General features: G+C 44.4%; 4 protein-coding genes across 10 annotated transcripts; 3 read left to right on the forward strand and 1 right to left on the reverse strand.

Annotated features, from left to right (window-relative positions):
- Nucleotides 1-47,782: 47,782 nt before the first annotated feature.
- KPNA5 (karyopherin subunit alpha 5) lies at nucleotides 47,783-405,709 on the reverse strand. Of its 3 annotated transcripts, none has more exons than XM_085611310.1 (14): nucleotides 405,574-405,709; nucleotides 352,469-352,602; nucleotides 350,099-350,200; nucleotides 349,525-349,624; nucleotides 320,591-320,685; nucleotides 302,470-302,601; nucleotides 289,727-289,815; nucleotides 253,277-253,376; nucleotides 212,127-212,290; nucleotides 196,954-197,032; nucleotides 142,477-142,602; nucleotides 130,131-130,258; nucleotides 113,805-113,983; nucleotides 47,783-50,847 (listed from the first exon to the last, which is right to left on the reverse strand). In XM_085611310.1, exons 2-14 carry the CDS (start codon nucleotides 352,595-352,597, stop codon nucleotides 50,660-50,662), a joined length of 1,611 nt encoding a protein of 536 aa, XP_085467436.1. In that variant the 5' UTR covers nucleotides 352,598-352,602; nucleotides 405,574-405,709; the 3' UTR covers nucleotides 47,783-50,659. The 3 variants fall into 3 exon arrangements, with proteins under 3 accessions (XP_085467436.1, XP_085467435.1, XP_085467437.1); XM_085611309.1 differs by lacking the exon at nucleotides 405,574-405,709 and adding an exon at nucleotides 405,196-405,276; XM_085611311.1 differs by lacking the exon at nucleotides 405,574-405,709 and adding an exon at nucleotides 405,133-405,270.
- ZUP1 (zinc finger containing ubiquitin peptidase 1) lies at nucleotides 405,647-544,467 on the forward strand. Its single transcript, XM_085611312.1, has 9 exons — nucleotides 405,647-406,184; nucleotides 430,663-430,776; nucleotides 456,509-456,630; nucleotides 468,374-468,542; nucleotides 488,855-489,043; nucleotides 496,706-496,871; nucleotides 519,364-519,512; nucleotides 529,422-529,642; nucleotides 544,283-544,467. Exons 1-9 carry the CDS (start codon nucleotides 405,794-405,796, stop codon nucleotides 544,328-544,330), a joined length of 1,569 nt encoding a protein of 522 aa, XP_085467438.1. The 5' UTR covers nucleotides 405,647-405,793; the 3' UTR covers nucleotides 544,331-544,467.
- Nucleotides 544,468-553,584: 9,117 nt separating this feature from the next.
- On the forward strand, nucleotides 553,585-868,935 carry LOC146817848 (amine sulfotransferase-like). Of its 3 annotated transcripts, XM_085611315.1 has the most exons (9): nucleotides 573,265-573,352; nucleotides 573,446-573,536; nucleotides 573,859-573,943; nucleotides 603,122-603,295; nucleotides 629,859-630,067; nucleotides 652,184-652,310; nucleotides 694,465-694,559; nucleotides 702,701-702,875; nucleotides 862,965-868,935. In XM_085611315.1, exons 4-9 carry the CDS (start codon nucleotides 603,136-603,138, stop codon nucleotides 863,093-863,095), a joined length of 897 nt encoding a protein of 298 aa, XP_085467441.1. In that variant the 5' UTR covers nucleotides 573,265-573,352; nucleotides 573,446-573,536; nucleotides 573,859-573,943; nucleotides 603,122-603,135; the 3' UTR covers nucleotides 863,096-868,935. The 3 variants fall into 3 exon arrangements, with proteins under 3 accessions (XP_085467439.1, XP_085467441.1, XP_085467440.1); XM_085611314.1 differs by lacking the exon at nucleotides 573,859-573,943; XM_085611313.1 differs by lacking the exons at nucleotides 573,265-573,352; nucleotides 573,446-573,536; nucleotides 573,859-573,943 and adding an exon at nucleotides 553,585-554,190.
- A 56,939-nt stretch (nucleotides 868,936-925,874) lies between these two features.
- LOC146817849 (amine sulfotransferase-like) lies at nucleotides 925,875-1,074,659 on the forward strand. Of its 3 annotated transcripts, none has more exons than XM_085611317.1 (8): nucleotides 925,875-926,251; nucleotides 964,409-964,459; nucleotides 969,358-969,510; nucleotides 1,005,941-1,006,149; nucleotides 1,016,018-1,016,144; nucleotides 1,025,158-1,025,252; nucleotides 1,035,640-1,035,820; nucleotides 1,072,466-1,074,659. In XM_085611317.1, the coding sequence occupies exons 2-8, from the start codon at nucleotides 964,435-964,437 to the stop codon at nucleotides 1,072,585-1,072,587; spliced, it is 912 nt and encodes a 303-aa protein (XP_085467443.1). In that variant the 5' UTR covers nucleotides 925,875-926,251; nucleotides 964,409-964,434; the 3' UTR covers nucleotides 1,072,588-1,074,659. The 3 variants fall into 3 exon arrangements, with proteins under 3 accessions (XP_085467443.1, XP_085467442.1, XP_085467444.1); XM_085611316.1 differs by lacking the exon at nucleotides 925,875-926,251 and adding an exon at nucleotides 927,152-927,286; XM_085611318.1 differs by lacking the exons at nucleotides 925,875-926,251; nucleotides 969,358-969,510 and adding an exon at nucleotides 927,152-927,286.
- Nucleotides 1,074,660-1,153,433: the final 78,774 nt, after the last annotated feature.

Consider the following 1,153,433-nt stretch of genomic DNA (forward strand, 5'->3'; position numbering starts at 1 on the left):
CTTGAAGGGGTATCGGACGATATCGAAAAACATTCTATAAAATGTCAGGAAACGTTGGAGGTCATAGACTCGTGTCTAGAAAAAGCTATCGTATTGGCTAATACTGTCCTACTTACAGCAAATCTCTGGGCACAATGTTTTAAAACAGTCTTTGATCTCTATATTACCCCTGCCTAAATTATCAAATGGGGGGGCATGGAGGGTATTCATTGTTTTAGATGGAAAACTCTAGGTGCGGACTTGGTGCACATTTTCTCTACATGTTCGGAGCTGGAACAATTAAGGCTAGAGGTTACGACTTTTTTGAACCATGTTTTGTATAGAAAGATACTGCTAACCCCCCAACTTATGTTACTCAGAGTATCCATACCAGAGGACAACTGTAAGGAGTTTCTGTTTATTGCAATGTCTGTACTTAGATTGTGTATTGCCTCCTCGTGGCTTGATCCTTTACCGCCCACATTTGGGCAATGGAAAACGTGGTTGTTACATATATTTAATTTAGAGTATGCTCTTTATGCTCAAAAAGGGAAAAGAGGGAAAATTAAGGGACTTAAGATATGGACACCACTTAATGATTGGGTGAACGATCTTAAGTAACAAAAGCTAAATATGGGTGTGTCTCTTAGTCCTGCTCGGGTTTTTTTTTTGGTTTTTTTTTCTCTCTCTCTCTCTCTCTCTCTCTCTCTCTCTTTCTCCACCTCGTTTCTCTTTAGATATATAGACAGTAAAAGTTTGGTTTCTTGTCATATTATCTGAATAAGCTAACTGGTTTTGAACTGTTAATACCGCATCCCTTCACTCTGTACATGCTTATCAATGTTGGATGTAATTCAAGAATACTTAATAATGAATAAAAAAAAAAAAGCATAAGGAAGCTGGGGAAGTGAAATTTCACAAAATTAACACTATGAAATTAATAGGAGTCATAAGATTAGCCAAGACTATGTTGTATATGCAATCGTGTGAATACTAGATACTCCAAAATGGCCACCCATTTTGTGATATTGTGTTAACAATTCTTAAGGGTAGTCCGTTTTTTATGAAACTGCCTCCGTGAGTCTTCCAATCTATTCGATGGATGTTAAATTTACCACAATCACAGGGGGTAGCTGACATTGACGAAGGCCAGGGAGCCGAAATGCGTTTGTCAGTTGGAGGATTGCATGCAGATTTCCAAATAAATTAATGGAATGAATTACTATGCCCTGAGTGCCCAGCGTTATCTTCAGGAGTTGATGGTGTTTGTGAGTTCGTCCTCGCAAGCTGGAAGCACCCACTGCGCAGAGAGTGGCAACAATTGACGGAGAACGGTTCATGTAATATATATATATATATATATATATATATATATATATATATTATCTACTGGCGGTCACCAGTGGATAGTTATAGTTAGGACCGTGTTTCCATAGAAAATCTGAAAATTCTATTTTGAATAACTTTGGCGCCGGTTGACGAATCCTCGCAAAATTTTCAAAACTAATGGGGCGCTCTGCTCAGCTCCTACCCTGAAAGTCTCGGGGTGATTCATCAAGCGGGGGCCGAGAAAAAAGGGGGGTCCCAAAACGCGTTTCCCCATGCATTTTCCCATAGGACCTTTAGTCGAAGGTACAGCCCGAACGGCTGAACAGAATTACTTGAAATTTGGCAGAGCGGTAGTCCTCAGGTTAGGCATGTGCCTTTTGCATGTATGGAGTCAATCTGTTCTGTATTTCCTGAGAAAATTGCAGTTAAAAGCACATAAATATCTATAGCCGCGCACCGTGCGCGCACCCTAACGTGCGCGAGCGTAATTCTGATTGGTGGTTACATGTCAGTCAACGTTCGAATCGGTCGAAATCAGGAAGTGTCGGCCGCCATTTTGTTTGTTGTGGGTGCGAGAGTGAAAAAGAGAGGTGGCGAACGTGAAAAGGGGGCAGGGTAGAGAGTTCCTGACCCCCTAGCCTTTGTCAGGGGGTCCCTAAAGGACCCCGAAGGGTGAAAACATTTTATTTTTTTTTCTTTAAATTGCGGGGTGCGCGCACGGTGAAAAACCTTAAAAAAATTAATAAATAATACATACATAACTTAGCATTTAAAAAACCGTACAAATTCACTTAAAAAAGCCATAGGTTTCACACACGTTATAGTTAGGAATCAGCATTTAAAAAACCTTGCAAATTCACTTAAAAAACCATAGGTTTCACACATGTTATAGTTAGGTGGACATTTCACTAGTAAAAAACCAATAAAATTCCCCCGTTATAGTTAGTTCAGATAACTATAAATCACTCTATCACAAGGATGATGTCATCAGTGATGTCATGAGTGATGCCACTGACCATGTCATGAGTGATGTAATATGTGACGTCATGAGCAGTGGATTGCGGGCGCGCGAGTTATAGTTATCTGAACTAACTATAACGGGGGAATTTCATTGTTTTTTTTACGAGTGAAATGTCCACCTAACTATAACATGTGTGAAACCTATGGTTTTTTAAGTGAATTTGCAAGGTTTTTTAAATGCTAATTCCTAACTAAAACGTGTGTGAAACCTATGGTTTTTTAAGTGAATATATATATATATATATATATATTACCTACTGGCGGTTGCCAGTAGATAGTTATAGTTAGGACCTAGTTACCATAGGAAAATCGCAACATTCTATTCCCAATAACTTTGGTGCCGATTGACGAATCTTCGCGAAATTTTCAAAACTCATTGGGCGCTCTGGTCCGCTCCTATCTCTAAAGTTTCAGGGTGATTCGACAAGTGGGGGCTGAGAAAAAAGTGGGGTCCCAAAAAGTGTTTTCCCCATGCAATTTTCCATAGGAACCTTTAGTCGCAGCTACAGCCCGAACTGCTGAACGGAATTACACAAAATTTTGCAAAAAGGTAGCCCTTGGTTCAGAGTCGTGCCTTTTAGTTAAATGGTGTAAATCCGTTCAGTAGTTTTTAAAATATTAATGGAAAAAGAAATATATATCTGGGAGGAGCCTAACCACACATCTCATCGTGAGATCTGATTGGCTATCAGCACTTCATCCAAGAAGTGTTGGCAGCCCTCTTGGGACCAATATACATGATAGCACCTCATTAAAAAGCATTGCAGTTAATAGAAGGTTTTAAGACTTTAGTTACATTATAAATCATTTGTTGATGGTACCATACTCATTTTAGGAATTGTGGTGTGTTCTAAGGTGATTTTACCATGTGAAAAAGCCTTCTGCTGGGATATTATGAATCATGTTTGAGAGAAAACTATTTTCTCATGCTTTTCCCACAGAGGTTTGGAAGGTGATCTATCAGCTAAACTGAGAGCATATTTTCTGTAAATTCACATTATTTTTCTCAGTCATGTGAGAATGAAGTCTGACATTCTCAGTAAAACATGTACATCCAACAAGGGCAGAGACTGTCAGTTGATTCCTTTGTGTTCTACTGCAGCTTCCCACAGTGTTCTAAAGAACAACTAGAGCGCTAACAGTCTTACTTATGACAAAAGTATGGTACACCTGAAGCCATCTTGATTGGCATAAAGTGGTAACACTTAAAACATTTAATTTGCAAAGGAACAAAATGAGGGGGTTCATTTTGCCATAGAAATTATGATTAGTGCTGCAGAAAGAAAAATTAGGGCACATTTTGACTTCTCAAATCCTCTTCTATTTTATTAAAAAATTCTGACATGCAGACTGAAACATGCACTTTGAATACCACCACCAGACTTCCCTGGTGAGCAGTAGCTTTACTACAGTGATCTAATGAGCAACTAGAGTGCTAAATTCAGAATTTATGGCAAATGTGTGACACATCTGAATGCCTTCTTGATGGAACCAAAGTAAAAAACTGAAAGTTTTTCCTACTGAGGAGACTGCAGTAAATGAGGAAATTAGGAAATTTCATAACAAATTAGCCTCCCAAGTTGGCCACCAGAGACAAAAGAGCCCAAATGCAGCACAAATATCACCCAGATGTAGCCCAAGTATAGCCCATTGGCAGAATGTCCCAGAGTGTTCTTTTGTAATAAATATAGAATGTTAGCAATCTAGTTGTTCATTAGGATACTGTTGAGAGGCAGAGGCCAGGGGCAAGGACTTTGAAAATTGAAGGCAGGTAGGAGGGTGCAGAGGTAACAATTTGACCACACTGGGCAGGCAGGAAGGGCAGTGGCAGCAAAACAGACTATGGAGGGCAGTGGAAAGGGGGGCAGGGACAACAGACCAACAATACAGGACTGGCAAGATAGGCTGTGGCAATATAATAGACCATTGTGGGCAGATGGAAGAGGCGGTGGTAGTACAACCATACATGCCAACAGATCCGATTCAGCCAGGAAACGTCCAATGTTTTTAAGCCCAAATGGGCTTTATTTGATCTGTCTCCTGTCTACAATCTCCTCTTTATCAATGTAACTCAAAGGGGAAAATCAATACCCCAGTTTTTTTTTCAGAATCTCCCTCTTGCCAAGTTCAAAATGTTAGCTGGTAGGGTACATTGGATCATGGAAGGCAGGTGGAATTGGGGTAGGGAAATGGACTCGGATAACAGAGGACAGGAGGGACATGGAGAGGTGCACCAAACTGACCCTACAGGGCAGGCATCAGGGTTTGCAGCAGAACAATATACCACACAGGGCATGCGGGACGGGAGTGCAGCACAACAATCCATAGAAAACAATAGGGAGGGGACAGGACCATGCATATGGACAACAGAGAACAGAGGGGAGAGAGGCAATGTTAGCTAGCTGACCATAATGGACAGACAGGAGAGAAAGCTGCAGCATAACAGACCATAAAGGGCAGGAGGGATGGATCAGGGGCATTACAATGGAACAGACAAGCCAGGAGGGAGGGAACAGGGGTCTGCACATGGAAACAGAGAGCTGTGGGCAAGGGGGCAGGGCAGGAGCAGCAAGATGACCATGGAGGTCAGGCAGGATGGGCACTAGAAGCAAGACACACCATGGAGAGCAGCAGTGAGACTATGATGGCATACACACAGACCATGGAGAGAAGGTGGGAGGGGGTCAGGGGCAGCTAGCTGACCACACAGGGAAGGTGGGAGGGGCCGTGGCAGCACAGACGACCATGCATGGCAAGCCGGAGGGTTAGTGGCAGCACAATGGCTATGATGGGCAAGAAGGAGGGTGCAGGGGCATGCACAAAGGACCATGGAGGATAGAAGGGAGGGTCAGGACCTGGGCACAGACAAGAGAGTTCAGGGGAAGGGGCCTCACAACAGACCACGCGGGGCAGGCAGGAGGAGCAGTTACAGCACAACAGACCAGGGAGGGCAGAAGGATGTGGCAGTAAAATGGACCATGGAGGACAGGAGAAAGGGGATAGGGTCATGGAATGTGGACAGGCAGGGTGGAGGTGGCAGGGACAGGTTACAGTCATTTGACAATGCTAGGCAGGTGGGAGGGGAGTGGCAGCTCAATAGAACACTCAGAGTAGATAAGAGTGGCAGGTCCATGGAACATGGTGGGCAAAAAGGATGGAGCAGGGGCATGCACAAAGACATCGGAGGGAAGGGAGAAGGAGAATAGCGGCAGCAAGCTATGCACAGAGGCTAAGCAGGAGGTCAATGATGGGGCATAGAATTGGGCAATGGAGGGCAGGAGGAGTGGACTGGTACATCATGCTTAATGGAGGGCAGTGGCAGCATATATGACAATGCATGGCAGGAGGGAGGAGGCTGGTCCATGGATTCAGACAACAGAGGATAGGGAGGAGGTGGATGGAGCAGCAAGCTAACTGTTCAGAGAAGGCAGGAAGGCCAGTGGCAGAACAACGGCCACACAGGGCTGTAATAAGGGAGCAGGGACATGGACTTGGACATTGGACGGCTAGGAGGAGGGAAGGCAGGGGCAGCAAGCTCACCATCCATTGTGATATGCATCTTACATAACGTTAAAAAAAAACCTCAAAATTTGCTGAAAAAAACAAAGATTACACGGACGGTATAGTTAGACTCAGATTTCACTCATACACAACCAGTGAAATTCAGCAGTTATAGTTACCTGAGCTAACTATAACTTACGCCCCCGCAATGTACTGCTAATGACCTCAGACATTACATCATTCATGACATGGTCAGTTACATTACTCATGACATCACTCATGACATCTCAAATGAGGTGTGAATGGAATGGAACTATAATCGCTAGAACTTTATTTAGGGACAGTGTGTATATATTAACACCCCTTTTTTTCCCTTTTCTTTCGTGTAAGAACCCTTATAATACGCAACGTGCCCAGATTAATATGGGCGATAGCCTTTCACTTTAAAGTAATGTGTAGTTCATTGTTTATGTTGATGTTTGCAATTCTAAGTATGTCTATTATGAATAACTCACCTTGACGAACATACAGGTATGGCGGTCACAGGGCAAGATATGCTGAAATGACATTGCGTGCATATTAACACTTGTTTTCTTTTCTTTATTGTATCAATTCCTGAATTTTCACATCGTAACCAGGCCAATATGGCCACCAGCTTTATGGATTAAAGTAATGCACTGCTGATGACGTCACATATTACATCACTCATGACATGGTCAGTGACATCACTGATGACATCACTGATGACAACTCAAATGACATCACTGATGACATCATCTACGTGATCATCTGATGCACCTCCTCACACCCTAAAATACAGACTACCATTCTTGAAACCATAGACACACCAATACTAGTACAGCTACAATATTCTGTGCACTATGCATGCAGACCTCTAATCAGCTACATAGCTTTGATACATTCTTTTAAATACTCAGTACCTATGCAGTCTAGGAATCCTTCTGTCTGTCCCATGCACTTCTCCATTCAACCATCCAGCACTATCGACGTATCCTGTCACTCTGCCAATACCTAAGCACTAATAAATTTAGCATGCACGCTCTTTGCAGCACTGAAATTACTCCAGTTATTAGTCATATACTTAAGGAATGGCCTAGCCACTAACACAAGTGCAGGTACAATACTTTTTACACTATGCATGCAGACCTCTAACCAGCTACATACTATTGATACGCTCTTCTAAATACCCAGTTAGTACCTATGCAGTCTAGGAATCCATCTGTCTGTCCCATGCAATTCTCCATTCACCCATCCAGCACTATCTACGTATCCTATCACTCCACCAATACCTAAGCACTTATAAATTCAGCACGCACTTTCTTTGCAACACTGAAATTACTCCAGTTATTAGTCGTATACTTAAGGAATGGCGTAGTCAAAAACACAAGTGCAGGTACAATATTTTGTACACTATGCATGCACACCTCTAACCAGCGACAAACTATTGATACGCTCTTCTAAATACCCAGTTAGTACCTATGCAGTGTAGGAATCCTCCTGTCTGTCCCATGCATTTCTCCAATCACCCATCCAGCACTATCTACTTATCCTATTACTCCACCAATACCTAAGCACTTATAAATTCACTATACACTCTGTTTGTAATACTGTAATTATTCTAGTTACTAGTCATGAACTTATGGAATGGCCTAACTACTAACACAAGTACATCTATAATATTTTGTGCACTATTCAAGCAGACCTCTAACTAGCTACATACTATTGATACACTCTTCTAAATACCCAGTTAGTACTCATGCAGTGTAGGAATCGTCCAGTCTGTCCCATGCACTTCTTTAATCACTTATCTACCACTATCTACTTATCCTATCGCTCCACCAATACGTAAGCACTTACAAATTAAGTGTTCACTCTGTTTGCAGCACTGTCATCATTCCAGTTACTAGTGGTATTCTTATAAAAATGACCTAGGCACCAACACAAGTACACATAAAATATTCTGTGCATAATCCCTACAAATCTCTAAGCAGACACATACTATTGGTCCACTCCATTAAATACTGAAGTAGTACCCATGCAGCGTAGGATACCTCCTGTCCGTCTCATGCAATTCTTCAATCACCCATCAAGCACTATGTTCTTATTATATAAGTCTGCCAATACCTAAGCACTTATGGGGCAGATTTACAAGCACCCTGCGCCACCAGTACATCACTTTTTGTAACGTAGTGATGGCGCCAGGCACTCCTTCATATTTACAAGGAGAGGAAAAGCCACCCTGCGTGGTTTTTCCTCTCCTTGTAAATACGACCCCTTCATACACAGAACTTTGCGTTGAAGGGGCGTCCCATAGGTGTTGCTGTGGGTGTTCCCACGCAACACCCATAGAACAAGACACATCTCCAGATTTATAAGAAATCGTAAATCTGGAGAGGAGTGTGAATGCTGCGCCATCCTAGAGTTGGTTTAGCAAGGTGCAACAAGGAGAATTGTTTTCATTTCTAGTCATTTTTTCCTCTTTCAATGCATGCTGCATTCCACAGCATACATTGAAAGAGGAAAATGCCTTTACTGATTGTTTTTGTGCAGGAAGGTGCCCCTTCCTGCACAAAAACAATCTCCACACGACACAGACATCCTTGCACTATGGTGCAAGGGTGCCTGTGTCACCGCATGGCTGCAGTTTGGGCAGCAGTGCAGAGGGAAGCACAGAGTTGCAACTTATTCATGTACATATGTCACATCCCTGTGCTTCGGAAGTAGCGCAGTGCAGCTAAAGAGCTTGCAGTGTCACGCTGCGGGACTTCCTCATAAATCTTCACCTATAAATTCACCATACACCACTAATGCATTCTTTCAATCAATCATGCTGTATACATATATTCAACCAAACTTTCACACATTAACTTGCAATTATAGTTCTTTCTTTAACCAGATAAGGTAGTTCTGATAAGAACTTTTTTTCCTTCTTTTTTCATTTGTATTTTCTGTATTTTTTTAAAACAATTTTGAATTTTTGGCGTGTTTTTTCAAAAAATTAACAAAAAAAAGAACAAATAAAACAGGAAACATTTGGAATTACTTATCATTCCAAAAACAAAAAAACAAATAAATTAAGGATAGTTGCGTTGCGCAGCACAAACTGCATCCACCGACTGCTCACCGAAGCATATAAGTTTCTTACACTTCACGCAGTGTTGCTCGAGAAAGGCGAATTCTGGCCTAATGTCCATTGCAGGTGTTCCAGAGGACGCTCCAGATGTACTTGCCACAGCAGGTGAGGGGTTCAAAGCAGCTCGCCTCATTTCCTCCCGAGCAAGATTGAGAGGATGTGTGGTCCGGAGATGCTTGTACATAGAAGCAGTGCCACAAGAGTATTTTTTTTCACTGCCTCTTGACCGGACTCGGTCAAAAATTATGGCAGATTCCGGCCTCTGTGGACGTGGTGCCTCCTGCAAGAATTCTTCTTCAGAAGATACTTCCTCCTGCTGCTGCTGTCCAGATACCATTTTGTATGATATCTTTTGAAAAACACCAAAAAAAACAAGCAAAAAGGGTTCTTGTAGAAAAGAGATATCACTCTAAAGATCCTCCAACAAGAATGATTAAAAGGGGTGGGGTCCTTCAATAGTTACAGTGGGAAATGTTATGAACCAATGAAATCTTTTTCTTTTAGGTCACATGGGATCCGCGCACTCTGCGCTCATGAAGCACGCACTTGACGTGACTTTGCGAAAATATATTTAAAAATAATATAAGTTTATTATAAGTACAAATATATTATTTTTATGAATATGTTAGTCTCTTGCCCTAATATGGATATGAAACACACATACATATAATTTTAGAACATAAAAAAATGTACCGTAATGCGCATATGTTGCGAATGCGCGGGAGCAGGAGTCGCGGACTGGTCGCATACCAATCGCGCAAATCACACAGTATTAAATGTATATGATGTAACTGAAAAACACGCAGCCGTCGCACACCGTACGTGGATCCTTCACGACGTTTCTAAAACGGCGGCTAGAATCCGCGCACCCACCGTGATGTGTACGCTTTGGGTGTGCGACTCTAATAATATAAATATATTTAAATAAAAAAATTAAACAAAAAATTAAACAATATTTCAGTTTTAATTTTTTTGAAAAAAAATTCAGAAAAATATATGTTATTTAATGAATAAAATATGTATAAATAAACAGTTAAAAAACTGTAGAAAATCAGCACAAAAAAATAGGTATAACTACTATTACACTTAAAAATTAGCATTTAAAAAAACCTTTGGAATTCACTGAAAAAACCATAGGTTTCAGAGATGTTATAGTTAGAAATTAGCATTTAAAAAACCTTAGAAATTCACAGAAACAAACATGGGTTTCAGGGGTGTTATAGTTAGCTGGACATTTCACTCGTACAAAACCATAGAAATTCCTGCGTTATAGTTAGTTCTGCTAAGGATTAGTTACTTACCTGTAATCCTAGTTCTCTTCCAGGGGTATCCTCATCAAAGTCATAAGTACTAGAATATTCCCGCCTTTGCGCGGGACCCCTGAAACACAATCATATATGTGATACACATATATGCATCTCTATATATATATATATATATATATATATATATATATATATATATATATACATATATAAATATTAAAAAAGCAAATGCAGCCTTTCATAAGTAGAGCTGAATAATGCTGTAAGGACTCCCCTGTATATAATCAATAATATAACCAATATAAACAATATATCATAAAAAACAGGGAAGAAACAAAAGCAAATCATGTTTGCCCACTGTTTTAATGCTTTGCATTAGCACAAACACCTCAGATAGGACTAAAAGCATTGTCAGCTCACACGCTGCATTGCAGAAAACCACAGCCTAGAAAGGCTAGAAAGCTAACTCTTAGCAACATAGAAAAACTGGCACCGTGCCTTTAAGGCAGCCATGACCCCTAGCTTCCCATCATGCCTCAGGGGTGACAGTTAGGTCAGTTGTTCTTTGCGGTGACACAAAGCCATAACACAAAGAGTTGACAATTCCTTTAAAAATAAGGATCCTTTGCCCGGGGAGGCGAGAGGGTTGCTTATGACTTTGATGAGGATACCCCTGGAAGAGAACTAGGATTACAGGTAAGTAACTAATCCTTCTCTTCCAGGGGATCCTCATCAATAGTCATAAGCACTAGAATAGAATAGCGAGCCTCACCTCATCCACTGCGGGCAAAATAAAAATAAAAATTAACAATCAAGCTCAGACAACTAAACTTGATAATTCAGACATTTCTTTTATCTGAACAGATTCCTCAAGGAGGCCTGGCCTACTTGAGTATCCGCCCTGGAGTCGGATTCAAGACAATAATGCCTTGTGAAAGTATGCACAGATCTCCAGGTTGTTGCCTTGCAAATTTCTGCCATCGGAACATCATGCAGGAAAGCTACTGTAGCTGCTTTTCCCCTAGTTGAGTGTGCTTTAGGTGACAACAATAGGGGCTTATTTGCCAGCTGGTAGGCCAATTTTATACAAGACACTATCCATATGGAAATGGATCTCTTGGTAGCTGGAAAACCTGTCCTCATGGAACCATAATTTAAAAACAACTGGTCTGATTTTCTAATGACCTTAGTTCCCTCTAGGTAGAATTTAAGCACTCTCTTCAGGTCTAAGGAATGGAGTGACCTTCCCGCAGGAGTTGTGGGATTGGGAAAAAAGGACGGCAAAGAAAGTGCCTGATTAATATGAAAATCAGATACAACTTTCAGCAGAAAAGCAGGGTGAGTCCTTAATACTACTCCGTTGTGGTGAAAGATAGTATATGGCTCTTTGGAAGAAAGTGCTTGGATTTCGCTTACTCTTCGTGCTGATGTAATCGCGACTAAGAAAGCGGTCTTCCATGTCAAATGCTGCCACGTGGCTTTATGGATGGGCTCAAAAGGAGGACCCATCAACTTAGAGAGGACCAGATTCAACTCCCAAGGAGGAGAAGGAGGCCGAACAGGGGGATACACTTTCTTCAACCCCTGTAGGAAATCCTTGACCACCTGCAGTTGAAAAAAGGAAGGCTGGCTTGGAGACTTTCAATAGGCCATAATAGCCGCTAAATGCACTCTGATCGATGAATACTTCAACCCTGATTTAGCCAAGTACAGGAGGTAAGGAAGAATAACCTCCTCCTGACCTGTGGTTGGATTAAAGTTATTACGAGAGCACCACAGGTAGAACCGCTTCCACTTAAAGGAATACGAAGCCCTTGTGGAAGGTCTCTTTGCTTCCTTTAGTATATGCATACAGTCCTGCGGCAAGTTCAAATGTCCATATTACAGGACCTCAGGTGCCATGCTGCCAAGTTCAGTGTGGGAAGGTTGGGATGTAGGATCTTCCCGTCCATCTTGGTCAGTAGATCTGACCTGCAAGGGAGTCTCTTGTGGGGGTGCACCGACAGCTGTAATAGGTCCGGGTACCACCACTGTCGAGACCAGTCTGGGGCTATGAGGATCATTGACATGTTGGACCGGATAAGCTTGGACACCACCTTCGGAATCAGAGGCAGGGGAGGAAAGGCGTATGCAAATATTCTGGACCAATCCATCAAAAGAGCATTCCCCTTCGTCCCTGGACGGTGGAACCTGGAGGCGAAGGCGTGGCATTTTTTGTTTAGATCGTCTGCAAACAGATCTATGGAAGGCTGACCCGACTGATGGAAAATTTCTGCCACTACTTCGTCGTTTAGCACCCAGTCTGGCTGATCTTGGAAGTGCCGGCTGAGTGCGTCTGATCGCACATTTCGCTCTCCTGGAAGATGCACCGCTGTGACGGAAAGGCCTCGGGCTAGAAGCCAATGCCATATCCTTTGAGCCTTCAGGGAGAGAGGGCGAGAGCGCGTACCACCCTGTTTGTTGAGGTAATACATGGTGGTCGTGTTGTCTGTTTGGATGAGGACTGAGTTGGACATGATTGAGGGCTGAAAAGCTTTCAGGGCTAGATGAACTGCCCGCAGCTCTAACATGTTTATGTGGTAGGATTGTTCCTTGACGGACCACAGCCCCTGCATTTGTAGGCAATCCATGTGTGCCCCCCATCCTTGAAGCGATGCATCCGTTACCAAGGACTGGGTAGGAACAGGTTGTGCTCCTGATCTCTTTTTGGCACAAGGAAGTACCTAGAGTACACTCCCTTTCCTCGCTGCGAGATGGGAACCTTCTCTATGGCCTTTTTTTGTCGAAGCGCCACCACTTCTTGTCGTAGTAATTTTAGCTGGTGAGGATGAGATCTTTTCGGAGGAATGTCCTTAGGAGACACATGGAAACGTAGTGCCTATCCATTGCGCAGTATACTGAGCACCCAACGATCCTTTGTTATGTTGCACCACTCTTTCAGATGTTGTGAAACACTTCCTCCCACTGGAGTGGGCAACGGCGTCAGAGGAAGCTCTGGCTCATTGTTTTCCTGTTGGTCGAGTGGTGGAGGAGGACTGTTGTTGGTTACCCCCTTTACCTCTGCTAGACTTTCGACCCTGAAATTGCGATCTTCCTTGGCTCTTGCTTTGGGACCACTGAGGGGTTTGAACCCTCTGTTGGTATCCCTTGCGCTGGCTGGGCCTGTACCTTCGTCAGAATTCCTTTTTCTTTTCTAGCCCCACCGCCTTCAAAGTGTCCAACTCTGCTTTCATTCGAGCCATCTCTTCATCTGTGTGGGAGCCAAATAATGAAGAACCCGAAAAAGGATCCTCTGCTGAGCATCCGGTTTAAGAGCTGTAAGCCTTAACCAGGCAGACCTTCTTGCGCAAATTCCATGAGCATACGAATGCGCCGATAATGTGGCACCATCCGCTGCAGTCCTAATCATCTGATTAGCTACCAAGGAACCCTCCGTAATGATTTCTTCAAAGTCTTTCTGATCCTCCTTCGGTAACTTCTCTTTGAACCGATCCAAACAGTCCCATAAGGATCTGTCATATCGACCTAATAAGGCTGCTGCACTGGAGAGCTTGAGTGAAGCAGCTGCCGAGCCACAAACCTTTCGTCCCCAAGAATCCTGGGACTTACTCTCCTTGTCCGGAGGGACCAATGCATGAGCAGAGTCTGCGTGCGTCATACATGCCGCTGCGACTATCACGGAATCCGCAGGTGGATCCGTTTTCAAGAACACCGGGTCTACATCAGCAGGCTTGTACTTCTTTTGAATTCTGTCTGGTGTAGCTTTAATCGCAGAGGGGGTTAGAAAAATATCCATTACTGGTTCCAGAAGTCCAGGAACCAGAGGCAGCAACGGACGCGAAGCAGATCTTTGGTGCAGCGTCTCGAAGATCACTGTCGTTGCGACCTGAGGGGTGGACATTGCAATGTTCCGTTTCTGAGCCCCTCTCTGCAGCACATCAGGATAGGTGTTAATGTCATCTATCGGAGACACTCTTGACTGAGGGCTGTCGGATGGAGTAGGAGAATAGTCCCTCTTAGAGGAGTGGGTGGAGGAAGATGACCATGAGGGAGACCTCCTTCTGTGGTGATGTGACGTAGAAGGCCTGCGTTCCTTAGATCTTCCTTCACGGTGGTGGCGGACCGGCGAAGGTGATCTATCCACCTCCTGTACTAATCTTTGCAGAGGAGATCTGTGGACAGGGCTTGTGTATTCTTCCTCCCTTCTCGATGCTCCCGCCGGAGTCTTACTCCAGTGATGTACTGGTAAAAGCCATCTTGGAGACAGATGTATAGAAGGAGAGGTCCTCTGATGCAACAGGGATCTCTGTCGCGATCTCCTCGCATGTTCTGGAGACGCAGATGGAGAATGTGGACGTCTCGAGGAGTGAGAAGAAGTGTTAGGGGCAGACGGAGACGAGGCGGGGTTTCCGTGTGTGTGTGTGTTCAGCATTGCGCTCCCTTCACAGGACGGAATTTGCAGACGATCCCTACGATCTTAAAAGGAACGTCTGACGCGTAAGCCATTGCTTGGCTTACTGATTCCTGACGTAACCATGCCCCTTTGGTCAATTCCATGTTTGTTCTTCGCTTAGCGGCACGGATGTAGCCGCTGTGATTCCTGGATTCCTGTTTGTTTCCCTGAGACAACTTCCCGGTGGGAATTTTCTTACCTTTACCCCGTGATCCTGCTATCCTATATCCTTTACACCCTCCGGAGGTCCCGTTCCCCGGCATCTCTGTTTGGCCAGCTTTTCGTGTTTCCCTAACTTCCTGACTGGTCTCGCCTCTCGTCTTCCCTGTATTCCGACCCAGCCTTTCAGTGCGAGTGTGGGTAGACTCCCTTCCACCTTCATTCTTGTTACCAGGTACGAACGTGATTGTGTGTGTTTACCCCGCTCCGTATCTTCTTGTAAATACCGGAGGGAGTGTATTAGCCCTCTCTTTCTCTCCTCAAGGGTTAGGTGGTGTAGTTCCACTCTGTCTTCAGTTTAGGAGTTGGATTACACGTATTTCACCTACCTCCTCTATCCTGGGTAGATGCTTACTCCGCTCCGTCTTCAGTTTAAGAGCCGAGTATAGTCATTTGCATTGGTGCATGCAGGCGTCCCGTTCTGTCTTTAACTTATGAGTTGGGCAACGCTCCACCATACAGAGGAGGACACCCTGTTCTGTCTTATGCTTATGAGACAGGGTGTTGCAAGAGTGAGAGAGAGTGTTACCCTTGATTGTTTATTTCCCTCTGTTGGTCCTATATTGCCCTTTACTGGCTTGAGCCTCTGTGACTCTCTGCATCTTCCACTGGACTCCTTTCACAGAAGACCTCTCGCCAAGGCCTTGTGCTCACAAGAGTGGGGTAAGTGGAGCGCGGTGTTGAACACACTCCAAAAGAAGCTTTGTATAGGTATTAATAGTACTAAACGAACACTGTAACCTTTTCTTTGCAGTTCCTGCACTTCCTCAATTCCCCGCTGCAGCATCATCTAGCTGGGGGAGAGTGGGGATCACTCCTTGGGTAATTCCCCCCACACTTTTTGGAAGCTGCTGCCCTTGAGTGTGTTACGTTGCTCCATTCCGGGCGCTAGCTCTTGGGAAGTGTGGAGGACTTTCATCTTCGCTTCTGTGGATTTGGGCCTGGGCAGAGGGCCTAACCTGACAGAAAGCCAAGCCCACAAAATTATTTCCACCCAAGTGAAGATGAATGTGGATAAGGCACATAGTCAAGTCGAACCACCTCCATTAGTAGGCCATAATCCCACTTTAGAAGAATTATCCATAGTCCTGATGGATTTACAAGCTGAGATAGAAAGGCTACGCAGTGAGAATTCACGACTACACACTGAGGTCGAGCAAATGAAGGCTCAAGAAAGCAATACAGCCAGAAGACTAGGGACTATTCCTAAGACTAAGAGAAATTACATCCAACCAGCTCATTTTTCAAGCCCGTCCGCTACACTGGGGGCCACGGCAAGTGTCACTGAATCCCTAACTCCCGTCCAAATAACTTTGCAGACACCTACTCCGGTTGCTTTAGCAATGCCAGAAAGATTCACGGGGGATAGTGCGAAGTATAACAGTTTCATGACTCAATGTCATTTGCAGTTCATGTGTAAAGCTTCTGCCTTTCCGGACGACGCGGCAAAAGTGGCATTTGTGATTTCCTATCTCGCTGGGGATGCAGCTGAATGGGCCGTCCCTCTGGTAGAGACAAATGATCATTTGTTATATAATTACACGACCTTTCAAGATAAGATGAGAAGCCTGTTTGCCAAACATACCTATATGCAGGCCAGTGATACCGCTCTTCTCAACCTAAAGCAGGGATCTAAAGACTTACTTACGTATATCACCCAGTTTAATCGGCTGCTTGTAGAAACACATTTGCCGGAAGATAAATGGACTTCCCTGTTTTATAGGGGTCTCTCAGATGAATTAAAGGATTTGTTATCTCAAATCGTTAATCCCCCTGATGACTGTCCCTCTTTCATAGAACTCACGGTGAAACTGAATCAGCGCAAGAAAGAAGAGGCGAAAAACCCCGTGGGGCCGTACCTAGATATGTAATGTCCCGACCAGAGAAAAAAGACAGTAAAGACGTACCTGAACCCATGCAGATAGGAGGGATAAGAGGTCCTCTATCTGTAGATGGAAAAACTAAGAGACGTAAACTCAATTTACGCCTCTACTGTGGAAAGGGAGGTCATTATGCTAAAGAATGCCCTGTTAGACCTTCGGTTCCACCAAAGAAGGTCGCAAGTAACTCGGAAAACTAGGTCACTTGAAGAATATAGGGATCGATTCTTCAAGTGTCTTACCATCTCAGATCTCCAAGACGCATAAAGCATTGATGAGGCCTGTGAAACACTTTTTGTTAAACGTTACGTTGATAGTCTCCTGTCAGGATAGATACAACATGTCTATTCTTTTGGATTCGGGAGCCACTAGGAATTTCCTGGATATTAAAGTGGCAAAAAGGATAGGCATTCCCTTCATTCCCAAGAAATGCCCTGAACCAGTAAAGGCAGTAGATGGTTCTGAATTATCTTCAGGCTTAATCGTGCATCAAACACCTCCGTTAGTAGTGGTATGCGGAAATGGACATTCAGAACCTATATCCTTTGACCTAATAGATGCTCCCAGTTTTGGAGCTATCTTGGGAGTTCCATGGCTCCAATTACACAATCCACAAATTGATTGGATAGCCCGAACTGTCACGCTCAAATCACCTTTCTGTATGCTTCATTGATATCAGGAAGCTACTGACAGCCTGAGCCCTTTATGTTGTGCGATCCATACCGTGGCCACTGCCTCCAGCGTTCCAGAGGTGTATTCCGAATTTGCTTCTGTCTTCAATGAACAAGAAGCCACTAACTTACCGCCACACCGCAGTTACGACTGTGGCATGGATTTAATGCCAGGACATGAGTTGCCTAACAGTCGTGTCTATGCTCTCACCTCAGCAGAAACGGAATATCTCAAGGAGTATTTAGACGATATGCTACAAAAGGGGTTTATTAGACACTCCACATCTCCTGTCTCGTCACCTCTTTTTTTTATCCCCAAAAGGGAGGGAGGCCTGAGAGCGTGCCTGGACTATCGGGCATTGAACAAGATCACAATAAAAAACAAATATCCTCTCCTGCTCATCCCTGTCTTATTAGACCAAGTTAGAGGGGCTAAAGTGTACACAAAGATCGACCTTAGAGGAGCATACCATCTCATTCGAGTAAAAGCAGGCGATGAGTGGAAAACGACATTTCGCACTAAATTCGGGCTTTATGAATATTGCGTTATGCCACTTGGATTATGCAATGCCCCTGCCGCCTTTCAATATTTCATGAATGACATTCTGAGGGAGTATCTCGATATTTTTGTCATAGTGTATATTGACGATATACTGATTTATTCACAAAATGAGAAGGAACATCTGCTTCATGAACAAAAGATCTTACATAAATTGAAAGAGCACCAGCTGTATGCTAAATTGGATAAAAGCACGTTTCATACAGATACCATCGATTTCTTGGGATTTGTGCTCTCGCCTCAAGGGATTCAAATGGATCCTCAAAAGATAAAAGCTCTCATCCAGTGGCCGAGCCCAACGTCAGTTAAGGAGGTTCAATCATTTCTAGGGTTCGCTAATTTCTATAGGCGATTCATTGATCATTTTTCTGACCTCACCAATTACGAAACTACTAAAAAAGGGGATAGAATTCTCTTGGACCCTGGAAGCAGAAAAAGCCTTCGGTATTCTGAAGGATAAATTCACCTCGGCCCCTATAATCAGACATGTAGACAACACACAACCCTTTTTTGTAGAAGCAGACGCTTCCCAACACGCTGTAGGTGCGGTTTTGTTTCAGAGGGACAAAAGCACGGGGCAATTGCACCCAGTTGCATACTTTTCCAAAATGTTGCTGCCAGCCGAGCAGAATTACACTATAGGAGAGAGGGAACTTTTAGCCATTAAATTGTCCTTTCAAGAATGGAGACACTACTTGGTAGGATCCCCTCATGTCATCACCATTTTTTCAGATCATAGAAACATTCAATTTTTCAGTCTGCCAAGGCTCTTACTCCCCGACAGATGCGTTGGGTATCTTTTTTTAGCGAATATGATTTTGTCATAACGTATAGATCTGCCGCACAGCATGGTAAAGCAGATGCACTATCACGTATTGGGGGTGCTAGAGTGATTACTCGAGATAACGTACTCCCCATCATTCCATCACACAAAATCATAGGAGCAGAGACACATGGGGTTACTACGTTCATAGAAGAGTTAAAAGAACAATGTGCCCTGATTCCTTCAGAAGAATGGATAAAAAACCCGGCACACACCATCCAAGAGGGGTTATATTATCACCAGAAAAAAAACTGTACATACCTTGTTCCTCTTTGAGACAGAAAATTCTAGAATGGTGTCAAGAAAGTACGTTAGCAGGACACCCATGAACAGATAAAACTGCTAGTACTTGCCACAGATGGTTTTGGTGGGAAGGAATGACTAATGAAATAAATGCCTTTGTGAAAGCTTGTCCCGTTTGTGCCCGTCAGAAGGCATCTCATTGTACTCCCGTTGGATTATTAAAGGTCATACCCGTTCCCCCCAAACCCTGGCATACCATAAGTATAGACTTTATCACTGACCTCCCCAGTTGTCAGGGATATAACACCATATATGTAGTGGTAGATATGTTGTCCAAAATGGCCCATTTTGTACCCTTAAAAAATATACCTTCCTCGCAGGATCTAGTACACATCTTCCTGAACCAGGTTATTCGGTTACATGGAGTTCCATCGGTTATTATCTCTGACAGGGGTCCCCAGTTTATTTCCAAGTTCTGGCGAGGGGTGTGTTCCCTATTGCAAATCGATCACCGATTGTCTACTGTTTATCACCCGCAAACGGACGGGCAGACAGAGAGAACTAATCAAACATTGGAACAGTATTTACGTTGCCTCCTAACCAGATTCTCTGCTACCTGGGTTGAAGCGCTTTTATTGGCGGAATTTGCATATAACAACACAACACACTCCTCTATAGGAATCTCTCCCTTCTTCTTTAACTACGGCCAACATCCAGGATTCCTTCCAATCTCCTGCCCGTCTGGTATGGAGAAGATGCCTGCCTTAAAACAACATCATGTGCATCTTAAAGCAGTATGGGAAACAGCGATTCAGGAATTACATAAAGCTAAAGAAAAGATGAAACAACAAACAGATAAACACCGTCAAGTAGAACCTCCCTACATGATTGGGGAAAAGGTGTGGTTATCAACCAAAAACTTGAGAATTCCAGGATCTAAAGAACTACAGCCTCACTTTATAGGCTCATACACCATCACAAAAATCATAACCCCTGTTACCTTAAAACTTCAACTACCCTCACACCTCAAAATACATCCCGTCTTTCACTGCTCTTTACTGAAAAAGTACATACCCCCTCTAAAACCTGAAAAACCTCCCCCTCCGATAGAGATAGAAGGTTCTGAAGAATTTGTGGTTCATGGAATTCTAGATTCAAGAAGATACAGAGGGAAACTGCAATATTTCATAGATTGGGCAGGTTATCCTCCTGAGGATAGAACGTGGGAACCGGCAGAAAATGTACATGCCCCTCGATTGGTTCAGAGACTCCATTAATTGCACACGGAAACCCCGCCTCGTCTCCGTCTGCCCCTAACAGTACTCCCTCCCAAGGGCCTTCTCCCCGGTCTAGGTTTGGATGGATGCAATTTATGGAATCTCTGAACCAATCGAGGGGCATGTGGGGATCACTCCTTGGGTAATTCCCCCCATACTTTTTGGAAGCTGCTGCCCTTGAGTGTGTTACGTTGCTCCATTCCGGGCGCTAGCTCTTGGGAAGTGTGGAGGACTTTCATCTTCGCTTCTGTGGATTTGGGCCTGGGCAGAGGGCCTAACCTGACAAGAAGAGTGTCTCGATGCCGATTCAGTCACTAAGACTACTGAACTGTCGTCAGATCTATGCGAAGGTGGTCTCGACGTCGAGCGTATATCCCGCTGCGATGGAGCCCTACCCGACGGCGATCAAGATCTTCTTCTAGTCGTCGAGGCTCGACCAGGTTCTGGGAGCGGTCTCGGCGTCAACTGCGGTTTCTTCGGTGTCGAATGTGCCGACGGCGAATGGCGCCTTGACGACGGCAGAATACCACTTCCGATCGTCGGTGGGATGACGACGGCGGAGGACTGCTAGCTCTCAACGCTGAGCGACGTTGGAATGACGTCGGCGGAGGGCTTCTGGTCTTTGACGTTGAACATCGCCGGGATGACGGCGGAGGACTTCTCGTTCTCGACGCCGATCGCCGTCTGGTCTGCGACGGCAGAAAATTCTCTCCCCTCAACGTCGAACGTTGTCTATGTGACGGCGATGGAGGGTTATCAGCTCTCGACATCAAACGTCTAACCGACGTCGACGGAGGTCTGCTGGCTCTCGACGCTGATCGTCGCAGGGTTGACGATGGCGGAGGGCTTTGGCTCTTCGAAGCCAATCGTCGCCTTGATGCGGGCGGTGGACTGGAACTCCTCGACACCGATCGTCGCCGGGTTGACGACGGCGGATGCTGTCGAATTCTCGACGTCGAATGCAGTGACGTACCTTCATGCCTGCATTCTCTCGATGGCGAGCCCGCCGTTGACAGTCTTTTCTTCGATGTATGTCTCTCCGGTGGCTGTTTTCTCAGCGCCGAGCCCGACGCTGAGGGTCTAGAAGAGGATCTGCGCCTCTTGGAGCCTTTTCTTACCGGAGACCTGCCTCTGGAAGCCTTTTCTGCCAATCCATAAAGACGTATCCGCTCTCTGTCCTGTAAAGTTCTTTTTGAGAGAGACTGGCAATGAGGGCAAGTCTTGGGGACATGGTCTTTAGGCAGGCAAAGAATACAGACTGCATGAGAGTCTGACCTGGCCTTCTTTTTTCCACAAGAAGGGCAGGGATCGAAAAGGGATGGCATTTTGAGTGGTAAAAAATGCCAAAAATAGTCAGAAAAAGCAAACACCTTACTTGACTGGATGAAAGACGTCGAAGTAAGATAAAAGTTTCCTGAAAAAAGTAGATTATTTCTGAATAAAACCAGAAAAGAGTGGTGCTGTGTAACCAGGGTCCTGATTGAAGGAGCCGGAAAGAACAACTGGCCTAACTGTCACCCCTGAGGCATGAAGGGAAGCTAGAGGTCATGGCTGCCTTAAAGGCACGGTGCCAGTTTTTCTATGTTGCTAAGAGTTAGCTTTCTAGGCTGTGGTTTTCTGCAATGCAGCTTGTGAGCTGACAATGCTTTCAGTCCTTTCTGAGGTGTTTGTGCTAATGCAAAGCATTAAAACAGTGTTCAAACATGATTTGCTTTTGTTTCTTCCCTGTTTTTTATGATATATTATTTATATTGGTTATATTATTGATTATATACAGGGGAGTCCTTACAGCATTATTCAGCTCTACTTATGAAAGGCTGCATTTGCTTTTTTATTATATATATATATATATATATATATACATATATATATATATATATATATATGTGTGTGTGTGTGGAGATGCATATATGTTTATCACATATATGATTGTGTTTCCGGGGTCCCGCGCAAAGGTGGGAATATTCTAGTGCTTATGACTATTGATGAGGATCCCCTGGAAGAGAACTATAACTCGCGCGCCCGCAATGCACTGCTGATGATGTCACATATATCATCATTCATGACATGGTCAGTGACATCACTGATGACATCTCAAATGACATCACTGATGTCGCATGCAGCCAGTCTAACATGCACACGTTTCTCTGAGGCAACCATTGACATTACGCAACTGTCTTCCTCACTTTCACTTGATATTGAGGCAGACAAACTGTTTGACCATGATTTAGATGACAATCGACTTCGTTCAGTGTCAATTTGCCTCAATTAATTTTGCCGCTTGGCCATGTGGGGGTACGTCAAACGTTGCCTCTGAAATATTCTGGCACGCACTTTGTGTTCGCGCCATGACACACTTGCTTTTTCCTTTGCTTTACAAATGGTCACAAAATGGTTCTCTTTCTCACAGCCTTTACAGATCTGCCCAATCACGGGACACTTTCCTTTGTGTGGAAACGCAAATCCACATCTAAAACATAACTTCCTTTACTCATAGACAGCACTTCGTGTCCTTCAGTCTTAAGCGTTGGCTTACCTTTTATAATCATGACTGATTCACTCTGGGCACCCCGGCCTCCATATCAGCAGTTTGTCTTTCAGCATGCTCCTCAGCTCTGGCAGCCATCAACACTCGCTCCAGACTAAGAGCTTCTCTAAGCATTCGTTATCTGAATGAATCTGACAAGCAACCATCAATAACTCTAAGCCGCATGGCTTCCTCATCATTAAATACAGTATTTGATGAGCGTACCAAGCCTCTCCACAAATTCATCTCAATGGTTTCACCAACGTTTTGGCTTTCTTGACTGAAAATGTATCTTTCGTAAGCAAAGTTTGGTGCTGATTGAATTTGAGATTCAGTGTTTCTTGAATCTGATACGTCATTTCTTCGTCAGTTTGCAGCGTTTGTTTTATGACTTCTTTTACACCATCACCAGCATGATTTTTGAGATACTTGATAATCTTTTTGTTATCAGTTTCTTCAAGTGCATCAATGATATCATCAAATGTCTCTATCTGTGCAGGCCATCTATCGTCAATATTTCGTTTTTTGGTAGTGTCGAAAGGTGGTGGTGATTTTAGGAATGAAGCAGTGTTGTAGACCAGTGTGGAATTTAATGAAACCGCGGTTGGTTCCTTGTGACTTAGTGTTTGCAACTTGTCTGTGAGACCTTGTGATGTGCTGGCCTCGGACTCATCTTTAATAAGAGCTGGAAATGTGACTTTCTTTGCAACCACCTGAAAGATTTGATAATTCCGAGATTCGTTCTTTGCTTATTTGACCTGTTAAGTTGTTCTGATCCCCACTTGGCAACTTTGTGAATGGATCGCTTCATATATGGACGGCTCCGTGAGCACAACCCCGAACACTTCTCCTTAAGCCACCTTCACAGAGTGTGGCAGTATGATGTCTCTTGTCAGACCATTCAGTAAGCAATTTATTTAGTTTCGTCTAAATGCCAATTTGAATGTTGTAACACCTAGTTGATCTCCACACAGAGCTTTTGTTTGCAGCATTATTTTGCAAGTTATGATTATCAGTGTCTGGGCTTCATAAACTAGGTTGAATCTGCTTCCAACGTTAACACTCTGTATATTGTACAATTTGATCTTCAGTTGCAGTGCAGTACTTCTATGTATGACTTGACTAGCAGGTTCTAAATCATCAACGTGTAAATTCTTTGCAACACCTCTGTTGCCTTTATTTGCTTTACAGTGGCTGGAGTTCCGCTCTGACTCCATGTGCATGAAGTGTCGATTCCATTCTTTGACAGTGAGACACATGACACACACAAGCAGTTTGCTTGGACCACAGCAAATTTTCTGGGAGAGCACAGTCGTTCTTGAGGTTATTTACCCCCTATCTCGTTGCTAACTGTAGCGCCTTCCCAGCTGGATTCCCACCAATGACCACGCCATATATGGAGCTTTTTAGTACACATCTTTAATCTGCTGTGTGTAACTGCAAACTCAACATTCTAAAACAAGCTTTCATGGCATTGCGCTTTGACGCCTATGTCAAAACTCTACGTAGTTCTTTAGGACACAAAATGGTTCCATCATAAAATATCGCTAGATACAACAGTGATAGCTAGTTTGAATCTCTCAAGAGGCTTTTCTCAATTCTGACTATGATAGTGCCTCACAGATAAATTGTGCCCTGTTTGATTTAAGACATGCATTAAAAGTAGTTACCTTTACAAACATTCCTACTTCATGATGATCAGTAGACTAACATTATCGACAAGTGACCAGATGGCTGGACAGATGAGAAATTTGTTTAGTAATATGTTTTTTTCTTTTAAAGTATGCGGCTTTGTGCTTCTTATATTCTGGAACATGCTGACTTTAACAGATCCTGCAAGGGTTTTGGACTTGTCATCATATTTAGTTTGAAAATCACTAGACAGAAAAACACACTGGTAAAACAAATCAGCACACACTTCTATGAGATTTACCTTGTTTTATTGCTTTAGGACATTTTCAGTATATATAATCCATTGTATTGCAGACAGTCACACTTGCACTGCTACATTTCAAAGTGTTTTACATTCTGAGAATGCAGTCATTTTATTTAAAGTACAACATTAATATGCCAATTACAACCAACATTAGATAAAAGTAATTATGTTGCAGCTCGTTTATTCTTTTCACAACTGTTTGTTGCTCTTTGGCTGTTGCCTACAAGAGAGCTCAATATCAAATGGTACAAAAATGTATTGAAGTAACAAGTAGTCTACATTTCTAACATAAAACAAATACGGCAGAAATTGTGAGTGAAAAAGTATGCAATTTAGTAAAAAAGACAAGTTAAGTAAACAAATCCAAATGTCGCATTTTGCATAGATTTCATAGTCTGTATACAAGACATGCAGGCAAAATGTATATTCAGCATTTACATGGATACCTGTAAAATGAAGACTGGAAGAAATTTGAGGCATAATGTGCAGTTTCAGAACTGAACTGTTGGTTTGCAGTAAAACAATCTTAAAAAGAATTCAAACATATGAAGTACCCTTCCTTAAATAAATTGTTGATGTTTTTAAGAGGCATGCTACAGATTATGTGGAATTGTAATTTTCTTTATCAACTCTAAGAGAATGGCGCCGCCCGCATTCGTGCTCAGCCACAAGCTCCTCCCTCATGCTGTACCAAACTTTCAAGAGAAGCACAGATAGTACTGCACATGTTTATCTAGCTCAAGTAAATTCTTAATGCTTCCCCCAATACACTGACACGCAGCAAAGAGGGAAAAATGTGAATGTGGCAGAGACAGCAGTGACTTAATACACATGAACAAAGAATATATAAATGTAAGCTATCTCTACTACTATACCTAGACTGAGAAGCCAGCTAAAGGCATGATGTGCAAGCACAGGTATACTGGGACTACAAGCACTAAAACTGTGTAGCAAGCAACAGTTTGGCAAAGTGTAGCAGCAGCTCCCAGCCTATATCTTCGGAGTAATGCCTGCCGAATTCATGGGTCTGACTCAGTGAATATAGCATTGGAGGACAAATCAATGGAAACATACAGAACTAAGAACTAAATGAAATCATGTAACATGAAAGAGACTTTCAGCATTTCATTCTATTTACAATGAAAGTACCAAAATGAGAAGAGCAAGTAATTATCTTGGTCTTAAGGCAGACAGAACCTGTGGATCCTTGTCCCTTCCAGGTCATGTAGAGTTCATTCCAGACTGGATGAAACCCCGCCTCGTATCCGTCTGCCCCTAACAGTACTCCCTCCCAAAGGCCTTCTCCCCGGTCTAGGTTTGGATGGATGCAATTTATGGAATCTCTGAACCAATCGAGGGGCATGTGGGGATCACTCCTTGGGTAATTCCCCCCCATACTTTTTGGAAGCTGCTGCCCTTGAGTGTGTTACGTTGCTCCATTCCGGGCGCTAGCTCTTGGGAAGTGTGGAGGACTTTCATCTTCGCTTCTGTGGATTTGGGCCTGGGCAGAGGGCCTAACCTGACAAGAAGAGTGTCTCGATGCCGATTCAGTCACTAAGACTACTGAACTGTCGTCAGATCTATGCGAAGGTGGTCTCGACGTTGAGCGTATATCCCGCTGCGATGGAGCCCTACCCGACGGCGATCAAGATCTTCTTCTAGTCGTCGAGGCTCGACCAGGTTCTGGGAGCGGTCTCGGCATCAACTGCGGTTTCTTCGGTGTCGAATGTGCCGACGGCGAATGGCGCCTTGACGACGGCAGAATACCACTTCCGATCGTCGGTGGGATGACGACGGCGGAGGATTGCTAGCTCTCAACGCCGAGCGACGTTGGAATGACGTCGGCGGAGGTCTTCTGGTCTTTGACGTTGAACGTCGCCGGGATGACGGCGGAGGACTTCTCGTTCTCGACGCCGATCGCCGTCTGGTCTGCGACGGCAGAGAATTCTCTCCCCTCAACGTCGAACGTTGTCTATGTGACGGCGACGGAGGGTTATCAGCTCTCGACATCGAACGTCTAACCGACGTCAACGGAGGTCTGCTGGCTCTCGACGCAGATCGTCGCAGGGTTGACGATGGCGGAGGGCTTTGGCTCTTCGAAGCCAATCGTCGCCTTGATGCGGGCGGTGGACTGGAACTCCTCGACGCCGATCGTCGCCGGGTTGACGACGGCGGATGCTGTCGAATTCTCGACGTCGAATGCAGTGACGTACCTTCATGCCTGCATTCTCTCGATGGCGAGCCCGCCGTTGACAGTCTTTTCTTCGATGTATGTCTCTCCGGTGGCTGTTTTCTCAGCGCCGAGCCCGACGCTGAGGGTCTAGAAGAGGATCTGCGCCTCTTGGAGCCTTTTCTTACCGGAGACCTGCCTCTGGAAGCCTTTTCTGCCAATCCATAAAGACATATCCGCTCTCTGTCCTGTAAAGTTCTTTTTGAGAGAGACTGGCAATGAGGGCAAGTCTTGGGGACATGGTCTTTAGGCAGGCAAAGAATACAGACTGCATGAGAGTCTGACCTGGCCTTCTTTTTTCCACAAGAAGGGCAGGGATCGAAAAGGGATGGCATTTTGAGTGGTAAAAAATGCCAAAAATAGTCAGAAAAAGCAAACACCTTACTTGACTGGATGAAAGACGTCGAAGTAAGATAAAAGTTTCCTGAAAAAAGTAGATTATTTCTGAATAAAACCAGAAAAGAGTGGTGCTGTGTAACCAGGGTCCTGATTGAAGGAGCCGGAAAGAACAACTGGCCTAACTGTCACCCCTGAGGCATGAAGGGAAGCTAGAGGTCATGGCTGCCTTAAAGGCACGGTGCCAGTTTTTCTATGTTGCTAAGAGTTAACTTTCTAGGCTGTGGTTTTCTGCAATGCAGCTTGTGAGCTGACAATGCTTTCAGTCCTTTCTGAGGTGTTTGTGCTAATGCAAAGCATTAAAACAGTGTTCAAACATGATTTGCTTTTGTTTCTTCCCTGTTTTTTATGATATATTATTTATATTGGTTATATTATTGATTATATACAGGGGAGTCCTTACAGCATTATTCAGCTCTACTTATGAAAGGCTGCATTTGCTTTTTTATTTTATATATATATATATATATATATATATATATATATATATATATGTGTGTGTGGAGATGCATATATGTTTATCACATATATGATTGTGTTTCCGGGGTCCCGCGCAAAGGCGGGAATATTCTAGTGCTTATGACTATTGATGAGGATCCCCTGGAAGAGAACTATAACTCGCGCGCCCGCAATGCACTGCTGATGATGTCACATATATCATCATTCATGACATGGTCAGTGACATCACTGATGACATCTCAAATGACATCACTGATGTCGCATGCAGCCAGTCTAACATGCACACGTTTCTCTGAGGCAACCATTGACATTACGCAACTGTCTTCCTCACTTTCACTTGATATTGAGGCAGACAAACTGTTTGACCATGATTTAGATGACAATCGACTTCGTTCAGTGTCAATTTGCCTCAATTAATTTTGCCGCTTGGCCATGTGGGGGTACGTCAAACGTTGCCTCTGAAATATTCTGGCACGCACTTTGTGTTCGCGCCATGACACACTTGCTTTTTCCTTTGCTTTACAAATGGTCACAAAATGGTTCTCTTTCTCACAGCCTTTACAGATCTGCCCAATCACGGGACACTTACCTTTGTGTGGAAACGCAAATCCACATCTAAAACATAACTTCCTTTTACTCATAGACAGCACTTCGTGTCCTTCAGTCTTAAGCGTTGGCTTACCTTTTATAATCATGACTGATTCACTCTGGGCACCCCGGCCTCCATATCAGCAGTTTGTCTTTCAGCATGCTCCTCAGCTCTGGCAGCCATCAACACTCGCTCCAGACTAAGAGCTTCTCTAAGCATTCGTTATCTGAATGAATCTGACAAGCAACCATCAATAACTCTAAGCCGCATGGCTTCCTCATCATTAAATACAGTATTTGATGAGCGTACCAAGCCTCTCCACAAATTCATCTCAATGGTTTCACCAACGTTTTGGCTTTCTTGACTGAAAATGTATCTTTCGTAAGCAAAGTTTGGTGCTGATTGAATTTGAGATTCAGTGTTTCTTGAATCTGATACGTCATTTCTTCGTCAGTTTGCAGCGTTTGTTTTATGACTTCTTTTACACCATCACCAGCATGATTTTTGAGATACTTGATAATCTTTTTGTTATCAGTTTCTTCAAGTGCATCAATGATATCATCAAATGTCTCTATCTGTGCAGGCCATCTATCGTCAATATTTCGTTTTTTGGTAGTGTCGAAAGGTGGTGGTGATTTTAGGAATGAAGCAGTGTTGTAGACCAGTGTGGAATTTAATGAAACCGCGGTTGGTTCCTTGTGACTTAGTGTTTGCAACTTGTCTGTGAGACCTTGTGATGTGCTGGCCTCGGACTCATCTTTAATAAGAGCTGGAAATGTGACTTTCTTTGCAACCACCTGAAAGATTTGATAATTCCGAGATTCGTTCTTTGCTTATTTGACCTGTTAAGTTGTTCTGATCCCCACTTGGCAACTTTGTGAATGGATCGCTTCATATATGGACGGCTCCGTGAGCACAACCCCGAACACTTCTCCTTAAGCCACCTTCACAGAGTGTGGTAGTATGATGTCTCTTGTCAGACCATTCAGTAAGCAATTTATTTAGTTTCGTCTAAATGCCAATTTGAATGTTGTAACACCTAGTTGATCTCAACGCAGAGCTTTTGTTTGCAGCATTATTTTGCAAGTTATGATTATCAGTGTCTGGGCTTCATAAACTAGGTTGAATCTGCTTCCAACGTTAACACTCTGTATATTGTACAATTTGATCTTCAGTTGCAGTGCAGTACTTCTATGTATGACTTGACTAGCAGGTTCTGAATCATCAACGTGTAAATTCTTTGCAACACCTCTGTTGCCTTTATTTGCTTTACAGTGGCTGGAGTTCCGCTCTGACTCCATGTGCATGAATGAATATGCTACTTACCAGTATGCATCTGTTCTTGGCATGTAGGGCTGCTGACATTCATATCTGTGCATAGATCGCCGCCTAGTGTTGGGTCCGGATGTTTGCACGTTGTTGTCCTGGAAGAGTCTTCGAAGTATCCTGGGATAGGTGACTCCTCCCCTGGACTACAGTGCGCATGGGCATCCTCTCCATCCTCAGATTGTTTTTCGCCATTGTGGCAGTGATGGAGTAGATACAGAAAGTGATGACCATGCTTACAGTAAATTAATATCAAAAAGGAGAAACAGTTCCTCTCTATGGGCCTGGGTAGAGAGTTACAATGACTTACTACACTATTACAAATGGTATCTAGGGGGATCTGCAAATCCAGATCGTAATGCCCTCACACACCTGTTAGGGTGTCATGCTTCATCATTGGGCGCTCCTCGTCGGACCGGCGCTGCAATGTCCGACGGGCCTGGTGGCATCTTTATCGGAGATCTTTTGATCTGTGAACGCCGTATGGTGAGTGCGGTGTGTGGGGCTATAGGTGAAACATTGTTTGGTGAAGGTGTAGATTGTGATTATTAAAAAAGGCCCCTAACCTTTTTGGTTCACTTTATTAAATGTTCAAGGATGGGACTTTGTTAAAAACAGTGAGGCTACGTGTGATAATTAAAGGTATTCAAGTAGCCATTGGTGGACTAAGTCAGGTCAACATGTTTCGTGTCAAGTGCTTCAAAGTAAAGCGACACTTCTTCAGGACCAGAATGACATGACCGCTAGGTTAACAGTCATGGGAGGTGAGCTCCCTTTCTGAGAGATAGAATCCTCAATTTGGGGTTCTCATAAAGGCATTCTTCCTGTGTAGATAAGGCCAAAGGAGAAAAGAAAGGGATATGGATACCATCAGAATTCATGAGTGTGACCTATTCAGCTGAGACAGAAGACAGTATATCATCCAGACAAAAGACAGTATATCATCCAGACTGGGCCAAACAAGGCCGGTATCTATTAATAACAAGGGGATAATAAAAGAACTGACGCTAAGAGAACATTTAAAAAAACATGGCATGAAAGAGTTCACAGCATGATATCACTCAAGTGACGCAAATGCTTACAGTAATTCTGAGAGCTGCAGCTGCTACAGGCGCCGGGGAGGAGGGAGGGCGATATGAATGTCAGCAGCCCTTCATGCCAAGAACAGATGCATACTGGTAAGTAGCATATTCAGTTCGAGGCATGTGGGCTGCTGAATTCATATCTGTGCATAGAATATATAGCAGTGCCCTCTATTAGCGGCGGCTACCAGTGCCAGCTGCAGCGGTCTGAAAAAGAGTTTTGAGAACAGCCTGTCCTACAGCTGCCTGCTGTTTTGATTGCACATCTACACAATAGTGTTTGGTAAATGTGTGTGTAGTGGACCAGGTGGCTGCTCTACATATATCATGCAGGGGAATGTTTCCAAGAAAAGCCATGGAGGCCCCTAACTTACGTGTTGAGTGGGCTCGTGGGGGAATCGTTAATGTGCGTTTAGCCTTTTGATAGCAAATTTGAATACATTTAACGATCCATCTGGCTATACCTGCTTTGGAGATAGCGTTACCTTTGTGGTGTGGGGCAAAGGCAACGAAAAGTTGTTTTGTCTTCCTAAAGACTTTAGTCCTGTCGATATAGTACATGAGGGCTCTCTTTACATCTAGTGTATGGAGTGCTCTTTCTGCGACAGTTTGTGGGTTTTGGAAGAAAACGGGCAGTTCAATAGTTTGATTCATGTGGAACTGCGATATTACCTTGGGCATGAATTTGGGGTTGGTACGTAGTACGACCCTGTTGGCGTGAACCTGTATAAATGGCTCTTGAACGGTTAGTGCCTGGAGTTCACTAACTCTTCTTAAAGAAGTGATCGCTACTAGGAAAGCTACTTTCCAGGTAAGGAATTGAAGCTCGCATGAGTGTAGAGGTTCAAAGGGTGGACCCATCAGGCGTGTGAGGACCAAGTTGAGGTTCCACATTGGAGCCGGTGGGTGGCTTGGAGGAATGACTCGTTTGAGTCCTTCCAAGAATGCTTTGATGGCTGGCACTCTGAATAGAGAGAGGTGCTGCCTGGTCTGCAGATAGGCTGATATGGCGGTCAAATGGACACGTATAGAGGTGTACGCCAGATTGCATCGGTATAGGTGTAAGAGGTAACAAATTATGTTTTGTATGGATGCGTCTAGCGGGTTAATGTCATTATTATTGCAATAAATGACGAACCTCTTCCATTTGGCTGCATAGCAAGCTCTGGTAGTGGGTCTCCTGGCCTCCTTAATGATGTCCATACAGTCAGGTGGCAGGTTTAGGTAGCCAAACTCTAGGACTTCAGGAGCCAGATTGCCAGGTTCAGCTGTTGCGGATCTGGGTGCTGAATCTCTCCATGCTTCTGCGTCAAATGCGCGGGTTTGATCCGCAGCCTTTGATGCGGCACCACGGAAAGTTCGAGAAAGGTGGTGTACCACGGCTGGCGTGCCCACGTTGGAGCAACCAGGACGAGTGTCAGTGAGTGTTGTCTGAGTTTGCGTGCCACCAGCGGTATCAGTGGTGCTGGGGGAAAAGCGTACGCAAATCTGCCTGACCAGTTCATCCATATCGCATTGCCCTGCGACTGCGGATGTGGGAACCTGGCGGCAAAGCTTTGGCATTTTGCGTTTTCGCTTGTGGCGAATAGGTCTATGTCTGGGTGACCCCACTGCTGGAAGTACGGCTGGAGTACTGATGGGTGTAACTCCCACTCGTGCATCTGGTGGCTGTGTCTGCTGAGCAGATCCGCCATCTGGTTGTCCTTGCCGGGGAGGTGTTCTGCCATGAGGAACATGTTCCTCTGAATGGCCCACTTCCACATGCTCTGAGCCAGATGAGACAACTGTGGAGAGTGTGTTCCTCCCTGCTTCTGTATGTAGTACATTGCGGTCATGTTGTCCGTCCGGATCAACACGACCTTGTTGCACAGATGTACTTTGAATGCTTTCATAGCTAGGAAGATTGCCATCAGTTCCAGAAGGTTGATGTGCATCTTCTTCTGTTGTGTTGTCCATAGTCCCTGCACTGTGTAGTGGAGTACATGAGCTCCCCATCCCTGGAGAGACGCGTCCGCTGTCAGTACTATTTGTGGAACAGGCTCTTGGAACGGTCGGCCCTTGCAAAGGTTTTGTGGATTCCACCAATGCAGAGAGTTGTATGCCCGACCGCTCACCAACACTAGGTCTTTCAGCTGTCCGTGAGCCTGATTCCACTGACGTGCTAAGCACTCCTGAAGCGGGTGCATATGTAATCTCGCGTGCGGGACTATGAAAATGCAGGAGGCCATCATGCCTATCAACTGCATGAACACTGGCGCAGGAAGGGAGTGTTGGGGTTTGAACTTGGAAATCAGCATTTGCATGCTGTTGATCCTCACTAAATTTGGCTGAGCTGTGGCCGCCAGAGTGTCTATAGTCGCACCTAGGTACTGTTGTACGTGTGCGGGCTGGAGATGGGATTTTGGGTAATTTAGTGAGAATCCCAGACTGTGAAGGAGGTGAATGGTGCGGGATATGTGGCTGGCACATTGCTGGGCTGACTTTGCTTGAACGAGCCAGTCGTCCAGGTAGGGGTAGACGTGTATGTGCTGCCTCCGTAGATGTGCCGCCACAGTAGCTAGGCACTTTGTGAAAACCCTGGGTGCTGTTGTCACGCTGAAGGGAAGGACTTTGAATTGGTAGTGCTGTCCCTGAACAGTGAACCTGAGGTATTTTTTGTGTGAGGGGTAAATGGGTATGTGGAAATACGCATCTTTGAGGTCCAGTGTGGCCAGGAAGTCTCCCTGCTGGAGAAGCGGGAGGACTTGCTGTAAAGTGAGCATGTGAAAATGCTTGGAAAGAATGTACCGGTTCAGGGGTCTCAGGTCTAATATAGGTCTGAGCGACCCGTCCTTTTTTGGTATTAAAAAGTACAGGGAGTACACCCCCGTACCTTGCTCGTGGACGGGTACGACCTCTATTGCGCCTTTTAGAAGCATACTTTGCACCTCCTGCTGTAAGAGCGTTAAGTGCTCTGAGGACATAGGACGGTTTTTTGGAGGTATTGTGGGTGGGGTTGAGGTTAATTCTAGGCAGTAACCGTGTTTGACAATATCTTTGACCCACCTGTCCGTGGTGATGGAGTTCCACGTGGACAGGAACCTTTGTAGCCTTCCCCCGACAGGTGTTATGTGGTCGGGAGGAAGGGAGAGGGCGTCACTGCTTGTTCTTGGGGGAGGACCTGGTGTTGCCGTAGCCGCGTCCTCTGCCCTTTGTGCTGGAGCCACGATATCCACCCCGGGTGTTTTTATCGTAGGTGGTTTGTGTGTTGCCCTTGTTGTATGTTTGCTGTGACCCCTGTCCTCTACCTGCTCCTCTATTTACAGGGCGACGAAATAAGCCGCTCTGAAAGGACTGAGTTTGGAGAGCCCCCATGGACTTTGCAGTGTCCGTGTCCTTTTTTATTTTCTCTAGGGTGGTGTCAACCTCCGGCCCGAATAAATAGTCGGGGTTGACAGGCTGGTTGAGTATGTTATTTTGCACCTCAGGTTTGAATCCGGAGATTCGCAACCAGGCATGTCGTCGCAACATGACGCTAGTGTTTATGGCCCTGGCAGCTGTGTCTGCGGCATCCAGCGCACACTTGATGGATGCGTTTGTGAGGAGCTGTCCCTCCCTGATGAGGATCTCTGCACCTTCTTTGAATTGGTCAGGGAGATGTTGGAGTAGTTGTTCTAGTGTATCGTAGTGTGCTCGATCGTAGCGAGCGAGGAGCGCCTGAGTATTGGCAATGTGCCATATGTTAGCTGCCTGTGCGGCAACCCGTTTGCCAGAGGTCTCTAGCACCTTGGACTCTTTGTCCGGGGGAGGAGCATCACCTGTTGTTTGCGAGTGTGCCCTCTTGCGAGCATTCGCAACTACAATGGAATCCAGAGGTAACTGGCCTCTAATGTAGGTAGGGTCCCCAGGCGCCGATCTGTATTTTTTGTCGATCCTGGGGTTTATCACTCTTGCCCTGGTGGGCTCCTTGAAGATGTCCTTTGCTGGTTTGAGGACACCCTTCAACATGGGTAGAGTTTTTATGTTCCTTTCTGAGGATGCGAAAGTATCCATGAGAAAGTCTTCCTCCACGGTGTCAGAGTGGAGTTGCACCCCATGATTGGCCGCAGCACGTTCAATTAGGGCATTGAACGCGGCAGTGTCCTCTGTGGGAGATGTTTTTGCTCCATAGAGTTGCGGGTCCTGTGCATCCATAGGTGCACCTGAGTCTACAGGGTCATCCCAAGCTTGATTAGGGTCCTGTTGTCCTTCAGGGTCCATCTCTCCGGGGTAGGGGACGTGGTCACCCATGTAGTCCTCCAAGACATCTGTGTCGGAGTGTGTTGGAGAGAAGGACTGTGGATCCTGGTAGGGGGAATGGAGAGGTTCGTAAAGAACTGGTTCCAAAACCACTGGCAGCTTTCTCTTAAGTGGGATCCGGAAGGAGTCCAAAGCTGGCTCAGAAGTTATTTTCCTCTTGTGGAGCATCATCTTGCCGGTGTCGGCGTCGATGAGATGTGATGGAGACGTCTCCGCAGGAGAGCGCTCGGCAGGCGTGATCGTGGTGTGTGTGACCCGTGTCCTGATCTGGAACAGTTTTGGGGCCGTGGACGGCAGCAGGCCAAAAGTAATGTTGGCCGGTGCCGAAGAGGCTGTCGGTGCTTTTATGGGCTGCTCGGAGCCCGACGTGTCCTGGAGGCCTGTTTTGTGTTTGGTGCGTTGCGCAGCAACGGGCCGCACCTGGAGCGCCATCGAGTCCTTGGCGCCGACCGGTTCCGTAGAGGCGGGCGTGGACTTCTTCGGCGCCGATGAGGCATCGAGTCGAGGGGCGGTAATGGCCGTCGACGTCTTCGATGAGTGTGCCTTTGGTGGTGCTGTCGAAGCGGTGAGAGACGCAGCAGGCAGTTTGACCTTTGGGGTCGGAGCCGATGGCGTCGGTGCCGGAAGCAGAGTAGGTTTGTTGGCACCGAAGGTCTTTTTCCTTATATCGACGCCGACGTCGGCTGCTGCAAGCTCGGCACCGAAGTCTCTTTTGGTGCGCTCGGTGCCGATGGCTTTTGCTGGCGTCGAAGGTGTGGTGGGCCTCGATCCGACCAGCGTCACTTTCGGTTCCGGTTTCAGTTGAACCAATACAGCTTTCGGTTTCGAAGAAGGGAAACCAGCCGTTTTGGGCATTAATGGCTGCCGCTGAATGTCCGAGGCCGGGCCAGAGGGCGGGGCCGAAGAACTGCGGGATAGGTCTTGGGTAAGGCCCGAAGGCGATCCCTCGACCGGAGCCATAGATTGGCGTACTGGGATATCCTCAGTTACGGGTAGGCCTTGCTCGTCACCGGAGCTACTCTCTTCGGCCCCTAAGGCCTCATTGTAGTCTCCTACCTCGGTGCCGTCTTCATCTCTGCGAAAGAGTGTTTCGTCGACGTCTTCCGATCCGGAGTCGTGTTCGGAAGCGGGGCTGGAGGGTAGGTTCTCCACGTCTTCGATATCTTCGTTTTCGGCGCTGAAGATGTCGGCCGGGGCCGGTGCCGCTTGCTGCGCCTCGAGCCTCGCCGCTCGTCGATTCCGGAGAGTCTTCTTGGATCGGAATCGGGCACAGGCCATACATGTAGATTCGTCGTGATCCGGTGAAAGGCATTTGTTGCACACCGGATGGACGTCGATGTGGGGATATTTCGCATTACATACAGGACACCGCTTGAATGGTGTCCTTGACTCCATCGTCGATGCAACGGGTCGATGGTCGTGTAAGAGGCGAAAAAGTTGGTTCTGGAAGTTAGTAAACTAACAAGATACTATCGATACCGATCGGGAACAGTACCGACGCGAACTAAAGGCCTTTTGGCCTAGAAAAAGTTTTTCCTAACTTGAGTCAAGATAAGCACATCCGAACCCAATGGCGGAAAAAAACAATCTGAGGATGGAGAGGATGCCCATGCGCACTGTAGTCCAGGGGAGGAGTCACCTATCCCAGGATACTTCGAAGACTCTTCCAGGACAACAACGTGCAAACATCCGGACCCAACACTAGGCGGCGATCTATGCACAGATATGAATTCAGCAGCCCACATGCCTCGAACGTGTCGATTCCATTCTTTGACAGTGAGACACATGACACACACAAGCAGTTTGCTTGGACCACAGCAAACTCTCTGGGAGAGCACAGTCGTTCTTGAGGTTACTTACCCCCTATCTCGTTGCTAACTGTAGCGCCTTCCCAGCTGGATTCCCACCAATGACCACGCCATATATGGAGCTTTTTAGTACACATCTTTAATCTGCTGTGTGTAACTGCAAACTCAACATTCTAAAACAAGCTTTCATGGCATTGCGCTTTGACGCCTATGTCAAAACTCTACGTAGTTCTTTAGGACACAAAATGGTTCCATCATAAAATATCGCTAGATACAACAGTGATAGCTAGTTTGAATCTCTCAAGAGGCTTTTCTCAATTCTGACTATGATAGTGCCTCACAGATAAATTGTGCCCTGTTTGATTTAAGACATGCATTAAAAGTAGTTACCTTTACAAACATTCCTACTTCATGATGATCAGTAGAGTAACATTATCGACAAGTGACCAGATGGCTGGACAGATGAGAAATTTGTTTAGTAATATGTTTTTTTCTTTTAAAGTATGCGGCTTTGTGCTTCTTATATTCTGGAACATGCTGACTTTAACAGATCCTGCAAGGGTTTTGGACTTGTCATCATATTTAGTTTGAAAATCACTAGACAGAAAAACACACTGGTAAAACAAATCAGCACACACTTCTATGAGATTTACCTTGTTTTATTGCTTTAGGACATTTTCAGTATATATAATCCATTGTATTGCAGACAGTCACACTTGCACTGCTACATTTCAAAGTGTTTTACATTCTGAGAATGCAGTCATTTTATTTAAAGTACAACATTAATATGCCAATTACAACCAACATTAGATAAAAGTAATTATGTTGCAGCTCGTTTATTCTTTTCACAACTGTTTGTTGCTCTTTGGCTGTTGCCTACAAGAGAGCTCAATATCAAATGGTACAAAAATGTATTGAAGTAACAAGTAGTCTACATTTCTAACATAAAACAAATACGGCAGAAATTGTGAGTGAAAAAGTATGCAATTTAGTAAAAAAGACAAGTTAAGTAAACAAATCCAAATGTCGCATTTTGCATAGATTTCATAGTCTGTATACAAGACATGCAGGCAAAATGTATATTCAGCATTTACATGGATACCTGTAAAATGAAGACTGGAAGAAATTTGAGGCATAATGTGCAGTTTCAGAACTGAACTGTTGGTTTGCAGTAAAACAATCTTAAAAAGAATTCAAACATATGAAGTACCCTTCCTTAAATAAATTGTTGATGTTTTTAAGAGGCATGCTACAGATTATGTGGAATTGTAATTTTCTTTATCAACTCTAATAGAATGGCGCCGCCCGCATTCGTGCTCAGCCACAAGCTCCTCCCTCATGCTGTACCAAACTTTCAAGAGAAGCACAGATAGTACTGCACATGTTTATCTAGCTCAAGTAAATTCTTAATGCTTCCCCAAATACACTGACACGCAGCAAAGAGGGAAAAATGTGAATGTGGCAGAGACAGCACTGACTTAATACACATGAACAAAGAATATATAAATGTAAGCTATCTCTACTACTATACCTAGACTGAGAAGCCAGCTAAAGGCATGATGTGCAAGCACAGGTATACTGGGACTACAAGCACTAAAACTGTGTAGCAAGCAACAGTTTGGCAAAGTGTAGCAGCAGCTCCCAGCCTATATCTTCGGAGTAATGCCTGCCGAATTCATGGGTCTGACTCAGTGAATATAGCATTGGAGGACAAATTAATGGAAACATACAGAACTAAGAACTAAATGTAATCATGTAACATGAAAGAGACTTTCAGCATTTCATTCTATTTACAATGAAAGTACCAAAATGAGAAGAGCAAGTAATTATCTTGGTCTTAAGGCAGACAGAACCTGTGGATCCTTGTCCCTTCCAGGTCATGTAGAGTTCATTCCAGACTGGATGGAGAGATTTTAAAAATGTTAAAGGGACACCACACCAAGGATGTGGAAATCTGCAAGAACATTCAGATTTAAAATAAGAAGAATGCAAATTGCTATTTGTCCCTATGAACAAACACAAGATTGGGGAAATGGAAGGGCTGGGATTTCTCCAAATCAATTAAGGTCACACAGTGAATTAAAGGTCTTTCTTGCAGGGAACATGTGAAGATTACCTCTGGAGATGTGGTTTCTGAAGTGATGTAACCATGGAAAATAACTCCACTAGAGTATCTTTAAGTTGTCCAATTTGCATGAAATAACATTTACACGAGACAACCTGTATGAAAATTCATGCTACCAAAAAATAAATGAACAAGCTTTGCTAACAAGGCTAGTTAGGTGATAGGTTGGATGTTCTGAAGCAATCTATCAGTATTTCAGTAATTAGATGCTACATCGTACATAGCTGTAACCATTCTTGGCAGCCTGTGAGACGTGCTTCTCAGGTGGTGGACAGTTAGCTCATCAGAAACAGAGTACACAAAGGTACCAATTAAAGGGATGGTGATTGAACAATCTAACATCCCCATACTGGGACAAAACACCTATCCATGTCAAAGTCTAGTGGATACTAATGCATTGCTATTACCAGGCTCATTTCATTATGAATCATTTGACTTTAATCATAATTTTTCTGTTAACTAGAAGGGGCTACTAAATGCACAAATGTGCACAATTTTCGAGCAGATGTTCCTAGGGGCGCCGAAAGTTGGCAAAGACGACCTGTGATTTGATGTTGAAAATCAGCTGGGAGGCAGAGATTTTCAAGCTTGGATGATGAGAAATGTCAAGATGTAGAACTCAACAAAAAAGTTTCCAAAGCATGGCAGTTGGAAGAGATCGACTAGTTTTGCCTGAATTTTGATAAAAATATGGAGGTGGTTCTATCCAAGTTAATTACAACCACTCTGGCTCAGAAGACCAAATTAAAGTTTGAGGGCCAGCAATTCTGTCTTTCCCTTGTGATCTCTACTGTACATAAATCATATATTTAATGTTTGTTACAGTCAGGGGTGAAGTGGATATATGAGTCAGAGCACAATACCAATAGTTCACTAAATACCTAATATTAGGGGGGGACTAGGGTAGATCTAAAATAGGTCTGCATTTATCCCCACAACCCTGGCTTGCAAGGAGTACCCTAAATATGCAGTGCAAATAGAAAATAACTCTCTTCCCCCCAACTTATTCTGAGACGTATACATTCACAAGACTATCCTTCCTAGTTTCTTTCCCTTGTGATCTCAAGCAATTGAAAAATGTAGGCTTGAAATTAGATCATTGTCTCCTTGATCAGGAGGAAGGTCAGACCAATCATGGTACCACAATGAATAAACATGTTGGGGGCTAAAAGGAACCATAGTTATCACAGTGACTTGATTACTGAAGATCACAAGAAATCCAAAATTATGGGGCAGATTTCCAAAACTGTCTGGAGCTGAAAAGTGCAACTGAGGTATAACAGTGTTTGGGAGATAGATCAGTCACCACGGAAAGTTGGATGTCACGATAGCACAAGTGGATTTATCAAATGGAGATGAAGGAAAGTGCTTTGTAGATTTCAGAGCATAACTAGTCTTCTTTCTGAACTGCTGTCAAAGTCTCATTGAACAGGACATAATTGTTCATTTAGCAATATTGAAGTATCTTAGCAGAAATGCTTACTTAGATTGGCTACAGAGGAAAGTTAATCATCTACTTTCAGGAGATTAGAATTTCCAGCAAAGGTTGAAGGAGAAAACAAGAAAACCACTGTAGTACAATTTTGCACCAGTGTTGTAGGTGTAATTTTTGAGCACAGGAAATAGGAGTCACAAAGACCTAGACAAAAACATGGTTCATACTGGAGCATGACTTAACTGGACCTTTCGCCATTTTTTCTGGCTGGCCGAGGCTTGGCAAACTGCACAACATTTAAGATTCAAAATTGTTTAGCTGGCTTCAACGAACAAGAAGAGCAGGTTTAAAAGCCTAGATCAATAGAAACGGAGATTGTGTTGCAGGAGCAAATTGTGGAATTAAGCCTTTATTTCCTTCTAATTTTTAGTAGGGATTGGGACATGGATGTAGGCCCAGCAGTGACATCCCACTTGGCGTATTATAATGTCTTTGAAGGACTTCCTCTATGATAACTGGCCAAGTTAGAGAGTGCACAAAATATGTCTGTGCAGGCGAAGTTCGACATTCAATAAAAAAATAATCTATGATCAGGCCCTAGACTTCCACACTGGTTGGCAGTGGCTGACTGCATTGAATTGAAGAACATACATTTGACCTTTAGCTGTCTTGCCAGTACTAATTATCAACACTATCTCTATTTCAAAATGACCCTTTAATAGCCCTCAAGGAAATAACAGCAAAAATGTACTCTTATTAAATATCCCTACATTTATTCTTAAAACAATAGGAGGTCGCTCTTTCTCTGTTCGAAGGCCAAGTTAATAGAATTATCTGCTCCTTGCTATATAGTGCTCTTTCATGCCACTAGATTCAGCAAGAACCTGAAATCCTGGCTGTTTGGAGGCTGTCATAAGATCAGTGTCAAGAGACCTCTTGGAATAGCTGCGATTTATGCCATTAATCAATCATTCTTACACAGATTGCTTTAGGCCAAATGCCATGATTATATCTGGTCATAAGAGTCCACACTCTGAAGATGTGACTGGTATCTGTAGTAAAGATTCTACTGGACTATAGGCTAAGAGAACTATATATCCATTTGTTTCTTTCAATATACAAAAGTGGTGTAAGACTATGATTGATATTGCATTTTCCTGGCAGATGACTATGTCTTCATTTTAAATAAACATACAGGTGCATCTTCGTTGCCTATAACTTTCTTTCTCACAGTTTGCTGACATCGGCTTCCAACACTTACTGAAGTCATGTAAGCACCATTATGCACCGTTTCATCCTCTGGAGTTTTGTGTTTAGTGGCCAATTTTGTATTAAAACTGCCACTACCAGAATACCATTTTTTAAAAAAGATTATCACAGCATTCTGAAGACCATAAAGCTACATGTCCAGAGCAGGCTGATAGCAGTTGCATTGCATTTGAAGGCAAGCATGTGACAATTTCCCTCATCCACTGTAGGGGGTGGGGTGCAAGAAGATACTTTAAAAGAAGAGTTTTCTTGAGAATCTTAGTCTATATATCAGGTCACAGATGAGTATGGCTCTGCTCAGAGGACAGTAAAGTTTGCCTCCATGTTGAGTATTAAGGACAGGGCGTGAGGTGGGCTCTTAGGTTTCTGGACGTGGGGGGAGAGTGTGGGTGTAAGTTAGCACTTAGTGTTTAGTAATGGTGTCTCATGGAGCAAGCGGAGAGAGCATATCTACATATGCAGCCACATGCCATTGGGAAAGATTTGCTAGTAACCCCAAGACTAAATGTCACCTTCCACAAGAAAAGTGACATCAATGGATGTATGACGTTACAATGCATACATTTACATCGCGGTACATTACATCGCGGTTTTTACAACGCAAGTCGTTACAACGACTTGCGCTAGATGGCGCTCTAGGACAAGGAATAGGACTTAGGAGGAGTATAATTTACTATTCCAACTCCAGTCTACGTACAGTAGGGAAGGTGTTGGATAGTAAATTATACTATTCCTTGTCCTAGAGCGCCATCTAGCGCAAGTCGTCGTAACGACTTGCGTTGTAAAAACCGCGATGTAATGGCATCGCGATGTAATTCCCGCGTTGTAAACGATGTTTCCCACATCGATAAATAGATTTGTGCTTATCTTGCAGAGAAGCATTTCCTGGGCAAGAGCTTACTACAAGAGTGTGCTGAGCCAAGATGAAGATTGGAAAACATGTCATAAGCACACTGCCTGGGCAACAGCTACCCTCTGAAAGATGTAAGGTGTTCAAACTATCAAAATCACAGCTAGCCAACAAACAGACCAGAAACTGCATGAAAATCCAGAGAACTCTCTGTGAGATCCATGGACGGTTACTCCTGAAATAGTCTCTCCTAGCAATGACCTTATGATCAAAATAGTGTGACTCACTTTCCTTCAGCATCTTGCGTCTCGAATACATATGGCCCATGTAGAATGAGCAAGACTGTATTGAATTATTATTAAAATGCGAGACGTGTGATACACAAGCAAGAACATGAGAAGATGGCCAGACAAGAGCAAATCACAATTACAATTCCTTTTGCTTGTGTCTTTACATTTTGTTAACAGCACTGACAAGCAGTTTGGCTCTGGAATAGGTTGAACGAGGGACCCGCAAGCTGGAAAAAGGAAAGTAGTTGTAGATGGTTCTTAAGAAAAACAAATGCACAAGCAGGTGGTTTCCATTTATCAAGAAACGTGGCATGGCCACAAATTTTTTGCCACCAGGAGAAGAGTGAAAAACTATGCGCGTACTGTTAGTTAACTTTTTAATAGTGGCCACTGGGCTAAAAGAAAAACTTGATGATAGCCAAAAGGCTGGCCGTCACTCTGCAAATTAATACATATAATCTCAAAACTCTCAGATAATCCTGAATAAGGATTATATTCATTGTTAGCCACCTCTTATCACAGGCTTCTGTCCATTATGTTGTTTTTAATATTATTTATATTTATACTTTTATTTTTAGGGCCCTGTTAAACAAATATAAAGTATTTCCAATCAGGGCCCTGGTGCCTTCACTGCGTCTGCAGAGTTTACAAAAAGGACAATTTATAAATTCATGCTAGATTAATAACCATAACTCCTGCTAATCTTGTATATACTTACATTCTTATCGTAAAAACAGATCCCATCACGAAAATAGTTTCACTTGTATCTTAAAGGCAGTCAAAATGTAAAAAAAAAACAACACATGCTTCTTTTTTTTCAGATCGCTTCACTGTGATGTAATATATTTCACGCTTCTAAAGGACATCACAACCACAAGATGGCACTTGGAATGCTGGGATTACAAATTTAAAAGGATTTGAGTTTTCAAAAAAACAAAAAGGTTTTATATATTATTCTGCATGATACAATGTTAAGACACCGTAGAAATGCAGCGTTAGTGAATAAACTTGTACAATGCCTTATTAACAGTATTGTTGCTTAATTGTAATAGTATAAGAAAGGCCGGATTTCCATGCTCTGGAATGGGAGATATGCAGAGCTTGTACAATGTGTACATTCGTTGGTCCAAAAGTGACCGAAAATTCAAATCAGGAGAACTGTAATCAGGTCATTAATTCAAGTGAGTGCCTGAGTAAAAGTTAAAAAAAAAAAAAAAAAAAACAATGCTGGGCTGCATGGCACGCCAAAACTCAGCCTCATTCACAATAGTTTTGACAAATCTAAGTTATGCACTAGAAAGGCATTTGTGATAGAAGATTTTACATTTTAATTTGACAGTCTATAAAGTTGGCTTTATGGGGACATCGTGGGATGTTCGGAAAGATTGGTATCATCCTGCAAAATCTACGAAGACTGTCGGTATACAAAAACATTTTGCAGACAGTTTCTCACCTTAAAACCCAACAGAATAACTTAATTGAAGACAGGAATAAGTTCTTTTGAGACTGGGAAAGAAAAGGTTACAATTACATATTCCATGGTGGTGCATGGAAAAATAGTATCCTCACTGGGAAACTTGTTTTCCAGAGACTTCTGAAAACAATTGTTACATGCATATTTCGACCATGCCTTTTCAAAGTGGAAATTTCACCACATGGAAAACTACTCAAATATGGTGCACATGAACCACTATCATTTGTGTATATTTCCAAAGATGCTCTTAGTCAGTTTTGTGTATCCTTGACAATACTGACAACTCTAAATGTAAACCAGCAAAGTTTTATTCTGGTGGAAAATCTCACACTGTAGGCTTAGTTATAGGCAAGAAGTCGATGATTCTTCCAGATTTAATGAGGATTTTTAAGAAATCAGAGGAAAGTCATTTAATGACATCTGTAGGTGTAAGTCTTCAGCTTTTCAAATCCCTCTCTAAATCAGGTCCTGGGGCACGACAATTACAATGGGTTCTCTTCTCCTTGTGCTGAAAAAATGGAAATAAAATAAATGTGAGAAGACGGTCAGTTACCTAACCTTTGTCCTGATGATGATCCTGCCGCAACAAATGATTCTGAGGACTGAAACAGACAGTCTGAGGCTGATCAAGTGGAAAATAAGAAGATGGCAAGTGACACAGAGCTACCATGAATTACAAACCTGTATTTGTGCTTATCTGTCAGCATCTTGATAGTGATGTTTTGGCTCTTTTCCTCACTGCTTTTGGGATAGATGTCCTTTTGCCTCGCAAAACAGTCCCCAAAAGAGCTTGTTACTTACCTTCGATAATGCGCTTTCTGGTGCATAATCTATAAAACTGCAGATTTCTCACCTTTGGAACCTCGCCAGGTGCTAGACTGGATCTCGAAGATTTTAAAAAGAAATACACCAGTAGGTGGCACCATGTGGCTCTGCAATGACTTTGTTCCACCCTGGAAACGACGATGGAGCTGCATATAAGCACCACTCCTGTGTGTCAATGTGAGTTTTTTTACTTTACTTTGTCTGTACCCTCGGACACAAAACATCAAAAGACATCAAGAGGTACCAGAGTAGAGATTCTTAAATTGGGACCTTCTGGGATTGGAAAAAAGACCACTCCAAACAACAAGGCGACAGAAGGGCAGCGTGGCATCTGCTGTTAGATAGTGTTTCCACAAGAAACAGCATTACTGGAGGTAAGTAACATTTACTTCCACAACTGTAGATTCCTCCTCTTTAGAAGAGATACATGGGTGAAAGGTCTGTGGAATGGCTCAGAACGGTCTACTGCTGGTCCAGTTGCTCAGCTACCTCTGCAGGTCTTTTGCATCTTCCTAAGAAATATGGATGAAATCAGAGAGAGTCCCATGGTGCTGGGCCCACTGAGACCTCAGGTTCCACTGCACAGCCTGGATATGCCACCTGATACAGTTGACAGGCAAGATGCTAAGAGGCCTGAAGCCTCAGAGCCCCTCTCACCGAAACCAGGACAGAGGCTGAAACATAGGGATCATAGTTGAAATGTCCAGGACTCACTGTGGTGGCTGGAAGGCCTGAAACTGCCCCGTATCCAGGATGTCACTAATGAAAGGGAGCCTCTGCAAAGGACTCATGTGTGACTTTCAGCACGTTGGTAGTAAAACCCAACAATATCACGAGGTTCGCTGTATTCTCGAATTCGTCCATGACTGGTTGTGGCGAACCCAGGTGCAACAGCCAGAAGTCTAGGTAGAGGAAAAGTGGTATCCCCAACCTCCGTAGATGGGTGCTACTACCGCCATCACTTTTGTGAACATCCGTGAGGTTCAAGGGGAGCACAGCAAATTGGAAAACCTTAACTAGCATCTGTCTGGCTACAGCACATGTACATGAAAGTAAAAGACCTGTAGGTACAAAGTAAACATCCAGTTGACTGGATCCAGGATCGACAGAACCTGGGCCAGTGTGAGCATTTTGAATTTGTCTTTTTACAAGAAGGCATTCATAGGGTGGAGATCTAAAATGGGATTATGGTCTCCTTGCTTTTTAAGTACAAGGACATAGCGGCTTAACAGCCAGTCTCCCTTTCCGGGGCTAGGAATCCGTTCTATGACTTCTTCGGCCAAAACAGTCTGCACTTCTTGAAGCAAGCTGGATAGGTGCTCCTCTGAAAGATTTTCTAATGTGAGTAGGGGGTACGACAGGTTTAAAAGGAATGGCAGGGCATAGCCTCGTTGAACGATTTTAAGGATCAACCTGCCATCTTTTGCCACCCTTGGAGGAAATGTCTGATCCTCCATCCCACTGGATGGTCATGTACCAATAAAGGCAAACTAAAGCAACTCGGAGGCTGATGATGCAGGGAAGTGGGACTGGGTAGCGAGCTGCCCTGATCACCTGAGCACTGTCTGCTTGACCCACCCGACCCCAAGAGGACTGCGGTCCCTGTTGCAAGGGCGGCGTACCTTGGCGGTGCTGGTATGCCAACCTTCTGGAGCAGCTACTCAAGGGGCAAAACTGTTGAGAGAACTGTCTTGCGGGGTGGAAAGGCCCAGGGAACATGCCATAGCCTGTCCTTCTTTAAAGCATCCTAAGCATGTCCATTAAAGATGCTTGCAAGTCACCCCAGAAGCCTGAGGACCTCATTCAAGTATGCACCCGAAGCCCCACGCTATTTCTACCTGCTCTGGCCAAAAAGTCGCTAGTGGCTGGATTATATATTTTGCAAATCCTGATCATTCTGGGGGTTAGTTTGAGTCAGGTTAGCCTGGTATTCTTCAGGGAGTGCCTGCAAGACCTCATTTCCCATTTCCCATGAAGCACAACTATATCTCCTCAACAAATAGCTGGAGCAAATCCTGCTTGGCCTTCTGCTTTGACTTACCAAAAGACTTGGGCAGTGACAAGGATTTGTTGTGGGAATGACCTCTAGTACAGGTCCACACCCTCGACTGTCGACTTGAAGCAGGTCTTCTAAGACTTCTTTTGCTGTCAGGCGGCTTAAGGCTTCACTTTGTGTTCCTGGATTGCCTTTGGATTTGCCTATGGATTTATAATTTGGAGTCACGTGACTAACTCAAACACCAGAGACACACCTCGTTTAGCTCTGTCACAGACATCTGCTTTCGACAGTCCCTAAAAGGCTTAAACCATGTCGTTTTTAGGGGAGGACCTAGTTCCCATGCACACTGGAAAAAAGAATCTTGTAATTAAAAAAATTGTCAACTGAAAGGGAAAGAAAGGAAATGACATGAACGTACAAGGGTGGTGCTTAAATGTGGCTTCATCGTTGCTTCCAGGGCAGGATGAAGACAACATGGTGCCCCATGGAGTCACCTACCGGGGGGGGGGGGGGGGTGGGTACACTACTGTGAAATCTTCTGGATCCAGTCTGGAAACTGGGGATATTCTAAAAATGAGGAATCTGAGCTGAGATGTATCCAACAGAAGTACATGTATTCTAAAGCTTGTTAAGTTGATTAGAATATATAAATCATCAAGGTATTATCCTTCCTTTCAACAAATTTATTTAGTGTTAAAATATATTAAATATATCGCAAGACATGTGACCATTCCTCATAGCCTAAACATTTGGAAGGTTCAGTTTAAGTATTGTACTTAGGAAATGTTGAAACATATTAGAATTATTACCACTGTGAGTGGTTGGTTGTTAATGATCATGAAATAGAGCATTTTCTCTCTGCTGTCTTCTCAGTCTGAGATATATATTTAGATAGATGGATTGGTGGCTATACAGATAACACCAGTTGTCAAGCTGTCACCTCCTTTAGAGGTCCTGTAGCCACTGTGAACACAGCAATTATAAAAAATAAATTTTTCGAAGAGTAGCACGCTGGTGGCAACATTAATCTGCATTTCCTGAGATCGGGGGCCCTAAGAATGCACCCCGTACCTGAAACTTTACACAGGATTAATTTGCTGAAACAGTGCCTTGATGAATGGTTTGCTGACCAGATCCCTGCATTATCACTGCACCTTCACGCAGCTCCCCTATACCAGAGCATGGTACATTCTTTCTTGCACTGTATAATACACAGGTAGTGTGTTACTCTTTAGGGAAACTACATTCACATGGTTTATTGAAAATGCTACAAATAATATGCGCCTTTAAAATATTTTTTCACCACCAATTTCTTTTAAGATCAACCACGTAAGTAATGATAAAAAGTAGCATGTTCTTCGCTGAGCTCGTGCTGGTATTTTACAGATTATTCCAATATCAACTCCAGCATTCATGAGATTAACTTCCCTTAGCTATATTTAAATAAATAATAGAGTCAGACAGTTTAACTGTTCAAAGCATAACCTCAATTAACAAAAAACACTCCAGAAATGACCTGTCTAATCAGGGTTACAAAATTTTGGTTTGCAAAAACAAAATAGCAGTTTCATGTAAACAAGATTGGTAAAGCAAACACTTATGATGATCAATAGATACACAAAATAAAAGTTACCACATAAAAACAAACTTGTACATTAGTTCTGTGACACAATGATAGTCCAAGTAGAACTCTTTACTTGTCAGTTTTTATGTTGAAAGAGCTAGTGACACATTTGCAGAACAGGAACTGCTACCAATCAATCAATCTGAGTAGATTTTTACTGGAGAAAGCAGATAAATGATAAATGGTGCATTACAGTGGTGCATTTCAAGAAATTATGAATCTGTTTAAAATATTTGCCCATGCGTAGAATTATTCATATTGCTGGTGCCATTGCACCTTCTATTTGAAAGTTTAGCCCAAATTAAGTATACGTTTGAGTCCCATTTAGAACTTACATTTTAAGTCAGCATATCAGAAAAGATTTATACATGTTTTGTAAAGAGTATATGTTCAAGGCAGATATCTACAAATTCAAAAACAATAATATAGCCTTATAGCCCGCCGTAGCGGGCTATACCGGCTGTTAAAGGCCCGCTGCAGCGTTAAAGGCCCGAGCCGAAGGCGAGGGACTTTAACAACAGCAGCGGGACTTTAAAAGCCGGTATAGCCCTGCTACGAAGGGCTATAAGGCTATTAGAACATTCTGCCACTAGAGGGCAGAATGTTCTAACAAAACGAAGCCTTCAGGGAGCGCAGAGGATTCAAATCCCCTCCGGCTCCCTGAAGTCTTTGTTCACAGCCAGAGCTGTGAACAAAGACACATTGGAATGTTGGCGCTCCGGGCTTATACCAGCCATTATAAGCCCGGAGCACTCCATTGTTTTCAATGGAGCTCCCAACATTCCAATGTTCTAATGGGCTTTAAAGCAGAGAATAAGCTCAGAATCAATATTCTGCTTAATCCTGGCTGTTTTGAAATGAAAGGTAGTTTTCCTATCGAAAAATGAAAATCAATCACAGATGCAGTGCGTCGTGGTCTGCTGAAAAAAAATCCGTTTAGGAGCTTATATAGTGACTATAACACCCCAAAATTAGATTTTTTATATTTTATTTTGAACATAGTTGTTTATAGGAAACCCCTGATATGAGCACCCTGAAATCAGAACCAAACATCAAAAACAAATAAATACAAAGAACATTTACTATTAACTGAGATCAACGGTTACATTCCCTCCTCTACAACACAACTGTCCTATCTTTTACTATCTCTCCTTAACTTTGGAAACACATGGGATAGCTCATAATGAAGCTACACATGTTTCAATGAAGTGCACGTTCAAACAGACGGCGGAGGAAATTCCATCAACTTTAGAGGTCTCCGCCAGAGCAGGGTAAAGTACACAATTATGCCTGTATAGGACCAGCCAAATTAGCAGGGAAACTTCAGAGGAAATTTCATCCAGAATGGTGAAATTGCCCCACACCCTGACAAAGTGTGGCATCTGGAAATACACCCCTCAATTGGGGATAGATCATTGTATATTCTTGCAGACGCAACCATTTTCAAAGATGGACTTTACCAGATTTGTTGGCATGCATGCCTGGGGATAGATCATCGTATATTCTTGCAGACGCAACCATTTTCAAAGAGGGACTTTACCAGATTTGTTGGCATGCATGCCTGTCTAGACGGGAGATTTATCATTTCTAGCCTAGTTTCCTCCGAACGATGGCGAACCAAATGGCTGACCAGGATGAGTCTCTGTCAGTATAATATGTGTCAATTGAAGAACACATGACTCTGCAAATGTTGACTGAAAGACGCATATGGTAAATTTTGAATTTTTTACCATCACAGTCCCCGTATACACTTAGCCTTTAAGTTTAAAGCTGAAACCCTTCCATGGGAGTATCTGCTTGCTGGAATATAAACTGCTGCTCTTTTTCATCCACTTCAGGAGCGATGTTCAAGTCCTCTTGTTCAGCACCAAAATAACGCTCTATGAGAGCAAATGCCTTTTGATAGATCTCTTGGTTTTCATGGCTTTGTAGGAATTCAATTTTGTCTAAACCTAAAGAAGAAAATAACAGATTTTACACACTCTTTGAACATTTGCGTTGTTTATAGTAACAAATGTGATGATTATCCATTTCCATAAATAATACGGCACTCTTGAAAACAACCATTCATTTGTAACTGCTTACCAGTTGATTTGTATTACAATATGAGGTAAAAGGTTATGATACAATTTATAAATGAACTTATTATTGAGCACTGATCACTCTTTTACTATGAAAGTCATACCTTAGATTAGTCAAATGGTCGGGCCATTAATGCAAAACATTATTTGTTGCCATGGGGCTCTAACAGTAATATCTAACAGGTAAAGCCTGTTTCCACGTGAGTGTCTTCTGTGAAAAATTAATTATGGTAATTAATCCTTTTTAACTCAACCACTTTTGGTCTTTTGGAGGAAGTCAACCAGACACTCGAGTAACACATTTAACACTTCTTAACAGAACATTTTGAACCTGGTTTATCTGTTTAGATATTTTGCTTACAACTTGTTTCACAACTGTACACTTTACCAATTGTTCTTTTGGATACATGTTTTTTTCAGCCAAGGTCCTACTATCCTCAAACTGCATTTTGTTGGACCTTTTGTGATCAGAACATCAGGAATAGTAAGTTGTTCCTAATCATGACAGGGGCATACAATGAATATCGAGATACATTAACACCACTGTTCTTCTACCTACCAGTGTTGTGTGTGGCAGGGCTTTTCTATTTAATACATAAATGCTATTTATATGCTAAGGCTGATTGTATGCAAACAATGAAGCTCTAACTCTCTTATAGTGTGTGTGAGACAGACTTAGGGTCTAGTAAACTAATATTAAGAATGAAATACTAACATGTGTGCATGATCACCACATATGATATTTACCATGTAAGCATCTGTTGCTAATGTGTAGTGCAGTAGATTAACATGATTTAGATACTCCTGCCATATAGTGTTAGGCCTGGACACTACAAGTTGTTGTTATTCAAAGATATTTTTATTCATGAGGGGTAGAGTTACTCATCCCTTGATCCACAATGCGTATGGACTTCGGCTCCACTCTTAAGATAGTTTTCCGTCTAGCAGGGGTCAAATGGATAGTAATTAAGAGTAAATATGTATACGTACATGCATTTTGATTGTTACAAAATAGAAAAAAACATATGCTGACCCTGCCCATTTATGAGGAGATGGGAGGGTGCATGTGAATCAACAGGGAAATATTCCATTAGTAGCATATTTCGCTGGAGATACACATGCTTTGCACAGACTATAAAGAAGTATCTTACCAGCAGAGGTTAGTGGACAGTTGAAACAGAGGTTTGAAAAAGTGTTCTCAATACTGTTTGACCAACCACAGATTGCTGTCAGGCTAATATAGCCACACAGTTGTGTTTAGTGAAGGTGTGCAGTTTTGACCACATTGCTGCCTTACATACGTCAGCAATGGGAATGTTACATGAGAAGGCCATAGTAGCTCCCTTTTTAGGTGTAGAATGTGTTCTTGGAGGTAGAGAGAGAACATTTTGATTTTGCATAGCAGGTTTGAATATATTTTACAATCAATCTGCAATGTCTGCTTTTGAAATTGCCTGTAGTTTTGTGGTGTTGCATTTGTCACAAACAATTCATCAGTCTTTGTGAATTCTTTTGTCCTATCAATGTAGTACATAAGTACCTTCTTAACATTTAACTTATGTAAAGGTCTTTGTGACAGGGCATCTGCTTTCAGAAAAAAAGACTGGTAACTCTTTAAACTGATTGAAGTGAAATGAAGATATTACTTTTGGTAAAATCTTTGGGTTGGTTCTTAGAACCACCCTATCTTTATGTACTTGAATAAAAGGTTCATGAATACTGAGAACATGCGGGCCACTGACTCTGTCAAACAGGTAATAGCCACTAAGAGGCCAATTTCCATGTTAATAATTAGAAATCCATGGAGTGCAAAGGTTCTAATGGGCTGGTCCCACATACCATGTTAGACTATATTTATCCGCTTTGGTGCTGGAGGTGTTCTAGGTGGTATTCTCCTTTTAAAGCCCTCCATTAAAGCCTTTATTACTGGAATTGAAAATAGTGACAAACGTTTTCTATTTTGCATGTATGCTGCTACTAGTGCCCGATGGACCTTTATATATGTGAACGTTAATACTACCTTTTCTAAGTGTATGAGGTAAGAGATATCTTGCGCCTTTACCTGTAGGGGGTTGAGATACTTATTGAGACAACAGTAGCTGAAACACTTCCTCTTAGCACCACAGCATGCTTCCTGAAGAATAGTCATGCGTTCGTCTGTAAGATTTAAGTAACAAAATTCTATGACCTCAGGGGCCAAATTGCTAGATTTTGCTTTTAGGAGTCTGGATGTTTGACGTGTCCTTTGTGTTTTTGCTTAGCCCATGTTGGTGCCACTAGAATGAGCCTTGTTGTACATTGCTGTATCTTCCTGACTACATATCAGATGAGGGGAGAGGCGGAAAAGCTTATGCAAATATCACTGACCAACTCATCTATAGTGTATTGCCTATGGACTGCAGATGAAGATTTGGCAATTTCAGTTTTCCTTTGTTGCAAAGATCTCTACTGCCCCACTTACAAAAGTACGTTTTTAGGACTTGAGGGTGGATTTTCCACTTGTGTACTTGTTGGTGAGCCTTGATTAAGAGGTTGGTTGCTCCTGTGAGGTGTTCCGCCAGGAGGTGTATGTTGTGAAAAATAGTCCAATGATCTATTGCGCTAGTTTAGAAAGTGGAAGCCAATGTGTGAATATAATACTGTTAGACCTGTCAGCCTTATGGTGGTCTTCCCCCAAACATTTTGCCTCACACCCTCCATTTTTACTGAACTTATTTTTGCTGGCACTAAGACTCTGTGCCCTTTACCTCTGCTAAGCAGATACGTCTGTCTTAAGAGGTGTGCAAAGTCATTGTTACTCCTGGGAGGTGTTCCGCCAGAAGGTGTATGTTGTGAAGAACATTCCAATGATCTATTGGGCTAGTTTGCAAAGGGGAAGCAAATGTGTGAATATAATACTGTTAGACTTGTCAGCCTTAGGATGGTCTTCCCCCAAACACCATGATACACAGATGTGTCCAAAGCTCACATGCCTTCCAATACTTCAAAGTGGGCCACCATCAATGGGCAGAATGCGGAGTCTCTGAAGGAGACAGTATGACTAATGTCAGGTGTCATCTGGTGTCCTCTGAGCATTTCATCAGGTTGTGGTAACAGGAAGCAGTGAGAGCCGCTACCCGTGGCTTTTGTTCCTTTGAGTGCGATGGGGGCATGGGGTGGGTCTCAGGCCTTCCGAAGGTTGCTGGGAGCACTGCTGTGCCCATTGACTGTCTGTTGGGGAATGATTTGGAGCACACTGCCTAGAAGGAAGATGAGCTCAGGCCACACCTGGAAATGTTAGGGTTGCCTGAGTGAATCTGTGTGACCATCAGGTCCATGGTTATCCAGCAGGGGAGTCAAGAAATTATGGAGCCTGGAACAATAGCCATAAAGCTGCCAGGAAAGGGAAGGTCAAGGAGTGTGGGAAGGTAGCCCCTGAATGTCCCCCAGCACTGGTGGATAGGGCACAGGAGGAGTCACCCAGAGCCTACAGGGGAGGACTTTGCCTCTCTGGCTACCCTGCCTGGACTTGCTCAATGTTGCAGGGAATGTGGTCCCAGTATATACTCTTCAGAGAACAAAAACAATCGTTAATACTTTATAAACGAAAGATATACATTGAATTTGTGAGAGATGTTATTTATTCACATCTCTCACAAATTCAAAGTTTAACTTTCGTTTATAAAGTATTAACGATTGTTTTTGTTCTCTGAAGAGTATATACTGGGACCACTTTCCCTGCAACATTGAATACCCAGGTCCCAGTACTGTTGGGTCTACCCTTTTATGTAATGGACTCGCTGGATGGCAAGTGGAAATAGGGACCACCAGGGAAGAGTTCTGCTAAGTACAGAAAAAGTGTCCAACCCTTGAGGGCCTGGGGCAGCAAGCTGACCCAGGCAATTGGTGACACCTCTGGAGATCACCTCATATATTGGAAGAATGACCTACTGTATAGTGACCCTATGGCGCCTGCGCATGGAGCAAATCGTGTATTGGTAGTTCCACAATGTTACGGAGCCTTCATACTAAGGATGGCTAATGATATACATCTGGCAGGACATCTGGGCAGGACAAGACCTTTGACAGGCTCGTCACCCATATTTATTAGCCCCAGATGAGGACAGATACTGTTGTATTTTGTATCACTTGTCTCACCTGTCAGGCTAGTGGGAAGACTGGTAAAAAGCTCCCCTGACTCCCATGCCTGTTTTCGGCACACCATTTGAGAGGGTGAGAATTGATATTGTAGGACCTTTTGACCCCGAGATTGCCTTAGGCAATAGGTGTATCCTAGTCTTGGTGGACCATTACACTAGATACTCAGAGGCCATCCCTCTGAGATCCGTTACTGCACCTGTAGTGGGGAGGGCCTTAATGGGGATTTTCACCAGAGTGGGTTTCCCCAAGGAAGAAGTGCAAGACAGGGGCATTTACTCCATGTCCTTGTACATGAAGTCTATGCAGAAGGAGTGTGCGGTTACTTATCAGTTCTCCACACCCTACCATCCACAAATAGGTTTGTTGAAAAATTCAACAAGACCTTTAAAGGCATGATTATGGGCCTGCCTAAGGCGGAATTACAATGTCCTCTTACCATGCCTGCTTTTTACTTACAGGGAATGTGGCACAGAAGGGAGCGGGCTTTAGCCCATTTTAACTTCTGTATAGTCACACTGTCAGGGGACCTCCATGTCTGGTTTAAGAGGGGTGGGGCAGGCTCCCAAAAACCGCTCCCCCCAAGACATGGCTAGCTGTATTCTAGTCCTAAGGAACCAGATGGCCAAGTTCTGCAAGAAAGCTTTTAAGAACTTGGAGGTTAGACAGGAGGTGATGAAGCATTGGTATGACCAGGCGGCTACCCCTGTGGAATTTCAATATGGTCATGTGCGGGCGATGGAGCCAGTGAAGTCCAGGGCTCTCCAGGATTGCTGGAATGGGCAACATGAAGTAGTAGTGTTATATTTCATATAGGTACCCTAATATAGGTCCAGGGAACATCGAACACTTTCCCTATATCATCTCCCCGTTATTTCATAAGAACGAGCCTTTTAAGGACATAAGTCCAAATAAGGACAGATAGCCTTATAGGGACGTCACACCTAAGGAGGACTGCAGCCTTTTATGGACTAAACCTTTCACCTAGTTCCATGCCGAGGGTGGGTTTTTCCCAATCGATATTGCTTAGACGCCATCCTTAGCACATATGAATAATTGAGGAGTACACTCTCCAGGAGGTATACTTCACCTCTCCCATCGACGCACAAGGTTTAATCCCCAACGTCATCCTCATACTGAACAATGGGTAACACACATACATAGATATATAAATACAGCACCTCTTGCTACCAGAGAGCAAGAGGGAACCAAGACTTCAATACCGACACACTGACCAGAGACATGCCATCGCTCCAGCTGACAGTGGTCTGACGATCCCTCGTGGGGTGTCCAGCTCAAGTCCAGGACCAAGTCCCACACACTCACTATTCAGGTATGGGGGTTCGACTCAATCCTAGTGGGATTCTTGGCTCTTAGGCTCTGTAGCACCTACTCACATGCTAGGTAAACTTAGATACATCTAGTCAGGCATCTTAGGAGTATGCACTTTATTTTATAAATGCTTTTCATATTCACGTATATGTTTGTGACTATTGCAAAATGGTAGAACAATACTATTCCTTTTTATTCACTGTACTGCTGGTTCTATATCTCTGCTACTGTGTTCCAATTGTAACAGCGCACTTATTTTACATGAGTAGAACTACGGTACAATACATTCTTTTTTTTTTTTTTTTTTTTTAAATTTTTATTGAAACAATAAATCAGTTACAGGCATGGGCCTACAACCACCAGGGCCGGCCGCTAGATTCAGAAAGGATCGCACATTAGTTAAGGCAGTAGGCGACTCCTGGGGCCCAGCCCCGTAAATGGCTCAGGATAGCTCGAAAGAAGCAGGAGACATACATTTAACATAAATAACAACTAAAAACAAAAGGCGAGGCATAAGGGCAAAAAGCGTGGGTCAGGCTACATCCGGGGGACTCTACTCCAAACCTTCAATCAGCTATCAACAGGAGGGAGTACTGAAAGATCGGGGGGGGGGGTAACGGGAGAGGAACATCTATATTCGATTATTACATCCAGTTGCAAGGAACCATCAAGGGTCAGGGGGACAAGGCAATATCGGTGTCCACTAGGGGGGGCGTACAGATACCCCCACGATACGCGTTCCATTGCCCCCAAATTCTACCCCATGCCCCGGGTTTACCGCGGGCCACATACACAGTCTTCTCCCTGAACATACACCAGTCCATGTTCTCCTTCCATACTGACACGGTGGGTGGCCGCTGGGAGCCCCAAAGCTGCGCAATATCCCTCTTGGCAATCATGTATCCCAGGGCCGCCCACCGAGTCTGGGCCGCGTTATAATCATTGGGCTCCCACACATTCAAGACACAGCGACGCACCTCCGGCAGCAGCGCAACCCCGGTGACTTGTCCCATGACCCCATGAACCCGACGCCAGTATTCCGCCACCTCCCGGCACTCCCAAAGGATATGGAGAAAGGTGGCACTGAGCCCACACCCCCGCTTACAGAGCCCATCTTCCGAGAATCCCATCGAGACCAGACGGGGGCCCGTCACATACACCCGGTGGAGAATCTTTAGCTGGACCAGGCGGAGACGGGCTGGAATGGCTACTTCCTTGGGGGACGATAGTGCGGACTGCCAGTCCTCGTCGTCTAATTCCACCCCGTCCCCCGTCCACGTCTCCCGAAGGCGCACCAAGAGGTCAGCCCGATTATTAATAAGTTTTTTATAGATTAAAGAGATAGTACTGTCGGGGACATGACCATCGAGTATGCGGTCCTCGAGGGGCGAAGAGGCAGGGATCTTGGTCCCCTCCCCAAAGACAGAGAGCAGGGCGTGCCGAACCTGGGCGTATCGGAAGAACTCCTTTTCCGTGAGTTCGTATTCGCTCTGGAGCGCCGCGAAGGTCTTAACCGCGCCCTTCATCCATAGGTCTCCCACTCTACTGATGCCAATCGTGTCCCAACGGTCAAACCCCTTCGTTGTCCAGAGGCTTCCCAGTCGGTCGGAGGCAAATAAAGGAGTAGCACATGTTAGTCGCTCACTCCAGCCCATGGCTGCATTGGCCGCCTTCCAGATCCGTACCGCGATCTTAGTAGGGCCCGTCAGGGTCCGTCCGGCCGAGCGGGAGTAAAGCGCCCTGTTATAGTTCCCACCGGGGAGCAAGAATTTATCCATCCCATACGCCGGATTCAAGCCAGGCGCATACGTGGCATGGTTAATGGCCGATAACTGCGAGGCCCAATAATACCTGCGAATGTCGGGAAGCGCGATGCCCCCGTCGTACCAGGGGAGAGTAAGCTTGGCCAGGGCGATACGCGCCCGTCCGTCCCACACCAGTCTCCTCTGCAGGCTCTCCACCTCCCGAAAGTAGGCCACTGGAATGATGTCGAAGGAGTTCTGAAGTGCATAGAGGAATCTGGGAAGGGACATCATTTTAAACAATGCTGCCCGACCCAGTGGGGACAAGGGCAGCCTACACCACCGCGCCGTGTCTTCCCTCAAACGCCGAAGTGGAAGCAGGAGATTGTGCTCATAGCGAGCCACCGGGTCCAACGAGACGTGTATCCCCAGGTATTTAAAGCCGGACAGAGATATTTGAATCGGAAGCCGAGGCGGCAGGAGAGGGGGGCCACCGGAGATAGGATAGACACAGGATTTAGACCAGTTAATCGTGAGACCCGAATTTCTCCCGTAGGAAGTCAGAACATCGAAGAGAACGTTAAGCGACTGCCGCGGCGAGGTAAGATACAGGAGAATATCGTCAGCATATAACGAGACCCGATCCTCAAAGCCCGGGGCCCACCGGATCCCCCTGATCGAGGGCTCCCAGCGGAGCCAAGCAGCGAGTGGCTCCAGGGCGAGAGCAAAGAGCAGAGGGGACAACGGGCACCCCTGCCTCGTACCCCTACCGAGAGCGAAGGGCCGAGAGACCCGCCCATTAACCACCACCTGAGCCATGGGTCCCGTGTAGAGAAGCTTCACCCAGCCAAGAAATCCCTCCCCAAAGCCGAATTTGGTCAAGGCAGCCCAGAGGAATGGCCACTCGATGGTGTCGAAGGCCATCGTGGCATCTAAAGAAACCAGCACGGCCGGTTCGGAGAGGTATTCTGCCCTGGCGAGGGCGCCATGGAGACGCCGCAAGTTGAGGGCAGTGTTGCGATGCGGGATGAAGCCGCATTGATCAGGATGAATCAGATCGCAGATGACGCCCAACAAACGATTGGCAAGGACTTTAGCCAGGATTTTAGGCTCTGCATTTAGCAGTGAGATAGGCCTGTAGGAGGCACAGCGGTCCCGCGGCTTACCTTCCTTGGGGATCACGACTATCGTGGCCAGTCGCTGGTCGAGCGGAAGGGAACCGGCCTCAAGGGACTCCTGAAACATACGACGGAGGAAGGGCGCTAGTTCATCCGGGCGCAACTTATATAATTCGATAGGGAGACCGTTGGGACCCATGGCCTTGCCCGAGCGAAGGGATCGAATCGCCGTCGCTATTTCATCTACCGACAAGGGAGCGTCCAGCTGCTCACGGTCCTCGGCGGACAGGCCGGGCAAAGCAATGTCCCTCAGTAGAAGGCAAGAGTCTTCCTCATCCCTATCAGTCACCGGGGAGTACACGGTCCGGAGGTGGTCGGCAAAACATTCCACAATCTCACCAGGCTCAGTCACACACACTCCATCCGAGACACGCAACTCCGGGACCACACGATTCACTCTCTCCTTCTTGTCCAGCCACGCAATCAGCTTTCCCGCCTTGTCCCCGGCATCATACAATCGACCCTGCTGCTCCCTATACATAGTTTTGGCAGCGTCAGTGACAAGAGATCTGTATTCAAACTGTTTCAGGCTGAGGGCGTGGAGCCCGTCCGGAGTGACACCCGCCTCCAAGGCCGACTCCAGCCCCGAGATGTCAGTCTCCAGCCTCACCACCGCCTCACTCCTGAGCTTCTTAGCCACCACTATCTGGGAGAGGGCGTGTCCGCGGATTACGGTTTTAAAGGCTTCCCACAGGGACATTGCAGACACCACCGACCCCTCGTTTTCAAGAAAGTATTGGTCCATAGCCTTAACCAGACTATCGCGAGTCGTAGGGTCTCGCAGGTACCACGGGTTAATGGGAGCGATCCGCCCTGCAGACCGCGACTCGGTGTCAAAGAGAAGCCACAGCGGGGAATGATCGGAGATACCCCTCGCCAGGTGCCTGACCTCTCGAATTCGACCCGTCTGCGCCGCGGGCATAAGGAAATAGTCTAACCTAGAAAGACTCCCATGTGCCCCAGAGTGAAAGGTGTATTGACATTGGGTCGGATGCATTAATCGCCAACTATCCACCAGGCCGAAGGTCTCCAACAGACCACCTAGCCAAGCCTGGGCAGCGGGGAGGGCCCTGGGTGGGTGACGATCCAGGTCACCCGAGACCACCGAGTTAAAGTCCCCGCCCATAAGCAAAAGACTGCCCGGAAGTTCAAGCAGCATTCGACCCAAGTCCGCGAAGGTGGAGTTCTGGAGGCCCGGGGGGACGTAAACTGAGACCAGGGCAAGGGGATGCCCCTCCCACCTCCCAGTCAGACAAACATAACGCCCTCTGTCATCTGAGACTACCCTGGTGATCTCCAACGGAAGTGAGGATCGCAGGAGAATGCCCACCCCCCTGGAGCCAGTTGTGAAACCAGAGTGAGCCACGAGGCGGTATCCCCCCCTGTTCATTGCATGGCAGACATTACCAACCAGATGCGTCTCCTGGATAAACACCACATCAGGAGTCAGACGACGCAGATACTGCAGTACTACACCCCGTTTGATACGGTCCCCCAACCCATTGACGTTCCATGACATCAACTTCAACCCGTCCCCCCCATCCCCTCCAATAGATCAAAGGTCCCCCCGCAAGTAGCACAAGTCCCAAAAGTGGAAGAAAATCAATACCTCGCCCTGCAAACAAAAAACACACGGCAAAACAACCCCTCCTTCCCCCCCACCCCCCCCAACACCCAACTCCCCCCACCCTGCACCCCTGCGGGCCAAAAAACCCCCCCAACTTGCAGTGTGCCTGTCGCCCAACTAACCCCAGTCTACAAAAAGACCCTGGAGGAGGAAAGGGACCCGTCCCCGCCCGCCCCCCATACAGGTCCTAGCAAAACACACTGAACCAAAGAAGTACAACCCAGCTGAGCAGTGCAAAATGGCAAAATCAAGGACCAAGAGTCACTCCAAAGGGGACCCGTCACCGTTGGCACCTGCAGAGGGCCCGGGACGGCCACCTCTGTCCGGTAGCGAGTCCAGCCAGTCACTCACGGCCACAGGAGAGTCAAAGAAGGCAGTCCGATCCTCATGTTCCACTCGGAGTTTGGCAGGGTAGTGCATAGAGTACTTTAGGCCCAGCTCACGAAGACGACGTTTCACCCCCTGGAATCCCATCCGCTGTTTCTGGACAAGTTGAGTAAAGTCCGGATAAAAGTTAATGGATGAGTTCTCATGTCGAACCGGGCCATGGACACGTGAGGCCTGCAGAATCGCATCCCGGTCTCTGTAGTAAAACAGTTTGGCCACGATAGGCCTCGGGGGGGCCCCCGGCCGTGGCCGCCCGCCCGGAACTCGATGAGCCCGCTCAACTGCAAAGAATTTACTCAAGCCCGCAGGGGTCAGCTGTTGGAGGATGAGTTCCTCGACCAGGAGGTCAACCGGGCGGTCGTCGGAGGACTCCGGTACGCCGATGACACGGATGTTGTTGCGTCGGGCCCGTCCCTCGAAGTCTTCCAGCCGCCGGGCCATCTGATCATTGACCACCTTGATGTCACCAAGCGCGGCCTGCAGGCCCGACACATCCGCACCAAGGGTGGAGGTCCGCGCATCGAGAGTTTGAACCCTCTCGTTTGTTTTGGAGAGATCCGCCCGTATTAAGGTGACATCAATCGCCACCGTATCGATCTTGCGGGCCAGGGCCTCGTATTGCGTGGCGATGGTCTCCCTGATGCCATCAATGGCGCCCATGATATCCTGTAGGGAAAGTTCCGAAGAGACGGATGTGCCCCCACCGGCGGCGTCTGAGGGGGGACCGGCCGTTCCAGGGGAGCCTCTGCCCTGTGTGTAGCGGTCCATGTTGTTGGTCTGGACCGATCCCCCACGGAGGGAGGCCTTAGTCTTACGCCCCTCGGGGCCCCCCTTGCCCCCCATGTGGTCACAGACTCCGAGGGGGACCGCCGACCAAAAGTAGCTGAGGTACAGGCCCTGGAAACCAGCGCCTCACCCGAGGCCACAATATGGCGGTGCGGGGGGACCCAAGGCGATAGGCACTCTAGAGGCAGGCGGAGACAAAGCCTTGTGCAGAGGTCGAGGAAACACCCCGCCACCTCAAGCGCTCCACCGGCCAGCCCCCCGAGGTCTGAAAGTGAAACCGAAAGTGGTCGAGCGGCCCCTGGCACCGAGCCGCGGCCGCTGTTGTTCAATTGCGACACGGCTCCACGATTCACCTTCGCCCCGGGCACCTCCGTCGGGTGGGTCCCAAAAGGTCAAACAACGATAACTCAGGATTCCCAGGTCCGATTAAAGTTCTGAAAAGAGATACGTGCTCAGCCGGTCGTCATCTCCCAGATTCCATAAACCACGTCAGGATATTGTCAGGATAAATTCCGAGGAGCAGCGAGGGTCCGGGGAGCCCTGTGCTCACGCGACCATCTTGGATGCGCGCTAGGCTCCTCCTCCGGTACAATACATTCTTATTGTGAAAACGCTCAACGGTTTCTTCTCTGCATCTCTCTGAGAACAAAACAAGCAAGCACGAGTGACTGAGTGAAAAGTAGTATATTGTTTCCAGAAGTCTGAGGTTATTGTGTTCTGAGGTTGAAAAAAACAATCTCTCTGATAACAGGAGATTCTAGTAGCACTACGAGCTAGGCATGCGAAAACAGGCTAACTTATTCGGCGTGGGTGTACAGAGTCAGTCTGCCACCAGACCCACAGTTAATGTTAACCGCAAATGTGCAGGTCCTGTATGAAGGGTACTATTGGAACTACACTACATGGCACCCAACGTGGTATATTGATGGCGCACTTACTCAACAGTAGAATCTGAGTAGCCCAGTTGTGCTTATTCTCAGAGACCCTACTTACAAAACCCAGAGACGTCTGGAGTAAGTGGGCAAAAACTCCGCCCCAGCTGAGTAGGCGAGATATCCTCTGTATAGGCTGTTGGTTAATCAAGCTTGAAAGGACAAATATGCCAAAATTGTGCATAAAATCTTTGCATAAAAACCTTTACATAAACTTCCTTAAAAACAGTCAAATCGTGTTCTAAACACAATGGGTGAAAAAGGGGGAGATTTAGACAATCTAGCCCGCAGACTTAATCAGTCTGGTGAGGAAGATGCAAATGCAATCCAAACTGCAGACAAACTTTGACAGTTAAACTACTCAAACATGGGTTACCACCCAAAGGAGGTGTAGTAATATTTGTGATAGAGGCACACGAAGGTTTCAAAACAGAGGTATTCTACTCATGGGTTATATTCCCAGAAGCTGATGCTGTAACCTAAACTTTCCATTATTACATACATGATGACATTCAAGCTGTCTACACTCCTTTTGAGAAGACTGAGATTCCGCTTACTTTCCAGGAACATATTTTCTGGTTAAATGGCGCGCTACCCCACATAAAAACAAGAGCAAAGCTTGGTCCTCTAGGGATTCCAGGAGCAACATGGCCGATATTAGCGACCTATGCACTACATCCAGACATTGACACAATGCCACAGGATTAACTACTTGTTCAACACAATGAGTTGATAAAACGCTACAGAAACATGACACACTTCGTCTTGAGAGTTAAGTAACAATGGGGCAACCCGAAAAGCCACTGGGCCTGGGTAGATAATGGTACAATAAGATAATACTTTCACCTTGGTCCTGATGAAGACCCTGTTCACAATGCGCAAAATTGGTTGTTCAGTTTAGGGGTCGAAACGTCGACATTTCTCCTTTGTTTGTATTGTCAGACATATATGACTTACCACCTCACTTTTCTGTGCACCTTTTTGCTTGAAAAATACCCACTGATGAATTGTATTCTACTGTATATAAACTGATTAACTTCAATGTTGTGATGAAATAAAATCACACTCATTTGGTTGTTAGATTGTATAGTGGTGCTCGACTTTGTTCAGATAAAACAGATTAACTCTTGTACACATCTATCTTTCCTAAATTGCTTTCCACTGGGACATTATCTTATTGTATCACAGTTCGTCTTGAGCACACTCGAGGTCAAACCTACAGTAATTACACCTACTGCAGCTCCTACACAGAGCACAGGTACTAAACTTACTCCACAAACATTACACGCGGTAATGGGCAAAGTGCCCACAAAACGTGAACAAATTCGTTTCTGGGTAGCTCAGAAAATAACCCAGTTAGAAGCAGTATTCCCAAATACCACTCCATTTGAAAAACATAGAATGTTAACAATCTGTTTTCCCACAGGGATTACACCACAGTTAGAGGATTACACCTCTTGGGGTACAGTCTTTGTTGTCATATGTACCAGAACACATGGCATTCCTTCATTAGCAGTAGTACCAGATGTATTAAGACAAATATAAAACGACTATGGAGCAGAACCTGCCCTGAACTTAGGGATCAAGTTGTTAATAACTATGACCAGGTATCAGCCATAATACTAGCTAACATTAAAGGGGAAGCAGCATCAGTGGCAATCCGCCAACGCTTAAGGGAGTTGTCTCCATTAGAACAGGAGAATGAACTACCCAAAATAATTGACACTGCATATGCAGCATTAGGCAGGGATAGTTTGGGGGGAAAAGCTTTGAAACCTCAACTTCAGGGCAGTCCTGAAAAGTACACTTTTAAACAGACACCCACTTCTTCTAAAAAGAAGTGGGATAAAAAAGAAAACTCTAAAGACAAGAGATGTCAGTCCCAAGGTAGGTCTCCTCAGCAGGAGCACTCTGTGAAGAGGTACAACCTTAGGAATAGAGACAATATTAGGAAACAATACTGATACACGTTCCTCTCCTTCCTGTCAGGGCTCGAAGAAAAGCTCCTAAAGAGAAGGACGGTCAGAACACAGAGAGGAGCGCACACAGTCCAGAGATAAGCAGCGCGCTCAAAACTTTACTTCTAAAAAAGAAGATAAGCAAAATCCAAAACCTCAATTTAAGAAAATGAAAGTTGCTGGTCTGAAAATCAGACATGCCCAGAATTCTGAGGACATAACTTCTGAACGGGGAATGGGCTTGGACGATGCTTGACAGTGCGGCAGAAGTAACAATAGCTCGCCAAAACTTGAAGGAATTTCTGGCGACAGTGGAGTTGAATGATTACATCACAGTGGAAATACCAGACACTAGGGTGAGCGTCCCACATAAGTTATATAAAATAACACTTCGGCTGGAGGGGGACAAGCCAGGAAAGTAAAAGCTCTTTTTTTGGAAGAACTTATCTTCTGGTTATGACATCCTGTTAGCAGAACAAGATTGGACGCCTGCATTCGTAATTGAGCGCCCTAGGGGAGAAAGTATACATTTTAATGCGTTTTCCAACTATGTTCCCGTTCACCTAAAACATGCATATGCACAGGAGTGGGCAGTAGTCCAAGCTCCAGCATTGTACAAAAATCACGCAGGGTGGGATGAGAACTCGACCTACCACGTGATCCCGTTAAAAGTTTCACCTAATACTCAGAGGCAATACCCAATAAAGCAAGAAGCTAAATAAACAAGTCAGGGAGATCTTAGATCAACTTGAATACCAGGAGGTCATTGAAAAATGTACCTCACCAATGAACAATCCTTTGTTTCCCGTTTCTAAACCAGACAATACATTTCATCTAGTATTAGATTATAGACATTTAAACTCATGCACAAAGACATTTGCTGTCCAAAATGCATAATGAATAATATTGTGCGCAAAAAATACAAAACCACACTTGATATCTCAAATGGAATTTTCTGCCAAAATATAGCACCTGAAAGCAGGTATCTAACAGTCTTCAGTGCGTTAGGGTCCCAGCCACAATTCTGTCGGTTGGCACAAGGGTATGAAAACAGCCCAGGTGTATTTTCAGCAAGAGTAACGGAGTTACTTCAAAATTTTGATGAAAAAGCATTGCCCTATTTGGATGATGTTTATCTGACTACTTAGAGAGGCACTTGACCAGGGTAAGCACCATTATTATGGGATTTGCCACAGAAGGCTACAAGTTCAACTTTAAAAAGTCAAAAATAGCCCACCTCAATGTCCTATTTTTGGGATAGGAGTAGTCAAGTGAAGGCAAAAGTCTGGCAGCTAACTTTTAAGAAAAGTGTGCGCTGCTCCAGCCTCCAAAATCATTGAAACATTTACAATCAATACTATCAATTCCTAAATTTCGGCAGAACATACATTTTAGATTACGCACAGAGGGTAAAACCTTTCTATGAATTAATCAAACCTGATTTTTCAGCCAAAGGACACAAGAACATACTAATATTCTTCACTTACTCCAGGAAGACATGATTGCTTCCAAACACTTACAGACACGCGTAAACGTATGCCACTTAGTGATCCGAATAATAGCGGGTCAATGCGGGTACAATTATTTGACTTTAATGAGGCAGAAACTGTACCTATCGCTTACAAATCACACCTGTATGCAAATGCAGAAATGTGTTTCACTTCAACAGAAAAAATCCTGACAGCCGTTCAGACTGTTGTAGCAAGAGAAAGAGCACTGGCTCGGGGGAAGAGCATCATTGCCGTGACTCCAGTTCCAGCTTTAGAAGCTGTTACAAAGGCCAGCATCTCAAATGCGAAAACTTTACATCCTAGGTGGATACAATGGGCTAATTCTCTTACTGCAACAAACGTTGAATACAGATTTGATCCCAGTTTAAAAACTCAGACATTCCTGCATTATGAAAAAGAATATCCTCTACCTAATGAAATCTTGCCTCTTAACCAGTATGAATATATTATATACACTGACGGATCTGCGCAACTGGCCATAGGAGGTAAGCAACAATATATTTAAGCATGTGCTATCGATAAAGGTCGCATGTGTGATGGGAAGTTCCATCCTAGTCGCACAAAAACGCAATCTCTAGGAGACTGCAAGGCTCAGTTGGCAGAATTAAAAGCACTAATACTTGCACTTGTAAATACAGATCACGAATTCCAAACATTAATCGTGTGTGATTCCTTTTACTGTGTACAGTCGTACAATGAGTACTTACAACATTGCGAACAAAACGGGTTTAAGGATGCAAAAGGTGGCACAATTAAGCACAAAACGTTATGGGAACAGGTAGCGGAATTGAAATCCGAGCTATCAAGGACTCACGTGATCCATACGCTGAGTTATCAACGTGATGGCATTCACGTTGAAGGGAATTCATTGGCTGATGACGTCGCAAAGGGGGCTGTACGCACAGCTTCTGTATCTGCGTTGACTCGTTCGAAAACAAGAATAGACGGAGATATAATGGTAGCTGTCATCGCATCATGCAAAGACAGCACAGAAGTACCTAAACATTTTCCACTCAAAAACTCATACAAATTAGATGCACAAAACATTCCATATGCTCAGATTCCTGGAGTGGGGGATAGGGTAATACCAAATTTGGATCGTAGGCAAGGTTTAACATTAGCTGCACACGAGGGTTTGGGCTCTGCCAACACAGGCGTTATGGAGACTATGTCATTACTGAAACAGCGCTACTGGTGGCCAGGGTTATCCAAGCAAACTAAAGTCTATGTCTTAAACTGCAACATCTGCCAGCAGATTAAAGGCTCCACCATTACACGCCCGACACAGACGCCATTACTAAAGTCAGACAAACCTCTTGGATGTGTGTACTTGGACCACTGCGGCCCCTTACAAACGGACGGGGCTTACAGGTATATCATGGTGGCAGTGGATTCATCCTTGAGATTCCTATGGGTTTGGCCTCAGCGTTCTGCTGATGCTGCTGATGCCCGAACTGTTATAAAAGATTTGCGAGTCTTTATCGGTACATACGCAGTTAGCATGTTACACTCTGACTGCGGCCCTGCGTTTAGCTCACGGGCTTACAAAGAGGCCTTGGAAGGAATGGGTGTAGCATTGCGGTTCTCATCTCCGTATCATCCTGAGGGAAATTCTGTTGAGGCGAGAAAAAACAGAGACTTAAAGCAATCTTTAACAGCTAGGGTATTAGGCAAGGGCGGTAGTTGGGTCACACACCTGTATGTGGTACAGCGGGCATTAAATACCCAGCCAAGAAGCTCTCTAAGGGGGGTCACTCCATATGAAGTCCTCTTTGGGACACAAATGTGGGTACCTGATCTTGATTGTGAAGGCGCAGTGGCGGATGAAAAACCATTTGATATCCATGATCGTTGGGCTGTTTTACAGAATCTAAAAGAGTCCAGGACAAAACAAAGCAATGTCCATCTAAAGCAGATCGCCACTGAAGAAGTCAAGGTAGTCACGGCAAGATCTGTCTAGATCCCACAAGTCGGGGATCTGGTCTGAGAGAAAATTGCGGACATAAAGGAATTTGGACCCTCTTACAGAAAACCTGTACCTGTCCTTGCAGTACACGGAACAAGAACTGTGCTGCTCCCTCCTCTTGCCGGAAAAAAGGAGAAAAGATTTGTCTCAATCGACTTAATCAAACCACACTATGTGGCCGATACTAAACAGTAGGCCAAGTGGGCTCCGATGTAGCAGACGTCCTCCTCTAGATACAATCCAAGAAGTTCAAACAGAAAGACTCATCACATTTGAAGAGCCACCTGTAAGGAATGAAGGACTAAGCAACGATGCTATGGAACTTGTTCCACTTGAACCAAACATTTAAAATCAAAATGAAAATCAGAATAATTCACAAGGTGCAATTAGACCTAATACAGATGTCTACATCAACATGCCTCGTAGAGAGGAAAAAGACATTTCAACTAATCCCGATGCAATTCCAACAATTGATCGAACTGCTTCTGGCTACTTCATTAACTTTGATAAATTTTCTCTGGATTCGAGCGAGCCGGAAACGACGACAGCCAAAACACCATTCAAGCAAGAATTAAAGAACTTTTTTCTCTTTCTTCAAAAGACATACCTGGTATCACCTTGGATTGAACTCTGGGTATTTTCTGGGATAATGTTTTTTCTTTTATGGCTAGGTTTAATTTTGACTTAGTATGCTTATTAATGGACATTATCTTCAACAAGATTCCACAGCCCGATAGGTCAACATCCTCCTGAAGCCACATACATCGTCACATCGTGAGCGAAGAGACTTGTCATCAGTGACCATCACAGCTGTTCCTATACCAGATGGTATAGTATGGGACAAGGTTGATTTCAACATATTCGGACCAACCGAACTTTTAAATATTAATCATGTATTTAAAATCTCATTAAGTGATTTCATTATCTCCAGTTCATTTTCTGATGATTGGGACACTGAAACAGATACTAACATGTTATCTGATTTAGAGAAAACTTCAGCATTTTCTAATAATTAAATGTTAGAAGGTTCATCAGATTATGACAAATTGTACAGTTACCAACATTTTGGTCATCATTTCCTGGAACAATCCATTTCACCTACGAATGTATTTGAATACAATCAGTGGGACCATTGCCCAACACCACCAAAAAGTAGTTCACAAACGTTTGCACAGAAATTTGCATACTTTTCAGTGTTTAACATCACCGATCCAGCCTCTTTCTATTATAAGGTTGCACCAACATCAGCACTGAAAATCATGCTAACAAACACTAAACAGATTTACTCATTTTTGTCCCAATTGTCTGAACAGGGTTTCGACCTATGGCAAGACGAAATTGACACAAAATCCATTTGGGGTTCAAAAGACTGGCAAGTCCAGGGTACAGAGGCACTATTTAGAGCATGCCTCATTCCACAGCAGATGATCTTTTTAAATGACATCCTGTCTTGGAATAGCCAAGATAAAGGACATGAACTCTACAAAGTTTCCTACACCAACACATGGGTGGCAAAATGCTTCTACAAAGAAAGGGGCAACAATTGATGACATATTGAAGTACAATACGACAGACCCCAATTGGAAGGAGTGGGCGGTTTGGCCCTTAGACACAATCACATGTCATAAAAGGTTCCTGCACATCACCGAGGGACTCAATACGCATAGGCCGGACCCACGTTATGTACAGAGAGAACATCCAGGGGTAGTGACATCCTATAGTGTTGGGAAATTGCACCTACAATGGCTAAAAACCTCAACACTTGCAGAAGTGAAACAACACTTATCTTTACTCTCACAAGACATGGATCTTAGGGGCTTTTTACAAGGACCTAGGAAGCAACGTCAAAAACATTTCATATATGCAGGCATTTATGCTGCCTATCATTAAATCTGGAAGATTTCCCAACAAGAAGCCGCAGAGAGAATACGGGAAATAGACTGTATAAACTTAGAAAAAACTTTTGCTGTGGTGGATAATGGGTTAACAACTTTGCCCTCCAGAGTATATTCATTGGGCAACATTGTTTCTTCTGCTATTGACATACTGGAACAGGATTTAGCCATATTACAACACGGCTAATCACGGTTACGTTCTATTATGTTATTGAGCTGGATGCTACAATCTTTGCGTGCAGGCCTTGTGACTTGACGTTTTATAAACAGTACGTCTCTGTTTTCAGAATACAATCTAACTGATACACAGATTGAAATGGCACAAAGGGGAGCTAAATATACAATGCTGCAAATTGAAAAACTGGACAGACTACCATTTACAGTAGCTGAATTACCATCAACTGAGTGGCTAATCCATGGCCAAATCACTCTCCTGGTCACTACATTTCAGTTTCACTATTGCCTTGAGCAAAGGCAGGCAGGCAGGCAGATATTAAAAATTTGGTAAAGAATACATTAAGAAATTCTGGGATATACCATGTAAATTTCGATGCTGGAGTGGGGGTCGAGAAGTGTTTCTTAGTGGTACCAACTGCAAGAACACTTTAAGCGGTTCTCTCATATGCCAAGATATCGTTTTGCACGGGGCCTGTAATGGTTCAGTTTCAAATCTGTCTTGCCACATGAAAGGAACACCAGCTGCCATAATATCCCCAGTGTTCGAGTTACTTTCGAATCGGAGTTACTTGATGCTGAACGATCAAGGTTGTTTTGGCATGCTTCCAGGCATTGCATATCTGGTCACCGTGAACACCAGGGTTACTTGCTGTATGCAAGTATTGTTTCCTCCGACAAATACAGTCAGGGAGGCGCTAGTATGGCCTTCACTGAATGTTTTGTTGATACAGTTTGATGCTTTGTGCAGAATAAAAGCCATGCTTTTACAGAAAACCGTACCACTGACCTCCACTCGAAAAACCTTTGAACTTCAAGTTGTAAGGACCACGACCGAGATACAGGCGCTAATTCGAACAAATTGCCCCCTACATTTTGTAGAAATGGTGGGACGTATCTTTAATATGTCTGATACGAGTGGCATTATACACCTATTTGAGACCATAGGGTCTGGATTCCTTAGCACTTTCCAGACTATCCTCGGAGTTATTCCTAACTTCATACACTCCGTGTTTGGAAGTATTTTCGGGGATCTACCTCTGATACTGCTCGCTGTAGCTGGAATCCTGATTATCATCTACCTGCTGCGCAATGGACGGACCATCCGCCAGCGAGATTGCGAAGGCTCTCCTGGAAAGACATTACCGTGAGCGCATGGTACAGCATCTCGGTGCACCTCGCCTACGAGAACTAAGTGCTTCTTGGTTCTTATCCTTCAGACCAGTCTTTGAGGACTGCATTGTACCTGTCTTCCGATGCCTGTTCTGCGGAGGCGAATGCGAGTTGGACATCTGTCTGACACCTCTGACGGAGACGCCAGCGGACTTAGACTCCAGGCTGGAACCTTTGTGGTCCCATGCAAGACTCTGTCCCCAGCGTATTCCTATCTTAACGCATGCCTTCCTTGAGGAGCCGCAGGTGCCTTTAACGACTGAATTAAATTTCAGCTCCTGCATTGACACAGAGGTTTCGAATCAGATACCGGAAGCCTACACACCAGCTACTGGCAACAAGGAGTTACATCTATGCACACTTGACGTGCTATGCGAGGTATTGCAATGTTTGTCCCCTGCAGTAGCAGGCAGCGATGATAATATGTCTCCCAGGCAGGACTTCTAATCTGAATCTGGCTCACCGTGTGCTGGGAACGAAAATTGAACCTTTTTCCTTCCATTTCGTTTTTCAAATTGACACTTTCTATCTCAAAGCATGGCCTTCTAAGTATGCTTGCAGTAGTTCAACTTATGTGATCGAACTCGTTTAGAACTGTGATTTGCGGAACTTTACAACAATGTCAAACATTACCAAAGAACATTTTTTCCTCGTTTTTTAAATAGTTTTTAACGCTTTTAGAAACTTTTTAAATGATTACTTGATAATTTTATGCATTGACACTGTTATAAAATGTGTATTTCAGAAATGTGTATTATTATTGTTAAGTATAAGGTGGAGTGGGTGTTATATTTCATATCTGTACCCTAATATAGGTCCAGGGAACACTGTACACTTTCCCTATATCATCTCCCCGTTATTTCATATGAACGAGCCTTATAAGGACATAACTCCAAATAAGGACAGAATGCCTTATAGGGACATCACACCTTAGAAGGACTGCAGCCTTTTATGGACTATACCAGTCACCTAGTTCCATGCCGAGGGTGGGTTTTTCCCAATCGATATTGCTAAGACGTCTTAGTTCTAGTAGCACTGCGAGCTAGCTAATGCAAAAACAGGCTAACATATTCAGCGGGGGTGTAAAGAGTCAGTCTGCCACCAGACCCACAGTTTATGTTATCCCCAAATGCGTGGTCCTCCATGAATGGTACTATTGGAACTACACTACAGTAGTGGTAAAGGGGGAGTCTACCTACCTGGTGGATCTCAAGACCCCCAGGAAACCTTAAGGGTACACCATGCCAACTGCCTCAAACCCAACTGTGAGAGGTCTGGGGTCACCATGCTGTTGGTGAAAGATGATGGGGAGCAGAAGAGTGAACATTTCCCTGATCTCTTGTCATCTAAAGAGAAGGATGATTCAGTGAAGGGTGTCTAACAAAGTGAGGGCCAGCACCAAAGCAGAAGTCTCAAGGATGCCAGAATTGGGAGTCACTGAGCCCTTTAGTAGTCCCTGGTCCAGCCCAGTGGTGCTGGTACTAAAGGCAGCCCCACTGGGCACCACCCAATAACTCAGGTTGTGTGTTGACTACAGGGGGTCTACTCAGTCACCAAGACTGTTGCACAACACATCCCCAGGCTCATCACCTCATAGATAGGTTAGGGGCTGCACATTTCCTGAGCACTTTTGATTTCATGTCAGGGTACTGGAAGATTGCCCTGAGCGAGGGGCTAAATAGAGGTCAGCCTTCCCTACCCCAGAGGGCCACTTCCAGTTTAAATTGATGTTCTTTAGACTCAAGAATGCCCTGCCACCCTCCAGAGGCTGGTGAACCAGGTCTTGGCTGGGATGGAGGCCTTCAGTGCTGCTTATTTAAACAGCATAGCTTTCTACAGCAGCACTTGGCAGGACCACCTACTTCACCTACAGGAAGTGCTTTAGGCCCTGCACCAGGGAAATCTATCAAGGCCAGTAACTGTCAGATAGGGCAGGGATCTGTGGTGTACTTGGGACACCTGGTGGGTTGGAGGAAGGTACAGCTCCTCCATGCCAAAACATTGACTATCCTGGCCTGGGAGGCCACAAAAACTCACACAGAAGTGAGGGCCTTCCTGAGTCTCACTGGGTACTACAGGAGGTGTGTCAAGGGATATGGCACCATTGTTGCCCCCTTGACTGAGCTGACTTCCAAGAAGCAGCCCAGGAAGGTAATCTGGACAGATGCCTGTCAGAAAGCCTTTGACTCCTTAAAACAGGCCATGTGCACTGCACCTGTGCTCAAGGCCCCTGACTTTTCCCAGGAGCTTATTGTCCAAACAGATGCCTCGGAGCATGGTGGAAGGGAAGTTCTATCACAGGTAAATGAGGAGGGCTTGGATCATTGTGTAGCATTCACCTCTAGGAGGCTACTTCCCAGGGAACAGAGGTGGAGTGCTATTGAGTGAGAAGCCTTTGCTGTGGTCTGGGCGCTGAGGAAGTTGAGACTATACTTGTTTGGGACTCACTTCGGCCCCTCAGGTGGCTAATGCAAAGGAAGGGCGAGAATCCTAAATTGTTGATGTGATCCATTTCCCTACCGGGACTGGACTTTACGATGGAACACTACCCTGGTCAGGTCACGCTAATGCCGATGGTCTCTCCAGGTTTTTCAACCTCAGTGAAGAGAAGTTCCAAGGAGTTGGGTAGTTCTCCCCAATATCAGCTGGGAGGTATGTGTTAGACCTGTCAGCCTTAGGGTGGTCTTCCTCCAAACCTTTTGCCTCACTGCTTCCATTTTTGCTGAACTTCTTTTTGTTGACCTTAGTACTTTGTGCACTTTACTTTTGCTAACCAGTGCTAAAGTGCTTGTGCTCTACCCTCTAAACATGGTACACGTGGCTTATATCCAATTGACACATTTAATCTACCTGTACATCCCTTGAAGAGTGGTAAACCATATAAGCCAGGTCATGTAAATTAAATGTTACCAGTGGGCCTGCAAACTTATTATGCCACCCACTTAAGTAGCACCTTAAAACATATCCAAGGCCTGCCACTCCAACCTAAATGCAGTTTGTTAACTGCTTAGGTGTGCTTGGATGGACCATTTGCAGATAGGATATGGGGCAGAGCACAGCACCACTTACAACTGAATAGCCTGTGCTCTACCTTCACACAAAGGGCATAAATACCCCACATTGTTACTGCAGACATCTTGGAGCCAGGGCAAGGGAGGCAGGGAATTCCATATGCACTTCAAAGCCACTGTCTAGAAGCTTCTCCCACCTTCCAGTACCAGGGCACCAGGATATAAAAAGAGGACCACAGACACCAACTATTTAGTAAATTTCTGGACGTGTGGATACTCTGTCAGGAAGAAGGACTGCTGTACTGCTGAAAGGACTGCCCCTATGCTAGACTGCTACTCTAAACGAGCTACTGCCCTGCTGTGGTGTCTTGCTTGCAGCCGCCCTATTGCTTGGGGAGGAAAAACTGGACCTGCTACCTCATCTTGAACCCAGGACCCCACAGTGACACCAAGGGCTAGTCTGCTGGCCTCCTGATCTGAGCCTCATAGACATAAAGGGCTCCCCAAACAGCTCCCGGACCCATCTGCAGCATGTTTCTGACCCCCCAAGTGGTGTTATGTTCCATATTTGTACCCCCATATAGGCCCAGGTAGTCACCTAACCTTTCACTTATATTCTCCCCTACCATTACCCTACATAACGGTTCTTTGGACTGACCTTTTGCCTAGTTACGGTAACGCATACAGGACGTGGGGTTTTCGCTGAAAACTAGCCTCATCCATTATGCAAGAGGATTCTTGGAAACTCAGAAGAACTACCATCTTCTGCATAATAACTATGTACAACGGTCCTTCCTTCAGTCATCCTAAGTCTGACATGACACAGCAAGGTAGAACCCCTGAGAGTACCACTTTGGGTATATAAACACCATATCTTGCTGAGGTAGTCAGAGGAGAAAAGGACTTCTATGCTGACACACTGATGCGAGACGCTGAGGTTCCTGCACGCAGACACTCGAACTCGCAGTGGTCTGACATCCCTTGTGGGGTGTCCATCTCAACACCAAGACGGGTTCCCGCAGTCTCTCACTTCAGGTAATGGGGTTGACTTTATCCTAGAGGGATTCTTGGCTTTTACACTCACATACATGCTAGAAACACTTAGGTACATCTAGTTAGAGTTGCATTGTAGGAGTACGCATTCTACTGTCGTATTTTATATTCTTGCGTGTATTCATTGTTTTGGCATGATGGTAGAAATCTACCATCCTTTTACTCTGTTAGTGCTTATAATAATGTATTTCTGTTACTGTCTAGTGGTTGTTTCAGCACACCTTTTTTACACTAGAATGAGGCTGATTCAATAAATACTTACTGGAAAACATCCCCATCGTTTATTCTGTGTATCTCCCTGATACAAAGTGAGCAAAAGTGACTGAGAGAAAAGAATCGCACTGTTTCCACGATCCTGAGGGATCAGGGTTGTCATGTACGATAGTTGCCAAGAACTATTCTCTCCTTGATGAGAGGGTTTCTAGTGGCACTGTGTGCTAGCTGGTATACAGGCTAACATACCCGGTAGGGGTGTCTAGAATCAGTCTGACACCAATCCTACAGTCTTTATTGTCTAAACGAGCAGATCCTATATAGGTTTATAGGAACTACACAACATGGTGCTGCCACCTTTGGTTTGGTACTTATTTAACAGTCAAATCTGAGTAGTTCAGTCGTGCTATTCTCAGAGACCCCTACTAACATTTCCCCTGAGACGTCTGGAGTGGGAAGGGAACTATCCGCCACAGCTGAATAGGCATATCCTATGTATTGGTTGTAGGTTTATCAAGCTTGTAGGACAAATTGTTCCTATTGTGCAAAAAACCCCATCTCAGTTTTTTTGAAACTCTTCCTTGAAAAACCACTGTCAGCAATGGCTGACGAAGAAGCCTCTGTGCGTGCACATCGTGCTGTAGTCAGGGAGGAAGAAGAGGAAAATTAAATCAACATTTCAGAAAATGTCAGAAATGCCATTACTCAAAAGCTAACAGACTGCAGAGTCACAGCTAGGGGTGGGACAGTAACCTTCATGATTGAGGTTCACGAATCCTATAGAACAGAGGTATTCTATACATGGGTTAAATATCCACAAGCAGATGCGCAATCAAATCCATTTCATTCTTACATTGAAGATGAAATATCCGAGGAATACTGTCCGTATGAGAACACTGAAGTTTCGCTCAACAACCAGGAGCACATAAACTGGTTTAAAGGCGCCCTCCCCCACACAAAGGAAAAAGGAGGACTAGGTCCGCTCGGAAGAGATGGAGCCACTTGGCCTGTCCTAGCAGCTTACACACCACATCCATACATTGATTCAATGCCAGTGGCAGACTTACGTCCACTTCATAAAGAAATAATAAAACTTTACAGAAACCTGACACAGTTCCGTGATGCGAACACTCACACTCCAGCCAACTAGGGCTACACAAACAGGAATAATGCAGGGATCTACAACTAAAATTACACCACAAACGCTATAAGCAGTTATGGGTAAAATGCCCACCAAACGTGAGCAAATGCCATTCTGGATAGCTCAAAAAATAACACAGCTAGAGGCAGCATTTCCACACACCAGCCCTAAAAAAAACCACAGAATGCTAACAATCTGCTTGCCAATGGGGATAGCTCCCCAAATAGAGGATTGTGCCTCTTCTGGTACAGTTTCACTGCCATATATACCAGAACTCATGGTATCCCTTTATTAGCAGTAATACCAGACGTAATAAAACAAATACACACTGGGTATGGAGCAGAACCTGCTCTGAACTTAGGGATGAAATTAGGTAGCAATAGTTTTGGGAGCTAGAGCAACAAAACCTCAACTCATAGATGGTTCTGAAAAGGATAACACAAAGCAAGCACCTGATTCTTCTACGGAGAAATGGGATAATAACAATAAAAAACAAAAGTTTAGAGAGAATAGATCTCAATCCAGGGGTGGGCCTCCTCAACAGGAGCAAAAAAAACAGGTCAGGAAGATCTTAGATCAACTTGAATACCAAGGTGTATTTTCAATGAATAATCCTTTTGTTTCCCGTAATGAAAGCTGATAATTCATACCATCTAGTTTTAGACTACAGACATCTGAACACATGCACTAAAACATTTGCAGTACAAAATGCACATAGTGCCGCATTAATGAATAACATTGTGCGGAAAAAATACAAAACAACACTAGATATCTCAAATGGATTCTTATGCCAAAATATAGCGCCTGAAAGCAGGTATTTGACAGCATTCTCAGCGCTAGGTTCACAGGGTCAATGTTGTTGACTCCCCCAAGGGTATACGAATAGCCTTGGTGGGTTCAGTGCTAGAGTAACAGAGTTACTTCATAATTTGGATTAAGAAGCATTGTCCTATGTAGATGATATTTATCTGACGGATGATGATTTAAAGGATCACTTGGCCAGGGTGAGCAACATAATTGTGGAGTTCGCCGCTGAGGGCTATAAATTTAATTTAAAAAAAAATCAAAAATAGCCCACCTCAATGCCCTTTTTTCGGGATACGAGTTATCAACTGAAAGGAAAAGCTTGGCAGCTAACTTTTTAGAAAAGTGCACGTTGCTTCAACCTCCAGAATCTTTGAAGAACTTACAATCCATATTGGGATTTTTAAATTTTGGCAGAATATGCCTTTTATATTATGTTGAAAAAGGAAAACCTTTCTACGACTTAAAAAGACCTGATTTCTCAGTTAGGCAATGGACACAGGAACACACTGATATCCTTCGTTCCCTACAAGCTGACATGATAGCTTCAAGATACTTGCAGACACGGGTAAACGTCCGCAACCTGCTGATCCGCATTATAGCAGGTCAATCCGGGTATAATTAACTAACCTTCAATGAAGGAGAAACAGTACCCATAGCATACAAACCACACTTGTACACAAACGCTGAAATATGCTTTGGTTCTACAGAAAAAATCCTGACAGCAGTTCAGACCGCTGTAGTAAGAGAAAGAGCACTGGCTCAGGGGAAACAAATAATTGCTGTAACTCCAATACCAGCTTTGGAGGCTGCTATAAAGGCAAGCGTTCCTAATGCTAAAGCCTTACATCCAAGATGGATACAATGGGCTAATTCTCTCACTGCGACGGATGTAGAATATAGATATGACCATGTCTAAAAACACAAGCATTTCTGCAATATGAACAAGAATATCCTCTACCAAATTAAATAATGCCTCTAGATCAGTATGAATACATCATTTACACTGACGGATCTGCTCAGCCAGCCGTAGGAAGTAAATAGCAATACAGCGCCGCTTGCGCGATTGTAAAAGGTCATATGCAGGATGGCAAGTTTCATCCCAGCAATACGAAGACACAGTCTCTAGGAGACTGCACGGCTCAGCTGGCAGAACTAAAAGCCCTATTACCGACACTTATAAATACTGATCGAGAATTCCCCACACTTATAGTGTGCAATTCATTTTACTGTGTCCAGTCATACAATGAATATCTTCACTACTGGTGTCAAAATGGGTTTAAAAACTTAAAAGGTGGCACAATTAAGCATACAATCCTATGGGAACAGGTAGCTGAGTTGAAAACAAACTACCAAGAGCCCACGTGATACACACGCCGAGTCATCAACGTAATGGCGTTCACGTTGAAGGGAATTCATTGGCCGATAAAGCCGCAAAGGGGGCAGTACGAACTGCTGTCGTGGCTGCAATCACTCATTCAAAAGCGAGAATAGATGGACAGATAAAGGTAGCTGTCATTGCTTCACGCAAAAACAGCCCAGCCTTACTTAAAGGCTTTCCACTCAAGTACTCCTACAAGTTAGATGCAAATAACAATCCGTATGCTCAAATTTCAGGAGTGGGGTATAGAGTAATACCAAACATGGATCGCAGATTAGGTTTAATGCTAGCTGCACATGCAGGGATTACCCCAACAGTTTCCTTACTGAAACAAAGCTATTGGTGGCCTGGTTTAACAATACAGAAGAATAATTTTGTCTTAAAATGCGACATCTGTCAGCAGATGAAGGGTTCCACCGTAGCAAGCCCAGCGCAGACACCGTCTGATATCAGACAGACCACTCGCGTGTGTCTATCTGGACCACTGCAGCCCCCTACAATCGGACGGGCTTACAAGTATATCTTGGTGGCAGTGGGTTCACGCTCTAGATTCCTATGGGTATGGCCTCAGTGCTCGGCTGACGCTCGTACTGTTATAAAAGATTTGCGAGTCTTTATAGGGACATACGCAGTTGGCACATTACATTCTGACCGTGGCCCCGCATTTAGCTCTAGGGCTTACAAGAATGCCATGGAAGGTTTGGGTGTAGCATTGCGGTACGCCTCTCCGTACCATCCCGAGGGAAATTTGGTCGTAAAGAGAAAAAACATGGACTTAAAGCAATCTTGAACAGCAAGAGTATTAGGTTCGGGTGGAAGTTAAGTCAATCACTTTTATGGGGTACAACGAGCCCATAACAATATGCCAAGAAGCTCTCTAGGGGGTGTCACTCCTTACGAGGTCCTATTTGGGACGAGAATGTGGTTACTTGATCCCGATTATGAAAGCAGTGGCAGATTAAAAACCACTAGATATCAATAAACGTTCAGCTGTTTTAGAGGATCTGAGTGAATCCTGGGCACTACTAAGCAACGTGCAAGTAAAACAAACAGCCAATGGGAAAGTCAAATCAGTCACGGCAAGACCTGTCTGGATCCCAAAACTCGGGGATCTGGTCAGAGAAAAGATCAAGGACAAGAAAGAATTTGGGACATCATACATAAAGCCTGTACCTGTCCTGGCTGTCGAAGGAACAAGAACAGAACATCTTCTGCCTCTTGCCTGAAAAAAAGAAAAGAGATTAGTCTCCATTGATCAGATAAAACCACACTATGTGGTCGATACTTAACAGTAGGCCTTATGGGCTTCTGGGTAGCCGACACTCTCCTCTCACTACCATACAGGAAGTTCAGACAGAAAGTCTCATAACATTCGAAGAGTCACCAATACAAAATGATGGAATTTCCAACAATGAAATGGAACTTCAAAACACAAATTTCAATTCGGCCTAACACCGATGTCTACATCAATATGCATCAACAAGAGACACCTGCCGGTTCCACAAAAACTGCTGAGCTACCAAAGATAGGTCGAACTGCATTTGGCTACTTCATCGATTTTGATACCTTCTCACTTGATCCCAGTGAACCTGAGACAACGCCAGCTTAAATTTCCCATTAGCAACAAATTCGTGATTTCTACACTTTTCTGAAAAATACTTACTTAGTATCACCTTGGCTCCAGCTCTGGATCATAACTGGAATATAGTTTTTTTCTGTTCTGGATTGGCCTAGTGACTGTCTTTTGCTAACTCATAAATGGAAAATATCTCCCAGAACGCTCTGCAGTATCAAATGTGAACTTGGTCCTGAAACCTCATACATCTTTTCATAGAGATAAAGAGAACTGATTTCCGTTAACATTACAGCTGTTCCAATTCCTGATGGTATAGTTAGGGACAAAGTTTATTATGATGTATTAAGCCCCACTGAACTTTTGAAAATACCACATTTGTTCAAAATTTCTTTAAATTATATCATTACCTCCAGTACATTTTCTAATGATTGAGTTTTGAAACTGTGACTAATATGTTGTTTGATTTAGAAAAATCTGCTGCATTTTCAAGCAATGAAATGTTAGAGGACACATCTGATTTCGATAATATTTACTGTTATCACCATTATGGTTATCACTTTCTACACAAATCCAGTACCCCACGAAATGTTTTCACATACCACCAATGGGAATATTGTCTGACACCAACAAAATATAGTTTGAAGACATTTGCACAGACATTTTCGTATTTTTCAGGGTTTAACACTTCTGACCCGACCTCATATTACTATATGGTTGTACCTACACCTGCACAGAAAAATATGCTGACTAACACCAAACAGATATATTCTGCATCTTTTATTTCCCAACTGTCTGAACAGGGTTTCGACTTATAGAAGGACACTATAGACACAAAATCATTCTGGGGTTCTAAGGAATAGAAAGTTCATGGAACTGAAGCATTATTCACAGCGTGCCTCATGCCGCAACAGATAATATTTCTGAATGAAACTGTGCAACAAACTTCCTGTCTTGGACTAGCCAAGAACAAGGATTTGAACACACCTCATGCAGTACAATATTTCAGACCCCAATTGGAAGGGATGGTTAGTTTGGCCCACAGACACCAACTGATGTCAGTCAACATTCAAGGGTACCACCGAAGAGTTTAGTATCCATAGGCCAGACAAACACAATGTACAATGAGAAGATCCGGGGTTTGTGACATCATACAGTGTTGGGAAGTTATGCCTTGATTGGCTAAAAACCTCGACACTGTCCTAGGTGAAACAGCACTTATCCTTACTCTCAGATGTGGTGGATTTAAGGGATTTTTTATTGCGTCCCCGAAAGCCACGTCAGGAACGTTTCTATTACGCTGTCGTTAATGAAATCTGAAAATTCTCTCAGCAAGAAGCTGCGGAGAGACTCAGTGAAATAGGTAAAATTAACCTAGAAAAGGTGTTAGCTGAAGTTGACAGTGGTATGACTACATTAACATCCAGGATTTATTCACGAGGCAACATTGTATCTCCTGCAATAGATATACTAGAACAGGACTTGCTCATACAATAACACGGACAATTATGTTATTAAGCTGGACGCTGCAATCATTGCGCGCTCGTTATGTGCCTTGGCTATTTTCAACAGTACGTCCCTATTTTCTGCATAACTCAAACTGACAAGCAGATAAGGATGGCACAAAGGGGAGCAAAATGTACAATGCTGTGTATTGAAAAAATCAACAAGTTACCTTTTACTGTGGCAGAGTCACCATCCACAGAATGGTTAATCCATGGCCATATAACACCAATGGTCACAACTTTCAAGTTTCAGTATTGCCTTGAACAATAGGCGCGCAGATATGAAACGATAGGTAGAGAATTCATCAAGGAATCTTGGGAATTACCATACAGATTTCAATGTAGGAATGGGGACATGGAAGAGTTTCTTAGCGGTACCGACTGCGATAACTTTAAGTGGATCTCTCATATGCCAGGATATCATGCTGCACGGAGCCTGCAACGGTTCAGTTGCTAACTTATCCATTCACTTGAAAGGTTCCCCAGCTGCCGTGATTAATCCGGTGTTCAAGTTACTTTCGAATGGGAGTTACTTGATGCTGAATGATCAAGGTTTTTGTGGTATGCTCCCGGGCATCGCATATCTTGTCACTGTAAGCTCCAGGGTTACTTTGTTTACACAAGTATTGTTTCCACCGACACATACAGTCAGGGAGGAGCTGTTATGGCCTTCGTTGAATGTTTCCTTTATACGGTTTGATACTCTGAGCAGAATGAAAGCCATGCTTTTACAGCAAACCGTGCCCTTAATCTCTGCTCGAGAAACTTATGATCTCCATGTTACGAGGTCTTTGGCTGAGATACAGGCACTAGTACGGACAAACTGCCCTTTCCATTTCACAGAAATAGTACAACATATCTTTAACATGTCTGATACGACGGTATAGTACACCTATTTAAGACCATAGGTTCTGGTCTGTTAAGCACCTTTCCTTTCAGTCAATCCTCGGAGTCATTCCCAACTTCATACACTCCGTATTCTGAAGTATTTTTGGAGGGCTTCCGCTAATAGCAGGTATCCGGGTCGTACATTTTTCTGCTACGCTGTGGACATGCCCTAAGGTCCTCGACTCATGGTGTGGCTCGGCGAGCTTAAGTCAAGCTTTTGGGCTTTTCACAAACGGGCCAGTTTGCACTGAGACTGTAATGCTCACACTCAGAATCAGCACGAAGAGCCGCCAGCCCGTCTCTTTCGCACTACAGCATTGACCGCTGGCAGGGCACTGCCAATGCGAAGCTCCAGCCCGCCAGTCCATTACTCCGGGCCTGTTCTTTGCGCCTTCTCCAGCGCGAACGGGACTCTTGGCACAAAACTTAGGGTAAAACTTCAGTGGCACTGTATCCATCCAGCGCTCCATCAAGGTCGGCCTGAGCTTTTGACTCTAACCCAGATAGGCACGGTTGGCGCTTTCTGCTTTTAGGCACTGTTTTGCACTTTTTTCTTTGAAAATTCATTACTCTGGTTCTAATGACTGATTTTTTTTTTCATTTTGGTCTGGTTTCATTTATTCAATTTTACTCTATTTTTCTAACTTGTTGTGGGCTCCTTCATGTGCGGTGTTTTTCACTTTATTATTGTTTGAAGTGTTGCTCAAATACTTTACACATAACCTCTAAGTTAAGCCTGACTGCTCGGTGCCAGCTACCAGAGAGTTGAGCACAGGTTAATTTAGGGACTTCTTGTGCTTCACCCTGCCAAGGATTGTGATTGCTGCTTGACCAGGGCTCACACTGCAGTAGGGCTCACACTGCAGTCAACCAACAATCCAATTTCTCAAAAATACATTGCAGTTATGTTGTCAACTTTGATCAGAACTGTCTTGTTCTCTATTATTGCATAAAAGTGTTTGAGTGCTAGGATGATGGCGAAGACCTCGAGATAGTCAATGTGTTTGGTTGTGAAGAACTCCATGTACCTGGTACAGTTTTGCCTCCAAGGTGAGCACCCCATCCGGTGAACGATGCTTGTTGGTGACAAATGGTGGATGTGTGTGGACTTAGGGGACTTAAATAGCTGCATATGGGTGGATCGGCATCCTCTGCCTCTCATAAGCGAAATGTTAATGAATGTAAGAGGGGCAAAATATTTTTCTACATTAGATCTCTCCAGTGCATGAAGATCAACGATGTCTACTTTTATAATTTTGTATGTAAGGGAAGCTTTTGACTTTCAGTGTTATTATGGCATTACAAAGTAGAGTTCCTCTCCCACTGTTTTTGCAAAACCCAGGGACATCTAGTATTGTATGGGAAGATTGGAGGGAGTCTTTTGAGACCTATTTGGTAGCTATTGGGGGCGATGTTTATGTTGCAAAAAGGAAATTAGCTATTTTGAGACACAATCTAGGGTTGGAGGGGAGGAGAATTTTGAAGACATTACCTGTGCCAGAAGACGTTCAGTAAGAGGAGAAGGATGAGGGGGAAGAGTGTGAAGAGGATGTATACACTTTAGCAATAAGGGCTCTTGAAGAGAATTTTGGAAGGAAAACAAGCATAGTTGGGGAGATCTTAAGGGCGAAGGTTGGTCGATGACCAGTCTGCACAATAACAGGGATCTTCTTGTGCATACCAGAAGGATACCCAAGTATTTGAAGGATTATATTGTTACCTAACATCTGTATCTAAGATATATACTATGGTGTGGTGGTGTAACGTTTCTTCAGGTGTGGTAGATTGTTCTTGTTTTAGTATGATCTTGGATTTACTTTGTTTTTGTTTGTTTGTTTAGCATAAGTTATTTCTGTATAATTTATTTCTTTAAATTCTGTATAAAAAAGGAGGTATGTTGTAATGTCTTAGCTGATGTCACATGACAATGGTTGCCATCTGACATCAGATAGAATATACCATGAGGTTCTGTCAGTGGCAGCTACGTGTGTTCTTGCCAGGGGTTGATTATTTTACACAACAGCGATCCCTAGGGATTGAGGGATAGTCACGAACAGATGAATATAGACCCAATCAGTTCTATATTAGGTAAACTTGTCCAGCCGGACAGAGGTTAAATATTTAATCAAAATTATAAGAAATGTACAGACATAAATACTGAAAGTGGGACACAAGCCTGCATTCTAATACAAAAACAACAACATTTATATGGGGAACATTCAAGGGAGGCTCAGGCAAAGCACAAGGTTTGTTAGTGCGAAGGATACTTAATACAGTGAACAAATCGCAAAGAACACCTTTACATGAACAATGCTGGCATTACAGACATTTGCCTAAGGTGTTTTATGGTGTCAACGACGTTTAGATCCATGTTTAGGATATTAGGATCATCCTCAGGACATTAAATAAGCATGCCTGTATGTTAATGCCTTAATAGATCAAAGGAGTGGTGTGGACAAGCTAGAGCCAGGGTGGTCGAAGGGCTTACCAAGGATGGGGGATTCCGGGTAAAGTCCGGGATGCGGGGAGCGAGAGGCTGTCCGCGAGGCAGTAAGCAGGATGTACGCTGCAGTGTGGGAGTCACCGGTGTGTACTCCGAGGTCGTCACTCCTAATACATAGATCGCTGCGCCCTCGGAGTACACAACAGTGACTCCCACGCTGCTGCACACATCCTGCTTACTGCCTCGCGGACAGCCTCTCGCTCCCTGCATCCTGGACTTTACCCGGAATCCCCCATCCTTGGTAAGCCCCACTCCTTTGATCTCTTAAGGCAGTGACTCCCATGCTGCTGCGCACATCCTGCTTACTGCCTCGCGGACAGCCTCTCGCTCCCTGCATCCTGGACTTTACCCGGAATCCCCCATCCTTGGTAAGCCCCACTCCTTTGATCTCTTAAGGTATTGACTATCCCTCAATCCCTAGGGATCACTGTTGTGTAAAATAATTGTGACCCCCGCTTCCAATAAGGTATGAAAACACTTATACCACTTGGTCATATTATTCATCCTCCTAATGTTCCAGGAGACCAATTTGTAATTCATGGGGGGTCGCCATCGCAAATAGTTGCATCCACCATCTGGTCTCGACAATACAACATATCACCCTTTCCCAGGGCTGGGACATAAATTGCAGAAACAATGGGTCGCAACTCACAAAACCCCAACCACAACAAACAACATTCAACCCAACTCCCACTCCCCAGGACAAGTAGGCAACGGCACCCATGTCCAAACTCGGATTCGAACCTCATACACTCACGGGTGAGCCTATGTGTACCATGAACAAAGGAGTTGTGACTGTTCGGAAGCTCCTGGTCGGGTTTCCTGCCACCCAGCAGCAGATGGTAAAGTGGAACCCGTGGCCCATGGGGAAGCGTGAATTACACCCCTAACAGTGAGCCCAACAATACCAACAAAGTAGCTGTGCTATATGAGTGCATCAACAGTCAAAGCTGTTACTGTGGGCAGTTCCATGCCTGAGTCCCCAGACAAGCTGGATCTATGGTGAGAGTCTGAACCTCGAGCACCATCATCCACCACCACTGATGGGGGACTCGCTCTGCTGCCACCACTTCCACTGTGCACTGCCACTCCTGCTTGACCTCAGCTCTGGAGGGAGCAGCCCTGCTATTGCTTTTAGCTTTGCGCCTCAATCTGATTTTCGTTTAGGGGACCCCGGAGTTGAGCTGAACGGTGGGTGCTGATCATTCCATTCCCATTCCTCCTGCGGGGCACAGAAAAATTGCACTCCATCCGGTAACATCATGGCATAAGCATGACCAAGTTGGCAGAGGCATCTCTTCGCCTCTAAGAAGGTGGAGTGCTGTTTTGGTACTTCCCTGGAGAAGTCCAGGAACACCATGGCTTTGCTACTCGCAACTTTGAGCTCTCCTTTCTGCCCGGCTTGGCTCTAGGCGGAGGCCATGCTGGAAACCTATGCACTTTCTCCAGTGCATAGAAGGGGGACAGCCCCTCCTTCGCCAACTCCTCTCGCAGCCAACGTTCAAGATAGTTCAGAATGAGACCTCCTTCCACCCATTTAGGTAGTCCAATCACCCGGATGTTATTTTGACGTGACCTGTTCTCAGCATCTTCTGCTCTGAACTCCAAGGTCGGAATTCTGGCCTCCACATCGGTGAGTCGCTCCTTCACTGTCACCGGGGCTGAGGGGACCTCCACCAATTCTCTCTCTGCAATCGTGATATGTTCCGCCAGCAGTCTGTGGCTGTCCATCAAGATGCTCATATCTGTTACCAGGGCTTCAATCTTAGTTTCCAGTACTCCCTAGAGGCTATTATGGCCTGCAGGATATCATTGAGAATGGGGCCTCCAGGAAGTCCTGGCTGTGAAGCAGGTTTCCCGTCTTCATGCAAGGGTTCAGCAGGGTCTCCCAAGGACTCCCCTGGGAAGTTTTCACCATGATACTGGACAAGGAGAGGGATGTAATACAGCTAGATTATTATGCCTAGATCACTGAGACAAAGGGCCAAGAGAGCACTAAGTCAGGGAAGGGGGGAAAGAGCTGTAAGAATGTAAGGGGTGATTACCAGTGTACAGGATGTAGCAGTCTGGGGCACTGCGCTGATCGTTGTATTGGAACTCCCAGGGCACACCTCTCACAAAGTAGCACGTGCATGCAACAGATCCCTTTGAACAATGGTGGCTCTCAGTACAACAGAGAAGCACAGCGGGCGGTAATGCAGGCCCTTGTGATTCCTAGGGGTACTGCTAATATCGATTAGTAGCAAGAATGTCCCAGAGCAAGAGACGTATGCCGATCGGTCCACCGCACTGTGGAGGACCTCAGTGTCACAAGCGTCCATAGGAAGGGTTCATAACCAGAATGAGGTAAGTAAAATCCTATGCCAGTTAAGCAGAAGAGCTCTCTGGCAGTCCTTAAAAGGGCAGCACACTTCTAAAAGTAACAAGACACAGTATGGGAAATCACCAGCGCTGGGCTCGGTGGGGTGGAGTAGGTACACAGAGTGCACCGACTTGCCCCGCAGCAACACCTTGTACTCAGGCCACCAAGCAGATGCACCACCAGTTCGGAATGTAGACGTGGCTCCAATGAGGGAAGCACGGGGGGCGACCGTGCTGCAAATGATGGGTGGCGTTCATGCCCCCTGGGAGGAGCGCCAGAACAGTTCCACTGCATGCTGCTCTCCACCCGTTCCCTCTGCAAACACACCACAAAAACCTGGGACACTATCACCGCCTCCACCGCCAACATGGTATTTATCACCGAGACCTGGCTCACTCAGTCTTCCATCTGGACACTGCGACAACGCCCCACAGTTACAAAACAATACATAGAAAAAGCACTAACAGGCACGGAGGAGGCATTACCATAATTCACAAGGAGACCCTCCACTGCATCACCACCGAAGACGACAACTCGTCAATCATGGAACTCCTCAACTCCCAAATCTGAACCAATGCCAAGACCACCATCATAGGGACCCTTGCCTACTAACCCCCGGGACGCCGTCCCCGCTTCTACAGCACCATCACCAAGTTCATCTCTCCCAACTATCAACTCCAAGCACTACATCTTCCTCGGCAATCTCCACTTCCACCCCGACGACCCCGACACCAACTCTGCCATCCTCCTAAAAAGCATGAGCAACATCAGCCTCATGCAACTGGTCACTAGCCCCATACATAGCACAGGACCCACACTGGACCCAATGTCCACAGACAGCGACAAAATCAAGTTCAGCCACATCTTCAAGCTATTTTGGACCGACCACAGCATTGTCCACTTCACCATCGCAGGCCTACCGGGTCCCGCCACTAAACGCCCATCCCCTCACACCGCAGATGGAACAAAGTCACGAGACCCAATGGACCACGACCCTCAACACCACTAGACCTAAAACCACCAGCAACCTCGAGCTGGCCATTCAAAACTTCTCAGAATGGTTCTCCAACTGCACCGACGCAGTCGCCACTATGAAAACGGCCAACACCAGCAGATCCAGCAAGCATGCCAGCTGATACACCCCCAAAATCTGACCCTTCAAACGTGAGTGCTAGCGACTGGAGAGAGGAAGGCGCTCCAGAAGAAATCCCAAAGACCTCACCACCCTCAAAGCAGCCCTCAGAGAATACCACTCCCGCCTCAAAGAAGCCAAGGACACCCTAACCAATTGCATTGAGGTAAGTACCAATCACATGAAGGAACTCTTCAGCATCGTCAAATAGTTCTCCTGTCCATCAGCCGCCGAGAATACGATCTGCTCTTTCCAAGCCCTCTGCGTCAGCCTGGGCTTACTACTTCCACAAGAAGATATCAGACATCTACAGCAAGTTTGATTCACAGCCAACCAACCTCGGCCGCCTCCTGGCACCTACAGATGACACCCACCACCACCTGGGAACCGCTGACCACAAGCACAATAGCCATCATGAGCTCGATTTACTTCAGAACACCGACAGACCCCTGCCCTCACCACATCTTCAACTTGGGATGGGAGGTAATCAGCAGTGCACTCACCAACATACTCAACTCCTCCATCACCACAGCCACCGTCCACGAGGCATGGAAACACGCAGAGGTGAAATCCCTCATGAAGATGCCCTCAGACGACCTTAACAAACTCAAGAATCACCGCCCCATCTTACTGCTTACTTTTCCCCCCAAGGTACTGGAGAATGCCATCAATCGCCAGCTCACCAATCACCTAGAAGAGAACAACATACTCAACGCCTCCCAATCCGGCTTCCATTCCAACCACAGTGCTGAGACTGCCTTGATCGCCACAATTGACTAAATCAGATCCCTTCTCGACCGAGACGAGACTCTAGTCCTGATCCTCCTTGAAATCTTAGTGGTTTCAACACTATATCCCACCACACCCTTATCAGCAGACTTCACCACATTGACATCAGAGGAAACTCCCTCAAATGGATCACCTCTGTCCTTACAGGATGCATGTAGAGAATCCACCTACTGTAATTCTCCTCCGAGCCCAAGATCATCATCTGCGGCGTCCCCCAAGGCTCCTCCCTAAGCCCTACACTCTTTACTGCCTACATAACCCACAAACTCAACATGATCTCAGATGCCGATGACACCCTACTCATTCCCTCTGTCACGGGTGACCCCGCCACCACCAGATCCAACTTCCCGAACGCCATGACCAATGTCATCGACTGGATGTGATCCAATTGCCTGAAACTGAACACGGATAAGAAGGAAGTACTCATCTTCTGGAGGAACATCACCTTGGGATGACACTTGGTGGCCCACTGCACTAGGACCCTCGCCAACCCCTATGGACCCCGCCTGCAACCTCTGCATTATCCTGGATCGCGAACTCACCATGAAAAGCAAAGTCAACGCAATATCCTTCTCCTGCTTTCACACCCTGCACATGCTTCGAATGATCTTCAGATGGATCTCCATCAACACCAGGAAAACAGTCACCCAAGCTCTCATCACCAGTCGACTTGACTACGGAAATGCACTGTATACCAGAACCACCACCAAATTCATCAAGTGACTCCAGTCAATACAGAATACCACAGTCAGACTCCTCCTCAAGCTCCCCAGGCGGACCAGCATCACCACTCACCTGAGAAGCCTCCACTGGCTCCCAGTCCTGTAGAGATGCCAGTTCAAGCTGCTAATCCATGACTACAAGGCCCTCGACAACACCAGACCCACCTACATCAACCTCTGCCTGACTTTCCACCAACCCACCAGACAACTTCACTCCACATCCCTCACCCTAGCACACGTCCCCAGTATCCGATGGAGCCACAGCAGAGGTCGTTCCTTCTCCTACTTTGCCGCCAAGTCCTGGAACGACCTCCTCTTCCACCTTCAAACCTCAACATCACTCGCTGACCTCAGTAAGAAACTCAAGACATGGCTCTTCGACTAAAACACCCACAGGACCACAGCACCTGGATACCCCCTGGGGTGATAAGCCACGCTATACAAATGTTGTTTGATTGATTGCTCTCCATTAGGCAGCACTGATATGCATCTGGCCGGGACACGTAGGGCAGGACAGTTCGGGGGCCCAACATCCGCACCTCACAGTCGGGATAAAACTCTCCATTGCAGCTTCAGAACTCCGCGGCTCTCAAGGTACAGGTCATAAGTTCAGAGCATCAACATCGCGGTGAGGGCGGTGTGCTCCCTATGTTCAGGGACGCTCCACTGCCCGGGCACTTCGGTTGAAGCCTCACCAGAGTTCTCCACCGCACAGCTGGCTGCCAGCAGGCACCTCGCCCGCTATCAAGTTCCTCGGTAGTCGTAGGAGCAGTCGCACAGGCAGGGTCACTCTCCTCTGTAACGTCCCTGCAACGGTGTCAAGGTCTCCATGCTCACTGCATCAGGATCTTGGCTCTGGAGGGAAGCACAGCAGCCTCCTGCATTGCTCAGGTGCGACTCCTGTTTGCCATTTTGGGAGCGCCATCACACAGCCCATTCATTCAGCTGTCGAGGCTCCTGTCTCAACCCAAGTGGCTGCAAAACACCACAGAAAAGTGCCCAATGTGGTTAAGGAGGCACCTAGCAACTCCTGGATGTCCCTTGGGCCAAGAGGATCAGTCAGGATTCCACTGGATGGGGTTCGCTGAGCAGGAGCAGGGGTTCATGCACCCTACGCCATCCACGCCTGGCCATGCCCTTGCAGTGGCGGCCACTGTAGGAAACCAGTATCACCTTTGATGGTAACCCCCACTTTTTGCTTTTTGTGATGCTGTTTATAACTAGTCTGACTGGGATCCTGCTAATCAGGACCCCAGTCTATCTGCATTCTCCATAAATTGTTGTGTGTAGTACTTGGGTACATTCCAGATTGGACACTGCGGTACCCTTATCAGTCCCTAGTATATGGTACCCATGTACCCAGGGCATAGGTACCCTAGAGGTCTCCCATGGGCTGAAGCATGCATTATGCCACCCATGAGAGACTATGCAAAATGGAACTACAGGCCTGCCATTGCAGCCTGTTTAAGTTGGTGCTTGCACACATACTAAAGATATAGTATTCCTATATCTTGGGTCCCTGCACTTAAACCCTACAAGTCACCCCTATTGTAGGCGTTTGCAATCCTGAAGGCAGCGTGCTTGGTTCTAAGTGAGTGGGTGCCCCTGCATGAGCAGGACACCCCTGCAGCCTACGGAGTCCATTCTCCTGGGTTGTCAGTGAAGCAGCCATATACTATATAGAGGTGCACCACAAAATTACGCGATGACCATCTCGAAAACGGTTGCAACGAATCCTATCATGTTTGGCATCAAACTTGTTGGAGTCAAACCCCCACACCGTAAACCCTGTGGGGGTATAATTCCAAGCACTGGAACAGCCCTTTGTTAGGCTCTCAGTGTTCCCGGTGCCAATCTTCTAGACCCGGACAGCACAAAATGGTTGCTGCCATCCAGAGACACATTTCTGCCCTCCTGCTGCTGAGCCAAACTCAAGCAGAGGAAGGTGGAACAATAGGAATCCTGTCAAAGGGAAGTGTGACCACCTCCCAGACAGGATTTGGTGTATTGGGACCTGGTGGGTACGCTTGTCAGTACCAGAAAGTCTGCATGAGGGGCACCCTTGGTGTCCCTATGCATAGTCCAGTTCAAATCAGTTCTGGGAGCAGTTGGCTCCCGCTCTGGCGCACAACTGGACAAAGGAAATGGGAGTAACCTCCCCCTGTCGAGACCCTCCCCTGGTAGGGTCCCCTGAATCTTCCTAACCCTTTCCCTAGGGTACTTAAGGGCTTACCTGGGTGTAGGTCCCTAGATTTGTCATGGGATAAAATTCAGATCAGACACTACTGCACTTCTACCGTCTGGGCACTCAGGACTTCCCTGGACTTAATTTGGGCCTGACTTCATCTCCCTTCCAGTCTGCTTCGTCGTCTGCACATGTGCATTGTACAGGAACCTTCCAAGGCCTGTGAAGCATCAAAGACACTTGAAGAAATCTCCCTTGGAGTGAAGTAGTCACTCCCCTGCATTCGCAGGCACCACAACTAAGTTGACTGTTCTGCAGATCCTGAGCTCCTCCAGAATCCAAAGGTTCTACAACAAAGGTGGTGGTTTTCCACAGTTTCCGAGGCCTGTCCTGCCCTCTCACCAAGTTTGAGGCCAGTATCCCCCGTGGGGATTGCAATAACTGAACCCCTGCGCACCACGTCCAACTTGCAATTACAAAGGCTTGTTGCCTTCTTCCCAAGAAGATCTTTGGGCTCCAAGTAGTCCCAACGTCGAGCACCTCCAGTGACCAGAATCTTCAGCGATACTGCATTGTGGCCTGCATCTTATGGTGAGCTGCTTGAAGTCCTCTCGCGACTCCAGTGCATAGGCCTGTGGGTCCACTTGGGGGTAACACTTGTTTCTTTTGGGCTCCCCTGATTGCTCGGGCCTGTCCTGACTCCCTTGCTGTTGGTGAGTCCCCTGGACCTTGCTGGTCCTGACATTGCTCCTTCTCCGATTCCTGCATTGGATACATTTGCCAAGGCTTGTTAGTGCTCCCGCCGAACACCGACCCCATAACACTCGAAATCCTTCATGGGACAGCTCGTGCATGGCTCCTGGTCCCCCTCAGCGTCCCTTGGTCCTAACAGCTGCAGAGTCAAGGTCCTCGTCATCCTTCCTGCAACATTCGACATCAGAGGGCATTCGTCTTCCAAGTCTCCGGGTCACCCCTGAGTGACAGACTCTGTCCCCTCTGCTTGCAGGTACCTCTCAACAAGAATCTATCCTCGGATTCCACCGGACACTTCTTCCTTCTTCCACAGTGCCATTTTTCTGAAGTCCTCCATTGGGTTCGACTGCGGTTTCCGACACCACTTCACACATATGCACTCGGCTTCCCTGGTGTAGGTAAGGGTCATTAAACTTTAATAATACAACAGCGACTTACACATAGAGTTGTAAGGAGCACATGATCATGTTTCCACACTGCACACGCTCTCCTTGAGGTCCCTAGCTACTCACCTTTGGTGGTTCCTTGGGGTCCCAGCACCTCTACGTCCTCTCGACCCCGTCTTGATCCAAATCATGGTTCTTATACCACTTTCTCAATATATGGTTTGGTCCCCCCCCCCCCGGAGCCACTGTGAATTTCGTGCTATTTACTGTGTTTCTTTGCTAAAGTATTGTGTGCATTGTGTTGGAGATATTGGAATGTACTAGAGAGTATCATATAATGAATACGTATTTTTACATATACTTGGTGTGGTTCTTTTTCACCTAATCTATACTATAAGATTGCATTCTGGTAAAACAAGCTGCTTTACACTCCTTCTGGACTAAGCCTGAAGGCTGCTCTCCACAGCTACCACTTAGAGAGCTTTCTAAGGTTGTGTAAGACCTCTTAAATCACCATAAGGGTTGTCAGGACTGGTGCAAGGTGTCCACTTACATTAGTGGACATCATATACCAGGCCAACTTCTCACAACCACTTACCATAAATCTTAGGAATCGACGATGCACTGGGTGAATAGGGATATGGAGGTCTAACACCATCATGAAATCTCCCTTGCGAAACATTGGGATGACATCCTGAAAGGTGGTCATATGGAAATGCTTTGACAGGATGAACTGGGTGAGTGACTGTTAGACTTGGGGGTCTCTAGTTGGCACAGTTATGCACTTGTAACAAATAACCCTTGCTCACCCCCTTGGTAGCTTGGCACGAGCAGACAGGCTTATCTCAGAGGCAGTGTGTAAAGAATTTGTGAACACATACAGTAATCAAGTGACAACACTACAGATGGACACCACACACGTTTTATATCAAAAATAAGTATCCTTTATATAGATTTACCACAAGACCATAAATGACAAAAATACACAATACTGTTACTTTAGATGGTAAATTTAGCTTAGTTCTTAAATGCAACACTTTAAGTCAATGTACCTTTTAGATGCGACACGCAGGGCACCGAAAGTGTTGCAACGTTGTTGATGCGTTGAAGATTTTGGTGCAAAGAAATAAAGACGTGAAGATCTTACAGATGCGACACGTTTCTCTGATGTTGCGAGAAGACTCGATTCGATGCGTCAGCTGCAGCGGTGACACACTTTACGCGATGCCGCGACAGCAGCCTTGGCGGCGACACTCTTCTCCGACGTTGCGAGATGCTTCCGCTCGATGCGACAGCTTGCAGCGGCGACACACTTTACGCGATGCGACAACAGCTCCGACAGCGGCATGCTTCTCCGTGGATGCGAGGTGCTTTCCTTGATGCGGTGCAATGCGATAGCTACGATGGCTGCGATGGCGACACGCTTCTTCCTCGATGCGAGACTCTTCTCTTGATGCAGTGCAATGCGTCAGCTACGATGGCGACACGCTTCTTCGGCGTTGCGAGACACTTCTACGATGATGCGAGACACTTCCACTCGATGCGACAGCTGCAGCAACGACACACTTTATGCGATGCCACGACAACAGCTCCGACGGCGGCACGCTTCTCCTTCTTGAGTCGCGCTTCCAGCTCCTTGCGACCCGCAGTCCCTCAGAAGGCCCAAAACAGCAGCAGGCACTTCCAAAGAACTCTGGGGAGCTGGGGGTTGAAGTCTGTTGTTCTTGAGACTTCAGAAGGAGGCAAGCTCTTTTCCAAGCCCTTGGAGATCATTCTCAAGTTAAGCAAAAGTACACACAAAGTTCCTTTCTCCTCTCTTTGGCAGTAGGCAACCCCTGCAGTCCAATCCCCCAGTTTCAGGGATAGTCTCTCCTCAGTTTATTCTTGGTTCCTCTCCTCAGCAGAGGTTTCTTCTTGTTTTCCCAAAGTGATCTCATTTCTTGGGATCAGGGTCCCAATATTTATACCCCAAAATCCTTTGTCCTCGGAGGTAGAGGGGCCTTTGCCTTGTTCAAACCAGTTCTGGTCAGTCCTGGAGCACTTTGTTGACATGACTCCTTCTTTCCTTTCAGAGTGCAGGGCAGAGACATCAGACGCACCCCAGGAGGTGGAGCCAGCATTGTGGAGGGAAGGCACAGCCCTATTCAGGTCCCAGGTGCTACTCCTCCCACCCATCTAGATGCAGATCTCTCTATTCACCACTGGGCCACCTCACCCTGTCTCCTGGAATTCCCCAGCCCTGTCACTCAAACTCCAGACAGGGAATACACAGCCTAGCAGAGGCAGGCTTGAATGGTTAGACAAGAATATACCTACTTTCTAAAAGTGGTATTTTCAAACACAGAATTTTAAAACCAACTTCACTAAAAGATGTATTTTATCATTCTGAGTTCAGGCATACTAAAGTCGAATTTCTACCATGTTCCCTGAGCCAGTTAGGATTATAAGATGTAATAACCAAACTGCCCATTCTGGCCTATGGAGAACAGGTAGCCTTGCAATAGTGAAAAACGAAAATGGCTGTAATTCACTATTAGGACATGCTACACACACCAGGGCATGTCCTACCTTATACTTACAATGCACCCTGCCCTTGGGCCTACCATGTGGGGTCTGATATGAAGAAAAGGGAAGGTTTAGGGACTGGCAAGTGGGTGCACTTGCCCAGTCAGCATGACAGTACCAGACTGCAAGCAGGCTCTGCAATGGCAGACCTGAGACACACTTTTACAGGCTGCTTCTGTGGGTGGCACAACCAGTGCTGCAAGCCCACCAGCAGCATTTGGATTACAAGCCCTGGGCACTCCTGGTGCACTATACTAGGGTCTGACAGGTAAACCAAACCAACCAATCATGGAATCACAAATTCATACATAATTTACCATCGGGAGCACTCGTACTGTGGCACTGGACAGCAGTGGCACGTGGCCTGAGCAACTAACACCAGCAAAACACATGAGGCAACAGCAAAAAATGGAAGGGAGACCCACGCCAATGTGCCAGGTCTAACAGTGACTCAAGATCTAGTATAGGTTGAAGTGTTCCATTCTTCTTGGGAATGAGGAAATACATTGAGTTTACTCTTTGCCCCTTTTGTGAAGAAGTGTATTGCCCTTTTTTGAAGGAGAGCTTGAACTTACTCTTCTAGCAGGTTTGTTGGCTGTAAAACCTGTGTTTTGGTGATATGTTGAGTGGGGTGGGGTGACATTCGAGGTAATAGCCTCTTTGGAGCACCCACTGATCTGACATGATTTCTGGCCACATGGCCGGAAATCTTGTACCCCCTCCACCGACGAATGTTATATGCTTGAGGGGTGCCCTGGGCAAGTCAGTGCTTGGTGTTCTATTGAGGAACCACACTTGCCATTGTCTCTAATATAGCTACCTGAATAACTTTCCCTTAAATAATTCTTGGTGTTTTGGAGATCGTGAAAGGCTTGATGTTGCTGCCTTTGGTAGGTGTGCATATGCAAGGTTTGACCTGCTTTCTGTGAGCCGCTTGGCTATGGCCTACGGAAAAAAACAACTTAAGTTGGCTGTTTGCGGGGCCTGCAAGGACTGTGCAATTCTTATGTCTTTCTTGATCTTTTCTAACATTTCATCTACTTCAGAACCAAGAAGATGTTCCCCATTGAACAGAATGTTAAAAAGGTGCGGTTGCACCTCAGGTTTAAAACCTGGCACCCTTAGCAAGGCCTGTCTGCAGAGTAGTATTCTGGTGTTAATAGCCCTTGAGGCAGTGTCTGCAGCATCTCGTGTGCATTGGATGGTGGCAGTAGATATTACTTTCCCATCTGCCACAAGTTCTTCCCCACACTTCCTGTATGATTCATGAAGATGCTGTATTAAATCTCTCCATTTCTTCCCAATAGAATGTCATACCTTTGCAACAGCATCACAGAACAGACGATGCACCAGTGGGTTGATGCACCTGCAGCACCTCTTTTGCCTGCAATGTCTAAATGCTTACTCACTTAATCTGGGGATGGGGCTTCCATGGTAGATTGTGCAAATGCTCTCTTCCTGGCTGAATGTACCACTAGAGAGTCTAGTGGAACCTATGAGCTTATGTAAATATTGCCCTCTGGGAAAGTCCTATGCTTTTTCTCCATCTGCAGTGTGAGTACTTTGGCCGTGATTAGATCTTTGAAGTTATCAGGGGCAAACTTAATTGTCCCCTTTAACATTGATAATAAGTGAACAATATGCTCAGTTTTTGAGAGGATCTCTATGAGGGACGAGCCTTTATCTTTCACATATCTTTCACAATGTGCATAGCGACATTATGGTGTTGAGTCGCTCACTGAATTATGGCATGGTATTGTGGTAAATAATTTAATTACCGGGACTTAATTTGATACAGAACATAATAAAAAATAGCTCAATAAATAAGAGGCAGAATCCGTGGTATTAGAGGTTAGGAACGGGCTTTATTCCAATGGACGATTTCGAAATCGTGGACTCCAGGTTCCATCACCACGGAGGCTCAGGAAGTGAAGTACATACATTATTGATAATTAATTACTTTTATACAATAGACATTACAGTGAAGCAAATGCGAGAGGCGTAACAATTGATAAGGAAGATAACATTGTACATGCGTAATGAAAAATGGGCGTGATTGGGCGTAACAAGGGAACGTCATCAGGCATGATGTCATAATGGGGTGGTTCCATGAAAGAATTTCGCAATGTCAGCAGAAATACTTGGCAGAGATGCGCGCGCAGCAGCATGACGTGTGATTGACGTGCAGCTAGGGGGTGAAGGGGACTTGACATTTAGCTCTACATGTGGCGACAGATGTCTAGAGGGTCAAGTCAACCTAATCCCAAATCATATCTAACATCCTATGTTTAAAGAACTATGTTATCCAAAAGAGAGGCCTTCTTGGAGTAGAATCTTATTCTATACTGACTATACTGACTGTTAGTGCGTGTACAAGCGTCTAAGTGTCTACACTAGATGCGAGGGCAGAAGTCTTCCATGGTAATAGGGCTATGAATTACTTGTATAAAGACAGAGAAGCCGGGCCTCTGCTCGGTAGCTGGCAGAATGTTTACTTAAACTACTAGACAGGAATGCATTGGATAGGGAACGGAGCAGATAATTTCGAAGGTGAAATACAGTTCTTGGCAGGCAGCAAGCTGGTGTCAGGCATCGTGAGCCGCGCAGAGGATGAGACAAAGTTCATGGTCACAGATGCGAGTTCAGACTGGAGCTTTCAGAGGCAGAAAGCAGAAAAGCTTGATGACAGAATCAGGGCCTACTTGCCTGGACTGTAAAATGGCATAAGTGAACCATATAAAGGCGGTGGCCTTTCGTACTTAGGAATGGAATATCCGGCCCATTCATGGCAGATCTGAAAGAGGACATGTTAACGGTGGAAGCACATGTATTTGCGTCTTCATAACTGGAACTGGAGGGAACATACATGTACTTGTAACATGCGAATAGAACCGTTGGGGTCCAAGATAGGGGACATAACTGACCAGAAAAATCCATATTTCCACATTCCCTCCTTGTCCCCTACTTGCCCGTCAAGAGATATCAATCTTCATTAATCCATTGATCTGTTCATACAGCATCATTTGTTCTTCTTTCTTCTTCCGGGATCTTGAACGAAAATTTTGATGTGGAATACACGATGTGGCACACAGACCACAAATCGCTGGTCCACATTGCAGGCATAGACAGCAACTGAATAGTATGAGAAGGCCAATACCTAGGAAGGATAGAACTCTCCATCCCCAGGCTGATAACACGCTCCAAAACCAACCGGACCAAGTCCAGGTGCCTGGATTCTGGTGTATCTGGCTCACAATCTTATGAAGGCGGGTTATAGCTTTATATACAGATGGCGAATTTTCTGGTATGAATACGCAACAGCTTGATCCGATGACCCTACAAGCTCCGCCCCTATCAGCCAGGATGACGTCAAGGACAAGACGATTTTGAAGCACAACAATCCGCATAGCAGACTGCTCTTCTGTTAAATTGCCTAAGGCGGAAATAGTTTCGTTCACTACTGCTTCAAGGGTTCGAGTTAATCTACGTATCAGCTTACTATTAGTAACGGTACCTATATAGGGAAAGAGACCTTTATTGAAATCTGTGTATTTTTCCCATGCTGTTTCAGTGTAATCGACTATTGGGAGATCTCTCCTTTCTCTATTGTGTACTAAATGAGTATTTCTGTGATAATCAGGAGGAGCTAGAAAAACAGGTGGCAAAAGGAATCCAATGTAGCAGGTACCATCCCAGTCTAGAGGCAAACGTACATATGCCGTCTGACCACATAAAAAATAGGAATGGCGGGAAGCTCTAAATGTCGACTTGCCTTGATCACTGAATTCTATTACAGTGGTGCATCTACTATGGCCCATATGTATGGAACCATTCTTTCTCACACATAATTCACCTTTTACTGGAAATACTGACATGGCGGGCAAACTTGGATTAGCTTCGGATTCGACATTCAAGATCAGGAGATTAAGCGTAAAATTACCTAATCCATATACTTCATTTTCTAGATCAGTTCCTGTTCTTTTGGGAAGTCCCTCCTTGTTGGGGTGGCAGACTTTAAGTAAAACTAAGTTCAGATTTCCCCATACCCAGTTGTCTTGATAAACTGCAGAATTTGAATCTAAGGAATTAATTAAGCTAAACCATGCTCCACAGGAGCCGTTGTGTGTGAACGGGTATGGAAAAAGAGGTAGAATTCCTTTATAGTTCTGATAGGGAGGGAGTCGGCCACATATCCAACAATTTGTAGCATTGCTAACCTGATGGGAATGATGTAACATACTAATAAAAGTGTTATTGCGCAGCGCAAATCTGTATGACAATTCATGCGGAGGTAATTCACTAAAAGAATGTTCAGCAGTAACATTATAAACATGTCTAGAAATAGGATAATATATGTGCAACAATATACTTGCAATAATTATTAAAAGACTTAAGAAGAACAAAATTAATAACGTCACTGTGCAATGACTACGCAGTGATTTACAGTATGCATGTCGTTTCAACATTTTTCGGGTTCTTTCTCTATTCAGATCTAAGGGATACATGTCAGAGACAAATTCAACCGCTTCACCTTGGAGAGGACTTAAACAATCAAACTGCCCGACTGATTAGACCTGAGTTTTAGTTTGTATTGTTCGTGACTACTTGAGTCAACCAAAGGAAGTTTTGAGTCAATGGGTGAAGACACGCGAGGTGTAGTTTTTACATCGGATGGTAGTCCATAAAATTTCTTGATATGACTTGAATGTACCCAGCCTTTTCTGCCTTCGATCTTCACGGCTGTCCTTGTGGTGAGCAAGACCAATTGCGGCGACCTCCACCTAGGATCCAGCTGAGTCTTTCGATCAAAGTTCCTCACTAAAACGAGATCCCCCGGAATTACGTCATGGGGTTTCACCTCAGTGTTGTCAGGAAAAGCTGCAGCTACCTGTGAACGACAAGATTGTAGTGCAGACATCAAGGAAGCCAAATAATCTGTCAGCATATTACAGTCAATATCAGTTATTTTACGTGGTATAGGCGTCCCCCACATATTTGGTGGTCTGCCAAAGATCACCTCATACGGGGATAGCCCTGTTCGAGAGTGTGCTACCATTCTCATGTAAAAGAGTGCAACTGGTAATGCTACTACCCAGTCGACACCTTTCTCCCTGCATATTTTGGACAATCTAATTTTCAGGGTCTGATTATGTCTTTCCACGAGACCTGCTGCCTCGGGGTGTCGGACACAGTGGAATTTCCACTGATAGCCTAACAAAAGTGAAACGTGTTTCATTAGTTCGGATGAGAACGGCTGGCCGTTATCTGAGTAGACAGCACGTGGTAAACCGTATCGTGGGAAGAATTCTCGAACTAACTGTTTGGCAGTAGTCGGGGCAGTGTAATTTGAAACCGGGTAAGCCTCTGTCCAACGGGAAAGAGCACAGACAACTACGAGAACATATTTGAATCCTCGACATCGTTCCATCTGGATATAATCCATCTGGAGGATTTCAAAAGGGTGATCAGGAGGCTGAAATCCACCCTGCTCTACGGGAATGCTTTTTCCTGGGTTGAACTGACAACAGATCATACAGGTACGAACTTTTTGTTTCGCTGCTGCTCGTAAATGTTTGTTGAACCAAATGTGCTGAATACTGTCTAGCATAGCTTTCTCTCCTAGATGCGCTGGACTATGGACAGTGTTAATAATGACTTGGACCATTGAATCAGGAAGGAACCACACAGATTTTTCCTTCGTCATCCATCCTTGATCCGTTTGGATCCCTCCTAATTCAGTCCATTTCCCTATTTCGTCTGGAGTAGCATGTGTCTGTATGTCCATTACATCAAGAGCAGGATCCTTAACCATCATGCAATGTGTTGGTGTCTGGACTATTGTCTTTGTCATGTCGGATGTTTGAGTTTGAGCAGTCTGTTTAGCTGTTCTGTCAGCTAGATCATTGCCTTGAGAAATGATATCAGTAACTTTCGTATGAGCTTTGCATTTCATAATCGATATTGCAGTGGGTAGATGTATTGCATCTAATAAGGCATGAATGAGGGGTCCGTGCTGAATGTGGGCACCGTGAGAAGTTAAATAACCTCTCTCTCGCCACAGCACGCCGAAGTCATGTACAACTCCGAATGCATAACGTGAATCAGTGTATATGTTGACTCTTTTATTTGTGGCTTGAATACAGGCCTGTGTCAGAGCGACGAGCTCTGCTGCTTGAGCGGACAAGGTATTTATACACTTGGTTTCGATAATTTCAGTGTCTGTTGTGACTGCGTAAGCGGCCACTAACTCTCCTGTACCTGTTCTCATACATGAACCATCTACATACAACGTCAGGTCTGGATCTGACAATGGGACATCTGTCAAGTCTTGTCTGGGTTTCGTCGTTATTGTAATAACTTCAATACAATCATGAGCTAGTGGGTCTGTTCCATTTACAGGTAAAAGTGTGGCAGGATTCAATGTGTTACAACGTCTGATTTCTATATGTGGCTGAAACAATGTTAATTCGTAACCTGTAAGTCGCGCTATAGTCAAGTGTTGTGTTTGCGTTCGATTCACAAGAACCTCTACTGCATGTGGTACTTGGACTGTCAATGGATGTCCTAACACTATGGCATCGCTTTGTCTGATTGCTAAAGCTGTCGCTGCCACTGATTTCAGGCACGCAGGCAGAGCCTGAGCTACGGGATCTAATGTACTAGAAAAATAAGCACACGGTTTGTGTGATCCTGCTTGTTCCTGTGTGAGTACTGACAAGGCAGTACCTTCTCGTTCTGTAACAAAGAGTGTAAAATGTTTTCTGTAACATGGTGTTGCTAAAACAGGTGCTTGGCATAGAGCTTTCTTTAAGCTTTCAAAAGCTAGTGTGTGTTCCTGAGTCCAAGGGAGGACAGTCGATGTGGCTGCCTCCTGTGTTGTTAATTGAATGAGTGGTTTTGCTAGAAATGCATACTGAGGGATCCACTGCCTACAATATGAAGTGAGGCCTATGAAAGCCCGCACCTCCTTTTGTGTCTTGGGTATTGGCATGTTAGCTATTAACTGAATGCGATCTGGTGTAAGCTGCCTTCCCTCCTTGGACAGCGAGTGACCAAGGTAAACAACTCGCTGGACACAGAATTGCAGCTTAGAAGGGGACACCTTGTGCCCCTTTTTGGCTAGAAATTGTAAAACCGTCAGTGATGCTTTTTCACATTCAGGTTCGCTTCGGGCGGTGATCAGCAGATCATCGACATATTGAAGCAGAGCAGTGTTGACTGGCATGTGTATACTGTCAAGTTCTCGTTTCAGTGCTTGGCTATAGATGCTGGGGCTTTCTGTAAATCCTTGAGGTGCGCGTGTGAATTTAAAGCTACGTCCATTTAAACTAAATCCGAACAAGTATTGGCTTTCCGGATCTATTGGGACGCTAAAAAAGGCGTTCTTGAGATCAATTACAGTAAAGAATGTTGCTTCGGAATCAATAGCTGTCAGTAATGAAGAGATGTCTGGAACTACGGGGTATTGTGGTACAATACATTTATTTAATTCGCGCAAATCAATAACCAATCGATATACTGGGGGAGCCTTTGGATCAGTTCGTTTAAGAATCGGAATTATCGGTGAATTACATATATTGGAGTCGGTCTCCACAACCACTCCTTGGCCAATAAGCTCGTCAATGATTTGCAGTAAAGCCATTACAGCATCTGGGGGTAACTTATATTGTCGCATTCGTGGTAGTACCACTCCTGCCTTTAGTGTGACTCGATATGGTGTAATGTTCATGCAACCAACATCTGTAGGGCCTTGTGCCCATAAATGTGTCGGTAAAGTCTGCAGTCGGGAATCCATATCTCGAGACACATAGTGACCTTTGAAATCACGTAAAAACAATCTTACTCCTTCCGGAGAACAACATATTATAGCTCCTAGAGCTTTCAGTGTTTTTATACCCAACAAGTTTTCTGGACATGATTTAGTAAGCAATAAATCTGTAGTTCTGGTCAAGGGTCCTATCGTAAGAGGAAGAGGCTGTGATACTTCATTAACAATAGGTTTTCCTGAAAAACCAAGGGAAATATTCTGTGAGCCTGAGAGGGGTGCCCCTGGAACTTCACTACGTTTTATAGTTGTTCGACTTGCCCCTGTATCAAGTAAAAATTTTCTATCTTGGCCTAATAATTCACTATGTACATAAGGTCCTTCTTGGTCTACAGGGACCTCGATAAGGGGTAAGTCAACTTCCCTCTCTAGGCTGGTTCATGCATATCGTTGATAATCAGGATAGTCATACTGTGCGGTCTGGTACAGCTGTCGTGTCGTGGTTTGTGTGGCAGCAGCAGGCAACGCTGGTGCGGCTGGCACAAACTGTATAGACTGTTGTGGAGCTGGCATGGCCTGTGCATGCTGCGGTGCTCCTTGTTCATTCTGATCCTGTCTAGGTGGCCGTGGTCTTTCTTTTGTAATACCTGTGGCGATATTACGCTTCAGGACTGGGCAGTCGTGTATGTAATGTCCTGGCTGTTTACAATAGTTGCATGTCCCTTTTACAGGTCCTGCTGAATCACCGGACTGTGTCGTACCCTTTTTATGACCTTCAGCTGGAACTGTCTGGGAGACTAGCATTTTCATTTTTGTGTCTTTCATGCGTCTTTGCTCATGTTCTTGTTCTTCTCTAATTCTATTGTAATGGTACTGTAGCATTTGTAACATTTGTGATGGGGTATTACCTTGCCAGGTACTCTCGAATTTTAATACTCTATTCTTCACTTGGGGCAAGGAATTTTCAACTAATTTTGTCACAAACAGATGTGGGTATGACTCGCTACTTGCTTTTATACCACTATTTATACCAAAACATTTTTCGAATCGGGCATAGAAATCACTAGTGTCTTCATCTTGCTTTTGTTTACAGGCTGATATTGCACCCCAGTCTTCCTTTTTCGTGGTTAATAAACGTGGCAGTACCTGTACTAGTAAACCTGGTAGTGCTTTAGTTTTGTCCCCAAGCCCCGAACCTGGACCTCGGGCCTTTTCTTCATTTTCTAATGCTGTCCAATCTATCTTTTGGTCTCCTACCTCCCACTCTTTTTCCTTGAGTTTTTCATAAATGCCAGCAGGCATTAATACCTTTAATATTGTCATAATGTCGGGATAGGTATACTCTCCCATGAGTAACATGTCTTTAATTTCTCGGTGGAAACCCGCTGGGTCTTTGTCATGACTGGGTACCACTTTCTTCATTTCTAACAATTCTATTTTTGATATGGGCGTATATACATATACACGTTTAAACTGATTGTCCTCGCCCTTTATTGGGTGCACTTCTCGTAAGGGATTCTGTCTGTCCATGTAATACATCGGTCTTTCCTTGATGGGCAATGAAACATGTTCTGGACATACAAAAAGAATGTACTGCTTTCTGGATTCTAGTATTTCCTTAATTAACTTAGTACCTGAACCTTTCCATCTATTCGTGAGTAATTCAGTCAGTATATCAGGTAAGGGACCAGGATCTGAATGTTGGCTTTTATATAGTATAAGAAGTTGTTGAATCATATAAATCCCAGCTAAACGCTGTTCATCTGGGGTGAGGTTCAAAAATATGTGTGCTACTGTATCATCACCATATTTTCCGGGACTGTCAACCCAATGAACGGCTGACCTGGCTAATTCTTGTTCATCCATAGAATCGAGTAAATGATAGCCCCTTCGTTCTCGGAGTAATTTATCAGCGGCTTGGAACGAATGCTCGGGGGACCTCATATTTATTATAGGTGTTTGGAAATTCCTGTTATTATCTGGACATATCGGACGTATCGGGTCTGTAAAACATCTAGTACTATTACAAGATCTTCCTCTACCTACATAGGCTACGGTTTCTGACTGTCCTATGGACGGTCCTGATCCTTCCTCCTCCTCGTTTTGTTCAAACTGGTCTACCGCTAATCTCTCTTCGTGTAGGCGTTCTATTTCTTTTCGGATCTTTCTGCACATGGCTATTATACATTTTTGCCTATCATGTCTCCCTTCTGATATATTCTGGTTCCATCTGGTAAGAGTTTGCATTATTTCCGGATCTACCCCCGGTCGGTCTTGATTTCTGATCACACAATTTATGAGGAAACGTAGCAGTTCCCCCTGTATCTCCACTTTCTGGTATTCCATAGCTCTGTTAATACTTTCAGAATCTCGCCCTGTTTGGACATAATGATATATATTATCTAGATGCACAGTCATTCCTGGTAACTTCCCTAAATACACCGCGGCTCGTCTGATACGTAATGATGCCATGATCATTTCGTCCTCTTTGCCGGGCACAGGGTCATATCTACAATCTACTAGAAGTTCCTTAAGCGTGCGGGAATTTATGAGTTTGGGGGTACGTGGATGTGCTGACTCTTGAAAGGTAAGTTTATTTATTCTGGGTGGCGTAGAAAAAATGTTGGTAGCACCTCCAGTAGCCCCGTCTGGAGTATCGGGCGTGAAAGGATTCGTAGAACGCGATACAGCAACTATAGGTGTGGACACAGTTATAGAAGTAGCTGTAGGAACAGATGTGGAAACGGACGTGCTTGCCGGATTTTGTGTCAGGTTTTGTTGTTGTAGAGATACAGATACAGGATCTTGGCGTTGAACCTCCCCGGCCGACGGTCTATGTGGGGCGGGGTTAGCATACTCGGGAGCTGCGTCATCTAAATATGAGGAAAGAAAAACATCTTCTGCGGTTCTAGGATGCCCCTTAGGATGTACCTTTATTGGAAATAATGGGGGTGGCAAGTCTTTTGGTATCCCCGGAGTAGCCTTAGGTAATCCCTCGGCCAGAAGGGGATACATACCCTTCATAAGGGCATTTCTTTGTCTGTCTACTTGTTCTGATTTTACTCGTGTACCTTCTTCAATTAATAGATTTTCTCGGACTTTATTTGAATTCTCTCTACTCTTCTCTTCCTGTCTACGTGCTTTTTCTGTGCGTCTATACGATTCTTTACGCCATAATTCAATGGCGTCTTTCTGTGACTGTCTGGCTTTCCTTTTCCATAATTCTTCCTCTACTTTCACGATGCAATCTGCATCCCAGGTCCCAGCTGCGGGCCACCTCTGACTTTCTGGTAATTCCTTAGTGTAGTCTACCCATAGGTCAAGAAATAATATAGCGTCTAAACCGTGTTTATGATACATGAAATACCCTGGAGTGTCCCTAGGAGGGATGGGAACAGCTTCTTCGAGTACCCCTTTTCTAGTTGTGATCTGTCTTAGTTTCGAAAAGAGCGGCATATTGAGAACTGGTCTGATACTTGATTTTGAACAAACTTAATACAATAAACCACGATAATGAACAGTCATTCATACCACAATATGCAGGACGTATTAACACATTTAACATTTAACGTTTTTAAATGAGCAACAATGATAATGACGATCTAAGAAAACTTAATCACAAAACATAATTCTCGACATTAACGGAATTATTCTGAATTTATATACTTGATATACTCGATATACTGCTAAACAGTACAGATACACTGCTAAAACAGTGCAGACCGGATTTGTGTACCCAAACCCGTCTGGACCGGCACAACTTATGTGCACGCCAGAACGCCTCCCCAGTAATGGTACTCACCGGGTAGCTCGGAACGGAAGGCCTCGGAACGGAACTGAACTGAACTGGACCGGACTGGACTTGAAAACTTCGGACACGTCGGGACATCGGAAACCTGGTGGGCCTCTGTATACCTCGGATCTTGCTCTCTCAGCTAGGCTCTGGTCGGGATACTTCGCACTTCTCACCGCCTCGTCTGGGTGTTGATCGCAGCCTCAGTCGCCCCCGCTTGACCGGAGGGAGATACAGGAAATCCTGCTGGTACGCGTTGTTGTCCGTCCAGCTGTGGCAGGAGACCGGGCCTGCAACGCACCGCCGGCGCGTGAGATGAGAAAGTGTCCCTGTTCGGGCGCCATTTATGTGGTAAATAATTTAATTACCGGGACTTAATTTGATACAGAACATAATAAAAAATAGCTCAATAAATAAGAGGCAGAATCCGTGGTATTAGAGGTTAGGAACGGGCTTTATTCCAATGGACGATTTCGAAATCGTGGACTCCAGGTTCCATCACCACGGAGGCTCAGGAAGTGAAGTACATACATTATTGATAATTAATTACTTTTATACAATAGACATTACAGTGAAGCAAATGCGAGAGGCGTAACAATTGATAAGGAAGATAACATTGTACATGCGTAATGAAAAATGGGCGTGATTGGGCGTAACAAGGGAACGTCATCAGGCATGATGTCATAATGGGGTGGTTCCATGAAAGAATTTCGCAATGTCAGCAGAAATACTTGGCAGAGATGCGCGCGCAGCAGCATGACGTGTGATTGACGTGCAGCTAGGGGGTGAAGGGGACTTGACATTTAGCTCTACATGTGGCGACAGATGTCTAGAGGGTCAAGTCAACCTAATCCCAAATCATATCTAACATCCTATGTTTAAAGAACTATGTTATCCAAAAGAGAGGCCTTCTTGGAGTAGAATCTTATTCTATACTGACTATACTGACTGTTAGTGCGTGTACAAGCGTCTAAGTGTCTACACTAGATGCGAGGGCAGAAGTCTTCCATGGTAATAGGGCTATGAATTACTTGTATAAAGACAGAGAAGCCGGGCCTCTGCTCGGTAGCTGGCAGAATGTTTACTTAAACTACTAGACAGGAATGCATTGGATAGGGAACGGAGCAGATAATTTCGAAGGTGAAATACAGTTCTTGGCAGGCAGCAAGCTGGTGTCAGGCATCGTGAGCCGCGCAGAGGATGAGACAAAGTTCATGGTCACAGATGCGAGTTCAGACTGGAGCTTTCAGAGGCAGAAAGCAGAAAAGCTTGATGACAGAATCAGGGCCTACTTGCCTGGACTGTAAAATGGCATAAGTGAACCATATAAAGGCGGTGGCCTTTCGTACTTAGGAATGGAATATCCGGCCCATTCATGGCAGATCTGAAAGAGGACATGTTAACGGTGGAAGCACATGTATTTGCGTCTTCATAACTGGAACTGGAGGGAACATACATGTACTTGTAACATGCGAATAGAACCGTTGGGGTCCAAGATAGGGGACATAACTGACCAGAAAAATCCATATTTCCACAGTATGCCATTGTATCATATGGGGATGCTTATACTGCATAAGGCTCAATGTCTTCATCCACATTATAGTAATCCCATAAATCGTGCCATGCCCCAGCGGGTTGGTCATACAGATCCTCTGAGTACCCCATACAGAATGCTTGGATCAGAAAAGGAATAAGTAGATCTCTGGAGATTGTGATGGAGGCAAGGGATGCAGTGGTGTGATTTGCCTTGGTGCTGAAAGAGGCAGTGGTGTTTGTTGTGGTGGAGAAGCAGGTGGCTAAAGAGCAGCTGGTGGTGCTAGCTTTGGCATTGAAGGCATAGATGCAGACTAAGGAAATGTTGTCTGCTCCTTGCACCTCTTATGTCCTGAATGTCATGAAGAATCATACTCCAGTTCTTCCTCGAACGTCAGCCTCCTTTTCTTTGGGATGAGAGGAAGTGAGGAGACTGGTAGTGTTTGTGGACACTGTCAGAATTTTACCCATAATCGGGTAAATGAAAAGTAATTTTTGGTGAGCATCGAGCTCTTCTGCCAGTCTTCCAAATATCTCTGCCTCTGAAGTGGGAATCGAAAAACCCCTCAACTTCAATTTCAGCTGTGAGCGACCTTGTTTCTGCATCAAAGCCGATAGTGGTCACGTCTACTTTGAAGGCAGAGGTTTGTGTCCCTTTGGCCGTGTCGGCATAGTGGGTGTGTAGCTCTGCTCTTTCTTTTGTCTCGGCTATGACCTAGGCCCGAGGGTAGCGCTGAGTCTTCAAGAATTTGCTCGGCTGTTTCAGGGTTGGAGGGCTGACTTTCTCTAGAGCCGTGCTCCTCCCAGTCATATCTTTTTCGGTGTACTCTTTCCCCATGCCTTGGATCAGTACTCTGGGACCACAACATCTTCCATGTAGGTGGTGCTAACTGCCTCGACTCTAAAGGTCATGATCTTCATTGGAGGACTCTGATGAGTGTTTTGGGGTTTGCCGTTTAATCGATCTCATGTCGCTCCGAGGGTCCTGGCAGTTCTTCCTGGACACTGAGAGTAACGTCTGGGGCATCAGAGATTGCTTAACGCTGCATCCTTGAATGTGCCTAGCATCCCCCTCTCTCCTATATCTTAGTGACTTTTTAAACCTAAAAGCTTGTCAAAAACTGCACTTCGAATCATGGTGCTGGAAAGAGGCAGAGATTACAATCCTCGTGCCTGTCAGACCAGGGATACTTAGAATTACAATGTGGCAGAAATGAAAGGGAGCCTGCTTCATCTAAACCACATTCTTCAAGGCCAAGTCTTCGATGACTCCTCAAAAACAGTCAGATATTTTCGGTCTAAATTGCTAATGGAATGTGGTTCATTATAGAATTCCTCTGGAATCGATCAATCGAACCAGGGCCCGAAGCTTACCTGCGAAGACATGACAATAGTTGAGTCATTGCTTTCCATGTCTGAACCTGATAATGAAAAAAAAAACAATCTGAGGGTGAAGCGCAGGCCCATGTGGATAGAGAAAAAAGGGAGGAGTCACTCTTCACTTCATGACTAAGCCAGGGAGGAAAACAAACTCTGCCGCACTAGGCGGAGCTCTGCAAGCAGCGGAGTGTGTTAGATAAATGCCATTTCCGGTGATTTTCAGTGCCAGGTGCTTGTCCGCACTGTGCAATCATCGCGAATGGCACCATGCACAGAGCAAGTGGGCGCTGCTTCCTTTCTGCCGCTCGAGTAGATTTTTACTTGAGAGGCAGCTTTCTCAACGCGAACGGACGTTTTCTCAACATGAGCGGTCGCAAGCATACCCGACCACTCGCAATGAGAAACCTGATGGCCCGTGTTGAGAAATCTCGCCGGGAGGTTGATTTTGCACGCTGGCGCGCAAGCCAACTTGTTATTGACAATCACGAACGAGGAAAAATCTCACCGGGAGGTGGATTTTCCTTGCTCGCGCTCGCCAACTTGACGTTGACGAACGCAAGATTTTTTGGAACTCCGCAAGCTCCACGTAGCGTGGAATGCGAAAAACTTTGCAAACTCTGCGAGTGGAGTTCACCACCGAGACTTACTCATGACTAGAAACTTTGTTGAAGAAAAACAACTTGTAATGTCCGAACCTAACACTAGATGGCAGGGATATACCACATATGTGTATTTACAGCAACACATGCTACAAACCCTTATTTTCAGAGCTATTCATGATAATTAAACAGAGAAGTTTCCATTCTCTATAGTGCACGCACGCTCTCTGTATTTCAGAGCTAATCATTTTCTTGAAGGTTGCAGAACGAAGTTACAAGGCCATTTTACCATGCAAAGATCGCTTTTTGGAAGGAAATGAAAAAAGCAACATTTACTTTGCCTTCTGTGTGCCTCAGCAACATTTGCCTGCTGACCATAACTCCAGTAACACAGGCAGTGTATGAGAAGGTGCGCGGAGATCAGCCCCTCTTTTCTCCACAGAGAAACTTTGGAGGGAAGAATATAAAGAAAGATGAAGATTTTGGAAGGGTGACAATGACTAAGAGGAGTCTTGCCAGAGAGTAGCAATCCCACTAAGGGCGAACAGCTCTCTAAGGTAGATCGATATATATACATACATTGGCATATATGTACTAGAGAGATTACTAGCTGCTCTCATAACATAATTATGGAGCTAACAAAACGCACATATATATTCATAGGTGGTAGGTAGGAACTAACTCTGGGCGGTGAACTCGGCTCAAGGAGTTTTCCGCACTCCGCGTTACGTGGAGCTCACGCAGTTCCTAAAAACTCCGCTTCGCGTTGCGGAGATTATTTTCCTTGCTTGCGTTCATCAACCTCAAGTTGGCGAACGCAAGCGAGGAAAATCGACCTCCCGGTGACATTTTTTCTTGTTCTCGATCGTCAACATCAAGTCGGTGAGTGCGAGCTTGTGAAATCCACCTCCCAGTGCGATTTCTCAACACGGGAGGTCAGATTTCTCATTGCGAGTGGTCGCATATGCACGTGACCCCTCATGTTAAGAAACCGTCCGTTCGCGTAGAAAAAGCTGCTGCTTGAGTAAAAATCTACTCGAGCAGCAGAAAGGAAGTAGCGCCCGCTTGCGCTGTGCATGGTGCCGTTCAGGATGATTGCTCAGTGCGGACAAGCACCCAGCACTGAAAATTACCGTGAACGGCATTTATCTAACGGACTCCGCTGCTCGCGGGTCTCCGCGTAGCGCGCAGAGGTTTTTTTGCACTTTGCGGAACTCCACGAACTACGCCCAGGCTTAGGGGAGGAAGGGATGTTAGAAGTAAAATGCTTTGGGTATTTTAAATGTTCATTTGGGTTTTATTATAACTGATGAGATTATTACAATTAGCATAATTCTGATACACACGATTTATGAGCCAGCTAATTGTTCATAATAAATAAGTTTGTGTTGCAAAACACTAACTACTCTGTGAGTCTACTGCTTGTAGGGGCTGTGGAGTCCGTCCACATGTACATATGTGTATATAAATCCCCCCTGCAGATAGAAGTTCCTCTGCAGGGTTTTCAGACTCCTAACACGTCACAGATAAGAGTAACCGCCTGTTCCCCTTTTCTCCATGAGAGATCACACACACATTTCACCTGGGCCTAGGGAGACCTATCGGGGTATGCTTTCAACAAATTTGGAAGCTCATGACACCAGACCATCCTGGCCTACAGAAGTAACAAAATAAATGTACTTAATAAAGTTTGGAATTAGATGTTACACATCCTGATGCTCACAGCAGCACAGCCGATGCTAAATCCACTGTGAACTAGAACCTCAAGCGAAATAATAGCTAGTAAAAATAAAAGGCATAGCATTGCTCTGTCCTTTGCCCTCAGAAAACGTTCGAGAAAACAGGTCGTCAAACGCAAGGAAGATTCCTATTGTCAGACCAATACAAGGGGTTAAAGACAGAATGGAGCATATGTTAGAGCTCGGACAAATAACAGTTTTCTTTATTTTGCTCCCAGCTTAAAAATGCATTCACAGTACATGTTCGAAACTTACCGTATGCTTCTTCAATATGAGCACAATAAGGATTAATGCCCATTCCATTCTGCTTGGCTTCTTGGTCTCCCAAGCGCAGGATATTTTCTAGCCCATTTAGAGACACTTGAACTATTTTGGAGTCCATCACAGTCAAAAGATCGCAAAGAGGTTTGATGCAACCTAATGCCACCAAATACCTTGGTAGAAAAAGAAACAGCATATTATGTAGACAATATGAACTTCCAAATGATAAGAATTTTTTAATTACCAAAAAGGATGTAAAGCCCTTATCGTAAACATTTAAACCAAAAACATTGTAAAGCACTCTTTGTTCTTAATTTTATATTGCAAACTGTAGCGTGCATTACTACAAGAATGTGTGCAAAATCGCGAGGTATAAAATGGCAACTTGATGAACCTATTGTAGTGTACTGTTGGATGTGCAGTGCCTTTTTTTTTTTTTTTTTAGTCCTCATTTGCCATTAACCCTCTTATAGGAATCACCAGCCACCTAGTGTGTCGCGAGCTGGGAGAACGACTCAGGATCTCAAGTCAACTCGCATACCAGGACACAATTCACAGAATAGCGGAAGATAACTCCATGGTGAGGGAAGCTAGATAGCTTAATTACTCGATCAAAGAATCTGTTCAGCCTGGTGGGGCGAATCGTTGAACCATGAGACCGGCGTTCAAGATCCAAAGAGTAACCAAGGCTTAATCATAGGACCTGGGGAAAAAAAAAAAAAAAACCCCGGCGTTCCTATGACCAGTTTAACAGAAGGTCCCAAAAGGCCACATTTTTTTTGTGCACACGTCTAGCCAGGTCCAGCTTAGATGTACTATATAAGGATGAAAGCCAATCTCCGTGTGATGGAGGTACGGCATCTACCCAAAACCTACATATTTGGCGCCTTGCCAGGAGAATGGCGTAAAAAAGGAAAAATCTTGCCTGACCCAGTATGTTTTCGTCTATGCCGAAGATAACCAATGACAGAGTAATGCGCACAGAGCAATTAAGTATAGAGTCCAGTGTGTCCTTTATTTTCTCCCAGAAAGCACAGATAGCAGGGCAATCCTTAAACATATGTGTATCCGAAGCATTCAAGAGGTTACACTTGTTACATCTCTTTCCTGGCTGGAATTTTGATAGTCTTAAAGGAGAGAGATAAGCGCGGTGAACGGTGAATAGATGGCTGCGCCTTAACCACGCAGGTTTGACTAATCTGTGTAGGATGGTAAGTGAAGTAAGCCATATTTGCTCACACTGTCGCCCCATCTCCTCTCCCCATAGTTGGTCAGGGAGGCTAAAATCCCCATCCACCTCCTCCAGAATGCTCCAATACCAAAAAGCCACCTCTTTGCCGCCCGCCTGCCTGACGACAAGCTGTTGTTCCAAATTACTAAATTTACCCAGCGGGAGAGCTTTCCTAGCTAGAGCCCGAGCCCAACTCTCAAGCTGCATATATTTAAATCTTGATGGCTCAGGGCCGACCTTATCGCTTAGTGCATCCCATGTCAGCAGTGCGTCATTTACCAAACACTCTCCCCACCTTACAATACCGGCATGTATCAGGGGGGACGCCAACCCATCCCTCAAACACATTGGTAAACCCGGGGAGTCCCACACCGGGGCATAGTTTGAAAAGTAAGACAGCCCTATTTTCTTTTTGATCTGAGCCCAGATACTGGCCATAGATTGAAGAGACTTTAATTTAACCTTCTTAAAAAACTTTTGGTCTCCAAACTTAAACATATATCCCTGAGAGGGTAGATCCGCCCCAGCCAACATGGCTTTAAACATTAGACCTATCGAGGAATTAGATGGCACTTTCAATAGCATTCGGGAGTAAGATAGTTGGAAAGCCCAAGCATAGTACTGTAAATCAGGAAGTGCCAACCCACCCTTTTCCCTCCTCCTTCGTAATTTTTTCCACGCCAATCTAGTGGCTTTGTACTTCCAGATGAAGGAGTTTATTTCACGCTGAAATTTGTCTATTTGTTTAGGGTCGAAAGCCAGGGGGATAGTGTTACATAAAAAAGTAAACTTGGGGAGGATAGCCATTTTAACTAAATTAGTTCTACCAAGTATAGAAAGTGGAAGAAAGGACCACGCTTTTAGTTTTTTTTGACAATCTTTAAAGACCCGATCCAAATTAAGTTGTGCAATATTCCCCACGTCTTGAGTAATTTGGATACCGAGATATCTCATTGAGGGTGTCACCTTAAGATGTGTATTGTTTATATTCCACACCATAATTTCGGTTTTGCTGGCGTTAATCTCGCAGAGATCCGCCCGAATTCTTCTGCACACTTAATTACAGTTGAAAAGGCTAAGCCCGGGTCTACTGTAAAAATTAGAATGTCGTCCGCGTAAAGAGCTACCCGCCTTTCCCACCCCTCATATTTAAAAGAGGGGATATTAACTTCCTCCCGTAGAACTTGAGCGAAAGGCTCAATATACAAATTGAAGAGAAGGGGAGAAAGAGGGCAGCCCTGTCTTGTCCCCCTTGTAATATTTACAGGTTCCGATAGGGTGTTATTTATCAAAAGTCTAGCAGATGGAGCCTTGTACAAAAGAGAGATCACTTGACAGAAATTCTCACCAAAATTGAATTTCTTTAATACCGCAGTCAAATAAGGCCAACTAACCCTGTCAAAGGCCTTTGTTGCGTCTAACGTGAAAGTGGCTAACGGCAGAGAGAGGCTAGAGGCAATGTCTATGGCCCCGACTAAATTGTGCGTAAGGTCAACCAACTGGCGGCCCTTTATGAAACCTTTTTGGTCTTGATTGATTATTGAGGGTATAACCTTCCCCAATCTAGCTGACATAATGGCCGCAAACATTTTATAGTCGTTGTTCAGAAGTGATATCGGACGGTATGATCCGCATTCAGTCGGGTCTTTCCCCGGTTTAAGAATCAGGACTATGATGGCATCATTCCATGATTTGGGAGGGTCATTCCCATTTGACAGAATACTATTGAACAGAACCGTCAGCATTGGAATTATACCTTCGGACAAGGCATGATATAGTTCTGCTGGTAAGCCATCTGTACCTGCTGCCTTCCCTTGCTTAAGTTGACCAATAACCTCTCTCACCTCGGTCTCGGTTATTTCTGAATCCAAGTAGCTGCTTTGGAGCTGGGTGAGACTCGGCAGGGGTATTTTATCTAACCAAGAATTCCTTACAAAAGGATCATCAGTGATATCATCTTTGTAGATGGCCTGAAAAAATTCCTGAAATGCTCTGCCTATATCAGAGGTGGCCGTAAGAGGACTTTGATCGCCTTCCAACTTTATCTGTCTAATATATTTTTTTGCTTGGTCTGCTTTTATTTTCCACGCTAGCATCCTCCCAGCTGCTTCCCCGAACTCAAAATGGGAATTTTTACTTGCCTCCCATCTGCTAGCAACCCTTTCCTGTAAAATACACTCCAATTGTGTTTTTAAGTGGGCTAATTTTCCTTGCTGACTAATTGAGCCTATAGAGGTACTGAGTTGCTGTTCAATGTATTTCATTTCGGCTTCTATGTTTGTGATCTTTTCCCTGTATAACTTCCTTCTCTGGGAGGCTCTAGAAGTAATGTTTCCTCTCCAAAAAGCCTTCAGAGCATCCCATACAATGGGAATTGAGGTAGAATCTAGATTCACTTCTAAAAAAAACGTAGTTTCAGCTATTAGAAAACTAATTTCGTCCTCATCATGAAGGATGGACCGGTCGAATGACCAAGACACATGTCCTGACCGCTGGCCTAACTTCAAAGTAAAAGAGATAGCAGAATGATCGGAGAGGTGAGAGGGAAGATATGATATCTCCATTAATGAGTCTTTAAGGCAATAGCTGAACAGAGCATAATCAATTCTTGATCTGTGCTTGTATTTAAGATTCCAAAAAGAAACTCCCAATTTGTTCCCCGCCCTCTCCTTCCATATGTCGGCTAAACCCAGTTGTGCCATTATTGACATTAGGATTTGCCGGGATTTAGAAGCCACGCTGGCCCTCGAGTTTGGGGACTTATCGAGTTGTTGATTCAGCACACCAAATAATAGGGTCATTTAGATTTAGCAAGTGATTTCGAATAAGGTCTAGATACGAGGGGTCATCTTGGTTTGGACCATAATAATTAATCAATGAGTAAATCGCTCCACCTAATGAGACTCTTAACATAAGCCATCTACCACTGCGATCCTCCTTATGCTCTAATATTTTAGCATTGACATTCTTTTTAAAAATAGACAGTCCCTCTTATATTTGCTGATTGGTCTGTGGCAACCCAATTATCAATCCATTTCTGATTTTTTAAAATATCCGTGATCTCAGTTTTAAGAAGATGTGTCTCCTGTAAGGCAATGACCTGCGCGGGAGAGTCCCTTAAGTATTGTAGGATACGGTCTCTTCTAACCTTCCAGCGCAGGCCATTGACATTCCAGGATAAGAAATGCAGTGAGCTCATATCAGACCGTTCGCCCCCTGTGACCTCCCCAACCCGCTGGCCAAACCTACATCACAAATCCCTGCCTCAGAAGTAAAGATGGTCTGACAGTAAAGTGATGACACCTCCCCCTCTCCTACCCAAAAAGAACAGCCAAAGAAGGTTGGCTTTTGAGGACCATTTTTAATTTTTTCCCCTTTCCCCCTTACACCCAGTGCCCCCTTCCCTCTGTCCCCTCCCGCACCACCCCTAGAGAACCCCTCCCAGCTTAAACTGGCAAGCTGTATAGCCAGTTTGACGTCCTCAATCCGTCCTCGCCCCCCCTCACACCCCCTTACACACCCAACGAAACTAAAACTTCTTGTCGGAGAAAAGAAGAATTAAAAAAGTAAAATGTTAGAAAAAGTTAAAAAAAAACTACTCTAAACTTGTAACTTATAGCTTTTAGTTTTGCTGTGATATACATGATGTGTATGTTTGTTTTTTTAATTTTTATTTTTTTCCCACTCCTTTTTCTTCTCCCCTACAAATAGTGTAGGGAAGCTAGATTAGTGTATATATTTAATTTAATTTTATTTATTTATTTTTTATTTTTTTTATTTCCCTCCTTTCACCTTCCCCTCTTTTCCACTCCCTCCACTCCCTCCTTTCCCTGCTTTCCCCTCTGCCTTCTTTCCCTAGTCCTAGGGCCAGATATGAAGAATAGTTGAATGATCCAGCATCCGATATATATCTGATATATATCAAAAAAAAAAAAGGGGAAAAAGAGAACTGACCCGATGCCGGTCATTACTCGAAATATTACAGCGACCAACTAAGGACCGCCCATTGAGGCCTTAATAGAGTCCAGTAATTGATCCGCGTCTTCTGGCGATCTAATGTTATGCCAAAGAGTCGGAGAACATGGCGGCCGCAGGCTAGGCGGTGCGCACGTCTGTGTCCGTGTCCTCGCACCCCTCCTTATCACACCCGGCGTTTGCTGTAATAGGTCGGAGGGCCACCAAGCGTGACTTCAGGGCCTTCCTTGCTGCCAGATACTGGTCTTTTTCTCCACTCACCTTTGAATTCTGTGCCGGTACTGGCGCGTAGCCGATGTGTCCCGGCGCGGTTTCCCTGCCCCTTCAGCCCGTGTTGCTGCCTCGCTGGCTTCGTGCAGCTGTGGAGCTGAGGCGCGGCCGCAGAGCGGCAGCTGGCGGCCTCTTCCGGGGTACCAGCGGCAGGGGCAGAACAAGTATAGCAGCGTTCTACAGTCCGTTTCCTCCTGGGGAGAATACGGAGTCTACGGGGGACAGAGACGTCGCAACGGACTTGGAGGCAGCAGTTGACAAAAACTGCCCTGTGGATGGGGTAATTAGGGCAGGAGACACAGCCAAAGGCAAGGTGAGTGTTCCCCTGACACTCGGTAAGCCTCAGTCAAAGAAACAAGTGGCTAAAAAGGCTATAAAGGGCAAAGTGAAGGGAAGAGGCCCCAGAGGTTCATCTAGCCAGCAAGGTTTGGGGGGGTTCCCTGGGACCTCCAGGCAAGTTCCAAGCTCTAGTTTTGCAGCGAGTGAAGACCCTGTGGAGGAGGAGGGTAGGCATAGCCTTAGTCAAAGGCGAGGGTCCAGTAATGTGGAGGCAGTTTCAAGTGCATATTCGTGTCGAGGACCCCAGAGAAGGGGCCCATCGAGAGGGGCAATAAAGGACCACACCCTAGGTCGCATTACCCCCTCATTGCGCTCATTCTTCAATGTGCTGCCTCAGGTTTTAGATATATACCCTCCGGCTGTTCCCACATTCCAGTCTCCCTCTCAAGTCATCACTATGACCGAACCTTCCCCAGGTTCTTCGTCTTTTTCAGCTCCGGCGCCGGTCCCAGCCCCAACTCTTTTCTCAGGGGAGGTAGCCACTACAGGGGGACAGCAAATGCTTGGTGAGGTCCTTGTTACTTCCCCCCCCCAGAGCGGTTGATAAGATGAGTTTAGAAGCTGATATATCGGGGCCCGCAAACTCCACGGTTCCCCGCCCTCCTTCGCTTACTATTCAGAGTGAGATCGTTGTGGCAGGGAGGCTGAAGGGAGGGGAAATGTCACTAGAAGATATCCTCACTTCTATGAGGGAAGAGATCAGGAACGGGTTTCAGGTCTCTAATGGAAATCAGAATGAGATTCGGGCGGCTTGCGAAAATTTGGAGAGGAAAGTCGACGGACTCTATGCAAGAACTGAATCTCTGGAAGGCTCAGTGGGGATAGTTAAGAGCACCTTGGAGTCAGCAGATGCAAAAATTCAAGATCTCCATAAGGAAGGGGACGCTCTGCGGGAAAGGGTTGAATCTTTGGAAAATTACTCCCGTCGTAATAATCTTCGTCTCCTTAAGGTGCCGGAGGGCAAAGAAGGGGGGGATCTTAAATCTTTCGTTGTCTCCTTGCTAAAAGACTCTTTAAAACTAGACGAGACATCTGAGGCTCTGATGAAAGATATTCAGCGGATACATAGAGATCCTTTTCGGTTAAATCCCGGCAGATCTAAACCTAGGAAAATTTGGATTAATTTCAATACATATACCCTCAAATAATTGATCTTAAACTCGGCATTGAAAGTTAAATCATTACAGGGCCCAGATTTTTCTTATGAAGTTTGGTCCGACCTCTCCAAATCTACCTTGGAGCGACAGTGGGAACTTGGCCAAAGGATGGACAAATTTAGAACATTAGGTGCAACGGTGCAAATGAGGTTCCCTGCGTTTCTGCGGATTATGCATAATAATAAAATGCATAACATTAGATCGCCAGAAGGTGCAGTGCCTTGTTGTGTTCTAGGTCACTACAATACGTACATTATGACAATAACCAACAGATACGCGCTTTTTAAACAAGCCTCTTAATAGCTTCAGATTGTGGCTTGTAAATTATTTGAAATTGCATGATATGGTCTGTCTCTTCCAAAAATGGGAAAAAATGCTTTAATGGTGGCACTAAATCCATTTACAAACCCAGCCATTCATATTAGCCATTAAATCCCCCACTATTTGACCTTATGACTAACTAAACTGGAGGAATCAAGATGTTTTGAGTCAAAAGCCTGTATCCGTTATAGGAATTTGTCCATTTAAGAACCTTTTTGGGTTTCAGGGAAATAACATTATGACAAAAAAGTTCCTTATTAAAGCAAAGACCAGTAAACAATTACTTAATTCCGACATATATACATTTCTACCATCAATGGGTATTTATTAACGAACTGCATCCATCATCACACATAGTGTCACAATTCCATATGAAAAATATTTTACATTAAAAAACATTCATATTTTTATACTCAAATTTCGTAATGGCCCTTTGCTTTTTTTAAAAATAACATTTAGTTTGAGGCTCAGTGATAGAGGTCACACTTTCCTCTATAAGGTACACATTACAAAAAGGCTAAAACACTCCCTATGATGATAAGGATTGTGTTACTCTGTAAGCATCTGTTCTTGGCATGTAGTGCTGCATATTCACATGCTGTGCATACGTCTGCCATCTAGTGTTGGGCTCAGATGATTGCAAGTTGTTTTTCTTCAAAGAAATCTTTAGAGTCACAAGGTAAGGTGACTCCTCCTTTCGGTGATACTGTGTATGGGCATCTTCTCCATTTTTAGATAGTTTTTTTCAGATTGCGGTTGAGAACAGAGTTAAAATAATTATATTTGTGATGTTCATGCACGAAATGTAAATAAAAGCGATGTAAAATAGTGAACTGCGACCTACACAGGCGTCTGGAGAGTTGGGAGGGTGCATGTGAATCTACAGCACTACATGCCAAGAACAGATGCTTACAGTACAAGTAACAATCTGTTTGAGGCATGCGTGGCTGTAGATACACATGCAGCGCGTAGACTGTAAAGCAGTCCATTTACCCAAGTAGTGGCTAGCCCAGGGGTCGTAGTTGTTTGAAATAGGGTATGTAGTACAGCTTGTCCAACATAAACTTGTTGACGTGCTGAAACATCCACACAATAATGTTTTGTGAAAATGTGTGGTGTGGACCATGTTGCTGCTTTGCAGATGTATACAATAAGTATGTTCCCTAAAAAGGCCACAGAAGCTTCTACTTTTCAAGTTGAGTGCACTCTATCGAGAACTGGTAAGTATTTTTGCTTTAGCATAACAAGTTCGAATACATTCAACAATCTAACTGGAAATTCCATTCTTTGAAATTGGCTTTCCAATGTGTGGATGTGAAAAAGCAACAAATAATTGATTTGTTTTTCTAAATGTTTTTGTTCTGTCGATATAATATTTTAAGGCTCTTTTGTCATCCAAAGTATGTAGAGCCTATTCTGCCACTGAATCAGGTCGAGGAAAGAAGACAAGTAATTCTATAGATTGATTATTATGGGCGGGAGAGATTACTTTGGGGAGAAATTTTGGGTTTGTTCTGAGCACAACTTTGTCCCTATAAAGTTGGAAGAATGGTTCTTCTAGGGTTAATGCTTGGATCGCACTGACACATCTTAGTGAAGTGATGGCTATTAATAATGCTACTTTCCAAGACAAGTATTGTAGTTGGCATGAATGTAGTGGCTAAAATGGAGGGCCCATTAGCCTTGTTAGCACAATGCTTAAATTACACATTGGGGCTAGTGGGAGTTTGGGAGGAATTACTCTTTTAATTCCTTCCATGAAAGCTTTAATGACTGGAATTTTGAATAAAGACAAATGTCTATTTTGTAGCAAGGTATAGACGTATTGAAGAGTATGCTAATCCTTATGTTTGAAGATGCAAGAGATAACAGACAATTGTTTGTACAGTTGCCAGTAAAGGATTAACATTTTGCTTATGGCAATAGAACACAAATCTTTCCCATTTAGCGGAGTTACATTTTCTAGTTGTAGGTTTACAAGCTTCTTTAAGAATACCCATACACTATTGTGGAAGGTTTAGATATCCAAATTCTATGACTTCAGGAGCCATATGACAAGGTTCATGTCCTTGGGATCGGGATGTCTGATTTCACCATGGTTATGCGTGAGAAGGTCCAGGTTGAGGGATGTTTATCGTGAGGAACTTATGAGAGTTCTAGTAGTGTTGTGAACCATGGATGCCAAGACCATGTTGGGGCTATGAGAATTAGGGTGAGAGAGGTTTGCCTGAGCCTTCGGACCACAAATGGAAGTTGTGGGAGAGGGAGGAAAAGCATAGGCAAATATCCCTGACCAGTGCATCCTTAGGGCATTGAGTTTGTACAATGAGTGTGGGAACCTGGAGGCGAAGCTTTGGCACTTAGCATTTTCTAGTCTTGCAAATCGGTCTATTTGTGGAAACCAACATTTCTGGAAGTATGGTTGTAGTATTTGGGGGTCGAGTTCCCACTTGTGTACTTGTTGCTGCGTCCTGCTGAGGAGATCTGCAACTTCATTGCTTATCCCGGTACATGTTCTGCTAGAAGATGACTGTTCTGATGTACTGATAAGAGGCAGATAGCTTGTTCTAGGTGTGATAACTGCAGAGAGTGTCCCCCCCCCACCCCCCGTTTTTGCAGATAGTACATAGTTGTCCATGTTGTCTGTCCAAACCAGTACATATTTGTTGCTTAGGTGAGTTAGGAACACTTTCAATGCTAGGTGAACAGCTTGAAGCTCTAGGCAATTGATGTGTAGACCCCGATATTTGGGCTCCCCTATATTATGAATCGTTAGATCTTGCAGAAGGGCTCCCAAGCTGTCAGGGAAGCATTTGCTGTAAGAATGGCTTGGGGAACTGGGTCTAGAAACGGACGCCCTTGGAAAGGTACTGTGAGTTCCACCATTGCAGAGGGAGATGTGTGCGGCTGTTTACCAACACTAGATTGCTCATTTGACCTTGTGATCGATTCCACTGTTGTGAAAGACATTCTTGCAGTGGTCTCATTGGAAGCCGTGCATGTAAGACTATTCCAACGCAGGATGCCATCATACCTAAAAGGCGCATTACTGTCCTGACTGTGAGCTGATTCCCTGTTCGAAACTGTTGTATTAGTGCTAGAATGTTTTGAATTCTGACTATATTTGGGAATGCTAACCCCTATTGAGTGTTTAGAATTACTCCTAAGTATGGCTGTATTTGCAATAGTTAAAGATGTGATTTTGGCACTTTGATGGTAAACCCTAGACGATGTAGTAGTTTATATTTTTGGTATGTAGATTGCAAATGTAAGAGTTGCTGGCTTTTATGAGCCAATCGTTCAAGTAAGGGAATATACAAATGCTTTCTCTGCGTAGATGTACTGCAACTACCGCTAGGCATTTTGTGAATACCGGTGGTGACTTCGAATGGAAGCACTTTGAACTTATAGTGTTGTTGTTGAAAGACAAACCGTAGGTATTTGCGATGGGCAGGATTCATTGCTATATGGAAGTAAGGGTCTTTGAGGGCTAATGCAGACATGAAGTCGCCTTGCTGTAACAGGGGTATACCTTCCTGCGGGGTAACCAAGTGGAAATGTTCCAAAAGAATGCAATGATTTAGGGGTTTGAGATACAAAATGGGTCTTAGTGACCGGTCTTTTTTTTAGGAAATAGAAAGCATAGTGAATATACTCATGTTCCTTGATATTCATGTTATACTATATATATGGCTCCTTTGAGCAGGAGAGCTATTTCCTGCTTGAGCAGAATTTGGTGTTGCTTGGGAGAGTGCGTTTTTTTAGTGGAATATTTGGAGGGGTTTTGACAAGCTCTAAACAGTAGCCATGTTGGAGATCACAATAATCTGTTGTAAATGTTTTCCATTCTGTGAAAAATTGCTGTAGACATCCCCCGACAGGTGTTAAATGATTATGGGTAATAGTAAGGGAGTAGTTGTTTGGAGGAAGTGTTTGCGATATGGGTATTATTTACCCTTCTGCGACTTCTCAAACTATTTCCCCTATAAATGTCTTTGTAGAAGGTTTTAGAGGATGTTGCCTCACCTTGGTTTTTATAATGTTTACCTGAGGTATCTGTTGATGCAACTTTCCCACGTTGCTTGAAATTAGGGTAACGAAAGGACCCATGAAATGAGGGTGTTTGAAAGGCACCCCTAGATTTTGAGACATCAGTGTCTTCCTTAATTTTTTCGAGTGCTACATCTACTTGTAGTCCAAAAAAGTGTTCCTTATCAAAAGATAGATTAAAGTCAGCCTGTTGAACCTTTATTTCGAATCCTGAAACAGAGAGCCATGCATGTCTGCGCAAGAGGAGACTAGTGTTAATTCCTCTTGCTGCTGTATCAGCAGAGTCCTGAGCACATTTAATGGAATTATTTTTATTAAGTTTTCCCTCATTAACTAGTTCATACCCCCTCTTTTTATATTCGTCTGGGAGATGTTGGAGGAGCCCCTCCATCTTGCATCCCCTGCAGTCTATGAATGTGCCCTTTTTCTTGCATTAGCAACCACTGAGTCAGGTGTTAATTAACCTTTGAAGTATATGAGGTCAGATTGTGCTGCCTTATACTTTTTGTCTGTTCCTGAAGTTATAATTCTTGCCCTTACAGGATCTTCAAAAACCATCATCAGAGTGGCATACAACTCCTTTAAACATGGGTAAATATTGAGAAGCCCTTTGTGCCGATCGAATAGTGTCAAAAAGGAAGTAATCTTCTATTTGGTCTTTATGTAAAAGCACTTGGTCTACAGCTCTAGCTATTAAATCTTGATAAGCTGCAGCATCATCTAGTGGGGATGAAAGTGCTGGGCAGAGGTTAGGGTCTGTATCCTCCCGTGGGTCTATATCATATCCATCCCAAGGGTCTGTAGGTTGTCTAACTTCTCCCATATCATCCTGGTCATCCCTAGTGGCTGAATGTGTGTGTGATGTAATGTTGCCATCCTCCAACTGTTGTGGTGACTAGTGTGAGAAGATGATGGTGGAGTGGGAGAGGTAGGAATAGGCATATGTAGAAGGCTTGTGACAATGTCCTTTTCGCTCTTTTTTGGAGCCATAACAGGATCAGAAATGACTTCCTTGAAAGACAGGTGTCTTTTTGATGTTGATTGTAGGATAATCTTTTTTGTTAGAGGCTGAATTTGTAAAGTTTTTTGTTGCAGATCAAGCCGTTCTTGCATTGTCTCAAGGATCAGAAGTGTAACATTTCGCTGCCAATGCCTGTTTAGATTTTGGTGCTGGAGTGGTCGGAGCCGAAGAGCTGTGAGCTGTGGCCTCAGAACCTGATGGTATGGTTTGGTGCGAAGGCTCAGATGCAGCTTTTAATCGATAGAGCTGTGGCCACGGCTTTTCTGCAGTGTCGGTTCGTGAGCATTTTTATCGGTCGGAGATGATTTTTGGGGGTTTAGGATCAGGGGTGATTATATTCACGGTCCAATGATCTTCGGAATACTGCCTGTGAACTGGAACTTGTTCTGTGTTCGACTGGAAATCGAAGTCCTGTATGGAAGAAGACTTCCTCTTCTGACTGGCCAAAGATATCTGGAGGATAGTCTCTGCGCTGCATTTCTAGACGCTGTGCACGTCGGTCCCGAAGTGTCTTTTTATACCTCACAAGTGTCTTCTTGATGGCCAGACGAGAGGCATAAGTTACAAACCGAGTGTTGATGGGTATGGGGGGTATAAGTGGCAGTTCGGACAGAAGCGGAACGGAGTGTGTTCCATTAGCAGCTCATTTTTGGGTGGAGCTAAATGATAGGAAAGGACCCAAATAGGCATGGCCCGAAGGCCACTAAGGCAAATCTAGAAATTGAAATCAAGGAATTGATTCCAAGCTCGAGTTGCAAGAAAACTCTACCCGACCGAGACTATACCTTCGGTTAGATACCTAACGGTGATACGAAGGGAACCCCAGACTATCTCGAACCGGAGAGCGAGAGTACATCAGAATCCGTTGTCGGCAAAAAACAATCTAACAATGGAATCACCTTACCTCGTGACCAGTGTTGCCAGATTTTTAGACCCGTCCCAAGCCCAAAGCCCCTCAAATATAAGTCCAAAATAAGCCCAACCAGACCAGTTCCAGCCCAAAAACCAGCCCAAACTCGCAACTCTCAAATTATGCAGAGATAGTCATCAGAAACCACTTATTTGAGATTATTATATAGCAATAGCTAGATCCAAAGTTATCAGAACAGTTTACAACAGCAAATGTTCACATAAAAGATAACAAGTCGATACAGAACTTCTGATTCAGAGTGCTTTACTTATCATATAGCACTCATTCCTACTCTTACTATAAATGAACTTACTTCAATTTGTGCTTGCTTGTACATGCTGCGGCCAGGCCCCATTAGTCGACGGCCACAGCAGCACAGGGCTGCACCACCAGGCCAGGTCTGACAGTCTGAGACCCGCGAGAAAAGTGACACAGTGCATAGCTGCCAAGGTTTCAGATTGCTTATGTGTGATATTTTCATAATTTCAGTGTAATTATGAGTGACATTCAATGACTATGAGTGACACTTTCTCGCAAGCAAAAATCAAGTAACGAAGATGAGGGAAACATATATAACAAATTACAGCCATTTCAGCAACGAGAATCTCTACAAAGATCTTAAAACTATTGTAAAGCACCAGAAATGGAAGGGCACTATTCAACATGAAAACAGACTGCATAGTTGCCACGTTTTAAGAGTGCTTAGGTGTGACATTTTCAAGGTTTCAGAGTACTTATGAATGACATTCAACTGTTAAATGTATGACACTAAGAGTGACACTTTTTTGCGAGCAAAATCAAGAAATTAAGTTCATATAATCAGATAAACATAAGAAATGACACTCATTTAAGCAAGGACAAGCTATGAAAAGAAAACGAAACTGAGGCAAATCACCTGATCCTACTGACTCCTAACGCTTCTAAGCGGTGTAACAAACCCTGGAAGTCCCTGACCACACCTAAACTGCTCTAATATTCACTGAAAGTCCCTCACCCCACCTAACCTCCAGCTTGACAGGTACTCACTGAGGCTGGAGAACAGGACAGCTGGTCGGTCTCTTCGTTCTGCACATAGCTGCCGGTAAACTGCTAGGAAACAGGCCCTACGCGCCGCTGATTCCGATGAAGAGAGCGGCGAGGCGAGCGCGCGTAACTTTTTTAATAAAGCGCGCGGGGGACAGGCATCTCACTGTCACTGAACTGTGCAAGCAGGAGGGAAGCTGTGACAGGAGTGTGCGCCCCACCCCCAGACGCCGATTGGCTGACGCTTTCACCAACGGCAAGCGACTGTGTTGCCACTACTATAGAAAACATAACGGCCATCTTCGTCTGCAATTATTTTGGCTAAGTGTACACATTTATTAAGAAAAAAAGATGCACACGTTTAACTAAGTGTCTAATATAATATATGCACTTGAATTAAAAAACATGTTTTTAATTCTAGACAGAACTAACACTTTATGTACGTGAATGTTAGTTAATAAGGCAAATTGAACATTTAATTTCGTCGACTACCAAAGAAAATAATTTTATAACTGATGGGCATTAGCAACCCATTTAGTAGATGTTTAAAATAACTTGCTGTGCTAAACAGAACAGCTTTACATATAAAGATGGCCGTCTCCTTTACGTCAAAAGACATGCAAGGGTTGCCAGGAGTCCGTTGAAATAATACTGTCTTCGAGGTTTCGGCTAAACTCCGCGCTGCGGCTCCACCAATGAAACCGCTGCACACCTGGTCGGGCGCTCCTGACATCCAGTATTTCCAGGGCCGTCATTAGTAGCGCTTTCCCGCACTACTAGATTGACAGCACGCTTGCCCAAAGAGACTGTGTCCAGCAAGTTGGCAATAGCAGCAGGTGCGCTTACACCTGCACACACAGACACACACCACTGCTGCCTTCATGTCTAGCATGCTCTGCCTCCTCCTCCAATGATGTCTCAGCCACGCAGCGCGCTTTGCATTCATTGGCTGCTGACAATGCCACTGCCCACCACTGGTTGTCTTAGTTGCTTTAGTGTCGGCGCCGACCCAGCGAAAAAATTGCGCACAACTGTTGGAAATAAGCCCAAAAAGTAGCCCCCGCCAGCTATGAGTTTTTCCCGCACAATTGGGAAAAATGTCGCCCAATTGTGTGGGAAATAGCCCAATCTGGCAACATTGCTCGTGACATGAATTACTTCTTCGAAGAAAACAAATTTGCAATCATCGGGCCCAACACTAGATGGCGGACTTATGCATAGCATGTGTATCTACAGCCACACATGCCTCGAGCAATGAGAGTTATGTAAATTGTCACATGCATCCACTATGGTATGTAAGTATGCCCAGGGCTTGCCCAGTGCTTGTTTTATTTCACCTCTAATAAGAATGTTGACTCTTCGCTTTTGCCCTTGTGCAATGGAGTATATATTATCACGAGGTGTTCATCAGGAATATTGCGATCCTCTGACCTCAATGTTGATAACGTATTTGTATAGAAACATCTCCATTTACACCTAGCAAGAGAAATACTGTTGTATCATGAAACACACTTCTAGTGCATCACTCTTAATATACCACTGTAGCCTTCTTCTTCGTCACTTGTTGGTCTCCGTAATGTAAAACAATAAATGTGGATGTTTTAGTATAAGAGCTCTTGTAAACAGTGCTTACCCATCGTGACCTTGTGAATGCTAAGAGCTTTTAACAGGAATGCACTCACTTATAGAACCTATAGAGCAATCTATAACGTCAAAATAAGTCCTTAATAAGCCTCCTTTCATTGCTTTTCATGGCGCTCACCCAACCCCTCTTCCCAAGAATAATAAATACCTAGGTCCATCAAAAAACTTTCCCTGTGAATGTTACTCCTCTTTTCATGCTATCAGATCTAGGTTCTTTTTTCTGTACACGTTCTTCTGAATTTCCAAAAGTGGTCACACTATTTTGAAGAACAATTTATGGCCTCTAAGCGTTCCCTTCAGCTGCCAGTGGAAACAATCTGACTATGTAAACATCTAAAAGTAAAATTTCAAAATGAAGATAAAATAGTCCTTTGTGTACCTTATTTGATCAGGAGTTCCTCCCGATGTCGCATTTGTGATGGCCCATGCCGCTTCCTTTCTTGTTCGGAATTCAGCCTTTTGTAGGATTTCAATTAAGACGGGAAAAATATTTGCATCTATCACTGCCTGAAAGAGAATAGAACTATATTATCAACCTGGACTCATCAATGCACTAAGGGCCTGATTATGATCTTGGCGGATAGGATATTCCGTCACAAACTTGACGGATATCCTATCTGCCAAATTACATGTTCAACTGGATACAATGGAATTGTACTTTGGTAGAGCATTTATATCAGTCATTTAACAAAAACACACAGGTAGTAGTGTTGCCTTACAGGGAAATATCTGCACATTCACTAAGCACAATATAGTAGGTCACTTATTCAGCGTGAAAAGTCAAAATATTTTGCTTTATTATAGCAACCAGGTGCTAGATCAGCCCCAAACACCTACTACCTAAAGGTGTTGTCAGCACAAACAAATGTGCAACCAACTAAACACAAGAACTGAAGCTCTTACAGCACACCAGGATCTCTGTTTGCTGATTAATATTGTTGTATCTTTCTCGTTCTCAGTATAGGGATACATACCCAAGGGTCTCACATACTTGACCATTACTGTTTATGGACAAATATCTGCTTTAATGGTGTGCTGTAAGAGCCTCAGTTCTTGTGTTCATTTATATCAGTAACCCTGTCTGTCAAGATCGTAATCAGGCCCCTAAGGGTTGTATGATGTTAGGAAAACACAAACCAGTTTAAAGTGAGATAGCACATTTAATGTGCTATGCAAGGCAAAATAGTAAAGAGGAGGCACTGAAATAAATGGTTTCCGCAATATTTCTGGATTCATTTAAAAACAAACAGCATTGGCAAAGCCAATAAGCGTAGGCAATGCGAGAGGTATAGGCGTTGTCAACGTCTTTAGCCATGATGTATAGCAGCATGGCTGCTGTTCAGCATGGCTGAAAGTCCTTGAAAAAAGTGCTCTGACGTGGCCAGCGCTGACTGTGTCATATCACATTTTTGTATGGCAGCAAGGGTGGGATAAGCAAGACAGCACAGGAGCGGGCAAGCATCACAACATGGGTGGAGGTGGACGGCAGGCAGGCAACCAACTACAACAGTCTCTAAGACAGCGCATGTGCTGTTTAGCCGAGAGCTAAAAAGGGGTTAAAACCAAGAAAGTAGGAAATGGTGGTTCTCCTAATCATGTAGTTATCCTAGTCACTTAAAAGAACGTGACAGTCAACCACCAAACTATAGTTTAAATAATCTCACTAAACAAAACATGCGCATAAAACGTGCATTGAAATTTGGAGTTGAGTAAATCAACCTTACTATCTCCTTGCCGAGCTCGGAAATATTGAAGTGTGGCAAAGGAGTCCCGTTAAATATACGGGATGCTGCCACCAACCGCAGCATCAGTGTGCACGTTGGTGAACCCTCAGGGGCCTCATCCTAAAATGGCACCCAGTAGGATGCGGTCTAGGGAATGTACAATTGCAAGCATGCCAAGCGCGTCGACTGACATCGACACACTAGTGAAAAAAACAGTCCGTTACAAAATAACTGGAGCGGGCCGTGGGTAAGATAAAAGGCACCTTGTATCCCTGTAAAGCCAAGCATGAAGACAGACAGACAGCATAGTAATGAAAAACTATAGTCTGATCTTAAATTGAAAGGAGCCGGCGACGAGTATGATGTCTCATGGAAGACATATTGTAACCCTGTCAAGTCGAGCACAAAGGCTGACATTGGCAAATTAATTAAAATCTTAAGTCCAATCAAAGAATGAACGGAGCAGGCTGGGATATGGTGATTCCTATAAGATACATTGCATCCCTGTAGAGCTGACCGCAATGACTGTGGCCATTTCCACAGACAGTCTTTGAATGCACAGCAAATGTGACGAGATAACATTTACAGGCTGTTTACAGAAACAGAGCTTGGAGCAAGTGAAAACATGAGCACTCGTGTGAAGTGCTCTTCAACAATGAAAAAAGCAGTTCCTAAAACAGTTGTAAAATGGGAGCAGTGGATGGATAGTAGTAATTGGTCCATGCTCTCCGGGAGGGCTAACCACAGGAAGAGGCATGCTATGGACAAATGGGGAGAAAGAATATGAGAGCAATGACGGAGCAAGCAAATGGGGAGCCTATGGGCGGGTTGAAGGCCACATAGTGAATACATGTGTCTTTGAGACAGCACATGGGCTGTCTAAGCCGAGAAATTCAAGATCAAATTCAAGATTTAAAAATGATTTTCTTTTTAAATATTAAGTTAAATACTAATGCGTGCATACTGCCTAAAATTGAGACTAAACCTTTAGCATATTTGTAGAATCGCTAAAAATATGATTTTACAATTTACAGGACAAAAATTCGGAAGGCAAGTTTTATTTGCAGGAGAAAAGTCAGCAGAATAATTGTGCACGAATGAAAAGTTTTATACATTTTGTATCAGTGAAACATTCCTAGGCACAATGGGCTAACTTCAAAGGCAAAATAGTAAATGGACATTCACAATGTTTCTCCCTAATTATGAAAGTCCCATTTGCACACCATGGACATCTGTGCCTTTCATACATTTCCATTGACACGTTTGCAATTTTATTGTTAAAGAAAATGTGAATTTGTACAATCGTTGCATTTTTACTTCACACATGGCCAAATCACTGAGCTTGAACAGGGCTACGATTTGAAAAGCGCCAGTGTGTTTCACTTCACAAAATTAACAGTCGTATGCCAGACTATACACCTTTGATGTACAAACAAAATTCTGTGGACAGTCTGCATAATATTACCAGCTGCTTGGTTAGCATACATGTGTAATGGCATACCTCTTCTTTTCGTCTTCACATAGAAAAGTTTCTCCTACGTGAAGACATCATGATGGATCCTGAACACTTTGCTTGAGTAGGTCTTGTTATTTAGTGATGTGCTGCTATATGCTGCCAAACACTGTGCTCAGGCATGGTGTCTACATAACACACTGCATATGGCCACCAGCTGGGAGCAGCAGGGTTTAGGGGAAGGGGGTAAGGTGTAAGACCTGATCTTAAACAGGCCCTGGATCTGGCTACCATGTGGAACCAACCCACCATGCACACCATTCAGCAATGTGAATATATATTGAGTGCAAGGCCCGGGCTGTGGACCAACCATGTGCCAAGCACTGTTACAGACATATTGTAGGAGGCTGGCTTAGTGCACGCTTATCTAGGTTAAGGACCTTGCACTAATCTAGACAACCCTTATGGGGATTTTAGTGGTCTTAGACAAACATAGACAGCTCTCTAAGTGGTAGATGTGGAGAGCAGCCTTCAGGCTTAGTCCAGAAGGAGTGTTAAGCAGCTTGTTTTACCAGGACTAATCATATAGTGTAGGTTAAACGAAAAAGAACCACACAGTGTAGTTCTAAAAATAAGTATATTTATAATACCCACTCACTAACACAGTGGTATATCTCCTACTCCGAGATATTACCACAATACACACAATATTTCAAAAGTAAAACAGGTAAGTAAGCACAAATACACAGAAGTCTCCAGGGGGAGACCAAACCATATAGTAAAGAAGTGGAATGCAAACGGCGACAAAAGTCGATACTTGGACCAGAAGAATCAGAAGGGCTGGGGACACCAGTAACCACCCAAGGTAAGTAACCAGGAACCCCATGGAGGCTGTGTGCAGAGTGGAAACAAAGCTGCGTACTCAATGCAAGTCAATGGGAAAGTTGTGGTTGCAGTTTTTAAGAAGAAGGACCCTTCCCAGTTGGCCCTGTAGAAACTCAGTGGAAGACAGAAGGTTGGAGAGTCACCCCACCCGTGGATACCCCAGGATCCAGGGTACCAACATGAGGGAAGTTGGGTACATAGGTGCGAAGTGATGTCGGAAACTGCCGTAGATCACAATGGAGGATTTAAGAGAAGATGCCGCTGACGAAGAAGGTAAAAGAGTCCAGTGGAATCCAAGGATGGATTCTTGAAGAGGGGTACCTGCAACCATAGGGGACAGAGCCTATGCCACTTGGAAGTGACCAGGAGGCACAGAAGATCAATGACCACTAATGACGGAAGGTGCAGAAGTGATGACGGTGACCTTGTCGCTGCAGCTGTGGGGACCAGACGGTGCTGTGGAAGACCAGGAGCTGTTCACAAACTGTCCAACGTTGGAGTCAAGAACCAAGAGGTCGGTGTCTGGCAGAAGCACCAAAAATCCCTTGGCATTAGCAACAGACGTGGTAAACAAAAAGGTGCAACGTTGGGACCAGCAAGGTCCAAGGGACTCACCAAGTGCAGGAGAGTCAGAGAAGGCCCCGAACAAGCAGGGGAGCCCATTGAAACCAAAGAAGAACCTCAAGAGGACCCACAGGCCAAAGGCTCAGGAGTCACAAGAGGGCCTCTAGCAGCTCACTAAAGATGTAGGCCCATAGTGCAGAAGAAGCGGTGAGAACAAAGACCTTGGTAGGAAGAGATGCTGGAGGCTGGAGCTTCTTGTAGCCATAAGATCTCTGGAGGACAAAGTCAACAAGCCTTGGCAATGCCAAGTCAACGCAGTGCATAAGGGTTCTGTTCCAGCGGTTCAGACGAGGGATACTGACCTAAAACTTGCCGAGAAGACAGTGCAGGCCTTGAGGGAGTTGCAGAACCACCACCTGTGTTGCTGGGCCTTTCAGAGTCCATAGGACATCAGGAGAAGCAGACTGGTCAGCTTGGTGGCGGTGCCTGCAGATGCAGGGGAGTGACTCCTTTACTCCAAGGGAGATTCCTTTGGGTGTCTTGGATGCCCACAGGCCTGGAGAAGAACCTGTATGAAGCACAGGCACAGACGACGCAGAAGACTGGCAGGACAAAGCGACCAGGGGCAGCAGGAGTCTTTCTTTGTGCAGTCTCAGTTCCTAGGTGAAATCCGACGAAGTCCAAAGTGCCCAGACGGTAGAGGTTGAAGTGGTTTTGGGGCTGAATCTTGTCCCACGACGAATCTGAAGAGGCACCCACAGGTGAGCCTTTACATACCCTAGGGAAAGGGTTGGGATGATTTAAAGGTCCCTCCCAGAGGCAGGGCTGGAAAAAGGTGAGAATACTCCCATGTCCTTTGTCCAGTGTTGCGCCAGAGTGGGAGTCAACGGCTCCCTGAACTAGTTCTAACTGGAGTAAGCAAAGAGGGCCCCAAATGGGCACTTCAAGACAGTCTGGTGGCGCTGGCAGGCGCCCCCTTCCCAGCCCAACACACTAAGTCCTGTCTGGGAGGTGGTCACAGCTCCTTGTGACAAGAAACCTATTGTTCTACCTTCCCTGCTTGAGCTTGGCTCATCAGCAGGAGGGCAGGATCGTGTCTGTGGTCGGCAGCAGCACTATCCCGATGTTAGACCCTGAAAGGCTGGTACCCGGGATACAGGGGGAACCCTAGGGGAGCCACCCAGTGCATGGGATCTTACATCCAACACTGGAATCGGTGTTGGGGTAGGATTCCAACATGTTTAATACCAAACATGACTGTTTTTGGTGCAGTCAATATATAGTTAGACATTTTGTGACTGACTTGATGCACATTATATGAATTAAATGGCTGACCGCACTAGCAAAGCCTTGAGAATCGACCCTGGGGTTTGTAGTAGGTGTCCTGCTCATGCAGGGTACCCTCACACTTATAACATAGCACCCTGTCTTCAGGATTGAAAGGCCTGTCTTAGGGGTGACCTACAGGTTTTAAGTGCAGGGACCTCAGATATATGAAAACCTATATCTGTCGTAAGGGGTGCTAACACCAACTTACAAGAGCTGCAAGGGCAGGCCTGTAGTTACAGTTTGAGTGGTCTCTCATGGGTGGCCAATACATGCTGCAGCCCATGGGAGACCCCTGGTGTACCTATGGCCTAGGTACCTTAGTACCATATAAATGGGACTTAGAAGGGTACACCAGTAGCCAATTGCGAAGATCCCAAAGTACTTACCATAATCCAATTTAGGAACAAAGCACAGTGACAGGGGTCCTGATGAGCAGGATTCCAGTCAGAGTCGTCCAAAACACATTGACACCAGGCAAAAAGTGGGTTTAACCATGCCAGAAGGATCCTACCTTTCTACACATATCTTATTATGGGATGCTTTCAAAAGTGCACAGACGCTTTCGAGGGTAGGGTGTGACCTATAACGTGGCCCTGCGACCCGCACTTGTACGGGAATAACCCCTTGCACATGGTCTAGACTTTGGATAGGCTTTGCACCGGGTGCACAGGTGGACCAAGGCACAATTGCCAATCAAAATAGTCTCTTACGTCTGCATTATTTGCCCTGTGGACCAGCAACAGGTTGAGTAGCAAACAGCACATTAATGGACCGTTCAATACAACAATAATTGTTTCTAATCAAAATTGAATTTCCGTGCCTGGAGATGTCATGTTTTCTATCATAGATGTCTTGTTGGTATGGACAGACACTACCTGTGCTATTTATAGTGATTGAATCGAAAAGAGGAGCTACAGAGGGAAGACGTGCCAGAACACCCTCCAATCAACTATAATTTCAACACAAAAGAACTGGCACCAAGTAGCAAAAATGTATTTGATCTGGAATGAGTGGAAGAAAGAATACTTTTTCAAAAACCTCCAGTACCCATTGTATCATATAGTATAACCCCATCCAGTATGCTACAAGTATTTAAAAAAAAATTTAAGTCAACAGAGAAAGGGAAAACAAGGGGGTGTGAAGTCAGTCCACAGGTTAATTAAACAACTTAATTAGCTCTACACACACCCTCAGTAATGGAAAAAGGAGGTGAAAAAATGTGTAAAGAAAGAGAAAGTACCTCACTTGCGCACCACCAGAGGAGCTACTGGTTGGTTCTCACCAGCTTGCCCACGTCTATTTCATCATTGGTAACTTTCTCTTAAGAAGAATGTGCAGTGTCCAGTGCAAAGAAAAAACACACATAACAAAACGATGTGTATTGTGAAGACAAGAACACAAAAACTGTGCCAACAAAGACAGAGAAGGGGTTAGACTCTCAAATATTTATTTATTCTTGTTAGGAGTCTATCCCGCTGTTTAAAAACACAGCATGTTGAATACCTTGTTAATGACGGCCAACATGTTTCATTGCCAATTATTTTGTGGCAAATTCATCAGGACGAGAAGAGGTCAAAGATCACCTCCCTGGACACATACCATTAAACAGGACTGACAAACACAAAGAGACAACATACAGCATAATTAGTTCATTGGGAGGTATATTCACAGTGCATCACGGAAAAAATTCAGGATTATGAATTCAGATCCATTACCTAGTTGGAGCTATGGGCCCACATACCAGCCACCAACCAGTCCCAGGGGCGTTATAACCTGTTTACTTTCGCCTCCTTGTTCAGCAAAGCACGACCGTTGCTAGTGCCTGCGTCTGTGAAAAAAGTATATAGATCATATACAACTGACAGGGAACAGTCCCTAATATTTATGTCATCACACTCCATCTTGTGATGCAAAAATATTCCACCTGTGTAAGCGCTCAAATCAACACAGGTTGCGCTGAAAAAAAGCACATCACCAACCCTTATAATTGCCATAAATAATCGCAAAATCACTGCTAGTTTTCATCAGAGCCCGGCCAACATGCAAGAGCTCAAGTAACTACCAATATATTCATGTCCTGTCAACGTTGTTGTCACTTTTGCTCCTAAGGCTATCAAGTGTGCTCACCCAACAGGATGTCAACTACACTAAAACACGTCATAATCGCCATGGTGACGAGTCACAAACCGTTCCTATGGCTGCAGAAGACCCCGCGGTTCACTCGGTGTTCTTACGCCCTCAAACAGCCTGAAACAGCTGACCACAGCTCGTGCCACGCTCACGAGAAACTAAAATTCTACACAACGAAGATGGTGTTGTTTATTTTGAGGCCGCTCTTCCTTTCAACTCACTTAGATGTCGTTTGGCCTCTGCCTGGTCGTTGAGCCTGACTTAGAGTTATGTGATTGGCTTATGTAGGGACTGTGACTGTCCGAAATTGGACTGGTGATGTGCTTTTTTTCAGCGCAACCTGTGTTGATTTGAGCGCTTACACAGGTGGAATATTTTTGCATCACAAGATGGAGTGTGATGACATAAATATTAGGGACTGTTCCCTGTCAGTTGTATATGATCTATATACTTTTTTCACAGACGCAGGCACTAGCAACGGTCGTGCTTTGCTGAACAGGGAGGCGAAAGTAAACAGGTTATAACGCCCCTGTGACTGGTTGGTGGCTGGTATGTGGGCCCATAGCTCCAACTAGGTAATGGATCTGAATTCATTATCCTGAATTTTTTCCGTGATGCACTGTGAATATACTTCCCAATGAACTAATTATGCTGTATGTTGTCTCTTTGTGTTTGTCAGTCCTTTTTAATGGTATGTGTCCAGGGAGGTGATCTTTGACCTCTTCTCGTCCTGATGAATTTGCCACAAAATAATTGGCAATGAAACATGTTGGCCGTCATTAACAAGGTATTCAACATGCTGTGTTTTTAAACAGCGGGATAGACTCCTAACAAGAATAAATAAATATTTGAAAGTCTAACCCCTTCTCTGTCTTTGTTGGCACAGTTTTTGTGTTCTTGTCTTCACAATACACATCATTTTGTTATGTGTGGTTTTTTTTTTGCACTGGACACTGCACATTCTTCTTAAGAGAAAGTTACCAATGATGAAATAGACGTGGGCAAGCTGGTGAGAACCAACCAGTAGCTCCTCTGGTGGTGCGCAAGTGAGGTACTTTCTCTTTCTTTACACATTTTTTCACCTCCTTTTTCCATTACTGAGGGTGTGTGTAGAGCTAATTAAGTTGTTTAATTAACCTGTGGACTGACTTCACACCCCCTTGTTTTCCCTTTCTCTGCTGACTTAAAATTTTTTTTAAATACTTGTAGCATACTGGATGGGGTTATACTATATGATACAATGGGTACTGGAGGTTTTTGAAAAAGTATTCTTTCTTCCACTCATTCCAGATCAAATACATTTTTGCTACTTGGTGCCAGTTCTTTTGTGTTGAAACTATTTATAGTGATGTCATTGATTATGTTAATCGTGAGGATGTTACGTCACCATTGATGTACATCATCTGTGATGTCGTCTGTGACACGATGAGCAGTGCATTGGGTGAATCATGGTTAGGACAGCTAATCCTAACTAGCCAGTTTCTGTGTTTATTTGGGGATAGATTTTGTTTCCCATCCACAGCATCACTTTAACAATGTTTTTATGGGTATTTCGGAGGGATTATTAACCATATGGGACTATCTCATGAACAAAAAGAGCTTTAACTTAGATTATCTTTAACATCTTTTTCAGTGAATTTTTGTTTCTTGATGTTATACTATTACCACTTCCCATATTTTTGCATTCAACTAGTTCCAACCTTCTCTGCGACCTACCCCTCCTCCCACACACCCCCGCGAAAGGCCACGCACAGTAGAAGTTGGCTGCAGAGCCTGGCCTTAGACCAGGCCCTGTAGCTGACCCATTGGGTACCCAACCACTGCTGCACACTGTCTGCAGCAATGTACAGTGGTAGTAGCCCACATGGCGAAACCAGCAGTCAGGCCAAACAGCCAATCACTGTGATGCCATCGCCCACAGTGCTGCCTCAGCCATGTGCAGAAGGGGTTGGCTGTAGGTGCCCCCATCCCACATGAGGATCTTTGGCAGCGGCTGGCTAAAGAACCTGTGTAAGAAGTGCCATAGCGCCAACCCCTGCTTTGCATTGGTTAACAGCAGAGCTTGGCTGCAGTCCAGGACCTGTGTTCTACCCATCCTTGCGACCAACCTCCACTCTACTAGGTGCAATGGAGTTTGACTACAAGTAGGATCATACAGTAAAACAAATGAATTTGCAAGAATAATTAACAAACAGCCTTGGCCTGTCATAAAGACAAACAAGGCATACTTCCTAAATAAAAAAAGCTTTAAACCAGCAGCCAAAATATAATTAAGGTAACTCTATCCAAGAAAAAAAGACTGACTCTGCATTACAAGTTAAGTTTCACGTTGCTTCTTTATTCTTACAAAAGGACAACTTAAGCCCATTATCAAAACTCAACAGGATACAAACGGGACAATGTAAATGTTCAACAAATGTCATGGCATTGGTGGACTGTCCATACAAGCAATGTTAAACCATGAAAAACGCATTAAAGACAATGGCTAAGAGGACTGACCCAAAGTCTACTATACCTTTCAATACACTATGTATCTGCACCCTAACCTTTAAGTAATACATGGCTGATGCATTGACAGATGCTGAAATAGCCATTAAACCTGTAACATATGTTAGCAGTACTCAAGACAACCCCAGTTCTGAACATTCGGTCATTTACAGTTTTATTTCTATTGCTTTTCAGTGCAAGAAGAGACAAGGGGGTATAATGATGAGATAATACAAATGTGTTTATTATATATATAAACAAAATTCCTGTATTTACATATAATAACCAAATTTGGTTATACTATTATAGGCAAAACGGGGAACTTTGAGGCTATTGTGTTCAGTAGAATTGTAAATAAACAAACCCAACATTATGAAGGCAAACTTTAATGTGTCTTGTTATTTTAGCAATTATGTGTACATAGCAGCTGACACAAATGTGTACAGCTACAAACATCAGCTAAAATTATTGGCATCAGGTGAACTAAATGTCTAAAAACATGAATGAAAGGACCAAAACATGTAATTTAGGCACAATCCACAGACATGACGGAGGGTTCCATTCACACAAATTTTTGACAAGCTCTCAACCACCTCTGTGATACACAATACGTCCAAAATATAGCACCAAACTGAAATACCGTATGGCATCAGTTGTGTTATGCAAACAAACAAAAATCTGGTTCTGTTTGAAAGGACTTTAACCATAAATCACACCATTTTAATCATTGACACTTTGCTCCTTGTAATGTAGCCTCTTGGACAGTTCACTGCCACCATGCACAAAAAAGGCGAAATGTCAACGTATCCGCGTGTTCATTTCAGAGGAAAACAAAGACTTTGATGGATCTACTTCTTTTTCCAGGGTGTTTTTAATGTATGAACAAACACCACCAACCAAAATACTTTTATAGGCATATGCGATGCATAAATAGGAGCTAGAGTCACCATATTTTTCCATTCAAAGCATGTCTGTGAGGAAAACAATTTAAAATCATGTTTTTTTCAGAAGTGAGAACTAATGTAAATAAAACAATTTTAAGTTTTAGCAAGGTTGACATGAATTATACATTTCGTACATAAATATTTCCAGTAATACATATCAAATGATACATAAAAAACAGAATGAAATATTTTTTCACTGTTTAATTGTTTATCTTGTCAAAATATTTTAGAGTAGCAAGAAATCTGACTATTTGTGATAACTCAAAAAATAACATTTTAGAATTGCTGTATCTAAATGAAAAAGATCCAAAGCTTTCAATTTCTGAAACACAGCCAGAGAATAAAACTGTAATAAGTTAAGTATTGCAGGCTGACGCATTAAACAAATACAATGAATACAACTTGCAGGACCCTTAAAGAGTTCAAGCAATTTCAGAGTAATACAACCTCTGAATCACAACAATCACTCTTTGATTGAAGAAACAAAATATTTCTGGTAGTTTCTCAAATTTCAATAACAGAGTGAAATGTCCCTAACAGATGAGAATTTCTTTTTACAAATGTCACGCAATATTATGAGAAATTTAATACGGAAACTCAATCACGAACAGGGTCATACTGCTGTACTCAGATTGTTTATCACCAATTATCAATCCGTGGGTTATCAAACACATAGGTTACACGTGGCAAATGCCAATTACTACCTTTTAGTTTTGTGCAAAGCACACACCATCTTCAGAATGGGATGACCAACAGCCCAAACAAAATGTTCAATAGTTTTTTAATAGAAATTTTATAACTTAGTGCTTACAAGCATTAGGACACTCTGGAAAAGAACAATGTATCCTATTTGATGATATGTTCTGAATTAAATGGGACATCCGGTGAATGATGTTACAAAATATAGCAAAACCCCTAAACAGACATTCTAGAATGCCTTCTTTTTGGGATTGTTAAAGAGGCAGTACTGGGCAAAGAGAACCATTTTTTTTTCTGCAATGCACGGTCCTTTTAAAGAAGATGGCATGCATTACTGTACTGGTTTTACAACACACAGTATATACCTGCAAAATGTAATGCACCTTATAAGATTTCAACCAATTCCTTAGGAAAGCAGTTAAACTATTTGGAGGATCATAATCATCATTATTTATAACAGAGTAAGTTTGTGTACATTATATAAACAGATATGCAAACCTGTGAGATTACCTGAATCTGAGTTCTGCTTCCTGCTGTTATATTAGAAATAGTCCAGGAGGCTTCTTTTCGAATTGATTCCTTTGGGCTGCTTAGCAGGTGCAGCAGACAAGGCAGTACAGAGCAATTTACAACGACCTGTAGTAAATCAAAACAAGAAACAAATTTCAATCTTATTATTAGTGAAAAGAAATTTCCTTCTTGAAAACATGAAATTAATTTCACTAGTATGAATTTGGACGTAGCAACAATAAGGTTTAATGGCATTTTTACTAATTTTTAAATCCTCATGAAAGAAGAAACTTGCAGCATATTAGTTATATTTTTTAAATTATACTTAAAATAATGATTCAGACCCATACATTGGCCTGTTATGGGGCAAGTACACAGCCCTTAAATAAAGATGCTTGTAAAGAGGAAGACCATGCAGATTTTCAATGAGTCTTTCTATTAGGAAGTAGACCAGGATCTGCCTATTCATTTTCATCATTGACCTTATCAGGCCCTGAATCATTGTTTACATCCCAGAGAGATGCATTTCCCAAGCAAAGCATAAGCTAATCTCAATGCAGAGGAAAGATGAGTACAACTGTGCATATCTTTTAAACAAAACGAGGATTAGCACTAGGTTATTTTCAAAACTCTGTACTTAGGATTTGTTGACTTTAGGGCGTTCCACTCAAGTGATCAGTTTAAGACATGTCAAAGGTTTCAAATGGGGTATATCTTACTTGTTGCTCAGTTTTCACAAACGAGCATTTAAAACATTAAACTAAATCAATTAAGTAGGTACATATGCTGCAGGACTAAATACAAACTTTCTTTCATTCTGTACAGAAAGTGCATTACGATACATTATGATTAAAAACACACAAATGACAGCCGTCAACAGGTGTTGTAGAGGATATGCATTTTATGACTTAAGTTACAAAATATATTTGACATTTACTGAACATGTTCATTAAAATCATTTATGAAAACAATATTGGCTTTTACCACAAACCAACTGGAAATCAAAAACAAAATCACCAAACTTTGTCAAACAGGTTAATAAGAAACAGAACCCTAAAATCTACAACAGACTCCTCAAAAAAGTACCTTTTATTGACTCTTAAGTGGCAAAATGTATTTTGCTGTTTTCACAAAACTCAAGTGTACAATGTCCACTTTTAACTTCAGAAATAAGACCAGACACTATAAAGGTTCTGGTTGTTGTCTAATTTCATCAGCCTAAGACTTCATTCTACTCTGAAAGTCATTCCTCTATGTCTACCCAAAACCACTTTTATACAACAATCAACATCTAAATTAAATGTTTAATCACTTAAGAACATTCTCAACTCATTAACAACATTCAGTCAATGATTATCCATGTTTTTCCTTGGAAAATGCTGATTTCACGGCTTCTCAGCAAAGGTGTGAGCACATTTTATCATTTAGATTTCTTCATTTAAGTGGAGATCATAACAATAATTCTCCAATTGCTGTTCTTTAAAATCATCAGTACAACACAGTATATATATATATATATATATATATATATATAAATATATATATATATGTGCATTATATCCCACCTAAGCCGCCGAACTCGCGACGGGTGTCTTCATTTAGCAGGGGTGAGACCCGCTTAGTTCAACAACCACAAAAGCGCACCTGGAGCACTCACGGGCATTTTCAACAAACTTTCTTAGCCGCAGACACGTTTCAGCAATCAACCTTCCTTAGTGTTTCATGTGCAAATAACCAACATGGGCAGCCCCATGGAGATTTAAACTGTCCTGCTCCATGATTGGCTGTTTTCCATCAAAAAGGAAGGCCCCAGTCCAGGCAGTGCAGAAATTATGGGCTGGCAACTCCGCAGTGTTTGAGTAATTGTAGGACTCCAATGCCCAATAAAGATTTTTCTCTGATGTTTCACTGGATGGCACAGACTCCCTATATATATATATGACTAAAAAAACAAAGGTTACGGGACGTTATAGTTCGGGTCAAATTTCACTCATACACAACCAGAGAAATTCAACAGTTATAGTTAGCTGAGCTAACTATAACTTACGCCCCTGCAATGCAATGCTTGAGACCTCACATATTACATCACTCATGACATCTCAAATGAGATCACTGATGCCATCACTGATGACACCATCTAGCAAGCGTAAGCATTTTGTAAGTGTTTATGATTGCTAAACATTTATACTAAGCTACTACAAAACTGAAAGTAGTATACTAGGTGTACTAATAATGAATGATACTACTTTTAATATATATCATGTGAGTGGCTGTGTGACTGTATGTACCCTTGTGCTTATCGATGTGTGAATGGCTGTATGGGTGTATAAGTGGTTGTGTAAGCAGCTGTGAGAATGAGTGAGATGCTGTTTGAGAAGCTGATTTGGTGAGTCTCAGTGGATGTATGGGTGGGTGAGTGACAGTGTAAGTGGCTCTATCAGTGGGTGTGTAGTGACTGGATGGGTGAGCGAGTAGGTGTCTGAATGGCTGTATGAGTAAGTGACTGGGTGTGTGAGTGTCTCTTATGGATGAATGAGTGGCTGTTTGAAAGGTATTTCATTATGTGACTTCATGTGTGAGTGACTGTATTAGACAGTGAGTGTGTGTGAAAGGCTGTATGGGTAGGTACAGGAATGTGTGAGTGCTTGTATGGATATGTGATTGGGTATCTAAGTTGTTGTGTGAGTGAGTGTAAGAGGACTTCTATGGATGAATGAGCCGCTGTGTAGAGAGTGAGTGGGTGTCTGACTTTGTAGGTAAATAAGCAGATGTGTAAGTAGCTGTGTGTGGTTATGTAGCTGGCTGTATGGGTGAGTAACTGGTTGTGTAAGTAGATGTACGAGTGAGGGAGTGGGTTTGTGAGTGGCTCTATGGAGGACTCAGTGGGTGTGTGAGTACTGGTATAGGTCTGTCAATGGTTGTACATGTGTGTGAGTGGGAGTACAAGAGGTATTATGGGGTATGAGTAGGTGTGTGAGTGTTCCTGTGGATAATGTAATCAGTGATGACATCAGTGATGTCATTTGAGATGTCATGAGTGATGTCACTGACCATGCCATGAGTGATGTAACGTCATAAGCAGGGCATTCGGGGGCATAAGTTATAGTGCACTACTGGTTGGGGGAAGTAGTCCAATTTAGTCCAGAGACCCTCAGGAGTAAAGTTGAATTTATTCCCTAACCAGAAGCGCACCAGGAGGCCCGTTTGCAGAGTGGTGGAGAAAGGGGGCGTGGCCTTCAAGTCCTCTCTGCAATCCCACTCTCTGGGACATACTAGAAGTAACAAGAGGGCTTGTTGGTCTCCAAAGACCCTCAGCATCCAAGGGAATTTTATTCCCCAAACACCATTGCGCCAGGAGGTGCATTTGCAGAGTGGTGGTGAAAGGGTCATGGCCTCCAGCAACTTGTCTGAATTTTTTTTAATGAAATATTTTTTTTAGGGAAGGGGGCTGTGTAGCCCCCCTTCCTTTGGCTGTATTCGGCCCAGGGGACCCCATTCACCGGGCCCAGTCTTTTTTTTGTTTTAAATGGGAAGAGGGACCACATAGCCTCCCTCAACAGGCCGATTACGGCCCGGTGTACCCATCCCCCTGAGCCAAGCCTTTTCCTTTTTACATTTTTATAACCTAAAGGAAGGGGGCCGCGTAGCCACCCTCCCCAGGCCTATTTCGGCCCCGGGGAACGAATCGCCTGGGCCCAGCCTTGATAAAAAAAAAAACATTAATGGGGAGGGGAGCCAGTGTGGCCCCCCTCTCTAAGCCGATATTGCCCCAGGGACCCCATCACCCGGGGCATGGCTACCATGCCAGGTACCGCTGAGGGAGCCCACGCGGTCCCTGCCAGGCTCCCCTCCTCCTGTGGGAGCCGGCATTGCTTTTTGACAAAGGGAGCTGCAAACATGCAGCTCCCTCTGTCCTAAAGCAATTCTGCTCCGCTTCATAGAAGCAAGAACATTTTAAACTGCTCTACTTTTATGAAACGGAGCAGAGCTTGTTACGGCTTGACGGGAGCAGTGCTTCCGCCAAGCCATAGCAAACAGCAAAGTCCTGGGATTAGGCACCCATGGACATTGCTGGCGCCGGCCCTAGGAGGGGACGGTCCCCAGGGCCATCTATGGTTCCATGAGGGGGGTCACATGGCCCCCCCTCCAACAAAAATGAAGCCCCGGGGAGATGGTGGTCCACAGGTGTGTAGGCCCCACAGACTATTTTTAAATATAGCCCCGGGGAGGTGGTGCTCCCCAGGGCTGCGGGGGGGCACGTGGCCCCCCCAGCATTTTTCAAATTAGCCCAGAGGAGTTGGCTGCGTGGGGGGCTGGAGTGCCCCCACACATTAATATTTAATATAGCCCAGGGGAGGTGGCAGTCCCCGGGGCAGCAGGGGGCACATGGCCCCCAGCATTTATGCGAAATAGCCCTGGGGAGGTGGCGGTCCTCGGGCCTGTGGGTGCATGGCATCTTCACATTTCCTTTGTGTTCAGCCCCGGGGAGGTGGCAGTCTCCCCCATCATTTTTAATTGCCCCCGGGATCAGGGCCACCCGGGGGCCAAATTAAACAAAATGCGGGAAACGGTGCTTTGTTGTAAAACAAAAATAATTCACTGAGATTCCTGCCGAATTCTCTTTTTTAATGCTTTTATGGGCCCTTGGGGGTCTCTGTGGGACCCCTCCAAGAGTCCTATGGGGTCAGGGTGTTTCTACACTGACCACTTCTCTTGTTTTTAAATCTTTTTTCTAGTGACTAGGTTCAAACGAGTCACAAGATGGTTGCCAACACTTCCTGGTTTGAAGTGTTGGCAGGTAATCAGATCTCAGGCAAGAGATCGGGATGAGTTGCGGATCCACCGCAGCCACAATCTTTAAATTTCTCAGCAACTACTGAACAGATTTACACCATTTAACAAAAAGGATGCTTTCTGGACCAAATTTGGTGTAAATCTGTTCAGCAGTTCGGGCTGTAGCCATGTTTAAAGTTTACTATGGAAATTAACATGGAGAAAATGAGTTTTGGGACCCCCCTTTTTCTCGCCCTCCGCTTGACGGATTACCCCAAAATTTTCAAGATAGCAGCTGAAGTGACTGCCCTGTTAGTTTTGAAGATTCCGCGAATATTCGTCAAAAGGCATCAAGGTTATTGGCAAATCCCAAAAATGCTCTTCCTATAGAAACTGCATCCTAACTATAACTACCTACTGTCAACCACCAGTAGGATATATAAATAAACATATATACACTGAAAAAACAAAGGTTACAGGGACATTATAGTTAGGAAATAGAATTTAAAAACACCTTAGAAATTCACTAAAAAACTAAAGGATGCAGGGATGTTATAGTTAGGTTCTGATTTTACACACACAAAACAATAGGAATTCAGCAATTATAGTTCTACTTATCTTAAAAAACTATAGCTCATGCCCTAAGGTAGCTATAACTTGTGCCACCGCCATGCACCGTTTTCTCATCAATAATTTTACTGCAAAAGTTGCAGTGATAATAAAATATTTCATAGGAGAGTTCATTGGTGATAATAAGTGGGGTAATTAGCAGTGCTTTTCATGGGCTCGAATTATATTTATCTCAGGGCAGGAGCTATCGATTTTTGAGATAAGTATAACTATGACAGTTGGATTTATGAAATACTTACACTCACTGGATGATGTTATCAATGATGTCAACAGTAAAGTCACTGGTCATGTCATGAGTGATGTAATATGTGATGTCATAAGTAGTGCATTGTGGGGGCATAAGTATTAGTTAGCTCAGGTAACTATAACTGCAGAATTTCTATGGTTTTACAAACTATAATGACTATAAGTTAACCCAATTGCCGCCAGCAGCCAGGCCCTGTGGCAAACCCCCAGCATGCAGCCGACCTGGCACCGTGCACGGCCATGTGTGGCGTGGTTTGGACGCTGGGCCTGGCTGACAAGCAGCCCCCCACATGCAGTCCCTCTGCCCGAGCTGATTTCCTCAAGCGTCTCTTTCCAGAAATCTATAATAACATGAATACTCGTATGGAGATGACGAGACTACAAGTGGTGAATCTCCACCAAACAAGGGAACTTCCTCCTAAATTTGTGAAGTAAGTGCTTCTTTGTTTGGTGGAAATGTCGTTTTATTCCTAGGAATTGCCGTCAAAACACACGTGCTTTGTGTTCACCTAGCCCAAGAAGTTTGGGTAATTTGTCCTTTACAGAAGTGGAGCTTCAACTAGCATACCTGCTATGTATATATTTGTAAGTGTTTCCCATTGTGGTTTAACTTCTATGAAATGAGCATCAGGGCCAGAAAGGAACTGTTTATCTAACACAAGTCCAAAGTTTTGCAAACAAATGTGTACCCAACTGGAGTACTTTCTACAGGTTAAATAGAAGTGCTACCTCGTTGGGTAAATGTGTGGTCTATATTCTACACTACAGCTACGTAGTGGACCACGAGGTAAGGTCTCCAGTGACCTTGTGTGCGTTTAATTTCAGAAATATGATTGCTCCTCGAGCGTCTTCATCCAGAAATTTGTGATAACATGAATCCTGGTATAGAGAAGATGGCAAGACTATAAAGAGGTGAATCTCCACCAAGCAAGGGTACTTAACTATAGAAGTGCTTTCTTTGTTTGGGAGATTTCCTCATATTCCTTGGCATCAACTATGCATCACCAAAATCGCCTGGAAACGCGCTGCGGGCATTATGGTAAGCTTTCCATCGTCCTGGAAAAAGGAGGGAAAACCTTTGCATACTACTAAGGTGGGTGGGGCTAAACAGGCAAGGCTTCTACGTGATTTTGTACATTTACATACTTGAAGTAATTTAAAGGAAGAACCATGGACTATGCTTTCACCAGGAGAGGATAAGAAAGAACCTACTCATCAAAGTCACTACCGTCTGGGCCGCTGGTGGGGAGCCCCAAGGCCACTGCGGCCCCCAGCTGGCTCTCCTCATCCAGCAGGAGCCAGCATTGCTTCCACCCGTAGGGAGTAGCTAAAGATGGTGCTTCGTGCGGGTAGGAGGAAAAATCAAATCTGCTTTCCTGCCAGCATCACGGATGTGAAGTCTGCTCCCACCTGGCGGGGGTATTTTAAAGCTTCCATCAGCTGGGAGCGGACTTCGAGTTTGCTCTCGCTTGGCGGAAAGCAAGAGCAAACAGAGGTTCGGGTAGGGAAACCGCTATGTCCGGGGGGTGAACACCCTGGGGCATAGCAGAGCCTGGCCATGAGGGTCCCCTGGGCCTTTAATGGCTCCGTGGGCCGCACTACCCCTTTTAAATGTACGAACAGGTCCCGGGGATGGGTCCCCAGGGCCGTTGCGGCCCGGGGAGGGGACCACACATCCCCCTCTCCATTTTTAAAATCAGCCTGGCTCCAGGGAGCTGGTGGTCCCTGGGGTCAAATACAGCCCAGAAGGGGGCCACGCATGCATGCCCCGCTCCCCTTTATAATATTTACTGCATCCCCCGGGACCTGTCACGCATATAGAAGACAAGTCCAGGAGACTGCGCTTGTTTATATGTTTTGTCTGCACTGCGCTTACGTTGTGCTTGTGAAGTCTTTTCTAAGTACAAAAAAATCTTCAAAGGGTCTTACTGCTCGCCTCTAACTTTCTATTTGTTTCCCTGCTTGTCACTCTGTTTATCTTGCTTTTTATTGGTTTGGGCGTGTTATTTCCTGTTTGTTTCTATTCGATTTAATGTGTTTTCGATTCTGTGGCGTGTGGATCAAGTACTCCTTTGTGTTGCAAATTTTAGCTGCCTTACTCAAGAAACTTTTTTCTTTGTCGTGCAGCTCGATTGTCGACTACACGTCTGTTTTTGGAGCTGAAGCTAGTAAACAAGCTTGTTCATGTACTTGCATATACTTTATCATTTTAAAGTGTAGCACTACATCAGAGTGCATCATTTTCAAGCTATCTCTACGCGCATATTTGTTTTATTTTTTTGTTGGCCAGTTTAATATAGCACCAACTTGATCCCAAGGTATCTGAGCATTTTACATGCCACAATCATAGTTAGGCACGGAGAGATTAAACGATTTGCTCAGAATCAGAGGATGTTGAGCCGACGAGACTCAAACCCAGTTTCCCAGGTCCAAAGCCGGGAGCTCTGGCCATTACGCCATAAAGACGCTCCTTTCACAAGTCTGTCACACTTCAGCCAAAATCTCTTATTTCTCATTGTGCCAAAAGGACAGCTACCAAATGTTATTCAAAGTGATTTCAAGTTTGTGGATGAGGCGCCCTGTCACTTATCCACAATAGCGCAATGCATGCTCACAGACAACAAATTAATACTACGAGATCCACACCGAGCTGCAATTTTTCAAATAAACCCCTTTAACTGATTTACTTGTGCGACGTCCAGTGGACTCGATGACACATAACTTGCATAAAATCCTTAGACATCACGTCACGCTAATCATCATACCAATAAATTACTTCCACTATTATAACTCCATTGTTGCGGATTATATAAGCATCACAGCCTTTAGAACACATTTTCCAGTGCTCCGTCATTTACCATTTTCCCCTTGGAAAGTATTCCGTAGGCTTTGTTAAATGATTTGGTTAAAACCGAAGGGCAGACCAGTAGTTTTTTTGTACCCACGACATGGCTGCAAATGCAGACCACGCCGCATAGGAACAATATATTAGAGTGCTTCACAAGGATTAATTCTTACAAATATGTGCACAACTTTTACATGAACACCAGTTGCATTACAGACGGACACATTCATTTTTAGGCGATGAGAGATTAAGTGATTTGTCCAGAATCACAGGATGTTAAGCCTCACGCCAAGACTTGAACCTGGTTCCCCAGCTTCATATTCGGTTGCTCTAGCTGTTACACCACATCCTCTCTTTATTTGGTTGTTTACATGCACCTCTGCAACGGGAGCACATGATGCAAAAAATCCCTTTTACGGGCAGCTCTGTTACCCCAAGGACATCATCAAAACACCATGGCCTGCTTCAAGCAAGTACCCTGCTCTCACTTTGCTCCCTTGCTCACAATAAACCAAACCAGGCTCCTGGAGCAGCACTGCGCATTGGGGGACGTTCAAAATTTTCACTATGCAAAAACCTTCACAGAGGCAAAAACCTATTGGCATTGCCAATGCTTGTCTAACACCCCACTCCACTTCTGCTGCAAATTTAATGATGCAGGTTGCAGCAAAATTGGTAAACAATGCCACCTTTTTTCTTGGGACTTGTCTAAGTCCGAGTTCCAAGATGGCTGCCAACACTTACTGGTTAAAGTGTTGGCAGTAAACACTGAGAGTACTCCCTCATGGCCTATCCATTCATTATATTCAGAGACTTAATCTCTCCTGGGCCACATAATACAACATTGACACTCAACAATATAATTCCCATTTCTTTTTTATTATTCCATTTCTTCATGTATTTTATACAATTTCATGTTATTTCTTTTTTCATTTCATGTTTTTTACACAAAAAAGACTTTATTGTCCATCTCAAGAGACAAAATCAGTTCTGTAATTACAATAGATACATATAATACACATTTACATACATAAATTCACTTAAAGGAAAAAGCAACCCCTGGACACACTCATAAATACTTCCATATCACCAAACCATTCAAACACATCCACACTCACACAAACTTCATACAACTGCATCTGAACAAAGGTTCCGTTTAGCGGTTCTGGCTGTAGTCGTATCTAATAATCTCTATGGAAGATGCCATGGGAAATGCACGCTTTTTGATTCCCCCAGACCCCCCTTTTTTTCTTGGCCCTGCTTGACGGATCACCCGGAAACATTCCATGCAGAACTAGACAAGGTAGGCCAGTTTTGGGAACATTTCGTGGATTTGTTAAACAGCACCAGAGATATTAGCAAACAAAAGAATGATTCTTCTACGTAAACTACGTCCTAACTATAACTACCTACTGGCGACCACCGGTAGGTAATAGGATATATATACTTTATAAGACATTATCGTAAAGTGTTGAAACCAAGGGGGGGGGGGGCGCTAGGTGGCGCACGGCAAGATGGCTGCGCTGTAGTGAAGCTCTGCTGGCAGAAACACTGATCCGCTAACATCCTGCTCTCCGGTTGGCATCTGGAGCCGGTAAAAAGAGGGAAAAACTGCCAAACTGAAGCAGAAAGTCTGGGGGCTATTTACTGACGGTGAGCTGTCCGGATTAATCCACTGGACAACCCGACATGCCAGTGGCCTCTGCGAGCAACATGGCGGCCATGAGGACTGTCGGAGCTTCCTGCTGGGCCTGAGCGGTGCAGCAGCCTGGGAAACATCAGAGCCGCTGTCTGAGACACGGGGTCCCGCACGGGACGCTGTCTGGACTGCCGACACAGATACCAGCCGAAGGCCTGAGGTGAGAGCGGGAGCGACAACCTGGCTGGAGGGCAGGCGCTGCACGGGACCGCATGCCCCCTGCCACTGGCTCTGTGACGCCCGTGGCCCCCTCCATTGAGTGCGGGAGCACCTGGGTGCGAGAAAGGTGAAATGCTCTGGGCAGCAGCCCGTGCCGGGCCGTCACATATGAATTAGTGCTCCCGAGCGAATCCAGCGGTATGGGATTACTGGAGTATGTGAGGCCTGGATCGCTAAGGCCTGTGACCGTGGCCTCTCCATATCTTCTCTGTACATGTGGCACTGCCATCGGGCCCTTCAACGAATACTGTGCAGTAAGGCCGACTGAGCCCCTGATAACCCAACACTGAAGCAGTGACTGGCGGCGAGCGCAGCACTCAACACCCAAATTAACCAAAGGTGCGTGCCTGTGGCATGGGCCTGACGACCAGGTCTCCCTGCTGCCAGCAAGAAAAGTCAAATGCAGACACTTGGGCTTTATGGCGAAATGAGTTCTGCTATGGGGTTGGGCCTCTGAATACGCAATAAAGCTGGACTGGCTGTGGTGTGGCCTCTGCATGATTGCGAAATTAAGAAGGCTACAACTGATCCTACTGCAGTGATATCGTGTTTGGGGAACATGGTTGACGAGAGCCCTAGCCCTTGTGAGTGATAAACGCATGACCGCTGGCTGCTGCCCCCCATCTGAAGTAAGGTGCTAAATAATTGCGGACGAAGTGGGTAAGCGGCTTAAGACACAACTAGTCAATACATCACGTGATCTCATAGCACACTGCCGTGTTAGAAGAAAAAGAAAACTTGGGAAAAACTGACAAAAATCAATCTCACCTTACTTTTGAGCTGCAAACGCCAGGCAAATCGCGGCAGAGAGCCACCTCGGATTCGGAGCTTGACGCTCCCACGGAGAGCCTGCCTTCACTTGAATCTATGCTTCTTGCCATGCAGAGCAGTCTGCAGTCCATAGACGGGAAAATTGATGCTCTCAACATTCGTGTGGATCACATGTCTACGAAATTAGACAAACATGCTGCCAGGTTGGGGGAAGCCGAAAAACCCATTTCTGACACAGAGGACAACCTGCAGCAGGTGACGTTTAAAGCTCTTGTCATGGAGAAGGTGCTTGCAGTCAACAAGCTAAAAACAAAGACCTGGAAGCCAAGTCTCGACGTAATAATCTAAGGATAACTGGCTTGCCAGAGTCAAACAACACTGGAAGAATGGAAAATTATGTCAAAATAATGCTGCGTGAGATATTTGGGACAGAGCACCTATCCCAAGTGCTGATAGTTGAGAGGGCCCATCGCTCCCTGGCAGCTCGCCCTCTCCCAGGTGCCCCACCAAGACCGATCATTGCCCGATTACTGAACTATAGGGACCGTGACTCTGTACTGCGTATGACCCGTGATAAAGGTAACATAACATACCAGGGCAATCACTTGGCTTTTTACCCGGCTTTCACTGCTGCAGTCCAAGCGGCTAGAAGGGAATATCAATCTGCAAAGAAACTGCTGATAGCAGAAAAGGTACCATATGCCATGCTGTATCCGGCCCGGCTGCCCACTGGGGTGGAGAGCAACACAAAAACGTTCACTACTCCCACGTCAGCTATGGACTATGCAAAAAATATTAAGCGTAAGGGCAGGGAAACTTCTGACGCACTTAACGAAGAGGTCTGATCAATGCTGAAGTATGTCTACTGTTGTAATCGACAAGTTCTATGGCACTGTATGGAGCAGTCCTAAGCGTTAGGACATTTGGTTTGTTTTTCGTTGATATTTGGGCAGTTTGCTTGTTTAGCGTTTTTTCTCTTGTATCCCCCGAAACGTCTGCTAACTTGCTACATTACAAACACTGTTTATTGATGTAACTAGCAAATATGTACTTTTGCATCCCTCTCTGTTTAGAGATTTAGCAGATATGGGAGATCCCTCTAAGCTACTTTCGGCCATCTCCCTTCTCATCTGGGTGGTAAACTGCCCCCGGCATTTCCCAACAGGTGTACCCTGCATTCAACTTTGATTATGTTTTGCATTTGGGGTGTGCCTTTTTGTAAATGGGATGGCTTTGCAAGTTGAGGGTGCTGTAGTGGGTGGGGGTGGTAGTGGGAGGGGGGTGGCATGGGTCCGTTATATGTGGCTGACTGCAATCCATGGACACAACTGATGTGTTACCATTTGCCCGTTATCATAGACGCATTTTGCATATTGTTTCATATATTAACATGACCGTGCTGGATAAAGAAAAGATTACATGCATGACATGGATTGTACGGATTGTACGGGGGCTGAACTTGCCCCAAAGAAATAGACAATTATCAGCATATTTAGACAGGCATAATGTTAAGGTTGCTCTCCTCCAGGAGACACATCTGACTAGGCAGACAGAGGCCAGGATGGGCTCGCAGTGGGCTGGGTATCATTTGGCATTGTCGTACTCATCGTATGCAAGAGGGGTAATTACACTCATAAAAAGAAGTCTCTCGTTTACTGCTATCAAATCCTACATGGATGATGGGGGCCGCTATGCTATTACTCATGGGAAACTGGCTGGCTCGCTCCCAACTATAGTGAATGTATACGGACCAAATATTGAAGAGCCTAAGCTCTTTGAAAGTATTTATAATGTGCTGCGTGAGTGGCCTGAAGCCAAAATTATATGGGAAGGTGACCTGAATACGCACTTAGACCCTAGCAGAGATAAATCGAGTAGGCAGGGAGGACAGTCACCTAAGAGAGCCCAGGTCATAAACAACGGGATGGTTGAGCTAGGTCTTGTAGACTCATAGCGGTTCCGCAACTCCGATAAATTGGAAGGTACGCACACATCCACAGCGCATGGCAGCGGGTCAAGACTAGATCATTGTCTGTTAAGCGACGAAGTGAATACATGGGTCTCTACAATCGATGCATTACCCAACGTTATCTGACCACAACCTAGTTAAGCTCTCCTTACATGTCCTGACATGCGTCCCACGACAGTTTACTTGGCGCTTGAGATCGGAGGCACTGCTTGATCAGCTATATACGTTATCACGATCAGAGAAGCCATAACACAATACTTTGATTTAAATAAGGGCTTGGTGAGTGAGGCTGCCACTCTTTGGGAGGCCATTAAGGTTACTATTAGGGGCATATGCATCAGCCCCACATCAGGCATACTCAAAGATATCCATGGCCAACTTTCCGGGGTAGAGACTAAGCTAGCGTAGCTTGAATGAGATCATGATGTCCTCCCATGTGCACACACACTAGCGCAAATCAAGGACCTCATTTTGGAGTACAATGAATGGGTGGTTGGGGAGGCGCTTCCTATCTAGGAGACATGTAGCCCATGCATACGGTGAAAGTGGTAGGCCCAGTCATAACTTAGCGGCCAAGATCAAGTACAGAACAGAACATCATATCATATCATATCATAACGAATATCACAGATGACACAGGACAAGACCATTACGCCATGCAAGCAATAGTGGAGCAGTTCCGGAGCTGTTACGAAGAGTTGTACACATCAAGGGGGGACTTGAAACCAGGGAATTAGATGACTATTCGGCAGATATCACTATGGCCTGGCTGTTTACAGGGCAGAAGGAGTATTTAGGTCAGCCGATCGAAGCTGCTGATATTCATGAGACGATTCGATCGCTACCAAACAGGAAAGCACCGGGGCTGGATGGCCTCACGTGTGTATTCTACAAGGAGTTTGCAGATGAACTGATACCCTACATGCTAGATATGTATGAGGAGGCCTGTCAATCAGGTAGACTGCTGCTTACCCTTTAGAGTAGCACTGATAATTACTTTGCTAAAAAAAAGACGAGGAGCCTTCCTCGCTGTGAATCATACTGCCTATTGTCACTTATTAATATGGATGCAAACATTTTAGAAAATATTTTAGCCACTAGACTTTCAACAGCTAATGCCAAAACTGGTCCTGCCTGACCAATCAGGGTTCATTCCAGACAGATCAACTTCACATAATCTGCGCACAATATTTGCAATGTTCCACATACTTGACCCTGATCTCCAAGCTGCAGCAGTTATGCTGGATGCGGCCAAAGCATTTGACTCTATTGAGTGGGGATACATGTTTCAAATATTATAACGTATAGGGATCCCTGAATATTTTCTAAGATGGGTGCGCTTGTTATATACAGACCCACTGGCATGTGTCTGGGTAGATGGACTCGCATCGGATCCAGTTCGGATCACCACTTTTTTTCTCCCGAATGCTGGAGCCGCTGGCGTGTATCATCAGGCAACGGCACAGAGAGGCAGCCCTACGATTTGAGCATGGGACCGTGAGCATATCATTATACGCAGATGACATGTTGCTTTTTGTTAGGGAGCCGCGGACGTTCCTGGCACTGGTTCTATGTGAATATTCCAGATTTGGGCTTTTCTCGGGGATCAGTGTTAACTGGAGCAAGTCACTAGTGGTGCCTCTGACAGCGAAAACTGTTGCCCGCGCTTTGGAGTTTCCCCTTGTATGGTCAACAGAGCCTGTTAAATACTTGGGAATCTTGGTGCACCGTGACCCGGACACAGTCATACGGGAAAACTATGGAGTTGCATGCACTACACTGGAACACCAAGTTGCTCGATGGATAGAGATGCCGTGATCATTAGCTGATCGCATAGCCCTAATCAAGATGATCATTCTACCCTGTTTCCTGTACCTGTTTAGTAACATACCCATAAAACTGACCCAGCAGTTTTTTTAAACTATACGCTCACTACTGGTGAGGCTGGTATGGGGAGGAAAGCAGCCCCACGTGAGCTGGGATACACTTACCAGGGACCACAATAGAGGCGGCTTTGGAGTACCAGACATGCATCTGTACTATCTATGCGCGCAAGCGCAATATGCACATTACTGGTACATTCATCATGAATTCATTCAGCATGTTGCGTTAAGACGGGTCGCACACCTGATTCCATTAAGATGCATAATATCTTATATACACAGAGGTACCCCAAAATACAAAATCAACACAATAGACACCACAATTGCAGCCTGGCAGGCTATAGGCCAACTGGCTGATAAACTACCACTATATGCCCCCTTGCTCCCTATAGCAGACCATGCGACAGTATCGGTAACAGGAAGCAGGGGATATGCACGCCCTTAGAATGGCAGGCATATATAGCATGCAGGATCATTTCCCTAATGGTGGGTTCATCACGGAAGAAGAGCTGCAATACGTACATAACAAATCGCCGTCATTTATGTTTATATTTCACATGCTTAAGAGGGCGGTACAGGCACCCTACCACACCTTTCCTGACGAGCTACCGACACTGCAAACTCTTCAGATGCTCCTGATTAGCCCTACACGACACAAGCTGATAACTAAACTATACAGGGCAACAAGGAATGAGAAAACAATGGATAGTGATAACAGCCTTGCTAGATGGAACAATAGAATTCAACCTCAGTTAACGCAGAAGAAAAGGGATTACTGTTGTCAACTCACTAGTGCATTCACCTCTAATGGCAATTTACGCATCATTCACTTCAAATATCTCCACCAAATATATCATACACCTTTTAGATTGCATAAATATGGCATTTGAGAGAGCGATACATGCAAAAGATGTGGGTTTCAAGGAGAAGACGTTTGGCACCAGGCCTGGGAGTGCGATCGGGTGGCTAAATTTTGGGTGGAAGTGACACTTAGGCTTCAAATCATGACTATAGCCCTACAAACAGGTGTGTCTACTGTGTCTTACTCCGCACCTGAAGGGTGTAACTGGTAAATTCGTCAGTATTGCTGTGTTGATGGCAAAAAGGAGGGTGTCGATAAAATGGGAGAGTTTGGCTGCCCCAATGCCAGAACACTGGATAAAAGACCTTGTGTACTGCAGAGAGAACCTCAAACTATATGCTGAGGAGCTACCAGCCCCTTCTCGGCCGAGGGACATATCGGAACCACTATTGCAATACTTGCGGACAAGAGACCAAGAAGCATCATCGGAAAGTGAGGACGGATAGTAATGTACATGTTTTTCACTATAAAGTGAACGGTGAATCATGAAGTTAAAAAAAATAAACAGGATTTCTTATACAATGCATGTAAGAGACAAAAAACTCAGGGTTGATTTGGATCTTGGCACATGGGTTACTCCGACATAACGGAGACAGATATCTCTAAAATATAAATCCCATTTCACAACGGTTATGGCTATTCCATCCGCCAAAATAAAAATCCTACAGCATATAATAAGATTTATATTTCAGCGGATGAGATATCCATCACAGTTGTGATGGAGTAACACGTCCGTAAGGATATGAATCAGGCTTTCAGTGTTCAAAACTAGATGGATGCCTGAGTGTATTTTTTGTGTAAAATAGTCCCTCCTACATTCAAGTGGTACTAAAGGGGGCAGAATGATACACCAAGAGACCAATAGCACACTGTAAAGATGAAAACTCCTCGGGCCTGATCCAAGTTTATACAACAATTATTATGCAAATCAGGGAATGTCTCAGACTGTTATGACAAGTAAGGATTGATATATTAGGACCTGCTCTCGAACCATTATATGTGGATAAAGTTTATGTTTAGAGTACAATTGTAGCTTGGTTGTTTACACCGATTGGCAATGTTGGGATAGTTCTTCCTTGTCCTGGATGAGTGTTTTGGCCCTCCTGCCTTAGGATGGCAGCCATTTAACCTGCCAGTTCTCCAATTCTATCTTAATATAAAAACATCAATAGGAGAAGTAAAAAAATAAAATATTTACCATATTTACAGTGCCTTCCCCAGAAACTCCAGATCTCAGCTACAGTTTTGCACAGGAAGTGGGAGATGTGCCCTACTGGACTTCCTCTTGTCTCCTGCTTGAGCACTTTCCAGTGTAGCTGGGAATTCAACATCTCTTTTTTCAAGATGTTCCTAACTTTTTCTTTGGTCAGCTGTATGGGTGGAGACGTGCCTAAAATTTGAATTCAACATGGGCATGATTGGACAGGCTGCATGGATTTGAACATTAGAAACCTTGCCTATATAAATTTTCAGGTTCAAATAGTTAATATGAGAGAATGTGGGCTGGTGATGCAACCATGTATAGCAGAGACCACAGGACCTCGCAAGAGGAGACTGAGCCCCAGGTCAGTTATTGGAGGGCCCTGTCTATCTGTAATTGTAGTCATGAGCCCATTGATTTCAAACCCCACTATCATTAGGCCTACGGGGACCGCCAGAGGGACTGACCTGATTAATTATGGAAAGACGACTCAATCAATCAATCAGTATTTGTACAGCGCACTAATCGCCCGAGGGGTATCCTGGAACTGCGTGGGATGGGACTGCTCGAACAGCCAGGTCTAGAGTCCACTCTTGAATTCGGTGAGGGAGGTAGGGGTGCGGAGGTGGTTGGGGAGTTTGTTCCAGGCCTTGGCAGTGATGTGGGAGAAGGAGCGTCCTCCAGCTCAAGTACGATGGATGTGGGGAACAGTGGCGAGGGCCAGTAAGGAAGACCGCAGGTGGCTGGTGGAAGGTCAGGCCATTGTTCAGGTATTCTGGTCCTGTGTTGTGGAGGACTTGGTAGGCGTGTGTGAGCAGCCTGAAGTGGCATCTGTTCTTAATGGAGAGCTAGTGCAGGCTACGGAGGTGTGGGTGATGTGGGACTGTCTGGGCAGGTCCAGGATGATTCTTGCTGTGCTTTCTGTATTGTTTGGAGGCGCTTGAGGAGGAGGGTGGAGGTTCCGTCATAGAGGGCGTTCCCCTAGTCAAGTCGACTGGTGAGGAGGGCTTGTGTGATGGTTCTTCTTGTGTTGGTTTTGATCCATCCGAAGAATTTACGGAGCATTCTAAGGGTGTTAAAGGAAGTGGAGGCAGCCAAGTTGATCTGTCGTCTCATGGAGACCTCGCCGCCGAGGATGATACAAAGGTTGCGGCTGTGGGTGCTGGTCCGAGGGCGGAGGGCCACCAGGAGTCATCCCACGATGGGGGGAGGGTCTGCCAAAGAGGAGAACTTTGGTTTTGTCTGTGTTGAGTTTGAGGCAGTTGGCTCTCACCCAGTCAGCGGCGTCGATCATGGCGTTCTGGAAATTGGCTTTAGTAGTGTCCGTGTCTTCGGTGAGGGATAGAATTAGTTGGGTGTCGTTGGCGTAGGAAATTATGTTGAGACCGTGTCTGTGAGCGATGGGTGCCAGCGGAGTCATGTAGGCGTTTGACAGTTTTGGGCTGAGTGAGGAGCCCTTGGGTACGCCGCAGATGATGCTCTGGGGGTCGAAGATGTAAGGCGACTACAGTGGGGCATATACATTTCTTCATGCAATATAGAAGATATCATCACATATTTACCATGCTTGTGTCACCTGGAGTTGAAGTTAGAGTCTAAAAAGGATTGTTACACACAGAGTCTCACATAAAGTGTGCATGGTATAACAAGGTGTAGACATATCAACATAGGAACTTATAACTATTTCCTAACATGTGGATCTCCTGAAGTAGCAGGATATCTGATCCGTAATGTTTAGCTGTTTTCATGGCTCTCTAGTGGGCCACTGACATGGTAATGCATGTAGGTAACACCTGGTACACTTTCAGGCCTTATATCCAAGAAAAGTGAGATTGGGGAGAATTTTAAAAGTGCTGCCAAATAGCATATGTCAAACTAAGCATTCAGATAGAAAAAAATGAACATCTCTGCATCTCACCAAATACTTCTGAGTGAAGGACTTGCTGGATAACATTGGAGGGTGCAGACGAGCTTATTCAATATTTTCAATGAGGTGCCAACCATACCTACTTCAATCAAATCAACAATACAAAATACTAGAATATGAAGTATACTTACCCCCGCACCACTGTTTAGCATCAAAAAGGATATATTCTTCATGTTGCATTACCTCCTTGTATCAATGACAAGTCTACGTCAAATTTGCTGATCTTTGCTTCGAGCGCAGATTTCGATGATTCAATTGTTTGCAAAATGATTTCCAAGGAGCTAGTTGCTCACATCAGTGGGAGTGATTTAGTAGTCGGTATGGATGGCGATCCGTTAGGAGCAGATGGCAAAGCGGAACTTTCCGTGTACTAGTCTAATTTTCCTTGATTGGTAATGTGTTCCATTTTATCCTTTCCCATGGTAGTCTTAAAGCATTAACCTCACAAGGAATCGAGAGGTGTGTGGAATTATAAAGTGCCAGGTACTGGTCTTGCCTAGAGTGGAGCCAGTACAGATCTGATGGGCACCATAGGTGCCTATAGGGGTTGCTGGATCTTGGAGTCAATGATATCTAGTAGGCCAGAATGGTCTGTAGGTAGCATTGATGGTTTCAGTAGTCACTCATTCCCCATTACCCATCCACCAACACCTGCGACCTCATGAGATTAATTTATGAGCTCCACTGAGTGAGTGACGGCGTCAGGACACAATGTGACCGATCCGAGGGTCAGGGCCACACACAAATCTTGCCTGGGCCAATATATGTTTATTAAATTGTGAACATCGGAGAGGATACCCATCCATGGACTCTCAAATAGACCTAGTCATGTCAATACGAAGTTGCCGCCAAGCTGCCACTGCAAACATATTATACATGGCTCCAGGGTTTAATACAATGTGCTGTACAATCCAGGATACAAAAAACAGTCATACCCACTCCCTATGCCTAGTGTTTGTTCTCTGCCTTGCTATGAGCCAGGACACTTGCTCCACAGATATTGCATTGACTCCCCCCATCCCATGGTGCTAACTTGTCTCACAGTGTGTGGATGTTTGTTTTTTTTTTTTTTTTTTAATTTTTTTTTTGTCCTCATCTCACCTATAAACTGCTAGCAGGACATAACCGGTCAGTTTTAATAATGGGGGCGCCCTCCGACCGCCTGCCATTGTTTAGGTTATCCAACCAATCCCCTTTTGTCGTCCGGGATTTAGGTGGTAATCATAGGACCATGGTATTTATCGACCATTAGCAACTGCAGAATGGAATCAACAGTGTCTCAATTCCTGGCCCAGACGAACAAAGGGTGCCCAAAGTGAAGGAAGGCTAGGGCTGGAACTCATAACATCTAACCGGGCCATAGCCAGTGCTGATTTTAACCAGTCTTCTACTTTCGGGGGGAGGGGGTCTTTCCACCTGAAACAAATCTCCCTTCGGGCCAACAAAATCAAACATAATAACAGCCCTCTGAGTGGTTGAGCCAAACCGGCAGTGGACACCTGGTCGTTGGCAAAAAAGATCAGAGAGCCGTTCAACACGATATCTATTCCGAAGGTCATACATAAGTATCTGCACACCCCTTCCCAGTATTTTCCCAATTCAGCGCATTCAAAAAAGATGTGTACGTCGTTGGCTTTAGGGAGTGAGCACCTGGGGCATCTCGGCTCCGGATCTGGGGCAAATTTCGAGATCTTCTCCGGAGTATAGTAAATTCGATTAGAAACAAAAAAGTGATTTCTCTTCAGACTGGCAGATTTTGTGTATTTATAAAGCAGGGTCATGGAGGGTTCCAGGAGGCTCCCAATATCTGGTTCAAAAAGAGAGTCATTCCAGGCTGAAACCTGATGTGGAATACCAACGTCATCTGCGTTGATCAGGAGCCTGTACCAGATAGAGATTTCCTTCTTAAGATGTTGGATGTTTGTTAAAGATAGGGGGGTGGGAAGTCATTGGACATCTGCAGAGTCGTCATCCTCGCCCACTTCCTCGCTGTCTCTTACTTGCCAGGAGAAGGTAACTTGAGCAGCCAGACAGCGCTCACCCCTTTCCCGCAGTCTCTCAGCTCTGCTCTTCAGCAGCTTCACTTTCAAATCTGGTGCCATTGATTGAGTTGTTTCCCCTAGGAGGGGCAGCCCACTAGCCCCTCCGCAACCGCCAGTCACTCATTGCTTCCAGGAGGTGGGGGAGCATCAACATCAGACTCTCTCTTACTACATCTCTCAAAGGAGTGGTCTACCTCAGCTTCATGTGATTCGGTGTTTCTCCAATTGGGATTTTGTTACCCCCTTCAGCGCTCAGGTAACCTCCCCACCATCAGGCACGGTGTCTCTAATCGCTATCTTGGGCTCATCACCCAGCATCATCTTGTGGTTCTCAGATGTCAGGGTCCCAGGGATCCGAAATGTTTCCCAGCTGGATCAGGGGAAAGAAATGTGTTCCCCCCCCCCCAAAAAAAATCCATCAAGCACCACAAAAACACAGTGGCTCAATTGCAATTTGCCCCACTAAAGAGCATTATTGATCAGTTCCACTGTGAATCATCGTACACAATTTGAATCAAACTGAAACAACTAGGTCAGAAAATGTATATATATTGTTTTCATGGCATAAGGCTTAAGCAAGCTTTGTTGATTTTGTAGTCTAATGTGAAAGCATATGTGCTCATGCAAAGCAGCGCCACACTTGTTGATTAAAAGAGTTTTAGCCTTTGAATTTGTCCTGCGATTGCAAAAATTAAACAGGGCTGGAATTTTATGATTCACTAAATAATGACTGATCTACCATGCAAAGGTAGAGTTCAAACTGGAATGAATAACCAAAGAACGGCTGATGTTGGTGAGGGATGTAATAGTAAGGAAAAATTTACTCAAGAATGTACAGTATTTAAGCAATACTATCCAAGGTGGGGGGCACCTCTAAGGTAGTTACTGACAGGGTAGAGTCAGAGGGTCCAAGGCGAAGCTGAGGGCCCTAATCCACCCTAGTCAATACCTACCTGGCAATCCCCCCACCCAGGGCTGGACTGGCCGTAGCGGATACAGGGCGTTTCCCTGGTCGGCTGCCAGGGTGGGGACGGTTTGGACCCCTGAGGGGGCCCTTTTTAGATCTCGCCTACGCAGCGCGCATGCGCCGATAGGCAAAAAGACCTTTTGCGATAGCTTTGGCTTTTCAGCGAAAAACGTGCACGCGTTCCATTGCCTTCAATGGCAACGTGTGCAGGTCTGGAGATTCACTTGCGGGAGAGCGCCATATGGTAGCAATTATCGCACCTGGCGCTGCACGCTCCCGCAAGTGAAATGCTTTCACTCGCCCCCTCCTCTCACCCCTCCCCCTGCTGCCTCCTTTTAGCGCGAGGAACGCGCTTGTTTATTCTCTCATCCTCCATGGAAGTGCTGCTCTTAAGAGGAAGATACACCGACCAATTGCCTGACGAGGAAGAAGGCTGACAAAACAGTACCTTCTCTTAACTGAATGCTTCGCCGTTAGAGAGATAAGCAAAGACAATAAACAAGCTTATTACAACTTATCCCCAACTAGGAACCCCAAGTGCCTTCCACCAATCCTTCGAAGGAGAAGAATTCACCTCGAAGCGGCCAAAGCAACCTGATGGCATTATCGACATGAAACACCATCACTGAGCATGTGCGCAGTTCAGACACTCTATCCCTTCATTACACACAAGCACAGACGACAACTTCTGCAAGAAATTCGAGGTAATGACTTTTGCTTTACATGATCTAACGATAATGCTACATTAATGTTTACAGCAGAAAAAAAAGCACATTCAAAATATAAACAGCACCTCTGTACTGCCATAGAACATGACCTTCAATTGTTACAGACAAATCGGTTCTTTCTAAAGGAACTAAATATTACAATTTCAACGGCTACAGTGCAAGCAGAACTATAAAACTGACTGAATTTCATATAATTAAAAAAAATACTGAAGGCCACATTTGCAACTTTTGGTGCGCAGGTAAAGGAATGAGAAAGCATTTCAACGTTTAACTTGCACATCACAAGTATTTTCAAGTGCATTTGAAAACTCGACTAGGTCCACTTATGTCAACTTAAGAACTCCATTACATTTAGTACAATGCAAACACGTCATCTGAGATTCTCGTATGTTAATGAAAGCACAGAATTAATAATTTTGAAATTCACATCCACACCGTGAATGGCGAAAAGTATTTGGAAAGGGAGGGAGGCTCAGATGCCTACAAGAGATTCTGACATAAACATCATTCCCTCCAATCCATCCCGGGATAATACCTTCTGTGACAAAGGTGGGCGGAAGGGGCATGGGGTTGAGATTAAGCCCAAGGAAGCTGTCAGAGTCTTTCTCCTGTGCATTAAATTAAGTATGGCCCCCACCTCTGACTTGGAGAAGCATGTCAGAGAAGACAACCTTGCTGCTTGAGCTTGCAACCGCTTTCACCATTATGTCTTCCCCTTTGACAGAGAATGGGGAGCGAATAGAATGAGAGCAGAGGAGGTGGGGCAGAAACAGTATTTTGGCAGCTGTGAGCAGCTACGTGCCCCATACCAGATCAGTTCTCAATTATGTGAGCAGCGTTTCACAGAAGAAGTATTAACTGCTGACAGTGAGAACTCCCTGTTAAACCCAATAGGCGTAAGTCTGCCTGTGATGAAAAACCTGGCACGATGGTTCATAGGCAGTAGTTTGACAGTGAAGATCATCTGTCAACGTCAATACGTAGAGGAATTTTGATTTTGTGTACCCTGTGTCAAGGTCAAACAAAAGGCAGCGTCTGGTTTTTGTGAAAAGCATGTGTTATATTGAGTGTCCTTACTCCAGGAGTATTCATATTTCCATGTTTAGTATTTTAATAGTGTATAAACTTTTTTTTTCTTTTTAAAGTAAAAACACTGGTTGGATTAGTAGCATTTTTTGGTTGTATTATTGAGTCTGGTGACTTCTGCGTTTCTAGACCATACCACCTCCCTGGGTAAGCCTTAGACCGCTCTGTCCATTAGTTTAGGGGTCAAGTGCTAAAGGGGTATACTTGGTACTCTGTTATGGGTAATAGTAAGCTGATCCTAGAACACCGGAGGTAAAAGTGTCAAATTGTCACGACTGTAACCTCTACTGTCCTGGGTGAGCAAGCTGAGAAGAATAGGATGCCATAAGAGCTCGCACTGTCCAAGGATGTTAATCTTGACATTACACTGTGCCATGATACCACAGTCAGTATTGTACTAATCATGCCCCGCCGTGGCTAATCCGGTCTGGGCCTTTATGCCTCCTGTTTGTGCCTCTTGAGTCTTCCTGGCCATTGCTCCAATGCCTCCCCAGCTACACTGCTTGCCTATGCCTCCCATACAGCAGTGCTTCTTAACCTCCTTGGGCCTCCTGTGCCTCTTATGCATTGCTATGCATCAAGGTCCATCCCTTCTGATGGCTGCCTGCCCATATCTGTCCCTGTGAGCCAGTCTCCTTACCTTGATGATCGAGCTCTTTTTGCCCCTCACTTGCCCGCAGTCCCATCATGTCTATGCATCCATCTCCCAGAATGTATTCCCCTCTGCTCCCATTGCAGTACTCATCCCTCCCAGTGATACCTGCCTCTTGTGACTCCCTGCATTGCCCTGCTACCCTTGTACCCACTGCGCATCTGTTTCTGTCTGCTCTCTCACCATCAGTGATCTTTCATGCACTCATTGCCCCATGCCACCCTGCCACGGAGGCCTCCCTCTCTGGACCCCTTAGTCATTCTTGTCCCTGCTCATCCTTGCCTATACGCTCCTTCCTCACATGTGCGCTTGCCATGCTGCAAAAATGCAACAAGGCACCCTCCCCTCTTCCTCCCAACCTCCAAATCATATATTAATTTAAAAGTGGGCCCAGAGGTGGGAGGGCCATTGGGCAATGGCAGCTCTTGGGGTGACAGCATGTATCCACCAGACTTCTAGGTGGCTCGGTAGATGTACTTGGGTTTTCATGGTTTTAGAATCCCTACGCAGGGAGTATTAGTGGGGCTAGGGGCAGGAAACAGCAGTCTTAATTGGCAAACATGGATGCAACAAGGATCACGACAGCGGGCACTGTTCCTAAGTGTTTAATTGATGAACTCGAAATTGTACGTGATTTTATTCCTGTGGAGCCTGTCTTTGAAATATCTGTTGATTGCGTAACATTCCGGGGTCCCTCGCTTGTCAATCTTATCACGAGCTCATTTGTCCAACCGTCATGGGGAAAAAGAAGGCAACTGGTTTCCCTGCTACTCCCCTTACCAAACCTACCTCTATTGATCTTATATTGGAGTGGGCCATTAACGTAGATAGTGGAGAGGTTGCGCTGACAGTGAGGAGGATGTCCTTAAGCGCTGGACCTGGTAGGAGTATATTGGTAGCATAGACCTAGGTTTTCCCTTGGATCAATGCTCAGTCAAGCCAATGGTGACTCTCCTTTATATGCTTCCATCAAATTTTTCCCCGTCGAGAGCACAAAATCGTTTAACTTCTGTAGCGGCGGTACCTTAAAAAACAAACATTGGCATAGCCTATAGGTCTTGGCTTTGGGACCTTATAAGTGTTTAGCCATGCAACAGTTAATGTGGTTGCACCAAGTATATTGTACTTTATAACTAAATACTTATAAGGTTCCAAAGGCGGGACCTATTGGCTATGCCAATGCTTTTTGTTCCTGGGGGCCAGTTTTGTAGCATAGCACCCTGTAAAAAAAAAACACAGCAGCGGTGAGAAGGGAGTGGTGCTTCCAACTAAAACCCCCCCCTGGGAGGACGGCCAAGCTGCTTGCCAGGGTCGGTTTTAGTTCTTAGTCCGTCCCTGCCCCCACCCCTTGGATAAAATTGCTACTGTAAATCAAACTCTTAAGATCTGGAGTGAAATTCATAAAACAGGTAACCAGTGTGTTTATCATGAGACTATCAAGGTGGAAGGTTACAAGAAGCACAGCTCTTAGATTTTCTTTTGGTTATAAGGCCATTTTAGTCCCAATGACGTGCACTGTAATGAAAACCTGGTTTTGAGGTTTACAAAATAGTGCATATAGAAAGACCAATATCAGATTTTAGTCACAATATCAATCATTTGTTGGTGGTGATATACCAATTTCAAGAACTGTGGTGCACTCCAAGGTATTTTCACTATGTGGAAAATGCTAACCCTCTATTGGTCTTTGATGAACCATGTTCAAGAAAAATGGTTTTCTCACTTGAGGAAACATTTTCTATAAACTCAGACATACATTCCTCAGCAAAGAAAGGGAAAAGCCAGGCATGCTGAGTAAAACATGTAGTTCCCACAGGAGCAGCAGGCTGCCAGTTGATTCCTTAGTCTAATGTTCTAATGGTTAAAATGTAAAACTAGATTGCGAACGTTCTATATTTTTGGCAAAAGTGTGGCACATCTGAACTCCATGGTTCTTGAATAGGAGCTATATAGCTTTCCAAAAGAAAAGACTGCGCTAATTAATAAAATGTCAGGTTCCTTTTTGCCATCAAAATTATGTTTAGTACTCTGAAACACTAAAATGAGGATATATTTTTAACAAATTCTTAAATATTCTCCTCATCAGTGTCAGAATTATTTTTAGCATGCTGTCGTGAAACATACTTTCAAGACCAGCAGCATCCTATACATGGATTCCCAGTGGCCTACTGTAGTTTCAGCATAGTTTTCTAATGATCAACTAGAGTGCTAACTTTCTATATTAATGAGAAAATTAACGCCATGTTACCCTAATAAGAGATGTTCAAATTACAGCCTTTTCAATGGAGCAGGCTGAACTAACTGGGGTTTGATGAGTTAATGCATATATTAAATCAGGCATTTAAAAATATGTGAGAGCATGGATAGATGTTTAGAAATGTAAGGCATGTTTTAAAAGGCTAAAAACAAGTCATGAGAGATATCCCCACTTAAGTCCAATATCCCCTTTGCACATCTCTTTCGTCAGATTATCCATTCACTGAATAATGTTTTCATTTTAAAATAGTAACTCTATGGTAGATAAGGGAGGTGTTTTAGTGTTCCATTTAAAAGTGCAGCAGAAGATTTCTTGAAGTGTGCACTGGCTTCAAAATCATTTGTATTGTCATTTAAATACAAGGAAATTATAAAACTCATCAAAAATATACATTTATGGCCTATAAAAGTATTGCACTTCATACCATATATATGACTATATTCAAGGGTAAATAATTAAAACATGTTTTAAAATTACCTACATTGTAAATCAAGCAGAACACTAAGGTTACTTTTAAAATAAAAATGAAAAACATACACAACCGTTTCATGGACTACACAAGACTTGGAACCCTTAAAAAATATGATACAAAGTGAAAATGTTGGGAGGGTGGAGCCTGGTCGGCCAAGATGGCTGTCGCTCATTCTCGAGCTCCCGGCCCAAGACTACTGATGCCTGTGCTGGCACACAGTGTGCCCCTTTGGGCTGCTCCTGAAAGACCTGAGGGAGACTGGACGAGTCGAGGGCCTGGTGTGGCTGCAGGGACCACGGGGCAGATGGGTGGCGTAACAGCGAGGAGGTCAACCCGGCTTGCGGCTCAGGCCAGCCTGTCTATGGAGTTCGAGGACGCCCATTGCCAGACCTTAGCATCGAGCCACATTTTCAGCCTATGGTTCTCATAGGGGGCGTAGTTTCGTTAGTCAGGAACCGGCCCCCAGGGCAGCAATGTGGGCCCCAACAGCATCGGCGGATGTAGGGGAAACAGCGGTGAAGGTCCCAGGGTGCAACACACAAGGTGGTGCCGCCAGAACCCACCAGAATCAAGAGAGGCAGTGGAGGATGAGAGAGGTCCCGGCCAGGACCCCACTGTATAGAGGTGTGGAGCACCGACAGGAACTTCGAAAAACTGTGACTGGGCTCTCTCAGTCCCCAGACTGTAGGAGAGAATATGAGTGTGCAGCAGGGATGGGAGGGCTATCAGCTCTATCCCAAGCTGCATGGGGTCCGACTTCTGTGGGCTCTGACTGCTCATTCCACCTGTACCTCAGCTGAGGCGGGGCAGGCAGGCAGGCCGGCGCCAACGTGCTCTGAACATCGCTGGCCTCTTGGGGCCACTGATGGGTGACCTTACAGCCACAACAGGATTCACAGAACCATCATGGGACAAGACAGACCCCGGGTGACAAGGCTTAATCCAAAATCAATACATTTGCAGCCCCTACAGGCGCAAAAGAGGGAGGCCAGGGAGGAGTCAACCAGACTGCCCAGGCGGAGTGAGGAGGGGACACTACATTAATCCTTCAAGCAATCCAAGATTCCTGCACCTCCCTAGATTCCAAGATAGGCAAGGCATAAGTAGATGTGGCCCTAATGAGCCAGGACCTCCGCAACATTACAGTGAGGATCACCAAGGCAAAGCGACATCTCGGACTTAGAGAACGTGCTCCTTGTGCTCAGGACCGGGGTGTCCAGCCTGACCTCGAACACCAAGATCCTCCTTGCCAGGGTTGAAGACACCAAAAACATAAGATGCAGAGACAACCTCCTCTTCTTTGGGTCTCCTGAGGGGTCCACACCTGAAGGGCTTCTGAAACAATGGATTACATCCTGGATTGACTATATCCTTTTATCGATATTTTCATAATTGGACAAGCCCACAGATCCCTGGCCCAATGCCCCTCCTCCCTCCCACCCACCCTGGGGTCCTACCCGACCCCATGAGTGCAAAGAATCTGAATTATCGAGACACAGACATGATCTTGCGGAAGTGGGGCTCAAAGGCTAACTCATGCATCAATCCGGTCGGGTGACCATGTTTCCAGATTATGATATACAGGTTCAGAACCATGGCGTTACAATAGACGCTATTGAAGCTATACAAGTATGACAATACCTAACTTGATAATGTAGGGTAAATATAGAGTCTCCACCTGCTCTGCTATGCACACCAGCACCATCTTATCCTTCAAAGTCTTTAACGGCTGGGAGCTTTAGGATGGAAACCTTTAGATAAAGTTGCCTTAACTGCCCAATCTTGTGACAGGAATTGTGTTCAGATGACAGATGCTTCTGTTGAAGGGGAAATATAGGGTAGGGGGGGTTGCGAGGAAGGAGTTTTAGTTAATTTGTTATAATGTCTGATTTATAGATGTTCTTTGGGCACCACATGTGGCGAACGTACCTCACAGCAATGTTTACCCGGCAGACCCACTGCAACCCACATGGTAAAGACTATTGAGAGGATACCGTGCCTCTGTAGACTTTCCAAAGCAAATCATTAAGCCAGATGCTGGCCCCACACAACCCACTATGATGGCATTCACAGTGCGGACTTGGAATGTGACCGGTCTGCTGGACCAGATCAAGAGGGGTGCGATACTGCAGCTCTTCAACAGACACGGCCCCCAGGTAGTAAAGCTGCAAGAAATACATTGTATGGGGACCAACTGCTCCTTTCTGGCTAGGTATGAATAATCAAGAGTATATCGAGTGGGATTTGGCTGTGGTTCTAGGAGAGTGGCAATTCTACTCCATAGCTCATTGCTGATGGCGGTGTTGCACGTAACCGGAAACACCTTGGGAAGATTCATGTAGGTAGAGGGGTCAATAGAGTGCTCCCTCTATAATCCCCTAAATGTATATGTCCCCCCTGCAACTTGCCACCCCCAAACTACTATCACTCAGGGATCTGGCTTCATTTCTCCTAGTTGGCAGGCTGATTATGTGATTTCAATGTCATCATGGCTCCCATGGACTTCCTTGGGACTCCCGGTGCGGACCAGAGGGATGGCAGGGGCCTGGCCCGGCTGGGCCTCTGGTCTGGGGCTCGTTGGCGCTTGGTGGGTCTGGAATCCTACAGCATGCGAATATTCATATACTTTGGCAGCCCATAGCTCACTCTCCCACGGAGACCCTTTTCTGCTGCCGGTCACCGATCTCCTCTACACACTAGTCTCCTGCATCCTCGTGAGGGGAATTTTAGACCACGCTCCAGTCATCCTTCAGGTGAGAGACACTGGGAAGAAGGAAGAAAAATAAATATGGCATCTTAACACCTGGTTTCCAACCTACAAACAGATTGTCCACGCTCTGGAAACAGACCTACAAGTTTTCCTCAACATTAACCTGGGGGATGGTTGACTCACCAGGACACTCTGGGAGGTGTGCAATGTCAGTATGCATGGAAACGCCTGATCCAGCATCAGGAGCAAAGCCCGCAGGACACAGACTTAAATAGCACAATTGGAAGTTTTGATCCTTAGGATCGAGACCCATAGTGGGGGCTATGTGCATTATGTTCAGACCTTACATTCTGGCCCGCTCACTTAGATCGGGTTCTCTGAACCTTCTTTGTTTGGACAGGATTAGGAAGGTAAGATGGGGGGGTAGAGCGTTCTCCCATCAAGCGGCTAAGCTTTGAAACACGTTGCCCGTGGCCATGCGTCTACAACCTAATAGGTTAGCTTTCAGGAAAGCCTTGAAAACCTGGCTGTTTGCGATAGTATAGGTGTATGACACAGGCTGTGTGCCTACTAGGTTCTCTCTCCATAGCGCCAAGACGCCACGGCATTCGAGCGCTCTATAAACACATATCCTATCCTATCCTAACTTCTGAGCCGCCGATTGGTGTTGGAGAGAGCTGACCTGGATGTCTAGATAAAGCCAGCAGATGCTGGAAGGCCTCCGCTGGAACCATATACAAATGGGGAGATAAGTCAGGAAACTTCTGCACTGGCTGGCCACGAGGGACTTTGTATTGAGGGTAGTGTCCAATGTCATTAGTCCGGACGGCACTTTGGCCACGATAGGTCCAGCCATGGCCGCTGTCTTTGCGCGCTGCTACAAATCCTTGTATGCTGCGGTACGAGGAGCCCACTCATTGCTGATATCCCATGGACTACGCTAACCCCCACGGAAAGAAAGACTCTTGAACAGCCACTGGGAATACTATTGTAGGTTGAGTAAACTCATCTTTCTCCCTCTCCTAGATATGCTCCTCGAAGCGAATGACTGAGGCCACTTCTCACCGGAATAGACCTGGCCATTATAGTGGCAAGCCCCCGGACCAATGTGCCCCTTACTGACCCATATTTCTCATTAACATTGAGCCTAGAATATACACTAAACTACTGGTGAGGCACATGACTTATGTGCTTGGCCGCCTGATCCACCCGGACCAATGTAGCCTCATTGCCCATTGCAGCACTAGACACTGTATCCACAGGGTTCACCTTGCTTTGGCCAGATTCAGGGAATTACACTGAGCCACAACATTGATGCTTCGCGACTTTGAGAAGGCATCTGATTCTCTGGACGAGGCCTTTCTCCATGAGGAGCTGGCCAAGATGGGACTGGGTCACCGATTTCGAGCCTGTGTTTGAACATTGTATGTCGAGGTACAGGTGCAGAGAATCGGGGTGATCTCCCCAAGATTCCCAATTCGTCGGGGCACTAGACAAGGATTCTGTCTGTCCTCCCTCCTTTCTCCCTTGGCTATTGAGCTCCTGGCCCTTGTAGATACACTGCATCACCCAAGTGTGGGGGTTTGACTGGGAGATAGCACTGGAGAATAAAATAGCCCTCTAAACTGATGACGTTCCTTTGTTTATACTCCCCCGGTGGAAACTGGACTCCGCCTTATTACCATCCTTGCTGCCTTCAGGGAAACATCGGGTCCGACATAGACTGGACTGAATCCCTACTGATCCCTCTTCGAGGGGACAGATATGACGAGAACGTACCCTGTCATGCTGATCGGGCACATAACCTTTATTACTTAGAGATCCAGATCACATGGGGACCAGACCTAGCCTGGAGCCTCAGTCTTCGCCTTCTCACTCGCACAAACTGGACCAATCTAGACAGATGGATTAAATTGCCACTCAATGTGTTGGGTAGAAGGCTTTTCATAAAATATTGCTCCTTCCACAACTTCTATAGTCCTCCAGAATTTAACTTTCGCTATCCCCAACTACTTATTTGCCGCCATAACCTCTTGTGTTCAGAAATTCCTCTGGGACTACAAACCTCCTAGGATTTCTTTTGATTAATAGGGTGGCACAACTCAAAGGGTTTAGGGCTGAGCCAAAATTGGCATTTCCCAGTTGAGCGACGTCTGAGATGACCACCAAATGAAATCGTTTCAGGCCCTCGATACAGAGTATTTCCTCCACAAATCACAATTCTCCTGCTACCTCCCACGCGATAATCCTCTCTTCGGATTTAGGGAGGTGGTGGCTGGACCTCCGGAATACAACCCCCTGGAGGCCCAGCTACTTATGGGCCCACTGGCACCTGAAGAAACGATGGGAGGGGTAGCCGGGCTCTCTGGATGAGGCGGAGCAAAGGGAGGCATGTATGGCACCACCTACCCTAGCCATCACAGCCTGGCTGCGTCTTGTTCAACTGAAATATCTGCAATACACTTATTACACACCAAAGCATCTGTGGAAAGCCCACTTACTTCCCAACCCTTTATGCACTACATGCCGGAAGGACATGGGTGACTTCTATCATATTGTATGGTAGTGCACCGTCATTCAGAAGTACTGGTTGCCCATATTTGCGACCTTATCAGTAGTTCTTGGCCAGAGCCTTGAAGAATCACCCAGGGTCGTGCTGCTGGATCTGGTGGATGAGATGGGAGGCCCAAGGGGGGGCTAAACCTTAGTGAGGCTGGGCACACTGTTAGCGAAAAGGGACGTGGATTAATATTGGAGGTCATAAGAGGGCCTGACACTAACCGAGTGGAGGGTAGGCACAGACCTCTCCACAAAACTGGAGAAACTGATTTATTTAGCCCAAGGATGCCCCGGAAACATCAAAAGATATGGAGGGAAAATTTGGGGTGCTACAGGCTAGACACCGTGAATGTGTGTACTCCAAGGGGTGAGGAACGTTGAATGTAGGCCACTACTGGTAATGTATATGGGATCCACTGCCTGAGGCTGCAATGTGAATGATGACGATGCACCTATAATAAAACTGATAAAGTGAAAAAAATGTCAGGCCCTCATTTGTTTTGGGAATTTGTAGTAGCCAAGGCAAGAACCATTTTCGTAAGTATATCCAGCCTTCTGAACAAGAAAGTAAATGATTCTAAAGCGGTCTTCTGCAGCAGCGGGTTCTTAGTGCAGGCACATTCTGTGTCCTAGATGAACATTCTATGTTTTTTAGATCACTGTGATTTTCATAGGCATCTGTTAGTGAAAAAGGGTGTTGTGATATATGGCTTGATACTGTAAGGAACAGTTTCTTACCTGTAACTCCAGTTCTCTTGTAGGGGTATTTCCGTGATAAGTCATAAGCACTTGAATAGTCCCTCCCAAGTACAGGGACCCCGGAGCACTTCCTTAGATAGATCTTCTTAAGTTGTCATCTTACGCCTTTCTTCGGGAAGGCCTGCATAGACACTTAAGAGATAGAAAGACAATAATGCAGCTCAACTAACTAGGCTACACTGGCCATTACTTCATCTTGAAGTGAAAAAAGACAGCCAGCAACTTTAAATTTAGCCATTTATGGAGTTTAATACATACAGAAAACTCCCCTTCACAAGACTCCCTTTTTTTTCTTCATGATAAAGATGAAAGGGTAGGACAGAGAAGCCCCATAGGCTGCCATTATATGTCTGAAAATGCGCACCGTGCCTTTAAGAGTCTCCAGAGACCACCAGTCTCCCATGATGCACAGCCAGTGGCAGTTACTTCAGTTATTTTTGAAGGCGTAAAAAAGTGAACACCTATTGTAAATCATGGATAAGTCTGCTTCTTCAACCAGGGAAGAGGGAGAGTTGCTTATGACTTATCAAGGAAATACCCCTACAAGAGAACTGGAGTTACAGGTAAGAAACTATTCCTTGTCTTGTAGGAGATTTCGATGTATAGTCATAAGCACTTGAATAGGCTAGCAAGCCAATCCCATAAACACACACGTGGTGGAAGAAATACAGAAGTGACATTTCAGTTTAGGCATACAGATTCCGAAGGGAAGTCTGTCCAACCTGAGCATCTGCCTTGGCATCAGTGTCCAAGGCAGTAGTGTTTTGTGGACTGACTTCCAGGTAGCTGCCTTACAGATTTCTGAAATGGGTATATTTTGAAGTAAAGCAGCAGTAGCAGCTTTCCCTCTGGTAGAATGAACCCTAGGCTTACTAACAAGAGTCTTGTTGGCTTTCTGGTAGCAAAGTAGAATACAAGAAACAATCCATCGGAAGATGGACTGTTTAGAGGTAGCTAGACCTGTACGGATAGAGCCATAGTTTACAAATAACTGATCTGATCTTTTAATATCCTTAGTTTTGTCCAAATAAAACTTCAAAACCCAACTGACATCTAGGGAGTGAAGCGACCTCTCAGCAGGGAAGGAGGAATGCTGAAACAAATTAGGTAGAGAAATCGTCTGATTCACGTGGAAATCCGAAATTACTTTAGGGAGGAATTTCGGATGCGTCCTCATAACCACCTTAGAGGAATGGAAGACAGTGTATGGTTCCTGGCAACAAAGTGCCTGGAGTTCGCTAACCCTGTGGGCAGAAGTGAGAGCTACAAGGAAAGCGGTCTTCCAAGACAGATGCTGGAGAGAAGCTTTTTAAATGGATTCAAAAGGCTCCTGTATCAGTCGAGAAAAAACTACATTAAGCTCCCAAGGAGAAGGCTGTCTGATGGGAGGAAACACTTTCTTCAAACCTTCTAGAAAATCTCTAATTACAGGGATTTAAAAAAAGGAAGTTGGTGAAGGGCATTTCCTGTAAGCAGTCAAAGCTGCTATGTGCACTTTAATGGAAGAAAATTGAAGGCCAGAGTGTGCTAAATGTAGCAATTATGGAAGGATAACATCTTCCTGGCAGGAAGTAGGATCTTCATTCTTCGATGAACACCAGATACAGAATCTCTTCCATTTATACGCATAAGAGGTGCGTGTGGATGGCCTTTTAGCTTTTTTAAGTATTTCCATGCAGTCCTGAGGCAAAATCAAATGTCCATACTGCACGAACTCAGGAGCCATGCCGCCAAATTCAATGACAAGAGATTGGGGTGCACCATCGACCCTTCGAATTTTGTGAGACGGTCTGCCTGAAGTCTAAGATGCGGCAGGAGAGACCGGTGGAGAAGGTCCGCGAACCACCACTGACGCGGCCACTCCGGAGCAATGAAGATCATCTTGGCCCGTGACTGCGAGAGCTTGATGAGGACTGCCGGGATCAGGGGTATTGGAGGAAAGGCGTAGAGAAATCTGCCTGACCAGTTTATCCACAGGGCATACCCCAGAGTTCGAGGCGAAGTTTTGGCATTTGTTGTTTTCTGCGGTGGCGAACAAATCGACCTCTGGAGTACCCCATCTTCTGAAGATATCTCGCATCACACCGTCGTTTAAGACCCAGTCATGGTTTTCCTGAAGGAGTCTGCTTAGAGTGTCGGCCTGAGCATTTTGAACACCTGGGAGGTGAGTTGCTGTGATGGTCAGATTTCTGGCTAAGAGCCATTTCCAGATGGGCTGGGCTTCCTGAGATAACAGCCGAGATCTCGGGCCCCCCTGCTTGTTGAGGTAGAACATTTTTGTCGCATTGTCCGTCTGGACAAGCAGGGAGCTGGTGCAGAATGATGGCTGAAAGGCTTTCTGAGCCAAATGAACCGCTCATAGTTGTAGTAAATTGATGTGGTATGTGAATTCCTTTGTGGACCACTTGCCTTGAATCTGAAGGTGGTCTGTGTGTGCACCCCAACCGAGGAGAGAAGCATCTGTTACTATGGTTTGCGTCGGTATCTCCTTGTGGAAGGGAATCCCTTGTAGGAGATTGCGGGGAGAACACCACCATCTGATGGACTGGATGGCATGTTGTGCCAGCTGAATCGTGTCCTCCCAATCCCCGATTCTTTGGTCCTATTGATCCTACAGACATTCTTGCAAGGGTCTCATGTGGAGACGTGCATTTAGAGTGAGGAAGATACAGGATTCCATGGAGCCCAGAAGAGAGGAGACCTTCCTCACCGTTGGTAAAGACATGATCATGACAGCCTGAGCCTTCCGAAGGATCAATACGCGTCTCTCTTCCGAAGGTTACACGTTTGCCATGCGAGTATCGATGGTTGCTCCCAGATATTGAAGACACTGGACAGGCGTCGAGACAGACTTTGTTAGATTGATGTGAAGACCCAAACAAAGGAGAAGATCGGAGGTCCAATTGCAGTGTAATTGAGCCTCCTGACACGTGGATGCTTTGATCAACCAGTCGTCTAAGTACAGGTAGACGAACACAATGTGCTTCCTCAGATAGGCAGCAACTACTGCCATGCACTTTGAAAAGGTCCTGGGAGCTGACTTCAGGCTAAATGGGAGTACACAGTATTGATAGTGGTTGTTCCCTACTGTGAACCTCAGGAACTTGCGATGCTTTCTTACTATGGGAACGTGTAAGTATGCGTCTTGCAAATCTATTGCGCATAACCAATCCCCCCGATGAATTTGAGGGTAGATTTGATGCAATGCTAACATTCGGAAATTTTCTTTCCAAATCCATTTGTTTGCGTGTCTTAAATCGAGAATGGGTCTGAACTCGTTCTTGTTTTTCTTTCGGACCATAAAAAACCTTGAATACAGTCCTGTTTCCCGTTGAGATGGAGGAACAGGCTCTATTGCCCTTTTTTGTAAGAGAGTGTCAGCCTCCAATTGCAACTGGCACAGTTGGTATCGTGAGTGTGTTGGAGGGATCGATGGAGGAGGGCTGATGAAACAAAGCGAGTATCCATTGCGAACAATATTCTGAACCCAATTGTTCTGTGTTATTTTTTGCCACTCTGTCAGGAAATGTTGAATGCTTCCCCCCACCGGAGTGGGTAACAGAAGAGGGGGAAGAAAGGCTTCAGGGCTTAGAACCAGCATTCCCTTGTGCAGGCTGCTGTCCAGGCCTTCCTCTAGGATGTTGTTTTATGAACGGTTGGAACAACCGCTGGTACGATTGTTGTTGATTGGTCTGTGTTACAAATGGGATCTCAGGTTGGCTAAGGCTTGCGCCAAAGCCAGGCAGAGACCACCACTCTAAGTCAGGGCTGGGGAGTTACACGTCAAAGATAACCCCTGCTCACCCCCTTAGTAGCTTGGCACGAGCAGTCAGGCTTATCCCGGAGGCAATGTGTAAAGCGTTTGCGCGCGCACACAGCAACAACACCCTAGGCCCACCACAAAAGAAACTCCACACAAGGTTATATATTAAAAAAATAGCCTTTGTATTATAATAAACACATTAGATGATAATCACATAATTTACACTGTGCCAACTGGCACTGGGCAGAATTTTACAAGGGACTATTTACACGGGACAGGGCCACACGGACCACTGTCAGAATTAGCACAAATCACCAATTGTAAATGTAGAACATATACCAACTGTAACACAAATTATAACTGTGGAGCACAACCAGTAACTACTGGCGCAATAATGACCTCCGCATTATCATAATAGAATCAGGTATAAAACCTATCCTGCATACATCACAGGGGCATAAACACATTATGCAATCTCTCACAAGTCTAACGCATTAGACCCTACCTCCTAAGTATAATTACACTAGGGGCGTACATCACACAGGGAAGAATTACCTCCCTAACATCAACCTAAACAGGTAAAACAACCTCCTATGCAGAAATCATATCTAGAGGTATAAAACACAGGGTGCGCAAAACATGCTACACACAGTACATTTCCTAACACCCAACGCATTAGTATATAGATCACAATAACACCTAAATCACATTAGGGTCCAGGTTGCGCCAGAACCTAAACGTAGCAGCTGCCCACTACTTGCTGGGCAGCTGGGGGCAAGAACAGGGCCTAAACGCTGCAGCTGGCACTAAGTGCTGCGCAGCTGTGGAAGTCACATGAGGCAGGGGCTCTCAATGGCCCGTGAAATAATGCCAAAACGTTGGAGCCACCTAGGCTCTACAAACAATATGTCCCCCAGTACTGTGGAGCGCACTGGCGCTTTTAGAAGGAAATATGCCCCAAAAACGTTGGCTCTTAGAACCATTATGCCCCCATGGAGCGCACAGGCTCCCGAACTAACCATGCCAACACGCTGGAGCCACCTGGGCTCTGAAAACATACACGCGCCTTTCGTTGGAGCCACGTAGGCTCGGGAAGTCATTGCGCCCATGCTGGAGCCACGGGGCACTTAAAATACACATACCCCCGTGGAGCGGCCCGCTGCAAGACGGGGCCGCTCAGAGACTAGGGAAAGGCCACTGTGCCTCGAGGGGCGCCAACAACACGGAGCCCCCACTTACCGGGCTCTCCATGCTGTGCTGCTCCGGTCTTCTCTGGGCTTCGCTGGAACCGGCAGCACTTCTCTCCATAAGCGGGGGGGGGGGGGGGGGGGGGGGGAGGCCCCGGCAATGTGCCACGAGCCCCCCTCCACCTTCAACCTCTTCTCGTGGCGCCTGCGGGGCTCTCCCTCACCCCTGGGAGCCCCGCACAAGCAGGCGCCATCTTCCGCCTCCGGGCGGCTTTTTCTTCACCTGGGCCCCCTCCTGGGACCCGGGGCTCCTCTCTCCTGCTCTGGGAGGCGGGATGGGCTCCCGTCCTCCCTCGTGTCATAAGCTCTGGGGCTCCCGTGAGCCCCGCACCGCCGCGACCCAGCTTCCGGTCCGGCCGCGGCCCCGCCCACGTCCCAGGCCGATTCGCCTGACTTCCGGGCGGCTGCGGCAGGGCTGCAGCGGTGGTTCTCCGGCCTAACGAGGGGTAGGCTCCCTCTTAATCAGCGATATAACGCGGGGTGGGCACCCGCCTAAATTAAAAGATAAAGCGGGGTGGGCACCCGCAAATTAAAATAAACAGAAGCGGGGTGGCACCCGCAATTTAAAATAAAGATGAAGCGGGGTGGGCACCCGCGGAAGCACGATCACTGAGCGGGGTGGGCTCCCGCTCGGCAGCCATCACGGGGAATCCCTCCGGTGGGGGATTCCCTCTAAAGGGACGGGCAGCGCCGCGCTGCACCGCCCGCGCTCCTCTGCAAAACACAAGGTAAAGAAGCACAGAGCTCTCCTTGGCAGACACGAGCCAGGTGCCCTCAAAAATAAAGCAAAGCGCTCACAGGGCGCAAGGAGGCTGGACAAAGTCTTGGAAGCATCCCGGGGGCAATGTAGGGCCCAGGGGCCAGCACACAGGGCAGTCCCTCCTGGGCCCCACCAGCAGCAAGCCCCCTCCTGTCAGGATGCACGCAAGAAGAAGCAATAAAGCGCTCACCAGGCGCTAGAAACAAAGTCCTTGAAGTCCATCAGGCGTCCAGGGGATGGGCCCCAGCAGCAGCACGCCCCTGGCAGATTCGAGTCCAAGAACAAGAACATTTTCATGGGGTCACAGCCCCTCTTTTATACACAGAATCCTTTGTCTCCAAAGGTGCAGGGAAGGGGTGAACCAGATGCAACTGGTTCCTGAGCACTTTGTTTTGCTCAGCCCCTCTCCCTATTCACAGGACAGGCCAGGGACATTAGACGCACCACAGGGGGTGGAGCCAGCATTGTGTGGGGAAAGCCCAGCCCTATTCAGGTCCCAGGTGTACTCCTCCCTGCCATCAACATGCAGCTCTCTCCATTCGCCACCGGGGCAGACCCATCCTGACTCCTGGAGCCAGACACACCAGTCAATCGCAAGCCAGACAGTCACTGCACATTTATTATACAGATAGGCCAGCTTCTAGAAGTGGCACTTCTACACGAGACACCGTAACGCTGCACACATCATTGCGCAGCATTCACTCTCACGAGTTCGCACATACCAAACTCGACCCTGCACTCCTCTCACATCAGGATTTAACACGGTCACTCAGATCCCCCATGCATTCCTATGGGAGGGCAGGTTAGTCTCACTAAACATACACAGAGCGCACGCACTTTCCACTGGGACACAGTGTGAAAGCGCCTAGAGGCCTAAAACCACTAGTACAACATAGGAAAAAGGCTACGATAATGCAAAAAGTTCTAGGGGTGAACTGGCCAGAAAGGCCAAGTCCAACACAACCCCCTTCCAGTCAAAACGCAGGGCAGACCAATCACCACCGTGATGGTCTTCCCTGCTTGGGGCGATAGAACACGGACGCAGGCAAGTACTGCAGGGACACCTCCAGTTTTACGCCATTCTGAATTAATGTGGTTCCATCTGAAAAAAAACAACCGGAAAAAAACTCAGGCCCAACTAGGCTACCCCACTGGTACTACCTAGTTGTACATGGCCAGGACCAGGCCCTAGGCTACCCAGATACCACTGGTCCTTGCCAAACCCAGAGTGGGGGGTAGTAACCCCTGGCATACAAGCCATTCTCCACTCTCCCTCTCAGTGTAGTTCCCAACTACTACTGATCCTTCAACCTAGGGTCCGCACCCTCAGGCTGACCAGAGGTCACGGGCAAGAATGCCCCACCCTACCTCTACTTCTGGGATTCCGCACCCTCCCAGGGAAGCACCCACCAGAACACAACTCTCCCACCAGTTCAGAACCTCTCTCCACCAACTGGTCTACCACCTGGGATCCACGGGGTCAGATGCGAGGACTCCCTCCCTCTGCACCCCCTTCCACTGTAGAGCAGGGTCTCTTCACTTAAGATGAGCCCCACCTGCCCTCAGGACTACAGCTGCCCTTACGTCCAGATCCGGAAACACAGACTACTGGCTCCCCAACCGAGGGACGAACCCTTTGGTCAGATGCCTGACGAACCAGGACTTAACGAGGGTGACACATAACTAATGGGTCGCGTGACAGTCTGCCTGGCGCTGATCTCACGACCTCCTGTCCATCTGACAGTGTGTGCAGACCCCCCAGGACAGAAGTGGCGACACCACGGTCACTCAGTGGCGACTCAGCCCTCCCGGCTGGTCCCTGACCTACTGGTTCCCACTGGGAACTCCCTCCCCCTCTCACCCCTCCCTCTGGACTTCCGCACCCTCCCAACTGGAGCGGTACTGCCAGACACCAGGACTGCTGGAGCTCTGAAAAACGACACTCCACGTCCTCTAGACACTGGGAGATCCTCCTCAAATGAACTATTGGTACGGCCTAGGCCCCCGACCTGATGTTCCCTAAAGAAACCATCCAGGCCCTGAGACTGGGTTTCGGGCTCCTGGAGACACGCAGTCCCACCCACTCCTTCTCCGCAGAGTCAGGACGTGAGCCCCTACACCGAGACCTAGCTGGGCTACTCTGAACCTCTTCCACCACGCTGGGCTGGAAGACACCTCAGCCACTCCTTTTGGAATCACTCCCCAATGCAAGCTCCCTATCCCAGATACCTCACACCCAATCAACCAGCAAGCTCCTTATTTCAGAGAACTCACACCAAAGTATTCAGCAAGCTCCTTATTTCAGAGAACTCACACCATTCATCCACACACACACCCCCCAGACTGGTAAGACAGTTTCTACCGCCCCTGATTTCTCAACCTGACCACCCCGTGACACAGGTACCATTACTCCGGGAACTGGGAATGGGACGTTCACATTCATCCAGCGCATTACACATTCATCCCCACCCCTCCCAAGACTGGTAAGACAGTTTCTACCGCCCCTGATTTCTCAACCTGACCACCACGTGACACAGGTACCATTACCCCGGGAACTGGGAATGGGAATACATGCACTGGACACACATCTGCTACCACCACTGGATCCCACCCTTACTGGTGAATCCAGAAACACATTTCCACAGAAATGACACTTAAAACAACTTAGAACAATAATCCCTTTCCATGTGATTATCTAAATGCAGAGTTTTGTAGTGCAGCCAGCAGTCGCTGTGGTACTGCGCAAACGCAAGTCCTAATCCCACCGCTGCCACCTATGTTAGAAATGGGATCTCAGGTTGGCTAAGTCTTGCGCCAAAGCCAGGCAGAGACCACCACTCTAAGTCAGGGCTGGGGAGTTACACGCCACAGATAACCCCTGCTCACCCCCTTGGTAGCTTGGCACGAGCAGTCAGGCTTATCCCGAAGGCAATGTGTAAAGCGTTTGCGCGCGCACACAGCAACAACACCCTAGGCCCACCACAAAAGAAACTCCACACAAGGTTATATATAAAAAAATAGCCTTTGTATTATAATAAACACATTAGATGATAATTACATAATTTACACTGTGCCAACTGGCACTGGGCAGAATTTTACAAGGGACTATTTACATGGGACAGGGCCACACGGACCACTGTCAGAATTAGCACAAATCACCAATTGTAAATGTAGAACATATACCAACTGTAACACAAATTATAACTGTGGAGCACAACCAGTAACTACTGGCGCAATAATGACCTCAGCATTATCATAATAGAATCAGGTATACAACCTATCCTGCATATATCACAGGGGCATAAACACATTATGCAATCTCTCACAAGTCTAACGCATTAGACCCTACCTCCTAAGTATAATTACACTAGGGGCGTACATCACACAGGGAAGTATTACCTCCCTAACATCAACCTAAACAGGTAAAACAACCTCCTATGCAGAAATCATATCTAGAGGTATAAAACACAGGGTGCGCAAAACATGCTACACACAGTACATTTGCTAACGACCAACGCATTAGTATATAGATCACAATAACACCTAAATCACATTAGGGTCCAGGTTGCGCCAGAACGTAAACGTAGCAGCTGCCCACTACTTGCTGGGCAGCTGGGGGCAAGAACAGGGCCTAAACGCTGCAGCTGGCACTAAGTGCTGCGCAGCTGTGGAAGTCACATGAGGCAGGGGCTCTGAATGGCCCTTGAAATAATGCCAAAACCAGTACTGTGGAGCGCACTGGCGCTTTTAGAAGGAAATATGCCCCCAAAACGTTGGAGCCACGTAGGCTCTTAGAACCATTATGCCTCCATGGAGCGCATGGGCTCCCGAACTAACCATGCCAACACGCTGGAGCCACCTGGGCTCTGAAAACATACACGCGCCCTTCGTTGGAGCCACGTAGGCTCGGGAAGTCATTGTGCCCATGCTGGAGCCACGGGGCTCTTAAAATACACATACCCCCGTTGGAGCGGCCCGCTGCAAGACAGGGCCGCTCAGAGACTAGGGAAAGGCCACTGTGCCTCGAGGGGCACCAACAACACGGAGCCCCCACTTACCGGGCTCTCCATGCTGTGCTGCTCCGGTCTTCTCTGGGACCGGCAGCACTTCTCTCCATATGCGGGGGGGGGGGGCAGGCACCGGCAATGTGCCTCGAGCCCCCCTCCGCCTTCAACCTCTTCTCGTGGCGCCTGCGGGGCTCTCCCTCACCCCTGGCAGCCCCGCACAGGCAGGTGCCATCTTCCGCCTCCGGGCGGCTTTTTCTTCACCCGGGCCCCCTCCTGGGACCCGGGGCTCGTCTCTCCTGCTCTGGGAGGCAGGGTGGGCTCCCGTCCTCCCTCGTGTCATAAGCTCTGGGGCTCCCATCGACTCACGGGAGCCCCGCACGGACGCGACCCAGCTTCCGGTCCTGCCGCAACCCCCCCCACGTCCCAGGCCGACTCGCCTGACTTCCGGGCGGCCGCGGCAGGGCAGCAGCGGCAGTTCTCCGGCATAACGAGGGGTAGGCTCCCTCTTAATCAGCAATATAACGCGGGGTGGGCACCCGCCTAAATCAAAAGATAAAGCGGGGTGGGCACCCGCAAATTTAAATAAACAGAAGCGGGGTGGCACCCGCAATTTAAAATAAAGATGAAGCGGGGTGGGCACCCGCAGAAGCACGATCACTGAGCGGGGTGGGCTCCCGCTCGGCAGCCATCACGGGGAATCCCTCCGGTGGGGGATTCCCTCTAAAGAGACGGGCAGTGCCGCGCTGCACCGCCCGCGCTCCTCTGCAACACACAAGGTAAAGAAGCACAGAGCTCTCCTTAGCAGACACGAGCCAGGTGCCCTCAAAAATAAAGCAAAGCGCTCACAGGGCGCAAGGAGGCTGGACAAAGTCTTGGAAGCCTCCGGGGGCAATGTAGGGGCCAGCACACAGGGCCCTCCAGCAGGGAGGCAGCCCCCATGGCGGTCCCTCCTGGGCCCCACCAGCAGCAAGTCCCCTCCTGTCAGGATCCACGCAAGAAGAAGCAATAAAGCGCTCACCAGGCGCTAGAAACAAAGTCCTTGAAGTCCATCAGGCGTCCAGGGGCTGGGCAGGGCCCAGGGAGGCAAGCCTTCCCCTGGGCCCCAGTAGCAGCACGCCCCTGGCAGATTCGAGTCCAAGAACAAGAACATTTTCATGGGGTCACAACCCCTCTTTTATACACAGAATCATTTGTCTCCAAAGGTGCAGGGAAGGGGCGAACCAGATGCAACTAGTTCCTGAGCACTTTGTTTTGCTCAGCCCCTCTCCCTATTCACAGGACAGGCCAGGGACATTTGACGCACCACAGGGGGTGGAGCCAGCATTGTGTGGGGAAAGTCCAGCCCTATTCAGGTCCCAGGTGTACTCCTCCCTGCCATCAACATGCAGCTCTCTCCATTCACCACCGGGGCAGACCCATCCTGACTCCGGAGCCAGACACGCCAGCCAATCGCAAGCCAGACAGTCACTGCACATTTATTATACAAATAGGCCAGCTTCTAGAAGTGGCACTTCTACACGAGACACCGTAACGCTGCACACATCATTGCGCAGCATTCACTCTCACGAGTTTGCACATACCAAACTCGACCCTGCACTCCTCTCACATCAGGATTTAACACGGTCACTCAGATCCCCCATGCATTCCTATGGGAGGGCAGGTCAGTCTCACTAAACATACACAGAGCGCACGCACTTTCCACTGGGACACAGTGTGAAAGTGCCTAGAGGCCTAAAACCACTAGTACAACATAGGAAAAAGGCTAAGATAATGCAAAAAGTTCTAGGGGTGAACTGGCCAGAAGGGCCAAGTCCAACAGTCTGTTTGCCTTGATATCTCTGAAACCTCTGAGAAGAGTACCGACGTTGGAAAGGGCGGAAAGATTTGCGCTGTTCCTTACGTTTTTCAAGGTCTCCATTTCCACCTTCAAGCGGGCCATTTCCGCATGAGAACCAAAGAGTGTTGTTCCAGAAAAGGGCAGGTTCATGACACACTTTTGAGCTTCAGCCTTGAGAGAAGTAAGGCAAAGCCATGAATGCATTCTGAGAGCTACTCCATGGCAATATCCATGTGCAGATAAAAGTGATGTATCCGCCGCTGCACTAATCACTTGGTTAGAAATCATAAGTCCCTCATTCAGGATTTTATTAAAGTCCTCCCTCTTGTCCCTAGGCAGATGGTCTGCGAACTGCTGAAGAGACTCCCAAAGGGACCGGTCATACGTTACGAACAGGGCTGTAGCAAAAGCAGCCTTCATTTTGGTAGCTGCTGTGTTGCATACCTTCCTCTCCACCGAATCAATCTTACGGCTCTCCTTATCAGGTGGAACTGTGTACGTCGGAGCCGTAGAATGCTGTTTCTTAGCTGCCACAACAATGACAGAATCTGGGGTGGGGTCTGTCCGGAGGAATGTGGTATCCTGCTCAGGCGGACAATATTTTTTCTGTAACCTGGAAGGAGCTGATTTAATGGAAGAAGGAGTTAAGAATAATTCAATCGCCGGTTCCAATAAGCCTGGCACCAGAGGGAGCAAGGGACATGAGGCTTGTCTCTGCTGGAGAGTCTAGAAAATTACGGAAGTAAATGGCACTGGAGTGGACATTGAAAAAGTCAGTTTAGAGGCTCCTCGCACTAAGACCTCTTGAAAAGTGGTAATGTCGTCGATAGGAGTCACCCTTTGAGAAGGAGAATCTGAAAGTGTCGGCGAATATCTCCCAGTACTTGTTGAGGACGTGTCCCTGGTGTGTCGGGAGCGAGATCTCTCATAACGATCTCTCATAACAATGTCGATGACTGCGAGATCGATCTCTCACACGGGACCATGATCTCGGTCTTTGAGGTGAAGTAGGAGTCATGGGGCGCGGAGCAGCAGGCGCAGGAGGAGTTGGAGGAGGAGTAGGAGGTGGGGAGGAGGAGGTTGAGGAGGTGGAGATGGAAGAGGCTGCGGAAGAGGAGGAGGAGGCTGTTCCTCTGGTAGACAAGGAGAAGAATGAGGTGGTGTCCACGTAGGGGAATATGTTCGTGAATATTCTGAATCCGAGGAATAAACCAATCTCCTCCTTTTACGAGCTGCCTGAAGCGAGGAAGACGCCATAGATTCACTGCAAGATCTCCCTCTCAACGTCGATCTACCTGTCGACAGCGATCTTCGGCGTCGTGTCGACCTAGAACGTCCTCTCGACGTTGACAGACTCAATGTTGATCGAGTCTGAGATCGAAGGTGTCGTCTCGGAGTAGACCGCCGGTGACTCTTCAACTCTGACCGTCTGTGACTCCTCGATGGCGAACAGTGGTGTCTTCTCGACGGCAACCGATAGTGACCCCTTGACGCCGATCGACGATGGTGAGTCGACGTTGAGCGAGGAGACAAAGTCTTCAACGGCGACCTCTGAGGTGAACAAGAGGGTCTCACCCTTGCTTCCGACTCCCTCGCCAATCTTCTCCTCAAAGTGGAGCGTCAACGTCGTTGCGACTCAGAGCCCTGGGTCAACTGCGAACAGATCACCATCATACCTGCTCTCGACATCGTTGTCGTAGTCTTTGACGTCGACTGGGACCGACGCTGTTTTTAGCCCTTCTTTGTCTGGGGAGCCCCCCCAGTGGCTGAAGACAGGGTTTTGGTAGAGGACTGACCCTCTCCTCGCCGAGAAGTCCCATCTGTTGACTTTGTCTGCTGTTTTCTTCAGTCTTCCACACCTTGAAGCCGAATTTTCTCCCTGTCACGCAGGGTACGCCTGTAAAAGATTTTACATACGGGACAGGCAACAGGAACATGAGAAGCAGGCAGGCAAAGAATACACACTCTGTGAGAGTCAGATTTGGCCTTCTTTCTTCCACAGTCTGGACACTTGTCAAAAAGGGATGGCATTTTTGACTGAAAAACTATGGAATGTCTGTCAGAAAAAGACAGCAAAGGAAAGAGAAAGACCAAAGATGTCGAGTGAAACTAATAAAAGTCAATTCTGAAGTGATTTTTTGAAGAAAAATACCAAAATTGGTAGAGCTCAATGCTCCAGGGTTCTGCTAACAGGAGCCAGAAAAAAAGAACAGAAGTAACTGCCACTGGCTGTGCGTCATGGCACGGTGTCCATTTTCAGACATATAATGGCAGCCTATGGGGGCGTCTCCGTCCTACCCTTTCATCCTCATCATGGAAAAAAAGGGAGTCTTGTGAAGGGGAGTTTCTATATGTATTAAAATCCATACATTGTGAAATTTAAAGTTGCTGGCTGTCTTCTTTCACTACAAGATGTAGTAACGGCCAGTGTAGCCTAGTTAGTTAGGCTGCATTATTTTCTTTCTAATCTCTTAAGTGTCTATTCAGGCCTTCCTGAAGAAAGGCGAAAGATGACAACTTAAGAAGATATATAGAAGGAAGTGCTCCGGGGTTCCCTCACGTGGGCAGTACTATTCAAGTGGTTAGGACTATACACGGAAATCCCCTACAAGAGAATGTGGCTTGTCTCAGGTACTAGAGATGAATCTCCTGGGTAGACAATGCATAATTCGGAAACAATAAAAATGCAGCATTTTTGGTTACGTACAGCTGTTTGATTTACAGTTAAGAACTAGGAGCTGTCAATAATGAACATGTTTTCCATCAAGGGGTTCTTTGTGAGATCACAAACAGAGTGAAATCCTATTTGTATTTGATGCTATGTAAAACCAGAGGTGAAAAAAATCGTCATTATTGACTGCTAACTCAGAAACTATTTGTATGTTGTGTGAGGTGACCTCATGTACCAGCTGGGCAGTAGAAGAAGAGTCATGAGGGAGCCACTCACAACGCACATTTTATATCATTCTCTTACTGTCTTGCTGCCCAGACTTTAAAAAAACATACTATTAGTTCTACCACTCTTTTCCTACCCCTGGACTGCATTCCCTCCATCTGTTAAAGATTGTTTAAAAAAAGCAGGGAATCCTTGACATACTCCCAAGTAATACCCTTAACTAAATCCCTAATTTTAAAAAATCATACATGGCCTGATACAACTGAATCAAAACCTAATGTTGTTTTACACCAGTCAGACATTTTCACGTCCAAGCCACCGCAACAATTGTGTTCAAGCCCCTTGCTTGCACAAAATAATCAACCTTCAAGTTTCAGGCTATCTAGTCCCACCGTAATCCAACGGGAAAGGTCTCCAAAGGAGAACGCTGCACCGCTACAACTGCAAACGCTTTTAAACGTAGCAGCATCCTCAGTAGCACTTACAGCTACAGTTGCAGCCACAGCTTCTACAAAGCCCGAACAAGGATCTGCTAAAACAGACCCAAACGATCAGTCTTTATTGGACCTATCTTTCTTTCTTAAAGACTCAGATAAATCATCTGATCTGAAATTAGAATCTGATTCTCAGGCCGCCCCCCGACATCTATGTCAATCATCTGGCCACAATTGCTGCAAACTTTTCAATCCACAGTTACGGCATTAAATTACCATTCTGACAAATTGGACTTGCAGGTTGACCTTTTGAACCCCTTAGCCTTGTTTACAGCAGGCATTGATAATAAGTTAGAGAATTTAAACAATTTAATAATAAGGGGTCAGTCATCTTCAAATTTGGTCCAGTCAGTTTGTTGTTGTTCACCCATCATTGACAGCCTTTCAGCACTTCCAGCCTTTTTAACCTGTGTTCTAGATGAAGTTAAACAACTATCAGGAGGCAGTGCCAGCAAGAGTCAAGTTCGGGCACAAGAACAGGGTACAGACCCCATCAAAACAAATGATAAGTCATCGATATTAAGGACCGACGGGATCTTAGAAGGCAAAGAGGCAAAACCCCCTGAAGCACTTAAATTGAACCACATAGTCCAAGGGTTGACAATGCCGGTCAAGCAGACACCACCATTGTTGCTGAGTCCCCAAACTGTGAGTCGCTCAACTAAAGCGGTTGATCCCCCCAAGGTAGACCTGGACCCTAAGTCACTCACCTCGGCCTCGCCTCTTCCTAAAATTATCTCTCAATCGTTCCATCCTCTTAGTAAGAGAGAGAAAAAACGTCAACGCAAACAAAGAAATAAATTAATAACAAAACCTGTGGAAGTACCTCCTAAATTGTTTCCATTGTTTAAGAACTTGGATAATAAACGAGTTTTGAATCCTATTCTAACAAAGCAGGACCAGTTGACTACAATAGCTCTTTCAATGCCAAATGTTCAGCAATCCACTCTGGCACAGCTCCAGGTTCAAACTAACTCCCTTTCTGGCCGAAGAAGCTCTATGTCAAATCTTTATGAACTTGCGGCCGTTGATAAACCAAAAGAGCTTTCATCTGGTACGGATCAAGCAACTGCCCAAATACAAGCAGCAAATATAAACTCGCAATCTGAAACGATTACCCAACCCACTCTCTACTTTCATACTCAAACTGTTCCATCTAGTATTGGAGGTTGCCAACCAAAAGCATCCTTCAAAAGCACTCCAATGCTACCCGAGGACTCCTTGATAACATCGGAAGGGCCTCGGGATGACTCTTTGTCTTACTCTGGAATAGCACCCGATCCTTTAATTGAGAAAAATATTTTAAATGACAAGGGTCACTGTCAATCAACTACTGCCAGCGATTCACAGTGTTCTAAAATTCTCCTTGTCCCTGAATATAAATCAAAAGGTCACCATGATGTCCTCAATAGAGCAAATATTATCAAACTATCAAAAGGAGTTCTGGGCCTTGACAAATTGGCTTCAGAAGACATTGAATATATAGAAGTCCTTCCGCCAAGAGGGTCGCAACCCTCCGAAGCTACCTTGGTGACATTTAAATCTCCTACTTGGACTCGAGTACTTCTAGCCTATAAAGATATTTTCCGGTCCTGGGGAATTAAAATCTATCCCCACTACAATCCAGGCTATCCTATGGCATTAGCCAAGCAGTCGGCCACTCAGATAAGCCTGTGTCGGACCCTGACCAGTGATAGAAGTAAATCATATTCAATTTTAAAAAATGCTGTAGGAGATGCATCTCCAATAGGAAATCCATGGTCCGTGCTCCCGAATTGCTACAAAACTCAAGAATGGGTGTGGCTACCAGCAGCTTTGTCGTGTAAAAACTCAGCCTGACCATTTGGAAAAAACTTGTTAGAACTTAATCCTTTGGAGGCTGTAAAAGCTAACATCCCCCAGCCTCACCCTATAAATTGTATAAAACATCAGCCGGAGCCGTGCCTCTCCCTGTGTTCATGGAACATTAGTGGCCTTCACCTTAAAATGTCCTCACTAGAGACCCGAAACTTTATTCTTAGCCATGATCTAATTGCGGCTCAGGAAACATGGGCCACTTGCAGTTGTCCTAATGATGGATTTATTGAATTTTGGAAACCAGCTTTTAGAGTCAGCAACTATGGTCGCCCCAAGGGAGGATTGTCTATTTCCATCTCATGCAGCCTAAAGGGCCCAATAGAGCTATTAAACATCAACGAGGATTGGCTGCTTGGAGTTAAAGTTAGCTTGTGGAGACAACAGCGACCTCTATTGTTGCTTAATGTTTACGTCAATCCAAGCGTCTGGACAAAAAGAGCTCACCTAAATTGCCTCCTTAATATTTTGAGCGACCTGGCTGTGGGCTTTCCAGACGCCAACTGTCTGCTTACGGGGACTTTAATACCAACTTGTTTCAGGGAGACCCGTCGGATCTGGAAGCTCTCCCCTCATTGTCTCTGTCGGCATTGAAATTCCAGTCCAAACCTTCAAATTATTCATACTGTGCTTTAGGGGAATTCTGTGTGTTGCAACTCCTTAGTGCAGGTTTCATCGTAATGAACGGCAGGTTCACGCAGGATACCCCTCCAAATCGGTCATGGACAAATGTACGAAAGTTTTCATTTTTAGATTACACCATTTGTAACGTAGCCATGTTTTCTCACTTGGAAAACTACAGTATCAAAGCGCGACAAGAGAGCGACCATCGACCACAAGTTGTCACCATTAATATTAACTCGGTTTACCACAATACCGCCCCAATAACTCATAAAGGAGTCCATTCAGAAAATGTAAAACGCTTAAGATGGAACGATGAAATTAGTATCAACATCAAGAAGGAATGTTTGTCTTTTACATTAGGAGGCCTCCACCCCATAGTTTCTCATATCACCGATTGGTCACATTTTTGCTATCATCTGTTAAACCTTTTTCCATCGTATTCGCATCCTCATACGACTACTTGTAGCTCCCAGCTTTTTATATCAAGTCAAACTATAAAATTAAAAAAGATCAGAAACACCACCTTGCGGGCAATTAGGAGGCATCCAGAATCCAATGACTGTTTGATCAACTACAAAATTGCTCAGAAAAACTATAGACAGGCGTCCAAACAAGATAAACGACTTCATCTCGATCAATTTTGGGGTAAAAGATGGGCCTTTGGAGAACCAGGATAATACCCAAGAGCTGACGCAGCCTCAACGTGAGTTGATTTCCGTTACTCAAGCAAGGCTGGTCAAAATATTATCAAAAGCGAGAGCGGATGGAGCACCAGGCCCAAATGGCCTGCCACAGGCCCTGTTCAAAGCAAATGTTCCCTATTGGGCACAACAATTGGCAACCCTCTTTAGATCTGTGCTGAGCTGTTCAACTATACCAGACTCATGGCGAGGGGCAGTAATTCACCCAATATATAAGTCCGGCACCCATTCGTCCCCAAACAACTATAGGTTGATAGCCTTACTGGACAATGAGGCAAAGTTCTTCGCGAGAATTTTACTTGAAGAATTGAGTGCCTGGGCGAACCAAAAAGGCTTGATTCCAAAAAACCAAACGGGCTTTACTGTAAATTCAGGTACTTCGCCTAATTTATTGCCGTTATCAGTACTTATCGACAAAACGCTTATTTCATCAAAGCTGGTCTTCTGTTTTGTTGATTTTAAAGCTGCCTTTGACCGGTCAAACTACTGGAGGCCATTGTTCAACTATATTCCAGCACCTGGATTCAAGTCAAGCTTGGCACTGGCACACATCTGTCTCGAAAAATTTTAACAACACGAGGAGTGAAACAGGGGTGTGTGCTAACCCCATTGCTTTAAAACCTGTTTATTGCCGATCTCTCAGCTGACCTGGACGAGACAAATAGTAATTCCCCCAAGATCGGCGGGGTGCAGTTAAGTAACCTTCTGTATGCTGATGATCTTGTCCTCTTTAGCCTTACCCGAGTAGGGCTGCAACGATTGTTAAACAAACTACATGGTTATACCGTTAAGAATAACCTAGAGGTTAATTTAAAGAAAACCCAAGTGGTTATATTCTGTAGAAAACGTTATGGAGGTGGTGGCGGGTCATACAACAATTCCAGTCAGGTCGTAGGAAAATCCTATAAATACTTGGGGGTTAACTTTGACTCTAGGGGCACCTTCGCCAAGCATCGTAGTGACATTTCATTGAAAGCCACAGCTCTTCGATTGAACTTTTCAAAACTCTCCAAAAAACTGATGGGTGCGAGTTTGGCCCCAATGATGGAAGTTATGAAAGCTAAAGTCGGCCTCACGTTGTCATATGGTCTTGAAATTTTCAGGGGTAAAATCAGCACAACATTAAATCAACACGTGACTAAGATCTATAAAAGTGTTTTTCACATGCCGAAATCTGCCTCCGCTGCACAGATTAAATTAAAACTGGGCCTTCAAAATTATGACATTTCCAGCGCAGGTGCCTACTTAAACCTGTGTCATAAGCTAAGGCGGGCTGAAGCCGGTTCCCTCGAGTCTTTGCTGTGGTTTGATATTGGCACTAATAATCCAAGTGGGTCCTATAATAAATTTTTTAATGAATGTCTTCAGCAATTTTCAGCAGGTGACCTCTGGAACCTAAACCCCAGCCAAACAGCTTTTAAAAACAGCATTCTGTCCCACACCATCAACAAAGCTTCTTTTGCCAAACGCAAGCATGCATGGGCAGTCATTAACTCTTATCAGTTGGCATCACCGTCATCATACCTGCCCTGCACATATTATTTGTATTTGAAATTGCGATTTATGGCACTTAGACTGCGGGAATGGCACTTGCTGAAACATTTACCTATCTGGCGTTGCTCGTCAAATAATCAACAGTGCAGGGGTTGTGGGGCCTCGGTGGAATCTATGGAGCATGTTACATGCCACTGCCCCGCTCTCCTGACTCAGCGTAGACTAAAATTGAGGCCACAATGGAATAGACTGGGAGCTCGGACCTGCAGGCAGGCAATCATTGCGGCCTTGAACCCAGAGAATACAGTTTTAAACATAAGTTTTACTATTTTTATTTATCATGTATATCGTAAATGTAATCAGCAAATTGCAGGCCCGGTAACAATTCTAAAGAGAGTCACAGGTGTCTAAAACAAAACTGTAGACCTACAAGACTTCATTCTGGTCTCTCCTGTGCTCTCAACACCTGCAATATCAGGGTATGTGACTTCGATGATTTTTAGCGACACTGCTACTTGATGACTGTTTTAATGAAATGTTTACATTCTCTGGGTTTCCTTATAACTCCGGGCTCCCATCTTAGTCTCTGACAGTAACACTTATTTTTTTGCCACATCTTTAACATTCTGCCGCTATATATTTTTAAAATGTGAACTTTCATATAATTCTTGGCGATTTTAATTATTTTTTTTGTATATGTGTGGTGTGTAATTTCTGCTTTTATGATTATATTTTTTTTTAATCAAATAAAGTATTTTTCACACAAAAAAAATAGCCTGGACTGCATTCCCTCCATCTGTTAAAGATTGTTAAAAAAAAGCAGGGAATCCTTGACATACTCCCAAGTAATACCCTTAACTAAACCAAGACAAAAGAACATGGTCTATTGCTATTGGGCCTGCCCTTCCTCCTTCACTTATCTTCAAAAAAGAAATAAATGATGTCCTCCAACCCTTTCAACCCTGCATACAAAAACACCAAAGCAACTGACAGCCAGCTACTTTCTCCTGTGCCCTTCTGGCTTTTCACACCTCTCCCATCTCTCAATTATGACGTGTATCATGGCATGCCAGGTGCCATGCTAGTAGGCGTTTTTGAAGAGTTCCTCTGAGCACAGAGAAAGTTGCACTAAAAGAGCTACTGCCAGGATGGATTAAACCCCATGTCACAAGAGGGCCGACTAGACTAGCAAGAGTAGCAGTGATCAGTGATGATAGCGCATAATGTATTTCTCCCAACTCCCTAGGCTTGCAGAGTGCTGAAGTAGCAGAGACGCAGTATACCATGAAATGCTCTCCTTTGGAGACCAGGAAGGGCAACACATTTGTGTCTGTCAGGCATTGGCTTCATAATCCGGCATAATCACTGCCCTGATACATGAGCAGAGAAAAAAACTGAACACCTTTTTTCACCACCCTCAGGACACAGGAATGAATAACCAAATTTCAAACCTGGTGATCTAAATATTCACAATCAATGAAAACCATGCCGAATAGATTGATGGAAATATAACACTATTTTAAAGTTAAAGAGAAGGGCTTACCTGTGTTTGAATGTCATCGCCTGTCACGATATTGCCCACAGCTCTTAATGCTGGAGACACCACTTTATAGTCAGTATGCCTAAATAAACAACATGAATAAGATGAAGATTTGTGCTAAGCAATGATTTCAAGAAGGATTTCTCACACTATTTCTAAATAGTGCAATACAATTATAACAATATGTGGGAGTGGTCTCAAATAAACCCAACTTGAAGCAATTGACGGATGTAATTTTAATAGCAATCTATATACATTATGTAAAACCATATATTGAGGTGACAGAGAGGAAAAAAATCAGGAGAGAAGGAAACATGTAGGATAGAGAAACTCAGGCTGTATGAGGCAGCTTAAACATTGGCAATCAGCTTTACATCATCATACACTAATGTTAATTATCTTGCCGTCACAATCCGGCAGTCGATTGACATGAAGAATGTAAAGAAAAGCACCTTTAAAGAATTGCAAATTTTAAACTTGGTAAAGTACCCTGTGAATTAAATGTATTCAATAGATCCTTTAAAAAGATTCTTGAAAATCTGTTATTTAATGCTTTAGTAACATACATTTAAAAAGGGTTCCTCTGTGGGCTTTAATTGCACAAATAGCTTGCTGTATATATAATAATTCCGACATATGAACCCTGGGTCAGTGTTTCTTTTTTCAATTTCTGTATTTGATTCAACTTAATATTTAATTCCATGTGTTTAGATTCATTTGTGATAAAAAAAATTGAATCAGTGACGTGTAAGTTTAACTGTTGAAAATATAGTTTATATATTGTGTATATGTAGTATCACAGTCAATACAGATAGTTTGTTTTCACTGTCAAGCCCTTCTATAAATGAGAAGCAAAGGTTTATACAAAGCTTTCAATTCTTGATCAATGTGAGCCGATGTTATGACTTCAAATAGGAGCTGTTATCCATGACTGATATGTCACTTGCTTTGATGATGGCAGGCACCTTAATACCAGAGAATACAAAGGAATTTTCAGATTGGTGACAATAATAACACATGGTCCTATTATTGTGAAGAGCAGTGATTAACAACATGTTGGTAGGGAAACCTAAAAGCTAATATTTCGAGTTCAACTGGGCTAGGTGAACGAACATAAGTCCTGAGTTATATATATTGGTGGAGAAGGAACTTCATTGCAATGGCAACTATTCCATCCGTGCAAAGACTATGGTCCGCCTTCTGACTTAAATTCAGGCGGTCTATAGTTTGATGCCGGCAGACACTACCCCATCTCTGTTGTGGTCCAACTCTCTTGATGGAGTAAGGGCTGTTGGAGGTTTGGCTATGCTCAATGCCCCCTTTGTCATGGGAGACAACTCCCATGGCGAGGGGGGGGCTTGTTTTTCTATTTTCCAAAAGAAAATCATGCTTTGGGATTTTCTTTTTGAAAATAAAAAACAAATAACTGACGTATGGCTCCATCATGTTTGATGAAGTTGTCTGAGAAAGTTACTATGCATTGACAAAAACTGCTGTGACAGCAGTTTCTGTCAATGCTTGAGATGGCCTTTGGGCCGGAGGACATTTCAAAATTTGGCAGGCATCACTTCAGGCAGGGCGATGGAGTAATTTACTCAATCCCTCTGGTGAAGGATGGGTCATCCGCCAAATATTAAATTTTGCCGACAGACATATACATTTATCTTAGCTTTGATTTTCTTTTAACATCTTGTAAAGTGAAAACAACGTTGAGGTACAACACCCTAAATAAATATCTGAGTTTTGGACTAGGAAATTGTTGTTAAGCTGCTACAAAAACTATTCACACTCTCAATTAAACTTCTGTTAAACATTTTGTAGAGGATAGTGGTGCTTGCTTACTAACTCAGGGCCAGACTCATTTTTAAATCACTATGTATAGTTTATAAAGCCATACATGGTCAAGGTCCGCCTTCCGGAGATCGGCCTTCTCCATCTACCTTCCATCAAGACCTCTAAGACCAGCCTCGTCTATATTTGTGTCAGTTCCTCGTTTTAGACTAGTTAAATGGGGCGGCCACAGATCTGTAATGAGCGCATCCAAGACCTGGAACTCTCTCTCCCTTGTTATCAAATCTCAACCTAACCTGCTAGCCTTCCCTTCAGGAAGGCTCTCACGACATGGCTTTTTACTTTACATTAATTTCCAGCCACCACAGTTTGCTCTGGTTGCTCACTCAGCTAGCGCCAAGACGCCTTATTGGTATTCGAGTGCTTATAAAACTACTTAACATAACTGAAAAATTATATTTTACGCCTGATGTGCTTACATCTTTCATTTTGAGGTACTTACATTTGAAAACTTTTCTCATGTGAAAAATGTATAATTAACTGCTGTTGTTTTTGGGAAAGAAACACGTTTGCTCAACCGAAATGCACACGGAAAAGTTATGTAGTTGAACTAATCCTGAGCTTTTAAAATGTTTAACTAGTCACTTTTAAAATTCATAATTAAAATGACTGATCAAGAAAACATTTTCAGATATAATTAAAGGCTGTCCTTTGGAATGTTTAATGGCTAAAAAATAAACAATTTCATGAACAGCTGCCCAAAGTGAAATGCTATAATCGATTAATTTATTGCCCGTTAAAAGATGTGCTTTCTTCAGTGACATATACCATTATACCAGTTTTTAGGTCGAGCATTCGAGATCTAATGTAATTTCTCATGGTGGCTTAAAGCCATCCCCATGCTTTTGATTTGCTTGTTTCAATGTCCTTTAGAAATCCTTGCTTGCTAGTGGTCAGCCCTGACTCTTTGTTCCTCCTTTTTCCCTTCTGTTCCTCCCATGCAGCAGGGACTAAGTACTCTCATTCTGCTATGGCTCTTTCTGTGTTCTTGGGGGGGACTATTCTTTTTTTTTGTTTCCTGGTCTGTTACTGTTTGTCTGTGTTCAGCTTTGGAGACAAAGCTGCTTACATGTAAATATGTAATTTCTCCCTCCCATCTCCTCTTAATGCCACAATTGTGTCAGTACTGACTTCCTCTCTGTTCCTCCCGCTCTGTTCATTGTATTTATTAAGCCTTTTTCCACTTTTCGATGTGTACGGCAGTTGGACTGATTTTTGGTAGGATAGTTGGTTCGTTTTGGGCTTCCTTTTATGGGGTATTCGGCTTCTTGAAGTCTTGTTTTATTTGTAATTATTTCTTTAGTGCACTTTTCACGAGGGCTGCTTATGTCGCGCTGCCATATGCGCATCCCAGACCACAATGCTAATCCTCCTTTGTTTTTACAACGGCTACTTTTGGACACACTGTAATTAATATATACATTTAAAGAACCGAACTCTCGCGTTTCCTTAACAATGCCCAAAAGCTATAGCCACATGCGAACATTCAAGTTTCCAAACAAAACAAATTACATAAAATGTCTCCAACCCGCATTTAGGAATTAATGTTTGAAAAATGCGATGTACAATGTAGGTAAGCTTTGTCTTTGCTATTTAAATATGGCAACTGGAACCTATTCTTGCTGGAGCAGAGCCGTTTTCTATGTCCATTATCATCCTCTCCGCTCTGCTTTCGATTATCTTTGGTAGTTGAAGTGTTGCTTCTGGAGGAACTGATTAATGGAGGCGTTTGCTGTTGTCTTGCGATGGGTTTCCAGATCGGTATATACCCTTTCATATGTTAGACGGTGGGCGGATTAAGCCTTGCCCATTTAATTTTTTCCATTTGTAGTGTTTTTGTGTAAGCTGCAGGATATGTTAACAGCTCATTGGATGAACATGCTTTATTTTCAAATTTGTTTTCAGTTACATGGCTGAAACTGCTTTTATTTTCAGTTTGGGAAAAATGGTGTGGTTCCGTTGCGAACGGACCATTGTTTTTTTATTGTGTAGTGTTTATGTATTTATTGAAGCAGTTTGATGTTTTTGCAACTCCTCAGATGAAAGGGATTTCTTTTCTGTTCAAAATGGATCGTGTTTTTCTCTTGCGAATACATTTTTTTTGTAATTGTGTATTTCAGCATGGAATGGGTTAGAGAGGTGCTGCATGAGCCGCGTGACACTGTGCGTCGCAGGCACTAGGGCACGGTATGCTAGGGTGCACTGATGCCCTTCGTATGCCTTGAATGCTTATCTCCTCTGTAGGGGTGACGATCTGCTGGAAAAGAAAAATTCCCAATTACGTTATTCAAAATAACTGCAATAAACCACCTTTCCCTCGCTCCTCTCTGTTCCACTGTAAATGTATCAGCTACAGCAGCCTGAAAGAGACTTATGGTCGTATGCCTACAGGAACCAAAGAAAGACAGACCAGCCAAAGATGCAGCCATCTTACCATAACAATATTTCAAGGATGACAACAGTCTAAATGTTTGCCCAGAATATTATCCAAAACAAGGCTTGCACTGCACTTCTTTGTTGTCTCTGCACAAATTTAGGTCGTACACCTACGGGAACCAAAGAAAGACAGACCAACCAAAGCTTGCGGCCATAACGATATTTCAAAGACCACACTGTCTAGATAGCCCAGAATATTATCCAAAACGAGGCTTGCACTGCACTTCTTTGTTGTCTTTTACACAAATCGCCTCTATAGTGTCTCTTTCATGACGTTGCGCAATTAAGGTTGGGCAGAGTTTTGGAGTTCATGATCACACGCTAAATGAAAGAAACTTTCCAGGGAAAATTCCATTCTTCTGGATCTTTTCTTGTTTATAAGTCATTATATGTAAACAGGGATTCAGAAACAGCGTTTTTGAGCAGTTTTGTAGGTAGACATTCATCTGTGCATCACCTTTCTGTTCACGTTCTGTAGATGGAAAAGTTTAGAGAATGAACCCTGCGGCAACCCAACCTATTTACCCTCCCCGGCTGCCGTCGGCATTTGCATTTTAGACAATGCAATCTCATTTCTTTTGCTCCTAATGGTGGTATGTTGAATGGCTGACACTTTGTATAATGAAACCTGGGTCTTAAACTGCCATAACTGTCCACCCCTTTGCAGAACACTATGAACCTATACGCTCCACTTAGCAGTGCACTGGAATTTTAGTGCCAGAGTGCCGCAAGCAAAATGTCATTTTGCCACACAATTGCTCCCCAAGGGTAGAAGAAAAGTAATTATGCAGGCATTTACCTGTTATTCAGTGACAATATTAGTTCTAAGTACTAGCCTGAACTTAAGTGTTTATGCGTCTATGGCCTGCCCTCCCCTTCTTTCTCTTTCTCACACACTCTTTCTATTCCTCTGTCTGGAGTTCATTCACCACTTCATGCACAAACTACCTATCCCTCTCTATCTTCCTTTCTATCTATTCTTTGCAGCTTGCATCCCTATCTATTCACAATGCCACATAATTCCACCACACAAATACACCACACACCACCCAATTCCACCCCACCCAATTCCACAAATAAGAATTCCAATTCAACCCACTTAATTACACTCCAAACCAAGACACTTGGGTAAAAGACATTGTCATTTACAAAGACAATAGCTCTAACTCTTGCAAATGCAAGACCGATTGCATTACAAATGCTTATTAAATGTTACATACTGTGGTTTATGAATTATTTTTTTATGAATTTCCTCTAGCAAATTCATGTGTAGTTCATTTTTTGAATTCTTCTCCTTCTCTATAGACTTGAGTTATCATACTATGCTTTCCTAGCCAGCCACAAAGAAAAGAAAGATATGATCCAGGAAAGGATTTTTGGCTAAAGGTCATGTTATTGTTGAATTGGCTCTTCCTAGCTGTCACCTTTCACTCAGTACACGCACAGCATGCTGCTCAATTTACAATATACCATCTAAATGGTTAATTATGAATTTTGTAGTGATGAGAGAGGGGTGGGGGTGGAGGGCGGGCGAGGTGGGGGTGGTGGGGGTGGTGCTCAATACTGACCTGTCTGTTTGGTTGTTTTACTGTGTGTGTAGCTGTACACCAAAAAATGCCAATAAAAATATTGTTAAAAAAAAAAAATTATGAATTTTGTAAATGAAATTAAACTTCATTGTTAAACGATATAAAGAATTAATTACTCTTAGATTTGGGGGTCTCTAGTTGGCAGAGGTAGGTACCTTTGACCAAATGGGGACCCTTGCGTCTAGTCAGGGTAAGGGGCTACACTCCTAAAATAACCCCTGCTCACCCCCTTGGTAGCTTGGCACGAGCAGGCAGGCTTATCTCAGAGGCAGTGTGTAAAGCATTTGTGAACACATACAGTAATACAGTGAAAACACTACAGATGGACACTACGCAGGTTTAGAAAAATAAGTAATCTTTACTTGACTTAACACAAGACCAAAGGATAAAAATCCAGAATACTGTAATCAAAATAAGACTTTAAAATGGTAGAAATAGTTTAGTTCACTTTAGATTGTAAATGTGACACTTTACTCTCAAAGTACCTGGGATGCGTAACGCAAAACAAACAAAAGAGTCGCAGGGAAGGTGATGCGCCATTCCTTACAAGCAGGGGGTTGGATGCGTCGGTTCCTTACTGCTGCGCAGGGGAGTTGAGGTTCGCTTTCTTACTGTGTGGGGAGTTGAAGTGCCGTTTTTTTACTACGATCCGATGCGATGACGCTCCGGAGCGATGCGACAAAATGGCGTCTTGGTTACGGTGTGAGAACGTAGATGAGATGCGTGCATGCCCGACAGCCGTGCAGCGACTCTGTCAACTTCTGAGCCACGACAGGCCCTGCGACACGCTTCTCCGGTGATGTGACGGCAACCACTGCGGAGGCGGCACGCTTCTCCGGTGATGCAACGTGCTTTGGCGATGCGATGGTGACAGCGGCATGCGTATTCGGCGATGCGACAAGATCTGCAGCGGCGGCGACACGCTTTTATGTTGAGTCGCGCTTCCAGCTCGCAGCGACACGCAGTCTCTCAGAAGGCCTAGCAAAACAGCAGGCACTTCAATTCCCAGCAAGGGAATTCAGGGGGGAGCTGAGGGCGAAGTCTTGTATCCCTGAGTCTTCAGGCAGGAGGTAAGCAAAGTCAAGCCCTTGGAGATTTTTCTTCAAGATGATGAAAGCACACTCAGTCCTTTTCCTCCTTTCTTTGGCAATGAAGCAACCACTGCAGGCCAACCCACAAACACACAGCACAGGGGTAGTCTCCTCCTTCAGCTTCCTCGTTCTTCTCCTCAGCAAAGGTTCGTCTTGATTCCCAGAAGTGATCTAAAGTTCTGGGGTCTGGGTCCCCCTTTTTAATACACACAAATCCTTTGTCTCTGAAGGCAGAGAGTGTCTGTACCTAGTCCAAACCAGTTTTGGGTGCATTCTGCCAGTGCACAACTTCTTCCTTTGTCAGGGTGGGCCAGGGTCATCAGACGCACCACAGGAGGTGGAGCCAGAATTGTGGAAGGCAGGCCCAGCCCTATTCAGGCCCAGATGCTACTCCTTCCACCACTCCCAATGCAGATACGTCTATTCAGCCTAGTGCTGACTCACCCTATCTCCTGGAGCCACCCCAGCCCCTGTAACTCACAAACCAGACATGCAATACACAACCTAGCAGAGGCAGAATGGGTGGTTAGGTAAGAAAATACCTACTAAAGTGGTATTTTCAAACACAGAATGTAAAAATCACCCACACTACAAGATGTATTTTAACATTCTGAGTTCAGGAATACTAAACTCGAATTTCTACCTTGTTCCCTGGGTCAGTTAGGATTATAAGATGTTATAATCAAACTACCCATTCTGGCCTATGGGAGCAGGCAGCCTTGCAATAGTGAAAAACTAAAATGGCTGTAATTCACTATCAGGACATGCCACACACATCAGGGCATGTCCTACCTTTCACATACAATGCACCCTGCTCTTGGGCCTACCTTAAGGGTGGATAACATGTAGAAAAGGGAAGGTTTGGGGACTGGCAAGTGTGTGCACTTGCCAAATCGGCATGGCAGCCCCAGGCTGCACACAGGCTCTGCAATGGCAGGCCTGAGCCACATTTTACAAGCTGCTTCTGTGGGTGCCACAACCAGTGCTGCAAGCCCACCAGCATCTTTTGATTTACAGGCCCTGGGCATCCATGGTGCACTGTACTAGGGTCTGACAAGTAAATCAAATAAGCCAATCATGGAGTCACTAATCCAGTACTACAATTTACAATAGGGAGCACTTGCACTTTGGCATTGAATAGCAGAGGCAAAGTGCGCAAAGCATCTAGACCAGCAAAACATGTAGCACAAATACAGGAGGTAACAGCAAAAAATGGAAGGGAAACCCACGCAAATAGTGCCAGGTCTAACATGTGTCCCCTCCAGCTGAAATGTTGGGAGCACTACCCACCCCTTGGGAGTTGTCTTCACTAAGGTGGAAAAATCTGGACAGACCATCAGCATTGGTGTGTTCTGTACCAGGGCTGTGTTCCAACATGAAGTCCATCCCCTGTAGCGAAATGGACCACCTCAACAGCTTTGGATTTTCACCCCACATCTGCATCAACCATCTGAGGGGCCCGTGGTCTGTCTGAACCGAGAAGTGAGTCCCAAACAAGTATGGTCTCAACTTCTTCAGTGCCCAGACCACAGCAAATGCCTCACGCTCAATCGCACTCCACCTCTGTTCCAGTGGAAGTAACCTCCTACTGATGAAGGTTACAGATTGGTCTAGGCCTTCCTCATTTGTCTGAGAAAGAACAGCCCCTACACCATGTTCTGAAGCATCTGTTGGACAATAAACTGTTTTGAGAAGTTGGGTGCCAGGAGCTAGGGTGCATGGCAGTCTTCAGGGCATCAAAAGCTTTCTGACAGGTGTCAGTCCAGTTCACTTTCTTGGGCTGCTTCCTGGAAGTCAGCTCTGTCAAGGATGCAACAATGCTGCCATACCCCTTGACAAAGCTCCTGTAGTACCTGGTGAGTCCTAAAAATGCTCTCACCTCTGTCTGGGTGTGGGGCGGTTCCCAAGCCAGAATGGTCTCAATCTTGGGCTGTAGGGGCGCCACCCGGCCGCTCCCAACCTGGTGCCCCAAGTACACCACGGAACCCTGCCTGATCCGGCACTTACTCGCCTTGATCGTGAGGCCTGCTCTCCACAGCAACATCAACACTTCCCAGAGATGGCGCAGATGTTCTTCCCAACTGGCGCTGAAAACTGCTATGTCACCCAGATAGGAGGCACTGAAGTCTTCCAGTCCAGCCAAAACGTGGTTGACCAACCTCTGAAAGGTGGCAGGGGCAGTCTTCATCCCAAAGGGCATAACCTGGAATTGGTAGTGCCCATCTGGTATGGAGAATGCTGACCTCCCTTTTGCCCCATCAGTTAAGGCGATCTGCCAGTACCGAGACATTAAATCAAACGTACTGAGGTACCAGGCAGCCCCTAACCGATCAATGAACTCATTAGCTCTGGGGATGGGGTGTGCGTCAGTCCTGGTGACTGAATTGAGCCCTCGGTAGTCCACACAGAACCAGAGTTCGGGTGTGGCACCAGGCGTGGCAGCCTTTGGGACCAAGACCACTGGGCTGGCCTAAGGGGTGTTAGAGGACTCAATCACCCCCAATGCAAACATCTTGGAGACCTTATCCTTGATGAAAGCTCTCACCCTGTCAGTTACTCTGTAAGTTTTGTGCTCAACAGGAGGACTGTCCCCAGCGTCCACATCATGGAAGCACCAATCAGTGACACTAGGGGTCAGGGAGAACAGGTCAGGAAAGTGCCCCAGCAGTTGGCGACAATGCTCCTGCTGTTCAGGGGTCAGGGAGTTAGAGAGGTTCACACCCTCCACTGACCCATCTTGCTCCTTGGCACACAGGAGGTCAGGAAGAGGCTCAGTCTCCTCTTCCATTCCAACATCTGTGGCTAGGAGCATGCCCACTTCGGACCTCTCCAAGTGGGGCTTCAGGCAGTTTACATGCAGGACCCACATAGGGTTCCTAGTAGACCGCAAGTCCATCAAGTAGGTGACATCACTCTTGCGCTCCACCACCTCAAAGGGTCTGGTCTACTTATCTTGGAGCGCCCAGGGCTCCACTGGGGTCATGACCCACACTTTCTGACCAGGCTGAAGCTCAATCAGAGTGGCGGACCCCAAGGACCTCAAGAACTTCCGACCCATCTCCCTGCTCCCATTCCCGGCGAAGGTCATCGAAAAGGCCTGCTTCCTCGAAGAGAACAACATCCTAGACCCATCCCAGTCAGGGTTCCGCAGCAACCATAGCACCGAAACTGCCCTCATCACCGCCACCGATGACATCGGGATCATACTCGACAACGGAGAAACCGTGGCCCTGATCCTCCTGGACCTGTCAGCTGCCTTCGATACAGTCTGCCACCGCACACTAAGAGCACGCCTCCAGAATCGAAGAGAAGGTCCTGGACTGGACCACGTCCTTCCTCTCCGGAAGAACCCAGAGCGTCCGCCTACCCCCCTTCCGCTCCAAAGCCACCGAGATCATCTGCGTAGTACCCCAAGGCTCATCCCTCAGCCCAACGTTATTCAATGTCTACATGGCACCACTCGCCAACATCGCCCAACTACACGACCTAAACATCATCTCCTATGCCGATGACACCCAGCGGATCCTCTCGCTCACCAAGGACCACCACACCGCCAAAACCAACCTTCACGAAGGAATGAAGACCGTCGCCGACTGGATGAGGAACAGCCGACTGAAGCTGAACTTGGACAAGATGGAGGTCCTCATCCTCGGCTCCACCCCCTCAGCCTGGGACGACTCCTGGTGGCCGACGGCACTAGGAGCACCTCCTACACCCACCAACCAGGCACGAAACCTAGGGGTCATCCTCGACTCCACACTCTCCATGACAAAGCAAGTCAACGCCGTCTCCTCCTCCTGCTTCAACACCCTCCGCATGCTTTGCAGGATCTTCAAGTGGATCCCCACAGAAACTAGAAGGACGGTCACCCAGGCCCTCGTCAGCAGCAGACTGGACTACGGCAACGAACTCTATGCAGGAGCCCCGGGCAAACTCCTGAAACGACTCCAACGCATCCAGAACGCCTCCGCTCGCCTGATCCCGGGCATCCCCCGCCGCAGCCACATCACACCCCACCTGTAAGACCTGCACTGGCTCCCCATCAACAAGAGGATAACCTTGAAGCTCCTCACCCATGCACACAAGGCACTCCACGACACCAGACCAGCGTACCTCAACAGACGACTCAGCCTTTACACCCCTGCCCGCCAGCTCCACAGACCATGCCCTCGCCACCATCCCCCGCAACCGAAGAGTGACCGCCGGCAGCAGATTATTCTCTCACCTCGCTGCCAAGATGTGGAACCCCCTCCCCATCCACGCTGGCAGACCGAAGACCTTCTATCCTTCAGGAGACTCCTCAAGACCTGGCTCTTCGAACAGTAGCAGCATCCCCCAGCGCCTCGAGACCCTTACGGGTATGTAGTGCGCTTTACAAATGCTATGATTGATTGATTGATTGATTGATTGCCATTCTGATCGTACCACTGCTTCATCTCCTTCTGGCTGGCTTCCAGATTTGCCTGAGTGAGTTGCCTGAAACGCCGGGTTTGGTTTCTGAAGGCCAGCATGTAGCTATATACATCCTGGGGAGGTTTCCTGGGAGCTTCCTCCCAGCCTTCCTTTACCAAACTCAGAGATCCTCTTACCAGGTGTCCATAGAGAAGTTCAAAGGGGCTGAACCCTAGCGACTTCTATGGCACCTCTCAGTAAGCAAAGCGAAGGCATGGCAAGAGGACGTCCCACTTACGCCTCATGGGTTCCTCAAGACCCATAATCATGCCTTTAAGGGTCGGATTGAATCTCTCAACCAGCCCATTTCCTTGGGGGTGGTAAGGAGTGGTGAACTTGAACGTTAAACCGCACTCCTGCCACAGGGACTTCATATACTTGGAAATGAAGTTTGTACCACAGTCTGACACTACCTCTCTGGGGAATCCCACACGGGAGAAAATCCCCATCAACGCACAACCCACCACGGGGGCCTTCACCGACCGGAGAGGGATGGCTTTCGGATATCGGGTGGCATAGTCCACCACGACCAGGATGAACATGTTGCCCATGGCTGTCTTGGTGTCAACCGCCAGGCTTCCTGTATCTCATCCCTCCCTATTCCCAACACACACAGAACTACCTCTCCCATAATGCATTGTGAGGGTTATCATCCTGTATGCTTTCCCATGCTGCACTGAATACCTGTCAGCTGACTTCTGGTATAAAGGCAGTCAACGCCCGTTAGCAGGTGCTTGGCTTACTTCAATTGGTAGAACCACGCCCCCCTTGTGATCTGTTCGAACTGGAAGAGTGAAGCTCCCTACCTGGACTATTCACAGTAGAGTCTCCTACTCTCTCGAAGAACCCTCCTATTATTGCCGTCTTTTCCTGGAACTGGCGCACTCTTCAGCTGTGCGATGACGCGCTGCAATCTCCCTCTCCTTTTTCCCTCACCGCTCAACTCCCCACAACACGAGGACGCGCTGCCATCGGCCTTCCCGTTCTATCCCCGCCCAACTCCCTGCAACGCGAGAACGCTGCAGTCTAGCTCCGCGCTCCACACCCCGCCCAACTCCCAGCAACGCGAGGACGCTGCAGTCTGGCTCCTCGCTCCACACCCGCTTTCCTACGGATGGAAAGATAAAGCGCGATGTTGCGCGGACATTTGATTTTGTGTATTAAGGGCGGCTCGCACTGACTAAACGGACATTTCTGTAAGGAGCTAGAACCGCTCTTTATCAGCAAGTGAGTAATTGCGTGTTATCTGCAGTGCGGTTCTTCAGTTGGATGCTCTCGTACGCACTCGATACTTGTGGAAACGCGGAGTCGCGTCACCCTTTAGTCCTTAGAAACGAACTCCAATTAAATACGCACGTGCTCTCAAATCAAATATCCTTTGGACCACAGAAACATTACAGCTTGATTACAAGAGGAAAGCAGTGTTAAACACGCTGCTGATTGTGCGAGAAGATTTTTTTTTGTGGTTTCTATGTTTACAGACTTTGTTCACTCCTAATGGGGAAAATCCCTTAGATCAACGGAAAGATCGCTTGTTTCATTTTTGGGTGGATTCTCTGGTGGACTTCTTCTTTCCTCCGAGAATGGAGGATATTTGTGAGGAGGACTTCTTCTACAAACTTTGTTAAGGAGCACGACTTCCCCAGGAATCCTTCGTACTACCTTCACGTTCCCCTATGCTCTAGAGAGACCTGCTTAATGCCTCTTTGCTGAAGGTACCGTGGTGAGTTTGGGAAAGCATATGTCTTAACACTTTTATACCTGTTACTTACATGCTTATCTGTTTCCTTCCTTTTTCCTGAGAGTTATATTTCCGCTGTTTCTTCCATACAGGTATACACTGCCTGTGGTCCTTCTTGCTCCCTGAAACCCTGGTGGTTCTTTGAGGTCCCTCCACTCCCTGAGGATATCATTCCTCCCTCTGTGAGTGTGGATTTAGAGGTGGATATACCCTTCGGGAGTGGTTAGACATTCTCTTCGCTCCCGTGGATATTGGTCTGACTGGTCTGGAACACTGAATCCCGACACTTGGGAATCACCATCGGGGGCCCGCCCATGTCGGAACTCATGTAACCAGCCGATCTGGAGCAGTGCAATTCTCAGGAAAGGTGGCGCTGCCGCTCTAAGGATGTCAGCGAGGTGCGGGGGAGGGTGTGTGGGCTCCACATCTGCACCCTCTGCTGATAAAGCAAGAGTCGACTGCCAGGTCATAGGACCGCCTCAGTACCCCTACAGCCTCCCCACCTCCCCGGTCCCGACTCACCACTCCAATCGGATGATCACAAAGGTCCCCTCATACCGAAGGACTGGGTCGGCATTGAGTCATGATCACTGGAATCATCTTCGGCAGTACCAGGCGTCCTTATCAGGCTTCAAATACCCAGCTCGACATAGCAGCCAGCAGCATAGACCGGGACCTCCACTCCTGCCTCAAAGGGAAGACTGCATCCGATCCCAGTGTTGATATAGGTCGTGACTCGCAGCTGGCCGTTCCCATCGATCCTGGTGAGTATAGTTTCAAAAGTCTTTACAGTTTCCCACTCTAGAGTGAATTCTGTGAACATGCTAGGCAGCTGAGGGGTGCATAGCAGGGATTAAGGCAGGATATTCATGGATTCGCGATCCCAAACCCTTTTGGTGCTCCATCTTGGCGGCCTTCTCTCCAATTTGGCTCTTCGGTCCTGCTACTTAGGTCGTCCAATCTAAGGAACAAGGTTCAGGGGAGCCCTTAAATACTACATTTAAGGGCATTACAGAGGTTGGGGCCAGTAGCCAATGGCTACTGTCCTCTAGGTTGACTACACCCTTTGAGTGCCCTCTCGCTTTGGGGAGAGAGGCACATCCCTGTTCCTATTTGGCTGGATTCTGCAAAGCAAGAGGGATAATTTTCAAGTGAGGGGCGCACCTCAGCTCATGGCACCCTTAGGGATGTGCCAGCATGATGTGGGCACTCCCACTCCTCTTAATAAGTGTTCAACCTGTCCTGCGCCAAAAGCGGGGTTAGGACAGGGGTGTGGGCATCTCCACTAGTTGGAGCCGCCCAACTCAGCATAACACAAGGGGAGACCTTTGAGGTTCACCGCCAAGTGTTGCTGTTCCTGCTAGGGGAAGTGTGAAGCACCTCCACCGAGAGCAGGCTTTGTTTCTGACCTCACACATGAGGTCAAAATCCGGTCTGGTGGTGGCTGGCTGGCAGGGGCCAGTCAGCCAATACACTAGAAGTCGGTTGTTTTTCAGGGGTCATGTCTAAGATGCACTGAGTGAATGAGTGAATTTTATAATAAATCAAACACTGGCATCAGTGTGGGTTTATTTTGCTGAGACGTTTGATACCAAACATATTAGCATTCAGTTAAGCCATCATAGAGCTGTGGAGTTCGTAATAACAAACTCCCAACCCATGTACTCAATATGGCTTCACTTCACTTACAATGTCTAAGAATAGACATAAGACACTGTAGGGGCATATTGCTCATGCAGCTATACCCTCACCTGTGTTATAGTGCACCCTGCCTTAGGGCTGAGAGGCTTGCTAGAGGGGTGACTTACCTATGCTACAGGCAGTGGTAGGTAGGCATGGTACACAGGGATGTGTGCCATGTCGACTTTCAAGTTTTGTCTGCACCAAAACACACAGTCTTCAATGGCAGTGTGTGTGGATAGTGGTTCTAAATTTCGTGATTAAGCTCAATGCAGGTACTCAGTATTTTGCAAAACATGAATGGCACATTAATAGCATGCAAAGGTTGTTACTTACATCAAAAGTTCCACCAATCTTCGACATACCCCAGCATTGATAACAACTTGAATTTTAACATTGGGGCCATCAGAAAGGTAAGAGAGTGCCCAGCATGTGTCTGCTAACGCATCTGGATCACTGATGAACAGAAGCCTTGAGAGCATAGTCAAACATGGGGAAACCTAGAAAAAAGTAATGGAAAACAATTCAATTATAAAATGATTCCAACAATGTTCATGTCAAAGTAACTGAACTGTCTCTGTCATAATCCCATACACCTTAATCAATAATAACAGATGCTTGTCAAAAGGTCGATGTACTGGTAGAATTTAATAGGCTGGTATTAGTGTAATTTACTTTCACTTTAAAAGCTAATTTCTGTAAGGCAAAGTACACTATGCAGATCCACCATTATCATTCATTTGTTGAAACATGGTATCTCAAATCACTATTAGACACTTCTCTGAAAGAATATTAGGAGAAGTATACAGAGCTTCAGGTCTTTACTAGATGTCTCTTTCAGGTTAGAACAGGGGTACATTCCCATAGGGCATTACTAGAGGTACCTAAGAAGTGAGCAGAAAGGGTACAGTACCAGAGGTCATTATCAGAGCAAACCGGCTAACAGATAACCTTTAATGGTGGCCACTGCAAGTCCTTGATGGGCCAAAAACAAAACAATTAAATGACAGAAAATTTAACTTGCACCTGTTGCGTTGCAGGCTCCACAACAGGCCCCAAACTTGTCCCAGCACCCTGCATAAATGGATTTTATATAAGGGTGTCGTGCAGCAAGGAAAACAACTACCTCAGTCAGTAGTCTGAATGCACTCAATTGCTGCAGCTCAATCTCCATGCATGAGGCATAGATTGTGCAGGTCTGGGGGTAGAACTCTGCCCTGCTGCTGTGACAGAAGATTTTCCCAAACAGGTACCCTGATCGGGGGCAGATGCTCATGCCCAGAAGTTCAGGGGACACACTGATCTGAAGCAACTAGGATGACTTGGGCCCAGTCGTTCCTGATCTTCAGTACTCAGAGAAGAAAAGGTAGTGGCAGAAAAGTGGAAAGGAGTCACGTGCTCCATTCTCGGAATGCATCTCCTAGAGAGAGCCTTCTTGGCAACTCCAGTGCGCAAATGTTGTGACATGCATTCTGAACAGTGACAATGATCTAACTAGGGTGCTTACCATTTATGGAATAGTCCCTGCGCCACCTTGGGTTGTAGTTGCCATTGGTGATCCACCAGGTGCCGTCCGCTGAGTAAGTCTGCATTACTATTCAAACAAACTGCCAGCTTATTCATAATGAGGGATATGGCCTAAAGGTCCAGACAACTCCAGAGGAAAACAGCCTCTAGGAGCAGATTAAAGGAGTCCTTCCCCCCACCCTGCTTGTTGCAGTACTACATGGCATGGTGTTGTCTGTGAGAATCTGCACCAGTCTTCCTTTAATGGATGGCTGGAAGGCCTTCAGCAGCAGGGAGATGGTCTGCAACTCCAACAGATTGATGTGGAGTTGAATTTTTGTAACAGACCACAATTATCCGATCTCTACCTCTCCCAGATAACCTTCTACACTAGGCAGTGACACATTTGTTACCACTGTCAACTCTGGGTGGGAAAAAAAGTGTGTGTGGGGGAGGGGGTTGGCGGATTACCGGAAATGTAGTAGAGCAGCCACCAGTGCAGATCTTTTAAAATCTCCTCCAAAAGCTTGATGGAATTTGACAGATTTCACTGGTACTAGGTCTACTGAGACTTCAGATCCCACTGCAGAGCCTGCATGTGCCACCTGGCACAGTCGACGAGCAGCATGCAGGAGGCCAAAAGACCAAGAAGCCTCAGAGCCACTCCCAGAGATCCAGGAACAAGGATAAAACATCAAGAAAATAGCTCAATTGTTCTGTACTCGCTGCAACAGAGGGAAGCTCCTGAACAGCATTCTATCCAAATCGTCAAGGCAAGCCTCTGCGAAAGAGTCAGGTGTGAATCCCCAGAGATGTCAGAAAGTTTTCAGTTCTTTGTCGCAGGTATATGACTGACTGTGGTGTACCTGCGGCTAGACATCACAGTAGGGGAGAAACGCAGCACGGACTTCCTAAGATGTGCTGTGACCACCGCCTTCACTTTCATAAACACCCAAGGGGCACTGGTAAGGCCACAGAGTGGCACAGCAAACTAAAAATGCTCCTGGCCTACCAGGAACTGCAGATTATGACTATGAGACAACAGGATGGGTGTATGAAAATATGCATCCTGCAGGTTGAGGGCTATCATCCAGTCACACAGATCCAGTGCAGAAAAAACCTGCATCAATGAGAGCATTGCATTTGTTCATCCACAGGAAAGCATTCAGAGAAGATCTAAAATAGGAAAAATGGATCTGACCTTTGGCACCAGAAAAAGCAGGAATTACATCCAGTCCCCGTTTCTGAGGCCGGCATTATCTCTATGGCCCCTTTGGACAAGATAGACTGCACCATCTCCAGTAAAATGGCCCTGTGGTTCGCTGAAAGCTGCTCTGCTGTAGTTGTTAGATGTGGTGGGTCAAAAAGGAATGAAAAAGCGTAGCCCAATTTGACGGTTTGGAGACGTTTGGAGAAGTAATCTGTCACCACCCTGAGGCAAGTGTTGGATTCAGCCTCTGGTGTGGTTGTGAGCTACTAAGGGCAAGCTATAAGGCTTGGAGGCTGCTGCCACAGAGCTAAGCAACTAAAGGATCGGCAGCCCTCCTGACCAGCACACTATCTACCTGATCCCCATCCCCTACCTTGAAACTACCAGGGTGCTTGCTGGGGCACGGGGGGAAGGTTTGTAGACGAAACTGGTTGGTAGGAACCAAAAGGCACAAGGAATGCAATGTAACTCAGCTTCGCTTAAAGAGTTCTAAGACATAATCCACATTCTTGCCAAAGAGACCACACCCGTCAAATGGCTTATCCAAAAAGGGTGGCATGGACATTCCCAGAAAAAACAGTAGATTTCATCCAAGCTTGGCGATGGAGGACCACATTGGTACCGACTGCTTGGCCTAAGCAATTTGTGATGTCAAGACCCAAATATGTATTTACTCGCATCCCAGCTATTCTAAATTGTTTGCGCCAGAAAGGCCCATAAGGCTTCAAGATTTACCAGCAAGAACTCGCTGAATGTGGGGATGTATAAATAGGCCAAGTAAACAAGTGGCAATGACCGACCTCAAGACCAGGCTGGCTGATGAAACATTGGTTTCCTCAATCATTTTTGACTCTCTAGCCTGGGCAGATCATAGGGAAAGAGATTGGATTCACCTTACTGGTAGAAATGTGAACCATCAGATTGTCAGGAGTTGGATGCTGTGTCAGGAAATCAAGGTCTCTTGGTTCTAGTCTGTGGTGTCTGGCAACCTTCCTGTTTACCGGTGGGCATGAACAAGGATTTGACAATGTGCCCATCAATGTATCAGTCAGGGCTTCATTAAACAAGGGCTCAGATGAAATCTACTGAGGTTGCAGAATCTCTGTAAGGACATTAATTTTGACCTCCACAGGGGGAGGTTGTAGTTCAATGACCTCCTCTGAAAGTCTTATGACCACAGTAAAGGAAGCACCTTCTTCTATTGATGGTCCAAGGGGAGAAACCAACCCAGTATCAGGGGATGTATCACATCCACTGACCTCTTGAAAGTCCATACACAAATTGTTTTCATTGTAATATGGGGGTAACACATCCCCATAATCAGCACTGTCATCACCTAATAGTAGGAGACTCTAATCAAAGTCTGAACCAAAACTCTAGTGGAACACCCGAGGGTGGCTCCGCATAAGGGAAAGTGTTGTGACAGAACCAGAGTGAATGGGGACCAGGCATGTCAATGTGGATTTCAGACATGAACTTGGTCGAGGCAGAGACAAGTTCAGCTTAAAGTCAAACAACAAAGTCAGTATTGGGTCTTCCTCCGGCACCAGTGCTGAACCAGAAGAAGTTGGTAAGGCACAGTCGACACGGAGGATGGATCCTCTGGCAGGAACCAGATTGGATGCCTCTGTGGATGCTTGGGGCCCTAAAGCTTGCCAGAGGGTACTGAAGGAGTGGCAAAGATGTGCAACATGGCCTCCCTTAAGACTTCGATCTGTTGTGACATTGCTGAGATTCCAGGAAATTCGGTGTGCATCAGGACCAATAGTAGATTTGTGGATCTAGAGTGAGACCGGGTTGCACGCTGACAATCTCGCAACTTCTCTGGAGAAAGAGAATGGCGGCATGGAGACAAGCCCCAGCAGGCCTTCTTGTTTTTCCACTTTGTCTTAGACCTGGACTTATCCGAAGACTTCGACCACGATGATAACCTGTGGCAAGATTGATCTTGGGAGAGCATTCATGCTCACAACTTAGATCAGGACGAGAATTGCGAGGTTTCTTCTGGAGTTCGGAGATGTACAGCTGTGCTTCACAGTTCGGGTTCGCCTTCAGGTTTATGAGGGAGCACTCATCACTTGGAATAGAGTCTGAGGGAAAACACCAAAGGCATACCTCGTGGACATTTGTTTGGGACAGTTACTGCCTGTTTTAAATCCTGCAGTCTTTGGAGGGGCATAGATCTCTTGCAAACTTTTTTACTGAAAAATCTTGGCTAAAATCTCGGCAAACAACAAAGAAAAATAGAAGCAGAGTACCAGATCTGCATCTGAAGATGTAGAAAGAAAGGAACTAACGTCAAGGACCCACGGTTGGTGCCTCTATCAACAACGCTTCATCGTTTCCAGGGCAGAATGAAGTCAACACGGAGCTGCATGGCGCAATGGCACATTGTTGTGAAAAGCTTCAGGATCCAGTTTGGCATCTGGGGATTATTCTAGCTGTGAGGAATCTGTGATTCATTTATCAGAAATGTATTTTCAATAATATATTCAGAATGTATTTATATATTGGAACTTAAAAAGGGTGGCTGTTAATAAAAAGCAATGGAGGACTGCACTTGTTACAACATGACCATTAGGAAAATGAAAGAAAAGCTAACATTTTGAAACTTTCAGAACCGAACAGAAAGAATGTTTCTTCACTCCTTGCATGTTTCCCGAGAAGAGCAGTAATCAGCCTCATTGAATCGGGCGCTACCCAATGGGGTGACTTTATAATTAACCTTGCTTGAAGACATTCAGGATATTTGCAGGCTCCAGAATCGAGTAATCCCTTCTGCATGCTGGGGTGGAACAGCAAGTACTTATGTGGAGGAGAAGAGTGTCTTCATGTGAAAAATCAGATGTATAGAGAGTTGGAAGTTTGGTTGGTTAAAGACAAGCAGCTACGTTCATAGCGCTGGAAACATCACTGTATTACTGGTAACCACCTGACCGGATCATTAAGTAAATCCGTCAGCAATGTACTTCTGTTAAGAGTAACTGCCATTGTATCTTGGAGGAGAGAATTCCTACATAGCCGAAATAACAAAAAGTAAAGCCAATCCACTGAAGGTGGATATCCCGTCTTATCGTCAATGCATGGATGGATTCCTAGAGCTAGAGAGGTATGTTTATTGCATTTATCAATTCATTTTACAATAAGGGAAAAATAAGGGAAAAAAGAAAAATACACATAGCTTCCATTATTTTGGATAGCAGTCAAACACTAATCATCAAAAAATAAAGTTTTGAAAACAAATATTTCAGATACGTTCGGTAAATTGAGAACCCAGGCTGCAATAGGCAATATCTAAAAATCTCATTAAGGCACTAATAAAAGATGGAGATTGATTATTCAAATAATAGTTGATTGTTTCTTTGTCATGTCAATTTTTTGCCTCGTTAAAGAAATCTTCAAAGATATTGCTTACTTAAACCTAGTAGATTACGGTAGCTCCAAATAATATGTTCCATATTCTCTGACTTAAAACCAGATAAACAGCAAGAACCACTGCCCTTATATGTGAGTTCCAAGTTGCTTTGAATTGATTCAAAGGAATATATAAAAGCCTGAATCTTAAATATTTTGTTTTCTTTGTTGCCTCTAGGGTAACATCAAGGTATGGTTTTTTCGGGACAGAGTAGTAATTAGATGTTAAGTCGCTGTGTAATTTGAAAGGTAGCGTAGATCTTCCACTTGATAGTTCTGTTTAAGGGTACCTTTTAGTAGGTTTTGCCATTTGAGATGTGGTAGGCTTGAGAGAGGTCAGATGTGGAAGCTTGGGTTGCACGATAACAACCCCGATGCTGTTCAAGTTTAGATCAAAATATTTATAGTTGATACATTGCAGGTCCTTATAGATTATCTCTCTTAGTGTTAAAGCACTTGCATTACAGCATATAACTTATTATTGAAGCATTATGGAAGCTAGCCAAAGAACTCAGCTATATGTCTAACCTAAGTTTGCTATGTGGAGTGGCAACTCTTGAGTTAAAGAGTTGCTTCACAGTAGACATATATGCTTTTTCCAATTCATTTAATATCTTACGGTTACAAACTGGTGAGGCATAAAGCAGCAATGGTATAAGTTTGGTTGTTAGTGCTGTGACGGAGTGGGTAAATGCTCTTCCTCCATGGAGCTTGGCAAACCTGCCAATAGATTTCCTGGTTGCTATTGTTCTTTTTTCCTGAAATCCATATGTCCTATCTAGGAAGGTTTGGTGTCGATTGTAAATCCCAAATATACGTATTTATCAAGTTGCTTGATTTTTGCCTCCCCAAAAGACCAATTTATGGATTTTACTTTCCTCCCAAATGTAACCACTTTAGTTTTTGAATAATTAACTTAGAGTTTATTTTCCAAATTGTAGGCATTTAGTGGAGACAGCTGATGTTTCAGGTCTGTTGACATTGGGGACAAAATCCCTATGTTGTCTGCATAGGCCAGCTGAGTAATGTGTTAATTGTTTAGCTTCTGTGGCAAGCTGTCCAGACCATCCCAACAAGATGGCAGACCGGAAATTTACTAAGCAAATAGTAAGGGTGCCAAGATACATCCTTGTTTTAGGTAACTTAAAGTTGACATTTTTCTTGATACAGTGTTAGGCATTAATTTGATTCTGACCCAGGTCTCTTTGTGTAGCTCAAGTATAAAGTGAACTAGGTATAAATCGATACCCTGGTTATCAATTCATGCCAAAGCCTTCTCTGTTGATATTATCGAAAGCAGAGCTGTAATCGATGAAGAGGGCATGAAGTGTTAAAATCCTGTTAATAGCCTTGGTGGCAAGTACGGTCAATGCCACAATGTTATCTTAAGTAGAAAAGCCTGCTCAAAACCCAGTTTCAGTGAACAGTATCAGTTGCTTGTCATTTGCCCAAGATGTTGGAAGATCAAGTAAATATTTAGCAAATAGCTTCCTTTTGCTGTCTAATAATGCTATAAGCCGATAATTTTGGGGAGCAGATTTTAGGCCTTTTTTTATAAATAGGGTGCCTAATTTAACATTTCCATGACTCAGTTATCAGAACTTTTGAAAGATTTTTTTAAAAGGTTATTTAATAAAGAGCTCCACAAGCAAGGATCTGGTTTTATAACATCCACTGCCAGGCCATTAAGCCTTGCCGCTCTTTATGTTTTGATTAACAATTTCTTGTTAAGTGACCTAGGTCAATGTGGTTCTATAGCTGGAACTTAAATTTGAAGACTTTATAGAGCATGAGTATAGCGTATTAATGTGGGATACCCAGGTGTCGTTAGAAATAAAATACTCACCTGCAGTTCTATAGGAACCTAATCCTTGCTCATTAAATCTGCAGAATTGCTTGGGGTCCCTTGCTTTCATAGCCACCACAAATTCTGTCCAAGCATCTTCTTGAATGTTCTGGACTGCGACCCTTATTCTTGTCCTCATCTTTAGTTTGGCTGATTTATTCAAAAAAATGCACTCAGCGGAATACTTTTTTTTATATATTAAAGATCTTAATTATTTTCAATAATTTTTTTTGCGTTAGTTACATTAGGATGTATTTGTTTGCTTGGGTCCGTAGTATTACTGAAATCCAGTCCTTTTTGGATGATGCAGGGGAGGAACCATCTAACCTATTCATGATGGAATCTAGTTCACAGAGATTCAGTAGTTTAAGCATAAAACTGGGGGTCCTTTAAGTTTACAATTTATAACAGTAAGTGAACCAATATTTGTGCGTGATGTTATTTTAGAAAGAAAAGGTTCAAGATTAAGTGATGTCGCTTGAGGGTTGTGTGTGGATTGCATAGTTTTCGCATAAGCTGAATTTATTGTAATGTATGAATGTATAGTCGAGGAAGCTGGTTGTTACTATTGACCAAAACATGTTTTTGGCTGGTTGATCGGTCATAAATCTTCCATTTAAAGAACAATACCCCAATTCTGTTAGAAAGTAAAGTGTGGAATTACTCATTTCTGAACGTGGTTTTTTAAGGGTTTTTTATTGCCAATGTGAGAGAAGGGTTGAATATGAAAATAAGGATCAGGTGTTTCTCTTGCTTGGTCACTTCTATTGATGAGAAAAAGTTATTTATTAAAGTCCCCTGTTGATATAATCAACCATTGAGCAGGAGACTCAAGAAAACCTTCCAGTTGATCCAAAATAGACAGTTATGTAGCCTTAGTGCGTAATAACTCGGGGAAAAAGCATAGGTTTATTATTACGACTTTTTGCGAGAAGCAGTCCCCTAACAGAACAATCAGAATATTTTTTGGTTTTAGTTCAACTATCAAAGATTTCATTGTTATTTATTGCTAATTAGGGTTATAAAACCGCTACTCAGTCACCTAGGGTCTTTTTGTACAAAGTATTTCATAGGTAGTCAAATTTGGTAAGTTGAAAGGTGTGAGTTTCCCAGATTCCTGGAAACAGATCATGTGGTAATTATTTTAATATTTAGTTAAGTTGCCATCAGGTGCCTGAATTCGCTATCAACACCAGCAATATTCAATGAGGAAATTGTTAGTTGTGAGACTTTATTTTTTATTGGAAGTTTATATAAGTTAGGAGAACAATTAGTGATAAGCCTAAAGTTAGGTTTGATCAGCAATGGTGTGGCGATCCTTTGTTACGGTTCCAGAGATTTATTTACTCCAAGAGATAGACGGTGTGATTATGCATGGACTTCATGGCCCAATCACCTAAGGCTTCTTTCACATACACGAATACTTTATATTGATATAGTTATTGTTATTATGACTCTGTAACTGTTAATGTACAGGTTCTTTTCCTTAATTAATTTTGTGGCTATCCTGCAAGATGGATGTGCTGCTGGAAACTGCTTCCTTGGCTATTAATGCAGAGCCTTAACACACAAGTACTAGGCATAACAAGAAACACATTCACTTCTGTGTGTGTATCTGCACTCACAAGTTCCCTTCTTGAAAAAAGGGTTAGTTTAGTCAGTATTTTTGGATGATGACAGGGGGTCAGTAGAAGGGCACTGATAATGGGAAACAGTCTATCGACTAAGAATAATTTAGGCACCAAAAAGGTAACTTAGATACCACTTGTGTTCTAGCCTTTACTTATTCTAAACTTTTTAGATAGATTCCATAGTAACTGGCAGCAATAACGGGAGAAGGAGAAACTTTTGTGTGAAATTGCATCGCCTTGGTAGGAAAGTGACATAAGTGCCATGTCTTTTATGTTTTACATATAACAGATGCCTGTTGTATGTTAACATGGTAACTACAGTTTAAATGGAAGAATGACAGTGCAGGGCAATGACTGTGCAGTACGCCTTCTTTAGGCTTCATTTTTTAACATGAGTCAAATTGTTGTAAAGACTTTAGTTACTGAAAACAATTACAAAAGCATATAGATAAAAAACACTACACAATATGTACTTAATATTGTTTTGCAACCAATGTTAGAGGGTCGATATTAGTGTGCTTTAAAATGACTGCCTACATGTTTGTGCTAGACTAGTCTCAAGACTATCGTTCAGAATGGTTAGACAAGTCAGCCTAAGGATGGTCTTCCCCCAAACATTTGCCTTCACCCCTCCTATTTTTGCTGATCTTGTTTTTGTTGGCCTTAGGACTGTGTGCACTTTACCACTGCTAACCAGTGCTTAAGTGCGGTGCGCTCTCCCATTAACATGGCAGAATTGGCTTATACCCAATTGACACATTTACTTGCTTGTAAGTCCCAAGTAAAGTGGTACCCCATGTACCCAGGGTCTGTAAAATAAATGCTACTAGTGGGCCTGCAGCACAGATTGTGCCACCCACTTAGGAAGCTCTGTAAAACATGTCTCAGGCCTAACATTGCAGTCTGTGTGTGCAGTTTTAAAATGGCGTTTCGACCTGGCAGAGTAAACTTTTTGACAGGCCCGAACATTCCTTTTTAATGCATACAAATCACCCTTAGGGTAGGCCCTAACCGTCTATATGGCAGTGTGCAGTATATTTAAAAGGTTGGGCATGTACGTTTAAGTTTTACATGTCCTGGTAGTGAAAACTATAAAACTAATTTCTCACTACTGCAAGGCCTACCTCTCCCCATAGGATAACATTGGGTTAACTAATTACATTTAAAGAGTGATAACTTTCAATTTTGAGCAGTTAGGAATGCAGAGTTTAGTGTCTAAAGAATTGCAATTTAAAGATCTCTTTAATGGTAAAGTCGGATTTTAAGTCACAATTCTGTAAATTCCAATTTTAAAAAGTTGGCATTTTCTTGTCCTAATCCATTTGGTACATGCAGCCTGCCCCGGATCACATGACTAGGTGTAGCTGTCAGTTGGTCTTTGTGTATTGCTCCCAGACAGTTAGAAAAAGGGAGGCTAGGTGTTGGCAGGATGGGCCACTCTGACCTAATGGGGAGGGTGGGGGGGGCTGCCACCTACCACACTCTCCCTGAACACACTCACAAAGGGTTTGTCATTAGTCTTTTGTGTCCCACAACAAGCTGGGGCCAGGGCAAGGGAATGCAAGACCCTTCAGGGTGATGGAACCCTCTAGAACCTGCTGCAACTTCAAAGTGGGCCCCAGGACCCTCAGATCCAACTCTTTAGTACATATCCGAACCTGTGGAAGACTCAGAAGGACTGCTGTGCTGCAAGAAGGACTGCCACTCTGCTGCCCTGCTGTGCTGCCATCCTACATGAGTGAGAAGGACTGGGTCTGCATCTTGGACCCAAGACCACCAATGGCTAGTTGGGTTGCCTCAGGGACAGAACTGGCTCCAACAACCTTGAACCCAGCACTTGGAGTCTGCCAGCTACAAGTCCTGCCCTCCCAAGTGGTGGCACCCCAACCCTGGATACTTGGAAGTGCACCTGAAGGTGCTCTGCCAGCAAAGCTGTGGTCCCAGCAGAACTGACGCAGTGCAGTGCATCACCTCGCCAGACTCTGCATCAGTATTGCGGTGTGAGGCATTCCAGACGCAGGACTTTGCATCACAGCCCCAGCAGCTCATTGCACAACGCATCTCCACATAAGGACTTAGCACCGCCTGCTGCAGCTCATCAGAACCGCGGGTGCACAAGGCATCTCCACACAAGGACCTCGCATCTCCGTCGCAGCTTTACGGAACCGCCACTGCACAATGCATTTCCATGCCAGGATCTTGCATCGCTTCCGCAGCGTGATGCATCCTTGATGTGGGACTCCACAACCAGAATTTCAGATACTTTGTTCAGCAGGCCAAACTGGGTCCCTGTAGCCTGCCTGCCCTCTATTATGATGGGCCTAAACATATGACTTTGTCCTTATCTAGCGCAACCAGATAGCCACAGTTGGTGCTTTAGGCTTTTTAGTGCTATTTTCACTTGAATCTTTAAAATTGGATATCTATAGTTCTACGGATTGAATTTTTGTTGTTCTGGTCTTAAATTATTTATTACATTTTACTCTCTAAATTGGTGTAGGAATTTTCTTGTGTTGTGTTTCACTTTATTACTGCTTGAATTGCTGCATAAATACCTCACACGTTGCCTCTAAGTTAAGCCTGACTGCTCTGTGCCAAGCTACAAGAGGGTTGGGCACAGGTTAACTTAGAATTTGCTTGTGACTTCACACTAACAGGGAATGTGGGTGCTGCTTGAGTAGGATTTCACCCTTCTCAACCGCTAACCCAATTTCTTACAGGATTGAATTGCTTTATTTAGATTGGACTGGGTAACTGACGCAGTCTTAAAAATATCAATTAAAATGAGTTTACTTATAAAACAATATCCATGATCTGTACTTCAAGCAAATTAAATAACAGGAAGCTTGTCAGGTAAGGTTATCACTTCGTTTTGCTACATACAGGCATGCCCTTGAACAATTTTTCCAGCTTATCTAGCACAACCTTAAAACATGTTTAAACCCGCTTCCAAGTTGCATATCTGCTGGGTTAAAACATTCTTTTACTGCCAGTGCGCATGATCTTATATCCAAGCGTTTTAATGATAGCAAAAGAAATGTTAGTCTAAGGAACATTACTGGCAGCAGCAGATGTGGGCCAGTGATTTCCTTCAGTAGTGGCAAAAGTGGAACTGGTGAAAAACAGCATATTTCCATTATTTTCTGGTCTCTCCAACGTCAAATGCACCAAATCTTAGCCTTGTTAATTTAATTTTCGATATGAATTAAATTGCAGCCAGTAAATAGTGTTGTATTTCATTTAGGCTAGAAGGGGACAATAAAGTAACAGTGCACTTCCTTACAGTGCATAAAGACTGATTTAATGTGAAGGAGCAAAGGCGTAGTTTCTTCCCTAGGTCCTTGAACTGACTCTTGGGATGGAGAAGGCCTATATTTCTGATAACTTTAGAAGCTCTAATATTTGGTTTATTTTCGCAAGATGATTATCACTTGTGCCTTTACTAGACACCCCTTCGCTCCATATCATTCCCATGGATGTAATTTAGGGGTCGCTGCTGAAACCCCTGGCACTGCCTTTGCATCTCCAAGCCTCAGCAGTGGCAAAATCAGTGGCAGGAACAGAAGCAGCTCGTCCCTATGAACGTCAGTGGGGTCTTCACTCACTTCGTTTTTGTAAATTTCCTATTAAGGGAAAAGTGAATAATATTATGTAATTTGCTACTATTATAGTAAAAAAAATGGAGTACAAATAGCTGGAATAATACTTTCCTTGGCAGCGGAGGTAAGTAAAAAATGCTTTTAAATGTATGTTTGTTTTGTGCATGCTTGCAGTTTTGAGTGTGTTTATGTAAGAGAGTGTGTGTGTATGTATGAATGTGTGTGCATGTGTAGGCAGTGTGTATGTGAGTGAGAGTGTGTGAATGTGTGTGTATGTAATTGTGAGTGAAAGTGAAGGTCAAGTGGCATGTGAAGTCACCTCGGCTGCCCCAGGCATTTTGGTGAATTGACGTCCATGCCGCCCCCTTTAGTGTATTCTGTGGGGCTAGTTTTTAATTGTCCCAGACATTTGAGATAAGAGCAGCTTGATTCAATACATTAAATTCTAAGTAAATGTGAGCTTGAGAGGAAGAAGACGGCAAAAGAAACAACAGTCTGAATAAGTTGCAGTGTCACAGATCCATCATCTTAATTAAACCTGAAGGGAACACTTTTCACAACCATAACTTAAGGCCTGCATAAATGTAGCACTAATCACATCAAACAACGATTTCAGTGATGGCTCAAGGAGATTATTTGCGATTCTTGACAATGTGTAAGTCAAGTTATTTTCTTTGGTAATTAACTCCACTATTTCTTTTGTGAACGATACTGTATCATTGATCCAAAGGCCAGATATTTTGAGGAATTTGCCAACCGGACTTTTTCGTTCTTTAAGTGCCATCCATCCATTCACTTTTCTTTTCCTGTTCCCAAAAAGGAGGAAATTTGATTTATCATATCATGAGAACCGCTTGTCCTACTGCCGCATGTCTCTTAAACTCAGAGTCCAGGCAGTAGTGTTTGGTGAATGTGTGCGGAGTTCTCCAAGTTGCTGCTCTGCAGATCTTTGGAAGGGCCACGCCTGCAAACGGCTCCGTAGACGTGGATATTGCTCTGGTAGAGTGAGCACCGACCTTTTACTTCAGAGGTTGGCCCGCTTGCTGATGACAGAAAACAACGGCACTCGATATCAATCTTGAAATTCTCTGTTTAATTGGAGGGAAACCTTTTCTAGGTGCACTGTACGCTATAAAAAGTTGATTTGACTTGCGAAACGGTTTTGTTTTGTTCAGGTAAAACTTTAGGCACCGTTTAATGTCCAGAGAGCGTAGACCACGCTCCGCTGAAGTTTGTGGAGTTGGAAAACATTATTTCAAAATGATTAGTTCATTAAGATGGAATAAACTTAGGGTTCGTCCTTAGAATAACTTTGTCATGTTTGAATTGTAAGAAAGGTTCCTGGGTAGTAAACGCCTGGAATTCACTAACCCTCCTCGCTGAAGTAAGAGCCAGGAGGAGAGTGACCTTCCAGGATAGGAACTCTATATACGCTCTGTAAATAGGTTCAAACGGGGGTTTCATTATGTACAGCACTGTATTCAGCTGCCATGCAGGAGGAGGGGCCCAAACTGGAGAAAACCTTCTGAACAGTCCAGAAACTTTTTGACCGGCTTGTTGGACCATAGAGATGGAACATTATCCGATCTCCCGAAACTGGAGATGGCAGCTAAATGAACTTTAATTGATGCGTACGCTAAGTTGGAATGAGCCAAATGTAGGAGATAAGGTCAAATATCCCCTGGAGATGAATGGCGAGGATAAACTTTATATGATGAACACCAAGTGCAGAATCTCTTCCATTTGAGCGAATAAGTCCTGTTAGTGCTATCTCCTCCTGCCCTAGCAAGCACATGCCTACATTACTGTGGGATCCTTAAATGTTGAAATTCTTGGGACTCGGGAGCCAAGATGATAATTTCAGAGAACTGAGGTTTGGATGACATACTTGTCCCTGGTTCATCGTCAATAGGGACAGAAATGGTTTAAGATGGATCGGAGGCTGGACTGTGAGTAGGTGAAGTTATGTGTACCAATGCTGGTGAGGCCAGGCTGGGGTTCGTAGTATGATCTTGCAGGGTTCCGTCTTTAACTTTTTTAGCACTCTTGGAAGGAGAGGAATGGGGGAAAAGCGTAAGCAAGTATGCCGAACTAAGCAATTGAAAAGGCATTCCCCCATGACCCCTTATGGGGACGCCAACTTGCGAAGTACCGGCATTTCGTGTTGTCTGGTGTTGCAAACAGGTCCATGTTTGGCTTGCCCCATTGGAAGAAAATGCTGTTGAGTGTGAATTCATTTAATTACTACTCGGGGCAGGTCGTCTTTAGTCTGCTCGATGTGCCCGCTATAATGTTCTGCCTCCCTGGAACATACGCTACTGTTCTAGATAATGTGCTGAATCACCCAGCGCTAGATAAGTTGAGCTTCCTGAGAGAGCAGGAGAGAGCTTGTTTCTAAACACAAACCACAGAAAGCCAAACAATGCCTAGCATTGAGTACCAGATATAGTGCGCAAAGTCAGAATATATACAGAATACTTAAAGATTGGCATATATTGGGGCTTGATCCAGCCCTCAAGAAATATCTGTCTAAGAAACACATGGTCACATACAGTAGGGGAACAACTCTCAGAAACTTACACTGTCCAAGTTACATTACATGCACCACCGATGATGTTCCGTGTTTCCAATTACCAAGGAAACTTAATGGCTTCTTCAAATGCACAAGATGCAATGTGCGTCAATATGCAATGGACAAAACAACATGATTTCAATATAACACCAAATGCAGAAACCACATATATCAGTTTACTAACTGCAACACAACAACGTCAGCAGATATACATAGGAAGCGCTCTAAAGGAATGAATACAGGAACATATTCGTGCCATAAGAAACAACAATTCCAATTATCCGTTGGCAAACCATTTTAACACCATGCACAGGGGATCTGAAATGATCAAGATCGGATTCCATGGAACAGCCCACATAGTTAACCACCCAAGGGGTGGGAAGAGAACCTTATCTCTCAGGAAGGGGGAAACTAAGTGGGTCACTAAGCTTAGATCAGTGGAAAGGGGACTCAATATTGACAAGGAATTACATGTTTTCCTCAGAGACTAGTATGTACACTGATCATTTAATGTGGTTACATTAACTGTATCTATATAGGGCCCGACACTGGGCTTGCATTGATTGTTTATGGCTGACTTTTGTAAACATTGTGGTAATTGCTTATAGTGCACTATCTCCGCTAAGATGCCTGTATCTAAGCATGGCAGAATTTTGCAAATAATGTGGGAATGGTGTATGGTGCACTATCTCTGTTAAGAGGCACCAAAATTATCATTATTGCCAATACTGTATAAGGGGAACCAACTGCTCTATTTGATGTTAATAATCCTGATTTCATCTTACAGACCCCTTATTACAAGTTTTCGGGTCATTTACTCCTTACATTGGACGTAATACTGGATTAACTCTTATGTTATTACAGGATGTGAGGCGGCACATGTGGGGAACAGTGCGATACCTGTTCGTCGGGAGCATCATCGTAGAAACATTCCGCGATCCCTGCAAAGCCCGGGGGAATGTCGTCCACCCACGTCAACGATAACCCCGCCCCCTTGTCATGTGTTCTTGCAGGAACCAACCCCGAGGCGAGAGGCGGCGGAAGGGGTCACGACTGACCCCGGAACCAGAAGTCCCAGGCCGGTTAAAGAACTAGGAACTCGAGAGGAAGGGTGCACAACTGCAGAAGACAAGGAGGAAGAGCAGGCGAGCCAGAAGGGAGAAGAACCAGAGGAGAAGCCGAGTCAAATGGACGAAGCGGACAGACCCGAAGTAGAGGACGAGTGTAGCGAGGAGTGGTGGAGCCCACCGGACGACACTGGAGATCGGCCGCAACCCTGGAGGGTTGCGGCGGAGCCAGTGAGTCCAAGAATACGGGAGATAGCGATAGCGGGAGAAGAGGAGGTGGGTGGTGACCAAGTACCGGGGGTGGGATAGGGAAGGGTCGGGTTGTACAGCACTTTAAAAAATACTGAAAACCCTGGACCTCACGTCCCCTTCTTGATACGAGGGAACACCTTTGCTAAGCAAATTCTACCCCTACCTTATAATTTCGGTATCACGCTTTTCCTCCCTCTTGTACGCTTTCCCATTTCACCAACTGGGTGTGGTGATAGGTAACGCTAATCGCTAAACTACATAGGAAACAACAGCTGACGGCTCATTTTTTGTCTCCCCTCTGCATGAGCCTCCGCAAACCCACCCTGTTGTCAGGAGCCACCGTGGGAGAAGACCAACACCCTGAAGCGACCCCAGAAGGCCAAGAAAGGAGAGAGCAACCATCCAAGAAAAAAAGAGGACTCATTTCCACCTAACCCATCCAACCAGCCTGTTGTTCTTAATAAACCCCCTACAATTGCACACTACATCCAGCCTCCGCGTCTGGGTATCCGGCCCGCACTCCCCCCATGCTCATAGGTGGTGTCAGAAGTGGGATCAGCCGGAGACATGGAGGCTGCAATCAAAAATATGGCGGACAGTCAGGAGAGCCTGGGAAAGGCCATGGAGAGGTTCCTTATGGTCGTGGAAGAAGATAGGGATACACTACAACAAACAATCACCGGGCAGAGCCAGATCCAGGAAACTGCCCTAGGAAAACTCGCCGAGGCTATCGGCCAACAAAGAGGGACCACCACTCTTCCCTCCCTTGTCCTTCAGAAATATGTAAATGGAGAAGACCCAGATTACTTTTTTAGCAACTTTGAAAGGATGGCCCTGGCAGCCGCATGGCCCGCCGATAAGTGGGGACAGTACCTCAGACCCTTACTCTCAGGGGACCTACAAGCCGCATACCAGTCCGCCAATATACAAGGCATCACCCCTTATGCGGATATAAAACAGTGTATCCTCGAAAGATTAGGGGTAGATGAAGAAACATACCGCATACAGCTACGACAATTAGAAGAAGGACCCCAGGAAACTCCAAGAGCACTATACTTTCTGGTAAAAGACTTGACCGACCGTTGGCTAAAACCCTCCACCTCCACAAGAGGAAATCATGTCCAAAGTATACCTGGAACAGTACCTTTCCTCCCTTAATCCCCCCATTCAGAGGTGGGTGCTTCAACATGCCCACCTTACACTGGAAAACGCGGTCGAGATTGCCAGTGCCTTTAGTCGCGCACATGAGATCCAGAAAGGGCGTGAAGAGGCTCCCTGGAGAACCGGAACCAGCGGAGCACACCGACCAACCCCAACCCCAACCCCAATACCCCGGAAACCAGACCCTATTACCATAGTACCCGGACCACCCCTTTTCAGAGCACCGGCAACCGGACCTCAGTGTTACAACTGCGGAGGACTAGGACACATAGCATGCTTCTGTCCTCAGAAAGAAGAACCCATGGAGGTCGGACTTGCCCGTAATTATTTTTGTTCCCAACATTAAAGAGCCCTACCACCTTATCGCTGTAAGGTGGTAGTAAACGGACAACCCTTAACCGCCCTAGCAGATACTGGGTGCCTTCAGAGTGTTTTAAGACCACAAGACTTTAACCTAGTACCAGGAACGGTTGATGGGACCGTAGCTATACAGTGAGTTCATGGCGATACCAAGCAATACCCTACAACACATGTTCGTATCCAACATCCAACATCCTCCCTGAAAGTAGGTCTCATTTCACGACTACCAGGACAAATCATCCTTGGGAATGATTATTCGCAATTGACAGAGCTGATAAAAGCGTCAACCCCTGAATCAAAAGACTGGTGGATGGAAGCTCCGTTTTTCCAGGAGGACGACCATGAATGGCCCCTATCCAAGGAGAGGAAGAGTCGCAGTCAGAGGAGACAAGAGAAGGGGAAAACCCAGGCGGTCTACCCGGTCCGGATAGAAGAACACCCCTGGGAGACCGACAGACTTCCACGCTACACAGAGAGAGAATCCCGTCCTACAAGAAGCCTGGAACAAAGCTCTAGAAAACGACTCTTGTATAGAAAAGTAGCCCTACCCAACCCGCACAACTATTGGTTACCGGCCCCTTTCGCGAGAAAGTATTATACCTTGCCCACAGTCATCTATTGAGGGCTCATTTCAGCGACAAGAAAACCGAACAGGCCATTCTGGAGAAGTTCTATTGGCCAGGCATCTATCAACAAGTCCGTACATATTGTCAAAGTTGTCCAATATGTCAGAAATATGTCAAAAACTTACTGTCAAAGACTTACTGTGTGCACGAGTAGTCTAATTTTCACATTCTGAAGTGTGGACTTGATCATCTTGCCTATACTTTTGTATTATTTTAATTTTTAGCATACCACACGCGAAACTGTGGGCCACTGCTTATATATACACCCATGTTCAAACATCGCTGCCAATCTATACAAGAATTGGATGGGACAATTCTTTTCACAGTACTATGGCTCTTTTTATTATTTTCATACTCTGTACGCGCTTAAATACAAGCAAGATGGCTGGCGCTCTGTGCATTTGCCATATGACGGGACTCTAAGACACGGCCTTGCGACTGGAGGCAAAAGGTACATTTTATTTTGGAGTAACAAATATGAAAGTTTTCGTTCTCTAAATAATACTTCCTACCGCACGTTCAAGTGTGGTCCTTTCCTACTATCATTTTAGCAGGGCCATTAGAATTCCTCACGTCCCAGTTTTAAAATATTTAAAAATATTTTAGCTGTCTACTCAAACCAACCTTTCTATGGACCTGAAATGGCAGAATGGGATGGGACGTATTTTTGTGCAGCAATCTCCGGGCACTATGCGTACTAAAGAGAACGACTACCCACGGAGTGGGAGCTCTTTCATTATATATATATATACGTATGGACTAGGCTCAACTTTTTCTCTCACAGTGTGATTTTTCTTTACGTTACTTAACATACTGCACGCCTCTCAATTGTCGTAGGGAGAGGGTCATTATTACATAAAATACCCCTTTGGGTACGTGTCACACTTTCCCACTCTATCACATTGCATATGATCATATCATTTCTCTTTTCTCCATTTCCTCGTTGCAGGAGGCGCTCCATGAAGGAAACACTATTATTATTATTTGGGGACTGTGCAGACAGCTTAAGGTGGGCTTATGTTGATTGGATTACCATTCCTTCACATGTAATTACTTTACTAGGGCTTAACAGGTCGTTGTAGAGACAATACCCACACAATCCCTCCTGAAATCTTTGGGATCACTGTATTATTCATTTTAGAAGACAAGGCAGCATCTTTACGGATAATTCTTTGGAATTAGACAGTCACTCTGATGTGAGTTTACAACTTCGTGTAGCATTTATACTTACAGTACTAGTATATTTACCATTTGGTCTTGAATTGATTGACCTTACTACATCTATCATATGTCCTTTAGACCTACGTGATTATATACAGACGGAGAATTAGATCAAAGCATTATATGGGACACCGAAACACGCGTTGCTGATCTGGGTCACCAATTTTATTCAGAACTTGACTGTGAGTTTAACACTAGTTCCCTGTCTCAGTTTCTAAATTTTTCTTCAATCTCAAGCGTCAGATTATTTCTGATGGGTTGAGGATAATTACTCACTATCCGTTTATTCGTTATTTCTTTATTCATCTGTCCAGTCAAGGATCGACTCACTTGCCAGAGCTGTTGACCCATGAGATCGTGACAAAGAACCTTATCTTTAGGTCAGCTATCCTATTACATTTTGTTTAAGTTTTTACAGGGTCTCTATAGTCTAATCTTTTCACTTGGTGATAGGCACTCCAATTCTTCTTGCTTCTCTTGATGTCAATTTGTCTATCAACTTTTACTTTTCCACACCAGGATAATCACATAGCATCCATTTTGGGAAAATCTTCTCTTCTTCTTTTATGATACACGGTTTCTGCACACTATGGATCACTCACTCTCATTTGGGAGTTCTGTGATATGGTTCCTGGTGACTGTCTTACTAGAGTAAGATATCACTACACAGTAAATTGTGCAAAGATTTGTGTAAAAACAACAAGTTATGTATGATATACTCATTTACATGTATATGTAATTACAGCCTTGAATAAGTCACTTGCGTGACGAAACACATGTTGGCTGTATCTTGAAGTATAATACAAAATATTTATAACGAATACGTGACTCCTGTTTTTTGAAGTTGAGAAATTTTCGACAATATTGTGCATGACAATAGTAATATTGATTTATGGACATTGAAATGTAATGAAAATGAATGAAATTAAATGAAATGGGTTTTTGTAAAGCACATGGCTACTCGGAAGCATCCCAGCGCTGAGCAACCAGAAATTATGGGAAAAGCCAGGGCATTGAGTGCTTTGGTACATAATTCTTATATGTTAACGGAGGTGTTTTCCACCAAAGTATTGGATACATTTTGGGTAGTATGGTGTATCTGTACCTATTAGCACCACAACCTAAATTTCGTTTTGCTTAAATCGTGTTAAAATGTATATGGGCACATGGCAAATGGTAGTGCGGCTCAATTGAAACATCACTACCCATTATCAGTTTTGTGAGATCTTGTTCCTCCTTGTTTGTTCAGGTAGTGCATTGTTGTGATATTGTCTGTTCTGACAAGCACCAAAGCATTGTGTATTATTGGCAGGAACGCTTGGAGCACCAGAAAACCTGCTCTCAACTCGAGAAGATTGATATGAAGATCTCGATGGGAGGGCGGCCATTTTCTGCTGACTTGCAAGTCTTAAAGGAATGCACCCCAGCCTTCTAGAGAGGCATCCGTTGTGATCACGAGAGGAGCAGCCTGAGACAGGAAAGGCAAACCTTCCAGCAACTGGTGTGGTTGCGTCCACCAGTCTAGGGCCACAATCATGGGAGGGGTAACTTCTGATTAGATCATCGAATGTGCCCTCTATCAAAATCCACTGTTCGTTTAAAGCTTTCTGAAGAGGACGCATGTGGAGGCAACAATGAGGTATGAGGGGAATACAGGAAGACATCATGCCTAGGAGAGATCTGTAAAGGCGTACAGAAATAAACCTTCTTTTTTGTACCAGTTTCGCCAAGGAAATTAGTCTTTGTTGCCTTTCCAATGTGGGATACGCCTTGTTTTTGACGGTGTCCAGGATGGCACTTAGAAAGACTAACAGACAGGATGGTTGTAGAATCGATTTCTTTGTATTTAAGGTGAGGCCTAATATCCTGAAAAGTTGCAGAGAGGGTTTGGTAGACGTCCTTGCTGCTTTGTAAATGGGGGCCTTGATAAGCCAGTCATTAAGCAAAAAAAAAAATTTTATGTTGTTGTTGCCTCAGATATGCTGCAACTGGCACTAGGCACTTTGTGAAGATGCAGGGAGCTGATTTTAGTCAGAAAGGTAGGATGCGGAACTGATAGTGCCTGCCGGCCACTGTGAACCTGAGAAACTTCTTATGTTTTTGGCGTATGGGTATATGAAAATACGCATCCTGGAGATCCAGAGACGACATGCAGTCATTTCCGTTGAGGATGTGTAATACATCTTGAATAGAAATCATGCGGAACAACAGATTTGTGAGAAATTTGTTTAAGTTCTTTAAATCCGAAATCGGTCTCCACTTCCTTGACTTCTTGAGAATTAAAAAGAAATGGGAGTAGAAATCTTCGTCTCTTTGCTTGAGGGGAACTAGTTCTATTGCTCTTTTTTGCAACATGGTGGTAACTTCCCTCTTTAAAAGATGTAAGTGTTTTTGAAAATGAGGCAGAGAAGGGGTTGGTGGGGGAATCTTTATACATTCTAGAGAGTGGCTGAATTGAATTAGGTGTAGAAGCCATTGATCGGATGTTATTTCCTTTCACTATTGAAAACAAAGAAGTATTTTGCCACCCACCGAGGGTGGAATGGGCAGAGCGGAGGCCGGCAGATGGGAGAAGTCATTGGTGGCGACTGGTGTCCTTGCCTTGGTTTCCTGATTTTCCTCTGAAGAAGGACTTCTTGTAAGCCGCCACAGGTGGTTGGCAGTGAGAAAATTGAGGCCTGTATTGTTGAGCGGAGGAATAATAGGCTGGGTAGCGAAACTGTTGGTAGCCTCCTCTGTAGGACTGATGACCTTTTCCTGGGGAGCCACGAAAAGGCATCTTCTTGTACTGCAAGGTACCTAAAGACTTAGCTGTATCTGTGTCTTTTTTAATCGCTTCTAAAGCTTCATCAACGTGGCTGCCAAATAACTCTTCTCCGTTATAAGGTCAATCTAAAATTTGTATTTGTAACTCAGGCCTGAATTAAGTGGCTTTCAGCCAACCTTGATGCCTCAGGACGGCAGCTCCAGCTAGTTGCCGGAAACCAGTGGACGCAACATCCATAGGGCATTTTCTTCACTTCCTCCTTGTCTTCTGGTGGAAGTCTATCCAAGAAGGGTGCCACATCCGACCACATTTCCCTATTCTAACGTCCCAGTAAAGCCAGGGAATTCGAAGCTCAAACTGTTAAGGCTGACATTGTTGAAAAACGCTTTCCAATGTTGTCAAGTCTTCTACCCTCCTTGTCAGGTGGCGCAGTCAGAGGGGCCAAAGGATTTAGATCGTCGAAGTGCTGCTTGTGAGATCACCGAATCTGGTTTTGAATAACCTATTAGGCAAGCGGGAGCATTAACAGGAGCTTTGTATTTTTTGTCAAGCCTTGGCAACACAGGTGGAACAGTTCCTGGGTTTTGCATGATTCTCAGGCTCTCTTTTCTAATATAGTCAATTATCGCCATAAACCTTACTGATTTCCTGTAAGGCTCTTTGAAATCACACAGGAAACAATCTTGTTGATGCACGGGCATTGGTAGTTTAAAACGCCTGGCCGCTCTCTCCAGGAGATTATGGGAACCTCCAATATCCTCCGGAGGTGAATCCCCCTGGGGAGGAGATGGAGATGCTGGTGGGGGAATAATGTAAGATTCCCACTCATCTTGACGAATTTCACCTTCTTCTCTCCCTACTTCCTATTCAGAGGACGCCAATTGTTGCACAAGAGCAACCCGAGGAGAAGAACAAACACCTGGAGACCCCTGTTGTAGAAAAGGGGAGTAAACTTGTACTTCTGAATGGGTAGGATGAGGAGAAGGAGGAGCCTGTTGGAGAGGCGGCTCTGGAGGAAATCTCCTCTTATAATCCTCTAACATAAATTGCTTACTAGATTCGAAGGAAGGCAAATCACGTCTTGTTGCTCACGTTGTTGTTGGGAATAGTAGTATTGTTGGTCATAATATTCATCCTCATTAGAATCTTCCTGGTACTTAACATTAAGTTCTGATGGGCTTAGAGCTGCCCCAAAAAGGCTATCATCCTCAGAGCCCTCTTCCTCGTCATCCAAAAGATGGGAAGGTAAGAGAGATTGCATCTGACTAGGCGAAGTTAGAGCTGGTGTCAATGGTATTCGTGTTATCCTATGTTTCTCTATTTTCATCGACGAGCTCTTCGACGAGAGCTACTTTACAGCCAAATCTTGATTAGTCAATGGAATCACCTTCGTCGACGATGAATTGTAGGAGACAAGGATTTTTGTTGACACTGACAAATTAACTACCATCATCAATATAATCGAGGTTACCTCTGCAGTTGACGAGGGCTGTCCCGTTGATGGGGTCATCGACGATGGAGAAGTCAAAATCAGCATCGACGACGCACTGATGGACCGTCGTCGAGAAATGGCTTTGTGATGACGCCTATGACGATTTTGAGGAAACAATCTGCGTTGATGATACTGGAGCCCAACCTGTTGACAACGATGTCGTTGATGAAGACATCGACGCTGACAAAAAGGTGACGGTAGTGACTGTAGGCGCCGTCGACATGACCAAAACCACATCGGGAGAGGATTTTCTTGTGGACGGAGGTGTCGTCAGCGAGCTGTCCATCGGCGGCGCTGAGGTAGGCTTCTCGAAGGTATGCCTTAGCTTCGGAGGAAGAGTAGAAGGCTCTGAAACTGGCTTTTTAGCAGATAACCTCTTTACTTGGTGGGAAGTTTTGCTAACAGACCCAGCATGCTTCTGAAAGGATTCAGATGATTTTTTAGATGCTTTCTTGGGTGGCTGCGAAGATGTACCTGAAGGGTCATGTAAGGGTCTTTTTTTAGGCGTTTTAGAGTAGGATTTAGAAGAAGCATCACTTTCCTCATCAGAGACCACTGTGTCTCTGTTTTTAAGCCTCTGAAGCCACAAAATAAGCCTTCCTTCCCGATCTTTTAAAGTTTTTGTAGAGAAAGTTCGACATACCTTGCAATCCTTTGGTTTATGTTCAGGATAAAGGCAGTCCTTGTGTGGATCATCAATATGAAGCCTTTTCTTCCTGCATGTGCCACAGGATCTGACTAGACCTTTCTTAGGTGTATCTGACATGATGGGTGTCAGTTTACTCCACCTCAATATAGATATACAGGATTGGTAGTATATCTGACTGGATAACACACTTCAAACTAGAGCTGAAAGAGAAAAAACTGAGCAGAGCTCAGTGGAGACTACCAGTTCGAAGTTCTAGTCCTTTTTTACAAAAGGACAAGGATATGTTACAAAGGTTTTAAGGCCTAAGGCCTTATGTGCTATGTCTAATAGAAGATTACTTTTAATAATACCAGGGGATCCCATCTAGACGACGGGGAATTATTCAAGCATGTGAATCTATGAAAGTTCTAATACTGGAGTAATATGGGGTTCACGACAAACTCGTGACAGCATAGTGTGCAAAGTAGCCCTTGTAGTCATCCAACATTAATGCTTGACAGGTGCATGCTTGGAGAATGCCACCAACAGTTTTATCCCTAGAGTAGTGTGCTCTTGCACTAGTTGGATGTTGGACATGTAGTGTGAGGTAATGAATAATACATGAGGTTTTTCATCCTTCAATCGTGGACTTAGCAGCTGCTAAGTTAGCATTATTACCTTCAAAAGACGCAAATAACCGTCCAGTAGAATGGAGGTCACTGGTCTAGCTGTCGGAAATTGGGGTTGCCCCCTGCTTTGCGACATCAGTCCCTAACGTCCTCCCTAATATACCCTGGAAATGTAAATGTGAACCAGTTCCCAAATGCATAAAAACAGTAAGAGCGATAACTGGGTGCAAGTAAGTTATGCAAAGCTTTAAAGGTGAGGGGAACTCAGCGACTTAACGAAACAAACATAAGGCACAAAGTAAGTCAGGTGTGAACCCAAGGGAACCTTACAATGCACTGGAAGGTGCTTGGCAAGCTGTGTAGTGCTGACTGTAGCTAATAGCCTCACAAACGTTCTTGCACTGACTCCTCCTTGGCCTGTGTGTCTCCTGTGTCCTGCCCCTAATCCATGCTCCAGCATCCACAGGTCCGTCCTTCCACCTTTTCCGTACTCCTATCTCTATTGGTTTTACTACCTAATGCACGTCAATGGTAACTTTTTTCTGTCTTTGAGATAAAAGTTTCTGCACCTGTCACGATGGAAAGTGAATCCTTGAGCTATTAACATGGAAGTGTAAGATGTGTTGAATGTCCTTGCTGAGCAATGTCCTCCAAAAATTGGAAAAACAATCTCCTTGTTCAGTTGGAACTCTAACATCACCATTGGAACAAACATGGGTGAAACATCAAGACTATCACATCCCCAAAGAATAATGCAAAGGGCTCTGAGGTACAGAAGGTTGAAAATTGCTTATGCATGTGGGAGACGTTATGTAATGTAGTGTAAGGTAAGGTAAATATGTAGAGTGATGCTTGTCAGTTGTGATGTTATGGAAATCAAGAAAGAAGTTTCACCTGGGAGACATCTTAGTTCACTGATGTTAATGGCTCAAAATGCTTATTCATAAATCAGGCTCCGCTTCAACTTCCAGGGTCAGAGGGAACAGATGAATTAGGGCAGTCAGAAGTATTTTTGATGGCCTTATTTGTCATGAAAAAAGTTCCCCCCAAATCATACTATCGGAGTCTGTAATGAGTCCAAGTTAAGTATTGCAGGTGTCCACCTGCACTCTCGATCTCAGCAAGGCGAGGAAGAAAAACATAAAATCATCAGAAGTTCTGCTTCTGTCCTCAACTTAAAAGTGCGATGGAGTCTCAAGAACAAGAGATAATTTGGCTTTTGAAGACCTCTCTTCTCAACACAATACTCTTTCCCTAGATCAAGACAGTTGGAGCCAGTTGAAACCAATTCCCCCATATTGGGAGACAATCTTGCCACCAGATGGGTCCTTCTTGTCCCAGGGTTACTTGTATTGCTTGTGTAGGGCCAATGAGACCGACCCCCTCGCAGAAGGAACATATAATCACGCATTTGTACCTTACTGGCAAAAAGGAACTTAAACCTGCATCTCCTGGTTGAAAGCTGATGTTCATCTTTTGAATCTTCATCATAATGACTAAACTGAATGTTTTATAAGATCAGTGCACCTCTCAGGATTCCTATCACAGCTCACTTCTCTTGACTATCACAATATACAGAAAAGACTCATGTAATTCCTCCCAAGACTTTTGAATGAACACACATTTTGTACCCTGACTTTTGACCATAGTATATGCTTTTGGTAAAGCTTGCTGCAGCTGGTGTTCCCCGGTTTCTTTGAAAAGGCTTAACAGCTTTTACAAATGTTTTACCATGAATATGCAAGGTTAGGTTTCAGGCGCCATGGAAATATCCAGAAAATCCACCAGAATAAGCATCAAGCAACTGGCATAGATTACCTCAATGAGAACCTTCCAGAAGACAGTCCCCATCGAATTAATTCCCTGCACCTTTTCCTTCCTATAAGCAATTAGAACGCAACCTTTGTGAACATTCTAAAGCACCTTCTAGAAGGCAGCCTCATCAAGTAAATTATCAGCACCTGTTTTTTGTTGCAAACAATTAAAAGGGGGACTCCAAACCCCATCCTGCCCTGCATTGCGCCTGGAGGTGCTGACGATGACTGGCGCGCCCGGAGGCGCATAAATTGAAATTGCGGCTCCCACAGCGCGGGAACCTCTCACCTTGTTGCCGGGGACACTGCCACACACAAAGGGGGAATCCAAACCACAGCCTACCCTGCATCGCGCCTGGAGGCGCTGATGATGAATGGCACGCCCCGAGGCGCATAAATTGAAATCGCGGCTCCCGCAGCGAGGGACACGTGCGGGCGTTCCCGCGCTGCGCCCGGGGCAAGGGCGGGCCCGTCTGCGCCTGTCCTAGACCGGACGAGGCTGGGCTGGGCCACCCCCCTTGGTTCCACACCCATGGACTAGCAGCAGGGGGATTGAGAGAACCCTGCAGGCTACCCTAAGGTTAGTGCTCTCACAATTGACCTTTGTCTGTTACATCCCTGTAAGTCATTAAGTCTTATCCCTCCCTCCCCAGGGGATTGGTCTAAAACAAATTATGGGAAAACGTACCCACCCGGTGAAAGGCCCCGCCACCAGAAAGAAGGTTCCAGCGGCCCCTCCAACCGCTCAACCGACCGCAATTGATAAAATGCTACAACGGGCAATTGGAGCAGTGTCCAATGAACTTGAGCACACTGAGAGACGACTCTCATTAACTCAGATTCTTGTTATGAGTCCAACTCCAACGGAGCCAGGGACCCCGACTATATCCTTAACACCAAATGTGCCTCTAGACCCAGAGCCCTCATATGTACGAGCCAAGACAGACCCTGTCAGTGCCCCTCAGATCCCCCCGGGGTGGCGCTAAGAAGAAAGGAGGCAAATGGAAACAAGTTATAATTAAGGGAGCAAGGCCGAATTAACAAGTCGATGATATGTCAACAAGTTAGCCCCCAGGGGGACTAGAAGCAGACGAGCTGCCACAGAAGACTTTGGTGCTCCCGCCATGGGGGTCCAATCTGGTAATGGAACTCAAAGCCCACTCCACTTTGACTTTAAAAACTGAACTTGATGCTCTGAGACACGTATTGATAATCTATCATATTTGATGGACCATTGGGTGGGCAAAGCCGAAGCTATTTTAAAAAATTGAGTCTACAAAATCCCCTACCCCAGAGCAGGTCTTAAACCAAAACAAGGTAACACCAGCCACTCGTGAGGACTTACCTCGCCCTGCGGGGCCTAACACAATCATGCTAAAGTGTGCAGCCTCTACTTCTAGATTGCCCGCCCCACAGAGCAGGGATCTAGTTAACCCCCAACCGAGGCCCCTTCACTGTGCCCCCCCTGAACCTTTAAATAGGCACACACCAAACACATCAGGCCCCTCGGATCAACAACAAGTTAAAAATAACCAAGATGCTAACAACAGCATCCCCTCACACACTAAATCAAGAGACACCAAACCCGCATTACCACGCATTGACCTGCTCCCAGCCTCTAGTCCATATGCAATTGTCTTAGCTGGTGTACCCGAGTTGGAAAGTGGCCCAGAGGAGACACACCAAGAACTTAAAAACAAATGTATTCAATGGCTAAACAAATATAGGCCTCTTCCCTATCAAGACCAAGGTGAAATCTTATTCACCTGTAGTGTGAGTTGGCTGGGGTGGAGGCGAAAGGACATATCTGGGGATTGTGTGGTGAACAATTTCAGGGATGTCCGGACTGTCTAACACATCCTAGACTGGGGCTATCGAAGGGAGAATGGGGCTATTGTCTTCCTGCCCCTGGGATACTTCTATCCCCCCCAGGCACATGCTAGACAAAGAGAGAAACATGGCTAATGGTAGGGGGTCGAATGATCAAAACGGTGTTGGGCCAATAACCGGATGGGAAAGCTTAAAAACAGTGACGTATAATATCCCTGTTAATAATGGGTTTAGCTCTCTGGATTTGGTAGATTGACTAAATTACCCCAAAAATGGCACATTAATAAAAACGATGCCAAAACGAGAAATATGCACCTAGTTGGCCTCCCACAAAAGGAGGGACAAGAGAGGGAAAAAAATAGTCTCGGAGAAGCTCTGCGAGTGTAGTGTTTTTACCCACACTCCTACCCTCGCTAGTACCCCAAATTGGGCTAATGAATGTAGCCAAAGGGGAGGGGTAGGATATCAAGACACTCACCAAGTTCCATCAGAGGAAAGGACGACCACTCAAATCCCCCCAGCTAATACAGTGGAACCACAAAGCACCCGGATCCTATCCTGGAACATAGCAGGCCTTAACTCAAAAACGGACCTCCCAGATTGGGGGTAATTTGTAGACTAACACGAGCTATGACTGTTCCAGGAAACATGGGCAAAGACCGATTTATTCAGAGTGGGATATTTAACGTATTGCACTCCAGCAGTTTAGGGGGCCAGGGGGAGACCCTCGGGAGGTTTATGCACCTGGGTAGGTATACACTTGGGATGTAATGTAAGAAAGATAGAGACCCAGTTCCCCACATCCTGTGTATTCTCCTTTCTTCTCACAATGCTATGAGGATTGCAATAATTAATGTTTAATTACGACCACTAAGCTATGGACAATAGTGCCACATGCTCGATTGCCTCTCCTCATTCCTCCCTACCCTACCGGATAATTGTCGAATAATTATTGGAGGGGATTTTAATTGCTAATTTGAGCCCTTGAATGGTCTAACCACTAGTATTACAAGCGAGGAGGATTCGGTATGGTCAATCCCAGAACCTAACATCCAACCAACACGGGCATGGACCCCTCAAGTATTACAACTGAATGCAGTCACACTTAACCACTCATTAAGGGCTTGTAATGGCAAATTTCCATCTGACAGTCCCGGAAACTTTACTTTCAACAGACCGGGGCAGGCATCAATTTTATATTACATCTTGGTAGACGTCAGCCTTTGGCACAGGGCTACTGACTTCAAAGGTTACCTCTCGCCATGAGAGCGATCACAACCCCATGGCACTTGAAATATCCCTACCCCTGGCTAAAGATCCGCCTAGTACATCCACAAACCCTAACCCCAACCTAGTATTGGCTGAAGGAGGGTACGCTGGGGGGAACTAGTACAATCACCGGATAATGTGGCTTCTCTCTACCAACAAATCCTCCCCTTTTTAGAAGTCGCGCATGGTATATCTGCAACTAGTAGTAGTACAGCATCTCAATCCATACTGGTAAAAAATCACCAGGACCTGTTTTCTACACTGGCAGATTTTTTTTTATAATCGTAACAGGCCCAGGTCAAAATCTAAACCTAAGCACCCATGGTACAATAAAACATGCAAGGTAGCCAAGCAAGCCCTACTAAACTCAATCAGAATGAATGATAGACTATCAATTAGGGAAGCCAGGGATCGATATAAAAAAAACTGTAACAGGGAAAATGAAAAATGGGACGCATTAAAAACAGCATTAAACAACCATGACATGAGAGCCTTCTGGAGCTTAGTTAAAACAGGGAAATCCGAAGGCCAATCGGCTTAAGGACCAAACCTAGGGGAAGAAGTCTGGAGAACCCATTTTAAATCTCTATATTCAAGGCCCGCAGAAGAAGAGGGAGAGGACAGGGTAACAACACCCACCCTAGATGTGAACGTCCTAAACATAGACGCTCCCCTCTGTACAATGAAGGAGATCACACGGGCACTGGGTAATCTACTTCCAGCAAAAGCACCTGGGTTGGACAGGATACCTGGGGACCTATTCTGATCCCAACCTGTAGTTTGGGCACCCTACCTATGGTCATTATTTAATGCCGTTTTACAAGGTATGGCGTTGCCCCCTACTTGGGCTGAAGAAGAAATCATCCCCATTTATAACAAGCATTTACAATGCAGCGGTCTCGGCATTGTTAAAGTTAGAGCTATTGGCATTGCTCATGACATTATTTTTGTTTGTTTTTGTTTTTAACAATGCCGTTTATTTAAATGTTTTGAAAACAAAAACATAAACAAAAATAATGTCATAAGCAATGCCAATGGCTCTAACTTTACCAATGCCGAGACCATTGCATTGTAAATGCTTGTTATAGATGCGGGTGCATGTCTTTGAATGTATGTGTAAACCTTCATTAGTGTCGGTTGCTCCTCTCTATGACACACAGACCTCACTCTCACATGGACAGACAGACGTAACACGTTCACATATCCACCCACTCCCACACTTTTAGCGACAAAGTCCCACACATCAGACACATACACACACACACACACTTCCAGACATCTCAGCGCTGCTAACACACAAATACACGCAGCAGACATGTGACATATAACATAACACAGCAAACAACAAAGGTGCACAAATATACAATTGCCAGCTATAGTACCCAAACATACCAACTGTGCATCAGCAAACCTTGCACAGAAGCTAATGTTGTGCACAAACATGCAGGCAAACACACTCATGTGGAAAGAACTCCTACAAATGAGCAAACGCACACCCACGTTAAGTGCGCCCAGCTAATCAACAGAACTGCCCATGCCAGAAGACACAAAAGTATGTCACAAGAGCCACAGTCAACCATCTTGGCGTCGCTCCACGAAACGAAAGCAAACAAGGCTGCTCTGATCACACACAGATAATGCACCACTTTAGTCTGTCGAGATGTGCTGAACCCTCCGTTCTCACCCCTCGACGGAGCCACCACCCACAGCACAGACCAGAAGGAATGCAGGCAGCGGGGGGTGGGGGGGCGGAGGGGGGGGGGGGGGGGACCCGCAAAGTACAATATTCCGAAATTCTTCCCAATTAAGAAGAAGCTTAATTTGTTTCATTGTGCAGCCAGCCGGTGACCCTGGCAGCTGACACTTACAGATCCATGCAGCAGGAGCCACGTGACCCGCCGTAAGCATGGCAACTCTAATGAGCTTCATCCGGCTGCTCCAAAAGAGAAAGGGGGGGGGGCTTCTCTCGATGCCTCGCGCATGCAAAAGCGGAAACAAGCCCATCAACTCTGTTCTTCGACCAATGAGAGCTGCTCTGAGAAAGCTCGAGGGTGTGAACGAAGGCGAGAGACAGAGCGTGTCGAGCGAGCTTCTTGAAAACATACCCTACACGCTACACTGGAACCCTGGATGATGCCCCGCCCTGGACAAATAACTTCTAGTAACAACCACTTCCCCCACAGCTCTCCACCCCCTGTCAGATATGCGACGCTCTGGTATCGTTTATCTGGCTGTTTTATAGTAGCAGTGTGTTTGTTCATTCGCGTGCGTGACGGTGAGACCGGTTACACCTCAATTAATCTCACTAACAGGAGCAAACAGTGCGAGCCTCGCTTACCATGACTTGTATCAAATTCGTATGCAAGCCTTTAAACAGCTACGAGAAATACCGAATTAAACAAGCCGAGGGCACCGGAAGACACCACCGCCTTTCTCCGAGGCAGAGCAGAAATGCCTCGGAGAAAGGCAGCGCTATTACGTTGACAGAACTGTTGGTTCTTGGTGGGATATGCGACGCTCTGGTATCGTTTATCTGGCTGTTTTATAGTAGCAGTGTGTTTGTTCTTTCGCGTGCGTGACGGTGAGACCGGTTACACCTCAATTAATCTCACTAACAGGAGCAAAATGTGCGAGCCTCGCTTACCATGACTTGTATCAAATTCGTATGCAAGCCTTTAAACAGCTACGAGAAATACCGAATTAAACAAGCCGAGGGCACCGCAAGACACCATCGCCTTTCTCCGAGGCAGAGCAGAAATGCCTCGGAGAAAGGCAACGGCATTTTCGGATTCGGGGACGTGTTTGTCTTTTCTCTCCTCCAGCCATTGGCTGGAGGAGATAATGAGACTTCTTGCAAAAAACACGCCCCCCGATCCGAAAAGGACGGGGCCTAATCGGAATGACTGACCTCTTCTCCAATGGCTGGCCAGCATTCAAGAGGCCAGTCAATGGAGAACAGGGGAGAAGAGGGGCGGGTTCAAGCCCCTCTTCTCCAAGTCATTAAATCTCGCGAGCGAGACTGCGCAAGCGCAGCCTTCGCTAGCCGAGACCTAAAAAGGGCTCTCCACTTAATCCAGCAAATTATCGCCCCATAAGCCTTATAGACATCATTCAAAAAATATTTGCTTGCGTACTGCTGGAGCGTCTGCAATCTTGGATAGAGGAGAACAATATACTAACACCTCTACAAGCAGGATTCAGGGCCAGGACCTGCACTATTGACCAGATCTTCAGATTACAACTCATCCATTGGAAAACCGTGGTTTTAGAGGGTGGAAGCCTCTACCTCACATTTGTGGATCTTAAATCCGCGTCTGACTTGGTGCAGCGAGATCAGCTATGGGGCATTCTTCTTGACATGGGAATATCAGAATATCTTTGCCACCAGCTGAAACGCTTAAATCAAGGCAATTATGCGAGAATTGGATATGGTAAAAACAGTAAACTCTCCCCCCCTTTACCTGTAGAGAAAGGGGTGCGACAGGGATGTGTCCTGGCCCGGACACTCTTTTCCCTGTTTTTAAAATGGCTTAATTGAAAATGTATTAACTGGTAAAAACATTGATGCTGCAAGGCTGGCGAACCGCAAAAATCCAGCACTCATGTTTGCAGACGATACGCTCCTACTATCTAAATCGCCCATGGGTATACAGAGGGTACTGAAGGTATTTAGTTTCTTTTGCAAGAAGAGGGGATCAGAGATCAACCTCCAGAAAACCAAGTATATGGTTTTTAATGCTAACACTATAAATTGCCCACATCCCCAATTAGATGGAAGGGCTCTAGATAGGGTGTCTATTTTTGATTACTTAGGGATCACACTCTCAGAAAAAATGGACTGGGGGACACAAATAAAGAAAGCTAGTTTAAAACTGACTCTGTCCACGGGGGGCATTTTAAAAATATACACAAAATTGCACCCATAAAGTAATAGGTCCACCAGTAGAAATTTATAAAATGCAGTCCAGGGGAGCTTCATTATACGGGGCAGAATTATGGGGCCATTGCTCAACCACTTCCCTATCTATGCCAGAGAACTCATTTCTTAGGCAACTGCTGGGCCTCCCTAGGAGTACCCCATTAACACTGCTCAGAATGGATTTAGGGATTGGCCCCATTGCCGATGTAGTTTCCTCTAGACCTCTCCTATACTGGCGTCGCCTGTGGAGTACACCTGAGCTAGCTGACTACAAAGAGGAGTTGAAGGACGTTATGACCCTTCTTGGTGCAGGGAAACTCCCCTGGCTAGCCTACATCAGGAACTCCTGCCAGGCAATAGGGAGGGCTAATATGTGGACGACACCAGAAGAGACCTGTCCTACAATCTCCAGAAAGGCACAACTCGACTTCCACAGAGAACATAAAATTGTCCTACTATGCCAAGGGACTAAATCAAGTAGCTTGACTTCCCGGTTTCTGGATATCAAGCAGCAATATAGGACAGAACCGGCTCTTGACCATATCCAAACACTACTGGCAAAGAAACTCTTTCTTCAATTTAGGCATGGGGTGCTCCCGCTTCGAGCAGTCACTAACAAATGGCAGGGAGCCCTCAAACTTGATTGCCCAGGGTGTGACCAAGTTGAAGAAACCGAATCACATGTCCTTTTCTTTTGCCCCGCATATGGTAGGCCAAGGTTGAAGTGGGTGTTACAACTCTGTAGAAACTTGGGGATTAGACATTGCACTGAGGCCCTCAGGCTCCTAAAGTATGAAACTGACACTCTTATTGTGTTCGCTATCTCTAGGTGTCTCTTCTCGATGTGGTGCATTCGTAGAACAATCTTAAAGAAAACTATTCTAGGAAAACCCTAGCCCCAAGCACCCTTTTTATACACTGCTATGCTATGTTTGCACATATTTATCGTATGATCACTGTTTCACAAATTTTCTCCCTTCTGACTTGCGATTTGTAGAGGAAAGGTAGTAAGGAGAGAAAAAAGGCATAAAAGATTTTATTTTTATTTCTCTTAATGTAGTATTTTAACATTGTTATAATGATCTACTAGATAAGTCATACGCTTTTTAACACTTGCTAGGAGGGAAAACATCCTTTACCACGCAACCATTACAACGCGGTATGGTTACATCGTGGTTTTTACAACGAAAGTCGTTACACCGACTTGCACTGGAGGGCGCTCTACACTAAGGAATAGTGTGAATTACTATTCCAACACCTTCCCTACTGTACGTAGACTGGAGTTGGAATAGTAATTCACACTATTCCTAAATCCAGCGCCCTCCAACGCAAGTCGATGTAACGACTTGCGTTGTCAAAACCGCGATGTAACATACCGCGTTGTGATGGTACGCGTTGTATCATCATACATCCGCTAGGAGTCTTAAATGTAGCAATGAATCTGCTAACTGTTTTAATAGATAATATTTCAATTCCCCCTGCACTTAAGGTAGAACACTTATCCTGTGATGATTACTGTCACATACCCAAGTTTAGCATTGAGTGTTGCTCTGAGAGAGCGTATCCAAGAACGAGTTAGAAAACTCTCCACAAATCAGATTCGCATCATCCTTTAATATTGCACCAATGTACATAAACTGTATGATTACATATTTTTATTTTAATCTGAATACTTTTCTCATGATATATAAAATGTACTGTATTGTCTTTTTCTGATGTGCTTTTATGACCATATGGCCGAAAGAAAGCTTTTTTGACTGACTGACTAAATGTTCTAAAACAGTCTTACTTAAAGACCGTCCACACTCTTCCCCTACGCCTTCAATGTACCCGTTTCCTGGTTTCCAGGCCTCTGTCTTATCAGCTCCCTGGATCTGCCCACTTTTACCTCACCCGCACTAGTCTCATACCTGGAGCAAAAAAAGCCCAAGAAAAAATGGAGAGACGCATTAACAGACGCGCTGAGCTCAGGTGCAACAACGTGCTGCAAACAAAAGTAACCAGTGTTTTTGTTCAACTTGTACATACTGTTGGCAGGGCTCTGCCAGAGAGGACTTGGGTGAAGCTAACGCAGTCCAAATGTGCTTGTGGGTTTGATGCTGAAATCATACTCACTACAGTTTTGAGAACTTTGATGAAGGGACGTCTACAGACAATCTAAATGAAAACAAAACAACAAAACTAAAGGTTGGTTAAGATTTGAAAATCTTTTGTGAGGTGATACCTTAAGAGATAAAGTTAGTACTAGACTAAAGCCTCATTATTTGTTTGCTTATAGGGACCATATCTGCTGGTACCATTCATCAGATTGGCGTGAATGCTGCAGTGTTGCTGTTGAGTAGACGATCCACAGCATCTTTGACTCTAAATGCCCTCTCCATCCCAACCCCCTACCCCCCTGGAATTTGCCACCGAAGCAGTGTCTCCTCCTGTAAACCAAGGGCATTCTCAGGAGGATTCGAAAACTAGCATTGCCGCCCATTGGAATCATCTTGGATCCACGTAGGTGGCTTATGACAATACCCGTATGCTATATGCAACCCAGATGTTTCAACAACTGCCTACACCAACGATTTTAGGCATGTGTGAGAAAGTGCCCTCTTACTGCATGGTTGCCCCCACTTTTTGCTGAACTGCTGATGTGCTTTGAATGAGAGTTTCTGGGCTCCAGACAATCAGGTACCCTGGGCCTATTTTCTTTCCCTAAAACTGCATTGAAGACCAAACCCAATTGGCACTCTATGGCCATAGGTCAGTCCCTGGTAAATGGTACCACAGGTACCCAGGGCACTGTGACCAGGGAGGCCTCTAAGGGCTTCAGCACTTATTGTGCCACCCTTAGAGGCCCTGTACCTTTACACTCAGACACTGCCTTTGCAGGCTGCGTGTTTTGGTGCAGAACAAAGTGAAGAGAAGACATGGCACACATCCCTCTGTGCCATGACTACAACCCACTGCCCTGGCATACATCAGCCACCCCTCTAGCTGGGCACACTATACCAGTGGTGAGGGGACAGGTGCATGAGCCCTGTACTCCTACAGTGACTAAGTCCATTCTTAGACATTGTAAGTGCAATGCTGCCATTCAGAATATATGATGCTGGGAGTTTCTCCTTACGAACTCCACAGCCCCACAATGGCTGCACTGAAAACTGAGAAGTTTGGTATACAACTTCTCAGCACATTAAACCCACTCAATGATACCAGTTTGGGATTTAATGAAAAAGGCACACAGAGGGCATCTTAGAGATGCCCCCTAAAAAACGACCTACCACTAGTGTCCCGGCTGAGTGGACCTCCAGACATGTTTCTGGACCCCTGGGTCGAGAGTCTGCTGCTCTTGGGGGCCTGAAAAAATACACATCCTGGGACGAGGTGCCAAGCCAACTCTTCTAGGATGAGCAGGTTTCACGAAGGGGAAGCTTCAAAGGCTTGCCGCTTTTGTGAGCTTCCCCAGGCCTTTTGCTCCCTTCAGCAGCTGGTCCCCACGGGTTCTGTCCCCCACTTTGGGTGGGAGAACTGGCGGGTAAACCAAGTGAGGAAGGGAGGTGTGTCCACCTCTGCCAACTCCACCCCTCAGATGGGGTAGTCGAGGTGAGGCACAACTCTCAATCCTTGCCATCTTGCAGGTGGGGGGACGCAGCCAACCAGGGTAAGGCTTATACCCCCCTCTCACTGGAGGGTGACATAATAGGGGGTGTATCCACCCCAGGGAAAAGACCCATTGGTCCCTACCTTTCACCTCCCTGTGATGCCCTAAATCTAGTATTTAGGGGCACCCCTGAACCTTGCTTCCGAAGACAAGAAACCAGAAGAAGAAAAGAAGAAGAAGGACCGAACAGCCATGCCAAAGCTAAGAAGAGGAGGATGCCCACTGGCTTGGCCCCAGCCCTACCGGTCTGTCCCCCACCTCGAACCTGCAGAAGCGAAACTCCGGTGTGTCCAGCAGCCATTAGGTTCAAGAACCCAGAGGACCTGTCCTGCCCTCAAAAGAAAAGACTCTGTCTCCCATGAACACCAGATTTGTTCACCAACAGACTAAGTACACAAGTCTGCACCCGACGCCCACGGCACAAGTGGCCCTACAACAAGAGGAGGTCTCGCCGGCGATCCTGACCTGAGATCCGGTGACCCCTGACCTGCCTCAAGCCTCGAGCTGACTCCTGCAGACTCAAACCGGAAGGTACCCCCCAACTGCGACCAGGAGCTGGTAAGAAGACCAGACCCTAAAAGGCACCCCTGCACCTAACGCCCCACAGCCTTGTGTGGCCCATCCGATGGTGCCTAACCAACCCCCAGCATCCCAACTTACCTCTATAAGTGGTGGTTGCACCCAGAAGACCTTTGTCCCCGAGCCTGCAGTGTGTTTGCAAATCGGAGACTCCCCATTGAAAGCTACAGGGCACCCGACGTCATAACAGCACACTGCACTCGGCTGCCCCAGTGCCACTAAGGGTGCAACTTTTGTGCTGGCTTGAACCCACATTTGCCCTGAGCTTTGCTCCCACAACCCAGTGGCCTGCTAGTCAGCAGCCACAAACCGGAGGACCCCTATCCCCATGGGATAACATTGGACCTCAGCACTCTGCACCCGTCCGCTCTAGTGCCGCTGAGTGTGTAACCAGAGTGCATCCTTGACCCTGGGGGACTCCTGAGTCTACCCCCAGAAAACCAACTCCCAGAACCGAATACTTACCTTAGAACTGATAACCAAACCTATTTTCCACCATAGGATAACCTTGATTGTTTTTCGGTGGAAAGTTGTGGAGCTGGAAAATCAAAGAAACTCTTTTAAACTGTAACTAAATATCAAAAAAACTTTTACTTACCTATTTACAGGAAATGTCATGGCGCAGTATGCAGGTACACTTCACTGTGTAAGACAAGTAATCTGTAAAGTAATCTACTTAACATTTTACTAAAATGCCAATACAAAGTATATGTACAGTATATCAAAAGCATTGCATTACCAGTAGTTCTACTGTAATCAAATCAAAGTGCATATACAATTGCAATTCAAGCTGTTTGCAAACTGCATTACTACTGTAAAGTATTTATTGCTTAAGTGTGCTAGGTTCTAGAAAATAAAATAACTAAAAGAATATTTTTATACAAAACCAATTGGTCTGAAGTTCAGTCTTTGAGTGTGCGATATCATTTGCTGATTTGGTGTGTACAACAAATGCTTAACACTACTCTCTGATACAGCCTTACTGCTCGACCACACTACCACAAATAGAGAGTAAGGTTGTATCTACTTTTATCTCTGCCTACCTTTGGGGTTCCAATGGACTCTGTGCACACTATACCTCACTTTGGTATAGTATATACAGAGCCAGCTTCATATAGCATGCACCAGATAACTGTTCTATAAGCAAGTATTGGAAAGATAATGAAGACCAACTGTTGCAAAATGTTGGTGACATGACATGCATAGGCTAACGCAAGAACATAGCGGCATAGGGCACGTGATATAAAGAAAAAAGGTGATGGGAAGAAAAATTATGAAAGAATTAAAAAAAATCAAAAGATTCAATAGAAGTCTGGGTCCAAAGCCCCCCGTTGGGAAGATGCAAAGTGAGAGGTGAGAAAAGCAGGCTTCCATCAACACCATTGAGGGGAAAAATGGAACTTAACCGGGTTTGCATACGCAAAGGGAAGGAGACGTCCCGCATATGACGCAGAGTTACATGTTTTTTGTATGCAAAAGCTCAGAAATAACTGGTAAAGCAGTTTTATTTCCTGCCAGTACAAGCATCAGGTTACCCACAATGCAAATTAAATGGGGAATGAATTCACTACACAGCAATAACTTGGTCAAACTACTAAAAACAAGAGACAATCTTCAACAATCCCAGGTCATTGAAGGGAGATCTCATTTATTGCGATTTTCCTATCAGCTGATTTAAAAGCTTTAAAAAGTGCCTCTTCCATGATTACTATTGATTTAGATACTGGGTTTCCAGAGACCTACGGCTCACAAAGGCATGCTGTGACCGGCTTGAGCATTGTGGGTGTTGCTTCATTTTCGTGAATTTTCTGTTCCCACAGCCTGTGGAGAGCACTGAACAGGCGAACTTTCCTTCACAACCTTCTGGGAAATCAAAGACACAACTTCCTTGCTTAAAAACTCTCAGGGTGAGAACTAATCTTACGTTGTCATTCGTTTGATGCTTCAACTGTCCGGTTATGGGCAAGAAAGAGGCAAGCTCAGCTTCAACTAGGAGGCAAGGGCTTTACTGCTAAGTCAAGGCCTTATTCCTTTTGATTTAATGGGCCCACTCATGCTGCAATGTCTGTCTACTTAAGGAGCATCATTCAACGATTTACTTTTAAACTGGTCCTTGACTGCAAGGGTTTACGGAATGCTCTCAACTCCATTCATGAACATTACCCTACATCAGCAGCTCCGGATTTGCGTCTGTTACAGCAGTGAAAGAGTACTAAACTGTTCAATTGAAAATACTATTTCACTCTCAACATTAAAATAACATTGAGCTTCCTATTATATTTCAAAATAATATATTCAGTAATGGGCAAATAATTGAAACAATTAAAATGTGCAATTCAATGACTCCTGAAAAAATGAATAACTCAATAGAAGACTGCTAGTTATGTCGATATAAGGCACATCCTCGGTTATAAGGATAAGCGGTTGTGATTCTAGACATACCTTGCTAAAATCGGGAGGGGGATTCTTGCCTCTGCACAGATTCGAAAGAGCCCACACTGCGTTTCTAGTTGTTGTGAGCCGAGTTGCGTTTGACAGCAGCCTGTTGACAAAAGAAACAGAAAACCTAATTTGTAATACTTGGACATCAAGAACTAGCATTTGGTAATGACGGGATAGTATTTTCAAAACACAGCACAAGTGACACTCACTAGAGTACAATGAGTATTTAAAACTCAATCCTTCAACTGCACGCCTCCTAAAATGTTTAACAATTTCTCAGTCTTGCTGCTGCAGACGGCGATAGCAGCGTATGAGACATGTCAAGCAATTACAGCATTGTTTAAGGACTGCACAACACTGCCAGATCAATCAGTACAGTACACATGTTTTATATTTTCTATCAAGCTCCTTGCTAACAATTGCGTAAAATAACTGGGCAAGATCATCTCCCCACCAAAATGGTGTGTTTCGGGCTGACAAAAGGCCGTTCTTCAGGGCGGTCAGAGGAGAACCAAATTGAACCTAGCTTGCACATAACAGCACTTATATTCAGAGGTGTTCCTTATTAACGTCTCATAATGAAATCATCTTAATTAAGGCAATTTTCAAAATGACATGTATATTTTTTTTTACGGAGTTTTATAGAGCGCGAACTTGACCTGAAGGTATCGGGTATCAGAGCGCTTTCCATAGCACCAATTGTGCTACATGAGGGCACATTCGTTTTTGTTAGGCACGGGGAGATGAAATGATTTGCCCAGAATCACAGGATGGTCAGCGTCATTGCTGAGCCCGAACCCGGTTCCCCAGATTCGAGGTCGGACGCCTTAACCGTTAGACCAACTCTTATTCTTAAGTACTCACATCTATATCAGCTCAGCAGCTTTCAGTGGTGGACCAATAAAATAAGGCAAACAACTTTAATATACCTAACTCCCTTAGCTTTAATCAGGAAAAAAGACTAAACAAATTCTAAATTACATATTTTCTTCTATGTATTTGTAAAATTACAAAAAGTAGTGAAGTTCAAAAGAATGTTATTTTCATAGCATAAATACACCCGTTTGAATCACAATTAAGGTTACTTCGAGAGGTGGGCAAAATGTAAGTTTCTCAGGCTTTAATGTGTACTGTTGATAACCCCGCAAATTCATAAAGCACAACTTTACTTTGAGCAAAATGACCTGCAAATAAATATTTATTTCAGGGAATTTATTCTGCAAACACCTTTTTGAATAAGTTTCATAGTATCGTCTGCAAAACCTATTTCTGACAAACAAAACGCAGAAGATACTTAGAGGTTAAGCACTAGTGACATCAGTGCACAATCGGGAAGTTTTTTATCGGAAGGGTTTCTTGGCTTCTGGATGAGTCATGCAGCGCACTGTTAAGTGATAGTAAGAAATTGGGTTATTGGTTGAGTAGGGGTGGAAACCCTACTCAAGCAAAAACCACAATCCTTGTTAGGGTCGACCACAAAAGTCTGTAAATTAACTTGTGCTTAACCCTCGGATAGCTTGGCAGAAAAGCAGTCAGGCTTAACTCAGAGGCACAGTGGAAAGTATTTACAAAGCACACAAAAAGTAATAAAGTGAAAAAACAACGCAAGAAAAATGGCAAACCAATTTAAAACAATATAGTACATGACACCAAATGGATCAAATCCAACCAGTGAACCGGACTTATGAATTTTTAAACTTTTTTGTGAAATCTAGCACCTAAAAGATCATAGCGCCACACGCGGGGAACTGGTGGTGCAGGACCGGGTCAAAGTCAAAAGAGAATGCCGAGCGCGGCTCAGATACAAGGGGTGGATTGGGCCTGGTCTCAGCTTAGATTAAGACTTAGAAAGAATCCTGAAGAAAATGTCTTGCCAAGGAGCCACTGAAAAAAGGCTCGGTGCAATCATCAACAAAGCCGGAAACAGCTCAGAGCAGAAAAAGCTGGATTTCCAGGCCAAGAAGGTCATTTATGGGGAGACAGTTGCCGTCGAGCCAATGAAGATTTTTATCTTAAAATTTAGACAACTTTTTGGAAGCTAAAACCTCCAGCAGGGCGAAGCTGCAGGCTGTAGCTAAACAGGGCTCCAGGATTTCCTTAAGGAGTTTCCACTGAGCAGGATTTGCTGCTGCAGAGGGGAACATAGCGTAAGCTACTGCAAAGTTAGGCCGACCGGCAACGCACCTTGGGCGGATCGGCTGGCAGGTAGGTGCTAGTCTTATGTCAGTTCTTCAAGAAGTTTTTGTGGATAATTATGACAAGTCCAGGTTTTGGAGAAGTACCACCAACACCACTAGCAAGGGTCCTGGACCTGGGGGCACCACTTGGAGGTTAGGACTCACTCCAGCACAGGCCAGCTTCAGGGTTCAATACTTCAGACTTGTTATGTCCTTGGAGATCACAAAGGAGGTCGGCCAACTAGCCCTTGGAGTCACTGGTGGTGGTCCTGGGTTGTAGTTGATGGTCCAGTTCTCCTTCAAACAGCAAGACAGTTCCTTCAAGCAAAAGAGCAGACCTCTGGTGGCAGGGCAGCCCTTCCGACTTCTTCCGCAGGTCCATGAGTGCACTGAAGAGTTGGTCTGATGGTCCAATATTTATACCATATGCCAGCGTTTGTGTGTGGCGGAATACCCTGGCCTACCCCCACATCAGGTTCTCGAAAGTTCTTACCTTTTCCTGAAAAGGCTCCAAAATGCCTGGGGTAATAAAAGGCTAGTGTCTGGTTTATTTGTGTGTGCTGGAGGCAAGCCCTTTGAACAGTTCTGCCCCCAGCCATTCTGCCATGATGACCTGTCATGCCCACACCTAGTCTCCTTTTGTGATACTGTCTGAGAGGACTACAAAAAGTTCAACAGCAGAGCCATTCAGTCATGCCATTCAGGACACTGGCAGAAGGCGCACATGGTTAGGATAATAAATTGCCAACTTTCTAAAAGTGGCATTTTCAGAAATGTGACTTAAAATCTGACTTTACAATTAAAGAGAATTTTAAATTACAATTCATTTGTATCTAAACATGACATTTTACGTGCTCCCAATGCAATGTTAGCACTTATTAAATGTGATAATGTAACCCAGTGTTATCCTATAAGAGAGGTAGGCCTTGCAGTAGTGAAAAACAAATCTAGGTGTTTTTCACTACCAGGACAAGCAAAACTCAAAACCACATGTCATACTTTTTAAATACCGTGCACCCTGCTCTGTGGGCTTTTAGGGCCTTCTTTAGGGGGTGACTAATATACATTAAAAGGAAAGGTTTAGGCCTGGCAAAAGGTTTATTTTGCCAGGTTGAAATGGCAGTTCAATAATCCACAACAGGGAGCAATGGTAGGTCTGAGCCATGTTTCAAAGAACTACATTCCATTAAAAATACTTTTAGTGAGGCTGCATGAGTGCTGCAGGCTCAGTAGTAGTATTTAATGTACAGCCCCTGGGTACATGTAGAACCATATACTAGAGACCTACATGTAAATTAAATGTGCCAATCGAATGTAAGCCAATATTACCTTGTTTTAGGGAGAGAGCACAGACCTCTGTAACGATAGAGGAGGGTGTTCCAAAGGCATGGCGGCATAACCCAGAGCAATTAGCCCAATGTGCTTGTTTTCCTTTTATATAGGCACTTTTAAAGGTGGGCATCGGAGGATCTCAAGGATTGTGTAGGCTTTGAGCGGGTCAGTTCTGCTTTTAGAAAAAGAGTGCCTGAACTGTAGAAAACTAGACGCACAATGCTAAGTACTTCAGACTCCACCCACTGAGACACTAAAAGAGAATGCAGCGAGGGCAGACATGAGATCCATTTTAGTATTATCAGTAAACAGGCTTCTACATTCTAAAATCTCTTGTTGGTAAAGAAGATGCTGTGCAAACCAAGAAAGAATCAATTTCCAAAATCCAATAGGAGAAGAATCAGAACTACCAGTGTATTCACACATTGTGGATACACCAAGTATGGAATTAGCTTACACAGTAAATCTTGATGAAAATAACATGTTTTCAACACTGCTAATATTTGGGGTTTTATTGTCAATCTTTTGACCAACTGTAATCCTAGGTTCCTAACCTGGGTTTTTGAAGTATGGTGCCACAAAATTGTGTGGCGAAAGGGGAGCTCCATAACCAGCGATGAAAGCCCGCAGTCAACATCAGAACATCAACACCAGAAGATAAGAAATTATGAAAAGCATCCATTGAAAACTATGAGAATTTAAAAAGTCAATGCAACTCAATGGTATTGGAAGCATATTATGAGGAGTGTGAATCTGAACTTCACTGACTCACTCAGCAGGCGTACTGCAGTTCCAGTTTCCTCGTCACCGTCAGGGGCTGCTTATGGCCTAAGGCCTGCTCCAATTCACCAGCACAACTCTAGCTGCAGCGGTTCTGGCAGATTTTTCACTCTTACGCCATGCTGGTTTGACGGCAGTCCCGGGTAGTGGACCTGTGATGTCCTGGTGTTCTCCCACAACTCCCTGCAGCTGGCTACCACTGCCGGTTCGAAAACCCCTTGGGGAGCAGAGGGCCATTGGGAGTGTGCTGGGGCTGAGCATTGGCAGAGTCATTGAGAGAATAAGCTAAGGCTTCTGGGGGAAGTGGGAATGTAGTGGGAACTACCCCCTACTTGGAGCTCTGTACCCCGTTTTTGCTGGTGTCACCAGTAGGTTGGAAGCGGCGGCAAATAGGGGGGGGGGGGCAGAGTGCAAGGACACTACTGGTAATCAAGGAAGCTAAGGACGTTTAGGACACCAAAGAGATATGATTGTCAGGAGGGATGAGGTGAGTCTAACATTTCATACAACCTCACTTTAATTCATTGGCCAGTTAACAGCTCTGGTTTCCATTTGTATTTTATTTGGATGGACGCAAGGAGGCACTAATTAATATGAACCATATAAAAACCCAATGCCTGTCTTTTTTGATGGTTTGATCAGTTATAGCACATCTTCAGCAATTTTGCAGGGCTTATACTTTATTTATCATTTTAAACTGTTATTTTCTCCTATTTTGTCTGTACTTTCCAGCACCTGTACTTCCTTCGACTCAACATACAGTGAACAGTTAGAAATTGCAACCCCGAATGTTCCTAGTATTAAGAGGATAAGTCATGATATCAGGACTAATAGGTCTGACATATATCAGAGATTTCTTCTCAATTTGGAATAGAATTTGGAATACATAAGGCAAAGAAAACTCAAAGCGTCTGTTACACAATCTCACTTAATAATAGAAGATATATGTGGAAAATGAAAACCCTTTCACAGAAGGTACAGACAAAGGGTCTGATTTAGATCTTGGAGTCAGGTCGCGCCGTCAAAATGATGTCCGCAGAAATATAAATCTCATTATTTCCTATGGGATTTATATTTTGGCATGCAGGATATCCGTCACTATTGTTAGAGTAACCCGTCCCCCAAGTTACCTACAACGATGAGCAATAGCACAAAGGAAGGGAAAGACAACTGCTGCCCAGATTTTGTGATTAATAATACCATGGGGCAGGAAGTGACTAATTCCAAAACCATCTTTTAAAATGCAAGATGGAAACAACTATGTACAGACAAGATAATTCATGTGCTAAGGAGGATCAGGAAGTCACTCTTGAACATCAACTAATGGATACGGATCAAATAACTAAAGGAACCAAACCAAATAAAGCACAATTAACAATTACTGACTAGGCAACCATCAATTGCTTTGCGTCAGGAATACAGTCACAGAGCAGCAACCTTCATAACATAGCTAATATTCTCAATTCTAATTGTGAAAATATGTTTAACATTTAACACATGTGTAACATCCTTCAGAACAACATTCGGGCCAATCATCACAAATTACAACTATAGAGGAGATAAATATCATATGAATAAGTCATGCAGAACTACCCGACGACTCTCTTGGGAAATCAATTGTTAAGAGAGAAGATGCAAGGTCTGTTAGATCCGGCGACGCCAATAAAACAAAGGTCTCAGCATCCAGACAATTCTCAAGCACTGTGAATGACTCAGTGTTATTAAAAGAGCTCGAACAGTTCTCCGGGATACATTTTCCGACCCAGTAAGTAATTAATCTGTTCTATCACAACTACACACTTCTCATCAATGAACACATTTACAAACAAACGTCTCGTGCCAAACTTCTAATCATAAGTCAGCGGAATTAACTTCACCAGTATACGCGGTGCTGGCAGGAATGAGGCCATCAGCTCCTCACCAACACAGATATTGAATATTTTTTTTAAAGCTTTATTATTATAGTAATACAGTACCAAAGATTGAACACTATAGTAATCACATCAGGCAATGTGTCACAACAACACATAGTACTGTGCACAGTATACACTTGCTGATAATAAAATACAATTTTGAAAAAGTAATGCCTTGGCAGGCAGCCAGGATGTAGCCTCATATATCAATGTGTGTACCATCTAATTCGATCTGGTTCACCAACTAGCTACTACTGTAGTGAGGCTGCCCTCCTGCACGTTGACTTCTTCTGTCTCACAAGTTCACAGGCCCCTCGGTCTTCGTTGTCATTACCTTCCCTCCCAGCAAGATAAGTTTTCAGCGGGTCCCACATGTTCATTTAGCGCCGTGGTACTCTTAGTACGGCCCGCGGGCCACCAGCGGCCTGGCAGGCCTTCATTGGCGGCCTGCGGACCTTGCCATGCCGTTTTTAGGTCTCGCTGAGCCAAAGGCTCGAAGAGACATTTTGTATGTGGGATTTTCAAAGTGCTACCCACAGTCTTTTGGCTGGCATAAACCTTGAGTGTACGATCACATGCACGTGCACAGCTGCTCCCACTCTCCCCTCCCTTCTCTATAGCTTTCTTTCACTTTAGCCGCTTTGACCCTTGCATTCCCCCCTCCCTTCTCACCCAGCCGTTTGATTCTCTGCTCGATTACTTTCACTTTCGCCGCTTTGATGTTTGATTTTTATTGCCTTTGTTTATGTGACGGAGATCCATTGCATTTGGCAGAACATTTCTGGGGCCGTATTGCATGAAATACACCAGGTGGCGCTAACGTGTTTTACAGAGCACCATACAGCATTTTGTTCTGCGTTAAAAAAAAGACGCTTTAGGAGCGGAAAGGAGCTATCCCTTTTACTTGTATTAAAATGTATTTTTAAAGGTGTCTCAAAGGATCCTGAACATAGTTTATACTAGCATGCTCCAATACTGTCCGTATTTCACTGCTGACTGCACTGGCCTTCCAGGTCCTAAGACTCAGACTCATGATTTTACTGTTATTTCAAAACCAATCTAACATTTGTTTTGTTTTAGGTATTACCTTAGTAAAGCATACCTATGTGATCTTACTCTCCTTGGTCAGTGTTTTATTATGGATGACAAGATGTTTTCTCATTAGGACTCGCACCATAAGCCTCTTTCATTCCAAACATCTGGAAACGCATTCGTCTCTGTAACTATATAGTAATGGCTTTCAGTTACAGCTGGCGGAAATTATGCTACACACCTATTTATTGCCTTCACCAAACGATTCTGCTTTCACTGGTGTGACCATAACTTGCCAAAATATTTTACTGATGCTTTCGGCAGTGTCTCCACTTCTGTCTGATCACTCCTCAAATGACACCTTCCTTAATCCCACCCACAAGCAAGGTAAGCCACTCAATTTTATGCTAATTTCAAACACTTTATCCAAATCTAAACCCATCATCGCTCCATCTGACATCACACATTTCAAATGCAAATCAGTTCGCCTCCTTGTAGATCGCTCTCTCATGTACCCATCTGCTGTAGAAAACAGGACCCCACTGCTCTCACTGCTTTCCACATGATCTTCATAAAGACCTCACTTCAGTCTTGCACTACAGCTCATACAACTGCTTCATTATCCACCTTGTACCAAAGATAGGCCTCAGCCATGAATTACACTTGAAATAAGAGCGCATAACAGTAAATGAGGGCAGCAGTACATAAATGGCGAAAGCACATATTCACTGCTAACTTCTTGGTTAATAAGCAAGCCCTTCATACACTGCATAATGATCTAGGAGGTGTCAAATCTATCTATTTCCAGGACCTCATTACCTCACCATCCACAAGCGCTCTGTGCAAACCTTCAGCTCTTTACTCTCTCCATCATTTTCAATTATCAGTATTCTATTGTTCATCCTTACCTGCTCATGACTTCACCCTGCTACATCTGCTCCAAGATTAACACTATAATTAGTCCACAGTGCTCAAGTCCTCACTCGCCTCAACCCTGCGCAGTTACATTATTACGATTTAACACAACATACTCCTAACAAACGTTTCCTCTTATGAAAGTAGCTAATCCACCCTGTGCCCCCCCTGTAACCATTTCGTCCTCCCTTCATCAAATCTTTGCCTCTTTCATCCAACAGTTTCCCCTGCGTTTCCCTTCGCACTGACTGCCTGTCCTGTAACCGACTACTCAACCCTCTCCTGTGTTCGGGACCCTTCATTCCACTATCCTATCCTCTCCTCTGTTATTGTCTATGCTCATACTCTTAAATCGTTCTGCCTCTCCTTTGATATTGCTGGTCACCCCACACTTTTCTCAATGAGCGCACGGGGCATTAGCTGGGTACCAGCCCTTATGCTCCTCAATAAGCAGCAGCAATCGTTGAGGTTTCACCAAGGTGAGTTTAGTAAAAGTTTATTTTACTACTTTCGATAACTGGTGCCTTTCGCAAACAGAAAAGGTAATGACAATGTATGGCACATTACAAGATGGCATGTTTTAATACTAGGGCTTCTGATTAAGTGCATAACGTTTGATCTAGCAGACATGATTGAACATATGGTGAGACCCTTAAATGAAGGCTTAGGGCTCAAATCACAAAGGGACTAATACGCAATAAAGTTACGTGTCTCTTCACTCATGGCAGAATCTCCGCACTGCACTCACTGCAGTGCGCTGGACAGAGAGGCTGCCCAGAGTGCAGAGACTCCACACTTGTACCTTTACTACACGTAAGTCCCTTTGCAAATCAGACCCTTAACCTCTACTTCTTTGTGATTTTTAAAATAAAGAGAGGGAAGCATTTATAGTAAAAATGAAAAACTCGTGTCTCTATTTACAATGCAGTTATTGGTTGTTTTTAACTTTCAAGAAAATAACACATTTGTTCTTAAACGACATCCATATCTTAAATCACACATTTTATGATTTTGACATTTGGAATTTCATGTCATACCCTTCACTTGTGCCCATTCCCGACTTCTGATACCCTTGTTATCTAGCAGTGCTTTCAACACCACAGGCCATCAAATTCTGGACGGAGCGGCCCTAAACGGTTTCGCCCATACCTCTATAACCACACTCAAATGCTAACAAGCATTGGCATAGCCAATAGGTCTCGCCTTTGGGACCGTTTAAGTGTTTAGTTATCCAGCACAATATCCTTGGTGCAGTAACATTAACTGTTGCATGGCTAAACACTTATAAGGTCCCAAAGGCGAGACGTATTGGCTATGCCAATGCTTGTTACATTTCCAGTGAGGCGGACAGTAAACCCAGAAGATGACCGCAGCAGCACGTAGTGAATACGTATTAAATAATTATTCACTACGTATGCTTCTGCAGCCATCTTCTGTGTTTACTGCCAGCCCCTGCGACCTCACACATGTCACAGTCGGAAAGCTTCCTAAAAGGCCCTTTAAAAGTCAGCTGTAAGCATTTTCACAGCTGACTTTTAAAGGGCCTTTTGTGAAGCTTTCTGTTTCGTGTTGAAAACAACGTCCTCCTCTCCCGCAGCCTCTACTCCACCCACAGAGACAAACACACGGAGACAGACACACACACAGACACAAATACACAGAGGCACACAGAGACACATAGAGAGACAGAGAGACACACACACAGAGACACACAAACACACAGACAGAGAGACAGACACACACACACAGAGACACACACACACAGACACACACACACAGAGACTGAGAGAGACACGGAGACACACACAGACACACAAAGATAGAGACACACACAGAGATAGAGAGACACACACAGAGACAGAGAGAGACACATACACAGAGACACACACACACACAGACACACACACACAGACACATAGAGACAGACACACAAAGACAGAGACACACAAAGACAGAGACACACAAAGACAGAGACACACAAAGACAGAGACACACAAAGACAGACACACAAAGCGACAGAGACACAGACACACACACAGAGATACACACTCACTCACACAGAGACAGGGACACACACACAGACACACACACAGACACACATACAGACACACATAGACAGAGACACACAAACAGAGACACACAGGGACAGAGACAAACACACAGTGACAGACAGACACACACACACACACACACACAGAAACACAGAGGCAGAGACACTCACAGAGAGACACACACACACAGAGAGACACACATACAGACAGAGACAGACAGGGACAGACAAACGTGTGTGTATGTTGGGTCTGGTGGCTCCGTGGACTAATGTGTCCACTGCAGGGGCCTGTGTTCGACCTCATGATCAAATGATTTTTTCTCTAGCCCTGCCCTCACTGACCCCGCCCCTACAGGTGCGGCCCTCTGCCACAAACCACACTGTAAATTTGCCCCCCGAGAGAACGTTTGTGAGTACCCATGATTTAGCGTGATCCCATAGGCAATAGTCTACTGTATGTATATATGTGAGTTTGTGTTGCAAGATGCTAAGCCTGTTAGCCATTTGTCCACAATAGGGGTACTACTCTTACCTTCCCTATCCCATAGCTACTTGCTGCTTAGCCAGGAGAAGGGCCAGCCCCACAAATCTCCTACAGTGTTTAGTTACTAATTTGATGTAGCCTAGCAATGCTGTTAGGGCTTCCGGCTGCTGTGTTAGGCACACAATGCGATTTAGAGCCTAGAACATTCTACACCAGTATTCAGCGATCACCCTACAGTCACAAGCCAAGTGTAAGTAATCAGCTGCAGAAGTACTACATCTTTTAATGGTATCGCTATCTCCATACCCATACAGTTGTGCCAAAATGCAGTAGACCTGGTGGATACATTTGTAATGTAATAATCAATGTTTACCATTCAAGGAGACCTCTTTCGTGCTTCGACAACAGTATTCCCATTGTGTATCTGTCAGTTGTGTACCAAAAGCTTCCAACCGGGTAGCTCTGGATCGATGTCTCAGGGCTGTAGTGTGCATTATGGTGATTGTTTTTGTAGTGAGGGAGCTGGTTGCTACTATGCTCAGCAACCTCCACTCTGCAGGTTCTTGCGGTTAGGTGGAGAATACCTCTCTTACTTCCATGTGGAGTCTGATATAAAGATAATCGCTAATGGGGTGGAGTGGCCTTTTAATAGTTATCTTCAAGGGTGAGAAATCTACCCTCACATATAAATCTTCCAGTCTCCGGATCTGTCGATCTCGTAGATGCTGCAATGTCAATAGTTCACCAGTAAGTGGTAGTCTGAGGTTATGGGCCAGTGCAATGTGCGGAGAATAAACAATGCTTATGCCGGAACGTTCAGCCAGTCGTGTCCATACACAGGTTGCACAGTGCACTATATGGCTGTCAGGTCCCGGTCTTGATGGGAGTTGCATATTAACAGTGCTTAAAGGGTGGAGCTTTGATAAACTCAGTTTTAAGTTTTGGTGCAGTGCTGGTCTACAGTTATGGAACCAGTGCATAGCAAACTGCGCTTGTGCTATATAGTAATATAGTTCTAAATATGGTATAGCGAATCTCTCTTGATTGTATAGCCTCTACAATAATTTCCAGGTGACCTGTGGCTTTTTACCCACCCATGTTAGTTTAATTAATGAGGATTGTAAGTGAATAAAAAAAAACGGTTCAGCGGTATCAGGATATTTTGGAACAGGTAGAGGAGCTAGAGTAGCAATACCATTTTGATAATTGCAATATAGCTTGCCAATTTTAGGGGTAGTTTGATCCATTTACTAACACTGGATTGGATTTTATCTAGTAAAGTGCCATAGTCCTCCCCTAGAATCACCACTGGGTCTTTATACATTAGGATCCCAAGGTATTGAATGGGGTCCACCTGCCACTGCAACGGGAACATCAGGGATGGTGGTGTTATGTCTGTGAGAGACATCATTTATAAGGGACTTGGATCAGTTTATGACAAGACTCGACCAGTAACTGATTTGGTGATATCCGTAAGCATTGTGTCCAGATTAGTGTTCGAGTCTCGTACCAGCAGCAATGTCATCAGTGTATAGTGATGTCAACACGCAGCGTGTCCAGAATTGAATGCTCCAATTGCTGTGTAGCTCACGCAATCTGCTCACTAAAGGCTCCAATGCTAGGATGAAAAGTATCGGGGACAGGGGGCATCTCTGCCTTATCCCACGATGTATAATGATAGGATCAGAAATACAGCCATTTACTTGTACACTCTTGTGAATTAGAATAAAGGAGGTTAATCCACCTCATCATTGCCGCACCCCATCCCATTCTACTTTACACTGCCCGAAGGTACGGCCATTTTATGGAATCGAATGCCTTAGCGGTGCCGAGAAATACCACAGCCATTCACAAGCCGGGATCAATTTGATGGAGAATAGCTAAAATAGTGTGCAGATTATCAGAGGTAGATCGCTGTGGTATGAACGCTGATTTTTCTGGGACAAGGCCATGCAGTAATAGGACTGGTTGGGCTGAAAGAATTCTTGCCATGATTTTATTATAAGAACGGTGATGGATCAAACCCAGATCTGTTGACTGGGTGTGAGTGTTTGATTGGTTCTGATGCTCCGTCCATCACCACCCCCTTTTGTACTGCTTTGTTCGCCATAAGTTGGCAGGGTATGCTCAGACGTGAGTCCCTTGCTCACTTTGCCACTGGATTCAAGCAAGCCTGGCTGAAGACGGCTGAAATGCCAGAAACCAGTCCTAGGAAGCTTGTTTCCGGTCCAGGGAAGGCATGGCTTGGCAGTTCGGGCTGGATTGTTCCCATGAGGCACAGGGTCAGACTGATTTGCATATGGCCATGTCTGAACTGGGGTGGCAGAGTGGGCTAAAGAACGGTGATGGATCAAACCCAGATCTGTTGACTGGATGTGAGTGTTTGATTGGTTCTGATGCTCCGTCCATCACCACCCCCTTTTGTAATGATTTTATTATAAGCGTGATAACTGCTACTTCCCACACAGCAGTCAGGAGTTTGCACTTCTGCAAAGCTTCATTATACATGTTAAGGCAGTATGGAGCTAGGAGTTTACCATTCTCCTTATAGTACTCCACTGGCAATCCATCGCTGCCTGGCACTTTGCCATTTGTGAGGTCCTTAATAGTCCATAGAATAACCTCATTGGTAATTAGGGCGCATAACTCCAGCTCTGCCGCTTTCACCTATGGTAATTGTTTCAATTTACCTTCTATACTATTAACCCGTTGACCATGGTGCAAATTCCGCCGCAGTGCGGGCTATTTAATCAGTGGGAGGGGTTTGGACGTCCCCTGGCCGTCCTCGGCACATGCCCACCGTCACGTGGGATGGCCGGGGGCCGTCTGCAGCACCAAAGGGGTTAAGGGTGCCTTTAATTGATTAAAGAATGCAATTCCCCTTCCATATGGACTCTCCTCGTATTACAGCTTTAAAAGCCTCCCACACTGTTCCATGTCCCTGCACTGAGTTCTTATTCATGTCAAAGTACTGCACTATAGCCTGCTTAATTTCCTCCCGAAACACAATGTCAAGGAGCATGGTTGGTTGTTGGCACCATAATGTGCGTGTCTCATCCGCTTCTGGCGGATGTAACATATTTATCTCTGGAGAATGGTTCAACAGTGTACGGAGCATATGGGTAATGGCATGTGTCCACCCCAGAACATCCTTGGTCCCCAGCTAGAAGTCCAGCCTAGAGGCCGATCCGAGGACTGCTGAGTAAAGCATATATTCACATTTGGTACCGGAGTATGTTCTCCATATAGCACCACTATGTTGTCAAGTTCTGATGTTTGAACTATCGAGGGTGTCATGTAATGTCAGATTGAAATCCCCCCAACCCCCATGCAGGATCATGCTCAATTGGAGGCGGAGGCAACACACCACTACTGGGCGATAAAAGCCGAGGTCATTGTGATTTGGCCATGAGTGTTGATTATGTCTTTGCTGCAGTATCCCTTGAAGTATCAGGGCCAGACACCACGTGGCAGGATCGGAACCGGTAACCACGCCTAATAAGAATGGCAACCACCCTGGAGTAGATGGAATACGTGGTAAAAAAATCTATGGGAGCTCTATTGTTTGGCCATATGCAGATTTTTGTGGAGCAACAGATGGGCCACATGTAGTAGGAGAATGTCAATCGAATGTCTTGCAGTACAGGCTAATAGTAGACATATTTTTCTAGGATTGTGGTGACCTCACACTCCACGCAAAGCATTTCACCATAGGGGGTCTATGGTGAAGCTCTATAGTCAGAAAAGTATGTATTATACTGAGTTTCTATGCAATGCTGTAACGTACACATAGCGGTCACTTAAGTATTTCCATTTCCAAATTATTTCCCCATCTCAAACTATCTCCCAGACAGAGTCCTATCTGATCAGTGACACTACCCTCCCACCCCCCCCCCCCCCCACCCTTGAACACAAACATCTCAATTCCTCTCAGAAAGATTCCCATATCTACCACAATGTGCACCTGAGGGGGGGCTAATAAAAACCTGTATGAACAATAACAAATATTATATGGAGAAAATAATAATCAAGATATAGCTTGCTTTTGGTTGTAGTGATGAAGCCATAGCAGAAAGAAAGGGCCGCACAGATTATGGTGGGTTGCGGCCAAGTCCGTAGGTCACCTGACACCCACATTAGGAGCCCAGGCCATATTGAGCAAGTGTGTATGGCACAAAGTGTGGTCCAGGCTTTCCTGGCAGAACATCCCCTTCAATGTGCACCAGAATGCAAATATCTTACAAACAACAATAAGTATGTCATTCATACATATGATCTTGACTTACTACTTACCCTTTACCACACAAAACAGATTACAACCAGCCCCCCATGACTTACCATTCCACAAACCAATGAATGACCCACTGAACACATCTCTGCCACAAATAAGCAAACATAATAGTATAAATAAATGAAGGACATCACTGGTTAGCCCCTCACAGAGGAATAACATTGGGGAGGCAAAGAAATTAAAAATATTTAAACATGCACGAAGGAGAACCTTCTAAACTAAATCAATTCACACTAAACATACTGCAATAGTGGTGGAAGGATGAGAATCAACCTGTGGGAGACTGAAAGGGAAAGAAATAAGGTACAGGGAAGTACAGAACTAGGCGACAGGGGGCAAGGTAGAATGCCGAGGACCCTACCAAAGCTGCACAATACAGCAAATCCCATACATAAAGAAAAGATGGTAGCACTCAACTAAATGCCTGCTAAGTGCCGAGAACAAACAGAAATTGACTATTAGCTGCTTACAGTGCCTTACTTCACCAGCACACCCACGACACATAGGAAAGGCAGTAATCAGCCTGTGCAGTGTATGGTCAGGTGAAACCCCACGCAATGAACTGCACTGCCACCACTGACCTCGGTTAGAGAGAGGCCCCCCAGAAAAATGCCCACTGCGATGCCACATGCAGAGACAACCCAAACATACCCCCTTAAACTGGTCTTGATGGCTATCACAAGACTACGCCTCCAGCAACCAGATCCACAGGAAAACTCTGCACCTCACTGACTTATTCTGCCAGAGCATTAGAGATATCTAATCCCTCGAAGTCTATGTTCACAAAGCCCCAATGGCAGACCAGCTGTGCTCCAAAAGGATAAGAGACCAAGTAAATGGTGCACGACATATAACAAAAAGTTCAATTACATTCTACACAGTTGCTGCGTTTTTAAGCCTAAAACAAATATAAAAAATATTAACATATAAAATATGATGGCATTGCTCAGACTATGTTTCAGACTCAATAAACAAAGCAAAGGGGTAACCCAGTATCCCTCAGAACCTGGGCATGTAATATACAAGTAACAATTGGTTCTGGCGGGTCATGCAATTTCTTTGTAAATATACGCATTTAAGTAAAATAATGAATCTGAGAGCGGCGCTAGAACACATTTACATAAACAAAGTTATTCATGTTTTCAAGAGGAGATATATTCTACTTAAACTTTGAAAGATTAAAAATACAATTCAAGATAGCAGAGGTTTTGGTTACACAGTACAAAATTACCAAAAAGACAGGCTGTCTGGTGATTCAGTGAATGAAGAGGCGCATGTGAAAAAGGTTCAGGGTGACATGGTGAATAAAGTGACAAGGTGACCAAATCAGTGTATTATACAGATAGGTGAAAGCTTCAATGCTCTACAAATATTTACAAGTGAGATAGTATGAACACAGGTCCAATTTTGTAATTTATCAAAAGTGTCTCTGGCTCAGGAATTTATCCACATCAATTTTGAGCCAGAAGACCTGTTAAAGTATGGACAGATAAAACTGTCGACGTTTCGACCCCAACAGGAGAAATATTGCGGAATTGTCAATGCTGGTCTTCTTCAGGACAAGGAGTTAAACGGACAGCCTGCAGAAACAGAGTTATGGGTAAGCATATGTTCGGTGCGCTCGTTAAAACATATCTGGGCATATGCTACCTAGGGATAACTCACTGATTCTTCAAATGAATCGAAGGACACGTGTAGAGTATGTGGACATGCAGTTCCTAGTGTCTGGAATGGTCTGAGTCCAATCAGGCATGTAGGGCAAAATAATTGCGTTTTCTAGAGGTAGAATGAATTAATCATTTGATTAAAATATGGGACTCGTGTGGGGGGGAAAGTATGACCTCCATACCCCTCAATGTGAATTAAATCAAGCAAACACATACCTGGCAACGTGTTGAAAAACAGGGTATCTTGCGCATCCAGAGAAGGAGCGGGGTCGGTATTGCCTCCTGTTTAATTGGCTAGTGACGTTGTCACAAAGAAATCGTGAGAGATAGGTTGCTGTGGACAAGAGCGTAACAGCCATAATCTGGAGTTCATGAAGAAATAAATGATTTGGAATTTAATCGTGGCTACAAGGACGAAAATTACCTCGTTAGTTGAACACCGCTTTTCCTAGAAATTCATGGAGCTCTAGATGTTGTATACGGCTGGCGTAAAGCATGGACTCACAAATAAATTGTGGCAGTGTAATTACTGTAGGCAAAAAGAACAAACCAAACTCAGTGTCAAATAATTGGTGAATGGAGAGCAAAAGGCAGAAAAGTGCCTAGCTTCCGTGATCGCAGGACATACCTTGCTGACTGTAGAACGCCGGCAGAATTCTGTATTCTGTTTCGGCACCCGCGAAATAGTCTCTTATCTACCAAACAGCACATCAGTGACGCGGTTGTGTCTAGCGTGCACGGTGCTGTGCAGCAGCTGCAAACAGCCTGCTGTCGGTACGAAAGGGAAAGGGAGAAAAGACTCTCCGGTTACTTTGTACTTCTGGGGCAAGAATGTATGAGGAATGTACCCGGGATATTAGAAAACTCTTGTATCTGTTCAGTACACAATGTCACATTATAAATTAACACAGTGAAAAACAAATAAAATACAATTAATGCGTTTTGACAGTCTTGTCACGTCGCACAATACAGGCCCGTCTGTGACAGACATGGATGCGTATATCGGTCAAATTAAATAGATCAATAATGGTTCTGGTGACAAACAACTTGTGTGTGACAGACATGAATGAACATGATCAATTAAATCAAACATTTCAAAGAGTACATTAAAAAGTGGCAAAACCATTAACAGTCGCTTTAGAAAAACGAGTACTATTTATTATATAGGCAAACATGCAATTGTCAAGCAATAGCAGCCCCCAGAGCACTGGACAGTATGTGCAATTGGAATACGAGGGGGTAGAAGTGCCTAGATGTTAAACCACCCACAAACACAGAAGGACTACTATCTAATGAAACAGATAGAGCCTAGTATGATCTATTTCTCAGTTGACCCATTAGTTTATTCGTCTCCTGCATTTCATTCAATCCCAAGAAAACAGTATTCAAAGAATGGATCCACTTACATTCCTTGAAATTCAATGGAGCTGGCAGGTTACCTTCTCTAGGGTGTAGGTGTACTTTCTGCAGGACCATCCATCTGAGATTTTCAGGATGATGTTCTTGGGTGATAAAGTGTTCAACTAAGGGTGCCCCTTGTACCCAGCAACAGATCTTACTGATGTGTTGTACGATTCTACATTTGATTTTCTGGGTGGTTTGTCCCACATATAGTTTGTCGCATGGGCATTTGATGACATAAATCATGTTAGTACTGTTACAGTTGGTGAAGTGTGTCAAACTGTTCCCTTCGATTGTAAGAGGGCAGGTCTAGCAACGACCACATTTGTGGTGGCCAGTCAATGGAGGTAAGCTGAGTTGCATCCTTAAGTCTGGTTGTTTGGGAGTTTCAAGGTGGGCACAAACCACGGAGTCTCTAACGTTCCTTCCACATTTGAAAGAAAATAGTGGGTCTTCATTGGTGCCAATTTCTGTTGCTACCAAATTCCAATACTTTTTGATTATCCTCTTCATCTCATGACTTTTGGGGTTGTAGGTCGTCACACATACTATCTTGTCACTTTGATTGGTCTTGGGTTTAACTTCCAATAATGCTTCACGTGGACCGTAACAAGCCCTTTTCTTGGCACGTTTGAGTAGGCCCTATGGATAACCTCTGTCTTTTAGCCGTTGTGTCAATATATCCGACTCCTTAAAGTAATCGGATCTGTGTGAGCAGTTGCGGCGTATTTGCAAAAATTGCCCATACGGCAAATTGTAACGAAGACTCCTTGGGTGGTTCGAATTGTATTTGAGCAAGGGGTTACACTCAGTGGGTTTTCTGTATAGGTTAGTGAATATCATGCCTTCTTCAATTTATAGCGTGAGGTCCAAGAAGCTGATTGATTCCTTACTTGATGACAAAGTGAAGTGAACTGAATGTCACTCGATCTCCCATTCAGCCAGTAGCAGAATTCAATGAATGTTGTTTCACTTCCTGACCAAATCATGAAAACGTCATCGATATACCTTTTCCACATATTGATGTTATCTATGTAGGGGTTATCAGAACTGTAGAGGTGCTCACCTTCATATACATCCATGAACAGATTAGCTAAGCTAGGGGCGAATCCCTACACATTGACACACTTCACCAACTGTAACAGTACTAACCTGATTTATGTCATCAAATGCCCATGCGACAAACTTTATGTGGGACAAACCACCCAGAAAATCAAATGTAGAATCCTACAACAGATCAGCAGGACCCATTGCCGGGTACAAGGGGCACCATTAGTTGAACACTTTTTCACCCAAGAACATCATCCTGAAAGTCTCAGTACACCTACACCCTAAAAGAGGTAACCTGCCAGCTTCATTGAATTTCAAGGAATGTAAGTGGATCCATTCTTTGAATACAGTTTCCTTGGGATTGAATGAAATGGAGGAGACAAATAAACAAATGGGTCAACTAAGAAATAGATTAGACTAGGCTCTATATGTTCCATTAGATAGTGGTCCCTCTGTGTTTGTGGGTGGTTTAAAATCTAGGCACTTCTACCCCCTCGTATTCCTATTGCACATACTGTCCAGTGCTCTGGGGGCAGCTATCACTTGACAATTGCATGTTTGCCTATATAATAAACAGTACTCGTTTTTCTAGAGCAACTGTTAATGGCTTTGCCACGTTTTAGTGTACTCTTCGAAATGTTTGATTTAATCGATATGTTCATTCATGTCTGTCACACAAGTTATTTGTCACCAGAACCATTATTGATCTATTTAATTTTACCGATATACGCATCCATGTTTGTCACAGACGGGCCTGTATTGTGCGACGCGACAAGACTGTCAAAATGCATGAATTGTATTTTATCGTTTTTTCACTGGGATAATTTATAATGTGACATTGTGTACTGAACAGATACGAGAGTTATCTAATATCCCAGGTAGTAACGGCCCACCTTGTCCCCGTTCCGTCACAGCTTGTGCCGATTGAGCGGAGGGACTTCAGGCTTTCTTCCGATTGTCACTGTATTAAGAGGGATCAGTTCCGGTCAGGTCGGCGGTCTAAGGCAAGCCCATCTGCGCCCATCCGCGCACGACCACCGCCAGGACCCCTGCATTTTTCAAACAGCATCGGGTAAGCCCTAATCCAACACCATGTTGAATTACTCTAGTGCCGAGTTGTGATCTTTGAATCCTCTCACCCCACAAAGTTTTATAGGTCCTTTTCATACCGCAGCATGAATACACCTACACCGATCACCGGTATTAAAGATACGAGTACCGCTGACACAAATGCAGCCCCCAAACCACTAACGGCACTATATCTTAATGCACGGTCCATCTCTAAACACGCATTAGAACTTTGGAGCCTTATTGAGGCTGAAGATCCTGACATCTGTTTCATTACTGAAACATGGCTCCAGAGTCACGCCTCTCCTGATGTCTCTATAGCTATTCCCCCTCAATATCATCTAGTCAGATTAGACAGAGAAGTAGGTAGAGGGGAAGGTATCGCAGTTGCGACCAAGGTCCAGATTATTACTATAGAATCCTATACCACTAAGATGTTGGAAATATTAATTTTAAGGATTAGCACTCCAGACTCGGCAACATGGAGAGGAGCCTTAGTCTACAGACCCCCTGGTACAAAAGCGGAATTTGTGAATCAACAATTGGAATTGGTTGTACCACATGTGTTAGCGGCAGATAATTTCATCTTAATTGGAGATTTTAATTATCATGCCGAGCAACTGTCTGATCCAGACACCAACTAGCTGGTTGGAACATTGGAAACACTGGGAATAGCCCAGAAGGTAGTAGGCCCTACCCATCAAGCTGGACACACCCTAGACTTATTATTTACTAACTCTAGCAAACTGACAATCAAGTCCACTGTACCACTACTGTGGACCGATCACCACCTATTAAAATTCTGTATGCCCATGTATTCTTTAAGAAATCGTGGGACTAATAAATCCATTTTAATTCGGCCTTGGTGCAACTTAACCCCATATGCCTTTTCAGTCCATTTCAACCCACAGCAGGTACGGCATACTGACACTGTGGAACAGGCTGCAATTGCCTTTGAAGATGCCATTGCATCTTAACTTGGACGTGGTTGTCCCTCCAGCCAGGGTTAAAATGAAAGGGATAGCTTCGCCATGGTTTGCGGCAACATTAAAAATCGCTAAACAATTCCGTAGAACAGCTGAATGCCAATGGAGGAAAACTAAAATTGATGAAGATCGAAGGAAATATAAACAGCTTCACCACACCTACATAAAGAACATTAAACTGGCAAAAAAGTTGTATCTGACTCAGCGGATAAATAATGCAGCCCACTCCAGTAAAGAGCTCTACAAAATACTGAAAGAGTTTACCTCTCCCCATGTAGAGCAGTCTTCTATCCTGCCTACACAAAAATGGGTAGACTCTGTATCTTCTTTTTTTGATGATAAAGTTAGAACCATCTACTCATCTTTTCCACAAAGCGACACTGATCCTCATCAGCAGATTAGCAGCCTGTTCTTTCCACCTCTACAGCCAAAATCTAACGATGTGCCTCTGCTGTTGGCATTTGAACCCCTAACTAACTGTTAATGAAGTGCTAGGAGGCCTAAGATTAAATCAGGTTCTCCTGTGGACCCCCTTCCGCCCGTTCTTGTACGAAAATTATGCCCCAAATCGCAAACACATTAACTGAAATCTTTAATATGTCATTGGAACAAGCCAGGGTCCCTACTCAATGGAAAAATGCCCTAGCTAAGCCTAGTCTTAAAAAACCTACGGCAGACCCTAGTCTACTTGTTAATTATCGTCCCATCTCACTGTTACCTTATTTTGGGAAGGTACTAGAACATCTAGTTAATAAACGCCTTACTGCCCACCTTGAGAACCATGGCCTCCTTGACCCTTCCCAATCCGGTTTCCGTGCAGCTCACAGCACGGAAACTGCGGTTGTAGAGATCACAGATAATATCAGGCTTGCACTGGATGAAAAAGAATCAGCAATGTTGGTCCTCCTGGACCTATCCGTGGCCTTTGATACCATCTCCCATAGCATCCTGAAACATAGACTACGGGAGGTGGGAATCAGGGGGAAGGCCCTGGAGTGGCTGGAGAACTATTTAACGGACCGCTCAACTACCGTCCTTATTGACTCTATATCCTCGTGCAGTCGACCAGTAAGTGTAGGTGTCCCACAGGGCTCCAACCTCAGACCTATGCTGTTTAATCTCTACTTAACACCGATGGCAGGTATCATTAGATCATATGGTTTTGAAACAGTGTCATACGCTGATGACACTCAATTACTTATCACCTTTTGTCCAAATTACGTGGACACAAAATCACGTTTTAAAAACTGTATGGTCCATGTGAATGATTGGATGGGCAGGCATAAATTACAACTTAATGGCAGCAAGACCGAGATTATTCTGTTTGGTAGAGCGGAGGAACACTGATCTTATGACTGGTGGCCCTCGGAATTGGGACCATGTCCATCTCCCAAGCAAGCAGTGCACAACCTTGGAGTAACCATTGATAACACACAGTCCATGAAAACCCATGTTAACGCGGTACTCGGCACCTGCTATGGGATCATGCGTAAGCTCTGCAGAATTTTCAAATGGTTACCCATTGAAGCCAGGAAACCTCTGGTGCAAGGTCTTATTATCAGTCGCCTAGATTATAGGAATGCACTGCTGGTTGCACTCAATGAAGATCTGCTTTCCAAGCTCCAAATTCTTCAGAATACCGCTGCCAGACTCATTCTAAATCTCCCATCCAGATCGCACTCTGCTCCCAACCTTAAAACTCTCCATTAGCTATCGGTGCGGCAGAGAGGACATTTTAAAATTCTGTGCCTCACTCATAAGATCCTGTATGACACCGACCCTAGATATCTAGCTACGAGAACTCCAATGGTACAAGCCCGGCAGACCCTTAAGATCCAGCACCAAACTCCACCTTGTCTTACCACGTATTTGAACATCCCGAAACGGTGGTCGATCATTTTCTTATCTGGCCCCTAAGCTTTGGAATAAGCTACCATCTCATCTTCTATCCATAATTGATCATAGTTGCTTTCGAAGAGAATTAAAAACGTGGCTCTTTCCCCAGTAAATTGGATTATTATATCATCTTCCTGCTGAAGTTCTGCCCAGTGTCATGAGACCTCCCCGGTGATATGTGTGCTTAACAAGAACATTTGACCGGAGTCTTTTCTCCCTTTCCCTTTCGTACCGACAGCTGGCGGTTCCAGCAGCTGCACAGCACCGTGCACGCTTGACACAGACACGTCACTGATGTGCTGTTTGGTGTAGAAGAGTGATTTTGCGGGTGCCGAAACATAATACAGAATTCTGCCGGCGTTCTGCAGTCAGCAAGGTATGTCCTGCGTTCACAGAAGCTAGGCACTTTTCTGCCTTTTGCTCTTAATTCGCCAATTATTTGACACTGAGTTTTTTTTTTTTTGCCTACAGTAATTACATTGCGACGATAAATTTGTGACTCCATGCTTTACGCCAACCGCACACAACCTCTAGAGCTCCCATGAATTTCTAAGAACAGCGGTGTTCAACTAACAAGGTTGTTTTCGTCCTTGTAGCCACGATTAAATTCTATATCATTTATTTCTTCATGAACTCCAGATTAAGGCCATTTTACTCTTGTCCACAGCAACCTATCTCTCACGATTTCTTCGTGACTTCGTCACTTACCAATTAAACAGGAGGCAATACCGACCCCACTCCTTCTCTGGATGTGCAAGATAGCCTGGTTTTCAACACGTTGCCAGGTATGGGTTTGCTTGATTTAATTCTCATTGGGGGTGTGTATGGAGGTCATACTAACCCCCCACACGAGTCCCATCTTTTAATCAAATGATTAATTCATTCTACCTCTAGGGACCGCAATTGTTTTGCCCTACATGCCTGATTGGACTCAGCCCATTCCAGACACTAGGAATCCATGTCCACATACTCTAAATGTGTCCTTCGATTCACCTGAAGAATCGGTGAGTTATCCCTAGGTATCATATGCCTAAATATGTTTTAACGAGCGCACCGAACATATACTTACCCATAACTCTCTTTCTGCAGGCTGTCCGTTTAACTCCTTGTCCTGAAGAAGACCCGCATTGACAATTCCCCAATATTGCTCCTGTTAGGGTCGAAACGTCGACAGTTTTATCTGTCCATACTTTAATAGGTCTTCTGGCTCAAATTTGATGTGGATGCATTCTTCAACCAGAGACACTTTTGATAAATTACGAAATTGGACCTGTAAATATTTGTATAGCATTGAAGCTTTCACCAATCTGTATAATACACGGATTTGGTCACCATATCACTTTATTCAGCATGTCACCTGAACCTTATTCACATGTGCCGCTCCATGTCACCTGAACCTTTTTCACATGTGCCGCTTCATTCACTGAATCACCAGACAACCTGTCTTTTTGGTAATCTTGTACTGTGTAACCAAAACCTCTACTATCTTGAATTGTATTTTGAATCTTTAAAAGTTTAAGTAGAATATATCTCCTCTTGAAAACATGAATAACTTTGTTTATGTAAATGTGTTGTAGCGCCGCTCTAAGATTCATTATTTTACTTAAATGCATATATTTACAAAGAAATTGCACGATCTGACAGAACCAATTGTTACTTGTATCTATGTGTCAGACTCAGCTGCACGCAATGTGTGAAGGTCTGAGGTGAATCATGACACATTTGAATAGGAATATGCTAACATCAGTACACATATGGAAAGAATCACATACAGCATGTTGTGTGAACCAACGTGCTATGGTAGACATTAGGTGTTCATACCTATTCCTGTGTTATATATATTCCTCTTTCCCATAGGCTAAAAAAGATGACATACAATGATTAATACAAAGTGTTTGATATCCAGAGGGGCTTGGAGGACATTAGGTGCCCACACCTCTTCCTGTTTTATATACATGATACTTCCCCTAACAAGGATTACATGCAATGATGAATGCAAGGCCTTTAAAATCCTCAGATGCAATTGATCACTCAGGACCTGATAATTATTTCAGTTTTCTTCCAGTTGTTCAGTTTCCATATTGAATCGTTTGCTGTTGAGCTCAGAATTATGACAGAACCTTTCAGATTCACTTGAACACTACTTGTTTCTTTAACTCTGTAGTCACTGGCAAGGTCTTATCTGGCTATGAACATTAATCACTCCAACTCTTTTACGGTTCTTTCAGTGGTCTCATGATTTCTTCTATGGATTTCAGTAGGTTTTACTCGTTTTTAGACTGTACTCTTAATCACCCTCATGCTATATTTGCACTTCAGTAACATCAAATAAATAAATTTCGTTGGACGTGCGCTGATTTGTACCTGTTTTCTTCGAGGAGGGTGTCAGCATTGTTCCATTTTTACTTGGCGGACTGTGTTGATGCTGATTACCACCCTCTGGCTATGTTTACGTTATACAAATAGGGCATACATAAAAACAGGAGGATTTGTTAGCTCGTTGGTTTTTTCAAACTACGCATTTTCACATTGGTTTGTATAGTATTTTGAGATGAGAATTGTTGGGGGGTTTTGCAGCCTGTTTTTTTTATGTTGCTTTTTTGAACATCTGTCCTTGTTCTTTTGCTTCACGCAAAAAATGGCTGCTACTGGTGAAGTGATCATCCTTGGCAGATTTTGCCCTACGGCTGGTTTTGATGGGGTGTGAATTTCTGCTATGGGTTTGTCGTGTGTCCCCTATAGGACCCACTGTAGTTTTCCCCTATGTTAGCGTAGCTGCACACGTTGCAGGCTGCTTTTGCTTTGCGCATGTTGCAAAGTAAAACGTCTATTTTTGTGCCACACTATTATTTTAGAAGTAGGATGCACATATTTTATAATTCAGCTCTGTGGTCGGACACTAATACCTAGACATAAAAGAGATATCCAGCTGCAGTTTTTGAGCATGGAATTTCCTATCATATAAGCTGAGCTTTGCCGTTTTAAAAATGAAGAGGAGACTTTTCAGGAGAGGAAATGTCCCGGGACAAGCGCACCAGCTCTGCTCAATCTGAGATGCAGACCAGCTAACAGCAAATGGCAGGTATGAGCCCAGGTACCATCCCAGAGATTTATTCATTTATTTATGAAGTTTTATATAGTGCAAACTTGACGCGAAGGTATCGGGTATCAGAGCGCTCTACATAGCACCAGTTGCGTTACATGAGGATACATTCATTTTAGTTAGGTACGGGGAGATTAAGTGATTTGCACAGAATCACAGGATGTTATGGGTCATTGCCGAGACTCGAACCCGGTTCCCCAGATTTGAGGTCGACCGCCCTAGCCGTTAGGCCAACTCCTCCCCCCGTATTAGGGATCACTAATGTGAGACTAGGCTTAGGCTGATATATCAACAACCATAATAGGGCTTTTCATTGTGTATGGTTTATTGGTGAAGCTAATTAAATTACTACGTTTTATATGTTTTCTAGTTGCAGCACAGTTGCTTCATAATACAGCATGACAGTTTCAATAAGTATTGTAAACTGTTCTCGTGTCCCATTTCTGTTTATTATGGACATACATAAGTAAGAGCAATAGGTGATGACCTGTTAATGCAGTTTCCTTGAGGCGACTACAGTGCTGTGTTCTGAGGTGCCAACTTACCTGTTACTCTGGGAAGGTTAAAAGGGCAGGTAAGGCACTATGAGCTAGCCTGCATTGGGGCTCATAGGTACTGATGTGGTATGGTGTCTCAGTCCCTGCATACTGATGTTCTGTGATCCCAGGCATAGTTCTGTTCCCAAACAGAATTCATGTAACATGGCACAACCAATGTTTGGTTGCGTACTTATTCAAAAGTCTCCTGAGTAGTGCTTGTAAGTGTCCATAATATCCTTTACACCTACAGCGGACACATCTGTGGTGTTACGGATTAATCCTTCACAGTGCTTAGGAAACACCATATTCTGTGTTTTTTCAAGCTTGAAAGTTTAATAGGCTAACCCATTTTTGTGTTGTGCTTTGCTTCCATTGCTATTTCACTTATGGCTGCAGTACCTGTCGCCATTCCAGTTAATTGGTGACCTGCCGTCAATGCGCATCTAACGCATCATGGACTTACTACTGCAGGTGGTGTGTGGTTGATGCCAACGATGCTAACAGCATTGAAGTTTTTTATTCTTGGGCCAAATTTCCAGCAATGGATGGAAATACTAATACGTTTCATACATTGAATACAACGTTACCGCCAGCACAATACAGACCATATGTACTCACGGAAATACCTTTAACTTATTGGGAACATCATACTTAGTTCCTAAACGCCCTCCCACATGTAGCCACACCCGTACGCTTAGGTCCCCTTAGTAATGATGGGACGACCTGACTAGCATTTGCTGGATACACGCCATACCCAGACATAGATAATCAAAATCTTGTGCAGACACGGGCATAATAAAATGCTCTAGTTACACTATATAGATGCTTCACTCAATATGTTTCATGCACATTGTTGGCTGTGCTTGCACGCCTGGCCTGCCAGGGCAAGCCCAGTTGCCGAAAGTGCCGACAATAAGTCCAGTAATTGTTCATCCAGTTATGGGCAAAATTCCCACTAATCGTGAGGAAATTCCATTTAAGGTCACCCAAATGGGTGACCAAATTGATGCTGTGTTTACCAATATGGGACCACAAGACAAGCACAGAATAATGACTATGTGCTTACCCAATGGAATGATTGCCAGAATAGATGATTGCAGCACATAGGGAACAGTCTATACCATCAGTCAGAGCACTCCGTCCATGTCAGTTTTGCTGGATTTGTTAAAACAAATACGGAACAAACATGGGGAGCTGAAGCCTGGATTTGGGGATGAAACTAATTGGAAATTTTCCCATGGTTTCTGCAATGATTCTGTCTAACATTAAAAGCAAAGTAGCATCACTGGCTATACACCAGAGGTTGACAGCAGTCGCACTGGTCGACATTGAACACGAGCTACCAATAAATATCGCTGATGTGTACATATCCTTAGGACACAAAGATTTAGGGAACCAAGACAAAAACACCTCTTGGCAAACCTAGTACAGACAAGCAAACCTGTGAGTTTGTTAAAAAACCATGGGATAAATCTAAACAACCGAAAGGTAAACCTCGTGGAGGTTCTCCACCCGTGGAGCCCTCTGAGAAGCACTACAATTTTCATGATCGCAATAAAATTAAGGCTCCAGACAAGTACTAGAGTTCTGATACACATTCTGCTTGTTCCTTACAAGACTCATATGAAAAGCAGTACGAGAGAGGAGGGCATTATGAGCGCAGGTAAGGAGAACTCTTCCATTAAAACCCAAATTTCAGAAAAGGAATATGCTACTTACCAGTATGCATCTGTTCTTGGCATGTAGAGCTGCAGATCTATACACTGTGCATGGATTGCCATCTGGTGTTGGGCCCGGATGTTTGCAGTTTGTTTTTCCTCTTGGAAAGTCTTTGGAAGTCACGAGTTCGGTGACTCCTCCTTTGGTTCGTATTGCGCATGGGCTTAGGCTCCATCCTCAGATTGTTTTTCGCCAGCAGGGAAAGATGGAGCGTAGTAGTAACAGTAAAGAAACCCATGTGTGTTGTATTTAAATAAGATAAACTGGAATGGATACAGGTAGCCGGGAAGGCGGGTGGGCGTGTATAGATCTGCAGCTCTACATGCCAAGAACAGATGCATACTGGTAAGTAGCATATTCCGTTCGAGGTAAACGAGCTGCAGATTATACACTGTGCATAGATTATATAGCAGTACCCAACCCTAGCGGCGACCACCGGCATCCGTTGCAGTTGTTTGGAACAGTGTTTTAGGTACAGCCTGGCCCACACTAGCTTGTTGCTTGGTTTGCACATCTACACAGTAATGTTTTGTGAAAGTGTTCGGTGTTGACCATGTCGCTGCTTTGCAGATGTCATCTAGTGGTATGTTTCCTAGAAAAGCCATAGAAGCCCCTATCTTCCTTGTAGAGTGGGCTTTAGGGGGAACATATAGAGTTCGTTTTGCTTTGTGGTAGCAAATCTGTATGCATTTTACAATCCACCTAGCTATCCCTGATTTAGAAATAGGGTTGCCTTTATGTGGTGGAGAGAAGGAGACAAATAGCTGTTTGGTTTTCCTGAAAGGTTGTGTCCTTTGGATGTAGTAAAGTAAAGCCCTTTTAACATCCAATGTGTGTAAAGCCCTTTCCGCAACGGTTTGAGGTTGTGAGAAAAAGACTGGTAATTCTACCGACTGGTTTAGATGGGTAGAAATTTTGGGTTGGTGCGGAGTACAACCTTGTTCTGATGCATTTGGAGAAAAGGTTCCTGTATAGTGAGTGCTTGTATTTCACTAACCCTTCTGAGGGAAGTGATGGCCACTAGAAAAGCTGTTTTCCATGTGAGAAATTGGAGCTCACATTTATGTAATGGTTCGAAAGGGGGTCACATTAACCTTGTGAGAACTATATTCAAGTTCCAGACAGGTGAGGGTGGTACTCTGGGTGGAATTACTCTTTTGAGGCCTTCCATAAAGGCCTTGATGGCAGGCACTCTGAAAAGTGATAGGTGCTGCCTGTTCTGTAAATAAGCAGCAATTGCAGCGAGGTGTAACCGAATGGAAGTATATGCTAGGTTACACCTTTGTAGATGGAGTAAGTAACATATGATGTGCTGTATGGACACATTTAAAGGATTGATTGTGTTGTTGTGGCAGTAAACAACAAATCTTTTCCACTTTGCAGCATAGCATGCCCTAGTAGTAGGGCGTCTAGCTTCCCTGATAATATTCATGCAATCAGGGGGAAGGTTAAGGTATCCGAATTCTAGGACCTCAGGAGCCAGATCGCAAGGTTGAGCTGAGCTGGGTCCGGGTGCCTGATCTCTCCATGGTTCTGGGTTAGGAGGCATGGTGAGAGGTGTAGCTTTTGGTGTGGGACTACTGAGAGTTCCAGCAGTGTGGTGTACCACGGTTGTCTGGCCCATGTTGGAGCTACTAGGATCAGTGTTAGGGAATGCTGTTGTAGCTTTCGCACCACTAATGGAATTAGTGGGCGAGGTAGAAAAGCGTATGCATATTTGTTTGACCAGTTCATCCATATCGCATTGCCTTTGGACAATGGGTGTGGATATCTGGCGGCGAAGCTTGGGCATTTTTTGTTTTCGTGGGTGGCGAATAGGTCTATGTGTGGATGCCCCCACTTCTGAAAGAACGGGTGAAGAACCTGTGGGTGAAGTTCCCACTCGTGGATCTGCTGCGTTTGTCTGCTGAGCAGATCTGCCACGGTGTTTTGGACTCCTGGGACGTGTTGGGCCAGGAGAAAGATTTTTTGTGGAATTGCCCATCTCCATATGCTCTGTGCTACTTAAGAGAGCTGTGGAGAGTGTGTGCCCCCCCTTTTTTGAATGTAGTACATGGCAGTCATGTTGTCTGTGCGAATGAGGACTGCCTTGCCTGAAATCTGCGTCTGGAAGGATTTTAGGGCGAGGAAGATTGCCAGTAACTCCAGATGGTTGATGTGGAGTAACTTCTGTTGCGGCGTCCATGTGCCCTGTACTGTGAGATGTAACAGATGAGCTCCCCAGCCGGAGAGCGATGCGTCTGTTGTTAGGATTATTTGTGGAACCGGGTCCAGGAATGGTCGACCTCTGGAAAGGTTTGTGGTGTTCCACCACTGCAGAGAGCGATGGGTGCGACCGTCTACCAACACCAGATCTGTCAGTTGCCCCATGGCCTGGTTCCACTGGCGCGCTAAACACTCTTGGAGTGGACGCATCTGGAGTCTTGCATGGGGCACTATGAAGATGCAAGAGGCCATCATCCCTACCAGTTGCATAAGCACTCTTGCTGGGAGAGAGTGTTGACATATGAATTTCTGATGCAGAGCCTGTATATTTGCAATCCTGGCAGGATTGGGATAGGCTATGGCTTCTGAGGTGTCTATGGTGGCACCGAGGTATTGTTTTGTGTGTGATGGTACCAGGTGGGATTTTTGGTGGTTCACCGTGAAACCTAGCTGGTGAAGCAGTTGGATTGTAGCGGCGGTATGTCGCACACATTGTTGGTAGGACGTGGCTTTTATTAGCCAGTCGTCCAGATACGGGAAGACGTGAATGTGCTGTCTTCTGAGGTGTGCAGCCACTACTGCTAGGCACTTGGTGAATACCCTTGGTGCTGTTGTTACCCCGAACGGGAGCACCTTGAACTGGTAGTGTTGCCCGTCCACCACAAATCTGAGGTACTTTCTGTGAGACTGGTGTACTGGGATGTGAAAGTATGCGTCTTTCAAGTCCAGAGTGGTGAGAAAATCGTTCTGGGAGAGGAGTGGAAGAACCTGTTGAAGGGTTACCATGTGAAAATGGTCTGAATTTATGTAAGTATTTAGAGGTCTGAGATCTAGGATAGGTCGTAGAGTCTCGTCTCTCTTTGGAATCAGAAAGTACAGGGAGTAGACCCCTAAATTTTGTTGATTTATGGGGACCTGCTCTATGGCTTCTTTTTGCAGGAGGGAGATCACCTCCTGTTTTAGTAACGTAGCATGTTCTTGAGACATAGGGCGTTGCCTGGGTGGAATGTTTGGGGGAGTAGATGTTAATTCTAGGCAATACCCTGAACGAATAATTTGGGTCACCCATCTGTCTGAGGTGATTGTCTCCCAGACGTGAAGGAAATGCTGTATTCTGCCCCCGACCGGAGTGGAATGGTCTGGAGAGAGCGGGGGAAAGTCATTGGGCAGGAGGTGTTGCAGAGCGGGCGGTATTTGTCTTGCCTCTGCCCTTATTATTATTGCCTCTGTATCCGCCTCTTTGATAACCCTTTGTGAAGGTAGATTGAGGAGGGGATTTGTAGGACGTGGATGCACTAACCGAGGAGTAGCCTCTGCCCGTGCCCCGAAAGGAAGAGCGGCGAAAGGAGCGCCTAGGAGTGTGTGACTGTAGGGCTCCCATGGATTTCGCTGTGTCAGTATCTTTTTTCATCTTTTCGAGGGCTTCATCAACTTTTGGACCAAATAGATGATCTTGGTCGAATGGGTGGTTTAATATAGAGGCTTGTACCTGAGGTTTAAAACCTGAAACTCTGAGCCAGGCAGGGCGACGGAGAAGGACACTGGTGTTTATGGCCCTGGAGGCTGTGTCTGCTGCATCTAGGGCACAGCGTATAGAGGTATTAGTTATTATGTTTCCCTCTTGGATCAATTCATTAGCCCTGTTCTTGTATTTTTCAGGGAGATGGTGCATGATGGCCTCTAACTCATCATAATGCGCCCTGTCGTATCTGGCCAATAGGGCTTGCGTGTTGGCGATACGCCATATGTTGGCGGCTTGTGACGCAGTGCGCTTCCCTGACGCGTCTAGGAGCTTGGACTCTGTCAGGTGGTGGTGCTTCGCCTGACGCCTAAGAATTTAAGCGCTTCCTAGCTGTAGATACCACTAGGGAATCCAATGGTGCAGGGCCTTTAATGTATGAAGGGTCTGTGGGGGCGGCTTTGTATTTTCTCTCTATACGGGGGTTTAGGGCCCTGGCCCTGACTGGGTCTTTAAAAACCTCCAGTGCATGTTTAATCACTCCCTTTAACATAGGTAGAATGGCAGTAGACCTATGTGCATTGTCAAAGGTGTCTAGGAGAAAATCCTCCTCCACTGGGTCAGTATGTAACTCCACCCCGTGGTAGTGTGCCGCCCTTTGTAATAGGTGGTGAAAGCCTAAGGAATCTTCAGGTGGGGATGGCCTAAATGGGTAAAGGTCATCCTGTGGGACATCTGGGATGTCCGGATTGTTATAGTCGTCCCATGGGTCTGGAGATCCAGTAGGGGTGGGGTCTTGTGGCACATCTGCTGGATCATAATAAGGGTCTCCTAAATCGTCTGGGACAGGAGACAAGGTTGGGGAACGATGAGGCAGGGGTGGGGAGGGTGGAGGAGGTGGGGAAGGCACTCTGAAAGGGGAGGTAGCAGTGTCTTTCCTCTTTGGAGGTGGAGGTGGAGCTGGTTTGTCCAAGTGTCTCTTTTTTGAAGACAATGTCAAAAGTCCAGTTTTTAGATCCTTGGTGAGTGTCTTTTGGAGAGGATCCGGTGTGAAAAGTTCTTGCGACACTGGTTGTTCGGTCGGCGCCGAAGTTTTCAGGGCCAAAGGCTTTTTAGGCTTGTCTAAGCCGTGCTTCTTTGGGACCTCCGATTTTTTGGTCGGTGCCGAAGAAGGCTTCGGCACGGGAGTGTCGGTGCCGAGGGCCTTGTGATGTTTGGTCGGCACCGGAAGGGCAGGTTTCGACACCGAATGCTTTGGTACTGGGTTCGGTGCGGAGATGAAGGCCGATCTTTTCTTCGGTGCCGAAGGGTGTTTTTCGGTACCGCTGGTAGGCTGGCTTGAGCCCGAGCTGCCGGAAGGCTTAATAGGCTTCTTTACCGGGCCCGAAGGTGGGGTGTGAGAAGCAGTATCCTTGGTCTTGCCTAGGCGCGAAGGCGTGACCGAAGCCTTTTTTGGTATCGGCGTGGGTGTTGGAGGGGGTATTGTACTCACGACCCTCTGCGCCGGGGTAATGTCCTCCACATCTGAGTCGTCGGCCTCGGAAGCACTGACGAGGTCGTCGTCCTCTTCTTCGATGTTCTGCTGTCCCGGAGCTTCGACGTCGTCCCCGAAGATGTCAACTGGAGCGGAGGTCGAGGAGTGCGCCATGTTGCATCTGGCCTGTCGATCTTGAATAGACTTTTTAGAGCGAAAAGACTTGCAGGCGGGACAGTCTCGGGCCTCGTGTTCAGGGGAGAGGCAGAGGTTGCACACCTCATGAAGATCTGTGTGGGGAAACTTGGACCCACATCGAGGGCACTTCTTGAAGGGAGTTCTTTCCATCAGCCGAGACCGGAGCCGGAATAGGCCCGAAGGCCGCCGTCGACGACCGGAATCGAAGAAGTGCCGAAGAGAATGTGATTAAGATGATTTGTTATCTGAAGGAGCTCGATGAGCGAGGATTTTTGCGTCGATCGTTGAACTGGAAAAGTTTGGAACCGGAGCTCGAAGTATTACATCCGAGCCCGATGGCGGAAAAAAACAATCTGAGGATGGAGCCGAAGCCCATGCGCAATACGAACCAAAGGAGGAGTCACCGAACTCGTGACTTCCAAAGACTTTCCAAGAGGAAAAACAAACTGCAAACATCCAGGCCCAACACCAAATGGCGATCTATGCACAGTGTATAATCTGCAGCTCATATGCCTCGAACATAAAGTTCTCATAGGTGCTGATGTGGTATGGTGACTCAGTCCCTACATACTGACATTCTATGATTCCAGGCATAGTTTTGTTCCCAAACAGAATCCCTCAAAACCGGTTCATATAAGAATTTTTATGAGCATTCAAGGGGTACCTATTCCTACGGTTTCTCAATTAAGCAAATATTTTCCGAGGACGGGTATGGTACTCTCCGCGGGGGCAAGTAGGGTGAATTTAAAAGGCATTGTGCTGGATTTTCTTTGGAGCTTTAGTACAATTATCCATGGCATATGTTTCTGAAACCTATTCACGTGGGGAATTTCTCCTTTTGTGGGGGAGCTTTGGTACATATATGGTGGTTGATATGTGCTATTATTCAGTGTTGGAGGGGGGGGGCTACAATATACTAGAGTAGTTTCCTTGGGGGTGGTGTTTTTTTTATGGTATCCACTTGCCCTCTCTAACTGGTCAGACTCACCCTCGGCCACCCACCTGCTCACACAGCACACTTACCAACCTGTCACTCTTGTTCACCCATCAGACATGACTACTCACTGGTTCAGTTCAAATATACAAAACACATCGTAACCATAAAAAGTTCATATATTATGCAGATTTTTGCAATTTACTGGTAAAAAATGCAGAGCAAAAATGTAATCTGATCAAAGAATTGACGTTGCCTTACCCAGAGGAATGCTAATGAGATAAATGTTTGCAGTTAGTTTGCACAGTTAAATAGAAGTTTATTCGCCCAAAAATGTGTTACTTTAGTTGACATTTTAATTTATTTTTCATACAAAGGTATGTAAAGGTTTAATAATTTATTAGAACTAGCGACAAAGGAATAGAGACTTCAAACAAAAAAATGAAACAAAAAAGCACATCTTTAAAGAAACCAGTCACTGCCCTCCACCCAAACCCGGGAATGAAACTACTGAAATAATTAATGCTCTTCTGGCTCGTTAGCAAAATAAAGCGAACATTGTGTTGCAAAATTATTATTTTCTTTTAATCAGGGACAGGCTCCGGAGCACCCCCAAGAGCCACACCTAGGGAAGGCAGTCTAACTTGATGGCGTTCAGTCAGGTATTAGGCCCTGCCACTTTCAAAAGTTCGCCAGCCCTCACTGATCTAGCACACACCCTGCCTGGTTCATCCCAACCTAACACTTGTTGCAATGTTTTAGGAAAGCATTGAAGACTTTAGGTGGTGTCCAAGCAGGCAGTGGGTGGCACTAAAAGTGGAAGTGGGCAGCACAAGTGGTAGGGCACAGCATCTTTTTCAAAATTATTATTTTTTGTGTGCAAATTTAGAACTAGTTTTCAAACATGATCATGCAACAAAATGGAGCTAAGTAAACACTACAGCACCATCTATAGTATTGGGGAATCTAAGCCAAAGTGTTGGCTTTCCTAGAGGAGAAAAATACTCAATAGCTGCCTTAAGATAGGATATCCAGACATGCTGATGACTCCCAGAGACATCATGATATCCTCCAGACTGACTGTTCCAAACATACTATTTCTACTGTACATATCTCACTCCTGACTGTGTGTTTAAGGCAGGTCTCCTTCAAGCCCTAAATACTCTTGCTGCTCCCAGACTCCTCAAGACTTCTACCACATTGTTTGGTCTTGCTCCATCATAAACTGATACTGGGAAGCCGTGGTTACAGAACTTTCAGAAGTACTGGGGTGGGAAGTGGAACTTTCCCCGCTGCTGGGACTGTTGGGGGTACTTGATGGACTAGGTGGTACACAGCGGACTGGGATCTCCTGGTTATAGCCATTATGGTGGCCAAGCGGGAAATAGCATCCCGCTGTAAGGGTCCTGAGCCTCCTAGGTTATCTCAGTGGTAACGCGGGGTGGACTGGTGTACCCACCAAGAGAAGCCAGAATGTGAGGCCAAGGGTTGCCCCGTTAAAAATGACAAGATGTGGGAAGTGGTGGGGTTTGGGGGGGGGCGTCGGGAGTGAAACAGTTGTACTAAGGAGAAATTACATGCCCTGTAATGCATTCTCAACAGTTATCTTGCTACATTTGCACGGTTGTGCACTTCACAAAATAATAGCTAAATAGGAATGTGTCTAGCCTATCAAACAAACATTATTAACAATAAGTGAATGCAACATCAATCAAGATAGACAAGAACATAAGTCAAATCGGAATGCTTATCTTCCTTAGCTGCTTAGAATACTCACTCCATGAGAGGTTCGAGGATTCCACAGCTCAATACAAAGTCTCTGCATTCTGCATTGTCACCGGCAATATTACCAAGTGCCCAAACAGCCTTGAAAAGCAAAAAACAAGTTACATTTATTTGTCTTGTATTTATGGATTTCCCAGTTTGATCCTGCATGTAAAATTATCACTGTTTGAATCCTGCTAACAACGTCAAATGAAATCTTCATAAAGTCAGACATTCTAAATTGATGCAATGCCATGCTTATGACCAGTGTATCTTTAAAAACAATTTCTGTCAGTTTGGACCTTACTTGATCATTACCTGAACTTTGTTTACTTGAAAAGATCAGTTTCATCTAATCTCCTTTATTTTAATCTAAATATAGACTTTACATCACACAAAAGTCTCTTTAACATACAAAATGGTGAGAAATGACTAGTATGTACCAACAAAAAAGATTATGCAGAACATCCTTGGATACTATGGCCATCAATACTATACTATCTTCCACATTGTATTGTTTGTAGGTCTCGCCTAGGCAGTGCATGAGCGTTCTCTTTGAGACATGGACACGCCAGGACGGGCTTACAATATGAGGGACACCACATCGCTATTTTCCCTGATTATACACAACGAGTGCAGGATCAACAACGCACTTTTCTGGAAGTGAAGAGACACATGAGGGAGGCTGGATTGAAATATAGCCTCCTTTATCCCGCCAAGCTCCGACTGGAATACAACAGTAAAGCTGTGCGAAGATGGAACTTTGCAAGTAATGGAGGGAATGTCGTACCTCTTCGGAGGTTATACCGGACACTAATATATCCTGAGATCTAAGAGCTTTGCAGAAGAGCCGATGAGGGGCTCAGGACATTCAGATAAGTGGACACAACAGTTATCACAGATGTTTTCTTGTACCTTTGCCTCTCTCTCCTATCTTTTGATGTTTGGTGGGGGATGATATCGTTTGCATATTCCACGCTTAGGGGGGACATGCCCTCAGTAGCGGCTGGTGACTGGCTGGCGAGCTAGAGGCTCTGCCCTCGCACCCGGGCGAGAGCCCAGTCTCTTGCAATGCAGCTGCTTAGAGGGTTTTGACCTATGCTCAGTTGGGGAAGATTTAACCTATGTAACTCAATTGCGAACATCAATACTGGGGACTGTTATGCTGATGAAGAATTTAGAGAGAGGTTATGTAGGGCAGGAGATAGGATTGTTGGTTCTCAGCAACGATGGAAGGAATGGACCTGTTTCACTGCCCAGGGGGAGGGTTTTGGGGAGACAATTTGATCCATTTGTTTTGTATGGTTTTAAGGGATTTTTAGGGGGGATCCATATGCTGGTTGTAAATCTTTGCAATGTGCTTGCTTCCAAACTAAAAAGCTGTGATGGGAACGTAAAATTAATGCCGGCCACTTGCCCTTATGAATCATCTGTGAGGAAACTACTTACGTGGAATGTGCGTGGCATGGCACGGCTGGATAAACGTGGTAGGGTGTACTCCTATTTGCGTCGCTATAAGGTTGCCATTGCCGGCCTGCAAGAAACACACATGTGGGGAGATACATTAAAATGCATTCGTCGCAGATGGAGGGGGCAGCTGTATGCAACGTCATTCTCGGGGTACGTACAAGATGCACTTATACGGGTAGCCCCGGGAAAATCCATTTCAACATATCCACCATGTGCACCCAGAGGGATGATACGTGATTTTATATGGTAGACTAAAAGGCAATGAATTATGTTTAATTAATGTGTATGCTCCTAACGCTGACTCCCATAGCTTCTTTTATGAGGTGATGACCGCTGCGACTAAATATCTAGGGAGAGATATCATAATGTTGGGTGAAGTTAATTGTGTATTGGATGGGACACTGGACCCGGGAACCCCTCGAGCAAATACTAAGCCGGGGATGACGGGTGCGTTGAGGAATGTTATGAGGGAATTGGTGTTGATGGATGCATGGAGGAGGAGACATCCGGGTAGTCAGACCTCCTGGCACACACCCGCAACAAACACATTTAGCAGACTGGATCAGTTTCCTATCATGTCCAGGGTCGAAGGGATAGTGTTCCTTCCAAGATATATCTCAGATCACTCCTCCATGCTGATGTCTTTGACCACTGGAGGGCCTACAGCTGTGATCCCGACATGGAGGCTCCAAAACCTTGACGGGCTCACTGGTTACTTTGCGACAAACTGGGGATCAGCATCCTCTAGGGGCGTGGAATGGGAGGCGATGAAGGTGGTAGTCCGAGGAAACTGCCCTAGCACTACTTATGGGGTTCTACAACAGCTCGAAATAGACATCAGAGTACTGGAAAAGAAGATAGCGGAACTGGAGGCGATGTTGCCGACAGCACCTCAACGTTTAGGAGAGTGGCGGGAGGAACGTGAGCAGCTGCTGACGGCATTGTGTAGGTTGGAAAAGTTTCTTTATACGGCGCACCGGCAACGATTGCACGCAGAGGGAGATCGTTCGAGGGCTTTGCTTGCCAGACTGATTAAGAATGAGAAAGAGGTGTCCCCCATAGTGCAGATGCAGACCACTGAAGGGAGCATAGTATATAGCCAGCCGAAAATCCTAGAAATCCTGGCAGATCATCTGGCAAGGGTGTATGCGGGTCGCCCGGGATTGAGCCTGGTAGAAATGTTGGAATTCATATCTGCGTTGGACCTAACCTGCTTAGAAAGGGAGGATAGTCAACTATTAGACAAACCGATCTCTAAAGAGGAAATTCTGGGAGGCATAAAGGTACTGAAGACCGCAAAAAGCCAAGGAAGTGACGGCCTACCAGCTGAGTTCTACCAAGAATTTGCACCTATTTTGATAGATCGCCTCTTAGAGGTGTACAACGATGCGTTACAAAATCAAAAACTACCATCCTCTATGAATGAAGCATTGTTGGTCAGGATACCCAAGCCGGATACTCAGAAGCCGGGGTCATGTAGGCCGATATCTCTGTTAAATATAGATATAAAAGTTAGTTGGATCATGGTGAACCGACTGCACCCGTAGATGCAACAATTAATTTACCCGGATCAAGTGGGATTCATCCCCAAACGCAATACAGCCCATAACCTGAGGAGATAGGCACATGTGTGGCACTCCCCCTTTCTGCGTCAGGAGGAGTGTGCAGTGGTGCTATTGGATATAGAGCATATTAATTATGAACAAGGGGAACCCGTAAGGTAAGAAGGACCTAGGGTACTTACTATTTTGAAAAACAAAAGGTCCTTTCAAAAACAAATAAGTATAGGAGAATAAATATAGACCAGAATCGGCTCTATATTGATATGAAATGTCCAGCCGGACACCTAATTTTAATAATAACCTTAATGAATGATTATACACACAGAAAATTTTTAGAGTGGGACACAGTCCTGCGTCCTTCAACAAACAACACAATTAAGGACAATCACAGTTTAAAAGACATTTTTCAGGCTAAACAAACAAGCTTATCGCTGATAGAGTGTGAAGGGGCAAGCTTTTGAGACGGTAAACAATCATGCACAATTTTTAACACATGTTTAACATGCATGTTGTACAGCAAGTCGACGACGTTTCGATCTATTCAAAGAATACATAGATCATCATCAGGACTAAATTAAATGACAAGCCTGAGAGCGCACTGCCCCGCGTTTTAGGGGGGCTGTACATGTGACTTCCAACCGGGAACCAGGAGGTTAGCGGGCTAGGTGGCTTCGATGAGTTAAGGTGGTATCCAGCGACGAAAAGGAATTCCAAGGGGTATGCATGAGCTGGGGCTAAAATTGCGTGAAAGTAGCCACACTATGAAGGGATACGTGGCGGGAGACGGCGCCGTTAACCAATTGCTGGGCGTCCGTGTTGGGGTGAGGCAGCTTGTCAATCCAAGGGTGTGCCTAAGCTCCAATGACTAGCGCGATCGCTGGCGAACCGACTGCACCCATAGATGCAACAATTAATTTACCCGGATCAAGTGGGATTCATCCCCAAACGCAATACAGCCCATAACCTGAGGAGATAGGCACATGTGTGGCACTCCCCCTTTCTGCGTCAGGAGGAGTGTGCAGTGGTGCTATTGGATATAGAGCAAGCATTTGATTCGGTCGGATGGGCATATCTCTGGGAAGAACTTCGAGTAATGGGCGTGGGACCGCAATTCCTCAAATGGGTGCCGCTGCTTTATGCAGAACTCTATGCTAGAGTCAAGATGAGAAAGCTGGTCTTGAGGGCCTTTGGATTACAGGGCGGCACCAGACAGGGATGCTCGTTGTCATCACTACTTTTCGCCATGGTGATGGAGCCCCTGGCGGCGGCCCTCAGAAGTGAGATGGCGGCCTTTGGGATCACGCTGGGAGAGGTCAATCATGTGGTGTCTATGTATGCGGATGACACACTTGTATACCTACAGCAACCAGTTTGAACGATACCGGTATTACTAGATATTCTTGGAAGGTTCGGAGAGGTGTGGGGGTTGCGGATTAATTCCGGGAGGTCGAAACTGCTTCCGTTGGGAGGATTAGCTTTGACTCCGATAGAGGGACTACCAGAGGTGTGCTTCCCCTGGGTGGGGGGGCACCTAGATACCTGGGGGTTAGGTTAGCGGAGACAGCTGAACCGTACTTGGAGCTTAAAATCTGGAGAGTAATCGAGTGACTCCGTGGATCGGTGCAATTTTGGCAGGGTAGAATCGCTATAATTAAAATGATTGTCCTACCTAGGTGCCTATACGATGCAGCACTCTTTCTTTAGGATTCCTCGGCGATGTTTTAGAATGTTAGAAAACCTCCTAATAGATTTATTATGGGGCACCAAACGTAAAAGGGTTAGCCTGACCACTCTTCAGAGAACCTGGCAAAATGGGGAACTGGAGGTTCCCTGTCTGGAATATTACTCTATGGCCTCACAGCTACAACATGCTGTGCATTGGATGGAAGATGGGAGTAACGTGAATAAAGTCTGCTGTCGGGGACCATGGGAGAGAGCACACTCCCAGAGTGGCTAATGATGGGAACACAAATACCCCCTACATGCCCGTACATCATTTGACATGTGGCGAAGATATGGGAACTCGTGATTAGGAGAGTGTTACGAAGGGCTCCTTATGCCCCGGACATGCCCTTGTGGGTGATTCGTCCCTTTCGTCAAATCTCTGCATCTATGTCGGTGTGGAGATGGCAGGAGGGGGGCTGTTTGACCATGGGGGACTTATATGTCAATAAACAGTATATCACCCGTGAGCAGGCGACGGAAACTTTTGGATTAAGCCCGGGACAATTCCTACGGGAAAATAGCCCAGGTGTCCAGGTAGCTGTGGCCCATGTTCCCGGAGGAGCCCTAGCCTCACACGTGTTACAGACAATGATAGTTATGGCTAAGGGACGAAGACTAGTTCCCCACTTATAACTGGCTATCTGGGAAGACATGACGGCCCAGGCACTCCCGGTTCAGACAAAAAGGGACGAACTGACAGAGGACGCCATAACGGACAAAGACTGGATTAAGATCCATGAAGGGGTTAAAAAAGTGAGCTCAAACACCCGCTTTAAATTAATACAATTTAATTTTGTTCAAACTTATCTCACTCTCAAGATTCTACATAGAATTTATCCGGATCGGTCGGGGCGCTGTCTCAGATGCAAGGAAGAGGATGCTACCTTTATACAAATGGCATGGTCCTGCTCAGAATTACAGTCTTACTGGAAGGAGGTCCTAACTGCTTTGCGGGAGGTGACGGGGTGGGCAATAACAAGGGAGATTCAGGTGGTACTGCTGGGCTTGCTGCCCTGACCTAAACAGAAAAAGCTCAGCAGAATATTCGCTCTTCTAGGGTTGGTACTGGCAAAACGCCGGATAGCCATAAGGTGGCTGAACCGCAGACCACCTGAGTGGCACAATGGGTGTGTGATATGAATGAATGAGGGACGGCTGAGCTGGTGCAAATTAGCAAACTAGGCAAGATGAGAATATGGAGGACGATTTACAAGCATGGAGGGCAAACATTTGTGAAATCTTAAATGTACATCTAAGAGGTGTCCCATTTATCTAACCATTGAAATTCTATTGTTCTTACAGCAGATGCAGTGCTGGTTCCACAACTAATCAAATATATACAATCGCTCATGTTTGAGGATAACAAATTCCATCCACGCAGGCCTACTTCATCAAATTTCATAGATGTTTGACGACTTGCACAATGAATTATACTGCTTCTACAGCGGAAGTCCTTTATAGCCATGGATAACATATGAAGAAAACACTAGGCTGCTTGCACCTCTGTATTAAGGCTGAGAGGACAGTTGCACATTTGGTTTTATCACAGGTGTACAAAACATGATGTTGTGTACTATACAAGGTCACTGCTGGTCTGCATCTCGTGCATACCACACACTGAATACACAATGTACTGATTACAAGAAAAGCCTCTGGCAAGCAGGGGTGAAACAGCAACTAAAGACTGTGACATGTACTGACTGAAAGATTCCACAACACCAGGTGACCTCATAGAGACAAATCGTCATAGTACTGGTAGCATGGAGTGTAGAGATACACATAACAAAAAAAATAGGTAAATGAATAAAGAGTATAAGGCTTAAATCAAGTTTGGTCAGTGAAGGCGTTATTAGGCAACTATCACAGAGAAAAACGAAAATGAATGATCCAAGTAAAATGAAGAAAACAATGGTTTAACTGTCTCAATCCAAGTCATGCAAGTGACTGTAAATGCCTCTATGTGTCAATGTTAGTCTATGGTGAACAAATAAAAAGCCAAATGGTGTTCTTGGATACTCCCAAGTGCCTATGGCTGATCGTGACTCAGTGGATTGGTCACAGTTAAAAAAATAAACATCGGATATCTGTATATGACATCCCAAAGCTGCTGATTGGGTTGTCACAGTGAAGTAGTTTAAAAAACAAAAATGTTCTTCAGGCAGAGGGTGCCTAGTGAGAATCAGTGTTGAACACAAAGTCATCTTAGTGGCCAGAACGCTTTTCTCACCACCGACCAAAAACTACTTACTCAGGCCAAAGAGGGCTACGGATGGTGAAATTGGTGTTGCAGAGCATCATGGTACAGGAAAGTATAGTTAAAGATCAGATAAGTTGGGTCCTACCAGGCTCAGGCTTGTGCTTTACACCAACCTTCATTTCCAACTTCAGAAAGATTCAGAAGTAAAGAATACAACTCAATGGAAATGCTCAGCTGAGGTTTAGTCGACTCTTATTCCTGAAAAGCAAAAGGAATTTTCAAGCACTAAGTTGAGCAGAGCATTTTAGAACAGCTATTAGTAATTCAGGTTATGTGATCCTCTGTTTTTCCTGGGTTTGACAATGAAGGTTTCCTGAATCTTGAGGTTTCAAAAGCAGGTACAGCATGAAGAGGAGGTCGTAAACTACATGGAGAGGGACTTTTATTATTCCACAAAGCATTTCAAGATAACTTTTAGGTACAACTAGAATATAGGCACTTCCAAGTCCACAAGATCTTCAAAGGCAGTGAATTATATTTTGCATTCAATTTATATTGCCTTGTGCACTTGTCTTTCGGAATGCTGATTCTCATAACACAAATCTATAAGAATAAAAGTTAGCCTAACTGTATTTCACAAGAAAACTGCTCAGTATCCCAGTTGTTAAATTACAATGGCCTCTTGTTCTTGAATCAGGACAAATATGGCACATTCCCATTGTGTTCTGTACCTGTATGCTGCCGCACAACACATGCTCCCATTAGGCCTGATTCACACCTTTCATCAAGGAGTTAATTAATAGAGAGTTCCCCAGGAACTTACCTTCTGCATGTAAATAATATCATCCAGGTGCCCCAATGACTGGAATGGGGAAAATGTACTTTTCAATTGAAAAGCTCACATTTACAAAAAATCTCATTAAAATTGTAAGCATTTCATTGAGAGACCACATGCAGTAAAAGTCAAATAATAATACTACAATCCTGCAATTACAGACTAGTAAGCTTAATTTCTATAGGTCAACTTCTAGCATGGCCTTCTGATGCTGTATGCAGAGAGTCAAAGCCTGAAGAAAATAGTAATGCAATGTTTCCACTGTTTATTGGAAAGTTACTGTAGGTGACAGTTTTCTTTGTTGGTTTTATTTGATAAGAAATATTAGACTAATCGGCGTGTTGCTTTCTACTATGACTCAAAAAGTAGTGTAGAGAAAATGTAAACCTAAATGTATGTATATGCCATCAGTTAGTCATCAGATAATTAACATCTCTAAAAATCTGGTCAAAAGATTTGGAGAATTGATATTAGAAATGTCAGTTTAGAGGCAGTGGGCATGAAAAAAGGATCATTTTAATCAAACTCATGAATAATAAGGATATTACTTTCAAAGTCATAGACAAGGGTGGAGCAATGCTGTCAATGTACACCAGTTTTTATCCTTGCAATGCTTTACAAGATGTGTCTGATACCAATACATACACTGCATTGGACAACAATACTATAATGAATTCCATCCCAATTTCTGAAACACTTTGAACCATGTTTACATGATGAAATAGACTGATGAATTTACCAAGAGAGTCATACTACCAGAAAACCCAAGGAGTCCATGTTAGAAATGGGGGTCTCTAGTTGGCAATGGCTGGCTACTGTCCAAATACGGACCCTTCATCCTAAGTCAGAGTAAGCGGGCTAAACCCTTTGATAACCCCTGCTCAATCCTGTGGTAACGTAGCACGAGCAGCTAGGCTTATCTCAGAGGCAGTGTGTGAAGCATTTATGACCATACACAATAACACAGTGAGGAACACTACAAAGGGACACCACACAAGTAGTTATAAAAAATAAGTATCTTTATATATAGACTTAACACAAGACCAATAACAGTAAAAAGCCACAATACTAGAAAAATAGGGTTACTCTTGAAATGCTGCAAAAATAGTTCAAAGTGTGCAAAGAGGAGTTCAGTTCAAAGCAGTGGTCTCTGGAACCTTTTACTTACAAAGTTCCTGGATTCTGTAGCAAAACAACCAAAATGTCGCTAAGGAGCTGTAGCGATGATTTTCCTCAGGCGAGACCAGCGATGCGTTGAATCCTTGCCGCAAGGGAGGATGATGCGCTGATCTGTGTGCAGGACAAAGCGACAAACTTCTCCACGCTAAGCCAGCGATGCGTTGAAATCCTTGCCGCAAGGGAGGATGATCCGCCGAGCCTGTTGCGTGTGCGACCCTGTTGCGATGAGAAGAAATGGCGCTCCGCAAGGCAGCGACGCTCCTGATACGATGCGATAAAAATGGCGCATGCCCGGCGTCCGCGCTGCGATGTCGTGAAGCGATGAACTCGATGCGATGATCTTGGGTTAGCGAGCACTTGGAGGCCCGCAAACATGCGATGCGATAATCTTTGGGTTAGCGAGAAGTTGGCAACTCGCAAACGTGCGATGCAATAATCTTGAGGTTAGCGAGCATTTGGCAGACCGCGAACGTGTGATGCGATCTACGGTAGCGAGCACTCAGCGGCAGCAGCGCAATGATTTTTCATACCCTCTTCAGCTGCGGCGGCTCGCAAACGGGCGTTAGAGACGATCTTCAGCACTCTCTTCTCTGTAGTAGAACTAGAGGCCCTGGAATTCACAGGAGCCTCACCTGCAGATAGAAATCCTCGCTGGGAGGAAACAGGAGGCTGGTGGTGGAGTCTGATGTGCCTGAGACTCAAGCAGGAGGCTAGCCCATGGGTGATTGCTTTAGCAAGTTGAAATAAAAGTTCTCTTCAAAGTCCTTTCCCTCTTCTTCCAAGTCCAGTAGTAACCACTGCAGGCCAATCCAAGAAATAGCACACAAGCACAAGGACAGTCACCTCCTGCAGATTCCTTCAGTTACACGGACAGAGGTTTTTCTTGTTGTCCAGGAGCAATACAAATTGTAGGGGTTTCAGCACAGATATTTATACCCCAAACGCCTTAGTTCTCAGAAGCTACAAGTCACTGAACCCAGCCAGAACCAGTTCTGCCCAGTCCTGGAGCACTTTGTTTACCAGGCTTCATCCTTCCTTTCAGAAAGAGGGGGTCTACTATCAGACGCACAGTGGGAGGTGGTGCCAGCATTCACCTTGCCAGGCACAGCCCTATTCAGGTCAAGGAGCTACCCCTCCCCATACTCCAATGCAGATCTCTCTATTCAACCCAGGTCTGACTCAGCCTGCCCCGTCCCTCCAAAACCAGACAGCCAATACACATAACAGCAAAGCACACTTTCTAAAAGTGGGATTTTCAAAAACAGAATGTAAAAATAAACTTCACTAAAAGATGTATTTTAATATTCTGAGCTCAGGCATACTAAATTCGTTTTTCTACCATGTTCTTTGGGTCATTTAGGACTATAGAATGCAATAGTAAAACCTCCCATTCTGGCCTATGGAGAACAGGTAGCCTTACAGTAGTGAAAAACGAAATTGGGTGTAATTCACTACCAGGACATGCTACACAACTCAGAGCATGTCCTACCTTACACATACAATGCACCCTACCATAGGGGTGACTCACATGATGCCAAGGGAAGGTTTATGGGCTGGGAAGTGGGTGCGCTTCAAAGCCAAGAGGGCAGTTCTGGACTGCACACAGACTCTGCAGTGGCAGGTCCGAGACACACTTTACAAGCTGCTTCTGTAGGTGGCGCAAACCAGCGCTGCAGGCCCACCAGCAGCATTTGGTTTACCAGCCCTGGGCACACAGGCCACGCTACTAGGGACTAACAGGTAAACCAAATAAGCCAATCATGGATATACCAATTCAGATGTCATATTTACACAGGGAGCATTCGCGCTGTGGCACTGAATGGCAGTGGCACAGCGCCCAGAGCATCTATTACCAGCAAAAACAGAGGAGACAACAGCGAAAAATGGAAGGGAGACCCACGCCAATGGTGCCAGGTCTAACAGTCCACAAATCAACGTATTACCTCAAGTACACAAGGGACTTTTTTTATCTGCCTATCAGGCCAATAATAATAGGTTTTGGGTCTATTTTGTCAAATATTGGAAAATACATAGATCGCTATCTCCAAGAGTTTGCTTAAAAGTCTTCATATTTGAAAGACATCAAACACTTTTTAAATACCAGATGAACATTACAGTACCTAAAGACCCTAAAACCATGTTATACAGTGTTGATAGAAAGTCACTGCATTCATCTATTTCATGCAACGAAAGGCTGGATGCTATGGATTGGTGCTTAACACATGAAGTTCATCTTGAGACAAACACGGTATTTGAAGTTTTACATATTTCACTATGCCACAGGTACTTTGAACATAACAACCATTGATCAGAATACCTCATTGTACTACGCCAGTTTTCATCCCAAACCTCTGAAAGGCAACTTACAGAGAGCCAGTTGACGAGAGTTAAAACAAATTACTGGGAGTCACATTGAGTGCAATAAACAAATGTCAACAAAGTTGGGGATGTTTCAGAATACCCTGGGATATTTTACTCAAAGAGTGGATGAAAGTAGTAGACAAACCTTGTCCAGCATCAAAAGGACAACAACAAATTGTTTTTGTTTACAAAATGTTTACTGTCAGCCATAAGATCAAAAGGATAACCCTTAAATTAAATCAAAAGCTTAAACATTATGAGATTCAGATCAGGAACAAAGTATAGGGGCACAATTCCATGATAAGCCTGTTTGAGCTGAAGTGGAGACATAAAAGGAATGAGATAATGCAACCCACATCTGGTCCAAAGGATTTCAAATATAATACTGATAGCTGTGATACAAATAGCTCTATATATTTGTTGAAGTGGTCATGTGGGAAAGTGTATGTCAAAATTGTTTTTTTTCAAAACGATTTCATTGTCAGCCATGAGATCAAAAAGACAGTCCTTACGTACAGGGTTCTTACTAGAAATAAACTTGATTTTAAGGAGTATTTTAAAGATAGATCTGTATTTGCTCATAACACACATCAAAATATCAATAAAATCTAGAACATTACCAGTTTCACATGAGAGGAAGAACGGGGGCATAATTCCATGCCTAACATGTTCAAATTGCAGTGCGACCATCAAAAGGAATGTGATAATGCACCCCACAACTGGTCAAAAGCTTAAAATCAAAGGTTATGTTTGTGATAGAAATAACTGCAAAGTGACTTATGTGAACTGATTGACTCCATTCCAGTTACCACTCACAGAGATTTTGCACAGTGGAACGGCTCAAAGAGCTTTATTAAAGCTCCCTGTTACAGCAAGGCCATCCCTCTGTGCAGAAGTAATCTGTCCTAGGATAGAGCAGCAATGGTATCGTGAGAGACTGCTGCTCTGTTACTAGTCCTCAGCTTGTTTCAACATCTAGGTGAATTGATCAGAAGGCATCCCAGGCGGGCTTCACTGGTGGTCTGGGGTTTAACAAACTCATCACTGTACTTAGTGCTGCCATTGTAAAATACAAAGGATAATTTGACTTGAGTATTCCCTATGAATGTATAAAAGCCCTTTAAGAAAACCATTAACTATCAAAGCTATTCTAAAGAGGACTCCCGTTTAGACGTACTGCTAGATTTTTTAGAACATTTTTCTGCTGTTTGCCATACTATTAGTTGCTGTGTAGGCCAGGCAAAATCATTCTGTTTCTATTAATCCTAGACTTGGTTTGGGTGTGGGAATGGGTTTAATCAATAGTGAATCAAAAAGCTCTCCTTTCACAGTATAATCAAACCAACTCATATTCATTTCACTTTTAAGTAAACAAGGTCGCTTGATAAAGAATTGATAAAGTTGACTTAAATAAAGCAGTTATTTACCTGCTCTTGTACATCTTCAGACTCAGAATTAAGCAACTGAATGAAAATGGGAACAGCGCCAGTCTCAATTACAACTTTGGTATGTAGAAAGGTTCCGGACGCAATATTTGTCAACGCCCAGGCTGCTTCAAACTAGAAGAAGGAAAAAAAGACAATAATAACAGGTCAGCTATAGAACAAATCAGTCTTACAAGCATTAGCAACCTATTTCACTGTGCAACCAATTTGATTTTTAAATACTTGATATTATTTAAAATAGCTGCTTCTATTGCCATGGTTGTGAATGAAGTAGTTCTGATAACAACAATAGGACGTTTAAGATCCAATGTCATTGACCTTTAATATTGCTGAAAATGTACAATAGCTTATGACATAAATTTGCAAACAAGCAAACTCTGTTACTGACTGCTCCAAAGGGAACTAGTCATTTACCTAATGCTGCCGTCTCAACGTGCAGCTTGGCTGTTACACCCAAAAATCAGGGCTCCTGCGTTTTGGCGGAGGAGCATCGCCCACTGCTGGAACAAGCAGACACCAGCAAGTAATAAAACTGCTTTGTTATCATTTTATTTTACTCCTGAGCTGCAGCCGAGTCTTGAGGGTGGAGTCATCAGCAAGAGGATGAGTGGTGGGAACAAGGCATTGCAAGTGTGCGTGCCAGTTTGGCTGTCTGTCTTAGGACAGCCAAACCAACAAGCGCATTTTGATATCGCCAGGCTGTTGCTTGGAGAGATCAGTAAGGCTCACAAGCACTGGCTCCTAATCCCTCCTGAAGCGTGAAACCAGCCCGCTCCGCCCAATCCCGATGCTTCTCTTGTGATGGATAATACCAGCTTGAAAGCAGCATCTGGATTAGCGCAAAGGAGTCTAGGAGCCTGTGTGTACATTACCAGGAGCTGAAGAGGCGGCAAGCTGCAGGCAAGTGTTGGGTTTCTATTTTTTTTGTCCCCCTGCACTGTCCCACTACCTTTCCCTGCTAGTGGCCGTAACTGCCAATATAAAAAATATATATTAACAAAATGTGTGTAGAGTAGGACAGACTGCGAACAAGGAGCACATCGGTTTCCTTCTGCTGCTGGCATGTACATTTCAAATCTTTCTTAAATTACATTCAAATAATCACTTAGGAGATATTATTTGTTCTTAGTCACTTGTTTTTAGTGTTGTAATCGTCTCATGGTAGTGCGAAGCAGTCTAATTCCATTTGCATTCACCTTGCGCTACTCACATAATTCTGTTCCATTCCGTTTATATTGTTTGAAAATGCGAGGTCAGTTGCTGCAACTTATCTGTAGTGTATGACACGTCCTCTGCTGCTGGGGACCTTTTATCTTAAATAAAGACTTTATTTAAACCACCTTGCTTCCAATAGCCTTCTTCAATTCAGCGACAAGGAGACTTGGTCCTCAACAGTGGTTTTTCGACCACCACAGAGATTTCATTCAGCACGTTGCATTTACATTGTCTCCATGTGGCTGCTGTTGGCTTCAGTGACGTAATCGCTCGTTGTAATTATCTGTGGCTTCAGACCACTGCAGTCTCTCAACAGGGTGTTACTTTGGTGGATGCTCTGGAGTTTCAAACACCTCACCAGCATCCACCCTTCATCGATTAATACTGCTGCCTCGCTGCGGAAGCGACTGCGTGCAGACGTCTGTCGTGAGCCATCCGGCTTCAACGAGACATTGTGACACCATTTTGGAAACAGCCTTACAACAAATGCAGTTTATTTCCTATTCCGTGTGGGCCTCACCTAATTTGTGTCCAGCTTAACAGTGTCAAATCTAGTATTTGAGCAATTTCAGTGTGCCATTTACCCCTCAGACACCGTTGAGTTCTGGAGCCACCTTCAGACTATATTCTTGTGAGCAGGTACTGTCATTCATTATTTGATTGATTTATTGGGAATACATCCAGACCCGGGTACTCATAGACCCCAATAAATTCAGTAGTTACTTCTCCTCCAGAAGCTATAACCAATGGTATGGATCAAGAGGCACCTTCAGAGGCACTGGTTTCACCGGATTCGGTAACAGTACGTGATCCCCCTTCTTCCCAACTTCGATTAGGGGGCAGGTTGGCAGACTTTCTATCCAATTGGAAATCTTGACTTCTGACGCCTAGTTGCTACAGACGGTGCAGGGTTTCTACATTAAGTTTTAGTGCTCCTCAGTCCAATCTTTCCGTCCTCACCCCATTGCCATGTTGGCTTGTATCAGAACTACTCACCAAAGGGGAGGTAACTCAAACACAGGTGAACCCAGGTGGTTTCATCAGCAATGATTTCCGTGTGAGAAAGAGGGACAGAGTTCAATGCTCTGTCAGAAACCTAGGACAGTTTAACGAATAGCTTCAAAATGGGGGGGATTAAACCCCTCAGGGGCATCTTGAGGCCCAACGACTGGCGTGTCTGCCTGGATCTTAAGATGTTTACCTTACGATACCTATTACTCACCTCATTGGCATTTCCTTCAGTTCCAATTACGTTCCTAGACGTACAAGTTCACGACTTGCCAGTTTAGCCTGTTGTCATCCCCATGATGCTTTAACAAGGTGTTGAAACCAGTTGTGGAGCGCCTCTGGTCCAGCTGGATCCATGCAATAATCTATCTGGATGACATCCTCCTGACGGAGCAGTACCCTACAAAGCAGTCATAACAACTGCAACTCTCCATCAACCTCTTTGAATCCCTAGGATTTGCAATCAATGTGAAGAAATCTATCTTGACCCCTACTCACCGGCTCACATTTCTGGGTTTTGTGATAGCTTCAGTAGCGGCAACCCTAAGCGTGCCATCCAGGAAAATGACCAAGACCCAACACGCTCTGTAAAGGTCTCTCCACAGACCATGATCCTTCTTGAGAGATTGCTCGCCTGGTGGGCCTGCTTTCATCTTCCATCTTCCATCCAGGCTATTTTTTACGGGTCTGCGTTCCACCTTTGCTGGGAGCTCACCTACTCTCAGATGATGCTGTTCTCGGGGGAAACCAAAATGGAGATCGAGTGGTGGTTATCCCACATGAAAGCCTGGAATGGAAGAGCAATTTTTGGCTCTCATCCAGACTTCATCATAGAATCAGAAGCCAGCAGGACCGGCTGGGGCGCAAGATGTGGAGAGTTCTCTAAAGCAGAGTTGTGTCCGCTCAAGAACAGCAGTTATGCATCAACAGTCTAGAATTACTGGTGGGGTTGTTTACTGTCCAGTGCTGGACAAAAGACAAGACCGAATGCTGTGTGCTCCTCGAGATTGACAACTAGGCTATTGTTCAAAATATCAACCACTTGGGAGGCAGCAGGGCCAGGATAATCTCTGACCTGGCGAAAATCCTTTTGGAAGTTTTTTCTGGAGCTGCAGATAGCGGTCTTAGTGGAAAACCTCCTGGGATCATCCAATCAGGAGGCAGACTGGCACTCCAGACACATCCAGAACTCCAGCCTCTGGAGACTTGACCAGAGTGTTTTTCTCTCCCTCCCACACAGATGGGACCTTTCTGCATCGTGCCTGGATCATCAACTAGAATGTTTTTTCAGCAGGAGGCTGGACCTCGAGGCAGTAGCGACGAATGCATTTATTCAAGTTCGAAGAAGGGAACAGGGGTATGCTTCCCCCATTCTCCAAGATCACTCACCTTCCTGCCCATACGAGGAGGCAAAAGGTGTACTTGGGTGAAGTGACCCCGCACTGGAAAGTTTGGTTTACAGTTATGATGGATGTTCCGATCCCTCTTATCCTGTTTCAAAAGCTTCTACAAGATCTATTAGGGAACCCCCACACGATGATCCTACAAGGCTCCCTCTGCCTCATGGCATGTGGGATTTCCAGGAACACTGGGAAGTCTCAGTACGTTTGCGACAGGGTGAAGAACTCCTCTCTAGGGCCTGGGCAGATGGCACAGTCAAATGCTACAGATGACCTGGTTGAAATGGATGGGTTGCTGAGTCCAAAGGGGTGTGGATCTCTTGGGGACAAGTATTGTCAATATCCTGAACTTTTTGGCACAGTTGGCAGTGGAAGGTCTAGCATGCAGAACCATAAACACCTTTTGGTCTGCCATTTCCGCGGGACACACTCCCCTAGAGGGCCACCCAGTAGGGGACCAACCATTTGTACAAAAACTCTTGAGGGGTATCTATCTTTCCCTTGCTCTGGAACCCCGATATTCAATTCTATTGGACCCAAATAGGGTGTTAAACCTGTTTATGGTCTGGAGGAGTAACAATTGATGAAACTAGCAATGCTGTTATGCCAAATTTCTTGCTGACGCTCGTCAGACGGGAGAGCCCTGGATGTTACAGGTAGTTTTTTTTTTTACCCTAGAAGTGGTTACTTTTTTTTTTACTTTCTTTTTATTGATAACTTGACACATACAGTTAGTGCACAATCATGGTCATTAGGGAGTATGTCTGCAACGTTGCAGTCGACCACCACCCACGCTTGTATATAATCATACTGAGACCCATTGAATCGCATTTACCCTCACTCCCTGAGCTCCCAGGCATGGTCCACCCTTGGCGGCTCACATAGTCCCCCCTGTAAGCGTTCCACTTTCCCCATTGCTGCAACCACTTTTTAGGACACACTCTTGATTCATAAATTGTCCGGTGCATCAGCATGCACCAATCCATGTCCCACTGCCATTCTACAATAGTTGGTAACTCTTGGGCTCCCCATCTTTTGGCAATGTTCCGCTTTGCAATCATAGTCCCCATCATCACCCGCAGTTTCTCTTTGCTGCTTAGAACTGTGGGACCCCATATATTCAAGAGGCACAGCTTTATATTAGGCTCGATTTTGACAGCCATTACTTCTTCCATACACCTAATCAAGCCTGACCAATAGTTCTATATATGTACGCATGCCCACATTTCCGCATGCACCCCGAGTTGGTCCTGTAACCCATGCGCACTAGTGCAGACCCAGTGAGGTAGATTCTATGGAGTATTTTCAGTTGTACCAATGGGAGTCTGGAGGAAAAAGCTATCTCTTTAGGGGAGGCCAAGGCATCCATCCATTTGTCATCCTCCAGTCCTGCTACATAATGTTCCCACCTGGCCGGGAGCCGCCCAAGGGTGTCTGACATGTTATTGATAAGCTTGAACGTCATAGAGATAGAATTTTGTGGCATGTATTCGTCCAATATCCTATCTTTTAGCGGAGAGGACTTTGGAAGGGATTACCTCCTTGGGACCGCTGCTTGCAAAGCGTTTTAATCTGCAGATGCCGAAAGCGCTCTGTTTCTGCCATCTTGTACTCAGTCTGGAGCTGCGCAAAGGAGACCACACAGCTCGTTCTCCATAGACCGCCGACCTCGGAGATACCTATTATGTCCCATCGATCTAAACCTTTTGTCTTCTGCAAGTTACCAAACTTGTCTGCATCCCAGAGTGGGATGACCCTCGTGATTCGTCCCTCCCAACCAAGGCTCTTTGTAGCTTCCCTCCATACATGCACCGTGTGAGCAGTGGAACCTGTCAGGTGCAGCCTGGTAGGCTTGATGTATAGTACTCTGGTATAATCCCCAACAGGGAACAGCAACCTGTCCATCTGTTACCCTGTATCCCCTTGAGGGCAATAAATGCATTGATTGATGGCGGCTAGTTGTGCGGCCCAATATTATTTCCTGATATCCGGAAGACCCACCCCCCCATCATACCATCCCCTTGTACGCTTCTGAGTGGCTATTCAAGGTGGTTCCCTCTGGGAGCTTTCTATTGCTTTAAAGTACTCTAAGCCGACTGGACTTGAGGTGTTAGGCAGAGCGTACAAGAAGAGTGGTAAAGACATCATTTTAAAAAGTGCAGCGCATCCCAGCAGGGTCAGTGGGAGTGTTTTCCAATGTCTGATATCACTTCTAAGCCTCTGCAACGAGGGTAAGAGGTTCCGCTCATAGAACCAAGCCGGGTTCTTGGTGATATAAATCCCCAGATAAGTGAATCCCTCGATCGCCTCACTAATAGAATAACCACTGGGTGGGGGGGAATTTACTACTGAGGACATAGATAACTGACTTTGAACAATAATGCGATAACCTGAATGTTTCCCATAACAAGCGAAGATATGTAACGCTCTATTTAGAGATGGTCCGGGCGACGCCATATAATAATAAAATATCATCAGCATACAGGGAGAAAGAATGGGCAGGGGGTTATCAGTTAGCAGGAAGGCCGCTTCTGCCTCCGAGGATGCCGTATGAGATTTATAAATCCGTTCATAGTCATTCCCGAATTCGTCAGCGATCTCCTGTGGGTGAATGAGTCCCTTGCCCGAAATACCTATCAATTCCATTACCAGGCGGTTAGCTTGTTCACGACGATCCAGCCATGCCAGCAGCTTCCCTGCTTTATCCCCGACATCGTAGATTCTACTATGCGTGTCCCTGTGCTGGGCCCTGGCTGCGTCTGTTACTATGGACTATATTCTTTTGTTTTGATCTTCAGCAAGTGCTCGGTTTCGTCTGACTGTGAATCGTGCATCAGCCCTTCCAGATGTAATATGTCTGCCTCCAGTCCTACTTGTTGCGCGGCCGCCTCTTTTCGAGTCCCAGCAATCAGGGAGACGGGGTAGCCCCTTATCACTACTTTAAAGGCCTCTCATAGGGTCATCGTGGACTCTACTGAGCCCTTGTTTTCTTGATAATAAAGCTCAAATTCTATGGGTTTTTTTTCTTTGATCATCGGGTTTTTAAGGAATCATGGATTTATTGGAGCTATCCTACCTACTTGCGGCTCCCCAACCTCCAACCGGACCTAAATCGGGGAGTGATCCGAAATGCCCCTCGCCAAGTGGCGCACCTCACTAAACTGTCCCAGCTGAACCGCCGGCACTATAATATAGTCTATCCTAGATAGGCTATGCTGGGTCCCAGAGTAGAATGTGTATTGAGTCTCCAGTGGGTGGGGAGCCCGCCAGGCATCCACCAACCCCATCGCCCCCAGAAAATCGTGAATTTGCGTACGCAAGGGTGGCAGTTCTCTCGGGGGACACCGCAAGGCAGCCTGAAACAATAGAATTAAAATCACCACCCATGATAAGCCTCCCCTCAGGGATGTCAAGCTGAAGATCTCCCAGGTCGTGAAAGGCTAGTGTTTGGGGACAATGTTAAAAATTTGGCATTCCCACCTCCCAGAGACTGCTGCAAATCTGCACAAGTTGTCTGTACATGTGCGATGATTGCCAACTGGAAGGGTTTCTTCATCATTATACCAGCGCCCATGGAACCCGGAATAAATGAGGAGTGGGTCACTAGGTGATATCCCCACCTATTCAATGCCTTACAAGAGTTCCCCATTAAGTGCGTTTCTTGTAAAAGTATCTCATCCGGGCGCATGCCGTTTTACATTTTGTAATACAATAGACCTCTCAATTATGTCGCCCAGCCCGTTGACATTCCAGGATATCAGCTTAATGCTTTGCTTTAACATGGGACCCATTGCAGTCTGTAATGATATCTGTTCCTGACGGCGGTGTTACAACAACCGAAATATAATCGCTGCACTAGGCAGACAATACTCCAACATTCAGTAACTGATGCTCCCCTATACTTGGAGAGGCAAAGGGACTGTGCCCTTCCTGCGGCTTTGTGTTAGTGTCATCTGAACTATGAGTAAAAACTCCCGTCCCCCCTCCCTAACCCAAAATAGCCTAGGCTGCGAACTGTCCAAGGTTCCCTTTACCACAACTGCGTCAAACGGATGTTTGACTTCCCCCCCAACTCACCCCTCCCTGCCCCCACCCTGCCTCCCAGCAATGCAAGAAAAGAACCCCCGCCTCCCCAACTCTGCAGCGCGCCTATCACCCACCCACAATAGATTTGTGGTGCGTGGCCTGACCATGCACCCGATAACCATTGTCAATCTGTAGGAGTCCTATCAGGCAGTTAAAAGATGGCAGCATGTAAATGTCTGGAGTGCCCACATTCAAGGGCCCGCCTCGTGGCTGCCTTGCAGAATGTCACAAAAATGCAAAGGTCATGGTCCATAGCCAGTGTGACATTTTAGTCATTATCACCATTGTATTGCGGTCCAGCCTCCAGTGCAGCAGCTCCGTTGCGCTCCGGGTGGGACTGGCTAGCCCCCCCCCCCCCCCCAGTGGTCAACACGGCCCTTCCTCCTTACTGTGCGCCATCCCTCAAGCCAGTCCCACACTTCCTCTGGGCCACCAAAGAATCAGACCTTCCCCTCCGCCTTACCTCTGAACTTGGCAGGGAAGATCATTATCTCCTGGTCCCGCAGAGCTCTCTCTCCACTTCGAGGAAGCTGCGGTGCTGAGGCTGGACTTTTAAGGTAAAATCCGGGAAGAAGTTCACTTTGCAGTTCTCATAATCGACTGGCACCGCCGCACGAGCCGTATGTAGTATATTGTCTCTATCACGGTAGTTGAACACTCTGGCCACTATGGGTCTAGGGGAAGCACCAGGTTTCGGCAAGTTGCGAGTTTACGTGTCTGTGACCAGAGCGTTAGATGTTGTCTCGATCTCCTTTATTCGATCGTTCATGTTTCAGAAATCTGCCTTGATCAGGAAACCTCCGCCGAGACAACTCTCCACTTCCCTATCCATTCCTGGCCACCAATAAATCTCTTAGTCTTCTCTTAATTAGGGTCATACCTAAATGACCATCATGACAAATGTCCGACAACTTACTTCTGGCAGTGTTGGGAGGGACCCATTTATGTGTTCTAAACAATAACCTAGTTTCAATACACAATTCAGATAGCATTTTAGCATATGCTTGTTACGCTGAAAGAAGACAACCTTCTCTTGGCCAACCCTTTTTCATGTAAACCATAACTAAGTTTAAATCAGCATCTTGAGCAAAGACATTTCTCTACTCTTCTTCACGGACACATTTCCCACTTGACCACATCACACTTGCAACAAGACAATCCAAATCCTGCTGTTCATCAATATATTCTTCATCGTCATCATCCGACCACAGATATGAGAAAGGCAGTCAGATTTTTTGTTTTTACCTCCAGGAATATATCAACTGAGAAATGATATTCTAATGGTTTAACACTCAACCATATCAACCTAGCAGTGATCTTTGATGAATGCACATTAGATCTCCTAAATATGGCACCAATGGTTTGTGATCAGTCCGCAATATGAACTTAGTACCCCAAACACAGGCTTTGAAGCAATCAACAACCCATGTGCAAACAAGCATCTTCCGTTCAAAGAGTGTACGAGATGCAAATGCAACAGTGCTTTCATGGACAACTTTGCCGGGCGATAATGAATGATGAATGAAATTATATATATATATATAGAGTGCAACTGCTGCTTCAAATGAAGAGTCTTGGCGCTGGGAATACAATAGGGAAAAATTAGGTTTTAAGTCTCGCAGAACAAAAGCGTTTTCAACTGGGCTCTAAATACATTTTCACTAATGAGGATACGAAGATGCAGTGGTAGAGAATTCCAAATAGAGAGTGCAAGAAAAGAGAAAGATCTGCCACCAGCTTTGGCTTTCGCACTTTGGAACAAAAGGCAGATTGTGATTTGCAAAGCGCTTTAGAGGGAACATATTTTTTAACCTGTATTAAATATAGGGCAGACCGTTCTGAAAAAAGCCTCTGTGAGTGATTAAGAGAGCTTCAAACTTAATTCTGGATCTGACTGATAACCAGTGAAGAAATTTTAAGCCCGATCTGATGGAATGTATGCAGCGAAATTGTGGACACACTGTAGCCGTGTAAGCAGCTCTTGAGAGATTCCCAAATAAAGGACACTGGCATAATCTAATCTAGAGGTAATCAAGGCATGAATGATCCCCTTCTGAGTGGCTAAAGGAAGATATTTTAGAAACATTTTCAAAGATTAACAGGCCAAAACAGGTACAGACTAAAGCACTAATTTATGAATTTTAAGGAGAGTAGAATCAACCCCCCCACCCCCCCGATTTCTCGCAACTGTAGATGGAGTAGGAACTTGGTACAGAATGGACGGCCAGAGAAACAAAGAATCAATAGGAGATGGTGTACCAAACCTCTCTCTAAACCCAAACTGCAGGTCGAATAAGACATTGTTGGCCTCCGCCCATGATTGCAACCGATTAAGTACTATCCAGCCCGCCACTTTAGCCAAAGAGTCGTGCAGTGAGATGGGGCGTGCAGGCTGGATTCTGCCTGTCGCCATTTTTAAATGTTGGGACCACTGTGGATTCAGACTAAGTTTTAATAAGGCCTATTTCACAGCAAGCTGCAAGCACTTGCATTAATGGGGGGCCCCATAGATCAATATTAGGTCTATGGGTACCCCATCTGGTCCTGGTGCCTTACCTCCCTTGCTGACATTTATGTGTGGAGTACTTCCTCCAGAGTGAAAGTCAAAGCTATGGGTAAATTTATAGTGGTCATTGGGGCCTTAAAAATAGGGGTAAGATCCATGCCTTCCACTTCCTCAGCTCGTCTATAAATACTAGAGTAGTGCTCCACCCAAAGTCCTTCCTCAATAGCAATTTCTATACTTGGGTTTTCCTTGTTCTCAAAAAAAGGGGATTCCACGACCTGCCAGAAAGCAGTGCTAACCTTATTTTTACTCGCCTCTTGTAAGTCCGCCCAGGCCTTCTCATCGAGTTCGCTTTTACGTAATTTCAGGGAACGCTTCTATTCCCTTCTATACTCCCTAATTACCTTACAGTCTCTGATAGTTTTGCAAGGGGTTTCTTTTAGGTTTGAGTAAGCTTTTGTGCATTTGTGATCAAACCACCCTAGAGTCTTACCCTGGCCTTTGGTCTTAATCTTTAGGGTGCTTCTAATCGACTTTGCAATCTGCATGTAGGATTCCATGATTTCTTCGGGTACTGCGGATGTATCTAAGCAAACTTCAAAATTTGTATAATTACTTTTTACAATTTTTTCCGTAAACTCAGTTGGCTCTAGCTTGTCCCATCTCAGTGAAAAAGCTGTTATGTTTATTAAAGCTAAGTCACGGACCGCATAAACCCTTTTTCTCTGTGTAGATCGCAATTTAGTAAGTTTAGATATGATTATGCTCAGAGGAAAGTGATTGCTTATAGCGTTCTTGTGTACTTTGTAGTCAAGGAGTCTGATTGCATATCTATTAGGGATAAGTATGTAATCTATAATGGAGCTCAGACCTCTTCCAGTGAAAGTCCGTGTAAAGGGAAGCGATGGTGAACATAATAAATTGGCAAAATCAAGATCTAATGCGAATAACATTCTGTTAAGGAAGTCCCCATATGAAGAATGTGGGAAGTGAGGTAGGTTACAATGATTATCGTCCATTAATCCACAAGTGATATCATTGACCGATAAGCACGGTGCAATATTAAAATCCCCCCCCCCCCCCAAACAATAAAAACATCGTCAGTCTGATCGTTCTGTATCTTATGTATATCATTTATTAGTTGCTTCAAGATATCCACCACATTTTCCCTTGGAGCATCATTATAAAAATTGATCAACACAAAACAATTTCTTTTATTCAGCCTTAAGATCACAATGTGGTAGTACGTTTCTGTCTTCATGAGTAGTGTTTTTTGCGTGCTCAACATATTTGAAATGTAAATGCTAAGACCTCCCTTAGGCCTTCAATGGCTTGACGGAATAGCAGGTGTGTGAAAGGTCTCAAAACCATTTATATGGAGTGGATCCACAGACTATGTTTCCTGGAGACAGTATATATCGAAATCCCTGATAAAATTAAGCCATAAAGGGTTTTCCAGTTTGGATCGTAAGTCTGCAATATTCTAAAATAAAACAGAGACACTAGACCCATAATTGTTACACCCATTTGCTGAAACGTGCGGTGTGATATCGTGGGCAGTGGCCTCGTCTCTCAAGTTATTTACTAGGGCAGGTCCTAAGTCCCTCCCTGATATAAAGGTGTCCAAACCCATGTGAGTGCTCCTTGCACTAGTATCCCCACTTTTGATACCTACTCCAATGTTACTTCAGGGAAGCACCCTAGGACTGTAGTCGACTGTAACCGGAGAGGATGTTGGATAATACAGTCTGTCATTAACAGGTCTAAGTCAATCTATTTATTCAAGAGAGGGGAGGAGTTCAAAAGGATTTTCCACTGCCACATTATACATGGGGCTACTGCGCTCATTGATGGCTCTTTCTGGCTTACCCCTTTAAAGTCTAGATGGAGGTCGATAAAAGAAGCCCAAAGGGAGTATGTTGATGCCAGTTGCCATTACTGGGACATTACCTGCCCTCCACAGGATGTTCTCCACTAGCAGCGGGTTCTTAAATGTCAATATAACGCAGTCTACGTGGTGGGTTTTATAATCTTTATCGATCCACTTAACCCTACGGGCCATCTTGAATTCTATAAAGAGTTGTTCTGTAAGCCCTATTTTTGTACCCAGCCCAATGCAAGGATTTATTCCTTAAAGTGTCCCATTCTTCTGTCTCTTGTGACCTCAATCTAGGTACATTTGCCAGGATAACTGTGTATGGTGTTACTGCTGGGGGCAAATCCAAGCGGACCAAATCAACTTTGTCTGGCCTATAGGATGTAGGTATAGTATTGTTATTGTTCTGTATCAGCCTTTGGTTGTCCATGCGTATACCAGTGTCCTTTTTTCCCTATGTGTATTTCCATTAAGTTGGGGAATGACTAAAGAAGATGTGTTGATAGCTCCTGGTCTCGCAGGTTCTGCCTGGGATAGTTACTTGGAAGTAAGATAAATCTAAGACCTACACCACTAGCATCAACTGTAATAGTTATACGTATACTCCGTGTAAACAGGTTTAGTAATAGTGCGTTTGTGCGATCTCTTATTTTCAGCAGATGCCATCTGCTGCTTCTGGCTCCACACACATTTGGCAATTTTCTTCAATATAACAAGACTAGTTTCGACTTTGGAAGCAAAATCTTGAGTAAACTTGGCATACAACTCACACTTGCATAAAAAGACTTGAAGCTGAACACGATCAATTGGGGATGGAAACTATTCAATTGCATTAAACAGCCCTGGACCAAGAGCAATACCTTTTCCTGAAATTATATGTCCAAGGTATTCCACTTAACTTACCCCAAACATGCACTTAATTCTTCTGAGCCTCAACCCCTTCTCCTCCAAAACCTCTAGGACTGTACATAATATGTCAACATGCTCAGCACCCTTTCCCATAAATTAGAACGTCATCCTAAAAAAACAGAATACCTCTAATATCATTCAAAACATCACTGATTACTCTCTGAAGAACATCTGCCACAAAAGCAAGTCCAAAAGTCATTCTGCAAAATTGAAAAAAAACACTGGGTGTTACAAATGCTGTTTAATGTCTGGACTCTTGTGCCTAAACTACCTGATGGTAGGCAAACCTCATATCCAGTTTAGAAAAGACATCCACACCAGGAAGTGTAATAATAATTTAATCAACTTTTGTCAGCGGATGACCATCAACCCAGATGGCATTGTTCGAATTCCTGAGAGCAATACACATGCGTAACTCATTATTCTTTTGCGAGTTACAACGATACGAGACAACCGTAAAGAGGATTCCACAGGTTCAATTACTCCTTCTTTGCAAAGCTGGTTCAATAAGCAAATTCTTCTCTGATGCTTAAAGGCACACCTCTAAACTTATGTTTGACAGGAATACTCCCTTCTTTTAATTTATTGATATGATTAAAATCTTTCAGCTTCCCAAGTTCTTCTTTAAATACTTCTGGTTGTTCTCCCAAAACCTTATTCAAACAGCTTAATTCATTTTAGACTCACTTTCCGAAACGATTTGTTAGTAACCTGGTTGGAGGACAATACCCAAACATCCCGAATGATGCAAACAAAGAATGTCTGGACCACATTTTGAGACATACATTTTCTCTTCTACTTCTCGCCCTTTAAATCTCATTACTGTATAAAATTATTCCACAAGATTAATTTTAACACCATTGTACCTTTGAGGAATTACATCTGTGGATGTAAAACGTCTTTCAATTCCATGTTAACAAATGTTTCTTTGGATATGATGGTAACTGCAGACCCAGTATCAGTTAATAATGACATTTCTGTGTTGCCAAGAGTGAATAATTCAACAGGGTCCTTAGAACTAGGAACTAACTTGATCTTCACGCGCTCTGACATATAACAGTAAATTATTCCGATCCTTATTTAATCCTTGGTCAGTATCTTCCTGACCAAGATTGACAGTACTGTTACTTGATGTCATATAACACACACTGGCAAAACTATTTGTATTTTCTCACTTATTGCACTATTTGCTCATGGCAGAACATTGTTTGAGCGAAGCCATATGAAACTTAGATCCACAACGATAACACATATTGTTTCCACCCTTCTTCCTATGAATATGTTTGATGTAATTTGACTTTATTTCATTTGACTACTAACACAGACTCATCAGATCTGTTAAGAACGTTTGTTAACTTCTTAGAATCTGGAGTTGTAATAGCAAGATCAACAGTATCATCAAGAAGTAGATTTTTGCAGGTGAGCAATCTTTCTTGTATTTTTATTAAAACACCAAGGATACAGTTGGTCTCTAATCAACAGATCAGCAAAAAGATCCAAATTCACATTTGGCTGCTAACACATGCAATGAAGCCACATACATGTCAACTGACCCTGTAGCAGACTGTTCTCTTGAAAAACAATATCTGCATACAAGCAAATTCTGAGGTTTGCAGACATTTTTTCATAATCTCTTTACTGCTTCCTCATATTCATCTAATTTCTCCGCATTTTCTGACATAATAGGTGGTAGATGAGCACAAATGTCCTGACCTTCCATGCCCAAAGAATATTCAAGTATCCATCTTTACCTCTCTGGTCTTCGTTTTAATCAATTAATAGCACCTAGAAAAGCATTGAAGGCTCTGAACCAATCCTTCCAAGCTATGGGAGGCTCGCCTGAGGACTGTAAAAATGGTGGTGGATGCTTAAATGCTTGCATGACAACAATGAATTGAACACAAAACATAAATACAGATGATAAAAATAAGTCAAATGCTGCAATAAACTGTGTTAAACAGAATTAAAGGTTATAAACATCCAAAATGGGATACCTGACTTTCGTGCGGGACACAATCAGGCACTTTCAAAATGGTCGCCAATAGTAATTGTCAGTGCACGTTGGCATTTTCCAGTGTTCAGTGTGCCTGACCCTCATTTAGAACATATGCAGGTACATCCAACATGCCCGCCAATAGTAATCCTCAACTAGTGTAGATACTCCCATTAACAGAAATATGCCTGACCCTCAAGCTGGAAACTGCCAGGCATTTGCAAAATGGCAGCTAGTAATAATGTTTCGGTCATGCACACGGTAATTGAACCAAAATAGGTTCTGCAAGGAAAAAAACTAAGAAAAACAGGCAGAAAGGATAGATGCCTGCCATGATGGAACAACTTGAAAGAAGGCAATGCAGCAATGATGGAACACAAAACTGGAAGTAAGACACTCACCGTTCAGTAAGAGCGAGTACACCCAATCGTCGCCCATGTTATAACGATGTATGAGACTTGACTCTTTGTATGCTTAGTTTCCCTTTTATTTTAAGAATAAACACAACTGGCAGCTGTGAGCTAACAGGACTATGGCCAACATATACTGATGGTGTACTCAGAATCAGTCTCTGACAATATTAAACTTAATGTTGTCCTACAAACGCACAGTTTTTACTAAGAAATTACAAGCCGTACGACACTTCCCTTCCCTTTTCAAATTTTTTCCTCTAGGAGGTTGCATGATAATCAATCTCAATTTTTTATGGGGGCACCCAGCTACAAATTATTGAATCTAGAGAGTGAAAGCTCTGACTATTACACCGAAAAAAAATGCAGTGTAAGGTTGATGTCAGTTATTTAGAAAGACTGACAGGGCCCAATTCACAAAGGTAAACTTAGACTTAGGTCTAAGTTTAATACTTTTTGTTATTCACAAAGGTAAGTTTCTACTGGTTACTGTCCTACTAGTAATTTTACTAGTAGAACTTTTACTAGTAAGTAAGTACTAGTAGTAACTTACCTTTGTGAATTTCAAAAAACAGTATTTGTGAATCTGACCGACAGTTTCTAATTCTGGTTTTAACAAGACTGCACTTCCAGTCTGGTACCGCTAGTTGTGCAGGTCAGCAGTCCTATTCTTTTGAAACTAATTGATTGCCTTTATCACACTTACAGAACCAGGAGTGATTTTCCACGTACATAGAAACAGACACTCAGTGATGTGATCCTTTGCGTTGCTTTACTGCTGATACCACACAAGCTGTCCCTACACCTGCTGAGTGAGGCTGAAAGCATGGCCTCAGTCCCTGCATACAGCTTCTAATGGAAGGTGACTGTGCAGCGTCGGTGGTGCTCCCCAGTGCCAAAATCCACTGTGACATGATACCAGTGACAAATCTTAGCTCTGTTGGTAGATGGGGGCAGTGACAAGCTGCCGAAGAAGGTTGCGGCACAGCCCACGCGCAGAGGTCCTGGTACTTCTGGACACAGAGAATGGCAGACTGAGGGCCTGAATACGACTTCAGGGTAAGGGATACTCAGTTACAAACGTGCCAGACACCCTGTCTGCTATATTTCACGTACATTATTTCCTATGGCAATAAGGTGGATGGGACATCCGTCTTGCTTGTGATGGAGTATCCAATCCACCAAACTCTAAATCAGGCCCCCGAGTTACAGAACACAGACGGCAATGCAGTACCTGGGAGGTCGGTATGGAGGTCGGTATGTAGTAGGAGGGGCTGGATTTCATGCATGCCTCTGCCCAATAATCAACCTGGCAGTGCCGGAGAAGGATGACAAGCATCCAGGACTGCACAGAAGGTGAGCCAGCTGGGGACCTTTTTGAAGTATACCACATTGGAAACCTGGAGATACCCAGAAACAACTGAAATGTAAAACGTCCAGGCATGGTGCAGTGCCGAGGCCAATTTGTACACTGAATTTTGGATGAATTGTATCCTTGATACTAATTAACAGTTGCATAAGCTAATAAGGGTCATCTGAGAAAGAAGGACAGAACACTGAAAATACATAACAGCAGTCAATGTTATTAAATTCAATATGGCACTCCGAGGTGGTACAACATGGCATCACTGATCCTTTTGTTCCAGGCTATGGCATCTTTACTTTTTTCATATTTTACTGTGGATGTTAACAGAACATTCCAATACCTTTCCGCTCAAAGTGAACGTTTTAACTCTATGGTCAGACTGACTGTTTTGCTCTCCACATCACTTATCTCTGGATACGCTTGCTTCACATTTTAATACATTTGCCATATTTTCCTCTGCCCCCTTGCTATGTAAACATTTCTTACATGTCTCAATCATTCATTCATTCATCAATTCACATACTGTGCATTGAATATCTACTTACTCACCCATTCACGCATCCATCCACTCATCCAACCATTTCTGCACTCTCATCCATCCATCCAGTTCCGATACACTGATAAAACCATTGACTCATTTTTACATACACCTTCTCACAAATCCACTCCACCACATACAACCCTGTCGATTAATGGAAAATAATTTTCACTTTTAATAAAGATGTGCCTACTGCCTGTGCCATTTCTTGTATAAAAGGTCAATTGTATCAAAAATTTCCTCACACTTAACATTTGATTTTTTCCTCAATTACCTTTAGAATTACCTGAGATATGTTGTGTTTGAAATGAAATATCTTTGATCAACAAATCAAGCAACAGCTATTAAGAACAGAACCATTTACATTCTGTAAGTTGCTCAGGCCATAGATGCATTATAATTGCACAATTTATATTTCCTTTTCAAACATCTTTCAGGGATGTCTCCCAAATACTTGATTCAACCTTTTGATCATTTAAAACATACAAGCGTAATTGTTAAATTCTTTCTACTTCATATTATTCTGGAACTGGGGTAAGAATAAAAGATGTATTTTGTCGAGTAGTGCTACTTAAGCAGGTATGAAAACTAAACTGTCATGGCATAAAACAAGATCTAGACTTGAAAGCATCATGCCCCACTTCTCTTGTGCCCATTTGCGGGCTAAGGACAAAGGTTCCTTAACCCACTACTCCACCCACGATTGGACATGGGCCTCTGGATTTCACATTAAACATAAAATGTACCATTTAAATGTATTCATTCAACACCACCATCTCACAATAGGGCTACTCACCTGTAGAGTGGGATTGTCCTTCCTTTCAAGAAACGTCACAAGTCTTTGGACAACACCCATTTTTTGTATCACCTCATCAATGGGTGGGTTTGGTTCTGAAAGAAAACATAATTTAAATGGCACATAGATCAAAACTCCGAGTTCATTGCTGATTTACATCGGCATTGTGCACATTAAAAAACTAAAAAGCAAGATGTGATATCCTCTTTTCAATGTATATTTATTCCACTATTGGTTGTGTCCTAAATATTTTGTATCTTAATTATATGCAATCTGCAATCATATTGCTGCACATCATTATGTGAACTTTAATTATATGCAGACAATATGAGACATCAATTTATTTTTAAAAAAAGGACAAATTCTACAGAAGGAACCTGATCTGGTTTCCACTTACAAAAAACAGAAACTACATACTTGATTCATTTTAATAGGCTTTATTATACTTCTTAGCCAGGAAATATTTGAGCTTTTAACAGGCCTGTAGATCTAGTAACTAGAATAATCTACTCAACCTAAATGTAATGTGCTTGACCCGTAAACCAGTCTCAAATTGTGGGATCGTAGGCAAATATTTTATTTTATGGAGCCACCCTTTTCATCATCATCACATAAGAAAGCACCTTCAAATATGAAAGGTCAGTATTTCTGCTGTACCAAAAAACTCCTTTTGATTTAATAGAATAAACATTTGCTCCATGTATAATATGAATGTGGCCCACATATAGGGTACACATGATCCCTAACTAGCATTGTCTTCAGGGTGGGACAGGAACATTTCCCATTGAAATGGCCACAGACTTTCCCACTAACATGTAGTTTTACTTGATACAAACATATAGCGAATAAACAATATTTGAAAGTTGGGTTCTAGCAAAAACATTTATCATTTGCACATCACAAAGTAAAATGTTCTGATGTTTTCATCCTGTAAAGATATGTTTTTCACCACACAGAAGTACTGATATGTGCTTTGATAACTATTGAAATATATTTTGAAATGTTTGTGCAGTTGACTTATTAGCTATTTAAATGTGTTAGTAAAAAGCCTTACATCTTACAGCCTTTCATCTTACACGCAATCCTTTCATTTCGCAGTCGAGAAAGAAAAGTAAATGTAAGAAGACCTCTGTCTCTGAATGCAGAGCAAATGTGACAAGCTGAAAACAAGATTTAAAGGCATCTTTATTGCTCATTCACTTGTGGTTGAACAGAACACATGTTATTTGTCAGCTCGCCAGAACGGGCCATGCAGGCCCTGATGAAATCTGGCTCTCCAAAGCGAGTGGGCAAGTAGATTTCTGGAGGCCTGTTGAACCATTATTGCAATCTAATAACAAAAGCAGTGTAAAATGTAGACTTCTGATCAAAATGACAGCTGTAGACATTTGTATCGGATTTATATTTTGCACATCAATATTAACATGTACTATGCATTTCCACACACGATTCTATGTATATAGACTGAATTCGCTCAATTGCACTTCATACTAATTTCTTATGAAGTATAGAGTTGAAGTCATTAATGTGTTTCAGTTAGACAACATATCTTTATAAATCTCCATTGTGAAAAAGATGGATGTCATCTCTGTCACTCACTCCTGCTTCTTTCAATGCACACATCCTCTCATCACAGGCTTTGCAGAACACAGTCAACCTGCTGCCATAATGGTTTATTTCCTCTGCAATACTTGCCTTATCAGTGATAAATTTTTCATGGGGCGGATGCAAGTTGAAACAAGTACACACATCATCTTTCCCTTCACTGGACTTATTCACTCAGAGAATTTTCTATTGTTAAATGTATCATATTTGTTTGAACATCTGTGAATGATACTAGTATAAAGAGGGCTGAATAATTATTCACAGAATTGGGATGGTGCTTATGTGTTAAGGTAATGACGTCTATTTTTCTTCTGTTCTGATTTTTTAAAGAAATCATACTTTTGCTCATACCATGATGCAACTGCAAAAACATTTCTCATATTCTATGCACAAATTATGTAAAAAAAAAAAACTCGATTTTGGAGGCAAACCAGAAGAGGCTGGGAGGCTGTCCGATTATTTTTTGATTTTGCTGCTCATTGGACTTCTTCTGACTTTTACCCACTCTGTATAGCTCGGCTTCTGGAAGCTTTCATGGCACTTTTCTGTATCGCTTACTTTGAATTTTAGAATAAATCCCTTTAACTTTCTATTGATTTAGAATTCAGTTATTGAGTGGGGTGCATTATTTTTAAAATTGTTGTTAAATTGATGTTCGGGTGGGTGCCTTAACACTGGGACACACTGTCTCAAGAAACTGAGGTTTAACAAAGTATAATTTTGGGGTGTCTAAATTATTGGGGTACAGTTTTGCTCCCATAAATTTTGGTAGCAGAGATAGTTTCATGTCAAGTGTGCCTCCTTTTACCAAGAAACTCTTTTAGGTTCCTTTTTACCACATATGTCCAGTCCGGTTAGATAGTGTATTGTCTGGTAGAATTCCGGGTGTCCATATTCTAAGGAGAAGTCTGACTTACAGTGCTGTTCCTAAATGATTGGGAAGGATGAAAAGGGCGTAATTATGCTGTAAGTTGTGCGTGCTTTTAATGTTTAATGTTCCCATGAGGCACAGGGTCAAGACTGATTTGCATATGGCTGGGTTCAAACTGGAACGGCATGGTGAGCAAAAAAACGATGTATTTAGGCCCAGATCTCTGTACTGGGGTGAATGTATGACATTGTTCTGCATTCTGTCCATCAATTGTTGTTTTTGCATTTGTCACCCAGAGTGGGAAGGGTATGCCCAGACGTGGGTCCCTTGCTCTCCATGCCACTGGAATCAAGCTATCCTGGCTGAAGAGGGGTGAAACCCCGAAACCGGTCCTAGGATACTTGTTTCCAGTCCAGGGAGGACCTGGCTTGGCAGTTCGGGCTGGACTGTTCCCATGAGGCACAGGGTCAAGACTGATTTGCATATGGCTGGGTTCAAACTGGAACGGCATAGTGAGCAAAAAAACGATGGATTTAGGCCCAGATCTCTGTACTGGGGTGAATGTATGACATTGTTCTGCATTCTGTCCATCAATTGTTGTTTTTGCATTTGCCACCCCGAGTGGGAAGGGTATGCCCAGACGTGGGTCCCTTGCTCTCCATGCCACTGGAATCAAGCTATTCTGGCTGAAGAGGGGTGAAACCCCGAAACCGGTCCTAGGATGCTTGTTTCCAGTCCAGGGAGGACCTGGCTTGGCAGTTCGGGCTGAACTGTTCCCATGAGACACAGGGTCAAGACTGATTTGCATATGGCTGGGTTCAAACTGGAACGGCATGGTGAGCAAAAAAACGATGGATTTAGGCCCAGATCTCTGTACTGGGGTGAATGTATGACATTGTTCTGCATTCTGTCCATCAATTGTTGTTTTTGCATTTAATGTGTCTATGGCATGTTTTGAAGTTTCTGGATTGTGAGATGGATTGGTATGATATTTGTGAAGCTTTTTATTACAATGCTGATTTGGGGCACAATTGGTTGGATTGATCACTGTTGTTTTCATGTACTATTCTTACTTGTTATATTTTTGTTTTAGAAAGGATTTGCTTTATTATTGAATGGTTTGGTTATTGGATTTTTCCAAATTTAAGATCTTGAGATAATGTGGTTTACCTGTCTCCATAAGGTAGTGTGTAGCGCAAGGGGCTGCATGCACAAAGATAGGGGATTTAGAATTAACAAGTTTTCCTTTTCCACCAGCTTGGATCCTACCCTTCCCAACATTTCCCACAATGTTTCCTTCTTAGGGCCACTACCCTCCTGGTACTCTGGCTGGGGATCCTCCCCCTCAGACTCCTCCTCAGAATCATCTGCTAGTGCTGCTACCCATAGTGTTTCCTTATTACAAAACAGGGCTGCCTCAAGATCCCGCCTTGTGGATCTCCTGTTCATAGGCAACACTCTCTCCTTGCAAAAGACTTGTAGCTCCTTCATCATGTAGAAGTACAAGTGCCAAAAGCTGATTTCCATTTTGTCAAGGCCTCAAATGTATAACAAATAAACAGAGTCCCAGTTCTCAACAGTACATCCAGAAGCAAACAGGGAAAAACAGTATGTGGTGCGTAATGGTTTGCGATATGGTAGTAGTGTACACCAATCACTATAGGTCAAGTGCAAACAAGTCCTATCCTCACCGCTGCCAACCAATGTCATTAATGGGTATTCTGACGGGCTAGGGTATGCACCTAAGCCAGGCAGAATCCACCACTGTAGTCATGATAAGGGCATTAAGTAAGAAAGTGCAACTATATTGTCTGAGGTCGAAGAGGACGAACTAAAGCTAGTTTGGCAGAATGGAACAATCTCATTGGTCACAGCCCAAGCGGGCAGTAGCATACGGTTTGGCTTCAATATCAAGAAGGACGATTAGGTGATAGTTAGCTGGATTCTCCTCTCTTGAATAGTGGATGAAAAATTGAGCCCCTTCACCTCACCGGTACCGGACTGGTAACTAAACATGTATGGTACTGGAGAAAGAGCATTGTAGACTACAGGTCAACGTCATGCTTAAAGACTTAAGCTGGGATCCCATTTGGGCCAGGAGCACCAGTTGCACTAGTTTTACTCAAGATTCTTTGAACAGTTTGTGTACATTAGTTCGCAGTCTAGGCTGTCAGCTGATGCACATGCTTTGCTTGGCAAGGAGACATTTGCTCTTTTCGCTACACACAGCTTGATTACATTATGCGCACACAAGGATTCATCAATTGCATTAATACTAGTGGTTTCCTGGCACATTTTGTTTTTAATATATTTTCATAGGTCAGCCTGACTGCATCTGCACATCAATGAGTATATATGTAGCCACTCTTTGTCCCTCTGTTTACATTTATTGACCAAACAAATTGCTTATGTTGTTTTGTTAAGTCCGGAAACCTTGACAGGGCCACTGTTTCAATTTGCAAGTTTTGTGTTTTTGCTTTTATTTCCCCAACCTGCAGATATTCCACTTACTTTCCATTATATGGCATTTCTTTTGAAAGTTTTTAGTGGAGAGCCTGAAGAGGGATGGTGTAGAGTCTTGAATTATATGAATTTCCTTGATGATAGACTCCCAATTGGCCAGCAGATATTTGCCATTTTAGGTCATGAGGGACAGGCCGTTGGTAGAATTCTTGACTGAGTTTTTGCGAGGCGACAAGGCCCCATTTTATTCTTTGAATTAAATGTACAATTTCATCACCTTCTGAGGTGTCCATCATTCTCTGACATTAATGCTTGGATGAACGGAGATTCAGCACTGTGAGAAGTGAGGGACGATCACTCTCTTGTGATGAATGGACTTCAAAACTCTCCAAGTACTCAAAGATTTTGTCTGAGGAAACACGTAGTCAACAGTGCTTATCCCCTAGAATGTTTTGGGGAATTTTGATACCACAGATGAATTTTCGAATACATACTGAATGGACTCGAGCCCAAGTTTGTTTTGAAAACTTTGGAACAAGTCAGTTGGAGAGTTCACAAAGAGGCAGCCAGTTGAGGTTGCTCCCAGTCGATGCAGGATGAAACCCCCGCAGATTATAATATCATAGTTGGCATGGTCGCATAGCACTATGTCAAGCTTTTCATTTAGCTGAGTCAAACTTTCCGTTCACTCAGAACCAAAGTAGTTAAAATAGAGATAAATGAGCAAACTTCTTATTCGGGAATCATTTGCTTTGAAACCTTCCAGCATATTCAGTTATAGCATTTCATCCAGGACTGGGATTTCCTTTACTTTTAGTTCCAAGCCAATATCAAGATATATAGAGAGCCCGCCAGATGACATCATGATTCACCTCTGATGGATATTGTGGTGTAAACACCAGCTTTGTTGGGCTGGTGTCACCTAAGGGTTTACTGAGCGGACAGTCATTAATAAGTTGGGCAGCCCTGTCTTGATCGGGTGAGACTCCACTGAGTCTACCACGCAAAGCCGCCTTTTCTTGTGTTATTTTCTTTTTTTTGCGCAGCTGTACTGAAGTTCAACAGCATTCCTGGATAGTCACGTTTTTGGGCATGATTGTTGTATGATCTTTAAGTGAGGGCAAGGCATGGAAAAAGATGCTGAGGCACTTTGGACAATGGAAAAACTCATGCCATGATTGAGTGAAGAGATTGCTAATGGCAGAGGTCCAAGAGATTGAATTGCTGTCGGGAGTTCAGTTTCCTTCTTCTCTATTGCCCTTTCCTTGAAAATGGAATATACGCCAGATGATTTGTTTTCTGATGCCCTTTGTTCGTTTGAGTGTTGAGCCAAGAGTCGGTCATCTGCTGCTTTATTTTCTGCCATTTTAGCGTTTTTGATGTCTTTGAAAGAGCTATGGTCCATCGATCCTCCGTGAGGTCAGTTTTGCGGTTGTTAGTTCTTGGTAGAATTATTTCCAAAGATTCCAAGTCAGACACTGTATAAGCTTGGAGGGCTACCTTATTAACATCTTCCACAAAGATAACAGGGGAGATACTTAGTTGATTCTGTTGTAGTGCAGCCTTGCAAGGTTACAAGGCCGTCGCTGCTTTGCCTATTTGATCGTTTTCATGATTAGCTCTTGTCTCGAAGGACAAGTTTCCAGTATTTGTTAGTGTATGATGACATGGTTGAAAACTGGTTTTAACTGAGGACTGGAAGGCCATTTTCAGGTCCAAGATCATGGAGTGTTGGCCCTCCGGCAAGGTACATAGTTTTGTAGCTATCAGATGGCAAGCACACAAAGTTTTGAATTTTTTAATTGAGCTGCAGCCTTGCACCCCCTCTTCCAGAGTGCCGAGTTTGGCCTCCATCTTGGCTATCAATATGGCTAGGGCTTGTATTAGCAGGTTAGTGAGTTTACTGTAGCAACTAAAGTAGCGTTTACTGAAGCTAGTAGATTACTCTGCTCAATATGGGTTTGGAAGGTGAGCGGCACTGACCTTTTCTGGTCACCTGGACTCCCTATGAGACTTTGGTCCTGTGGAGGTAATGACTGGATATTTTGTTGCTGGATATCTGCATCATTTATATTACAGTTGTAGTCCTCATTGAAGTGATCAAACTATACATAAACAGTGATGTGGAGGAATCAACATAATGAGATTATCAATAGGACACAACAAATGAAATCCTATTCTATGGTACACAATCCCTTTCTATTTGCACTTATTCACATTACAGCACATACCAACTCTGATTCTAATAGGAACATTTAGTAAATTCTTTTAATTGTTTTCTTGTTCTTGTCAACACAAAGAAAGTACACAAACTATATCAGTCTAACACAACAAGAAATACAATACATTAATACAATACAACACTAAACATCAACAAAAGACAATTACATACATTAAATTGTACATTATAATACATGTAATCAAATGCTTCTTCCTACCCCAAATTAAGAGATTTGTGTTTGCTACATAACTACGAGCAAACCAACTACGAGGTAATCCTATACACACAAGAGGTCTATACATTCACCTCTGAATCAATCCACATAACGTATATCAAATTTTCCTAACAAAACATTTTTTATTCATTGGACTCCTCTTTATTCATGCAGTCGACGCGTTTCGACCCTTTTTATCAGGGCCTCATCAGGACAAGGGTACAAGGAAAAGACCTATAAGGAATGAACCAAACTAAATATCAGTTGCCTACACCTGCATGTCATCAATGTGCTGATGAATTACAACAACGTCTTAGAAAGTGAAAAATTCCAAGTATGGGTGTGTCAATCCAGTTCCCAAAGTTACTACACCCTCACATCACATACAACACCTCCAAAGAGTATACAAAAGTCAACACTGCATGCCTCCCGAGTGCAACAAGCATTGGCATAGCCAACAGGTCTCGCCTTTGGGACGAAAGGCATTACGGCGCTCTACTAAATAAATAAATAAAAAAGCCACCGGCGTGATTGCTGCTGGATGCTGTTTGGGACATGGAAGGGAAGCCACAGTGATTTAAGAAAGTGAAACCAGCCACGGCATTGCTCTGGCCGATGTTTGGGAGGTGGGAGGGGTGTTTTTTGCAGAAAGGCATTACGGCGCTCTACTAAATAAATAAATAAGCCACCGGAGCGATTGCTGCTTGATGCTGTTTGGGACATGGGAGGGGAGCCACGGTGATTAAAGAAAGTGAAACCAACCACGGCATCGCTCTGGTTGATGTTTGGGATGTGGGACGGGTGTTCTGTGCAGGAAGGCATTATCGCGCTCTAGTAAATAAACAAGACCGCGTGTTGTGCACGGGCACTGCAAGGAATGTAAAGTATGCGCTGCTGCTCGCTCCCGAGTCCCCTGGGCTATGGGAGTCAACGTTTAGAGAGAAGGCGGGACATGCACCCACCTTTGGCCAATTGCGGGCTTTCAATTTTTGAAAGCCACACGCAAAGGCCAATAGATTTGACAAGCAGATGTACAAGCTTTCAGAAAGCTTTCTGAATGTCTGCAGTGATTACAAGAGGCCATCTCCTAGAGCAGGGCAAGCGCACTGCGCTAGGCGAGACCTAAAAATGCCCCTTTATTCATAATATTTGCCGGTAAGTCAACCACTATTGACGACACTTGAGAAAACGTCAAAAAAAGAATAAAAGGACGGTAAAGTTGTACACCAACACAAATTGCTCACAAGAAAAGATGAAAAATCACCACTATTTACCCATGTGTTTATTAGAGACTATCCGACATTAGCTGCTGCTCAATTACGGCAGGCAAAGGGAGGTAATTCACTTACATCGCCCGAGTGGGGCAGTGCTGGACATCAGTGTCCAGTCCTCATTAATGGGGCACTCTCCACAGGGGTGCAACACTACTTGTTTTCAAAGTTCAATTGGGTGGAGAACTTTGGAGGGAGCAATAATACTTCCATCACCTTTACAGGTCAAATACGAAAATATTGTATCGAACTAGGTATCCGAACCACAAAGGAGGGTAAAGAAACATGCCCACTAAATACCTGTCACTTTGTTGTTATGAATATGAAGCTTCCAACATAATCTGCGCACAAAGCGTCAAATCTAAACGGGCTCAGAAGAAGAGTCACCGCATGTACCCTTGGTGTGCTATAAAAAACAAACCCAGGACATCCACAGTTTATTAAACTTAAAGGTCCTTTAAAAAACCTTAAAAGATAGCCCTGAAGATCACCTCCTACCTCAAGACTTGTAACGAGTGTCTTAGGGCAGCCGGCAACACTCAACGCTGTCACACACGGGCATGCCAGCCACGCAGAATTAAAAAGATAATTTTGCGCAATTGGAGGTTGGTGAGCCATTTAAGTATTCCGAAATGGATGCTCTCTTTCCGCAAAGGAAAGAACCTCCGACAACACTTGGTCAAAGCAATACGACCATCACAAACCAGAAAGGATAAATGAGGGATGATGGGACTTTCACCATTGATTGGGCATTTTAAGTGCAATAACTGTATAGCTTGCCCCATGACAAATTATTCTAAATCCATTATGCTTAATGGTAAGAAACATGTACAATATTGTTTCTCAAATTGTAACACAAAAAAATGTGATTTATTGCTTGAAATGTCCGTGTGAAAAAGTGTACATAGGACAGACAACCCAATCTGTTAAAATGCGCATTTTGCATCATAAATCAAGTCTACGATATAACACACAGGATGCACAGCTGGTACACCATTATCAGCAATATAATCATGATGAGACTGACATCGAGTGGTCAGTGTTGATGGTGGTTAAGAATACTGATAGGGCAAACCTACAGGTGACCTTCAACATTCTTGAGGCACGAATGATCGAGAAATATAGAACGGCTGTACAGGGGCTTATCGATCATGACAAACTTTGGGCCTTGTTATGACCTGTATCAGGGCACACATCTTAACTAATGGGTGTACACTAAAAGGTTGAGAACACATCACACTCCTTAGCTTCAAGATGAGGACCAAAGGTATCCCCAGGTGGTGGATTTTTGTCCCAACAACGGAATAAGGACCTAGCGTAATGAGTAAGCAGCCGTCAGTTGCATGCCTTTGTGAATCTGTACTCCGATTAATGTCACTATATAATTTGTTTAGGCATTGAAATAATAAGTCCATGTTATGATGCATTTGTGATAAAGTTCTTTCTCTGTAATAATTGTTTGTAACATGTCATAACACTATGTACACATACATGTTGTGTTCTGAGCCTAGGGTATGGCAAAAACAGGCTGACCCTGGTTTTCAATGTGCTGATGAGCCTGGTGGGTTTGATTCACATGGGTAAATTGGGTGATTTTGTGCGCCGGTTTTTAATTATGATTTTTTTTTTTTTCTATTTTTTAATTATAACGGGTATTGGTTATATCGTTTATTTTTCTGGAAGAAGTCAGGTTGCGGAGCACTGTGAACATTAGAGCCGTAAATGACCCATTGAGTGGGGCTCTCGTAATAAGTAGTGCCCTTTCTACTTCCATGACCTTGAGCGGCACGTGACCGCCATTTGATCAGGCACGTAGTCTATAGCACGCTGTGTGGCCAACATGACAGTGTGTGACAGCGTTGAGTGTTGCTGGCTGCCCTAAGACACTCGTTACAAGTCGTGAGGTAGGAGGTGATCAGTTACGGACCTTCGGGCGGTCTTTTAAGGCTTTTTAAAGGAACTTTAAGTGTAATAAACCGCAGATGACCTCTGTTTGAGCGCAGATTATGTTGGAGGCTTCATATTCACAACAACGAAGTGACAGGTATTTAGTGGGCATGTTTTTTTACCTCCCTCTGTGGCTTGGATAGCTAGTTCGATACAATATTTTTGCATTTGACCTGGAAAGGTGATGGAAGTATTCTTGTTCCGTCCACAGTTCTCTACCCAATTGAACTTTGAGAACAAGTACTGTTGCATCCCTGCGGAGAGTGCCCCATTAATGAGGACTGGACACTGATGCCCAGCACTGCCCCACTCGGGCGATGTAAGTCAATTACCTCCCTTTGCCTGTCGTAATTGAGTAGCAGCTTATGCAGCATAGTCTCTAATAGACACATGGGTAAATCGAGGTGATTTTACATCTTTTCTTGTGAGCAATTTGTGTTGGTGTACTACTTTACTGTCCTTTTCTTCTTTTTTTCATATTTCTTGAGTGTCAACACTAGTGGTTGACTTACAAGCACATATTATGAATAAAGGGTTCATTTTTGCACTTGGGAAGCATGCTGTGTTGACTTTTGTATATTCTTTTGAGGTGTTGTATGTGATGTCAGTGTGCAGTCACTTTGGGAACTGAATTGACACACACACTTGGAATTTTTCACTTTCTAAGAAGTTGTTGTAATTCATCAGCACATTGATGACATGCAGGTGTAGGGAACCAATATTTGGTTTGGTTCATTCCTTATTGGTGTTTTCCTTGTACCCTTGTCCTGATGAGGCCCAGAAAAAAGGGCCGAAATGCATCGACTGCATGAATAAAGAGGAGTCCAACGAATAAAAAAGGTGTTCTTAGGAAAATTTGATATACCCAATTTGGATTTAATTCAGTGTTGAATGTATTGACCTCTTGTGTGTATAGGATAACCTCGTAGTTGTATTGCTCATAGTTATGTAGCAAACACAAATCTCTTAATTTGGGGTAGGAAGGAGCCTATGATTACATGTATTATTATGTACAGTTTAATGTATGTAATTGTCTTTTGTTGATGTTTAGTGTTGTGGGCTATTGTATTAATGTATTGTTTTTTGTTGTTGTATTATACTGATATCATTTGTGTACTTTCTTTGTGTCGATAAAAACAAGAGAACAATTAAAAGGATTTACTAATTGTTCCCAATGGAATCAGAGTTGGGATGTGTCGTAATGTGAATAAGTGCAAATAGAAAGGGACTGTGCACCATAGAATAGGATTTAATTTGTTGTGTCCTATTGATAATCTCCTCATATTGATTCCTCAACATCACTGTTTAAGTATAGTTTGATGTCCTCTTGCCCAGATGTTGGAGGAGGATTAGGGCAAACCCGTTGATTCATAATCTCAAGTCTTCAGTGAAGTGGGTGGCTCCGTGGAGAACACGATGTGGGGTCTGGTACCTTTGTTCCCACTCAATGCCAGCTGTCTCTGCTGACTCTAAGTTACCTCCACGAGAGCCCTGAAAATGAAAGGCACCTTCTTGCACTACGGCGATATGAATCTGAGCAATAGCGGTGATAGTATTTGACATCGTCAAGGGAGTGGCTATCTTGGGGGTCTGTGTATCAGTGTTGAGGGCGCGGGAGCCATGCGCACGAGGGCTGCTAGCGACGCTCCTGCTCTTTTGTTTCCTTCCCACTGCCTTAGATGAGAGGTTGATCTCGGCCAACATACTGTGAGAGAGACTGTGAAGAAATTTCAATAATTGTTTTGTCCCCCATCCATGGCATTCATAGTTTTGTTTAGACAGCAGCTTTAAGATACATTTTATGTCTTCTAGCATGCTTGCCAAGGCTGCAAGATCCACTGTAAAGTCTACGGGGTCCCGTTAGTGACTTAGGTCAGAAGAATGAGACCAAGGTGATATTTTCTCAAAAAAGTCATTATCAAAGTTTTCTTGCCAGATGCTGATGTGCAGCTCTTGTAAGAACTCCTTACTTTATTGCTGTAAGTCGCTGTGGTTGTAGCTGTCCGTACCATGCCATCATTGGCATCATTGGCATGCCATCATTGCATTGACTCGCCGTTGATAAAACAATCTATACAACAACTTCTACCCAAGAAGAAATGTATTTATTTGCTTACTAAGATCTTTTGGTAGACCTTTAATTTTCCTCTGTGTTAATAGGCTCTCTGTTGGGGACTCTGCTGAAGACATCCGAGTTTATCCATATTCCACCCCAGGGTACCCCCCCAGCTTTATTAAACCAGCAAACGCCACCTAAAAGAGCTGGAACCCTACAATCCGAGCCCCGTCTCAGACCATTTTCGATTCTAAAAAATGCGTCAGGACCTGAAGCATGTGACAATCTGACGTCAAATGTGGTCTCTAACGATGATTCTCATCAAGGCTGGAGTTGGCTCCCAGCTATTTTATCATCAAAAAGAGCAGAATGACCTCAAGGTGCAGAGCCTATTTGTCAAACTCTCACCCTTTTGGAAAACACAAGCACTCAATCATCCCTATCGGCAATGGGGCACAACCCGCAAGCAGATCTCACCTTCTTAATCTGCTCTTGGAACATCAGCGGACTCCAACAGAAAATTAGGAACCCAGAAACGTATTCTTTTATTTGTAAGCACGCTGTAATAGCTCTGCAGGAAACTTGGGCTTCACAAGGCTACCCCGTCACTGGTTATATCGACCTATGGAAACCAGCACTGAGGGACAGCAGGTACGGTCACTCAAAAGGTGGCATGTCAATATATATATCAATTAATCTAAAAGGCCCAATAATACAATTAAAATTGGATGAAGACTGGCTGCTAGGGGTCAAATCAATTCTTGGCGGGAACAACGTTCACTCATTCTCTTAAACGTGTATATCAACCCAAATACACGCACAAAAAAAATCACACCTGGTACGACTAACGGAAATCATGAGCGACTTAGCCGTGGAGCACCCTCACTCGGACTGTATTGTTACTGGGGATTTTAATACCAATCTATTTCAGGGACAACTAACAGAAACTGAGGGGCCCTTTCTATTCTCGCTGAACTAACTAAACCGGCAAATCAAGCCTACTGTGGCTTGGGACACCTCTGTGCGATGCGTTTTTATAGCGCAGGCTTCCTGGTTATAAACGGAAGATCAGTGAGTGATACGCCCCCCAATTGGACTTGGACAAATGGAAATAAACGTTCCTATCTGGATTATTCCATCTGCAATTCAGCTCTGCTCCAATGCTTGGTCAGCTTTTGCATTCACCCACGATCTGAAAGTGATCATCGGCCTCAGGTCATAACCTTCAAAACAAACCCCGCGAAGCATAAACCTGCACCTTCATCCAGCAGGGGAATATACTCCGAAAACCTCAAGCGCCTCAGATGGAGCGAAGACATCAGTCCGCAGATCCTTCAAGTAAGCATGGAGCTGATAAAAGGTGGATTTGACCAGGAAGCCTCCCCGATAGTGACATGGACGATGCTCTGCGTTCATCTGATTAACCTTTTTCCAAAAAAACACCAATCCTCAAGGAGATCTCTCCCGCGCCAGTTCGCGCTTTCACACCAATCGAAGCAACTTAAGAAAGCCAGAAACAAAGCCTTACGACTGCTGGTAAAAGCTCCAGGGAACAGCGAATGCTTAAAACAGTACCAAGTAGCCCAAAAGTCATTTAGGTTGGCGACCACTAAAGATAAACAGGCACATGATAACCAATTTTGGTCTAAATTAGTGTGTGAAAATAAGAGCCGAAACTCACGAAAATTCTGGGCCCTAATCAACCAGTCCAATTCAAGCACATTGAGTTTTGGATCTGCTAACATCCAAGAAACAGACAGGGTCACCTTCCTTACCGACCATTTTAGTCACCCAGAATGCTTGGGAGCAACAGGAGAGAGCTCCGAAAGAGAGAAAGTAACAGATTACAACAAAAAGCAGAGCAATCTTACAGATAATGAGGATCTTCAGATATCACAAGAAAGGGTCGCCATGGCTGTGTCAAAAGCCAGATCAGATGGAGCTCCGGGGCCAAATGGCCTCCCACAGAATTTGTTTAAATCTGACGTGGCCTTCTGGTCAGGCCCATTGTCAAATCTCTTTAACTTTGCTCTGAGAACTGCAACAATCCCAGACTCATGGCAGGGTGCAATAATTCAACCTATCTATAAATCTGGTTCCCTTGCCTCCCCCAATAATTATAGACTTATTGCACTCCTGGACACTGAGGCGAAACATTATGCGGGTCTCCTGCTGGAGGAGTTGAGGATATGGGTAAAGGCACACAAATTGATACCAATTAACCAAACAGGCTTTATTGCCAATTCCGGGACAATGACCAATCTATTAGCTCTGTCAACTATTGCCGATAAAGCACTCTCCACTTCTAGATCGGTGTTCTGTTGCTTTGTCGACTTTAAAGCAGCGTTTGATAGGGTTCCGAGGGCTGCTTTATGGGAAAAGCTGAGGAAATGGGGGATCCCTAACAAACTTTTGGAGGCAATCATACAACTTTACTCCAGAACTTGGGTTAGGGTGAAGTTGGGGTCCGGCACGCATCTCTCCCGGAAAATCTCGACATCAAGAGGTGTGAAGCAGGGATGCGTGCTGGCCCCCATGCTTTTCAATCTGTTTATAGCGGATTTGTCAACCTCATTGGACGATACTAATAGCCACTCCCCAAAGGTAGGAGGAATGGCATTAAGTAATCTCTTATATGCCGACGACCTGGTTCTCTTTAGCCTCACTAGGGTCGGGCTGCAAAGGCCTGCAAAGGCTCCTTGACAAACTGTACATTTACACGACCATGAACCAACTTGAGGTTAATTTAAAGAAAAAACAAGTAGTCCCATTCGGTCGGAAACGGCGCATAGTTGGAGGTTGGTCATATAATAACACAAGCCTCGCCATAGGTCACTCGTATAAATACCTAGGTGTCCACTTGGACTCTAGAGGTAATCTTACTAAACATCGTAACGAACTCACAGTCAAAGCCATAACCCTTGCTGTATCACTAGCAAAACTCTCAAAAAATATCTCTGGTCCAACTCTTTTACCACTCTTAGAAGTTCTGAGAGCAAAAATCGGCCCTACCCTATCATATGGCATAGAGATATTCAGGGGCAAGTTGAATACCCCCTTAAATCAACACACAACCAACATTTATAAAAAGGTACTCCACCTGCCAAACTCCGCATCTCCAGCTCAGGTAAGACTTGAGCTGGGGATATTGAATTATGATGTCTCTAACATTGGCACATATCTAAATCTCTGCCACAAACTGAGACAAGCTGACTCAGGCACACTAGAATCTTTGGTCTGGTTGGAAATCACCCAGAAAAACCCTGGAGGTACGTTTGGCTGTCTTTTTAAGGACTACATCCATCAAATGTCGGCGAGCGAGCTATGGGCCCTCAACCCCAGCCGGGTAGCATTCAAAACTGCCATCAAAAAATGTGTGAGAATGAGTTCTCTCACAATGGGGCGCCGTTCGGAGGCAGGTGTTTGTTCACGAACCTTGGAACCTTGGTGGCTGCACGGCGGAGTACTTTGGAGCTGAACGCGGGTTCCTGACTGTTGTGGGAGCACTTGTGAACGGAGCCGGGACTGCGAGTACCAGCGGCCCCTCTGTTGACACACATTGGCCGCAGCTGTTGACTCTTCCCGGCCCCTCCCTCCATCTCTACAGCCCTACATAACGCCTCACGGCCCCCGCTTCGCGGGGGCCGTTCGGAGGCAGGTGTTTGTTCACGAACCTTGGAACCTTGGTGGCTGCACGGCGGAGTACTTTGGAGCTGAACGCGGGTTCCTGACTGTTGTGGGAGCACTTGTGAACGGAGCCAGGACTGCGAGTACCAGCGGCCCCTCTGTTGACACACATTGGCCGCAGCTGTTGACTCTTCCCGGCCCCTCCCTCCATCTCTACAGCCCTACATAACGCCTCACGGCCCCCGCTTCGCGGGCGCCGTTCGGAGGCAGGTGTTTGTTCACGAACCTTGGAACCTTGGTGGCTGCACGGCGGAGTACTTTGGAGCTGAACGCGGGTTCCTGACTGTTGTGGGAGCACTTGTGAACGGAACCGGGACTGCGAGTACCAGCGGCCCCTCTGTTGACACACATTGGCCGCAGCTGTTGACTCTTCCCGGCCCCTCCCTCCATCTCTACAGCCCTACATAACGCCTCACGGCCCCCGCTTCGCGGGCGCCGTTCGGAGGCAGGTGTTTGTTCACGAACCTTGGAACCTTGGTGGCTGCACGGCGGAGTACTTTGGAGCTGAACGCGGGTTCCTGACTGTTGTGGGAGCACTTGTGAATGGAGCCGGGACTGCGAGTACCAGCGGCCCCTCTGTTGACACACATTGGCCGCAGCTGTTGACTCTTCCCGGCCCCTCCCTCCTTTTCCCCACTATAACTAACATCACAGTCACACGTACGCGGGACGCGTCCGGGGCGTGTCCCGGGCGAAGCCCGGGCCAAGGGCGGGCCCGTTTAAGCCCGTTCAAGCACGGTCAAGACCGGACCGGGCCTCCCCTCTGTCATCCCATATACCCCTTGCCGTATTGAGTATTAAGGAGGATTGTAAGTACTGTTTTTCCTGCTGCTTGACTAACGTAATATGGCTGCAGCATGAACCAGAAGCAGGACTGCATTAACAGGAACTCTGGACAACTTCATCACAAGAGCTAATTCCGTAATTGATCAGGGGATAATACTGATGGAAAGAAGAGTCTCCCATGATTTAGCTCTCGCAAAGAGATCCTCTATGGGTCACATCGCTAATGCTCGAACTCCGGATGCACCTAGGAGAGAAATGCTAGACAATGGCCCCTCATGTAGTGATAATGTACCGTGTAGCATAGATTTACCGCACTCTCTTCCATCTGAGCAAGCTTTAGATTCTACTCTAGCTTTAACAATATTGAGCTCACCTGAGAGATTAAGTCTCCCCCAGCTGTGAGGAAGACGTGAGGGAGCGATGCCAAAAAGAAAAACGAATACGGCCCCGAGGGCGGGGGGCAAAAAAGCTAAAAAAGCTAAACTTGTCAAAGGTCATACGGGTAGTCAAATGACATATAATTTAACCACAACAGCTTCATCTGTTGCTGCTTTAGTCCATGCTCCACCCACACCCTCAGAAACTGGGCTACCAACTTCCATCAGCAGTGATACCCCACTAGAGGCACATGACATCCCAGTAGAGACATATACCACTGTAAGTGCTCTTTTGAGTGCCATTATTAAGCCCCTGGAATTGAGATTGTCTCGCATCGAGCAACAGCTTTTGCGGATGGAACAGGTTGCGCTGGATACACAGAGCAAGTTAAAGGTAGATACACCTAATCCATGTCCGGCTCAAGCAGAAAATGGGTGTTCTCAGCCTGACCTAGCTTCAACTAATAACACCACGCCTGTTCCTCCAACAATACCAACAGCAACAAGTCCAACTATTTTGCAGAGGGGGGATGCCAATATAGATAAAGGGAAGGGTGGTCAGATGGAGAGCAAGGGTCCCCTCCCGAAAGAACGTATTATAGATTTGCCACCTGAATGTAGCCCTTATGTGGCAATCTTGGTAGGAGTCCCTGAGCTTCCAGATTCAACCATAGAACCATACCCTTCTCTTAAAAATAAAGTAATAGATTGGCTTAATAAAAATCGACCACTTCCCCCCCGTATTACTAGTGAAATCCTTATGGCACGGAGAGTATCGTGGGTGAGTCATGGTCCTAAAACGAGCAGGGGTGATTGTATCTTAGTAAATTTTAAAGATCCCCGAACTGCTGAATATATCTGCAATTGGAAGTATAAGGACCAGGGAGCATTGATCCAAACCTATCCGTTGTCCCATTTTTACCCATCGACTCGCTGGAACGCAATGGAGAATGATTGGACATTAGTACAATATAGAGGAGGAGCTAGGTCACCAAGGGCCCCATATGATCATCCGCCACCACCTCCCAAAATACCGATGCAAAACAGATATAGCTGTTTGGACCAAGTGGACTGACTTGGTCGGGTAATGGGTGATGTCCAAAAACAGAACAATAGTAAAATCTGGGCTGTCGGTGAGGCTGAGTGCCCGACAAGAATAGATGGGACATTAATTATTGTTACAGAGAAACATACCCCCACCGCCGAACTCCCCCCGGAATTCCAAGAGGTTACATCTGATACAAGGCACATAGAAGCCCAAGAGGACATAGGCCAGTACCTCTGTGAAAGCACCGGTACAAACAGGAGTGATTGTAATTCCAGGGCAACTATGAATACTGAATCCCTGGTAATCGCGTCCTGGAATGTTGCGGGGCGACATAGTAAAATAGCGAGCGATGACTGGGGCACGTTTATCGATGGAATGGACATCTGTCTATTCCAGGAGACATGGGCGAGAATAGAGGAAAGGAGAATGGGTTTTGCGGGTTTTCATATACCTGCACGATGGGGAGGCAAGGGACGACCATCTGGGGGCCTTACCATATGGGTGGCAACTCATCTGGGTTGTACAGCTGAGTCTGTCTGTACCCACTCGGACGACATACAGTGTGTAATCCTGAAATGGCCTAATAGCTTTAAGCTGGCTGCTGTGAATGTCTACTCGAGACCTGTCAGTCTAGCTAGTGAGTCTACTACGGTTGACGATCTATCAATTTTCTGTATTCCATCCCAACGGATGTGTTTCTACTAGTGGCAGGAGACTTTAATTGCCACTATGAACCCTTACCGGGGATGGATCATGGTGCACTCGCAACTGAGGATGACTACTGGTCTATTCCGCAAATTCAATCTCCACATACTAGGTCGTGGTCCCCTTTAGCGGTCCAAATAACGGCCCTTACACTAAGTCACTCAATTAGGGCCTGTAATGGACGCACCTTATCAGATACACCCTCTAGGTGCACTTACAACAAAAAGGGTCACGAATCACGTTTAGACTACATCATGGTTCGGACACAGTTGTGGTCAAAGGTTATCGACCTTGAGGTCATTGCAAGGGATGACAGCGATCACAATCTGTTGAGGCTGGAGCTGGTTTCGCCGGTTACACAGCCAAAGGAACAAGGACCTAGAGATGTGCAAGTAGATAGGCTAGTCCTAACGAATGATCGGCGCAGGTTCAGGTGGGACAAGGTGGAGGCGTCCTCTGTGGACCTGGCAAGATTGTATAACCTAATCTTGCCGTGTTTTATTGAACTAGATGTTCTGACATCCCAACAACTTCCTCCTGATTTTAATATCAAATTGCAGGCCCTGCACACGAACCTTGTTAGTACCTTGTTTGATGTGTTTAACCCAGTAGTAACTAAGAGAAAGAATAGGATTCCTCTCTCCTCTTGGTTTAACGATGCTTGTCGCCTGGCAAAAAAAGAGTTGATTCGGGCTGTAAAACATGGCAATAATAGGATCCTTATTGCTGCCAAGAGAACACACTACAAAGCTATGCTAAAGCTGGCCAAGCAGGACTGGGACCATGCAAAATGGACCGATCTGTCCTGTGCTCTAGATCAGAAAGATGCCCGCAAATTTTGGTCTATAATCAACACAGGAAGCGGGGATCCCAAACCTGCAACTGAACCTAATATAGCGGCTAGCATTTGGGAAGACCACTTGAGAGCCCTGTACGCTATTGAAGTTGATATGGATCCACACCCGGTCCTTCCAACAGTGAATGATCCCCACGACGTTATAGAGTTCTCGCTCGAGGAAGTTGTTAATGCCATATCGAAAATTCCATCCAGTAAGGCTCCAGGGCTAGACAAACTGCCGGGAGACCTCTTTAAACATCAAAAGGAGATCTGGGGACCATATCTATGTATTTTATTTAATGCAATCTTGAAAGGAATGAATGTACCCTGCACCTGGTTGGGGGCAGAAATCGTTCCTATTTTCAAGAAGGGCTCCCCTTTGTCACCGGTAAACTATAGGCCCATCAGTCTTATAGATGTCCCGCAAAAAAATTTTGCGCGCCTCATCCTTGAACGACTACAGGACTGGATGGAGGAGCACGCTATACTGAGCCAATACCAAGCGGGGTTTAGGAGGAACACCTCCACCATGGATCAAATCTTCCGCCTGTTATTACTATTCTGGAAAACAGCAAAGATTGAGGGTGGCAGCCTCTACATGGTATTCGTTGACCTCGCTCCGCTTTTGATCTAGTACCCCGAGGGAAACTTTGGGCTGTGTTGGTCAGTCTGGGGGTGCCACCACCAATTCTGGCAATACTGATCAGGTTGCATGAGGGCAATTTTGCCCAGGTGCGTCATGGGAAGAATGGGGCTTTAACTTCTAAATTCCCCATTAGCAGAGGGGTGAGGCAGGGGTGCGTATTAGCACCTACCCTGTTTTGCCTATACGTTAATGGTGTGATTTCCCATCTCAATAGTGCCCTTAATAATGATGCCCCAATTTTGGCAGGTAGCAGGGTGCCAGCAATTATGTTCGCGGATGACACCCTGCTACTTTCTAAATCACCAATGGGAATCCAGCGTGTGCTTGACAGTTTTGAGGATTTTTGTAGAGGTCGTGGCCTGGAAATCAATGTGAACAAAACAAAGTATATGGTTTTTAATCCCTCACCTTCCACACGGCCGAACCCAAAATTAGATTCATCAAACTTGGAAAGGGTAAAAACCTTTGATTATCTAGGAGTAACTCTAAGTGAAAACCTTTCATGGGCTCCACAAATCGCCAAAGCACAGCTGAAATTAGCCCAGTATGCAGGGGGTATACTTAGGTTTTCCAACACATCTACATATAAACCTATTAAACCCCCGCTTGAAGTATACAAGAGTCAGGCCAGGGCAGCAATCTTATATGGAGCAGAACTCTGGGGGCATTCAACAGGGTTGGAACTCCTTAAAATTGAAAATAAGTTCATCAGACAGCTACTATCACTTCCACAAAGTACCCCGTTGCATCCTTTAAGGATGGATCTGGATCTGAGGCCGATGGATGATGAACTAGCTCTGAAGCCCCTTAGGTACTGGCACAGGTTGTGGACTACGCCAGAACTATTGCATTATAGACTAGAGCTGAAGGAAATTCTGGCTAGCAATAGTGTACAAAAAATCCCGTGGTTCATGTTTATAAAATCTCAGTGTATCAAACTTGGGCTAGGTGACATGTGGTACGAACCGGAAACAAGCTGTAAGGGGATCCCACGGAAGATGCTTACTAAGATCTACGTGGCTGAGCAACTAAACAGAGTACTGACTGCTCCTAAGAATGGACTTTTAACTAAATCCTTTTTAACTGTTAAAGATTTTTATCAATTTGAGAATTTTATGGATATTATCTATCCTATAGCATCAAGGAAACTATATCTCCAATGGAGATACGGCACTCTACCCCTGAGAGCTTTCACCCGCAGTTGGGCGCCAACCCCTACTGAGGCCTGCCCTGGATGCAGTTGTGATAAAGAGGATGAGCTCCATGTATTATTTTTTTGCCCTGCATATTCAAAAGCTAGGAAGCATTGGATAGTGCCTATTTGTAAAAATATGGGTTTTCGGCAATGTAGCCATGCTTTTAGAATTCTTAAAACAGACACAACTGAATGTATAGTTTTCGCAGTCTCTAAATTTCTTTTAGCAATGTGGAACAGAAGAAGGGGACTGACTATCACCTAATGTATTGTTATGACTCTTTTTATCTGTGTCAGGTCTGTCTGTGTTTATATCTATTTTATTCTTTTTTGTACTTTTTAAGGCTTTTTGCCGAAATAAAGATATCTTGATGATGATGATAAGGCACTCTTTACCAAACGCAGTCATGCTTGGGCTCTTGTAAATTCTTACAGACGGCTAGCCCCTGCAACTTATCTGTCTTGCACATATTCACTGTATTTAAAACGTAGCTTTATGGCAATCAGGATGGGTGACTGGCGTTTTTTGCAAGATCTGCCCCCCTGGAGACGTATGGCGGAAAATGTAATCTGCAGAGGGTGCGGCAAGACAGCCGAAACTCTGCTACATGTAGTTTGTCTTTGCCCAGCTTTTAATTCCCAACGCAGGTGCAAACTTAAAGTAGAGTGGAATAGATGGGTGTTCGGACATGTAGGCAAGCCATTATTGTGGCTCTGAACCCTGAAAACAAAGACTTAAACTTGGGTTTAATAACTTTTATTCAACAAGCATACCGTAATTTTATGTAAAACAGGACTTGTTAATAAAGAGGGGAACGAAAGAAAGAAAGAAAAAAAAGAAAAAAAAATGTTTTTTTTTTTTTTTTTTTTTGAGAAGAAATGAAATGTTTATCATGCCCTGCAAAGTGATAGATCAATTCATCTAATCCTATTCCACAGAACACTGCCTTGTTTTTAATATGTTTGTTGTATTTTTACAGTCAGCGTAACATATAACAATGTATCGTATTTTAAAATAGTTGGTTTTCTTTTTAACTATGAATTTTCTAAATTCTTTTAAAGATATCTTTGTTATATCTAAATAAAGATTATTATTATCTTACATCCGAGGGCACATGGACACTTGAATGGGCGCAAAGGCCTGCTGATGCCCACGGATATGCTTCTGTGCTTGTGTCCCCTAACTGATGATATGGCATTATGGCGATAAGTGAATCCTTTTGTCCTTGCTTATTGCGGCCAGCTCTGAGAATTTATAGTGTTCTTGGCCACTGTGCTTTAGTTTTTAATTGTTTTGCTTTGCCTTGAATTTTTACAGATGGGGCGAGAAGTAGCAGGACACTTTTTTCTTTGTATGGGTAATACAATCATGTTGAAGCGCTCAGGCTGTATTAGAATAATTGCGAGTGTAGTAAGCACATCCCCACAAGCCTCACACGATTCCTTGCCAGGCTGCCTGCACAGGGAAGACCCTGCCTCTATGCCACAGCTTCTAATGCCAGGGCTCTCGCACAGCCTTATCGCCAGTGGAGTCAATTTAAGTCACTGTGGATCACTGCCAGCCACTCCAGCCCTGCTTCACCCCTACTACATCCCACCCACCCCAGCACATGATACTTGCCTCACTTGGGCTATCTGTGGGTGCTCCTGCTCCTCTCCAACTCCAGGTGTGCTGGCAAAAGCACGGAGGGGGCGGGTGTCCTCTGTCTTCTACTCTCTGGTGTCCTAAGATGCAGGAAGACGCAGGGACGGTAGGTGGGGGGGTCATCTGAAGCTGAATAACTGTGTCAGATGGGCTGATTGCCCAATCTGAATGCAACAGCTGTGGTGTCCTGGCAGCCTCTGCCTTGCCTTGCAGCTGTTTGCTGCTATTTGCTGTCTGGCGCTGGAGCCCAGAGTTCAGAGGCCGAAGTACAAGGGGTCAGGTGTTGGTCCACTGGTGCGGGGAGCTGTGACAATGCAGCCTACTATTTGGTAGAATTCCGGCCTCCAAATCTACCCCTGGGCGTCAGTGTCCATGGCTCCTGATGGCGGCAGTCCCCTCTCTGACCCTCTCTAGCTGCTCCGAAAAAAGTCCTCTGCTACAAATCGCTCACCAAACAGTCAAGAGGTGATGGTGGAGTCAAAGGTCTCCCAGTTCATTTTTGATTGATACAGGGTCTGCCCGTTCTACAGTTCGATCTGTGGACGTCTCAAGCCTATTCCTCTCAGGAGGAGAAACTGTAGGGATCAGTAGTAAACAAATAGTTAATCTGGTTATAGCAGATGTCCAAGTTCAAATAGGGCAAATGGAAAATAAATAAATAAAATAAACATCAGTTCGTTTTGTGTGATTCAAGTCCTATGAATTTGCTGGGCAGAGAGTTGCTTTGCAAAATGAACTGTGTGATGTACTGCACCAAGACAGTTTGCGATTGAAGCACAAGATGAGGATTCAGCGTTTAAAATCAAATTACAAGATTCAATGGTTTCCAGCCATCACAAAAGATGACCTACCTCCCGATTTAAGACATGCTGTCAAAGAAGAGGTGCATCATTTCTCTGGTAAATAAATAGGACTGTTAAAAAGTGGTGAACCAGTTAATATTAAATTGAAGTCTGATGCAGATTTCCCCAGATTTAAACAGTATAAACAAAAGCAGCAGAAGAAAAAATGAATCCTGTCACTGAGAAAATTATTGAGCGGGGAATCCTTTAGGAAGTGATTGGTAGCCCTTGCAACTCTCCTATAATGGGGATAAAGAAACTGAGTGGGAAATGCCGTATTGTGCAGGATTTAAGAAAAAATTAAAAAATTGTCATTAAATATAGTTCAGCCGTACTCAGTCCAGCAGTAATTTTGGTACAAATTCTATCAGATGCAGAATGGTATACAGTCATTGACTCACACCAAGAAATCTTCTCTATTCCTTTCCATGAAAAGAGTTCATTTTTATTTGCATTCCTATTGCGGAATAAAGTTCTCATTTGGAATAGGATTCCACAAGGGTACACTAAAAGTCCTTCAATTTTTGGTAATGATTTGAGAAAGAATTTACAAAATTTGAGGTTGGCCTGTAACTCAGTCTTGGTGCAAAAAAATGATGATCTATTGGTCACATCATAAACAAAAGAGGACTGTAAACTTGGTACACTGCGTTGATGAATCGTTTGTTTCACTGACAGTGATCATAAGGATTCCGAATGGAGATGCATTACTGTTAAAGGGACATCATTTATCTTTGTCACCACATTGAAAATGGTGCAAGGAATGTCTCAAAATAACATGTTTTTGCAATTCTGAAAATGAATCTTCCTACCGTCCAGAAGAAGGTGAGGATGTTCCTGGGAATTGTTGGTTACTGTCATCAGTAGATTGCAAATTTTACCTTGATTGCAAAAAATGTAATAAGGTTGTCTCATAGTGACATAAAGAACCTAGTACCATTAGATGAAAAATGTTCAGGAGCATTCTGGGTAGTAAGAAAAAGTTTATGCAATACACTTGCCTGTGGAATGCCTAACAATTTGACTTTCTTTTTGTACTGTCATGACTGAGGTGGGTGTACGTTACCAATCCTTACTCAGAAGCATGCAAAGGTTTATTAACTTTCTTCCTGTTTTGTCATGAAATATGTGGATGTGAACCTTCAATTCTGAAACAGAGCCATGGTGGGCTGATGCGACCAGTGAATTACCTATCAGCAGTACTGGATCCAGTAGCTGTAAAAATAACCCATAAAAGAAAATAATAAAGATGTTGAATACAATATATTTTTTAGGGCAATTACACAAACTAACTATGAAACAAACTACTAAACGAGAGTATATGTTTGGTTTGAGTAAAGAAGAAAATTATATTTATTGGTGAATATATATAGAGAGATGAGTGAGTTGTGAGAGATTAGAGAGAAGGGTAAGCTATAATGGAACAGTAAAAGAAGAGGAAGAATTTACAATGTCAAATGTACATGCTAGGTCAAGGTCAAAGGGGAGAATTGTGTATGGTGCGTCAAAGCCTTTTGAAAAACGGTAAGGCTGAATACTTGGGAGAAAGTGTGTGAACAAAGTTATAAGGTGAGTAGGAATTATTTGTTGGGTAGAAAGACAATCCTGATAGGAGTTATTATGTGTGTGGAAAGATTGCTATTTCAATTTGCCACATAATTGGTTTGGATCCTGTTATCTTGTTTTTGTGTTTCGTAGTGTTTATCATGACAATGAAAGGGATAATGCAATAAACCTGAAAAAGTGAAAAATAGATTTAGAAAGGTAGTTTTAGAAATATTAAGGGCTATGATTCCTACTTTAGGTGTGGTAATGAATGATGTGAAAAATAGACGTCTGTCTACTTTAGCAGATAAACGTTGAGCAGATACAGCTGGAGCCTTGAAATAGGTAAATACAGAAATGTTTGTTATTCGGGCAATGGTTATGCCTAATAGACTAGAATTGAATAGTCTCCTGCCAAAGGAAGATGAAGTGTGTTAGGTAATAAAGGCCACAAGGTGTTGTACATATATCCTGGATGATAGTGGGGTTATTAATTCTTACAGTTCTAACATAGCTAATATCCCTTATGTTCTTCAATCTCTTGAAGATCCTGGCTTATAGGAAGCTGTAGGTCCCTAGTTTAGTGAGATAGGGCAAGTTTGGTGAATGGTTAGATAATTTAGGAAGTAAAACAGAGTCTAACACCTGTTATAATTATAAAGGTAAGTGCAATTATCTTATTTTGTTTATTAAGGTTTTCTGAGTATATGATCGAGAAATGCAGAAACAGAGGTAATAAGGGTTTATTGAAGAGGAAAAGATCAGAGAAACACGAGATGAAGTATATTAAGGACAGTGCCTACAAACAGACGAAGATGGAAGAGAATCCCAGAAAAAAGCAGAAAATGATGCAGACTTAATGATTTTCTGATTAATAAAATAAAAATCATTAATAGATTTAGTGATTATAGAATAATCAGAGGGGGAACTGTGGAAGCATTTTTCAAAATCTATATTTTTTGCAATGAATAAGAAAAACAAATTCTGATTTATATGTGCATATGATGAGCTATGATTATAGCTAAAAACAAATTTAATATTATATACAGATGTGTGCTTAATTAGTTGGGCCACATTTATATGAAAATGCAATCTTGGATAAAATTGGTGCAGTTTCTGACATTCACTCCTTTGTCTTCGCTCTCCCATCCTGTACCCCTGCACATCTTCTCTCCCCACAAGTTCTGCAGAAGCGAAGGCAAGTTGATTAATAAGTTATTCCACTGTTGTGAATACAAAATCTTACGATAAATATTGTGTTCTCAATTGTTGCAATTTTGCAAGGCCTTTCCACTGTGGTTCCAAAAACTGGGCTTAGTCTTATTGATTTGTGTGAAGAATCATTGTTAAAATGTTTCATATTAGTTCAAACATCTCTGGATGGAGGTAGCACAGAAGATGGTGGATGCTTTCTTACGAAGGGATAGTGCTTATTTAGTGAGGAAATATGTTTGAAACTTTTAATTTGCTGAAGAGTTGTTACTTGTACTCATACCATGATGCATCTGACGTCTTATTAATTTGATTTTGGGGGTGAGACAGTATTTTAAGAGACTCCTTTTTCACTAGGGATGCTGTCCCATCATTTTATGATTATGCCGCTCATTTAGGACATACAATGACTTTTTGATTTTGACTACTCTGTATAATTTTGCACTTGAGCCTTTATAGCATTTATTCTAAACCGTTTAATTTTGAGATTGTTTTGTAAAGAAAGCCTTTAACTTTTCTCTAATGTAGTACTCAATTATTAAGTGGTCCCAATTATTATTTTCTGCTACTCTGCTAATTTGATTTCGGGAAGATGCCTTTTCGTGCAAGATCCACACATGGGAGAACTAGCGGAGGTAAATTTTTGGATTAACTGAATTTTGGGGTGTCCTAATTATTGGGGTATGATTTTGCTCCCAAGCCATTGAGAGCAATCAACGTTCCATGAAAAGAAACCAGCTACAAACTATAATGCAGATGGAAACTGCTGCATGTACACAGACACAACCAAGGATTGCTTGAGGGACTGCCTGAGGGCATATGTTTCACATGTGATGAATGTGTAGCACAGGACACGTGTTTTGAGAAGGGGTCCTTTCTCAAATATTCAAATCCAAAGAGACCATCAGCATTGGACAACATGCATAAACGCACCTAAACCACAAGCGCATACTTTAAATCACCAAACATAAGACATTTTTGAAAATTATGGTACAAAAGAGTTTGCCAACAGTCATCCATGGGGGAAAAAATATCACTGCTAGAATGAGGGGTGCATCAAACAGTTTAAGGAAATTTGGAGCTAATTTCTATCCCTACCAGATCCACGCAACAAGATGGGAGACAAAACTCTATGAACAGATTTCTTCCTGTTGAATGCACAATTCCTCACACCGGTCACTGATCTTCCTCTGGATTCCTCCTTTGATGATTTATTATTACTGGACTCTGCTATTGAGTCTGCTGTGTCCTCTAGTCTACACAGGGAATTCTTTACATTCAATTTTTACACCACTGTTTCTTGTACGAAGAGGCATGCTGAAATGTCCATTGGGGATAACTATTACATGTGTATTTAATCTATGGTTGATTTCTCGGTCTCACTCTTGCCCACACTGAGCATCTTTTACCTATATTTTGGATTTCTGATTCTTTAAATACAATAGTGGTCAGTCATACACAGAAAATATGATACATTCGCTAATATATGCATAGATCATGGCTGTCAATCACCACACTGTAAAAATAAAGGACCTGGTGAGTAAGAGAATAAAGGAGTCAAACAAAAAAGGTGCTGAGTGACAATGGACTTAAATCAGGTCTTGGAAAAGTCTGGTGCCACCGTTGATAATCCCTGCTCACCCCTCTCCCCTTAATCGTTTCGTATTTCAGAGTATACTCAAATTACATAATTCTCATCCCTGAGAATTTACACTGTAAACATAAACAGATTGACAGGAAAAATATTCATAGTAACAAACCTTTAGAAAGTAGTTTCCTGAACTTTTGTGTGGCTTCAAGCTGTTTTTCCCGATCATCAGACAAAATCATCTCCACCATGTCTGTAGTAATTGCCCCATCCTGAGGAAAGTGATTGAACACATTTTTGAGAAAACAGTTTGTTTTAGAGTGTTGAACTGTCAAAAATGTATTTTAGGTGCTTTTCCCTCTGGCGACCATTGGAAATATTGCACACCTATCTGGAACTACATATACTGGAAAAAAGCTAGAACCAAATAAGAAATGATTCTTTATGAGTGGACATCGAATACTTTGTTTTCACCTTGCATTTATTTTTTTATTAATTTATTTTTGTGTTCTTGTAAGTTATAAGTTGATGCCTTTTCATGTAAATTTGATGTTAAGTGCTGAACATTAAACATGAAACGATTTAGAGTAACATAGTTATACACACTGGTTCAAATTCTTATGTAATTTGTTTAATTAATGCTCAATTAGTGGCAAATGGGGGGCTATTTCTTTCCCAGTGCTTTGTTATTTTGTTCCTACCCCATGGGCCTTAACAGGACCAAACATCGTTTCATTTGAGTTTACCTCTGGCATGGGCACAGTAGAGCTGATGTCTGGATCCTGGATAGGACTTTCCACCATTGTTTCAGTATCTTCTTGTAGATGAACATTTCTACGTTTGAAGAACTTGAATAAAAAAATAACATATCTGTCAAATCGACATTAACAATATTTAAATGAATGAATTTCTTCCAGGAAGTAAATACCATGGGTTCAAAATGTATAACAACTAGCAAGAAGAAATAACTTACTGGTAAATGAAAAATGTCCTTGCTTTCGTAATGGAAAGTTTCAATTCTATTAAGGACACGGAGGCTAGGATTATGCTCAACTTTCTTCCTTTATTACTTTCAGCAGACTTCAACTTTAACAAACTACCTTTACCAGAATGCCAAGGGAAAGGACTACAATGTTCAGCCAATCAGAGGCAATACAGTCCCATATAGTAGTAGTAATATAAGTGTATTTTATTAATGGACAAGTTACTTACCTTCGGTAATGCCTTATCTGGTAGAGATATGATCTAGCCGCAGATTCCTTACCTTTGAACTTCCAGGCATCAGGCTGGATCTGGAAGATTCTGATCGCCATACACCTGCGCGCCATTAGTGGCGCCGGTCGACTTCACGCGACATCATAGGCGGGCTCGTCATGGTCGTGGCATCCGCATTGTCCATATAGGCACCACCCCGGCACGCGGACGTTAGGGCTTTTCATGCCAGAAGTGCGGAGCCATGAAGTGACAGACCAAGGTGTGCCAAAAAACAACTAGGGCCCTGAAGGGAAAACAGCCCTGACACTAAAGCAATCCGCAGTCAGGGGAGGATGGGTAAGGAATCTGTGGCTAAATCTTGTCTTTACCGGATAAGGTGTTACAGAAGTTAAGTAACTTGTTCATCTGTTAGAGACATCTAGCCGCAGATTCCTTACCTTTGAACAGATACCCACACAATACCATCCCGGGAGGTGGGACTGTGGAAAGGCTTCAAATCAAGAACAGAGCAAGACAGAACAGACAAAGAGGCCCTCCCTGCGGACCAGAGAACCCATACAGTAGTGTCTGGCAAACGTGCGCAGAGATGCCTACATGGCCGCTTGGCAGATGTCAGAAACCGGGACACCACGCTGGGGAGCCGTGGTGGCTGCTTTTGCCCTGGTAGAATGGGCCTTAAGGCCTTCAGGCGGTTGTTTCTTCACCAAGGCGTAGGATACTTTCCTATAGAGAATGACCCAGCGTGAGATGGTCTTCTTCTGAACCGCTCGCATCTTCTTTGCTCCAACAAACCCTACGAAGAGCAGGTCATCCACCCAGAACTCATTTGTACGATCAAGGTAGAACAGCAGCACTCTTTTTGGGTCCAGACGGTGGAAACGCTCTTCTTCCTTGGAAGGATGCCGAGGTGCATAGAAGGTGGGCAGAGTAACAGTTTGACCCAGATGCAAAAGTGTTACTACCTATGGCCGAAAAGATGCCCTAGAGTAGAGCACTATTTTGTCTGTAAAGACGGTCAGGAAAGGAGGCTGAGATCACTGTGCCTGTAGTTCGCTCACCCTCCTGGCAGAAGTGATCACCACTAAAAAGGCTGTAAGGGGACAATTGTGCAGAGGTTCAAATGGTGCACACATCAAAAAGGTGAGGGCCAAATTAAGGTCCCATTGGGGCATAATAAAAGGCAGAGGGCGAACAGATGGGTAAGCCCCTTAAAAAATCTCTGTAGAATGTCTTTTTAACATAGCCAGGCACATTTGACCCTAAGTATTCTTGACTCTGCAGAGAGTAGGTATCAAACATAAAGTCCATATGGATGTATTGTTTGGCCTGTGCCAGGTCAGAGTCCCTCTGTTTAAGTGTAAAGGTACCATGGAGTAGGATTTTCCAGACTGGTCGATTCATCTGCGCCAGTGTTTGTGGATCAGATAAATCATAAGTTTCTAAGCTTGCCGGTAAGGTGTACAACTCAATGTCGTTGTATATATTATTATGATCATTACAAAACTTGTAGTGGGCACAGCTACCCCAAAAGGTTTTCCGCGTATGGCAAGAGTAGGAGAAAGACAAGGAGGAGCAGTGGCAAAGTTAGAAAAGCCAGGTTTTTAGGCCCTTAGGAAAAGCTAGGAGAGATGCTGAATCTTTCAGGGCAGCTGGCAGGGCGTTCAATAAATTTGGCCCTAAATAGGAAAAGAAACGACATTTCATGAGCGCCAGTCGGGTTTTTTGTACCGTGAACCGAGTCTGTAAAGCGGATCTCAGGGGTCGGGAAGGATGATAAAAAGCTTTTCATCAATACTCTAGTCACCCTCCCTGATGCCAAAATGTATTACATGCATTACACCACTAACCAGTGTTCCCTTTTAATGAACTATGTAACAGTAGTCCAGAAGGAATGCCCATACCTGTTGCTCTCTTTTTTGCTTCCGTAGCTGTATTCCTTCCTCTTCTCTTCTTCTACGCATTTCTTGAGGATCAAGAGCTTTGTTCTTGTAGCATTTCATCCGAAAATGATCTTTTAGTGGGCTTGACATGGCTTCTACAAAATTGGGGAGAAGAAAAACATTGGGAGTTCAACTAAAGTAGGCCCTGATCGTAAAAGGCAAACCAGTCACAAAAGTTATCCCAGTATGTTGAAACAATGTTAATCTTCTGAGCGTTCCTGCATATATGGTAGAGCAAATAACTGTCTTTTGATGAGACTGTTTAGATAGTATACAATTTAAATGGACCTGACTAAAAGTGTGAATGACTATACCCAATAAGGGGGAGGCTTATTTAATGCACTGTAATTTTCTGAAGAAGTTCAAACTTGCAAAACAACTAAAAGCACATTTTCTTCCTTTTTATGCTCGCTGTACAGAAGAATAACTAGGTCCCTCTAAATCCAGAGGCACCAACTCTGCATTTACAAACAAGTACAAATAGGTCTGGTCTATGCGAGAGCTACTGTCTTTACCAAAGTGTTTAGCCATGATGTACACCAGCGTGGCTGTTCCGCATGGCTAAATGTTTGTGGCGTAGAGGAGAGTGAAGTGGAATAGAGACTCATGGAGTGACATAACATAACGTGTATTTGTAAAGCGCACGTTTATCCAAGGGTATCTTGGTGTTGAATAACAGACGTTTATTGTTACCCATCTCAATGGTACTCATTGTATCGACCTCAGAAGGATGAAGGGCTGAGTGGACTCACCAGGATTTGAACCTGTAACCATGAGGCCGAACACAGGCCCCAACAGTGGATGCATTAGTCCACTAAGCCACCAGACCCGGCATTGTGGAGTGGAGAGTCATGGAGTGGAGAGTTATAGAGTGGAGTGTCTTGGAGTGGGATGGAGTGATGTGGAGTGGCATTGAGTGAGATAGTGTCGAAGAGTGGGGTAAAGTGTTGTAGAGCGGCGTGACGAAGAATGAAGTGGCAGAGTTATTTAGCACGGAGTAGATGGTTGTAGAGTGGAGTCGTGTAGAGTGACCTAGAGTGGAGTGACGTAGAGTGGGGAAGAGTGTCGTAGATGGGAGTGGCATACAGTGGGCCAGCAGAGAGTCTTGTATCGTGGATTGACAGAGTGGCATGGTGCAGACTGGCGTGAAGAAGAGTGGCATGGAGCCGAGTGTTCCAGAGTGGAGTCACGTAGAGTGGAGTGTCGTTGAATGTCATGGAGTAGAGTGAAGTAGAGCAGAGTGTCGTAGAGTGGAATAGATGTCAGAGTGGAGTGTCATAGGTGGAGTGTCGGAGAGTGGAGTAGTGTCATAGAGTGGAGTGTCATAGAATGTAATGGAGTAGAGACATGTAGAGTTTTGCAGGGTAAAGTGTCAGAGTGGATTGGCATATAATGGAGTAGCATAGTGGGTCGTGGAGTAGCATGGAGTGGTGTGTCATAGAATGGCGTGGCATAAAGTGGTATAGAGTGCCATAGAGTGGAGCAAAGTGGCATAGTGGGACAGAGTGCTGTAGAGTGGATTAGTCAGGTAGAGTAGAGTAGAGTAGAGTGGAGTAGAGTGGAGTAGAGTGGAGTAGAGTGGTGTAGTGTGTTGTAGAATATCATGGAGTAGAAAGGAGTAGAGTGTCGTAGAATAGAGAGGAGTAGAGTGTTGTATAATAGATTGAAGCAGAGTGTCATAGAGTGGAGTGTTGTAGAATATCTGGGGAGCACAGTGGAGCAGAGTAACAGAGTAGAGTGTCAAAGTTGAGCAGTGCAGAAGAGATTGTCGTACAGGGGAATGGAATAGAGTGTCAGAGTGGAGCAGAGTAGCATAGCATGTGGCAAAGTGGACTGGCATAGAGCGTCATGGTGCAGACTGGCGTGGAGCAGAGTGGCACAAAGTGTAACAGATTGGTGTGGAGTAGAGTATTTTAGAGTGGAGTCACCTAGTGTGGAGTGTTGTAGAATATCATGTAGTAGAGTGGAATAGAGAGGAAATCAGAGTGGAGTGTCTTAGAGTGTCTTGGAGTACAGTGTCAGAGTGGAATGTCGTAGAATGTCATGGAGTAGAGTGTTGTAGAGTAAAGTGTCAGAGTGTCGTGGAGTGTCAGAGTGTAGTGGCTTAGTGTGTTGTAGAGTGGCACGGAGTGGCATAGAGTGGAGCGGCGTAGAGTGGAGTCGATTGGCGTGGAGTAGAGGGGCGTAGGGTATTGTAGAATGTCCTGGAGTAGAGTGCAGTAGAATAGAGTGAAGTAGAGTGTTGTAGAGTGGAGCGTCAGAGTAGTTTGCAGTCGAACGTTCATTTTTAAATAGCCAAAAGTTCATTTTAAAATAAGCATAGGGTCACATTTGTCTTTTAAAGTTAAGGGAAGGCTGTGTGTATTTTATATTTTAATCAACATGCTGCATATAGAGAGCCTGATAATGAGTAGGGCTCAATCAGATTTATAACCCACACTGAGGCACAGAGGTGAAGAACGGAGGTATTTAAATCTTAAATAAAAGTCCTTGTCAACACAATTTTGAAGGGTGATAATAAAGTAATGTTTCCTAATGCTTAAATGGTAGAAAGTTACAATCAAAAGTCACCTTAATGATTAAATTAACCCTTCATTTTAGATCTCTCCTGTTTCAAAGTGTCACATTTACAAACCGCAGGCTCTTGCTCCCAGTAAACACTGTGCCATATTTATAATTGAAAAATACAGTCATTTAAAGTGAAGAAAATATTTCTATGAAACATTAAGTCTTAATGTCTTTCTCTACTTTCACTTCAGCCAGTTACGTCTCAATGTTTATGAAGCATGTTTCTTCACTTTAAATTCCTCCCATTTAAACAAATGGCTTTATTTTTTTGTTATAAATATAGCACTGTGTCTACAGGCCACTGGGAGCAAGATGCCTGGTGTTTTTAAATGTGAAACTTGGAATTGGGAGAAAATTTAAATGATGAGTTTTATAGAATACATATAAACATAATGTTAACTCTTTAGTTTAATTTTCTCCCATTTCAAATTGTCGCCTTTACACGCAGCAGGCATCTTGCTCCAAGTGGCTGGTAGACTAAATGCCATGTTTATACCTGAAAAACAGTCATTATTTTAAGTGGGAGGAATTTAAAGTGCAGCAAAATGTTCCATATTATGAACATTTTTGCTGAACAATTTTTACACATTTTAAAAATATGTTTGTGTTATACATGTAATGGTGCCACATATGAAGAAAGGTATGTCCTGAACTACACATACATAGGATACAGGCTCTCAGTCACCCATATCCATATTTCCCATTCATATGAACACATGTTCATTCATCCCCAAAGACCATGATCTCACTCACAAACATGGCAGCCCTGTCATAGTGCCCTTTGTCAAACTATTCTGTTCAAATCATAGTATCTGGCTCTGTAGACATTGAGCTTAAAGTCAACGAAGCGGGCGTGGGGTGTCTGGTAACAATACGCAAGTTGCTTAGCCTTCACTATCTCACGTTAATTTTCACTGATGAGACGTAGCTCTCACAAAAGGTCGGAGACATTTCCATGTAAGACCGTCAAATTTGTTGTTTCATATCATAAGGTGCACAGTGCACCACATATACCATTGCCCATGCCAATTCATAGGTTAAAACTTTTTGTTTATTTAAACCTGAAAAGGCATTTGAAACTTGCAGGTCTCAGACTTTGCTGGTTCTAACTTTATAAATGTCCTTCATTCTTCATCTTATGTGTACCTTATTCAGGGTGGCATTTAACATTACCACACATCACATGAGCATTTAAAGCCTCGTTTTGAGTTTGAACAGAACACGACTTAACTATGAGATATAGTAAAATCATAGGATAATAGTGATTGTTAGACTTGTCAGCCTTAGGGTGGTCTTACCCCACAGTGTTTGCCTTCTTACCTCAACATTTTGCAAGTTATTTTTGTTCACCTAAGGATTCTGAGCACTTTAACAATGCTGACCAGTGCTAAAGAGCATGTGCTTCTCCCATAAACATGGTTTATCCACAACTGGGTTATTGAATGTATCTAGTGCCTAGTAGAGTACACTACCTTTGCCCAGGGCCTGTAAATTAAATGCTACTAGTTGGCCTGCAGCACTGATGTGCCACCCACACCAGTAGCCCCTTAATCATGTCTCAGGCCTTCCACTGCAGAGTCTGTGTGAGCAGTTATACTGCCATGTCGACTTGGCATTTAAAACCCCTAGTCAAGCCTTAATCTGCCCTTTTATTACATATATGCTTCCATACTATTTAATTGTTAAATAAATATGTAATTAATCAAAATTTATTCAATTAAAATTATTTTTTAAGTGTGTATATAAAAATATACACATTTAGTCAAATGTTTATATTTATTTATGATTTACTCAAAGTTGTATATAGAACTAAACAATTTTTTTTCTTAAATGAAGTTAGTTATTTTTAAATTGAAAGAGGTTTGTTAAATTATTTTTAAATAACATACTTTGGTTTTATTTATATATACTTTTTTACATTAAATGTGTGTATATATATATATATATATATATATATATATATATATATATGTTTTAAAAGGTAAAAATGAATTACTTGACTTTAACATTACTTCCTATGGGGTTTTATTTTCTGTCCCTGTCTCCAATATTTTCAATGGGAGTAATAGTGGTTGGCCATCTGTAGTGCTAGATGTAATCCAGGTCTGTTCTGGAGTACATTTACCACAATTGTGGATCCTTTTTGGCTGTAACAATATTAGAAGTGTAGTTTGTGAGTGTAAATGGGCTTACTCTTTTGTGGGAGGGTGCATTTGTCGCCTTAAAACCTGCCCATTTTACAGTAACAATTCCCCATTTTCCAGCCACCTCCCGTCCCTCCCACATTTACTACTGAAACGTAGGTATACATGTATTGAAATCTTCTCTGCAGCGGTGGAGCTCTCCATACAAAAAACCTGTTTGCGCATGCAAAATAGGGTCGTACATCTGGCCCTAAATCTTTTCCCCTTGAACTACTTCACTACCAGGGCGCCACACACCAGTTCCAGGGTGCAGCCAGCCCCACTCTGGAGGAATTCACTGTGGAGGAGACAGGCCTTATAGTTAACATAGTTATTGATCATTACAGGGAATACATGATTTGCCTCCACACAGTCAGTCACAGTAAATCATGGTAAGGTGACATGTAACAGCTGACAGGCTGTCAATGCACTCAGGGGGAGGTACACGCTGTAGGGGACCTAATGCTAAAGTGGCAAGATGAGAGGAAATGGGTGAAGGACATTTTCTTTCCTTTTTTTTTTCTTTCTTTTTTTTTTTCTTTCTATTATAATTATTTTGCAGACAACAGAAAAAAGAAAACAGAAAAGCTACCAAGGAAAGAGGATACAGTAAAAGATGCAAATTATTACATACTGTGCTTAACAGAAAAAAAAGATGCCAAAATTTGGCAGACCTTTTCCCATAAACACAACCATATTCATACAGATTCAGCCTATCCAGTCTATGATAGGGGCACAGATTTTCTGACCCAACTCGCATCTTCTTCTGCCTTTTAATCTGTATACTGCTATTTCCATATTGTATATCGCTAGTAAACGAGCCCTCCAATTTGAAAAGGTGGGTGGATCAGGACTAATCCATTGAGATGTAATAACTGCTCTGAAGACAGACATGGCGATAAGCAAGAATCAGTCTTCAGCTTTACTCCGTCCTACCAAACTTTGTATCTGATCGACCCCCAGAATCACTAATGTAGATGTAATAGTCAAAGGTTTACCCGTAATCTGGATGAGAAAGAATTCAACATCTAAAATATACTGAGCCAATTTAGTACAGGAATAAAACATGTGGATTGTATCAGCAGCAGGAGAGCCGCATCTACTACACATATTCCCTCGAATGCTAGACTATTTGCAGATTTTCCCAGGAGTGTAGTATAGATCAAATATTGACATGTAGTGTTGTGCTCTGAGACTACCGGTCATTAGGACCTGGCTGGCAACCTCCAAGGAGGCTGCCAGATCGGTGCCTACTCGTCCAAATTTCCGGTCCCACTTGACATTTTGGGTGCTTAGATCGTCGGGCAGGTCTGAGACCAGTGTTTGATAGATCAGCCCAATCCTTGATCTTCTTTCAATAAGTCCTACAAGAGGTATTTTCTCGAACTTTGCAGCTCCTGAAGTTGCTATCTTCAACAGATAGCTTCTAATTTGTGAGAACTTAAAGAAATGCCTAGTTGTAAGCCCATATTTGTCTTGATCAGAAAAGGAAGCAAATTGACTATCAGGGAAGAGGTCGCCCAGTACTTTAATCCCTAGATTAGCCCAGTTGAAAGTAACTGCATCCAAGAAGATTGGGGGTAAAAGACCGTGAGAGAGAAGGGGGGTATATGCATTGATGTTAGATATGTCAGACCGTCGTCGAACCTTTTTCCAAACGGAATACATTGATTGTATAACTTTGAATTTTATTTTCTTATAGTAACTTGGCTCGATTTTCCTGACTAGGCAATTACGTGCATCTTCACCAAGTAACATTTCAAAGATTGTGGGTCTAGCAAATTCAGGCAACACTGATTTACCCCCTGATATTAATGGTCCCATTAGCTGTAAAAGTGCGGACCAATGATATAACATTAGAGAGGGTAACCCCCACCCACCCCTTGATCTGGGAAAAATTAGCCATTTAGAGGCCCTTCTGGCTTTGTGATACCCCCCAAAAAATCTTAGGCACGCCCTTTCTGCACTGAAGATAAGCTGTGGTGGGAACTCGATTGGGATGGTCCTGAATAGATATAAGAATTTCGGAAGTATAGACATTTTTAATACATTAGAACGACCCTGGAGTGAGAGGTGCAAGTGGTCTAATCTCTCAAGAGTTTGATTCACTTCTTTAATGATGGGTAGTATATTTATATCTGGTATCTCCTCTACTATGGGGGTAATCTTAACCCCTAAATAGGTTACGACTGAAGCAGTTGGGAGCCCTACAGGTTTACCGGCCTATGAATGTATTATTTGGGTTTTGTCAACATTGAGACGATAACCCGATACTGCCCTATATTGTTTAGCTGCGTTGTAAACAGCGGGAAGAGCCAGACAGATATCCTTTGTGAAAATAGCGATGTCATCGGCAAAGGCTAAGGTTTTATAAGCCATATTGTTAACAGCCGGCTGTATCGATATATTGCTATCTAACTTGCTCAGAAAGGGGTCAATGTAAATTGAGAACAAGAGCGGAGAGCAGGGGCATACTTGACGGGTTCCTCTGCTGATCGAGAAGGGGCGTGACTCTTGTCCGGAGATACGAACCAAGACCTTTGGGGAGATGTATAAGGCTTGTATGGCTATAATGAACTCTGGCGGAAATCCCTTGATTTTTTATAATTGCCATAGGAAATCCCAGGAGACCCTGTCGAACGCCTTTTCGGCGTCCAACAGGATCATTGCCAAAGGTTGTTTCCGCACTCGAGCCCAGTCAAATAATGCTATTGCCCGTCTGATATGATCGGATGTGTCCCGGCCAGACACGAAACCGTGCTGGCGAGGAGACACTAGAGGGACGATGACCCTTCCAGTAGGAGTGCAATAATTTTAGCAAATATTTTACTATCAGCACATATTAGGGAGATTGGTCGATAGGAGGAGGGGCTAGTCTCTGGCTTGTCCTTCTTCCTAAAGACTACAATGGTGGTCTTGTGCCATGAATCAGGGGTCCTACCAGTCTGGGCAAGTGCAAACAGGGATTCCAATTCCCCTATTAGGGTATGCCTAAAAGTTCGATAAAATTCAAGGGGTAAGATCGGGGCCAGCGGCCTTCCCAGCTGCCAGTGAAGAAATCGCTAGTTCCAGCTCCGGCCTTGTTATTGGGAAGACTGTGTGACCGCCTGATCCGGTGTAACCTTAGCTGTTACATAGTCACATAGATATTCCTTTTCTGGTAGAATTGCGTCACCCTCTTCCAAGTCTGGAGCGTAGAGTGCTCCATAAAACTCTTGGAACACCTCGAGCACCTTGGCCGGTTGTTCCTGAATCTGATCTTCTTTATCTTTAATCCGACTTATACGATTCATGACTCCCTTATGCTGTATTCTTTTACCCAATAATCTGCCTGTATTTTTGCCAAATTCATAGATATCTGATTTGTGCTGAATAAACTTAGCCGCCAGCTCCTTAGCAAAATACTGATATATTTTGCTTCTGACTATAGCAATCTGTCGCTGACACTTCTCCCTTTGCGTCTGGTCCAAAATTACATGAATAAGTTCTTGCTCTGCTTCCCGAAGTTGATTGACCCAACTATTGATCTTTTCCTTGATGACCTTCTGACGATGTAGGGAAAAGCGGAGGGTCTCACCCCTCACTGCCACCTTGAAAGTATCCCGGACTATTAACGTAGGAGCAGTACCCTTATTTCTCAGAAAAAAGTCTATGATCCAGTTTGACACGTACCTAGAGTATTCTTGATCAAGTAATAATTTTCGCTCAAATGTCCCAGTTGGCATTCCTGGTTTTGGACCATTGAGCGGTAGTTGTAAAATTAGCGGGTGGTGATCAGAGATTATTTGGGGATATATCTCACAGCTAGTTCCCTCAAGAATTGGGTCAGTGACGAAAAAGTAATCTAAGCGTATAAATTTATCATTGGGAGCTGAGAAGAAAGTAAATCCCGGCTCAGTCGAGTGAAGATTTTGCCAGACATCTATCAAGCCATGTTCATGACAGAACCCACGGATAGCTTTGAATGTCCTGACCTTCCTGCCAGAATAAGGAATATTTTTATATAAATCAAAATTTGAATTTAAGTGGATGTTAAGATCCCCACATACAACTTTAGGGGAGGGCCACAGAGCGAGCTCAATGCTCAAAAAATTCAAAATGGTGGGGTCGTCTAAATTGGAGCCGTATATAGAACAAATAGTATATGATGATCCCCTAATTAGAATATTAGCAATTGCCCAACGTCCTACATTATCCACCTTCACTTGCTTAGTGGTACAAATGCCTTGCCTAGCCATGATGGCCACACCCCTAATTGTTGAAGTTTGACGAGAGCAGGCAATCAGATCTAGACCAAGTTCCTTCAGCCAGGTACGGTTGTTCCAGGAGACATGAGTCTCCTGCAAGCAGAGTATATCTATATCTAAGTGCCTGATGAGCTTAGCTAAAATAGCCCTCTTCTTCATGTCATTTAGCCCACAGCACTTTAAAGAACAGATTCGAGTAAGGTTATGCCTCCCCACTATCTGAAAAAAACCTGTCAAGAGCAGCCCTATAAGTATTAGACAAATCAGGCATCTGTCTGTTATCAAAGTACCATCCAAAGTATACATTGCCAAATGTTGTTTAATGAAATTCTGGTTTTGTCTGCCGTGACTATTTTTGCCAAAAGCCTTTTGTGACCCACCCCCACCCCCCACTCCCCCCCCACCCTGCTTAGAAAGACCTCCCCCTAACCAGCCCCCCACCCTGAAAAACAACCCATTAACCAGGGCAAGGGGACCTTCTGTCCCTTGTGATGCTGAGCTAGAAGAGCTCACACTCTCGCTACTGCCCACTTAAAAGAAAAAATACTCCATAATGACTAGTAAAGGAAATAGAGCAAAAAGAGGAAATAGGGGCCTGACAATGCAGACCTGACACTAACAATCAAATCACACATATGTGACCTGGGTATTGAGTCAGGTTTTTTGTCCGGGATTCAGGGACAATAAGTACTCCTTGGCCGGAGCATCTGCTTGGAAAAAATGAGTTTGCCCCTTGTAGATTACTTTTAGCTTGGCTGGATTCAAGAGAAAGATCTGAGCCCCCTTTGCCTGGAATTCTGGCATTCATTGTCGCAGATGCCAGCGAAGCTCCACTGTTCTCTGACAGTAGTCAGGACGAACGAAGAAGCTGCAGCCTTTCCCCATTCTTTTGCGATCAGGCCTGGCCAGATCGTACAAGGACTCTCGAGCCAGAAAGTTATTCAAAGAGATCAGGATGGCACGAGGGCGACCTTCGAAACGTCCATCGGAGCGACCATCTGGGCGGTCATCTTTGTTGCGTGTGTTAAAAGGAAAACGGTGCGCCTTCTGAATTTGGGTCTTCCAATCCCATTGAGGGAGATCCGGGAATGCTTCCTCAAACAACTCGACCACAAATTGGCGGATATTGGTACCCTCTTGACATTCTGGAATCCCCAGAATTCTTAAGTTGTTGCGTCTGGCCCGGTTTTCCAAATCTGATAGTTTATACACAGTGTCATCTCTGATTGTTTGAATTGTTTCGACCTTAGTTTTCTGCTGAGCGAGGTCGTCCTCGAGGCGAGAAAACCTTGTTTCTGCCTCTTGTATTCTTGAGGAAAAGTCAGAGCAGGTCTTAGCCATCCGGTGGATAGAATTTTGAAGCTTCCTGCACGCCCCTTGTGTACGGGAGCTTTCAGCCCTTGACTCCTCTCTGTGTGCCATCATCACCTGGTAGATAGTTGAAAGCGTGATTTCTTCTGGGTCAGTGATAACTGGGGCAGTACTTAGAGTTTTTGCACCATCCATTGTATTATTTTTCTCACCCATGCCTGGTGAGAATGAATAATCCCAGGACAAAGCACCTGCTTCAGACCGATTGGGACAGGTCGAAGATGCTCCCGCTTTTTTAACAGTCTCTAGACCTGGTTGGGAGAGGTCCAGACCCCCGTCAGTCTCCCAGTGAAAGCTGCTAGTGTCACTGCCATCTCCAGCCCAATCTTTATCTTGATTTTCATCATCATCAGAGGAATTAGAGACGTCGGACAGGGAAAAAAATCTTTATTAGAGTCAGGGTCTTCTCTTTGTGGCTTCAAAGCACCTGCTTTTATTGTGTCTGGGCATTCCGCCAACTGTGTCTCATCTGAGAGGACTCCATTGACCAGAATGCAGCTTGTTTGCTGGTTAGGACTGCTGTGCTAATTAAACCTTCGCCAGCGTTTACTGTGTTCTGGGGCGATAGCTCATGAGCGGGTGGGGGGGGGGAGTGCTATAACAGAAGTCTCGCTGCTGCCTTGGCCCCCAGCCCCCCCCCACAGCGCCAGTGGGACCGGGCGCTTTCGTAGAGCCAGATTCGGTCAGTTGCTTTGTTTTTTAAATCTGCGCTTTAAACAGCGCTGTCACTGTCTGCCTCCCCCGGCCAGCAGCATTACCTTTGAGCGTCTCCTGCATCGCACGGTGATTATCAGCCTCACGTCCGTCAGTAGAGGGATCCAAAATAGTGGGGGTCTTTGCCATGATACCAGCCGAGGATGCAGAAGAGGGGCCTCTACCCCTGACGCCCTTACTGGAGCCCTTTGGTGGCATTGTAAAAGATGTCGAAGTCCTCGGGCTGATCTGTACCGCAGCCACGATGGTACCAGTTGCTCGAACACTCGCCTGTCCCAGAGACGCCAGGGAAGCCAGGTAGCACGGGAGCAGGATGCTCCAGACCCAAGGATGAAAGCGCCAGCTCATCTGTATTCCTCCAGGTGAGCACTTTAGCAAACACGCTCAGTCCGTAGAACGCTTCAGCTCAATTTCCTTGCTCAAACCGGCAGCATCAGCAGAGAGTGTGAGAGCAGCTCACTCGGCCGATACGACGGCCGCCATCTTGCCCAGCTTGTGAAGGACATTTTCTATTGCATAAAGGGGGGCAAAGGCACTCCCTAGAAGCAGACCCGGATTCAGCTTTTATCTTAGCCCCCTAGAGGAGCGTTTCCTCTCTACTATGCAACGCAGCCTCCTATATAGCTTGTTTGTTGATGCAATCCCAAATACGGCCAGTTAAGAACCAAACTCCCATCTACCAACTACTTTTTGTCTTGTCATTCATTTCATGCATCCCCCTACAGATAGCCACAAAACTCACACTTCTGACTCACAAAACCTCTACCCCTCCTCCCTTGACAATTGAATTATTAGAGTAAGCTAATTGTGCTTCTTGCTTTAATACACTCCCCATTTCAAGTGCATTAGTAGCACCAGTAAGACGTGGAGTACCATTTATATGGCAGGACAGACTCCCACAGAAGAGTGACACACTGATAACAATGACACTACAACTTTTCAGAGTTGTGTTTCTTAGTTTAAATCTGTCTTACATCTTCACTGTTAATACTGTAATGTTATCATGAATGTTCAGATGTAACGTACTCAGCATATTCTAAATTTGTCAATCTTTAGTCAGCTAATCGGAGTACTCATATTGCATTATATAATTTTTTGAAGACCCTCTGCTGTCTGCCCACCGTCCAGCCCCCACTGCCTTCTCTCCTGCAGGTACCAGCACACCAACATGTGGACTGGCTTTGGACAACAAAAGGATGGCATAAACTGGTTAGCCTTCAGCTAAATAATTTACAATGTTTGCCCACATTTCTCCATAACAGTAAAGATATGCTGCATATAGTTTCAGAAATTGATGTTAACTCTTTTGTTAGCTATACCCATGCACAATCTCATATTCGTAGAGAATAATTTTAGAACTCTTGCTACCTTACTGACCCTTATGTCACATCAGTATTTATCTACAAATAAAAAATTCATCATATTACCTTTCATCCTGGAAATGTTGATGTGATTAATTTTGCATTGCTTTAAAAGACAATTCACTATGTACTGATACTGTCTGAATACACCACCTATTTCACTGTATGTGTATATCATCCTATCTACACTGGTTTAAAGGTTCTGATGTCTACATTATGCATTGCAATCATAAATATTCCTAGCTAAGATTTAGATAATCAGCTTAGTCACTATGATAGCTTTAAGGACACACAAACCAAGAAAAATGTATTTATGGACGAAAATGTAGGTGTATTGGAATTCATGAGGACTGTCTAACCCTCTCTGCTATCAAGGCACATCAAAATATTGATAAGAAAAATAAAAGCTACAAATGTTATAACCAGTAGTTTGTGATTGAACTTGTAGATACACCTGGGTTATAACCTGTGGAGGGAAGCAGACTAAGATGATCAAGTTTGAAAATTGTAAAAAACAGTTTTAAGTATAGTAGAACTGGTATAACCACTCCTGTGACACACACCACAGTGTAGGCGAGTCAGTGAACACTGCACACTGGTCTCATACTCTGTATGTACACTCTCACCCATTCATCTTGAGTTTGGCATCTAATCTCTATGGAGGGATCAGGGGTCCGATTCACCTTTGAGGGACAGAAATAAGGAGTCAATGGGTATGCATAGACAGGTATTATACAGTAAAATGTCTCAGTGAATGCTCCTCACTAAACTGTCATTAGCATGTTGCATTCCACTATCCATATTTTCAAGTATACCAATTATAGTTCAAAGCCTGTAGTGTACTGTGGACATGGACAAGCTGCCATACTCAGTGTGGTGGTGTTGTTGATTATATATGCTAATGTACAGACCATCCAAAAATATAATCTTTGATGTAATCTAAGGCATCTATGATTCCGGTGCCTATCAGAAGTGGGTGTAACACTTTTGATGAGATCTGGAATACCAGTGATGTTACAGACCTTGATCTGATGGCTATGCATATAGGTATGGTTGTCCCACCTAGACACAAGAATGCAAGCGACTAATCAACTTATCTGGGATAGTTATATCCAGGGTATGTCATTATTTAATTTAGATACGTCAGAGTGAAGTCTGTAGATCAAACGTTGTTTCTTTATGAAAAGGGAATTAGATTTATCCTTCATTGGCCAGTTAAATGGGGCTTACCAATTACTTTCCACATTACCTTGGCCTCCGATTGTCTGTTTTGAATGAAATGGTTAGTGAGTTTAGTGGTGGAGCAGCTGCATCTTAATTTGCACCTATGTTCTGTTATCTTTGCATGTTTGAATCTTTCTTGTGGTCATACCTCTGTAACATAACTGACAGTGGCAGGTTATCAGACTGATCACCCCCTCACTGTTACAACTGGTTAGACAGCGTAATTCCCATGTGTTTTAAGGTTCAAATCAATCAGGATTCAGTCAGGTTACGTAATGTGAACGACCGGCATGGGTAATTTACTATAACCTTAGGTAAACCCCATAATGGTGTTTGGATGGCAATCAGTTTTTTAGGGTGTTTGTGTGCTACAATGCCTCGAGGTACTGACTGTTTAAATGTGAATAGAGGTTTTGCCAGCCAAACTGGCTATGTTACTGTGCCTGGTCTCATGCCAGCGAGTTTCTGATGCCAGAGCCCTCGTTATCTCTTGATAATTTCATATCCAGCTTTTACAGATTCTCCCAAACTGTGTGTAGTGCCTCAGAACCTTTGAGGATTTCACGTCCGAGTTCCGCCCACCAGGCGGAAGACAATTGCTCATTGCATTGAAAAGCCATACAAAGTGGTGTCCTCTCCTAATAGAGGCCAATGGGTCAGTTGGGTCATGCAAGAGGCAGGTATTGATACCAAGGTGTTTGGGGCCTATTTAGCAACAGGAGCAAAGCCTCAAAAGCTTTTTGCTTAGGAGCGCATTTGGAGGATTTAATGCACTATGAGGACTGGTCCTTAGACTCTACCTTTGAGAGGTTCTATTTTAAGCCGGTGTTGGAAGTGGCTCAATTGGTAGTAAGCAAGCTTTGAACTAGCGTAATCCTCACCTCCGGTCATGACGCAGAATGAAACTTTGCCTAGCTTAAGTGATGGTAAGTTGCAATTCTATTAAGGACACGGAGGTGAGGATTATCCCACCCAGCAATCATTGTGGATGACAACCACCCCCCGTTCTGTTTCACAGTTACAGTTTATTATGGTGTTCTCATGGTCAGAGAATTATGTACTATGTCTTAATTACAATGAATTGTTCATAGCGTTTCTTGGTTTGCTCTAGCATTAGAATGGTCTCTGATGAGTTCTATTGTTGCAGGGAATGATGATTCGAAACAAGATGCATGAGAAGCTGGTGATAGCGTACCTCGCATGAAGAAAGAGGGAGACTAGACAGCAAGGAAAGACCAGGTTGAGGTCGAGCTGTGGAGCTGAAGGAAGGACTTATGGACTGTGTTGAGATTTGTTTTACTTAATGTTCATGGGAAAAGTAGTTTTAAAGTGTTAAAATGGCTGCTGTGTTTTTGGAATGTACATTAAAACGAAGGAAGAAAGCATAATTCTTGCCTTCGTGTTCTTAATAGAAATTAAACTTACCATCACTTAAGGTAGGCAAATCATCATTGATTAACAAGCTCGGGGCATTCTAAACCCCGTGCAAGCAGAGGTGATAACACTAAACCATCACGCAAATAAAATGGACATTCGAGTAGTCAGACTTTAGCAGTCTTTGATTCAGGTATTGAATAAAAGTGAGAGAAATTAAATGACCTCATGATGCGAGTTCAATCTAAGAACAAAAAAATGTTACCATGTGCTCGTGTAAAAAAGTGATTGACAAACTGGTGCAGTTACCAACACTCCTAGAGGAACTACTGGGAGCAATAAAAGTATCCTCCAAGTTAAACAGGCAGCCAAATCAAAATAAACCCCCAGGCTTGGATAATATGATTGCACCGGTAAGTCCAGAGGAGTTAACTCTCTAATAAGCGTTGATGGACTTAGGGGACAATTCCTCCACAAAGAGTGGAACCGTTGGTTGTATCGGCAGCAGGAGACCAACGCAGGAACCAACACTGGTGCACTGGAAAACGTAAACAAGCTTTTTGCTCCGTGGCTGAAGAACAAAACATGCCAGAAAAAGCAGAAACAGCTAACAGACTAAGAGACTAACTCTTCTGCATGGTCATTTGAGCACAAATATAGAATAGGAGGAAGACCGTGGTGGAAACCCATGAATCCTGCTGGTAGACTCTGAAACACTCACCAATGACTCACTTGTGAGAAGTACGGAACTGTCAGTTCATGCTCTGGAATGTGGGGCGATAAAGACGCTTTAGGAAGCAATAACTCACCCTGGGGCAGTCGGGGACAAAGTTCAGCAAAAATAGTCCTGCACATGACAACATTGTGACTATAACACCAATAATGGTTCACCAAATTCTTTTATGGGTCAAAAAACTCCATAGGAGTCAGGAGGTAGTAAAAACAACAGTTGATGGACAGAATGCAGAACAATGTCATACATTCACCCCAGTACAGAGATCTGGGCCTAAATCCATCGTTATTTTGCTCACCATGCCGTTCCAGTTTGAACCCAGCCATATGCAAATCAGTCTTGACCCTGTGCCTCATGGGAACAGTCCAGCCGGAACAGCCAAGCCAGGTCCTCCCTGGACTGGAAACAAGCATCCTAGGACAGGGTTTGGGGTTTCACCCCTCTTCAGCCAGGATAGCCTGATTCCAGTGGCATGGAGTGCATGGGACACACGTCTGTGCACACCCTTCCCACTCGGGGTGCCAAATGCAAAAACAACAGTTGATGGACAGAATGCAGAACAATGTCAGACATTCACCCCAGTACAGAGAGCTGGGCCTAAATCCATTGTTTATTTCGTCACCATGCCATTCCAGTTTGAACCAAGCCTTATGCAAATCAGTCTTGACCCTGTGCCTCATGGGAACAGTCCAGTTCAAACTGCCAAGCCAAATCCTCCCTGGACTGGAAACAAGCAACCTAGGACCGGTTTCGGGGTTTCACTCCTTTTCAGCCAGGATAGCTTGATTCCAGTGGCATGGAGAGCACGGGACCCACGTTTGGGCATACCCTTCCCACTTGGGGTGCCAAATGCAAAAACAACAGTTGATCAACAGAATGCAGAACAATGTCATACATTCACCCCAGTACAGAGATCTGGGCCTAAATCCATTGTTTATTTCGTCGCCGTGCCATTCCAGTTTGAACCAAGCCATATGCAAATCAGTCTTGACCCTGTGCCTCATGGGAACAGTCCAGTTCAAACTGCCAAGCCAAATCCTCCCTGGACTGGAAACAAGCAACCTAGGACCGGTTTCGGGGTTTCACTCCTTTTCAGCCAGGATAGCTTGATTCCAGTGGCATGGAGAGCACGGGACCCACGTCTGGGCATGCCCTTCCCACTTGGGGTGCCAAATGCAAATGCAAAAACAACAGTTGATGGACAGAATGCAGAACAATGTCATACATTTATCCCAGTACAGAGATCTGGGCCTAAATCCATCGTTTTTTTGCTCACCGTGCTGTTCCAGTTTGAACCCAGCCATATGCAAATCAGTCTTGACCCTGTGCCTCATGGGAACAGTCCAGCCCAAACTGCCAAGCCAGGTCCTCCCTGGACTGGAAACAAGCAACCTAGGACCGGTTTCCGGGTGTCACCCCTCTTCAGCCAGGATAGCTTGATTCCAGTACCATGGAGAGCACGGGATCCACGTTTGGGCATACCCTTCCCACTCGGGGTGCCAAATGCAAAAACAACAGTTGATCAACAGAATGCAGAACAATGTCATACATTCACCCCAGTACAGAGATCTGGGCCTAAATCCTTTGTTTATTTCCTCACCATGCAGTTTGAACCCAGCCATATGCAAATCAGTCTTGACCCTGTGCCTCATGGGAACAGTCCAGCCCGAACTGCCAAGCCAGGTCCTCCCTGGACTGGAAACAAGCAACCTAGAACCGGTTTCACCCTTAGTTGGCAAGGTATGCCCAGACATGGGTCCCTTGTTTACTTTGCCACTGGATTCAAGCTAGCCTGGCTGAAGATGGCTGATGAGCCAGAAACAGGTCCCAGGATGCTTGTTTCCAGTCCAGGGAAGACATGGCTTGGCAGTGCGGGCTGGACTGTTCCCATGAGGCACAGGGTCAGACTGATTTGCATATGGCCATGTCTGAACTGGGGTGGCGGAGTGAGCTAAAGAAAGATGATGGATTAAACCCAGATCAGTGGACTGGGGTGAGTCCTTGCAATGTTCAACACTCCGTCCATCATCCCCTTTGGTTTTGCTTTGTTCGCCCTAAGTTGGCAGGGTATGCTCAGACGTGGGTCCCTTGCTCACTTTGCCACTGGATTCAATCTAGCCTGGCTGAAGACGGCCGATTGACCAGGAACCGGTCCCAGGATGCTTGTTTCCGGTCCAGGGAAGACATGGCGGTTTGGGCTGGACTGTTCCCATGAGGCACAGGGTCAGACTGATTTGCATATGGCCATGTCTGAACTGGGGTGGCGGAGTGAGCTAAAGAAAGATGATGGATTAAACCCAAATCAGTTGACTGGGGGTGAGTGCTTGGAATGTTCGACACTCTGTCCATTATCCCCTTTGGTTTGTCAGGAGGTAGTAGCCAGAGTAAGACCGTAGTATCGCTAGCAACCCCACAACCGGAGGTTGTACAAGGATAAAGTGGGTCACTACACAGTACTCAAAATTCAGAGTCTGGGGGAATGTAGTCACTGTGTCGGCAGTGCAGAACCTACATTGATCAAAAGCCTGCCCTACTCACCCGGCCATTATCCAGAAGAAGAAAAGAAAGCGACGAGCTAGTGCAAAAAAATTAAATCATGCACATGGATCTCTCGGAACAGAATGGACACAAGCCAGGCCTACTATGGATCACTGAATTTAAATCAAGGGGAAACCAGGATATTTTAAATAGAGTAAACATTCTAAAACTGATCACAGGACTTCTGGACTGACGCAGGTGGCGACGTATGATATTATTTCCATCAAATTCCTGCACACTCAAGGAAAACAACCTTGGAGGCTACCCTGGTTACATTCAACACTCCCCGTCTTCAAGCAGAAATATTTAAAAAAAGAATTGTTGAAAAGCTGGGCATAAAGGTTGTGCCCTTCTCTATTATCGTCACAAGACCACCCAACAAAGGGCAAAAGAGAAACAACCTCAAGAATGAAAAAATGCAGTGGGCAGGTTGACCATATCTCGTATCCTGGGTTGACGATCCAAGCAACAAGTGATCAAATGGCTGAAGCACAAAGAAGAACAGTGACCATGAGTTGGAGCTGGCTCCCATCAGCCCAGATATAGGAGTAACCAAATGATTGAAAATTGAAAGTTCCCAAGATATGCACAGTAGTCCAGGTAGATTTAAGCATATGCTCCTATAATCTAGGGGGAAAGGGGTAGAAAAAAGAGAATGCTAGGCCATGACGCACATCCTGGATAATCTCATAACAGAGACCTACAAACCAATCATACGTCTCCTGAGGTCGGCATTGACTGCTTAAGTTAGACTTGAATTTTCTCTGGAAGAGCAATCTCTAGTCAAACATCGTAAAATGTTGCCATAAAATTAGGAATGCCCCCAAAGACACAATGGTGCACTATGGATGGTTTTAAATAAATCTGCAAAGAGGGAAAGGATGTTCTAAAAAGTATCTACAGGGTGGTACTGAAAGTCTTGTCCTCTGTGAGCTATGGTAATTGGACATAAGCGAAGACGTTTTTCAGAAACTGAAAAAATGCATTCGGCTGAAAAGTCGGCTGGAGGACAAATGTATCCTAGCCCAGCAAGAACACGGGTGGCTGGTGCTAAAGTCCTATGAGACCAAAAATGAGCGGTATTATTTTGAGGCAGCATACTGTGGCAAAGGAAACATTGTTACATATCATCTGTCTTTGCCCACACTTACTTGTTCACGAGAAGGTCCTGTTAAGAAATGAATTCATTTCCTTAGGGATAAGAACCTGTAGGTCCACTATTGCAGAGTCCTTAAACCAGCAAAAACTTAAGTTGAATATCCAGCTGGTGCATTTTAATATTTTCTAAAACCTGATAAAGGCAAAGATACCTCCTGAACTGGGTCACTGAACTGTATTTGTCAGAAATTGGTCAAATGAAATGGTGCTAGTCTGCATGATTGGCATCTGCAGGCCAGGCTGCTAGTTGGTGCACAATGTACAAGACTCGGCGGAGTTGTGCACTTTCTATTCCTGCTGGAGAGGTCACAATAGTCCTAGTAGGGCACTGAAACAATGAACTTCAGGCCAGATTGGCTGAAGTCCCACATTACCGGACTTTGGTACTTTCTTTAACAGCGGATCATGAGATCCATAATCTGCCGGGGCTCACTTTGCGGAATTGGCAGCACACTGTACACACTGTGGGTATAACTTGTTCCAATGCATCATGCACTTTATTGCTCAATCCATCTGTGGCTACATTTGGGGTGACACTGCCACTTCGTGTTGTTTTGGTGCTGTTTTTACCATCAACAAGTCGCATTGGGATATATGTCTTTCACCTATTACCCACTGTTGGACTGATTCTTGCACTTTATCACCCTACTTTTAACCTTTTAAATTATACATTTTAAAAAGGCAAAGGTTTGTTGTACAGACTGGAGAACTTGTAGCACTTTGCACTTTCTGCAGGTATCAATACTGATTTACTGCACCATGTACTTTGTTGCTTAACCCACTGTTAGTGGTGTGGCACTCTATTTGAAATCTGTTGAAATATATTAGGGGAATAGTATTATCCTGAAACGCTAGTCCCCCACTTGCTGACGGCTGCCTCGATGGGCAGGCAAACACTGGGAGCCCTGCCGGCAAAATGGATCAATGGAATATTTTGACAACCTCATGAGTACTGACTTCTCTGCTATGATAAGAGAACGTCCTATCCCTGCTTGAGAAAACTAAAACGGATGTTGTCAAATGGAGATCCCTTCAACTTTCCCTTTGAGGTAGGGATTGAACAGTAAATATGGTGATCTCCCTTTATTTTAACTATGTTTTTGGCATTCTATCGCTCAAGATTCCCGTTGCCACCCTCAAACCGATAAATTCCATAATATGGAAGTCCGTATGGGACCACTCTCTGCCAAGATTAGCCGCACAAAAGCTTTATGCAGCCATCACCTCAGAAAATCTACATCTACCACACATGCAAACGTTTTAGAGGGTGGTTCTTCTCTCACAGATGGATTACCACCTGAACTTCCATAAAGAAACCACATTTTGGGCTGAACTGGTGCAACGTCTGCATAAGGGAGTGGAAAGCCCCACACACCTATACACTGGTTACAAAACACCACCCGACCCCAACTACCCCATCATGCAATTAAAGATACCTGGTGATAAACCCACCGAGTGCTGGAAAGAACACTGCTTTCACACCCCAAAGGCATAAACAGGCATTGATAATTGACTTCTCCTTCAAATGGCAGGACTGAGAATTGATATGCTCACATATGCAGGATCACATGCTCAACGGCAACACAATCAACCATTCAAACCGTGGACATGAGAGTTGAAACCCAAACAGATAGTGACCATAACTCTTTGGTCATGCTACTTTCTGGGGAGGCTCTAGTTAGGGCTCATATTCCTAGGCATTCAGTACCTGAACCCATATTAGCTCATAACCGCAGACAAGACTCCTGGCCCCAAGTAATGTTGAACCCTAACCTGCCTTCAGATATATATGGACTCTTTGTTGCCTTTTTATCAGACTACAAATGTCTTCCTAGTGCTTGTATCCACATCTTGGAGCTTAAACATCCTTTTTTCACAAACTTGCAAGATATTTTCTATAACAGAATTGGCCATAAGACGTTAACCTCCCTGAAAGAGGTCAATTGGTTTGACTCAGACTGTAAACAAGCTAACCAATCATTAAGAACAGCTGTCAAAACTGTGAACAGGTCAGGATCATTGACGCCAGGTGGAATTACAAAACTCCTCGCTCTTACAAAGGCCAAGAAAAATTGGAATGATGAGATCTGCCAAGATCTGCTCCAGGCTGTTAAATTAAAGGACAATAGATCCTTTTTTTTTTTTTTTTTTTTAAAAACCTTTATTTCTTCAAAAGTCTGGACACAGCTATTCAGCCGACAACCCGGAGGTTCGGCAGCTTCGGTAGAGAAGGACAGAGAAGCGTCCACATTGCATTAAAGGAGCAGTGAAAAGATTCAATTTTTAAATAAACGCAAACACACAACAAACCCCAGCAAGGCAAGAACACTGAATGCCCATGGTGATAGCCCCCCAGGGGAGGCCGGACCCCAATCATCTAACAGTCACAGTACTGTGATAAGAGGAAGAAGGGGGACAGCAGAGGCCCAAGAAGTCAATTAACCATCACATCTTATATACTGAGCTGGAAAGAATGTCAAGAAGAAAGCTGTTCCTCGGGGGATCCAAATCAGGGGCAAGACATATTCCCCCCCTGTATTGATTCCACCGCCCCCAGATGGCGTGCCACTTCCGAGGGCGGCCTCTAGCGCAATATACTGTCTTTTCCCTGAGCATACTCCAGTCCATATTTTTTTTCCACGTGGTCAATGTGGGGGGCCCCACGGAGCCCCACAATCGCGCGATATCTCTCTTAGCGACCATGTTACCCAGAGTCACCCATTGGGTCTGTGCCTCATCGTGATCAGTGGGCCCCCAGACATTCAGGAGACAACACCGCGCTTCCGGCTGCATAGCAATGCCCGTCACCTCCCCCATCACTGCATGGACTCTCCTCCAGAATTCCGTGATGACACCACATTCCCAAATGATATGCAGGAAAGTACCCACCATACCACATCCCCTCCTACATAGGCCTTCCTCAGAGAATCCCATATGAACCAGCCTTGGCCCCGTCACATACACTCGATGCAGTATTTTGAGCTGCACCAGCCTCAGACGCGACGGGATCGCAACCTCCTTGGGAGAGGAAACAGCAGACTGCCAATCCTCGTCATCCAACTCGAGTCCATCCCTAGTCCACTGGTCACGCAGCCCCAGAAGCATATCCGCCCGGACGTTTATCAATTTCTTGTAGATGAGCGAGATCGTGCTCTCAGGCATATGGCCATCAAGGATCCGGTCCTCCAAAGGAGAGGACTCAGGCACCTTCTCACCCTCCACGAGCACTGACCGGAGGGCATGACGCACCTGAACATAGCGGAAAAACTCGGATGTCCCCAGCTCATACTCCTTCTGCAACTCTTCAAAGGACTTCACCCTCCCCTTAATCAGCACATCTCCGACCCTGGAGATGCCGATCAAGTCCCATTTATCAAAACCTTTTGTATGCCAAAGCCTACCCAATCTTTCAGATTCAAACAGCGGGGTAGCAAGGGTGAGCCTATCCTTCCAGCCCAGCGAGTCAGTTGCCATCTTCCACACACGCACCGCCACCCCAGTGGGCCCCGTGAGGGACGAGTCCAGGGAACGCGAGTACAACGCCCTGTGATAGTTACCACCACGCAGCAACCACCTGTCCATGGCATAACCAGGGCTGAGGACAGGGCCATAGAGACCATGATTAATCGCGCTCAGCTGGGTGGCCCAATAGTAGCGTCGGATGTCTGGAAGCGCAATACCCCCATCATACCATGGAAGCATCAACTTAGCAATTGCTATTCGCGGCCGCCCATCCCACAACAACGTTCGTTGGAGGCTTTCGACCTCCCGAAAGTAGTTGGCCGGTACCCAATCTAGAGTATTCTGCAATGCGTAGAGGAACCGGGGAAGAGACATCATTTTGAACAAGGCAGCGCGCCCAACGAGGGAGAGCGGCAGCCTCCGCCAGCCCTCTACATCCCGCCGCAGGCGCGCTAGGGGGGGGAGCAGGTTCCTCTCATACCGCAAAGCGGAGTCCGTGGAGATAAAGATCCCCAGATACACGAAGCCCTGCTGAACGATCTGGATCGAACAAGTTCGCGGGATCGGTGGAGCCTCGCCACTCAGAACATATAAATACGATTTACTCCAGTTGATGACGAGACCCGAATTCCTACCGAAAGATGTAAGAATGTCACAGACCACTATAAGTGATTTCTTGGGCGAGGCAAGATACAACAGGATGTCATCAGCATATAGCGAAATGCGGTCCTCGTGTTCGGGCGACCATCTAAGTCCCCGTATATCCGGGTGCCAGCGTATCCACGCTGCCAGCGGCTCAAGGGCGAGGGCGAACAACAATGGCGACAGGGGGCAACCTTGCCGAGTACCCCTCCCAAGCTGAAACGGAGTCGATGCCCGGCCATTTACCACCACACTCGCAAGGGGTCCCTCATACAGCAACCTCACCCAGCTCACAAAACCATGGCCAAAGCCGAACTTGGCCAGCACAGCCCACAAATATGCCCATTCCACCGTATCAAAGGCCATCGTGGCATCAAGAGACGCCACAATAGCTGGTTCACGCAGCGTGCCCGCCCTGGCGATTACACCATGAAGGCGCCGAAGGTTTAACGCAGTGTTACGATGCGGAATAAAACCGGATTGATCTGGGTGGATCAATCGGGCCGCCAGGATTTTAGCCAGAATCTTCGGCTCGGCGTTAAGGAGTGAGATAGGCCTATATGAGGCACACTTATCTCGGGGTTTACCATCTTTGTGAATAACAACAATTGTCGCCAGTCGCTGATCCAACGGGAGGGCCCCACTCCCCCGCGCCTCCACGAACATGGCGCGCAGGTGAGGGGCGACCCTATCCGGAAACAGCTTATACAGGTCAACCGGCAAGCCATTCGGGCCCGAGGCCTTACCCGAGTTCAGCGCGCGGATAGCTCCCGCCACCTCATCGACCGTTATGTCACCATCAAGATCATCCCTATCTACTTCAGAGAGACAGGGCAAAGCGATATCACGCAATAGGTCACGCGAGTCCTCGGGCGGCCTATCCGACACTGAGGCATAAACCATACGGAAATAGTCCGAGAAACACTGTACAATCCTCTCAGGTTCCACAATCACCTCTCCCCCCTCTCCCGTCAACTCCGGCACTACTCTATTAACCCGTTCTTTTTTGTCCAGCCAAGCTAGCAGTTTCCCGGCCTTGTCACCAACATCATACAGGCGGCCCTGCTGTTCCCTACTGAGGGTCTTAGCGGCATTCGTCACCAGGTCCTTATACTCGGCTTGCTTCAAGCTCAGCTCATGCAGTGAGGCCTCTGTAACCTCCTCCTCTAGCGCTCCCTCCAAAGCCACGATCTCCTCCTCAACCTGCATAACCTCGCCATCTCTCCGCCGCTTGGCCGCCACTACAAGGGAGAGGGCCTCCCCTCGCAGCACGGTCTTAAATGCTTCCCACAGCGACACAGCCGAGTCCACGGATCCCTGATTGTCCTTGAAAAAATTATCAACTGTCTTCACCAGTGCGCTGCGCATCTTGGGGTCTCGAAAGTACCAAGGGTTAATAGGAACCACCCTTCCCCCTCCCTCACGGCCGACATCCAGCCTGACCCACACTGGCGAATGGTCCGATATACCACGCGCCATGTGCCTGGCCTCGGACACCAATGAGGCGTGCGCAGCCAGAGTGAGCAGGTAATCAATCCTAGAGAGGCTACCCTGCGCCCCGGAGTGGAAGGTGTACTGGCTCTGTGTGGGGTGCCGGAGCCTCCAGCAGTCTATCAGGCCGAGTGTGTCTAGAAAGTCTGGAAGCCACTTCTGAGCCCCCCCTGTGTCTCTGGGCGGGTATCTATCCAGCAGCCCAGAGCAGACAGCATTGAAATCACCCCCCACCACAAGCATACCCCCCGGGAGATCCAGCAGGGCCCTACCCAGATCTGTAAACGTGGAGGCCTGCAGGGCCGGCGGGACATAAACCGAAACTAAAACCAAAGTTCTTCCCTCCCACCGCCCCGCCACCGCCACAAACCTCCCCCTATCGTCAACAATGGTGGAGTCCACCTCAAATGGTAACGAGGCTCTGACTAGGATGCCCACACCCCTGGACCCAGAGGAGAATCCCGAATGAGCTATGAATTTATAACCCTTCCTATTAAGAGCATAGCACGTGTATAAGGTGCGTCTCCTGCATTAGGGCGACATCCGGCAATGAACGTTTCAAGAATTGCAAAACAATCCCGCGCTTAATGCGATCCCCCAAACCATTAACATTCCAGCTAATAACACTTAAACCCCTACCCCCCATCCCCACACGTAAAGAGGCCCACCCCACACCCGAAGAGCCACCATGGAACAGTCCTGAAAATAATCACTACGCCTTGCAGAAACGAACCCCCCAACAACAAACCCAAAATCCCAACTATCCCCCCCACCCTGCACCCCTGCTGCAGCTTACAAAGCCCCCCCAACTTGCAGTGTGCCTGTCGCCCTACCAAACCCAAAATCTACAAAAAGTACCCTAAGGGAGGAAAGAGCTCCCCTCGTCCTCCCACAACCCTCCGTATTTACTGCGTTCTGTTCAAGTCCGGTTCCGAAGACATCAACCTTGTTCATCCCGGCCACTGTCCCCGTCTGCGGCAGTGACCTCTCCCGTCCGTCGTCGGGGCAGAGCGTCCAGCCATTCATCGGCCATGACAGGCGACTCAAAGAAGAATGTTCGGTCTTCGTACACCACACGTAGTCTGGCAGGGAAGAGCATGGCATATTTCAGTTCCCTCTCCCGAAGCCGCCTCTTCACCCCCAGGAAGCCCTGCCTCTGCCTCTGCACCTGCTGGGTGAAGTCAGGATAGAAATTCACCGACGCGTTCTGGAAGGGGACCGGGCCCGTCACCCTCGATGCTTGCAGGATAGCGTCCCGATCTCGAAAATGAAAGAGCCGGGCGACAATCGGCCTCGGTGGGGCTCCCACCTTGGGCCTCCCACCCGGCACTCTATGGGCCCTCTCAACTGCGAAAAACTTCCCAAGACCCTTAGGCTGCAGATGGTTAAGCACCAAGTCCTCCACGAACAGGTCTACAGAAGTCTCGTCCGAGGACTCCGGGACCCCGATAACGCGCACGTTGTTGCGCCTGGCCCGGCTCTCAAAGTCCTCCAGCCGACGGGCGGCGAGATCACTCTCGGTCCGCAACTTACGGACCTCGGTCTGTAGTTCCGAGACATCATCAGCGAGGCCCGTGGTCTTGAGGTCCAGGGTTTTAACTCGTTCATTTGTTTTGCCCAGATCCGCGCGGATCAGATTAACGTCCACCAAGATGGTATCCACTTTGTGCGCCAGGGCATCAAACTGTCTCCCAATCGAAGTCTGCAGCCCTTCGAGCGCGCCCATGACATCCTGCAGCGAGAGCTCCGGGGCCAAGGGTGAGGCAGTGTTCTGTGTATCCGGCGACTGGCTCGGTCCACCCGGTGACCCCTTCTGCTGGGCATAGCGGTCCATATTATTGGCTTGAGTATAGGCTCCCCGCCTGGTGGCCTTAGGCTTCAGCCGATCCACCTCTGCTTTGCCCGACATGGTTGGTTCAAGCAGGTCGGTTCAAACAGGACGGCCCTCTCTCAGCGAAAGGAATCAGGAGCGCTCAGTCCTGCGATGGGCCGCCAGAGTAGCGTGCAGAGCGTCCAAATGATAATAAAGCAGCCGAGAGCACTCCCTAGGCAGGGCAAACAAAGGGCGAGAAAGTGAAAGTGAAAGGATGGGGACCTCCGTCCGGTAGTTCACACCTCGCCCGGCCGCTGTTGTTCAATTAGAGGTCGGGCATCCTGCCAACTCTAGCCCCTGGCATCCCTCGGAGATAGGCCTCAATCCTCCGCCATGCGTAACTCCGGTTCCCGGTGGGCGATCCGACCTCGGGTAGCATCAATCGCCTCCCTGACAAGTCATCTGCACGATGCCATGCATACAGACAGGATTAGAGACAGGATAGTCGACGGAGGGCACGAGGGTCTCGGGAGCTCAAAGCTCACGCGGCCATCTTGGTCAAGCGCTAGGCTCCTCCGCCAATAGATCCTTTTTGGCGCATATCCACGCAGGGAAGCAGCAGTAGTGGGAAAACATATAATCACCATATTCAGCTTGAAACGTGGTTCACCAATTTTAGCACACTGTATGCTAAGGATACCCCTGCAGACCTCCCCCAGAGCCCAGGGCTGATGGTTCTTAACAAGGACACTTCACCAACAGAACTGAATAGATACTGTTAATGCGCTAATGCCTCCTAAGAATCAGCTAGAGCCCCTCGGCCAGACAAAATCACCGGCGACCTTTTAAAATCTGAGCCCTAAATCTGAGATAGCTATGTCAACATCCTGTGCAATGCCATCTTAGCCAGTGGGGAAACTCCTGATTCTTGGAAGGGGGCGGAGATTATCCCCATTTTCAAAAAGGGCGAGTCTTGTATTCCTTCTAACTCCAGGCCTATCAGCCTTATAGATACTTTACAGCAAATCCTTGCAAGGCAAGTGCTTGAAATATTACTTGAGTGGGTAGAAGCAGATCACATTCTATCACCACTACAAGCTGGTTTCCACTCTAAGAAGAGTACCTCCAATAAGGTCTCTAAATTTGCTCTGCTCTACTGGAAATGTGCACTCTTGCTGAAACAAAGGCTATACGTAGCTTTTGTAGATATTAAGGCTGCATTTTTCTCTAAGCCAGTGAGAATCTCTGTCAAGCTTTGGATGAAATGGGTGCTCTAGGGAATTTGGTGAAACTCTTTGCAATGTTGCATGACAGAACCTACGCTCAGGTCCACTGGGACAATAGAAGGGAATTAAAAGATCATGTTCCCATTAGAAAGGGTGTGCGTCAGGCGTGCACCCTTGCTTTCACCCTGTACATGATTGGCGTTGTGAGTGAACTGATGGACTGTAGGAATGATTCATCAATTCTGAATGCTAAGAAGGTACCCATCCTTCTCTTTGCGGATGATTCACTTCTCATTTCCAGAACCCCTGTGGGGCTCCAGATCCTAATTGACGAATTCATGGGTATCTGCAACTTGAGAGCCTTTGAGCTGAATGTAACAAAAATGAAATTCATGGTGTTTGGGACCGGAGCAGTAAAAAATTGCCTAGTTAGAGCAGGTGCTGAACTGCCGGAAAGAGTTCACAATTTTGAGTACCTTGGGGTCAAACTATCTGAAAAATTCAAGTGGGAACCCCAACTTAACAAAAGCGAGTTGTTGATCCAGCACAGAGCTAATGCTGTTCTCCGTCTTCACCGGAAGATGTGCACTCCTTCTGTTACCTCTACACTTGAAGTATACCGTGCAGTAGCTCAAAATGCCAGCTTCTTTTGGCACTGAGGTGTGAGGATGTGCTGGCAAGCAGACACTTGCCCAGTCTGTCGTTTGGTTCCTGAAACAGAGGAACATGTCCCGTTCTTCAGTCCAGAGTAGCTTGGTTTCCGCCGAAAGTTTATTCGGCCAGGATGTTTAAACTTGGGGGGGGGGGAGGAGACTTGTTATTTAACAGCTCTGAGAATCCTGCAGAGCGACACCTCTACCCCTGTCATGTTTGCTGTGTGCCGTTACCTGACCAACATATGGTACACGCATGTAAAACTTCTATCCCATTCAGCTTTCTGAATAGTGAAACTGTTTACAATTGTGTTATGCACAGTGTACGGTTTAGAACGAGATGTCTCCTGATGCTTTGTATTATGTATACTTTGCACCTCTTGGTATTGCCTCTTTGCACCTAGACTATCTTGAACTTTAGCAAACTGGTAGAGTTACGACGATTTGCACTCTTTAGTCTTGCATGCTTTGTTGATTATAACGCCAAGCACAGTATTTTTGAATTTGGTTTGATTTTGAAAGACTTACATACACTGGACCATGTCCTCAAAGGCGACACAATCAAACCGGTCAATGACTTAATGTCTAAATTCCACCTGCCTCGCCACTACATTTTGAAGTATCTGCAACTGAGGCATTGCTTCCATTCCCAACTGGGACAGAAACCACCTCATTCTGCCACGGCTACTTGGTGAAATGGGGACATTATAAGAAACTGATCACTGGTCTGTATGACCTCCTGATTACAAACCTCTTCTCTACACCAATGTAAAGATCACTTTGGTAGCGGTGGTACGATCAATTCCAACAATCATACTACTGAAGCATGGGCTCACATGCTTCAAACACATGACAGAGGAATCCGAGAAGCATGTATCAAGTTCAGCTTTTTTTAAATACTGCACGATTGGTACTGTACACCAAATAAACTCCACCGGTCCTGGTACGTCTGCTACGGACGAGTGCTGGTGCTGCCGGATGCCTGGCGGCGACATATTATACATCTTATGGTACTGCCCCCACATCCAGCCATACTGGCAACAAGTCTGGAGCACCGCCAAAACCACAAGCAGTCTTTTATTTCATCCTTCACAGCACTGGCCATTCTACATGACCCAGGAGACATCTCTGGCCTAATCAGTCACAAAAAGCGTTGAATGGGCTCAGCCCTGGCAATAGCAAAGCTCTGCCTCCTTCGGTGATGGAAAATGCCCTCCCTTCTTACACACCCTGAATGGATAGATGTCATGGCAACAATGGCAGCTCATGAACAGCTGGTATACACACACTGAATGATTAATTTCAAACATTAACTGAGATCTAGAGTGCGCTCCTGATCTACAAACTTTGTGGTGGCTTCTTATAGGATGCTGTACTGTACTGACATATCCACGCCCGCAACATGACGCTCATCTTCCCAGTAACATCCATCCAATGACTGAACAGTATTATTATTAACATTGGTTTTATATTGACACCTGCAAAAACTCTGTTTAGGCCACGATGATAACACACATTCCTTCTTATGGGCTAGATACCTATTTAGCTACTCTGATTATATACTGCTTAACTCCCCCTTTTCATATTTTTGAGGGACGTTATGTGCCTATACTTTATAGTTGTTGGACTGCTGATCTACCTTCTATTGATTCTCTATCAGTAATCCAGATGTTGGTACCCATTGATAGGGGTTTTCATTGTACTTCATAAGACATTTTGATTATATACTTGCATTGTTAGCTATAGCAAAATAATAATAAACATATTCAAACACAAAAAAAAGTTTATTATCAAGAACCTGCCAAACAGGATCCATGCTCCAATAACATCCAATAAGGTGCAGCAGTGAAGCGGGGTTCTGCAGCTCTGGGGATCACCGGTAATCATTAAAACACAGCATGTAAAGGGTGAAAAGTGTCTTTATCTAGTGAGACCCAAAGAACAAAGCAGCAACACAGCCAACAGCAAAGCACATCCGCTTTAACTGTTTTAAATCAAAATCACATACACATTCTCACTGAAAGAGCCATCGCTTGAGCACAGCTGGCTCGAGAAACAACAAAAACACCAACACATCGAGAAAAGACAGAACAGGCGTTCCTGCCTGTCCATTACCTTTCATTTTATTTTATCACAGTAATGAACTTGCGCTGGTTTTCCATAACAAAGTCATGGCTATCCATCGTGAGCTTGAGCTGGGTTCCTCTCCGCATAATTTCATCTTTCCTACCACTCAACTTTCTGACCAGTGCATAACTGCTACCCCTGACTTTATGTCTGATGGATCTTGCCAAGTTAAGGCTTGGCCCTCAATTGACTTAATTTCTTTGAAAAATGTACTGGGAAACATTAAGTCTGGCTCCCCACTTGGTGTCCCCCCCCCCCCCCCCATCTAAGCTCAGATGCCTGGACGAGCCGGCCGTCGAGGTGATTACCAAGCTTCTTAATTCCTCCCTAAAACTGGGCAAGGTGCCTCGAAGTTGGAAGCACACTCTTGTGCTTCCATTGTTGAAAAAGACTGGCTTAGATCCCCTTTGCTGATCAAATTACAGGCCTTTATCGCTCCTTTCCATCTCAACTTTCTGTACATGTGACAAAACATAAGTTATTTAATCCTGGTCACAGTACCGAATAAGCTCTGTTGGGGGTCACGGAGAACCTAAGGCAGCAGCTTGACCGTGGGGGTACAGCAGCGCTCATACTATTGGATTTCAGCACCGCCTTTGACACGGTCTCCCATTCTATTCTGGTGGATCGCCTTGAAAGCTCTGGCATTGTAGGTGTAGCATTTCAGTGGTTGATTTAGTTTCTAAAGGATTACTCTTTTCAAGTTTTCTCTCACACTGCTAAATCTAGTCCTGTTGCCTTAACATCTGGAGTTCCGCAGGGCTCTATTTTGAGTTCTCTGCTTTTCAATCTCTACGTTCGCCCTTTGGCAGACAATGCAGAAAAATCTGGGTTGACTATCCTTTCATATGCTGATGATATGCAGATTATTTTCTCTTTATCGCCAGCTCAACACCAGGATCCTTCCTTACTTAAACTTGTTCTGTGTAACATCTCACTATGGATGTCCAGAAATGCTTTACGGCTGAATGGTTCTAAGATGGAGGTTCTCATTCTGGGGCACAAACCTGAGCTCTGTGGAGCCAGTCATTGGCCGGTCTCTTTGGGACCCTTGCCAAACCCTGTTCCCTAAGTAAAGAACCTGGGTTTTTCCATCTATAGCAAGCTCTCCCTCGCGGCTCAGATCTTGGGAGTCACCTTGGCCTGCTTTGCTGTCCCTAAGTGGCTAAAGAAAATTCTTTGGCTAATTCCACCGGCTGCTCAGAGGACTGTTCTGCAGACCGTGGCGATCTTCAGACTTGATTATGGGAATTTACTATATCTGGGTGCGGACAAGACCGCTGTACATCGTCTCCAGCTTATTCCGAATGCAGCAGCCCGCCTACTTTTTAGGTTGCCTCGGCACGCCTCTGCTTCCCCTCTGCTCCATCAACTTCATTGGCTCAGGGTTAGTAATCGTATCTGTTTTAAGGACCTCTGCAACATGTTTAGAGCTCAGCAGGGCCATTCCCCGGTATACATACTCAATCTGTCAAGCCTTACCAACCCTATCGCAACCTAAGATCGGCCAATCTCTCTCTTTTCTCCATTCCTAGAGTACGGCTGACTCGTATGGGCGGCCGTTCATTTTCCTTCCTGGGACCTAAACTATTGAATTCCCTTCCGCTAGAACTCAGGAATTGTCGATCTCTCCTTGTTTTCCGAAAAAAGCTAAAGACCTTCCTTTTTAGTCAAGACTAATGCCATCTGAGCCCCTTCCTCGCTTGTCCCGCTTCAGTGCAGGGAAACCCTATTGGGTAGCCGCGATCTTTATAAATCTTTTAAATAAATTAAATAAAAATAAACAGACCCCACTTGTCATAACTGGAGCCAAGTAACCCAATCGCCCTGAGACCACCTAAAGTAGGCTTCAGACTGAAATACCTAAAAAAAAGATTCATGTCAGAGAGAGCCCAGGCATTCCATCTGATTGAGCAACAAAAAATTGTCCATTTAATACAAACCTTTTTCCTGGCCCCAACTACGTAGCAAAGTCTCAATCTCAATGGTTTGTAAAATTGAGGTGCAGATATTTAAAAGATAATTTTCAAATAATAAAAAAACTTTTGGCAGTTCGATATTTTTCTGTAGATGACACGACTAGTTATATTCAACTATATTCAAACCTTAATTTGGTTGATACCGTTATGGGCATTTACTTCAGTCAGATCCATGTGAAGAGAGTTCCTAATACCTGAATTCCGATTTATAAGGGACAAATGAAGTTAGAGGCTGTTGTACACTTCAGTTTTGCTGGGATTTACACTATATCCAGAAACTAGACAAGATCAGTCACTGAAAACAGGAAGGATGGGATTGAAATTTAAAAGTATATGTTAATAGGTTGTCGTCAAAAAGAGCACCTTTTTTTGGAGCAGCCTGCATAAACAAAAAGAGGACTCTTGAGACACATTAATAAAATATTATCTCATGTGGTCACGCACCTATTAACCCAATTTAGAACTATAACTGCCTGTGCTTCCCAGGAACATACAACTTATTCTACAGAACCCACAAAAGCAGAGAGTAGCCTGACAGAGATCGGCCTCTCACAAAGTTATTACAGCAAGAGTGGGCTAAGGTAGGACTGAAGGTCTACAATGAAGAATGTCTACAAATATTTTTCTCAATATCAAAAAAAAGAAATTGGTCTGCACTGGCAGCACTACAGTCCGTGTTTACTATGCTTCAAAAATTAGGGCTGTAGTAGCCACTTCCCATGACTTCGTAGCCTGTTGGCCATTGATAACCTCACTACATAACTTTGCCAAAAGGGGCTCGCAACATCCGTGACATAGCTCCACCCAGATCATCACATCATGCCCCAACATTTTTTTCTTGTCCTTGTCCTCAAGTACCTAAGAACAAATCTGACTTCCTCTGGGGTAATTGCAGAAACCAGGCATCAAACAGTTTCATCTGAAATTGTTGGAGAATCTGACATCCTTGTAGAAAACATAAACGCTATACAGATCGTAGTGTAAAAACCGAAACATACATATTTTAGCTAGTTAGGTAATTATTATTTTGGGTTCAGAATTTTTATGCCTATACTGCAACTGTGTCTGGTCATTGTATCCATGCAAGATGTTTTTCTCACCTCTCCCTCAACTCATGCAACTTAATCATAGAAGCATCATTTCAATAACCTTTAAAAATTACACAAATCCACTACCACCTCTCTCATGCTTTTAAGATTACCTCCTATTTTAGCAAAATTAACTGAGTTTGAAAAAAGATTTGTCTACCAGAAAGGTTTTCAAATTGTTGACTTGTCAGTGGAACAAACACATTTCTTCCAGCCACTGGCTGGCCGCTATGAGACTGTTATTACTTGGCCACAAAATGTTTTTAAAGTGCCCTAGAGCAGCCAAAGAGAGAAAGACACCTGAATAAACCTCCAACTTTGTTAATGCCATGGTCGGTCTGCATCGGACAGACACACAGATTAATATTCAGAACCATCTAATTAGACAAGTAGTCTAACCAACAATAAGCCTGGTGTTCTAATGACCAAACACACATTGTCAGCGAATGACATATAAAGCAAGCACTAACTCCTAGAATAGAACCATGCCTCAATGTATAAATGGTGTACTGCAATGAAATATGGCATATTTGCCAGATATGAACCAATTGCAAAGCATGAATAGTTGTTTTCGCTGCATTTCTCACTTTGGAACTCTGAAAAGAGATAATATAGGTCACCAAATTAGCCTAGGACTCAACAATAATTAAAAATGCCCAACAAATAGAGGATATGACAGACTTCCAGATCCACCATCACCTTATCATTCGGATGCATCTAATCCTCATTAGAGGGAAAAAAGGAGGCTATTATCAATGGATGAACACGGACTACATCTCTCTTACCTAGGACTACTGACATACTCTTTGTGTGACCAACAAAGCTAGAGCTTCAGGTACTCAAACATATGTTTTGCTGGTTATATGTAGGTGTTTGCAGGAGGAGCATAACCCACTGTACAGTTACTAGAGTAGGAACGTCTGACCTGAAGCTTACAAATGGATATGTACATAAAATGGTGCAACCTACCGCTCTACATGTTATTAGGATTCCAGCATGTCCCCTGCAAGTTAAAAAGGATTGCCCCGCAGGAAAATTAACCATCAAAGAGCACGTCATGTATGCATCATGGAATGCTGCTGAAGTAACCGGACAGTCATACAAACTAAATTCTCTACAAGCACCAGAAATACACCGCCCCAGTGTCTTCTACAGCGCAATCAAGAGAAAGCTCTGATAACAGTTTTACTTAAGCTTTAATGCATGAACATATTCTAATCCAATGTTCGGCAGATCAAACCGAGAGGAACTAAGCATGGAAGAGCAGAGTATGACAATTGTTTCAGAGAAGAGAGTAGAGAGGCTGGAACAAAGGTCCAATTGTTGAACTGTTTCACAAGGCAGAAAATACCTTTGCTATTTTAAAGAGTCCTATAGAATAGTAAGTAGCTGAGTTAATGTGTTCAACAATTTACTTGAAGGTGCTTCCTTAATTAAAGCTTTGTAGATCTGATCGCTGTAATTAAATTAATGGTCCTGTGAGGGTTGAGATAATACTGTCTCCACTTTCTAGTTTTTTGGTGTGAAGATTAGCCACCGCTAGATCTATTTTTTTTTTTCTTTTCGTTTTAATTTTGCAACAGGGACTGTATGCAGTACATGGTTATGATTCATTAGGCAGCATATACAAACATTATATTCAGATATATATTGTCTCTATTCCTCAGACATATTGTTATTGTCCATTAATGCAGTTCTCGGGCACTCCAGTCCAACCCCTTGTCTCACCGTTCGGAGCCTCTTGACTGTGGTCTCTATTAGTCACTCTCGTCTATCATTCTTTCCTCTTGTGGAGGTTCGCATATATTCCCACGAAAGGTGTTCCAGTCACCCCACACCCAGGTCCATTTCTTGGGGCAACCTCTATGCGCATATACGGCCTTCTCTGTTACCATAGCATTATCCCACCGCTAGTTCTTTGATGTAGCATGTTCCGGATAGGACAGATATGAGTGAAAAGAGCTTTTGAAGCTGCACCACTGTGTCGAGAGAGCAAACGATCCAGTCAACTAGGAAGGAAGTGTATTAATGTCAGGATTTCAAATTACAGGGGGAGGTGTGAAACAGGGTCCACAATGAGGAAGTTTATATTAAGCCTGGAACGTTTTCTGGCCCAAGTCAGGGGAGTGGAGGAGGGACAGGACAAGAAACATTTGTTCGACTTAAAGGGAAACCCGGAGTGATCCACTAAGGGCATGGCCAGCGAGGGAACTACATGGTTGGAAGAACAATTAAAGATACAGTCTAAATGGTGTCCGGCTTTGTGCGTAGGACCCTAGAGAACAAGATGAAGGCCAAGGACTTCTAAAGAATCAATAAAAGCAGAGATAACGGCTTGCTCTGTGGCATCGAGCCAATGATTAAACTTCTTTAGAATAGTGTAAGTGGCGTAGCTGAGGATGTAAGGTAAGATGACACCACTCGCAAAAGAACCAGAGGCTGTAGGGGCAGTAGAGTGGTGCACCACTGAAAGAGTGAGTGAGAGTGGAGGAGACTCTGAAAGCAGACACTGCCAAATGATGCTTGTGGCAAAGAAGTAGGAATGAGGGGGTTCCGGAGGAAGGAGCCTTCTATGTGCAAAAATCTGCCCACAAATGGTGCAAGTCTTCCTGTGCAGAGAGTGTCAATTTTTGATAGCTAACCTTGGCTGTCTAGCCCGATGGTAAGACACCTCCAGTTTAGAGAGATAATGGGGAAGCGTATTGTACATGATTTTGTGAACTAAGCAGAGAGAGTCTTGTATTCTGCTGTTCAATCAGTAGCTATTGGCATGACAAGAAAAATACGTGATTTGTGCATTTCAAGCCAACGATGAGCCCAGCTGCGTGATTTTATACTTGATGGAGCTTGATTACTAACTTGAGTAGGAAACTTCGAATGATGCCATTGTGATAGGTGATGAAGTAATGGCTTCCTGAGAAAAATACTTTCCATTGCTGCAGCAATGATAGGTGATAGAAACTATTTTTTTTTTTATGTTGTTGACCTACGGAACAAGAGATAGATCTTTAGATTTACTATCAAGCTACAAGCATTTTTGGTGCTGTGTGAGGGTCAGTCAAACAAGACAGAAGTCTGGTTCCTGGCCTCAACAGCAGAACCTGGGTTCAAGAACAGCCCATTCTAAAACATCAATTTTGGACATGTGGGAGTCCTCCCATGCCTTGTCGGAGGTCTCACAGGTCACTGGATGCTCTGATGTGAATCTAGATATTGTCTGCATGTATATGATAGCCCATGTTTAACTGACAATTGACCAGGACAGAACTGATCCTGGAGGGAATGTCGGTTTGGGCAACATTGTACTTAAATCCTAGTTTAAGAACTATAAGTACACTTCTAAAAATGCAATACAAAACCCAAGTCGAATGGGACACAAGAGCAGATCAAGGAGGGGAACACTGTCTCCAGTTGAGAGACAACACGTCATACAGAGAAAAGTCATCATGAGTTCCTGACCCTAGAAGGTTATGGACCGGCTGTAACTGCAAGGCCTTGAAAAATGACCAAGTGACAAGTTTAAGTGACAAGCTGTTGCTATGCTTCTCTTGCTGATTTCATAAATGAATGCCCATGTATAGCTATGGGCCTCATTTTGATAAAAGAATGGATAAATGAGTGGAAACCCCTACTGTTTCGCCAAGCAACTGACTCTTATTGGCTGTGTATTATTTGTGCAACATCTTTATAATCTATAAAAACCACTTGCAACTTCTGTATTAGGGAATCCTGTCCACACTGGCACGTGGCTTCTTGCAGCAATTGAACAATAAGATACGTTTGAAATCTAACTGCCTACTGTCTTTATTAATTTTAGACTTCCACATATTTGGTGAAGAGATGTGAACCCGATTCGAGCTGTGCCTGGGAATATAGCTGTCAAAAGGACACCTTCAAATTGGTGAGAGAGAACGGTTGGTGGCTATCTACGGCGTCACATTGAAGGACTTGGTTTCCTCCTTGCACAGATTTCTGCCTTCCCTCCACCTCACTTTAGGTTAGTTTCCACCGGCCTTAAGCTATCAGTATTTCCAGCTGTTTCAAATACCAGTTTGATTCAAAAAGTTAACTTTACATAGGGATACTTTTCAGTTCTGATTTTGCTTTGTGTAAATATTGCAGGGGTTGATTTATTGAAGAAATGAAATGAAAGGCAATTTATAATGCGCAAAAACAATAACCCTCAGGTATCAAGGCGCCTAACAAAAGATCAAAAAATGATCGAAAAAAAGAGGTAATGTGGGTTGTATGATACAACCACGCATGCCTAACCCATGCATGCCTAAACAACATGGTCTGAACCACGACCACATCTTTACCACGCATGCCATTACCAAGCATGCCTTTGCAACGAATTTCGTTGTGACGGCATGAATGCTAAAGGGATTTGAGTGGTAAAGTGCACACCCCAACCCCTGCGCCCTAATACCCCAGCCCTGCAATCCACCACGCCCCAGCCCTTAAAACTAACCCGACTCTGTACCCTGAGCCCTAAAGTCCAACCCCTGCCCAAAAAACTACACCCAGCCCCTCCTCCCTGAGCCATAAAACTGACCCCCAGTAATTAAATCTGACACCTCCACCCTGAGCCCTAAAACCCAGGCCCAAAAACTAACCCAAACCCAACCCCCCCCCCCTCCAAGCCCGGAGGCATAAAACCCTGCCCCCCTGCTAAAAAAAAACAATTGTATCCCCAGCCCCCACACTAAAATTGACACCCAACCCCTGAAAACGGTATCTTTCCCCGCCCTGTGCCCTGAAACTGCCCCCAGCCCTACAAACTACTGCCCTCTTCCCCACAAAACCTGGCCCCAGCCCCACTTACCAGGCCGCGTCCTGGAGCTTCCTCTCCTGATTCTTTCTGGTCTGCATATCTAAATCGTTGACTGCCTTAACCACGCAAATGCGTGGCTCAGGCAAATGCATGGTTCAGGCTACTGCATGGTTCAGGAATATGCGTGGTTCAGACATATGCATTGAAATGGCACGCATGGCTCAGCCCACATTGTAAAGGCCATTTCCCTGTAATGTGATCACATAAAGCCACTCTTACTGTTTTACACGCTACTGCAATAGGATGCCCATGTATATATGTGAAGTGGCCACATGGTCGCTACGGTCTATATGCTCCTATTTTAGGTTGCACACTGTATATAGTTTAACACCACATAGAGGAGTGCAGGCATATCTCATTTATTAAACAGGGCACCAGGTTGTATATGTATGTTTATGTGGTAACAAGCAGCGGTACTGACTTTAGGATGTAGAAGGACACCCAGTTGTAAATAAGTTATAAGCTCACATAAATGGATGTAAAACAGTAACATGCTTTAATGGAAAAGCATGCTTTTATGACTGTGATGTAGAAACGTTTCACATGAGTTGCACAGGGCAGAAAGTGCTCCACTGAAACAGCGCAGGGCAAGAGGCTCCAGTGCCAGCACACGGACTAGGGCTTGCATGGAACCCAGGTGTAGATAAATGTGTTTTGCGAGCAGTGTCCAGGGTACCAATGTGTAAACATGGTTTAAGTTGGACATAGATACAGTTTGGGTACACCAGGAGTTTAAGACGTCAGAGTGACCAACAAAGGAATGTGGTTGTATGAACGGACAATTCACAGTTAAATATGGACTGACTGTTATACAGTTATTGATTTGTGAATATTGTATGGCTTGATTTAGGCGTTCATTAAACAAGCGGAGGTGGTGCTCGCCTAGGAAAAGAGCACCAGCTTAGGGTCAGTTTTAGAATTTGTGGGTGAGACAGAGTGGGGTTAAACGAGGGCCACCATTCTATATGTTGGTTGTGGATGTATCAGAGTGATTCTTGAATGTTTCTAAGGACGTGTTCAGTAATGGCTTTAATGGCTGGCTGTGTCCCTGACTGCACACACCTTCTATCCAAGCTGTTTTCTGTTATCCTGCCTTAATTTAGGGTGGCAAGGAAGTTGATCACTCTTTGAAATCACACACCTCTAGCACATACTTTACCTTTTTGGCAGCAAGGTGGTGAGTCTTTTCAAAGACGTGTTGTGTTGCATTTCATTATTAACACTGCACAGCGTTTCCTTGTCCATGTATCTTTGTTTTTTGTTTTTGTTTTTTTTAATCAATTCTGTTTATTAACCCCTTGTGTGCCCATTACGAGCTGGACTCGTCATGGGCCGCGGTGGCGCTGTGCCCATGACGAGTCCAGCTCCTCATGAACCCCGCCCGCTAATGCAACGGCCGGCACAGGGCGGGGAAAGGGCGTGGCACACAAGGGGTTAAACATGAGAAACGGTCATGCGATACAAGTATTCGTTTTGAGCATTTACAGGGAACAGAATCAGCCCAAGCATTGGTGTTTTCCCTTTTGGTATAAAAGTTATATCAACAGTACATGCAATCGTTTTCAGTTCGTCAAGTGGTCATCAAGGGAGGGAATAGTAGGAGGTTCACATAGACCTCCCCGGTATATATATTCCATTTAGTCCAGAATGTCATCCATTTCCTGGGGCACCCTCGGGCAACGTACACTGTTTTTTCTCTCATCATACACCAATCCATGTCCTCCCTCCATCCCCTCACTGTTGGCGGTGCCGCAGCCCCCCATAACTGTGCTATATTGCGTTTGGCAATCATCTGCCCTAGAGTAACACAGAGCCTCCCCTTCACATTTAAGTCTGTTGGCTCCCAGATGTTCAAAAGGCATCTCTTAGCTTCGGGCCGTAGGGTCACCCCCCAGACCGCACTCATACACCCTAGAATTTTCTGCCAAAAATCCTGAATCAGCGGACACTCCCAGAGAACGTGTAAGAAGGTGCCCTCCATCCCGCAGTTTCGTTTGCAGAGCCCATCCTCACTTCTACCCATTAGCATGAGCTGTCGCCCCGAAAGGTATACCCTGTGTAAAATTTTTAGTTGTACCAATTTCAATTTTGCCGAAATGGCGACCTCTTTTGGCGAGGACAGCGCCTCCTGCCACTCCTCATCATCTATTTCCAGACCGTCCCTCCCCCATTTCACTCTAAGTGCTGTAAGAGGGTCCGGAGTATGGTGAATTAGTTTTTTTATATGTTAGGGATATACATTTCTCTGGTATGTGCCCGTCAAGGAGTCTATCCTCGAGAGGGGATGACTCAGGCAGCGACGTCCCAGCCGGGATGTTGGCCTGTAGGGAATGTTTAACCTGTGCGTATCGAAAGTATTCTGAGTCAGCCATCTCATATGTCTGCTGTAGTGCATTGAACGTCTCCACTCCCTTCCGCCCCCAAAGGTCCCTTATATGCGAGATACCTATGAGATCCCATTTATCAAACCCTTTCGTACGTCCTAGAGTTCCCAACCGTTCGGAGTCCCAGAGGGGAGTCGCCAATGTAAGTCTGCTGGCCCAACCCCGTGCCATAAATGCACCACGTGTTTGGTTGGCCCAGTGAGTGCGAACCTTGCCGGTCTAGAGTATAAAGCTCTCGTAAAGTCTCCTCCCGGTAGCAGCCACCTATCCATGCCATACGCCGGGTCATCCCCACTGCCGTATTGGCACTGGTTTATTGCGGATAGTTGCGCTGCCCAATAGTACTTCTTAATGTCTGGCAGCGCTATACCTCCGTCATACCATCCAAGCGTTAGCTTGAGGAGTGCTATGCGCGGTTTACCATCCCACAGCAGATACCTTTGCAAAGATTCAACTTCCTTAAAGAACGTGTGGGGTACCAGGTCTGGGTAGTTCTGGAGGGCATATATGAACCGGGGTAGTGCCATCCTTTTGAACAGCACTGCTTTCCCGAGGAGAGACAGGGGCAGCGTCTTCCAAGTAGCGACATCTCTTCTAAGCCTCTGCAGGGGCGGGGTGAGATTATGCTCGTATCGAGTTCTAGCATCTGTGGTGACAAATATGCCAAGGTATTTAAATCCCTCGACCGCTACTTGGATTGGGTAATCCCTGGGCAAAGGGGGGGGTGTCTCCATGGATAACATAGATCAACGACTTGTTCCAATTAATTTGGAAGCCCGAGTTTCGCCCGAAACTGGCAAAAATATCTAACACCACTCTTAATGATCGTGAAGGAGACGCCAGATAAAGGAGGATATCGTCAGCGTATAACGAGATCCGATCCTCCCATCCCTCGGACCATCGAAGCCCCCTGAGTGAAACATCACTCCGTATCCAGGTCGCAAGCGGCTCAATGGAGGGCGCAAATAAGAGCGGCGACAGTGGGCATCCCTGTCTGGTACCCCTGCCCAGAGTGAACACCTCCGAGGTTTTGTTATTGACCGTTACTTGAGCTAGTGGCTCAGCATATAGAAGGTGTATCCACCCAATAAATTTGGGCCCGAAGACCATCTTTTTTAAAACTGCAAAAAGGTATGCCCACTCCAGGGTGTCGAAAGCCATAGTGGCGTCCAGCGAGACCACTATCGCTTCTTCCTGGATTCCGGGGCCGCGCCCCAGCACTCCATGGAGACGCCGCACGTTAAGGGCCGTATTTCGGCAGGGCATAAATCCCGATTGGTCAGGATGAACCAGCTTAGCTATAATCAGCCGGAGTCTGTTGGCCAGTAGTTTAGATAGTATCTTGGGTCCCGCATTTAGCAGGGATATCGGTCTGTAAGAGGTACACTCGACTTTTGGCTTCCCTTCCTTGGGAATGACAACCGCTGTGGCTACGCGTTGGTCTCTTGGCAATTTCCCAGCTTTCTTGCTGTCATAATACATGGCTTTCAAGTAAGGCACTATCTTATCTGGCTTGAGCTTGTATAGCTCAATGGGGAGGCCATTAGGCCCTAGCGCTTTGCCCGCATTGAGATCTCTTATTGCCTTGGCTAGTTCATCATTTGTGAGAACCTCCTCCAGTTTGTCGCGGTCTTGCTCGGAGAGAGTCTGCAGTTGGATGTCTGCCAAAAAATCAGAGGAATCTCTCTCTGCGAGTTCCGATCCCCTCTGGTACACTTTCCCAAAATGGTTAGCGAACTCTCTGGCTATTTCATGGGGTCCAGTGAGCATCTCACCAGTAGTGTTTTTTAGTTCAGACACCACTCTTTGTGCTCTCTCTTTCTTATGTAGCCAGGCTATAAGTTTGCCCGCCTTGTCGCCCAGGTCGTGATCCGTCCATCCCTATCCCGTGCAAGAGATTTTGCAGCATCTGTCGCGATTGCTTTATATTCAGCTGCTTTTAGTTGCAGCTGATGTAATACACCACGGTCAGGGTCACGACCGGCTCTCACCTCCAGGCGGAGGATGTCGCTTTCAATACCAGTTAATTGCTTTTCTTTATCTTTACGTCTTCCTGCCACTGTCGATATTGCGTGTCCCCGCAGCACCGTCTTGAACGCCTCCCACAAGGTAGAGGGGGAGTCCACTGTACCCTCGTTTTCGAGGAAATATTTTTCAATTACCTGCACCATCACGGCTCTGGTATCTTGATCTTTCAGATACCAGGGATTTATCGGTACAATTCCGTCAATTCTGTTGCCCCCGATCGTTAAGTGGACCTATATGGGGGAGTGATCAGAGATACCCCTCGCCAAGTGTTTGATTTCTTGGGTGTTCACGTCTGCCTGGACAGGGGCAAGTACGCAGTCAATCCTAGAGAGGGTACGATGGGATCCCGATAAAAATGTGTATTCTTTAAGAGTTGGATGTCGCCGCCTCCAGAGGTCGACAAGGCCAAAAGCTTCAAAAAAGTTGGGGAGCCATTGCTGCCCCGGTCCAATATCTCGCGGCGGGTGTCTGTCCAGCGCCCCTGACATAACAGAGTTAAAGTCTCGCCCAATCACGAGGTGCCCCTCGGGTAGAGCAAGAAGAAAAGTGCCAAGATCCTTATATGATTGGGCCTGTAGGCCTGGGGGGATATATGCAGCCACCAATGTGAGGGTACGTCCCTCCCACCGCCCTGTGACCGCTACGAAGCGTCCTAGTGGATCCGCCCATGTGTGTCTCGCATCGAAAGGGAAGGTGTGTCTTAAAAGGATTCCCACTCCTCTGGACCCAGTTGTGAACCCTACATGTGCCACCATTCTGTAGCCCCACCTGTTAAGCGCTTTACATGTATTACCAATCAGGTGTGTCTCTTGTAGCAGTGCAGCATCCGGCATGTGTCTTTTGAAGTGTTGCAGCACTATGCCCCTTTTTATTTTTTCACCCAACCCGTTGACATTCCAACTTATGATTTTAATACTTTTATCACGGTGCATACCTGTTGTGATAGTAGAGCTCGGTGAACCGCCCATATAGCCTGCGAACTGACTCCGCCCCAATTGACTGTAGAATGCATGACAAACGATAACCCCCCCGGTCCCTTCCCTCCCACAACCAACAATAAAAATCTTGAAACCCTCAATCTTCCTGACCCATTTTTCCCGCCCCCCCCACCCTGCTACCCTGCCACGTAGGTTTGAAACTACCCACATCCCCAACTAGCAGAGTGCCTATCGCCCTAATAAGTGAACAACTGTGTCTTGGGGAAGTGGGCCAGAGCCAACCTCGGCCGCCTGAGGTCCTCCCCTGTGTTACTGGAGTTATTGCAAAGCAGGAGATCTAAGAGCGGCGCCCCCATATTTTGAACAGTATTAACATACTAATCGGGAATGCGTCCTGCATATTATTTTGCAAACGAGTTGGACCAGTATACGGGCACCTACCCAGCCTAGCAAGAAGTTCTGCAATTGTGAATTGGACATCGCTCAATTCTGCGGACCGAAGTCCTGTGCCCCTTTATATAAACCCATATCTACGTATACATTACGGTTAGATGAACTAGCCTCCGACCTTAGTTCTAGAGTCTCAGTTTCGTCAGTCTCTTTGTGCAGCTGCCAGACCCGGACTGCTGGACCTCGATCTCCAGGAGCGCGTATCAAGTTTATCCGTGTCCGGGTGCCCCCGGGGTGATCCTGTTTCTCGATTGTTGGTTTCCTTCCTGCTCCCATCAGACCCAGAGATCTTCCTCTGTTCCGCCTTCCCTTCCAGCCAGTCCTGCACCTCAAGGGGGCTGGTGAAGAAGAGTGATTTCCCATCCGAAAGAAGTTTAGCTGGGAAAAACATCATATATTTAAACCCACGTTAACGAAGAGCTGCCTTCACCCCTTCGAACGAGCGCCGCTCCTGCTGTACGTTGAGAGTGAAGTCCGGGAAAAACCGGATAGTGGCGTTGTCGTACTGTAAATCCCCTTGGACCCTAGCAGCCTGTAGTATAGCATCACGGTCTCTGTAGTTGAGGATCTTTACAATAATTGTCCTAGGTGCCGCGCCTGGCCTGGGTTTGGGGACCGGAGCTCTGTGAGCCCTTTCCACCGTGAAGAGGGAGGAGAGTCTTTTGGGTTTGAGGCGATTCAGAATAAGATCCTCAAGGAAGAGATCGACACTTGGTCCCTCCGGAACTCCCACCACTCTTACGTTACTGCGTCGGGCCCGCCCTTCTTGATCCTCAAGCTTTATAGCCATTTAGCGGTGTTGGTGGGTCAGGGTGTTAAGTCTCTCCTCAAGGCGTTTAGTGGTTGCCTGGAGGTCCTTGACATTGGTTTCAGTCCCTTTGACTCGCTCTGCGGTTTTGTTCATATCAGCCCTCATCAAGTTCATCTCTATGGACATTTTGTCCATTTTTGTTTCGAGGGTGGTTCCCAGCCCCTTGATGGCTGCCATTATAGACTGTAGAGACGGCTCCGGCTCCCCCTGCTGGTCCTCCTGCGCCTCCTCAGCATGCGGCGTCGTTTTAGGAATGGCGTATTTGTCAAGCTTATTAGACTGAACTGTAGCGGTATTCTTGGGTCTCATATTGGCGATATGAGGGTCACTTGGGCACCCCCTCGAATGGGACTCCTCCCTTTCCGGCGTTCTAGTCTATGCGGGCGGCCGTCTCACCACGACCCAGCCACCAGACCTCTCTCTCTGTTCCTCAGCAGCAATTCGCATGGTTGGCAAGGCGGACCTCACCTCTACCATACGACGTTTGTAGGCCAAACCATTAGATATAGTGCCGTACCACTTCTCTCACCTGCGTTTATTTGAGGGGAGTGCCCGACATTCAGCAAGGGCCCCAACCGTGATATCCCCAGTCTTTATTGTGCCCACTCCTACTCGGGTGGTCTACGGGCCTCCCTCTGAGAGGGCACCCCGGGGGCACAGCGGGAACAACGCAATAAACGCACCAAGCGGGCCCACTCCACCGCCAAAGTGCCCAAAGTCCACCACTCAGTCCGCTCCTCGCCCCATGTAATAGCACTTGATGCGTGGGCCTTCAGGTTGTCGGAACTGCCAGGTTACGTAGTTCTCTCCTACAATGAGGAGCAGTGCTACTCTGCTGCGTTACAATGGATATATGGGCCTCCTCTGGTCTACTAGGGTTCCGTCAGTCTATCCGTTACTTAGCGCACAGCGCTTCCAGCCGGCGGAGAAAAAAAAAAGGGGGGGGCAAGACTCTGCCTCCGCTGCCGTCCCTTCCCACGCCGTGCACCCCGCGCGGGAAGCTGGTCGCCGCCCCGGTGGCCCCACTTACGCCCCTTCAACCACCTAGCCTGCGCCTCGCTCTCCACAGAGCCGCTCAATCTGTGACTTCACCCATGTGTGGGGAGCCTCCCATTAAAGTAATTACCGGCATACGAGGGCTCCCCCTCGGGCAGGGGGCATCGCACTTCTCCGCGTCCTATCCGGCATCGGCGTCTCCTTCAGTCATCCAGCACGGAGCCGGCCACCCTCTGCCGCGCCCGGTGTATTTTGTTGATCCCAGGCGGGGGAGTGACGGGGTTGGTCCCCCCCGCTACCTCTCCCTTGGCGATGTAAGTAGCGCGAAGGCCGAGTGCCGCCCCGATGCCTCCCAGGCGGCGCGCCTCCCGAGACGCTACCGGCGCCACACCCTCCTGGCCCCCGCTCGTTCTCTGCGTCGGTTTCACCGGCAATTTTGGTGCCTCCCGATTCGGTCCGTAGCAGCAGGTATGGGTCGTCCCTCCGATCTCGTCCCGCCGGATTTTTTCGGATGTGTTGGGGGTTTGTGAGCCCCGGCTCCGACGGAGCTTTTCTCCTAGGCGGCCATTACTGTCGGCGCCCAAGCCACGCCCCCCATGTATCTTTGTTGTGTATATTTTGTATCTCTTCCCTCTTTTGTCCAGTTGTCTTGACGGTCAGGAATGAACCCTGGAAATAGTTGCAAGGACTGTCTAGCACCTAGATGCGAGTGTAATCGATTGTTTAAGCTGCATGGTGAGTTCGCTGCTGGTCAAATTATACGGGCTCATTTTCTAAAAACACTGCACACTGCTGATATGATTAATAGAGAATTCCAAAACTGTAAAGAAATATTCTAGGGTGCCAGAAGTAAATCCAGAAAATGGGTTTTCTCAATTAGAGCATAAATAGCTTGTACCCTTTGATTTTCAGCTTATAATGCATGAGGGTACATTGTACAACATATTCCAGGCTGTCTATTGCGAATGGACAGATGTTCATCGAGATCTTTACAATACTGCTCACCAGTGTTCCAAAGAAAGTGTAGGAGTTCCCTTCTGTGTGACACATGGTAATGTCTGAGTTCAGAAATATAATCCTTATTTCCAAGCCACCATGACAGCCCCTGCACTTAATTGTCAAATTTTAGATATGGCTACTAAAGTGCGGTACACATCAGTAAAATTTATTCCAGGAGTTGAAAGAGGCTCGACATAATAAAAGGGACCAGAAGGAGATTGCAAAACCTCCTCCGATACAAATGCTTACCAGTAAAGCCACAAGTGAAAGTGGAGAACTGCTAGATAAATTAACTGATTCACAAGTTAAAGTTTTTCAATGGCCCTCATCTGTGGGTTCTCAAGACCAGTTAGCTGAATTGGTGTGTGTTTGTGCAGATGAAGACTCTTCTCTTCTCTATGGTCTCTATGACCACTACATCAAAGTCTAAGGCATGTGGTTAGAAGGTAGCCTTAGAGATCAGAACATGCCTGATAAGTATCACTTGTCTTCGAATGGGTTTCTTTTCACTGCACGCCAGTTGCACAAATGGGAGCCATCTAAAATACTGTTTCACTTTGAACAGGCTGTAGCTCAAATACCATAGTTTGTGAAAGCTATTCAAGACCTTAATGGCTAAGTACTTAATTTACACACACAAGAATTAATACCTCCTGGCACGCTGTAATTGCTTCCCATCTGCAGATGGTTGGGGTGATGCAGAAGCTCCACTGTGCCCATTACCCACCTGTATTGGGTGCAGTAGAAAGGTAACTACCTGACGTTTTTGAATTCATGTACTTCCATTAACTTTGCTGGGAATAAGACGAATCCTGATTGAAAAATCAAATTGAGCCTTAATTACCATCACTGATTGATGCGCTGCTGCCACAGTACTGCAAGGAACATAGGTACTGTTTAGTCTTCATCGCCCGGTGTTGCAGGCCCTGCCAGCCTGCTTGGGTGCACTGTTCAATTGGTATAGCAACAACAGACTGACAATTTCAAGGAAGAATAGTCTGCTCCTTTAGACTCAAAACAGGTTACAACATAAGGTCTGGAAAGCCTATTCTTTAGCAATCAACAATCGGATAAGATTGCAATAGCGTGTGTGTACAGGTGCTGGTAACCTCTGATGCAAATAATATCTGAGATCTCTGCAAGACATGCCAGAAAGTGGCTCTGGGTAGTGGCAGCCTTGTGCACCCTTTTGCCAGCAATAATAATCACAGCACTAGTCATGGTTATCAAAGCTCATATAAAGAGCCCAGAGATAGGTGACAGCAAAGAAATGTTGAGGGTCTTTGAAATATCATGACATTTTGCAGGGATGGGCTAAGGTGAGACAGAAATATGATGGAGAGAAGTATATTACAAAAATATGTTGCAGGCCTCAATGTTTCAAAATCTTATATTTCCATACATCTCTCTTTCAGCACTGAAGATGAAATGACATATAACGTAATGCCTTTAACAAGAGCTTTGAGTTTTTTTGTTGTTTTTTTTTTAATCAGGAAATGCTTCCTGGTCTAGGGCAGTATAACATATCAGCGAAAGCACATCAGGGAGATGCTAAAAGGGGACCATGTAAGCAAATAAATATCATCTCTAGCATAACAAGGGATACCAAACCAGAAGAAGTATCACTAATAAAAACAATATAACAGAATTCATAGGACAGGAATTCATAGGACAGCCTGGGGGTGTTAGAGGCACCAGAGAGCAAACATGAGATTCCCAAACTGAGGATAAAACCGGAAGAAGTAGCGCCACTATGCAACCAAGCTACCCCATTCGTCACCCATCTCCCTTGCAAGAGGAAAAATGAAATCTTACTGATTACTTGATGCACCTAACCTGAAAGAATCATCATATAGAAATATACACATGGGAAATAGTACCTGCCAACATTACATAAATGTACAGACCTCTAATGGGAAGGAAGGAAATGTTGAGGAGCTGTCCCCAGGGGTAACTGGATTTAAACGAAAGTATTTGCAAGTGGGAAATCAGCTTAATGTTATCTGCCATGGGGTTGGTATAGAAGTTTTTAACTATCCTTTGTTACACCCAGGATGTTCCATGTTCAACATTGGCATGACGTAAGGCCTGGAGCAAGCAAGGGAATGATGAGGCACAGGAAAAAGGCCAACTGGGTTAGTAGCATTCTCACAGGCCTAGGAATAACACCGCCACTAGGAACGTCTCATAATAACCATAGGATAAATGAGGTAGCAAGGTTGATTGGGGACTTCTCGGATGACACCTCAGCTGCCCTAGGAAATATCACAGACGAAATGACTGGAATGAGGACGCACTTCTGCAGAACAAAATGACATTAGATATTTTTCTTGTTAACGAAGGCAGAATATGTCAGGTAGTGGGCCAAAAGTGTTGTGCTTAGAAATCAGACAACAGCGGCAACGTTAGATAGACAATAAATAGGATCTATCGAATAAGTGATGGCGAAAGAAATATACAGAAAGGAAGAATATGGGATTCATGGCTGCCCAGTTGGAAGAATGGGAAACATGCATACTGGAAGCAATATTGATAGGACTTGGCATCTTGGTATTTCTTTGCATAATAAAGCACACTTGTACACAATGCATGCCCACTAAAATGTGTAAGCCCAGGAAGCACTGAGCAGAGCTTCCTACTGAGCAGGACACAAGAAATGGCTTTTGAACTCGATTAAATGACACTATTGAGTCTCAGAGCAGGGAATGGGGAATCCATATCCGGTTCCATTCTGTGACACTCAATAGGAGCAAGCATGTAAAAGTTACAGCCATTGGCGTCTAAGTGAACTAGAACTGTCTGTACTTTTGATGTAACTGCAAGGCCTTGAGAAATGACCAAGTCACAAATGTAAATGACAAGCTGTTGCAATGTTTCTCATGCTGATTTCATAAGATTTCATAAATGAGTGCACATGTATAGCTAAGTACCTTATTCTAATTAATGATTGGATAAATGAGTGGGAAACCCTTGCTGTTTCGCCAAGCAATTATCCCACATTGGCAGTGTATTGTTTGTGCCACAACTCCATAAATCTATAAAAATCACATGCAACTTCTGTATTGGGGAGTCTAGTCCACCCTGGCTCCTTGCAGCTGTCGAATAATAAGATAGGTTAGAAATCTAACTGCTTCCTGTCTCTATTAATTTCACAGTTCCATAAAAGTAGACCCTGTCAAGGTAAAGCCTTTCAAACTAGTGTCACTCAAACTGGAAGAAAAAAAATCACATTTTTAAGGTTTTGCAAGTACTACTGACGCTTTGTTCTGACTTCGTCTTACTCTTTAAATTACTCACAGGGCTAACCACTAATGACGAAAATCAAACGTCAACTCTAACTTACATCACAACTGTATCATCAAGTGAGGGTATCAGCTAGGCTTTGGTGGAAATGTAATCAGTTTTTCGCAACTCCATTTAACAATGTAAATGTCAATGCTGTAACAAACTCATGAAACAGTTAGGTTTATTTAGTTAGGGAGTTGAAATGTATTGTGATCTGTTATTTCAACTTCTTAAATAGCTGTAGAATTATTGTAAATAAAAGGACACGCTCAAAATTATATATGGCTAATTCAAACGTTCTGTTTCTCAATGTGGCCCATTCCCCTCAAACACAGGAAAACCATCACTCACGCATTCATTAGCAGCAGACTGGACTATGGCAACGCACTCTATGCCGGGATCAACAAGAGCCTCACCCACAAACTCCAGAACACTGCAGCCATGCTATGACTCAACCTACCGCACCATTGCCACATCAGCCATCACCTACGGACGCTACACTGGCCCCACGTCGAGAAAATAATCACCTTCAAGCTTTCACCCACGCTCACAAGGCCCTTCACAACACCGGACCTGCCTACATGAACCACTGCCACACGTTCCACGCACCCCAACGATCCCTCCGCTCTGCCCAGCACTCACTTGCGACAGTACAATGCATCAAGAAGACCAGATCAGGAGGATGCTCCTTCAACCGCCTCGCTGGCAAAGCATGGAACACTCTCCCACTCCACCTCCGACAGACACCATTACTACCCAAGTTCTTGAAGGACCTCAATACGTGGCTCTTCGACGTAGCTAGTGGCTCTTCGACGTAGCTATGTGAACTTCCAGTAGATGAACCCCGCCCCGAACGTCTTGAAACACTTCGGGTGAGTAGCTGCAAGTTACAAACCCTTTGATTGATTGACCTAAAAAACTACTTGAATATAAATATTAATACCTTCAAATAAATATGAGGTACTTTTCTTCAAAGATTATGCACAATGTATTGTAAGACTGCACACAAATGTGTGGGCTATGTGCATTAGAATATGACACCAAGAAATTCAGTTTGGTCGCCGGGTCACCATTTCACCAAACTGTGCGACCCTAGGCAATTCACTTTACATAATAGTGCCATATTTCCTTATTTTCAAAAATACAGTGTTGCAGAGATGATTCAGATTCTAGTATATACCATGCAAAATACCCCAAACAGTGATTAATTCGGTGTTGTTTGAATATATTCTCATGTTACTGATTTTTTGCATGGTGCACACCACAAACTGTTTCTTTTTGCCTTACCTAGTAGCACCCGAACAAGTGAGCCAAGACTTACTCCTTAAGGAAGTATGCACATCCTCGTCTAATTGAATGACTTATACATTACACAATTTTAAATGCTCGTAAATTCTTACTGCATGGCTACAAATTGATGTACATTATTTTCTACTCTTATCCATCAGCCTTCTTCTGGTTACTGCCTTTAATACATTTGCATAAATATTGCAACAATGGCCTCTAATGACGCGTGCCAACAGACCATTTTAACTCTTCTGGCACATGTATGCTAAAAAATTTAAGCACATTTCCGTACTGTAGAAGTTGTCATATCTCATTTTATGAAAACGGGTGAATAACTGTTCAGTATATTTTATATAAAACGATAAAATGCTTCCGAACACAATCACACGCCGACTTCAGTCTATGAGTCTGATGCTAACTAAGTAAGTTGACAACTCAAATGAGCAATTCAACGCATAGCCCCCCCCCCCCCCCATAGGCAGGTATTTGCAGCAGCTCCTGGTTCTGGCATGTTTTTACCACAGTGCAGTAAGGGATGTCCATGACTAAGTCAGCTTCAAATATTTTTTCACAAAACATGTTCTTCTAAATGGACAGAAGCTTAAAGCGCACTGGAGCTGCGTGCTGAAACAGGCGGAAAGGTGACTTCGGCAGCACTCACAGCTGCTTGATGGGTCGGGCGATGGGCTATAGGATCTCTGTCGTTGCTGGCTTCGGCTCTTACCAGAGGGTATGTGGCCTTCCCCTGTCTTTAGGACCGCAGTTGCCCTCCTCTCAGCGCAGGCAGCAGATGGTGTATTATGGAGGCGTGGTGGCGGGGGTGGGCGCTGCAGTTGCCCTCAGTTTATTGGAGGAAAGGAGGCTGCCAACTTGCAATAGTGTCCAGGATTCCGAGGGAATACAGCATGGATAGTTTAATTGACCGATTTGTCTAACATGCTTTTCAAATATTTTCTGAACACGCCGAGGCTTTTTACTAACTTTAATATTTTTTAGTTTTTGGTTTAAACGTCTTTTTTTTTTTTTTTACTGCTGTGCGTATTTATAATGCTGTAATTGTGAAAACTGAATCTTTATAGTAAAAATCTTTACTATACTCTACCTGTCACCGGAAGACGAATTCGTGTTCGTGTACTCTCTCCGGCGTCCTACGGCGTATGACGTCAACGCGTCCTCAGTACGTCCTCTACGGAAGTCGGCATATCGAAACTGAAAACTGAGAGGGAGTGAGAGTGGTCCAATGGGGCGAGCACCTAGGTAAACAGCAATCCTGAGCTCCTTTCTAACGAACGTGACTGGAGAGCTCCGAAACCACTTCCGACATGAAGAAAACCATTCCAAAAAGGTGCAATGCCTCCACGGAGAAAGAACTGCGAGACACCTATCTGCAGCCTGCGCGCAGTCCAGACCTTTTTGATCACAGATCCCACTCAATGGATGGTATTCACAGTTTGAAATCCATGGACCACCCAGACCTTTTTGATCACAGACCCCGCTCAATGGATGGTATTTGCTGTGCGAAAGCCATGGACCACCCAAGAAGTTTAACAGAAAAAAAGCATAAGAATGACTGCTTTGTATCTCTTGCAGACAGCCAGTTAGACCATGACCTCTTGCAATGTCCGTTCTGTATCGTGGAAAAGAACACATTTCAAGACCTCCAACTTCACGTAGAAACACAGCACGCTGATCTCTTGAAAACACAAAAGAAAGGTGAGGACTTGGTCCTACAAAGAGTTGAGGACCTATTGTGCAATTAATGATTGCTCGTTTTGTAATTTCACACTCCTGCTTCCTCTCAGCATCTCGACAGTACATAGCAGGGCCGAAAGAATGTTACAAGTGAATGGGAAAGGGAGAAGTGCTCAGTTTGTGTGTGATTCCCCCCCTAAAGTGCAGGGTCTCAAAGATTTTTTTTAAGACACAGCTGCCAAATGCTGGGATTTTCGAAAAACAAGGCTGTGAAAACTTCATTCCACCGTATTCTTCCACCCTGCAATTCCCGTTTCTTCATCTCACTTTTGCAGGTTCTTCCTCTTCATCACTGCTTTCTCCTTTTATCACCATTTTCAGTTTTTCTCTGAACCCCCCCCTCCCCTTCTTTGTTTCTTTGACTATTTCTCTCTTTCTTTGGGTCAAGGCCGTCAATGAAAAGTAAATCACAGTCCCTAATAATGACTGCCACTTTCCACGACAGATTAGTCAATTCTGAATTGGTTTTAAGTAAGGTGATGCCTTTAAATAATTTGTATATTTCTGGAGCTACACCTTTAGCCTGGAGTACCCTGGCACTCACGTGTTTAGAGATAATACACCTGCGGAAATATTTTTAGGTCTCGCTGAGCCCAGCGCATGCGCTGGCTCGGAGAGACATTTTGTATGTGAGCTTTCAAAGTGCTGCTGGCTGGCCTAGCGCTTGCGTTCACGCGACCGTGCACGCGCGCTAGCCTTCAGCAGCACTTTGAAAACGCGTGCGTCATCGCGATCACTTTCGCTTTCAGAGCGATCGCGATGACGCACGCTTTCAATGCTTGTTTAACTTTTCTTTTAGGGTGTCTGCTTCTGTTCACCCTTGCAATGTTTCGTATGGTTTCGTATATTTCGCACACTTTCAATGCTTGTTTTCTCATTCGGCCGCGAATTGTCAAATGTTGGGTTTTGTTTACTTTGTGTGTTCACGAACATTTTCAGAGAAGTCCGAGATCAAATGTCAAGACATGTTTCGAGGGCGCCTGTTCTATGCACCAAACCCCTCCCGCTTGTTTTCTTAATTGGGTTGCCAGGCGTGCTCAGCTGCATGACTGCGCCGCATTCAATGCATGTAATGAAAGCCAGCACTGAACACATTCCAGTGTTTCTGCTTAGAGCCAGCCGGCCCTTCAGTGATTGTAATCAATAAAAACACTCGGCGAGGGTTAGAGCGAGGCACAGCGGACCTCCGCTTCCTAACGATTTCCCCATCTCCCTCCCCCGGAGTTAAAACTTTCACGATCTCCGGGACAAGTGCCTCTTTCCTCTCAGGAATCACAAGCGCCCTCGGACAGGACATTTTCCTATTTTGTGTTTAGCCTTTTACCGGCCCTCCCCCTACCACGGTCAGAAAGAAAAGAATTGTTTTCAGCCAGAGACATCACATTTTCCCAGACAAGTGCATTCGCCGCTCCCCCCTCTTCCAGGATACTCGAATCACTTTCCAGAAAAAAGAATGCTGAAAAAGTGAAAGACGCAGTGCCAACCAGAGGAAAAATCGAGCAAAATCACCAGAATGTCAGCTGCTGCCGGGGAGGTTTCAAAAGCCCAGCAAGACCGACCCAGGTGAGTGAAACGGCGTCTCAGGCTTTGTGCCTAAAGTGGACATTTTAATCGACAAAGATGAACTTGGAGCCGTCATAATCCACGCTCTGGTAAATTCTAGCTTATTGTATTTTTCTGTTTGCACCCCCCTTCTAAAACGGTGTAACTTTTTAAGAACCTTTAAAGGACGGGTTCCCCTGAGCCTGCCCTCTTTCACTTTACTTGAGAATGTTTACGTTTTATGTCCTGAGCCTTGTTCAGGAACGTGATGGATGGCATGTTCAACATCTCACCACCAAATGCTCCTTCCTAAGTGTTCCCAAATGTTCCCTCCCCTCCCCACATCCGCTAAGCTTTGCTAATGAGCAGATTAGACCGGGGCAATATTTACTAAACGCCGAGTATTGGTAGCTTGCAGCGGGAACTTGTTTTATTTAATTTAAATAAAATCACAACGGACGGGTGTCTCCCGCAACTTGATACATTTTTTGTAATGCTCGCCTCTTCTGCCGACTTGTTTGTCCCTTTACTGTGTTTACCACCGCACAGCGAGGCTGGAGCTGTGAGCCGTAGATGTGTAGGCACAACACATGATGTGTGTCTGAGGCGGATAGTCACTTCTATCTCCACCTTCAGTCTGGCCAGGTCCGGCAACCACAGAATCTGTTTTGCGCTGTGCTCATTAATGTATTGTGTGAAATGCTTTGCCGTTGATGAGGCCTAAGGGGTGGCCCAACGCCATAGTCAGTAATAACAAAAATTGGCATAGCCAATAGGTCTCGCCTTTAGGACCTTATAAGTGTTTAGCCATGCAAACAGTTGATGTTGTTGCACCATAGATAAAACGTAGTTGTTAAGTTGTTGACAAAAAAGACACCTGATTAGAGATTTAGTGCAATTAGGGTGAAAGGACGTTTGAGTGTTTTGTGGCTAGATAAGAAAAAAAGGGATGTATGATGCTACATCGCAAACGTTTTCATCGCAAACATTCACATCGCCGTCTTTACATCGCACACACATTCACAACGCACGCTGTCACAACGCAACCCATTACATCGCTCCGCCATTGAAATGCATACAAAACACAATAACTACGCACACAAACACCCCGCATGCTTGAACATCGCATATTTTTCCCGAAATAACACACACTACCCCCAGCACGAGCACACCCCTCCTGCTGGAACTACACAAAACTTTTCCTGACAACACAGTAATCAGCTCCAGCCTTGATTCTTCCACAATTCTCTTTCTGCCAGGAAGGAACCAATTCAGACGAAGGTACATGACGTCGAATTGGGTAAGTTCTGTAAGTAGAGTCGCCTGTAGGCGCTGTTAGCTGTTCCTGGCTAATTCTGCTGCTAGGAGAAAATGGGGAGAGCTGATCGGTGCCAATTACCCTATGTGCTGGTCGCAATGTCAATAGCCCACAAGGCACTGGAGGAAGAAGATCAGTGGTCATTCTCATGGAGGCCGGTGGAATAACAACAAAACGGGAGCAGGCTCCTATAGCGCTGCCCAGTAAGTGGACCCCGGCAACTGAAGTAGTGGAGAATGCTGGCCGGCAACAGGATTTAGCTGGGCCCAGGGGTGGTTGCGCCCTTAATGACCCCCAACGTACGAGGAAACATGCCAGGTCACAAAGAAGATGTACGGTGGGGGAGGTGGGCAGAGGGGAGAGGGAGGCAACCCGGCAGGCCTGACATGACACGGCCTGGCGGCTGGCTCTCCAGACTCACCCGCGGTCCCTGTCGTAGCAGGGCCTCCGCCGAGACCTCAGGCCAACCATTATTCTATTTGCAGTATGATGATGTGGGCGGCAGCACCCCGTCCGCTCCCAGTCAGCTCAGTCTCTGCAGAGCCACAAATGAAGCCCCGCGATGGAGGAGGGGGCTCAGTCTCACCTCCTCTCTGGCCAGCTGGAGCGCTGGCTACTTCGCGGATGATCGAGTCACGTGAGTCTGCTGATGCCGGTAGGCTGTGTGGGGATGCGCAGCGCAGTTCGCAACCCTGAAGGGGCCAGCAGCTAGCGTGGCAGTATGGCTGTCAGGGCACTGGTAGTGAGCCCTAGGAACGGTCCACACAATACTGGCCCGCAAAGTTCAGGGGCAAATGATCAGGCCAGCCCCTTCTCCAGTCCCCATCGCCAGTAGTAGTAGCGGTGGCACTGGCCGCAGTTGGAGGCCGTCAGCACCGTCGTCAAGGACTCCAGCGCCCTGCTCCGCCAAGTCCATGGAGGAACGACATGGTCCTTTTGTACACATGTGCAGCTCCTGCCAATCAAGTGCTGTATTTACATGCATAATAATGAGCTTTAATGCCTTTTGCATTGTGGGCATTTTGCACATAATAACGTTGTGCAATAACCTCATGGAGGAACTTGCACATTTGGCCAGGCGCCTATTTCTCCTTTCCACATTTGAACCCTTATTTGTTCTATGACTCCATTTGAACCCTTATTTGTTCTGTGACTCCGGCTCCTCTTCTATTGGGGAGAAGACCCATCAGCTCACCCCTTCTTGCATACGGTGAAAAGGGGTGACAGTGAGTTAGGGGTGCAATGCGAGACATTGAAGACTGTAAACATCGCATCCTTACTTTTTAGAGGCTCTTCTATAAACACACTAGAACGTGTTGATAGAATTGTATTAATAAAATTGACACGTGTGACTCGGTTTGGAATAACGTTTGCATCACTGTGTGCAAAGCCGTGACGTGCAGCGTTGTAATTGCTAGCGATGTAAATGCACAGTGGTAGCATGCGTTCTAAAAGCATGCGATGTAAAGCCTTCCGCGATGTGAAAGTTGCGTTGCGAAGGCACCGCGTGAAATTACCGTCGTTGTAATGGGTGTTTCCCGAAAAAAAGATCTTTCAAGTCAAGTGACGGGAAGTCGCTTTTGAAAAGGTCCTGTGCTAAGTGGGCAGAGAAATGTGCATTTAACACATTTTCAATAACTTCACATCCTAGGCCAGACCTGATATTGGCCTTCAGTTGGGCAGAGAGACTTTCTGATACGACCGTCTTCAGCTTGAAAGTTTTCAGGGAACACATGGTCGTAATACTGTTGCTGGAGATGTGGCCTGACGGCTTGCCTATGTCAGTTTTAAGCTGGTGAATTCAGTAGGGGAGGTATTAGTGCCAAGTGTTGATTATGCTACAAAACAAAATCAAGGTAGTTACAACATAGTATAGTTTAAACCACACGAAGAATGGTGGAGGGAGAGAAAGAACTCTTTGTAGATTATTAAGAGTTCCTTGGTGCAGTTGTTGGCCTGTAAGATTTAGTATGTAGAAGTCGAAGCCTGATTTGTTAATGAGTTGTGGACATGATTGTTTATATGCACCGTAGTGGTTAAAGTGAGCAGAGGGGCAAAAAAAAAGGTTGGATTCCACCCAGCATCATCTTAAGGGTTTTCCCTCAGCGTTCGAGGAGACCATGTTCCTTACGTGAACATTTGTTATGTATGGCTTTTAGTAATGTATCTGTGGGTTTGAAGGAGGTTTTACAAAAAAGAAGCTGTGCAAGCTCCATTCCACCATTCTATTGCTCATTGATTGATTGATTGATTTCTTCCCTAACCTACACTTCCCTTTACTTGATCTCTCTTTTGTAGATTCTTCTTCATCCCTGCTTTTTCTCGCCTTTGTCACTTTTTCCCCATTTTCTCTTCCTCCTCTCTTCATTTTTTGAGAAGTGTTTCTCTCTTGCTCTGTCAAACGGTGACGATGAAAAATAGGTTGATGAACATGCTTTTGCCTATTAAGTGGTGTAAACAATGGCAAGTAGTTTAGCAGGGGGTAATTAACTAGCAGAAGAAGATGAACCCATGTGCGTAGAATGTTTGGTATCCGAGATAATATGAGATTGTGGCCAGTTTACAGAACTGAATTTGTTGACATTTTGTCTGAAACCAAGAGTGTAAGAAAGTATATTATTTGGGGTGGGCGGTCATCTAGCTCAAGGAATAATAACATTATATGCCATCAGGTTAAATTAACTGGAGCTCATCTCCCTAGTGGTTGTGGCACAGGGCAGACCGGGTCAATATAGGACAGTGTGTAAAGTAATTATGTAGTATCAAAGCGGTATTAAAGTATAAACCCTAAACAATGAAAATCCAAAACCAAATAGAAAATAAGGTACATTTTAATAAAGTGAATGACACCAAAACGACAAAAAAAATCCAAAAAATGGAGCTGGAAATATGTGGTTTAAAAAGAAAAAGATTTCAGTAATGTTTGATGGCAATTTCAGACAGCAATATTATGAATATAATCAGTCACATAATTTATTATATAGTAAAATATGGCAAAACAGAAGATTGTTTTTAAAGGGAGAGATTAAGATGGTGCAAGAAGGGGACAAAAGATAATAGAAGGAAGAAAACTATGTTAAGAATGCAATGAGTGCAAAGACAGAAAGCTAACAGGATACACTATGGGCCTTATTACGATGTGTTTCAGACCGCAACCAACAAGATGTCGGTTGCAATTCGAATCACATTTACTGCTGGGTTCCAACCAACGCATTATGATGCATGTGTTCGAAGGCAGCAGTTGTAGGGACCTACCGACACAGCCCATCGGTCGGTTGGTCGGAAAGGCCTCATAATCCCTTATGGACGCAGTTTCCACAGTCGTGATCATGATGTCGGATCTGACAGCCTTCAGATGTCACCCTTTTTAATGTGGGAAGGCTGTCGGAAAGTGACATTGAGAGCACCTGGCAGGGCCCCCTGTCCCTCTGCACCTGTGCTTGGGGGCACCTGGGTCCCCCCCCCCCCTTTGAAAATCCCTGCACAATGTGGCCTCTCGGTGCCTGCCACATGGTGCAGGGATGTTCCAAACTCGCATTTCTCAATGGGAGCTTGCGCTGCGGGCGGTTTCCGCAAGTCCAAAAACCTTAACCATGGTGACCATCCTAAAGCCTGTGGACTAAGGAGCCAGTATGTTCAGAACAGGACCAACAAAGGGGAGAAGTAGAAGCATCCTATTTAGCACCATGTAGCATAGAAAGAACAGCTCTATTATAAATAAGAGTGGCTGTGTAGTATGTGCTGCTTTAGAAGTTTAAAATAATTTAAGCCATATTTTGTCCCAAAATTGAGGCGATAAAGAGGCAATTAAATCTTCTTCCCATAAAAGCTCCAAAACACTTTAGGTCTAAGTGAAGTTGGAGATGATAAAGTCTTGTAAATTAAAGCAGCCATGGGAAAGTATCCGTTCATAATGTTATCAAGATGCACAATCAGTAGTGATAACAGAGAATTGGAACACATCAGAGATTTTGAGGAACAAAAGTTGGAGAGAGGAATATATCAAATTATAGTCATCTAAAAATGAATCAGGAAAGTGGTATTTCATCTGTTAGCAAACAAGAGTAGCTATGCAGTTCTCATCCATGAATTGAAAAACTCATGAAATGTCTTTGTCTTTAAAATGTTTAAAATAAAACTTAGACCTGGCATACTTAAAGTGGTCTTCCCCCGAACATTTTGCTTTTTGTCTCCATGTTTTGCTGTATCTTTTTGTTGGCCTTAGGTCTCTAAGCACTTTAGCACTGCTAATCTGTGCTCAAGTGCTTCTTCCCTAAACATGTATCATTGATGTATACCTGATTGACACATTTAATTTACTTTGAAGTGCCTTGTAAAGTGGTATACCATACCCAGGGCCTGTAAGTTAAATGCTACTAGTGTGATGCAGCACTGATGGAGCCACCCACAGAAGTAGCCTTTCCAACCTGTCCCAGGCCTGCCACTGCAGTGCCTGGGTGTGAAGTTTACTACCACTTCAACTTGGCATTTATAACTACTTGCCAAGCCTTAATCTCTCCTTTTTTTATTACATATGTCACCCACCTCTAAGGTAGGCTCTGGGTAGCCTAAGGGCAGAGTGATATGTATGTAAAAGGTAAGACATGCACTGTTTTGGTTTGCATATCCTGGTGGTCCTATATTGTTTTTCACTACTTTGAGGCCTACCTCTGTCATAGGTTAGCATTGGGCATCCCCTTATACCTTTTTAATTGGTAATTCCTGACCAGAGAGGAGTCGTTTTATCATGTTTTATATCTTTGGATTGGTAATGACAAATCCTCCTTACAGGTGAAGTTGGATTGAACCTTACTGTTTTAGAAATGACACTTTTAGAATGTGGACATTCCTTTGCACTTACTGTTTTGTGTGCCTTGCAGTCTGTCTTCAATACACGTCTGGGCTGGGTGACAGCTATATTTGTGCATTCCCTCGAGGCTGCCACAACACAGGACACTCAACTACATCTGCATTCACATACATTCTGATGGGTCTTCCTGTATACAAGATATGAGAGAAAGGTTTACCAAAATAAGTTATGATACACAGACCATTGCAAAAGCAAAAAATAAGATTTTAAAAAAAGAAGACTTGTTACACTAAGATAGTAAAGTCTTGACCCTGTTCCTCATAGGAAAAGTCCAGCCCAAAATGCCAAGCCAGGTCCTCTCTGGACCAGGAACAAGCATCCTGGGACTGGTTTCTGGGCATCACCTCTCATCCACCAGGGTAGCTTGAATCCAGTGGCGCAGTGAGCACGGGACCCACGTCTGGGCATACCCTTCCCACTTCCGGCAACAAAAACAAAAGGGACAATGGATGGATTTAGGCCCAGATCCCTGTACTGGGTTGAATGTTTAACATTGTTCAACATTCTCTCCATCAATTGTTCTTTTTGCATTTGTCACCCCGAGTGGGACGGGTATGCCCAGGCGTGGGTCCCATGCTCTCCATGCCACTGGAGGCAAGCTAGCCTGGCTGATAAGGGGTGAAACCCCAAACCCGGTCCTAGGATGCTTGTTTCCTAAACCGGTCCCAGGATGCTTGTTTCCGGTCCAGGGAGGACCTGCCCAGGCAGCTCGGGCTGAACTGTTCCCATGGGGAGCAGGGTCAAGACTGATTTGTGTATGGCTGAGTTCAAACTGGAATGGCATGGGGAGCAAACATGATGGATTTTTGTACTGAGGTGAATGTTTGACATAGTTCAACATTTTGTCTATTAATTGTTCTTTTTCCACTTTTATATATCGGCACCCTACATTGTGGGCAGTACGGTGTACTTGTGGGTGACTTTTTAATACGCTTGTCAAAAAGAGTTAGTTTGAGAGGTGAGGCAGCGGATTTGTAGGCTTCTATATACTCAGTCTGCACATTGTAGGCCTGAAGCCACGTTTTTCAGACTCACTTTGTGAATGGCACAATAGGTGCTGCATTTAACTGCTTGGCCCTTGGTACATTTGACTTCTAGGCCTTGGGTGTATTTACTACATCATATACTAAGGACTTGTGGGCAAAATATATAAGAGAAATCAGGGTAATCCAATTTAACCATGTTTATTGGGCAGCACAGGCACTTTACTCCTGTTTATAAATTTTAATGTGCACAGAGTTCTAAATCCGGCAAAACAGGGCGAAAGTATGGGGTGAAATTACGCAATAGATGGCTATTTCCTACAAAGATTATCATTTACTATTTTTTGATCATACATTTTGGAGGAGTCATCAGCCGAGATCTGGTGTTTGACAAAGAGAATAGTGCAATTGGAGTTAGTAAGCATTTGTTTGACCTAATGTAAGAGATATCTGGGAAATATTGCAGAAACTGTTTTCAAGAGGAATAGGTTATAATACTGAAGAAAGGAGAAGCCAGCACAAATGTAGCTTACAGATGCTAATGCTTGCAGGAATCGTAGGGTGCGGTTGGGAAACTCTTTGTTCAAGTTGAAGACAAAACATTGTTAGAACCTCCTTCCACCATCATGGCTGTGCGCTCTGGTTTTTTATTAGAACCACATAAACAGCCAGAAGGAGATCTGGTTACAAGGTACAGATAACTCCATGGGCCAAATTTCAATAATTGCTAGGAGTTCAGCAAATAGTCTTTGGTATTCAAATATTGCAGATAGGCTTAACTGCTGGTCTCGTGTTGAGAAAGGGGAATGTTGCAAATCTGTCAGGTGTGAGAAGAGATATTGTTACTGTATGTCTTATTAGCGGCTTGAAAACTGGTGGGGGTAGAAGAGGTGAAATCTGTGTTTTCTAGCCTTATCCTTGAAGTAGAGCCAACAGTATTACAACTGCTGCTGCTGTTTCATAGGCTGCCGAATAGTCAGTGGTGGATGGTGAGCCTCTTTGTATTTGCGAGTTGTTCTGGAGAGTTTTGGGACTAAATGAGCACCAAGTAGCAAAGCACTTTCCAAACCTGTAAAGTCTGGAAATTATTCGATAATGAACTACTAAAGCAGGAACAGTTGGCTTGGGATTGTGACTTATGAAGAAATGTAGTGGAGGTGTGGAATTTATCTAATGGTAACGTGGTGCTTTGGCTTTTATCCTAAACCAGGTGAAAGTTAGATAGGCCATCAGGATTATGTGGCAACCTTGAATTATAACCTTTCTATTGTATGCTTTTCTCATCAGTCTAGTGTAGCTCACTTTCTTGTTAGGTACAAGTAGTTCACAGCCTCTACGTTCCTTTAGTGTTTAAGGTTTGGGTTAAGTACATAAATACATTCAAAGCATCCAGCCACGGTTGGTTGCCATGGCAATTGGTCGATTTTGTAATCTCCTATTTGTATGCAAGGATTTGGAAGCTTGTAGGGCCTACCAGGAAATAATTTCTTTCCATTTAGCATCCAGGAGATTGTAATGCCTCTGTAGACCATTTTTCCACTGTTCATCCTTCTGTGTTTGTTAGGGAATTGTCATACTTGAAGTGATGTTTTGTATGGAATGTTGGAGAAGTTTCTAGTTCTGGGCTTTCTCGGGGTGCTCTCTAGTTGGGAAGTTCCTGCCTGCAGCATGAGGTCGAACCTGGGCCTTTTTGTCTACCTGCCACCTGAAGAAAATAATTACCTGTTCACTTCTGTTTGTCTTCTCATTTGTGTTTTAGTTGGCGATGACCTACAGGTCGTTGATGCAACCTTTTCAACTATGTTGCCGTGCCACTTTCTCAGCTGTAACTTGGCTCAGTTCCTGAGACACCTTCACTGTGGAACTGAGGATGGAAATTCACCTCAAGCTATTTCCTGTCTCACGCAACAATTGACAACACACCTTTGTAGATACCTGGGTACTTTTCTATAGTGTAGATGTAAGTTCACCTTCTTTATTTCCCTCAGTCCACGTCTTCCAACACTAGACCAGGACCAGTAGAAGGAAGGATTTGAAGCATATTTGGATGCTATTGTTTGGCAGTCTTCACGCCAAAAGGAAGTTTGTGTTGATTAAACCACAGCCAAAGATTCAGTGACAGTGAGAGATGGTCATTGTAACACCATAGATGAATATGCCACTTTATTAAAAATCTATGATGAAACCATAAAAAATGTAGTTCAGCAAAGACATACGTTCTTTTCGTGGGTAGTGGGTCCTGGTGGATCAGTAGATTAATATTTATCAACTTTGAAGGAAGAAATGATTAGGCATCAATTAGTGAAATAGAGCAATCGGGGAAAAAAAAAGTCCACGGGCGTTTTCTAACCACTGAAGAGTCCATCTCAAAGCAAGCTTTCATTTTTGCACTAGGAATAGAAAATGCAACACACTATATAAAAGAAAAGTCTTTAATCAATAAAAGTAGAGTTTTTGGAGAAGGAACCATCCTGTGTTGGACTCAACCCTAATAGGGTCTTTAGTAAAAAGATAAGTTTGAAAAAAAAGGAAGAACCACAGGGTGTTTCTGGTGTGGAATTAATGCTAATGTCAGCAACACCATTGTTTATCTGTGGTGGGCTGCAGCTTGTTTTAAGTGCAGTAAGAAGTGTCACTTTGCTTGAGTGTCAGTTGGAAAGCAGTCCTTAAATCTGCCCATAACATAGTTCTTAAAGGTCCAGGGACATCAATTTAAGAGGAGGATGATGAATATAGTGATGGTTATGTGCTGGCTGTTGTGAAGAAAACACAAAGCTCCATTATCTACTGGCCTGGGAGAGAATTCATAAATCCGCTGTCTCGAACCGAGACCATGTGTAGCTACATCAGGGCCTTCTGCCCGCCCATAGGCTTGCCAATGGTTTCAACAATCATCGCTCCATTTTGCAGCTTACCCGTTTGCCAAGGGCATGCATAAGTCATGCCTCTCCCGGTTTTCAACCCTGCGCGAGCGAGCTCCGCAATTACTGTTGCACTTATGCAGTGGTCATTGTGGGCATTGCTTCAGGGCTACTTTTTAGGTCTCGCTGAGCCCAGCGCATGCGCTGGCTCGGAGAGACATTTTGTAAGGGACTTTTCAAAGTGCTACCGCTGGCATAGAGCTACAGTGCACGAGCCGTGCACGCGCGCAAAGCAGCCATATGGCTTTACGTCGCCGCCATGCGCTAGGCCAGCCAGCAGCACTAGCGCATCATCGCGATCGCTTTCACAGCGATCGTGATGACTTTCGTGGCCAATGCTTGTTTTATTTTATTTACATACTTAATCCTAACTTGCTCTCTGGGATGCTATTCTTCTAGGATCATTCAAACATGTCTACCATATTTTACATTACAATTCGAAGTAAAATGAATGCACGTTCTAAAGCTCGGATTGAATAATTAAAATACAGAACACTGCCAATTATCCCTAAATTAAATGAAAACATTTGAGAAGGAGAAGCTAAAACAATTTTCAAGAGTCAGAAAGGCTGCAAAGCTTTCAGGCGCGAGTAGTTAAAAAATGACTGTTTTTTCGTGATATATGAATTCCTTGGACAGCCATTCTTCAAGGCCGGTGTTTACCAGCGCGGCCGAGTCCCATAAGCCGAGCGCCATGTCATTCCCCTTTGACTGATTAATTAACCAATCAGAGGACATTTTTCACAGGCAGGCAGCGGGGTTTATTCCTGCTAATGCTCGGTCTCCGATGGCGACACATTAAAGCCAAGTCGGCTCTTTTAGTCCGCTGAAGTGACCAAAGGGAAAGGAGGAGAGATAAATCAACAGCGCTGCCCTCCGCTCCACTCCAGGCCCTAACAAAACCCCAAGGAGCAAACAGCTACAGGCGAGCAACGGAAGGGGAGGAGGCCCAAACTTCCTCATACCAAGAAGATAGTTCTACTCGCTTGATGAACAGGGCGCTGTGGAGCTGGTAACAAAGAGTCCATATGATTTACTTCAACCTTCCGTCATCAACAGTTCAGCAGAGGCACAATGCTACATGGAAAAAAACTGATGGCAATTTGTTTCATTGCAATAAAACTTCATCCGCGTTAGGCTGTTTTCTCGAACGCATTTAGAGTAGGTTGCGATGTACAGATGCACAACCATTGATCAAAAAAAACTTCAAGCTAAACTCCAATAATCTCAAAGTTCTTAACTAAAATGGCCAAGGCCATGAAAAAAGTGTTACTGCGAGAGATGCCGACTATGGAACTCGGGGACCAGGTTCGAGTCTCGGCGCCGGTTCAACATCATGTGATTCTGGGCAAATCACAATCTCCTCATGCCTATAAACAATGCATGTGACCTTATGTATGTAAATGGTGCTCATGTAAAGCGTTACAATACCTTTGGGTCGAGATGGCGCAGTATATTTAAAACGGCAGAAGAATGTACTACAAGGTAAAAACAAAGCTTTAAGATAAGGAAAGACAAATTGATACACGTTTACTGGCTGATTTGTACAGGGTGAAACCAGAAAACCTGGCTAAATCCCTACTTCCCTGCTTAAATTTTGTGATCTTAGGCAAATACTTTATTTCACTAAAACTTTTTTCTTCATTATCGTGTAAGAAACCACTTTCGAATATGTGAGTTCAGACTACCAGTTGTACAAAACTTAAGTACTTCTCAGTGCAGTGCGATAATGTGCTCTATTAATGTCAAAGCTTCCACATATTAAAAAAATACACTTTTTTGAACTTTGAAGAGTCTATCATATTTTATGTGGCTTGTTGTATGATTTACATAATATATATTTTCAGGGCACGGTTCGTTCACGGGTTCTAAGATCCAAGCGAGATACCCTTGGTTTGGCTCTGGCTTGGCTCTCCCTTTTGATTTGTTGACTCGCCCACCAGTAGCCATCAAACAAAGCTGTGTGTTGACCACAAACTGCACACAAAGGGCCCGAAACAGAAACTGCGTTCTAGGAGTAGTTATGTCCTATGCCTCCTCTTATATGCTGGGCAATGAATTCAACCTGAATTTCCTGGCCTGATTCATGAAGCCTTTCTGTGAATAGTAAAGCCTTACTCCAAGTCTGTTCTACCTTGGAGGAAACAGCGATTGGCCAGGCAGTCAGATAGAATAAGTAACGGATACAAGAATCTAAGCCAATATTCTAGACCTCCATAGGGAAAGGTATAATGTTAAGTTTGTAGTTCCAGACAACGGCGGACACATAGACCGCACTACCCTATTTAGTTCCCTTAGTGTGACCCAGTAAGTAGAGTGAGCGTGCACAAACAAACTCCAGCACTCGCCGTTGAGGAGTGCCAACTGCTTAGCAGAAAACTGAAGGAAAAGGTTGGTGGAGTGGTGCACTGCTTATTGTCTTTCCAGACACTACATGTTATTTTCGTGAGGGAAGGAGTCTTTCGGATCCCGTCTTACAGAACATTGCGCACCCAGGCCCTTATCAAGGCGGCCCCCGCGCTGTACTGTGTATCCCTATATTTGTTGATTGGGATTTTACAAGAGCGCCCACACTTGCCCTGAAGAAGTTCATTCAATGAACGAAACGCCTTGGCTGACAATCTAGGTCTTGGGAAATAAACAAGACTTATCACTTACCAAGACTCATTGATTCATTGACCATCATTTTCGTAACAATAAGCAGTGCACCACTCCACCAACCTTTTCCAAAGGTATAATGTTAATTTTATGAAACTCAAACTGTTGCAGAGTGTGTGCTGTACACATGGCAATACCTTGACACAGCGGACTGTTGCAAGGAATGCTTTGAGCCTCGGAGGCTGACAGACCTCAGTCTGTGCATTAGTTCACCCCGTCTTGGTGCTGCATGAAAACCGGGTGCCCACTGTCCAGCATGAAGTGAGACATTGTGATCGGGGCTGGAGATGCTATTTAGCAATCTGCTTAGAACATTGTGTTTCATTTATGGCATTAAACATAAAGGAGCACTGGCAACGCTGATAAAATGGATTTCATTTTGAGTAGTGACTAAAACTTTAAAAAAGCCTGCAGTACTGAAACAAGCATTTGCAATGCAATAGGTCTCGCATTTGCAAAAGTTTAAGCTATTGGCACTGTTCATGACAATGCCTTTATAATCTATTTTTATAAAAACAAACACATAAATAAATGCCATTATCATTTACAATGCCAATAACTAGTGTTGCTTTAATATTAGCAATGCCAACTGCTCACACTTTTATAACGCGAGACATATTGCATTGCAGATGCTTGTTGAAATTTCCATCCTGAACACAAAAGGCACAACGCGCGATCCCCCTCCCACCAAACTCTCATCCTAATGGGGCATTGGATACTCTTCATTTTTTTGTGTTTGTTTGACTCATACACTTACTGTACAAGAGCCATTGGAGGTTTGTGTCCGAAGCTCACTTCGAAGACTTCATGGTCCGCTTCTACTGAAAGGAGACAGCATTTGTCTGTAACTTCAGCACTAATCCGCTTCTCAGAGTCAGGCACTCTGAGTCATGTGATGGCTCTGAACACCCTGGAGTTCTGTAGTCTCTACAGTATATAATCGGAGATGTGGTCTGACGAGTGAGTTGCCGATTTTGGAATCGGGGAATCCAGTTTGAGTCCGGCGTCTGCTCAATATCCTATAATTCTGGGCAAATTACTTAAATCATTCCTTAAAAAATAATCTCACCTTGTATAATTTTATTTGGTGTGAATGTAAAGGGCACCGACGTATACTGCTTAAAAACGCATAGACAATGAGAGGCCTTCTGCCAGCTCTCAGTTTTGCACTCTGGGAATTAGCAGGCCTGTGCAGCAGTCTCTTCTGGCCTTGTATGATGTACTGTTGCTGTAGCCCAGATACAGCAGCAACTAAGTTAATGAGCACCTCTGGAGTGTATGGTTAGTGCTTTTAGAGACTTCTTCCATTGTTTTTATGTAAACTATCACTGTAAGTAAGCTATGTTTTCTCTTTGTGCAATTTGCTTTACACCAGATTAGCATTGCAATGTAGGTAATATGTCAATATTCACACAAAGGACGCACACATAGTCACTCACCCATCCGCACCTACAACCACGTGCTCATGCATCCACACAATGAACGCGTCTCTACAATACCTCTAAGCATACCTAACTCCAGACACCACATGTCAAATTCTAACAAATATGTCTTCAAGTTTACACCTCCTAAAACATTTATGTCTTAATTTGACTCTGGCTGAGAGAAGGTTATTTGATGCCTGGGTAATTAGACGAAGTCAAGAACTTCGCCCATGAGGAAAAAGGACAAGGCACCCAACTTTGCCCAATGCATTGTGCCAAAGTAAAACCGTCACCCTTCCCCTTAATAGACACCGAGGGGAACAGAAATATCTTCAGCTAAACAGGATTTGAAAAGCTTCATTCAGTTTCCTGCTCTCCTCTCTTCCTTCTTTTATTATAATGGTTTTCCATTGTATTTTCCTTTTTAACTGTTTCCTCTCATGTAAATGGCACTAAGCATTCTGCGCACATAGCAGACTTTTTTATGTTGAGCATGGTCTATTATTTTGATATTTTTTTTGTTTGGGATGGATGGACAGATGGATGGGTAGGTGGTATTATTGATGGAAAAAATTATGGATGGATTGATAGATGGAGAATGTGTGAATGAACTGAGAAGACGTAGATGAATGGAGAGATGGCTGTGTTGGCTTAGAAGAGAAATTGATCTTGATGGGTGTAGGAATGGATGGATGGACAGATGGTTGAGTGGAAGGATGCATGGTTCTGGGTAGGTGAATGTATGGATAAGCGAATTGATACTTGGGTGGATGGATGCACACATGCATGGGTGTGAACAAACTAGGTGCACTGTACATATTTTGAACATTGTAATATTAATCATTCTGCTGAGTCTTGTACATGGTAAAAGGACATAATTGTGTGACAAATGGTCCCTTATACCAGCTTAGTGTTATGTTTGTTCGGTTTTATAGCTTTAAACAAGCGCAGTAATAAATGGATGTTTGTACAAAACTCAGAGTAGTATACAAACCAAAAAAACATAAATTTACTTTGACATGTATTTGTGTCAGCCATCTATTAACTTTCATATCCCTTCTTGACATACTCAGATGTGTCCTTAAAACTGACCATTTTTTTCCTTAATTTATACAGTCACATGCCCAGAATTTGACCTCCGGGCTAGTAGTCACCTTATTTCCGACTTTCTTGCCATCAACGACCCTCAGAGGATAATAAAAGTTTTCTACAAGCTGGGGTTAGAGGAGTCACTAATAAGAACACCGGGACACGTCCTTGCTCACAATAGTTGTTCAGCAAGTAGAGCTTGAAATCGCCCAATAGCAGTGGCTATGTCTTTCAACTGGGGCACCATGTTTCCAGCCTGACTGTTCGTTTACAAATTTTGGTGTACTAATGTTTTGCCCTTTCCCCCCCCACAGCACATTAATGTATTTAATTAAACACCATCTGCATTTCTGTACTGACTTTATTTAATATATGAAGCCGGCTGCAATTTAGTAGTAAGTCTATAAATAATATAAAGACAGGTGCCCGAAAGGAAAGAAACGCCTCCTGAATTAACAACATTGAGTAAAGTCCCTCATTGTCCGGGATATTTTTTTATTTTTTATAAATGTATTTTGTCCTTGTTGGAACTGGAAAAAATGAAGTGCCTTTAAATCATGCCACGTCCAGTGACAATGTCTTATAGGTGCTCTGATTATTAAAGATTATAAGGTATAACGGGTAAAAATGCTGGCTGGGATGTACATCATGAGGGTTTCGAGTGCGCCCTCCTTGACCCCAGCACTTAGGTGTTTACTGTAGTGGCACCCTCATACAAGGCTCATTGTTGGCTAGCATGTTTGGGTTTCATTTCTTTCTTGACTCCAGACTATGATCTAAATGATTCGAATAATGGTCTCCTAAGTGGCGCTGACAGACTACCATATAAATATTCCTGCCAGTTGGTCCGGTAACTTGGCTTAGCGTCAGGACTTCACTTTGACAACACCAACAACTATTGCATTGTTGAGACCAATTGGCTATGCCAATGCTTGTCCTTCCTTTCCCCTCGTTTATCTGAGTGCTTTCTCCTGCTTTTTTGCCTTGTTTTCACTGCTTTCTTCTTCCTGATCACCCTCCATGCAACAGCAAATGGCTCTAGCACCTCGAGACCGTGACGGGTGATGTGCCACGCTTTACAAATGTTTGATTGAACCTTCCAACCAACCCGGGGCCGAAAAAGTGTGCCATGGACCCCAGGCTACTCCTGCGTGACCACACAGGCTTCAATAAGTGAGGCTTTCCGCAGGTGATGCTTAAGCTACAATACCACGGGAGTACTGTGGAAAAAATTAAAAACAAAAATTAACAAGAAAAGTGTGGGGCGGGTGTCCATGACGGGTTGGCCGCTCACAGGATTTGGGTTGTCAAAAGCTGTGCATGGTGTGGGGAAAGGGTGTTGACTACCCACAAGGACTTTGATGCCCAGTGGCTTCTCTTTCTATTTATTGCTACTCACAGCAGCCAATGAAAAGTTGTGTTATGTGAAAAAACAACAACATTTTTTCATGATGCATACATCACATCACTTCCTGCAGGGCCCCATAAGAGCCAGCCACACCGGAACCAGTCCTCTTTCTTTGCTCCGAACAGAAGTCCAATAAGTATTAAAGTTCAACAAATATTAAAGTTCAACAACAACAGCTTCCAACGTGGAAGAACACCAGACCAGCTGGGAAACACGCCATTCTGTACACTGGATCAATCCATCTTCTTGTCAGATCCTGAAAGAATAGAAATAAACAACCCGTAACTTCTGTCAAAACAGAGTATATACAACATGAGTGGGCAAAAATTACATTACAGTAATTTAACCGGGTGGGATAATCCTCGCCTCCGTGTCCTTAATAGAATTGAAAATTCTTGGCGCGAATGCTAGCTAATTTTTGATTCTATTACAGGACCGGAGGCTTCGTATTATGCTAGTTTAACGCTGATTAAAAACAACAGAGGATATATCACCCACCGGTTTATAATAAAATTGTTTAAACGTGGATTCAGACGACCAGTCTGCAGAACGCATGATATCTTGCACCGTAGAACCCAGCATGAAAGTCTTAGAGGCCATGGCGCCTCGAACAGAATGTGCGCCAAACACTTGGGTATTCACCCCTGCCTCTTGCATAAATTTTTTTAGCCATCGGGCTATGGTAGCCGCAGTAACAGGTTTATACGGTTTTTGCAGAGCTATTAACAATTGTACCACACCATCAGGCCTGAGAGACCTGGTACATTCTTCGTAAGCCTTGAGACATTGAACCACACAAAGTTTAGCATTATCTGGAAAAGCATGATAATCCACACTACGTGACAAGGTTTTAGTTCTAGATGTAATATTAAACGAAACCCCCTCTGGAGTAAATACTCTACCTGTAATATCGAGCGCTTTAACATCCGAGGAACGTCTGCAAGCCGCTAGGCAAAGTAACATGGCCAGTTTGGCCGACAACTGTTTCCTGGACAACATATTGTTGTCCGGCCAACTATTGAAGAGGGACAGAACCAGTGAGACGTCCCACAAAGAGGAATACTTTGGTTTGGGTGGATTGGCTACTCTAATGCCCTTTAGGAGTTTACAGATTAAAGGATGCATCCCGACAGGCTTGCCCTCGATCTGAGAGTGGCCTGCCGAGATGGCGGAGCGGAAGTTATTAACCGAGCGGTAGGCTAAACCCTGCGACGCCTTCTCTGAAAGAAAATTTACAATATAGGGTAATCCTGCCCCCACGGGATCCACATGTTGTCCCATGCACCAACGAACCCAGCATCCCCAGGCTGAAGAATATCGTTTCCTGGTAGAGGGGGCCCACGCTTGATTGATAAAGCTCGCAGCTTGGTCCGAAAATCCTGGCATTTGCCAACGCTGCCTGAAAGTCTCCAGGCCATCAGGGACAGGTGCCCCGATAGAACCATCGGGTGCGTCTCCCCCTGAGGGCCCTGGAGCATGGTCGAGGACCAAGGAATCCTCCTGGGGAAGTCGCAACTCGCCTCCATCAGCAACGGGAACCAAGGCTGCGACTTCCACAGGGGAGTCACCAGTATCACTTCTGCCCTCTGGCGCATCACCTGAGTGAACACTCGGGGAATGAGGATGAACGGTGGAAACGCGTAATTCAACCGCTGAGTCCACGCCTGTGCCAGGGCATCTGTCGCCAGTGCCAGAGGGTCCGGCCTCCAGCTGAAAAACTGCGTCATTTGACGGTTCAGCCTGGAAGCAAAGAGGTCGATCTCGCACCGTCCCCAAATCTCCTGTAGCCACTGAACCACTCGAGGGCAAAGTTGCCAGTCGCTGTAGTCCCTGAGGTGGCGAGAGTTCCAATCCGCCACCACATTGGACTGACCCGGAATGTACTCCGCTATCACCGATATCTGGTTGGTCAGGCAGTAATGCCAAAAGGCTTTCGCTATCTCCACCAGCATCGAGGACCTCGTGCCCCCCAATTTGTTGATGTACCGGACTGCCGATATGTTGTCCATCCGAAGAAGGATGCAACACGAGATCTGCCTGGGAGCCAACGTCCGGATCGCGAAGGAACCCGCGAGGAGTTCTAGGCAATTTATATGAAGATTTAACTCTTCTAGGGACCATCGTCCCCCTGTGGAAATATTTCCGCAGCGCGCCCCCCAGCCCCAACGGCTGGCGTCGGACTCTATGACCACCTCTGGTAACGACCCGAAGATCGCTCTGCCGTTCCATGCCTCGACGTGGGCCAACCACCATTGCATCTCCTCTCTCACCTCCTGAGTAAGAGGGACTACGTCTGTGTAAGAAAGGCCCCGCTGTAAGTGCTGGATCTTGAGGCGTTGAAGGGCCCTGTAGTGCAGAGGGCCCGGGAATATCGCCTGAATGGACGACGCAAGGAGGCCCACTATTCGGGCAATCCCCCTGAGCGAGACCATCTGTTTGGACAGGAACGAGCGTAGCTCCTTCTTGATATCCCGTAGTTTGGAGCTCGGAAGGCAGAGTTGGGCCGTCCTGAGAATTTATGACGAACCCCAGAAAGTCTATAGTCTGCGCGGGAGAGAGGACCGATTTCGGTTCGTTGATCACGAACCTCAGGTTCTGCAAAATATGAATGGTCATGCGCAGATGTCGAGCCACTAGCTCCGGAGATTGCGCCATAATGAGCATGTCGTCCAAGTAGACAATCATGCGAACCCCTTGCTCTCTGAGGTAGGCCACGACCGGTTTCAGAACCTTGGTGAAGCACCACGGTGCTGAGGAAAGTCCAAAAGGAAGGACCAAATACTCGTACCACCGGTTCCGCCATTGAAACTGAAGGAATCTGCGGTGGGGACGATATATGGGAACGGACAGATAAGCGTCCTTCAGGTCCAGCCGGACCAACCAGTCCCCTTGTTTCAGTAGATCCGCCAACAGATGGATGCCCTCCATCTTGAAATGTTTGTAAGTCAGAAAGTGGTTGAAATCCTTCAAATTGAGTACTAACCTGTAACCGCCTCCTTTCTTCTGTACCAGAAAAATATTGCTGCAGAAACCGCGAGGGCCCCTTTTGCAAGGAGCTATCGCGCGTTTCTGCAGCAATCCGTCTATTTCTGAATCTATAAAATCGCACTCGAGTTGGGAAAAAGAAAGCTGCCTGGGGCACTGTACTTGATGGGGTGTCTGAAAAAACTCTAGGTGGAACCCCTGAACCGTCTGTAGTACCCAAGCGTCTTGTGATATCTGAGCCCAATTGTGAAAGAAACACCGAATACGCCCCCCCAAGGGAAGAGGATTTAAGTCTGGAGCGCTCCCCTGAGGAATCGGCGGCCTGGAATCCTCCACGGTAGGAGCCTTTGTTAAAGCGCCGCTTGTTGAAGCGCTGTCTGGTGGGGTAGAAAGTGCCACCACGGGTGGAGACCCAGTCACCTTTGCCGCGTCCAAAATCTCCTCGCTGGGGACCTTGGGAGTGCTGACGGCCAAACGAGCGTCCCCTCCCTCGTCCGGCCCTATTGAAAACACCAGCGTGAAAAACGCGCTTGATTCCGGCTTGAGCCTTGTCCAGGGTAGTGAACGTGCCCACGTACTTCGCAATGTCCTTGACAAACCGGTCACCAAACAGGTTACCATCCGCCAATGGCCCAGGTTCCGACGCAGCCAGCTCTGTAAGGTTGGCATCCATCCGCATTAAGATCGATTTCCTGCGCTCTGTAGATATCGCGCAGTTGGCATTCCCTAGCAAGCAGATAGCCCGTTGGGTCCAGCCTGCTAGCACGTGGGAGTCAATCGTGCTCCCCGATTCCTGGGCCTCCAGGGCCATCTCCAAAATTTTTGCCAAGGGCCCCACCACGTCCAGGAGCTTGTCTTGGCAACCCCGCCAAGCGCGATCAATCCCCTTCTTGGGATCTTTGGCGAACTTTTTTAGAAAAGTAAGCATGCTGGGGTCAATGTCCGGCGTCTCCGCCACTTTGTCTGAGAGGTCCGGTCTTGGGCATTCTGACCGTAGCCTGTTGCGCACCTCCTTATCAAACCCCTTGCGTAAGTTCTCGTGCAAGTACGCAGCCACCTCCGGAGCCGGTAACCAGTCCGATGATCTGGGGTGCACAATATCTGCGGGGTTGAAATTAAAGGGGGTAGGAGCCGGCGGGGAAGGCTCCGCATGCTTAGTCTTCTTGGACTTCTTTTTAGGAGGGGAGTCATCCGGGGTGCCAGAAGAGGAGGACGTAGACTCAGTGTCAGTGTCCTCCACCCTTCCACGCTCTTTGGTGGGGCGCGGCAGCGCCTCGTAGGACTCCGAATGTGGCCACGACTTATCCTGGGAGTCTCCCGACGTCCCCTCCGTGTGTTTAGGGAAGCCATGCCTTTTTGCAAACCTCTCCAGCTGTTTAGTGATGGGCTTTAAGGCCGTCGCCAGAGCTTGTTGTACAGTTCCAGGAACTGCTTTTTTTAGGGCCTTGCTGACCGACTCCTGGACAGAAGCATCCAGGGCCTCAACAATATTGTCCTCAATGGCAGGTCCTCCTACCTCCTCTTCATACAAGGTATCGTCCTCCTCATAGTGCACCCACGTATCCATAGTGGAACCACACTTGTAGCGGTAATTACTCATAAGGTAATATCAAGGAGGAAATCCAAGGGGGGAGCCAACCCACAGCACAGCAGCACCGGTACCTAGCTCCTCAGCAGCAGCTGTAGAACAATTATTACAGCCCACAGGGCGTAGTGGAGCCAAGAGCAAAAAATCAAATACAAGGAGGTGTGCTCCCTCCAGGCCCAGGTCGTTTTTGCAGCCAGCCAGGCGTCAGCAGTGCTCTTCGAGTAAAACTACAGCCCAAATGCCTAAAAACGAAACTAATCGGGTCGTTTCGATGTGCGTAGCCCAAATCCTACTAAACCTACCAGATTGGGCTACGCACGTGGAAACACGAAGGAAACTAAAACTACCCGGCTCCTGGTGTCAGCGGCGTACAAGGGAAGCCCAGCGCCCATAAATCATAAATGTTGAACCCGCCGAAGGCGGGACGGTACCTGGTGCTGAAAGGGGTAAAGTGCAACGCGCAAGCAGGGGCATGCGAAGCGGCTGAGCGCCGCGTTTAATTTATTTAAATCTGAATAACATGCGCTTTCGCGCCTCGGCCCGCTCGCCGTCAAAAACGCCTCCGATCATACCGCGCTCCTCCGCGGTGACCACAAAGCGCCGCAGCACGATTTAAAACCCCAGCAATCCAAAGGTTGCACACAAATCAGGGGCCCGCGCCGGGAACATAGACAGTATCGTAGCATAAGCGGCTGGCATAAACAATAGCTAACGCTAGCAGAAAACCACATATACATCAAAATCAATCAAATCGAATCCAATTCCCATCAAAATCGGAGCTTTCAACTTAACTGTCTGCGTGAGCAGCAAAGAAAGAGGACTGGTTCCGGTGTGGCTGGCTCTTATGGGGCCCTGCAGGAAGTGATGTGATGTATGCATCATGAAAAAATGTTGTTGTTTTTTCACATAACACAAGTTTTCATTGGCTGCTGTGAGTAGCAATAAATAGAAAGAGAAGCATAATACGAAGCCTCCGGTCCTGTAATAGAATCTTAACACTACAGGTTGATTACTCACAAAATGTGAGGAATTGAGCCATGTAACTTGCATCTCTCCTTAGCTTTATCAGGTCCCCATCAAATTCTAAGCTCTTTTTATTGTCATGCATAAATACTTCTACCCGAGTGTCTTATACCGGCCATTCCTTGCACATTCACCTTGTCCCAACCTCACTGTTGTTTAATTGCCAGTGACCAAAGACCCATTTTTGGCAACACCTGAAAACAGTTGAACCACAAGCATCTGATTAAGTGACCTAATGTGCTACTACCACTCCATACTTTGTGAACACTTTTCCCTGTGGCTAAACTAGAGATAAGTGTACATCTTTTGTACCATTAGGCTTTTTTAAGGTGTGGGCAACCCCATATTTGTTTATATGGAATATACCCAAACAATAGTCCTGTTAACCAATTTATGTATGTGTGCGGAAATGTTGTTCAGAGAACATGATTTGTTCATTTGCTGTAGATTCAAATGTTGTTTTATGAATAAAGTGAGCATTATATTTGTAGACTTGCATCAATAAACACTAATGCATTATTTGTTGCGCGGTCTTCATTTAAATATGTTTTGTGATTAAATGTTTGCCCCTTTCCTCAACCAGTGAAATCCAAAACGATTCTTGTTTTCTCACTTCCAAATATCTTTCAGGAAATGATCTACAGCAGTATGAATGCCCATTTTGTCAACTAGTCTGTTCAAGTAGTCAGATCCTGCAGGAGCATGTTGACCTTCACCAACTGGAAGAAAGCCACCTAGCACATGGTAGGTTTTGAGTTGTTTGTGTACAGGGATTAAGGGTATGGGGTTGCTTGCAACTGCGCTGTAATCACACTAATTAATAGAGATGGTAGAATTTAAATGAACCATTCAAAAATCCGTCCGTGATTGTGTATGTTTTTTTAGATGGTCCCGAGAGATTCACTTTACGTGTTTGGTATTACTGTAGATCAGTTTACTATTTTGCATCACAACAAAACAAACATTCCACTAAGCAGAAACATTTTGCATTCCTTCTCAGGTTAAGTGCAATCCTACTTTCTCTCTTGGTTAATGTCTCTGAAATAGAAAATGTTGTCATACCGTTTGAGTACTTTATTTCTCTCTAGAAGGTCTGACAATTGTCTGTGACAACAGAACTTTCAAATATATGGGCAGTATATTCCTGTTCTTCACATCAAATTTGCATATGAGATCCTGATTGTTTGGTATTTTAATGTAGGGGTGAAGTGGTGCTTATAATAAATTAGACTTCATTGTCTCACAAATACTTGAATCAACGGATTGATTTCTCCATTCCACTTTACCAACAGGGATGTGGAATTCCTATAGCCTGATGCCCAGGACATATTGTTTGGGGTCAAGGGCAAGGAGTTTTCATGTGTATTTTGTCCTTTGGGCAAGTAGGCCCAACCCCCTACAGCACAAACCTTTTGGCTGTCAGTTTATGGTACCAAATTATGGACCAGTGAAAAGCATTTACTGTAGTTAAGGTGATATTTGTGTCCAACTGTTAATGCTGTTCAAGCTTGTATTTATGGTTCATTAATGCAAAGCCTTTATTATTAGGGTGAGCGCTCTAATTAAATGTTGTAAGCTCGGACTGCACTACTGACAGTGGTTCCAGTCTAAAAATGTGTACACACGTTTTCGAAGTTTAGCAATATAAGGCTATTTATAATGCTCCCAAAATGCTCTCTGAAAAGATACAAATATTTGCAGAAGCTTGAACACAAGGCTGAGGATTCTTTGCTTTCAAAATAAAATGTTCACCAAAAAATGCAAGTAGGAAAAAAAAAACATTTTGCAAATCTACTGTAAAATTTTAGGTACCATTTCTTTGCAGCATCACTTAGTAAAATGTGTTTATGTATGCTAGTATTTCCCAAAAATATACATAATGGAAAATCAGCGTCATCAGTTTCAATTTGTGGGAAATATAAAAATAAACAAGCATTGGCAAATTTAGTAGGTTTGAAATTGATGGGCAGCCTTTAGGTTTTGTCAGTGCGTGACTTGTTTTGGCATGGTGTTTGTAAAACGTTATTGGTGTGGGAGCCACTGGGCTCTCACCATTATAACAAATATTGGCAAAAGTAAAAATAGTTTTTCGTCTCAAAAAGCACACATTGTCACAGTAGTTTCTGGCACTGAACAAAACTACTTTGTGTGCAGATATCCTCCTTGTGAAAGAGCAGACTGCTATCACTCACAGCGAAGCCAGCCAATAGAGTGTGGGGGGGACGACACAGAATTAATAAACACAAAACGTCATGTTTTTAACGCCAGACCTTATTATTTGTTCAATTATTAAAGAAAGACTCAAAAGTGCACCCATGGTATATGTTCTTGCATTATGTGCAGAAATATGGCTTTCGGGAATTTACAAGAATTTAGAGTAGGCCAAGAAATAGTACTCATAAAAAATATTTGTGTACTGCATTTAGCATGAGCAAATATGCATGTGTAGATTTGCTCATGTGAAAATCTGTGTTTGCAAGTTCACTTTCCCTCCAACCACTTTTTTCCCAAACCTGAAAGAAGTTTTACGTCTGCCATTGTCAGGAGTACATTTCCAACCTTTCTCAGAATGGAAAACGATTAGAGAAGAGTTGGTGAAAACCCTTAAAACATGCAAGTTAGTAGGTTTGCACAGACTCAAAAAGGCATTCCAACCCAGGAACTATTGCTTACCACCACCTTCAGCCCTAGCATGTAGATCTGTGCAAAAACGTGGCAACATAAGGGAATTGTTAGTATTCAAACCCTACTAAGGCATGAGCCCTAGCATAATCAGAGAGGCTATTTCAGAGCTCTTGTATAATGAGATTGCTGCCATGATTTGTCATCGCATTATAGGACACTAAAGGAACAAGTGGATTTTGTTACAAGACAAGTAGATTTATGAAGCAACCTGCCCCATTGACAAGTAGGTATTTTATTAAATTCCACACCCATGACCGATCTCTCTTATATCCTCGGCTTCATCACAGTAGATCATTACTTTACTAGTTGGAGATCTCCTGTATAGATTTTGCCATCTGTTATTTCCTTGCCTTATTACCTTAAATAAATCCCCATGCAAAACTTGGATTTCCCCAGTTGCCCTAGTATGTTTCATTCCCTAAAGCAGAAGTGCAAGTGAACATAAATGAGCTTTAAACCATCAAAAAGTGTCCCCCAATGTACTATCTCCCTTTCTACCTGCAAACTTGGAATGTCATTTCTGAGTGCTATACAGTTGCCAAAGTTCCTCTCATTAACTGTTGGTTACAGGTAACTTTTAATGGTGAATGGTTGTTTTCCACTCAGTCTCAGTTCTGCCATCTCAATCTATGTGGCCCTGTTTTAAGTTTCGTATTGCAGAGAAAAAGATTATTGATGAGAGTTGAGAAACTGTGTCTGCTTTAGCGGATTTTAAATATTTTTTTGTTTCCTTCACTCGTTTTTCATATTTATGAGGGGCCGGAAGAAGCATAAGGCACCTCTCATGGAAAGTATACTTGGACTCTTCAAAACAGAAGTTAGACAGGCAGTTGCGGAGTCGTTGGAATTAACAATCTGTGGATAATACAGGAACGCTGTGGGAAGCATACATAAGGGGAGTGAGGGAGGTGTGAGTTTTGACAACCATTAGAGTGGTTTTCAGAGACTTAAACAACAGTTTGAAGAGTTTTTTTTTTAATGCATATCATCAAGGCATTTGCGATATATAAATACACGTTTGATAGAATTTTGAGGTTGCAGACAAAAAATGCGAGTTCCTGAATAATACCTAGTGACCAGCCGATATGATGAGGGTGAATAACCAGGAAAAAGCCCAACCCACCTAATGTACATGCAGCAGCCTCTTAAAGAGTTGATTGATCTGGAAGATGATGAAAGTAATCTAGTCGGGGTGGCGCTAATATTCTAGCATTTTCTGTCTAACTGACCATGTCCCAACTTTCCATCTCAGCTTATGCTATACAACAATACTTCGATAAAGTTATGATGGGTATGTGATCGTGAAATGGTGCTACAAATGGTCACGAGTTCTGAGATCATGATGCTATAAGATCCTTGGCTGGATGTAGATACCTGTGCAGTAAAAGGCTAACAGCCGAGTTGCATAGAGGATATGGAGCAATACTCATTAAAGTGTTATTTTGATATTCCCAAAACCAGGCAAATGGCGTACTCTGTTCTTTTTACAGAATGGTGTCCCCTTAATAACAGGGACACATATGGCATTGCTGTTGTTGATCTTTAAGAGTTGAACTTCATGTTCACGGTGCTTTGGAGTGGCAACCTTTGTGAATGATTGATTTATTAGCCAGATTTCCCTCTTTTTTTAATTTTTTTCTTTTTAGCTCCCAGTTTCCAGTGAGTCTGAATGGGGGTGTTTCAGAGCCTATTACAATAACCAGATACATTTGGCAGAGCTGCCAGCTCTGCCCATCGCTGTACAATATAGCAATGGAACCTCTTTCATACACATTGAGAGAACACCATTGTAACATTTGACTGAGACCAGGAGGACAGCACCGGGTAGTGTCCTTTTATGCCAACGATGTCCTCCTTTATGTGAGACCCTGATCACAATGTTGTTCCACTGATACAAGGAATTTCAATATGTTGTACTGTCTGGGCATTGAGTAATCTGGGGTAAATCTCATATGTCCCTACTAACCCCATTGAGCTTGCCTTGCAGTGTAGAAAGATAATAGTACAGTACTTGAGTATACAAATCTGTTGCAAGCTACATGTACTGCACGGGGATTTATGGAATTATGGTCAAGCAGTCACTAGCATGCGGTACACTGTGGAAAGATGGATTAGGCTGTGGTTATCCATTGCAGGGCATATCGCATTGATTGAGTTGGTAGTATTCCCTAATTTCCTCCACATTCCTGTTGCTATCCCAGGCCTTCTTTAGAACGCTATGTGCTTTGCTGATCATACTGATAAAGGCAGGCAGACAACCCAGGGTTAGTTGGAAAAAGCTAATTCTCCTCAACGACTGTCATGGAATGGCGTTCCGAATCTGGAGCTATATTGCAGAAACTAACCTCATTGATTTTTCCCACTTCATTGGTTTTTCCCCACCACATTGTCAGCCTCATGTCTCGAATGAGAGGGAATATCGGATCCAGAGGAAATTCGGGAAGTATTTAGGAGTTTTTATGAAAAGTTATATACTGAGGATCTCGGAGAATTTAACAACCGGGCTTTTAATGAGTACTTTGAAGGGTTGCCGGGGGTAGTACTAGAGGAGGATGCGTCAGAGCGTTTAGAGGGGTCGTTGCAAATAGAAGATATAAAAGAGGCAGTCTGGAAATTGCCGGCAGGCAAGGCAGCAGGGCCGGACCAAATCCCTGTAGAATTTTATCGGGTCTTTTGGGGGGCACTAAAGGAGGGTATTACTGACACAATGCAGCAGGCGCAAATAGGATCCTCAATCCCTGCATCATGGGGGGGTGCGGTAATTGTATTAATACTGAAAAAAGGGAAACCTCCGGAGGAGCCTGGGTCTTACAGACCTATCACTTTAATGAATTCCGACGCAAAAGTGTTCTCTAAGGTGTTGGCTACAAGGCTTGCAGGAGTGATTACGGATATTGTGAGTAGAATGCAGCATGGTTTTATTCCAGAAAGGGGGACAACTCACCATATTCGTAAAGTGATCACGTTATTTGATGCTATGGAAGTTTCAGGGGACCCGATGGCTGTTATGCTTTTGGATGCGGAAAAGGCATTTGATCGGGTCTCCTGGGGCTATCTATGGGGGGCTATGGAAAGGGTCGGTGTAAAACAGGGATTCATCAAATCAATTAAAGCCTTGTACCTGAATCCTGCTGCTGTTATCCGGGTCAATGCCGGTTATACAAGCCAATTCCAAATAAGTCGCGGAACTAGGCAGGGGTGTCCCTGCTCGCCTTTGCTGTTTGCCATCTATATGGACCCATTTATTCGTCGTATTGAGGTATGTGGATTGGTTAGTGCTCTCCCTACTTTAACTGGTCAGTGTAAAGTGTTAGCTTATGCTGACGATGTGGCAGTCATTACACCAGTACCAACGGAGTCTATTAATCAAATTGAACTTGAGGCAACAAAATTTGGTTATATTTCGGGATATAAGTTGAACGTGGGAAAAACACAAATAATTAAAAATCATTTTGCGATCTGTACTGATAATCGTGTCACTCATTCAGGTACATATTTAGGAATTCTGATTTCGGCTGATTTGGATGCATTAGTGGAAATGAATATTGCTCCATTAATGGGTAAAATTGAAAAAGACCTGGACAGACTGGAGAATTTGCACCTGAGCCTAGTGGGGAGAACAAATGTAATTAAAATGTTAATTCTCCCTAAGTTTTTATATTTATTCAGGGCAATCCCCCTATTGTTTGATGCTAGGTGGTTTAAAAAGATAGAACATATGTTTAATAGATTTATTTGGGGGAAAGGGAAGACAAGAAGGGCACTTAGATTTATGACATTGCCAAAGGAAAGGGGAGGGTGGGCAGTGCCCGACCTAAAACTGTATTATTGGGCCGCAATGTTCCAAAACATGTTAGGGCTGGTGGGGGGTGCTGAGGCTGAAGGGGGTAGCGATCTAGGTACGGGTGCAATATACGGTCTGGTTTTGGGCAGGGAGGCTGAAAATGTGTTATTGAAATTCACGGAGCCCAGCTACTACAAGCGCACAAAATTTAAGACTATCATGGCAGCATTTGCAGTCTGGAAAGCATTTCGGAAAAGGGCAGGCTTGGGAAGGTTCAACCGCTATACTAGGCTCAATGATAATCCTAATTTTCCTGAAGAGATCTTCGCTGACTCGGTGTTCGCAGAGTGGGTAGCTAAGGGGGTGAGGAGCATAGGGGATGTTATGGGGGACTCAGGTATTTGTCAATACATCGAACTCCAGAATAGGTATAATTTGCAAAATAATCATTTTTTTAAGTTTCTGCAAATTAGGAGTTTTTTGATGAATAAAATAGGTGGATCTTCGGGGTTTGATAAGGATTTGGTAATGGAAGTGATTCGGATAGGGAAAGATTGTTCGATTAAACGATTTTATTACGAATTAATGAAGGGAAAGCAGGATGACCTAGTAAAGTGGAGTGATAAGTGGAAGGATAGTCTGAGTGTTAGTCAGGGTTGTTTTGAACTTTCCCTGGTAGAGGGGCATAGGCTCCTGTGCTCTGCACCATTGCAGGCACAGCACTATAAAACGATATATCGCTTGTATTATACCCCATTCAAAATAGCCCAATGGGGAGGAACTTTAGGAACAAAATGTTTCAGATGTGGAAGTGATGTAGCAGACCTAGAACATGTGTTTGCTACGTGCCCTCACTTAGATATGCTGAAGAAAGACGTTGAGAACTTTATAATGACTGTTTTAGGAATAAATGCCTTTTCGTTAACTCCCCCAATTATTTTGTTAGGCATAAATGAGGAGGAAGGAGGGATGCAGTCAGGGGGAGAGTTTTTGTTTGTAGCGGCTGCAGTTTTTAGATTGTGCTTGGCCACGGCTTGGCTTAATCCTTTACCGCCCACGTATCATCAATGGCTTGCTAAACTACTTTTTGTGTATCACCTCGAGAAGGAGATATATGCTAGGAAAGGCAAAAAAGGGAGGAAATTGGGCAGGATAATCTGGGATCCTATCACTAGATGGAAAGAAGGGAATTTCTAATTTAGATTAATGAAGTAAACAGGCCTGCTAATTATGTTTATTATTTATGTTTTGTTTTCCTTGTTGCCTAGAAGCTGCACAGTTTGTAATTCGTTAGAGAGGGGGATAGTAGGTATCGCAATTAATGAATGTATCTCTCTCTTGTCCTATTGTACTTATCCTTTACTGAATGTCTCTCTGCCGCTATTTTTCTTCTTTACTGTTTTTTATCTGTAACAACGTACTGTGCCCTGTATATAAAAATGTTAAAATACCTAATAAAAAGATTTAAAAAAAAAAAAAAAAAGGAAAAAGCTAATTCTCCTCAACGACTGTCATGGAATGGCGTTCCGAATCTGGAGCTATATTGCAGAAACTAACCTCATTGATTTTTCCCACTTCATTGGTTTTTCCCCACCACATTGTCAGCCTCATGTCTCGAATGAGAGGGAATATCGTCATCAAGCATGCTTAGTGTGGCACTGATATGCCCCTTACCAGGACCAACATCATGTATCAACTCAGTAGCTTGTACCAATTGGACGTGGAATTGTACTGTGCAAAACACTAGATTAAGGCTGTTATACTCCCCATCAGTACCACCAACACATAATCTGTGTTTGCTACTGTCCAGAGAAACCACAGCCAAACTTCTGTTGTAGGGCCTTTATTCCGAAGGGCAGTTTCTGACCAAGTCTCTATTTAAAGAACTTGGACAACAACCTCATTGGGTCTGTTCTTGTTCCGAGTAACTAACTGATTACCAATCAACATTCCTATGCAATTTAAAAATATCTCCATAAATAGCTGTCACCATCTGTCTCATTTTAAATTCCTTCAGCGTATATGTACTATTTTGGCACATTAGTAGTCCTTTGGTTTATATACACATCTCAGGTGTGTCAGATGTTATTATTAAGTAGATTATATGCATTTTCCACGGTCTTGCACTGTAATGTCAAAATAATGGGAGAAAATCTTTGCAATTGTATCAGAAATGACATAGACACAATAGGCCATTTCCACATTCTAGCACTGCCAAGCTTTCTGAAGAAATTAAAACCTCATATCAGACAAGTTTGCCAAATCACTCTCCTGTTGTCCAAGGAGCCGGTAACAATGTGGTGGGACCAAGGGTCTAACATCAAGAGGTGGATATTAAACGTAATTTAGTGTAACAAGACAAGTGACTCCGACCTTGCGATTCAACGACATAGGAAGACTCCTGGATAGATATTTATTGGCAGAGAAAGAGGAGATTGGGGTTGTCAGCTGTGAGGACTGGGACACAAAGGTTCACTAGAAGGGGCAAAAGGGATTGGAGGGTGCATGAGCTCCCAGAGCAGATAAGTGAGACCCTGGAGAGGGGGAAAGTGGTGATGAGTGTAGGCTCTGTATATACTATACCAAAGTTAGGTATAGTGTGCACAGAGTCCAGTGGAACCCCAAAGGTATGCAGAGGTAAAAGTAGATAATACCTTACTCTCTATTTGAGGTAGTGTGGGCGAGCAGTAAGGCTTGATCAGAAGTTAGTGTTAAGCATTTCTTGTACACATGTAGGCAAGAAATGAAAACACACACTCAAAGACTGAACTCAGACCAATTGTTATTTAGTTATATTTATTTTCTAGAACCAAGCAAGCCTGGCACAGGTGAGTGTAAATGGTACTTTCCAAGACAGGTTGAACAATACAAGCAAGCTGAATGAAAATGACTTTGTTACAGGTTTGTAAATACTTTGAATGCAGTTAAAATTACTGTTAGATTACTTAGCAGATCACTTTTTAAGTTACTTTTTCTACTCCGTGTGACATGCCTAGATATCATGGGACACTTCCTAGAGATAAGGCAAGTAATTCAGTTTTTGTACATTTGCAGTTTTGCAAGGTTTCATACAAACCAGCTATACACTTAGAAGAATTTTCAAAGAAAAGCAGTCCATGCAATCCTAAGGGAGGAATTGAAGTTATCGGTTTACAGGTAAGTACTTAGTTGTGGGAGTTAGATTTCTGAGGTTAGAAACAGACTTCCCCCCAGGGTCGAGGATGCACTGTCAAAGCACCGACAGGACACTAGGGCGGCTGGGTGCAGAGTGCTGAGGCCCAATATTATCCATTAGGGGTTATTTGGTTGGTGGCTGCTCACGATCAAGCCACAGGTTGTAGGCGCAAAGCTCCTGGTGTTAGGCTTAGGGCAAAGGGGGATCCGATTTAGCACACAAAGAGCACCCGCAGCGGCACAGGGGCAGCCGGGGGCAGGGTGCTGGATTGGCGTCAATGCACTGTTGATTCCAATGGGGATTCTCCGGTTGCAACAAACACTGCAGGCTTGGGACGAAGATCTTCTGTAGGCGACCACCGGTTGGAGAGAGAAATTGGGATGCCTGGGGATGCTGGGACACCGTCAGTTAGACCACCCAAGGCCATGGGACGTTGGGTGCAGGGGTGTCTTTAGGCATCTGGGTTTTCTTACCGGCTTCGGTCACGGTCGCAGGTGTCGATTGGAGACTTAAGGCAGGTCAGGGATCACCAGGTCCCAGGTCAGGATCTCCAGGGAGACCTCCTCATAGTGTTGGGCCACTCTAACTCAGCCGTGGGCGTCGGGTGCACAGTGGTGCAGACTCGCTGATTTGGCTGGAGCCAGAGTCTGTAGGTGAACAAATCCGGTGCTCACGGGAGGGTAAGTCTTGGTTTGGGGAGGCAGGGGAGGTCCTATGGGTTCTTGGGGGTTGCTGACTTCAGGACGTGCCGGGATTCTGCTGTGGTCAGTCAAGGTCTGGACAAGCTGTAAGGGCTGGGGCCGAGTCAGTGGGTGTCCTCCTCTTCTTCTTCAGCACAGCTCTTTTGTCCTTCTCCTTGTTTCTTCTTTTCTCAGAAGGCAGGGTTCGGGGGTTGCCCCTAAATACTTTATTAGGGGCGTTACAAGTAGGTACAGGTCGGTACCAATGGGTCCTTTCCTGGGGCTGGGTACTGCCCCCCCCTCCCTATTATGCCAACCTCCAGTGGGATGGGGGCATAAGCCTCACTCTGGTTGGCTGGGTCACCCCATTTGCAAGATGGCGGGGACTGATTGTTGTGTTTCACCTCGCCTCCCCCACCTGTTAGCAAAGTTGGGCACACCTTTCCTCCTAACTTGGTTTTCCCACTGATTCTCCCGCCCAAAGTGGGGGCCAGAACTGGTGGGGGCCAGTTGCTGGGAACAGCAAATGGCTGGAGTGGCTCACAAAGGCAGCAAGCCTTTGAAGCTTCCCCTACGTGGACCCTGCCCATCCTGGGGGAGGAGGCTTGGCACCTCACCCCAGGATGTGCATTGTTTCAGGAGCCCGAGGGCGGCAGGCTCTCGACCCAGGGCTCCAGAAACATGTCTGATGGTGGCAGTTGGCTAGCAGCCTCTCAGCCAGGATACTAGAATTCGGTTGTTTTCAGGGGGCATCTCTTAGATGCCCTCTGAGTTCATTAAATCCCACACTGGCATCAGTGTGGGTTTAATGTGCTGAGAAGTTAGATACCAAACTTCCCAGTTTTCAATAAAGCCATTATGGTGCTGTGGAGTTCGTAATGATAAACTTTCAGCATCATATACTCTTTATGGCATTACTGCACTTACAATGTCTAAGAATTGAGTTAGACATTGTAGGGGTTCAGGGCACATGCACCTGTACCCTCACCACTGGTATAGTGCTCCCAGCTAGAGGGGTGGCTTACCTATGCCAGGGCAGTGGATTGTAGGAATTGCACATAGGGATATGTGCCATGTCTGTTCTTTACTTTGTTCTGCACCAAAACACGCAGCCTGCAATGGTGGGGGGGGGGGGGGTTTAGGTGTAGGTGCAGGGCCTCTAAGGGTGGCACAATAAGTGCTGCAGCCCTTAGAGACCTTCCCTGGTCAAATCACCATTGGTACCTAGGGTACCTTTTATAAGAGACTTGTATGTGGACAGAGAGTTGCCCAATGGGTTTGCAACAGTACAGTTTAGGCAAAGAACATAAGCCCTGGGTACCTGGTTGGTAGGAACTCAGGGCACACTCAGTCAAAGTACATCAAGCGTTTGGCAACAAGTGGGGGGCAACCATGCAAAAAGGGGCACTTTCCTACAATGGGGATAAAGTTGCTGGAAGCAAGTACTAATTGCTGGGAAACAATCTATGGCTGGAAAACTTGGCTCTTTGCCCCTTAGCATGTTCCCTCCTTAGTTTTGTTGTTTTTCTTTTATCCCACTGTGGTATGTTTTTATGCTTACAAGCTGCCAATAAAAAGCGCCGGGACACTCCAATGGAGTAGCCGTGCGCTATAGAAATCAAAAATAACATAACATAACAAAGGAGGCACACACTATGGAACATGCCCCATTAAGGTGATTGAAGCCCCCTAGCAATTGATTGTGTACCCCTGTAACAGAACTGATGGACAGTGTGCACTATGAGAATATATTAGACTCCCATACTTGGCAGTTAAAGTTGTGGTAGATTGCTCACTTTCTGTAATGTCTAAGATCTGTAGAACTGAACTTGACAAGTTGGTATGTTTAAATTGTAATGCAATTGCTGATAAATACTCTTTAAAAATTAAACTGTCAAGGTACCAAACAAATCCAATCTTTATTCTCCTTACGCCCCTTTATCACATCTTTCCCGTTTTGGGTTTTCTACTCTTCTGACTTTTGTGGTAAAATGTATGCCAATCCGGAGGCTTTTAAGTACTCCGTGATATCCCATACTTCACCTTCTTACCAGTGCACATCACGTCTCAAATCACTCTAGTCTTATCCATCTGGTCTACCACTTTCACCCCACTCAGCACATAGATGTTACATCCTGTTTTTCCTCCCTCTCTGTCCTTCTTTAGTGTTTGTTCTCTGCTGCTCAGCCTGCATCTGTGATGTCACCTAGAGTTCCTTTTGTGTATGTTTGATTCTACTGTCAGTTATATCTGAGGCTGAGCAGCAGGCCAGCTGCTCCCGGTGGGGCCTTAACTGGGGCCTTTACTGAATTACATTCTTGCTTGTATCCTGTACATTAATTCTTGATTACTAAGAATAAACCCACATCTGTACGAAGCAACACAAGGAGTTATCTTTTATTTTGTTAAATGTTACACTGGCGACGATTTAAGGAAAGAAACCACGTGTGATCAAAAAGATACTGCAAAAGAAACTAGAAGAAACTAACTGAACCTCATTCCCAACCCCTTGATTGTCCCACCGGTGTCTACAACATCTGACAGCCAGAAGTAAGTTGAGCGTTGGTATGGGCTTGGGACATGTTAAAGTACGCCTAAACGTTGGATGTTTAAGTTGTCCCCTGCTGCTTGAAATCTGCTTTTACATAATATTATATGTAGCTACATGTGGAGACTCCCTGCCTTACAGCCATCTTACAAAAGGAAGTGATTCGAATTGAATAACTTGGAACTTGTACACGGATGCTTGGTGCTGGCTTTTATCAACGTCTATGTGATTGAGAGGGAGAAGATTGTTTAGTCTCAGCGCTAACATCTACCGTCAGATATACCTGTTATGATGCGCTGTTAATAATTGTGAGTTAGCGGTTCAACTGGTAGGAGTTGGACACTGCGTGAACTTTGAGGGACAGAATCAGCGCAACCGGGATGACTTTTGTGACATGTTCACCATTAAGGATTGCAAAGTGCTATAACAAGTAGATTTTCATGCCTCTAATTAGAGCAAGTATCGGCGTGAAGTGTCTGATTTAACGAGGTGCATTATAAAGACATTCATTGTATTTAAAATGTAAAGCAGTGACATCAAAACGTAAAGCAATGACAAAGTTTCATCATTTAAAATCATTAGAATAGCCAGTTTGGCACTCTCCAACGGATTCAGCTCGTGCTCACCGCAAGCCTTGCTTCCCCGCTCGCAGCCTCCTGTGCCTTCGCCTTGTGTATCTTCCTGTGTCCTGCCTGCTCTGCTCTCAAGACGTGCAGTGAGCCATCCGGCTCAGCGTCATGTACGTGCCGCCATTTTAGGGTTGGCGTACTGCTACCTCAAGTGTATCTAGTAGTGTATCATCTACAGTGCCAACCAAAATGTGTTTACGCCGTTTTCTATGCACCGCATCCTATGGAGCAGAGGGGAGGAGTACTTCTTATTTTACATGGCTGACCCGAACATAGTTAAAGAATCAAAATGGTGACGATTATGAGGATTTCACCGGGGAGCTGCAGTTATTCAATTTCATGGTTGAGAGGGCACAACGCGCCTGGGAAGGAGACCATTATATGCTGACCTATGATGACTGTGACTGTGGGATTTCAACTTCCGAAGATGACTACGGTGACTACTTTTGTAGGTCTCGCCTGAGCCAGCTCATGCGCTGCTCTGCCAGACAGTTTGTTTGTGGGTTTTCAAAGTGCTACCAGAGGCTTTTGCTGGCCTCAAGCTAGTGGTTACGAGCGTGTGCTGCCGCCAACTGCCTTTCTTTCATGGCTCATTAAGCCTTACAGCATGCTGCGGGAGAGAGTGCATCATTTACAGCTTTCATTCAGCCACCTCTTGCTTAAGGGAGCGCTCCTTCTCACTTTGCAGTGCACCCAGCAGCCATTTATTAAGCCATTGAAGTCTCTCGTTATGCTGGAGAAAATGTTTTGTTTGTAGCATGTGTGGTATTGCTTAGTAAAAGAGGGTCGCATCACTTGGGATGTGGAAGCACGGACCACAAATCCGTGAGCCTTTCGGCTGACGGAAGTACAGAACTGAAGCCACAAGGTGTGGCAGCCTCACAGTCTGCACGATGTAGTCACACACACACACTAGGTGGAGCTTTAAAACTCGTTGCTGGGATGTAATGGGGGACAGACTATTTTTAATTTGCAAGCCTGGGAGCCTTATCTCACAGACAACAGATTGCACCAGAGGATGCTCTGTGGCTTGCACACACAGATCTGGCGACTACAGAGCTAGAAAACCAGTTCAAGTCTTGACGTCAGCGCAACATCTTGTGATCTTGGGCAAATCATTTAATCTCCCTGTTTATACAAAAAGAATGTGCCCTTTGCATAAAGTAACTGGCACTCACGTAAAGCATTCTTTCGGCGTTGGAGCAACATCCTATGATCTTGGGCAACTCAGCAAGTTACTTAATCTCCCTTCTCCTACAAAAAAGAACATGGTCTTGTGCAGAGTAACTGGCGCTCATATAAAGTGCTTTAATAATACATTGGGGTGGGGTTCACACTATATAACACTGCATTAAAAAAACGCAGCGAGTGAACTGAAACCACGAGCACTGTATGGAGTGTTTCGAGGCAAAGACAACAAGCGTTGGCATAGCCAATAGGTCTCGTCTTTGGGACCTTATAAGTGTTTAGCCATGCAACAGTTGATGTTGTTGCACCAAAGATATTGTGCTGCATAACTAAATACTTAAAAGCGAGAACTATTGGCTATGCCAATGCTTGTTTGTTTTAGTTTGTTATGTTAAAGATATTGTAATCTGCTCTGTTTCGCATATCAGCTATGTTGCTGGGTGTACTGTTGATGATATTTTTACTTTTTGTGCTGTTTATGCTACTTTTACGTCTTTCTACATGTTACAGATGTATGGTATTGACATTCCTTGGCAGTTATTGCATTTTAGTCAGTTTTTGGAGTTCAGTGATGTGCTGGATTAGTTACTTTTATTGGATTGAGCCACTTATGTGCTCAACTTTTGTTGGGGTGCTCAATTTTATTTATTTCTAGTGTCTATTTGCAGAAGCGTTTGATACTGCTATGCATTTTCGAACCACTTTTGAAATTGCTCCATTCTTTGATGAGATATGTTGATGATCAGTTTATTCTTTATTTTGATGAACCACGTTTCTTAATGCTCCATTCCATTAGAGGGGTTCACATATTTATTGTGAGGAGTCGTGCAGGGGCTTCATTTTCTTTTATTGTGTTTAACCACATTGGTGCTCAAATTGTTTTTGAGTTGTTCATTTTCATTTTGAATTTTCTGAAGATTTCTTGTTCCAGTGTTTGGACTTATTAGATGTGTACTTTTGCGGAGCCACATCGGTGCTCATTTTTGAGGCGCACCATTCTTTTCAGGTTTATTGATAAAGAGCCGTGGTGTGCTCAGTTCTATTCATGCTCAGTTTTATTTATAATTAATATTGTTGAACCATGTAAGTGCTCTAATTAGTTAGAGGTGTTCAGTTGTACAGAGAGCTGCTGTAGTGCTCATTGTTATGAAGAGCCTTGTTGTGCTAACGTTTATGTGAGGAGTCTTCGTGCTTCTCAATTTTTGGATTTATTGGAGGGATTCGGTCTTATGAAGAGCTGTGTAAGTGCTCAATCGCTTAGAGGTGTTCACATTTATTAGTGGAGTTACGAGCCACAGGTTGCTCATTGATATGAACCATGAAAGTGCTCTAATGTTTTAGAGGAGTTTATATTTCATATATTAATTTCTTGTATCTGAACCTTTATTGCCCTATATCTTTTGGAGTGTTCAGTTTCTTTTGTTTGCTGGTGCTGAAACCATCCACTTCCATTCTTGTGGATTTTGTTATGTGGTGGTCCTTAACCACATTTATTTATTATCCATTTCCTTTCATTTTCAGGTGACGGTACTGCCTTTCGTACATTAACCCTTTTGATGTTTTATTCTCTTCCACTTACTTTGCAAAGAGGGTTTACTTTGTATGTGCTGTATGTTCTATCATCTACTTTTCTTCTTTCCTTCGTTTCTCCTTTGCTCTTATTTCTGTCAATGGGGGAGATGTGTTACATCCTGTTTTTCCTACCTCTCTGTCCTTCTTTAGTGTTTGTTGTCTGCTGCTCAGCCTGCATCTGTGATGTCACCTAGAGTTCCTTTTGTGTATGTTTGATTGTACTGTCAGTTATATCTGGGGCTGAGCAGCAGGGCAGCTGCTCCCAGTGGGGCCTTAACTAGAGCCTTTACTGAATTACATTCTTGCTTGTATCCTGTACATTAATTCTTGATTACTAAGAATAAACCCACATCTGGACGCAGCAACACAAGGAGTGCTCTTTTATTTTGTTAAATGTTACAATAGAGCTCTGCTGCTGTACCTTGAGTCTTCTTGGCTCTTAGTTTGGTGCGTATCTGCTTTATTCACCCTTCCCCAATAAAAATGTTTGCTTTACCTTCAACAGGAGGTACTCTGCCTTTGTAACCTCGTGCACCCACCGATGTTTCAGTGGGTGTTTGGCTTTGTACTGTTTATGTAGTTTTGTTCAAGTTTTGCCTTGACTGTTCTAATTTTTCTCAACTGCACTGCCACTGCTATTAACTAATGCCTTAGTATGGCTTTCAAGGAACCCTACTGCATTGTACGTCTTTCACAACTAGGACTTTTTTATGCTTAGGATTATGTCTTTTCACCATCAGGTCACCCATCAAAGTAGCATTTAGCCTCTATCTCGCTCAAGATTTGTGCTCAGTTGCTAGGTCAGTGATTCAGTCTATCGGACGCCGGTCTCAGAATATGATGTTTCCAAGGCTGGTAGCCAAGATTCATTCTTTATTTTAGAATGAAATCAAGTCTCGGCTAAGTCTTGGGTGCTGCTGTGTAGGAAGTGTAGCCCCTCCCCCACTATGCAGGTGCCTCCAAATATCTGTCAGACCTATGGCTCCTAGCAACACTTTCCCCTTCCCTGTTAGTGCACTCCCCTCTTCCCTTCTCTGCTGTAACCTGTTCCAATCTGCATCCATTACTCTGTTCAGTTCACTCTCTATGACCAACTCCTCCTTTGCCATCTCCAGAACGTTAGTGTTGGCCTCCCTAAGCAACTGCTGCTCGTGTCTAATTGTAGGCCCATAGAGTGCAGAGATGGTGAATTTCTATGGCTGTTTCTTAACAAAGAGAGTCTGACACTGACCCTGTTTCTCTGTAGTTACCTTAAAAACCTTTCCTGGTAATGGTTGTATGGATCTGGTTGCTACCCTTCCGTGAATAAAAGTACTGACGTGTGAATTCACAGGTGCACAGCTCGCTGCAGTTCTTTTCTAACTATGTTTGTTTCCTACAGTGGTCACAGGTCTTCTACTGAGTCATGTACCTGTCTTAATCCATATAGACCCATGTTTCATTAGTTCATTCAACTCTTTTATATTAAGGGATATTACCTTTAGTTGTGGACCCATGTTTTACCTACTGGTACTTCTGTGGTATTTGTATTCTGTTTTTATACTTGTACAGCACCCCTGTATCCTTAGTTTGACTGGTGCTTTATAGAATTTTCGAATTAATATGATTAGACTCGTTCAGGAGCATGGGTATTCCTAGGCATTGATTGGCCTTTGGCTAGGTAGTGAAAACCCACAGAGTCATAGGTTAATTGTATTTCATAAGCCTTTTCATTGACTTTCAACCAGACTTGCCCATCTGCACTTCATGCCATAAACAGTGGCATTTGTTTGAAAATTGAGTGTGAAAATCCTACAAATTCCCCGATTTTTCAGTGCAAAATAGTAAAATATTTTTTAAACTAACTGAAAACAATCCTATTTTACATCTTGAGGTGAAAAACTCATAGGTTTACAATTAATTCTATACATCTCATTTGAGTCAAATGGCATACAACAAAGTAATGCACTGGTAGTGGACTAATTCTGAAATGAAGGTTGTTGGTTTGCTTAGTAATGGACATTTTAATCAGAAGCTTCTCCCTGTTTGGGTGAATTTCTTCATATCTCCTTTTACAAAATCAAAGCAAGTCTGATCAGTCCATATTTTAAAATGAACTTTGATAGAATGCTCAGATTTATTGACAAATTTTACACCTAGATGATTCTGACTGGCAGGTACATTAAACTATGTCAGGTATACTCCCTCAAATGATTTCAAATCCTTTTTCCAGCTACATTATTTTCTAATTAATTTTGATAATGTATCCTCACATCCTCTCTTTATTCTTAATTACCGTAGCTTAATGCTTTTGTTCTTGGGTTGCTTCTAAATCTTCCAGCAAGGAACGAATCGTATTGGCAGTTGTTTTGTGATGAAGAATAACGAAAAAAATTTAATTGGCACTTTGGACTTCTTGTCCATTGATTGCACTTTGGAGTATGCTCTCCCCCAATTAGATTTATAGACCCACTTGTATATTGAAGTATTGCGCATAATCGCCAAGGTGACAAAGGAGGAGTGGCAACTATTTTCAAGAAAGCCATAACGGCCACAAAAATGCATGGTATTAGGATACAAAGCTGTGAAGCTCTTCTTATTAGATGCATCCCCTGTCCCCAGTCCTGCTTTCATCTGCAATTTCTACCGATTTTTACCCAGTAGCGAAGCTTTTACCAGCACCTTCCTAGATGCAATATGGGATTTGTCCATCAGACACTCTAACCTACACTTCCTTAGGCGAGATAAACATCTGGATCGACAAACCAAAAATGCCTACACTAAATGCTGGCATATTATTAGGCTTGGCCACACACATATTTATGATTTGCACTCCTATAATCCACATGATGAGCCATACTGTTTCAGTAGCCCATGCTATCATTCCATGGAAACTGTCTGCTCCTGTAGGCCGATCACCGCCTCCTCTCATTCTTATATAGCATCCTTTTGCGACTCAACTAACTTACCTCACACAAACTTTGTAATAAGTTCAGTATGGACAATTTGATGATACATCTAGGTATAAAGTGATAACTGTAGACAAACTCAGTACAAAGCTATGTGACAAGGTGACTTCCGTATGTTGGAAAATATTTCCTCTAAAAGCATCAAAACAAAACGAAAAACAAAGTGTTTTGCATGAATAAAGAACCAAAGAGGGTAAATGAACAAATCTCAACACTTCAACAAACCTAGCAGAAATCAAACCACTCTCTTGGCAAAATGCATGTACATAGGCTCAAAAGAATGCAACAATCATATACCAAAAAAAGCAAAAATAAATCTGCTATTCAAACAGGTTCTACAGCGCCTAACCATGGAACTTCTTAAAATACTATTGGAATTCCGCAATCCTGAAAGAATTCCAATATCTATTCCTCAATCTTAAAATTTCTGCAACTAAGTGGCCACTCACTACTGAACCAAAACTGACACTGTGGACTTGTATCTAGTAAACAAGAGAAACAACTGTTGCCCAGAGATGCCATCCATCACACTCCAGGAAAAATATTTCCGTCTCAGTCATCCTTCCGAAAAATAACAATAACTGAATTTAGATCTTGTGAAAGTCGATGGCCTTGCGGGTTGCCCTTTGGACCCATGCCCTCCTAGAAATATAAGAATAGCTTTCTACTATCAACATCAGCAGCTATCCCAGCAAAGAACAGGAATCGGTTATTCTTTATCCAAAGCACTCTTTCCGCAGGATGTATTTAAAGCTTACATACACCCATAAATAAATAACAACCTGGATCCAAACACCCTAATAACTAAATACTAATTTCTAATAATTCTTCCTATGTAGCTGCATTTCTACATATGTATCAATTCCTAGAGGCCTTTTACAGGAAAAAGCCCAGAATCTGCACTAATCACCATGTGGGACAACAGCTGACGACAAAAACAAAATAGCGTCACTACTTCTAAATTTGTTTTGATGTTTTCGACACAGTTCACCATCACACAGGTAATTCTCAATGAAATCTGTATACTTTTTGCAGATATCTTCCTCTATCTTGATGATAAGACTAACATAATATTAATGCCCCCCTTCTCCTCTAAACAAAATACAAACAAAACTTCACATGGATCTTTCAACTTTTCTCTCCTACATGAAACCATTACCTGAGCTAATCAACAGTTTTGAGTCTTACCTGCTGCAATTATACAGATGATATAACACAATACTGAAACTGGACAACCCCAAAGAAATTGGAAACTCAGTCTCTCTCTAAGACATTGACCAGTGGATGATATGGAACTATCTTAAACTAAATGCATTTGAAAATTTGGATTTAATATCGAGCCTGACTTAAGAAACAGCAGCTGGAGACTATATATTTGTGTAAAGGAGTGTGGAGGTGCACAAGAAGACCTTGTTTGGTGAGACAGGGAGCTGGGTGGTGCTTCTGGGTTGTTAATTTTCCCAGAATATGGCAAATAAATCATTCTAGCCGTGCCTTTGAGCTAGGAAAACTGCTTTGGCTTGCAAGATCATTTTCTTCTGTGTCTCTGAAAACGCATTGAAAGGATGAGCTATTGGAAAATGCTCTGATAAGTGTCTTAGTGTTTTTCCAAAGCCACACAAGCAGAGCAGGAAATTAAATTCAGATCATAAAAAATTTGGATCATATAATGAGTAATTCGCTCACTTGACTGTCAGAAGTTCCTTTTCTGCTGTAGCTTAATGTCAGTCATTTGGATGTAGATTCAAGCTGCAATTCAGCAATGATCGTCCTTTATTCTTGCAAGTTATTAGAACTGCTGCTCCTAGCCTGTTGTCATTTTGAAGAAGTGGTGTTTGCTTAAAAGGAATGCAACATTCTGTTGCTTTTTTCAACTTTTAAGGATCTATTACTTGGCATCCGGTATGCAGCAACTATTCATTTGAATGAAATCTGGAAAAAATCACTTTAGGCTAGAAATGCATTGGCATTTGAATGAAATCTGGAAACGAGCATTGGCATAGCCAATAGGTCTTGCCTTTGGGACCTTACAAATGTTTAACCATGTAGCACATTATACTGGGTGCTGTGTCGCCATGCTTTGAAGAGCTATACAATTACTATACACTGAGCAATGCAGTCTGATTCGGGAATACATGCTTACCTGTGCCCCCGCGCCTCTTTCTGAACTGCATTATGATAACAAACACTGGGAAGGCTTGTGTGAGGTCCGATGCTATGGGCACCAGAAGCCAGTCTATACAGCAACTTTTGAGGGAGTCTAAAGCATCTGCTTTACAAAGAAAGTAATAAAAATGGAAGCATTACCAAACTAGTGTTATTCGCCGGCTGCCTGTCTTTTCCCTGGGGCAGAGATCTTATCTTGTGGCAGCCTCCTGAAGTCTGGGGAGTGAATGGGTCTTAATCAGCGTAAATTACCCAAAATCACCATATGTTAGGGTGACACCAGGTCTGTAATACGATTTTATCCTTTGAAATACCCCAGCTGTAACCCTAAGTGCCCATTGTGTAAAAGTTGTATTCAATATGAGCTATACAGTTAACACGATTATAACATCTGCTGCCAGCAATGATATTATGGTTTGAGGTGTGCGGTTAAAGTAAGGCCAAGGAGATAAAAAAAATATAGGAGAAGAAGATGGCAAACAGGGAAACGCATGCAGCAACAGTGAAATAAAGCAGGGCTGATGAGGACAGTTAAACTAAGAAAGGATAGGAGTGTGGGGTTATAGAAAGGAAGCAAACATAGAGGAAGGTTAGAGAAAGCAAATAAGGATAAGAGGAAAAGCTAAGTTTGTGGAAGGAATATGATGCTATGCTTAACAGCTGCTAGCAATAATATCATGGTGTGAGGTGTGCGGGTGAAGTAAGTGGACAGAGGTACATGGAGTCCACAGGGTGATGGGTCACGTCCGTGGACAGAGGTGCATGGAGCCCACAGGGAGGTGGGTGACGTCAGTCCACAAAGGTGCATGGAGCCCACAGGGAGTTGGGTGGCTTCAGTCCGCAGGGGTGCATGGAGTCCACAGGGAGGTGGATGACGTCAGTCCACAGAGGTGCATGTAGCCCACTGGGTGATGTCAGTGGACAGGGGAGCACGAATCTCAGAGGGAGGTGTGTGACGTCAGTGGACAGAGGTGCATGGAGCCCACGGGGAGGTAGGTGACGTCAGTGGACAGAGGTGCATGGAGCCCCTGGGGAGGTGGGTATGTTCACTGTGCATTGAGTGGTCCTGGCCACCGCAGGAACAAGGCTGGACTGGTCCAGAGGGCATCTTTGGTTGACTGGACCGGGCCCTCCGGCAGCGCTTTAGGCAGCTGCTGAGAACAGCTCTATGGCAGAGCCACCCCACATCCCCCCCCCCCCCCCCACCCCCCTGGATGCTGATGGGGCAAAATCTGGGCGCGGCTGGACCCTGAAGTAACCAGTGTATTGTGCAGTGCCTCTGAGCCGCCGTCTGGTGGGTAATGCCCACCTCAGGTCCGGCATCAGGAGCGATTAACGCGTCCTTAGGGTGCTCCGGACCCTCCGGCGCCTCCATGCAGCCCCCAAAAGCGGGGTGGCTTCCCTAGGCCTAAGCGTTGCCTAAAATACCCCGCAGCTGCGCCCCAACAGCAGGGGCAGTTTGTGGGGATCAAGCAAAGGTGACGGCGCCGGACGGCTGATCCCGGAGGCAGTATCAAAGGCGGGAGTCACTCACAGAGTGTTTTGGTAAGCACTTTTAAAGTTTTGATCTGTAGTTTTCCGCCCGGGGGGGGACGGGGGGTGCAGATGTGCAGGGCGCCGTCAGAGCCCATATACTTGAGCAGTAACAGAGGTTGCGAAACTGATGTTATCTAGCGAAGAGGTAGGAGGGTGGGTGACGGCACTGCTGGGTCAAAATGCGAATCGGGACGGGGTTGGGCGACCGCACGCAACACCAGAATACACAGAAATGTTGTTATGAAACAATGTTAGACATGCTGAATTCTGCAGAGCGGTGCAGGGGTCAGATGATGCACCGCACTCGCTGGAGAAAAGGAAGACTCACTTTGGCAGAGTGCCGATTAAAAAAGAAGAAGCTGCTTGCAGAGGAATCTTCATGCACAAAGTAAGCAGCGAAGAGGGAGGTGGGTGGGTGACAGCACTGCTGGGTCAAACTGCGAGTCGGGAGTGGGTTGCACGACAGCACGCAACACCAGAATGAACAGAAATGTTGTTATGAAACAATATTAGACGCGCTGAATTCTGCAGAGCGGTGCAGGGGTCAGATGATGCACCGCCCTCGTTGGAGAAAAGAAAGGCTCGCTTTGCCAGAGCACCGATTATAACAAGCGAAAGCACAGCAATTGCATGTAACCTGACACCAAAAATGCAGCTGCCACTCTGCGCGCCACTTTTCTCTCCCAAGAGCAAAACGCTGTGGGAGTGACACATTGGAAAGGAGGTGGGACATGCACCCGCCTTTTGGCCATTTGCGTGCTTTCATTATTGAAAGCCACACGCAAAGGCCAATCCAATGTATGGGAGGAGTCAGACCCACACGGAGAAGCTTCAGGGAAGTTTGGAGTGCTCACAAGAAGCCTCCCATAGAGCAGCGCATGCGCACTGCGCTAGGCTCGATCTAAAAATTACTTGAGGCATTGGCCTCTACATCATAAGACCGAAAGCTCCATCTTCCGCAGTAGCAACAAATGTAAAACATCTTCCATTTTCAAACATAGAATGCCCATCTAGATGGGCTGAGACAAACCATTTCAGTTTTCTGTTAAAAATTGTCTGTTAAATGCACAAGTATTTGCTCTGTGACAAATTAGGAAGTATCCAGGGCGTCTCCGAATTATGTAAGGTCTCTAACAAATCTGGAGCTTCTTTATGTTGCTTCTTGGCATTTTAATTTTACACCTGAGCACATTTTTGGTGATTCCTTTTGCAAACAGTAATGGCTCCAAAACTAGTTATCTCAATTTGCTTTAGGGCACCTTTTTTAAATCTTGTAATAGGGCGTGATTTATATCTTGGCGGATGGGTTACTCCTATATCCTGTCTGCCGAAATATAAACCCCATTATATACTATGGGATTTATATTTCGGCGGTCTCTGTTGTGATAGAGTAACCCGTCCGCCCAGATTTAAATCGGGCCCTTAGTTTCTCTTTATGACTATCTTTTCAGACATTGTAAAATAAGATCATTATTAGTTATTGGGTTAGTCCTGTGTGTTGTAGAAAGTGTTGTTCCTCTTGAAACAACTCTTCTGACTTACCACAGAGTACACAGTATAAAAGACAGTGATCCATCTTTTGCCCCTTCTTCAGGAAGAGTCATGGAATAGATGGAAGATGGTGCAGATACTTTGAGGGAAGTTTTATATCATTGCGACCCAAAACAAACTGCAAATGAATAAAAAGAGAAAAAAGGAATGTTTTCAGCAGTATCCTGGTATCTTCCTCCCGATGCTGAACGATACATGTTGACACTAGTGGCTAGACCTATGCAAAAAGTCTATTATTTTTCATGTTTCTATTAGTCACTTGCATTTTTATTGAGGTTCTTTTTCTTTTGGTAATAATATGAATATATTTTACATTTCCATTTAACAGGTCCATGAGTGTTTTCTAGTCCATTCTTGAGCCATGTAGAGTTCCAGATACATTTGCAGTTTTCTTTGCAGTGGCACTTTATTACATTTTCCATTATTGTGCAGTCAGTACAGTTACATTGATAACCAGCGAAAAGAGTGACCATTATGATCACATACTTGATTTAGTATACAAGCATTTTTAGATGTGTAATACATCCACTGTTAAAAAAGATGGCACACTCTGTAAGGGCTTACCTTTTTAGGTCTGAGTTTTTCTTTATGTATTGCTGGAACAATGTTCCATATTGTAGTTAAATTGCTTTCTTACTCAGTATAAGATGGTGAAGATCCCATTTTGTTGGCTCTGTCCTCAGACCAGAGCCACTGCCCCGATGAGTGCATTGTATGTCAGGAATTCTTTCCCCCACATTCCCCTCCTCCATTCCTAACATCTGAATCACATTGAGCATGGGCTATTTTGCACATTTGCCAAACAGAAATCTCCCCACATTCTCACAGCCAGACTCCTTCCATTGCCTGTTGCCATGTGTGTTGAGTATCTTGTGAAACTCTCTCAAGAGTCCTTAAGGGTATATCAGCAGAGTAAAGTGTTGCACCACGTAACTCTGTATGACTTTTCCAGCAATGGCTTGCTACTCGTAATAGCTTTAGTCGAATTGGTTGATTTTTCATAATAGCCATAAAAAAAGTATAATATTCTAGTGGAGTCTAAAGCAGTTAGTATGTGATCAATTTCCGAGCTGGGATTGTCATCAAGCCATTTCATAGGTAACTTAAGTTGGCCTGCTACTTAATAAGCTTAGTAATTTGGTGCACCAAGACCTCCCTCACTCAGAAGTCTTCGGGTTTTAAGTATGGCAGTGGCACCCCTTTTTCTCTCCATTCCCCATATCAGTTAGGAGAGGATGCTTCGCGGTTCTTCAAACAAGACCCTATTTAGTATTACTGGCATTGCCTCAAAGAAGTATATTAAACCGGAGTAGGATTAGCATTTTTGGTTATAGCCACACTATTCAATGTCGATATTGGGAATTTAATCTAGAATGAGATAGGTTGCTGTAAATCAATAATTCCATTCCCATAGTTACCTTTATTGATGCCATCTGTACACGATGTACACGTCTGCCTAACTATTTGAAACATTCAATGTTCGACAGTGAGCGGTAGTGTCAATAGTTGCTCATCATAGATCTGGGTGGGAAAAGAGAACTTAGCCCAGTTTATTTATTTTCAGTTTCGAAAAAAATCTGTTATGACTATAACTGTTGTCAGGCTGGCATTCCTTTCTCACAGATAAAGAAGCGCATAGTTTTTATACAGTGAACTAATATTGCATCTGTTATTCATTTTGTTGTTGTATTCTCCACTCTGACTTCTCTTTCTTAGTGAACGTGCTAATGGTCATAGCAAAAATGGTAGACGACAGGGAGCACCCGTTTAGTGCCTCTTCCTTTGTTCAGCTGCTCCGAGATCACATTGCCAGTACACAATCCAGCTCGTGAGTCTATATACTGTAAATGCACTCATTTCGCAAGTTCCAGTCCAATGCCAGTTTTCCAAAGTGCCTTCTTATTTAAGGGTCAAATTAAAGTATCAAATGCCTTTTGTATGTCTAAACATTTGCAGTTAATGATTGCAATTGGTAAAAAAGAAGTTCATTACAATTAACATTTTCTTAATCCAGGTTCAGAAGCAGGTGGAAGTTGTAAAGATTTTATACTGGCAAAGCAACTCCAGGACGAGGAAGCCTGGCAAAGAAGATGTGAAGAGTCCAGGAATGAGCAGCAGCAGTTCAAAAAATTGCAGGTGTGCACTTAATTCTGAGTGTGGCCAGTCTTTCCTTTTGAAATAATTACAGTTTGTTTGTTCGACAGCACTACATACCTTAGTTCTCCTGTTTCTAAGCATCTTGGAACTCAGTTTACTGACCTTTGAAGGCTTGCCAGGATGTAAAATACTGGCCTGCAGATTACCACATTTCACAGCAGAAGCCTTTCAATTTACTAACTTACTGTGTGTAGATGACAGTAGCATGGTTCGTTATGCACCCTTTTATCATTCGTCAGTTAACTACTGTCAATGCATAGTAAACCATAGTAGTTCGGTATTATCTGGAATATACTAGCTGTCCTTATTGTTTCCATGTTTGGAGGTGACTGTGTTAAATTAAGGTTGCATAACCTGAACCTGTTTACTTCTTGGCATACTTATATAATTCTTTGTTTAATGACCTTTGCTTTCAGATGAACTGATTGTTCAAAAAGTGTGCAAGTCTACCAGTCATAGGGTTGTCCAGATACATATGCATTTTTGGAATTTCCTAAAAATCCCCATGGGCAAGTTCGGAAAGCTATGGAAATCATCATTTCTAGACAAGGTCCCGTTTTCCTTTGTAGATGCATGTAAACTGTTAAACTGTGAAGAACTATACACAGGTTTAGGGGCAAGATGTGAAAATACCTTTTCCCAACCCCTGTTTCTGATGTGAAGACTTTTCCCGCGAACTAAGGGAGTATTCTTTTGTAGTCTATGGTATAAGTGTGTGTGCGGACATTTGGCCTCACATACTTTTAATAACTTTAAAAGTAAAACAAAATGAAAAGGTAGCAGGAAAAATGGGATTTAAGGGCACAGCAGCTTTTCCCACTTTTCCAATTTTTAAACAAAAAATTAAGCAACGTGCTGTCAAGGCCTGCAGTCTCCAAAAGAGAAAAACTGTACCGTCTCCTTAAGGCTACTCATGGAGCAGCACAATCTGCCTGCAACACTGTGAGACTCTAAGTGTTTTTTTCTAACTTTGAGAGGATTCCTGAACAAAGAGCTGACTGTCAAGTGCTGATTTTAAATTCTGTTTCCCTCATGTTTTTTATTTGGCGGTTGTTGTATCTTCCCCTCTTTCTTCCCTCCTTGGTACCTTCCGTCCACCCCCTCCTTCCCTCTTACCTTGGTTTCCTCCGAAGCTCTCCTTAGAATGTTGACAACCTGCTCATGTCAGAGAGCAGATGACTTGGAATAAAGTGACAGTTGAACTCCCACTGGTCTCGTCACTTTTTACTACACTGGCGACGATCCTGCGAGGGGGGCAGGACAAGTCATTTCCCCTTTTACGTTTACGCTCTCAAACTGCGTGTGACCTCCTGGACTCCGCTTATCCTAAGATTCAACTACTGGCGTGCTGTGTCAGCGGATTGGGCGAGTTGCTGTGGCTGTTCTGACTTTCTGTGTGAGAAGCCTCCTCGTACCAATAAGACTGTGTCTGATGGTGCCTGTGAAGGGTTCCTTTGTCAGTGACGCGAGCGTCATCGTCCCTACCGAAGTCTGAAGTGCACCGCTGGTGCTCCGGGGGCTCTGCGCAAAGGTGACCTGGCTGTCAGGACTTTCCAGCGAGGTCTGTTCCTGTTTCACGACTCTTCTCTGTGGAGGTATTCCCCGTGCTACGACGGCTGCAGCTGTTTGGCGCCTGTCAAGGGTTCCCCTCAGCGTGTCCTCGTCTCTACGATCTTTGGAGGCGCATCGCTGGTGGTCCGGGGGCTCGGCGATTCTTCACCGAGGTAGGAGTGGAACACCGCTGCGTTTGGTACCGGGGACTCGGCGCGAGTGCCGGTTGTTGGACGTCCTCCTCAGCGAGGTTGGTGATTTGAGGAATTTCCCCGTGCTGGCAGAAGGTATTCCGGCACTCCAGTGGCACAAGCATCCTGTGGGGCACCCCTTTTCACCTCAACTCGCAGCGGTTCCGGGGGATTCCAGCGCGCCCTCAGCTGACGAGGAACTTGTGGTCGACGCGCCTCATCACGCCCACAGTAGGCGGGAAGCAGAAGTGCTCTGCTGGGTCCTGCCGCCCCTTGCCATTTCGTCAGGTTTCTACGAGATTCCTCCGCGTCAGCGCCGTGAAGTCTCCTGAACTCCCTCAGCTGACGAGGGGGGGGTGAAAGTGACGCGCCTCCTCACGCCCACTACAGAGTGGATAGCAGCTGGTTTCGCTGGGTCCTGGGTGTTTCCATCAGTTTCCAACAAGCCGCAGGCGTTGAGCTCGTTCTGGGGAAGGCACGATCGACAGCAACATCCATACTGGATCACTGAGGTACGTCAAGTGGTGGTTCCAGTAGTTCGTTGTTGGGGTTAAATCCAGCCAAGTTTAGGCAGCTTTTAGGGACTTGTGACCACTTGGCTGACTTTTATCTCACGTTAGCCCCTGCTCTTTACGGCATACCGTGACTCTTTCCTTTTGGGCCAATTGGTGTTGTACTCGGCGTACTCCAGCTTTGTAGGACATTACTGTGCTTCGTGGGAACTGTACCAGGGGTGGAGCATTTGCATACCCAGGATTTCAAGGCTACTGCCTTTCTACATTATAGAAGTTCCTCGTCCTAGTAAGCTGAATTGAACTGTTGGGGACTACCATCCTCCCAGGCACCTTGCCAGTTTATCTCCCAACCTCTTTCCCTCTCTCCTCATAATGGGTACCCCGGGAATAAGCCAACCACCCTCATTTCTCAATGAATGTGGCGACCCTGACATCCATTGGAAAGAATGGACAAAGCTGTTCGAGTCATATTTGATAGCTATGGGGGGGGAGAGATTTTCTGCATTACGGAAACAGCATATTCTCCTTCACAACATGGGGGTACATGGTCGCAAGGTATATGAGACTCTCCCAGAACCGGAGTTGGAGGAAGATGAGGACCTTGATGTGTATGAGGTTACCATGCTAAAATTAGGTAATCATTTTGGGGACAAAATAAATGTAGTTCTGGAACGCCATAAGTTCTTCAGTAGATTACAAGGGAAGAACGAATCGGTAAAAAACTACATTGCCAATTTGAGAGGTCTTACCCAAAGGTGTGATTTTGGGGAGCTCAATGACTCCTTGATACGTGACCAGTTAGTCAGGTGCACAAGCAACAGTAAAATACAAGAGAAGTTGCTATCAAAAAACCCGTCGTTGGAGGAAGCGGTGTCTATTGCCCAGTCTATTGAACATACGGCAAAGTGCATGAAAGAAATAAAGGTATCAGATGAAGTGGTTGCGGCAGTTCAGGCAGAACCTTCCAGTAAGAATATCTCCAAAGTCAGGAGCAAGGGTGAGTCATACAGTAAATCTCAAAAAGATCACTTGGACCTCAAATGCTACAGATGTGGGAGCAGCAATCATCTGGCCAACAATCCCATGTGCACAGCTCGCAATGCCCACTGTAAGAAATGTAATAGAAGAGGACATTTAGCCAGAGTGTGTAGGGACAGTGACAGCACCCAAGTTAAAGCCGTCAATGATACCAACATTGAGCAGCCAAGATTCACATTCCAAGTAAAAAGCACGTGTGGCAGTATCCCTTTTGAATACCCAAAATGCAGCATTACTATCAACGATACATGCATTGAAATGTTCGCAGACTCATGCTCTCCATTCACCTTATTAAACATGGAAGATTACAGGAAAATCAAAGGGGATTCAGGCATGCAAATCTCTAAACCTGACATCACACCCCAGGGGTACACCAAAGACCCTATTCCTTTGGTAGGCATGGTGGAGACTGAAATAAATTTCAAAGGGAGATCCACAGTAGGCAAGATCTACCTGGTCAGCTCGGGTTCCAACCTCCTTGGGTGGCGTCACCAGAGAGAACTGGGGGTAATCCTAGATCCAAATGGTAAGGAACAAGTCAACGTAGTCAATGGCGCCACGGGGGAATCACCCCTATGTGACGAATTCCCCCACCTTTTCTCCAACGAGCTGGGAGTCTTGAAGCATTTTCAGCATAGAATAAAGATCAGACAAGGGGCGAAACCTGTGGTACATAAGACTCGCCAAGTTCCCTTACTGTTAAGACAGCCTCTCAAAGAAGAACTCGATAAACTCTGCCAACTTGGAGTCATTATACCCATCGACGCTTCAGAGTGGGTATCCCCAATTGTGATAGCATCTAAGGCCAATGGTCAGGGCATTCGCCTATGCATCGACTTACGCAGTCTCAACGAAAACATCTGGGTCGAACGGTTTCCGCTTCCCAACATCAATGAAATGTTGAGTACCATGGGGAAGGCTAAGTTCTTTTCAGTCATAGACCTTTCAATGGCATATTACCAAGTAGATCTTCACCCTGAGTCTAGACCTCTTACTGCATTTGCAACACCATTTGGCACCTATATGTTCCTAAGGATGCCTTTTGGCCTGGCATCAGCGGCTGCCGTCTTCCAAAAAATGATGCAAAAGGTATTGGAGGACATTCCTAACTGCATGTGCTTTCAAGACGATGTTCTAGTCTATGGGGCCGATGGAGAAGAACATGACCTCATTTTCAGAAAAGTATGTTCCAGGTTATCTAATGCAGGGTTATCGGTTAAAAAGGAAAAATGCAGGATCAAAGTCATGGAGGTAGACTACCTGGGACACAATCTTTCCTTTGAAGGGATAAAACCCAAGATGAGCCTAGTTCAAGCAGTGGAAAACGCTCCTCTTCCCTCTAACAAGGAGGAGCTCAAATCCTTTTTAGGGTTGGTGGAGTATATGGCCAAGTTCATACCAAAGTTTTCAGAGAAATGCGAGCCCCTACGAGAACTATTAAAGAAAAAGAGTGAATTCATATGGGAAGAGATACATTCTCACTCGGTAAATGCTCTAAAAAAGGAGATTGTGGGTTCACGTGCTTTGGGACCGTTTGACCATAGGAAGAGAACCATCCTATGCACGGATGCATCCAACAAAGGGCTTGGAGCCACCCTATCTCAAAAAGGGGAAGGTGAGGAGACCATCATTGCCTTTGCCTCTCGTACTTTGAGTCCTCCTGAACGGAACTACTCCGTAATTGAGAGGGAGGCGTTGGCCTGCTACTGGGCCATCAACCATTTCAAGTTTTTTTTATGGGGCAGTAAATTTACAGTCCGCACGGACCACAAACCCCTAACACACATCTTTTCAGCCAAGAAATCCCTCTGTGAATCACCCAGGATAGCAAAATGGGTCTTGGGACTGGAGAAATTCAGTTTCAGAATTGAATACTTGCCAGGGAAGGACAATGTCCTAGCAGACTACTTATCCAGGTCCCCGGTAGAAACTAACACCGTGGAAGACTTTTTGGATTCCCCCATTCTCGCGATTCATCTGCCTTCCTTTTCAAAAGAAGAATGGAATAACGAAATGAGCAAAGATCCTATAATGGAGGCACTAAAGAATTTAATCATAAAGGGGTGGCCAGAGAAATGTGGGGATGTGGCAGAAGAGTTGAAGGAATTCTGGGAAGTCAGGAATGAGCTTACCATTCAGGAGGACAGAATCTACCGCAATGCTAAGGTTGTGCCACCCGAGACTTTGAGAGACAGAATAGTAGACCTTGCCCATGAAGGCCATTTGGGAAGAAGTATCACCAAAAGCAAAGTAAGAAACAACTTTTGGTTCCCAAAGATGGACTCTAGAGTGGAGCTAAAGGTGAAAGACTGTTTTAGCTGTGCCAAGAGTGATAAATCCAAGACCTTACGTAAGGTTCCCCTTTCACCGGTGGAAGTACCTGTTGTTCCATGGACCAAGTTGGCCATGGACATTATTGGCCCCATGGATGCACTAGGTCCATTGAGAAGGTTCATGTTTGTGTTGGTGGACTACACCTCCCATTGGGTCAATGTCAAGTTCACCCCTTCCACCACTACCAAGAACCTTGTGGCATTTTTGGAATCGGTATTCTCATTTGAAGGTATTCCATCTACCTTAGTAACTGACAATGGGGTGCAGTTTACATCAGATGAAATGGTGACCTTCCTAAAGGAACACAACATCAAGCATGAGAAAACGGCCCTCTACTGCCCTAAGGCCAATGGCTTAGTAGAAAGGATGAACCGTATGATTAAGGAACATATACAACTGGCAACGTCTAACGGATTCAACGTAAATGATTCGCTTAAAGACTGTTTGTGGGCCTACCACACTGCACCCAACCTTGTAACAGGAATCTCTCCCTTTGTAATGTTAAGAGGGAGAGAACCAGGCACCAAGTTAAACCCTCTCTGGCTAGAAGGGGGTAAGAAGGTTGTATATGACAAGTCAGGAAGTCAGGCCAAGGTGCAGCAACATCAATCCCGCTACAAAGGCTGGTACGATAAGAAACATGGGGTGAAGGATTTGGAACCTTTGGCCAATGATGCTGTAATGATAAAGAAACCCACCAGGGTTAAAGTGGGACAGAGTAAATTTTTCCCTTCTCAGAACGTCAAAGGGAGGGGGAAGAATGTGGTGGAATTGGAGGATGGTCAAGTTTGGAGTGGAGATAGAGTAGCTAGGTAACTGCTCCCTCCATGTTCATCGTTTATGTTGGGTAAGGAGATGTGTTGTATCTTCCCCTCTTTCTTCCCTCCTTGGTACCTTCCGTCCACCCCCTCCTTCCCTCTTACCTTGGTTTCCTCCGAAGCTCTCCTTAGAATGTTGACAACCTGCTCATGTCAGAGAGCAGATGACTTGGAATAAAGTGACAGTTGAACTCCCACTGGTCTCGTCACTTCTTTTACTACAGCGGTGAAGACTCAGTTTTTTTGTCAGGATATATTCAGTTTGGGACTACGTGGTGAATTCACATTTTCAAAATTATTTCTCATTCTGAGTAGTTTTTCTGAGAAGAGAAGTTGTTATTCTCTGCAGGGAATACCAAGGGGAGACATGGATTGGCCTTTAATGGGCGTGTTGATCTGTGGCCTGTCAAAACTGTATGGATTCCTGGTTTTTTGCAGACATGCCAGACAGTATGTACCCATAAAGGCAAAGTTAGTGTAATTCATCCACAACTCAAATTAACATCTCCAGACTGCAACTCTTTTGAGAACTTTAAAGGGTTGATCTGGTTGAAGCCAAGAACAGTGATTCAGCCCCCACTGTTTGTGGCTAAACCTATAATTATGCCTCAAAGGCAAGTTTAAATAGAATTTGAATACATTAGAACCTAAATGTTCGATATTCTTGGAACATTAAATTGTCTTTCGGGTGATTATCGAGGAGTGTAAAGACAGGATGAAACCACAAGAACACAGAGAAATCTTGCCACAAATAGCGGTTTTAAAGGAAACCCAAGTGCATCAGGATGTTTATTAAGGAAAAACAAAACCTGAGACACCTCAAGGTCTTAGTGTCCAAAATGACTTTACTTGTTCAGCTTCAATATTGTGTGGCGAGAATACGTTTTTTTAATGCACTATGGCAATTGCACTATCATAGATTTTCTTAGGAGCTGGAGTTCTTTCCAGCTTTTCTCATTAATTGTGTAGTAATGCGATTGTATAGTCTCCCACTGGAAAACCTATAACTGCTACAGTTTGGTAGATGAGACGTTCACTTTTACTGCTTTACTTCTGCAGTCAGAATGACATGTACATCTCTTCGAACGCATATAACACTGACCTCACAGTAAAGAAAGTGAAAGCAAATGGCACTTTTAGACATGGTCTACTTTAAATTTGATCATGCTTGTGGGGGGCATAATTTTGCCACCCAAGCACCGGTCTGTACTGGAAATGTACAGCTTGAAAGAAACCCCTTTTGAGCTGTACATCTCCCTAGTGAATCCCTGCAGGTTAGCGGTCCACAAGCAGGTATCGACCCACCAGGTAACCCCCCCCCCCCCCCCCCCCCCAACAGGCATGGGCATCTGCTCCCCTCCCCACGCCACTTTTTAAACCTGGGGGGAGGGCAGAAATCCCATCAGACACTTGGGCAAACTGTTTTTTTGTTGTTGTTTTTTTTTAACTAGGGTGGGGTGCCGCATCCCAAAAGAGTCCCAGCAGTCTTTCTGTAGTGTAAAGGAGTTTGGGGGCAAAAACGCCACTAGACCGCATTGGAAAAATAGATTTACAAAAAGGAAGTTTTGGTTTGGCATGCCTAGGCTTCAGGCCTTGCTTCCAACCCAGAATGGGCCCAGCAGTCTTTCAAAAGGGGCGGGTAGGGGAGCGGGGGGGGGGGGGAGGGTGGGAGGGCGGGAGTTTGAAGAATCAGCGAAACTTTAGGGCTATCTACACACTGGTGGCTCATACTGGCATTGGGCCTAAAGCTCCAACTGTTTTTCTGCCTATTTGGATTTTAGAGCATCTCCATCGTCATGGCAAAGGAGAGGAAATTCCGATTATTTTGGGCATAGTTTTGAAATTTGGGCCAGAAAGGGAACAAATTCCCAATTTTCGCTCACTTGTCATAATGAAAGGCCACTCTATTTGGGTTCTGGGTCAGCCCGGCAACCAGGGAACCCTGGGCATTTCTGAAACCTAGGGATCCTGGAAAATCCAGGGTGATGTGGCTTGCATGGATCCTCTCCCAACACCCTAACCCAGAGAGCTTGGTATTTCAAGCCTCGTCTTTGAAAGGTAGAGTGTTTCCTACAGCTCCACAAGATAGGGAATCCAAGAAGCTGGACCATAGTGGGAAGAAAATGTTTTCTTCCAAACAGCTTAGGACTGCGGTCAGGGAACACTGCATGTCTCTTGGGCCGGTACCAACACTCTGTGTGGGACATGGTTGGGTAAGTGCTGGTATAATGTTAGGAGGAGACCTTGGCTGTACTCGCCCATGCCGTTGCAGAGGGTCGAGATGCAGCAAAGTTCACCATCAGATGTGGACTGGACACTGCCAACTCACTAGGCAGGACAGGTTCAACGTCAGTAGCACTCCGACGCTATGCCTGGCTGAGAACATCTGGCTTTTCGGGGGATGTTAAATGTACTCTTTTGGACATGCCCTTCGATGGCCGTTACCTGTTTGATGAGAAGCCAGACAACGCACTTGAGCGTTTTAAGGACTCTAAGGCTACGTCCAAGTCCTTGGGCCTTTTGTGGTTACGGAAGGGATGCCCCACCCCGTTCCAACCAGAGCACAGGTCGGCGCAAACTAACCAGCCACTGCACTGCTGGGGACGTGGGACCCAGCGACGTGGGGCGGGGAACCAGAGGGCGGACCAGTCCAACACCGCCCCCTCTGCTGCAGCCTCCAAACATTCCTAGTCTGACCCTTCAGGGCCACCAAAGACCAGTGGGTGGCAGGATTCGCTATCAACTCCCCCACTGGTCCAACATCACGTCAGACATGTGGGTTTTGCATATAGTCGGAAGGGGCTACTCCCTCCCCCTCGAGACTTCCCCTCCATCAATGCCACCAGTCGTTTGTCGCATGTTGGAGGATCACTTGGCCCTTCTCCGTCTGGAAGTTACGGCTCTCTTGGCCAAGGGAGCCATCGAGCGAGTCCCTCTGCCAGAAGTAGGTTTTGGCTGTTAGTCACACTACTTTCTGATAGGCCTGCGTCCTATCTTGGACCTCAGGGACGTCAACCGCTTCCTCTGGAAGGAGCAGTTCAAGATGTTGACTCTGGCTCAGGTCCTGTCTGCCCTCGACCCTGGAGACTGGATGGTACCGTTGGACTTGAAGGACGCCTATTTTCACATCCACGACTTCACCTCTGCTAGCAGGGTGAGTGAGCCCTAAGCTCTTTCATCTACACCTCCTTTCCTTGCAGTCCATCCAGACAAGGTTGTACTTTGTACAAGACCTTCATTCCTTCCCAAAGTGGTTACCTCTTTCCACATGGGTCAGACCATCATTTTACCCACCTTCTTTCCACCCCGCATCCGTCCAAGGAGGAGGAGAGACACTGTCTGGGTCCAAAACGTGTGTTATCGTTTTATCTTGATCGCACACTACAATCTGTGTGGACGATCAACTCTTCGTGAGTTATGCGGGTGCGAAGGAAGGTCGGGCTGTGCAAAAACAAACCATCTCTCGATGGGTCGTTCTTTGCATCAAAATTTGCTATTCCTTGGTGAAAAAGGAGCCTCCGGTTGGCCTGCACACCCACTCCACCAGGGCGACTGCAGCCCCTACCGCTTTGGGACATGAAGTCCCCCTCGGTGACATCTGCCAGGTAGCCACGTGGGCATCACTGCACACGTTCACCAAGCATTACTGCCTGGATTGGCAATACAGGAGAGACGGCTTCTTTGGCTGTTCGGTTCTCCAGGACTTTCTGGTGTGAACTTGGTTCATAGACCCACCTCCGGGGTTGTTATTGCTGGGGTATCTATTCTAAGGTAAGGAATGTATAACTAATTGTCTCTTTCAGATGAACAAGTTACTTACCTCCGGTAACGATATATCTGTAAGGGACATATATGAGTTATAGATTCCTGACCACCCAACCCATTCTCCCCGTTCTGCAAACTGACTTTTAGAGTAAGGGACTCCCATTCAGGGCCCTAGGTTTGTGCACCAGTTGTCAGTGGCTTGCATGGCTCTGGTCTTCTGGTGTAGAAAGTCGTGTACAAAGAGCTAACGTCAGCGTGCAGGGGCGGCGTCTTGGTAGATACCGCAACATCATCCTGGCAACCGCAACGCCGGCGACGGACGCGGAGTCGACCGACGCCACCCACCGACGCTCAGGGGAACTGCTAAGAAAAAATTTCTCCGGATTGAGTCTCACGCCTGGGGGTGATTCTAAGGTAAGTAATCTATAACTAATATATGTCTCTTACAGATATACATCATTACCGAAGGTAAGTAACTTGTTCTTCAGCTAAATTAATGCAATTACCTTACATATCTGTGAGGGAATGCTACAGGATTTGTGGAGATTCTTACAGGGCTTACCACCCACACTTATGATACAAATAATAGCATTGTAAAATGCTAAATAATGTTTCTTCCACAAATGACCCTCAAACGCAGTGTCTGTCTTGCTAGTTTTGATTGTACCTTTTCCCACATACTGTTTCATTTAGTTTGAGTTTTTGTTATCATCTGAAATGCACAATACCAAAAAACATTTAACCTCGTCCAGATCGGACTTCTGCCTATTCCTTGATGCAATTTTGTCTATTTTGGTGTTATTAAAATTATTCTCCTCACATTCTTGACACACGTGAAAAAAATGTTAATTTATATCCACATTCTCCAACCTCACCTTTTAATATATCTTCCCACAGCATCAGTAATCCGGTGAACAGTTCCCCAACAAAGAGATACACTAGAACTTTCAATTATAGGCACATAAAATGTGCCACTTAAATCATATAACTGTATATATAAAAGTAGGTCACATTGTAGTTAGCATAGAGTCCTCATGAGCAGACCGTTTTAAAGTAAATATGTGTATTCAAGCCTCAGTATTCCTGATACTTCTCGTTATGTCCTTATATTTCCTAACCCAAAATCCTGTGATTCTTCACCCTTCTGACATAATTGTATTATAATGAAAATGATCCATTTGTCATATTTCCTGTTTTTTTCCCCCGGCCTGGGTTCTACTCCATGACCCCTCCCCCTACTGCCACTCAGACCAAGTCCCTGGTTTCCTCTTAGCGTTCAAGTTCCCCTCTAAAGATCTGAGGTTTTTTTCCCTCTTCCTTAGTCTCAAGACTTCTGTTAATGCTTGGATTAGATGCTATCAAGCCAACATGTCTTAAAATCAAAATGATATCGATGATCTCTGTTAGATCTAAAATAAAGGATTTGTTTTTTGGATCTAACAAGAATGAAGAAACCAATGTAAGTGAAACTATTAATCCCCTAAATGAAATACTTTTTTTATGTAAACAGCAACAATACGGGTTGGACAACTCAGGAGGATACAAAAAGCAGTCCCTGCAAAACATGGAACGAGCTGTGGCACAAGGCAGGATGCAGCCCTATGAATTTCATGTTAAAAAAGCCGAGATGATGGAATCTTTGGCCATTGGTCTGGATAACGGGAAAACAAAAACTTCAGGTCTGCAAAACTGTATGGTTAAACAACAGTGTTAATCCTTGACTATACTGAAACTGCTGTTGTGAAAACTACAAAAATGTGAGAGCAATTTTTCAGGTTAACTACTGTTTGGTAAATGTAGCAATGTAAGTCATTTGCAGGTTATTCTGTGGTGTGTACCGGAATAGTCATTTGTTGTAGTACATTATCTAATGTTTGAAACCACTCTCTTTTACTTTAGGAAGAATTTAGGTGTATAAAGCGAATTCATGTTTAGTATATTATCCGGTATGAATGTGACTAGAAATGTTTTTCCGAGTTCAGCCAACATCACCATGTTCACTTCTGAAGCAAAGGGAAAGCAAGAAATTAGGCTGTTTCGTAGAACATGAAACCATTGCAAAATGTTTCATGTTTGGTGATGATCAAGGTCCACATAGCTTAAAAATCCCTCCTGATGTTTGCAAACAAGGGTAGAAAAAGGAAACTGTTGCACAGCACAAGACCCACTGCAGCATAGGTCTACATTTTCATGGTATTTCTTCAGCCTATCCTGGCACCCAGATACGAATTAGAACTAAAAAGAGCTTCACGCCAAATCCCCATAGCCTTCTCAGGACTAAGAGTGGGGGGTTGGAGTTAAAAATGCATCCCCACTTTTACCAAGGGCTGGGTGCAGCTAAATAACACTCTCTGCACCCATCAAATGATCTGAAGATAGTTGTGGCACACCAACTACCTGTTCCCTCACTCTGGCCTTGCCTATGTTAAAGTGATGATTTCAGAATTTTTCGCAAGCCGTGCTCTGGGAAGGAGGCTTTTCCCACTCCTTCAGGATCAGCTTCCACAGTGCTTCTTTTTACACAAATGAATGCAGATGCAGTTATGCAGCAGCTCCTTGCCTCTGTAATGTCCCGTTCGAAATTGTGAACAGGACATCATTGCAGCTGCTTACTGTCCAGGGGGAAAATATTTAAGGCAGTATTTTATCCATTGTAGACAAAATGACTAGGGCGTGACTGAACAGGCTTCACCCCAGTTTCTGTAGCCTACCCACAGCTACTGTGGGACAGCATCTCTGGTGTGTTTGGGAAGATTGGTCATTCCAGTCGTACTCCTCCTTCCACCCCTTGATATTCACACCCACTCTCCAGGCAAGGGAAGGATGTGACAGACCCCATTTCAAACTTTCCCAGGCGTTGCCGTAATCTGGGGAGTGTTTCAACTCGTCCCACACCATGAAATTCCCATGGTAACATTATGCATCCCTTTTGAAGCCCTGAATTTTTTCTCTTCTATCCCTCCGCACCGCCACTGGCCTTGCTCACGTCACGGAAGGGATCTGACATCCCTCTACTACCTATTGCCCTACTTCCCAAGCCCCCGCCCTCCACCCCCCCCTCCCACTCCCCCCCAGGAAAGCGGACGTGACCTGAGCTGTCAGGCGTCATTAGTAGGTGAGTTACAGTGGAGGTTACTTCTTCTGCATTGGATGTGTCTGGGGTTGTAAAAGTACACCTAGGTTTGTATTCAAATGTACAGCACATGTGAAAGACCTGTTGGTCAGTACCAGACCCAGAAAAAAGACACCCACACCGCAGAACATCCTGTAGAACTTGCCACCTGTAACGGGCCATTCCCCCTTTGGACAATGTGTAGTTTGTCCCTTGACGAAAGCAACCAAAGCAATTACACTAACCAATACCTTGACTTAACTACAAAACAAACACACAAACTGCAACACACGTAATTGCATTTATCTTCTTGCCTGCCCTTGCCAGTTACAATACATAGGCATGACTACCCGCCCTGTCAAAACCTGAATCACTGAACTCAGAAGTAATATAAGATGTAAAAAAAAAAACACAAAGATTTTGCTGAACATAACCATACTACCAACAATTTAAACTGGATAATTTTGGAAGCACACCCACTAATATCGAAAGAGGCGTTGTTTAGGAAAGAACAGAACTGGGTTTTTAAACTTTACTCACACACACGGGGTCTCAATGAGGACATACCTTGGGCAGAGTTGACTTGCTCTTGATCACGACATCCATTACTCCTGCAGATTGCTATGTCCCTGCCTACTTATTCAACCTTGTGAAAATGAACACTTCACCTGGGATTAACAACCTCCTTGGCAATCCGGGCTAGGCAATCTCACTACACTTCCACCGCGGTGTGGCCATGACTTCCACATTAATGTTCCGTCATAAGGTAGGCGACTCGCTAGGGTTTAGCTACCCCCTCTGTCATTTTTAGACAAAACTATATTACTACTCTTGCCACTGTCTCTCAACCAAGCAGCCTCTTACAATCGCCTTTTTCCAACTTGGATCAATGCCTTTGAGTCCCAATATATAACCTGACTATTGGCCTCCATACACATGCCAATCTCACCTCCTACCTATGAGAAATCTACCACCTCCCCCTCTAGCACACCTTCGTGAGGGATACACAATGATGTTTGCTGTGAACCTTGGACTCTCCCCTGGGCCACATGCTCTGTCCGGATCCTACACCATTCAGATCCTCACACCTTAATTACATGATGGCTAATATATGTACCAATAGCTGAAACCTCCCTTGTGCCACCTATTTATGTGTGGTCCCATTTTTCCCAATTCTTAATCATGCCGTTCCGAGAGAGTTACCAGCGTGTAACCGAAGAAGAGGCACCAAAAGGTACTTTGCTATGCACAGAAGACGTAATCCTACACACGCCGTATATGCTAGCAAAACAAAGTACGGACGTTGTATACAATTTAACAATGTAGGCTAATTCAGCCAGGCTAATAAAGATTGCCGCTCAAGAATTGTTCTGTCGCAACAGAAAATTGGAAATCCTTTTTCGAAGATGGCCGCCAATTTAGCAAAGAGCTTGTTCTATGCTCCTAGGCTTGTCTGTCCTTGATGTCAATGCTGCTGGACATGCCACTGTTCTCCATGCTAACACCGGTGGCCCGGTGCATGGCTGCCGATCCACTGCACTGTTCTGACAGCAGCCACGCCTCTGCCGGGACCACGCCCTGCCAGAACCAACAGCCAGCCTCGGGCCCCGCAGAACCCGCTCCCTACAAGCAGCTGCAGTTTGCGGAGCCAGTAGAGAACGACATCCAGGGTGCAGGCAGCAGCAGCGGGTCGTGCCCCGCCAGCAGCAGTGGGAGCGAGGACCAATGGGAGCAGCGCCGCCCAGGAGGAGCTGCTCCTGGCACAGCAGATCGGACCCCAGCTCAAGGTGCTGCAGACCATCATTTGGGACAAGTGAGCGGCGAAGGGGCAGTTGTCATACTTGAGGAGGGAGCTGGCTGCCACAAAAGAAGTGGCTCCTTCAACGTCAGCAGCATTGTAGCACCTACTTTATAGCAGTGCAACGCTTTATAACTTATGACCATCTCCATCTTTGTCGTGTCGCTGAGACCCATTCAGGCTGTACCTACGCCACTTAAAAAAACGGGTCTCCCTTTTGGCATCATCTTTACCATTTGAGGGGTCTGGGATCTGTGTTGCTTTCAAAGTTCCATCTGTGCTGTACCTGAGCTGGGTTTCACTTCTGGCATCCTTCTGAACCAAGGCATAGTTGTAGGCACTAGTTGACCTCTAACTAGGTTCATCTTGAAGCAAGGCAAATTCCACCACAGTGAGCAGTAACATTTGTTGCACATGGATTCTCTTCTGCCACAGGCTGGGAGCACAGGTGCTGAAATTCCTGTTGCTGCTGTACACCACACATTTACTGGCTCTTGGACCAGAAGTGCTTTTCCGTGTGAATTCATCATTTGCACATTTTGCAAAACTGAATCACGCTGCTTCTTTAGTGATGATACACTAATGTATGGTGCAGACTAACACGGATGGGATTGTTTCTGCATGTTTGCCTTCTTTCAGCCATGACGACAAAGCCGGCATTAAACTCAAGTGGCCCAGAGCTATTGACTTTGCCAGAGCTTGCATAGATTGGTGCAAGTTTGATAGGGTGATAGAATAAAGTGAGTGAGACCGTTGTTAGCAGAAAGTTATTGTTGGAAACAGCCCACTCCCACTCCGCAGGGTGGTGGTGGACTCCCCGAACACACTGTGGTAGCTTGGCTCGAGTGGTCAGGAAACAGGCACCGTGCTAAGCATACAATATACCCATACAATAACCATGCGTGCATCCGTTCCAAAAACGACTCTACACCGTAAAAATTATGAAAATATTCTTCTTTATCTTTTTCTCTTAGTTGCTGATTGGAAAAATAAATAAGACAATCACAATATACAAATTTAAATAGTGCAGGTCAAATAAATACTGTCTGGAGATTCAATAAATAGGGATGATCATAAATACAAGGGACATAAATATAAGTGCAGGTAATACAGGCAATTAAATATTCTGAGGCAATAAATACTGAACCAATAAATATTGTACACCCACAAGTCCTGTAGACCAATAAATATAGTGAAGCAATAAATAGGTTAACACAATAAATACAGTGCCCCCAATAAATAATTAAACGTATACAGCAGCACTCATGTAATCAGATCACTTTTCAATTCCTGAGGGCTGATTGGGCCCAGGCACAGCTTGTAGGGTTGTGGAAGGCTTGAGGGGGGGGGTCTACTCCCTGGCTGGGACAAGGCTGAGGCCTAAACTGAGGTAGATCCAGGGGGGGAATACCAGTGCCCGGGCTTTCTCTCTCCACACAACCTCTCTAGGTTAGTCCCAGTTCACCCCTGGCACAGTCAGGTTGGTTTCAGCACCTCCCTAGCCCCTTAGAGCAGTCTCTCAGGTCTCCACAGGGCCTTAAGCGCCCTCTACTCCACTTACTGCCCTTTTTCTGATGTTCCGACGCCGCTGGAGTCGTGTCGATGCCGTGAGGCGGTTCCGGTTCGGTCTCGGCGGCCTCGGCACAATGTCAGTTCTAGACGACGCCGGTAGGCGGGTCCGGTCCGATGTCGGCGGCCTCGGTTCGATCTCGACCTCCGATTCGACGGCGTCGGGCAGTCTCTACTCGATGTCGACTTCGGGCAGCTCCGGTCCGATGGCGCTCTCGGCTTCGATGACGTCGGCCGGCCTGGCCTCGATGTCGACTTCCGGCGACTCCGGGGTGCGATCCTCACCCCCGACCTCCGGTGCTCCTCCTCTCAGGTTCCGGGCGACTCCGGAGTGCGATCCTCACTCCCGACCTCCGGTACACTTCACCTCGGTCTCCGACGACTCCGGAGGGCGGACTTCACTCCCCCGATGTCGCCGCTCACTCGACCTCGGTTAACTTCCTCCTCGACCTTTGGTATTCCTCACGACCTCCGTCGGCGCCCTCTCACGACCTCAGGCGGCTCCGGGTACGACGTCTGCTTCTTCAGTCAGCGCCGCTTCTCCACCTCGGGCTCCAGGTCTTAGGCTACTCGACGCCGGACTCCAGGGAAACCAGTTTCCAGGTCAGGATCTTGCTGCTTTCTGCTTCTAAGGCCTGTTCCTGCTGTCCAGGTCCTTAGGATGAGTTTTTCTGGCTTCTTCCCACACAGGGCTACAGGCTGGGATCCATCAGTAGGGACTAGTATCAAGGGTGGGTTTATGGACCCCACTCCAGGCACAAGTTTCCACCCCTGCTGCTTCACTCCTTCCTCCTTCACTGTTGTGCTGCTCTCTCTTCACCAGTCAGGTGCCAACTGCCAGCTCCAACTGCCAACTCTCTCTCTTAGCTTCCCAACATTCTAAACCGCCTCCAACTGTCACAGGGTTCTGGAATGTTCTGGAAGGTGCTAGCAGGTTCCAGTGGATGCTGGTGATGTCACAGGTGGCCACCATTTTGTGCTCCAGGCCCTCCGACAGAAGTTTCAGGGGTAGCTAAAATGGCTCCCTGAATCTGTAGCAACACTAAAAAGTCTGGTGGTTCCCAAAAAGGAAAAATTCAAACAGGGTTTGAGGCAAAAGTGGGACAAAATAAATAATGATGAGGAGGGACCACCCAAAGGGCTGACAGGTCTAACACGCGTCCCCCCCAGCTGAAAGTGGGGAGAGCTACCCAACCCCTTGGGAGTTCTCATCGCTAAGGCAGAAATACCTTGAGAGACCGTCTGCATTGGCGTGGTCCACTCCAGGCCGATGTTCCACCTGAAAGTCCATTCCCTGTAGGGAAATAGACCACCTCAACAACTTGGGATTCTCCCCCTTCATTTGCATCAGCCAACGAAGGGGTCGGTGGTCGGTCTGAACTAGGAAGTGCGAGCCAAACAGGTATGGCCGCAACTTCTTCAGAGCCCATACCACTGCAAAGGCTTCACGCTCTATTGCACTCCACTTCTGTTCCCTGGGAAGTAGTCTCCGGGATAGGAAGACCACGGGTTGATCCAGACCCTCTTCGTTGAGTTGCGATAACACTGCCCCAATGCCATGTTCTGATGCATCTGTCTGGACAATGAACTCCTTGGAAAAGTCTGGGGCCCTTAAGACCGGGGCCTCGCACATGGCTTTCTTCAATCTCACAAAGGCCTGCTGACAGGCCTCCGTCCAGCCTACCCGTCGAGGTTGTTTCTTGGACGTGAGCTCCGTGAGGGGGGCTACGATGGTACCGTACCCCTTCACGAAGCGGCGGTAATATCCCGTGAGGCCCAAAAATGCTCGGACCTCAGTCTGTGTCTTGGGGGGTTCCCAGGCCATGATGGCCTCGATCTTCGCCTGGAGGGGTTGCACCGTTCCCCTACCCACCAAGTGTCCAAGGTACACTACCGACCCCTGCCCGATCTGGCACTTGCTGGCCTTGATCGTCAATCCAGCTTGTCTCAGGGCCTGGAGAACAGCTTGCAGGTGACGCAAGTGATCCTCCCAGCTGTTACTGAAGACGGCTATGTCATCCAGATAAGCAGCAGAGAAACTCTCCATTCCGGTGAGGATCTGGTTTACCAGGCGCTGAAACGTGGCAGGTGCGTTCTTGAGCCCAAAGGGCATCACACAGAACTGGTAGTGGCCATTGGGCGTGGAGAAGGCTGACCTTTCCCTTGCTCCATCAGTCAACGAGATCTGCCAGTACCCAGAAGTAAGGTCAAAGGTACTTAGATATTGGGCAGCTCCCAGCCGGTCAATCAATTCATCCGCCCTAGGGATCGGATGAGCATCAGTTTTGGTCACTGAATTCAGTCCCCGATAGTCCACACAGAACCTCAGTTCTGGTTGGGCACCCGGTGGTGCAGCTTTTGGTACTAACACCACCGGACTAGACCAGGGGCTGCTAGAAGGTTCGATCACTCCTAGCTCCAGCATCTTAGTGACTTCACTATGAATGCTGGCCTTCACCTTGTCTGACATCCGGTAGATCTTGGACTTCACAGGTGGGCTGTCTCCTGTGTCCACGTCATGGACGCACAGGTGAGTCCTACCCGGGACAAGGGAGAACAACGAGGAGTACTGCCCCAGGACCTGGCGACAGTCCTCCTGCTGTTCAGGAGTTAGAGATGGGGAGAGAATCACTCCCTCCACCGACCCATCCTTCTCTTGAGACGCAAACAGATCAGGGAGAGGCTCGCTTTCCACGTCCTCTCCTCCGTCAGTCACCATCATCAAGATGACTTCGGGCCTCTCGTGGTGGGGTTTGAGGCGGTTGGCATGCAGCACCCGCAGGGGCTGACGAGGGGTCTTCAGGTCCACCAAGTAGGTAGCCTTACCCTTCTTCTCCAACACCTCAAAGGGTCCTGACCAGCGATCCTGGAGGGCACTAAGCTCTCCCGGTTCGATCACCCACACCTTCTGGCCAGGCTCCAACTCCACCGGGTGAGCATTGTGGTCATACCACGCCTTCATCACTGCTTGGCTGGCTTCCAAGTTGTCAGAAGCTTGCTTCCACAACTTAGCCATTTGGCTCCGGAAGGCCAGCATGTAGCTCACCACATCCTGGGGAAGCTTTCTGGGAGTTCTTTCCCATCCGTCTCTCACCAGGTTGAGAGGTCCCCGTACAGGGTGCCCATACAGAAGCTCGAAGGGGCTGAAGCCCACTCCCTTCTGTGGCACTTCCCTGTAGGAAAAAAGTAAACAGGGTAGGAGGACGTCCCATTTCCTCCGCAGGCTTTCAGGCAGACTTCTGATCATGCCCTTCAAGGTTTTGTTAAACCTCTCCACCAGACCATTGGTCTGGGGGTGGTAAGGAGTGGTGAACCGGTATGTCACTCCACACTCCTTCCACATTGCCCGCATATACGCTGACATGAAGTTGGTCCCCCTGTCGGACACAACTTCCTTGGGAAAACCCACTCGGGTAAAGATTCCCATCAGGGCCCTAGCCACAACAGGTGCTGTTATGGTCCTCAGAGGTATTGCCTCTGGGTACCGTGTGGCATGATCCACCAGAACCAGGATAAACCTGTGACCAGCTGTAGTTGGTGGATCTAATGGACCCACAATGTCGATGCCCACCCTTTCAAAGGGGGTGCTAACGACAGGAAGTGGTTCCAGGGGAGCTTTCAGCTTCACCCCTGTTTTCCCACTGGCTTGGCAAGACACACATGTCCGGCAGTAGGTATCGGACGACACTTTCATCTGAGGCCAATAAAAGTGTGGGACAAGACGGGCGAAGGTCTTGTCTTGCCCCAGGTGTCCTGCCAATGGTATCTCGTGAGCCAACTCCAGAAGGAAGGCTCGATAACGTTGAGGAACTACCAAGGCTCGTGACGATCCATGTAGGGGTGCCTTGGGTTCACTGTAGAGGAGGCCATCCTCCCAGTAAACACTGTAGTTCCCTTCAACGTTCCCTGCTGCCTGGGCTTTGGCCTGTCGCCTCAGCCCTTCAAGGGTAGGGCACTCCCTCTGGCCCTGGCAGAATTCCTCCCTGGACGGGCCTCCCTCCACGTGCCACTCGGCCGGGATGGGTAGGTCCTCCAGGTTGGTAACGTCCCCCTCCGCAGACTCCTGGTCCACCACCTCCGGTGGCCTATCCGTCCTACGGGGTGGAGACGCCGAGGCAGGCTCCTCCTGTCCTCGGTTCTTCCCTTGACTGGCAGCTGGCTGGGCCTTTGTTCCAGGCTCCAGCCGAAATGAACTCCCTCTTCGGGTAGTCGCGGACCTTGTGCTAACACAGGCCCAGTCAGGTGTACCCAGCATCTCGGTGTGAGTCCGGTATTCCACCTCCTTCCAAGCGTTGTGCTCCATATCATTCCCCAGCAGACAATCGACTGGCACGGCAGGGCTTACGGCAACTCGAAGTGAACCTGCAACCCCCCCCCCATTCAAAGGGAACCTCGGCCACTGGATAGTGGCCTGTTCTGCCGTCAGCCATCGCGGCTGGGTGGAGTACATCGGGAATTACCTGCTCTGGAGACACCAGTTGGCTACGCACCATAGTCATACTGGCTCCTGTGTCTCTCAGAGCCTCCCCTCTTTGGCCGTTGATGGTGACCCACTGCCCATACTTTGCGGTATTTGCGGGCACCTGGATCTTAGGAACCATCTCCCGTTCTCCCAGGGACACTAAAGTGACACCCGCCCACTCCCTTCCCTTAGTTAAGGGCATCTCCTCCCCGAGCACTGCACTAGCTACTCCGGGGGTCTTTCCTCCAGTGGGAGGGGGTGGTCGTTTCTGGCACTTCGGATCTCCTTTATAGTGTCCAACGCCACCGCACTCGTAGCAATGGACAACCCTTGGCTGCTGACTCTGGCCAGGATTAGGGTTTCTGGGCAGGTTAGCCTTAGAGGTGAATCCTGTTCCCTTCCCTTGGAAGTTATTTTGGGGGCCTTTGGAGAACTCCTTTTTCTTTTCCCCTCCCTCTTTCTTCTGGGGGGCGCCCTGTCCGGCCTTTTGAGTATCCCCTCCAGTCCCCCTTGTGGACACCCGGGTACTAGCCCAAATGTCCGCCTCCTCAGCAAGCTTCCGGGGACTGGTCAGCTTGCTATCCACCAGGTGTTGCCGCAGTTCAGGGAAACATTTCTCGAGCAGGTGTTCCTTCAGTACCAGGTCAAACAACCCCTCGTAGTTCCTCACTTCACTGCCCTGAATCCAACCTTCCATTGCCTTCTTCGCATAGTCCAGGAAGTCCACCCAATTCTGCGTGCCCAGTTTGTGACTACCCCTGAACTTCTGTCTGTACTTTTCAGGTGTTAGTCCAAACTTTCTGATGAGCGCCAGTTTCATGGTGGGGTAGTGGGTCTGCTCATCCTCCTCGAGGGCCAATAAAGCATCCCTACCCGCTGGAGGCATGTACTTGTACAATCCCCCTCCCCAGTACTTCTCTGGAACCCCATGGGCCCTCAATGAGACCTCATAGGCCGCTAGCCACTTGGCGATATCGTCGCCCACTCCATAGCTAGCTACTATGTCCTTTGGCAGGTATGGTTTAGGTTCCCTGGTGATCCCTTGGGTTTGGCTGCCACCATTAGGAACAGGTTGTGCCCCGATTCTCAAGATCTGAAGATCTATTTCTTTCAGTCGCAATTCATGGGCCATCCTCTGCTCCTCCTTCTCCTTCTCCAGCCTTGCTAAGTCCCATGTGAGCTGTCTTTTCTCCCTCCGGTCTCCACCTCAGACAAGCCACCGCTAGAGGCACTGCTGCCCTTCCTAGAAATGGTTCTGGGCCCTGTTGACAGGTTCCCCACCTCAGGTTGGTACATCTCAGCCCCCTCGGGGTCAGGCTCTCCATCCCTGTCTTCCTCCTCAGCCTTGTTTTCTCGGCGTGCCTCCCCCCAAGCCCTTAAGCTAGTTTGGAGTGCACCCTTCTTTGCTCCTGGGGGACAGTACACCCCCTCCCGCTGGCAAAACTCCCTGAGTTGGGCCACAGTGTACGTTTCTAGATTTTCTAGTACAAACTCCATCTTGCCCACTCAGGTTAGAGGACAGGTTTTTGTGCAGTAACTATGCAGGGGGGTACCTTTAATAATACCTCCTCCCACCACCAGAGTAAATTTGGAAAAAACAAAAACCCACAATTAGGAAGGCCGCTTTTGAGAAAACTCCCGGTGTAGGCCTATGGACTACCCACAGTTATTGTTGAGTATACGTAGGCACAGCTCTATCCCACCACTGAACACCAATTTATGTTGGAAACAGCCCACTCCCACTCCGCAGGGTGGTGGTGGACTCCCCGAACACACTGTGGTAGCTTGGCTCGAGTGGTCAGGAAACAGGCACCGTGCTAAGCATACAATATACCCATACAATAACCATGCGTGCATCCGTTCCAAAAACGACTCTACACCGTAAAAATTATGAAAATATTCTTCTTTATCTTTTTCTCTTAGTTGCTGATTGGAAAAATAAATAAGACAATCACAATATACAAATTTAAATAGTGCAGGTCAAATAAATACTGTCTGGAGATTCAATAAATAGGCATGATCATAAATACAAGGGACATAAATATAAGTGCAGGTAATACAGGCAATTAAATATTCTGAGGCAATAAATACTGAACCAATAAATATTGTACACCCACAAGTCCTGTAGACCAATAAATATAGTGAAGCAATAAATAGGTTAACACAATAAATACAGTGCCCCCAATAAATAATTAAACGTATACAGCAGCACTCATGTAATCAGATCACTTTTCAATTCCTGAGGGCTGATTGGGCCCAGGCACAGCTTGTAGGGTTGTGGAAGGCTTGAGGGGGGGGGTCTACTCCCTGGCTGGGACAAGGCTGAGGCCTAAACTGAGGTAGATCCAGGGGGGGAATACCAGTGCCCGGGCTTTCTCTCTCCACACAACCTCTCTAGGTTAGTCCCAGTTCACCCCTGGCACAGTCAGGTTGGTTTCAGCACCTCCCTAGCCCCTTAGAGCAGTCTCTCAGGTCTCCACAGGGCCTTAGGCGCCCTCTACTCCACTTACTGCCCTTTTTCTGATGTTCCGACGCCGCTGGAGTCGTGTCGATGCCGTGAGGCGGTTCCGGTTCGGTCTCGGCGGCCTCGGCACAATGTCAGTTCTAGACGACGCCGGTAGGCGGGTCCGGTCCGATGTCGGCGGCCTCGGTTCGATCTCGACCTCCGATTCGACGGCGTCGGGCAGTCTCTACTCGATGTCGACTTCGGGCAGCTCCGGTCCGATGGCGCTCTCGGCTTCGATGACGTCGGCCGGCCTGGCCTCGATGTCGACTTCCGGCGACTCCGGGGTGCGATCCTCACCCCCGACCTCCGGTGCTCCTCCTCTCAGGTTCCGGGCGACTCCGGAGTGCGATCCTCACTCCCGACCTCCGGTACACTTCACCTCGGTCTCCGACGACTCCGGAGGGCGGACTTCACTCCCCCGATGTCGCCGCTCACTCGACCTCGGTTAACTTCCTCCTCGACCTTTGGTATTCCTCACGACCTCCGTCGGCGCCCTCTCACGACCTCAGGCGGCTCCGGGTACGACGTCTGCTTCTTCAGTCAGCGCCGCTTCTCCACCTCGGGCTCCAGGTCTTAGGCTACTCGACGCCGGACTCCAGGGAAACCAGTTTCCAGGTCAGGATCTTGCTGCTTTCTGCTTCTAAGGCCTGTTCCTGCTGTCCAGGTCCTTAGGATGAGTTTTTCTGGCTTCTTCCCACACAGGGCTACAGGCTGGGATCCATCAGTAGGGACTAGTATCAAGGGTGGGTTTATGGACCCCACTCCAGGCACAAGTTTCCACCCCTGCTGCTTCACTCCTTCCTCCTTCACTGTTGTGCTGCTCTCTCTTCACCAGTCAGGTGCCAACTGCCAGCTCCAACTGCCAACTCTCTCTCTTAGCTTCCCAACATTCTAAACCGCCTCCAACTGTCACAGGGTTCTGGAATGTTCTGGAAGGTGCTAGCAGGTTCCAGTGGATGCTGGTGATGTCACAGGTGGCCACCATTTTGTGCTCCAGGCCCTCCGACAGAAGTTTCAGGGGTAGCTAAAATGGCTCCCTGAATCTGTAGCAACACTAAAAAGTCTGGTGGTTCCCAAAAAGGAAAAATTCAAACAGGGTTTGAGGCAAAAGTGGGACAAAATAAATAATGATGAGGAGGGACCACCCAAAGGGCTGACAGGTCTAACAGTTATTTTTCAAATATGGACACAAAATACGTGGGAAAACAATCTAGTATTAGAGCAGTGAGGGGCGGTCAGCATTGTTGATATTTTCACATTTTTAAATTCAGACCAAACAGTCCAGTCCGCTTGCAGACTTTTGTTTACTCAACGAGAATGAGCAGTAAGATCAGGTGCTCTCTTTCCCTTTTTTTTTCCAAAAGGCAGTTTATACTATGAAAATGCCAGGAGACAGATATTCATTTTTTGATAAACACAGATTTATGCACGGCGCAATAAGCATTTAGTGGATATAAGGTCGTTTCTGGAAGAGGGAGATCCTGCATCCAGTGATATACACTTAAGACAGTTTTGCCTTAAACTTGCAGTTCCATTTTTAATAGAATGTTGCTCGCTTTATTTATGTGTTAATTTATCCAAATAAATAAAATGCAATGCCAGTAGCTTAAACCTGTGGTTCCCAAAGTGTGCCCCGCGGCACCCCAGTGCGCCGTGATGAGAGGCCGGGGGCGCCGCGCCGCCGCACAGGATGTGGGTCATGGTAATTGCATCCGCAGCGCAACACTCGTCTGTCCGTTGTCCGTGAAGGAGAAGGATTCTTTAACCGATGCCATTTGTCCGTAATTGCTTGACTCCGATGCTGTTGAGGTCGGGTGTAACAGACGCCGATTCAGTACCGAATCTCAGACCCCCAGCAGCATTGGAGAAGCACAGCGGGATGGCAACCGTCACACCTTCAGCCCTTGATGAGCTGTCTTTGAAGGTGACTGAGAGGGAGGGGCTGCAGCTTCAGGCGCAGGGGCATCTATTCAGATGCAAACAGCCCTGAATGCGTCATGTGTCATGTCTCTGCAACTTAGAGGGGCCTCACGCCTTCCCTTTCTACCCAGGGCCCCAAAAATCGTAGAACCGGCCCTGATTACACCGAGGCAGCACGTGGTTCTCTCCACAGAGCTTAATTCCTGTTACTAAATTGTAAGCAAACCTCGGTTCTTAAAACATGCAGTCTATAATGTAATAAAATAAAGAAATGGCACAGTCGCACCCACACTGATTAACAAAGTATGGAGGACAATCAGTTAAATCAGTTCTTTTGGAGTATCTCCTTTAAGTTCTGTACATCACAGTGGGGGATGGCAAATCTAATATTTTAGAAAGAGAGCCTGTCGTCTCGTTGTCTTGTCCAGGAGGGGGTGAGGAGCCCTACCCCACCCTGGAAGAGACCAAGATGATACTAGAATACTGCATGCCCATCCCTGTGCCCACCCTGGTGGATCCTGTTCCCCCTCCTGTGATGGCTTCTGCCCCCCACCCCCAGTGATGGCTCCTGTCCCCCCATGTGGTGGCTCCTGTCCCCCCCGCCTGTGATGGCTCCTGTCCCCCCTGTGATGGCTCCTGTCCCCCCTGTGGTGGATCCTGTCTCCGCCCTGGGTGGCTTCTGTCCCAGTCCTGGAATGGCTCCTGCAGCGAGGGTGAAGTTCTTGATGGGCCTCTTCTCAAAAAGGCTCAGCTCAAAATTAATATTAATTTTTACACTCACCATCCTGAATTTGCACCAATGCCAGTTGGTCACCCTACGCATCACAGTGAATTTGGCTGAGAGAAAGAGCGGTGCGTCCTGAAGCAATGTAATAAAAGGCTGCAAGTTTGGAGAACAGCTGAATTCGCATTACAGTTCAGCACAATTACACTTGGAAGTTATTTTGCCAAATTGTTAGTGAATAATCATTACACCAAGAATTTGAGGGCGAAGAGGGGTGTGTGGGGTGGGAGGAAAAATACGACTTTGAAGCAGATGAGCCAACACTCATGCAGTAAGTATGACGGGAGAAGTACTCCTACATTTATGTAAATGCAGGGCTTTAAGTGGGATGAAAAAACGGGGGGGGTCTCAAAGGGGTGTGGCTAATGTAATAAAGGGCGCTGCTTAATCTGTGCTCAGCATAGTGTGCTGCCTGACTGGTAATTTGCTGCTTCTGTCATTGCATCCAGATATATAATACAACATTACACCTACAACAAGCCAGGACTATTGGCTGTGCCAATGATTCTTAGTGGCATAACACAAATAAGCAACAACTATGGCTTTGTTGTATATAATATTGAAAATGATTCAGTTCTGAAATGATGAGACTGTGAAAGAACTATAACGAGTATTTTCGAAGTTACCTCAAAGGCAGTGAAGTGACTTCTACAGGGTTAAGATTTTTTTTTCATCCTGAGGGTGAAGGCAAAAATGGAGAGCCCGATAGGGACCCATCTTGACTGCTGCGTTTTAGAACTGCACTGGCAGGACCCAGCACACTTAAAACACTGGGTAGATGGGATCTGGTGAGCAATCTTGGGTTCATCAGAGCCCACCCCATGTAACGCCACAGAGCTCCTTGAGCCTTTCTCTAGCAATTGAGATGTACTTTATAAGATCTGTGTGATTGTAAATAAAGTTTTATGATGGTGAAGGATTCAGAGAGTAGCCATCATCACGTCTAGGCTTGAGTTTTCATGTGACCATTGGTTCCCAAAGTGTGTGCCGAGGCACCCCAGTGCGCTGGTAAAAAAGTGGTGGGGAGCCACGGCCAACTGCCAATTAGGTCAAGGGAGCCATGGGTCAAAAAAGTTTGGCAACCACTGGCTTAAACTCTCACAAATGCGAGACCTATTGCATTGCAAATGCTTGTTCTTTTCTTGTTTTGTTTCCCCTCTACCCCCATTCCTTCCGTGTTGATTCCTTCCGTGTTGGCTTTGACACTGTTGGGCTTGCACCGGTGGGTGCGGTAAGTTGGGATCTTGCTTCAAATCTTGCATCTCGCCCCTGCGGAAATGACAGTTGAGAATTACAGTTCTCTGTCACTATGAAAGTAAGCCTATCCATAGCGCTGGTGCAGCTGTGCAGGATTAAACAATGCAGGGTGGTGGTCACATGTATCCGCTTACTGTTTTGGCACCGAAATAAAACTTTGATTAAACTATAAACTACAGAAACAAATTCTGATTAATACTACTAACCATGGATCCCTCATGTTACAATATTCCACAGGCACCGCACCGAATCCGATGAATTTTGTTGTAGTGCAAGGCAGTGTAAAAGGTTATTAGTCGTCACGTTCTTTCTTTCTACTTTTGTTGGACCGACTGTCATTGTTTGAATCACTTTTGTGTTGAGGTTTGGCACCGTTTCCTCCCAAGCCATTTGTGAGGCAACAGTGGGACCTTAACTTGGTCTTGACATTTCTCGTGTGTAAGGAAATGCCTCTTTTTGCGTGATCACCCCCAAAGGTTTGGACTGATACTGCTGGTTTTTCTACTCTGAGAGTGTACTGTGGCCTGCTAGCCAGACCTTGGTGCCAATAGTTTAATGTGAATTGGCTATACCCAGTCAAAATATCTTTAATTACTAATAGGTCCCTAGCATATGGAACCAGTGGTACAGAGAGCCAGTAAGTTAGTGTTCCTCCCCTCCAGGACTGCAACCTGGTAGACGATTTGGCAAACCCCAGAGACTGCAAAACCTCTGAATTGGCATTGTTACTGTGGAAAGGCTAGTAGCCCCTTTGGTGAGTACAGGGTTACACATTGCCAACTTAGCGTTAACTTTTGAATGGGACTTCTAAAGTTGGTATTTCAAGGTATCAAAATTATCTTTCATTAACCCCAACTTGATGCTCAGGTCGAATTTAATGTAGCTTTTTAAGGAATGCAACTTTTAGAAAGTTGCCACTCCATTGCCCAAGTCTTTCTGTGGCCACTCACAGATGTTGGCCACAAGGCAGCCTTCTTGCTGCCCTCCTGGAGAGAAATGTGAATGACTGCCAGGAGTATGAACAATAGAGGTCTGCTGTTGAAAGAGGTATCACCTCTCCCTGGCAGGAAACTACACTGAGTGTCAGCCCAAAAGGTGAGCTTCAAAGGGGAAGCCGCCTTTGAAGGGCAAATTCTGAACGCATACATCGGTGGCTGGTCTTTTGTTTTGGTAGACTAGTTGGCATCTGGGACAGAGAGGGTAAACCACTTGCCAAACTGTTTTTCCATCGGCATGTATTTTTCAGGTCGCCACACCTCTAGGGTAGGCTACCATGCTCCACAAAAACAGACTGTTATGCTATCTTGGGAGTGGTCAGAATAGTGCTCTCTGAGATAGATAGATAGATAGATAGATAGATAGATAGATAGATGCCACACATCGCAGGAAGTAGTCACCAGGCAGGAAGGGGCCCAGTAGCATATTGTTTAGTGACTGCTCCCTCTCTTGATGGCACCTCTGACACCCCAGAGCACAGATTACATCTGGACTGGAGAGAGGACGGAATGAGGACTGCATACTGTTTCCTGGACTTGGCAGGAGAGGCTGCACCAACTGCTGGACTGCACCTTCTGATTCTTGGACTAGCAAAGAGGACTGTGCCTGGCTTGTGGAAAAGGCGCTCCCAAGCCCTGGACAGAAGATGTGAACTCCAAGAGTCACTTGGTTGACTTCCTGTTAAAGCACCAGGGCCATAAACGCTGTTCTGGTCAGTCAGTAGCCGCAGCTGCCTGATCGGTACTGATTGCCGATGTGCAGCCCATACGACCAAGTCCCGATGCTCAAAAATTCAACCCCATTCTGCTGGGCATGGGAGAGTCGTCGGAGTGCAGTTTGGTTGCTAAAGACAGACACTAGCCTTCACCAAAGGGAACCCCTGGTTGCACTAAGACCAGCCAGTAGTCCAGTTGCAACTGGACTTTTGCTGAACCAAGAGGACTTCAAGGGACATTAACCCCTGTAGCCAAAGCTCCACGTTCGCAGCATCTTAAGCATCCTGTATCTCTTAAATCGGGATTACTCCATTGAAGTCTATGGTGGTTCACTTTAGAGCCTGGAACTTGACTTGAGACTGATTTGCTTTGCCAAGGTAACTGTCCTATTACTCCTCATTAGCCACCCTGATCTTCTCCCTGTCCGATTTGGTCTCCCAACGTAAGCCGAAGTAGTCAAACACAACTCTTTCAATAAGTTTTCCAAAGATTGCATACTTGTAGTTACCAATGCTTCTTCTGGTTTTTGAGTGAAAAGTTGAGATTTACAGATTTTTATGAAAAGTGTATCTGAGGAATCCTCTGTTGGATTTTATTGGTTTTGGTGAAGAAATCATGAAACTAAAATATATTTGAAAAAATTGTTGTTGGATTTCTTTTGTGTTTCGTGACTTTCTTATTCTGTTATTTTGGAACTTTTAATGCTTTACACGTTCCTTTGTTTATGCCTGACTGCTCGAAGCCACAGCTACCAAGGGTTGGACTAAGGTTCAACAAACAAGTCTGACCGGACTCAGATCGGAAATGTGAGTGTATCCCACGGTGAGGTCACACAACCATGTCAGATAAAACATCACATTTCCTCACATCATGTGTACGCCTTTCAAGGCTATGCATGTGCAGGAGTAGACTTTTGCCATTGGATCTGTACCACATCCATAGATAAGAGAAGAGCTTAGAGGAATGTATACAAGAACATTTTTATTCATCTTCTGTTTTTCTGCCTTGTAAAGAACTGGTGGTGCACTGACTGGATCATTGTATTGATGAACTTTAACAATCCCTCACAAAGTACACCACTATCCAAACAAATGCATGTAGCTCACCTCCCCATCCTATGCTGCCCTCCTAAGGTGTGTGCAGTACTTCGCCCCACAGATTCATTCCCCGAATGTAGAAAAGAGAACATTTTACCCTATATCCCCCACAAACCATGACTTGCGTACAATGTCTCCACTTCCACAGTTTGTACAAGCGTCATGGTCCTGTTGCAGGAATGGCAGCTGTGTGCCTCTTAGAGTGAAGTTTTGTCAGTGAAAGCCAAAAGCCATCTTTTCATCTGAAAAAGGTGTTTGCTTGAAGTTGCAATTGTGGTGAAGCACCTTACATTGTCAAGCATGCATTCAGTTTATTATCACCGTCCTGAGAATAGAAGTGTCTATGTGGAACCTGAACATCACTACCACGTGGCTTATTGTATTGGAAAAAGAATCACATCACCAAGTTTACAATAGTCTTAAAGGCACAGACAATTACTGTATACTGAATTCTTGAATATGATCAGTCACTCTACTTTTTGACATTACGAGATTGACTTTGTAACTTTTCATATAATCTGCATATAGCAATATGTGATTCTCATGTTTGGAATCACTTAATATCTCTAAATGGCATTTCCCAGGGGCAGAGCTTGCTGCAGGCCCCAATAGTGCTTAATTCCCAGGCTAAGAATATTTACCAGTGCGGAAGAATAATTTATGGTATTTTTTACAGCTTTTTATATTGCTTGTGGCACTCTTGAGGAAGGCGCTACGACAAAAAGTGCATGGAGGAAAACTGGTCAATCCACATCCGAGAACAATAATCAATGAAAAATTGTTAAGTGATGAGGACATGAGTCGGAATGTCATATGGAAATAAAATGTTGAAGTTACAACATATTGTCAACCTATTGTATCATTGAATTCATTTATAGAGAACTCTAAAAATTCCAAGTAAAGAACAAATTGTGACGATAGTGTGCAGCAATTAGCCTGAGATGTATACAAATGTGTAAAAATACTTTTTGATTGTTAGATGTAAAATTATATATGTAAGTGAAAATCATGTGTGAGTAGAAGAATGAATGGTGTATGTGGGTCTGTTGAATACTTTCAAAGATGTTTAGTAGCTTTTAGTGGCACATGGCAAGGTTTGTACCCGATGGCAACGTTAGAATGACTACATTATGAATAATAACAGGATGTAATATTAAAGAAGATACAAATGAATGACAACATTGATTTTAGTCAAGATTGAGCCTTTAGCACCTCATTTAAATTGTAGATGTGCAACAGTAAGTAGTAAGGGCCTCATCATTACTCAGGGGGTTACTTTTCCTTTATAAAGTTTCCACAAAAGTGCACCATTATCCAACCTCATCCAAGAGAAATTCCTGAATAGACGAAGCCCTGGATGTATCATAGAATGTAGAGGCTTATTCCCCCTTGACTCCATCTTGTTGAACCTGCTGTAACTCACTTACATTTTTTTCATTCCTCACCACAGAATCTTGTCCTTGTTTTTATAAGCTTAAAATCGATGTAAGACGAGAATGCTGTTGCACGACTCTGGGTTCATTATTGCAGGATAATAGTTATTTGACTTTTCTTCTTTAAAAGAACTTGTCATATGTTCCTGCCTGTCATAAATAGTAGATAAAAGAGTCAATAAATGTAGTGAACGTCTTTTGGCAAGAAACGTAATTATCAATACAGTTATTTTTATCTTGTGTATATTTTATTCTAGCTTTCAGTTTCTAAACCGATTTTGCAGGGTATTTTATTCTTCTTTCAAAGCGGATGCCTAATTACTTGTTTTTGAATATTTCAGGAGTTCTTCAGGTACTTTCCAGGTATTACTTGAATTGTGGCCAAGATGTGAAACGTGTATGGCTCTGCTCACCATTAGATCACTTCTACAACTCTCTTGGTGATAAAGGATGGGGATGTGGCTACAGAAATTTCCAAATGGTTCTTTCGTCACTTCTAAAGAATGCTTTGTTTGAGGACTGCTTAAAAGGTATTAAGATAAAAAGCTGTATGTTACAATGATGTCTTCTGGCCCCAGGGGATGAATCAATTATGTTTATTTGTAGTAAAGCAGCTCCACCAGGACCCAATACAGTCACAGCTCACATCTGGCTTCCACTGGTTAGAATTGAAATGTGTGCAATAATCATTTAGGAACAATATGAAGGAGAATAGGAGGGAGTGGAAGGGATGAGAGGAGATGGAAATGGAAGGATCACCAGTAAAGCTTTTTTTCTCCTGTACGCCGTTTCCCTGATCCAACTGCAAACACTTCTTGATCATCCTGTTTATTATTCTTGCAAAGCTTTTTATTTTTCTTCACAGAACTGTTTTGAATTGCGTTATGGACATGTCTTGGAAAATGGCGTGGTCATTTAGGCATGATTGCCTGTGATAAGCTCCTGTAGATTGCCTTCATCACAAAATACATTTCTCAAATAAATCTATCAATGCTGTAGTTGTGGTCTATGATAGGACTTTGGCAACCTACCATTTCCAGGCCATAGCGACTGCTGGACTAATTTGCTTGTGGGCGCCACTATATTAACCGCTATGTTTCTCTAGAGTTGGTCAGTGACGGTTATTAGAGAGAACAGAGGCTTACGGGTCACTCTAGTTTCATCCCTTACAGCACATGTGTGCCGGGTAGAGTGGGCTCAAGCCTGTGTCTGAAGGCAGTGAACCTGTTGTCTTGAGCTCAAGATCACAATGACTGGCTGGTGGTTCATTATTTGGCAGGTTCCCTGAATGTAGAGCCTAGTTCATCTCATTCAGCAGCATATTGCCTATTTCAAGATGCATTTCCACCGGGAGATGGTTCAATCTGTCTTCCCCCTTTGATACACCCCTCTGGTGGACCTTTTTGCTACTCACAAGACTACCCAATTGCACCTGTTTTGCACCCTGCAGTTTTTGCTATGAGGGGTCCTGGAAGGCTCGTTTCACCTGAGTTGGGATTTCTAGCTTCAGTACACATTCCTGTCCATTAATCTGCATCCTGTGGTTGTGAGAAAACTTTCAGTACCATGAGTAAGTGATATTGATTTCACCTGATGGCCACAATGTGTGGTACTCAGATGTGTTCCAACTATTCCTGTGGCCTTGTCTTCCACTTATGCTCAGGGTGGACGTCCTCTCATAGTTGGAGGTGCTGGTTCTGCAACCAAAACAGCAGAGTCTTCACCTGCATGCCTGAAATTTGAGCAAAACAACACAAAAAGATGATGGACGGAATGCTGCACATTGTCAACATTCACACCCAGTACAGAGATCTGGGCATAAATCCATTGTTTATTTGCTCACCATGTCATTCCACTTTAGACCCAGCCAAATGCATATCTGTCTCTACTCTGCTTCCCTGGGGAACAGTCCAGCCCAGGTCCTCCCCGGACAGGATACTGGCCTCCTGGGACCGATTTCAGGGCATCACCCCTCATCCACCAGGCTAGCTTGAATCCAATGGCATGATGAGAACGGGACCCACGCCTGTGCATACCCTTCCCACTTGAGGTGACTAAAGCAATGCAAAAAGATGATGGACGATATGCTGAACATTGTCAAACATTCACCCCTAGTACAGAGATCTGTGCCTAAATCCATAGTTTTGTTGCTCTCCGTGACATTCCAATTTGAATCCAGCCATATGGGAATCAGTCTTGACCCTCTTCCCCATAGGAACAGTCCAGCTCGAACTGCCAGGCCAGGTCCTTCCTGGGCTCGAAAAAGCATCCTGAAAATGGTCCCAGGCGGCTATCACCCCTCATCAGCCAGGCTAACTGGAATTTGAGCAAGGCAATCTGAGCTCCTTTGGTCTGCCTGCAGTGGTGGTGATGGATATCCTCTTGTCAGCGGTTTAAGTTTTCCGGGGCCTAGCAAGGTTTTGCTGTGCTACAGGTAAGGGTTATTTGTGAGCCCTTTGGCTTTTTTTTTGCCTTATCAACCACAGCCATTCAAATCGCCTATAGTTTTGTGTTTTTAAAACTCAACCCAGTTTTTTCCATCTCCTTTTGTCATGCCACACTGAGATCTTTATTCACCTGCCTCCTTGCATAATTACCCTTTGGAGCTGCTTACACTAAAGACTACGTTTTCATCGCCATTATCTCGGGTCGGCTTGTTAGCGAGCTGCACACTTTGTCTAATCGTACTACTGTAACATCTTCTTTTTTTATTTGTATCGACAAACTGGTCCTTCGATAAAGTCTTTCTCCCAGCCTAAAGTGGGTACCTAGTTTCATGTAGGGCATCCTATCACCCTGTTCTATGGTCTATCTCATCGTACCAAGGATGGGAGGCTGCACACCCTGGATCTTTGCAGGGGCTTCCATTCTACACCAACTGGTGCCTCAGCTTGATGATTTTGCTTGGCTATATTAGGCCCAAAAAGTGCAAAGCAATTCAGAATTTGGATGTTATCCTGCTGAATGGTTTTGTTAATCAAACTCTGCTGCCCCCTTGCCAAGTAGGAGCTTCCTGAGGACATCAAATTCCATTTCACAAAGAGGGAAGGTCATATCTCAGCTTTTTCCAGGGATGTTAGTGTTAAGTTATTGCCTGGTGACAGGCAATAATGCCTTTCACCGGGCATTCTTGCCTGGACTCTAAAGCATGCACGGACAGACATTTTGACAAGCTGTCTGGCAGGAATACTACTGTGCACTAAAGCTTGGATATTGATTCCAGAGTTAAGGAATCTGCAGGTAGAAGCTTCCATCAGAAAAGCAAGTTATTTACCTTTAGTTGTTTCTGGTAGCAAATCTATCTTCAGATTCCTCACAGAACCTATCTGCCTCCCATTCTAATGAGCACTCCTGCAATTTATTTATTTGATTTAAAGAAAGCTGCCAACCACTTGTCACATAACTAAAAGAAAAACTAAAAAGTTGTTTTTTCTTGAGGGGAAATTAACAAGAGATCAACGGCTGGTAGATTACCATGAACCTCAGCAGGGGCACATATAAACAGGTCATCGCCCAGGCCATATTTCCTCTAGAAATATTTTTATCTAGTTCAACATTCTGAACAAGGTTTACTTTACTTACTCAGTCATTTGCACAGTCCCCACTTTGATTTGCAATATACTACCAACCAGGGTGCACATGCATCAAGCAAACCAAAAGCGATTCCTTAATAGCGAGAAATAAGGAATCGTTATTAAGGAATCGCTTTTGGGTATGCATCAACAGATTCGGTAATTATTAGCGATTCCTTAAAAATCGCTAATTTTACCGATTATACAATAGCGGGGCATGCAAACTCCGATTAGCTATTAGCGAGTTCGGTAATTCCGAATTAGCAAATAGCGAATTCGGTATTAGCGAAATCGCAAATGACCGCGTCGCACCGGAAACGTGCAGATGACATCACCAACCAGGAAATACAGCAGCCCCACCCTCATTGCATCGACAGAGGAGCAAACAGGAGCACTGACTGCAGACTGCCTGTGCAGACTGAAGCCACACAGACTGTTCCATCTGCTAAAATACACCATCCATGGAGAAGGAAGCCCCATCCAGCGCTGAGGCTGCGCGCAAGCGCAAGTTCTCCGACAGGGAGCTGGAGCACCTAATTGAGGGAGTCTCGAGCAAGCACGATCGCCTCTTCGGCAAGCTGTCCCTCAAGGTGCCTGAGGCGGAGAAGCGCCGCATATGGCTGCGCATCCGTGAGAGGGTGAATGCAGTTGGTGTGACGCCCTGCAGCATCGACGACCTAAAAAAAAGGTGGTACGACCTGCGGATGCGCGCGAAGGAGAGGATAGCAGAGAGGCTCCGGGACGCTAGCAGAACGGGAGGCGGCCCTTCCACGGTCCAGGCTAACACTGCCCTGGAGGAGCTGGTGGAAGGTACAATTGAGCGGGAAGCCGTCGTGGGAGTGACCCAGATGGACACGTCCGGCGGAGCCACAAGTGCCCAAGGTAAGATGCATGCCTGTTGCCATACCCAGCATAGCGTAAATCCCATTCCAGGCCCCCAGCAGAATCTGAGTGTGCATGCAGCTTTGCAACACACAGCTTTACTCCTAACACTAGTGCATCATGGGAGTTGTAGTCTACTCAGGCAAGTGTGCATGTACAGGGGTAAATGCAATAACCATTCACCAGATCAGTAGAAGCTGGGTATAGACAGTATGTTTAGTGGATCACAGAGGGACATGTATGTGTGCAACACTACGTAGGTCTAACTATCCCACTAACCATGCACTGTTTCACACACAGATGCATCACCTGGGGATTCAGATGACAGCGGCCGGCTGATAATCTCCGAAACACCGTTTGAATCAGACCTTGAGACAGCGCAGGATGCCCTCACATCACCTACACCTGCCACCCCACCAGCACCAGCAACACCAGCACCAGCAACACCAGCACCAGCTGCTGCCACGACAGCCACCAAAGCGCCGCGGCGCAGGTCCCAGGTTGCGCCCTTGGCGGTGATGGAAACACCCACCACACAAACGGGACACGGTCAGCGCGCCATCACACCACCTGATGCACCACCTGTCCGCGCCAGGCTAACACAGCGGCGCAGGTCTCGCCAACGTTCGGTCTCCTCAGGCAACCTGGATCTCCAACACACTCCTGGCATTGAGGAGAGGATTCTGTCTGTCCAGCGCGTGCAGAGCCGCCACATGGCAACCATCAGCACCAACATCGTGCACCTTGTTCGTGAAATGCGAGCCATGACTGCCGCAGTAACGGCCATGGGCACGGCGGTCAGGGACATGAGCACTGTGGTGGCAGAGGGCAATGCTCACCTCAGGGAAGATGTACAAGAGCTCACCAGTGCCATGAGGGAGGGCCATGAGTGCCAGAAGAGGAGGCACCGACAGCAATTGTTGCGTTCCGCTGCCGCTACTAAGGCTATCACGCGCCACAGCAACAGTACCGCAGTGTTGGCACACCGCACTGTGTCCTTGCAGGTCGACCTTGGGCACTTCTGCGGGGATGTGGCAAAGGCACTGGGGCAGTTGACCACTGCTGTGGAACACTTCCAGAGCAGCACATGCAGTGCTGCAGCTTTGGGGGGGGATGACGCTAGTGAGGCTGCCTCGAGTGTGAGCAGTGTGTCTGTGGCAGAGGCCAGCACCAGGCGCCGCAGTTCGCGGGCATCCACGGGGACAGGCCGGGTGAGGCTTTGGAGACACCTGAGCGGAGGCTTGGGGTATGTGGGAAGCGCCACTAGACAGTTGGACATGCATACAGGACCATGGTGGGGCAACCATGGACCATGGTGGGGCAACCATGGACATCCACTTACTGAGTATGCACAGGCGTGACTTTAAGGCACCTTTTATTTTACTTTATGCAATTGGAGCATGATTTACATAGCTAGTTTTGTTGCACAAACCTCAGTGCTACTGTGCATTAAACAGTTGCACCCCAAACTAACTTGTAATGTTTCATTTTCACATGTTTCAAAAATGATTTTGCATGATGTATGTCCGCCTCCTATGGCCCTCTGCTGTGTTAGGGACGTGTGCCTGTCGTTGTTGGGCGGGTGGTTGGTCATCCCGGTGGTCGTCATTCCTGTCCACCTCTATGGGTATCCCCCTTCTGGTCGCAATGTTGTGCAGCATTGCACATACAGCAATTATCCGGCAGCATGTTTCAGGTTTGTATAGCAAGGCGCCGCCAGTCTTATGTAGGATTCTGAAGCGACTCTTCAGAATCCCAAATGTCCTCTCTATGACATTCCTAGTGCTGATGTGTGCAGCGTTGTAGCGATGTTCCGGTGGGGTTGCTGGATTGATGTATGGGGTGAGTATGTATTCACGCAGGGCGTAAGCACTGTCACCTAGAAGATAGAAGCATAGACTTAGCATTGGTGATGTACATACATGTGTGGTGTTGGTGTGGGGAAGTGTATTTTTACGTACCTAGCAGGAGTCCCTCTCCAAATTCTCCGTTGATTAGTCGCCTGTGCATTCCACTGTGGCGGAAGATGTAGGAGTCGTGTGTGCTCCCCGAGAATTGTGCCACTAGGTCCGTTATGATGTTATTGGCATCGCACACACCCTGCACGTTGATTGAGTGGTATGACTTGCGCTTGCGGGTGGACATATGGGGATATGCGTACAGTCGATGCATCCAATCACATGTGGGAATTGTGCCACCTGGTAGAATGCCTGTTTGGTGCGGTCCAACTGCTGTGGGGTTGTGGGGAAGCTGATGTGGGTGTGTAGCATTGTCAGCATGGCATCTAGGAATTTCTTGAAGAAGCGTGACAGTGCGCTTTGCGCTACGCCTCCGGCCATCGCAATTACCCCCTGGAAACTCCCTGAGGCCAGTAGGTGCAGGCTGCATAAGACCTGAACGTGCGCAGGGATTGCATTGGTCCGGTGTGTCTGGTGCTGCAGTAATGGTTCCAGGTCTGCAATCAGGCGCATGATCATTGCACGATTGAGGCGATACTTCTCGTACACCTCGTCCTCATTCTGCCCGAGCAAGGTTATGCGCAGTCTGAAAACTCGCTCCTGGACCCTTCTCCTGCGCTGTCCTGCTGCATTGATACGCATCCTCCTTGCAAGCACGTAGAGGGCAGCCATTTTGTGGGAGCCAACAGGGTCTCTTGGGCCACATTTAAGGGTTTTGTGATTGCCTCAATCATTTGCACATGTTGAATATTTTTTTTGGGATTTTTTTTTTTTTTTTTTTAACTTTACCTCCAGGTTTTGATTCCCCTTATTTAGCTCTGGCGAAATAGCGATTTTTGGGATTTTCGTTATTAGCGACTGTTGTTGCATTGGGGTGCGAATCGTTATTTGCTATTGGCACTTTCCGGGAGCTAATAGTGATTTCGGTATCTGCTAAATCGGTATTTAGCGCTTCGGTAATTTTGCATTTTGGTTATTAGCGATTTGGTATTTAGGCGGATTTTTTTTTTTGCGATTCGTTATTTGCTCACGTTTTGGGTTCATTCATTTGAAGTGGGTATTTTTTAATCGCTAACGGGTGATTTTTGCGATTCGGTATTTTACCGACTGGATTTTGGCTTGATGCATGAGGCTGCAAATGTCTAAGAGGTTGGTACCTGGGAACTCGCAAGCGAGCTGATGGCACAGGGACTCTGCGCTACCAGGGGTTTTATATTGTCTCTTCTTACACATGGTGATCGTTTGAAATTGCAGGTGGTAAAACTGATTGCTCTTCAATTAATTCTGGGTTAAGATGTTGAGAAAACTGCTTTAATAGGTAATTCTCCAAACAAAGACCCTGTTCAATTGAAACTCTTTAGTCTGCTTTATGACCTGGTAAATCCCTTTGGGGATCCTCATCTTGGTATTGCCTGCTGAAACTAAGTGAGCTTAGTGAAGGTCATGGCTCAAAATACAAGAAGACCGAGTAATGACTGTGATAAAGATAAAGTTCTTAAACTGTTATGATGAAAATAGACTTCAAGAACTTGATTAGTACATCATGATTGTATGTCTAGTTTGCATTATGTGGACAAACCAAATGCCACTTCAAAATTGTAAACATTAACCACATAAGCTTGTACTGCTTATGTTTGGAAGCATGCTCTGTAAAATTGGTCTCACAATTTGTTAATGTAAGATAACTATTGATCACTGAAATAATATTGTGTGCACTTTTATCAGAGTCTGTTCTTCCTTCACAGTATAATTTTAATGTGCTATACTTTTTTCTGTTCAGGAATGCCAGTTCCTTGTATTACAAAAATTCAGTCCATGATTGAAAGTGCCTGGAAAGAAGGATTTGATCCTAATGGAGCTTCACATTTTAATTACAAATTAAGTGGCACAAAAGCCTGGATTGGTGCATGTGAAATCTATTCACTCTTGACGTTTCTTAACTTAAAGTAAGTTCAATATTTATGAGTAACATTATTCTGTTTTATTGTCTGCCATCTTCAGTCCTATGTCCTTAGTGTTTTTTAAACCACCACATGAACTGATATATCGTGTGCTGTGAAAATTGCTTATGTGACTGAGTCTCCCTGCAAAGTGTATGTTGTGGAAGACGCTGGAATTTATTTATTTGTTTTATTTATTTATTTGATGAGTTTTATTTAGCGCTGGGTAGACCCAGGGGTATCAGAGCGCTTTACATAGTTACAAAGTTACATCAGTTACAAGTTATATCTGTTGCAAGAAAACACTTAAAGAGCATAGAAGACGAGATGAATGGAACATAGAAGGGTAAGGTAAAAGGGTAGGAGGGAGATACAGTGCATACGGTGGAGAAACGAAGGAAAGTCTTCCCAAAGTACGGCTGGGTAGGTGACGGCCGAGGGGGAAGTCCACAGCCCATCTCCTCTATCCCTATCAAGGTAGCTCCACCGGGCATCAGCCAAAATGCTAGGTCTCAATGGTCGGTGACAAGTTCACAGATTCAATGTCCTGATGAGTGAGCCGGATGGGGGATATGCTCGAGGTCTAGTCGATGTCCAATATTTGTCCAAGAGTAGTAGCACATCGTGGTAAAGGACCACTGTGGCTACAAATCCCTGGAGAACAAATGCTGGATCCCTCACCAACAAGGGGGGAAATAGTGTTTTTGCAGGAGGCCAACTCGTGGCGGCCATCTTAGGGACAGTCTTAGGGACAGTCAGGATGGTAAGAATGACCCAAGCAGCTGTGGGGGGAGTTGACAGCTGGGTAGCAGGTTCAACAACCTGGGAATCTGCCGCTCCAATACAGTAAATGTGGGTGTGGGCCACCTTGTGCTGGGGGCCATTTAGTTCATAGCTCCTTCAGCTGCTGCTGCACTCATGGACCAAAGTGGGTGAGTTCATGATTAAATTTGGGGCTCTTTTGTAATGTTCTTTAGAATGGTGTGCTCTTCAGTTCTCTTTACATGCAAAGGTTAATTGAAAATTGTGGTATTCTGTTCATAATCAGGAAGAGTTGACTCTTGTCCGACATGTCTGTCTTCAGGATTACTGTTTTTGAAGCATATAAAAGGCTAATTTTCTATGATGTGGAATGCACAAGTGCAGTACATTTAAATCGGTTTTACTACCTACTGCAAACCACTTTTAGGGTCTGTTGTTTTGTAGTACTTCTTTAAGTGTGTTGTAGAGACCGCTTTCGCTGAATCACCCAACATTTTTATAAACCATAATACACAATGGCTTTCTCCACTGTGTAGTTATAGTTAGGTCAGAGTTTCGTAGGAAAGATATTTTTAAGTTTTGCTGCTGATTTTCGAGCCATTTGATGAATGTGCATGAAACTTTGCACAATAAAAGTGTATCCACTTTGGCTCCTACATGGAAAGTTTAGGACCAATCGTTCTAACGGGGACTAGAAAGGGGAGGGGGTACACTGTCCTAAAAGTGAAAATGTGCTCTTGAATACAGAAAAAAACTGAATCATACCACACTTGGCTGTTTTTCTATTTTTAGTTCATGGCACTCTGTCACTGGCAAACCTTTGACTCTAATGTCTTGCTTTACTGAAACACATAACAACTGGGCTTTGCCAGAACAAATGCATAAACATTACTGCCTTTCACACTCTGCTATCACAAAGACACCATTGTTTCTCTAGCTGCTCCGTATTCTAGGGGCTCATTGTCATTGCTGCTTGTCTATTGTGGAATTTTTTAGTACTACTGGTTTCTCACTTTCCCATGGATGGCAAGATTTTCAGAATAAAATATAATCTTTAGCATAGCTATTAGGCATCATATCTCTGAAAAATGTTTTCAAAACTACTATTGGACTACTGTAATGCCTTCTACTTAAATGTGAATCAGTACTCTTTAAATAAGCTCCACATTATCCAAAATGCTGCAGCTCAACTTGTCCTAGGTCTGCCAAAACACCTCTCTGCCAGGGAGAGCTTGAGAACTCTCCATTGGTTACTAGTGAGGAAGCCGATCTCCTTCGAAGCCCTGTGTATGGTTCCTAAGGCTCTACATCAGCAAGGCTCCTGTTATCTTAGGTCCACTCTCAACTGGCGTGTTCCCACTAGATCCCTTAGATTGGCAGGACAGCGTAAGGTTATGATTGCCAGGTCCCAGAAAGTTAGATAGGGGAAAGTGTCTTAACAGTGGTGGCTGCTTGGTTGTGGAATTCCCTCCCGGAATATATTAGGAGTCTTAACTCGCTGCTTATTTTTCGTAGGCATGTGAAAACATTGCTTTTAGTTATTGGAAAGTTGTTTCTGTGTTATTGTTTTACTCTGATTAGGCCCTCCCCCCCTCCTTACTGTGCCTCTACTGTTTCAGCGCTCTAATGCCTCCAGGAATTATGCGCTTTTTATAAATGCAAAACAAAAGTGAAATTCACTGATGAATAAAAGTAACCCAAGCAATATCCATTAGACTTTTTTATGCAGAGTAAGAAAATAGGCAGCCTGTGGTAACTAGCTCATAAAATGTGTTGGTTGTTTGAAACAATTTATTAATGTGTGCAACACAGGATTCTAGTCCCCTCTATTAGGCCACAACGTTTGTTACAGAGGCCACGCACCTTTGCAGAATTCTTTGTTTCATGGCACCCCCCTTTTGAGACCCCCCCCCCCCCCGAACATCCCCCCCTCCTTGAACTCCCCCCGACCTTTTACATCTCACTTAAAGCACTGGTACCACGGTGGTCCCCTGGCCATCCTGGAACAATGTCAACTCACCATCACGTCCTCTCACTGCACCGCCAGGGAATGTCTCTTGTGGCCTTGTTGCCCCACCCATAGGTTTGTCCTCATTGGTTTCTGCACTACACGCTGTCTATGGCCCACAAGGCTACCTGGTATTGGTACCCGCACCGGCCCCTAACATCGACTTGGACCCACATGCTATCTCTATAGCTCGCACTTGCTCGGCGCCGATTGAGTTCCTATCCTTTGCCTAAGGGCCGGATGCTACATTCAATAGCAGGCTGATAAAGTGGGGGTGGACATTAATATCCCATGAGGGGGCCCTTGAGGCCTTGCCACCCACCCAGACCATCCCTTAGCAGTTGCCCGCTCCTCCCACCCTTTGGGACCCATGTGCTGATCTGCATCTCCTGCCTGTTTTGGAACCACCCTAAGTTTGGTCGATGCGCCTCCGCAACCCCTCTACCCACTAGCTGAAGCAAACACTTGGGGGGGCAGGATCCGAGTGCGTTGTCCGGGCTCCGACCAAAGACCTTCCCACATCCGCTCTTTCTAGACCTATGCCATCCATAGTCCCGTAAATGTAGGGTCTGGTCATTCATGAAGGGAAGCCCCCTGTCTTGCCTGGCGCCCCGCTATACCTCCGCTATAGGAATTTATGGAACAATTCTTTTTATTAAGGTTTAGACAAGTCATAACACAGCTTATGCCTACAACCACCGGCCGGCAGCTTGTTGTAAAATTGAAGGAGAAACCCTTGTGAAAAGCCACCAGCTCTGTCTGTGCTGTACTCATGTGTATCACTAGAATTAGTAGCAGAAAAACAATCAAAACAAAACACCCCGCCCTGTTTAGTAGCAGAAAATCAATCAAAAGAAAACACCCCGCCCTGACCCATCCCCCACCCTCTCCCTGAACATTCTCCGCACCGCTAGATACTCCTGACCTGTGTCTCTGTTCCCCGAACCTGGTTTATCGCTACAGGAATTTAAAACATCCTATTGGGAGACTTCTCATTCCCTTGCCACACGTCTTGCGAGGGAGGCCTGGAACAGACCCCTGGCTACACCACCTTGACTCAATCACACAATATGCTCTTACAATATTTAAACTCTTCCGCTCCGGCACCGATCCAGGTACTTCATGCTGTACTGTCATGACTCGAGGCAGAGCCGCAAAATACAATCCCAGCATCTAAACCAGAGACAACCTGGTTACCTTGCTGTAGCATCCTCTGCAAATATGGATTCCTCCGGTGTCCCCCCCCAGGAACTAGCTCTGAAGATGCTCTTATAGTACCTATCAATGTGGCCTACGTGGACAAGGTCTTGCTTGAAATAAGGTCTGAAATAAGCTCTCTGAAATCAGATGTCAAGACTTGCATACACAAGCTCAAATGTGAGTTACTGAAAAGTTATGGGCATAGACGACCTGGAGCGTACTGTTGATGCATGATCGTAGGAGCAGGAAACACTGTGGTACAGAGTCTCAGCTCTGGAGGAACTGTAATTGAAACAGGAAGACTTGGAGAATAGGTACATGAGGAACAATATTTGCATTAGGGGCCTTCCCACGAGGGGCAGAGAGCACAGACATAATGGCCTTCACTGCAGACCTCCAATACGTGATCTGGGGCGAAGATGATGCCTCCCTTCTGACACTAGATGAAGCAAATCGGGTGACACCAGTTCTGGGTTACCCGGATGCTACCCCGGACATCCTGGAGCCAGAGTGCATTTCACCAAAAAAGGAGATCTCCCCCAGGCTTAAAGGAGAAAGGTGGACACAGTTTTTCGGGGACACATGGTCTAATTATTCTAGTACATCGTGCCAATCACATTGTGGAGACGCAGGGGCTTCAAGCCCAACACGGACAATCTAAGAGACCTTAACATCAGATATCGATGGGGCCACCCCTTTGCTGTCATCTTCACCCCTTGGTGGGCAGGCGCAGAGCCCTTTGCTCCTTGAGAGAGGCCAAACAATTCCTGGGCTTGGTAACTGACTCGGAGGGGAACAATCTGCACACATCTTTCTCTCCCAACCAGGCACCTCTGGAACCGCAGTGGCTGCAATGCAGGCCTCACGCTCCCACAAACACAAGAGGGACCAGGCCTCCCAAGAGGTCTAACAGGATATCATTTAGCACATTTGCAATCTGGAGAGAGGTCCCTCACCCAGCCCCTCGACCTCTGGATCTGTCTAGACCAAAGTTCCAATCGATCCTTGCCTGGCGTCCCCAGTTGGGTGCCCTCCCCAGACTTGCTCTGCCATATGTCTGCAGCCATGAAGGAGTTCAAGACCAGACACTCACTGTTGCCATTTGAGACTCGGTCTGCACCCCCAGGACTTCTCACTGGGCCTTCTGTGCTATCCTTGGCAGCGTGGACCCAGAGGAGAACGAACTAACCGGACACCCCATTGTTGCTACTGCCCATTCTGAGCTGATTGCTGCAGGCAGCAGGACCGGGAGTCGTTGAGATTCCACTCATCTTCACGACCCCCCTGGATTCAATCCGTAGTAGAGTGGCTTCTCTTGAATGGCCTCCCGTCGAGAGTATAGGTCGTTCTAGGACTTGAATGGAGCAGTTCAGTCCTGTTGGCCACCGAGTGTTTTTCAGTCTAGCTTTCTTTTTATGTCGTTGAGTGCATTGGGGATACTCTCCTTACAACACCTGCCCTCCTATGCCAACTCTTCATCCTTATACCACAGGGCACTTGGCAAACGTTTGCTTCCTGTCCCTCATCCTTTTGACCACAATAGACACCCACCACTGTCTTCAACAATGTTATTGGGCCTGACATCTTCCTGCTCCCATGGCCCCTGGGTTAGTCTGCATTCCTCTCTCTGACACCTCTTGAGTCCTTTGAAGACCCATAAAACTTCTCTGTTCGAGGCATATGAGCTGCAGATTGTACACTTAGCATAGATCGCCATCTGGTGTTGGGCCCGGATGTTTGCAGTTTGTTTTTCTTCTTGGACAGTCTTTGGAAGTCACGAGTTTGGTGACTCCTCCTTCGGTCCGTACTGCGCATGGGCTTCGGCTCCATCCTCAGATTGTTTTTTTCCGCCATCGGGCTCGGATGTGATACTTCGTGCTCCGGCTTCGAACTTCTACGGTTCCAGCCTCGACGGAAAATCCTCGATTCTTCGAGTTCCTTCATCATCTTCATCTCTCGAAGCGGCACTTTCTCCATCCCGTTCATCGACACCGGCCTTCGGGCCCTCCGCGACTCCGGTCCCGGCCGATGGAAAGGACTCCGTTCAAAAAGTGCCCAAAATGTGGGTCTAAATTTCCCCACACCGACCTCCATCAGGTGTGTAACCTTTGCCTCTCTCCGGAACACGAGGCTAGAGACTGCCCCGCCTGCAAGTCTTTTCGATCGAAGAAGACCATCCGAGATCGAAGAGCTCGACGCACCATGGCGCACTCATCCTCCGCAGCTCCACCGGACATCTTCGGAGACGACGCCGAAGCTTCGGGGCAAACACACACCGAGCAGGAGGAAGACGTCGTCAGCGCTTCCGAGGCCGACGACTCCGACGTGGAGGACATTACACCAGCGCAGCGGGCCGTGAGTAATATGCCCCCTCCTACCCCCACACCGAAAACCAAAGAGACTCAGGTTACTCCCTCGCCTGCCGGCCTGGGCAAAACCAAAACCAAAACTTCGATCACCCCACCTTCGGGCCCGGTGTCGAAGCTCCCAAAGTCTCATGGCAGCTCGGGATCGAGCCAGCCGACACCCGGTGCCGAAAAACAGCATCCGGCACCGAAGACTGCAAAATCCAGCTCGACTCCGAAACCACCGGTGCCGAAGCCTGGACACTCGGTGCCGACCAAACACAAACACAAATCTGTCGGCACCGATGCTCCGGCGCCGAAACATCATTCGACGCCGAAACACCCGGAGACCTCAAAAAAGCATGGCGCACACAGACCATCGAAACCCCCGGTTCCGAAATCACCGGTGCCGACAGACGACTCGACACCATTGGCTCTGTTTACACCAGACCCTTTACAAAAGACTTTGTCCAAAGATCCTAAAACTGGGCTTTTGACTTTAACTACCAAGAAAAGACGCCTTGATGCTCCGGCTCCTCCTCCTCCACCCAAAAGGAAGGACTCTGCTACTTCTCCCCTCAGAGTGCCCTCCCCACTACCGCCTCCCCTACCCCCTCCACCTCCTCCACCACCTCCACCTCACAGGTCTCCGCCACCTGTACCTCACTACGATCCGACCCCATCCCCAGATCCGGATGATGGGGATCCGGACAATTACCCGGCGGACGCCCCAATGGATCCCACTCCACCAGGGACCCCAGATCCATGGGAGGATTACAATAACCCTGATATACCCAATGTACCTCAGGACGACTTATACCCATCAAGACCGTCTCCTCCAGAGGACTCCTTAGGGTTTCACCATTTAGTGCAGAGAGCAGCACACTACCATGGGGTGGACATGCACAGTGAACCAGTAGAAGATGACTTCCTACTGGATACATTTGATATACAAGACAAATCCACTTCCATTTTACCCATGCTTAAGGGTGTCACCAAGCACGCTACAGAGGTGTTCAAAGACCCTGTCAGAGCCAGAGTACTGAACCCTAGAATAGAGAAAAAGTATAAGGCGGCACCCACAGACCCTGCTTACATCAAGGGCCCTGCTCCCCTAGATTCCCTAGTTGTCTCCACAGCTAGAAAGCGGGCTAACTCCCAATCCTCAGGAGATGCCCCACCGCCAGACAAAGAATCTAAACTTCTGGACGCGTCTGGTAAACGCACCGCCTCCCAAGCTGCAAACATGTGGCGCATTGCAAACACACAAGCACTGCTTGCGCGATATGATAGAGCACACTATGACGAACTAGAGGCTCTTATGCAGCACCTTCCAGAAAAATACAAGCACAAGGCTCATGACCTGATACAGGAGGGTAAACTAATTACAAACACCTCCATTAAGTGTGCCCTCGATGCAGCCGACACTGCTTCTAGGGCCATAAATACCAGTGTCCTGCTTCGTCGCCACGCCTGGCTCAGGATCTCAGGTTTCAAGCCTGAAGTCCAGGCATCCATACTCAATCACCCCTTTGACCAGGAAACACTCTTTGGGCCAAAGGTAGACGAAGCGCTCGAAAAGATGAAGAAAGACACAGACACAGCAAAGTCTATGGGGGCACTCCAAACACAAGCCTCCAAACGTTCCTTTCGACGCTCGTCCTTTCGTGGCACAGGCAGAGGCTCCTCCACCGATAACGCCTCTACCTCCTACAAGTCCCCTCCTCAAAATACCTTTTCAAAGGGCAATCAGAGAGGTGGTTACAGGGGTAACAACAATAAGGGCAGGGGCAAAACCAACAACACCCGTTCTGCCACCCCCCCCGCACAATGACTCACCTCCGCTCCCCCCAGACCATTCCACTCCGGTCGGGGGCAGACTACAAAACTTTATCCACGTATGGGAGTCCATAACATCGGACAAATGGGTAACCCAAATCATTCGGTCAGGGTACTGTCTCGAACTAACATCTACCCCACCCAATATCCCACCAAGGCACCGTCCAATGTCTCAAGAACATTCCACACTGCTCAAACAAGAGGTACTCTCACTCCTACAAAAACACGCTATAGAGCAGGTCCCCGTCAATCAACAAAATCTAGGGGTCTACTCCCTATATTTCTTAATACCAAAGAAAGACGGGACCCTCAGACCCATTCTCGACCTCCGGCCTCTAAATGCCTACATACACTCAGACCATTTTCACATGGTCACCCTACAGCAAGTCCTCCCACTCCTCTGCCAGGGAGACTTTCTCACAACCTTGGATCTGAAAGACGCATACTTTCACATTCCAATACACCCCTCTCACAGGAAATACCTCAGGTTCGTGGTGGACGGGCAACATTACCAATTCACGGTTCTCCCCTTCGGGGTCACCACCGCACCGCGGGTGTTTACCAAATGCCTAGCAGTAGTAGCAGCACACCTCAGACGTCAACACATTCACGTCTTCCCTTACCTGGACGACTGGCTCATAAAAGCCGCGTCCTACGACCAATGTGTGCAGCATACAAACAGCACCATCCAACTGCTCCACCAGCTAGGCTTCACGGTGAACTACCAAAAGTCCCACCTCATACCATCTCACACAAAGCAATATCTCGGGGCCACTATAGACACCTCCAAGGGTATTGCCTATCCAAACTCAGCCAGAATCACAAGCATTCAAGCCTTACGCAAAACATTCCTTCCTCAACACTCTCTTCCAGCAAGAGTGTTTATGAAGCTCATAGGAATGATGGCGTCTTGCATCTTCATAGTGCCCCATGCAAGACTCCACATGCGTCCACTTCAAGAGTGCCTAGCACAACAGTGGAACCAGGCCCAGGGTCAGCTGACGGATCTGGTGTTGGTGGACGGCCGCACACATCACTCTCTGCAGTGGTGGAACACCACAAACCTTTCCAAAGGGCGGCCGTTCCTGGACCCGGTTCCTCAGGTGATTCTAACAGCGGACGCATCGCTCTCCGGCTGGGGAGCGCACCTCCTACACCTCACCATGCAAGGTCTATGGACGCCACAGCAAAAATCGCTCCACATCAACCACCTGGAGCTCTTGGCGATCTTTCTAGCCCTAAAATCTTTCCAAAAACAGATTTCGGGCAAAGCAGTCCTCATTCGCACAGACAATATGACTGCGATGTATTATATACAAAAACAGGGGGGGACACACTCTCCCCAGCTCTCCCGCTTAGCCCAGAGCATATGGAGATGGGCAATTCCCCAAAACATCTTTCTCCTGGCACAGCACGTTCCAGGCGTACAAAACACCATGGCAGATCTGCTCAGCAGACAAACACAACAACTACACGAATGGGAACTGCATCCACAAGTTCTTCACCCATTCTTCCAACAGTGGGGGCATCCTCAGATAGACCTCTTCGCCACCCACGAAAACAAAAAATGCCCAAGCTTCGCCGCCAGATACCCACACCCATTGTCCAAGGGCAATGCGATATGGATGAACTGGTCAGGCAGATTTGCATACGCCTTTCCACCTCTCCCACTAATTCCATTAGTGGTCAGGAAGCTACAACAGCACTCCCTCACACTCATTCTGGTAGCTCCGACGTGGGCCAGGCAGCCGTGGTACACCACGCTACTACAACTGTCAGTGGTACCACATCAAAAATTGCATCTATCCCCAGGCCTCCTAACCCAGAACCATGGAGAAATCAGGCACCCGGACCCAGCTCAGCTCAACCTGGCGATCTGGCTCCTGAAATCCTAGAATTCGGATACCTTAACCTTCCCCCTGATTGCATGAACATCATCATGGAAGCCAGACGCCCTACCACTAGAGCATGCTATGCCGCAAAGTGGAAAAGATTCGTAATTTACTGCCGTAACAATACAATCAACCCTCTAGATGCATCCATACAGCACATAATATGCTATCTGCTCCATCTTTACAGGTGTAACCTGGCATATTCATCCATACGCCTACACCTAGCAGCGATCGCTGCCTATCTACAAAACAGGCAGCATTTATCACTCTTCAGAGTGCCCGCTATTAAAGCCTTCATGGAAGGCCTTAAACGAGTAATTCCTCCCAGGGCACCACCTTCCCCTGTATGGAATCTAAATTTGGTTCTTACACGTCTAATGGGTCCGCCCTTCGAACCAATGCACAAATGTGAGCTACAGTTTCTCACCTGGAAAACAGCTTTCCTTGTAGCTATCACTTCCCTTAGAAGGGTTGGTGAAATACAGGCGTTCACCATACAGGAACCCTACATACAAATGCATCACAGCAAGGTCATACTTCGCACAAATCCGAAGTTTCTGCCCAAAGTCATTTCCCCCTTCCACCTCAATCAATCAGTGGAATTACCTGTCTTCTTTTCGCAACCCCAATCTGTTGCAGAAAGGGCCTTACACACACTCGATGTAAAAAGGGCGTTACTATACTACATACAAAGAACGCAACCCTTCAGGAAGACTAAACAATTGTTTGTTTCCTTCTCTCCACCACATAAAGGCAACCCCATTTCAAAATCAGGGATAGCTAGGTGGATTGTAAAATGCATACAAATTTGCTATCAAAAGGCAAAGAGAACATTATCTGTTCCCCCTAAAGCCCACTCTACAAGAAAGTTAGGGGCTTCTATGGCTTTTCTAGGGAATATACCCTTAGATGACATCTGCAAGGCAGCCACATGGTCTACACCGCACACCTTCACAAAACACTACTGTGTAGATGTGCATTCCAAGCAGCAAGCTAGGGTGGGCCAGGCTGTACTAAAGACACTTTTTCAAACAGCTGCAACGGATACCGGTGGTCGCCGCTAGGGTTGGGTACTGCTATATAATCTATGCTAAGTGTACAATCTGCAGCTCATATGCCTCGAACGGAATATGCTACTTACCAGTATGCATCTGTTCTTGGCATGTAGAGCTGCAGAGTTGTACACGCCCACCCGCCTCCCCGGCTACCTGTATCCGTTCCAGTACATCTTATTTAGATACAACACATGGGTTTCTCACTGTTATTACTACGCTCCATCATTTCCCTGTTGGCGAAAAACAATCTGAGGATGGAGCCGAAGCCCATGCGCAGTACGGACCGAAGGAGGAGTCACCAAACTCGTGACTTCCAAAGACTGTCCAAGAAGAAAAACAAACTGCAAACATCCGGGCCCAACACCAGATGGCGATCTATGCTAAGTGTACAGCTCTGCAGCTCTACATGCCAAGAACAGATGCATACTGGTAAGTAGCATATTCCTTCCCGTGGCTGGCAGCCTACAGGTTAAGCTCCTCTCACTCAATACACGAGGACTCAACGCACCTAACAAAAGGCACCAGGTGTGACGCTACCTCCTTATGCAGGACCCCGATACTGTATATTCCTGCAAGAAACTACCCTCATGTTCCACCCAAAATATCCTATTCGCTATTGGGCACACGTCAAAAATAGCTGGAGCCGCTATCGTGTCAAAGGCATCCTTTTGCTCGAAGATACTAAAACTTGTGTGGGATAATAACGGCCGCTTCCTGAAACTCACCGTGCAACAGGGAGCCCAACCCTTACTCTTCTGAACATTTAGGCTTCTAATCAATCCCAAGGTGCAAACCCTAGAACCACCCTACAAGATCATGTGACACATGTCAGCGGGGACCTCATGGTGGGGGAGGGGGGGGGGGGGACTTCAATCTAGTGTGGGATCCTAAAATGGATCATAGTGCCGCTTCCTTGGGTGCGATGTCTACTGCCCTTAAACGTGATCACACGAACCGGGGACTGGTGGACACCTGGAGATATAGTATCCCTGAGCTTGGAGATAACTCCTTCTATTCATACATTCACTTCTCATACTCGTGTATTGATTACCTCTTACTCACTCCCACACTGCTACGGGACATAGATTCTGCTTGCCTCTCACATATTTCCATCTCCGACCACGCCCACCTAAAGGTCACCCTAGCTAAAGCTGGATCCAGTGCTCAATTTGTAAAATTAAGTGCCAGGGCTCTGACCAGGAGGCCACTGCAGATTGCACCACCCATCACCCTTGTCATTGCTGCCAAAACAACTACTAACCATTTCGCATGTAAATGAAACAGTTCAGATTATTTCAAGTCCCCAAAGCTAAAGAAATGGCTGGGGAGGTAGGTGTTAGCAATTTTTTAATGTATATTGTATTCCTAAACAACCGTTGTTCTGCTCATCTCTAAATTAGATGAGCAGCGCCATCATGTGGTAGACTGTTTCAAGTATGGTGTTGACAATTAGGTGCCGGTGCTGAGCACCAGAAAGCACCGGCTCAAACTAAGCAATGGCTGGATCTACTGCGCCCGCTCACGCTGTCAGGACCCCAAGATTACAGATAGGTTTAATTGCGCATCGAAGATTAAAAGTTTGTACACCCCGAGCAATGGAAGGTACATGGGTGGAGCTGACTCGGAAATGGCGCCAGAAAAGGCCACCAGAACCGAGTAGCTGTTAGCGTTCTAGTGTTTGGCAGAGAACGCGCTGGAATCCTAGGTGAGGCTCGTGCTGCTTAGGAACTGCGCACTTCACCAAGAATTCTAGAGAGTCAGGTGCGCATTTCAGAGCGCGCTGACAAAAAGTGTTTCAGGTTTCGTTTGAAGGCTTTTCAGAATCTAAACTGAAGGGCTTTCGGAAGTCAGTAGATACAAGTTTGAAATCCGAGTTCAATGAAGTAAAGTGACTTTTGAGGAGAACAGCAAATCTTAGTTTGTGAAGATTTCGCACCAAGTCGTCGGGGAGAGGAAGCCGCGTCAACAGGAGCATCTGAAGGAAGAAAAAGAAAAACGAAGCTAAGTTAACAAATGTATATATTTCCTTTTTAATTGCAGACGAAGAATATAGTTAAGGAAATAAAAGCACACACAGAAAAGAAATAGAAGAGAAGCTGAGTTCTGAAATTGGCATGGTAAGGAAATAAGGCAATAGGGGTTAAGAGATAAGAGAGGTTAAGGACTAAAAGCTTATGATAACAATAACTCTTGTCTACAGGTTATCTCTTCAGCAAAAGAAGTCTGCTGGACGGACTCCTGAAGGAAGCCACAGAACAGTCTCTTCTCTCTTTTGTTATTTTATCCACTTTCCCCCTTTTCCCTAGATAGCCACTCTAGAGACTTGTCACACTAAGCTCTGGATTGCTGTCGGGGTGGATTTGGGAACTAGCATCTCTGTTCCTGTGTAAGTTGAGTACCGTAATTAGAGTCTGACAGAGTGAAGTGCCCACGTTGCATTTTACACCCGAACAGAGATGGCTGAGGGAATAGACGTACAAGGTTTAGGAACAATATTAGATACCATACAAAAAGAGTTAAGTGCAGTCCGAGAGGAAAACCAGAGCCTCAGATTAGAAGTAGTAAATTCTAGAAAAGAAACCGCAGAATTGGCGCAAAGGCTTAGACAACCTTTTGGTTCAGAGTCGGACGCTCAAGCTTCATTGACAGAAGGGACTGATAGGATGACAACTCAGGTGATTCACTCCCTCTCACCTGTCATTCCATTAGCGGCACCCAAGCGTTTTAGTGGGGATCCGCAGAGGGCTCAAATATTCATTACGCAGTGCTCATTACACTTCATGTGCCGCCCTTCCATATTTCCAGATGCTCAGTCTCGAGTGGCCTTTGTGTTGTCATACTTAAGTGGGGATGCAGCATCCTGGTCTTTGCCTCTGATTTCAAAGGACGATCCCATATTGCGGAGTTATGAGAACTTCAAAGAAGAGTTCCTTCGAATATTTGACAGAAGGCGGATATCCCAAGCCGTAGACAACGAGCTACTCGACCTGAAACAGGGGAACCGCGATGTGGTCTCTTATTTGGCTCAATTCAATAAACTAGTGGTGGAAACCAACTGGCTTGAGAGTAAGAGAGCAGCGCTGTTTTATCGAGGTTTAAGAGATGAGCTAAGGATGCATTGGCCGGAATACCCAATAGACCCACAGAAATCTCAGTGTTGGTGGATTTAGTGCTGGAAATCGATTTCCGTCATGGGGATAGAAAAGGTGAAAAAAGGAAAGATTTCAAGTCAGTGATTCCACGACTTGATCGAGTAAGGTCGGAAGGAGGACGAAGCAATGAAGGTCAGCAGGGCATCGAACCAATGCAGATTGGTACAATACGGGGTCCTCTTTCCAAAGAAGAGAAGGAAAAGAGAAGAACCAACAACCTATGCATGTACTGGGGATCGGGAGGTCATTTTGTACGTGCGTGTCCAAAGAAACCCAAGGGAAGTTTCAAGCCGAAGGAAAACTAAAGGCACCATCTGTTGGAGGAGTTGAACAGGTGGATGCGATTTTCGATCAGACTCCAAAAGAACATAGGGTGGCCAATACTCTACAGTCTGCAGCGCCACATCTAACTTTATCAATGGAAATCAGGTTTCGACACGTGACGCTGAGGGAAGTCTCAGTGATGATCGACTCAGGAGCCACCGGAAACTTTTGCGATCTAAAGTTTGCGAGCAAGGTGGGAATCGAAGCCATCAAAAAGTTAAAAGCTGAGCCCGTTAGGGCTGTGGATGGAACCAATCTGTCCTCAGGTCCAATAATCAGTCACACAGAATTAATTCATCTGATCTCGAATGACGGACATGAGGAGAAGATCCAGTTTAACTTGATCGATGCCCCACAATTCCAGTTGATCCTTGGGCTTCCCTGGCTTACTGAACATAATCCAACAATCAACTGGAGTACCAGAGCCATTAAGATGGAATCAGATTATTGTTTGGGAAATTGTTTCAGAGGCCAGCTGCAGGAGCAAGAGGTGAATCCTGCACATTCATTGTGTCAGACGGGAGGATCAATTTGTGTAATCTATGTACAAGACATACCAGAGGAATATCGAGATTTTGAAGACGTATTCAATGAAGTGGAGGCAGAACAATTACCACCCCACAGGCCTTATGATTGTAAAATTGAGCTAGAACCCGGTTCAAATCTACCTTGCAGCCGTGTGTATGCCCTTACGGAAAAAGAACACCTTCACCTAAAAGAGTATTTGGATAAGTATCTAGCAAACGGCTTCATTCGTCCCTCGCAGTCCCCAGTCTCCTCGCCCCTATTTTTTGTGCCAAAGAAAGAAGGAGATTTGAGGACTTGCATCGACTACAGAGCCATCAATAAGATTACAAAAAAGAACCGTTATCCATTGCCGCTAATATCTGTTTTGCTAGATCAAGTGAAAGGAGCAACAATTTACACGAAGTTGGATCTGAGGGGAGCGTATCATCTGGTGAGAATGAAGGAGGGCGATGAGTGGAAGACAGCTTTCAGAACGAGGTTCGGCCTATTTGAATATCAGGTTATGCCCTATGGGCTATGTAACGCTCCCGCAGCCTTTCAACACTTCATTAACGATGTATTGAAGGAATTCATCGACCAGTGTGCACTGGTGTACATCGATGACATCCTTATCTACTCTGAGAACAAGGAAGAACATCAGGATCAGGTTAGAAGGGTCTTACAGAAGCTGAGAGAAAACAGACTGTTTGTAAAGCTAGAGAAGTGTGCTTTCAGTGTCTCTCAGGTTGAATTTTTGGGCTTTGTAATTTCACCAACGGGCATTCTTATGGACCGCAAGAAGATCGAAGCGGTGATAAATTGGAAGTCCCCCGAGACTGTCAAAGAAGTACAAAGCTTTATTGGTTTTGCCAATTTTTACCGGAGATTTATTGGAGTATTTTCACATAAGATTTTACCACTCACCCGTCTATTGAAAAAAGGAGTCAAATTTGAATGGACAACTGAAGCTGAAGAAGCCTTCCGATCCCTAAAGGGAAGTTTTACGTCCGCCCCAATCCTACAACATGCAGATCCGACTGAACCATTTTATGTGGAGACCGATGCCTCTGATCAGGCGGTGGGAGGAATTTTGTCCCAACGAAGCAAGCAAGCGGGGCAGCTGCATCCAGTCGCCTATAGGTCAAGAAAATTAACTCCGGCAGAAATAAACTATACCATCACAGAGAAGGAGCTATTGGCCATAAAAGACGCATTCAAAGATTGGAGACATCATTTAATGGGGGCACAGCATCAAGTCACAGTATATACAGACCATAGAAATTTAAAATTTCTAAAAACAGCCAGAACCTTAACACCAAGACAATTGCGATGGTCGCTGTACTTTGCTGATTACGATTTCGTCATTACTTATCGACCAGGAGCCCAGAACGGAAAAGCAGATGCCTTGTCTAGGATAGACACAGAAAATCAAAAGACACCTCTAGGAAATCAATCCATTATCCCAAGTGAGAAGATTATTGGAGCAATCACTTCAGTTGATCTTGAACAGGGTATCTCTGACGCAATGGATGAAAAGACCTTGAAAGAGTGGGCGAAGAAGGAAGGAAGAGAGGTTCGTAATCAGTTGCCCTACTTCCAAGGAGCTCTGTATATTCCCACTAAAGACTTGCAGCAACAGATTATCAAGTAATGCCATGATGCAAAGTTGGCAGGACATAAGGGAGAGACAAAGACCAGAGAACTGATCCAGCGACACTACTGGTGGCCTGAAATGTCGAAGAGTATTGAGCAATATGTTAAGACTTGTGAGATTTGTGCTCAAGAAAAATCCGAAAGGCAGGCCCCAAAAGGTTTACTTATGCCCTTACCCACTCCACCTTATCCTTGGCACACTGTTACATTAGACCTTATAACTGACTTACCCCTTAGTCAGGGCTACAATACCATCTTAGTAGTAGTAGATTCCCTTTCTAAAATGGCTCATTTTACAGCTTTAAAGGGAGTGCCAACAGCTAAGCAGTTGGCGACTCATTTTAGTGCTCAAATAGTGAAAATACATGGAATCCCTAAAATAGTAATCACAGATAGGGGTCCACAGTTCATTTCCCACTTTTGGAAATCTTTCATGGAAGGGTTGGGTACAGAAGTCCGTTTTTTCACCAGTTACCACCCAGAAACTGACGGTCAAACCGAGAGGGTGAACCAGGAACTTGAACAGTATCTGAGATTGTTTCTTTTGAAACAAGAAGGAAATTGGTCGGACTATTTGTGGGCAGCAGAGTTCGCCCATAATAATGCAAAGAATGTTTCCACTGGGTATTCCCCTTTCTTTATGAATTATGGAAGACATCCCAACTCGACCCTCAGGCAAACCGAGATCTCAGTTCCGGCGGTGGAGGAGATCGTAACATAGTTAGATCAGGTACATAAGAGGGCAATTGAAAATCTTGAACTAGCTAAAGAAAAATATAAGAGTTATGCAGACAGAAAGAGACGAGTAGGCCGCTCATTGGAAATAGGAGACAGGGTTTGGTTAAGTACTAAGAATTTGAGATTGAAAGGTAATCGGAAGTTTCAACCGAGATTTATTGGTCCATATCTGGTAGAGGAGAAAATAAATCCGGTGACTTACCAAGTTCAATTGCCACCAAAGTTGAAAATACATCCAGTTTTCCACATATCCCTGTTGAAGAAGGCTCCAGAAAATCTACGAAAAAACCTGCCTCCAAGGCCTCTTCAGCTAGAGACTGGTACTGAATTTGAAGTCAAGGAAATTCTAGTCTAGACTCCAAAATACAAAAAGGGAAGTTATACTATTTGGTGGACTGGAAGGGTTATGGGCCCGAGGAAAGGTCTTGGGAACGAGAGGAAGATGTCCATGCTCCAAGATTAGTTAAGACCTTTCACCTACGATTACCAACTAAACCCCAGAGGAGAGAACCTACCTTGTTGGAGGGTACTGTCAGGACCCCAAGATTACAGATAGGTTAAATTGCGCATCGAAGATTCAAAGTTTGTACACCCCGAGCAATGGAAGGTACATTGGTGGAGCTGACTCGGAAATGGCGCCAGAAAAGGCCACCAGAACAGAGTAGCTGTGAGCATTCTAGTGTTTGGCAGAGAACGCGCTGGAATCCTAGGTGAGGCTCGCGCTGCTTAGGAACTGCGCACTTCACCAAGAATTCTAGAGAGTCAGGTGCGCATTTCAGAGCGCGCTGACAAAAAGTGTTTAAGGTTTCGTTCGAAGGCTTTTCAGAATCTAAACTGAAGGGCTTTCGGAAGTCAGTAGATACAAGTTTGAAATCCGAGTTCAATGAAGTAAAGTGACTTTTGAGGAGAACAGCAAATCTTAGTTTGTGAAGATTTCGCACCGAGTCGTCAGGGAGAGGAAGCAGCGTCAACAGGAGCATCTGAAGGAAGAAAAAGAAAAACGAAGCTAAGTTAACGAATGTATATTTGTCACGTCAGAGAACTGAAGTAAATTACTGATATCAATAGAGTCCTAGAACTTACTGTGAGGAAAGTGGCTTTACTGTAATTCTTCACAGAGGTAACGAGTAGTAACGGCAAGTCCTGAAAAATCGAAGAGAGAATTGCAATACAGGTTAGAACGCTTGAGCAACTACAAATAATTAGAATAAGATAAAACCATACTTACCACAGAAATAAGTCGTCGAACAGTAGCTAAGTACAGAGAGTAAAATACCACCACGAAAAGAAGAGAAAGCATTAAATACACAGATGAATAATTACCAATAGGAAAAGACCTCAAACTCAGTAAGTAGAATACCAAATTAAAATAGATAACACCCAGTTAAAAAGAAAGCAGAAGTTCTTAACAGATAAATGTAAATGTATTGCAGGTGTGCAAAAAGAAAAAGAAACTGTGAATTAAGGCAGATACCACGGAAGATAAAACCTAGGAGAGTGAAAAGAAAAATAGGAAAGTAAGTGAGAAGCACAGAGAGAAAGATTTATATGAGGCAGATAAACCTTAGGTTCTAGCTATTTCCTTTTTAATTGCAGACGAAGAATATAGTTAAGGAAATAAAAGCACACACAGAAAAGAAATAGAAGAGAAGCTGAGTTCTGAAATTGGCATGGTAAGGAAATAAGGCAATGGGGGTTAAGAGATAAGAGAGGTTAAGGACTAAAAGTTTATGATAACAATAACTCTTGTCTACAGGTTATCTCTTCAGCAAAAGAAGTCTGCTGGACGGACTCCTGAAGGAAGCCGCAGAACAGTCTCTTCTCTCTTTTGTTATTTTATCCACTTTCCCCCTTCCCCCTAGATAGCCACTCTAGAGACTTGTCACACAAGCTCTGGATTGCTGTCGGGGTGGATTTGGGAACTAGCATCTCTGTTCCTGTGTAAGTTGAGTACCGTAATTAGAGTCTGACACACGCCCAGTGGCGGCTCCCGCTACATCTGCTCAGGAATCCTGTTGATGTTGCTGAAATTCAGAAGAGATGGGTGCGTACTTCGAAACCAACACCAACACCCATTCCGAGATCTCTGGATGCATCCTTTGGGATGGCTTCAAAGCCACAATACGTGAGACCATTTCCTCTATTGCCATCACCCGCACACGGGAAGCCAGACTGGTCAAAACAGGTCTCACAGCGGACATTAAGGCCCTGGAACACCTTAACCCCTCTGCTCCATCTAGATGCACCAAAATGCAGTTGGCTACACCTAGGGGTCAGGTAAGGGCTCTTCAGACGAATAAGGCTGAGCCATCATTACTGACCTTAAAGCAGAAATACTATGAAGGGAGGCTGAAACGTGGACCACATTGAGGATGGCTGAGGTCAAATAAAGTCTCATAAAGATCCACCACTGTTTTAAAAATTTGACCTGGACATCTTGCATTAAAAGCACTACATGTGGTAGGAGTTCCTGAGTGAAGTTAGCCAAAAAGATGATTTTGCTACAATGTGAAGCTTTTCATCTTCTCCAAGTCTTTGTCACACACCTACATGGTATACCATTTGAACAAGCAGCTTTCCAACTCCCTATCTTGTTTAGATGTATCATAAAATCAACCAGTAATGCTCCTAGAGATGTTAATCTTCCCACTACAAAGGAAAATTCATGAAAACAAAATCCTGACTATTATACAATTAAAAGCCTTTTAAATGTGACATGCCTCCAGGTTTAATTCTATTTTGGCTCTAATTAACCTCTACATGACACTTTTTGAGTATGATGATCCTTGGCAATAATATTTCCATGTCTCAGTACGCTGAAGATGTTCAGCTGGACCTCAAAGCCTCCAATCCATCCAAGTTAACAATCCAAAAAAAACTTATAGAGAAACTAATCAATTGGGTGTCTTCTTTCTAAAACTGCAGCTAAACAAGGCTTTATTCTTTCTTCTGTGTTCCAGAGATTATCCCCTCCACCTGTTCTGAAAAGAGTTGACACCCTATATCTGCTAGTACCATTCACCATATCTCTGGGTTTGTTACATCAATAGAATGGCGAAAACTATGTCCATTCTATGGAGGTAATGCTTTCCTAGCTGGCTTTCCCATATCCCTAATCACATTTCTCAGAGCTACCCTACCAGTGATCATGTTCTCAGTCTCAAAAGCAGAAAAATCTGATGACACCACTGCTGCTGAAATAATTCCACTGCCTACCACTGGAGGCACAAATGACCTTCAAAGAGCCTTCTTAACCCACAAGGCTCAGCTCACGGATTCCATCATAACCTAAGGGCAAGTTGCAAACCTCTGAAAATGGAAAACAATTTGGGGTAAATGGAACGCATTTAGGGGAGGTATTTGTACCCCACTGACTGTAAATCCAGTTTCAGAAGATGATGATCAATAAAAATAAAAAATTGTTTGTTTTACGATAAACCTTATGATGTAAATCAGATGTGCGATGTACCTATGTTTCAATATTCTCTGACGGAAACTGCTATCTCATGGATGTGTCATGTTGTACATGTTATTATTGCAAGTCCAACCTTTAATAATACTGTTTAAGTAAAAGTTGCAAACCTCTGGAAGAGAAGAGACAAAACCTATCTTCTTCTACAGATTCATAAAGCAAAGAAGAGCAGGATTGCCAATCAGGCTTTTTGTGCCCCCAACTATTGAACTAGGTTCTTGAAATCGGGCAGGAACAATCCACTTTCTTGCTCTTTGGAAACTGCTAACCCCCAGTCACCTACTGACCGTTTATAGTACTCTGCTGCCTTTTGGCTAGGCTCACACTGAAAACACCTCATAGGTACATGCATTAAAGTTAACCCCAATCTCCTCCCGTTAATGAACCTTAGGGCCAAGGAGTTCCAGTTGCATCTACCAGACTAAAGACTGCCTCCCTCCACTCATCCCTTCTCCCTCTGTCCATCTTCCCTTAAGTCGAGAGCTGAATACCTCGCGCTGCAGTAGCTGATGTCTTCTCACTACGTTAAATTCTAATGGTAAATAGCCCTTACAACGAATCCGTCACCCCGCATGCAATTACAACACGGTCGTTTCAACGACCGCATTGTAACAGCGCATACCAGTCGTAACCATGACTTGCGGAGGGGGGAGAAGCTGTTGGATTCAAAATCCAACACCTTGCCTACTGTACGCAAAGACTGGGGTTGGAATAGTAAATTATACTATTCCAACATACAACACCCCCCTCTGCAAGTTGTTGTTACGACTTGCGGGGTAATGGTATGCTTGTTACAACGCGCTCGTTGGAGCGACCGCGTTGTAATTGCATGCGGAGTGAAGGAATGTGGAATAAGGAAGCATATTCGATTTGAATGTACCTATGTCCTGTTATATATACATAAGGCATTCTGCTACCCTGGTAGGTAAGACCACACTATAAAATACCAGAATAAATAATATATTAAAAATAAAGAACGTGGTAACACAATCACTTTTCTCAGGATGGTTGGTTTTAGAGCGTGTAGCTAGCTTGTGGGGTCATTCGTAGCAGAAATATGAAACTGCGTTTGTCACCAATTTTGCCCCAATTGCAAAAAACTACAGACAGCCAGGGTTGGCAGCCATTACTTCCACCACAAGTATGTACTTTTGTACAGGCCAGGCATAATAAGAGGACCTTGGCTAGGCTCTGACCCCCGAGCTGAGGTCGTTAAAGCTTCAAAATGGAGCCAAATGTTTCTGGAATAAAAGTGACATAGGTGCAATAGCAACATTACTAAATAGCCTTTCCTTTGACACGCATACTTTTGAATTCGATTAGATTGAGGAGGAATGGCAGATGCTAAGCAAAATGGAAAGGATTGTAGGTGAAATGATTAGTAACAGCAAGCGTCCGACAGTGTCAAAAGAACAAGGCAAACAGCCCGCTGCAGAAAAAGTCGCAATTTTGGAGAAAGATTGCCTTTCATGCGTAAATGGTAAATCTGTGTTTCTGCAATTTATATTCTTGATATTCTTGATTATTTTCATAGACCATTTTGTTCTGTAGGTGCCGCATTGTTGACTTTCACAAGCCCACTGGTCCTGGCGGTACACATTCTCTCTTATTCCAGTGGGTGTTGAATTACTTCGCTTCTGATGGAGACCGTCAAAGGGTGGTCTGTACATCTAAGTCTCCAATTTACCTTCAGCACCAAGGTATGATTCAAAACAATTGTCTTTTAATTGAAAAGAAAATGAATGGTACTCTTGTAAAGTTGTAACCTTTTGTGTCACTTAGGTATTTCCTCACCTAGTTCAAAGAAAACTGTTAAGTTATTTACCTTAATTTAGTTTTCTTGGCAAAGTGAATGTTCTTAATTTGCGTGAATTTTAGTAAGAAATTCTGCCTAAAAACACTCATTTTAAGCTACACTACACCATATGACCATTTTGTTACTAAAAAGCTCTGAAAATCAGGTACAGTGTTTGGTACAAATAAACTCTCGTTTCTTGCCCCCTACACTCAAAAGTTCTTATTCAACCAGTTTTTTTAACATGTCCTCTCTGTAGAAATGTATATAATCCTTGTTATGTTAGCAATATATTCGACTTTCCATTATCTACAGTGCAATATTAGCAAAGCAGTAAGTCTAGCTTATGTGAGATCTGTTGGCTTTATCAGTGTTGTTTAGCCATGTTGTACAGAAGCATGGTTGAAAGTAATAATAAACAGTGCTATGATGAGGCCAGCGTTGACCATGTCATAGCGATGTTTTTATTTGTATTTACTTTCAACCATACTGTTTACAACATGGCTAAACAAGCATTGGCAATGCCAATTGGTGTGGCTTTAAAGGAATGTTGTAGGGCAGTGGTTCACAAACTTTTTTGACCTGTGGCTCCCTTGACCTAATTGGCAGTTGGCCGTGGCTCCCCACCATTTCTTTACTGGTAGGTGGGTTAAGTGAGAAACGATACACAAGATTAATAGCCAAATATGTTTCCATGACTTAGCTCCAGAAGTTTCTGGCGTTATGTGAATGTACAAGTCACAGTGTGTTGTCATTACATATATTTAAGTAAGGACATTTTATAACTTGTATCCACACCAGCACACCTAATATAAATGTTACATAGTACTATTTCATAAAAGTGCTCCTCTATTTTTTGTGTATACCTAAATCTAGTGTTTGCTTACATATGCCTGGCTAAAGAACAGGTTTCAGGTCGGCAGTCGATGGGTACGTTTTCCTTATTTGTTTGTTTGTTGGGTGAAGAATTATGTCTTCAATGTGGAGTCCTTCCTCTTGTTCCGTGGTTGTGACTGTTAGTGACTTTACTTTCAATTGGGATTAAGGCAGCATATTGAACCACAAAGCAAAGAGAGAGGAAAGGGTTTCTCAGCCTTCCAACTCGAAGTCATTTTCTGTGGTGTATTTGAAGTTAGTGCCGTGAGTCCAGTAGTTTAATTTTACTAATAGCGATGGGTGTGCTGGGTTAGAAAGTTCAGAGAAAAAGGTATGACAGAGAGAGGCTTAGTCCTGGATACATAAATACTGACAAGATCGTGTAAAATCTACTTCTATTCTAGTTAGTAAAAAAACTGAGGTTGGGCAGAAGATCGGCATGGCATCCATTAATAATAGTAGTATCACCAGCATTTATATTACGGCAGTACACTAAAAAGGTGGGCTCCACGGAGCTCATTAAAAAAGAAATCCTAATTAAGGCCTTTGGTTTTATGCCGGGGCTTTAACATTCTAGATAGGTAATTTATGCTGAAAAACAAAACGGCGGGAAAACGCGCTGACTGGAGTTAGCATGCACGACTCATCCTTATGCCGCAGTTTCTATCCTCAAGAATCATAACCAATTAAAATCTCTCTGTGCCGTGTGATAGTTACCATGCCGCTGCTAAGGACGGCTGTAAACCCCTTTTCTGATCGATAACACCCTGTCTGTTAGTCTTTTATTCATGATTATAGGGTTCTCGCGTCGATCAGGGTCAGTGGTCAGGGTCACACCAAATATGTCCCAACCGCCTCATGCGCCGTGACCCGAGCTATAGGGAGCAGCTCCAAGGACACATCATTGATTGTTGAACAAATGCAGCCAGCCAGTCTACTCACTGCTCAACCACACTGAAATCCCTCCTATGCCAGTTCAACAAACCAACACTCCCAGCCCTAGTCTTACTTACCGGCTATTTTGGTAGCTTCTGAAGAGGGTCCCACGAGGCACGGCAGAACCCGGCGGGCAGCAATAACGCTCAACGCCACGGTCAGAGCTGCATATGCCAGTAATGCGGAGGCTACGTCTTTGAAAGTACGTACGTACGCACGTAATGCGGCAGTGCGCTCTTGGGCCAAACCATGTTCCTGGATTCTGCAGGTGGCATTTTTAACTCCCCCGTATGTTGCACCGTATGTTGCTCTGCGGCTGGAATAAACTCCATGCAGCATTCAGGCCTGGCTGGACGCTATCTTTCCCAAATCGTGCGCGGCACCCCTGGCTACTCATAACGGCGCACAGTTTGGGAACCACGGTTGTTGGGTAATGTGTAGCATTACAAGTAAATGAAGTGGTGATGGATTTGTATTTGTGTGGAAGTAAAGACCTGTAGAATAGTATTGGGGTAGTTTAAAAATTATGTGACAGTTACACGGTCAAGCCAGAGCTAAAGATCCATGTAGGTTAATGACTGCCCTCCTCCTATCTGTGTTGCTGCCAGAGAAGAACTCCATAAATTACCTAGTTATTTAAGACACTTTAATAGATTTACACTGTCATTGGTGTGCCTCTGAATGTTCAAGTCTGGCAGCTGGGTAAATAAAGTGATCACAGTTGTGTGAAGGGCAAGCACTTTTTTTGTGGACACACACATCTGCCCAATCAAAACTAGTAATCCTGGCTCCCAACATGTGGGTGGAGCAAAAGCCACTCCCAAGTGATACTTACATAATTGTCTCGTGACAGCTGCGCTGTTAAGCCAGACCACAAAAATACACTGACAAAGCCGAAAGATCTTTGTCAATGTTTTTTTTTGTTGTTTTTTTTTATCAGCTTGAGAGAAAGCATGTGCTATTGTGTCCAGAGCCGCTGACTTGTGAACTAAGGAATCTGGTTCAAATCCGGGCATCTGCTCAACATCCTGTGATCCTTGGCACATCAGTTAATATCCCTGTGCCTAATAAATGAATGTGACCTTGTGTGTTTCATGTAAATAAACGTGAATTCTTGTCATACTGCACCTGGTGGGAACAGGGTGTAACTAAAAAACAGTGACTATGGATTCCTCAGGAGATTGTCTGGCTGACCGTTTAAATTGCTTTATTTAAATTCTCACTGCTTCCATTGTACCTACTCGAGAGAATCTAGGCAATAAGTCTTACAATAATAAATATTGCCCTATATTCTGGGAAGCCCGGTTATAGACAGTCGGGTGGAGCCAATATTTGTTGTCCTTTACATATTTATCTAAATCATTTGGGAAAGTAGTAGTGTCCAATTGGCTTTGCATCCGCTGCATCTTCTTAGCGCTACTGCAGAATGTTTGTGCTTCAAGAGGTCGCAGCCCGAGAATCCCTGGCGCAACCTGTGCTTCCTGGTTATCACTGGGGGCTTTGTGTATGAGGTACAGGGCTGGACTGGGAGTAGGGGGCATTGGGCGTTTCTCCGAAATGCTGGAAGGGTGGGGGCGGATTTTGGAGTGCTGGGGGCGGTTTTGCAGTGGTGCTGCAATGTAGCCTTCCAGTAACAAGCAGCAGTGCTGGGGCCAATTTACTTACTAGGGGCTAAGCAGTATGTTACACTTACACCGGCCCTGCCATCTCCCCAGCTGGTCTGACAAATTTGCCAGGGCTGCTTTGGGTTCCCAGTCTGGCCCTGATGAGGTACCTCTTATCTGACAGTCGCCCAGTGCTTATTTTTAAAAAAGTGAGTGATGGTGCCCAAATCTCTGTTCAGAAGCCTGCAGCTGCTGCAATTAAACGTCAGGGCTCTCATACCAAGGCCGGTAGAATTAAATCCTTCTCAAGCGTCTTTAATCGCCTACCAGACACCTCTTGCCCTTTTGGCTTACTTTTGCATGGCCCTCCTTTGTCCCTTAGTGGCGGTTTTCCGTCTTTCTCCTCCTACTTCCTTACAATTTGTGTTTTTCCCCCTCTTGCTCTTGGGAAATGTGCGACGAGAAAAAATGAGTCGCTCTCGCATTCATTCACCTGCATTCACCGTCTCAAATTAAGCACTGTAGTCACCCTCAAACACTTACGAACATTAACTCTCAGAAATGTTTGCTGCATTTGAAACATTCTTCTGAAATCGGACAGAACGTTAAATTCGTATTAATATTAGCTGCATCACTGACTTTATTATTACTATGGTAGGTAAATACTGTGGCATTACATACCCGAGAAGGTAGGTCTGCCTTGTCAGTAGGGCAGAGGCTTGCTGTTTTCAGATCGGAGGATGCATTTAATCGAGGTTCGTAAGGAAATCTGCAGTCTGCCTTGGATATTTGACCACCCAGGCAGGAAGCATACAGTTATTGCCATCTGATTCGTAACCATGTATTGGCTATCTGAACCCTGGACCTAGCTCCTAATTTCTTTTACCATGTCAGAGCTCTTCCTGAACATAAAAACAAAATGTATTCAACATTCTGCATTTCTGTAAAAATGCTGGTGAATGTGACTTTAATTACACTGAGCCCACTTTTGGCCTGAGCACGTGATATTATAGAGGATCATGTAGGCCAAAATAAAATTTCCAAGTCTGCTTGTGGTTTTCTGTAGGGACGACACTTGACTTTCACCAGTGATTTAATGGTAACTTATAAAGCGCAAGTTCACCCATGGGACATTGGGGGGGGGGGGGGTGTCCAAAAAGAGGGGTCCAGACAAGTAGAAGCCTACGTGCAGAAAAACTTGTTTGAACAGCCTGGTCTTTAAGGCTTTCCTGAACAACATTAGACTCGAAACGGATTGTATTTCACTTGGAAGAGCATTCAATTCCTTTGGTGAAGGAGTAGGGAAGCGTCGACATCCAGACCTAGACTTACTAAATCTTTGCACCGCTAATAGATTTGCGGTTGGTGAGTGAAGAGCTCTTTTAGGGGTGTATCTCCGTATCCGATGTGCTAAGAAATCGAGGGCAAGGGCTTGCAATGTGTTGATAGTACAAGAGCAGACTTTAAATTTGATACAATATTTGATCGGTACCTATTGATGTTTCTTCAAAAGTGATGTAGAACGAGTACTACCCAGGACACCAAATATACGTCTAACCGCTGCTTTATGTAATGTTTGAATCCATAAATCATAATGTGGGAGACCCAAAAAGATTCCATTGGCTTAGTCCAATTTTGCCCCTATGATCACGGTCATAATAGTGTTTATTGCATCGTGTGTTAGAAATGATTGCATTTTTTTCGTAGTTCAAGGTAAAAAGCCACATTTTGAGACCACCAAATGAATATGTGGCTGCATCAAAAGATGCAGGTCAATTAAGACTCCTGAGGTCTGTGTGGCTGGCTTTGGTACGGTCAGTGTACCCATCTCTGGAGGCCAGGAATAGCAGGACCAAGGCGGCAGGTTTCTATTCAACACCACAATCTGTTTCCTCTCTATTCAGTATTAGGTTATAGCTCATCCAATTTCTGATGAACAACAACATATTTGAGTAACACACGTTGACAGAGGTCGAAGTATCCATCAGCAATAGAATCTGACAGTTATCCGCATAATTAAAAATCAACATCCTCTCTTCAACAGTCTCTTCACCAGGGTTGGATATAAAGATGTGTGGAGATAAAGCAGACCCCCGTGGGATGCTACATTCAACTATTAATTCCGAGGCCCTAAAAAGAGCAAGCTGTGCTGCCTGCGTCCTATTATCCGAAAAAGCGGTCAGCCACTTTAGTGCTGCCCCTAAAGCCTGTGGCTTTCAGCTGATTAAGTAGAATCCACAGCATGAGTATACGTGAGCGGCTGGAGAGGTCCGTGAGCACCCGGCGGCGCCCTCGAGCCCAACCGTCAACTAGGGGGAAAGACGGTAGGCCTAAGTATCATTAAGTTTTAATTATCCCAAAAACAGTTCAATCTCTCCCTGCGCTGCCCATCACACACCCTAGCTTGACATAAATCTGAAAAAGCCTACAAAAATGTGCTACAAGACGTAAGACAAGATATCTTAATCGCAAGCCAAACACTCCCCACTCAGATTAACAACAACAAAATTGCACTGCTTCAACAGCTTTCCGCTTTCAACAATTAATCAAATGAGCAATCCTCCAATATCCTCTTTCAAACAGACACCAAACATTGAGCTAAATAAACGTAATACTTATCTGCTCAGTGGCAGCCAAAAAAAGAAGGAAAAGTTCTGAGTTTTCTGGCCTTTTATTAGGTTGGAATTTTTTTGTGTTAAGAAATGTTCTAAATTCTTTAAAGTGGCTGTGTGGTGGCTAATTAAAGAAGATTGCAGTAATGTTAGCCTCTGGTCTTGACATAAAATCGAATGATCCATTTTATAAAAGGCCGCAGACAGGTCAAGAAGTACCAGAGCTGGAATACGGCTGTCATTTAGGTCCTTTATTAAAACACCAATGACTGACAGGATCACCGATTCTGTATTGTGTTTTGGAGGAAATCAAGCTCGACACGGGTCCAAAGCATTGGCATTCAGCAAGTGCATGCTGTCCTCCTGTGCGCTCTCAGCTCCCAAAAGCTTCGCACAGCAAGACGACAATGAGATCAGACGATAATTCTTTAGAATCTCCTGGTTGTCTCCTGTTTTTTTTACGAGTGGTAGTATAATGACTTTTATAAAGAATAACTGGTTCTGCTCCCGATGACAGGGAGGTGTTTAATGCATGAGTTAAAGGCTCTCTTATGACAGGAGATATCCACTGCACCACCCAAGGCGGGGCAGGGAGCACATGGCGATCCTGATTTTATTTTAGTTAACAGATGCTGTAAACTGTTTCCAGCTAAAGGTGTAAAAGAGGCTAACTTAACCCGACTTTCCTGAATCAGACCATTTGTAATCCTTTCGGGATTACTCTTGATGGAATCCCAATCCGCCTGATTTTATCTATAAAGAAGGTATTTATTTAATTTGTCACATTTCTCCTGTGAATTAATCCAGGGCTGACTAATCCTCTCTGTGTTAGTTAAACATTGCATGTTAAATATTTCTCTTTGAGGATTCGGTGCTTTGCAGAAATTGTTAGTATAGAAATTGTTAGACCTGGCACCATTGGTGTGGGTCTCCCTTTTGCTGTTGCCTCCTGTATTTTTGCTATGTGTTTTGCTGGTCTAGATGCTTTGGGCACTTTGCCACTGCTATTCAGTACCAAAGTGCAAGTGCTCCCTATTGTAAATTATTGTGATGAATAAGTGATTCTATGATTGGCTATTTTTTTTACTTGTCAGACCCTAGTACAGTGCAGCATGTGTGCCCAGGGCCTGTAATTCAAATGCTGCTGGTGGGCTTGCAGCACTGGTTGTGCCACCCACAGAAGCAGCTTGTGAACTATGACTCAGGCATGCCATTGCAGAGCCTGTGTGCAGTCTGGGACTGCCATGTCGACTTGGCAAGTGCACACACTTGCCAGTCCCTAAACCTTCCCTTTTCTACATGTTGGTCACCCCTGAGGTAGGCCCAGGGTACCCCCATGGGCAGGGTGCATTGTATGTGAAAGGTAGGACATGCCCTGGTGTGCGTGGCATGTCCTGATAGTGAATTACAGACAATTTCGTTTTTCACTATTGCAAGGCTATCTGTTCCCATAGGCCAGAATGGGCAGTTTGATTATAACATCTTATAATCCTAACTGACCCAGGGAACTAGATAGGAAAATAAAGGTTTAGTATGCCTGAACTCTGAATGTTAAAATACATCTTTTAGTGTGGGTGATGTTTACATTCTGTGTTTGAAAATACCACTTATAGAAAGTAGGTATTTTTCTTGCCTAAACATCCAGTATGCCTCTGCTAGTTTTGTGTATTACATGTCTGGTTTGTGAGTGACAGGGGGCTGGAGAGGGCCTTGGCTCCAGCAGTCTGATGGGTCAAGGCTGGGCTGAATTAGGACCTGCATTGAATAGAGAGTAGGGGGAGGAGATTTCCTTTCACCAACCTAAGCCCTCCTAGAATAGAGAGTAGGGGGTGGATATTTCCTTTCACTGACCTGAGCCTTCATAGAATAGAGAGTAGGGGGAGGAGATTTCCTTTCAGCTACCTGGGCCAGGTCTGCTTTCAACAATGCTGTTTCCTCCTCCTGCCAGGAAGCTGCACCAGAGAGGACAGAACTTGTTTTGGCTGGGCACAGGCACCCTCTGCCTTCAGAGGACAAAGGATTTTGCAGTATAAATATTGGGGCCCAGAACTTTAGATCACTTCTGGTAATCAAGACCAACCCTTTGCCAAGGAGAAGAACCAAAGAAGCTGAAGGAGTAGACTGCCCCTATGTTGTGCTATTTCTGGGGTTGGCCTGCAGTGGTTACTTATTTGCCAAGGAAAGGAGAAAAGGAGCTTGGTGAACTTTCATCATCTTGAAGAAGAGTCTCCAAGGGCTTGAAGTGTGCTTGCCTCCTGCCTGAAGTCTCAGGGATACAAGACTTCACCATCAGCTCCCCTGAATTCCCTTGCTGGGAATTCTACCTGCAGAGAGGTGCCTACTGTTGTTTGGGCCTTCTGAGAAGACTGCGTGTCGCTGGGAGCTGGAAGCACGACGCAACGAGGAAGAAACGTGTCGCCTCCGCAGCAGTTGCCATCGCATCGTCGAAGAATCGTGTTGCCGTCACAGCTGTTCGCCGTCGCATCACCGACGAAGCATGTCGCAGTGCCTATCGCGGCTCAAGAGTACACCGAGTCGCCGTCGGGCGTGCATGCATCGCATCTGACGCATTGCATCAAAGACTCCATTGTGTCGCATTGCACCGGATCGTCGCATTGCATCAAGGCGCCATCTTGTCGCATCGTACCATGATGCAGTAAGAAACAGAGCATCAACTCCCCACGCAGTAAGGAAGTGGCGCGTCAACTCCCCTGCGTAGCAGTAAGAAACTGTTGCATCCACTTCCCTGAGTTTAAGGAACGGCGCATCACCTTCCCTCTGCGGCCCTTTTTGTTTGCTTTGCGTAACGCATCAAAGGTACTTTGAGAGTAAAGTTTTGCGTTTACCATCTACATTGAACTAAGCTATTTATACCATTTAAGTCTATTTTTGATTACAGTATCGTGGGTTTTTGTTGTTTGGTCTTGTGTTAAAGTCTAGTAAAGATTACTTATTTTTCTAAACTGGTGTGGTGTCCATTTGTAGTGTTTTCACTGTATTACTGTATGTGTTCACAAATGCTTTACACACTGCTTCTGAGATAAACCTGCCTGCTCGTGCCAAGCTACCAAGGGGGTGAGCAGGGGTTATTTAGGAGTGTAGCCCCCTTACCCTGACTAGAAGCAAGGGTCCCTATTTGGACAAAGGTGTATACCATTGCCAAATAGAGACTCCCAGTTCTAACAGAAATGTTAATTTTATTTATTTATTCAGTGTTAATGGAAACTTGGGGAATGGTTGTCCATAGCTATAGGGGGAAGTTGGATCCGAAACTCAAGGGAAAGTCGGGTATAGTTTGGGGGGAAGCTGAAATCTTAGGCGAAAGTTAGCAATAGCTATGCGGGAAGTTGAAAACTCGGGGTTGGAATGGTCATATAGCTATAGGGGGAAGTTGGAAAACTCATGGAATCGTCACCCATAGCCACAAGAGGAAGTTGGACAGTTTGCGCATAGTCGGCCATTGTGATGGAGAGCCATGAAGCAGTGGGACTCATAAGGAGAATATTTCAGACGCATTGGAATTCATCTGAATGGTCATCACAATAATGCAACCACGTGAGGTGGAGACATTTAGCAAATTTGGTTATAACCAGTGTCCAAACTGCATATTTTGCAGGATTGTGCTTAGAGTTTTGTACTCTGTCAGCCTGGACTTAAATCAGTAGACTAATCCACATAGCTGTTCGGTAGTTATAACTGTTCGTGTAAGTTTAGGGCGAAATGTAGACTTTTTTTTTAGCTTGCATAGTTATGCTATAAGTATGTTTACATTTTTGTTCTCATCAGGTCACAGCCGTACAATTGTTGGAATAGAAGAGAAGAAGAATGGAGCACATTGTCTTCTCGTATTTGATCCTGGTTGTCCTTCCCAAGACATGCAAAAGTTGCTGCAACAAGATATTAATGGATCTCATCTTAAAATGCTCCGCAAATTCCCTGGAAGTATGAAGCACAAGCAGTATCAAATAGTAGCAGTAGAGGGCGTACTTCAACCACACGAGAAGGCTGTAAGTAAGCTCTGCATACAATGCCTGTCAAATACACGGACTCCTGTCGTTAGTCCAATTTATAAGCTCGTAATTTTACATACATTTTAAAATTCAATCTTTTGCTGTTAATAAAGAACACGTTGAAATATTAGGTAACGTTTTTCGTTTCAAAACTAAAGGATCCAAAGGTGCTTTCATTTGGCACTGACAGTGAAAAGAAGGGTTTCATCTTCCCAACTACGAAGAGTGCAGAGGGCTAATGCGTACAAGTGCAAAAAGTAAACCGAAAGGGAACAGTGATGGAGATTGGCAAGCAGCATTCAAAATTAAAAGGAATGTGTCTGGGTTGAATGGGTTCTCCTGTTTTTAAAAATGGGGAATATTTCACTCACATGTCTCAACTCCCAATAACAATGTATATCTCCCCCTACATATTCACCACTAATCTGACATTATGTTTCGAAGTAGCTTGCTATTCGCTGAAAAGCGCTTCAACGCCTTGTCAGCGGTAGTAAGCGCTATGTCATTTCAATTACAGTATCCTACATATCCCGTGGCTTCCTAAAACATTTTGACAGAAGCAATTTGGTAAGAAAATACTCTTACAGAATGAATACCACTGTTTGTATCCCCTTTTTAGGTTCGGAAAACCCCAGACCAATAGGTCTCGAGCCTGGGGCATCCAAATGTCATATAAAGAAAATTAGCTGGGGTCGCCCTACAGTTGGCACAACCGCCTGCACGGTCTGGGAAAACTCTGTGCAACTGCTGGGGCAGAAGTTAAGCGTGGTGCAGGTAATTGAACTGCGTGAGCTTAAAATGGTCATTGCTAGTGGTGTCCTTCACTTGGGCACAAGCACGTTTCCATTGAGAGGACCGTCCACAACAGCATTCCAGCTGTTGCGGACTCATGCCATGTCTGTGTCCGTCCTCCTTCATTGTCGTATATAGTCAGGATTTGAGACCTTTGCTAGACCCCGGGTCCTGAATGACCTGAAAAACATGGGCCGTCCTAGAAGGTTTTGCGTATTGCAGGAATTGCTCCGGATCCATGCGGAATAGCTGTCTGACTTCTTTCCTAGTCACAAAGGTACCATTTGAATAGAGGTCCCCCGCATGCCTGCCTGCCTGCCGTCCATTGGGGTATATCCATAAAAAAATGTATTTGCGGAAAATTCTGCAGCGACTCGAGGGGAAGCAGCTTAGAATACAGAGATCTACCCAGGACCCCCATGACCACTTGTTTCCATAACTTCGCCTCCTGCCACACTATATAAGGCTGCTTCTTCAGTACCCCTGGCTGCGCATCAATATTCTGGGAAGGTCTCCATCTTCCACCAGGCCTGCCAGCAGATGCTTGTCCCAGTTATTGCCGCCTGCACACCACAATGCTGCGTATTGCAGGATCCCGGGCATGTAATAACTCCAGATCTGGGAGTCCCAGCACCCCTCCACAGGGTCCAGTTTAAGGATGTCCAAACTGACTCAGCGTCTCTTACCCACCCCGGCCAAGGACACCAAAAGGCTATTGTGTTTCGTGAAGAGGGATTTCGGTACGTCACATAGGGTGTTTTGCATCACATATAGGCATCGGGGCAGCAACTCCATATTACTCAATGCTGCCCTGCCCATCACGGACACCTGCAGCGTGTTCAAGAACCGTGTATACTTGGTCAGACATTCAATAACCTGACCCATATTGAGATCATATTGGGGGCCCGGGGCTTGCACTACGTGTATGCCCAAATACCTCAACTTCTCCATTTTCCAGGGAATTCCCACCTCGGGAGGACATCCCGTGGCCATGCGGCCAAGCCCCCCAACTGGAAGAGAACTGTCTTGTGCCTATTAATACACAAACTGGAGGCTCACCCAAAGTCCTCTATCACACCCCACAGTATTGAGCAGAAATCCTCCAGGAGAGTCGGATATAAAAGGGTGTCGTCCGCATAGAGTGAGGCAACATGAACGGTGTCCCCAACCTACACTCCCCAATCTTGAAGGTCCCGCCTCATGCATATCGCCAGCTGTTCCATGGCCAATTTGAAGAGCAGCGGGGACAGGGGATAACCGTGTTGTGTGCCCTTCCCTGCTTGTAGAACCTCAGACACTGCATTTCCTATCCACACTCTTGTGATGGGTGCAGTGTATAAGGGCCACACCCGGAACAAAAAACCTAGCCCCACTCCAACACGCCGCAACACCCCCCATCCCAAGGTGTCAATAGCCTTTTCGATTTCTAGTGCTACCAGTATCGCTTCCATAGCTGTCCCCTGCACCAAATGCATCACCAGCGACAGGTGCCGGGGGTTCATGCGTGTCCCCTGTTCCGGCATAAACCCACAGTGGTAGTAGCCAACCAGGTGCATCACCACGCACCACAATCTCGTCGTCAACACCAAAGGCTTGGAGAGTAACATTGTGCCCATGTTCAGCTAGGACAGCAGCCTGTAGGACCCCAGATCTCTCAGGTCCTTGTCCGGCAGGAGCATCTTAATCATGGCCTTGAGCATCTGTCCCGGCAGGGAACACTGGCTCTTTGCCTCCAAATAAGTCTCCAGGAGTTCGGGTAACAGTAATTCAATGTAGGCCGAGTAATACTCCACCAGGAGACCATGCGGTCCCGGGCATTTCCCATGGGCCATGTCGCATTTAGCCGTTTGTGTTTCCTCCAATTGGAATTTCTGTTTTAGCCCTTCTCTCTGGGCCCCCGCAGGCTGTGGTACAGCAACCCTCTCTAGGAAGGACCCCGCCCCATCTAGTGTTCCCATCAGACGCATCGTACATTCTCGCTAGGTGATGACACAATAGTGCAGTGAATCCGAGCTGCCCCACAATGGAAGCACCATCTGCTTGGACAATCAATAGGATCAATGTGAGGGTGGGTCTCTCTCATTTAAGCAGCCATGCCAGTAGATGGTCCGATTTGTCTCCCTCTCTGTGTAGCAGTCCAGTCCGTCCCATATATCCTCTACCCTGCGCTGAGCCACTAACAGTTCCCCACCCGCCATGTCTTAATCCCCCGCTTTTTGCTGAAGTTGAGTCAATATCTCCTCCTCCACCAACAGGTCTCTTTCCAGTCTCCGCCTAGTGCCATAAGTTGTGGAAATGTGCTTTCCCTTCACCAAAACCTTCAGCACTGCCCTTTCTGTTCCACTTAATGAAGTTAAGTGCCAGTTGGAGTCGAAATATCCCTGCAGGACTGATTGTATGTCTTCCTTATAAAGGGGGTTCCCCAGTTACTCCGGTCTAAGACGCCGTAAAGGGATTCTAGGGTGATGGCCTCCCAGCACATGTTCGAATAATAAAGGCACGTGGTCCGACATAAAGCGTACCAAATATTGAGCCCTTTCTGCATGTAGCGCCCCATCGGTTGACACTAGAAACCTATCCAATCATCCGTACGGGCCTTACTCAGGGGTGAAGCCGAAGTATTCTCCAACATCCGGATGTAGCTCCCTCCAAATATGTTTGTGGTTCAGTCTATCCATTGTCTCCCGCAGCTTAGCTGTCATATTAGGCTTGGTACCAACCCTGGGGGTGGGGGGGATCTATCCAGGAGGCCATCAAGCACACAATTAATGTCACCAGCCCAGATAATGTGCATACCCACATATGGGACTGTGTCCCCTTTCAGCGTTCTGAAGAGCTCCCAGTCATCCATGTGTTGGCCATAGATATATATGCTTAGCAAACTCCTGCAATCTAGTGTTGGGCTGAGACGTTTGCAAATTGTCTTGCTTCGAAGAAGACTTTCAAGTCACACGGTATAGTGACTCCTCCTATTGTCTGTTTTGCGCATGGTCATCGGCTCCTTCGTTAGATTGGTTTTTTTCCGCCATCGGGTTTGGACGTCGACCTCAGAGCTCTGTGACTACAGCTTCAATTCCTGCAATGAGACCTTACCAGAGCCCTGGTTCATCATCCTTTGACAGAAGGCTCGACATCAATGAATTCCTACTGGTTTCCTTCAACTATTTTGATCTGCTTTCCTGAGGTTGGGCCCAGTTTGACTTCGGTTACTATTTCTCCCAGTGCCGCCTTCCACTTGACAACTATGAGGGATTGAAAAGACTCCTTTCAGTGTCTGCCCCAAGTGCCACGCCAGGCAAGATCAGCACTTGGTTTGCAATCTCTGCTTATCCCTGGAACACAATGAGGTGTCGTGTGAGGTGTGCCTGGCCTTTTTGATCCAAGAAGACACTTCGGGATTGGAGTGAACATCGTTGGGCTTTCTAAAACATAGAGGCGCACCTAACCGTCGATGTGCCCGATATCTTCGGGGAGCAGTCGATCGAGCCGGAGGAGTAACTTGAGGATGCCGAGGCAATGACCCATATTGCTTGCCAGTAGGGGCGATGGCTCGGAGTCTGACTCTTACCCTGATTTATCGAATTCAGAATGGCACTTGAGAACGCCAGCAAAAGGTGTACAGAACCCTCCCTCCTAAACCATCCAAGATGTCTCATGAAACCCCACTGTCCCCAGGCCATGGTGGTATCTGAAAGCAGGCAAAGGAGCTGGCTCACTTCCCTCTGCCTACAAAACTTTTAACAGGCATTGAAAAGTCAAAGGCATCAAAAGTTGCCTCGGTGCCGGTGTCGAAAAAGGCAGCTTCCTTGCTGGGAAAGCACCACAAGGCATTGGAACTGAAAATATCATATTCGCATCCAAAGACCATCTTGGAGCCAAAACATGATCAGCAGCTGGAGAAACCATTAGCATCGAAAATTCTGTTGGTGCTGAAAATACCCTCAGCGTTGAAAATGCAAAAAACATTGTCTGAGTCCAAACAGCGATTCAGGAGAAACTCCTAGAAAGACTTGATAAGAAACAAAAGACTTTGTTTATTAATCCAGACACTGGCAGGGCAGAGGCTAAATCACTCCTCCCACCAACTGACACACTTTCTAAATAGAAGACTTGAGGAAGAGATCATGGGGCCAAATCCATACAAGGCTCCAAGAAAAAAGCGTAAAGACAGGGGCACTAGGCCTATCATTTTTCCTCCAACTCCACCTCCACCACCCATTTCAGTACCTTGATCTTCTCTTCCTCTACCTGTCCTTCCTATGTTGCTACCACCTGCAATATCAGTCAATCACCTGAACATTTTCTTTCATAATAATTGCACACATCACCTGCACTGTTATTTATGGGTGACATTGCCACAGGAGATGATACGCCATACGTTTCAAACCCACAGAGAGACCCAGATACTATCCATGACCCATGGAATCAATATGACATAGCCCCTGTGGATGACACTGATCCCCACCTATACCCCTCTAAACCCTCACCGCCAGATGAAACAACAATCTTCCATGAGGTCCTTAGTAGGGCTGCACATTATCATAAGGTGGATCTCCACATGTTACAGGATAAGGATGATTTCTTGGTAGAAACACTAAATAAGTCTCAAAGAACAGTATAGTTCTTACCCATGCTAAAAGAGATAGTCCACGTGGCAAATATTTAAGCATTCCAAGTCCAGAAGAATAATAGCAAGGGTGGACAAAAAATACACGCCACGTCCCTCTGATCCTACCTACATCAAGGGTCGGGTTCCCCCTGATTCTTTGCTGGTTCATACTGCCACAAAAAGGTCCACTCCTCAGGGCACTGAGATGCTCCTCTAATGAATAATGAGAGCATAAAATATGATGCGGCAGGAAAACTTATCGCCGCTCAAGCCGCCAACCACCTCCGTGTAGCCAATTCTGTAGGCTTGCTTACTCGCTATAATAGAGCCCATTGGAACAAGATACAAGAGCTACTCCAGCATCTCCCAGACCAATATCAGCGGATAGGGACTCATCTAGTAGAGTAAGGCAAAATTATTTCTAATGCCACCATACCATGTGTACTAGATTCAGCCTATGCAAGTGCAAGGAAGGGGAATACAAGCAGCATTATTAGACGCTATGCATGCTTTAGAGTCTCTGGCTTTAAGCCTGATTTCCAACATCATTTACTTAATCTACCTTTCAAAGGTGAACATTTATAAAGACCACAGGAAGATGAAATGTTGGGGAAAAAAAAAGACACAGATCACCATCATAGTCATGGGTGCACTAAAGACTTTAAAACAAAGGGGGCTTCTTTTGGAGGAGATAGTGTAGAGTTGCATCATCTGACACACCTGCAGACACGAGCAATGCTCAAAAGCATTGAGTTTCCTACCAGTCCCAATACACCAGAGGGATGTACTATATGTCACAATATAAAAATAAGAGGCAGGAGTCGTGGATCCGCCTCTAAAAGCACCACTCCCACTAAACAGTGACCCACAAAGCCTCCCCCTCAACATTTAGCTCCAGTAGGGCAACAGATCAGTGGGCCTTTTGCATCATAAAGTATGGGTACGGCCTAGAACTTAAAGCTACACCACCCACAATACCACCACACACCACAAACACAAAATATATCGCCAGAACACCTTACACTCCTTCAAGAGAAGTCAAAGCTATGCTTTAAAATGGGGCTATAAAACTCGTCCCATAACAACACCAGAGGCATGTGATATGCTCCCTATACTTCCTCATTCCCAAAAAGGATGGATCTTTAATGCCTGTTCTTTACCTCAGGCCTCTCAACAGATACATCCTGTCAGAACATTTTTCATATTGTAACACTGCAGGAAGTGATACCATTGCTACAGCAAGGAGATTTTATGACAGCCATAGATCTCTATGACACCTACTTCCACATTCCAATACATCCAGCGCATCGCCGATATCTCTGTCTTCAATTAAATAAACAGCACTACCAGTTCAAGGTGTTGCCTTTCGGAGTAACTACTACACCAAGAGTATTCACAAAATACCTCACAGTGGTAGCAGCTCATCAAGGGGGGGGCACACATGAGTTCCCTTATCTAGACAATTGGCTAATCAAGAGTGCCACCAACTAGCAATACCTGCAGGATAATCAAAAGATAATCATCCTTCGACACAAATTAGGCTGCACACACAATACAGCAAAATCTCTCCTGCAATTTTTGCAAATACAGCTATTCTTAGGTGCAACATTAAACTCTGTTACAGACAAAGCCTATCCTGGTCCAGGCAGGGTGCAAAAGGTTCAGTTTGCATCACCTCTTTTTCAGCCACATCATCATGTTCCAGTGAAAACAGTCATGAGTTTTCTCCGCATGATGGCATCATGTATGTCCATAGTGCAGCACGCAAGACTACATATGTGCCCCCATCAACGTACTCTTCAATCACAATGTCTCAAGCAGAGAGCATCTACAGTATCTAGTGTTGGCATGGCCAGCGACTCATCGCTCTCTGCAATGGTGTAAATGCAACAGGAATGCATGGACGTTCTAATACAAGCACATAGAGCAACTACTTGAGCCTGTTATGGTTCCAAATGGAAAAGATTTGTAGATTACTGGTTAGCTAAACAAATCCAACCAATTTTACCTACAATTCAAGACCTCATTTTTTATATTTTTCATTTACAACAAACAGGCCTTGCATAAACCTCTATTATATTACATTTAGCAGCTCTTGCTGCTTACATGTAAAACAGACAAAATATGTTGCTCTTTAAAGTTTCAGTAATCAAGGCATTTATGTAAGGAGTCACTCCACCTTCCACCCAGCCACCACCAGTCTGTAATCTCAATATTCTCCCTAGACTCATGGGACCACCCTTTGAACCACTACATTCCTTTGATTTACAGTTCCTCACATCGAAAGTATCTTTTTTGGTAGCTATTACATCTCTTAGGGGTGATATTTAAGCGCTCACTTGGAAAACCTTTCTTCCAAAGCTATCCATCTAAATTTGGTACTTCTTACCAATCCAAAGTTCCTTCCTAAAGTAGTTTCTGCATTCTATGCAAATCAGAAAATAGAGCTGCCAGTATAATTCCCTAATGCAGATTCAGCAGCAGAAAGAGTTGTACACACACTTGATGTTAAAAGAGCATTAATGTATTACATCGAGAGAACCAAACCTTTTCGTAAAACACAACAACTTTGTGTTGTATTTTCAAACCCCTCAAAAAGTTTCCTTCTATCATAAGCTGGAATAGCAGGATGGATAGTCAGATGTATTCAAACTTGCTACTGCAAAGTGATTACTACTTGTAACTCCACAAGCTCACTCCACATGCTAAAAAGGAGCCTTAATGGCTTCCCATAAGCTGATGTCTATATAGCAGCTACATGAAATAACCCACATACATTCATGAAACACTCTTGTGTTGGTGTCTTCCCTAATCAACAAGCTAGAGTGGGTCAAGCTGTATTACAAACTTTTTCAAACATCTACATCAACCACTAGCTAACCATGGCTTTAGGGGAGCAGTGCTTTACATTCTATGCTAAGCATATGTATCTACGGCCAACTCGTGGAATATGTTACTTACCCTGTAAGCATCTATTCGTACTGTGTGTGTAGTGCCGTAGATTCATATGCATATACCCTCCTCCCCGGACGTTACTGGCTGACGTATTTACTTCTTTCCTAAAACACTTTACCATATCTTATCTTTACTCGCCTGTTCATCTTTTCTGTCACTATACTGCTCCTATCCGAAGTTCACCTGATGAGCTAAAAACAATCTAACAAAGGAGATGATGACTATGCGGAATACAGACTATAGGAGGAGTCATAAGTGACAGACTATGGGAGGAGTTACCATACCTTGTGACTCGAAAGACTTCTTCGAAGAAAAACAAGTTGCAAACACCCGAGCCCAACACTAAACGGCAGGAGTATGCTAAGCCTATGAATCTACGGCACTACACACAATGAATAGATGCTTACAGAGTAAGTAACATATTCCTTCCACCCTATCCAAAACAACATACACCAATACTTATCCTTCAGTATCAGCGTTGAAGCTACTTAGTTGGAATGAGATGCGCCATCCATATCGAGACCCTCCTGGCATAGCTGGAATAGGTAGTGGAATAAAACTGGCACCTTCATTTCTTGTGCAGTTTCTGTGCCTCCCCTTACGTCAGATTTGGAGCATTGCGATCTGGACAACCAATTGTCTCAGATCTGCATTCACTTTATAATTTGACAAAGGTATGCAGGTCCCTCACATTCCAGTTGACTCTACGTATGTGTTCCAGCATTAGGTCAAACGAGATACTCATCTCTGGCGCCCCCATTCAGGCACTCCCTCGAGCCAAGTTCCAGCAACCACAGCACCACATCACCTCCACGCTCCCCTAATGGGAGTGACACATCACGCTGCATCAACCAAACACTTATATACTTAGTCTCACCCCCCTTTCCTGGGTAAACACTAACCAAAAATGTGTCCCCCCACCCATACCAAATGCCAATCCCCTCCCTGAAGATACAAAACTAAATGTGTGTGGCAGTTCCACGCCCCTACACCCCCTAAAGAACTGAATATCGTGAGGGCAAGCTACACCTCAGGTCTGGCCCACTCTCTGTCCCCTGCTGCCCTCCTCTACCACCGCCTTTCTTCCAAATGGCAGTCACCACATCCCTCACACATCAATCACATCTTCCTCACCCGCTACCCACTCCCTGCATACTATCCCCAGCTACAAATAGGTGGGTGATAGAAGAGAATAGGAACATATGATGTAGGAATGAGTGGGGGGAAAGGGAGAAAAACACAGTGTCCCATTAAAGCGCTGCATGTATGTCACTGCTGAAATCTTCAGAATCCCCTCTCACCTCATCAACCACAGGCACCATGGTGTCAGAACTCTCAGCTCCTGCTTAGCCTTCCCATGCTACAGCAACCCGTTGCCCCCTCCTCCCCACCCCATCTGCATCAGTAGTGACTAATACCCCTCGTTTAGCAGTATGTGGCAGCAAGGTCCGACGTGTCCTCCACCATGCCCAATACACTGTCAGCAGATGTCACAGGCATGACCATCTCCATCAGGGCTCTAGCTTCCTCCCTCTCCATCCACTGCTGTTCCACATACAGGGTGCTATCTTGCAACACAATCACACGGGTTCTCTATGCTGAAACCCTCTGGTGTCTGCCACGTCTCCTCCCCACTGATTCGGTCTGTTACGTTCTCCGGGACCAGGCACTGGCCACCCATGGTCGGGCACGGGGATACGGCCATCCCCCCACACTTTCAGCCAGTCCCACACGTCTTTAGGCTTAATGAAAAAAATGTGAGCACCCTCCATATACTACTTTTAGCTTTGTGGGATATAGTGACATATATTTGAGTCCCATGGCCTTCAGCTTCTTTTTCACTCCCCCAAACGTTTGTCGCAGCTGTTGCATGTGTTGTGTATAGTCTGGGAAGATCTAAATTACTTGGTTTTCGAAGACCGCCTGAAGAACAATATCTCTATCCCTGTAGTTGAGGATCTTTGCACTGAGTGTCCATGGCAGGCCTCCAGGCAGCAATGGTGGTGTTAGGTTCAGGTGGGCTCATTCTACCACAAATACTGGAGAAAATCCTCCTCCGGCAGCGTCGACCTGATCCAGTTTTCCAGAAATAGTTCCAGAGAAGTGCCTTCCCCTCCCTCAGGAAACCCCACGAAATGCAGTTACATCTCCGGGAGTGCCCCTCCGTGTCCTCAGCGCGCACTTTCAGTTTCAGCATCTGCGCTGTGAGGCTGACGACTAGTGTCTTAAGGGCATACAGCTCCTCCTCCGATCTTATTAACCTGCTGTTCTGTTGCCAGGTACCTCTCTACTACCTTGCGTAAGTCCACCTGCAACAAGTTCACGTCCGAGGAGATGGAGTCTGTTTTTGCCTGCACGTTTGCACTGGAGGCTTCGGTCACGGCCAGAATCTGCGTCCCCGTGGGGCCCAGTGGATCACGCAGTCCCCCCTCCTCCTTCAGTCGGCGGGCCCCATCCCAGACCTGACTGGGATCGAGAGGCGAGGTGCCTTACTCCTGCTAGCCCACGATCCCTCAGTCTGTTAAGTCACCGCGGCTGCCTCACTCGGGTCTTGCCTATGTACTCTACGTGAGCCTCCTGTAAAGGCCCCGGAGCAGGCACCACACCCGCTGACATGCTGCAGCTCACTCTGCCTCATGGGGGAGCCTCACCCCGCATCCCTCGGGTATACTCACTGGGGGCGGGGGTGTTTTCACTCCAGGCCCCTTGATCAGTCTGTTGGGCTTCTATGTCTGCCCCACTTGTGTCTCGGTCAGGGCCCTACACGCGAGCCTCCTTGTCAAGGGATTGAAGCCTGCTCCACGGCCGCCGAGATGCCACTGATCACTCCACCTCACGTTGCGGCTTCCTCAGTCTCCCTTTGTCTCCCTCACTGGAGGAGAGAGCATCCCCCCAATGCCTCTCGAGCCCCCATTCTGTTGGGCCTCTGAACCGATTTCATTCGAGTCTTGGCCCAGGCCCACTGCACGCCGCCATTTTGGGCCGACCATTCACTGCAGGCTGCTCTCAGGGACTTTTCTCCGTTCCTCGCCTCCCCCATGTGTATGGTGGCCTAAAAAAGGGCTCTTCGTGTGTCCCTATGTCATCTGATTGCAGCTGTGTTTGCCACCGGGGTGAGCACCGCTTCAGAGCGGCAGGATGCTTGGGATGCAGTTCCCCGGCCAGGAACTCTCCTTTAGTGCTGCTGGACGGCCATCTTGCCGGCCATACCCCCCAAGCTGTAGATCACTTTTAATTGAAAGTCTGCCCTGCCTGTCTTGTATATAAAACAATGGATACTTAAAAATGTGGTCTTAAAACTCCTGCACCTGTTAATATCTCGACAAGCATGTAATACTTTCAGAATCTGCAACCAATTCATACATAAGGCAGCTTAAACAAAGAAATTTCATAGACAGCAGTGCGCATGTCATCTGGGTTTTTGTTTTGTTTAAAATGAGCGCAAAACCAGTCAATGCGATTCTACCAGTCTATATATTACAGACCTGTGCGTGTTGGATTGTGTCTACGATGTTGTATCGCCCTAAGTGCACCTGCTCTTCTCCAGACCCTACACAAACAAGCACACCAGTAACTGTGTTTAACTCATTGTGTGGAGCCACCGGACACACACACAACTGTCCTCCCAACTAATCGATGTGTGTCCTGCCCCTGGAAGCATTCTTCTAGCGCACAACGCAACGTTCCAGACTGTCCCATACCGTACATATAGAACTCTCACAGATATCTGAGAAAGCGCGCAGCTCACCTTACGGTGCACGCAACAAGATGTGGCTGCTTCGCAAAATGTGAAAAACAAAATACAGTTAAGCCCGTCCCATGTCAGAGTTAAAGAAAATACTTTGGAAGCATGTTCATCAGTACATAATAGCAGCAGCAAAAGACCAGCTCATATACACGGAGCTGTTTGCGGAGGCTTTGCGTAATCCACACAGCATGATCCTCTGCATTATAACATGTTTGCTAGGACGTGACTTATATGGCTCCCTGGCTCAGGTCCTCTGATGCCTGTTACCATGGCTTTGGGCCAGAATCGAAACTCGAGTACTTGAATACTATTGCTGGCTTTGGAATATTGTAATGTTTCATAACAACGAGTATTTGTAAAGTGCACGTGCACTCTTTGGGTCCTCATGGCTCTGAATAATAGATATTTTTTAAAGAAAATTAGTAGAATTCATTTTATCGACCTGAGAAGACTCCGAGTTTGAGTCGACACACTGGAGGCAGCATTTAAACCAAAGGAGAATCCACGGGTGGAATTTCTTTTACCGTTCCTTTGAAGGAAATTCCACTGGTGGATTGTAGTCTACATTTAGCACTACCGCCAACAACCTCTAAACTAAGCCCTAGACGGAGGGAAAGAATTAGGATAGTGTATTTGAGTAGTAACCATCCCGCTTTTCTTCCCGTACACCAGGAAATATTTGACACCCTCGGCAGCTTTCCTCTCATCTCCATCATTTCCTTCAGCATTCAGTTTTTTGTAGTTTTATATCACACATACCACCCAAAGGTATTGAAGTGCTTTACATGTACGCATTCATTTTTTTAGGCACTGGGATATTTAGTGATACGCCCAGAATGTTAAGCCAACGCCGAGATTCCAACCTGGTTCTCAATTTCCAAAGTCTGCAGCTCTGGCCATTACGCCACATCCTCTACCACTTTTCTGCCTTCCTCTTCTCCCCATACGCTTTTCAGCTTTCTCTGTCTTCAACAATTTCTGCTCATCTCTCCACTGTCTTTCATCACTTATCCCTAATCTCTTCCCTTTCACTCCCTCCATCTGTCTGCATATCTAGCACTCGTATCCTCTACCTTTCCTTTCTTCCTCAATTGATTTCGTCTTCCCATATGTTTGTCATTCTTCTCAACTCAGCCGTCTCACTTTTTCTTTTGCCTCTCTCCACATTGCTCTTCTCGCTCAGTCCATTTTGTTATTGTCCTGCCATATTTATTCTCCCTTCCCTTGTCTTTGTCATTCTTGCCCCAATGAACGTTTTTCACAGTAATGTTTTTTTTTTTAAAACATTCTTTTGTATTGTCAAAACATTTTTCTTTTTTCTCATTTTGGTTGCTTGCATTATTTTTAATTTTTGTTCAGTGGTGAACCAGAGTCCCCTCCCGGGTAACAAGGTGGTAGAGGGCTGTTGGAAACGAAAGGAGAGCGTTTTAGAAGGTAGTCACACTTGCACAGCCCCCTTTCAATCCACCCCAGGTAACATTAGTGCTGGCTGTGATGCTCAAAAAGAGCTCAGCCACTCTCTGTGGCCTCAATGTCACACTCGGAGACTCGGCACAGGAGGAGACCCACCACATGCTGTGCTTGCTCAGTTTGGCCATTGTCTTACTGCACGAGACAATGAACCAGCCATTCTCTATATTTAATTATAACGAACTCCGATGTTAGATATAAGGGTACTGCAGCCTTTAAGCTCCAGCAGTCAAGCCAGCCCCGGAAAATGTGATTTTATCTATGGCAGAAAAAACGGCCCACCAGCTGGTCTTTGCCTCGGGCCCCTCGTGCAATGCCCGATTGCCCGCCCTGCCAATCTGAGGCTGGTTCCTGCAGACTGCCTGGTATATGGTGTCCCTTCAGCAGAGCCGTACATAATACTGGCCTTGTGTAACAATGGTAAATGCTCTTTAAATTGTGCTTTATTATAATTCATACCTGCTGCATTTGCAAGTGCTTGATTCTCATGTCACCACCCTCAATCCTCCTTGGGGTACCGCTGCTTTGCTCGAGGTAGTTGAACCAGCCAAATAATTAGAGGTACAAGGCAACTTGCTGTAATAGTTGACAGGTTAACTCTTCTCTGGTTCAGAATTGACTTGAACTCACTGCAGTGGTTACTTGTGTGCTCAGCCAGTGTCTCTAAAACTATCAGTATTTGTTGACGAGAGAGTATAGGGTGGTGCTTCACTCAGTTCTGTGGTTCGTGTAGGGTCCCCTTCATGTTTAGTTTTGTTAAAAAGAGTGTCTGCTTGTGGACGAGCATTCAGAATGGTGTGGACGAGTGGGTGAATTAATTGAATGATTTTATTACAGGCATCATTACATTTCATCTGCTGCGCTAGCATATATAAATGGAAATATTGATGTGTAAACTTTGTAAATTCAGCTATTAACATTATGCAGCTGCCATGAACGATTGTTATGGGACAGACAGAAACATTTTAATGTGCTGTGAAGAGTCCCAAAGCGTTGTCATAATATATCCTTTGAACTTTGTTTTCCTTGCATACATAACAGATTGTTCATTCTTTTTGTTTAGGCTCGACGACAAGCTTCAAAAATCTTTACAGCTGAAAGAATTCCTTGAGAAACCACTACTTTCCTTTGAATATCGACATCGTAAATTGTGGCTATTACAATTTTTGTTCAGATTTGTAATATATTGACTTTAACAATATTTTTCACTGGATTTTAACACATGAACAATAAATCATTTAAGATGTAGTTTGTGGTTGTTAATATGTCATCGTGTCAGAGCACAGTTCATGCTCCCTATACAATGTCAATGAACATTACACGAGGTTCTAGCATATCATTCCTCTCATGATAAAATGCGTATTTCAGTACCCAAGAAAACGTGTACAGTGCCAACAACTGTCCCATTTCCCTTTCGCTATTATTGGCCAGTACTCTACATGAATGTGGGTAATGCTACCTATGTGGTTTGATTTGTTTCACAGTATTTATAGAGCATATATAGCTACTTCCAGAGAAGTTCCCCTGGTGCGAGAGGTAAACTTAAGAAAGCAAAATGCATGAGTTGACCTACAGGACTGCAGACCTGCCAACTCACATGATGCCACTGTGTGTCGCACGTTTCCGGCTCCCTTCACACGATCACCCTTTGAGGAGATGAACTAACACGGTGGCATCACACGATCACACTTTGTGGAGATGAACTCACACGGTGGCATCACACGATCACACTTTGAGGAGATGAACTCACACGGTGGCATCACACGATCAAACTTTGAGGAGATGAACTCACACGGTGGCATCACACGATCACCCTTTGAGGAGATGAACTCACACGATGGCAGAGATTAAGAGCTGGAAACCACTTCACAAAGCAACTTTCTAGCTGGTCTTTAGCAGCTGTAAGTGCCAATGCCCATTAAGGGGTGTGAAACCAACCGAAGACTTTAGCGTCAGCCTGAGCAACCCTTTGGCGATTTTTTGTGTGGGGGAATTGGTGGACGGCAGCCACAGACACGAGTCTGGCCTCCTGCTGCTGACCGAAACTCCGGCAGGGAAGGCCTGGACAATAGGTTTCCTGTCACAGGGAGGTGTCACCACCTCCCAGACAGGCTTTAGTGTTTTGGGGCTGGTTGGGTGCACTCTGAGAGAGCTTTGAAGTCCTGCACTGGGGGCACATTTGGTGTCCCTGTGCGTAGTCCAGCTCAAAACGGTTCAGGGGCTGCCAGCCCCTGCTCTGGCGCGAAAATGGACAAAGGAAATGGGTGTAGCCACCCCTCTTTCCAAACCCTCCAATAGGTGGGTCCCCTGAGTTAGTCCAACCCCTTCCTTGGGCAGGGGAGGCCTGGACAATAAGTTTCCTGTTACAGGGAGGTGTCACCACCTCCCAGACAGGCTTTAGTGTATTGGGGCTGGGTGGGTGCACTCAGAGTGCTTTGAAGTCCTGCACTGGGGGGCACATTTGGTGTCCCTGTGCGTAGTCCAGCTCAAAACGGTTCAGGGGCTACCAGCCCCTGCTCTGGCGTGAAACTGGACAAAGGAAATGGGTGTAGCCACCCCTCTTCCCAAGCCCTCCAATAGGTGGGTCCCCTGAGTTAGTCCAACCCCTTCCTTGGGTATAAAGTAGGAACCCCCGGTATCAGGACTTTAGATATCCCTGGACAAAACTCTGAAACTGAATGCTGGAACTTCGACGATCTGTTCAATGCCAGATGACTGAAGAATCTCCCTTGGAGTAAAGAAGGTACTCCCCTGCTTGGCAGGCACCAAAGACGCCTCTGTCTGGTCTGCATCTCCGAAGCTCCCGCCAGAAGCCGAAGACTTTGCAACACCAGAGGTGGATTTCCAGACTTCCCAGAGGCCGAACCAGGTCCCCAGCAAAGCTGAGACTCGTAGCCCTCGTGGGTACTCCTGGACACCGTGCACATTTGCAAGTGCATCAGCTTCTCGATGTCTCCTGAGGCTGTGCATTGGGTTACTTGTAGCTCAGACCCCAAGCAGAGAATCCACAAAGATTGTCGGCCTAGTCACCCCGAGTGACCCGTGGGCCGCCATTTTGTGATTCCTCTCGAGGTCCCTTCGCGATCCCTGGTCCATCGACTGGTGGGTCCCTGTGAATGTAACCCTGACTTTCTTTGGGCTTCCCTGGTTGCTCCAGACGTGCCCTCACTCCTCCTCGCTGGTGGAGTCCCTCGGACCTTGCTGGTCCGCACCGAAGTATCTTTCTCTTTTCTGCGTGGGTTGCTGTTGCCAAGGCTTGTTGTGTCCAATCCGGGCACCAACGCTGCAACACACGACATTCTTCGTGGGACAGCTCGAATCCAGCTCCTGGTCGTCCTCGATGCCTCCTGGTCCTCGTGGCTGAAGAGTCAAGCTTCACCTTCTTTACCTGAAATACCCGACATCGGTGGGCATTCGTCTATCGTGCCCCTGGTCACTGGTAAGTGACCCAGACTCTGTCCCCTCTGCTTTCCGGTTCTTCACATCTTCGATCCAGGCTTGGATGTCTTCGGACACTTCGCATCTTCCCGGCAGCAGCACTTCTTCGCCAGCTCCCATTGAAAACGACGACGCGACCCGACACCATTTGACACCTATGCACCCGGCTTCCCTGGGTAAGGTAACTCGAGTACTCTGGTGCTCCCGTGGGTGTTGACCCTAGAACTGTCTAAGTCCAAAAGGGTTTGGTCCTAGTCCATCTCTAAGTGTCCCTAATCTTTAAAAATCTAACCGCGACTTTCCCCATAGAAGCTAACGGGAGCTTGCGGCTGTGTTCTCACACTGCACACGGCCCGTGGGTCCCCTGTGTCACTACCATGGGTGGTTCCTTGGGGTCCCAGCGATTCTACAGGCTCTAGGCCTTGTGTCTAGTTAAGTCGTGGTTCTTATACCACTATTTTAGTATATGGTTTGGATCGCCCCTAGGGCCTAACGTTTATTTGTGCTATTTACCTGTAATATTTGAAGTGTAACTTATGTGTTTTGACCTCTAGCCTCATAAAGGGACTAGTAGAGTGTGTTTAGTAATAAATACATATATTTTATATATATACCTGGTGTGGTTTCCTTTCATTTAGCCATTCAAGAGATTATAGACTGGTAAAACAAGCTGCTTTACATTCCTTCAAGACTTTGCCTGAAGGCCGCTCTCCATAGCTACCACTAGGATAGCTTTCAATAAAGGTTGTCTTTAACCTATCATCAATAAGGGGTTGTTTGGACTGGTGCAAGGTGCGCACTATAACTAGTGGACAGCATATACCAGGCCAACTTCTCACAACGACTATACACCACAGCACTTTACTCCACTGCACAATACGCCATTGTACTCTACGCCACTGCACTCTATGCCACTCTATTCTACTCTGCACCACTGTACTCTACGCAACTGCTCTCTACGCTACTCTACTCTGCACCATGCCACGCCAATGCACTCTGCGCCTCTCTACTATACACCACTGCGCGAAAGTCTACTCTGCAACACTGCACTCTCTCACTGAAGTCTACTCTGCACCACTGGACTCTGGCACTCCACTTTACCCTACACCACTCCACTCTATGCCACTCTACTCTGCAACACTGAACTCTCTGCCACTACATTCTGCTCTGCCACACTCTGTGCCACTCTACTGCACTCTACGCCAATACACTGTATGCCACTGCACTCTGTGCAACTCTACTCTGCATCCTTCCACTCTACGTCACTCCACTCTACCAATCCACTTTACTCTGCACAGTACCAGACTGCACTCTATTCCACTGCACTCTGTGCCATTGCACTCTACTCTTAAACATTCTATTCTATGCCGCTGCATTCCACCCCTCTCTATTCCACTCTGCGCCTGCAACTCCACTCTACACCACTGAAATCTCCCCTGTGCCCCTCCACACCACTATATTCTACACGGCTGTACTCTACGCCAATGCGCTCTACATCACTTACTCAAAACCAATACACTACGCCGCTGCACCACTCTACTCTGCACCACTGCTCTCTGTGACTGCACTCCAACACTACTCTGCAAAACTGCACTCTATACCACTGCACACTATGCCACTCTACACCATTGTGCTCTACTTCTCTGCACCACTCCATACTAGTCTAGGCCACTATATTCTACTCTTGTCTGCATTCTTCTCTGCACCACTCTACTGTAAGCCAATTCACTCTACGCCACTGCACTCTACTCTGCACCACTTCACTCCATGCTACTCGATTCTACAACACTACTCCATTCTACAACACTACTCCACTCTGCCATTCCTCTCCTTCACTAATCCACTCAATGCCACACCAATCTACAACAATCTACTTCACTCTACACCACTCAACTCAACACCCTCTACATCCCTCCATTCTACTCTACACCACTCCATGACACACTATGCCACTCCACTCTACGACACTCTGATACTCTACATCACTCTTTGCCCTTCCACTCTACGACAGTCTACTCCCTCCACGATACTCCACAGCTCTCTACACCACTCCATGCCAGATGGGTCCTGGGTTTAGAAAGCTTCTGTTACGAAGTTTAATATGTACATGGCAATCAAAATGCTGCTGCAGACTTTTTGTCAAAAACCCCTTTAGACATAATGGAAGAGTTTGAAACATCGGAGTATCCTGTTCTTGTAGTCAATTCTACTTCTAATACCAATGATGAATGGATGGCAGCAAGTTCAGAGGGTGAGGCATTGGTCAAACTTAAGTCATATGCTCAGCAGGGTTGGCCAAATAAAACTGAGGTTGATGATGATATCAAAGGTTATTGGGAAGTTAGGTACGAAATCAAAGAAAATAACTTCATCCTTCGGAATGATAAAATCATACCTCTCATAAATTTGAGAAATAAAATTATCTACCTTGCACATAAAGATCATCTGGGTTGGAGCCATACCAAACCACATGTTAGGGAGAGTTACTGGTTCTCTAATATGAATTCCATGGTTGAAGTCAAAGTCTAGGATTACTCCATTTGTGCAAGTAGCGATAAATCTAGAATTGTCCATAAAGGTCCCATATCACCTGTAGCCATTCCAGACAAACCATGGGAAAAGATGGCTCTAGATATAATTGGTCCTATTAATCGTGCAATTGTGGTAAAACATTTTGCATTTGTTTTGGTCTTTTAACATTCTCTTTGGTGGTCACCAGGATGGTCCACCAAGTTGCTACAGAGTCCCTTATTACATTTTTAAAGACGCATTTTCAACGGAAGGCATACCAGCTACCCTTGTTACTGATAATGGGGTACAACTTACATCTCAGGCGATGGCAGACTTCCTTTCTCATCTCACCATTGTTCATCTCTGAACAGCTTTGTTTTGTCCATGTGCCAATGGCATTCTGGAGGGAGTTGATCGTATGGTTAAAGAGTGTATCCAATTGGCTTGCATAAATCACTTGAATGTGGAGAATGTTATTTAGGATATGTTATGGGCGTACCATACCACTCCAAATGTTGTCACTAATGTATCTCCATTTTCCGCATTGAAGGGCAGGAAACCCAGCACCAAACTATTTCACTTTTGGTTGGGAGGTGGAGACAGAGTTGGGCACAACTCAACTTTAGTTAATAACAAAAGTGCCCTATCAAGCAAAATATGAGTTATTACGATATCAAACAAGGCACAAAACATCTACCTTGGAATGCTGTTGACTGGGTGTATGTTAAAAAAACGGTGGGAAAGGTGGGAAGGATTCCAAATATTTTGAACCAATGGATATTGTAAACACCAAACAGAATGTTGCCATAATGGACAATGGGCAGGGCTGTAGCATGGACAAATTAGCGAAACAGAACTCCTGCTATACCCTCCGTGGAAGGCACCTCTAGGCAAGTTGATAGTGGTGTCCACATAGGAACAACATCTAGCAGGCGAATCAAAGCGCCTGTATGGCATAAAGATTTTGTAGTGAGCAAATGATCTGAGATTTGGGAATTGTTCTTTTTCTAGTCATCTATTATGCCCCTTCATTCTTTTCCTATATTATTTTCTGTGGTGTTTTGTTCAAGTACATATTTTAATTTATTTTTCCTCTTGTAGGGCTATTGGGTGGAGTTATTTGGGGTGTTATTTTTTTTAAACATTTGGAGGGAAGATGTGTTGTAATATTGTTTTATTATTGTAGTATGCTCTCTGTACCCCCTTTTCCCTTTAGAACATTCCGACAGTTACCTGTGAGCTTGCCTTGGAATGTTGGCGATGCTCAGCTGAGGCTAGACTGCTGTTGTGTTGTGGAGCGGTGGAGACATTCAATAAAGACTTCTCTTCAGGAACCTGCGTCCTATCTAATTTTAACTAAAAGCTCTGAGAAAAATTACTAATTAATTGAGAGAGGAGTGTTAGCTATATATTGGACCCTGAAAAAATTCTGATATTTTGAGTGGGGTTATTCTTTTAAGGATCGATCTGATCATAACCTTTTGAAGGAGATTTTTTATGAAAAAGGGACATGACTCAATTTCATCAAGAATAAGAAGGTGGATCATTTCTCTTTGAGAATTCCCTTTCACTGTTGAAAATATAACCTGGAGTCAACCATTAGTCTGATGATTGTCTATCATTTTTATTTGATATCAATAAGGAGGATTCTGAAGCAAATGAGGATGATATGACAGAGGAAACAGTGAATGTGTGTGAAGTTACATCTGGTGCTGTGTCAGATAGTGAATGGAAAGCGGAGTTAGGAAAGGATGGTGTTTTACAAGAAGTTTCACAAGCAATACAGTGTTGGAAGGTCAATTCACTGAGCAGACCCTGATCTATGATAAAAGAAGAGTTGGCTGTAGACAATGACATTATTTTACGCTGTATTAGACTAGTTCCACCAGAAGGCCTCCGGAACAGAGTGACTTAATTAGCCCATGAGGGTCATCTCGGTATCATTAAAACAAAGGAGAGATTAAGGTCTAGCTTTTGGGGGGAAGGGTTTGACACTGAAGTTGAAAGATTATTGCATTGAATGCAACAACAGTGATAATATATTGGCCCCTAGGCATGTGCCATTAGTGTGCAGAAAACTTTTTGATCATCCTTCGGATTAAGGGACCATAGGCATTGCGGCTCTATAGCTTACACAGTGTACATAGGACAAAGATCTGGACTCCAAGGGACTGTTGGCTAACCTCCTGTTAAGCTACAGGGACACAGAAACTGCTGAAGCTCACTTTTGTGAAAGAGCCCAGCTGACCATTTTCGACTGGACTGCCCTGGACCCTGCTGGTGGCATCTGTTGGAGTGAATGTTGATGTGCTGTCCCTCAGGTCCTGGTACCATTATCTGGTGTCAGAGTTCACTCCTCCCTGAACTTAGAACTTACAAACTTTTTGCTAACTTTTTTCCTGGAGACCCGTCAAAGGACCAATACCAATACCAACCTGACAGCCAGTCAGTCATGGGTGCACTGATGGCCGGCCTGACTTCGCCGGATCTCCCACGGTGTTCTCTGCAGCAGTAAATCCATTCCAGCAGGCCTGAAGCTGACCGGCATCTGATGTAGAACTCCACGGTTACAGATTGCCACCTTACCTGCTGAGGCAAAGCGACTTTCAGAAAAGAGTCCAAGTCTTCACTAGGCACGACACTGAGCAGCACCCGATCGAAGTCGACGGCTTCCTGGGTGCCAACTCAGGACTTTTCCTGCTCCAAGCTTTTCCTCCCTTTGCCGAGACCACCTCGTTCATCAAACCATTGTTGATGAGCTTATCTTTGGATATAACCTGCAGCCTTGCCTCTCTGAGGACTCTACACTCTCGAATATTTTCCAAGTATGAAGGTAACTTTCCAACTGGGACCAATCTGGCCTGTATAATCTAACCTGTGCTCCTTCGCCGTCAGCGTTAAACCTTTCCCATGCCCCGGTCTAGTGCGACCAGTTGGCCATGGTTGCTTTACATCCATATCTTGGTTTCACTTATTGGATTTTTGTGGTATTGGCATCATTATGTTCATTAAAATATTCTCTTTTTATAAATTGGAGTGGTATTTTAGTGTGTAGTGTTTTCAATATTTAACCCCCAACGCGTCCTAATTCTGCTAACGGGAGCTTGTCTTTTCCGTCTTTCAGAGCAAAAATAAAATTCTATAATCTATGACCATGTAAAGAAAAACGATAACAATCTGATTAAATTTCATTCCATGATTGCGATTTTGCACATATATTCTTGAATTGGCTGTATTGAGGATTTTTAATCTGCATGAGTTTCTGTACAGAAGAAATGCATAATTGTCTAAACGTGGGCGGCTAATTCATGACTATCCTATGAAAATGATAACAATTGGATCAATTTTCTCTTTTAAGATTGCGATTTTGCACAGACTTGTACTGTATTGATTACACTGGCCATTTTTAAATTATACTTCTTTTTTTAACTCCTGTGTTCTTATACAAATGTTTACATGTTAAATTGTATATGCTTTTATGGTTTGCAAATTATCTTACCGAATAAAGCTTATTCTGATTCAATATTTAACTGTTTTGGTACATCCAAATGCTTTACACATTTTCCTAAATTAAGCCTGTCTGCTCTGTGCCATAGCTACCAGTGGTTGAGCTCAGGTTTCGAATACTGAACATTTTAATGGACCAAATAAGAATGAATAAATTATTATTTGTGGTGGACTACTATCCACCACAACTAATAACCTACATTCTCACAGCTATGATGACACATGTGGGTGATGGTGAGGTCGTAGTAGATAGAAGTGGTGAAATGAGAATTATGATGGACAGCATGGGTGAGGATTTTGGGTGATGTTTATAATGTGATCCATAGCAATGGTGAAACTGCTGGGTGATGGTAGGAATATGATAGATTGCATGAATTGTGGGGATGGCTGGAGAGACTGTGCATGAGGGTGTGTAGTGGTTTTGGCAAGAGGTAGGAAGAATGAAAGCATCGCCTGATCTATTGCAAGGTAAAACGAGAATCCAGTTTAACAAGCTATTTTCTGGATTGTTATTAAAAAGGTCGCCATCTAAGACTGGGGGGAAAAAATCACAACTTTTAAGTACATAATCAGCAAAAAAATGCGCTTCTTAGAACTTAAAAAAATACATTGCAAAGCTTTTCTGGAAAGAAATTCAGAATTGCTCCCTCCGCACTAATATACTTTATAGAGAATTAGCTTAGTTGCGAAACAACTAATCTCATAGAACAAGGCATCAATGTAAAAGCTTTTCTAATTTTACTTTAAACTGCGAGATGTCATAAACCAGTAAGTATGTATCTGACGGTACATAGGCATGAACACGCAGGCGGAAGGCAGAGAAAGTGCTGAACGCTACTAATTTACATAGCCCCGCCGCGTCATTGGTCTAAACATGCCTCTCTTCCTTCTACGCATGCGCGTAATCGCAGAGAACGTCTGTTGACAAGCAGCCAATGTCGGGAAGTACACCAGCGGTGGACTTGATTGTAAAACCTTGGCCTCCAGAAGCATTTTTTCCAGAAATTAAACACTGCCGGCTAGTCGTGGGAAACCCTAATGGCTGTCGTCAGGTTTATGTACACGACGCGCTCGGCTTCCATTGAACAAACGCCAAAATAGATTTTCGGTAGATAAATAAAGAAACAAAAAGGTGTGCATTTGCACAACAAGATGTCTTGCTGGTCAGCAGTAAGCACCATCTTTGGTTTGGGATATGAGCTTTGCATATAAATGTAATACTGTCTACTGCAGGCTTTAAGGATGGTTTCAACCCCCTTCTGTTCTCTGGCTCTTTACACGTTTGACTGTTGCCCGGGCAACAGATTACTGAAATGTGATGTGTAGGCAGGCTTCTTTCCAAGTCAAGCCTTGCATAACTGACTAACGGTCTGGGGTAAAGCAACCTTTGCGCTATAGCTGATCAATATTGCACTTTATGTTGACAACACCGTTTTGAAAACCCAGGACAAAGCTACTTCTACCCATTTGCAGCAGCGATTAAAATAAAACGGACAAGCTACAGATCAGTAAAAGGTAAGAGTAAAACAGTTTGCAAACATTTTAGAGACATCGGCTAGGTCTGCAAATTTAGGAAAGTGGCTGTTTTTTACAGTGGGATCGATAGTGGACTGTGGAATGATAATCATAGCAGGGATATAGGAAGGAAACTCAATAACCAGTTTTAATTACTAAGTCCAACCATTGAAACTTTTTTTAAACCCCATGAGCGTGGTGGCATGTATTCCATATCAACAAGAATAATTGGAAACGAGAGCCACATGTCTCTCTACCTTTTTAGATTGAAACCGTCTGGTTTGCTAATGACTTTGCGAGAATTCAGAAATCCTCCCTGGAAATGCGTTCAGCCCATTTCTGATCATCGGCTTTGTAATTCACGTTTGCTTGCTTTCTATTTGCTGGCTTTATCTGTTTTAGGCTGTCCAACTTGAGTTTGTCCATCTAGTGGAGCATTGTTTGTTTACTGTATCCTTTCAAGGAATTTTTTATGAATCCAGGCCTTTAAATCTTGCTGTTATTTTAGCACATTTTATATGCATTTAAAGACAGAGGTCAAATATCAGGCAGGCTATGTCTTCCAGAGGGAGTTTGGTGTTTACGTTTTTTTCTCCGACTTCAAAGTGAGAGAATTTATGTGACAATGTTGCTATGAAACGAAAGGATTTCTTCTAGCACACAACAAAAATGAAGAGTGCTGATATTTCAGAATATATCAGAATTAGGAAAGTACAAATTAAGATAATTTTTTTTGTAATTCTGAGGTGTGGTGGAAACAAATATTTGAATACAATCAAAACATATCAACACTGTGTCAAAGGTCCCCAAACCTTTCCGTACTTAGAGCTACCTATGTTACGAGCTACTAATATTATAAGTGTTGTAACAATGACCTCATCATGGAAGATTACAATAGTAGCTACTCAATGCACCATTTCCAGCAATGATCATTTCACTTCACTAGACAAGGTTTTTAGCAGCAATGTAAAAATGTGTTGCCAATTTGGAGTGTCTCTGCAAGAGTAATACATGACTGCCATAGCTGCAACGGCACTGGCACCAAGGTACAAATATTAGTAATATTATATGATTTATCACTCAAATACCAGATTTAAATATATTTTGAAATCCCTTCCTTCTCCAAGCATTAGTTTATGCATTCTGAAATACACACATCTTCATATAGTTTACACATTTTTTGGGGGATACATATATTCATTCAACCAAACAAAACCTTCTAATTTAGTAGGCTTGGCTGTATAGAGGAGAGCTACTTCAAGGTAGCTGAAGAACTACCAGTAGCTCCGGAGTTACTTGTTGGAGAGGCCGCCACACATTCTCGTTTGGGCACCCTAAAACTGCATTTATGTGACAATTTAATGGTCATTTCAGTTGAAAATATGTTGTCAGTTATGGCATTGCGCTACCCCACCATGCATACTCCACACTACAACACTCACTCTACAAGACTGTACTCCAATCTCTGCCTCTCCACTCTACGGCAAACCACTCCATTCTACGACACTCCGCGGCATGCAACTCCATTATACAACACACCATGTCACTCCACGATATGCCACGTCACTCCAACCCACTCAACACGTCACTCCATTCAACGCCTCTCCATTCTTATATACTCTACGACACGCCACCCCACTCTACTCTAGGCCCTCTACCCCAATGTGCCCCATTCTACCCCAATCTATCCCACTGCACTCCAGTTCACTATACTCCAATCTACCCCACTCCATTCCACCCAATCTACCCCACTCCAACCCAATCTACCCACTGCAGACTACGCCACTCCAATATGCCCCACTCCATTTGAATCTACGCCTCTCCAATTTACCCCACTCCACTCCCCTCCAATCTACCCACTCCACTCAGTCCCATTTCACCCCTATCCACCCTGCTCCGCTCCAATCTACCCCACTGCTCCCCATTCTGCTCCTCTCCAATCATCCCCACTCCAATATATCACAGTATACCTCACTGCACTCCAATCTACTTCACTCCAATCTACCCCAATCGACCCACCCCATTCTAACCAACTCCACTCCATTCTGTCCAACTCCAGTCTACCCCACTCCACTCCAATCTGCCCCACTCCAATCTACACCACTCCAATCTACTGCAATTTACCCCAATCTACCCTACTCGACCCCACTCCAATCTACCTCACCTACCTCACTCCAGTCTACCCCACTGCAATCTTCACGACTCCACTCAAATCTACACCAGTCTAGCCCAGCACACTACATTCTAGCCCAATGCATTCCACTCCAAACTAATCTAACCCAATCTACTTCAACCCAATCTACCACAACCTACCCCACGTCACTTCAATCTACTCTACTCCAGTCCACCCCAATCTGCACAATTCCACTCCACTCCAATCTACCCTACTCCACTCAATCAAACACACTCTTCCCACTCCAATTTACCCAACTTCACTCTACCCCAATGTACCCCACTCCAATCTACCCACTCTACTCTGCCCCACTCCAGTCTACCCCACTCCACTCTAACCCCATCTACCACACTCAAATATACCCCACTCCAATCCATCGAAATCTTCCCAAATCTGCCCCCTTCTACTCCAGTCTATCCCACTGCTCTCCAGTTTACCCCACTCCACGCACTCTACCCCACTCCACCACAGTCTACACCACTGCAGTCTACCACACTTCAATCTGCCCACTCCAATCCACTTCCATCTACTTAACTCCAATTTACCCAACTTCACTCCCCTCCAGTCTACCCCACCCCACTCAATCTAACCAACTCTACCCCCTCCACTTTAATCTACCCCACTCCACTCTATCCCAATATACTCCAGTCCACTCCAATCTACTCCACTCCAGTCTACCCCACTGCACTCCAATCTACCCCAATTCACCCCACTCCAGTCAACCCCAAAATGCACCAATCTACTCCAGTCTACCCCACTCCACCTGTTCTGCTCCTCTGCAGTCTACCCCACTGCACTTCACTCTAATCTACCCCACTCACTCCAATCCACCACACTCCAATCTGCCCCACTTTACTACAATCGATCCTGCTCCAATCTACCCTGATCTTCCCCACCCCAATCTAACCCACTGCACTCCAATCTACCCAACTCCACTCCAGTCGACCCCACTTCACCAGAAGCTATGCCATGCCACTCTAATCTCAACTACACTCCAATCTACCCCACTCTACTTCAATCAACACTACTCCAATCTACTATAATCTGCCCCACTCCGATCTACTTCAATTTACCCCAATCTACTCCAATCCACCTCACGCCACCCCACTCCAATGTGCCCCACCTACCTCACTCCAGTCTACCCCATTCTACCCCACTCCAATATACCTCTACTCCACTTGAATCTACACCAGCCTACCCCAGTTCACTTCAATCTACCCCAATATACTCTGCTCCGAACCAATCTACTCCACTCCAATGTACCCTGCCTACCCCACTCCAATCTACCCTGCTCCTCTCCAATCTGCTCCCCTCTACACCAATCCTCTCTATTCTACCCACTCCACTCCAATCCACCCCAGTCTACCCCACTTCACTCCTGTCTACCCCACTCAACTCCAATCTACCCCAATCAACTCGACTCAGATCCAATCTACCCACTCAGATCTACCCCACTCCAAGCCAACCCGTCTACCCCAATCCACCCCACTTCACTCCAATCTACCTCAATCCCCTCCAATCTACACCACTCATCTTGAGTGAACACCGCTCCACTCAAATATACCACATTCCACTCAATCTAACCCCCTCTACCCAGTCCACTCAAATCTACCCCACCCACCCCACTCTACCCCCACCTCCCTCCAATCTACCCCACCTTACTCCACCCTAATGTACCCCACCCCGTTCTACTCTACTCCAATGTACCCTGCAATCTACCCCGATCTACTCCACTACAAACCATTCCACTCCACCCCAGTCTACCTGAATTGTCCCCACTCCACACAAACCCATTCTACCCAATCTACTTCATTATACCGCACTCCACTCTACCCCACCTTATTCCACACTAATCTTCCGCCTCCAATATACCCCATCCTCTCCAATCTACCCCAATCTACTCCACTCCACCCCAATCTACCCCACTCCACTCTACCCCACCCTCCTCTAACATACCCAAGCTCAATCTACCTCACCCCAATCTGCTCCACTCCAATCTACCCAAATCTACACCACTCCTCTCTAATCTACCCCACTCCAATCTACCCCACTCCATTCCTATCTATCCTTTTCCAATCTACCCACAACTACTCCAATCTACCTCACTCTACTGAAATCTACCTTTGCCTACCCCACTCCATTCCAATCTATGACACTCTAATCCACCCAGTCTACCCAACTCCACCCGGATCTACCCCACGCCACCCAGATCTACCCCACTCCACTCAAATCTACCTTACTGCACCCTAACCTACCTGACTCCACCCTAACCTACCCAACTCCTCTCCAATCTATCCGAAGCCAATCTACTGCAGTCCAATCTACCCCTCTCCACTCCAGTCTAATCTACATCAGTCTACAGCACTCCGATCCACCCCTTCCATCCCACTCCTATCTTCCCCAATCCACTCTACCCCAATCTACCCCACATTTCAAGCTTCCCCAAAACACTCCAATCTACCACACTCCATTCCAACCTACCCCAATCTGCCCCACTTCATCTCAATCTATCCCACTCCTATCTATCCCACTCCCATCTTTCCCACTTCACCCCACTTCAATATACCCCACTCCACTCCAATCGACCCCATTCTACTCCACTCCAATCTACCCCAAACTAACCTGCTTCACTCTACCGCAATCTACCCCCTCCGCACTTCCCCAATCTGTCCCTCTTCAATCTACCCCACTCTTCTCCAGTCCACCCTACTAAAGTTTAACCAGGCTGAACAGTAGCCACACTGGTGTACAACATGGCCAAAGCACATTGCCAAAGTCAATAGCTCTCGCATGGGCGAGACCAGTTGGCTTTGCCAATGTTTGTTTGATTGTTTACTACTTATAATAGAGAGACCCATGTCACAGATTATTCCTCTGACCTCTAAGTTCCCAACTCTTTCTTTTTTTGGGGGGGGGTAGGGGGGGGGTAAGGGGGGGGGGGGTAAGGTACTTTAAAAGGATTCAAATTCTGCTCATGCTGTTTTGCTGGGTTGCTCTTCCTCTTCACCTGTTCCACAACTGCACTACTTATTCTTTTTTCAGATTTTTCTGCGTCCTTCTTCTAGCATGCTTGTTTTCTGTTTTAACTTTTTTGTGCTACGCACTGTTTTTTTTTCTCCTCTAGAAACGGCTTCAGCTGTGTATAGGCAGACCTATTGTTTGCAATACACAATATATATTTAGGAAAGACACACTTTAGAAGGCTGTGTGTGTCAGCGAAATTGTAATGGTGATCTTGACATCATTAATTGATGGACACGTAATAACTGTGTGTGTCAGTGTAAGAAAGGATAATGGAAAGGATTCCAATGGAGTAGACTGACACACAGAGGGAATTGCTGTGCGTATCAGAGAAGCAGCCAAGAATGGATGTATTGACACACAAAAGAAGCTGTGCGTGTCAGCGCAGAAGGAGAAAACAAAAACTTTCCATTTCTGAATAGTAGTAGTATACTTTATTCGATAAAAAAAAATTTCATCATAAAAGTGAATATACAATAATCATGACCTATGTAAACACACACTACAAGCATACAAATAAATCATTAAAATTGTTCAACATAAGAATCATAATACATCGCAATACGAGGGATACGATTAAAACTCATCAGATTTACTCTACATTAACAACATAGCTACATAAATCCCCTACTATATAAATATCTGGGGCCATTATCCTAACCCTAGAAGCATTCCTTCATGAAGGCGCTCCAGCCTGCAAGATGAATTGGAGCTTAAGTCTCCTCATACGAATCACCCAAGCACTTCCGATAAATTTGGCAACACCACACACCAATGAGGGAGAGGATGTATCAGTACAGAGGACTCGCAGGGCCATTGCATGGCATCTAAGGCCCAGGCCCTTACATAAGGGTTTTAACCATATCCTCCTAGGCACCTTGTAAGCTGGGCAAGCAAACATAAGGTGCGCCACGGACTCGATAGGGGCTACGCAACACGGACAGGCCTTTGATGAGCCACATTGAGGGTTCCACCCAGAAGTAAAAGCATTTACTGGAAGGATTCCAAACCTGACTTTTAAATATAATGATCTATCTAGGGGTTTCTCAATATAGTCAAGGAGTGTCTCAAATAGCCTAGACCCCTTAATTTCTAGGAAGCGCTCGATAAGGGAACCCCCAGCATCTCTATGGGAAGTCTCCTGCTGGACCCACTCCCAATACAGCTTCTTAATAGCTAATTTAGGTGGCGGGGATTGGCTTTTCCAAAGATCGCTTAGGCCTATATATCCAACCAGCTGCCTCAAATTATTCAGCCACTTAATCCTGTTACCTTTATCTAACAAGATAAGTTCGTCCAGTGCAGCTGCGTAGTTCTTGAGCTCCTCAGTCCTTCTCAGTCGGACCCAAAAGAGTAAAGGGCGAAGGCGCACTATTTCTTTAAGAGGGCGCCTGCCCATATCTAAACGTAGTGGTATTAATGGGGTAGAAACTGGTAAGGCAACCAAATCTCTCAAGAACTTGTTTTCTGAAGTAATTAAATCCGGGAAGTTCTCGTACCCCCAGAGTTCAGAACCATACAGGGCAGTTGGTAATATTTGGCCTTCATAGATTGCAAGGGCCGGGGCCACAGGTTTACTCGCAGACGCCCTATGCTCTCGCATTACCGCCCCTGCAACCCTTTTAAAATTTAATAACATTTTAGCCAGATGGTCATTCCAGCGCATCCGATTATTCACCCTAACACCCAAGTAGTCAAAGGAGTCCACCATCTCCAGAGACTCCCCGTTTAGCGAGAAATTATTTTAAAATCTTTTGGAAGGGGAGAGGGCCATGAGTTTTGTTTTCGAGGTGTTAATTGTGAGTCCCCTGTCATTACAAAATTCACTGGGAGAGGACCTGCTCCTCCTCCATCCATACACCAACTCGCAGAATGATGACCCTGCCAACCACTTTCTGAATCACATCTATCAGACTGATTGGTCTGTAGTTTGCAGGGTCGTCCCTATCACCCTTTTTATAAACAGTGATCACCTCAGCACCCTTCCAGGAGTCTGGGACGGGGTGTCCCTTGGAAATTAAGTTCATTATTAATGCAATAAGTGTGGCCCAAGCTGTGGGTTCTTTCAAAAGAAGGTCCCCCGGAATACCATCTTGGCCTGCAGCCTTCTTCGGGGTTAGATGTCTTATGGCCACTACTACCTCCGAAGACACGAATGGATCCTCGAGCGTTGGTAAAAGAGGGGCCAGTTTGGCTGGATCATAAAAAAGGGGTTCACTTGCATCTTGTCCACCGTATAATGTTGAAAAATGGGAATACCATTGTTGGCTAGTAATGTGATTAGCCAATAAAGGCCTATTGTATTTTCTGGCCTTATTAATCAAATCCCAAAACAGTGAGGCGTTTTTCATTTTAGATGCATATTTGAGGTCCTGCCAATGCTGTTCCTCCCACTCTTTTTTTGCCCGCACTTGTTCATTCGCATACTCTCTCCTGGCTACTCTAACTAAGGGTTGATTCTTATTGCGGAGGGCAACAGTTAACTCACGTCTTTTAGCCCGGCACTTTGCAGAGTACCAGGGATTACTGGGTTTAGGGGGTTTTGTATTGGAGCATTGGATTGAAAATTGTTTACCAACTTCCTCAATAGCATTTTTGTATATCTTAGGGAAAAGCGACTCCTGGGCAACCCCTGTTCCCATGGCTAAATCCTCCAACTCTCTGGTTAGCTCGTCAATATGCATCTTAATCTTTACCAATTTATCTGGATGAGAGCTAACCTTATCCCATTTCAATCTTCGGTTGCCATCGTATGGGGCCACCTCCTTTGTTATCCTCAAAGGGGCTGGATTTGGGCCACCTTTTAAGTTACTCCACCCTAACGTCAAACATAAGGGGTTGTGGTCACTGTCCTGCGAGGGGACCACCTCCATATCAACTAGGTCACGCCACATAGTAACATCCAGTAAGATATAATCAATTCGGGATGGGCTGCTGAGTCTATTAAACGTCATGGCCCCGTCCCGATCAGAGGGTGATCTACCATTTACTGCTCTTAAGTTAAAATCCACGGTAAGAGCATTAATCTGTAATGCCTTAGCGGACCATTTTTTAATCGGGGGTAATAACAGTGCGGGGATAGACCAGCTAGCATCGTCCTCCTCCATACCTAAGGGGTCATCCTCACTTAAGGGTTCGAATGTACAGTTGAAATCCCCCCCCCCACAAGTATTTTAGAATTTGAGGGGCAATTAACTAATATCTGTTCTAAAATCGTAAAAGTACAAGGCATTTTGGCTCCCCGAGTCCCTCTAGCGTAAATATTAAATAACTCAATCTTGCTTCCCGTCGTCTGGCCTTCAAATGAAAGGTGTTGAATGTCCCTGCAATCCGAAACATGAATTGAAATGTTCCAGTTTAAATCTATTTTTATCCATATGTGTAAGCCCCCAGAAGGTCTGCCCTTGCCACAGCTATAAGCGGGTACACAAAAGGTTGCATATCCATTTCTGAATATGTTGTGCCAGGATGGGCTCCACTAGTTGTGCGCATCGAGGTGCTGTGCGCGTCAGCGAGTAAACTGAGGCAGTGAAGCTCGTTGCCAAGGGAACAGTCCAACCACACCTAGATGCTGCATCTGAAGACGTGACTCCAGGAGAGAGTTGGCTGTAGCAGACGTCATAAGGGCCGAAGAAAGAATGGACAAGTGTACTGTGACAAAAGGATCTCTCGAGGAGAAGCGCAAGGTGAGAAAGAGCGCATTTGAAATCAAACGGGCAGTTTTGATTGCTCGCTTTTACTGGCACATGAATGCCCACAAATGTAATAAAATAAGTACATGGGAGGAAGACAGATGGAAATCCCAATCTTCCTGAAGTCCCAAAGCAGTCACTGAGGAGTTCAATGGGACGGGAGTTCAGTTCGTAGAGTAAGACAAGTGGCAGGAAAAAGAAACGGCAGCCGGGGGTAAAGCACAGCGCAGGTCGAGTGCACGGCTCTCTGTACCTGTTGTAGCAGGAGTGCCTTAGCAAAAAAGGAAAATGTACTCAGTTGAGCCAGGTTGGCAATACCTCTTGGACGAGTCATATCCCATCTTCTGTCATCACTGAAGTAAGGTGGGATGGACACAGCATTTGGTTTCCAACTGAAGATTTATTGTGGGGGTACAGAGAGCCGCCCCAGCTGGCACAGCCAAGGCACATGCAGCAACTGCTCCTGACAGAACATTCAGGGCATCTGCTAACACTCTAGATGACATCACAGAATCTTCACAGGCCTCTGCCAGCATCACATCACCACATTATCACATGTTGTTTTTTCAAGAAGATAGTTTTGTTACGATAGTAGAAGATAAATAAACACTACTGCAAAAAGAAAAATCAGACCTGGCAAGTTTTAAAGTCTGATTTACTTTTTTGTGATCGCACTGTACTAAAATATGTGTTTTCTTGTTTTGCTCTTGTTGTTTTTAACCTCTTTAATGCCCGTGACGAGCTGGTCTCGTCATGGGCCGCGGTCGCGCTGTGCCCATGACGAGACCAGCTCGTCATAAACCCCGCCCGCTAATACAACGGCCGGCACAGGGCGGGGAAAGGGGCGGGCACTGAAGGGGTTAAATGAATGATACAAGGCACATTTCCGATATTTGGGCTAGTATAAATAGTCTTGTTTGTTAAGTTTGGGCTATTCTAAATAAAACAGATACTTCTATCTAGATTGTGTCAGAAAAAATGTGGGTGAAATTTTGAAATGGAGATTTTAGCGTCAAATCGTATTACATTATTATGCAAACACTCCTGTGACATCCTTTTTCAATAATTACTGTTGTGCTGTCAAGGTTATTTGTGCCAGAAATGATTACCTTTTCACACCAAATTGTCTTTTTCTTTACCTGCGTTCTAAACTTTGCATGAAAGCATGTTTGTTGTCTTTTTAAATGTTGGGTTACTTTGAAATGACAAAAAGTACATTTACGATATATGGCTATGTTTATTCCAGTTTAATGTTTGTTGTACTTGCAGCACACCCATTTGGATTCACAGTCTGTATAGTCACAATATTTCACAAATACCATTTGACAAATATCCTAGGGCTTCCCATCTATTTAGTCACATCATCACTTATAAATAATTGGTTATACGTTCCAATTATTGAAAACAGGAAAGAGGGAGATTGTGAAAAAATATTCAGGAGGATTTATTTTCCTTTGCGGGAAATTAAATTAAAACTATTTTGGCTTTACAAATCAGGAGTCTTCCACCGGGATTGGATCGACTGACATACATTATTGTGGTACATGCAAAATGCCACCTTAGCTTTCAGATCTTCTTTACAATCAGCTGCACTTCAAAGCAGTGTGATGCACAGCTATACAAGACCGAGACTTCTTGGGGCCTACAAATACTTTGCCTACAAGTGCGAGAAAGCTTCCAAAAAAAATTGCAGCTGCTAGTGACATAGCAAGATTACATTCACACGCCAGATTATTTTCTCTCTTTACACGCCCACCGGACTCGCCGTGGGCACCTGTTGGTTATTGTTGGAGTGAAAAAGACCTCTGTATGGATAAAGACATGTACCCCTGGCCTGAGTGAGTGCCCAAATGTACAGTTGTCTGGATCCCTAATGCTGAATGTGTCCTAGATAAACACTGATCATGCGGGTGCACCATGACATAGGCCTGTCTGACAGATTACGGTCTTAATTGACCGGGAGGGGCACCCAAAGCATTACTCTCATAGTGGTGCAAGGCTATTGCTTTCACCAGGAGCTAAACAGCATACATTTGATGGTGGCAGCATACCGTGCAGGGAAGAGTATAAGTGAACCGGTCCTTTTTACCCTCTGTCACTGGAGAGAGGCCTCGCTCACCTTTTTAAACTTCCGCTGCTATGTGCTTAACTCTTCCTTGGACTACAGGAGGAAGATGTGAAGTGCTGCGCAGCACAGGAGTAGTGACTGTGCTGGATGTATGTGTGCCTGGAAAAAGTACAGTACAGGAATAGAGCAGTACTGTGCTGTATATGTGTGTTTAGTGCATATATTGAGTATATGTATGCCTATGGAGAATTCATTACATGAGAGATGTAGTGTTGTGAAGTTCATGTGCACTGAAAACATGTGCTTTGTGTATGTGAGCTTGTGTGAAGTGCAAAACATGAAGGGTAACTTGTTGTGCAGCGCACAAATGGTAAGTGCTGGGAGTGTGTGTATTTCCAAATAGCACACCCTGGTACAAAACAGATGAGCTACAGTACTGAACACAGCACGCAGATTAAATGTGTGTGCTGAATACTTGTGTCTGTAGTGGCACAATGCTTGGAGGTAACCGTTCTGGAGAGTAAATGTGCTGTGAATGCACACTCGGTGCAAGGGTGCCTGCAATGGTACATCACATGAGGACCCTGCCTTCCATTTTGGGAAGTCCAGGCCTGCCATGTGCAGAGGAATCCCCCCTGACAGATTTGTGTTTTGCTGCATTCCTGTGAAATGAGTGGGACCCACATTGGGGGAAAGGAGGAACAAACTCTGCGTTTACACTTCAAAAAGGGTGAGTTTTTATTCAGTGATAGATCACAAGGAAGGGGCCTAAACACATCTATGGAAGGAGACGATGATAAAGTAATTATAAAGAGTAGGACTGGGATTCCAAGTTTAATCTTTTGATGCACATATCACTGTGGATGACATCCAGGTGTGAATTCTGGTCACTCCCATGAACTGTGTTGTCGGTCTATCAGCTTCAGAGTCTTTCCTGCTGTGACAGATAGCCTTTAAGAGGAAAGAAGAAAAGGAAAAATGTACATTTCAAAATAAGCAGAACCCCCAACATAAAACTTCAAAGACTAAGAACCTAACTCACAGCTTGGTGTCTAGAGAAAGACTATAAGAAGGGGAGGTTAAGACCCCAAAATGTTTTAAATGCCAAGAAGCCAGATAGGTTGTGTGGGAAGGGGAAGCTTTGCAAGACTTTTGCCAGTTACAGGGACTGGGCGCAAAAGCTTACTAGTCTCCCTGCTGTGTAAGGGGACATTACCCAGGGAAATCAAGATCACCTGCCCTAAAGCCTGGAGCATCAGCGCCAGCATGCTTGCCAAGACCAGTGTGTTCTGTGAGGAAGAGGAGACCGTTAAAGGGAGTGAGATTCAGTGGGCAGCCATATTGTGAGGACTACATGAGCGAGTTATGAGGGAACGGCTGTGCACCGATTGGTTGTTGACCATGAGCATCTAGGAGACGGCCGTTGTGACCTGAGCCATGTCACTAGCACAGTGCGGGAAGTACCAGGCCCACACCGCCTTGTACTGATGACCCTGTAAGCTGGAAGGGACCACTGTTGTACTATTTGTTGCTAGAGCATTGAGACTTGGTACCACCTTAATCGACAACCCCGTATGCCGGACAGACCCGTATGTCAGGAGAGGCCACAGTGGTGATGGCAAGTATACCAGCGGAGTATGCACCTAAACTGGGAGCACACGGCAACCCTATATGCTAGAAGGGGCTGCTGGTACCCATATTGCCAGAAGTTCAGGTTGTTACCCGGTTGAATGATTGCGGCTGTGACCAGTGGGTCAAGCCAGCATGCCAAGGCCTGCATCTGACTGATTCCCTGAGGAACGGAAAGGATGCCGCCTAAGACGTTGCACTCTCGCCGGGAACCAGGAGGGGGGGTCATAGAATCAAATCTCTCCCCATGAGGGGAAGAGTGACTTTACCTCATCTTAGTATAGTGGGAGCAGCTCAGATTGCTGTAAGAAGCTGGAGCGTGGTCTGAGGAAGAGAGCCTGTGCTTGTTGGTTGCTGCCGCATGTACTGCAAGCAGCCTGGCTTAGCGGAATAGGATCCAAACTTGTGAGCACCTGCGGAGGGGGCACTCGCTGGACCCCTGAATGCTTTCATACTATAGGAGGGGGCAAGGCTAGAATTGGGCCTGTGGGGCCCTAGAGGACTCGCTGCTAATGATGCTGCAGCACCATAAACCCTTTTGAGTAATTCCTAAAGAGTCAGAGAAGAATTCTTGGGTATGGCCTATTAGTGAGCTTTGCCTGGATGTTGTCACCAGTAAATGGGTAATAACCCAACCACGTTATAAGGAAGAGTGTGGGACAAGGATTTGCCTGACTACTGCTAGAGCCTCAACCTCAAGGAGATTGTGCTGTTGCTCATGAATGTTGTGGAAAGTTGGTGTTAGACCTGTCAGCCTTCGGGTGATCTTTCCCCAAACTTTTTGCCTGCCTCCAATTTTGCTGAATTCATTTATGTTGGCCATAGGACTCTGTGCCCTTTACCACTGCTAAACAGTGCTAAAGTGCTGATGCTCACCCCCTAAACCTGGTTTGATTAGCATGTACCTAAAGGGCATGATGTATTTACTTATAAGTTCCTTGCAAAGTGGTATAACATATACCCAGGGCCTGTAAATTAAATGCTACTCATGGGTCAGAAGCACTGATTATACCACCCACCTCTAGAAGCTCTCTAAAACTTGTCCTAGACCTGCCTTTGCAGCCTGAAGGCAGTGTCACACTGCCATGTCGACTTAGGATTTAAAAAACCCTTGCCAAGCCTTAAACTCCCCTTTTATTGCATATACGTCACCCCTACGGTAAGCCATAGATAGTCCATTGGGCAGTGTGCTGTGTAAATAAAAGGTAGGACACATACTTTTAAGATTTACATGCCCTGGTAGTGAAGAACCCTAAACTCCTTTTTCACTACTGTGAGGCCTACCCCTCCCATAGGATAATATTGGGTATTCCTTATTACATCTAATAAGCTGTGATTCCCAATTGGAAGGCGGTAGGTCTGTCATCTTTAGTACCTGCGGAATTGTAGTGATAATCCTCTTTAATGGCAAAGTCAAATTTATCATTACACTTTTAAAAAATGTCACTTTTAGAAAGATGACTCAAGGGGATTTGTCCCTAGGGTGGCTGGGTAGGACCAGAACAATTCAATAACAAAGAGAGGACCCAACCGTCACTGTTCTAGTGCTGAAATGAATTTAACAGACTAGAATCATTTGCATATTTGAATATCCTTAAGCTTTTATTAGCTTCTCTTTTAAAACATTTTTTTGAATTGATTCATTTAATTTGAAAAGCATGTCTATCAATCAGACAGACTACCTTCACACACATTTTCATTTACTAAACTCACAATTTGCCAAGACAATATACACAAAACAACATAAATGCAAATAATTCAGGTGAAATCCAGTCACTATTGAATACAACAACCTAGTATGTAATTGTACCATACTTCTTTTCTATTTCTACTAGAAAGGTAGTTGACTACTGGGTGCACATTACTAGACTGCAAAGGCAATGAATTCTTGACTTGCTCCTTACAGTGAATACATTTTTAGTGATTATGTTGAACCAATAGAGATGGACGCCAACGTGTTTCGAGCCCCATCTTAGGTTTGGGGTTCTCTTCAGGGCCATGGGACTGGATGTAGACCGGAAAGAAAAAATCCAGAATACTTATTTTGTATTTATTCTAATCTCTGTTAGTTTTTACACACTACATCTCATTTTGCCAAGTTAGGATGGTTACCTGCAATCTTCCTAATATTGACTGCACTTTTGGGTTTTTCGCTCCTTATTTTTTGTGAAATTTTTAGCCTGTTCATGAGGTGATTCTAAACACAAAGGGAAAAGTCATGATTTAGTCTTCTAGTCGGCTTAACGGTCGTTTATTAAAGTCTAGATAAAATGTGTCTTTTTTAACTTACTTCATCAAAATTCAGAACAAGAGGTGTCTACTTCAGATGTCCCGCCGTCTTAGTGCGGCTTATTTGCACACCGGGGCACTTTTGCAATTGGTTTTCATTCAAGGGCCTTTGTAACTGCAATGAATCACAATATCATGACTCCCTATTAACACAGCCACTGAATGCGCTCTTTTGAGTAAAGCATAGCTTAGATTCTAATTTGATACTACTATGGGCAGGAGACTTTAATTTACAGGCCTGTGCACTTTCTGATATCCTGTTCTGTGGATGTTTTGACCAAGAGGGGAACCAGAGTGATACTTTCGGCCACAGTGAGTATGCTGACACCCTGAACCACATTATTGTTAAATATGAATTACAGCTTTTAAGATGTGGCAGTGGTATTAATGGAGAACAAATCCCAACTTTTACAGGGAGGAATTCAACTACTACTATTGATCACATATTGATATCTGCGGCACCTAATGCTGCATGTGGCATACCACTCATTAGCACGGCGACCCTAAGCGACCATAACCCGATATCATTATCACTAGATTTTTGGGGCAAGTGGCATGATTCATTTAATACAGTTAATAATATTAATGTTAGTAGGCCTAATGGAGTGGGAAGGTACTGACCCTACCATTATGCAAAAGAAAATTGTTCAGGAGAATTATAAGAGAATTGAATATTGTCTTCAGGAGAGCATTTTACCAAACTCATTAGTAAACAAATTTAATGAAATTTCTAGCTCTAAAAAAATTGCTTTTGACCCGCCATTCTACTAGAGCAGGGGCCACTAACAGGGGATGGTTCGACCATGCCTGCCTGCACCAAAGCACATCGAGCTCTTAAACATGCCCTGAATATTTGCCCACGGGACAGTCTGACTATTAAAACACTGCATCTTCAATATAAACAGGCTCTGGCTGCAAGGAAAAAAACACTACTAGATAAAGCATGGGTTAACCTTGCGGCAGAGAGAAAGAACACCAAGCAGTTGTGGAACACAGTGAATGCGCCCTTTTTAAACAACAAAGCCATACCAGTGTTTAGCTGTAATGTCCTCTGTGATAGCTGGGTAGCCCATTTCTCTAACAACTTTAGACAGAACAATGAGGACCTGACTGGGCTGGAGGCTGATTTGGGGGTAGCTAAGCTCGAAATCTCTTTGGAAGAAGTTATGCTAGCTTTACAGGCTAGCGCCGGTGGGATGGCCTGGGGACCAGATGGAGTTCCAGTGGATGTATACAAATCTGCCCTAGACCTCTTGGAACCCATTTTAGTTGTCGTTTTCAATACTGCAACTACTGATTGTATCCCATCCTCCTGGGAGACATCTATTATTATCCCAATATACAAAAAAGGGGATAGAGCTGATCCAAAAAATTACCGTCCAACCTCACTCTTAGACTCCTCAATGAAGCTAATGAGTAGAGTCATGCTATCAAGGTTAGAGAACTGGGCAAAGGAACAATCTATCTGAACCCCGGCGCAATATGGTTTTCGGAAATGAATGGGGACTGTAGGACAGTGTATCAATCTTGAGCTCCTAATAGGAAAATATACTAGGGCTAAACCAGGAGGTCTTTATCTATGCTTTGCAGATCTGAGGAGCGCCTTCGACCTGGTAGATCATAATCTACTATGGACAACTTTATCTCACTAGGTGCACCTGGACCCATTGTGGGGTTTCTATCACGACTCTATGAGAAACTAAATAGCCAAGTGCATTTTAACCCACAGGGTAAATGTACACCAAAATTTAAAGTGAGGCGTGGTATCCGACAGGACTGCGTCTTGGCACCCCTGTTGTTCTCACGATTTATCAATGAAGTCGACAGTCATTTAGAGTCATTAAAGGCAAATAACCCTATGGCTGCTGGGCAACCAATACGAGTGCTGCTCTATGCAGATGATGCAGTACTTTTACCTAGAACTCCATTGGCCCTGCAGAAATTGATGAATGCCTTTGGGAAATACATGACTTCTAAAAATAAAAAATGATCATAAATAAAACCAAAATGTTTACTATGATATGTAGCCACAGAGGGAAATCCTGTATAACCTGCCACCCCTTTTATATTGATAATACCCACATTGTTTCAGTTAATTCCTTTTGTTATTTGGGCATCTCATTTGCAGGAAATGGTTCTTGGCAACAACATATGTTAAATACCAGAGACAAAATTAGTAGGGTCTCCCAATTTGCTTCTAAACTATGTAGTAGACTCACCCGAGTAATGGTTCCCATCTATAATGCCAAAGGTGTGACAACTGCAACGTATGGGGCAGGCCTCTGGGGATATGTAAATAGCCACCTACTACAAACGGAGGAATATACATGTTTTAAATGGCTGTTATGTTTGCCTCCCTGTGCACCTAATTTGATAATACACAACGAGGCAGGTCAGCGGATCCTTGAAGACCAATTATTGATGAAACCTCTTTTATTATGGACATCGATATGGACAAGGGAAGAGATTAGTTTCACTAGAAACATAATTCTCGACTGCTTACCCACATATAAGGCTTTAAACATACCTTGGTTATCATATAATGACTCCTGCCTCAGCAAATTATTTAATATGTCAATTTGGTCCGATCCTATCCAGTTTACATCATAGCCTTGATTCATCAATTGAGCACAGAATGCTTCAGCACAAATTGCATAATCTTCTTCCCGTGTGCAGCCCTAACTTGGACCACATAAAACAATGGCATCATTACATAGACGATGTTTGATGCCTTTGGAGCGGGACAGAAGAAGATTTGGAAAGTTTTTCTAATGTCCCAACAACAGACATCCAGACATCAAGTTCACCATCTCCAAGAGTCACAGAAATCTCACCTTTTTGGACATGGAGGTGAAACCTTTGAAGAAAAATTGGTTACAACATTGCACAAAAAACAAACTGATCGCAAATCTTTTATTGCATTATAAGAGCTTCCACCTGCGAAGCCTGAAGGACAATCTGCAGTATGGACAGCTATTAAGAATAAGAAAAAATTGCACACGGCAAGAAGTTTATGCAATACATGCTGAGCATTCCGAGCTCAATTGATGAATCAAGGCTACCCAAGAAAGTTATTGAAACATGCTATGAAACGTGCTCAGTACACTCCGAGAGAATGCCTTCTATCAAAAAAAGAAAAATCAAATGAAGACAAACTGGTTTGCGTTTCCACATTTAGGCCACACACGCACAAATTTCATCGGATTATCCTTAAGAATTTTCATTTGATATCTAATATGGAACAACCAATTGAACCACCAAAGTTTGCTATGAAGAAGAACCGCAGCATAGGACAACAAATAGTAAGGGCAGATGTCTTTCCATCAACTAAGAGAAAAGATCTTGTGTCACAATGGAACTTCAAACCCATTGAGGGATACCACAAGTATGAAACCTGTTCCATGTGCGATACCACAATTGAGGGTACCAAATTTGTCCATTGGAATGTTAAATGGACACAGAAAGAGTTTACAAACTGTAAAACAAAGAATGTTATTTATGCAGCAGTATGCCCATGTTCAAAGCTCTACGTCGGGTAGACGAACCAAAAAATGAGACAAAGACTCAAAGGTCCAGGATAAAAAACAAAGTCATCACTGCCCCAATAGTACATCATTTCGTACAGATGAAACATAGTGATAGAGACTTCAAATGGACCGTTCTGTGTGCCGTAAAACCAAGCCCAAGAGGACATTGAATCGGAATTGTTGAGGAATGAAGCATATCTGATTCTAAAATTCAGCAGTACAGTCCAAGGCTTGAACAAAATGTCAGAAATTGGTAAAACATGATGTGATCCATATATAGCTGGAAAATAAATGCCCCACTGTTCACAATCATCTTATGGCATCTTACATCAGCCAATAGAGATAAACACCACTCTTCTCAAGTTGCCTTAATTCCCACACAAATAACTAAAAGAGACCAACTAGCACCATAAGACACAATTGAGCGTGACGACTAAAGAATAATACCCTGAGAGAAATGCTTATTGAGTCTGACATCATTATACATACGTTTCGGTTATTCTTACAGAAATAATCAACAGAGATCATCCAGTACCAAAAGGTATGAATGTGCTTTATGATCAAATAACAATTCCCTCAACACGTCTACATGAAACAAGAGTAAAATGAACAAATTCATCGAACTATGCATACAAGATCCACAAGCCACTGCGGCGGAAAAGGAGTCTTCAAAATGTCAGAATGACCGGCAAATCGTCTTCACTTCACCGGAGAAGCACAAGCAGACAGGACAACAATATGATCAAGCGTGACTGAAGAAAAAGTGAGTTTAACGCCGTCAAACTGAGAAACAGCACAATTGTTCTCAATATGTCAAATATGCAGCGATCACACCGCGTGTATGTTTCCATTACAGAAACTTTTGAATTGTTTGGTCCTCTAGCCTGAAAACGGATGCAAAAGGGCACCGCTACTGAGCACGTTAAAGTCTTACCAAAGCTATAAAAGTAAGTGGACGTTCAACTTTTGAAACAAACGATGAAATGCTTTACTCAAAAGAGCTCATTCAGTGGCTCCATTAATAGGGAGTCATGATATTGTGTTTTGTTGATTCATTGCAGTTACAAAAGCCCTTGAATAAAAACCAATTTGAAAAAGTGCCCGCATGTACAAATAAGCCGCACTAAGACGGCGGGACATTTGATGTAGACACCTCATGTTCCGAATTTTGATGAAGTCAGTTCAAAAAGACGTATTTTATATAGACTTCAATAAACCACCGTTAAGTCGACTAGAAGACTAAATCATGACTTTTTCCTTTGTGTTTAGAATCGCTTCATCAACAGGCTGAAAATTTCACAAAAATTTAGGATCGAAAAACCCAAAAGTGCAGTCAATATTAGGAATATTGCAGGTAATCATCCTAACTTGGCAAAATGATATGCAGTGTGTAACAACTAATGGAGAATAGAATAAAAACAAAATGAGTATTCTGGATTTTTTCTTTCCAGACTACATCCAGTCCCAAGGCCCTGACGAGAGCCACAAAACTCCACTGGCTCAACATATTCACTAAAAGTGTATTCACTGTAGGGAGCAAGTCAACAATTCATTGCCCTTGCAGTCTAGTAATGTGCACCCAGTAGTCAACTACCTTTCTAGTAGAAATAGAAAAACAGTATGGTACAATTAAATACTAGATCGTAGGAAACAAATGTCATCTATTCTATCACAGGATTCATATGAACATACAAGTGGTTGTTTTGTATAATTAATTTGTGGTGCACAGGTGTAGGCAGTATTCTATAATTGCCCACTTGTATAAAATCTTCCTGTGCATATATTCACCTAAATATCTATTACACAGATGAAAGAGACGTAGCAAGAATGCCAGGTTAGGACCAGCCATTGCCTGGCTGACACTTAACGTTCTTAAAATTACAGGCAGAAAGATCTGATCTACTGTATATTTCGGCTTCAAGGTATCCAACCTGAAAACTAAACATTTCTGTCTTTAATTTCAAATATGTATGCAAAAGCAAATGAGAGTGTTGGAGATTTGAAGAGGAACTCAACAGTTTCAAAGTTAAGTGTCAGCCAGGCAATGGCTGGTCCTAACCTGGCATTCTTGCTACGTCTCTTTCATCTGTGTAATAGATATTTAGGTGAATATATGCACAGGAAGATTATATAGTTAATTTTGATTCATACAAGTCATTGAGCAACAGTCATTAGGTGGGATTTGAAATGTCCTTGGCAAAAGACGTCGCATTTATCTGATGTAGGAGCTAGAACATATTTCTTCCTAAAGAAGTTTTGAAGAGTGCATCTTGTGGCACTATAGTTTGCAGATGTGTACCGCTGCCTTGAGTGTCTGACTGCATGTGAAACTGGTACATTGACGTTATGTTTTGCCCTGGCACAACGCTAATCTAGAGTGTGAACAGATGCCCAGATCTGCCCCAGGTAATACAAGGTCCAAACCATAGTCAGTGACCTGAAGGAGTGCATAAAACGTAGCCTCATTGCAGCCTAATTTTTAAGATCATCACTTTTCTTAAACATTGCATTGTGTGAATTAATGAAATATACGTTTGATTACAAATATTGGTTATTTTTTGACAGAAATGATAGATCTGCTTTATATATGTTGAGTAGCTCACCCTTTGATAAAGCCAATATGCCCACTTTTTATATTTTGATGTTGTGACCCTTTGACAAAGTCAGTAAGTCTGCCTTACTTAAAACAACACCCTTTATATTGGAACATCACATATTGAGCCTGCACTGCTAATTACCTCCAATATTACAACATTCATTACATGTTCAATAACACATTGATAACATCACGGCAATATCATTGATGACAACACTGTACATGGCTGAGGCATGAGTTAAACTTACTTTAAGACACAAGTTATAGTTACTTGAGATAACTGTAACTGGTGAATTTCAGTGCTTTGTTATTTTAAAATTGTATGTTTAACTGACATTTTCACCTAACTGTAACCTCCCTTTAGCCTTTGTTTTTTCACTTAAGCTATATATACTCTGCATTTATAGATGTCTGTGTTAATAGTTTGACCGAACATGATGGCCGCCTGTCAAATGTTTGACACGCTTTTGCATTTTAAAAACGAAATCCTAAAGCTGGACTAAGTTCAGCAAAATAAGTGTTGTCCATTCCTCAACAATATCCTTATGGTACATTAACAAATCTAAAAATTAACTGGTTTGCTGTCCGTAGAGATTTGGGGAATTTAAAGTAGGAAACAAATGTCATCTATTCTATTTCAGGATTCATATGAACATACAAGTTGTTGTTTTGTATAATTAATTTGTGGTGCACAGGTGTAGGCAGTATTCTATAATTGCCCACTTGTATAATATCAAATGAGTAGTAGCTGTTCAACTCCTACACCTTCCTTAAAGCCGTTCTCCTTCATTTCTGCTGGGCATGCTCTTGGTAATGAGAAAACCCTCTCTGTTACTGAGCATGCTCCTAATATGTAAGCATATACTGGGGTTAGTTGGACCCTTAAACAGCCTACTGTCCTAGGGAACTTTCCCACTGTTGAGCATCCTGACTAAAAAGATTTAAATTAAGTGTCACCAGTGGACCCAGGCACATATTGTGCCAACATTTTAGTGACAAAGTGAAAACATAGCCCTAGGTCTTCCCCTGGAGTCTAGTCGACAGCTACTACACTGGCAACTCTACATGGCAAAAAAGCCCTTAGGCAAGTCCAACCCTCCATTTTTCATATTTATAAGTCACCCTTAAGGTAGGCCATGAAATCCCTTAAGGCAGGGTGCGAAATATTAAAAAGGACATGTTTTTACAGGGAAACATCCTTTACATCGCATGCCATTACAACGCAGTCATTACAACTACTGCATTGTTACACTGCAAACTATTACAACGCAAGTCGTTATAATGACTTGCTGTAGGGGGCAGAAGGTGTTGGATTTAAAATCCAACACCTTCCCTACTATTACACAGACTGGAGTTGGAATAGTAAATTTTACTATTCCAGCATCCAGCGCCCTCTACAGCAAGTCGTTGAAACGACTTGCGTTAAAATGGTATGCGATGTAACAATGCGGTCGGTATAACCACTGCGTTGTAATGGCATGCGATATATCGCATGCGTTGTAACGTGCCAGATTCGTTTTTACATGTCCCTGCAGTGACAGATAATATCTCACCATTGTCATTTTCACTGTAGGAAGGCTGGTAGCCCCAATAACTAATATGGTTACTCTAACTAACCACTAAGTGCTAACTTCCATTAGGGACACCCAAATACTGTGCTTCAAGGTATCAAATACATTTTGTATTTAAACCTGACATAGTGCTAAAGTCAGATTTAAAGTAACTCTTAATATAGAGGTGACTTTTAAATTAGTACTTTCTTGCTCCAAAGGTCTATTGTCAATTTCTGATTAACAACAGTGGTTTCCACCTGAGAAAGCCTGCTGCCCTCCTTCCAAGGGGTGTGAATGGCTCCCAGGAAAGCGGAACAAAAGGCTTGTTGGTGAGATGAGGTGTGACCACCTCCTGAAAGGATGGCCTGAAGGCTGTGGCCGCAGATGGTCAAGCTTCATAGGACCAGCTGCCTGTTACTGACAAATGTTTGTTTACTTTGCCTGCTCTCTCCTTTGTCTAAAAAGATCAACTGAAATGTCTTCCAGAAGGATTTCAGGAGGAGCTGCACATTATACTGGACAGTGGTGTACCCATAGCTCTGAATAAGGGAAGGAAGGTTCTGACATCTTGGATGTGGGTATAGAGATGCACTGTGAGATTGTTTAGTGCCAGAGAGATGCACTGTTGGATTGTTTAGTGTCGATCCCATAGAAAGTGATGCAAGAGTGGTTAGGTTTGACATGGGAATTGTCTCCCCATTGGCTAGGGAGTCATCCCCACCCACAAACTTGAAACCGGCATAAAAGAGTACCCCTAGGTACCAGCCTCAGAACACTAGTTGACTCGGAACGAACAGAAGAAGAACTGCACCCGCTGAACCTGTGGATCTCAGAAAGAAAGGCTGCACCAATTAAGAATGCACCTGCTGAATCAAGACACAATGTCAGAAAGAGAAGACTGCTCCTGCTATTAAAGCTGTGGAGAGGGCTGGGCATGCTCCCACTTGTGCCAAGGACTAGTGAGTGGACTCCAAGGGCAAGTTTGCTTGTCTTCTGTTGAGCTCCAGAAACGCGAAAGAAGTCTTGCATCAGCAAAGTGCCCAACTGACCAGTTAAAACTTGTTTGCCCTAGGCCCCATTTGTGCAGCCACTGAGATCTAGTCCTAGCCCCTAATAGGTTCTCCCAAGGTCCTGGACCTTTGGCTGATGCTAGATTGTACTCTTTCCCCTAAAAAGAACCACAACGTTTGAGTCTAAAGCTCTAAGATAATGTTTTTTTTACAAAAACCCAGAGGCTGGAGCACTACCTCTACTCAGCACCCTGTAAATGTCAAAGCCTTTCTGGACTTGCTGAAACGTTTTGCTGGTTCGTAGATAACCCCCATCAAGAATCAAGGCTCATACTAAGCTGTGGGACTTCGCCTGTCTGCTGCGTGTCGAGCCCAACGCCAGATCCGAGCTGCAGTGGACCACACCAAAGAGCCTAGACCCTCTGTCTAGGTCCACTCTCTCCCTGCAGCTCCGCTGTGCCGTCTCTTGCCTCCAGACCATGACCTCCTCCTTAGAAGGTTCGAGGCTGCTGCCCGCTCCTGCTGCCCGCTCCAACTGGGACAAGACTGCCTGCAGCCACCGTAACCTTTCTCGGCCGTTTTTTTTCTTAATTTTTTCCCTGTTGTGCCACTGTTATTGTGCCCATCTGTGTCTTGCTCTAATTCCACCACTGTTTTTGTTTTCTCGTGCCTGTTACAGTCGCCTTTTGCCGCTGCGGCTCCTCCCCCCCCCCCGGAATCCCCCCGCTCCCAGCCTCTCCTCCCTCCCACCTCCCCTATTTAATGGCGGCCGCTGCGGAGGCGCGAGTAAGACCTCCGACCCTCGGTCTAGGTCTACTCTCCCGCAGCTCTGCTGTGCCGTCTTTTGCCTTCAGACCCTGACCTCCTCCTTGGGAGGTTTGAGGCTGCTGCACGCTCCTGCACCTGCTGCCCGCTCCAACTGGGACCAGACTGACTGCAACCACTGTAACCTTTCTCAGCCATTTTTTTTTCTTAATTTTTTGCCTGTTGTGCCACTGTTATTGTGCCCGTCTGTGTCTTGCTCTAATTCCACCACTGTTTTTATTTTCTTGTGCCTGACTGTTCATTTCGCTGCCCCTGCAGCCCCTCCCCCAGAATTCCCACCCCGGAATTCCACCACTCCCGTCTCCCAGCCTCTCCTCCCTCCCACCTCCCCTATTTAATGGCGACCGCTGTGGAGGGGGGGCGCGAGTAAGACCTCCGACCCTCCACTCTCCCCGCAGCTCTGCTGTGCCGTCTTTTGCCTCCAGCCCCCGACCTCCTCCTTGGGAGGTTTGAGGCTGCTGCCACCTCCAGCGCCTGCTGCCCGCTCCAACTGGGACAAGACTGCCTGCAGCCACCGTAACCTTTCTCAGCGGTTTTTTTTTCTTAATTTTTTGCCTTTTGTGCCACTGTCATTGTGCCCATCTGTGTCTTGCTATAATTCCACCACTGTTTTTGTTTTCTCGTGCCTGCCTGTTACAGTTGCCTTTTGCCGTTGCGGCTCCTCCCCCCCCCCCCCACCCCGGAATTCCCCAGCTTCCACCTCCCAGCCTCTCCTCCCTCCCACCTCCCCTATTTAATGGCGGCCGCTGCGGAGGGGGGGGCACGAGTAAGACATCCGACCCTCAGTCTAGGTTCACTCTCCCCGCAGCTCTGCTGTGCCGTCTTTTGCCTCCAGACCCTGACCTCCTCCTTGGGAGGTTTGAGGCTGCTGCACGCTCCTGCGCCTGCTGCCCGCTCCAACTGGGACCAGACTGCCTGCAACCACTGTAACCTTTCTCAGACGTTTTTTTTCTTAATTTTTTCCCTGTTGTGCCACTGTTATTGTGCCCGTATGTGTCTAACTCTAATTCCACCACTGTTTTTATTTTCTTGTGCCTGACTGTTCCTTTCGCTGCTCCTGCAGCCCCTCCCCCAGAATTCCCACCCCGGAATTCCCCCGCTTCCACCTCCCAGCCTCTCCTCCCTCCTACCTCCCATACTTAATGGCGGCAGCTGCGTGGTCGCACTGCTGGTGCACCAAAGGCAAGCCCATCTGCGCCCGTCCGCGAACCAACCACGGCCAGCGCCAGGGACCCTGGACTCCCACTACCCATTGCTACAACACCACCACCCAGCTCGCACTCATCCCTGGAAGACTTGGAGAATGCCAACAGGCCTCGCCGAACACGACCCACGGTCAGTTCTCCTGCCTCCACTGCTGCCAGACCCTCACCGCCACCTCGACCTCCAATACCGCTGACGCCAGCACCGGCGACACCCTAAAATGCATCCTCCTCAACGTACGCTCCGTACACAAACTCGCCTTGGAAATCTGGAACCTACTTGACTCTCTCTCGCTCGACATCGCCTTCTTCACAGAGACCTGGACCAACGCATCTTCCGCCCCTGACATCAGCACCACCATCCCAGACGGATACAAGATCCAGAAGAAAGACCTCCCCAACCACCCAGGAAGGGGCCTCGCCATCGCCCACAAGAGCACCCTCCGCCTCACCACCTCCATCAAAACCTTCCCCTCCGCCGAACACCTGCACTTCCAGATCCAGACCACCCCTCAAGCCACACTCCGAGGAACCCTAGTCTACAGACCCCCCGGCCCCTGAACACCCTTCACCACCACCATCACTGACTTCATCGCACCCCACTCCATCGCGTCAACAAACTACATACTCATTGGAGACCTGAACTTCCCCCTCAACAACCCCAGCGACCCCAACTCCACTATCCTTCGTGACAACCTCGCCCGAATCAGACTTAAACAACTCGTCAACACACTGACCCCCAGAGCAGGACACACCCTCGACCCCATCTTCGTGGCAGGAAACAGCGTCCAATTCGGCCACACAACGCAGCCGCCATGGACTGACCACCACTGCGTACACTTCGCCATCAACAAACCCAAGGCACCCAAACCATCCCCACACCCACCACGAAGGAACTGGGGTAACGTTACTGATGAGCAACCTAACTCCACCCTCAACCGAGACAACCACACCTGGGCACCTGACGCCTAACGACACAGCCAGAGAACTCCACACCTGGATCTCCAAATGCGTAGACGAGCTCGCCCCGCTAAACAAACCCCGACAGACAATGTCCCAGGAAAGCCGCCTGGTTCACCACCGCTCTCCAAGAATCCAGACGCATCTGCAGATGCCTGGAGAAGAATTGGAGAAACATCAAGACAACCAAAAATCACACCACCTCCAAGGAGGCCATGAAGGACTACCACAACCAGATCAGAGCCACCAAGAGGAACTTCATCCACAACAAAATCCTGACCAACTCCACCAACTCCAAGGAACTTTTCAGTGTCATTCAAAAATTCACCAACCCACGCAGCGAAGCCACAGACATCACCCCATCCCAAGACCTCTGCGACAAGCTTGGAACCTATTGCCACTTCAAGATCAAAAACCTCTACGACAACTTCATCGACCATCCACCAGGTGCCACAGATGGCCCCCGCCCCCCAGAAAAAACAGCCAGCCCAGCATCTCCAACTGGACACCGATCACGGCCGAAGACACCGCCTCGACCATGAGAAGCATCCACTCGGTGGCCCCCACCGACCGCTGCCCCCCTCACATCTACCACAGAGACATCACACCCGAACTACAACGCATCATCAACACCACCTTCAAAACAGGCACCTTTCCAGACGACTGGAAGCGCACAGGTGCCAGACCCCAAGAACTATCGGCCCATCTCACTCCTCCCCTTTGCAGCCAAAGTTGCAGAGAAAACAGTCAACAGGAAACTGACATGATTCATTGAAGAGAACGCCATCCTTGACCCGTCCCAATCCGGATCCCAAAGCAACCACATCACAGAGACTGCCCTACTCGCCGCCACAGACGACATCCGCACCCTCCTGGACCAAGGCCACTCCGCAGCCCTCATCCTACTCGACCTATCAGCGGCCTTCGACACCATCTCCCACCACACACTAGTCGCCAGACTACACGACGCAGGCATACAAGGAACAGCCCTGGACTGGATCCGATCATTCCTCACCGGAAGAAGCCAAAGGATCAGGCTCCCACCCTTCCTCTCTGACCCCACGAAAATCACCTGCGAAGTCCCACTGGATTCATCACTGAGCCCCACCCGCTTCGACATCTACATGGCCCCCCTCGCAGCCATCGTCTGACAACACGGCCTCAACATCGTATCCTGCGCCGATGACACCCAGCTCATCCTCTCCCTCAACAAAGACCCCACCACTGCCAAACTCCGCTTCAGAACTGAATGCAAGACGTCGCAGTCTGGATGAACAACAGCTGCCTGAAGCTCAACACCGATAAGACAGAAGTCCTCGTCCTCCGTACCACCCCTTCTGAGTGGGACAGCACCTGGTGGCCGACCGCCCTCGGTAGCCCACCTACCCACTCAGACCACGCCAAGAACCTCGGCATCGTACTCGACTCATCACTCACCATGAACTGACAGGTCAATGCCGTCACCTCCAGCTGCTTCAACAGCCTCCGCATCCTCCGCAAGACCTTCAAATGGATCCCCCCTGAGTCAAGGGAGACAGTCACCAACGCACTCATCACCAGCAGACTGGACTATGGAAACGCACTCTACGCCAGCATCAAGTCCCTACTCCACAAACTTCAGACAATACATAATACCGCCGCCAGACTCGTCCTCGGCATCCCCTGACACAAACACATCAGCCAACGCCTACGAAGTCTCCACTGGCTCCCCATGGAGAAAAGAGTCTCTTTCAAAATCCTCACTCACGCCTACAAATGCCTACACAACAACCAACCCAAATACCTCAACGACAGAATCAACTTCTGCGTACCCAAAAGAAACCTCCGATCTTCCAACCTCGCACTGGCCGAAACCCCGCGCATCCACAGAGCCAGAGCAGGTGGAAGATCCTTGTCTCACATTGCAGCCAAGGCATGGAATGAGCTACCCGCAGACATCAGACGCACCCCCTCCCTGAACACCTTCAGGTAGACCCTCAAGACCTTGCTCTTCGGCTAAACAGATCTGCGGACCCCCTACGCAGAACCTTGAGAACCTCACGGGTGAGTAGCGTGCTTACAATTCCCTGATTGATTGATTGATTGATTGGTTATTGAGGAATAGAACCAGAAAAGTTTGTGCAAAGGTAATAGCCTGACTGGGACCAGCCCCGACTCGTGCATCTGACTGCAGTTTCAGGCTGACTGGACTACATCACGGTCAGCCTGAAATTTTGACTTGGGCCCGGACCCTCGCGTTGGAGGCTGATAGACTACCGCTACTAGTGAAAGGAGTGATTTATGAAACATTTTGAGTTAATTGCAGTGATTTCTGAAAAACCTGTAAAAAAATCATTACTTTAGTTCACTTCATCCTTTTTTTTAAATTTTGGTGAGTATTGACAAAAATATATACAATTTTTTTATACATTGGAATTGGGTTTTTATTGTGTCCTGTCTCCCACTTATTAACCGCTTTGGTACTAATAAATGCTTGATACAGGTTCTCCTTTGAGATACGCCTGACTGCTCTGTGCCACATCTTCCCAGGACTGGGCTACGGTATAAATCAAAGTAACCTAACTGGACCTGATGCAGAGTTGTGACATTATTGGTTGGTGAGTTTTCACAACTACCCTAACTAATAATCCACTTTCTCACATAACCCTGAAATGCAATTTTACTAACTTACTGTATCAACATTCTCTACCAATATAGCTATAGAATCTGGGCGTGATTTTGAATTTGGCATATGGGTTACTCATCGCAAACTTGACGGATATCCTGTCCACCTTATTTCAAGTGTGTTATATATTATGGCACTTGTAAAATTATGGCAGATGTTCATCACATTTGGGTGGATTACCAGTGAACCAAACTTTAAATCAGGCCCTCAGTCTTTAGAACTCATACCCTTATAGATCTTCCAGTGCATAGGTAAACACCTACAATTTATGGGGATTCATAGAGCTCCAAAACATATATGTAAGTTCTCAAGCAATTTTGGAACCTACATTTGTGAATGTAAGGTGTTCAGGCATACCCCCTCCCCCCAGTCATGTTTCTTAGCCCTGGCTGATGAGCTTTCAGGACACATGCACAGAGCTAGATCTGCTTTTGAGTGACTGGCACCTTATCTAAGCGTCATCTGAGCATTTTACAGTACTGTAAAACCTTTTACATGCTACCAAGGCTTTCTGTTTTTTTCACCGGTTCCCAGACCTTCTGCATCCCTACTCTGCCTATTCCTTTCATTTGTTAATTACTTTTGCTGTCACCGTGGGAGAATACATTTCTTAAAAAGTAACCTTAGGTATATGGGTTGTCAAAGGGCCAGTTTTCTACCAGCAAACCTGTATTTTAATGTCCCAGCCGGTACAAAAATAAAGTAAATCACCTAAGGCTGGTATACATACCTCAACCAGCAAATATGAACAGAAAGCACCTTTAAATGTGTTCTAGAGCTGCTTTAACGATCCCTAACTAATAATTTAACATGGGCAGAAAAATCATCTTACAAATGAATACATACAATTTATTTAATGTCTAATTTAGTATATCATCGGACTTGTAGATTCTTAAAACCACAACAAATGGCTGGTATTTTTCGCTTGGAAAAGTGGCAACCCAATAGGCATAACAAGAGGCTGAAAGTTTGTTGCAGGATCTGCAAATCATTTATTTCCTCCTCCCTTCATCACTGATTGATGCCATAATAGCAATAGTTTAAATTATATCTGAAACCCCACTCAACAACTGTGGATAACCTGTTGAGTTACTAAGAGTATCTGGGAAAGCATCCTGCATTCATGCAACTCACCCATCATTCTCGCCGCTCACCCTTCGTTTTCAAGCTCAGGCTGGACTCACAGCGATCACACTGCACTTACACTGCTCAGAATGCACTCACGCCATTCACCCTCTTTTCCTGCAGTCACACAATCACACCGCTCGCCCTGCAATCACATGGCACTCCACTCAACTGTCACTCTCACCGCTCACCAGGCATCTCACCACTCACCCTGCACTCACAGAGATCACACTGTACTCACTCCGCTCACCTAGCACTCATGCTGTTTACCCTGCACTCACAACGTTCATCCTCCTCTGACCCTCCACTTGCACTAGCCTACGCTTACTCTGCACTCACTTGACACTCCACTCACCTGTCACTCACTGCTCACCCTTCATCTTACCGCTCACCCTACCTTCTCAGAGATCACACTGTACTTAGTCCGCTCACCCAACACTCATGCCGGTTCACCCTGCACTCACTGCATTCACCCTCCCCTTTCCCTGCATCCACATGATCACACTGCACACCTTGCACTCACATGGCACTCCGCTCTCCTCTCACTCTTGCTGCTCCCCTGCAGTCTCAACACTCACCCTGTACACACAGGGATCACACTGTACTTAGACCTCTCACCATGCACTCACTCTGTTTACTAGGCACTCATGACGTTCACCCTCCTCTTATCCTGCACTCATATGAGCACACCTCTCATTCTGCATGAACATGACACTCCACTCACCTTTTACTCTCACCACTCACCCTGCAATCTGACCGATCACTGCACTCGCCGATCTCACTGTACTTACACCGCTCACCATGCACTTAGCCTGTTCACCCTGCACTAACACCATTCATCCCCTTCTTACCCTGCTCTCACACAGGCACACTACTCACCCTGCATTCACATGACACACTACTCACCTCTCATTCTTGCTGCTCATCCTGCAGTCTTACCACTCACCATGCACTCAATCTTAAACAAGAACATCACTCATCATGCATTCATTCTTCCCACTCTGCACTTTCACCCGCACCCAAGGTCAAATGGACACATCACTTACCCTGAACTCACCCCTCTCACCCTACTCTCACACAGACACATCTCTTTCCATAGCACTAGATACCTAGTCCGTTCCATCTGCACCTACGTGGCCAGTGCAAGAGGGGAGTGTACTGAGGATGTGGGATGGCCAGAGGAGGTAGATCAAGGCTGAGGCTTTGGGGAATGGTACAGGATTGAGGATCGGTCTGAGGGGATGAGCTGGGAACGAGTGGTTGTGTGGTACAGAAGGAGAAAGTATGCAAAGGCTGCAGAAAGAGGGAGCAGATGAAACAGGCTAATGATGAAGCAAGCCAATGAAAGCTGTGGGCTGGTGAGGGAATAGAGTAGGGTCATCAGGCCAACAGTGCATTTTGGGTGGGAGAAGTAGCACGGGCTCCTGAGGTACTTTGTAATCTTTCACCTGGGCCCCCGTGGCCTAAAAGAGGGCCTGGTGTTTTCGGTGCTGCTGAAGCCATGATGTAGATCAGCATTTGTTGACCTGCATAGTGGTAGTGTTCTGTGGAGACAATAACCATAGTGGAGAGCTGTGTGAGGCTATGGGTATGGACGCCAGCTTCTCTAGGACACTGGGGCACAGGCCCCAACAATATTTCAGCTGAGAGGCTGTGGCTCATAAAAGTACACCAAAGCCTGGGGTGTGCACAGGCGCCAACATTAAGGTTTTCCGTTCATCTGCTTAATTTAGACATGTTCCGTTGCAGCTGCTACAAGGGTGACCAAAGGAGAGGTGGAGTTTGCAGGTTATGTTATAACATTGGCCTTACAGCTGTCATTGTCTTTTAGCTGTCAAGTTTTTAGCACGGTTCAGCGCTTTGAAGGCGTTTGAATCTTGGACATTTATCAATTGAATACTAACATTTGGACATGAAATGTAATCTTCGCCATTTCACCCCTTCACCGATTACGCTTTTATATCCAAAAACATAGGCTGAAAATTACAAACAAACTTTTTACATATTTGACCATTAATACAATGACACCATCAGCCAGTCCTGGCTTTCCATTCACCATAATGCTTCACTCTGGGAGGTGTAGTTGGGTGTGAAAATCATAATATGCAAAGTGTTACTAGATAAAAAAATTATGTTTGCCAAAGGAATCCGGAATTTCATAACATCAATTGAAAGCTGTGATATTGATTTAAAAAAAAGTGGATTGGTTTTCCAATAGTATTGCTGCTTGATTCACATGTGAAACCATTTAAAAACCCTGTACAGCTATTTTAAGGAAGTGCACTTTTTCATTTGCCTCATACTTGTAACAAGCATTGACAAGGCCAAAGTTTATGATTTTTTTAATTAGTGAGCAGAGCACTGCATGGGCAGAAAGAAGGGCAAATTCATTTTCAAAGCTCTCATTGAGGGAGGTCTGACCCATTGAATGGCCAAACTAAATCATATAAATCCTCCAAATCTACCTTTCGAGTTGGTAGTAGGCAAGGTGTCATTGGTTTTACGGCAATAAATATGGAAGCATGGCATCTTATATGGGAGTAATTGTCAGGACTGAAAGTGATCCTGATCTACTGCTTCTGGTTTTGGAGCATCCAAATTCGGGCTTTCTGATGCCAACTCCTAGCCGAAATGCAAGTGGCCATAAAATTGCCTTAAAACCAGATAGGAAGAACATTGTCGGGATTGACTATAACTGCGACTCAAATATCTATACTGTCGGTCATAAATGGTTGATATCACATACCACGACCTTAACCTTACCTGCAAATGATCTAGTTCAACAGCTGCAGCAGTTGCAAAAATTTGAGGAGCTGCTGTTACAGATAAGCGTGAAAAGAAAGAACAGAAATAATACTGTCCCTGAACATTCTTTCCATGAGGGCACGGATTGGTTTTGATGAGGAGTGTGCGAAACTAAAAAAATCTTTGTCAATAGCTCTAAAGAACCGAAATTTGTGTGAAACCAACGAACAGCTATTCTTTGATCGAAGAAAGCAGTATAAAGGGCTATTAAAATATAAAAAGAAGCATCACTCACATAAGCTATGGCAAGGTCCGCTGGATGCAATATCCTCACGAAACCCAAGGAAATTCTTGGAGATCATCAGTTGGAGCTGTGAAGGTGCTCCAAAGAATTTGGAGCTGAACATAAGCCCACAACTCTGGTTAGATCACTTTACTACTCTGTACGAGAGAGATGGCAACATTTTGCTGCATGGATGTATCAACCTGGTAGTACAACATCAGGTGATGACTGGGAAATAACCTCAACTCCAATGAGACATCCCAGTCTGAAGATCATAGTGGGAACTTAGACCCAAATTCAACAACTAATAAGCTCGAAGGCCAAAAACAGTTCACTTTCTATTATAGTTTCTACAATCCCTGGTAATCCATTGACTCCGGAGCAACTTCATAAATTCAGTGAAAAGGAAGTTGTACCAGCGATCATGACTCAAAAACCCCATAAGGCAGCTGGTCTGGGCAAAATTCATTGAGATGTCTACCGAAATAAGCTAATACTATGGTCATCGATTCTAACTCACACTTTTAATAATATCTGGTCTCTAGAAGAAATTCCTTCATCGTGGAGAAAATCAATAATTGTGCCTCTACACAAAAAAGGCTCAAGAGACTTTGTGTCCAATTACAGCTCATTTTGCAGCTTGAAGGCGTGGGCAAAACTTTTGGAAAGCTTTTGCTATTATGCTTGGACCAATGGTTGGAAAAAAGGGATCTAATTTCACCGTACCAAGCAGGCTTCAGAAGGGGCCAGAGCACAGTACATCAGGTATTCAGACTGAACGTAATCTGCTCTAAATATGCCTGTCTAAAAAAGTCATTGCTCTATTTGGTTTTCGCTGACCTCCAAATAGATTTTGACAGTGTCGACCGCCCTATGTTATGGCAAATCTTAAGGGAGATGAGACTCCCAGAAAAGACCTTGAAGTTGCTAATTGCATTGCACTCTGGTAATGCCACTTGGATTAGATATATTACTAGAGGTGATTATGCAGCGGAGATCCCAATACAGCGAGGCGTAAAACATGGCTGTGTCTTAGCACCAACCCTTTTTTAATTGTTACATAAACTATGTTGTAAAGATTTTGAAGGATCTTAATCTTGATGTACCTAAATTAAGGAACGAGTGCATACCAAAACTGCTTTTTTTCCGACGATGCGTGCTTTGGCTAGAACTGAGATATCGATGCACCATCTGTTGGAAAGATTTGAGTCTTTCTGCATCACCAGAAGATTGATCATCAACGCCGGGAAAACAAACATGTATGTTTCTTGATCAAAAGCAGATCTGAGACTTTTAAGGTCTACAATACACCGCTGGATCAAGTTTCTTTTTGCAACTATCTGGCCATTCGTCTGCATGGTAAACTCTTGTGGACTCTGCAGTTATCCAAAAGCAATACCATCTTGGCCCAGCAAGCTGTAGCGGTGCTGAGATTTGTAAAATCCTGTGGTAATCACTCAGAACGAAACACTGGCCTATAAAATTAAAGCAAGGGCGTCAAGTCTATACAGCGCCAAGAATTGGGGACACAAGAAGATCCCAACAATACAAATGAATGAAAATCATTCCATACGACAGTTGCTGCATCTGGGCCATGGAACGCCTATGTTTGCTGGTAGAACAGACTTAAGTATTGGAAAAATCGAGGGTTATATTGTACGGGCGCTACTAAATACTAATTCCGTATCTGTCCAAGGTGGAACTTGCATCATTCAGATCCACTTTCACAGTTTTGAAGTTATGAGATCACCATAAGCTACCACGGTTCACTCATCTGTAAATACCGTAGTTAACATTGGCCTGAAAGAATTCTGCCTCCATCCTTAAACATTTTCAAAGGATAGCCTTAAAGTGGAAACTAAGGCATTTAGGGTCCATAGAAACCAAGTGAAGTTTAATCAATGAAGCCCCCTGTCAAAGACCTAGTTGTCATTTAATCAAGATTGGGCCCCTATTACTTGCATTGATGATATCTTCCCAGTAGAAAAAAGATCTCTTTATCTTTGTTTGGGAGTATTGCCAGTGGCTTCAGTAACCAAAAGGTGTTCATCAAACCCTGAGGAGGGGGTCAGATCATTGTTTGTGTTCTTTAGATGCACGAGAGACAGTGACGGCTGACTCTGAACGGGGGCGTGGGGGTGAGGAATGGATAAAAAAAAGTCAATAACTTTGCCTGCCCCAAGCCGCAGCCGCTGCACACCTCTCCTCCTTCCTCTTCGTTTGCATTTGCAGCACCGGAAGCAGACTCTCCCAGCCAATCACGACGCTGCATGCGTCATGATTGGTCTGAGTGGCCAGTTTGACTACTCAGGCAGTGCCTGGGCATGTTCTCCATCAGGCTGTGCAACACAGCCAGATAGAAAACATGCCAAGTGCCCATGAATGTTTGGCCAGCCCAAGAGGGCCAGCGAAATATTCATACTTTGCGCAGCCCCGACCTGGCTTGCTCCAGTCCGGCAAAGAAAAATAAAATAACAACGGCTTGTTATTATCATTTTATTTTATTTTTGCACTGCTCAAATAGCAGTTGGGCGATGCTCCTCCGCCTTAGTGGAAGAGCCGCCACTGCCAAGAGACATTATCCCACTTCCTCCTGCTGTGCCATTTTACATTATGCCTACTTAAGTAATATTCATATCCAGTTATAAAGTTTGAGGTCAGGAAGTACAATGAGGCCAAGGCTCTGTGCATTAGATCAGACGTCAGACATCGTGCTAGCTGTTATAGCTATGCAACATGGAAACAAAGAGTACAAGAGCATAAAAATGTCTCACAAAGATAGATAATATATATGAAGCCGCAGCTGGGTAAATTGATCATATGTTGTTTTCTGAATTTTCCCAGCCTTGTCGTTACTAGAAATTGCATAACTGCACCTTTCTTGTTGCTAGAACACTCAATTGTGATACATGTCCTACAGCAAAAACCTTAGCATGGTCCCAACATCAAGTAAAATAGCATCCAACACCAAGTTATTTTAGAGACTAGGGGCCATATGTAGGTAACATACTATTTACCGATTCATAAATACCGAATTTTACCGATTCGGTATTTATGAATCGGTAAATAGTATGTAGGTAAACAATCGGTAATTATTACCGATTCGGTAAATATCGGTATTTATGAATAGGTATTTACCGAATCGGTAATAATGCATCCCTTCCCATTCATTCCTATGGTACAATATACATCACTACATATAGTTTGCAAAGCATAAGCAATAATGCATGAACAAGTTCTATTAGAACCTGCTAAGGATAAATAGACCTAAAAGAATTCTTGTCAACAAAAATGCAAGTTTAAGGATGGAGAATATTCCTATCCCTTGGTTATTTAAAGAGGTCATTTAGAGAGGTTATTTGGTCCAGTAATGAGGGTATCTATATATATATAGTTTCTTCTGATGTTATGGTGGAATGGGGAATTTTTTCTTACCAGAAAAGCTTATTTCTACGCACTCTTCTTTGTATATTTCCACCGGTGTAGAAGCAGTGTGCGTTCTTTCCTATATAAGCCACATTGATTTCTGATCTAAAAATTGCAGTGAAAGATGATAATAAAGTGTCACATATTTTTTAGAGCTTGTTTAGTTGACTCTAACTAATAATTACTTGGGCGATTTTTACATATCAAAGCAAAGCAAGCCTTATCGCCTCTTTTTATTATAATGATCCTAATCACATCCATAGATCCAATATTCAATCTTATTAGTGAGAAGAAGCATACCGATTTGGAATTTCCTTATGCGAGATTCTCTGTATAATTTTTCCCAGTTAGGGGTAGACACAATATCTATCAAAAAGAGGTTTGAAAGATGATCAATATTTTGAAACTGTACCACACACAATTCAGAAAAGCAAAGTGCTCATGTCCTTTAGGAATTTAGTCTATAAAGATATGTCAAGGTTCCAGGTTGCACTTATCAACGCATATTTTCAAAGAAAAGAATAGAATAAAATAGAATAAAGACAAACAAAAATAGGCTTCAAGTTTACTAAGAGACTATGGTTGCATAATAATAATCAAGCACAGAGAATTCCTTATTAGTAGTTGCTATACTATTCCCAGCTATTAAGGCCAGAGTTACACTTGGTAGTGTATTCTAAAACAGAATAGAGTTCCTTGTTGGTACTTACTTCTAGCTTCTCAGTTCCAGGAGCAGTCCTTCCAGGTCGTTAGTCTATGTGATAATGGGACTAGTGTGTGGGTTCTCCTTAAATACTTTTGTTATGTAGCACCTGGGTTCAATTAAGTCTCTAAACGAGGTGTAGTCGATGTAAAATGCGCCGCCATGTTGGAGGGTGTTGGAGACCCAAACAACATAATGTAAGTGAATGCTCATCCAAGATCAAGTCGTCCATATCAAGAGAGAATCTAAATAAAACACGATATATTATACAATGATATGGGAACCGAGTAATTCATGTCCACATCATGAGTTCTACCGCTACTTTAAGCGGCTGTGATCATCAATAATGGAAAGATATATCCCGAGATCCTTCCTATGTAATGAAATGAAATGCTGGTATGCAGAAGCGCCGCCATGTTGGAGGGTCCACATACTGCTAATCCGAAGTAGCTGAATAAGGAATGCCTAGTATTTACCTAGGATTGCGTAAATATGTTAACAGTAATACATACTAAACGCCAATGTGCGAAGGATGTATAATATTAGGTAAAGTTAGCGTTAATTTGCATGGGTATGCAACCATAAAATCTCCCCAAGGAAAAAAACTAAATCAAAAAGAAAGGATAATCCGTATGAAATATATTGATCCATATTGTAATTACTTGACAAGGCATATTCTACTCAATTATGCCGAACTAATACCGCTAATTTAAATGGCAGAGGGCCACGATGATACGGGACTCCACCCAAGTACAGATCCCATAGGAAATAAAGGGTGTTGATTGAAAAACGTGACGCCATGCTGCTTATGTTAAAAGGGGCGATTGGTAAACCTTAAAATATATTGATCCATTTTGTAGTCACTTGCCAAGGCATATTCTACCCAATTATGCCGAACTAATACCGCTAATTCAAATGGCAGAGAGCCACGAAGGTACGGGACACCACCCAAGTGCAGATCCCTTTGGAAATAAAAGGGTGTTGAAGGAAAAACGTGGCGCCATGTTGGAAAGTCCAAATGGTGTATATCTTATGCAGCTTGTGTTAAGAAAGGGGGCAATTGGTGTGCCTTAAATTACAAACTTATGAGGTTTTAAGATAGTAATGACAGAACCATGTATTATGAGGTATATTGCTAAAACCTATCACAAGAACCAACCATACCGCAATGTCGCCTTACGAGTCTGTTTAATTTCAGAAGAGAACGCTATTGATGAACATAGGGTTACGCGATTATAAAATCCAGAAATCGACGTCATGAGACAAATAGAGGCAGCTCCATGTATTTGGAGATTAATTCCTAAAATCTATCACGTGAGCCAATCGTAACGCGATTTCACTATATTACATAATTTGGCTACTAAAGCTGGAACGCGAGTGAACAGTCCAGCTTGGAACCTTTTTATGAGACTAAATCGTCACGCAAAGCAGCCATCTTAAAAGGTACGGGGTTATAAACGAGATCCAATTATAAAAGAATCAAGAGTATATAATGTCAGAAGGTTTAGAAATAAAAACTGAGGAAAAACATGTTGAAAGATTGATGCTAGATTTCTTTATCGTACTAGTATCATCATACGTGTAATGCGAAAGTGCGCAAAATGGTGCAAAGTAGTCAGATCCAAATGTTAATATAACGAGACTGGCTAGCGAATATGAGCCATAAAGAAATGAAAGTCTATGATATAGAACAGGTGTATTTCGTTCATAGCACTTATCTATGCCGGGTAAATAGTATCACGTTGCTAGGTATTTAAAGTATATATAAACGCCATCCGTGGATTCAGAAATGTCCCAAGAGTATGATATAATTGTAATCATGTTACAAGACTAGGATTAACACCAGAAATCTAGTGTTGACTGCTGTTCAAATGTAGTAAAGCTCTATAAATGTATGTCTAGGGGATGATCCAAAAAGAAGAGGATCAAGAGGCAGCATGAGGATGAAATGCAGAACACAATATATAGGATACTCATGGAGAAAGAAAAATATGTGCTCCTGATATTGGGTGAACAAACCATATAAGTGTGTGCTCTATGCTATAGGAAGTGAAAGAATTCATTATTTATATTTAGACCCATATCGATGGTCCTTAGACGACAAATCCAACTTGCCTCGACCTGTCTTAGGATCTTCTCCCTATCCCCACCTCTTTCTGGTGCCTTGACATATTCAATCCCATGAAACCAAATTTCTGGTTTGTCAGGATGTGATTCAGATATGTGTATGGCAATTGGATACTTGTGATCCCTTTTTTTGATTGCTCTTATGTGCTCTTGTATTCTGATTTTCAGTTGACGAATACTACTGCCTACATAGATCTTATCGCAGTGGCATCCAATTATATATACAACATGTGTGGTATTGCAATTTATAAAGGAATTGATCTTGTATTCCCTCATGGTGTTGTATCTGAATTTGGATTTTTTATTCTGACCGAAGGGACAGATGCTACACGAACCACAGGTGAAAAAGCCAGCCGGCTTTGTCGGTAACCATGTACTGGTCTGTGTCTTCTGTTCCTTAACATAACTTGGGCATAGTATATTTTTAATGGTCTTACCCCTTTTGTATACTACTTTAGGTGTAAAGGAAATAGTACCTGGGGTGAGCTGTGCTTTAGTTAGTAAGTGCCAATTCTTACGTAATATGTTATACACATGATTGCTGTAGGAATTGTATTGGGTTATAAAAATTACATCCTCTTTGTTTAATTCTCATTTTTATGTTTTTGTACAAGGGTATCTTTCCTATCCAGCTTTATGATTTTAGTTTCTGCTGTCGTGAGGCATTTTTGTGAGTAGCCTCTACTTAGAAAGTTCTTTTTTATGGTTTCTAAGTTTGTGTTAAAGCATCTGTCTTCGCTGCAATTTCTCCTAGCACGAACCATTTCGCCATACGGTATCGCATTTATGGTGGTGCTAGGGTGTGCGCTTTCAGCATGGAGCACACTATTGCAGGCAGTCGGTTTTCTGAAGATTTCACTTTGGATCTTTTTATTACAGACATACAGCTTGAGATCTAGAAACTCAATTTTTGTCTTGAATGGCTTATAGTTAGTTTTACATTAAATCTATTGGTATTTAGATAGTTGTGATAATCTAATAGATCTTTTTCGCAACCATTCCATATCAGTAAGATGTCGTCTATGTATCTACCATAGAATATGACATTGTCACTCCATTTTTTAGAGCCCCGTCCCCAGGCATGCTCCGTCTCCTACATTCCCATGAAGAGATTTGCATAGGACGGAGCCAACCTTGATCCCATGGCTGTGCCCTGTTTTTGCAAAAACCAAATCCCATTATGTAAGAACACATTCATGGTTAGTATCATATGTGCCATTTCAAGAAGCATCGTTGAATGTTCTAGATGTTGAGCATTTCTCTTAAAGAGATAGTATTTTAAGGCCTCTAGACCTCGTTCCATATGAATACAAGTATACAGACTTTCAACGTCCATAGTGACAAACATAAGATTATCGCTATCCCAATCAAAGTCCTCTAGTTTGCACAATACATCTCTACTATCTTTGAGATAGTAAGGCAAGTTTTTCACAAAGGGCTGTAAGAAACTATCGACATATTCCGATAGACGTTCGGTTGGACCACCGTTGCCAGAGATTATAGGTCTGCCTGGCGGAAAAACCCCCCCTTTATGTATTTTGGGGAGTATATATATGCAGGGAAATCTTGAATTCTGTGTCTGTAAATACCGATACTCATGGTTAGATATCAACCCGGTCTCATGCCAGTCTCGCAACCCAGCGTTGATAGTTCTCTCAATGTCAGCAATGGGATGTGTTTTCAATTGTTCATAACACGTTTCATCATTAAGCTGTCTCTCTATTTCTCCCAAATAGTCCCGGAGATCCATCACAACTATATTCCCCCCCTTGTCAGCCTCACGTATAACAAGTTGGGGATCTCCCTGTAAGCTTTTTAAAAGGGCTCGTTCTTCCTTGGAGAGATTATGATGGTGTGTACAGTGTGAATTCTTCCCATGCTTGTCCTCAAGTAGGTGTAATTGCTTGGTTACATTTTCTACAAATTCATCTATATAGGCATTGTGGATCCCCAATGGTACAAATCTGGATTTATTTCTCAAACCAATCATTTGTAAATAGGATTGTAAATATGATATGATGTACAAATGGTATATTTTATACTCATTGTTTATATGTATGTTTATGATTATTTGTAGCCCTGAAGAAGTCCGTGTGGACGAAACGCGTTGGCTACGCAGATTTTAAGAAGAATATTGAATAAAGACATTTTAAACGGAACCTGCTGATTGGACTTACTTCTGTCTGAATTTGCTTGTTGTATTATATATAATCTTCATGGTGTGCTGGATCATATTTTTCTTGAGTACAATTTAATTGGAGATTTAGAGGTATTGAATCTCAGATCCTTAAGCACCCGAAATAAATCTGTAAAACTTTTGACTAATTCTAATAATAGGTGCAGATAAGATTGCCTCATACCTCTTCCCTTGTGTTTGATCAGCCATTCATTCCTATGGGCCTGGAGGCCCATAGGAATGAATGGGAAGCCATTTACTATTACCGATTCGGTAAATACCGAATCGGTAATAGGGGAAGCATAATCATGGGTGGCAGGGTGTTACATTGACACCCTCTTGCACCCCTGATTCGTGCATGTGTGCACATGTGGCGCACATACATGCCCTAAGGGCATGTATGTCTGCCACATGGCACTTTTAAAGCAGCCAAATTTAGCTTTTTGAAAGGTATTCGTTATTTAACATCAACCTGTAGTTGGTGTTAAATACTGAATCCTTACTACTGAAATTCACTCACTTGAGTGCTCCCTACATATGATTTAAGGATTCGGTAATTTACCGAATCTGTATTTTACCCATTCGGTATTTTACCGATCCCTTACCGATTCGGTAAATTACCGAATCCTTAGATCATGCCTCCTACATCTCAAATGCCTAAATACCGGTCGGTAACGGGATATTTACCGAATTTCGGCCGTTACCGACCGGTATTTAGCTACCTACATGAGGCCCTAGATGAAATAAACTGACAGGGGCATAAAATATGTTATGTTGCATAGATTTTAAGGTCATAAGCAGGCGCCTAATGGTCATTTTTTAAATGTATTTATATTTTATGTAGGGCATACCTTAAAGATGACTTTGAACGTTCTAAGCTTCTCTTTTTTTGTGCATTCTTATTGTAAAGATGGGATGATACTTTTTTTTTCGGTCGCTGCTGCTCGATCTATCTCTGGAGGATGAACAGACATACTTTTACTTTAAGTACGATAAGTTTCTAAACCTATGCCATATAACAGTTGCTGCCGGGTCCATCATTGAATGGGCAAAACTTACTAGTACTTTATTTTCAGTGTACTCTAGAAGGCCACTCAACTACACCCTCTCTTCAACAGATCTAGCCATAATATTTCTCGCACTTTACGTTCAGTGTATCTGTTAGACCTGGCATGATTTGGTGTGTTTCCCCTGTCTTTTTGCATTCTAACTCCTAGTTTTGGCTCTGTTTTTGCTGGTTTTGTGTCTCTGTGCCCTTTATCATTGCTGTTCAGTGTTAAAGTGCAAGTGCTGGAGAAGCTGTGAGGAGTGACTACCGCTTTGCTGTGTTGGCCAGCAGTGGCTGCTTCTGTCATGGGCAGAGAAAGGACTGTATTGAACTTTCTGCAACTTCTTTGTTTGAGTTTCTCCAAGGGCTTGAGGTAAAGGTTGCCCCCCTGTTCAAGAACTATCAGGAACAGTAATGACTTCAAGTTAATCAGCTATCAGCACTGGGAACTGTGTGTTTTGTGTAGCAACAGAAGAAGAAGCAACCCGGTGACGTCCACAACGCCGCTGCCGGGTCTGTGTCCTGAAGGCACCTCAGAGGGCACCTCCACACTTCGCACCACAGCCCTGGTCTCACTGATGATGCCAGTCGACGCCACCACTGAGCCGCTGCCTGCACTGTGACCCGTGGGCACCGCACTTCACACTGCCTCGCTGCACGACGCCCTGCAGTGTGCTGCAAGGCTCTTCTTTGAGCCTCACTTTATTAAACAAATATGTTCAGCCGCTTTCATACATCATCTGCAAACTGAGTTTCACAATGTTCTCCTATGCAGATGACACCCAGATTGTTCTCTCATTGTCACAAAACACGAATGCAACCTTTGACAGACTTAATATCTGTCTGGAAGAGGTATCCAACTGGCTGGCCTCCAGCAGCCTTAAGTTAAATTCTCCAGGAAGACCTTAAGCACACACCACCAGTCTCATAGTAGCTGAGGCTGGAGATCAATCAATCAATCAATCATAGTATTTATAGAGCGCAATACATACAGGTGAGGGTCTCAAGGCACTGGAGGGGGGGGAATGCTGCTACTGTTTGAAGAGCCAGGTCTTGCGAAGTCTTCTGAAGGTTAGGAGGTCTTCAGTCTGCCGCAGGCGGATGGGGAGGGTGTTCCATGTCTTGGCGGAGAGGTGGGAGAATGATCTGCCGCCGGCGGTTCCTCTTCGTATGCGGGGGACGGTGGTGAGGGCTCGGACTGCGGAGCGGAGCTGGCGGGTGGGGGTGTAGAGTCGGATGTTGAGGTACGCTGGTCTGGTGTTGTGGAGTGCCTTGTGTGCGTGGGTGAGGAGCTTGAAGGTTATCCTCTTGTTGATGGAGAGCCAGTGCAGGTCTTTCAGGTGGGGTAGGATGTGGCTGCGGAGAGGGATGTCGAGGATCAGGCGGGCCGAGGTGTTCTGGATGCGTTGGAGCCGTTTCAGGAGTTTGGCCGGGGCTCCTGCGTAGAGTGCGTTGCCATAGTCCAGTCTACTGCTGACGAGGGCCTGGGTGACAGTCTTTCTCGTTTCGGTGGGGATCCACTTGAAAATCCTGCGAAGCATGCAGAGGGTGTTGAAGTAGGAGGAGGAGACGGCGTTGACCTGCTTCGTCATGGAGTGGGTGGAGTCGAGCATGACCCCTAGATTGAGTGCGTGGTCGGTGGGTGTAGGGGGTGCTCCTAGTGCAGTCGGCCACCAGGAGTCGTCCCAGGCCGAGGGGGTGGGTCCGAGGATGTGGACCTCCGTCTTGTCCGAGTTCAGCTTCAGTCGGCTGTTTCTCATCTAGTCGGCGATGGAGTGCATTCCTTTTTGGAGGTTGTTTTTGGCGGTGTGGGGGGGTCTTTGGTGAGGGAGAGGATCAGCTGGGTGTCGTTGGCGTAGGAGATGATGTTGAGGCCGTGTCGTCGTGCTACGTGGGCGAGCGGTGCCATGTAGACGTTGAACAGCGTTGGGCTGAGGGATGAGCCTTGGGGGACGCCGCAGATTATCTCGGTGGATTCGGAGCGGAAGGGGGGGAGACAGACGCTCTGAATTCTGCTGGAGAGGAAGGAGGTGGTCCAGTCCAAGGCCTTCTCTTGGATTCCGGCTTCGTGGAGGCGTGTTCTTAGTGTGCGGTGGCAGACCGTGTCGACGGCGGCTGACAGGTCCAGGAGGATGAGGGCCGTGGTTTCTCCATTGTCAAGCAGTGTCCTGATGTCGTCGGTGGCGGCGATGAGGGCAGTTTCGGTGCTGTGGTTGCTGCAGAACCCGGACTGGGACGGGTCCAGGATGTTGTTTCCTTCGAGGAAGCTGGTCAGTTGTTTGTTGACAGCCTTTTAGATGACCTTCGCCGGGAATGGGAGCAGGGAGATGGGTCGTAAGTTCTTGAGGTCCTTGGGGTCCGCCTTGGGTTTCTTGAGTAAGGCGTTGATCTCTGCATGCTTCCAGCTCTCCGGGAAAGTCGTTGTCTCGAAGGAGATGTTGATGGTTTTCCGGAGTTGGGGTGCGATGGTGCTTTGTTGAAGATGTGGTGTGGGCAGGGGTCATCCGGGGATCCGGAGTGGACGGTGTTCATGATCTTTATGGTGTTGTTGATGTTGGTCCAGGGCAGCAGGCGGTTGGTGCGGGTGGTGGTTGTGGGAGCGGGGGTCTCAGTGGTTGCTGGGGTGGTGACGGCGTTGAAGCTGTCGTGGATGTCTGCGATCTTGCGATGGAAGAAGGTGGCCAGCGAGTCGCACAGGTCTTGAGACGGTGGGATGTCGTTGGTATTGGAGCTGGGGTTGGAGAGTTCCTTCACGATACTGAAGAGCTCTTTGCTGTTGTGTGCGTTGTTGTCTAGGCGGTCTTTGAAGGAGGTCTTTTTGGCAGGTCTAATGAGGTGGTGGTGTCTGTGGGTGGCGTTCTTGTGAGCTGTGTAGCTTTCCGGTGTTTTTTCACGGGTCCAGTTCTTTTTGAGTTTTCGGCAGGTTCGCTTGGAGGCCTGGAGGTCTTCGGTGAACCAGCTGGCTCTTTTGCTGGTGTGGGTGTTGGGGGGGTTTCTTGAGTGGGTGAGGGTGTTGGCGCAGTCATCGATCCACTGTCTGAGGCTGCGGGCTGCGGCGTCGGGGTCGGTCGGGTCTGCGGGTGGGCTCTGGGCGAGGGCGGTGGTTAGCTGGTCCTCGGTGACCTTGCTCCATTTATGGCAAGGCATCTGTTGGGTGTGGTGGGTTTCTGGAAGGTGAAGTGGATGCAGCGGTGGTCGGTCCAGTAGAGTTCGCTGGTGTGGTTGAAGGAGACATGGGTGCTTGCTGAGAAGATGGGGTCAAGCGTGTGTCTGGCGGAGTGGGTGGGTGTTGTGACGAGTTGTCTGAGTCCAAGGTTGGCGAAGTTGTCGATCAGGGTGGAAGAGTTGGGGTCGTTGTTGTTCTCGAGGTGGAAGTTCAGGTCCCCGAGGAGGATGTAGTCCGTGGAGGCGAGGGTGTGTGTGCTGATAAAGTCGGCGATGGAGTCGCTGAACTGTGGTCGGGATCCGGGGGGCCTGTAGACGAGGGTGCCTCTGAGGGTGGTGTTGGGGTCGGTGTGGATCTGGAAGTGCAGGTGTTCGGCGGTGCTGAGGGTGTCGTCGGTGTTGGTTGAGACTTTGAGAGTGTTCCTGTGGATGATGGCAATTCCTCCTCCTACTCCGTTGGTGCGGTCCTTGCGGGTGATCTTGTAGCCTTCTGGGATGGCTATGGCGATGTCGGGTGCCGAGGAGGGGTTCAGCCAGGTCTCCGTCAGGAAGGCGACGTCTGGGGCGTTGGTGTCGAGTAGGTCCCAGAGTTCGACGGCGTGTTTGCAGGCAGAGCGGGTTTAAGCAGGATGCATCTGAGGAAGTTGGGTTCTTCGGTGGGTGGGTTGGAGGGCCGGATGCTGGTGAAGCTGCAGTTCCGGCAGGAGAAGGGTCCTTGGGTGCACTTCGGGGCGGCCAGGCAGCAGGTGCGTGATTGTCCGGCGTTGAGTGCGGGGAGGATTTTGGAGTCGTAGCGGAGGCGGGCGTCGTGGTGTTCGCGGGGGCCAGGGGTCCTGGCGCTGGGCGCTGTTCAGGCGTGGACGGGCACAGACGGGCTTGCCTTAGGCGCACCCGCTGCGCGCGTCCACTGCGCGGCCTCCATATGTGGGGCTGAGGGAAGGAGGAGCAGATGGGAGGCGGGAGCGGGGCGGCGAATGGGAAGCAGGGGGGCGGGACCGCAGGGGATGCAGCAGCGGGAAATACAGAGGGGGAAGCGGGCGGGGGTCACAGAAGGCAAAAAGTGGACAGTGGGCAAAATGGGGGCACAAGGGGGAAGGATATCAGAGCTGGAGACAATCAGGGGCACAGAAGAAAACAGCAGGAAAACACAGTAATAGTTACGTCAGATGGGAATACAGGCGATCGGGAAGCAGGACACAACAAAATGTGAGCGGCAGCAGCGGCGGGCTCAGGGCACACAGGGGGGCTGTGTGGCGGTGAGGGGAGCGACCTGCCTGGTGACAGGGTCAAGGGTCGCTCTCTTTACCGCTGCGTGGCCTCCATATGTGGGGCTGAGGGAGGGAGGAGCAGCTGGGAGACGGGAGCGGGGCGGCGAATGGGAAGCAGGGGGGCGGGGACGCAGCGGCGGGAAATACGGAGGGGGGAGCGGGCAGGGGTCACAGAAGGCAAAAAGTGGACACTGGGCAAAATGGGGGCACAAGGGGGAAGGACAACAGAGCTGGAGACAATCAGGGGCACAGAAGAAAACAGCAGAAAAACACAGTAATAGTTACGTCAGATCGGAATGCAGGCGATCGGGAAGCGGGACACAACAAAATGTGAGCGGCAGCAGCGGCGGGCTCGGGGCACACAGGGGAGCGGTGTGGTGGTGTGGCGGTGAGGGGAGAGACCTGCCTGGTGACAGGGTCAAGGGTCGCTCTCTCTACCGCTGCGCGGCCTCCATATGTGGGGCTGAGGGAGGGAGGAGCAGCTGGGAGGCGGGAGCGGAGCGGCGAATGGGAAGCAGATGGGTGGGGCCGCAGGGGACTCAGCGGTGGGAAATACGGAGGGGGACAATCAGGGGCACAGAAGAAAACAGCAGAAAAACACAGTAATAGTTACGTCAGATCGGAATGCAGGCGATCGGGAAGCGGGACACAACAAAATGTGAGTGGCAGCAGTGGCGGACTCAGGGCACACAGGGGGACTGTGTGGCGGTGAGGGGAGCGACCTGCCTGGTGACAGGGTCAAGGCTTGTAGGCAGTGAATAATAGGCTTGGTGATGCCCTGAATGTTGTGCAATAAAAAATCTGTGAACAGCAAGGTCAGATCAAGAACTAGGATCTGTGATATTTAACAGATGTAGATGAAATTTTCTACCACATAAAATATGTATATGTAGTTCATTTTTTGCATTAGTGTGTTTAGTGTTTGTGATGGGAACATGGTGTTGTCAAGAAAGTAGAAGGTTGGTGGTGATTGGGAAGGTGGTGAACAACCACAAAGGACCTCATTATGAGTTACTCGTAATCTACTATCGGCCTAGCAATGGAAGTTACCAGGCACATCAGGATTATGAGTACAGTGGAAAAACCATATGCCTGCACAGTTTCCCCTGAGGCATCCATGGTGCGAAGCGGTCAAAACTCTGGTTAAAATTATGACCAGGAAAGAGGAAAAACAGGGAATCAAATGTGGTATCTCCCTTTCCCTGGTTATTCCCCTTTCCTTAGTTGTACTGCAGGGTCAATCTCATAATTTGTTGGGGTTTACGACCTCTGGAAATTCTGGTCCAATTACCAGCATCTCCAGGGGACAGAATTACGAAGCCATTACAAGGTTTCTCACATGAGGGCCAGGGTGGTAATTTTATATTCACTTAACTTTCTTTCCTCCCCGATTACACTTATCAGTAAGCCTCTTAAAATGTTGCAATACGTGTGTAAATAGGGTGGATATCAGATATCTAATAAAATTGATGAGAGAATCCTATGATGAGATGATTTCAAACCTATGTTTGTGAATCAAACTACAAGAAAACACCCTCGCTCTCCCACTCTCAGCGTAGGAGAGGACTCACTATTTGATGTCTCAAAAAGAAGACTTGATTTAGCAATCTTTACATAATATCTGTGTAGTATTTCAGTTTGTCATATGTTTCCAGTTTCAGGCACTTTGATGATGGCTGAGATTCTACCAGTGGCAGATGATCCTTACCTTTGCCAATATAAAGGATTCACTTTTGTAAAGGACGGGTTTAATCCAGAAGATGTAGATTTGTTGGAGAAATTTGAAGTAAGAGACAGCGATATATTCCAAGTTGCATATCCAAAGTCTGGTAAGTTTCATGTGCTTTTCCTGAAACTGTTTAACATTCTTCACTCAAATAACTCTTTGTGGTAGTTGTGTTAAACCTTCTCCGTCCCAGGTGTTCAGAAATGCAGTTGAAAGTGATGTAAGCTCTTCAGTTGAAAAAATGCTTTATTTATCGTAGAAAGAAAGTGAACTAAAATATAAGCCTGTCATTATTTCTTCCTGCTACTGGTATCATGTTATGAGCCCCTTCACAGATGCAGGAGAGCTCAGCCTTAATGCCCATTGAAAACTGTTTCCTTCAGATATCATTCGTTCTTCCTTCCGGCAATAGCAATAACCACTTGTTGCCACCCAGCCTCCTGTTTTATTGCCTCTGACTCAATCTTATTTAGGAAGTCCCTCTCCTGGGACCGCTCTGAACCCGAATCTATTGTTTGAGGCTAGCCGTGTAGTGGAAGGCTCAATCTTTGTAGATCTATGAGGACGGAGTAAACTGGGTGAGTTTCAGGGGTCTTGCACTTGTTTTTCAGAAAAGTTACTTCCTTGTAAGCAAGACGCTGTGTAGAGTAGAGTTCCATAAACTCTCTTCTTTCTATTACCATTCTGTGTAGTCCTCTGATGAGCCGTCCTTGCGCATCCAGCATTGATGTCTTTGGTTCCTTTGCGCCTCAGTTGCTGGCCCCCCCGGCCTAAGTTTCCTCTGACAAGAATTATTATGATTGGGTACCTAAATTGGATATTAAAAAGTGTTCTTGAGACATTTATAATTTTTCTCATGAGGTTGAGTTACCAAGAGTAGACCCTAGTTTTTTGTCTTTGTTTGTCTTTTGAATTGGTGATGGCCTGAGCAAATGTCGGCTTGGGATTGGATCTCCTTTTTGGGTTGTTGCGCAGAATCCTTCCCAATTCAGAGGGTGTCAGGGATTTAGGAAATCAGATTTTTCACTCCCCATTAGTCCATGCTTCTTTTTGCTCTTTGTGGCTCTTTGACTTTTTTTCGGATCCACAATGACTCTTGTTCGACTACTGGAGCCATTCCACTCATTTCCTGCTAGGAATCTACAGCACACAAGGCAGATAAGCTTGTCCTAGGTCATTTTAGCCAGCCACAACATCTTACAGCAGCTAGGGTATAACCAGCATAGGAAGACTCTGAAAGTGTCTGCACTTGATTCTCTCCTTGAGGCTATCTTTGGTTATTGTGGCATACACAAAGAATGGTGTCAGAAGCTTTAGGTATTCCACATCAACGTCCTAGGGGATTAATGACTGTCTATGTGATCCTGGTGTTATCTTGACATGTTCTGTCCTTTCATTAACCTTAGGGAGACCTTAAAAATAGTTTTTCTCTTACCTCTGTAATTAAAAGTACAATTATATACTCTAATAAATCATATTTTTAACAGAAATGAAATAATATATGTATTGTTGTTTTTTATATCTTAAAAATGGGTGAAGGAGTGCTGTCTCATTCATCTAATGTGGCTAGTCAGGAACTTCTAAATTAATGACATATTAATGTAAATTTAGTGCATTTATATAGCGCTCCGCACACCCCCGAAAGGGTCTCTCAGGCGCTGTGCACATACCGCTGTAGAACCCTTCCTGGCCTTTCCCTGTGAAGTGCCCACTCCTGGGCACCCCCAAGGTGAAGCCAGGCATCCTAGCGCTTTTGGGGCCGTTGTGGAGATTAAGTAAGCTATTGCCCAGAGTTGCAGAGTGGGACCCATGATTAGAATAGGCACCGAGGCGAGAATTATCGGGTCCGGGGAAATTGAGCACAAGACCCGCCAAGGCGGGAATTGAACCCTGGTCCGGGCCAGACCTCTGCATCAGGGTCTGCGCTCTGACCATTGAGCCACACTTCTCCACCCTATGCCCTATGCTCTATATTGGTTCACAATCAATCAGACGTGCCCGGTGTTAAAAATTGGATTTCTGGTTGGCTAGAGCATGCGCCTAAGCCAAGCAGAAACCACCACTCTAGTCAGGGCAAGGGAGTTACACGCAGAAGATAACCCCTGCTCACCCCCTTGGTAGCTTGGCACGAGCAGTTAAGCTTATCCCAGAGGCAATGTGTAAAGCATTTGCGCAACATGCACACACAGCAGCGACACACTAGGCACACCACAAAAGAAACTCCACACAAGGTTATATAAAAAATAGCCATTGTATTACTCATAAAACACATTAGAACTTAATCACATATGTACACTGTGCCACCTGGCACTAGGTATGATTTAACAGGGTTTCTGTAAGCTACAGGTTCAATCGGGCCACTGTCATAACAGCACGCTCACAGTTAGTGAGAACAACCAGTAACTACTGGTAAATACTGTACTTAGGATAGATACATTCTGCATAAACCCTCAGAAACAATGCTTATACATGTATTAGGCATACATCCTAACATCAGGGCATCATATTTAGAAGCCTTAGGCGCAGACCTCATCATTATGGCACCGTGATCACTGATCAGGTGCACAAATCACCTAAGGGCCTTATGCCCAAGCAAAACATGGAGGCGATCACCAGGCCGTCTGACCTTATCCTTGGGGGCCTGTAATGCCCTTGTCCCAAAGTGAGGGCTCGTCCCACTGCGTATCCCCTAACAAGGCTTCCATTAGCACACCTTAGCTGCAGGTGCAGCAGAGCAATGGCCCCAACTAGCCCCTACTACAATGGGGGGCAAGGGTGCAACTCACCCTTGTCTTTCCTTTAGAAAAATGCCCCCTACGTTGCAGCTGCCCGCAATCCGGCGGCGCTGCTGTGACCACAATTAGGCACAAAACAGTGTGTCTCGCAGGTCCCACTCACCAGGGCTTCTGCGGTCTCTTCCTGGTGAGCGGGCCCTCCTCTGGACTCTACCGGGAGCCTGCAAGGCTCCCACTCATTTCAGCTACCGGCCCTGCCCACAAGCAGGCTTAGGAAGCATGTGGTGCTTTCCTCTGCCACACAGGAACCCCGCCCTCAAACAGGCTGCACCTCTGCCTGAATTCCGGCTCAGGTGAAATTGCAGGTCGGCGCTTCCTGAGGCTTCCCCTTCCGGCTTTGCCTTCACCAGCCGGCCCCGCCTACAGTCATGCTCTTCCCAATTTCGCCTGTCTTCTGGTTCTGTCGACTTTTAGATAACGGCACGACTTCTTGTTCTGCGCCTGTATGGCAATCATGCATAAGAGCCACCTTCTCAGGCTCAAGCAATTAGATTCAAAAGTGCCCACCACACGCTCCTGGTGCGCGGGCACAGCGCTGAGGGGCACGGTAAGGGCAAGGTGCTCCTTGCGCTCCAGGTTGGTACACCAAGCACAGCACTCACCACACGCTGCTGCGGGTCAAGCCCACGCCAGGGGATCAACACCTTAGGACTCCTGCAGCGCACCAAGTCCCAAAAGCACACAGGGCAGAGCTGGGCCCAGGCAGGCCAGCTCACAGGGCCCTCCAGCAGAGAGGAAGTCCTTTGTGGCAGTTCCTCCTGGCACCCAGCAGTCCTTCAGCTGCAAGCAGGTACAACACTCTGTACATGGGGTCATAGCCCCAATATTTATACCACTTTTAGTCTTTGTTCTGCCGTGGCACAGGCCACTGGACCTGTTCCAACCAGTTCAAGGTGGCACTTCACAAGTGCACAACAGTCCCCATTGTTAGTGTAGACTCTGGCCCGAGACACCCCAAAGGGGGGCGGGGCAAAATTGTGTAAGGCAGGCACAGTCCTATTCAGGTCCAGTTGCTACTCCTCCCAATACTCCAAATGCAGATCAAGCCTATTCAGCCTAGTGCTGACTCACCCAGTCCCTCTGGAGCCACTGTACCTCCCCAGGTCCTGTCATCCAGAGCCAGACATGCAATACACAACAGACAGGCACAAAGACACATAGCACACAGAAATGCCCACTTCTAAAATTGGCATTTCTAAAATAGTGATAATAAATCTGCGAACACCATTACGCAGCATTTATTACTACTATTCCAAATATACCAAACTTGATCATGCTACTCCTTTTATGTCAGGAATTACCACTGAAACACATATCAGGGAATCCCCAATTCATTCCTATGAGAGGGCAGCCTCACAGTAGTGAGAAGCCAAAATGGCTGTTTGTCACTACCAGGACATGCCACACAGTTAAGGCACATGCCTTACCTTTTACCTACAGCGCACCCTGCCCATAGGGCTAGCTAGGGCCTACCTCTGGGTGACTGATATGTAGTAAAAGGAGAGTTACAGACGTGGCACCCACTCTACGTGCCACGTCACAGCGGCCGTAAACTGCACGCGGAGGCCCTGCAATGGCAGAGGCCTGAGACAGGTTTGAAAGGCTACTTTGGTGGGTGGTGCAAGCAGCACTGCCAGCCCACCAGTAGCACTTAATTCAGTGGCCCTGGGTATATCAGATACTACTTTACAAGGGACTGATAGGTAAATTAAATATGCCAAACAGGTGTAGACCAATCTTACCACGTTTACCATAGAGAGCAGACGCACTTTAGCATTGAACAGCAGTGATAAAGTGCCCAGAGTCCTAAAACCACCAACACCAGGTCAGAAAAAATACCAGGAGGAAGGCAAAAAGTTCAGGGATGACCCTGCAAAAAGGGCCAAGTCTTACACCCAGTCAAACAATTACATCAACAGTCCTTTCAATTGTAGCTAGTTGTTCGCAAAAACTGACAAGAACATCTCAAGTCAATAGGCTCTTCGTACAGACCCTACAGTCGTACTCAAATACAGATAGTTTTGACTTGGTTATGTTTCTGTATGGGTAATTGTTATATGTATATACATTTAAATAAATATCTTAAAAGACAAAATGCTCATATGTATATTGGAACAAGAGACAAGCTTTCACAATAGGTTGCTCTTTTCAAAAATAAAAAAATAAATGATTTGATTATTATTTAGACATATTCTGATATATGGCAAAGTGGTAGAATGATTGCTTATTATGTGACCTCTGAATGGGATCTAGTTCAAGCGTGCAAAATGTAATGTTGTTTCTAGTACATATGTTTACTGGTCTTTCTTTGAGCAAGGTTCTCCATATTGTTTGTTGTAGCAAAAAAGTACTAGCCATCTTGAGTCTCTACTGGAAAGGTATCTGGGGACAAGGTAAAGGCCATACACACACGTGCATAAAACGCAATACAACATACCTATTATTTTGAGGACCGGCCATTGACCGTAATGAAGTGTGTAATTGCTATTCTAATTCCACGCGTGCTGTGATAGTACGGTACGTTATAAATTTGATCAAGGCAAATCTAACTGCGCTCTTACTTTTTTGATACTCACTCTAAAGTACCTAAACACACTACGGGGATGGGTCCTCACAACGCACTGGTCCTCACAAAGACATTTTTGTCTCTCTCTCTCCTCTCCTCTCCTCTCCTCTCCTCTCCTCTCCTCTCCTCTCCTCTCCTCTCCTCTCCTCTCTCTCTCGTATAGAGTTTGCTTTCTATTGAAAATCATTTTCTTGTGTTTTTTAATTACATTGTTAGACAAAGCTTTTTCAAAATTCTTTATTTTTCCATTTTGTAATAACTACACGGTTGGTTGATATGAGCAGGCTGTACAAGGGGAACGATTGCCACAAGGGAGTCAGCCAATTACAGTTACCAATAATTATACATATGCATATACCTGGAAACATATGCAACACAGTATTATGAGCTTTCGGGCTCATCACTGATTGATCCACTATCATTCGCATCTGAGTTTGTGATCGCTCGCTACCATGTCAGTGGTTAAGAGATCCCTGCAGAGTTCTCTCCACATTCTAAGGTCCTCATCCAATTTCTCATCCTTCCTGCACTCTTTCCTCTGCAGTCGACCACTCATGCACGTCCTGTAACCAGTCGTCCACTAAGGAGAAGCGTCTATACATCAGTACTATGGCAACTCTTCGCCTCCCTAATACAGGATTAATTGCAATAATTTATATGCCATCTTACGCTTTTTGGGTCTGGGAACTTGCCCTATCAGGCAATGCATAGGGGTTGCCTCCACTCGAAAGCCAGTAAGCACCCTTGCTCGCTCAGCCACACATATCCAGAATTGTTGTACCTCAGGACACCCCCAGTGCATAAAGTCCGCTCCTTCCCTACTACATCTGCGACAGGCATCAGAGCAGTCTGGGTCAATATGATTCAGCCTCACTGGAGTCAAATACACACGGTGCAGGTAATTAAAGCGTATTAACTTGAAACAGGAATCGCAGGATACTGTGTGAGTTAGGGTGCATGCTGTTTTCCAAGTCCTGTCACTCATGGGCGACTGTAGATCTCCGTCCCAGGCACTCTGTGCCCTGAGAGGTGGAGTCCTTGAGTCTGCCCTCATGGCCTTATAAAACAGTGAAATGAATCGACATTCACTCCCGTAGGTAAGCATAACGTCAAGACTTTTGGTCGTCTGAGGGGCGTTCGGAAATGTAGGCGATGTTGTTCTGGCCAAGTCTGTTAGGCTTGCATGTTGCAAGTGCTGTCCTCGCCCCAAAACAGACCCTTCACAAGCCTGTTTATACGTGACAAAGGTTGCATTAGGATACAAGTTTGCTAGTCTCTGACATCCGCCCGCCCTCCATGTTTGAAATGAGATGCTTTCCACCATTTTTCACACTGGAGCTAGGGTCCAGATATTCAGTTCCCGGTGAAAAGGCACATGCCTGAGTATGCACTTCATGAATTCTTGCCATATATAAGTGGTCTGTTTGACCATGTACAAAATGTCTGTGGATGCACCCCGTCCCCTCCATAAGGTCACTGGTAGACTATTTGACTGTATTCGCCCTCTGAGCAGACGCTTTTCCCAGTTGTCTGCCTCATCCAACTACCGGCCAGCATGTTGGAGACGTGTCCCAAAGTAGTATTTGTTAGACAAAGCTTTGCAAAAAATGCCAACCAATTTGAGTTCAGCATGAGACAGTTTTGTGTAGATTCATTAAGTGGAAGGCATATAAAAGGGGCAGTAGCCACATTTCCAATTTAAACTTCCAGAAAATTCTGTGCCATCTGATACAGAAAAACACACTGACCGGAATTACACCAAACTTGCCATTAAAGTAGAACTTTACTCGAGAAAGCGCCTTTGCTTGGTGTAAATCTGTTTAACTTGAAGAAAAAGGTCGAGACTGCCATTAAGTAACACGCAGATGCAGTCCCTTGAGCCTGATAAAAAAGAAATGAAGGAGCCAAAAGGTGGCATTTTGAGTCATGTGGACAGAAATCAGATGCTCTTGGTCACTGAGTTCCATCTGGTCTATTGTAGAAGTGTGCAGCTAAGCTGTCAATGTAGTGCTCGAGTTTGGTTAAATTCGTATCAGTGCAGCAGGCTAAGTCATGATGGTCTTGTAGCGTGTAGCAGGTGCAATGGCCAACTGTGTATTTTCTACATTAGGACATGCTTTCCGTTTTAGTTTGAGGTCCAGTCATGGGACCTGTCATCCAGCAGTCCTTGATGCACTCTGGAGTAGTAAACCTTACTGCTCAAGATCCCATCAAGGCTTCTGAAGTAGACAATGTGAATAACAAATTGGAGAACAAGAAAAACTACTGACGACAATAAAAATAATACTTGTTAAATGTAATATACACGTGTGAAAGGCATGTTCCATTTACTTTTATCTGTATTTGTTTTGTACTGATTAAATTAGCATTTGCCTCAAAATCCAGGTGGTCCCTTTCCAGTTAACCTATTTAGCTTGCTGTTTACATTTTGAAATGAATTCAGATCGTTCAAGTACGACCTGGGGCAGTTTTTCCATTATGGCTCTGGAACTGCACCATTTTGAAATTTCTACACGTTTACCACAAAAAATATGAAATAGTTCGATTTATTTAGAGGTACAATCATATCTCTAAACTAATCGATGTATTTAAATCTAGGCTGTCTGTCCTAAGCTGCCTGCCCCGCCTCGCTATGAAGCAGGAGACTACAGCCAGGCAGTAAATCAACTTTCTGCAATGTGATGCATGGAGCAGGGCTTACCATTCTAAAGCCCTTCATTGCCATTGTAGTCTATAATAGTACTCACTATAGGTCAGTGACGCTGTCAGCATCAAACTTCTGGCGCCAGAGTTTGAATTCATGTTCCGGACCGGACATCCATCATTCACATTCATCAAACAGTAGGATTGGATGCAAGCACTTGTGATTTGGAGCCTTTTCATCGGTAATGGTAAGTGTTATAAAGGTAATGTTGTGTTTTGTATGTTTTGCTGAGACCCCTGATTACGCTAACCTCCCCACTATGAAACTCCAGGCCCTGGCTGCAGGTCGCTGCAGGTGCCTGACACAAGTGAGGCACCATTTTTATCAAGAGACATGGGAGAACGCTGGGTGGTGGGAAATTTGTGTGAGCCGGTGATGCCACAACTTTCCCACACAAAAATGTATGAAAAAAGTGATTTTTTCTGCCAAAATTGAGGTTTTCAAGGGAATTCTGGGTAAGGAAACGTTGGGGGATCCACGCAAGCCATACCTCCCTGGAAGCCCGCGGGTGTCTAGTTTTCAGAACTGTGTGAGTTAGGTAGGTTTCCCTAGATGGCTGCCGAGCCCCGGGCCAAAAACTCATGGGACCCCCATGCAAAACCAGGTTGGGTTGTGATAGGTAATTTTGATGTCGCATCAATAGATTTTGGGCCCTTCCGTGCCGCGGGTATTTGGCCCACCCATACAAGTGAGGTACCATTTCTATTGGGATACTTGTAGAAATGCTGGGGGCTTGGAAATGTGTTGTTACTTTCCGCCGTGTAAAAATTTGGGTACAATAATGCAATGAAAATGTCACAGTCACATTTTGAGGTTTGCAGGACATTGTGGGTAAGATAACTTGATGGGATCCACAAGAGAGACATTACCATGCACTCCCATGGGTGTTTAGTTTAGCACAAAAACTACAGTTGTAAGGTTATTCTTAAATGAAATGTACAGCTTGGCAGAGAGACAAAACAGACAAAGATTACTGCACAGCCACCTATTCCTCAAGCACACACACATACTGGTTGGATTTGGCACGAGGGCGAGTGATGGTTCAGTATATAAAATTGTATTAACAAGAGATTTCAGAAAAATGAAATGCACTGTCAATAATTGAATGGACAAAAAACTGAACCAGTGACTCGCAGCTCGTGAGCTGTAAAGCCACTTCAAGGCACCAACCGCTTTACAGGCCATTCACACACCTTTCATACGTGATACACACAAGACCATTCACACCACCAGGCATGAAACCAACACATTACAACATTTACAAAAAGGGACAAGGTCCACCCTGCTTCAGAAAGAAAAAAATATATATATTACTGCGCAGCCATCTAATCCTCAAGCACACACACATACTGGCTGGATTTGGCACGAGGGTGAGTTTATGGTTCAGTATGTACAATTGTATTAGCAAGTGATTTCACAAAAATGAAATGCACTGTTAATAATTGAAAGGACGAGAAACTGAACCATTGACTCACAGCTTGTGAGCTGCAAAGCCATAACAAGGCACCTACCTCTTTACAGGCCATTCATACACCTTTCATACGTGTGACACATTCGAAACCATTCACACCGCCAGCCGCGGGCCCAGCACATTACAACACTCACACCAGCAGACAGCGCCATTCAAGGGCCCATCACTTTCACACGCCTATATTCCTGACATAGCAGCCACACAAGCTGATGGATTGCATGGAGTGGCGCTCAGCTAGCAGTGTGTGTAGTGACCAGCAGCAAGTCACTACTCACACACCGCCAGCCGAGCGCCAGTCCATGCACACCGCCAGCGAGCGCCAGTCCATGCACACCACTAGCCTAGCGCCAGTCCACGCACACCGCCAGCCAAGCGCCAATTCACACACACCGCCAGCCAAGCGCCAATCCACGCACACCGCCAGCCAAGTGCCAGTCCACGCACATCACCAGCCAATCGCCAGTCCATGCACACCGCCAGCCAAGCGCCAATCCACGCACACCGCCAGCCAAGAGCCAGTCCATGCACACCGCCAGCCAAGCGTCAGTCCACGCACACCACCAGCCACGTGCAAGTCCACGCACACCACCAGCCTTGCGCCAGTCCACACACTCCGCCAGCCAAGCGCTAGTCCATGCACACCGCCAGCCAAGCGCCAGTCCATGCACACCGCCAGCCAAGCCCCAGCCTACACACACCGCCATCACATTTAGGATTTTTTTATACAAAAAAACACAAACAAATTGCAAACTTATACAAATCTACTAACACAAAATCTGAAACTAAATACATTGCACTAATGCCAACCTTGAAACAGAATAAAAAATGTTAAACAATACAGGCCAGGCAGTTCACTTTACCACTCATGGATGCTCCCAAAAATTCTTATGCGTGTGGTATGATTTAAAACAAGCAGACACACACAGTCCAGGGTTATAAGGACAGTCGGGGCAGTACATACGAGTCTCCTTCCGCACACCTCTTCGCCAACAGACTCTACATCTCCCAGTGGGAAAGTCTTTTGAGGTTGTGGGAGGAAGGAGTTCAGGAAAGTGGCGATCTTTCAATCTAGCCACTTCCTCCACCACTCCAACTCTAGGAACACTTGCCTGTCCCACTAGAACATGGCTGCCTATTACAGACTCCTGAAACTTAGCAAAAGTCATCTTTGACTCAGGACAAGAATCCTTGAAGACAACAAAAGCATTAAAGGTTGCCAAGTGGAAAAGATGGATAGCCAACTTCTTATACCAAATGTAAGCCTTACGAAGAGCAGCGCAAGGTTCCAACCTCTGATCTAGTCTGTCAACACCACCCATGTGCCTATTATAGTCTAAAATGCACACAGGTTTGCGCACTTCAGCAACCTGACCCCAAACAGTCACAGGTGCAGTGCTTTCATCATGGATGGTAGTCAGCATGTAGACATCTCTCCTGTCTGAAAACTTTACAGCTAGAGGCTCCTCGCAACGCAACGCACTGCACTGTCCCCGCACAAGCTTTTGACAAACAAGTTCTTTTGGGAAACCTTTAGAGCGGATTGTGCCACAAGCAACAGTGCCCAATTTGGCCAATTCCCTGAACAACCGCACACCAGTGTAGAAGTTATCTACATATAAATGGTGGCCTTTGTTAAATAATCCTCTACCAAGTTCCCACACAATTTTCTCAGTCACTCCAAAAGTGGACGGACAACCAGGCGGGTTAATGTTGGATTCCTTGCCGGTGTACACCCTGAAATTAGAGACATATCCAGTCCCACTGTCACACAGCATATACAGCTTAATTCCATAGCGTGCCCTCTTACTAGGAATGTATTGCCTAAAAACCAAGCGGCCCTTGAACAACACCAAAGACTCATCTACTGCTATTTCATTTCCTGGAGCATAGATCTCAGAAAATCGATCAACAAAGTGATCAAGGACAGGCCGAATCTTAAACAGACGGTCACAATCAGAGTGATCTTGTGGCAACGCTAAACCATTATCGACAAAATGCAGCATCCGAAGCAGAAGCAAATACCTATCATGACTCTCATCACTGCCGGAAATATAGCCGTTGCCATCAAGGGACTAGTAGACCAATATGAAGACATTGATGGCCTCCTTAGCAAACCCATCAAAAAAGTTAATCCCAATAACTTCATCTCTTCAAGATTTGTGGGAGTCCACCGGGTAGCTCTAGAATGGGGAATAAGGCTGGCACTGTTGTCCCTCAAAAACTGTTCAGCATACAAATTAGTCTGCTCAACAATCTTTGCCAAAAACACATCGTCCATAAACAACTGAAAAAAAATTATCGGCAAAAAGTTCTCAGTATTCACTCTACACCCTGGAACACCAGTAAAGTGTGACAATGCCGGCTGCACCATGCCAGGGGCAACCCAGAGGTCATCACTTTCAACGGGAAGCCTTGCAGCCCCAGCCTGCAGCCCAGATGCCTCTTGCCGCACTACACCAACGAGAAGCCTAGCAGCCCCAGATGCCTCTTGCTGCACTATCGGCACATCAATGTCCTCCTCTAACACAGGCACTTCATCCGCACTGAGAGAAGCTTCATCATCCAATGATTCCATGTGGAAAGAAAACTCACTGCCTGAATCATCCCCTCCCACCACTGCCTCAGAATCAGAGTCAGTCTCTGAACCAAGGTCAGAGGAAGACTCAAAAAGCATACCAACAACCTGCTGAGCAGTAATCCTGCGGCTAGCCATTATCCTTACTAAGAAAGGAGACTGCACAAACAAGTCAACAACAACCAACACTGTGCAAAGTAAGTAGTAAACAAAGTGTGGCTTTAGCACAAAGATCTATATACTCAAAAACAATATAACTCTTACCAAAGATAGCTACACTCACCAGCAACTACTCTGCAGAGACACAGCAAAAAGCAACGATATCCCACTAGAAAGAAAAAACAAAACCAATTACTCATAAGACAACAAAGTACACATCAAGCACTAATGCAAAAAGATTTTGACACTCAAAACACAGAAGCCAAACATAGTGCTATTACTACACCATTTGCAAAAAAACACATTCATGTAGGGAAATGAAACTAATTTAGAGTAAATAGTACAAAATAAATTCGCTTACCAAGCACATGCAACTATATAAGCTGCAAAACCAGCAGTAACAAAACCGCAACCTGGAACAGTCTAAACTGTAAAAGCCTTGAACTAGAATAAAATAGAGAAATAAAAAAATTACTATCACTTTTCACAAACAATATGACAATCAAAATTATAACACACAATGTCTCTACCCAAATGGTAATTCGGCCAGATGGGCCTTCAAATAGGGCTGAGAAAAATGGGGATTAGGTGAGGTTTTCCACCAAGCCACTCTATCTCCCAGGTGGGGCAGAAAACAGACAGATATTTGTCGCCCCTTGTAAAAAAAAAATAGATCCCTGGTGCCTAGTAGGATTTTCTGCCTTACCCTCCCACCTAGGGCAGAAAGACCTAAACAATGGGGCAGATCTTCGGGGGCAGAAAATACAGACCCCCTTGGAAGCGACCCTTGGCCAAGGGGTCACTTCCATCCAAATTTAAATGCCCCCAAATGGAAACTCTGGTGGCTTGTGGCGTTTTCTGCCCCCCTGTGGGCAAAACAGCTGAAAAAATGGGCATATTTGCCCCGGGGGGGGGGGGCAGGAAAACATTACAAAACACATGCCCCTTTAGGAAGCGACCTTTGCCCAAGGGGTCGCTTCCATCAAAAATAATGGCCCCCAAATGAATCCCTGGTGCCTAGTGGCGTTTTCTGCACCCCCCTGGGCAAAACCGCCGAAAATACGGGCCGATTGGCCCCAGGGGGAGCAGAAATACATTCCTTACAATTTGTCCCCTCTAGGAAGGCGACCCTTGCCCAAGGGGTCGCTTTCAAAAAAATGCACACAGGTTTGCGCACTTCAGCAACCTGACCCCAAACAGTCACAGGTGCAGTGCTTTCATCATGGATGGTAGTCAGCATGTAGACATCTCTCCTGTCTGAAAACTTTACAGCTAGAAGCTCCTCGCAACGCAACGCACTGCACTGTCCCCGCACAAGCTTTTGACAAACAAGTTCTTTTGGGAAACCTTTATGGTTAGAGCGGATTGTGCCACAAGCAACAGTGCCCAATTTGGCCAATTCCCTGAACAACCGCACACCAGTGTAGAAGTTATCTACATATAAATGGTGGCCTTTGTTAAATAATCCTCTACCAAGTTCCCACACAATTTTCTCAGTCACTCCAAAAGTGGACGGACAACCAGGCGGGTTAATGTTGGATTCCTTACTGGTGTACACCCTGAAATTAGAGACATATCCAGTCCCACTGTCACACAGCATATACAGCTTAATTCCATAGCGTGCCCTCTTACTAGGAATGTATTGCCTAAAAACCAAGCGGCCCTTGAACAACACCAAAGACTCATCTACTGCTATTTCATTTCCTGGAGCATAGATCTCAGAAAATCGACCAACAAAGTGATCAAGGACAGGCCGAATCTTAAAAAGACGGTCACAATCAGAGTGATCTTGTGGCAACGCTAAACCATTATCGACAAAATGCAGCATCCGAAGCAGAAGCAAATACCTATCATGACTCTCATCACTGCCGGAAATATAGCCGTTGCCATCAAGGGACTAGTAGACCAATATGAAGACATTGATGGCCTCCTTAGCAAACCCATCAAAAAAGTTAATCCCAATAACTTCATCTCTTCAAGATTTGTGAGAGTCCACCGGGTAGCTCTAGAATGGGGCATAAGGCTGGCACTGTTGTCCCTCAAAAACTGTTCAGCATACAAATTAGTCTGCTCAACAATCTTTGCCAAAAACACATCGTCCATAAACAACTGAAAAAAAATTATCGGCAAAAAGTTCTCAGTATTCACTCTACAACCTGGAACACCAGTAAAGTGTGACAATGCCGGCTGCACCATGCCAGGGGCAACCCAGAGGTCATCACTTTCAACAGGAACCCTTGCAGCCCCAGCCTGCAGCCCAGATGCCTCTTGCCGCACTACACCAACGGGAAGCCTAGCAGCCCCAGATGCCTCTTGCTGCACTACATGAACGTGAAGCCTTGCAGCCGCAGGCTTCAGCCCCGATGCCTCTTGCCGCACTATCGGCACATCAATGTCCTCCTCTAACACAGGCACTTCATCCGCACTGAGAGAAGCTTCATCATCCAATGATTCCATGTGGAAAGAAAACTCACTGCCTGAATCATCCCCTCCCACCTCTGCCTCAGAATCAGAGTCAGTCTCTGAACCAAGGTCAGAGGAAGACTCAAAAAGCATACCAACAACCTGCTGAGCAGTAATCCTGCGGCTAGCCATTATCCTTACTAAGAAAGGAGACTGCACAAACAAGTCAACAACAACCAACACTGTGCAAAGTAAGTAGTAAACAAAGTGTGGCTTTAGCACAAAGATCTATATACTCAAAAACAATATAACTCTTACCAAAGATAGCTACACTCACCAGCAACTACTCTGCAGAGACACAGCAAAAAGAAACGATATCCCACTAGAAAGAGAAAACAAAACCAATTACTCATAAGACAACAAAGTACACATCAAGCACTAATGCAAAAAGATTTTGACACTCAAAACACAGAAGCCAAACATAGTGCTATTACTACACCATTTGCAAAAAAACACATTCATGTAGGGAAATGAAACTAATTTAGAGTAAATAGTACAAAATAAATTCGCTTACCAAGCACATGCAACTATATAAGCTGCAAAACCAGCAGTAACAAAACCGCAACCTGGAACAGTCTAAACTGTAAAAGCCTTGAACTAGAATAAAATAGAGAAATAAAAAAATTACTATCACTTTTCACAAACAATATGACAATTAAAATTATAACACACAATGTCTCTACCCAAATGGTAATTTGGCCAGATGGGCCTTCAAATAGGGCTGAGAAAAATGGGGATTAGGTGAGGTTTTCCACCAAGCCACTCTATCTCCCAGGTGGGGCAGAAAACAGACAGATATTTGTCGCCCCTTGGAAAAAAAAAATAGATCCCTGGTGCCTAGTAGGATTTTCTGCCTTGCCCTCCCACCTAGGGCAGAAAGACCTAAACAATGGGGCAGATCTTCGGGGGCAGAAAATACAGACCCCCTTGGAAGCGACCCTTGGCCAAGGGGTCACCTCCATCCAAATTTAAATGCCCCCAAATGGAAACTCTGGTGGCTTGTGGCGTTTTCTGCCCCCCTGTGGGCAAAACAGCTGAAAAAATGGGCATATTTGCCCCGGGGGGGGGGGGCAGGAAAACATTACAAAACACATGCCCCTTTAGGAAACGACCTTTGCCCAAGGGGTCGCTTCCATCAAAAATAATGGCCCCCAAATGAATCCCTGGTGCCTAGTGGCGTTTTCTGCACCCCCCTGGGCAAAACCGCCGAAAATACGGGCCGATTGGCCCCAGGGGGAGCAGAAATACATTCCTTACAATTTGTCCCCTCTAGGAAGGCGACACTTGCCCAAGGGGTCGCTTCCCAAAAAAAGATATGCCCCTAAAGTAGTCCCTGGTGCCTAGTGGCATTTTCTACCCCCCCTGGGGGCAAAACGGCCGAAAAAATGGGCTGATTTGCCGGGGGGGCAGAAAAACATTCCAATAATTATTGCTCTCTTTGAAGCGACCCTTGCCAAAGGGGTCGCTTCCATTTAAAAGATAATGTCACTAAAAGTCGTCCCTGGTGCCTAGTGGCATTTTGTACCCCCCCCCCCCCCCCCGGGGGCAAAACGGCTGAAAAAACGGGCAGATTTGTCCTCAGGGGGGGCAGAAAAAACATTGGATTAATAATGGGCCTCAAGGAAGCGACCCTTGCCCAAGGGGTCGTTTCCCTTACACAAATTCCCTGGTGCTATTGGGGACATTTCCGCTGCACGATCGCGACGCTGTGCGCGATCGTGAAGCAGAAATGCCCTGCAAAGAGACATCAGGGGAGAGGAAAATCTCTTTCCTCTCCCCCGATGCCTCGATGCATTCTGCAAACCCCCCCAGGAACAAGGAAACCTACCTTGTTTCTCCGACGCTCAGGAAGCAAATGGCTTCCCGAGCGTCTGGGACTTCCTGATGACGTAGCGCACATGCGCTGTGCGCGCTGACGTCATGGGATTTCCCTGGGGGGTCGGGGGTGGCAGCGGAAACTCTTCCGCTGCCATCCCTCTTTGTGGGGGCGAAATTGGACACCCGTGGGAGGAGCGCCAGCGCTTCCCCGTGGGTGGGTCCCATGACGAGCTGGACTCGTCATGAGCACACGTCCACTGTGTGCCATGACGAGTCCAGCTCGTTATGAGCAGGGAAGGGGTTAAAGGGCCTGAAGTTGCTGCACTGTACAATGTGCACTTTACGGTAACTGTTGAACATAATAATGCAGTAAGATATGGTGTCGTTTGTAAATTGTTTAATATTTCAAGACTATACGTTCTCACTGCTTTATAAATCTTGCTTTCTTACTATATTCATTTGCTTTAAAATACACTATTTGCCAATCTTTTTTCAATTTTTTTGCTAAGGGGGAGGACCCCTCGACCCCCTTGAACCCATGTTTGCCAACTAAGCTTGCTCACTTAACTTACTAAAAAATCATACCCAACGTTTACGCTCTACCACTTTCAAATGTCATTAGCCGCCACTGATGGGACCACACTTGAAGAGATTGCGGTAGAGGAAAGTGTTTATTTAGTAGTAATTTTGACCTTTAACATCTTTTATTTTCTGTAGCTGTGTCAGTTGTCAGGCATATCTATCAAGCTAGGAAGTAAACTAAAAGAGGGGACACAACACGTTCATTTGCTCAAAACTTTAGCGTTGCTTAATAAATGTGCACAAATTTTGGAAAGCTGTTACCAAGCTAAATTTAGTCTAGAAATTTCAGGTTTCATGGGGAACAAAAGAGTGCTCATTTGCTAATAAGCTAGGCACCATTTTATAAATCTAGCTGAAATACCTCAGGCTTTTTTATGCTTAGTTTTCTTTTTTCTGTTTCAAGTTTTGAGGTGGTACCTTGGAGGGGGCAAAGTTAAAGGGAAGCAAAGAAAAATATAATTCATTAATAAATCAGCTTTCAGTTTTAAATGTGTTCTTAATTTATTAAAATCATCTAATATTCTCCAAAGCAATAAATAATTAAATAAAAGTTGAAATCAAAAGCAGAAGATCGTGAAAAACAGCATCATATTGTAAAAGGTTATAGTTGACATAAGGCAACAGGCTGTACTGGACCCTCAGGCAAAGAGGTGCGTGGCTGTGTTTATGAACCTCACTACCTTAAATGTGGTTTGTGCATCTTCCCTACTCAATTCAGATCTTGTATCTTCTTTGACTTTGCAACAGTCTTCTTTAAAGTAGCGAGGTCTAAGCATTTTTCTTGTTGTTTTTTGCAGAGTTTTATACAGCGTGAACTTGACCCGAATCGGATATCAAAGCGCTTTACATAGCACCAGTTACGTTACATGAGGACACACATTCATTTTTTATTTTGGTTTGGTTAGGCACGGGGAGATTAAGTGATTTTGCCCAGAATCACAGGATGTTCAGCGTCATTACCGAGACTCGAACCCAGTTCCTCAGATTCGAGGTCGACCGCCCTAGCCGTTAGGCCATCTCCTCTCCCCTTTCTTTCTTCTCCTTTCTCTCCCTTCTTTCTTCTCAAAGTGTGGAGAAGATGCATAGTGTATGAGATAATGTTTCCTCTTTATACCCACTTAAACAACAGAAAATAGGCTAGTGTTTGTAGGCCGTCCAAGAGTGTTGATTCACTACATAAAAAATAATAACTTTGGCCCTGTATGATAAATATTCATGAATCTGCATTAAAAATGTCAGGCATTTGAGATGTTACGCCTCTGAAGTCCACAGACTGTTTCAGAGTCAACAGACTTGTTGGCAACTTTAAAAATATTCTAATGTTTTCAGGTGGTAATAGTTTACCTCTTCTTCAACCATATCAAAAGGTTCCTATTTCTTTGCAACTGGAGCCTGCTCCAAAATCAGAGGATATCAGGAGGACTTTACATTAGTCAATCGGCATATTTTACATTGGAGGTACAGCTGAAGAGGAGATTCCAGAGTATTCAAATCATTTGCACCCCAGGAAGAGTAAGAAGTAATTGTCACATGGGAGACTGTGGAAGTAGACAAAAACAAAAATAAATTCAATAGTTTGGCAGTTTTTCTCAAATCCCCTATGAGCCCTGCTGATTAATACTGCAGAGCACAGGCAAGTGGTATGCACGCAAGGGCTGCTTTTATAGACAATGGATGTAGTAAACAATTAACCATTAAATCACTTGCAAACATTTGTTCAAAAAAGATACTGTTTCTTCTGCTCATAAAACCTAAATATATGATTAAAACAATTATGAAGTTCCCTTAAATAATACATAGTTAAGTTGCAATTATTGTTATGAAATACACCTTAAAAACGACAATTAGCCTGTAATGGTGAATTACAAAAAGTATTACTCACACACAACCAGGAAATTGTAAACTAGCTTGTGCATACTGCATCACAATATTTATACCCATAAATATTATAAATGTGCAACCTAGCATCAATAAATAACTATTATAATCCAAACAAACAAATTATAATCTACCCATAGAGATGTCATCCATAAGATCAGTGGAAAGGTTGTATAATGTCACTAGAGATCAATATAATGGTCATTTAATCTGCCCCATCATTGTGTGAAGTCATGAGCAGTGCATTCAGTTAATGAGTTATATCTTTCATGGCAGCAGCCCAAGATATGGTCTGAGTAGTCCATCACGTTCTCTGCAGAAGAGGCTTCACCAGTTGGATCCAAAATGGCCTCTTGGTTTCCTCAATAACAGAACTAAGGAGCAGCTCGTGAATGATTACCTCTTTGTCAGGCTGACTGGTTCAAAAAACAGCAAAGGTAGTCAGGAAACAGAAAGAAATTTAAAAGAGGAGAGTCAAGGCTTAGAAACCCGCACCAGTCAAAGATACCTTATCTAGGCAAAATCTATTAACTCATCCAGTGGTGCAAAAGGGCCTGGAACATGACGTCCATATTCCCCCCCCCCCAAAAAAAAGTGCCACGAATACCACTAAAACAAATTAAGCAAAGGGTGGCCCAGCACTCAAGCATGTCCATTTATGTAAAAGGAACTTATCAGTGATCCAGAAATGAAAAAGACAACAAATTTAGCAGTATATAAAGATATTCCCAAACAGAAATAAGAAAAACACTTGTAAGTTTTGATTGTAGATGTGAATGTTCTTTATTCTTATTTTCAATAGTTAAAATTCAAGATCACCGCCGATGTGTTTCGTCCTCATACGGACTTCTCCAGGGCTCCACTATGTTCATGATCTTTGCTTGGCCTGAGAGTTTCTTATGTTACGTCAACTCAAATAAAATGGCAAGACAATATAAGACGTGAACGTAAATGTATATTTCGACGTCGCTCTTCTTGATCCAAAAGGGATCTTATTTATATTCAATTTTCTGTAATCAGTACTATGGGATTGTCGGAGGGATGGGCGGAAACAGAAGCGTGGAGGCCATATAGGGTTGATAGTGAGGGTTTTATTGTAAAAAAAAAAAATAGGTGTAGATAAAGCCACAGAGCAAGAAGAAGGGAAACAGAGTCTTGGCGTGTTCTTTGGTGTGCAGCCGTAAGGAGGGAGGTCTTCAGTTAGCGATGCTTCTCTTCTCTCATTTCTCTTCCGTGGAGGTGGTCCAGAAGAGGGCTTCCCAGGCGGCTCTCAAGGCAGGATAACCCCAAAAGAGAAAAGAGAGACAATAAGTATCCCTGTTTTGTGGTTTCTATTCTACCACCACACCCAGGTGCAATTGTGTCGATTGTAGGGTTTACAGTAGAAGGCTGTGCTGGAAGCACGATCCCTTCCCTCAGGGTCCTTCTTTGTTTTTCCCTTTTACATCGCAAGAGTGAAGAAAGGAAAGGTAGGAATATGTGCATGTCAAACTTTTATAAGGGTCCGAAAACTGGTGAGGTAAGGGGAAAAGAAACAAATGGGACACCGTGAGTAGTCAAAGCATGAGCATAACAGAAACTATGCGGGTGAACGATCTCGAGGCTGGGGATACCAGAAGTGCAAGGAAAAAGGTATGAAGGGACCGTTCGGTATGGCGCGGTTTAACGTGGAACACGTTCTCTCCACCCGCCAAACACACAAACCCCCGGTGCCCCGACACGTACCGCCTCAAGCCGCAACTCTCCTGAGTTGCGGCGGCTCCTGCGTCTCCTCCGGGGTCCACCACTCTTCCCACCACTCGTCTGGGTCCTATCCGGTGTCGCTGTCGAGCCTCACCGCTCCCCGGTAGTCGCTCGCTGTTGGGACTGTTCTCTCCTCTGCGTTCCCCTCGGCGTCTTCTTCTCCAGTTCTCCTGGCGTCCGCTTGCGGATCCTCCTCCTCTTCCGGGTTGTTCTGGTGAGACGGCCTCCTTTTCTCCCCCTGCCGTGACAGGCCATTGGTTGCCCCCGTCAGGTGTGAGCGTGTGGGCGGGCTCGACCCCAAACACGCTGATTCCCACCCTGTGGAGGAGAGCGACAGCTTTTCGTTAAGGCGGTATCTCCGTTGTTGCCCCCGGTGTTTGACTGCGAAGGTAAGCCTGGATGTTGAGGTCGCCACCCTTTCTCACAGGAATATGTGTCTCCCGTCTGTAAAAGGTAACGTCAGGTTCAACAGCGAGACAGAAAACAGACCTTATCGCGGGTGGTTGTCCTTTGTGTCAAGGTGTGCTATATTCTGGCCAAAAACGAACCTCATTTGGGTCTCTGTGCTCATTCACAAGTGTGAAAGTTGTCAGTATGGCTTCAGTTATGTGTGTTCCAGTTCTGGACATATTTCAAGTTTCTACATGGGCATCTGTCCATGACTTTGCCTGGCACAATATTACCAGCCCTCAGATTCCTAGGGAAGGTCAATTTGCCCACTTATTCCTGTGGAAATTTCTGGTGTGAGTCCACTCCTCAGACCTACCACCTTTTGGAGAGTAATTATAATGGTTCTCATGAACATGAGATAAAAACTCCTCAGAATCCTGGTGATGCACAAAGATGTCCACCTCTTGACATCCCCAACTCTGATAATGTAACAACAGAGTGTTAGGGCGATCAAGTGAGGGAAAGGGGATTAGGAAAGGAATAGCAGGTAAATGGAGGCGTGCTGAAAAGAGAGAAAACAATGAGTAGTATATGCAAAACATTCCTCCTCTCATATTTTCTCACTAAGAACTGATTTGTATCTCAATTAAGTAGTTGCCAAATCCATCATGTTTATGACTCTGCTGAATAGAGCTGCCACAGACGACATCCGAACCCTGTTGGACAACGGAGAAACAGCGGCCCTCATCCTCCTGGACCTCTCCGCGGCATTCGACACTGTCTGCCACCGCACCCTAGTGCAGCGCCTCAGCAACGTCGGGATCAAGGAGAAGGCACTGGAATGGATCATCTCCTTCCTCACCGGAAGGACACAGAGAGTCCGCCTGCCCCCGTTCAGATCAGAAGCCACGGAAGTCACCTGCGGCGTCCCTCAGGGCTCCTCGCTCAGCCCCACCCTCTTCAATGTCTACATGAGCCCCCTTGCGGCCATCGCACGCCAACACAACCTGAACATCATCTCCTACGCCGATGACACCCAGCTGATCCTCTCCCTGACCAACGACCCCGCCACCGCCAGAGCCAACCTACACGAAGGGATGAAAAACGTGGCCGAGTGGATGACGACCAGCCGCCTGAAACTGAACACAGACAAGACGGAAGTCCTCATCCTGGGCTCCTCACCCTCCGCCTGGGACGACTCCTGGTGGCCCCCTGCCCTGGGCAACGCACCCAAACCGACAGACCACGCACGCAACCTGGGCTTCATCCTGGACTCCTCCCTCTCCATGACCAGACAAGTCAACGCCGTCTCCTCGTCCTGTTTCAACATCCTGCGCATGCTACGTAAGATCTTCCGGTGGATCCCCACCGAGACCAGGAAAACAGTCACCCAGGCCCTCGTCACCAGTCGACTGGACTACGGCAACGCCCTCTACGCCGGTACCACCGCCAAGCTCCAGAAGAGACTCCAGCGGATCCAGAACGCCTCGGCGAGACTCATCCTCGACGTCCCCAGACGAACTCACATCTCCAGACACCTGAGAGACCTGCACTGGCTCCCGATCAACAAAAGAATCACCTTCCGGCTCCTCACCCACGCACACAAAGCCCTACACAACCAAGGCCCGACCTACCTCAACAGCCGCCTCAACTTCTACGCTCCCAAACGCCACCTCCGCTCGACCAGTCTCGCCCTCGCAGCCGTCCCCCGCATCCACAGAGCGACTACAGGAGGTAGATCCTTCTCCCACCTGGCCGCCAAGACTTGGAACGCCCTCCCCACCGAACTACGCCTGACCCAAGACCACCTCTCCTTCAGGAAGAAGCTCAAGACCTGGCTGTTCGAGCAGTAGCGGACCCCCCCCCCCCAGCGCCTTGAGACCCTCCGGGTGAGTAGTGCGCTTTATAAATGCCTTTGATTGATTGATTGATTGATACACCTATCTTATAAACGGGAAAAAATTAATATGAAAAATGGCCAAAAAAATCCAAAAGCATTGCCTCATTTAGGTTCTTTCTTCTTCACTAGAAAAGGGCTTCTTCAATTGTCACATATCCCTATGTTGAAAAGTACCACCACAGAAGGAATAATGTTAGTTGCTTTGAGAGGAATACATTTCCTGGAAGAGAACTGAATCCAATTACTTTAAAGTACGATTTCCGTAGCCATCCGGTTACATCAAGAATCACCAGCCGTGAACAAACACTGCCTCTTTGTCTGTTTCAGAATCAGTAAGAACTTCCTACCTGGAAGTCGGTTTGCTCTGCTGAGCCGAAGAGAGACGTAGAGGAAAGGAAGCAGGTAAGACAATCCTTCTTACCACTGCTTTCGTCACCTGAGTTCAAAGATTCAGACATCCAAAAAAGGAGCAGACAACCCGTTTTCTGAGGCGAAGGAATCCCAACCGGAGACGCAGTCAGATGAGATGTCTATTGCGGAAACTCTAACAAGGAATTCTCTGAACGCAGAGAGCAGCTTTCAGCGGCCCAGAAGCTGAATCACTCCCCACACCACAGGAAGTAATTATGACATCAGAATGGGCCCTGAAAGCGCCTAGAATTGACTTGTCCAGCCGAACGTGCCAGCAAGAACTTTACACAGAGAATTACGCACGCCGGCAAGCGTGCAGTGGCTCACTATATACCATGAGCCTCCCCTTCACTTCTGCTTCAGCCTCTAGGGAATTGTTGTCTTTGCTGCAATTAACAATGCTACTATTTAGGGAGGTGCTACTGAGTCTGAATCCTTACAGTAATTCTTTGGAATTGATTCAAGAGGTGAGTAATTGAAGAGCCAGTTAATTACCTTTGTTAACCCTCTCTCTGGTGTATGGTCAATCTAACTGCAGATTCCTAACTAACCATCCACTTCCCTGTTTGCTATAGTGGACCCCTAGTATGTCAGAAGATTACAATTTAGAGATCTCACACTGTCAAGATTCCAGTTTGTCACTCACTCTGCCTCCAAGGGGGCATAGGTAAAGGCTAATAAACTAACGTCAAGCTACAGGGGTGGGCCCTATACATAACTCCATGGGGACCTTTCTGGAGGTGGAATGGAATCCCATGGCACCAACTACCAGTGTGCTGGAACTATTGCACAAAAACGTTTTCAGATCCTGTGTGATGCCTAAGAGGGTGCAAGAGGTTTTGAATCTACGGTTAGAGCATCCACCAGAAAGAGTGTTACCAAAGGTAGGTAACGTATTCTACTTTGTGTTTTTTTAACTTCTCATTTATCCATTTTAAAGGTTTTGTTGAACATACAAAAGTGAGAAATAGCTATTTAAACCAGAACACAAAAATGGTTAAAAACTCAAAGAGGGTACAAATGACTATGCATGAAACTACTTGTTTTTATGCACAAGCTTCTTAGGTTCACTTGCATTTTTTCACAGCCATTCTCCCCATTTCTGAATCCACCTATTAGTCTGCTTCCTGCAGAACTGTTTCTGGTAAGATGAGTGTAGCTTAAGAACTAGCAGCCTTTTACACTGCCTCTTGTTTTTTCTCCCTCCAAGGCTGATGTTGTGCTGGGTTCTGAAGTGTACAGACAGGTTTGTTCTCCCAAAAGAATATTTTCCAGCCTTTCCAGGGCTCACTTTCTGTTTGCAATGTATGCAGACTTCTGTGTGTGCATTTAGTTACTCTTCATGAGGAGGATATGCAAATCCATGATCAGTTTCCAATTGCAAATGCACCAGAACCCCAAGATGGCATTATTAAAACATATTATCCATTCTACCCATTCTGTATATTTATGCTACATGTTTCCTTTTGGTTCTGCTAACTGGTCCCTGATTGGAATCACAATGTTTAGTTTTTGTTTACTTTTCATTAACACATTGTTTATTAAACAATAGACAGTGATGGTGGCCAGTGTATTTATGTGAGTGTGTTTATAAATAATTGAGATGTCAGTGTTGTCAGCAATTACATCATTTAACATATCATGACCAATGTAATATGTGAGGTCATAGAGATTTCATGATGGAGGCACAAGCTGTAGTTGGTTCTCTTATCTATAACTGATGAATTTGAGCATTTCTTTAAACATCAGTTGATATATATTTTGTTTCAATATCTTACTATAACATCACTTTAACCTTTATTTTGAGAATTTCTATTTTTTTAATGTAAGTTAATTTTGTATTATAATTTCTAACTATAACATCATGTTAACTTTTGTTTTTTAAGTGAATATATATATTCAATGAAAAACCCATTTGTTAAAGGTTAGTTACAGTTAGGAAAATGTATTTTCCATATACAAATCAATTTTAGCTACACAAACTGTAAAAACTTTGTTCACTATCTTCAAATTATTATTAACCACATTACCAACATTAACTATAACTCGCCACTCTACTTTGCACTATGTTGTGACAAATAATATAATTTGAGATGTTGTAAGCAAGTGTAAACAGTGCCTGGAAAAGGCATAAGTTATAATTAATGTAGTGTGGCGAGTGAGGTGACAAGACTGTGGGCCTGATTCACAAAGGTAAACTTCCATTTTTGAGAACGTTTACTTTTCACATAGGGATTTACGAGTAGTATCTTTGAGTGCCAAGTCTCCTCACATAAAAAGATTGGATAGTCCTACCACCACCACCACCACCTCCCTGGGGCATGCTTTATATAAAAGAAAATCAGAAAATTTTGTGAATATTCATCTAATGGCTCCAAAGATATAGCCAAGTCAAAAACCACTTTTCCTATGGAAACATGGACCTAACTACAACTACCGACTGGCGACTGCCAGTAGGATAGATAGATAGATAGACAGATAGATCAAGAGCAATAAAAAAAAGCATAAAGTTGCCAGGCACCATTTTGTTAATTTGTAGCTCTTTCTTGAGTGACCAGGAGGTGCTGTGCACCCTCTACTGGCCTTGACCTGAAAATGCCTGCTCTCAACCCTTACTGTGTGGGCCAACCTCCAAGAGCCAGTTGTCCAGCCTCCAACCCATTCTTGCCTTCCGTGATTACTTTGCATGTCCCTAGATAAAATCCTGAAAGTCCTCAGTCATATGGGGTGTCATCCTGCACTTCTTCCAGAAATCAGAATGCCCTCCATTAAATCTTAACTATAAATCATGTGTTGAACAACAAATTAATGATGACTTTCCTAAGGGGTGGTTTTGTTTGCTCTGTTTCCTATCAGAACAATCTGCAATACTACTGAGTTATGTATCTGTTGCTAGCTGTCATACAACTAAAGTCAATAAATTACACATCAAAAATCACTATCCACTCCCAACTACAAGTCTCCTCTCTTCCGTGAAAGACAGTACAAAATTACTTACTTAACAGAATAAAAGTCTCCTATTCTTGTACATGCACATATTTTCATTTAACAAACCTTAATATATATGTTTCTCATTGCAGGGGTTTGTGGATGAGTAGCTAGGTTGGTTGGTAGCTTGTAAGACCTTGTAGAGTATGAATATCAAAGTGTCATTCGCAACACGCATTGTATGTATCGGAAAGCATTTAACCTGCATGCAATTGTATCCTAGGCACAATTTGGATGCAGCAGATCGTAAGTCTTATTTGCAATGAAAATTATCGGAATGGAATAGAAGATACTACAAATGCTGCTCGATCACCGTGGATTGAATCCAACTTTATTAATCAAGATTATAGCAAGAGACCCTCTCCACGTCTCTTCACTTCTCACCTGCCATATTACCTTCTTCCGAAGGATCTCAGAAACAGACGAGGAAAGGTAGATCAAGTCATACGTTTTTCTTTTTGCATATGAACACAAAGCTATATTTGAGAAATATATTATTGTTTTTCTTTCAGTTACATTGTCAACTGGAAAAAGACTCTTGGAATGGCAGATAGAAAAACATAAAACATACTTACAGTACTCACATCAGTGTTTTCAGAATCCATACTTTTTTGTGAATTGTGTCATTCCTTTTTTCAGTAATTTCAACTAATAGGAATGTAAGTAATGTATGCATTATGGTGTGTTAATGTTACAAACCCAGCTTCCTGCTCATTGTATTAGGCACACAATCCCATACACTACTAGTCCCACCATGCACTTGGGGAGGTGAATAGATCGTGTGTGATCCCACACTGCTTGCGGAGGTATCAGCTGACCTTCAGTTTAAAAGGAGACCCGCCCCTAACACTAATTGCTTGGCTTCTTACTTCTGTTGGAACCTGCCTGCCTGTTCTGAACTTCTCGTGAAACCCTGAACTTTCTCCCGTCGATATTGAACTGCACGTCTGCGTGGAATCTCGTTTACTTCCACCTGGAGCATCGACCTGTTACGCGTTGTGAAAACGCCAACCTGAAACCTCCACGTTAACACACCCAGCTGTTAACAAAGGATTTCTCCTTCTCTGCGGCAAGACGTGCCACCCGGTACGGGGAGAACCTTCCCTCTTCGTTTGGAAGTCTTTCATGCCGTGTGCTTGAAACGCGCCAAGACGTGCCACCCGGTACGGTAAAAAACTAACTGTTTCATTCGGAAGCCTTCCTCCAGGGCGTTTTGAATCTCTCCACCCGGTGCGGGAAAATAACAGCTTCCTTGTTTGCCTGGGCGCGTTCACACGGACCACAAAAAGACTTTTGCCCTGCGGCCTGTGTGTCACTGCTGATCTCCATTTTCACCTCTTCTGGCATAAAGCTCCGGATCTTCGACTCACGCGGCAAGTAAAGACTTTGTTTATTTTTCCTTTCTTTTTTCTTTTAGTCAGCGTTCGGACGCTCTGATTACTATTAAAACAAATCCGCCTTCATGCTGAAGATATATATATCTGACGAACTTTCCGTTGATTACAAAACCTAAACCTCAGCCGGATACCTAACAGATATCCTATTGAAAGGGTGTTGAAAAGAGAACTTTATTTTTTGAAAACTACTGTTGCTATTTAGCAACCATTTTTTTTTTCCCTTATTGTGAACAAAGGATTCCAGTTCGGGTGTTTCTTCTTTTCTCTTGGAACAACAACTTCTTCTATGAGACGATCCTCCTTCTTGACACGAGGTAAATGTGAGACCACACACAATTTGCATCAGGAGAGTATTGAGTAGAGTGCACACTATAAACACTGTTTAGCTGCCTTCTTGTTCTCCATCTAATTCTCTTCTCTCTATCTTGCAGTCTATTCTCCTGGGTTCCCTTCCTGTATCAGAACAAGGTTGTGTCTTCCCCCAGAGGTTCTCATCGCTCCCCAGGGGTACTCTTCAGTCTCCTGTTACTCTATGTGGGGTAGCTGGGTGTACCCTAGGGACGAGTTGGGATCCTGTCTTCACTCCTGAGGATTGGCATTAGTAACGAAACACCTGGTCGTGACAGTTAATGCCATCTTTGGGTTTCGCTGAGAGTTCTAAACGTTTATTGCATAGTGGAAATTGAGGTTCTCTAACAAGATCAGTAACTTGCTGGGCGTGCAACTCTGAATGTAATTTCTGAGTGAGCGTATGAGACAAACGAACCTAGCAGTCATTCAGAAGATTGCACACCCTGAGTTCTGAGATTCCCTAATTTACTTTCTTCCTCCTCTCCATGCTTCTTTCAGCTTTTTGCCCTTCCTTCTCTCCATCCTTCTTTCAGTTTGTTGCCCTTCCTTCTCTCCATCCTTCTTTCAGTTTTTTGCCCTTCCTTCTCTCCATCCTTCTATATTTTTCCATGAAACTTTCTTTCCTTCATACATTCCTTTATGCAATTTTTTCCTGTTGATGCATCTTTCTTTTTGCCAACCATCCTTCCTTTTCTCTATCCTTTTTTCTTTCAGTCTCTACTGAAACGTTTTGGACTTTTTCCTACTGTACACTGTTTCTGTCATCTCTCCTTCATTTTTGCGACCTGTCCACCTCTCCATCCATTCATCCTATCCTTCCTTCATCCACCGCTGTATTTTCTCTCCAACATTTATGTAAAAGGACAGGAATGCGCTGTATTTATGAAATATGGTGCATTCCTGTCCTTTCCTTCTGAGGTAGTGTGCAATTCGCTGCCTAGCGTCAATGCAGGCACTCTTGCACTAGGGTGCAAGGCTTTCTAAGTTGCATGAACTATTGATTTTGTGCCAGAAGGGGCACCTTCCCGCACAAAAACAATCCTGAGAGGCGTTTTCCTCTTTCTACATGGAAAGAGAAAAACATTTGGAGAAATACAAATATTTCTCCTAGTTATGACTGGTCTGGGGAGGGGTAAGGCGCCGCCCCAGGTTTACGCAATTATGTAAATTTTGGGCAGCATCAAAATCCATGGGTGTTGAGTGGGAAAAACCAGCTCAATGCCCATGGAACGCCTCCCTGGTGCAGAGTAAGGCAGCGCAGCGACTTGCTCTGCTTTGTCTTACTCCATATCTATGAGGCCATGCAAAGCCACGCAAAGTAGATATGCTTGTGAGGCTTGCACGGCCAGAGCATAAAAAAAGTGATGCTCCGTCCGTGCAAGCCTCTCACAGATAAGCCCTCGGGAGTCTGTGGGAAGCACAAACAAAGCCAAGGACTTGTAATGTTTCATCTAGTCAACCTGTTCAAATCACATCAGCCCCCACACATAATGCGTTTCTCGTTTTGGATGCTTTGGAGACAATGGTTTATTTGCGAAAGATAATCATGTTGATGACTACTAATTATAGTAGTGTTGAGAGTGTGGAATTATTAATTATTACTTTTTCCCAAACCGAAGAGTCCTATATATCATTAAATTACAGAGGGCTATTGCACATGACTTAAAATGCTTGTATTTTTACTGAAATGAAAGATGATTGTTGGGAGAATTTTATTAAAACATACAATATTGTTTTCATGTTATGAAATCTGGGAACCAAATACTCATGAATTAGATGAAAATACTACTTTTGCTGTTCCAGAGCCATGGCAAAGCCAAACGGGGTGTATTAGTATCGTTGGATGCACATTGGATGTAACATTGAGATAGTCTATGCTTGATTTCCAAATATTCAGGTTTTAATTATAAACTAACGACCTATTTTAAATTCCTTATAATAATTAATGTTTTAATGGTACTTTGATACTCTCTGACGGCTCCAATATTTAAAAGCTATTTACCTGCATATAATGAAATTTGCTCATTTTTGTGTTCCAATGTAGAGTTCCATTGTAGAATGTTTGCTCTGTCACCTACATCTTCTACATCAGAATGTAGTGCAGGGTAAAAAGTCAGTTGGGATTAGACCTTATAGTTATTGAGATTTGTTTTGGTGGTGTTCCTGTGAACACGAACAGGATTGCATGAGTTACGAGGCGCACCGGCAAGCAAAACAACCCGAATGTAAGAAAAAGGATAACGCTGATACTGACTTAAGGCAAAGAAAGCTTAACATTGAAACCAAGTGGTTCGATTTATGAGAATTGTGGTACATGTAGTGCCGAGGACCAATGCACTATTAGAGCTCAGAAGTCCCAACACAATATCTCCCAGCAGGAGCTTGAAATCGGCAATAACAAGATATGCCCTATAATCTGAGTGATGATATAATATGTGACTGCTGAGGTGTCAGCTTTGAATTTGCACTCCCGCATACTTTTAGCAGATTATCCCCTTCCTATCATGAAAAGGTTTTATGAAGGTTCCAGTTAAAACCAATTAATTTGAGAGTCATTGATGAAGTCTTGAAAAAGATGGCATTATAAGACTTACCATTGAAACGCGTCGACGCTCTTTTGAAACACAATCCATGAAAAGGCTGGAATTACAGACCACATATTAATACGGCATTGTCGGATTCTAGTCCTTAATATTGTGAGATCACGGATGTGTGCCTTTTAATGCCATATGATATTGTCTTTTGCTTGTACTCTCTTTTTTAATTTTATTTTTTGATCTTTTTATGAATTATACAATTGTGCATTTTAGATGTTGTGTTAAGGATATAACAAATGTATGTTTATGCATTCAATGAATGATGTTTTTTATGATATCACAACGAATAAATAGAATTATGACCTTTTAACAAATTTTCTTCAGATTGTTAACCTGGGGTATATGGTTGTAGTTCCCTTGGATATTTTTGAGATTGTTTGGTGTGAGTGTGTCTTGCCATAAGTTAAGTAAACAAGCGTGTATACAGAGTATAATCTTGAATGGGTTTTTAAAGCATAGCCCAAAGGAAACTCCTTTTTTGACATAGTTGCTCCTGTGTTATACTTAATAAATTCTACATTTTCACCTCAACGCTTCCGGTTGCTCTTTCTCTCTACAAGGACTGTGTGGTGAAGGACCAAACATGCCTCTTGTGGCTGTACTGTGTGTACAGTAAACAGAATAGGTGTGAGGAGGCACTATTGCTGTAGGAGAGAAAACTCCTCACATCACCCCATGAGAATAGTGTTGTACCTCAGAAGAGCATGTCACTGCAGGAGACACCATGAGAGACAACACTGCAGCTGAGTGTAAAAAAGGAAAGTGATCAATGCTGCTGACAAGTATGAAAGTGCAAGGAAACTAAGTGGGTGTGGCAAAGGAAGTAATCCAAAGGAACCAGTTGATTTTGAAGAAGAAAGTCCCAATACAAAAAGCTATTTTACTACACGCCTTGGGATTTAGGCGACTGAAGGTTTAGCATTGACAGGTGGTGAGGAAAAAGAAGGGAATAGGAAATAGTGGTGTTTTAGTGTCACAAATTCTATACCTGTGGCCAGGCTGAATGATAATCCATCGATGAGCGTGCTTCTTCCTTGAGAGGGCTAGCTGTAGCATACAACTTTGGTTGGGTCTGTCAGGAAGTTCTACTAGATCAAGTTATGGTGCATATATGGAGTAAAATGAGTTAATAAAGTTTATAGGTAATACAGGTCCTTAGTCTGAGTAATATAATTAGCACAGGAAATGCTATGGAGAACACCATACAATTAGTAAGTAGATAACTAAAGAGAAAAAAGTAAAGTGGAAGAGGACGTTTGCGTGGTAGAGCTAGATAAAAAGAAAAAAGGGGAGAAAAGTAAAAAAATAAAGAAGTATGCAATTTCTTGTGAAACATCACCACTAGGAGTTTCTAAATATTGTCCTACACTGGTGTAGGAAGACTTGTACTGAGTATGAGATAAAAGGACATGTTTTTTAAAGGATGTGAAAAGAAAAGAAAGAAGCTCACATCAAAAAACATTTGCTGTTGTAGAAGCTGTGGACAAAATGAGCATATTGATGATTGATGGTGGGTAAGTAGGAAGAGACAAATTTGATTTCTAGGTAGGATTGATAGCTGATTTTGGGACTCCATGGACTATTTTATAGAAAGTTCTCTTCCAAGAAAAAACTTGACTGAAAAGAAAGGTTTTTGTACCTTCTGACTGAAGAACCAAAGGGTTTATTTGAGAGGAAATTTGCACACAGGATTATTTATTAGAGCAGGTTTACTTGAAGGGAATAATAGCACACATGTTAAAATGTGCTTAGTAGAAAATGCGGTGTCAGTACATAGCTGTCATGATCGGGAAAAGTTGAATTTCAAGTTGAACTCTTGTGCTGATGAGGCAGCATGCGTATTTCAGAAGGATTCCAATTCAGAAAAAATTGAGAAACTAATGAAGAAACTCCAGTAGTGCTGTGTGCCAGAATTGGTAAACTGAAAACCTGCAGTCACAACATATGCTTAAAAAGAGTGTCAACCAACAGGCATGCGATGCACAGGATTCTGAAGTCAGTAAGGGAGGACTTAAAGAAAGTGATAAAACTGCTCTGTGCGGAAACAATAATTAAGGAGGCTTAGTGCTCAGAATTGGATTGTTCCACTGTTCTGACACTATTCAGACCAAAGGTTCAGGAGGTGCATTCATTTAAAAAGTTTGAACTCAAGTATTTTGATTGGTGTTTATCCTATACTTAACATTAACAAAATGGTGGCAATGTTGGGAGAGAAGGTTTACCATCAACTCAAACATCATCTAGAATTGTATGCATTGGTGAACAATGGAAAAGTATTGCTTTTGGGCTGACAGCTGCATTGTCTATTTTTCAGACAGAAATTGCAGAATGTTTGAATGTTTGGTGGAGTATGTAAGGTGCCCAGGATGATATCTTGGTATTTTCAGGAGATGATACTACCACATAGAAATGTTAAATAAAGTACTTTGCAGCTAAACCAGAATGGTGTGATGCTAGTGCTAATAAGGGTGAGTTCTACAAACAGCAAATTGATTACTTGGGGGGACTGTATCTCAAAGGAGGGTGCAATAGCCCAATATTCTTTGGTTAGAGATTCTAAGGAAGCATCTGTGCTGGTAGGCAAACAGCATTTTATGTCTTTTTGTAGAATGTGAGAGTACTTCTAGAATTCTGTGAGTCAATTGGCAAATTACATGGATTTATTAAAAAATGTTGAAGTGTGTGTAGTATGTGTTGGGGGATGAACAATAGAAGATATGCAAGAAAGTAAAGAATGGTATTATAAAAACACCCGCTCTAAGATTGTTTGATTAGAAAAGGAAAGTGTAATAATGATTGATCTAAGTGGATGTGATTTTGAAACTACTTAAGTCCAAGAGTCTGAAGATAAATTGCACAGTGTAGCCTTCACTTCCTAAAGCATTGACATCGCTTTAGAGGAAGTATTGCACAATATAGTTGGAGCTGTTAGCAGAGGTGTGGGTGGTACAACATTTTAGATATTTCACATGATGTGTTGGTTTTAAAGTATACGCAGGTCACAAACTTTTGACGTGTGTTGGCTCTTGGCAGAAGGAGGAATGTCAAAGTTCAAATGGCTTAACTTATTTCTAATCTGTCGGAGTACATGTTATAGTTAGGTTATGCATCTGGGTGGTACAATCCTATAGAAGATTGCTTATCAAGTTTACCAGCTGATACACTTTCAACGTGGGTCGCACTCCGCTGGTCATACTAGCAAGTAGCCCCATAGGATTCTGGAGAATGAAGTAGCAGCGGCGAGTACACCTATGCTACAAAGTATAAACAATAAATGCCATCCCTGGACACGTGTTTCGAGGTAGTTGCCTCTCGTCAGCAGGGAGCAGGTCTGTATGCGGGGTGCCTAGTAGACTGCCAAATATATGAGGTTAAGTACCTTTCATGGCGGCGCGCGGGTGCGGTATCCTGACTCGTCAGCCAATCGCTCGAGGGAGCTTTAAATACACTTTCAACGTGGGTCGCACTCCGCTGGTTATACTAGCAAGTAGCCCCATAGGATTCTGGAGAATGAAGTAGCAGCGGCGAGTACACCTATGCTACAAAGTATAAACAATAAATGCCATCCCTGGACACGTGTTTCGAGGTAGTTGCCTCTCGTCAGCAGGGAGCAGGTCTGTATGCGGGGTGCCTAGTAGACTGCCAAATATATGAGGTTAAGTACCTTTCATGGCGGCGCGCGGGTGCGGTATCCTGACTCGTCAGCCAATCGCTCGAGGGAGCTTTAAATACACTTTCAACGTGGGTCGCACTCCGCTGGTCATACTATCAAGTAGCCCCATAGGATTCTGGAGAATGAAGTAGCAGCGGCGAGTACACCTATGCTACAAAGTATAAACAATAAATGCCATCCCTGGACACGTGTTTCGAGGTAGTTGCCTCTCGTCAGCAGGGAGCAGGTCTGTATGCGGGGTGCCTAGTAGACTGCCAAATATATGAGGTTAAGTACCTTTCATGGCGGCGCGCGGGTGCGGTATCCTGACTCATCAGCCAATCGCTCGAGGGAGCTTTAAATACACTTTCAACGTGGGCCGCACTCCGCTGGTCATACTAGCAAGTAGCCCCATAGGATTCTGGAGAATGAAGTAGCAGCGGCGAGTACACCTATGCTACAAAGTATAAACAATAAATGCCATCCCTGGACACGTGTTTCGAGGTAGTTGCCTCTCGTCAGCAGGGAGCAGGTCTGTATGCGGGGTGCCTAGTAGACTGCCAAATATATGAGGTTAAGTACCTTTCATGGCGGCGCGCGGGTGCGGTATCCTGACTCGTCAGCCAATCGCTCGAGGGAGCTTTAAATACACTTTCAACGTGGGTCGCACTCCGCTGGTCATACTAGCAAGTAGCCCCATAGGATTCTGGAGAATGAAGTAGCAGCGGCGAGTACACCTATGCTACAAAGTATAAACAATAAATGCCATCCCTGGACACGTGTTTCGAGGTAGTTGCCTCTCGTCAGCAGGGAGCAGGTCTGTATGCGGGGTGCCTAGTAGACTGCCAAATATATGAGGTTAAGTACCTTTCATGGCGGCGCGCGGGTGCGGTATCCTGACTCGTCAGCCAATCGCTCGAGGGAGCTTTAAATACACTTTCAACGTGGGTCGCACTCCGCTGGTCATACTAGCAAGTAGCCCCATAGGATTCTGGAGAATGAAGTAGCAGCGGCGAGTACACCTATGCTACAAAGTATAAACAATAAATGCCATCCCTGGACACGTGTTTCGAGGTAGTTGCCTCTCGTCAGCAGGGAGCAGGTCTGTATGCGGGGTGCCTAGTAGACTGCCAAATATATGATGTTAAGTACCTTTCATGGCGGCGCGCAGGTGCGGTATCCTGACTCGTCAGCCAATCGCTCGAGGGAGCTTTAAATACACTTTCAACGTGGGTCGCAATCCGCTGGTCATACTAGCAAGTAGCCCCATAGGATTCTGGAGAATGAAGTAGCAGCGGCGAGTACACCTATGCTACAAAGTATAAACAATAAATGCCATCCCTGGACACGTGTTTCGAGGTAGTTGCCTCTCGTCAGCAGGGAGCAGGTCTGTATGCGGGGTGCCTAGTAGACTGCCAAATATATGAGGTTAAGTACCTTTCATGGCGGCGCGCGGGTGCGGTATCCTGACTCGTCAGCCAATCGCTCGAGGGAGCTTTAAATACACTTTCAACGTGGGCCGCACTCCGCTGGTCATACTAGCAAGTAGCCCCATAGGATTCTGGAGAATGAAGTAGCAGCGGCGAGTACACCTATGCTACAAAGTATAAACAATAAATGCCATCCCTGGACACGTGTTTTGAGGTAGTTGCCTCTCGTCAGCAGGGAGCAGGTCTGTATGCGGGGTGCCTAGTAGACTGCCAAATATATGAGGTTAAGTACCTTTCATGGCGGCACGCGGGTGCGGTATCCTGACTCGTCAGCCAATCGCTCGAGGGAGCTTTAAATACACTTTCAACGTGGGTCGCACTCCGCTGGTCATACTAGCAAGTAGCCCCATAGGATTCTGGAGAATGAAGTAGCAGCGGCGAGTACACCTATGCTACAAAGTATAAACAATAAATGCCATCCCTGGACACGTGTTTAGAGGTAGTTGCCTCTCGTCAGCAGGGAGCAGGTCTGTATGCGGGGTGCCTAGTAGACTGCCAAATATATGAGGTTAAGTACCTTTCATGGCGGCGCGCGGGTGCGGTATCCTGACTCGTCAGCCAATCGCTCGAGGGAGCTTTAAATACACTTTCAACGTGGGTCGCACTCCGCTGGTCATACTAGCAAGTAGCCCCATAGGATTCTGGAGAATGAAGTAGCAGCGGCGAGTACACCTATGCTACAAAGTATAAACAATAAATGCCATCCCTGGACACGTGTTTCGAGGTATCCAGAATCCTATGGGGCTACTTGCTAGTATGACCAGCGGAGTGCGACCCACGTTGAAAGTGTATTTAAAGCTCCCTCGAGCGATTGGCTGACGAGTCAGGATTCCGCACCCGCGCGCCGCCATGAAAGGTACTTAAACCTCATATATTTGGCAGTCTACTAGGCACCCCGCATACAGACCTGCTCCCTGCTGACGAGAGGCAACTACCTCGAAACACGTGTCCAGGGATGGCATTTATTGTTTATACTTTGTAGCATAGGTGTACTCGCCGCTGCTACTTCATTCTCCAGAATCCTATGGGGCTACTTGCTAGTATGACCAGCGGAGTGCGACCCACTTTGAAAGTGTTTTTAAAGCTCCCTCGAGCGATTGGCTGACGAGTCAGGATACCGCACCCGCGCGCGCCATGAAAGGTACCTAAACCTCATATATTTGGCAGTCTACTAGGCACCCCGCATACAGACCTGCTCCCTGCTGACGAGAGGCAACTACCTCGAAACACGTGTCCAGGGATGGCATTTATTGTTTACACTTTGTAGCATAGGTGTACTCGCCGCTGCTACTTCATTCTCCAGAATCCTATGGGGCTACTTGCTAGTATGACCAGCGGAGTGCGACCCACGTTGAAAGTGTATTTAAAGCTCCCTCGAGCGATTGGCTGACGAGTCAGGATACCGCACCCGCGCGCCACCATGAAAGGTACTTAAACCTCATATATTTGGCAGTCTACTAGGCACCCCGCATACAGACCTGCTCCCTGCTGACGAGAGGCAACTACCTCGAAACACGTGTCCAGGGATGGCATTTATTGTTTATACTTTGTAGCATAGGTGTACTCGCCGCAGCTACTTCATTCTCCAGAATCCTATGGGGCTACTTGCTAGTATGACCAGCGGAGTGCGACCCACGTTGAAAGTGTATTTAAAGCTCCCTCGAGCGATTGGCTGACGAGTCAGGATACCGCACCCGCGCGCCGCCATGAAAGGTACTTAAACCTCATATATTTGGCAGTCTACTAGGCACCCCGCATACAGACCTGCTCCCTGCTGACGAGAGGCAACTACCTCGAAACACGTGTCCAGGGATGGCATTTATTGTTTATACTTTGTAGCATAGGTGTACTCGCCGCTGCTACTTCATTCTCCAGAATCCTATGGGGCTACTTGCTAGTATGACCAGCGGAGTGCGACCCACGTTGAAAGTGTATTTAAAGCTCCCTCGAGCGATTGGCTGACGAGTCAGGATACCGCACCCGCGCGCCGCCATGAAAGGTACTTAAACCTCATATATTTGGCAGTCTACTAGGCACCCCGCATACAGACCTGCTCCCTGCTGACGAGAGGCAACTACCTCGAAACACGTGTCCAGGGATGGCATTTATTGTTTATACTTCGTAGCATAGGTGTACTCGCCGCTGCTACTTCATTCTCCAGAATCCTATGGGGCTACTTGCTAGTATGACCAGCGGAGTGCGACCCACGTTGAAAGTGTATTTAAAGCTCCCTCGAGCGATTGGCTGACGAGTCAGGATACCGCACCCGCGCGCCGCCATGAAAGGTACTTAAACCTCATATATTTGGCAGTCTACTAGGCACCCCGCATACAGACCTGCTCCCTGCTGACGAGAGGCAACTACCTCGAAACACGTGTCCAGGGATGGCATTTATTGTTTATACTTTGTAGCATAGGTGTACTCGCCGCTGCTACTTCATTCTCCAGAATCCTATGGGGCTACTTGCTAGTATGACCAGCGGAGTGCGACCCACGTTGAAAGTGTATTTAAAGCTCCCTCGAGCGATTGGCTGACGAGTCAGGATACCGCACCCGCGCGCCGCCATGAAAGGTACTTAAACCTCATATATTTGGCAGTCTACTAGGCACCCCGCATACAGACCTGCTCCCTGCTGACGAGAGGCAACTACCTCGAAACACGTGTCCAGGGATGGCATTTATTGTTTATACTTTGTAGCATAGGTGTACTCACCGCTGCTACTTCATTCTCCGGAATCCTATGGGGCTACTTGCTAGTATGACCAGCGGAGTGCGACCCACGTTGAAAGTGTATTTAAAGCTCCCTCGAGCGATTGGCTGACGAGTCAGGATACCGCACCCGCGCGCCGCCATGAAAGGTACTTAAACCTCATATATTTGGCAGTCTACTAGGCACCCCGCATACAGACCTGCTCCCTGCTGACGAGAGGCAACTACCTCGAAACACGTGTCCAGGGATGGCATTTATTGTTTATACTTTGTAGCATAGGTGTACTCGCCGCTGCTACTTCATTCTCCAGAATCCTATGGGGCTACTTGCTAGTATGACCAGCGGAGTGCGACCCACGTTGAAAGTGTATTTAAAGCTCCCTCGAGCGATTGGCTGACGAGTCAGGATACCGCACCCGCGCGCCGCCATGAAAGGTACTTAAACCTCATATATTTGGCAGTCTACTAGGCACCCCGCATACAGACCTGCTCCCTGCTGACGAGAGGCAACTACCTCGAAACACGTGTCCAGGGATGGCATTTATTGTTTATACTTTGTAGCATAGGTGTACTCGCCGCTGCTACTTCATTCTCCAGAATCCTATGGGGCTACTTGCTAGTATGACCAGCGGAGTGCGACCCACGTTGAAAGTGTATTTAAAGCTCCCTCGAGCGATTGGCTGACGAGTCAGGATACCGCACCCGCGCGCCGCCATGAAAGGTACTTAAACCTCATATATTTGGCAGTCTACTAGGCACCCCGCATACAGACCTGCTCCCTGCTGACGAGAGGCAACTACCTCGAAACACGTGTCCAGGGATGGCATTTATTGTTTATACTTTGTAGCATAGGTGTACTCACCGCTGCTACTTCATTCTCCGGAATCCTATGGGGCTACTTGCTAGTATGACCAGCGGAGTGCGACCCACGTTGAAAGTGTATTTAAAGCTCCCTCGAGCGATTGGCTGACGAGTCAGGATACCGCACCCGCGCGCCGCCATGAAAGGTACTTAAACCTCATATATTTGGCAGTCTGCTAGGCACCCCGCATACAGACCTGCTCCCTGCTGACGAGAGGCAACTACCTCGAAACACGTGTCCAGGGATGGCATTTATTGTTTATACTTTGTAGCATAGGTGTACTCGCCGCTGCTACTTCATTCTCCAGAATCCTATGGGGCTACTTGCTAGTATGACCAGCGGAGTGCGACCCACGTTGAAAGTGTATTTAAAGCTCCCTCGAGCGATTGGCTGACGAGTCAGGATACCGCACCCGCGCGCCGCCATGAAAGGTACTTAAACCTCATATATTTGGCAGTCTACTAGGCACCCCGCATACAGACCTGCTCCCTGCTGACGAGAGGCAACTACCTCGAAACACGTGTCCAGGGATGGCATTTATTGTTTATACTTTGTAGCATAGGTGTACTCGCCGCTGCTACTTCATTCTCCAGAATCCTATGGGGCTACTTGCTAGTATGACCAGCGGAGTGCGACCCACGTTGAAAGTGTATTTAAAGCTCCCTCGAGCGATTGGCTGACGAGTCAGGATACCGCACCCGCGCGCCGCCATGAAAGGTACTTAAACCTCATATATTTGGCAGTCTACTAGGCACCCCGCATACAGACCTGCTCCCTGCTGACGAGAGGCAACTACCTCGAAACACGTGTCCAGGGATGGCATTTATTGTTTATACTTTGTAGCATAGGTGTACTCGCCGCTGCTACTTCATTCTCCAGAATCCTATGGGGCTACTTGCTAGTATGACCAGCGGAGTGCGACCCACGTTGAAAGTGTATTTAAAGCTCCCTCGAGCGATTGGCTGACGAGTCAGGATACCGCACCCGCGCGCCGCCATGAAAGGTACTTAAACCTCATATATTTGGCAGTCTACTAGGCACCCCGCATACAGACCTGCTCCCTGCTGACGAGAGGCAACTACCTCGAAACACGTGTCCAGGGATGGCATTTATTGTTTATACTTTGTAGCATAGGTGTACTCGCCGCTGCTACTTCATTCTCCAGAATCCTATGGGGCTACTTGCTAGTATGACCAGCGGAGTGCGACCCACGTTGAAAGTTTACCAGCTGATAGTCAAGGAGAGGGGGGAGGGATGAAGCAGTGATAACAACCATAAAAGATGAGCCAGCACAGACAAAAGCAGTGAAGGAATAGAAGTATAGTGGGGCAGAATGAAGTGCTAGAGAAAGTAAAGCAAATGTTTTGCATGGTTGGAAGAAAATGAAGACAGAGGATTCTGAATTGCATCCTCCTATACAGGTGTAACATGAAGTGCATTAACAAGGCCATTTATTTGTTATAAAGCACTGAATGCTTTCACCGGCATGTAAGGATGGGGATTTTGACACTGCCAGATCCAGGCCATTTATGTATATCTAGCACACAAAAAAGAGATTACGGTTGCTGTCTGACATGATGAGGGAGGAAATGTGCTGTTCATGGTTATTCAAACTGTGTTTTGAAGACGTAGCATGCAGAAATCAAACCAGTAGAAGCTGGAGAGGCACTGACAATGTGTTGCCTTTGATGTGATGGGGCCATTTAAAAGAGTACAGACACAGGCCCGCTTACAAACAGCCTAGTAAATGGGGCAGGTTTTCCCCATCCCCAGAGTTCCTGATACCCGGGGTAATGGTAACCACAGAGGTGGGTCACAGGGTCAAGACTGACTTGCATATGGCTGGGTTCAAACTGTAATGCCATGGTGAGCAAAACAACGATGGAATTAGACCCAGATCTCTGTACTGGGGTGAATGTATGACATTGTTCTGCATTCTGTCCATGAATTGTTCTTTTTGCATAGGTCATATCGAGCCAATTATGAGTTGACCTTTGAAGGTCCTGTAAGAGATGCAGAATTACAAGGGGAATCTTTTATTATTCGTGCCAGTTCCCCTGGTAATACCTTAGGTTGGGCCACTCTTTCAGGAATGGTTTTGGGCTGCTTTGAGCAGCAGAAAAATTGGGCTAAATGTAAACAAAAACTTCATAATTCTGATGAGGCTGCTACCTGCTTTAATGATGGCCACCGTCTTGTTTTGTCATCAGTAGATTACAGATAAAGGTTGCTAGCAGTAGCATCTGTTCAGTCAACTACTACATCACAGATTTTGGAGTTCTTGGACAAAGTGTTCAAGAGGGAAGTGCTGTTAGTGATTGTTATGGATCGAGTGTACAGCTGATGGCTTCAAAATCTAAAAGGTTTATGAGGGATTGTGGTGCTGAATACTTCATCACTCAGCAGGTGTACTCAGCTGCTTGAACTCCAATCTAGTGAGCTCAAGCCAAGCAATAGGGTCCATTGTACCATAGCCAACTCTTCCACACTACTAGTTTGTAGATGTTGTGTAAGGGGTATTGATTGCACCCCCGGTATTGTGGGGCGGGAGCGGTCATGGTCTAGGTCTGGGGTGCAGTTGAAGTCCCCAATCTAGTAACTGGGTGCCAGAGTGTTGTGTAATATTGCCTGAGTCAAAGAGTGTAAAAAAGGGGCCTGCTTGGTATTGGGGGTATACAGCGATATGTCGAAGGCAGCTGAGAGGTCTAGGAGGATGAGGGCTGCGGTTTCTCCATTGTCGAGCAGGGTTCTGATGTCGTCAGTGGCAGCGATGAGGGCGAGTTCCCGGAGCTGTGGTTGCTGCGGAAGCCAGACTGAGGCGGGTCGAGGTAGCCATTGGTTTCGAGGAAATTGGTCAGTTGCTTGTTGACTGCTTTCTCGGTGACCTTCGCCGGGAAGGGGAGCAGGGAGATGGGCCGGAAATTCTTGAGGTCCTTGGGGTCTGCTGTCGGCTTCTTAAGGAGGGCGTTGATTTCAGCGTGTTTCCAACTCTCAGGGAAGGTGGCAGATTCGAAGGAGCTGTTGATGATGTCTCGGAGGTGGGGTGCGATGATGGTGTCTGCTTTGTTGAAGATGTGGTGAGGGCAGGGGTCGGATGGGGAGCCGGAGTGGATGGTGTTCATGATCTGGGTGACGTCTTCGGTGTTGACGGGGGTCCAATGACTGAGGAGGGCGGTGGGGGGCGTTGGTTCTGCGGCTGGTGGAGGCGTCTGGTTTGCGAAGCTGTCGTGTATGTCGGCGATCTTGCGGTGGAAGAAGGCCGCGAGGGAGTCGCATAGGTCCTTGGAGAGTTCCTTCACGATGCTGAAGAGCTCCTTGCTGTTGTGTGCGTTGTTGTCTATGCGCTCTCTGAAGGCCGTTCTCTTGGCGATTCGGATGAACTGGTGGTGTTTGCGTGTGGCGGTCTTAAGGGCCTCGAGGTTTTCTGCAGTCCGTTCTTGGCGCCAGGCTTTCTCTAGAGTTCGGCGGGATTTTTTGGAGTCCTTGAGGTCTGTGGTGAACCAGGTGGTTCTCCTGCTGTTGTGCTTGTTCGGAGGGTTCTTGATAGGGGCGAGGGTGTTGGCGCAGTTGCTGATCCACTGTGTGAGGTTTCGGGCGGCGGTGTTGGTGTCCGAGGCGTTGGCCGGGGGGCCCTGGGCGAGGGCGACGGTCAGCTGGTCAGTGGTGACTTTGCTCCAGCATCTTCGGGGGATCTGCGGCGGTTGGATGTGTGCGGTGAGTTTCTTGTAGGAGAAGTGGATGCATCGGTGGTCAGTCCAGTGGAGAGTGGTGGTGTGGCCGACCGTGACGTTGGTGCTGGCGGAGAAGATGGGGTCCAGCGTGTGGCCTGCGTGGTGGGTCGGGGTGTTCACTGGTTGCTTCAGTCTGAAGTTGGAGAGGTTGTCAAGCAGGGTGGTGGTGTTGTTATCGTTGTTGTTCTCCAGGTGGAAGTTCAGGTCCCCCAGGAGGATGTAGTCTGTGGTGGCGAGGGCGTGCGTGCTGACGAAGTCGGCGATGAATTCGTTGAATTGTGGGCGTGGACCCGGTGGTCTGTAGATGAGTGTTCCTCTGAGGGTGGTCTTGGGGTCGGTGTGGATCTGGAAGTGTAGGTGCTTCTGCTGAGAGTTTCTTCGGTGCTGGACGTGACTCTGAGGGTGTTCCTGTGGACGATAGCGATTCCTCCTCCGGTCTTGTTGGTACTGTCCCTCCGGATGATTTTGTAGCCGTCCGGGATGGCAATGGCGATGTCAGGGGCCGAGGAGGCGTTCATCCAGGTTTCCGTCAGGAACGCAACGTCCAGGGCTGTTGAGTCGAGGAGGTCCCAGAGTTCGATGGCGTGCTTGTGTACAGAGCGGGTGTTGAGTAGGATGCACTTGAGGTCGTTTTTGTTTCCTGGGCTGGTGTGGGAGGCGGTGGTTCGGGTCCTGGTGTAGCAGCAGTTTCGGCAGGAGAATGGTCCATGAGTGAGCTTCGGGTGGCTTGGTAGCAGGCAGTCGAGTGGCCGGTGTTGAGTGCGCGGAGGGTGGCGGCTTCGAAGGTCCGTCGTGCGTGGTGGGCCTGTCGGGTGCCAGGGGTTCTGGCGCTGGGCGCGGTCCAGGCGCCGACGGGCTTGCCTCTGGGGTGCCTCTGGCGCGCCAGCGGCATGCCCGCTGCGCGCGGCCGCGCAACGGCCTGCATTAAGAAGGGGTGGAGGGAGGGAGGAGCAGCTGGGAGGTGGGTAGCAGGAGCCAACGGGAGGGAGGGGGCGGGGCCGCAGGGGATGCAGCGGCAGGAAAGAGCGGGAAGCGGGCGGCGGGGAAAGGAGGAAAGGACGGCGAAAAAAGCAAAAAAGACAAGGAGGCAACTTTATTCACTCGGGGGGAAGCAGAGGGGAGCAGAGGCAGCACAACGGGGGATCACGAAAAACGGAAAGAAAGCGAGGTAGACAGGGACACAACGCAATCAGATGGACAGAAAACAAGCACAGATGAGCAGAGAGAGTGAAAGAAGACAGAACACAATCGGATGGACAGAGCAAGCACAAATGAGCAAAGAAAGAGAGAAAGTAGACAGAAACAGGCAGAGCAATACTTACAATACTTACAGCCCACCACTGGGCCACCAGGGATGAGGCGCAGGCGGGAGCCTGTGGGTGGAGGAGGGCCTCGAACTTCCAGCAGTAGCAGCAGTAGCGAGGGGCACAGCACCAGCAGGGTGTGCTGATGCGGCGGGGGAGCGGCCTGGCCTGAAACAGGGTCAAGGGCTGCTTGAGCATTGCTGTTAGGTCAGGGGCAGTCAGGTGTGTCTCCTGGAGGAGCGCTATTTGAATCCGCCGTCTTTGTAAGTATTGAGAAACACGGTATCGTTTTTTGTGACCTGCCAGCCCACGTACATTCCAGGACATCAACAGAAATGGGTTTGTAGCCATTACCACTTTGGTGGCCATTGTGATGTGTGTGTGTTGATCACTCCAACTCCCTTACCGAATCTTCACCCCCCCCACACAAGTCTCACCGCATGTCATGCATAATGAAAAACTATATTAAAAATAAGTGACAAAATATATAGGAAATTTCCAATTCCGAACTCCCGTTCCCCGACCAGTACACCAATGAGCGACTAGTCATTAGCACTTTAATGCAATATGAACAAAGTTATATAACTTTCTATAACAGTGTATTTCACAAGTGAGGGTAGCTAGATGATCATAGCAGTGGCCCAGCGTAAGCGTGCACTCAGTCCACAGCCAGCGCATCAACATTAGCTTTGCTTACCCAGTCAACAGCAACCATAATTGTGAAACATTTATATCAACGGTTTTTACCAAATCCAGAACTCCAGCCTTAATCCAGTCCTAAGCTGATTGAGGTGTTATGAGTGGCCCGTCCCCAACAGTTCAGCAATCAGCGAGGCAGACACTTCGAGGGATTTATCTGGTTGATTCTCAGTTTCAGCTCCAGTGGGGGAAGAGGCCACCATGCATCACTCCATATCGTCTACCACCTGAGCCCTCTCCCTAGCCACCTGTTCCTTAGTTGGCCCACGAGGATGGTGCCTGTTGCGTGGTTTAGGGTGTCTTTGTACTTTCCAATCAGGAGGAGGGTCTATCTTAACCCCAGAAGAGGATGTGATATCTCTGCATTCCAACCAAGACTTGGCATCTGTTGAGCAAGAAGGTGGGGCCCTCCTGAACAATCTTGAGCGTGGCAGTGAATTGCAAAGCATATTTAATGCCATTTTCACGAATGCATTTCTTCACTGCTATGAAGGAGAACCTGCGATGATGAACCTCTTGCGTGTAATCAGTGTAAATGTGCATTTTCGATAGTACACGGACCACTGGACCATGTTACTTGCAGGAATTGATCCCTGCCTCTGTAGTTACAGAGGCTGGCAACCACTGGCCATGGGGAGGTATCCGGAGGGAGAGGTCTCCCAAGTACTTTATGAGCACGTTTGACAGAAAAGAAGGATAACTGTCTTCCCTGCAATATCATGTTTACAAATCAGTCTTCAAGGTACGGTTCCATATCTGGGCCCTCCACCTGTTCCAGAGGGCCCACAATCCTCACATTGTTCTGCCTTGATCTGCCCTTCTGATCATTCACCCTTTTACAGAGATATTCTAGCTCTTTCTACATGTCCCGAAGGTGCATGTCGGAGTCTGCTACTGTGTGCCTCAAAGCTACCAACGTTGATTCCTGTTTTCAACACAGTCTTTGTTTCTTATAATCTTCTTTGAGGATGCTCATGTCTATGCTTAAGGCATCTATTTTGGGTTCACGGGTGAATTTAATATCCAACATAGCCAACAAAAGTTCCCCAAATGGGAGGGGGTTGCTTAGAGAGCGTGGCCACTAGGGATGAGCCCGTAGCTTCAGTAACAAACAAGGTGTCTTCACCCCACCCGGGTGTCAGCCGTTGTCAGTGGGGTTTTGTCGGTCTTCGGGTTTACTATTGTGTGTGTGATATATGTTGTTTTTTTTTAGTACTCCATTTGATAATGTTTAAAACTAAGACAAAGCAGTCCCTGCACCTCTGTGATTCAAGAATTAGTTATTTTGTATGATCAGCTGATTGTCATAGTAAAACTGTCTGTGCGCGCGGGGATGCTGACCAGTGTCAGAGGGTCTCAAAATAATAGGCAACACAGTAAGGGCAATAACCATCCAGTATTAGTGTTGTCCAAGCATTCTGCCCCCTGTCGGGTTACCAGAATCCCAGAGGCCCTACTGGGTTGAATACGCAGAGTATATGATTACTGGCCGTAGACGGTAGTCACTACAGGGGATATATACTCAAGAATGCTGTGTAACAGGTATGGTCTGTAAGGATCATTCATTTTGAGCGGCAAATAGGTACTGAGAGCAATAGCATGTAGCTTTACCTTGTTCAGGGCTCTGCAGGTGTCCAATACATGGCCAGGTCCAGGTAGCCAGGGCCCTTGGGAGAAACCATAAGCGGGTAGATCTATTATCTATTCTGACCTCATTAGGACAGCTAGATGGCAGGCCGAACACAGGGTGGCAGCGGGTCCGCTGTGTGCGGTGCCACGCTCAGGGTGGGCCAAAGATGAGGAATGGTGATAGTCCGCCCAGTGCCATGCATACCCCCGACTCCTCCACAGGCCAGTGGCTTATCGATGCGTCGTTGCACGTCCCCGTGGAGCGCGGGTGCTTGTGCCTCTTCAATGATGCATGGCAAGGCCTCCTCCACACTAGGTCAGCCCCAGTATGATGGCGCTGTGTCTCGGCACCCACAGGTTTCCTGTTGACTTGAACAGTCGCGGGGGGGACCCGCTTGCTTGCATGTACACTCACTGATCTTTATGATGCTCAAGCCTCAGCAGAGTAGGAAATTCCACATAAGGCAACAATCAGCTCTCAAGAGTACTCCAGGCAGGCTGTCTTGAGTCGACATGCCCCCTCCGCTCTCAGGTGTTTCTCTCCATGCACCACAGTCTCCTATCGCGGCACCCGCCCAGTGATGGGGCCGCGCTGCAAGAGGACCGTGTTCTAGGTCTCACACTCGAGCAGCATGCCCCATGTCCAGAGCGGAGAAATAGCTATAGCACTTGTGCATTTCCATCACTCTTTTCTCTTCCTGTAAGAAATTTGGCCCGGGCAGTGATTGATGATGAGTCACAGTTGAATCTCGACTTTGCAAGTTATTCCATTCCCCTTCGAGGTCTCAGTGGTGGGTGGTCAGAGTCCTCAAGTGCACAGAGACCCACACTGAGTTCCCTCTAGTTCCACCGTGCCACACGGCTGTCTCTCACCAGTCTCCTGCCCACAAACCCAGGCCTCCTTGGTAGTTCAGCCCTGGCTCCAGTAATGCAACGTGGCCTACGCCCCCACCACACTAGAACTCTGGATCTTGGGCGGCTGTGGCTTTCAGTCCAGAGGTGCGGCAGGAAGGGTCCCCCACACAATATGGGGTAATTCCGGACCAGGGTGCATGATTAAAACTGGATTCTTAGGTGGCCCAGGACCAAGCTCACTAGAGTATGTCTTAAACGACTGCCATCTTGGCCACGCTCCCACCTTTGGTGACTTCTAAATGGACTTAAAGGGGATAACTGAACCATCAGACTTAAAACCATGCCTTAAATTCTTCTCTTGTTCACACTTTCTTGTGGCCTCAAATGTGCTTAAATATGACTTTGTCCCAAGACAGGTCTTCATCTAGGAGATGATTCACTCAGCCAAAGATTCTAATTTACTATTGAAGAGTCCAAGTATTTCCTCATTAGACTGTGTTATTTTAGTAGTTGTTACCTATTTAAAATCGTTTTACACAGTTTGCATTTGGAAGCAGATCGAAGCGATTTACCAGATTCATATTGTTCCTCTGTTTCATCAATCCTAATTTTGATAATCTTTGAATTAGCTTTTAGCTATTGTTTGGACCTGATCTCCCCTTGCTACACTGAGTTGCTAGTTCCAAATAATTCTGAAGAGCTGGCTGGCTCCACAATCGGAAAACTGGGCTGCCAGTGACTGTTGTCCCACCCTATTTCGGGAGCACAATGGTCGCTAGACTTTCCTTTCATACCAAAGCATCTACTAAATTGCAAAGATGTCTATGCTGATTATAGAGCACTTGCAGACATAGGTAATTATATTCACTCCTTATAATTGGATCCAGGTCTTCCAGCAGATTCTGCCACTGAGATGCGTTTATTGACAGTTCCTCTCTCTGCATTACTCATCTAGTTCAACACATGAGTACATGTGCCCCAAGCTGTATCATTGACATTGCAATAGAAAACCTGCCACTAAAAACCCTAAAAAATGAATAGTGATTCTATAACCTTCAGGGTAAAATGTTGACATTCACGATACACCTTAAACAGCAAATACATGGGAGCAGGCAGTAGAAAGGTATAAGGGAAAAGTCAGTTAGTAACCTGCACTCCTAAACAATTCAGTGCTTAAGGGGTTTCTTTTGGAATATAGAACAAAAACTTTAATAACATGGAAGTTTTGTTTGTTCTGTGTTAAACAGTTCTTATCTTTCATATTTTTCTACAGGTTATCTATGTAGCCAGAAATCCGAAAGATGTTATGGCTTCGTTCTACCATTTCGAGCACATGATCAGGCAGGCTCAAGAGTCACCCAATTTTGAACATTTTTTGAAGAAGTATTTAGCTGGACATGGTAATAATGTATTTTCTTATGTATCAGATATTGTTAAGTAAATTACCTTGTTGATTACCTCCTTCATTGAAAACTGGTCTTTGGTCATCTGTGTTATCAAATTTATCTATCATGCATTATTATTCATTGTCATTTTTTAATGTTTCCATGTACACTACATTTACTCTGTACAGAAAAAGAGCACAGTTTCAGACATCCATTTTAAAACAAGTTTTGCAAAGCCAGTAGACCATGGAAACTGTCTGGTAACTGCTGGGCGATGCTGGCCCGAAAGAAAATCCCTTAATGAAGCAACAACATGGAAGCTGGGTTCTTTTAGTGAACAGACCACATTAACAGAATTAAGCTGTACCTTCAAAAACAGTGTTATTAAAGGGAGTCAGAAGATGACATTTGTGTTGTAAATGGTAAATATATAAGGCATACACAAAAAATATAGCACAGCAGATACTTTTGATAGTAGACCAGCACTTGAGTTGCTGCTATAATAAATCCTATAGGTGCCCACCTCTATTTTGTAAGCAATAAAAGCTGTTCATCCAATGACTTGTTACTATGACAGCAACATAAAACACATGAATGGGCATAGACAATGATTCAGTATCATTTTGCCTACATAAAATGTTAGGAAGCCAAACTGCACGTACTCTCTAAAAGAAAAAGCTATAAATCGACAATTCAAATGTCGTTTTGTCAACAAAGTAAATACATAATACAGCACTCACTGGCTCTCATTGATAAGCCACGTCATATCACATTTGTAGTCTAAGAAAAGATCTACTTGATGCTCCATGTTGATAACTGGGCTTCTTTGCAGATGCCCCCCTTTTTCCCTCAATTAGAACTGCTAAATGCTGCTTTTTGACTCCGATAGTGCACTGGGACCTGATAACCAGACTGCAGTGCCAGGGCTCTTCCCCCTAAAAATAATGTGAATTGGTACACCCAATTGGCAAGGTACTTATTCCCCTTATAAGTCCCTGGTATATGGTACCAGTGGTACCCTGGCCAAGAGTGGTAAATAGGTAGCCGGGGCTGTAGCACTGTATTGTGTCACACTGTGTGACCCAAGTAAAAATGTGTCTGCAGGTCTGCCATTACAGTCTGCACAATCAGCCTGTCTACTCGAGAGAGACCCTGCACACACCACGTGCCGCAGGTTCACTATTAATGCCTTAATGTAAGTAAGTCACCTGTAAGTTAGGCCTCCTATAGCCCAGGAGACAGGGTGCATTCTTTTAAAGGTGTGGATATATATATTCAGACATATATACCCCTACAGTAACCCTGTAAAGAAAGGATTACTTTAAGTATCTGGTGGTCTATATAGAAAGATGGGCTGTCTACAGAGCAAACTCGAGTTAGCCAGCTCCATTATGGTACCATCGAATTGTGTTGTGTTTGGACTCGAACATTATGCTTTTTCACCCCAACAGGATTCTCGTGTCGAGGGTGAGCTGGCATGCATGCAGGTGTCAGCCTGAGTGGGTTCCCGCCTAATGTTGAGTGCTCCAGTGTCTTGGCAGGCTTCCCGAGCCATTTGCTGCCAAGACAATAGTCTGCCCCCCTGGTGGGTTGTGCTTGCACTTCCCCAGGATGAAGACAAAGGCCTGGGCAGGAAGGAGGTCACACCTCCTCCCTCCCAGGATGGCTAGTGCCTCAAAGGTTTTCACTGCCCTTGATCTGTTATTACCGTGACCTCCACTCGAGGACAACGCCTTTCCTGTGCCTGCTGCTCAGGCAGGTGGGAAAATTAGTTATTCAGGAGGTGATGGTGAACAGCTCATAACCTGACCACCTAAAGTCAGAGATCAAGGAGGGGGCCCAGGCCAGCCTCCTCCAGTCTCTGACGGGCACAGACGGGCCTGCCCTTGGCACAGGTGCAGCCTGTGTGGTACTTTGAAATTTGGGACCGCGTAGGTGGCAGGGCCCTACCCCTGCCTATTCCGGTATTAGCGACCCGCGAATGGTCAATGCGGTATGTACAAGTGCTTTGTATAACGTTTTAGCTATAAATGCACTGTGTATACGATATTATACATTGACTACGTGGGTTCCATCTTAGAGCGGTGGCCATCTTATGGTTGCCCTCACATAGGCTACACATTACGAACAAATATGGGCCTTTAGAACACATGTGCCTTATTTGACTTCTCTGTGACCTGTGCAGCTTGGCTCCGCTGCCCCAGGTCAGTCCGGTCTCACGAGCTCCCCGTCCTACGGCCACCTGTGATTAGCATCAGGGTTTGACACACCATAAAGCCTTTTCATCCCACACAAGCCTCCGGCTAATCTCTTTCACACCTGACTTTTCCTGCTTTATGGCTTGTTTTACAAACAGGAGATGCCCGTGTTTATTGGGGCCTGTTGATATCTGATGTGGGATCTGAGCCTCGCTGGGTAAATAATTGTGGGCTGGCTTAACTGGAATGTGGGATGGTCATCATGACTCTGCCTTTTCGTTTGTAATGGATACATGTGAATGACCATACCATAAAACAAGGAATGTGTGCCTGAAGCATGATATTTTGTATTTAAGGAGAAGCCCGTTTCTGTAACTTTAAGCAGTCTCCTGAGAACATACATTGTGTTGTACTTCTCGGATACCTGTAATTGGTCTGCAGCCAATAAATCGATCTTTGACTTCACGTAGAAGACTCTGTGTTTCTGTTGGTCTGAAACAGGAAGAACCCGAAGTCTTAGGGTGTGTTCCCCTGCACCGCTGGGCTTAAAATTCCCAGTACTTCAGTTGGCGCCCAACTCGGGATGATTTCAGCGGTACCGGTCCAAGCCAGAGGTTCGTGAGGAGCTTCGTGTGGAAATTCTGGAGGAAGGCCGCCACTTCATCGACCCCTGCATGTCGACGTGGTCCGAAAGTCTTTTCTGCGAGGTTCTCCGCGTCCCGACGGCTACGAAGGACTGCTGCCCTGATTAATCGCCCTGTTTTGGACCCTTGATGATTTGGTAGAGCGAAACAATCGAGAGAGTCTTCTGGTGACGCCATCGATCATCGATATTCAGTTAAGTATAAGTGGAGCGTCTCCCAGTTTGTTTGGTATCCTTCGGGATTTTTGGTATCCTTCGGGCTCACTTTGATTTGGAGCTTGCAAGTCCCAAAGCCAGAGGACTCGTGTATTCACGAGACTATCGTAATCGATAATCCTTTGAAGTTTGAAACTAGACTAGTGAGCGAAGATGCCTGGTTCTAGTGTATTTGGAAGATTGTTTTGTTTGGGTTGTGGAAGGGATTTCCAGTTAGAGGATTCATGTCCGGTTCCTCCAATTGGAACTCCAACCTATGAGCTTTATGTAAAACATGGCGTGGGCCCCATTGCATATAATGAAGTATGGATCCGATACACCAGAAAGGACGGTGTTTTAAAATGGCCCCAAAATGGTAGTTTCGATACGGATATCTTAGATAATTTGGAAGTTACATTGTTTAAAAAGAAAGCCCGGCCGGCGATGTTTGATTCTTTCCGCCTATGGCGAAAGGAAGCCAAACAGAAGGAAATTAAGCTAGCGAAAAGGAATAAGAGAGAAAGAGGTATGTCAGTGATGCAAGCAGCTTTGCAATTTAAAGATAATGAGCAGGAACAAATGAATGAGCAGTTGCATAGACAGCGCAAACTAGGGATCGATAAATGTTACCCTGTTTTGTCACCCCTTGTGCAAGATGAAACAAAAGAAAAAGAGAAAGATTCCCTAATGTCCCATTTGCTAAGTTCGCCACCCCCGTATGCACAAAATGCCACAGCGCCTCCACAGCTTGTAAATGTGCAGCCCCCAGTAAATATGCCGCAAGCCTTCTCACATCCGCCAGCTCTTTCTCAGCTGGCTCCTATCCCTGCAGTGCAGCCCTCTCAAGGGCCGCCAGTTGTGTTACCTATTGCCCCTGCGCTTCCTGCGACTTTGCCTAGTATGTCAGCTGCCTCCCCTGGCGCTCCTTCTTACACTACCCAGGTACCTGTATCTGAATCCGCTTTTCTTCCCTCTGTCTATCCCCCTGTTTCCGCCTCAACTTCTCCTTCAGCACGACAACGACTAGCTAATGTAGTTACTAGTTTAATGTCGCCTCTCTTTGGGTCATCTAGTGCGACTCCTGGTTTACAACGTAAGCAATTGCGCAGTCAGCTGCCTGGTCCTAACGAGAAAGAGGTGTTAGATAATCTGGTGCGTAGGTGGATTTGTTTCCCTTCACTCTATAATGTGGAATCAGTTGTTAACGTTTTCGACCAATGGGATGTCCCAAAACAGAGATATGTCTTTGACAAAATGTGTGAATGCCTCTGTGAGGAATTGGAGGATCATGGTTCAAGCACAATCCCGCAGGAATTGTGTCGAGTACGATTTGATTTCGACAAAGGTGTAATTGTGGGTCCCGATGTATATAAAGCAGTTGCGATTTTACTGTCCTTCAGAAATGGCGATTGTCAGCAATCATTGTTCGAACAGGAATTCCCTGTGGGGAAAAAGGTAAAAGCGCGCCAATATCCGATGCATGAGGTTCCCCCAGTTTGGAGACCTGCTGAGCCAAATGCTGTTCCACCTGTCTTAGCACATTTTCAGCGTGTTTGGGTACATGTCCCATGGAAGCGTTCTGAGGTGTTAGCGCTTAAGCAGACATTGCCTGACCCCCGTAAAAACCCTACAGGATATTATAAGGAGTTATCACAAACTGCAGAATCGTGTGTCATGAATCTGGCTGACATAGATATGTTGTTTGGGAATGTGGTTCCACAGCCTTTATGGGGATCCATTCGTAATGTAGATCACGCTGCAGAATTGGGTAACACATGGGCTAATATTATTGCTGCAGACGCTGGCCAAGTTGGTGGCGCGAAGCCTGACCCTTTGGTAGCAGAACTCCCTGGTAGAATTATTACCTACATGAAAACTTTAATGCCCGCGATGCGCGTGAATTGGGATAAACTATCTGCATGCAAGCAGAAGAAAGATGAGACAGTGTCTGATTTCTTTACAAGGTTTGAAGAAACGTTTATCGACCACAGTGGTCAAGACATGAGTACTGAAGGTGGCCAACGGTTATTTGTTGATAAATTTGTGCAGATTCTACTTCCCGAGTTGTGTAAGAAATTAAAAGATTCAGAAAGTTCTTGGGCTGTTTCCTCTCTAGCGCAAATACTGGCTACTGCACAGTATTATGAAAATAGAGATAAAGACGAGAAAGATAGAACAGATAAGAAAACGAAAGAACTAAAAACGAAGGTCCTTTTACAGCAGGCTTATCCGCCACGTGGAGGACAGAATAATTATAGGCAAACCCAAGGTATCTATCAGCAACCCCAACAGTTTCAGAATAACCAGCAAATGAATGGGTATTATCAACCACGTATCCCTGTAGGTCCCAATCAATGTTCATATTGCAGAGAGGAAGGTCATTTCAAGTATAGCTGTCCTAAGTTAATGCAGCGTACTAGTAATGCGTATGGCGCAAGAGGTAGAGGTGGTCAACAAGCTCCTAGAGGTAGAGGGCGTGGAAATGCTCCCCAGAACGCACGTCCTCTTCCGCCTCAAAATACCATAAATAGCTTTGATCAGCAAGCCAACGCGACTGGTAATACAGCTCATTACTATAATAATGATTATTATGCAGAAGACGACAATGTGGAAGGTAATGATTTCTAGGACAGCCGTAGACAGAGAGAGGGAGTTGTTTCAGTGCCAGTGGATCAGAGTGGACCATATGTTAAAGTAACTACAGCGGGTGTGACAGAGCCCTTTCTGCTGGACACTGGTGCTGCAAAGAGTTCAATCATGCATTCAAAACTCCCTGGCGCGCCATTGTCTGGCGAAATGAATGTTTCAGTAGGTTTTTCTGGCGCCCCTGTTAGGAACCCGATTTCTAGTCCTATGCCACTTTCTGTTGGACCTTGTGAGCTAAAAGCACCCCTCATCCTAACGACAGGATGTGGTGAAAATCTGCTAGGATTAGATTTGCTAAAAAGATTGCATGCAACGCTATATTGTTCTCCCTCAGGAGTACAACTTACATTAGGTAAGAAAGTGATTTCCCCAATGTATTTGTCCAAGAATGCAATGCCACCTGAGTTGTCATCCCTTCCGGATGTCCTTTGGGCTACTGGTCCCAATGATGTGGGTCTTTTGGAAATACCGCCATACGTGGTCACTTTAAAGGCCAATGTCAGATTGCCACGTATTCCCCAGTACAAGATCTCCAATGAAGGTCAGAAAGCGTTGTTAGCAATTGTCAGTGATTTGATTAAAAAGGGTGTAATTGAAGAGACAAGAGGCAACGTTTGCAATAGTCCTGTTTTACCTGTCTTAAAACGAACGGACCCTTCACAGCCACCTGTTTACAGATTTGTGATTGATCTTAGAGAGGTTAATAAGATTGTTGTTCCTCAGTTTCCAGTTGTCCCTGATATGAGTGCCTTGTTAACTATGATTCCAGCCTCCGCTGCATGGTTCTCAGTGATCGATCTAAAGAATGCTTTCTTTAGCATCCCAATTGCAGAGGAGAGCAGAGACATTTTTGGCTTCAGTTTAGGAGGTCGAAGCTTCCGCTTTAAACGCGCTCCACAGGGCTACTGTGAAAGTCCATCAATATACAGTCAGGCTTTAAAAGCGCAGCTTGATGCACTTGTTTTACCTAGTGGTGCTACCCTCATTCAGTATGTTGACGATTTGCTAATCGCCGCGGATACTGAAGAGATTTGCAAAAAAGCTACATTGTCATTGTTGCGTCATTTGTCTGCCTTTCATCACAAAGTGTCTCTCTCAAAGATGCAATATTGTCGACAAGAAGTGACCTACTTAGGTCATCTCTTATCGAAGGAGGGAAGGAAAGAATTCAAGCTATTGCACAATTAAGTGTGCCAAGAACACAGAGAGAAGTGCGTGCTTTCTTGGGCATTACTTCATACTGTAGGCACTGGATACCGAATTTTTCTTTACTGGCAAAACCTTTGTTAGCATTAACATGCAAAGACACACCGAATCCTATTCCATGGTCTGAAGAGTGTCAGAAAAGTTTTTTGAAATTACGTGATGCATTGTGTTCAGCTCCTGTGTTGGGTACCCCCGACTACAGTAAGCCTTTTACATTGTATGTTCACGAAAAGAACGGTTGCGCATTATCAGTGTTAACACAGCCTTTTGGCGACAGACCGCGTCCATGCGCATATTTTTTGTCAACCTTGGACCCGGTAGCGAGGGCATTGCCAAGTTGTCTGAGAACCACAGCCGCCGCAGCTATGTCTATTCGACAGTCTGCTGGACTAGTGATGGATAATACATTGATTGTTATGGTTCCACATGCTGTGGACACATTGTTAAACAGGACCAAGACACAGCACTTAACTAGTGCGCGATTGTCAGGATATGAATTGACACTGTTAGCAAATCATATACACATAGAGAGATGCAACACGTTGAATCCAGCTACATTATTGCCAATTCCAGCAGACCTAGATGAGATTGAGCAACATGATTGTCTGTTCAGAACAGAAGAAGAGACGAAAGGGAGAGTGGATCTTAAAGATACTCCCCTGACCGAGTGTGATGGTACCTTATGGGTGGATGGTTCATGTTTCAAGCTTCCGAATGGTGATACGACTGCTGCATATGCTATCACGACTTTGCACACGATTGTTGAAACTGCACGTGTGCCACAAAATTCGGCTCAAGCAGCAGAATTGATTGCCCTTACAAGAGCATGCGTGTTGTCTGAAGGGATGAAAGTGAACATATATACTGACAGCCAGTACGCCTTTGGCGTGGCTCATAGTTTTGAGCGATTGTGGAAAGAACGTGGGTTCCTGACTTCGCATGGAGCTAAGATTCAGAATGGCAAGTTGGTGAATGATCTCCTTGAGTCACTGACCCTACCGTACAAGTTGCGATTATGAAATGCAGTGCGCACAAGAAAATCACTGATGATGTTGGTCGTGGTAATGCGTTTGCTGATGAAATCGCGAAAGAAACAGCAAAAGATGTGAAGACTCGAATGTATGTTGCAGGCCCTGCAAGATGGGTTGGTGATGTTGGAGTGTGTGAAAACACGATAGAGAGTGTGAAGTCCCTTCAAGCTGAAGCCACAGAGAAAGAGTTGAGCAAGTGGAGAGAAAGTACGGGTAAATTGGATGAGAATGGTTGTTGGGTTGATTTGTCAGAACATCGGCGATGGTTGTTGCCTGATGCATATGTGCTTCCAGTGGTTACTATGGCACATGGAATGGCACATATCAGTATGAAAGGAATCTGTAAGTTGTTGGCTCCAGTATGGCAGAATGCTGGAATTCCCAAGTGTGCAGAGAATGTGGTCAAGAATTGTATGGTATGTTTGAAATACAACCCTGGTAGAGGAACCCCAACTCCAGCTGGTCATTTTGCGCCTCCATCATATCCATTTGAAGTTTTGCAGCTAGATTTTATCCACATGGAAAGGTGCAACAACTTGAAATATGTATTGGTTGTTGTTTGCGCTTTTTCAAAATGGATAGAAGCATATCCCCTAAAAGACAACACTGCTTTATCCACAGCCAAAGCCCTTGTGAAGGAATTTTTCCCTAGGTTTGGAATGCCAAGAATGGTGTGGAGTGATAATGGGAGTGAATTTGTGGGTCGAGTGATGAAGAATGTGTGTGAGGGATTAAGGATTAAGCAAAAGTTTCACGCTGCAAATCACCCCCAATCAGCTGGATTAGTAGAGTGCTACAATGGCACTCTAAAACTCAAGCTGGCCAAAATCCAGGCGAGCTCCGGTCTTAAATGGCTTGACGCTCTGCCTCTAGCACTCCTATCCACCAGAATGACCGTGCATTCACGAGTGGGACTTAGCCCATATGAAATAATTTTTGGCCGCCCGGCCAATGTATGGGGTGTGCCAAGACCGATGAAATTCAGCGAAATCGAACATCCAGTACTGCTTGATTATTTGTGTGAATTGACGGCTAAATTGCGTGTTTTACACCAACAGGTGCATGATACTCTCCCCCAGGCCTCTGAAGCTCCAGGACACCCTATTGACCCTGGCACGTGGGTTCTCATCAAGAACTTCCAGCGAAAGAGCAACGATGAGCCCCGTTGGATTGGCCCTCACCTCGTACTTCTGTCTACAAGATCAGCTGTTCGAGTAAAGGGGAAGAAGAATTGGATTCACGGCGCCCACATCAAGAGGATGCCTTTGCCTCTACCATATGACCAGTGGGTCCAGGAGGGTATCGCCGATTCTGAAACAGACACTGTACCTCGTTTTGTACCATTTAGTGATGCACGCGTAAGAGGCACAACTTCAGCACAAGAAAGTGACGATATTTTGCAAGAAGCCGTGCCACCGTCAATTCGATTGGACACCACAGAGCCTGAACTCTTGTTTCAAGATCAGACAGTACCTGGCCGTTTCCGCTACAACTTGAGACCAAGGCCTATGGACAAATAAATATTATTTTCCCTTACCTTTTTGTTTCTGATATCATAGCTCTCCCATCTGAAGGACTTTCTTGATTTTTGTTTTTCGAACCACCATCCGGGTTCAGCCGCAGGGTCGCGGTGCCAAGACTTTGGGGTACAGGCCGAAGACGTTAGGTCAACGGTTCTGGTTGGTCTAGGGCGTTCCCTGGACCGACAGGCGTACTCCTTAGCAGAAGATACTCACCCGCCGCGAGCGGCACGATTAGAGGATGGAGTTTTTCAAGATGGAGAGACCCGCTGAGGAAATGAACTTTAAAGCAAAAATATGTAAAATAATGAAGAGCAAACGTTTTGTATTTTTATGTCTGTTTATACTATGTAGTATGATAGTGTTTACTGTAGGATTTGTATTCTTCTCCTCTCAAGAGCCCTTTGCACCCACTGTACAGCCTATACCTCCTCCTACTGCCTCCTTGCACTCTTTTCACCCTCTGCCTGAACACGAACAAGCTAGACGATCAGAGTTTGTAAACAACTCGTTTATTCAGCTCCTGCACCAGCACCAACTGGTCATGAATACAACCAATTGCTGGGTGTGTGGGTTAATGCCACATACCATTAATAAGGGTATTCCTTATCTAGTGCTGCTGTTTAGTTACAATGGATCGTCATGGGCATTCCAGACCATGTTTCTCTTTGCACTAGATGCCTACTCCCCGCGACAACCGCGTTCCATCAGACCTAGCACAAATAATAAAGCTTTAATGAAAGGAGTTGCCGAAATGAGCAGAGATATCGACGCATACTCATCTATACCCAAGGATGAATTGAGAGCTTATGTAGGGTGGAACGCGACGGGGTATAGTATTAGTCTGGGTGAAAGGCAGCGAAAAATTTCATCCCCAATTTGGGTCGTACCCCACATAGGTCGGTTCTGTTTACAAGGTAATGGTCAGATTTCAAGAGCTCAACTGGGGAAAAGTGACTGTACTGAAACGTACACTTTTCCATCACAGTTTTCCCCTGCGTTTTTGGCTGCCAAGGGTACATATTTTGTCTGCAATGACCGAGCATATACATGGTTGCCCCCTGATTTCTCGGGCACATGTTATATTGCAAATCTGCTACCGCCGACATTTACTGCTGCCTCTGACTATCACAAGACCAGAGTTGTAAGAGGCGTGATTAGTAAGGAGGATACTGCAGGTCAGGAAGCGGGAGACTTCTTTTTGGGTTTCCTGCCGTTTTGGGGACCGATGGTCAATAGTAGGAACCTGAGACAACTAACTCGTGTGGTTGAATCCACTGTTAATGTTACGGCTGGGGCCCTTGGTAATTTGACAGCTGAGCTCCAACCGGATCGCCTCATGACTTTGCAGAACCGCATGGTTCTAGACGTTATACTTGCAGACCGCGGTGGGGTATGTAAGGTTATCCAATCTAGTTGTTGCATTTTCATACCAGATAACGCTCCAACAGTTTACCAGGCCATCTCCAAACTGCATAAAATATCTGAATCCATACACGTGGATAAGGGAGATTGGTCACTGGTGGGGTGGTTCTGGGAACTGATATCTGCCTGGGGTTGGAAAATTCTGATGGTCATTGGAATGATCTTAGCCATTCTTTTCCTGTTCTGTCTGTGCATACAGTGTGCTCCTGCGATATGTGGCCTCTGTGCTACATTATGTGTAAGGAAACCTGTATCGAGGGACGAGCTAAGTAATAGAATGATGCTACAGCAACATCTCCATGACTTCGTGAATATTGACCTAGACTCGGATTGATATGAGTATAGTTATTGCCTATGTAAGGGCAAAAGGAGGGTCTGTGGTACTTTGAAATTTGGGACCGCGTAGGAGGCAGGGCCCTACCCCTGCCTATTCCGGTATTAGCGAACAGCGAATGGTCAATGCGGTATGTACAAGTGCTTTGTATAACGTTTTAGCTATAAATGCACTGTGTATACGATATTATACATTGACTACGTGGGTTCCATCTTAGAGCGATGGCCATCTTATGGTTGCCCTGACATAGGCTACACATTACGAACAAATATGGGCCTTTAGAACACATGTGCTTTATTTGACTTCTCTGTGACCTGTGCAGCTTGGCTCCGCTGCCCCAGGTCAGTCCGGTCTCACGAGCTCCCCGTCCTACGGCCACCTGTGATTAGCATCAGGGTTTGACACACCATAAAGCCTTTTCATCCCACACAAGCCTCCGGCTAATCTCTTTCACACCTGACTTTTCCTGCTTTATGGCTTGTTTTACAAACAGGAGATGCCTGTGTTTATTGGGGCCTGTTGATATCTGATGTGGGATCTGAGCCTCGCTGGGTAAATAATTGTGGGCTGGCTTAACTGGAATGTGGGATGGTCATCATGACTCTGCCTTTTCGTTTGTAATGGATACATGTGAATGACCATACCATAAAACAAGGAATGTGTGCCTGAAGCATGATATTTTGTATTTAAGGAGAAGCCCGTTTCTGTAACTTTAAGCAGTCTCCTGAGAACATACATTGTGTTGTACTTCTCGGATACCTGTAATTGGTCTGCAGCCAATAAATCGATCTTTGACTTCACCTAGAAGACTCTGTGTTTCTGTTGGTCTGAAACAGGAAGAACCCGAAGTCTTAGGGTGTGTTCCCCTGCACCGCTGGGCTTAAAATTCCCAGTACTTCACCTGCACCGTAGCCAGCGCCGCGGGAGGTAATCAGCGCTTTTCAACTTGCATCGTGGGGCAGCTTGTTGCAGGCTCCTCCTCCTGAACCGAGACCGGATTCCTGGGACTCGAAGTGCCTCGCCACCACAATACTTCACCACGGAGCCTCCACGAAGCACAGAAGCACAGAAGCACAGAAAACTATTCAGTATAGGCAGTAGGTATGTCAGTTCTGTAATGTATGCTCAGCCCTCTATTTCAATTATGTATTCAGTCATTGAATGAGAATGTTCTTGGACGAGCAATATGTACTGCAGAATGGATACATGCCATCATTTTGAGAATCTTGCTATCCATCTTTTTCTGTCTAATTTGTGATTATAAGATGTGCGGTTATTCCACATCTCCGGGGTGTTACAATTGTACTTTTTATAAGGTCAAATCTGGTGGATCATATCAATGGAAAAAGACCCTGAATGTTGGCATTAAATGCGCAAATCATTGCAGAAACCCAGGGCCCGATTCATAGAACTAACTTAAGACAAAATCCTAAACTTACTACCATTTTGGTATTCACAGAAGGCACTTACTCATTTTGGTATTCACAGAAGGCACTTACTCATTTCGGTATTCACAGAAGTTAGGAGTCCTAACTTTAGGACTCCTAAATGCCTTCTGTGAATACCGAAAGTCTTAAAATTAGGATTTTTCTCAGTTTAGTAGTAGTATAGTTAGGACTCCTAACTTTAGGACTCCTAAATGCCTTCTGTGAATACCGAAATTCTTAAAATTAGGATTTTTCTCAATTTAGTAGTCCTAAGTTTAGGACTCCTAACTTTAGGACTCCTAAATGCCTTCTGTGCCTACCGAAAGCCTTAAAATTAGGATTTTTCTCAGTTTAGTAGTAGTATAGTTAGGACTCCTAACTTTAGGACTCCTAAATGCCTTCTGTGAATACCGAAAGTCCTAAAATTAGGATTTTTCTCAATTTAGTAGTCCTAAGTCTAAACTTAGGACTACTAAATTGAGAAAAATCCTAATTTTAAGACTTTCGGTATTCACAGAAGGCATTTAGGAGTCCTAAAGTTAGGAGTCCTAACTATACTACTACTAAACTGCGAAAAATCCTAATTTTAAGACTTTCGCTATTCACAGAAGGCATTTAGGAGTCCTAAAGTTAGGACTCCTAACTTCTGTGAATACCGAAATGAGTAAGTGCCTTCTGTGAATACCAAAATGAGTAAGTGCCTTCTGTGAATACCAAAATGGTAGTAAGTTTAGGATTTTGTCTTAAGTTAGTTCTGTGAATCGGGCCCCCAGAGTCCCACAGTAATATCCCTTTCCTGAAGGTAAATTTCAGACTAGTGCAATAATTCTGCATTCCACGATTATTGATTAGGGTTTATTGCGTTCCATCAAAGAAGGATTTTATTGAGCTGGTGTGTCATTCAAATGGCACATTTTAAAGCCTGAGTGAGGTCTGTGTTTCTGTTATACTAATAGGAGCTGTAGATCTGTGTTATGTTTTATGACGTTATGAGGTGGACTAGCTTTTTAATCAGGCAGATCCCGAAAATGTAAGATAATAAATAAAGTGGTGGCATCGTGTTTTCATAAGTATTCAAGTTTGTATATTTTTTTCTTTATTTTGGTTGTTTGGCTTCTGTAAAACTATTTTTGCTGAGCCTCCATCCACAAAATACCGAGTTATCAGATGAAAAGGAACCTTTTCAAATTTTACGATTTCTACAGAAAATCTCATACAATGTGTTACTTACTGACCTGTTTAAACTAGCTAACCCTACCTTGTATTAAGTCTCTGGCTGATTTTGAAACTACCGTTTTGGAATCTTGCCAAAGACTTAAAGGCACTAGTTAATAATTCAGTCTAAAATGCCATAGACCGATTTTGCCTCAGTTTGCAACCACTAACTTCTCTTCTGAACAAGTTTTGGCAAAGCTAAAAGATCCTTCTTTGGCTGCTAGTCTTTAGGCTTTGTCATTGCTTAATTGTTTTGCATGATTTATATACATTTTTAAGGATCATTAATTCTTTATTGAAATTAAAGAAAATAAAAAGAAAAGTTAAGATGATCCAAACAGTTAAAGTTTCAGTTCCCTCAACATCCACAGACTATAATAACCTTACATCTCTTCTGCGGAGAACATGTATGTTTTCTAAAAGTTCTGAAGTTATAGATAGGCATATACATTGGTCAATTCAGTCTGTTAGTCAAAATATGATGATGGACCCGTCACGTCTTCACATACGGTTACATCAAAGCCAGTGATGGCTGGTGACTTCTAAAAGTGGTTGGGCAGGACCTTTGCCCTGAATTCCAATGAGCAAGCCTGACGCCTCGGCTCACTGTCTCAGCCCGACTCTGATTCCCACGGTCTCACTCTGTTTCATTTGGTCTCATTCTCACTCGGACTCATTCACTTTGCCTTACACATTCTCAGTTACTCTAACTCAGTCTCACCCAATCTCATTCATTCTCACTCGGCCCCACTCCTCACTCAATCTCAAGCTGACTACCCTAGTCTAACTCAATCTCACTCATTGTCACTTAGTCTCACTCATTCTTACTCACTCTGTCTCACTCATGCTTAAACCCAGCTAATAAGGGGGACTCTGAGATCCTGGTCAGTGACCCAGCTCTCCACCCATGTGGCTCCGCTCGCAGACTCACCCCGTTGCTGCCCCTTCCTCCTCTTTACCAGGCATGGGTTCAAGGCTGCTGTCCCCGTATCCCGGTGGCGTGCTGGCTTGCCACTGCTGACTTGCAGTGTGGTATCAGTTTTTTTTGTTTTTCATTTTGCTTTTGTGTGTTGTTGCCTCTTCCTGCCTTTTACTGAGTGTATTTTACCCGCCCGTTTTCACGCTGCTGCTGCCCCGCTGTGTCTCCCCCCAATCGGTTTTCCCGCTCCCAGCTGCTCTTCCCTCCCCCTGTCCCCTATTTAATGGCGGCCGCGCAGCGAACGTGCTCAGCAAGCGTCGAAACCACGCCAAAGGCAAGCGCTCGACTGCAACCATCCACCGCTACGACCCTCCTCCTACTCAACCCCGGAAGTCCACGCCGAACACACCCCACAGCCAGTTCTCCTGCCATCACTGCTGCTAGACTTTCACCACCACCCATACTGCCAACACTGCAGACGCCCTGAGGTGCATCCTCCTCAACGTGTGCTCCATGCACAGACACGCGGTGGAGATCTGGAACCTCCTGGCCACCCTTTTACCAGACATTGCCTTTGTTACAGAAACCTGGACCAACGCCTCCTCCGCCCTCGACATCGCTATCCCGGACGGATACAAGATCCAGAGGAAGGACTGCCCCAACCACCCGGGAGGAGGACTCGCCACACACACAAAAACTACCTTTGCATCTCCACCTCGAGCAACGTATTCTCCACCGACGAACTCCTGCACTTCCAGGTCCAGACCAGCCCCAACTCCACACTCCATGGCATCCTCGCCAACAGACCCCTCGACCCACGTCCTTTTTGCCACCACCATCACAGACCTCATCGTACCCCATGCCATCGCCTCCATTGACTACATACTCATCAGAGACCTGAACTTGCTGCCATAGTGAGCAGAAGACAAAGTTTATGGCAATTACTGTCCTTCGTATATAGCAGAAAACCCCCAGAATTAACAGAATAGCATGGTTATTCTGAACTATGATTTACATCTTAGCCCTATACTCTACAAATATTTACAGCTTGCTCCCTTTAGAGAAGATACAGAGAGGTTTTAAGGCATGGGCACAGTGGGTTGGAATAACTCGTCAGCATGCCTACCCCCAAAGCAGGACACACCCTCAACCCCATCTTCGCAGGAGGAAACAGCATCCACTTCAGTCACACCACGCAACCCCCATGGACAGACCACCACTGAGAACACTTCCTCATCGATAAACCCAAGCCACCCAAACCTGTCCGCACCCTCTGTGAAGGAGCTGGAGCAGAAATACCGAGGAGCAGCTCAACTCTACCCTCAACCGTGACACCCCCACCTCAGTGACCGACGCCAGCCTTGCAGCCAGGGAACTCCACACATGGATCTCCAACTGCGCAGACAAGCTCACCCACTACGCAACTCCATCTGACAGCACCCCAGGTAAGTCACCTGGTTCACTGCCGACCTCCAAGAAGCTAGACGCACCAGCAGACGCTTCAAGGAGAATTAGAGAAATAGCGAAACGCCTGAAAACCACACCAACTACTAGAACACCATAAAGAAATAGCACCAACGCATCAGTTATTAACAAAGTTTTGTGATACCACCAACGCATCAGAACCATCAAAAGAACCTTCATCCACCACAAAATCCTTGCCAACTCCAGCAACTCCAAGCAACTCTTCAGCATCCTCCAGGAATTCACCAAGCCCCCCAGCAAAACCACAAACATCACACCCTCCCACTACCCCTGCAACAAGCTCAGATCTTTCTGCCATCTGAAAATCAAAAACCTCTATGACATCTTCAACACAAACACTAGACTCCACAACCGCTCCCTCCTCCGGCAACGCCAGCCAGCTCACCATCTCCTTCTGGACACCGGTCACGACCAAAGAGACCACCTCACCAACGAATGGCATCCACTTGGGGACTCCCACAGACCCCTGCCCACTGCACATCTACCACAGAGTCACCACCGCCATCACACTAGAACTTTCCCCGACAACTGGAAACACGCAGAAGTCCGAACCCTGCTCAAGAAGTCCTCATCAGTTGCCACAGACCTCAAGAACTACCGGCCCATCTCTCTCTCTACCCATTTGAGGCAAAGTTGCAGAGAAGACCGTCAACGAACAGCTAACAATGTTCATCGAAGACAACTGCATCCTCGACCCCTCCCAATACAGATACCGCAGCAACCACAGCACCAAGACCGCCTACAGACGACATCTGCACCCTCCTCAACCAAGGCCACACCACAGCCCTGATCCCACTTGACCTCTCAGCGGCATTCAACACCATCTCCCACCACACTTACAGTGCCAGCATACAAGGAACTGCCCTCGATTGTACCCGCTCGTTCCTCACCGGCAGAAGCCAAAGAATCAGACTGCTACCCTTCCTCTCCAAACACACGGCAGTCAACTGCGGAGTACCCCAGGGATAATTGCTCAGCCCAACCCTCTTCAACATCTACATGGCCCCCCTCGCTGCCACCGTCAGACAGTACGTCCTCAGCAAAGTATCCTACACTGATGACACCCAGCTCATCCTCTGCCTCACCAAGGACCCCACCACCACCGACTCAACTTCCAGGAAGGGATGCAGGAAGTCACATCCTGGATGAGCAACAGCTGCCTGAAGCTCAACTCGGATAAGACAGAAGTCCTCGTCCTCGAAACCACCTCATCGGCATGGAACAACACCTGGTGGCCCACCTCCCTCGGCAGCCCTCCGACCCCCACGGACCACGCCAGAAACCTCGGCATCCTACTCGACTCCTCCCTCTCCATGAATCGATAGGTCAACGCTGTCGCCTCTAGCTTCTTCAACACCCTCCGTATCCTCCGAAAGACTTTGAAATGGATTCCCACCCCCGAGTCAAGGAAAACAGTCATCGACGCACTCATAACCAACAGACTGGATTACAGAAACAACCTCTATACCGGCATCAACAAGTCTCTACTCCACAAGTTCCAGACGATAGAGATCACCACCACCAGACCCGTCCTCGGCATCCCCCTACATGAGCACATCAGCCAACACTTACAAAATCTCCACTGGCTCCCCTTCAAGAAGAGAATTACTTTCAAGACACTCACCCACGCCTACAAATGCCTCCACAAAACCGGACCTCAATACCTCAACGAGAGAATCACCTACCACGTACCCAAAAGAAACCTCCGATCTGCCAACCTCGCCCTCGCTGAAACCCCACGCATCCGCAGATCCAGAATAAGGGGAAGAGCCTTCCCCTACATCGTGGCCAAGACCTGGAACAAGCTCCCGATTTACATCAGACACGCACCCTCCCTGAACGCCTTCAGGAAGGCCCTCAAGACCTGGCTCTTCGACTGAACAGAACTGCTGACCCCCCCGCTCCCCAGCGCCTTGAGACGCTCACAGGTGAGTAGTGCACTTAACTATTACTGATGACACAAACGAGAAGAGCACTGATAATACTTCAAACTTAAATAGTAGAGTTGCCAGGCTTTGGGAGGGTCTTCTCTTAGTCTTACTTTCTGCCCCTCAAAACCCCTTTGTTTGTTCTGTCTCCCCTCACTACTACTATTAAATGCAGCTTTGTTGGAAAACCACTCCCACACTAGAAGGGGTGGTGGTGGTCTTCCGGACACACTGTGGTAGCTTGGCTCGAGTGGTCAGGAATCAGGCTCCGTGCTAAGCATACAACATACCCAAACAATAACCATGCGTGCATCCGTTCCAAAAACGACTCTACACCGTAAAAATTATGAAAATAACTTTCTTTATCTGCTTTTTCTCTTAGTTGCTGATTGGAGAAAATAAATAACAATCACAATATACAAGCTTTTTAGAAAGTGCAGGACAAATAAATACTGGCTTAATGATTCAATAAATAGGGGTGATCATAAATACTGAAGGCATAAATAAAAGTGCAATACAGACAGGCAATTAAATATTCTGAGGCAATAAATACTGTAACCAATAACTATTGTGCATCAATAAATACTGTGGACCAATAAATACAGTGGAACAATAAATAGGTTAAATACAATAAATACAGTGCCCCTAATAAATACTTAAAAGCTGACAGTGACACTCATGGATTCAGATCACTTTTGAATTCCTAAGGGCTGATTTGGCCCAGGCACAGCTTGTGGGGATGTGGAAGGCTTGGGGGTGTCTACTCCCTGGCTTGGTCAAGGCTGAGGCCTAAACTGAGGTAGATAAAGGGGGGAAATACCAGAGGCCTGGCTCTCTCTCTCCACACAACCTCTCTAGATTAGTCCCAGTTCACCCCTGGCACAGTCAGGTTGGTTCCAGCACCTCCCTAGCCCCTTAGAGCAGTCTCTCAGGTCTCCACAGGGCCTTAGGCGCCCTCTACTCCACTTACTGCCCTTTTTCTGATGCTCCGACGCCGCTGGAGTCGGGTCGATGCCGTGAGGCGGTTCCAGCTCGATGTCGGCGGCCTCGGCACAATGTCAGTTCTTTGACGACGCCGGCGGCGGCTCCGGTCTCAACGTCAGCGGCCTCGGTTCGATCTCGGCCTCCGATTCGATGGCGTCGGGCAGTCTTACTCGATGTCGACTTCGGGCGGCTCCGGTCCGATGGCGACCTCGGCTTCGATGACGTCGGCCGGCCTTGCCTCGATGTCGACTTCCGGCGGCTCCGGAGTGCGATCCTCACTCCCGACCTCCGGTGCTCCTCACAGGTTTCCGGCGACTCCGGAGTGCGACCTCCACTCCCGACCTCCGGCACGATTCTCACAGGTTCCGGCAACTCCGGAGTGCGATCCTCACTCCCGACCTCCGTTACCCTTCACCTCGGTCTCCGACGACTCCGGAGGGCGGACTTCACTCCTCCGATGACGCCGCTCACTCGACCTCGGGTGACTTCCTCCTCGACCTCTGGTATTCCTCACGACCTCTGACGGCGCCCTCTCTCGACCTCTGGCGGCTCCGGGTACGACGTCTGCTTTTCCAGTCAGTGGGGATGTGGAAGGCTTGGGGGTGTCTACTCCCTGGCTTGGTCAAGGCTGAGGCCTAAACTGAGGTAGATAAAGGGGGGAAATACCAGAGGCCTGGCTCTCTCTCTCCACACAACCTCTCTAGATTAGTCCCAGTTCACCCCTGGCACAGTCAGGTTGGTTCCAGCACCTCCCTAGCCCCTTAGAGCAGTCTCTCAGGTCTCCACAGGGCCTTAGGCGCCCTCTACTCCACTTCGGGCGGCTCCGGTCCGATGGCGACCTCGGCTTCGATGACGTCGGCCGGCCTTGCCTCGATGTCGACTTCCGGCGGCTCCGGAGTGCGATCCTCACTCCCGACCTCCGGTGCTCCTCACAGGTTTCCGGCGACTCCGGAGTGCGACCTCCACTCCCGACCTCCGGGACGATTCTCACAGGTTCCGGCGACTCCGGAGTGCGATCCTCACTCCCGACCTCCGTTACCCTTCACCTCGGTCTCCGACGACTCCGGAGGGCGGACTTCACTCCTCCGATGACGCCGCTCACTCGACCTCGGGTGACTTCCTCCTCGACCTCTGGTATTCCTCACGACCTCTGACGGCGCCCTCTCTCGACCTCTGGCGGCTCCGGGTACGACGTCTGCTTTTCCAGTCAGCGCCGTTTCTCCACCTCGGGCTCCAGGTCTTAGGCTACTCGACGTCGGACTTCAGGGAAACCAGCTTCCAGGTCAGGATCTTGCTGTTCTCTTGTTTCTAAGGCCTGTTCCTGCTGTCCAGGTCCTCAGGATGGTTTTTCTGACTTCTTCCCACACAGGGCTCTAGGCTGGGCTCCGTCAGTAGGGACTAGTATCAAGGGTGGGTTTATGGACCCCACTCCAGGCACAAGTTTCCACCCCTGCTGCTTCACTCCTTCCTCCTTCAAGTTTGTGCTGCTCACTCTTCACCAGTCAGGTGCCAACTGCCAGCTCCAACTGCCAACTCTCTCTCTTAGCTTCCCAACATTCTAAACCGCCTCCAACTGTCACAGGGTTCTGGAATGTTCTGGAAGGTGCTGGTAGGTTCCAGTGGATGCTGGTGATGTCACAGGTGGCCACCATTTTGTGCTTCAGGCCTCCAGACAGAAGTTTCAGGGGTAGCTAAAATGGCTCCCTGAATCTGCAGCAACACGAAAAAGTCTGGTGGTTCCCAAAAAGGAAAAATTCAAACAGGGTTTGAGGCAAAAGTGGGACAAAATAAATAATGATGAGGAGGGACCACCCAAAGGGCTGACAGGTCTAACACGCGTCCCCCCCAGCTGAAAGTGGGGAGAGCTACCCAACCCCTTGGGAGTTCTCATCACTAAGGCGGAAATACCTTGAGAGACCGTCTGCATTGGCGTGGTCCACTCCAGGCCGATGTTCCACCTGAAAGTCCATTCCCTGTAGGGAGATAGACCACCTCAACAACTTGGGATTCTCCCCCTTCATTTGCATCAGCCAACGAAGGGGTCTGTGGTCGGTCTGAACCAGGAAGTGCGAGCCAAACAGGTATGGCCGCAACTTCTTCAGAGCCCATACCACTGCAAAGGCTTCACGCTCTATTGCACTCCACTTCTGCTCCCTGGGAAGTAGTCTCCGGGATAGGAAGACCACGGGTTGATCCAGACCCTCTTCGTTGAGTTGCGATAACACTGCCCCAATGCCATGTTCTGATGCATCTGTCTGGACAATGAACTCCTTGGAAAAGTCTGGGGCCCTTAAGACCGGGGCCTCGCACATGGCTTTCTTCAATCTCTCAAAGGCTTGCTGACAAGCCTCCGTCCAGACTACCCGTCGAGGTTGTTTCTTGGACGTGAGCTCCGTGAGGGGGGCTACGATGGTACCGTACCCCTTCACGAAGCGGCGGTAGTATCCCGTGAGGCCCAAAAATGCTCGGACCTCAGTCTGAGTCTTGGGGGGTTCCCAGGCCATGATGGCCTCGATCTTCGCCTGGAGGGGTTGCACCGCCGCCCTACCCACCAAGTGTCCAAGGTACACTACCGACCCCTGCCCGATCTGGCACTTGCTGGCCTTGATCGTCAATCCAGCTTGTCTCAGGGCCTGGAGAACAGCTTGCAGGTGACGCAAGTGATCCTCCCAGCTGTTACTGAAGACGGCTATGTCATCCAGATAAGCAGCAGAGAAACTCTCCATTCCGGTGAGGATCTGGTTTACCAGGCGCTGAAACGTGGCAGGTGCGTTCTTGAGCCCAAAGGGCATCACACAGAACTGGTAGTGGCCATTGGGCGTGGAGAAGGCTGACCTTTCCCTTGCTCCATCAGTCAAAGAGATCTGCCAGTACCCAGAAGTAAGGTCAAAGGTACTTAGATATTGGGCAGCTCCCAGCCGGTCAATCAATTCATCCGCCCTAGGGATCGGATGAGCATCAGTTTTGGTCACTGAATTCAGTCCCCGATAGTCCACACAGAACCTCAGTTCTGGTTGGGCACCCGGTGGTGCAGCTTTTGGTACTAACACCACCGGACTGGACCAGGGGCTGCTAGAAGGTTCGATCACTCCTAGCTCCAGCATCTTAGTGACTTCACTATGAATGCTGGCCTTCACCTTGTCTGACATCCGGTAGATCTTGGACTTCACAGGTGGGCTGTCTCCTGTGTCCACGTCATGGACGCACAGGTGAGTCCTACCCGGGACAAGGGAGAACAACGAGGAGTACTGCCCCAGGACCTGGCGACAGTCCTCCTGCTGTTCAGGAGTTAGAGATGGGGAGAGAATCACTCCCTCCACCGACCCATCCTTCTCTTGAGACGCAAACAGATCAGGGAGAGGCTCGCTTTCCACGTCCTCTCCTCCGTCAGTCACCATCATCAAGATGACTTCAGGCCTCTCGTGGTGGGGTTTGAGGCGGTTGGCATGCAGCACCCGCAGGGGCTGACGAGGGGTCTTCAGGTCCACCAAGTAGGTAGCCTTACCCTTCTTCTCCAACACCTCAAAGGGTCCTGACCAGCGATCCTGGAGGGCACTAAGCTCTCCCGGTTCGATCACCCACACCTTCTGGCCAGGCTCCAACTCCACCGGGTGAGCATTGTGGTCATACCACGCCTTCATCACTGCTTGGCTGGCTTCCAAGTTGTCAGAAGCTTGCTTCCACAACTTAGCCATTTGGCTCCGGAAGGCCAGCATGTAGCTCACCACATCCTGGGGAAGCTTTCTGGGAGTTCTTTCCCATCCGTCTCTCACCAGGTTGAGAGGTCCACGTACAGGGTGCCCATACAGAAGCTCGAAGGGGCTGAAGCCCACTCCCTTCTGTGGCACTTCCCTGTAAGAAAAAAGTAAACAGGGTAGGAGGACGTCCCATTTCCTCCGCAGGCTTTCAGGCAGACTTCTGATCATGCCCTTCAAGGTTTTGTTAAACCTCTCCACCAGACCATTGGTCTGGGGGTGGTAAGGAGTGGTGAACCGGTATGTCACTCCACACTCCTTCCACATGGCCCGCATGTACGCTGACATGAAGTTGGTCCCCCTGTCGGACACAACTTCCTTGGGAAAACCCACTCGGGTAAAGATTCCCATCAGGGCCCTAGCCACAACAGGTGCTGTTATGGTCCTCAGAGGTATTGCCTCTGGGTACCGTGTGGCATGATCCACCAGAACCAGGATAAACCTGTGACCAGCTGTCGTTGGCGGATCTAACGGACCCACAATGTCGATGCCCACCCTTTCAAAGGGGGTGCTAACGACAGGAAGTGGTTCCAGGGGAGCTTTCAGCTTCACCCCTGTTTTCCCACTGGCTTGGCAAGACACACATGTCCGGCAGTAGGTATCGGACGACACCTTCATCTGAGGCCAATAAAAGTGTGGGACAAGACGGGCGAAGGTCTTGTCTTGCCCCAGGTGTCCTGCCAATGGTATCTCGTGAGCCAACTCCAGAAGGAAGGCTCGATAACGTTGAGGAACTACCAAGGCTCGTGACGATCCGTGTAGGGGTGCCTTGGGTTCACTGTAGAGGAGGCCATCCTCCCAGTAAACACTGTAGTTCCCTTCAACGTTCCCTGCTGCCTGGGCTTCGGCCTGTCGCCTCAGCCCCTCAAGGGTAGGGCACTCCCTCTGGCCCTGGCAGAATTCCTCCCTGGACGGGCCTCCCTCCACGTGCCACTCGGCCGGGATGGGTAGGTCCTCCAGGTTGGTAACGTCCCCCACCGCAGACTCCTGGTCCACCACCTCCGGTGGCCTATCCGTCCTACGGGGTGGGGACGCTGAGGCAGGCTCCTCCTGTCCTCGGTTCTTCCCTTGACTGGCAGCTGGCTGGGCCTTTGTTCCAGGCTCCAGCCGAAATGAACTCCCTCTTTGGGTAGTCGCGGACCTTGTGCTAACACAGGCCCAGTCAGGTGTACCCAGCATCTCAGTGTGAGTCCGGTATTCCACCTCCTTCCAAGCGTTGTGCCCCATGTCATTCCCCAGCAGACAATCGACTGGCACGGCAGGGCTTACGGCAACTCGAAGTGAACCTGCAACCCCCCCCCCATTCAAAGGGAACCTCGGCCACTGGATAGTGGCCGGTTCTGCCGTCAGCCATCGCGGCTGGGTGGAGTACATCGGGAATTACCTGCTCTGGAGACACCAGTTGGCTACGCACCATAGTCATACTGGCTCCTGTGTCTCTCAGAGCCTCCCCTCTTTGGCCGTTGATGGTGACCCATTGCCCATACTTTGCGGTATTTGCGGGCACCTGGATCTTAGGAACCATCTCCCGTTCTCCCAGGGACACTAAAGTGACACCCGCCCACTCCCTTCCCTTAGTTAAGGGCATCTCCTCCCCGAGCACTACACTAGCTACTCCGGGGGTCTTTCCTCCAGTGGGAGGGGGTGGTCGTTTCAAGCACTTCGGATCTCCTTTATAGTGTCCAACGCCACCGCACTCATAGCAATGGACAACCCTTGGCTGCTGACTCTGGCCAGGATTAGGGTTTCTGGGGGGGTTAGCCCTAGGGGTGAATCCTGTTCCCTTCCCTTGGAAGTTATTTTGGGGGCCTTTGGAGAACTCCTTCTTCTTTTCCCCTCCTTCTTTCTTCTGGGGGGCGCCCTGTCCGGCCTTTTGAGTATCGCCTCCAGTCCCCCTTGTGGACACCCGGGTACTAGCCCAAATGTCCGCCTCCTCAGCAAGCTTCCGGGGACTGGTCAGCTTGCTATCCACCAGGTGTTGCCGCAGTTCAGGGAAACATTTCTCGAGCAGGTGTTCCTTCAGTACTAGGTCAAACAACCCCTCGTAGTTCCTCACTTCACTGCCCTGAATCCAACCTTCCAGTGCCTTCTTTGCATAGTCCAGGAAGTCCACCCAATTCTGTGTGCCCAGTTTGTGACTACCCCTGAACTTCTGTCTGTACTTTTCAGGTGTTAGTCCAAACTTTCTGATGAGCGCCAGTTTCATGGTGGGGTAGTGGGTCTGCTCATCCTCCTCGAGGGCCAATAGAGCATCCCTACCAGCTGGAGGCATGTACTTGTACAATCCCCCTCCCCAGTACTTCTCTGGAACCCCATGGGCCCTCAACGAGACCTCATAGGCCGCTAGCCACTTGGCGATATCGTCGCCCACTCCATAGCTAGCTACTATGTCCTTTGGCAGGTATGGTTTAGGCTCCCTGGTGATCTCTTGGGTTTGGCTGCCACCATTAGGAACAGGTTGTGCCCCGATTCTCAAGATCTGAAGATCTATTTCTTTCAGTCGTAATTCATGGGCCATCCTCTGCTCCTCCTTCTCCTTTTCCAGCCTTGCTAAGTCCCATGTGAGCTGTCTTTTCTCCCTCCGGTCTGTTAGCTCCACTTCAGACAAGCCACCGCTAGAGGCACTGCTGCCCTTCCTAGAAATGGTTCTGGGCCCTGCTGACAGGTTCCCCACCTCAGGTTGGTACATCTCAGCCCCCTCGGGGTCAGGCTCTCCATCCCTGTCTTCCTCCTCAGCCTTGCTTTCTCGGCGTGCCTCCCCCAAGCCCTTAAGCTGGTTTGGAGTGCACCCTTCTTTGCTCCTGGGGGACAGTACACCCCCTCCCGCTGGCAAAACTCCCTGAGTTGGGCCACAGTGTACGTTTCTAGATTTTCTAGTACAAACTCGATCTTGCCCACTCAGGTTAGAGGACAGGTTTTTGTGCAGTAACTATGCAGGGGGGTACCTTTAATAATACCTCCTCCCACCACCAGAGTAAATTTGAAAAAAACAAAAACCCACAATTAGGAAGGCCGCTCTTGAGAAAACTCCCGGTGTAGGCCTATGGACTACCCACAGTTATTGTTGAGTATGCGTAGGCACAGCTCTATCCCACCACTGAACACCAATTTATGTTGGAAAACCACTCCCACACTAGAAGGGGTGGTGGTGGTCTTCCGGACACACTGTGGTAGCTTGGCTCGAGTGGTCAGGAATCAGGCTCCGTGCTAAGCATACAACATACCCAAACAATAACCATGCGTGCATCCGTTCCAAAAACGACTCTACACCGTAAAAATTATGAAAATAACTTTCTTTATCTGCTTTTTCTCTTAGTTGCTGATTGGAGAAAATATATAACAATCACAATATACAAGCTTTTTAGAAAGTGCAGGACAAATAAATACTGGCTTAATGATTCAATAAATAGGGGTGATCATAAATACTGAAGGCATAAATAAAAGTGCAATACAGACAGGCAATTAAATATTCTGAGGCAATAAATACTGTAACCAATAACTATTGTGCATCAATAAATACTGTGGACCAATAAATACAGTGGAACAATAAATAGGTTAAATACAATAAATACAGTGCCCCTAATAAATACTTAAAAGCTGACAGTGACACTCATGGATTCAGATCACTTTTGAATTCCTAAGGGCTGATTTGGCCCAGGCACAGCTTGTGGGGATGTGGAAGGCTTGGGGGTGTCTACTCCCTGGCTTGGTCAAGGCTGAGGCCTAAACTGAGGTAGATAAAGGGGGGAAATACCAGAGGCCTGGCTCTCTCTCTCCACACAACCTCTCTAGATTAGTCCCAGTTCACCCCTGGCACAGTCAGGTTGGTTCCAGCACCTCCCTAGCCCCTTAGAGCAGTCTCTCAGGTCTCCACAGGGCCTTAGGCGCCCTCTACTCCACTTACTGCCCTTTTTCTGATGCTCCGACGCCGCTGGAGTCGGGTCGATGCCGTGAGGCGGTTCCAGCTCGATGTCGGCGGCCTCGGCACAATGTCAGTTCTTTGACGACGCCGGCGGCGGCTCCGGTCTCAACGTCAGCGGCCTCGGTTCGATCTCGGCCTCCGATTCGATGGCGTCGGGCAGTCTTACTCGATGTCGACTTCGGGCGGCTCCGGTCCGATGGCGACCTCGGCTTCGATGACGTCGGCCGGCCTTGCCTCGATGTCGACTTCCGGCGGCTCCGGAGTGCGATCCTCACTCCCGACCTCCGGTGCTCCTCACAGGTTTCCGGCGACTCCGGAGTGCGACCTCCACTCCCGACCTCCGGCACGATTCTCACAGGTTCCGGCGACTCCGGAGTGCGATCCTCACTCCCGACCTCCGTTACCCTTCACCTCGGTCTCCGACGACTCCGGAGGGCGGACTTCACTCCTCCGATGACGCCGCTCACTCGACCTCGGGTGACTTCCTCCTCGACCTCTGGTATTCCTCACGACCTCTGACGGCGCCCTCTCTCGACCTCTGGCGGCTCCGGGTACGACGTCTGCTTTTCCAGTCAGCGCCGCTTCTCCACCTCGGGCTCCAGGTCTTAGGCTACTCGACGTCGGACTTCAGGGAAACCAGCTTCCAGGTCAGGATCTTGCTGTTCTCTTGTTTCTAAGGCCTGTTCCTGCTGTCCATGTCCTCAGGATGGTTTTTCTGACTTCTTCCCACACAGGGCTCTAGGCTGGGCTCCGTCAGTAGGGACTAGTATCAAGGGTGGGTTTATGGACCCCACTCCAGGCACAAGTTTCCACCCCTGCTGCTTCACTCCTTCCTCCTTCAAGTTTGTGCTGCTCACTCTTCACCAGTCAGGTGCCAACTGCCAGCTCCAACTGCCAACTCTCTCTCTTAGCTTCCCAACATTCTAAACCGCCTCCAACTGTCACAGGGTTCTGGAATGTTCTGGAAGGTGCTGGTAGGTTCCAGTGGATGCTGGTGATGTCACAGGTGGCCACCATTTTGTGCTTCAGGCCTCCAGACAGAAGTTTCAGGGGTAGCTAAAATGGCTCCCTGAATCTGCAGCAACACGAAAAAGTCTGGTGGTTCCCAAAAAGGAAAAATTCAAACAGGGTTTGAGGCAAAAGTGGGACAAAATAAATAATGATGAGGAGGGACCACCCAAAGGGCTGACAGGTCTAACAAGCTTACTCTGACAAAATAGGACTGAACATGTGGACTGAAATAATTAATCAGACCAGTGTATGTGCTAAAAGTGATTGGGCAAGATTTTCAAAGCCAGCTGTTGCAACATTTTAGAACCTTTTAGATATTTAAGATGAAACTGATATAGTACCCATTGCAGACTCTTAAGTTAAACTAGATGGCTTTGACAATCCCGATAAAAAAAAGCTGTACTGGGACAAACTCATTGAGAAGCAGAGAATTGGGTAAATGAATCAAACTTTGGGGACTACCTTTTAATGATACAATGGGGAGAAAGAATGAAGAAGATGACAGTTTTAATGAAATGCACAGGATCATACAGCACATCAGTTCACACCTTCCGCTGAGGCAAGTATTTTACATGCCAGTCACACCAATAAAGGCCTAAATATGACCTTTACTGAAAGACAAATGCTGCACAGAAACTCCACCTAAGCACAGCAACAATCCAATGAACCCTCCGTAATCACAATATAAAACTTATTAAGCACCCACCATGGAGAATATATCAAAGACCTAGCTGTCCTACAGTTGGCCAACCTAAAAGTGAGTATGGCTGTGTGCAAGATTTCCAAGGATATGTCTTTCATGGATAACTCTATGAAATTAAGTTGGAGAATGTACTAGCAAACTAGAAGACTCCGCAACACTTGCACTGGAAGGAATCTCAAGAAAGGCAGAGCAAACTAATATGATACTGGTCGAAATGGAGTTCATGGAAAATCATATGGAACACAATAATCTGTGAGTATTGGGCATTGAGAAGAGTGCACAAGGTGACAATCCAAGTGGCTTCATCTTTTGGTTACTCCACAGAGCACTTGCCAATTTACAAGTGTGGGACATAGACAGTCATATACCAAGGGCACATTGCTTTTCGTTTGGAAGACCAAATGATAATCAAAAGGGTGCACACCTAAAATAAATTTTTATATATATAGGCAACTTTATATTTCAGCAGTAGATGTACCAGTCAGAGCCTATCCCTCTAATGCAGCTAATGATGACACACAAGCTGTCTTTGTCCGCTCAGATTTTTGTCATTGGACAGTTGAACATCGCTGTAAATTAAAGCAATTGATTTTTATGGTTCCAAGCTGTGTGATCCCAGGTCTTCATTCAGGAACAAGCCGGATAGAAAATTATAAGAGGCTTGAGCACCCACATGTGCAATTTGGTGGAGCAGGCCAAAGCAATTCTGGAATGATTGATTAAAAGTGTCTTGCATGACAATAAATGAATGAATGAATTTCATAATAATCAGGTCTACTCACCTTGTAATTCTAGAGCCCTCATTATAACAGCATTTCTCTAGCTTTCTTACCTTTCTTGCTAGGGTCCAGGGTCACATCATTGATTTAATTCCCTTTGAGGACTTTCTAGGATTATTTGAAGCACTCTCATATCTATGCCTATCACTGCTAGGGAACAGGGTTAGTGAAATGAGAGGCGTTCTATGATTCTTCAGAAATTTCCTTTTCATGGGTGCTTGATGCAGTATGATGCTCCAAACACGGGGTGGGAACCTACCTTGGTGGGGAACGGCATAAAAGATCACTTCTCTAGAGGCAATGCAATTTACAGTATGATGTCATGGCAGATTCCAGGCAAAAATAGGGCAAAGATGTAACATCAAATTACAATAAAGGTCTTACTTGGAATGTGAATGGTCTCCATTGTGGACATAAGTTTTGCGTGGTATTATGTGACACCCGAGGTTTTGTGCCTTCAAGAGACACATTTATCCAGATATGACAAGGGAAACCTTGACTAATTGAGGTTTAGAGTTATATCCCCCACACAACAAGACAGTTCATCCAGGGGAGGTGAGGCGTTGGTCAAGGGACCTGATTGGCAAGTCCAGAACGGCAAACTGATAGTAAGGGGTGTTGGATCATCACCAGGCTGTCAACAAATACTATGGCAAGTACATGATGTAATATATATGATCCAAATATAGATAATCCTACTGTGTTCACACACCTACTTCTCGAACTTGTTATCTGGTAAGGACCATTTATCTTAGGCGGGTTATTATTCTCACCATTGAACTAAGCAAGGAGTTTTCATGTGTGGCTTTTGCCCCTTATATGGGATGTCTTGTGCTGCTTGGTTGTAAATAAAGCCTTCATTAGGTCTACTGGAGGCCTTGCGGCATTCACGCAATATACATTCTATATTCACTTTATATTCGTACTGACCTACAACATGCTCGAGGATAGACGTTTTCTTTATGTCACAAAAACTCTCTCCATATGTATCTCCTTAGGTACATCCACATGTGGTATCTGATCACTACCTCTTAATTTTGCACATATTTATGGAAGAGTGACTCAATCAACCTCCAATGCACCAATAATTCTGACAACTGGCATTTGCTAGGGGTAGTAGGTTCCAACCCATCATTCTTTTTGCCATCATGCCAACTCAGTTTGGACCCATTTGTATGGAAAGTGTTGTATATATGTGCTTACTTCATTATGGCTATTTGGTGTCAGTAGTCCCTTCTTTGTGTTTCTATCTTCTCAACCTCCCATAGTACCTATGAGTGTTCTATCTGCTATGTGAGGGTTCCAGTCTTGGCAGTTGATGGTCTGGTCAGCTAGCGAAGTGTTTATCTCTGCTGTGCTATCTTAATAAATCTATCTTGTAACCTGAAGACGTGTCTTGCTGCCTACCTGAATCACTAACAACATTTTGGCGACGATTTGGCTGACCAGACCAAGGCAGAAGCACAGCGCAGCACGAGTAACACTTCGCACCAAGAACCAAGAACCCAAGACACCTTGTCATCCATCTGTGGCTGAAAGCATCTGGAAAAGGAAACTAGATACCTCTGGTATGCCGGAAAACTTAAAGAAACCTGCTGCGTGAAAGAAGGAAACGTATTGGAAACCTGTGAGACACGAAAAAAAAAAAAGAGAAAAAGTAACCAGCCGGAAGTACCCTAACTGTGAGTGAAATAAGGGCTGAAATCACCATTTCCTGATTCCTCATCTGTTGCCGCTAACCTGAACTAAAGAAGTGCTTGAGCTGAGAAATGGGCGAGATGAAAGCAAAGTACTTTTAATGTTGCTCGCCTCAGTTACCCCAAAGAGGACAGAATCATAAGCAAAAAAAAGAACTGAGAAAGAAAAAGAAGAAACCTGTTTCAAGTTCTTCTACCGTCTGTCAGTTGTGGAGAGAAATTCCCGTTTTGCCTGTGAGTACCGATCCTTTAATTCCTCCCTGCACGTTTGACTCCCTGCTACTGCGAGGGATTTTCTAGTGTTTCTGTTCCGAGCCACACTTCCCCAAGAGCTCATCTCGTCAAAAGAATATTGATACTATGTGACATGTCAGTAAAAGCGGTTGGAAGCGTCAAAAGCGTATGTATAATTGAGATGGACAGATTTTAAACCAATCTTGTTCCCAAAGCAATTTACTGGTTTAATTTAAGCTAACCTATGTTTGGAACAGCATATTGCAGTAATCGACTGAGGCAAGCTGTGAGACGTATCTTATAGATATCGTGTGACAAGGTAGACAATGTGGTGTAAAAAAAAAAAAAAACGAGACTGGTGAAGAGAAAAGCGAGGCATGTCCAAGTCTTCGTCTTACCGGTGTTGTTCAGACAGATCCTTCCCATTTTGCTGCCATCCTCATACTGATGACATCTTAGAATCTCCGTGGGTTTCAGTGGAGAAGCAAGACATTCCATGTTTAACGCCATGTGCCTACCGTCACAGTAATGTAATTCTATCGTTTTTACTACTGCTTCTGGAAGAAAGCTTTCCTCGTAGCCAGGGTGGGCACGTCATCGCGCAACACGCGACGTCAGGCAGCCATCTTGTTGCCCCGTTCCCTTGGTTACGGGAACACCGATCACAATTGTGTGAAGATATCCGTCCCGTGTACCGAGAAACAGTGGCATAGTTGAAGCGGCGGATGGAATTGTGCGAATACACTGAGTGCCACCTCTTGGAAAGAAACGGACACACCCACATTGGTATGAGGTGAGAGTAGCATTGCCACATTGATTCCTCACACGCTGTAGTGTCTGTCCCCGATCTCGCGTCATGCTCTTAGTGTTTTCTTCAAAGGAAGATGCTTTGTGAACTCTCTGTATCTACATCTTTGTGAAGACACATTAGTTTAAAGGAACATTCAATTTACATCGCATCAGATGCGTGTCACATTTTAACTGTGTAAATCTGTGAGAACAGTGCCACCTTGTGGACTTCTGAAATATTTTCTGCGTGGCTCATTTTTAATAGAGCAAGAATACGTTGGTCACAATATGGATTTTTTTCAGACTTCAAAAGAACTAAAGGATTCGGGGTAAAAGTGAGAGTGTTCTAAAACACGGACAGAGATCTAGAAATGTGAAAGTTAAGAACCGTGACAGTAAATTGTTTGATGGTAATGTTCTATGGCACATATATATGGTAAAGTCACAGAAGAAGCGCAAAAAGGAGTACTTTATTGGTTCTGTATCGCAAATTAAATCGGAAAAGCTTATTAAGCAGCCACCATCAACTTCTGGAGAGAGTAATTCATTTAATTCCAGCATTGACAGAGAGTTGCTCAAAAGCAAGTGTGGCAGATATATATATATATATATATATACAAAAAAGGAAAAAAAAAGAAAATCAGACTTAAAGTCATAAGAAAAGGTGCCACCATTCAAAAATTTCGAAAGACTGTAATTTCATGAGATGAATTGCAAATGGGAAAATTGCAAAGTAGAAATTCCTATTTTAATATTTGTTTAGGGAAGATATTGCAAACCTAACCCCACTTCAGGGGAAAACTATGGACTGCGGAAGTGAGCCTTGGACCAGGACCGGCAGAGGCCGGCAGAGACCGGGAGAGGACAATGCTAGTCCCAGGACCGGCAAAACCAGAAACTGGGAGAGGACAAAGAATGTCCCAGAACCGGAAAGGGACAAAAAGGAGAGAACAATGGTTCCAACTTATCTAGCGGAGGACAATGGATGTCCTAGAACCGAGATAGGAAAAAAAAAATGTGTGTGTCTCTTGACCGGGTGAGTTCACGACCGAGATTCGTGATGACAAGAGTTCCAGTACCACGATAGAAAATCGTGACAAGGGGGTTCTTTCAACCGGGACAAACGTTCCGCGTCTAGAGCCGGGCCTTTTAGCCCATAGTACTGAGACAGTTTGTCAACAAAGAAATTAAATTTAAAGGTAACTTAGAGGCCCGAACCACATCTAGAGGCCCATAACCCAAGAAAAGAACCAGAACGTCATCTTGGACTGTTAGAAAACTGGCTCAAATTTTTCTTAGGGAGCATTCTTCCAGAACTTTTGAGCATTGGAGGCGCTTGTTGAACTCTTATATCTTCAACTATGAGCGGTAAGCCGCTACGGACAAAAAACTGATCGGAGAACGTAAACTGTCTCTTCCCGTTTTTGATGGCCACAAGGACGGATTGTAGAGAGTAGACTGTCTCTTCGCGTTTTTCGTCAATCGAAGGGGAGAAGGTGGTCATCATGATCCTCATCATGATCCTCATCATGATCCTCATTATGATCCTCATCATATCCTGCCCCTTTGCCTTCGTGATCTGGAAGTCCAAGAGGTCGCTGACCTCCTACATGTTTTATGTTTCCTTGCTGTTGTTTTCAATGCTTTAAGCTCTTGTTATGTGTTTAAAGATTTTATTGTGTTTTCTTTGTAAAGGAAGAAGATATGTTGTATATATGTGCTTACTTCATTATGGCTATTTGGTGTCAGTAGTCCCTTCTTTGTGTTTCTATCTTCTCAACCTCCCATAGTACCTATGAGTGTTCTATCTGCTATGTGAGGGTTCCAGTCTTGGCAGTTGATGGTCTGGTCAGCTAGCGAAGTGTTTATCTCTGCTGTGCTATCTTAATAAATCTATCTTGTAACCTGAAGACGTGTCTTGCTGCCTACCTGAATCACTTACAACAGAAAGCAGTCTTGATCCTACTCCAATAGAAACAGTCCAGGGTGAACTAGCAGTCCAAGCCCTCCCGCAACCAGACTAAGTTGACTGTATGAAGCAGTTCTTTCCCTCAATGTGGTCAGATAGTTGAAGGTAAAATTGTCTATGATGTCACTTGGAACCTTAAAGTGGAACACATACCTTAACCCTTTCGCCGCGGCGGGAATTCCGCCGCGGCGCTGGAGGTCCGGAGCCGCTCCGTCATGAGCCACGGTTGAGCTGTGCTCATGACGGAACGGTTCCGTCATGACTCCGCCCATTTGCGTTGTCCCCCCGCACAGGCGGGGAAACAGCGCCGCGTAGGCGGAGCGGCCGCCAACGGCCGTGACATGACGGAACCGTTCCGTCATGAGCACACGGCAACCGTGGCTCATGACGGAGCGGCTCCGTCATGAGCGGGGAAGGGGTTAAGGTTGTACATTCACTGTTTATGATTGTTAATCCACCTACAAGTTTACATTGTGTATTCCATGTGACCCATTAACGCTAACACACTCATGTTAGCTGATCCTGTGGAATGTCTATGCAGAGACAGAGTAGTTGTTTGGTGACCACCCAATAAAACCTGTATCACCATAACCCACCTCTTTCAGACATCCTTTCTCATGCTTACAAAGTGGTCTACACCCTCCATTCCCTACCTCACTCTGACTTTCCCTCTCTTAATTTTATTGTAACTATTAATTAACTGTATATGGCCTTTTATGGCTGTATTAATGCACTATAAGTGATTGAGGGCTGGGTTTACTTTATTGGAAATGAAAATTGTTGCAGGGATTCTGTTTGGAAACAGAACTGTGCCTTGGGAGAACAGTATGTCAGAATGTAGAGACTGAGTCTCTCCACCACGTCAGTACCATGCTTCATCATCAGGTTCCCACCTAAGTAGGAACCCGATGATGCAGCATGCCACCAACTAGGTTGGTGGTTGTGGGATCTTTAAAAAAACTATTGGGTTTTTCTATCCAGAGAGACTACACAATGCACAATAGAAGTGGGCTGAAGACATGGTAACTAGCTCGTTCTTGTTGTTGAAGAAACATATCACTCTCCCCCCTGGTTTACAGGACCTCCAGCATCACACACAGATGTCAGGGCCAGTGGTGAGTGTTTAACTTGCTACACCATCTTGTCATATTGTTTAATAGATTTTCAAATACTTGGTATTCTGCCATTTCCCCCCACCATCCATTGGGCCTTCACTGAATCTCCTAAGCCAGGCCATATCTTTGTTATATCTGTTGAGACCTGAGCTAGGCAGAAGAAAATAATGGCAGTGGATGATAATCTGCTATGCCACAATCTCCATCAAAAACCCGATGATCTGAAATAAATGATCGATCAGCATCAAACTAAGCATTGACTACAGGGCCTGTTTGTTCACTGCTCTGATGTCAGAACAGTAAATAACCATGTTTTCATTCTGGTTCTACAAATGATTGAATTGTGTTGTAATTACATTCATATAGCATTGCTACCTCTAATGAGGAATTGACGAGCCCTACGCCGGGTAGCAAGCTGCTCCTGAATCCACAGTTAATGGTTAATCCACTGGTTAGCCATGGTTATTCGTTATTATTGATTATTGGGATTAGTCTTGTGCTCTGAAGGAGACCATTCCACGCATTTACTCCAGTGTCTTTCTGGTAGATTAAATTAGTTGGGAGTATGTTCCAGGCCCTGACCATGGCCTTCCGGACACTGTGAGGCAGATGTCCTAGTTACCTTAAGCATCAGTTATGCCTCTACCAACAAAAACGGTCATTAAGGTCAAACTCTCAGCACCTGCTCTGTGAACCTCGCTATACAAAGTCACGCATAGGGGGCAGATCTTTCACGGTGGTAACAGCCAGATTGTGGAATTCCCTGCCTACCAACTTGCACCTGATCCAATCTGAACGTGAATTTAGAAAGACTTTGAAGACTTGGTTTTTTAGCCAAATCTAGAATCAGGGTAAATCTCTCTCTACTGCGTTCCCGCTAAGCGCTGAGACACCTCTGTTTGAGGTAGCTGTCACGCTCTATAAATTATGCAGATATTATTATGTGAGCTCATGCACATGTTTGGTAGGATTAACAGACAAAGTAGCAGAGATTAGGTCTTGTTAGGTTGCAGGGTATGGCTTTCGAAGGAGGACAGGTTATGATCTTTGAGATGAGCTGAGACAATATGGGAGTAATTTGCAGAAATATAATAATAGAGGTTAATGCAAAAAATGCACATGACTTAGAGTAGGCTCTATGCATGCAGAGACTAGAAAGCAAGGAGAGGGTCATTCAAAGATTCAAAGAAGTAGGAGATGGAGCAATGGGATGTTTTAGGTCAAGGTCATCATTTTCATTCAGGGTTTTAGGAACATATATTAGACTTCTTAGATAGCCTGCGCTCAGAGGAAGCAATACTGTAGAAATAAACATCCTTATTTGCATGTCAGATAGTGCTACATAAGGTATTTTTTTATACACCCTAGAATCAAGACAACAGTCTGTCCACTGCCAAGCTACTGCTAGACCACTTTTTCAACAAGGACAGCTTATTAGCTCAGGGGTTGGAAGTGTAAAGAAATGGTTGGATGCATATATACGGAAATATCAGAGCTATATCTGCGCTTAAATGAAGCAGTAACCACATGATAAATGCATTGTGGCAGAATATACAGTGTAAGTAATGCAAACATGTAAATCAAATATCGAAAAGGAGACTGCAAGTGCTAGAGCAGATGTCTTTTGAAGTCTACCTGTTAGCTCTTTCAGCCTTAGAATGGTCTTTTCCCAAACCTTTTGTCTGCTTTGCCTCACTTTTTGCCATTCTGTTTTGTTGGCCTTTGGACTCTGGGCACTTTACCACTGCTTACCAGTGCTAGGGTGCATGTGCTCACTCCCCCCATGGTAGCATTGGTGTATCCACAATCATCATATTTGATTAATTTGTAAGTCCCTAGTAAAGCGCACCTAGGGCCTCATTGCAATGTCAGTCGGAAAGCATTCTGACTGACTTGGAGTCGGAATGGTTTCCAACCGAATCGGATTCGGGGAGTCCAACCGATGATTACGTTGGTTCCGAACACCCCTGACTTCAATGGGAGCCTGTGTTCTGACCGACAACACATGCTCCCATTGAAAAATGGGGTTGTTGCGGAAAACCGTGCACCCTTTGGTGAGCACCCCATGGTGCCTGCCACACTGTGCATGGTTGCAAAGAGGGGCCCTTGGGTATCCCCACGGGCTGCAACCAGAGTCCTCCGGGTGAAGGGGGGCCTGCTACGGGCCCCCAAAGTTGGTTTCCAACATCCGATCAATGTCGGACAAACCAAGTTGGAAAGGCTGTCCGAATCCGACATTGTAATCTGTCGTTCGGAAACGCGGTCCATAGAGCCGTACGAGTTGGCTCTGACCGACTCGGTTCCTCTGAATGCCGGTCAGAAGGACCGAACGGTTACCTAACATCAAAATCGGTTGGTCGGAAATGTTTCTGAGTCGGTCGGAAGCGCGGGTTCCGTCACGGATTCGGACAAACAGCCTAATGCCGCCCTATATGTGCCTTAGGGCCTATACATTAAAGGCTACTAGTTGGCCTGCAGCAGTGATTGTGCCTCCAACTTAATTTGCCCTTCAAACATGTCTCAGGCCTGCCGCTTCAGACCCTGTATGCGCCGTTTCACTGTCGATTTGGAATTTAAAACCCTTTACCAGGGCTTAAACTTCCCTTTTATTACATATGTCGCGCCTAAGGCATATCCTAGGTAGCCCATAGGACAGGGTGCTGTGTAAATAAAAGGCAGGACATATTCTTTTTATTTTTACGTGTCCTGGTAGTTAAAATCTCTCTATTTCTTTTTTCACTCCAGTGAGGCCTACCCCTCTTGTAGGCTACCATTGGGGATTACCTAAAACATCTATTAAGTATAATTCCTGATTGAGAAGGACTAGAATAGTAGTGTTTGTGCCTAGGGACGTATAATAATAATTGATCTGGGAACAATGGATTTAAACCAGATCTGTTGTCTGGGGGTAAATGTTTGATTTGTTCCGCATTCTGTCCATCATTTGTTTCTCTTTTGCTTACATGCCTTGGAGGAGCTCACATCATTTACTGTGATGCCTGAGTGTCACACTAGCCTGGGCTAAGGACGTCAAGAAACCCTGCACCCTGCTTCTGGTGGACATTTATATGACTTTCTACTCAGTCTAGTGTCCTTTCATGTTCCAGCTCGCTGATCCGCATGAAAAATAGCCCTCTAGTTTGTATAAACTTTTTTCACATCTACTTGGCTTTGTGGGCACAAGTGTGGGTAAACGGGTAGCTTTCCCACCTTTCTCAATCATGCAGGGCACCCAAAAGGGTTGTCTACTCCCCCTCGCTCTTCACTTTAATGATCGAGCCACTTGCAGAGTGGGTTACATGGAATGTACAGACCAGAGATTTCGAATTGATTATTGGATGTGAGGAAGACTATTCCTCTGTGTGGAGGACATGCTCCTATACTTTCAAGACCCAGAGAGTTCAATAACAATGGTAATTCAGATGTTGCAAATATATTGTGCCACTTCTGGTCTCGGAGTAAATTGGGGAAGATGCTTATGCCCCTTTTATGGGCTGTCATAATAAGAGCCCAACTAACTCCAAAGTCAAATGTGCTTTCAAACTCTTCAGATATCTGCGTATGCACATTACATCTGATAAACAAGAAATCAGAGACCAAAATGTAATCCGCCGTTTCAACTAAAGCGACACGATACGGGGAGGCTGGTGTAGGTTGCCGCTATCAACAGCATTAGGTGGCTCATTATTTAACATGATTACTTTCACACCTTCCATGTATAAAGCGTTATTTCCCTATGACATTCCCCCTAAACTCTCTCAAGAATTTTCAGTCCTCAACTCTAAACTTCCTTTGGGTGGGTGAGCTATCACATGCTGTCAACATATTATTGTGACTTGGAACTAGTAGACATTACTCTATTTTATTGAGCAACAATAGCGATTGGATTTTTGAGGATCAGGATGAACCCAGTGTCAGATTCGAACTGCTGCTTCAAGAGCGACACAGGATACTAAATTAGCTACATAGCCCTGTAAAACTACAAGACCTACTCCTGACCACAAGAAATTCACATATTTGTGGGGACTGAGCACTATGGTGTGTCCAGTGGGAGGGTTATCCCACCTGCAAGCAGATACATTTTAATACATGGGCAAAATGGGTGATTGCCCAGGGCACCCACCTCCCAGTGGGCCCCTGGTAAAATGGTTAAAACAGTCAGAAGCTCTCTCTCCCTCTCACTCTGTTTCCCCACTCTTGCTCTCTCCATCTCATTTTCCCCGATTCCTCCTGTGTTTCTTAATTTCCACCTCTCTCTGCCTATCTCTTCTTTTCTCTACCTATTCCTTACTCATCACTCTCTACCTTTCTACTTACCTGTATTTCTGTACCTCACTTATCTCTTGCTCTGTCTCTCTCCTTACATTGCCCACTCTCTTTTTCTCTGTGAGACCCTGCCTTGGCACAGGACATAGCTACAACAGGTGTCATGGCTAGAGCGCTTCCGCCTTAATCATTATCTCCAAACTGAGAGGTGTCTGGGAAGGGAACCCTATCATAGCTTTTAAGCAATTCATAATATATTGCTCATAGGAGAAATCACAATTTTAGAAATTACCACAGTTAAGCTTGAGGCATGCAAAGACAAATTGATTACAGTGGCAACATTCAATATGCTCGAACCAAAGATCACCATGGAGATACAGATAGATAGATCCTTCTGTATTAAATACCCCAGACCCATTGATACAGCTCTGCATCAAATGGGAACAGGCTCTGGAACCTTAGACAAGACTCATTGGAATCAAGGCAAGATGGCTAGCCGTGTCCTAGCAATTTCACATGTTTCGTTTTAATATAGTTGAAATATTTCGATAGAGCCTAGTATCAGTCCAGCTCACTTTGGGAAATGAAAATGATCCCATACTCAATCATCCACTCATTATTAGTTTGTGCACCCAAGGGGCCTGACTTTGTAAACAGGAGCTGGTTTGTTCTTATGTAAACACACACCAACTACCATGCACTATATTACTGTACTCTCTCAGTGTGTGTGTTTCTAGATGCAGGCTTTCATATGTAAGGATGTTGTAAACATTGTGTTGTAGATTTATATAGTGCATAATACCCCTGAAGAGGCATTGAAGTACTTTTCAGAAGGGTAGCATGGAAGGGTAGTATGCCATTCCTATGAACCCAGAGACAGGTTGTAGTGCTAGATATGTGTTGCAATTAGTCGTACACTACCACATGCAGTTTCTAGTCTAGAAGAAAGTATGTTAATTGTTGTTATGCAGATACTTAAGTTATGTATCGATTTGCTTTCATGAATGTGTCCCTGTGATTAAAGGAAATGGAGGGCACACAAGATAGAATGTGTATTATTCTATTGGTTGGTTGTCCTAACACCCTGTGCTATTGGATGGCAGCAGTGTTGGTATAGAATACGGTTATACGTATTTTGGTTGATAAGAAAACAAGCTGGTTCAGTTAGTCTGGTGGGAAGAGCTTAGTAGGATTCTTGACTTTTCAGGAGTTCCTTAAGGCTGTCCTACGAATGAGTTCAGTACTGTACAGCACCTACCCTGCTATCAACCCATACCTTTCCTTCAGAGGACAGATGTGAGAAGCACATGCACACAAAGCCACACAGACTAGTTCTACCCCATGTGCACACTGGGCCCCACTGTGGATGGTGTTAAGTAGTCCCATGCGGCTCCTAGGTCGATTTATGCCCACTTGAAAAGGCCCTCCCGAGGGAAGTGGTAGTTATTCTCCACCCCATAACGATGAGCCACACATCATGCAAGTTAGAGGATGCATCCCATTAGAAAACAAGAGTACTGGAACAGTGCTAGAGCATTCGCTATCACAGAAGGAGCCTAGAGTGACATTTGTGCAGACCATTATATGGCCACGACAGACTTTGATTTGTTTAAAGTTAAGCCAGACAATAATTTATGTTGGATTAATCTAATTGAAGGCCCAACACAAGGTTTCATAGCTATTTTTTAAATCTGTTCACCAACTGCCTAATTGGTTGTGTATTTCATGAGACTAAATGTAAGTGGGCAAAAGGGCAAAGAACAATAACTGTCTTACAAAAACCTTTGTGTTCAACATCATAGTGGGAATAGCTGTGACCTGTGAGTGAATGCAGAAGGCTTCCCTTTACCCCAAATAACTTGCACTCTTTGAGGATATAGTTTACACTTACACTTTGTGTTAAATGTACTACTTTAGGGTATTCTCCATTTACAAGTGTAAATGTACTACAAAATGTAGGTTTACATGTCTTTCCCCCTTAATTCCGGGATTGGAGCCTAATTTACAAAGCTAAAGTTACTACTTGTTACTTTTCACACATAGTGAGAGATCTAATCCACCGGAGTGGAGATATCTCTATGGTCAAGTATAGGGAAACATTTGAAAGTGTATTATTGTTTAAAGATACTTAGTAAATATTTTTAAAGATAAATATGAATTTTAATTCATGCAAAATATTTATTTAAAATATAGAACAAAATAAAACAAAATCTACAGCATTATTAATTTAACATTGAATTTAACATTGAATTATTTTGAATGTATTAAATTTAAACAATTTTTCTTATTATTGGAAAACACACCACCTAAATTATAAAGTTCATATTTATTTGTTATCTGGGCAAACTTAATAAAACTAAATTACATTCATTTCTACATTTTTTTATATATAGCGCGAACTCGACCCGAAAGTATCAGAGTGCTTTAAAAAAGCACCAGTTGCATTACAGAAGGACACGTGAATCTTATTAGGCCCGGGGAGGTTAAGTGATTTGCTCAGAATCATAAGATGTTGAGCTTAACTGCGGGGACTCAAACCTGGTTTCCCAGCTTCGAGGTTGACCGCTCTTGGTTATTAAAATATTTTATAATAAACTATTAGATTTTATTTATATATTTTTCAGAACATTAAATAATTTTTTGAAGTTAAAATAAATTAATTTAATTTAACATTAATCCCTAACGGCTTTTATTTTAAGTTCTCTATTATTTTCTATGAAACAATAGGGATGATCCTCTACCATCATAACATATTAATCTGCTTTGTGTGCAGTGTTTGCTGGGACCTGGTTTGATCATGTCAGAGGCTGGTATACCAACAAGGAGGATTTCAATTTTCTCTTCATTACCTATGAGGAGTTGATTCTGGTAGGAATACGTGTTTTTGTTTATATCAGAAAAACTAATTACAAATGTAAAGCTCATCATACCTTTACATTGTTGCTGTGTCAAAATGCATTCCAGGATCTTATTTGATTCACATCTTACTTTTTACTTGCTTCTTCGGGTAAAAGTGAAATGCTTGCTCATAAAAAGATGTCACTTTATTGCTGTTTTCAGTGCCAATTATGGCAAATCCATTACTAATAGAAGAACTGAGCTGAAGATGGAATGGCACAATTGTGAACTTTGTGATTATGCTTTGTGAATAAAAGTTATAGGAAACAACTGATCCTACTGTTTAATTTTCTAGTTACTTGTTTTGTATAATATAGTGACAAAGAATAGGTCCATATCCAAGATATGCAAAAAGCAACTTGCCATCTGTCAGAAAATATGACACAATTTGCAATAATAAGTTAAACTGGAAGTCTACTTATTTCAGAATATATCTGCTTATCTAATCATTTGCGTACAATATATTGTTAAACAATATTTCAGGTTTTAAAATGATAGTTGAGGTGATCAGACACTGCTCACGACTTGCAGATTAATAAAAACATGATCAATACATGATTTTGAAACACAAAAACAAGATCTGGCTGTGAAACAGATTCGCTAGTAAGGATGATCAAAAGTGTCCAGGTCATAATTTGAAATACATTTGAAAAAAAGATGGATTTTAGTGGATAATCTGCCCAAATGGTGTGGTATATACAGGGGTCTTTATCAGGACGAGGAGTGGAGGGGACAGTTGAAGTAGTATATATTGAAAAAAATGTACACATTAGTTTCTTTTTTTAGTGGATAAAATCCAAGAAAAAAGCTGCATAAAACCACAAGGCTTACCTAAGTGGCTGTAGGTCGCATTGGGTACATACAGTGTGTCTGGAAAAAGAGTAGACCAAAGGGTGGGGGGTTGCAACAGTCAAAGCAAAGAACATACTTAAACCATAAAGTCCTGGGCTTGAGAGTAGGTTGGCATAACTTTCCACCCAGGAAATCCGTAAATAAATCAGTGTAAAAAATATGGAATAGAATTTGCGTCAGTAAAAACATTACATATGGTGGCATCTATGCTGTTTGTGCCAAACCACTTATTATTGTAAATGCTGGGGGCATGAATGACAAGCAAATGGGTAGTAAGGAAATCTCAAGTGCTGGGGACAAGGAAGAATAAAAATTGCATTGAGTAAGAACAGGAATCAAAAATCTGTGCTGTCTCAGGTGAGCGACAAGCATTTAGGTTAGTTATCACATACTTGAGTAGGGTCCCTTTATTCCATGAATCTGCAAATAATAATTAGGATAAAACTGAATGATGAGACCAGAAGTATGGATCCATGTGTAGGGAATCCCATTGTCTACAAGAAGGTACTTACAATGGAAATGGGGCAGATAGTTGTTTTTGTTGTTGTCAGGCAGAGGTTGGAAAAAGGGCAGACCAGGAAATACAATATTAGATTGTGCTGCATACATTAAGATGTATGCAATGCTTTTCCAAACACAAATTATTAATTACTATATGCGGCTGCTATAAGGAGTATAAATGCAGCATAAAATTCCTGCTCTCAATTTTTCTACAAGCACACTTTAACAGAACCTCTGTGGAAACCCTACATGGACCAGTTCCTTGGCTAGAGAGAGAGTATTGTTTCTCCACACCAGAATGCCTAGTATAGTTCCATGAAAAAGTCTTGCAGTAACAAAAGAGGGTGATCTAGGAAGCACTCACTAAAGTGAGTTTAGCAGTCTGGCTATCACTGACGTGCTCAGATTTGTGCGCTTGTATGATAGACAATGGCTTGCTGGGATTGGGTCATTAGATAGTAGCCTGGTATTTGTAGAGTGCTCTGGCATTGGCCCTATATCTTTCCCTAACGCTTACTTGGTTGAATATCTATGTTGCCAAACATTGATCTTTAGCCCCAACAATTTTGCAGATAGATTCATGCAACATAGACCTCCATTTGGAACCAATGACTGCAAGTAAAGAGGTGAATTCCATACATCTACCATCATGACATATTTATCTTAATTAGCTTTGTGTGCATATGCAGTGATTGCTGTGACCTGATTGAATCATTTCAGAGGTTGATATACCAACAACAAAAATTTCAATTTACTCTTCGTTACCCAGGGTGAATTTGCTTGTGGGTTTGTAAAATGGATACTGGTTAGCTCCTTGTTGACTAGTGCTATCTTAGTGATATTGGATGTCTGTGCAAAAGTCAAGGACCCTGTACGCTAGACCACTCACTCTCCAGGACACGGCCATCCAGCCACACCTGATGGTCTAGGGAGAGCTTCAATTAATCCTGTACACATATATGGCTTACTATTGAACCTGACTTGTGCAATCTACTGCCTCAGACAGCATGACAATGAGGCTTATTTTAAGTTCCGGAGAAAGGGTAAAAAGTGATGGACAAATCCTGTCTGAGAAAGTAGTGGTTCCCTACTCTCTTTAAACTAAGGTGTACAACCATTTTTCCACCAGTTGAGACTGTGCTGGGTCCACCAGTGAAAACCTTTGACCGGATTGCCCAACTGACTTTGGGCTCTCAGTTAAAGTACCTCAGACCATCTGCTCAATTCAGGGTAGACATTCCAATGTAATTGTTTCCTATTTGAGACTACCAGGGAAAGCCAGGAATACAAATAAATGGCCCCAATGCGCTGGGAAAAAACTTTGTGTTAGAGGCATTTGTTCTCTGTCTCCCTGGTGAAGATCTCTAACTAGGATGAGCTCTAGTCTGTCAGTCTAGCGGAGTATCCCTCAGACAACAGCTCACCAAGGGATAAGTAGGCCCTTCTGGTGACGATTATGAGTGACTCTTCAGTGTTTGGGTGTCATTTATACACATATAAATAACAATATCCTGGGGTTCATTAATTATTGGATGCAATAAATAACTCCAGTTATGAGTAGACACATTGAAATGAGCTATAACCTGCACCTTTTGGTACATTCGACACCTAAATTAACATATCTCTGTATTTTCTACTTCTTCTTTCCTCTTTAAACATCTGTGGAAAACTCGGAGGGATTGGAAAAGTCTGATCCACTCATAATTGTGACACAAAGGAAACGGGTTTCCATATTGAAATATTCTGCTGAGTATAACTGAAAAACCTACATACTTTTGCAGAAAAGAATGCAAAAGACCACCTTAATCAGACTTTGTAGGGACTTTGGCATAGTTTAATGGGTGGGAGATAATTTTGTGTGTATTACCATGAATTGGTAAAGTCAAAGTATCTTTATTCGGCCAGTAAATATGACTATAATAGCACACAAAAAGACATTTTACATTTCGGTAAATAAAAGCAATAAAACAAAGACTATTATTGGGATATATAAAATCCTTTAAAAGACAAACTGAAACAAATAGTTACTTAAACAGTTAAAATCAGGCCAGCTGTTAAAGTGCATAGTTTTTCCTTATTTTAATAGCGGTAATAATATAGTTTAGGACAGCTGTACAAATTTCGACAGAAGATACATTTTGCAGAAAAATTAGCCCTTCCTAATGAGACTCAAAGTACTTTTTTTTAAAGATGTGCGTGTAGAAGTTGAATTCTAAGGGATTCAAACATTGTGCAAAAGAACATAAAGTGCATAGTACTTTGAGCAGTAATCACATAGCATGGACAGAAGGAAGAGAAGCATGCCAAGGACAGTCTACAGAAAAAGGCCACAAGAAAATGAATAGTATTTAATCTTAACCTGGTGAGGTACAATCTGTACTCAGGATTTGTTATACAGCTTAAATAAGGCTCCAGGCCTATAGATATAGAGATCTCCATATATCTGGTGACAGATGGGAAATCCAGTAATTTCTTAAGTCTGGTTTCTTTTCTAAAAGCTCTATGTGCCCCTTTAACTATCTTTGCTGTGCTGTGAATTTTTTTCAGGGTTATAAAAGAAATGACTGAGACCCAATCAACTAAAGGTGTTTTAGAGATAGACCAACCATGGGATAGCATTCATGTTGTCTAGATTCAGCCAATCAGCTATCATCCCTTGCGAGAATAGGGCCTTAGGAGTATTCCATATCTTTAACAGTAAGAGAAGTGGGGCTAAGCTGACTTGATCTGCAATAAATCCTAAACCCAATTCCATGTGTGTAATCAAGGTCAAAGTGGATTTGGGGCCAGCAAGTAATCGGCACAAACAACTATTTTCAGCAACATGGAGTTTCCCTGAAAAAGTGTAAACCCAGACGCCGGCCCATAGGTGCCTACAGATAAACATTTACTCTTGACTAGCTGGAGCATGTCCCGAATCGGCTTTTGACCCAGCATTTTGGCGAATCTGAATATTGCATCAGAAGCCACTTCCATTTTCTGCTCTCTTTTGGTCATTGGCCTGTCCCATCGTTCTCTGGTATCCATAAAAGACCTAAATAATTCAAAGTAAACACTTTCTCATTGGGGGGTACCCCCTATAAAAAAGAGGTTTTGATTTTATACATCTGGGGCCACATGGCATGATAAAAGACTTTTGTTGGTTCACTTTAAGTTTAAGCATAAAATCATTAAAACTATTTAATAAGAATTTCTGGAGGCTATTGGCTGTCCGAGCTAGAAGGACTGCATCATCTGCATATAGCAGTACCGGTATCACCTGAGAACCAATTCTAGGAACATCTTTGCGTCCTGATTTGAATGCTATGTCCAGAGAATTATTGTAAAAAAAGAAAAGAAAGGGGGCTAAAATGCAGCCTTGCATGACCCCTATCACAACCTCTATTGGGGCAGTGCAACCGCCAGTCCTTGTGTACCTTAGTGAAGTTGCAGTGTCCCGGTGCAAGCACCTTATAAGTTCAAGCAGGTGGGGGGTCAATTCCAGCCTCTTCCATCATATCCCATAATAGATCCCTATCTACAAGGTCAAAGGCACAGGAGAAGTCCATAAAAGCCACTCCTGGTCTTGACATATTCACTTAAAATGAGGATGAGGTTGAGGGTTTGTTCTACAGCCCCTAGCCCTGGCCGAAAGCCGAACTAGACTGGAGAAAATAAAGACTTGGGGGCCGATCACGATGACCGGTGGACTTGAGTCCCCCTGCCATCGTAGCGGGTTCGGGACCGCCCGCCTGTCAGGCGGCGGTCCCCACCCATAATTACAGATGCATCTGGCAATTTAACATTGCGGCGGGTGCTGCTGGCTGCAGCACCCACCGCAATGTTAAATGGCCATGTTGTGCATTTCCCTGCACAACGTGGCAGGCACCGCGCGGTGCCTGCCACCTTGTGCATGGAAATGCCCTCAGTGCACAACTGGCCCCCCGGGGGGGGGCCCATAGCGGGCCCCCCAAAACCAGCCTCCGCCAGCCTTTCCATGGCAGTTCAACCGCCATGGAAAGGCTGGCTGACGCCACCATATCCCCGGTCAGATCCACTCCGCTAGGCAATAGCAACGATTGCGTGTGGCGGAAGCGTGGTGGGCGCTCTTTGCGTCCATCGCGCTTGTGGCACGATTCCCCCGCCATCCTAATGTGATGGAGGAAAATGGGAGCCAGATGGCGGAGGGACCGCCACAGCCGGTCTCTCCGCCATCGTAATGAGCCCCTAAGACTCTGCCCAGGTCTCGAGTTTACAGAGGATAACACAACCTAATATTTTTACTGTTGAGTCTAATAAAGATATTGGACGATAGCCTGAAGGTAGGTTCCTATTACTCTTTTAAAAAATGGGTACAATTATAGAATCTGTCCATGAGCTGCCTCCTTGATTGATGGAAGTTATAAAAGAAGCAATTGTTTCACATGTTTCCCCTGCCCATGCACAGTCCGATCCTGCTTCTTGAGTCAGTTAAGTATCCACACTTCTTTGCAAATGATAGGCATAGTTGTCTGATAAATGTAGATGCTAATACATTACCAAAAACGTAGTTATGTCATTACGGATTGGCAGGGTTCAGAATGGGTGTATAAAGCATAGGAAAGGGTCTGATGAAATAATGCAAATAGTGCATACAATGAAGTTCATAACAACTATGTCAGCTCCTATTATATAGGAAATACTGTTAGGAGTTTTGCACTGCTTTAAAGGCTTACTATTCAGGGTGAAAACTAAGAATTTATACAAATGGCTTGCTGCCAATAGATATACGGGCTCTCTAAAAATAATAAACAAGGATGTCTTCTATCTTCCTTGTTCTTCAATATTACATGTAAGCCTCTTACCAGAGGTATAAAATACCAATATTTTGCAAACCTACAATATTTCAGTAAGAATATAAAACTCTCTTTTTGATGGTATGTTGGTTTCATTGCAAACATCTGAAATATGAATACCTACCTCCCTCATTGAAAAAAGTTGTTGTGTTTGGGAAATGTTATGATTATGAACCACACACCGGGCAAACTTAACCATAATGCCCACCCACCTGGTTAGGAGGCAGGATTATGAGTTCTAGTGATTTAGATGGAAATCTAAGATGTTAACATATTTAGCTGAAATTAGTCTTGTGGATCCTTTCATTTTTGTTTCTGTGGAAAATTGTATTAGTAAATTACTCAAAAAGACCCAGAAAATGGCTCTTAATTAGCGGCCATTACTATGTCAGGTGCACAAGATTCTGGTCGGTACTTAAAAAAGGGATACTGTAGTTTTACTGGAAGAGTGTGGTTGTCCTTTTTAAAAGGGTACAAAGACCTTTCTCAGGAATTAATTAATCGATGGGGCGGGTAAGATTCCATGATTTAAAAAGGTACACTTGCAGAATGTTAGCTGGCTAATATTATTTAAGGAAGGCAACTTACATCATGAAGTTACTGGAAGAAACTCTGGGAGCAGTTCATGCTGAAATCAAGGATTAAAAAGGCACCAAACTGGGTAAAGATTTTAGTGTACGGATCTCAAAGTATTACATATTAGACTACAACCGACGAGAGAGTACAATCAATGTTGGGAAAAGTACTTTATTGTTAAACCTTTGTGGTGTTAAGCAACCCACCTGCACTTTGAAGAGTGAATGGAGATCCCCATGCAGGTGGGTGCAGTGAGTGACTGCACCCACCGGCAAGGGGATGTCTGGGGGGGGTCCATGGGACCACCTTTCCTCCCTCAAGAGGGCGGCCATCAGGGTGACAGTGTCAGTGCTCCCCCTGAGAGCTTCTTTGCTTCTGCGCCCACGTCTGTAATATGACGCTGGCGCAGAGGCAAAGGGAGTCCCTCATTTGTGGAATGCCCACTGAAGACAGCACTTGTGCTTTATGTGCACCAGCGCTATTGGTATTACAGAAGGGGACCTAATACCAACATGCCCGAGGCGCAAACACCCTGTGCACCCCGGGGGCACTTGTATAATATGGCACTAGATGTACTAATCTATTTTGTGGTAGTAGATGCTCTGATTTGCAAATAGCATTTATGAAAGCAAAGTAAGTTATTCCTATTTGCAGATCCCATTTTAGGACTAAATATTTACCTGTTGAAACCCTTCGACTTTGGGATTGTGAAAAAAAACCTCTCTTACAGATTTTACAAAGAAGCAACCCTGGTTCATTTAAGGAAAACTGACTAGTTTAAAAAAAGAATTTTTTTGTTTAAAACCAATCTTGGATATGATGGTCTGCTGACCCATGCAGGGCACCATTCGTGTAACTGGGGCTAATCACGTTGAATCACAATTTGTAGTCTCTTAATCAGGTATACAAAAAGGAAGAAGGTCAAGGCAGCAAAGTCCAGCGCCAATTACAATGATGTACAGTGCCTACAATTTGTGGTATGACCTAGGTGCAAGAAACCCAAGACGTGACCTTCATACATCCTTTGAAAGATGGGTACTCTGTGTTTGTGTTTGAATTTGGACACTCATAGCTGTTATTTATCACACATTTCTTGTTTCTAGAGTGCGAAACCGATTTGTTGGAGTCTTAAGCAGGTATGTCAAATTGCGACTCAATTCTATTCAGAAATTTGTGAACGGACCTATTAGTGCATAGGTTGGTCCACAAAATTCCACACTGGTCACATAAATATTGGTCACAAAGTGCGCCAATTTTTTTTTTTACCAGTCCAGTGATACATATGGCACTAAGTTCTGTAGTTTGATAGTGAATTGGTCCTCATAGCTGATGATGCACATTCATATTTTAGCTAAAACATTGTTTCAGGACTTGCGATCTGCAGTAATCAAGATATGCTTGTTCCTGGGAAAGCAGTTGGATGATCAGGAACTGGACAAAGTTGTGAAACAGTCGGCATTCAAAAGCATGAAGGTGGACCCAAAAACCAATGCCATGCGAGTTGATTTTTTTAAAAAAGACAAGGAAAATTTCTTCCGAAAAGGTAATGTAAAGCAATCTACTGCTTCACTATTTTCATTGCCCGTACTCTTTCAATGTAACTGAAATACAGACTGAAATCTGCAGTGCCAAATCAATAGAGAATGACGATTCTTATATGTTTACTGAATAAAGAATTATTATTTTATTAAAGAGCAGGAGGCTGGCATTATGCATACGCCTTTTATTTATTCCTTCTGAGTAGCAACCTTCTTCTTCCATATTTCTTCTGCAACCTGAACACTTAACCGCATCGCTGCTCATGACGGAACCACTCCGTCATGAGCCACGGGCGCCGTGTGCTCATGATGGAGTGGTTCCGTCATGCTGCGGCCGTTGGCGGCCGCTCCGCCCACGCGGCGCTGATTCCCTGCCTGTGCGGGCGATTAGCGCGAGTGGGCGGAGTCGTGACGGAACCACTCCGTCATGAGCACAGCGCGCCCGTGGCTCATGACAGAGTGGTTCCGTCACGAGCATGGCGGCGCCGCGCTGCCCCCAAACCCCCCAGCGCCGCGGCAAAATTCGTGCCGCGGCAAAGGGGTTAACCACTCCAAAATAACTGCAAAAGAAATTAAAAGACATATATCCATGCCGTAACTAACAACATTTAAATCTACTGCAAACAATTTGCATTGCATTAAATTAACATACAGTAACAACTCTTAAGAATTCCCTATCCACTCAACTTCCTACAAGGGAAGGGTGGTGGGATAATACTAGCATCCTTGTTTTGAATAAAATCACAATTTGTTAATCAATAAACCTATAAGAATTGTTTTATGGTAAGAAGATGGTTAGCAATATGCATGTTCGAAGCCTTTCAAAACACAGTTTGAAACATGTTCTATCATTTTGAAATAAAATCTCCTGAATGTTTCGACAGCAGGCCAATCTGCGGCCTTCATGATTTCCTCCAATTGTCTTCCCATCATGCAAACTTTACTTGCCATAGCACCCCTGACAGAATGAATTGTAACTTTTGACACATCCACACGTGCCTCCTTCATTGCCGCCTTTACCCATCTAGCTATAGGTGCATTTGTAACAGCTTTAAACAGTTTTATATAATATATTAACAATTGTTCGACCCCTGCATATCTCTTATCTAGTAGTCTTGATTCATACTCCTTTAAACATTGAACAACACTCAAATCTTACGAATTATCAAAACTAGGGTAAAAAATAGACTCTAAAATAGTTTTTGTCCTCTTACAAATCTAAAAAACTACTTCGTCTGACTGAAAAAATCTATGAGAATCTCCTAATGCTCAAACATCTCAAACTCTTCTGAATGAGATGAGAAAAAATAATGTCACTAACTTCCAAGATAACCTCTTTAGTTCCGAATATTTGTTATATGGCAAAAACACAAATAACTGTAACACTAGATTCACGTTACACAAAGTCTGATACTTCGGCTTTAGGCGGTCTCTTCAACCAAATCCCCTAAATTACTCTGCAGATCAGAGGATTCATACCTACAGATAAACCTTGCTGTAGAGAATGACCAGCTGCCACAGCCAATCTGTAGCAATTCACAGTCCTGTATGACATCCCTTTCTCAAATAAATCTGCAAAAAGATTTGCGATCTCTGCATAATATGCTTCCACGGGATTCAAATCTCTTTCCACGCACCAATGTAACCATACCTTCCATGCTCCACTATACCGCTTCCTTGTACTGCTTCCTTGTACCTGGAGCCCATGACTCATTGAGTAAGCTGAATTCTAAAGTCCTTTGAATCTTCCTGAATGCCTGATATTCTCCAAACTAGAAGAATGAGAGAACCCAACTCTACCAAAGGGTGCTCTTTGTTTTCTAGGCCTATGTTCTGCTCGATTTTCCCGGCCTTCTTGTGAGGAAAAATGATTAAATGTGACTTCAGTCTCTTACCATTCAAGTCTAAGGGTTAGAGTAGTGAATGGAGCCTATTTACTAGGCACTTCGACATGATCCTGTGCTCTTCCCCATAGATCAGGGCTTGCACACATAGCCTAGGGGATAGATTCGTTAGTATTAGGGATAACCAGTCCTGTAGTGAGGGTATTTCATGGAGCCGTGCTGAATTCAGGCCTGGTAGGCCTCAAACGGGAGAGACTCCATCTTTCTTTCTGCTCCGGCAGCTTGGGATGCTTCTAGGTCAAATGTAATGTTTTAGTTATGAGGTGTTATTCGCTTGGAGAGAACCGGTTCAGGCCGGCCCTTATCGAAGGATTGTATTTTTCCTCATGCCGAAGACACTACATCACGCCGGCCGGATGGGAACGTGTCCTTGGTACGGGGAGGTACAAGAATTTGGTGGGCGGCAGGTTACGGGCCGGAATTTTCCATGAGGAAACGCACCTCTATATTAGTGAAAGTCTGAGGCAGTTACATGTTCAGTCCGTAGGCGGCATCTAGCCGTTAGCAGTAAAGCTACTACTTATTCCAGGGAAGACAGACGCCATCTTGAAGGCGGAGAAGAACCGAGAGACAGATACTCTCCTAGCAGAATAGCCAGAGAGGAGAGAGTAGCCGATAAGGAAGAGGTCCCAGTGACTCGGAGAAGGGTGAAGAGAACAGCGCATAGTGGTGCAGACATGTATCCGTGACTGCGGAGGTGTGACTTCCAGGCGAGCCAAGGCACAGACGAGAAGGGAACCTAGATGACCACTGAGTGCAGGCTACACACTACTAAGGTGATGTTGACCCTTTCTTATTAGAGTGTACAACTTAATCTTTCACTTTTCTTTGCAGGTTATGTGTTATATTGTAATGTTATGTGATTGCGTATGTAATGAGTAATAAAGTACCCAGTTTGTAGTGAACCAACATGTGCTGCGTGTTCTTGTATGAGAGGGTAGCCTATTCTTCTAGTCAGCTGCGGCTACATGAACAGATGTTAACCCTGATCAGGTAAGTGGTAACTGAATAAGGGAAAGAGGAGCCCCTCGAACTAGAGAACAGGCTATGCTTGAACTGGCAGTCCTTGTGTGATCTGATGAATAGTGAGACTGATTCCCTTTTTGTATGTTATGGTGATCATAGGATGAACTGTTGTATAAGACTGCCGTCTGGGTAGAGAGGTCTGGATTCGTATGGGATCGCGAGGCCGCCACTTGTGATACTGTCGTATGGGCAGAGAGGTCTGGATTCGTATGGGATCGCGAGGCCGCCACTTGTGATACTGTCGTATGGGCAGAGAGGTCTGGATTCGTATGGGATCGCGAGGCCGCCGATTGTGCTGAGACTGCCGTCTGGGCAGAGAGGTCTGGATTCGTATGGGATCGCGAGGCCGCCGATTGTGCTGAGACTGCCGTCTGGGTAGAGAGGTCTGGATTCGTATGGGATCGCGAGGCCGCCACTTGTGATACTGTCGTATGGGCAGAGAGGTCTGGATTCGTATGGGATCGCGAGGCCGCCACTTGTGATACTGTCGTATGGGCAGAGAGGTCTGGATTCGTATGGGATCGCGAGGCCGCCACTTGTGATACTGTCGTATGGGCAGAGAGGTCTGGATTCGTATGGGATCGCGAGGCCGCCGATTGTGCTGAGACTGCCGTCTGGGCAGAGAGGTCTGGATTCGTATGCGATCGCGAGGCCGCCGATTGTGCTGAGACTGCCGTCTGGGTAGAGAGGTCTGGATTCGTATGGGATCGCGAGGCCGCCACTTGTGATACTGTCGTATGGGCAGAGAGGTCTGGATTCGTATGGGATCGCGAGGCCGCCACTTGTGATACTGTCGTATGGGCAGAGAGGTCTGGATTCGTATGGGATCGCGAGGCCGCCGATTGTGCTGAGACTGCCGTCTGGGTAGAGAGGTCTGGATTCATATGGGATCGCGAGGCCGCCACTTGTGATACTGTCGTATGGGCAGAGAGGTCTGGATCCGTATGGGATCGCGAGGCCGCCGATTATAAGAGGTCTTGGTATGTATAGTAGGAATTCCCTGTCCTTAGGTGGTAGATATATGTGGTTGCACTATTGTAAATAGGCCCTAGGGAGGGGGTAACGTTCTGGCTGGGTTAGTGAGGCTCTGATGAGCGGGTTCTATCTGATCCGAAAACCCAAGCAGAACAGCCTAATAAAAGACCTTTGCATGACACTATTAAATATGGTTCCCCTATCGCTAATTCCATCACTGTTGGAAACCAAGGCTGAGTATTCCAAGAAGCAATTACTACTACAAGCTGACATCTCTATCTCCTCACCTGTACCAATACTCTCTGAATCATTGAGAATGGGGGAAATTTATAACATCTCATTCCCCTCCAATCCTGCATAAAAGCATCAAGAGCCGCTGCTCCCAGATCTGGTAGTCAACTGACATAACTTTGCAACTGAAAAGTCAGTCTGGAAGCAGACAGGTCTATCTCCAAAGATCCCGTCAACCTCAAAATCCTTTAAAAATATCCTTTCTCAATTTATAATCCCTGTAATCTATCACATTTCTTGAATCCCAATCCGCTTTCACATTTTGATTTCCAGGCAAAAAATCTGCTTTCAAATCTATTTTGCGCTCCAAGCAAAATTCCCACTTTTCTGCTACTAATTTCAACAGTCTCTTTGGTCTGCTTCTTCCCATTTTATTTATAGAAGCTACCATCTTTAATAGCATAGAGCTGTCTCTCAAACTTCTCTTGAAACTTTGTAGTGCAAACAAACCTGCTTGCATCTCCAAACAGTGTAAATGTTCTTTCTTCTCTACTAGTGTCCAAATTCCACTTGTGTCCTGACCTAAGCAAGAAGCTCTCCAACCTAGATTGTTCACATCAGTCTCTAAAACATTTGAGATGACATCAGTGATGTCACTGAATATGTAATGAGTGATGTAATATGTGAGGTCATAAGCAGTATTTAGTAACCTGTATTCCTATATATCTTGTTACTTTCTCCCTAGCTGCTCAGCCAGTGTGACTGTAATGCATGGAATGTTGGTGTGTTTGTCTTGAATTGAATGTTTGGGTGCCTGGATGCTTGAGTGTAACAGTTGGAGTATAGGCTGAGCAGCAGGCAAACTTCTCCTGGTGGGGCTGCATCTCTACAACTCATCCTCTTGTAACTGAACTTAATAAATCCACATGAAACTACACCTTGGCTGCGAACCGCGTTACTACAGAGTGCATTGCAGGGGCGTAGGTTATAGTTAGCTCAGCTAATTATAACTGCTGAATTTCACTGGTTTTGTAGGAGTGAAATCTGAGCCTAACTATAACGTCCCTGTAACCTTTGGTGTTTCAGTGAATTTCTAAGTCTTTTTTAATTTTATTTCCTAACTATAACGTCCCAGTAACCTTTGTTTTTGCAAGCAAATTTCTAAAGTTTTTCAAATTCTGTTTCCTAACTATAACGTCCCTGTAATTTAATTTATATGGTTTTTAACTAGTAGTCGCGTTTACAGAGTAGTGGAGAAAGGGGGCAGAGCCTCTCACCTGCTCTCAGGAATCCCGCTGAATGGGACTTATTGGAGGTAGCAGGAGGGCTTCTTGGCCTCCAAGGTCCCTCAGTGTCCAAGAGGACTTAAACCCCCAAGCAGTAGTGCATCAGCGGGCGTGTTTGTAGAGTGGTGGAGAAAGGGGGTGGGACCTCCGACCAGCTCTCAGCAATGTCTGAATGTGGGACTTACTGGAGGCAACAGGAGGGGTTCTTGGCCCGAAGAACTCTCAGCATCCAAGGGGACTTCATCCCCCAACCAGTAGTGTGCCAGGAGGAGCGGTGGAGAAAAGGGGCATGGCCTCCAAAGACCTCTCAGCAATCCCACTGTGTGGGACTTACTGGAGGTAACAGGAGTGGTTCCTGGCCCCCAAGGACCCTCAGCATCCGAGGGGACTTCATCCCCCAACCAGTAGAGCACCAGGAGGAGCATTTTCAGAGTGATGAAGAAAGGGGGTGCTTCAAATACCTCTCAGCAATCCCACTGTGTGGGACTTACTGGAGGTAACAGGAGTGGTTCCTGGCCCCCAAGGACCCTCAGCATCCAAGGGGACTTCATCTCCCAACCAGTAGTGCACCAGGAGGAGCATTGTCAGAGTGATGAAGAAAGGGGGGGGCTCTAATGACCTCTCAGCAATCCCGCTGTGTGGGACTTACTAGAGGTAATAGGAGGGGTAGTAGGCCCACAAGGACCCTCAGCAGCCAAGGGCACTTCGTCCCCCAAACAGTTGAGCGCCTGGAGGTGTGTTTGCAAAATGGTGGAGAAAGGAGGCGTGGCCTCTGACAACCTCTAAATAGTCTCACTGTGTAGTACTTGCTGGAGGTAGCAGGAGGGGTTCTTAGCCCCCAAGTACCCTCAGTACAGAGGAATTTATCCTCCAACCAGTTGTGCATTAGGAAGCGCTTTTGCAGAGTGGTGGAGAAAGGATATGCAGCCTCCTATAACCTCTGAACATTCCCAGTTTCTGAAAGTTACTGGAGGTAACAGGAGAGGTAGTTGGCCCCCAAGGACCCTCAGGAGTCAAGGGGACTTTATCCCCCAACTAGTAGTGCATCAGAAGGCGTGTTTGCAGTGTTTTGGTGAAAGAGGGTGGGCATCCAGCAACTTGCTGTGCCAGTTTTTTTTTCCAATCATTAGGGGAGGGGGGCGCGTCGCCCCACCTTCCCTGAACTGATTTGAGAACCCCATACCCTTGGGCCACTACATTTTAAAACGGGCTACTTGGCCCCCTTCCCAGTCTGATTTGGGCATCAAGGACTCCATCCCCCGGGGCTCAGGCTTTTTTTTGATTGTTATTTTTTTTGTTTAGAGGAAAGGGGCTGTGTGGCCCCCCCTCCCAGGCTGATTACAGCTCTTGTGACCCCATCCACTGGGGCCTGGCCTACAGGTAACAGGAGAGCGTAGTGCGCTGCCCCTCACCCAGGCCGATTTTTTCCCCAGGGATCCCATCCCCGGTGCCCGGTCTTTCTGAAATGGTGAAGGAGGACAGTGCGGCCCCCGTCCACAGGCCAATTTTGGCCCCCCTCACATCTGTTGGAGACCGTGGGGGAGCCTCAAGGCCCCGTGGTGCCTGTTGGTTCCCTGCCTCCTGCAGGAGGCAGAATTACTTTTAGACATAAGGAGCTGCTAAACATGCAACTCCCTTTGTCTAAAAGCAATTCTGCTCCGCTTCCAGAATTTTTAATGCTCTTGCTTGCTGGAAGCAGAGCACTTGCTTTGGCTTGGAGGGAGTGGCAAAGCTTACACCAAGCCACAGCAATCAGCTATGTCCCTGGTGTGGGTGCCCTGGGACATAGAAGGAGCCAGCCCTGGGGGATGGCGGTCCCCAGGGCCATCTATGGCTCCTGGAGGGGGGGCACTCGGCCCCCCTCCTTTCTTATTTGTAAGGCCAGCCATGAGGAGGTGGCGGTACCCTGGGCTGAGAATGGCCCGGGAGAGGTGGGCGCGCAGCCCCCCACCCAATTGTTTAAAAATGAAATGGCCCCAGGCCTCCTCCCTGGGGCATGGTGCGTCCATGAGGACCCCCTAATTCTTTTTCCTTACCCGGGGAGGTGGTGGTCCATGGGGTAGCCTAGGAGGCTGTACGGTCCTCCCTCACGCTCATTTCAGAAATTGCCCCGGAGGGGTGGCTGCGACCACCCGAATACTTTGGAATAAGCCCCGGGAGGGTGGCAGTCTCCGGGGCACGGGGGTCCACGAGAACCCTCCCATTTGTTTAAAATATGTACAGCTGCATACCCTGGGACCTAGCCAACTTAAGGGCTAAAAAATAGAGAAACGCCTGCGCTTCTCTTTTTTTTCCCGGCGGGAGGCGCGGTTCCAGTGTGACTCCTACTACTGTTTTTATTTTAAAAATAAGCGCGGGAGCAGAAAGGTTTGGCTTTGGTGAACTTTGGCACCTGGCCTTTTAACCTATAGCAAATTTAATTCTACAGTTCGTTCCTTCCACAAAACACTTACTTGTTCCCATGGTATTTATTTGGAATGCTTTACATTGACAATCAACATTTTTGTAAAGCCATACCTATTGGCATCAGCAATGCTTGTTTATACTGTTGACTTCCATAATATTACCACAAGGCATTGCCTGCAGCATACTCAAATTAGTGCAATATCCCATACCTTGCATAATACCCTTATTATATGTCTTCATAAGTTCAAAGCTGGCCTGATTTGCAAATGTGGACACTATTTTAGCTTTGTAGTCCGCTAAGGAGAGCCATTTTTGTACTTGGATATTCAGTGTAGTCTGTGGCCATTATGGCCCATATGTGTAAATCCTATTAGGAAATTGCAATTTCCCTAATTTGCAATTTCCTAATAGCGAATGCGAATCTGTAGGAATTGCTATTAGGAAATTGCAGATTACATACATTCTGTTTTGTGAATCACAAAATCAGAATTTCGTATATATGGGCCCGATGCTTAACAATTACTTTTCCTTCACTCCTACCTTCACTATTGCATTATTCTTTAACATTTGCAATTCTTCCTTTTGAGCGACGTTCTTCAGATTTCTCTGGAACAGCAACCTGTTTGGTTCCCTCAACTGGTAATGTACAAATCAAACTCTATACAATAGCCTGCTATTGTTTATAACACCAATCTATCCTTTGTTATTGAATCACATTGCTCCTTGAAATATCTTAACCTTCCTCCCACACTTGTTTGGATAAAAACAGACACAGTCCTCGTACTAACCTTGTGCTTGACTGGAATTTGGTCCCCTTCCTCTGCTACTCTGACCTCTTCCTCTGCCCCACTGGGGGTAAAATTGGTTTCCTCAATGAGATAACCTTGGTACGTCGAATTTTGATAAAGGGCTCTGTAATTTGTACAGCTGGAAGGGTGCCCTCTCCTACCAGTCCTACCATAAAAGCTACTGTTTGAGAACACCCTGCACACAGAATACTGCGTCTAACCTCACAAATATTTTCACATATTTGGTTAGGAACTTCACCATTCCATACCCAAATAACAAGCCTTTTGTGTCCTCACTCGACTCTTTCCTAGCCTACTCACTCAGCTTCGGATGAATACGCATAAGCAGAGTCTTACACCTCTGTACCAAAAGGCCTGCATTTGCGTTGTCTAAAAAACAAACCACACGCTGACACCGCCCTCTTAACGGAGCGAGATCCAACAAGTACCCTTCCTCCACAGCATCGAAAATCTTTGCTAAGGGCCCCAGGAGGTCCAACCTATTATCCTGGCATAAATATAGCGATTTTCTTAACCCCTTTCTGGAATTTTTTTCACATTTTGGACATATAAGTAATTAACTCTGGGTCCAAATTTGGTGTCAGAATAATCGTCTCCTCTGTTACAGTCCTGGAACACTCTGCCTGCATGATATTTCTTCATGACTTTTTCAAGGACTCACATAATATGGGCTTAATGTATTCTGATACATGGTCCAAAAGCCCCCAGTCTTTGCCCCTGGGGTGTCTAGTATCCCTTGGTGAAATAATGTTTCCCCAAACGGATAAACCACCATTGTCAAATGTTTCATCCTCTGTTTACTGCTTATGTCACTTGCCCCATCCAACACATCCTTATATTCTAAATCTAAAACATGCTTATCTAGATCTTCCTTCGATCTTTCTCCTTACATCTCCAACTCATCTCTCAGTGGGAAACTGACCTTTCTGTGTGTCGCTTCGGACACCTGATCTCTGTGAACCACTTTGGGCTCCTTTGTCATTGGATGAGCCATCCATATGTCTCTTTTTCCTGAGGCATTTTCCACCAGGACCTCTATTCAGATCTTCCTCATCAGATATGGAAAAATATTCCTTTTCATCCACTTTTCGCCTATCTTTTTTGCCCAAAACCTAACTGTCTCCTGTACAGCTGCCTGCACCTCCTTACTCACCATTATCCTTAATACTTCCTCCTTATTGGCGCCCTCATTCTGATTTTCAGTCATATTTATATTTATTTCCAACTTACAGATGTAAATTGTCTTTTCTTTCACCTCACCCACTTTTTATAAATAAATTCTATAATCTTTCCTATTAATTTTACACTAATTTCTTGTATTTCAAGAAAATAACTCTCCCTCAGTGAAAACAAAGCACTGTTGACCTTTCCTGACAACGAAAGCTCCTACCAGTCACTATGTTGTCATGGAAATGGCTTTGCATGCCGAATTCCATTAGAAACAGGCCGAGAAGCAAAACAATGCCCAACTTCCTCAAGAAACGGCATATATGCCACCAACGACATTGAGCGATTACGCAATAAAGTGCTCCACATTGGAGCGAGCGTGCTTCTGTGATCTCCCATGTGCTTCTGCACCAGCAGAACAGCCAAAACCCCCTCGCGCTCTGAAGTGAAACAAGCATTGGCATAGCCAATAGGTCTCGCCTTTGGGACATTTTAAGTGTTTAGCCATGCAACAGTTGTTGTTGCACCAAGAATATTGTGCTGCATAACTAAATACTAAAATACTAAGGTCCCAAAAGCAAGACCAATTGGCTATACCAATGCTTGTTTAAAAAAAGCGCAGTCGTGCTATATAAAAAAGGTACATTTTGCACAACTTTTTATTTAGTAATCTATATTGTATTGATTAATAAAAAAAAATGCTCGTCTCTTTTTGTAGGTGCATGCAACCCTTTTGGAGCACGCTCGTTGTACAGGCATTTAAAAAAGCAGAAGATAAAAAAATACCCAGAAAAAAACAGGAGGAGGGAGCTCAAAAACGTAAATTGCACTGGGTAGCATTGCTGAAAAAAGCAAGCACTGCTACCTTACAGGAAGGCATCCGTGGCAGCTCGGCTGGACTGCCAACAAACACCAGGGCGCACATGTAGGACTCAGAGACACATGCACCCCGTCACTGTGACCCATAGATCAGCTGTGCTCCTCAACTCCTACACCAGTTAAAAAAGTGGTAGAAGGCGCACACATTCTTCTCAGTGCCTTTAGATATTAGCGCCGGTATGCACAGCCCCCCGCCAGCATATGTGTTACCATTTTGAATGTAGGTACAGGCTGCAGCGGGGGTGCATGCAAGCACTGGGCAGAGGCAGGCAGGCAAAACGAAACGGCCCGGCAATTAAAAAAGAAAAGAAACATGGCAAAGTTCTCGGGTTTTATGTAGCAAACCTTTCAGATGTGGCAGGTCCGGAGGCCGTTAGGGAATGTTTCCAGTCTGAATTGCACGCATTACGATCGCCCAAGGAGCATGCATTCTTCCCTTATGAAGCCAATGGTTTCCCGCCTCTCGCTCCGCAGCAGCAGGCTTAGGTTTCAACACACACCATGCGCTGCAGGAGGTGAAGCATTTTATAATGGCTGGAGCTGGCATTCACTGAAGTGCCGTGGTAGTGTGAGGGCTGCGAACGAAAGTGAAAGCGCCAGGATGTGTAGCCTCGACCGTTTCGTTTAAGAAAATGTACTGGTGACTGAAGGGTCGTACAAAACGGACGCATGAAGGTGAAAATACAAAACAAGAACAAAATGCAGCCATTCACTAAGAGGTGAAAATACAATACATGAGCAATGCAGTTTCTGCTGGGTGAATAGTGGCTGCAGGAACCTGGAAATGTTTAAGGGGTCAGACTGTGTTCCACGAAGTGAGAGTTACAAACAACGAGTGAGGCTGTGCTGCAAGATGCAACAGTCTGCGTAATGTCCTGCCTCTGGAGTCCAGAGGCAGGACATTACGCAGACAGTTAGCTTCTGAAACCACGATTCACACACGTGGAGCCCAGAAGCGTTTCTCTTATGACTTCTCCGTGCGCATAACATTTTTTTTTAAAGTATCTGGACGGTTTATTTTAAAGACATTTAGGATGTTGTGACCCTAAACTAACGGCCTGAAGTGGATTCGAAAGTATTGAGACTTAATGAGCCTTTTTTAGTCATTATTCAATCAACCCTCGCCTCCTATGAGAAGTCTATAAACCACCCTCATCAGAGAGAGCCGTCTCAGAATTGGTAGGGGGGAGTGCGAGCGGAGCAACATGAGTCACAGAAATCTAAAACAAGCATTGGACGCGCGAGACGCGATGGTGGGTGGGTGGGGGAGAGAAGCGCGAGTTGTGATAAACTGGTGTGAAATAGCAGCAGGGAAGGGGGCGGTGAGGGGCTACGAGGGAGAGCGACGTAAAGCCATATGGCTGCTTTGCGCGCGTGCACGCCTCGTGCACTGTAGCTCTATGCCAGGGGAAGCACTTTCAAAAACCCACTTACAAAATGTCTCAAAGAGACAGCTTTCGCTGTCTCAGCGAGACCTAATAAACGGTTATCTGCACTTAAGCCAGCTGGTAATTCAGAGCAAGACCAAGCGCATTACCAAAATAACAAGTGCGTGCAACAAAACATTTACTACTCGCTCGTAACAATCAATTGACATGAACATTTAGAAATCGTTTAGCAGTTATGGTGAATAAATATATTCCAATATTATTGTTAAACATAACAAAATAGTCCCTCAACTAAAAAAAACACAAATGAGGACAATCTACACAGAAACTACCTATAAACTGGGTCAAATTAACCTACTACATACATCAGCTTATAATCAGTTATTAAAAAAAGCTCTATATACTCATCTGCACAGAAGCAGCAAACAAAAGAGGAAGAAGATGGTGGACATGGAGTGTTTATGGGACTGAAAGTTCTAAATTACATTGTGATGGGTTATTCTGAAGTTCAGTTTTGGAAGCTTTTAAGGCTGCTGCTCAGGAGTGCAGAAAAGTTTTATGCATAATGCTAGCCTCTTGTCTTGCCATAAAATTTCAATAACCAAATCAATGAGGTATGTTGCTATTGCACATTCAGCTCGCAGGACCTTTTATTCTGGTGCATAGTCTGTAATCAATAACAAATAAATCAACATTCATTACATGTGAAATTGTATGTAAACAGGTTAAAGTAAATAAACTGATCAAAGTGAAGGCTCTACTGCAGCACACAAGTGCGTGAACTCACACCCTTGCTCTGGTTAGTTTTTCCGTGCTTAGCCTGACAATCTCTATAAAACTTTGGGGGAGAATCTGGTAGCAGCAAAGCAAGATCAAGTGATCCCAGCCATTCCGGAAGGAGTTCTGTTCAGCTTTCCATTGATCCATCTATGGATTCACCCTCTCCAGCTTCCATTCACTTTTTATCCTTTTATCCTTCATAGCTGTTCATCAATCCAACATCCATCGTTTAATTCATCCGTATTTTCACCATTACATCCAGTCATTACTTCACAGTTAATTATTTCGGGAGTCATTATTTGTGATATTTTTAGTTTTCATGCAAACTCATTGGAGGGTTTTACATTTAAAGGTATGGTCAAGAAGGCTGTGGTTCCCATTTTAACTCGCATAGGAATTTTTGCTGGAGGGAATTATAGAACTTGGAATGAAACTTAGGTCCCCATTGCAATGCCGGTTGGACAAGCGTCCGACTGACATCATTTTGGCATCGGGACAAGTATGCAGCAGCCCTGACCTCCAAATTATGATCATCTGCCGTATAGGTGGTTGGAAACATGCCTTTTTTCATTGAGGCTTCTGCTGTGGCCCAGAAAAGGGATGCAGCACAAGCCTCAATGCAAAAAGGCATGTTTGTGCCTTGCACAGGATGCAGGGATGTTTTGGGAGCACCACAGGTCCCCTAGGGACCCATAGCGGAAGCCCAGGGGGACAGGGCCCTTCTAGGGGCTCCCAAAGTCCCTTTCCGATAGCCTTTCTAAACGGTCAGACCGCCATGGAAAAGCTGTCGGAAAGGCACATCCCCTACGGCCTGAGCAGGCACCACCCCTATTGTAGGGTATTACGCTCCGACCGTCGGTCCCTCTGCCCGCTGCCTCCAACTGCCCGTATCCTGATGCGGCGGTCAGACCACGGCAACAGATGTCTGATGGACAGCCGCCGACAGCCTCTGGTGGTGGTCCGTCCGACATCGTAATCGGGCCTTACAACTTTACTTTGGGACGTACCTGAACAAATATGTTAATTATTTTGCAGGAAATCAGCATTACAATAATGTGTCCGTGGGTTTGAAAAGGTTAAAAGATAAGAGATAGTTCGACTATCAGTTGGCAGACAATCCTCGAAGCTGGGTGTGCTGACTTTCAGTGGATCTACCTTTAAAATTAAAGCCCCCATTCGACAAAGAAGCTTTTTGCTCCTTTTACCCCTTTCACGTCTGCGGTACCAAAATTTGGTTTGTGAACCCCATTAAATCAGGGTTTACAAATAAAATACCCAGCCAGGTTACAGGCCAGGCCCAAAGGCCAACCAGTACTACTCATGTGTGATGGCTGTGCGCATCGGGGTTGGCAGTATGAGGCAATTAAAATTAAATGTTGTCACAACCCACTATCTGAACTGTGCCCCATCCTCATGGATTTACATGAAACTCCTTATAATAAGGGTAAGGTAGCATGCTAGGTTGTGCTAAATTTCATACCAGTCCATGATAAAGCAAAAAACACATTAGTAAATGAAAGAATTTTTGGCCCCCTCTTTAACTTTATCACATCTACCCAAAACATGAGATTTGTCAAGACTCTTCTTGCTAACGGCGTATCAGATATCATGCCAAGTCATTAACCAGCACTAAAGTCATGTGCACATTAACAAGTTTTTAACTCCCCTGTATAACTCCGCCCCTCCTTGAGAAATTTCCAGAAACTTCAATAAACCCGGAGTAGGCCTGGGCGGAACTCAGAGAAACTTACTCCACGGAATTCTGTGGAGTTTCCAAATAACTCCACAACTTTCCGTGGAATAACGCTAATGGGTGGAAAAATGCTCTTCCTGCCTTGCGTACTGTTTTGTTCATGCTGAAAGCACATCCCGCACCAAACATGAACGTGAACAGCACTACGCAGGGTGCATGGGCGTGGCCATTTTCTTTGACCTACTTCTGCTTCTCCTCCTGGCTTACTACTAATCCTGCCTAATCCTCATCTGGTCACCCCAATCTTAATCCCATCTGTCATTTACTTATTTGTATCACTGTCTCTCTCTCAGTGTGTGTATTTATGTTTTTGTCTGTGTTTTTTGTGACTTTTTTTGTACTTTATTTTTGTATCCTTTCCTTCTGTCTTACTCCTCCTGTTCCTTTTCTGCTATGGCAGAAGCAGGCAGAAGTGATGGTAGAGGCACCCCACCCTCTGTAGGCACCGCAAGCATGAAGAGGTGCAGCCCACCCCATTTTCAACAAGGCAGAGTTGACCACACTAATCTTTAGCACCACCTACCCTGCATGTTGGCAGCAGGCCCAGCAAGGGTTATGCCCTGCGGGAGCTTCGGCTGCTCTAGGGAGAGTGCGACGGCATTTGCTCTGCAGCACAGGGGTGCAGCACACACTGCAGCAGCTGACGCACTGCTGGGCCAACATCATAGACCTAGGAGCAATGTTGATTTTTGTTTTTAAAAAAATCGAGTTAAGTTTATATGATGTGATTGTCAATATATGTTTTTTTTCTAATTGTAAAAATAAAATATCTTTCACACTGGTTAATAAGTATGCCGTGGATCCGACAGATCTCCTGCTGAGGTCTGATTGGCTGCCCCACCTCAACAGGGAAGTGGTAGCAGCCATCTTAGGACTCAGGATCCAGTCCTGAGTCCTAAGAAAAGTTCCAAAAAAGACATGCAGGCAGTGTAGGGATACCCTTATCCACTGGGCTGGGGGGCCCAAAACTCTTTTTTCTTTTTTTGCTGTGAATTTATAGAGGATCCCCAATTGTGCAGCAAAACATTTAAAAAACAAGCACAGGCTCCCATGCTTGCTCATTAAGGTGACACTTCTGAGCGGCCCAAGGGACCCCATCCCACGGGGCTGAGGCAAAATAATAAGGGACGGGGCGCATAGCCCCCCTCCCAAAGCCTAATGTGATCTGGGTGACCCCTTCGCTTGGGGCCGAAACGTAAGTTAAAGGGGAGGGTGGGCATTTGACCCTCCTCTCTGAGCCTCAGAAAGGCCCTGGGGACCCCATCACTCAGGACCTTAATGCATTTGAAACAGGTAGCGGACCCTCACGGTCCTCCCTTCCTTAGCCATTAAAGGCCCCGGTGAGCCTATCCCCGTTGCCAGAATATGCCAGAAAGGGTTGGGGGGAGTCACGCACCCCCCCTCCAATAGTCTTAAAGAAGCTCCAGGGACACCATACCCTGGGGCTTTAACCCGTTCAAAAAAGGGAGGGGGCCCCGCTGCCGTACTCCCTGAGTCAGTAATGGCCTTCCATCCCGGGGCCACCCCGGCCCACAGTGGTAGAATTTTAAAATCACCCACCACACAGGAGCAGATAAAAAAGTCTGCTCCCAGCCGGCAGGAGCATTTTCAAAGCTCCCCTGGCTGGGAGCAGACTTGTGATCTCTTTCCCTGCCTGCACTGATGCAGCCAGGGAAACAGATCACAATATTTCTCCTGCCCACAGGAAGAAGCATAAGTAGCTACTCCCTGTGGATGGGAGCAATGCCAGATCTGATTGTATGCGGGGCAACCCCTGCAGCCCCCAATGAGTATACTGTGGGTGCCATTGGTGGGCACCAGGGCACCCACCTTTAAGTAATGCGTGCCGCAGGGCATGGGGTCCCCAAGGCTCTTTTATTTTAAGTAGGGGCCCTGGGGGATGGGGTCCCCAAGGCATAATAAGGCTTAGGGAGGGGGGCCACCTGGTCCCCTCCCCTTTAATTAAAAAAACAACTCTCGGGGATGTGGTCCCCAAGGCCTAATAAGACTCGGGAGTGGGGGCTGCAGTGCGAACCTTTGCAACACCTCTTTTAACTAGTCCTGTAGCAGATGCAGCAACAGAATTGCTTGACTCATTGTACTGTCCTTGCTGACTTCCTGTGTGAAAATCTCAAAAGGAAGCAGCATTTGTGTCAGGCATTTGACTAGCTTCCATTTGTTCATCTCCATGGTCAGTTTCCTAGTTGCATTCCCTCCTATTTGAAGGACATAGTCAGTGATAAGTCTGTACTGCTCAAACAGATGTTGCAGCATTTTCTTTTTATGCGAGAGTCCTGCACAATCAGGTTGATGCAAAGCACCAAACACAGGACCATGAAATATACACCATCGGTTATTGCCCTGAGTATATTACTGCCATTGTCCATTGCAGCAAATCGCATTGTGAGACCTCTAGGCTAAAGCTTTTCAAAAACCTTGCTGTTAAAATCTTCCAAGATGTTTCCAAGATGTTTGCAGCAGTATGGTATCTCTCCTTGGTGAACATCGCTATTGTTGTATGCCTCCGAACACCCTTAAACCTTTGTAGGTGTTGAAACCTGCAGCTAGCTGTTGCTCAAACCCCACAAAAAGATTTAGTATGCAATGATACACATGTAATCAGTTGCTTGACAATTGGTCCACACGTCTGTCAGCAGGTGGATAGTGTGAACAGCACTTTGCTGCATATCTTGGCCAACGAATTGCAGCACATTATGATTGAGCCGTGGAACAGCAACTCTGGCAAAATACAACAACAACAAGCTAGAAGGCAAAGAACATATGCAGACCTATGGCAAAAGGCCACTGACTACTACACAAAATGGCCACCGGCCACTATTTCAAACAACAAGCAAGGAGGTATGAACAACAAAGAATACATGCAGGCTTATGCACACTGACTGCACTAAACGACCTTCGGCCACATGACATGGAGAACCAAGAACAAATGGTGGCCTATGGCAAACAAACACACACACACACATCCCCACCCCAGAGATACAAAATGGCAACTTTACCAGCAAACAAAGCATGCATGGTAAGCAAAGAAGAAAACATTACCATTAATTCAGCAGTGCCAAAAACAAAAATTAAGTCGGCTATACAAGTATTTCAACAACACATATCCTTTCAAGCCATCAACATATTCCCCATATTAGAAGAAAAGAAAAAGAAAAAAAAACATTTTGCATTTAATCCAATGCCATTCCTAAAACATAGATCTTTTAAAACAACATATACCACTGAAATAGTTATTTCATTATACATTAATGCCTAGTGCTGGATTGATAGCCCATGGGCAGACTAGGCCACATGGTAAAATAAAGGAATAGTTAATATTCTGGAAACATGGAGAAAAAGTACTTAACTGTGCAACATATTTCCCTTATAAAACCTAATTCAAATTGATTGCAAAAAATACGCCACTACTGTAACTCTAGGCCACCCACCTCAGCCACAATCAAATTTAAACATTGAATAAAAGGTACAAATATATAACGGAGCATGCCCTCTATCAAACAACACCCTTATCCAGTTTTTTTTTAACCTACTAGTTGTGATGTCAAAACCTAAAACAAAGTCCTTAAAACCCAATGGTATATGCAGCAGGAATTGCAGACAGAGAATGATCCTTCCACCTCGAAATCAAAAGTGACCAGGTGATGGACAAAGCAATGGAACTAACCTTCTGGACAGGAAGAGGAAGTTTCAGTCTATGTGACACTTCCTTCCTGCTAAAGCAATAAAGTAAAGTAAAAGACGTGTGCTTCGTGCTATAAAACTACCTGAACTGCCTGTTGAGTAGAATAGTCACTCAGAAAGGTATTTTTGAGTTGATAGAGCTGCTTCTCGCAGCTGGAAATCGTGCCAGGGTCTGGCAAATCTCGCTTGCGCTTGCAATCACGAGTTGTTGGAGCCTCACATTGTTCTTGTGAACATCGTGCTGCTCGAATGGCAGAATAATTATGCCGATTGGCGGATTTGGCTTGTAACGTGGAGTTACCAAAGTCCGCCAATTCCACTATCTGAATTATAATTCCGTCTGGGCCCAATCAGGAGTAAGCTGAATGTATTCTGTACCTGCCACATTTCGTGTTGATCTGGGCTAAGGCACCAAAGCTATTACCATATCGAAGAGTTTGTAAAACCCCACCTTTAAAGTTGGCTCATTTTGATAGATCTACATAAACTTGACATACCAAGAGAAAAATAAACATGCTAAAGGTTTGCCAAATATTATGCTGATTCATGAAACTGTAACACAGTTGTTAGTAAATAAACACTTTTTAGACCCAACTGTTAAATGTGCCCCCTCTTGAAGAATCAACACTAATGTCAATACACTAATAGAGACCTAAACATGCTAAACAACTGCCAGTTTTCCTGCTAATTCCTAAACAGTGCTTAAGATGTAAGCAAAATAATATATATTCTGCCCTGAAAAGAAACGATGGTTAAAATGTAGTTATCATGAGGTTTGCTCATAACACCATAATGTCTGTTTAAAAAAATGCAGTTAATGTGCAGTTATGGTTACAGAACCTAAAAAAAACACTGCGATTATCCAGTTATGGTTCAGTAAATTACCCATAACTTTCATCTCCATCATGCACTGCCTATTCGATCACATATTACATCACTCAAGACATTTCAAATGACATCAGGTCATGAGCAGTGGAAAGACATGGCTAATTTACTGAACCATAACTGGTCTGTTTTAGTGTTTCTTAGGTTTTTACTCATCATTGCACTTCAACTGTACCTTAAACAGTATTCTCACAAATGATGTAATTTTAAATGTGAGTGTTGTTATGAATGCTATAATTTCACATGGTATAAGTGATGTAATATGAAATGGCATAATCAGTGCATCATAAAGTGGTGAGTTATAGTTCATGCAGTGTGGCTGGCGAGTTGACAATACTATGTACGGAGGTGTGCGACTTATATAAATTGGAAGGTGGTGAGTACATTATAAACTTAAGGTACAACTATAACTTTAGAATTACTAATGCTTGTGAAATGTAAAGTTTTTGTTGTATAGAAAGAATAAATGAAGGTGTAGTAATTTGAAGGTGGTGCACAAATTATAAATGTATGGTTTAATTATAACTTTAGAATTTCCAATGTTTGCATAGTTTAGTTTGCTTTGTATAGAAAGAATAAATAAAGTTTTTGTAACTATAGCTAAGCTTATCCTTTGTTTTTTTCATTAAATTTCAATTGTTTTCATTTTTTAATAAAAAAGTGTTTCAAGGGGCTTAAACATAATTAGCTGGAATGTTAATGGCTTAGGGGATCGTATAAAACGGGGGATAGTACTACAATTCTTGAAACGGACCTCACCAGATGTGGTCCTCCTGCAGGAGACCCACCTTATAGGGAATACGTGTTATGCACTTAATAGAAAGGGTTATAAATTCGTTGCTCACTCGGGGTTCTCCTCGGGCTCCAGGGGTGCGGGCATACTTGTTAGAGCTTCCCTACCATTCGAGGTTGACTCCACCATTGCTGATGATAGGGGGCGCTTTGTGGCTGTGGCGGGGAGGTGGGAGGGCAGAACGTTGGTATTGGTTTCTGTTTATGTCCCTCCTGCCTTGCAGGCCTCCACGTTTGCTGATCTGGGCAAGGCCTTGTTGGAACTCCCTGAAGGGATGCTGGTGGTGGGTGGGGACTTCAATGCGGTTGGATCTGGACTGTTCGATAGGTACCCGCCCAGGGACACTGGGGGGGCTCAGAAGTGGCTTCCCGACTTTATATATACTTTTGGCCTGGTAGACTGTTGGAGGCTACGACACCCCACCCAGAGACAATATACCTTCCACTCCGGGGCCCATGGCAGTCTCTCCCGGATTGATTACTTGCTCACCCTGGCTGCACACGCCTCACTGGTATCTGAGGCTAGGCACATGGCACGGGGTATCTCCGATCACTCGCCGGTGTGGACCCGTCTGGATATTGGCCGGGTAGCGGGGGGCAGGGTGGCTCCCATTAACCCCTGGTACTTTCGTGACGCCAAGTTGCGCAGTGCGTTGCTGAAGGCAGTTGATCACTACTTTAAGGATAATCAGGGTTCAGTTGAATCGGCGGTGTCCTTGTGGGAAGCGTTTAAGACCGTATTGAGAGGGGAGGCCCTCTCCTTGGTAGTGGCCGCCAAGCGGCGGAGAGACGCCGAGGTGACACAAGTTGAGGACGAGATTGCGGCTTTAGACGTGGCTTTGGAGGAGGAGGTTGCGGCGGCTACACTGCATAATTTGAGCTTGAAGCAATTGGAATACAGAGATCTGGTGACGAACGCTGCCAAGACCCTCAGTAGGGAGCAGCAGGGTCGATTGTACGATGTTGGTGATAAGGCCGGGAAACTGTTGGCGTGGTTGGATAAAAAAGAGCGTGTTAATCGAGTGGTGCCGGAGTTGTCCATGGATGGGGGAGAGGTTGTCACTGACCCCGATGATATAGTCCAGTGTTTCTCGGATTATTTCCGTACGGTATACACCTCGGTTTCGGATAGGCCGACTGAGGACTCGTGCGACCTTCTGCGTGATATTGCTCCGCCCTGCCTTTCTGCCACAGATAGGGATGACCTCGATGGAGATATAACTGTTGATGAAGTGGCGTGTGCTATCCGTGCGTTGCGCTCGGGTAAGGCCTCGGGCCCAAATGGGTTGCCGATTGAGTTGTATAAGCTCCGTCCGGATAAGTTGGCTCCTCACCTGCGCGCCATGTTCGTGGAGGCGCGGGAGAATGGGTTTCTTCCGCTCGATCAACGGCTGGCTACGATTGTGGTAATACATAAAGACGGTAAGCCCCGGGATAAGTGTGGTTCCTATCGGCCGATATCACTTCTCAACGCTGAGCCGAAAATCCTTGCCAAGATCCTTGCCAACCGCCTGGTCCGGGTGCTTGGAGATTTGATCCACCCGGACCAGTCGGGCTTTATCCCGCACCGTAACACTGCACTGAATCTCAGACGCCTTCATGGAGTGATCGCTAGGACGGGCACGATGCGAGAGCCGGCCATTGTGGCGGCTCTCGATGCCATGATGGCTTTCGACACGGTGGAGTGGGCATACTTGTGGGCTGTGCTGGCCAAGTTCGGCTTCGGGCCTGGCTTTGTAGGCTGGGTGCGGTTGCTTTACGAGGGGCCCCTTGCTAGCGTAGTGGTGAACGGGCGGGCGTCGACACCGTTCGAGCTCGGGAGGGGCACCCGGCAGGGCTATCCCCTGTCGCCGTTGTTGTTCGCCCTTGCTCTTGAACCGCTGGCGGCGTGGATACGATGGCACCCGGATATACGTGGGATTCGATGGTCACCCGACCACGAGGACCGTATTTCGCTTTACGCCGACGATATTCTGTTATACCTCACCTCGCCTAAGAAATCTCTCATAGTGGTTTGTGACGTCTTGACTTCGTTCGGTAGGAACTCTGGTCTTGTTATTAACTGGGGGAAGTCGTACTTGTATTCCCTGTGTGGTGATGTCCCGCCTGTCCCACGAAACTGCTCGATCCAGATCGCCCGGCAGGGCTTTTTGTACTTAGGTAGCTATATTTCCACTGACCCCGCTTTACGATACGAGAAAAACTTGCTCCCTCCCTTGGCACGTTTGCGGCTGGACGTGGCGAGTTGGCGGCGGTTGCCGTTATCCCTCCTTGGTCGCGCCGCTCTGTTCAAAATGATGTCCCTTCCCCGTTTCCTCTATGCCTTGCAGAATACCCTTGAATTGGTCCCGGCCAGTTATTTCCGAGAGGTTCAAAGCCTCCAGCGCGCGCTACTGTGGGAAGGGCGACCGCGCATAGCGATTGCTAAGTTGACGCTTCCGTGGTACGACGGGGGTATCGCGCTTCCAGACATTCGACGTTATTATTGGGCCACTCAGTTGAGCGCGATTAATCATGGTGTCTACGGTCCGGCGCTGAGCCCCGGCTATGCCATGGACCGGTGGCTGCTGCGCAGGGGTATAGTACCCCCAGGGGCAACCCGCTGTCCCCCCTCCCCCATAATAGGTTACCCAAATGACACACACAAGACAGTTGGTGTTGGGTAACACAATGCTGCAGGTTTATTACATAATTCCAGTATATGTAATGGGTGGGTTATCTTACGGGCGATCCAAGGGCAGGCAACCAACTGGGTCGCCTGCCCGCCTGATGAGCCGGGCAGCGCGGGAGCGTTTCCCGCCGTTGCTGCCCCCCAGGTGATTCTTTCTACGATCACGTGCCGTTGGTAATTCTACTCACGCCCCCCCTCTCGGGGCGGAGCGTCGCATAGCAAACCCCCGGTTGTTCAGGCCCACAACCGCCCGCAGGACTAGCGGGGCGCCGACACGGCTTCCGGGACCTCCCTTGAGGCTCCTCGGTTTTGGCTCAGGCACCCCCTATGGTGCCGCGCAGAGGTACCCTTTGTACCGGCCTGCTTCCAGATCGCCCTGTAACTCCGCCACAGCCCTGGAGGCGGCTAACCTTCGCAGCCAGGGCCCCCCACCAACCCGCTATAGTCTTACCTGCAACCTCTCCTATCTGGGGAAGAGGAGTTTGAAATTTTGCCACCTTATGACACTTTGACAGCGTTTGCGGGACTCGAACCCTTGTCCTGTGAGACCCTTTACCACCGTAGGCACAAGACTTACCATTGAGCTATAGCTCCTGGTCATGACAGTGTGACAGCGCTAGGGACCCAAACCCTGTGAGATCCCCTATATCCACAGGCCCAAAGCCCAAGACGCCATCCGAATCGGATAGGGTCTGCTGAAATAAAGGACCCAATGGGCCTGCAAGGATGTGCCAAGAACTATTCGCCCTCCCAGCGGAAAGTTACACCTGTTACAGTGACTCTTGCCCCTGCCCACCATCCCTTATGGGAGTTACGCCCCAACAGATCCCTCAGTGATGAAACCCCCCTAGGCCTACCAGCTTCGGGAATCTGTCTGACCTAAGCATTGCGCGCTGTCTGTAAAGTTCAGGCATTGAGGGATGACTACGTCCTACTTCGCCCCTCCATCATGCTTCCTAGTACTAGGGTGGCAGGGGGGGGGGTGCCCCCCCACAAACCCAGAGCATCCTCAGCGGTGCCAAATTCCTGCTCCGTTGAAGTAGAGATTGAATGCACCCTGGGCGTGGCAAGTGTTCTATTGACATAATGTCCCCTTGTGTTTGCCCCGCTGACACCCCAGTTATTGGGACAGCAGCACCATATGTAGGTTGGCAGCACTCCCCGAGCGCGGTAAAGTGTCCGTAAACCAGGATCCCAGTCTCCTGCAGCTGCAGTACGCGACCAGTGATTCCGTTGGGGGATACCCCCAACTGCAATGGTCCTCTAGACACGAAGAAACCCCCTTTTTCCTGGGCCTATCTCTAATGATGGCGGTTTCACCCATCTATGGAACCTCTTTACTTGATTTGCTACTCGGCCCCCCTATGGGTGGGCCTCAGAGTTAGGGCAACGCGCGTGCTCCCAGGGCACGGTGCTGCTGGAGAGCAGATGTCTGTTACCTACACGCTGATACTTCATCTGTTGTTAAATGCCCTACCGCTGGAAGTTACCCGTGATTTAGGCCCTAGTGATGCGCTATGTGGTGACCACTTATTCTTTTGCCGCTATGTCAGTGCGACCCCGTATTCAATGTGATTGGGGCACTGAGCTGCACCCATATCTACACCCATCTAGTGGCTCACTCCAGACTTCCTATAGCATTAGATAATAACTACCATTCTATCCCGGTTGCGTAGCCCTGTCCGACTGGCACCCCCCCGGGTGTCTAGGTTACAGTTAGATATGTGAGATTTCCCCATATCAGTGACCGTTGAAGGCGACCCACATAAGCATGTTGGCGGGGCCGAGTTGCGGGCTTAAGCATACCTCTTCTAGACTGTCGGCAGCGACCCGTGTTTAACTGTTACTAACATGGCAATGACCGTTCTACGTTAGGACTATCCCCACACTGGTCCGCCCTGCCCAAGGACTGATGCACTTGGGAGCGCGAGGACGTAAGCAATGGGAGTGGGTGTCAGGACAACGACAACAATGACAAACGACCCAAGCCCTCTTCCAGCAAAAGGTCGGAGACGAGCGACACGTGGTCACATGTCGTCAGGATCGGACTACGCCGTATTTACATTACCTCTTCACGCAGGGGGTGCTTACGACAATCTTACCATATTACCTGCTCCCCGAACCGGATCGCGCGAGTATCGCACCAGATTCCCCATTGAGGTGCGAGGGTTTATTAATGCCCGTAATCGCGTATGTGAAAATTGCATGCACTTGTATCATTTATCTGCCTTATAGGAAGCCAGCAATACATGTTGCATAATTATATAGCGCGAGCTGAAGGTGTTGGAGCGATTTACCTGAGCACCTTATTTACATTACACATTCAAGCACGGGGAGTTTACAAGATTCGTACCATACTAAACGATCCCCATGCCAGGTCCATTGCGCCTGCCGCATGCAGCCCACTGCATGCCCCCCCCCCTCCCTCAACGGCAGCGTAGCTTACGGGAGGGGGGCGATAACCTTTACCAGGGAGCGCCACAGGTGATGCACCGTCCGCGATCAGCGGGGACCCACGCAGCTCCCAGCCTTGCAGTGCTGGTGTATTGGGGCCGTGAACCCACGCTAGTCTCCTCCCGGCTCCCACGGCACAGGGTATGCGGCTTCTTAGCCGGCCGCACCCCCTTTTAATTTACTTTGCTCACGAGGCCCACCGCCATTGCGAAGTATGACCCGCGGGCGAAAAGCCGACGGACACACGAACACTAACATGTGTGCTCTGCCGGACCCAACGAAAGGTACGCCCACCGATACAGAATCAATGTAACTTGAACCTGCGACCTTGCGTCCCAGGGCCGAGGACCCACGCACGCTCATGTCCGGTCCCACCGTGCGCCGGGTGCGCGGCTTATTGGCCGGCCGCTCCCATACCAACTAACGTGCGCGAGGTCCACCGCCATCAAGCAATACACCCCAGGACCTTAATGGAGCTTTCAAGAATCAATGGGACTTAAGGGATGGCCCCGGCTGGCAAGGGTTCCATTCCCTCATTCAAAACCGGGGATAAAACACATATCACAGGCGACGTAGGGAGAGCACGCCTAGGGTTCCCGCATCGCTCCAACCCGTGAAGATACATAGTTCAGGTCCTGCCCTTCCCTGTGACACGCTAACAGAAGTGTTCTAATTGTGCATGTTTCAACAGCGCGAAGGTATAGGTAATTTGCCCCCTGCGCCACTTACACCCTTGTCCAGTGACAAGCGGGTCCCGTCGGTCAACCGGACACCAGGCACGATCTAGGAGAGCGAAAGGAGAGGTGAGTATAATTTTTTTTTTTTAAATTATTAATTGAATAGATGCGCCACCCGGGCGCAATTGAAACAAGGTATAGGAAGCGCTCAACCTGGTTCTCTGGCAAGCATGTCCAGATGGCCGTGCAACATACTCTCAGTACCCCCTCTTGCCTGCCCACGTATTGTGGCGCCGTCAGGGTCCCGAGGCGGAAGGCAGGTGACGTAGTGTCCCGGGGACCTAATACGCCTTGTACGACAATGGCTACCTGAGAGAAGAGTTTGTACTTTTAGGCAACATATGACACTTCGACAGCATACAAGTTCGAACCATGCATCCCCAACTTGCAGGAATTGGCGGCACTCTCATGGGCCCATACGATTTATGCAACGCGCATTCGTCAGGAAACAATCGCTATAGATTTTGCCCGTCAGAGATGACCTTGCCTCCACTGCTGGGGATTGAACCCTTGCCTCTTAGGGACCTGCAACACCAAAGGCTGACAACAGTGCCTCTGAGCTACGGCTCCTGCTTTTCCTTAACGCGTCACGCAATGACTGGGGAATTTATGCGTTCCATTAAAATTCTGTGTGTATCATAGCATGCGGGACCCGACGTTATTGGAGCACCTGCCATAACACCGTATTTACATTACACATTCAGGCCCGGTGAAGTTAATTGATTTGCCCTGAATCACAGCATGTGGACACGACCACGAGGCTCGAACCTTTAGACCGAAGATTTATATAGCGCGGGTATTAGAGCGCTTTACATGAGCACCGATACCAATCATGCCCGGGGAGATTAAGTGATTCTACCCGAAACCCATGATGTGGAGTCGATCCCGAGGCTCGAACCCTGGTTTCCTGCACCAAATTTGGCCGTCAGACCACAATCGCTCCCCCACGAGTAGAACGAGTGGTTGGCCTATCACCGCGCGATGCGGAAGCGGTCCCGCGACTCGAAAAGACCGCACCCGGATTGCCTATACTCTTTATGTTGCGAGAAAGGACCGAAAGGTATTATAGCGTGTAGTACCGTATTTATATGAATATTTTATGCGCGGGGAGATTAAGTGATTTGCCCCGACTCACCAAATGCGGACGCGGCCCCGAGACTCGAAAACACCCACCAGCTTTTGGTTGAGGACCTGCGTCTCGACCCATGCATATGATTTCCTCTGTATGCCTAAATGGTTCCTCCATCGGGAACTCGACTCGAAGGTATTGGGGCACGCAGCACCGTAATTACAAAGCTCTTTAGGCACGGGGGGGATCAAGTGGTTTTGCCCCGAGATCATACTGCGGACTCGGCCCCGGGACTCGCAAACATCAACCAGTTTGCGATTGAGGCCCCACGCCTCGGTCCTTGCATATGGTTACCTCTTTATGGTTATCTGCTTATGTAGCGGGAGCGCGACCCGAAGGTATAGGAGCGCACAGCATCCGTATGTACAAAACTATTTAGGCACGGGGAGATCCAGTGGTTTGCCCCGAAACCATAATGCGTACGCAAACAGATTGCGATTGAGGACCTGAGCCTCGGTCCTAGCATATCATGTCCTCTTTATGCCTCTATGCTTATGTAGCGGGGGCGCGACCCGAAGGTATAGGAGCGCGCAGCATCTGTATTTACAATAAAATTTAAGCACGTGGAATGCGGAAGCAGCCCGAGACTATAAAATCCCAACCCGATTGAGTGAGGACCAGAGCCTCGGTCCTTGCCCCTGATTTGCTCTTTGTGCCGATATGCTTTGTCTAGCGGGAAATGGACCCACACTCCCCCGCGCACCCAGGGCCAGGATCTACTCTGGTACCGGTAATGGTGCACATGCACCGTTGCACTCGCCTTTCTACATAGCGTTAGACCCACTTAATTACATCATTCACTCCCATGTGACGTATGTAGCCTCGCTGTGGGAGGGGGGGGTGGTGGCGCCCAACCACGGCTCTAGCGCAGGCCCCTGGGACCGGGAGGTTACATGTATTTACATGCGATCGGTGTGCCTGGCTCGCGTGAGCACGCACGCAACCTACCCCATCCTTCCGCATAACTGGGACCGGCTGACCAAACACGGGGGGGGCCTACCTCCCCCTGTGATAACCCGTGCTCGTGCCGCACCCCCCCGCGCGGGCCGCCGCCCGTCCCTTGTGGTGACCTGTATCGATGTCGGGGGCAAGCGCCATTCAAATGTCATTTATTTAATGTAAATTATATCGCGCGGGTATTAGACCGCTTTATCTGAGCACCAATGACATTCAGGCACGTTACCTGGGCATCGTATTCACCGTACAAAAGGGCGCAGTGCGAGCGCCTTCATTAGCATCGCATTTTCATTACCCAAGCCCCTGGAAGCCCCCGGGGCAGGTTGTTCGATTCTTTGTGCCTATTCATATAACATGTACTCGCCCCGAAGGTTATTGGGACTCTTCTGACCCTGTGTTTAAACCCATACAGGCACGGGGGGATTAAGTGATTTGCCCAGGACACAAGATGTGGCACGACCTCAAAGCTCGATTAAATACACGTGAACCGGGTATGAACCAGCGACCCGGGATATATATATATATATTTTTTAAAATGAGCGAGCGCGAACTCGCAAAGGTGTCTGAGCGTTGTACTTGAGCACCCGTTGCGCACAAACTGCCATTCATTAAGTGAGGCACAAGGTCCGACACCCAGGTTGTGGCCGCGGCCGCGAGGCTCAACCCCCCCGCCTGGCCGCACCCGCGTGGCCGACGGACCCCATTCGCACTGTGCCTCGAAGCCCTGCCGTCCCTCACACTTGGCGGTGGCGCAGCCGACGGGTCAATACCAAGAAAGCCCCCCCCCCGGCACACTTCGGAGCCCGCGGGGGGCGGGGTTGGAGGGTGCGAGTGAACAGCTTGTGGCCCCGCCCGCACAAATCGTCCGGTGTCACACCACAAGCCGCGGCTCTATTACCCAGGTCCCAGTGATTTGTGGGTTTACCCTTTGTAATAACGTACTCATGGGCAGGTGCATACCTGCGAGGTAATTTATGTGACTCTTCCCCTTTCTTAAAATGGTGGAGAGTGAGACCCTCTCCTATACCGAGGAGTACATTAACCAGCTGCTACAAGATCCGAGGAACCTATTCCTCTCTTCAGACACCCCTAACATTGACTTTACACTTAATGATAAAGTTGCGAAACTTGAACGTTTAGAAAAGAAGTTAATTCGTACTAAACTTCACGGTCACTTACTTACCAAATACCTTCAGGCTAACATAATACCTGTTGGTTTGCAGATTAAAATTGAACCAGCAATCTTTGTTGATATCCCCAAATTCAAGGAAGGTTTTAGTTTTATAGCCAATAATGCCTCACGACATTGGATGGTACTAGGGGTGGAAACAGCGGCAGAACAGGTTCAACTGTTGTCGAGAGAGATCGCTACCCTAAAACAGGAAATAGCGGGTGACGCCACTTTGATCAATGCAAAAAGTGCCCTGGAAAATCTTGGCAAATCCTTAAAAGACTTTGAGACTACAACTCAGAACAAAAAGTTGGATAAACTTTCCAAAGATATCAGATTCTACGACAAAAAGATCACTTATCCTTACCTCAACGAGGATTATTATAAACAAGATAATTCAGGCCGTTTCGTAGGGCGAGGCAGAGGAGCCTTCAGGGGAAGAAGGAACTACACCACTTTCTCTAACTCATCGGTGAGCTCGGATAGCGAACAGGAAGCTTCGGGCCAAGGCTACGACTACACCTACAAGGACAACTGGTATCCCCCTCAAGGATATCTTCCTTTTTTAGGGGAAGGCCAATGGAGACCACCGCGGGGCCGGGGCAACTGGCCAAGAGGACCATCGAGAGGCCAACAGAACCCAGGGAGCACGAACTGGGACAGAGGCAGGGGGGCGATCCCCAAACAGGTCCGTTTCCAACCAGAGAACCACGGGGAGATCTCCACCAGACGCAAAGTGTATCGGTGGTGAACTCTAATATCAACCCAGTAGTCAATATTTCCACATACTCTTTGAATACAGAGGAGCAATCCGTTCTTTCCAAAGGACTGTCATTTGTTCCTACAGCCCACCCCAATGCTTTCAACCTGAGAACTGAACTCCATGGTTTCTTTCGAAAGATCCGTCTGAGATATTTCTTTAAGAACTCCGATGATACTCCCTCTAAATCTATCACTGGACTTCGTTCTCCATCTAAGTTCGTACCGCCCACTCATACAATGAGTAACAGAATTCTGGCTTTTGAGAGCATGGTTCTAAGTGATGTCAACAACCTACTGTCAGCCTATAAACATACGATACCCAATACCAGCAAAGTTGAGAAAGCGGCCCTTCTGAGTCTCAAGAACAATAAGGACATTGTCATTAAGTCTGCCGACAAGGGTGGGGCAATAGTTGTTCAGGACACTACGACATACAAGTCTGAAATCATGAGACAGCTTCACGATGGTGTCAGCTATTCTTTACTTAAGTCTAACCCCACCAAGGATTTGGCGGAGGAAATACACCGCATTACTAGTGAGGCATTAGACTCTGGCTTTTTAAGCAATTTGGAATTTGATTATCTCAATCAGAGGAATCCACGCTTACCCACTATATACACCCTACCTAAGATACATAAGGACCTCCTTCACCCACCCGGCCGTCCCATTGTGTCCGGTTGTGGTTCATTACTAGAACCTCTCTGTAAATATATTGATTTCTTTCTAAAACCACTGGCTGAACAAACAACAACCTACCTACGTGATACCATGCAAGTAATTACTATCATTGATCAAAAATCTTTCAACCCCTCGGAACAATTACTTGTCACCTGTGACATCGTATCACTTTATACTAGTATCCCTCAGGAACCAGCTCTAAATGTGATGAGAGAAGTTTTGAATTCCAGACCTGCACCAATGAGGGTACCCACGGATTTCATCATTGCACTTCTTGCTATTGCAATGAAAAAGAATTTTTTCTACTTTCAAGGAAACTATTACATCCAAAAGAAGGGAGTAGCGATGGGAGCTGCATTCGCCCCAGATCTGGCGATATTGTATATGGACAATTTTGAACAACGTCATATCTTCGATAACAACAACCCCTTCTCTCGAAACATAGAACTATGGAAGAGATATATCGACGATATATTGCTAATCTGGAATGGCGATATAACCCAACTTAATGCATTTCACGAATGGTTGAACCAGTGTGATCGGGACATTCAGTTCACTATTCAGTCGGACCCCCGGGTGATACCATTCCTGGATCTAAAAATTTTCAGTGAAGATGAAAAGCTTTGTACGACCTTGTACCGAAAACCCACTGAACGGAACTCACTTCTAAGATACAGTAGTCACCACCCACGAGGCTTAAGAGATAACTTGCCGGTTGGCCAATTCCTACGAATCCGTAGAAATTGCACCAAGAGGTCTGATTACTTAATGGAATCTGAAGATCTGAGCATCAGACTTATTGCAAGGGGATACCCAAAGCGCCTGGTGAAAAAGGCCCAGAAGAGGGCGTGGTTCAATCCACGGGAAACCTTACTAACGGCGAAAGAACCTGCCGCCTTAGTCCATCAAAAAATGATTTGCGTCACTACCTTCTCCACTAGAAGCAACGCAGTGAAGAGGATAATAAATAAACACTGGAGTCTTGTGTCCACTGAAATTGATCAACCATCGTTACCCATGCATTCTTTCAAAAAAGGAATGAGTATTAAAGATCATGTTGTTCATTCTTTTCTTGAAGACCCAGTGGAACCAACGATACAGTCACTGTGGAACCTGCCACCGATTATAGGCCATTTCAAATGTGGATCCTGCAAGGCCTGTCCGACAACGATTCAAGCTAAAACTTTTGTATACAAACATCATGTTGTCACACTTGATTCCCACACCAACTGTAACTCTACTGACGTTATTTATGGGATCCTTTGTCCGTGTGGCCAACTGTACATTGGCCAGACACAACAGAAGGTTAAAGTGAGAATATTACAGCACCAAAGTAGAATAAGATGTCAGGTCATTGGGGCACCTCTAGTCGAACACTACAAACAGGTGGGACACCGCCCAGAACAAATGCAGTGGATTGTATTAGAAAAAACCAGATTGGGGCCAAGGGGAGGTGATATATCCTCTGTACTTACGGTCAGGGAGTGCAAATGGATGATTCGCTTTGATACAATTAACTCGGGTCTGAATGAGCAGGACCTTAGCAATGCCCAGCTAGCTATTTTAAACACCTAGGTACCCTGTTTTCCTGGGTTTCTTAGCCTTCTGCAAATCACCCTGATGCTGGGTTAAACCTCTTAGAGGGTTCCCCTTTAGGTCTGTGTACTCGCCCATTGTACATCTTTGTGTATTCCGCCCATGATCGATCTTTGTGTATATCTGGTGTTTTTCGACAACTACCTCAATTTTCTATAAATGTCTATTATGGTGAACCATGTTTTTAACATCTATGTCATTGTTCGGGGGTCAAAAACAACCTATCTGTCTATTTATACACTTAGTCTAATTTTGCTCACTTTACTGACTATGTTAAACGTCCGTCGATTTTATATTTACTTTACTTTTGTACCCTCCCTGGCAAGGTTCAGTTACTGCTGTCTAATTTACTGACCTAATAATTGAGTGTGTATCTGTTCTTTACCAATACAGGTTTTTGATACGATGTTGTCTTTAATTAGACCCAGACTTGCTATTCTGTATATGCCCCAATGTTTTGCTGTGACACTGTACATCTCAGGGGCTATTTTGGATTTAATTACTGATATGCACATGAACATTAAATTAGCAATTATGTGTACTTCTGCCCCCTGCTCCGCCATAATTTTGAAATTGTTTTGAGAAAGCAACTCCGGTTGTCTTTCTTCTAATACACCCCAGACTGCAGGCATCTAGCGTCTGCGCCGCGTCTAGCGTCACGCGGCGCGTCTGCCTATTTAGATGCACGATCGGTGCAGCTCTCTGTGACTTTCAAAGAACTACGAGGCGAGTCGGAGTTGCCGCGTCCTACGGTAAGGGTTAAACAACCCCCGCCCCCACTCCCCTGCTACTGTCTGCCTAGTGTCGAGACTTTTTCCACCTGTCCGGCTGCTCGCTAGTTCGGGCTATTTTGTAATTTAATTAACCTCCCGTTTTTACGCTGGCCATTGCACTAATCGCTTCTAGCCTCCGCTGGCTTTGTGTAGCATCACACAGTGGGGTTTGTGATTGAGCCTACCTGTTTTTACCCATTCAATTTGCTGGCCAGATACCTTATGTTAACTCTATTCATTTCTGCTGAACCCCTTTTCGTTAGGGGCTGATCAATAGCATACCTTGTAAAGCAATGTCGTCTGATGACATGGCGTGGTTTCTTGGCTCTTTTAGCTGTACTTCCTCTAGGCTGGGGTTTTTTAAGACTCTTTTTTAAGACTCTTGTTTAAGACTTTAGTTCTATTACTCCTCTGTTTTTACCTTTAGAGACTGGATTTTCCTGTGATTAATTCCATTGTCGCCTTTGATTATGAACCATGGCGTCTGATTCGGGAGATATTGCATTCCCCGATTCTTTCAAGACTGACAATTAAGTAAGTTCTCTTCCTTGTATTAACTTTTGAATCCAATATGTGCTTTTGTGGATCTCCACTCAGACACCTTATAATTCCTTTAGGTGTCACTCACTCTACCCCCTCTCTGGAGCTTCTCAGCCCTTGCGTCATTTGACGCCAAGAAGATACTGATCACCTGTTCATCCCTGTCTTGGGTAAATATGGCTACTTGTCCTATTTGGAGTCCCCTTGAATTATTCCAGTTCGGGATTTCGAATTTTTGTCATTAATTTATATATATATGTTTTTTAGGTGCCACTCCCCTTGTCACATTGCCTTTGTCCTGAAGAAGACCCCGTTAGTAAGGAGCTGACTTACCTACCTATGTCCAGGGGTCGAAACGTCGACAATACTTCTTTGCCAGTACTGTCAACAGTGTAATATACACTGTGCTTGTGCTTGTACATGGTTTTTGTAAATAACTCTGCTATTCATTTCAATGAATTTGACCTGGATGTTTTGGCTTGAAATTGTTTTGCCTTGCAATTAAATTGTGACGTGTTTATAATTTATATGTCACTTACCCCCCATTCCTCACTCAAATCACCATCCACTTCTTTCCCTTCCTTGGCACCCCGCACTATTTCATCAACGTCTACTGTATCTATTAGTAAATGTGTACTTTCCTAAAGTGTGATTAAATAACACTTTGGCAAGTTTTCTTTGCATTTCTTTTGCTTTTTTCTGTGATTGATCTTGTATTAGTTCTTTTTTATAACAAACAGTTTTGTATACCCTGGGACCCTCTCCCTTATACTGATTCATTAAGTGAGGCACAAGGTCCGACACCCAGGTTGTGGCCGCGGCCGCGAGGCTCAACCCCCCCGCCTGGCCGCACCCGCGTGGCCGACGGACCCCATTCGCACTGTGCCTCGAAGCCCTGCCGTCCCTCACACTTGGCGGTGGCGCAGCCGACGGGTCAATACCAAGAAAGCCCCCCCCCCGGCACACTTCGGAGCCCGCGGGGGGCGGGGTTGGAGGGTGCGAGTGAACAGCTTGTGGCCCCGCCCGCACAAATCGTCCGGTGTCACACCACAAGCCGCGGCAATGCTAACCCTTCCGAAGCCTAGCTCGATACGCGGGCTGGTGGAGGTGGGTGTACTGATTAACCGGGATCGCCGGCAAAGAAATCTAGATGAAAATCCACGACATTACACCTGTAACCTTGAGAGTAAGAGAACCGAGGATATTACTGCTCCCGCTCCCCCAACGTGCGCCCGCAGGCGCTCGACTACACTGCAGTTAAGTGGGTCATGCTCTACCACTGCTTAAACCGGGATCGCCGGCGAAAGAAAGATAATCGAGCAGAATCAAGGGACATGGAACCTGTAACCTTACGAGTAAGAGTCCCAGGCCTTACCCATTACCACAGTGACTCTCGGCACCAAACGTGCCCTACACGCTGGACCTTCCAACGGAGAACCGAGGAGAATAATGCTCCCGCTCCCCCACGGGCGCCCGCAGGCGCTTAACTACACTGCTCATCGCCGCCCAAATCAGCGCCGCACTACATACAAATTCGGCACCCGCTTTGATCTTGTGCCCCCTCCGCCCGTGGTCATCCAAGCCACAGGGCCCCGTCGACCTGGTACTGCCCAGGGACGGGGCCGGGGCGGAGTGGAAGCAACAAGACTCACCGTTAAGGGGACAGCGACGATGACCGATGCGGCGTGAAACCCGGGACACAGCGACGAGCAGCCAGCGACCGTTGCTGTGTAAAAGGCGAAGCGGGCGACAAAGAGGTCGCCAGGAGAGTGGGGGAAGGCTAAATAGCCTCCCCCTCACCCCAGGGCCAGGAAGTGACACGCCTTGCGTGTCACTTCCGGCCATCCCAAGGAGGGGGGCTCCGGACTGCGACCCCGCCCCCCCCGGTGAGGAGGGGAGGGGTGACCGGTGCCCCGGGGGCACTAAGGCACCGACCGCCGATGGGCCCCCTGCGGGGGCCGCGGTCAGCGGCAATTACCACAGAGCGCTGTACTCGAAGTCGTTGGACTTGACCCTTACGGGGCCCACCAGGGTGGCCGTGCACGTGTGGAAGGTGGCGACAGATTCACTGGGCTGGAAGGGGAAGCTTACCCTTGCCACTCCGTTGTTTGACTCCGATATTCTGGGAAAGCTTTGGCATACAAAAGGGTTTGAGCAGTGGGACCTAATCGGTATATCCAGGGTTGGAGACCTTGTGGTTAAGGGTAGGGTGAAGTCATTTGAGGAGCTGCAGAAGGAATATGAGCTAGGGAGCACGGAGTTCTTCCGATACGCTCAAGTGTGTCACGCCTTGCGGTCAGTCCTTGTAGAGGGGGAGACGGTGCCTGTGTCCTCTCCGTTGGAGGACCGTATTCTGGATGGCCATATGCCGGAGAGTACGATCTCTCTCATCTATAAGAAATTAATTAATGTTCGGGCGGATCTTCTTCTGGGGTTGCGCGATCAATGGACTAGGGATGGCCTCGAATTAGATGATGAGGATTGGCAGTATGCAGTCTCCTCTCCCAAAGAGGTCGCGATCCCTGCGCGCCTGCGGCTGGTGCAGCTTAAAATCCTCCATAGAGTTTACGTGACAGGGCCTAGGCTGGTCCGTATGGGTTTCTCTGAGGAGGGCTTATGTAAGAGAGGCTGTGGTATGGTGGGCACCTTCCTACATATTATTTGGGAATGCGGTGCGATCATGGAGTTCTGGAAGCGAATCCACGATGTGATGGGGGAGGTGACGGGCATCGTCATGCAGCCGGAGGCGCGGTGTTGCCTCCTGAATGTTTGGGGTCCTACTGACCACGACGCGGCACAGACTCAGTGGGTGACCCTAGGGAACATGACAGCTAAGCGTGACATTGCTCGCCTGTGGGGCTCTGCTGGGCCCCCTACATTGACAGCGTGGATGGAAAACATGGATTGGTGCATGTTTAGGGAGAAGACAGTCTATTGTGCTCGAGGGCGCCCCCGGAAATGGCACACCGTGTGGGGGCGATGGAACCAGTATAGAGGGGGCATATGCCTGCCCCCAGACCCCGATCCGCCTGAGGAGCAGCTCTCCCCTTAGCCTTCTTTCCGGCTTTGTAGTCTTCGCTGATATGTGTTTGCCTTCTTGAGTCTCTGCCTTCCCCTCCTTTCCCCTACTAAAGATCTGTGTCTGATGGACGAAATGGGGCTCGATCCCCCCTGATGGGAACCCTTTTTGTGCTTTAAGTACTTATCGCCTTGCTTGTGTGTGGGTTTGGGTGTGTGTTTATTTAAAACAGAACCTTTTGATTCTCCTGTCAGTCAAATGTGGACGCTCGCTTGTGTTGTGTTTCTAAAGCTGTCGTACCCCCGGGTTGTCGGCTGAATAGCTGTGTCCCTGACTTAACAGAATAAAGGCTTTAAAAAAAAAAAAAAAAAAGTGTTTCAAATCGTATAGTGGAGCATTGTCGAGTGGACTGTCATGAAGTGGAGTTTCATAGAGTGCAGTGGAGGAGACTGTCATAGTGTAGTGGCATTCAGTGGAGTGTCATAGAGAGACTTAGTGTAGAGTAGAGTGGCATAGAGGAGAGTGGCGTAGAATGGAGTTGCCACAAGTGGCCAAGAGTGGATTGACATGCAGTGGAGCAGCTTGGAGTGGAGTGGAGTGGCATAGAGTGGAATAGCATACAGTGGAGTGGCATAGAGTATATTAGCATACAGTTGAGCGGTGTAGAGCGGAGTAGCGAACAGTAGTGTGGAATACCGTACAGTGGAGTGACATAGAGTGGAGTACAGTAAAATGGAGTGACATAGAGTGGCATAGAGTTGAGTGGCATGGAGTGGGGTAGTGTAGAGAGGAGTGGCATATAGTGGAATGAGTACACTAGCGTGGAGTGGAGTGGCGTAGAGTCAAATAGCATAGAGCGGAGTAGTGTAGAGTGGAGTGGCGTACAGTCGAGTGGCATAGAATGGACTAGCGTAGAGGATCAAGATGGGTAAAAGGAAGGCGGGAAGTATTGTCACTGCTAGTGCACAAGTGGGTGGACAACAATCACTGATTAATTACCTAACAGGTGCAATGGGGGCAATTACGGAACAAATAAACTCTGTGGAGGAGACACTGACACTCTGCAAAAAAAAAAAAAGGGTAAAGCGGGTGTTCAAGCCATAGAAAACTCCAGGGTCAATACACATGGTGCGTCCCCAAATGGATCATGGAAGAAGGCAACTATTCCAGCACTTTCAAATTGGTGTGTCCATGAGTCTCCTGGGCACATCTCAGTGTGTGATTCAGATTGTGACTCACAACCGCCATCCAAGCGTCCTAGGAATCCTGAAGATCGGGGTGGGGTCCAAAATCGAATTTCCCCAACGAGCAAAAAAGCCACCTTAAAGAAAAGAAAAAATCTAAGTAAGCAGGTTAAAACTGATGTAGGCAAAAGGGTTGTATCCACTACGGTATCCTCTACGAATGCTCTGATAGAATGACAAGCGGCAGAGCTTAGTAAAATCCTAAAGGAATTAGATGAGTTGCATAGTTATGTAACCAATTCATTAACTAGATTGTCCGAGAGAGTGGGGGATATTAAGGTCATTTTAAATAGGAAAACAGGGTGTGGCAATAATAACACCAAACCCAATACAGAACCTTGCCACACAATAGCGCAACAATCTCAGGTGGATAACTCACGCCACCAAGCAGTTTCACAAGATAGTAGGATCTCTAATTCTTTGGCCAACCAGTCCCCCCGAACAAAATCTCTACCTCCCTCTTCCGCCACAAGATCAATAGCTAGGCACGAGGTTGTAAACTATCCAAGGGATCCCGCATTGCAACACAACAGGGCGAGAGGACACATGATACGGTCACCCTTAACAAAGGTGACCCTGACTAACAAAACTCTCGAACTACCCCCAGCAGCAATTCCCTATACAATAATTCTAGCTAACACTCCAGTCTTAAATATGCGAACGATCGAGACATGGGAGGCTTTACGCAACATAAACATATTTTGGCTGGGAGGAAAAACTGGATTGACATAAGCCTTCTTTGATAACTTTAAGATGGCTAGATGGGTACCCTGGGTGGGTCAAGATCCCAAATCACTTCATGGAGATTGTACTGTATTGACATTTCGCGACCCACTGTGGTGTAGACAGTTCTATCCAGGGCGGGGAATTCAAAAATAACGAACGCGGGCATCAACATCTTACCTTTAGGGTATTTCTATCAGCCTCATACTGTAAATCAATATACAGCCCGGTATGGGGGACCACAGGCTAATGCTGGAGGTCTTTATAACGTGCCAGTTTGTAATCGTTTTTATATTCTTCCCTCACTTGAGGACATTGATTGACTGACATTTACTAGATGTACCTTGTGCTCATGTGGAGAGCTGTGAAGTGAATGCCCTCTTTAATAATACAGACATTCAAAAGAGCCTTTGAAAAATTTGGCCGAGCGACCTGAGTGCCTCTGATTTAATTGGGGCCGCTGAATCTGTCATGGACACAAAGGGCATGAATACAAACTCTATAGAAACAAACAGGGATGATATTGTGGACACATCCAAAGAAGAATTAGGTGAAAGATCATCAATATGTAAGATACTTTTTTGGAAAGTTGCAGGACTGCAAACTAAAGTAGCAGATCCATATTGGTTAACCTTCATTGAAAGGTTTACCATACTGTGCCTACAAGAGAAATGGCTGGTGAATGAACTAAATATTAATGGGTATACAACCTTTCACACACCAGCGGTTAGATTGGATCATGGAAGAAATAAGGGCGGTCTATGTATTTATGTCTCTAACTCTGTTTGGGGGATCAAGATTACTCTTAAAATTTAAACATTTTATTACCAGATCTTATTACTATATGTGGACAAAAAGTATTATGTTGCTCTGGTAAATTTTTATAATAACATTCTTAAGGAGCAGATAGCCGCTGTCTTAACTAAATTATAGAAGGATCTCTCTAATTTACAGGATGAATTGATGCATGATATGGGTATTATCTGGGGAGGAGATTTTAACTATTTCTTGTGCCAGAACACTGGGTTGGGTATTTGTGGCTTAAGTAAAATAAGAGATGATGAGCAGTCGCATTTTACACACTCAATAACAGGGATCTGTTGAATTTGCTTGTTTTTCAGTTTGACCTGGGTTTTGTCAATGAATATTGTACTCCTCCACTTCCCTTTAGACCCATTTATAACGGTAGAGGTTCTAATACTATAATTGACTTTATCACAGTCTCAAACAGACACTCTAGCAAGGACCATAATTTTGCAACCTATTTCAACGCAATGAGCGATCACTCCCTCTTAAGCCTCGACTTTGACTTAGCAAGTCCTGTGATGGGCAGAAGGGATGTGACTGCCCAATACGATTTTAACATCGCCCTCAATAGAATCAACTGGTACTGCTTCAGCTGGTCAAAAGTAGATCCAAAAAGGTTTACTTAGCAACTTCTGGGCAAATTCAAAGGTGACTTCGCAGTTTGTCTTAGCGAAGAGGCCGTAAACAAAGAGGTCCTAAACGCATATCTTAATATATCGGAGGAGATTAAGAACTCATTAACTGTGGAACCAAAACAGAGACATCGAGAGGAACGGGGCTGGTTTGACCAGACCTGTACTAAGGCTCATACTAATTTGAAGAAAGTGCTCCACAAGCAGATTAGAAACCAAGCTGAAATAAAACAGGATAGAAAAGTTTATAAGCGCGCTCTTAAAGACCATAAGGAAAAACTTAGAGCGGACGCTTGGCAGGCTTTGCATGAAGCCTGCCTCTGGAGAGATAATAATAGTTTTTGGAAAGCTGTCAATGCCCCATTTTTAGCTTCAAATGAAATGCCCTCCATAGAAATAGCTTTAAATGAGTATACATGGGTACAGCATCTTACAGCCCTATACAATGATGATAACCAGGCTCACCCAGATGCTGACCGGGACAAGCCTGTTTCTAAAGCACAATATACTATGTTTCCTTTAGACATAAGTTTCTCCTTAGATGAGGTAGTGTGTGCTATTAACGCTAGCGTAGCGGCCAAAGCCCCAGGCCCGGATGGAGTCCCTGTAGACTTATATAAAGCCAATCTTCCGCTTTGGGCTCCATTATTAACTAATGTCTTAGGATCTTGTTGTCAACAGGGTCTTATTCCCACTTAATCTGATTCAGTTGTGATACCGATTTTCAAAAAGGGGATCGTAATGACCCTAAATGTTATCGTCCAATTTCCTTGTTGGATTCCTTCCTTTAAGTGATAGGGCGTGTTATTTTAAATAAGCTGCAGACATGGGCGGAAGATACTGATGTTCTTATACACTTGCAATATGGGTTCAGACCAGGTCTTGGTACTATTGAATAGGGACTAAATTTGAATCTTTTGGAAAATATGTACAGGCAAAGGAAGGAAGGCTTTTTCTAGCATTTGTGGACATCAGCTCGGCTTTTGATTGCGTAAAGCACGAAAGGTTATGGGGCATCCTTTCGGAAATGGGAGTTGATTTCCAACTTATAATTTTTATGAGAAAACCATACAATGATGCAGGAGCGAGGGTACAGTTCCGAAAACAGGGAGAATACACAGCAAAATTCACAATTAGGAGAGGCGTGAGGCAAGGCTGTGTGCTCGCCCCTTTTCTTTTTACATTATTTAATAATGGCCTAGGCCAATTTTTAAACGAGCACTGCCAGGATTTAACGATTATTAATAAATGCAAAGTCTCTGTTTTATTATATGCGGATGACGCAGTTTTAATGGCACGCACCCAAATAGGGTTGCAGAGAATTGTAAATAGCTTTGAAATGTTTATGCAATCTAGGGGTTTGAAGGTAAACACTACAAAAAGCTTTATAATTAAATGCAGCAAAAATAGTTCTAAATGCTGCGATATTTTCAGTAATAATATTGAAGTAAAAAGTGCTAATAATTTTTCTTATTTGGGCATTAACTTTGATTTCAAGGGGACGTGGTCTGCTGCAGTCTGAGCCAGGAAACTGAAGTGTGCAAGAGCCACAGGTGCGTTTGCAAACTTTGCTAGAAAATTAGGACGCAGACCAGTGGCAGAACTTCTACAAATATACAAATCAAAGTGCCTTACTACAGCTCTATATGGTCCAGGTGTTTAGGGTATTGTGAACATGCAGTCAATACAATTATTGAAAACGCCTTCTTATGGTATTTGTTAGCAACCCCTAAATGTACTGCCAATTATATCTGCCATGCTGAGCTTGGCATATCATTTATCTTGGATTTGATAAAAAATGGAACCTATCTTGCTTTGGCACAAAGTATGGGTGATTGATGCGACTAGTTTTATTCGGGATACCATCAAGGATTGTCTTAAGTTAGATAAAGTTTCCACTGGTTTGGATACATCAAACTAGTGAGTGACATTGGACACCCTGAATACTTTGATAGGCCTGAAAGTATGGCATCTATTCCGAGAAAGACTCTGAATGCATAGTGTCTTTCTTTCTTATAATCAGATAGATTCAGTAAAGAGAGAGTTAAACCAACAGTTATGGACCATCAGTTAATGTTAAAATGTGAGGGTATCCAGCCATACCTAGTCCAGGTCCTAGGAAGCTTTGATAGAATGCTACTAACTTGTTTTCGCCTGGGGTCTTTTCACAGGCTTACTAGCTTCCCAGTTAATAATGACTGGTCTAGGAATCTGGATCCCTGTCCTTGTGAGGATGTATCTTGCCAATCCATGCTGCACATTATTTATTTTGTAAATGTGATTCCTTTCCAAGAAAAAGGTTTATAAAACCTATTTTAAAAATATTAGGACTAAGACAATGCCGTACAGCATTTCTGGCATTACAGACCCTGGATAACGACATGTTTACTATGTCTATCGTTCTCTTTTTAAAGCACATTATCAGCTATAGGAAGTTAATGTGGAACTGAAATTCCGTTTTTTAATTATGCTGAGCTGATGTATTCTAAAATGTATAGGATATGTATGTTTTTAATTTAGGTAAACAAATATTGAATCACAATTGGCTATTAACCATGAAGTTTATGTTGTATATAACTAATGGATACATGTATTTGTTTGCTAATGATTTTTTTAATGTACATGTTAGGCCTGTGCTTTTATGATTTATATTTAAATCGAATAAAGCTATCTTTGACTTTACTTGACTAACGTAGAGTGAAGAGATGTAGAGTGGAGTGGCATACAATAGAGTAGTGTAGCATGGAGTGGTGTAGAGTCGAACAGCGTAGAGTGGAGTGGTGTGGAGTGGCGTACAGTGCAATGGCGTAGAGTGGAATAGCGCAGACTGGAGCGGTGTAAAGTAGAGTGGTGTAGAGTCGTGCATAATGGAGTGGCATAGAGTGGAATGACATAGAATTCAGTGACATAGAGTGGAGTGGTGAGAGTGGAGCTGCGTAGAATGGAATAGCGTAGAAGGGTGTAGGGTGGAGTGGCATATAGTGGAAAAGTGTAAAGTGGCATACCGTGGCATGGAGTCAAGTGACGTAGAGTGGAACAGCATAGAATGGTGTGGCATAGAGTGGAGTGGTGTACAGCAGAGTGGAGTTGCGTAGAATCGAATAGCATAGAGTGGATCGGGGTAGAGTGAAATAGCTTAGAGCTCATTGCCCCGGAGTGGCATAGAGTGGAGTGGCATACAGTGGAGTTGTGTAGAGGCGAATAGCATAGAGTGGTGTGGTGTCGATTGAAGTGACTTAGAGTAGCATAGAGTTCAGTATGGCAGACTGGAGTGGTGTAGAGTGAAATAGCATAGAATAGAGTGCCGTAGAGGGGAGTGGCATTGAGTGGAGTGGCGTACAGTGAAGTAGTGTAGAGTGGAGTGGCGTAGAGGTGCAAGCCATACAGTGGTATCGCTTAGGGTGTAGTGGCATAGAGTGTTATGGCGTAAAATGGAGTGGCGTAGAGCTGAGTGGCATAGAGTGGCATAGAGTGGAATACTGTGGAGTGTCATAGAGGGAAAGTGGAATGGCACATAGTGGAGCATCGCACAGTGGAGTGGCATAGAGTGGAGTAGCATAGAGTTGAGTGTTGTGTTACAAACTGGCATGTGGTACAGTGCCTTACATTGGAGGGGCATAGATTGAAGTGTCTTAGAGTGAAGTTGACTGTTGCAAAGTGGAGTGGCATGTTGTAGAGTGAAATGGCATGTCGTATAGTGGCCTGGAGTGGTGTGCGAGCAGTGTGGTTTAAACAGATGTAGCAGGAAAAAGACTGAATGTATTTAGCTGACGTTTTGCATGAGTTTATGGTGTAAAGGGTCCTTTTTGGTATTAGTTCTATATTGGTTCAGTAGTTTTAAATTTATATGTGTGATTCACAACAGTAAACCGAAACTTTTCTGTAATTTACCATTGTTTGTTATTCTCAAAGGTATTTTACAAGTAGTTTCTTTGCTACTGCGGAGTCATCTAAAAATATAGGACAGTCCTATCTTTGAATGTGTGAAGACTCCATAGTCGTAAAGATACTACTTGCAAAATTCCTTTGTGAATAGCAAACAATGGTAAACATACACAATACGGTAAGTTTACCATTGTGAATCAGGCTAATGATGCACAAAAACGTAGTCATATATTGTGCCGCAGTATATTTCGTGGTATACCATGGTTCATCACAATGACAAAACAACACATGATTGCATAATGCAAGCGCTTACAAGTTTAAGAGAGGCAGCCATGATGTTTAGGCCACGCTTCGTCTGAGTTCTGGGTTTTAAGTGTAATTATAGTGTACTGCTGTCATATAAGTGGATAGAAAGGGATGTGGTAGTTTATGTAAGTGTGTAAAGCTGGGCAAAAGTAGTTTTATTGTTAGCGGAGTACTGCGGTGCTACCCAGAAGGTACTAGTGTACACTATATTTCTCCCTAAAATCCAGAATACAGACTAAGTGTGGTCAAAATTATATTTTATCCTTACAAAATTTAGAGGTAGCCATATTGTTAAGACCACACTTAAGGCCTTATGGCCCGATTTATATATTGGCCATATGTATACTCAGTCACCATTATGAAGGTCAGCTCACCTTATTTAAATGCGGGCGGACTATCAGTTTGGTAACAGAGGAAACTAATCTATCTCTGCAAGGCCAAACTTCTCTGACAGCCAGGGTAGTAAGCGCTGTCATAGAAATGGCTACATCTCAGCTTGTCCAATGTGTATGGGCGGACATGTAGTCTTACTGTTTCTTACATCATGAACAGCAAAATCATTATAATGCTCCTCCCTCCATGGGAGAAGCCTCCCATGGTGAGGGGAAAAATTCATTTTTTCTTTAAAAAAATAAAAATAAAATACCCTGTGCTCCAGGGCTGCAGGGCTGCATCCTGCTGATTGCATTGACAGGAACAGCGCCACGGCAGATCCTGGCAGTTCCTTTATAAATGAACGCCTGCCTGGTAGTCATTTATAAATCTTGTGGGCGGTCCTTCCACCAGGGCAACAGATTCATTTTTATTCTGTTGCACTGGGGAAATATAGGGTAGTACAGTGTTTTTTTAGGTCTCCTAGGCAGCGCTTGCCCTGTCTCTTTGAGACATGCTGTATCCTGTAGGCTGTATTCAGTATATGGGCATAAAGCTCCGCCCACTTTCTGCCCATCTTTTTAATTGGCCGCCACGAGGCCCCCCTTCCCAATAATTAAATTTGAAGAACGGGGCCATGCCTCGGGGATGGGGTCCCCATGGCCGAAAGTGGCCTTGGGGACCCCCTCCTAAAAAAAAATATGTAAAGAAAGCCCGCATCTCGCCAGGGGCCCCGCCCCCTCCCTGCACCACTGTGCAAACGAGCCCCCATGCACGTTGTAAGTTGGGGAATTAATTCCCCGTGAATACTGAGGGTCCCTGGTGGCCAACTAGTCCACCAGGTACTTCCAGTAAGTGCCACAGAGCTGGATTGCAGAGAGTTGGTCTGAGGCTACGCCCCTTTTTACATCACTCTGCAAACGCACCTCTTGGCGCACTGCTGGTGGGGTGATAAGGTCCTCTTGTGTCCTGAGGACTTCAGGACACAAGTGGACTTCATCCTCCAAGCAGCAGTGCGCCAGGTGCTGTGTTTGCAGTGTGGTGTAGAAAGGGGCGGGCCTCGGACCACCTCTATGCAATCCAGCTCTGTCGCGCTTACTGGAGGTACCTGGTGGCTAGTTGGCCACCAGGGACCCTCAGGAGTCAAGGGGACTTAATCCCCTAACCAAGAACGCGCCAGGAGGTGCTTCTGCAGAGTGGTGGAGAAAGGGGGCGTGGCCTGATATGAGAAGTTAGCAATCCTGCTGTGTGGGACTTACTGGAGGTAATAGGAGGGGTAGTTGGCCCCCAAGGTTGACGTAAGGGGTTAACTACCCCTCCTGTTACCTCCAGTAAATCCCACATAGAGGGATTGCTAAGAGGTGTTCGGAGGCACGCTCACCTTTCTCCACCACGCTGCAAACGCGACTGCTATGTTATAGTTAGAAATTAGCATTTAAAAAACCTTAGAAATTCACTGAAAAAACCTTAGGTTTCAGGGACATTATAGTTAGAAATTAGCATTTAAAAAACCTTAGAAATTCACAGAAAAAATCATAGGTTAGTAGAGCTAACTATAACTCTCACCCCCGCAATGCACTGCTGATGACGTCACATATTACATCACTCATGACATGCTCATTGACATCACTGATGACATCTCAAATGACATCACTGATTACGTCATCCACGTGATCATCTGATGCACCTCCTTACACCCTAATAAAACCTTTCATACACCTACTACCAATATCGAAACCATACAGAGGAGGAGTGTGGCTCAATGGTTAGAGCGGCAGACCCTGAAGCAGAGTTCTGGCCAAGGACCAGGGTTCGATTCCCGACTCGGCGGGGCTCGGGCTCAATTTCCTCGGACCTGTCTATTCTCGCCTCGGTGCCTATTCTAATCACGGGCCCCACGCTGCAACTCTGGGCAATAGCTTGCTTAGCCTCCACACCGGCCCCAACAGCGCTAAGGATGCCTGGCTTCACCCTGGGGGTGCCCAGGAGTGGACACTTCACAGGGAAAGCCAGGAGGGGTTCCACAGCGGTATGAGTATCAGCGCCAGGAAACCGCAAAAGGCGACACCGCAAGGTGGCCGTCTGGTGACAGTGCGCTCTATAAGTACCTTGACATTTACATTTACATTTACATTTACAGACCAATAGCAGTTAGTACATACCCGCTCAGTGATTCATGTCTACTCACACATCCACCCACTAACCCATACAGTCACTCATACACGCAGTCATTCATCAATACAGCCACTGATATATCCACTCATACACTTACACACTGCCACTCACCCAAAGAATTACTCAAAAACCTAGTCAGTCACCCAAAGAATTAATTACACTGCCATTTGCTCACCTATACAGTTAAAAACACACCACGTCACTTATACATACAGATATGTACTGTCTTCAACAATTTCTGACATAAGCACACACTTATCCATGTAGCCACTGTCACAATCACTCACTGTCACATATACTCAATTATATACTCCAACGCTCACAAATACTGCCTTTCACATATGTAGCTACTTACACATATACCACTAAGACATAGATTCACTCACCAACACAGCTATAGGTACACTCACCCATACACTCCCTAACACATGCACTCATAAATGCATATACCCAGTGAATCACCCACTCACACATCCATGCAGGGAGTCACACACACCCACCCACACAGACACTCAGGCATCCATACAGGTTCTCAGACAACCAATCATTCTTCAATATACCTTGGCATATATAGATGTAACATTCTTGAACTTTTTAGAAACACTCAGTCACTGGATGATGTCATCAGTGATGTCATCAGAGATGTCATCATTGATGTCACTGAGCATGTCATGAGTGATGTAATATGTAACGTCCTCAGTAGTGCATTGCAGGGGCACGAGTTATAGTTAGCTCTACTAACTATAATGGCCGAATTTCTCTGGTTTTATAAGAGAGAAATGTCCAACTAACTATAACGTCCCTGAAACCTATGGTTTTTTCAGTGAATATATATATATACTCCCTAGTACCTGCCAGATGACTACAGCCAATCGCAGTGAGACAAGCTGGTTTAAAAGGTGGACACTAACGAGCATTCATGATTTAAAGGCATTTGAAAAAGTTTGACTACGAAACGCGTCATGCCTTGAATAGCCCAATAAAGCTGCTGGACCTGCTGTGCGCGTGTGTGGCTCGTTCTTCTTCTCAGAAGGGAACTTGGTTTTGGATATTATGTGCGCGGCCACAGCGCACTTGAGCCCCCACCCTACAAGTTGCTCAGTGTTAATAGTGGCAAACTTCTGGGAATACCTCGCGGACCGGGGAAACACTGAACCTCCGCAATTTGCAGCAGTTACCTACCCGCTGGATGGACCGTGACTGCACGAGGGGGCATCTTGCACTGTTGGGATGTTCCGAGGTCTCGGCTGCGCTTTGCGGAAGGGTGAGCGTCCAGGCCAGCTGCTTTTTCCACAAGTTAGATCCAGGTACATTGGGAGAAGAGGCAGTCACCGCCCACCTGGGTAGTACCTACGCCGTTTGACTGCCTTTGCAAAAACTCGGAGTGCTGAGTTTTGAGATACTCCCTAGTACCTGCCAGATGACTACAGCCAATCGCAGTGAGACAAGCTGGTTTAAAAGGTGGACACTAACGAGCATTCATGATTTAAAGGCATTTGAAAAAGATTGACTACGAAACGCGTCATGCCTTGAATAGCCCAATAAAGCTGCTGGACCTGCTGTGCGCGTGTGTGGCTCGTTCTTCTTCTCAGAAGGGAACTTGGTTTTGGATATTATGTGCGCGGCCACAGCGCACTTGAGCCCCCACCCTACAAGTTGCTCAGTGTTAATAGTGGCAAACTTCTGGGAATACCTCGCGGACCGGGGAAACACTGAACCTCCGCAATTTGCAGCAGTTACCTACCCGCTGGATGGACCGTGACTGCACGAGGGGGCATCTTGCACTGTTGGGATGTTCCGAGGTCTCGGCTGCGCTTTGCGGAAGGGTGAGCGTCCAGGCCAGCTGCTTTTTCCACAAGTTAGATCCAGGTACATTGGGAGAAGAGGCAGTCACCGCCCACCTGGGTAGTACCTACGCCGTTTGACTGCCTTTGCAAAAACTCGGAGTGCTGAGTTTTGAGATACTCCCTAGTACCTGCCAGATGACTACAGCCAATCGCAGTGAGACAAGCTGGTTTAAAAGGTGGACACTAACGAGCATTCATGATTTAAAGGCATTTGAAAAAGTTTGACTACGAAACGCGTCATGCCTTGAATAGCCCAATAAAGCTGCTGGACCTGCTGTGCGCGTGTGGCTCGTTCTTCTTCTCAGAAGGGAACTTGGTTTTGGATATTATGTGCGCGGCCACAGCGCACTTGAGCCCCCACCCTACAAGTTGCTCAGTGTTAATAGTGGCAAACTTCTGGGAATACCTCGCGGACCGGGGAAACACTGAACCTCCGCAATTTGCAGCAGTTACCTACCCGCTGGATGGACCGTGACTGCACGAGGGGGCATCTTGCACTGTTGGGATGTTCCGAGGTCTCGGCTGCGCTTTGCAGAAGGGTGAGCGTCGAGGCCAGCTGCTTTTTCCACAAGTTAGATCCAGGTACATTGGGAGAAGAGGCAGTCACCGCCCACCTGGGTAGTACCTACGCCGTTTGACTGCCTTTGCAAAAACTCGGAGTGCTGAGTTTTGAGATACTCCCTAGTACCTGCCAGATGACTACAGCCAATCGCAGTGAGACAAGCTGGTTTAAAAGGTGGACACTAACGAGCATTCATGATTTAAAGGCATTTGAAAAAGTTTGACTACGAAACGCGTCATGCCTTGAATAGCCCAATAAAGCTGCTGGGCCTGCTGTGCGCGTGTGTGGCTCGTTCTTCTTCTCAGAAGGGAACTTGGTTTTGGATATATATATATATATATATATATATATATATATATATATATATATATATATATATTCACCGAAAAAACCATAGGTTTCAGGCACGTTATAGTTAGGAATTAGCATTTAAAAAACCTCAGAAATTCACTGAAAAAACCATAGGTTTCAGGGGTGTTATAGTTAGCTGGACTTTTCACTTGTACAAAACCATTGAAATTCCCCCGTTATAGTTAGTTCAGCTAACTATAACTCGCGCGCCCGCAATGCACTGCTGATGACGTCACATATTACATCACTCATGACATGGTCAGTGACATCACTCATGACATCACTGATGACATCTCAAATGACATCACTGATGACGTCACTGATGACATCATCCAGTGAATGTGTGTTTTTCTGAAAATCAAATATGTTTTATATATGTATATCTCAAGGTCGATGGAAGAATAAATGGGTATATAAGTGTCTAAATGGATGATTTGTTTTTGAAAAATTGATTGTGTAACTGACTGATTAAGTGTATCATAGTGAATACATGGCTTAGTGAGTAATGTTTAAATATGTAAATATCTGTATCAGTCTCTCACTTTGTGTATAAGTGGCTGCATGGGTTGGTGAGTAGCTACATGGGTGTCTATATAGGTTATTAGTTGGTTTTTTGAGTATCAGTCTGAGTGTCTGCATGGTTCGGTGGGGGGTATTACGTAGTGCATAGGTGCATGAATGAGTGACTCACTGTTTGTATGTGTTGAACACAGCATGTGTGCAGGACTGTATGGGTGGATGAGTGTGTGTATGGGTGTGTTAGTGAGTGAATGACTGTCTCAATAGTGTCTTTATGAGTAACTACATATGTTTTAAACTATTATATGTGACTATTGGTGTATATATGTGAGTATATGTGAGAGTGAGAGATTGAAAGAGTTCCTGTATGAATAAGTATGTGTTTCTATAAGTGATTGTTTAAAAGACTAAGTATGTGTAAGTTTCCGTAGAAGTAAGTATGGTGGTGTGTGTATAACTGTATATGCAAGTAAATGTATGTTTGATTCTTTATTAGCATGAGTGACTATGTGTGTGAGTAACTCTATGGATGAGTGGCATTGTGTAACAGGATGTATAGGTGTATGAGTACATATGATGAGTGAGTACATGTATGAGTGACTGTATAGGACTGTTGGTGAATGAGTGGATGTGTATGTGGATCTTAGAATTACTGAAGAGGTTGTTGTAACTGGTATTGGTATGTCCATTGTTTTGAATATTTTAGTCTCTATTTTTGAATGTGTGTATCAAAGGTTATATTAGGGTGAGAGGAGGTCTGCCACTCTATCACAAGGATGATGTCATCATTGATGTCATCAGTGATGTCATTTGAGATGTCATCAGTGATGTCATGAGTGATGTCACTGACCATGTCATGAGTGATGTAATATGTGATGTCATCAGCAGTGCATTGCGGGCGCGCGAGTTATAGTTAGCTGAACTAACTATAACGGGGGAATTTCAATGGTTTTGTACAAGTGAAAAGTCCAGCTAACTATAACACCCCTGAAACCTATGGTTTTTTCAGTGAATTTCTGAGGTTTTTTAAATGCTAATTCCTAACTATAACGTGCCTGAAACCTATGGTTTTTTCGGTGAATTTCAAAGGTTTTTTAAATGCTAATTTCTAACTATGCCTACAGAGATAGGACATGTGAAGAAAGAAGAAAAAATGCACAGAAAGAAACAAAAGAAGTGCAGAAAGAAGCAACAGAAGTCCTCAAATACGAAGATAAGTGCAGGAAGAAGGATAACGTGCAGAAAGAACAAAAAGAAGAGCAGAAAGAAGCCTTGTTGCAAAATCATCCTGTACCCTCAACTTTTTCAGACGGATACTGGTGGTAACTGAGTCTGACTAACCAGTCCTAGAGCCAGTGCTATGTTAAAAGACACTTAGAATACAGTGAAAACACCTACATACACTAGGGAACATTATGCGTTGGGGTCCCCCTGTGATTAGCATGACCTCCTCTGTAAGCCCCTAGTGTATAATAGGGCATGGGGATTAAAACTACCTCTTAAAACAGGCCACAGGGCGTTTTTGCACACGTTAACTCAGGCCCCGTCCCCTCCCTTCACCACTGTGTAAACACGCCCTGTGTCCATTTTTAGTTGGGAGATTAAGTTCATTTGAATCCTGAGGGTCCCTAGGGTCCAACTAGCACACTAGGTACCTCCAGTAAGTGCCACAGAGCTGCGTTGCAGAGAGGTGTAAAAAGTGGCACGGCCTGGACCACCTCTCTGCAATGCAGCTCAGTGGCGCTTACTGGAAGCACTTGGTGGGCTAGTTAGCCCCCAGGGGCCCTCAGTATTGAAGGGAAATTATATCCCCAATTTAAAACGTGCCATAGTGCGTGTTTGCACACGTCACCTCAGGCCCCGTCCCCTCCCTTCACCACTGTGTAAACGCGCCCTGTGGCTGTTCTAAGTTGAGAGATTAAGTCCCCTTGAATCCTAAGGGTCCCTAGGGTCAAACTAGACCACTAGGTACCTCCAGTAAGCGCCACAGAGCTGTGTTGCAGAGAGGTGTAAAAAGGGGCTTGGCCTCAGAACACCTGGCTGCAGCGCAGCTCCCTGGCGCATACTGGAGATGCCTGTTGGGGGCGCGTTTGCAGAGTGCTGCACGGAGGGGGCATGGCCTCCGGCACGATGCCAGTCTTTTATTTATTTTAGTTTTTTAAGAAGGGGGGCTGTTTGGTTCCCCTTCTTATTCTAATTTATTGGCCCTGATGACCCCATCCCCCAGGGCCGGTCTCCTAATTATATTTTTTTGACCCCAATCCCCAGGGCCGGCCACTGTTTTTTATTATTTTTAAAAAATATATATTTATAGACACACCTAGGACATGCTGGACAAACCGTACGTACCTATCACCATGACGATTTGCGTGATATTCATTAAAAGGCGACTATGCATGCAATGAATCCACGTGGAATGTATTTACACCACTAGTGAAGCTCTGACATGTCTGATGCCCTACCGTGCCTAATCCTGGTAGACACCCTTGTCGTTTATTTATACAAACATGGGTAGCTATTGACGGGCACATTTAATACACATGCACACCAAGCCATTCAAAGGGGATTCGACAAAAATTCGACCAAAACTATGCAAGAAACCCCCCTCACGGTTAATAAAACACACATCCACTGCCGGATGTGTAATACTTTTTATTTTACTCTCTGGAAAGGGGACGAACATCACTTGAGAGTCACAGCGTGCTCCTGACAGAGCCCAATGCTGTGTTACACCCACCATTGCCTGCCGAGTGCCACACACCTCTGTGTTGTATTCCACTAGCTAGTGCATATGCTATGACACTCTCTAGCCCATGTGCACTGTAACACCACCCCGTGAATATGTCATGCCACACTTGTCTTCGCACGGGTTATATTGCCCCATCTAACGTGCCTTTCTCGATGCCTATGTTATAACGCACAGTGCTATGCCATACATATTACAATCTGGGATCCATATCTTTGTCACAGTGCATATGCAACGTTACACTCCCCAGCACATATTTTATATTACAACTTTAGAGACTAGTTAGGTTACACAACACTGCCCTGTGCATATTACACTCCAAGGCGCATATCGCATAGCACGCGCTAGTGCCTGTGCTATCTCGCGCTCTCCAATGAATCTGTCATTGCGCACAATGTATTGCATATTATATTTCACGCCCGGTTCATCTTATATCACACTTTTTGGTGCATAGTTTATACCATACACTATATCTAGTTTTCATTTTCAATCGTGCTCTCAGGACTATGTTCTATATAACACTGTGTTCACCTACCCTTTTCACGGGCATTACATTTTGCGATAGGGGGTGGAGGGTCAGGGGGTGTTTCTGCCAAGTGAGCCCGGAGTCACAGTCACAAACGTCCTCTTCTTCCTGAATAAAAGTGAGATTATGCTGCATACTTGTTCATATTTTAAGTAGTTTGCACAGACACAATGTTTTAAAAACAATAAAGTTCCTAATACCCGCCTTCTCTGAACAGTTAGCTTGCTGCCCCATCCCCTTCCTCCCTATCCTCTGTTGTGTGAATCCATGGACTAGCCTCCTCCCTCCTGCCATGCATGGTCTGATGTGCTGCCACTGCCCTCAATTTAGTATGATGTACCAGTCCACTCCTCCTGCCCTCCATTGCCCAATTCTATGCCCCATCATTGACCTCCTGCTTAAACTCTGTGCTTAGCTTGCTGCCCCTATTCTCCTTCCCCCTGCCCTCCGATGTCTTTGTGCATGCCCCTGCTCCATCCTTTTTGCCCACCATGTCCCATGGACCTGCCACTCCTATCTACTCTGAGTGTTCTGTTGAGCTGCCACTCCCCTCCCACCTGCCTAGCATTGTCAGATGACTGTAACCTGTCCCTGCCACCTCCACCCTGCCTGTCCACATGCCATGCCCCTATCCTCTTCCTCCTGTCCTACATGGTCCATTGTACTGCCACACCCTTCTGCCCTCCCTGGTCTGTTGTGCTGCAACTGCTCCTCCTGCCTGCCCCGTGTGGTCTGTTGTGAGGTCCCTTCCCCTGAACTTTCTTGTCTGTGCACAGGTCCTGACCCTCCCTTCTATCCTCCATCGTCCTTTGTGCATGCCCCTCCACCCTCCTTCTTGCCCATCATAGCCATTGTGCTGCCACTAACCCTCCCACTTGCCATGCATGGTCTTCTGTGCTGCCATGGCCCCTCCCACCTTCCCTGTGTGGTCAGTTAGCTGCCCCTGACCCCCTCCCACCTTCCCTCCATGGTCTGTGTGTATGCCATCACAGTCTCACTGTTGCTCTTCATGGTGTGTCTTGCTTCTAGTGCCCATCCTGCCTGACCTCCATGGCTATCTTGCTGCTCCTGCCCTGCCCCCTTGCCCCCAGCCCTACTCCCTCCCTCCTGGCTTGTCTGTTCCATTGTAATGCCCCTGATCCGTCCCTCATGCCCTTTATGGTCTGTTATGCTGCAGCTTTCTTTCCTGTCTGTCCATTATGGTCAGCTAGCTACCATTGCCTCTTGCCCCTCTGTTCTCTGTTGTCCATGTGCATGGTCCTGTCCCCTCCCTCTTGCTTTCTATGGATTGTTGTGCTGCACTCCCGTCCTGCATGCCCTGTGTGGTGTATTGTGCTGCTGCAAACCCTGATGCCTGCCCTGCAGGGTCAGTTTGGTGCACCTCTCCATGTCCCTCCTGTCCTCTGTTATCCAAGTCCATGTCCCTATCCCATTTCCTTCCATGATCCAATGTACCATACTTGCGAACATATTGAACTTGGTAAGAGGGAGATTTTGAAAAAAAACTGGGGTATTGATTTTCCCCTTTGAGTTACATTGAAAAAGAGGATATTGTAGACAGGAGACAGATCAAATAAAGCCCATTTGAGCTTAAAAACATTGGACGTTTCCTGGCTGAATCGGGTCTGTTGGCATGTATGGTTGTACTACCATTGCCTCTTCCTTCTGCCCATAATGGTCTATTACATTGCCACAGCCTTGAAGGAGGGTAGATTTTGTATCACAGGGGGCCCCTGGCCCGTTCTGTCCACACCTGAAGTATGAGACCCTTGTCCTTGCCCTGCCAGCTGCATTTGTAGGCCGTATTAAATTGACCAGCGGGTCCTGTGTTGCTATATAATTATCCTGAGACATCCTTACCACTCAGCCAGCATAAAACCCCTGTGTAGGCCCTTCTGTTCAATATGTAGGCCTCTTTGTTAAATTGACCATAGCTCTGCAATTTTAGTGTATAGCAGTCTGAAGGCAGGTCTGCGAGGCCTTCTGATCCAAACTAGTAGCCCCCACCCTACCCGAGTGCTCCGTGCTCGGTATCAAAGTTCAACATCCCCCTGAAGCTGTCGACATACAGTAGGCTGCATCCTGGACTGGTACTTGCTTCCTGGGCAGGTTTCCCACTTTTAAGGAAGTGGCAACCGCAGAGCGTCAAGTTAGGAGAACTGAGGAGATTTTATACATGAATATATTGAATTCCCGTACAATACCCATTATTTTCTGCTTGCTCTATGGAACTTACGATAAGCGATTGGCCTGAGAGACTGACCTTTTCACCCAGTCCATTGTCAGCATTAAGTGGGTAAATGACGAAATGTCTGGTAAAATCTGCAGACGAAGCTTTTGGGTAGCATACGTAGGTAGATGTAGCGTGCAAAGGAGCCCACAAAATGATATAAAAAGGGAGCACCCACAGATATCGACGGACTACCTCGCCGTCTGTATGTAGGTTAACAGGCAGTGCAGGTTTTCCCCAAGAGCTGGGAGCTCTTGTCTTCCTTTGCTTAAAATGTCTTGCTCTGCTTTGCTTGAAGTATCTTATTCTATTTTACCTATATGAAATGTCATGTTATGTTTAACCATTGTTCTCTTTACTTTTGCATTTAAAAGATTTTGTATTGTAATTGCAGGAATGCTTGCTCTAAGAGTAAACGTGAGTGTTCCTAGGTAACATTTTCCTTGGTGTAACTTGTTTCTCATGATGCATATATAGATGTGTTTTCTCTCTCTCTCTGTCAGTACATTAATTGAGATACAGAGAATATTATGACAGCTGTATGATTATCTGGATTCTGTATTTTGTACTTTATGTCTCTATTCTGCGGTTTCTTTGAAGTTGCATCTTCTCATTAAACTGCCATTGTATTCTGCCTCCAATTCCATGTCTCATATGTCTGTTTTCTTCATTTTTGGAGCAAGCGTTCCTAGGCACCCCGGCTCAAATTAAGGTGCCCCTTTTGTCCCTGACTCACTCTCCTGCTCAGTTCTGTGGTGGCTCCCGGGGATCTGGGGACCGCCCCTAGCTTCCTTGACCCGTAATAGATCTTCCCTCCAACAGCCTCTCTTGCAAGTCCTGTATTGTTGGTTTGTTGCCCCTGCCCCCCTTTCCACTGCCCTCCATAGTCTGTTGTGCTTCCACGGCCCTTCCTGCCTGCTCAGTGTGGTTAAATTGTTGCCTTTGCACCCTCCTACCTGCCTTCAATTTTCAGAGTCCGTGCCCCTGGCCTCTGCCTCTCAACAGTATCCTAATGAACAACTAGATTGCTAACATTCTATATTTATTACAAAAGTGTGGAACGCCTGACATCATCTTGATGTAATCAAAACTGTAATACCTAGAGCATTTCCTTTAGAAATTACATATATGAGAGGGTCTTATTGGCATCAAAATTATGGTTAGTGCTCTAAAAGACTAAAATAAGGACATATTTTCTGAGTTTTCAAATAGCGACAAAGCACTTTTAAATTATTTGTTATCTTTATGTTTTTTTAACCAGTTGACCACTTGATTAAATGTTGCACTTAGGGGAGAGGATGTGGTGTTACTTCCAGAACTGCAGACTTTGCAACTGGGGAACCAGGTTGAAGTTTCTGCTTCAGCTCGACATTCTGTGATTCTGGTCAAATCACTTAGTCTCCCCAGGTCTACAACCAAAATGAATTTGTTCTTGTGTGATGTAACCAATGCTCATGTAAAGCACTCCAATACCTGACAAGTCTGCACTATATAACACTGCAAAAACACAAAATAATAAGTGTTTTGCACACTTCTGTCATTGGGCTATATTTGGGCTACATCTGGGTGATTTTGGGCTACATTTGGGCTCTTTTGTCTCCGGTGGCCATCTTGGGAGATTTATTTGTTATGAAGTTTCCTAATTTCCTCATGTACTGCAGTCTCCTCAGTAGGAAATGCTTTCAGTTTTTTACTTTGATTCCATCATGAAGGTATTCAGATATGTCACACATTTGCCATAAATTCTGAATGTTAGCACTCTAGTTACTCATTAGGTCACTGTAGTAAAACTACTGCACCATGGAAGTCTGCTCCTGGTATTAAAAGTGCATGTTTCAGTCTGCATGTCAGAATTTTTTAATGAAATAGAAGAGGATTTGAGAAGTCACTCAAAATGTGCCCTCATTTTCTTTCTTCAGCATTAATCATAATTTCTATGGCAAAATGAACCTCCTCATTGTGTTCCTTTTTAAATTAAATGTTTTAAGTGTTACCAGTTTATTCCAATCAAGATGGCTTCAGGTGTGCCATACTTTTGTCATAATGAAGACAGTAAGCGCTCTAGTTGTTTTTAAGAACATTCTGGGACATTCTGTCATTGGGCTATACTTGGTCTACATCTGGGTGATATTTGGGCTACATTTGGGCTCTTTTGTCTCTGGTGGCCATCTTGGGAGACTTATTTGTTATGAAGTTTCCTAATTTCCTCATTTACTTCAGTCTCCTCAGTAGGAAATACTTTCAGTTTTTTACTTTGATTCCATCAAGAAGGCATTCAGATGTGTCACACATTTGCCATAAATTCAGAATGTTAGCACTCTTTTTGCTCATTAGATCACTGTAGTAAAGCTACTGCTCACCAGGGAAAACTGCTGCTGGTATTGAAAGTGCATGTTTCAGTCTGCATGTCAGAATTTTTTAATGAAATAGAAGAGGATTTAAAAAGTCACTCAAAATGTGCCCTAATTTTTCTTTCTGCAGCACTAATCATACTTTTTATGGAAAAATGACCCCCTCATTTTGTTCCTTTTTAAATTAAATGTTTTAAGAGTTACCACTTTAATCCAAGCAAGATGGCTTCAGGTGTGCCATACGTTTATCATAAGTAGGACTGTTAGCGCTCTAGTAGTTCTTTGGAACACTCTGGGAAGCTGCAGTAGAACACAAAGGAATCAACTGACAGTCTCTGCCCTTGTTGGATGTACATGTTTTACTGAGAATGTCAGACTTCATTCTCACATGACTGAGAAAGATAATGTGAATTTACAGAAAATAAGCTCTCAGTTTAGCCTATAGATCACCTTCCAAACCTCTGTGGTAAAAGCATGAGAAAATATTTTTCTCTCAATCATGATATCCCAGCAGAAGGCTTTTTCACATGGTGAAATCACCTTAGAACATACCACAATTCCTAAAATGAGTATGGTACCATCAACAAATGATTTATAATGTAACTAAAGTCTTAAAACCTTCTATTAACTGCAATGCTTTTTAATGAGGTGCTATCATGTATATTGGTCCCAAGATGGCTGCCAACACTTCTTGGATGAAGTGCTGACAGCCAATCAGATCTCAGGATGAGATGTGTGGTTAGGCTCCGCCCACATATATATATGCTTTTAAATGCTATTTTCTCAGGAAATACTGAACAGATTTACACCAGACCTGCAAAAGGCACTTCCTTGACCTTATGGCTACCTCTCTGCCAAATATCAAGTAATTCTGTTCAGCCGTTAGGGCTGTAGCTGTGTCTAAAGGTCCTATGGAAAAATGCATGGGGAAAACGCGTTTTGGGACCCCCCTTTTTTCTCGGCCCCTGCTTGACGAATCCCCCCGAGACTTTCAGGGTAGGAGCGGAGCGTAGCGCCCCACCTATTTTGAAAATTTCGCGAGGATTCGTTGACCGGCGCCAACGTTATTCCAAATAGAATGTTGCGGATTTCCTATGGAAACAGGGTCCTAACTATAACTACCTACTGGCGACCGCCAGTAGGTAATATATATATATATATTATCTACTGGCGGTCGCCAGTAGATAGTTATAGTTAGGACCGTGTTTCCATAGCAAATCCGCAACATTCTATTTGGAATAACTTTGGCGCCAGTTGACGAATCCTCGCAAAAGTTTCAAAATAGGTGGGGCGCTCCGCTCCGCTCCTACCCTGAAAGTCTCGGGGTGATTCGTCAAGCGGGGGCCGAGAAAAAAGGGGGGTCCCAAAACGCATTTTCCCCATGCATTTTTCCATAGGACCTTTAGTCGAAGGTACATATATATATATTTATATATATATATATATATATATATATATATATATATATATATATATATATATATATATTTAGAAGCAAATTCCCAACTCTTCCCGCTTCCCATCCGGCAAACAGCGAAGAGAGAGTCACGGACACCTCGTTTCTTCGTGGCAAAATCAGGTCTTTATTTTGAAATTACAGCCTTTCGACGCGTTTCGGATATCACAGTATCCTTGTATATATATATATAATGCAGAAAGATCTTCTACACAATGCAATAATAGTATGTTCTGAGCCAGGGATCTGTATGGATATTATGGATAATTATATATTGATACATTGGCAATGTTCTATCACAATGTAGATATCTATATGCATATATTTAAAAAATGTATTTACATATATATAATGCAGAAAGATCTTCTACACATTGCAATAATAGTATGTTGTCTATGTCGATTGTATGCAAATTGAGCGCTGGCACTTTAAAAATGATAATCACAGTTTGAGGCGTGTCATGTGATCAAGGCCGTGGGATGGCCGAAACACGTCATGGCGGACTAGCTTGGTGGCATACAAATAAAAAATTCAGAAGCACGGATTTGGGTCTACACTCATTTTTTTTTCTTGGAGAAGCGCAGAACGAGGAATTATAATATTGAACGGAGAGGCTGCCTCCTTACTGTGGACCCCCCTCAACAAGCAGGCTCCGGATCGGCAAGTCAATCGCCCGAAAGGTAACCACGCTGACGACACTGCGGGCTTGCAAGTTTAAGTTAGCGGGGACCCCGGGGGCACAAACAAAGATTTCCCGCAACGGAACAACTGAAGCCCCCTGCACAACAAGGAAACTACTCAGTAGGCACCATCGCGGGCAGAGAAGCACTAACCTCGTGGATTGCTCGGAGGAGTGACAACGGGAGCGGGAGCTTTTCCTTCCAAAGGTGGAATGCCGACAGGTACGTGAAATCTGTTACGGAAAGGAGAGGAGGAGTGCACCATAACCGATACTCTATTAGCAAATATCAGATATAGAGTATACGTATATTGGGATTAATAATAATATATACAATAGCCACCAAGCATGTCCGCCGACATGCTCAAAAATAGAGAAACAGCGGCGGAGGAAATGTTTTCAGACGACCCAGCCATAACACAATATGCAAACAAAGAGACAGAAGGAGATAGTAATGGCAGAAATAAGGGACTTAAGGAGAATTACCGGATACTGGAGAAGTTGAAAAGGCAGGAACAATCAAAGTGGTGGGAGGCTAGATCGTTACAAAGGTACCTTGACATGGGGAGGATCCCCAGGGGCCTCCGTATCATGATTGCCCCCAGTTACGAAACGCCTAACCCACTAATGATGGCAGAGTGGGCGCAATGTAACCTTGAATCTTCACGTCGGCTAGTAGGGATACTAGTCAAATATGCGGAGATAGACAGAACTGAACTCCATGCCAAAACAGACTTATTGGAAATTGAGATCCAGCAACAAGGGGACTCTCATAGCAGACAGAAATTACAGGATGAAATGACAAGTCGACTCAATAAAGAAGAAGACAAGATAAAAGCGAGAACAACATATAAGTTCAGGCGTGACAGAGATGACTACGCCAATGGCCAAATATTTACTTTCGCTAGGAGGTATGATTCGCTAAGAACAGCAACAGCGAACCGACGAATGCAAGGTGTCAATAACATAGATTCAAATCAGCAACACATTGAGTCGGTGTCTGTGTCCGACTTAAGTTCTGCACCAGATAGCGAGTCGGATACTGAAATCTCACAGAGGAGACAAGAACAAGGTGCCATAAGACTAACGTTGGGGGAAGAGCTGGACATTTTAAAAAGAAGTCGGAGAGATACACTGCGACCCCGAAACAAGGGTCCTGCGGCAGCAAGGATACCCAGAGGAGAAGGGGGAGAAGACAAGCCCAGAGAAACAGGAGAAAACAAGAGGAGGGGGCGAGGTCAAGGAAATCGCAGATAGAAGATGCCGACCAGGAAAATATCATTACTACTGACCCCAACATCATTCCAGAGAATACCATTATTGATCTGGCCAATATTAATCTGACAAAAGCAGAGCAGCAATTATTGTCCTTAGGCCTTTCCTACTGCCCGGAATCTAACTTTGATTATGTACAAACTAGGGCTGATATCTATCAATATATCAGAAAATTGAAGCTTGCTAAATTCCATCTGTTGAAAGCAACCAAGGATAAATCGGATACAAATGAGATACCGAACAGTGGAACCGGATCAACAGGCTTAATGGTAGCAAATTTAGAATTACTGCAAGACATGCATGAACTACAATTGGGGCGATCACACTCTGCTAGTAGTATGGACATGCAAATATACCAGGACGTCAATGATCAGGGACAAGATATTCTACCAGAAAAAATTGTCAAACCCAGCACCCCCTTCAAGGCCAAGTCCAAGTTTGTACCCATCATGCCACGAGATTCCCTTGACATCTTTAGTGAACAATTGGTGGCACAGATTAAAAGTTTAAACTACTCCATGAATAGATCAAAAATAAAATACACACATCAAGAAAGAACTTACTATTCACTGATGAATAAGTTGAGCAAAAACAAAAAAGTGATCATAAGAAATGCAGATAAGGGTGGAAATATAGTGCTTTGGCCCTTAGACCAATATTTGGAAGAAGCTTACAATCAATTGAAGGACCAAGAATGTCATCAGAAAAGTTCTATGTCCAAATACAGACAAATGCAGGAACAATTTTTCTCTCTGCTCCTTGCATGGAAAAGCTTGGGTCTGATCAATTGGGACGAATAAAAAATGTTGAAAAAGGAATATCCAACCACTCTGGTCATGTATTTTGTTCCAAAGTTACACAAGAATATAATCAGACCACCGGGGAGACCTATTATAGCTGCATGCAATGGACCTTTAGAAAATATGTCCAGGTACATAGACTATTTTTTACAGGAACATGTGGTAGGTTTGAAATCGTATGTACAAGATACAAGTGATTTTTTGAGAAAGGTCAGAGATTTAGAATGGAATGAAGATTATTTACTCATAGCCCTGGACGTGTCGTCCCTCTACACTTGCATTAGAAATAGGGTAGGTGTCCGGGCTGTAGAATATTTTCTGTCTAACAGACCCATACGATATGCACAACACAACAAAATGCTTTTGAATATGCTGCTGTTCTGTTTAGATAACAATCTCTTTACCTTCAACAATCAAATGTATCATCAAACTCAAGGAGTAGCCGCGGGAGCCAGCTTTTCCCCCAGCTATGCTTGTTTATTCATGGGCTGGTGGGAGGAGCTGGTCCTCATGAGGTAGCACGAATATACATTCTTGACACATATTGTAAGCTGGCTAAGATTTATTGATGACTTATTCATCGTATGGAAAGGAACTGAACAAAGTGCTTTGAATTTTATAGAACAATTGAATGTGAATGATGTCAATCTCAAATTTAGGTATGCTATAAGCAGAAATGAAGTTACATTTTTAGATGTGCAAATCAAAATAGTAAATAATTGTCTCACAACCACATTATTTAGGAAACCTACAGCAGGTAACACGCTATTGCATGCATCTAGCGCTCATCCTACCCACCTCATCAATAGCATCCCATATGGGGAGATGCTACGAATACATCGTATATGTAGCAATGAGGTTGAAGCGGGGAAAAGGCAAACAGAATGCCGCAGTCGCTTTTTAGCAAGGGGAAATAAGAGCAAGGTTATTGAAGCAGCTATAGCTAAATCCAGGCAAAAAGCAAGGACAGACCTGATACAATATAGGAAAAACTCTGACAACAAAAATAAAAAAGTGGAACCTATCAGACTTATAATAGGTTTCTCTAAACAAGAAAAACAACTCCGAACTATCATTAGGCGTAATTGGCCAATTATACGAGATGACCCTATCATAGGTAAATTATTACCTAGCAATCCTTCCATTACCTTCAGAAAAACCTCCAGCATGGGCAATGCATTGGTAAGAAGCAGCCCGGAAGATCAGAGTAAAACCACATGGCTGACAGCAAGGAAGGGATTCTTTAAATGTACTACGTGTAAAGCTTGCCAGCAGGGAATTAACACCAGCACCTATCGCACTGCATTTGATAACGAAACGCACAATATTAAACAGCATTTAACATGCAAGACTGAATTTTCAGTTTATGTGCTAGAGTGCAGTCGCAACCTCAAATATATAGGAAGTACCAAGCTGGCAGTTCACAAAAGAATTTTACAACACATGAGGGCCATCACTAATAACGATACCACTTACCCGGTTGCAAGACATTTTAAAGAGTTCCACAATAACAATCTCAAACAACTTAAGTATTATGCCATAGAGTCAGAACCACCTCACAAGAGAGGTGGGGATCGTGAAGGCAAGTTAAGACGTGTAGAAACAAGATACCTTTTAGAATTTGATTCCAAGCATCCTAGAGGTCTTAACACTACAGAGGATTTGCACACATATTTATGAATCTATGATTCTATAACAATTTTATGGTTGATATATTGATATTTTAGAAATATTTTATCAGTGTTTATAGGTATTTATGTGACCTTTTATCAAATGGATTTCTATGAAATTTTGATATATATTTTCAACTATATTTTAGGATTGACGCTTTCATTTGCACATTTCTTAGCACTTTAGGAAGATCCAGACAAGTTTGACCTTAATCTGTGCCCTAGATAGATTCAGACATCATGGTTCTGCTTGTTTTGAGGGAATAATGAATAATAATTGTGATTACAAGATCGGATTTTATACATGTTTATATTTATTTATATTTATACTGAGTATTTTATGAATGTATTTATTATAAGTATTTATATGAAGTATTTTAAATTCAATTACAATTTTATATACTTTAGGAGTAGGGGGTAGAATTAGTATTATACAGGAAAGGAGAGAAAGCCATTACTCTTAACCCCAAGCTGCTGGCCCTCATTCACTCATATTGTTTACATCCAATATCCCTGGTCCCGATATCATCTGCCATTCACATAAGCATATTCCATTTCATAAAATATTATAAGCCCATACACAATGGGAATTATTGGTTATGCTTAATGGTTAATTAAACCCAAAAAAATAGATTATAGTGCATTAGCACGTCACTTATGTATATACATATTGTTGTACTTATAATAACAATAAATGATGTACAATAACACAGAGCACATAGCACTTTAATATTATTAATTATTTTATTTTTGCACTTTTCTCTCTTTTTTCTTTCCTTTTTCACCCATTAGGTATCACTACACTATTCAAATACTAATTTTGAGTGCACTTTTGCATACATCTAGAAATTTAGACTCATTAGGACTGGCAGTTCAATTAAGCATTTAAGCATTTATCAATCTGGATATACCGTCCTATAGGGTCCAGGCAATATCACATCGTTGAGCTATACAGGGATCTGTATGGATAGTATGGATAATTATGTATTGATACATTGGCAAAGTTCTATCTGATCTGATATTATCTTTATTTCGACTTAGAAAGTCATAAAAGAGATTACAATGCATTACACAGCAAATCTTAACACATTTAGAAAAAATAAAATCTATAATAAAGTTCCGCTCATAATTAATAATCATAACAATTTCCTCATTTATACATTATATCTACGGAGATGCAACTCCTCATTTATAACCCTCGAGCCCCTTGTATTAAACATTGATGGACCAATCTCATTTTGCCACAAGAGATCTTCTGATGTTCCACATGGCAGCTAAGAATTTACTAACAGCAAAAACAGTTAGGCGGCGATTAGGATCCTGGAAAAATGTTCCCCGTACGACTCGTATCCGGTCTTTTTACAGTACGAATCGTACAAGTGCCGTACAAACTGCCAAGTACGATTCGCATGAGAAAAACTCCATACGAATCGCATTGGGAATAATTCCCCACATGTCCTCGGGTCGGAAAATGTGTCCGACACGTCCCCGGACGATTTACCATACAAACGTGAAAAGTGAAGTCCGACCGCGCAAGTACGATCCATCCCGTGCGTCCGATGTCACAACCGTATGGAAAAAACACCGTCCGCACCGAACTCCCATAGCAACCATGGAGACATGTGCCCACATACGTGCCGAACACCCCCCCAGCCCCCGTATGTACGCACCGAACCACCCCTCCAGCCCCCGTATGTACGCGCCGAACCCCCTGTGTATGTACACCCGTGTACGTACGAGTCAAACCCCCACCTGTGTATGTACACCCGTGTACATACGAGTCGAACCCCCCACCCGTGTATGTACACCCGTGTACGTACGAGTCGAACCCCCACCCGTGTATGTACACCCGTGTACGTACGAGTCGAACCCCCTACCTGTGTATGTACACCCGTGTACGTACGAGTCGAACCCCCACCCGTGTATGTACACCCGTGTACGTACGAGTCGAACCCCCACCCGTGTATGTACACCCATGTACGTATGAGTCGAACCCCCACCCGTGTATGTACACCTGTGTACATATGAGTCGAACCCCCCACCCGTGTATGTTCACCCGTGTACGTACGAGTCGAACCCCGACCCGTGTATGTACACCCGTGTACGTACGAGTCGAACCCCCACCCGTGTATGTACACCCGTGTACGTACGAGTCGAGCCCCCACCCGTGTATGTACGGTGCGTACCCCCAGCGCGTAGCTTTGAAAAATTACGTTCCCCTCAGGGATGTTGTGGTCCCTGGAGCAATTTTAATGTAAGGCGGGGGTCCACACAGCCCCCTCTTATTTTACAACCTAGCCACGAGTTGATGGCGGTCCCCGGGTTCATAAAAGGCCTATGGGGTGGACCACGTGGCCTCCCTCCTTTTATTTTCACATTCAGCAGGCCCCGGGGAGGTGACCGTCCATAGGGCCCATATCAGCAATGGCTCCAAATAATGTGTATAAAAATAAGCCCCCTGGAGGACCTGACCCACTCCGGGGCTCAAATACAAACAAGCGCGGGACACAGCGCTAGTTTTTGTTTTTTATTCTTCACAGGGATTTGCGAATCCACAGGCGATTTTCACAGAAATGTGTTTTTTTAATAAACATTTTGACCCTAGCGGGCCCTGGGGAACCCCACCACCAGGCCTAGGGGGTCACTGTATTCCTACTCTACCCCTAACCTCTTTGTTTGGAAATCGGCTGAGTCCAAGTCTCAAAATGGCTGCCAACACTTCCTAGTTGAAGTGTGGGCAGCCAATCAGATCTCAGCACGAGATTATTTGGACCCGCAGAGGGTTTTGTTCCCTAGATATCTATATTTCTTTTTTCCTTAACATCTCAAAAATGACCCAATGGATTTACACCAAATCATAATAAGCACGCTTACTGGACCAAGATCTAGCTTTCTGCCAAATTTAATGTCATTTCATTCAGCAGTTCGGACTGTAGTCATGTCTAAAATCTCTTTGGGAATTAACATTGGAAACACACTTTTTTGCCCCTCCTTTTTTCTCGGCTCCCACTTGACGGATCACCCTGAAACTTTCCATGCATAACTAGGCAAAGTGGGGCACCTTTTCTGGAAAATGTAGTGAAGATTTGTCAAATGGCGCCAAATTTAGAAGCAAGTCAAAACACGCTTTCCCTATGGAAACTAGGTCCTAACTATGACTACCTACTGGCGACCGCTGGTCGGTGATATATATATATCAAAGCCGTTTTACCGGCCGAAACGCGTCATGACATGAACGAGAGAGACGAATAAAAAACGATTATCACTAACAAGAGGAGTTCGTGCAGTCTTTATCGCCGTAAAGGAGGTTGAGGAGTGCTTTGTGTATATATATATGTATATGTATATGTATTACCTACCGGCGGTCGCCAGTAGGTAGTTATAGTTAGGACCTTGTTTCTATTCAAAAAGCGTTTTTTCTTTTGCCAATATCTCTAGCGCCGTTTGACGAAACTTTGCGAAATTTTGAAAACGAATGGCCCGCTCCGGTCAGCTCCTGTCTTGAAAGTTTCGGGGTGATTCGTCAAGCGGGGGTTGAGCAAAAAGGGGGTCCCAAAATGCACTTTCTCAATGTTAATTTCCATAGGAAACTTTAGACACGACTACAGCCCGAACTGCTGAACGGAATTACACTAAATTTGGCAAAAAGGTAGCTCTTGGTTAAGAAAGCGCCCTTTTTTTAAATGGTATAAATCCGTTCAGTAGTTGCTGAGAATTAAAAAAAATAAAAATATCGATATCTGAGCACCGAGGAGGGTTCGCAAACTCTCCTGAGTATGAGCTCAATTCTGATTGGCTGCCAACACTCCAAACCAGAATGTGTTGGCAGCCATCTTGTGACTCGGTAACCGAGTCACAAGAAAACTGTGGAAAAAAGGCTTTAAAAACAAGAAAAGGGGGCAGGGTAGAAACACCCTGACCCCCTAGACCTGCTCAGGGGGTCCCACAGGGCCCAAAAAAAGCAGTAAAAAAAAATCTGCCGAATTTACGCTGGGTGTGCGAATCTGGCCGAGAAAATAAAAAAACAACAGGGACCGCCACTTTCCACTTCTGCAAATATTTCATTTTAAACTTGTGTTATACAATGCATTGTTTTCACAATGTCACTAATTTATTTAAAGTCTAAGATGCCCTGATTTTTCTTCGGCATAACCGAATTTCATTTGGAAAGTAAGTGGAATTTAATAATACAGAAGAATACCGCGGGGTTGCGCAAAACAGCAACAATTTCATTCTCCATCCTTTTGAAATACCCAGTCCGTGGCCCTCAGCACTGCAGCCCCTCTGCCTGCTACACTGGAAGGAACTAAAGGGGCTGCTGCAGAGTGGGCACCTTCGGTGAGCTAAAGAGTTGTAGGAAGTAATGCGGCATCTAGCCTGAAAAGTGCCCCTATGAGCCCCCTGGGAGGTGTGCTACTGCGATGGGAGGGACCCGAGTGCAGGGCGCTCTCTGCGGTCCACAGTCCGGTGTCTAATGATTATTTAGTATGAGTGAAGGAAGGGCAGTGAGTGTTTGTAGGAGGGGGTTGGGGGCGTGGGATGTTTAGAGAGCTGTGAGGGGTATCCACTATTAGCCCATGCGGTCGCATTCAGAATCTAACTGGGCACAGGGGATATTTCTGAAAGACAAAATATCTGTGATTAATCAAGGGGTTTGGCTGGCAAGGCTTCGGCGCCCCCTTCTGTATCTTGCAGTAGGCATGGGGTGCTGCAGTACAGACCAGTGCACACTGAGGTGACACAGGAGGCGCTTCGGTGGGGAGATCCAGGCAGCAGACAGGGCGATGGAGCCGAATAGAGGGAAGCCCATGCAGGATGCTGCAGGGAGGGGGCGTGTGGGGAATGATGACTTGAAAACCGATCTCACCTCAGGGGGTGATATTAACTGCCAAGGACTGGATGGGTGACCGGGACATAGGCAGGACTGAAAGTCTGTGCTGGCTGGGTAGGGAGGATGCTGGTTAGATAGAGGTCTGAGGTGGGTAGATTTATTGCTTGCAGGAGGAGGGGTCCCTGGAAAGGCAGTGACAGTGCAGAGTGCCAGGAGGAAACACACAAAGGCACTGCTTCCCCTGCCCCCTAACACACACTTCTCACACACAATATGTAGATGGAGCAGGAGGGCTGCTGGGGCTCATAGGGCTACCAGATCTCGGAGGGGCTCCGGAGAGTGGACTCTGGTGCCGACAGGAGGCTCCACGGTGGAGGCGGCATGGTTGCCACGCGCAGATGACTCCCGGCCAGGGGGCTGCTACAGGGAGCCGATGCTGGGGTGGCAAGGTGCGCCGGCACGGGTCCTCTCTTGGAGGATGCTGTGGTGCAAGTAGTCCCTGCACACGGCTGCCTGTGGGGGCCAGCGCTCTGTGCGTCTTCCTCCTGTGCTAGCTCTACATCGTCCCCATGTACCGGCTGCCCGAGCAGGAGGTACTGCAGCACGTCAGAGCCTGGAGGAGGAACCTGACAGCAGACAGTCAGTTCAGGTACCATCGCGAAGGCGCCGTCTGTACTCTGCTCCACTCCCTCCATCCCTGGTCCCTTTGCTGCCACCCACCACCCTCTGCAACCACACCGTCACTGGCGAGGCTCTCCTAACACCCCATGCATGCAGTGCCCAAGGATTCAGATCAAGTAAAAGTGACATGGAGCTTACTTACCCAAATAGTTCATGCTACACATCCTTGCACATTTGGGTACCAGAGTAACTAACGTCCCATCTGCACCACTGCCTGCAGTTCAACTTAATTCACCCATTCATTCCTCTATTCACATACCTTCTGGCACATCTGTTGTTCGTTAAATCCGCCACTCTGCTTCACACTTTTAATTTGTGTATGTGCTGAGAAAACATCCAAGTTTTAAACCACAGTGTACATCTTTCATCACTTGACCCTGAATTGTGAGTGTTTGCGTGGATCATAGGCACGTCACAAGCGAGACTGAAAAGGTATGAAGGCTGCCTAGATTGATTGCTGGACCACAGCGCATTTGGATAAGCGAATGGGCCTCGTGTAGCTGTGTATGTGTTCATGGTATATCATTAGCGCGAACCTAACCAAAGGCAGCAGAGCGCTGTGGAAAGGGTACCACTGCTGTGGAGGGTAAATGAGGCATAAAGTTACTAAAGTAATACTGAAAGCTGGGTTGTGGACCGTTAAGGCACCGTAATGTAGAGTTCATTAACTAGGCGAGATTCGACTCTTTCCTAAATTGGAGAAGTGTGTTTAAAACATGAACTGTTGCCCACGAAATTGAGTGTAAAGACCCGGGTGCAGGTAGACAGAATAGGAGAACTTCGGCTAACTGGCTGCTTGGTTGTGTTAGAAGTTCAGTTCTCATTCTTACGCTATTTTCCAGTATGCCTAATTTTGGGTTAAAACCTAAGATTCTCCTAAAGTAATCAATCAATGGTGTTTTATTTTATTTTACTTCTTCCTCTCGCAGACTGTGATAAAAGCGCCTCATTGATAGCAGTGAGAGCCGGCATGACGGGGACATGTACTACATGGGACTCGGCATGGTTAGCTGTCGGGTCCTAGCTGAGAAGAGGGGTGCGACAGACCATGGATCACATTCCTGGAGCACGTAAACTCTTCTCGGACAAAGAGGGGATGGTAACCAGTGCTGCGCCCCCCTGGCAGAGCCGCTGCCCCCTGACGGATGGAGTGATAACATGGTGGTGGCGGGATGAGGGGCTTGTCTTGTGAGTGGGGACCAATTGGAGCCCTCAGTCGGCACTTCCCTTTCTTAGGATCAAAACTAGAATGTGGGCTGTCACTGTGTTCTGTACAAAACTCCAAGAATTGTCAAATCTCACACACTGAACTAAACCAAAGTTGGCTGCTGAGGTTGTATTGCGCAGAGCTGTCCAGCTCTCGCTCACGACTTGCTCAGATGGTGGTAAATACAAGTTCAAGAGATATCAGGGCTGGATGGGATAATATATTTTAGGAGATACAAAATAACATTCCATTCAGACCAATAGAAGTGTAAAGACTACATTCCATTTGCTATAACATAGCGTTGGACACATCGTTTGTTGGTCTCTGGGGGCGCTAGGTGGCACCGTGCAAGATGGCCGCACGTATGTGAGGCTCCCGCCGCCCGGCGCACAAATTTGTTAATTATCCTGCCCACGGCGATTGCGAAGACGTGCTAGCGATGAGCTGCGGGTCCTGGAGCTGACCACGTCCTGGGCGGCCGATTTCTGCAGCTAGAAGGGCTCTGCTCGCCGAAGAGGAGCTGCGGCCGTGGAGCGGCTGTGTTGGCGAGGCTGCGGCGGAGGAGAGATCCGGCTGGCGATCTACGGGAGCCCGCGGCCGATCACGAGGTACACAGGCCTCTGGACCGGAGGGCGCAGTGTGGGTGATTCCTGATCGGCGGAGGCTGGTGGATGCCCCTGGGGGGGCCCTGGACGCAGGAGAAGGCAGCCGGTGAGCGGGAGACAGCGGTGGTCGCCCCGCGCACTGTGAACGGAGGTGGACTCAGAAGGCCGGGTGAGCGCAGACTTAACTGCCGGGCTGAGGCGGGCCTGGGGGCACAGGTTGCGGGACACTCGGGGGCTGGCTGCTGCGGTGGTAGGAGACCCCACGGCGGACACTGCTTGCCCTGGGGCGGACTCGGCGAGACTGTCCCGCTGTTTCCTTCGGCTCACTGCGGGTCTGGTGCGGGGGTTGCGTGGAGCCCTTTGAATGCGCTGAGAAGTGTGGTGCGTGCCACAAATCGCGCTGGAGCATACCCTTCACCCCACACGTGGGCCTCTTCTGCCTCTAAATTGATGAACTGGACTAGACAGGGCTGCCCCCTCTCGCCCCTGTTATTTGTGTTGGCTGTGGAGCCCTTGGCTATCCGTCTCCGAAGGGAGGGGCAGGACTGGGGCATACCGCTCGCGGACGTCACGCACTGTGTCTCACTGTATGCCGACGATCTTCTCCTGTATATACGGGACATCGCCGCGGATCTAACCCCACTCGGGCTCATCTTGACCGAATTCGCGGAAGCTTCAGGCTTGAAGGTGAACTGGGAGAAATCTGTGGTCTATCCCCTCCACCCCGACTCTGCCCCTCGGGAGGTGTGGATTGGTGATCAGAGATTAAACTGGACGGCAGAGGCCCCTCGCTATCTAGGGGTTCGCCTCTATCACTCACCCACTGACATCTTCGAGGGTAACCATCGTAGGGCACTCGCCTCCATACGTTCCGCCATTGGGTTTTGGCGTCAGCTCCCACTAGCCCCGATCGGCCGCGTGGCCTTAGCGAAAATGGTGCTGGTCCCGCGTCTACTCTATTACTTTACTAACCTTCCAGTGATACCACCTCGCTCTTTCTTCAAAGATTTGGACACCCTCCTTGGATCCCTAATATGGGGCAAGGGGCGACATAGAATCGCACTGGCAAAACTGAAATTACCCATGACACAAGGCGGTCTCGGAGCCCCCTCATTCGAAGCCTATTTCCTAGCGGCGCAGCTCCAATGGCTCTCCTATTGGACAGCCGGCAGGCACACGTCCGAAACATACACGACTGCGGGTCGGATAACGACACCGGAATTATGCCGTTTGCTTGTGCCGGGATCCCGCCCGGCGGGGACCTACCCCCTCCAGGTGGAGGTGGCCCGGGGGTGCATCCGGCGCATACACCGACTCGCACCAGATAGGCCCTCGTATTCACCGTTGCTCCCGCTGGTGGGCTGGCCCAAAAACACCCGGTTCTTCACCCCTGCCATGCTTCGGGAGTGGACATCTCGGGAGGTCACCGAGGCAGAAATACTATTCGCGGAGGGACACCTCCGGCCATTCCAGCAACTCATTGATGAATACGATCTCCCCCCGGGACAATTCTTGTGGCACCGCCAGCTCCTTAGTCATTTTCTGCCGTACTGTGATCTCACACTAGGAGAGCCCCCCACGCATCCAGTCCTCCACACGATACTGCGAATGGGACGGGGTCGTCACCTCACCACCTGGCTGTACAAGTCCATTCGGGAGTTGAAGCCCCTACATTGGCACCTCTGCGGACCCTTTGGGAGGAGGAGGTGGGACGGGCGTTTCATGACAACGAATGGGACAGGGCACTCGAATTTCCCAAAAAAGTGTCTCGGAACGCCCGTTTCAAAAATATACAATATTACATTCTTCACAGGGCCTACTTGACCCCAGCGCGCCTCCAGCGTTTCTATCCCGATACAATTTTCCTCTGTCCCCGCTGTCAGGCACAAGATGCAGATTTCCTCCATATGTTTTGGTCATGCCCGGGGAGCCAAATCTACTGGTCGACTATCCACGAGACCCTCCGAGAGCTCACGGGGTTGCCCCATCTAGACACCTGGGAGTACTGCGCACTGGGAATAATGGGCCGGAAGCAGCGGCACAAAGTGCCTATACGATTTGTCTCATTAGCACACCTCCTGGCTAAGCGATGCATAGCTATGAATTGGCGCTCCCCTACGGGCCCCCCGATGGCGGCATGGAGGGGGGCGGTGCTCAAGTGGTCCGCGGCTGAGGAGGACACTCTGCGAGAGGAGGAGGCGAAGGGCATACGCAAAACCCCGATCTCCCTGGAGTGGGCGCTGTTAATGCATCAGTTTAAACAATCCCAGCCCCTAGCTGATCAGAACACGACCGCGACTACCCCTACTGCCACGCAGCCACGCGCGACACAAACCCACCCGGGTGACGATCCCCTCTAATACTACACACTCACCTCGGTGGGACCAGGTTCCTATCCCCGCTGCTACGGGGCCTGCACCCATGCCGTATGTCCACCTGCATAGTCGTACCCCGGCCAGGTGTTACCAATGCGCTGCTTCACCAGTTACCCTACGGACCACCTGTGCTGTAGTCTGGCTGACCCTTCTCTGATAGTCCATGACTGCCCCTAGTTCCCCCCCCTTCCCTGGTTTGTATTATATAGTATGGCAAACACCTGTTACATTGCACATGAGTGTGGTGAAGGTTATTGTAAACGTGATGATTGATCTCACCTGACTGGAAACATGTACTCTGCGATATTGTCATCCAACACTGATATGTAACGAAACTACTAACAAATGCCAATAAAAACATGTTTAAAAAAAAAATAATAAATTGATGAACTGGGGTGCATAATCGATCGCACTGTGCACGATAGGCGTGCACAGCGGAAAACTACTTGCAGCGGACTGGGGGTCACTGCACCCACGATAATTGAGCGGCGGGAACATGGAGAGCTGCTGACACATTTCCTCCCGCCACATAAAGCGCGACATATCACATCTGTGCGTACAAAGAGTAAAGTGATCCTGGGTGCGACCCTCCTGCGCCTCACTTGGCCCCGGAAAAGGTGGATGCAGGCACCGGCGCAGAGAGCCTGTGAACAGGATTGAGGAGGGGGCTGAGCTGTGGATTGGACAGTCCGGAGTGGTGGGGAATAGCGATTGCGCCCGCAGTCGCTGACCCCTGGGCGGTTGCTCTTGAGGCGCTCTGTGTAGGCCCCCCCCTTTGATTGCGACCAGCGATGGGGAAGACCGATGCCAGGCAGTCCCGCCTCACCTTCGAGGCGAAGAAGACGGGCCGCACCCCACCAGATGACAGAGTGGGGGAGACAGAACTGGATCCTGCTGCTGGGCCCGCTGGGGGCGCGGGGGAGCTGACGTCGCTGCTCCGGGAGGTCCGGCAAGGCTTTGCCACAATGGCGGAGAAAATGGATGGTATGTCTACACGGATGGATGCCATTGTGCATAAACTGGATAATCATGAAGATCGCATCCGGGAGACAGAACGCCGCATCTCATATACAGAGGATACTACCACTCGGGTCTCAACACAGGTTGCGCAAATGGACAAACTACTGAAACTGATTGCGGCCAAGAATGAAGACTTGGAAGCGAGGAGTCGGCGCAATAACATTCGCGTTCTTGGGGTACCGGAGACCACCAACACGGGCTATATGGAGAGACTGCTGATTACAACCATTGGAAAGGAACAGCTCTCTTCCCAGTTCATTGTGGAGCGGGCTCATCGGTCCCTGGGCCCCCGCCCTCAGCCGGGAGGCACGCCTCGCCCTATTATCGCCAGGCTCCTCAATTATAGAGACCGTGACACAATACTTCGTGTGGCCAGGAGCAACCAGCAGCTCCGCTATGAAGGGATCACTTTCACTATTTATCCGGACTTTACGGCAGCGGTACAGGAGGACAGGCGTAAATTCATGGCGGTTAAAAATAAGCTGCGTCAGGCACAGGTGGACTATGCATTGCTGTACCCGGCGCGCCTCCGGGTCACCCCCCAGGGCAAGCAGTTTCTTCACCAATCCGCAGCAAGTAGAAGACTTCCTCAAACACCTTAAATGCTCCGGGGGTGGCCCTGGATCACCGTCTACCTCGAACAGGCCTGCCTCCCAAGACTGATATACATCACTGCCAGATGTGACCTAACTAGGAGACAGTAAGCAGAGTTGCTGGGAGGATGAGGCGGGTTGCTGGTGGGCTTTACAATGTCTGTGCTGGCTATCCTGCGGATGTGCAGGGTTTTTTGTCTGAAGCGCGCCAGAGGGCATAACACTCAGAACTGCGCTGGGCACACTCCCCTGAACCCGCGCAGGGCTCGTCTATCTACTCACTTGCGGGCTCTGGGGGAGGGGTTGACCCGGATCGCCACCTAGAAGTTTCCCCCAGCGGGTAACACCCCCTTGGTCTACTTAAGCATGGGTAAACCTAAAGTTTTTGAAGTGTTGGTTTTTTTGTGGGGAGGGGGAGGGAATTGGGATTCTGGCAAGTTGGGGCTGCTTCAGTGGGAGGGGGGTGGGACACTTACGGGGTTTGTTATGCAGGTAACAATTATGGAGGGATGGCAGAGGTTCGCAGAGGCTTATTATGCAGGATTAGTTTACTTTTGTGGCGTCAGTGGCACGGGAGGGTGATAATGTGATCAACATTCTGACATGGAATGTGCGGGGCCTGGGAGACCCGAGGAAGCGCAGGAAGATTTTGGCGTACCTAGACAGACAGCGGATCCATGTGGCACTATTGCAGGAGACTCATCTACGCCCTGGGGTGGTTAGCACTTTCGCATGCAGATGGGCAGACCATCGTCTGTTCTCCTCCTACTCCTCCTATGCCCGTGGTGTGGCAATCGTTTTTAAGAAACAGCTGCACTATGAGCTGGCAGGTACGATTTCAGACCCGCAGGGTCGCTATGTAATTACCTGGGGTCGGCTGGGGGGGTACTCTATAACGGTAGCTAACTGTTATGGCCCGAACACTGATAGCCCGGAATTTTTCAATGACGTCTGGGGTAAAATAATGGCAATTGGACCTACGCACATAATATGGGGGGGGGGACTTCAATGTAGCCCTCAGACCGGATCAGGATAGATCTCACCCCATGCCGCACCACTACACCAGATCTAGAGAGACATTGTCTGGCATACTTGAGGAGGAGGGGCTGATTGATGGCTGGTGATATTCGCACCCAATGGGGAGGGAGGGCTCGCATTTCACGTCTCACATGGGCAGTTGGGCGAGAATTGATTATTGTCTGGTGTCCCGAGGGTTGGCTTCAAGTATCCGAGAAACAACGCACTTGGCCAGAACATACTCGGACCATTGTCCAGTGAAGCTGTCGCTTGTTCTGCCGGGGTATACTGCTCCTAGGCCGCGCTGGAGACTGCAGCCCATGGCTCTGCTGGATGCTGTATTTTAGGTGGAGCTCGAGGAGGAAATTTGTGATTTCTTTGAGAGGAATAAGGGCTCGGTCAGCAGTATAGAGGTGATATGGGAGGCCTTTAAGGCGACGATCAGAGGGGTTTGCCTCTCTAAAAGCTGTGGAGTGCTTAAAGATATACAGCGCACTCTGCACCGCCTGGAGGACGAATTGAAGGAGTTGGAAAGTCAGATGGGCCAGGACCAGACAGGGGCGGCGCATAGTGCATTTCGGGAAACATTAACCAAATACGAGGCTGAGGCGCAGCGCGAGCTGAAGTTCCGGGGGAAATACTGGATGGCCCGCAGATATGGAGAGGGAGAGCGTCCTGGGAGGGCTCTCGCGGAAGTGACGCGCCCTCCTCGTTTTGGCACCCACATATTAGAAATACGCAGTTCTGATCATGCGGTTCACCGAGACTCGCTCGCCATACTCGATACCTTTGTCGACCACTATCGCGCACTCTACGGATCCCATAGGTCGGGGACACTTGAGATGGATGACTTTTTGGGAGATATAGCATTGGGATGGCTTGGGGACACACAGCGGGAATTTTTATGTCACCCGTTTGAGCTCGATGAGGTGCGTGAGGCAATTATGCAGCTACAAAATGGGAAGGCGCCGGGCTCAGATGGGCTGCCGGCTAAGTTTTATAAAAGCTACATTGATATAATGGCGCCAGTCCTTAGGGAGGTGTATGCGGAATCCCTGGAGGTGGGTGTGTTGCCACCATCGATGAGAGAAGCGACGGTCACCTCATTACTAAAGCCCGGGAAAGCCCCAGACTCCTGCGACTCTTATAGACCACTCTCGCTAATTAATTGTGATGCCAAGATACTGGCTAAAGTGCTGGCGAACCGCCTTGCGTTGTTGATGGACAAGCTTGTCCTGCCGGATCAGGCGGGGTTTGTGCCCGGGAGGTCGACATCCCATAACCTTCGGACACTGTTTTCCCTGGTGCAGATGGTAGATCAGGAGTTCCCACTTGCTGCTGTATTTCTAGATGCTACAAAGGCATTTGACTCAGTGGAGTGGAACTACCTATTTGGTGTCCTTCGATGGATGGGGTTCCCTCAGCTATATATCTCCTGGATCCAATTACTGTACGCCCAGCCGACGGCCCGCATACTTATAAATGGGCATGTGTCCTCCCAGATACCGGTTTCGAGGGGTACCCGACAGGGGTGCCCGCTGTCGCCCCCTGTTATTTGCACTTGCTGTGGAACCGCTAGCTGCCAGACTCCGACAGGTGCACAATGACAAGGCGTTCCGCCGCAGCCTGAGGCAGATATTGATATCGCTATACGCGGATGACATAACACTGTATATCAGGGACCCGCAAAGCAATATTAACCCTATATTGCGGGAGTTTATCCGGTTTGGACGGCTCTCCGGAGTGGGTATTAACTGGGGAAAGTCCATGGTGTTTCCGCTCACTTCGACGGTGACTCCCTTCCCACTTGACTTCCCGTTAGAGTGGTGCCAGGAGGATTTCAGGTACCTTGGGATCCGAGTGGCCCGCGATCGGGAAGAGATCATTAGGGCAAACCATGGCACAGCTGTGGAACGACTCAGAGCCAATGTCACGCGATGGATTGCGTTGCCCCTATCGATGGCGGGCCGTGTGTCACTCATTAAAATGAAGATACTCCCGCAGTTTCTGTACCTCTTCCTAAACATTCCCTACTACCCGGGACGGGTGTTCTTCGCCGCGCTGCGCTCGGAGCTCATACGACTGGTGTGGGGGGGCAAGCAGTCGCGTCTCAAATGGTCTATCCTCACCAGGCCGTGTGTGTAGGGAGGGCTCGATGTACCGGACCTCGAATTGTACTATTTATGTGCTCAGGCACATTATGCTTATTATTGGATGCGACCACCATGATACATGCCGCAGGTGGCGGTGGAGGCCTGGTTGGCTGACCCCATACCCCTCAATGGTCTCATACATGGCTATAAGGACGTACCGGTTGTGGCGCCCACCACAATCACCAGCACGGTGGAGGCGTGGCGTCGCTTGGCGGCACTTATGGGAGCCTTGTTTCTATATTCCCCCAGACTGCCACTCACGCACCATCCGGGCCTGACATTACTACAGGAGAAGGGGTTTCAGGATCTTTGCACCAGAGCGGGGGTCGCTACTTGGGGAGACCTCTTCCGAGGGGGAACCTTTCGCACCACTGAACAATTCGTGCAGGGCGCGGCTAGTACGCCGCTCGATGTATTTCTATACGTGCGGTTGTGACAGGGTATGAGGTCGCTGCTCCCTTCTTTCCCCTGCGAGCCGGAGAGTTTTGAACCGTTGCATCGGATTTTAGGCTCGACGGATGGGGGGCACTTGGTGTCCAGACTCTATGCCTCCATGAGGAAGGGAGATACGGGAGGGGACAGCTCGTCCCGGAGCAGATGGGAGGGGGAGCTGGGGAACGAACTCACTGATGAGCAGTGGCGATACTGTTGTCGCCAGACGGCACAGATATCGGCTAGTAGCAGGTTCCGGGTCATACATTTTAAGTTCTTGCATCAGATATATTGCACGCCGGTCAAGAAGCTGCGCTTTGGGCTAGCAGACAATGATCGCTGTGGGAGATGCGGACAGTCGGGAGCGGGGTTCTTGCATCTTGCTTGGGACTGCGCTGCGGTGCGCGACTATTGGGAGCGGGTGTTCACGGCACTCGGGAACATGATTGGGGTGCAATTGGAAGGAGACCCGCTACTTGCGCTCCTGGGACACACGGCTCACATACCCCCAGCCCATAAAAAATATGTAGCAATCGCAATGCTTCTAGCGAAAAGGAAGGTGGCCTGCAGATGGGGTCGGGGCCGGGCCCCGAAGTTCAAGGAATGGCTGGCGGACATGACATTTTGCCAAGAACAGAGCACTACCTACGCTGAGCTCTTGCCGAGGGCCTCACGGCCCAGGGATATATGGGGACCATTGGTGGGATACCTCCTGGCGCATGACCCTGCAGGGAACACCCCTGTGCTAAGCGCGGCTGGACATGCAAGTGAGGAGTGATTGGTGCTGTTGCCTTCTCTCGATGAGTGGCTGCGCTCTCTTGCCCGGCAGCGATTGCACAGGTTCCTTCGAGGTTCGGGAGAGGGCGGGGGGTAGTACATGGATGGGGTGTATCTGCACTGCACGTATGGGATCTATGCCTTGATGGATTTAATCATTCATTTGTCTGTCTTCTTCTTATTTTCACTCCTGCCCGAGCTATTGATTAGATTCCGCAATTCCACTGGTGAAACTGATTGCATGTTAGGATTTTGGACTGTGCACCTCCTATAGTCATTGATTCTTTGAACCTGCTGGTACTGTAACTTTGACTTGTTAAATAACTGTTTAAAACCACAAATAAAGCTAAGGTTTCAGGTTTTTCACCGTGCGCGCACGGCACGCACAACGCTTCGTGGGCGCACGGTGCGCGCACGGTGAAAAACCTGAAAAAAAAAATATTAATAAATACATAACTTAGCATTTAAAAAACCGTACAAATTCACTTAAAAAACCATAGGTTTCACACACGTTATAGTGCACACACGTTATAGTGCACCCCGCGCATTTTCGACAAAAAAATAAATGTTTTTTTCACCCTTGGGGGTCCTTCAGTGACCCCCTGACAAAGGCTAGGGGGTCAGGAACTGTCCACCCTGCCCCCTTTTCACGTTCTCCACCTTTGTTTTTCACTGCCTCAGGCTGCGAGAGACAAAATGGCGGCCGCCACTTCCTGATTTTGACCGATTCGAATGTTTACTGACATCTAACAACCAATAAGAATTGCGCTCGCGCACAGCAGGGTGCGCGCACGGTGCGCGCGTATAGATATTGATATGGTTTTAAATGCTATTTTCTCAGGAAATACTGAACAGATTTACACGAGACCTTCAAAAGGCACTTCCTTGACTTATGGCTACCGCTCTGCCAAATTTTACGTAATTCTGTTCAGCCGTTCGGGCTGTACCTTCGACTAAAGGTCCTATGGAAAAATGCATGGGTAAAACGCGTTTTAGGACCCCCCTTTTTTCTCGGCCCCCGCTTGACTAATCACCCCGAGACTTTCAGGGTAGAAGCGGAGCGGAGCGCCCCACCTATTTTGAAAAATTCGCGAGGATTCGTCAACCGGCGCCAAAGTTATTCAAAATAGAATTTTCAGATTTCCTATGGAAACACAGTCCTAACTATAACTATCTACTGGTGGCCGCCAGTAGATAATATATATATATATATATATATATATATATATATATATATATATATATATATATATATATATATATATATATTACCTACTGGCGGTCGCCAGTAGGTAGTTATAGTTAGGACCACGTTTCCATAGGAAAACCTCAACATTCTATTTTGAATAACTTTGGCGCCGGTCGACGAATCCTCGCGAATTTCTCAAAATAGGTGGGGCGCTACGCTCCGCTCCTACCCTGAAAGTCTCGGGGGGATTCGTCAAGCGGGGGCTGAGATAAAAGGGGGGTCCCAAAACGCGTTTTTCCCATGCATTTTTCCATAGGACCTTTAGAACGAGCTACAGCCCGAACGGCTGAACAGAATTACTAGAAATTTGGCAGAGAGGTAGTCCCTAGGTCAAGGAAGTGCCTTTTGTAGGTTTGGTGTAAATCTGTTCAGTAGATTCTGAGAAAATAGCCTTTAAATCAATATATATATCTGAGCCCGCTTACGGTACGCTTACCGTACGCTTACCGTACGCTTACCGTAAGCTTACGGTGGCGTGCGCGAGCGCGATTCTGATTGGCTCTTAGATCTTAGTAAACATTCGAATCGGCCGAAACCAGGAAGCGGCGTCCGCCATTTTGTCTCTCGCACTGAGTGTTGTTTATCAAACATGATGGCCAAAAACATGTTACGGGGCTGTTTTGACAACTCCCTCCCACATAGTCATGTTGAGGGAGTCCCCAAACATCCCCCAAGAGCAAAAACGGTTTTATTTTTTTTTCGGCAATTTCGCGGGGTACGCTTACCGTACGCTTACCGTATGCTTACCGTAAGCTTACCGTACGCTTACGGTAAAAAAATAAATATAAAAAAAACACTATCCACACTTACCCCACCCCCTGTGCTTTTGGTGGCCGCAGGCCACCAAATGTGCAGGGCTTATTAATAGAGAAAAAAAACGTAATTTTGGCAACATGAAATTATAAAATCGAAATAAAAAAAACACTATCCACATTGACCTCACCCCCTGTGCTTTTGGTGGCCGAAGGCCACCAAATGTACAGGGCTTATTAAAGTTGATAAAAACCGTGCACGGAACGAACTGCATTAAGTGGGCGCGCACGCCACAAATGGCGTAAAGTAACTTAGCATTTAAAAAACCGTACAAATTCACTGAAAAAACCATAGGTTTCACACACGTTATAGTTAGGAAATAGCATTTAAAAAACCTTGCTAATTCACTGAAAAAACCATAGGTTTCACACATGTTATAGTTAGCTGGACATTTTACTGATAAAAAACCAATGAAATTCCCCCGTTATAGTTACTGTAGGCAACTATAACTCACGCGACCGTAATCCTCTGCTGATGACATATGTGTCTTTATGAAAAAAAAATATTTGTAATATATGTATAGCTAAAATTTAATGGAAGAAGATATGGGCAAATAAGTGTCTAAATACAGTATTAGCATCAGCAGAGGATTGCGGTCGCGTGAGTTATAGTTGCCTACAGTAACTATAACGGGGGAATTTCATTGGTTTTTTATCAGTAAAATGTCCAGCTAACTATAACATGTGTGAAACCTATGGTTTTTTCAGTGAATTATATATATATATATATATATATATATATATATATATATATATATATATATATATATATATATATATATATATTACCTACAGGCGGTCGCCAGTAGGTAGTTATAGTTAGGACCACGTTTCCATAGGAAATCCGCAACATTCTATTTTGAATAACTTTGGCGCCGGTCGACGAATCCTCGCGAATTTTTCAAAATAGGTGGGGCGCTACGCTCCGCTCCTTCTCTGAAAGTCTCGGGGGGATTCGTCAAGCGGGGGCTGAGATAAAAGGGGGGTCCCAAAATGCGTTTTTCCCATGCATTTTTCCATAGGACCTTTAGACAGGGCTACAGCCCGAACGGCTGAACAGAATTACTAGAAATTTGGCAGAGAGGTAGTCCTCAGGTCAAGGAAGTGCCTTTTGTAGGTTTGGTGTAAATCTGTTCAGTAGATTCTGAGAAATTAGCCTTTAAATCAATATATATATCTGAGCCAGCTTACGGTGCGCTTACGGTACGCTTACCGTACGCGTACGGTGGCGTGCGCGAGCGCGATTCTGATTGGCTCTTAGATCTTAGTAAACATTCGAATCGTTCGAAACCAGGAAGCGGCGGCCGCCATTTCGTGTGTTTCACTCAGAAAAAAAAAGAGTGATATCTTGAAAAGGGGGCAAGGAGGAGAGTTACAGACCCCCTAACATTTGTAAGGGGGTCAAAGAAGGACAGAAAAGTACAAAGAAAACATTAATTGATTTTAAAAAAAATCACGGGGTACGCGTACGGTAAGCGTACGGTAAAAAAAAAAAATAATAAAAGAAATGAAATGCAGATTTAAGAGTTTAGATATTAGGGGGCTCTAAAAAGAGCCGTTGTGTTTATGAAGTTATTTTTTAGTGGTACCTACAAGTAAGTACCGATGCAGAGTCTAAGGTTCAAGAGGAAGACTCTGTTCCCTTCATCATTGAAGTGCACACCATCTCCTCTATAAATGTCTTGCATGTCGTAACGCAAGTTGTTGTGGTAAATGGAACCCATACCATAGTCACGGAGGAAAGCAGAAACAGATTTGTTGACGTGCTTTCTTGCTTTGTCAATCTGCGGACAGAAATGATTGGACCAGTTCCATTTTTGCCTTTGGCATATGTTGGAAAACACAAAGGCAGTTTTAGGGAAAAGTGAAAACAGTTGTGCAAAGGTGTCCTTCATAAGCATTTCCAGACCTACCCCAGTCAAAGTGCCTAGGTCATTGCCACCACAGTGCACTATTATGAGGTCAGGGTGTTGGATTTGCATGAAGGATTTCACCAATGGCATCAATTGGTGCCACTTTAACCCTCTCTGACCAATCCATTTAATGTCTACATTTGGCAAAGCAAGGTCTCTCACCATACCTGTTTTCTCTGCAAACTTTTCACTCCAGAAGACATAGCTGTGTCCTACAATCCACACTGTGAACATCTTCAAAGGAGATCTGGATGCACTCAGGAGGTGTAATTCAGTAGAATGGTAAAAAGAAATGAAAGACAGTTTGGAAATGGAGGCATACATATTTTTTTATAAAAAAAAAGAACTGATTGGCTGTTTCATACCATTCTACACTAAAAACTAGGCTGTATGTGTAAATTTATAGAAGCATGTTTTGTATTGGTACAGAAAAATGTGTTACCAAAGAACAGTACTATGGATTTGCTGTTAGGTTTGAAAAGTCAAGCACTCTTGCTCTGTGGAATTGAAACATTGTTTGGCGAACTTCTGACCTAACTCTACACAGCAGTGTTCCATGACCTGTTGCTATGGTAGCAGGCAGAAGTCAAGTTGGGGGAAGGGTACTAGGCAGAAGTCAAGTTGGGGGAAGGGTACTTTTGGGAAAGGGTTGGTTTTCAACCAATAGAAATGTGTGATTACATTTGAAAAAAAGGGGGAAGCACTGAGATTTGAAACTTACATGTATATGTATGGAAAAATAGAGGGAAACTTTGCCATTATCTGGTTCTGCTGAGAGGAGAGAGGTGTAGAGAACAGAGATCCTGGCTCTGATAATCTGCTGTTTGAGTGCCACATTTCTTTCACAACTAACTAATTTTAAAGGTGAGTTTAGAGTTTGAGAGGAGATGTATATGGTAAATTAAGAAATGAATAATAGAAATGTAATTCTTTTTGTTGAAGTTGTGTTTATTATTTTCTGTTTTGGGAGAAATTTAAATGTGAGGAACATGTAAAATAATATGGACTATGTTTTCACGATAAATTAAGGTGTATTGGTATAAAAAAATAATAGTTTAAGGGTTTGAGGTTGGACTCAGTAATGCAAATACATTCAGCATCACTAAGGCTGGTTGCCCTTGCTGGAATGTAGGCAGTCACCCAGGTTACACATGTTGGGAAATATAGGCAGAGATTTATTGTGTACAACTCTGGTAATTTTATATTTGCATTAGTAGGAAAAAGGGGGAGCGATTTTTTGGTGCAGAAGCAGACTCTTAGCACATACCCAGCTGCTTTCCATGTAGAATCATGCACAGTATTTACAAGCGAGTGGGGTTTGAGGTTTCAGTCTGTAATGCAAATACATTCAGCATCACTAAGGCTGGTTGCCCTTGCTGGAGTGTAGGCAGTCACCCAGGTTACACATGGTGGTGGTCTGAAAAAGCAGTCTGGACATGGGCTTTTTAAAAAATCTGAAAAGTGGATTCATAATGTGTCAGTCTGTAAAAGTGATTATCACTTGCCAAAAAAAAAGAGCAGTAAGTGTGCTTTCAAATTGGGAAAGAAATTTCGTTTTGTGACTAATGTGAAAACATGACTCTGTGTGCAAATAGGAATTACAGGCAGAGATTTATTGCGTTTTGCTCTGGTGATTTCACAGTTGCATTAGTAGGAAAAAGGGGGAGCCATTTTTTGGTGCAGAAGCAGACTCTTAGCACACACCCAGCTGCTTTCCATGTGGAATCATGCACAGTATTTACAAGCGAGTGGGGTTTGAGGTTTCAGTCTGTAATGCAAATACATTCAGCATCACTAAGGCTGGTTGCCCTTGCTGGTATGTAGGCAGTCACCCAGGATACACATGGTGGTGGTCTGAAAAAGCAGTCTGGACATGTGCTTTTTAAAAAATCTGAAAAGTGGATTCATAATGTGTCAGTCTGTAAAAGTGATTATCACTATCCAAAAAAAAAGAGCAGTAAGTGTGCTTTCAAATTGGCAAAGAAATTTCGTTTTGTGACTAATGTGAAAACATGACTCTGTGTGCAAATAGGAATTACAGGCAGAGATTTATTGCGTTTTGCTCTGGTGATTTCACAGTTGCATTAGTAGGAAAAAGGGGGAGCCATTTTTTGGTGCAGAAGCAGACTCTTAGCACACACCCAGCTGCTTTCCATGTATAATCATGCACAGTATTTACAAGCGAGTGGGGTTTGAGGTTTCAGTCTGTAATGCAAATACATTCAGCATCACTAAGGCTGGTTGCCCTTGCTGGTATGTAGGCAGTCACCCAGGATACACATGGTGGTGGTCTGAAAAAGCAGTCTGGACATGGGCTTTTTAAAAAATCTGAAAAGTGGATTCATAATGTGTCAGTCTGTAAAAGTGATTATCACTTGCCAAAAAAAAAGAGCAGTAAGTGTGCTTTCAAATTGGCAAAGAAATTTCGTTTTGTGACTAATGTGAAAACATGACTCTGTGTGCAAATAGGAATTACAGGCAGAGATGTATTGCGTTTTGCTCTGGTGATTTCACAGTTGCATTAGTAGGAAAAAGGGGGAGCCATTTTTTGGTGCAGAAGCAGACTCTTAGCACACACCCAGCTGCTTTCCATGTGGAATCATGCACAGTATTTACAAGCGAGTGGGGTTTGAGGTTTCAGTCTGTAATGCAAATACATTCAGCATCACTAAGGCTGGTTGCCCTTGCTGGTATGTAGGCAGTCACCCAGGATACACATGGTGGTGGTCTGAAAAAGCAGTCTGGACATGTGCTTTTTAAAAAATCTGAAAAGTGGATTCATAATGTGTCAGTCTGTAAAAGTGATTATCACTTGCCAAAAAAAAAGAGCAGTAAGTGTGCTTTCAAATTGGCAAAGAAATTTCGTTTTGTGACTAATGTGAAAACATGACTCTGTGTGCATATAGGAATTACAGGACGAGATTTATTGCGTTTTGCTCTGGTGATTTCACAGTTGCATTAGTAGGAAAAAGGGGGAGCCATTTTTTGGTGCAGAAGCAGACTCTTAGCACACACCCAGCTGCTTTCCATGTGGAATCATGCACAGTATTTACAAGCGAGTGGGGTTTGAGGTTTCAGTCTGTAATGCAAATACATTCAGCATCACTAAGGCTGGTTGCCCTTGCTGGTATGTAGGCAGTCACCCAGGTTACACATGGTGGTGGACTGAAAAAGCAGTCTGGACATAGGCTTTTTAAAAAATCTGAAAAGTGGATTCATAATGTGTCAGTCTGTAAAAGTGATTATCACTTGCCAAAAAAAAGAGGAGTAAGTGTGCTTTCAAATTGGCAAAGAAATTTCGTTTTGTGACTAATGTGAAAACATAACTCTGTGTGCATATAGGAATTACAGGTAGAGATTTACAGCGTTTTGCTCTGGTGATTTCACAGTTGCATTAGTAGGAAAAAGGGGGAGCCATTTTTTGGTGCAGAAGCAGACTCTTAGCACACACCCAGCTGCTTTCCATGTAGAATCATGCACAGTATTTACAAGTGAGTGGGGTTTGAGGTTTCAGTCTGTAATGCAAATACATTCAGCATCACTAAGGCTGGTTGCCCTTGCTGGAGTGTAGGCAGTCACCCAGGTTACACATGGTGGTGGTTTGAAAAAGCAGTCTGGACATGGGCTTTTTAAAAAATCTGAAAAGTGGATTCATAATGTGTCAGTCTGTAAAAGTGATTATCACTTGCCAAAAAAAAGAGCAGTAAGTGTGCTTTCAAATTGGGAAAGAAATTTCGTTTTGTTACTAATGTGAAAACATGACTCTGTGTGCAAATAGGAATAACAGGCAGAGATTTATTGTGTACTACTCTGGTAATTTTACATTTGCATTAGTATGAAAATGGGGGAGCCATTTTTTGGTGCAGAAGCAGACTCTTAGCACACACCCAACTGCTTACCATGTGGAATCATGCACAGTATTTACAAGTGAGTGGGGTTTGAGGTTTCAGTCAGTAATGCAAATACATTCAGCATCACTAAGGCTGATTGCCCTTGCTGGAGTGTAGGCAGTCACCCAGGTTACACATGGTGGTGGTCTGAAAAAGCAGTTTGGACATGTGCTTTTAAAAAAATCTGAAAAGTGGATTTATAATGTGTCAGTCTGTAAAAGTGATTATCACTTGCCAAAAAAAAGAGTAATAAGTGTGTTTTCAAATTGGCAAAGAAATTACGTTTTGTGACTATTGTGAAACGAAATATAGTAATATATTTAAATAAAATAAAGGATTTTTTTTTTAGTTTTTTTCAGGTATTGCTGAAGAGCAGTGAACAAAATTTAAGATGCCTACAAAATCCAGAGTTAAAAAAAACCACAAAAAAACCTATATTTGAAGACAACTGGAGGACCAAAGTTAGTAGAAGATGCTCATGTTGGGAAAAAGAAAAAATCTTCTGGTAAGCAGACAAAACAATTTCTAAAAAACATATTCAAAAAAAGGAAAAATGTACAAAATGTCTGTACTGGAAAGAATGTTTTGAAAAGAAAAGGACAGGAAAAAATTGAGAATTTAGTTAATGCAAATATACCTTCTGCAACTGAAAAGATTTACATAAACAGAAAAACAGCGTTTAAAGAGATACGTAGAAAAATGTTTCAGAGAAGAGTTATGTCCAATTTGATAAAGGATGTGAAGAAATATAAGCAAAAGGCTAAGTTTTATAAGAGAAAAAAAGAAATTGAAGCCATTGCAGCAAAGGCATTAGAATTAAAAAGGAAACTATTCATTTTAATTTTGAATAGGATGCGTACATTAGACAAAATGGTTAATGTACTGAAATCACATAGCAAAAGGAAAAGAGTAGTGAACAGAACAAACTTTTGTAAAGTGTTTTTAGGAAAGTGGATGCAAAGTTCAAGTAGTGAACCTTTTTTTAATGAAGAGAGCTATTTTCAAAGTAATAGTTTGCTGCATGCAGTTGACACCAGAGGTCGTGCTTACGAAGTGAAAAATGGTTGCATAATGGAGAAGGAGATAATGGTTCCAAGAGATGAGGTACAAGTGATGGCGGATGAGGCTATGGGGAGACGTCCTAAAGCCCCAGTGTACACTTGGAATTGTAGTAGTATTTGCACTGTGCGTCAGGAATCTATTGACAAATTTCGTGAGTTTCTAAGAGAATATAGTAAAAAAAGTATAAAACAGAAGATTAAGGTGCTTCAAAGTCTGGATCCATGCAGAGTGAGAGAGAATACTGGTTTGCAGGGTCATTCTCTGGCTTGTCTATCTAGAAAAGTGTGTAATTGTGTTTTCCATCATTTTAGGATGCTGGCTGTTCATCATACTGAAATGAGAAAGTTTGTGAGACGGTTGTATTTTGCTAAAAGTCCAGCAATAAAGTTAAATGAATTGAATAGGGCTCTGTTCCGAGGAACGGTATCAGATGTAGAGAAGGTTGTTGATGAAATTCAGTTTTGTTACTTTGGTCCTGAACAAAACAGTGCAGAGAAGGACACAGTAAATGAGGAAGAAGTGGAAGAGAATGTAGAACCCTCTGTAAGTAAGACATTTAATGATCACATAACAAAATTTGCAATAATCTCTAATGAAAGACCAAATTTTACTTGTATTTGTTGCCGCAGAACTCATTATAGAAAACAAACTAGGAATGTTGATCTCTACAGAAAGAGTGAAAATGAAGATAATTATAAGTGGAAGGATTTTGCCACATATATATTTCTTGAAAATTGTTTTGAATTGGGTGAAGATCAGCGTATTTGTAAATACTGTTACAACAAGTTAGAGGAAAATAGAATGCCGACCAGAGCTGTACATAATAATTTAGAATTGGATGCTATTCCTGCTGAACTTTCTGAATTAAATACATATGAGTCTATACTCATTCAATGTGTTCATCCGTTCCAGACCATAGTACGTATGGAGCCCAAAACTGGTAAATTACCTCCTTCAGATTTACTGAGAGGTTTAAAAGGTAGAGTGGTGTATTTGCCCTTGGATTTGAAAAAAAATATGGAAACTATTGATGCGGATACTTTGGAAACTGAACCATTAATTATTCTGGTTAATGGTGTACCTACAAAGAATAAGAAGATTTGGCAGGAGCTGGTAGATGTGCGGAAAGTACAAAGAGCAAATTTGTATTTGAAAAGGAATAACAAATGGTATGAATCAATTTATATAGAAGAAGAAGAAGAAGAAGATTTACAAGAAGACACAGAAACACCAACTGGACAAATTGAAAAAGTGGACAAGTCAAAGGAAGAAGAAATTTATGAACATTTTAGCATACATCCTCTTCATTCAAAAGAAGTTATGGGAGACAATATTGATCTCTTTCAGATGAAGAAAGCAAAAGGAACTCCCGTGAGTGTATGGGAGGAGAGCTTGGAAGCTCGATGTTTTCCCCAGCTGTTTCCTACAGGAAAAGGAGGACGATACGATGAACGTCCGGAACAGATTCCAGCTTCTGAGTATCGGACTACAAGACTATATGCTGAAGATCCCAGATTTCGACAAAGTATTCCTTATTTGTTCCATCTTTTATTTGAAAGTGATTTGTCTGCACTGTCTTATGCAGTAAATCACATTTTAAAAAGTGGAGTACATTTACAAAATGTGTCTGCTCAGGATTTTATGGAGAAAGTGCAGCACCGAGATGATCATTTGGAAACACAACTGATCAATCTGATGGCTTGTCAGCGTGGGACAAATGAATATTGGTACCGACGCCATGGTGAATTAAAATGCATGTCACGGAATTTAGGAACACCAACATGGTTCGTTACCCTAAGCTGTGCCGAGTACGCTTGGGATGATTTACTGGATTTTCTACGAGAGGCAAATTCAAACATTAAAAACATCGAATACAAGACAGCAGGAGAACTGTGCTCATTGGATCCGGTTAATGTTTGCAGATATTTCAATCATAGATTTGAGGCTATGATGTCCTTCATCTGCAATAAAAAAAATCCACCTCTAGGAGAAGTAGTGGATTTCTTTTGGAGAAAAGAGTACCAGGCAAGAGGTGCTCCTCATATTCATATGCTGTTGTGGATCAAGGATGCCCCAAAGTTTGGAACAGATACTGATGAAGCAGTGTTATCTTACATTGAAGAATATGAAACATGTGCTATACCAAAAAGCACAGAAGAGAAAAAGTTAAAGGAGCAAGTTTTACGTTTCCAAAGTCATCGGTGTGGAAAATACTGTCGACGGAAATACAAGAGCAAAGATAAATACTACACTAAATGTCGATTTGGATTTCCTAGACCTGTTCTTTCAAATGGAAGAGTAAACAGTTTTATGTCAGCTGTGAGACATACTATCACAAGAAAATCACCTAAGAATACCTACAACCTAAAAAGAAAAGAAGAATCAAAAAATATAAATGACTACAACCCAGTCATTTTATCCATGTGGAACGCTAACATGGATATACAGTATGTAGCTGACAATTCCATTGCTGTTGCTCGATATGTAACGTCTTACATTACGAAATCAGAAAAAACAGAATTGAAGGAAATGTGGGAAGAGATTTCTCACGAGAAGACTGTCAGTAAGAAGCTGTACAGTTTCAGTTTGAAGATGTTATCGCATCGAGAAATTGGATCCTACGAATGTTCAGATAGGTTATCTTCTGCAAGTCTCTACTCGAAATCAAGAAGAATAATTTGGGCAAGTTTAGGCCTTGCAGCAATGAGAAATCGGGTACTGAAATCTGTTGGAGAAATTGAATATTTGGCCGAGAATGACCCAGAAAGTACAGATATTTTGAAATCAAACATGTTGGACACATATTATCCCAAGAGAAGTCAACATCTGGAGAACATTTGTCTCTATGAAGTGCTGCAGAACTACATTTATTCACGGAAAGCCGCAGAAGACATCAACAATGGAAAATATAAAGTCATTGGTGAGGAAGGATGTTTGGTGAAGCAAACAAAAGGAAGTTTGATAAATCACAGGAAGCTGAGTTGCGACACTACTGACAAGAAGGAATTTTACTACTTGGCTCTTTTACAGTTGTTTAAACCATGGCGTACAGAGGATGAACTACTGGGAGAATTTCAAAGCTATGAAGATTCTTTTAGTGCTTGCAAAGACAGCATACAATGCAGTACATTCTCAGGTTATCTGCAAATGTTAAATGAAGAAATTGAACAGGAAACTACAATTGCAGCAGAAATAGCTAGAGACAGTTCTCAGGACAGCCAAAGTTCAGGAACACTCAGTCAAGATCCCCTAGGACAACCAATCGTTGAAAATGAAGCATCAATAGCCATGAATGAAGTGGAAACGGCTATGAATCAAGCTCAAGAAGAATTTATAGACTTACAAAATTTGGAAAGACAACTGAATGAAGAGCAGCAACAAATGTATGAAGAGATCAGAAACAAAATTGATCACGGATTTCTACATGAAAAAAAAGAGTGCTCATGCACATCATTTCATCCAATCAGGATGTATGTAAGCGGACAAGCTGGAACTGGAAAAAGTTTCCTAATTAAAGTCATCAGAAGCTACCTACAGCAAAAAACGGATTCTACTTTGTCTTGTGTGGTTACTGCTCCAACTGGGTTAGCAGCATATAACATAAAAGGAAACACTTTACATCGTTTGCTAATGTTACCAGTGGAGCATGAGAACAAAATACAATACAACAAGCTAACTGGAGAAGCATCCTTGGAAGTTTCAAGAGTATTGAAGAAGATGCAAGTTCTTATTATTGATGAGGTGAGCATGGTTTCAAACTTAATGCTTGCCTTTGTGCATTTTAGAATGCAGCAAATTCTGAAGACAGACTATGACATGTTATTTGGTGGAAAACACGTCATAGTTTTTGGAGATCTTTTGCAACTTACTCCAGTTAAAGGACAACCAGTGTTTAATACTGTCACACATGAAGACACGAAGAAGTCATTGGGAAGCATCGGAAATACAAATATTTGGTCCTTCTTTGAGTACAAGGAACTTACTACTAATATGAGGCAAGCAAGCGATGAAGAATATGGAAGTATTCTGAAAGATATCAGAATTGGACTACTCACTGAAGTTGGCAAAAAAGCATTACAGAGTCGGCTGCTACATAATTTATTTCCAAAAGAAGAAATAGTTGCAGAGAAGATATACAAGAACATTGCAGAAAACAAAAGTGTCATCTGCTTAATGCCAACTCTACGTGAATGCTCAATATTCAATGAGGAGCTTTTGAAATTGGAAAAGGAAGAGATCAGGAAATTGGAAGCAGTGGACAAAATTGAGGATGGAAGAATTACTATCACATTAACAGGCACACTGAAAAATAAATTGGATTCACTAGAGAAGAACATCTATATGTTTGCATGAACTGTAGAGTATTTTTAAGGAGAAATTTGGATGTTGAAAAAGGTTTAGTTAATGGAGCTATGGGAAGAGTTGTGGGTTTTATTAATTATCAGAAAAAAGATGGAATTGAATGTTTAAAAATAAAATTTGATCAGATAGAAGAAGTTAAAGACATTTGTCGTTGTACAGTTCGTTTCATGCTTGTGAAAGACTTATATGTACGTAGGAAGCAGTTTCCGTTTTCGCTAGCATATGCTGTAACTATTCACAAGTCTCAAGGATTGACTGTAGATTGTGCATTTGTGAACATTGGTTCAACTGTGTTCAAAGAAGGTATGGCATATGTTGCTTTGTCACGAGTGAAAACATTATCAGGTTTATTCATGATAGACTTTGATGACTCAAAAGTTAGTGCTGATACAAATTGTGTAAAGGAGTATAATAGATTAAGAAGAAGCTATGCTCCTCATTTAGGTCAGTATCCTGTGTTGGAGAAACATGTAGTTTCTCGTAAAAGGAGAAATGAGAATATCTGTAATGAAGATGTAGAGAGGAGGAAAAAAAAGAGGAGTGATGTAATTGCAAGCAAAAAGAGTAAGGAAAAAGAAGAACAGGTTGTAGGATGTCATTTTGAAAATAGCTCTGGTGTCAACTGCTACGCTAATGTAGTGCTGAATGTTGCATTTTATCTGGAAAGTTTACAAGAGCAGATAATAGTAAATCAGGGAAAAAGATTCTGTTCTGAGCTGAGTCTCCTTTTTGAAAAGCTGAGTATTGATAAAACTAAAATAGAAAGTGCTACTGAAATTAGAAAACTTTTAGATGTATGTTCAGGACGAACACAGTTTTCTCAAAATGAACAGCAAGACGCACAAGAATTTTTGATGTATTTTCTTCAGGTACTGGAAGAAGAAGAAGTTGCAATTGATAATTTATTTGGTCTCTCTTATAAATGGGAACATAGTTGTGAAAACTGTTATAATATATGTGGCTCTAATGTTGATAATGAAAGGTTTATTTATTTGACATTGCCAGAGAGTAAAACAGTCACTTTTGCTAAATTAGTTAAAGATGCTAATCATAGCATGCAATGCAGTGAGTGTAAATCTGACATGTTTTCAACATTAATTTTAAAGGAATACAGACAGTATGTAATTTTAATGATGCAACGATGTAGAGCTGATGGTTCAAAATTGGATACTTTAATAAAGAAGTTTACAGGACAGCAATTATCAATTTCAGGAAAAACTTTTGTAACTGTTGCAATAATTTTCCATGAAGGACCTACTGTTACTTCTGGACATTACACAGTTTATCTTAAATGTGAAAAAGGCTGGACACTGTGTAATGATTCCCAATTGGTTTTTAAGCAACGTTTGCCTTTTGATTTAGCAAATTCCTATCTAATCTTCCTGAAACCTAAATTTTAGAGAGACTTGGCAAGATCTGGACAAAACAATTTTACCATTTTATTGGATTACCATTGGAATTTAAAAAAAAAAAGAATGGAAAGATAACCAATTGTAATGTGGACTTTTTTAATTTTTAATGAAACTTTCGAAAACCAAAAATTTAGAGAAAATCGGTAACATCTGCACAATTTAAATTTTGGAATGTTATTGGAGTGCCATTGGAAATTTTTTCAAAAAAGATTTTTTAAATTGCTATTTGGCCATGCGGAAAGGTAACCAATTCTATTGTGGACTTAATAAATTATTAATAAATCTTTCGGGAACCAATATGTTACAGAGAATCGGTGAGATCTGTACAAATTAAACTTTAGAATTTTATTGGATTACCATTGGAAATTTAATCAAAAAAGAATTTTAAAATTACTATTTGGCCTAAAGAAAATGGAACCAGATGTATTGTGGAGTTATTTGAGATATAATATTGTGATTATACTTCTGAAACAAAAATATCAGACGGTATTTTAAAGAAATAAGTATTGATATTAGATGATATTTTTTAGAATATTATGCATTTCTATATTGTTAAGTTTAAGTAAAAAGAGATTCTGGGCTTTTTTAATACAATCTTTGAGATTGTTATTTTTTTTTTGCCCGCTGTTAAATGATGAATGCAATTGCTTTCACAATTTATAGTGAAATGCAATATATTCTGAAAACAGCAAAAATAAGGCAAAAATATTTTTTGATCAATATGTAAATATGTGTACTGTATTATACAATGTTTTAAAAAATATTAATACTTTTTTCTTTTTTTTCAGATTGATATAGAAAATTTTCAAAACCTAGAACCATTTTTAAAGCAATTTTTAAAAAAAACAAATGAATAAATATTTTTTTGAGCGGGTATGGTAAGTCAATAGTATCATGGTTCCTTTTTTTCTACTTCTCTACAATCACATTTTCAGTTTTTAATTGTAGTCTCTCAAGGACCTTGTAATGTGATAATTGATTTTTAGTGTTTTTAAAAAAAAAAAAAAAAAATTACGCGTACCGTACGCGTACGGTAAAAAAAAATAAAAAAAGTTTTTAAAAAAATATATAAAAAATAGATGAAAGGTACGGTTGGCTCTTAAAAGAGCCGTTGTGTTCATGCAGGGACAGAGGAAAGAAAGATTGGGAATATTAGACGGTACGACAAGTGTGCTGATCTATTTTACTGTTCACTAGGGAAACACTGGTCTCCCTATAAGTAATTAGATCGTGACAATGGGCGCACCGTACTTCAACCCTCGCAAACGGAGGGTTAATTCCCAGAGGACCAGAAAAAGGAGATGCTCCCCCCACAGATGAAGGGCTCACCTGACCTGCAGAAGAAGGACTCGGCTCTGCAGATGATGGTCCAGGCTGAGCTGCTGTGGATGTGCTTGGTTGATTTACTGAAGGGTTACCTTCAGTAAGTCGAGCATGTGTCCTTCTGTGTACATCCTTAAGGTGTCTCATCATGGTGTGATTCCCAAAGGAATACTTCCTGTCAGGATTACCTCTTGAAAGTACACGCTTACACAGCTTGCAAGTCACTAAGGGTGCATTTACCTTTTGCTGGCCTTCTGGAAAAGTAAAATAATCCCATACGTAAGAGGTCTTTTGTTTCCTCGCTCTCTGCCTCAAGGTAGTGCTGTTAGCCTCACTCTCAGAAGGGCTCTGCTGTTCTGCCATCGTATCACAAAGACAACCCAGCTCCTTCTCCTAAGGGATCACAAGCAGAAATGAGGGGAATGGGTGTGGTGTAGGAGAGTTCTAGAACTGAAAGTAGTTTCAACCAATCAAAAGTTGTGTTTCATGATCACATGACCTACCGTACGCTTACGGTGCGCTTACGGTGCGCTTACGGCAAAAGTATGCATGCGCGTAAAAAAGACACGCGCTTGCGCGCATGCGCTTAACAGTCTCTCCCCGACACTTCCGCGTAACGTGCGCGTGTAGCGTACACGCGTACGCGTCCCACGCGGAGGACGCGCGGCTACGCAAATTGCGTAACTATACGCAAACAGCGTAGATAAATTATGGACGTTGCGTAAACCGTACGCTTACCGTAAGCTTACGGTACGCGTACTAAAAAAATAATTAAAAAAAAGGAAAAAATGTATTGCTAATAAATTTTACATGTTTATTTTATAAAATTTCAACAAATCCCCAGCACTCGTATTATTCAAAGTTTCAAAACAGTTATGACGTGTAAGTCAGAAACAACAGTAGCAATAAAATTCTTGTGCGAGATTTAGTCTTCCTTGTTCTTTATTTTTCAATGGGACATCTTAGTCACAGCCAACACGTGTTTCGTCGTATAGGGGCATTAACCCACGACTTCCTCAAGGCTATTTTCTATTCAAATGGTATCTTTAATATGTGGTTAAAATTCCAGACCACATAGGGGTCAAATCCACGACTGGAACATTCGAAATTTCTAGGTTCCTTAGTCAGTAAAGCGTCAATATTGCGCTGAGCCAACTAGTAAGTCGGTTTCGTGTTGTCTATTCAATTCCCATCCAAAGTGTCCGGCGAGCCGAGTGCAGCTGTCCGTGGATTTCGATTTTTGAACTGTTACGTAGAGCTCCTGCTCTTTTGTGTAGAGTTGGTGGTTTCTCTATACCTTACAGCACCGTCAGATTAATTGTATGATAGTTTACAAATGTGAATTTCCCTTTGAGCGCCTAGGACACCTATGATCAATACCCTTATTTTATAAAATATATTAAAAAAAACATATTATAGAATTTTAAAAATTTAACCATAGTCTTTAAAAAAGGATAGAAAATTAAAATAAAAATATGTAAAAAAAAATTGAAGAAAAAAAAAAAAAGCATTTAAAAAACCTTGCAAATTCACTGAAAAAACCAAAGGTTTCACACATGTTATAGTTAGCTGGACATTTCACTCGTAAAAAACCAATGAAATTCCCCCGTTATAGTTAGTTCAGCTAACTATAACTCGCGCGCCCGCAATGCACTACTGATGACGTCACATATTACATCACTCATGACATGGTCAGTGACATCACTCATGACATCACTGATGACATATATCAAAAAAAAGGGGGGAAAGAGAGGTTTTTAACGGTTAGGTTCACCCTCCCAATGTATGTATAATTAAATAAATAATCTGAGTCGTCAGATTATGAGAACCTAACCAAAAGGGTATAGGGAAAGCACTTGTTTCCCGAGAAACCCAAGAAAAAGAAAGAAAGGGCAATTCCTTTCTTTAGTCCCCTCACTCACCAGGGTTTCCCCACGGTGACATGCTTCATCATTGGGGTCCTCTCAGTCCTCTACGGACTGAGGCGTGCTGCGACTTGCGGATTTACGTAGGAGCACTGAACAAGACTATGTGTTGTGCAAGTGTTGTGGTGTGGAGTGGTTTAAAGTGAGTTAAAATAATTAACTAGTGGGCCAATCTAAATTTATTGTTGCTCCTAGCTAATTAATTAAAAAAGTGGGTAATATGCTAGAGATAACTACTATAATGGGTAAGTGTACCTAGCATATGTTGTCGACTAGTTTCAAGCTTCCCAAGCTCTTCATCAGGACTACACTGGGACCAGCCCAGTGTGAATACCACTCCTAGAAGACCTAAATTGGTGCATAAAATAAGTGAAAAAAACGAAAAACGCTGTGCAAATTAAGCATGCGTTATTCAAAATACATACGTAATGTACGTCTCATGGAATTCTGTAGGATGGAAAACAGACATTAGGGGAGAAAAGGCAGATTATGCATTATTGTCTTAGGATAAAAAAAGGTGAAAACACTATGCACCAGTGTCGCAATGCTCATTATTCACAAAATATAATTGTGCCACTGTATAGTTCTCCCGACAGTACATCATTCATGCTGGCGTCTAGCTATATAGTGAATAAAGGTGATCGTGAATGCACGAAGTGCACATTTAATAGCACACACAAAGTCAAAAAATATATGCGTCTGACAACATAAATTACACACAAGACAAACAAAATAACGAAAATACATACATTTTAAAAGGCAAAACTGTGCCTCATGGTCGACTGAGGGGGGGTTGGACACTCGTACACCTAGGATAAAGGTACAAGCCATAAAGTAACAAAGTACTTCAAGCGCTGTCCTGGTAGGAATTCCAGCGCAGAATGAAGAGAGTAAGAGTGGAGAACCATTAAGATTACGAGGGGCAAAGGCAACCCCCTGCTGCGTGGTTACTCACTTGTACTTGTCAGGCCACCCGCCGGAAAACACCTACTGGTACACTGCCTCGCCGACCGCATACTGACTGGATGCGAGCCGGGTGCCTAGATATCTACCTGGTGGGGGTGTGAAAAGGAAGAAGGGACTCGCCGGTTGCGGTCGTGTTCCATAGCCGCCATCTTAGTACTGGCATATATCGTAAATAGAGGGATAAGAGTAATTGAAAAAGAAGTTAGTAGTTAACAGGAACGCAAGGGATTAGCCATCCGCTGTGTGTATCTAAGAAAACGGAGAGGAAAAATTCGCTGGTTGTGGTTCCCCTCGATCGCCGCCATCTTAGAGCAGGTACCAGTTGTCAAAGTTACTAAGACGTACAAAATCAAGAGAAATTAATAATAGGCAATGTCATAAGTGTTAAATTCATCTACTCCGTTCAGTGCATAAAAAACGGAGAAGGCTAAAGAGCCTTAGGGTGTCAAATCTCGTAACTAAAATAGGTTCGGCCATCTTAGGTAGGGAAGAACGTGTAAGAAAAGGTAACCAAGCAGTGCCACACTAATTCTTTGAAAATCAATGAGTATAAGCCCATAGTTTGGGGGAACTAGTAGTCCCATTAGTGACTCCATGCTAGGTTTTTAACAAACCTCCATGCTAGGTTCGACACAAAACCATATACACCTCTCATGGGTGAAATGAAAAGATAGTTACTTCAGTTGTAATCTTGCTTGTAAGGGCCACTTGAAAAATAACTCGAGAAAATTATATCACTCGTATTATTAGACCCAATAAAACGCAATGGCGTGCTCGAATTGCCAAATATAATATTTTAGGCTGATACATTTAGGGTACCAAAAACAAAGTGGTTGGATAACAAGAGGTTGCTGACAGATAACTCAGTTTGTAGTGAAATGGCCCCATGGTATATCATCATTAAGGCCGTGGTCGTCTGAACGCAGTTTAAACACCCAACGTTGTTCTTTTTCGTGTAGATTCTTCTCCCTGTTGGGATAGTTACTGACATGTTCGAGAATGACCCAGCTGAAGTCATTTGGTGTATGTTGTTTATCCAAGAAATGCGTCGTCATTTTGGTGTTATTATGTTTGCATCTGAAGTTGCTGCGGTGTTCGACCATTCTCGTGCTCACTTTTCTTGTGGTCATTCCCACGTAGTGAAGATTACATACGCATGTAATGAGGTATACTACCCCGGTAGTGTTGCAATTCGTAAAGGATCGCAGATTCCACGTCATGCCATTGTTGCAGGTGACAGTCTTAGTTGCTGTGGTTAGGTGACATACACTGCAGTTGGCACAGGGGTAATGTCCCTCTGGGAGTGGGTGTAGTAGGCGTACTGGACCAACCGTCCTTGTTGAATTAGGTCTGGTATGTACCAAATAGTTCTTGATGTTTTTTGCTTTTTTATGGCTAAACATAGGTAGTTGCAGATTAAGACCCCCACTGTTGAGGATTCGCCAATGTCTTTTGATGATCTTGGTCACCAGATCAGATGCGGTGTTGAAAGTTGTGATGCAGATTTGTCGTTTCACATTCTTATCCGATGTTTTTTCAGGTTTAGGTTCCAGAAGCGCATCACGGTTATTGTTGGATGCTCGTTTTTGTGCTTTGGACACAAGATGTGATGGGTAATGTCGTTGCATCAATTTTTTGGATAAATCTTGAGCTTGCCTTTTGTAGTCCTCTCTCGTGGTGCAGTTGCGTCTTAGACGTAAGAATTGCCCGAAGGGTAGATTATCTTTGAGACTTCTCGGGTGGAAACTCTCATATACCAAGAGGCAGTTTCTTGCCGTAGGTTTAAAATGTGTAGTCGTGATCAGGCGGCCGTCGCGCGCCGATATGTTAAGGTCAAGAAAGACCAAATCTGATCTGCTCATGGTGAAGGTGAACTTTAGAAATGGATCTTGTTGGTTAAGCCAGAGAAAAAAGGATTCAAAATCCGTCTCGTTACCCTCCCAGATGAGGAACACATCGTCGATGTATCTCTTCCATAACTTGATATTGTTGATGTGTGGGTTGTTGTTATGGAGGATCTTATGTCGTTCCAGATGGTGTACGTAGAGCCCAGCCAGGCTCGGCGCAAAGGTGCTTCCCATGCTCGTACCGTGGGTTTGTTTGAACAAAGAATCATTGAATTGAAAGAAATTTTCTGTTAGAGCTAGGCGACAGCATTCCAACACCACATGTCTGGGTGTGTGGTAAGCCCAATCATTTTCGAAGAGTACTTCCTCAAGGATGTCCAGTGTATCCTTGTGTGGTAAACTGGTGTACAAGCTTTCCACATCGAGGCTGATTAAGATGCTGGTTGTAGGATTGAATTCTAGATTTTGAATTAGACACAGAACAGCTTTAGTGTCTTGTAGATACGTGTCGGTCGCTTGGACAAGTGGTCTCAAAAAAGCGTCGGCGAATTTCGACAGGGGTTCTAGAATAGAACCAATTCCTGAAACTATGGGCCTGCCAGGTGGTTTCACCATAGACTTGTGTATCTTAGGGATAGTGTAAAAGTAGGGGATGACTGGTTGCTTGTTTTCCAGAAATTCCGCCTCTTTTCTACTAATCCAGTCATTGACAAGGGATTCTTCAACCAGGTTCGCAATCTCAATCCTCAGCCGTTCAGTTGGGTTGGTTGGTGTAGCTAGGTAGTTTCTTCTGTCGTCCAGCAGTCGGAGACATTCAGTTTGGTAATCTGATGTCTCTTGGAGGACTATGGCTCCCCCCTTGTCGGCTGGTTTAATAGTGACAGTTTCGTCTTTGGAGAGTTGGTGAATCGCCTCTTGTTCAATTTTACTTGTGTTATGGAAGACTCTTATGGATTTAGGGTCCAATTCCCTAATCTCCTTAATTACTGCTTTTTCGAATGCTAGTAATTCAATAGGAAGGGTATTGGGAGGAGGTGTGAAATTAGATTTTTTGTGCAGTCCTGTGTCCGTCTTAGATGTAAGGTCTGGTTCTTTGTCTTTGAAAAAAACTTCCAACTTGATTCTGCGTATAAATTCTTTCAATTCGCAGATCAGTTTAAATTTATCCAAGGTTGCTGTGGGTACAAACCCTAAACCCTTCTCCAACACATTTTTTTGAATTGGTGTTAAAGAGTGGTTAGATAGGTTGACTATCAAACTGGGTTGTTGCTTGTAGAGGGCAGATTCGGTGGGCCCATGCTCCGTGTGTGACTCCTCACTGATTCCAGTGGCTGTGCCCATTGGACTTGCTGGCCGCGTCTGTTTCTTCCTCTTGGTGGATTTTTGCCTCTCCCTAAAAAAGGCTGATTAGATTCTTGATTCTGGGGTTCCCAATACGGGTAAGGTTGTGGAGGATATGGCTGTTGAAAATGTGGGGGCCCATAGAAGAAATGTGGGGGTGGAGGTCCATAGTGTGGGGCATTCTGGAACGGGGACCAGCCAAACTTTGCTCCGCCTCTATTCCTAGGGCGTCCTCCCCTTGATCTTCTGTTTCGGTTCGTGGGGATGTAATTACCACCAGGGTCTGAAAAATCAGAGCCAGTATCCGAGCCATCGCTGTCCGTGTTGTAACCGGGGTTGCGGTTGGATGGAGTATAGTCGTCCCTGGTGTAGGGGTACATTTTCTCTTGGGAGAAATTCTTTTGGTCTTTTTTTAGTTTTATGTACTTGGCGTCTTTCAAACCAATTTCAAATTCGGCCATGCTTTTGTTGAGTTCTTCCAATCGTTTTTTTAGCTCCGCTGTAGTTTGATAGGTCTTCAGACGAATCTCAAGATCATGGATTCCTATTTTCATTTCCTCAGATAGACGAGTAGCTGTTTTTATAATTAGCACTAACCAATCCCTGGTGCAGTGCCATGATATTAGAGACCAGTCTTTCTTGAATAGTTTATCATTTTGAAAAATGAAGGGTTCATTTCTAACAATTAACCCACGTGGCGCGATGTTGGCTCTCACGTACTCTGTCATCATAATACCATGTATTAGTGTTTTTATCTGTTCACGCTTCAATTCGGTCAATTCGTCCCAGCATTGGCTTGCTTCGGATGTATCTCTGGTGTTAGTTCCTGCTAGAGGTAGCATAGACGCTATGATTCTGTCTACCTCTTCTTGTGAGTAAGTAAGGCCCGTCACTTCAGCCATGGTTGGTAAAAATGTGAGTATGGTGTGCAATGTTGGATGTCAGACTAAGACTCTGTGATCAAGGTACAAAATCCCTCAGCTGTAAGCTGTAATCAAGTATATCAAAAAAAAGGGGGGAAAGAGAGGTTTTTAACGGTTAGGTTCACCCTCCCAATGTATGTATAATTAAATAAATAATCTGAGTCGTCAGATTATGAGAACCTAACCAAAAGGGTATAGGGAAAGCACTTGTTTCCCGAGAAACCCAAGAAAAAGAAAGAAAGGGCAATTCCTTTCTTTAGTCCCCTCACTCACCAGGGTTTCCCCACGGTGACATGCTTCATCATTGGGGTCCTCTCAGTCCTCTACGGACTGAGGCGTGCTGCGACTTGCGGATTTACGTAGGAGCACTGAACAAGACTATGTGTTGTGCAAGTGTTGTGGTGTGGAGTGGTTTAAAGTGAGTTAAAATAATTAACTAGTGGGCCAATCTAAATTTATTGTTGCTCCTAGCTAATTAATTAAAAAAGTGGGTAATATGCTAGAGATAACTACTATAATGGGTAAGTGTACCTAGCATATGTTGTCGACTAGTTTCAAGCTTCCCAAGCTCTTCATCAGGACTACACTGGGACCAGCCCAGTGTGAATACCACTCCTAGAAGACCTAAATTGGTGCATAAAATAAGTGAAAAAAACGAAAAACGCTGTGCAAATTAAGCATGCGTTATTCAAAATACATACGTAATGTACGTCTCATGGAATTCTGTAGGATGGAAAACAGACATTAGGGGAGAAAAGGCAGATTATGCATTATTGTCTTAGGATAAAAAAAGGTGAAAACACTATGCACCAGTGTCGCAATGCTCATTATTCACAAAATATAATTGTGCCACTGTATAGTTCTCCCGACAGTACATCATTCATGCTGGCGTCTAGCTATATAGTGAATAAAGGTGATCGTGAATGCACGAAGTGCACATTTAATAGCACACACAAAGTCAAAAAATATATGCGTCTGACAACATAAATTACACACAAGACAAACAAAATAACGAAAATACATACATTTTAAAAGGCAAAACTGTGCCTCATGGTCGACTGAGGGGGGGTTGGACACTCGTACACCTAGGATAAAGGTACAAGCCATAAAGTAACAAAGTACTTCAAGCGCTGTCCTGGTAGGAATTCCAGCGCAGAATGAAGAGAGTAAGAGTGGAGAACCATTAAGATTACGAGGGGCAAAGGCAACCCCCTGCTGCGTGGTTACTCACTTGTACTTGTCAGGCCACCCGCCGGAAAACACCTACTGGTACACTGCCTCGCCGACCGCATACTGACTGGATGCGAGCCGGGTGCCTAGATATCTACCTGGTGGGGGTGTGAAAAGGAAGAAGGGACTCGCCGGTTGCGGTCGTGTTCCATAGCCGCCATCTTAGTACTGGCATATATCGTAAATAGAGGGATAAGAGTAATTGAAAAAGAAGTTAGTAGTTAACAGGAACGCAAGGGATTAGCCATCCGCTGTGTGTATCTAAGAAAACGGAGAGGAAAAATTCGCTGGTTGTGGTTCCCCTCGATCGCCGCCATCTTAGAGCAGGTACCAGTTGTCAAAGTTACTAAGACGTACAAAATCAAGAGAAATTAATAATAGGCAATGTCATAAGTGTTAAATTCATCTACTCCGTTCAGTGCATAAAAAACGGAGAAGGCTAAAGAGCCTTAGGGTGTCAAATCTCGTAACTAAAATAGGTTCGGCCATCTTAGGTAGGGAAGAACGTGTAAGAAAAGGTAACCAAGCAGTGCCACACTAATTCTTTGAAAATCAATGAGTATAAGCCCATAGTTTGGGGGAACTAGTAGTCCCATTAGTGACTCCATGCTAGGTTTTTAACAAACCTCCATGCTAGGTTCGACACAAAACCATATACACCTCTCATGGGTGAAATGAAAAGATAGTTACTTCAGTTGTAATCTTGCTTGTAAGGGCCACTTGAAAAATAACTCGAGAAAATTATATCACTCGTATTATTAGACCCAATAAAACGCAATGGCGTGCTCGAATTGCCAAATATAATATTTTAGGCTGATACATTTAGGGTACCAAAAACAAAGTGGTTGGATAACAAGAGGTTGCTGACAGATAACTCAGTTTGTAGTGAAATGGCCCCATGGTATATCATCATTAAGGCCGTGGTCGTCTGAACGCAGTTTAAACACCCAACGTTGTTCTTTTTCGTGTAGATTCTTCTCCCTGTTGGGATAGTTACTGACATGTTCGAGAATGACCCAGCTGAAGTCATTTGGTGTATGTTGTTTATCCAAGAAATGCGTCGTCATTTTGGTGTTATTATGTTTGCATCTGAAGTTGCTGCGGTGTTCGACCATTCTCGTGCTCACTTTTCTTGTGGTCATTCCCACGTAGTGAAGATTACATACGCATGTAATGAGGTATACTACCCCGGTAGTGTTGCAATTCGTAAAGGATCGCAGATTCCACGTCATGCCATTGTTGCAGGTGACAGTCTTAGTTGCTGTGGTTAGGTGACATACACTGCAGTTGGCACAGGGGTAATGTCCCTCTGGGAGTGGGTGTAGTAGGCGTACTGGACCAACCGTCCTTGTTGAATTAGGTCTGGTATGTACCAAATAGTTCTTGATGTTTTTTGCTTTTTTATGGCTAAACATAGGTAGTTGCAGATTAAGACCCCCACTGTTGAGGATTCGCCAATGTCTTTTGATGATCTTGGTCACCAGATCAGATGCGGTGTTGAAAGTTGTGATGCAGATTTGTCGTTTCACATTCTTATCCGATGTTTTTTCAGGTTTAGGTTCCAGAAGCGCATCACGGTTATTGTTGGATGCTCGTTTTTGTGCTTTGGACACAAGATGTGATGGGTAATGTCGTTGCATCAATTTTTTGGATAAATCTTGAGCTTGCCTTTTGTAGTCCTCTCTCGTGGTGCAGTTGCGTCTTAGACGTAAGAATTGCCCGAAGGGTAGATTATCTTTGAGACTTCTCGGGTGGAAACTCTCATATACCAAGAGGCAGTTTCTTGCCGTAGGTTTAAAATGTGTAGTCGTGATCAGGCGGCCGTCGCGCGCCGATATGTTAAGGTCAAGAAAGACCAAATCTGATCTGCTCATGGTGAAGGTGAACTTTAGAAATGGATCTTGTTGGTTAAGCCAGAGAAAAAAGGATTCAAAATCCGTCTCGTTACCCTCCCAGATGAGGAACACATCGTCGATGTATCTCTTCCATAACTTGATATTGTTGATGTGTGGGTTGTTGTTATGGAGGATCTTATGTCGTTCCAGATGGTGTACGTAGAGCCCAGCCAGGCTCGGCGCAAAGGTGCTTCCCATGCTCGTACCGTGGGTTTGTTTGAACAAAGAATCATTGAATTGAAAGAAATTTTCTGTTAGAGCTAGGCGACAGCATTCCAACACCACATGTCTGGGTGTGTGGTAAGCCCAATCATTTTCGAAGAGTACTTCCTCAAGGATGTCCAGTGTATCCTTGTGTGGTAAACTGGTGTACAAGCTTTCCACATCGAGGCTGATTAAGATGCTGGTTGTAGGATTGAATTCTAGATTTTGAATTAGACACAGAACAGCTTTAGTGTCTTGTAGATACGTGTCGGTCGCTTGGACAAGTGGTCTCAAAAAAGCGTCGGCGAATTTCGACAGGGGTTCTAGAATAGAACCAATTCCTGAAACTATGGGCCTGCCAGGTGGTTTCACCATAGACTTGTGTATCTTAGGGATAGTGTAAAAGTAGGGGATGACTGGTTGCTTGTTTTCCAGAAATTCCGCCTCTTTTCTACTAATCCAGTCATTGACAAGGGATTCTTCAACCAGGTTCGCAATCTCAATCCTCAGCCGTTCAGTTGGGTTGGTTGGTGTAGCTAGGTAGTTTCTTCTGTCGTCCAGCAGTCGGAGACATTCAGTTTGGTAATCTGATGTCTCTTGGAGGACTATGGCTCCCCCCTTGTCGGCTGGTTTAATAGTGACAGTTTCGTCTTTGGAGAGTTGGTGAATCGCCTCTTGTTCAATTTTACTTGTGTTATGGAAGACTCTTATGGATTTAGGGTCCAATTCCCTAATCTCCTTAATTACTGCTTTTTCGAATGCTAGTAATTCAATAGGAAGGGTATTGGGAGGAGGTGTGAAATTAGATTTTTTGTGCAGTCCTGTGTCCGTCTTAGATGTAAGGTCTGGTTCTTTGTCTTTGAAAAAAACTTCCAACTTGATTCTGCGTATAAATTCTTTCAATTCGCAGATCAGTTTAAATTTATCCAAGGTTGCTGTGGGTACAAACCCTAAACCCTTCTCCAACACATTTTTTTGAATTGGTGTTAAAGAGTGGTTAGATAGGTTGACTATCAAACTGGGTTGTTGCTTGTAGAGGGCAGATTCGGTGGGCCCATGCTCCGTGTGTGACTCCTCACTGATTCCAGTGGCTGTGCCCATTGGACTTGCTGGCCGCGTCTGTTTCTTCCTCTTGGTGGATTTTTGCCTCTCCCTAAAAAAGGCTGATTAGATTCTTGATTCTGGGGTTCCCAATACGGGTAAGGTTGTGGAGGATATGGCTGTTGAAAATGTGGGGGCCCATAGAAGAAATGTGGGGGTGGAGGTCCATAGTGTGGGGCATTCTGGAACGGGGACCAGCCAAACTTTGCTCCGCCTCTATTCCTAGGGCGTCCTCCCCTTGATCTTCTGTTTCGGTTCGTGGGGATGTAATTACCACCAGGGTCTGAAAAATCAGAGCCAGTATCCGAGCCATCGCTGTCCGTGTTGTAACCGGGGTTGCGGTTGGATGGAGTATAGTCGTCCCTGGTGTAGGGGTACATTTTCTCTTGGGAGAAATTCTTTTGGTCTTTTTTTAGTTTTATGTACTTGGCGTCTTTCAAACCAATTTCAAATTCGGCCATGCTTTTGTTGAGTTCTTCCAATCGTTTTTAATTGCAACACTACCGGGGTAGTATACCTCATTACATGCGTATGTAATCTTCACTACGTGGGAATGACCACAAGAAAAGTGAGCACGAGAATGGTCGAACACCGCAGCAACTTCAGATGCAAACATAATAACACCAAAATGACGACGCATTTCTTGGATAAACAACATACACCAAATGACTTCAGCTGGGTCATTCTCGAACATGTCAGTAACTATCCCAACAGGGAGAAGAATCTACACGAAAAAGAACAACGTTGGGTGTTTAAACTGCGTTCAGACGACCACGGCCTTAATGATGATATACCATGGGGCCATTTCACTACAAACTGAGTTATCTGTCAGCAACCTCTTGTTATCCAACCACTTTGTTTTTGGTACCCTAAATGTATCAGCCTAAAATATTATATTTGGCAATTCGAGCACGCCATTGCGTTTTATTGGGTCTAATAATACGAGTGATATAATTTTCTCGAGTTATTTTTCAAGTGGCCCTTACAAGCAAGATTACAACTGAAGTAACTATCTTTTCATTTCACCCATGAGAGGTGTATATGGTTTTGTGTCGAACCTAGCATGGAGGTTTGTTAAAAACCTAGCATGGAGTCACTAATGGGACTACTAGTTCCCCCAAACTATGGGCTTATACTCATTGATTTTCAAAGAATTAGTGTGGCACTGCTTGGTTACCTTTTCTTACACGTTCTTCCCTACCTAAGATGGCCGAACCTATTTTAGTTACGAGATTTGACACCCTAAGGCTCTTTAGCCTTCTCCGTTTTTTATGCACTGAACGGAGTAGATGAATTTAACACTTATGACATTGCCTATTATTAATTTCTCTTGATTTTGTACGTCTTAGTAACTTTGACAACTGGTACCTGCTCTAAGATGGCGGCGATCGAGGGGAACCACAACCAGCGAATTTTTCCTCTCCGTTTTCTTAGATACACACAGCGGATGGCTAATCCCTTGCGTTCCTGTTAACTACTAACTTCTTTTTCAATTACTCTTATCCCTCTATTTACGATATATGCCAGTACTAAGATGGCGGCTATGGAACACGACCGCAACCGGCGAGTCCCTTCTTCCTTTTCACACCCCCACCAGGTAGATATCTAGGCACCCGGCTCGCATCCAGTCAGTATGCGGTCGGCGAGGCAGTGTACCAGTAGGTGTTTTCCGGCGGGTGGCCTGACAAGTACAAGTGAGTAACCACGCAGCAGGGGGTTGCCTTTGCCCCTCGTAATCTTAATGGTTCTCCACTCTTACTCTCTTCATTCTGCGCTGGAATTCCTACCAGGACAGCGCTTGAAGTACTTTGTTACTTTATGGCTTGTACCTTTATCCTAGGTGTACGAGTGTCCAACCCCCCCTCAGTCGACCATGAGGCACAGTTTTGCCTTTTAAAATGTATGTATTTTCGTTATTTTGTTTGTCTTGTGTGTAATTTATGTTGTCAGACGCATATTTTTTGACTTTGTGTGTGCTATTAAATGTGCACTTCGTGCATTCACGATCACCTTTATTCACTATATAGCTAGACGCCAGCATGAATGATGTACTGTCGGGAGAACTATACAGTGGCACAATTATATTTTGTGAATAATGAGCATTGCGACACTGGTGCATAGTGTTTTCACCTTTTTTTATCCTAAGACAATAATGCATAATCTGCCTTTTCTCCCCTAATGTCTGTTTTCCATCCTACAGAATTCCATGAGACGTACATTACGTATGTATTTTGAATAACGCATGCTTAATTTGCACAGCGTTTTTCGTTTTTTTCACTTATTTTATGCACCAATTTAGGTCTTCTAGGAGTGGTATTCACACTGGGCTGGTCCCAGTGTAGTCCTGATGAAGAGCTTGGGAAGCTTGAAACTAGTCGACAACATATGCTAGGTACACTTACCCATTATAGTAGTTATCTCTAGCATATTACCCACTTTTTTAATTAATTAGCTAGGAGCAACAATAAATTTAGATTGGCCCACTAGTTAATTATTTTAACTCACTTTAAACCACTCCACACCACAACACTTGCACAACACATAGTCTTGTTCAGTGCTCCTACGTAAATCCGCAAGTCGCAGCACGCCTCAGTCCGTAGAGGACTGAGAGGACCCCAATGATGAAGCATGTCACCGTGGGGAAACCCTGGTGAGTGAGGGGACTAAAGAAAGGAATTGCCCTTTCTTTCTTTTTCTTGGGTTTCTCGGGAAACAAGTGCTTTCCCTATACCCTTTTGGTTAGGTTCTCATAATCTGACGACTCAGATTATTTATTTAATTATACATACATTGGGAGGGTGAACCTAACCGTTAAAAACCTCTCTTTCCCCCCTTTTTTTTGATATACTTGATTACAGCTTACAGCTGAGGGATTTTGTACCTTGATCACAGAGTCTTAGTCTGACATCCAACATTGCACACCATACTCACATTTTTACCAACCATGGCTGAAGTGACGGGCCTTACTTACTCACAAGAAGAGGTAGACAGAATCATAGCGTCTATGCTACCTCTAGCAGGAACTAACACCAGAGATACATCCGAAGCAAGCCAATGCTGGGACGAATTGACCGAATTGAAGCGTGAACAGATAAAAACACTAATACATGGTATTATGATGACAGAGTACGTGAGAGCCAACATCGCGCCACGTGGGTTAATTGTTAGAAATGAACCCTTCATTTTTCAAAATGATAAACTATTCAAGAAAGACTGGTCTCTAATATCATGGCACTGCACCAGGGATTGGTTAGTGCTAATTATAAAAACAGCTACTCGTCTATCTGAGGAAATGAAAATAGGAATCCATGATCTTGAGATTCGTCTGAAGACCTATCAAACTACAGCGGAGCTAAAAAAACGATTGGAAGAACTCAACAAAAGCATGGCCGAATTTGAAATTGGTTTGAAAGACGCCAAGTACATAAAACTAAAAAAAGACCAAAAGAATTTCTCCCAAGAGAAAATGTACCCCTACACCAGGGACGACTATACTCCATCCAACCGCAACCCCGGTTACAACACGGACAGCGATGGCTCGGATACTGGCTCTGATTTTTCAGACCCTGGTGGTAATTACATCCCCACGAACCGAAACAGAAGATCAAGGGGAGGACGCCCTAGGAATAGAGGCGGAGCAAAGTTTGGCTGGTCCCCGTTCCAGAATGCCCCACACTATGGACCTCCACCCCCACATTTCTTCTATGGGCCCCCACATTTTCAACAGCCATATCCTCCACAACCTTACCCGTATTGGGAACCCCAGAATCAAGAATCTAATCAGCCTTTTTTAGGGAGAGGCAAAAATCCACCAAGAGGAAGAAACAGACGCGGCCAGCAAGTCCAATGGGCACAGCCACTGGAATCAGTGAGGAGTCACACACGGAGCATGGGCCCACCGAATCTGCCCTCTACAAGCAACAACCCAGTTTGATAGTCAACCTATCTAACCACTCTTTAACACCAATTCAAAATATGTGTTGGAGAAGGGTTTAGGGTTTGTACCCACAGCAACCTTGGATAAATTTAAACTGATCTGCGAATTGAAAGAATTTATACGCAGAATCAAGTTGGAAGTTTTTTTCAAAGACAAAGAACCAGACCTTACATCTAAGACGGACACAGGACTGCACAAAAAATCTAATTTCACACCTCCTCCCAATACCCTTCCTATTGAATTACTAGCATTCGAAAAAGCAGTAATTAAGGAGATTAGGGAATTGGACCCTAAATCCATAAGAGTCTTCCATAACACAAGTAAAATTGAACAAGAGGCGATTCACCAACTCTCCAAAGACGAAACTGTCACTATTAAACCAGCCGACAAGGGGGGAGCCATAGTCCTCCAAGAGACATCAGATTACCAAACTGAATGTCTCCGACTGCTGGACGACAGAAGAAACTACCTAGCTACACCAACCAACCCAACTGAACGGCTGAGGATTGAGATTGCGAACCTGGTTGAAGAATCCCTTGTCAATGACTGGATTAGTAGAAAAGAGGCGGAATTTCTGGAAAACAAGCAACCAGTCATCCCCTACTTTTACACTATCCCTAAGATACACAAGTCTATGGTGAAACCACCTGGCAGGCCCATAGTTTCAGGAATTGGTTCTATTCTAGAACCCCTGTCGAAATTCGCCGACGCTTTTTTGAGACCACTTGTCCAAGCGACCGACACGTATCTACAAGACACTAAAGCTGTTCTGTGTCTAATTCAAAATCTAGAATTCAATCCTACAACCAGCATCTTAATCAGCCTCGATGTGGAAAGCTTGTACACCAGTTTACCACACAAGGATACACTGGACATCCTTGAGGAAGTACTCTTCGAAAATGATTGGGCTTACCACACACCCAGACATGTGGTGTTGGAATGCTGTCGCCTAGCTCTAACAGAAAATTTCTTTCAATTCAATGATTCTTTGTTCAAACAAACCCACGGTACGAGCATGGGAAGCACCTTTGCGCCGAGCCTGGCTGGGCTCTACGTACACCATCTGGAACGACATAAGATCCTCCATAACAACAACCCACACATCAACAATATCAAGTTATGGAAGAGATACATCGACGATGTGTTCCTCATCTGGGAGGGTAACGAGACGGATTTTGAATCCTTTTTTCTCTGGCTTAACCAACAAGATCCATTTCTAAAGTTCACCTTCACCATGAGCAGATCAGATTTGGTCTTTCTTGACCTTAACATATCGGCGCGCGACGGCCGCCTGATCACGACTACACATTTTAAACCTACGGCAAGAAACTGCCTCTTGGTATATGAGAGTTTCCACCCGAGAAGTCTCAAAGATAATCTACCCTTCGGGCAATTCTTACGTCTAAGACGCAACTGCACCACGAGAGAGGACTACAAAAGGCAAGCTCAAGATTTATCCAAAAAATTGATGCAACGACATTACCCATCACATCTTGTGTCCAAAGCACAAAAACGAGCATCCAACAATAACCGTGATGCGCTTCTGGAACCTAAACCTGAAAAAACATCGGATAAGAATGTGAAACGACAAATCTGCATCACAACTTTCAACACCGCATCTGATCTGGTGACCAAGATCATCAAAAGACATTGGCGAATCCTCAACAGTGGGGGTCTTAATCTGCAACTACCTATGTTTAGCCATAAAAAAGCAAAAAACATCAAGAACTATTTGGTACATACCAGACCTAATTCAACAAGGACGGTTGGTCCAGTACGCCTACTACACCCACTCCCAGAGGGACATTACCCCTGTGCCAACTGCAGTGTATGTCACCTAACCACAGCAACTAAGACTGTCACCTGCAACAATGGCATGACGTGGAATCTGCGATCCTTTACGAATTGCAACACTACCGGGGTAGTATACCTCATTACATGCGTATGTAATCTTCACTACGTGGGAATGACCACAAGAAAAGTGAGCACGAGAATGGTCGAACACCGCAGCAACTTCAGATGCAAACATAATAACACCAAAATGACGACGCATTTCTTGGATAAACAACATACACCAAATGACTTCAGCTGGGTCATTCTCGAACATGTCAGTAACTATCCCAACAGGGAGAAGAATCTACACGAAAAAGAACAACGTTGGGTGTTTAAACTGCGTTCAGACGACCACGGCCTTAATGATGATATACCATGGGGCCATTTCACTACAAACTGAGTTATCTGTCAGCAACCTCTTGTTATCCAACCACTTTGTTTTTGGTACCCTAAATGTATCAGCCTAAAATATTATATTTGGCAATTCGAGCACGCCATTGCGTTTTATTGGGTCTAATAATACGAGTGATATAATTTTCTCGAGTTATTTTTCAAGTGGCCCTTACAAGCAAGATTACAACTGAAGTAACTATCTTTTCATTTCACCCATGAGAGGTGTATATGGTTTTGTGTCGAACCTAGCATGGAGGTTTGTTAAAAACCTAGCATGGAGTCACTAATGGGACTACTAGTTCCCCCAAACTATGGGCTTATACTCATTGATTTTCAAAGAATTAGTGTGGCACTGCTTGGTTACCTTTTCTTACACGTTCTTCCCTACCTAAGATGGCCGAACCTATTTTAGTTACGAGATTTGACACCCTAAGGCTCTTTAGCCTTCTCCGTTTTTTATGCACTGAACGGAGTAGATGAATTTAACACTTATGACATTGCCTATTATTAATTTCTCTTGATTTTGTACGTCTTAGTAACTTTGACAACTGGTACCTGCTCTAAGATGGCGGCGATCGAGGGGAACCACAACCAGCGAATTTTTCCTCTCCGTTTTCTTAGATACACACAGCGGATGGCTAATCCCTTGCGTTCCTGTTAACTACTAACTTCTTTTTCAATTACTCTTATCCCTCTATTTACGATATATGCCAGTACTAAGATGGCGGCTATGGAACACGACCGCAACCGGCGAGTCCCTTCTTCCTTTTCACACCCCCACCAGGTAGATATCTAGGCACCCGGCTCGCATCCAGTCAGTATGCGGTCGGCGAGGCAGTGTACCAGTAGGTGTTTTCCGGCGGGTGGCCTGACAAGTACAAGTGAGTAACCACGCAGCAGGGGGTTGCCTTTGCCCCTCGTAATCTTAATGGTTCTCCACTCTTACTCTCTTCATTCTGCGCTGGAATTCCTACCAGGACAGCGCTTGAAGTACTTTGTTACTTTATGGCTTGTACCTTTATCCTAGGTGTACGAGTGTCCAACCCCCCCTCAGTCGACCATGAGGCACAGTTTTGCCTTTTAAAATGTATGTATTTTCGTTATTTTGTTTGTCTTGTGTGTAATTTATGTTGTCAGACGCATATTTTTTGACTTTGTGTGTGCTATTAAATGTGCACTTCGTGCATTCACGATCACCTTTATTCACTATATAGCTAGACGCCAGCATGAATGATGTACTGTCGGGAGAACTATACAGTGGCACAATTATATTTTGTGAATAATGAGCATTGCGACACTGGTGCATAGTGTTTTCACCTTTTTTTATCCTAAGACAATAATGCATAATCTGCCTTTTCTCCCCTAATGTCTGTTTTCCATCCTACAGAATTCCATGAGACGTACATTACGTATGTATTTTGAATAACGCATGCTTAATTTGCACAGCGTTTTTCGTTTTTTTCACTTATTTTATGCACCAATTTAGGTCTTCTAGGAGTGGTATTCACACTGGGCTGGTCCCAGTGTAGTCCTGATGAAGAGCTTGGGAAGCTTGAAACTAGTCGACAACATATGCTAGGTACACTTACCCATTATAGTAGTTATCTCTAGCATATTACCCACTTTTTTAATTAATTAGCTAGGAGCAACAATAAATTTAGATTGGCCCACTAGTTAATTATTTTAACTCACTTTAAACCACTCCACACCACAACACTTGCACAACACATAGTCTTGTTCAGTGCTCCTACGTAAATCCGCAAGTCGCAGCACGCCTCAGTCCGTAGAGGACTGAGAGGACCCCAATGATGAAGCATGTCACCGTGGGGAAACCCTGGTGAGTGAGGGGACTAAAGAAAGGAATTGCCCTTTCTTTCTTTTTCTTGGGTTTCTCGGGAAACAAGTGCTTTCCCTATACCCTTTTGGTTAGGTTCTCATAATCTGACGACTCAGATTATTTATTTAATCACTGATGACATCTCAAATGACATCACTGATGACATTATCCTTGTGACAGAGTGGTAGACCTCCTCTCACCCTAATATAACCTTTGATACAAACATTCAAAAATAGACACTAAAATTTTCAAAACAATGGACATACCAATAACAGTTACAACAACCTATTCAGTAATTCTAAGATCCACATACACATCCACTCATCCACCAACAATCCTATACAGTCACTCATACATGTACTCACACATCATATGTACTCATACACCTAAACATCCTGTAACACAATCCCACTCATCCATAGAGTTACTCACACACATAGTCACTCATGCTAATAAAGAAACAAACATCCATTTACTTGCATATACAGTTATACACACACCAGCACACTTACTTTAACAGAAACTTACACATACTTAGTCTTTTTAACAATCACTTATAGAAACACATACTTATTCATACAGGAACTCTTCCAATCTCTCACTCTCACATATACTCACTTATAAACAACAATAGTCACATATACTAGTTTAAAACATATGTAGTTACTTATGAAGACACTATTGAGACAGTCATTCACTCACTAACACACCCATGCACACACTCATCCACCCATACAGTCCTGCACACATGCTGACTTCAACACATACAAACAGTGAGTCACTCATTCATGCACCTATGCACTACGTAATACCCCCCACTGCACCATGAAGATACTCAGACTGATACTCAAAAAACCAACTAATAACCTATATAGACACCCATGTAGCTACTCACCAACCCATGCAGCCACTTATACACAAAGTGAGAGACTGATACAGGTATTTACACATTTAAACATTACTCACTAAGCCATGTATTCACTAAGATACACTTAATCAGTCAGTTATACAATCAATTTTTCAGAAACAAATCATCAATTTAGACACTTATATACTCATTTATTCTTCCATCGACCTTGAGATATACATATATAAAACATATTTAATTTTCAGAAAAACACACATTCACTGGATGATGTCATCAGTGATGTCATTTGAGATGTCATCAGTGATGTCATGAGTGATGTCACTGACCATGTCATGAGTGATGTAATATGTGACGTCATCAGTAGTGCATTGCGGGCGCGCGAGTTATAGTTAGCTGAACTAACTATAACGGGGGAATTTCATTGGTTTTTTACGAGTGAAATGTCCAGCTAACTATAACATGTGTGAAACCTTTGGTTTTTTCATTGAATATATATATATATATATATATATATATATATGTATGTATGTATGTATGTATGTATGTATGTATATATATATATATATATATATATATATATATATATATATATATATATATATATATATATATATATATTATCTACTGGCGGTCGCCAGTAGATAGTTATAGTTAGGATCGAGTTTCCATAGGAAATCCGCAACATTCTATTTGGAATAACTTTGGCGCCGATTGACGAATCCTCGCGAAATTGTCAAAATAAGTGGGGCGCTCTGCTCCGCTCCTTCCCTGAAAGTCTCGGGGGGAATTGTCAAGCGGGGGCTGAGAAAAAGGGGGGTCCCAAAACGCGTTTTCCCCATGCATTTTTCCATAGGACCTTTAGTCCAAGCTACAGCCCGAATGGCTGAACAGAATTACTTGAAATTTGGCAGAGAGGTAGTCCTCAGGTCAGGAACGTGCCTTTTGCAGGTCTGGTGTCAATCTGTTCAGTATTTCCTGAGAAAATAGCATTTAAAAGCATATATATATCTATAAGCGCGCACCGTGCGCGTAAGGTAAAACTTACCGTACGCGCACGTTGCCGTGCGCGAGCGCGATTCTGATTGGTTGTTAGATCTTAGTAAACATTCGAATCAGTTGAAACCAGGAAGTGTCGGCCGCCATTTTGTCTCTCGCAGTCTGAGGGGGCGAAAAACAAAGGTGGAGAACGTGAAAAGGGGGCAGGGTGGACAGTTCCTGACCCCCTAGCCTTAGTCAGGGGGTCCCAGAAGGACCCCCAAGGGCCAAAATTTCCTTTAATTTTTTTGCGAAAAATCGCGGAGTACGCGTAGCGTGCGCGTACGGTGGAAACGGAAAAATTCTGCGAACTGCGTAACGTGCGCGTACGGTACGCGCACGGTGAAAAACCTTTAAACGTTATAGTTAGGAATTAGCATTTAAAAAACCTTGCAAATTCACTTAAAAAACCATAGGTTTCACACATGTTATAGTTAGCTGGACATTTCACTCGTGCAAAACCAATGAAATTCCCCCGTTATAGTTAGTGCAGGCAACTATAAACTCACGCGACCGCAATCCTCTGCTGATGACGTCAGATATTACATCACTGATGACATATGTGTCTTTCTGATAAAAATATATTTGTAATATATGTATAGCTAAAAATTAATGGAAGAAGACATGGGTGAATAAGTGTCTAAATACAGTGATGTAATATCTGACGTCATCAGCAGAGGATTGCGGTCGCGTGAGTTTATAGTTGCCTGCACTACCTATAACGGGGGAATTTCAATGGTTTTTCACGAGTGAAATGTCCAGCTAACTATAACATGTGTGAAACCTATGGTTTTTTAAGTGATCATATATATATATAAAACATATTTAAACTTCACAGAAACACATTCACTGGATAATGTCATCAGTGAAGTCCTCAGTGATGTCATTTGAGATGTCATCAGTGATGTCACTGACCATGTCATGAATGATGTAATATGTGTCATCATCATCAGTGCATTGCGGGGGCTTGAGTCATAGTTAGCTCAACTAACTGTAACAGCCGAATTTCTCTGGTTTTGTATGAGTGAAATGTCCAACTAACTATAACATCCCTGAAACCTGTGGTTTTTTTCAGTGAATTTCAAAGGTTTTTTTAATGCTAATTTCTAACTATAACGTCCCTAACAACAATGGTTTTTTTTCAGTGAATATATATATAATGATTAGTGTGATCAAGGCAGGGGATACTGCCGAAACACGTCATAGCCCTCTGAATATGGTAATAAAATAATTTGGAGCAAGATACCTTGGTCGCTGTGTATTCCGGTGCCTAAAGAGAACCGCGCTGGTTTTCCTTCGGATATATATTTAAATATATATTGAGGTCACTTAATTGGCCACTGAGACCCCATCCCCTGGGGCCATATTCCAATAAAAACACAATTAAACTGTAGAGGGGGGCATGCAGCCCACTCCCTGAGTCTTCTTGGGTCCCAGGAACCCCAACCCCAGGTCCAAATTATAAGGGGAGAGGCCATGTTTACCCCCTCATTGAGCCTTATCACGCCCAGGAGACCCCATCCCCAGGGCCAACTATAATAAAAAATGGGAGGGGGCCATGCGGCCCCCTTCTCTGTGCCCTTTTAGGTCCTGGGAACTCCATCCCTTGGGGGCCAATACAATAAAAAAGCGAAGGGGGGCCAAATGGCCCCCTTTAACGAGACTTATTAGGCCCCACGGAGCCCATCACCCAGGGCGACATGCCATTTTAAAGGAGAGGGAGTACTCGATCCCTTGGCATGTCTAAAATGTAGGTGGGTGCCCACCTTGGGCATCCCCCAACCACCTCATTCCAGGCCACGGTGGGGAACCCCAGGGCCCCTGCGGCTCGAGTTGTGGTGCGGGAGCCGGCATTGCTCCTGTCCTTAGGGAGCAACTATTTATGCTTGCTCCCTCCAGGTGGGAGCAATATCTGTTCTGCTTCCCTGCCCGCAGGAGTGCGGACAGGGAAACAGAACTGGAGTGTGCTCCCAGTCGGCTGGAGCATTTTTAAATCTCCCGACTGCTGGGAGCAGACTGTCATGTTTCCTGCTGGTTGGCGAGAGATTTAAAAATGCTCCTGCCAGACGGTAGCAAACACCTTTGAGCGGGCAGGGAAATTGCTGCATCCTAGAAGTGTCTTAGTCACTGAGCCAGCCCGGGAAATGTCATCCCCCGGGCCTTTAAAGGCTCATGGAGGGGTGCTGTGAAGCCTTTTTCTTTCCTTTAAAGTTATTTACAGGTATGGGGGATGGGGTCACTGGGGCATTTTAAGGCCCTGGCACTCCCCTTTTTAGTTATTTTAGTCCCGGGGAATAGGGTCCCCTGGCTCCATTCAGCAGGGCCGGACTGGCATTTTTCAAAGTGGGCTGGAAGGGTGGGGGCCAATTTTCAACCCGCGGGCCAGTTTTGTTGTTAATCAGGGCGGTTTTGCAGCAGTGCTGCAATATCGGCCCTCTGTAACAAAAGCGGTTGCGGTGCTTCCACTAGCACCCCCTCTCCGGTACCGGGGGTCGGTCAAAAGCAGACTGGTTCCTGCTACCAGTCCATCTGTGCTATTCAGGCTTGAGGAGGGGGCAGCGCGGCCCCCCCCCCTTCCCTTCTTTCAATGATTTCAGGCCCAGGGGAAGGGATCCCCAGGGTTCAAAATGGGCTCTAGGAGGGGGGCCCTACTCTTGCCCCTCCCTATTTATATTTATTTTAAAAAATTGTGCCGCCACTTTTTTTTTATTTTGCCGCAATCCCGCTGGAGTCCTGTGCGATTACCGCAAAAATTGCTGATTTGTTAAAACATATCTCGTGGTACGTCAAGTTAATGAAAAATATGCAGGTAATGAAAAGCTCCTACAATATTTTGTAATAGATTCCATCCCCAGATCATAAAGGGGAGGGAATAGAGACACAAAACTGCGACAACTTGAAACAAAGTACATTTTAGAACTTGACACTAAAACTCCAAAGGCTCCATATATGGAAGAGGATATGTTTTCTTTCCTCTACCGAATTCTTCAGGGACACAGTGTTTTCTTCAATATAAAGTTAACATTTTTAGTTTGTATTTTAAGTTTAGGAAAACACTCATGGAGCAAGGTTTCTCAATGTGATGGTTCCCCACTTGGGAAGATAAGAATGTAATGAAATATTTTAATGAATAGTTTTGATCCACTGGGAATAGATACAACACTGTATACATCGATCAGTTGAAAAAGTATAGTCAAACCTATAGAGTGTGGAAAACAATAAATGTTCTTAATTTATCTGCAAAAAGTGAATTATGGGATTGAAATACTTATAAAATGCATTTCTATTGTATCGCTTCAAGTTAATGACATCATGAGCTGCATAACATTGCATCACTGAAAAAGTCGAAATACATTGATTGGTTACTTGAAAAAATACTCCTTAATTCAGAAAAGTATTGAAAGAAAGCTCTTGGAACGTGCAGAAAAAGTTTCTGTTTTGCCGTTTTAAATTTTCTGTTAACGTTTATGTTAAATCACATGCACAGATGTAAACCCAAACCCCGCAAACATCATCTGTTTGTTGTGTGCAAGCCTGTCAACGCGTCCCGAAACGCGTTGTAGCAGATCTCAATAAATTGAGAAAAAGCTCGGACATGTCAGTACGTGCTTTTTTGCGCAGTAATTTTGTGTTTAACCAATTCAAACCTGTAATGCTGTGCCTGGAGTGGTAAAAGGCTTTTTTTCATTTTGCAGCTCGGCATGGATAGCACTGCGCTAGTCCTATTCTTAAAAACATATATGTAGAAATTACAAAATACTTTGTCCCTTTCTATCTCGGCGTGGATAGCACTGTGCTAGTCCTATGCTTAAAAACTATGCTGTAGAAATGGCAAAAGACTGTGTCCCTTTCTATCTCAGCATGGATGGCACTGTGCTAATCGTGTGCTTTAAGACTTTGATAGAACAGTAGACATTTGAGGTGGGCAAATGTAAGAGTGTTGCTGGTGTTGAGGGTGTCCTATACAGAAGCTGCTTTCCACCTCAACTTGAGAACTACCCAAAGTTCTCTGCTTCTTTTCTTTATATATATATATATATAGATAGATAGATAGATAGATAGATAGATAGATAGATAGATAGATAGATAGATAGATAGATAGATAGATCGATATAGTTATTTAAACAATAATGAAGTACATTTCCTAAGAAACAAAGTACTGTAAAGTAAAGATATTGAAAACATCCCTGCGATGAAAAGCCTCCTGATGTAACTCATGTGATGTAATGACTCTCAGTGTAACAAACACCTGTGAGATTTTGGTAACAGCAATCCATCCGCTCTTTCTCCCATTCTCCCACACATCTTTGCACCCTACCATTCACATATATACACATTTTCGATCCGTCATCCCTCCTTTCACCGATCGTTTCACGCTTCCATCATTGCACCCTTTCACATATTGATCCTTTCACCTTTCCACCTAGCCATTATTTCACCCTTCTTTCCTTCCTTTTGCTTTTCCTTTCTTTTATTCTTCCTCCCAACCTGCCATCCTTTTATGTTTGCTGTGTTCCTTCCCCCTTCACTTCCTTTGCACTTCCTTTATCCCTTTGTTCCATTCACTCTTAGTGGTTTCTCCTTTGCATTTATTCTTCTTTCTGTCTTTTTGCTATTCATTTATTTTATTTAACTTCTATAATATTGTTCTATGTCCTCCTCTTTGAAGCCTTTTCCACCATTTTCAAGATTTTTCTTTCTCTGTCTCCTTCACTTTTCTTCGCTCATTTACAATCCTTTGCAAGCACTGCTCAACCCTGAACTATTTTTCCCTTACTTCTTTATTAATGTTTGTGTCTGATCAGCTTTGCAGCACATTAGTCTCATACCTAACCCTCAGTATGGCTGCTAAATCGGGGCGTTCATTTCGCTGCTCCCTGATTGCCTTTGCATCTTGCAGTGCAGCTATATGGCACAAATAAAATGAAGGTTACCAGAGTCTAGCGCCAATGGTGGATCACAGAGCTTTAATACTATGGTATAGGCCCCTGGAAATCGAAGAACTATGGGAGAAAATGCAACCTAGATTTAGATTAGATGAGGGGCCCGATTCAGCAACACACATGAAGGTGTGTAGAGTTCATGCCTCTTTTAGGTTGCACAGGTAGTTGGTAGAGTGGAGGTGTGGGCAGCTTTTAACAGACCCTGCTACTAGTAAATTATAATGGCTAGCTGAGATGGGTAAAAAGGTGGAAGCTTTCAACTACTGCTTTGAATTAAATTATAGAATTTACAAGCTGATTATAAATAATGATTCACAGAGTACCGTACGTGCATAGCTCAGAGCATCACCCTGAATCTAGTCCCCTGTATTTGGATTCTCCAGACAAACCAGCCCCTAAGCTGTCCCAAAAAGGTATAGAACATACTTGTTGAGTTTATTTCTAGTTTCCAAATTGTCATAGGCTCTTTTACATGCAGAATCTTCACCTTCAGCTCCAGCATAGCACATGTTCAGCATAAAGACTTGTTGGTCTTTGGGAGGCACTGAATGTTCAGATTTTTCAGCCTATTCTGGAACCTTTAGTTACTGGTAATGTGCCTCCGTGCACTGTGATGCTTCCTTCAGTGCCACAGTATGTGTTCTCTGTCCCTAATATAGTATTGTCAACATTGGTTTCACTCTCCTGTAGGACCAAGGTAGAAGACGCAGAAATTGCACCAGTGGCGTGAAAGCTAAAAGTCATATTTGGGTTGTAGCTTTAAATTTTTTGGTTAGGTTATCTGATACTTAAAAAAAGATGTGTTCAAGATTTTAAAGAAATTTGTCCTGAATGTATTGTAATACTGTTACTTTACAGTCTAAGGGGCTCATTATGATGGCGGGCGGACATCAGTCTGCCCGCCATCCTAACGGCCCAATTAGGATGGCATGCGCATCCTGTCCTTTTACCATTGCCGTCAGTGCTGCTGGCTGCTGGCACCGCGCGCCCACTTTACGCAGTTAGTGCCGTGCACGCACGGTGGGCACGCGGTGCGCTACGCGCACCGCGTGCCCACGTTACGCTTGATGGGCCATGTACGCACGATGCGCTTCGCGCACCGTGCGCACATGGAGGACATATGATGCACTTCGTTTTGAAAGGTAATATTTTAATTTTTCGTATATTTTATAAGCCATGCACAAATGGTGCCCTTCGGGCACCATTTGCACACGGGGTGGAGAGAGTGTGGATAATTGTTTTTTTTATTATTTTTTTTTTAAATATTTTAGTTTATCTCATATCTAATAAGCCATGCACAATTGGTGCCCTGCGGGCACCAATTGCACACGGGGTGGAGAGAGTGTGGATAATTTTTGTTTTTTTTTAATTTTTTACCGTACGCGTACGGTAAGCGTAATCGGCGAAATTACCGAAAAAATAAAAATTCCGTTTTTGGCCTTGGGGGATCTTTGGGGACTCCCTCAACATGGCTATGTGTGTGGGAGCTGTCTAAACAGCCCCTTTACATGTTTTTGGGCTTTATATTTTAGAAATCACTCTCAGTGCGAGAGAGAAAATGGCGGCCGCCGCTTCCTGGTTTCGGCCGATTCGAATGTTTACTAAGATCCAAGGGCCAATCAGAATCGCGCTCGCGCACGCCACCGTACGCGTACGGTAAGCGTACCGTAAGCGCACCGTAAGCTGGCTCAGATATATATATTGATTTAAAGGCTATTTTCTCAGAATCTACTGAACAGATTTACACCAAACCTACAAAAGGCACTTCCTTGACCTGAGGACTACCTCTCTGCCAAATTTCTATTAATTCTGTTCAGCCGTTCGGGCTGTAGCCCTGTCTAAAGGTCCTATGGAAAATTGCATGGGAAAAACGCGTTTTGGGACCCCCCTTTTCTCTCAGCCCCCGCTTGACGAATCCCCCCGAGACTTTCAGGGTAGGAGCGGAGCGTAGCGCCCCACCTATTTTGAAAAATTCGCGAGGATTCGTCGACCGGCGCCAAAGTTATTCAAAATAGAATGTTGCGGATTTCCTATGGAAACGTGGTCCTAACTATAACTACCTACTGGCGACCGCCAGTAGGAAATATATATATATAAAATTTAAAATATAAAAAAACATTCTAGAATGAATCAAAACAAACTATGAAAAAATATTTACACATAAAATTGCCCAATACAATCGGTGCAACAGTAGGAAAAGTGCTGGATAACAAAATAATTAAATGTACTAGTAGAGAAAGTGTTGGATAGCTGAGGGGTAAAAATTACTATTCCCACTCCAAACAGTGCAACAGTAGGGAAAGTGTTGGATAGCGGAGGGGTAAAAATGACTTTTCCCACTCCAGTGAGAGCAACAGAACGGAAAGTGTTGAATAGCAGAGGGGAAAACATTACTATTCCCACTCAAGTGAGTGCAACAGTAGGGAAAGTGTTGCATAGTGGAGGGGTAAAAATGACTTTTCCCACTCCATTAAGAGCAACAGTATGGAAAGTGTTGGATAGCGGAAGGGTAAAAATTACTATTCCCACTCCACTGAGTGCAACAGTAGGATAAGTGTTGGATAGCGGAGAGGTCCTTTTACCATTGCGGACAGTGCTGCTGGCTGCTGGCACCGCGCGCCCACTTTACGCAGTTAGTGCCGTGCACGCACGGTGGGCACGCGGTGCGCTACGCGCACCGCGTGCCCACGTTACGCTTGATGGGCCATGTACGCACGATGCGCTTCGCGCACCGTGCGCACATGGAGGACATATGATGCACTTCGTTTTGAAAGGTAATATTTTAATTTTTCGTATATTTTATAAGCCATGCACAAATGGTGCCCTTCGGGCACCATTTGCACACGGGGTGGAGAGAGTGTGGATAATTGTTTTTTTTATTATTTTTTTTTTTAATATTTTAGTTTATCTCATATCTAATAAGCCATGCACAATTGGTGCCCTGCGGGCACCAATTGCACACGGGGTGGAGAGAGTGTGGATAATTTTTTTTTTTTTTTAATTTTTTACCGTACGCGTACGGTAAGCGTAATCGGCGAAATTACCGAAAAAATAAAAATTCAGTTTTTGGCCTTGGGGGATCTTTGGGGACTCCCTCAACATGGCTATGTGTGTGGGAGCTGTCTAAACAGCCCCTTTACATGTTTTCGGGCTTTATATTTTAGAAATCACTCTCAGTGCGAGAGAGAAAATGGCGGCCGCCGCTTCCTGGTTTCGGCCGATTCGAATGTTTACTAAGATCCAAGAGCCAATCAGAATCGCGCTCGCGCACGCCACCGTACGCGTACGGTAAGCGTACCGTAAGCGCACCGTAAGCTGGCTCAGATATATATATTGATTTAAAGGCTATTTTCTCAGAATCTACTGAACAGATTTACACCAAACCTACAAAAGGCACTTCCTTGACCTGAGGACTACCTCTCTGCCAAATTTCTATTAATTCTGTTCAGCCGTTCGGGCTGTAGCCCTGTCTAAAGGTCCTATGGAAAATTGCATGGGAAAAACGCGTTTTGGGACCCCCCTTTTCTCTCAGCCCCCGCTTGACGAATCCCCCCGAGACTTTCAGGGTAGGAGCGGAGCGTAGCGCCCCACCTATTTTGAAAAATTCGCGAGGATTCGTCGACCGGCGCCAAAGTTATTCAAAATAGAATGTTGCGGATTTCCTATGGAAACGTGGTCCTAACTATAACTACCTACTGGCGACCGCCAGTAGGAAATATATATATATAAAATTTAAAATATAAAAAAACATTCTAGAATGAATCAAAACAAACTATGAAAAAATATTTACACATAAAATTGCCCAATACAATCGGTGCAACAGTAGGAAAAGTGCTGGATAACAAAATAATTAAATGTACTAGTAGAGAAAGTGTTGGATAGCTGAGGGGTAAAAATTACTATTCCCACTCCAAACAGTGCAACAGTAGGGAAAGTGTTGGATAGCGGAGGGGTAAAAATGACTTTTCCCACTCCAGTGAGAGCAACAGAACGGAAAGTGTTGAATAGCAGAGGGGAAAACATTACTATTCCCACTCAAGTGAGTGCAACAGTAGGGAAAGTGTTGCATAGTGGAGGGGTAAAAATGACTTTTCCCACTCCATTAAGAGCAACAGTATGGAAAGTGTTGGATAGCGGAAGGGTAAAAATTACTATTCCCACTCCACTGAGTGCAACAGTAGGATAAGTGTTGGATAGCGGAGAGGTAAACATTACTATTCCCACTCTAGTGAGTGCAACAGTAGGGAAAGTGCTGGATAGCGGAGGGGTAAAAATTACTATTCCAACTCCAGTGTGTGCAACAGTAGGGAATGTGTTGGATAGCGGATAGTGGAGGGGTAGAAAATTTGTATTCCCACTCCACTGAATGCAACAGTAGGATAAGTGTTGGGTAACGAAAAAATATATTCCTACTCCAGTGAGTGCAACAGTAGGGAAAGTGTTGGATAGCGGAGGGGTAAAAATTACTATTCCAACTCCTGTGAGTGCAACAATAGGGAAAGTGTTGGATAGCGGAGGGTTAAAAAATACTATTCCCACTCCAGTCTGTGCAACATAGGGAAAGTGTTGTATAGCAGAGGGGTAAGAATTACTATTCCCACTCCAGTAAGAGCAACAGCAAGGAAAGTGTTAGGTAGCAGAGGGGTAAAAATGACTATTCCCACTCCCCTTAGTACAACAGTAGGGAAAGTGCTGGACAGCGGAAGGATGCAAATTACTATTTCCACTCCAGTGAGTGCAACAGTAGGGAAAGTGTTGGATAGCAGAGGGGTAACATTTATTATTCCCACTCCAGTGAGAACAACAGTAGGGAAAGTGCTGGATAGCGGAGGGGTAAAAATTACTATTTCCAAGCCAGTGAATGCGACCGTAGGGAAAGGGTTAGACAGCGGAGAAAAAAAGTTACTGTTCACACACAAACACATAGAGAATATATATATATATATATATATATATATATATATATATATATATATATATATCTATATATATATATATATATATATATATATTCGAAGAAATGCCCGCTGAACGCCACACGCCTGCACAGAATGCCGGTGCCTGCCGTGGTAGCGGTAACCACAATTAATCCAAAAACAGTTTAATCCCACAGGAATGAGGCGGCACACCGTCCTGGTGTTATAGGTGTTTTTTAATCTCTCACCAATAACAACGCGTTTCAGCCGTAAAACGGCCTTTGTCAAGTTGCCAAAGCATTACCAAGCAGACATTTTTAAACAATAAACGTCATGATGGACATAGACAAGTTACTTCGCATGTGTCGTGCAAGGATTCATTGCGAAACGATTAGAATGTACATTTTTCAATTTCATTTGTCATGATTACCAATTTTGTAATAAAGACAAATAGGAAAATATAATCAACAGAAAATAATTGAATTAATTCAGAACCCACAGCCGCACGATTGACACTATCCACATAGTTATGTGTCTGGTCATGGAAATAGAAATAGGCCATAATACAAACCAATGCACGAAATTGTTATAAAAAACAGTATGTCTAATACCACAATTATAAGGCCAATTTCCATAACATTAACGGTGCAGCCCGAATCGCTAGGATCACTCAATTGTTTGGCACAATATGCATTGCGATTAAACAATCTCAATATTCCAAATTAAGTACGTTACGAATCGATGTATAATAATCCATCTCATTGCAGGAACGCTTTGTTAATAAAGTGCAAAATTTTGAAGTGAAAATAGAGTGTAAAAATAGGAGGAAAAGACATAAGGTGTGCCGCCTCATTCCTGTTTTTGTATATATATATATATATATATATATTACCTACTGGCGGTCGCCAGTAGGTAGTTATAGTTAGGACCACGTTTCCATAGGAAATCCGCAACATTCTATTTTGAATAACTTTGGCGCCGGTTGACGAATCCTCGCAAATTTTTCAAAATAGGTGGGGCGCTACGCTCCGCTCCTACCCTGAAAGTCTCAGGGGGATTCGTCAAGCGGGGGCTGAGATAAAAGGGGGGTCCCAAAACGCGTTTTTCCCATGCATTTTTCCATAGGACCTTTAGACACAGCTACAGCCCGAACGGCTGAACAGAATTACTTGAAATTTGGCAGAGAGGTAGTCCTCTGGTCAAGGAAGTGCCTTTTGTAGGTTTGGTGTAAATCTGTTCAGTAGATTCAGAGAAAATAGCCTTTAAATCAATATATATATGTGAGCCAGCGTACGGTGCGCTTACGGTGCGCTTACCGTACTCGTACGGTGGCGTGCGCGAGCGCGATTTTGATTGGCTGTTAGATCTTAGTAAACATTCGAATCGGTCGAAACCAGGAAGCGGCGGCCGCCATTTTCTCTCTCGCTCTCTGAGTTGGGCAGCAAAAACGATGCCAAAAAATGTCCAAAGAGGCAGTTTCTTGAGATCGTAACCACTCAGCATTGATATAGGGGTCCCCAAACAACCCCCAAGCCCAAATAAAAAAAAGAATTTTTTTCGGAAAATCGCCGATTACGCTTACCGTACGCGTACGGTAAAAATAAAAAAAAATAAAAATTATCCACACCCTCCCCACCCCGTGTGTAAATGGTGCCCGAAGGGCACCATTTGTGCATGGCTTATTACAGATAAGAAATAAACAAAGAATACATTTCACAAAGATGCGCATAATATGTCCCCCATGTGCGCACGGTGCGCGAAGCGCATCGTGCGTACATGGCCCATCCCGCATAACGTGGGCACGCGGTGCGCGCAGCGCACCGCATGACCACCGTGCGTGCACGGCACTAACTGCGTAAAGTGGGCGCACCGTGCGTGCACGGAACGAACTGCGTTAACTGGGCGCGCACGCCACGAATGGCGTAAAGTAACTTAGCATTTAAAAAAACGTACAAATTCACTGAAAAAACCATAGGTTTCACACACGTTATAGTTAGGAATTAGCATTTAAAAAACCTTGCAAATTCACTGAAAAAACCATAGGTTTCACACATGTTATAGTTAGCTGTACATTTCACTCGTAAAAAACCAATGAAATTCCCCCGTTATAGTTAGTGCAGGCAACTATAACTCACGCGACCGCAATCTTCTGCTGATGACATATGTGTCTTTATGAAATAAAATATTTGTAATATATGTATAGCTAAAATTTAATGGAAGAAGACATGGGCAAATAAGTGTCTAAATACAGTACTAGCATCAGCAGAGGATTGCGGTCGCGTGAGTTATAGTTGCCTGCACTAACTATAACGGGGGAATTTCATTGGTTTTTTACGAGTGAAATGTACAGCTAACTATAACATGTGTGAAACCTATGGTTTTTTCAGTGGATTTTATATATATATATATATATATATATATATATTTAAAAAAATGTTTAAACAAAATTTTAAAAATAAAAATACAAAATATTTAACATATACAAAGAACACATATTATAATACTAATTGCATATAACAAAAACCTACAAATATTATATAAAAAATATTACATACATTTACTAAAAATAATTATTTTAAACTACAAAATATTTACAAACAAGAATATTTATCAAAATATTAATGTATTTATTCTAATTCCTACCCTATAACCCCACACCAAGAACTTCAACATTTTTAATTACATTTATTTACATAATTAACATAATTAATAATTAATACAAAATTTAATTATTAATAAAATAAAAATAAACATGAATTGACTGCACACACTTGAACACTATAATATTCACAACCCACACCTAAATTAAACTATAAAATTTTGAAATTAAAGACTATTTCTATTAACAACTAATAATTAAATAATTAATATGTATTTAATACCCACCCTCTACCCCATTAATAGTACAAACACACAAAAAATAAACAAATACCCAAAATAAATATCAATTAATTAACATTAATTAACAACTATATATAATTAATTAAACACAAATTACTTTCCATCATTTACTCCTATAAAAACCACAACACACATCTACATTTAATTACACAATTCCCATAATTAATTACCAATTAATTTATTAAAATAATTAACAACCAATTATTAAATCATCCATTACAAATAAATTACTTCCCACCCTTTACACCCGTTACACCTATAGACACCACAACACACACCTAAAATGAATTACAAAATTACCCAAATTAACAACCAATTATATAAATAAAATCAATTAACAACCAATTATTAATTCATACATTAAAAATAAATTACAAAAGGGATTTTTTTAGGAGGCAAGATGGCGGCCGTGAACACGGTCGAGTGAGCTCGAGCTCCCGGAGCCTCCCCCTGCCCCTTTACTCTAACCCGGCTAAATTCTGCAAAATCTCTATGTTAAATCTGGAGCGAAGCATGGAGTGATTAGGTTGGAGAAAACACACTTACTGGCATGCTGTTTGTCATGTGGCGGTGGTTTCCCGTGTGGCTCTCTGGCAGTTGTTGGAGTCTGCGAGGCGGACTTCCGGGTGCATGCACGTCAGTCTCCGCGGGCTACAAAGGCTCCCGAGGGAAGGTGAAGGAAACTCTGGAGTCGGGTTGACGGTGCACAGCGCTACAATGAGAGCGGTGACCTGATGATTAAGGAAAACACTACAGGGGACCAGAATAGCACTAAAGAAAATGACTTTTGGGATTGCCCCTTCTTTTCAATGTCTGATCCCTCAGACACCTCTGGTGACGAGCCTGATCCAAGCACATTGTGCAAGAAAAAGGGTGGTTCCATCAGTATCAGGCGTAAGCGGTCCAGCAATGCGCAGATGGATGATGCAAGAGAGTGGGGGACCGACTCTCCTGGCACACCGGAGAGCAGCCCCAAAACTGTGCTCAAGAGGGGTGGCTCAGGTGCAGGCTTTCAGATGGCCGAGATCACTGACCCTTTTCATTGGGATTACTCTTTTATGGCTGAATCTGGAACTAATGAAGAGATCAATGGGACACAATTAAATCAAGAAGTCGTGGAGAAACCCGAAGACATCTCCCTCGCTGTTATTTACCAGAGTATAATGGCTCACTGAGAGCCAGCGTACACAGGGGGCTTGTCGCAAACCCCAGAACTCGGTACGGAGAATAGCAAAATCATGCTCCGAGTTTGTGGACAGGTTCAACGAGGCTGAGACACATATTTCAAATCTGGAGGATGAACTAGCCACGCAGAAAGCTACAACGGAAGCCTTGCGCACTGCAAAGGATGATAGCCTCTGGAAGATCACTGATCTAGAAAACCGCCTTCGGCGTAATAACCTTCGCGTGCTAGATATTCCGGAGGGGCCGAGGGGCAAGATGCACGGAAGTTTAGTATTGAACTCTTCTCCGAGGCTTTTCCAGGGCTAACCCAGTGGGACTGGAATCGGGAGATCCAGAGGGTGCCCAGATTTCCAGTTACACTGCTTAACAGACCTGGCCAGAACACTCCTAGGCAGAGGGCTATTTTGATAACAATCACTTTCTAGCACTGGAAGCAATCTACAATCTGGCGCAACCGGACCGAAAGAAAAGTGGGTAAGGGATAGAGTTCTTTGTGCGTTCAGATTATTGTACTCTGACTGTGGAGAAGAGATGGCAATTACGCCAGCTTATTACCCCGTTTCAAGATAAGGGCGCACAAGCTTATCTATTGAATACAGCTAAGCTTAAGATCTTTCACAAGGAACATGTGCGGTTCTTTACAGAAGAGCTATCGGGTAAAGAATACTTGCAGTCTTTGTGAAAAAAAAAAAAAATGGGAAGGGAAGGGAAGAAAAAAAAAAAGAAAAAAAAATGAGAAGGGCCGCTCACTGTAGGCTACTTACACGGATCTAATGTAATGGGTTTAGTTGGATTTGGGTTTGTCGCAATGTTGATTGCTCCCCTTTTACTTTCTCTTTAAATGTGGATTATTTTTATTGTTTTCTTTCGAATAAGAGGTATGAGGGGAAATGTTCAATTATGCACGGTTTCTTGTGGGGCAGGGGAATCCAGGGGAGCAGAAGCTCGTCCCATCTCTGAGACCTTGAGTCTCCAAGCCTCTAGTGTGGGGAAGGGTGGGGGTGGGACAGGGCTTCGGCTGAAGCCTTGTGCGGGGAAGATGTGTGGGTGGGAGGGTCTGGTGGGCACAGGGGGGTGGGGGCACTAGGTAAAATAATCCATGATAGCGTATTGAAACAAAGTATGACACTCAATGGTTTTAGGTTCACGGTCCTAGAGTATAAAGAAGCATGGAAGATAGATGGGGGATAGGAACACACATGTTGGTATTCGTATCTGCTCTTTGAATGTATGTGGGCTAAATAAATTAAATAAGAGGCAACGAGTCGCGACCGAATTACGGGTGCTTCAACCTGACTTGGTATGCATTCAAGAAACCCACATCCCATGGGGCAAAAGAAAATTATTGGCGGAACTAGGCTTAACCATATTAGCATGTGCTCAGCAATCCACTAACATATGTGGGGTAGCGATATTGACTAAGAGTCGCATACAAGGGACAGGAAGAGTACTGGCGGATAATCAAGGGTGGTGGGCTATCATTGAATGTATGATTGGTAGCAGTAAGTGCACAGTCTGCTCTATATATGGTTCACATTTCGATGAGGCATCCGTAATAGAAGGGTTGAATGTGGAATTAGCATCATGGTCAACCCCGTTAATTTTGTGTGGTGACTTAAATATACACCTTGAGCCAAAGGGCTTACAGGATGATATTAAACGTTATAATGGCAGGAAGCCTAAAGTGTTTAAAGCGCTCCAGTCTTTATTAGTGGATCATGGTCTGGTTGATGCGTGGGCGGCCTTACAGGGGTCTGATCCTGGTTACACATTTTATTCACATCCATACCAGAAATTAGTGAGACTGGATTTTTTTTTTATCAAGCCTTTTACTTTTGGATGCTGACATTCAGGTGCATCCGCGGATCACAGCAGATCATGGACCTCTTATATTCAATTTGTATATGCTCAAGGCAGGTATTAAGCCTCGATTGTTCACGATTGATAGGAAATTACTACTGGATGAAGGGTATGTAGCACACATGAAGGAGTGGATTAGGCAATTTCTAGCCATTAATCGCAACTCTGCAGGGACTGGCTTTTTATGGGATGCATTAAAAGCCGGTTTTAGAGGGGAGACTCTTAGCTTTGGGTTATATAAACAGAAACCGATGCAATTGGTACTTCAGGAACTATACAGTAAACTTACAACAGCTGAAGAAAATCTTATGCGGGGGATCAAAGCAAGGGTGGAGATTGATCTTTTACAGACAGAGGTAGCTCGCTGCAAGGCCAAAATAAATCTACACTGGAGCAAAGAAATAGCTAGAAAGTACTCTGTTAGCAAGAAACAAAGTTATGAGTATGGGGAGGCAACCGGACGCTGCTTGGCGCAAAAGCTCCAATCAAGAGAGGTGGCCCAAAGAATCAGATTAGTGGTGGACTCCGTGGATACTATTGTAGAAACTGATGTTGGGATTTTAAATGTTTTTCATGACTTTTACGAGGCACTCTATACTCGAGAGAGTCTTGATATGCAGGCTGTCGAAACACTCCTATAGAGTCTCAACAGTAGAAAATTGAATCCACAAGATGCAGAAATATTAGAGGCACCTATAACTATTGAAGATTTGGAACTGGCAATTAATGGTTTAGCCACTGGTAAAGCAGCAGGGCCTGACAAACTTCCGCTGGAAGTATATAAAACCTTTTTTGGAGAGCTCAAGGCTGATATGCTTGTTACTTTTAAGCATACACAGACAGGTGCAGCACCTCTGGCCTGGGATGAGGCAAGCATAATTGTCTTAAAAAGAAAGACAAGCCACCTGAACAGCCGGGCTCATATCGCCCTATTTCGTTATTAAATTCGGACAGCAAAATCCTAGCGACCCGATTGGCGGATGTGCTAACCCCGTTGGTATTGAGTCGACAGCATGGGTTTATACCTAAGAGGAGTACAATTAATCACATCAATAGGGTGGTAACCTTACTAGACATAGCTAATACCATGGAGAGCAAATTCAGTTTGATTTTATTAGACGCTGAAAAAGCGTTCGATCGGGTCGCGTGGGAATTTTTATGGGCAGTATTACGATGATTAGGTTTTAAACAAGGTTTTATTTCAGCTATCCAGACTCTATATCTGTGCCCAACAGCTTAAATCTGCATAATGGGCCTCGACTCAGATCTTGTACACATTACACGGGGCACAAGGCAGGGATGCCAGTGCTCCCCCTTGTTGTTTTCATTATATATTGACCCCTTTTTAATGATGTTAGAGCGAAATGCAGGGATAGAATCAGTAATTTGGAGACAAGAGCACTATCGGGTTTTCGCATATGCGAATGACATAGTAGTTGTCACTCCAAACCCCATGATGGCAATGCCTAAGATAGAACAGCTGGCGCTTGAATTTGGAACAGTCTCAGGATACAAACTCAATGTGTCGAAGATACAAATTTTGTTTTTAAATCAAGAAGGCTATAATGATCATCGGATTTTGAGTGAGGTATCATACTTGGGTGTCACATTGAAGACATGCTTAAAGACACTCATGTAGATTAACTGGGGCAATATTTGAAACTCTGTACGGAAACAACTAGATTGTTGTGAATGTCTGCATTTCTCATTAGTGGGGCTCTGCAATGTTCTTAAGATGGTAGTATTACCCAAGGTTTTATACTATTTTACATCTGTTCCGCTAGAAATTTCCTGTGTCCAATTGTCAGCACTTCAGTCAATCTGTTTAAGGTTATTATGGGCGCAGGGGAAGCCTCGCAGAGCTGTGCGCCTTATGGTCCTCCCCCGCGAGAGAGGTGGTTGGGCAGTACCGGGTATTACCTTACATTACTATACGTGTGTATACTGCAACATATGTATAAATCATTAATCATAGAAGAACCACTTAGCGGGGCAGAGTCTCCCTCTATATATCAAATACTATTGGGCAGCGATGCCAAAAATCGATTATTTAATAACCAGGAGTCAAGTTATTATAAAAAAAACAGGTTTAAGGTTTTAAATGCTGCTTACAAGGTGTGGAAAGCTGTGCGAAAATGCTATCGACTTGAGAGGGTGTCTCAGTATACCCCGATTGCAGCTACAGTATTATTGCCAACTATATTTTGGGATAGGATCATTGATAGATGGCGGATCAAAGGTATCCAATATATTGTTGATCTTTATGCTAACGGGGTTTGGATGTCCTTCGAGATGTTAGCTGAGAAATATTGTCTCACTAGATCCACATTTTTTAAATATTAGCAAATTTGTGATTATCTATGTAAAAGCCGATGGAAGATCGTACTGAACCCGTTAGTTGAGGCAGTGAGAAAAAACACGCGCATCGGCGTCTTATATCATTTGCAATTGGATATTCAGGGTGGTGATTTGGATATACACAATACTAAGTGGGACAATATGTTAGGGTGCCAAGGTACTCGGGTGGAACATTCTATCTATGTGGCTGGGAGGCTTTTGATGTCTGCAAATCTTCATACACAACACTATAAGACCGTGTTTAACCTCTATTACACTCCAGCCAGGTTCTTAAAATGGGGAGGGGCAAATGATGGAAGATGTTTTCGATGTGGAACGGAGGATGCAGACATTGTGCACATTTCTTTTTGCATGCAGTCACCTAAGTAATTTTCTGAAGCACCCAGAGAAATTCTTAGCGGAAATCATGGGGGGTCCAGTAAGATTGTCCGCTTCTCATATGTTGTTGGGTGTGGCTGAGAGTGACAGGTGTGACCAGTTGGTTCATAAATTTTGATATTTGATTTTTTTTAGCTACAGCCATAGCCAGATTATGCATTGCTTCAATGTGGCTTCAGAAAGTTGCCCCGACTTTTGAATTATGCACTTTAATGAATTGTTAAGGATTTTAGATTGGTGATGATGTAATATGTACTGTATGTGATTAATCTGCTAACCACCACCTAACTGTTTTGCTTGTTTATAGGACTGTGTTTTAAAAAACAAATATCGTTTATATATGTTTAATGTAATGTAATTATCATGGATTTAAAAAAAAATAATAATAAATTACTTTTCACCCTTTACATCTATAAACACCACAGTACACACCTTACATTAGTTACACATTTACCATAATTAATTACCAACTCATTAATTAATTACAATTAATTAATAACCAATTATTAATTAATAATAGATTACTGTACACATTTAACACTATAACATCTCAATTAAACAAATACTAATAAATAACATTTATCAATACATTTCATATATTTAAATTACTTCCCACCCTATTCCCCCATAGACCCACAACCTGCTACGGAACTAAAAACTCAAAATTCAAACACATTTTTTACAATTAATTTAATATAATCAAATTACTTCCCACCCTATTCCCCCACAACCCGCTATGGAACTAAAAGCGCAGAATTCAAATAAAAAAAAATCAATATGTGCTAAATATTTAACACATATATCAAAAATGCAAACAATTCTTATACAAAAAAAATACATCACATACATAGAAAATATATACTAAAATATAAAACAATACAAAAATTATATTTTTAACAACTATATTTTTGCAAACGTTACTAAACACTTCAATATTGTTTAAATCGATATTACTTGCTTTAAGTAGATATTCTTGACGACGATATTCTTGCTGTCGATATTTCTGACCCTCGATATTTGTGCAACTCGATATTTTGTACTCAATATTCTGTGTCTGCACCTCTCCAGCATTGGATCTTCCAAATATTTTCATGCTGCATTCATTCCATCTTTGGAAATCAGAGTTTGTTTCATAGCACATCCACCTCATTCGAAACAACCCAAACTAAAACAAATGAGGTGTAGGTGCTGAGATATCTTACTAACTCAGATGCCCCAATAGCTCAGATTCCTGCTCACATCATATGTGAAGTCCCTAAGAAGAGCCCTTCTTTAATCTGTGCTTGACCTTAAAACATTTATTTCTCACCCTTTACTTCACCCTCCCTGTCATTCATATGGACTTATCTTTAACTTTCATGAAACTGTAAGTTATGTATAGGGAATTTCGGCTCTCAACAACTGTCACTAAGATTGAAAAAGAGTGGAGGTCTGTCATCAAGTCCTGTTCTGGCTGTGAACCAATTGAGATTTACATCGAGGATCCTCATGACCAGTGTATGTACTGTCTCTATCCTGCACACAAAGGGGTTAATTAGGATGGCGGACGAATGGCCACTGCCGGCCCGGCGGTGGCAATCCACCCGCCATCACAACCTGATTTACCCCCGCCATATTATAATAGCAGGGGGTATAGCGGCTGACGCAAATCGCTCCGATTGCCTGCCGGGTAGACTTGGGCCACAATATGATGGCGGTGCCTAGAAGGCACCGCCATCCATATTAGGATGTGTGGCATTCAAGGCCTTTCCATGACGGCGATGCCGCCATGAAAAGGCTGGCAGGGATTTACTTTGGGGGCCTGTTGCAGGCCCCTGGGGGTTGGGGGAGTGGGGGTCTGCACTTGTGGGGTACCCATTGCCATGCACAAGGTGGCAGGCACCACGCGGTGCCTGCCACGTTGTTCATGGCAATGCACAACATGGCATTTCAGCATTGCGACGGGTGCTGCAGCCAGCAGCACCCTCCTCAATGTTGAAATGCCTGATGCAACAGCCACGGTGGCGGTCGCATCATGATTGGGGTGGCGGGACCGCATGGCTGGCGGGTGGTCCCGTTACCACTACGGTGGCAGGTGGACTTAAGTCCGCCCGCCATCCTAATCACCCCCAAAGTGTCTTGTTGTGACATTTGTAAAACATTTTCTTCGAAATATATTGCTAAAGTATAGTGTGGCAGTGAACTGTAATTCACAGACACCATATTTTCATTGACATTTGCACAGATATGGATTAAAGATAAAACTTTGTGCAGAAATAAGATTTTAGTGAATATTTATTATTGGCACATCTCCAAGTAAAGTGTCTAGATAAAATCTTTGTCTCCATTACACATCAGAATTATTTATATATTTATATTTATTTATGCTTTCTTTATTGCTGATATATTTTGAAATATTGGTACAATTTAAGTTTTGTTTTATGTTGTAATACAATTAACAGCCTTTCCTTTCACACTCAGCAAAATTGTCAAATGGGTCACATTGCAAAATCCTCTCACTTTACAGTCAGAGAAAGAAATGCAAACCCCAATATCCACATTGAGGGCCGCACATACCACCATTTCGTTTTGCGAGTTTCTAATTGTGATTTTTTACAACTCGCTATTAGAGACTCGCAAAATGAAATGTACTAATTTGTCTGAGACACATTAGCGATTCTCAATGGGGTCGCAATGGTCTTGCCTCATCAATATTCATGAGGCAGGTTGCAATTTGCGACCCATTGGGAGTTGGCAATAACACAAGGATGGTGGCCTGCTGAGGACAGTAGACCACCATGTCTGTGTTTGCTTTTAAATAAAGCAAAGGTTTTTTTTTAAATGCAGCCCGTTTTCCTTAACGAAAAATGAGATGCGTTTTTAAAAAGAAAAATTAAACGTTTGTTTCTTTTTTTAAGAGTAGGCAGTGGTCCGTGGCACAATTGCCTGCTGTTCAAAAATGTTTTGACTGGCAGTCACAAAGGGGAAGGGGTCTCCTGGGGACCCCTTCTCCTTTGTGACTGGCTTACCACCTACTTGTAGTATGCGGTAAACTGCGATTGTTTTGAGCCGCTTTCTGGGTGCAAAACAATCGTACATGCCCTTGAGACTCGCTATTAGGAAGGGATGCCCTTGGTGCGCCCCTTCTAAATAGCGGCTTGCAAACCCTATTTTGCAAGTCTGTAATATGCTACAAACTGTCATACTGTACCTCTAAAAGAATAAGCAGCAGTTTGCCAGAAGACAGCATATAACATTTGACCTCACACAACAACAAGATAACATTTAAAGGCATCTTTATTGTTTATTCATCTTCTGTACCGCAGCATGGTTATTTTCGGGGGTGCTTCAGCACCCATACTTCCAGTGTCTATGGCTGTAGTGAAATATTTAGAAAAATTAAAGTTTAATGAAGTCCTATTAGACATATCTGTTTTAGCATCATCAACAAAGCTTTCCTTTTTTTCAAAAACGAAGATCCCACTGTTGTAAACAATCACCTCTTTAGTGAACACCACTGGCACTGCTCCAGCTAGAGCACTACCCATGACCAGATTCTTGCCTACTCTTATGGTGGGATCTCAACCAGACTGTTGTTGACGACACCAGCAATGTCAACAACCAGCCCCTTGTGGACCACAGCCTCACCCATGGCTGCACTACGGATGTCTTTCATCCCCCTTCGACAAAGTTCCTGTCAACGCTGACCTCATTGACAGCAGAGACTCTACCTTCAAAAGTGATGGCACTGACCATTACTGTTTCGCTGACGACTGCCACCTTTAGAGATGGCAACCTCGATGAAGGTACTGCAGAATACTAGAATACCTTTTACAGTGGCTTTAGTGTGCTCACCTATGAAAGTTTCAGCCCAACTACCTTCTCAGCTTTTGCATTCTGAATTAGAAGCGGACATCAGTAATCAGGGATAAGTTTCAGATACAATATACAACTGTGCACAATGGGATGTGCACTACATACCTCAATTTTAAGTGCAGGCTTATGAGGAGAAAGTGGGATACCAGGTTGATGTTTACCAGCCTCAAACGGTTGCAGCTGAAAATCCTCCAATTGTTTATGAAGACTGTGGCTCACAGTGCTACCATGCAGAAGACCAGGTGATGCAAGTGGTCATTACATTCATGTCTACTCTGCAGCAAATGGTAAACACTTTTCAGAAGCTGCTCTCTCAGCAACCTTCTGCTCATCCACCTGTGGTCCTAGCGGGACCACCAGTACCATGTGCAGTTTCACCTCCTCCATCTCCCCACCATCTTCCATTTTCAACCGATGCCCTAGATCGTTCCGCCACATTTTCTTCCCCCTTCATTGACACCTATTCTGCGCTCATTCCCTATTTCATTAACTCCTAGGGAAAAGGGATAAGGGGATATCTCAAATCCTGACCAATTCTGTGATGTATACAAGGAAGGGCAGAGCGGGAAGTGGAAGAAGATGAGGGTGAACCACAGGAAGGCGAATTTGAGGACTATTTTTGCCAAAGGAAGGCGATGCAATGTCTATACAATAGGACTGTTCTCTGGATGACATCACCTAGTTTCATTTGTTGCTGGAGAGGTCCGCTAAAAAATTCAACCTCCCCATGACATTACATTTATTGAGCAATGATCCTTTCTGAATTACTTTAAAACATACCCATAGAAAACAACAAAGTCAGTCCCAATTCTGGACTTTCTGTGGTTGGAAGTCCTCCAGTTGATGCAAACTCTAGCTAAGGGCAAGCAATGATGGCCCAAGTCTATATATAGGGCCTGAGTCTGTGCCACCATGCTTAACTGGCCACCCCAAAAACGGATTCTGTTATTCTGCCAGCTACTCACCCACACTCTTGAAAGGTAAAGGTGCTTTCAATTGGGTACCATGATGTGTCTGTTCGATTTCACCAGGACGTTTGGCATACACACAGACAACAACGCACACACACTCTTTCTCTCCCTCTCTTTGTTTTGAAAGTTTTAAAAATGTTGGTTAGTTTACAAAATATCATGTTCACCCTCACTTTGTACCCCTATCAATCTGCATTACTGTCCCCTTCCACTGCACCTGAAGCCCCACTCAGGTGCCCTGCTTGTGGTATAATGTGTATTAACATTAAATGCCTGGGTATGTTTGTTGGAAAACTTGAAGCTCACACCCACCAGATCCTATTGTACAATCTACGCACCTGGGGCTAGTACCCTTCTGCAGGCTTGGAATTAGGCCCATACAGCAAATTCAGGATCAACAATGGCATAAAAATTACTGGATCATGGGACAACATAGTCCAGGTGACAGAAGGCTCAAACAGATGTGGTGACCGTTTCCATCAAACCTCAACGCAGGCCTTCCATTTCAGCCTTCAAGAGAAAGGAATGTGCATCGATGGAGGGCTGGGGAGCCCACATTCAGGAGCTAATACCCGGAGGCCTCTGGTTGGATACAAAGTAGACTCTCCATATTTGCATTTTGAAGCTAGGGGCAATAAGAGTAGGCCTACAATCTTTCCTCTTGAGGTTGGAAGGGCAGGCTGTTCTCATCAGGATGGACAGCACAACCATGATGTATTAAATTGCAACATAAGGTTAAATGATGTACCACTGTTTGGTATCAGAATAACCAAACAGATATGCCCAGTCAAACTCTCTCAGACTTCCACAAAAGGAAACTTCACCAAGAACAAGAGGATTCCATCTATGGCAAGTGTGGCCTCCCTATGCTGAATTTATTTGCCTTGTCCCAGAACAATAAATGCTAGAGCTACATCAGCAGTTACTGGCAACCAAGCACCAAGGGCAATGTCTCTCTGATTAGATGGTTGAGAATCTTTGCTTACACCTTTTCTCTGTTTCCTTTAATCCCCAGGGTACTGAGGAATGTTAAGGCAGATCACTATTCCCTGATCCTCATTATTTCCACATGGTCTTGCAAATACTGGCATTGCAACTTACTGAAGATGTTCCCATGCCATGAAAACTGCCCATGCCATGAAAACTCATCCCAGGCTCCTCTCTAGACCCAAAAGAGAGATACTTATCCATGATCCCAGATCTCTCAGCCTGACAGCTTGGTTCTTCACCCAGAGTTCGGCCTCCTTATCATTCACCTGAGTGCATACACATTCTGTGCTAGACATGCCACAATCAACCACAAAAACCAACAATGCCAAATGGAAGCATTTCTGCATGTGGTGTAAAGAGTGGGACCTCCGCCGGTCTCCATGTAGCTCCATCACATACTTCCATACCTACTGCAACAGGCAGAAGTGGCATTTAGTACTCATCAATAAGAATTAATCTAGTGACAATCTCAAGATTCAGGAGACCTGAGAATAGTTCAACATACTTCTTCTCACAAGTGATTTAAAAAAAGTTTATGAAAGGGCTATTTAGGGATTTCCCTGCAATATACCGGACTCCAGGGCCATGGGAGCTGAACACGGTATTAAGCCAACTCATGCTACCTCCCTTTGAGCCAATCCATAAATATCATCTAAAGTTTAATTCCTGGAAAATATCACTTTTGCTTGCCCTCACATCAGCAAAGTAGGTTGGGGAGTTGAAGGCTTCTACAATCAAAAAGCCCTTTCTCAAATTTGCAATGTATACAAATCACCCCAAAGTTCATGCCGTAAGTGCTTACAGACTTTCATCAGAAAAAAGCCTGTTAGTCTGCAGTGTAATTGTTTCCTAATGGTATGACGTTAACGGAAAAATCTATAAAGTCTCTGGATGTATGCAGGTGCGTCAGATTTTGTATGTCAACAAAAGCTGTTTGCATACCTGACCTGCTGTTTGTGTCTTCCGGCCATTCAGCAATAAGCAAACCCCTGTCCAAACACATTCTGCCACAACAAAGTGAAGTCTCCATGGCTAACTGTGCACTAGGCCAGAGTGCCTTTGCAAGTCATCTTCTGTTCTGCCACATGGAAGAGCAGGCACATGTTCACAAAACAGTGGTCGGCTCTGCAGTTGGACAGGCAGTAGTCCACAGGCTGTTTCAGTAAAAGTGAGCCTACTTCTTATTTTATTATAATGTTTTTGCCTGCTTTGTATTTTAATTGAAACATATGAATGTTTGAAGGATTCAGTGCTGAAGAAGAAATTAGGGCCATATTATCAAGGAACGGCGATAACATTATCACCGCTTTAGCGGCAGGAAACTGCCGCTAAAGCGGCGATAATGGGCTTGATAATATGCTCTTGTGAATTCCCATAGAAGCCCAGGTTCTGGTGTGAACCTGGGCTTCTATGGGAATTCACAAGTGCATATTATCAAGCCCATTATCGCCGCTTTAGCGGCAGTTTCCTGCCGCTAAAGCGGCGATAATGTTATCTCCGTTCCTTGATAATATGGCCCCAAGTCACTTACCTCTAACTCCAGTTCTCTAGCTTTGGTATATTTCATATTTTCACATGTGACCCTCCCAGCTCCCTGGCCAGAGGCTTAGTTGTATTATGTACTCTTGTGACACTTGTGCTGTAAAATCTGAGATTTGGTTCTGGGTGGAGTAGGAGAGCACAGGATCCTCCACATTATTCGCTCACGTTAGAATTGTTTTAAATGAGTTGAATGTGCTACTAAATAAACACTATTGTTGAGGCCTTTTGCCACTTTAACACTGTTTGTTGTTATTTAAATTTACTAGGGATTCCCAGCCTGTCAACGGGGAAAGATTCAAGCATGTGATTATATAATAGGTACCAAAAATAAAATGCCAGCGAAAGGCCCAGCAAAGCATTATGGGGCGAGATTCTAGAGTGCAGTGAATATTATAGTATTAGCTCTCAGCTGAGCCCGAGAGCCTGACCCTTGAGGAGTGTTTTTGATATTGGATACTATAATATTCACTGCACTCTAGAATATTGTCCCATAATTCTTTGCAGGGCCTTTGGTTGGGATTGTATTTTTGCCCATAACTGCTTGGGGTGGTCCTAGGAGGATTGGACCACCACTGAATCGTTCAGCATGATGTGCTCTTTGTGTTCTAGGCATCTGCTTGGTTCTCTCCCTAGGTTAGGGAGGATCTCAAAGTCATCACCTCTCTCACTGCTTGCTATATTTTCATTTTCACTTTTGTGAGATGACTATATGCATTTTAGCATGTAAAAATGGAATAAACTATTGTTTAACTAAATGTACTGTTTGTTATGTTTTCACTTTCACGAGATGACTATATGTATTTTAGCATGTAAAGATAGTTATTTGAAGTTTTACTAAAAGTATGTGGGATTTCTGTTTTATTAATCGGTATTACATTGAAAACACACGATTTCTGTTTTATTAATATGCATAACACGGAATTGATGCATAAACTCTGGAGTAAGCTTTTGCACCCCCAACCCTTTGATAAAACAACTTTACCTTTACATGCTAAAAAGCATTTGACCAATTCACAAAAGTTAGATTTGAAAAATATCAGGCAATGACCGAGGTGATGATTTTGGGGCCCCCCTAACCTAGGAGGAGGACCAGGCAGATGCCTTGAACACAAAGAGCATATCCTACTCAACGATTGTGGTGGTTCCATCCTCCTAGGACCACCCCAAGCAAAGTTATGGGCAAAAATACAATGCCAACCAAAGGCCCAGCAAAGCATTATGGGGCGAGATTCTAGAGTGCAGTGAATATTATAGTATTAGCTCTCAGCTGAGCCCGTTTTGATATTGGATACTATAATAGTTACTGCACTCTAGAATCTCGTCCCTTAATGCTTTGCAGGGCATTTGGTTGGGATTGTATTTTTGCTCATAGCTGTGGTTGGGGTGGTCCTAGGAGGATGGGACCACCCCCGAATCGTTCAGCATGATGTGCTCTTTGCGTTCAAGGCATCTGCTTGGTTCTCTCTAGGTTAGGGAGGACACCAAAATCATCACCTCTCTTACTGCTTGCTGTATTTTCATTATCACTTTTGTCAGATGACTATATGCATTTTTGCAGATAAAGATAGAGTCACTTGTTGTTTTATCAAGGGTATGTGAGGTTTCTGTTTTATTAATGGGGATGAGACGGAATGGAGTTTTGGAGTGGAGTTCAAAGTGTTTTTGTTCAATTCCGCAGAATTCTGTGTATTGGTACTCCGCCAACTACGCCCACCCTTAATCTCAAGTCCGATGGTGTGTACCTTAAATCTCCTTCATGGCTCCCATACTCCACTGCCTTCACTGTTCAGGCGTAAGGGTGCGTTGTGTGGGAGAAAACCTGGCGCTCTCAGAGCACATCCCAGCCACTGCATAACAGCAAGGACCTGCTCAAACAAAAACACTGGTAGCACTGAAATAACAGCTTTGCTATCAAGTAGGAAATTACAAGATTATACCTAGTTGAGACCTAGGTTGCCTCCACGTTGTAAAATGGGGATTATTTCCTGTTCTCACCCATTCAGTATATTGTGCTTACTATGTCTCCCTTTGGTGTTGGCTTAACTATATGGAGTGCTCTTTAGTTTAGTGTCAACCTCAGGATAGATTTCCTCTCACTTAGATGAGAAAAAAAAACGAAATCTTAAATTGCACTCCAGGTCCCTAAATGTGTGTTAATCCTTCCTGGAATGTGTAAATGAAGAATCATCCATCCACATGATATACATTCAGGCACATGCAAATTGCCCAAAAATATATTGGTGATACTAACTAATTGGGGTATTTGCAACCCATGATTGTGCTCATCAGCAGCCGACACAGGTAAACGTGGTGGGGTGGGACGGGGCAGGGCTGGGTGGGAGGGGGCAGAAGTTGACAGATGACAGAATAGGTATGATAAAATAAGTAAATAATACCTATTCCGTTGTCTTTCCCCCCTTCCGTGCCCTGCCCCGCCCCAATGCGCTTACCCGTGCTGGCCGCCGCTGATTGTGCTTTATTCCCTTTGAATGTCAATACTCTTTATCTAATAATAGGAGACTTGTTTAGCATTTTTCAAACTGGAAGTAATCGCATGAAACTTAGTGGTAGAGATACAACTCATTTTTCTGAATCAGATTTTCATTTCTTACATAATTAAACTAATACAGCCCAACTACTTCACATCAAAGCTCAACAAATCATCTGTTCTAATGGAACGTGGATCAGTGTAAATTACTCATGCAGTTTGCACTTTATCAGGGAGCAGCAAATAATATATGAGATGAAATACCCCCTGCAGTATATTGTAAAGATATTTCAAGTGACTAAAGAATTCTATTACCATATTGAGTAATGAAGCTGAAGTCTGGGTTCCTGGATAACGCTGTGGAACTCTGAAATGACTTGCTATATCCCTATAATGTATGGCAGGGTTTTTTTTATCCCTTACAATATATGGTCACACATCACCCTTCCCACAGACCACCTAATTATTTAGTACATTGCTCTTCCGTATGAAAGGGATAGGGTATTTGCAGAAATTAATAAAAGTGGAATATGAAGTGCCAAATTAAGGACATCAAAAAGCAGTTGAAAATGTGTTAGAAATAAGTATTAGAAGCATTTTAATGCAAATCAGATTTAAAAAAATGCTGTATCTCAGAATGTTTATCTTTCCTTTAATGACCTACAGCATGCTAAAATAAACTTGTTGCCATAAACATCTTTTTTTGCTGATCCCTGCTCATTTAGGAAAGCATATCAGAAGAGAATTCAGTTCCCATTTTCGTTGTTTAAACTGCAGCTGTATCTACGGTCAGTGCACTGCCTTTCACCTTGGCTGGTGGTTCTGACAGGAAACAGTGTACGCCAAAACTCAAATGTAATAACATTACAGATGAGCAACTACATCATTTCATTAATAGCTCAACTCGACTGTAATAAGGAAATTAGAGACGGGAATAGCAGGATCCCGTCTAATATTTTATATGCCCATCTCCAAAAGTGGTTCACCATAAAAATATTAGATCCTCTTGACCAATCTGCACCAAATGTAGCATGAAGGGTCAGATGTGATTGACTCAATCTGTATAGTATAAAACATCTACATATGTTACACTTGCTCCAGTGTCTGCTTCTTAGTATGTGGCCATGAATGTATTCTCTGTGACACCACACAGAGTTTAGCAGATTTCATTATGGGGCCCACTCATACTCCTGATCAAACACGCTCAACACTTGTGCAGTTTAGAGTTGGAGCTTACCTCTTATCTTCAAGCTAATTCTGAGAATGAGCATGATGAACTTCTATGGATGAGTTACCAACATCCCCAGTGAAACGTAACAGAAGATGAGAATTGCCAAGGTAAGGCAGTAGGGGAAATCATGCGCAGGATAGTGTGCTAATATCCACAATTCAAAAGTGTAAGTGCTCATGGCTAACATACAACGACTGCCCCACGTTGTAAAATGAAGAACAAAGTCCGTATACAAACACAAAGTAGCCATATTACAATATGTAACACCCTGCACTTGTATAGATGGTACAGCAAGTTGCTTAGCCAAATTGTCTTAACCATTGATGAGCATGCGTTATAATATGCAATATAGTGAAAACCCAAGTCTCCATATATGCGGGGCATGCTTCTTATTAAAAACCAATCAATAAGAAGGGCAAAGATAGGCAATAGAGTTAGAAGATCCTCACCCATACCATGTGTACGTGCTCATATGTTGAACAACAATGTGAATAGATATAGTGATGAAGAGTAATCAAGACCAAAGTCACCACACCACTTAGTGCTCATAGCAAAAGCTCATACACTTACCACAAAAAATTATATTTCATAGAAACTATAGTCTTGACATCAGGTAAAAGCTTGTTTCAGTAATCCATGTTCCTAAAGGAGAACAAAAGATAGTCAGCCTACTGGTGTACCTGTAGCAGAGGTTGTCCTATAAGCAGCCTCACTACACAAACATAAACAATTGGTTATCAGACTCGAAATACATATATGTCCAACAAAAGAATTATCAGTCGTACAATCCAATTGAGACAACGGCACGTACTACCTGGCATGCATAATTTAAAGTACAGGTCGGCCATACAAATTACACAACCAATGTGAATAACGCATGCTCATCAGTGTTTAAGACAATTTGGCTTAGCAACTTGATGTACCATCTATACGAGTGCAGGGTGTTACATATTGTAATATGGCTACTTTGTGTTTGTTTTAGCCCTGATGAAGTCTATGGCTTACTGCCGTATAGATGAAACACGTGTTGGCATTGTTTGTGGCTCGGACAACATATATTAAGAAGATTGGATAAAGGATTGTTTGATCTTGGAATTAACAAGAAGAAACTATTACGAACTGAGACTTGAATTTTTATATGTGCTCTTAATTCAGTGTTTACTGCTCAGGCTATCAATTGCTAATTTGTAACAGAAGATGGATCTTTTGATAAAAAGGTAATGAAGAATCCTTACTCATAGACACCCATTAACTTAAAAAAATTAAATGCATTAAAAATGTACAATAGAGCTAATGTATTGTCAGTATTTTTTAAAATCTATAAAAGTACTTTTCAAGGTCACTGGAAGGTTCTGGTGTTCAGTGTTGGAGCACATATCAGTATCTGGGTGTCTAGGTACTATCAGCAGGTACTTGCTTTATTCACAAAATGTGAGAGCCAGGGAAGAATTACAATGAGGGCTTGAAAAAAAATGACTTCAGGTGTGTGTCTATTAACCCATTTGCTGAAAGCAATTCCAGTGAAGTTAGATCTTTTATGTAACTTATGTTTCGCTTTCTTGGGCAAGTTAGTGAATGTTAGAGTACGCTCATTTTTATTTGAATTTAAAGAGCCATATATTTCAGGGTCGGATGGAACTGGGCAAAAGACGTTTATTATTATTTCCAAGAAATTCATCCTCTAACACCTCTTCAGACTTTGCAAAAGTTCTCCGCCCTCCTAGTGGAGAAACCTCTGCTGATTTTTCATAGGTGGTAGAATATTGTGAGACTTGAATGTATATGTAAAACCTTATGAATTAGTTTAAACTGGATGATCTCAATAATGCATTTTGAATGTAATTGTTGGAAAGTGGATTATTGGTAGGGGCAAATGTAGGTCTGCCACTGACAATAGGGCCACTAACACATGATAGGACTCAGCATAGGTCTTATAAAATTATTCCCATGCTCAACCCTAGGTAACGTGGCTGCGAGCAGACAGGCTTAACTTCAAAGACAGGTATGTAAAGCATTTAAAAACCCCAATTCAGGAGGAGGAGCCTAGCGCGCAACCAAGATGGCCGCGTAGGCTTACGGCTCTCGAGGGCCTCCGCAACCTCCCACGTCTATCCTGACTAAATCCTGGTAAATTCGACGGGCTTTTGCTGATGCATCCGCGCTGAGGTGCCACCCGTTTTCCAAATTCAGATCGGACGCCGGGAACCCGAATGGTTGCCCTCCGAAATTTGCGGCCTGCTACTGCCTTGGTCCCGATCTCGAGTTGGTGAGGTGCCCGGGTACGAGGTGAACAACAGCGGCACGCTGGGCTTGACTTGCCACGTACCCCGCACTTTCACTTTCGTTTTCAAGTCGGTTTTTTTTAGATCGGCTGCGGGACCTTGGTGTTTCAGGGGTGCGCGGATGGCGGAGTGTCTGGCCTGATTTTCGGACGACACACGGGCTTCCTGTCTGCGACTGCTGTGTTCGATTGATTTAGCCACCTGATCCCTGTCCCTGGCGCCGGCGGGTGCCAACCTTGGTGGCCTCCGGACGATGGCGGCGAGACTAGACGGGGACAAGTCGAAACCCAAGTCTACCCGGAGACGATCCTATACTCAGGCCAACAACATGGATCGTTATGCGCAGCCAAAGGGATCCCCCAGTGGCCTGCATAAATCGCCTGAGAGGTCTAAAGAGGTATCGGGCCCGTCGTCAGAACTGACCCTGCAGGACGTCATGGGCGCCATTGAGGAGATGAAGGCTGCTGTGGGTCAGCAGTTTGATACCCTGGCTCATAAATTGGACGCGGTCCTGATCGATGTGAATTTGGTCAGGGCAGACCTGTCCAAAACCAACGAGCGGGTCGACTCTTTGGCTCAAGCGGCGTCGAGCCTAACTGTGGACGTGGCCGCCCTGCAGACGGAGGTCCGTAGGTTGCGGTTTGCCAGTGACCAGACGGATCGTCGACTTGAGGACTCCGAAAGCAGGGCTAGACGGAACAATGTTCGCATCATCGGAGTGCCGGAAAGATCGGAGGAATCTGCGGCTGATCTTTTTGTGGAAGATCTGGTGATGAATCATCTCGCGCCCAAGGGATTGAGCAAGTTCTTTGCGGTGGAGCGGGCCCACAGGATCCCAGGTGGTGCGCCCAAGGTGGGTGCTCCCCCGCGGCCTATAATTGCCCGTCTTTTTAACTTTCGGGATAGAGATGCTATCCTTCAGGCGTCGAGGGTGGCCGGGCCGCTGAAGTTTGAGAACTCCAATGTTAGCTTTTATCCGGACTTCACGCAAGCGGTCCAGAAACAACGGCTGGGATTTTTGGGTGTCAAACGGCGCTTGAGGGACATGGAGCTTAAATATGCGATGTTATTCCCGGCGAGGTTGCGGGTTGAGTTCCAGGGTCGGTCCCACTTTTTTGACCGGCCGGAGGCAGTTGGAGACTGGTTGGACGCCCTGCCTCGGGGACAGGATCGAGACAGTCGGACGGCGGAGAGCGGACGGGATGTGGTGGAGCAGGACTAGAACTTGGTTCCTGGCGATGGACTGGACTAGCGATGTTTTGTACCTTGGCTCAGTTGCACTCTAATTTTGCACAACATGCCCTTCAAATGCTTGGGGGTTGCGGGGAGCTTATTGGGGCCTTTTCCTCCTTCTGGGGTTCTTTTTGTGGTATATGTTAGGGCGACAGGCACACTGCAAGTTGGGGGGGCTGTATGGGCTCAAGCAGGGGTGCAGGGAGGGGGGAGTTGTGGTTCCGGGACTGTGGGGGAGGGGGGTTGTTGCGGATTGGTTTTTTGTTTTGCAAGGCAATGTGAAGTTTTCTGCTGACGTATCCGGATTGTGCTCTCCGGGATGTGGGTACCATGTGCGGGAGTGGGATGGGGGGTAGGGAATTGAGAATCCTTTCGTGGAATGTGAATGGACTGGGGGACAGGATCAAGCGTGGGGTGGTGTTGCAGTTCTTGAAGCGGATTTCGCCTGACATTGTTTTCCTGCAGGAGACACATTTGATTGGGAACTCCTTCCAGGCCCTAAATAGGAGGGGCTATCGCCTTGCCGCTCACTCTGGTTTCACTTCTGGCTCTAGGGGAGTGGGCATTCTGGTTAGGGCCTCTCTCCCATTGGAAGTGGACGAGGTGCTTCACGATGATAGGGGGCGATATGTGGCACTGGTGGGGAGATGGGAGGGCAGGACTATTTTGCTCGTGGCTGTGTACGTGCCTCCGGGCTTACAAACGGCCACGTTTGCTGATTTGGGGCGTTTGGGTCTGGGAATCCCTGGGGGGGTTCTGGTGTTGGGTGGTGACTTTAATGCAGTTGTCTCCGGGTTGGAGGACCGTCACCCCCCCAGGGATCTCCCTAGGGCTCAGGACTGGTTGGGGGGTTTTTTGGACACTTTGGGACTTGTAGACTGCTGGAGATTGACGCACCCGGGACAGGCGCAGTATACCTTTCACTCGGGGGCCCATGGGAGTCTCTCGAGACTTGATTACATGCTTATGCCGGCGATCCAAGCTGGGATGATTGGGGAGGTGTGTCATTTAGCCCGGGGTATCTCTGACCATTCCCCTATATGGTTGCAACTGAGGGTTGTCCATGGGGCAGAGGGGAGAGTGGCACCCATTAGCCCCTGGTATCTTCGTAACCCCAAGATCCGCGCGGAGCTGGTCAAGTCCACTGATCACTACTTCACTGATAATGTGGGGTCGGTGTCGTCGGCTGTCTCCCTATGGGAGGCTTATAAAGTGGTGATCAGGGGGCAGGCCTTGTCCCTTATCTCCCATGCTAAGAGGTGCGAGAGGGCAGAGGTGGTCCACCTGGAAGCTGAGATAGCTGAAATGGAGGAGGACTTGGAGCGTGGAGTTACTGATGAGAAATTGCATGTTCTCAGCCTCAAACGATCAGATTATAGAGCGCTAGTCACGGAAGCTGCTAAAGAGATGGGTAGAGAACAGCAAGGGCGACTGTATGATGTGGGGGATAAGGCCGGAAAGCTGATTGCTTGGTTGGATAAGAAGGAGAGAGCGAGCAGGGTGGTGCCCGTTGTGGAGAGGACGGATGGAGTGAGTGTGACTGACCCGGTTGAGATCGTTGACTGCTTCGCGGCTCATTTCCGCGGAGTATATTCCCCGGTCTCTGGGCGTTCGGAGGAGGACTCTCGTCTGTTGCTTAGAGACATTGCATTGCCAACCCTATCGGAGGCTGATGCAGTATTGATGGAGGCGAAGTTGTCGTCATATGAGATCGCTCTGGCCACTCGCTCGATCGCATCGGGTAAAGCCGTGGGTCCTAACGGTCTTCCCATTGAACTATACAAGTTGCGTCCCGATAAGATAGCGCCGTATCTTCGGGACATGTTTCTTGCGGCACGTGCGGTGGGCTTCCTCCCCCCTGACCAACGCCTCGCCACGATAGTTGTGATACACAAAGAGGGGAAGCCGCGAGATCGCTGCGCCTCCTACAGGCCCATTTCGCTGTTGAATGCAGAACCCAAAATTCTGGCTAAGGTGTTGGCTAACCGACTGGTTCGGGTCGTGGGCGACTTGATTCATCAGGATCAGTCTGGTTTTATACCCCATCGGAATACCGCTCTAAATTTGAGGCGGTTGCACGGCGTGCTTGCTAGAGCGGAATTCATACGTGAGCCGGCCATCTTGGCATCCTTAGATGCTACTATGGTGTTCGACACTTTGGAGTGGCCATATATTTGGGCCGTGTTGGCGAAATTTGGGTTCGGCCCTGAGTTTATTGGTTGGGTAAAATTACTATATGCTGACCCACTGGCTCAGGTGGTGGTGAATGGTAGGGTGTCGGCTCCCTTCGCACTGGGGAGAGGTACGCGGCAGGGATGTCCGTTATCACCCCTTCTCTTTGCACTTTCTTTAGAGCCTCTTGCCGCCTGGTTGCGTTGGGAGCCGTCGTTGCGTGGCATTAGATGGACGCCGGAGTTTGAAGACAGTGTCTCCCTTTACGCGGATGACATCCTTCTGTATCTCACCTCCCCCCGACAGTCGCTAATTGTATTGGTGGATGTACTGAATTCCTTTGGTCGCAACTCCGGCCTGGTCATCAACTGGGCCAAGTCGTGCGTCTACGTCCTCTCAGGGGATGCCCCCCTCCTGCCACGGGATTGCCCTATTCAGATTGCTACCCGGGGGTTCAAATATTTGGGAATCTTCATCTCACTGGATCCCGCGGTCCGCTATGAGCGAAATCTTCTCCCTCCCCTCCAGCGATTGCAGGCCGACGTCGCGAGGTGGCGACGACTTCCGCTCTCGCCGCTCGGACGGGCGGCATTGTTTAAAATGATGTCGCTACCTCGCTTTTTGTACGCTTTGCAGAATACTCTAGATGTCGTGCCAGCCCGCTATTTCCGGGAGGTGGAGGGTCTTCAGCGCCAACTGTTTTGGGACGGGCGGCCGCGGATTGCTCTCGCCAAGTTGACGCTCCCTTGGTACGATGGGGGGGTCGCCCTCCCCGATATTAAACGATACTATTGGGCGTCTCAGTTGGCGGCGGTGAACCACGGAATATACGGTCCTGCCCTGAACCCGGCCTTCGAGATGGATACATTTCTGCTACCGGGTGGGGACTATAATCGGGCGCTGTACTCGGTAACCCCGGACACGCGGTTGACGGGACCCATGCAGGTGGCGGTACGTGTGTGGCACGCGGCGAATGCTGCGATGGGGTGGAGGGATCGTCTGACTCGGGCGACGCCGTTGTATGCCTCTGGGCGGTTGGGCTGTTTGTGGAGATCGAAAGGCTTTGAGAAATGGGATATGATTGGTATATGTAAGGTGGGTGATCTTTGGGTGAAGGGAGCTTTCAAAACGTTTGAAATGCTTAAAATGGAATATAAATTAAACGATAGAGAGTACTTCCGGTATGCTCAAGTCCACCATGCGCTGTGTTCGGTCTTTCCGGACGCTGCTGCTGTCCCCGAGTATTCCCCACTGGAGGATAGAGTGTTGGATTGCTACGTGCCCGACAGCACTATTTCTCTGATTTATAAGAAACTCATTAATGATCGCGCGGACTTGCTTCTCCGTCTGCGGGAGGCATGGACGGGCGATGGCTTGGAATTGGATGATGAGGACTGGGTATCGGCGGTGGCCTCCCCGAAAGAGGTGGCGATCCCGGCCCGCTTACGGTTTGTACAGCTGAAGATCCTCCATAGAGTGTATATCACGGGGCCCGGATTGCTGCGTATGGGTTATTTGATGGATGGACTGTGTAAACGTGGATGTGGCCTGCCAGGCACCTTTCTTCATATCTTGTGGGAATGTTCGGAGGTTGTGCGATTTTGGAACGGTATCCACACTGTAATGGAGGAGGTCACGCACGTTGCCCTGTTGCCAGAGGCTAGGAGGTGTTTGTTGAATGTCTGGGAACCGAATGATTGTAATGCGGCACAGACACAGTGGGTGACCTTGGGGTGCATGGTGGCTAAGCGTAACATTGCATAGTTGTGGGGCTCCCCGAGGCCGCCCACGATCGAGGTATGGAAGGAGAATATGGATTGGTGTATGTTTAGGGAAAAGAAGGTGTATGTGGCGAGATGCAAGCCAGGGAAATGGACTAGGGTATGGGGTCCTTGGAATTTATATCGTGGAAGTATCTGCACCCCGCCTCTGCCATTAGAGGTCGATATCGCTTTGACCCCCTAGCCGCGCATTCTGCGGGAGGGTATAAGGTGTGTTCCATGCTCTGTTTTCCCATTGCCCCCCTCTGCCGCTTCCGGACAGGAACTGCTTTGGACACTGTATGTTGTTCTCTATCCTTGGAAGAGCACGCTGCTATTTCGGACTCTCATTGCCTTGAGTATGTTTTATATGTAATAGAAAACGAAACTGTTGTTTCCGACTGCTCCTGGCCTATGGCCACGGCCTGTTATATGTGCTCACGAACTGCCGGGCGATTTGCCTCGGGCTCATTTGAATGTGTGGCGGTGCACTGCGGGCCTTCGGGCTCTATAGCGGCCGGCCCTGGTGGTTGTAGGCCCTTGTCTGTATTTTACTGTGTGCTAACGGTTTCTAATAAAAAATAAAAAAAACAATTCAGTAAATATTTAAGACACAACACATAATAAAAATCCAAAACCAATTTATAAGAATAGGAAATATTTTTATCTTTAAAATGACACCAAAACAACACAAATCCAAGGTAGGGAACCGGAGATATGAATTTTTAAAGATTTATCACTTTATAGCACTTATATTACCATATTGAGATATCTTGGCGCGATAGACCGGCTCAAAGTCAAAGTTTCATGCCGACTGCGATGGCGCCCTGAGCGGCTACCATTAGCGGTAGGTCTCAGTCACAGTTTTTACCTTCGGACTTAGAAATTTTTCTGGAGCTTTTTCTCGCTAGGTCCCTCGATGCTCGTCACCAGGCTGGATTCGGTGAGGGTTTGCTGGCCTCTGATTTCTTCTACACCCGGTCAAACTCTGGAAGTCGGACCTATGGAGCTTTTAGCGGGACAAACCTGGCTCGTGGTTGAAGGCAGGCGGCTTAGCTGGCCAGGTTGAGTCGGTCACCCTATGGAGCTTTTTTTCAAAGTTGCTCCAAAGTTCTCCAAACTTCTGGAACTTCTTCCTGAAGTTCCCCAAGGGGTCCCAAAGTGTCTCAAACTCACTGCAAGGGTCTGGAAGCTACAAGATGGTCCTTGAAAGTTGAGAACTTCAGTTCCCACAATCCACTTGAACAAAACCCTTACAAATTCACTGGTGTTCTCCAGGTTGAGGATCCTGGATGGTTATGTTCCAGGTGAGCTCTGTTAACCTGTAGCTTGCAGGTAGTCCATCCTGTAGTTCTTTTGCAGCAAGGTAATCCACAGAGCTGTAGTTTCAGCTGGTGCAGTCTTCAGAAGGCAGGCCTTAGAATTTTGCACCCCAACTTCTCAGCATGGCAACGTCTTGCTTTCGTAAGTTTCAAGCAGCAGATCTGAGAGGCTCTGCCCCTCCCCAATACTTCTTCCAAGTTCTCTGGGTCAAGCAGGAGGTCACTGCTCACCAATAGGAGCAGGGTGACTCCCCAAGAATATGGCCATATCCTGTAGAATGTGGCATTATTTTGTCCCAGAGTGCACAAAATCCTCCAAATTCATAATGGCTGATTTTTTAGCAGGGAGGTAAGAGCTGGCTAAACACACCCCTAGGATGGCTTACTTTCTATAAACTCTCCCCCTTGCCTCTGTGCATTCCTTCCATAAGCCTAGCTCTGGCAGAGGTGAAAAGTTTAGAGTGGAAAATGACACTAAGGCCCCTACTACTCTTGGAAGACCATGGTTTACGACTCCTCCCCCTGCTCTGGCATTCCTGTGTAGCAGCACACTGCCCTCTCAGAAGAGCTGGTTAACCACAGGGGCTCTTTATCACCTCTTCAAGGCAGCTTGGCTAATCCACTTTACTCTGACCAATCAGGACAGACCACTGGAAGGCTGAATCTGGACTTACAAACACGAAAGTCTTATAGCTTTTTGTATGTACACTTTAGGAGAAATGTAACCATACCACATTCTTGAGTTTATTAATACCATTCGGGAAAGTCTTTGAATGGCACTTCTAGCCCTCTCCTATCAAGAGTTATTAGTTAATAACTTCCTGCTTTGTTAACCTGTGTGGCAGGGGATGTGCAATGGGAAAAATGACTTGGGCCATTTTTCCAGCACCAGGACTTACAAAAATACTTTTTATAAGTACTTCGCTTATATGTACAGGACCCCACCCCATGGGACAACTAGGGGAGACTTTAGGGGTTCTGAATCTGTAGAAATATTGCAGATCCTCCCTCCACAGGGCTCCTACCATCAAAGTCGAATTTGGGCAGCATTTTTTTATTACAATGTAGGGAGTGAAACGTGAAGTTTCACTTAACCCAGGGCATATAAAACTCATTTTATAAGGGCCTACCTTATAAATACCTGACCCCCACCCCTGGGACACCTAGGGGAGACCCTGGGGGTTCCTAATATGCCAAACCATTGTAGGTTATGAATTTTTAAGTGCCCCAAATGCCAAAGTCGAGTTTGAGCTCAATCTACTTTTTAAAAGCAGTCCTGCCACCCAGGGCTACTTTTAAACTGACCTCAGGCTTCAGCAGTGCACACATGCAAGTGCAGAAACAAAGCTGCTGGCCTCTAAACTGCCATGCCCTATTGTGGGCTAGGGACTTCTAGGTAGTTTTAATCCCCCTGCCCTAATATTTAATTGGGTCTGATAGGGTAGGTCATGCCAACCACAGGGGTACCCCAACCCTTAGTGTACCCTAGTGTATGTAGGTGTTTTCACTGTATTCTAAATGTGTCTCTTTCAGCATAGCGCTGGCCCTGGGCCTGGTTAGGCAGAGCCCAGGGTCAGTCAGAGTCAGCTACCACCAGTACCATTCAGCAAAACGTTGGTGGGTGCCCAGGGCACTGGATGACTTTGCAGCAGTAATATTCTGGTAGAGGGTTCTAGTTTTTCCTGTGTTAATGAATAGCCCTCTCTATGAATTAAAATTAATTATGCCGATTATATAAGACTAATAAATTACATAAATCTGCCACAATATGTACCTGAGTTTATCAATCCGAAATTATGTTGAATAATCATGTACTTTAGATTGGGCATACTAATGGTGAAAATAGTGGGAATTTTTGTCTTTGGAGATAGTGTAATACTTAACTGGATAATTGAGATACTGAGTGTGGAAGCCAAGTTTTTTTTAATTCAAGTGTAATTTTAAAGTTAGGAATCATAGGGAACGTTTCCATTTGTATGTGAATGCAGAGCTGGGAGCAGAGTGTCTGAATGTTGCTAAATTCTACAAATGATATTTCAAAAGCTTAAATGTTAATTAGTTGAGTAACTATATTTCTAGAAGCAAAACCGCATTTGCACCTCTGATTTCTTCAACTTTAAGTATTTTATTATATCACTTTTTATTTAATTGTTATTGTAATTGGCAGAGAATATCTTGATACCGCAATACAGTTGAATATTTGAAGTATATTTTTTGTAGTTTCAGTTCGTGTTATCACAATCCATCCTTAAGTAACTCTTTTTCTATTTTTATCTTGCTTTGTAAACGTTACTGACATATAACATTCCCACTGACAAAGTATTTGCTAAATAATAGTTGAGTCAGTGCACATTACATTTTTGTCCTAAGATATTAACTGTTTATAAGGATAATCATATTACTTCTCTTAGCGGGATCTCTATTCACAATATCCTTATTATCATAAATGGATTTTCTAAATTTCGTTCCTTTCATCTTTATTGAAGTGAATTTTCGGACCATCACTCTAGGATGGTCTGCCATTTCTTGAGAATCTTTCGAAAATGTCTTCCACGTTTGCAAGTCACCTGACCGTTTATCACCTTTTCATACACACAGGTCTTATCTCTGCATCCTAGAACATTCATTAAAGTCTCTCATTCGTTCTTATACAGTTGGTGATTTTGCACATATGTAATTGATGGCTAGTCCGTTTCTCTTATACCATCACTAGCAGCATTGCATTCTTTTTCGTTTTGATTTAAACATTTTAATGTTTTAATCAAGTGTATTTTGTACCTTTATTCCTACTGCCAACTCAAAATGATTTTACATTACTTTCCAATATCAAGCGATGTGCATGCAGCTCCATACCATGCGACAGAACTCAGCATCAGTTTGTTTGGATTTGTGACACTTTTCCTGTTTAGGGTTTTCCATCTTCCTTGGTAAAATCAACTGTGTGTAGGCTGTATGTCATTTCTGCTCTTGTGGGGGGCCCCAGGAGGGCATAGCCACCACCAAGAACATAAAAAAAGTGCAGGGGAGCTGCAGAGGTGTTGCAACCCCCCTCAATGGCCAAGCAGTTGTTTAAAAAAATACTGGCCCTTAGGGCCCGATTCCGATTTTGGACGGAAGGGCACCGAATGAGGGTCGGAGCGCTTCCGCCCGCATCGGAACGTGCTGGCCGGAATCCTTTCCGACCGAGCCATTATGATGGGCTCGCTCGGAAAGGAATCCAACTCGGATTTCCGGGTGGCTATCGACGGGCTGTCCGGAAATCCTTCAGTACTCCCCCGGCCGCCTCTTTACGACCAAGGGAATACGATGGCAGTTTTCCACCGCCTTTTCCTGCCGGTGTTTCTGGCATGAAAAGGCAGTTGGAAACTGTCTTTGAGGGCCCCCAGTAGGGCCCCCATGGGTGCGAGGTTGCCGAATGGCCGCCTGGGGGCATCTATGGTGCCCCTCTGTTGGAACCCGCACCCGGTGGCAGGCACCTTGGAGTGCCGGCAACAGGGAGCAGGGATGAACTGCACCCCTCCATTTCACAATGCGGGCATGCATTCCGCACGGAATGCATGCTCCCATTGTGAACCATATGAGCGGGACCGAACAGGGTTTGGTCGCATCGTACTTGCAGGGCCGTAACCAACGACAGTAGGTCGGTCTGTTGGTCACGGTTCCTGACCGATGGGTCCGACATCGGAATCGGCCCCTGTGTTGGAAGGGTCACAAAAAAGATGACTAACCTAGGATTTCTTTCAACTTATTAAGCATTCCTAAGGCTCGAGCATGTGCTCTTCAGCTAGGAGTACAACGCCCTTTATGGGGTATGGGGTAAGGTTATGGCTGCATTTATATTGGCCTGAAGGTGGCTAAAGAAATATACATGTTGTACAACACCCTCTAGAGGAGACATTTATGGTTACATGTGGTTTGTGATGAAAATGTGATGCTCTCTAGGGGCTTTGTTTACAAATGCGGTTTCAATGTCACAAATATATAAAAAGCAGACAGACCCATGAGAAATGCATATTTAATTATGTAGCAAATGCTTTATTGAAATATTGATGTTGACAGCCACTGTGATCAAAGTACATATGCTTTATTGCCAGTAATAAGTCCATTCATTCATGGTTAGATTTGATTAATTTCTCCTAAGATGATGTTTGTTGATGTGGTTTGGGGAACTTGATCTTTTGGGGAGGTCAGAGGTGATTATGCAATGTCATCAAAAGGTATTTCCATCAGACTTATGTATATTTGTAAATCACTGCATAGTATTGAGTAGTGTGTGTAATAAATGTACTTTTCCTTTTTCAAAAGAAAAAGCACCGACTGGACAATCATTTATTGGGTGTTATTATTGCGTGCCAGCGAGTGGTGATTACTAGCTTACACCCCCTTCCTTGAGTAGGCCTTGGACTGCTCTGCTTCGCTACCCTGTGAGAGTGAAGCGCTACAATTCGGTGTTGGTTCCCAGTGGAGGACAAAAGTGGACCCATTACTGGTGCAGGCCACACAACTAATGGCCAGTGTCTTTATCCTTACTAATACTTTGAAACATTATCATAGCAGTATGTGTAGGGCAGGAAGTTTGAGGGAAAAAAGATCTCATTTTCTGTTATTCTCTTCTCTAGTTTACCAGTATTTTGGAAATTTACACCATAGGACTTACACCTACGTTTGAGTAAATTTACAATAATTTTCCAATTCCATTGGTAACTACGGCAAGGCATGAACGTTACAGGTCCTCAGCCATATTGAGTGAGGATTTGACTTTTCATAAGTAAATGTAGGTAATATGAAAAGATAATATGAATTTACACCCTGAAAAGAGGATAGTTGCATATCTAAGTTTAACTGTGGTGCATAGACATGTTTCTGAATTAGCCGAAAACCCCCAATTCAAATCTAATTAATCAGTCACAAAGAAAGTAGCTTTAGTTTGTGGATTCTCTGAGCATCCAAAACTGTTAATTGTTATTGCTATGCATCTGTTTGGCTGCATTTATTAATTAACACCATTGTTTTTCTAAATTGCTTTCTACAGGCACCATTGGAGACTGGAAAAATATAATGACCGTAGCACAGAGTGAGATGATTGACAAGATTTACCAGGAGAAAATGGGAGATCTACCAATCAAATTTATTTTTGACATTCCGAGGGAAAACCAGGCATAAAGTTACAAAACATACTTTGTCTTGTCAATCAAGCCATTGTCAATGTTTTCCTTTTGCACCCTAATAGCTAAATCACACAAACAAATGCAGAAGGACATGTTCATTGAAGTAAACTGTGACCCAGAGAACTGTGGGTACATTTCTAAATCATGTTCTTGTTTGATAGGATTTGTAGGTTATAAATAATGATAAAAGTGAATTTTAATTCATTTTTAGACTGTTTTAGTTGGTAGATTTGTAATTAAAATATTCACAACAATTTCTGGTACACATTAGTAGTTATGTTTTAAAATGTCGAAGTTTGATGTACTAATCAGACCAACAAACTCCCTCACACTTCCCCTACATTCAGCATAGTTATTTTTGGAATCATAAATACATTTAAAATAGCTTCTTTATATATTGGATAAAGTAAGCCCTGATGCACATCGAGTTCCTTCATAGTGTCATAGAACTTTGGGGTGACACGCAATATTCTTTTAACGTACAGCTGAGGATATTTCATTCCTTATAATACATGATCACACCATCATCCTTCCCAGAAACTTCTCAAATCATTAGCATCCTTCTCCTTCACATAAAGAATCATAGCTGAATCTGTGGTGCCGTTTAATGTAAAGCAGATTAACAAAGGGCTGTAGCTTGAAATGAGTACTAACATGCAGAGGTATCCTTTTTTTACTTTAATGAACTATGTGCAAAAAATATACATGTTATCATAAATCTCTGCTTTCTGCTTTCTGCTTTCTGCTTATCAGTGTTCATTTTAGAAAAGCATATCATAAAAAAAAAAAGCTGGCTGTTGTTTTTCTTGGTTAAATTACAGCTGCAATGATGCTAAGTGACCTGCCTTCTCCTTGACTGCTGGCTGTGGCAGCAGGCATTGACTTCACATCTCAACTGTTGAAAGATATTACTCTTGAGCAGCTATGTAATTTTCTTATTACAAGTGTTTAGAGATTTCACAAGTCAATTGTAATAAGGAAATCAGAAATATAGAAATTGCTGGCTTCCATGTACTATAAAGTAATATTGAACCAATGGCTTAAGCTGACATTTAGGGCTCATTTCACAAAGATTTTATTATGCGTACGTATGACTTAGTATTGGCTTATCCGCTCCAGGTTTACTACTGAATTCCAGGAGTAAGCCATGGGTACTCAAGACTTACTCCTGGCATTCAGAAGTAAACCATGAATATGACAGGAGTAAGTCACAAGAAAATCTGCCACTCAGGTCTTTAGTCTCAACACTTATAGGATCTGATCCACCCAGATCTTTCTGTGAGTAATTGTGTCTTACTCCTTTCGTATTCGTCGTTGTTAAACAGCTAGGCCTTTACTCGCAAAGCATTTTCGATGAGTCTCGTTTTACTCAAGGCTCATCTGTAACTTACTTCGATAAGTAGGATATGTTTACTCACAAAAAAAGTTTTATAAATCAAAAAGCTGTTTTCCTAGGTGTAATTATGTTTTCTGGATTTGCAGAGTAATTAAGTGTGTTAAAGTGGGACTTGCAATCCCAGCGACGCAGGGGGGCCCTGAAATCGTTCATGTCACAGGGGGCTCATGCTGGGATGCTGCAAAGGAAATTTAGAAAAGCAACTAAACTGTTGATTGGAATAAGAGACCAGTTGAGGTACATTTGCTCTAATAGGGGCGTAAAAAAAACACCAGCAGCAGGGCACCCATGGGGGCACTTTACTAGGGACCGCCTGCTAAACGGGCATTACATTTGAAATGAAAAAATAAAGACTGAAATGGAGCTGTTCAATTGTTCAGAGTGAATGGGACAGAAATGCATGGGCCCTTTTCCTTTTATTGCATCTCAAGGGAAGGAGGGATCCTCTCTTGTGTGGGTGTGGGCCCAATAGTCCACTGCAAACAAGAGACTAGCAGTGGGTTCACTTTGCTCTCCCTGCTTCTTTAGCTCACACGTGCAGGAACTCTGCTCTAACCACAAGAGAAGAAATTAAACTAGAGGTGAACAGAAGGTGTTTATGTAGCCTTCCCAGGACTTTGAAAGGCGGCCATAGTTACAGCGAATCGTCCCCAGCTCCTTTCACAAAGCGCTCCTAAAGCCCAAGGATGACCTTAACTAGATCACTGTGAATTCTGCAAACTTTTTTTTTTAATATATATTTGCTTCAGATGCCCTGATTGGGTGAAATACACCACATGAACACCTACTACATCCTATGCAAAGGGAGCCTAGGCATCCCCTATAATTCAATTGTACCCATCAGTTAAATAAAATACAATAAATGATCTTGAAAAGGCATCTTTGGTTCTTTAGATATATCAGAAATCTATATAATACAGTGCTCACAGCTCTGCTGCCAGATTAAAAACATGCTTCTTTGAGGTGCATAAATAGCTGCACCTGGTGCCACACTCAGATTTACTGCTATGATTAGTTCCTGCCACGTAGGATGGAGTGATGTACCCACGCATACAAATACACACATGTTCACTCACCCACTCACCTCCATGTCAAATAAGAAACCTCCAGCTTGTCCTAGCTTGTTATCCATCACTGTGCATTCTGGTACTTGCAGTTTCATGTTTACTTTTTAAAACATGGGATTTAAAGTCCCTGTTTACTCACTGCTTTTGAATTTAAAGGCAGACAGGCTGGGTGTGTCACACATGATATATTACCACCTAGCAGCTATGTACACCCATCCCTTCTCTCTGCTCATGTATCACTGTTTTGTGATCTAGGCTTTCTCTGCTGCTATTGTAGTCTATCTGTTTAGGTGCTTGCACAGCAGCCACCCATACTGTAGAGAGAAACTCCTCTTTCTCCTTGTTTTCCAAGGATTATCACTTTTATGAGGGATAATTGTGATGCTCCTTGTTGTCTGTACCTTATCTGTTTTATGAGGGAGACTTCCAGAGTGAGTGCAAAGAGTGCATGAGCAAGAGACCATGAGTGAGAAACGGTGCAAGAGTGGAAGACAGAAAGGGAGAAAGATGAAGTTGGCCATTGAAAAGTGACATGCCATGGATGTAATCAATGGTGATGTGATGGAATAGGAAAGAGATGACACAGGTGAAAATGTAGAATTTAAAAGGGAGAGAAGTGGAAGAAGCACAAGGTTGAGTGAGCTTCAAGGAAAATTAGGAATGATGAAAATATAAGGAACTTGCAAAGTTGAAGATAAATTGAAAATGAGTACGATTGGAATAGGTGGCGTTAGTTGGAAAACTAGGGATGCAGAAGTGAGAAGATTACAAAAATAGAAATGGTGGTAAAAGTAGCATTGGGTGGTGGTTGTGAGAGAATGAGAGATATAAGGCTTGAAGCTAGAGACGAACTCAAGAGATAGCGATATTTAATGTTCAAAGTTAAGACTGAATGTTAAAGGGAGAGTGGACGGTATATAAATTATAGAAAATGAAGTGTATAGTGTGACAGAAAATGGGAGAATTGTGGGGCGAATGAGTGAAGGATGAAAGTGAAACTGAAAGAGAAAAGGTTTGCTGTGGGATAGGAAGAGACACAATTTAGAGAATGAGATTTGTAGAAAGCGGAAGGTTGGCCTCAAATTGGAAGGGATAGAGTAAAGTAATTAGAAGTGGAGTTGAAAGTAACCCCAGAGGAGAGGGTAAATCTGTCGCCGATATGAAGGAGCAAGATGTGGAGGTGCTATGGACATGACAAAGTCATGAGAATGAGAGACATTCATTTTATGGTGAAGAAGAAATGTGTGTAATAGGATGATAGAGGTGGAGTCAAGAGAGAAACTGGGAGAGGGAGGAGACCAAGTTTGGGGAAAACTGGGAAAGACAGTGAGAGGGGGCCTAATAAGTTGGTGAGGGTTATAAATGGTTTGAATTGGTGTATGAATGAGAGACTGGCTGATATACTTGAATCAGAAAAGGTGCTGAATGGGATCAGAGATGAGAGACAGACTCAGAAATGTGACAAGTATAAAGGACGAGTAATAACGTCCATTGATCATTGCAGATTGAATTTTCAGTAGCACAAATGCATAATTTTTGCTCACTGTCATCTTTGATATGCTCATAATCTTTTATCTGTGCCCTATGGTCCCTCCACATCATCACACATTTCTACTTTTGGAGCACCTAACCCCTATTGATTAAATCAAGAACACTGAAAAACATTTTTAAAATGACCTGATGTCTCCAGCACTGCAAAGCATGTTGATCGTCTTGAAGCTAACTGTGTCACCGAAAATCCTGGCGATATATTGTGGTTAGGGTGCACAGTGAGGTACCCCTCACTGTACCTTGAATAAGGCCCATAAGGTGTCAGTTCACCACTGACAGTAAGTCACACCCAAGTCCACAGTAAGACACAAACACTCACACCAGTCCTAAATATTGAGATGTAATACACCGCCAAGGCTAGCGTAAGATACAACTATTCATTGAGAGAACTATGTGAATCAGGCACAGTAACTAAAAAACTGTAGAGAAAATTCAAGGTGATTGGTCCTGTTATTAAACTGAAAAAAACAGCATTTGACTTTTAATTTACATCAAAGAATCAGATAATTATTACTGGATTGGAACTGACTGGGTGAGTAGCTTGTGAGAGAAAAAGTTTAATTGAAGGCAAAATAATATATTTAAAGAGACGTTCAATGCTAACGTGCATATTAATGTAGAACTGACACGACATTTAAATGTGCAAAACAGTAGTAGATAACTATATCTATTAGTACTAGGCCTCAAAATATTTAGAGTAAGCGTCATTTTTCCAGAGGCGAAGTTAAATTTGCTGACATGCACAAAATGCTTAACATTGACCTTACCCTGACATTTAAAAAAAAAAAAAAAAGCTTCACATCACATAGCAAGAATGCCTTTGAATAAAATACCATTTTGAAATACTTTGCCAGACACACGTTCTCATTGAATAGATTTACTTCATATTATTTCACAAAAAAAGTGCAATGCATGTATAGAAAATGTTGATATTTTAATATAATTTTCCTTGCTTTATAATAAAGAAATGTGGTGCTGAATAATATTCTTCCAAGTAGATGTTTCTATTTTACAAAGCATATTGTTTAGCCTAACATGTGTTTGTCTCATTAGAAGGTAAGAATAGTCTCATACCCATGGGAAAGAAGGTCTAATAAATGAAAAAGCCTCATACGCAGACATAGTTTAATAAAATTGTTTCATACTTAATGATAAGTCTTATCCTGTTGTGTGCGAATGTGAAAGATGAGAAGAATCTGTTCTCAAGATGAATCAAAAAATTATTGGACGAGAAGAGAGGAGAAGAAGATGATACACGAACTGCAACATTTCTTTTCAACTGTTTATTTTAGTGTGTGTTCTTAGAGTCGGTTTATGCAATGCCACGCCTTGCCATGCTATTGCTTTACCTATTTCCCAGACCTCAAAGCATACTCTTTATGCTGGATGCTACGGCTGTATGCTAAAGACTGAAAACTGATTTGCTTTCCTTACCAGATTGCTGAGCGCAGTTCAAATGCTCCTGCTCCTACATGAATATTTTGCTTCATCACTGAGACTTATTGAGTTGGTAAACCTCTCTTTATGCGAAGTTTGGCCAGTATTGACTGATTGAATTTGAGCTTTATGCTCTATCTTACGCCTGTCTTTCAAACTTGAACTCTTTATGGGTTTAAATGATCACCATTTTCACCTAATTCTTGAAATAAGGAATTCTTTCCTTTATGGAACTGTCATGATTCATTATTTGTTATGATTGCTCTAACCATTTCTTTTTTGAACAGTTCTGTAATCTGACTGATACTTAACTAACTGAATAAAGAAATAAAGACAAATACACTCATTAAACCCTTTTAATCAAAATAAAACCCTTAAAACGTACACCTAACTCTTGTTATTGACTGAACTTATAGATAGTATTGTGATTTTTAGGTCTCGTCTGAGCTAGCGCTTGCGCTGCTCTGAGCGAGATATTTTGTAAGTGGGATTTTCAAAGTGCTACCCACAGTCTTTTGGCTGGCCTAAAGCTTGAGTGCACGATCACATGCACGTGCACAGCTGGCATCTAATGGCTCCTCAGCTGCCACTCCCCCCTCCCTTCTCCATAGCTTTGGCTCCAGCCGCCAACTGCCTTTCTTATCTACGAGCCGTCATGGCTCATTAAGTGCTTTCGCGCGCCAATGCTTGTTTTAAGAATGCAGCAATACTTCTAAAATACAGCAGAGGGCGCCATTGTTCTTTCTTTTAATAGGTCTCACCTTTTTATTCTTCATGTTTACAAACATTCTATTTCTTTGTACGAAAGAGCACAGTACTAAGGAGTTAAGTAGTTTGTGGGAGTGGTTATGGGGTGAACATATATAGGAATAAAGTACCCCTTCCTTATCAGCGATGGCAATTGCAAGTCACCTCGGAGTTCCTAATCATAAACATGTAGGTATTCCAATTTTGAAATTGGCCGGTTTCTGGTCGGGGTTATGGAAACTGATCCAGCATTTTATCATTTCATATTTATTTTCTCCTGCATATAACACTCCTCTGTACCCTTGTTGCTTCGGCCTGGCATTACCCAGATGTACCTTGGACCGCTCACCGGGATACTTTGAGTTATCTCTAATTAAATCCTTTGCAAAATGTCACCTTGCTTTATTTTTGTTTCGCATTAAAACAAAATTGCCGTTAATAATGGCAAGGTGAGCTGAAAATCCACATTTGCCACATAGTTACCGGACATCTGACAAAGCACGACGTGCTTGCTATATGTCTGGGGTCTCAGGTCGCCTCTTACCTGTCCTTGTGAGGAAGAGTCCGATCATACCGTTCACACCGGCCAGACCTCCTCTGGGGCTGAATGAAGGGGTTCACATCTAAGTGCTCAGGGCATGATTGGTGCGTCAGGAGCAGTGACACTGGGGTCCAGAGGGAGCCCCTGAACGCCGATTCTTGCTATTTCACAGTTTAACCAGCGGCCAGGAGACCCGTTTCCTTGCTTGCACTAGAGCCCATGATGCGCTGGCAGGAGTCACGGTATGGAGTATATTGACCACCCCGACTCTTGTCTCTTCTAGCATGTCTGTTTTCCCGTCTAGATGCGCCGCTTGGTCCATTCAAATGATCAAAATCGAGACACCTGCACCGGTCAATCCTGGCCTCTATTGCGCCAGTGACATCAGTGCTCTGTAGTACTAATAATGCCGGTGCACCACTGCATTTACGGCACGTACCCCCCTCCCCCCTCTCAGCAGTCACTGGCCTACCTTTCTTCAACTGGCCCTCAGCTCGCCTACTATTACAGGCAGGGGGTCCTCTGCATAGTGCTTGTGTAGAGCTTACAGGGTAGTGCGGGGCACAGGCAGCACTTTGGCTCTAGAAAAACAAGCATTTGCAATGCAATAGGTCTTGCATTTACGCGAGTTTGAGCTATTGACATTGCAAATGGCAATGCCTTTTATTCTTGTTTTCGTTTTTAAAACATAAATAAAAGACATTGTCATTTACAATGCCAATAGCTTAAACTCACGTAAATGCGAGACCTATTGCATTGCAAATGCTTGTTACCAATGTGATGTATAACTTCTAATCTTCTAAATAATGATGGCAAAGGTCTGTCGCCAAGAAGTAAAAGAAAACCCTGCGAGCAGGGATTATCCCTGTTGGTGTGAGATAGTAATGTTATACCATCTTATTTAAATTGATTCCATCTCCACCAAATTCTGATAGCAGAGTGACGGTTAATGTCTTGCGAAGAGGAGCTATAAAAATACTTGCCCGAGCTAGAACAATGCTGGAATCCCAAAGCCCAGTGCTCTGAACTTGAAGAATGACAAGGTGCAATTTTCAAAGCCTATTGCTGTTTTGAAGGTGTGAGTATTAATAGAGCGATGCATTGTGATTATTATTGTGTCTATTGAGAAGCAATTTGGAGTACGAGAAGGAAATGTTTTGATGAATTTATATGTTCATTATAATTTGTGAAGAACTTGAAGAGTTATCAGGCGCAACATAGCCTCAGATCCCAGGATAGATAAAAAGATATTGACATAAGTGTTGAAGACACTTCATAGTTTTTGGTTAATGGTTTTCGTGTCTGCTAAAGGTTTGTGGTGCAGATTGTGTGGTACTGTTGACTACATAAATTGAGATAGGGACAATAATAAACTGTTGTGAGAAACTGTAAAGGAGGGTGAACTGGTTGGTTAGTGTATTGTCGAGTTATGATTGGTTGATAACTACACAGAGTGCAACGCTGACCAGTTGTTGTGTGAATCTGCTTTGAGATTGGTTAACAGGTTTTCAAGAATACAGACTTTGGCAGGATTGGAGGAATAATACTTGATGTTTATGGAACTATAACAAAACATTGAATTGAATTACAGTATTTGAACTGATCATTGTTGACTTTTGCGAAAATCATGAAATGTCTTAAAGAACTTAAGAGTTATGTGAGAGGTGATGTTACAATTCAGATAATGGTAGGTGAAGAGGCGCCTCCTGAGGATACACCTGCACATTATAGGACAACTGAATTGGTATTACACTCACCAGTGGTCCAAGATTACTGAAAAGGAGGCTCTGTTGAGTTTCCTAAATATGATATATTTAAGCTTAGAATTAGTGAAAAATTGAAGGAGAAGGTGTACGAAATGAAGCCACCCCCTCGACCCAGGCAATACGAAACTTTGAATATGTGGGAGAAGGTAGCACGAGACAAAGGAAGAGATAAATACCAGAGTACGACTAAAAGAGCAATGCATCATTATGCCAAACCCCACCACTAGTGCTGATAATAATGTAACTACAAGTACTACAATGGCTACTGCTCCTTTTGAACCAAGTATAATACAGATTGAGAGACCATTGCAACTTTCCAGATTGCCCCACCACCTGTTTTTCAGATACCAACAGATATTGCATCTAGAGTTACTGCTTCAATAATTTCTGTTCTGGTCCAATTACCACAAATTGCAACCGGACAGACAATGCCCTGATCACTTGTGACTGCCCCGATTGTGACTGTCCAACATGTGACTGCCCCAACAAACATTGTCCTGATTCCAGATGCTCAAGGAGCTCTAGGAGGATTGGTTGCATTAGGGTTTATACCGACATCCCATAATTCACATATTGTTGCCTGGAAACCACCACAAACTATTCAGTCATTGAGAGATGGGGAAAGGATTGTGTTTACTACCCTGATAATGAAGGAAGAGGCACACTTATCTGAAGATGGGATTTTCCTGCTTTGGTTTGAGGAAGCAGCAGGACTTAGAAAGACAGAAAGTGTAGAGCAACAAGTTACCCCAGAGCCTGAAACAGAAAGATCACTGAAAGTTTCAAAACAAAAGGTCAAACTCATTAGGGGATGTTTGGATCTTGATTATTTGTACCAATATCAAGAAAAATAATTAATTTACCTGGGTAAGGCAATTACAAGACGTGCACACATGATAAATTGACTGATTTAGTCCGAAAAGATGAAGTCGATCTTTCAAAATGTTTTCCTTTGCAGAGAAATTACAGAGTTTGGTTAGATGATGGAGCAATTGAGACAATGCATTCTTTAGGAATTCAATTAGACATAGCTGAATTGGTGAGATGCAGCCGTAAATTGAGTGATTTTAATAGTTTATAAATTAAATGGTCCAAGAAGCATGTAAAGAAAAGGAAACAACCAGAAGTAGATGGGGAAAAAAAAAACGTGAACAACTGGTTTGCACTAAGAGAAACAGCAGGTGAAGTATATGTGCATGTGCCAAGGAGCAGAGGTGATCTTGCAGTATTTACAAAATGTTTCCAAAATTAAGAGACAAACCTGTGCAGCAGTACACGCTAACAGATTTGTCAAAATTTCAAAAGTGTTGTGGATTGATTTGAATACGTTCTTTGACATTGTGGTGCCAAATGATTTGTGGATTGAATGTAAAGTTGGACAATGGCCACGTGAAGAGCCAACAAGAGATGCCAACACTAATGCACCATCTCCTATAGTTACGGAAGAGTATGAAGCGGTGATTACTTTCTTGAGAGGCAAGGTTCCTCCAAAAGATCTTGATCGAGAGAAGATTGAAAGAACTTTACAAGAGCCAAAAGAATCAGTGCATGGTTAGTATGAGCGATTGTTTCAGGTGTTTCAACAACACAGTGAGAGGGAATATCCTGATGTCAGTGGGCATGAACAACAAACTGTGGTATACTGGCAAAACAAGTCACTTGATGACATCCTGCTAAATGCTAAATATTGCAGTGATAAACAAGAAATTAAGCAGAAGAAACTTAAGGAGAAGTTCATGTTGGCCCAGACAAAGGTTGCTCAGAGAGGTTTTCAGAACCAGTCTTTAGCAGGAAGCCAAAGTGGTATGCAAGGTGTTGCTGCACAAGCAGGAGTACAAGGTACTCAAGGACGTTTCTATAGAGTTGTTCCGGTTGATCTGAATTCTGGTATGGATGTTGCGAATGTGAAGAATATGACTCCCTGTCACTATTGTAACAAGATTGGCATTGGAAGAGGGAGTGTAAGCTCAATCCTGACAAAATGAATGGAAATGTACAAATGCAGGGGGGTAACCAAATACAATGCAAAATGTGCCAGTTCAGAAGATACAAGTACTCATGCAGAAACAGGTCCCAAATGATGAAAGACCCATAAGCTCAGATGGTCTCACAAAATATGAGCACTCCTTGATTTAATTTTAACCAGTTGCCCAAGACAAACGTAAACCCCTTTCCGAACCAAAATCGGAACACATTTAATCAATGTCCTGGAACATCGTGTGGTTGGTGCAGTCTTGCAGATAGACCAGAGTGGTCCATTCATAAAAGGTGAGCTGAATGACCACCTCTTATCACCTCGGAGATCCGCCCCTAGTGCTCACATAAAGATAGTACTCGTAAATTCCCTTTATGAATTCCCAAAGTCGTAAACTTAGACCTTTGGTCTAAGTTTATACCAAACGTCTAAGTTTACCTTTGTGAATCAAGATCGAGGTGACTCCAGGAAAGTTGCAATACTGTAAAAAAGAAGTTCGGTATCTGGGACACATTGAGAAAAGAGCAAAAATGGTGTCACCAGAGAGAGTGGAAGCATTTCTTCAAATTAATCCACCTCAAACACAACGGGCCCAATTCACAAAGGTAAACTTACATCTTTGTTTAAGTTTACTACTTTTCGGTACTCACAAAGGTAAACTTAGATCAAAAGCCTAGGTTTATGACTCTCAGTATTCACAAATGGAATTTACGAGTAGAATCTTTACGTCTGCACTTGGGTCGAAATTTCCGCACTCATGCTGAGTTTCCGCACTTGGGTCCTGAATCTGCCCTCTTGGGGCAGAATCTCCACACTAGGCACAAAGGAAGTTTGCTTTCATCCTGACACACATGTGTCTTTACCTACCATCCCCCCAACCAGCTCCAGGGAAAACGTCTTCGCTGAACAGCCAGTCCCAGCCTTGAGGCAAACATAAAAGCAGAGCTGCCACAAACAAACCCTTTCAGACCTTTCAATATGTCGCTGAATGTTTTTTTGGTTTGCCTCTTGCCATATGACAGGACTATTTGAGGAGAAGGCGGAGGAGGACAGTAGAGAGGATTTTTTAGACAAAGGATAAACTTCTTTGGGGTGTCCAGCCAAGATGTCAAGGCCAGATACAATTCCCCCTGATGTCATCTTTGAGTTGGTTTGTGAGTGGGAGCAGGTATTCAACTCTGTGACCTGCTGTGCAATCCCAGCCTAATCAAGATTCTAGTAGCTCTCCATTTTATTGCAACAGGGTTATTCCTGGGCGTCTCTGGTGACCTTGTGGGCATCGCTCAGGAAAGCCAGTCCCAATGCTTGCATCAGGTACAGATTTGCATTAATAGGAGAAATGATCTCCACGTATGAATGCCCCGTACACTGGACAGAAGGCAAAGGCTAGCTACGGATTTATACCTCTTTTCCTGCTTCCCACATGTGCTAGGTGCAATTGATTACACCAATGTAGCTCTTCCGCCACCTCACCACAATGCACACATTTTCTGTAACAGACAATGCTGGCACTCTATTTACATGCAGGGTGTCTCTGATGCTGGTGGTAGCTTCACTGATGTGCACACTGTGTTTCCAGGCAATACCCCTGACAGCTATATATTCCACATGTCACCTCTTGCCTGGCAGATGGCAGCGGTAGATTTTGGCAACATATGGCTTCCAGGTAAATACCAAGAACCACACATGTCTGATATGTATGATTGTTTTTTAATATACACAATCAACATACAGCACTATTCCTCATGCCACATACACATCCCCAACAGACACAGCTTGTACCATTCTTACATCATGTACTGTACAGATGCAAGAGGGACATGTACAAATATTCCCTCATTTTTCTCCTTGTGTGATGCTGCACAGGCAGTCTCCTCTCATCTCCTCACACAATACAGACGTGCAACCACTGCACCTCAGCAGGGTTACAATAGGGCACACATATGTACATGAGCCATCGTAGAGTGCACTTTTGGTCTCCTGAAGTCGTGATTCAGATGTCTTGACCATACACGAGGTGATGCTGTACTCTCCTGACGTTGTGTGCAAGATTATAGTACCTGTTGTCTTGCACAATATAGCATTAAATCATTGCTTACGCATACCTCTGGACCCGCTGATAGGTCTGAATCCTTCAACCAGACCATTGTATAAAACAGAGGGCAGGGTGTGCATGTGCATGACCAACTGCTTGACACTTTTTCCTCCTGAGCAATCTGTTGTGTTATGGCCTTCATGTAGTTTGCAGTCTGTTGTTAATGAAGAAAGTTGGACATTTAACTTTCTGTCCATAAATTCAACCCAGAGACTACTTTTAAGCCATACATAATGTCTGTAAACAACAGCCGATGACAAGAGTCAAAAGATTGGCCATGCAATACTTTATTGGCACATGTCAGTGATTAAGGTAGACAACGTCTCTAAGGACTCCATTGCCTCAGGGGATTAAATGTCAGTGCACGTGTGAGACCTCCCTTGACTGTTTCACAGTAGGGGCCTAATTCACAAAGGGCCTCTGCTCTCAGGGTGGAGGTACCGCAGTTGTGAGGGAGTCTCCGTACTCATGGCAGAATCGCTACAATGAGATTTCTCAGTGCAGAGATCCTGCCCCAAGTGCGGAGACCCCCCAACCACTCGGGGGCTTCCGTCATGAGGGCAGAGAACATTTGTGAATTAGGCCCCTTGTTTATATGTGTGTGCTGTAACTTAAGTGGCAGTGTGGCCATATGTCTGTCACATGTACGCCATGGTTCAAGGGGACCTGTGTAATGACATGGATAGTCCATGCTCCTAGCTACCATGTTTGGCAGCTTCATGTGTGATCTGTCACTCTAGGCCTGTTGGTAATTTTTGTGGTAACTGGTACTTGTGCTCCTGTTTTTCTATGGAATGGAATATTTTACAAGTGCCAGAATTCAATATGATCATCTAGGCAGGATCAGCACATCATGAATGGATCTGGGAAACTTGACGGCTGTGTGATTAGAAACTGTCTCCCTCTTGTTTCTGACTAACCTTACTGGCCCTATTCAAAAATGACTAAGCATTTTGTATTGTGTGTAATGCAGAATGCATCACAAACGCAGCTCTAATGTACCTCTATGATGATATGTCACTGTCTCATGTTAACTTAACAGGTACCTTGTGAGATATATGACATAGAGTGACTGCCATTGTCTGTGCTGGTAATGTTGTGCTAACACACACCCACTGCTCTTAAGGCACATCTAAGCCATTGCAGGTACAAAGACAGAATACCCTGCAGTATGCATCGAATTGACCCCAATTTAGTTGTGTAATGCAGCACTCATCTCACTCCCTGGCTCCACAAAATGCACAGGGTACCCATCAAGCAGCCCCTCCGTTAGTATGGTCATATCAGTATCACAGAATATGTGGGTGCTTTGTCCACCGCTCCCTCAAATATGTTGGTGGAAGTGGGTTCAACTGTGCAGCAGGATGACAGAGGATCTTGTCTGGAGGTGAGAATTACTCAAAATGACCATAAAATGGCTGCCTGCACCTCCCTGTATTGAAGGGGGTTGGGAGTGATGCTCTCTCCTTATGAAATATGAAATCCAGAAACATGACTAGTGCCTATTCACAAAGGGCCCCACGCTCCGCATTTTCATTGTGGAGCTTCTACTCTGAGTGCAAAGACTTCCCCATGACTGAGGGGCCTCCGTCACGAGGGCGGAGTCCCTTTGTGATTCAGGCCCTATGTGTCTAGGGATAAACAGCACTACTTGCCCCAACTTTGATGAAACACCGCAGTCAACTTTGACCACTTGTACCATAATGCAAACAGGCAAACTGTACTGGGATGTGATATAGAGTGCACCCTAACCCTCAGCGCTTCCTGAATATAACTCCCTGCCCCCCTTTCACACTTTTTTTTCAATTTCTGGTACAAAAACCTTGTTTTGAGGTCCGTATTTGGAGTCTGCAGCCCGAGTGCAGAGAGTCCGCCCTGGATGCGGAAATTCTGCAATTGGGCAGAAGACTCTGAAAACCGACCAGAACCCAATGTTTTAATGCAAGAAATGACAAACAGAAAACCCAAGACGGGAACTTCATGACAGCAAGTTGCAGGCAGGCATTTTATGGTCATACTGTTGCTCCTTATCCAAACTTCCCTCAACATGGCTGAGCGACTTGATGAGAAGGCACCTCCTCTCAGTAACGGCAAATTGACCATATTGACTGAGGGGGGGAACAACCTTTACAACGCAACTTTTACAACGCACTACCATTACAACGAAACTGTTACAACGCGAGTGCATTGACAACGCAGGACATTACAACGCAAGTCTTTACATCGACTTGCACTAGATGGCATGCTAACATTAAAAATAGTGTAGTTTACTATCCCAACACCTTCCCTACTGTTACGTGGACTGGAGTTGGAATAGTAAATTACACTTTTTTAATGTTAGCACGCCATCTAGTGCAAGTCGATGTAAAGACTTGCGTTGTAATGTCCTGCGTTGTCAATGCACTCGCGTTGTAAAACTTTCGTTGTAACAGCATGCGTTGTAACAGCATGCGTTGTAACGTCATACATCCACTGAGGGGGTGCTTGATACGAACCCTCAGCTTTATGGGGGGGAGCAGGGGACCAGCTGAGCAATGCAACACGTGCAAGACTGTGAGCCGACATTGCTGTGCACTGCAGTCCAGTGGATGTGTTCCACTGGCAGGCCAGATCATGCTGCAAGCGCTTGGGAGTACCTGAAAAGCTGGTCCCGAATTAAGGCCCAGGAATTAATGGGCCTGTCCTTTCAGCCCCACGTGCTCATGCCCTGCCTTATGCCCCTATACAGGTGAGTCCGGAAGGCAGCCTGGCTGACCATCCATGCTCAGCTGGAGGAGTATGAGCAGTGGAGACCAGGTAAGCGCATGAACTGCATTATGTGTCTGGTAGTATGATGTGAGTGGTGACAGAGCTGTACCATCATGTGTTGTATGTCATCGTTCATATAATCTGAGCAATTGCTGCAGCAGTTATAAGGCCAATACTGCATTGGAGCACATTGAATGCACTAACCAGAGTGCATTCTGGGACTTGTAGTATTGTGAACATAACTGGTGAAATGACCATCATATATTGCATTCGAATGAATACATGCACTGCCAACACCATGACCGGTGGGCCAAGGGCCTTATGACTGGTGGGTACAATGAGGAAGGAATGGCCCAGACAATGTCCAATGTGGGAATTAGAGGCCTTTGGTTTTTGAATGCTGTATCACGCATGCCTTTTGTGTGTGTCTTCTGTCTCTTTTCACGTAATCTGAGTGAATGCTGTAGTAGTTATAAGGTCAATGCCTCATTGGAGCACATTGAATGCACTAACCAGAGTGCATTCCGGGACTTGTAGTGTTCTGAACACAACTGATGAAATGACAGTCACATGTTGCATTTGAATGAATAAACAGACTTCCAACACCATGACTGGTAAACCAAGGACCTTATGACTGCTGTGCGCAATGGAGAAGGAACGGCCCAGACACTGTCCGGTGTGGGGAGGAGAGGCCTTTGGTTGTTGGATGCTGTATCATGCATGTCTTCTGTGTGCTTTACTTCAGGGGAAATATATTATGTGGCATGAAGTTAAGGCTGACTTTGTGGTACCTGTCTCAAAATGATCCCAACATTTCCAAGGAGGACAAAATACACACTTCTTCCCAACAGTGGTTTGTATGTCATTTGTAATGTTTAGGTATATGTACCAGCTATGCACATGTGCTAACCAGTGTACAGCACCAACAAAGCAGTGTTGGCATGCTAAATATGGTTCTTGCCATGTGGAGTGTCTGATGCTGTCATGGGATATTTAAATACTATTTACGTTGTTAGAAAATGCTACACAGCAGATGACATTTGATAGTAAGTGTAAGACTGTTGAGACTGCACATTACAGGATAACCATTGATCCATGCTTAGGTGTGGATATATCCATCCAGACTGTGTTCCATCTCCACTTTTAGACTGACATGGGAAGATGACTATGTTGTAATGTCAGGAAACACTGATTGCAATAATGCTGATGGTGAAGGTTGGTCAGTATAGAAATTTATACCTTCCAAAATTATGAAAGATCTCAATATGTGAGTGAATTCAGGACATCACAGTGACGGTATACATACCTTTGTCTCCAAGACACATCCAAGTGGTTAGAGAGATGAAAGGAGAACAAAGTGTGCACTTGCTTCATGTAGTTACGTGCTTTGTTATGACTTGTACACCACCTACATAATGTTTTGCCTTCTATGTTAGTGGACCTGGCTGGTCAAGAACATGAGGAACAGGACCTGGGGACAGTGGGACATCAGCGGCCATATTCTCTTTTCCGCCAGTGAAGAAGACGAGGAGAAGGGACCTGAAACATTAGCAGGCAGGGGTAGTGTGTCCACCCAGACAGAGCCTACAAAACTTGCAACAGACCAGGTGGAGACTGAAGACACTCTAGGTGGGGGCACCGATCAGGACAACAGGTGGGAGGATGTGACTCCCCTGACACAAAAGGACTTGACACAGCTAAGGTGTCTCTAGAGCAAGTCCTATATCCACCTGGGCCTGGGAAGTGATGGTGCATCTGATGGGGAGCTGCACATGTCCTCTTTGATCCTACTGCCGATCTGTGAGGAACTGGGTAGGTCCAGAGAAAACATGGCAAAGACTCTGCCAGGAGGCACACTGACAGTGTACTACCTAAAAGGTGGCGCACCTTCAGTGTGCTCACTGATGTAACCCTCTGGAGAGGGGTGGGGGGACCTTATGGACCCCCCAGACACAGCCTTGCAGGCAGGTACAGTCCCTCACTGCACCAGCCTGAAAGGGGACCTCTCTTCCCTCTTAAAATTGCAGGTGGGTTGCAAGCAGCTGCTTCAAAGCTGCTCTGTTTTTCATTTGAATGAGCTCCCCCCAGGGCAGTGCGACTTCGTGGCTGCACTGGGGGCAGCACATTCAATGTAATAGGGCACGCTTTCCCTGTTTGCACCCGGTACACCTCTTTTAAGGTGCGCCGTGGTGCAATCAGGGAAAGTGCACCTTATGTGTAATAGGGCCCCAGATGTATATGCTTCACTTCCTTTACACCCACCTTACCTGCCCCATCCCCAACCGCAGCCCTGCCGGCATCAGAACAGCCCTCATCCACATGAATTATCATACATTTTGTGCCATGGGATTTTCTTCATGAGTATTAATCTCATGGACTTTCAACCCAGTTGTTTCTACTCCTCTTCGTAAGAGACAATATAATTAATTAGGTTTGAACTGTACTCACCATACATTTTGAGTCATCCTTTCATTAGCCAACATGTTATGAAGTGGCATACTGTTATGAGCCATATGTCAGCATATGGAGATGAATGACAACAGTGATATTAGACACACACCACTTACGGCAGACAGTTAATTCACTTTTTAGGAGCATGAGCATTTGGCAAAGTAATTCTTAGGTATACTTACCAGGGTCCTGCATCCACCAAGCATTTGTATATAATAATATGTATGTTTGCAGTTTACATTCCAGTTGACAGATGTGATGCACAACATTTCCTAGTTCAGTTCACAGGTTTGGGACTGTTGATGGATTCTATGTAATATATCCATGGGTTGTCTGATCACAATGAAAGAGTTTGGACCCTCTCCCAGCCATATTTACATACCAGTTTTTGCTGGTTGTATGGGTTGAGGTGCCCCATGACTTTACCTCCCTGCAGGTTCAAGGACCTCTGCTCTAATGCGTAACTGTACTTGGGCTGTATGTGGTAATAAAAGGGGAAGTCATCAGACGTAACCAAGAAATGTTGCATATGTGCAACTTGTCACATATTTACTCATTGGCAACTACATGCCAACAGTAATGGTAAGTGAATAAGGCACATATCTATTGCCATTAACCTGTGTTAGATGACTACACCAGCAACGATGGAACACTGTTTGACACTGAGGAATCGGAAGTTGCCATTTCTATCACAAAGGATTCTGAGACTTGTAGTGCAATGGATGAAATGAGGCACATGAGGGTCTGGCTCACCATGTAATTTGCACATACTTGGCACGACATCCAGAGTCACATTTGTAGTGTATAGCAGATAAATATAATTTAGTGCATTGCTATAATCATCATATTTTACCTGGCACTGCACTAAGATTGGCTGTGATAAGCAGCCCATGCAGCAGATGGGGGTGAATGGTGGAGAGGACATCCCTCTCGAGTGGGGTGAAACAGAGGCAGGTTCCAGTTTGGCTACAAGGGAGAGCTCTGGCCACTTCTATCCTGCTGTACTTCTTCTCTACCCGCCTCTTCTCATCCTGCCACTTCTTCTTGTTGTCTGTGACAGTACGGACATCCTCCCCAATGCAGTGACTAAGGTAGCCAAATACTGTCATAGGGCTGCCTTGTGTGTGGCACTGTGCTGTATGGTGGTAGAACACGCAGTCTTTTGTGGTGCATCACTATGAACTTAGTTATCATGGTAGTCTCCTTCTACGTATGATTCTTCTTCCTCGTCAGAGGTAGTGTGGTTAAGGCAAGGAGTAGAGCAGGCAAGCAAAAAGTCTGTGTGGCCAAACCAGGGCCTTGATTGCGTGCTGCCTGTATGTGGTTTGTAGAGCTGGGATTGCAGGTGGTATAGATAGTTTGTAGTTTGCAGGTGTATGCAATTAGGCTTGGATTGGCTGCTGTGCTAAGGAGTTTCTCCTGGAGCTGGTTGGGAGGATGGTAGGCACTGATACAGGTGTGTCAGGATGAAAGCAAACTTCCTCTGCTATGAGTGCGGAGATTCCACCCCCAGTGTGGAGATTCCAGCCCGAGTGCGGAAGTCCGCCCCAACTGCGGAGATTCCATCCCAACTGTGGAGATTCTCTAAGTGCAGACGTAAACATACTACTTGTAAATGCCCTTTGTGAATATCTGAAGTCGTAAACCTGGGGGATTATTTACGTGCGCTTTGTTCCTCTGGTACGTCATGTTGCGTGACGCACCGGCAATGCAACCTGCTGCCTGATAATTACAAGGACACGTAAAGCCACCCTGTATGGCTTTACATTTGCTTGTAAATATCTCCCCTTCTCATGCAACACTTTGCGTGTAAGGGGCATGACATGAGTGTAGCTGTGGGTGCTCCCACGCTACACTCATGTATTCTGATGCATGCCCAGATTTACAAGAAATCGTAAACCTGTAAATTCGTCCGAATGCTACGCCACCCCAGGGGTGGGATAGCGAGGCACAACGAGGAGAAATGTTTACATTTCTTCTTGTTTTTTTCCTCTTTCAATGCGTGCAGTATTCTAACCCCTGAAACCCTGTAACCGGTCCTAGGTTGCTTGTTACTGGTCCAAGGAGGACCTGGCTGTGCAGTTCGGGCTGGACTGTTCCCATGAGGCACAGGGTCAAGACTGTTTTGCATATGGCTGGGTCTAAACTGGGGTGGCATGGTGAGCAAAAGAATAATGGATTTAACCAAGATCTCTTGACGGGGGGGTGGATATTTTGATTTGTTCTGCATTCCGCTCAACACTTGTGTGTATCTTGCATTCTACTGCATGCATGGAAAGAGGAAATCACTTCAATTGATGTTTTTTGTGCGAGAAGGTGTCCCTTCCTCCTCACGACGCAGGCATCCTTGCACCGTGGTGCAAGAACGCCTGCACTGGCGCATGGCAGCCGTATGTGCGCCAGCTCAGGGGTAAGCAAAGGGATGCGACATATTGTTATAAATATGTCGCATCACTGTGCTTTGAAAGTGACTCAGTGCGGCGCAGCCAAACGGCTTGCGGCACACACTGAGTAACTTTCATTGTAAATATGGCCCTTAGACTTTTGGTCTAAGTTTACCGTTGTTATGGTATGTTATGTTATATTTAATTTGTACAGCGCACGGATACTCGAAAGTGTCCCGACGCTAGCTTCGGAAAAAAAGAGAGAAGAAATGCACACCAATCTAGACTAAAAAAGCAGCGTTTTTAGTTTTTTCTTAAACAAAAGAGGGTCCTGGGTAGCCCGAAGAGCCAAGGGCAGCAAGTTCCAGGCAAGGCCATCTTTGCGCACAAAGGAGTTACCCCCAAGTCTTTGGTGATTAAACCTGGGGGTCTGAATCAACAGCTGAGCAGACGAGCGCAGCTGTCTCCCTGGTGTGTAAAAGGCAAACCTCTTCTGCAGATAGATAGGGCCCAGGCCATAAAGGGCCCGATGTGCAATGGATAACATTTTGTATTTCAGACGAGATTCGACTGGGAGTCAATGCAAGGAACGCAGGTGAGTGCGAACACTAAGCCTTGATCGCAAGCCCAGAAGAAGCCTAGCCGCAGAGTTTTGAACAACTTGCAATTTCTTAACTAAAAAACCTGGGCTGCCAACCAAGTGGGCATTGGCATAGTCCAAACGAGATAAAATGAGGGCACGGACCACAGTTTCTTTGGCACTACCTGGCAAAAGAGGAAGAAACTTCCTCAAGGTTTTAAGAGTGCTAAAGTAGGTACCGGCCAGCTTCTTCACCTGTGTCGAAAAATTCAGGTTTTCATCGAACCAGACGCCAAGGTTTTTTACGGCGCCTTTACTTGTAGTTGGTCGAGGAAAACCAGGTGGCCAAAACCTATCTCTAAAATCAAACGAGAAGGAGCCATACAAAAGTACTTCAGGTTTTCCTTCATTGCATTTCAGCTGAGCATTCGCCAGCCAGTGAAAAACTGAAGGCAAACAATGTTGCGCAGCCACAACCGAGTCATCTTCCCTGTTCTAAGAAAATAAAAGCTGAGTATCATCAGCATAAGCCATCACTTTAGCCCCTAATGATTCCACAAGATAGACCAGCGGAGTCACATAGATGTTAAAAAGCAGGAGCTAAGTGATGACCCCCGTGGCACACCCGTAGTCACCTACAAAGGCACGGAGGCACACGGAGGGAGCCAAACCTGCTGCAACCGCCCCTCCAAGAAAGACGTGCTCCACTGCAGAGCTGAGCCAGAGATACCTATTTCTGAAAGACGGTCAGGAAGCAGAAAGTGGGGCACTGTGTCGAAAGCAGCCAAGAGATCTAACATCCCAAAGGCTGCTTTCCCGCCGGCATCCAAACACTCCTGGATCGCCTCCGTCACCTCAAGCAATGCCAACTCCGTGCTATATGAGGCACGGAAGCCGGATTGGGCCGGATGAAACAAACCTGACACATCGACATAGTTGGTAAGTTGAGACGTAACCACCCTTTCGCAGACTTTAGCCAAACTTGGCAGAAGCGAGATAGGGCGGTAATTCTCAGGTAGCAGAGGGTCAAGACATGGCTTCTTAAGAAGGGGAAGAATCAGCGCCTGCTTCCATGATAGAGGAACATGCGCCTCGTGGAGCGATTTATTGAACATATGATTCACTTCTGAGTTAATAGTATCTGCCACATCAGACAGAGGTCTGGCAGCACATGGGTCTTTCGGTGATCCCGACTTTAGTGCCTTAAGAATCTTAAGAGAGCTAGGAAGATCGACCGGTCTAAACGCAGAAAAAGAGGGGGCAGATTTTTCCCTTGGCCTCACCAACACGGCACCTCTAAGCTTCCTAGGGGAAGTTGAAAATATCTCTTGAATACTAATTATTTTATCCCTGAAAAAATTTGCCAAGGTATTACACCAGGTCTCCGAGATAGGTGTCACTACCGATTGGGCGCTAGGGGTCAAGAAATTCTGCACAATAGTAAACATTTCTTTTGGATTGTTGTGAATAATGAAAAGTAGTGAACTTACCCAAAAGTGTAAGCTTACCTTTGTGAATCTTGCCCAAAGAGAGTTCAGGATGTTTTAGGGAATGGTTAGCTATTGTAGACAGTGGATACCAATTTTTTCCTTAGTGGCTAAGCCTTTACTGAGGCTCACACACAAAGATATGCCTGATCTACTTCCTTGGGATAACAATTGCTTCAAAGCATTTCTAGAGCTGAACAGAAGCCTCTGTTACACCCCAGTACTAGGAATGTCTGATTACAGTAAAATATTTGCACTATTTTGCAGGTAGAGGGAGGGATGCTCGAAAACATGTGGCATACTTTTCGACGAACTTTGACCCTGTAGCCACAGGACTGCCTGGCTGCCTTAAAGCAGTTACTGCTGTGGGGGTTAGTATCAAGAGGAGTGAAACCATAGTGATGGGACAATCTCTAACTGTAATTTTCCCACACTCTGTGAAAATGTTGCTCACCTGAACAAAAACTCAGTACATGACCCATAATAGACTCACGAAGTATGAACTACAAATCCTAGCTGCTGACAATGTGATTTTGAAGCATTGCCAGATTTTGAACCCATCAAATTTGTTGCCTATAACTGATGATGTTTGTTATGAGGCTGAACATGATTGCCTAGATGTCACGGATTTATGCACACAGCCAAGACCCAACATTAATGATGATCCTCTGAATGAGCCCAATTATATAATTTTTGTTGATATTTAAGAAACAATTAAGGTATCCTGAGAGCAGCTTATTCTGTCTGTACAATCAATGATGCTGTGGAAGCTTTCTGGCTTTGAGGTATTACCTCAGCACAAGTTGCAGCATTAATTGCCTTTAAAACAGCTTGCTTTCTGACGGCCCAATTGAAAGTGACTATATTTACAGATAGTCAGTATGGTTTTGGCAGTCACAAAGAGGTTTCATGGCCTCCTCTGGAACCCCTATCAGGAATGGGGAACATGTGAAAAAGCTTTTGGAAGCTCTCCAATTGCCTGCTGAAATTGCTGTGGTTACATGGGCAGCACACTAGAGTGTAAATGGTTACATTGCCGTCGGGAACGGATATGCTGATGAGGTTGCACGGTATTGTGCACTAGTGGCCTGCACATTTATTGGAGCTTTCGCATGTGAAACTAAGGAGACACAGGTTCTACTATGTTGATGTCAATAACTGACGCATAAGAAGAATTAAAAGGGGTCGAAAAAAAAATTCAGAAGCAAAACAGCAAGATTGGATCAGAGCAGGATGTGAGAAAAATGCACATGATATTTGGATGTCAGCTGATGGGAGACCAGTGTTGCCTGACAGTTGGTTGTTTCCAATGACATGACACTTCCATGGATACACACATTTATGAAGGGACGCCATGACAAGGCTGGTCAGACAAAATTGGTTCAATCCCAGGTTTTGGATGCTTGCAGAAGGATTGTGCCATTGTTGCTTGACATATCAACAAATTAATGTTGGGAAAAGATCTCCTGTTACACTGAGTCACATAGGGAGATAAGGTGGTCCCCTGAACAGAATACAAGTGGACTTTATAGAGATGCTTACTTGTAATGGGTTGAGATATGTCCTGGTCATTGTATGTATCCTCTTGTGATGGGTGGCAGCCTACCCAACCAGAAGAAATGACAGCCTCACTGTAGCAAAACTTATATTGAGAGAATTGATTCCATGATACGGTATGCCAGTTTCTCTGTACAGCAATAAAGATTTAACAATAATTGCACTGTAGATATTAACCTCAAGCTTTTGGCATTGTAGAGCAGCTAAATGGCACTATTAAGTCTTGAGTTTGTTCCTCTACATCACTGAAGTGGCATGGTTATTTGCCTTTGGTACTGATGAGTATTCAAAGTATTCCTGGATAGGAGAAATGGGTTATCACCACATGTGATTCTGATGGGACATGCCCTGAGACTGCCAGCTGTATCTACAAACATGCTTGTGAGCATCACAGATGATATGATACTCGATTACTGCTAAGCATGTGGTGCATTCTGTCTCTCAACAGGTTGCAGCTGGTACACAAGATCCACATGGGGAACAGTGCCATGACCTTAATACAGGGGACTGGGTCGTGATCAAGAAGCATGTTTGGAAGACTTGTATGGAACCGAGATGGAAAGTCGCTAGAGTTCCAAACTGGGTGCATGCATCGCACATCAGAAGAGTAAGAAATCTGGATGAAGAAATTGTTTTCTTTGAGCCTGAATGAAGAGCACTGGTGGCTTCACCACGACAAGCTGAACCTCAACAAGAGAAGTAATACCAAGATCATAACAACAACAAAGAGAAGAAAGGGATGAAGAACTGCAAACTGATACACTAAATCAAGCGCCTGGCATCTCACAGAGTGGCATTGATGTCTCTGACAAAGATAAGAGTAAACCTCAAGTTGAGAAAACTACTGAGACAGCATCATTATGAACAGAGGATCTAGGTGAAGGTACAAGCACTGAAACAGGAAGAGTCACCCAGAAGGTTGAATGGCCACAGAACAGTAATCAAAGAAGATTAGAAGCAAGAGTATCAGTTGATTCAATGCCACCAACTATCACTGAGGATACAGCGTTGAGTGGTGGAAGTGACACAAAGGAAGAGCTACAAAAACTCAAGAGATCAAAAAGAGCAAGAGTGCCTTGTTGAAGGTATTCTGCATCTGAGTGGACATACTAAGTGACCAAATGTACTGAATGTATCATTGAATGAACTGTGTAATGTGAAAACAGAACTGTTTAAACTTCCATGACATCACTTAATTTACACTTGGGTAAAGTTGCCTAAGATTTATGGTGAATACTGAGAGACGTTCAAATGACTCAAACTGCTTGAAAAGTGCTAGAAGACTCAAACAAAATACACATGTTTTATTTTAAGAAGTTTTACCTAGGACCAAGGTTGCAGTAAAAAAGTAGGGATAACATCTTAAAGGAACATGGAGTAGGGCTAAGGATTGCCTATATGAAGATTGAGGATTAAAAGAACTTTGTGAACAAGAAACTGTTTGAAAACCTTGCAAGAAGCATATTTGGAGAGAATTCCAAAATGAACTTTTGAGCTATTGCTGAATACTTTGCTTGAAATTATCTGATTTTAGGTAAACGTGTGTTGGCTAGAAATGGATGCAAAATTATTATTCGCTCAATTTTCATAATATCAGTACTAATTATCATGATAGTTCTAGTAGGGTTCCATTTAACACCTGAGAAAGACATCAGGTCTGCCAATGCAACTATCACATTTTCACACACCACAGATGAGGAGCAATTGAAAGCATCATTTGCAAGATACAAAGTGATAATTACACTACAAATGTTTATTCTAGGTTGGTGCAAAAATACACACAGCTATGGATGCAAAAGATTGCTATGTTTGCTCTCACTTACCTTCATCAGCAGCAGAAGAAGACACGTACCATCCCATTCAATTATCACATGCAGTTTCAAGTAGTATATTGCTTACATTTGTATATACGCAAACATATTTTAAATATTTTTATTCTACTTATGCTGTAATACTTTCCAGAGTACCAATAGTACAACGCATTAATTTACAGCCACAAGCCAAAGAAATGGACACAGCTTGGCATTATTTTAGACCGTCGATACCGATAGAAAGTGCAAAGGCCTATAAGAATAATCCAACCTGTTTAATGAGACCCCAAGAGAAAGTATTTTTTGTGAAATTAGAAGAAAGAAACACTAACATTTCACATAGTAAGGATAGAGAAAATGATGTTGTGAAAATAATTTGGAAGAAGGAGGAAAATTATTTAAAAGAAATGGTTTACACAAAACTGAATTTAGACAGATGACAAAAAGGGAAAATTTGTGTTTATAAAGTGAGAACACACACAAGAACTCGATGTGGAAATCAGTAGCTGTGAACAGACAACTGAATGAATGGGAGGGACATGGCAAATTTTGCCAGAGGAAGAAATCTCAATTCCAGGAATGTATTTTCTTTGTGGACATGATGCTTAGTTTCAGTTAGCTGCTGATTGGGAGGGTATTTGCTACTTAGCTATATTGTTTCCAAAGATGTATCATGTGGGTAGTATAGATGCATTAACATTAACACCAGAACACAGACATACTCATAGTACTGAAAATGAAAAACAGCTAGTGAGAGATATTTTTGTGCAATCATTCTACCTGTACGAGTCATACTGAATGGAGAGAAGATTAGAAAACGGTCAAAAGTTGTCAACAAGCTGGCAACCAGTACTTCTGCAGCTTTATTAGTTATGAACACAGAGCTTGTAGCAATTAGAATCATGGTTTTTACAAAATTGCTTAGCATTAGACATTTTACTCGCATAAAAAGGCGGAGTCTGCAAAATGCTGAAAACTGAGCATTGCTTCTCAAACATACCTGACAAAAGCAAAAAAAATACAATAATTTGCAAGGAACATTTCAGACCTGAAACCTGAGTTAGAAGAGTTAGAAACACCATGTAATTTAGAAAATGTTGGAAAGGGAATACGCACAATTGGAAACCCGGTTTGAAGCTGCAAGGGGGGGGAATCCTGAAAGATATGCTGATGTCAATACTAATAATAGGGTTGTGTGTACTTTTACTATTTGCGTTATTAAAATGCTGTAGATATTGCATTAATAGAAGGAAGAGCAGAGAAATGAGCAAGAGAATGAAAAAGAAATTAGCAATAAATAAATGTCAAAATTATTAATATAGAAAATGATTACAACTCAAAAGCTCAAAAAGAAAAAGCAAGACTCAGCTGATGATGAAAGTGCCCTCTGAGTCGGCAACACATACAAAATTGTGATGGCTAAGATAACCATCAAATGGGGGGTTTGAGAGAGCATTTTTAATTAAACGTATAATAATATATTTAAAGAGATGTGCAATGCTAACGTGCAAATTGATATTTAACTAACATGACATTTAAATGTGCAAAACTGCAGTAGATAACTATATATATTAGTACTAGCCCTCAAAAGGTTTAGAGCAAGCTTCATTTTTACGGCAGCAAACTTAAATGTGCTGAGACATATACAAAATGCTTAAGAATTTACTTTACCTTGACATTTTTTTTTTAAAAGCTTCACATCACTTAACAAGAATGCTTTTGCATAAAATAATGTTTTGAAATGCTTTGCTAGAAACACTTTATCATTGAATAGAAGGAAGTCCTATTATTTCACTCAAAAAAATACAATGCATGAATAGAAAATATTTATCTTTTAACTCAATTTTCCTATTTTATAGTAAATTTGGTGCTGAATAATATTCTGCACAGTAGATGTTTCTAATTTACATAGCCTCTTGTTTAGCCTAACATGTAGTTGTTTTATTAGAAGGGTAAGAACGTTCTCATACCAATGGGAAAGAAGGTCTAAGAATCGAAAAAGCCTCAAACGAAGACATAGTTTAATAAATGCTTCATACTTCATGATAAGTCCTAGTCAGCTATTGTGTGCAAGGCTGGGAAAGGAGGAGAAGGGTCTGTTCTCAAGAAGACTCAAACCATAATTTGAGAAGAGAAGAAGATGATGCACGAACTACAACATTTCATTTTGACTCTTTATATTAGTGAGTGTTCCTAGAGTAGATTTATACCGTGCTATGCTTTGCCGTTCCATTGCCTTACCTATTTCCCAGATCCTCAATCCATACTCTTTATGCTAACTGCTTTATGTTAAAGAACTGAACACTGATATTGCTACACTTTCCCTACCTAATTGCTGAACGCAGTTGCTATTGCTACTACATGATTGTTTTGCTTCATCACTGAGACATATTGAGTTGGAAAACCTCTGTTTATGGGACGTTTAGCCATTATTGACTGATTGAATTTGAGCTTTCTGCTATATCTCACTCTTGCTTCTCAAATTTGAACTCTGTATGGGTTTATGCTAATTCCATTTTCGCTCCATTCTCTAGATTAGGGATTTTTTCCTTTATGGAACATGCTTGATGCATTATTTGTTATGATTGCTCTAACCAATTCTTTTATGATCAATTCTGTGATCTGCCTGATACTTAACTAATTGAAAAAAGAAATGGAAACTTTTTAAACCCTTTTTATGAAAATAGTATTGGGATAGTAATCAATGTGATGTATAGCTTCGGATCTTCTCATAAACGCAAAGGTCTGTCACCAGGAAATAAAGGAAACCACCGCGAGCAGGGATCTACCCTGTTGATGTGAGATAGTGATGTTATACTGCCTTATTTAAATTGCTTCCCGCTCCAGCACTTGTATAGAAACAGATATTGACTTTGAATAAAAATATATGACGTTACTTTACTCTGGGCCTTGCAGAAGACCCATAGAATACTAAAATCTAGTCTGCTAATCAGAATGGCCTGCGAATATGCAAATATTCTCCACTGAATTTCATGATATGTAGATCTTCCTCAAACATTAATTTACGACATTCTATTCTGTTCTAATCTGTTCTATTCTCTTCAATTATATTTATGGGGATTTCTAAAGCTCATGGCTACCCAGAAAGGCCTCCCAGCACTATGACAGCTAAAGGTGACGTTTCAGTGTTGATCACAAAAGGCTAGAAAAATGCTACGTTTAGCAGTTTCCTGAATATTGGTTCTGACTTGGTTTGCTTTATGTTCTGTGGGAGAGTGTTCCAAAGGTTGGAAAAACCTGAAATTGTGACTTCATTTTATTATCCAATGATTCACTTAGATTGAACACTCTAAAGAATTTAGTTCTGCTCCAGAAAACAAGCATAGAATTAGATTTATTTTTAAAATCATGTTCTGTTATCTAAACTTACTACTGATGAGGAGATTTGTTGATAAGTCTGCTGTTGCTTGATAGATCTGTATTAATAATGTTTATGGTCTCTGAAAAGAGCTGCAATTGTCATAAGGTAGTTATTAGATTAGAGCAGTGCACTAAACATGTTATATTTATCAATGCGCTTCAGTGGTATTTGATTTTCACTTCCTCTTGCATTTCATGTATCTTTTTGTGTCACTCTTGAAGCAAATGGGAGTAACAAATACATTCAAAGCCACACGCCAACTTCATTAAATTTCCATTCTATAATTTCACAGACTAGTATTGATTTGTCCTGTGATTTTCAGAAACGGAATGAAATACATTTAGGCTCCAGGATGCTTAATAGATATTCCCGGTTTTGGTAATAATGAGCAAGTTATTGAACACTCTAGGGGGGTGTTTCTCTGTATGCGGTTCTTCTTAGGTCTCGCCTACGCAGTGCGCATGCGCTACTTAGGAAAAAGACCTTTAGCAATCAATTCCGTTTTTCTGCGAGAAACGTGCACGCATTGCATTGCTTTCAATGGCAATGCGTGCACGTTTTGCTATTCCCTTGCAGGAATAAGCTTTGACAGATGGTTGTTGCTCACACCCGCAAGGGAAACCGGCGCAGGCCCCCTCCTCTCTCCCCTCCTCCTGCTGCCTCCTCCTCTACTCGCCAGCGAGGCACGTGCGCTTGTTTCAGACTGTTGCGTGCTACAGACCTTAACCACATCTAAATGAAACTGCGTTAATGAACTATTATCTGGTACCCACAGCTGCTGTACATAAAAACACTCTATTGTTTCGCTAGATGGTATAAGCAGCCACACAGCCAATTAACTGCACATCCGGAGCTGGATGACACGTAACGTCATTATCCTTGTGCTTTTCTGGTAACACGTAAGGTGTGCAAACAAAGCCTCCTGATCCTTCAGAATGAGACTCCGTGGGAGCGCGTGCAACCTCATCTTCCCCCACCTACCCCCCACACACACACCAGTCTTACATTCCACACTGCCTTAAATATAATGTTGACCTGGACATGGCCGATGACTTACGCTGCTTAGATCACCACCGCGACACCCGCAGGCTGCAGGGCTTCGGTAATGGTGACTGCAATCTGCTTGGTAAGCCTCTCTTGAACTGGAAATAAAGAACGGACAATAGTGCCCAGGAGGTCACGAGCTCAAACCATTGTTTTTGCAATAAAGCTACAGTAATGCTAGGAATACCTACACTTCATATATTCCAAGTCAGAGTAGCACCCTTCCTATAGGGAAGTATGTAGCATAAGAGAGTACTGGTACTACTAAAAAGGAGGATGTACTGTTAAAGTACTTGGTGCTTCTCCGAGAAAAGTACACACCATGGGCCTGTCACCTAAAGCCTTAGTGGGAAAGGTACGCCTCGACTTCTGCAGGTAACTACTTTGCTGAGAGTAAACACTTTTTAGGAATTCACAAAGATTCCCAAGAATTTAACGAGTCTTAGATGTCCTGCAGTGTTCGAAATTTACACGTGCAGGATTTTAATCTAGTGCACAATTGTTCTTGTGTGAATAGTGAACAGATGTATATTTTTATACATAGGAAAATATTTTTCACTATGGCAAAATCTCTTCCCTGGATCTCGAATTCACACAATGAAAGAACACTTACTCCTACTTTTTTTACATGAGTACATTTGTGTGCATTTCTGGGGTGGGGGTACTATCTGAAAAAATATTTTTGAAACCTATGATTGTTCACTTTAGTTTGCAGTGCTCCCCCTCATGCATTTAAATTACCACAAACCCATCATAATCCCCTAACCTACAAATGAAGGTGTTTAACCATACTAGCAGATTTATCAAATTCTTAGTTCACTTTACAATTGTAAAATGGATTTTACATGAATTTTACCTTCATAAATTGCAGGTTTATGCACCAACAAGCTTTTTTTTTGCCTAAAAGTTTTCTGACTCAGACAAGTAAAGGACCTTGAGTGAGCACGGGCACTTCTGTTATGTACATTCTGGACAATCATTGAAAACAAGTTTTTATTATTTAATCGAGTTATAGGATTTTTTTCTGTAGTGCCACATGTGGTGGCTCCTTCCAGCCACTTTTGAGTGAATTTATAAATAGTTACATTAATATTGGTGAGCGGTGGGACATTATCAGGTATTAGTATTGTGTTAGGTTCTTCGCAACCTCAACTTCAGCTTCTGGGGTAAGGTAGTTATTCCTGGGGAATGGCTAAGGGTCATATGTAGTACAGAAGACTCGGTGAGTGACAGGGAGTTGCCATTGTGCATTGTTTGTGGTCTGAATCTGGCCGAATCAACTTTGCTCTTTCACCACAGCACACAGTCATGGCTCAACGAAACGTCTCAGTTAAAAGTTCAGTTGTCAAGAAACTTCTCAAGATGAAATAGATTGGATCTAAACGATGACAGCAACTCAAGAAATTAACAATGTTTTTCCAATTTCTTGAGTGTTAAATGTGTGATGTGGGAACTGCATGCACAATGTTGCTATTGATTATGGACTGTGGCTGCCAGGTGGCCGCTGCTTTTTTATTTACATGGCCTGTACTTTTAAGTTAATGGCAATAAAAAACGAAAAAGGAAAAAAAAAAAAATTTCATTGCAGGGACAAAAGTTACAATACAAAAAAATCGAAATGTGGAAGACTCCAACGGTACTTCACAGCTATCTGTATGTGAATTTATAACTATTGAGCAGGGCTGTGGATTGGACAGTGTGATTCAGGCGGGATAAGTATGATATATCCCAACACATATAGCAGCATAACAAATCCAATTGGCCGCACTCTGCTCGTCTACCAGCAAGTTGCCCCAAGGAACTTTGGTCCATGTAGTGGCGACGGCGATTACGCCTGTGCCAAAAGTATTCGAATAAAGTAAGTTGATTACTTGATAGATCTGTAGTAACAAATCCTCAAAGCCCCACGCCGACTTCATTACATTTCCATTCTATATTTTCACAGAATAATACTAGTTTGTCCTTTAATTTTCGGAAACGGAATTAAATACTTTCGAGCTCCAGACTGCTTAATAGATGTCCCGGTCTTGAAACAATGATCAAGTCATTGAAGAGTGTAGGCGGGTGTTTCTCTGCATGCGGTTCTTCTTTTTGCCTGCCAGTGTTCCAGCAGATTCTTGGCTTGCTCATTTTTCAAAATAGGCCCACATGTTTCCTCTTCTAAGTCGCCTCGGTTTTCAAACATGCGCCTCGAGGTTTGGCACTAGCGCTGCATACTTTTACAATCTCATGCTGTCTTGAACCGAAGAGAGTGTGCATATGAGAAGAAACAACTTTTTTTTCGTCAAATTTTGCTTTGTTGATTCACCCTGAATAACCCAATGACCCAGTTTGCGAGGTTTTTCAAATCTGTGGGTGTACATTTGTGCACATGTAGTTTTATGCCTAGGCCTTGGGGTTAATCTTTGTCTAAACGCATTTCACTAACCGTCGGAGATTTATGGCAATTACACGAGGGGTGACTTATACAACTCAAATTGCAATCGTAACTTTACTTAGTACTGGTAAGTTTATGAGTGCATCTTAGATGTTCAGAACGTTGAATTGAAAAAAATAGGGAAACAGGCATCACGAGTAAAGTGATACATACCAGACAAATGTTACTACTGGAATAACTTAAACAGAGCACACTCTGTGGGGTGTGGCCTCTTCTGTGTGTTTGTGTGTGTGTGTGTGAGAGAGAGTGAGAGAGAGAGAGAGATTGTTTGGGAGATGCAGTGTTATAAAATGTGTCTGAGTGCACGTAGATTAGTACAGATGCGAGGCGAGTTGTGTTTTTAATAATTTATTAAAAGTTTACACATCTCTAATTTTCATTGTATATTCATATATCTGTTATGTTTTCATTTAGTTATTAGACCATTGCTTTATAATAGTATATTTTAATTAATTTTATTACTTGGTCTTCCTTTCAATGTGTTTTGAATAGGTGTCTGCAATGTATATAGTTATATGACTATTGTTCACATTAATTTACTTTTTTAAAAAATTTTTTTTACACTTGGGCAATGTGGTGTATTCACTGCATACATTTAAAAGCATGGTAAAGATTTCTTCACTGCATACATTTAAAAGACCATTTTTTGGGGTGTTTTGTGTTTTCCGCGGGGAGTGTTATATCGTACCCAATAAGCGCTTAAATGGGTTATCTGGTCGCTCTCGACTGGAGCACAGTTAAAAGTTCAGGCTGACCGGGATAAGAGTGTGCCGGATACAGGGGCCCACTTGGGCCTACCGAACCAAAGTACCTTGATCAGCTGTGTTGGGTTCTAGCCATGCAGTGGACGAGATGCATCGATTTTCACCAATCAACTGGGGTGATGAGTCGCTTTTGAGTGAGAAGGGCTGATTCCGAATGCGATGTGCAGTTGCTGCCCCTCGCAGTAGGCAATAAATCAATTCCGAAGGTAATGTGCTGCTTCCAAAGGATATGCGCTGGGTAGCTCCATGCGAAGACGAGGATGCACTGGTTATGACTCATGCCCAGGCAAAGATGCACTGGTTCTTATGAGGTTGCGTGGGTTCTGGATGTAGAAACACATTGGGCCTCACTTCCAAGGGTCCAGGACTGGGGTGGCATCACTTGGCCGGGCAAACTCACAGCTTGCTCTGTGTCCAGATGCAGATGCAGATAGTTGAACTCTTTGATAAACCTAAACAGGAGGCAAGCCAGCAAGCTCTTGGAGTCACACTGGGTTCAAATTATGCAGGTCCAGTCCTTCTCACCCTTCCAGGAGAACATCAAGTCAAGAGTCCAGCAAAGCAGCAGTCCAGCAGAGGGGCAGTCCTTTCAGCAGCACAGCAGTCTTCTTTCTTGTAGAGGGGTCACAGGTGCAGAAGTGTACTCAAGTTATGGTTTCAGAGGTCCACTGCTTATGCCCTGTTGTGGTTTTGAAGTGGGGGAGACAAACAACGATTTGAAGTGAATAGAGGTCCTCTCTTCCTGCCCTGCCTTCAGGCTCGCTACAGGGGGAATACAGCCCTTTGTGTAGGGACAGGACACACCTTATTTAGGTGTAAGTCTCAGGCTGTGCCCAGCTCCTCCCTCCCATCAAAAGACACCTAAGCTTCCTTTGTGTGTGGCTGTCTAAAGGGAATACACAAAGCCCAGCTGTCACCCAACCCAGACTGAACAGAGACAGGCAGCAGGCACCAAGGGCCGGATGTACATAGGTAATCATTTGAGATTACCAAATAGAACATTTTTGCTATGTGGTAATCATCAACACACATGTAAAAATGTGTGGTTTACACATTCTGCAACCACCAGTGGGTTGCGAATAGACCTACATCATGATTATTAATGAGGTAGGTCTCAGGGATTGTGGCCTGCTGGGGTCAGCAGACCACTATGCCTGTGATTGCTTTTAAATAAAGCAATCTTTTTTCATGCAGTCCTTAAAGGAAAATAGGACGTGTTTCAAAAAGAAAAATGAAAAGTTTTCTTTTCATTTCTTAAAAAATGATTTAACAAACATTCACAAAGGGAAATGGAGTCCCTTGGGGACTCCTTTCCATTTGTGAATGGGTTACCACTTATTTGAAGTAGGCTGATGTTTTGTGACCGCATTTCAGTTGAAAAACATTCACACATACCACTGAGATTTGGTATTAGGAAGGGACGTCGTAAACATGCCCCTTCCTAATACCGAATCACAAACCCAATTTGAAATTTTTGTAATAGGTTACCAAATTTCAAATAGGCTTTTGTACATTTCAAAAAGACTATTGTGTTTGCAAACAACTGATTTGCAAACATAAAAATGCTTCGTCCGAATTTGGAGTGTGGCGGTCCGAGGTCAGACTTGAGGTAACGCGGCAGTGTCCTGCACTGGCGGTCCGACTGCCCTATTATGAGTTGTGCAGTCAGACCTTAATTGGACTGCTGGCTGAGCCAGGGGACCACTGTTTTTTGGTGGTGGTGCATGGGTCAGGGCCAATGCATGATGCAGGCTGTGCTGCTGCATCACCGCCATGCATATTACAAGTTTCAGGACTGCCAGCATTTTCATGGAGGTCTTTCCTCCATGAAAGGCTGGCGGTGCTGAAACAAAGGGGGCTCTACAGAGTCCCCTGTACACTCCCAGCCTGGGGATACATGCAGGGGGCACAACATGTGCCCCCCTGTGTGCATGCGCCCCAGTTCCTGTACAGAATGGGCTTTACAGTCCATTCAGTGCAGGTACTGTTTTTAGCATTGACATTGCAGTGCCAATTTTCTGGGGCACCACCATGGGAACATCAAAAAAAGCCTGCCAGCCATGAGAATAACTCTTAATCTGTTGGGTGTGCGGCAGTGGCTATTAGCCTTGCAGGGCGCTGCAGTTGTGGACAGGCCCGCCCGCACCGCCAAAAGTAATCAGCCTGTTTGTACATCTGCCCCCTAATGGCTAAAGTAAGAAACAATAAATTAAATTAAATTAAATACAATAATATGTGATTGAGAGGATAAGAAGATTGAGTATGTGGGTGGATGTATTCATGTTTAGAATAAAACAGAGTCCATGACCATTTTTCCAGCTAGTGATGCCTTTCACGCATAATGTGGGACATGGAATTTAATGTAAAGAACTTGTATCTTTAAATGGAGAAATATTGGTTGTAAAAAACATATCTTTTTTAAAACTTATGATTTAAACTGAATTCTTGTAGTAATTTTACATGTTTTTTTTAAAAATACAGATGTACCGCTTTGGTTGATACCATATATGCTTCTTGAGAGTTAAATTTAGAGTCTTGATAAAGATGGTTTAACCAGGACAATACCATCGAAACGTGTTGAGGCTGTGATACCTAATCTGTGTTGTGGATTTCCACAATAGATATCAAATAACTTCCAATATATTGAGTTCCAGCCCTAATGCCATTTGAACACAGATATGGTTTTTTGATGGCAAAGTGTATTGTCTTTCAGATACTCTCCTCTTTCTTTACCTGTTTTATCCATCTATTTACATTCAGTCTTGTGGCAATACAATTGCTCCAAGCCATTAGTACTATTGTGTATAGATAGGAAATATATTGGATTAGATTCCCTGTCACATTGGGTTTTTATTATGACAAATTGTTATTAATGATTTTAATAAATTGATATGTACAAATTCAGTTACCACATTTGCGTATTGGCTCACTATTTTGAGCAGAGAACAATACCCCTCCCTCAGTGTTCTTTTGTATTGAGTGGTATGCGTGATTTGGATGACTGTGAACAGTGAGCAATATACGGTCCACCAGAGGATCCATTTTTAGGTCTCGCTGGGACAGCGAAAGCTGTCTCTTTGAGACATTTTGTAAGTGAGTTTTCAAAAGTGCTACCAGGCCAGCCTAGAGCTACAGTGCATGTGCGTGGGCACGCGCTTACGAGCAGATGCGCCATATGGCTTTCTCCTCGCTCTCCCGTGCGTGCCTCGCTCTGCCTCTGTCTTGCTCACCCCTGTCCCCCCCGCCTCCTTCCCGGCATCTCGCGGCCGCGCGTCTTGCGAAATCGCGGCCAATGCTTGTTCCTTTCAGAAAAGCATGTCGTTTTCAAAAGTGCTACCAGGCCAGCCTAGAGCTACAGTGCATGTGCGTGGGCACGCGCTTACGAGCAGATGCGCCATATGGCTTTCTCCTCGCTCTCCCGTGCGTGCCTCGCTCTGCCTCTGTCTTGCTCACCCCTGTCCCCCCCCCGCCTCCTTCCCGGCATCTCGCGGCCGCGCGTCTTGCGAAATCGCGGCCAATGCTTGTTCCTTTCAGAAAAGCATGTCGGCCTGAAGGTCTCAATGAACAGCCGTGCCTCCTTAAATATGTTCAAGTCATGTATACACCCCACCTTTCCCAATTTAGGAAGTAGATGCTCTCCTCTGTACCCTAAATAAATGGGTAGTTTGCAATTTACTTTTATTTCCGCCCTGCTACAAATCCTCCCAGTCCGATGCAAGCCAACATACTGCTAAAAGGGCCACGGTGTTGCAGCTCGCCGTGAAGGGATCCCAAGCTCAGCCTGGCAGCCTGCACGCCACTCCCTCCGCTCACGTCCGCCGCTAGTGTCACGCCCAAGAAGAAGCGAGAGTGCCAGTCAGATCACTGCCAACCCAGGCAGAGGAATTTTTCACTCTAGAGCACGGGTCACGAGGCCGAATTCCCACTGCGCACCGGCTATGTCTTCTCTACCACAAAGAACATTGTCATTGACTGGACCTGCCAACGAGCACAGGAAAAGACATCTGACCGGGTCCAAAGCTCACAATGCACTTTACCGCGAATGGCCACGTCACTAGCATTGGCAGTGCTTAAAGGGCAGGGTTGTGCAACTTGTGTGTGTTTCGGGACGCTGTGACTCTTTCCCGTGTCTGTCCTTTGACTTCCCTTACCAAAACTACAAAAGGAAGATTAGCAAATAGCCCATAAAGTGTCACATCAGTTCAGAGAGGGATGACAGAAACACCCCACTAGTTTCTTGGGTTGTGGTTATTTTTTGCAAAAACGTAATTATGCAAATGAATACAGCGCGAACGTAGCCCGAAGGCATTAGAGCGCTTTACAGACAAAAGGACAAAGTATCAAGCGACTGTAAATCACAGCAGCTTTGAAAAACTATATTAAATAAAAGATGAGAACGCCAGATGATTGCATTTCCCATCCTGGGCTTTAGTGTGGAAAACGAAAGCATTCCACTCCACCACACTCCACAAATTCAGCCTTAAGATGTGAAAAATGAGGCAGGTTTGAACATACCAGGCGCGCAACACTCATTGGACTCAAAGGGCTCCAGCCCCCGCCAAGCCCCCCCCCCCTCCGTCGTGTGTGGCGCCCGGGATGAGACAGCCTCCCGGGCGCGCACACAGCCGCACCCGAGCACTTCACAGGTCTTTAAAAGACCATTTGCATATTAATGAGGCCTCGCTGTTGTTTCACCCCTTCTAAGAGCCCCTGCAGCTCCACTCTGCCTATTACTTAAAAGATTCAGCCCCACCACCGAAATTTTTTCTTGGCCTCCCCTGGCCCCCTCCCCGAAATTTGGCTCTAGTTGCGCCTCTGGAACATACATATCATCAGCACACAGTGAAAGCACCTTCTTGAAAACTGCAGTAGCATGGTAAACTGCAGCCGCAGACCGGAGTTACAGGGATCAAAATACCGGCTTTAGGTTATATTTCGTATTTTTGTACCGACTAGAGCATTAAAATACCGGTGGTGCCGGTAGAAAACCGGACAGGTGGCAAACCTAACTGGGAATGACGTCCCGTACATTTTAGTACAAAGAGGAACCATGCATCTTCCCGCTTGCATTAGAAAATTGCTCCAGGGCGACATTTATTGTAAAGTTATCTGAGCTTGGCCGCAAAGGAAAGCCGAGGGTGCATTGGACTATAGCAAACAGGCCGTCGTGATTCTCCAGCGCTGCCTGGCGTTACCCGATCTACACAAGAAACAGTGTTGTAGACCGACTAGCAGGCCCATCACAGACTGCTGTCAAATGCAAGAGACTTGTGGAGTATAGGCCGCAGTGTATTGTGGATACAAAACATACCATCTCAAGTCACTGGTCAAAGACGGTAACATCATGTCAGGCAAACTTTGCATCGTGATTTCACAGATACCAAACAGGATGAGGATCATTTCATTTTTTCTCCCACCCTGCAGATTCCTGACTTCATCTCATTAATCCCAGCAGCGTAGGAGTGGGGCTTTGCAGGCTGGGGTGGCAGCTAAGGTGAGCGTCGGGTAAGCGAAACAGGTACATAGTGTGGTCAGTGACTCATGGAGTTATTTTGAGGATTTCATTCCATACATACTGCCCCTTAAATTAATACTCCAATCTCTAGAAGAGTCATAGAGTTGGCAAAACTGAATTATGCAGTATAATGTATCATTTTTATAGACAGGCAGTTGGAGTACCCTGCAATCTTTCACTGAGTATGGTCTCAAAACTACTTTGGATAGAACAAAATGTGAAATGTCAATGTGACTCTGCAATGACTTATAGAACCAGGTTGCCCCCCATATCTTTGAGAAACAACTTATACTGTGCCCTTGTTAGCTTTTGGGGGAGAATGTTGTATTGTTGAATCAGGCTTGTCTGTACCAAATTTGATACAGCCTTTTTTGAGGTATGCAGTTGTCTAAAAATACATACACCTTTAGACACTGAATCAGGTATTTGAATATGGGACTCGCTCGCCCTACTCCGCATTTTTAACCAAACATCTTAAAAGTTGTTTCTGTAGAGTTATCACCTTATTTGGTGAACATATGCTTTTCTTTAAACTCTTTTTGTCTGCAATTCCACCACCATAAAGGAGCACAAAAGAAGAAAAAAATTGTTTTGTATATCCTTATGTTTAGGGATGACAACGGTAGAAACTAACCATATTTATGGTGGGGCGCACTGAGTGTCAAATTCCATTGGTATGCTATACTCTTTCACATAGGGTTAAACCAGTTCAAAATGGCGGTCACATAGTCCTTTTTCTACCTCTTTTTTGTTTCCAAATTTTGGATGTATACGCCAACATATATATCCTGCCTCTGTGAATTTTAGGAAACAGATAGTACACAAACTTTGGTGACTTTTACATAAAAATTGTGCACAAAAGACATTCACGAAGAATGCTTTCAGTAAATTGTGGTCTATTATTTGAGATTCGGATTGTGCGATACCACTGTAAATGGACCAAGGAATATATTTTTAGCAGGGATCTTTTAATTTGAGATCATTGCACAAGTTGTACTTATACCGTTGCTTTGAACAACCACATGGTTCCTGTGAAAAAACGGATTGTGCAAAACAGCGGCTGCAAAAATGGAGAATATTTTGGTAATTGGGATTTTAGGTTAATTAAAAAATTCACAGACGTTTATAAAAAATTGTTAACAGAACCGCGATATGACCACTCGCTAACAAGCATTGACCCTCTTTGATTTATACCTTTAATGTACATTGCCCAGTCTAGAAATAGTTTCAAATCCACGTTAAGATGGCGGATGCGTAAATGATCTTTCGAGTCAGGTCAGTTTCGAAATTGGCTACAGGTGTTTTACCTAGCCGGCTACTTAGACAACGCATTTGGTGTTTACAAAATGTTACGATCGCGGCTATGTGGCGGGAGCGGTTCTTATATCGAACAAGTAAGTTCGGGAGGGGAGGATTCTTCTTTTCCTTACTACTTCTCCTTACCCTATACTGCATAGGCCCTTCAAACATGCTAACGACATTGACATATGTCCGCTCATTTCCTGTATTAGGGTATTCTTTACTTTAATGCTCGTGTCTGTAGTTACATTGGTTTCCAATGGGATAGGGGGTCTTAACAAAGAGTTGGTGGGTTCCCAAATAAAAGATTCTTCCCCCCTTTTTAGGTCTCGACTGACCCAGCGCATGCGCTGATCTGGCAAGACTTTTAGTATGGGCTTCAAAAAATGCTACAATGGACGGCCTACAGCTTGCGTGCATGTGCGCAGGGGCGCGCTTACGAGCAGAGGCGCCATATGGCTTTCATCTCGCTCTCCCGCGCGCCTCACTCTGCCTCTCTGTCTTGCTCGCCCCTCCCCCTCCACAAAGCGCGTCTCGCGGTCACGCGTCAGGCGAAATCGCCGACTAGCGGACGCGCGTCTTGCAAAATTACGGCCAATGCTTGTTCCTTTTGAAAAGCATGTCGGACTGAAGGTCTCAATGCACTATGCAGCCTGCAGCTTATGTTCATTGCTCCCAGTTTTAAAGGTGCAGCATTATGGCCCTTGTGTTTCCATTCGCACAGTTGCCTCTTTTTCTGTGGCTTCTTTCCGCCTTCCTTTCAGACTTGCTACGGTGGGTGCTACTCTAGCGTGCATTTAGATGTAATGTTCTTAGCAAAGTTAAGAAATAGAAGGAGGCGCAGGCAGGCTTTGAAGGGAATGCGCGATAAAAGAGCAGCAGGCTGTTCCCATCTGGTCTCTTTGAACATCCCCTATCAGAGGGATTTCCAGGCTTATGGGGATTAGACTCGGGGCACATCTGTCGGATCATTATGCACAAGGGATCTCCTGCTGTTTCCTTCTCATGCTTCACCTATGCGCCATCATTCAAAGATCATTTTAATAAAACACATTGTAATAAAATACAAACATTTAGTAAAAAATACAAGAGCAGCGTGCCTGAATGCAGTGTAATTATTTCGACAGGATAAATCAGCTCAGACCAAAGCATTTATAAATTGCCTTGTTGCCAAAAGCAATTCTGTGTTGTGAAGGGTTAAGAAGTGAAGGTTTAAGAAAAGAAAATATAAAACAAAGCAGGTATAAGAGCGCATAAGTGTTTGTGAAGAGCACTTTTACAGCTAGCAAGGATCTTTAGTGCTATCAGACATTTCAATATTTCAACATTTCTATACTGCTATAAGAAGCTATACTAGAAAAAGCAAACAATTTAAAGTTACATTTTAATTGCAATATTGTAATAACAATAAAAAAGAACTTCAATAAAAATGCATCTGGCATGAGATGAAAAGACGCCTCAGGAAGTTGGTGTAAAGTAATAGCCGTCTCCATTTCTGACTGTATCTTCTGCATATAAAGTATCATAATTAAGACATTTACATCTGTCCATCCTTTTACCTAAGGAACATTTTACCTGGCTTAAATACCTAAGCAACAAGCATTGGCATAGCCAATAGGTCTCGCCTTTGGGACATTATAAGTGTTTAACCATGCAACAGTTAATGTTGTTGCCCCAAGGATATTGTGCTGCATAACTAAATACTTATAAGGTCCCAAAAGCGAGACCTATTGGCTATGCCAATGCTTGTTATGTTTGAAAGAGTAAGAAAATGCCAACTTTCTAAAAGTGACATTTTCTGAACTGTGTCCTAAAATCCAGCTGCACAAATAAGTTGTAATTTTAAATCACGAGTCCAGTGACAGCAAACTTGAAAAGTCTTACTGTTTACAACTGGGAATTACACAAGATATAATAAGGTAATTCCAGTGCTATCCAATGGGAGAGATAGGCCTTGCAGAAGTGAAAAACGAAATTGGGAATTTTTCACTGCCAAGACATGTAAAACCTAAAAGTACATGTTCAGCTTTTCAATGCATTGCACCCTGCCTTGTGGGTCATACAGGGCATAGCTTAGGGATACCTATATGTATAAAAAGGGAAGGTTTAGCTCTGGCAAAAGGTTAATCTTGGCAGGTCTAAGTGGCAGTGTGAACTGCACATGCAGGCTCTGCAATGTCAGGCCTGAGCCATGATTAGAGGGCTGCTACAGTGGATGGCACAGTGAGTGCTGCAGACCGCCAGTAGTATTTGATTTCCAGGCCCTGGACACATGTAGTGCACTTTACTAGGGACTTCTAAGTATATTAAATATGACAGTTGGGTTGAGCCAATGTTGCCATGTTTAGGGGAGAGAGCACTTTAGCACTGGTTAGCAGTGGTAAAATGCACAGAGTTCTAAAACTAGCAACAATGAGGTCAAAAAAGTGGAGGAGGTAGGCAAAAGGTTGGGGTGAAGGCCAACCTAAGGCTGTCAGATCTAACAGAACCCTTACCTATTTTAGCATAATTGGTTGAAATCTAGAATTCTCCAAATTAAAAATCATACTAGATAACATAAATCACCTCTGCGGAGAGTTTTTTCGAAGGGGGCATCTCTAATAACATTGTGTGTTTGTCTTTGTTCTTGTTTACAGGTATAAGGGATATGTCCAAATAATAATATAACTATAGATGCCTGTATGTCTAACTACATGTATGTATTACACATGGGCAAAGCATTTGCACCAACAGACACACTGGTCAGATACTTTTGTTGCTTTCACTCAATCAAGATTTATTCTTTTGGATTTATATTCTTTTTTAGAGCACAGAAGTCTTCACCAAAGCACAACTGCATCTGTATCCAACGCTGAGTTTCACAAGGTCAGATAGCGTCACGCAGAGCGTCCTGTGAACCAGATTTACTGCTTAGTAGAAGCTCAGAGCAGGAGAAACCTGATTTATTAGCCTAGCTACAACGCACCTTGGTCAGATAGGCTGTAGTGGCCTTTCCATGTCCTCCGGAGAGCTGCAAGTCTAAAGATGTTCTAAGTTCTAGGTTTCCAGGGATGGTAGAAGAAGTCTACTTAGACACTGCCAAGAGTCCCTAGACCTCAAGAAAAGTTCTTGGAGGTCATGAGTCATTCTAGGAGAGGCCACCAGCAGGGTCCAGGTGAGGTCCAGTTGGTACTGATCAGCTCAGAAATTCAGGAAAAGGCTTAGTGCAGCTTTTTGTAGGCTTGTTGCCACACAGGAGGTCAGTCTTATGAACCTTTTGAGTCCACATTTTTGTCCTGGGTGCAAGACAGATCAGGTCCTGTCCTCCAGGGCTCCTCTTAGGCCACAGACAACAGGTCCAGTCCTCTTCTGTTCTTTCTCCTGTCCAGAAAGTGTTCTGAGGAGGGTGTCAGTGGTAATCCTGCCAACATTTGCAAACTTTCCTATAGTGTCCCTTACTCCTAAATTTCAAGATGAGGAAACCCTTCTCCCCTTGTGGGGAGCCTTTGTGCCCACACAGAGGTGTGGCCAGGGTACTAAGCAGTTCGCTCCTCTGTGGTTACTTCAAACCAGTTCTGGGGCAGATTCCCCCCCCACCCCAGCGTTTGGTGCCTCCCTGACATGGAGGGCAAAAGTTAAGGCCTTTCCAGGTATCATCTAACATTTGCTTGTGAAAGAGATCACTTTGAAGTAAATTACGTTCCTGGGCACAACCCAACTGGTCTTCCAGACAGGGAAGAAGAACACATCTCCACGCCCAGGCTATTGTTGATGATCTGGGAGCAGTTTTCACACCTCTTCAGGGCTAATCACCGACTGGACAACTGCTAGAGAGGTTATACAGTTTAACCCCCAGGAGCTTCAGGCAGGAAAATGGCAACTTTCTAAAAGTTACCTTCCAAGACGCTTCGGCATTTGTGCGCTATATAGGTGTTTATCCTATCCTATCCTATCCATAATATGTATTAAAAATCTGACCACTTTTAAGTTGGGCTTCTACTCAATATTAAAATAGTGGTTTAATCATATTTGTAGTGTGTCCCAATTCATAGCTAGCAAAACTAAGATTTAATTCTGCTTCCCATTGTTTTTTAAGGGCCCGTCAAAACCCTCATAGAGTGCACGTAGCTTTTCGGTGCTAATCACTGTAAAGACATATTAACTTTACATTTCTGCAAGTCCTACTTTTAAGTACCATGCACCCTGCCATATGGGCTGCAAGGCTTACATAGGGGTATCTTATTCATATTTAAAATGAAGGTTTTCTCCTGTTAAAAAATGCTTACTTTGACAGGTTGTATTATAGATTTCACATTGCTGTACACTGGGTAGGCCTAAAACCACGTTTACCCTGCCACTGTATTAGATGGCACAATAGGTGCTGCCATCCACAAGTGGTATTTAACTTCCAAGCCCTGACTGCACTTTCTACTGCATATATAAGAGACTTATAGCCAAGTTAAATTTGCCAATTAGGAATATTTCAATTGAACCATGTTTAAAGGGAGAGCACAGGCACCTTTCCTCTGGTCACCACATATGATGTACACGGAGTTCTAGAGCCAGCAAAGAAGATAGGGCAAGCATCTGGGGGAACATGATGCAAAAAATTATAATTTCCTAAAAAATGGGACTAAAAGCCTCATATCCAATAGGATTTGGTCTTTTTATGTGCTGAGACTCCGCACTCATAAAGATACTACTCATAAATCACTTTGTGAATGACAAACAATCATAAATATACACAAAAGTATAAGTTTACCTTTGTGAATCAAATTCAAATTCAAATTTGCTTTATTCAATTTTCATTTTGAATTAGAAAACCATAAAAGCATAATACACAAATATAAATGTATACATTTTAAGCACTCTAATTAAATTCATTTGAGGAGTACCAAACACCACAATGTATTAGTGCTTCCTTGTTCAGATTTACCAAGTAAAAACATTTAATCGTATAGTGCTCGATTAGTTAAAACAGTTTATACAAATAAAAAAATACATTAAAATATACAGTTGTTTCCTGAACTTAACTACTGCTTTTAAAAAGAGCGCAATATTTCTGGCATAACATTCATTTTCAAATGATTGCAATGCAAGATAGGCAGGGCGACATTGCCTCAAACCCCAAATTTTTTTAATTGGAAGGATCCACCTTTTTCTGTATTCCCTATAATATTTACAAAATAAGAAAATATGAATTGTCGATTGGGACGCAACACCATTGAAAGGGCAAGCTCCTAAGTTTTTTGACCAATCATTTATTGTAGGAAACGATAGAAAAAATCTAATCTAAAACGTATAAGAACGAATCTATCGTACCCAGTTCTATAATAGGTCAAATAGGGTTGCATTTCAGTGGAGGAATGGATCATCTGATTTAGCTGAACTGTTGGTTTGTGGGCTTCACTGGCATATCTGAGTTCTTCCAGGTGTGACATACATTGTTTTTTAAAATCTTTCCTGGAGATATTAATCATCTTTGCTGGATTGTGGAAAAAATTGGGCTGTCCTAAGTCCCCCATAAAATCTTTAATGTACTTTAGCCATCTAATAGCTAGGACCTGGTCCAGGTTTAGAGAATCTTTTATGACCCTTTGATTAAATGTTGTTTTTGTTGATGTCCAGATTCGGTGCTATAATAAAACTGGCTGGACCCTTATTTTATCCGTATTGTATTGTAGCCCTAGCTCAGTGTGACAGACGAAGGTTGAGGTCGAGCGAGGGACAGCCACTATATAACGAATAAAAGCATTTTCCACTTACTGTATGTCTGCTACGTTACTGTATCCCCAAATCCCAGCCCCGTACAGTACTGCACTGACACACTTGGCTTGGTAGATTTTAATCAATTCCAATGGTGGCCTTTTACCTAAGTTTTGAGCAAAATTTACAAGGGCTGTAGTTGTTTTCATAAATATCAGTTTTTTTGACCTGTTGCCAAGTGCCCTTATTATACACAAGGATACCTAGATATGGATACGTTTTTGTGTGTTCAAGTTTATTATTTCCAATAAAGATAGATCTTTCTTTCTTACTAACTTTCCCACAGCTCATTATATAAGTTTTAGTAGCGTTACTCTTTAGGTCAAGGCTTTCCATGTAATCATTATATTTGTTTAGCGCCCGCTGTAGCTCTAGTGGTGTTTGGGCCATTATCACCGCGTCATCAGCGTAGAGTAGGGTGGGTATGGGTCGGTTTTGTACTTGTGGTAGGTCCTGACACCCCTCAAGCATCACCCGTTCGAGACCGTTGGTGTACAGGGTAAACAGGAAGGATGCCAGATCACAGCCCTGTCTAACCCCCCTCTCTACTGCAAATGGAGCTGTGTATTCCCCGTACCGTACCCTGGCTCTGGCATCAGAATATAATTCTCTTACAACTTGAATTAAGGGAAGTTTAACTCCCATCGCTTCGAGGATCTTCCACAATTTATTGTAACATACAGAATCGAACGCAGTGGAGAGATCCACGAAAGCTAGGTACAATTTCTCTTTTTTTGCCTTAACATATTTTTCATCAAAATTGTTAAGTTGAGGCCCTGTTCTGTTGTTCCTAAACCTTCCCTAAATCCAAATTGTAGATCCGTTAAAATATTATTATCTTCAGCCCATTCCTGGAGGCGGTTTAAAATAATATGACCTAACACCTTTCCCACCGAATCTAATAGGGAGATTGGCCGATAGTATGTTGGGTTTCGTCTATCACCTTTCTTGAAAATTGGGACCATTAAAGACTCAGACCAAGTTCCTATGAGTCCTACCTTGCAAGCTGCTGCAAGGACTTGCTTTATTATGTGGCCCCATAGCTCCATATTTTGTTTAAATATGTCTACACGTACCCCATCTAGTCCCGGTGCCTTTCCGCCCTTACTAGCTTTCAAAGCAAGTTGAACTTCGTCAAGAGTAAAATCTATATTAATTGGGAAGGGCTCATTTGTGGGGCTAGAAAATATGGGACAGACAGTTCGATTGCTAGCCTCCTTTTTCTTGGCATACATTTTGGAGAAGTGGTCTACCCATTGTCATTCATCAATTGCGATTTCTAATCTTGGGGTTGTCTCAGGTCTCAGGAAAGGAGAGTGTACCACACGCCAAAATGTAATACTGTCCCCCTCTATACTTGCCTTGTGTAAATCAGCCCAAGCGTACATTTTTATTTCCCTCTTTCTTGTTTTTAAAGCTAGATTATATGCATTTCTGCATCGCGCTATTTCTACTCTATCTCGTTCCTTTTTATGCAGGGCATGCTTTAAGGTAGTATATGCTCTCGTACAATTATTATCAAACCAACTAGCTTTCTTTTCTTTCCCATTTTTCACTTCCCTTTTCAGTGTGTTCCTTATAGTGTCTGTTATACAGATATAGGACCCTAATATGTCTTCATGTGGTGTAGTCTCGTCTAGACATTTCAAGATATCTTCCATACTGTTTTCCACCACTACTTTCATAATTACAGATGGTTCTACCTGGGCCCATTTTAATGAGTATCCATTTATTTTATTTATTACTAGACCCTGTAGTTGTTGAATCCTTTCGGAGTGTGCTCTCCTTATTTTTGATGCAACTGATATCTCCAAGCTTTGGGGGAAGTGATCACTTAAAACATTGTTATGGGTTTTAAAACTTAGAACCCTAGAAGCAGATCCGTTCGGGGTTATTATGAAGTCTATGATTGTATTCGACCCTCTTCCATGGAACGTCTGCGTGAATGGGGTAGGTGGCGAGGTCAGCACGTTTGCAAAACCCATATCTAGAAAAAATAAAATCTCGTTTACGGCGTCACCCTGTAAGCTATGGGAAAAATGAGGGAGGTTACATTCTCTTTCATCTGCTAGGCCACATAATACATTGTCACTGTGTAGACATAAAGCAGTGTTAAAGTCACCCCCCCAACTTTGTGAATCAAGCCCTATGTTTTTATCTTACCTTTTGACACTAGGATCTCTCCTCATGTTTGTTGCTCTTCCTTCGAAGGAAGGCGGTTGAAATGAATGTTATCCGAATACCTTCAGCATTGTGCTTGAATTTTTGAGATCATGCTGCGATGTGTTGATCTGCACACTGCATTAGTTGCACCTTAACCAGTTCGCAGTTTTGATCACTGAATGTCCGTGCTCTTTTTTTGTAACCAAGTTCTCTAAACAGGAGTTTTCTTTAAGTCTTTATCAAAGGTCTAAGAACAGACATGCGCTCATAACTCCTAACTCAGAACTTAAACTATAACCCAAAAACGTATGCCAGAAAACAAAGAGTTATTGCAAGAATGCTAACAAGGTTTCTCAAACCAAACACACAATTGCCAGAAGATTGTCTCTGAATATTTGTACACATTATGTCATCAAATAGTATCTCTGATTTTTTGTTCACCAACTTGTCCTCTTCAAATTCTCTGAAACAGTTCCAACCCGATTTGGCCAGTGCAGCTCCCTCCCAGGATCACAGTTATAGGCCCAGCTATGTGCAACTTAACTGAGCCGGAGTTCGAGTCATGATCTGGCAAGTGGTCCCTTGGACCTCTCAGCAGCGATGCGTCTTTCTGACTCATCCCCTCGAATTCTCACTGTGCAGCATTGAGACACTGAGGGGCGTGGTATTATAATGTGTGGTCCCAAAATGGCCAGTGCAAATTCCAGACCTCCCAAGAGCTGAACTCCCATGAGATTCTGGATCTAGAAGCATAGAATGTGCAGGAAAGTTAGGAGTCCATTGCTCTGGTGTTATGTAAACTACTCCAGGTCTGAGAACTGCGGAAGCTGTCATGGTAAACTCAGGCTAAGGAAAATGTAATAAATTAACTAACTGTGGTCTAAAGAGCATGCACTGCCAAAGGTTGTTCCAGGACTACCAAAGAGTGGAAAGGAGATGTGAGCTGACCAAGAACAATAGTGCTCTGGGTAAATGGCTAATGCAATGATTCATGCCTTGCCCCTTAGTGGTCCACTGCCCTAAGTACTCTTTTTGGGCAGCTTCATGACAGTACCCCCATCCCCGTGTTAGCCCTGACCCAGGGTGAAGACCAGGTTTGAGAGGGTGATGGATATGGATTTGACATATTAGGCGAGGGACATGAATGTTATTAATGGGTTCCCAGTAACTCTCTAAATGAACGAAACCTTTACAGTCCTAAACCAGAGGGTTCCTTTGGATCCTCGGGGGGTCTAGGATGGCCCAGACTTCATATTCCTCTTTGCCATGTAGAAGCATGAGATGAGGAAGTTGTGGCAAATGAGTTTTGGGTTTCAGGGGTTTTAAAAAGCAAACATGGAAGGTTGGATGAATTCTCATGCTTGGAGGCACCTGCAGGTGAGCTCTATTTTCTCCCAAAACTTGCTGTATAAGAAAAGGACCAATGAAACATGGTTGTAGGTTTTTCTTTCTGGCTAATTAAAGAAGCTTGTCACATAGGCAAACTTGATTCCCCCCTCATACTTGGGAGGCCTTGTTTATTTCTATCTGCATAGAGCTTGTATGAGTTTTTGGCTGTAGTGAGATTCGTGGGGGCTTTCAGGCCTCCCTTACATTGTTGTTGCTCTGCTAGAGAGAGTATTCAGATGACCTTATTTGCAATGGGGGTTCACAACGAGTGTGGAAACAATACAATGCAAAAATGGTGAATAATGGGTGGGGTGCTTATTGTGTTGTCAAGACAGAACTCTGCCAACTCAAGGTTCTCGATCAAACATTCCTGGTCTTTGAGGAAACTATGTAGGACATTTTCCAACTCCTGCTTAAAACATTCAGTTTGGCCATCAGATTCAGGGTGATAAGTTGTTGAAAAGATGATTCATTTCAGAAGCAAAACACAAATTGTGTCCAGTGAGCCAAAATAGTTTGTGACGGTAACCCAGAGAGTCATACAACATGTTGCATGAACAAATTTGCTAACTCTGGAGCTCATAGTACCTCGCGTGTGGGAATATGATGACTCATTTTAGTCAGAATGTCTGGAACCACCAATTTGGTGTTATAGTTTTGGTTGTTAAATAAATCTACTTTCAGATCCATATAAATGGTATGCCAAAATTCAAGTGAACTCAGGAGAGGCTGAAATAGATTGGTTAGGTTTTGATTATCTGCCTTGGTCTGAGCATGTACCTACAAGTGGTTATGAAATTTTGGTAATCTTTTGACATAGAATGTCACCAGTAACTCATATGTCTTTGAAATTCATTTGTCCCTGCTACAGGCTAGTCATGACACCATATCAATGTCTGTAACTCCTGAGTAGGTAAAAATAGTTTCCCCTGAGGAAATAATAAGACTTCTTTTACTTGATTCTGTCTTGGAAAGCCAGGAATGAATACTGCTAAAGAGCATTTGAGAGAGGCAAAATTATTTTCCTCTACGACTGACCTAACTGATGGCTGGAGAACTTACTGATTGCCTTTTGTCAGTCTAAACCATGTCTCCTTCCTGGGCGAAAAGTTGTTACAAAGTTATAGCCGGTGAAGAATAATGACCACTTAACCTGTCTTGGGTCAAGGCTTTCAACATTATAATAAATTGGAGATTTTGGAGGTCCGTATAAACTACAATGGAGTGCTGAGCTCCCATTAAAAAGTTCCTCCATTCAACAAAAGTGACTGTAATGCCCAGGAGCTTTGGAGCTATGGAGTAGTTATGCTCAACCTAAATGATTTTTCTTGAGTAAATGACCACCGGATGAATCTTCACTGTTTGAGGATGTCTTTGAGAGAGCACTGCCCCTAGTGCCACATCGAAAGCATCTGCTTCGATGAAAAAGGGCTGGGTGATATCACGCGCAAAAGGATGGGTGCTGAGGTAAAAGCCTTTTTTAAGGCAGCAAAGGCTTGATTAGCAGAGGTAGCACAAGCAAATTCCTTACCTTTTCACAGTAGGGAAGCTATTGAAAGTACAATTTGCAAAAGGTTTGGGATAAAGTACCTATAAATGTTTGCAAACCCAATGCATTTTTGTACTTGTTTGAGTGAATTAGGTGTAGACCACAGGAACACAGTTTCAGCTTTTGAATTGTCCATAATCAGACTTGAGGGGGAAATGATGAATCTCAAAAATTGTTTGGTAGACACATGGAACATACATTTTTCTGGTTTAACATAGAGGTGGTGCTCTTGGAGGGCCTTCAAGATCTTCCTAAAGTGGATTATATGCTATTCTTCTGAGTTAGAATAGATCAAAATATCTTCAATGTAAATAACAGCAAATATGTCTATGAATTCTCTTAGGAGACAATTCACAAACTGCTGCATGACTGCTAGAGTGTTGCATACACAATAGGGCATTACTTGGTATTCAGATACACAAAATATAGTACAAAAAGCAGTTTTCTTATGATTTTTGCATCAGATCCACCTCAATATCAAGACCCAAAAGTCAGATGGACTACAATACTACCAACTGAGACACTGGGCATTCCTCCCAGGGGGGCACGCGTTCCCTCAAGACCTTCAAGACTATGATTCGGTCCTCCAGCAGAACAAAAGGCTTGATCTCTTTTACCTACAAAGTACTCCAACGCTAACCTCCACCCAAGACACTCACCTACCAAACCCAATGACATGCAGATACTACTGAGGGTATCACACAAAAGCAGTGGCACCAGCTTTGGCAAGATATCCCCAAATTGTATAGGAGCACACCCCAAAGTGAGACTGCATATAAACTGATGACACAGTGGTACTATACCCCAGCGGGTGGTGCCGTATTCCATTAAGTTTCTAAAAAATTTTAAACCCACAGTGGGGAGATGGATGTGTAGGTTGTATGATGTTACAACCCATTTTGTTGCAACGCATGCCTTTACCACACATGCGTTCCAACGCTAATGCCTTTACGAAGCATAACCTTTACCACGAAAATACCTTTACAACGATTTTCGTTGTAAAACCATGCATGGTAATGACGTATTCATGGTAAAGGTTATCTCAGATCTCCGCCCCAATTACTTTAACTGCTCCCTTGTGCCCTCCCCCCCTCCAGCTCTCATATTATTTTTTTTATAATACCACTCCCCTGTACCCCTGTGCGACCCCCGCCCCATTCCTTCTAAGAAATACCCCTGCCCGGAACCCTAAAAATCTTGCCCTGCACGATTCCCCCACCCACAAACCCTTCTATCAAATACCCCTTCTCTGCCCTGAACCCTAAAAATGTACCCCTGCGTGACACAACCCCCTCATCCCTTAAATTATTATTTTTTAAACTAAAATCCCCCTTACCTCTCCACGACCTCTCCTCTCCAAGCTCTTCTGAGGTGCGTTGTACGTCGTAAAGAGGAAGCGGAAGTGTCTTTCCGTTTCCTCTAACGACGACGATTGCCTCCACATCTTCCTTCAATCAATGTTTTGTGTCTGTGAATGCGACGTAAACGGGTGCGTTTTTTTAATGCAAATTCTTTTTAATGTTCATTTAGAAGTCATTGAAAGTCCGCATTTTTTGGCCATTAGCTTTTTTTTTTTTTTATTGTTTGGAAATCAAAAAATTATATAGTGAAAGTGCTTAATGTCCTCGAACCAGCGCTAGTTTTCAAACCCTGAAATTATGTGCTTTTAGTTTGTGCAGTTTTCCAATGTATATATACAGCTGCGAAGGCAGTCGTGTGAAGTGAAGAAGGCATCCTCTGCTTTTTTCTCCTTCAGCTTCCCTTTGTTCTCACTCTCAAGCCCCCTAACGTCACTTGGGTGGTGCATTAACAGCCCTCACCCAGCTCTTTGGTTTGATTTTTAAATGAGTGCGAGCTACACCTGTAACACACATGCCTGTACTACGTATCTCGTAGTAAAGGTATGTGTGGTAAAGGCTATGCGTGTTAACCACGCATGCGTTGTAATGCATGCATATTTAAGGGTATACATGGAAACGGGCGTGCTGCAGTGGCTGTTTCCCGATGTGTTGCGGCTTCGCCCGGCCGCGAGTACGGCCCGCCGCAAAACAAGTAGATCCCTGGCGTTCGAAAAACCTTGGCGTCAGTACAGAGAGAGCTGAGTGCTCTATTGTGAGGAGCGGTAATATTGCAACAGACTTGGTTTTTACTTTTATCACCCCACTGTGGGTTTAAATTTTTTAATGAACTTTATGGAAGACAGCACCACCCACTGGGATATTAAATGTTAGTATTTTGAACTGCTAATACCATAATGCACTGGAGGCATGGTTGTATGAAGTGATAAAGACATGCCCACAAGGGCAGCACTTAAGAATATAGCAGGTGTTTAAAGATGCTGGTAGCGGTCTTTCCAGTAGTTGAGGGCTCGTGAACAAGAGCGAAAGCTTGAAACGCGTTGAGCCAAGTACGCGAATGAAAGCTGACAACTGATACTGCGGCAGCCATCATGCATAGAAGTCTGCACTCCGAGAGGCCGTCATCTCAGGGGTAACCTTTTTTGTTGGATGTGTAGCGGCATTGCCTGGCCACAAGGACGGCCTGCCACAAAACAGGCGGATCCCTGGCATTCGAAAGACTTTGGCGTCAGTACAGAGGGAGCCGAGTGCTCTATTGTGAGGAGCGGCAATATTCCAACAGACTTGGTTTTTACTTTCAGCGCCCCACTGTGGGTTTAATTTTTTTATGAACTTATTGGAAGACAGCACTACTCACAGGGGTATTAAATGTTAGTATTTTGAACTGCTAATACCATAATGCACTGGAGGCATGGTTGGATGAAGTAATAAAGACACGCCCACAAGGGCGGGACTTAAGAATATAGCAGGTGTTTCAAGATGCTCGTAGCAGTCTTTTCAGTAGTTGATGGCTCGTGAACAAGAGCGAAAGCTTGAAACGAGTTGAGCCGAGTACGCGGATGAATGCTGACAACTGATACTGCAGCAGCCCTCATGCATAGAAGTCTGCACTCCGAGAGGCCGTCCTCTCAGCGGTAACCTTTTTTGTTGGATGTGTAGTGGCTTTGCAAGGACCGCCCGCTGCAAAAGAAGTGGATCCCTGGAATTCGAAAGACTTTGGCGTCACTACAGAGGGAGCGGAGTGCTCTATTGTGAGGAGTGGTAATATTGCAACAGACTTGGTTTTTACTTTCATCACCCCACTGTGGATTTAAATTTTTTTATGAACTTAATGTAAGACGGCACCACCCACTGGGGTATTAAATGTTAGTATTTTGAACTGCTAATACCATAATGCACTGAAGGCATGGTTGTATGAAGTAATAAAGACACGCCCCCAAAAGGAACGGGACTTAAGAATATAGTAGGTGTTTCAAAATGCTGGTAGCGGTCTTTCCAGTAGTTGATGGCTCGTGAACAAGAGCGTTGAGCCGAGTACGCGGATGAAAGCTGACAACTGATACTGCGGCAACCCTCATCGATAGAAGTCTGCACTCCGAGAGGTCCTCCTCTCAGGGGTAACCTTTTTTGTTGGATGTCACATAAACTACTCAATGAATTTACAGAAAAACAAGTAAAGGCATACCTCTAGAGTTATTCAGTTCAGCAGTATTTCCTGTAGCAGAGAGAAAAGATTCTTATAGGATTAAAAAGGAAAATGCTAATTTTTTGATGCCCTCCCTTTAGTTTTCCCTCCCATTGTGGCATGAAACTTGACATGCTTAAGCACAGTCATGATGTCTCGCGCCTAGCGTTGCAGTGCGTAGCACTGCTCATGCAGTGCGAGACCTCTTGTAAGGGGGTTCTGTAAGCTGCTCACACGCTCGTGCATCTGAGCAGGCTTTAGCGTGTTATTTTTTTTTTAAAGAGGCACACGATTGGGCAAAGGTGGGTGCATATCCCGCCTTTGCAACACCCATTCCAGTCAGTGGCCAGCACGCGCAGCAGCGCGCATTTGCCTTGCTGCCGCGATCCCTCCCCCGCTCCTCTGTGGTGCTTGTTCTTAAAAACTACAGCCCAAGATAGCAGCATTGTGACTTCCAAAACAATGGAATGGGTTACAAAACTTTACTTTAAGAAGTATTAGCTTTTCTGCGACCCTGAAGAGAACTAAGGTTATTTTCAGTTTTTAAAATATTCAAATGTTTAAGTTTTGAAAGTGCAGGTTAAAACTATTTTATCATCGCGGTATTTATGAGTACTGAATGCACTACTTAGATGCACGTTTCCCAGACCCATCCATCGCTTTACGACTTTCTTCTTGTAAATATTTTAGCGTTTCTAAACGTCCTGCAGTGATTGAAGATGGAGGCTGGCTAATAATGTCTTCCGTGCTCTTCGTTGTCTTGGTTACAGATGCTGCACTTGCATATTTCCGCCCCGCCTCTTGCCGGGAATACATTAGATCGGATTCTGAAGAGAAAATCGATGCCTGTTAGTCCGGGTGACCTTTACGTGCCATTAGAGGAGAATGCAGCTCGTCAATTGCCGGGCTTCACTTTTTTTTTCATGTTGCTAGCAATATATGAGATAATTTCTTCTTGTGTGTGTGCAGCTATCTTTTTAATCTATAAACGCAAAGAAAATTGCCGTTATTATGAGTGTTTTGTTATGACCGCATTTTGCTTTTGAATATAAACGTCTCCTTTTTGTTGTATTTTTAGTAGGCTCGTTTTGAAGCTCCTATTGATGTCACTTTTAGGAGACCGTGCTCTTGTGAAGAGTGTCTCACACAGTGCCCTCGTGACTATTGTGAGTCAGATCAGCCCATCCTGGAAAACTTTCACTCTTTGGGAGGGGCGGGGTTTGGAGCTTACAGCTCTTCACTGCCTACAGAGCAGTGGAGGGGCCATTGAAAGGGCGTGGCTTGGAGATGGGTCGGGGGTTACAGCCAGTCATGGCCTAAGAAACTGCACCTACCCTGTTAACAAATTCAAAACACGCACTTGCAATGCAATAGGTCTCGCATTTATGAGAGTTTGAGCTATTAGCATTGTAAATTACAATGCCTTTTATTTATGTTTTGGTTTTTAAAACAAATAAAAGGCATTGTCATTTACAATGTCAGTAGCATAAACTCGCATAAATGCGAGACCAATTGCATTGCAAATGCTTGTTTTTGCTATGTGATTGAAAAATGTCATCAAGATTCGTAAAATTGTCCCAAAGTTATAACAAACTTAAAAATGTCCTTCTCAATGGAATATCACATAAACTGCAATTGAGTAACATGCCCCAATAGCCATTAAGCTGTTTTGCTGAAATCAAAAACCACAAGGATAGAAGCTCAGTTGTTTGTAAATGTCACCAGAACCCAGAGAGGACCATATTGCTCATGTTGCCTTTCAAACTCGTCACCCCATACCTATAGATCTGAATGTTGCTGTGGGAACAACATGAAACCCTCCAAACTCCTTGCCCCCGACAGTGCTGTTTAATTTCAAGACTGCACTTTGCACTGACAGCATAGAGGTCTGTAGGAGGATAGGGATATGAAACAATACACACAAAAGCTTGTCTCATTGGATGTATCTTGGATTTTCTGCAATCTCTCATGAGTGGCATTTTAATACTAAACAGGAAACAAGACTTCTGTTACTCTCTACTGTTGAATAAACTTTAAATACACACAGTTTTTTTCATTTACATGGATTTTGCTTGAACGGTGACATCTACTGTAACATTCTATGGGAAATTAGACAGAAACAAGATTTAGTCTAATAATTGACCCACTGAGGCAAACATCCAATATTTCTGTGGCACAGTATTTTTATTTTATTTGAGCCAAAATAACTGGTTTGAGTCTGATCCAATTCTCGTAGCAGTTGTTAGTGCTCCAAAGCTTTAAATACTGATCTGAAACAAAGGTTCAGACAGGATTGCATATGACACTGTGGGGGTCCAACACATAGTTACAGAACAATTTTGGTGTGCCAAAATCCCTGTACCTAATTGCAAGAGATAGTACAGGGCCCATCAGGAGTTCTGTAATCCACACAAGTAGTAACTAACTCTCCCTGGCTATCACTAACCTAAGGCCTCTGAAGACCGTGCTGAGAGAGGTTGAATAATTTCAATGATGCAATGAATATCCTTGAGGTGATTCCGCAAAAGAAATGTCAAGAAGCACCCCAAACATGGACAATGTTCCATACATTTGTCTTGAAGGTAATCTGGAGGAAGAGCCAGGAACCATGGGGAGTGAAAAGCCAAGCACATCATCACTCGGTAGGTGTGGCTTTTATAGACTGAGAGATCTTCAAATCCATCCGTAGGTCCTTGAATCCCAGGACCCTCAAAGCCTATGGTGGATACTTGAATACCAGGATCTTGGAATACTGAAGTAGATCCTTAAAGCCCAACAAGACTGACTGTGATGGTGATTCGGGTTGTGGGGGGTTAACAACTGAGAAGCACATATGTGACCACCATAATACTTGGGGGGCATGACTCCTGTTGCAGTGTGGATGACATCCTAAGTCACCATTTCCAGAGCAAGAAGTGTAAGGCATGACCAATAATGCAAAGGACCAGAGGAGTATGTGGGTGGGGGGGGGGGGGGGTGATCTCCTCTTACAAGCCATGCCATAGCCAATTTAGTACTTTTTTATATAGAATGTTTGTTTTGGGGTAGTAAGCTTGAAAAACCTGTTCACTTCAAAGTCCAACCAACAACAAGCATGTATTTGAATTAGAATTTGTACGATTTGTCTACCTTTCCTGAATATATTATTGATAAAACAATGGATAATGATGAAGACCTGTGTATTTATCCATTTCTGTGGCTGGACACTTTACTGCTTAGTGATGGATATATGGATATACTGTATTTGCTACAATCAATCAAGTGGAGGGAGAGAGAAGGGGCTGCGATCCATTCACCTTCCTTGCAGTAATAGTAAATATCAATGGGGAATGGATCACTTGACCTGAGTAACCAGGGTTTGCATTGTGGTAATTTAAAAACCCTCATTATAGTATATAGGTCAAAAGGCGGTATATCTTGGTTCTCCGCCAAGTTAAAAACGTGACAGCATCATCATAGGGCGTCTTTTTCATATGCTTACCTCCATCCAGAGGGATACCACTGGTTATTTCAGTAGTGATCAAAGAAAGGTGAGTGCTCAGTGCTCAAGTGAGGTGAGTAAAAGTCTTGTATGTCCTAGACAGAGTTTTTTGATAAGTCCGGAATCGAGATGGATAAAAACAACGTGGTGCGGGAAAAGACGGTTTATTAGTCTAACGCTCTATTGGTGTCCAAAAAAGGTCGACATGTTTCAGCCCTTAGCAAACACCCTGATGGGTTGGTAGGGGCTTTCTTCTGGACCTCAGTAAAAAGTGATGGGAGCTGTTTCTATTTTGACAGCAACCTAAGCGAACAAATTGTAATTCACTTTTATTGAAGAAGGTCAATAGTACCTGTTCATTCAAGGAAAAAGAAGTAATGAAAACAAAGAAAATGAATAATTACAATTGGTATTCATGATCTAGATTTAAAAAATATTAATGCATGCTGTATGACGAATGCACAATTGTATTGTTGGTACATTCGGAGGTAAGTGGTGTAAGGAGGTAAGTGGTGTAAGTAACTAGAAAATGGCAATTCTTTATCCTTATCATAGAGTAGATGAGATCTAATCCCTTGTGTATGTCCATGTGTGTATCATGGGCTGTGGATATGTGTCTGTAAAGCACATGACGATGTAGCACGAGTTTTTAGTCCAATGTGCAAAGGTGGAGGCGGTTAATATGGAGAGTCAGCAGAAACGATGCGCAATGAAATTACAAGTGAGGCGGGTTGCTCTTACTGTCTCCTATATCTAGAAGATGTAGTTAACATAGCTATGGTCTCCCCTAAGATACATAGGATAAAACAAGTTCCTTTATTTATTCATAGATAAGCGCGCTGAGTGGTTCTGATGCGGCAACAGACCCCATGGTTGTTTGTTCGCTATTGTCCATAAGTAAATGCGCTGTGGGATAGCTTAAATGGCAGAATATCTCTTTAGCAGGGAGGTCGTTAAACGCGTATTCAATGTGCAGCTCATGTGATTGATGAATGTTATGGAACAGAGCTCTCTGCATAAGGGTGCATGTTATTAGACTTATTTAGTGATATCTCGTTGGTGCAACTATACATAGCTTAATTGCGCGATGCAGCGCGGGGACGTGCTGTTTGTAATGGCAGTTACAAGGCGGCATACCTTCAAGACCGTAGTGACAGGCTTCAACAGGATATCGGCAGGCATATTAGACCTGCTTGGAAAAGAGGGGTTTTAGTTTAGAATAATTAAAAAAGGGTACGATACGTGTCTGTTGTCTCGTGGTCCGTTGTCCTCCTACTGGGCTACCTGCTTGCTTCTGCGGGAGCGACTAGTGCTCGCTCTACCTACGGCGCCCTGGATCAAACGTGATGGTTGCTGCTCCAGCCTTTCCACTGTGGCAGTGTGTGGCCATAGAAAGAAGACTTCGCTGTAAGTCTACTGCTCGTTGTAGATCGAAAAAAGACTTGTTAGGCGAATTTCAAAGTAGAATTAAAATGAAGTTAAAGATAAAAGTAAAGGGTTATGAAAGGCCTGGATGTTCTTGAGAAATTATAAAATTAAAAATTCTTGGCAAAGGAGGAATTGCAGGATCCATTAATATTGTAAATTTCTTTGATAATGGCCATGTGGGGAATGTTGGTCAGTTGGCCTCCTCATACTATCTTCTTGGTTAAGGAGTAGTCGGGAGGACGTATAAACATTGTTACGTAGTGTGACATCTTACGTATTTACTTTTTAAGAAGGTTCAGTGTTCTGTGTAGGTTTTTTTGAAAAAAAGGGGGAAGACGTTAATCCTTATGGCCCACACTGAGCCAAGGGATGTTATCATTCAGGCCACAGCTGTTAGTTTTGAGGCGGTGCACCCATCTTTGCTCCTTTTCAAAAAGTGTTTGTTCTGCATTGTGGTTTTTAATCTGTAAGGTTTCCAGGATCAACCATTTCAGTTCATCAACAGTATGTCGTAACTCGATGTACTGGTTGCTCATCTTGGAGGTGGCTTTCTTACATTTAACGTTGCTCCGATGTTGCAAAATCCGTTGTTTTACTTTGCGACATGTCATTCCAGGGTATCGTAAGGAGCACTGGCACATGATCATGTAGATCACGTGGGTTGAATTGCAGTTAGTGTGATGTTTTATTGTCCATTTTAATTCGGGTAAGAGTTGGATGGTTTTGGTTGGTGTTGTCAAAGGACACACCGAGCATGAGCCACATGGATAATGTCCAGTGATGGGTGGCAGGTTCCATAGTCTAGTCATCATCTCATTCTTAGTTATTGCTGGGGGCCTTGTGTGGACTAGTATGCCGCCTTGTAACTGCCATTACAAACTGCACGTTCCCGCGTTGCATATCGCAATTAAGCTATGTATAGTTGCACCAACGAGATATCACTAAATAAGTCTAATAACATGCACCCTTATGCAGGTAGCTCTGTTCCATAACATTCATCAATCAGGTGAGCCACACTGAATACGCTTTTAGCGACGTCACTGCTGAAGAGTTATTCTGCCATTTAAGCTATACCGCAGCGCATTTACATACGGACGATAGCGAACAAACAACCATGTCTGTTGCCGCATCAGAACCGTACAGCGCGCTTATCTATGACTAAATAAAGCAACTCGCTTTATCCTATGTATCTTAGTGGAGACCATAGCTATGTTAACTACACCGTCTAGATATAGGAAACAGTAAGAGCAGCCCGCCTCACTTGTAATTTCATTACGCATCGTTTCTGCTGACTCTACATATTAACCGCCTCCACCCTTGCACATTGGACTAAAAACTCTTGCTACATCGTTATGTGCTTTACAGACACATATCCACAGCCCATGATAGACACATGGACATACACAAGGGATTAGATCTCACCTACTCTATGATAAGGATAAAGAATTGCCATTTTCTAGTTACTTACACCACTTACCTCCGAATGGACCAAGAATACAATTGTGCATTCGTCATACAGCATACATTATTATTTTTTAAATCTAGATCATGAATACCAATTGTAATTATTAATTCTCTTTGTTTTCATTACTTCTTTTTCCTTGAATGAACAGGTACTATTGACCTTCCTCAATAAAAGTGAACTACAATTTGTTCGCTTAGGTTGCTGTGAAAATATAAACAACTCCCATCACTTTTTACTGAGGTACTGAAGAAAGCCCCCACCGACCCATCAGGGCGTTTGCTAAGGGCTGAAACATGTCGACATTTTTTGGACACCAATAGTGCGTTAGACTAATAAACCGTCTTTTCACGCACCACATTGTTTTTATCCAGCTCGATTCCGGACTTATTAAAAAACTCTGTCTAGGACATACGAGACTTTTACTCACCTCACTTGAGCACTGAGCACTCACCTTTCTTTGATCACTACTGCAATAACCAGTGGTATGCCTCCGGATATGGTAAGCATATGAAAAAGAAGCCCTATGATGATGCTGTCACGTTTTTAAATTGGCGGAGAACCAAGATATACCGCCTTTTGACCTATATTCATGAATGAGGGTTTTTAATTAATACAATGCAAACCCTGGTTACTCAGGTCAAGTGATCCATTCCCCATTGATATTTACTATACTGCATTTGCCACATAATTTGCAGCGTAATTTGCAGATTTGACTGAAAATGTTCGGGCATATTAACAAGGAATTGGCATAGGGCAACATCACAAATCATTTTGATCCGCTGCCCTATGTCAATACGAACGTACAGAATGCCCCAGCACCGGCACCCTTGCACTGTGATGCAAGGGTGTCTGTGTGTTGGTGGAGCAATTGTTTTTGAGCTACGTCCTGCACAAAAACAATCACAAGAGGTTTTTTTTTCCTTTCTATGTGTGCTGCAGCACACATGGAAACAGGAAAGAATTATGAGAAATGTAAACATTTCTCCACGTTATGCCTGCTCTAGGGAGGCACAAGGTTTTGGTGCTGGGGCAGTGTCACATTCTATGGGTGTTGAGTGGGAACACCCACAGAAACACCTATGGAACACCTCTTTCAAGAAAAGTAAGGCAAGGCAGCAACTTACACTGCCTCGCCTTACTCCATATCTAACAGGCCATGAAAAGCCACGCAGGGTGGCTTTACATGGCCTTGTTGATATGACTAACCTCTGTGTGCCACCGAAACATCACAAAAAGAGACATTCCGACGGTTCTCATGGCTTGTAAATATGCCCCGCTGTTTCTAGCAAATGGATGCAACGAATACTGTTGGAATTTGTTTTTTTTGCTGCATAATTCAGATACTTTGCTGCACAATTTGGGCCTCGATAATACCAGGGGTTCTGGAACTATGGGTGCATCCAAGAGTTCAAAAGCAGAATGATCAATAAAGTTGTCTATCAATTATTTTTCTATCTTGCGGCATTAGCTTTGTATGTAAAAACAGGTCAAATGCCAGGCACTGTCTTTTAACATGTTGCTTCTTATTTTTAATATTTAACATGGACACTGGTGATTACTGTTCCTTTCTATTACTACAATGTGAGCTAATTTAGCAGTGGGTACAGAGAGTGTGGAGGAGGAGGCTGCAGTAATGCAAATGTTTTCTGCACACAACAAATGTGAAATACTTGTAAATGAACTTTTAATATATATCGAAATTGATCAGAGAAGTGAAGAGAAAAGATGGCATTTTGTTTTCTTCGAAATTCTGAAGGATACAAAGATTTTAATATGATCAAAGCAAACAAAGGCATTTGTGTCTTGTATGATAAATATGAACAGAAAACAAATTTCCACATGTATTGTGTGTGCACCACATTAGTTTAGCAGAAAGGATGCATGCTGTATTGCAATTATAATGGCCGTTTCAAGAGGACGATTATCCAAATTTCTCCTTGTTTCAGTTCTAATGGCCTGATTAGGAGCTTAGCTGAAACGCATCATTGTTTTATTTCGGCTATCTTCCGCCCGCTGCCTTGGTGGTCTGATGGGAACACTGCTACAAGATAGCATCTGGACAACCGCTACCACCGAGACTCCTGCTTCCGCATTGATGGCAGGAGAGCCAGAGGCAGAACTTGGAGGTAGCCCTGCCAAGGTTCCGGCCATCCAGATTAGGATCAGCCCTTCTTTCGAGCTTTTCCTGATGGGGATACCACCATGTGAAGTCAGCGGAAAGACACATAAAGGGGTGAAAACTTTTTTTGGGGTCTTACTTTAGAATCTGTGTCAGACACCATTGTCTAAGTCCCTCCTGTCCTGCTGCCACCAGAACACGACGCTCTGCAACCGTGTTGTCTCCGGATGCAAAGGTAGGTTTCACTGTCACTTCTCCTATATAGTGCATTGTAACAGTGTGTTGTAATTAACATGCAACAAAACATACAGTACACATGACCTACCAATATATTACGACACATACACAACGTATATATGTGCTTCAGAGATACACATGTTGTACTTACCTATCTCTCCAGCAGTGAAACATCACTCCGGTGGGACACTGCTGCCAAGAAACTGCCATATTACTGGGGACATCGAAATACGGTGGGGGTGAAACGGCAGAGGCGACGGTCGTCTTGAGACCACATGACGAGGCGGTACGGCGGTGAGACCGCCAAATCCATAATCAGGCTCTAAGTCTCATCTTCAGCATCAAGCTGCAGTAATAGCATGGCAAAAGTGAGAATTACCGCAGAAGCACTGATCAGAATTGTAGTTACCATTGAACTAATGAATAGCGTGTATGGTGGTACAGAGTAGGGGAAACAGCGTCTACTACGCATGCTTTACATCGCATGCCATTACATCGCAAGTCGTTACAATGACTTGCTGTAGGGGACAGAAAATGTTGGATTTACAATCCAACACCTTCCCTTCTGTTGCACAAACTGGAGTAGGAATAGTAATTTATACTATTCCTAAGTCCAGCGTGCCCCCACAGGAAGTTGTTGTAATGACTTGCGATATAATGGTTCGTGATGTAACAACGAGGTCATTGTAAAAACAGCATTGTAATGGCATGCGATATAAAACATGCGTAGTAAAGACATATTTTCCAGAGTAGATGTCCTTAAATGTGTATTCTACGCTGCGATTCTCAGAAACTCTCTCTTTGCATAGTTGCACATTGTAACTCCTTAAATATTTCACATTCAACCACGAAAACAAGGTTCCAAACGCTCTTTCATTCCATTAGGGAAAACATCTTGAAGCACTTAAACTGGTTTACTTAGTCGATGCAAGGGTGTTTTCATTTCGTTTGGTCTGCACTAAAATCAAGAGCTACGCTGTTTGCAGAATCAAAACAATCTGCTTTGCTTTGGAGGTACCTGGATCCTGCAGAAGTAAGTTAACTGTCTTTTTCTTGAACTTTAGAATGACGCTGGTAACATTTTATTTAAAAAGACTTCAGGAAACATGAAGTCAGCTACCTTTATCAAGGGTAGGGTATTGGTTAATTTGTTGATTTAGCTTTGTGTTTTGTTGTTAGCAATGTTCAGCTTTGTTGTGTGGAGAAAAACAACTCCCTGTAGCAATCCATCTATGAAATTCGTATTTATGAGCAATTGTTTTATTGATCATGTGTGAGACAGTAGAATTACAAGCTCGATGGCAAATACAGTTTTAATTAATTTCGGCAGAGGACAAGACATGAGACACGAACGTCTTTTACATTTTACAGGCATACCCACCTGGGGCCTTATTTACAACGCTCAGGGGGGTTGGCCTCTTAGTCATATCTTTGAATCGATGCAAAGTCACCCTGTGTGGCTGTGCATGACTCCATAGATATGGAGTGAATGCCTTACTTTTCGTCAAGGAGGGGTTCCATGGGCGTTGATATGGTGGTTCCCACTGACAGATATGGGTTTTGACACATTCCCAGATTTACAAGGATCTGTAAACTTGGGAATGCATCAAAACTGTGTGCCTCCCTAAGGGAAGTGTAACGAGGAGAAATAATTTTATTTCTCCTCGTTTTTTTCCTCTTTCTATGTGTGCTGCATTTTGAAGCACACATAGAAAGAGGAACACACCTCCATTGATTTTTTGTGTGCAGAAAGGTGTCCCTTCCTGCATAAAAACAATTGTACCAACAATGCACACACCCTTGCAGCCCCTGCGTTGGTGCTAGGCACCAATTTGTGCACTGGCATAGGCAGAAAGGACAAGAATGCACCATATATCATTAATACGGTGCATTCCTGCCCTTTCCTTTTTACACAGGGCTGTGCCGCAAGACGCCTTGTGCTAGTCTAAGGCAGGCGTGTGGCACAGTTTGGGGCTGGGTCACGACAGCACAGAGCCACATGCCTGTTTTTTTTAGCATGTGAAGGGCCTAAAGCTAATACATATAATTTAAAACGTATGGCTTTGTCATTGCCTGTTTTGTTGTTACTTGTAAAACTTTATTGATGGTGAGCTGCTCGGACCTGGACAATATATAACAAGCTTTGGCAAGAAGGTGGTGGTGGTTGGTGGTGTTGTACCATTGTAACACACTATGGGGCATATTATTAAGGTCCGGCATTAAAATTATCGCTGCTTTATCGGCAGAAAACTGCCGCTAAAGCGGCGATAATGCGCTTGATAATTAGGCCTGGGCTAAATTTCCGTTCCGCTCGCGGAAATTGCGATAATTTGACATTTTTGCGTTCCGCGGAGAGCGCGAAAATTTCAAAATTTCCGCATTCCGCAGCTTAGCGATAATTTGTTTCTTGCTCGCGCTGTAAAATAATACCTTCTCGCGCGCGCGCGATCGCCTTACCTGAATCCCCGCGTTCGCCGACAAGTTTTCCTGATCCGGTCGCGTTCTCCACGAGATGTTGGATTGTTGGTAGCCATTTGCGTTGTCTCGCGACAGTTTGCGCCCGCAGTAATGTCATTGGTCGCGCGATCACGTCTTTATTCTCGCGATCATGCACCGCGAGAAGAGTGAAAACAAGATGGCCGCGCCCACGAGCAACCGCATGGGTAAGTTGGCGAGCCGCGACCATGCAGAAAATACCGCGAACGGGCGGGAAAAAAACTTCCGCATCTTCGCGGAGATTTTTTACATTTTCGCGATAATTTGCGAAAGTCACTTTCGCAAATTCCGCCCACCACTATTGATAATATGCCCTTGAGAATTCCAATAGAAGCCCAGGTTCACACCAGAACATGGGCTTCTATTGGAATTCTCCAGGGCAGATTATCAAGCCCATTATCGCCGCTTTAGTGGCAGTTTTCTGCCGATAAAGCGGCGATAATTTTTACGCCGGACCTTGATAATATGCCCCTAAATGTCTGCCTAAATAAGCATCTCTAGAGGTATTGTAAGAATTATATCAAATCTAAAAAATATCATAACAATGGAGGTACTACTAGTAAATCTGCACTCACCTTGACAATAGTTAGTAGTTGATGTTATGGTTACAATAGATCAACAAGTCGACATTTCAACTGCAATTCTGTGACATTCAGTTGTGTAGGAGTGGGGCTGTCTGTGTTGCAGTGGTCATGCACAGAGACCATCAGGCAGACAGAGCATAGATTGGGTGCCCATTCATCTTCATTATTAACGAGGACAGTGATCCTTGTGAAAGTTAATGCAAGTTAAATAAATATAGAATACAATCAAATCTATATTTCAACTATCCAGCCGGATAGGGAATTAATCCAATTTATTCCAAATTAGCAAAGCACAGTTTTAACAAAGTGGGGCACAGTCCTGTACCGACAAACGTAAAGGTGAGGTAATGAGTAACATTAGGACACAGGAAACAAAAACATTTAAGGCAAACCAAAACAAAAACTCTTGTCATAATTATAAAGCATGAAACAAGCATGGTAGTAAACACAAACGATGTTACATCGCATGCGGTACAACGCGATTTCAATGCGGTCGCTACAATGACTGCGTTGTTACAACGCATACCATTACATACCATACCATTACATCGAAAGTCGTTTCTACGACTTGCTGTAGGGGCGCGCTGGATTTAGGAATAGTATAATTTACTATTCCAACTCCAGCCTGCGCAACAGTAGGGAAGGTGTTGGAATAGTAAATTATACTATTCTTTAGTTTAGAGCACCCCCAATAGCTAGTCGTAGAAACGACTTGCGCTGTAATGGTTAGCGTTGTAACAACGCAGTCGTTGTAACAACCGCATTGTAATCGTATGAGTTGTACCCCATGCTATGTAAACGCTGCTTCCCCCAGCAGCCAGAGCAGCTTACTCAGGTGCACGGCGCCGGCAGCAGCTCAGCATCATGTGACTCTGGACAATAGCTCACTTAATCTCCTTGACGGCTCCGAGCGCATGGATACCCATAGGGGTGATAAGCTTGCGCTTTACAAATGTGAAATTATTACTATTATCAACTCCACAAAAGAAAGTCCGGGTACTGTCTAAACTACACATGCCAACAAGCCAGCTTTACTCATTCAGGAGAGGTACATTGTGGGCAGCTGTGCTTCAAACTTTCCTCCTAGAATTGTCGTCCCATGTAAGCTCCCTCACTCACAACAGGTACAACCAAACAGCAGAAGTTAATGTTCTCCCATGAAAAATAATAGACACCACTGACCTGAAGGTTAAAACCAATATGGTGTTTGAATATACTGTCATTTTATAGAAAACTCGCTAATTGATTTCAGCAAATACTTCTTCAGCCGACAGACTCTCAAAGAGACGTCACATGTATGCATTCGAACCAGCCTTTCCATCATGGAAAATATGTGTTATTTAGCCTTGATTAGAGGTAACTTTGGTTTACCGTGTTCCACTAGCCACTTGAGTTTTAGAAATGATGAATGCTGAGAGGGCAGTTCCCATATGGAACGCATATGGAATAGTATCTTTTACGCAGATTCATTATGTGGATGGGTCTAGTATCATGTTTGATGGGAAGTGAATGCAGGCCACATGTGGAAGGACAAAATAATGCAGAAAATGAACAAAAGAAAGTGAGGGAAACAGACCAAAGAAAAAGGAAATGGAAGACCGGAGCAAGAAATATTAGAAACTACAAAGATAAAGAGAGGGGCGTGCAAGAAGGAGAATGGCAAAGAGTCTTCTGATATGATTACTGGGTGTGTGAGGTGAAGGAGACTAACTGGGTATGCTTATTTTAAGTTTTGAATTTTCCTGCATGCGCCTGACTGGTGTGAATTGCATCCGCGAGCCTACATTCCCATTGTACAGCAAGGGGTGTTATTTTTTCTTCTTTGTCTTAAACTTTTAAAAGAAATATCTAAATATTTCTGTATGATTCAAGGAAGACCATTTATGTGGCCAGACGGAAAAAGGGAAACTTGACTCTATATCCAATAGGCATTGTTAGTTAATAAAGAAGTACAAGAAATGATTAAGTGATAGCCGCATTGTACATTGCCCACTTATGGGTCCTCATTGACAACACTTCAAGGGATCCCGTTCTGTAAAGGCTCTTGGCTGAGCTTATGGTTCTCTTTTGTGGTGAGCACAGACGCTTATGTATGTCAATGTCATGTTTCCTTCCTACACCCTCTGTTTGAATGGAAGCAGTGCACCAAAAACATTAATAGTGGAGCACGTCTCTCCCTCCGCCCTCCCTGCCTCCATCTTTGTCCATTGAGAGTCGTCAAAGCTGTATGGTGGCCTTAGACAGCAACGCCTACCTCCTTGTAAATCACAAATAAATAAAGTATTTCTGGTTGCAGTTAAGCACACGGTTTAACCAGGGCCGTCGCTTCGGCGGGACAGGGGGGTGGTGCTACACGCCCCTAAAAAACACATTTTATAGTAAATAGTTTGGTACAGGTGCATTAAGTTGGGTAGTGTGAGGTGTTTGTCGGATTTCACTTGGGATATTTACATATACATAGACTAAAACACACACACATCCACACACACACACGTCTCACTTTTAAAAGTCTAAAAAATTGTTTATTTTTACAAAATATTGAGTTTTAAGTATCCCTAACAATTCACTCTCCTCTGCCTTTCTACTGCTCCTTAAGCCCCCTCATGCACTGCTTCTCATATAATGTATTTTAAACAGCATTATATCGGGAAATCTGATGCTCAACCCTCCCCCTAATCTCAATGTCCAAGCTGCCCGTGGGTAGAACTCAAGCTGAACACATCCTATGAAGCTTCTCAGGTGTCCACCTCTGGTATCTAAAACATTGCAAATAGTTTTCTTTCCCTAGGTACCAAATACAATTCAATTTCTATCAGTGAAATAAGTATTGCACAATACATAATGAATGCCTATATTGGCGGAGTCTGGTTGCTTAGTAGACTGATGTGCCCTCTGTAGGGGTTTGTGTTTGACCTCATGGTCACAGGTTCATGTCCCAGCTGGTCCACTTAGCCTTTTATCCTTCTGAGCTCGATAAAATGAGTACCATTGAGTTGGGTAACAATAAACATCCATTATTCAATACCATTGAGTTGAGCAACAATAAACACCTGCTATTCAGTGCCAAGGTACCCTTGGATGAATGTGCGTTTTTCAAATACAGATTATGTTAATTTCATAGCCATACAGGCGGTAGCAGCCAAATCAAAGAGATCATCCAGCCACAGAGTACTGATGTGCAGGCTCATTGTGGATTTTCACATATCCTCTTCCTTTACAAAGGAATTATCCATTGCAGCAGTGGAGGTAACACTGATGCCCAGTCAGCATGTGTTAGTACACACACCCTTCCTTTTTCATTAAAAAGGCACATAGAATGTACCATTCTACATAACATCTTTCTCAAATACCATGCAAGTGCAGCATAAAAATACTGCTCTTAAGGGGCGTACAAAGGCACACACTCAAAAAACATGGAAAACACACAGAGAATCCCATAAGACTCCACAGGATTCATGCAACTCTACCTACCACATACAAAATAATTTTTAAAAAAATCAATAAAAATGTCCACCCTGCACAGTGAATGCTCACACTGTCCACTTCATGGATTGAAAAGGGCTCAACTAATTTAAACCACAAAGAGGAAAACGCACTAGAGATCCCAGCTGCAGCTCAAATGACTTAGTGTGAGTAGCCAGCAATGCCTGGAAGCACTGACACTTTACCACCCAGAGAGTCGGAGTCCAAATATAGTGACCGATAACTACCTACATTCATGCAAAGTATTTCCCCAGACTAGGATTGTTGTGGCCACAGATACAGCAATCCACAGACCGATGGTCCTTCAGCAGGCCTCTAACTTGCACTAAAGGTTCTCATGGCATTGTGTTCAAGAAGGTCTAGTCTACGCATTAGAACATCCATCCGAGAAGTAAATTATCTTCACTGATGCAACCAACAGCCCATTTGCTTTCTCATTCTCATGGATGCTATTCAGCTGCTAGAATTTAACTACTCAACAATGTTGCTCTAAGGCACCCTCACATCTAGAAAACTGATGAATAACTGATCTTTTGCACATTTGTTTATGATATTAATGGTAACAACTTGTAATAATGCGCTTCATAACGCCCTGTTGCAGGTTTTAAGTGCTCTAAATAGCAGGTATGGCCAATAATATCCAATGTAATGGCAGTAGGTTTACCTTGGAAGGATGAAATGCAATGTCAGCCTTGCAGAGATTGGAATTTGTGAATAGATTATCATATGTTTAGTGGCAATCATTTAACTCATTGGACTGCCCTGCTGGCATGCATCCTAAGTGATGTGACACGAGATGAGTAATTGTATTGTACCATACGCTGCTATCAGAGCAACCTGATAAACATTGAAACTCAACCCTTTTCATAAATTGTCTACAAAAACATCCACTGAGGTGCTGTATCTCGGTTATGGCTTGCTGCAATATATTTGTCGCCCAGACTAATTTGCACTCCTTTCATGCACATGGCTCTGTTAGGTGCTTGTTAATAGAAGTCTTAACATGATGGTAAAATGTACGAAAGTCATCCTTTTTGCCATGGCCACTCAAAAACGATGGATTTAGGCCCAGATCTCTGTACTGGGGTGAATGTATGACATTGTTCTGCATTCTGTCCATCAATTGTTGTTTTTGCATTTGTCACCCTGAGTGGGACGGGTATGCTCAGACGTGAGTCCCGTGCTCTCCATGCCCCTGGAATCAAGCTATCCTGGCTGACGAGGGCTGAAAGCCCGAAACCGGTCCTAGGATGCTTGTTTCCAGTTCAGGGAGGACCTGGCTTGGCAGTTCGGGCTGGACTGTTCCCATGGGGCACAGGGTCAAGACTGATTTGCATATGGCTGGGTTCAAACTGGAATGGCATGGTGAGCAAAAAAACGATGGATTCAGGCCCAGATCTCTGTACTGGGGTGAATGTATGACATTGTTCTGCATTCTGTCCATCAATTGTTGTTTTTGCATTTGTCACCCTGAGTGGGACGGGTATGCTCAGACGTGAGTCCCGTGCTCTCCATGCCCCTGGAATCAAGCTATCCTGGCTGACGAGGGCTGAAAGCCCGAAACCGGTCCTAGGATGCTTGTTTCCAGTTCAGGGAGGACCTGGCTTGGCAGTTCGGGCTGGACTGTTCCCATGGGGCACAGGGTCAAGACTGATTTGCATATGGCTGGGTTCAAACTGGAATGGCATGGTGAGCAAAAAAACGATGGATTTAGGCCCAGATCTCTGTACTGGGGTGAATGTATGACATTGTTCTGCATTCTGTCCATCAATTGTTGTTTTTGCATTTGTCACCCTGAGTGGGACGGGTATGCTCAGACGTGAGTCCCGTGCTCTCCATGCCCCTGGAATCAAGCTATCCTGGCTGACGAGGGCTGAAAGCCCGAAACCGGTCCTAGGATGCTTGTTTCCAGTTCAGGGAGGACCTGGCTTGGCAGTTCGGGCTGGATTGTTCCCATGGGGCACAGGGTCAAGACTGATTTGCATATGGCTGGGTTCAAACTGGAATGGCATGGTGAGCAAAAAAACGATGGATTTAGGCCCAGATCTCTGTACTGGGGTGAATGTATGACATTGTTCTGCATTCTGTCCATCAATTGTTGTTTTTGCATTTGTCACCCTGAGTGGGACGGGTATGCTCAGACGTGAGTCCCGTGCTCTCCATGCCCCTGGAATCAAGCTATCCTGGCTGACGAGGGCTGAAAGCCCGAAACCGGTCCTAGGATGCTTGTTTCCAGTTCAGGAAGGACCTGGCTTGGCAGTTCGGGCTGGACTGTTCCCATGGGGCACAGGGTCAAGACTGATTTGCATATGGCTGGGTTCAAACTGGAATGGCATGGTGAGCAAAAAAACGATGGATTTAGGCCCAGATCTCTGTACTGGGGTGAATGTATGACATTGTTCTGCATTCTGTCCATCAATTGTTGTTTTTGCATTTGTCACCCTGAGTGGGACGGGTATGCTCAGACGTGAGTCCCGTGCTCTCCATGCCCCTGGAATCAAGCTATCCTGGCTGACGAGGGCTGAAAGCCCGAAACCGGTCCTAGGATGCTTGTTTCCAGTTCAGGGAGGACCTGGCTTGGCAGTTCGGGCTGGACTGTTCCCATGGGGCACAGGGTCAAGACTGATTTGCATATGGCTGGGTTCAAACTGGAATGGCATGGTGAGCAACAAAACGATGGATTTAGGCCCAGATCTCTGTACTGGGGTGAATGTATGACATTGTTCTGCATTCTGTCCATCAATTGTTGTTTTTGCATTTGTCACCCTGAGTGGGACGGGTATGCTCAGACGTGAGTCCCGTGCTCTCCATGCCCCTGGAATCAAGCTATCCTGGCTGACGAGGGCTGAAAGCCCGAAACCGGTCCTAGGATGCTTGTTTCCAGTTCAGGGAGGACCTGGCTTGGCAGTTCGGGCTGGACTGTTCCCATGGGGCACAGGGTCAAGACTGATTTGCATATGGCTGGGTTCAAACTGGAATGGCATGGTGAGCAAAAAAACGATGGATTTAGGCCCAGATCTCTGTACTGGGGTGAATGTATGACATTGTTCTGCATTCTGTCCATCAATTGTTGTTTTTGCATTTGTCACCCTGAGTGGGACGGGTATGCTCAGACGTGAGTCCCGTGCTCTCCATGCCCCTGGAATCAAGCTATCCTGGCTGACGAGGGCTGAAAGCCCGAAACCGGTCCTAGGATGCTTGTTTCCAGTTCAGGGAGGACCTGGCTTGGCAGTTCGGGCTGGACTGTTCCCATGGGGCACAGGGTCAAGACTGATTTGCATATGGCTGGGTTCAAACTGGAATGGCATGGTGAGCAAAAAAACGATGGATTCAGGCCCAGATCTCTGTACTGGGGTGAATGTATGACATTGTTCTGCATTCTGTCCATCAATTGTTGTTTTTGCATTTGTCACCCTGAGTGGGACGGGTATGCTCAGACGTGAGTCCCGTGCTCTCCATGCCCCTGGAATCAAGCTATCCTGGCTGACGAGGGCTGAAAGCCCGAAACCGGTCCTAGGATGCTTGTTTCCAGTTCAGGGAGGACCTGGCTTGGCAGTTCGGGCTGGACTGTTCCCATGGGGCACAGGGTCAAGACTGATTTGCATATGGCTGGGTTCAAACTGGAATGGCATGGTGAGCAAAAAAACGATGGATTTAGGCCCAGATCTCTGTACTGGGGTGAATGTATGACATTGTTCTGCATTCTGTCCATCAATTGTTGTTTTTGCACTCACATTTTTTGACTGATACTGGTGGTTACTGACTCTGAAAGTGCCCTGGGCTCTGCTAATCAGGGCCTGTGCTCTGCTCTTAAAAGGTACATGGTAATTGGTGTAATTATAATTGACTAAGACAACCTACCTGTAAGTCCCTAGTTTATGGCAGGGCATGTAGGTTTAGAGACCCCAGTGGACTTAATGCAGTCAGGGTGCACTGCTGTGGTGTCTGGTGTCATTTTAAAGCCAGCCCTGTCTGTGTCAAAATTTCAAAATTTAAAACTACCTTTTTATCACATATAAGTGACCCCTAAGGTATGCCCTAGGCGCTGCAAGGGCAGGGTACCTTGTTATATAACGCAAGGACATTATAAAATATGTTTTATAACGCCTAGTGAGGGGAAAAAAAGTCAAACTTTTTTTTCCCAATGTAGTGCTGCTAGCTCCATAGGCTACTGTGGGAAGGCTTTATTACACTTTAATAACGTCCAAAGGTTGATTGGAAATAGCTAGGAACCTGATTCAAGGTATCATAATAATAGTTACAATACATCCTACAACTTGCCAATGTCACATTTATTATAACTATTGCAGGAAAGTCGTTTTAGAAGTTACTATCCTGAAGTCATCTAAAACAGTCCTGTAGCAGCCTTTTCTGATTGGCTAGTCTCTGACCGCCTGCGCCAAGCTGCTCCCTGATTAGGTGTGAAGAGGCCTGGGACAGAAACAATACAGCCACTTGGTGGGAGGAGATTTGCTTCCTGGAGAAGCCAAGGACAGGAAGGGGGCTGGGGAGATAAACGGGTCTTCAAAAGTAGAAGCTCATATGTCACAGGATCCAGGCCAACCATCATTTCCTTGATCCCAGCCAGATGGGAGTCCATCTAATTAGATTAGGAGAGAGGCGGGAAGGGGAGTGTAGGGAAATGTTAGCCACATCTGCACTCCCAGGAGAGATTTTCTCTATTTTTTTTTTAACAACAGATTTTATTGAGTTTTCAACGTACCACAAGGGCGGAGCCCAGCAAGTGAAGTACAATCGGACTGCAGAATGTAGAGTCCCCGGGTACTGTATAACTCCTACCCCAAAAGTCTGCAGAACATCAGACCATGAGAAACACCCATCCCCCCACCCCCCAAGAGCGCATCGTACATACTTTGATAGCATTATATGCACAAACCAAACGAATTCCCGTCTACGTCTTTTTAGCACTAATACTTTAAACAGGTAAATCATTCACCACAAGTCGTTCAATAGAGTCACGGGTGACTGGCTGTGAAATTAAGGACAGCTCTATACCCCTGTACTTGGCCCACCTAGACCAGATCTTCCCATGCTTCTGTGGACACCCCCTTGCCTGGAACACAGCATCAATCTCAGCTGACATGCACCTATCCAGGGCCTTTTTCCAATTTGTTTTGCAGGGCGGGGACGTATCCTTCCAGTGCTGTGCTATGTCCCGCTTAGCCAATGTGAGACCCAAAAACAAAAGGTATCTTTTGTACCTGTTCCCCCCGATGTCTTCTGCACTGTGTAAGAGTGCCAATCTAGGGTCTGTCAGGGCATCCCACGCTAGTACCTGCCCCATGCAAGACAACACACCAGACCAAAAGAGCTGCAATGCCCCGCAGCTCCACACTGTGTAGATTTTCTCTATTTGGATTTTTGTAGAGATGTGCATTCTGGGATAAAAATATGCCACACTTCCCAGGAAGTTGTCATGGCAGAGGGTGGCAACTTGAACCCCATTGATTGGGGTGTCCTCATTCCTGCCAGCCTAGAGTGGAAAATAAATATGGGAGAGCTGTAAGTGCACCTCAGATCCCTACCTGAAAACATCTCGACAAGTACGACTGCCCTGCTGGACCCTTGCTCTACACAACAGAGCACTGCACTATCCACTAAGTCACCTGCAACATCCACTAAGAGGACAACTCCAGCTGACCAGCTTCACCTGGATTTTCCTGGACTGACCAGATGCGTTATGAGAGTTGGAGTCCCAGACCCCAAGAGCTTCTGAACTCTTGGCTGTTGCTGTGGACCCGTTCTGACCCTCAATGAAACTTTCAAAAGAAGATCTGAAAGTTTGGGATCTTTTTGCCAACTTTTGTGAAAAAGCTCCAGAAGAAGACCAACATTGACAACGAACCGTGACTCGGCCGGACTGCGCAGGTTTGCCCTGCTGAATGTTCACGAGCTTCTTGCTGTCAACAATGAAGACAAAGACTTCCAGGGCTCACCAAGGCATTGCACTACAGCAGCGACATCAAGAGAAAAAGCAAAAACTGAATAAGTCAGAAGGTAAGAACTTTACCGGCCCAACCATTCATCGTATCTGACCCGCACTCCATTGTGGTTGGCCTGAAACTTTGACTTTGTCCCGGTCAAGCGCGACCAGATAGCAGCGGTTGGTGCTTTATACTTTTAGGCCCTAGAAAACACATTTTTTTATTTAAACTTTCAAAATTCTACTCTCTGGTTCCCTACATTCGATTTCTTTTTATCATTTTGGTATCATTTTAAAGATAAAAATATTCATTTTTTTTCTTAAATTGGTTTTGGATTTTTATTGTGATGTGTATTTTACTTATTTACTGTTTTGTGATATTAAATGCTTTACACACCTGTCTCCTAAGTTATGCCTTACTGCTCGTCTGCCAAGCTTACAACGGTTGAGCAAGGATTCATTTATTGAGATGAGACACAATCTTAATAGGGATTATTATATTATTACTAGCTTTAGGTACCTACCTGCACCTACTAATAACCCAACTTCCTACAGTACACATGCACCTAAAATGAAAAAGGGTGAGCTTTATCAAAGCATTGCATTGCTCTTGCATCTCATGAGGTAAAGCAAGGGCAACGCAACACTAAAGTCGGATTTACCAAGCCACGTAAGGCCACCTTGCTTGGCCCTGCGGTGTATGGCAAATCTGGAGTACCGCAAGGTAGTGCAAGTCGCTACCTTGCATCACTCTGCCTTAGGTTATTCTGCCCCAGGGAGGTTTTCCATGGGTGGAGCATGGGTGTTCCCACACATCCACCAATGAATTTTGGCACATTCCCAGATTTATTATGAGTGGTAGGCCTGGGAATGTGTCAAAATGCTACACCTTCCCAGGGGTGGGGTAACGAGAAGATATATCTTTATTTTTCCCTGTTTTTTCCTCTTTCTATAAGTGATGCATTCTGCAGCACACATAGAAAGGACAAAAAAGTCTCAGAAGATTATTTTTGCGCAGAAAGATGTCCCTACACGAAAGAAATCCTGCCTACAAAATAGACGCACTTTCACCATGATGCAAGGGTGCTTGCATTGGCGCCAGGCAGCCAAAAGTTCAGCAGTGCAGGAGAGGACAGGAATGCACAATATAATTTTAAATATGGCACATTCCTGCCCTCTCCGTTTGATTCAGCTCAGCAAGGTGTCTTGCTGAGTTATGTGTAAAAATTAGAAATACGGGTCCTGATATAAGGGCTTGTGTCATCTTGTGGCGCCTTGCGTGACGCAATTGCAACGCAAGCCCTTAGTAAATCTTGGCCAGTTTTTCTAATTAGCATTATTTTCCGTCATCACAATAGGTGCAAGAAAACGGGTTTAAAAGGACTGACTGCAGGACATGCTAATTCTTCTTTTATTGAAACACTACGGACTTCTGTCAGAGTAAATGAGAGAATGGTATGTGATGTGATGTGATGGCACACTGAAAGCATGAAACCACCCACTCAGCAGATTGGACAGGCTCTCCATCCTGGTGCGGCCATATGCAGTGCACCGTGTAAAAGTAACCATCTGAAACCCTTGAGCTTAGCTTGTCCATCAGTGAGAAATGGCTCTGAGATTACTAGGCAGTAAGGCCAGCCAATGGCGATCATGAAGCAGACCGCAAACGACAATCATCGGTAGAAGGGTGAGAGGAGCTCAAACACAAACATGAACAACTTACACTCAGCTCCTCGCTACTTGCTGATGTTCATGAAGCACATACTTCTCACTGTCAGGAGATAGTGTTAACAAAAAAATGAAATGTCCAACCACTGGGCAGAGAGAGGTTGCAAGGATACACTACCAACACCAGCTTTACAAGTGGTAGGATAGTGCTGCTCACAACAGGAAAAAGTGTTGGAGAGGGCTGTGAAGGAGCCTGGGCCCACTAGTTCAGTTCCAGTCCAGTGTCAGTCTTCCGATGGATCTTTTTAGCAGCATAGAAGTGTTGAGGGGAGTAAAAGGCCGTATGTAAATTGAAATTCAGCATAACCCACACGCTTACCAAAGAACTCAAATCGACAACCAATTGAAGGTTAGTCAAGTTTATTACAAATTCAAAAATAGTTAGTCATACACAAAACTTAGCATGAGAGTATAAAAATACAGGGAAACAGAAGAAAACCAAATCTTCTAAAAAGGTTCACTCAGTTTAGCATGAAAAGAATAATAAGTTCGATGACAATTATGCACGAGGTGAAAAAGCAAAAGTTCAAGTCACCCTGCATCAGCTCTTCATATGTATACAGCATTTAGTTGTAGCTATCCCTACTCTAACTCTAGGAGTGGTATCCCTAAATTAGCATATAAGCAAAAGGGTTTCCAAGAGAATAGGTGCCAGGGACTAGAGCCTTCCTAAGAAGTAACTCCACCACAAGATGAGTCTGAGGCATGAAGCCACAAATAAAGAAAGGGAAGCGAATTAGCACTCAATTGTTCTCTGTCAAGGTGGCAAACAGGGATGGGGTGTCTATCGCTCTCTACAATGCATCATATATTCAAAGTCTTAATCTGCAAATATCCCATGATGCTTTTCTCACATGTACTCTACAATGGGCTCAGCCAAAAACATTTCTATGATGTTGACTCCCTTCACTGCCATCTCCATGTACGCCCCGCTGAAGCAGTTCGTCCTTGGTCGTTTCTCCTTCTCCCAAATGAAAACACGCCCCTCCAGCTTACAAACAACAGCCATGTGTGGAAGTTAAGCTTCACCACTTGTGCCTTAACTGCTTATTAGAAGGCTGTTGTGTGTTGTCTGTTGTGCAATGGGTTGGCTGAAAAGTGTCTTCTTTGCTTCACGGTACTTGGAGTGCACTTAGGTGTATATCTACTAACATTTTGCACTGGGATAGCATCACAAAAGTAATGTTAACCCGCACAAAATGTTTTTTTCCTAATCCACTTTTCAGTGCAAAACTTGTTTTGCACTTGGAAGTACCCTGAAAGTAACGCAAAGCAGTGCGAAGCACTATGTGGCGTTACGTAGTGCCAAGGGATGTTACATGGGTGTACATGGGCGTTCCCATGGTTCCACCCTTGCCTTTTGATGCAAACCCCTATATACAAACAATAGTAGATAGACAGGGTTTAGCACCAAAAGTTAATGCCATTTCAAAGGAGGGGTTAAGAGGAGAAATGTTTTAATTTCTCCTTTCTTTTCCGACTTTGCATGAGTGTGCAGCACACATGAAAGGTAGGAATCGTTTCAAAGTGTGTTTTGAACTGGAAGGGTACCTTTCCAGTACAAAACCTATGGTAGACTCACACACACACGCTAGCACTATGACACTAAGGTGTGAGCCTGGCTCACAGCAGAAAAAATCAGTGCCAGCTCTACGGAGAGGGGAGGAGAGAGCCATATCTCTGTAGATATTGTGCTCTCCTGCTCCCTCCATGTTATGCAACGCAGCGCAGCATTCTTGGCTGCTGCACTGCATTCCAAAACGTTTTCTGTACTTCTGGCCCTTGGAGTAAAAAGGCAAAAGGTTATTACTCACACTGCCACACATATTCCAGGTACCTAATGACTGTCTGGTGACTGAAGTAGGCTGACCCAGTGCCCCACGGTGTGTTTTGTAGTGCACCAAAGCAAAATGTGAATGGCACAACAACAGACCTGTCGTGTAGTTCTTATAAACCTATATAGGATCTGTTCATTTAGACAATATATACTTTAGGATTGGAGTCAGACTGGTTCTGGACACCCCTACCGAATATGTCAGCCTGTATACCAGCTAGCTCACAGTACCAGTAGAAACTCCTCTAACTGAGGAGAGAATAGTTCTTGGTAACTATCGAACATGACAACCCTGATCGCTCAGGACCATGGAAACAGTGTACTACTTTCGCTTGGTCACTCATGCTCACTTGGTCTCAGAGAGATACACAGAATAAATGGTGGGGACGTTTTACAATAAGCATTTTTTGAACCAACGTCATTCTAGTGTAAAATAAGTGTGCTGAAACAACCACTAGACAGTAACAGATATAAATGATTATAAGCGCTGAGTAAAAGAATGGTAGATTTCTACCATCATGCTAAAACAATGAATACAGGCAAGTATGTAAAATACATGCCAGTAAAGTGCGTACTCCTACAATGCAATCCTAACTAGATGTACCTAAGTGTACCTAGCATGTGTATGGGTGTGAAAAACAAGAATCCCTCTAGGATAAAGTCAACCCCTTTACCTGAAGTAAGATAGTGTGGGACACTGTCTTGGTTTTGAGAAGGACACCTCGCAAGGGATGTCAGTCCATTGCGAGCTGGAGTGTCTGCGTGCAGGAGCCTCAGCGTCTCGCGTCAGTGTGCCGGCATGGCAGTCATTTTCTCCTCTGACTACCTCAGCAAGATATGGTGTATATATACTCAAAGTGGTACCCCCTGGAGATATGCCTTGCTGTGTCATGTCGGACCAGGATGACGGAAGGAATGACCCTTATACATAGTTAATATGCTGAAAGTCATTAGGAAAATTTTGCCTCTTCTCAGGCAAACTTTAGACCAATCACGTATTGCTTCAATGCTGGACTACTGTAATTCCCTTTTAGGTAGTCCTAGCTTTTTTGAAGTGATTTCAACTCATTACCAACTCAGCAGCTCACCTCATTCTTGGCCTAAATAGATGTGTTCACGCATTGCCAACTTGGCCCGTGGAGTAGCATAATTTTGTTTCAGTCCTTTTATGTTTGGTTAGGCCACATATATATTTACATTTTGCCTTAGGTACCCATGTGACACAATAATACTAGTGAGATATGGGGCACCAAGGTATGGAAGGAGCATTTATTGTGTGTTTTGGCATAAATGTGTGCATATTAACGTTTTTCCTTAATAGAAACGTCTAGATTGCTGATATTCATTTTCCATCTGTTTAGATTGTAAGTTGGTGTGCTAAAATACATTTAATGCAGTGCATTCGCCACGGATTAGTGAGAGCGAATCATATGTGTGTTCAATGCTTTCTTTATAAATTGTGAACAGTTGTCGTTTTTGTTTGATACTACATGTATTAGTTTATTGTGCTGCAATTAAGAGTATAGTATAATAAAGTTTAATTCTCCTTATTTAAGATTTCATTTATTGTATTACATGAAGGTTTTATAATTAATATACATTTAAAGAAAACTGTTAAGTTAGCATGATTGTAGGGCTCAAGCTTACAGTTGAGACATGTAACACTATAGTGAAAGTGTTTTATTTGTATGTTTTGTTCTCTGCAGGTGCAGATCAAAGGCATTTATTACTTAGTTGAAAGCAAATTGTATTTCTGAGATAGTGAGGTGAGGAAAAACTGGCAACGTCAAATAATTTTAGTGAAGAACAAAGGGGGAGTTGCCAGTTGGTACTATCAGGCGAAGGGAGGAACCCAAGGATGCTTTGTAAGCAGAGACTGGAATAAGGGAGTAGTGGTCAAGGTGCCAAGTTCTTTTCTGGGAACTGGAACAATACAGTGATGGGTATGAGGTCATATTTCTTGAATGTTCCTTGTGCATGTTAATTAGAGAACCCACCTTGGGATTAGTCAGATTCCCTTTAGACTTGGAGAGACGCAGACCTAAGTGACATCTCTGATTGTGTGGCTTTGTGCAATACATGGCTCCTTACCTATAGAACTTCTACAGAAGTTCTGATGTTGATTCTTTTCTTGCTTCCTTGATTCAATAGGGTATTCTCGATTATCAGTTTAGTGTAGGATTTAGTAGATGACCATTCGTCTAGCTATCAAATAATTTTCCTTATTTTCTGTATTGCTGGCACAGTAATTCTTACATGCTCGTTGCTGTTGAGAACCAATATTGTATGACACTTTGTTCTTCCTTTGATAATCTTGTATTGTTATAGTATGTTCTAGAGATTAATTTATATTAGTCTGGCTTTAAGTTTGTATTAAATCTTTTAACTTCCTGTTACTGACTCGGGCTTTTATCATGTGGTCCAAATGATCACACTGTAACCTGAGATTTAAATGTTGTTAGCCCCTTTTCCTCTCAGGCTACTATCAAAGCCTATTGACAGACTTAAATTGGGAAAATAGGCCCAGAGCATTCTCACCTGCTTACATAGCTGGACACTTGGCCTCCTTTCACTGGCTTACCATCCAGAAACACTATCTTTTCAAGGCTCTCTGTTTATGCCATAAAGCAATTTATTATTCATGTCTCTACCATGCAAATTATCTATTTGCCAGGTTCCCTATTATGCATGCCAAAATTGTTTTCCATGTAACGAATTGGGTATGGAATAAGAAAAAATCTTTCTATAATTTATGTTTCTAATAACCCCTATTCTCGATTTTGATTTGGTCCATCTCTATTTATGTATGCATTATTAATTTATGAAGGTAAGGTGCTTCTATTTTATTCTATATGTTGTGTATTTTGCTGGATGTAGAGGCACAAACACACCATAGTGCAGAGGTGAACATGCAATGTCTACCACAGGATTTGTCCTGAAAGCATACCCATTCAGTAAAAATTCCTTTGATTATGCAAACTCAGAACAATCCTATGCCTTGGATGTGTGTTGCACACTGCGTAGCAGCTTCTCCCCTGAATTGGGCAACTAATGTACACCAGTTGTTTATATGCAGACAGCACCATACTTTGTAATCACACATGTATGGGATTGCAGCGCTCATTTAATGGATTGTTTCTTTGTTGCATAATTAATTACTTGAGCATAACGCAGCAAAAAGAAAGTTTTTGGGAAGAAAAGGAAAAATGGATACGGGTGGTAAATGAGCGTACATGGCGCAATAGGCAAAAGCGGCTGTCAGAGGGAGGACAGTCTGTGTGTCTGCTGGGCCAATCACAATGTGCCTTACAGTCGATGTAACTGTGCTGGTATAAACTCCACTCCTGAGTTGGTGGTTTGGAAGGGATATAAGGCAGAAGCTCACCTTTTCTCACTTTCACACCAAGACCTGTTGCTGCTGCTTGATGACGAACAAAATGAACACTGTTATGGACCACTTGATGGTAAGCTCCACTTTTACTTGTTGACTTTTGACTGTCTGTTAACATTTCCACTGGACTCATGCATGTTTAAATCTCTCATACAAGCAGTAGCATACCAATGTGCATAGCATATGTCTGTAATGTTGACGTTTATCAAAGTTAAAGAAACACACCTGTAGGATCACATTGTATGTATAAATTTGGTGCAAGCTGCCTTCCAACATTTGGAATTACACTAGACAAGGTGTTAGTAACCTTGACCTCATAAATTACCAGTTACATCAATAACAGTCCCAATTGGAAGTATTCAATATGTACATCCATGTAACATTTCCCTTTGTCTAGTGCAAGTCCTGAAACACAGTATTTCATAAGGTGTAATGCAGATGTGATCACACTGATCAGTAATCAAGGTGAAACAAACACAACTGTAGTAACACATCCAAAAACTGTTTTAAACATCAATTAGTTGGTGCAAGTGACCATTGCTATGATTGATGCCTGCACCTACATGCAAATGACCATCACATGCTATGTTAACCAGTGTATGCCCTCAACAAAGTAGCCATTAAAAACATGTGTTGTATTACCTGCCATCTTGGTACAGAAAAATAAATATTTTAAATGTTACCAAGAAAAATTACTAGGAATTAAACAATTGAAATAGAAAATTAAAGCCAGGGCAAATTTGGTGATCTAAAAATAATGGTTTGATTACAAACAATGAGAAGTCTCTCAAAATCTCTCACAAAGCCAAATGGCTGTTTATAAAGTGCCAAAGTTCTGTGCCCTGTTGTGGGGTGGCACAAAGCTTTTTCTCTAATTCACTGCTAAGGAGAATTCCCTGTGGATGGGGCATCTAGTGGGCAATGCAGGCACCTCAAAGATATTACTTGGGAGGAGAGGGTGGGTTTGACAGGTGTGCTCTTGTATTTGGGAGAGAGGGTTTGCACTTGGGAGAGGTACTTCTGGCTTTAGTAGGGGTGGTTTCTGTATTGGGAGGGGTAGGTTGGATATGGAAGGGGTAGGTTGGGGTGTGGAAGGGGTAGCTTTGCATTTGGGAGCAGTTGTTTGGTCTTTGGAAGGGGTCAAGGCAAAGGCAAGCGACAAACGTTTATGGCGAAAATGGGTAAGATGTTCAACAAGGAGTTGGGTTTGGGAGGTAGAGGAAGTGGCAGTGGCTGATGTGCATGTGTCTGTTGAGGGTGCAGGTGCTTGTGGGTCTGGTGTATGTCATACCACGTTTGGGTGTGTCTTGCTTCCCAGGTGTCTTTTTTGTTGATGAGTGTTTGTGGGTGAGCTTGTGATGGTGTATGTGGGTGTGGCTATGGGTGTGATATCTGTGAGTGCTAGTTGTGGTACATGTGGTGGTGGGTGCAGTGTCAGTGGATGTGCTGGTAGTGGGGGTTGTGCATGTGGGTGTGAGTGAGGTGTCTGTGTGTGTGCTGGTGGTAGTGCATGTGGGTGTGGTGGTCGGTGTGGTGTCTGTATGATTGGTTGTGTGCTTGTGTATTTTGTGGTGTTTTGGGTTTCTGTGTGGGTATGCTGCTTGTGTCTGTTCAGTGGGAGCATGCAAAGGTGTGAGTGCATTTGATACAGTCCTGGGGATAAGGAATTGGGATGGGTAAGGGAAAGGAGGTGGAGCACAAGGTTGGGATGGCCGGGAGGCTGCGGTTAGTGAGGAGGTTAGACCTCGAAAAGATCTCTGTGGGCTAGACATAGCAGTGTGATTTTCTTCTAGGTTTGCTAACATTTATTTCATATGACAGCTAAGACCCTGGATGGCAATCAGTAGTGCAGACTGGCCTGCAGAGATGTTCCAGAGGAGGTCACTAGCCTCCTTACTCAGCGCAATCAGAGGGACAGGAGCAGGGGGTAAGATGGCTTTATCGATGGAGATGCCAATCCTTTTAGGGGGGTGAGTTTTGGCCAAGTGGGCGGGATCAAAAGGGAGGGTGGAGAAGGTACTCTGGGGTTGGACAAGGATGCAGGTAGTAGAGTTCCTGTTGGGTACTCGAGCGCTAGGGAGTGTTCACTTGTGGAGGCCGCCAAAGAGGATGTTGTGGAGCTGGCGGACTCCTTTGCACTCCCCTCACCCTCCATGCAACTGGGACCCTCGGTGTCGGTGGTGTCAGCACCCAAACCACAGCTGCTTCCTTGCCTCCATGGTCAGTGTCTCCTTTGCCTGCCCCTGATGATGCTGAAATGACGTATACAATAGTATACAATAGTTTTATTGAATATGTGTAAACAGAACTCATCATGAACTTTGATCATAAAACAGTTTCAAAGTTTTCATATTTCACCCGCTTCAAGGCTCTCAAACTTTGACTCTACATTAGCATAAGCTAAAGCATGTACGCAGCATTTTCAGAAATCATTTGGTGACAGTTTTGCCATTCCCCATGATAGCTCCCAAATTGTGTATGATCTACTATCTTATCCATTTTTATGTTTCTCCAGGAACTGTTTAACACCTCTTACTGGTTGGGCTTTGTTGCTTAGCATAGTGAACTTATGTCATAAAAAGGATATCAACCAAAAATACCTTTGTACAGTGTGTCAAAGGCCCAAAAATCTGCATTATTTTCATTCTCATAAATTAAAATACGCAAATACTGCAATGTTGTACAAATATCTGTATAAACTAAAAGCATTTCCTTTGTTTTGGCAATTCACAATGGTAACACTTACTTCAAGTAACTAAAGTATATGTCAAATGTCAATTGTAAAAATTATTAAATTGATTCTCTTCTTAAGTAGCTTATCAATGTATCATGCAGTATGTAGATACCTATGCTGTTGAAGACATTAAGAACACTATATTTTGGTGGATTGACAAATGACTTCTACAGCATAAGTAAATACATAGTCCCTGAAACATTTCTAATCCACTTCAGTGCAGAGCAAAAACATTTTCACATTTGATCTCTAGTTATTTGAAGTTTGTTTCATCATTGTGAAATTGATTCACAAAATATGCTGGCTTTCAGAGGCAAAACTTGGTACAACATCACAGTATTATTCACCTACACTGATTCATATATAATTTGTACTTCAAATAATTAAATGTAAATTACAATATGTAACATATCACACCTTGATGCATTTCTATATTTGCAAAATGAGTCATGATTTGGAGTTTTCCTGATGGGCTACAACTACATATATATGATGGAACATTCCATCTGCCAAAATCCCGTTCAGTATCCCATTTTTCTCCATCATTTATATATCAGCTGGACATAACAAAGGACATTGAGAAATGGTTTGGTGTATGTATTACTCTGTCACCAATGAGTACACATTTCTGTCTGTGTTTCAAATAAAATTGTATGCCTATCACATTTATTTGTCCACAAACAGACTGGCTTACACACACATTTGTGAAGGATTAAGACATCCTGCAATTCTGTCTCTTTTAACATGTATGAAACAGAATTTCTGATGCAAAACACAATTAGGATATGTTTTGAATCCAAAATGTGGCTATTAATTCTGATGTGACTACTCATTTTGGCTCACATGCTCACTTGTTTGTGTCGAATCCAAACTTATTAATATGACGTTTGGTAGATTCACTATATTATAAGTGCATATTAGGCTATATAACATATAGTAGGGCTACCATCACATCATCCACAATAGTGAAGGCTCATCACACCTGACACAATAAAGACTATTGGCCTGTTTGGTACAACTGTCCTCATGACATCAAACAACCTGAGCTGCCATGTGCCTGCTCAAAACAGGCCTTTAATAGTGAATAGGAATCAGGTGGTATTGTTTCCAAAAAATTAATAGGCAAAGCACATCATCATATTGTGCAAAACTTACACCTAGAAGAACTCTTCTTGTGCGTTGGACATGGGTCACCCCTAATGTTGATGGGATAAATCCCGACTGTACCAAAAAATTAGTCATGTAAAATTTGAAGCTCAAATAAGAACTTACGATCTTGTTGCTGCTGTTGGACTCTCAACTGCCTATCAAGCTGGTGATACAAGATTGCTGGTAATTGGGGTGGGGTCAGACTTCGGTTGACTTTCTGGTCCAGGGTCGTAGGCCCTCCCACCTCTTCCTGTAATGGAGACTGCTCCGCATTAAGACCCCCCAGGGTCCACACCTTCCCGTCGATTGCCTTCCAGATCTCCCACTTCTCATGGGTGTTGACGTGTGTGGATAGAAGAAATTAAAGCAAAAAAATGATTTTGTGACTTTTTGTTTGTCTGTATTGATGTAATACAATTTTACTACATCTATCAGAAGCATGAGTCATTAGTTACCATACAACATGTGTATTTACACATGCTGACCTAAACAATTGTATTAATACATACTTTTATAGTGACCTGTTGACTGCTCTCATTCCTTGTCATATCCTACACTCACTAATCCAGGCCAGTCGAGGCCAGTGAGTTCGTACATTTTCTGTGATGTGAGCTGCTTCAGATCAGTGCAAAACATTGTGAACTAGTGAAGGCTAAACAACTTGTGCATTGTTACCAGACAACCTCATGGCCAGCTTCATTGACTTGATGCTCTAAGTCCATAGAGCCTGATACTAAGGCTTGAACTACATACTATGACTGAGTCTGTGTTGTATGTACTTGTAGCAAAGGCCTCAGCTTTTGACATATGTGGCATTGTTATATGGTTGACACAAATATACATTTGCATGTCCTTTTGAATTGGTGGAATTTAAAAGTGTAGAACAATATTCTACCAAACAATTCATATCATGGCACTTTTTGGGGATTTAAAATTCTCACATGTAAAAAAGGTCTGCATCTTGCATACATTCTTATGGCACAGTGAATACTAGCCACTGGGAGTAAGGGGTCTGCAGTTTGGACATGAAACACTTTGAAATGGGATTAAATGTAACGATGTGTTAGCTCAAGTAGTTAGGTAACTTAATTTCAATTGTCATCCATTTAAAATCATTTAGAGGCATATGGTTGCACACACCTTCAAATCTGAGTTGACACGGAAATAGTTTTATGACAGGTATACCTCAGCGATTCAATTGTTTGTCCTAGTGAATCAGCCCTAGCCTTGCCCATGAATTTGACCAAGCACTGCTCATTGTCAGGCCTGATGATCATGGTGTCAAATGAACACAGCCTTCCCATACTTTTATATGATAAAAGGACCTTGTGCACATCTAGTAACTGACCTCAAGGCTGTGTGGTACTCTGAAAGAGTCTGGGAGCTACTGGTAGTTCCCAATCAACTGAGCCCCTGAACTAGAGTGAGTGTTTAGCGGGATAATATACATAGTTAACATCATTTTCATTTGGTTTATAAAGAAAACATATATATGTAAAGTTGTAAAGGCTATATAATGTTTTTTCTAATTCATAGGATGTGAGATCTCTACATTTGATGTATCGTCCAGCGTTAGTTAGTTTCTGCAGGAGGTGTAATTTCTCCTTTGACACATCATCTATGAGGAATCTGGAAAGTAAGAATGACCATTCCAGCTCAAATGTTGGTCAGTGTTTCCTATTAAACTGCCACTCTCTATCTAAACATAAGCATGAGAGTGTGGCTTTATTAATTACCCATCAGCCAGTTACATTATTCCACGCCGAAACCTGGCTTAATACCCAATCAGCACCTGACACCCTTGATGCTGTACGTCAGGAATATGCTATCCTGAGACTTGATCAACCGAATCAAAGGTCAGTGGGCTTGCAGTTATTTTTAAACAACACTTCCACTACAAAGTCACAGAGTTAAAGATCACTGGTCATGAGGCAGCTTTTTTTCACCTTATTCCTAACCAGTAGCTACTCATTAGCAGGTTTTCTTGTTTATCATCCACTTGGCCCAACCCCCACGTTTGAAATGCCCTAATGGACAACATATCTTATGTCATTCGCTACCTGAATCTTCGAATCTTAGGTGACCTTAACAACCATTTTGGAGATGAGAGATGTAACAATGTAACATAGCAGCATTCCAATCAGCTAGTGAAAGCCCCTACCCATACTCATGGTCATATCCTTGATCCCATTTTCTCCAACTCTATGCTGGTCAGATCATTTTATTTTTCCTTTTCAGATTTCTGGTATCTCTTCTGCCACTAAAGTTCTCAAAGCCCACGTGACTAGAACATGTAAATGGTCTTTGATCACTCTATCAGCGTTTATTGCAGTCTTGAATCGTAAAACACCGGATCTTAATGCCTGTTCTCATATTGCTAATCGCCAGGTGATAGCTTGGATTAAGAAGGCATTGGAGATTTCAGCACCCATGAATCCGTGTATTGGTACTTGCTCAAAACCTACTGGCTTTTGTAGGAACTTTCAGCCATGATGAAGGCTTGTAAACGGTTGTGATGCTTGTGGCATAGGAACTACAATGCAGATGATAAAAACACCTACCTTAATGCACTGAAAGAATATCATAAACTTTTAAAAGCACTCTAGCTCAATTCTTTGCTAAAAAGATTGAACTTTCGAACAAATCCACGAGGGAACTCTTTCAGATAGTTAAATCGCTGACTTCTCTGGAACGAGCCTCTGTTGCAATCCCCCCCTCTGCTGATTATTGTGATCAGGTTGCGCACTATTTTCCAGGGAAAATAGATGCCATATATGCGCCTTTTCCAGACAGCACTAACACATTCCAATTTTTCATACCTGGGCAACATCCAACCACCTCTTCAGCTTAAAGACTCTATCTGTGGCCAAGACTTACACCTTACTCTCTAAACTGAAATGTGGATCCCCACTTGACCCGGCCTCACCCGCTATGTTTTTGCGGTACATGGAGGCCATTGCCCCTCAACTCTGTAATTAACTAAATCTGTCCTTTTCCACTAGGTGTGTACCATCTGACTGGAAACACGCACCTCGATTAAAGAAACCTCAATTAGATCCTTCTGAGCCTGAGAATCTTAGACCAATATCTCTGCTACATTTCTTCACTAAGGTTGCGGAAAAGTATGTTAACCAGCAGCTGATGAGAGAAGGAACTACTTCATGAGTTCCAGTCCAGATTCAGACCGCTTTTTAGCACAGAATCTACCCTTCTACTCGCTTCTGAGTCTTTGCATCGACATCATGCTTGACCTAAGTGCGGCGTTTGACACCGAGTCAGTCGTTTTAGGTGTTGTATTTGATTATTTTACCAAGCTACCTGTTTATAAACGCAATCTAATAAAAATAAAATCTGACCTCACAAACAGGTTTGAAAACAAATACATTGTAAACCAAGGAATATTGGATAGTAAATACAGGGAAATGATTCAATGTTTTGAAATTTATAACCTGGTGTACAAGGTGAAATACAGCCAAAATTCAAGTATACCAAATGTTAAATTTTGTTTTGAAAGTGCAGTGTCTAAGCCAACACTATTGTTTGCTACCTCATAAAAGAAGAAAAGACACACAGATCCTTGGCTAACGAGCAACCCTTTCTCCATATTTGTAATAAGCAGTCACGCTATCGAATACCCAGATGATCAGAAAATTGGCCTACACATTTCAGTGAAAGCAGACATTAGACCATTTTGTCCCCCTTGTGAGAAAGAAGAAAATGTGTTCTAATAGCCCCCATACAATGGGTGAATGGACACAACTGGGATTCTTTCATTTTGTGAATGAAAATAGTCAAAGGAGGTTTTCCAATCTGCAGTTTAATTTATTTTGTGGTTGTCTTGGGTTTAATTGCCAATACCATTGCTTGTCATGCCTTTTCTGAAATAGCAAGTCACAAGCTGGGCCCTGGGCTTACTGGTGTCATTCGTTAACATACGCACTTGTTGTGGCAATGCATGCCTCACCCAACTGGTGGTCTGGATCAGAATTACCTATCCTATAACAACTGTTGACTTGCAAAACTGGCCCTGGTGAATCTAAGGTGCTGTAGCCACGCTGGTCTTGCATAAACAGCTATACTTCTAGTACATGGGACTACTATAGGGATTAACGGCAAGTGCAAGGAATCAAAATGCCTCTGCATAATATTAAAAGGTAGATCTTTCTGAGAACTTAAAACGTGTTTCTTGTCTTGGTGACTTTGTGGTATCCAGTGGTTGCAGTATGCGTCCTTCTCTGTGTCCTTGTGCTGCTACCTGAATGGTTTTGTCACTGCCTGGATTGTGGTGCTGAGTGCCAATCTCGCAGTGACTGCACTATGTGACACAGTCTCTGAGGTTTAGTGGCCCTATCTCTGTGGTTCTGCTTTGTGTCCCAGTCTCTGTAGTTGCAATTTGTGCTGATGTTTTAATGGATTTGACTTGTGCTCTATGTTCCGTGCTTTGTTCTGTGTGTGACAGGCTCACTGGTTGTTCTCTGTGCAATAAGCTCTGTGATCGTGTTGATTGCTGCAATCTCTGTAGTTTCACTTAATTCATTGTGCTGTACTATGCAGTGTTTGAGATTGTGTGGGGTATTCTTTGACTGTGCTTTCATAACAGTGTCATTTGTAGGCACTAGGGTCATGATTTCAATGGTGCAGCAAGTTCAGTGACAACAGGGCCCAAAGCTCTAGGAATCCGTTTAAACACCAAATATAATCATATTTTACTACTAAAAAGGCAGTCACGAGTGCAGTTACCTTACAGCGGAGGTCTTCAAACTTTTTGATGTCAAGACCCCGTGTCAAAAGTCTTTAGCCATAAGGACCCTCTCCTGCCAAAGAATTCTAGAACCTGGTATTCCTCATCATTGACAGCTATCAACAACCCTAAACACTCCTAAGTCCCACAGCAAAAAAATGTTTTAAGTGAGGAAGTACTATTAAACAGTGTTTAGGAAACCAAAGGTCAGTGAGCGTGGGGGCGTGGTCAAAGGTTTGACTAGAAACAAAGGGGCATATTTACAATAACTGGCGCATCCCTGCATATCAGCAGGGATGCGCCAGTTATTGTGCGCCACAGCTCCGCCACCATGGATGCGCCACATTTCCAATGCGGCGCACCATGGGGCAAAAATGGCACAGATGCGTGACGCATCTGTGCCGTAAAAGTGGCGCATTGCTGGAGTTGCGTCGCAAGCACGACGTAGCTTCAGCAATGCTCTGGGGGGCCCTATCTTGTTAATGCTGTGTCAATCCTTACGCCTGCTTCAGGCAGGCGCAGTGTTTTGACGCAGCATGGGCCTAAAAGTGACTGAGTGAAATTTTTTAGATTTCTCTCAGCCACTTTTAGGAGGCGTTCCTGCGCCGGAACGCCCCCCCCCCCCGCCGCAGGAACGCCTACATGTGGCGCAGGGCTTTACAATGTGACGCATCTCCCAGATGCGTCACGTTGTAAGTACCCCGCACCATGGCGCAGGATTTGCGCCGCCGCTGCGTCACAAAAGTGACACAATGGCGGCGTAAACGAGGCATAAGGGGCTTGTAAATCTGCCGTGAAGGGTCTTGTAGGAAAATAGGATCTGCTTTCATTGTCACCCGCACTTTTTGCTAGTGTCATTATGTTTTACTGACTAGTCTGACTGGGATCCTGCCAATCAGGACCCCAGTCTCTGTGCTTCTTCCCTAAATTGGACATGGCGAGAACTTAGGTACACTCCAGATTGGCTACTGGTGCATCCTTATAAGTCCCTAGTATATGGTACTAAGGTGTCCAGGGCATAGGTACACCAGGGGTCTCCCATGGGCTGAAGCATGCATATGCCACCCATGAGTGATCACTCAAATTGTGACTACAAGCCTGTCATTGCAGCCTGTGTAAGCTGGTGCTAGCATCACTTACGACAGATATAAGTTTCCTTAAATCTGAGGTCACTGCCTTTAAAACCTATGTCACCCCTAAGGCAGGCCTTTCAATCCTGAAGGCAGGGTGCTCGGTTCTAAGAGTGAGGGTGCCTCTGCATGAGCATGCCTCCTACAACCCTTGGAGTCCATTCTCCTGGGTTGTAAGTGCATCAGCCATTACGATACATAGAGTAGCCATGCGTCATTATGCGATGGCTATCTCTAAACTGGCTATAACGATCTCTGTCGTGTTTGGTATCAAACATGTTGGAATCATACCCCCACACCATAAACAGTGTGGGAGGTATGATTCCATGCACTGTAAAGCTCCTCCAAAAGGCCCTTAGTGCTCCTTGCACCAGTCTTCTAGACCTGGACAGTAAACTATGGCTACTGCTGACCAGAGACACGATTCAGCCAAGCTCGAACAGGGGAAAGCAGGACAATAGGTTTCCTGTCACTGAGAGGTGTGGCCACCTCCCAGACAGGACTTAGTTTATTGGGGCAGGGTGGGGGCGCTTGCCAGCGTCACTAAACTGCTTTGAAGGGAATAGTTGAGGCCCTCCTTGTATACTCCTTGTATACACCAGTTAAGACCAGTTCAGGGAGTCATTGGCTCCCGCTCTGGCGTGAAACTGGACAAAGGACATGGGAGTATCCTCCCCACTGTCCAGCCCCTCCTCTGGGAGGGACTCCTGAATCCTCCCAACCCTTTCCTTAGGGTACTTAAGGGCTTACCTGTGGGTGGGTCCCTAGATTTGTCGTGGGACAAGAGTCAGATCTGAAACCACCTGGGCACTTTGGACTTCGCTGGACTTCGCTTTGGGGAACCGAGACTGCAACTAGGAAGACTCCTGCTGCTCCTGGTCTTGTCTTCTTGCGTCTTCTGCAACGTCTGTGCCCATGCTCCATACTGGTTCTGCACAGGGCCTGTGGACATCTAAGACGCCCGAAGGAATCTCCAATGGAGTGAAGGTGTCACACCCTGCATCTGCAGGCACGACAACACCGCTGACCGGTCTGCTGATCCTGGGCTCCCACAGACTCCAAAAGGCTCAGCAACACAGGTGGTGGTTCTGCAACTCCCTCAAGGTCTGCACTGTCTTCTCACCGAGTTTGAGGCCAGTATTCCTTGTTGGAACCACTGTAAAAGACTCTGTGTGCTGCGTCGACTTGCCCTTGCCAAGGCTTCTTGACTCTCTCCTCCAGAGGTCTTCGGGCTCCAGGAAGCTCCAGCCTCAGGCATCTCCTACAGCTAAAATTTGTACCTGCACCGCAGAATGCAGCACACATGGAAAAAGAAAAAATTGAGGAGAAATTAAAACATTTCTCCTAGTTACGCCTACTGTGAGGATGCATAAGGTTTTGGTTCTGCCCTCAGGATTACATGATTTTGTAAGTATGGGGCAGCATCAAAATCCATGGTGTTGCATGGGAACACCCACCGCAATGCCCATGGACTGCCTCCTTGACACGCAGTCAATGGTACGCAGTGACATGCGCTGTTTTGTCTTACTCCATATCTCTGAGGCCATGCAAAGCCACGCAGAGTGTCTTTGCGTCACCTCATAGATATGATTGAGATGCTTGTGCCACTGGAGCTTAAAAAAAAAGTGATGCTGCAGTGGTGCAAGCCTCCCATATTGAACCCCCAAAATATTTTGTTTGTTTTTCAAGTCTTTTACCATCAGGTTTTTACATAAAGAAAATGGGTAGCTTAAATTAAAAATACATTTTAAAATATTGTTACTCAGTGGGAAATGCACTGTAGTACCTTATGAAACATCTATTAGGTAATGCACTGCAAAGGTCTGTGTGTAACCTGAGAGCCACAGAATTAAATTTGGTTGGTGCAGTGGAGAAAAGTGGCGTGTATTTTTAGTGCTACAACATCATAGCCTGTGAGAGAAAGCACTGTGAATGTGTAAGTCATTATTTTACACTTGCATTACACACATTATGAGATAGAGTGCTACAAACTGTGCAAATAGTTTTATGATAAAATGGTGCTTCCAAAATGTAGATTTCAGTAATACCAGTCCATAAGTAATTAAATGTTTTATTTTTTTACATAACTGTCCCTTCAACACCTCCTCAGAGGTACTAAGTACTGTGTAAATACAATTACGATTAAAAGCATGCACTTCACAGCCCAGTTGTTTGCACTCCCACTCAAAAAACCCCAGCCAGAACTTCTGCCAAGCATCCTTTACATTTGCAGATTAACTCATAGCGCTCATTTGCATTTCATTCAGGCAAGCAGGCACCCTGGAGGATTGCATTACACAGCACAGGACAGTTAATTAACCTCAGTTGAAGCATTTTAATGATTTGAATGAACCGTCCCAGACGGTTGTCTTTTTCCAAAACGAAGAGCAAACATTTTGGATTACAGGCAGAAGTAAGACCTGGGAATTCGTGCCCCCTTCCCAGGGCTCTATGTCCCCCTGGAGGTTGCGCCCAACAGATTGAAGACCTCTGGCAATAGGGTTATAATTTGAATGGTGCAGTAGGTGCAGTGGCACAGGTTCCAAAAGTTATATCTCCTCTAAATACCAGAAATTGCTACGTTTTACTACTAAACAGGCAGTCACAAATGTAGTCGTCTTGCAGGCACTAGTGGCGTGCTTTGGATGGTGCAGCAGGTACAGTGGCACCAGGCCCAAAAGTTGTCCAAAATCCTCTAAACACATAATATTGCTATTACATCAATTAATTCTATTATTTCCCTCTCATTTCAATTTGTAACATCTTGCTATTTCTCTCTCCCACTACACCACTAGTAACAGCACAATATATTGACTTTTTGTACATAATCAAGTCATGACACTTTAACAGACTTTCTGTAACTTATATTGTACAACCACTCAGCAAGCTACAACTTACAACAAAAAAACTGCTTATTATTAATCACATAGGCGAAACCAAAGCTTATTACCTTTGACGTCCCTGATATTAAAAATAACATTGCATGCAGCAAGCTCAAATTGATGCAGTCTTTCCTATCTTGCAAAACACTTACAAGTTCAAAACTGCCCCAATTTGCAAACGTGGCCAACTTTTTTAAAGTATTCAGTTTACGAATGGGGTCACTTTCAATTTGATGCTGTGGCCTATATGCTGTCATGCTCACAAAAAGTACCCTAATGGAATAGTTAGGAATGTGATTCAAAATGTCCACAAAAGACACCCAAAAATATATAAAAAAACATTTAGTTTTAAAGACGAGAACCCTCACTCACCATTAAGGTGACATGCTTCATCATTGGGTCCCCTCTTACACACAGTGTCCGCAAGGTACACTGTGTGGGCTACCACTATCCCTTTGGAGAGGAGCTTGAGGTGTTCTACACTCCAATGTGAACTGTGAATGAGGTGCAGAGTGCAAAATAATATCAAAAGTGTATCAAAACAATCGCAAGTGGAAAAAAGAATTTTAATAACTATCCCCCATGGATGGAATTTAAACAAGTAGTGTGACGATACGAGCAAGGATGTTTCCTATCTGACTAGGTCAACATATTTCTGCCAGATGACCAAAAGTTCATGCCATTCTTCAGGACCATTGTCTTGTCGCTCTGCTCAAAAGTGGTAAACAAAAAACCATACTTATACTATGTAGGTGTTGTCAATGACCAACTTCAATCTGGTCTTCTTGCTGTAACACATGAAACACAATCCTCAATATTTCACATATTCAACTTGTAATAGATGACTAATACCAAAGTGTATGTGAAATTTGTGCCAGAAACCACCATAGTGAAATATACACAAATAAATTAGTATTCTCACCAAAAAGCAGATCAATTATCTGCCTGTACCTTTCATTGGTCCTTTATCTATAAGCAGGTACCTAAAGGTAAAATACAAATTATAACACACATTATTCTTAAGAACCAGTCTGGGTCAGCATATAAAATGATGAAAAAACGCTAAAGGAAAAAAGAGAGAGAAGATAATGTTGATCCAATATATTACTTCCTTATAGCGTCATCACTATTGTAATGGCCAAACATGGTCTCACAAAAGGAAAAAGACATAAAACTATATAGAACTATAAGGGCAGATATTGTTCTTATCTCAACCAACATTCGCTAGGTGTAAATCAACACAGCGACCTCGGATATAATTGGAGCAAAAATTCTCTTTACTTCAACATGAAAGAACACTGAACCAAATCTCTGGGTCTTTAAATTGCAGTGTTTTGCGGGGTCAAGATGTAATACATTCCCCAAAAAAGGAAGGAACCAACATAGCCCTGTTATAAGCCTTCCATCCACCAAACACAAACCGGAACTCCAATTTATACCGCAATAAAGATCGCAATCTAAATATAAGTTACCAGTGCCCATTATACCTTCGCATAAAACTCACCCAATATCACTGCACTTCTCTCCCAAATTCGAGGCCGAAGAAAGAACATGTGCAGCGTGCCTCCATTTATAGTGGTTGTCAGATTAGTTAGACCACGTTAATCAAAAACGGAAGTAAAACAAACTACTTCCGGTTTGCGGGGCTCAATCTTGAAAAAAGACTAAATACCAAGAGTATTCGCCCTCTTTACAATACATATCTCTCGTGCGATTTAATGTATACTGCCACAATTACGTGCTAATGCATCTCCTGCCACAAAAATGAAAAAATACATAAATTCGTGATGCATTGTGGGACATGTAGTATATCTTCTTTCCACATAAAAATAACCTTAAAATGAGTGAACATCTAATAATAAACATGTCCTTACCAATCAAAAACAGCATGTGACAGAAACAGCATGTCAAAAAAACTGTCATCAGAAAAAACCCTAGTTAATGATTATTCTACAGTATATTCCATGGTATTTCTTCATTTAAACCATGGATATGGCTCTTCATACGGAACACCCATCTCTGTTCCCTGTGCAAAAGAACTCTGTCCAGCGGTCCCATATTGATGTTATATTTAGGTTTATCAATGATGACCCATGTAAATCATCTTCAGTATGTAGCTTTTCTACGAAGTGTTTTGTCATACGAGTATTGGTTTTCTTACACCGAAAGGCACTTTGGTGCTCCACCATCCTATGTTTAACCTTTCTGGTAGTCATACCAATGTATACCAACGGGCACGGGCATGTGATCATATAAATGACCCCGCTCGTGTTACAATTGGTATGTGTATTTAGTGTCCATGGTGTGTGGAGACCTAAATCCAACTGCGGAACTTTTTTAGTAAACGGGCATACAGAGCATGAACCACATGGGAAGTGCCCTACCACCAGTGTTGCACCCCATAATGTCGATTGTCTCATCTCCTGTATGTCAATTTGAGGTCTCGTGTGTACCAGCAAATCTCGTAGATTGCTACTTCGTTTAAATGCAAACAAAGGTCTTTCCAACGACAAAGTCCCTGTGTTCAAAATATGCCAAGCTTTATTGACAGCCTTCTTGACATTGTCTGATAAATTACTGAAGGTGGTCACACAGACCATCCTTTTATTCTCAGGTCTTACATAGGACTCTAAGAGGGCCTCCCGATGATTATTACGTGCTCTCTTTTCAGCCCCATGTACCAATCTACTCGGATAGTTTCTGGACAATAATTCTTCACTTAAGTTCTGTGCATGTATTTTATACCTTGACACTTCCCTACAATTTCTCCGTAGTCTAAGAAACTGAACTATTGGGAGGTTATTCAGTAGTGCTCGTGGATGAAAACTATGGTAACTCAACAAAGAATTTCATGCCATAGGCTTCTGGTATAATTCTGTTTGAATCCTCCCATTTTTAGGGTACAGTCGTAAATCTAGGTATGCTATAGTGATGTTACTAGATTCACCAGTGAATTTTAAGTTCCTATCTTGTCTGTTCAACCAGTGGGAAAATAAATCTAGAGACTCCTGGTCACCTTCCCAGATGACCAGGATATCATCTATAATATCGTATCCACAATTTCAGGCGTTGTGCAAAGAGATTGCCAGTCTCAAAAATAACATTGGTTTCAAAACCATACATGTAAAGATTGGCCATACTAGGAGCACACGTACTGCCCATAGAATTGCCAGTCGTTTGCCAGTATAGCTCTCCTTCATAAGTGAACATTTTTTGCCAAACTAGCACACTGCATCACAAAAGAATTAGGAGTCTGTCCATCGCGAGGATGACTCTCTAACAGATGTTCAATAATTTCAAGAGTGTCATCCTGCGGAATGTTCGTATATAACGACTCCACATCATATGTAGCCATCAAAGCTATGGAAGGATCAAACGGTCCTGTGTCAAGAAGAGAGAGGGCATGTTTCGTGTCCTGTAAGTAGGACGGCATCTCTGCTACTATGGGACGGAGGAAGTGATCCAGTGCAACCCTGTGCAAGTCACCGTGTTACACCACTGTACAAAGTCAAAGGTGTTTAAAATACGTTTTCATAGAAATCTTATACAAATGTGGTGAAAATCCTCTCAGGCTATCTCAATTGACATTCACAACAATTTGTAAATACATTAACTAAATGTTTTCAGCACAACTAAGCAATACTCAAATAGTGCAGTTAGTGTGACTTTTTCTTCAGCCTCCATATGTAATAATTTCCTGTAAAAGTACATTCTATGTTTTTGGACTTGGCTGTCTCTGTAGGGTTGCCCCCAAAATGTTTGCCTTCACCCCTCCTGTTTTCTGACTTGCTTTTTGTTATCATTATGACTCTGTCACTTTACCACTTCTAACCAGTGCTTAAGTGATTGTTAATCTGAGATTGCCCCAAAAATGGACTGCTCATGACTTCACACATGATGAGATAGATGCCGTTGCAAAGGACATCGATGTCATCACTAGTATTATTATATATCACCTAACCATTAATATGATCAATTACATAGCTACAAATATAGCGCATTTTTCTATTTTGGATGTGTGTTATTATTTGATGTTGTGGTGTTCAATGCCGTTGATTAATGGTATAAATGTAGTGATTTTAAGAGCAGTCTATTTGGGGCTGAACTATCCTTTTCCCTAGAAGGACGCCTGTTATGGTTTGTTTAGCGACCAAAATTGAGGGGTCTCATCTGCACTGGTTCCTAGGCAGGATCTCAGCAACATTTGTGGCTTATTTCTGGCCTTGATCCAGGAGACGAAAAGGGTCCAGATATCTCCTTGTGGAAAAATAGCATTCAAATCAAATTAGTTGGGGGCAGAGAGTGGTGGCTTTCTCTTGAAACAAGCCTTGCAAAGCCAAGATGGCCTGATTTTGGGTTATATTTACAATGCACCTGCAGCACTTTTACGATACGGAAGCGCAGTGTGCTGGGCCATATTTACCAGGCCATGCAGAGCCTCTCTGCATGGCTTTTCATGGCTTTGTAAATATGGAGTAGGCAATGCCTTACTCTAGGTGGAAGGGGTGTTCTATGGGTGTTGCTGTGGGTGTTCCCATGTAACACCCATGGTTTTAGACACTGCGCCAGATTTACAGTATAGTGTCAATCTGGGGCAGCATCAAAACTAACACCTTCCCAAAGCAGGCCTTCTGCAGCACACACAAAACGAGGAAATCCCCTCGTCAAATATGGTGCATTCCTATCCTTTCTGCCGGGGCACAATCTTACGCTGAGTGCCAGCAGAGGCACCCTTGCAACTTGGTGCAAGTGTGTCTGTGTTGTTGGCATGGTTGCTTTGGTGCAGGAAGGGACACCTTCCAGCACAAAAATGTATCAAAGGAGGGGATTTCCTCGTTCTATGCGTGCTGCAGAATGCCTGCTTTGGGAAGGTGTTAGTTTTGACCATGGGTGTTGCGTCAGAACAACAAAACAGCAACACCCATAGAACGCCCCTTCCACGTAGAGTAAGGCATTGACTTACTCCATATTTACAAGGCCATGCAAAGCCATGCAGGGTGGCTTTACGTGGCCTTGTATATATGGACCGGCACACTGCGCCTCCGGAGCGTCACAAAAGTGATTTTCTTTTTTTCAGATTTTTGTTTAGAAATAATCAATATGCAATGATATTGTCGTATATTTCAGAATGATGTGAATTTCACTTAACCCAAGTTTTGCATATTTGATGTGGACAGTGTAGTGAAAACAATAGGTTGAATGAAACCAACGTGTCAAAGCATCAACTTTATCATTTGTTTAGACATTAAAGCAAGTCAGCTAAAAGGCGGCACAGCTATTCTGTCGGTGGCTCGTAACACCTACTTCATTCATGGATGACTATCATCCTATTGCCAAGCCGCTATTCAAGGGGTTTGTGAAAAGGGCGTTTGAATGCCTATGGATCGTGACAATCTTATGATATATACATTTATTCCTACAAGCAATGATCCGCAGGATGGCTAGGGTTCTCATGAAACTACAAGGGATCTGCACTTGCAATATTGCTTAACATGCATGTAACATAACTGCATGTCATCTGGTGTGATTGAGAGTGAAGCAGAATACATGTACCTGCAACTTGCCAGACAACTTTGCAGTTTAGGCTGGTTCTTAAGGCACAGGAAGCGTGGGTTGGTGAGCAAAATTCATGGTATGAAGTTAATTTGCAGAAAGCAATTTAATTTTCAATGTGGTATTTTGAAATAAATGGATGTTTAACTGAAACCTTGAACCTTCAAATGTGCAAATACAATTTTATTAAAAGGATGGTTTTCCAAGTATCTGTCCTTCTACTTAATTACAAACCCACTAGTGACCAAATGAAAAGCAGCAACACGCAAAGATCCTTTACAAAATATAAATGTCTTTTTTGGAGCTTTTATGCATTCCACCAGATTGTTTCTGAGCTCATTTATATGAGATAGATGTTTGGATACAGAAACATGACACTTTGCCTGACAGGGATATACAGACACGCTGCCAGCGTGTTGTAAATGAGTTTTTACACCATTGTTTCATCTACATTTCATTCATATAATTAATTTCACTAACTTGGAATGCATATAATTTCTTTACAGGTGATTCCGTTTTTGCTTCGTGAACGATGTCGTTTTCCACCCAGGATTGGGGTGAGTAATTCCATATTTGGCACTACAAATATTGCAAATATTAAATGCTAATATTTGGGAAGTATCCTTTGTCTTTCATTTCTTTTGTAGTGTAAAGTGCATCAGATTTCAATATATTTGAGCTTGTAAAGATATAGGTTATCTTACTATAGGAGGTTAAATAGAAACTGGTTGTTTTGCTTTCATATCAGAGATTTGAGTTGATAAGCTTTAATATGAACTGTGGCGTGCATTTGTTGTTGCTAGATGTGCGATTTGCTAGATTTGTGATTGGTTTAGTGAGTGAGGCATGCAAGAGGCATGCTTGAGACCGGAGTTTAGCCATCACCTCATAATATTGTCATGCATTTGATATTTTCAGTGATTTGGTGCTTTTACTTGCACTACAGCCAGAGCTGGGGACATGGGAACCAGGTTTGAATCTCGGCGTCAGGTCAACATCCTGTGATTCTGGGCGAATCACTTAGGGCTAAATTCACTTAAACTTTTGTGTAAGTTTACTCTTTTTAGGTATTCACAAACAAACGATTTAATAGTAACTTTATGACTGTGGAGACTCTACAGTCAGGTCAGAGAACTCTGCACATAAAAAGACAGGCCTGTCTGCTAGAGAGCCACTGTTCCAGATACACCAAACAGTACGTAACCATCAGCAGTCCACTAAGCAATCTTCTGAAACAAGTACACCCATTTTAGTGGACACAAGATTGTGAACAGGCATTCTAAGCCATCAGGAAGAGAGAATGCCATGCCACAAACATGCAGCACTTTGACCCCACACTATGTGCAGAGCTCACTGTTAGCACCAGTACAGATCCATTGTAGATCTGGCACTCGAAGGACACAGATGGATGTTGTTTTTATTCCATCACGACTGCATTATGGAACAGTTACCTGTCAACTGGCAATATGGGGTTGCCATGCACCTCAGGGCCTAGAGATTCCCTGAGATTCTCTTCCTACACTTTCATGCATGGCCTGCAACTGTAATGGTTCACATGTTAATTCTTCTGATCTGAGGGACATAGATAATCCCTTCGATAAAATACTTTAATTGTGTGCAAATGCAGCCCACCTATTCCCAAGGCATATAAATCTAGTGTAGCGGAATTACTACTATGGATTAACAAAAGCCCCCAGTTTCAAGAGAGCCACATGATCTGAATCTCCAGCTCAGGAGTCAGAAATTGCCTGTTTAGGGCAGGTTGCATGATAAGCTGTATATGTTCCCCCCTTATTATGAGCAGTGGACACTTCCTCTACCGCTGTGGCAGCAAAATATATTTTGAACTTTTCGAGCCTCGGCTTCTGCTTATGTGTTTAAAATATAATGAAGGGCTCAATAGCAGGGATGGACGCAATTTCTCCACTGCGCCCGGCTTCTGTTTATGTGTAATTTGTCTGTGTTCTACTAGTAGTTCAATCTGTGAATGGGTATGTTCCATGCCATGGTAGGTGGTGGCCCAGGCGTCATGCAGACCTCAGCAGTTGACTGGGCACTGGGAGCGTATCACCTACTTCCCCTCATGACTGTAACACTCTCCTCAAGCTTGCCATATCTTGACTGGATTGTGAGCAAAGTGTGTGCCTCTCCAGAACTTATAGTTTTCTACTTTACCTCCTCTTTTGGGTATCACATAAGGTAGAAGTGTACAGTTGGTGGCCTGCTTTGTGAAACGGACTAATTTCTGGGATGGACTGCAGTGGAAGGTACACACCTGGTGGAAGCACTGATGGTTAATCAATCTGTCCCAGGTTGGCAGCCACAGCAGTGTCACCAGGGCACCCTCTTGTGGTGAAGAGCCACTGCCCTGACACAATTTCTCCCCTGATACTGGAGCGCTACCACTACATTGGAGACAATGAAGGCTTTTGCTGGGGGCGCCATTCACCCACATATCCTAGAGCACTCAGACCCTCCTCAGTGTTGTGCACAAACAACCCCTATATTGGCAACAGAACTGGTAGTCCTGACCCAATGCAGCATGCCCTCTACTTCCAACAACACACCACTGTGTGCCATGTCTTTTGTCAGCTGACACACATAATTTTCAGACCCATATTGCATGTCACTTCTGGCAACATTTTTATGTAGCAAAGAAAGAAAATAACTTTCATCTACCTCATTTCCATAGGGATAGGATTAACAATTGATCCGGATGGAGCCCTTCTGTTGGAATAAGTTTTACAGGAGGAGTTTGATAGAGTGGAAAACTTTACAAAATAATAAATAATTGGCCATCCAAGATCAGTATTAAGGACTGATAAAGAAAGAGTATGTGCTAATGATGTATACACTGTCAAAACTGTGTAATTTCGATTCATATTTGAAAATATTTATTCCCAGCAAATAATACAATTGAATGTGGCTTGGATATGTGGATTGCTTCTCAAACAATCTGTGAGGAATTGATCTTTTTGCTAGAGTTAGTTCTGGTTTACCAACACTGCTCAGGGGTCGCTGACATCCAAAGTCCAGTGTATGTGCTCTGACCCCTAAAGAATATGTGCAATTGGCTGATATCTGATTGGCATATATAACTTACCTATAAGTCCCTAGTAACTGGTTCTCTGTGTAACCAAGATCTATAGGTTAAATGTCACTGCTGGACTGCAGCACTTAATGTGCCACCACAACAGTGACAAAGTGAAAACATGACTCTAGGCCTGCCACTACAGCCAAGCATGGCAGTTTTAAAATGGAAATTCAACCTGGCAAAATAAACCCTTTATCAGGCCTTAACTTTCCTTTTTAATAAATACAAGCCCTCCTTACGGTAGTCCATAGGGCAGGGAGAATGGTATTTAAAATGTTGGACTTGTGATCTAAAATTTAACATGTCCTGGCAGTGAAAAATCTGCAACATCTCCAAAGTTGTTTTTCAGTATGGCAACGCTCGCTCTCCTATGGAACAGCACTAGGTTAGATTATGACACCTTACGATGTTTAACTTTGATTTAGAAGTAACTAGACCCATTATTCAAAGGCTCAAATTAATAGGAATGTAAAATCCAATCTGATGGTGAAGTTAGAATGTAACTTTATGGAAAATGGCACATTTAGAAAGTTGGCATTTTCTCGCCTAATGCCTCTAATAGCCCTTTCTTAAATAATCCCTGTCACCTGAGAGCATTCTGGAAGGTATTAATTGCTCTTGGAAAAGGAAACACATGTGCCTTGGCCGGTAGGAGGTGTAACCTTCTGGCCAGATGGCCTGGAGGATGGGGCCATTGATTGCCCACACTTCAAAGAGACATCCCCTGTCACAGGCAGATGTAACCCACACCTAGGACTACCCTTTCCATTGTCTGAGAAGCTAGACTGGCACCAAGAAACAAAGAAACCTGTTCCAGAACTAATTTTCCATTGTCTGGAAAGTTCCTCATTTCCCTGGACACACCTCAGGGGTGAGCCCGCACCTCTGACCCAGTGAAGAAAGGTCCTAACATCTTGGGTTTGGACAGAGAGACAGTGCGGGAGATCGTTTAGTGCCAGTCCCAAGGAAATTATGTCAAATTGGGTAAGATTGCCCTTGGGAACCTTTTCCTTATTGATTACAGTGTCACTCACATCCACAAGCTAGTGTTAAGCATACAAGTGGTACTCCTGGCTACCATCTTCAGAACACTTCTGGACCTGTGGAAAACAGAAAAAGCACTGTACCTGCTGAACCAAAGAACTGGATCTCAGAAGAAGGGCTGAACCTGCAGTTTTACCTATGGAGAGAAACCATAAAGGCTGTACCTGCTCCCACTTTCACACACGAAAGGAGAGTGTACTCCAAGTGCTAGTTGGCTAGCCTCCTGTTAAACTTCAAGAACACAAAAGCTCCAAGGAGCCTGTAGCAAAGAAGAGCCCAGCTGACCAGTGATTTGCCCTGAACCCTGCTGGTGGCTTCTGGGAGACTGAATTCCATCTCACCGAGTGGTGACCAAAAGGTCCTGGACCATCGGGTGGTGTTAGAGTGTACTCTCTACCCCTCAAGATTGAAAATGTGGACACTTAAAATTTTGTTGAACTTTTTTGGACACTTAGACATTTTTGGGAACTTTTACATAAAAGAACCAGAGTCTACCACGGGAACTGCAGCCACCGACATTGCATCAACGGTCGGATTCAACTTGCTGGTTTGCCTCTCTGATAGCAGCTTGACTTCCAGAAGAGTTTCTACGTCTCAAAATGGATTATTTCACCAGAACCAATGCCAAGCAGCATCCCACTGTTGTTGAGCCCTCTGTCAAATCCGCCCAACAGCCCTTCACACCATGGAGACAATTCCTCCATAAAAAGACTATGTCGTAAGGTAAACTTTTCCCCTGTACAAACCTGGTCCCTGTATCCAACCTGCGCTCCATGGAGGTCGGCCTTAACTTTTGACTGTGATCCAGTCTAGCGATACTAGATACTGAGGTTGGAGCTTTGTGTTAGAAGACACTAAAATTCCTAAAAATCACATCTTTGTGTTAGAAAACTCTAAAATTCCTAAAAATCACCTCTCTAGTTCCTTGTTTATTAAAATGTATCCTATTTTGATATATTGGAGTGGGATTGTCATTGTGCTGTGTTTTCGACACATTAACTGTTTTGGTACTGTAAATGCTTTACACTTGTTTCCTTTGAGTTAAGCCTGACTGCTCTGTGGTGCCACTACCCAGGACTGACCTAAGGTTTAAAATAAAGTAACCTGACTGGACCTGATATGGAATAGTGACATTACTTGGTGATGTCTCACAACCACCTAAACTAATAATCCACATTCTCACACTATCCATCAATAAATCATAACAAATTAAATGAAAAGCGTAATCTGCTTATGTGCATTCCATTCCACATAAGGCAATTACAAGAATGCAAGTGACGTTATCATTACACACACACCTTATGTTTCTCATTTCAGACTCTGCAATCTTAGACGAGGGTCAGATAGGTACCTTTGAATACAAGGGCTTTAATTTCTTATCAGCATTAACTTCACCTGAACATCTAGCCTCGCTGAAAAACTTTGAAATTCGAGACGATGATGTATTTGCTGTGACATATCCTAAATCAGGTAAGGTTAGCATTGCTATCTAAGAATATTAAATTGTTGTGGTCATGTAATACTGAAATGTTCATGATACGATACGCAAAAGTCAAGTAAAAAATGCGGAAAATTAAAAATCGTAGTATAACGATGCACTTTGCAATGCTGAATATGTCATATATAACCTGTTTCATGCATTGAACTTTTTTGTTGTATTTGCAGAAGACCTCCTACAGTACTGTGTTTTTTTGGACCAAGACATTGTTGACAGAATTACAAATATTTAGGGGAGCATTTATCAAGAAATCAAGCAGAGCAGCACAGCAAGCCGCCTTGCTGTGCTGCATAAAAGGAAAAAGGGCAGGAATGTGCCGTATTTACAATTATATGGTGCACTCCTGTCTTTTACTTGTGCTGGCACACAATGTGCTGCATAGCACCAATGCAGGCACCCTTGCACCATACTGCAAGAGGGACTGCATTGTAAGCAAGATTGTTTTTGTACATGAAGGGACACCTTCCTGCACAAAAACAGTCCTCTGAGGAATTTTCCTCTTTCTATGTGTGCTGCAAAAAGGCGACACAGCTCATTGATAAATATGCCTCATAGTTTAAATAATTAAACAACTCATTTAGTTTCATTGCATTTGCGAAGTGTTCCCTTTATTTCATTTTTATAATTCAATAAAGGCTTTCACCATTGCTGTTTTCTATTTACAAATGAACCATTGGAGCGGCAGTCATTCAAAAAATGTATACTTTATTTAAACCGTATGTAGGTAATGTGTTTCAGCAGCCTGCAGACGCCCCTATATGTCAGAAGATTGGCCCATGCTCAATTATAAGTGCCACCCTCATTTTTGTGAGGTTTGATGTTTGTTTTCTGGATTGATTGCATGTTCAAATAGCGATAGTTCCCTACTTTGCCTTTTTTCCCTGGGTGAATTCTATCTTACGTTATTGATGTAGGTCCCACAACCAGCCTCTAGAATGGCCTGGCAAGGCTTTTAGCAGTCCGAAGGTAGCTTTCCAAATGTTTCCTAGATTTCTGTTGCAGACTGGAGTCTGATTCGGCTTGTGAAGATGTGCTATCAGTGTAGTGATTAGGAACAATATGTACAAAAGCATTTTTGTGAATGGGGCCAGGGCCGTCCTAGGTAACGAAACCGGCCCTGGAAAAGAGCTTTGCCAGCCCTGTGTGTGGGGGGTGTCTTAGCGGAAAGATTTGTGCCACTTTTGTTGCTGGGGGCCGATATTGCCACCTCTGTAACAAAAACGGCTCCCATGGGTCTAAAACTGGCCCACACCCTGGTGGCCCACCGGGGAAATGTCCAGTGCCCACCACGGCCAGTCTACCCTGAATGGTGCCGTTCAGACCGCAAAAATGTTTTACATATGTACAGAGCACAAATAGCAATTTGGTAACATGTTACAGAATTGCAATTTATGATTAGTGATTTGGTATTTGGAAAGGGTGTGTTTAGGGCGTCCCTTCCAGATACCAAATTGAAGTATTATGTATGAATGTGTCGCAACCGAATTACGTTCGCAAAACATTATTTTTTTACTGACACCTTAAAGGGTGGTGGTGATCATTCTCAACTGGGAAGGGTTTCCCACTGAACCGCTTCCCCTTTGTGAATGTTGAGATAAATATTTCCAAGGGACTACTGCCTACTCTTTAAAAATGAAACGTAAACGTTTCATTTTATTTTTTGTAACGCATCCCATTTTCCTTTCAGAGAAAAGGCCTACATTAAAAATAAAATTAAAAGGTTGCTTTATTGAAAAGCAATCGCAGACATGGTGGGCTGCTAACCCCACCAGGACACCCACCCTGTGATGACTGCAATTCTTAGTAGGTAGCAAATTGCGACCCACCTCATTAATATTCACCAGGTAGGCCAATTTGCATCCCAAAAGGACTTGCAATTTTAGACTTGTACATTTTCATCCATTAGGAATTGCGTAATTAGGAAATCGCAATCCCTAAATTCTGTACATATGGCCCTAGGTATTTTCTTGCTGGTTGAATATGCCAGCTACCATGAGTTGTGTGTGAATGTTCTTGGTGTTTGATGGCCGATGCATCTTCTAGAATGATAGGCATACAAATTGCCGAGTATATATATATATATATATATATATATATATATATATATATATATATATTCACTGAAAAAACATAGGTTTCAGGGACGTTATAGTTAGTTGGATATTTGACTCATATAAAACCAGAGAAATTTGCCTGTTATAGTTAGTTGAGCGAACTATAACCTGCGCTCCTGCAATGCACTGCTGATGATGTCACATATTACATCACTCATGACATAGTCAGTGACATCACTCATGACATCACTGATGACATCTCAAAAGACAACACTGATGACATCATGCAGTGAATGTGTGTTTCTGTAAAGTTTAAATATTTTTCATATATATCTATGCCAAGGTCTTTTCAAGAATAAGTCGATGTAAAAGTGCCTTAATACATTATTTAGTAGATGCATGATTGACTCTGATTGAATGTATGTTACTGAATGCATGGATTAGTGACTAAACTGTGTGAATGTCTTTCTTAGTCTCTCACTTGCTGTGTAAGCAGGTGCATGGCTTGGTGAGTAGCTACATCAGTGTGTATATGTGTTTTTCATTGATTGTATGAGTATCTGTATGGGGGTCTGACTGTCTATGTAAGTGTGTGGGTGGTGTCTGTGCATACATGGCCGATTCACTGGTTCTATAGATTCTAAAGTGCATCTCAGAAGGGCTGTATAGATAGCTGACTGTGTGCACAGGTGTGTTCATTAGTGAATTGATGTCTCAGTTGTATATATGTGAGTAACTATGTATGTTTTTACACACAATATGTGAGTGTTGGGGTGTATAATTGACTACTTGAAAGACAGTGATTGCAAGAGTGTCTACATACACGAATGTGTACATGTATTAGTGATTGTATAAGAGAGTAAGTATGTGATAGTATCTATATAAATAAGGAAAGTGATGTGTGTATAAATAAGGCAGGTGTTGTGTATATATCTGCATAGGTGAGTCCATGGGTGTATGATTGATTTTTGGCATGACTGAATAGATGTGTGAGTAACTCTAGGGATCAGTAGCACTGTGTAAATGTATATATACGTGTATGAGTGGATATTATGCTGATGTAATGATGAGTGACACCATGTATGAGTAACTGTATCAGTGATCATCTAGCTCACAATATATAGATAGGAATCAGTGGATGGATATCTAGTATCTGGTATTGGTGTGTCGATGCTTTTCAAAACGATAGTCTGTATTTTAGAGTGCGTCTATCAAAGATTATATTAGTGTGAAGAGGTGTGTCAGACTGCCACCTGGATGATGTCATCAGTGATGTAATTTGAGATGTCGTGAGTGATGTCACTGACCATGTCATGAGTGATGTAATATGTGACGTCATCAGCAGTGCATTGCAGGCGCGCAAGTTATAGTTAGCTCAACTAACTATACCAGGCGAATTTCTCTGGTTTTATATGAGTCAAATGTCCAACTAACTATAACGTCCCTGAAACCAATGGTTTTTCAGTGAATTTCTAAGGTTTTTTAAATGTTAATTTCATATTTTAATATTTATAAAAACCTATATTTTTTAAATTGTTTTTTAATATTTTGCAACTCTATCATCCTTTTTTAAAACTTTACAAATTATGTAATCTTTTATATCTTCCCCACAAAATATGTATATCTTTTTTTTAACGAAAACTACAGTCCCGTACCGGTAGTCTACCAAGCTCGATCAACATGCGAATCCTATCCACCACATTTAATGATGCACATTTCGTATCCGACGGGTTTGTGGCACCGCGTCCCGCGTAACAACATGTACATATGAGGTTGCGCCAGCTGCTACTTTGGTATGCGACGGGTTCGCACTACCAAGCCGCGCGTTACGTCATGTACGTATAGGGTCGCACCCGCTGCGTGTTGCGTATGCGACGAGTGCACGCTGCCACGTCCTGTGCTACGTCATAGACGTACGATGTCGCGCCGCATTCGCCATTCCCTCATTTTTTTTGTCTCAAAACTGTATCTAAAAAACTTTAAAGTGTATATGAGAGCAAACAATAATTAAAAATATTTTAAACAGTTATACATTTCTAACTCTAATAAACTTAAATTATAATAAATATATTTTCTCAAAATCACATTGGGTGCGGTCTCATTGCGCACTGGCTGCGCGATTGCCATTTAACCATAAAAAAAAGCATTTCATTAGTTCATAACATTTTCCATTGTAACAGTTCGAAAACGCCACCCATTTTTGTCAATATCTGTACTGCATTTAATGAGACACACCTCTTCTGCTTAGAGAGCTTTGTTCAAAACCTTTTGCAATATACACATATCTTACACTACACACAACATGCAACCATCATTTTCATCAATATTCATGCTCTGTAAAGTAGCCATCCATCTATGAAACCCATACACCTAAAAGTTACATTACCAATATTTTCTCCAATACCACAGGTAACATGGTTGCATACGCTGTCCACAACACAACGTAATATAGTACGGCTCAGAGACAGTATCATGCATAGATAATGAACACACAGACACAGATAGATAGTGGAAGTGGATACGGGCATGTACACTCGACTCCTTTTTATTACCAAGGTGACATATCCAGTGACGTCTGTGCTGTATGTGTGTGCGGTAAGTGTAAACCTTCAGACAATGGTTGCTGCTAGTATCACCTACAACAGTAATCATTGGATCACACACAGAGATTCAATATTAAAAGAATCAATAATTTATGCTGCAGTAAGGTAGGGACAGTAGATGTGAAATAATACAGAAATAATTCCATCGTAAAAGAACAACAACTTGTGGTATACTGACACACAATCAATAGATCTGAAATAATACACAAAGAGATTATATCATAAACGTTCCATCAGTTCTAGTGCACTCACATAACCACATCAAAAGCATTCAGCATGTGCACAGCCACCGATAATGCGTGCTGTAAACAGGCCGTACTAGGAGCAATATCTGTTGCCATCAACACTGCATCATCAGCAATACCGACTCAATCTGAATTATGAACACTGCTGTCTGCAGTGTAGGCCATAGAGAGCGGTCACAAAGGACCCACAGATATGCAAAGTGACTTCACCTACCCAGTTTGTCGTCAGCAAAGCAACAAAAAAGAGTGTGCAAAGCCTGCAATGATACATTTGCATGGTGCAGACAGTACTCACTGGAGCAATGTCTTTTCCTACAGGACTACCTCATCTACAAAAGCGAATCAATCTCAATTGTGAACACTGCTGTCTGCAGTGTAGGCCAGAGTGAGCAGTCACAAGGGCCCACAGCCACATGGCATTCACTTGAGCTCTACAGTTTGCAATACACAAACTAAAAAACAATGAGTGCAGAGCCTGCAATGATGCATATGAGTGGTGCAGACAGAGCGCACTGCAGCAATATCTTTTCCTACAGGACTGCATCATCTACAATACCGACTCAATGTCAAATGTGGACACAGAAGTCTGCAGTATAGGCCAGAGAGAGCATTCTGCAAGGGCCCACAGCCACGTGGCATTGACTTGACCTCCACAGTTTGCAATACACGAAGCTAAAAAAAAGTGTGCATAGCCTACAATGATGCCTATGAGTGCTGCAGACAGAGCACACTGGAGCAATGTCTTTTCCTACAGAACTACCTAATCTCCAATAGCGACTCCATCTGAATTATGAACACTGCTGTCTGCAGTGTAGGCCAGAGAGAGTAGTCAGCAAGAGCCCACAGCCACCTGGCATTCACTTGAGCTCTACAATTTGCAATACACGAAGAAAAAAAATGTGTGCAGATCCTGCAATGATGCATATCAGTGGTGCAGACGGATCGCACTGGAGCAATGTCTTTTCCTACAGGACTGCATCATCTATATTACCGACTCAATATCAAATGTGGACACTGAAGTCTGCAGTATAGACCAGAGCGAGCGTTCAGCAAGGGCCCACAGTCACGTAGCATTGACTTGAGCTCTACGGTTTGCAATACACGAAGCAAAAAAAACATGTGTAAAGCCCGCGATGATACATATGAGTAGTGAAGACAGAGCACACTGGAGCAATGTCTTTTCCTACAGGACTGCATCATCTACAATAGCAACTCGATCTGAATTGTGAACACTACTGTCTGCATTGTTAATTAAAAGCAGTACTCACACACACAACCATCAATACTTTTTCTCACTCCCTCTTTACAAAATAAAACAACATAAATTACAGAGAACTCTACAATGAATAAATCAAAACAATTCGAATTGGGATTCCATCTCTCCACAGTCTACACTATTCACTATTCCTTTGGACTTCCAAGATAAATTTGGTCATTTTACTAAACCTATAACTGATATAAAAAAACTTCTTGAAGCAAGTATGCTAAAACAATATTGTGTATGTTTCAATAGACGTTCTAATTACTTAACTACTGGATTCTGTAATTAAAAAATCACCAAGCAATCTAAATTGTGAACCCTGCGAACTGCAGTCTACACCAAATCCAGTGGTCATTCACAACTCACAGCCACATACCGTTGGATTCGGAAGCACGGAGTTGGTTGCACCTTATCAGAGGGGGTACACATAAATCATCACAGACTTTAACTTATGACATCCTCAATCATAGACTCAAGACCCCATTTCACTGTTTGCACCTGCTGTACCACAGTATACTCCACCGACTACTGTCAACCAAGCCCAATAATCATGTGCTTGATTGGGAAACAAGGAGACCCTACCCACAAGGAGCCTGGGTATTATGTGTTGTAAGGAAACAATAGCTCGTGTGGATTAATATTTATCAATACAGTATGTATTCTATAATAATAATCAGAAAAAGGGGTTAGGAGAGATGTCAGAAGAAAAGGCAAAGCCATACACATTAGGTCTTTTTGTGAAGAATGTTTTTCTTTTATATTACGAGAATATTTACATAGGAAGTGGACATAAATACACAATACAGATTGACATTAAACATACAAATTACAAATTACAAATTAGTGTCCCAATGAAAAAAACCTAAACAGACAAATAACATAAAATGCGACATACAAACAAGGTTTCCATTTTTCTTTACAAAGGCAATCACAAACAATTAATAATTCAAATTAGCAACACTTAAACATTCTAAGTGTTGATTTAGTGATTTGCCTATCACGTCAACGGCGTTTCGACCCTATTCCAATTTAAAGGGTCTCGTCAGGACTGTCTAATATAGGGACACCTAAAGAGGGGGATAAGGAAAATATTTGTCAAAAAGGAGATCAATTGTCTCAAAGAAAAGGATTGTTGGAGGAATATAGGTAATAAGCCTATCTACCTTATCATCAGGGACAGACTTGCGTATTTTCTTGATATTAAGTAATGGATAATGGTTGTGACAATAATGGTTTTTCTCGTTCTCACGCAGCACCCGGCTGGGTACCTGTGAGTATTTTATCTTTTCACCTTGAGCACGGTGTCACTGTACACTTAAACGCTAGACCTGTCCCGGATGATAAGGTAGATAGGCTTATTACCTATATTCCTCCAACAATCCTTTTCTTTGAGACAATTGATCTCCTTTTTGACAAATATTTTCCTTATCCCCCTCTTTAGGTGTCCCTATATTAGACAGTCCTGACGAGACCCTTTAAATTGGAATAGGGTCGAAACGCCGTTGACATGATAGGCAAATCACTAAATCAACACTTAGAATGTTTAAGTGTTGCTAATTTGAATTATTAATTGTTTGTGATTGCCTTTGTAAAGAAAAATGGAAACCTTGTTTGTATGTCGCATTTTATGTTATTTGTCTGTTTAGGTTTTTTTCATTGGGACACTAATTTGTAATTTGTAATTTGTATGTTTAATGTCAATCTGTATTGTGTATTTATGTCCACTTCCTATGTAAATATTCTCGTAATATAAAAGAAAAACATTCTTCACAAAAAGACCTAATGTGTATGGCTTTGCCTTTTCTTCTGACATCTCTCCTAACCCCTTTTTCTGATTATTATTATAGAATACATACTGTATTGATAAATATTAATCCACACGAGCAATAATCATGTGCAGCAGTTAGCTATGGAATCACAGACTGTGATGCACCTCAACACACGAACTTCTGAAAAAAGCAAGCAGCAGGTAATATCGGACATCATCCATTGTGGGATCAAGACACCGTTCCACAGTTGGGACCTAAAGTTGGATGAACCTGATCGAAGAGAGTACCTTCATCTCCACTCTCAAATGCAGTTCTGATATCATCTATTGTGGAGTCAACACACCGTTCTACTTTTGGAACCTAGAGTTGGTTGCAGTTGGTGGAAAGGAATATCTCCATCTCCACTCTCAGATACAGTTCTAACATCATCCATTGTGGGATCAACACACCATTCCACTGTTGGGACCTAAAGTTGCTTGCACCTCATCGGAGGGGGTACACAGAAATCATCACAAACTGTAACTTCTAACATCCTCAATCATATAATTAAGACCCCCTTTCACTGTTTGGACCTGCTCTACCGTGGTGGTGTATTCCAGCAATACTAGTCAACTAAGCCCAATACCCATGTGCAGCACTTAACTACAGAAGCACAGAATTGATGCACTTCAACAGACGGAGTTCTGTGAAAAACCAGCAACAGGTAATATCGGACATCGTCTATTGTGTGATCAAGACACCATTCCACTGTTGGTACCTAGAGTTGGTTGTGCCTCATCAGAAGATATACACAAAAATCATCACACACTTTAACTTCTGACATCCTCAATCATAGAATTAAGACCTCGTTTCACTGTTCGAACATGCTGTACCACTGTGTACTCCAGCATCTGCAATAAACCATGCCTAATATTCATGTGCAGCAGTTAACTACAGAAGCACAGAGTCTAATCCACCTCAACGGAAGGAATTCTGTAAAAATTAAGCAGAATGTAATATCGGACATCTTCCATTGTGGAATCAAGACAACGTTCCACTGTTACAACCTAGAGTTGGTTCCACCTGGTCAAAGGGAGTACCTTCATCTCCACTCTCAGATGCAGTTCTAACATCATGCATTATGGCATCAAGACACCGTTCCACTGTTGGGACCCAGAGTTGGTTGCAGCTGGTCAAAGGGAATACCTCCATCTCCACTCACGGATGCAGTTCTAACATCGTCCATTGTGGAATCAAAACACCATTCCACTGTTCGGACCTAGAGTTGGTTGCACCTGATCGGAGGGGGTACACCGAAATCATCACAGACTTTGACTTCTGACATCCTCAGTCATAGAATCAAGACCCTGTTTCATTGTTCGGATCTGCTGTACCACGCTATAGTCCAGCAACTACAGTCAACAAAGCCCAATAATCCTGTACAACAGTTAGCGACGGAAGCACAGAGTGTGATGCACCTCAACGGAGGGAGTTCTGTGAAAAGCAAGAAGCAGGTATTATCTTACATCATCCATTATGGGATCAAAACACCGTTCCACTGTTGGGACCCAGAGTTGGTTGCAGCTGGTTGAAGGGAGTACCTTCATCTCAACTCTCAGATACAGTTCTAACATCGTCCACTATGGTATCAAAACACCGTTCCACTGGCGGTACTTGTCGGACTACTGTGTTACTATTATACAGAGCACTCCACGCTCCTGGGCCTCAGGCTGGGCTCTGTGTGCCTGTGTTGCGGTAGCCAGCGTTAATCTCGGAGCCTTCCGAGCTCGCAGACCTCGGCCCAGGACCTTCCGCCGGCACGTGGTCGGCCCTCTTTCACATACAGTGGTGTCGAAAGGTGAACTGTGGGGCATACATGCGTCACAGCGGCCATGACGGTTTCTGAGTACCAGCAGGCTGAGAGCATCATTCACGCACCCACCTTCGCTCACAGTGTCAGCCTCGTGGCGGTGTAAGCTGCGCAGACCTGGCAGATACGTTTGCCAATCTGGAAGAGAACCACACCCAAAGAAACATGCCTTTTATTCATACCCCTACGCTAGCCTTGCGTACGGCGAGCCAGCCCACTTCCCTAAATATTTGGGGGGGGAGGAGGCACATACGCGCTACCATTCCAGAATCTTCCCTACTGACTGTACTATCATGGTTGCGTCCACTGTCCACTTCACTCTCAATAGACCATCAGTGTATGTTGACATGTACATGTCTGTGCTCTGCATACTCAAGTCTGTCTGGCACATCCCCTCAAGACTTTGCATTGTATACTTTTATAATCGAGAATTACTTGCCACCTTCGCACATACTTTGCTCTCATCTCTCCCCGCATTCTGCATAGTGAGGCAGAGGTGCCATGCCATGTTTAGTTTGTATACATGGCTAGCCACGGTTCACACAGTATGTAGTGTCATTGAGTCTGCTACGTGCACATGTTGTTTGTCATGTTGAATGTCATTATATACGGTAGCGTGTTTATTCACGAGCAGTGGCTTATTCCATTTACATATCGCTGTCTTAAAGAGCATACAAACGTTTTTCTCACAGGTGAATAGTGCGACCACAATGGCAGGCATTCATTACTATACAAGAATGTCCAACTACATAGCGCTTCTAAGCTTACAGCCACCAATCTTGTGTCCTTTCTTAAAAGGACGCCAACTCCCACAATAACACCAACATTCACACAGTTTTCTAACAACAGTTATCTGCTTCTCAATAACATACACTCCTACGGAATATGGGCTAGCATACCAAATGTCCTTACTGTTTCAAACACAGTAACTTCCTGTGGCAATATCTATTCCCACCCACACAAACTAACTCCCAAACTTCAACTTGGCCTTCAATTCCTAGTTTGAAAACACATTTCAAGAAACAAGCCAAACTAAAAGCACCTTTGTTCAGAACAGATGTCTCCCTCACTTCTGCAAAAGAAATTTATCGACTGCAGATACCACGAACTTCAAATAAAATACACTCCCTTTTAAATTCGAACCGCCAATTACACTTTGTGAATTGTTACACAATTTTCAACACAGGTCACACTCAAGGTCTGGCACACTTTTTTAACACAGTCTCCTACAGCCTTCTAACACACTTTCAAACTGTTCTTCTTTTAATACCAGACTACATTCAGACATTCTTTCGATCATCTCTAGAATAACAGGAACAGTGCCCATAATTCTCACCCTCTTTGCGGCCATCCTACTACTAATTCTACTTCTAGAAATGGCTACTCTCTCTATGGTAACAACTATGTCCGACAGAATACGCCTCTACGCCAAGCTACATCAATACTGTAAAAAAACGGAAAAACTTTTGGGCTGCCTGCCTCTACTAATTATCGGAGCTAGCTACAACATAACATTTATCTACACTTATGCAATAGGCGTACAACCATTGTTTGATTGCAAAACTTGCCCATTCGACTGGCGAATGGATGTATGCCTTGCCAACATCTCAACAATCGCTCCAGATATCCAGCATGTAATGGAGTATCTTGAAAACCATGAACGTTATTGTTTCTGGCAGCGGAGCAATGGCGAATGCAATGCAAAAAGGAATCGCAGCACAATGGGATTTCTGCACAGCCACGAAAGATCTCCTGCAACGTGCAACCTTTCACAACATCGCAGATTGCCTGCCCATTCAAATTACCGCTCCAACATTCGAGGAAAATTACTGTCCCTTCGAATTGGATCGCTCCGCTCTTCTCACACGATGGCAACAATAGCCTTTCCGAACATTACGCATCTGAAGCAGCTGAAGAACGTCTGGACTGGATTCTCCCAAGACTTGTAAGAAACTCACATTATTCTTGAATGGATTTTTTTCCCATCTTTTTTGACTTTTTCCTTTAAATTTTTTATAATACACTTCAATCCTACTACTTTGATATAATAACTTTCTAAGTATACTCAGACATTTGAACTCTATCCTCATTATTCCCCCTTACGTCTCCAGTCTAACCAGGAATCGGTGATGTATCGCCTATGCAAATACGCATTTTACTTCCAAAATTAACCTAAACCCAACACCCATTTAGAAACCACGTCTATTCTTTGTGCACACACCCCTCTGCATGCCTGTTATTCACAAAGCCCTTTCACACAATTTTACTCAAAGTCAGCCTCTGCTCAGAACCTCACGATAAAAATGTAAAAAGGCGACTTTGTTTAGGAACTGGTTGGCACAGTGTGGTAATCGTAAACTACCTTTATTTTCATTATACAATGTATTTATTCATGTCTAATAGCTATTCTGTAGGTCACATAAAACTGTAACATATAATGTGCAATTCACTGATGCAGGAGCTTTGATTTGACTACAGCAGAAGCAATTGGAGTTTGTCTAAGCTCGATGCCTTAGCTCTCTACACAAGAATGTTTTTTTGAAACAGCTGAAGACAATAATGTACGGTTTGACTACAAAGGTACCGAATGTGCTTCTCAGAAGAGAAATGTTTGTATTCATCCTCAAAGTTCCAATGTGGGTAGAACTAGTACCAATTCTGACATGCACCACATTGAATCTACTGTACAACAGATTGCTAACTATTCTACTGTTGTTAATTTTCTGTTACAAAAAAGCACTGCCAAGGTAAATAAAAAGTTTGATGACTACATTTTGCAATTTCTTTTTTATTTATTTCTTTTCTTAAACGATACATGTGGTAATCGTATCCTACCTTTATTTTCTTTATAGAATGTAGAGTCATTCAAGTGTAATAGCTATTGTTTATTTCACATGCAACTGTAACATGTAATATAGAATTCACCGATGCCAGAGCTTACGTTTGAATACAGCAGAAGTGGTTCAACTTTGCATCAGCTGGATACCCCAGCTCTTGCACCAGTGGGTCCAATTATGGCACTGAAATAAAGACACTTTCTATATCATTTTCAAACTCCATCCCTTTATTACACACAACCACTTTCTTAGACACAACTCATTTTACCATTTTCCTTCTCTGGCATTGCAACATTCTGCATTATATTCTTCACGATTATTCCTTTATTCCTGCTTCCTAAAACACTACATTTGACTCTTCAGACCAATAGGGATGAGTAGTTCGTTTCACACTCCCTGTATAGAATAAACGCACACTAACACTATTTACACAGGTATGCTTCAGCAGCCAGTATCCTACAGCGCCCACAGCACATCACTTCACAGAAATAAACTCACGACTTACACTCACAGTTTCATCCCAGAGTCTTCATACCAATACCACTAAGTACTTTGCTTCTCACTCCCGCTATACTCTAAACGCATACTAAAACCACCTACACAGATATGCTACAGCGCCCACTATGCTACAGCACCCAGAGCACATCACTTTACAGCACTCAGCTCACAGTTTAGACGCATGGTTTCATCCCAGAGTGTACCAGCACCTCACCTCAGCACCATCTCACAGTGGGCAAAACAGCACTTTTACACCAGTAGGGATAAATAATTCACTTCACACTCCCTCTATAGCACACCCTACTCACCCTACAAACCTCACAGCGCTCCTACCCTCCTCTTTCCCACTTTTTTCTCCCTTTTCTCCCCTTATTCGCTTCAACGGAATCACAAAATGGCAGCCCACACTTCCTAGTTCCAACCGCTCGCAGCCAATCACCAACAAGCTCGTGTTCGTAACGCCTCAACCAATCAGATGGCAGAATTCCCAAATATTGATATCTGTAAATTTCGATACTTCTCAAAAACTACTGAACGAATTTACACCAAATAAACAAAGGCGTGCTTTCTAGACCAAGACCCTTCTCCCTTCCAAATTTGGGGTAATTCCGTTCACCCATTCGACCTGTAGCCTTGTCTAAAGTTTCCTATGGATTTAACATGGAGAAAACATGTTTTGGGACCCCCCTTTTTTCTCGGCCCCCCCTTGATGAATCACCCCTTTCAACATTCAACATAGGAGTTGATATGAACAAAGAATTAGTTTGGAAAATTTCATGAAGATTCATCAAACAACGCCAAAGTTATAAGCAAAACAGAAAATGCTCTTCCTATGGAAACTTGGTCCTAAATATAACTACCTACTGGCGACTGCCAGTAGGTAATATATATATATATATATACATATATATATATATATATATATATATATATATATATATATATATATATATATATATATATATACATTACCTACTGGCGGTCGCCAGTAGGTAGTTATAGTTAGGACCCCTTTTCCATAGGAAATCCGCAACATTCTATTTTGAATAACTTTGGCGCCGGTTGACGAATCCTCGCGAATTTCTCAAAATAGGTGGGGCGCTACGCTCCGCTCCTACCCTGAAAGTCTCGGGGGGATTCGTCAAGCGGGGGCTGAGATAAAAGGGGGGTCCCAAAACGCGTTTTCCCCATGCATTTTTCCATAGGACCTTTAGAACGAGCTACAGCCCGAACGGCTGAACAGAATTACTCGAAATTTGGCAGAGAGGTAGTCCCTAGGTCAAGGAAGTGCCTTTTGTAGGTTTGGTGTAAATCTGTTCAGTAGATTCTGAGAAAATAGCCTTTAAATCAATATATATATCTGAGCCCGCTTACGGTACGCTTACCGTACGCTTACCGTAAGCGTACGGTGGCGTGCGCGAGCGCGATTCTGATTGGCCCTTAGATCTTAGTAAACATTCGAATCGGCCGAAACCAGGAAGCGGCGGCCGCCATTTTGTGTATTTCACTCTGAAAAAAAAGAGTGAAAACAAGAAAAGGGGGCAATGAGGAGAGTTACAGACCCCCTAACATTTGTAAGGGGGTCAAAGAAGGACAGAAAAGTAGAAAAAAAACATTTATTGATTTTTTAAAAAATCACGGGGTACGCGTACGGTAAGCGTACGGTAAAAAATAAATAAAAATAAATAAATGAAATGCAAAATTAAGAGTTTAGATATTAGGGAGCTCTAAAAAGAGCTGTTGTGTTTATGAAGTCATTTTTATAAGTGGTACTTACAAGTAAGTACCGATGCAGAGTCTAAGGTTCAAAAGGAAGACTCTGTTCCCTTCATCATTGAAGTGCACACCATCTCCTCTATAAATGTCTTGCATGTCATAACGCAAGTTGTTGTGGTAAATGGCACCCATACCATAGTCACGGAGGAAAGCAGAAACAGATTTGTTGACGTGCTTTCTTGCTTTGTCAATCTGCGGACAGAAATGATTGGACCAGTTCCATTTTTGCCTTTGGCATATGTTGGAAAACACAAAGGCAGTTTTAGGGAAAAGTGAAAACAGTTGTGCAAAGGTGTCCTTCATAAGCATTTCCAGACCTACCCCAGTCAAAGTGCCTAGGTCATTGCCACCACAGTGCACTATTATGAGGTCAGGGTGTTGGATTTGCATGAAGGATTTCACCAATGGCATCAACTGGTGCCACTTTAACCCTCTCTGACCAATCCATTTAATGTCTACATTTGGCAAAGCAAGGTCTCTCACCATATCTGTTTTCTCAACAAACTTTTCACTCCAGAAGACATAGCTGTGCCCTACAATCCACACTGTGAACATCTTCAAAGGAGAACTGGATGCACTCAGGAGGTGTCTTTCAGTAGAATGGCAATATGAAAAGAAAGACAGTTTGGAAATGGAGGCATACATATTTTTTTCAAAACAAAAAGAACTGATTGGCTGTTTCATACCATTCTAGAATAAAAACTAGGCTGTATGTGTAAATTAATAGAAGCATGTTTTGTATTGGTACAGAAAAATGTGTTACCAAAGAACAGTACTATGGATTTGCTGTTAGGTTTGAAAAGTCAAGCACTCTTGCTCTGTGGAATTGAAACATTGTGTGGCGAACTTCTGACCTAACTCCACACAGCAGTGTTCCATGAGCTGTTGCTATGGTAGCAGGCAGAAGTCAAGTTGGGGGAAGGGTACTAGGCAGAAGTCAAGTTGGGGGCAGGGTACTTTTGGAAAAGGGTTGGTTTTCAACCAATAGAAATGTGTGATTACATTTGAAAAAAAGGGGGAAGCACTGAGATTTGAAACTTACATGTATATGTGTGGAAAAATAGAGGGAAAGTTTGCCATTATCTGGTTCTGCTGAGAGGAGAGAGGTGAACACAACAGAGATCCTGGCTCTGATAATCTGCTGTTTGAGTGCCACATTTCTTTCACAACTAACTAATTTTAAAGGTGAGTTATGAGTTTGAGAGGGGATGTATGTGGTAACTTAAGAAATGAATAATAGAAATGGAAATTCTTTTTGTTGAAGTTGCGTTTATCATTTTCTGTTTTGGGAGAAATTTAAATGTGAGGAACATGTAAAATAATATGGACTATGTTTTCACAATAAATTAAGGTGTACTGGAAAAAAAAAGAATAGTTTAAGGGTTTGAGGTTGGACTCAGTAATGCAAATACATTCAGCATCACTAAGGCTGGTTGCCCTTGCTGGAATGTAGGCAGCCACCCAGGTTACACATGGTGGTGGTCTGAAAAAGCAGTTTGGACATGTGCATTTAAGAAAATCAAAAAAGTGGTTTCATAATGTGTCAGTCTGTAAAAGTGATTTTCACTTGCCAAAAAAAAAAGAGCAGTAAGTGTGCTTTCAAATTGGCAAAGAAATTTCGTTTTGTGACTAATGTGAAAACATGACTCTGTGTGCAAAGAGGAATTATAGGCAGAGATTTATTGCGTTTTTTTCTGGTGATTTCACAGTTGCATTAGTAGGAAAAATGGGGAGTGATTTTTTGGGGGAAGAAGCAGACTCTTAGCACACACCCATCTGCTTGCCATGTATAATCATGCACAGTATTTACAAGCCAGTGGGGTTTTTAGGTTTCAGCCTGTAATGCAAATACATTCAGCATCACTAAGGCTGGTTGCCCTTGCTGGAGTGTAGGCAGCCACCCAGGTTACACATGGTGGTGGTCTGAAAAAGAAGTTTGGACATGTGCATTTAAGAAAATCAAAAAAGTGGTTTCATAATGTGTCAGTCTGTAAAAGTGATTTTCACTTGCCCAAAAAAAAAGAGCAGTAAGTGTGCTATCAAATTGGCAAAGAAATTTCGTTTTGTGCCTAATGTGAAAACATGACTCTGTGTGCAAAGAGGAATTATAGGCAGAGATTTATTGCGTTTTTATCTGGTGATTTCACAGTTGCATTAGATGGAAAGGGGGAGCGATTTTTTGGGGGAAGAAGCAGACTCTTAGCACACACCCATGTGCTTGCCATGTATAATCATGCACAGTATTTACAAGCGAGTGGGGTTTTCAGGTTTCAGTCTGTAATGCAAATACATTCAGCATCACTAAGGCTGGTTGCCCTTGCTGGAGTGTAGGCAGCCACCCAGGTTACACATGGTGGTAGTCTGAAAAAGAAGTTTGGACATGTGCATTTAAGAAAATCAAAAAAGTGGTTTCATAATGTGTCAGTCTGTAAAAGTGATTTTCACTTGCCAAAAAAAAAGAGCAGTAAGTGTGCTATCAAATTGGCAAAGAAATTTCGTTTTGTGCCTAATGTGAAAACATGACTCTGTGTGCAAAGAGGAATTATAGGCAGAGATTTATTGCGTTTTGCTCTGGTGATTTCACAGTTGCATTAGATGGAAAGGGGGAGCGATTTTTTGGGGGAAGAAGCAGACTCTTAGCACACACCCATGTGCTTGCCATGTATAATCATGCACAGTATTTACAAGCGAGTGGGGTTTTCAGGTTTCAGTCTGTAATGCAAATACATTCAGCATCACTAAGGCTGGTTGCCCTTGCTGGAGTGTAGGCAGCCACCCAGGTTACACATGGTGGTGGTCTGAAAAAGAAGTTTGGACACGTGCATTTAAGATAATCAAAAAAGTGGTTTCATAATGTGTCAGTCTGTAAAAGTGATTTTCACTTGCCCAAAAAAAAGAGCAGTAAGTCTGCTATCAAATTGGCAAAGAAATTTCGTTTTGTGCCTAATGTGAAAACATGACTCTGTGTGCAAAGAGGAATTATAGGCAGAGATTTATTGCGTTTTGCTCTGGTGATTTCACAGTTGCATTAGATGGAAAGGGGGAGCGATTTTTTGGGGGAAGAAGCAGACTCTTAGCACACACCCATGTGCTTGCCATGTATAATCATGCACAGTATTTACAAGCGAGTGGGGTTTTCAGGTTTCAGTCTGTAATGCAAATACATTCAGCATCACTAAGGCTGGTTGCCCTTGCTGGAGTGTAGGCAGCCACCCAGGTTACACATGGTGGTGGTCTGAAAAAGAAGTTTGGAGATGTGCATTTAAGAAAATCAAAAAAGGGGTTTAATAATGTGTCAGTCTGTAAAAGTGATTTTCACTTGTCCAAAAAAAAAGAGCAGTAAGTGTGCTTTTAAATTGGCAAAGAAATTTCGTTTTGGGACTAATGTGAAAACATGACTCTGTGTGCAAAGAGGAATTATAGGCAGAGATTTATTGCGTTTTTATCTGGTGATTTCACAGTTGCATTAGATGGAAAGGGGGAGCGATTTTTTGGGGGAAGAAGCAGACTCTTAGCACACACCCATCTGCTTGCCATGTATAATCATGCACAGTATTTACAAGTGAGTGGGGTTTTCAGGTTTCAGTCTGTAATGCAAATACATTCAGCATCACTAAGGCTGGTTGCCCTTGCTGGAGTGTAGGCAGCCACCCAGGTTACACATGGTGGTGGTCTGAAAAAGAAGTTTGGACATGTGCATTTAAGAAAATCAAAAAAGTGGTTTCATAATGTGTCAGTCTGTAAAAGTGATTTTCACTTGCCAAAAAAAAAAGAGCAGTAAGTGTGCTTTTAAATTGGCAAAGAAATTTCGTTTTGGGACTAATGTGAAAACATGACTCTGTGTGCAAAGAGGAATTATAGGCAGAGATTTATTGCATTTTTTTCTGGTGATTTCACAGTTGCATTAGATGGAAAGGGGGAGCGATTTTTTGGGGGAAGAAGCAGACTCTTAGCACACACCCATCTGCTTGCCATGTATAATCATGCACAGTATTTACAAGCGAGTGGGGTTTTCAGGTTTCAGTCTGTAATGCAAATACATTCAGCATCACTAAGGCTGGTTGCCCTTGCTGGAGTGTAGCAGTCTGGACATGGGCTTTTTAAAAAATCTGAAAAGTGGTTTCATAATGTGTCAGTTTGTAAAAGTGATTTTCACTTGCCCAAAAAAAAGAGCAGTAAGTGTGCATTCAAATTGGCAAAGAAATTTCGTTTTGTGAGTATTGTGAAAAGAAATGTAGTAATATATTTAAATAAAATAAAGGAATTTTTTTTTTTGTTTTTTTCAGGTATTGCTGAAGAGCAGTGAACAAAATTTAAGATGCCTACAAAATCCAGATTTCAAAAAACGCTAAAAAAAAAACTATATTTGAAGACAACTAGAGGATCAAAGTTAGTAGAAGATGCTGATGTTGGGAGGAAGAAAAAATCTTCTGGTAAGCAAAAAAAAGATTTTCTAAGGAATATATTCAAAAAAAGGAAAAATGTACAAAATGTCTGTACAGGAAAGAATGATTTCAAACAAAAAGGACAAGAAAAAATTGAGAATTTAGTTAATGCAAATATACCTTCTGCAACTAAAAAGTTAAACTTAAACAGAAAAACAGCGTTTAAAGAGATACGTAGAAAAATGTTTCAGAGAAGAGTTATGTCCAATTTGATAAAGGATGTGAAGAAATATAAGAAAAAGACAAAGTTTTATAAGAGAAAAAAAGAAATTGAAGCCATTGCAGCAAAGGCATTAGAATTAAAAAGGAAACTATTCATATTAATTTTGAATAGGATGCGTACATTAGACAAAATGGTTAATGTACTGAAATCACATAGCAAAAGGAAAAGAGTAGTGAACAGAACAAACTTTTGTAAAGTGTTTTTATGAAAGTGGATGCATAGTTCAAGTAGTGAACCTTTTTTTAATGAAGAGAGCTATTTTCAAAGTAATAGTTTGCTGCATGCAGTTGACACCAGAGGTCGTTCATACGAAGTAAAAAATGGTTGCATAATGGAGAAGGAGATAATGTTTCCAAGAGATGAGGTACAAGTGATGGCAGATGAGGCAATGGGGAGACGTCCTAAAGCCCCAGTGTACACTTGGAATTGTAGTAGTATTTGCACTGTGCGTCAGGAATCTATTGACAAATTTCGAGAGTTTCTAAGAGAATATAGTAAAAAAAGTATAAAACAGAAGATTAAGGTGCTTCAAAGTCTGGATCCATGCAGAGTGAGAGAGAATACTGGTTTGCAGGGTCATTCTCTGGCTTGTCTATCTAGAAAAGTGTGCAATAGTGTTTTCCATCATTTTAGGATGCTGGCTGTTCATCATACTGAAATGAGAAAGTTTGTGAGACGGTTGTATTTTGCCAAAAGTCCAGCAATAAAGTTAAATGAATTGAATAGGGCTCTGTTCCGAGGAACGGTATCAGATGTAGAGAAGGTTGTTGATGAAATTCAGTTTTGTTACTTTGGTCCTGAACAAAACAGTGCAGAGAAGGACACAGTAAATGAGGAAGAAGTGGAAGAGAATGTAGAACCCTCTGTAAGTAACACATTTAATGATCACATAACAAAATTTGCAATAGTCTCTAATGAAAGACCAAATTTTACTTGTATTTGTTGCCGCAGAACTCATTATAGAAAACAAACTAGGAATGTTGATCTCTACAGAAAGAGTGAAAATGAAGATAATTATAAGTGGAAGGATTTTGCCACATATATATTTCTAGAAAATTGTTTTGAATTGGGTGAAGATCAGCGTATTTGTAAATACTGTTACAACAAGTTAGAGGAAAATAGAATGCCGACCAGAGCTGTACATAATAATTTAGAATTGGATGCTATTCCTGCTGAACTTTCTGAATTAAATACATATGAGTCTATACTCATTCAATGTGTTCATCCGTTCCAGACCATAGTACGTATGGAGCCCAAAACTGGTAAATTACCTCCTTCTGATTTACTGAGAGGTTTAAAAGGAAGAGTGGTGTATTTGCCCTTGGATTTGAAAAAAAATATGGAAACTATTGATGCGGATACTTTGGAAACTGAACCATTAGTTATTCTGGTTAATGGTGTACCTACAAAGAATAAGAAGATTTGGCAGGAGCTGGTAGATGTGCGGAAAGTACAAAGAGCAAATTTGTATTTGAAAAGGAATAACAAATGGTATGAATCAATTTATATAGAAGAAGAAGAAGATTTACAAGAAGACACAGAAACACCAACTGGACAAATTGAAAAAGTGGACAAGTCAAAGGAAGAAGAAATTTATGAACATTTTAGCATACATCCTCTTCATTCAAAAGAAGTTATGGGAGATAATATTGATCTCTTTCAGATGAAGAAAGCAAAAGGAACTCCCGTGAGTGTATGGGAGGAGAGCTTGGAAGCTCGATGTTTTCCCCAGCTGTTTCCTAAAGGAAAAGGAGGACGATACGATGAACGTCCAGAACAGATTCCAGCTTCTGAGTATCGGACTACAAGACTATATGCTGAAGATCCCAGATTTCGACAAAGTATTCCTTATTTGTTCCATCTTTTATTTGAAAGCGACTTGTCTGCACTGTCTTATGCAGTAAATCACATTTTAAAAAGTGGAGTACATTTACAAAATGTGTCTGCTAAGGATTTTATGGAGAAAGTGCAGCACCGAGATGATCATTTGGAAACACAACTGATCAATCTGATGGCTTGTCAGCGTGGGACAAATGAATATTGGTACCGACGCCATGGTGAACTAAAATGCATGTTACGGAATTTAGGAACACCAACATGGTTCCTTACCCTAAGCTGTGCCGAGTACGCTTGGGATGATTTACTGGATTTTCTACGAGAGGCCAATTCAAACATTAAAAACATCGAATACAAGACAGCAGGAGAACTGTGCTCATTGGATCCGGTTAATGTTTGCAGATATTTCAATCATAGATTTGAGGCTATGATGTCCTTCATCTGCAATAAAAAAAATCCACCTCTTGGAGAAGTAGTGGATTTCTTTTGGAGAAAAGAGTACCAGGCAAGAGGTGCTCCTCATATTCATATGCTGTTGTGGATCAAGGATGCCCCAAAGTTTGGAACAGATACTGATGAAGCAGTGTTATCTTACATTGAAGAATATGCAACATGTGCTATACCAAAAAGCACAGAAGAGAACAAGTTAAAGGAGCAAGTTTTACGTTTCCAAAGTCATCGGTGTGGAAAATACTGTCGACGGAAATACAAGAGCAAAGAAAAATACTACACTAAATGTCGATTTGGATTTCCTAGACCTGTTCTTTCAAATGGAAGAGTAAACAGTTTTATGTCAGCTGTGAGACATACTATCACAAGAAAATCACCTAAGAATACCTACCACCTTAAAAGAAAAGAAGAATCAAAAAATATAAATGACTACAACCCAGTCATTTTATCCATGTGGAACGCTAACATGGATATACAGTATGTTGCTGACAATTCCATTGCTGTTGCTCGATATGTAACGTCTTACATTACAAAATCAGAAAAAACAGAATTGAAGGAAATGTGGGAAGAGATTTCTCACGAGAAGACTGTCAGTAAGAAGCTGTACAGTTTCAGTTTGAAGATGTTATCGCATCGAGAAATTGGATCCTACGAATGTTCAGATAGGTTATCTTCTGCAAGTCTCTACTCGAAGTCAAGAAGAATAATTTGGGCAAGTTTAGGCCTTGCAGCAATGAGAAATCGGGTACTGAAATCTGTAGGAGAAATTGAATATTTGGCCGAGAATGACCCAGAAAGTACAGATATTTTGAAATCAAACATGTTGGACACTTATTAAGTCATCAGAAGCAACCTAAAGCAAAAAACGGATTCTACTTTGTCTTGTGTGGTTACTGCTCCAACTGGGTTAGCAGCATATAACATAAAAGGAATCACTTTACATCGTTTGCTAATGTTACCAGTGGAGCATGAGAACAAAATACAATACAACAAGCTAACTGGAGAAGCATCCTTGGAAGTTTCAAGAGTATTGAAGAAGATGCAAGTTCTCATTATTGATGAGGTGAGCATGGTATCAAACTTAATGCTTGCCTTTGTGCATTTAAGAATGCAGCAAATTTTGAAGACAGACTATGACATGTTATTTGGTGGAAAACACGTCATAGTTTTTGGAGATCTTTTGCAACTTACTCCAGTTAAAGGACAACCAGTATTTAATACTGTCACACATGAAGACACAAAGAAGTCATTGGGAAGCATCGGAAATACAAATATTTGGTCCTTCTTTGAGTACAAGGAACTTACTACTAATATGAGGCAAGCAAGCGATGAAGAATATGGAAGTATTCTGAAGGATATCAGAATTGGACTACTCACAGAAGTTGGCAAAAAAGCATTACAGAGTCGGCTGCTACATAATTTATTTCCAAAGGAAGAAATAGTTGCAGAGAAGATATACAAGAACATTGCAGAAAACAAAAGTGGCATCTGCTTAATGCCAACTCTACGTGAATGCTCAATATTCAATGAGGAGCTTTTGAAATTGGAAAAGGAAGAGATCAGGAAATTGGAAGCAGTGGACAAAATTGAGGATGGAAGAATTACTGTCACAGTAACAGGCAAAATGAAAAATAAATTGGACTCACTAGAGAAGAACATCTCCAAAACAGCTGGATTAGAAAAAAATCTATATGTTTGCATGAACTGTAGAGTATTTTTAAGAAGAAATTTGGATGTTGAAAAATGTTTAGTTAATGGAGCTATGGGAAGAGTTGTGGGTTTTATTAATTATCAGAAAAAAGAAGGAATTGAATGTTTAAAAATAAAATTTGATCAGATAGAAGAAGTTAAAGATATTTGTCGTTGTACAGTTCGTTTCATGCTTGTGAAAGACTTATATGTACGTAGGAAGCAGTTTCCGTTTTCTCTAGCATATGCTGTAACTATTCACAAGTCTCAAGGATTGACTGTAGATTGTGCATTTGTGAACATTGGTTCAACTGTGTTCAAAGAAGGTATGGCATATGTTGCTTTGTCACGAGTGAAAACATTATCAGGTTTATTCATGATAGACTTTGATGACTCAAAAGTTAGTGCTGATACAAACTGTGTAAAGGAGTATAATAGATTAAGAAGAAGCTATGCTCCTCATTTAGGTCAGTATCCTGTGTTAGAGAAACGTGTAGTTTCTCGTAAAAGAAAAAATGACAATATCTGTAATGAAGATGTAGAGAAGAGGAAAAAAAAGAGGAGTGATGTAATTGCAAGCAAAAAGAAAAAGGAAAATGAAGAACAGGTTGTAGGATGTCATTTTGAAAATAGCTCTGGTGTCAACTGCTACGCAAATGTAGTGCTGAATGTTGCATTTTATCTGGAAAGTTTGCAAGAGCAGATAATAGTAAATCAGGGAAAAAGATTCTGTTCAGAGCTGAGTCTCCTTTTTCAAAAGCTGAGTAAAGATAAAACTCAAATAGAAAGTGCTACTGAAATTAGAAAACTTTTAGATGTATGTTCAGGACGAACACAGTTTTCTCAAAATGTACAGCAAGACGCACAGGAATTTTTGATGTATTTTCTTCAGGTAGTGGAAGAAGAAGGAGTTCCCATTGACATTTTTTTTGGTCTCTCTTATAAATGGGAACATAGTTGTGATAATTGTTATAATATATGTGGCTCTAATGTTGATAATGAAAGGTTTATTTATTTGACATTGCCAGAAAGTAAAACAGTTACTTTTGCAAAATTAGTTAAAGATGCTAATCATAGCATGAAATGTGGTGAGTGTAAATCTGACATGTTTTCAACATTAATTTTAAAGGAATACGGACAGTATGTAATTTTAATGATGCAACGATGTAGAGCTGATGGTTCAAAATTGGATACTTTAATAAAGAAGTTTACAGGACAGCAATTATCAATTTCAGGAAAAACTTTTGTAACTGTTGCAATAATTTTCCATGATGGACCTACTGTTACTTCTGGACATTACACAGTTTATCTTAAATGTGAAAAAGGTTGGACACTGTGTAATGATTCCCAATTGATTTTCAAACAACGTTTGCCTTTTGATTTAGCAAATTCCTATCTAATCTTCCTGAAACCTAAATTTTAGACAGATTTGGCAAGATCTGGACAAAATAATTTTACCATTTTACTGGATTACCATTGCAATTTTGTAGAAAAAAGATTTTTTAAATTATCATTTGGCCTAATGGAAAGATAACCAATTGTAATGTGGACTTTTTTAATTTTTAATGAAACTTTGAAAAACCAATAATTTAGAGATAATCGGTAACATCTGCACAATTTAAATTTTGGAATGTTATTGGACTGCCATTGGAATTTTTTTCAAAAATGATTTAAAAAATTACTATTTGGCCATGCGGAAAAGTAACCAATTCTATTGTGGACTTAATAAATTATTCCAAAAATTTTCGTGAACCAAAATGTAACAGAGAATCGGTGAGATCTGGACAAATTAAACTTTAGAATTTTATTTGATTACTGTTGGAAATTTATTCCCAAAAAATTTTTAAAATTACTATTTGGCCTAAAGGAAATGGAATCAGATGTATTGTGGAGTTATTTGAGATATAATATTGTGATTATACTTCTGAAACAAACATATCAGACGGTATTTTAAAGAAATAACTATTGGTATTAGATGATATTTTTTTAGAATATTATGCATTTCTATAATGTTAAGTTTAAGTAAAAAGAGATTCTGGGCTTTTTTATTACAATCTTTGTGATTGTTATTTTTTTTTGCCCGCTGTAAAATGATGAATGCAATTGCTTTCACAATTTATAGTGAAATGCAATATATTCTGAAAACAGCAAAAATAAGGCAAAAATATTTTTTTGAAAAAAATGTAAATATGTGTACTGTATTATAAAATGTTTTAAAAATATTAATACTTTTTTCTTTTTTTTCAGATTCATATAGAAAATTTTCGAAAACTAGAACCATTTTTAAAGCTATTTTTTAAAAACACAAATGAATAAATATTTTTTTGAGTGAGTATGGTAAGTCAATAATAATAATTGTAGTCTCTCAAGGACCTTGTAATGTGATAATTGATTTTTAGTGTTTTTAAAAAAAAAAAAAAAAAAGTACGCGCACCGTATGCGTACGGTAAAAAAAAAAAAAAAAGTTTTTAAAAACATATGTAAAAAAAAGATGAAAGATAAGGTTGGCTCTTAAAAGAACCGTTGTGTTCATGCAGGGACAGAGGAAAGAAAGCATGGGAAAATTATTCAAAGCGACAAATGTGCTGATCTATTTTGTTGTTCACTAGGGAAACACTGGTCTCCCTATGGCAAATTAGATCTTGACAAAAGGCGCATCGAATATCAACCCTTCGAAATCGAGGGTTCATTTCCAGAGTGCCAGCAAAAGGAGATTCTCCCCCCACAGATGAAGGGCTCACCTGACCTGCAGAAGAAGGAGTCAGCTCTGCAGATGATGGTCCAGGCTGAGCTGCTGTGGATGTACTTGCTTGTCTTTCTGAAGAGTTACCTCCAAAAAGATGACCATGTGTCCTTTTGTGTACATCCTTGAGGTGTCTCTTCATGGTGTGATTCCCAAAGGAATACTTCCTGTCAGGATTACCTCTAGAAAGTACACGCTGACACAGCCTGCAAGTTACTAAGGGTGCATTCACCTTTTGCTGGCCTTCAGGAAAAGTAAAATAATCCCATACATAAGAGGGCTTTTGTTTCCTCGATCTCTGCCTCAAGACAGTGCTGCTAGTGCTAGCCTCACTCTCAGAAGAGCTCTGCTGTTCTGCCATCGTATCCCAAAGACAAACCAGCTCCTTCTCCTAAGGGATCACAAGCAGAAATGAGGGGAATGGGTGTGGTGTAGGAGAGTTCTAGAACTGAAAGTAGTTTCAACCAATCAAAAGTTGTGTTTCATGATCACATGACCTACCGTACGCTTACGGTACGCTTACGGTACGCTTACGGCAAAAGTGCGCATGCGCGTAAAAAAGACACGCGCTTGCGCGCATGCGCATAACAGTCACTACCCGACACTTCCGCGTAACGTGCGCGTGTAGCGTACACGCGTACGCGTCCCACGCGGAGTACGCGCGGCTACGCAAATTGCGTAACTATACGCAAGCAGCGTGGATAAATAACGGACGTAGCGTGAACCGTACGCTTACCGTGAGCTTACGGTACGCGTACTAAAAAAATAATAAAAAAAATAGAAAAAAAGTACTGCAAATAAATTTTACATGTTTATTTTAAAAAATATATTAAAAAAAACATATTAAAGAATTTTAAAAATTTAATCATAGTCTTTATAAAAGGTAAGAAAATTAAAATAAAAATATGTTAGAAAAAATAGAAGAAAAAAAAAAATTTGCATTTAAAAAACCTTGCAAATTCACTGAAAAAACCATGGGTTTCACACACGTTATAGTTAGGACTTAGCATTTAAAAAACCTTAGAAATTCAGTGAAAAAACCATAGGTTTCACACACGTTATAGTTAGGAATTAGCATTTAAAAAACCTTAGAAATTCAGTGAAAAAAACCATAGGTTTCACACATGTTATAGTTAGCTGGACATTTTACTCGTAAAAAACCATTGAAATTGCCACGTTATAGTTAGTTCAGCTAACTATAACTCGCGCGCCCGCAATGCACTGCTGATGACGTCACATATTACATCACTCATGACATGGTCAGTGACATCACTCATGACATCACTGATGACATCTCAAATGACATCACTGATGACATCATCCTTGTGATAGAGTGGTAGACCTCCTCTCACCCTAATATAACCTTTGATACACACATACAAAAATAGAGACTAAAATTTACAAAAGAATGGACATACCAATAACAGTTACAACAACCTCTTCAGTAATTCTAAGATCCACATACACATCCATTCATTCACCAACAGTTCAATACAGTCACTCATACATGTACTCACTTATCATATGTACTCATACACCTATACATCCTGTTACACAATGCCACTTATCCATAGAGCTACTCACACACATAGTCACCCATGCTAATAAAGAATAAAACATACATTTACTTGCATATACAGTTATTCACACACCACCACACTTACTTCTACGGAAACTTACACATACTTAGTCTTTTAAACAATCACTGATAGAAACACATACTTATTCATACAAGAACTCTTCCAATGTCTCACTCTCACATATACTCACTTATTTACACCAATAGTCACATATACTAGTTTAAAACATATGTAGTTACTCATAAAGACACTATTGAGACAGTCATTCACTCACTAACACACCCATACACACACTCATCCACCCATACAGTCCTGCACACATGCTGTCTTCAACATATACAAAGAGTGAGCCACTCATTCATGCACCTATGCACTACGTAATACCCGCCACCGAACCATGAAGACACTCAGACTGATACTCAAAAAACCAACTAATAACCCATATAGACACCCATGTAGCTACTCACCAACCCATGCAGCCACATATACACAAAGTGAGAGACTGATACAGATATTTCCATATTTAAACATTACTCACTAAGCCATGTATTCACTATGATACACTTAATCAGTCAGCTACACAATCAATTTTTCAAAAACAAATCATCCATTTAGACACTTATATACCCATTTATTCTTCCATCGACCTTGAGATATACATAAATAAAACATATTTAATTTTCAGGAAAACACACATTCACTGGATGATGTCATCAGTGATGTCATTTGAGATGTCATCAGTGATGTCATGAGTGATGTCACTGACCATGTCATGAGTGATGTAATATGTGACGTCATCAGCAGTGCATTGCGGGCGCGCGAGTTATAGTTAGCTGAACTAACTATAACGTGGCAATTTCAATGGTTTTTAACGAGTAAAATGTCCAGCTAACTATAACATGTGTGAAACCTATGGTTTTTTTCACTGAATTTCTAAGGTTTTTTAAATGCTAATTCCTAACTATAACGTGTGTGAAACCTATGGTTTTTTCACTGAATTTCTAAGGTTTTTTAAATGCTAAGTCCTAACTATAACGTGTGTGAAACCCATGGTTTTTTCAGTGAATATATATATATATACATATATATATACATATATATATATATATTTTTATATATATATATATATATATATTCACTGAAAAAAACAAAGGTTTCAGGGGCGTCATAGTTAGGAATTGGCATTTAAAAAACCTTAGAAATTCACTAAAAAAACATAGGTTTCAGGGGCGTTATAGTTAGCTGGACATTTCCCTCATACAAATCCCTAGAAATTCCCCCGTTATAGTTAGTTCAGCTAACTATAACTCGCGCCCCCGCAATGCACTGCTGATGACGTCACATATTACATCACTCATGACATGGTCAGTGACATCACTGATGACATCACTGATGACATCTCAAATGACATCACTGATGACATCACTGATGACATCATCCAGTGAGCATGTGTTTCTGTACAGTTTTAATATGTTTAATATATATAGGGAAAGGTCTGTTGAAGAATGAGTGGGTGTACAAGTGTGTGAATGGATGATTTTCTAGGTGCGTAACTGACTCTATAAGTGAGTCATTAAATGTATCTTACTGCAGACTAGTGACTAAACTGTGTGACTGTCTGTATGTGTCTGCATGTTGGTGTATAAGTGGCTGCATAGTTTTGTGAATAGCTATATGAGTGTCTATATGGGTTATTGATTGGTTGTCTGAGTATCTGTATGGGTGCCTGAGTGTTTGTGTGGGTAGGGTGTGTGTGACTCTATGCATAGATGTATGAGTGGGTGATTCTATGGGTGCATGGTTTTAAGAGTGCATCTGTGATGGACTGTATGGTTGGGTGAGTGTATGTATGGGTGTGTTAGGGATTGAATGTATATCTCAGTGGTACATGTATGACTAACTACATATGTGAAAGGCAGTATATATGTGTGTAAGAGTATATAAGTGGGTATATGTGAGAGTGTGTGATTGTGAGAGTGGCTGTATGGATGAGTGTGTGTTTGTATCAATGATTGTATAAGAGCGTAAGAATGTGGTACTATTTTTATGAGTTAGTGATCTTGAGTGTGTTTAACTGTATAGGTGAGTAAATTGGACTGTGTTTAATTATTTGCACGACTGACTAGGTGTGTCAGTACCTCAATGGATGATTGGCTGTGTGAGAGTGTCTATATAGGTGTATAAATGCATATGATAGTCTTGTACGGAGTGACTGTAAGCATGAGTGACTGTACAGGTGAGTGAGTGGAGGTGTATGTAGACCTAAGAGTTAATGAGTGGGTATGTAGTTATTGGTATTGGAGTATCTATGGTTTTCAAAATGGCCGTCTGAAATTTTGAGTCGGTGTATCAATGGTTATATTAGGGTGTGAGAAGATGCACTAATTTATCACATGGATGACGTCATCAGTGATGTCATCAGTGATGTCACTGACCATGTTATGAGTGATGTAATATGTGACATCAGCAGTGCATTGCGGGGGCGCGAGTTATAGTTAGCTTAACTTACTATAACAGGGGAATTTCTAGGGTTTTGTATGAGGGAAATGTCCAGCTAACTATAACGCCCCTGAAACCTATGTTTTTTTCAGTGAATATATATATATATATATATATATATATATATATATATATTCACTGAAAAAACCATAGGTTTCACACACGTTATAGTTAGGAATTAGCATTTAAAAAAACCTTGCAAATTCACTTAAAAGGTTTCACACATGTTATAGTTAGCTGGACATTTCACTCGTGAAAAAGCATTGAAATTCCCCCGTTATAGTTAGTGCAGGCAACTATAACTCATGCGACCGCAATCCTCTGCTGATGACGTCAGATATTACATCACTGTATTTAGACACTTATTTACCCATGTCTTCTTCCATTAATTTTTAGCTATACATATATTACAAATATTTTTTTTTCAGAAAGACACATATGTCATCAGTGATGTAATATCTGACGTCATCAGCAGAGGACTGCGGTCGCGTGAGTTATAGTTGCCTGCATGTACATATACATGTATATATATATATATATATATATCACAGAAAACCTCTCTCGCCGAGAAAGGAGTGAGCCGCACACATTACGATGAAGTAAGCAGATATTATTGCATTTTCAAACAGCGCTGGCGTTTGAATCCCAGATGCATTTCGGTCACATTGACATATATATATATATGTATGTATATGTGTGTTTGTGTGTGTATAGATATATATTATAATTATATACCCATATTATGTATATATATATATATATATATATATATATATATATATCCCATGCTTGCAGTCTCAAAAGAATCCGTGTCCACGGAAAGCAGAAACCACGCAGATCCAAAGTCAGGCACAAAAGTTGTTAATTTATTTTAAAGCTGAGTCTTCACAAATATCTGACGCGTTTCGGGCATCCGCCCTTGCTCACAGACAATCAGTTAAATAAAATGAGCCCATTTTATACATCAAGGCTTTCAATTGGCTGCATTTTTTTCACCATTTTTTTCACCATGTGACATTTAGAAAGTGAAGACACATTACTCAAACTTGGAAAGTCTGTTTTCCAAACAATTCATTTTTAGACCACATTAAACATTCTGTGCAATTAAATAACAGGATAAAATCCAAAACCCTCAGGCGCAAATAGTATATATGTTCTAACATGATACTTATGCAAAACATATATAAATACACATCATTATTTAGTATAAAATACATCAAACTTCATAGTTCACGATACAATAATGTCCAATCTTAATTGACCGTGCAAATAACGCAATAAAGTGCAAATATTTTAGATTAAAATTCATTATATATACAAATAATGTGCAAATTACGCAATAATGTAAACACAAAAAATTGTGCAAATAATGCAAGATTGTCAATAATTTAATGTATTTTTTGGATATAAGTATCAAACCATGGAGATGAAGAAGCAAAAAATGTCTGAACGCATATAATGCAGTTAGCATGCTAAGATAATGATTATATTGTGCTGGAAAAACGCCTGAGAGTTGAGATATAAAAAATGTTATAAAGCATTGTATGTGAACTCACTATTGTTAATTGTATGGTCTAAACAGACATATCAAAGAGTCTATGTCTAATAAATGAAGTGAAAAAAACACATTTATATATTCCTAAATCATGTAATTAAACATACTAGGAAAAGTAAAAATGTGAATATAAAGAAAAAATGGGATCAAAAAAGGAAATTCATAATATATATGCGTGGAAGCAGGCAGGGCAATACACTCCATATTAGTCTCACCTTATACAATACATAATACGAATTTAAAGAAATACATGTAGATCCTCAGTTGTATTAAGCCCATTAGGGAATCTGCTGTCTAGTTTTAAAATAAATTCAGATTCTAATCTTCTAAGCATTTTATCACGGTCTCCCCCTCTCTTGGTTTTAGGGACTGAGGCAATTACAAAATAGTTAAGGCATTGCAAATTGTTATTGTGACAAGCCTTGAAATGCCTCGCCACCGGATATGATGCATCATTGTTTACAATGGCACGTAAATGCTGAAGAATCCTAACATGTACTGGTTGCCGGGTGCTCCCGACATACCTAAGATCACAGGTACAAGTTAGTACATAGATAGCGAATTTGGTTTTGCAAGTAAAGGATCCACGTATATCAAATGGATCTGGGCTGAATGGTGTGCAATATTGGTTGGTGTTTTTGCCAAATTTGCATGCTCTACATGTGGAGCAGCGCTTGAACCCCGGCCGGGATTTCAACCACTCTTCTTGTTTTCTGAGCTCGGGAAACTCATGGCAAACTTGGGTCCTTAAAGAGTGTCCCCTCCTGTATGTGATTATTGGCCCATCCGGTAGTCTAGGTTTTAAGACCAAATCAGTTTTTAATATCGGCCATCGTTCTTGAACAATGGACCTGATTTGTCTCGCCTGTTTGCTGTAGGCTATAATGAGCCTGGGGGTCTGGCTGTTGTTTGTAGAGTCACTATCAACAGAGACATTAGGCGTTGTTATTAATAGTGACTCACGAGTTCTAGCTTCCATTTTAACAACTGCATCCCTCAAGATGGATTCCCTATAGCCTCTTTGTCTGAATCTTTCCAGAGCTTCAGTTGTACAAATTTTAAGATCATTGGCTTCACTGCAAATCCGTTTGAGCCTCAATAATTCTCCAAACGGAATATTATCGATAACATGTCTAGGATGTGCACTGCTGGCATGAAGAGTATTATTGCCAGCAGTGCTTTTTCGATAAAGTTTAGTGGCCAAATGATTCTGATGTACAAATACTTTAACATCTAAAAAATCAGCTTCACACTCACTGATGGAAGAGGTGAATCTAAGATTTTGCTGATTAGTGTTGAGTGCAGTGACAAAATTGGTCGCACTGGCAGGATCGCCACGCCATAAGATAAAAACATCATCAATAAATCGCATCCAAAGTACCACATGCTCTTTGTACAGATCATGATGTGTTAGTCTGAGGACATGCTCCTCCCACCAGCCTACATGTAAACATGCATAGCTGGGAGAGAAGCATGCCCCCATCGCCACACCACGCTTCTGAATGTAAATATCATTTCCAAACAGAAAAAAGTTGTTATTAAGACACCAGCTGGTAAGTTCCATCAATAATTTGTTATGGTTATAACAATTAATCGACCTTTTGCCCAGGAAAAATTCCAAGGCCTTTAATCCAGATGCATGGTCAATACTAGTATAAAGCGATTCGATATCTAAGGTGATAAATAGCATATCATCGCTCCAACCAGCATCTTTAATATTACCAATGAAGTCCCCAGTATCCCTGATGTAAGTAGGAAGACCCTTGACCAAATCCTGCAGGAAGTAGTTGATATATTCAGTCACATGTTCCGCTACTCCTGCAATGGCAGAGATGATAGGTCTCCCAGGCACTGGAACAACTTGCTTGTGGACCTTGGGTAAAAGATATAATTTTGGTAGTAAAGGATGCTCAACATGTAGAAACTCAAATTCCTGTTTGGAGATCATGCCTTCTCTTTTCCATTTCATCAAAAGTTTTTTTAGGACTTCTCTGGCTTCATTGAAGTTCTTGATGGTATTCTTGGAATAGCATGATGGATTATTGAGCTGATTCATTGCTTCCTTGATGTAGGCTTCCTGCGGCCAGATAACCACGTTACCTCCTTTGTCAGCAGTGGCCACAATGATCCTATAGTCATCACTTAATTTTTTGGTTAGCAATGCATAGTCCTTTTCATGCTGGCTTTTATATCTTTTTTTGTGTTTGATCCTATGATGTAGCTTTTTAAGATCATCTACAATTATATCTTGAAAAACATCAATAGAATCCTTAGGCATTGTGGGGATAAATTTCGATTTAGGTTTGAACGGACTCAGGTTGGCTCCTAATTGTGTAACCGAGGCCATTCTAAGCTCCTCCTGAGTGGAAGTTATATCAAGATTAGTTGTATCATTAGTAGCCAGTTGATGCATTGTCAAAAAGGTTTTGGTGTCTCTCGCATGCAAATTCAAGGTGTTCATTGCAGCAGCAGTGTCAATGGTTGGATCCTTTTCATTTTCATTATGACCCTCCTTGACACAAAAGAACTTTTTTAATTTGAGTTTTCTGATGTAAAGATAAATATCAACTCTCGTTTTTGTATAGTTGAAGTCTGAAACCGGGCAGTATGTTAATCCAAGGCTCAGAAGTTGTTTCTCGGCTTCAGTAAGGGTGACTGTGGATAAATTTATAATTTCATTATTTATTATTGCTTTTTTCGCCAATATTGCTTTTTTTGTTTTTTGGGCGATTTTATGCTTTTTCCGATGTTCACTCCTCCTTTTATTACATCTTGTTCTTTTTGCTGTTGAGTCTTTGGTGGTGGTTTGGTTCGTGGTCGAAGTGTTTGGAGCCTGTCCGACACTAAAAAATCCACCTATTCTCCTAAGTCTAAAATAATGGCATTGGGGTCCCATGTGCTGCAGCCTTCCTCGTCCGATGAAGGTCCGCTTGTTAATGATTCAATATCACTTAGTTCTTGATTTGTATTTGTTGCTTCATTGGGTACAACAGAACTAGACGTTGTTATACGATCTGTGGGCCTAGCAGATTTAGTTTGTTGTGACTGTTGTGCAAATTTGGATCTTTTCGCATTATCAAATTTCTTGGCGAAGGTGTAGATACGGCCCTGGGCATAATCATCCTTGTCACGGGCGAACTTGTACACCTTTCGCGCCTTGATCTTATCTTCCTGCTTCACGAGCCTCTCATTGATTGATTTGCGCGTTTCAGTAATCAAAGCATTAGGCTCAAATTTTGCTAACAGGTCATTTATATCTTGAATTTCTGCCATCAATGCCTCCCTGTCAATAATAGCGTATTTGACCAATATTTGCATTAATTTAGCCGAAGATTCCAAATTAGCATGGCCCCATTCTTTAAGCATATTTGGATTAGGTTTCTCATAACTTGGCGCCAACAGTATTCGAAGCCCTCGAGGCACACGGTTTTCTTCCAAATACATAGTTAAAGACTTGTGTTCCCACCACTTCGACATTTCCTGATACATGCATTTTTCCAATCTTTTTAGCGCCGCTTTAATTTGATTTTCATCAGAATTGTCACTGCCACTTTGTTCAGCAGTATTCTTATTGCTGGAATTACTCGTAATTTTAGGTAGATTAGAATAGAGTGCAGCCGCCGCCGCTTCTCTCCCACGAAGAGTTTCCTCTGACATAGTGAAAACTCGAATTGCTTAAAAAGTTATCAAACGCTATTTAACCTGAGCTGAAACTTGCCTCCAGGCTTATAACGCCATGTGCCTAACAACCTCCCAACCGCGTCAATAATTATGGCTCACTCACCACGGAGGTTACTTTGTTGCAGAAAGTTGTTTGATGCTGAAAACAAACGCTGCTCGTAAATCTCCTCCACCTGGCTTTTCCGAACCAAATGAACACGGGGGCTGCTGTTGAAGAAATCCCTTTCAAGGAAAATAACGCGAGTTGATTGAACACAGCAGCCAGCTTCTTGGGAGTGGAAATGCCTCGGACACAATCACCTTCCGACATTAAATCCCATGCTTGCAGTCTCAAAAGAATCCGTGTCCACGGAAAGCAGAAACCACGCAGATCCAAAGTCAGGCACAAAAGTTGTTAATTTATTTTAAAGCCGAGTCTTCACAAATATCTGACGCGTTTCGGGCATCCGCCCTTGCTCACAGACAATCAGTTAAATAAAATGAGCCCATTTTATACATCAAGGCTTTCAATTGGCTGCATTTTTTTCACCATTTTTTTCACCATATATATATATATATATGTATTGCTCGATAGATAGATCGATAGATAGATGATAGATAGATAGATAGATAGATAGATAGATAGATAGATAGATAGATAGATAGATAGATAGATAGATAGATAGATAGATAGTGTTTTAGATTGGACATTGCAGCATGACACAATCCATATCAATAACCCAATGAAAGACATTATTGAAGATTACAATTATTTTTGACGATTTTGCACATTTGTAAAGAAGCTGAAACTACCCACATTTGCTTTACAGGTACTGTCTTTTTCCAACAAGTCCTGAGCTTGATTTGTAACGAAGATCATCGCAATGGAACACAAAATATTGAAAATACTGACCGAGTCCCGTGGATTGAATATGACATGAAAAAATGTGACCACAAAAAGCGTCCTTCACCACGTTTATTTAGTTCTCACCTTCCATATTATTTGGTGCCAAAGGATCTAAAATGCAAAAGGGGGAAGGTATGGAATTTTACATATTTATTTCGTCATTATTTTGACACTTACTGGACGTTATAAGGTTTAGTCTGCACCGGCATTGGACACAGACATGATGTGTTTTTTCTCTTCCTATTCACCCTTCCACCCACACTGAAGAAACCCTATCAACTGAACTACTAGCTCTTTCCTCTTTGCCATAGAGCCACATGAACTAGTAAACGTATTTTGTTGCTGTAAAAATAGCATTTGGCTTTGATTAAAGGGTAAGAATAGCATTTGACACGAATAAAAAGGTACAGTAGCACTACAAACATGTTTAAAAAACATACATTCTCCATGTTAGGACTTCACTCAGTAAATTAATTAACAAAGAATCGTTTATTTTTAACTAAATCTATGTTTTATTTATATTTTGATTGAATTTTCTATTGGGAAATTATCAATGAAAATCATTATATCGCAATGAAAGTGAAATAAAGTTTGTCAAATAGCATTCATTAAAGCATTCTATAAAAATAAGAAGTTTATCCTGTTGACAACTAGACATAATAACACAATAACTGAGGAGGAAAACAGGACGAAATAGCAGAAGAGGAGATAAAAAAAGAAACAGAAAAAAATTAAGTTTTCAAGTAAATACATAGTTTACATATTTTTCCCACATTTAACTGAAGAACTCTTCCATATTGCTTCTAAGATACGTTGATATTTGGATAATAATATTTCTTCAATGGAGTCCTCTGTCTATGGCAGTGCCTTGTGTGGTGTTGGGCCTCATGCCCACATGACAGCAAAAAGGGACACGGACACCTGGCTGGATGGTACAGTAAACTGGCCACGAACACGTGCACCCGGGCCCTTTTATTGACGGGGCCACGACACTCGAGGCACCCGTGATGGATGGGTGTGGGGGTGCAGTGTGTCCAGCCCTCAACAGAGTGGCTGGCATTACAGCTTCCTGCGGAACACTAGATTGTGTACCGCAGGACATTACACAATGGACTGCCATATTTATAAACATAATTTCTCGGTATCATAAAAGTACAACGTTGATAACTACTTTCTAATTTCAAGGAAGAATGAACTAGATAAAACAGTACTGGTACAGGAGCTCTGAGTATATTGCAGCAAATTATTACTTTTAATTTATATAACTCTGCATTCCAAAAATCTTAACTTGGCTAGCCATTGCTATTTAGCAGCTTTGCAGATAATCAACCTCTAAGAACTGTGTGATAATTTGTGCAAAAATGACTATTGTCTGAAGATGCAGCTAAGAAGAGTTATCAGGGTGCATAGTAGGCTAAACACTCCTGGAACAATGCCACAAAAAGTGTAACAGACAAGTGCCTGCAATTTTTGGACTCTGGGAGCACTTTGGTATCAGAGAGGCTTCATATGGATCATTCTAGTGTTAAATGTACAACGGCATGATCCCACTGGGGTGTGCCCTTATTTGTTCAAATGGCCCAAAGCAGATGAAGAAATCCTTTGCCTTTGTGCCTGCACCATATTGCAAATATAGGCGCATCGGCAAAGAGGCCATCAGGAGGTGGCTATACACAACATAGAGGTTACGCACAACAGCATACTGCCCTAGGGAGCACATTGAGAGGATGACAGAGTGGTTCCTTTTCGGCAGAAAGCTAAAACCTGGTCCAGGAAGATTGCTTTTTGTGCCTTGGTGTAAATCTGTTCAGTAGTTATTGAGAAATTAATGCCCAAATAAATTGTATATTCAATCTGCGGAGGATCTATGGGGCTGACTTGCTGCCATCTTAGAGTCATAAAATAATGTTACAAAACGTATAGTGGCAGTGTGGGGATACCTTGACCACCTCCAGCGGGACCCTTCCTGGGGCAAAAAACATTTTTTAAACATTTTACTATGGATTTGCAGATTCATGCTACAATTAAAACCCCCTAGGTGTGGGCCAGGGATGGGGGCGTGGCGTACAATTGGTTTGGAGACGGGGTGCATGGCCCCTCTCCCCAAGCCACTGTGAGGCGCTAGAGACCCCATTCCCTTGGGAGGTGAATAGTTTTAATGAGGAAAGTCAGGCATGCAGCCTCCCTCCCTGAGCATAATAGGCTGCATGGACCCCATCCCCGGGGCGAAATTCCTCAGAACAGGGGATGGGGCTGCACAAACCCCCTCCATGAGCTTTAATGGGCTCTCGGGACTCCAAACCCTGGGGCCAAAGTGCATTGCAAAGGAGGGGACTCACACAACCCACCTGCCTGAGCCCATCCCCCAAGGCCAGTTCAATTACAATGTCCCAGCGAGGCTCCTCTCCCCGAGCCACAAGGGGCCCCAGGGACCATATCCCAATGTCCTTTGAGGGGAGGAGCGCACAGCCCCTCTTGCCAAGCCAATAGAGTTATATGTGCTAAGGAGAGGGAGTGCAAGACCCCTCCCTGGGCCTTAGTAGGTCCCAGGGACTCCATTCTCGGGGCTGAATCCTTTTGAAAAGTGAAGGCGGCTCTCCTTTTTGAGCCTATTGTGGCCCAGGGGACCCCTTCCCCTCGGGCCTGTCATTCTTTTAGTGAGTGCCCCTGTGCCCACCTGGAACACCCAACAATCCACAAGTTGAGGGCTATGAGGAGAGCCCCATGGCCCTCACGGCTGCAGCCGACTCCATGCATGCTCGGGGAGCCAGCATTGCTCCCGCCTGGCAGGAGCAACTGTTTCTTGTTTGCTCCCACCACATGAGAGCAATGCGTGTTTCTCTGCCTGCAAGATCATGGGCAGGGAAAAAAAGTCTGCTCCCAACCGGAGGGAGCATTTTTAAAGCTCCTGCTGAGTGAGAGCAGATAAGACTTCACTGCCCATGCTCCATCAGGAAGGGAAGGGAAGTATGCTCCCACCTAGCAGGAGCTTTTAAAATGTTCCCACCAATGGGAGCTGATATATGTTTCCCTGCCTATGAGCTGAACTTTGAAAAACGTGGTTCTCTGACTTGAGGTTCATTAGAACTAGATGCCTTGGCTAATTTACTTTTTTAAGTTACACAATTTTTCATGGGATATAAGAGTTAGTTATTTTCTGTGGGACTCTCATCAAACTTATTTCACTCACTAAATGTCAATTGCTGTCTTCCTCAAGGAACTAATTTGGTGAGAATAAATTAATGAGATGTAAATTCAAGGAGTTCATCCAATGAAAACTCCCTGAAAATCTGGGTAGGAAATTATCATCTTTTGCATGGTGTGCCCTCAGATTTTTGCCCTCTTTGTTTTTACCGGCTGCAGAACTCTTTACCCTGCTAGCCAGTAGTAACATGGCTGTGCTGCCCCTTTTAAAATGGTTCAACTAGTATACTCCTATTGGCATATATAACTTGCCTGTTTGTCCCTGGTATATGGTACAATGTGCACCCAGGGTCTGAAAGTTAAATGCTACTAGAGGAATGCAACATCTATTTCTGCCATCCACTACAGTGGCAATTGCAAACATGACTGCAGGCTTACCATTGTAGCCTGACTGGAGCAGTGTAACAAGTAAATTTGATCTATCAAAATGAACCTTTTAAACAGTAATAAGTCCCACATAAGAAGGCCTTGTAATCCACAAGGCAGGGTGCATGAAATTTAAAAGTAAGACATGTAGAAAATGTAATGTTACCTCGTCGGTGCAGTGACTAGCACTGAAAATCTGTTTTTACTGTTGGAAGGCTGGCTGTTCTATAGAGGAACACTGGGAAGCAACATTAAATATTGATTTTTCCATCTCCAGTCTGAAACAACTAGAAGTACGAGTCAACTCTTTTTGCTATTTATTAAAAGCCCAACTCAATGGTGCAGTTTGATTTTCAATTAATATTAAGCAAAATTGCTTTTAGAAACTTACCTTTTCCCTAACTGAAACCCCTGAATGCTCATTTGCATGAGACTTCCAGCTGGTTAATCGTCTTTAATGAGGTGTGAAAACTGGTCCCAGAGCAGAGACAAAATCCTGGGTGTAGGAAGGTACGTTTGTACCCTCTGATAGTATGACCAGTTGGGCTGTGCCCAAGAACTTAGGGGCCTCCCCTGTCAACAGAAGTCGGATGTCACCTGGACAGGCCCCTTACTTTGTTCCCATAAACACCTAGGCACCAATTCCAGAAGGGAGGAGCTGCCCGCAGAACGGGTTTAGACTGACTCCAGAGTAAGGACTCCTCATTACCCTGGCCACACCTCTAGGTGGGTACACAGGCTCACCACAATGGGAGAAGTGTTTCGTCATTCTCATTTTACGAGTGTGGGATGCCATGGGATTATTTGCTGTAGGGCTTCAAAACTTTTTCAACTTCAAGGCCTCTGAAGTACCAGGACCAACATGTCAAGCTGATCCACCCAAGTTGCATTGCTGCTGCGTTGAACATTCAGATGTCTCCCGCTGAGCTTCTCCACAGCAGCCAATTCGATTCAGCAGGACCTTGCAGAGACGATATACAGGTTTCTGGATCCCTCTTGGGCTCCAGCCTGTAGGCGTGTCCCCATGAATGATTTCAATCTGTGAAAAAATCGCTCAGTTAAAATGTAGAAATCTTGACTGGTCGAAGGCACCATAAAAGTATCAGGCCAGCAAAAGTACTTCCCTGGGCACAAAATTCTAATTACTCCTTTACTGAACATTTCTCTTCAAAACTGACGTCTTCACTAGGACCAAGTCCAATGGCTATCTGACCTCCTGGAGCCATCTTGGGATACAGCCTGCTGCCGTGCCAGGCTAAAGATTTTATAAATCCCAAGGTAAAACCTCGGACCGAGTTGAACCAGCTTTCTGTGTCTGACCTGCACTCCATCCCAGATGACCTCAAATCATACCTAGGTTTTGATCTGCTGCAACCAGTTGACCATGGTTGGCACTTAATGCTTTTTGGTCCAATTTTTCTTTCAAGATTTAAAATTTCATATGTCTTTGGTTCTCCCATTATATTTATGTCATTTTGATGTCATGTTATTTTATTAAAATGTATACTATTTGCCTATTTCTGTTTGGGATTTTTATTGTGTTGTATCTTGAGTTTACTACTGATGACTATTTGACGCCTTCGGGCATTTGTTGCGCTCTATAGATACCCCTCAAATCAAATCAAATCAAAAATCTAATTTTGTGGTGCGGCATGAAAACTTTACTCATTGCCCTAAGTTAATCCTGTCTGCTCTGTGCCATCGCTACTGGGGTTGAGCGCAGGTTAATTTAGCACTTTGAGGGTACACCTTGACAAAAATGTTGATTATTACTAAAGGTTGGTAGCCACCCCCTCTGACTAATAACCCAATTGTTTACAGGTTCTCATGCTGAAAACTTTAACGCATGTATGTTAAACCTGTATGTGCAAGTCGCTCTAGTTCAGAAAAACGTATTTAATTCTAAAGAGTTGGCTTCACATTTGTGAATGGATTTTTTCCACTAAGATTTTAAAGCGAGCAAGTCTATGAGCTGAGATCCAGAGTCGTACCGGATTCGACATTTAAGGCACTAGTTCATTGTGTGTTTATGAACACCTTCAAACCATCACATTTGTTGGTATTTACAAAGTGCTTCCAACATATTCCCACCACGAAAAGATCAGAAATGTACTCCTTTCACGGCGCGAGAAATTCTCTTTCCACAGTTGGATGGAGACGAGAACCCTGGTATTGTCGGTAGTCAGCTCTCCAATGTGGACCTCAGAAACAATGCAACAGAGTTAGACCAAGGCATGAAAGGTGCCACCTTGCAAGTGCGCCACTTTAGGAGACCCCCTCCCCTGGCCTCACTGCTATGGTGTAGCAAGGGGAACCAGAGAGGAGGGGGGCCCCCTCCCCATTCCCAGTTGCAAACTCAGGTTTGTCCGGCAATTAGGCCTCCACCCCCTAGCAATGCAGAGGCACAGCGGGAGGATTATTGCCCAGCTGTTTAGCTCCCTGGCAGAGTTAACCATCTCTGAAGATAAGAAACCCTCACACCTTCAGCGCTTTGTGAGCTGTTAAGAGGTGCTTGTAGGTGGCTGAGAGGGAGGGGCTGCTGTGTCAGGAGCAGGGGGCATCTATTGAGATGCAGACATCCCTGAATGGGTCAAGTCTGTGCAAATTAGAGGGGCCTTCCACATTACCCGTTCGCCCAGGGCCCCAAAAATCCTAGAACCGGCCCTGCGGTGGTGCTATAGGGAAACGTTTCTTCATGGAGAAAAATTATTTCTTTGTAAAGAAAGAACCGATAGAAAGTGCATTGGATTTCTCGTGTAAACATACATGCTTTTACATGAAAGTGAGTAGCTTAAAATGTTTTACTCTAGCACACATGAAATCCTGCTGCTGTACATGATTTTAGGAATAATCGGGAAAACATTTGTGAATTCCAAAAAAGCCTAATATTTTCACCCATGTGAGGTTGGCAAACATTGGATGGGGATTTCGAGATAATTTTTCCATTAGACCCTTGGAGGTGAAAATATTGACTAGGCTGTGTTTATGTAGCGTCCACCGAACATTCAATTTCAGGCTGGATTTCAGACCAACAAATATATAAATGATCAACTGCAATGCATTACATTTTTTCCCGCACTCAGGGGCCCATTAGGATGGTGAGCAGACTTCAGTCCGCCCGCCACCCTAGTGGTGCTGGGACCGGCCGCCAGCGGCGCTGTGGTCCCGCACCATCAATTAGGATGCGACCGTCAGCCTTGCTGTCGCATTCCGCATCTTTAACATTGCGGTGGGTGCTTTTGTAAGCAGCGCCCGCCCCAATGCCAAAGAGGCATGCTGTGCATTGCCGTGCACAACGTGGCAGGCACCGCGCTGTGCCTGCCACCTTGTGCATGGCAATGAAGGGGCGTATGTACCCCCCAAGTGCAGCCCCTAGCCCCCAGGGGGCCCCCAGGTGGGCCCCCAAAGCAATACCCGCTAGCCTTTCCATGGCGGCATCGCCGCCATCGAAAGGCCTTGTCAACCCAGCATCATAATATGGATGGCGGTGCCTTCCAGGCACGACACCATGTTATGCCCCAGCACCGCCTGGCCGGCAATCGAAACGATTGCCGACCGGCGGAAAAGTGGCGGACAGGCTTTCCGTCCGCCGTGGTTCCCCCAGCCATGATAATATGGCGGGGGTAAATCATGTTGTGATGGCAGAAAGGCCTTGTCAACCCAGCATCATATTATGGATGGAGGTGCCTGGAAGGCACCGCCACCATGTTATGCCCCAGCTCTGCCCGGCCATCAATCGTAACGATTGCCGACCGGCGGAAAAGTGGCAGACGGACTTTCCGTCCGCCGCGGTTCTCCCAGCCATGACAATATGGGGTGGGGTAAATCATATTGTGATGGCAGAAATGCCTTGTCAACCTGGCATCATATTATGGATGGCGGTGGCTGGAAGGCACCGCCACCATGTTATGCCCCAGCTCCGCCCGGCCGGCAATCGTAACGATTGCCGACCGGCGGAAAAGCGGTGGACGGACTTTCCATCTGCCGCGGTACCACCGTCATGATAATATGGCGGGGCGTACATCATGTTGTGATGGTGGGTGGATAGCCACCGCCGGCCAGGCGGTGGTGATCCACCCGCCATCAGAATGACCCCCTCAGTGTGAAGATTCTGAAAACCTGATAGGGTTTAACTAATTAGTGGGCTTAGGAGCTCATTCTTTTTACCGAGAAGCTTTGAAAAGCAAACATTGCTGTTTTTATAATGCCTCTCTTCGTGCACGAGTTCAGGCTGGTGTGGAAACAGGTCAATTTTTGGAAAGGGAAAAACTGTTAATTTGAGAGCTGAAGTGACATAAACAGCAAGACATATTGGTTCAGATTCACAAAACATAGCGAACGCCGCGCTTTACAAATACCCCCACAAATTAACACCCAGATCGGGAAAGCTTTATACATTTGATTGCTTCTAATTCATCTGTGCTAAATCCTTTTTGCTCAGTTGGCAGAGTGTAAGTTATTTATTTATGTGTTTATGTATTTATTTATTTATTACTTATTTGGCTTATTTGTAGAGGTACTGCTACTTAACAGGTATCCTGGCACTGTTTTACTCATTAGTGGGAAAATAGAGGAAATACCATACAATGTGACAGTACTGAGCAGTGTAGTACTAGGTTAAAATCCTAAAACACACTCTAGCTTTATGGAAAAAGCCATGTTTTAAGTCCTTTTCTAAAAATGAATTAGATCAGCAGGAAATCTCAGGGCAGCTTGAAGTTCATACAATAGTCGAACTGCTTCAATTATAAACGCTTGTCCTCCTAATCTAGTTTTTCTGAATCAAGCCACACTGGCCACCTTGGCCAAGGAGAAGTGTAAGCTCCTGTCAGGGCTTGCCATTTTAGTCCCTTCTGCAGGGGGATTTGTCCAGTATCATGTAGGTATTTGAAAACAGTGAAAAGGGACTTAAACATCATTCTTTGCGTTAATGGTAGACAATATAAATCTTTCAGAGACTGGGATTGGGAGAATCTTCTCGGCCTATTTAGGGCCAATTTGGCTGCCATTGCTTGAACTCTCTGGAGCTGCTTGATTAGGTAGTTCAGGGTTGCTAGCCGTAGGGCACGAGTAGAACCATGAACACTTCCAGCGATCTTTTACTGCCACAAATACCATCTTTCCCTTTCTCACTAACCATTTCACTCTTTCTGCTGTTGCAAAAAGAATATATAATCATTTTACAGAAGGATAGGAATCATGCCTGTAGGTCACCTTCTTGCTGTTTCTTCGTGAATCCACTTTTATTATGGGAAAAAATGACGTACCAATGGCACAAAAGGCTTGTAAATAAACCCATGAATCATAAAAAAAAAAAGGTTTGTAACCTTTTGTTGGTTTGGAATTACTCACTTTGGCAATTCACCAGGTGTTTAATGTTATGCTGCAAACCTTCCTAAGTCGCAGGTTTCCAGGAAAACCCTGGACCAGTTTTGGAATCCAAAAATATGAATACGGACGCATTTCCGCATGGGCAGTTGTACATACTGCACAGCAGTGCAAGAGGAACTGCTATTGTATATGCGAATTAACATTTGTTTTCGCCATTGAAAACTATTTTTTCTCACGGAGAAATACTTTCCCTACAAGTCCACGAGCTGTGCGTGTGTTTTCTTCCCACCATGTAAAGATATTTACTTATGTTATTGGAAGAAGTAAAAGTCAGAAAAGGAGTGAGAGTGCACACAAACGTAAGTTATTTTTTTTTTACGAACATTCACAAGTATCCACGCAACAAGTATCCACGCATTGACTTTCCAGAACACCACCGATTTTGGGTTTACTTTTGCACAATATTACACTACAGTAGGTTAATTTTGTACATTAGAAGAAGTCAAGCTCATCTTTTGTGCATACTTTCCCTCAAAAGTGAAGCCATCTGCACAAGTAAGTTGGATTTAGTTTAAAGAATCCTGACTAAAGTCAAGCTTTATGATATTAAGTATTTATTGTTTTTAGACAAATGATTTTCAGGTTTTACCTGACAGCGTGAGGGATAAGGACAGTCGTGGCTCCTCGAGGAAGTGCTGCGGGGCGGGGCCGGGGTAAAAATAACGATGCGGCGCGCGCAATGTAATTCAGTTTATTTATTTATGTATGTACTTAACTCCCTTCAACCTTATACCGGAGTTTACTACCCCCCACCCTGCCCCTCTCGCCCCACTGCACTCCCTCGAGGAGCCGCGACTGGATAAGGATGGTGTTTGCACCGCGCAAACTTGGAGAACATTTGAATCTCCTCTCTGTCCAGGATGGACCTTTATGATGATAAAGTCAGCAATATATCAATGATGATGAAGCAGAATGTGCACCACAGGAAGGACAGAGAGAAGTACTTTTGCAAACCGTTTATGTTTTGTTAAACGCAAATAAAGAATTATGGCTTTGTATCGAGATACCTTAAATTCTAATTGTACTTCTTTTTTTACAGGTTATTTACATAATCAGAAATCCTAAAGATGTTATGACTTCATTTTACCATTTTGAAAAGATTTTTCCCATAGTTAAACCAGCCACAAACTTAGATCACTTCATGGAGAAATATCTAAACGGTGAAGGTATAGTGAAATTATTTTTTATCTGGTTATTCTAACAGTGTGTACATTGCAAATCAACAAAAGCATACAAGTATGGTGAACAGTTAGGCATCCTAGTGTACAGAAGCATCTAAAACCTGGCTATATGTTATTGCTTTATAATTGTGTGGAATACACGGAAATGCCATTAAGGGTATGGAAATTATAACACATTTTAATAATAAAACTTATAAAGCGCACACTACTTCTTATGAAGTGTCCCAGAGCTAGGACTCTGATTCCCTAGGATAAAATTGCTAAACATGCTGATCGGTTCTCAACTAGACCCAAAGAGTCAAGTTTTTGGTTTTTCCTGAAAAGAGTTTCAGATGAAGCCTGCCTAATTGCAACAGGAAGAGAGTTTCGGATTTTAGGTGCAAAGAAGCTTCAATTGGAACTCTTTTAAATTTTGGGATTTTGCTTCGTCCATCTCAGATTTCTGGAAGGGATATAAGGTTTAACAATCGCCTGAAGATAGGATGGACCTTGAGAGGAAAGAGCCTTGTAGCTGTTGCCGAGAGCTTTGAGGGTGATTCTTTGCCTTACCGGGAGCCAGTGCAGTTTTCCAAGTGTGGTACCAGTAGAGGCAAGCTTAGCTAGATTGAGCAGTACCCACACTGCAGCTTTCTGGACCCATTCCAACATGCTAAGGTGGGATTGAGTTCAGTGGAGGCTGGCAGTGAATGGGGTGGGGGGCAGTGGAGTGAGGGGGAAATATAAAAAAAAATTAAATCCACTTACCTCCTCTCGCTATGACCGTTATCTGTCTCTTCTCCGTCGTTGCAGAAGATTCTGGAAGCACGTAGGCTCCCCATAGCTAATCACAACACTGCAATGCAGCAATTAGATTGGTTTGTGCACCGTGGTTTGGTGCTCAGACTGGGACAGGGATCCTGTGCATATTCCCCACCCGGGCTGTAATGCAGCCTTGGTGGGGAACATTCAAAGTGGGCATGACTGTTTGGTCAGCCCCAGACGGCTGGCCAAGCAATCGTGCACACTTAGAGGCTGATTACGATGGCGAGCGGATCGCCACCGGCGATGGCAATCTGCCTGCCATCGAAAGTGAATTACCTACCACCAGATTAAGATGGCGGTGGGTATCACGGCGGACGGAAAGTCCGTCCGCCACTTTACCACCGGTTGGCAATCATTACGATTGCCGGCCGGGCGGAGCTGGGGCTCACATATGGTGGAGGTGCCTAGTAGACACCGCCATCCATATTAGGATGCTGGGATTCAAAAGGTCTTTCCATGGTGGTGATGCCCCCATGGAAAGGCTGGCAGGGACTTGTTAAGGGGGCCCGTTGCGGGCCCCCTTGGGGGTAGGGGGGTGCACTTGGGGGTATCTATGGTACCCTCCTGCATGTCCATGCACAAGGTGGCAGGCACCGCACGGTGCCTGCCACATTGTGCATGGAAAGGCACAACATGGCATTTCACCATTGCGGCGAGTGCTGCAGCCAGCAGCACCCGCCGCAATGTGAAATCGCCAGATGCGACCGCCACCGTGGCGGTCGCATCATAATTAGGGTGGCGGGACCGCCGCATGGCAGTTGGGCGGTTCTGTTACTGCTAGGGTGGCGGGCGGAGTAAAGCCAGCTCACCATCCCAATGACCCCCTTAGTGTGCATAGTCTACTCCTCCTTGAGCAACAGGCCCCACCTCGCCCTAACCCAGCCCCACAGAAACAGAAAATTAAATGATAATAACCTTGTTATCATCATTTTATTTCTACCTTTTCTACTGCTTAGAGAACAGTGGTGCAACGCTCCTCCACCTTAGCAAAGGAGCCGCCCCTGATTGAGTCACCCCCAAATACAGGACATTACAATGGTCCAGTCCGGATATAACCAGGGCCTGGACTGTAGTTTTTTGATCAGACTCTAGTAATAGGTGGAGAATTTTTTTCAGAGATCTCAGCATCCCAAAGCATTTCCGTGCAAGAGCGATGATCTGGTTGTCGAAGGAGAGTTTTCCATCAAACCAGATGCCCCAATTTTTTACCTTAGGCTTGGGAGGTAGTAAAGGACCGAGGCTGTGAGGCCACCAGGCATTGGACCAGATGTTAAGGTGCTTACCCAAAACCAACATCTTCATTTTCCATGCATTCAGCTTTAGGCAGTGTGAGAGTATCCACGCTGCATTCTCTGACAAGCATAGACAAAGAGAAGAAGCCATATGTTCACTATTGAGAAACAGTGATGACAAGTTGTGTGTCATCTGCGTATGAGATGATGATAAAACCATAATGCTCAATGACCTCAGCCAGAGGGTGAACATAGATATGGATAAAGTTGGACTCAGTGAAGAGTCCTAAGGCACTCCCTGCTGCAAGCGTCGTACCATCGAGTTGAATGGTTTTTGGGAGACCTGAAAGGTACGTCCCTGCAGAAATGAGGCAAGCCAAAGCAATACTCTCCCACCTATAATGCAGCTCCAGAGCTTTTCCATCAAGATGTTGTGGGATACGGTGTCAACAGCCTCTCCGAGGACCAGCATTAGGATAGCTACAGAGTCACCATTGTCCATAATTTGATGAGCTGACTCGGAGGCTAGTAGCAAGCGCTATTGGGTGCTGTAGGAGGGATGGAAGCCTGGTTGCGTACTATGGGGGAGGTCATTATTCTCCATAAAGGTGGAAAGCTGCCCATTCACATGCTTTGCTACATTCTATAGAGAAGAGTGGTAGCAGTGAGACAGGGCAGTGGTTTTTAGGCTTAGAGGGGTTGAGTAGTGTTTTGTTTAGAACTGGGACACAGCCGGAAGACAGATAATTTATTCAGGACAGGCTGGATTTCATCACAAGAGGGTGAAAGATGGAGATTTTTGGGTCTAATGGGGAGCCAGATGTGCTGACAGAACATATGGAAGTCAACTCCTTGAGTTGAACAGGATTAAATTACAGGAGCATTACTCAGTTAGCTGATGAATCAAACCATGTCTGTAGCTGAGGTTAGTTTCTAGCTGCAGCTGGGAAGGAAGCAAAGATATTCACCACTTTTTCAGAGAAAAAAAAGGATAGAGTATTGCAGCTCTCTTTTGATGGCAGAGATGAGGGTGAGACTAAAGATAGCGAGGTAAGAGATCTGACGATAGAAAAAAGTTCAAGTGAGGTGTTATTGGAAGATTGAACTTTTTCAGTGTAATAATCTCGGCAGGATAAATAAGCAGGTGATATGTTTATAGTGCCACCTTATAGTCAATTGGACAAGCTGGATCCTTAAATGTGTGCCAAAGGTGCTCAAGCTGCTTACACTTCTTTTTAAGAATCGAAAGTTCATCATTAAACCATTCAGCAGAAGGCTTTTGTCTGCATGTGACTTGCTTTACAAGAGGGGCAAGTTGATCAAACTCTTCTCTAAGCCAGTAGTCTAGTAGTATTCCGGCCTTATCAACACAGTTGTCCTGGGTGGGACAACAATTCTCAAGTGCATGGCTGAAAACATTTGTGCTCACTTTTGATGATTCCCTTGTCCATAGTCAAGAATATGCCCTAATCTATGAGTGGGTGTAAGAACTAGTTGGGAGAGTTTAAAGCTCTTCATGTCATCAATTAATTTGATTTTAAAATGTATATAGCGCTCGAATGCCCAAGGGTGTCTAGGCACTGCAACAGAGGAGTCTGCCAGAAATGAACAGTAGGAGGTTGGATTTAGTTTGAGAAGAGCCAAGTTTTCAATGCTTTTCTGAAAGAGAGTAATGTTGAACAGTTTTTTATGGCTAGAGGGCGCACGTTTCACAGTTTTATGGTGTTCAGGAGAAAGCTGCTTCCTCCCCAGTGAACTTTCCTGAATTTGGGTGTCTGGAGAAGTTTGCTCTGAGCAAGCGAAGCATTCTACAAGGATGGTGCTATGAGAAATGCTGTTTCAGGTATGCAGGTCCTGTTCCATGTACAGCTTTATATGCTAGACACAGAGCTTGGAATTCTGTCCTCTTTTTTACTGAGAGCCAATGTAGTTTTTTTTAAGCCTTGGCACACAGACTGGAACTTAGGAATATTCAGCAGCATCCTGGCGGCAGCATTTTGTGCCCGATGCAGTTTAGGCATGTGCTGTGTCTGAAGGCCCAAGTAAAGGGCATTTCCATAGTCCAGTCTGGCCATTGCTAAGGTTGTTACCAGTGTTTGTACTGCATCTGGGGGGATGAATGGTCTCACTTTCCGGATTAACTTTAGTGTTAAGTGAACCTGAGAGGTGGCTTTATTAGTTTGATGTTGAAAGGTAAGTCTGTCGTCAAAGATGATGCCCAGATTTTTGACCTTATGCATTGGAGTGGGAAGAGTTCCCATGTCCATAGGTCACCAGTTCTGAGACCAAAAGGAGGTGTCGGATCCCAACAGGCGAACCTCTGTTTTACTTCCGTTAAGCTTTAGGCAGTTTGCACTCATCCAACGGTCTAACTCTATGTGGAACATACATTGATTAAAGCGAGCCCCGGTTTCCTCCAGATTGCTTGAGATGGATGTTACAATCTGGGTATCGCCCGCGTAGGATACCAGTGAGAATCCAAACTGCCTGATGACATCAGCTAGGGGGTGACATATAGATTGAATAGAGTAAGTCTCAGTAAGGAGCCCTGGGGCATCCCACATGGAAGTATGAACTGTTCTAAACAGGAATCGCCGATCTGAAAAAAACTTGCAGCCTATTGTTTATGTAAGATTTGATCAGACTTAGCGCTGAGTTCTTAACTCCCACCTTTTGGAGCCTTTTGATGAGAATGTCATGGTTCACGGTGTCAAAAGCCGCCGAGAGAGCCAATAGGATCAAGGCGGCCTTTGCAGTGGAATCCAGCGTGGAGCCATAACCAGAGAAGTCTCTGTGCTGTGCCCTTGACGGAAACCGTATTGTGAGGAATCCAGCATATCTTCCAAGGACACAAAGGCAGTAAGTTGGGAGTTTATGATCTTCTCCAGGACCTTAGCTGGAAAAGGGATCCTCGCTAAAGGTCTATAATTATTGTGGTCACTGGGATCCAGATTAGATTTTTTGAATAGGGGGAGGATAGAAAACCTTTTCCACGCATCTGGGAAAATGCCAGACCTGAGAATCTCATTAAAAAGCAGGCTGAGTTGCTCACTGATGTCATCAGATGCCAGTTCGAATATTTTAGGGGGGCATGCGTCTGATGGTGCCCCAGATTTAACTGATCCGACTATATGTGAGATCTGTTCTGCATTGGGTGAGACAAAGGAATCCAGACCATGACCATGTCGTAGGGGAGATGTGGTGGGGTGATTCACTTGAGGATCAATACCCTTTTCTGTGAGGGAATCAAAAATGGACAGCACTTTGTCCCTAAAAAAAACCTGCAAGTCAATTACAGAATGCCCCACTGCTATTCTTTTTGGTGGAGCGGGTAGTGTTACTAATTCCTTTAGGGTCGAAAAAAGTATTTTACTAGAGTTGCCAGCCTGCCCAATTTTCCCTGTGAAGCAGCCATTTTTTTTGTCCAAGATAATTTTTTTATACGTGCTCAGAGACTGTATACATGCAAATTTTTCAGCTTCAGGGTAGTTTTTTCTCCAGCGTCTCTGCTTTTCTGCAGAGTTGCTTTTGGGTGCGTAGTGTGTCACAGAACCAAGGTTCTGATTTCTTCATGCGCTTACTAGTGAGGGTTTTTTCTGGAGCTAGAGTGTTTACTGCCGCTTCAACCCAGTTGGTGAAGCTGTTAGTGGCTGCATTTACTTCGGGCATTAAGTTCGGTTTGGTAGATGCTAGTTGTAACTGCTGTGGGCAAATATTCTTCCAATTTCACCCTTTAAATGTCCTGTAGGTGGATTGAGGGCATGTAAAATGGTGAGAGGAGGTAAGTACAAACCTAAATGGCCTTATGGTCTGACCATGGGATCGGCAGAACCTTCTGAACTTTCAGTTGTGGATTAGATGTAAATATTCCATCTAGGGTGTGACCGGCCTCATGAGTTGAGTGCTTAACCAACTGTTGCATCAAGACACTGGCCATCAACTCTAGGAGAGAGACTGTATATTGGTTGTTTACATTTCCTAGATGGTAATTGAAATCACCTAGGATGGAGAAATCCTGTGAACCAGTGCTGGATTCAATGATATGACTAATTACCTCTTCAAATTTATTTTTCGCCCCCGGAGGTCTGTTCAGCAATGTACCATTAAATGTATAATTATCGCTTACAGTGATTCTAAATGAGAGCAATTCACAGTCAGGACCACTTCCTATTGAGGAGCATTTTATCAGCAATGTGTCCTTGATAATAATCACTAGTCCACCTCCGCGCTTATCTTGTCAATCATTTCTGATTAACCTGTAACCTTGAGGAATGGCTAAGGACAACTCAGGATCAGAGGTACTGTCTGCCCAAGCTTCAGTGACAAAAGCCATGTCAATATTGTGTGCTGCAAGCAGCTCTGCGAATTCAATATTGTGTTTAATCAGAGAGCGTGCTTTCAAGAGCAATCCTAGGAGTGACTTATGCGAAGGTGTTTGCTGGTGTGGAGCCTGTTTCGTGCTTAAACAGACTTTTATTTTAGTGAAAAGGAAGTCGGTTTTGCAGTATGGGCACGCCTTTGGCTCCTTCAAGAGGTCTAGCTGCGGGCAAAGATCTTTCATAGGTGAGTTGAGGCTTAGAAGAGTATCACGCGTGTTACTTAATCTAGGCCCCAATATTGGTAGAGAACGGACAGGTGGTATGGCCCTGGGCCCGGTCCAGGCATAGACGGGCAAAGACAGGAGGGTGCTTTGACTGCTGGACAGTTGGTATTGTCAAAGTGGGTGCTGAAATCGCCTACCACCAACAAGTTGGAGAAGTGTGAAACTAAATGAGACAGCGTTTCAGCTAGTAAAATAGAAAATTTAGCTAGGGGGCTTGGGGGCTGGTAACTTAGAGCTCCTGACACAGCAGCATTTTTAGAAAGAACCAGTGGAAAGGAGGATGCTTTGCAACCCTCAATAGAAAGTTCAGAGAGGGTGCATTGAAAATCTTGTTTAAAGATAATGGCAATTCCCTCCCTTCTCTGTAGCTGCCTGTCCTGCCCAACAATTGCAAAGCCTGCAATGTGTTCGGGGAGGAGTCCTCATTTAGCCATGTCTCAGTCAGAAAGACCTGCTTCCGGCATGTGCTGCTTGAGAAAGTCATGCATCTCGAGCCTGTACTTTACCAGCGATTTACAGTTATGACATTTCTTTTTAAAGATTAACAAAGACATGGTGCAGGACTTGTTTCACCGAACAGTGGCATTGGGGCTGGGACCAAGAAACCGCAGTGTTTACAACATAGGCCCAAGTTTCCAAGATTCAAAGAGTCACAGCAGACATCAGGCAGGGTTGGGGAGAGACCCTGCAATTCCTGTCTGGTATATGAGATAGGGACTGATCTAAAATGGCAAGAGTCCTGCCCCCTGGTGCCGACTGGGTGCGCACGGTATTTTCTTTGGTGTGTCCTCTGTGTGCGCCCGCTGAGTGCGCACGCTGCACACATTGACTACAAGAGTATTGCCTCCTGGTGCCGACTGGGTGCGGACGATATTTTCTTTGGCGTGCCCTCTGTGTGCACCCGCTGAGTGCGCCCGCTGCACACATTGACTGCAAGAGTCCTGCCCCCGGGTGCCGACTGGGTACGGACAGTATTTTCTTTGGTGTGCCCTCTGTGTGCACCCGCTGAGTGCCCCTCTGCACCCGTCGACTGCACATGTCCATTGGGTGACACACACCCTGCATCTAAAAATAGCCAGGCTCTTAAAAGGGGTTATGGCTAAAGAGCGACGACACACAGAGAAGTTGGAACCAGGCACCTCCAGTGTGGTGAAGCCACAAATAAGGAAATCAAAGGCAACAATGTCGCAGCTGCTTATTACAGAATAGCCAAAGGCAAGCTATCCTCACGGTAGCCAGATCAGTGATTTCTCATTGGCGTCTCTTTCTCAGATTCACCTACCAATGGTACTGCAACACCTTCCCATTGACAGTAATCATGGGCAGGGGCATAAAATAGAATCTCATAGTAAATAATGTTAAAATAAATTATTGCATTGTGACATTTAAAAAAAATACATATATATTTAATTTAATGGTAACAAAATTACACAAACATTAAAAATACATAATATTTTAGTGTACCATATTTTAATAACCATTTTTGATTTAAAAATAAATAAAATAAATGTAAGTGTAATTTTTAAAATAATTAAATTAAGTTAAATTAATTCTTTACTATACTTTCTGTTCTAATACATCATAAATAAGTATAAACATTTTACTTTAGCTGGGTTTTCGTTTAAATTAATCTATTACAAATATCATTTCAATGTAATTGTATATATTCTAATTAATTATGTATTTAATTTAAATTCAGCCAATAGTGCTTATATTAGTAATTATTTCGTTCTATAATAAATATTTTACATCAATTTATATTAATATTTACATAAAATTGTTTTACTAATTTATTTAAGTTTAATACATTTTTAAATTGTTTCCTGTACCTTGCCACAGGGAGATCTCTGGGCCGGATGTGGAGAACTGCACTATATTTGAAAAGCTACCAGTAGTAACTGTACACTTGTAAGATTGGCTCCATCTCATCCCTTCCCTGTTCAAGGGGTGGAGACATGAAAGTCTATACTTTGTGGTAAATTTTAGCTCTGAAATACCAGTTTGTGAAAAGTATTGGGTTTATTCTTTTGTAGGTGGGTGATTGTCCCTCCTCGCAGCCCTCCTTCTCCCTCTGTAAACCCCTCCTTACTCGTCTTAAAACCCCTTCCATTTAGTGACAAGTATTCCCTATTTTCCAATCACTCACTCTGGTTCCTCCCACATATACTGCTAAGTAGTAAACATACATGTGTAAGAATATCTCCAAGGAAAGACAGGAGAGGTGCAGATTTCCACTTGAAGATTGTGAATTATATTTTGTAGTCAGTAAGGAGAACTTTTTTAGTACAACTTTGCGTACTACAAAATGTCGTTTGTGACTCAGGCCCTGAATGTTCATGTTTGTATGTTTTCTGTTCTTTAGTGTTTGGCGGAAGCTGGTTTGATCACATCCAAGGCTGGTACACCCACAAGGAGGATTTCAATTTCTTGTTAATTACATATGAGGAGATGGTGAAGGTAAGACTTATTGTGCTGTATTTAACATTATACCTGATACTGCTTTTTAAAATGTTGCATTTTGCATACTGTGGCATCTGTCATGCTGAGCAAACGACAAATTAGATACGTATCAATGGACTTACAACACATGTGGGTTATTTTATATAAAGCGGCACCAGAGCACTGTAATATTAGAAAAGGGGCAGCAGACCCTAGTGCGACCCCTTTTGTAATACAGAGGGCATGAGCTCACATATGGCAACTGTGTTACTGTAGGGGCAATCCCACATTGCAATGGGGTGTGGCCCCATGCTAATGAGTATTAACAGTTTTTATACGTGAATGTGCACATACTATCATCTACAGCCATGAGCCCGACGAGGAGTATATTGATAGGCATGCACCATGCAAAAACCTTCCACTCTTCCCTCTCTCCCACCTCATAGTTGGTCAACATTATAAAGGGGCTGTTTCTTAGAGTTTCTTACCCTTCCCTACAAAGTTGTGTGGGAACATTGATACCAAGGTCCCATTGGGCCTAGGTCCTCTGGGCTGGTAGCATTCTAGAGACTTCCTCTGGGATACGATGAATGGCCCTCTAGTACTTAAGATAGAGTACTTCCCTATACTCATGTGTAAGAAGATGTATGGAGGGACTCCAGCTAAGTGTAAGAGTGTTCCCCACCATAAGGGATATTTTTTTCCTTGGCTAATATATCCCATAGTTTTCTATGCCAAGCTACAGGGTCGGGTGTAGTGTTCTTCACCCAACTGGATAGCTGGAATCTATATCCCAGCAACTAGAGTTTCAGCCAATTGTTTACCTCAGAGGGACATTGGTGACGTGTGGGACGGGTAGAGTCGCCCCAATAGAACCACCTGGTGTTGTTCAGAATTTAGACATTAAAGGCCCTATTAAGATCTCTGATGCCATTCTCCCAGTATTTCTCTAGGTTAGGGCAGTGCCACAGCCGATGTATTATGCTAACTGTGGGACCGCCCCTCCAACAGTGGTCTTCCCTATATGTGTTCAATTTCCCGATTCTCTTTGGTGTCTTATACCAGTATGTCAGTATTTTATACTGTGTTTCTTTGAGGCGTGCGTCAGTTGCAAAGGTGCATGCTCTATTGTAGAGATGTTCCCATTCTTTGGGGGTCGACTCCTGTCTGAGCTCTGCCTCCCACCTTTTCTGTCTTGGGATTTTATTGTGGGGTATGGAATGGATAAGATGCCGATAAAGAGTGGATATAAATGCCCTATTGTGCGGTCCAATTGATGTGTACCACAAAGGTAGTGTTGTAAAACCCATCCTATGTCCCACTTTATTCCATACAGCTAGGGTCACTCTAGTGGCAGAGGAAAGGAATATAGACCCAAACTTCACTGTGACTTCCAACGCCTTGGGAACTGTAAAAGGGGGTTCAATAAGATAAGCTGGTCCACGAATCATCATTTTTTGGCTGTTTTCTTCTTTTTCCATTCTATAATGTATCTAAACTGAGAAGCCTGAAAGTATGACAATATGTGTAGAAGTGCTAGGCCTCCTTGTTTTATTGACCAGTACAGTGTTTTGCTGGCAATTTGGGGCAATTTATTTTGCAAACTATAAGTATTCACCTAGGTTGGTAGTTGCTTGATGATCACTGTGGGATTGGTGACATTATTGTCTGGAATAGATGGAGAATCTGGGGTAGAATTATCATTTTATCAATCGATAGATGCTCCAATCAAGAAAAAAATATATTATGCCATTTGTGGAAGTCCTGATACAGATCCTTTAACAATTGAGTGTAGTTGAGGGTTATTACATGGGAGGTGGTCCAAGCAAGTATGATCACTAGGTAGGTTAGTATATCTATGGCCCACCTAATAGATACAATAGTGTTTAATGCTGACTTCTGGTGTGGCATAAGAGTGCTTCTATTGTTATGAGATAAATCTGAAAATTGGAGACTGTCTGCAATCTATTAATTCTTTGAGCACCTGCAGGTCTGAGTGCAGAGGGTCCGAAAAGGAGAGCATGATATTGTCTGCAAACATTGTAGTTCTTGAAAATGTCTTTGTCTATGAATTTGTCCTTGATTGCCTCATTTTTTCTGACTGCATTGGCAAAAGGTTTGAGGGTAAGGATGAAGCTAGTGGCAAGAGAGGGAGCAGTGTCTTGTGCCATGTCCTATGGAGATGGGGGTGAAGACCGTGCCATTCATCCTCATTCTAGCTATGGGATGGTAAGTGAGGACTAAGGTCTAGTTTCTACAGGACTACTATCATGTACATCCAATAAATCCTGTTCAGTGACTTTTCTGGGGCATCAAGAGACAGGCATAGGATGTTTTGGAGTTTTTTTGTGCATTTTCTATGATATGTGCAGAAATCTCTTTTCGTATTTTGACTGTATTAATACCCTGAAATAAAGCCAGCTTGGCCTGTATCTAGTATGACACAGAGGTGGTGGCCCATCCTCTGTATTAGGAGGCCTTAAGGAGCTTTAGATCAATGTCTAAGATAGACATTGATCTAAATGACATATGATGTTGGGTCCTTACCTGGTTTATGTTAAACTATCACTGCTGCCTCACACATCGTGGATGTATGAGATAGCCTGAAACATCAATCTTACTATAAAGTCTCTTGAGAGTTGGTGCCACTTGTGCTCAGGATAGTTCGTAAAAGTGAGCCATGCACCAATCTGGGCCTGGTGATGTTCCCATGTTAAGTTTGGCAATTGCCGCTATATCATCTTTTTTTGAGATGGGCTCATCTAGGGATTGGCACTAACCCTGGGCATAGTTCGCGTAGTACCGCTACACGTTGCTACGCAAAGTGTACTTTGCAATATGTGAGATACGCGTAGCACTACGTGAACTGTGTAGTGCGCTGTTCGCGATGATTGCACAGTGCCGGATGCTTGTCCACACTGTGCAATCATTGAAAACGGCATCTTGCACAGGGCGAGCTGTCGTTTTCTGCCGCTCGAGTAGATTTCTACTCAAGCGGCAGCTTTCTCAACGCGGACTGGTAGTTTCTCATCGCGAGGGGTCGTGAGCATACGCGACCACTCGCAATGAGAAACCTGACCTCCCCTAGTTGAGAATCTCGCCGGGAGGTTTATTTTCCACGCTCGTGATCGGCAACTTGATGTTGCTGATCGCGAACGAGGAAAAAGTCTCGCCGGGATGTCATTTTGTTTGCTCGCGGTCGCCAACTTGACTTTGAGGACCGCAAATGAGCAAAAAATGCCAACTACGCTACGAGTTTTTGCACTGTGCTACGTGCAATTCGCGTAGCGTGAAGTAGCACAAACTACGCAAACTACGCGAGCGTAGCGTAGTTGTCCGCCCAGGGTTAATTGGCACCAGTCTTCATGAAGGGACACATGATAGATGCTTATCTAGATATTGAGTAACCTCTAGATGGTCCATTCCTTCTTTAGAGTGTAGAGTTTGGTAGAAGTTACAAAATGCATTTGCTATGTCTCGGCGATCTCGAACAATATCCCCCTCTGTATTGGTGTCTTTGTGGAGCCTCTACCTGTTGACCTTAGCATGCAGCTAGGCACCTACGAATTTCCCTGTTTTATCAACTGATGAATAATATTGCCACTTTGTACTGACTAAGGCATATTCCTCCTTGTTCCAGGCATATTTCTCCTTATCCCATTCAAAGGCTGGCTACTGGTGGTACTGTGTTCTTGCCGTACAAACCACTTTCTAGTTTTTATGTGAGGGAACTTGCTTATGCAATTCTATTGCTTGTTTAAGAGCAGATTCAAGGTCTTGTCTTTTAACCAGGGATCTACCCTTGTATTTGACCGCCAGTTTTATAAATATATTCTTTGTGAAGGGGCAGAGGATATCCGTAGAGCATCATTCTCCTCTACAAATCTCCCCATTTACTACTCCAATTCAGTTCTATCGATGGGGTCGCTCTACAAATACTCGTTGAGTCTCCAAAATGAGTGTCTAGAGGAGGTTGCTTGGAGGTCTAGGCTCACTCAGCCATTCTATAAAATGTGCTAACTCTGATCTTCGTTTGTTGTGGCGTAGGGGTGTTCTGTCTACAGCATTGTCCATCATAACATTCAAGTTCCCACCAATCAACAGTTTCCCTTGGACACACTGTAGAAATGGTGGTCTCAGTAAAAGCCTCTTGGTGCATATTTGGGGCAAAAAGATTCACTGTGTGAGCCTATATTAACAATCATCCCTAACTTCCTGCATCTAATGTTTTCATATGCTGCCAATACTTCCTTTTTGAAAGATTGATTGCAAAGAATCACTAGCCATGCTCTTTCTGCTTTATCAAAGGTGAGCAATTATGTGGGAAAATATCTGGATTGCATTCTTTGAGTGGCTGCTGTAAGAAGGTGGGTCTTGGTGGAGTGCCCCCAAACCCCGCCCCACACCCGCACCCCTGCTAAAGTCTGGGCCCCAGGCCCATGCCCGCCTCCCACTAAAGCTCCAGCCCCCCTTTCCGCTAGAGCCCTGGCACCCCGCCCCCCTCCCGCATAGTAGTAAGGCCAGCAAAAGACTAAAGAAGAATAAGAGACTTACCTTCCTCCCAAATCGGTGTCCTGCTCCTGCTGCTGGGCCTGGCTGAACTTGGCTTCTGCTGCTCCTGTTGTATTACAGAAAGAACTGCAGTGCACATGGCGTACTGCGTGAAGGCATGCCTGACCCTATCATGGGATTTGACAGGGTCAGGCATGTTTTCACGCAGTACGCCATGCGCACTGCAGTTCTTCCTGTAACTCAACCGGATCAGCAGAAGTTTAGCCTGGGCCAGCAGCAGGAGCAGGACAGCAGGACACCCATTTGTGAGGGAGGTAAGTCTCCCACTTCACTGGTGAACTTCACTCTGCTGCGTAGGCGGAGATTTTGCTGAACTTACAAACTTTTTAAACTCCTCCCACAGAGCGGAGATTATGGCCCAGGATTAATTTCCGTTACATCAATGTAAAAGGTTGGGCATTCCCGGCTCTCATCTCATCTCATTTGTCAAAGAAGCTAAGATGCACCCAGCCTGGTCGACTACCCTTTGGCCAGTCGGTGTTGCTCTGCAATGGAGGATCCTGGGTTCCATGACTGTCCATTTTTGTAACTGACAAATGTGACACTGTGTGCTGCCCTGCTTCAGCCCTCTGTACACTGCGGAAAGATCTAGTGCTCATGCGCTCCCCTAGCAGCGGTCATCCGGGGACAGACAGCAAAGCCATGTCTCCAAGCCCTGTGGAGACAACTCTCAGGGGGGTGCTACCCTTGTGTTGTGCTCTCCTTGGATTTTATTTTACTGGTTCTATAGGTCCCTACAGTGCCTTAGCAACCATTAAATTTGTTTAGGATCCCGTTGACACACCTTCCTTTTCATTAGTCTGATAACAGTGAGATTCTCACTTTACTGTACCATATCAGTCCAGGGACACACAATATCCACCCTGCTAGGGGCCTCCTTCCCACTTTGCCCCATCAAGGACTGGTGCATAGGGCAATGCTCAGACTCTGGAACCACCCGTAAACTTCTGCAGTTGTTGCCAAAGACTGCTTTGGTGAGGCTGGTAGGATCTCCCAATAACGTATGGTGTGGTGGGCTGGATAATCTACTTATCTAAACATGGCTGATCAGGAGCTAATTTCAAATCTTGCTACCACCAAGTCTTCTCAAAGGGAGTTTACCATCTGGGCGCATTGCAAATTCAATGCTTCTTCACTTGCTGGGAAGCCCCCAAGGCCCTCTCAATGCAGCTCCACCACTATAGCCTAAAGTCCTAAACTTAAAGTGCAGCCCCTTAAATTTTAGGGTTAAATTATGAGATAGCATGTTCACAGTTGGACTCTGTAGCCACCCATTGTGAGCATAGCAGGAGGCCAGACAAGCATACAAGTATACTTTAACTGGTATCTTAGGGTAGGGAACATTAGGGGAAGGCAGAAGTTACCAACTACCTTGTCCAAAGTGATTCTCAAGACCTAGAAGTAACAGATTATCCATGTTATTGCTTACACACACACACAGACGTTCACACACACAAACCCCCAATGGTTATACTGTGCCCTTCTATTCTCAAACAGATGCATATTACTTGGGATGGAACCCAAGTAGTGCTCTCCTCAATGCTTGTCATCATCTTCAAGCTACTGCTTATCTTATATGCTTTGTAAGGGAACAGATGATGCTATCAAAATCATCCTGAGGGTCAAATGCCCAAGTATAGTTGTTTTAGCATTGCCAAGAGCCTTCTCAACAACTGGCTGACCAACAGCAGACTGGAAGTGAGTGGGTCATAAATAGATGATCTTTTGAACTAGCACCTGCACCACCACACCTGATTACTGCCCAGCTACTTTTTCAACTCTTTAGTCAGTCTGGAATAATATTCTAAAACCAACCTGGATGAAGACCTGAGCATGCCCACCTAAATATGTGCAATGTGTAAGAGAATATATTACGGTCATTCATTCATTAAGTCTTTAGTTCAGTAGATTAGTCAATTGAAATTAGTAAGAAAATTCATAATTACATAAAAAGCTGAATAAATTGCAAGATTCAATTTGAGTTTATCAATTACAGAACTAATGTGTGAAATCCCTAAAATAATTCATATGAAGGTAAAACAATTCACGTTCTAATAACAGCAGGCATAAAAGACATGTCTAAAGAATGCATATAATTATAACTCATATGTATCCATCTTATCTGTAAGCTTCATTCTCCTACACAAAATACAATGGAGGAACTTAACTAGGCTACATACAATTGCTTCTCTGTTATCTGTTCTCAATAGCCTTAGGGCAACTGCATACTGAGTAGTCCCTAGTGATCGACAAATGGGGATTCTCCACTTCATTCTGGGAATTCCTCTTTCAGGTTACAAGCTAGGCAAGTACTGCGCGGGAAGTTGGAATTTTGCTATTTAGAACAAAAATTATTAGTGGCTGGAATGCCTTATCCAAATTTGACATGTAGCTGCCTGGCAGTAGGAAGTGTGATGAAACCAATAAAGTGGTCAAAAGAGCACCCGCATTTGAAGTCCAGGAAAACTGTAGTTAGGAGCCCAAGCCTGGAATTTGTAATTTGTTTTTCCATCACGTATTTTCTATTTGTTTCTTTTATATACACTTTTGATACCAGCGGGTAGGTTGACGTATCTTTCAATTGTTCTTCCAAATTGAGCAATGCCCTCATTCAGCGCACATTATTGATCCACGGAATATAATGTTGCCTGTGTAGGGAAGTGATCTCTTCATTGGCAAGATAATATCCTGCTAGTTCCTGAGTGTACCTTAGCCCCCATAAAAAAGAGGTCTAATATTTGCCTTTAAAGAGATAGATTTTTTTCCCCATATCCAGTGGTAGCAACTGGCTAATCTGGTGCAAATGAACCAAAGATCACAGAAATTTGTTTTCTGTCAATATGAGGCCATTTACCTGTGGATATCCCCACAGTTCTGCCCTGTAAAGTGCAGCAAGTGCACCTCCTATGGCTTTTACGTTGTATATGTGGAGTGCTAGAGTGAATAATCTACTTATCGATGATTTGAACATTATAAATCTTTTGGAGATGTTTTTTTTTAAACAGATTTTATTGATTATAAAGAGAAAGCAGGTTGCAAATGTATTCTCATACAATCAATCAATAATATTGATGGATCTTCAAACCTCCTGTCGATAAAGCAGTCCGGTGTAGGTTACGTAGAATATAAAAAGGTGTCCATCTATTCCGGGGTGTATATTCTTAACCACAACATAGCTTTACACTTGCGGCTAGCTATCCAGGCAGTTCTAGATAAATAGTTTTTGTGGTGCATCTTGTATATCAAACTACTATGATGCAACTAACACCCCTCCCTTTCCTACCCCTCCCTCTGCGCATGTCTTGGGAGGAGCCTAGTATCTCCCTGTGTATGCAATTCCAGAGATGTTTCAATTGACTTTTAAACTGCTCATACTAATTGCATAGCCAAAGGCATGTTTGCCGTTAGTTTTACCCCCAAATATTCAAAATCAGATACCTTTTAGAGATTGGTTTCGCCCATCTTTATTGTCCCCCCTCAAGATTTGTACAGATTAATAATCAAGTATTTTGTTTTGGAGGCATTTATCTCCAATCCGCGCTCAAGGTAGAACCCAACAAACACATGCACTAGTGTCTGGTAGCCTCTCGGAGTTGTCGAGATCCATATTGTGTCCCCCAAAAAGAGTGACGCAGGGACTCTATGGCTTGCAATCATTGGAAAGTCATTAATGTATGTGTCAAGATACGCGATTACATCCTATTGCACACCTTTATTAGCAGGGATAGGTTCAGTCAATTAGCCCTGGTTCCCCCATTGCACCCAAGCATAGTTTTATGTAATCTGCAGGTTGTCAATTAGACTAATAGGTCTGTAGTTACTTGGGTTTTCCCCTCCTCCTTGCTTGTTCTGGCAGCGCCTCCTATTATGTATTTGTTAGATAGTTAATGTAAATTGCCAACACGTTTGGACTATTTAGAAAGACGTCCCCAGGTGACCCATCAGGGCCGTGTGATTCGTCTGAGACAATGATTTTCATGGCACGCAATGTCTCCTTGAACTCTACTCCAAGGGGTTCAGGGGTTCCACATTTTGAGGCGGGAGCTCATTTCCAATCAGAATTTCCCACTAATGTTTTCCTTGGTGTGTTCTTCCAACTTTGTAAAATGGTTGCACCACCTCAGGTTGAATCTGTGGTACTCAGACTGCTACAGTTGCCATTAGTCACTGTGTGCCAGAACGGTTTGATTATATCTTTGATTTTTGCTGCTAATATTAGGTCCTGCTGATTGTGTTCTTTCCATTCTCTCCGGGCCACTGCTTGTGGGTGTTTGTAAGTTTTCCTAACCTTTCCAATCAGGATATGATCTTTGATTTTAAACGTGAGAAGTAATGTACTTTTAGCTCAATTGCTTTTCTTGTTAAAACATGTAAGGTTTGGTCTAGCATTTCTTGCAATGGGTTAAATCTCTCCCTGCAAGTACTTACTAAGGGGATTCAAAGACGTTTGTGTGTAGGGTGGCGAATGCACTATGGTTGTAGATATTACAACTGGGGGTGTCGGAAAAATACTTTCCTACATTGCCTCAGACCTCTCAACAGCAGTCATTTTCCCCACCAAAGCATTCATGATGGGCGAAGCTAATACTTTTTATGTGGGAATCTGGATATTCTAAATAGATGAACTGTATAAGCTACAATACTATGGTGCACCTTTCACAACCAGAGCCACAACTTCTCCTCCCTCAAGAACATCAGCGTCAAAGGTGAGCATGTCATGCCCAGAAAATTCTGGAACAACTGCCTTTTCCATGAAGCAAGGCTTTCTTAACCCTGCTGTGATGAACACTCTCCATAGCCACAACTGATGCTTGAGTCCACCCCCCATGTCCTCAAACTATTTCATCTTGCTACAGCTTTACTGCATCCATAAGAAGGCTTTGGTTCTTAGCATGTGTGTTATACATTCTTTAAATGTATATATTATTATATTATATCAATGTACAATTATCTTCTGGATACCTAGGTCCACATGCATCAATGTAGGCTTTTGCGATTCCTTAATTGCGATTATTAAGGAATCGCAAAAGCCTATGCATGTAGAAATCTCTAAACAAATAGCTATTCCTACACATTCCTTAATTGTGACTCGCAAATTGCGAGTCACAATTAAGTAATGGCTTCCCATTCATCCCTATGGGCCTACAGGCCCATAGGAATGAATGGGAATTGCATGCGCAATTTCGGAGTACCCAATAGGTACTCTCAAATTGAGCATGCAATTTCAAGGGTGCAAGGGTGCCAAAAGGACACCCTGTTGCACCCCTGAAATATGCATGTGCACAGATGTTGTGCACATACATGCCCCAAAGGCATGTGTGTGTGTAACATGGAACTTTGAAAAATGAACTTTAGTGCATTTTTCAAAGTTTTTGCAAATTACCATCAAGTTCAAATTGATGGTCATTTGTGACCCCTAAGAGCGAAATCACTATTTGCGATTGCATCATGCATTGCATTTAGGGAATCGCAATTTGCGATTCCCTACATGCAATCGCAATTTACGTAATAACTATTTTAGTGATTACTTAAATTGTGATTTTTGCATTTGGGATGATGCATCCCAAATCCCAAAATACAGGTTGCAAAGGGGCAGATTCTGCGAATTTGCCCGTTTGCGACCGGTTTTTCAGTTGATGCATGGGGCCCCTAATAACTTATTTACAAATGCAAATATATTTTTAAAGGTTGTACATGTGAGCAGGTTCACAGCCAAAGCTCAGATAAGTTTAATTCTGCTTTCATTATTTTTAAATCATTGAAATAGCTGCTTTCTCTTCAACTGAACGGCAGGTTCAAAACACAGGTCCAAAATGTGCTTAATGTCTTTCAGGATCTTCGTTCTGTTGTGCTGAAGATATGTCAGCATGTTGGGAAACATTTGACTGACCGTGAAGTGGATATTGTAGTGGAGCAGGCCGCATTTAAGTACATGAAAAGCGACCCACAAGCAAACTATGAATTCATGCCAAACAGTATTGTGGACAAACAGAAAGGGAGTTTTCTTCGGAAAGGTAATATTAAAGTGATTGCTTAGAGTGTAACTGACTAAACTAAAGGGTGATACAGGCTCTGACAAAGTCAAATGGCTCGGCGAACTTTTTCAGACACTTCTCTTTTCTCCTGTATGGTGAGTGCTCAATATGTTGGCCGGAAACCCGAATGGTGGGTGTTTAAATGGCAGGGCCAATGGAGGAGTGTCTGACATTTCCTCAACTGTCTTGTGAGGTAGAGGCTACAGAGATGCTTTGGTCTGGATTATATCAGTAGGCTTCTGATACCCAAGGGTCTTCTAGAGTTTTCCTGACATAATGCCACAGTTGAGTTGGCATTGAGCTGGTCCTTTGGCTTACAGAGAGATCCTTTTCACTCCTGGTAGTATTGCTCATTAAAATATCTCTTCTTCCAATGAGAGTAGAGCAGTAGCACTTTCTTTTTAAAATCTTCACCCAGATTTACTAAGATTTCACAGAACGCAACACAGCAAGACAACTTGCTGCGCTGCTTCAAATGGAGAGAGCAGTAATGCGCCATATTTACTATGGCACATTCCTGCTCTCTCTCTTAATCGGTGCACTATGTGCTGCCAAGCACCAATACAGGCACCCTTGCATCACAGTGCCTGTGTTACAGAAAGATTGTTCTTGTGTAGGATGGAACACCTTCCTAAACAAGAACAATCCTCAGAGGCATATTTCTCTTTCTATGTATGCTGCAGAATGCAGCACAAGTAGAGAGAGGAAATAAGAAGGAGGAACACCCAGAAACACTTGCCTAGAGATAACAGCACTTCCTGAACCAACTTTGGTGAAAAATGACAGCAACTTTAAAGTAAGCGTACTGCCTTTACCAGAATCCAAAGGGGTGAATTGTGCAGGGATCAGAGGCAGTGTGCTCCGTCCTCCCTTGTGTTTGAAAGGCTTCCCTAAGCCAAATAGTTGTGGAGCTCAACTGGGATGTACCTGTGGAGTGGTACTGTGACCTGTGAAGACTTGGGCAGCATTTCAGCAACCCCGCATTACTTTTTTCTGCTCTTTACTACTTTTGCTTTCTGCTGATGAAGGGATAAACTCAGAAACACGTGTCTGGAGATAACAGTACTACTTGCAGCAACTTTGGTGAAAAACTACAGCAACTTGAAGTAAGCATACTGCATTTACCACAATGCAATGGGGTGAACTGTACTGGAATAATAGATAGAGTGCTTCCTCCCCCCATGCGTTTCCAGGTTTACTCATCTTAGTAAATCTGGGAATGCACTAGAAATCATAAGTGGATGTGTGGGGACACCCATGCTCCACCCATGGAATGCCTTACCAACACAGAGTAACGCAAGGCAGCGACTTGCGCTCCCTTGCGTTTCTCCAGATTTCAATCAGGATTTATAAAGTGTAGCTGATCACCTGCGAGGGTATCCAGGCACTAGGGCCAAGCTATAAGTGTGGAATCAGTTGAATATCCAGGTCATGATTGCCCTTCTGAATTCCTGAAGAGAGAGTGAGGTCCTGAGATGGAGCAGAGGCTGTTCCAGGACTTTGTGAAGAAGGAGCAACCTACACTGTTGCTTAGACGGATGTGGGGGTGTGAGCAAAGGAGAGGGAGATGGAGGGCAGGATTCTGGAGGGTTGGTGGAAGATCAGGTGGTGGTATGCTTATTCTAAATTATATAGGGCTCTGTAGGAATAGGTCAGTATCTTGAATTGACATCTCTTCTGAACGGGGATCCAGTGGAGTGTCTTCAGGTGAGGGGTGATGTGGGTTCATCTGGGGAAGTTGTTGGCTGCTGTGATCTTAATGGTCTGCAGTCTTTTAAGGAGGCGAGTGATGATTCCTACATAGAGTGCATTGCAGTAGTCCAAGCGCTAGTGAAGAGACTTGAGTGACGGTGTGTCTGGGGGGGGATTGGAGCCATTTGAAGATCTTTCAGAAAGCAAGTGGAGATGGCGTTCATTTGGCTCTTCATGATGAGTTTGCTGTCCAATATGCTGTGATTCTGGACATGGTCCGTGGGGGTAGGGGAGTGTCCCAGCTCAACAGACCACCAGGAGTCGTTTCGCGGGGAGGTGTTTTTCCCAAATATCAGCACTTCCGTCTTGTCAGTTTTGAGGTTGAGGCAGTTTTTTTGCATCCAGTCAGAGACGCTGGTCATGCACAGGGGGATGTTGGCCTTAGTGCTGGATGGGTCTTCGGAGAGAGAGAGGATGCGCTGGATTTGCATAAGCAATGATGTTTAGTCCGTGGTTTCTGAGGATGTTGGCCGGGGGAGACAGGTATGCATTAAATAGAGTGGGGCAAGGGACGAACCTTGATGGACACAAGGTTAATAGAGGAAGGCGGATTCTTGGTGTTCTTCTTTTGTGCAAGGATGTGATCCATTTGAGAGCGTCCCCTTGGATTCTGATCTGATTAAGCCTCTTGATCAGGGTGTGGTGTGACAGTGTCTAAGGCAACTGAAGGGTTGAAGAGTATCAGGGCAGCTCATTCACCCACTCTAGGAGGGTTCTGATGTCAGTGGCCACGATCAGGACAGTTTTGGTGTGGTGATTGGTGCAGAATCCAGATTGGGAAGTGTCCAGAAGGTCGTAGGATTGAATGTATTCTGTGAGTTGGCAGTTGATGGCCTTATCCAGGACTTTGGATGGTAAGGGAAGCAAAGAGATGGGCCAGTATTACTTGAGCTTGTTGGGGTCAGCAGACAGTTTCTTGAGGAGGGATTTGATATCAGCCTGTTTCCACTCAATTGGAAAGGTGGCCAAGGTGATGGATGTGTTGAAGATGGATGTGAGATTATTACTGATTGTCCTGCTTCCGAGGTTGAACATATGGTGGGGACAGGGGTCCCTGGGTGTTCATGAATGGACAGAGTTCATAATGCCTATGATAATACAATATATATGTATTATTATTGACATAGAAATGTATTTTTGTTGTATATTTATGAATAGGCGTGAGTGGCTGTATGGGTAAGTGAGTAGCTCTGTTTGTAGCTGTATAGGAGGTGAGTGACTCGGAGTGTAAGTGTCTGTATGGGTGAGTGAATGGATGGGTGGGTAACTGTTTGGGTGAGTGACTGGCTGTGTGAGTGGCTGTATGGATGAGTGAGTTGATGTGTGAGTGGTTGTATGGGTCTGTGAATGTCTATGTGAGTCATTGTGTGTGTGGGTTTCTGTGAAGTTGCATGTGGTATAAGTGGGTGTGTGAGTGGATGTGTAGATGGTGTCATCAGTGATGTTACTGACCACATCATGAGTGATGTTATATGTGAGTTCATAAGCAGTGCATTGTGGTGGGCATAAGTTATAGTTAGCTCAGGTATTTAAAACTGTTGAATTTCACTGGTTTTGTACGGGTGAAATCTGAGCCTAACCGCACTGTCCATGTAACCTTTGGCTAACTTTAACTTATGCCCCCGCAATGCACCGCTTATGACCTCAGAGATTACATCACTCATGACATGCTCATTGACTTTACTGATTACATCACTGATGACTTCTCAAATAACATCACTCATGACATCACCCAGCGGGTGTATTTTCTAACAGTTTATGAGTGTTAAACATATGTACTAACCAACTACAAAGGTTAGATTAGTTTACTACTTATGAGTGATACTATTTCTAACATATGTGATCTGAGCAGTTCTGTGACTGTATCAGTGTGTGAGTAGGGGTCTGAGTGGGTGTATGGGTGTGTGAGTGGGTGCATGAGTGGCTGTATGGGTTAGTGAGTGGGTTTCTGACTAGTTCTGTGGGTGTCTGAATGGTTGTGTGAGTGGTTGTATGGGTGTGTGAGTGGGTGTCCGAGTGGTTGTATGGGTGTGTGTGAATGGTTTTGTGTGTGTGTGTGTGTGTGTGGGTGTGCAAGAGGCTGTAAGGATGTGTGAGTGGGTGTGTCAGTGGCTGTATGGGTTTGTGAGTAGCTATGTGGGTGATTGAGTGGCTGTGTGAGTGCCTGTATGGGTGTATGAGTGGGTGTGTCAGTGGCTGTATGGGTGAGTGAATGGCTGTATGGATATATGAGTGGGTGTGTGAATGACTGGATGAGTCAGTCGGTGTCTGAATAGGTGTATGAGGGAGTGACAGGGTATGTAAGTGGATGTAAGGGTAAAAGAGAGGCTGTTTGAGTGGTTGTTTAAGTGAGTTGGTGTGTGAGTGGCTGTATTGGGGAGTGAGCATCTGTGTGAATGGCTGTATGGGTGAGTGAGCGGATATTGGAGTATGTGCATGGATGTGTGAATGGGTATGGAAGTGGTTGTGTAGGTGTGTGAGTGAGTGTATGCATGCTTGTATGGTTGAGTAAGTGGCTGTGTTGAGAGACTGTATTGATGAGTGAGAAGGTGTGCCAGTGGCTTTATAGGTGAATACATCTGTGTGTGAGTATCTGTTTGGGTTAGTGTGTGGCTGCGTGAATGAGTGTATGGGTGAGTAACTGGTTGTATGAGTGGCTATTTGGGTGAATGAATGGTTATGTGAGTGGCTGTTTGAGTGAGTGAGCTGGTGTTTGACTCACTCTATGGAAGAATGTCTGGCTGTGTGAGTATTTGTATGGGTATGTGAGTGGATGTGTGGGTGTTTGAGTGGGTGTATGAGAGGGTGTATAGGGGTGTGAGTGGGTATGTGAGTTGTGCTGTTGATGCCATCAGTGATGTCATCAGTGATGTAATTTTAGATGTCATCAATAATGTAATCATTAAGGTCACTGAGCATGTCATGAGTGATGTAAATGTGTGAGGCTATAAGCAGTGCATCGCAGGGGTATAAGTTATAGTTAGTGCAGGTAACTATAACTGTTGAATTTCAGCGGTTTTGTGTGAGCGAAATCTGAGCCTAACTACATTGTCCCTATAACCTTTGGGTTTTTAAGTGAATTTCTAAGGTATTTTACATTTTATTTCCTAACTGTAACTTTTAACCTTTGAGAGTGAGTGAGTGCATGAGTGTCTCAGTGGGTGTGTGACTGAGTGCATGAGTGTCTCAATGGCTGTGTGAGTGGGTGCATGAGTGTTGGAGTGGGTTTGTGAGTGCGTGCATGGGTGTCTGACTTGGTGTCAGTTGGTACATGATTGTCTGACAATTGTCTGAATGGGTTTGAGAGTGTATGAGTGGGTTTGTGAGTACCTTCATGACTGTGTGTCAGTCTGTGAGTAAGTACATGAGTGTCTGATTGGGTCTGTGTGGGGGCATGTTAGTCTCTGAGTAGGTCTGTGAGTCTTTGAGTGGGTCTGTGAGTTGCTGTGTCAGTGGTTGTATGGGTCTGTGGGGTTGTGAGTGAGTCTACATGTTTGAGTGGGTCTGTGAGTGGGTGCATGAGTGTCTAAATGGGTCTGTGAGTGTCTGTATTGGTCTGTGAGTAGGTGCATGAGTATCTGAGTGTATCTGTGAGTGGGTGTGGGAGTGTGTGAGTGGGTCTATCTAAGGGTGTGTGAGTGCCTGAGTATGCGAGTGGGTGTCTAAGTATCTGTGTGCTTGTCAGTAGCTGTGTGAGTGACTCGGCCTCAAGGGATCTGCACCTGCCCATTTATCCTACAAGAGTCTACAGTCTTGCACAAAATGTCTGCCTAACTGAAGTACTTTTTACTGGTTAGTTAGTAAGTACTACTGCATTGGGCACATTTCCAGTGTGCATTCCAGATTATAGCTGTGTAATGGACCATAAGGAAATGTCTTCAGCGACCTTGTGTGTGTTTGGCAATGTGATTGTTCCACATGCGTCTTTCTCCAGAATTCTGTGCTGACAACACTACAAAGAAGTAAATCTCTACCAAACCAGGGTCCTTCCTCTTATCTATGTGATGTAAGTGCTTCTTTGTTTTGTGGTGATATATTCATCTACTTCAGCATCAAGAAAGTGGCACCAAATTTTCTGGCAAAACACCAGGGGGTCTCTTGGTAAGCTGTACATCATCCTGACAAAATGCGGGAAGACTTATGCATATTAATAAACTAGACAGGGAAGCCTACCTAATTATTAGAAAGGGAGCCATTCCCCCCCTCCTGGACTTATTTTGGCCCCAGGGACTCCATCCCCCAGGGCTCGGCCTTTTAAATTCTTTATTTAATATAGGGGAAATGGGACATGCGGCCCCCCTTCAGGGCCTATTTTGGCCCTGGGGTCCCCCTTTCTTGGGGCCCAACCATTTTCATATGGGAGGGAAGGGCCTTGTGGTCCCCTGTCCTGGATGATTTCAGCCCCGACGATCCCATACCCCAGGGCTCGGCCATGTAACCTGCGTACCCCCGGGGTACCAAGTTTGCAATTGGACTGTAGTCCCTGCAGGCTCCCCACCTCCTGCAGGAGCCGGCATTGCTCTGACAGACAGGGGGCTGCTGAACATATGGCTGCCTGTCTGTCAGAAGAATCCTTTCATCTGTTTCCCTGCCTGATTGACATGGGGCAGGGGAACAGATGAAAGCTCCACTTCCAGCAAGCGAGAGAATTTATCATCTTTTGCTTACTGGAAGCAGACTGTTTGCTGTGACTTGGCAGGAGATGTAAAAAATAACAGCAAATTGCTATGTCCCGGGGGTGGGCACCAGGGGACATAGCAGGAGCCAGCCCTGGTGGATGGTGGTCCACAGCGCCTTGTACGGTTCCAGGAGGGAGGACTTTGCGGCCCCCCTTTCTTCAGCACAGTCCTGCCCCGGTGAGGTGGTAGTCCCTGGGTCTGAGAGCGGCCTGGGAGGGGGGCACACAGCCTTCTTCCCAGGTTTAATTATATTCTAGGCCGAAGGGAGGTGGTGGTCCCCAGGTGGCCCACGCAGCCCCTGTTACTTTTAATTCAGCCCCTGAGGATGTGGCGGTCACCGGGGCTTAAACCGCCCCCAGGAGGGGGGTCTGTCAGGCCCCCCTCCAATGCTAAAATATAGCCCAGGGGAGGTGGTGGTCACTGTGACTCAAAAGAGGCCATGGCGGGGGGCCAATGCGTTCCCCTCCTCTTTTTAATGACATGTCCCCGAGACCTGGCTCACCCAGGAGCTAAACAGTAGAGAAGTGGGGGAGCCCGCATTTTCTTTTTAATTTTTATGTTTGGAGTTGCCATTCCAGCGAGACTCCCGACAATCAATTGAAAAATAATGCATTTTTTGCCTTGTGTGGTTCCAGCGGGACCCCCCCAGAAGTTTAGGGGGTCAGGTTATTCCTACCCTGCCAATTTTTTTTAAATGTTTATTTGTGGGACTCAGCTGAAGCTGAGTCCCAAAATGACTGCGAACACTTCCTGGTTGAAGCGTTAGCAGGCAATCACATCTGAGCACGGGACTGTCATATCCTGAGATGATACGCATCCCTATATATATACAAATTTGGATTTCTTTCAGTAACTCTAAAACTACTGAATGGGTTTAGGCCAAATAACCATAAGCACTCTTTCTGGACCAAGAACTGCCAAGTTTGGTGTAGTTCCGTCCATCGGTTTGGGCTGCGGTCCCCAAAACTGTCCATGCACATCAAGAATCACTGGTGCACTTTTTTGGGAAAGTTTCTTGAAGATTCGTCAAATAACACCAAAAATATAACAAACGCTTTTCCTATGGAACATCTTCCTGATTATACCTACGTACTAGCGACGTCCAGTTATTCAGATTATTTCATTAATGTAGTCATTGTAAAAAAGATTTGTTATATTGTTATCAGTTTTGTCAAACATATGTATTTACAGTTTATTAGTTGTTTTAAATAATTGTTTGATGGAAAAATTGTTATTTTGTCATATCTATTAATGATAATGTAAATACTTTGGTGATATTTCTGTAGTCGATATTGTGTGAATCAATAGTTTAGAAGTGCTATAGCTTTATTTAAAGGTGATGAAATTTTTGTTTATATTTGTGGTTTCAATATAGGGAAAAATCGATATTTTCATCAACAATATTTGTGTTCTCGATATTTGTGGTTTTATTAGTTAAGTATAGTAAGGAGATATTTTTCTTATTCATATTCTATTCCGATATTTTTGTGTTTGGATATTGTATGCATCACTATGATGTCAGTGATCCTGTGCTGAAAAATCTTCCACGAAGATTTAATTCTGAAAAGGGCTGTAGTACAAGCCTCAACTGTAAAAGGGATGTTTACAAATATGTGCCAGACATCATGTGGTACCTGACACATGGTGCATAGATATTTGGGGGGCATAGAGGAGGCCCACGGAGGGTAGGGCCGTGCCAGGGGCTTCCAAAGTCCCTTTTTGTCTGCCTCTACATGGTGGTTGGACAGCCATGTAAAGGCAAGGTGAAAGGGACATCCTAATCCCTACGGCAGTGTCTCTGCAGGCACCACCCTCGTTGTAGGGATTAGGCTCCAATAGCTTCCCAGACATGCTCCTTGATCCTGTTGGCGGCAGCGGTCTTTCCCCTAGCCTAAATCACTCAGACTGCTGGCATTGTAATTGTCGGACCGATACTCTGGATGTCGGATGGACCTCTACCGACGTTCCGTCGGTGGCAGTCCGCCCAACAGACTAATTGGGCCCTTGGATGGCAATTATGTTGTGGTGAACTTAAATAATCTTTCAACAGTTGGCCTCCTGTTAACCGATTTAGTATCATGGCAGGGGACCTCTTCAGGCATCTTAGTGTTACCTTTGGCCTATTTTTATGAACCCCAGCTGCTTAGCAGTCAAGGGTGTTATAATGTTTATGCTTCCTGTGCTGAAAATTCCATATTGACCAGGTCTGTTGGCAAGGTAATCATTTCTAACATATTTACTCCTTTGAGAACTCTGGTCAATAATGACTGACTGCCTCCTTATTGTAATGCAACGTCGTCTCCCAGCCAGAGCATATTCCTTGTAACATAAATTTAAAGTGGTTTGTCTTCCAGAAACCTGAGATGTAGGCTCTAATTTTTTTATAGACAGCTATAGTTCCTTGTCTGTCCCTGCCACTCGGTCTAAATCTGGGACGGACAAAGGCGGCCTTCTTATCCTGATTGCCTTAAACCTTGGTTTGTAAATAGGAGGAGATAAATAAATGGTTCACAGAACTTGGTTGCAGTTGTGTTAACATTTCCAAATGTTCTAAGTCTGCTTATTGTGAACTTTTATAATGCCCCTTGTCAGCTACGACCTTCTTAACGTGTATGTTCACTTAAAGATATTTTAGTAAGGTCTTCAAAAGGTAATAGTGCTAACATTTTGGTCATTTTATCTGGAGATTTTATTTTGCATCTTTGCCTGAGGGGTTGTTCGTCATTACATAGTATTGCTGACTGTTTTATTTGATACACCACATTCACACGCCACAGGTGGAATTGATGAATTCCATCAGAAGTTAATTCAATCTTTTTTTAATTAACAATTTTCATTCCGAGTCTGATCCACGTGTACCTACTTTTGAAGGCAGAGGCTGTTTTAATGTGATTGGTAATGTTTTAACCTCACCTTACCTGGTATATTTTCTAAAAAACCTTGAAGTATTGTAGGACCCACAGAGTGACCACAATCCTGTGACAGCTTCCTTTGAATGGGGATTTAAAAGGAGCACTTCCATTTGTCTTGATAGAGACAATGTGTGAACTCATGCACAACTGAGACATCTTAAGTGGAATAAGATTCTCCCTGATGTTTTTTACCTTGAACTCTTTAAAGATTGCCAGTCCAGTTTTTATACTTTGTCTTAAACCTAGGAGGAGTGAGAAGGCTTATGTACGGTTGGGGCCTCAACTTCCCAAACTTTCAACTGTAACTCAAACAAAGAGAGAGTACACCCAATTTATCCTCTATACCACCTAATGTATCGTAGTGTGCGTGGATGTTATAAATATCGCAAGTGAGTGTTTGGATTACACCCAGGTAAATTAATGCTCACGTCACATTTCTTGGATAAACATTTTTATATATATGTTTTGGGGTCCACACCCATAGCTACCACTTGTAGCTTGCTTCATCATTGCACCCATAACCAGATCACCTAGTGTGACTGGGTAGGCTCTATGCGTTTGTAAGCAGAGCTCTTAGGATGTATATGCAGGGAATTAGGTGTATTAAAAATGCCTATAGATCCTAAAATCCTATGTTAATGAGTGAGGCCTATGGCAAGATTAAAAGCAGTGAGATGTTAATCAGGATACTATAGTCCTTAACATCTATAGGTCGACATGTTTCGTCATTTGTTTGCCCGTAAAGGGTCATTTGGCTTTCTTCAGGACCTAAAGTGGTATTTTTGCCCTGAGACAGAAGGATTTTATCTATCTTTATGCTTTCAATTAATTTTTTTAATGAAGCATGCACTTAACATACAGACCATACTTCATGGAGTCTTTCCGGGATGGCCATTGCTGAAAGAAAGAATAAGTGTAAAAGGATATTGTGGTCGACAGTCTATGATACGCTCTCTCCAAAATTGTGGCACCTATTATAGTCCGGTAAGAAGCATACCACATAATAGTGAAATGACACACATTACATTTAAGTGATAAGTTTGGTAAAACATCTACACTGACAAACACTTCACAAAACTTTGAGGGTGAACTGAAGAAGAAAAACAAACAGAAAGACATAGATCACCTACATGGTTTATATAGTGTTAAGACAGCATGGGGTCTACAGGGAAGGATGGTCCCTATAGTCACACTCTAAAAACGAATAATACCTTTTGTATAGTATTTTCTCTAGATCGTTTAGTGGTATGGTGGTCTCGTTTTGTTTTGTTGCATAAATCATACTCACTTCGCAAATGGAACGTGCCAGGCGTCTCAACATGTCTGCCTCCCTGTTTCCCCGAATGTTACTGACCTGGTGTCATTCCTGTATCTTATTGTGATATATTGTGTCACGTAACTGTGATCCAACAAAAAGCCAGGATGAACATTTTACAATCAACAAATTTCTCAAGCTGGGCCCATATACATTAAAATTTCCCAGCTATTTCTCTAGGGGTCAAGTTTTATTTTCACCTTGATCTGGATTAGCCAATGCCTAGCTAACCTACACAGATCAACAATCTTCCTTTGGTCAATGGACCATTAGTCGAGTAGTTGATGGTGATACTAACAAATTCATTAACTTATCTTAATAATTTTTAATAAAATAATCACAGACTCCAGGTAAGATTCAATGAATTTTATCTAGTAACTCAGTCAACATGAACGCTCATTTGTACAGATTCACAGTGCAAACTCCATCAACTTTCATGGGAGAGAAATTAGTTTATCAAATACATTCTATTATGGACTCATTCAACAAATACTTGCATTAGGAGTGATAGATGAAGAGCCAAAAGACATAAGAAATCATACATTTGCAAAGGATATGCAAATTTAAGCTAGAGTAATATTTACCAAATGGTGAAACAGGGAAACCCAACCCTCTGGCCAAAGGACTGGTGGGGGTCTCCTGACTTAAGAATCAGGTGACAAAGACTATAGGACAGGAGCAAGATAGGATAATACTTACTACACTTCTCTAGAACCCGACGCATCCCTCTCTTACACTCTGTCCCTCCTCGATATTCTTCTGCAATCTTCAATCTAATCAGGCTGTCTTTCAGGAACGAATCTTCCCAGTCTGTTCTTTTCTTTTCGGCTGAAGCTCTCACTCACACCTCACTCAGCATCGACGTCCACCAAATCCAAATCTCTCCCAAGACGCACACCTATTCCAATTTTGTTACTTTAGTTATAGTCTTTATTTTAGCATGTCCCACCCTCAAAAGTTGCAAATCTCAGTGGATCATGGATTGTGATTGGGCAGGGGCAGGGGATTTGTCATCACCTCATGCTGTCATTCTTGATTTCAAAATGAACTTTTTGTCCAACAACCCCTTCTCATTTAATTTATTCAAATTTTCAGTGCCATTTCCTTTCACATACATCTAAAGTAAAAGATTAGATACAACATTCATATGTAGTTCTATAGTTGAAGAGAGTTCCCAGGCATCTGTTCTTGGCTCTTGGCAGCCTGTCAATGATCCGGTCAGAGGGTCACTTCAATATTTCAGTGCGCAGACTCAGCTCGTGTTACCTTTCAACCGCCATCGTTTCCCTTGGCTTAGCACATCAGGCCCAAACGCACACTTTTAATGAAGGAATCATAAACAGATGTTAATCTCTCAATTATGTTATTATCACTGTTCACCACCCACTTCTACTCTATCCCATGTTTTTTCTTCTTTGTTAAGCAAAAGAATTAGCAGTGACAGCTCTCTTTAAATTTAGGCAAGCATATGCCAGGCACGGGGTGCCTCGAGACCTACAGTTAGTAACTCTTTGCGCATGCGTGAGAGTTTTCCTCTCACATGGGTTAGTCACATGGTTATTTGCGCGGTTCTGGTTCGCATATGGACAAAACGATTTTCGGTTTCAAGCGGGATTTCAGTAATGTAGCAAATTATTCTTTGTTATTTAAGCAAGCAAAAAGCTCTTTTCCCCATATATGAATGTCGTGTGCATGTTAATTTTCTTTTGTCTACTATTTCTGATTATTAATACCTGTTAATGAGAGGTTGATCCGAGCAAGTTTCTTTTCCTCGAATCCTTGCTCCATCATTCCCCCTATGATGAAATTTTAGAGCCATCATAAAATACCCATCATTACCAATTGCCAACTTTATCATTTAATCTTAGTACCTATGTTGTTTTCTACACATTTTTTATTTTTCTCTTTTATGTTCAATTCTTTCATGTTACCATATAAATTATCTCTTATTTCCTCTAACTCTATTTCCTGCCTGTTTCTCTTTCTTCCCATCCTTCTATTCTTTATTTCAATGATTGACCCAGTTCTCATTTTCCCTTGCAAAATGTATAGGTCATTACTATCATTAATATCACTATTGCTATTGAAATCGCAGGGATTAATATTTTTCCTAACAAACTACTTCCAAAAGTGGAAAACCAGTTACCTATTTTAGAAAGACTTTTACTAAATGTTTCCCCTACACGGTCAACCTCCAGTTGGGTCAAATCTTTATGAATCTTTGTAATATTCTTTATATATCCCTTAATACCTTTACTTTTGTCCGGGATATATGTGCAGCAGTGTTAAACTTTCAACATGCCACAGACTCCTCCTTCTTTTGCCAATCAGATATCAAGGGCAAGTCTATTTTGTAAACCCATAGATCTGATCGCAACCATTTCAGTATTGATCATTAAGAATCCTCCAGCAGTATCTGTTGATAAATGGTCAACTACAGTGGACAATTGACGTATCTTGTGTGGATTCAATATGACTCCAACTGAGGGCATCAGTGCACCAAATATATCACCTACTATTTCTGAAAAGCTTGCTCTTTTATTTCTTGTAAGTCCTTTCCTTATGTCATACATTTCATTGCTCTTAGTGATGTGGTAAACCTTCGGAAATACAATGGCAATGTAACAACTGCCATACCGTCGTGCAGGTAACCTATAATAAGCATTTTTACCGAACACATAATAAATTCCAGGGAATACAGGATCAGTTTCCCCTTTTAGTCCCCATCCCCCCATTATTAGGAAGGTATGTTCACATTCTCTAGTACCAATGAAAATACTATTATATTCAGTTTTTAATCTATGTAGACAGAATTTACCCAATTTTGACAAGTCCAGGGACATTGCAGCATGAGTCTTGCCTTTCTTATAATCCCCTTCTAGAGCAGACCATGGAGGTATATGGGACTTTTGCTCAACCGCCTTCTTTTGGAAATCCTGCCTTCTTTCTTCTACTAAATTTAAAAAATCTTTTTCTTCATCACACAAAAGGCATGTTAGATTATTTCTATGTGCATGTGTTATGTCTATGGGATTTGTTGTTAGAAATAATTCTCCCATGAACTCTGCATTTTTACCAATAAGTACTGGATTCATATTTCTTCTAATAGGGATTTCTGAAAATACTAAATCCATGTTAATGTAGTTATATTGTAGCTTACCAGTAACATAAAACAAACTAGTTACAACACTACAAGACACACCATAAGTTAATGGAAGATGGTGATATGTCACACCTTCCGAGACAAAAGTAGGCAGTTTCATGCAAACATAGCAGTCACTCACATCCATTGTGTTAACATATTGGTAAAGGAATTTAGTAAATACATTTAATGATGAATCACTATTTGATTTATCATGATAATACATGCTTTTATCCATTTGAACGAAATCTGTAGTACTTGTTTTCTTAGTAACTGCACTCACTCTTTCACTAGTATTTGTTTCATTCTGATTATTAGTTACCATCAGGACAGGTATCACAACTGTTAATAATAACCACATCAAAATCAATATTGTAATACTGCATAGACAACATTTGACACATCGTCGGTTTAGGTTAATTTGGAGGTTCAGTCACTTTTACTTACGCCATTTTAGTATCTAAATTATTATTATTTTTTAAATTTAATTTTCTAAAATGAAAATTGTAAAAAGTAAAAAAAAGCTTTGCGTGATACTACACTTCAAAGGCTTTCCGCTTTTGGTCAGTCCTTCTTTCCTCTTTCCTCTTTTCTTCTTTTGATAATTTCTCAATGAATCCACCCTTTGTACAAAAGTCTTCTCTTTAAGGTGGTTTCAGAGCCCTTTCATCAGAACCCTCAACAATACTATTTACTGGTTCTTAGTTTAGATCAAGATTTTCAAAATCTTCCAATATAATGTATGTCCGCTCTGGAGCCTTATATTTTCTATTCAGAACTCTAGCTCTTTTTGACAATCTTAATGATCTTCTTCTTCATTGTTCTTGTTCAGCCTGACTTAATACCTTGTTTACTTGCTCTAGTACTTTCCCTGTTTTTCTTCTTAGAAAGTATCCCAGTCTTTCCACTCCACTCAGCCAGTGATCTACCTTTCTAACACTTTTTGACTGTACTGCCTTTTCTCCATCTTCTCCCATTGCAAGTGTCCTTTTATTTTCTCTTTCCTTTGGTTGGACTTGTTCTGAATTTTCTGCTGCTTTTCCTTCTGTTGTTTGTTTTTGCTCTCAGTTCTCTGGTCCTTCGTTTACTTCCTCAGACTGAGCTTGATCTGGTTTTTCAAAAGAAGATTCTTCTATTCTCTGTTCACTTTGTTCTTGTCTTTAAAGTTCTAACTCTTTCTCAGTCTCTTTAGCAGTCTCTTCAGTCCCAGTAACTGGTGCCCAATCTACTTGACTTGTACTCAGTTGTTCTTCATCAATGCATTCTTCAGAGACTGTCTCTCTGATTTCTTCGACTTCACTACTCTCAGCTTCTGGTTCTTTTCTTTGTTCTACCAGTTGCTGCTCTTTAGGTGGACTTGGGACTCTTTGAACATGACTGGTGTGGATCCAATCCAGAAATCTAGCACACTTCACTGCTGTTGTCGTGACCAATATGACTTGATGAGGTCCTTTCCACTTGGGTTCCAAGCATGATTTCCTCGTATGCTTCTTTATCACGACCCAGTCTCCAGGGCACAAATCATGAGCTTGCTTTGGCTGTACTGCGTTTGCATCTTCTCCAACCTGGTGAGACACAGAACGTACCAGATCAGCTAGTCCTTTGCAATAATCCAACACTACATCATCAGTTATATTCATCAATTTGTTTCCAGGTACAAATGCTTGTCTCATTGCACTTCCCATGAGGATTTCATGCAGACTTAAACCTGTTCTTCGGTCAGGAATGACTCATCAATACAACAGGCAAAGCATCAGGTCATTTCAGTGAAGTGGATGCACATACTTTTCCTAACCTTGATTTTATTGTACCATTGAGCTTCTCAACCACTCCAGAGGCTTCTGGTCGATTGGCGCAATGTAATTCCTGCTCAATTTTGAAAGCTTCACAAATCAATTTAATTATCTCATTATTGAAATGAGGTCCTCTATCTGATTCCAAAGTGACTGGAAATCGGAAACGAGGAATGAGCTCTCTCAACAGAAGTTTGGCAACTGTGAGACTGTCATTCCTCCTCGTGGGATAAGCTTCTACCCATCGAGAAAACAGACACACAATAACAAGGACATACTTTAAACCATTGCATGGTGGCAACTCAATGAAGTCTAGTTACAATCTTGTAGCTGGTCCTTCTGCTTTTCCAATTTTTCCCCAACTGACCACTGTTTTCCTCCCTGGCTTTTGCAGTTGGCAGGTCAAACATCTTTGGCAGAGACTTTCTGCAACTACCCTAAGCTTGGGATTAAACCATGTCTGTCTGAAATGTCTAATCATGGCATCCCTCCCTACGTTTGCAATTCCATTATATACCCTAGCCATTTGCGACAACAAGCAATCTGGCATTATTGGTCTACCATCTGGACACACCCACACTTCATTGTCAGCCCTTCTTGTGCAATCTGTTTTGATCTAGTGTTCCTTTTCTTTTATGTCTGCCTCATCCTGTAATCGTCTAACTTCATACCATGTTTCAAAAGCAGAGAACAACATTTGTTTGCAATTGGTAACTTCTTTTTCCATATCTCTGTTCAAAGACATTGTATTCCTTGCACAAAATTGTACCACTAGGTCTGCGTGCCGATTACCCAGTGTCACACAATCATTTCCTGACTTATGTGCGGCATATTTGACCACTGCAATTTCTTTTGGTAATTGCAAATCTTCCAATAGTTCTTTAACATCTTTGCCATTTCTTATGGGAGATCCTGAAGAAGTTAGAAATCCCCTCTGTAGCCACAAATGGCCAAAGTTGTGCACAAGCCCGACACCATATTGACTGTCCGTAAATATGGTTGCTCTCAATTTCTCTCCAATATTACAAGCCTTTGTCAATGAGAACAATTCGGCTACTTGTGCAGACTTGACTCCTCTTAGACAGGAAGCTTCTTTGATACCTGATGCAGTACATACAACATAACCAAACATCCATTCTCCCTTCGCAAACATGACCCATCAACAAACAGCACAAAATCTGACTCTTCCAGTGGAATGTCAAGGAGGTTCAGTCTTTGCATTGTACACATTTCTGTCACCTCCAAGCAATCATGATCAACTTCTTCTTTCACTTCCTCACAGTAGGAATCGGACAACAATTTTGCTGGATTCATCATGGTGCATCTTGTCACACTTACATTCTCAGCACCCAAGATTACTCTCTCATACTTAGTCAGCCGACTAGGGGTCAAATGTTGAGTACGAGTTCTTGTTGAAAGGATCTCGACTGAATGTGGCACATACACTTTGACAGAATGTCCCATCACAATCGACTCACTCTGTTCCAGACTCGCACATGTAGCAGCTACTGCTTTTAAGCAGCCAGGTAATGCTGCAGCCACTGGATCAAGCGTAGCAGAAAAGTATTCTATTGGACATCGAGACAATCCATGTCTCTGGGTTAACACTGCAAGTGCACACCCTTCCCTTTCACAACAGAACAAAGCAAATTCTTTCGACTAGTCCAGAATTCCTAATGCTGGTGCTTCACACAGACAACTTTTCAATTTTATGAATGCTTCTTCACTTTCATCATCCCACTCAATTGGATCCATCATCTCTTTTTGCGTTAACCTTATTAAAGGTTTTGCAAGTAGTAAAAATCCACTTATCCATTGACGTCAGTATCCAACCACTCCCAAAAACATTTGCACCTCCTTTTTAGTTTTAGGCTTGCTCGTTTGTCAAATCACTTTTATTCTTTCTGGTGTCACCTTTCTGACTCCTCTCTCTATCTTATATTGAACTTCTTGTTTACAAAACTGTAATTTCGCTGGGGACACCTTGTGTCCTCTTTGTGCCAAATGGTTCAGTAAAGCTATGGTGTCAGTGACACAAGCTTCTCTTGTCTTTGATGCCACCAATAGGTCATCAATATACTGAACTAAAACTGAGATTCCTGACATATCCAAAGTTTCTAAACATTTTTTCAAGATTTGATTGAATATCAACTGACTTTCTGTGTACCCTTGAGGAACTCTGCACCATGCCAAAACATGGTCTCCAAACCGGAAACCAAAAATATATTGGCTATCTGGATGCAGTGGAATTGAAAAGAATGTTTGACACAAATCAATCACAGTATACCAATGAGCATCCCATGGTATCTAATAAAGAATCACTGCAGGATTTGGTACTACAGGACAACAGTGTACTACTATTTTGTTGATTTTCCTCAAATATTGCACTATTCTATATTTTCCACTAGACTTTTTAAGTCCCATGATTGGCGAATTACAAGGACTGCTCAATATTTCCTTTGAAATTCCCTTTTCAATCATTTGGTCAATTACTGGGGCAACTGCTGATTTTACTTCAGGGCTCATTCTGTATTGTGGTCTATTTGGATATATTGCACCGTCTTTTACCACAATTTTGATGGGGTCTACCTTTGCCATTAGACCAATTTCTTTTCCTGTAAAATCCCACATATCTGACCTCACTGTATTTCTTAATTCGTCAGGCAAATCACTTTCAGTAATAAGTGAAAACATCTCATCCACTTCTGTTCCATGTTTAGCTAGCATCATTTTGAAAGCTACATCTTCATCTGGTGTTTGGAAAGCCACACCATAAGACGGTGCAATTCATTTTGCACAGTAAGTCTCTTCCTAATAGGTTTACTGGACTCGACTCGCATACTACAAATCAATGCATGTCTCTGAAATTTCCAATATTCACTTCTAATGGTTTTGTTATTGGGGTCCTAATCTGCTTATTTGATACTCCAACAACTTTGATAGTTTCTCCCGAGAGGGGTAGGTTTGGGATTTCTGCTGTTCGTACAGTAAAACGGGTAGCGCCAGTTTCCACTAGGAAAGTGATCTAATTTCCTTCAAACTTCCCATCAATAAATGGACCTGACTGGTCTACCGCCAAGGATGCGCCAAGCACGTACTCCTCCTCCCCGCTCATCCTGAATAGGTGTGAATGAGGTGTGAAATGACTCCCAGGAACAAGTAGTAGACTGACCTGATTGGGCAGAGATGACTCTCTGAACTCAAGTGAGGGTTGTGGGCATCCTGTGACACCCCATTGTCAAAGCCTGCTTTGCAGGTCTGTTGAGCCACATATAACACTTGCGGCACACTTCAAAGGGAGACAACAGGATGCTAAGAAAATTCTTGGGAATGCCTTGTCTGGTCGCTGAATGACCCTGCTTTTGTTCTACCAGACATTCCCTGGGTTTTTTTAGGGATGGGTGAAAGTCAATGAGTTTCACTCCATGGAATTCGACAGAGTTGCATCAAAATGATGCGAGATTCCGCAGAGTTCTGCAAGTGGGTGGATTTCGGCATGTCCGGCTGCTGGTGCTCATATTTAGCGCTGAAAGCTTGTTCCACGCTGTAGAATCAGTGCAAATTACACCAAATGGCATGCCAGAGGGTGCTGCTTCTTGTAATGTAATGTATGTAATGTAAGGAGATTTCTAAAGCGCATGGCTGCCCTTGAGCGTCCCAGCGCTGGAAGATGCGACAGCGAGTTCAACCGGAGGCGGAGCAGAAGGTTATGGGAACAGCCATGTCTTTAGTGCCTTTCGAAATGGAAGCAGATTGTATTGAGCCCGAAGGTCAGGCGGAAGGGAGTTCCAAAGCTTGGACGCATGAACGGAAAAACGTCGACCTCCTGAACGAGCCTTCCTTATCTTAGGCGTTTGAATCAGATTGGCATGCGAGGATCGGAGGATTCTGGTAGTGGTATAAGGGATCACAAGGTCCTTTAATATTGACGGCGCTTTACCCTGTATGATTTTATGGGTTAGGCACATAGCCTTAAAATGTATCCTTTGCTCAACAGGCAGCCAGTGTAAGGCTCTAATTGCTGGTTTGGCCGAGCATCGGGTCTTAGTGTTTGTGAGAATCCGGGCAGCGGCGTTTTGCACAACCTGAAGCCTGGCAATCACTTTTTTTGGAGCCCCGAGGTAAAGAGCATTACCATAATCCAGTCTTGAAAGGATGAGACCCTGAAGGAGGAGTTTCCTCGATTCAGGTGGAAGCAGGGGGAGAATCTTACGGGTGGTGCGTAGGAGACCATGGCATGTTCCAGCCGTTTTCCTTGCCTGGGTGCTTAGGGTGAGATTTTGATCAAGCCAGATCCCCAAGCTTTTAATTTCAGCTTTGGGGATTGGAGGTGCGCCCATGCAAGGAGGCCATAGAGACTCCGGCCGGAAGTAGGATTGGTTGCCTATCACCATAATCTCCGTCTTGTCGCCATTGAGTTTAAGGTGGGATAGGTTCATCCAGCTGACTATGTCCCTCAGGCAGGAGTGCAGATCTATTTCGGGGTTATCCTGTCGACTGAGGGAAACAACCAGCTGGGTGTCATCCGCGTAGGTCAGAAGTTTAATACCATACGGGACGACAATACCTTCTAATGGCGACATATACACGTTAAAGAGCGTAGGGCTTAACGATGAGCCCTGAGGTACTCCGCAGTGTATAGGAGTCTCCCTGGAGAGGAAATCGCCCTCCGCCACCTGGAAGGATCGATTGGCCAGGAATGACTTTAGCCACATCAGGGCCGAGCCAGAGATACCAAGATCCTGGAGTCTCTGGGCCAGGATACTGTGGTTGACGGTGTCGAAGGCCGCACTGAGGTCCAGAAGGATCACTGCCACTGATCCTCCTGAGTCGATGATTTTCCTCGCCTCTTCGACAACCGCCACCATCGCTGTTTCCGTACCCTGGCCAGGGCGGAAACCTGTCTGTGTGGATTTTAGCAATTTGTTGCTTTCCAGGAAATTTGATAGCTGACTGTTGATGAACTTTTCCGCTATCTTGCTCACGCATGGGAGCAGGGAAATAGGTCTGAAGTTGGCAAAATTATTCGGATCCAGGTTAGGCTTTTTTAGTAAGGCCTTGACAATCGCTTTCTTCCAGCTAGGTGGGACACATCCGCTTTCAATGGATGCGTTAATCAAACTCGCCATGGGCGCCAGAATGGTGGAGGTGACTTGTTTCAGATGTCTGACAGGTGCTGGATCCAGCGGGGAGCCGCTTTTCAGGGATTGGAAGATGGGCCGCAAGGTTTCCTCACAGATGGGAAGGAACATATCAAGTTCTATGTGTGAGTTCTGAGTCTGCTCTGAATGAGTGGATGCCGGATCGTTGGGAGGAAGTGGGGGAAGCTGAAGGAGGATCTTTTGAATCTTTTGTTCAAAGAACGCAGCTAGCTCGTTGCAATGGTTACCCGGGAGATTAAATGTTAGAGGTGGCTCTGGAATTTTTAAAAGTTTTTTCATTATTTGAAAGGTTTCTCTAGATGAACAGGATGCCTTGCTAATTTTATCAGTGAAAAAGACAGTTTGCGCGTGTTTGAGGGCTTTTTTGTAGGTAAGAATGGCTACTTTGTATTCCCTTTTACTGTTGGAATCAAAGTCTTTCCTCCATGTTCTTTCTGCTCTCTTGCAGGTTTTTTTCAGGAGGCGGATCTCATGAGAGAACCATGGAGCGGAGGCTTTTTTCCTAGGTTTTAAGTACGGTTTTTTAGGCAAAACGGCATCGAGGGAATTTCCAACCCAGGACCTAAACTGCACGTCCGCCGAGTGCGGATTACTATCGGGCGCCGGCTTGGAGCGTTCTAATACATTCGCCCATTTATCCTGGTCAAGTTTCGGCCAGGGGCGAGAGGGTCTGCCCGGTGCTTGATTGGGCGGAGAAAAGGTCTTAATCTGCAGGCTTAGAGGAATAAGTCGATGATCAGTCCAGGGCACTGGTATCGGCATTCCTACCCTAAGGTCAGGAAAATTGCAGAAGATGGGATCCAGCAAGTGTCCGAGATTATGCGTGGGAAGATGTCGATGGTTTAATAGATGAAATTGATGGGCAGCGAGGTCTGAAATCAAGTCAGCTGCTGTGGCATCCTTAGTGTTATCAAACTGGACATTAAAGTCCCCTAAAATGAGGAAATTGGGTCGAGTGCTAGCCAGGGCCACGGAGCATTCCATGAGAGAGTTATGGAACTGTCCCATGGATCCTGGTGGGCGATAAATGAGGACTCCTGAGAGGGAGTTGCAGGGGGAGATTTGAATGATGAAATGGATGTTTTCACAATCCATCAATGGGCTGTCGAGAAATCTGCACGAGAAGAGGTCTTTAAAAATGACGGCTATTCCCCCTCCCCTGCCCTTCGGGCGGTTCAGATGTTGTATGGAGAAACCTTGGGGCAGTGCCTGCACGATATCCGCATCTGACTCGGGGGCGAGCCATGTTTCAGTGAGAAACAGAATCTCTAGATGATGTTCTTCCATAAGCAGATGGATTTCGTGGGCATGTTTGGGGAGAGATCTACAGTTCAGCAGGGCCATGTTGATAGTCGTCTGAGTGTTGATCTCGTTTATCGAGGGGGTAAAGTGAAAGGGACACTGGGGGCAGTTGGTACAGTGGGAATCTGCTCTCATTAAGTGTAAGCCTGTGTGTACAAGGGGCTGGTAGAGATGATGAAGGTAGACTCTGGAGTATGTAAGCCTTGAATTCTCGCCAGTGCCTTGCTCCTGGCTCGGTCTGGCGCGGACGGGCGCAGACGGGCTTACCTCTGGCGCACCTCCGGAGCGCCACCGGCGCGCCCGCTGCGCTCGTCCGCTGCGCTGCCGGAGGGGGCACATGATTTGTAGTTACGGATGTAGGAGGAAGAGGGCGTGGCCTCGCTGCACGCCGGAATGGCGTCGGCGCTCGACTCCTCTGCACAGCTGACCAGGTGAGCCTAATGCCCAGGATCAAAGTGCCAGGAGGGGGGGGGGATGTGCCGGTGAAAACAGAAAATACGTGACTCTCAAAGTTGTTAAAAACGTTGCACAACACACACTTTCCCGGCTTTCCGCCTCAGGAAAAACTCACAACCATCAACCGGAGCTTGTGGATCGGAGCCTTAAGTATGTTGGGTAGTGGGCGGGGCCTAGACAGGGGCGTCGCCTCCAGAAAGGGGCGTGGCCTCGCTGCACGCCGGAATGGCGTCGGCGCTCGACTCCTCTGCACAGCTGACCAGGTGAGCCTAATGCCCAGGATCAAAGTGCCAGGAGGGGGGGGGGATGTGCCGGTGAAAACAGAAAATACGTGACTCTCAAAGTTGTTAAAAACGTTGCACAACACACACTTTCCCGGCTTTCCGCCTCAGGAAAAACTCACAACCATCAACCGGAGCTTGTGGATCGGAGCCTTAAGTATGTTGGGTAGTGGGCGGGGCCTAGACAGGGGCGTCGCCTCCAGAAAGGGGCGTGGCCTCGCTGCACGCCGGAATGGCGTCGGCGCTCGACTCCTCTGCACAGCTGACCAGGTGAGCCTAATGCCCAGGATCAAAGTGCCAGGAGGGGGGGGGGATGTGCCGGTGAAAACAGAAAATACGTGACTCTCAAAGTTGTTAAAAACGTTGCACAACACACACTTTCCCGGCTTTCCGCCTCAGGAAAAACTCACAACCATCAACCGGAGCTTGTGGATCGGAGCCTTAAGTATGTTGGGTAGTGGGCGGGGCCTAGACAGGGGCGTCGCCTCCAGAAAGGGGCGTGGCCTCGCTGCACGCCGGAATGGCGTCGGCGCTCGACTCCTCTGCACAGCTGACCAGGTGAGCCTAATGCCCAGGATCAAAGTGCCAGGAGGGGGGGGGGATGTGCCGGTGAAAACAGAAAATACGTGACTCTCAAAGTTGTTAAAAACGTTGCACAACACACACTTTCCCGGCTTTCCGCCTCAGGAAAAACTCACAACCATCAACCGGAGCTTGTGGATCGGAGCCTTAAGTATGTTGGGTAGTGGGCGGGGCCTAGACAGGGGCGTCGCCTCCAGAAAGGGGCGTGGCCTCGCTGCACGCCGGAATGGCGTCGGCGCTCGACTCCTCTGCACAGCTGACCAGGTGAGCCTAATGCCCAGGATCAAAGTGCCAGGAGGGGGGGGGGATGTGCCGGTGAAAACAGAAAATACGTGACTCTCAAAGTTGTTAAAAACGTTGCACAACACACACTTTCCCGGCTTTCCGCCTCAGGAAAAACTCACAACCATCAACCGGAGCTTGTGGATCGGAGCCTTAAGTATGTTGGGTAGTGGGCGGGGCCTAGACAGGGGCGTCGCCTCCAGAAAGGGGCGTGGCCTCGCTGCACGCCGGAATGGCGTCGGCGCTCGACTCCTCTGCACAGCTGACCAGGTGAGCCTAATGCCCAGGATCAAAGTGCCAGGAGGGGGGGGGGATGTGCCGGTGAAAACAGAAAATACGTGACTCTCAAAGTTGTTAAAAAACGTTGCACAACACACACTTTCCCGGCTTTCCGCCTCAGGAAAAACTCACAACCATCAACCGGAGCTTGTGGATCGGAGCCTTAAGTATGTTGGGTAGTGGGCGGGGCCTAGACAGGGGCGTCGCCTCCAGAAAGGGGCGTGGCCTCGCTGCACGCCGGAATGGCGTCGGCGCTCGACTCCTCTGCACAGCTGACCAGGTGAGCCTAATGCCCAGGATCAAAGTGCCAGGAGGGGGGGGGGATGTGCCGGTGAAAACAGAAAATACGTGACTCTCAAAGTTGTTAAAAACGTTGCACAACACACACTTTCCCGGCTTTCCGCCTCAGGAAAAACTCACAACCATCAACCGGAGCTTGTGGATCGGAGCCTTAAGTATGTTGGGTAGTGGGCGGGGCCTAGACAGGGGCGTCGCCTCCAGAAAGGGGCGTGGCCTCGCTGCACGCCGGAATGGCGTCGGCGCTCGACTCCTCTGCACAGCTGACCAGGTGAGCCTAATGCCCAGGATCAAAGTGCCAGGAGGGGGGGGGGATGTGCCGGTGAAAACAGAAAATACGTGACTCTCAAAGTTGTTAAAAACGTTGCACAACACACACTTTCCCGGCTTTCCGCCTCAGGAAAAACTCACAACCATCAACCGGAGCTTGTGGATCGGAGCCTTAAGTATGTTGGGTAGTGGGCGGGGCCTAGACAGGGGCGTCGCCTCCAGAAAGGGGCGTGGCCTCGCTGCACGCCGGAATGGCGTCGGCGCTCGACTCCTCTGCACAGCTGACCAGGTGAGCCTAATGCCCAGGATCAAAGTGCCAGGAGGGGGGGGGGATGTGCCGGTGAAAACAGAAAATACGTGACTCTCAAAGTTGTTAAAAACGTTGCACAACACACACTTTCCCGGCTTTCCGCCTCAGGAAAAACTCACAACCATCAACCGGAGCTTGTGGATCGGAGCCTTAAGTATGTTGGGTAGTGGGCGGGGCCTAGACAGGGGCGTCGCCTCCAGAAAGGGGCGTGGCCTCGCTGCACGCCGGAATGGCGTCGGCGCTCGACTCCTCTGCACAGCTGACCAGGTGAGCCTAATGCCCAGGATCAAAGTGCCAGGAGGGGGGGGGGATGTGCCGGTGAAAACAGAAAATACGTGACTCTCAAAGTTGTTAAAAACGTTGCACAACACACACTTTCCCGGCTTTCCGCCTCAGGAAAAACTCACAACCATCAACCGGAGCTTGTGGATCGGAGCCTTAAGTATGTTGGGTAGTGGGCGGGGCCTAGACAGGGGCGTCGCCTCCAGAAAGGGGCGTGGCCTCACTGCACGCCGGAATGGCGTCGGCGCTCGACTCCTCTGCACAGCTGACCAGGTGAGCCTAATGCCCAGGATCAAAGTGCCAGGAGGGGGGGGGGATGTGCCGGTGAAAACAGAAAATACGCGACTCTCAAAGTTGTTAAAAAACGTTGCACAACACACACTTTCCCGGCTTTCCGCCTCAGGAAAAACTCACAACCATCAACCGGAGCTTGTGGATCGGAGCCTTAAGTATGTTGGGTAGTGGGCGGGGCCTAGACAGGGGCGTCGCCTCCAGAAAGGGGCGTGGCCTCGCTGCACGCCGGAATGGCGTCGGCGCTCGACTCCTCTGCACAGCTGACCAGGTGAGCCTAATGCCCAGGATCAAAGTGCCAGGAGGGGGGGGGGATGTGCCGGTGAAAACAGAAAATACGTGACTCTCAAAGTTGTTAAAAACGTTGCACAACACACACTTTCCCGGCTTTCCGCCTCAGGAAAAACTCACAACCATCTCTATTAGATTTTCAAAATGTTCAGCAGCTTTCTAAAGGCAAACGATCATGACCTGACATGACCACTTGTGTTGTGATATCTCGGCAGGAGGTGTTCAAGCACCCAAACATCACGCTAGGGGAATTTGCATCCCCTAATGTGATGTTTGGGTGCTAGAACGCCTCCTGGCGAGATTTCACAACACAGGCGGTCTTGTCAGGTCGCGACTGTTTGCCTTTAGAAATTCGCGCTCACACTTGCCAACTTAATCTTGGCGAGCTGCGTGTGAGAAAATTATTTGCCACGCAGCGGTTGGCTGAGCTTTGCCAGTGTATTGTGGGTACAGTGCCTGCTTCAAACTGGTTTTAAGTATGTGGGAGGACACTAGGATTACCATAGTACACTCTCACACATACTCCTGCCCACAGAGCCCACGTTTAGTGTGGTTGAAGATTTTTTTCATTCTTGAAAATTCCTTGACACATGGCAGTTTGTGCTTTTTTTGCAGTAAGGCAAACAGGAGCTACTAAAAAATTTGAAAGAGTTGGCCCTGGGAACTTTTAGGGAGTGCCCAAGAGTTATCACCATTCACTAGGTGGCACCAAGCATAAATGTGGCAACTCGAGGCACCTGTGGAAGATGAGAAGAGGAATGCACCTGCTGCCTGTGACCTGAGAGGTACCCTGAAGGACTAGACCTGCACCTTCTTGTACCCAGGACAAAAACATTGATTTCAAGGGTCATTTTCATAACCTCCTGGGAGGCTACTGGAAGACAACAAGCTGCAAGATGTCTTTTCCTGGAAATACCCAGCTGACAGGTAGCAATTGGCCCTAGGCTGGGTCCTCTTGTTGTCCTCTGCCTGTCACCCTGTGAGACTCTAAGTTCCTCCCTTGAGTTCCTGTAGTTTGAGAAGTATTTTCCTTTGGTTGATTTGGATTTAAAAAACTAACTCAGAAGGTAAAATCTTTGAACAGGATGAAGCTGGTTGTTGGATCTGACCCATGCACCTTCATGGTCAGCCTGACATTGCACCCATGTCCATTTTTACAGCAACCATAGACATTTATTGGTACTGAGAGTTTGTTTATGCTATTGTCTGTATTCAATGTTACTCTATTTTTCTTGCTCTGTTTGGGTTTTTATTGTTTGGCATTCTGACTTCATAAGTACTTTGGTACTGCATAAATACTTCACACATTGCCCTAACTTAAGCCAGTCTACTCTTTGACGTTGCTACCAGGGGACTGAGTAGTGACTTGGAGGGTTCACCTTGATAAGGATTGTGATCATTCTTTGTAGTGGACAGTCCACCACCTCAAATAATAAATCTAATTTCTTACGAAGACCAAAGGCACTGACCATGAGCAGTCCATTACAGGTAAAGAATATTTCAATCTGTTTTATGGCCCTGCTCCTTCATGAAGCATCTTTTCGTGGTCTGTATTTATTGCACTTTAATGCTTATTCAGTCCTAGCATGAGTCAGTAGGAGTTAAAATACCCCAGAGGCTGACTCCCACAATCTGAGACTCCTTATGTTCACTTTTGCCACATTTCTATTGTTATAACCCTTTACTGTGCCATGCGAAAGACATAATTAAAGACACCAATATAACGTGTGCAGTAGAAGCTTTTTGTTACTACATGCTCAGAGGAGAGGTGCTAATCATCGGCCTCTTTACAAAATATGCCGTCTGACAGAATATCAAGGAAACAAATATGGTGTGGACAGAATATTGTGCCAAAACTTTCAGGGACCTCAATATCAAGAAGGTAAGGGCAATGAGGCAGTATAGATTGACTATTCTTAACTCCAGATCTACGTACCTTGAAGATATATATGTTGTTAAGGTACGAATATGTGGAGTTCAGTATAGTTAAAGTTGGCTTACCCATAGAAACTTACCTTCACAATATTTTTATCCTCGATATTCTTGACATGAAATATATGTCCTCATAATATTTTTTATCCGATATTTTGTGCAAACACCCACTGCATGTTTACTTAAGCGAAACTTCTAACACCCATTTCCCTTTGTTCTGCTATAGACATAAATACATAAATACACCAATAGAACATTTCCAATAGAAACAGCAGCAGCAGCATATTACCACATATTCAGCTTTGAGAAACTGATCATCAGGAGCAATTCGTGAAGGTAATACTCCTACACTGGCTTTCTGAAACTGGTGAAAATGTTTTTAAACCTGCCCATCAAAAGCAGCAGCATTCTGTTCTTGAATGTAAAACTCGATAGAAATCAGAGCATAGATACTACCATTGTGAGATGGATCCACTGTTTTACCACTCAACCTTTTTCCATTTTTAACGTCATTTATTCATTTTTAGGCATGTGTTTCTTGCATAGATGACTGCCTCTATCTTCTCGTTGCCACCGTTTTGCATTTTCCCATTTTATATATTTGTGGTAGTCCAGTCTAATAGTACTTACTCTGACTTTCAATTACATTGCCTGACCATATTTTTCTTTGTGCTTCTCGGCATAGTTTCATGAAAGAAATAAAATGCAAATGCATTTTTCTTCTACTATCTGCAATCGTGGAAAAACATGACATGCATCATTTTTCCTTTTCTTTCATAACATTCGGTGCCCTCTGTTTGTTTTTCCAGGTCTTATTCTTTTCAGTGTCCAATAGTTTTATAAAAACAAAGAAAGCAAGCATAAAGCAAGCAGAGATGTTTTTAAAGGTTTAGTTTGGAGGCATCAAGTAGTAGTGCTGGGCAGCCTTTCATTCTGTCTCTGTAAGTCTGAGTCTTGAGAGCCACCGTCCCTTTCACCTTCTTTTTGGCTTGAAGACATAGCTGTGTGATTCATTCTTTATAATGCACTCGGTAACAGTACATTTCACAAAACCGTTTTACTAAATAATCTGATGTTAGGTTTAAATGATACGTAGTCAATTTTACTTTCTTAGGGGTATATTCACAAGAACATGCTATAACTACCGCAAGAGTAGCTTAACGCAACTCCCAACATCGCAGCCCATCGTGGGAAAATAACGCCGTGTCAACGTGGAATTCACAACAAGGCGGTACCATGCAATAGTCTGCCGAAAACACGGACAATGTCCGCGATACAACCACCTCGATGGAGATAAAAACACAAACCACAACACACAAAAAACCTGCGATGGGCCAAAGCGTGATGAGGAAATCAGCGATAAGCAGCGCCAGGCCTGCAACACACACCTGGCAGGTGGGAAAAAACACTATTAAAGTAGAAAAAAGACCCAAACACAAACTGACCAACACCCAAGCACCATGAAGGCAGTTCGGCAGGCGCAAAGAATGAGCGCAAGCCTGCAAGCACCCCGGACGACCAGCCCAGGACCTCGGGGACAGGGAAAGACAAGGACAAGAAGAAGAGGAAGACAAAGTTCAGTCCGCAGGCGAACAGGATCATAGTCACGGAGGTGATGGAACACCATCAACAACTGTTCGTCACCTCCAACGTGTCATTGGGCACCAAAACTGGAATATGGCGGGACATCGTGGAGACGGTGAATGCCGTCGGAGAGCACAAGAGGACATTGGACGAGGTCAAGAGGCAATGGAATAACATCAAACGGAAGACCAAGGAGAAACACACAGCCAACCAGAAGGCAGCAATGCTGACTGGAGGTGGATGCCCAGCGCCACAGCTCGTGCTGGATGACATGGAGGAGCTGATGTCGACAGTCATCAGTGTGGATACTGTGGCCGGAGTCGGGGGACCGGACACTGGTCGACAGGACACAACACAACCGCAACAGGGTGAGTGACCACCAGGTACTTGGGGGACGGGTTGAGATGGCCACGATGGCACACATGCACAATCAAGCAGAGCACAGTGCACACCCTCAATGACTCTGGGTCATCGCCCAGATCTATAAACTGTCACAATGTACAATGCCATGCTGTCTGATTGTCAACATGCTCCATGCGGCTACATACATGTGGACACATTGCAATACATCATCTCCCCTTCACATTGCAGGGCCACTGTCAACACCCCCTTCAGAGCAGTCCCAGCCACTCTTCACTGATGAAGAGGAGGACAACCCCAGCCTCGACACACAAGCCCTCCTAGACATCATTGACATAATCTGTGACCCACCTCCAGGATCAGGGCTGACCAGCTGCATCGAGGAGACCCCACCCACCACCCAAACCACCCAGCAGGGGGCACCCAGGGCCCCGGCATTCTCCAAAGACCCCCAGGAACAACAGACGGCCTTCCAACGCCTTGTGCCGGAAGGCCCAGAAGGAGACGGCTGAGCAGGTGCGGGCGGGGTTTGACCTCATGGCCACCAAACTGGATGCCATCCATGGCTGTCTAGGCCCGCTCCATGGTCTCCAACGAGCCCTGACTGACATCGCTGGAGTCCTGACGCAGAGAGAAGAACACCTGTCCGCTCAGAGGGGCACCAGCGATACCAGCCATGAGCTGGCACACACGCGGAGGCTCATGGAGGACATGGTGTGGATGGAGGCGGAAAAGATGGCTGCCCCCGCTGCACATCAGCGAAATGTAGCTGGGATCTACCATGCCATGCAGATCATCATCATGTCATTGCTGCCACAAAAGTGTGACGCTGATGAATGCTGCTGCCCCCACACCATCCATATCTCCGCCCCCTGGTGTGCCATTGCCTCACAGTGGGGCAGACGTATCCACTCCGGCACCTGATGTGTCAGTGACACACAGTGCCTAAGCCGGTACTGCAACACCCAAAAGTGGGGCAGAGCACACATCCGGGGACGAGGAAGTGGATGGGTTCGTGATCAAGAGGCACTAGCAATCATTTCCGCCACCTGGCCTTTTTCTGCTTGGTCCCGCACATGGCCTTATGACCTTCCACTGACCCCCGATACACTCCGATGCACTTACCTTGGACAGCGACATGGACTGCCATATCCTGTTCGATGACCAATGACACGGCAACCAGACTGCGGACTGTACCCTTCCTCTTCCGCAGTACTTGTCATCCCCAGATGGACTCAGGCTGGCTCTCCACGGACCCATATTGTGTAGTGTGCTCGTCATTGCCCTGTACCGCTCCAGCTGCAGAACTGCACTTGATGTGCAATAAACATCCAGTGACGCACTGCTGTTTCATGTCTTTCATCATTCATGTATGAATGTGTGGATGAATGTAGGGACACTGATTTCCCTTGCGTCAATGATGCTCATCCTGTGGGATGCCAGTCTGAGAGTGCTAAATTGCATATTGTGTACCAGGTCCCGTGGACGCTACAACAGGGACACACGCATCTGTCACTTCCATGTCCAGACATGGACTGAACCACGCCCAGAGCCCACGAGTCATTGTTGCAAGCCCTGCGCTGGTCCGGCGTATGGCAGGCCAGACCACCCCGCTAACACTCCAAGGGGGGCCCTCATTGCCACGCGCCGCAGGCCTACTCGCTGGTGGTGTGCAAGTCACTGGTCTAGTCATCAGCATGTCACAGCCACTCCCTGAGGGCAGGTTTGGACGCACACCACACCCATACCGCACAGGCGTCACAAGCCATATGACTCCGCCAACATAAGGGGCCGACGACATCACATTCCCCTCTGCCGGTGGTGAATGGATGACGGACGCTCCATGGTTCTCAATCATGAAGGGCCCATGAGTTGTTTCGCACAGGTTTAGTGGCACCCAAGGCCTTGCAGCCGTCACAGGCCTACCACCACGTGGCGCTGACTGGGGTTGCACAGGGTTAGTGGCACCCAGGGCCTTGCGGCTGCCACGGGTCTACCACCACGTGGCGCTGACTGGGTTTGCACAGGGTTAGTGGCACCCGAGGCCTTGCAGCCGGCACGGTCCTGCCACCACATGACGCTGGCTGAGGTTGCAGAGGGTTAGTGGCACGCGGAGCATTGCTGCCGGCACAGGCACCCCGCCACGGGACGGTGACTTTGGGTGCACTGAGTCTGTGGCACCTTAAGCTGCTGAGCGGGTGTGCAGCCTGCAATGATGCCCCGTCCTGGCGGTCCGGACTGCTCAGGTTGTGTGTACCCTGCTGGACCGCAGTGTAGGCCAGAGACAGTGGGCAGCATGGGCCTACAGCCACATGGCGTCGCTTCCAGGATCATAGAGTTAGTGGCAACCATTGGTCTGCACGGGTGTGCAGCCTGTGATGATGCCGGGTGCACTGGTATGTCCTCTGCCATGGAGTAATCAAGGCCCAGCACCAAACGTGAGACCTGGTGGCCTGCAGGGTGTGGCTGCATGGTGTGAAGGGTGCCATGTCCGCTGGCCCTGGGCTTGTGGCTTGCAGTGGCACATGGTGGGACCTCCTGTCTGCACGCTGGTGGCGGAAGGTGAGCAGAGAGGCCTGGGTATGCATGGGTGGGCATGCTCCGATGGGTTGTGGGAGGGGCCTGGAGTGCCTCTTCCTGGGTGTGCATGGGCGGACGATTTTGTCTTGTGCAAGTGTGTGTACTGTGCCAATCATGTATCTGGACTCTGTTTCAGATAACGGCTCTGTCTCAGATGTGTGACCTGGTGTACTGCTATACATAACGGCAAGTGGTTGGAGACACACCGGTGGCAGCAGCTGAGCAGTGTGGCCTGGGCATGCAGGGGCGGCACTCTCTCTCTCTCTCTCCCTCTCTTCTTCTCTCTCTCCCCCTCTCTTCTTCTCTCTATCTCTCTCTCCCCCTCTCTTCTTCTCTCTCTCTCGCTCTCTTCTTCTCTCTCTCTCCCCTCTCTTCTTCTCTCACTCTCTCTCTCCCCCCTCACTTCCTCTCTCTCTCTCTCTCCTGTCTCTTCTTATCTCTCTCTCTCTCCTTCACTCTCTCTCTGTCCTTTGATGTGTGCAGAACACACCTTCTCATCATGATTTTTGTCTTGCAGGCTATGACCTACGGAATGTCCCGAGGGGAGCCGACATGTGTCTTCATTTCATTTCAGTGTTCATTTTAATAAAGTTTCATTTGTTGCTTCGAAAGTGAATGTGTGATGCTAATTTCTGTGACGACACATGCATGTCACCAGTTGTGATTGTGCGACATCAAGCTGTTTATTTTGTACATGTTTAGGTGTAGCTGATGTGGCATGTCTTTGGTCGGGGGGTGCTCGGGAGGGTTGGTCCTGGGGGTGGTGGCGGTGGGTGTTGTTGCCCTTTTGGCCCGCTGGGTTGCATGTCCAGTTACCCGGGTGCATCTGCTGTTCTTCAGGTGTGGCTGTGGGCTGTGCTCCCTTTTGTAGTGCAGGCTGTGGTCCGACTTTTCACCAGGTCAGAGCAGGTGTTATTTTCCTGCTGCTAATGCCCATTATTGCCTGTTTTGTGTTCTTATTGCAGTTCTGTCTGGTCATTGTGAATATTGTGAAGTGGTGTTGTCATGGCTTTTGGCACGGGAACGCCTACTCTGCATCTCATTAGCGATAGTCTGTCTTTAAATTATGTTACAACTTATTGTTTGTTTGTATTGGATCTGTTTAACTTTCATGGTTTTAATAACAAAAACCGAATAAAGTTTATTGAGCTTGAACATTAGCGATAGTTGCGTGTGTCACCTGTTGCGATGTTTTTTGCGGCTGCTATCGCGGGTATACACTCGACAAAGAAAATGATTGTGCTTGTAATATGAATATACATGGTAAAAGTTTGTGTGCTTGAGTACAAGGTCATTACCGCTAGCAGTTAAGTCTGCGAACCAATGTTCGATGAACATGAGGAGTTTAAAATAGTGTTGACAGATTCGAGTGATGTCATGCTTTGCATCATATATCATTTCGCATATACCGCATAATTATTCTTGTACTGATGGAGTTTGTATATTCCAATTGATAAATAGATGCAAATGATGACTTGAGGGGTGTGCAAAAAAACGAGAGACCATGGGAACTGACAGCTACTCTCAACCGAGTGGAATAAAGTCACTAATTCTCAGTTATCAAATGAGCCTATTTGGCAATTCGAAATATGATTGTATTTGTTTCTTGAATTGCAAAGCCCAGGACAAACACTAACATGTTTCAGAGGTTATGAAGGTCGTTTTCAAGAAAACTAAATACATATTCGGACTTATAAACTAAAATAAGGCATGCAAAACTGAAAAAAAGGTTTTGTGCTTGGTATAGGTACAACTAAGCAGAATAAACAGCATAGGTAAGCCGAGTAATTGAAGATATGGGGTAACACAGAGGGCCACTGCAGGATTGAATGTTTATACGTCTAGGGGTAGTTGACAGCAATACAAAACACACCGGACAACTCCAGGAGAAAAGGAATGCCTCTGACACAAGTAGCCACTGCATCATGTAACTAATTTATTTAATTTAACATTATCTGCTACAGTGTTTTATTTTAAGTTTAAACTCCATTGTTTTGTATTGGAGAGCGTTGCAGTACCAGTGGCTGACCATGTGTGGCACTGCACTTCAGCTCTGAGTTGAAGTAGTTTAATTTGCTACTGTTTTGGACCCCTTTTTGGTTGTAGTAACTTTATAAGTGCAGTTTTTGGATAGCAATAGGATTACTCTTTTGTGAGTGGGTACACATCCCTCCCTAAATCCCTCCTTACCCCGTCCGTTAACCCCTCCTTACTTTACCTAATTGCCCTCCCCTTTTGTAGTAAATATTCCCCATTTTCCAGAGACTACCCCATCCCTCCCAGATTTTCTTCTGAAACACATACCTAAGTGTGCAGAGACTCCACACTTGGGTCAGAGATCTCCACACAGACAAAGCTGGGAGAGGTAAAGGTCTAAACTCCACACAAAGGTTTGTGGATAACATTTTGTAGTACATTTTGTAGTACTGAAAAACATACTACAAAATACAGTTTGCGAATAAGCCCCTATATGTAGTCCTGTCAATGTCTGTAGAATCTCAGAGGTTGTGCAATATTATTATTATTGTTGTTGTTATTACTGTTATTGTTATTATTAATAGTAGAAGCAGTAGTAGTAGTAGTACAGTAGGACAAGGAGTGGAATGATGAGGAGAATGGTGGGATCCAATACATCTCACAAATGGAAAACACTGAGGAAACCATCTACTATGCATTCATAAGCAATCTCTTTCACTATTATATAGATTTATAAGTAATTAACAATGAACTACATGATGTTTTTTCATCAATGGGTTCTGTGTGACTTCAAATAGACAACAAAAGCTGCCAAACCAGCTCCCTGTACCAAAAATAGCCCACACTGGTCCGAAACCGTCCCCCACCCTTACGGCCCACCAGGAAAATGCCCGATGCCTGCTACCGCCAGTCCGGTCCTGTTTATACTCATCTATAATGAAAATTTGTATATGGTCCCAAAGTCATCTGCCTTGCCTTCCAACATATGCAGGGGCAGAGGCGTAATAGAGGAGCCATATGGAACATGTAAAAAAAAACACCTCCACAATGGACATATACCCTCTCTTTCTCCAAATAAAAAAATTAATTCTTGGACACCTGCCATCCAACCACCCACCCACTCACCCACCAACCCTCTGAAAAAAACCTCCCCTACCCATCATCAAATGGGAAAAAATAGGGCCCTCTTGCCATCTTTATATACTCCTGACCCCACTTTCAACAAATTGTGCCCCAAAAAAGACCTGGACTTCTGCCAACCACCCCCACCACCCACTTGAGCCCCACCCATGTAGGAAATAAGTTTGGGTCAATCCCACTCCCTTCCAATCCAATGCTGTTCTCCCCTCTCTAAGAGTGAGAGCCGGCACAGCGCTGACAGCAGCTCTGTGACTGCCGCTTGCCAGGGTGGATTAATTTCCCCTTTCAGGATGGGTATGCAGAAACCTGGTGGGACAGGGGAGAAAGCAGTTGGCAAAGGCACAGTGCCATCTGCAGTCTCCCATCTCTTTTAGGTCTGTAGGCACCCTAGAGAAGTGGGAAAGGGATGGTGAGACCCCCAATCTCCATAGCTCTGTCACACTTGGGTCTTAGGTCTCAGAAGATTCTGGCGAGGTAGTGGAACAAAGGGTAGGCTTGAGCTTCCCCTGGGTGACATCACAAAAGAGATTCACCACTTTGGTTAACCACTGTTGTGATGTCAGTGCAGCTAATAGCCTGATTTCGATGTGTGATTCATAATAAAAGCATATTACGGAAGTCGGATACAACCATTTTTAATAGTTCATCGAGGGGTATTGGGCAGCTATGCCCACATCAAACACAAAGACTGAACCATTATAATATCATGCACCTGATAGAATTTTCTGAACAGTAACAGCTACCCATTATGTGTTGAGTCGCAAAACAGTTGCTGCCACAATATGATTGCCACAAGGTCCGAGGAATAACAAACAGAGGGGCACCATAGGTGCCTCCTCAGCCCCCAACCAGAGGCCGCAAGAAAAAAGGGCCCTGCTAGGGTCCCCCCAAACATGCTTTCTGACAGGCTAGCCTGACATGGAAAGCCTGCTGGAAACTGTGCATCGTAATCTGTATGGCATAAAACGCCATCTACGTGGTTTAAGGGCTGGTTCTGACCTGTTGGAAGCCGCCCAGAATGACCGGCCAGTTTCAATTCCGACCAGCTGTATCGTAATCAGCCGTTCAGAATTGAAACTGACAATCTCAGTCCTAAGGTCGGAGGCTTTACAACCGAGATTCTAATAGGCTCCTCAGTTGGGAAATCTTTTATTACTGTCCCCTGACTGGGCTCCAGTAGTTCATTTTTCATTAAAATGTTCCTGTTTGTTGTCAAAATCTAAACCCCTATATGAGTAAGTAAAATACATTGTTTACAAAAAGACACACATACCTGGAAATTTGTATCCTAATGAGCAGAATATACCTTCTAAGAATGCAGCATTAAACTTCCCTGAACTTCTATTTTATGTCTTTTGTATTATTATTTACAGGTACCATTGGTGACTGGAAAAACCTCTTCAGCGTTGCACAGAATGAAAGATTTGACAAGATATTTCAAGCGAAGATGGAAAATATACCAGTCAAGTTTATTTGGGATATAAATGATAAATAGCCTGCCTATCTAAGTTTAGCATGTTGTCAAATTGTTCTTTGGCAGTACTCCAGAAGGACTTCCAATAAAAATGTTCAGAAATTTATGTCTGGTAAAATTAAAATTAAATGTTTTTTATGGAGCCCAAAAAAGTGGGGCCTGTTTGAGAGTTTAGCAGTGTGGGAGTGGGACCGCCACGGTTTCACCCTGTTCCCACAGTGCAAAACTCGTGTGCGCACCGCCCGCCGTTTATGACTTTTTTAGCCACTTGTGGGTGGTTTTTAAGCATTCCCATGGTGATGCCTATGAAATTGGCACCGCAATGGGAACATCAACGGCAGTACCTGAACGCCATGGACTGACTCAATCCGTGCTGTGCAGGTAGTGGGGTGAATGCACACAGGGGAGCACAAAATTTGCCCCCCTGTATGCACCCCATGGCCTAGAGGCAGGGCCCCCCCTTTGTTTCCTCTCTGCCACTGTTTTCATAGAAGAGGAACTACCGTGAAAACCGTGGAAGAGAGGAAACTCGGAATATGCTTGGAGGGATTGTGGCGGTACCGCGAAGCATATTGCAGCCTCAAGACAACTGCGCCACCACCAGGGATCTGTGGCGGCGGTGCAATTGCAGTCTGACCACACAACTTGTAATTGGGCAGTCAGACCGCCGGTGTGTCAGTGACTGGACAGCCACCGCCGCGCCACCTTGAGTCTGTGTGTATATATGTGTAGATACACACACACACACACACACACATTTATACATTTTTGTCCTGATTATGAGTCTGGCGGTCCACGGATCACCAGACTCACGGTGGCGTGGCAGTGGTGGTCATCCATTGACGCACCGGCGGTCCGACTGCCCAATTACAAGGCATTAAAGGCATTATCCATATGTAGTTCATGAGAGGAGAGGGCCAAATATTCACTCTAATGTGTGCTCAAACTACAACAGTTCCACTAATCCTCAATTCCTCATCACAATCCCTACATTCATTGCCAGGATAAGCAACTGAACAACTGTTTTAATCCTTTAAATGTAACCAGGAATCATAGTCCCCACCTTTCTTCAGAAGGCCTAAATATCCCAGCTCTTAACTATCTAGAACCTGCCTTTTATCAAACTACTTTGCTTTTTCTCGATTTATATGCTGTATGTTTTGAATTCTGAAATGTGGTTGCCTTATTCTTTGTGTTTCAGAGTGTACCCTACCTTCAATGCTAATTTTCTGGTGGCCTAATGTTCGCATGGAGTGCTTACTGTGATACAAGGGGTGATTCTAGAGGCCTAATTACGAGTGGCTTGGTTAATTCCGATCTGTGCGTAAACCCAAGTTTACACATTGATTGGAATTACACAGTAAAAGTTATTTAACACATCCAATAATTATCGAATGCGTTATATACCACAAGCTACATTCAATTTCTGCAGGCCAAACCGTCTAAGTTTAACTGGGGAAATCTGTACGGTGCTTACCATATCATGCAGGCTTTGGTGTGTTAAACATAATCTTCTTGTTATTCTCCACTAGCATGTAATAGGGGCTATTTATCGCTCCCATTAACTAACCTACCCCATGGTATCACTAAGGAAATGGGTCATTAGTTTGTGGCCTGCACAAATAGTGGGTTCATATTTGCCCTCCACTGGAAACCAAATACCCCATTGTAGAGATTGACTCTCTTAGGGTAGCGGAGTCCAAGGCCTACTCAAGGGAGCTGGTGTGGGCCAGTAATCACCATTCTCTGGCAAACAACAATAACATGCAATAAATAATTGTCCAGTCTGTGCTTTTACTTTTGAAAAAAAGCTAAAGTACAATTATTATACACACACTACTCAATAATGCACAGTAAATTTCAAAAATTCGTAAGGCTGATAAAAATACCTTGTGATGACATTGCATAATCACCTCAGAACCCCTAAGAGGGTCCAGACCAACAAACCACATGTTAAAATATCATAACTGTTTAAGAAAATGTAATAATCAAAACTAATCATGTGTAAATACATTTATTATGGTAATGAAGCACATACTTTTGTTAATTAATCACTGTCTACATTATTCTTTTATTAAAGCATTTAAAAATGATCATCACATGTGCCTGTGTGCTTTTATATGTACTTTCAGCATTGAAAACGCAATTATAAAACTAGCCCCTAGAGAGCATCACATTTTGATCACCAACCACATGTAAACACAAAACCTTGCCCTGAGAGAGTGCTATACAACATGTAGCCTTTTTAAACACCTTAGGCCACACTGGTGGAAACAATATAATTCCCCCTTAGTGAGCGCAGCACTCCTGGCTGAACAGCACATGCTCCAGCCTGAGGCGTGCTTGGACTTAGCAGCGAATCTTGGAGTAGTCATGCTTTCTTAGAGCCATAAGACTTAGGGTGCAGAATTTTAGAAACAGTTCCTTGGGCCCTTGGGGGGGGGGGGGGGTGGTACCTCTGCAACTTTCCTGTACTCTTTTGTTAGTTTCTTTGTGGTGGTGCTGCTGTCTGGGGACCACCATAAGCAGCAGAAAAGTGTTAGTCAGTTACAGCTCCACAGGGCATTATGGAGAGCTCCTCGGGGACCAGTAAATAATCAATGAGCTGGTCTCCCCCTGCGCCTGGGAGAGCCGCTGCCTTTCTTTTCCTGTTTGTTTCTGCTGCTTGGCATCATACCGGGTGGCCTTTTTTTCTTTCTTTCTCCTTTGGGGTGCTCGGTCCCACCCAGGCACCCCACACACTGCCATGTTAGGGGGCAGCCCAGGGAGCCCACCCCTGGCTCCCCCCACCAATCCTTCATGCTACTGCAGGAACCAACACATTTTTTCTGCCCTGCCCCCTCCAGTGGGCAAGGTGCTGGTGTTTGTGGCAGCTTCCTGTTCCCCCCAGACATGGGAACTGGCCAGGCCAGCCTTGGTTGAAGGAGCGGGACGGTACTCCCCTCATCAATCCTATCCTGTAGGGGTCAAAGAGCTCTCCAGCCCCAGCGCCTGCAACAACGACATCACACCCTCGCAGGACCTCTGCGACTCACTCGCCTCGTCCTTTCACCGCAAGATTGCCGACATACACAACAGTTTCGGCGCACAGACCGCGCACCCTACCACCGATCCGGCGCCCCCCACCACCACCCTCCGCACCTGGACAATGGTCAGCACCGAAGATACCACCCACACGATGAACACCATCCACTCCGGCTCCCCAACCGACCACTGCCCACACCACATCTTCAACAAAGCCGACTCCATCATTGCACCCCAACTCCGGGAACATCATCAACAGCTCCTTCACATCCGCCACCTTCCCAGAGAGCTGGAAACACGCTGAGCTCAGCGCCCTCCTGAAGAAACCCACCGCGGACCCCACGGACCTCAAGAACTTCCGCCCCATCTCGCTCCTCCCCTTTCCGGCCAAAGTCATCGAGAAGATCGTCAGCAAACAACTCTCCACCTTCCTTGAGACCAACGGATCTCTCGACTCCTCGCAGTCCGGCTTCCGAGCAAACCACAGCACCGAGACCGCCCTCATCGTAGCCACTGACGACATCAGGTCCCTGCTCGACAACGGGGAAACAGCTGCCCTCATCCTCCTGGACCTCTCGGCAGCCTTCGACACTGTATGCCACCGCACCCTGATACAGCACCTCAGCAACATCGGAATCCAAGGAAAGGCCTTGGAATGGATCATCTCGTTCCTCGCCGGCAGAACCCAGAGAGTCCGCCTTCCCCCGTTCCGGTCCGTGGCCACCGAAGTCATCTGCGGCATCCCGCATGGATCCTCGCTCAGCCCCACCCTCTTCAACGTCTACATGAGCCCCCTCGCAGCCATCGCACGCCAACACAACCTCAACATCATCTCCTACGCCGACCATACCCAGCTGACCCTCTCCCTCACCAACGACCCCGCCACCGCCAGAGCCAACCTCCAGGAAGGAATGAAAGACGTCGCGGAATGGATGAAGCTCAGCCGGCTGAAACTGAACTCAGATAAGACGGAAGTCCTCATCCTGGGAACATCCCCCTCCGCCTGGGACGACTCCTAGTGGCCCCCTGCCCTGGGCTCCGCTCCAAAGCCAACGGACCATGCTCGTAACCTGGGCTTGATCCTGGACTCCTCCCTCACGATGACCAAGCAAGTCAACGCCGTCTCGTCATCCTGCTTCAACACCCTGCGCATGCTCCGAAAGATCTTCCGATGGATCCCCACCGACACCAGAAAGACGGTCACCCAGGCCCTCATCACCAGCCGACTGGACTACGGAAACACCATCTACGCTGGAACCACAGCCAAACTACAGAAAAGACTCCAGCGCATACAGAACGCCTCTGCACGACTTATCCTGGACACCCCCGCTTCAGTCACATCTCTCCCCAGCTGAGAGACCTGCACTGGCTCCCCATCAGCAAGAGGATAACGTTCAGACTCCTCACCCACGCAAACAAGGCTCTCCATAACATGGGACCCACATACCTCAACAACCGCCTCACATTCTACACACCCACCCGCCACCTCCGCTCCGCCAGCCTCGCCCTCGCCACCGTCCAGTGCATCCGCAAGACCACCGCCGGAGGAAGATCCTTCTCCTACCTGGCGGCCAAGACATGGAACTCCCTCCCCACCCACCTACGACTGACCCAGAACCATCTCTCCTTCAGGAAACAGCTCAAGACCTGGCTCTTCGAGCAGTAGCGGATCCCCCTCCCCCCAGGGCCTTGAGACCCTACGGGTGAGTAGAGCGCTTTACAAATTCATTGATTGATTGATTGATTGATTGATTGATTGATTGATCCTGGACCCCTTTTGATGAGTGCACCAGGGGATGGGGTCCCCAGGCAATAGGAAGAATCTGGGGAGGGGGCCTCATGCAGGCCTTTCCCTTGTGAATTGTAACAGCATAATCATGCACAGGCCCCCAGGCCCTGGCCTAACCCAGGGGCAGTGCTTGGAAGTTGAGGCGAAGCCCCATATGCTCGTTTGGTAGTGGTCAAAGGTTATTAATCTTTCAAATGCCATACCTCTAGCCCCATTGGGCCATTTTGCTTCATCTTGGGCTCATTTTTAGCAAGCAGTAGCCACCTGGAGCATTTTCTGTAGGCCTCCTGACCTTTACGGCGATGAAAGTTCCAAGGAGCTGGTTTCACTGGTTCCCCGTGCCAACTTTTCTCCTTGGTTTCTTCTGAGCCTCTCTCCTCCTTGGTGCAGAAGCCCAGCCTTACCCCAAACTAGTCCTCAGGAGGTATAAGGGGACCAGCGTCATTGGTTCTGGGGAGAGCCCTGCTGTGTTCGTGAACAACTGTAGTCAGAGTCCTTAGTCAGATAGATATCAGGGGGTTCCTCCTTTCAGTTGTCCCTGGCTGCTGCCTCCTGTCCTAGTGTCTGCCAGACAGTCACAGCCAAGAAAGAGGTCTACCCCTTGTGTACGACTTTTTAAGTTGGGGTGGGAGATTCCAGCAGCGAGGTACCTCTGGCTTCTCCTTAAGTGCATCATCACCTATCCGCCCCTGGCCTAACCTTCCTGCACAGCCCGCTGCGACCTTTCAAAATGGCATCACCCCAGAGTCACTTGCCACTCCTGCTCTTGGGTCCGCAGCTCCGCCCCTTGCTGATATCATTGCCAAGGCCCTTTTAAGCAATTCATCAATCGAAGCCCCCTCCTGTGTGGCTCTAGAGGTCTGGGCTCCATCCTTTGTTTAGTCGGCTTGGGCAGGGCCATCCCTAGCACAGTATGACAGCTTTCTGATTGCTACATATCCTTCATATACACCCCTTTTCTCCTCAGTAGCAGAGTCAAGTACTGTTAATGTCTCCTTTTGTCTAATGAGGCATTTGCTCCTGCCGATGGAGAGAACTATAATTAACCTAGACCAGCAGGGTGACAAAAGACCTGGGCTCTGATCTGAGCTGAGCCAGAGAAATATGACATTCCTGGATGACACATAAGCTGTGGTGTTATCTTTTTGGAACTTGCAGAATTGATTTTACCACACAGGTTATACCCCAATTTGAGGTTTCATTGGTCTCTGTAGGCCAAAGGGAAGCAAAACTGCTCTCTAAGGCAGTCTTCTCCATAGGTGTATAATGGAGTGTCACTGCAGACAAGTCAGTAAACCACACTGACTTTCCCTGGAGTGTAAACTAACATAATGAGGCCTACCCCAGGTCAGTATCCAATCTTGCTGTGCTCCCTCTACGCCAGCCTACCGTGCACAATTACCAGGCTGTGCACAACAGAAGTCTTCCATACGCCGCCCTTACACAGGTTCACATGCAGGTGCACAAGTATTCATGCATACCTAGCCAAGTGCCCCTTATCCTTGCTGCATCACAGCAGCATTATCATAAAAGACGTACAATGGCGGTAAACATGTGCATTACATTTACTATGAGTTTACCATGAGGGGTAACGGATTATGAGCCTCCCCCGTACTAAAATGTTGAAACTAGTTGAATGAAAAGCTAAAAATCCGGGCGGATTAAATGGGCAGAACCTATACTCTCGCAGTATTGTTATTTATCAGGTGTGCTAAATAGCACCTACACTTGTAATCAGGGCCTAGCTGAGTTGTGCTGGCTGGGATTATGTACTATATTCTTAGATCCTTGTTGTTATCCATTTTCTGTCTATGTGAAGGATCTTAAAATTGATATTGCCCCATCGCATCATTGAGGAAAGGTACAATTTAGAGGAGCTGTAGCATAGCCCTTTCAACTGTATTCAAAGGCAGAGGCCTTTGTCTTTGCTTTTAACAAAATCGTATCTGAGACCATGCTATACAGGATCAATTGCTCAGTTTCCTCCCTCCTACCTTTTTGGTGATATCCCTCCTTTAGAGATTGCCTGTGCATCTGTTGGAAATCTTAGGGCTTCTGATGGGAATGTAGACTTCTCTGTGCAGATTCATACCCTCCTGTTCTCAGTAGTTGGAAGTGGGATACTACTGCTTATTTCACACCTTTGAGTGACGGTTGAAGGTTGGGTCTTTCTGTTAGCTCCTCTCTTCCTCAACAGAGAGGTAAATGTATTATTGGGGTTTTTCGGTTATTGTAGTAGGTCGTACGTTTGACTGTATTTCCTTTTACATCTTTGCTCATCATTTTAGAACTTTGGACTTTGATGTGAGCTGACTGTTCTACTACTCCTCATTTTCCCTCTCTGGTTACAAGCCTTGCTGGGGTATGGAGGGTGACTATTACCGTCAAAAACAGAAATATCTAAGAGGTTTATAGTACTATTGGCCTGATTTAGACTGGTGGATGGGAATCTACCTTGTCGCACTGAGGGAGTACCAGCACACCAAATTTCGAGATGTCAGATGGTCCAGCAAATGCCTTGAAAGTACAACAGACAGCTCTGTCAATATGATGGAGTTAGACATCAAACCTTAATTTTCTATTTTTGTTGTTCTAAAAGAAAATGACAAAGTGGGATTCTCTTTTTGAAAATATAAAAAACAATGACCCTCACACTTCAGGAGATTTACCTGTCCGTTACTGCCAAGGTGACAGCCAGAGAAAAACTGGTCATCTGTTTGCCTCATCTGTATGAGGGGGATACATGGCCAAATATGCAAATGCTCTTACTCCATTGGGTCATCGGAGGGGTGTGTAGGTGTCAGAGATGAAGTAGTCCCCGTCTATGTCCTGAAGGTATGTAAATTAGAAGAGCGTAACTCCACTTTGGCGATGAGGGTGCTCTGTCCCTGTTCCGACAGATTACGGTATCCATCTGCCAAAGACTAAATCAGGCTCTAAATGGCTATGAGCGTCAGAAACCAGGTCCTGCTCTCCCTTCTGCTGCATGCTCTACTGCTCATGAATATTCCTGAGCCTATGATCTTCAGATACTTTTTCTTTATGTTTACTGTTACACACATTTAGGTTTGTTGTTCTCTATCCTATGAACAATGTTCATTCACCTTTGGCGTTTCAGAGTCTACCCTTGAGAGGGCTTTTCTGTGCAGCTGCTAACTGCGTTACTCCTATATGTGTAGACAATTCTGATCCTTCTGTGATATCGCAGTGGGTTTCAGACTGCTCTTCATTTGATGGCAACCCTGTGGTAGTACTGTAGATGGCATGACGCTATTGGTCATTATAATAGGGTTGACTGTGTTAATCAAAATAGGTTTTTCTTCTAGGTTTCCTTTTTGTTATCTTTGTGTTACAAATACCTTGAAGTAGCTGATAACTTTGCACAGTGAGTTGCATGCAGCTGTGAAATTAAAACTTCAGCTACCATAACAGATATATTTGTCAAGTGAATGTTAATTCCTGAGGGACATCTTTGCACTGGATTATTAATGTTTATTGTAACACAACTTAATGGTACTCATTTTTTTGACTGTAGGAGGATAAACGTCTGAGTGGACCTAAGGGCCTTGAACTTGTAACCATAAGGTCAACCACAGATCCCTGGTATGGATGCATTACCCACTAAGCCAACAGTTCCAGCACGTCAGTCTCAGCATTAGACATTTCCGGCTTTGAGGCACTATGCCAGGGCCTCCACAATGGGTGCCAAGCTCAGACGGTGCTGCATTATCAAATATCTTACGAGGTTAATGACGCCATCTGCAGACTTCTTTATTTGATTAACAATTTTCAGTCGATAATAAAAATGTTAAGAAAACATTTGGTGAGCTCCGGGGTTTGTATAGTCACAGTTTTGGCTCCTAAAGAAATTTAAAACATTTATGTACCTGCTGCAAAAAATAAAGTGTATCATGCAGGCAACAGATTTATAGTTGAAATAGAAAGCCCATAAGTTTCTGATTTTGTTACCGAGATCCTTTTGTTACTTCCAGTTCATAACTTACAATTCTTCTAAAATAACACATTTATCTATAAATAGCATCATGGACCTGCATGCAAACTGCAAGGCCTAGGGCTAGAACTTTTTTTCTCCTCAATGATTCCTTATTCTAAGGTTGCTAAAAAGGGATCCCTAGGATAGTTGGAGAGTTGGAACCCATACTCCTAAATTATCTGCACTGATTGTTAATTTTAAGCAGCAGGAGAGGTAAAGAGAAAACTCCTTTCGAAGTATCTAGAATTTAAATTTCCACACTTCCAGGTAAAAATCCAGGTCAACAACCAAATTCAAGTTAGTTTGTTTAATTCAAATTTTGAAACAGATTAATATACACCAATTGGAGCATTATGGTGTAGAAATACAAGGTAATAAGAATGGACCTGAATCCTCGAAACTGATTAAGGAGATACAGAAAAAAGAAAAGACCGCAACAGATGTTATCAAAAGACTAACATGCACTTTGGATTGCATCAATTTTCAAGTAAAAGATCTACAAATCCTTAACCATCCCTATGCTACCTTAAAGTAGGAATCCTAATCTAGAGAAAGTGTAGCAAAGGTGGGGAACAAAGGTGTCAGCTGTTAGAGCCTTCGTAAGAAGTAACTCCAATCAGGGTCAAGTAGCATGTAGCCACCAAGTTTAAGATGAGGTCTATATCTCAAGGAGCCCTAAAGTTGAGTGTTAGCTGTCCCCAACTACATCCCAACATAAGCAGTCACTGAATTAAGGCACCTCCCATTGTGCCACTAGTACATTTCCATTTCCAGCACCCTCCGGCTTCCTTTCTCCCCTCCATGTTCACATGCTGAGATATTCTGTAGGTTCTTAGTGCCATTTCCTTCTCCCACGAGAGCTCGTCCTCCATTTGATATTGATTTTCTCTTTCTCAGGCCTCTCTGTCTACTAGGAACAATAATCTTTTCTCTCAAGTAATGAAGCCTTGTTCACCTGCAGTAGGAACACAAGATACATGCAATATTCTACAATACAAGCAAAATCTGAATTCCAACGTTAGCTGGAAATTATTTTAGAAATGCATTTCTGGTCTATAAATAGGCTAAGTGAACAACAAACAGGTTACATTATGTGCGCTCTTTCTATAAACGACTAAGAAATACTTTCGGCACATTTAAACAGTTATGAGCGACCATTCTTAATATAATACGGGTTATGAGTGACGCATATAAAATCAGTAAACACATATAGTTTGTTATCTATAAAAAAAATACTGAGGCACACCCTTGTCAATTACAATTTCTAAAGTACACATGAAAGCCTGGTTAACAATGAGGATATGTAACAAGATACATATATGAGTGCAAATTAACCATCATTACAACGGACTCGTATTTCAAAAGGGCCCAAAATACTCTCCTCCAATCCCCCCTGATGGCGTATCAAGCCACCACCAAATCTTTATCATCTTATCAGATGGACCGATCTAGACCATAGTGGTTGTAATTCTTTTTCTTTTGAACTCTTCCAATTCTTTCAGATAATGATAGTACTAATCTTGTGACCTATCTAATCGTATCTCCCCTGATTTAAGACTCTGTCCTTTTGTTTCTCAATATTGTTGTACCCTTTGTCAGCACCCACCAAGGTAAGCGCACAAATGCCAATGATAAGCAAATGTTAAAGGATTGAGCCAACTATACCACTTCAAGGTTTGCAAACCATTTACCAACAACACTAAACCCACTTCCTTTTTCTTTTTTTTTTTTAAATATATTTTTATTTTATCATAAACAAAAGTACAGCTAAAGCAATAAATCACAGAACTTATAATACCATAACTATGGGTCTATATATAACTAATAAAAATCACTATCAGCTAAGACCATATACCAAAAACTAGAGACTTTAAAAGAATGAGGTCTGTATACAGGCAATAGAGGTTAAGACAGTTACATTTGACTTCTCAGGTAAACAAAGCTGTATTTGATAAAAGGATAAAAGGCAAACACAGCAGCAACATTTCCTCACATGTCATATGCTGTCCACTAGTTATAGTGGGCACCTTGTATCAGTCCAAACAACCCTTATGGTTATAGGTTAAAGACAAACTTTATTGAAAGCTATCCTAGTGGTAGCTATGGAGAGCAGCCTTCAGGCTAAGTCTTGAAGGAATGTAAAGCAGCTTGTTTTACCAGTCTATAATCTCTTGAATGACCAAATGAAAGGACAACCACACCAGGTATATATTTAAAATATATGTATTTAAGATAAAACACACCCCTCTAGTCTCTTCATGAGGCTGGAGCTCGAAGTACTTAAGTTACAAGTCAGTATTAAACAGTAAAAGCACAAATACATGTTTGGACCCTAGGGGAGTACCAAACCATATACCAATAAAGTGGTATAAGAACCACGACAGCACTAGACACAAGGCCTAGAGCCTGTAGAAGTGTTTGGACCACAAGGAACCACCCAAGGTAGTGACACAGGGGACCCACAGGGGACGCGTGCTGTGAGAACACAGCCGCGAATCGCCATTAACTTCTATGGGGAAAGTCGCGGTTGGAAATTAAGAGTTTAAGGACACTTAGAGGATGGCTATGAGTGAACCCTTTTGGACTTAGAGGTGTCTAGGGCCAATACCCTTGGGAGCATCGGAGTACTCGAGTTACCTCACCCAGGGAAGCCGGGTGCATAGGTGTCAAATGGTGTCGGGTTGCATCGCTGTTTTCAATGGAAGCTGCTCAGGAAGTGCTGCTGCCGTGAAGAGGAGAAGGGTCTGGAGAGAGCCAAGCCTGGATCTAGGATGGAAAGAACCTGAAAGCAGAGGGGACAGAGTCTGGGTCACTTACCAGTGACCAAGGGCACGATCGTCCAATGCCCACAGATGTCGGGTGCTTCAGGTGAGTTGACAGGTGTCTTGACTCTTCAGCCACAAGGTCCAGGAGGTGTTGATGACAACCAGGAGCTGGATTCGAGCTGTCCCACAAACTCTGTCAAGTGCTGGGGTATCGGCGACCAGATTGGACCCAACAAGCCTTGGCAATGGCAAGTCACTTGGAAACAGAGAAAGGACCTCGGTGCAGACCAGCAAGGTCTGGGGGACTCACCCAGCAAGGGTAAGTTGGGGCACATCTGAAGCAACCAGGAAAGCCCAATCAGAGGAGGAGTTGCCTTCGTGGGGACCCACTAGCCAACGGGCTAGCGATCGCAAAGGAGCCTCGAGTGGTCGCACGGGAAACTGGCTCAAGGGTCACTCGTGGAGTGGAGGCCAGAAATCTTCAGTGCAGGAGGTAATCAAGACTGGGGCTACTCAGAAACCAAAGCACAACTTCGAGAAAGACCAGGAAGATGATGGTTCAGCAAAAGATCACGGTGTCCAGGGGTCACAGCTCCACGTCACCCACGATAGCCACGGGCCTCAGCTTTGCTGTGGACTCAGGGTAGTCTCGGAGAAGTCTGAAAATCCACCTCTGGGGATGCAGAGACTTCGGCGTCCGTCGGGAGCTTCAGAATTACAGACCAGACAGTTGCTTCTTTGGTGCCTGCCAAGCAGGGGAGTCACTCCATGACCCCAAGGGAGATTTCTGCCGTCTTCTAGTCTAAATAGAAAGTCGAAGGTCCAGGATTGCAGAGTTTCGTCCAGGGTAATCTAACCGTAATAGAGTTCAGAGTTATGGAGAGATCCTCTCCCCTAGCCACCTTGCATATCAGTTCTGTTTCAAGACCAGCAAGCTTCTGGTAAAACAATTCAATATGTGCAGCCCCTTTTTTCTGCTTGGTCAAACTATATTGCAGTGTCTCCCCTCTCAAGGTTGCCTTGAACGCATCCCACATTATTCCAGGAGGGGCGCTACCAATATTATTATCAAATAAACTCTCTGATCCAACCCCTCCCTATATTCAACATATTTATTGTCTGATAAGAGTGCCCTCACAAACATCCAGCCCATATACTCCTTTCGTATCCCACTAAGTGGAAGTTCCAGGACGATAGGGTTGTGGTCAGACATTACTCTGGGAAAAAGCTCCACCCTAGCCTTCTGAAGAAGAGATGGGGAAATTAAAAAATAATCGAGCAGAGCAAATTTACCATGATGGGCTGAATAATAGGTATAGCCAGGATCATCATTTTTTAATTTAGCCCACACATCTACCAGGCCAATATCTTTTAATAAATTATTACAAGCCCTCATAGAGTGTGGTTTGGGCCCTTTACTAGATACTCCAGTATCACCTGGGGTTCTCCAAAGACCACGTATGGTGCCGACCAGGAAGGAAGTTCATTAGCTAGAAAATGCAATAAGCTAGTATCAACCGGTGCATATATTGAGCACAATGTAAAAGAACCAGCACCACTCTTACATTCCATTATAACCCATCTACCATTCCTGTCCACCACCTTTTTCTACAGAGTAATGGCGCTGTCTTTCGAAAGGATGGCAACCCCCTTAGTCCTAACATCTTGTATACGCTATGACCTTCAACCCACAAAGATTTAAGCAGATCACAGTCTCTCTGTGCAATATGAGTTTCCTGAAGACAAGATCAGCCTTAGGAACTTTGAGATCTTCTTGAACCTTTCTCCTTTTAGCACTGTTGTTTAACCCACAAATATTAATAGTGGAAATTCGTAATTTAGCCATTATACCTATTGAGAAAGTTTTTCGAGCTGTAAAATCACACCTCTTTTATTTCAAACATTATATTGCCTGCCAGATCCACTAATCCCGATTTCCTTCCAGAGTCATCTCTAGTCTTTGATACTCTCCAAAAAAACACAAAAATCCCCAAAGATACACTTCAGCTGCTGTTCACGCTTCACCGTTTTAGCCCGTGCCCCCCTAGCATCCTCCCACCCCCGCCATGAATTTTAGAAGCGAAAAATGTCAGCAAGTATGCCTCAAAGCCTGATTCTTGGTAAGGTTTGATCAGTTGTCGCAGTCACCATCTGCACTCCACTGTAATGTGGCAGAAATCGGGGCGAACAAAGAAGGAAGAGTCTTTATACTGTCTCTTGGCTTAGTGAAGAGCTTTTTCGAAAATAGCCTGTCTAAGCAGGTAATTGCAAAAAAAGACTAGAATGGCCCGCGGCTGGTGAGTGTTTCTGCCAGAGGACTTGCGGAGGACAGCTGGGAACCAGTGTACCAACTGGATTTCACGGCCCAATCCCAGCCCTCGAGCTCCAGGAAAGCTTCTTTAAGTAAGCCTAATATAAAAGCACGAATGTCCTCCCCCTCCAGACCTTCCTTGATCCCAAGAAAGCAGAGGTTATTCCTCCTCTGGCAGTTTTCCATATCTTCTAGCTTCCACATCGCGTCCTTTAATTGTGCTTCATGGGATGTAGAACCTTCCCTCACAGCAGACAGCTCTCTTTCGACAACTTCGGTTCTCTCTTCGATGGAATTCATCCGCTCCCCAATTTCTGCACAGGCTTTGCCAACTTTACGGATTGCACCTTCCAGCTTCTTTGTAGCGTGTCTTGCTTTCTTACCATCTGCCCTGGTCTCTGCGTGATGTTCTTTAATTGACTCTAGAATCATGCTTAGCGCAGAATTCATATCGGCAGTTTCTTTAGGATGCTTCTCCGTGGGGAATCCGGTCTGACCCGGTGCCAATTCCGTGGGATGGGTAAACCTTGTATGAGAATAATCCCACTTCAGCCCGATGCCAGTGGCCCACCTTCCCTGGTTTTTTTGCATTTCCACAGGCCCCTTATACCCTTTAGAGCACCTTCATTGTTTTTGGCACTTTAGGGCAGTCTCTGGTGTTTCGAGAGTGCTAGAGTCCGAGGTCAAGATGCTGTGACTAAACACACTTCCAATTGAATCATAAACTCCTTCAGTTGCCAAGCCACTTAAGTCTTGGTGAAGGTCAGCAATGTTCTTAATATACTTTGGAAAATCTCATGTCTTATCAGGTATATAAGTTCAACACTGCTGAACCTTTAGCATCCGGCACACTCCACCTTATTTTGAAAGCAGGATGTCTAAAGCAAGACAGTTCTGCAAAAGCATTGATCTAATAGCAACTATATGAATATTCACAAGCAACCAGGATCCAGCAGTGCTGGTGGACAACTTATCAATCACGGTAAATAGTTTCCTAATCTTGATGTCATTCAGTATTACATCCACACTAGGTATAATAGCCCCCAACATATTTCCCACAATTTCTCCTGCACTCAAACCACATCTATGTCTTGATTTCTCTTCCCAAACTGGATAGTCAAAATCGCCCACATGATACATTTTAGGAAATACCACACCCAAATAACAAGTTCCATACTATCTACTGGGTAGTTTGAAATAAACATTTCTCCCACAAAGTTAAAAAAGCCCAGGAATCAATGGGTGTCTCCCATCCACATACAGCTCAAAGATCCATGAATTTCAAAGGTGTGATCACATTCATTCTTTCCTACAAATATGGAACTGTAGTCACTTCGGACAAGGTGTACACACAATCTACCCTTATTCTGCCAATATAATGACAATGCTCCAGAGTTTCCTGCAGGCTTATGGTGTCTTATGGACTCTTTCCTGCTGTGTCTACTCCTGAACATGAAATTCAATCCCAGCATTAGCCATAACTGCTCTAAATATATACTCTACTTAATCAATGAATTTGTTTTCAATCCCTGTGAGTGCACAAGTTAAGTTACATCAATGTGCATAAGAAGTATCTATTGTCTGTGGTGAAACAAAATATCTACCAAAAAATCCAGCCACTTTAACATCCATATGCTTGTTCAGGTGCTTAAATAGTGGCACCTGGGAAATAAATAAATCATAGTTCGAAAAATGGGATTCAAAATGACCCTTGTTATAAAATATACTAAGAAACAAACTACAACTAATACCATATGTCAAGGTTAAGTGATGGTAAGTGATGCCCTCAGTTTCTGAGGCAGGTAATTGCATACAAACATAACACTACCTTGCTTCTATAGTGTTTACATACTCACAGAGCATCTTAACATAAGCTTTTGATGTGAAATCCCCTCTAGACAAATCAGTATGCAAGTGTTTCCCTTCTAATACTGATACTTTCCCCGTTGACTCGCGTGAAGGTTTCTGTGCAGGTGCAGATATCTCCTATATACTACCAGCAGGTCTCAAACACAACACAATAACTAACACAATCAATCCTACTACTATGAATGTTATAGTAGCACACATTAGGCATTTATGCCTACTATTGGAACCATTCGTTTTCATTCGCCTTTAGACTCAGACCAAGTTTGGCAGAGAAATAGCAGCTACAGAATCTTCTCTGTTATTCTCCACCTGTGTAAAGAGCAAAACAGTCTCTTGTTCAGAGTTCAGTCTATTTACAACAATATGCAATCTTTGTGAGACTTTCCTATCCCTACTCCATGTTCTTTTAAATTGTCATACCCTTGATTTTTACTTCTTCCACTCGGGCCTAGGCGTTCATCTTCAAGCACCTTTACCAAAGTTCATAAAATGTCATTCAACATCTCTTATAAGCTCCGATCCTAATTCATTTACGAGCAACTGTAACAAATCTGCTCTCAGTTCTGCAACTTCTTCAAGAGTTTGTCCTGGATTTAAATGAGCAAAGACAGTATCATTCAGTATCAGGTTTCGCAAGCCACTCAGCCTCGACGGGTAGGGGACAGCAAATGAAAGAAGAACATTCAAATCAGTCCCCTGAATCCTCAGCAAAACATCTATTATCATCACTGAAGTTCCATTGCTTGCTCTTGATGGCATTTGTAGTTAGGTATGTTCACTCAGGGTTAAAGTACCTCCAACAAGGCACCCTCAGTCTTTAGGATCTCCTAGTGCTTTCGCCTTCACTTTGTTTTGGCTAAGATGTGTCACTTATGGTGCGAATTCTCCTTCTGGTGGCAAAGTCCAACTTCCCCTAGGGGATCCCTTTGGCCAACTTTCTTCCACCTTCACTTTGGGCCCACAGCACTAGCTTCTTGATCAAGAGCAGAATCTGTCTCCTTCACCCCTTAGACACCAGTTTCATCTTAGCCAGCTTCCTCTCTCTGCTCCTCCAATCCTCTTTCAGCGTGTTCTATTGCTGTTTCAAGTGGAGAGTGTCCCCTTACAGTTTGATTGACCTTCCCCGTGGCCTCTCAGCCACCGCTGGCATCTATTCTTGGAGAAAAACTGTTTTGTCAAGGAGTAACAGGTCCATGCGGGTGTGGGAGGCATGCACTCAGTTTGGAAGGCCACCACACTTTACAGTAGTCATCGTGACTAGAATCACCTAGAACAGACCACGCCAATGGAGCTCACAAATTTTTTCACAAGCATCCAGTCACCGGGTATAGGTCATGCCATTGCTCTTGATGTGGTGGTGCAGTGGCGGCTTCAACCTGGTGAGACACTGAACGTCAGCCAGCCCCTTACAGTAGTCGAGCACCAAATTATCCAATATATTCACAAGTATGTTAGACGGTGCAGCAGGCAGCCTCATTGCCTGCAAGAGTCCAGTCCCTCTGTCTGGGATGCTGCGAAGTCTTATTAACACAAGAGGTAAAGCATCAGACCATTTCATGGATGTTGTGGCACAAACCTTAGCCAACCTGGACTTCAAAGTACAATTAATCTGCTCCACTATACTGGAAGCCTCTGGCCGATAATTGTAATGAAGTCTCTGTCCCACTTGCAAAGCTTCCCACAGCAATTTCATAACCTTATTATTAAAAAGAGATCTTTGGTCTGATTCCATAGCAGTTGGAAATCTGAATCTTGGGATAAGTTACCTCAACATCAATGTAGCCACTGTAAGACTATCACATCTTTTAGTAAGATAGGCTTCCACCCACCAAGAAAATATGCACACCTCCCCCAAAATGTACCGCAGTCCATTACAAGCAGGCATCTCCACAAAGTCCAGCTGCATTCGATTAAACGGCCCTTCTGATCATACAGCATGACTCAGAGTAATGGCGGCTCTTTTGCCCACATTCATTTGCTGACAGGTCACACATCCGTGGCATAAGGCCTCAGCAATGAAAAAAATTGGGATTAAACCATGTTTGACTAAACAACCTTACCATTGCATCTCTTCCCATGTGTTGCTCCATGAATGTGCCTAGCCATCGGATGTTACAAGCTATTTGGCAGCACTGGTCTCCCATCCTCAGATACCCAAATGTTGTCCTCCCTCTTTGCACATCCTGATCTGGTCCAACCTGATTGCTCCTCCTTAGAAACCTCTTACTGCAATCTCTTCACCTCATCCCATGTATCAGCAAATATCATCAACAGGTTGAGATCAGACTCATCATTCTACTCATTTACATACTCCCCATTGAAACTGCAAGCATTCAGATTGCAATAACATGCAACTTTGTCAGAGAATCCATTTCCAAGAGAGACATTATAATTTCCTTTACAATGTGCAGGGTACTTGACAATTGCAACCTCTGGTGGCAATTCCAAAGCCTCCAGCAGTTTTCTCACAACCTCCCCATTTCTGATGGGAGAACCTGGCGATATCATAAACCCTCTGTGAGACCATAACTGCCCGAAGTCATGCACCACACCAAAGCCATACTGACTATTAGTGAATATCATCAGCCTCAGTTGATCAGAGACACAGCATGTGCGTGTCAGGGCAATCAATTCATCCACTTGCACTGAGAAAACTCCTTGAAGGCAAGCAGTTTCCACCACCCCATAGGCAGTACAGACAGCATAGGCAGTCCTCAAATGTCCCTCACAATCCCTTAAACATGAGCCATCCACGAACAGTATTTGGTCAGACTCGGATAATGGCTCGTTAGTGATGTCAGGGCAATGCTTGATGCATAGCTCAGTAACATCAAAGCAGTCATGCTCTCTTTCAGTCTCTTCCTCCTCACAATCAGGCAACAGTAACAGTGTGGCAGGTTTAAGTATAGAACATCGCTTCAAAGTGATGTTCTCTGTTGCCAAGTAGGTTTACACATCATGAACAAGATGTGTACACCTACTGTTCATCATGTGTTGTCTTCTGGTTTTAGTTAGCTGCAATTCCATGGAGTGAGGAACATAGAGGTTAGTGGATGACCAATCACGATGCCTTCGCATCTCTCTAGGCTGACACTTGTTGCAGAAACGGATTTGAGACCTCAAGGCAACTCAGACACCACTGTATCCACTTTGGCAGAGAAGTATGCAACTGGCCTATGGGCACCTCCATGATTTTGAGTCAATACTGAGAGAGCACAGCCTTCCCTCTCATGACAGAAGAGTGAAAACACTTTATTGTAATCTGGCATTTCCAGCGCTGGAGCACCGCAGAGGATCTCTTTCAACTCCAGGAACGCATTCAAACATTCATTGTCCCAGGGTACTGGATCGGACACATCCTTGCGTATCAACCTGTGCAGAGGTTTGGCCACTAGGGAAAAACTGTGTATCCACTGACGACAGTAGCCCACCATTCCCAAGAACATCCTGACTTCCTTCTGTGTATGCTGCAGATTGATTTGCATCATTGCCGATATTGTCTTTTGTGACATTTTTCTGACACCCTCTGCAATCTGATGTACCAAATATAGGACTTCAGTCAAAGAGTGCTGCAGCTTATTCAGGGACAACTTATGTCCATTTTCAGCCAGATGGTTCAATAAGGCAATGATATCAATTTGTTTCAAAATACAAAAGAAGAGCCCCTATTAGAAGGATAACATCTCAAAAGCCAAGAAAAGAATCAGTATTTTATAACATTTTTTCATTTTTTTATTATAAAAATATAAAGTTATTGATCAATTTTTCTATTTTCAAATACATCATTCAATTTTTTGTTCAAAGATATTCGTGTATAGCCCGCTATTCGTCAGGCTACGATTAACGAGGCAGTACAAATTACAAAAAGACAGAAAAACATGTAAACAGAGACAATCAGTGCAATGTATCAAACAAAATATCATACAAATATATAGACAATACAGTGGATAAACATGAAAAACAAACAGGCCGGTTCGCCAATCAACAGGTATGCCGACGCGCGTTTCGGAGCCTTTCTTCCTCAGGGCGTTGATGGCATTTCAAAAGGCAAAGATAAATTCAACTTATTGTAACAAATCGAAAAATAATTCGATGGTGGCTAGAAAGAATAAACTTTTTGTGCCTCGTGAGTCTTATCTGTGGAAGAAGAGATACCTATGTTATCCATTTATATAATAAAATATAAAATACCAAAGTACTTCAAGGAAGCCGGAACCCAAGGGAGAGTTAGAGAACAGAACAGATACAAAGATTGAAAAGAATAAAAAGATTTCTTTTTATAAACAAGTAATTACAGGCAAAAAGCTGGGGAAAGTATTTTACAGTCTTAGACCATGAGTGGGTAGCAAATGAGAGTATAAAAACACCTGGACGTGTAACCCCAAAGGAAAGTGAATGATGTAAGCACAATACACACTTGTTAACATCAGTAGAGGTCTCACGATCAAAAAGACCAGGAAGTGGGGTAGGCGGAGAATATCCCAAAGTCACAGTACACTCCGGTGCAAAATGGAAAGCTTATAAATCCCAGAGTTAATTCCAGTTCGACAATATATATCCAAGGGCTAGGAAGGAAAAAATATCTCGATGAACCTTGGAGAACCTTCGTAGCTAATAGGCCTTAAAAGAAAAAGTGTAACAAATTGGGACTGGCCAATTGATGCGGGCCATATAATAAAAATTCGAAACAAATTTATGGAACTTACATAGAATAATAGAGTGGTTCACAAGATGGTAGCGGCTCCAGCTCACAAAGTCCAGATCCTAATGGCATAGATAGATGCCGTCTTGCTATGATTGTGATCCAAGCTCAGTCTTTATGCGAAGTAATCTATAAAATGATATCAATTCGGCAATAATGCTGAGTATTCGAGGCATCCAAGAGGTAGTCGATATACTGCACCTGGACTGAATTAGAGGGCATAACCAGAGATTCACATTTTTTCTTAAAAATCTGTTTGAAGATGGAAGGGCTTTCTGTATACTGTTGTGGGACAGTACACCATGTTAAAATACGACCCCCCCAGCGTAAACGCAAACATAAACTGGCTGGATTAATGTTAGGGGACTGAGAAGAATGCCTAGCACAGATCAATAACCGTGAACCATTCAGCTTCACATGGAATCTTGAACAATATTACAGATGGATTCGGTACCACAGGACAACAAGCAACAACCACGTAAATAATTTTGCGGAGATCCTGCACTATGCGGTACTTACCACTAGGCTTCTGTAAGCCCAAGATGGGAGAGTTGCATGGATTTCCACGATCTCCCTCACAATCCCCTGCTCAATTATAGATTCGATCACAGGTGTGATCCCAGCAATGGCCTCAGACATCAAATTGTATTTTGGCATTCTTGGATATTCTGCATTGGGCATAATTTGTATACAGACAGGCTCAACTCCTTTGATAAGTCCAATGTCCTTTCCTGTAAAACCCCTGACTGCACTTGCCACTGTTTCTTTAAGATCTAGCGGCAGGTCCTCTCTCATTAGTACGGGAAACAACGAAACTCCAAAATCTTGGTTTACCAATTTAAATGCCACATCCTCATCCTTAGTCCGGATTTCAATGCCCCTTGGATCCTCAAAGGTCCCTATATTTAAGGGAACCTCTTCTGTCAAGGGGTTTGATAACTTCCTAATTTGCAACACCTACAATTTGAATTGTTTTTCCTGAGTGGGGTAGGTTAGGACCCTTCACTGTTCTCACAATAGAGCAGGTAGCACCAATATCAAGGGAAAAGGTGACATAGTGACCATCTACATCAGCATTGACATAAGGTCCATCCTCTGACTACCACTAAGAATAAGCCAATTGTACAGTTTTCCTCCCCTGTCAGGCACCGTCATCAGAACTGATCAGTGCCAGAGTCACTAAAAGCCTCAAACAAGGGATACTGATGAAATGGAACATTGTTACAAAAGATATTCTGTGAAGCTTGTGGCGGCATCGGAGGCTGTAGCACCAGCATCACAGGGCCTTGCGGTCTCCCCAATCATATCTTGAGATCTCGGCCTAGGCATGCTCTAAGGTGACACAACATTTCCCTGTAGCTGATTAGAAACCCCCATTCTGATCTTGGTTGTAAGGCTTTACACAACATTTGCGCGTCCAATGCCCTACCCTATTGCAATAATGGCACGGGCTGGTTATCTTTAAGGTAGCCAAGTCTACTCCAGTCTTGGAGTCGACCAGAACACCCCTACCTCTTTCTTGCCCCTGCATTCCTCCACCCTGCTGCACCAGGACTCCTTGCTGGTAAGATCCAGTCAAAGGAGCAACATTCCTGCAATAGGGTTGACCCTGTCCCCCTCTCTGAACAGCCTTTATCTGTACTAACATCGTTTTTCCTTCATCCTTTTATGCCTCATATCGATTTCATCACTTCAGTATTTGGCATAATGCTGAATTTTGTCAGTAGACTTGTTCTACCAGCAGATCAAATATTGTTGAATCATCAAGCTAATTTCAGCTCTCAACCTAATCACAAATTTAAACACAAACTGTCCCATATCCTTCAATTCACGTGTATCAATTCCACTGTACTCCCTAAAAGCATGCAACAGCCTCTCATAGTGAGTGTGAATAGTTTCCTTAGGTTCCTGTGTGGTTCTGTCAATTTCAACTCAATCAGCATCCTGTGGGGCCACCTTAGCCTTTGATCATGTAATCACCTGATCATATTTCTTCATCGCCATTGGTGATGGTCCATGTTTCACTGGGTCCCTTTTGGGCTGGCCAGCTGGCCATTCTATAGCTATTTTACACACTGACCACAAATCACCTGGAACAATAATTTCAAACAGTGTATTGAGATCAATCCACAAAACCTTAGAGATTTTCACAAAACAATCTACCTGTTTGTACCACTCTACACGTTTTTCTCTCTATCTTGGGAAATCGTTGGTAATTGCGGCGACCTCACCCCTACTCCTCAGCACATGTACATATCCTCCACTTGGCACTTCTTGGACACTTGAACACTTGCTCCCTTCTCTTTTGCAATCTTCCTTTTTTTCCATCCCTCTTCCCACTTATCCAAAGTAATCCAGCGTCAAAAAAATACAATCAATTCTTGAATCTGTGTTTTGAGTTCTGGCAACCTCAAATTCTCTTTGTCTTGATCACTAGAGGCAAGCTAATGATTCTTCTGTAATGCCTTAGTCCATTTCATGTCAAACCTCAAACTTACTGGATAATACAGATAACTTTGCGTGTGCCTCTCTCGCCCTTCTAGTAACATTTTTACTCATGAACAACAATTAATTCGGTTGATAAAAGTCTATTCGGTAAAGGTCCAATGTTCCACTTATCATTATGTCTAACTCAGACTTCAACTTGAGCACGTCCACCAAGTCCACCTTTATGGTGGACCTAATAGTTCCCTGGCTCGGCTCTGTATTTTGGCTCTCGCTAGTGGTGTTACGTTCTTTCAACCACTTCTCTAAGACCAAGAGATCAAATAGGCTTTGACTCTCACGTGACTTTGGTGGTGTGTTCCCGGTCTCTTGGGAAGTGTCTCCCACATAGGTGTGCCTATTCCTGTTACCTCAAAAAGAGGTCTAACAGTTCCAGACCCAATTGGGACTGCCAAAGGATCTGCTGTCCCAAGACAAGGGGTTCACTTATTCACTGGTGTTAAGGGAAAGAACCTCATGTGAGGACCGTCTACCTTTTACTGTGATGTTTTCCTCTCTGTTACTATGGACATCTCTTGGTCCCCATTCCCCTTTGGGTTTGGATCACAAATGTAAACGATAGGGCCAAGGGTAATCGGTACTATAAAAGCATCTGGAACCCTTGGGGTAGGATTGGAATCAGAACATCCTGAAAAGTCTATGACTCCGGCTAACACCTCTTCTCTCAATTTAGGACGTCACTGGTGAAATAATCCCTACCACATTTAGGTTGGGAGCCACAAGTACTGAAGCACTTGTAGAGTAGCTAGTTGCATTTGGACTTTCCCCATTCCCAAGGTATGACTGGCTATACGGAGGTGGACGTTCTGCCAACAATCCCTGTAACAAACCTTCACCCACTTCACTATCCTCTCATCCCTCAACTTCATCACTCTTTAGTCCCTTTTTCCTTACCATCCTGGTCCGCATCAGTCACTAATGCAGGGTACAATCTTGCTTCCATATTAATCATATCTACTCTACATCTCTTTTGCTTCTCATACCATTGTGCATCTTAGTATGCGTGCATCACTTTTTTCATCTTCACCTGATAGCGATCTCTCTGCTTAGCATGTGCTGCACGCATCTATGCAACAAGTGCTTTAAATTGTGTGGGTCTAGGTAATAGCTTCATTGCAAACAACATTCCCCTCAAATCATCAATAATTCTTAAATTGAATGTGCCTTAGCGTGGAACTGTCAATGTACCATCTTTCTCGGTGATCTTTTGCCAATTCTTAAGCCAAATAATAGTGCAAAGCCCTATGTTCGCAGCCATATAGTGAGCTGGCGTCTCCTCCGGGAGTGCTTCTTCCGCGTTCTAGCCGGAACACGCACATCACCTCTAAACATTTCTCTGATTGGTTCAAAACACTTCATTTTACCTTTCTCATCAACAATGCACAGTTAAATGTCAAATTTCAATCCTCAAGTTCCAAAAACAATACAGTTTTAAATATAGAATCCAACCTATCCTAGCGCAGTTCATTCTGACGTCCATCCCGCTCCTTGCAGCAGCTCACCCTTCTTCACAATTTTTTTCCCACACAAATGCGTTACCTTTCAAACAATAATTGTGTGCTCCACTAAAAGAATCAATAGACTTCAATCACTCACAGAACGCGCTCCCACAAGGAAACCTCGACCAGTGAGGAATCACCTTAATGAGTATAGTTTCCCTTCTGCACAACAAAGTGGATACACCATTCACAACTGCCCCACTCACACAAAGTTCACTATATCAAATGGGGCCATCGACAACGTCTCACAACAGCCCCCTCAAAACACACGCAGACAAATACAATATGGTGTCTTCTGCACCTTCCAATATATCCTGGGATCTTAGCCCACGTTAGACCCGATAACTTTGACAATAACTTGTCACTACATTCACACAACTGTCACAACATCTCCACCAGATATCATACAACCAATTTCCCACCACAATCCAGCATCTCGTCACACAAACGCAACACCATTAACACCGCACGTCAATGGAACTTCACTTGTCCTCCAATTCTTGATCGTAGGTACTAGACTAGGGACACTGGGGTAAGTCTCTTAGCTAGTCCAAATTTGGTTCTAAGTTTTCTTTTATTTCAAGTGCAGAAGCATCCTCTGCTACCATCAGGGAGAGCTGGAACCCATACTCCTAAATTATCCACACCAATGGGTCTTTTAAGCCAGCATGAGAGTCAAAGAGAAAACTCCTTTTGAAATATCTCGGGGCAGATTTACAAGAAAGTGCCACAGTGCGGCACCGCAAGCCTTTTGGGTGCATCACACTGTAGCACTTTCAGAGACAGGAATGCAACATATTTACAATGATATGTCGCATTCCTGTGCTCTCCCCTGCGCTGGCGCATAAACAGCTGGCATGCTCCTGCACAGGTACCCTTGCACCATGGTGCAAGGATGCCTGCATCATGGGGCAATTGTTTTAGTGCAGGAAGGGGCACCTTCCTGCATTAAAACAATTACTACAGGCATTTTCCTCTATCAATGCTTGCTGTAGAATGCAACACGCATTGAAAGAGATAAAAAACGAGGAGAAATGAAAACATTTCTCCTCGTTGTGCCTCGCTATGCCATCCCTAGGGTAGCGTAGCATACTGACACATTTCCAGGATTACGATCCCTGGTAAATCTGGAAATGTGTCTGGTTCCATGGGTGTTTTGCGTGGGAACACCCACAGCAACACCCATGGAACGCCCGTTTCACGCAAAGTGCTGCATGTAAATGGGCTGTATTTACAAGGACAGAAAAAGCGACGCAGGGTGGCTTTTCCTGTCCTTATAAATATGGGGCAGAAAAATGCGCTGCCAGTGCGTCACAAAAAGAGATGTACTGGCAGCGCAAGGGGCTTGTAAATCTGGCACCCCTAGAATTTAAATTCCTATGCTTCCAGGTTAAATCTAGGTCGACATCCAAATTCAAGTTAGTTTGTTTAATTCAAATTTTGAAACAGATTTATATACACCAATGTTAGAATTATGGTGTAGAAATACAAGGTAACCAGAATGAAGCTGAATCTCCAAAACTGATTAAGGCAGTACAGCATAAAGAAAACAATTAACTCGATCACTGCAACATATGTTATCAAAAGACAAAAATGCACTTTGGATTGTATCAAATTTCAAGTAAAAGCTCTACAACTCCCAACACTACCTTAAAATGAATGGGAATCCTAATCTAGGTAAGTTTAGCAAAGGTGGGCAAGAAGGGTGCCGCTAGAGCCTTCCTAAGAAGTAACCTCAACCAGGGTCAAGTAACATGAAGCCAACAAGCTTAAGATGAGGTCTATACCCCCAAGGAGCCCTAAGGTATAATGTCAGCTGTTCTTAGCTACATCACAACATAAGCAGTCACTGAATTAAGGCATCTCCCATTGTGCCACTAGTAAATTTCCATTTCCTGCACCCTCCGCCTTCCTTTACTCTGCCTCCATGTTCACATGCTGAGATATTTCATATGTCCTTGGTGCCATCTCCTTCTCCCACGAGAACTTGTCCTCCATTTGTTTTGCGTTTCTCCTTCTCAGGCCTCTCTGTCTACTAGGAGCTATACTTTTTTCTCTAAACTAACAAAGCCTTGTCCACCTGCACAAGATACATACAACATTTCACAATAAAAGCAAAATATGAATTCAAACATTAGATGTGATTATATTAGAAAAGCACTTCAGGCCTATAGTTGGGCTAAATTAATAATGCACAGGTTACATTATGTGTGCTCTTTCTATAAACGACTAAGAAACACTTTCTGCACATTTAATCATCTATAAGAGTAGAGCCTTAATTACTAGGGATTATGAGTGAGACATATAAAATCAGTAAACGCATATAGGGGCAAATTCTCAAGGACCTATCACTGAGTTAGCGGCACTTTATTGCCACCAAAGTGGCAATAAATACATTGCACAATTCACAATCTGGTGCTAACAGCAGATATCACCAGTTTTCTGGCAATAGCAGCTGCAAAAAACAACACCACAGTTGACACCGGCAACTAACACTAATGAAATGCAGAGTAGGCGTTCCCGTGCAAAAAGCCGCAACAACATCACTTTGCAACATTCTCAACGACCAGCCAGATCGGCGATAAGATCACAAAACATGCGATAAAGCGCTTAAGCAGCAGGGATTTAACACGTGCTCCAACCTGGTGTTAAGTCGGACGACAACCTGCACCATAAAGGGAGCCCGGCCTGAGCCACACCTGAAGAAGAACAGATGACATAGAGCTACTCATCATGCAGCTCGGAACCCCAAGAGGACCACAACACCCACTGCCACCACCCCCAGGCTGGCCTCCCCCCAGGGACCCCTCCCTGCCCCCCCTGACCACCACAGAGGCAGCGCAGACAAAGACAGCTGACCTTCAGAAAAAGCACCAGCCTCACAGACTTAACACCAGAGGATGTCATTTCCCACTACAGGCTCAAAAGGACAACCATCCTATGCATCCTGACCATCATTGCCCACAGGCTGACCGTACCAACACAGTGGAGAACCAACATCCCTCCACAGACAAAGCTGCTGGCTGTGCTGCGTAGTTAAGTTATGGCCTTGCCAAGGCAGTAACTAATGCGTGTGTCTCTGTTGTGGTGTCTGCGCCACCCGTCACGCAATGAACAATGTTGCAATGTATCATGCCGCCGGAGTGCGGGCTCGGCCGAAGGGGTAAATGAGGGTTCATACATGTCAACTGTTGTTCGTGTCGCCATTACCGCAGCATGAGCCAAAGATCTACCCTCAACCTCATCGCGAGTTCAGCCAGCCATAAACTCTACATCTGTTTCTATCCTGTCCTTACCGTAGGCCTACACACACGAGGCCGCCCACCTTCAACGCACAACATCACAGTGTCTTAGTCAGGCTTGTGGGCATACAGACAGGCATGACAATGGTGTGTCGTAGGAGTGCAAGTGATGCACCCGTGCTGCGCACTGTAGTTAATAGGCTCGGGGGAAGGGAGGAGCAGCAGTGAGGCTACGTAATACACATTGATGCTACTCATTTGCTACAAGCAGTACATGTAAAACATGAATCACTAAGTCACACATATCACACACCAATGAACCGGTGAGCCTGCCAACACATCATGCTGAACCAACTATTGTCTCAGGTCTCTCTGCACTGTCACAGGTGACCAAGGATATGTACTCTGCCCTTGGATGATGACACCCCTCCGAGCCCCGAACACACAGGCCCAGAGGCATTACAGTGCGGCCCACAAACGCACCAGGGGCATCGTGGAATGCACATTTGGTGTGTTGAAGTCACGTTTCAGGTGCCTGGACATCACAGGTGGAAAGCTCCTGTACAGCCCATACATCGTGTGCAAGATGATTGTTGCATGTTGTGTGTTGCACAACATATGTGCATGCACCAATGCCCCATGGCTACAAGTGCCAGATGCACCGGACTATGATGAGGAAGATGAGACATGTGGACCACACCCCACTTTAGCTGCAGCAGGAATAGCCTGTAGGAACACCATCATTGACAATTTCTTCACATGAGCACGTCACATTGTCACAGTCCTTAGCAGACATGGGACAGTACAGAATGAGCACAGGTACAGCATATGCAAATAAAATCTTTCGTACACACATTCCCTGAGTGCATGTCACTCCTGTGTACAGGCACATCACTCTGACAAGTGTAGGTGCAACATGTAGTGCTAACAATTTCAAATATTTGGAATAGGTTTTGGGGGTGTCACCTCTGTACAGAGAGGCTGTTTGGGGTGTCACGTAGTTGAAATGCCATTTCTGTGTGTCAGTGATAGTACGGAATCCCACACATCAGCGTCTCACATGTGTCCCACTTAATTGCATATAGGCTGTCATTGGTGACCTACAATTGACAACAGGGCTTCTTTTGGGGTCAGATATGTACCACCATGATGCAGGGATACAGCCTGTGACTCAAGTCCCACAACATGTGCAACATGGACGTAAGGGGTAATCACTGCCCCTACATTCGTACATGCTTTCATACTTGATTGATCATGTACATGACACATCTTTGTGTATTGGAAGGTATTATTCACGTACAGTGGAGTGTTGAAGCTGTCTTAGTACTGGGCCATGCAGATAACACTTTACAATGTTGCCCCGTGAAGGGCCAGCCATAGTCCTAAGGGGATTGACAAGTTACTGGGAAGGGAAGGAGTCCAGTCCGCAGGTTGATTGCTGTGTCATGGTTTTACAAATGAAATGTGGCACTCCCTGTCGAGGTGCAAGGTTAGTGTGGCTGGGTGTTTTGTGGGACAGTGGAAGGTGTCCTTCCAGGGCACGATGCAGAGTGCAGAACCGAGCAGTGAGAAGCCATATGGTGGAAATTAATGCTACTGCTTCCTACTTACCACTGAGGCAGATTCATCCTCATCTTCGTCCTCTGACGTTTCATGTGCCTCACATGTGAGTGGTGGTGTTTGGTCTGCAGCACTCTGTGACACTGACACATCAGGGGCCGGAGATGTAGATGTAGAAGTAGTAGTAGCATTCATCTGCGCAATTTCTTGTGGCATCAGTCCCATGATGAGGATCTGCAAGACACAGAAGATCCCATCTACAGCTTTCTCGTGTACAGCTGTGGTAGCCATTCTTTGCGCCTGCATCTGCTCCATGTTCTCCATGACCCTCCTCATATTTCCCAAATCACGGATGACATCGCTGTAGCCACTCTGACTGGACAGTTGTTGTCGTCCACGAGTCATGACTCCAGTGACGCCAGACATGGGTTGTTGGAGGGCATGGGGCGGACTTTGGGTGACCCACGTATGGCATCCAGTTTGGCTGCCATGAGTTGGAACCCCAGCCGCACCTGTTCAGCCTGCCCCCTCTGGTAGTCTAACACACAGCATTAGAACACCATGTGTTCTTCGGTGAGGTGGTGGGAGCCAGACGTGGTGGTGGGTGCTTCCTGCTGTGTGGTCTGTGCAGGGGGTGGGCTCACCTCGATGATGCTGGGCTGACATGCTACTGGAGGTGGACTGCAGAGGGTGTCCATGAACCATTGGAGTTCGTCCAGGTCGATGTCCTGGGGGTCGTCTCTAGGGTCTGCTCTGCAGGAGGTGTTGCTTGTCCCTCCGCATTGTAAAGGGGAGATGCAGTTTCACACAGTGTGTTCCATGTATGTTGACGCATTGGCGAAGTTTACATTCAGACTGCACGACAATGTACATTGTGACTGTTTGTGGTGAGTTGCCTATTTGATGCGGGACAGTAGACATTTGTACAACACCAGGGATGTGAAGTTGTACTCGTACCTTGTCATCTCACAGTTTCCTGCTATGCCAGGAGTGATTGGCCATTTTGTACACCCTTGCGGCACCAGTTGTGTCACGTGTACTGTTGTGAAAGTGGTGCAGTTTGTACCACATTGTTGTCAACGTTGAGGTGATCTTATTCTTATGTGTGTGTGCAGCATTGTGGGTGAGTTGCCCCTGCAGCTCTGATTTTGTGGCCCCTTATCCCTTTCAGGCGGGGTGATTTTGCCTTCTATGCCTCCACAGTGCTGAGATGTACCGGACTGGGTTGTTTAGGGCTGTTGGTCGAGTTGTTACTCTTGGGCATGGTTTGTCTGCAGATGTGTTGTTGACGTCAGGGGTTGTTTGGGCGCATGGGTGTGTCAGGGTGTGACCTGCTCCTTTCTGGATGTGGTCCACACTCAGCCACCTCAGTGTCATGGAGTACACAATGTCATGATGATTGGCCTGCTGCCATGCTGATCGTCATGTAGTGTCACTTGCATTGTCAGTGTGGCTCACAAATGGGCATCTTTGCTGGGTTTCGCACGTGTGCATGTGTTAATGGTGAGATTAATGATGTGTGGTGTGTGACCCCTTCAGGGACATGGGGTGCTGGGGCCTACTTTGTGTTTGTGTGTGTGCTGCGGTGTGCCACGGGGGTCAGGGACATGAGCCAGAGTCATTGTGGGCGTGCAGTTTGCTCTACTTACATGTGCATGTGTGCCATTGTGCCCATCTCCCCCCATCCCCCCAGTCCCTGGTTGGTACTCACCCTGTTGATGTTGTGTCAGGTCATGTTGAGCAGTGTCCGGATCCCTAACTCCTGGCACCGTGTCCCGAATGATGACTGTGGCCACCATTTTCTCCATGTCATCCAGCTCCTGGTGTGCCGCTAGACCCCCACCTCCATGAGCGCTGCTGCTTTCATGTTGGCATCGAGTTTCTTCTTTGTTTTGGCCTTCACATCATTCCAGTGCCTATTGACCTCTTCCTTTGTCCTCCTCAACGCTGCAACTGCATTGACATGGTCCAAGATAGTCTGCCATATTAGCGTCTTTGTTGCCAATGACACATTTGCGGTGTCGAACACTTGTTGATAGTGTTCTGTCACCTCCATAACGATGATCCTGTTTTCCTGCTGACTGAACCACATCTTCCTCTTCCTCTCCTCCTTGGCCTTCCCCATCCCTGAGGTTCCTTGCTGGTCGTCTGTGGGGCTTGTGGAGTTTGCGTTGTCCTCTGCACTCGGTCCGGGTGCATCCATGGTGCTATGCAGTTTATTTTTTTGTTTTTCTTTTATAGTGCATTTGCCCGCATGACGCGTGGGAATTGCAGGCCTGTCGCTGGTTATCTCTGATTTTTGTAATGCGATTGGCCACATCGCAACTTTTTCCGTGTTTGTGTTTCGCGTTTTTCCTGCATCGCATTCGTTTTAACGCGGTCATTTGGAGCATTATTGTGAGACAATCGCATGGTGCTGCTGGCTTGAGAATCCAGCGTTAAGACGGTGTTATTTTCCCGCGATAGACTGCGATATGCAAGGTTGCATTAAGCAAATTTTGCGATAATTAACACACGTTCTTGAGAATATCCCCAATAGTCCGTTATCTTTTAACAAAATACTAATACACCCCCTGTCAGTTACAATTTCTAAAGAACACATGAAAAGCTGGGTAATCATGAAGATACGTATTCATCTTGTATTCCTCTTTCTTTTTTGTATACCTTATTCACACAACATATATATGTGAGTGCAAACTAAGCATGATTATAACATGCTCCTGATGTTATTTCAAAAGGGCCCAAAATACACTCCTCCAATATTAATACATTCTAATTAGTGCATGTAGGAGGCTGGCTTTGTATATGGTGCACACTTATTTAAGTGAAGCACCTTGCACTAAACCAGGCAACCCTTATGCTGATTTTAGTGGTCTTAGACAACCATAGAAAGCTCTCTAAGTTGTAGCTGTGCAGAGCAGCCTTCAGGCTTGTCTTGAAGGAGTGTTAAGCAGCTTGTTTGTTTTACCAGATCTAATCATGTAGTGTAGGTTAAATGGAAAAGAACTACAAAGTGTATATATAAAAATATGTCTATTTATTACACACCACTCACTAACACATTGATATATCTCCTACTATATAAATACAAATACACAATAATACTTCAAGTGCAATGAAGGTCGCACAAAATACAGTGGTCTCCAGTGGGAGACCAAACCATCTATTTATACACTGATGTCTTAGTTAATGCATATTATTATTTCTATTTACGTGGTTTGGTCTTTTTGTGGGAACAGTTGTCCCAGATAAGAGCAGGACATTCCGCTTCCAGCTATCTGCGACAGGGTGATTTTCTTCTTTTTGACTGTTTGATTGAGGATGTTGATCTTGGCAGGAAGAGATGCTGGATGCTGGAGCTTCTTGTGCCCTGAAGTTCTCTAGAGTGTAGAGCCAACAAGCCTTGGCAATGGCAAGTCAATTCACTGCAAAGTGGTATGGTCCCAGCGGGTGCAGAGACAGAATATCGAATCAAAATATTGATTTACAGAAATGAGTTAAAAATACTGTGGGTCAGAAATATCAACATACACATTCTCTTGGTCAAGAATATCGAATTTAGGTAAGTAATATTGATGTTAAAAATATCAAAGTGTAAAATATCGTTTGCAAAAATATAATTGTTAAAAATATCGATTTTTATGAATCATATGTATTTTAGTATATCTTAGTATATTTTTTATATGCAAGTGATGTATTTTTTTTATATAAGATTTGTTTGTATTTTTAAAGTAATTGTGTAATTAATTTTAGTTGTGTGTTGTGATGTTTATAGGAGTAAAGGGTTGAAAGTGTTTTGGGTTTAATTAATTATTATATAGTTGTTAAATAATGTTAATTGTTTGATATTTATTTTGTGTAATTGTTTATTTTATTGTGTGTTATTTTTACTTTTAAAGGGGTAAAAGGTGGGTATTAAATACATTTTAAATATTTTATTATTAGTTGTTAACAGTAATAGTTTTTCTTTCAAAAATAATATTTAATTGTGTTTTGTTAATTTATAGTTTAATTTAGGTTTTTGTTGTGAATATTATAGTGTTATAGCATGTGTACTCAATGAATGTTTCTTTTTTATTTTAGTAATAATAGTTTTTTAATTGAATATTAATTAAGTAATTAAAAATGTTGAAGTGTTTTGTTATTGGTGAGGTGTTATCTGGTAGGAAATATAATAAATACATTTAGGTTTTAATTAAGTTTGTGTTTTTTAATATTTGCTTCTATTAAATAATTTTTGTTTATAAATATTAATTTATTTTATATATTATTTATAGTTTTATTTGTTATATGTAATTAGTATTATAATATTTGTTCTTTTTATATGTTTAATACATTTAATTTTATATTTTTACAATATTGTTTATTTATTTGTATATTTTTTTAATCTTGTGATAATTTTTGTTTTTTTTCAATTGTTTGTGTTATTAGTCATTTTTGTTTCTCTGCTATCCAAGACTTTCCCTACTGTTGCACTAACTGGAGTGGTAATAGTAATTACTGGTCCTCCACTATCCAACACTTTCCCTACTGTTGCACTGACTAGAGTGGGAATAGTACATTTAATTGCTCCTCTAGCCAACCTTTATCCTACTGTTGCACTCACTGGAGTAGGAATTGTAATTTTTGCCCCTCCTCTACCCAACACTTTCCCTACTGTTGCACTCATTTCAGTGGGAATAGTAATTTTTACCCCTCTGCTATCCAACATTTATCCTACTGTTGCACTCACTGGAGTTGGAATAGTAAATGTATTTACTCCGCTATCCAACACTTACCCTACTTTTGCACTCACTGCAGAGGGAATAGTGGGAAAAGTAATTTGTACCCCTCCACTATCTAACACTTTCCCTACTGTTGCACTCTTTGGAGTGGGAATAGTAATTTTTGCCCCAACACTTTCGCTACTGTTGCACTCGTTGGAGTGGGAATTGTAATTTTTACCCCTCTGCTAATCAACATTTTCCCTACTGTTGCACTCACAGGATTTCGAATAGTAAATTTAATTCCTCCACTATCCAACACTTACCCTACTTTTGCACTCACTGGAGTGGGAACAGTACTTTTCACTCCTCTGCTATCCAACACTTTCCCTACAATTGCACTCTTTGGAGAGGGAATAATAATTTTTGCCCCTCTGCTATCCAACACTTTCCCTACTGTTGCACTCTTTGGAGTGGGAAGTCATTTTAGCCCGTTCGCTAGCCAACACTTTCCCTACTGTTGCACTCATTGGAGTGGGAATAGTAATTTTTAGTCCTCTGCTATGCAACATTTTCCCTACTGTTGCATCCACAGGAGTTGGAATAATAAATGTAATTCCTCCGCTATCCAACACTTACCCAACTTTTGCACTCATTGGAGTGAGAACAGTAATTTGTACTCGTCCGCTATCTAACACTTTCCCTACTGTTGCACTCTTTGGAGTAGGAATAGTAATTTTTACCCCTCCGCTATCCAACACTTTCCCTACTGTTGCATTCTTTGGAGTGGGAATAGTATTTTTTCCCCTCCGCTATCCAACACTTCCCCTAGTGTTGCACTCACTGGCTTTGGAATAGTAAATTAAATTTTTCCGCTATCTAACACTTTCCCTACTGTTGCACTTATTATATTGGGAAATGTAGGTTAATTTTTTTTTAATAGTTTCATGTTGTAATTTATTGATATATATATATATATATATATATATATATTACCTACTGGCGGTCGCCAGTAGGTAGTTATAGTTAGGACCCCTTTTCCATAGGAAATCCGCAACATTCTATTTTGAATAACTTTGGCGCCGGTTGATGAATCCTCGCGAATTTCTCAAAATAGGTGGGGCGCTACGCTCCGCTCCTACCCTGAAAGTCTCGGGGGGATTCGTCAAGCGGGGGCTGAGATAAAAGGGGGGTCCCAAAACGCGTTTTTCCCATGCATTTTTCCATAGGACCTTTAGACAGAGCTACAGCCCGAACGGCTGAACAGAATTACTAGAAATTTGGCAGAGAGGTAGTCCCTATGTCAAGGAAGTGCCTTTTGTAGGTTTGGTGTAAATCTGTTCAGTAGAGTCTGAGAAAATAGCCTTTAAATCAATATATATATCTGAGCCCGCTTACGGTACGCTTACCGTACGCGTACGGTGGCGTGCGCGAGCGCGATTCTGATTGGCTCTTAGATCTTAGTAAACATTCGAATCGGCCGAAACCAGGAAGCGGCGTCCGCCATTTTGTCTCTCGCACTGAGTGTTATTTATCAAACATGATGCCCGAAAACATGTTACGGGGCTGTTTTGACAACTCCCTCCCACATAGTCATGTTGAGGGAGTCCCCAAACATCCCCCAAGAGCAAAAACGGTTTTATTTTTTTTTCGGCAATTTCGCCGAGTACGCTTACCGTACGCTTACCGTAAGCCACCTAATGTACAGCGCTTATTACATCAGTAAAAAAACTATATTTTGGCAACATGAAATTATAAAATCGAAATAAAAAAAACACTATCCACATTGACCCTACCCCCTGTGCTTTTGGTGGCCGAAGGCCACCAAATGTACAGGGCTTATTAAAGTTGATAAAAACCGTGCACGGAACGCACTGCGTTAAGTGGGCGCGCACGCCTCGAATGGCGTAAAGTAACTTAGCATTTAAAAAAACGTACAAATTCACTGAAAAAACCATAGGTTTCACACACGTTATAGTTAGGAATTAGCATTTAAAAAACCTTGCAAATTCACTGAAAAAACCATAGGTTTCACACATGTTATAGTTAGCGGAAATTTTACTGATAAAAAACCAATGAAATTGCCCCGTTATAGTTAGTGCTGGCAACTATAACTCACGCGACCGCAATCTTCTGCTGATGACATATGTGTCTTTATAAAAAAAAATATTTGTAATATATGTATAGCTAAAAATGTATGGAAGAAGACATGGGCAAATAAGTGTCTAAATACAGTATTAGCATCAGCAGAGGATTGCGGTCGCGTGAGTTATAGTTGCCAGCACTAACTATAACGGGGCAATTTCATTGGTTTTTTATCAGTAAAATTTCCGCTAACTATAACATGTGTGAAACCTATGGTTTTTTCAGTGAATATATATATATATATATATATATATATATATGAGTAAAGTTTGCTGTTTCGTAAGAAGCACTCGCAGGTTGGAATGCAGCTGACAAGTGAAAAGCCTCCGATTGTGACTCCGACCACCTCACTGTGATGCTGACGCGTTTCAAGCTGGACGCTCTTCTTCATGGGCAAAGTAAGCAAAGAAGGATTTGCGATTAGCCACTAGAACATCCCCTTTATTTTAGATTCCAAATAGCTTTCAGGTGAGTTATCTCGCTAGGAATTCTGGGACTAGTAGGCAAATGAGTAATCCCCATGTGGGTCGCTGTCACAGTTTGCTCTTGTTTTTAAAACCAGGGAGAGTTAAAAAGTCACACACAGTTCTTTTCCATATAGCTGCACCAACCTGCTCTGTGAAATGCTGCCTTTGTAGGCTGCCACAGACCCACTGGGATATCGTGGCGATGCTACCTCGTGGCCCAGACAGGACCACATTGTATGAGTAAAGGTTGCCATTTCGTGAGAAGCACTCGCAGGTTGGAATGCAGCTGACAAGTGAAAAGCCTCCGGTTGTGACTCTGACCACCTCACTGTGATGCCGACGCGTTTCAAGCTGGATGCTCTTCTTCATGGGCAAAGTAAGCAAAGAAGGACTTGCGATTAGCCACTAGAACATCCCCTTTATTTTAGATTCCAAATAGCTTTCAGGTGAGTTATCTCGCTAGGAATTCTGGGACTAGTAGGCAAATGAGTAATCCCCAAGTGGGTCGCTGTCACAGTTTGCTCTTGTTTTTAAAACCAGGGAGAGTTAAAAAGTCACACACAGTTCTTTTCCATATAGCAGCCCCAACCTGCTCTGTGAAATGCTGCCTTTGTAGGCTGCCACAGACCCACTGGGATATCGTGGCGATGCTACCTCATGGCCCAGGTAGGACCACATTGTATGAGTAAAGGTTGCCGTTTCATGAGAAGCACTCACAGGTTAGAATGCAGCTGACAAGTGAAAAGCCTCCGGTTGTGACTCCGACCACCTCACTGTGATGCCGACGCGTTTCAAGAGCAGAGCAGGTTGGTGCTGCTATATGGAAAAGAAATGTGTGTGACTTTTTAACTCTCCCTGGTTTTCAAAACAAGAGCAAACTGTGACAGCGACCCACTTGGGGATTACTCATTTGCCTACTAGTCTCAGAACTCCTAAATACAAATAAGCACAACTATGGGAAAAATAGAAAGTATGAAAGATAAGAATATCAATTTGAAACAAAATATGTAACTGTAATTATTGGCCCACTAGAGGGCGAGACCCTAGGTTGTGTGAGAAAGAAAGAGGGAAAAACAGAAATAAACATCCGAAAATTGTTCAGGAAACAAACAAGATAATAATAGAAAATTGTTTTCCAAACATAAATGACGAAGTAACAGACAATGGCCATAACTAAGAAAATACTGACAGAGTTTATTACTATCACTGTATCTCATGTTTGAAATTATCTTAAACTTCTTAAGTTTTGTTAAATTATAATTTTCACTGTTTTGTAAATACACCAAAAAAAGTGCACTACAACAACCAGAATGCTAAGCGCTAAGATACCAGGAAATGATGCAATGGAGATTGTCTGTTAAATAATTACTTTGACATCAGCTCTGGTTACCCGTGAAAAAGGTCTAAGGAGAGATTGAAACGCGTAGGGTTTGTTGTCGGCTATATTGCTGTAAAATAAACAAAAGCAAGCTAATTGGAAACCCGTGAGTGCGTGTGAAATAATTCCGAAAGGAAAACCGCTACGAATTTAACAACGGCTGGGCTCGGCCGTGTTCATATCGCACCATCACAGAGCGCCGTTGGCTGGGAAAGTGAGCTGGTTGGAGAGACCTATGTATATATATATATATTATTTTTATATAATTTTAAAGTTTAAAAATTAAATAAAGATAATAGTTAATAAATTATGATTAAGTAAATATATGTATATGTATACATTTTTATGTTTGTGAGTTTCTACTTTTTTAAATTAATTCTATTTTTTATATTTAGTTAAAATGTATATTAAATTCAATGTATTTTGTCAAAAATAATATAATATTAATATTTAATATATTTACAATATTTTATTATATATATATAGATATATATATATATATATATATATATTCACATAAAAAACCATAGGTTTCACACATTTTATAGTTAGCTGTACATTTCACTCGTAAAAAACCAATGAAATTCCACGTTATAGTTAGATCAGGTAACTATAACTTGCGCGCCCACAATAAACTGCTGATGACGTCACATATTACATCACTCATGACATGGTCAGTGACATCACTCATGACATCAATGATGACATCTGAAATTACACATTGTGGATTGCGGTCGCGCAAGTTATAGTTACCTGATCTAACTATAACGTGGAATTTCATTGGTTTTTTACGAGTGAAATGTACAGCTAACTATAACATGTGTGAAACCTATAGTTTTTTATGTGAATTTGCAAGGTTTTGTAAATGATAATTCCTAACTATAACGTGTGTGAAACCTATGGTTTTTTCAGTGAATTTGTACGGTTTTTTAAATGCTAAGTTCTGTATTTTTTTTTTTTCTGGTTTTTCACTGTGCGCACACCCTGCGCGCACGGTGCGCTTCGCGCATCGTGCGCGCACTGTGGGCGCTCGGTGCGCTTCGCGCACCGAGCGCCCATGTTGCGCAGTCCATGCCGTGCGTGCCTCGCCTTTTTTTACACAGTAATATTTGTTTTTTTCTCCCTTGTGGGTCCTTTAATTTATTTGATAAATGTGATTGTTACTTCTTTATTTTTTTTTTATTTTTTTTTTCCCGTGCGCGTACGGTAAGCTTACCGTACGCGCACTCTGCGTTTTTAAAAAAAAATTATTAAATGTATTTTTCGTACTTTTGGGTCCTTCTTGGACCCCCTGACAAACACTAGGGGGTCTGCAACTCTCTTCGTTGCCCCCTTTTCACGTTCCCCACCTTTGTTTCTCAGTGCGAGAGACAGAAAATGGCGGCCGACACTTCCTGATTTCGACCGAATCGAATGTTTACAGTCATGTAACCACCAATCAGAATTGAGCTCGCGCACGGCACCGTACGCATACGGTAAGCTTACGGTAAGCGCACGGAGCGCGCTTACAGATATATATATTGATTTAAATGCTATTTTCACAGGACCTACTGAACAGATTTACACCAGACCTACAAAAGGCACATCCTTGACCTGAGGACTACCTCTCTGCCAAATTTCAAGTAATTCTGTTCAGCCGTTCGGGCTGTAGCTCGGACTAAAGGTCCTATGGGAAAATGCATGGGGAAAACGCATTTTGGGACCCCCCTTTTTTCTCAGCCCCCGCTTGACGAATCCCCCCGAGACTTTCAGGGTAGGAGCGGAGCGTAGCGCCCCATTAGTTTTGAAATTTTCGCGAGGATTCGTCAACCGGCGCCAAAGTTATTCCAAATAGAATGTTGCGGATTTCCTATGGAAACGCGGTCCTAACTATAACTATCTACTGGCGACCGCCAGTAGATAATATATATATATATATATATATATATATATATATATATATATATATGACGAACCAAATCCTCAGAGGTTACCGAGACACTTGTACCGCGGTGCAATCTCAGGGTCCAAGGCTCCCTGTTACTCAATACAGTTCCACAATGCACCAAAGCATTACATGCACTCCTTCCCAAAGAAAGCACGATCACGATCTTGGGGCTTTAAAGTGGTTTATTATACAAAAACCAAGCCACACATGCCCAACGCGTTTCGGCGTAACCGCCTTGATCACGGGTAAATTCCACTATTTGCCATTCAAATTTTAAACACTTTGCTGTGCGTAACGTAAAAATAGTGAAAACAGAAAAAGGACAAAAGTCGTGTATACATAATCATGATATCATTCCTAATTCATCGGCCATATTCAAATGGTAAAAATATACACCCTTTCTGCTTGGAGACACATTTTATATGGTCCTTTTCATACTTGTTACTCGTATGTATCCTCTCGTTTAACCAATTTCGACAACTTGTTGGAAATTCGAGAAAAGTTAAGACAATTATTTTCATTGGTTGTAATTAGAGTTAGAAACATACGGTTTTGACACATGATTCGATTATAAGATATTGTCAACAATTAATCATGCACAATGAACCCGTTGTGAACGGTTATGACATACATTTCGTGAACAGGTATTAATGCACCGTTATATGTGTATACAGTTTTTTTATTGTTACAAAACTTTATTAGCATCGTGCTGCTCCTGTACGGATACAGCCTGTGAATAATGCCTAAACTCTTATGTTGTAATTCCCTAATAAAGTTATAATTGAACCCAAGTGGGCAAAGAGGAGAGAGGGGTATTGGTTGGATACCTCCATAGTGTTTCCCTACAAATCGTCAAGAGCCATATTTTATCGAGCATTAGTTCAGAGTTGTAAGTTGGACTCTACTGACTAATAAAATACGACATACGATTAAGCTCATTATAAAAATACTGAATAGAATCTTTCTGTAAAAAGTCCTATTCATGAACATAACTACAATGAAAAGGACATCGCTGCCCTCAACTCTGAATTTGCATTAGTAAGTGCATAATCAGGTTATAACATTTATAACAATCAACATGTTGTAATACATATGTATAGAGGGTCTTGCAATGAAATAGAACCCCAGTTGGTAATCACTATATAACTGAACAAATTAATTGTAGAGACTGTTAATAATCGCTGTCATTCTTATTTCCCATAAAGATGTAAAGAGACCAAAATACATTATAAAACCCCAGTGGGTCATCACTTATCTGCTCAAATAAATGCTCATTCAAAACTATAAACAATAGCATCACTGTTATTAGGTCTAAATCTAAGTATGTCTTCATACCAGCTAACCTTCACATGTCAACACCATCTGAAAGAGTAAACAAAATATGATTCAATTATAAGTTGATCATATCATCACCAAGATATAGACAATTTTTTGTGAAATAGAAATGAAAGGATATATAAAAAAACTGTTCAAATCATGGATGTCTTGCAGAAGTATCCAGAGTCAAACTTCACAGAATAAACCATTTTGCAGATAGCCAGGTCAAGAAAACAACTAATCAACTAATCCCCCAGAAACCAAGATAGCTCTTCTTCAGAGTTCAAACCACCTGGGATCTTCGTATTAAGCTCCAAAATGTAATTGGATTCTAGTTGTCGCAGTTTACGGCTTCTGTCTCCTCCCCTGATGGTTGCAGGTACTCGGTCTATCACAAAGAATTTCAACAAATTGCGATTGCTTTTGTGGAATTCTTCATAATGCCGTGCTATGGGGGAAAGTTTGTCCCTATTCTGAATCGCCCTCATGTGCTCCAAGATACGTTTCTTGGCAGCAAACATGGTGCTGCCAACGTATCTCTTAGCACAAGGGCAGATTAATACATATACACAGTGGTCAGATAGACAAGTTAGATGTTTATCGATATATCTGTTCTCATCTGTGATAGGATAATGGACTCTTTTTACATTAGAGCTGAATTTGCAAGCTTTACATGACTTACAGGTGTAAAAGCCTTGAACATCTGTTATCACTGATCTCACAGGGCTGACTTCGTTTCTGCACAATTTGTTGCGTAGAGAATCTGCCTTCCTGTATGTCACATTGGGCATGTCATTCATGACTTCCTCTAGGGTTGGTTCCGTTTTGAGGATGCCCCAGTGTTTTTTAAGACATTTTCTTACATCATAGGAACCTGAGTTATAGGTCGTTATGTACCTAATGACTTTGTTCTTATCATCATCTGGGTTATCTTTAGGGACCAATAGGTCATCATGCTTGAAGTCAGTGGCTTTCAGGCGAGCTTGTGTAATGACATTCAATTTACATCCCCTATCCAAGAATCTTTCATTCATAGTATTGCATTCCCGTTCAAAATCATAATCAGAGCTGCAGTTCCTCCAAGCCCGAAGGAACTCTCCAAACGGAATGCTATTGATGAGGGCTTTAGAGTGTCCACTCTCAGCATGTAACAACGTATTACCTGATGTTTTTTTACGGTACAGTTTAGTAGTTAATACAACTCTAATTACAACCGGTGAAAATAATTGTCTTAACTTTTCTCGAATTTCCAGCAAGTTGTCGAAATTGGTTAAACGAGAGGATACATACGAGTAACAAGTATGAAAAGCACCATATAAAATGTGTCTCCAAGCAGATAGGGTGTATATTTTTACCATTTGAATATGGCCGATGAATTAGGAATGATATAATGATTATGTATACACGACTTTTGTCCTTTTTCTGTTTTCACTTTTTTTTACGTTACGCACAGCAAAGTGTTTCAAATTTGAATGGCAAATAGTGGAATTTACCCGTGATCAAGGCGGTTACGCCGAAACGCGTTGGGCATGTGTTGCTTGGTTTTTGTATAATAAACCACTTTAAAGCCCCAAGATCGTGATCGTGCTTTCTTTGGGAAGGAGTGCATGTAATGCTTTGGTGCATTGTGGAACTGTATATATATATATATATATATATATGTCACTCCCCCAACTCCGGTAGAACTCAGGGCTGTCACGGGCGGTCCGAGTCAGGATACCGGAACTCCTTCAATACACTCCACACTGTTCCTTTTCACGCCAAAGAAACACTCGGACGCTCCATAGAAGGTGAATACTTTAATCAGCAAGCAGAACGACGCGTTTCACCATTACGGCTTTATCACGCTCGTATGGTTAACTCTACGCCATGTTTAAATACAAAATTGATCGTGTATCTAACAGTCAAAACAAAAAGCAGACTTCTCATATATACATAGTGGAAAAAGAAATACTAAAGGAGCGGCCATTTTGAAGTGGTGAGTACGCTAGTCTCCGATAATGGAATTAAATGTACAAACTTCAAATGGAATAGAGAATACATACTACTCTATCCCATTAATCATTAGAAGTTACAAAACATATGGAGGAATAACAAATAATGCGCTAAAATTAATACACGCAATACATTACTTATGACTCCAACAACTGAAACAAAGCGTAATCAATCAAATAATATAGTAAATTATTGGTGAGTAGAGACTCTTTCAACATCCTCGTCCATATGGACAAATCTAAATTATTCACCAATAATGGCTCCATACAAATGTGTATCGATCTGGTTGTTCGATGATAGTGCCAACCGTTATTTCGAAAAAATCGGTCATATCACTGTATAATAAAGATCATTACATATCAGTTTAAGTGTAATATATGATAAATTCTCAAACCTCGGTATAGCCCAAGTGGGCATGATATCTTAATAACAGCAGCATTGATTTAAATACACAAGGGTTTAACAATCTTCACTTGTATAAGAGAAGTTCCTGAAAAAATAATAAAATAAATATAGTTAAAATCATGTAACCACTGAAGCAGACAATACAGATTCATTTAGTTGTGCAAATGCACAGCCAATTCTTCACTTAAATTCAACCCCATAGGGGCCATGCTGCCCAAATCAATAATATAGCGAGATTCCAGTTTTCTAAGGGACAGTTCTCTGTTACCACCCCTGACTCCCAAATCCACTGTATCAATTACCACCATACGAACAAGTGTGTTATCCTGCATATGTTTCTCAAAGAAATGTCTCGCTATGGGGTACTGTTTGTTGTTATTACGTATTGCACGAAGATGCTCCAGAACTCTTTTTTTCGCTTCGTGTTTTGTACTCCCTATATACCACATGTCACATGGACAGATCAAAACATAAACACAATATGTGGTGTTACATGTAAGTTTCTTCCTGATTATGAACTCTCTCTTAGAGTTCGGTACTAGTAATGAGTTGCAATCACTACTATTTTTACATGCTTTGCATTTGCGACAGCATTTAAAACCAGGTGTTCCCTTGGAAGAATTAGTCTCATTTTCCGTGACATGGTTGTGACTGAGTACATCTCGAAGTGATCTTCCTTTTTTAAACGTAATTTGAGGATTACTTGCCAGATCCTTTTTGAGATGGTCATCAGTAAGCAACACATGCCAGTGTTTTTTTAGAATCTTACGTACTTCTGAAGCCTGACCTGAAAATGTGGTGATAAATCTAAGACATTCTTCCTGTTCTTCTTTTCTTTGGGGATACAGTAATTCAGTCCTGGATTTGGATTCTACTCTCAAGATCGCATCCTTGATAACCTTGTTGTTATAGCCCCGTTCTCTGAACCTCTGGCACATTACTTTTTCTTCCTCCTTATAGGCCTCCACAGAACTACAATTTCTTTTAGCCCTTAATAGCTCTCCATAAGGGATACTATATATCAAATTCCGTGGATGGCTGCTGTTGGCACTCAATATGCTATTACCAGCTGTTTTCTTGCGAAAAAGTTTAGTGTGAAGCTGGTTGTCCTTCACTTCCAATAGTACGTCTAGAAATTCTAGTGACTTGTCACTGATATGTTCACTGAACTGCAAATTAAGTTCATTGTCATTGAGTTTGTCAATGAACTTTCTGACAGACCCTTCATCGCCACACCATATAAAGAAGATATCATCAATATAGCGCAGCCACAGGGCCACGTTGCTGAATTCCGCCATTTCAGTGACAACCTGCTCCTCCCACCAGCCCATGAATAAATTCGCATAGCTGGGGGCAAAGCAGGTTCCCATGGCCGTGCCCTGTGACTGTCTATATATGGTGTCATCAAAAATAAAAAAATTGTTTTTGAGACAGGTCTCAATCATTGTCAAAATCATCTGCGAGTGGTGCGTCAGTGAAATGGATCTAGACTTAAAGAAGTGACTGACAGCCCGCACTCCCTGGTCATGTTGGATGCTGGTGTACAGACTGCTCACATCAAGGGAGACTAAGAGATACTCTTTCTCCCAATGTATGCCATCAACAGTCGTAAGAAAATGAGTAGTGTCTTTCAAATAGGAAGGTAGAGCCACTACATACGGTCTCAAAAAGTAGTCAATGAATTTCGATGTATTTTCCAATAACGACCCTATGGACGACACTATGGGCCGACCAGGGGGATTACAGATGTCTTTATGCAACTTGGGGAGAAGGTATAGGATGGGTATTCTGGGATGGGCACAGTACAGGTAATTGAATTCTTCCCATTCAATTAACCCCCTCTCTCTCCAGTCGACCAGTGTTTCTCTGTACATGACATTGGACCTTAAAACCTCAGCCATATTGGTCTTACCATAACAGGTAATATCATTAAGCTGTCTCAGACCCTCAGACAAATATTTCTGTTTATCTAAGACAACTATATTACCTCCCTTATCAGAATGTCTAATGACAATACTCTTGTCTCCTATTAGACTATCAATAGAGGCAATTTGGGCAGCTGTGAGATTTTTCTTGCATCCCTGTACTTTCTTGAATCTTAGTTTCCTTAAATCGTGCAAGACACCCTTTTCAAACACCTCTATAGCATCACATTGAATATTAGGCAAAAATATTGACTTAGGTCTAAAATGGCTCCCAGGATTATGATCAAGATCAACACCCCAAGCTTCCAAATCAGAACTGGGCATAACATTACTGGAATCAACATCCGTTGTGATGTAAAGTTCATGTAACAATTCAACATCATTCAAATCCAAATTACATTCACGCTCTCTGGGATCTGCGGTATTAGGTGTTGTAGGTTTAGTTCTAAACCATTTTTTCAGTTTAAGTTTTCTAGAGAAAAGGAACAGGTCTATTCTAGTTTGTGCAAAATTCATATTAGATGAAGGACAGAAAGACATACCAAAGGAGAGAGTCTCAATTTCTTGGGTCGAAAGAGATCGCTGGGAAAGGTTGATGACAGTCATACTTTCTGTTTTCTGCCCCTTGTTTCCATTCCCATTGGGGCTTTGTCTGCGCTTATTCCTCCTCTTCTTGGCTTGTTGGTTCCTCCTGTTCTTCCTCTGTTTCCTCGTCCCCGTCCTCTGTACGAACCCCCCTCCTGTTGGAACTCTGTCCTGTTCTGATTGATCATTTGAAACTGCAATAAAAAATTGCTCGCTTTCTTCTGAGGGTCTTGTGTTATTTCTTGGTTAGCCCCAGATACTGAAACATCTGACAGATTGCCGTCTGATACATCGCTTTCACTCATGTCTTTTGATGTGCTGGTATAACTAGGTTTTGAAACCATCATTGCTGTCTTCGTTTGATTTGGGCAGCATGGCCCCTATGGGGTTGAATTTAAGTGAAGAATTGGCTGTGCATTTGCACAACTAAATGAATCTGTATTGTCTGCTTCAGTGGTTACATGATTTTAACTATATTTATTTTATTATTTTTTCAGGAACTTCTCTTATACAAGTGAAGATTGTTAAACCCTTGTGTATTTAAATCAATGCTGCTGTTATTAAGATATCATGCCCACTTGGGCTATACCGAGGTTTGAGAATTTATCATATATTACACTTAAACTGATATGTAATGATCTTTATTATACAGTGATATGACCGATTTTTTCGAAATAACGGTTGGCACTATCATCGAACAACCAGATCGATACACATTTGTATGGAGCCATTATTGGTGAATAATTTAGATTTGTCCATATGGACGAGGATGTTGAAAGAGTCTCTACTCACCAATAATTTACTATATTATTTGATTGATTACGCTTTGTTTCAGTTGTTGGAGTCATAAGTAATGTATTGCGTGTATTAATTTTAGCGCATTATTTGTTATTCCTCCATATGTTTTGTAACTTCTAATGATTAATGGGATAGAGTAGTATGTATTCTCTATTCCATTTGAAGTTTGTACATTTAATTCCATTATCGGAGACTAGCGTACTCACCACTTCAAAATGGCCGCTCCTTTAGTATTTCTTTTTCCACTATGTATATATGAGAAGTCTGCTTTTTGTTTTGACTGTTAGATACACGATCAATTTTGTATTTAAACATGGCGTAGAGTTAACCATACGAGCGTGATAAAGCCGTAATGGTGAAACGCGTCGTTCTGCTTGCTGATTAAAGTATTCACCTTCTATGGAGCGTCCGAGTGTTTCTTTGGCGTGAAAAGGAACAGTGTGGAGTATATATATATATATATATATATTACCTACTGGCGGTCGCCAGTAGGTAGTTATAGTTAGGACCCCTTTTCCATAGGAAATCCGCAACATTCTATTTTGAATAACTTTGGCGCCGGTCGATGAATCCTCGCGAATTTCTCAAAATAGGTGGGGCGCTACGCTCCGCTCCTACCCTGAAAGTCTCGGGGGGATTCGTCAAGCGGGGGCTGAGATAAAAGGGGGGTCCCAAAACGCGTTTTTCCCATGCATTTTTCCATAGGACCTTTAGACAGAGCTACAGCCCGAACGGCTGAACAGAATTACTAGAAATTTGGCAGAGAGGTAGTCCCTATGTCAAGGAAGTGCCTTTTGTAGGTTTGGTGTAAATCTGTTCAGTAGATTCTGAGAAAATAGCCTTTAAATCAATATATATATCTGAGCCCGCTTACGGTACGCTTACCGTACGCTTACCGTACGCGTACGGTGGCGTGCGCGAGCGCGATTCTGATTGGCTCTTAGATCTTAGTAAACATTCGAATCGGCCGAAACCAGGAAGCGGCGTCCGCCATTTTGTCTCTCGCACTGAGTGTTATTTATCAAACATGATGCCCAAAAACATGTTACGGGGCTGTTTTGACAACTCCCTCCCACATAGTCATGTTGAGTGAGTCCCCAAACATCCCCCAAGAGCAAAAACGGTTTTATTTTTTTTTCGGCAATTTCGCCGAGTAAGCTTACCGTACGCTTACCGTAAGCGTACGGTAAAAAATAGAAATAAAAAAAACACTATCCACACTTACCCCACCCCCTGTGCTTTTGGTGGCCGTAGGCGACCAAATGTACAGGGCTTATAACATCAGTAAAAAAACTATATTTTGGCAACATGAAATTATAAAATCGAAATAAAAAAACCACTATCCACATTGACCCCACCCCCTGTGCTTTTGGTGGCCGAAGGCCACCAAATGTACAGGGCTTATTAAAGTTGATAAAAACCGTGCACGGAACGCACTGGGTTAAGTGGGCGCGCACGCCTCGAATGGCGTAAAGTAACTTAGCATTTAAAAAACCGTACAAATTCACTGAAAAAACCATAGGTTTCACACACGTTATAGTTAGGAATTAGCATTTAAAAAACCTTGCAAATTCACTGAAAAAACCATAGGTTTCACACATGTTATAGTTAGCGGAAATTTTACTGATAAAAAACCAATGAAATTGCCCCGTTATAGTTAGTGCTGGCAACTATAACTCACACGACCGCAATCTTCTGCTGATGACATATGTGTCTTTATAAAAAAAAATATTTGTAATATATGTATAGCTAAAAATGTATGGAAGAAGACATGGGCAAATAAGTGTCTAAATACAGTATTAGCATCAGCAGAGGATTGCGGTCGCGTGAGTTATAGTTGCCAGCACTAACTATAACGGGGCAATTTCATTGGTTTTTTATCAGTAAAATTTCCGCTAACTATAACATGTGTGAAACCTATGGTTTTTTCAGTGAATATATATATATATACATATATATATATATATATATTTGAACATTGAAATCCTCTTTCTATATCGTTTAACATCCGTGTATTTAAGAAATGAATGGTAAATGGACTTTGACATTGAAAAAGGTCGTGAAGACCGAAACCGGTTTGTCAGCATGGTGGAATAAAGCATTTTTGAAAATCCATTGGCTCGGAGTGCGTTACCAGCTTTGGAAGGCTAAAGAATCTTTGTTTGGATATATATATATATATATATATATATATATATATATACATATATATAATATATATATATTACATTGAAATTTTTTACATCTATATTTCTTCCCTCTATAGTTTTTATTTGATGTTGTTGTACTTACCTTTTAAAGTATTGGAGTAGATATTTTTACATTTACATCGATATTCTATCAGTGAACCATCCCAGTGGTTCAGATGAGGGATACTGGCCTCAAAATTGCAGAGAGGAGAGGTCAGGCTTCACAGGAGTTTCAAAACCACCACCTATGTTGCTGAGCCTTTTGAAGTCCCTGGGACGTCAGGAGCAGCAGACCGTTCAGCTTGTTTGTATTTCCTGCAGATGCAGTAGAGTGACTCCTTCACTCCAAGGGAGATTACTTTGTGTGTCCTTGATGCCCACAGGTCTATTGAAGATCCTGAAAGAAGCACAGACACAGACGATGAAAAAGACTTGCAGAACAGCGAGACCAGGAGCAGCAGGTGTCTTCTGTGAAGCAGTCTCGGACCCAAAGCAAAGTCCAAGTGTCCATATGGTCAAAGAGTGACATGGTTTCAGGCTTGAGTCTTGTCCCACGACGAATCTTAGGACCCACACATAGGGAAGCACTTAAATACCCTAGGAAAGGGGTTAGGACGACTCAGGGGTCCCTCCTGGAGAAGGGGCTGGACAGAGGGGAGGATACTTCCATGTCCTTTGTCCAGTTTCACACCGGATTGGGAGCCAAGGCTCCCTGAACTGGCTCAAACTGGAGGATGTAAGGAGGGCATTATCAGATCCTGATTAGCAGGATCCCATTCAGACTAGTCAAAGCACACTGACACCAGACAAAAAGTGGGGGTAACCATGCTAGAAGGATCCTACCTTCCTACAGTGCACACAACTCCAACCACAATGTTACAGACTGACTGGGTCAGTTCGTCCAGACCAATCACTCTTAACGCATAATGCCTCCCAGCAATGCTGATATGTAACTTCCGCACCTTGAAGCCCTCATTGTCTTATGCAACTTTTCTTGTATATTCATTTACACACTTGTATGATTCATTATCTCTGTATAATATGTGTGCGTGTGATGTAAAGTTCACTGACACACTACTTTGGGATGAGTAGTACTATAAAAGAAATTAAATAAATGAGAGAGATGCGCTAGGAAGAAATGAAGGTCACCGTTGGAGTGTGGTAGTGAGGGATGCATAGAGAAAAAGGTTATGGGGAAGCACCAACAAAGATTATCGCACTGAGCATCACTAGCGCTACAGTGGGCCCTGGTCTTAGATCTATCCATAGAGCTACTCTGTTGTTTACATGGACCCCATTGACTTGATATAATCACAATAGCACTGCTAACTGCAAAACTTCCAAGCTGAAAGGAGCTAGAGGTGAGCCTTTACAAATCCTTCTGCTTGCCTTTGGGGCATTGATACTCTCCTCTGTGGATGACAAAACCTTAGTTGGCTTGAGAAGGGTTAGTAACACCACACTGTATCTTGTCTGTTCCTTTTCCTCCCATCTTCGTAAGCTGCTTCCCTGTTCCTATTTCTGATGAAGGGCTGGTGGAATTGTTCAGTCTTCTATGTTATTTTTATGACTAGGCAAAATAATTATTATATAAACAAAGAGGGACTGAGGGCGTTTGTTAGAGGTCCAGCACACATACCCAGTTCGACAATGGTTTCAAAAAGGAGTATGCTGTTCCTGAACAAGGCGGAGGAGGTGTAGGAAGGTAGTGTACTGTTCCAAAGATGGAAACAGGGGTTATCCCTGTTTGGGAAATGGGGCCCTCACACATTCAAGGGTGTAATGCATCATCCAAGGGTATGTTTCTCATCAGGCCAGCGTTGAAATGCCTGACGAGCACCCTATGAGGGGTTCTTTGTCAGAGATCTTTTGTCCCAAGCCATAAGGTGCAGTTCGGGTGAGGGGTCAGATGGTGTAGATGTGCGTATGTGGTGTGAGTGTGGGAAGGATTAAAAATGGTGGCCAGTGGTACTCAAGAGTAACATATTTAATCAGGTAAGCCCACTGTTCCCTTTTAAAAATGATAATAGAGGCCACTTAGGGAATGATGTCCCGTAGTGGCTATTGGGTGGACCCGTTTCTAGCCTATGAGTGTAAAAAATGATCATGCAGCAATTCTTCAGGACCGGTAATAAAAAATCTATCTGCACTATAGTCAGACCACTTGGTACATTCAAGTTGTTGGTCCGACAATTAGAAGGTAACCTACCAGTGAGGTACCTGATTAGAAAATTGACAAACCTGAAACAAGAATAAAAGTACAATCAATACAATGGAATAAGTGACATAATAATATGTTCATGTGGAAACCTCCTCTCGACGACGTTGTGATTTGCCCTAACATAACTTAGTGCCTAACAAGTAATGTGATGCGCCGCAGTGGCACTTGTGGAATCAAACCAACAAAAGTGATGTGGGCGTCATATTGGGAACTGTGTATCTCAATGACACTCACCCATATAGGGCGTACTATTTGCTCCATCGATTCAACGGTGACAGGATGACGCTGCAATACTGCGTCCTGTAAGAATGATTAAAAGAATTCAATGCGTCAATTGTGGAAAATTGGGAAGAAATGCCCGGACTGCTATCAGCGTAAATGAATTCTTATTGGGAGTCCAGGATGCCCCCTTGACTCGTGTCGAGTCACCTGGTAAAAAGAGAGATAGTACTTGCAATTCTCAGCGATTGCTGATGTGGACAGCACCTACCCATTCTTCACCATCTCAGAAGTGACCGGAGTGGAGATGCAGCTCAGAGGATATAGTTCCCGGTGAGTGCCAAACGCGTGTGCGTTGACAGGTCGGTTGAGCTAGCAAGTCGTTGTTTGTTAGTTGGGACGATGTGCATCGAAAATGGGTGCCATCTTGGAAGTATGTTAACAAACATAGGGAGTTAAAATGCGAAACTCTGAGGCAGAAACAAGTCAGTATGTGGGAGACTGGAGAATGCAAATGTATATACATTCTTAAGGGTGTTGATGGTTTTAAGGGGGTCATCGTTGCGTGCGACAGCCACTAGGGCCATAGTTATTCAGGATCTATTTACAAATTGGGTGCCATATTGGAGATGTGTTAGGCAACACATCGTGCAAGCAATTCAAGGGTATAAAAGTATAATTGGTGTATGTATGCGTGGAGGGCACACATGATCATGTGTAAAAAAGGGCATGGAAGTAACCTCTTGTTGTTAGTATAAGCCCTGTGGAGGTTAAAAAAGTCAAATTACTAGTGTTTAGCATTCTGCAAGGGTATATGGGATATATATCAAGAGACCACTAGTAACCTGAGGATGAAAAAGTTATTATATCATAGTGCCCATGGGGGCCGAGTAGTTACATGAAACTGGTTGGCACACGTGGGTCAGTAGAAGGACGTGTATGTACATGGTAAAGCAGGGCTGAGGTAGAATCACATATCCCAACTCCGGGGGGATGCAGTCAACAAGGTATCATGGAGCATATGGTGATGTGTATCATAGAGCACATGGTGATGTGTACTACTAGGGAGGATTCATCACCTGTTGACCTCGGACCACGGTATATTTTCATTAAGACCTGTGGTGTCTGTGGAGAGTCTAAAGATAGCTGAGGCTGGGGCTCCAGAATGGACCACTTCAGGGTGTCTGGTGTGTGCCTCATTTCCTCAAAATGTAAATAAAGTCTTGTTTTGCGTTTGCGGCAGCGTATGTTGCTATGGTATTCCATGAGCCTGGTTTTTGCCATTCTAGTTGTCATTCCTATGTAGTGGAGCTGACAAAGGCATGTTAAGATGTAGATGCAATTACTCGTGTTGCAATTGGTGTGCCTTTTTTGTATCTACTTGAGAGTGGGGGAAAGTGTTAACTCTTTTGTGTGCTCCGTCAGGTGACATACTGTACATGACCCACAGGGAAAATGGCCCATTACTGGGGGAAGGTTCCAGAGGGAATGTTGTGCTGATGCAACGGGCAATTTAGGTCTGGTATGGACCAAGAGATCTTGGTGTACACTGATGTTTTCAAGTGTCCATCATTGAGGGAAATCAATAAATCAAGGAAGGGTATACCCGTTTCCGATATGGTACTGGTGAAACAAATAAAAGTGTTAAGGGTATTGACCCACCCGCAGAATTCCTCACATGTGGCTCTATCCCCTTTCCATAGTATGAGCATGTCATCAATGTACCGATGCCAAAGAAGGATGTTGGATATGTATGAGTTCGATACATTGAAGATTGCCCTCTCCTCAAAGGCTGACTTATCGAGGCAGGCCAAACTAAACAAGGGGCAAAGTGCTCCCCATGAAAGTACCCTGTGTTTGAAGGTAGAGTTGGGTTTTGAAGAGAAAGATGTTTTCTGTTGGAACTAGCATAGTGCACTCCATGATAAAGTGTATGGGGGTTGGTGAGTCCCATGCTTCTGAGTGGAGGGCCACCTCAATCACTTCCAATGTAGCCATCTGTGAGATATTAGTGTAAAAGGGCTTCCACATTCAAAGTCATCAGTAGGTCGACTTCCATGGCAGTATCCAAGTTGTCAATGAGTTGTAGTATGTCCATGGTGTCTTTTACATAGGAAGTGGTTTTGTGCACTAGTGGTTGCAGGAAGTGGTCGCAGAACCGTGACAACAGTTCTAGGAGTGAGGCGATCCCTGAGACGATGGGGCGTCCCGGGGGAGGACTAAGCCCCTTGTGTATCTTAGGGAGGATGTAGAAATTCAGAGTTTTGGGTTCTTTTTTAACCAAGAAGTCAGCTTCTTTTTTGGTAATCCATCCCTCTAGTTCCGCCGTGGTGACCATGGAGGTGATCCTGGTCAGCAATGGTCCAGTAGGATCTGTATTAATGGGGGTGTAGTATCGCCGATCCGCTAGCTGTCTCAGACATTCCTTGTCATTATTTGCGGTAGATAGGATAACCGTGACACCACCCTTGTCTGCTTGTTTGATTGTAATGGTAGTATCATTGGCTAAGGAATTTACAGCTATCATTTCAGCAGAGGAAAGGTTTTGGTAAGTGGAAGTACTGGTCAACTGAGCTACCTCCTTGAGGATGGCCCATTCAAAAGTAAGTATTTTGTGTGGGACCTGTCCTGCTTGAGGAGTGAACTTTGAACGGTTATGGAGGTCAGTATCCTCCAATGTGTTCTCTGGTTTGACGCTGAAAAAGGCTTTTAGCCGTATTTTCTGGGATAAATTATGAAGTTCACATATTTCTCAGAAGTTATGCTGTTTCTGATTTGGTACAAAGCTGAGCCCTTTCTGAAGAATATTGGTTTCTGTTGGAGGTATGGTTCTGTGAGACAGATTGACAATTAATGTATTTTTCCGGTCTGACTCCGGGTCTGTAAGGGGTGGTTCAGTGGGTCTTGCCACTGCACACGTTTGTTTCCTCTTCTGCGCCCTCTTCCTCTGTCCCATCCTCTGTCCAAAAAAGGGTGCGTGGGTGCTTGAGGATTGAATTGGTGGGGGCCTTGAGGGAACATAGGGAACTGCCAAGTGGGAGGGCCCTGGAACGGTGGGCCTCCATATCCGTAGATAGGAGTGCGTTGACCTCTTTATTATTGTTGTAGCTGTTATTGCTGCCCAAGCTGTCATTACTGGAATGGCTAGTCGCCAAAGTCCTTCTGGCTGGTGTAGGCTTTCATCAGATGAGACGTCACCACTCATAGGTATGTAGTCATCTTTAAGGTATGGGTATACCTTCTCTTTACTGAATTTAATAATGTCTTTCTGGAGTTTCGTTATTTTCTGTTTCATCAGATATTCTTTATGCTCTGAGATGCCACTGTTAATCTCAGCTAGTTTGTTTTGGAAAGTTGTTATCTGGATACTTGTTTTCAGGGCTCCTTCTGCGATCTGTATTTTGATCATCAGTGCATCAGCCCGACGTTTTGCTGTGTTGATGATCATGATCAACCAATCCCTGGTGCACTTCCATGCTACCAGGGTCCATTCTTTTTTTAACAAATCATCCTCTAGGAATAGCCGTGGAAAGTTATTCACTATCAGGCCATTTATTGCAATGTTATCCCTCAGGTATTCATTCATAACAGCCTGTGGAGCATAACATTTACCCATTCCTTTTTCATTTCTGCAAATGATTGCCAATCTCCATTGATGGAACCCAATCTAGTCCCACCGTCGGCACCCAGTATGGATGGTGCCCCTTAGGATTTCTGCCACCATGTCATCGCCAAAGCTAAGTACATGGTGGTCTTCCATGAGAGTCCCAACTAACAAACAGTGACTTGCTAGCTCTCCCGACCTGTCAACGCACACGCATTTGGCGCTCACCAGGAACTATATCCTCTGAGCTGCATCTCCGCTCTGGTCACTTCCGAGATGGTGAAGGAGGGGTAGGTGCTGTCCTCATCAGCAATTGCTGAGAATTGTAAGTACTTTCTCTCTTTGTGACTCGACACAAGTAAAGGGGACATCCTGCTGACAGCAGTCCGGGCATTTCTGCCCAATTTTCCACAATTGACGAATACAATTGCTTTAATCACTCTTACAGGATGCAGTATTGCGGCGTCATCCTGTCACCGATGAATCAAGGGGACAATTAGTATGCCCTATACAGGTGAGTGTCATTGAGATACACAGTTCCCTCAGTGACCAATTTACCGCCCACATCAATTTTGTTGGTTCGATTCCACGAGATTCTTCTTTCAGGTTGGTCAATTTTCCAATCAGGTACCTCACTGGCAGGTTACCTTCTAATTGTCAGACCAACAACGTGAATGTACCAAGTGGTCTGCCTGTAGTTTAGTTAGATTTTTAGTTCCCGGTCCTGAAGAATTGCCTCGTGATCGTTTTTGACACTCATAGACAAGAAACATATCAACCCAATAGCCACTACTGGACATCATTCCCTAAGTGGCCTCTATTATCATCTTTAAACGGGACCAGTGGGCTCACATGATTAAAACTGTTACTCTGGAGTACCACTGGCCACCATTTTTAATTCTTTCCACACTTACACCACATACGCACATCTACACCATCTGACCCGTCACCCGCACTGCACCTAACGGCTTGGGACAAAAGATCTCCGACAAAGAGCCACTCATAGGGTGTCCGTCAGGCATTGAAGCGCTGGCCTAACGAGGAGCAAGCCCTATGATGAAGCATGACACCCTTGAATGTGTGAGGGCCCCATTTCCCAAACAGGGATACCCCCTGTATCCATCTTTGGAACAGGACACTACCTTTCTACACCTCCTCTACTTGGTTCAGGAACAGCATACTCCTTTTTGATGGTAAAATAATTATTATGCCACTTATATGGAGGTAGTTCCATATTTTAAAAATGAAATTGTCTTGATTACACATATTGTGAGGATAAGTCACAGACTTCGCATGCAACTTTGCTTGTATTTTACAGACTCCACTGGGTTTCCCGATGCTCTTCATATCCGCCATTATCGGGGGACAGTTTGTAATGGTGCAGTAGCTTTTAGTTCAGTACTCCGCCAAACATTTCGACCCCCATATTGGATAAATGATGACATACTGTTGGACTGGTTTGGTATTGTAAATTTATTCAGAATAACATTAATTATAACATTAATGAATTATATGTTATTAAGAATGAAAATTAGTATTATTGTTTTTGTGAGCCCTGTATTTGCCCCATCTTTTTAAGCGCCTCATTGGTTCAAAGGAGCCACTCAGTATGAAGAAAGAGTCACTTCTCTTTACTATATCCTGCATCTCTAGCAATCATCACCCGTAGACATTCTAGAATGTCCCTTTATTTGAGGATGTCTGCGTGGATTTTGAGAGGGATTGTAACATCATTCACTAGATGCCCCTTTAGTGCATCTGAACCCAGCTCATTTGACTTCGTGGCAGCATAACTTTCCATTGCAAGACATCTGGGGGAGCATATTTCTGATATTACTAATTAAGGGCCATATTATCAAGGAACGGCGATAACATTATCGCTGCTTTAGCGGCAAGAAACTGCCCCTAAAGCGGCGATAATGGGCTTGATAATATGCCCTTGTGAATTCCCATAGAAGCCCAGGTTCTGGTGTGAACATGGGCTTCTATGGGAATTCAGGTGAGGCTGGACTGTTTTACAAACCTCATCTTATTACCTCTGTGACGAAATCCCAACTAAAAAGAGATTTTTTAAACATCTTAATGGACTGCAGAGAATATGCAAAGTTCAGCAAAAAGCATGTAGCATATTATCTACCTCTTTTTACTATTGAAGGAATGGAGCCATAACTTCTGTATCCTTTTAGTCATTCTAAAAAGTTCTATCTTACAAGATTTAGATTTGGCATTGCTCACTTGCTGGTGTCGTACCCCAGTAAAATATATCACAAGGTCCATCTGGATCCCTGCCCCTGTGATTGCAATTCAAGCCAGAATATGCTACATTTCCTCTTTTTCGATAAGCTATATGATGAACCACGCAGGGAATTCATTTTACCACTGCTGAGGGTGTTGAATATTCGGAAGTGCCGACCGGCTCTAGTCTAGCTCCGGCTACTCCAGTCAGAATACATCTGTGAAATGATATATAGATTTATTTCTGCTGCAATTCGCTTAAAGAGGTTAGTAGGAAAATGATTGCTTTCTTTGTTAAGTTTTCTGGATTTATTCTGACTTTCTTAATCTGTTTACATAGAGCTTCTGCATTTGTTAAAGATTTTTTTTAGTATTCTGGCACTTTAAAATGGCACAACGCACTTGAGAAAAATAAAACAAAAAGGGGGGGACATACATTTGTCTCCAAGGTTGTAGGCCGTGTCGGAAAGTTTTATGATGTATTCTTTGATCAGGCCTTGTCTCCTGGAAAACCGGCATAACAGACTCCTTTTGAACCAACCCTGTCTCACACTTTGAAAGGCATTATGCACCTTAAGAACATTTTATTTACTGAGTTGTGTGTTGCGTCTGAACACATCTGTGTATTAGCTAAGCTTTGTGCCCCGGTACTCAGGTATTACCTGTAGGATTATTTGTCCATCTCCTTTGGTTACTGTTACAGGCACTATGCACTTTAAAGAATGTTTACTCTGGGGGCTTTGTCGCATTCGGAAATTGAATGATTATTGTTTTATCGAGTCTGAGTAAGGATAACGAACTTCAAATGACTTGACCCAGATGACTATGATGTATTTTCATTAGTCCTTAGTATGCTGAGCTGCTTTTCCCCCATTCTCATGTTGTTCATGTATTTTTGTATTTCATATGTGTGACTTTTATGGTTTGTCAAAACCAAATAAAGTTTTATTGATCTGATCTGATCTAGAAGGAAAGGAGGAATGAAAGACAGAAAAAAGAATGAAGAATAGAAAGACTGAGGTGCCGATTACGATCCGGTAAAAAATTTCCCCGTGCGACTCGTATCCGGTCTTTTTACCGTACGAATCGTACAAGTGCCGTACGAACTGGCAATCACGATTCGCATGGTAAAAAGTCCATACGAACCGCATTGGGAATCATTCCCCACACGTCCTTGGGTCGGAAAATGTGTCCGACACGTCCTCGTACGATTTACCGTACAAATGTGAAAGGTGAAGTCCGACCGAGGAATCACGATCCATCCCGTGCGTCCGAGGTTACAACCGGATGGAAAAAACACCGTCCGCACCGAACTCCCATAGCAACCATGGAGACGTGCCCGCATACGCACCGACCCTCCCCAGCCCCCGTACGTACGCGCCGACCCCCCCCAGCCCCCGTATGTACGCGCTGACCCCCCCCAGCCCCCGTACGTACACGCCGACCCCCCCCAGCCCCCGTACGTACGCGCGGACCCCCCCCAGCCCCCGTACGTACGCGCCGACCCCCCCCCAGCCCCCGTACGTACGCGCCGAACCCCCCTGTATGTACACCCGTGTACGTGTCGAACCCCCCCGTGTACGTTCGAGTCGAACCCCCCGTGTACGTTCGAGTCGAACCCCCCGTGTACGTTCGAGTCAAACCCCCCGTGTACGTTCGAGTCGTACCCCCCGTGTACGTTCGAGTCGAACCCCCCGTGTACGTTCGAGTCAAACCCCCCGTGTACGTTCGAGTCAAACCCCCCGTGTACGTTCGAGTCGAACCCCCCCGTGTATGTACGGTGCGTACCCCCGACTCGAACGTACACGGGGGGGTTCGACTCGAACGTACACGGGGGGTACGCACCGTAAATACACGGGTGGGGGTACGACTCGAACGTACACGGGGGGTTCGACTCGAACGTACACGGGGGGTTCGACTCGAACGTACACGGGGGGTTCGACTCGAACGTACACGGGGGGGTTCGACTCGAACGTACACGGGGGTACGCACCGTACATACATGGGTGGGGGTACAACTCGAACGTACACGGGGGGGTTCGACTCGAACGTACACGGGGGGTTCGACACGTACACGGGTGTACATACAGGGGGGTTCGGCGCGCACGTACGGGGGCTGGGGGGGGGTCGGCGCGTACGTACGGGGGCTGGGGGGGTCGGCGCATACGTACGGGGGCTGGGGGGGTACGGTGCGTACCGGGCCACCTACTCTGGTCGATTCGCGCCGTACTTCGCTTTTCCGGCACTTTTTGGGTGCCGTGAAAATATTGCCGTCCGGACTGCTGTCGGTTCGAATCGTAATTCCTGGGTCGTGAAACGCTGCCTGAAAGCGTACCGACGTCACGTCGCAGCATTCCCGGATCACATTCGTATGTATATTTTCGTCGGTCGGTGTTTTTTACGATTCGTACGGAAATGGTGTTTCCGTGCGAATCGTAATTCCATGTTTGTAAAGTTTTACGACCGGGTACGAGTCGGACGGGGAAAACGCTCCGACCGACGGTTCGTACCCGGTTTTTACCAGATCGTAATCGGCACCTGAATGAAAGAGGAAAGGAATAAAGGCAGGAAAGAAAAAAGAAAAAGAGAATAAATAAAAGAAATAAATAAGGATAGAAAGACTGAAAGAAAGAAGGAAACAAAGAAATGAAGGAAAAAAGAAAGACACAAACAAACAAAGAAAAAGAAAGAAAGAAAGAAAGAAAGAAAGAAAGAAAAAAAGAAAGAAAGAAAGAAAGAAAGAAAGAAAGAAAGAAAGAAAGAAAGAAAGAAAGAGGGAAAGAAAGATATAAAATGTTAGAAATGCAAATTTAAGAAGTTAAACGCTGATTTGTTTCCTGGGCAAACCTTATTGAAGAACCAATGGTGAAACTTACTCTAAAATAAACATATTCTAAAAAATTGTCCACCTATGAATTCACATGTACGTTATTGAAGCTATTGTTTCTGTGCTGCAGTAAAGAAAAGGAAAGAAAATAAGAAGGTAAAGCTGAAAAGAAGGAAAGAAATCAGAAAAAAGGATAGAAAGAGGAAGGAAGTAAGGAGGGGCAGAAGAGAAGAAAGAATGAAGGTAACAAGGGTAGAAGGAAAAAATTAAGAAAAAGAAGGAAAGAAAGAAAGACAAGAAAGAAATACGGCTAACAGAAAGAAAGAAAAAAAGCAAGAAATAAAGAAGGCAAGGAATAAAAATAAGGAAAAAAAGACTGTACAAAAAGTAAGAAGGCAAGAAGCAATAAAAGAAGGAATATAGAATAGAAATACTGAAATAAAGAAGGGAGGAAAAAAGGCAAAAAGACTGAAGGAAAAAAGCACTAAAGGATAGAAGACTGAATGTAGGAAGGAAACAGAAAGACAGAAAAAATGAAAAAAGAACTGAAAGAAAGATAAGATAAAAGAAAGGAAGAGTGAAAGAGAAAGAAAGAAAAAGAAAGAAAGGAAAGAGGGGAAAAGGAAGGAAAGAAAGAAAGAAAGTAAGAAAAAAGAAAGAAAGAAAGAGAAACAAAACAGATTGGAAGGCAAGAAAGAAAGAAAAGCAGAATATAAAAAGAAAGAAAACAAAAAAATGGAAAGTCAGATGATGAAAAGAAGTGAGAAAAGTAAAGAAGAAAGGAAATAAAAAGAAGCCTGGAAAAAAGAAAGAAGAGAAGGAAAAAAGAAAGAAGAGAGCTGGAATGAAAGGGGAAGGGAGGCAAAAAAGAACAAATATAAAAGGTGAGAAGGAAGAAAGAATAATGGAGAAAGAAAAAAGGAGACAAAAAAAGGAAATAAACAATGAAAAAAGAAGGAAAGAAAGAATGAAATGATGGCGGGAAAGAAAGGAGGGAAGGAAAGAAAGGAAGAACCGGGGAATGATAGCAATAAAGGACAGAAAGAAAGGAAGGAAGGTAAAAAGAAAAAATGTGAGGCAGAAAAAAGAAAGGAAAGAAATAAAGAAAAAAGAAAACCAGAAAGAAAACAAGAAAACAGAACACCAGAAAGAAAGAGGACCAAAAAAGAAAGAAAGAAAGAATGATTGATTAAAGAAAGAAATGATGAAAGAAATGATGAAAGAAAGGATGACGGATACAAAGATTGAAAGAACGAGAATGAACAAAAGGAGGAAAGAATGAAAGATAATAGAAAGGAAAGAAAGGGACAGAAAGAAGAAAAGGCATAAAAACAGCGAAGAAGATGAGAGAACAAAAGAGGCAATAAAGACAGAGAGAAAGAAAGAAAGAAAGAAAAGAGGAAACATGAAGGAAAGGAAAGAAAGAAAGAAAGAAAGAAAGAAAGAAAGAAAGAAAGAAGTGAAAAATAGTGTTATACGTGCTGCAAATTAAACAAGATAAAGTCTGATTTTCAATCCTGGGCAAAGTTTATTAAAAACCATTGGTGAAGCTGACTCCAGAATAAATGTGTTCTGAAGAATTGTCTTCCTATTAATTCTCATGTACATTATTAGAGATGCCGTTTGGGGAAACAACCTTTACAACGCAACTTTTACAACGCAATGCTATAACAACGCATTTTTTACAACGCAAAAGCTTTTACAACGCATGCATTTACAACGCATGCTTTTATATGGTAAGTACTTTTACAACGCATATACCATTACAACGCATTTTTTAATTTGCTTTTACAACGCATGCATTTACAACGCATGCTTTTATATGGTAAGTACTTTTACAATGCATATACTATTACAACGCATTTTTTAATTTTTTTATTTATTTGAAAAATGATGTTTGAAAAATAATTAATTAATATTTTATTATTTATATTAAATACTATATTTGAAAAATATGAAAGAGTAATTATTGTGTATAAATTATTTAATAATTAATAAACATTTAAAAATATGAGTAGTATAATAAAAGATGAATACTTGAGTATTTATAAAATATGAAAGAGTATTTTTTAAGTTTAATTAAATAAATAAAAAAAGTATAAAAAATGAGTAGTATTATGAAAGATTAATACTTGAGTATTTTTTTTTCTTATAAAAAATGTAATTAATAATATAAAAGATTTCAAAAAAGAAAGTACTTTTGGAGTATATAAAAAATAAATAATTAATATTTTATTATTTATATTAAATACTATATTTTTAAAATATGAAAGAGTAATTATTGTGTATAAATTATTTAATAAATATGTGAAATTAAAATATATGAGTAGTATTATAAAAGATTAATACTTGAGTATTTTTAAAATATGAAAGAGTATTTTTATGTATAAAAAAAAAACTAAGTAGTATTATGAATGATTAATACTTGAGTATTTTTAACCTTCTTATTTAAAATGTAATTAATGAAATAAAATATTTAAAAAAAGAAAGAGTACTTTTGGAGTATTCAAATATTAAATATGTATTTAACATGAAATTATACCAAAAGAATATAGAACTAAGAAAATAGAACTTACTTTAAAAAAATTCCCACGCTTTTGTATTGAAGTCTATGTGCTTATTTGTCCTTAATTTAATTTGGCAGCTTAAGAATATACAACCCGCGGAACAAGAAAAGAAGGAGTAGAAAGAGAAGAAAGAGCAAGTTTGAACGGAAAAAGAAAATAGAGTCGAGGTAAGGAACACATTTAGTAAATTTACAAAAAAAAATTAACATTTTACATGTTTAAATAACAATTTTAAAAAATAAATACAGTAAACAAATAAGGTTTATTAAATATTTCTTTATTAGAACAAACATAGAAAAAACTTTAAAGTTTTATTGATTTTATTTACATAATGTACATTTATTAGAAAACATATACATAATTTATTTACATGTATAAACATTTATTTACAGAAAAAGTAAATAAAATAGTCGTTTTTTAACATTGATGCGCGCGATGACGTCATGACGTGAACGTAGACGAAAGGCGCCATTTTGAAGAGCATCGGAGGAGGAAGCAGCAGGAAGCTGATCTGCGTCCAGGTAGGAAACATTTTCACTTTTATTTATAGATAAAACCTTTAATAAAGATACATATATAGTAAGAAAAGAATAAGGAGAGGTTGCGGAATAACTAATTGATATTGAAAATGTTTTAAAACATGTCCACATTTATGTCATTAATGTATGCCTATGTCGGGTCGCGAAAATGTATTGGTTCATTAAAAAATGTAAGTAACTGTAAAATTAATTTAAGTTACTGCTAAGAAAGTTTATGTCATAACTTCGGAACCAATACTAATGATTTATATCTTCATTTTTAAGAAACAAACAAATGGCGTATTCGTAATTTTAGATAAAAAAGATTGATATTAATTTGGTGTTTATGCAGCAATGTGCATTTTGGAAAATGGATTGACTTCTGAAATTTTGAGTAGTTGGATTTTTTGTGGATTTTAAGGATGGTAGTTACTTATGAAGTTTTCTGATAATTATTTACTGTCGTTTGGCTTTTGAAAAATTGGTCGAATATTATGGAAAAGTAGATTTGGTAACATTGCTTGTTTAGCAAAAAATGAAGATTGGAAAAAAAATAAAATAATTAGGAGACCCGACTTTTAAATTTGAAATTTTTTGGGGAAAAACATTGTATGCCAATTGTAATTAAAGGATATTTAAATTTGAAGCAAAGCAAGAAAGTAAGTACAAAACTAGTTTTAGAAAGAAAGAATGTTAGAAAGATTTTCCAGGTAGTCTATAGCCACACACAACGAAAATTGTTGTAATATAGCCAATAGTCTCTCAGACATTTCCTTAGTTTTGACAGTTACTCGTGGGTTTAGACTACCTGCAAGTGTTTGGGCTAGTCTCATTTCTTGAAAACTTTGCTCCTTCTTCAAAGTTTCCAAGAAAGAGTAGAAGTTTGGATGAGGTTTGCCAATTGTATGGTTGAAGGAGTTATGCCATCCCTCAATGGCATTGTTTGTTTTTGCTTCTCCCTCTAAACAGCTCGTGTAGCAGTTCCACCACTCCACATGGAATCGTGGCTTCCTCCTGCGACCCGATCTGCTTAGGTGCCCAATCCATGTGTCCTCGAAATAATTTAGGATGGGTGCCAATTTCTCTTCATTACTTGTATAATAAACAGATTCTATAATAGCAGTGTAGTACTCGTCCACACTATCGGGAGGAACAAAACAAAGTGCTGTTAATTTTTTTAGTTCAAACTGTAGTTTGCTATCACGACAATATTCTGCAACTAGGGATGTTTTTTGTAATTTACGCCAAAAAGCCTGGGAAAAATGGAAAAAACATCCCTGAATTTGGGTATCCGTGTACGTTTTATTGATCACATTGATCATGCTCAATTCAAAATCAATTATTATTTTCCTAGGACTTTGAGATGTTTTACTTTTAATAACTGATAAAAGTTCAGAGTATGTTGCAGAAGTCTTATCAGGTAGCAAACTATATACTAATGGAATTACATTATTGTTAATTTTTGCATGTATAGTGTAAATTTGAGTGAAAGGATGGGGTGTACTTTTAAACGTCCCATCCATCATCCAAATTTCACTATTTTCTAACTTTGCAAGGTTACGTGGGGTACTAAAAATGAGAATTCGTTTCTGAGGGTTTTGGTTGTCATGCAAAAGGAAAGGTTCATCAGAAAAAGAAATAGAAAGATCATGTGGAATTCTAATGTCAGAAAAAGAATGTGGTGTAGATAATTGGATGTTACTTGCCTGCTTTTGTCTTTGAATAATTCGTCTCAAATTAGGAATTATAGGCATGTTACTAGCAACATGACTGGGGACATGCTGTGCAACCTCTCTTAAAATGGATCCTGTAGAATCATTGGAGGTGCTTGCAATAGCTTTCATTTCATTAACAGTTTCTCTTATTTCTACCTCCATTGCAGAGGCAGAGTGGTTAATTATCAAGTGTAACCGCTCTGCCACTGCAATGGGTAGTGTAGTATTGCACACACCTCCAATGATTTCTAGGAAAACGTATTCTTTCCTTACTATATATGTATCCTCCATGGTTTAATAAATTTTTTCCTTTCCTGGATTTAATGTATTTAGCTGCTTCAAGACTAGACATTATCTGAAAAGAGAAGAGAAGAAAAACAAATTAGGATGTAAAAGTAAATACTAAACCTCTAATGTTACCCCTACACCATCTAACACTTTCCCTACTGCTGCACCTTCCTGGAGTTAGAATAGTAAATTGTACCCCTACACCATCCAACACTTTCCCTACTGCTGCACCTTCCTGGAGTTAGAATAGTAAATTAAACCCCTACACCATCCAAAACATTCCCTACTGCTGCACCGACCTGGAGTTAGAATAGTAAATTGCACCCCTACAACATCCAACACTTTCCCTACTGCTGCACCATCCTGGAGTTAGAATAGTAAATTTCACCCCTACACCATCCAACACTTTCCCTACTGCTGCACCTTCCTGGAGTTAGAATAGTAAATTAAATCCCTACACCATCCAACACTTTCCCTACTGCTGCACCTACCTGGAGTTAGAATAGTAAATTGCACCCCTACAACATCCAACACTTTCCCTACTGCTGCACCATCCTGGAGTTAGAATAGTAAATGTCACCCCTACACCATACAACACTTTCCCTACTGCTACACCTTCCTGGAGTTAGAATAGTAAATTAAACCCCTACACCATCCAACACTTTCCCTACTGCTGCACCTACCCGGAGTTAGAATAGTAAATTGCACCCCTACAACATCCAACACTTTCCCTACTGCTGCACCTTCCTGGAGTTAGAATAGTAAATTGTACCCCTACACCATCCAACACTTTCCCAACTGCTGCACCTTCCTGGAGTTAGAATAGTAAATTGTACCCCTACACCATCCAACACTTTCCCTACTGCTGCACCTTCCTGGAGTTAGAATAGTAAATTAAATCCCTACACCATCCAAAACATTCCCTACTGCTGCACCTATCTGGAGTTAGAATAGTAAATTGCACCCCTACAATATCCAACACTTTCCCTACTGCTGCACCTTCCTGGAGTTAGAATAGTAAATTGTACCCCTACACCATCCAACACTTTCCCTACTGCTGCACCTTCCTGGAGTTGGAATAGTAATTTAAACCCCTACACCATCCAACAATTTCCCTACTGCTGCACCTACCTGGAGTTAGAATAGTAAATTTCACCCCTACACCATCCAACACTTTCCCTACTGCTGCACCTTCCTGGAGTTAGAATAGTAAATTGTACCCCTACACCATCCAACACTTTCCCTACTGCTGCACCTTCCTGGAGTTGGAATAGTAATTTAAACCCCTACACCATCCAACACTTTCCCTACTGCTGCACCTACCTGGAGTTAGAATAGTAAATTTCACCCCTACACCATCCAACACTTTCCCTACTGCTGCACCATCCTGGAGTTAGAATAGTAAATTGCACCCTTACACCATCCAACACTTTCCATACTGCTGCACCTTCCTGGAGTTAGAATAGTAAATTGTACCCCTACACCATCCAACACTTTCCCAACTGCTGCACCTTCCTGGAGTTAGAATAGTAAATTGTACCTCTATACCATCCAACAATTTCCCTACTGCTGCACCTTCCTGGAGTTAGAATAGTAAATTGTACCCCTACAACATCCAACACTTTCCCTATTGCTGCACCTTCCTGGAGTTAGAAAAATAAGTTCTTCCAACGACAACCCTTATTTTATGCATTTTGGGATTTTATTAAAAATAATAAGTAAATGGTTTGGCTAACATGTTGATGGTTTTAAAACAATGTTGTTTAAAAATACCTTGTTTTTTTGGGATTGCTTTCCTTGGTGAGGCTTCTGCTGTGGTATTGGCCTGCTGGCTGGAGTTTTCAGTTATGTGTTGGACTGAATTTAATTGTCTGGAAAAATGAAAAAAAAAAAGAAAAAACTGAACGTTGGTGACAAATGCAAATTTTGATTAATTTTTTGAAATTATGATATTGTATTTAACTATTACTACATAACACTTTCCCTACTGCTGCACATTCCTGGAGTTAGAATAGTAAATTGTACCCCTACACCATCCAACATTTTCCCTACTGCTGCACCTTCCTGGAGTTAGAATCGTAAATTATACCCCTACAGCATCCAACACTTTCCCTACTGCTGCACCTTCCTGGAGTTTGAATAGTAAATTAAACCCCTACACCGTCCAACACTTTCCCTACTGCTGCACCTTCCTGGAGTTAGAATAGTAAATTGTACCCCTACACCATCCAACACTTTCCCTACTGCTGCACCTTCCTAGAGTTAGAATAGTAAATTGCACCCCTACACCATCCAACACTTTCCCTACTGCTGCACCTTCCTGGAGTTAGAATAGTAAATTGTACCCCTACACTATCCAACACTTACCCTACTTCTGCACCTTCCTGGAGTAACAATAGTAAAAGGTATGACTATTATATTGTGGAATTTATAACAGTGTAAATTTAAAATACCTTTTTCTTTAGCTGATTGTTTTCTTGGTTTCTTGGTACTGCTGGCTGCAGGTTTAAGTTATTTGTTTTAGTGATTTAATCCACAAAGTTGCAACCGATTGTCTGTGAAAATGAAAAAAAATATTAATAGTTAAAGCAACTTTGACAACGTTGGTTAAAAAAAAAAATGAGACCAATTGATTGTAAGTCTGATATTTTATTTCACTGTAACTACATCACATATCATATTTTCCATGGTGCTGCATCACACTTGAGTATGAATAATAATTGGTACAGCAAAACATACTACACTTTCAATACATTATGAACTTACAGTAGTAATGGATACCCCTACACCATCACTCAATTTCCCTACTGCTGCACATTCTGGGACTTAGAATAGTAATAGTTAACCCAGTACCATGAAACGCTTTCTCAAATGCTGTACCTAACTGCAGTCATATTAGTAATTGTTACCCCTGCACCATCGCATAATTTCATTTATGATCCAGCGTGAATGTTCAAAAAAAATAATATTAACCCCTTTACCATACAACACTTTTGCTAATGCTAAAAATAAATTTTTTAATTAAAAGAATTACAAACAAAAAAAAAAATCATTTACCTTCACAATAGCAAAGGTGAGTCGATTACGTTGAGGTGAAGGAAAATTAGGGAAACGATATCTTGCTTTTGATCGAAAAACAACTTTCTGTTTTAGGAAAAACAAGTAGATGTTTTAAGTTGGTATATATTAAAGTTTCTTTAGTGATAAAAAATTAGAAACAGTACATTTTATAAACTAATATAAATATTTTTAAAACATATTTTGTATGGAAATAAAACATGATTAAGGACAAAACAAGGTGTTAAAATAGATTAGTGACTTACTAGTAGTTGCAAAGTAACAATGCTTTTCCAAACGATTGCAGTGCTCTCTCAGTGGAGGTCACGGTCTAGGTGTCAGAGGGTCAGGTTTTTACGTCTGGTCTCTCTGGTAGTTGATAATCAACTGATTGCAAAATGGTGTCTTCCTGGTATTTATAAGTTTTAGTCAGTGTCACTATTAATTTTTTTTAAAACAGCGTTCGTTGTGTTTTTTAGTATACTTTATTTTGCTGTGGAAAATGATAATTTAAAAAAGCATTAAAAGATGTATTGATTTCATTTATTTGCTCCGTTTTGGCATCCATTTTGGAACATGCCTTTTACTATTGTTTTCATAGAAAGTGTTGTAGGACAAGTTTTAGAAGTGAGATGGATAAAATGGCGACTATGTGTATGTGTCTTCTGTTTTACTCTGTTTACTTATTTTCAGATATATTCATGATTTAAATGTGTATGAACTGTTGTTAAATTTTTCGTTATTTGTGTAAAACTTTGAAATGTGTGAAAACGGAATTTTGGGGGGAAATGGGAGTATTAATTTTAATACTCGAGTATTAATTTTAATACTCGAGTATTAATTTTGTAATGCATTTCAGTTAATTTACGTACAGTTTTTCTACACATTTTAATACACTTCCCCACCCTAAAACCCCTAATTTCCCTGCATCCCGTGCCAGATTTTATTGAACTTTTTATTAAAAAAATATTTTTTTCGCGTTGTAATGGTATGCGTTGTAATGGTTTTCGTTGTAACAGCACTTTTAAGTATTTTAATAAGTTTGGCGTTGTAAAAGTATTCGTTGTAAAGTATAGCGTTGTAGTAGTGTTTGCGTTGTAAAAAATGCGTTGTAAAGGTAGGCGTTGTAATAGCATGCGTTGTAACGTCATACATCCTGCCGTTTGTGTATTGCATGCATAGTAAAAAGAGGATTATTTAATATATAACAGTTTCAAATTGACACACTCTCTTATGGTGTGACATACCAGCATCCAGATGAACCAAGCAGACCCCAAAAGGTATTTAAAAAAGTATTGGCACAAGACAGGAAGTGATAAAGCGTGCAAGGTGGCCTCTGCTCACATCTGGTAAAAAAAGTCCTACTTTCACCTAAAGCTCTAAACACAAAGGCATCACTAAAATAACTGTAAAGTGGAAACAAAAGATCACAGAAGGGAACTACCTAGTGTAAGGGTGTATTTACTGTGAAAGAGCAAAATGCAGTCACTCAAAGTGAAGTCAACCAGTGGCAGAAGTAGGCTGACCCATTGCCCTGTTTTGTTTGCCACAGTGGCAGCAGCTAAATGTGAATGCCACAGTAACAGACCAATGGATGAAGAGAGGTGGCTTAAAGTCCATTGTACATAATACAAGTAATTTTAGTAAAATAAAAAAGTCTTGCCTAACTCCAGACCTAAAAATAAATCTGTAATAAAAAAACTCATTGTGTACAAATACTGGCAATAACAATTCATAAGACAGTGTACTAGTTCACAAAAATTTCGAAACAACCAAACTAGACCTAAGTCCAACATATAAGTCTGATGGCCAACATAATGATGTCTTAAAGTGCCAAAACATCCATGAAATGCTGAACTACTTTCTAGAACTAAAAGAAAAAACTCTAAAGTGATCTCATAAGTGTTCAGTTTGTCTGAAATCAGAGTTACAATGGATACATCACACAAACTATGTGGGTTTCATGAACAATTGCCTCAAAAATCTGTGTGAGACAAAACAAGTTACCCAAAATGGGGCATTGAAGTGTCTCAAGTTGACAAATCAAGCTATAAGCATATACTTTCTATTAAAAATTCAGATCAGGAAAGCACAATCTCTTCCTCAATTCAGTTCAATTACATTTTTCATTCAAGAGTGTAATCTCAGACAAGTTCCACATGATAGTTTAACAATATTTTATGATTAAAAAACACTTTGCTCTAAATTTTAAAAACATATAAAAAAATCAAAAAGGCTTATGACAAATAATTTTATTGTCTGGAAAGAATAGCAAATTGCGGGCTTCATCCACAGGGCATACATTATATTTTTTTAAAAAGGCCTCAGTAATTTGCGATGCTGAAAGTGCAATGCTGTACATACAAATAATACATGATTTATTGTTACAATGATCACACATTCTGGTGCCGATCACGATCCGGTAAAAACCGGGTACGAACCGTCGGACGGAGCATAATCTCCGTCCGACGCGTACCCGGTCGTCAATTTATACAAACAAGGAATCACGATTCGCACGGGTACACCATTACCGTACGAATCGTAAAAAAGCCCGACCGAACAAAAAAACACCTACCAATGCGATCCGGGAAAGCGCCGACCTGACGTCGGGACGCTCGCAGCCAGCCATTCACGACCCAGGAATCACGATTCGCACCGACGTCACCCCGCACGGTGAATATTTTGCGGCAGCCAAAAACTGCCGGGAAATCAGGACGACGCGAACAAGGACCACCAGTACGCGACGGACAGACGACGACGCGAACAAGGAGGACCAGTACGTGACGGACACACAGGACGACGCCACCAAGGAGGACCCGTACGCGACAGGACGACGCGATCAAGGAGGACCCGTACGCGACAGGACGACGCGAGCAAGGAGTACCAGTACGCGACGGACAGACACGGACCCGAACCTACGAGTCATCCCTGCCCTCATAGCAGTCCACCTCCTCTACAGGTTACGACGCAGACGCCGCAGAAGGTCAGAATAACTAAGGGAGGGGGGAAAGTGGGGTGGGGTGGGGGTGGCAGGACCAGGGCAGGCCACAAAACAACCACATAAGTCACACACCACACATGGCCTGGACATACCTGACTCCCATGCACTGGTCACCACGAGGGGGTGGGGGCGTGTCCTGATAAGCCAGAGACCGCCACAACGGAAGTCCGTCACCACGCGAACCGGCAACACAACCAGACAGGTACGTCCCGTACCCACGCCTGAAGAGCGTGGGTACGAGTCGGACCACGCCCACACACGTCACCCCAACAATGGCGGGACGGATCGCACCCACGTGGCAAAGGCCTGGGTACGGGCCGCACAAACATCACATAGCGTGGGGACGGATATGTACGGACCCTACCCCCACCCCGTATGCAAGGAGCGTACCCCCCACCCCAACAGTGAAAGTACGACCCGTACCCCCACCCGCGTATGCATGGAGCGCACCCCCCATGCCAACAGTGTAAGTACGACTCGAACCCTCACCCGCATATGCAAGGAGCGTACCCCCCACCCCAACAGTGAAAGTACGACCCGTACCCCCACCCGCGTATGCATGGAGCGCACACCCCATGCCAACAGTGTAAGTACGACTCGAACCCTCACCCGCGTACGCAAGGAGCGTACCCCCCAGCCCAACAGTGTAAGTACGACCCGTACCCCCACCCGCGTATGCATGGAGCGTACCCCCCACCCCAACAGTGTAAGTACGACTCAAACCCTCACCCGCGTATGCAAGGAGCGTACCCCCCAGCCCAACAGTGTAAGTACGACCCGTACCCCCACCCACGTATGCATGGAGCGTACCCCCCACCCCAACAGTGTAAGTACGACCCGTACCCCCACCCGCGTATGCAAGGAGCGTACCCCCCAGCCCAACAGTGTAAGTACGACCCGTACCCCCACCCGCGTATGCAAGGAGCGTACCCCCCGGCCCAACAGTGTAAGTACGACCCGTACCCCCACCCGCGTATGCATGGAGCGTACCCCCCACCCCAACAGTGTAAGTACGACCCGTACCCCCACCCGCGTATGCATGGAGCGTTCCCCCCATGCCAACAGTGTAAGTACAACCCGTACCCCCACCCGCGTATGCATGGAGCGTACCCCCCACCCCAACAGTATAAGTACGACCCGTACCCCCACCCGCGTATGCAAGGAGCGTACCCCCCAGCCCAACAGTGTAAGTACGACCCGTACCCCCACCCGCGTATGCATGGAGCGTACCCCCCAGCCCAACAGTGTAAGTTCGACCCGTACCCCCACCCGCGTATGCAAGGAGCGTACCCCCCGGCCCAACAGTGTAAGTTCGACCCGTACCCTCACCCGCGTATGCATGGAGCGTACCCCCACCACACCAGTGTAAGTAGACTCGTACCCTCACCTCGAATGCATTGAGCGTACCCCCACCGTGTATGTTCCAAGCGTACATATCCTGAAATCGGAGGTGTGTGTGCAGAGTCCACCCAGCAGTGCCCTGAGACAGGAGGGGTGGGTGCCTATCACTCCCAGCATTGCCCTGAGACAGGAGGGGTGTGTGCAGAGTCCTCCCAGCAGTGCCCTGAGACAGGAGGGGTGGGTGCAGAGTCCTCCCAGCAGTGCCCTGAGACAGGAGGGGTGGGTGCAGAGTCCTCCCAGCAGTGCCCTGAGACAGGAGGGGTGGGGGCCTATCACTCACAGCAGTGCCCTGAGACAGGAGGGGTGGGTGTGGAGTCCTCCCAGCAGTGCCCTGAGACAGGAGGGGTGGGTGTGGAGTCCTCCCAGCAGTGCCCTGAGACAGGAGGGGTGGGTGCCTATCACTCCCAGCAGTGCCCTGAGACAGGAGGGGTGTGTGCAGAGTCCTCCCAGCAGTGCCCTGAGACAGGAGGGGTGGGTGCAGAGTCCTCCCAGCAGTGCCCTGAGACAGGAGGGGTGGGTGCAGAGTCCTCCCAGCAGTGCCCTGAGACAGGAGGGGTGGGTGCCTATCACTCCCAGCAGTGCCCTGAGACAGGAGGGGTGGGTGTGGAGTCCTCCCAGCAGTGCCCTGAGACAGGAGGGGTGGGTGCAGAGTCCTCCCAGCAGTACCCTGAGACAGGAGGGGTGGGGGCCTATCACTCCCAGCAGTGCCCTGAGACAGGAGGGGTGTGTGCAGAGTCCTCCCAGCAGTGCCCTGAGACAGGAGGGGTGTGTGCAGAGTCCTCCCAGCAGTGCCCTGAGACAGGAGGGGTGGGGGCCTATCACTCCCAGCAGTGCCCTGAGACAGGAGGGGTGGGTGTGGAGTCCTCCCAGCAGTGCCCTGAGACAGGAGGGGTGGGTGTGGAGTCCTCCCAGCAGTGCCCTGAGACAGGAGGGGTGGGTGCCTATCACTCCCAGCAGTGCCCTGAGACAGGAGGGGTGTGTGCAGAGTCCTCCCAGCAGTGCCCTGAGACAGGAGGGGTGGGTGCAGAGTCCTCCCAGCAGTGCCCTGAGACAGGAGGGGTGGGGGCCTATCACTCACAGCAGTGCCCTGAGACAGGAGGGGTGGGTGTGGAGTCCTCCCAGCAGTGCCCTGAGACAGGAGGGGTGTAACACATGTGTGTGAGGCCAGAATTATCCACATGCATACTGGCTACAAGGGAACATGTCCCCATGAACTCATGTCAACAGACTCCACACACAAGTACAGTGATCACCAAGGATGCCACGATTGTTGCAGGTGGAGACATGGCCCTGCATGCATGGCCAAAGTAGAAGGGCTCCGTCACACACACAGCTCATGTAGACACAGCTCTGCGCTAAACATTGGGAACACCCTGCAGGGAAGAAAGCTGGGTCCACAGAGGAAGGAATACACCCTGGGACAAGTGCACCATGCAGTAACTGCTTACATGAACAAAGAAAGTTAGCCAACACCTTGTGATGGCACACAGATCACAGGGTCCCACCAATGAGCAGTACACTACTACATATCCCACACACCCAAACCCTTACACACCACCCAAAACCATGTAGCAGCCCCACCAACACCAATACCAGCATAGCAGTAGTGTGATAATGAAAACAAAATTAAGCTTTATTCAGCATGAGCACAATGTCCGTGGATCGCAGGCAGTACAATCTTCACAAAGCCCATAGGGCAGTCAATGATTCTCAGCTGGATGGGGGACACAGTGGGATGCGTGTCCCCTACCTTGCCTGCACAGTCAAATGGCATTGTCTTCCACACTGGTGAGGGCATCAGGGGGGGGGGGGAAGCAACAGGCACCGCAGGGACATCAGGGCAAAGGGGCGGCGTTGTGGGTGCAGGGATGGAGGACTCCACCACAGGGGGTGGGTCAGTGCCAAAGGCGGAGGCCAGGATGGCACTACACACCTTTGCAAGGTCCTCCAGGGAGTCCCCTGCACCCGAAGGGACCTCAGGCCCCAAGGAGGGGGGGGGGTCAGAGGGATGGGTCGCAGCGCCACCGGGGGAGGGTGGAGACAGGGGGGGAGACTCAACCACCCTGACCGGGGACCTCCTTGACCGCTTGCGTGGTGGTGTAACTGTGGGGCTCAGGGACAGAGCGGCCATGAAGGAGTCCTTGGGGGAGATGTGGCCAGGAGAGCTGAGGGAAGGGGATTTGGAGGGAGTGGACTGGGTGGAATGCGGACTCCCACTATGGCTGCGTGTCACACGTTTGCCCCCCGACCCAGTGGGTGTGCCTACCTCACCCTGTGTGTGCGTGTCAGGAGGAGTGCGGTGGACCTTCCCTGCTGGTGTGGTGCCCGTGTCCGTTGATGTGGGTGCATGCCGACGTCTGGGTGTACGTGGGACAGGCTTGGGAGTGGGAAGTGTGGATGGGGCAGGGGTAGGTGGGGGGAGGTCGCGCTGCAGGAGACCCACTGCTGCAGTCAGTGTGGAGTCTATGGACCTCAGCAAGTTGCGTTGGTCAGCCTGCGATGAATGAATGCCCTCCAAGAAAGCCTCGATGTTGGTGAGGGTTTTGCCGTGGGCATGGAGGACATTAAGGATCGCAGCCTGACCAACCTGCAGTTGCCGCTGGATGTCCACAGACTCTGCATTGGCGGCAGCAGTGGAGACAGGGGCAGGGGGTGCGGTGCCTGGCAGGAAGGAGACATGCTGTGACCGGGCACGCTGGGAAGGGACACGAGCAAGTGGGAGGCGGCTGGTGGAAACTGAGGGGGCGGTGCGAGGTGTTGTTCCGCTGTCAGCTGCTGGTGCAGCCTCCGCCCACTCGGAGACATCCTCCTCGGACCTGTCAGCTTCGTATTCTGATGTGCCAGTCGACAGGTCCTCGGCCACACTCTCCTCCGCCTCTGTCCCACTCGATGTGCCAGACCCGATGTCACGGCTGGCACTGGTGCTCGGTCCCTCCGCCTGGTCTGTGTCCATGTCTCCCTCTGTGTCCCCCGACGATGCTGTGGGCAGGGTGGAGAGACAGAAATTAATCAGACACCTGTACACATCTGTCACATGAGTCCAATCTACATAGGTAACATTGCATGGCCTGAAAAGGAAGATCCCTAACATCTACTGAACAGGGTACCGATGTAGGGCATGAAACACACAGTTGGTTGAGCCACCATGCCACTGAAATACCATGGAGAGCATGAGACAATAGCTAAACACAGGAAACGGAGTCTGACATAGCACCCAGGCCCTGGGGACAATCCAGCACTGCATCTGCACCACACAGCGTTGGCGAAAATACCGATGACCAGGGAGCATATCCATGAACTTGAGACACATGCTGCATAGGTAATGCTGAAAACATGCACAACATGACTCGGTCACTGCACCTTGCGTGTGTGTCCAGACACATCACACACTGCCCAGACCCAGCAAGTGGAAATCAGGAGTTAACACATAGGCATTGCCCGCCCCAACAAGACCCTACACGAGGCAAATTGTTGAGACACAGGTGGCACCAACATCTCATAGTCTGGGTGATACACACAGGGGCAGGCAAAAAGCAAGATTGGACGCCAAACAGCCAAGGTGCGCCTGTACAAATAATGAGGTACCAGTGCCCATCCTCAGATGAGTATAAAAAGACACACAGGCACTGGCAACTGTGAGTATGAAGAAGGACAATCAGGTCAGGCTGCACAGTGGACACCTGTACAAAATAGCACGTCTATATACATGGTGACAGGGGACAATGGCACAGAGCACAACCTACGCTGTAGACACTGAGATTGGCCACGTTTATGATGACACATACACCACTGAGGAAAAGGTGCCCCAGGGGACAGTAGTGGGCACGCAACTACATGCTACTGAATGGTAATGACTGCAACACACGTCACCATCCCTGCACTATGTGTATCGCACACTCATGCACATCATGTCACAGGCCACTACATAGGACATGCGCGCTGTAAGGCATGACACATGAGAGACCAACTCCCATGTCTGGAGTCAGCATCAGTGGCAACTGACATGGAACCCACATGCAGTGAACTTGACAGTGCACAGGCAAGGTCCCACAACCTGTTACACACCACCCCCACACATGATGCTACAGTCATTGTTCTCGTGGACAAAGCGCCAGCCTACATTACCTTGTGAAGGAGTGACTACACACAGACCAGGGAACACATTGCAAGGAGGGGAAGGGTGGCAGGGGCACAGCGCTATACTGGGGCAAACAGGATCTGCACAGCACCTTTAAACCCTGCCAGTGAATTCATGCTACTGTGCCCTTACAAATGCCGGTGACACACAACAAACACACATGTACCTACCCCCTTCCGGCTGCTGCATCGCCTGTAAGCGCCTCTCCAGGTCTGGAAAGACCACCGGCAGCACACGCCTGTGGAGGTGGCTCAGACGGCGGCGGCCGCGGTTCTTGTGGCTCTCAGGTGAGTCCCCCAGCAGGAGCCGTGCAATCCTCCGGGTCCAGCACCGGATATCCTGCCAGCGTTTCCTCACCTGGGGCAGGCTCCGCCTCCGACCATCCACACCCCTCACGGCACTGACGGCGGTCAGCCAGATCTGCTCCTTGGCAGTGGCGCCTACCTGTGAGGAGGAACAAGTGACACCACATCAATACACCAGCCACATGTCACAGAGAGACATATGGGTACAAATTAGCTGGTTACAACAAGGCATGTCATGCAGCCAACGCATTGCACCTTTGTCATAGGGACATCATCCCCTGGTGAGGGCAAAAGCAGTACGTGCCACAGTGGGTACACAGGTGGAATGATGGCAATGTCACAATCAATGATCAAGGCTCACACTGTGCATCACACCCACCCCTCCTGTCTCAGGGCACTGCTGTGAGTGATAGGCCCCCACCCCATCTGTCTCAGGGCACTGCTGTGAGTGATAGGCCCCCACCCCTCCTGTCTCAGGGCACTGCTGGGAGGACTCTGCACACACCCCTCCTGTCTCAGGGCACTGCTGGAAGACATCAGGCACCCCCCCCCCTGGAACCCCCCCGACAGTACATGGCATGTGTGTTACACCTGGACGCAATGGCAGAAGTCACAGTCACAACATAGGGACAGTCTGTGGCAGTGGCCTATGCACTCACCTGATACCCTGGTCGCCCATACAGCATGGAGTACTGTGGGAGGATCACATCCAGCAGAGCTATGTTCTCCTCCAGGGTGAATGGCTGTGTCCTCTCCACAGCCCTTGACATGGTTCCAGGGAATCAGTAGCAGCAGCTGGGTCGACGAATGCAAAGATGTGCAGGCAAGTGCTCCCTCATGGGACCTGGCTGCCTTATATGTGCCCTTCTGCCCAGTCTCATGCACAGGAGTACAGAGTGATTGGTCACTCACATTTGCATCCTATGTTTCCACCAATCCCTTCAAACCTAGCAGTCTGTGGGTTCTCTATCGGTTTCATTCTCCTGCATGATGTCAGCCCCACAAACACATTGCAACAAAGTAGAAGAATTCCAACTGACTTCTGCTGTGCACCTTCCAGAACAATTTCGAAATTTGAACTTGGTCTCCATGACAACCAGCATGCATGTAGGCCTTAATACTTGTCCCCTATGTAATTTGGAGCATCACACACAGGTACGGTGCGTTTCGGGGCCCTAGGGCACCCCAAATGCATGGCAACGGCCCGTACATGCATGCCTACGTTCACTATCACTATGGGTCTGCACGCGTATGCGTACTCGTAGTGTTACGGACCGTACACACGCATGTACGCTCACTATCACTATGGGTCTGCACGCGTATGCGTACCCGTAGTGGTACGGACCGTACACACGCATGTACGCTCACTATCACTATGGGTCTGCACGCGTATGCGTACCCGTAGTGGTACGGACCGTACACACGCATGTACGCTCACTATCACTATGGGTCTGCACGCGTATGCGTACCCGTAGTGGTACGGACCGTACACTCGCATCTACGCTCACTATCACTATGGGTCTGCACGCGTATGCGTACCCGTAGTGGTACGGACCGTACACTCGCATCTACGCTCACTATCACTACGAGTACGCATACGCGTGCCGACCCATAGTGATAGTGAGCGTAGATGCGTGTGTACGGTCCGTACCACTACGGGTACGCATACGCGTGCAGACCCATAGTGATAGTGAGCGTACATGCGTGTGTACGGTCCGTACCACTACGGGTACGCATACGCGTGCAGACCCATAGTGATAGTGAGCGTACATGCGTGTGTACGGTCCGTACCACTACGGGTACGCATACGCGTGCAGACCCATAGTGATAGTGAGCGTACATGCGTGTGTACGGCCCTATCACTATGGGTCTGCACGCGTATGCGTACTCGTAGTGCTACGGACCGTACAAATGCCTGTACGCTCGCCATCACGATGGGTACACATACGGCAGCACTCCCACAGTGATTTTGGAACATGCACAGGCCCTCTCAGCAGCAGTACGGCGGTTTTCACACATCACTGTGGTGATAGGCGACACACAGGTAGGAATAGGGCGGACATACTTGTCCATGGATGGACATACTTGTCCATGGATGGACATACTTGTCCAGGAATGGACATCAAGGCATCGTCTGTGCATTACTACATGTGTGGGGCACAGGTGTCACAGGCTGTGATGTGGAACATGCCTCCTGAGGGGAGAAGGCACCAGATGTATGATGAGATGTGTACAGGTGTACTGTGTGAGGGTGCAATGTGTGCCAGGCATGCCCTTGACTCCTTTGACATGTGTGCATGTGGGACTGCGCACTTGGGGTGAGCGTCACTGGCATGGCACGGACACCAACACACGGAAGTGTCCCATGATGCCCGGTACAGGGGTCATGACACATGACTTGTCACTACCCACAGTGCACAATGTGACTATGTCATATATGTGTCCGGAATTTACATCAGGTTGATGTTGTAGCACCCTCAAAAGCTGCAGCCGTTGCAGCAACCAACATGTGGCTGTGTGTAGATTGTCATTGCACACTGTTCCGCACACCATGCCACATGTGTTATCGGATGTGAGGTGCACATGTATGCATGGGACACGGAGTAGCGTGACAAGGCCATGTCAGCATCCTCACAAGGAATGTGTGGTGAGTCATGACATGTGCACCTTCATGGCAAGGTGTGTGGGCTGGACTAGTGTAATGTCATGTGACCTGTGGCTCCAGTGTTCCGCTACCAGTCTCTGCAATCGGCATCCCACTTCTGCTGATGTGTGGGTGTATGTCACTCCTGTCTTGCTTCGGGCTGTGCACTTGCACTGGGACACAGCTATTTCCATGGCGTGGCATGGGGAGGTTCTCAATCACCGTGTGTAGCTGGGTCTTGGAAGGAGTGTCACCTTGCATCCATACGTGTCCTGGGCATGTAGCACATACCTGACTCCCTATGTAGCATGTGTGTATTGCCAGATTTACATGTGCTCAGTAGACATGAGTTGTTCTCGTAGTGCACTCACTCTTCGTTGTCACTTCCAAATTACTGCAGAGCGCCGCCTCTTGCCCGAAGAATTCCAGACTTGGCTACCATGCAGGAGAATGACAGGATCCGGCTCTACCGCTTCACCCAACCGTTGATTCTGGAGCTGACGGCGAGACTGGCACCACACCTGCAACCGCAGCACAGGTATCCTACGGCACTGACACCCCAGCTGAAGGTAATGGCTGCCCTACATTTTCTTGCCACGGGTACCTTCCAAAATACCATAGCTCATGTTGGTGGCATGTCCCAGAGCATGTTCAGCGGTGTGCTGCATGATTTCTTGGAGGCCATGTTGATTCACCTGGATGACTTCATCAAGTTCCCAACCCCTGAACAGATGACTGAGGTCAAGCGTGGATTCTATGCCCTGGGAGGGATGCCCCATGTCATTGGGTCCATAGATGGGACACATGTAGGTTTGGTACCACCACACGCACGGGAGGTGGCATACCGCAATCGGAAGCACTACCACTCCATCAATGCCCTTGTGGTGTGTCTGTCCAATATGGTGATTTCACATGTCTGTGCTCATTTCCCAGGGTCAGCACACGATGCCTACATCATGAGGCGTAGCGGGATGCCTGATATGATGATGCAGCTGCGCAACGAACGGGCATGTGTTGTTGGTGGGTACAGTCTG

This window comes from Triturus cristatus, chromosome 6 (genome assembly GCF_964204655.1).
Source record: "Triturus cristatus chromosome 6, aTriCri1.1, whole genome shotgun sequence".
Taxonomy (NCBI): Eukaryota; Metazoa; Chordata; class Amphibia; order Caudata; family Salamandridae; genus Triturus; species Triturus cristatus.

What these genes read in the sequence shown, in the direction of transcription:
- KPNA5 (XM_085611310.1), bottom strand. Translation starts at nt 352,597, where the DNA reads ATGTCAAGCCCACTAAAAGATCATTTTCGGATGAAATGCTACAAGAAC. An exon ending in CCCCTCCCGATTTTAGCAAG is followed by an intron (nt 212,291 to 253,276) that starts GTATGTCTAGAA and finishes ACTTTTTTCTAG; the next exon opens with GTTTCCCCATGTTTGACTAT. An exon ending in GGAACTCCTGATCAAATAAG is followed by an intron (nt 113,984 to 130,130) that starts GTACACAAAGGA and finishes TTTTCTACCAAG; the next exon opens with GTATTTGGTGGCATTAGGTT.
- ZUP1 (XM_085611312.1), top strand. Translation starts at nt 405,794, where the DNA reads ATGAAGAAAACCATTCCAAAAAGGTGCAATGCCTCCACGGAGAAAGAA. An exon ending in AGAAAGCCACCTAGCACATG is followed by an intron (nt 430,777 to 456,508) that starts GTAGGTTTTGAG and finishes TTCTTAATCCAG; the next exon opens with GTTCAGAAGCAGGTGGAAGT. An exon ending in GTTTGAGGACTGCTTAAAAG is followed by an intron (nt 489,044 to 496,705) that starts GTATTAAGATAA and finishes TTTTCTGTTCAG; the next exon opens with GAATGCCAGTTCCTTGTATT.
- LOC146817848 (XM_085611313.1), top strand. Translation starts at nt 603,136, where the DNA reads ATGATGGCTGAGATTCTACCAGTGGCAGATGATCCTTACCTTTGCCAA. An exon ending in AGTTGCATATCCAAAGTCTG is followed by an intron (nt 603,296 to 629,858) that starts GTAAGTTTCATG and finishes ATTGTATCCTAG; the next exon opens with GCACAATTTGGATGCAGCAG. An exon ending in TCAGAAACAGACGAGGAAAG is followed by an intron (nt 630,068 to 652,183) that starts GTAGATCAAGTC and finishes ATTTTTCTACAG; the next exon opens with GTTATCTATGTAGCCAGAAA.
- LOC146817849 (XM_085611317.1), top strand. Translation starts at nt 964,435, where the DNA reads ATGTCGTTTTCCACCCAGGATTGGG. An exon ending in GTTTTCCACCCAGGATTGGG is followed by an intron (nt 964,460 to 969,357) that starts GTGAGTAATTCC and finishes TTCTCATTTCAG; the next exon opens with ACTCTGCAATCTTAGACGAG. An exon ending in GAAATATCTAAACGGTGAAG is followed by an intron (nt 1,016,145 to 1,025,157) that starts GTATAGTGAAAT and finishes TCTGTTCTTTAG; the next exon opens with TGTTTGGCGGAAGCTGGTTT.